Source organism: Tamandua tetradactyla, chromosome 4 (assembly GCF_023851605.1).
Source record: "Tamandua tetradactyla isolate mTamTet1 chromosome 4, mTamTet1.pri, whole genome shotgun sequence".
Classification (NCBI taxonomy): Eukaryota; Metazoa; Chordata; class Mammalia; order Pilosa; family Myrmecophagidae; genus Tamandua; species Tamandua tetradactyla.
The window spans coordinates 181,522,175-182,639,804 of record NC_135330.1 but is presented as its reverse complement, the minus strand read 5'-3'; the positions used below and the strand labels follow the sequence as shown (position 1 = coordinate 182,639,804).

At 39.1% G+C, this 1,117,630-nt stretch overlaps 2 protein-coding genes and 4 long non-coding RNA genes across 13 annotated transcripts; 1 reads left to right on the top strand and 5 right to left on the bottom strand.

Annotated features, from left to right (window-relative positions):
• Positions 1 to 85,419: 85,419 nt before the first annotated feature.
• On the bottom strand, positions 85,420 to 126,017 carry SPACA7 (sperm acrosome associated 7). 3 transcript variants are annotated; one of them, XM_077158697.1, is made up of 7 exons: positions 125,863 to 126,017; positions 121,574 to 121,633; positions 116,488 to 116,583; positions 115,443 to 115,538; positions 112,239 to 112,334; positions 90,679 to 90,759; positions 85,420 to 85,605 (listed from the first exon to the last, which is right to left on the bottom strand). In XM_077158697.1, exons 1-7 carry the CDS (start codon positions 125,954 to 125,956, stop codon positions 85,586 to 85,588), a joined length of 543 nt encoding a protein of 180 aa, XP_077014812.1. In that variant the 5' UTR covers positions 125,957 to 126,017; the 3' UTR covers positions 85,420 to 85,585. The 3 variants fall into 3 exon arrangements, with proteins under 3 accessions (XP_077014812.1, XP_077014813.1, XP_077014814.1); XM_077158698.1 differs by lacking the exon at positions 90,679 to 90,759; XM_077158699.1 differs by lacking the exon at positions 116,488 to 116,583.
• LOC143681573 (uncharacterized) lies at positions 126,006 to 196,938 on the top strand. 2 transcript variants are annotated; one of them, XR_013174736.1, is made up of 3 exons: positions 126,006 to 126,179; positions 163,040 to 163,200; positions 196,677 to 196,938. It is a non-coding gene; the product is annotated as an uncharacterized LOC143681573 (long non-coding RNA). The 2 variants fall into 2 exon arrangements; XR_013174737.1 differs by lacking the exon at positions 196,677 to 196,938 and adding an exon at positions 175,260 to 175,519.
• A 203,396-nt stretch (positions 196,939 to 400,334) lies between these two features.
• LOC143679571 (uncharacterized) lies at positions 400,335 to 683,132 on the bottom strand. The gene is made up of 3 exons (XR_013173851.1): positions 682,931 to 683,132; positions 402,286 to 402,439; positions 400,335 to 400,463 (listed from the first exon to the last, which is right to left on the bottom strand). It is a non-coding gene; the product is annotated as an uncharacterized LOC143679571 (long non-coding RNA).
• SOX1 (SRY-box transcription factor 1) lies at positions 449,519 to 450,697 on the bottom strand. Its single transcript, XM_077155862.1, has one exon. It carries the CDS (start codon positions 450,695 to 450,697, stop codon positions 449,519 to 449,521), a length of 1,179 nt encoding a protein of 392 aa, XP_077011977.1.
• A 1,916-nt stretch (positions 683,133 to 685,048) lies between the features above and the next one.
• LOC143679569 (uncharacterized) lies at positions 685,049 to 942,901 on the bottom strand. 3 transcript variants are annotated; one of them, XR_013173850.1, is made up of 3 exons: positions 942,653 to 942,901; positions 878,615 to 878,733; positions 685,049 to 685,139 (listed from the first exon to the last, which is right to left on the bottom strand). It is a non-coding gene; the product is annotated as an uncharacterized LOC143679569 (long non-coding RNA). The 3 variants fall into 3 exon arrangements; XR_013173848.1 differs by lacking the exon at positions 685,049 to 685,139 and adding an exon at positions 866,629 to 866,735; XR_013173849.1 differs by lacking the exon at positions 685,049 to 685,139 and adding an exon at positions 877,003 to 877,073.
• A 41,587-nt stretch (positions 942,902 to 984,488) lies between these two features.
• Positions 984,489 to 1,040,729, bottom strand: LOC143679568 (uncharacterized). Of its 3 annotated transcripts, XR_013173846.1 has the most exons (4): positions 1,040,666 to 1,040,724; positions 1,032,522 to 1,032,686; positions 985,944 to 986,074; positions 984,489 to 984,570 (listed from the first exon to the last, which is right to left on the bottom strand). It is a non-coding gene; the product is annotated as an uncharacterized LOC143679568 (long non-coding RNA). The 3 variants fall into 3 exon arrangements; XR_013173845.1 differs by lacking the exon at positions 1,032,522 to 1,032,686 and having other exon boundaries at positions 1,040,666 to 1,040,729; XR_013173847.1 differs by lacking the exons at positions 984,489 to 984,570; positions 985,944 to 986,074; positions 1,032,522 to 1,032,686 and adding exons at positions 1,037,645 to 1,037,723; positions 1,038,518 to 1,038,562.
• Between the last annotated feature and the right edge of the window lie 76,901 nt (positions 1,040,730 to 1,117,630).

Below are 1,117,630 nucleotides of genomic sequence, written 5' to 3'. Positions count from 1 at the left end.
GCTAGGTTGTAAGGGTGTTGAAATTTGACTTGGTAGAAAGAAGCGTTGTCGGATCAAGTCATTTCACAGAAGTCAATTCTTACAGCTTTTTTTTTTGCCATTTATCAGAACTGTCACTGCCTTGAGCTAGTAATTTATCCTAATGATCCTCAGTTTTAACAGCATAAGACTTTCTCAGGACCTTTTGAGTGGATTGAATATAAACAACGTTTTCATCTCCTACTATGGTTGTTAGACTATTTGGATTTTCTAGTTATAAGTTAATTTTTAATTTCCTAGAAGATAATACATTTTCATTGAGGTTTTAAAATTTGTTGGCATTTTAAATGTTATTGTGATTTTATAAATACTCATGTTTGAGTTATGATCCTTTTATTCCTAAGGTCATATATTTTTTTCATCTCTCTTTTTTTTTTACAGGTCATATTTACCAAAATTTGTTTATAATTTAAATATTGTCAGGAATGATCTCATCTTGGTTTTATTTATCATTCATCTATATATGGTTTTTTTAAAAAGGTCTATTTATAAACTACTATTTTTATGTTTAATATCTTCCTATTTTTGTTCATTATCTCTTGAATGCTTATAGGATTTATTTTTTCATTATTTAATAAGCATTTAAAACTATGAATTATCCTAGCATATAACTATAATTTCATCACAGTTTTTATATAGCGCGTTCTTAATGTCATTAATTTTTAACTCATATGGAATTTATTTTCTCTTGGATTTTGGATATTTCAAAGTTTTGTTTTTTTTTTTTATTAATTAAAAAAAGAATTAACAAAACAATTAGAAATCATTCCAATCTACATGTACAATCAGTAATTCTTAATAACATCACATAGTTGCATATTCATCATTTCTTAGTACATTTGCATCGATTTAGAAAAAGAAATAAAAAGACAACAGAATAAGAATTAAAACAATAATAGAAAGAAAAAAAAAACAAAAACAAAAAACCTATACCTCACATGCAGCTTCATTCAGTGTTTTAACATAATTGCATTACAATTGGGTAGTATTGTGCTGTCCATTTCTGAGTTTTTATATCCAGTCCCGTTGTACAGTCTGTATCCCTTCATCTCCAATTATCCCTTCTCTCTCTTTTTTTTTTTAATTAACGGAAAAAAAGAAATTAACCCAACATTTAGAGATCATACCATTCTACATATGCAATCATTAATTCTTAACATCATCACATAGATGCATGATCATCATTTCTTAGTACATTTGCATTGGTTTAGAAGAACTAGCAACATAACCGAAAAAGATATAGAATGTTAATATAGAGAAAAAAATAAAAGTAATAATAGTAAAATCAAAACAAAACAAAACAAAACAAAAACCTATAGCTCAGATGCAGCTTCATTCAGTGTTTTAACATGATTACTTTACAATTAGGTATTATTGTGCTGTCCATTTTTGAGTTTTTGTATCTAGTCCTGTTGCACAGTCTGTATCCCTTCAGCTTCAATTACCCATTGTCTTACCCTGTTTCTAACTCCTGCTGAACTCTGTTACCAATGACATATTTCAAGTTTATTCTCGAATGTCCGTTCACATCAGTGGGACCATACAGTATTTGTCCTTTAGTTTTTGGCTGGATTCACTCAGCATAATATTCTCTAGGTCCATCCATGTTATTACATGGTTCATAAGTTTATCTTGTCTTAAAGCTGCATAATATTCCATCGTATGTATATACCACAGTTTGTTTAGCCACTCTTCTGTTGATGGAGATTTTGGCTGTTTCCATCTCTTTGCAATTGTAAATAATGCTGCTATAAACATTGGTGTGCAAATGTCCGTTTGTGTCTTTGCCCTTAAGTCCTTTGAGTAGATACCTAGCAATGGTATTGCTGGGTCGTATGGCAATTCTATATTCAGCTTTTTGAGGAACCACCAAACTGCCTTCCACAGTGGTTGCACCATTTGACATTCCCACCAACAGTGGATAAGTGTGCCTCTTTCTCCGCATCCTCTCCAGCACTTGTCATTTTCTGTTTTGTTGATAATGGCCATTCTGGTGGGTGTGAGATGATATCTCATTGTGGTTTTGATTTGCATTTCTCTAATGGCCAGGGACATTGAGCATCTCTTCATGTGCCTCTTGGCCATCCGTATTTCCTCTTCTGAGAGGTGTCTGTTCAAGTCTTTTTCCCATTTTGTAATTGGGTTGGCTGTCTTTTTGTTGTTGAGATGAACAATCTCTTTATAAATTCTGGATACTAGACCTTTATCTGATATATCATTTCCAAATATTGTCTCCCATTGTGAAGGCTGTCTTTCTACTTTCTTGATGAAGTTCTTTGATGCACAAAAGTGTTTAATTATGAGGAGTTCCCATTTATTTATTTCCTTCTTCAGTGCTCTTGCTTTAGGTTTAAGGTCCATAAAACCGCCTCCAGTTGTAAGATCCATAAGATATCTCCCAACATTTTCCTCTAACTGTTTTATGGTCTTAGACCTAATGTTTAGATCTTTGATCCATTTTGAGTTAACTTTTGTATAGGGTGTGAGAGATGGGTCTTCTTTCATTCTTTTGCATATGGATATCCAGTTCTCTAGGCACCATTTATTGAAGAGACTGCTCTGTCCCAGGTGAGTTGGCTTGACTGCCTTATCAAAGATCAAATGTCCATAGATGAGAGGGTCTATATCTGAGCACTCTATTCGATTCCATTGGTCGATATATCTATCTTTATGCCAATACCATGCTGTTTTGACCACTGTGGCTTCATAATATGCCTTAAAGTCAGGCAGCACGAGACCTCCAGCTTCGTTTTTTTTCCTCAAGATGTTTTTAGCAATTCGGGGCACCCTGCCCTTCCAGATAAGTTTGCTTATTGGTTTTTCTATTTCTGAAAAATAAGTTGTTGGGATTTTGATTGGTATTGCATTGAATCTGTAAATCAATTTAGGTAGGATTGACATCTTAACTATATTTAGTCTTCCAATCCATGAACATGGTATGCCCTTCCATCTATTTAGGTCTTCTGTGATTTCTTTTAGCAGTTTTTTGTAGTTTTCTTTATATAGGTTTTTTGTCTCTTTAGTTAAATTTATTCCTAGGTATTTTATTCTTTTAGTTGCAATTGTAAATGGGATTCGTTTCTTGATTTCCCCCTCAGCTTGTTCATTACTAGTGTATAGAAATGCTACAGATTTTTGAATGTTGATCTTGTAACCTGCTACTTTGCTGTACTCATTTATTAGCTCTAGTAGTTTTGTTGTGGATTTTTCCGGGTTTTCGACGTATAGTATCATATCGTCTGCAAACAGTGATAGTTTTACTTCTTCCTTTCCAATTTTGATGCCTTGTATTTCTTTTTCTTGTCTAATTGCTCTGGCTAGAACCTCCAACACAATGTTGAAAAATAGTGGTGATAGTGGACATCCTTGTCTTGTTCCTGATCTTAGGGGGAAAGTTTTCCATTTTTCCCCATTGAGGATGATATTAGCTGTGGGTTTTTCATATATTCCCTCTATCATTTTAAGGAAGTTCCCTTGTATTCCTATCTTTTGAAGTGTTTTCAACAGGAAAGGATGTTGAATCTTGTCAAATGCCTTCTCTGCATCAATTGAGATGATCATGTGATTTTTCTGCTTTGATTTGTTGATATGGTGTATTACATTAATTGATTTTCTTATGTTGAACCATCCTTGCATACCTGGGATGAATCCTACTTGGTCATGATGTATAATTCTTTTAATGTGTTGTTGGATACGATTTGCTAGAATTTTATTGAGGATTTTTGCATCTGTATTCATTAGAGAGATTGGTCTGTAGTTTTCTTTTTTTGTAATATCTTTGCCTGGTTTTGGTATGAGGGTGATGTTGGCTTCATAGAATGAATTAGGTAGTTTTCCCTCCACTTCGATTTTTTTGAAGAGTTTGAAGAGAATTGGTACTAATTCTTTCTGGAACGTTTGGTAGAATTCACATGTGAAGCCATCTGGTCCTGGACTTTTCTTTTTAGGAAGCTTTTGAATGACTAATTCAATTTCTTTACTTGTGATTGGTTTGTTGAGGTCATCTATGTCTTCTTGAGTCAAAGTTGGTTGTTCATGTCTTTCCAGGAACCCGTCCATTTCCTCTAAATTGTTGTATTTATTAGCGTAAAGTTGTTCATAGTATCCTGTTATTACCTCCTTTATTTCTGTGAGGTCAGTAGTTATGTCTCCTCTTCCATTTCTGATCTTATTTATTTGCATCCTCTCTCTTCTTCTTTTTGTCAATCTTGATAGGGGCCCATCAATCTTATTGATTTTCTCATAGAACCAACTTCTGGCCTTATTGATTTTCTCTGCTGTTTTCATATTTTCAATTTCATTTATTTCTGCTCTGATCTTTGTTATTTCTTTCCTTTTGCTTGCTTTGGGATTAGTTTGCTGTTCTTTCTCCAGTTCTTCCAATTGAACAGTTAATTCCTGCATTTTTGCCTTTTCTTCTTTTCTGATATAGGCATTTAGGGCAATAAATTTCCCTCTTAGCACTGCCTTTGCTGCATCCCATAAGTTTTGATATGTTGTGTTTTCATTTTCATTTGCCTCGAGGTATTTACTAATTTCTCTTGCAATTTCTTCTTTGACCCACTCATTGTTTAAGAGTGTGTTGTTGAGCCTCCACGTATTTGTGAATTTTCTGGCATTCTGCCTATTATTGATTTCCAACTTCATTCCTTTATGATCCGAGAAAGTGTTGTGTATGATTTCAATCTTTTTAAATTTGTTAAGACTTGCTTTGTGACCCAGCATATGGTCTATCTTTGAGAATGATCCATGAGCACTTGAGAAAAAGGTGTATCCTGCTGTTGTGGGATGTAATGTCCTATAAATGTCTGTTAAGTCTAGCTCATTTATGGTAATATTCAGATTCTCTATTTCTTTATTGATCCTCTGTCTAGATGTTCTGTCCATTGATGAGAGTGGGGAATTGAAGTCTCCAACTATTATGGTATTTGTGTCTATTTCCCTTTTCAGTGTTTGCAGTGTATTCCTCACGTATTTTGGGGCATTCTGGTTCGGTGCATAAATATTTATGATTGTTATGTCTTCTTGTTTAATTGTTCCTTTTATTAGTATATAGTGTCCTTCTTTGTCTCTTTTAACTGTTTTACATTTGAAGTCTAACTTGTTGGATATTAGTATAGCCACTCCTGCTATTTTCTGGTTGTTATTTGCATGAAATATCTTTTCCCAACCTTTCACTTTCAACCTATGTTTATCTTTGGGTCTAAGATGTGTTTCCTGTAGACAGCATATAGAAGGATCCTGTTTTTTAATCCATTCTGCCAATCTATGTCTTTTGATTGGGGAATTCAGTCCATTAACATTTAGTGTTATTACTGTTTGGATAATATTTTCCTCTGCCATTTTGCCTTTTGTATTATATATATATCATATCTGACTTTCCTTCTTTCTACACTCTTCTCCATACCTCTCTCTTCTGTCTTTTTGGTTCTGACTCTAGTGCTCCCTTTAGTATTTCTTGCAGAGCTGGTCTCTTGGTCACAAATTCTCTCAGTGACTTTTTGTCTGAGAATGTTTTAATTTCTCCCTCATTTTTGAAGGACAATTTTGCTGGATATAGGAGTCTTGGTTGGCAGTTTTTCTCTTTTAGTAATTTAAATATATCATCCCACTGTCTTCTAGCCTCCATGGTTTCTGCTGAGAAATCTACACATAGTCTTATTGGGTTTCCCTTGTATGTGATGGATTGTTTTTCTCTTGCTGCTTTCAAGATCCTCTCTTTCTCTTTGACCTCTGACATTCTAACTAGTAAGTGTCTTGGAGAACGCCTATTTGGGTCTAATCTCTTTGGGGTGCGCTGCACTTCTTGGATCTGTAATTTTAGGTCTTTCATAAGAGTTGGGAAATTTTCAGTGAAAATTTCTTCCATTAGTTTTTCTCCTCCTTTTCCCTTCTCTTCTCCTTCTGGGACACCCACAACACGTATATTTGTGCGGTTCATATTGTCCTTGAGTTCCCTGATACCCTGTTCAAATTTTTCCATTCTTTTCCCGATAGTTTCTGTTTCTTTTTGGAATTCAGATGTTCCATCCTCCAAATCACTAATTCTATCTTCTGTCTCTTTGAATCTATCATTGTAGGTATCCATTGGTTTTTCTATCTTTTCTACTTTGTCCTTCACTTCCATAAGTTCTGTGATTTGCTTTTTCAGTTTTTCTATTTCTTCTTTATGTTCAGCCCATGTCTTCTTCATGTCTTCCCTCAATTTATCGATTTCGTTTTTGAAGAGGTTTTCCATTTCTGTTCGTATATTTAGCATTAGTTGTCTCAGCTCCTGTATCTCATTTGAACTATTGGTTTGTTCCTTTGATTGGGCCATATTTTCAATTATTTGAGCGTGATCCGTTATCTTCTGTTGGCGTCTGCGCATTTAGACAGATTTCCCTGGGTATTGGATCCAAAAGTTTGGAAGATTTTTCTGTGAAATCTCTGGGTTCTGTTTTTCTTATCCTGCCCAGTAGGTGGCGCTCGTGGCACACGTTTGTCTGCGGGTCCCACCAGTAAAAGGTGCTGTGGGACCTTAAACTTTGGAAAACTCTCGCCGTCCTGGGGGTTCGCTAGCCGAAGCGGCTTGAGCCGGCCCGGGGTCCGAACGCAGGGAGGGTTGCTGGTCGCCACAGCCAGGGAAAGAGCCCGTCCGAATTTCCTAGTCGGCCCTGGGCAACAAGCGTGGCGGGAGGGCGCCAGCGGCAGCGGCCTGCCCGAGAGAGTGCACGTTCCCTGGGAGTCACGGGTTTGGAAGGGGCCTCCCGCACCCGTCACCGTTCTCCGCGGCCTGGGGGTTTCCGATCCAGTTCTCTCAGTTGGTCCGGGGGCTGCGCGTGGTGTGGGCGCCAGCCGCCTTGGTTTCAGGTGACCACCTCTCCAATTCTCCCAGCCGGCCCGGGAAGGGGGAAGGGAGTAACTCCGGCCGCTTGCCACCCCGCCTGGTAAGGCCCGCGCGCCTCGGCGATCTCACCCGAGCTGCTTCTCTCAGCCAGCCAGCCATTCCAGGATGGGGTACGCTGTCTTTTTTATCTCTGTTGTGGCTTTGGGCGCTTTCTGTATCGTTTCTACTCTCCTAGTAGGTGTCCTGGAGAAGAAACTAAGATCCGCGCGTCTTACTAAGCCGCCATCTTCCAAGCCTCTAAACTATTTCAAAGTTTTGAGGGCTTTAGCTTTTTTTCTTTTGGAAAAATAATTTTAAAAAGGAAATTTGCCAGAGTATCAAAAATAAAATGCTACAGAGTATAACCCTAGTATGCCACAGGAACAGAAAGAAACATCAGTGGAATGGAATAAAGTATCAAAAAAACGCCTATAGTTGGGTGTTCAGTAAATGGTGAAAGTTCATTTCAGGTATATGTGACATGCTGATTATTCAACAAATGCTTTGGGGCAAATGACTTGTAGAAAGTTATTTGAAAAAATGTAATTAGGATCTTTCATATCACAGAAGAAAATAATTCAGTTGGGTTAAATATCTTAAATATTAAAAATAGAAACATTACAATTATAAGAAAATGATGAAGTCTTTTTTATAATAGTTCACGTTTTTCTTCACATGACTCCAAGGACAAACACTGTAAAGGAGTATAATGACAGATTGGACTATGCAAAATAGGAAACTATTGCACAGTAAAAGGCTACATTAAAATAGTTAAGACAAATGACACCGAGAAAATGTATTGCAACATTTATAACAAAGCCTATTTTCTTAATTATTGCATGCTCTTTTCATTGTTTTTAATTGTACATATAACATATATACAAAAAAGCAATTGTATGTATACATAATTGTATACAAAAAAGCAATACATTTCAAAGTACATTGTAATAAGTAGTTATAGAACAGATTTCAAATAAGTTCTATAGTTCTACAATTTTAGATTTTTCCTTCTAGCTGCTCCAAGACGCTGAAGACTAAAAGAAATATCGATATAATTATTCAGCAGTCACATTCATTTGTTCAATCTTAACTTCTCTGTTATAACGCCTCCTCTCCAAAAATAGATCCTTTTAATGTCTCTCTAGTCACTTCACAAAGACGGCACCTGACTGGTCATCCCTTTGAATTCTTAATATAAAATCTACAAAATCTACAAATAATTCCAAACATATCAATGGGCAATTTAGAGAAGAAATACAAAACATTTGAAAACATTTTAAAACGAAAAAAGATTGCCTTATTAGCAATTTTAAAAGCAGGGGTTTTTTTTTGAGGTGCAATTGATGAATTACACAGTATATATGATTAAAGTCTACAATTTTAAGTTTTGAATTGTATACACCATGAAATCAGCATCACAGTCAAAGTAATGAACATGTCCATTAACCCAAAAAGTTTCCTTTGTCTCCTTGCTCTGCCATCTTCAGGCAACAACTGATCCTCTCTGTGACATAAATTAATATCCATTTTCTAGAATATTTATATAAATAGAATTTCAGAAAATGTACTCTTGTTTTTGTTTTTTTTTTTTTGGTCTGGTCTTTCTCTACTGAACATAATTTGAGATTCATCCTTGTTGCCTATTTAGAGTTCATTCTGCTTTATGGATGGGTAGTCCCTTGGGTAAATAAGGAGAATGTTCCATGTGCACTAAAGAAGAATGTATAACCTTGTGCTTTGGAGTGCAATGACCTATATATGTCTGTTAGGTCTACTGTCCTATGTCTCTTATGATGTCTTAACATTTAAAGTCTATTTTGTCTGATATTAGTATAGGTACTCCTGCTTTCTTTTGGTTACAACTTGCGTGGAAGATCTTTTTCCATCCTTTCACTTTCAATCTATTGGTATCCTTGTGTCTAAGATGAGTCTCTTCTAAGCACTTTGTGCTCTTCTACTGTCTTCTTGATCTCCTTTATGTCATTTGCTATCCCACTTATTTTTATTAAGTAGAGTTGTATGAATGTCTTTGATTAGTTGTGCCAATGTCTGTCTCCCCAGGTGTTTTAATCTGATCATTAGGTTCTTAATCCATTCTGAAAATTTATATCTTTTAATTTGTAAGTTTAGTCCATTAACATTCAAAGTTATTAATGAAAAGGCGTTTCTTGATTCCACTATCATATCTTTTTTATTTTATTTGTCAGATCTATTTATTCTTTCCTCTCTTTCTCTTTGTGTTCTTTAAATTACCCTTAGTGATACTCTTCCATTCTGTGCCCTCCTCCAGACCTCCCTCTCCTGTCTTTTGTTTTCAGCTGGCAGAGCTCCTTTTAGTATTTCTTGTAGGTCCGATCTCTTGTTGACAAATTCTTTCAGGACTACTTTGTCTGTGAAAGCTTTAATCTCTCCCTCAATTTTAAAGGACAATTTGGCTGGGTACAGAATTATTGACTGGAAGTCTTTCACTTTCAGAAATCTTGAATATATCATACCACTGCCTTCTCGCCTCCAGGGTGTTAGTTGAGTAGTCTGAGTTCAGTCTTATTTGGTTTCCCTTGTATGTAGTAAATTGTTTTTCTCTTGCCACTTTCAGGATTTTCAGCTTCTCTTCAACATTTGACAGAATGATTAGTATGTGTCTTGGGGAAGGCCTGTTTGGATTTATTCTGTTTGGAGTTCTTTGGGTTTCTTGGCTTGTGTATTTATGTCCCTTATGAGGGTTGGGAAGTTTTCCCGATTATATCCTCAACTACTCTTCCTAGCCCTTTATTCTTCTGTTCTCCTACTGGGACACCAGTGATTCTTATATTTGTGCATTTTGTTTTGCCTATCATTTCCTTGAGTTTCCACTGAATTTTTTCCATCTTTTTTGCCATTTGCTGTTTTGAGTCTTTGAAGTTAACTATCCTGTCCTTTGTATCACTTATTCTTTCTTCCATTTCTGCAAATCTGGTGTTATGTGCCTCTAGTATGTTTTTTATTTTGTCAACTGAATCTTTGATCTCTGTGATTTCCACTATTTTTCTACTTATTCTTTCAAATTCTTCTTTGTGCTCTTCTACTGTCTTCTTGATCTCCTTTATGTCATTTGCTATCCCACTTATTTTTATTAAGTAGAGTTGTATGAATGTCTTTGATTAGTTGTGCCAATGTGTGTCTCCCCAGGTGTTTTAATTTGGTCATTAGGCAGGGCTATATCTGCACTGTGATATGCTTAGTGATCTTCTGCTGACTAGATATCTTGATTGATTTACTTTGGGAGTTGATTTCTTTCAGTAGTCTAAGGCCTTGTGTTTTCGGGATGGTTGTACAGTAGGGAGCAGAGCACAGGGTGGAGCTCACTACGGTTATTTGTTTCAGGGCAGTTATGGGCACAGGTTGGAGATGTTACACTGATGCTTGTGAACATGGACGCCCAGCAGCCAGGGTGGATGTAGCTGTGTGGGTGCACCGGTCTGGGGATGTAACCCTGGTGTGCGCTGGTCTAAGACATGGGACCTTTGTGTGCATGCATAGAACTGTGGCAGTAGGTCAGCATTACGCCTTCATGGATTGTGGGCAGATGTGACTTGGCTGTGCAGGTTGGCACTTTCTCAGCGCTGGGAAGTGAGACTGAGAGCCTTGCGCATGTGTGGTTGTAGGACTGTTGTATGTGCAGTTTCCAGAGCTGAATGACATGATTGGAGGCCCATGCACATGCACATGCACAGGCCTGGGAGTGCTGTAAACAGATGCACTGAACTCAGGGAGGGCAGGGTGAGGTTTTGCGACACTATGGGCAGGAGCAGGTGGTGGGGGTAGCCTAGAAATGGAGGTTAGTGCCTGCAATTTTTATGCACTGGCAACAGCCTGCAGGGAACGGCGGGGGGAGGTAGTGCTCGGGAGGGGTGTAGGAGAGGTGGCTACACATGGGGTGGGGGTCTGGGGCAGGTATGTGCACTGGGGGCTGGTGGAGTGGGGAGCGTGGGGAATGGGAGCAGGTGAAGAGGTTCAGGTGTGTGGGGTGTGAGGTGAGTCGCCGGTCACGGGGCTGCGCAGGTGCTGGTAGCACACCCAAGGAACGCAGCTTGGCTTACTTCCTAGTCCTGTGTATCCGTCTGTGCACTCCCGCAGGTTCCGTGGCTCCGCCCCTCCAGGCCAGGCTGTAGCTTTCTGCATCTCAACCAGGCCTGCTGCACGTGGGCAGAAGACTCTCCCAGGTCAGCCACACACCCGAATTGTTGCCTCAATCGCCCTCTTGTCCTTTCTCTAACTTTTCTATGGAGCAGGGCTAATCTCAAACTGCTTTAGTAGGCCATCTTACCAGAAGTCATGAATATTTATTTTATAATTTAGATTATATCCTAATCCTATCAATTTTTTTGCTTAAATTATTCCAGCTTTGGTTAATGGAAACTTTTTCAGTTAGTTCCTCTCCTTTTAACATGCTCCCATAATATGGGTTTTTTTGTTGTTTTATTTTTTTCCTTTTGGGCACTTTCTTACTTTCTGGCTCTACTTGTTACTTCAGGCTCATTTTGAATATACTTTCCCCAGTACTAGATTGAGCCATTTCTCCAAGTGTGCTTATGTTTTTGTGCTTTTAGTAGACGTTCTTAATGTGGAAGTTTGATTTATCAATTTATTTCTATTATGGATCATGAGTTTGATGTATCTAAGAAATCTTTGCCTAGCCCAAGATCATAAAGATTTTTAGCATACTAGAAGTTTTATACTTATTGGTTGTGCATTTGGGTCTGTGATCATTTTGAGTTAATTTTTTTTTTGAGTGCAAGTTATTAATACCTTACCCATGGCATATAGACATGCAGTTGTTCCAACACTATTTGTTGGTAAATCTATCCTTTCTCCACCAAGCTCCTTTGCATCTTGGTCGAAAATCAATTTACCATATATTTTGGACTGTATTCTGTTATATTGATTTATCTGCCAGTCTTTTTTGGTGGCATCAAGTCTTACTTGATTCTAGTAGCTTTATAATAAAAGCTACTTCAAGTAAGATAGTGTAAGTCTCCGATTATGTTCTCATTCAAATTTGTTTGGCTATTCTATGAACTTTGTATTTCTACATTAATTTTAGAATCAGTTTGAAATTTTCTTGAAAAGAATCTGTGAGATTTTGAATGATTGCATTGAATTTATAAATCAATTTGGGGCATTTTAAGTGTTGCTCTTATCCACAGATGTGGCATAATTCTCTGTTTATATACGTTTTTTAATATCTCAGAACTATTTTGCAGTTTTCACTGTACAGATCTTATATATCCTTTGATATCCCTTAGGTTTATCCCTAAGTAGTTCCTAGTTTCTTATGCTATTATAAATAGTCTTTCCTTAAATTCCAATTTCTGATTGCTCATTTTTAGTTCATAGAAATGCAGTTGATTTTGTATAGTGATCTTGTATTCTGCAACGTTGCCCATCTCAGTTATTAATTTGAGTAGCTTTTTGTAGATTCCATAGAATTTACTACATATGTAATTGCCCCTTTGAAGAAAGACAGTTTTACATCTATGCTTCTTTTCCAATCTGGATATTTGTTTCCCCCTCCTTTCCTCCTCTTTCCCCTCTCCGTGCCTTTTTTTTTCTTCTTTTACCTTTCTCCCCCCGCCTTCCCTCCCTCCCTCCTTTACTCCCTTCCTGTGGTAGCATGGCATATAGTTTTCTGTCCTGTTTATTTATATGAGCTTTATTTATTTATTTATTTTTGGAAGTTAAAGACTTTAAATAAATTATATTTGGTATGTGATGCAACTTAGTTTATCCATAGACATATATTTTGTTTTTATGCTTTATTATTTTCTTTTTATACTTTATTATAAAATCCTTTTATTAGAGAATTTGTAGGTTTAAGAAAAATCATGTAGAAAACACAGAGTTCCCATATATCCTCCCTTACACACACAGTTTTCTCTGTTATTAATACTTTGTAATAGTTGTGGTAACTGTTATAATTGATGAAAGAATATTATTATAATTGTACTGTTAACTGTATTCTGTAGCTGACATTAGGTTCACTTTGTGGTAAAGTGCTATGGTCTTTTTTTTTTTTTTAATGCATTCTGGTAACATATAGAAGTTAAAATTTCCCCTTTTAACCACATTTGTGTGTTTAAGTCAGTGGTGTTAATTACAATCACTAATAATGTACTACCATCACCACCATCTATTCCAAAATGTTTCCCTTATACCAAGCAGAAATTCGTGACTTTATATTTAAAGTGAATGTCTTGTAGACAGCATATAATTGAGTCATGTTTTTTTTTTCAGTCCAATCTAACAATCTCTGCCTTTTAGTTGGGATTTTTAAGATTATTTACATTTGGTTGGGTTTAAAACTATCATTGTTTTTTGTTTTCCCCGCTACTGAGGCATGACCCTTCTTAGTACTTAAAAGTTTTAAAATTAGAAAATTCAACAAATATTTATTAAACATCTCACTTTGAAAATTATCAGAGAGGGAAGGCTTGCACTTCTGGCCAAGATCGAATAATAGAAACCTGGTTTACCTACCTGCCTGAAATAACGAAAGAAAGAAACCAGACAAAATGCCATGATGGTTCTCAAGACAATATCCATCTGACAGTTGAGACAGTGATCCCTATGAGAGTGGAAAAAAACAAGGTGAGCTCTAGAATTGCTCTGATTTATTAATTGAAGAAAGTTTGCAGTCTGTAGTAGAGGGAGAGGGAACCCAGGCAGAGCTTGGCAATTTCTCTGAGTTGAAGAGATAGAGTATCCTAGAAAGCCAAGGTGGTTAGGGTTTGCAGGGCCAAATTGGAGAAGTTAACTAAGACATTGGATTACTGAGTCTGGATGCAGGAAAAATCAAGACTAGAGATATATATTTGGGGATCTTTGGCATATAAGGACTATTTGAAAGTATGAAATTAAATGAGATTGCCTAGAAAGAACGTTTAAACAAGCAAAGAAGGTTCAACCTTTGGAGATTGAGCAGGAAAGCTTGAGTGTCATTGTTTGGCAAGATGACTTTGAAGTGCTGGTTTATTGGTTTTAGTGTCGTTGTTTCTCTGCAAAGAACTAGTTTTTGGTTTTATGGATCTTCTTGTTATTTTCTGTCATTAATTTCTGCATGTATTTAGGACATCTGTATATAGTTAAAGAATAATCATAAAGATAGAAGCCATATTACTCCCCCTTGTTTAAAATATAGAACATTTCTAGTATCCTGAAAGACCTTCCTATAACTTTTTCTGATTTTATTTCCCACTCTCTCTGTACAGGTAAATAACTATCCTTACTTTTTGGCATTTGTTCCCTCGTGTTTCTTTACAATTTTACCGTCTTAGTATGCACTTATAACAATAATATATCCGTGTCTTATTTTGTCAGGCTTCTATGACAAATAACACACAATAGGTTGGCTTAAACAACAGTAATTTTTTGTTTCATAGCTTTCAAGGCTAGAAGGTTTCCTTCCTGCTGCGTGTTCTGGCGCTAGCTTGCTGCAGTCTTTGGGGTTCCTTTGCTTGCATCTCTGCCTCGTGACACATGGTGATGTCTTCTCTTTTCTCTTCGAGATTCCTGCTGAGTTGGTCTTTCTATATGATCTTCTCCTTATAAGGTCTCTAGTAATCCAGATTGACACCCCTCATTCAGTTGGGCCACACCTTAACTAAAAAGAAAATTTTCAAAAGATCCTATTTATAACAGGTTCACCCCACAGGAATCCAGATTAAGATTAAGAACATGTCTAAATTCTGGTACAAAATTTAATATACCACAATTAATTTTGCCTTTTTTGTTCTATATAAAGTGGAAATTTTAATTCAGTATTCTTTGTATGAGATTTATTTGTAGTGCTACCTATAACTTAAGTTCACTCATTGCTATTACTATTCCTTTTTTTTTTTAATTATACCACAATGTATTCAGCCATTCTTTTGCTAATGGATATTTGGATTATTTGAAATTTTCAGTTATCAAAAACATTATAAACATTTTTGAACATGTTTTCTTGGATACATATGCAAGAATTTTTCCAAGGTAAATATCCTGAAGTGGAATTGCTGGCTCATAGAATATCCACATCTTCATACCGCTTAATGCCAGATTATTTCACAAGGTGTGCCAAATTACATTCCTGCCACCAGTGCACGAAAGTTCAAATTGGTTAATATCCTGGAACACTTGTCATTTACAGACTGCTGTCTAATTGTTTCTCTTATGGTTTTAACTTATATTTCTTAAATACTTTTGAGGTTAGTTGCGTGTTTATATACTCACCTTACATTTGAATTTTACCATTTGAATTGCTTGTTCAACTCATTTGTACTCTCTGTAGAGTGGCCATGCTGTTCATTGTTTTATGGGCGTTCTTCCTATATACTGCATATTAATCTTTGTCAGTCTTCTCTCAGTTTATAACAGGGTTTTTGCTTTCTCTGTAGTTTCTTTTCTTGAACAGACGTTCTTTATCTAAGTATAGACCTATCTATCCATCATTATGTTTTATAAAAACATTATATGGCTAGCAAATGTTGTGTTTTGTTTAAGAAATACTTCCCAACCTTAAAATCATAGAAGATAGTCTCCTGTGTTTTATTCTAAGAAAATCACAGTTTTGTCTTTTACTTCAATAAAGTTCTGTAAATTTCTCTATGATGGTTTTGTACACTTTATTAGATTCTTAGGGGCTCGTTTTTTATAAAACACTGACCGTGTTTTATAAACTAAAAAATGGTATTTGTTCTAGTTTGCTAGCTGCTAGAATGCGATATACCAGAAAGAGAGTGACTTTTAAAAAGGGGAATTTATTAAGTTGCAAGTTTACAGTTCTAAAGCTATAAAAATGTCCAAATTAAAGCAAGGATATAGAACTGTCCAATCTAAGTCATCCAGGGAAATATACCTTGGTCCAAGAAAACCAATGACATTCAGGGGTTCTCTCTCAACTGAAAGGCACATGGCGAACAAGGCAATGTCTGCTAGCTTCCTCTGCAGGCTTCTTGTTTTATGAAGCTCCCCAAGAAGCAATTTCCTCCTTCATCTCCAAAGGTCTCTGGTTCGTGCGGACTCTCGTGGTTCTCCTGGCTCTGAAGCATTCTCCATAATATTTCCTCTTAAAGGATTCTAGTGAACTAATCAAGACCCACCTGGAATGGGTGGAATCACATCTCTCTCTAATCAAAGGTTAATACCCATAATTGGGCATGTCACATCTCTGTGGAGATAATCTGATCACATTTCCAACCTACAGTGTTGAACAGGATTTAAAAGAAATGCCTCCACAAGATGGATCAGGATTAAAACATGGCTCTTCTAGGCACATAATCCTTTCAAACTGGCACAGTATTGTTCTTTAAAATGTAATTTTCTGTTTCTTGCAATTAATTTTTGTATATTGATTTTGTATCCAGAAGATTACTAAATTATCTTATTACTCCTAATAGCTTATCTGTAGGTTCAGTCAGGTTTCTATCTACATGTATTAGTCTGAATCATCAAAGAAACAGACAGCAAGATGGAATTAGATGTGCAAGAGATTTATTGCAAGGAACATCAGAGAGGGAAAATGGGAAGGAATTCATTCAGTGCAGGCTGGGAAAGCCAGCAGACTGATTCATGTCAGATCCTTGTTAAGAAGGGAGGTGAGGAAGGAAGGTTGCGTGGAAAAGTGTTAAGACTGCAATGAAGTTCTGAGAAAGTTCGGCAAAACCAGCAGGAAGTCCTTGAGCCACAGTCACCAATGAAAGGAATCCTGCATCTCCCAAGAATAGGCCTCTCAGTCATTGCCTGGGAGCAGCCCATGAAAAGCATTCATTGTGAATGTTGTGATGTATTTCAGAGCCTTAAATCACTTACATTCATACAGTTGGAGTTCTGAGAAACCCATTTGCATGACCACACAGGTCTATTGCACTACACAAGTTTGGAGAGTAGCTCCTTTATGGTTCACATGGCCTCTCTTCCTAAGGCCTGTCTTCCTAAGGGCAATCTCAAGAAGATGGATGAACCACATACTCTGTAGTCACTGTAGTTCAAAGCTAAAATTGGTACTCATTCTCTCCTTCCTCCACTATTCATTTTGAATTCCCCTTACCCTCAGTTATCACTTTGGCAAGTGTTGGTGACTTACCTTATGGTATGACCCAAACCTTCATCCTGAGAGGGGGGATCTGAATCTTTGATAATCATACCCTTTTTAGGCCACAATTGCTGCAAGTGTGCTTCAAAATGAAAATGGGACAGGGGAGTTCTAGGAGGTTCCCAAGTGGTATCACCTGGGTTCCATATTTATAACTTCCTGTCCCCAGTGTGTGAAAGCAGCCCTAAATCTTCCTGTTGATCATTGTTTATCACATCTGCCAGTGTGGTAGTTCTTTGCCTACCAGTTCCTGAGCATCAGGAGTCTAAGTGCCCTGACAGCAGCCATAACTTGTATGTATGTGGTGGGGGGTGAGGTGGGGGATGGTGGGGGGGAGAGCATAGCACAATCTCTTATTTAATGCATGAACTGTATCCTGAAAGATCACACCCCATCCTTTCAGAGTGTTACCTCCAAGCTTCAGCTTCAGCAGCGCCTTTGGAACCCTGGTGCAGTGTTCTGGATGGTATGGTATGTGATTCAACCAATGAATCCCATGGTCATGGGCCACTTCTATACTTCCCTCACTGTGAAGTGGGTCATCTTGTTGGATACTCTATTATGTGAGATTCCATGCCTGTAAATTGGGTGTTCATTAGTTTCCATATAATGGCTATGGCCAAGGCTCTACAGACAGAAAAGATAAACCCATACATGAAATAGGCCTTTATCCCTAGTTGTTCTTATGAGGAAGAACTTCTCACCATTCCAGGATGGAAAAGTCTGATGTAGTCAACTTACTACAAGAGGCTGGTTGGTCTCCTCAAGGAACAGTGGTATATCAAGGGCTCACCATTGTTCTCTCTTGCTGTCGGGTTGGACATTCAGAAATAGTAGTAGCTAGATCTGCCTTATAAGTGGGAGTCTATGCATTTAATTGTTATTATCTCTTTAGTTTCTCTTTCTTTTCTTTTTTTAATTTTGGGAACATATTTAGAACATAAATCTTACCACCCCAACTAATCTCAAGCACTGTTCACAATTCTTCACTACCCTTCCCCCATTCATTGTTAGAACTTTCCCTTCACCCCAAACAGAAACCCTACATTCACTTTTCATCAACTCCCCACTGTCCCTGCATTTCATCCCTGGTAATCTGAACTCTACATTCTGTCTCTAGGAGTTTGCATATTCTCTGCTATTTTCTTTGTAGTTACCATGGGGCTTAAGTTTAATATCCTAAATCTATAACAATCTTGTTTGCTTTGATACCAACCTAATAACTTCAATAGTATACATAAACTATGTTCCTATACCCCTTTTCCCTCCCACCTTTATGTAGTTCTTGTCACAAATTTCATATTTATATATTATGAGTCTAAAACCATGGATTTATCATTATATTTTAGATTCTGTAAGAAGTAAAAAGTGGAGTTACCAATCAAGACTACAGTAGTACTGTGTTTTACAGTTACCCAAGTCATTATCTTTATTGGAGATCTTTATTTCTTCATGTGTCTTCAGTCAATTGTCTAGGGTCTTTTCCTTTCAACGTGCATTTTTTGTAGGGTTGATCTAGTCATGACAAGCTCCCTCAGTTTTTACCTGAGGATGTCTTAATTCCTCCTTCATTTTGGAAAGACAGTTTTGCCTGATACAGAATTTTTGATTGGCAAGGTTTTGCTTTCAGCATTTTAAATATGTATCTTATTGCCTTCTTGCCTCCATGGTTTCTTATGAGAAATTGGCACAATTTGTTGAGGCTTCCTTCTATGTAACACATTGCTTCTCTCCACAGCTTTTAGAATTCTCTCTTTATATTTGGCATTTGACATAATGTGGCACAGTGTGGAGCTATTTGGATTTATCCTGCTTGGAGTTTGTTAAACATCTTGGATGTATATGTTCCTGCCTTTCTTTAAATTTGGGAAGTTTTCAGTCATTATTTCTTTGAATATTGTCTCTTCCCCTTTCCCTCTTCTCCATCTAGGGTTCCCATAATGTGCATATTGATATGCTTCATGGTTCCTTAGGCTCTGTGCCTTTTTCTTCATTTTTTCCTCTTTTTGTTCCTCAGACTGGATAATTTCAATTGTCTTATTTTTAACTTCACTGATTCTTTCTTCTACCAGCTCCAATCTGCTATTTGAACCCCATCTAAAGTATTTTTAATTTCTGTTACTATGGTCTTCTGCTCTGTTTGTTTCCTTTTCTTAATTTCCATCTCTATTGATATTCTCTTTGCATTAATCTTTTTCCTGATTTCCTTTAGTTCTTTGTCCATTTTTTCTTTTAGTTCTTAAAGCATATTTAGGACCATTTTTAAAAGGTCTTTGTTTGGAATATCTTAGGCCTTATCCTTTTCATTGATAGTTTCTAATGCTTTAATCTTCTCCTTTGCCTGGGCCATCACTTCCTGTTTCTTTGTATGTTTTTGATATTTTGTTGAAACCTGGACATCTTCATATTTTAGTGTGCCATCACTGGAATTTAGACTCTGAGATGTCTATTCCTTAAGCTAGTTTTATGACACAGCTGTTCTTGAATGCCAGGAGCTAACAAAAAAATTTTTAAAAGGGAAGGAGGGATGAAGGAGAAAAAAAGAAAATACCTTTCCTAGTCTTTGCAGATTGACCTGTGTGAGTGCACTGCTTTAGGGCCTATCTATACAATGAGTTTGAGGAAAGCACAAGGGCAAAGTTTAGGGGTCCCTGTGATTCTTTTTGCATATGGCTCTTGTCTTGAGCATGCACATGTCCCTATGAATTCCTCCTTTTTTTATGGTTACAAGTGCTGCCATTTTTTAGGAAACAGTTTTCTCACAGTCCTGGGCACAACACTATATGTCCTATAGCCAACTTTCCCTTGATCCAGGCAACCACTTGACTGCTCTCCCACACCTTTCTGTAGGAGTGATCAGTGAGCCATCTTATACCTGCAAAGCAAGTTGTGGGACTGTGAGTCCCTCAGGCTCCCACCAGAGTCTTAGGACCTGATACATATGCTTCCAATATATGCATGAGGGCCATTCTCTCTATTCCCTCCAGAAGCAGGATCAGTGATCTAAACTGAGCAAGGCTCTGCCCCAGGCTGGTAAGGAGGTGGAGGACAGAGCAGCCAGGGTATCATGAGATCCTATGTCTTTTTTTTTTTTTAATTATTTTGTATTATCAAACCAAAACAGCATACAAACATGAACATTCTTAACATACAAGCATTGCATGTATGGTGTACAATCAATGGCTCACAATATCATCACATAGTAGTATATTCATCATCATGATCATTTTTTAGAACATCTGCATCACTCCAGAAAAAGAAATAAAAAGAAAAAATAAAAAACTCACACATACCATATCCTTACCCCTCCCTCTCATTGACCACTAGTGTTTCCATCTACTCAATAGATTTTAACCTTTGTTTCCCCTATTTTTTTCTATATCCCTTACTACTCCCTTTCATTGTTCACTAGTATTTCAATCTACTCAATTAACTTTTAACATTTGTTCCCCCTATTATTTATTTTTATCCATATTTTTTACTCATCTTTCAATATCTTAGATAAAAGGAGCATCAGACACAAGGTTTTCACAATCACATAGTCACATTGTGAAAGCTATATCATTATACATTCATCTTCGAGAAACATGGTTACTGGAGAGCAGCTCTACAGTATCAGTCACTTCCCTCTAGTTTTTCTAATACACACCTTAATCTAAAAAAAGGATATCTATAAAATGCAGAAGAATAACTTCCAGGATAACCGCTTGACTCTGTTTGATATCTCTCAGCCACTGACATTTTATTGTCTCATTTCTCTCTTCCCCCTTTCTGTCAAGAAGATTTTCTCAATCCCTTGATGCTGAGTCCCAGCTCATTCTAGGATTTCTGTCCCACATTGCCAGTGAGGTTTGCACCCCTGGGAGTCATGTCCCACATAGAGGGGGGGTGGTGGTGAGTTTGCTTGCCATGTTGACTGAGAGAGAGAGATAGGCTAAAGATGAGCAACAAAAGAGGTTCTCTGGGGGTGACACTTAGGACTAATTTTAAGTAGGCTTAGTCTAGCATTAGCGGGGATAAGTTTCATATGAACAAACACCGAGATTGAGGGCTTGGCCTATTGATTTGGTTGTCCCCACTGCTTGTTAGAATATCAGGAATACTCCAAATGGGGAAGTTGAATTTTCCCCCTTTCTCACCATTCCCCCGAGGGGACTTTGCAAATACTTTTTTATTCACTGTTAAAAATCACTCTGGGATTTATCGGGGCATCATTTTGGACAAACCTACAAAATCGCATGCCCTAGTCAGGGTTCTATGTTCCCTCTATCATTCTCACATTCAGCTTCATTCAGTGTTCTAACATTATTGGGCTACAATTAAGTAGTATTGTGCTATCCATTTCTGAATTTTTACAATCAGTCCCATTGCACAATCTGCATTCCTTCAGCTCCAGTTACCCAAAATCTACCCTATTTCTATCTCTTGATGGCCTCTGTTCTTAACTGAAATTCTCCAAGTTCATTCATTAATGTCAGTTCGTATCAGTGAGACCATACAGTAATTGTCCTTTTATTTCTGGCTAATCTCACTCAGCATAATGTCCTCAAGGTCCACCCATATTGTTATACACTTTATGACTGTATTCTGTCTTACAGCTGTGTAATATTCCATCATATGTATATACCATAACTTGTTTTGGCACTTTTCTGTTGATGGATATCTGGGCTGTTTCCATCTCTTGGCAATTGTAAATAATGCTGCTATAAACATTGGTGTGCAAATGTCCGTCTGTATCCTTGCCCTCATGTCCTCTGAATAGATACCTAGCAGTGGTGTTGCTGGATCATATGGCAATTCTATACTTAGATTCCTGAGGAACTGCCAAACTGCCTTCCACAGTGGTTGTACCATTTTACATTCCCACCAGCAGTGGATAAATGTGCCTCTTTCTCCACATCCTCTCCAGCACTTGTCATTTTCTGTTTTATTGATAATGGGCATTCTGATTGGTGTGAGATGATATTTCATTGTGGTTTTGATTTACATTTCCCTAATAGCCAGGGAGGTTGAGTATCTTTTCATGTGTCTTTTTGCCATTTGTATTTTCTCTTCTGAGAAGTGTCTGTTCATGTCTTTTGCCCATTTTGTAATTGTGCTGTTTGTTTTTTTTTTTGTTTTTGAGTTGAACAATCTCTATATATTCTGGATACTAGACCCATATCTGATATATTGTTTCCAAATATTGTCTCCCATTATATAGGCTGTCTTTTTACTTTCTTTTTTTTTATTAATTATAAAAAATTAACAACAAACAAAACATTAAGATATCATTCCATTCTACATATACAATCAGTAATTCTTAATATCATCACATAGTTGCATATTCATCATTTCTTAGAACATTTGCATCGATTTAGAAAAAGAAATAAAAAGACAACAGAAAAAGAAATAAAACAATAACAGAGAACAAAAAGATTATACATACCATACCCCTTACCCCTCGCTTTCATTTACCACTAACATTTCAAACTAAATTTATTTTAACATTTGTTTCCCCTATTATTTATTTTTATTCCATATGTTCTACTCTTCTGTTGATATAGTAGATAAAAGGAGTATCAGACACAAGATTTTCACATTCACAGAGTCTCATTGTGAAAGCTATATCATTGTTCAATCATCATCAAGAAACATGGCTACTGGAACACAGCTCTACATTTTCAGGCAGTTCCCTCCAGCCTCTCCACTACATCTTGAACAACAAGGTGATATCTACTTAATGCGTAAGAATAACCTCCAGGATAACCTCTGGACTCTGTTTGGAATCTCTCAGCCATTGACACTTAGTCTCATTTCACTCTTCCCCCTTTGGTGGAGAAGGTTCTCTCAATCCCTTGATGTTAATTCTCAGCTCATTCTAGGGTTTTTCTCAGTCCCTTGATGCTGAGTCTCAGCTCATTCCAGGATCTCTGTCCCATGTTGCCAGGAAGGTCCACATCCCTGGGAGTCATGTCCCATGCAGTGAGGGGGAGGGTGGTGAGACTGCTCATCATGTTGGCTGGAGAGAGAGGCCATATCTGAGTAACAAAAGAGTCTCTCTTGGGGGTGACTCTTAGGCCTAAATTTTAAGTAGACTTGACCTAACCTTTGTGGGGTTAAGTTTCATATGAACAAACCCCAAGACTGGGGGCTCAGCCTATAGCTTTGGTTGTCCACACTGCTTGTGAGAATATCAAGAATTCAAGTTGGGGTAGTTGAATTTCTCTCTGCTCTCACCATTCCCCGAAGGGGGTTTGCAAATACTTTTCCACTCACTGATCAAATCACTCTGGGATTCATCGGGCCATCACTCTGGACAAACCAACAAAATCTCATGTCCTACCTGAGATTCCAAGTACTTATGACATTCAATCAAACTATCTACATAAGTTATATGAGAAAATGCTCTAGTCAAAATATAAATTTTGTAACAAATAAACGTTTTTGCTTTAGTCTCACACATAAGGTGGCATTTTAAAATATTAATTACCATCTATTTTCAGCACCCTGCAATAATGACATTCCTTTGATCTTCCTCATGCAAAAACATTTTTAAAATTTGTACATTGTACATTTCACTATTATTATACATTCTAGGCATTCCTAGATTATACCATCTCGATCTTTAACATCTATCTTTCTTTCTGATTTCATTTATGTCCCAGCCCTCCTTCCTCTGTCATTTTCACATGCAGCTTCATTCAGTGTTTTAACATAATTATATTACAGTTGGGTAGTATTGTGCTGCCCATTTCTAGGTTTTTGTATCCAGTCCTGTTGCACAGTCTGTATCCCTCCAGCTCCAATTTCTTTTTACTTTCTTGACAAAGTTCTTTGATGCATAAAAGTGTTTAATTTTGAGGAGTTCCTATTTATCTATTTCTTTCCTCAATGCTTTGGGTGTAAGATCTAGGAAACCACCTCCTATTGTAAGATTTATAAGATATTTTCCTACCTTTTCTTCTACAAAGTTTTATGGTCTTATAGCTAATGTTTAGGTATTTGATCCATTTTGAGTTAATTTTTGTATCGGGTGTGATATATGGATCCACTTTCATTCTTTTGCCTGTGGATATCCAGTTCTCCAGGCACCATTTATTGAAGAGAAGTTCTGTTCCAAGTGAGTTGGCCTGACTGCCTTATCAAAGATCAATTGTCCATAGATGAGAGGGTCTATGTCTGAATACTCTATTCAATTCCATTGGTCGGTATATTTATCTTTATGCCAGAACCATGCTGTTTTGACCACTATAGTTTCATAATACACTTTAAAGTTAGGTAGTATGAGACCTCTGACTTCAATTTTCTTTCTCAGAAAAGAAAGAAGAAGCAACTTGCCCTTCCAGAAAATTTTGGTTATTGGTTTTTCTATTTCTGCAAAGTAAGTTTTTGGGATTTTAGTTGGTATTTCATTGAATCTATAAATCAATTTAGGTAGAATTGATATCTTAACTATATTTAGTCTTCCAATCCATGAACATGGTATGCCCTTCCATTTATTTAGGTCTTCTGTGATTTCTCTTAGCAATTTGTTGCAGGTTTTTTTTTGTATAGGTCTTTTGTATCCTTAGTTAAATTTATACCTAAATATTTAATTCTTTTCGTTGCAATTGTAAGTCGAATTTTTCCCTTGATTTCCCCCTCCAATTGTTCATTACTAGTGTATAGAAATACTACAGATTTTTGAGTATTGACCTTGTAACCTGCCACTTTGCTGTACTCATTTATTAGCTCTGGTAGTTTTGCTGTGGATTTTTCGGGGTTTTTAACATATGGTATCATATCATCTGCAAACAGTGAGAGTTTTACTTCTTCCTTTCTGATTTTGATGCCTTGTATTTCTTTTTCTTGTCTAATTGCTCTGGCTAGAACTTCCAAAATAATGTTGAATAATAATGATGACAGTGGACACCCTTGTCTTGTTCCTGATCTTAGGGGGAAATTTTCTGTTTTTCCCCATTGAAGATTATGTTAGCTGTGGGTTTTTCATATATGCCCTTTATCATGTTGAGGAAGTTCCCTTCTATTCCTATCCTTTGAAGTGTTTTAAACAAGAAAGGGTGTTGAATTTTGTCAAATGTCTTCTGCACAAATCGAGATGATCATGTGGCTTTTCTGCTTTGATTTGTTGATACGGTGCATTACATTGATTTTCTTATGTTGAACCATCCTTACATACCTGGGATGAATCCTACTTGGTCATGGTGTATAATTCTTTCAGTGTGCTGCTGGATTCAATTTGCAAGAATTTTGTTGAGGATTTTTAAACCTATGTTCATTAGAGAGATTGGCCTGTAATTTTCTTTTCTTTTAGTATCTTTGTCTGGCTTTGGTATGAGGGTAATGTTGGCTTCATAGAATGAATTTGGTAGGCTTCCTTCCTCTTCAATTTTTTTGAAGAATTTGAAAAGTATTGGTACTAATTCTGTCTTGAATGTTTGGTAGAATTCACATGTGAAGCCATCTGGTCCTGGGCTTTTCTTTTTTTGGGAGCTTCTTAATGACTAATTCAGTTTATTTACTGGTGAGTGGTTTGTTGAGGTCATCTATTTCTTCTCAGGTCAATGTTGGTTGTCCATGCCTTTCTAGGAAGTTGTCCATTTCATCTACATTGTCTAGTTTATTAGCATAAAGCAGGGTCAGTGGTTATATCTCCTCTCCCAGTTCTGATTTTATTTATTTGCATCCTCTCTCTTCTTCTTTTTTGTCAGCCTTGCTAAGGGTCCATCAAGCTTACTAATTATCTCATAGGTCCATCAAGCTTACTAATTATCTCATAGAACCAGCTTCTGGTTTTGTTGATTTTCTTGATTGTTTTCATCTTCTCACTTACCTTTATTTCTGCTCTAATCTTCGTTATTTCTTTCTTTTGCTTGCCTTGGGCTTAGTTTGCTGTTTTTTCTCTAGTTCTTCCCAGTTAATTCCCCAATTTTTGCTCTTTCTTCTTTTTTGACACATTTAGGGCAATAAATTCACCTCTTAGTTCTGCCTTTGCTGCATCCCATAAATTTTGATATGTTGTGTTTTCATTTTCATTTGCCTCAAGATGTTTACTGATTTCTCTTGTAATTTCTTCCTTGACCCACTGGTTGTTTAAGAGTATTTTATTGAGCCTCCATATATTTGTGAATTTTCTGGTTGTCTTCCTGTTATTGATTCCCAATTTCATTCCTTTATGATCTGAGAAAGTGTTTTGTATGATTTCAATCTTTTAAAATTTATTGGACTTGCTTAGTGACCCAGCATATCATCTATCCTTGAGAATGATCCATGAGCACTTGATAAAAAGGTGTATCCTGCTGTTGTGGGATGTAATGTTCTATAACTGTCTGTTAAGTCTAGTTCATTTATTGCATTATCCAAATTCTCTGTTTTTTTAATAGATCCTCTGTCTAGGATCTATTCATAATCTCACCAATCTCTTTATTGATGAGAGTGGGGAATTGAAGTTTCCAACTATTATGGTAGATGTGTCTATTTCTCTTTTCAGTGTTTGCCTCATATATTTTGGAGTACTCTGGCTCAGTGGATAAATATTTATGATTGTTATGTCTTCTTGTTGAATTGTTCCTTTTATTAATACATAGTGTCATTCTTTGTCTTTTTTAATTGTTTTACATTTGAAGTCTAATTTGTTGGATATTAGTATAGCTATTCCTGCTTTTCTGATTGTTGTTTGCATGAAATATCTTTTATCAACCTTTCACTTTCAACCCATGTTTATCCTTGGGTCTAAAATACATCTCCTGTAGACAGCATATAGATGCTATTTTAATCCATTCTGCCAGTCTATGTCTTTTGATTGGGGAGTTTAATCCATTAACATTTAGTGACATTATTGTAAGGATAGTACTTTCTTCTACCATTTTGTCTTTTGAATTTTATATGTCACATCTAATTTTTATTCTTTTTATCTTTACTAATAGTCTTCATTTTTACACTCTTCTCCACACCTCTTTCTGCTGTCTTTTCCTATCTGTCTGTAGTTCTCCCTTTAGTATTTCTTGCAGAGCTGGTCTCTTAGTCACAAATTCTCTCAGTGATTTTTTTTGTCTGAAAATGTTTTAATTTTCCCCTCATTTTTGAAGGGCATTTTTGCTGGATATAGAATTCTTGGTTGGCAGTTTTTCTCTTTTAGTATCTTTACTATATCATACCACTGTCTTTTTGCCTTCTGCTGAGAAATCTATGCATAGTCTTATTGGGCTTCCCTTCTATGTGATGGATTGCTTTTCTCTTACTGCTTTCAAAATTCTCTCTTTCTCTTTGACATCTGACATGATGATTAGCAAGTGTCTTGGAGTATATATATTTGGATCTATTCTGTTTGGGGTACACTGCACTTCTCAGATCTGTAATTTTACGTCTTTCATAAGAGATGGGAAATTTTCAGTGATAATTTCCTCCATTAGTTTTTCTCCTCCTTTTCCCTTCTCTTCTACTTCTGGGACACCCAGAACATGTACATTCATGTGCTTCATGTTGTCATTCAGTTCCATGAGTCTCTGCTCATATTTTTCCATTCTCTTCCCTATATTTTCTTTTGCTTGTCGGATTTCAGATGTCCCATCCTCCAGTTCACTAATCCTATCTTCTGCCTTTTGAAATCTAACATTGTAGGTTTCCATTGTTTTTTTCATCTCTTCTACTATACCTTTTATTCCCATAAAATGATTTGTTTTTTCAGACTTTTGATTTCTTCTTTTTGTTCATCCCATGCCTTCTTTACATCTTCCCTCAATTCATTGATTTGATTTTTGATTGAGATTTTCCATGTCTGTTTAAACATCCTGAATTAATTGTTTCAACTCCTGTATCCCATTTGAATTGCTGATTTGTTGGTTTGAGTGGGGTATATCTTTAATTTTTGTAGTATGATTCTTTTTTTTTTGCTGGCATCTAGACATTTAATTTCCTTAATTAGTTTATTTTGGAGATTGTTTTCATTTTTTACTTAGGATTTTCTTGCTGGATGAATTTGTCTCTCTGTTCTTTGACATTCAGTTGAGCTTATTCTAGACCTCTAGCTGAGGTTTTGTTTAACAGAACAGAATTTTTCCATTCTTGTTTTCTTGTTTCTTGCCCTCCTGTATGCTGCCTTTTTTTTCCCTTAGGAGGGTCTACTTAGGTATTATAGACCCCAGTCAGATTTTCCAAACCAGACTGGCCTCCTCTCAGGAGGAAAGTTTTCCCTGAGAATGAGACCCAGCAGGTTGAAAAACTTTCCTATGAAGTCTCTGGACTCTCTGTTTTTCCTGTTTTGCCCAGTATGTGGCGCTTTTCTGCCTGTGGGTCCCACAAGCATAAAGTCATATGGTACCTTTAACTTTAGCAGATTTTCCCTGGTGGAGGCATGATCAAGACAGAGGAGAGGTTGTAGGCAGGGTTTAATTACTTCAGTTTTCCAGACCTGGCATCTGAATTCCTTCAGGGAGGGATTCCACCTGAGCTAGGTCCCACCCCTCTCCTGGGGAAGGCACAGTCTCCAGGAAAACCCTCAGACAAGCTTAATTCTGCCCTTTTCTGAAGCAGTTGGAGCCTGAGAGGACTTGCAGTTGAATGCAGAGAGCAATCAAGTTGTAGAAACACAACCACAGAAAAGTAGAAAAAAAGTCCTTTTCATGGCAGGACCCCCATTTTCCGGGTTTGCCAATCAAGAACTTAAGTTGGCACATGGCTCTGTGTATCTTCAGGTCCTATGTACCAGGGCCTATGTACCTTCAGGGCTCACACCTTTCTGATCCAGATAAACCTCTGTGTTTTTTTTTGTTTTTTGTTTTTCTTTTTCCATTAGCCCTGCCCCCTCTGCACAGGGCCAAAAGCAGCAACCTCAGCTTTTACTCCAGATTCAACTGAACTGGGGGCCTATTTTTAGTAGTCAGAATTTGTTAATAAATTCCGCAATTGGAGCTTGGTTGTGCTCAGCCCCTGCTGCTGGTAAAGTCCCTTTCCTTTCCCCTCTGGGAAGCAGCCTGTAGGGGAGGGGCATGGCTTGGGGGACTCATGGTTCTGGGTGGGATCGCAGTCGGTCCAGCTGGTCCAGACTGGGGTTATGCTCTGTGTCCAGTCACTGATGTGGCCCCAGCCATTTTTCTGTACTGTTCCTGGCTATTTACTAGCTGCTCTGGAGGATGAACTAAATCTCACACCTCACTAAGCCACAATCTTGGCCCTGTCTTTTTTCAGAAGACTTTTTCTTGAAGATGTTTCTGCCAGTTCTTGTTGGTTGTGGGGGGATGGAGCCCTGAATTGTCTCACTTCACTATCTTGATGGGGTGGTTGGCATTTGTTTTCTATAAACCATCCTAGCAGTAAGTTTGCTCCATCCACTGAGGTCCTTGCTAAGGTGTTAAATCCCATGTCCTGAGAAAGCACCCAAATCAGTAAATTCTTACCTGTCCAGTTTTATGTTCCAGTTTCCTTTTTCATGTCCTCTCAAAATTACTGTCTTAACTCCTTCAAGTACATGCTAGCTAATTTTTATAACTTTTTGGGTATAGGGTCTCTCCTCCTCTATCAGACACACCATGACCCCAGCTGAATTATGCCAGTATTTGACCTTTGTTTTTGACCCAGCAGCCAGGGAAAGCTTCCCAGAGGCTGGCTTCAGGGACAAAGGCCTCTGAAGCATTGTCTAGCACTGCAGAAGTGCTATGTCTTACAAGGTAGCATGGGCATGGGCCACTCCTGCAAACTCAGAGACTGGAGTGGGGTGGGGGAAGGAATGTGTTGGGCAGACTGTAGAGCCAATAACATCAGAGGCATCCATGTGATATCACTAACCTAGATTTCCCTACCAGGACCCTAACCTTTATGTAACCAACCTGCCTTGGCTGAGCATTCAAACTCTGGAGTTGAGTTTTGTCTGTTCTTCCACTATAGGAGAAAATGGCCTCTCACAATTAGCCATTAACTGCCCATTAACAGTCCTCAGTCACAATATCCCTTTGCAAGTCAACAATACACCTTAGCAGTAACCAGCCAACTCCAATGTCTTTGTGGGCATTTTGCCCTCATATCTTTCTAAAACCTATATAATTGTTCTCGCTATCGTAGTGTTATCCACTGGGGATTTTCCCAGGGTAGAAATTTCCCGGTGATATCTTTAGCAATTTAGTACTCTGTGTCCCAGTAACTATCATGAACCTTTTCTCCCACTGGGTTATGAATGGCATGGTGCCACTTGCATAGTCTGAGTCCTCTGAGAAGCAGACACTGAAATGGGTTCAGTCAGGTCAGAGAGTTATGGAGGGAAAGACTTGGCAGGAAAAATGGGTAAGGAGCCAGAATAGGCTGGGAGAGCCATTAAGCCATAACTCAGGTTTGACTCTCTTGAAGGAGAAAAGGAGGGATGGAAGGAAGTTTGGGGGGGAAAGAGTCAGGCTACAGTGATGTTCTAAGAAAGTTTGTCACGGCACTTAGACCAAACTCAAACGAAAGTCACCTTGCCAGATGAGTTCTGTTAAGTCCAAGGAGCAGGCCTGGCTTCATATCCCTACTGTGCTCAGCCATTGGCTGGAAGCAGCTCATGTGAAACAAGGTCTCGGTGTGAACATGACACTGGACTTGAGAGTACAGCAGCTCTGCATGTAGGTGTGTATAAACACTCAAGTTATCTATATCTCTATCTGTGTGTCCACAGAAAATGACAAAACGAATAGGGCAAGTTGTTAAATATGGGTAAATATTATAAAGATTATACAGGAGTGCTTTTAACAACTCTTGCAACTTTTCTGTATCTTTAACATTATTTCAATATAAAAAAGAACAAATATACATGTAAAGCCAAAGATAAAGGAAAAACGAAGAAAACTGACTGTGAAATGTCCAAGGTTTGATATCACAAATATGTAAAAACAACACAATATCTCAATAAAAATAGATACATAACATCCAAAAGAAGAAATACAGATGGATAAGAAATGTATAAAAATTCCAACTTCACTCCTAATCAAATATATTTAAATTAAGGTACTACAAGTAAGATACTGTATTTTGTCTATGCAAGGACTTAAAAAATACCCATCACAGCAATTCTGTTTCTAGGGATTTTGTCTAATAAAATAATCAGACATTTGCACCAAGATTGGGTTTCTCAGATAGGCATTGCTGCATTATTTTCAGTGGACAAACTAGTAACATCCTATATCTTCAGCAATAGAAGTTTTGTTTATTAAATTATTATATGCTCATATAAAAAGAAATAAACATTAAAACCAGAGTTGTGGATGGTATTTAATGATGTGTAACATTTTTGAGACAATACTAAATGGGTAAAAAAAAACATTTCAAATCAGGAAGTATGTTATAACTGTTTTAGTAAAAAAGATCTGTGTTGTATGTGTGTGTGTGTGTGTGTGTGTGTGTGTGTGTGTGTGTGTGTGCGCGCATATGAAGACATGGCCCCCAGATAAAAGGGGTTCTGTCTGATTATACAATTTAAGAGGGCTTTTATTTTCTTCTTTGTGCTTTTTTCCCCCTTTATAAGCTTTATATTTTAATAACATGACGGCTCATTTTTCTAAATTAAATAATATAAGAAAACTAGTGTACAAGTTCAGAAAATATAAGGATGAGAAAAGTGGCAATAGGGAGGATATTAGACATCAATACTGAAGGAAGAATGTAATTGACAGAGTTCTTTGAATCACCAAGCCTTAGAATAACAATATTCTGAGATATTTATGTATTCATTCTTGTTATATACTCCTAAGCTACATTAAAGAACAAATAATAAACTCTTCACTAGTTGTCCTCCAAGTAACATAGTCAGTTTTGGGATATTTACAGACGTATTTAAATAAAATCTTGGGAAAACTGTGTCTTGAGCCTTTTATTGTAAGTCAATGAGGCATATGGCCAAGAGCTATTTAAAGAACAGACTGAAACTTGACTTAAACAAGTGTTCATAAGAAATCCTTTCTCCCCCCTTTTTCTCTGATAAGAAAAGGAATGCAAACATTGGCTTTGTGGATCTAATAATCTTTTGGATTGAATGCCTAACAACTGTTTACCCTGAGGACAGCTATAGTGTCAAATGTTAAGTTTGTTTCCTGTGGTTCATAATCTAACCTAAGATGGAGACCTTTCTGTGTGTGTGTGCGTGCGCGTGTGTGGCGGGGAGGGAGGGGCTTCCCAAAACGTAGTGGTATCACTTCCCCCTGAGATTCAATTTGTTTATAGTAGCTTCTTTGTGACAAAAGAAAATTTCAAAAATAGAGTTATTCAACACCTAAAATGTACCAGACACTTCACAACAATCCTGTAAAATATTTTAGAAATATTCATTTTTTATTTGGGGAGGCCAAGATTCAGAGAGGCGAAGCTGTGTGGCCCAAGGTCTCCCATTGACTGAGTTACAGCTGGCTGCCCAGCTCTAAAGCCCTTTCCTCCCCAATTCCCAACCAGCAAAGAGCTCAACCCATCAGGACTGTGACATATCAGGTTGGGCTGTGCATGAGAGGCTGAGATCAAGTTGGCAAGTGACAGCTGGTGTGGAGCCATGCGGCCTGGAGGACGCAGTGCACATTTTGGCTGAGGGGTTTCTGACCCCAGGAGTAAGTCTTCCTAGAGTACCAATGTCCAGAATGCAGGACTTAGTGTTGCCACTTCTATTTCTCTCCTCTTTTCCTTCTCCTCTGCTGGGAGACCTTGATCATCCTGGAATGGCACATCCCTGAGTGAAGGAGCATCCACCACAATATCCTATTCTCCTCAGCCAGCAGGCAGCCAAAGAGGAATTTCTTGAGCATGAACCACATTTCTAAAAGCTAACTTAGCAAAAATGCAATAAATGCTATGGGGGCTCCTGGAGGATAAGCGTAACAGAAGAAAATGGAGGGGGAAGTGTAAATTATACAAAGATCTCTCTGTGCTCCTAAAATATACCTCTGCTTTCTAGAAAATTGAGTAAAATCATATGGAAATTTGGCTAAGTGATTATGGATATTGTTCTGTGGACGTGTTGCCAGGTGTCTCTTAAAGAAGAGAAATAAATTTGTATTTCTCTGCCTTTATAAAGCGTTTAAAGTTTTAATAAAAATGCAGCAAGGGAATATTGCATAGCAACTTGACTGGAGCTGAGATTAATATTGCTGACAAAAGCTGTAGATTGTCTTCATCTAAAACAAGTTTGCTGGTTTCCATCACATAATGTAACTCACATCACATTCAAGACATTGGAGGAAACTCAGCTTTTGTTTGTTCCGTACCATGGAATGTAGCTGGGGACAGACATTTCTTAGCTTCCATTATCAGAATACCTATTTGATTTGTTCCTTGATAGTCTGAAGGGTTGACTTCATTGGGGAAGATTTCAGGGAGCCAAGCCAGCCTGCTCAACTTCCTACCTAGAGTCTATAATTTCAGTGGGTTTCTGGGACCCCAGCTGAGAGCTGGGGCGGCTTACAAGTAAAGTGGATTGGCTGATTCAGCTTGTAACCCCACCATTTGATGAGTCTCCCTGTCCTGCCGAGTCTAGAAAGAACAACATCATATTCCCAGTGTATCTTGCAGCTATGGTCATGGATGAGAATTAGATCCTTCTCCTTAGATGCACTTGATTTTAAAGTGAAGTAGAGGAGACAACATCTTAGCCTGCCTAGGTGTCAAGAAACTCCAAAGAATTGGACACAGGGATCTTTACAGAAGAAATTTTGAGCAACAGACTCAATGGCATAATTTCATCTAAAAATTCAGAGGTGTTTCATATGAGACCATTTTTAAGTCCTTTCATAGACAAAATAAAGTATCTTATTGGATCTTATTTATTATTTAATATATTTGATTAGCATCGAAGTTGGAATTTTTGTATATTTCTTAAGCACCTGTATTTCTTTTTTTGTATATTGCCTATCTATTTTCATTAAGATATTTGTGTTGTTTTGTGAGAGCTTTTTATATATTTGTGATGTCAAACCTTGGACATTTCACAATTAATTTTCTCTGTTTTTCCTTTATCTTTGGTTTGTATGTATATTTATTCTTTTTTAATGTGAGATAATGTTAAAGATACAGAAAAGTTGCAAGAGTTGTTCAAAGTATTCCTGTTTAATCTTTATAAGATTTACCCATTTTGAACAATTTGTCCTATTCTCTTTCTCATTTTCTCTGGACACATAGATACGGATATAGATAAACTTGTGTGTCTACACACCTACATTCAGGGCTGCTGTGCTCTCAAATCCAGCTCCACTTTCACACTGAGACCTTGTTTCACGTGGGCTCCTCCCAGCCAATGGCTGAGCACAGCATGGGTATGAAGACAGGTCTACTCCTAGGACTTACAAGATTTTTTCATTGGCAAATGCTGGAAGGATGAAATTAAGACAACTTTCTTTAGGGAAGATTCGATAAGGGCCAAGTTATGTGGTCCAGCTAGGTGATATTCTGGTGATCGAAACAACCATGGTGAAAAATCTTAGGGCATCCTAAGATGAGGACTGAATAATTAGCACGTCTTTCAGACTAGGGGTCTCCAAAGTGGGGTGAATAAATCCCAGCAGTTCTGCAAGACAGTCCATTGAGATATGGGGAAAATGTATAGAACTTGTTTTTCAACTAAAAAAACACAAAAATTGAAATTGCATTCTATTAATATTTAAAGTACAGACTGACATTGGCACTATGATACATCCGTATGCCAGGAGGATAGAAGTCATATAATTTAGAGGGTATCCTGTAGGAAAAATGGGAGTCCCACAGCCCTGAGAAGTAGCAGGAGACCTCTCACTAACTTGCTTTCTGTCCACTTTGATATATGGGAATTTATCTGTACCCGACTAAATGGATTTACCTGTGTGTATGTGTATATATCTATGCACATATATACACACAAACCCATTCATGTATAAAATACTGAATTTTAAAAAATTCAGATAAAAGAAATGCACAGATCTTAAGTATGCAATTCAGTCAGTTTTGAAAAATGCAGGCACCCATGGATCTCACACCCTATCAAGATATTGAACATTTTCCTCACCCTGAAAATTTCCTTTGAGCCTTTTCCTAGTCAATTTTTATATGCCAGTTCCCAAAAGCTGCTTCTGTGATACCTGGCATCATGAATTAGTTTTGTCTATTCTGGAACTTCATCTAAATGGAATCATAATAAATGCACTCTTGCTCAGTGTTCTAGTTTGCTAGCTGCTGGAATGCAATATACCAGAAACAGAACGACTTTTATAAGGGAGAATTCATTAAGTTGCACGGTTACTTGGAAAATATCCAAATTAAGGCACCAACAAGAGGTTACCTTCACTCAAGAAAGGCCGATAAAGTTCAGGGTTTCTCTCTCAACTGGAAAGGCACCTGGCAAACAGGGCAGCATCTGCTAGCTTTCTCTCCAGGCTTCTTGTTTCATGAAGTTCCCCGGGGGGCATTTTCCTTCATCTCCAAAAGTTACTGGCTGGTGGACTCTGTCTCATGGCCCTCTCACCATTCTTAAAAAGGGACTCTCTCCAAAATGTTTCCTCTTTTTAAGGATTCCAGTAAACTAATCAAGACCCGTGTGGAATGGGTGGAGTCACATCTCCCACTAATCCAAGGTTAATACCCACAATTGGGTGAGTCACATCTCTGTGGAGATAACCTAATCAAGCTTCCAACCTACATTATTGAATAGGGATTAAAAGGAACCTCACATGTTCTTGAGGTTCATCCATGCTGCTGCATGTCAGTAGTTCATTTTTTCAATGCTGAGTAGCTCTATTATGCCACAGCTTGCCATTTTTCTATTGAAGGACACCTGGGTTGATTCTCTTTTGAGCTTTTATTATTAACTAAAGGTACCATGAATATTTGGGTGCAAGTTTTTTGGTGGACATATATTTTAATATTTTTTCTATAAATTCTTAGGAGTAGAATTATTGGTTGTATGGTAAATGTAGGTCTAATTTAAGAAAGTACTAAATAATTTTTGATAGTGGCAGCACTACCTTACATTCATTCTCATCAGTAGTTCATAAGAATTCTGATTGCCGCATCCTTACCAGGATTTTAAAGTTGTCAGTCTTTTTCATTTTAGCCATTTTAGTAAATATAAAGTAGTATCCACTGCAGTTTTAATATACATTCTCAGATAACTAATGATTTTCAGCAGTTTTTTTGTTCCCCTTTTTGGTCATTTCTCTATCATCCCTTATAAGTGTCTATTCAAGTCTGTTGCCCATTTTTATTGAGTTGTTTTTTTCTTATTGTGTTGTAGGATATCTTTCTATATTCTCGATGCAAGATTTTTGCCAGATATGTATTGAAAAATATTTTTTACCATCTATGGCTCGCCTACTTAACTTTTTAAAAATTCCGGTCCTTGAAACAATCTCAAACTTACATAAAAGTTGCAAGCACACTAAAAATAACTTTTTTTTCTTGAGTCATTTAATAGTAAGTTGCTGACCTGTTCTCCTATTACCCCCAAATATTTTAGTTTTTATTTCCCTACCAACGAGGATATTCTCCTACATAACCACAATATAACCATCAAAATCAGGAATTTAACACTGATATGTTGCACCACCTAATCTCCAGACCTCATCTAAGTTTAATCAGTTTTCTCAATAAATTTTTTTAAAGGCAAACGATTCTCTTCAGAGTCATCATACATTATATGTAGTTGGCTCTTTGTTCTCCTTCTGTCTGGAACAGTTCAGCAATTTTTCCTCAGTTTTCATGACTTTGAAGCATTTAAAAACAGGCTAGTTATTTAGCAAATTTCCCCCTCCATTTGGGTTTGTCTGATGTTGCCTCATGATTAGATTTAGAGTATACGTCTTTGTAGGAGCATCACAGAAGCCCTTCTGTGTTCTTAGTCCATCCAAGTAAATGGTACATGATTTTAATTTGTCTCATTAATGCTATTATTTGCTTTAATTACTGAACTAAGTGGTATCTGCCACACTGAGACTTATTTTATGACTCATGATAAATCTTTTTACTTTAGTGAATGTTACATTAACAGCTAAGAAGTATGTGTATTTTGCTATCGAGTGATGTATATGTTAATGTCAATTTGGTAAAGCTTGTTGCTAGTGTTGTTCATTTATTCTATATACTCACTTTTTTTTGGTCAAGTAGTTCTATCAGTTACTGAATTATGTTAAAAAATCTCCAAATATGAGCATTGATTTCTCAGTATTTGCCGTTAGTATAGTTAATTTTTGCTTCATGTGTTTGGGAACTTCATTATTAGATGGTAACATTTAAGATTATTATGTCTTCTCGATGAATTGATCCGTTTATTGATCATTATGAAGTGGTCTTTTTCTTCGATAATGCTCTTTGACTTAAATCTGCTTTGATATTCATAAAGCTGCAATGGCTTTCTTGTATTTGCATAAAATATCTTTTACCATCATTTCACTATTATCTTGTTTGTGTTCTTATTTTTAAATTTTGCTTCCTATAAACAACATATATTATCCTTACTTATATTTTTACTTAGTTATACTATTTCTGCCATTAAATGTGAATATTTCATCCATTTACATTTAATGTAATTATTGATAAGTCTGGGTTTAATTCTACCATATTTCTATTTCTATATATGCTTTCTACACAGAAATAATTTCTTATGCTTCTTGTTTATATGTTTCTTTTCCTCTGCCCTGTTTTCTGTGACTTATATGATTTGGGATATTTCACTTTATTTCCTCTATTGATTTATTAGCTATTTTATTTTGTTTTTGTTTGTGCTTTTTTCAGTGGCTGCTCCAGAGATTAAAATACACACCATTAATATATCAGCCCCCTAACTTCCCAAAACACTACTACTTCCTTAATAGTGTAAGAACTCTTTCCATTTTATTATTCTAATCACTATCCTTTCCCCCTTCTATTTTTAAATTTTATTTTCATTGTTTTGAAGATAGTTTTACTAGATAATGAAATCTAGGTTGATTTTTTAAAAACATTTTTAATTGTGAAATATATACAAAGAAAAGAAAGAAAAAGCAATAATTTTCAAAGTACACTTTAACAAATAGTTATGGAACAGAGTTCAGAGATTGTTATGGGTTACAATTCCTCTAGTTCAGATTTTTCCTTCTAGCTTCTTCAAAACACTGGAGACTAAAAGAAATATCAATATAGTGATTCATCAGTCATACTTATTTGTTAAATCCTATTTTCTCCGTTATAACTCTTCCTTTTCCTTTTAAAAAAAAATATATATATATATATACATATATTTTTCCACATGGGCAGGCACCAGGAATCGAACCTGGGTCCTCTGGCATGGCAGGCAAGCATTCTTGCCTGCTGAGCCACCGTGGCCCGCCCAAATATATATATATATATATATATATATATTTTTTTTTTATTGAGATATCTTCACATGCATATAGACCATACATAGTATACAATCAATGGCTCACAATATCATCACGTAGTTGTGTCTTCGTCACCATAATCATTTTTAGAACATTTGTATCATTCCAGAATAAGAAAAAATGAAAAACTCATACATCCCGTATACCTTACCCTCTCTGTCATTTACCACTAACTAGTATTGCAATCTACCCTTTTTTTTTTTACCCCTTATCCCCCCACTGTTATGTATTTATTTTTGTCCTTATTTTTTGACACATCTGTCTATACCTTGGATAAAAGGAGCATCAGACACAAGGTTTTCACAATCACACAGTCACATGGTAAAAGTTATATGTTTATACAATCAAGAATCAAGGCTACTGGAACTCAGCTCAACAGTTTCAGGTACATCCCCCTAGCCACTCAACACAGCATAAACTAAAAAGGGATATCTATATACTGCGTAAGAATAACCTCCAGGATAACCTCTTGACTCTGAAATCTCTCAGCCCCTGAAACTTTATTTTGTCTCATTTCCTACCCCCCTGTGGTCGAGAAGTCTTTCTCAGTCCCATGATACCAGGCCCCAGCTTATCCTGGGAGTCCTATCCCATGTTCCCAGGGAGATTTACACCCCTGGATGTCATGTCCCACATGGGGAGGAGGGCAGTGAGTTCACCTGCCAAGTAGGCTTAGAGAGAGAGGCCATATCTGAATATAAGTTAATACTTATTCACCTTAAAGATTTTTTAAAACTCTGGCCTTCCTTATTTTAGATGAGAAGTCAGTGGTAATTTTTTATACTTGTTCCCCTGTATGCAATATGCCTTATTTTCCTCTGGCTATTTTCAAGATTTACTCTTTATCTACAATTTTTCAGTATTTCAACATGATGCACAATAAGTGATTTTCTTTGTATTTTTCCACTTTGTGTTTGCCTAACTTCTTGGATCAGTGATTTGATGTCTTCTAGTATTTTCTTTCAATATCCTTGCCTATTATTCCTTCAGATATTCTTTATGCCCTAATTTGTCCCTCTTCTCCTTCTGGAACTCTAAGAATATGCATATTAGACTGTTAATATTTACCCACAAATCTTGGTTGTTCTGTTCTCTCATTTTTCCCAGTCTTTATTTTCCCTTTCTGTTTCAGTTTGAAGGATATCAAGTTCACTGATTCTTTCCTGTGCTGTGTCCTGGCTACAGATAAGCCCATCAAAAGAATTCTTTATCTCTGATAACAAATTTTTCATTTCCATTTGATTCTGTTATGGATGTTGTCCACCTTTTTTCCAGATCTGTTAATATACCTTTCATAGTTATTTTAATGTCTGTATTTGAAATTCCAATGTTTGGGTCATTTTTAGATTTGGTTCTATAAACTCTTTCCTTTTATGATGGTAGGTCATGTTATCTTGCTTTTTGATATGTCTTGTAATTGTGTAGGACTTTGCCAGAAGCCAACTGACTGTGTATATAGCAATAATAGAAACCAGTAAATAACATTCATATCTAGACTAGGGCGTCTTCTTCTGTCATGATGCTTTGCAGTAGGCCAAGTCAATCTTTTTGGCAGTTGAAATGGGATTTGGGCTTTATGGGTGGCTCAGTTAGATTAGTTGACACAGGTTTCGAATTATTTGAAGGCCAAATCAAAACCTTCCCTTGCTTTGGATCCAAGTGTCTGTCGCAATCATACTGCTTTATCCAGATTACATCAGGCTTCTTACACTTGCACCTGGGGGATCTCTCAGTACTCCTGTTCTTCCTGCCGTGATAGATGGCCTCTACTTTGTACTCAGTGCAAGGGTTGGAGTGTCTTTGGGTTTCTTTTAGTTTTCCTCCCTGCCTTCTGACTATAGATGCCTCCCCTTCCCTCCGTCTCCACTCTCGCTCAACTCTCCTTTCCCTCTGCAGGGACTCTGCCTCAAACAAAGGCATAGAGTACCTGAAGTGTTCTCATTTCTTCTGTTCCACTGTCAAACCTCCGTGGGCCCTTTGTTCCTCTGCTCAGGAGGGAATCTTGCCCAGCTTTTCTGCTATTCACCCGCTCTTTCTCATGGCACTTGGAAAATCACTGGTGGATGGAGACCAGTTCTCCTTGTGTCTGGGGCTCACAGGCATTAACAACGCTCAGGCTACCTCATACTCAGTCTTCTCAGATTTGTTGAAAGTTTATCTACTTTATTATTTGTTTCTATGGCAGCTTCCTTCTCTCTGCACTACTCTGCCAAGGATAAAAGCAGCTGTAGGCACTGATCTTCTCTGACGGGGTTGCCATTTGTGAACTTTAGTTCATTTCTTTCCAGTCTTGACTCTGATAAACTTTAAAGAAAACTATATTTTTGTAGATTTTCTAGGTTGTTCTCATTTTTAGGGAGGAAGTAACACTTTCTTGTTAGTTTCTGCATCTTAAGTGGAAGCAGAAGTGTCAATATGTTATTTTAATTAGTAGGATTTTTATGATACTGTTTAAGGAGATGGGAAGTGATCTTGAAATTCTTTTGTAATACACAGAGGTTTGCTAGTTAACTCATGGTAAGGTACTTAAGTGAGATGCTGGGCTTTTATAAAATTATACATTTTATTTTACAAAAGAACAAACATTCCAAATTTGCCAACCTTTTCTGTTATGATAATGGCTATCAATAGTATGGTACTTGGCAAATATTTTTAAAAAATATTAAAACCCTCAATCAGTCCCTTCAAAGTTAAAAACATCACTGCTTTGACAATGAATGAGGCAGTAACTACTTTGAAACACTTCTTTGGAGGTAATAGTTTGAAAATGAATGTTCAGAAATATTGTTTCATTGTTATGTGATTTTGTTGCTAAAAATGATGTGTGCCACCTAGTTTTTGAAGAAGTTTAACCTAAACACTTAAAACACTGGGAGACATAGTTTTAAAACCTGTTTTAAAATATCCCAAGCAAAAAGTTTCAGTTGGTTGGAACCATTTTCTAAATTATTAAAATTCAACACATCTTAATTAGTCTGAGGTAGCAATTGATTGTCATCATGGAGTACAGAAAGTTATTGCCCAAATTTTAACAAAAACCTTGAATAAAAAGCAACACAATTTAGAAGTATAGCCAATGACAACTTTCTTCCATTTTTGTTCTATGTACTCTTCTGAGAAATCTTTTGCAGAAGTGATAGTTTTAAAGCAGAGCACTCAAATAACCTGAATTTAAATATCCCTTGAAATGGTTGTATCATGAGGTGCTAAGCCAAATGTTTCAGAAATAATGAAGCCTATCAAAGCGTTAAAATTATTTATACGATATTTTAGTAAAAGCAAATAACTATGACTGGTAAATTAAAAATTATTTTTAAGTATTTTTTATTTCATCCTATACTGCTGAGTTTTTATTCTGTAATGTGTGTAATATATTAATATTTTATATACAATTTATAAATAATGTTCATGCTCACTGGGATTCATCCTCCAAGTTTTAAGTCATAGTTCTTGTTTAGAAGTTCAGAGACTACTATTTAGAAGATCAGTGTTCTTAATTTCACTATCAAAAGTTCTGGTATAGCTATAATTTTGGAAGATGTTGTACATAATGTTTTAATGTTGAAGTACTAAAGATAATAAATTATTTATTTTCATAATATAAATTAAAGCAGATTCAAAGTTATCCCTCTAAGGGAATTTACTTTGCTTGTATCCTGGTAGTTGCTTGAGTAGGAGAGAAAGGAGAGAAGGAGGAAAAGCAGGAAGAAAATGGCTCCTAATACTGGGTGAGTTCAGGGAAAACAGCATATGTGATTTGTATTGCTGCTGGAAAAATATGAAAGGTTTAAGTTTCAAAGCCTAAGACCTGTTGTTTTCAAACTTGAGTGTGCCTCAGAACCGATGGGGAGACTTGTGTAAAGCAGATTGCTAGAAGAGATATTGACTTCTGGCATGACAATATGAGGAGCTTTGCTCACCTGATTCCTAATGAAACTGGTGAAAATTATTTTAAAAAGAGCAAACAACAATGTTCAAAACCTCTCTAACTGGTCCTAAAGACAAATAGCAAATTAAGAAACAAGCAAATTCATGAAAATGTTCACAACTTGGGCACTACAGGTAAGTGTCTGTGGTATTTGAACTGAAACCATTTCTTCCCTCTTCCCAAAGAGACTCCACCTTGCTCCCTCTTACCCTGACTCCCAGAGCTCCTCCTTCCTGGGAGGAGTAGGACTACAGCATTTCTCATCCTTCCCTCAGCCATCTGGGAATGTGTGGTCAGGATGCAGGGCCTCCCTTCCACATTGCTGCCACTTGTGGGACAGAGGCTCGACTTTGGCATAGTAAACTAAGACTACTGAGGACCTGATAGCCCTTGCATTGACTGAAAGCAGTGTTTCCATATTGAGAAACAAGCTGAGAGGACCTCTAGCTACTGTCCCCTCTCATTCCATCCACTGAGCACTCAGCTCTTACATGAGGGTATCACTCAGAGAGGAGTTTGCCATTTCCATCCCTAGTCCCAGAGCTCTTGCTCAGAGATTTTAGTAGGGGAGAAAAGGAGGCTGTGAAACAGATAACTTCTAATCCTTCCCTAAAGGAATTGACTTATTTTGCAACAGAGACTGGAGAAGTTTAAGCCTCAGTGCACTCATGAATAGTAAAGGTTTCATGAAGAGTTTCATGGATTGAGTGAACATATTACTAGAATATAGACTGACTAGTTTGCATGAGAGAACCAGAGAATAAGACAGCTGGAAAGAGACCTTCTGGGACAAGAATAATTATCAAACACTGTCCTCAGAAACTAATTCTTCCAAGGAACCACAATTTGATTTGATCAGTTTGTAGAGGAATGTATGCACCAAGGCATTATTGAAAATAATAGAGAAATTAGTCGAGTGTAACAGCTAGACATGACCAGGGAAAGAGTAGAAGAGAGCCCTACTAGTACCACTCTCATCCCAGGGTGACTGTGGGCATACCCAAAACTGAGTGTGCTGGTTTGAGAAGATTGTCATAGAAAAGCCTTGTATTAAGCCTGATCCATCTTGTGGGGTGTTCTAGTTTGCTAGCTGCTGGAATGCAATATACCAGAAACGGAATGGCTTTTAAAAAGGGAAATTTAATAAGCTGCTAGTTTACAGTTCGAAGGTTTAGAAAATGTCTCAGTTAAAACAAGTCTATAGAAATGTCCAATCTAAGGTATCCAGGGAAAGATACCTTGGCTCAAGAAGGCCAGTGAAGATCAGTGTTTCTCTCTCAAGTGAGAAGGCACATGGCGAACAAGGTCAGGGTTCCTCTTTCATCTGGAAAGGCATGTGGCGAACACAGCATCATATGCTAATTTTCTCTCCTGGCTTCCTGTTTCATGATGCTCCCCAGGAGACATTTTCCTTCTTCATCTTCAAAGATTGCTGGCTGGCAGACTCTCTGCTTCTCGTGCCTATGTCATTCTCTGCTGTCTCAGAATCTCCTGCTTTCTCTGAAGTGTTTCCTCTTTTATAGGATTCCAGTAAACTAATCAAGACCCATCTGAATGGGTGAAGAAATGTCTCCACCTAATCCAGTTTAACAACCACTCTTGATTGAGTCACATTTCCAGGGAGATGATCTAATTAAAGTTTCAAACATACAGTGCTGAATAGGGATTACAAGAAATGGCTGCCTTTACAAAATGGGATTAGAATTAAAACATGGCTTTTCTAGGGTATATACATCCTTTCAAACTGGCACATGGGGGGCAGCCATTTCTTTTAATCTTTATGCAGCACTGCAGGTTGGAGCTTGATTAGATTATCTCCACAGAGATGTGACTCACCCAATTGTGAGTATTTGATTAGAGGGAAATGTGACTCCACCCATTCCACTTGGGTCTTGATTAGTTTGCTGGAATCCTTAAAAAGAGGAAACATTTCGGAGAGAGCCACGAGTACCACAGAGCCCACACAGCCTGACACCTCTGGAGATGAAGAAGGAAATCCAGCCCCCCGGCTTCCCCCTACCGCCCCGGGGAGCTTCTTGAAAGGAGAAGCCTGGAGAGAAAGCAGATGCCACCATGTTTGCCATGTGCCTTACCAGTTGAGAGATAAACCCTGAAGTTTATCGGCCTTTCTTGAGGTAAGGCAACCTCTTGTTGATGCCTTAATTTGGACATTTTTATAAACTTGCTTTAATTTAGACGTTTTCATGGTTTTAACGCTGTAAACTTACAACTTAATAAATTCTCCCTTTTCTTTCTTTCTTTCTTTTTTTGGCTTGTGCAGGCTCTGGGAATCAAACCCAGGTCTCCAGCATTTCAGACAAGAATTCTACCACTGAGCTGTCCATGCACTGGCCTAAATTCCCCCTTTTAAAAGCCATTTCTCGCACATTGCATTCTGGCAGCTAGCAAACTAGAACTCTGAGCCTCCTTGAGGAGCAACATCAGAGGCTTAAAACTCTGGGGTGATAGGAGATAGGCTTCATTCAAATAATCCAGCCAACTACTCACCAAATAAAGAAGAAAATAATGATAATCCCTGTTCTAGTTTGCAAGCTGCTGGAATACAATATACCAGAAACAGAATGGCTTTTTAAAAAGAGGAATTTAATAAGTTGCAAGTTTACGGTTCTAAAACTGTGAAAATGTCCACATTAAAGCAAGGCTATAGAAATGTCCAATCTGAGGCATCCAGGGAAAGATACCTTGGTTCAAGAAGGCCTGTGAAATGCAGGATTTCTCTCTCAACCGGAAAGGTACATGGTGAACATGGCAACACCTGCTAGCTTTATCACCAGGCTTCTTATTTCGTGAAGCTCCCCCAAGGGCATTTTCTTTCTTCATCTCCAAAGGTCTCTGGCTGCATGGGCTCTCATGGCTTTCTTGTGGCTCTCTCATGGCCCTGTGGCTCTCTTCAAAATGTTTCCCTTAATGCTAATTATCCTTAATTCCAGCTATATGAAGCAACACCTATTTAAAACAGAAGCTGGGAATACCCAGCCTTATGTGAAGTGGCCCTGAGTAGCCCTAACCACCAATAATTCTTGCCCTTTGGTGACAATCTGACTTTAGATAGTTCATCTTTCTGACATAAGTGTTCAGAATGAAGATGGACTGAGCAAACTGGACATTTTCGTTATGTCTTAAGACATGCTCCACGGCTGACCTTGCTGAGTGAGGTGACTTTATTGTCTATGCCATGTCTGCCTAAAAGCAGTCAGGGAATACCCATTTCCATGAAATCTCCAATGCCCCATTTTATTAGTTCTTCTATGCATTATCTCAATGCACACTTCATTTTCCTAATGCACCTGGTACAATGGGAGGCTTGCTTTATTTTGCATTTTGTGAATTCTAGTGTGTAAGACCCATTATATTAGTGACAGGGGTTGGGATAGGGTATAGGAGGTTAGTAGCTAAGGTGTCGATTTATTTCCCACGATGAACAATAAAAGATTCTTAGATCCTCTTTAATGCCTCTATCACTTGTATAATTTTATCTCTGGAATTCAGGACCTGGCCAAGGACTATAGAACACTGAACTGCCTCAGAGTCCAGTGTGCAGTGGGCCAACGGTCTAGAGAAGAGTATTCAAGAAGTTAAAGGTGGGTAAGCCATGTAGCACAGTGAGGATGAGCAAGGACCATCCCTTCTTAGCTGGAAAAAGGCCCTGGGATTGTGTCCAGCACTACTACCCACAGAGCATGCACCAGGGAAGGGAGAGGGAAGCTGGGAAGTCCTGAAGCATCTCACCTGCTTTGATCTAGACCTCCTTTGTGTCATAGCCTCCTTCCTAGTCCAAACAGGCCAACCCAGATGGTGATTTCTTTGCTAGAGAGGAAAATCGGTAATGCTGATTTGACATTTGGGGAATACCTGTGTGTGATGTGAAAAGGGAAAGGAGGATGAGAACAAGCTTGTATGAACCAGGTACAACCAGTGGTGGAGCCAAACAACTGGGCAGCATAGGAAGTTAGAAGGTTGCAGCTGAGGAGAGCTAGGGTGTCAAAGAAGCACCTAAAGCCTTGTCTACATTGAGTACAGCCTAATTACTCATCATTAGCATAAATGTTGGTCCCGATAGCTTGGAAACATAATTGTTTCTAAATTATGGAAACTATCCCCTAGGGATAGTTAGGGGAGCATTATTTTTTGGAAGGTTTATTTTTTTTTATTGTGAAATATAAGACATATACAAAAAAGTAATAAATTTCAAAGTACATTGTAACAAGTAGTTATGGAACAGATTTTAGAGTTTGATATGGGTGACAGTTCCACAATTTTAGGTTTTTCCTTCTAGCTACTCCAAGATGGAGGGTTACTTTTTGAATAATTAAAAGATGAGGTAACAGGAAAGAGTAAATTTAGTCTCCAAATTTAAATTCCCTTTAGCTTGTCATTTAGCTTCACAATTTGGGATGGATGCTCATCCTGAGTCATCCATAATGCGGCATATTTTCTCAATGTTTTGTCTTGCACTCAGCTGCTGATGTGAATGCTCTCTTCCCATACTATTCCCCTACCCCCAGAACATCAAGTTTAGCTCCATCTTGACATGCTACATAACTGGGCTCACAAATAATTTATTTTAAATTATCATTTCAGGAACTAATATTTTTTCATAATAATCTGCATTTCTATAAAAAAAATAATTTCCTTTGAATTGCCTCACTTTCAAGAGAGAATATAGCCCCTGGCCTTCCCAACCGATGCTCTGTCAACCATTTCATTAGCTTTGCCTGTTTTATCTCCATGTTCTTGTGAAATATTCACACCACTATATGGCTTTTTTTTGCCAAGAACACTGGGGCCCCTGAAATGTCCACATTAGGGCCCCAGAAACTCGTTATTGATGTTATTACTCACCACTTCACAGATAGAGAAACTCCAAGACATACTACCTAACTGACCTGCTTATAAATCCAGCTGCTTGGCCAAGAAAAGAGGTCAGGCCTCCTAACTCTGGCTCTCATCCTTTCTTTCTTGTTGTTGCTTAGTTACATCATTTGTGGGACTCCCCATCCCCACCCCTCACTCAGTGCTGCATCACAGTGAGCTCTGAGGAGCTGAATTTACAAATTCATACAATGAATGACCAGGAAACACTGACCCACTCCCTGTAGCAATCTGTCCAGAAAGCTGGTTACTGTCCACAACAACCAGTCCAAGAAGCTAAATGACAAACTCTATAACAATCAGCCCCAAATAGTAGGGACTTGATCAATAACTGAAAGCCTCCCCAATTTTTGCCCTCATTTTCAACTTAGTATCAACCAAAGAAAGACAAATATGCTCCACTAACCAATCACATAGGATGCTCTGCCTCCAGCTTCCCCATGCCAACAGCCTCTAGTCTTCCCATTTTTTCCACTATAAATCTTTCCCGCTCTTCTGCCTGCCTTTGAGTCTCTGCCAAATGCAAGTAATGGTGACTGACTCCCTTGTACAGCAAGCTCTGAATAAACAGCCTTTACTTTTTTCTCATTTGGGTAGTCTTCATTTATTTCCACAACTCTGTGTTTTTGTATCTCTTACCACTTTTGGCCAAGAAGTCTTTCTCCATCCCACAATACCAGGGCCAGGCTCATCCCTGGGGGTCATGTCCACATTGCCGGGGAGATTTATACCCCTGGGATTCATGTCCCATGTGAGGGCAGGACAATGAGTTCACCTGTGGAGTTGGCTTAGAGAGATAGGTTCTCTAGGGTGACTCTTAGGCATAATTATAAGTAGTCTTAACTTCTCTGTTCAGGAATAAGTTTCCTAAGGGCAAGCCCCAAGATTGAAGGTGTGGCCCATCAAATTAGCAGTCCCCAATTATTGTGAGAATGTCAGGTTTTCCCCAGGGGGAATTTTAATATTTATACCTTTTTCTCTAGTCCCTCAAGGGGACTTTGCAAATGCTTTTTAATATTCTGCCCAGATTACTCTGGGATATATTAGGGCATCACACAAACCTGTCCAAACCAGTAAGATCTCACTCCTTATTCAAGATTCCATGAAGTTTTGGTATTTGAATATGGTGACTATGCAAGATAAATTAGATAGCTTGCTACCTAAAATATAAAGTTTTCATCAAATAAATATCTCTTCCTTTGATCTCATACAGAAGCTGAAGTTTTAAAATACAGTCAGTGTCATAAAATAACTGTTAGAACTCTGGAATATAATAGTTTACAATCTAGGAATCTTTACAGTAGGCCTTCACCTGATAACCTGTGTTCTAGAATTCAATATTTTGAACATTATAGTTAGCTCATGTTAATGAAGCATTATGATATTTGTGTCTTTGTTTCTGGCTTATTTCATTCAACATACTGCCCCCAAGTTTCATTCGTCTAGTTGCATGCCTCACAACTTCATTCCTTCTTACAGTCACTCAGTGGTACATCGTATGTATACACTGCAGTTCTCCCTTCCATTCCACAGTCGATGTACCCTTAGTCCACCATTGCAAAATGCAAACACTGTCACCATAAACACCAGTGTGCAATTGTCCATTCGTATGTCCCCACTTTCAGTTCCTCCAGGCATATACCTAGCAACGAGGTTGCAGAATCATAGGGCAACCCCACCCCTAGCTTTCTTTGGAGCCAACACATTGCCCTCCAGAGGGACTGCTCTACTCTACTTTCCTACTAATAATAAATAAGTGCATCTCTCTCTTGACATTTTCTCCAGCACTTGTATCTCTCTGTTGATTTTTAAACAGTTTTATTTGCACATCATATAATCCAGCCTAAATAAAAAATCAGTCGTTCCTAGTATAATCACATAGTCATACCTTAATCATCACAATTTAAATAAGGTGGGTCCACTCTTAAACCTCTTTCACCGAAGAGTGGTTTCCTTAGTCAGAGGTTGTGTTGCGTGATATTTCATGCCTTTGGGTCAAATTTTCCATAAGCCCCCAGATGTGGTGCTGGCTGTAGCTCTGTAGACAGGAAAAGCAAACTCATACCCAGAATAGATATCTATTCCTATGAGAATGACAGATCAGAAGAGACACAATGAACTCAATTTGCCACAAAGCAGTCAGTTGATTTGCCTGTTACTTGGTTCCATTCTGGGTGCCTAGCATTGATATTTATTGCTGGCAGGTTGGACATTCACAAGTGGCAGTCCCTAGATTGTCCATGTTAAGTGTAGCTTGGTACACTTGAAGGTGGATCTGAGTATGAGATCCATGCGGTGAGCCCATGCATCATCTCTTTCTCTGCCACGGTGGCCACTCCATTCATGTACAATTATTAGTGCAGTGTTTACCTAATGGTAATTTTGATTGCCCTCATTCCTTTTGCATTGATTAATTAGAATTCTTCTATTAGGAAGAGCTGTTTTTTCTCCTCCCTATATTTATTTACTCACTTATTTATGTCAGTACTGAACTGATATAAATAGGTTATAATCCAACAATATCATTATTTATTTTATTGCTCAAATTGTTTCTATTTTGACAACTGGGTAGTTCCATCAGATTAGCTTCTGTGTCCTTTATTTTATTTTTTATTGATATATATTATATATTCAAATACCATGTAATCAAAGTATACAGTGATTCACAATACCATCATATAGCTGTGCATTTATCATCATATATACAAAAAGTAATACATTTCAAAGTGTATTGCAACAATTAGTAGTAGAACAGATTTCAGAGATTATATAATTCTATAATTGGAGGTTTTTACTACTAACTACTCTAAGATACTGGAGACTAAAATAAATATCAACATAATGATTCAGCAATCATACTCATTTGTTAAATCCACCTGCTCTGTGTAACTCCACTTTATACTTTGATCTTTTTCCCAATCTTTAGGGGTATTTGGGCTATTCCCATTCTAATTTTTTTCATGTTGGAAGGGGCTGTCAATAGTGTGGAGTAAAGAGATGGAACTATCTGATGTTCTGGAGAGGCTGGGCCCTCTAGGTTTCAGAACTTATCTGGTCCAGGGACCCATTTGGAGGTTGTAGATTTCTGGAAAGTTACACTAGTGTATGGAACCTTTGTAGAATGTTATATAATGCCCTAGATGTTCTTTAGGATTGGCAGGAATGGTTTTGGTTGGGGTTTGGCAAGATATGATATGTAGCAACGTCTAACTGAAGCTTGCATAAGAGCACCTCCAGAGTAGCCTATTGACTCTATTTGAACTCCCTCTCAGCCACTGATAACTTATTTGTTACACTTCTTTACCCTCTTTTGGTCAGGATGGCATAGTTGATCCTTCAGTGTCAGGCTCATACCTGAAAGTTATGTCTCACACCACCAAGGAGACTTTCACCCCTGGATGTCATGTCCCACATTGTGGGGAGGGAAATGATTTCACTTGTAGAGTTGGGCTTAGAGAGAACAAGGCCATAGCTGAGCAACAAAAGAGGTCCTCTGGAAGTAACTCTTAAGCATACCTATAGGTAGGCTAAGCTTCTCCACTACATACATAAGCTTCACAAGAGCAAACCTCAAGACAAAGGGCTTGGCCTATTGATTTGGGTGTCCCTAATGTTTGACACAGTATCAGGGATTTCTCCTGTGGTAAAGTTTAATAGTTTCATATTTTTTCTTCCATCCTTCAAGTGACCTTGCCAATACTTTTGATTATCTTCTTAATATACTCTTGGATTTATCCAGGCATTACATTAAATTATACAGGATTAAAGGCCCTGATTCCTATTCTGGGCTCCTTGTGCTTGGATTGTTTAAATGATCTGCCCAGACAGGATGAGTTAGAAAAAATTCAGGTTTGGGACAAAATAAACCTTTCTTCCTTTGGTCTCAAAGAGTAGATAAGGATTCTAAAATACAGACAATGTCTTCCTTACCCCTATATTCTGAATTACTTTAATCCTGACCTGATCAGCTTCATTATTATCTCTAAATACCAGGTTATACACACATAAAACAGCCTCTCAAAATCCAGAAATAACAATTACTGCTCTGGAATAAATGTGACTGCTATAAGTGCTTACAATCTAGGCCCCTGCTTTCTTAAAAGTATTTTCTCAATGAGACCACACAATATTTGTTCTTTTGTTTCTGGCTTATTTTGCCTCACCAAATGTCCCACAGTTTCATTTACATTATTGCATGTATCACAACTTCATTCCTTTTTGTAGTAGCACAATATTCAATCATTTGTATACACCATCACTCGCCAATCTACTTCTCAGTCACTGTATCCTTCAGTCACCTCCATTCATTGGTTATCATATATAATATCCAAAGTCCACAGTCCATAAACACTCTCAATTTTGGATAATTTGATTGTTCCCAAGAGAAAGAGAACCAATAAACACATCCTCACCAAACAGAAAATCCAAACTTCTGCTTAACTCTTGTCCCTTCCCCCATTATCAACCCCTGGTGTTGCTGTGGTACTGTTGATGTTTTCCTGTTAAACATAACCCATAGCATGCAATAGCAGTTTTCCTCCTATACCCTGAACTTACACACTCTTTGTACAGGATTCATACTTTTGCAGTAGTTCATGTAGGAACTTATTTACATTTGTAGTGTTAATCAGTGGGACACATGGGTCTATACAACCCATTTCAGTCATGTTCACCTTCAATGTAGTAATGTTACTTATAGACCCATTAGGGAACCACCTTCACTTCTATCTATTTCCTTATGTGTTAGTCAAGGTTCTCTAGAGAAACAGAAACAACAGGAATAATCTGCAAATATGAGATTTATAAAGGTGTCTCACATAACCATTGGAATTGAAGAGTTCAAAATCTGTAGGGCAGGCTATGAGGCTGGTGGCTCCGATGAAGGGTCTGGATGAACTCCACAGGAGAGGCTTTTGGCTGAAGAATCAGTGAGAGTCTCTCTTCTTCCTTAAAAGCCTTCAGTTGATTGGAGTATCTCATCATGAGAGACAAGCCTTAGTTGATCTCAGATGTAATCAGCTACAGATACAATTAACTGATTGGTGATTTAATCAACAGCCATGAAATATCCTTGCAACTGGGCATAATCATTTGGCCCAGTTGATACCAGAGCCTAACCATCACACCTTACATTTAACTTTAACCTCATTAGCTAACCGTTCATCCATCTCTAGCTTCCATGCATCTCTAGGTTCCCTATATTGTGTATTAAGCCTCTGATTTTTATCTTTACCATGGCCACACAATATCTATCCTTTTGTGTCTAGCTTATTTCACTCAGCTTTATGTCCTCAAGGCTCATCCATCTTGCTAAGGACATTGGTGTGCAAATCTCTGTTTGTATCACTGCTTTCAGCTCTTCTGGGTATATACTGAGTAGTGGTATTGCCAGGTCATAGGGCAACTTGATATTTAATTTCCTAAGGAACTGCCAAACTGTTTCCATTGCAGAATTCCCTTTAGTATTTCTTGTAGGGCCAGGCTCTTGTTGACAAATTCAGCCTTTGTTTGTGAAAATTTTAATCCCTCCTTCGTTCTGAAGGACAATTTGGCTGGGTACAGAATTCTTGGCTGGAAGTCTTTCTCTTTAAGGATCTTAAATATATCATACCACTGTCTTCTCACCTCCATAGTGCCAGTTGAGTACTCCAAACTCAGTCCTATGTGATTTCCCTTGTATGTCGTAGATTGTTTTTCTCTTGCCACTTTCAGGATCTGTTTCCCTTCAACATTTGACAGACTGATTAGTATGTGTCTTGGGGTAGGCCTATTTGGATTTATTCTATTTGGAGTTTATTGGGCTTCTTTGATTTGCATATTTATGTCTTTTATAAGGGTCAGGAAGTTTTCCCCCATTATATCCTCAACTAATCTTCCTAGCCCTTTACTCTCTTCTCCTTTTGGGACACCAATGATTCTTGTATTTGTGCTCTTTGTTTTGTCCATCATTCTCTTGAGATCCAGTTCAAATCTTTCCATCCTTTTGACCATTTGCTCTTTTCTGTGTTTGAAATCAGTTGTCCTGTCCTATAGGTCACTTATTCTTTCTTCTATCTCTTCAAATCTGCAGTTGTTTGTCTCTAGTATTTTTAAATTTAATCTACATATTTAATCTCTGTTATATCTGCTATTTTCTATTTATTCTTTCAAATTCCTCTTTATGCTCTTCTAGTGTCTTTTTGATCTCCTTTATGTCACTAGCCATCCATTGATTTTATTTAGTAGAGTCATATGAACATCTTTGATTTATTGTTCCAAAATCCATTTCCTCTGTGTTTTAATTTGGTCATTAGGCTGGGCTGTATCTGTCTGCAATTTTATATACTTAATGATCTTATGCTGCCTTTGAGGCATGTAAGTATTTTGATGGAGTTACTTTGGAAGTTGATTTCCTTTAGTAGTCTAAAGCTTTGTATTTGGGGATGGTTCCTAGTCCTCATTTCTCTGTCTGTGCACACCTGAGGGCTCCAGGCTTCCATTTGGAAAGGGGTGTGTTAGGCTCTTTGCAATAACTGGATGGCCTCTGGTTCTCTGCATCTCAATTTTTCAGCTTTTGCTACCAGGACCTGTCTATATGGTGAAGAAGATCCTCTAAGGCCACTTATACCCAGGAATCACTGTCCCAGTTGCCTTCCCTTCACTTCTCTAGCTGTTCTTGGAGCAGAGGTGAACTCGACCTATCCTATTCCATCATCTTACCCCATATCCATTCTGTATGTTTTTGACATGACCTCTTCTTTTATTCAATGCTCCCTTATTTCCTGGCACCTCAAGATGTTAGGCTTATCTTATATTTTCCCTACCCCAGCCCTGGGATCAACCACTTTTCAATAAGCCCTGGTTTATAGCCTACAAATTAAACTTCAGATGTAAAACAATTAAAAGAGACAAAGAAGGTGACTATATATTAAAAAAAAGTTAAAATTCAATGGAAGACATAATAATCATAAATATTTACACACTGAGCCAGAGTGCTCCAAAATACATGAGACAAACATTGATAATACTGAAGGGAGAAATAGACACGGCTACCATAATAGCTGGAGACTTCAATTCCTTGCTTTCATCAATGGGTAGAACATCTAGACAGAGGATCAATAAGGAAACAGATATTTTGAATACTATGATAAATGAACTAGACTTAACAGACATTTATAGAACTTTACATCTCACAACAAAAGGATACACATTTTTCTCAAGTACTCATGTACCATTCTCAAGAACAGACCATACGCTGGGTCACAAAGCAACTCTATATATTTATAAAGATTGAAATTATACAGAACACTTTCTCTGATAATAATGGAATGAAGTTGGAAATCAATAACAGGCAGGAGGTAAGAAAATTCACAAATATGTGGAGGCTAAGCAACACACTTTTAAACAACCAGTGAGTCAAGGAAGAAGTCACAGGAAAAATCAGTAGAAATCTCGAGACACATGAAAATGAAAACACAACATATCAAAATTTACAGGATGTAGTAAAGGTGGTGCTTAGAGGGAATTTATTGCCTCAAATGCCTATAATTAAATAAGAAGAAAGACCAAAAATTGAGGAATTAATTCTTCACTTGGAAGAACTAGAGAAAAAACAGCAAACTAACCCCAAAACAGAAATAAATGAAATTGAGAATATGAAAACAATAGAGAAAACCCACAATACCAGAAGTTAGTTCTTTGAGAAAATCAATAAAATCGACGGACCTTTAGCTAGGTGGATGAAAGGGAGAGAGAGAGAGAGACACAGAGAGAGAGAAAAAGAGGGAGAGAGGGAGGGAGAGAGAGAAAGGGAGCAAATAAATAAAATTAGCGATGGAAGAGGGGACATAACCAGTGACCTTGCAGAGATAAAGGAGATAATGAGCGGATACTATGAGCAACTATGCGCTAGTAAACTAGACAATGCAGATGAGCAGCTTCCTAGAAAGGCATGAACCCCCAACATTGACTCAAGAAGAAACAGATGACCTCAACAAAGCAATTACAGAGAAAGAGTGAATCAGTCAAGAAGCTCCCCAAAAAGAAAAGTCCAGGACCAGATAGCTTCACATTGAATTCTACCAAACATTTAAGAAAGAATTAGTACCAATCCTGCTCAAATTCTTCACAAAAGTTGAAGAGGAGGGAAAGCTACCTAACCCATTCTATGAAACCAATATCACCCTAATACCAAAGCCAGACATAGATACTGCCAGAAAAGAAAATTACAGACTAATCTCTTTAATGAATATAGATGCAAAAATCCTCAACAAAATACTTGCAAATTGAATCCAGCAGTACATTAAAAGAATTATACACTATGACCAAGTGGGATTTACTCCAGGTGTGCAAGACTGGTTCAACACAAGCAAATCACTTAATGTAATACACCGTATTAATAAGTCAGAGTGGACAAACTACATGATCATCTTGATCAATGCAGAAAAGGCATTTGACAAAATTCAACATTGTTTCTGGTTGAAAATACTTCAAAGGATAGGAATAGATGGGAACTCCCTGAACATGATAAAGGGAATATATGAAAAATCCACAACTAACATCATCCTTAATAAGGAAAGACTGAAAACTTCCCCTCTAAGATCAGGAACATGACAAGGATGCTCACTGTCTCTATTGTTATAGAAATTCTATCCAGAGCAGTTACACAAGAAAAAGAAATGCAAGGCATTCATGTTGGAAAGAAAGACATAATAATCTCACTGTTTGCAGATAACATGTCAAAAAAAAAAAAAAACCCAGAAAATCTACAGCAAAGCTACTAGAACTAATAAATGAGTGCAGCAAAGTGACAGAGTCCAAGAGCAACACCCAAAAATCAGGAGTATTTCTATATGCTGGTGATGAGCAACCTAAGGAGGAAATCAGTTTTAAAAATTCCATTTACAATAGCAACCAAAAGAATAAAACATTTAGGAATAAATTTAACTAAGTATTCAAAAGAAGTATAAACAGAAAACTACAAGAAATTCCTGAAAGAAATCATGGAAGACCTAAATAAGTGGAAGGGTATACTGTGTTCATGGATTGGAAGACTAGATAAAGATGTCAATTCTACCCAAATTGATTTATAGACTCAATTGATTACCAATTAAAATCCCTATTACTTTTCAGAAATAGAAAAACCAATAACCAAATTTATTTCCAAGGGCAGTGTGCCCCAAATAGCTAAAAATGTCTTGAGAAAGAAAAATGAAGTGGGAGGTCTCACACTACCTGATTTTAAAGTCAACCCACCTGGGACAGAGCAGCCTCTTCAATAAATGGTGCTTGGAGAACTGGATATCCATATGCAAAAGAATAAAAGAGGATCCGTATCTCACATCCTATACAAAAATTAACTCAAAAATGAATCAAAGACCTAAACATTAGAATTAAGACCATAAAACTTTTAGAAGAAAATTAGGAAAATAACTTATAAATCTTGTGAGAGGGAGTGGTTTCCTAGACTTCACGCCCCAAGCATGAGCAATGAAAAAAGAAATAGATAAAATGGGGTCTCCTCAAAATTAAACATTTTTGTGCATCAATGATATTTGTCAGGAGAGTAAAAAGGTAGCCTACACAATGGGAAACAGTATTTGGAAATCACATATCAGATAAGGGTTTAGTATCCAGAACATATAAGGAAATTCTACAGTTCAAGAGCATTACATTAATTACATTAATTGATTTTCTCATGTTGAACCACCCTTGCATACCTGGGATCAATCCCACTTGATCATGTTGTATAATTCATTTAATGTGCTAGTGGATTTGGTTTCTTAATATTTTGTTGAGGACTTGGCATCTATATTCATAAAAGATATTGGCTGTCATTTTCTTTTCTTGTTATATTTGTATCTAACTTTGTTATTAGGGTGATGTTCCCTCCTCTGCATTTTTTGGGAAGATCTCAAGCAGGATTGGTGTTAATTACAGGAATGCTTGGTAAAACTTACCAGTGAAACTATCTGGTCCTGAGCTTTTTTTATTTGATGGACAGTTTTTGATTACTAATTCAATCTCTCTACTTATTATTAGTCTGTTGAGATCTTCTATTTCTTCTTGAGTTAATACAGATAGTTTGTGTGTTTCTAGGAATTTGTCCATTCATCTAGGTTATTTAATTTGTTGGCATACAGTTGATGATAGTATGCTTTTATAATCCTTTTAATTTCTGTGTTGCTGGTAGTAACATCCCTCTTTCCATTTCTGATTTTAGTTATTTGCATACACTCTCTGTTGTTCTTTGTTAGCCCAGCTAAAGGTTTGTCCATTTTATTGATCTTTTCAAAGAACCAGCTTTTGGTTTTATTGATTCTCTCTATTGTTGTTCAGTTGTTTTTAATTCTCTATTTTATTTATCTATACTCGTCTTTGTTAGTTCCTTCCTTCTGCTCACTTTGGGTTTAGTTTGCTCTCCTTTTGCTAGATTCTTCAGTTGTGAAATTAGGTCTCTGATTTGAGATCTTTCTTCTTTTTTAATGTAAGCATTTAGAGCTATAAATTTCCCTCTCAGCAGCAACTTTACTGTATCCCATAAGTTTTGGTATGTTATGTTTTTATTTCAATTAGCCTCTAGATATTTCCCAATTTCTTGTGTGATTTCTTCTTTGATCCATTTGTTGTCTGAGTTCATTGTTTAATTTCCACATATTTGTGAATTTTCCAGTTCTCTCTGTTTTTTATTTCTAGCTTTATCCCATTGTAGGTAGAGAAGATACATCGAAACATGTTTTCAATTTACTGAGACTTGTTTTCTGGCCTAACATGGTTTATCCTGCAGAATGATCCATGTGCACTTAAGAAGAATGTGTATTCTGCTGCTGTTGGGTTAAGTGTCCTTTATGCTTAGGTCTAATTAGTTTATAGCATAATTCAAGTCTTCTGTTTATTTACTGATCTTCTGGCCTAATGTTTTGTCCATTATTGAAAGTTGTGTATTTAAGTCTCCTACTATTAATGTAGAAACATTCTCCCTTCAAATCTGTCAACATTCGCTTTATGTATTTGGGGCTCTGCCACTGGGTGCATATGTATTTATAAGTGTTCTGTCTTCTTGTTGAATTGATCCTTTTATCAATATATAGTGACCAACTTTGTCCCTTGTAACAATTTTTGACTTAAAATCTATTTTATCTAATATTTGTATAGATATTCCAGCTCTTATTTGGTTACTATTTGCATGGTATCTGTATTTTTCCATCCTTTCATTCTTGACCCCTTGTGTCTTCGAATTTAAGGTGAGTCTATGGTAAACAGCATTTAGTTGTGTGATGCTTTTTTTATCCAGTTTTCCAGCTTTTGCTTTTTGTAAGGAGTGCTTAATCTATTTGTATTTAAAGTAACTGCTGATAATGCAGGACTTTCTTCTGCCTTTTGCTATTTGGTCTTTTTAAGTCCCTCAATTCTTCCATTAATGCCTACTTTCATATTTGATTTTTTTTATTGTACCATTTTAAGTTCTATCTATTTCTTTGTATTTCCTTTGTAGTTACCATAGGGCTTAAATTTAACATCCTAAATCTATAATGATCACATCTAATTTGATAACAACTTCAACAGCATATACACTTTTCATATACCCCAGTGTCTCCCTACCTTGTTGTCAATTACAAAAAAAAAGGTGGGGAGATGCAGGGGTATAGGGATACAAATGATATCTTTACCTGTATCTCTCCACTTTTTCTATTATATTTGTTACAAATTATATCTTTACCTGTGTCTCCCCATCTTTTTGTTCTATTTGTTACAAATTAAATGTTTACACATTGTATGTCCCAAACCATAGATTTATCATAACTTTTATGCATTTGCATTTTAGAACCTGTAAGAAGTAGAAAGTGAAGTTACATATAAAAAATGCAATTCAGTAGTACTGTCTGTATTTACAATTACCCATATGGCTACCTATAGCAGAAGTTTTTATTTCTTTATGCCACTTTCAATCCTCTGTTTGGTGTCTTTTCATTCTGATGAACTCCCTTAAGCATTGCTAGTAGGATAGGTCTAGTGGTTACAAACTCTCCCAGCTTTTATTTATCTGGGAATAGCTTAATTTCATTCTCATTTTTGAAAGACAGTCTTGCTGAGGCAGATATAAAGCTCTTGGCTGGCAGTAGTTTTCTTTCAGCACTTTAAATGTTTTGTTCCATTGCTTCTTGCCTCTACAGTTCCCTGTAAGAAATCAACACTTAATCTTATTGTAATTCTCTTGTATAAAACAAGTTATTTCCTTTTGCAGCTTTGAAAGCTCTCTCCTTATCCTTTACATTTGGCAGTTTGAGTGCTATGTGTCTCAGTGTGGTTCTTTTTGAGCTTACCCTTTGGTTAGGGTTTGTTGGGCTTCTAGACTGCATTAACACATTTTATCTTTCTCCATCCTTTCTGAACCTCTTAGTAACTTTAGACAAATTGATTTCTTATAGGCCTCTGTTTCAGTTTGCTAAAGCTGTTGGAAAGCAATATACCAGAAATGGGTTCGCTTTTTCAAAGGGGATTTATTAGGTCACAAATTCACAGTTCTAAGGCATAAAAATACCCAAACTACGCATCAATAAGAGGATGCCTTCACTGAAGAAAGGCTGATAGCATCTGGTGTTCCCCTGTCACATGGGAAAGCACATGGGTAGCATCTGCTAGTCCTTTGCTCCTGGGTTGCATTGCTTTCAGTTACTGGTTCCAGTGGATTTCTCTCTGAGCTGCTGTGGGTTCTTGCTTGCTCCTCCAGGGATACTTCTCTGAGCGGTCTGTGTCTGCAGGTCCACTCTTTGCATCTCGGGGCATTTCTCTCTTAGTTTCTCCCAGGACATTTTCTTTCCCCATCTCCAGATGCCTCTGGGCATTTCTTTTCTCTCTTAAACATCTCTGGCTCCCTATCATGAATGGTTCCAGGAAAGGATTAAGGCCTACTTTGAATTGGGTGGGTCAGATCTCTATGGAAACAACTCGATCAACAGGTCCACCCGAATAGGTCTGAGCCACAGGGTTGGATTGAAGAACATGGCTTTTCTGGAGTACATACCAGTTTCAAGCCAGCACAGCATCATGTAGTTTAGTTTTGCCTTTTTAGCCAATATAAGTTTCTGGAATATTTATACTATTTACTTAAAGTAATTATTGATATGGTTAAATTTAAGTCTATCATCTTGCTATTTGCTTTTTATTTGTCCCATCTAATCATCATTCCATTTTTTCCTCTTTATCTGTCTTCTTTGAGATTACATATTTTTATTATTCTATTTTATCTCTTTTCTTGACCTAGCTATAACTCTTTGGTTTGTTATTTAAGTGTTTGCTTTATGACTTATAATTTATTATAAGTTACCAGTCTATTCTGGAATATACTTTCCAGTATATGCCACCATTTCTCACATAGTATTTGAAATTTATAATGATATACTATCATTTTTCTACTCTTGTCCTTTGTGTTGTATTTATCATACATACAGATATAACATATAGTATTAGAAACCCTGCACTACCCATTATTATATTGTTGAACAGTTATCTCTTAATGCTATTTAAATAGTAAGAAAATACTCTTATATGTTTACCCACATAATTATTATTGTCAGTGCTTTTTTATTTATTCATGTAGATCCATATTTCCATCTGGTTTAATTTTGCTTCTGCCCAAAAGACTTCTTTAGTATTTCTTACAGTGCAGGTCTATTGGTCATGAATTCTTTCAGTTTTAATTTGCCTGGAAAAAAATCTTTATTTCACCTTAGTTTTAAAAGATACTCATTTTTTTTATTCTGTGTGTTTATAGTTCTCATCATATTTGGAATTTTTTCAGACATTATCTCTTAAAATATTTTACTTACTCTTCCCAGTCTCATTTCATTCAGGTACTCATATTGGTATTTCATCACTTGAAATTGTTCCATAACTGACTGATGCTTTGTTCAATGTTAAAGCCTTTTGCTCGGTGTTTACATTTGCATAATTTCTTGCGTAATGTCTTCAAGTTCATTGATTTTTTTTCTTTTTCTGCAATACCAAATCTGTCATTAATTTATCAATCCCAACCAATATATTTCTCACCATGGACATTGTAGTTTTCACCACTAAAAGTTTGATTTTTATCTTTTTCATATTTTCTGTCTTTACTTAAGAATTTCAGTCTTTTCCGTAGTTTTCGGAAAGTTTGAAATACAAGTATAATAATTGAGTTAATGCTCTTGTCTCCTAGTTCTAACATTTGTGTTCATTCTTGGTTTGTTTCAAGATGTCTCCTAGTTATGGATCATATTTTCTTACTTCTTTGCCTGCCTGGTAAATTTTTTTTGGATGATACATTGCTAATTTTGTCTTCTGGATATTCCTGAAGCATTTTTGACTTGGTTCTGGAACCAGGTTAGTTGGAAACAGTTTATGGGTCTTGAACTCATACATACCATATCCTTTAACCCTCATTGACTACTAGTATTTCAATCTCCTCAATTTATTTTAACCTTCGTTGCCCCTATTATTTATTTTTATCCATATTTTTTACTCATCTGTCCATACCCTAGACAAAAGGAGGAAAAACTGTCAGATTGAAAAGTCCTGTCCAGGTTTGTGAAGTGGGTCAGGTTTATTTTTCAGGAGCTCTTTAAAGTCTCTCTATACTTTCTGCCGCATTCAGGGTTCTCTTCTCTACAGGAAAACCTGTCCCTGACTCAGAGGATGAAGCTGGATATGAGTGGTCGTGACTGGCCTGAGTGAGTTATCAATCCCAGGGCTTTACATTGTACGGGACACAGAGAAAGTGCTTCCACCTTTTGCTGAAACTGAAATACTGCCATTTCAAAATCAGAAAATGATTGAGGACAGGCAAGGCATACGTCCCACGTCATCATACACAGCTGTCCCTTCTGTCTGTGGACAGGCTGAGCACCCAATATGGTATCGGTACCAGGTTCTGAGGGGCATGGAAAGAAATTATCTTTCACCTTGTCACCAAGAACTATGTTCTCAGGGATGAAGAGCAGAAAGAAGTGCATGGCTTCAAATTTCAATTACAGCCCCTGATTTATGTTTTGGCTCTAGTTTCTTCCCAGTAGCTTCTCAGAGCTTGTGCATCTGTGACTGGCCCTCTCATTGACCGCTGACCAATTAGAATGGTCACTGTCCATGCAGGTTGCTGGATGGCTACTGTTGTGTCAAGCACTAATCCCTCAGTTGCCTTTATGTGGCAATTTGGAGACTCCGGGGGTTGGTTTAGGGTGGCCAGTGAAACAGGACTGTGTGGGGGCCTCCAGAAAATGGCTTTTTTGAGGGGGGTGATGGTTCAGGAATTGAACCCGGCTCTCTGGCATGGAAGGTGCGCATTCTACCACTGAACCATCCATGCACCCTCAGAAAGTGGCTTTTAATCAGTAAAATGAGATGTATTTCAATATTGTAACAACCAGTGCAAACTAGTCAAATATCTGCCCTGCGCTCAGCACTCCTCCATGGTGGCATTCCTCCCACCCTTCTTAGTTGTACTTTTCCTTTCTTCTGTCTGCTACAATATTCTCGTTTTCCGGTCTTCCAGCCAGAGGACCTACCATTACTTCTTTCATGAGGCAGACTTCTCTAGATGCTCTCAATTTGGGAACAGGTCCAATCCAATCCACAGTGGCATGGCCTGAGCCAGGAATTTCCAACATGGCTCTACATTAGAGTCACCAGGGCTGAGCTTTAAAAATCCATAGCTTGCTATAGATGTACTTAAAGTAAAATGCCCTGGATGATTCTGATTCACAGCCTGCTTGGGAATCCCAGGGGTCAGGACCCCCTATCTTGGGGAAAGGATGGGGGCTTAAGCACATAGCAACCCAACTGACCAGAGAACAACATTCATTAAAACTCCCTTATCACTGTTTGTACCAATTCTCACGGACTCTGCTGATACTCTGCTGCAACTAAATATCGCGTGATTCTGCTATCTTACCCCACCGTGGCACTCTTGCTCTCTCCTGTTTGTGTGGCGTGCTGATTTTCATTTCCCAGCCAACCATCACTGAGTAAAATTTTCTTCTGTTTGTGAGTCCCTCATTAAGACTCGTGACTAATTTTCTGCCTGGCGTGTTCTTTGGTCTCGGGGTTGGTCTGGGCTCAAACATCCATATCTAAATGATGAGCCCTGTTTGGAGGCATGGGTTCAGCAGGCAGTGCTGGGGGAGTATACTTTACTCTCTCACAAGGGGCTTCAAAATAAAGCAAAGTGCTAAGAGCTGCTCTCTGCACTTGCTTCCTCATTCACAGAATGGTAAACACAATCAGCAACCAAACTATACTGATGAGAATTCTCATCGTAGAGGCGCAGGTCCTCTGGAAGACTGAGAAGGACCATGAACTTGGTGGTTTCTCTTCATCCACTTCTGAATGAGCAGAAACAGTAGCACCACACATATTCCCATGAGCCTTCAGTCCTGAAAAGTGATGCAGGGAAAACCTTTGTAATTTTTGCTTTTAGTGGAGATGGCAAACCTAGCATCTTAACAGGTGTCTCCAGATGTCCTCCTTGGGAGGGACCTGTCTTCATTTATGAAAATACATTTCCTAAGTTTTCTGGTGGGAGGGTAAATCTGAGACCTTGAGGGTATGGGTTGGCAAGCACCAAAGCAACAAAAAAGAAAACTATGTACACCATAGATTTCAGGAGGTGAGGAGAGGAATGAAAAAGTAATAAAAGGAAGAAAGACTGGGTCACAATGGAAAATGGGAAAAATCCCTACTGGTGTGAGATTGAAGGGCTTTTAAGAACAAAAAGGACAAATATTCAGTTAGAAGCTTTTTTATAAACCTCTTGTCTTGAGTATATAAGATTTTGGGAGATTTCATGCCTGGCTTGGCACCAGGCAAAATGCTTAAAGCACCAGCCAGATGGTAGGAGTGCTGAGCCAGAGATGACCACAAGACCATGTGATCTGCAGGAATTTTCAGAAATCTTAAGAATGACTTTGGGATGTTAGGATGGTGAGTTTGGTTGTTGAAGGCAATCTTATCTAAATCTCAATATGTAGCAAAACCCGGCTGAATTGTGGGTTTTTAAAAATAGCTTCTTTTTCATCACATTTATGATATAACCAAAAAAACTTCAAGCCAAAAGAAGAGAAAGTTGATCAGAGAATTAGGAAAATAGGCAAAGAGCAGGAAGACCAAAGAAATTAGAATGCTTTTGTGGGGAGAAGTGGCCAAGGGAACCTTACATCGAAGACTCGGAGTGTGAGCTAAGAAACTTCCTGAGCATTATGGGAAGAATATGTCCATCCTCTTGCATTCTCTATGGTGCATCTGGGCTCTACCGGGTATTGCATCAAGCACCTCTATTGGCTCTTGTGGAATAATTCAGCGTTGTGTGGTTGCTCTACCACTGCAACTCTTCTGAATCTTCCTACTAACAGGCCTTTGACAGCCATTGCCCACCTCCTGCCTTTCTCTAATCCCGTGATATGGAATAAAACTTTGGACAAGAAGAGTTTTCACTGAGTTGTTATGCCTCACACATGTAATTTTGGATCGCAGTATCATGACAGTTAGGCCCAGGGATGGTGTCATCCAATAGCTGCCTCTCTTCTCTTCATTTCCTCTGCCACATCCCACTCTCCAGCCTTTCCCATGACCCCACACACCCTTTGCTTTAACCCAGGGTTTAGGGGTTTTGCTGCCATTTAGAAATTATATTCTTGCTTGTTGAATTCTAAAACTGAAGCAACACAGCTGGTTAATAAATCAAATTTAGTAAGTAAATAAGCCATTCTCTTTAGGTCTTATTTCTCATGTTTCCCTTCATTAGAGGTTTTCATTGTAATCTCTCCAGCTCAGCAAAGACAACAAAATCTGCCCTGTTAATTTTGTAATTGAGGTCTAGGCAAACATATTGCCATAGCCATGGAAAAATGTTTACTCTCTTTCAGCTGAACACACACAGTACATTTTTAGTTGAATAAGATCCAACTGAAAGGCATAAATCAAGGGTTTAAAAATAGAATGAGAATTGCAATAGCAAAGTATGTCAATATACTAGTCAAGTAATAAATGACAACAAAGCAGAGATTACACTGCCTGGTATAGCTGGTAAAACTCTATTTGATCTTCTTAATATTTCACTGTATCTACAATTTATCTCTCATAAAATGCTGTGGAAAATCTGACAGGATGAGTCAGCATTTGGAGGTACAGCTCAGCAAAGGAAATAAGATTGTAAAATAGTTATCTTTCCACTTATTCAAAACTGAACTCTGCTATCATTGGTCTTTCTCTTGTCTGTTAAAGGATACAGAAATGCTTAACTATGTAGTGAGGCTGCAGGCAAAGTTCAAGGAGAAAACCGCCTGCAATACCCAAGGACTTAAAAGGGACTTCATTTTTGGAAGGATAATGCTTATTTTAATGAAAATAAAGACAACTGAGGAGAAAGAAGAAAAAGCATCCTTTCCCTAAAACATTGTGATTAGTTTAAGCTTTTTGAATCTCTCTCTATATAACTACAGACAGGGCAGACATCAAGGAAGAGCAGGATTGATCAAATGCTCAATTAAAGGCAGAGAGGAAACAATGAAAACCTTGAAAGCTCCTTTAAAAGGGATTACCTTTTCTAAAATACTAACCCAAGAACTGTATTTGAGGAAGCAAACTATCTTTAATAAACAATTCAACAAATATTTAGTTACAATTTATAAATTTTCATTTTCAAAATTTCATTTTACATATGAAAAAACCCTGACATTTATAGATATTTAATAACTTATCCAAAGGTCACACAGTTATCCAAAATTCAAATCCAGGTCTCTGTGCTGGGCTTATGGGGGTACAAGGATGAATAAGACACAGTCTCACCTATGAGGGACTTTCAAGTCTAATTGAAGAGATGGAAAGTACATGCAAATAATTGTAATAAGGAGTGTATGGTAATAGCCAAGTGACCCAAAGTGAATTAGAGGCTCAGAGAAATAGGAATAGACTAGCAGGGAAATTGAAATGGGTCCTGACAGATGGAATTTGTATGGTCAGAAATAGGGAGGAGGGTTTCTACACAGAGTTACACTGAATCAGTGACCATATAAAGGTGGGAAAGTACTGGTTGTGTGCCCAAACTGTGGAGGAGAGCCTAATAACTGGCAAAGTTGGGTTAGGGCAAATGTAGAAGGTTTTGAAATTGAAGATCAGGAGTCTAGATTTATCTGCAGTCAACATTTTTTTAATGAGTGAAGCAAAAAGCATGCGTGATATTCTAGGGGTTTGATGCTTTCTTCGTCAGTGCCTTCTAATTGTTAACAAGAAACAAAACAACACTCTGAACTATAAACTTTTGGAATATAAAAGGATCTTGGAGACTTAGAGGCCCAATTAAATCACTCCCTTTGTGGACAGTCCTAGATGCTGTTGTTTTATTTAAGAGAAACAACTTTTTCAAAGAGAGGGAAATGAATGCTCTTGGTCTTTTTCCTTCTCATCCATGACCAGTGAGTTCTCATCTGAGATGGTTTCTAAGAGAAACCCAAAAACTATGCTGAGTATGAAATGTTACCCTACTTATAAGCTAGCAAATTAACCTACCAGTTTTACGGATGCTGGGAGAAGATATAAGATTCCTGGATAAGAGAAGGACAGTTTATTACTCACAGCAATACTTGTAACCATAGTATAAGCATTTGCATCAGTTATCTGAGACTCAATTTCTACAAGGTGATATAATGAAGGCTAGAGGCATTTGTGTGCCCAAAATGTGGGTTTGCATCACAAGAAAGCAACTCCGAGATTAGAGAACATGAATCTTTGCTTCGGAGTAATACACAATATCTTCCAAGGCTATTTATTATATATATATCCTTGAAAAGGTAGTCCTGAACAAAAGGGCAATCAGCGTCTTCAAAATATGTGTAGAACATGCTAGAGATCCATGGAGAATTATCTCCCAACAGTGAATTGAATGGTAGATGACGTCAAGCTAAGGAGTGCTGTGGACAGAACCAGATGATAGAATAGCTGCCCTCAGGTCTTTTCCGTTGCCATCTATGATGTACCTGGTGCTCACATGTTATTATTACATCCTAGGTGCAGTTCTCTGCTTCTTGATTGTAACTCCAAACTATTCTCTGCAAGTTGAGAAAAGCATAGCAAGGCTATTGCAGGAATAACATTGAATCCATTCTTTTTTTTTTTTTCCAGTCTACATTCTGTGCTGGATACTGTGCATCACTAAATCTTTAGTTGATTCTCTTCTAGTTAGAGAGAATGAAGGGCCCAAAACTACATTTCCAAGATCTCCTTGCAGTGAGATTCTGGATGGAACATAGGGTCCACCAATGGGAATATACTTAGCATACAATTTAGAATTCAGACAGGAAAAGAGTTCATCTTGTCACCTTTCGGATGTCTTTGATGGAAAGTACCATCATTTAGATGGGAGTTTTTCTTCATTAGTGTTCCAGTGTCCATTCTTCAAATTCTTTATGCAGTTGTGACAGCATCTGTGGCCATATGGGATTGTTGGTTGCTGAAAATAAATTTACAGATCAAGTGGTACCCTCAGAGACAGAAGCTTCTCTTTTGGGTGAGTTCTATATGTTCTGGGAGTCATTTCTGGGAGCTCAATCTAGAACCTGCTTCTTTATGCAATGGTTTTCAGAAACACCTGCATTAAATCCTTTTCTACTTAAAACACCTAGAGTGACTTCTCATTCCTGCATCAGACTGACATATGTTCTTAAACCAGTACTTTATTGTTGGTGACAAATTACTTTCAGACTCCTGACAGCAGTATAGCAGGAAAATGGGGTTCAGAACCCTTGTTCTAGGGTGTGGCAAGTCAGGGTGCTGGGCCCCAGAGGGTGAGAGCAAGTGTCAATGCTGGGAGAAGAGGGTGATTCTACCCAGGCATAATGAAAAGCTTCAAAAACAGCATTTAAAAAATAAATCAACTAAACAAACAAACAAAACCAAAACAACAACAACAACAAAAAGGGCGGGCAACAGTGGCTCAGTGGCAGAGTTCTCATCTGCCGTGCTGGAGACCCGGGTTTGAGTCCTGGTGCCTGCCCATGCAAAAAAAAAATAATAATATATCAATGGTCTTACCTCTCAGTCCCATCATACTCACCTTTATTAGTATATCTACCTCCAACTCCACAACTCAGCACCATATCACATGGTAAAAAGCACAAACCCCCATTTCAGACCCCCATTTCAGACCCAGGGGAGCATAAAAACAAACAAACAAACAAACAAAAACAATGCCCAGGCCCTATCCAGGGTCACTCCAGACTGATTAATAAATCAACATTTTTGTAAGAGGGGTGTGGGAGTCAGTATTTTATAAAAGCTTCCAGAGTTTGGAATCACTATTTCACTTGCTGTGAACCCTTCAAAGAAACACTTGTAAATTTAGCAACCAAGAGAACATCTCCCCCACTAAATATTCCCCAGTTCAAAAAAAGAGTTTCTTGGTGGCTGATTGAATCAGAGACACCAAAGTTGATAAAATTAGTGGCTGGTTCCTTAGGTGGGGTACTCAGAGCTTTCTTAAATCAAGCTTATATTTTCCCATTTGTTTTATTAGGTGTTTAATTACTGTGTATCAAAATGTAATGGCTTAAAATGACAAACATCTATTATGTCACAATTTCTGTAGGCCAGAAATACAGGTGGAGTTTACTTGGGTAATTCTGGCTCAAGGTCTCTCATGGAGCTGCAGTCTCATCTGAAGGCTCAACTTGAGAAGGATCTACTCCCAAGCTCTCTTGTATGGATATTGGCAGGATTCAGTTGGGTTGAAGGCCTCCATTCTTCCCTGACCGTTGGCCAGAGACCTCCCTCAGTTCCTTGCCATGTGGGCCTCTCCATAGGGAAGCTCAGAGCATGGCAGCTGGCTTTCCTCAGAGCAGGCTAGGAAGGGGGACATAATGTGAGAGAGAGCACCCAAAGCAGAAGCCACAGTCTTTTTGTGACCTAGTATTGGAAGGGACGATAGAAATTGTATTTACTAGTTAGGAGTAGTAGTTGCTAGTAGTAGGCGTAGGTCCAGCCTACATTAAAGGGAGGGAAGATTACGCAGAGGCACAAATGCCGGGAGGCAGGACTCATTGGCAGCCATTTTAGAAGCTGTTGGTAAACAGGGTTTTAGGTTAATTACATGCATGGAGACTGTTCTATTGATTGTTGGAGAGGTTTGGACAGACGAAAGTAGTAGATGAAAAGAGGTCTTACTCAGTGGTCATTATTGTTGAAGAACTGATGCAAGTGAAGGAATATGTGCTGCATGTCTTCGTGGAGAGGGCAGGCACAGGACCTGAAACAAGAAGTCTGGATGCTGGTCTTTCCATTTCCCCCAGACTGCCTGTTTGGCCCCGTGCTCCACTGCCAGAAGTATCTCTTCTCCGCAGCCAGTTGTAAGAGAAGGTCAGACTAGAGTGTGCCGAAATATCTTCTCCTATCCAGTAGACATCCTTGAACTAGCAAATTGTCCGATCCCTCGTGGTAGCTAAGACACAATTTGCAAACACCTATCCCATCCCACGTTGTCTCAGTCTGAGCTAAACATCCTGAATTCCTGATTTGTTTCTCATTGAACATGACTTTGAGCCCTTTCACCATTTTGGAACAACTTTCCTTAAAGCATTCCAGTTTGTTGATATTCCTTTTAGGCTGTGACAACGGTTTCTGAGAGCAGCAGTCCAGGTGTGATCAGTGTCACAATACAGATGGCAGTCACTTCATTCATCAAAGATTTAATCACGTAAGGTTGGATTAGCTTGTTGTGGCAGCCCCACCCCATTGCTAACAACTTGAGTTCCTTGTTAACAGAATTTCTAAGCCTTCTACATCATGTTATTAAGACATGTCCACCTCAACCTGGACTTGCATTGAGCACTACTCCTTGAACCCTCAGGTAGGACTGCACACTTATTTCTGTTAAATTGTCAGACTCAGTCTATCATCCTAGGCTACTGTTTAGTTGATGTTAAAAAGTTACTTTCCTCAGAAGTAAATGTTATAGTAGCGCTTGGGCAGCTAAATGAACAAACAACAGGTAAACTCAATTTAAATCCACCCCTGGCTTTTTGATTAAATATATAAACATAGTGGTTGGGGAGCATGATATTTCAGCTGTAATTTAAAGGGAATCTGGAATCCAGAAAAGCAGGAAGGTTTTTGCCTTCATGGAATGTGTTGTCATTTAATGCCTGAAGCTGCTAACCATCATACTCACTTGCCCTGTGTTCTGGTTTGCTAGCTGCTGGAATGCAATATACCAGAAATGGAATGGCCTTTTAAGAGGGGAATTTATTAAGTTGCTAGTTTACAGTTCTAAAGCCATGAAAATGTCCCAATTAAAGCAAGTCTATTTTTAAAATGTTCAAATATAGGCGCCAACAAGAGGTTACCTTCACTCAGGAAAGACCAATGAAGTTCAAGGTTTCTCTCTCAGCTTTCCAGAAAGTTACATGGCGAACATGGCAATGTCTGCTAGCTTTCTCTCCAGGCTTCTTGTTTCATGAAGCTCCCCCGGGGACGTATTTCTTCTTCATCTCCAAAGGTCTCTGGCGGCATGGGTTCTCTGCTTGGTGGCTCTGCTTATCTCTGCTTATGGCTCTCCCTTATCTTTCTCTCATCATTCTGAAGCTTTTTCCAAAATGCTTCCTCTTTTAAAGGGTTCCAGTAAAGTAATCAGGGCCCACCTGGAATGGGTGGAGTCACATCTCCCTCTAATACAAGATTAATATCCACAATTGGGCGAGTCACATCTCCGTGGAGATAACCTAATCAAGTTTGTAACCTACATTATTGAATAGGGATTAAAAGAAATGGTTGCTCCCACAAGATTGATTAGGATTAAAACATGGCTTTTCTAGAGTACATAAATCCTTTCAAACCAGCACACTCTGTATTCTACCTGCTGCCTTTGCTGCTGTCGAGCAGATCAGCAGAGCCCAGGGGTATGTGCCTGTCTTTATTACCTATTGACCATTTCTCTCACGCGCTTACCATCTCTAATGAACAGTCTTATTAGAACGCACACCCCTTGAAGGGCAGAAATTCGGTTCAATTTAGTAAAAAAAAGTATTAAAAATTTACTGTGTCTAGGGCACTAGTGGATGTCAAAGCAAAGTAAAACAGATCAAACCTTGTTACTTTAGACAATGGCATGGATAGTAAAACCTCTGTAAAGGTCCTACGACTACCACCCTAGCACAAATATTTCATTGTGAAAAACTAAATATTGAAATATGTGATGAAAATATTCAAAATCTGAAATGGAATACAGTTTTCCCTCTGGCAGGCTGAAAGGTGTTCAGCGTTGTGAGCGCCTGAGCGGGTCCTGGCTGCCACCCATGGAAACAGCAAAGAGCTTGACTCTGCCTGCATGGGGAGCCAGGGTGATGGGGGTGTCAGTGAGGACAGGGGGAGGAGGCAATGAGCATGCACTGCGGCCCCGCTGTGTATCAGTCTCCAGTTACCCAAACTCCTCTGTGTGCTAACTAGCATGCTGAAGGAGTTACTGAGTTTCAGAGCAATCAAGTAATTTGCTCAGTATCACAGGTCAAGTAGTGAAAGCAGCCACGATGCAGACCTAGGTCTGAGTGACTCTCAAGTTGCTGCAGCTTTTTTCCCTTGAGCCAGTAGTCTTCCTGCATTTCTCCTTTGGGATGAATCAGGGAATGGGTGATAGAACCAGTGGAATGTGGACGGCAGCAAAACAAAGTCTTTAACAGTGCTGGTCTCAGAATTTCCATATTGCAGAGCAATCTGCTATAATTAGATCTATGACTGCAGAGCCCTATACATAATATTGAAAGAAAAAAAAACAGCACATACTGCCCAGATGAAAAAATAGGGCAGGGATTGATAGAAATTCAGGGGAAGGGATGAATCCTTTTCATCCTCTTACCCCCACCTCCAACTTTTAATTTTGTGCCAACATTGGTCTCTGTGATATTGAGACAAGATGGGAACTAGGGACAGGCTATCAGTACAGTAGCACTGGTCAGACATGGGCTCATCTGCAATAGCTTCAAATTGTTGCTCTGTGTCAACCTGGAGGTAAATTTGGATGGTTCTAAATTTGCGTGGTTGTTTCTTAGGCTCTTTCCTGGTCAACATCCATTTCAGTGACAAGAATGAAGATGTGGAGTGCTTTCAGATTTTTTAACACTGCCTTACAGCTATAATATCTTGACTGACAGAATCGGAACCCAAAATCATGAATGATATTATCGACAATTTGTCAACTGTTTTCTATGCTCCAATCACATGCTAAATGCTTTAAATTAATGATCTCTTTTGATTCTCTTGACAATCTTATTTGCTCATTTTGTAGGTGAGGAACCCAAGGCTAAGACAGAGTAAATAACTTGTGTAAGGTTATACATATCATAAGTATTAGAGCAATAATTTAAGCCTGGTCTATTTGACTCTAAAAGCCCAGCATCTTTATCAACACACACACGCAAATTCAAGTCTCCCAAGACTCTTTCAGGATTAGTTTTAACCATTTCCCTCTACCCCACATAGCTTCTTGTGTAGCCCAGTGCCCTTGGTAACTGGGGAATTATATTTTTCAGAGGGTGACACTTTTATTTGCCTTGCCTCCTCATTGACTCCCAGCTCCTGGGGACTAGAGGTCGTAATAGCCTGAGGGTGTCCTTGCACCTGATTTCCTGGTTGAGATGGGGAGGTGTGGGGGTGAAAGGTTTTGTGGAGGGCCTTTGGGGTGAATTCTTGACCACTCTCCAACGTGGCTAGTGATCGTTTTGCAGCCAAGTCCTTGGGCAGGAGTCAACAGTTACCTGACCTTCAACTTTCTCGACAGGGAGGTGGTTGTTATTCATGGAAGAGCCATAGAGGGGCACTGTAGGATAGTGATTAAGAGCCTGGACCCTGGAGTCACAGTGTCTGCATTCAGATCTTGGCTCCATCAATCAGAAGCTTGTGGCCTTCTGTCCCTTGAGGTTCCCCATTTGCGAGGAAAGTGGAGGTAATGATAGTACAGTAATGAGGTATGTAACTCGAAGGGCCCTTGCAAGGATGAAATGTGTTAATACACATAAAGGTCTTTAGCCCTTGATGGTGGCAGAAGATATCAGCTGTCCTTATTAATCATTGTATTTCTCATACATGGCCTAATTTAATGCTTACAAGCATTCTGTGAGCTAAGTGCCATTGCCTCCAATTTCGAGAGGAAAAACCTGAAATCAGCTTGCGGATCACAGCCTTGGCAAAGGACATATGGTTGGCCAGTGGCAGAGTTGGGATTCAATACAGTTGTTCAAATCCACAGGCCTTGCTCTCTTCTCTCTGCATGGAGGTCGCAGTAATCAACTTTCTCTGAGCCGAACACTGTCTGCTTAGTGCTCTGCCTTTACAGGGCTGTCAGAATTGCCTTTTATAAAGCTCTATTATCAGTGATTTAGAATCGAGCAGTAAAAGTGCATTCTGAGTTGAAAAACATCATGAGGGATCTTTAGCCTAGGAAAAAAACATTTTTTTACAAATATTTTTAAAGCCTATTTGGCCACTTAAAAAGTAACGTCTTTTTAAAAAAGTGTTTTCTGGGCCTGTCACTTTTAGCCTCTTAAAGCCTCAAACTAAGATTTTCTCTTTTAAATAAAACGATGCAGCTATTTTGTCTGTCAGGAGGAGCAAATCTCCTTTGGGTTTTAAAAAAACGTATTAAAGATAGAAGAAGTTACATTTGAAAATTAGCCCCTATACTCACACGGAAATGGTTCTAATGGAAATTTCGAAAGACATGCTGACCTGCTGCAAAGGGTGGCAGGCACAGAGACTCTCAGAGCCACACTTGGAGCTGTGCTGCTCAATGTGGGAGCCGTTCATGACATTGGCTATTTAATTAAATAAATTAATTATAATTAAATACAATGAAAAATTCAGTTCTTCAGCCATACTCACCACATTTCAAGTCCTCAATAGCCATGCATGGCTAGTGGTTCCCATACTGGATAATAAGATAAAGATAATTCCTTTCATCTCAGAAAGTTCTATTGGACAGTGCTGCTCTAAAATAGGCAAACTGTGGTCCATGGGCAAAACCTGGCTCCCTCCCTTCCTTTTGTTTTTTTGGTAGGAAAAGCTCACTAGAAACCACTTATATATACAAATATACAAATATATATATGTATTTTAGAGAAGTTGTAAGTCAACAGAAAAATCATACAGAAAGTACAGATTGCCATATGTACAACCCCACATGCAGTTTTCCCTAACTTTTCATTAGTGTGGTACCTTGGTTATAATTGATGAAAGAACATAATTAATTGTACTATTAGTCCATAGTTTAACTTAGGGTTCATTGTTTGTGCTGTACATCCTATTGCTTTTTTAAAAAAAATTTATTCTAGTAATATATATACAATCTAAAATTTCCCCTTTTAAAACCACATTCAAGTACATAATTCAGTGGTGTTAATTATACTCATCAAGTTGTGTTCACCATCACCACTTTCTATTACTAACACATTTCTATCACCCCAAACAAATTCTATCAGATGAAGCATTAACTCCCCGTTCCAATCCCACCCTGGCCCTGGTAACCTATATTCTAGTTTCTGACTCTTATGAATGTGCTTATTCTAATTATTTCAGGTGAGTGAGATCATACAGTACTTGTCCTTTTGTGTTTGGCTTATTTCATTCCATATGATGTCTTCAGGATTCATTCATGTTATCGGATTGATTAAGAACTTCATTCCTTTTTACAGCTGAATAGTATCCCATTGTATGCACATACCACATGTGTTTATCCATTCATTTAGCCAATGCTTAGGTTACTTCCATCTTTTGACAACTGTGAATAATGCCACTATAAACACTGCTGTACTTTCAATTCTTCGGGGTATATATACCTAGAAGTGGGATTGTCAGGTCAAGTGGTAATTCTATACTTAAATTTCTGAGGATCACCACATTTTTTTCATGGAGACTTCACCATTTTACATTCTCATTGACAATGAACAAGTGTTCTTATTTTCCACATGCTCTCTGACATTTGTAATTTTCCATTTTTTTGACAGTAGCTATTCTAGTGGGTTTTAAATGGTATCTCATTGTAGTTTTGACTTGCATTTCTGTAATAGCTAATGATGTTAAGCATCTTTCCATGAGCTTATTGGCCATTTATAAATCTTTTTTAGAGAAATGTAAAATTCAGGTCTTTTGCCCAATTTCTAATTGTGTTGTTTTTCTTTTTGTTGTTGAGTTGTAGGATCTCTTTATATATCGTGGATAGTGAACCCTTATTGGACATGTGGTTTCCAAATATTTTCTCCCATTCTCCAAGTTGTCTTTTTGCTTTCATGGTGAAGTTCCTCGGTGCAAAAAAGTTTGTAATTTTGATGGAGCCCAGTTTATCTTCTTTTTCTTTGCTGTTTGTGTATTCCTTTACTTTTAGAGATTACCCTTAAATATTTAACTTGCATCTTTCACCTAAACTGAAGTAGAACCTTCTTTTTGAGAATAAAAAGTCCTTAGAACAATTTAAATACATTCTTTCTATTGTTGTCTGCTGCTCTTGATTTAACTTGTTTTGAAATGCCATCCAAATTAATCATTAGTACTTAGTAAATGCTCACTGAGACTTTCCAATATATTTACTAGTTTCCTAGTTCACCAAATTTGTTTGATCTCATTATTTCCTTCTGGGTTTAATTTACCTCTTGCTGTTGTACACCCTTTAGAAATTCTTTCAGTGAGGCCATGAAAGAACCCTCTGGTTTTGTCTGAAAATGTGTCTATTTTGTCGCATTCTTTTTTTTTTTTACATGGGCAGGTACTGGGAATCGAACCCAGGTCCTCGGGCATGGCAGGCAAGCACTCTTACCTGCTGAGCCACCGAGGCCAGCCCTTTGTCGCATTCTTGATTGCTATTTTTCCTCCATTATTTTGAAGATGTTATATTATTGTCTTTTGACATTTCCTGTGCCTGTCTAGTCATCATTCCTCTAAGTAGCATGCCGTTTCTGGTTTATTTTTCCTTTGTAAGGATTTCTTTGTCTATGTTATTCTGCACTATCATCATGATGTGCCTAAGTATTTCAACTGCTGTCCTACTTAATACTTATTTTGACTCCTTATCCAGAAATATGACTTTCTTCAATTATGGAAAGTTCAAAGCCATTTTGTCTCCAGATAAAACCTCTCCCTTTTCTATTTTTCTCTGTTAATGACTTTCATTAGATGTGTATTGGGCCTTTTCATTTTCTTCCATGTCTCTTAATTTCTCTTATCTCTCTGTGCTGCATTCTGAGTAATACTGTCAGATATAGCTTTAAGTTCAATAATTTTCAGCTGTTCAGTGATGTTCACTGTTCTTAATGATTAAGCTCTCCATTCTTTCATTTAGATTTTTTATTTCTAGAAATTCCCTTTGTTTCTTTTTAAAATTTGCTAATCCCTTTTTTACATTACGCTTTTGTTATGGATTTTTACTTATTAGCTCTTTATTTTAAACATTTACATCATATTCTCTTTCACATTGTCATATCATATGCAGTTCTTGTGGATACAAACTTTCTTATTTCTTTACTCTGCTGACTCTTCCATGATGGCTCATTTCATTGTTGATATGTAATTTTTGTTTTGAGCTTATTTCAGTGGGGGGGAAGGTATCTTTTTCATAAAAGGGAATTTCCTGTGCCCCAGGTTGAATGTCCAATACAGTGTTGCTACTTTTAATTCTGGCCGAGTTATAGGACTTTCAATAGTATTGAACCAATTTTGCTTTGTAGGACTCTCTTTCTTTAATAAGAATTAAATTTCTTTAATAGATACAGAGCGATTCAGTCTTTCTATTTCTTCTTAACTCAATTTTGGGAAGCTGTGCTTTTCAAGGAATTTGTTTATTTCATCCAAGTTATCAAATTTGTTGGCATAGAGTTGTTCATAATATACTTCATTTTCCTTTCTAACATTGGTGATTGTGTTTTCTCTTAATCGTTATTAACGATTTATCAGTTTCTAAAATCTTCTCAAACAACTTTTGGGTTTGTTCATTTTCTTTATCATCTTCCTGTTTTCTACTTCATTGATTTCTATCCTTACCTTTTTCTTCTACTTACCTTGTATTTGGTTATCTCTTCTTTTTCAAATTTTTTAAGGTAGAAACTTAAATCACTGACTTTTTTCTCCATTGCTCTTATCTTTTTAAATACAATTTTATTATTGTAGAGATATATTCATACATCAAATAATCCACCCAAAATATACAAGCAATGGTTCACAGTATCATCATATAGTTGGGCATTCATACTATAAGCAATTTTAGAACATTTTTGTAACTCCAAGGAAAAAATAATAAAAGAACACCCAAATCATTGATTTTAAACCTTTCTTCTCTTCTAACATAGGCATTTAAAGCTATAAATGTCCCTCCAAACACTACTTCAATTGCATCCCTCAAATTTTGGCATGCTGTCATTTTCATTCAGTTCAAAACATTTTCTGATTTCCCTTAGGATTCCTTCCTTGACTAACTGGTTATTCTGAACTGTGTTATTCAATTTCCAAGTACTAGGCAACTTTCTAGACTTCTTATTACTATTGTTTTTGAATTTATGTCTCTTGTGGTTAAAGAACATACTGTACAATATTTTTTGGAATGTATTAAGACATATTATGGTCAAACAGAGTATTTGGAGAATGCCCAAGTACATGAAAAGAGTGTACTTTTTCAGCTAGGGGATATATTATTCTTTAAATATCAAGTAGATCATGCTGATTAATAGTGTTGTTCTTATCATTTTTATTCTGAATTTCTTGCCTACAGATTCTATTGATTATCAAGCTGATTATGGATTTCCAACCATGACTGTGGATCTATCTATTGATCTCTTTTTTTGTTACTTTTTGCTTCATGAAATTTAGTGCTTCTGTAATAGGTTCACACCAGCATATATATTTCTGATGAGCCTACACATGCATATGCATTCCTAATGAACTGCTCTTTTATGATTATATTAAGTCCCTCTTTATCTCTGGCAATCACTTTGTCTTGAAGTCTACTGTCTGATATTATTATAACCATGCCAACTTTTTTTTTTTTTGCTTATGTATGTCTTTTTTCTGGGACAGTTTTTAAGTTAATTTCTTAGCTTAGCATTTCTGCATCACAGAAATGTGATATAAAATTGGATAACTATATCCCACGTTCTCAGGTGAAGGCACAGTTTCCAAGTGTCATGGGTGAGCCCCCCCCCCCCAAAAAAGAACATGAAACTTGCAAGCTCCCTTATCATTTCTTTTCTAAGACTAAACAGTGTCCTAGTTCCAGCTCTTCACCTCCTGTTCCTGTGCAGAAGTTTGAACCTCAGGCTTAATTCTTAAAGATTTTATTTGGGATTAAAAAACCCCTTTGGGCTTTCTGAAGTGTCAACTCAAGTTTACCCTCCCTTACTGCCTTGATTCATCTCTTGTAGTCTCTGGATTCAGAATTTTCCCATCTTTTCTTTTTCTTTTTTTTTTTTTTTTTGTATGCTGTTTGGCGGGGGTCATATTTCATTGTTTTTCCATGTGAGTATCCCATTATTGCAACACCATTTGTTGAATTTTTGCTTGTTTGGTTTTTTGGGGCAGTGCATGGGCCGGGAATTGAATCCCAGCCTCCCTCATGGCAGATGGGAATTCTACCACTGAACTACCCTTGCACCTCCCCCTTTCTTTTCTTTTGAACTTGACAATTTTTAAGAAGTTTCATTAAATTGTAGATGGCATTTGTAGGAGACGTAAGATAGGCATCCATTTGTTATGTCTCTCTTTCTTTTTTTTCTGAAGTCTCTCTTGTACTTCTGTTCATATCCAGTAATTCCTCTTGTAGGTGTTTACCCTGGAGAAATGAAAGCATACTGGTTTAATTCATAATAAAACCTCCCAGAGGGCGCGCACCCAAGCCACCGCGGCCAGACAGCTTGACAGTCACATCCCTCTGCGAGGAAACTCATCTGCGCCTGCGCCCCTAGCTGTTTTTGGAAATGGAGTTTTATTGGAACATAGGGACACTCACTTGTTTACTGTTGCCCATGGCTGCCTTTGTACTACAATGCCAGAGTTGAGTTGTTGAAACAGAGACTGTATGAGTCACAAAATCTTAGGTATTTTCCATCTGGCCCTTTATAGAAGAAGTTTGCTGACTCCTGCTTTCAGGCAAGAATTTGAAGTCAAGTTAGGCATGTCTGTGAGGGAAACATGGTGGCCTTCACACTCTGCGCCTGTCTCATGCTGGCCTCACAGTTGGTATAACTGAGTGGCCAGGTCCAGGACACACCATAGCAGAAGACACAGAGTGGAGTTTCTGTACATGGCAATTCAAGTACTAAGTCACAGACCACACGGTAGAGAGGGCACAAGGATAGATAACTGCGCACGTGTGTGTGTGTGTGTGCATGTGTGCTCCTTATAGGGTGTACATTCAGCTAGGTTGTGAGTTATGCCTCCTTAGGCAATGGCTGGGAAAGGCATGTACCTTCTGTATGCCATTTCCTGTAGCCAAGGCAGAGGGGAAGGTAGCTCCATACCAGAGCAGAGAGTTTTCCCAAGTGAAGGCCACCAGATTCTTTTCCAGAGAGACCTTGAAAATAATTGGCCTTTTGGCTCACTGTTTCCTGGGTAAAGAGAAACTTCATCGCCAACTATACCAAGCAGACAAATTCTTCTATGCTGGGACTGTTTCTAGGAAATGCTGTTCGTTTGTGAGCAACACAAACTCCTGAAGAAAGAAAAACTTACACTTGGAATACTACTCTAGTGGTGTTCAAAGTGATGTCAGCGTACAATGCTGGTGGCAGAAGTCATCCAGAGCCAACGTCTTATATGGATGCATCCACTATGGGTATTGGGCTTGGGACCAACACGTTGCAAGGAAGGTGAGAATGCTAGGCAAGTCAGAGTTAAGGTGAGCCACTGTCTTAAAGCCTTCTTCTTTGTTGGGAAGCCGCCATGTCCTGGACACAAAGTAGTTCAAAAAATGATAGCTTGTGTAGAAACAAGATACAAGTAGCAATTTTCTGAAAAGTTGGTGGATTTATGCTTTTGTGAATATATGAAATGTGCTAAGTATTTGGTTAAAACACCACAAAAGCAAACAGAGACACTTTGTATAGTCATCCATCTTTTAAGTTTATTATTGAGATTCTATAAATGATTACCTGACCTATTTATTTTTTGAAGTTTTCCTCCTACTTATCTGGAGTTTTAAGTTTCTCCCTAATATCACTGCAGGACAGAGGGGATGCTTTGTCTCATTTATCCTCTGTAATATGATTCCCGAAAGACAAGGTTGAAATCTGTTTATCTCAGAACATGGATTGGCCTGTGATTGAGTTTGTTGATGATAGAGGTTAACTTCCTCTGGATTCAAAGTGAAGAATTAGGGAAGACTTCAGACAAAAGCTCAAATGTACTTCTGTACCTCAGGATTTTGTTTGGTTTAGGTTTTAAAAAGGTAATAGTCTGAGGCAATGGATCCCAAACTTGTGCACGCACCAGAATTCCCTGGGACTGCCATAGATTGCTGGGCCTTGCCACAGAGTTTGATTCAATAGTTCTGAATTCTATTATTATCTGAATTGATTATATGCATTTCTATCCCTAGGGATGTTGATTCTGCTCATCCAGGAATCTTATTTTAAGAACCACTGATCTGAGAGAGTTAATCAGCTACATCCTTACATCTGCAAGTATGGCAGACTTTTATCAGAAACAGGCAAAACCAGAGCTTCTGTACTTGGTGAGGGGAGAAGGAGGCATTTACATAATAGACTAGTACAACTCGAGAGGAAAATGTATTTTGCATATGGTGGAGAGTTTTGCAGGTAGCATTAGGAAGAGCAGGAGGCCACTTCAAGACATTTGTAAGCACTCCTGAGCATTTGCAGAGTTGTGCTTGAATGTCTCACTGTCTGCATTTCCAGCATTGAATGCATTTGTGTTGTACTGTGATGGCTACTTTCATGTGTCAACTTGGCTGGGTTATGATGTCCAGTTGTTTGGACAAGCCAGCACTGGTCCAATTGTTACTATGAGGGAATTTGTGGATTTAAATCATTAGTCAGTTGATTGCATCTATGGCTAATCACATCTACAATCAACAAAGGAGATTGCCTTCAGCAATGAGATGAGTCTTCATCTGGTCAGTTGGAGGCTCTAAAAGGAGAATTGAGAATTTCAGCAGTTTGAAAGAAGAAAATTTATCTGCATTTCAGTCAGCCCCCTTCTCCTGGGGAATTTATCATCACCTTCATTAGAATTCCCAACTTACGGCTTCCCCTGGGAATTCAACATTGCCATCATCAAGTTTCCAGCTTATTTACTCTCTTTCTGTCTATCTACATCTGTCTGTCTGTCTGTCTGTCTGTCTATCTATCTATCTATCTATCTATCTATCTATCTATCTATCTATCATCTGTCTAATCTTTCCACCTATTTATATTCTCCTGTTGGTTTTATTTCTCTGGAGAACCCTGATGCAAGCACCAATTAAGAGCCAAAATAACACAAAATAGTAAGAGCAGTGACCAGCCATTTCTTGAACTCTGTGTTGTTTAAGGATCGGGCATTAATTTATTGCAGACAGAGGGACTCATAGTTCTCTGAGCTTTGAACATTAGCAAGATTTTTGGTCAGTGGCTAGGGGTGCATGCACCAGGAACAGAACAAAATGACAGTGTGATGGAAGAACCAACGGAGCAGGGGGAGACCAGGGCAAAACTAATACCCCAACTGCCTTGGCAAAATGCTGTGCAAAAAGGAACTGTTGAATACCTACATGATGAATGAATGTGTACATGAAAGAATTGCTGGCTAAGAGTTATGCCAATGAGGGGGAATAAGAATTTAGCACTAGAATCATAAATAATTATACCTGTATATTATCTGGAATTTCCCTTACATGTTTATGGAGTAGATGATCTATTAATAAACTACATATAGTTCAAATTGTAGTTTAGGTTTCTCAACTAATTTTTTTGTCCTTTAAAGGGCTGATTTAAAATCCATCCCACGCTATTAAAGGGGATGCCTTAAAAAAATAATAAAATCAATTGGCTTTTCATTTTGATTGGATATACCAGAGGAACCATTTATATCTATACCAGAGCAGGAGAGAAAAACTCCTTGCCTGCTTCACCATAGAATTCACCTAAGAATTCCATAATTCTTAAGGAATATTAGTTAATGACAAATTCCTTGCATATCTAATTAATATAGATTCCTAAGGCCTTAAATTTTGTGTTCCTCTCTGGTTTTTTTCAATCTTATCCATGACTTTAGCTTGAAACAAAATAGCACAGCCAGGAGCCACCCTTTTCTCTTTTCTTAAGGATGTAGATTGAGCAGATGCTAAAACACTTTTGGCTTGGAGTCTACTGATTATACAGTTTTGAGACTCTTAAGGGTTGAAGACCAATCTAGACAGAGTTTCTTGCATAGGCTTCTCTATAGTGAATGGGGGACAATGAATGATTCAGGGGAAATATCTCCCCACTTCTGGGAAATAATTCAAAGTTTTTCCTAGTGATAGCCGCTAGCTTCATCTTCAGATTAGAAAGAAATCAAGAATGAGTATTTTATTGTGCTATTTTTCTAAATATAAAGATAGGCAAGTCTTATAAATCTTTCTCAATAATATTTTTTCTTTGTTTGTATATTCTTACTGCCCAGAGTAGATCAATGCTTCCCATAGTTCTATTTCTGGAAGTGATAGATTCCTTTTCATAATTTCCATCTCTGGATTGATATTCTCTTTGTGTTCATCTATCATTTCCCTAATTTCCTTTAGTTCTCTGTCTGAGTTTTACTTTAGCTCTTTGAGCTTAATTAGGACCATTTTTTAAAGCCTTTGTCTGATATATCCCAGGTCTGGACTCCTCATTTATGGTTTCTAATGCTTTAATGTCATCACTTCCTGTTTCTTTGTATGTTTTGTTGAAATCATTAGGTTCTTTAATGTTTTATTGCTTGAATTCAGACTGAAGTGTCTGTTCCTTAAGTTTATATCCAAAGTAGTGTTATGACTGAGCTTTCCTAGAATGCCAGGAGTTAACAAAAAGAAGGAAACAATCTCAGGCCTTCCCTGGTCTTTTGCCAATTGACCTGTGTAAGGGCTCTCCTTGAGAGTTTATCCATGCAATGAGTTTAGAGAAAAACATTAGGTCAAAGTATAGGGGCCTCTCTGATCCTTTCTGTACATATGTCTTGTCTTGGGCATGCACTTTGGGCCTAGTAAATCCCCCATTTACGTGGTTCCTAATGTTCCCTCTTCCCTAGGAAGCAGTTTTCTGGGTGCTACACTGTATGTCCTACAGCCAGCATCTCTTGCCCCAGGCTTCACAGCTTGATTGGCCTCCTGCAATGATTTGTGAGGATGCTTAGAGAGCTGTCTTCTATGTGCAGGGCAAGTTCTGGGATGGTGGGTCCTTCAGGCAACAACCAGATAGACTGGACAGGACATACATGCTCCCAGTATGTGCTCAATGGTTACTCTGCTCCCTCTGGAACTGAGACCAGGGATCTGTACTGGGAACATGGGCCAGCTCCATGCTGAGCCTGTGAGGGGCTGGAAGGGGACAGCCCATATGCCACAAGATCCTACTGCTTTTGAGTAGCCTTTTTCTTAGTTTTATGCTCACCTTGTTACTGCAATCCTTTGTTTTCTGGAGCTTTGAGAAAGATGTTTCTTCCAGTTTTTTGCTGGTTGTTCAAAGCTTCTGTGAAGGGAGTGAGCCCTGAGGCATCTCACTCCACCATCTTGACTGGGGTTTGCTTGTGATGTATGTCATGGAAATTGTAGATCTCACCTTGTCATCAATGGTATCAAATTTAGTCAGGACAATGCCATCAATGAACCTAAGTGTTTGAGCCGTAGAAGTGTCAGCCAAGGTTCTGTTGAACTTGACCAGCTGATCCATGAAGGCCAATGATTTTTATGTTTTATCTTGTCTAGGTTAGTACTGCAGTATCAGTGTACCACTGGGGATAAACCTTAAAAGGTATTTCATGTAAAACAGTGTTGATAACGACTCTTAAAACATATAGCAAGAAGATCCTGGCCTGGGACAGTTTTGGGTCCACGATGGTGCACATGACTGTGGGACAATGAATAAGTCACTAAATGTCTCTGAGCCCTAGTATCCACACATGTAAAATGGCGGAAACACCCACCTCACAGCATTGTCACAATGATTCAGAGGTATAAAGTGCATGAAAACAATTTAAAATCACAAAATACTTTTAAAATGTTTTATGAATTTCAAGAACAAAACAGAAAAATAAAAACTATGTACACCAAAAAGAAAAAGTATCATATGTACATTTATTGGTAGAAGCACTGCCGAATGGTTTGGTAGAAATAGGACAATGTAGGAAACCAGAAAGATTCTCATCATATCGCCATCGGCTCACTCTATGACTAGTGAGTCTTTTGACCTCTACCTCAGTTTTGTCATCCTGAATAGAGGGTGTCAGTTGAAAGTCCTCATAGGGTCATCCCAGCACAAACATTCTATAGTTCTAATCTTGTAGTATCTTTTATGTGTATAGATGATTTGGAGATGTCATGTATAGAGATGACAGGCATTTGTATACCTTAAGAAGAAGGTGCCACCAGCAATGATAAATTTGGTCTATTTTAATTCAATTTAGTATTTAACAATTTATATTTAATATTGTTTAATTCAATTTTAAACTGCCCTTAAAAATGGTATTTTGGAAAGAATAAAAATCCAATTGCTTAAACTATGCAAAGGGAACAGAACAGACTTTCTCTGTCTAGAGTTGCCCTAAAACATGATTCATGGACTTCACTGTACCTGGTTTTCTAGAGAAATGGGATAATACCATTTTGTCCCAAATAACTCTTCCCACCCCGGTCACCTCAATGAGTCAAGCAGTTTACAGCCTGTCCACTTTCAAAATTGGTTTGGATAAGACAACTTGAGGTAAGATGTGTTCTCTTCATTCCCCAGAAAATGCTTTTAACTCATATGCATTACTTGGAGACTGTTTACTATCCCATACCATAGAAACCCAATTTGCATTTGTCCAAGCCTGGTAAACATTATAATGCAATGAAATTAATTCTGTGTGTAGACAATTATTATGTATATGTGCATGGGCAATTTGAAGATACTGCAGGAGGGAAACATTGGAGGGGTTATGTTTCTTTAAAGCTCATCCTGTTAGATAAGAGGGATCTTTAGATCCTCTTATTTTTAAGATTGGTAATTTTTTTGTTTCTTGTTTTCTTTAAAACCAACAAAACCCATACACCCTCTAGCTTAATGTTTAAATAAAGTAACTCCATTTGGGATTACTTGAATAAAACACATTTTCTTTATTTAGAGGAGTTAACAATACATACATAAACATGTATGTTTTTTTACTGCTAAGAATGAGAGTGAGTAGATGCATTTTCAAGCAATCTTGATATCCTTGTAACTACTGGCTTCACTGAGTGAGCTCTGGGTCCTCCTCTTCTATTTACTTGACACCGTTTCTATTAGGAAAGACGAGAGTTATTAAGAAGTTCTAGGTGTTCTAGTGATCATTCCTGTTAACCTGCATTACAAACCCTCTCATGGAATTCCCATAGCTCTGAATACCAGAAAAGCCCAGAACCAGCTTACAGTGTTCTGGTCCATGGGTAGCAATCCAAAGTGTTGTGTAGACATGAAAGCTCTCCATTAGGATTGACAACTCGCTTTTGACTCTTTGAGTTGTCATTGTAAAGCACTTAGGGATTCAAAGCCAGTCAGGTGGCTGTACTGTCTGCACACTCCTCATCCTATAATTTTGCATTTAAAGATTGTTTCCCACTGGGACAATAATGGAACTTAGATTGTTCCTTTGTGACTGCTGGCCTTGGCCTCTGTACTGAAAGAAGTCCTCTATCTGGATACAAGTCATATTTTTGTGAATATTCCAGTTCATGTGGCATCCTTTTTCAGGGTGTGATGCTATATTGTGCTGGAGGAAGGGGGTAGGGTGGGGTGGTGCAGGGATGAGAAGGAAGGGAAAGTGTTTATGGAGATTTCAGCCCAGGAGCCACCCAACTGGATCACTCATAGGTCTCGACAACCCTTATAGCCAGACATTTGTCAAAAATAAGCAAATAAACAAACTCCCAAATTCCACATAGGAAAGAAGGAAAAATAAAACAAAAGCAACACACCATTCAAACTGTCCTATGGCTGACAATATTATTTTCAAGGACAGAAAGAGCCAAAAGAGGAAGTTGTAAAAAGGGAACACATGTCCACTGCTCACCATATGGTGCCAGATGTGTTTTGATTATTCAGAATTTCAGATGACCCAACTGGTCATCTCATAGATCTTGCTAACCCCTTATAACCAGACATTCTTTCAAAATAAGCAAATAGACAAAAGTAAAAATCTACATAGGAAAGGAGGAAAAAGGCACAATTCAAACAGTTATACATTATTTCCAAAGACAGATAAAACAAAAAGGGGAAGTTATTATAAAGAAAGAAGTCCATAATCCATATAGTGCCAGACGTGTTTTGATATTCAGAATTTCAGATTTTTAGGGAGACAATATATCACATATATCACCCAACACCCCTAGAAGTTCCTGGGATTCTGCCAAAAAATATATAAATATTCACTATATTGGGGTTAATATAGAAACATAGCCTCACGTGAATCGAGTCAGGTTCCTTGTTAAATGAGTCTAGCACAGGTTTTGCTGCTTAATGAGTTATGAAAAACTTATGGTTTTCAGATTCAGGATTTTAGTATAGGAGATGGTAGAGTAATATTAGCTTATTCATCTTAGCAAAAACTGTCTTGAACAATGAGGTATGCTAGATTTTGGAATGCATGTCTAGGGGGAAGCACTGGATTTTCTTTCTTTAGATGTCCATGACTCATGACAAACCTGCCTTCCTTAGGGTTGTTTCAGGGGTGGCCCTATAAAGTGGCACAGGCGTGTCGTATATATTCTGAGTGTACCTTATTTGTGCCAACCATTGTGCTAAGCACTTTGCAAACATTATCTCATTAAATCCTTACAACTTCCTTATATGACAGATTCTATGATTTTCCCCACTTTAAAGATGAAGCATCTGAGGCGTAAGACACGCAGCCACTTGATGAAGGTCGCACGACTTGTTAGGGGCAGAGTAGGGATTTGAACTCAGGTGAGACTGATTCCAAAGCCTGACTCTTAGCCACTCTACCAGCTTCCAACAGCAGTGAATGTTACCCACCAGTTCTAATATGTGTATGAGGAGCTATGATGGATTGAAGCTGTATGTACCCCAGAAAAGATCTTCTTCTTAAGGTAATCTATTTCCATGCATATGGACCTACTGTGAATAGGATCTTAGCTTGAGATGTGACCCACCCCATTCAGGGTGGGTCTTACTCCTCCTACTGGAGTCCTTTAAAAGAGGATAAAAGAGACAGAGAAGCTAAGTGAGAAAAGCCAGAGAAGCAGAGAGAGAAGGACACACAGAAAACAGAGAAGTCACAGAAATATAGAGGAAAGCACTGAAGCTAGAAGCTAGAAGCAACAAAACCTGTAAAAAAGGGAGAAACTAGCAGAGGATGCCATGTGCTTGCCCATGTGACAGAGGAGCTGAGGATTACCAGTAGCTGGTCTTAGGAGAGAATGCATCACCTGTTGACACCTTAATTTAGACATTTCCATGGCCTCAGAACTGTAAATTTGTAAGGTAATAATTCCCATTGTAAAAGACAACCCATTTCTGGTATATTGCATTTTGTGAGCTTTAGCAAACCAAAACAAGTACTGAGGAACTAGAATTTTCCTTTTAATTTCTCAAGAGAGACTTAGAACCTGATGTCTACACTGGAAGAAGAGGGCAAGAAGGTAGAAGTCTAGAAGAGGGGATATGAGTACAGTTGGGAGCATATTGAGTTTATTTATTTTGTTTTTTACATGGGCAGGCACTGGGAATCGAACCCATGTCCTCTGGCATGGCTGGCAAGCATTCTTGCCTGCTGAGCTACCGTGGCCCACCCCATATTGAGTTTAGAGTACTGTTCATATATCCTGGTAATAGTGTTCAGAGTATTTGAAAATGCAAGACAGGAACTTCAGGAAGAGGCTAGAGCTAAAGTAGGGAATTATTTGCATGGTGTGAAAAGTTGGAAAAGTGGGATTGCCAGGGAGTGAGTATAAGAAGAGAAGAAAATAGGTTGGTTCTTAGGGGACACCTGATTGTAGGGAACAGGAAGGGTAAGAGGCCATGACAGAGACACAGAAGCCAGGAGAGGTGGGAGGAGAACCAGACAAACACGGTCACAGAGAGAATGGAGGACAGATGTTTGAGGGGGAAGGGGCATCTGGCAGTGTTAGAGGCTGCAATCTTCTCTCCATAGCTATGCCATTCTGCTTAAAGTTTCGTTTTCACTGAATTCTACCTCCAAACACATTGGAGGACTTTTCTGAGCTTTGCTGAGCTGGCCTGCCCTCCTTGTCTCAGGAACAGCCAGGTGTTGAGCTCATTCTTGTGATGTTAGTATCAACGTGGTCAAGGGCTCTTGGTGCTTTGCTGTCCAGGCATTTCTAGGAGAGGCCTCAAATCCTGTAAGTCCCCAGACTAAGTTAAGGAGCTTCTATTGCCTATCTCCAAAATATGAATATCTACTGGATTAACTTCATAGAACTCATAGAAGTTTTATCAAGTGCAGAGGATGTTGTCTTTTGACATTTGAGTTACAGGAGAATTTATTGTTCTCATTTCAGAACAGCCAAGTTCCAGGAAATTAGAAATTTGACCAAGTCTCTCTTGAAATCCTTGTCTAAGGACGTATAAATTGGCCTACCTGACAGTACAATTTGTGAATTCTCAATAGGTTCAACCACAATTACTTGCCCTTTCTACCATTAACTGTTTTAGATTGGTCCCTGCTGCTAAGGAAGAGGCACAAGAGAGAGTGGCCCCTTGGGTTTCAGGAGTCCAGGAGAGGCTCAGTGTGGCCTGGCCCCAGGACTGGCTCTGGGCCTCCCAAAGTCAGAAGGTGGGAGAGGATCAATTCAGGGCAGCTCTTAAACTATGTTTGATGACAACTTGTAGCAGAGGGAGATATCTAGTGACATGTCATGGACCCTCTCCTATTTGGCATTTTTAAAAAAGGATATAGATGGTAGGCTTGCCACATTTGTGAATGATCAGGGGCTTGGAGGAACAGCTGATTGACTGGATGGAAGAGTCAAGACTCAAAAATATCTTAGGAGTGTAAAGACGGGAAAATATCTTAGGGCTGGGGTAATGAGGCACATCTAACCATCCCCTAGAATATGAGCTCCATGAGGACAGGGATCTTTTAATTAATTTATTTATTTATATTTTTTTGTATGCTGTATGGCGAGGGTCACATTTCATACTTATTCCATGTGCGTATCCCATTACGGCAGAACCATTTGTTGAATTTTTGTTGTTTTTGTTTGTTCGTCTTTGGGAAGTGCTTGGGTCGGGAATCGAACCCGGGTTTCCCACATGGCAGACAAGAAGTCTACCACCAAACTACCCTTGCAACCCCCGCTCACCTGTGGGATCTTTGTTTCTAATGGTGATATATCCCAAGAACCCATAGTAGTGCCTGATACATGGTATTCATTCAATAAATTTAGTTAAATGAAGATAACCATGTTTAAGTGTTTGGTCATATGCTTGGACCTACAAAAAATCAACTGCATATGTCTTAGCAATAGGCGTTGGTGAATGGGCTTATATGCTTTCATTAACATTAGCTCAAAATTAATGGTGATGTGGCTCCAAAACTACTGTGATTCTAAAAGTATGCAGAACACTGTAAGTATGAGGGCCCAATTCTTTGCACATTAGAACCTTCAAAGTAACTACAGACATTTAGCTTGGAGAAACTTGAGGACAGGAGAGCATCTGCCTAATGAAAGACTGACATGGAGAAGAGGCTTAGAGATGTTTTAAGAAGTTCCAAGGAAGATATGTGGTAGAAGCCACAGGAAGATATGTGTGGACTAACTTTTTGTACTCAGGAAGTAATATAGTTGTCTGAAAAGGGAAAGGGGAAGGACAGGTGGTAAGAGGTCCTCAGCCCACATCAGGGTGACACATAGGAGACTCCAGCCCCAGGTGGAGTCTCTCCTCAAAGTGAGAGAGGCAGGTCTAACAGATGGGTTGGGAACCTTCATCAGCCTAGTTTATGAAGGAGCAGGCAACCACTGCAATGTGGGTATGCAGTGGCAGCTACATGGAGTCCTCTGTATTCCTGGGAAAGAGGTGAACTGACCCTTCATTTGCTTGGCCTAGAAAGAAGAAAGAACTCCCTCCTTACATGACTCATGACTACATGAGTTTGGAAAGGCCACTCATCAAGTCAGGTGTGCACATATTAATTACCAGACAGAATACTCCTGATAAATATGGTTGATCGCTAAAGGGGTTAAATTCATCTTACTCTTTCATATTCTTGCCTGTGAGTAGACATTTTTACTTCTCTTCACACCAGGACAAAAAGCAAAGCAAAACAAAACAAAACACACTCCAAATGAGCAGCTACTTATCTATCATCAATATGGTCATAAAGTCCCATTTACTTGAAGATCTTCCAAGACTTTTAAGGATTTTGTCCAGAACAGACAAAGTGTTATATTCGTCATTTTTTGGATTCTTCTTTTCTGTGGGGGGTGGGGGTGGGTGGAAATAAGCACAATGATCAAGCTTTGATAAATAATTAAGGTTGACTTCAAACTTCTTTTCTTATCAACTTTAGAAAGCTAATAACTATGAAAAATCAGCAGCCTATTCAGAAAGCATGCAGTGATGAGCAAAGATCACCATCTTTCCATGACACAGATTCATTTTATGTTTCAAAAAAATCACATCCTGGTTTGAAAATTTTCTTAAATGAGCCCAGAATCAAGAAATTTTGGCTTTGTGCCAAAACAATGGCTGGGATCTTACTTCTTAATGATTTCCCTGTTGTTCTTGTTACACTCTTAGAATACACGAACAGAACTATTTCATCAATTAATTATATGTAGTGATAACACCTTTTGCTAGTGGTGAGGACTGTAATCCCTTCTACGGATCCAACACTCCTGATGGCTTGAACTTCGGTCCTCGGGCACACATTTCACAGGACAGTTTACTTTTCAAAAGGGTAATTCCTTTGCCTCATCCTGTCCAGCTCCTTCTACCATAAGTGTGTTGGACTGGTCTCTGCTGCTTAGGAAGAGGTGCAGACAGTGTGGCTTAGGATTTCATTGGTTTGGGAGGGATGCTACATATGGTCTGACCCCAGAACTGACTCTGGCCCCTACAAAGCCAGAAGGTAGGGGAGGCTCAGTTTGTAGTAGCTGCTAGCCTATGAGACTTCTTCTCTTTGTGGGGTATAATCTTTGCTACTTCCTGCATGGCGCTCTCATCTTTTTCCTTTCTTTACTCTCCACATTGTCATACCACAGCAAAAAGACCCACCTTACTATGATGCTAGAAAAACTTCACATGAGTACAATTTGGAACACATTAAAAAATACCCTTAATTTTAGCATATTTATATTGGTTGAACATGTGACTATTAATTATAAGAAAATAAGAACTCCTTCTTTACTTATCCAGCACTTAGCAGGTGCCCAGGAGATATTTCTTCAGTGAGTGCCCGGGTTTTTTGAAACGAATGATTATGGCATAAAATTTTGTGTGTCCCATGGACATAAACCCAAAGTCTTAACTGAAGTTGTAGTACTGGCGAGATGTCACGAGTAATACTATGGACCATCAGGACCTTTCAGACATCCCAGAAATCACAAGTCACACAGAAGGAGTTGCTTTTTTTGCAACAAGAATGGGAAGATGTTTTCAGATCCTTCAAGCTGCGGCAGACATTTAAAATATTAACCTAAATTATTTAAAGTACTGGATTACATATTAAGTCCTATAAGCTTATTGTACACTTTTCAAATTATATAAAAAAGACTTTCAGTGAAAAATAAGGCTATTCCTAATAGCTTACCCCTCATTATCAGTTTCCTCCCGGAGGCCACAGTGGTTATCTCTTGTGTGGGCTTCCAGGGATAATCTCTGCCACAGAAATTGTTGCCAATTTCATACTATCACTGAATATTTAAAGTCACATTTGTTACCTTTTAGAGGCTATTGCTTAGAAATTATTAACATATAACTCAGGTTAACCAATTTGTGGAAGCAAATATATTTCATCAATAGATACAAAAATTTACATCTTATGTTTCTTTCTTTTCAGAGTCAATATGAAGCAATGATATTCCAGATATAGGACAACAGGCAGAAAAGGAGCGTGACCCTCAGAGATGGGGGAAAAAAATGAAGTTTACTGCTGGAGAGAGCTTCCAGGCCAGTGTGGTGAGTGAGAACACAGGCAGAACCCGGTGGTGCTTAAGAGATGGAGTTAGGAGTTTAGAGAAGCCCAAGCAGCTAGAATTCATAACCCAGCATGCCAGAGGGTGAGAGAATGAGAATGAGGGAGAGAAAGATAGAGAAGAGAGCTCAAGCAATCCGTAAAGGATTGCCCTAGGTCTTTAGCTAATACTGACTGTGAACAGCAGTGAGAAAACTACCCAAGGAGGGAAAAATAACTACCCAAAAGGATAAGCAGAATAATTCCCAGTGATCGCACAGACTAGAAATATATGGTGTTCCTCCCAGCCGAAGTGGAAAACCCTCATAGTCTATAGTCTTCTAGGTAGAATACTCAGAATTAAATTATTTCAGAATTGGGGAATATCAGCCTTATAATAAATGATGCTCTGATCCCATATAACAAAGCTTAAAGGCAAACCTCAGAAGTATTAACTGTTTCTAAGAAACTCAATTGGCCCAAGAACAAAGTTAAAAGTTCAATTATATATATTTAATACAAGTATCTCCAGCACCCAACAAGATATTATTTAGAATATCTGGCATCCAAAAAAAAAAAAAAATGCTGAGGCATGGAAAAAAGCAGTAAAATATAATCCATAAAGAGGAGAAGATTAATCAACTAAAACTGATTCATAAGTGAAACAGATGGTAGAAAAAAGAAGGCAGGATTATGAAACCAGTATTATAACTATATTCTGCATGTTGAAGAAGCAGAGATTGTCAGATTGGATAAAAAAGCAACACTCAACTATATGCTGCCTATAAGAAACTGCTTTAGAGTTAAACACACAAGTGAATTAAAAGCAAAGGGATGGGAAAAGATATACCATGCTAATGCTAATCAAAAGAAAGCTAGAATGGCTATTTAAATTTCAGATAAAGTATACATTTTTAGGAGCAAAGAATATTAATTAGGATAAAGAGGGTCATTTTTAATGTTAATGAGTTTAATTCATCAAGAGGACATAATAATACTAAGTGTTTATGTACCTAATAAAAGAGCTTAAAATGCATGAAAAAATTGATAGACTAAAAGGAATAATAGACAAATGCACAGTTATAGGTAGAGGTATCAATACTACTTTCTCATTAATCAATTGAACATGGAGACAGAAATTCAGTTTGGAAATAGAAATCTTGACTATCAACCTACTTGATCTAATTGACACTTTTAGAATAGTCTACCCATCAATAATACAATACACGTTCTTTTCAAATGCACACAGAATATTTGCCAAAATAGACTATATTATGGACCAAAATATTTAAAAAATTTAAAGGGAATTTAAAAGATTCAAGCTATGTAACATAATTCTCTGGTCAAAATGGAATTAAATTATAAATCAGTAACAAAAAGGGATTTGGAAAATATGTGGAAAGTGCGTTTTAGAAAAATCTCCAAACATTTGAAAAGTGAATAGTATCCTTCTAAATAACCCATGGATGGGTTAAAGAAGAAATCAAAAAGATAATTATAAAGTATTTTGAACTGAGTAGAAATAAAAACATTGAAATTTGTGGGATGTGATCAAATTGGAGCTGAGAGGGAATTTGTGGCACAAAGCACTATATTAGAAAAGAAGAGAAGTCTAAATCCATTATCTAAGTTTTCACAGTAAGAAGCTAGATAAAAAAGAAAATAAAATTCAAGGAAGGAGAGGAAAGAAAATAAAGGAGGACAGGAGAGCTGTCTGCCTAATGAAGGAGAAGAGGCTTAGAGATAGAGATTTAAGAGCAAAAATCAATGTAATAAACAGAAAAACAATAGGAAAAAATGATATCTGGTTCTTTGAGAAGAACACTAAAATTGGTAAACTTCTAATTAGACTAATCAGGAATAAAGAAATATACAAAATACCAATATCAAGAATGAAAGTAGGAAATAAGTATAGTTCTTACAGATACTAAAATGGATATATCATAAGAAACTATTATGAATGCTTACCAATAATTAGGGAAACAAATGAAATTAACAATTTCTCTAAAAATACTTCTATCGAACATTTGAGATACACATAATAATAGTCATACCCACTTATCTAGAAAACTGAAGAACAGGGAACATTTTACAACTCATTCTACATTATTACATTGATATCAAAACTAGACAAAGGTATTATAAGAAAAAATATACATAACACCAATTTTTCTCATGAAAATTCTTAACTAAATTTTATCAAATTAAATTCAATGATATGTAAACAGGAAAGAATATCATGACCAAGTGGGTTTATCCTTGGGATGCAAGGCTGGTTCAACCTCAAAAATTAACCACATGAGGGTGGGCCACGGTGGCTCAGCAGGCAAGAATGCTTGCTTGCCATGCCAGAGGACCCGGGTTCGATTCCCAGTGCCTGCCCATGTCAAAAAAAAAACAAACAAACAAAAAAAACTTAACCACATGTAATTTACCATATCAAATGAATAATGAAGTAAACTCAATGGATCATATCAATAGATCAGGGGTTGTCAACATAGGGCTCATGAGTCAAACTTGACTCACTATTTACATTGTAAATATTATGCTTACATTGTAAATGCTGTATTGGAACACAGCCATGCCTATTCTTTTATTATTATCTATGATTGCCTTTTACTACAATGGCAGATTTGAGAGGTTATAACAGAGACCATATTGCCCTCAAAGCCTAAAATATTTAGTATCTTATTTGTTACAGAAAAATTTGCTATGCCTGCAATAGATTCAGAAAAAGCCTTTTTCAAAATCCAATATCTATTTATCATCGGAACTCTCAGCACGTTAGGAAGAGAAGCTAACTTCCTCAACCCAGTAAAAGGCATAAAAAAACCCTATAATTAACATTGTTCTTCATACTAAAGACTGATGCTTTCACTGTCAAACATGCAAAAAAAAAAGTCTATCATTACCACTTCTATTCAGCGTGGTACTAGAGGTTCTACACAGAAAGTCAGGCAAGGGAAATTTTCAAAAAGGCATAAATATTGGAAAGAAAGAAGTAAAGTTATCTCCATTGAAGATGATATAATTTTCTATGGAGAAATAGATCATATTTCTGTATGCTAGTAATGAACATTTGAAAATTGAAATATAAAAAAGTATCATTTACAATAGCATTAAAAATTGTGGAATATATATGTTTAAATTTAATTAAATATGTTCAAAGTATTTATGCTGGAAACTACACAACATTGTTAAAAGAAATAAATGGAGAGATATAAAATGTCCATAGACTAGAAGACTCAATATTATTAAGATGTCAATTCTTGCCAAATTTATAGATTTATCATCATTATGATAAAAATCCCAGCAGAAATTTTTGCAGAATAAGCTGTTTTTACAATTTAGTCAAGAAAAAATAATAGACAAAGCATTTTGAAAATCAAGAGCAGAGCTAGAAGATTCACACTACTTGATTTCAAGTCTTACCAGGACAATATGATATTGGTGAAAGAATAGACAAATATATCAGTGGAATAAAATAAAGAGTCCAGAAGCAGATCTACCAATACATGATCAGCTAATTTTTTATAAATGTGCGATAATAATTCAATAGAGAAATGAATTTTTTAAACAAATGTTTTTGGAATAATTGAATATAATATGCAAAACACCAAAACAAAATAACCCATATCTAAAAGGACTATATAGTATTTCCTTATATGAAATTCTGAAAAAGGCAAAATTATAAGGACAGAACAGATTGGTATTTTTAGGGTGGGAGGGTGGGAGAAAGAGCTGACTACAAAGGGACATAAGGGATGTTTTTGTGGTGATGGACTTCTATATCTTGATTTTGGTGATGTTTACATTACAATATGAATTTGTCAGAACTATATACCAAAAAGGGCGAATCTCACAGTATGTAAATTAAAGTCTAGTAATAGACTTTACCTGTTTATTAATTTACTTAATGCTCATGATAACCCTCTAGAATAAGGCATTATTACCACCAGTTTACATAGTGCAGAGAGTTGAAGAAATTTAACCAAGATTACACAGAGTTAAGAAGTGGAACCAGGATTTGACCAGGTTCTTAGCCTCTACATTACATGGACTCCCAGGTCCCCCTTATCCCACAATAAGCTTTTCCATACTCCATCAGCCTAGAGAACTGTCAGGAGGATTTGTTAGATTTCTCTTGGATTATGACAGATATAATTAAGAAGCCAAACTAAGATTAAGTTCAACTTGATCGTTCATCAGGGAAAGGTTATATTACACGGTCTGTCACATCATACCACTTGGTAGTAAAACAAAGCTAGGTGTAATGTCAGCCTTTTTTAAAATTCTAGCTCAGGAAATGAGAAAATTTCTGAAAAGATTCATCTGCCATGCTGGCTGAAATTTCACATTAGAGATTCATTCTTTGAGAACTATTTTAAGAGCACTTTGCCTCATGATCTCAGGGTATGGACCGTAAGGACAATGCTATGGAGTCTGTATTTTCATTACTCAGGAGATGTGAGTGTATAGAGCTCAGTTCAATGCTGAACAACAAAGTTTGAAAAACGTGGGATTGCTCTCCTGTGGAATAAGTGAATAAAAAACCCAAAAATCTGTTGTGAGCCAGCCATTGCTCTGAATGTGTCTGAATGTCCATTTAAAGAACAGAAGGAGTGAAAACCTTATGAAGGTAGTTTGGCAAAGGAAAAATTCTCCTTATGACTATGGGAACATACAGATTTATATCTGCTACCAGCATGCCTTGACTCTCTGCAAGAATCACAGATGGAGAGAAGAAAAGCAGAATTCTTTCCTGCTGAATTTATGCTCTGCAGGAAGCATAAATGGGTGAGGGGCTGGTTCTGTTAAGCAGAAACCCTGAATGGTCTCTAAGGTACTAGGTTGAACCTCATGAAACTTTGGATATTTGAACAATTTTTTGAAGAACATAACCAGTAATTTCTTATGGTCCCACCTAATGCATTGGTCCTCTAAGGGACGTGTTCTAATATATTCATTCCTTCTAATTTTGAGGCTTCCCAAGCCCCAATACATTGATGACCAAAGACAAATTTGATGAACTTTTTATAAGGTGATCGTCTGTTTATAAAGACTTTAGAATTGATGTCTAACCTAGTTTAGATTGATTATTGCAAACCTTGGGTGTCAGGTGTGATGGAGGAACAAAAGCCAGTTTTGTACTTAAATAAATGGCAGGACATTGAGTTAGTTTTCTGTAAGGGAAGAAAATATCAATAAAACTGACTACCCAAGGGCACCTTTTAGTGGTGATGATTTTCTCCTTGGCAAAACACGAAAGTTCTAGAAAAATCTACCAACATGACACTGTTGGTGCCTGCCACAAAAGGCTGAGAGTCAAAGTCACGCTTGTTCCAGGGAAGCCAAGCTCAGCGGGGCACCAGGAACTCATGAATCCCTCCAGTGTCACAACAGGGAGGCAGGAAATGCTCACTGCAAGCTTCTGTGGATGAAAATTATTTCTTACAGTGAGTACTTGAAAGGAAAAACACTACCCTCATTGTTCTCCAGTGGCAACGTTTCAAGCACATTAACAGCGCAGGTGGAATCTGCCAAGCAAAAGACAGAAAGAGTGGAGGTACAGCTTTTCACCTCTGGGATACTGGGCATCTGTCATAGTTAGAAAAATGAAGAAGTAGTCATTAGAGCTGGTAATTATTGCTCTATGTGACCTCTATGAAACTTTCTGCCTCAAAGTTCTTCAGGTGTCCTTGAAGGGACCACAAATCACATGCGCTTACCTGGTCTCTCTCACAGGCTCAAGTCCCAGTGCTGTCACCTACTAGCTGCTTGGGGGCAAATTACTTAGCTTCTCTGCACCTCAGATCCCACTTCTGTGAAATGGGTAAGAATGACACCACCTACATAGGATTGCTGTGGGACCTAAACGAGGTAATGTAGTTCAAACACTACACTGCCTGGCACATAGTCAGTGCTCAAAGGATATTAACGTCATTGTTATACTAATTATTGTTGTTGCAGAGAAACACTAATTATACATTATTGTTTCTAACTATGCATTATTTATAATTATGCATTATTCATCCATTCATGGATTTATTTAGCAAACATAATTCAGCTACTATTTTGCACTGATACTAACATCTAGACCTTCGGGGAACAAACTGCTGTGCCTTGGTACCTGCCCTGGAGGGGCTTAAAGTCTAGTGAATAGAATAAATATTTGTTATTGGTCATGTCCATTTCCACTTACGTACTAGAAGGAAGATTAAGGGAAATATTGAGGAGGAAATGGACAACCCTAAGCCCAGGGATACTTTGATTAGGAAATCTTTGCAAACAAAAATTGCTCTTGTTCCTCCAGGAGGAAAGTTAAAAGTTACATATTTGAAAGTAGTCAACTGAAGAAGGGTTTTGCAAATCAAAAGGCCATCCTAGACAGGCAGCTTTCTATACCCCAAACGCAATATAGATAGATATGCACACAGGAATGGCGAGAGACATAGATACCGACATGTAAAGGTAGATGGATTTGCCTCTGGTCATCAGTGATATTGGGAGGTGGGGAGCTGAATGGCATTACACTTAGCCAGCGAACAACTGTGCTTTGATGACATTATCCAGGGACTAAATGACATCTGGGCCACTGAAGGCACAGACCATATCAAGAGCACTCTTGGCCAGGACTGAGAGAAAGACAAGCCTTGTATCTTAAGATTGAAAGGTTATCAATCATGGCTGGTCTGTATTCCTACCCAAGACTCTCGGCTTGCTGCCCACTGTGACTTGAGGCTAAAGAAGACCCCACCCCACTATCACCATAGCCTGGTACAGGCAGGACTGAATTTGAACCCAGCCCAGGATGCCCAAGGGCTGAATGGATCCTTCTGAACCACGTCTGCTCCTTGGGGAGCTGGGACTGGCAGGTGCCCCTCCCCCATGCCTCCCTTTTCTGAGTTTGTGCAGCCCAAAACTATACCCCTGAACAGAGAGGAGGGGGGAGCACAGTACTGTAGTAGCTAGTGTCTCGACACCCTTTACTCTGGTTTCCCAGATGGGATTGTCTCCTCTCCCTCACCTTCACTCTTAGTCTCCTCTGCCCTAAGGAACTTAATGCTGCTTGTGCTTCCCTCTCCTGTAGCTCCCTTTTGTTCCACTGGTTGCTATATTTCCAAGAAACTTTCTTACAAGACTGAAAAGAAAAACAACTGTATTTTGATGTCTGTAATATGTTGGGCCCTGTAAAATAGGGACCTAGAGCAGGCCACCCCACCTCCACTCACCTGGGTCTGAGGGCAGTGCTGCTCCTGGGCTGGGCGGCAGCCTTAGTTCTGCCATCTGAATCATAGCATGGACTCAAGGGCCAGCCAGATTTGAGTTCAAGATGCCACAGAAGCAACAGTGGGGTTTGTCTCTTTCCTAAGACATTGCGAGTGGCTGGTGAATGGCAAATTATCTACAAAGTGTGGCCAGAGAAGCAAGAGAAAGCCAGCTTCTGCCCAAATTCAATACCTGCACCCACCATCTGTCAAAACAGCTAAAATTCTATCATTAGAGATTCACTCCCTTGTTAGGCTTTCCCTGCTAAAAGGTAATAATCAATGGTGGAACAGCATTTAACCTCGGCCTGCAAACAGATTAGGGGTCAGGGTGCAGCTCTCAGAGATCCAGAAAATGGGACACCAACCCCACCACTGAAAGGCACAGATCCCAAATCACTCTACGCATTCCATATTCCCTGAGATCGGGTGACTTAAAGTAATTAAACATATAAGGCTAGAAGAGGAAAAGAGGGGGATCCAAGGCAACTAAGGAGAGAACATGAAAATGAACTTTAAATCATTTGTTAAAATTATCCAAGAACAAATAGATTTCTTAGTATTATCTGCTAGTTCTTTGGAAGTATTTCCTGAGCGCCTACTGTGTGCTCCTCGCTATCCTAGGACCAGGCTTCAGCACAGCACCTTCTGCCTAAGTGCATGTCTTGGGTCCTTCTTGAGGAGATTGGCGCTTTTAGGAGTTGAATTTTTCCCGGCTTTCCTAGAAGGGGCTAAGAGATAAGGTGAGTTCGATGCAGCCAGCAGATGTTCCTGCCTTCTCTCAGAGGAGCTCCCTGTCCTCCTCTCAGTCATCATTCTTCCCGTGAACCATGCCCTGACTGCGTAATCGGTACTTTTCTAAAAAGGAGAAGCTAGCAGCAGTGTTTTTTTCTAGTGGTAAGAGTTGTGAACCCAGCTTGTATTGTATTATATAAACAGTTTCCTGTTCCATAAAAGGCGTGCAATGTGCCCACTTTTGTGAAGTTACTGGGAAGAGGAAATAGGATAATGCACAAGAACGCACTCGGTTAAGTGTCAGACGCGTTCAGGTGTAAATTATCACCATCATCACTCATATGTTTCCACACCTGTGGTGCCAGAGAGGTCCCAGGGACCGCAGACTGAAAGGCACATAGAATCATTATTATTGTTGTTCGTATTATAATTACTATTACAGGCAAGAATGTGCTCATTGAATTCCTATACATGTTTTCCTGTCCAAAACAACCAGGCTCAAGCCTCCAACTTACCTTAAGCCTATAAATAAGAAAAACCAATGTTCTTGGTGTTAACAGCACAGAAACAACCTGACAAAATTGAGCACATATCAATCTCGGCTCAGAAGTGAGGAAGAAGTTTGAATTTTCACTTCATCTACAAGACAATAGGCTCTTTAGACAACTGTTCGGATGATGGATTTGATATTCTAATGGGGCTCTGGACACTGATTACTCAAAAACAGTTTTCTGACAGGTCGGTGGGATCTTCTCTGCAGCAGTAGATGCAGCAGCAGCTGGGAGACGCCACCTTTCAATCTCCAAGGAAATGCAGGGCACCGCCCTCCTCCTGGGCCAGCCCTAGGGAGTCAGAGACCACATCCCATCATCAGAAAAATTCATACAGGAAGAGAGGACAAGGCTCTTCTCAACCTTCCTCTATTTCTCAGTTAAAATAAAATGGCAAAGTGCTTACTTTTATTTTTAAAATGCAGTCAACCTTCAGCAGGGAAAACTCTTTACTTTTATTTTTAAAATGCAGTCAACCTTCAGCAGGGAAACTCTCCCTTGTCCTGACTGAGCATCGACCTGGCATGGCTTGAAGGTTTTTGGTGGCAGCCAGGCAATAGATAAACTGGCGACCACTGTGGGTGATGGGTCTAATTATGGATCATTTAAGATAAAATGCTGAAAACAAAACAGTTCTCTTGGGAGCACTGACTGTCTCAGAGGAAAAGAGGTTTCTAAAGAAGATGTACCACTGGTAAATGGGCCAACTTTTGGGAGACAGTCTCTGGTTGGAAACTTACTGCAATAAGAGATACCCGTAAATGCATGTGAGTGGCCCTGGAGCGGTGGCTGTCCAAAGCAGCATGTAGCACACATTAGTTCTTCCTGATCTCAGAGTCTTACAAAAGAGATTGGTGAGTCACCTAAAGCAGTGGTTTTCATGTTCTTTAGCTCTCAACCCTTCGGGAATCTGTAGTATATTGCCACCCACACAGACACATACACATACGCTTGACTGAAACAAAAGTTTCATCAATGCATCCACTCTGCTTTTATTCTATGCTTTTAAAAAATGTTGGTCCCAACTCATTAAATTGATTTCATGACCCACCCATGGCTACACCTACAGTATGAAAACTGCTGGCTGACAGAGCTCTTCCTTTCTTTTGCAAAGGGCGCTAGCTAACCAGACCAGGTGGAGAAGCCATTCTAATTTGTTTAACTACCAGGCAAAAGACAGGTTTCTTTCCAGTTATGCCTATTTCACTGTAAAACTTTTTCCTAATAATCTGAGTGTTTCAGCCGAACGAAATTCTTTGTCCTTTGCTACCATGGGGAGAAGGCTCACTGTATCTTTTTCAATGTACATCCCTCTATGATTCCACACTTATTTTTCTACTGTGTTTTCCAGTCCTTTTTCCCCACAAGACTGGCTTTCACAGTCTTGGCGGAACAGGCCCTTGTTTGAACCCCAGAACTCAGCATATTTTCTGACACACAATAACTCTGTTAAATTATGTTTGAGCTGCTTGTAAAGTTATTAGATCATTACAGAATTTTGCCTTTTCTCCATATTAATGAATCTAGAGTTTTTTTCCCACATTCCCATAGAAGCTTCTTTGCCAGTCTTTTGCTCAAATGCATTCCAAGGTTTTCATGGTCCCCTTCCGTTGTGACACTTTGTTCAACAAACTCCTCTCTGCAAGGGGCTTGGATGGGCATGGAGGACACAATATTTCACTCAGAAGACCACTTTCTATTGGAAGAGTTGGCCATTCAAAGTGAGATTTAAAACCCAGTGTGGAAGGGCTGAAACAAAGCATTAACAGAATGCTTTTCCCGTAAGAGACCAACATCCCCCACCAGCTCCACTTTCCACCTTTCCTTTAATTTTTAGGAGCCAGGCTAAATTGGGAGCTGTCTTAAAACTTCCATTTAGCTTTTTCTAAAAATTAAAAGGTATGACTCAGGCTGTAGGAGGAAGTGAGAGGAAGCAAAGCAATAATTGCCAGGTATTGAGTCCCCAGAGGGAGGTACTTAATCGAGACTCGATCTTTAACCCTTTCCCATGGATAGAGGGTTGGATTTCATAATGAGTTTTTCTTTTTATTAAAGAGACTAAGCCTCTAACACAGTGCTATTGGGTATGTGACCCATTCTGTCATTCTGTTCTTATCGAACAAATAGCTTGTTCTAATAGATTATCTTGCTTCCTTTTGGCCTTGGCATTCCACCATTGTAGATGCCTGGCATAATTCAAACTAAACTGCTGAAGAGCAAAGGCAGAGATAACAATGGCTAATTAGGAAACAGAAACTATTACCTAGTGTAATGAAGAAGACTACAATATCAAAATAATGGTGGGAGGGGCATATTTTTCACCCAACTTCTCGTCGCTATAGACACACAACAAACTTGCCGATACTCCTGCCAACGTGAAGAAATGCCTATTTGAGATTAGGGGAAAAAACAGCCTCATTGTGTGTTGCATAATTATAATTAGGAGGAAATTGCTTCTTTATGATTGCTTTATTCACAGAATCCTGTTTAGATTTTCCTATATATTTATTAGTTTTGTTGTTCGTCACTACTTCTTGCTCTTATTTCTCCATTCTTCTTGAATTAAATCTTTCACAAAGTTTTTTTTAAAAAGTTCTATTAATGTTAAACTCTCAGTCTTTTTTACCAAATGTCTTTTTTTTTTCTCACTCACTTTTAACTGATACTTTAGCTGGGTACAAAATCAAAGTTGACAACTATACTTTTTGGGTTTTTTTAAAGCACTTTGAAGATACTGTTTCTTTGTCTTTTGATTTCAATTATTTTCTGTAGAGAAGTCTGCTGGAAGTCTAATTGTTCCTTGTAAGAAATCTTATTTCTCTTTGACTGCTTTTAAGATCTTCTCTTGGATTTTGGAATTCTGCTTTAAATGATGTATGTAGGTCCAATTTCATTTTTATTTTGCTTGCTCAGCACTTGTGATTCCTGAATCTGAAGAATTATTTTTCACCAATTTGGGAAATACCTCAAAAATCATCTCTTCAGATACTGCCTCTCCTCTATGTTTTGTTCTCTTCTGCTAGGATGCTGGTTCTTCTTACTCTATTCTCTATGTTTCATATTATATATCTTTGCATCTCTGTATGCTGAACTTAGGTAGTTTCCTCAAATCCATCTTCCAATTTATTTTTTCTTCGGTTCTGAAAAATCTGGTTTTATCCATCTACAGCATTTTTAGCTTTAATGACTATTTTTTCCATTTCTAGTAGTTTTATTTTGTTATTATGTTGCCTCTTTTGTGGTGTCTTGATATTTTCTGTTCTCAGTTTCTTTTTTATGTCATGAATAATTTTGAACATAGTTAATAAAAGTATTTAATGCTATAAATTTCCATCTAAGCACTGCCTCACAAATTTTGATATATTGTGTTTTCATTTTCATTCAAGTAAAAATATTTTCCAATTTTCCTTGTGACTAGTTTGCCTGTTGGGTTATTGAAAAATGTGTTTTACAACTTCAAAATATTTGGAGAATTTCTCCAGATAATTTTGTTATGATACCTAGTTTAATTTATTGTTGTCAAATAATGTATGTTAAATGATTTGAATTCTTTTAAATTTGTCAGATTTCATTTTGTGGCCAAGAATATGGGCTATCTTGGTATATGTTGCATGTGCACTTTTAAAGGCTATGCATTCTGCTGGTGGGCGGATGTGTACTATAAGCACCAGTTACATCAACTTGGTTTATATTGTTGTTTGGGGGGTTTACGTCCTTCTGTTTACACATTTAGGATTGTTAGGTCTTCTTGATGAAATGACACTTTAAAAATAATATTTTCCTCTGATGCTGTTCCTCATTCTGAAGTCTATTTTGTCAGATATCAATAGAGTCACTTTTTTTCTTTTTCTTAGTGTTTGCATGGTATATCTTTTTCCCCATCTTTTTATTTTTAACCCATTTGTGTCTTCATATTTAAAGTAAGTTTGTTGTTGTTGAGTCTGACCATCTCTGCCTTTTATTTGGAATATTTAACCCAGGGGTTGGCAAACATTTTCTGTAAAGGAACAGATATTAAATATTCTAGGCTTTGTGGGCAATGTGCAAAATCTATCGAATATTCTTTTCCCTCTTTCCCTTCCCTACTGTTCTATTTTGCTAGCTGCCAGAATGCAATATACCAGAAACAGAACGGCTTTTAAAAAGAGGAATTTAATGAGCTGCTAATTTACACTTCCAAGGTCAAGAAAATGTCCAATTAAAACAAGTATATAGAAATGTCCAATCAAAGGCATCGAGGGAAAGATACCTTGGTTCAAGAAGGCCGATGAAGTTCAGGGTTTCCCTCTCATCTGAGAAGGCACATGGTGAACATGGTTAGGGTTCCTCTCCCATTTGGAAGGGCACATGGCGAGCACGGCGTGATCTGCTAGTTTCTTCTCCTGGCTTCTTGCTTCCTGAAACCACCCAGGAGGCATGTTCCTTCTTCATCTCCAAAGGTCACTGGCTGGTGGACTCCGCTTTGTGGTGTTGCAGCATTCTCTGCTGTCTCCAAATCTCTTATTCTCCAAAATGTTTCCTCTCTTATAGGACTCCAATAAAACCAATCAAGACCCACCCAAATAAGTGGAGACATGTCATCACCTAATTCAGCTTAACAGCCACTCTTGACTAAATCACATCATCCAGGGAGATGACCTGATACAGTTTCAAACATACAGTATTGAATAGGGCTTATTCTACCTTTATGAAATGAGATTTTGATTAAAACATGGATTTTCTAGGGGACATACTTCCTTTCAAATCAGCACACCTACCAATCCTTTAAAAATGTGAAAAAATATTCTTAGTTAGTGGGACTTACAAAAATAGGCCATAGGCCAGATTTAGCCCTTGGACTATAGTTGCTAGTCCTTGATTGAGACCATTTAGATTTAATGTAATTATTGATACGTTTGGATTTTTTTTTTTTTTTATTTATTTATTTATTTTTTTTTAAAGAGGGAGGAAGGGAAGGAAAGACAGAGAAGGAAGGAAGGATGGAAGGAAGGAAGGGAGGAAGAAAGGGAAACATCTTTAAACATTTTCTTGTTTTATTATATTTTGTTTGTTTGTTTGTTTGTTACATGGGCTGGGGCCGGGAATCGAACCGGGGTCCTCCGGCATGGCAGGCAAGCACTCTTGCCCGCTGAGCCACCGCGGCCCGCCCACGTTTGGATTTTAAACTGTCAATTTGTTCTATCTCTTCTTTGCTCTTTATTCCTTATTTTTCCTGCCTTCTTTGGATTGAGTATTATTTATGATCCGATTTTATCTTCTCTATTGATTTATTATTTATACCTTATTTTGTTAGTGGTTGCCTTAGGCTTTACACGATACATAATTAACTTATTACAGTCTATCTTTAAATAACATCATACCATTTTGGATAATGTAAATTGTAAAACAATATACTTCTAAATCCCACCACCATCCTTTGTGCTATTGTTGTCATTCATTCATTTTGCTTATGTGTTTTAGTTTTTCATGGTTTCTATTTTTTCTTTAGAGAGTCAATTATCTTTTAAAGTGATTAAAAGTAAAAGGAACAAACTATCTTTCATATTTACATTTATTTTTTTACCATTTTTGGTTCTTTTTATTTCATTGTGTTCTGTCTTTAATACTTCTGGTAGCACAGATCTGCTGGCAATATATTCTCTTGGCTTTTATTTGTCCTTGTTTTGGTTTCATGTTTAAAAGACATTTTCAATGGGTATAGAATTCTGGGCTGACAGGTTTTTTTTCTTTTAGTACTTTAAAGGTACCATTTCACTGTCTTCTGAATTGTACATTTTCCAACAAGAAGATTGCTTTAATTCTCGTATTTTTTTCTTTATGTTGTGTTTCTTTTCCTATTTCCCATCTGGCTGCTTCAAGATATTGTTTCTGTTTCTAATTTAGGCAATTTGAACATGATATGCATAGAGGAATGTGTGTGTTTGTACGTATGTGACTAATTTATTCTGCTTGGTGTTCTCTGGGCTTTTTGGATCTGTGGTTTGATATCTCTCATTACATTGGGGGAAAAAATGAAGCTATAATCCTTTCACTTGTTTCTTCATCCTCATTGTCTCTCTTCTCCTTCTGGGATTACAATTACATTTATGCTGGAATCCTAATTAAGTCCCACATCCCTTTGATACTGTTTTTTTTTCCCCACCTTTTTTCCCTCTCTTTGTGTTTCAGTTTTTATTTCTATTGAATTGTCATTAAGTTACCTAATTATTTTTTCAGCTATGTCCAGTACCCTGATGAGCCCACTGAAGAAATTCTTAATATGTGACATTGTTTTTTTTCTAACATTTCCATTTGACTCTTTCTTATAGTTTCCACCTCTCTGCTAAAATTTCCCATCTTTTCATGTATTTTCCATTAGCTCCTTTAACTTATTAATCATAATTATCGTAACATTATAGTTCTAACATCTGGGACATCTCTGAGTCTTGTTCTGTTGAATTATTAATTTCTTGACAATGGGTTGTTTTCAGGCTTTTTTGTGTGTCTTGTAATTTTTTATTAAGTGCTAGACATCATATAATGAAGCACATAGAGACTGAAAAGTAAATTATATTTATACCTGGAAATGGGCACATTTCTTCTTCCCTCAGGACATTAGAATGATGTGGGGGAAGTAAATCTAGTCAGCACTAGATCTGAGTGTGGGATTTGTTGTTGCTATTGATATTTTCAGTGCACCACAAGATTCAACTCCTCCAGCAGTGGGCTACTGTTACTTTGTGCTTAGTATCGGAGTGGAGTGTTAGAGGGTTTTCCCAGTGCTCTTATTTCTCTCTTAGCTTTCAGCCTTCCCTGAACAACTGTAGCACAGAGGGGTGGGTTTCTCTCCAGACTCTTGCTCTTCCCTCAGTGACAAACTGCTTGTGCTGGTTTGAATCTGTTATGTAACTCAGAAAACCCTATGTTCTTTTAATTCATCTCTGTGGGTGCAGAACTATCGTGGGTGGGACTTTTTGCTTAGGTTGTTTCCATGGAGATGTGACCCAGCATATTCAAGGTGGGCCTTAATCCCCTTGCTGGAATCCTTTATGAGAGCATAAAAGGCAGAGACATTTAGGAAAGAAATGAAGAGAGAAAGAAATGCACATAGACAACTTGGAGACCACCATTAGCCATTGAAACCAGAAGCTGTGAGAGAAGTACCAGCAGACATTACCATGTACCTTTCTATGTTTTAGAGGAACCTCAGATGCCAGTAGCCTTTCCTCAGAAAAGGTATCTCCCTCTTGATGCCTTATTTAAGACATTTTCACGGCCTTAGAAATGTAAATTTATAAACTAACAAATCTCCTTTATAGAAGCCAATCCATTCCTGGTATATTGCATTCTGGCAGCTTTAGCAAACCAATACCCTACTTTTATTTTTAACTCCATATGAGGCTTATAGTGAACAGTCAGATTTACCTGTTGTCCTACAATATAGTCTTAGTCATAGACAGAACTGGTAAACCTGGGCCATAGGAATTTTTTTTTCAGAATTCTTACTAGTTCTCCCCTCAGCAGTCAAACTTTGTTTTTTAACATGGTTAGTCTTGGGTGGAAGCTTCTCACTCCTCTGCTGGTGGTAGTAGCCATTTGTTTAATAATAGTGAAGGATCCTGGGCCCAACATACCTTCATATCTTTCATCCAGATGCAGAAAGGTTTTGCTTCTCCAACTCCCCCTGAAGGAACGGATCTTTGCTAGTGCTTTGGAAATAACGTTTGCTGACCCTTCCCCAGAGGTTTAACAGGTTAAAGCTTCTGATATTATAAACTCTTTGTACAAGATTCATACCTTTGAAGTTTTCATGTGAGAACTTATATTTGCAATGTTAATCATTGGGATACATGGTTTTATATAACCCCGTTCAATCATGTTCACCTAAGAGAATTTTTTTTCTTTCAACTTTTTACATTCTAAGTAGAAATGGAGATCCTGAAACATACTTATTTCAAACAGTCTATCAAATGATTCAATTATTTGGAGTTCTTGAGGTCTAATAGCACTATTTACTGTATTTGCTGGTTCTTACGGTGTTTTGCTTGTTTGTCAAGGTTTACAATAATGCTTCCCATATGTTTTATATTTTTAATTGTAAGCTCATGTTTTACAAGTCTTTTGCCTATAAAATCTGGTGTAGCCTTGGTTAAGGGTTCTTCACAGCAGATTTTCATTTGCTAATACCAAGTGCCTGAGGACTCGGCTATTACTGGACAGGGCTAATGATCATATTAGTTTTACAGCTTAGCTGTTCCAGAATATGCAGAAAAGATCAATTCAAATTCCAAATCCTGTGTGGCACAGGCTTGTGGTTATAAATTCTCAATCAAGAGCTTTTACTATCTATTTCCCAGGCTGTTACAGATAAATTTCCTTGTTGTCTTGTGCTTATGAGAGATTTTCTAACTATAGTCTGTTTTTATGAGGGTATAGCCCTTTGATAATTTTAGCATTATGTAGGCATTTCATTTGGAACTCTTCTTCTCCCCAGGCCTCATCCTTTGCAAATGATCTTTAAAACCAAATTCCTATATTACAGATGGGACAATCCCAGCCTGGGATTGTTCTCAAGTTAAATCTATGACTTACTGCTCTGGATTTTGATTTTCCCTTGGTTTCTTGGCCTTACAATTTCCTTAACTATACACATTTTAAAATGCTTGTTATGTTTTATCCAGCATTTCTAAAGATTTTCAAATTATACAGTTAAAATAAGTCAATTGCATCTTCTAAATGCTTTGACTTGACTTCCAGGTAGCTAAAGACAGAGGCAGCTGCCTATATCTCTATCTCCCATTATTTCCTCCAAAAGCAAATACAGAAAATTAAGAAGGAAACATAAAACTTCACAAAATATACCTTTGGCATAACATAAAGACAAAAAGGATCAAATTTCAAAATATATATAAACAAAAATTTTTCCAAAATTAAAATCCTTTTAATTTTTGGAAAAATTAAACACAAAAACTACTAACTTACTTGATCAAGAAGAGAAGGAAAAGGCATACATTTACAAAATAAAAATGACAAGGGGGAAATAACAATTGAAACATGAAATTTTCAAGGTTGTGAGACTTTTGAGGACCTCTATACAAATACACTTGAAAATCTAGAAGAACTGTTTAATTTGCTAGGGAAATATAGATTATCAAAATGAAACCCAGTTGATTATTAAGGCTTAAATGGATCACATTCCTTAGAAGAAATAGAGGAACTTATTAAAGAATTACCCCAGAAACAAGCACCAGACTAGGATGGTTTCACAGGTATTTCTAACAAATCTTAAAAGACCAAATGGTTCCAATGCTCTATAATTTTCTCAGGGAATCAAAAAATGAAGGAAATTTTTATAATTATTTATATGAAACAAATATAATATTGATATTTCAACTTGCTTGGATTAAATGCCAAATCAATATTGGCAAACAACATCTAACACTATTTAAGAAAATAACCAACATGATCAAGCAGGATTTATTCCAGAATGTAAAGTTGGTTCAACACTGGAAATCCCATTAAAATCTTTCATCATACTAATAGATCTAAAGAAAAAAACATGATTATCTCCGAAAATGCTAGAAAGGCCTTTGATAAAACTTACAACACCCAGGAAAAAAGAATTGATAGATACCTTTCTTACATATTAAAAATGCACATATTTTTGTCCTAAAACCAGAATCTTATTACTGGGTAAACATTAGAGGCTAAATATTTCCGTTAAGATCCTGAACTACCATTAAATATTATCCTAGGCATATTAGGGAATAAAATTGGACAAGAGAAATCAATGAGATGTACAAAAATTGGTAAAGAATAAGAAAACTATTTCTATTTGTAGATGATAATATAGTATTCCTGACAAATCCTAGAAAATCAGTGATAAAACTAACTCAAGGAATAAAAGAATTCAATAAAGTAGCATGTAATTAAAAATTAATATACAGAAATCAATGACCTTTATATAGATAAATAAAAAAAGGAAACCCCATTTATAATTATAACAAAGAAGATGGAACACTTAGGAATAAACTTAACATCAATGTAAAAGACTTATACAAGGAAAACTTTATAAATTCCTAAATGATATAAAGGTAGACAAACAAATCAAAGGACGCCACCTGTTATTGGATAGAACAACTCAAAATTATAAAGATATCAGTTCTTTCTATAACTTTAATGCAATCCTAATAAAAATATCAGGGCGGGCCACGGTGGCTCAGCAGGTAAAAATGCTTGCCTGCCATGCCCGAGGACCCAGGTTCGATTCCTGGTGCCTGCCCATGCTAAAAAAAAAAAAAAAATCAATAAAATTTTCTTTAAAAATGAAGTTAGATATATTGATGCAAAAACATGCAAGAATATTTGGGAATACACTGAAAAAGAAAAACTAAGAAGGGGAACAAGCACCCCAGACATTTAAATCACTTTAAATGAAATAATGTGGTACTGGCACATTAATAAATAGATAAGCCAGTGGAATATGATTGATAGCCAAAAATAGATATTCATACACATGGAAATTCAATATATGTTAAGTGTGGCATCTCACATCAGTGGACAAAGATGGACTGTTTAATAAATGGCACTGGAGTAACTGGGTAGCAATTTGTAAAAAGATTAGATACATACCTTCCACCACACAGAAAGATAAAGTCCAAATAGATAAAGAACTTAATTTTACAGATGAGGCCAAATAAATACTTAAGGACAAGTAGCATATTCCTTTTTAACCTCAGTGTAAGGAAAGACTTTATAGACATCACTCAAAACTAAAAGCAAGTGATACAAGATTGATAATTTTGACTATACAGAATTGAAATTTTTTGCTTGAAAACACTGTAAACGTAATCAAAACACAACTAACAAACTCAAAGAAAATATTTTTAACAAATATCTCAGAAAAAGAGTTAGTATTCTTAAAATGTAAAGAACTCATTTTAAAAATGTGGACAAAGGACCAAAAACCTAATAGAAATATGGGGAAGTGACATATAGAGAAAATTCACAAAAACCACATAAAAATGGGCCTTGAACATATGAGATGTTCATATTCATTCACAATTCAAAAATTACAAATTAAAACAACACTGAAATACCACTCCTCACCCATCATATTGGTGAAAATTAAAAAGTATAACAACACATTGTTGGTGGGGAAACTGGCAGTCTCGTACTCTGATACTCCTGTTTTCTGCCCATTGAGTTATAAAATTAGGTGGGTGTAATTACTGGGTTGCATTTACCATCATGGGAATTTCTTTCCACATTGCCAGAAGGAAATTGTGATTCATGATAATTCTCAGCAGTATCAGGTTGATAATTCTCCTCAGCTTCGGGTTCTTTAACGAAGAACATGGAAAAAATGGGGGAAAGTTTTCTTGATTACATGCTTATGAATTTTTTGACCCATAATTATTTTAAAAACTTTTTGAGGTTTTATTTTAAAACAAGCTTTGGAATGCTAATAGATAAATGGAGAGGCTGGCATCATTTGACTGTTAAAACTACTTGTGCACTCATCTTTTGACCCAGCTATCCCAATTGTAAGATTTTACCTAGAGATATCTCTCCAACAATATGTAAATACATACACACCCGGCTATTTACTGCAGCATTATTTCTAACTGAAAAGTATTGGAAATAACCAAAATGCCCATACATAGGATAATGGCTGAATAAACTAAAGCGCAAATGCATTATGGAGTATTTTGCAGCTGTAAGAATTAGAAAGAGGAAGATCTCTATTAACTGATGTGGAGGGATTTACAGATTATAAAGTTAAATGAAAAAAGCAAAAGGACAGAAGTGGATTTTCAGAGTGTAGCCTTCATAAGAAAGAAAAGAATATTTTAAAAATGCGTAGATCTCTTCATTTGTGCAAAAGAACTTGCATGAAGGGTAAACCCCAATCTAGTGAGATTGATTATGGGATAGAAGAGAGGAGGGGAATGATGATTTTTAAAAATCATTCATTTTTAAAAATCATTCATTTTTCTATAATTTTGAGTTTCAAAGCCATATTAATGTTTCATATATTCAAATACAAATAACTACTTTAAATCAACCATGATGGAGGACCAAAGAGGAGTGCAAATAGTAACAAATGAGCCTAACTGTATTAAAAATGAATACCGTAAACACAATGAATGGGGGAGCAAAATAAAGAACTAAGTTAAGTAACTTTGGAAACCAATACTTTTACTAGAGACTGTGAGGCTAAAGACAAAATGAAATGTACACAAATATTTTCTTGTAAGTAAATATGTTTTTCAAAGGGGTTTGGAGTAGCAATTCTAAAACTATTTTATCTGTATATTGGGGTTAAGCAAAGGTTGATTAAATATATTGTGGATAATGGGAGCCAGGTTTCTAACTCAGAGAAAGAATTGCAAATAAGAAAAAGGGAAGGTTAGAAAGAATCCTGTGATATTGGATTGGAATTAAATGTATCAATATGAGTTCATGGTTTTATATAAGTAGAGGACAAAAGAGAGAGAGAGAAAAGAGGAAATTTGGTATATATGTGGGTGAACTTACATAGCAGCTGGTTTTTTGGCTTCTAAGTAAAATTATTCCAATAAAAGAAACAAGAGCTCCTTTGAGAAATGGCTAATTTCCAGAGTTGTGGCAGGGAACGTACTAGAGGAGTCTAGAATATCTGATGGCACCAGAAAGTAAAGAAAATACCAAAAAGGATGGGACATGTTCAAAGACAGAAAAGCCAAATGGAAGGAACTCCCAAAGGCCAAATCTGGGATAATTTGAGCAACAAAATAGATAATGTTCTTAATGTTTTGTAATCCATAGAATAAATATTGACAAGCTGTAGATATTAATAAATAATTGAATAAATAGAGAAGAAGAGGCAGCTCCTCCTTAAAGCAGAATTCCAATAAATAAACTTGGAAGGAAAAATAGAAATAGAAAATCACCACTTGGCAAACATCACAGAAACCATCAGGCTATTTGCATAAGGTCTTGTTGGGGACAAGTTCTGAAATATTAAACTACTTGGGAACTATGACCTACCTGTTCCTGCATCTAGGGAACAGCACATGTGTCTTATACATATAACCTGTGTTTTATGTACTTTCTATTCATTGCCTTCCACCCCCCCCCCTTTTTTTTGTTGTGAATCTTTCAGGTAAATAAAAGATATACTACCCTCCATGGGAGCCTCATTTCTAAACCCTTATGTTACCAAGAAGTTAGGATTTAAGGGATGGTAATGATTATTGAATCATTATATAGATATTCCTTTTTAATTTCTAGTATATTAAACAGAGGGAAGTACTAAAATCTTTGAATTATAATTCAGCTGCCTTGATCTCTGATAATGATCGTATTGCGTAGCCTTTTTCTTGTGCCCCTGTGATTATACTTGTGACTGACCTTTGCTTGTACCCATTTTACCTGGTTTTTCTTTAGAGTCTTATGATTACTAAAGAGAACCCCTAATATTTATTTTAAAAAGGGCCTTTTTTTAATAGAACTAACCCACTCCAAGTCCAAAGTTATCTTGATAATCAGAACTGGATCTAACACAATGGGTATACCTGACATGCTAGCAGTAGCTTACACTTTAACCTGTAAGTGACCTATACCTCATTATATTACCCAAAGTCACACCCATCTTCATATTAAGGCTGCCATTTTCTTACATACTTTCTGTGTCCAGTCATGTAATCCATCTGCGCATGCTCAATAATTAGATCACTTCTAATTACACCATCCAGAGCCACTGTGCTCATTATCTTAAAACCTGCCTATCTTTTGATACTATAAAACTATCAGAATTGCTGCAGTTTGGGGAGGCAGATTTTTGGGTCTGATAGGCCATCTGATCTCCTGCTTCATATCTCAATAACCTTTCTCTCTTCGAAACCCTGGTGTCTCAGGAATTGGTCATTTGAGTGCATCAGGCAGAGAACTCACTGCCTTTGTGTGGTATCATTTGAGCCTCTGTATATGCTCTTCTCTGTCCAGCAAACTCATATATTGGAGGGAACACTTTCCCCCTTCTCCTGGGGAAACTCCTTCGGGGTAATAACCTGGGCTCTTTCTGTTCCCCACTAGCCTCTCCACCCCATGAAATAAAAGTGATTTAACTGGGGAATTGAGAGAGGGAGCTGGGCATTGCAGCAGCCCTTCCTCTCCTTTTTTGGTGTGTGACTGCCGGCAGAGAACAAAATTTCTGCTGTGCTCCTTTGGGGTCTAGTTTTGCCAGAGTGAGAACCCCATGGGCCAGGGGTGAAAGGAGGCTGGGAATTCCTCAGCTCTGACAGCGACCTGGGAAATCTGCCTAATTTGGGGTGAAGCACCCCCTTTATTCAACTAAGCATTTATCCTGGAGAAAGGTGATACTGTGATCTCCATCTGTCTGACTTTTCTATCTCTCCCTCATTATATTGTGAACTTAGGTGGGGTAATTACTGGGTTGCATTTACCATTATTGGAAATTCTGTCCGCATTGCTAGGAGACGATTGTGTTTCAAGATAATTCTCAGTGCCACTGCCTTGATAGTTTTCTTCAGCACCAGTTCCTTTGAAAAACAACATGGAAAAATGGGGAAAAGTTTGCTTGGGCCAGCCCAGAATTAACCCACCCCAAGTCCAAAGTTATCTTGATAATCAAAACTTATGAACAATTTTGAAATCACACTTATGAACGTTTTTGACCCACATTTTATCTTAAATGTTAAGTTGGCATGCTAATACTGCTTTCAAATTTTATTTGAAAATGCTTTGGAAAGTTAATAAGTAAAAGAGACAGACATCATTTGACTGTCTCCTTCAAAGAAGTTTGGGCCTCAGCAGACATTGGATGAACTGGGATTCATATCTGGATTCAAAATTTCAAGAAAATGCTGAACCTCCCTACTGCTGAATGCATTTTCATGTACTGCTTGAAGATTTCTGATACCTGATTCTCTCCTTAGCACCTGTCAATCAAATATGCTGTCTTGGTTCTCAATGTGCTCTTTATTTACTTACATACATTTTTAACAATATGAAGTTGCACTTTGGAAAAATATGCTCTTTGTTTTTGTTCATTATTAGCTGTGTGGCCTTGACCCAGCCATCTTTTAACCTTAGTTTCATCACCTGTCGAATGGGGCATCAAATGAGATCATGCATGATGAACTAATAAAGTGCTGGTTAGCTGGAAGTTCTTATTTTTGGTGTGCCTTGTGTGTCTAGAGTGGCTAAACTGCATCTGCCTCCGAGTGCAAGAGCATGCTTGACAGGGCACTGCAGGGGTCATTCCAAAATAAGGGTGAATTGTCCATGTTGGCCCAGGTTTGACTTCCATTGTCTCTGGGAGACTATAAAAATGTTATTGGATGATTGTTTCTTTCGCATCTCCATTTGCTTTTACTCCAGAAGTAGGTGGTCTCAAGGAATGCTAAAATTATGTGATTGCGCATTCAATACCATGGGCCTCTAGGAAGATATGCAATTATAGGTTGAAAACTGTATACTTGCTTTTACCTGTTACTATATGTGTTGGAAAATTTGTTGGTGCTCTTTGTTTTCCATCCATTGTTGATTTATTTGGAGACAACATCTCTTGGACTAAAATTTCATCTTAGGGAAAGTACACAAAGACATGTTAAGCCAGCAATGCAGGACTGAATCACTTTTGTTCTGTAAGTACCTAAGGCAATCTCTGAATACAGGGAATGAAAAACAGGAACTCAATGGATATGGACTTGACTTTCTAAAGGACCTTGTCTGGGATGGGAGAACACTGCCTAGCTAAATAATTTTGGAAAATCTGAGATTGTCCAGATATCTTGGGCAATAAATATTGCCACTAAATATATAATGCTAGAAACGTTGCTCCAAATGTAGTCATAATTTTCCTTCTTACCTCTATTGTCATTCCATCCCATCTGTGAGATTTCCCCAATCTGTCCTCCATTTTTTTCTGGATTTTTACATAAATGTGATGTTATTTTCTTCATTTAAGTTCTTATGGCCTCTCCCAGGAAGCTTTAAACAATAAGAGTCCTGGACTTTGTCAGTCAGACATAAACCCAAAATCTGGTTCTGCTTTTATCAGAATGTGATTTTTGACAAATGCCTTCACCTCTCTGACTTTTGATTTTCTCATCTGTAAAATGGGTATTTTATATTTAATTCATAGGGCTTTCATGGGGATCAAATTAAACAATGTATGCGGAGAGCAGTTAACACAGTACCTGAATCAAGGGGGAGGCTAAATAAAGGCCGCTATAGTCATCGGCTCCTTGACAACGTAATCATCACCCACACCCCCGTCACCCATCAGCTGGTCTACAGTGCCAGTTTTCTACTGATTGGAATCCCACCTGGATGCTCAACTCGTTGCCCAGGACATTCCCAATCTTGCTCCTCAATCTGGAGCAAACTGGACAGTTGGTCACCCTAGTTCCAGCTTATGTGGGATGTATGAGGAAAAGGAAGAAAAAGACCTAAAATATCACAGGAAACTGAAAATGTCTTAAGATATGGAAGAAAAAGCTTCTGCCACAGATCTTGCTGCTTTCTTAGTCAAAGCCAGTCTCTTCTTCTTTCTTGCAGACCCAAATCTAATTTTGTTGAGGGGCAATATATCCAGCCCTAGTGAAATGTGTTCACTAACTCCTACAGTGGGGGTGATTGATAGGACACATAAAGATAGGCAGAATTCAACTGGGGGTCTGCAAAGGATTTCTCTTTTCTTGGTGAAGGAGAAATATGTGACTGGTACTGCACTCCCCAACTTCCTCTTGTTTTGAAAGTGGAGGTGATGCCTGGAGCTGTGGAAGCCATCCATCATCAAGAAGCACAAGCATGAGGGAATGGTCGTGATGATCTCAAGGAATCTGTCCTGATATATTAAACTGCTGAACCAAAGCCAGGAACCGCCTCCCTCCTGACTTCTTGTAACATCAGGAACATAAGCCCTGGTGTGTCTAAGCCTATGCTTGTCAGGTTTCTTTTCACTGCAGCCAGTCACATTCTTAACTTGTACAGCTTCTCTGGCAACACCTTACTTGTCCTCACTGAGATGATCTTGGCCACTTTCTGGGCCAGCTCCTATATAAAAGAACCAATCTTAAGTTACTAAAAAAAATAATGGTCTCTATTTACCTTTTGGGTCAGGGAGAAGAGTGGATTTGTGCAGCAAGTATTTATTGAGCACTTACTCTGTACTAGAAAATGTATAGGTGCTGGAGGGTTAGAGATGACTCTGTCTTGGTCGCTGGCCTCTGCAGGATTACACATAGACATAACCATGCACAGCACTTCAGCTGTCAAGGAGCAGCCACCAAGGTTTGGGAGGCAGAGAGAAGAGGCCCACCAATGCAGTGAGGGGCAGACAGAGGACATGAACTTGGCTGACATCAGTACAGGGAAGTGGGTCCTCCTAGGGAGCTGTCAGAAACTGCCACTGCTGAGCTCTGGCTTCAGTTACCCAAAATATTTACTGGGGTCACTCTTGTCCATGTCACCAAAAAGACCTGGTTCAAATCAATCTGTTACATACAGGAAAGCAGAGGAGTAGCCTCTGAGGGATACTAAACTCCATGAAACAGTTGGTGACAGCCCAGTCACCAGAAGACCCACCCACACTCGAATGGCAGTGATAGTTCTAGGGGCCAAAGTGAAAGCCCACAGATAGCCAACGCCCTAGAAAAATGCCTAGAAAAATGTTCCAAAGGTCAGCAAACTGAAACTAAGAGGGTAGCCCTTTGAAAGCTTCCACATTCCTCTAAAACTTTTGCATGTTTTAATCGTAGCTTGAAAACAAATTAAGTAGAAATGGAGCTTAACAGTTGTATCAGGTTAGAAAACACAGTTTTTAAACCATGTCTAATTCCTTATGATTATGTTTTCTTTTTGATAGATATGAAGCTTTCAGTTTCCACCTGGTGGAAATGAGGGGGTGTGTCCAGCCCCACTTCCATGTTTAGTTTGCTAAAGCTGCAGAAATCCCAATGACTCTTCAAGTTTCCTGAGTCCTTTTCCAAAGATTGTTGGTACTCGGGCCAGGTGATGGAAGAGGTGCTGGTTTCTGGACTGTAATTCCCCCAAAATAACAACTGTCAGATCCACCAGTAAAATTGTGTTTTCTCATCAAAGGCCCCTTCTTTGGCCCAATGTAACTTTATTCTTGTTCTGGGCTAATGATTTGACCTTCAAGTTCTTGACCATTTTACCAGACCATAGTATTTTTAGGATCATCTACCTTTTTCAACGCTTACACTTGCATGGGGCTCTACAGTTCACTAGGCCTTCAATGGAACTGAGTTCTCTTGAAACCCTGAACGAGAAACAGAACGGACATCGGCATTTCCATCTTACAGATGTCAACCTGGTTTTGGAGAGATTAAGGTGAACCTGCAAACATAAGAACTAAGTCTGTTGACTTTTATACAGAAATTGCTTAGAAAAATGGATGGTTAATGCGAATAATTTGTTCATGAAAACTACAAATCAATTAGGCCATTAAAGATAAATTTACCAGGCTTTGAAATAAGGCAAAGTGCAATTTCCCGACAAAAGGCAGCTAGCTACCGGAGAAAGGGGTCCGTTTCACTGAGCAGCATCTGCTCTGCCATCATAAAAATCTTTTATCTGAAGGCTTCTAAGCCCAGGGGATGGCATCAGCAACCACACTTCTTTGGGGCTTCCTCTCAGACTTCAAGCAATACTCCTGACCCCACTTCCCAGGCCACAGTGGGCAGAGATGTCCCCAGGATCTGGACCACTCTAGCCAGAGCCCAATGTGAACTGGGGGTGCAGAACTCTGTGCTCCATCTCAGCTCTCCACTCAAGAGGACTTCATAAGGCCTCAGTTTTCCTAAATGTAAAATGAAGGGGGTGGACTAGAAATGTGTGCACTACCTGTATGTTATCTTTGGCAGAGTGTGGCTATTGAGTCCTGGAGACATGGTCAGTCCTCTACTGGATTTTGAAGACTCATCATGACAAAAAGTTCAAAACATTTTGTATTAGTTGCATGTTGCTAGGATAATGTCTTGGATATATTTGGTTAAATAAAATACATTATCAAAATTAGTTTTCATCTGCTGCTTGGGATTTTCGTATGGCTACTAGACAATTTATAATACATGTGATTCAAGCAATGATTATTTTTAAAAATATACTTTTATTGCCAAATCTTCACATATATACATTCCCCTCATGGTGTACAATCAATGATTCATAATATCATCACACAGTTGTGTATTCATTTCCATGATCATTTTTGGAATATTTGCATCACTCCAGAAAAAGAAATAAGAAGAATAAAGACAAAACTCATACATCCCATATCCCTTACCCCTCCCTCTCATTGACCACTGGTATTTCAATCTACCCAATTTATTTTACCCTTTATCCCCCTACTATTTATTTTTATCCATATTTTTTTACTCCTCTGTCCATACCCTGGATAAAAGGAGCATCAGACACAAGGTTTTCACAATCACACAGTCACACTGTAAAAGTTAATATCTTTATACAATCATCTTCAAGAATCAAGGCTAATGGAACACAGCTCAACAGTTTCAGCCACTCCAATATACCATAAACTAGAAAGGGATATCTATATCATGAACAAGAATAACCTCCAGGATAACCTCTTGACTCTGTTTGAAATCTCTTAGCCACTGAAACTTTGTCACATTTCTCTCTTCCCCTTTTGGTCAAGAAGGCTTTCTCAATCTCATGATGTCACATCCTGACTTATCCCAGGAGTTCTGTCCCACGTTGCCAGGGAGATTTATACCCCTGGGAGTCATGTCCCACGTAGGGGGGAGGGCAGTGAGTTCACCTGCCTAGTTGGCTTAGAGAGAGAGCCCATATATGAGCAACAAAAGAAGTTCTCTGGGTGTGATTCTTAAGCCTGATTATAAGTAGTCTTAGCTTCTTCTTTGCAGGAATACATTTCATAGGGGCGAATCCCAAGTCGATCAATAATTCTTAACCCTGCCTCTATTTTAGAATTAACTGGAGAGCTTTAAAATATATATATATGTGTGGTTGTGTGTGGGTGTGTGTATCAGTATGATATAGTATATATCAGTATGTATGTATATATATACTGATGCCCTAGGCCCAGCCCCAAAGCCACAGAATCTGAATCCTTGGATATAGGGTTTTGACAATCTTCTTGAGGAATTGTCCTCTAAGTGAGGTTTGAGAACCACTGGACAAGGCAGTGGCTTAGCCTCAGGGCTTCTGAGGTGCACGTAAATCAGCTGGCATCTCCTTAAATAAAGATGTACTGCAGATCTGGGGCAGGACTTGATATTCTGTATTTTTAACAAGCTCCCAGGTGAAAGCTGATGCCTCTGGTCCGTGGGCCTCACTCTGGGAAGAAAGGTTCCAAGACTCTTTTTAGGTTCAACTGTCAAAAATTCTTTGTTTTTGTAAATTTCTTGGTCGTTTGACTCAGATGCGTGCACTAAAATTATATGCCACGAACAAGCAATTCTCATCACAAACCAAATCACTTCCCTTCATCAACCATGGTTTCTAGCTGATTATTTGGGAAATGCCCACCGATGATCACCTTACCCTTCAAGTACAGGAAACTGCTTACCAAACACTCCAGGCATATCATCCATATTTTTTGTAACTGATGTAGTTTCTGTAGGTAAACCTAGGAAAGCAATAAAAAACACTAATAGTTTCACAATTTTCATTGATTTTGCATTCGTTTCTTTTTTTAAAAATGCAATTTTATTGCAATATATTCACACAGCAAAGAAACCATATGAAGCATTTACTTTTTTAAAATACTATTTTGCATGATGTACCCTAGCCTGCTATAGGGAAAGGAGCTCTGGACTTGGAGTTCCAGTCCCCACACAGGAGAACCAGGTGATCTTGGCAGTGACATTCTCTGGGACTTGGATTTTTCATGTGGAAAATGATGAGAGAGGTGCCAATCCACAGATGGCTGTGAGAGGAAGTGACACGATTTGCAAATGTGATCTGTGGACTAAAATCTGCTCTCCTGGTGGGAACTCACCGATATGATCCATTGCGCATTTAATAAAATGTGCCAGTTCTAAGGATGATTAGGCTCATTTAACTGTTTTGAGGTGAGCAAAGGAAGAGGGATACACATTTCCTTTTTTAATAGCAACATTTTTACCTCTTAATGGAATGGTTCCAACAATGAATGCATTTTGAAAGCTTAGAAATATGCATTTGAAAAATGGAAAAAAATGTCTGAAACGTAATTGCATTTTATGGTTCTGCATTTGTGAAGTGGAAGGGAGACACAGAGAGACCGGCTACTTTTACTTCTTCTCTTTCATAAGCAAAAACAATTTCCAGTTTGGTCCCATTTACAGATGAAGAAATGGAGTCTTGTGGGTGAACTGAAGGTGTCAAGAATGTCAGTCCCCCAAAGGAGTTCATAGACTTTTGGCTTTAAGACCTCAACTGCATCCTCGACATGAACTAACTGTGCTGAACGACAGCAGCAACGTGTGGTGTTCAGAGTGATATTTTCTCCCCAGCAGCACCCAACAAATGGTTCTTCCCTTTTGACATTTGCGACTTGTGTTTATCAGAGGGTATGATGTCCCAGTGTGCTGGTATATGTCCTTGACTCAAGGTCAAGGTCAGCCTCTTCTAGCACCCAGGGAGCTGACAAATTGACCAGAGAGGAGACAACAATCCCTTAGGAAAGGCTTGGCAAGGCCACAGCACCTACCCATTCTGGGCTGCACGGAGCATTCAAGTAGTGTCTGCAAGAATCTGAAGTTCCAACACTAAACCAATGACAAAGCTGATTTTCAAATGGTTTTAATGATAGACAATCTGCATACCAATTGACTCATCTGCACACATGATGGCTTAGAACAATACAGGAAAAATATGTAAAAAGGTCTGTAATGGTGATGACAATTGCTTCCCAGTATGCTGACCTTCGGTAAATGAAACAAACAAAAAGTACAGTTCTCTTTTGATGAGACATTAATGAATCATTAAGAATGGATACAGCTGCATCGTGCAAGCACTTTGTTAAAAATATTCTTTTCATTTTGCGTCTGTCCCATAATTATAATGGAAGTATTGTGCAAGTCAGCCTGTAAGCATGTGCAGTAAAATATTTATGTTTTATAATAACCGTACGGGTTTTAAAGTGCATTGTCAAGTGCAGTTACTTTACTGTCTTTTTCCTGTTGTCACCTCTTACTGACAGTCTTACAGTTTTAAAATGGCACATGCCCCTGGGTTTTCATGATAATTGATTGTGGTTTTTGGACATTTGCATAATGTACTTAATGTCCACCATGAAAGAAACCTTTATTGTTGTGTTCTGTGATTTCGGTCTGCCTGATTTGTGGGAAATGAGTCTGTGACCTGCTCCATCACAGGGACCATGGCTACTGCTTTGGTCTCTGATGGTACACCACACCCTTATGTGGGAAGAAAGTGACAATGTGGTTAGGACAGTTCATGTGGCCAAGGCAAAAATAGCCACAAAGGCAGTAAGACCCCAGAAAGAGAGTAAGGAACCTCAATGTTCACTTTGAGAAAATGACTGGAACTGTTCTTCGTGCTTATATGTAGGTCTCTGAAGCTGAGAAAGACCTTAAGGTTCATCTAAGTTTCTAGTTTTCTAGAAAAGGAAACCCGATTTTGGGAGGGGAAGTGACTGGTTTGCAGTTGCATCACGAGGGATTCATTTAAAAATATCTATATAGAGAGGAATCAGTTTCCACATAGGAGGAACGAACACACCGGAGTGATGGGCAGCAGCTTTAGAGCCAGTCCTGTGCTGCCCTAAGACACACAGGAGCAGTTTTGAACCCTTCTGGCATCCCCAGCATCTCAAAATGCACTTTCCTTTGTAAGCGCCTCACAAAGTTTCTTTATGAAAATGTAGGTTACATTTTTCACTTCTTTTTGACATCCTTAGGCTGTAGTGATCATCTGCCTTCCCCTGCAGAGACCAAGTTCCTCCTGGACTGTCCTCCCAGTTTAAACTTGGATGCTGCCGTGGGCGGGAGGGAAGGAGGGTGTGTCCAGCTCAGTGCCAGGCCCCAGTGTGTCCTGCTCTTTGTGCAGTCTCACTGGCCAGTGGCTTTGTAACTGACAAGTTAGGATTTAAGGGATGATTATGATTACTGAATTATTATATAGATATTCCTTTTAATGTTCTAGTATATTAGAGTAGACAGAGGGAAATACTGGAAATCTTTGACTTGTAATCCAGCTGCCTTGATCTCTGAGAATGATTATATTGCCTTTATCTTGAGCCCTTAAAATTGTAAAAACCTTGAGACTAACCTTCACTTGTACCCATTTATCCAGTTTTTTTTTTTAATTTTAGAGACTTGTGATCTCTAAAGACAGCCCCTAATGTTTATTAATGAAGGATCCTGGGTCAGCCCAGAACTAACCCACCCCAAGTCCAAAGTTATCTTGATAACTGACATTAGCCCAAAATGGGTTCACCTGACAAGATAGTAGCTTTGACTTTAACTTGTAAGTTACCTATACCTCATAATACTAAAAGTCACTCCCCTCGCTATATTAATCATGCCACCATTTTCTTACATGCATTCTATGACTAAGCATGGAATCAATCTCCAAATGCTCAGTAATTAAATTGCCTCTAATTGCATTATCTGGGGCCACTGTGTTTATTACCCTAAACCTGCTCATCTTTTAATGCTATAAAACTATCAAAATTATTGCAGGTTGGGCAGACAGATTTTGGGGTCGGCAGATGATCTGATTGCTGGCTACGCACCTAGTAATAAACTTTTTCTTGCTTTGAAACCTGAATGTCTCAGGAATTAGTCATTTGAACAAATTGGGCAAAAGAATCCACAACTTTGCCCACTAACAGCTTAATGTTCAGAGACCTGCTTGCCCAACCTTGAGAGCCAAGGTTGAGGAGAAGATTCAAGTTAGGGTCACTTTTCTTGAACGTTATTCTTTGGTTGCCCTGATGATGGTTGAAGGTGGAGGGAAAGGCTCGTGGGCCTGAGCATTTAAGCTTCCTAAAAGGGTCGAGGACTGAGGACACGCTCACCTCCCACCCCCTTTGAGCAGCTGCTTCTCCCGACTCCACAGAAGGCTGTCGGGGCCCCTGGCCAAGCGGGATTGCCGCTCATGGAACTGTCCGTATCCTGGAAAGCTCATCTTCCGTGTGCCCCAGTTCCTTTCATCAAGAAATACGTGACACAGAACCAAAAGGGCTGGGGACCAAAAGCTACATGTGGGCCCTGCTGGGACCCTGATTCAAACTAACCAACCTAAAAAAAGACATTTTTGATACAATTGTTGAAAATTGAATATTGGCTGGGCATGAGAGATATAAAGGATATTTGTTAATTTTGATAGTGTGATAATGGCACTGTGAATGTGTAAAACAAGAGAATGAAAACACACACTACTGCTGTTTGGAAAAAAATTGACAATCTTACAGTTTTAAGATGGCAGTTTTTCAGTTTGACCTGAAATTAGTGCTAAAGTACACCCAATTACCACAAAACTGTATGTGTGTGTATGTGTGTGTAGGGATAGAAATATAAGACCACAAAATATGTATAATTATTGCAACTGGGTGATGAGTATGTGGGGGTTCATTATATTAATTCTCTCCTGTTGGGAATGGTTTAAAACTTCCATAATAAAAAGTTAAGATTTACACATATCCTACTCTCTCACGGAGTTCTGCGTTTTAAAAAGGGCTTCCAAGGTAGAAAAACTTGTATACTTAGCTATATTCCCCCAAGGAATAAATCCTCGATGGTAAATTTGGTGAAGCAGGGAAGTAGAGAAGAAGGCTTCACCGCCTGACTCGGCCCAGGGGGAGGCTCCCATTTCCCCACTGCCACAATAATGTACTTATGACTGTACCTGCAGTCGTGTTTATAAACTGGGGCTCAACTTCTTGCCAGCAGTATGGTAGAAGAACAAAGAGGAGGACCACTGCTCCTCTATTCGCTGCCATGCTCCTTCAGTTGAAGGAGGAGGGCCTTCTCCAGCCTTGGTCCCCGGGATACTGCGGAATGCTCAGGGGCCTGTGACATCACCACCAGGAAGTGAGCTGGGGTCTTGCCCTATAGTGGGAGCGGGGGAGTGTGCCCAGGGTCTGTGATTGGGAAGGGAGAAGGGGAAGTTGGCTGCTGGCTTCCATTGCCTATCCTCATCCTGCAGGTCCTGAGGCCTGAAAGGTAGGAAATTCATCAGGAGTGAGGCATTTCAAGGTGTGAGTGATGCAAATTCAACAAGATCTGATGATTGGAAAGAGTTATCGGAAGGAAGCTAGACAACGTATTGAGTTAAAGGAAAACTGTAGAAACCGGGCAGTTCTAGGGATTATGTGAAGAGTAGGGGCTTGATTGCCACTAGGTCCCTCTCAGTCTCTCTCCCCCAGCCTCTCTTCTTCCCTCCCCTTCCTTCTCTGTATCTGCCCTAATCTGCCCCTTGCACTTAAACTTCTATCACAAGACAGAGAAAGTGGCTGCATATCTCCCATTACCATCCTCCCAGCTCCATTCTCCTAGAGTCTTTGAAGTTTCACCACCAGTGCGAGTGAGACAAACCTAAAGGCAGAGTTCTGAGGGGCTTGCCTGGATCCTGCCCCATCACTGGACCAATGCCTATGCCAGGAGCTCAGAGTCAGGTAATGGCCCATCTGGGCCGTGTGCCACTTCCTGCAGTCAGAGGGGTGGGGCCCTGGGGGACGGGTCTTCAAACCACAGCCACGTGGTCTGAGGGGGCTGACGGGAGGTGGCATCTCCTGGCACAGATACGGACCATGAGGGTGGCCCCACTGGTTCTATTTATTTGTTTGTTTGTTTATTTATCTGTTTTTGCTGACATGGGGTCTACTACCTAGATGTGGTAAGTAATTTACTACAAGGGATCAAGGATGATATTTCAAATGTTTTCAGTGCCTGACATTTGAGGGCATCACAGTGGTTTTCAGCTCCTGGTCTGAGCTGATTAGTAGCTCTGAATGAGACACAGGCCTTTGCTCTGAACTCTGGCTACTCAAAGTGTGGCCCCGGGAGCAGCAGGGTCAGTATCAGCATCGCCTGGAAACTTGCTAGAAATGCAGAATCACAAATCCCAACTCAGATTACAGAATCAGAATCTGCATTTTCACCAGTCCCCAGGTGACAAGTGCGCACAACGAAGTGTGAGAAGCACAGAGGCCCTGTGTGGGGGGAGAGGGAGGGAAGAAACTGCTGGGTCCTGGAGGGCAGAGGCTCTACCTGGTGGAGGAAGAAGATGGTGAAATGATGGGCTCCAGGGCCAGGTATCCTTTAAACACCTCAGCTAGGTGGTGCTGAACCTCGAGATTGGAGCTGACCTGCGGAGAGAGGAGCGGACACCGTGCCTGCTGCTTCTGGGCTCCATCTCAGGCCTGGTTCCCTGAGCAGAGTCCTGTGTGCAATGGGCTGCTGGGGGTCACGGCACCACCATGGCTCTGGTGGAGCTGGGGGCAGCGCCCATCAGGGCAAGCTCTGCGGGTTCCCTGGGAGGTGGGAAGCAAAGCAGGCCAGTCACCTTTGGCAGGCGAGCCTCAAAGAAGCTCCAGAAAGGAGGCCCATTTCATCACAGCATGCCACAGGGGATGACGGGTCTCAGAAGACGGGCTTCAGGCTATAAAACTGTCCCTCTAAAAGTGGGTGAGGGGGGTGGGCTACAGTGGCTCAGCAAGCAGAGTTCTTGCCTGACATGCCGGAGACCCAGGTTGGATTCCCGGTGCCTGCCCACGTAAAAAGAAAAAAAAATGGCTGACAGTGCCAAAGTGCCATCCAGACTCACAGTCTGACATGACAATGAGGAGCCCGGGCGCTGAACTTTCCATCCCCGGGCAGCGCAGTAGTTTAACAAGTAAGGACGCTGTGATCATCCCACCACATAGACTTGTTTCCTTAGGATTAATTTAATGCATCAAGTCAGCAGGAAGCCGCTGTCATTCTCAGCTTTATCACCCACCAGAGTGATCTTGGAGCAAGTGGGTTCCTGGAAGTCTTTTTAAAACTTATTTTTATACTCGAGCACAGTTGAGAGGTGCTCTTAGAAAAACTAGGGGATAGAGACTGTTGGGGATTGAATCGTGTACTTATTGAAAGCCATGCTCAAGTTTTAATCATGTTCGTGTGAGTGTGGACCCACTTGTAAATAGGACATCTGAAGATGTGGTCAGGTAAGTTGTGCCCACCAGAATGAGAGCGCCTTACACCACTGCAGAGTACGTCCATGCACTTGGGAGCTACAAGCAGAGGACTGGGTGCGGCAGAAGTGAGAAGTCAGCGGAAACCAGAAAAGCAGACACAATGAGCGAGAAATCACCAAGTGATGGAGGCAGAGGTGGCCCAGGACCCCGAGGGTTGTGGTAAGCCAGCACCAGAGGGCTTCTGACTCCAGGAGCAAGCCCGTGGAGACCTTGATTTTGGGCTTCTAGCCTCCCAAATCATGAGACAATAAATTCCTATTGTTGAAGCCAACCAGTCCCTGCTGTTTGTCATAGCAGCCCTAACAGGCTACGGGGTTGCTTCCCCCCACTGGTGACTTCTGATTCCCTCTAGTCCCCACTTTTGCTCAGAGAAGGAAACCAGAGGAACTCAATGTTGCTTCTTTCTCAGCTGGTGGAACCATCGAATCCAACTTTCTGCACCGTTTCAGGTTTGTCTCCAGGCAGCCTTGTGGAGATGGAGTGGCATCCACCTGCTATCTCACTTGTTCATAAAACAGTTTATGCAGCACTTGCTGGGGGCCAAGCATTGTGCTAAGCATGGTATCACCTTCCAGGAGCTCCCTCCGTACTGGCCACGCACTCCCCTCACTCAGGTGTCCTTACTTGACTACCCCCTCCCCTCAGTCAGGTGTCCTCACTTGACCTCCTCCTCCCCTCACTCAGTGTCCTCACTTGACCTCGCTCGGCCCCTCACTCAGGTGTCCTCACTTGACCTCCCCCACCCAGGTGTCCTCACTTGACCCCCTCCTCTCACCCACGTGTCCTCACTTGCTGGCCTCCCTCCCCTCAGGCAGGTGCTCACCATCTGGAGCTCGGGCCTCTGCTGCCCCTCCCTCCCCACGCGCAGGGTCGGGGACACCTGTTTCCCGGGCGTCGAGGGAGGTGACGGCTCGCGCCCTGTGTGGCTTCCGTGTCCTCTGCGCCTTCTCCCTGGGGAGTCGCCGTCTCGGCCATCCCGGGACTGGAGCTCCTGACACTCGTCCTCGGAGGGGCGCTACTTCCCCGAGTGGAAACCAGCGGAGCAAGGTGAGGGTTGGGTCCCGGTGTCAGGCCAGGGCAGCGCAGGTTTGGGACTTGGGAAGGGAGAAATGGCTTGGGTTCCTCCAGCCCCCACAGGATTCTGTCTTGGGTGAAAAGAAGCTTTCTTCCAGCTGCCCATCGTATTTCAGTCGACTAGAGGCAGAGAGGGGGCAGCGCCCGGAGGCGTTCCCGCCTGCCGGGCTCCCTCCGCTGCCTCAGAAGCCCGCGCCCTGCGCTCAGCCGGGACCTAGAAACCTCCCCACAGCGTCTGTCCCGAGGCGGGGCGCCGACTACGCGCTTTCTCCTCGGGGAATTAACGCTCCGCGCGTGCTGACCCTTCCTTGCTCCGACCTGGCCTTGAACCCCGCCGTCTGGGTGAGGAGCTGACTTTTCTCACCCCCGTCTGGGTGAGAAGACGTGAGCGCGGACGCCGAGAGGAGGCCTCGGCCTGGCTCTCCCCGCCCGGGCGCGTGGCTGTCCTCGGAGCGGCCTCGGGCCGGCCCGGCCTGGCCCCGAACCCAGGGAGGGCTCCCCCGCCGTGGTCCCGCCCGGCCAGAGACACCGTGTTTCTCAGTGCCAGGGTGAGCGGGCGGGAGGCCGCAGGTGGCCGCGTCTTCCCTGGCCGAGGCCCGGCGCCTTCCCTCCGGCGTCCCCTCGGCCCCACCTGGGCGCGGCAGGCGCCGACGGGGGCTGGGCAGGAGCCCTGCGGGCGCGGCCTCTGCGGGGCCCTCGGCCTCAGTGGACCGTCCCGAGCAGTGGCCGAGCTGGAACAGGCCTCTGGGGCTGAAACGTCAGGTGTGAAGTGGAGCCGGAGGCACCTCGTCCCTACGCCCTCAGGGGCGCATCCTGCACTCGGGGTCGTCCTTCCTGCTCCCGTCCTTGGCACCGCCCGCTGGGGAACAGGCGAGTCCAAAGCTGGCTTAACACAGTCCACATTTATTATTCCTCAGTCCTGCGGACTGGCTGGGGCTGGCTCGGCTGGGGCTGGTGGTCTTGGGGGCCTCATGAGCCTGGGGCTCAGCGGAGATGACCTTTTAGGAGGGCTGCGGCCGTCCAAATGCACACACATTTTAAAAGCCTTTCTTCGCATTTGCTATGGTCCCATTGGCCCAAACAAGTGGCATGCCATGTCTAGATTCAGAGGTGGAAAAATAGACTCTGGAGCTGTAAAATATTATGGCCATAGTAGCTCAGTTCAGAAAGCTCTGCTGCCTTAGTTTACAAGTTTATTGAGCTAATTTGAAGAAAGAGACTTGGATATATGGTATCAGTTGCTTCACGAGTTTCTAATTTGCAGATGCTCTCACCAATGCGGGAATTGATAACTCAGAAAAAACCCTTTTTTGCTTCCTTTTTAGTAGATTTTGTTTATCATTCCCTTGGTGTTAGTACTTTCTTATAATATTAAAACCAGAAGGGAACTTAACAAGTTAATCTACACCAGCTTTTGATGCATGCAGACTCTAATGCATTTGAATAACTTGGCAGTTGCATGTGAACTGCAGGTTTGTTTCTTTTTTCTCTTGTACAGTTGCATATTTAGTTGGGAGGCTGTCTCTGTCATGTGCCATTAGGGATTCATTCCCTGCATCCTCTGAAACGGAGTTCTTGGAGAAGGAGGGAGGAACCCTTTATCACTCTTCATTTAATAACTAGGCCTTCTTTATTGTTTAAATTTTGGGAAATGTAAAAATTCAGAAAACTAAAAAGAGAAAGCAACCATGCATATGCCCACTATCCAAAATTAATATTAACATCTGTTCCAACTGAGCTCTTGGAGGCCTTGGGTCAGGGCAGCCAAAAGACCAAGGAAGAACACAGTAGGCTCTTAGCATGGAGTTAGACATGGGTTTTAAGTAGGAGTGGATCTTCCACGGTGGCAACCATGGGAAATGGCAGTGCTTCACAAAGGGATGGGGGGAGTACAAGGGCTTATAAGGGTTTAGGACAAGGGTGTGAGAACAGAGTTTCTGCAGGGTATCAACAGAGATCAAGCGAGGGGAACCTCAGTGCCTGGTTTATGCTGCCATTTGTACATTCTTTCCCTTGAGGATATCTGATGACCGTCAATGTCTGTCCTAGTCATGGAGGTGGCTGCGCGCAGTGACCAGCTCTCAATATGGAGGGGAATTCTAGGAGCCCCACAGCATCTTATAGTTCCCTCCACCCCCTGATATATTTTTAATTTAGAAAATCATTTTATTTTCTAGGTAATGTAATGATATATGCTCATTATAAAGAATCCAAGTAAAGCAAATGTAAAAAAGGTGAAATTTTACAAATCACTCTAGTTCCTGCAATCATCACTAACCACCGTAAATACTAGGTTTGCCTTGTTCTAGACAATTCTGCATCATGTGTATACATGTGGTGATGGGTGGCTGGATGGATAAAAAGTGTGATGAGCTCTGCATTAGTGTTATACACAGTGAGGGCTGGGGAGGGTGTATAGAAATTGTGTAATGCAAGTGGAAACACACTGTGGTCGTTCTTTTAATGAAAATAAACACATTTGAATACTCAGATTTAACAGAAGGAGAGAAAATAAAACCTAAAGCAAACTTTGAAGGACTGATGAACTTGAAGTATTTCTTCACCATAAAAGATATGGCCAAAGGTCTCTTTAAGGAGATGAAGAAAGATTATGAAAAAAAAAAATGTGTAAGTTTCAGTTTCATAGAGAGCCAATAATTTTCTGCTCTTAAAGATGGGGAAAATTTCACCTTCCTGCTTTCTTTTCATTTTTCTCCTCACTTCCTATTTTTGTTTCTTTGTTTTAGTTTGCTTCAATATTAATTAGCTGGATTTAAGTTTTTCTTGGATTATTAGAGTGGATCCAGTGGAATCACAAGGGTCCTTTTAAGTGGTAGAGGGAGACCAGAGAGAATCGGAGATAGGGTAGTCTTTGCAGATGGAGGAACAATGCTGGAAAAGGCAAGGAAGCTTTCGTATCATCCTCTGGAGCCTCCAAAAGAAATGCAGACCTGCTCACACTTGGTTTTAGACCAGTGAGACTCAATTTAGACACCTGACCTCCAGAATTGTAAGCTAACCTCCAGAACTGTAAGCTAATAAATTTACATTGTTTTAGGCCACTAAGTCTGTGGTGATTTGTTAAAGAAGAAATAGGAAACTAACACAGGCACGCACCAACATTTTACTGAAGAGTTTCTACAAATGAGCTCATGAAAAGATGTGAACGTAACTAGCCAGCAGGAAAATGCAAATTAAGACCACAATAAATTATCACTCCACATTTATCAAAAGAGCCATGGTTGTAATGGGACTGTTTCTGGCTTCTCTTTTCTATTCTTTTGACTTATGAGTCTCTGCCTCTGTCAATACCCCACTGTATTGATGACTGGTGCTACATAACTTAAATAGGAAGAACAATTTTTCCCACTTTAGTTTTCTTTTTCAAAATTGTTTAGTTTTTCTAGTCCTTTGCCTTTCCATGTAGACTTTAAAGTAATCTTGCTTATGTCTACACAAAAGTTTTGCTGATTTTTTTGATGGTTGCATTAAACATGTATCAACTTGGGAAAAATTGTCAAATGTTTTTCCTACATCATTTGATATGATCATGTGATTTTTCTTCTCTAGCCTATTGACAGGGCATGTTACTACATTGTTGTTTTTTGTATGTTGGGTGGCAGGATCACATTTCATTATTTTTCCATGTAAGTACCCCATTATTGCAGCTCCATCTGTTGATTTTTGTTTGTTTTGCTTGTTTGCTTTTGTTTTTTTGGGGGGGGGTGGAATGCATGAACAAAAACTGAACCCAGATCTTTGGCATGGCAGGCGAGAATTCTACCAGTGAACTACCCTGCACCCTCCTACACTGAGTTTTGAATATTGAACCCAGCCTACATCCCTGGAATCACCTCGGTTGGTGATGGATATAGTTCTCTTTGTATATTCGTAATCCAACCCAGCTCTTGAAGCTCAGGTCAGCATAGCCCCCAGACCAAAGAACGTTCTAGGCAGAGAGTTAGGCATGGATTTTATTGGGATTTATGAATAGGAGAAGGTCTTTCCCAGTGGCAGTTTCTAGGAAATGGAAGTCAGTGCTCTGCAAAGGGGCAGTGCGTGCCAGGGACAGCTTAAAAGGGTTTTGGACAGAGATATTCCATAGGGTGTGAGAATAGAGTTTCATCAAAGTCTTGTGATATGGGTCTGGAGGTTTGTTTTCAACAGTGATCAAGGGAGGGGAGTTTTTTTTTTTTTTTAACTTTTTTTTATCATGAAATATAACAAAGAAAAGAAAGAAAAAGTAATCATTTTCAAAGTACCCTTCAAGGAATAGTTTCTTGAAATCCTTCAAGAAAGATTTCAGAGTTTGGTATGGGTTACAATTCCACTATTTCAGTTTTTTCCTTGTAGCTGCTCCAAAACACTGGAGGCTAAAAGAAATATCAATATAGTGATTCAGCAATCATTTGTCTACGATTCCGTCAGTACATTTCCCCCTCCCCCCGAGGAGGTCTGATGACGTTTAACTTCTCTGCCCTGGTCATTGCAGGTGGCTACAGGAAGTGACTTTTCCTCAATATTGGGGGGGAGGGGGTGGGCCCAGGTCCTGGGTCTCCATAGTCCGCCCCCAGGCAGCAGCCTACACTGACCATAGGACAGACAGTGCATCCATATTCCTATAACAGAGGGAATTAAACTATTTAGACAAGGAATCTACTGATAATTGATTGATAGTATGTATGGGTTCTTGAGTGTAATTCAAAACTTGTGAAACATTGTGCAAATGATTGGGACTATATACGCAGCACTGCACATTAATTAAGGCACAGGTGCCGCCTTGTGCTGCACTGAGGATATTTAAGGACATTCTAGTTTGTACAATTGCATTTCTGAGCTGTGTGGTTCTTCATGTAGCAAGCATATAGCTATTTTGGAATCATTAAGTGCTTCAACAGTGTGATTGGCTAAAATAGCCACATGTTTTTCAGTAACTTATAGTTCCACCTGTTGTGTTGCAAGAATGACTAAAGGATAAGGGATTGCCTTTTATTCTATATCTAGCTTTAATCATTTTCCAATTACTAGGAGCATAGGGTAAAGAGTCTTTATAAGGTAGTGGGGACAGAGGGCTATCCCCATGTACAATGTAATGTCCAGTTATAGGGTAAATGGCTATTGTTTTAGAGTTTAACAGTAAAATCTCACAATTTGGGGAGTAGCCACCCCACAACATGAGTTCCATCAAGTTGTTCCATACAGCCAGGGGCATCATGGTGTACTGTTACAGCTTCTGCCATCAGCCACCCTAAACCATCATGGACCGCATACCCCATTACAGGTTGGGGCTTTGTTCACCTGTTCCTGTACAAGGGAGGAGATGTAAGCCCTGGTCTCATTATAGGATGGTAGTTGGATTTCAGTCTTAAATGAGAAGATTCTTTTCCAGATTTTCCAGTTGTGTGAATTCTGCCAGGCCGCACAGTCCAATTCACAGGGGTCACAATTCAAAGAAGGCTGGTAGTACCTGAAGATGGCAAGCCTGTGCAAACCCACATTGTGTTCAACTGTGGGCATGCGTTACCACTGAAGCCCACTGTAGGAAGGTGTTTGCTAGGGCACAATGGATAAAAAGAAAGATGTTTATGGGGAACAATAAGAGGTAGTTCCTGCTGATCTAACAATATACATGCTAGAGTTCCATAGGTTGACAGTAAGGTACCCAGGCAGAAGAACCTTATGGGGAGATTTAAATACCTTGACAATTTTGAGAGTCCTCCACTGTTAACATCAATTTTTAAATTAACCATGTTCCATCAGGCTTTCCTACTGGCCGCACGGGACTGTTGAAATACCACTATAAGTGGGTATTATTATCCCCACCCTCTCCAACTCTTTGATATGGCTGAGATTTCCTGGTGCCATCCTGGGAGCTGATGTTGGTTTATAGCCACAACCCTCTGAGGCAGGGGTATTTTTACAGGTGACCATTTTGCCTGCTCCTTTAAGATTGTTTTAATCACTCTACATGGAGGCATAATTCCCCTGTTGTGGTCTGCAATCTGGTTTTCTGTAGAAGATAATTCCTAATGTATCCAGGTATAGGAGAAATATAAACTATATATACTTGGGGGGGGGCAGTCTCCCATTTTGTAAAGTTAGACTGTGTCATTTGACCTAGATTGTTTTCCCCCATAGCCTGGCCTGTGGAATTGGGCTACAACCCCATAAATTAAGGTACATTTAGCTCCTGTATCTAGTAGTGCTAACATCTGCTGCTTGTTTGTAGGGGACCAGTAGATGGTTAATTTACATGTGGCCATCAATGCCAGAGGTCCTGGGCTATTGTTTGCATCCAGGGATCTTGACCTCCCCTCTGTGAAAAAGGGAAAGAGGCTTGCCAAGCCTCTTCTGGGGGAACAGCGGGCTCCTGGGCTTGGGATCTGAATGGCGATTTTTTTTCCTGACTTCCTTTCTTCCTCATAGGCTTGGAATCTCACTTCAGTAAATCTTTGGTCCTGTGGTAATTTGTTGCCTAGTCTTACCAGGACTGCATTAAGTTGTTTATCAATACCCTCCATTTCTGTGCCTGCAGCAACAGATTAGGGCCATCATGCTCAGAGGGAGCTTTTCCCATTGCCCTTTCCTATCCCCTTTTTCCATAGCCTCTCTGACTCTCAGAGGTTAGCTGTAGCCTGAGTGGCAAGGGAAATGGGCTGCCCTCCTCGCAGGCTTAGGGCAGACACAAGAAGCCCACAGGAATGGTTGGGAGCAGATGCAATATTGTCTTTTTCATTTCTTCAATAAAAGCTTCCGTGTCAGGACCTATGAAAACCATGACATAAATGGCGTATTTCATTCCCAGCTCTCTTATAATGTCTTATAGCATCTCCATATTTTGCCAAAGAGGATGTTGTGTGGTATATCCCCTTTATTAGGTCATGCAGCCTTACGCCTGTCAATCAGACATACCAATAAGAAAGTAGTTTTCCCTTAGTTGAGGTGGCATACAAGCATTGTCATAATGAAGGTGGGTGGTAATAGATGCCAATTTATTCAGAAAGCACTACCCTCTCTGCTCTTATGTCCCAACCTCAGAAGCTAATTGGGTAGGGACTGCCTAGCTTTTTCTCTATACTGCTGCCCTAAATCACCCAATTTGGCAGTGGTGTAATCTCTCATAGTAATGTGTAATTTCTTTTCAGGAGGTTGGAATTGCTAAACCCCAGAGCATTGGTCTTGTGATGCCTTCCATTCCTATTGTATTTGGGGTGTACTTGTTGCTCCTTCATCCTCCTCCATCTCCCATTCCTCCTCTACCTCCTCTTCTGTGAAGGAGCCTATGGGGTTCCATGCTTCGGGGTCCCATCTGGGAGTAGCTAAAATCCTCCAGACTCGAGCCTGAGGCAGCTTATAGCTCTGACTTGGTATATAGTATCTGCATGCCAGAGTCTGTAACTGACCATCTACCTGGCACAGGTGGTCAGTCAGAATCTCCATTTCTACCTGGGCAGGGTGCGTAACTCTTTCTAGTTTTAATTCCTCCCCTAGATGGCAGGCTGTTCTTTTGCCACCAGTTCTGCCTCGGTGGCTATACGCAAAGCTCCTAAAAGGGACCAGGATATGGCTGCCACTACTCGTCTTCTTTTGGTTTTTTTTTGTTTTTTGTTTTTTTTTTTTTGCTAAAATTCAGTTGGCCTACTATCTGTTGCAAAACAGTTAGCAACCCCACTGGAGTTTTCTGGTTATCCCCATACTCTAGTGGCTGTCCCCATTTGTCCAGGAGGACAGCCACCCCTCTTCACAGGGATGATATAGGCCTATCAAGGATTTCCCCTATGGATTCCCCCTTCCTGGAACTCATGTCTACTATGGCCTGTGGCTTTTTTGTCTCCTGGCTGGAAACCAAATTGTTCCAACCCATCTCTTGAAAAGCTCAGGTTGACACAGCCAAAACCAAAGAACATTGTAGGCAGAAAGTTAGGCACAGATTTTATTGGGAGAAGATCTTTCCCGGTGGTAGCCATCTGGAAAATGGAAGTCAGTGCTCCACAAAGGGGCAGGGAGTGCAAGGGACGACTTAGAGGGGCTTAGGACAAAGACATTCCATAGGGTGTAGAAACAGAGTTTGATTAAGGTCTCCTGACACAGGGGTTTAGAAGTTTGTTATTGACAATGATCAGGAGAGGGGAGTTTTGATGCTTTGTTTACAACGTCATCTGTATGTTCTCTCCCAATCCCCCTCCCCCACTGATCTTTAACTTCTGTCCTGGTCAATGTAGGTGGCTATGTGCAGTAACTTATTCTCACTATGGAGGGGGACCCAGGCCCTACGTCTCCACAATTGGTGATTTATATTTGCTTATACTTTGATGAGGACATTAGAATCTATGTTCTTGAGTGACATATAGGTTTGTAGTTTCCATTTTTGTTCCATCTTTGTCTTATTTTTGTATAAGGATTTGTGGTGTAAGGCCTAAAATTAAGGCCCAATGTTATGTACTACCTTGACATCTGGTGAAATTGGAAGGGGCTAATCTGGCCTAAAAGCAAGATCCCACACCCCCCCCCCCCCCCATTATGCTCCTGCAGGTAACATCCCCTAGCCAAACAGCCCTTCTCATCAATGGAGCAGGCACATTTCCTATTTATCCTTTAGTAGTGGGTTAGTTCCCTTCCAGCCCATGGAATTATTCAAATAAGCCAACCATCCAACCATGAGAACCAGAGGGGACGATACCCTCTTGATAACTACAAAGCTGCCTCCCACGGTTCCTGGTAGTTCAGTCAGTTCCCAAGCATAAACTCCATGTAGCCCCTACATGACATGCCATGCAGTGTCTTTGTTCCCATGGTTATGGGTCTATGTGCCTTCAACCTGCCATTAATTTCTCTGTTCAGGGTCAAGTATTGTGTGTTTGGCCATACCCTAATGTGGAAATTCCTTTCTCATCAATGGGTTCAAAGGAGGAAATTAAAACAAATTAATATTGGCTTCATAAAACATATTGGGAACTGGTCTTAAAATCTATATTCTGAAAGAATTTTCGAATTGGTGTCAATTCTACTTTAACTGGCAGAATTCTCCTTGAAACCATCTGGGCCTGGAAAATTTCTTCCTCAGGAGGTTTTAAGAATTAATTTGTTTTTACTTTTCATGAGGTTTTTTTTTTTTTTTTTTTTTTTTAATATGGGCAGTTACTGGGAATTGAACCCGGATTTCCAGCTTGGCAAGCAAGAACTTTGCCTGCTGAGCCGCAGTGGTCTGCCCTGGTTTTACTTTTCAAGGAATTTGTCTATTTCATCTATGTTCTCAAATCTCTGTATACAGTCCATAGTATTTCTTATTAGCCAATAGTCTGCAGTGTTCATAGAGATAGCCCCTGTTCCATTTCTTATATTAGTATTTTATGACTTTTGTTAATTTTATTGATTTCTTTTCAAAGAATGAGTTTTGTTTTGTTGACTTTTTTTTCCCTCTATTTTTCTGCTACAATTTCATTGCTGATCCTATATTTCTTCTCTCTTGGTGGAATCTTGGGTTATTGATATTTCCTAATATATTTAGTACTATAAATTTCATTCTATTCACTGCTTTAGCTGCATACCACAAATTTTTATATGTTGAATCTTATTTTCATTTAGCTCAATGTATTTTTTTATTAATTAAAAAAATTAACTAATGCAACATTTAGAAATCATTCCATTCTACATATGCAATCAGTAATTCTTAATATCATCACATAGATGTATGATCATCATTTCTTAGTACATTGGCATCGCTTTAGAAAAAGAAATAGCAAGACAACAGAAAAAGAAATAAAATGATAATATAGAGAAAAAAATAAAAATACAAAATACAAAAAATATATTAAAAAAACAAAACAAACAAACAGAAAAACCTATACCTCAGATGCAGCTTCATTCAGTGTTTTAACATAATTACATTACAATTAGGTAGTATTGTGCTGTCCATTTTTGAGTTTTTGTATCCAGTCCTGTTGCATAGTCTGTATACCTTCAGCTCCAATTACCCATTGTCTTACCCTATTTCTAACTCCTGATGGTCTCTGTTACCAATGACATATACCAAGTTTATTCTCTAATGTCGGTTCACATCAGTGGGAACATACAGTATTTGTCCTTGAGTTTTTGGCTAGTCTCACTCAGCATAATGTTCTGTAGGTTCATCCATGTTGTTACATGCTTCATAAGTTTATTCTGTCTTAAAGCTGCATAATATTCCATCGTATGTATATACCACAGTTTGTTAAACTACTCGTCTGTTGATGGACATTTTGGCTGTTTCCATCTCTTTGCAATTGTAAATAATGCTGCTATAAACATTGGTGTGCAAATGTCCGTTTGTGTCTTTGACCTTAAGTCCTTTGAGTAGATACCTAGCAATGGTATTGCTGGGTCGTATGGCAATTCTATATTCAGTTTTTTGAGGAACCGCCAAACTGCCTTCCACAGTGGTTGCACCATTTGACATTCCCACCAACAGTGGGTAAGTGTGCCTCTCTCTCTGCATCCTCTCCAGCAATTGTCATTTTTTGTTTTGTTGATAATGACCATTCTGGTGGGTGTGAGATGATATCTCATTGTGGTTTTGATTTGCATTTCTCTAATGGCCAGGGACATTGAGCATCTCTTCATGTGCCTTTTGGCCACTTGTATTTCTCTTCTGAGAGGTGTCTGTTCAGGTCTTTTTCCCATTTTGTAATTGGGTTGGCTGTCTTTTTGTTGTTGAGTTGAACAATCTCTTTATAAATTCTGGATACTAGACCTTTATCGGATATGTCGTTTCCAAATATTGTCTCCCATTGTGTAGGCTATCTTTCTACTTTCTTGATGAAGTTCTTTGATGCACAAAAGTGTTTAATTTTGAGGAGCTCCCATTTATTTATTTCTTTCTTCAGTGCTCTTGCTTTAGGTTTAAGGTCCATAAAACCGCCTCCAATTGTAAGTTTCATAAGATATCTCCCTACATTTTCCTCTAACTGTTTTATGGTCTTAGACCTAATGTTTAGATCTTTGATCCATTTTGAGTTAACTTTTGTATAGGGTGTGAGATACGGGTCCTCTTTCATTCTTTTGCATATGGATATCCAGTTCTCTAGGCACCATTTATTGAAGAGACTGTTCTGTCCCAGGTGAGTTGGCTTAACTGCCTTATCAAAGATCAAATGTGCATAGATGAAAGGGTCCATATCTGAGCACTCTATTTGATTCCATTGGTCGATATATCTATCTTTATGCCAGTACCATGCTGTTTTGACCACTGTGGCTTCATAATATGCCTTAAAGTCAGGCAGCGTGAGACCTCCAGCTTCGTTTTTTTTCCTCAAGATGTTTTTAGCAATTCGGGGCACCCTGTCCTTCCAGATAAATTTGCTTATTGGTTTTTCTATTTCTGAAAAATAAGTTGTTGGGATTTTGATTGGTATTGCATTGAATCTGTAAATCAATTTAGGTAGAATTGACATCTTAACTATATTTAGTCTTCCAATCCATGAACACGGTATGCCCTTTCATCTATTTAGGTCTTCTGTGATTTCTTTTAACAGTTTTTTGTAGTTTTCTTTGTATAGGTCTTTTGTCTCTTTAGTTAAATTTATTCCTAAGTATTTTATTCTTTTAGTTGCAATTGTAAATGGAATTCGTTTCTTGATTTCCCCCTCAGCTTGTTCATTGCTAGTGTATAGAAACACTACAGATTTTTGAATGTTGATCTTGTAACCTGCTACTTTGCTGTACTCATTTATTAGCTCTAGTAGTTTTGTTGTGGATTTTTCTGGGTTTTTGACGTATAGTATCATATCGTCTGCAAACAGTGATAGTTTTGCTTTTCCCTTTCCAATTTTGATGCCTTGTATTTCTTTTTCTTGTCTAATTGCTCTGGCTAGAACCTCTAACACGATGTTGAATAATAGTGGTGATAATGGACATCCTTGTCTTGTTCCTGATCTTAGGGGAAAAGTTTTCCATTTTTCCCCATTGAGGATGATATTAGCTGTGGGTTTTTCATATATTCCCTCTATCATTTTAAGGAAGTTTCCTTGTATTCCTATCCTTTGAAGTGTTTTCAACAGGAAAGGATGTTGAATCTTGTCAAATGCCTTCTCTGCATCAATTGAGATGATCATGTGATTTTTCTGCTTTGATTTGTTGATATGGTGTATTACATTAATTGATTTTCTTATGTTGAACCATCCTTGCATACCTGGGATGAATCCTACTTGGTCATGATGTATAATTCTTTTAATGTGTTGCTGGATTCGATTTGCTAGAATTTTATTGAGGATTTTTGCATCTGTATTCATTAGAGAGATTGGTCTGTAGTTTTCTTTTTTTGTAATATCTTTGCCTGGTTTTGGTATGAGGGTGATGTTGGCTTCATAGAATGTATTAGGTAGCTTTCCCTCCACTTTGATTTTTTTGAAGAGTTTGAGCAGAGTTGGTACTAATTCTTTCTGGAATGTATGGTAGAATTCACATGTGAAGCCGTCTGGTCCTGGACTTTTCTTTTTGGGAAGCTTTTGAATGACTGATTCAATTTCTTTACTTGTGATTGGTTTGTTCAGGTCGTCTATTTCTTCTTGAGTCAAAGTTGGTTGTTCATGCCTTTCTAGGAACTTGTCCATTTCATCTACATTGTTGTATTTATTAGCGTAAAGTTGTTCATAGTATCCTGTTATTACCTCCTTTATTTCTGTGAGGTCAGTGGTTATGTCTCCTCTTCCATTTCTGATCTTATTTATTTGCGTCCTCTCTCTTCTTTTTGTCAGTCTTGCTAAGGGCCCATCAATCTTGTTGATTTTCTCATAGAACCAACTTCTGGTCTTATTGATTTTCTCTATTGTTTTCATGTTCTCAATTTCATTTATTTCTGCTCTAATCTTTGTTATTTCTTTCCTTTTGCTTGCTTTGGGATTAGTTTGCTGTTCTTTCTCCAGTTCTTCCAAGTGGACAGTTAATTCCCGAATTTTTGCCTTTTCTTCTTTTCTGATATAGGCATTTAGGGCAATAAATTTCCCTCTTAGCACTGCCTTTGCTGTGTCCCATAGGTTTTGATATGTTGTGTTTTCATTTTCATTTGCCTTGAGATATTTACTAATTTCTCTTGTAATTTCTTCCTTGACCCACTCGTTGTTAAGAGTGTGTTGTTGAGCCTCCACGTATTTGTGAATTTTCTGGCACTCTCCCTATTATTGATTTCCAGCTTCATTCCTTTATGATCCGAGAAGGTGTTGTGCATGATTTCAATGTTTTTAAATTTGTTGAGACTTGCTTTGTGACCCAGCATATGGTCTATCTTTGAGAATGATCCATGAGCACTTGAGAAAAAGGTGTATCCTGCTGTTGTGGGGTGTAATGTCCTATAAATGTCTGTTAAGAGTCTAGCTCATTTATTGTAATATTCAAATTCTCTGTTTCTTTATTGATCCTCTGTCTAGATGTTCTGTCCATTGATGAGAGTGGGGAATTGAAGTCTCCAACTGTTATGGTAGATGTGTCTATTTCCCTTTTCAGTAATTGCAGTGTATTCCTCATGTATTTTGGGGCATTGTGATTCGGTGCGTAAATATTTATGATTGTTATGTCTTCTTGTTTAATTGTTCCTTTTATTAGTAGATAGTATCCTTCTTTGTCTCTTTTAACTGTTTTACATTTGAAGTCTACTTTGTTGGATATTAGTATAGCTACTCCTGCTCTTTTCTGGTTGTTATTTGCATGAAATATCTTTTCCCAACCTTTCACTTTCAACCTATGTTTATCTTTGGGTCTAAGATGTGTTTCCTGTAGACAGCATATAGAAGGATCCTGTTTTTTAATCCATTCTGCCAGTCTATGTCTTTTGATTGGGGAATTCAGTCCATTAACATTTAGTGTTATTACTGTTTGGGTAATACTTTCCTCTACCATTTTGCCTTTTGTATTATATATATCATATCTGATTTTCCTTCTTTCTACACTCTTCTCCATACCTCTCTCTTATGTCTTTTCGTATCTGACTCTAGTGCTTCCTTTAGTATTTCTTGCAGAGCTGGTCTCTTGGTCACAAATTCTCTCAGTGACTTTTTGTCTGAAAATGTTTTAATTTCTCCCTCATTTTTGAAGGACAATTTTGCTGGATATAGAAGTCTTGGTTGGCAGTTTTTCTCTTTTAGTAATTTAAATATATCATCCCACTGTCTTCTTGCTTCCATGGTTTCTGCTGAGAAATCTACACATAGTCTGATTGGGTTTCCCTTGTATGTGATGGATTGTTTTTCTCTTGCTGCTTTCAAGATCCTCTCTTTCTCTTTGACCTCTGACATTCTAACTAGTAAGTGTCTTGGAGAACGCCTATTTGGGTCTATTCTCTTTGGAGTGCGCTGTACTTCTTGGATCTGTAATTTTAGGTCTTTCATAAGAGTTGGGAAATTTTCAGTGATAATTTCTTCCATTAGTTTTTCTCCTCCTTTTCCCTTCTCTTTTCCTTCTGGGACACCCACAACATGTATATTTGTGCGCTTCATATTATCATTCAATTCCCTGAGCCCCTGCTCAAATTTTTCCATTCTTTACGCTATAGTTTCTGTTTCTTTTTGGATTTCAGGTGTTCCATCCTCCAGTTCACTAATTCTAACCTCTGTCTCTTGAAATCTACCATTGTAGATTTCCATTGTTTTTTTCATCTCTTCTACTGTATCTTTCATTCCCATAAGTTCTGTTATTTGTTTTTTCAGACTTTCCATTTCTTCTTTTTGTTCATCCCTTGCATTCTTCATGTCCTCCCTCAATTTATTGATTTGGTTTTTGAAGAGGTTTTCCATTTCTGTTCGTATATTCAGAATTAGTTGTCCCAGCTCCTGTATCTCATTTGAGCTATTGGTTTGTTCCTTTGATTGTGCCATATCTTCAGTTTTCCTGGTGTGATTTGTTATTTTTTGCTGGCGTCTGGGCATTTAATCAGATTTCCCTGAGTGTGGGACCCAGCAGTTGAAAGACTTTCCTGTGAAGTCTAGGGCTCTGTTTTTCTTATCCTGCCCAGTATGTGGTGCTTGTCTGTCTGCGGGTCCCACCAGCAAAAGATGTTGTGGCTTCTTTAACTTTGGAAGACTCTTGCTGCTGGGTGTGTGGTGGAGACAGAGAAAAGTTTGTAGGTTGGTTTTAATGGCTTCAAATTGTGAAGTCCTGGAATCTGAATTCCTTGAGAGAGGGATTCCACCTGAGTTGCGTTTCACCCCTCCCGTGGGGAAGGTTCAGGTGGTAGAGAGCCCTGAAAGCAGCCTGTTATTGCGTTCGGGGCAGTCGCAACCTGTGTCATCCCAGCGCTGAGCCCAGAGGCAACCAAGCCACCGTAGAAACAGCCGCAGAAGGCTCTGTTTTGCCCCTTTTCCTCTTTTTCAGTTAGCCCAATAGGCGACTTCTGCCTTGATCAATTTCGCCTGAGCTGGGGCCTATTTTTAGTAGTCAGAAGTTGTTCATTAATGCCACTATTGGTGTTAGGTTGGGCTCAGTCTCTACTACTGTTGGAAACTCTTTCCTTTCCCGCCGGGAAGTCGCTTGTGCAGGAGGGGCGCCGGCCGCCACAGCTTGTGAGACCGCTGATCCGAGGCTCCCAGCCGGCCCGGGAAGCTACGTGTGCAGAAGGGGCTCCGGTTGCCAACCGCTGCGACTTGGGGAACCACTGATCTGAGGCTCCCAGCCGGCCCAGGAAGCCGCGTATGTGGGAGGGGCTCTGGTCGCCGGCCGCCGCGGCTTGGGGAACCGCCGATCTGAGGCTCCCAGCTGGCCCGGGAAGCGCGTGTGTGGAAGGGGCTCTAGTCGCCATCTGCCGCGGCTTGGGGAACCACCGATCTGAGGCTCCCAGCCGGCCCGGGAAGCCGCATATGGGAGGGCTGCCGTGGCTTGGGGAACCACCGATCCGAGGCTCCCATCTGGCCTGGGAAGCCGCATATGGGAGGGCTGCTGTGGCTTGGGGAACCGCCGATCCGAGGCTCCCAGCCGGCCCAGGAAGCCGCGTGTGTGGGAGGGGCTCGGTCGCCAGCCGCCGCAGTTTGGGGAACCGCTGATCCGAGGCTCCCAGCTGGTCCGGGAAGCCGCGTGTGTGGAAGGGGCTCTAGTCGCCATCTGCCACGGCTTGGGGAACCGCCGATCCGAGGCTCCCAGCCGGCCCAGGAAGCCGCGTGTGTGGGATGGGTGCCGGTCGCCAGCTACTGCGGCTTGGGAAACCGCTGATCCGAGGCTCCCAGCCGGCCTGGGAAGCCGCGTGTGTGGGAGGGGCTCGGTCGCCGGCCGCCGTGGCTTGGGGAACCGCCGATCCGAGGCTCCCAGCTGGCCCAGGAATCCGCATGTCAATGTATTTTTTTTTAACTGAGACTTCTTTTTGGCAAAAGGTTATTTTGATGTATGTTGTTTAGTTTCCATGTATTTGATGACTTTCTGATTATCTTTCTGTTATTGATTTCTAGTTTGATTCCATTGTGGTCAGAGAACATACTCTGATTTCAATGATATTAAAATTGCTGAAGTTGATTTTATAACCCAATATATGCTCCATCTTATGTGTATGTGCTATGTGCACATGAAAAGAATATGTATTATGTTGTTAGATGGAGTTCTTTAAATGCGAATTAGAACCTGTCTGCTGGTTAATGGTATCATTGAATTCTATCCCTTGCTTGCTTTTTTTTTTTTTGGTCTGGTTGCTCTGTTGATTGAGAGGTGATGAAGTCTCCAACTGTATCTATGAGTTTGTCTCTTTAGGTTCTATCAATTTTTGCTTTCCATATTTTTCAGTTCTGTTTGGTATGGTGATACAAATTTAGCATTGCAATATCTTCTTAGTAGGTAGACATTTTAGCATTATGTAATATCTCTGATAATTTTATTTGATCTGAAGATTATCTGATATTAATATAACTGCTCTGGCTTTCTCTTGATTTAATATTTGCATGGTATATATTTTTCCATCCTTTTACTATTAACCTACATGTATCACTATACTTGAAGTGAGTTCCTTATAACAGCACATAGTTGTGGCTCTTTTTCCTCTCCCTCTCTCCCTCTCTCTGTCTCCATTCTTATCCACAGTGCCAATTTCTGTCTTTTAATTAATTATTAGAACATTTACATCTAATGTTATTATTGTGTTAAGATTTATGTCTGTCATTTAATCTTTAATTTTTTTCCTCTGTTTAGTTTTTGTTTATTTTTTCCTGCCCTTTTGTGGATTACTGGAACATTATTTAGAATTCCATTTTGATTTATCTGTAGTATTTATGAGAGCATCTTTTTGTATAGCTTGTCTAGAGTTTGCTCTAGGTATTGCATTATATATGCATGATTTATCAAAGTCTGCTGGTTGCAAGGTTTTACTAGTTCAAGTGAAATGGAACTTTACATCCTATTAAATCCTTTTACCCTCCCCTGCTTATAAAATAATTTTATTGAATATTTCCTCCACCTGCATTGACAACCACGTCATACAATGCAATAACTTTTGCTTCAATCATCTTGGAAAACCCAGAAGGAAAAAAAACTCTACTGTATTTACCCACACTTTTACTATTTGCATTTTCCTTCGTCCTGATGTTTTAAGATTCCTTTTATCATCTCCTGCCTGTTTTGAGAAATTCCTTTAGCAATCAGGTTTGATCTGACCATGATAATGTCTTAGCCTTCCTTCATTTGAGGATATCTTAATTTCCCCTTTGGTACTGAAGGGTGTTTTCACTGGATGTAGAATTCTGGTTTGACCATTTTTTTGTTTCAACACACAAAAAAAGTCTTACCACTTCCTTCTAATCTCTAGGCTTTGTGATGAGAAATTTGCTATAACCTGAATTATTTTTTCCCCTATAAGTGATGCATCATTTCTCTCTAGCTTCTTTCAAGATATTTTTCTTTATCTTTAGTTTTCAGAAGTTTAACCATAATATGTTTTGGTGTGGACTTCTGAATTTAAGCCTTGGGCTTTGTTCAGTTTCTTGAATCTGTGGGTTTGTGGGGTTTTTGGCCAAACTTGCAAAGTTTTCTGGCATTATTTCTTAGTTTTTCATCTCTGCTCTTTCTCCTCTCTTCTGAACTCCAGTGACCCAATTGTTCTACCTTTGTTATAATCCCATCAATTTTCTCCCTGTAACTTCAAACTGGATAATTTCTATCATTTACTCTTCAGATTGATTGGTTTTCTCTTCTCCATTCTGTTTTTGAGCCTATCCAGTAAGTCTGTTTTTATTTCAGCTGTGCTTTTTATTTCTAAAGTGTCCATTTTGTTCTTATTTATATCTTTGGTTTATTTGCTGAGACCTTCTATGTCTTTGCTGAAGCCTTCTGTTTTATTTCAAAAATGTTTACAAATGCTTGTTGAAGCATTTTTATGATCACTACTTTAAAGTCTTTGTCAGATAAGTCAAGCATCTGTGTTATTTGGTGTTGGCATTTTTTGACTGTCTTTTCTTGCTTCGTTTGAGATCTTCCTGGTTCTTGATGTGATGAATGAGTTTGAAGTGAAACCTGAACAATTTGGGTATTATAAGACCCTGGATCTTATTCAGATAGTGCCTTTAGCATCCCCTCTAACAACACTACAGTGGGTGAAAGGGAAGGTGCCTTGTTAGCATCATTTGGAGCTCGAAGTCCACGTTTTCCACTTGGCCTTCATTCACACCTGGGAAGAGAGGGAGGGACTCCTTGTTACTTAGGGTCAGGGTTGCGCATGTGGTGTCCCCCCAGGGCCTCCACTGATACCATTCTGGGTGAGAGGGACAGGAGTGACTTCTCCCCACATGGCCTCAAGTGACAGCAACAGGGTGGGGTGGCCTCATTACTGAGGGGCAATGAGAAAGTCCTTTTTCACTGCCTCCTCTGTTACTCTCTCGGTGGAGAGGGAAAGGGATACCTTACTACCGCAAAGTGGGGGTGGAAGTACAGCCTCCATATTTGGCCCCCTCTAACAACACCCCAAGGAGTGGGTTAAGGATTCTCATTATAATCTAGTGAGGGCAGAAGTCTAGGTCCCTTCACTCAATCTTTGCTGGGTGGGTTGGGACAGGACTGCGGTATTTTCTTTGGTGTCTGTTAGAATAGAGCAGTTATTGTCTAAAAGTTTTCTGTCTCACTAGGCTGCCCCTTAGCCCAGGGCTAAGGCATGGAGCAGAGCACCAGCCAGTATGGGAGAACCTGCTAAGTTGCAAGGCAAAGGCTCTTAAGGCACTTTCCATAGCACTGCTGCTTAACATTGATATATGATGAAATGAGGTGATGCTGATGAGGCTGATTGCATATGAGCTAACCCTCCTACCTCCAGTTTCAGCCTTTCCTAGGCCACCAGGACCAATTATGTCCTTTTGGAGAAATCTATGAATCTGAACAAACCTTTGGATAGCTCAGAACTGTTGGTCGCTAGTCCTAAACTCTACTTTCATAGCAGAACTCTTCAGAACTCTTCCATATTCCTTTGACCCGACTCCTCTATGTGCCAGCTCTAGTAAAAAGGTTACTATTGTGCGCCACAGATAAGACTCCCTGCCTTAGCTCTACCCTCCTTAACCTGCCCCACCTCACTCTGTCCATTCCAGGCCCGATGCAGCCTGGATCCCATTTCCCAAGGTTTGGTTCTGCCACCCACAGTCAGACCTCTGCCCATGCCTGCCTGTGGCAGTTCCCTAGGCTGTGTTCAACCTGTCACTGGGGCCATTCTCTGCCCTGGCCCTCCCTGCCTCTTCCTGGACTTTCCCTGTGGCCCGTCTCTAGAAGTCCTTCCATGGCTTGCTCTCATCCTAAAGGCATGGATTCTGTCTCAGAGCTCTGCTGGTGTTCTGGCTGCACCTTGGTTTCTGACATATTTAGGTTCTAGGGAAGATTCCATGCTGGCCAGATCTTGGGCTGGGTAGAATTAGCAGGGTTTGGGGACTCCAGGAAGGAATATTTGATGTACTTTCAACTCATAATGTAAGAGGCACCATTGTGAAGGGCACAGACTAAGCCTGTGGGATCACCAACATGATGTTATGGTACTGAGAGGCCAGGCAGGACTGGCAGTTGCTGGATGAAGAGTAGAGGGATCCGAGAGGGATCTGTAATGGACTCACATTTTTGGGTTTCCAAGTTCATAGATCAAAACTAAAGCCTCACTGCTCCGAGAAAACTTGAGGAAATATGGGATGTTTTGAGTTATTGAGAACCCTTGGAATAGGAGGAAGAGGTGACCATTAGATCAGACATCATTGTGTCACCAGGCACCCCAATTATAAATCATTTTCGAAGCACATTTGCAGTTGTTTTCACATATGAAAATATCCCTGTACACCCATAATTTGGCAATGTGCATATAATCAATTGTTTTAAAAACAGAAGTGATGTTGGCTATTATAATGTAAACTGTTTTCTAAATGAAAAGAATTAAAGGAATGTAATTGGAGAAGTATACAAACAGTGGTTAATATGCTGCTTCTTGCAAAGACATATTACAACTTATAATCTTCCTTTATGGGTTTATGTTGTTAGTGTTTAATCAGGCATGTGAATGTATTCAGGTGTTAAACCATTCTATTAGCTGGGAAATTGCACTATTATTTGCTGAGCTGTTTATGTTATATTGTTGTTGGCTCTCTGAGCTTCCTTTTCTCTTGCTCCTCTTTCTCTGGTCTCTGCAATCTGTATAATTGTCTTCTTCACTTTTGTCTTTATAAAGCTTTAAATAGAGTTACTGGGAACGATTAACTGTGTCAGAATCGCAAAGTTCTGGAGCTTTACAGATTAATTGTAGAGACTTGTGCTGATGCTTTAAAAGACATGCAGGGTTTAAAAGACCCATCCTGAGACAAAGTGAAAATGCTGCAGGAAGGACCTGGTTCTAGGGTAGAGACTGGCCATTGGACTCTGGCCAGTGTCCTGTCCCACCAAGGGAGGATTCTCAGGAGAGGAGCCAGCAGAGACCACTCCTGCCACTGACCAACCTACGCCTGCCACATGCGGGGTTCTGTCCTTGGGGACACCAACCTTCACCTACCTCAAAGAGCTGTAATAGCTCTTCATTCCTTCAAAATCTATACTGGAAATTCTAATAAGGATTGGTGACAAGTGAAATGCCAAGAGGGATGCCATCTCTTTGAGGAGGCAACAGTGAAATGTTTACCTAAATAAGGAAATCCCTTTAAAACATGTCTGTATTTATTTGGTCATTCATTCATTCTCTTTGTCTCCTCATAGAGTATATTTTCTGAGAAGATTGTGATTCAATGGTGCCATTACAGAAAGTCAGGCTGATTAGATTTGGAGTGCAGAAATGTATAATCTACTGGCCAAGGTAATCAGTTTAGAGGCCCAGCTTTGAAATCAGTTGCATAAAGTTGCAGAGCTCTTCAAGATGTCCAAGACTGGCCTGGAAAATCAGTACGGGTGTGGTCACTGAAACAAATTCTATTTTTTCAGGTTCTATTTTGGTGTCTTGATTTCAGATAGGGAATCCAATTGTGCTTTAAGAAGTCATTTTGGCAAAGTTGAATATAATACACAAAATGTGTGGATGGGATCACTTTACAATTAAAGAGAAAAGTTGCTTACATGGAATTAAGTATGAATAGGAAAATGAAAACAAAATTATCAGAGGTTAGATATGAAATTTTTATTACCTTGCTGGAAATGTTAATACAGATCTACTACTTGCCGTATGCATGGCTTCTGTTAGCAGAACTTAAATTTAGTTTTTGTTTTTTTTAAGAAATTAACTGAGGGGACAGATATGGAAAAGCTTTAAAGAAAAAGAAGTTTGCTAGCAATTCTCAGACTAATTCATTTGCTTAAATCTAGCTGCTATGATTACCAATTACGATTGAAAGCAGGCAGTATGGCTAAGTAACTCTGAAATTCTTTGTGGAGTAAATTTATAAATTCAGAGTGGTTGATCCTACAATTACTGGAACCAAGAGTGACTGAGAATCAAAGTTGTGAATCCTAAATGTCCGGGTTAAGTGGCCAACTTTATGATTCTGAAATCATGGCTTGAAATCCACACCCATCACTCTGACAGCTATATATGTCGAATAATATGGATAAAAAATTTGTCTCTGTGCTTGACCATTTCAATTACCCAGGTCTATTGGTTACAATGGTAAAAAAGCTTCCTCTAAAATTGTGGTCATGAAAATGAAGCTAAGAGAGAGCTGTGAATGAAGAGCAGAGCTGAATTGGGAGGAGGCTTTGGGCATCATAATACACCAGTGGTTTGCTCCATAAAACAGGGATAGTGTTGGCTCATGACAAAGAAGAGAAAATTGGTGCTACACCCCATAGTTAATGTGACAACATGCAGTTAATGAGTACTTAATGATCCTAGTCTGCTCATTTTTGTCACCCATTTGAGAATGTCACTTGTTTTATACTTAGCCCTGTGGTGTAGGATTAGCTTCATGCTGAAGTGAATTAGTCAAGGTTCTTTAAAAATCAGAACAAAAGTGCTAAAAAATGTATACAGATATGAAGAGACTGAACGTGCATGCATTTTATTCAAGTAATATATAATTAACTTACAGGAATTTGGGACTGAAACATGTGAACAGGCAGGGAATTTTATTTTGCATTTGATAAGACCTGAGCTTTAACATGGAATATTTTTTAACCTGAAATCTTTCTTGGAGGGATATCAAAAGTCATACTATTCAAAAGATCAATCACTATTCTTAGGGGAAAATACTCCTAGAATCTCTGATTCTCACATGCAGAACATAATCTTAAAAGTCTAGTAGCTCTATTTCAAAGTATGCAGATTCAATCATTTATTTAGTTGCTTAATAAAGGTATGTTTTTATTAGGCTTTTATTCTCTGTTTTTGAGTCTGCATGCCACATTTTCCCAGAAAGTCTTCATTTCTATTCTTCATATAGGAAGTGTGTCCTCTGAGGTTCCAGAAAAGAGGTAGAATTTGTCAGTTTTAAAAAACAAAAAGTACAAAGGTCTCTTTCTGTCGTTTGTATGTTCTATAGATAAAGTCAGTTTAGCAAAATGTGTTCACTCTGGCTGCTGTTAATATTCCCATGAATGAATGAAGAATATTTTTCTCATTTGCCGACTTTCGAAATATAATACCCCCGGTCTTGAAATAACTGCAGGCCTACAATTTGCTTACTTTAACACTGAAATTTCACATCCTTAGTCTCTACTCACTAAAGTTTACACTTCATTGGAAATAAGAACTCATTTCTTGTAACAATGTAAAATGAAGACTTTGGAACTAGAAAAGTGGGTGAAAGTGAGATGGTTACTGTTATTTTTAGGTTCAGAAAGGAGCATTAGTTCTGTTATCTTTTATGGGCACAAGTTGACCACTGTAAAAACGAGAGGGAAAGATAATGCAGTTCACAGAACCAGCCATAGATGTCGACACAGTACGTAGCTCCTCAAAACCTTAAGGGCAAAGATAGGTCACCTTGTTGGCTCAGGGGCCTGACTTTTTACCATTAGAGAGTTCTTCCTTTGCTTAAAATGTTGTTATTGGTGGTACCTATCGTTGGGAGGGAAAACACGTTAATAATTTCTCGGCCATTGATGCCCAGGAGTGGATTTAGAAAATTGCTTTCCAATGGGACAGAGGGCTGATAAGTGTGAAGGCATAAAGTAAGAATAGAGGAGTAAATGGGGATGATTGGCCCATACCAGCAGTACTTTGCCAGAGAAATACCAGAGCCCTTGGAGTGGTTGTGCTTGGACAGAGGAAGGACTGGCTCCCTAAAGACACCTTCCACTCGATTCTAAATGAGCCTGGAAATGTTTCTTATAGCTCCCACTGCTTAACTGGTAAAGCCATGTATTTAAAATTCACATGAAAGTGAAGTACTATGGTAATCTGAGTCTGGAAGCAATGAGAGGCAACCCAGATTGTTGCAAGTGCAGCATCATTTTCATTTTGAAATTGAACACTCACAACTCTGAACTTTCTAATTTTGTTATCTTGTGACTCTTGGAGGTGAATGGACCAAACTTATAATTTTATTTTAATAGATCTTCTCTCTAATCTCTGCCCATAAATGTTGCTTCATTACATTAATGTACCTGAAACTGGAATCCAGAGTTGTTATGGAGCTTCCAGGTGGTCCAGAGGTTAAATGCAAAGTTGTCTTGCACAAAGAGATCTGCAAAAATAATTCTGGCTTTGTAGTTTTGATTTCCTTTCTATTGATTTACACTAGGTAAATTTAATTCCAAATCCCAGAGATGGCTGAGCTAGGCATTCAATTGCGGCCTTGTAGTAAAGAAACCATTAAGAAAGTGGAAAGGGGAAAGCCATATAATTTTCTAGGATGAGGAATCAAGGGCTAATTTTATTCCACGATCAAACTTGTGCCAAAAGCTTTAGCAGGACCCAGGTCAGTGCTATCATTTAAGTAAAAGGAATTTCGTGTGTTGGGCATGCATGGAAAAAATGCACACTCATATTCTCTTCATGTAAAATATACACACCTTGGGAAATATAATTCTGGAAATAACAGGAAATAAGAGTTCAGGTGACTGTTCTGCCCAAATGGGTCCCTTATTTAATGCAAATTGAAATACAACCAGTGGTTCCATTTGGGTGTGTCCCTTCAGATTTTTATTTGAAATAACTTAATGCAATTTAAAAACTAATTTCCATCTTAAGTTATTTTCTCAGCCTAATAATCTAAGTGAACAGAAATCTGGCATTCACTTAACAAACACTCTGCCACAGCGTAGTCCTACCCCTCATATGGAAGAAGTACATTATTAGAACAGGAAACAAAACGCAAGGATGCCCCGACCATGTTTATAGGTTCATTGCAAAATAGTGAATTTTACTTCCAGTGGATGAACCTGTCCCCGATGAAAAGCTTGACCCGATAATGATGCAAATGTCTAAATTAACTTTCAAAACTAAATCATCTTGTTGTTTTTTTCTTTCCTTCAAACTACAAGCCCTTCAAATTTTATCTTGCTCTGAAACGAATAAAACCTCAAATTTTAGTTTTACGGTTTAAAATTATTCCTCTGCATTACAAGTTTTGGATGAGGACAGGATGTCAGGGCAGGAGGCTCAGTCGCGAGGGGGGCTGTGTGTGTGTGGGGGACACGAAGACAGATGCCTGTGCCCACAGGAGCACTGAGGCCCATGTGTGAATTAATAAGTACCAGCTGCAGGGTGGCAGAAATGGAACTAAGCGAGTGCCAAGTGGCCACTGGGATATAGCCCGGACTCTACTCGTTTTCTGAGCTGCTCCTCCACAGAACCTGTCTTGCTGGTTTCCTTTCCTCCTTATTCCCAAGCACACCTTTTCAGAGAGCCCGGATCGCCAGATTAAATTTGAGTAACACACCGGATTAGGGGCTTTTAAATAAAGACACCTGTGCGCTTCTGCGAGCACCTCCATATCTGACCCCAGGACAGCCCAGGCAGTTAGCAGGGTTGCCTGTACCTGGCCACCGTGCCACCTTCCTGGAGAGTTCATTAGTGGCTAACTCTTTTTCAGCCTGTGGCCACCGCATGCTCCTGATCTCTGGTATAACGGTGCTTTACCACAACTCTGCTTAGGTAAGAGCCCGCAGAGTGCCGTGTTTCGAGGAATGTGGGCTCTGGAGCCAGGTTGCCTACGTGCAAATCCTGGCCCCACCATTTCAAGTGGACTTGTCAGAACTTAAGTGAGTCACTTCAGCTGCCTGTGCCTCAGTTTCCTCATCTCTGTAATGGGGTCACTAATACCTTCACCCTAGTCTAGATATGAGGATTAACAACTGAGTTAATACAAATAAACGTTTACAACAGTGCAAGGCACCAGGCTTTGTGTTTGGTTTGGTGTTACTATTTGTACTCTGTGCATTCTGGTTTGCAAACTCCCTTTGTTTTTCACAGCTTCTCTCTGGCGCTTAGCCTCAGGTGTGACAGATAAAAACACAGAAATTAAATGTTTGCTGAAAAATGAATGCATCCTCCCCAATAGACCATTTTGATGAGCACAAGGGATGTGAAGAGACTTACCAGGGTTGTGGATTCACAGCCACCCTCAACAGGAAGCTCATCCTACTCATGCTGCCTTCTTGTGGGCATAGAAATCATCCCTTCTGGAAAGCACTGCAAACAACTTCTTGATATTTCCTAACCTCTCCATCCTTTTCAAATTCAACTAAAAACATCTTTTTTCCTCTATTCACTCTCATCATTCTTTTCTTTCCCTCTCCATTTTATTCCATCTTGATTCCCAGTGATTTGTCTTGTGAAAACATTTAACTTTTTTCTTCTGAAAATGCAACATAGAATCCACTTCATCGTACCATTAAGTTCTGCTCTCCAGGCAGGGTCCACCTCAGTTCCTTTAAAATGTATGAGAGAAAGAAGTCGACAGAAGTTTGAGTGTCGAGTGTGTTCAAGAGGTGAGGCTGATAAAAATTTCTGAAATAACTTTTGTTAGCCTTTGGCTGAAAACAATGACTGTTTGGGGGATTAAGCAACAAGACTGATGCCTTCTTTCAAGAAGCGAGTAGGCCTTATGTTGTCATTTTGAATGCCTGGCAGATGCTGCAATTCCAAGGACAAGAGTCACTGGGGTTTGCTCTATCTTGAGGTCCTTATGAGCTATTTGTTTTTAAAATGCTAAAGCTTGTTCTAAAAGCCGAAGTTCTAGCTATTTGCTGTCTTTGTGCAGTCAGATCAGAATGCTGTAACTGATGGCTTTATTAAGCTAGCAGCTTTTCAGTGCCGCAGTTAGAAAACTGGAGATGGTCTTCTTACCTTATCAAAGGGTTATTTATTTATTTGTCATAAGAGTCCTGTGTGTTTTCCATTGAGAGAATAGAGAACTGCCTCACTGAACACATAATCTATTAGCCAGTAATTTGAATGCATTACAGAGCAAGACAGTGTCCTCTGGGGCAGCAGTTTCCAGCCCCAGCAAATTTTAATGCCACCATTTTTATAACAAATATTTTATATTTGCTTACAACTTTGTTTTACCTGAAACGAAAGTCATAGCTAAGATGATTAACCTACATACCTTAAAAATAATCTTGTGCCTTTATTTTAATAAAGGAAATTCATTAAAAAAAAACTGTAATAATAGAAAGTTAATGTGTAACAAATTAGTATATATGTCAATTTCAAATACTTGAGCATAACCATGCAAGTAGACAAAATGAAGTAGACAAACACTTGAATGTCTTTTGAATTAATCAGTTTGGGTTTCGGAGAAGTCAAACCATATTCAAATGACTATTGGAAATGGTCTATATTTGATATTTTAAAATGTAGGCTAAATAAGCACATTTGCATTTATGTATGTATATACAGGGAAAGGATCCCTGTGAGTTTAGCAGCTACAAATGCAGACTGATTCACAGATATATTCTATTATCATGAATTAAATATACATTAAGGCACAGTGTATCCTAATGCCAGGTAACAAATATCTTGTCTATGGAGAAAAATCCTAGCAGGCTTTGATAGATACAAACCAGATTTTCACCTACATGACTGTCCTGAAGGAAAGTAGTGCCAACAGAGAGCCCCTTCCTTGCTGACCAGGTCATCTGTCTGTCCCATGCCTGTCCACCCAGCGCTACAGAGGTCCCGTTTGTGCTGACGGCTTTACGACCCTTTTCTTGAGCAAAACTCAGAAGCCTTATATTGTACCCAATTCAGCAAGACCTTCCAGTCACTTATTCCTTTGCGTTTCCCAAAATATTTCTCAATGTTTTGTACTAGTATTAAATGTCTTTGAAAACTAATACCCTGAGCTTTGAGAGACTCAAAATGCTTCCTGGATGTGAAGGTCCAGTGCTTTTAAGGGACATGGGTAAAGCCTGTTTTTCAAGCTCTTGGACACTCACTCCTCTCCCCATTGCTGTCTGAGAATTCAGCCGTCATTGGCTCAGACAGAAAACAAGTGTCTTCATCAGGAGGCAATTGACACAGTGATTAAAATGGTGTGCTCCACAGCCAGATTCCCTTCTTTCAAATCCCTGCTCAGCCACTCGGTGGCTGTGTAAGCCTGGACACAATCTATTAACCTCTCTGTGCCTCAGTTATCTATAAACTCATAGCAGTTGTTAGGATTAAATGAGAGAATCTGAACAAAGTGCTTAGCCTACTGCCTGGTACCTAGCAAGTACTCAATGCATGTTAGATATCATCAATATCATTTTCCTCAATTGTTGACATTTATCCAACATAGAAGTCATCTCTAGCCTTCTAGTGAAAGTCCCTATTTCATTTCAATTGAACAGGGAGTTCATGAGATTTCTGCAACCTGGTAAGATATTTATATCCTCTGAGACTGAGCTTTTATTAAGTTACATACCAAGTTACAAATAATTTCTATCTTTTGTTAAAACTGAAACTTCTGAAAATAGAGAAGAGTATAGTTAACAATCTAATGAACTTCAAACTTTCTTTTCAGACATAGTTAACATTTTAATTTTACCAGCAGACATGAACTTTGAAAAGTGCTGGGAGCATTTTCCTCCCAGCTTGCTTCTAAGATGGTTGACATTCTTTCCCCATCCCACCCCCCAACCATAAGCGCAAAGTGGAATCCATTCCTCCATCCCCTTTGAATCCGGACCAGCCTGTGACTTCTTTGACCAGTAGGATACAGCAGAAGTGATGCTACTTAACCATCCGATGCAAGGGCTTAAGAAACCTGCAGATTTCCCGTCTTTTCAGATGTTTACGCTGAGACCCTCTTGCTGTATAAAGGCCCAGGCTAGCCATGTGGTTGGGTGGAGGGTCCCAGGGAGAAAGGAAGAAGAAGCCCCCAGTTCTTTCGGCCATCACAGCTCAGGCTCAGACAGGTGAGTGAAGAAGCCCTCCGACTGTCCAGCCCTGTTCATCATCTAATTGAACCACCTGAGGGATCCAAAGTGAGAACCACCCAGCTGAGCCCATTAGACCCAGAAATGTGAGAAATAATAGCCATTTTAATACATTAAGTGTGGGGTGGTTTGTCATGCAGCACTAGATTACTGAGTATAAGGACTAGCCAGGCTCACAGTGATAATGACAGCATGGCATGAATATTATGGCTGATGTAAGAAAATGTGTTATTTGTAGAGGTTCATCTGCCTGAGGCAAGAGGAGCCCTGAAAGCTCTAACAGGCTTGTCTGCAGTAAGCTGACTCTGGGTCCAATGTGGCTAACTTGGGGCCTACAGACAGAAAGCAGAGCAAGTCACATTACAGAAAAGTTGTAGAATTCCTGAGCCTATAGGAGTGGTAATTAAGATCAAGGGCAAGCACAAAGATTTTATTTATTTAAATTCATGTAATCCTACCTCCAGCCTCTACTCACGTGAGTGAAGATGCTTGCCCTTGTGTAGACCTGAATTTAGTAATGTTTTTAAAAAGACAGAATTGGAGCATAAGTTAGATAACCCAAATCTTACTCATCTTTCAAGACCAGCTTAGGTTCCACTTCTTTTATGAAGATTTTCTAGTTCTCTGTAGCCAGAAACAGCTATTCCACTCTTTATTCATTAAAAAATACTGTATATACCCCAGCGAGGCAAATCTACAAGAGCCTCACACTGTGATCCTCCCACCTACATCAGCATTGCCAGAAGTGCTTACTTAAAATGCATATTCCTAGCCTCCCCGACACCTACTGAGTGAGACTCTCTTGGGCTGGATCCTGGGAATCTGCATCTTTAACATATGAGGTACTTGAGAACCTCGGTGGGGGGGGGGGGCAGCCTCTCTGGGCAATTTATTTGTTATTCTCTGGGGACATGTGGACATTTGCAAACACTCTCAGTAGACTCCAAAAGCTCCAAAAGTTCTTGAGGGAAAGAATGAGAACGACATCCTGTTCCTCTTGGTATGAAGCGCAGCTCCCAGCAAAACCCGTGGTGCACCGATGGTAATTATTAAATGCTTTTGAATTTGGTCGGGTGTGACCGGAGGCTCTCATTTTCAGGGGTCTCTGAAAACGAACTTATAAATGAAAGTCATATTTATAATTTGATCCTCGGGTACCGTGGCTATTGCAAAAATATATTCCAAAAATATAGATTTTGGTCTGAACTTCTATAATTTTACTCCCTAAGTGTCCTAAAATTCTAGAATAGGTGTAACTCATATTTGGTGATTTAGCCATGCATAAACTTTGTTTTTCAGTTTGTTTAAAAAATCAGGTCCAGAATTTCCTGCTTCTCAACACCAAAGGATGGTCTATCAGTGTTAATTGAGCACCTATTACTTTGAAGACCCTGAGGCATCTTTGAAGACACAATAGATCAGTGTTTCCAACTTTAATGTGCATATTAACTACTCAGGTGTGTTAAAGGTTCTGATTCTGAGTAGACCTACTCAGAGGCCTGAGACTCTGAATTTCTAACAAAGTCAGGTGCCTCTAATGCTGCTGGTCCACAGACTACACTGTTAAGAGAAAGGCAATAGAAGTGGTGGCTCCACCCTGTTGAAGGTCATTTGGGGACACAAGACTTGAACAGACACATGCATAAAGACAGTTTCCAGTATAACAAAGCCACACACGGGGCCAACGGGCGGTACCTGCATTAGGTGCTTTAGTGCAGGGGCCATAAATTAATGTCCATGGGGGTGGGAGTGGTGGTAGCTGGTAGATGGGTTAAGTGGACTGAGTAGAGGGTGGGGGTGGAGGGAGGAGGGGCTGGGCAAAGCACATGACCTGTCTAAAGAGAATCAGTGATACTCCCTTTCTTCCATAGCTTCAGCCAGTTGCCTCATGTGAGGATGCAGACTCCACATCGTCAGAGCACCTAAATTTTCAAGAAAGGAGATGAGTCTGGATTTTGGGGGGTGAAATCTTAGGATGTCTAAGGATTTGGCAGGCCAAACAAAACAAGCTGACAGGCCGTGTCAGGACTTTTAGCCACCCACGGTGGACTGAGATTTGTTAAGTTTTGAGAGTCAATGGTTATGTTTGTATCTGTTGTCAGAATAACCAGAACCTACTCAAGATCACCAGTGTGAGGTGTGAACAGGGCACTTCCGGTTGAGACTGGCAGCTGTGCAGAGGGGAGCCAAGGACAGTGAGACCAGGAGCGTTAAAGCACTGTGGGCACGGGGTCCCAGAAACAGGATCCTCTTTCCCCCCACATGTGGAAACATCCTATTTATGTTGCTTCTGTTCACAGAATAGAATTCGAAGAAAGAGCAGCTGAGTAAAGCTGAGGTTTTCCTCACATAGTACGTTGTCATTGTGCCCACGTGATTGTTTACTCTAGAAATTTGATGTAACTGTTACTGTTAGAAAGTTGAAATAATGCTTATTTCCTTAATTAAAAAATTTAGGGTCCGATTTAACAAAATAATGCATCTCACTCTACAAAAGTGATGGAAATCTGACAGCTCAGTTTATTCCATGTTTCCTACCTATATGGCACTGACAGATAAACAGATTGTTTTCCCAAATTAGATTTTTTTCAATAAATAGCTTTAATTCTTTAATGATTACAGTTCATAAGTTACTGAACAGAAAATATTCTTAGATTTTTCTTAAGTTCTTACAGATCGTGAGACTAAAGTTACTATTGGAATATGTGAAATATAGTTATAATTGTTATTCATTTTTCCCAATGTTAAGTGACTACCTTCTAGTGCTAGAGAAAATAATACTGAAGATCTGCTAATGTGAAATCCAAAGGTGGTTGAATGTATGGTCGGAATTATGTGCTGTGGATCTACACAAAAAGAGATGGCTACAAAAATGGTAGCACTACAATAAAAGAAATAAACAACATGCTTCTCTTTAACATCTATAGTAAAAGATAATTATGTTCGGTAGAGAGAAAATATACCTATATAGGGGTAATTTATTTTTAAAATTCTTAGTTTTGTAACATTCAGTACAAGCAACTGTACCTGTTATACAATAATTATACCCATTGGTACTGTTTTGCATTACTCCCATTTGAACAAGAACTAAAGAATGCTTTTTACTATGTCAACACATTTTAAATAATGACACATTACCTTTAATTTTCCCATTTGAATTTAAAGTTTTCTTTTGATCAACATTGATTTGTCAGTTATTTCTACATGCAACTTTTACTAAAATATACAGCAAATTATGAAATAGCTTTACAACCCCAGTTCAGCTGTCACTGATGTCATACCTCTGCCAGTAATGGCCGGAAAATGCATAGGGTCTCTCTTTGCACCTTATTTGTATTTATAAATTCCACTTCATTATTGCAACAAGACACCACAGGTAGTGCATTTGTATGGAATTACTGCCTTCTTTTCTGGTTAAAGTCTCTGAGCCTTTAGCCATAGAGCTCATAATACCCCCTGATGTGTTAAATAATCGTCCAGAAATGCACTCCACGCTGGGTCTTATGGCTTCCATATATTTAGTGAGAACATTTTAAGGAAAAAAAGGACCATAATGAAGACTATGTGCAAAAAAAACTCAAAAAAGAATTAGCTATTAAATAAGGTAATGGCCTTATAAGTTCATGAACTTTTGTTTTTTAATATGCAGAAAATTTTAAGAAGCTCTTTAATCTTGCTGCACATGCTCTCTTGGGATATTTTAAATACTAACTTTGAAAATAAATTTTGGTGTGTTGCATGGTAGAGACCTGTGGCTAACTTCTTAAAAAGGTTAAGCTGGTATGTTCTGCATTAAATTACCACTGTCATTCAATTCATTAGAAGAATTTATGGAGTTACAATATGTTTGTAATTTATAGCCTGCTTACTGACAAAGCTTAATGCTAACATATGCCTAATTTGCCAAGGTTATCTCAAGTTCCATTCATCTCCCCCACTAACAATATGCCTCTGATTCCATGCTTCATGGATGAGGTACATGCGGTTTCATATTTAGTGCTATCAATCACAGGTAATTGCCTCTAGCTCCCTGCCTCAATGTTCAAAGTGATTTTTCTGCAGCCTCTGATGACTGATGAGAGCGGGCGGCTTAGCCAGTGGAGGGCGTCGTCTCCCAGCCTTCCTGTAGGGGTAACAACTCCCTGTCAGTCTCCATGGCTGCCTGGGGGGAACCTGGTGGTGTTGCAGTCCTCTCTCTGTAGAGACTTCCAGACCTGATTTGGGAGGTTGTGGTGACTTCAGTGGTAATGCAATTCATGGCATAGCCTGGACTTCCTGACCCTACCAGGTCATCTCTGCCCAGTGGTGGAAAGCATTAATGAGCACCATCAAAAACTGCCCTAATGCACAGATCACCCACAACATTTCAAATGTATGGATATGAAAAGAGGGGCAGGGAGACTCTCCTGTTGCAGTAAGGTTTCTAAATTTCAATATTTTGCTATTCACTGTCCTTTCTGCTCAGTGCAAAGGGCTCTGCTGAGGATATTTTAACTAGGTCATTCCTGCACTATCAACCTAAGAATGAGGCTCTCCTAGCATTGTCTTATACTCTCTGGAAGAGTAATCTTGCCGAAATTTTCTATTCATTTGTGAATTTCTTGATGAAAAATATCAATAGTTAAACATTGGAACAACATAAAGAATGAGTTGCTTAGTTCTTGGTGTGAAGAAAGAATGTAAACGGTATATCTTCAAAGCTAATGTTCTAGAAAGAAATACATGTGGGGGTGTAAGTTCTACATATCAGGGGCTTTGACTGTCCTCTGGTACAGTAGCTGTGCTTGCTGGGAACATGCATATTTACTGTCACAACTAAAGATCTCAAGTAGGGGATGTAGGTTTGTGAACCTAAAATTATCTGAATGTTAGGTATCAAGTCCAACCTTTGCGGGATATGGGAAAAGCACAACAAATAGAAAGAAGCAAACAATTCTAGCAAGTTCCAAAATGATTGCGGAAATTGCAACTTGATGTAATGAAAACGTAGTTTTAAAAGTATTTTTATCTTTTATACAGGAGACTAATAACAGATCTCATGGAAGATGGATTTTCTGGGGAAAAAAGACTTTCAAATCAAAGGAAGAAACCCTTGCTACCAACACGGGACCCATGACTTCAGTGTCTTTGTGAGAATTTGTTACGAATTTCTCAACATAGACCCCAGGTAACCCCATAAGGTATGTGTTCCCTCCTGATGGAGAACCTTGGTTCTTTTCTCTTTGAGCCCCTAATTCTCTTTGGTCAGGATTTTCTTTCTTTATTCATTTTTTTATTAGTACCTTATGGATAACTTTAAAAGCTGAAACCTGGGTTATCAACTCACCGGATTGTGCTAGTGATGTTACTAAAATGACTGTTTCCCAAACATAGAGAGGGAATTTGTGAATCCCAGCTGAAGGATGTATAAGGAATCTCCTGGTTTGACATTAAATGGGTAGCCTATTGTGTTTACTGAACAACTAGCGTGAAATTCCCCCACAGGAAAGAAAAGCACGATTGTTGATGGCCTGATGGAAAAAAAAATCTTGGTCTGGAAAAATGGAAACTGGAAATGACTTTAGGATAAGTCTTTTTATTCAGAAGTTGGGAGGAATATTTTTAAAATATTTCTTTATAGGTGCGAAGGATAGGGAGCTAAGAGGGTGTACTGCACGTTGCTATTCACTGCCTCTGATGAGGGCATGTGGAATAGAATGGCGCTGAGCTCTGGTTTGTAGGAATAAGCCATTTCAGTTCTGGTTTATTCCATGGCTAATTAAGCAAGGTCACTGAATTCTTTTTAGGGCTTGTCAAGAGGCTCGTCATTGGTACGTTAACAAATCCGCTTATCATCTCGCGGGATCCAGTGTGTAGCGATGATCTGCCTGTAGCAGCTTGCTCTGGGTAGAGCATTCTGGAAAACTTTCTTTCATACACATCAGGCATTTGTAGAATCTGAGCGCTCTTCCAATGAGCAGTTCTTTACTAGAGAGTTAAACTAGCATGCATTTTTGTTTAGAATCCTAAGTATATGCGGGTTGTGTTACCTTTTACTTTTTCTAACATGAAACTGAGAAATGGTATTTCATTTGCATGTCTGTTTCCTTGGGAGAGCAGAGGTAAAGGCTTCTTAAGGCAGGGGAGGGCACCAATCCTTAATGAAACCTGAGTCGTCATTGGAAGCAAATAAAGAGAAGATGTATGCTGATTCTGTTCTACTTGATGCTTTGGAATTCTGAAGACCTGAAAAAATTAAAATAAGGAATGCCTGGCAGGAGGACCTCTATGGCAACAGAGATCCAATTCTTTCTGGATCCAGGAAATTCTTAGTAAAATGTGTAAAATAGAAATGCACTCAGTGAGAAGGAAAACTACTGTATGATACATAGGGGAAATGAATCCTTTAAGAAGTGTGCTTCTGTAACCCTAGGTACACATTAAGGGGTATGCTTTCAATAGCCTAGAAGATTCTCTCACTTTATTCTTTATTACTTTTGTTTACCCTCCCCCCACTCCCACTACACACACACACACACACACACACACACACACAAACAGGGTTTCATAAGCAGACCCATTAGTGCTAGGAACCATTCAGCTAGCTGGCATGCTGACATGATATTTGTAATCACCATTTATTGAACACATCTGAAGAGTCAGACACTGTATTAACTCCTTTATATTTATTATTCCCAATTTTCACGATAATCCTGCAAAAGATTTTATTAAAGAGGGTGAGAGTTAATAGCAGAGATATGAAGTAACTTGCCCAATGTTATATATTTATACAGTGCTAGAGAGAGGCACCTTCCCTCAGTCTCAAGTCTGCTGTACAGCACAACTCCAGGAGGCACTGTTCATCACAGCCCTTCTTCACCAGGAGTTCCTACATACACACAAGGAATTATTGACAATACCTGTCCATCAATTTGACTCTATCTAGATTGGATTCCCTTTTCACGTTGAAATTGATAGTGGGCAGAGAAGGGGAAGACCTTCCTTTAGGGCAAGAAGATCTGAGGTTTTGGGGCCTTTGAGCTTTCTGCATTTAGTGAATATGCATGGCTGTGGACCTGGAATTCCTGATGCCGCTGGCTTTCCTATAGAGGGATGTTCAGGGACTGGCAAATTAGATGGAAGATACAACTGATGAGTTCAAGGTCACATTGTGGAAGGTCTCTGATGCCAAGAAGGTTGAAACTTAACTTGTTGGCAGGCAGAAGTCATTGATCAGAGGAGACCCCAGGTCAGTTCTGTGTCATAGGAACATTGCTCCCAAATCTAGTTTGTTAGCATGGATGGGCAGGGAGAGAGATTAGGAGGTGGGAGATCAGTTAGGAGGAACCAACATGAGGTCAAGTTAGAGAGGAAATTATGTTTGGCTAGAGAGGAAACAGTAGTATTAAAAAGAAAATGGTTTTTAAAAATGGAAGCTATTACAGATGTTAATTCTGCAAAATTTTAGAAATTGACTGGACCAGGATACAAAAGGGATGGAATTAAATACAGTTCTAATTCTTCCAGTCTAATTAACTGGAAGGACAGTGGTACCATTAACAAAAATCAGAAGATCAGAGGGAAGTGGTGGATTTCCAGGGAAAGACGATCAGTGTGGTCTGAGACAAATTGGGTTAAGCTGTCCATTGGTTGGTAGGATCAGGGACACTATGTCTGAGGAGTTAATTTTCTATGTTTGCTCTATTATTGTTGATTGTGATGCCCATGTAGTGATCAGTGTGAGATGTCACTGGTATAAAGTTGTACTTTGATTTTTTTTGCACACTTCCCTAACAGGGATAAACTTAACTAGGTTCACACATGCCTACAGGAAGAAGCTCCTTTCCTGTGAGATACATATATGGCTAGCTTGGCTCACCTTCTCTAGAGATCCATATGCATGGACAATTAGTCTTCCCTGCCCCAACTTTATTTTCAGGCTCTCTCATGCTCTTCCCCTTGGCAAAGCCTTTGAGTCTCCACTCTGTCCCATATTAGTCCAACATATACCAGTGGCAGGAGGCAGAACATTGAATGTGAAGATGAAATTTCTGAGTTGGAACATGCAATTGCCCAACCTCTACTCCCCTCTATGCCACTCTCCTTATAACCATGTCAAGAATGAAGGACTTGATGGCATGTGCCTCATCTTTTGGATTTGAGCTTCCTGAGTCTGTTCTCCTGCCTGGGAGGCATGAACCCGGCAGAAGATGATGCCTCAGTTTGGGCTTGTGTCCTAGGCAGGAAAACTCAGCAGAAATGGTTGATAATCAAGTCACAATGCTTCTGTAAAAAAATAAAGGAGGTGGGTAGGAGTAGGTGGGGAGGGGTCTTCATTAGCATAAAATCTGAAAAAAATTATAACAAAGTATTTTTAAATTTTGCAAAAGTTAAATGACTGAAAAATGTCCTCAGCAATGTATACAAAAGAATGGTATAAAGAGACTATAGACGTCAAAGACTAAAGGCTTAAATTCCAGTCTCAGTTTGGCCATTCAATAGCTGTGATTCCAGAGTGATGGCTTCCCTGGACCAGGAGCTTCTCATTGGTGGGATTGGGTATAGGTGAAATCAGATCACCTCTAGGCTTCTTTACAACTATAAATAATTTATTATTCTTGAACCTTGGAAAATACAGTGCTGTAAAATAATAAAATGGTGCCATCACCAGCCCCAGGCCTATTTGCTCTCCCCAGTGTTGAGTCCTTGCACATATCCATCTTACGTGGGGGGTAAGTAGATGATCCAATCCCATCATCACTGTATCCGTCTCCCATGTAAGGTCTGCTATTGCTAGCAGTTGAGCTGTGAAAATGATACTGATAGGAGGGTTGCCTTTTAATTTGAACTCTCCTCTTCAGGCCTCCTAACTCATGAGAAGGGCTGGAAACATCAGCTTTCCTTGGCTATAAGAATCAAACATGTTTCCTCATTTCTTTGGTTTAAAAAAAGAGTGCTTTAATGCATTACTTATCACAGTAAAGATTCTGACCATTGTCAAAAGGCAAAACATAAAATGCCATCATTTCAAAATATTAGTTTTCTTATTTCCATTAACTGATGCTCACACACTAACTCCATCAGTGTCGTGCCTATGATTTTAAGTGATATATTCTGCCTCCATTAAAACGTTTCCCCACAATTAACTGAAATTACTTTATAATCCTTATTATAATTTCACGTGCTTGGAGTGTGCAGGGGGAGGCAGAGAGGCTTCTGTCAACACGCTTCTAACTTGACAAAGACTGTCCCTTACAATGCCAGCATAAAGTGGACAAAAGTTGACACATGTTATAATTGTTCTCTTGCTGATATAGGCTGCATTTGACTCATGGTGTGACTGTGGCTGTGGTTGAATTTGGGGCTGTGAAGGAAACGTGACCCTATGCATTCAGCATTGGTACATGAGAGAGGATCAAAGGTGGGAGACATGGTTTAAAAGTAAAGACATTTATTACAAGATCAAATTTCCCCTATTTTATCATTTCCTTCACAAATCACATTAAAACTTCCTCCCTCTGAAATGCGAACATAGCAACCACCCAATTCGTTCACTTGGGGCTAAAAGGAAAAATTGCTTGTGAGTATTTAGCTGTAGCATTTTCCCTAAATGTGCCCTTTCTGGAGAGAATCTATGATCTCGATATTAAATTGACTTATTCATAAAGTCCCACAAATTTATGCAATTTTTCTGATTCGGTAAAAACAGAAAAAACGTCTAACAGCACAAATGAGTTCAGAATTGTTTTAAATGAGAGACTATATAGGTAAATGAAGTGGTGAAGAGCCATGAGCTGCAATAACTCTTGGAAATAGTCAACTCAGATATGTAAGGTTGAAAAAGATGTAAAATTCCACCTGCCCCATATCTGCATTTGATAGCTAGAATCACGAAGAGAAGACAACATTTCTTGTCACAAAGGAGAAGTCAATTCTAACAAACAAAAAAAATCTACATCTCCCACAGAAACAAAATGACTCCAGGAGGTAGGGCAGATTGTAGAATTTAAATTTACTTAAGTCAGATCGTGTATTTTAGCAGTAAAATTAAGGTGGCTTTTTTCAAAGAGGGGGCTTAAAGGTAATGCAGTTTATCCTGGAGAGTTTTTCATCTATGAGCTGGTGAATTTAATTTAAAGATAAATTCCTTTTTTGTGTGAATAGGTTACATAACAGTTATGTAGGGAGGCATTTTTGGTGACTTAATAAGGAGGAGGGGCTACTGAGAATAAGGAATTTGTTAAGACTGTACTTGGCAAGACATGCAGAATATGTGATGGAACAAGGTACCTGTTCACCTTTCCATATTAATAAATGCCTGTGGCTAAAGAGACACCTCTACTTTAGTTTTTTGTCTTTGCAATGATTGACAGCTCTCCATGGTCATGCTTGTTTGCCCTTTTGTTCAACAAGCATTTGTCCACCCACGTATGTTCCCAATATTGGGCCAGGCTCTGGAAATAGGGAGACAGGAGACATGATGCCTACCTTTTAGGTGCTTACAGTCTCTGGGGAGGAGGCATATAGTTGCGTGAGCCCTTACAATATACCTTGGATGGACTTGAGCTCGTTTTTCTTATAACAGGAATGAGAGCACCCATCCTGCCAGGTAGGGGCAGGGTAGAGAAAGCATATCAGGAAAGGCTTTCTGGAAAGGATCTGCCAGTTAAGGAAAGATGGGGTATGTGTGGAAAGGGGGGATTCTCCCAAGTGATAGGGCTGTTTGGTTAAAGGTGTCAGGGCAAAGGGTGTCTGTGGGTTTAGGGTGGGGGTGGGGGTGAGATAGCTGGAGACAAGGCTGGGGAGGAAACGATGCTGAATCCTGTTGCCCTTATCCTGTTTCTTGCTTTGCGTATTTGTTTGCTGAAATCACCACGTGAAGGGGTGGGGCTCCATGCTTCTCTCTCCCTTTCCCGGTCCATTACTTTTTTTCTTTTTAAGAATAATTTTATATGTCTTTGACAGTCCCCTAGCATACATAAGTATCACCATATTGTTTGTTTTGTGCCTGTTTTTTGTTTGTTTGTTTGTTTTTACTTAGCATTGTAGAATGAGTGTTTTCCCCCGTGTGCCTGGCACAGTGCTTGATACATAACTAGTACCTTCTGAATCAACGTGTTGAGTAAATTATTAAATGCAATGATACATTCTCTGACCATATCATTTTAAATGACTGCATCATCTTTCATGCAGTATGTCATAAGTTGGCGTTGTTGCCGCCTCTTGTTCTCAGCACCAGGTTATGAGGCCTCTGCTGTCCATGTTCCTCCCTGCAGACTGCAAAGTCCTCCTTGGGGACCACAGTTGGGGGTCATCCAGGGGCTGATCAATTTCTAGTGTGATAGGTGGTAGCTCTCATTCCAGCCCAGCATGGGCTCTGGTCCTGATTTAACTTGGAGGAGCAGGGACAGCATTGCACAATATTGTACATTGTCAGTGTCAGTTTTGGTGAAATTATTTCATCTAAGGTCATTTTTGGGCAAAAGCAGAGCTTTGGTTTCTGTTTTTCTTTCTTTGTGATAGAAAAATATATTGCTGTCCCCTGGGTTCCCACTCAAGTACTCATTCACCTGCACTGTTCACCAGTGTGGCTGAAGAAAGACTAGAAGGAGAACCTCAGCATCTTAGAGGTCTTGGAGAGATGTGTTTCAATGAAGTACATGAATTCTTGGGAAGACAATGAGTTTCCCAAGCCAGAGAAAGAATGGCTTGCTAAGGCTGTTAGAAATGGGAAAGCACTTACTCCATATGTAGGAAATAATCAGTGGTGGCTGTAGATACCAAGATGGGGTGATCCTGTTGAAGCCAGCAAATATATGTCTGACTTTGCTTTCTCATTAAACCTTCTTCTCCTATCACAGGCTGCTTTTTTTCTGGACAAATTCCCATAACCCCCCACCTCTCAGGACACAGGCAGCACTACCAGAAATCAGAGATGGCACTGGATGGGAATCTTATTTTTCATGCCTGACCCTGATTAAGGAAGCTATGTTTAATGCTCAGATATTTGTCAGCCTTCACCTACTCTCAAAGTGCCTCATATCACATAAAGCAGGAGGCTGTGGAGGAGTTTTAAGTAATATTAAAATTTATAGCAACTATTTATTGAGGACTATTTATGTGGTGCCTTATAGACATTAACTAGTTATGTTAGTTTTCTCTGTCTGCTGTATCAAGTTACTATAAACTTTTTGCTTCAAGCAACAGAAATTTATTCTCTCATACTTCCAGGGGCCAAAAGTCTGAACTCAAGGTGTCAGCAGGTCCACCCTCCCTACAAAAGTTCTAGGGAAACATCCTTTTCATTTCTTCCAGCTTCTCATGACTCTTGGCATTCTTTGCTGTCAGTCCTGTCTCTGCCTCCATCCTCACAGGGCCTCCTTTTCTCTGTGTTTTCTCTACTTCTATCTTGTATGGTCACTTGCCATTGGATTTAGGGTCTGCCCAGGGAATCTGGGATAATCTCATCTTGAGATCTTGCACTTGATTACATCAAAAGACCTTTTATCCAAATAAGACCATATTCATAGATTTTGGGGGTTAGGACATGGACATATTTTTTTGGGCAGAATCATCATTCAACCAGCTATACTAGTTTAATCTTCACAACCTCAAAGCAAGGTCGGTATTCTCATTCTGCAAAAGATGAAAATGAGACTCAATGAAGTCAAGAAACTTGCTCAAAAGTAATAATTAGAAAGTGGCAGGACTAGGCTTTGAGCCTGGGCTTCAATGCTCATATTCTTTCCACCATATCCTATGGCTTTTTCTCTACCTTTTGTTGCTCAGAGATTTTTAAATGGTTTTTGAATTCAGAAAACTAAAGTTTTAGTATTCACTCTTGAGCAGCAGTTCTCGACTTGGTTGCACTATGGAATTAAATTTAATATTAGATTTTAAAAAGACTGATGTCTAGGATTCTGAGAATCTGATTTAATTGATCTGGGCAGCAGGGACTCTTTGATAGCTCTCCAGGTGATTCTAACGTGCAGCCAATGTTGGAAACCACTCATCTAGAAGTTACAAAATATTTAGTAACTAGTTCATTTCCCAGTCTTGGCCTGCTAATTTACTATTGTTCTTTAAAATTTTTAAAGATTTCTCAGATTACAGTTCAAGAGGAACATACACTGACCTCCGTTATTCTTACAACTGAGTAAAAGGAGAGGTGGTGTGGAAACACACTGCATTTGGAGCAGTACACCAGGTTTGGGTTTCTGAACTCCTTCTTAGTCACTTCCTGACTATGTGACTTTGAAAGTTGCTCTGTAAAATGGAGAAAGTACTTTCCTTGAAGCATTTCTGTGTTGGCTGAGATGGCATATGCAGAATGTCTGACACATATGCCACTCCAGGTAACTCATCAGTGACTGCTCTGCTCTAATTACTGCTTTCGTCTGAATTAAAAAAAATCTTTCTATAGCCATGAGTTTATTTTATTTTATATTTTGCTTTTAGTTTCAGCATTTTACAAGTTTTAGTAAAGTATAGAAAACTTACTTCCCTTTAAGTTCCTTTATGCTCTCCCTGTTTTTTAAGACCATTGTTTTGAATATTTTCTCCACACACTTCAAGAATGACAATGTTAAAATTTTTGCTTCAATCATCAAAAACAGTTGAGAAAACTTAAGAGGAGAAGAAAAGCCTATTGTATTTCCTCAGGGTTTTTGCTCATTTTTTTTGTCTTTTATGATTTGCCTGCTTGTGCTTCCTGATGTTCCAAGATTCCTTCATTTATCATTTCTTGACTATTTGAGAACTTCTTTTACTAATTATTTTAAGGTAGGGTTGATGGTGATAAATTCTTTTCATTTTCCTTCATTTAGACTATCTTGGTATCCAATTCATTACTGAGGGATATTTGGAAGTAGAATTCTTTGTTGACCATTCTTTTCTTTCAGCTCACAGCAAATATTGTGACACTTCCTTCTGCTCTTCTGAGTTTGGACAAGAAATTCACTGTAACTTGTACACACACACAACCCGATAAATGATGTATCATTTCTCTCTGGCTGCTTTCAAGATTTTTTTTTCAGAAATTTGACTATGATGTGGACATTTTTGTGTTTATTCAATTTGGATTTTGCTCAGCTTTTTGATTCTGTAGGTTTTTGGAGAGATTTTTTGGTAAAATTTGGGAAAATTTCAGTCATAGTGTCTTCAAATACCTTTCCATCCTCATCTTCTTTTCCTCTCTTTCTATGATGCTAGTAACACAAATATTAGATCATTTGTTACAGTCCCACAAATATTATGAGGCTTAATTCATTCCTTTTTTCAGTCTAATTTGTCTTATTGGGTAATTTCTATTGTTCTATCTTCAAGTCCACTAATTGTTTTCTCCATCCTCTGCTGTTGAGTGCATCCATTAAGATTTTTAGTTCAGTTGTTGTACTTTTCAGTTTTATCATTTCCAGTTGAGTTTTCCTTCTTTATATCTTCTATTTCTTTATTGATATTTTGTTTCTTTGCTGCAACTTTCTATTTTTCATTTGTTTCTGGCATGTTTATAATTTCTTTTTGAAGCAGTTTCATGATACTTGCTTTAAAATCCTTGTCGGATACTTATTGGTATCATCTCAGTGTTGGTACCTGTTGGTTGTCTTTTCTCATTTGAGTTGAGATTGTCCTGGTTCTTGGTATAATTATAATGAGTGACCTTATGTTATATCCTGAAAACTTTAGGTATTGTGTCATAAGACTGGTATTTATTTAAATCCTTTGTTTTAACAGGCCTTCTCTGACACTATGGCAGCAAGGGAGGGAAGTTTTTGCCTCGATAATGTTAATTAAGGTGGAGGTACTGGCTCCCTATTTGGTCTCCATTGACACCCTTGGGTAGGGAATTGGGTAGCTTGGAAGTGCTAGATATGGGTGGAAATTCAGGCTCTCCACTAGGCGTATGCTGACATGCAGAAGTAGAGGGCTTATTACTGCTGAGAGGTAAAGGTCCTGATTTCCCACTCAGCTTCTTCTGACACCACCCAGTGAGAAGGTAGTGGCAGTTCATTACTGTTGAGTGGAGGTGGAAGTTTAGGATGCTCATTTGGCCTTTGCTGACAGAGGTGGGAGAAGAGCCACAATTTTTTTTCTGGAGTATGTGGCTGGAGTAGGTGGTTATTATCTCAATTCTGTCTTGCTAGTTTGCTCATTTCCTGATTCTTTGGCTAAAGATAACCAGCATTTTCTTGGAACTTTTTTTTGCATGTGCTCTATGGTGTTTCTGGCTGCTAGCCTCTTCAGCACTTGGTCTGCAGTATATCCAGCAAGCAGAAAAGGCAGGGAACTCGCCACCAGGTTGTTCCTCAGATCCTAAAGACCATAGACTCTGCCTTCCGTTTAAAAATTTTCACAGCATTTTAGTGTTTGTTTGATATATAATGCACAGGGTTCTTAGCTGTAGCTAGTGAGGGGAATAAAGAGAAGTGTATCTATATTTTATCTCATGTAGAACTAGAAGTTCCTTAATGGGGTTTTATGGCTGATATGCAATAAATTATTTGCCTCCAGGATTGCATTCTGATTTCCCAGCACCACCTCTAGATCCTAATGAAGTTCTGTGTAACATAGCTTTTGAAAAGGAATTGTTACCATCATTATTCAGAGAGACAGGACAGAAGCTTGATTTTTCATTTTGGTTTTGAAGTAGGCATACAGAAAAGTCAATGATTTGACTCTTTGGTCCTTTTCAAAGCATTCTCCAGCTTCCTGTGGGAAGCAAGTTTGTAGTGTACCATAACAGAATTTCCCTGATTCCTGTCCTGTTTATGTCCTGTAGTGGTTTGGCAGCACTAATTCAGGAGGGCAGAGCAGTGATTCTCAAATGATTTAGTCTCTGAACTGCTTTACACTCTCAGCAATTATTGATGAGTCCAAAAATTTTTGTTATATCTATTTGTGCTTATGACAGATTTTAAAACTGAGAAATTTAAGATGTTTACCTATTAGTTTAATGTAGAAAACCCATTAAGTAAACTTAACATATTTTTATAGAAAATTATAGTTTTCAAACAAATCAGTGGTCTTGTTTTACATTTTGCTAATCTCTTTAATGTCTGGCTTAATAGAAGCCAGCTGGATTCTCATATCTCTTTTTGCATTATGTTGTTTTGGTTGAAGTATATGAAGAAAATTCAGCTTTACTAAGATATGTAATTGGAAAAAGGAGGAGTGTTTTAATAGCCTTTTCAGGTAATTGTGGATATTTTCTCCTGTTTCTACACCAGAATGTGGCAAGTGATAATTTCTCAAAACTAGTTACAAAGTGGAATTCCAAACCAAATCAGTAAACTTTTTGTTCTCTTACATTAAAACCTATTAGTCTATCTTGCACTTTGAGGGGATCTTTTACACATGTGCTGAATTATGTAGAGCTTACAGATGTTGATAGATTTCATTTTACAATATTAAAAAATCACATTCATTATATTACCACCAGTCTCATTAGAAAAGGCTTTAGGTATTTAGAATCTATCAAGCTCAAGGTGATAGATACAACATTTAAAATTTTCATTTGAAAACTCAGATGTTGTCAATGACAACAAATACTGTCAGCTGCTTAGCTTGAAGTGACAATCACATTGTTCTCTTTTTGAGAAACGTTCTGCCAAATAACCATATCTGAATAAGCAGTTTATCTGTTCAGTCATTCTTTCGAGAAAAAATGATGTCCATGGAAAAAGTGGCTAGTTGAGCTTGCAACTTAAACAATCGCTCATGTTCTTTTCCCTGGAACAACTACCATACAACGTTCAGAAATGCTTTATGCTTATTTCCAATTTCATTACAAAGGATATTAAAAAGACCTGTGCTCAGGACCATGTACATTATGAGTGAAGTCCAGTGTAAAATGAAAATTAGGGACCCCCTATTTAAAAAGTAAAAATTTCAAGACAGTGATAGAGCATTAAACCAAGTGTGGACATGGACCTTTCTAAGCACAGGGCTCTATTCCCATGAAGCCAGTCCTGCCTGTTCTCACGAGTTAAGCTTAGTAAACTTAGTAATTTTACTGCTTTATCAAGGACATTCCTAAGTGAAACTGGCATTTTTCATTTTTACTGGGAATGCATAGTAGTGAAGAATGCAACAAAACAACTCTTACAGTTTGGGGCCACTGTCTTAATTCAGGTACCAACAGTTTTACCCCCATTGCTTTTAAACTATAAGGGCAAATATCAACATAGTGAAAAAGGCTTGTAGCATTGTGGTATTGGTATTGTCATGAAAATAGTTTTGAGAGGGTCTTAATGATTCCTAGGAATCTGATGACCACACTTTGAAAACTGCTGGTATAGAGCCTGGCTATAGAAGGAGCAGAGCTGCTGGAAAGAAGAGTCATCGGGGAATGTACAGGTAGGAAGCCATAGGCCTAAGAAGTAGAGGGCAAGAAACTTAGGACCAGGGAATAGCCAGAGACATCAAATCCGAGGCTTGCGAAGCAAATTCAGGATCCTGCCTGTCAGAGGCGGGGAAGGAAGCTAAAGAGGTGATGAGGACCAGGAAATGTATTCCCCTCAAGGGTACACTTGACAAATATCTATTAAGTAGCTACTAGTGCCAGGCAGTGTAGACACAGCAGAAAATTGCACGAGTTTCCTGCCATGCTGAAGCTCAGAGTTTCCATTCATTCTAGGCAAACGTGTGAGGAGGATTTCCTTCCAGTTCCAGGGTAGAGTGGCATGGGCTTGCCTCCACCTGCCTGAGCAGCCCAGTTCTCTGAAATCAGGGTCTGACAGTTTCATCTCCTTGGCTCTGTGCCAACTTGATGTAGAGCCTTCCCTTGAGTGGTCGAGTCCATTCCTACTACTTAGTAGTGTCTGAACTAAGGAACGCCTGCTTTGTCATTTTCTATCTTCCCAGAGGGATCATTGGTGTGTTTACCTGATTCTCAGAAAAGCCACACGCTCCAACAATCATGGAAACTAAACCTTAGCAATTGCTCTGTGGCTTTGGCAAAATCCCGATCATGCCAGGCTATTCTTTCTCTTGTTAGAAAGAAACCCCGAATGTACTTAGGCCTCAGAGACTCCCTTGCCCACTGAGGCACCACAACTCGGGGTCTCACTCCGGATTATAGGGAAAGGGTGAAAGAATACATGACAAGAGAAGAGTGAACAGACAATTGAAACAAGTGGAGTAAATTATTTTATTTATATTTTTACATTTCTCCTAGAATGCATATTTTTTACATTTGCTTTGGGTTTTTTTTTGTAAAGGACCAAAGGGTGGTGTGGGAACTGATTATTCCCTGTGGCAGACTTTTCCCCGGCAGCCCTCAGCTGGTGCAAAATTTTCCCTGCATCTGGATCCTCCTACTTTTGTCTCCTTTCAGTCTGCCCAGTAATTGAGTCTGAAATCATATGCATCCCTATTCCAGCTACATTTAAATTTTCTTGTTTCACTGTTTTTTATATCCAAGGCAGTTGAAACCACTCAGAGGATATATTTCTAAACTTAGATTATCTCTCATCCTTAAACTGCAAGGAAGAAAGTGTGGCATAGTCTGTAAATCTGCAGAATGGGGGTGAGGGCGTTGGGCATGTTAAGGCCTAGAAGCTTCTAGGGAAGCTACCTTTTGGAAGCCAGGACGATTTCAGAGCCTTTTCCCAACAAAAAGTCAAAACCATGGTCTCTCCTGTGTGCCTGTTGCAATCCATCAATGAAAATCAAGCTTCTGTCCTCTTGGATACTTCGCCTGGGATACTTCGCCTGGCTCTCTGAATAATGATAGAAAATTGCACACTTCCCTATGAAATAAAAGGCCACACATTTAAGATTTTCTCAGTAGACTTAAAAAAAAATCTTTTATTTATGCTTGAGTAGGGAAAAAGTTCATTAAAAAGAAAGAAAAAAAAGATTAAAAAAAAATCCCACATCTAATGCTTTGACCAACCAGCCCTTCATGACAAAAGGCTGCCTCTTCTCTCCCCCCCAACCCCCCAACTTTCTGCTGAATGTTAGGACCTAATTATCGGGCTGGTGAGGCAGCCACTGCTGGGTAATGGGGTTGCCAACTTTAAAACGAGGACGGCTTGTTTAATTATTAGTAAACTTTCCCGCTCCTGGGCGCGTTCTTTGGCAACCTCACGCCCAACACCTGTGCACTCAGACCTGGGGCCCGGGACGTCCCCGCGCAGATGTCAGGGCTCTTTTGTTGATTTCCTATTAGTGGCCACTTAATAGGCAAGGGCTGAGGACAGCTTTGCCTAAGCACCCGGCAGTGGACAGCCAACATTGTTCCCTGGATGGGCAAAGGGTCAAACTGTTTCTCTTGCCTCTAAAGCTTGGCCAGATAATTGCTGGTGATTAGCAATTTTAATTACCAGGTGCGAGGGGTTGGGACCCACCCCTCCCCTTCTGTAATTGGGCAGGTTGTTAACTGTCTTGTAGATTGCAACTAGGGAATATATTTTACCAATTCGCTCTGGGTCTTTGCAAGTTAATTAAATTAAAGCAAATACAATCATCAGAGACTGCTTGGAACCTGATGAGCCTGATAGAACAAGTTTTCAGGAAACTTGTGCTACAGATGAATCTTGAATACAAGTCCGCAAAGCAGTGTTTAATCCCCTTGTAAACCCTTGTGTGTTCCATTGTCACTGGAGAGGGCCAATGTGATTTTAACGTCTTTTCCTGCTACATCAGTCGTGTTGGAACTAAGCCTGTTGGGACGTTCTAGCTCATTGGTTTTGCATGCTGACTTGTAGGGAGTTCATAGGATCGCAATGGGCAGAAAACTAATCTCTTCCTGGTTCAGCCGTGGAAGGGGTTGAGCGTAATCCCACAGCCACCCAGAGAGCTGTTTCCATGTTATTTCTCCCAAGTGTGCCTCATTACCTCTTAAATAATGCAAGCATTTATTTGAAATTGATAAGTAGCCCCCAATTCTTTTGACAGAGGACAGGAAACCTGCTTAATAAATGTTTAGTATCTCTGGAAAAGGAGAACCAGAAGAAAGCCATAGTCAAAGCATTGTCTGGGGTCCCTACAGCCCAGAAATACCCCCACCCCGAGGGGTTAATAAGAAAGTCCACATTTTTCTCTCAAAGCAACACTCTGTGGCTAAACACAGACACAGGCAGACTTAAAAAGCAGGAGAGAGGACTTCTGCACACAGTGTTATTTTCTGATGTTGAATGTGGCAACAGGTAATAGTTTAGCTAGAAAACTCAGGAGACAGAAATCAGGCAACTAAGAACACACTCTTTACTTCAGACCCAGAGGTAAAATTGAAAGGCGAGAAAACACACATTGGCTGTGAGTTGAGACTAACAAGAAGTGCAATTGTCTGATGCCTTTAATAGGGGCAGGCAGAGGGAGGCGAGAGCCAAGTCCAACTTCCTTCTCTTACTTGCAGCGCTGCAGTTCCTGGAGCTCTCACTGCCCCAGAACATACCCCAACTCAGCCCCAGAGCACACCCAACTCGGGCAGGAAATGCAGAGGGCAGTTGCGATGGGGGGGAGCATTTGGCCCCAGCCTAGTTCCAGCCTTCAGTTTGGGGGCCCTGTTCCCCAGAGCTTTAATTAAAATGATATTCCTTTCCATGCCTACATCTAGTATTGCTCTTTGGCCACAATCAAAACAAATTTCTTCTAGTGCTGACAGAAATAATTCACTGATGATAATGGAACTGGAAGTGCTGTGCTTTAAGTTCCTGCTGAGGGCTCTGTGTGTTTCCAGAGTATAAGGTGGGAGGGAACAAAGTGCCGCAGTATGGGTGGGATGGGAGGTCTTTGCAGAAAACCTTGTGGGTGAGGAGAATGACCCAAGGGAGCTTCTGCAGTTTGGGTGTGCACTCACAGAATTCAGTGTGAAGAGCGCCCCTGGGATTGTGTGTCCCCTGCGCTCTCCCTGGAGCACAGGTGTGGGTGGTAGGCTCCAAGCGGGGGTGACCTGGACAGTCACCATGCTTTGACCTGCAGCACGTTGGCTATAAATGTAGAGAGGCTGCTTTTGTCCCTTTTCTGAAGCTGCAAGCATAGCTGAAAGGTACTGTAGGTAGTTGCAAAAAACCTACAAAGGAATTCCAAAAGAAGTTTTCCAAAATGGTAGAATATTTTCGAAGTTTATATTTTGCAAATTGGCTGTCTTCTCATTCCTCAGAGTGTAGCGATGGCATGTGTAGCATCCTTTGCCTAAAATGAAATGGAGATATTTACGTCATGTATGTATATTTCTGATCAGTGAGGTGACTGCTCAGGAAAGTATAGATAGGAAACATTTACTCCTATTTATGTGTCCTTTAATTTGTGATTTTATATATAGATGAGTCTAAGTATAATGAAATCTGTGTGCCTTTTCTCCCCCCACCTGATGTATCTGCAATGGTTGTCGTTCGCACATACCACTTGCTAGAGCACGGACCCCAGCATCTTGGGGGGGGGGGCGGTGTAAACACCTGTGTCCCTCGGCCCCTGGCCCCCTTGACTGCACCCTGCAAACTGAGCACTGGACTGGGGGATCAGAGTGATGGAGCCTGACAGAAAAGCCACTATACCGCTTTCAACTCTCGGAAAGAAGCATTTTCTACTTTGTTAGTTTCAGCCTTAGAGACAGCTTTGCTGGATTCCAAAACCTTAGCACCACTTCTCAAGCTCCGAAAAGCTTGTAGTTTATCATCTTTGTTGAAATAGTTAAAATACAAGTAAGTCCACAGAAAATGTTTTTCCCTCTTCCTCTTAAAACCACAATGCAAAAAAGAAATTGAGTCCCAGGTTTGCACGTCGAGACTGCTGATTCTAGGGAGTTGGCGGGAAGAGAGCTGGGCCTGGATGAATGTGGAGTGTGGGAGGGAGATTCTAAGAAGTGGGTGGGGGGAGCAAAGCAAAACAGGTGGGAAGCATTGAAATTCTTTTGAGAAGTGGCAAGATATTAATGCAAAGAATTGTTGCCAATATTGTTTTCTAGAAAGACCTTGTTTATATGTGTGTTAAAGGGCCCATAATTTCATACGGGTGGACTTGGAGGACTCAAAGGCTGAGTTTAGGGCAGTTCGTTGATGGCCCTTAATTAACAGGCGCTAAGGAAGCGGATTAAGTCACAGCTGGAGGAGCTCAGTCAGATAATTGTGAGGTTTCCAGTGAATAGAGGCCCAGCAGAGGGGGCTGAGAAAGGAATTAGCCCATGCGTGGTGGAATTGCAGAAACTTAGGTTTCTCAACTTTGGGGTTTGATTTGGGCAATGCCCTTGGGAGAAGCAAATCCTGAGTGAAGATCACCAGAAAGACTCAATAGCCTTACTTTGTTTAACTTTTCATTTTGAAATAATTTCAGATTTACAAAATAGTTACAAAAAATAGTACAAAGCATTTCTGCATACTCAGTTTCCCCGATGTTAACATCTTATGTACAACCACAGCACAGTTTTGGTGTATCACCTTTAGCTAATCTACAGACCTTATTCAAATTTCACCCATTTCCCCACAAAATATGTAGGGAAATTTTCTGGTCTAAGATCCAGTCCAGGATCTCACATTGCATCTAGTTGTTCTCTGTCCTTAGCCTCTTCCAATCTGGGGTGGTTCCTCAGTGTATGTTTGTCTTTTATGACCTTGATATTTTTTGAGGGTACTGGCCACTTGCTTTATAGAATGTCTCTGGATTTGTTTGATGTTTCCTGATGAGTAAATTAGGATTATATACTTTTGGCAAAAATATCACAGAAGCCATCTGTGTCCTTCTCAAAGCATCATATCAGAGTGTACATGATGTTGACATGTCTTGTTACTACTAGTGGTGGCAGTTGGTTTCTGATCAGGTGGTTAGGGTGGGATCACCAGGTTTCTCTACTGTAATTCTATGAATTTTCCCTTTGTAATTTTTTTCAACATTTTTTATTGTGAAATATAACATATATACAAAAAAGTGATAAATTTCAATGTACAGTGTAACAAGTGGTTATAGAACAGATTTCAGAGTTTGGTTTGGGTTATCGTCCACAATTTCCCTTTGTAATTTATAACCATCTTGAGGAGAGATATTTGGCAACTGTGCAAATATCCTGTTTCTCACTCTATTTTTGCCTACCAATTTTAGCATCCATTGACAATTCTTGCCTTCAGCAATTAATACCATGTTGTTTGTCAAATTGATGATTATCTATTTCCATCATTCTTTCTATATTTATTAATTGGAATTCTTATATATGTCTATTATTCTATTATTTACTTATATCATTTTAAACTCATGGAATTTTTTTTTTATTCCAGGGAATATAATCTATAATCTATTTATTATTATTTACTTGACTTGTTCCGATGTGGCCATTTGGGTACTCCTTCATGTTTGAATAGGCTTAGTTTTCCACAAGTGACAGAAATTTCGCTCTTCTAATTTAGAATTTCTAGCTTCTCCAAGCAATGTGATCTTGTGATTCATCTTTCAAATGGTGAAAACTCACTCCCTGCTGATCATAATCAGAAGTGAGAGAGATATATAGTTTAATTTATCAGTTACTTTTGAATTTGATCCCTGGCTTTTCTACTGAGGACACTTCAGTAGCCAATGGAAGGCTTTAAAATATCTGACGTTGTAAAAACAGAGAAGACTATTTCTGGCAAATTAAACACCAGAGCTGGGAACCTCCTCCTCTTATATCTGTCCCCATCCCCAATTCTAACTCCACCTCTACCCGCTTTGAAGTCAATCTTAGGTCTTGTTTTGATGGTTGACATAGGCTGAGAGTGAGCTGATAATTAGTCCCTGCTAAGATGTTACTTAATGACAACCTCTGCAGCTCCTAAGGGAGTCTGCATTTTGAAGAGGAATTTTTGAAGAGGAAAACCTCTAAAAGACAGTGGATTTCATGCATGTCAGGGATGGGTTGCATAGAGGTGGAATATGCTGAAGTGAGGATAGAATGGGGGGTTTTCAGATAGGAAGTCTTTCTCCTCCCTCTGGAATCATATTATGGAACCAGAGCAACTCAGAACTTGAGTTGGTGTTTTGGGCTCTGTGATGGTTAGGTTCAGGTATCAACTTGGTGAGATGATGATGCTCAGTTGTCTGGTTAGGCAATCACAGGCCTGACTATTGCTGCAAGAACAATTTGTGGCTGGTTGGTAAACCAGAAGGCTGGTGTATTAAATCATCAGTCAGTTGATTGCATCTGTGGCTGATCATATCTAAGATCAACTAAGGCGTGTCTCCCACAAAGATATAATCCACTCAGTTGAAGGCTTTTAAAGACGAGAGACTCACTGTTTCAGTCATTGAGCCTCTCCTGTAGTGTTTGTCTGGAACTTCATCAGAGCCACCAGCTTCCCAGCCTGCCCTACGGATCTTGGACTCTTTCATTCCCACAGTTGAGTGAGACACCTTTATAAATCTCATATTTATATATCTCTCTTGTTGTTTCTTTTTCTCTAGAAAACTCTAACACACGCTCCCTTCTGCTTACACAGGGCCATTCTGGGGCCAGGTCTCCACATGGGAGGTAGGCTTCTCCCCACCCAAGGGGCCCTGATACAGACTGAAATCTACCCTTGCTCACTCAACAAGCTGTGCCCCAGGCTGGGAAACCTCTTCCCACACTACAGAAATATACACACTACAGAAATGTATTATGTTAGGGTGGGCAGGAAATAGCTAGTTTGGCTGTAGTAGCAGCTGTGTGGACACAGAAAGACGGTGAAATCAGGTTAAAAGATGAAATTATGGGCAGAGGATCTGACAGCCTGGATGCTAAGCAAGAGTTCAGATTTCATTTTGTTGGTAGCATACTCACCAGGACCTGCATGCTGGGGTGGTAACGTGAGGAGCAGGTAGATGTACAAGTAACCCTCTGAGATGCAGTCTAGGGTCTTGGCAGAGGGAATGGAGAGGAAAGTGAGGATGTGAGAGTTGTTAACAAGGAGGAATGGCTATGGCTTAGGGACCTAGTGACTAAGAAGACATAGGGAGATAAAGAGGGGGCAAGATCAGCTGTGACCAGGAGGTTTCCAGCCAGGATGAATGATCACATCCTGGGCAGAAGGCAAAGAAGCCAAGGGAGGAGCTGGTTTCAAAGGAAAGGAAAAATTAGAACGGCATCTTTTGGTAGTTTTCCGTGTGGTTACTGATAGAAGTAAGTAACATGACTCAACAATGGGAAAGTCTCATGATGCTTTTTTAATTATTATTGTATTTGCTGATGTATTTGTGGCTTTATTGCCATTTGTACAGAGCTGGATGTGCATCCGATTCTTCCATGGAAACTGTGCACCTTGCTATGATTTCTATGGGTCATTTCAAGATGGTGCTTCTTCTACTCTTTGCATTTTCCTTCCACCTTCCTTAATTCAAGGTGATTAAAAAGCCGTCATGTTCAGGGTTTCCTGGGGGACGTAAAGTTCAATTCTGAACTGCTTCATTTCTGAGCTCTGAGCCCCGGGAAGGCCTTAGGTGAAGCAGTGCTTGATGTTATCTCTGGGGAGCCAAGTAACTCTTGAGCTTGAAGCCTGGGCCCCTTGGGCTTCACAGTTCCGTTTCTGTGGCCTTAAAAAGCTGGGTGGCTCAGTATCCTCATGTGGAAGTTTCCAGATAAAATGATGGACCCTGTGAGGGGGCTTGACTCAACCAACACCTGAACAAGGCTTTTTTTTTGAGCAGGACTATTATTTCTCCCCCATAGGTGCTGTGCCCTGCCTGTCTTTCTGCTTACCCCTCATGGAATCCTCTATATACAATCTTCTGTTCTTTTTCAACACATTCATCCCACAAGCATCTGCTGCATACCACCATGTACCAAGCTGTTTCCCACACTGCCCTAGGCTAGCTGCTGCCACCATTTGCTCTTACAGAACATTCCCAGATCGAGATCCCAAACCCATCAGCAAAGAGCTGCGATCATTACTTGAGTGAATATATTAACCCTGAACTGGATTTCTGACTTCCTAAGGCAAACTTTTCTACCACTGGCAGTTGAGTGTTGAGGGAGAGTCTGAGTCTCTCAGAAGCCAGCTGGAGGCTCAGTGACAGTGGACATGGCCAGGAGCCCCTGGCGCTTCCTCCTTGGTGTAGGGGGTCAGGACAAGTTTTCCAGCCTATGTGGTAGTGCTAGTCCAGCCCTAAATTCTAGAATTTCTATAAAAGTCCAAAACTGCTTTTTCTCTTTGAAGAAAAAGGTTGGTTTTTTACCAGCCACCTGAGATGTATGTAGAGTTTGAGGGTTCAGTTGGGGATGCTGTTCCCCTTTGCATTTGATCCAGCTACATCAAAACTACTCATCAGCAACTGTCTCGGATTCCTAGGGCTCAGCCTCTACCTTCCTGGCATTAGCAAAGGCATGTGCTTTCAGAGCGAGCGTGGAGTCTGGTAGGATATATCTCCTTGGAGCTTGCCTCTGTTAATGAAAAGCAAAAACTCCCTACTTGTGGTTGATGTGGAGACAGGTTAGAGTATTAGTCAAATTCCAACTGAGTGCTGCTGGAGGGGGTTCTCTGTTCTTCTATTATCAGTTTCCATGTAGCTAGATTAAAGTGTTGTTGTTTATCCTATATCCTCTTTAAAAATAGGGAGAATCACAGTCTTTGGGGCTAGTAAACAGCCCCTCTGTTCTGCACTCACCTCGGAATGCCTTTCAGAGCACCAGCTGTTTCCAGTGGCAAAGCCATCTTGGGGTTTTTCTGGATGGTAGAAGAGGAGGTTAGTAAATGGCCACAGTGGGTGTAGGGCAAGGCTTCTGGGTATCATCACTGAACTTCCAAAGTCTGCATGGTTCTAGGTGGACAATTGATGTACCATAATAACAGCAAATGCTGACCCGTGGCTTACTTTAGGCCAGGCACCCCCTAAGTGCCTCTTGTAAACTAAATCAATTTAAGCCTCACCACAACTGTATTACCCCCATTTTACGGGTGGGAATCCGGGCACAGAGAGGTCAAGTGCTCTGCCCATAGCTTCTCCCAGCAACTGAATCATCCACTAGGTAATTTTCCATCAACACTAGGTAATTTTAAAAATGGAAATTTGATGGTTTGGTTTGGGGGTCACTTTAAAGGTCCCATCAAAACAGCCATATCAGAACATCACAAGCCTGTGGATGGTGAAGTAGTGTGTGTCCACTCTTCTCCACACGTCAACTGATTAAATAAGATGTGCAGGAAAATCAGAAAGCCTGAAAGCTGGAGAAGAGGCTCCAGAAGCTTGTTCTTTTAATCACTTCTCTTCATGCCTCTCGGTGAACTCATGTTGTTCTAGTTTGCTAGCTGCCTGAATGCAACACAGCAGAGATGGACTGGTTTTCTATAAAGGGGGATTTATTTCGTTAACATATAGTTCTTCAGAGGAAAGGCAGCTAACTTTCAACTGAGGTTCTTTCTTCCATGGGAAGGTACAGGGTGATCTCAGCTGGCCTTCTCTCCAGGTCTCCGGGTTCCAACAACTTTCCCTGGGAAAGTGCAGAAGTTGATTCCTTTCTGCATCTCCAAAGGCCTGTGCTGAGATGAGGTATGCTGAGCTGCTTGGGCTATGCTACATTGAGCTCTCTCATTTAAACACCAGCCAATTAAATCAAACATTCATTGCAGCAGACCCGCCTCCTAGCCAACTGCTAATGTTATCAGCAACAGATGAGGTTCACATGTCGTTGGCTCATGTACACAGAAATAGAACTAGACACCTTCACCTGGCCAAGTTGACACCTGAATCTAACTATCACACGTCAACTGATTAAATAAGATGTGCAGGAAAATCAGAAAGCCTGAAAGCTTGGAGAATGGACACACACTACTTCACCATCCACAGGCTTGTGATGTTCTGATATGGCTGTTTTGATGGGACCTTTAAAGTGACCCCCAAACCAAACCATCAAATTTCCATTTTTAAAATTACCTAGTGTTGATGGAAATAGATCTTCTTACCCATTCTCAACCCTCGCTCTTGAGGAAGAGGAAGAGGAAGAGTCAGAGGGTCAGGCAGGGAGTGAGGCTCAGGGGTATACGAGGATCAGAGCTCGACTCATGGGCAGAGTGAGAAATGGGAAGGAAGGAGGTTGAACAGAGGCTGGAAATAATATTGGGGTAGCTAGAAATTGCATAGGTATTGATAACAGTAGTAACTATCCTTGATTAGTCTTATAACATACCAGGGAAGGTAGGTGCCAACTGCTTGGTATGTTACTTCATTTCATCCTCACAGCTATGGGTGCCAGGGCACAAGGAGGGGTCAGGGACAAAGAGTCAGGAATGGAGCCAGCATCAAAAATGTCTGGCTCCTAATTAGAACTAAAAGTAATTTTCTATCTTGACATGGTCAGTTTGATGCTCCTACATCAGAATTTCCCTTGTGACAATCACCTTTGTCAAATAGCCCTGGCCTAATGAGACCCAGCAGCAACCAGACCATTTGGGAAATGAGCTGAATGCTCAGTTCAATTCCAGGCATGCCCTTCCTCAGATGGCATTTATCTGGTTATGTCTCTGCCCTGGGGGCAAGATGGAGGCATGAGCCCCCAGTAGGACCACTCCTCCTCAGGCACCCAACAAAGGCTGGCATAGCCCATGGCATCCAGTGCCCAGCAGCATCCCCCAGCAAAGAGGTTATGAATCTGGGTCCAGAACAAACCGAGGAATTCTATTAAACCTTCCCTCCTGAGGGGACATTTGGCAGGTCAAGAACTTGAGGCCCACTGAAAATTACTGATTTGGTACCAGGTCCGCCTATAGAATTGAGATTTTCCTTGTCTCTTAATTTAAAATCTAATATGCTGGTTGAGACAACTCTGGCTATCCCTGCCCTTAATTCGAAAGAATGCAGTCCTCCCCAGTGGTCTTGGTGGAGTTGGTGAACAGTTGTTACAACTGCACATGGAAACATTTCTCTTGTAACTGTAGCATGTGGTAATTTTGGTACCAAAAGGCTGGGATCTGCCTTGCTTACTGGACAAGGCACAGATACCCCTGTCTTGTAACTGGTGCTGGCCAGTTAATGATGAATCATGAGTAGACTTTGAACCTAAGCCTTGGCAGTGAGCTAAGGCAGAAATTGTTTTCCCCAAACCCATGCTTAGTTGCTATACTACTGTATGCATTGTGTCACATTTTATTACTGATTTTTTTTTTGGGGGGGGGGGGGGTGCATGGTCCTGGAATTGAACCCCGGTCTCCCACATGAAAGGCAAGCATTCTACCATTGAACCACCCATGCACCCTTGCTACTGATTTTTTATCAGGGTTTAGTTTAGTGACTCATCTTGAAAATAATATCATGATAACCTAAAAATATAAAATATAAATAATTCCAATCTCCTCTAATTTCACTAGTGTCAGATACATTTGGTTTATTGTCTTTTCATGAGCGATGGCAGTGCTGGGAGCTATTACTGTGGCTTCCTTGTTGAAGTTCAGCTACTTGGAAGGTCCTAATTAGTGGAGAAGAAAATGAATGCCTGCGTGTGTGTGTGTGCATGCACACACATGCACTTTTTTTTTTTTTTTTTGGTCTGTGAGTCAGACATGCCTACTTGAAGACTTACTTGGTAGGCAACCAATAATATGTCCTATATTTTGGGGTGTGCTATTGACTCATTATAGGAAACTCTCCATGTAGTTTAAATTCTAGAGATAGAGTTCTCTGAAAGCCAAAATAGACATAAAATTTACATTCAAATTATATGTATATTCAGTGCATTCAAAAGTGTGCTTAAATACTGTAAACTATTACTTTACTTGTGTATGATTGAGGCCTATTCTATTTTGTTATAAAATTGCCTCTGGAAAAGAGATCATCAAAATGCTTAAGCTGTAACTGAGAGAGCCCTGAGCAACATCAGGCACAGAGAAGGAAAAAGAAAGAGAGTGGGCTATAAAATGATGGAGAAATGAAGCCTTTTGTATAGTTTTTATAAAGCATCAAATCAATAAAAGTATGAAAACCATTATAATGCCCCTCAGTTGTTTCAACATAATTATATTTGGATTTGAGTACCTTTAATGTAATGTTTGTCTATTTTCTACCTTTTAGATAGGGGAGAGAGAGAACATGAGAGTTGAGAGTGATTGCAAGAGAGAAAGAGAGGAAGCAGGGTGTTAGTCTAAGGTATTTTAGGGATGTAAGTTTTAATGTTACCTGTCCATGCACCACATATATTATTGATCACCAATAATCAATTTGTTCCTGCCTCTGAGTGATGCATGGTTTTTCTGCAGGTGTCAGTGGGCATCAAGAGGAGATGCCCAAGACATTGGCAACAGTTGTACTTCATGTCTGCTACACTACAGTCATCTCCAAGCTGGGAGGCTAGGTTTAAGCATGGACTTTGGCCCTAACTGATTTTCATTATTTTGTAGGTTGAAGTTAGACCCCTACTCTGTTGTTTGAACACAAATCTGGGCTACTTTATTGATATTAGTTACCTGCTGTGCCTCACAGTACCTGCTGACTTCCTTGCTGTGCTCTGAAAATGCAGGTATTGTGCACCTGAATTATAATCTTGCTGTGATAATATGCCTGTATTGATTCAACAAAATGAATTGTCTATTTTGTTTTCACTACAACATCTCTTAGAAGGAAAGACTGACAATCAGGAGCATAAATATTTTGGACTTCACATCTTGTGGCATGAAGAAGCTTCTTTAAAAAAAGGGTAATAACTGCAAAATAAAATTTCACTGAGAAATGCAGTTCCATTTGAACCTGTAGGTTGAACTTCTCACAAAAGGCATGTATTCTAGAACAGTGTTAGAATGTTGTCTTTTAAGCACCTGGAAGGTAGAAAAGAGACAATATTACATTTAATGTACAGTAATCCAAATATAAATATGTAGAAATGACTGAGTAGAGTTACGGTTGTTTTTATGTTTTATAAAAAATATATACAAAAGGTTTTATTTCTACATTGCTTTATTCTAGATATTGTCTGTTGACTCAAATGGGTTTCTCCAGTTTATCTTGCACTATCATAAATAATAACACCAGAGGTATTGTGAAAGATTTTAAGCCAATATTCTTTACAGGAGCTTGATATTTCTAATGTGTTAAAGTTCATTTGAATAAGTTGGCTTATGTTAGCTTTCAGGGCTTAATTACAATTATGATATATGACTGGACATTTGATAAAGCAACCCAATTGATCAGCCTCATTTTCATTTTTTAAGTAAAACAAGTATTTTTGTAATTAAGTAGGAGGATATTTTCCTCATAAAAGAATTTGACTCAATTTTCCTAACCATTCTCACTTCTTGTCCAGTACCCACATCACTGGTTTGAAACACCTATTTTAGAGTGACATATTTCATTAATGCCAAAACTAACTGGAGTAGTTACAGCTAAGTTACTAGTGCTAATAAATGAATTCAGCAAAGTGGCAGGATACAAGATCATCACCCCCAAATCAGCAGCATTTCTATACACTTGTAATGAGTTATCCAAGGAGGAACTCAAGAAAAAGTTCCATTTACAATAGCAACTAAAAGAATCAAATATTTAGGAATAAATTTCACCAAGGGTGTAAAGGACTTGTACATGGAAAACTACGAACATTGCTAAAATAAATCAAAGAAGACCTTAATAAATGAAAGGCACTCAGTGTTCTTGGATTAGAAGACTAAATACTGTTAAAGGACAGTTCTTTGAGCAGTGAGTTTATAGAAACAAATACAAATTAGAGATAAAGTTATTTCAAATTTAAGTTATGAGGCAGGATTTTTTTTCCTATCCCATCATATAGATATTTTCTTGCTTAGAGTAAATTTATGCAATAGTCCTCCTCCTTGCATGGTTGCTCCTTGTGAAATTCACAATGTGCACTGATATATGAAATGCTCTGAGAGAGTGTCCTGAAATCCTGAAACCTTTAGATTTAGCCATTAGGTATTGGAGAAGATGAAAGTCCATCTGTGGCCAAACCAGGACACACAGTGGTGGTGTGACTACTGGATCCTAGTTACAGGTGAAAAGAAGGACAAATAGCTGAGAAGTTTACTCTTGCAGGAAAAAGGAATAGGCAATTGAGTCTCTTGCTGATTAAAACCTGAGCGGGGGACAAAAACATGTACCCTATGATGAATAACATTTGAGTTATCATATTCGAGTCAGATCCTATAAATGACAAAATATCCTAAGCACTTGTTTAACGAATGACAAAAACTTTAGGCCCCGTGAAAATCTATCATGGTTCAAAGTAAATAGTGTAGTAAAGCCTATCAAGCAAGACACAGAATAACAAAATACAAAAATGGTGAAATGGATGAATCAGCATTGAAAAGTTGCAAGAGGTGAGCAAAGAAACTCTGACACCTTTCACCCAGATCCCCCAAATCATCCAAACATTAATATGCTACTATGTTTGCTTTATCCTTTTTTTCCCCTCTCTTCATATAAATACTATGAAGTAGTATTTATAGATATCTATAGTATATAGATATCTATACCTATATTATAACTACCTATAGTATATAGATAGATAAAGGTAAATAGATGATTGAGACACGTCCATCCATCCATACTTTATTCAAGTGTAAGTGAGGCACGGTATTTTGTGAAGACTGCTATGCTGGTGGCCTGTAATCCTAGAAAGGCTGGTGACCGTCTTGCTTCCATTTGGAGCAAGCATGCCTGAGGAGGAGGCCAATGTAGATGAAAGCATTGCTGAGGGATGGCTAAAGATGTAGTCACCATTTATGAGGTTGGGTCCAACCATGCTTTTAGTTAGGTTTTTCGGTTGCATGAGCCAGTACATTCCATTTCTTTCTTAAGCCAGTTTTAGTTGGGTTACTTCCACTAACAGCCAAAGTCCTAATAACTAGGGATTTGGGACTCTGGGGTGATGTCATCAAAGGCAAAGTTAGGGGTATAATTCTAGGGATGAGGTGGAATAAATTATTAACTTCAACAGAAATACATCATATAAAATACTACTTATTATGAGTTTTTCTGGGGAAGTTATATGTTATATTCATCATATAATTCGTCGCATCTAGCACTAGCATGGAAAAGACATCCAGTAAATTATTCAGTCAATGTCCGTCTAGTGACAAGCAATTGCAACAAACCTATCCCTGTCTACATTCTAACATGGAAATATTTGCTAAGATAAATTCAAGAGTTTTTTTTCTCCACAAAGACTTTCAACCAAAATGGGTTTCATTTTCTAAAAAGATACAACTTGGTCAACCCTCAGTCCTTTTCTCTGCATCCCAGCTGGCTAACCTGATGCAAAGATAAAATCAGGAAGACTCTCCTCTCACACTGTGTTTGTTGTTACAACTCCAGGCCTCTGCGCTGCTTATCAAAACGACCAGCTTTCTCATGGTACACATAGATCCTTTAGCCAGTTTGAATCTGTTGTGTGCCCTAGACAAGCCGTGTCCTTTAACCCTCATTCAGTACTGCTGAGTAGGATCTATTTTTTTTAATTAACTTTTTTATTGTGTGGTATAACATACATACAAAGCAAAGAAATAAAACAATAATTTTCAAAGCACTCTTCGACAAGTGGTTATAGGACAGATCACAGAGTTTGTCGTGGGCTATCATACGATCCTCTCAGATTTTTCTTTCTAGCTGCTCCAGAATATAGGAGGCTAGAGGGTTTAAATACTTTTTTATCATCACAATCGACTTTTTTCCTACTTTTTTTGTGTGTGTGTGAAAAATAGCATATATACAAAACTCTAAATTTAAAGCATGGCACTACAATTAGTTGTAGAACACATTTCAGAGTTTGACATGGGACACAATTCCACAATTTTCAGTTTTTTCTTCTAGCTCCTCTAAGGCACTGGAGATATCAATTTAATGATTCAGCATTCATATTCATTTGTTAAATCCTATCATCTCTGTATAACTCCACCATCACCTTTGCTCTCTCCATCCCTCTCTTTAGGGGTGTTTCGGCTATGGCAGTTCTAAATTTTTGATATTGGAAGGGTCTGTCACTAATATGGGGTAGGGAGATGGAACTATCTGATGTTCTGGAGAGCCTGGGCTAGGTTTCAGGACTTCTCTGGGCCAGGGACCCACCTGGAGATTATAGGTTTCTGGTGCATGGAACCCATTCTAGTGCATGGAACCCTTGTGGAATCTTATATATCGCCTTAGATGTTCTTTAGGATTGGCTGGAATGGCCCTGGTTGGGGGTTGGCAGGTTATGATAGGTAGCAAGGTCTACCTGGAACTTGTGAAAGAGCAACCCCCAGAGTAGACTCTTGACTCTATTTGAGCTCTCTCTGCCACTGATACTTTAATTACACTTCTTTTCCCTGCATGGGAATTGTTGATCACATGGTGCCAGGGCCAGATTCATACCTGGGAGTCATCTCCCACATCACCAGGGAGACTGCCACCCTTGGATGTCATGTCCCATGTAGAGGGGAGGGCAGGGCAATGATTTCACTTGCACAGTTGGGCTTAGAAAGAGTGAGGCCACATCTGAGCAACAAAAGAGGTCCTCCAGAAGTAACTCTTAGGCATACCTATAGGTAGTCTAAGCTTCTCTGCTACCTATGTAAGCTTCACAAGAGTAAGCCTCAGGATTGAGGTCATGGCCTATTGATTTCGGTGCCCCTAAAGTTTGACACAGTATTGGGATTCCCTGATGGTAAGGTTTAATAGTTTCATATTGTTTCTCCCCTCTGTCAAGGGACTTTGCCAATACTTTTTGATTATCTACTTAATATACTATAGGATGTATCCACGCATTACAATAATCTATACAGGATTAAAGGATCTCTTTTTTATTCTGGGCTTCCTGTGTTTCAATTGTTCAAAGGAGTTATACAGATAAGTTGAGTTAGATTATGCACTACAGAAAAATTTCACTTCCAGACCAAATAAATCTTTCTCCCTTTGGTCTCAAAGAGTATGTATGGTTCTAAAATACAGACACTGTCTTCCTTACCCCTGTGTTCTGAATTACTTTTTTTTTTTTCATGGGCAGGCACCGGGAATCGAACCCAGGTCCTCAGGCATGGCAAGCAAGCACTCTTACCTGCTGAGCCACCGTGGCCCACCCTGAATTACTTTTAACCCCACCTGATTGGCTTTGTTCTTATCTCTAAATATCAGGTTATATATATATAAAACAGCTTCTCAAAATCCAGAAATAATAATGGGGAAGGCTTTTGAATTGAGAAGCTGGGAGAGAAAGCTCACAGACATTACCACGTGCCTTCCCAGCTGACAGAGAAACCCTGAATGTCATTGACCCTTTCTTGAGTCAAGGTATCTTTCTCTGGATGTCTTATTTTGGACATTTTTCTGGCCTTTGAGCTGTAAACTTGTAACTTAATAAATTCCCTTTATAAAAGCCAACCCATGTTTGGTAGATTGCATTCTCGCAGCATTAGCAAACCAAAATAATCCTGATGTGAGTGATTTTAACAGTGCTTTAGTGACTGTCTACTTGTAGAGGCTGGGCAATTTCCAGGAATTGGTGGTGAGGCTGTGTCATAAGTGTGTGGAGAGAGTACCAGTCTCAGTCTGAAAAGGTTAGCTAAAAGCTTCTAGACATATCCAACTTGGTTTGTATAATTTCTAAGCAATTTCCTGTTCCTAGTGGAAGGTGGCACCCCCCTGTTGTTCATCCAAAATACAGACTAGTCAAGAAGAATAGAAGGGGAAAAGAGAAAGGAAGAAAATGTCTCTTGCTCCAAAACAGAAAATACAGCTTTATTTTAATACAAATTTATCTTTTAAGGTAAGTTCAAAAATAAAGATCTGCAAACTATGTGGGCTTTTGTGTTGGTGAGTATCCTGATCTTCTAGCATGAATAGTTACATTATTCTGAACCCCACAGTTAAGAGATGGAGGATGGTACACACACATATGTATGGAGATGTTGAGAAGCCAGTGAAAATAAAAAAAGAAATGTCTGACATTATGAGAGAAAGGGGGCTTCTGTTGTCCCTGAATCCTTAGATGAGGATGGACTTAGAAGTCAACTTCGTGTTTGCTTTGCCCATATCTGTACAAGCTGCATATCAGGCAATAATCCTGCACAGAATCTTATTTGATAAACTCTTTCTTGACATTCCTCACTCTGTCCTGGGCTGACCAGTTGGTCTCTGTGGTGTACCAGCGTGGGTGATGATAGGGCAAAGCACCTGCCATGGTACATCATTTATCCTGGGTAGCAGAGTCTTTCTGCATTTACCCCTGCGGAAGGGATTCTTCCCCTTCTTCAGCTGAATAATAATGTGTGCTCAAGTGATATTTGTTCATATTCACCCACTCTTGCTTTGCTGTGATTCTCCATGCAATTTCTGCCTTTTAATTTATAATAAAACTCTACCACACAGGTAATTCTCAGGCATGCTTGATGTCTGACTCAATGTTTGCAGTGAATTAAGGTCTAAAACATAAATCAGGGGTAGGTTTTTGGGAGGAAAGTGAGGCAGGTGATTACTGGGGCCAAGGATACATTTGTGGGTCCAGTGGGTGGAGGGAAGAAGCAGTGTGAACATTTTGGTTCAAGAACCTTCTGTTTCCTTTATATGTGTGCTCATGAGTGAATATGTACGTTTGTATCCATGTGCTGCCTAAGACTGAGTAAATGAAACCAGGTGGAAAGGTGAATTAAAGACAGAGGGGTGGCAAACACGACTTCCCCTCCTCCCCAACATGACCTCAGATGTTAATTTGTACTTTGATGTACATCTGTGGAAAGAAAAAGACTATTTAAGACCTACAAAATGGAAGTAACATCAAAATATATGTGTGGGAGGTTCCTAAAGACTGGCCTGAATTTGTTAAAAGGAATAATGAAATTCCTTTAGATATTTTTTGTTTCTTGAATTTTAATGAAAAGATTGATTTCCAGTCATTATTTATCTATTGTCAAATTTTAACAAACAGCTGTAGTGATAATTGCTGAATTTCTACTCTATGTTTAGAGGAAACTGTCAATTCACAAACATGGAATTGTGCTATTATCTATGTCTAAGGCGTTTTTCTGTAAATATACAGATTTAGTGCTGGTTTTCAATAAATATACAAAGATGCTAATTATCACTAGAACTATTTGTTAAAACTCAAAAATACATAAAAAATAAAGAAAAGAAATGCCATTTTTCCATTAGAAATTCAAAAATATTTGTCTTGAGGCTGCCTCTTACACAATATTTTGGAGATTGCACTATCATTATCTTGTGTTAACTTTACCTTTTGTTTTCCAGTCCTTCTAAACTGATTTCTTCTTCCTAGTTCTTACTTGAACATCTCTTCTTACTTTTGGAGGAGTACTTTTCTCTCTGTTTGTGGGGCTTTCTTTGAGGTTGCTGAAATCTTGGTGGGTTATGGGAGAAAAATAAGTGCGATGAGAACCAGGTCATGGGAAGGACAGTCTCCAAGTGCCTCTTAGATTTAGAATTTTACAAATATCGATATCTTTGCAATTTCCCCTTCACTGAAGGAAACTCTGAATTCTGGCAACAGATATGTATGAACTGACCTTGAGAAAATCTGATTTGGGTTATGATTCCTCAATCAAGATAGAAAGCTGGTCAACATGACTGGTTTATGAGAGAGAATGTGCCTGAAGGGGACTAATTATGCGAATTTTATTTTCACTGATTTACACCTCTCTTTGGTACCATACTGCTAGAGCTAGTCAGAGTAGGATAGGTACACAACAGGTGGTTCTTTGTATATTTGGCAGTCCCATCCTGATTAAACGGTCCCCATGCTTATTTGAAGACTTCATCTAGGAACGGACAACATGATTCATTTCTCTGGAGATTTTCATTTTGAAGTCCTTTGATCTCATGACTGAAAGGTCAAAGCATTAGTTTATTTGCTGGTTCTAGGTGCTAAGGATTCAATAATGGACATATAAGACAAGGTTTCTGCCCTCTTCTTAGATTCTAGAGATATACAATAAATAAGTAAACAGATAGGAAAGATAATTTCAGGCAATGGTAAGAGCTATAAAGAAATAAAACCAGGTTAACAGGTATGAGATTGAGCTGGTTACTGCTGCTACCCAGTGAAACTGAGACACAGTTGTTCTCTGAGGAAACTTGAGAAGTGGGCTTCTGAATTGTTCCCTTTAATGATGGGAGCAGGGCCTTTGTCCACCAACTGCTGCACAGGAGGACGATAACCCCTATGCACACCAAAGCAGCAAGGCTGCTCCAGGTACAGGCTGAGTCAATTCTCTTGGCTTTGGAAAAAGTCCTGAGACAGCAAATCGGAGATTAGAAAATGGTCACTTGAGGTGAGGTCTGCCACTGAAATTAAAAATGGAATGAGGGGATGTGGCATGGGGCAGCCTTCATTTAATCCTAACTATAAGTAGGTACAGTTACTGTTCACATTTTACTCATGAAAAAATGAAGTACAGAATGGTTAAATAACTTGCCCAAGGTTGCAGAGATACCAAAGAATGGAGCCAGAATTTGGCCCCAGGCAGCCAAGGAAGGATATACAGGGAGAACTTAAAATTTTCTATTTTATCCACTTTAATCATTTAAAATTGCATTAAATCAATGTATAATACTTTAGAAACAAAACTGTGTGTGATGTATATATATTTTACATATTTTCTGTCTTTCACTCTGATTTTTAACACTATGGATTAAAATTTAAATTGATCTGTGCTATTATGTTAAGCATTGTATTGTACTGGTTTGAAACTGTTGTGGTATCCCATTAAAACTGTGTTTCTTTAATCCTGTTTCAATATTGCTGGATGGGATCTTTTTGATTAAGTTGTTTCCATGGAGATGTGACCCCCTTAATTGTCTCCACCCATTCAAGGTGAGGTTGCTTACTGGAGTCCTTTGAGAGGGAACCATTTTGGAAAAAGCTTCAGAGTTGACACAGAAAAGAGAACTTGGAGAAATGTCCCAGGAAGCCATTTGAAATGAGAAGAAAAGCTGGGAGAGAAAGCTAGCAGATCTCACCATGTGCCTTCCCAGCTGACAGAGAAACCCTGACCATCATCGACCTTTTCTTGAGTCAAGGTATCTTTCTCTGGATGCCTTGGTTTAGGTGTTTTTTTATGGCCTTAAAACTGTGAATTTGCAACTTAATAAATTCCCTTTTAAAAAACTGTTCCATTTCTGGTATATTGCATTCCTGTAGCTTTCACAAACCAATAGAAGCATTATTTATTTTTTTCCAAAAGAGAACAAAAGAGCTACAATGATATTACAGGAAGAAAAAAGGTGAACTAATTTAAGTCCTGATATCTTATGCCCATCAAGAACAAGATGTTAACCATGCACCCTTGATTATAAATAGGAGATGGTTTTTTTTTAAATCCAGATTTTGTGATGAGATCATGATATTTTTCATACCCTGAACTTTGAACATTTTATTGGTAAATTGTTTACCATTTGACTGAAATTTGTCTAGCTGAATTCTGGTCTAGTTTGTACTAGACTCACCAAAGATCAATGCCAGTAAATATGATCATGTAACTGTATATCCTTATAAGTTTCAAAATTTCTACCTTAGGAAAAATACAGACCAAAAATACTAGGTGCAGAGCCCTTGTTCTAGCCCTTGAGAACCTATACTGACAATTCTGTTTTGTTCTGAAAGTCAGAAGAACTGGTGTACTTCTCAGTTCTTCCACTTAACTGGGAATCTCTTAGAGTTTGTTTCTTTATGCAAGCAAAATTACAGAGATGCAGGATGACATCAAATACTTTACAGGAACAGACTTCTACTGAAAACCCTACAGAAATGTCATTTGCTAATATTAAGTATTATTACTAGCCCACATATATAACCATACCACAGCCTAAGGAGGGTGGGTTGTGCTTGCTTAAGATCAAGGTAGTCACAATTTCGATCACAAATGTCCTAATAGTTCACTGTGAACAGGTACAGGAGACAAGCCTATAAATGGAAAGGCTCACTCACTTTCTGAGTGGATTGATTCATCTCCCAGTTAATTTATGTGAACATCTATTGTATAAGGAGCAGCAAATTTTTGTAGATGCCATGCAGAGTTGCAAAAGAATTTGAAAAGACACACTCCCTGAATTCAAGGAGTTGGTCATTGCATGGAGAGAGAATCCAAAGAGGCCTCTGTTCTTCTGACCCCCATCAGGCGCTCTAAAGGGCCAGAGGAAGATGTACCGGCTTTGTTTCATTCTGCATGTCTGTGTAGTGTGTACGTGTTCATTATTCATTTGTTTTTCCTGGGGGTGATTTTTATCTTTGTCAATTTCTTTGCCTAAAACTTTAGAGCCTCCCTGAACTGACCCTGTCAGGATGAATTTGATGTTTTCAGCAGCTCCTCAGTCAATCTGACACCAGAACAGAAGTTGTCAGATAGCAGAAGATTTCTTTTGTTTAACAAGTAACAGTTATCGAATCACTCCTTGACCCCCTGAAATTACAAACTCGTGTTCAAAATCTGATCTAAAGTTACTGTCAAGATACAAGTGATGTCCGTGCAGTGAAGTTTTTGCAGCCATTTTGCCACCGCCTTGCCAGTTCGGTATCTGTGAGGTGGGGTGGTCTTGTGGCTGACAGTCCACATTCTTTACTGTCATTGCTTCAGGCTGTCACAGTACTGGAAAAGAGAGAACTTTTAGGTGTCCTAGCAAATTTCTGACTTCATAAAGATGGTAGGAGTATCTAACCCATATTGAGAAGGCACAGAGGAGTTGTAAGTTATTTTTAGATCTTTGATATCCAAGGGGCTTTTATGCAGGAAAAATATTTACATTTATCTTCTATTTTAACTTTAACTTTTAGACATGGAATCTGGTTGTATAAGTCAATTTTAGCTAAGCATTAGATGAAGCCACTTTTCATAATTAGATTTATCATAACAATAGTACTTTTCATATAAATTTGGTTTTTGGAACTCCGTGTGTTTCTCAGAAATGATGTACTCTTTACATTCCCAAGATTGGTGTTTCCCTCCTTATTTTCTTACAATTATGATAAGTTGATCTGGTCTATGAAATTTTAGAGTTTATATATCCCTAATCAGTCATTATAGTTAATAGGGTCAACTACAGGTTTCACCCCTCCAGGGGACTATGGACAATGGAAGATGTGTTACGTATCTCATCCAACCTCCTTTTCATGGGCCTTTTCTGAACCTTAGACACTAGAAAACTGAAATTATACTTCCAAGTTCTCTTGTAGCAAAAGATCCTGATGTGATTTAGGGGGCCCCAGTTGGGTGCCCCGTGTGAGATTTGAATTCAAAGCTGAGTTAAGTGAGGACACAGGTAAGCGGGTGGAGTGTCCATTTTGGCGGTATCGATGGCGGCAGAGGTGTAGGAAACACAGGCCTGGCGAGGGCAGTGTCGCTGCTCTCCAGGTGGCCCAGTTCTGTGGTGGGTTTTTATGATTGTTCCCAGAAGCTCCACTTTGAATCTGTTCTTCAGACCTCCCATCTTTCAGTTTAAATTAGCCAGAATGGATTCTGTTCTCTATATCTGGACCTTACCTAACACAGGTGACAAATCTATGGAACTTTATACTTTCATTTTGAATAGAAATATTTATCCAATTTCCTTAAAATGGAAGATTCTGGGAAGCTGGAAGAGATTTTAAAGATCATGTAGTCCAATTGCTTCGTTTTGTAATTGAGGAAACTGAGGCCCAGGCAGTATTAAATTATCCTAGTTTATGTATTCCCTGTCATAGAAGTAAAATTCAAATTGAAGTCTCTGAATTTCAATTCAGTGTTTTTTTGGTGTGTGTTAAAATATTTTGCTTTATTGTATTCCATATACTGAAGAACATAAAAGTGAAAGAGAAAGTATATGAAACTGTCTTTCATCTAATTTAATAGTATTACTATTATTATATATCTTTGCTATCGTCTGATAAGGAGCAGCATATATTTTTACATATATGTATATACATGCATATGTATATATATGCTGCATATGTATTGGTAGAACTAATGTGAGGCCTGGTATAATGTTATCTTTCTCTAGAGATAATTTTCTTTTGTTTCTTCCAGGACTAGCAATCCCAGGTCAAATTATTATTTTCCAAGGTCACTCCCATGCCTTAATGCCTGGCTACAGTCCCCATGGCAGCTGTTTTACTTCTGCTTCCCCTTTACTCAAGGGAAAACATATATATTCTTGAGCAAAAAATAAGATGAGAGGGCTTACTGAATAGTTGCTAAGTTTCATTCTAAAGCTATAATACTTAAGACAGTGAACTTGGCACATAAAAAAGTAAATAGATCAATGAAAGTGAACCAAACCAAAGCATTTATGAAGAAAAGGGGCTCAGGAGAGTAGTTGACAATGAATGGTATTTTCCATAACTGAGACAACTGGACATCCTTATGGGAAAAAAGAAACTTAGTCACTACATTACACCAGGCTCATTAGATAAAATGAGGATCTAAATGTGGAAGACAAGATAGTAACATCTATAGAAGCAATATAAAATAATATCCTAATTCCTTTGGGATAGTAAGCATTTTATTAACAAGATATGAAGCGTGGAATTTAGAAGGAAGCAATGATAAATTTGATCACATAAAATTATGAATGACTTCAACAAAAGATGAGAATAATAGCATGAACAGGTAAAGCACAAAAGTAGAAGAGATTAATTACAGCATAACTGACAAAAGGCTTATAGCCATTTGATATTAAAAGCTGTTAATTATTTTAGTTATTACGATACTATTGTGAATTTTTAAAATGAAACTTTACTGAGATATATTCACATACCATATAATCATCTAAAATATATAATCAGTAGTTCACAGTATCATTACATAGTTCTACATTCATCATCACATTTGATTTTTGAACACTTCCATTACACCAAAAACAATGCAAATAAGGATAAAAATAAAAGTGAAAAAGAACACCCCAAATATCGCATACCTCCTATCCCCCCTTATTATTTATTTATTTTTGGTCTTGATTTTCTTACTCATCTGTCCATACACTAGATAAAGGGAGTGTCAGTCACAAAGTTTTCACAATCACATGCTTCTCTTGTAAAAGCTGTATAGTTATGCATTCATCTTCAAGAATCAAAGCTATTGAATTACAGTTCAACAGTTTGGGCATTTCCCTCTAGCTACTCTAATTCACCAAAAACTGAAAAGGAATATCTATATGATGTGTTAAAAGAACCTCCAGAATGATCTCTCAACTCTATTTGAAATCTCTCAGCCACTGAAACTTTATTTTGTCTATTTTCTCTTCTGCTTTTGGTCAAGAAGTCTTTCTTGTACAATGTCAGAGCCAGAGTCAGGTCTCACATTGCCAGGGAGATTTACACCCCTGGGAGTCATGTCCTAAGTAGCAAGGAGGGCAGTGAGTTGACCCGCCAAATTGGCTTAGAAAGAGAGGCCACATCTGAACAAAGAAGAGGTTCTCTGGGGGTGACTTTTGACATAACTATAAGTAGTCTTAGCTTCCCCTTTGCAGGAATAAGTTTTATCAGAGCAGTCCCCAAGATTAAGGGCTTGGCCTATTAAATTGGTAGTCCCCAATATGTGTGAGAATATCAGGTCTTCCCCAGATGGGGAAGCCTAATGTTTCCATATTTTCCCCTAGTCCCTCAAGGGGATTGTACTGGTTTGAAAGGATGTATGTCCCCTAGGAAAGCCATGTTTTAATCTAAATCCCATTTCATAAAGGCAGAATAATCTCTATTCAACTGTATGTTTGAAACTGTAATCAGATCATCTCCCTGGAGATGTGATTTAATCAAGAGTGGTTGTTAAACTGGATTAGGTAATGACATGTCTCCACCCATTTGGTTCCTGTCTTGATAAGTTTCTGGAATCCTTTAAAAGAGGAAACATTTTGGAGAATGAAAGAGATTCTGAGAGAGCAGAACGTCATAGCCACAAAAAGCAGAGAGTCTACCAGCCAGCGGCCTTTGGAGATGAAGAAGGAAAATGCCTCCTGGGAAGCCTCATGAAACAGAAAACTGGGAGAGAAAGCTAGCAGGTGACACCATGCCCACCATGTGCCCTTCCAGCTGAGAGAGAAGCCCTAACTGTGTTTGCCATATGCCTTCTCACTTGAGAGAGAAACCCTGAACTTCATCGGCCTTCTTGAACCAAGGTATCTTTCCCTGGATGTCTTTGATTGAACATATCTATTGACTTGTTTTAATTGGGACATTTTCTTGGCCTTAGAACTGTAAATTAGGAACTTATTAAATTCCCCTTTTTAAAACCCATTCCGTTTCTGGTATGTTGCATTCTGGCAGCTAGCAAACTAGAATAGGGACTTTTAAAATCTTCTGCCCAGATTACTCTGAGATGTTTCAGGGCATCATACCAACCTGTACACACCAATAAGATCTCACTCCTTATTCAACATTCCATGTAATTATGGTATTTGAATAAACTGACCATACAAGTTCAATTAGAGAGTGTGCTACAGAAAATAAAAGTTTTGCACCAAATACACATCTGTTCCTGTGGTATCACTCAGAGGTTGAAGTTTTAAATGTGAAATTTTTGCCTTAATTTTTTAAGATATAGATACTACAGTGTTTACTGACAAAGTGCTATGATGTCTGGGATTTTTTCTAAATTATCCTAGTGGGGGGAAAGAAATGGATACAAAAGAAACAGGGTAGCTATGAATTGATAATTGTCAAGGCTAGAATATGAGTACATAGGGTTTTGTTACACTATTCTCTCTATAATTTGAATATTTAAAATTTTTCCATAAAAAGAACCTATTCTGAATATATGGATAAGTTCACATCAGTAAGAGAATTACAATGTAGCAGAAAATTGGGCAAAAGAGATGAACAAGCCTGTATTAGTTAGGGTTCTCTAGAGAAACAGAATCAACAGGGAACACTCCCAAATATGAAATTTATTAAAGTGTCTCACATGACCATGGGAACTCAGAGTCCAAAATCCACAGAGCAGGCTGTGAAGCCTACGATTCCGATGGAGGGTCTGAACAAACTCCACAGGAGAGGCTTGCTGGCCGAAGCAGGAAGAGAGCCTGTCTCTTCTGAATCCTCCTTAAAAGGCTTCCAGTGATTAGATTGAGCATCATTCATTGCAGAAGACACTCCCTTGGCCGATTGCAAATGGAATCAGCTGTGGATGCAGCTGACGTGATCATGATCTAATTCTATGAAATGTCCTCATTGCAACAGACAGGCCAGCACTTGCCCAAACAAGTACCACCACTTGGCCAAGTTGACACATGAAGCTGACCATGACAAAGGTCCTTTCTTCTCAAAGGAAGAAAACATAATGAAAATCACAAAAGTAGGTACCATAAAATCCAGGAGCATGGCCACTTTTGAGGAGAGAGGGTTTTGTGACTGGGAAAGGTAAGTGAAGGGCTTCTGGGATGCACGGCATGGTGTATGTCTTGAACTATAGAGTGGCTACATAGGAGGTTGCTTTAGAATAATTCAAAATTAAGCTTTACATTCTTTTTATATATATATTTTAAATTTATTAATTAAAAAAAATTACAAGAAACAAACATTCCTAACACATACACTCAGCAATTCACAATATCATCACATAGTTGCATATTCATCATCATGATCATTTCCCAGAACGTTAGCATCAATTCAGAAAAAGAAATAAAAAGACAACAGAAAAATATAACAAACAGAAAAAAAAATTTTACAGGCCATACCCCTTACTGATCCCTTTCACTGATCACTAGCATTTCAAACTAAATCTATTTTAACATTTGTTCCCCCTATTATTTATTTTTCTTCCATATGTTCCTCTCATCTGTTGACAAGGTAGATAAAAGGAGCATCAGACACAGGGTTTTCACAATTGCACCATCACATTGTGAAAGTTATATCATTATACAATCATCATCAAGAAACATGGCTACTGGGACACAGCTCTATATTTTCAGGCAGTTCCCTCCAGCCTCTCCATTACATCTTGGATAACAAGGTGATATCTACTTAATGCATAAGAATAACCTCCAGGATAACCTCTCGACTCTGTTTGGAATCTCTCAGCCATTGACATTTTGTCTCATCTCACTCTTCCCCCTTTTGGTCGAGAAGGTTTCCTCAATCCCTTGATGCTGGGTCTCAGCTCATTCTAGAGTTTTTCTCAATCCTTTGATGCTGAATCTCAGCTCATTCTGGGATTTCTGTCCCACACTGCCAGGAAGATCCACACCCCTGGTAGTCATGTCCCACAAGACGGGGGCGGGTGGTGAGTCTGCTTGCTGTGTTGGCTGGAGAGAGAGGCCACATCTGAGCAACAAAAGAGGTTCTCTTGGGGGTGACTCTTAGGCTTAATTTTAAGTAGGCTTGACCTATCCCCTGTGGGGTTAAGTTTCATAGGAACAAACCCCAAGAGTGGGGGCTCAGCCTATAGCTTTGGTTGCCCACACTGCTTGTGAGAATATCAAAAATTCAACTTGGGGAAGCTGAGTTTTCCCCCGTTCTCACCATTCCCTGAAGGGGACTTTGCAAATACTTTTCCACTCACTGATCAAATCGCTCTGGGATTCATCAGGGCATCACCTGGACAAACCAACAAAATCTCATGCCCTATACAAAGTTCCATGTACTTATGGTGTTCAATCAACTATCTACATAACTTATATTAGGAGATGCACTAGTCAAAGTGTAGATTTGTACCAAATAAACATTTTTTGCTTTAGTCTCACACATTAGTTGAAATTTTAAAATATTAAGTACCATCTATTTTCAGCACACTGCAGTAATGACATTCTTTTGTTCTTCCTCATGCAAAAGCATTTTTTAAATTTGTACATTTAGTCACTATCATTATACACTCTAGGCATTCCTAGATTACACCATCTCAATCTTTATTGTCTATCTTTCTTTGGGATTTCATTTATGCCCCAGCCCTCCTCCCTCTATCATTCTCCTATGCAGCTTCATTCAGTGTTTTAACATAATTGTATTACAGTTAGGTAATATTGTGGTGCCCATTTCTGAGTTTTTATCAGTCCTGTTGCACAATCTGTATCCCTTCAGCTCCAATTACCCAATATCTTACCCTATTTCTATCTCCTGATGGTCTCTGTTACCAAGGAAATATTCCAAGTTTATTCACTAATATCAGTTCATATCAGTGAGACCATACAGTATTTGTCCTTTTGTTTCTGGCTAATCACACTCAGCATAATGTCCTTAAGGTCCATTCATGTTGTTACATACTTCATAACTTTATTCTGTCTTACAGCTGCATAATATTCCATCTTATGTAAATGTTTGTTTACCAATGTCTGTTGATGGACATTTTGGCTGTTTCCATCTCTTGGTAATTGTTAATAATGCTGCTATAAACATTGGTGTGTAAATGTCCATTTGTGTCCTTGGCCTCGTGTCCTTTGAGTAGAGACAGCATATACATGGGTCCTGTTTTTTAATCCATTCTGTCAGACTATGTCTTTTGATTGGAGAGTTTAATCCATTAACATTCAGTGTTATTACTGCATGGGTAGTACTTTCTTCTACTATTTTGCCTTCTGGATTTTATATGTCATATCTAATTTTCCTTCTTTTTACCTTTACTCATAGTCTTCCTTTCTACACTCTTCTCCACACCTCTCTCTTCCATCTTCGTATCTGTCTCTAGTGTTCCCTTTAGTAATTCTTGCAGAGCTGGTCTCTTGGTCACAAATTCTCTCAGTGATTTTTTGTCTGAAAATGTTTTAATTTCTCCCTCATTTTTGAAGGACAATTTTGCTGGATATAGAATTCTTGGTTGGCAGTTTTTCTCTTTTAATAATTTAAATATATCATCCCACTGTCTTCTCGCCTCCATGGTTTCTGCTGAGAGATCTGTGCATAGTCTTATTGGGCTTCCCTTGTATGTGATGGATTGCTTTTCTCTTGCTGCTTTCAAGATCCTCTCTTTCTCTTTGACCTCTGACATTCTGATTATTAAATGTCTTGGAGTATGTCTATTTGGATCTATTCTCTTTGGGGTACACTGCACTTCTTGGATCTATAATTTTAAGTCTTTCATAAGAGTTGGGAAATTTTCAGTGATAATTTCCTCCATTAGTTTTTCTCCTCCTTTTCCCTTCTCTTCTCCTTCTGGGACACCCACAACACGTATATTCATGCGCTTCATATTGTCTTTCAATTCCCTGAGTCCCTGCTCATATTTTTCCATTTTTTTTCCTATAGTTTCTGTTTCTTGTTGGATTTCAGATGTTCCATGCTCCAGTTCAGAAATCCTATGTTCTGTCTCTTGAAATCTACCATTGTAGGTTTCCATTGTTTTTTTCATCTCTTCTGCTGTGTCTTTCATTCCTATAAGTTCTGTGATTTGTTTTTTCAGACTTTCAGTTTCTTCTTTTTGTTCTTTCCTTGCCTTCTTTATATCCTCCCTCAATTCATTGATTTGGTTTTGATGAGGTTTTCCATGTCTGTTCGTATATTCTGAATTAATTGTTTCAGCTCCTGTATGTCATTTGAATTGTTCGTTTGTTCCTTTGACTGGGCCATATCTTCAATTTTCCTAGTGTGAGTTGTTATTTTTTGCTGGCATCTAGGCATTTAATTACCTTTATTAGTTTATTCTGGAGATTGCTTTCACTTCTTTTATCTAGGGTTTTCTTGCTGGATGAATTTCTTGTCTATCTGTTCTTTGACAATCCGTTCAACTTTATCTGGACCTTTAACTTAAGTTTTGTTTAACAGAGGAGAATTTTTCAGTTCTTGTTTTCTTGTTTCTTGCCCTGCTTGTGTGGTGCCTTTCCCCCACACACACTTAGGAGGGTCTACTTATATATTATAGACCCCAGCCAGATTTTCCCAGACCAAACTGGCCTCTTATCAGGAGGAAAGAGTCACCTGCGTCAGTTTTCCCTGAGGGTGAGACCCAGCAGGTTGAAAGACTTTCCTGTGAAGTCTCTGGACTCTGCTTTTCTTATCCTGCCCAGTATGTGGCGCTTGTCTGACTGCAGGTCCCACCAGCATAAGATGATGCGGTACCTTTAACTTTGGCAGACTCTCTCTGCTGGGGGCGTGGTGGAGACAGAGGAGAGGTTGTAGGCTGGTTTTAATGGCTTCAAATTACCAAGCCCTGGTGTCTGAATTCCTTGATGAAGGGATTCCACCTGGGTGGGCCTTCACCCCTCCCCTGTGGAAGGCACAAACTCCAGATAAGCCCCCAAAAGAGCTCACTTCTGCATATGCCTGGGGCAGTTGCAGCCTGAAAAGTCTTGCCGCTGTATCCAGAGGCATTCAAGCCTTTGTAGAAACACAGTCACAGAAACCTGTTTCCTTCTTTTTTTTTTTTTTCCCCCTTTTTCTGTCAGTCCTGCCCCCTTGGTGAGGGGGCAAAAATGAGCAACCTCCACTTTGATCAGGTTCCCCTAAGCTGGGGGCCTATTTTCAGTAGTCAGAATTTGTTAATTAGTTCCACAATTGGCATTTGATTGTGCCCAGTCCCTGCTGCTGGTAAATTCCTTTCCTTTCCCCTCTGGGAAGTGGCCTGTGGGGGAGGGGCACTGGCCGCTGCAGCTTTGGGAACTCACAGTTCTGGGGGGTGCTTGCAGCCGGTCCAGCTGGTCCAGACTGGGGTATGGTGTGTGTCCGGTCACTATCGTGGCTCCGGGAGCTGTTCTGTACTGTTTCTGGTTATTTAGTAGTTGTTCTGGAGGATGAACTAAAATACGCACGTTGTTAAGCCGCCATCCTGACCCGGTCTTTTTATATTTTTTAATATATTAAATTTCTAAACAAAGATTATATAGTATTTTGAATATAGTTCTTACTACCATACTATTTAATACTTTCATCTTTCATTAAACCCTTATTTAATTAATCTCTCCAGTTTTGGGATTTTGCTTGACTATTTTTGTTAAAATTTGGGTGGCTAGAGAGAGAGGAAAATAGTATAACTGGCAGATTGAACTAGTAGGACTTGGATAGTCTAATCATAAAGTAACTACATTAATTTCTTCTCATTATCTATTGAAGCCCAAGTCTTTAGATGAAATCTAGGGCAAGTCCCAGGACTTTTCTGATTACTCTAATGTAATTAAAAGTCCTTTGGGTACTTCCAGATATACCAATAATCTGATTTCAGAAATTTAAATATCTAGTTAATAGTGCAAACTCTGAATTTCATTTAAAGTTAATATAGGACTTCTTCTAATAGTGACAGATTGAGACCCAACAGGACTTGACTCTGCTGCAGAAAATGACTATACAACCTAGACAGAATTCAATAAGCAGTTACCCAAAGACACTGGAGAATGACCTGAACAAGAGACTTTGGTGTGAAACGCGTGCTCAGGGGAGTGGAGTTGTGCAAAGTACGTTTCCATTTTCATAGCTTATAGCCTGGGGCCAGATGCAGTCTGCATAGGGCTTAAAGTGGCAGGAGTATTGGTAGAAAAAACCACAGTCTTTATCTCCCAGGGAACCAGAGAATTGAAGCTAACAAAACCCTAGCCACGAAAGAAAATGGGGGAAATTCTGAGCAGCAAAAAGCCAGAGCTGGATGGGATGGGAAGGAACCCCAGATTATGTCTACCCAATCTCTGACCAATGACTCAACCAACAGTCTCAACTAAAGACAAAGATAGGAACCTCAACAAGAATTGCCACCTAAGAAACAGAATTTTCAGGTCAAGTTCACTTACTAAAACAAAAGAATTAACAGTCATCAGAGAACAATAATAGAACCAAGAATCTCTATTACTTAGAATTTATAATGTCCAGAATATAATCCAAAATTGCACAATATATGGAGAACTAAGAAAAAGCAACACTTTACAAAAGTAAACCAATAGAGAATGAGTCCAAATGACCTAGATGAGGGCACTATCAAAGAATTTAAAAGTAGTTATTATAACCATTCTTAATGAAATAAAAGGAACATTTCCTGAATGAATGAAATGTCAGGGACTCTCAGAAGAGAAATAGAAATACTTAGAATCAAATGGAAATGGTGGAAATTTTTTTTAAAAATACATATTTGAACAGCTCCCAGAGCCACGACAGAGACCAGACACACAACACACCCCAGTCTGGACTGGCTGGCCCGACTGTGAAACTCCGCTGCAGTGAGATCCCCGAGCGGTGCGCGCTTCCCCAGGCCGCAGTGGCTGGCAGCTGGCGCCCCTCCCTCCCTCCTTCCCAGGCCCGCTGAGAGTCTCGGAGAGGCAAGTTCCCCAAGCCGCGGCGGACGGCACCCCTCCCTTGCGGGCAGCTTCCCGGACCGACTACGAGTCTTGGATCAGCGAGATCCCCAAGCTGCAGAGGTCGGCAACTGGCGCCCCTCCCCCCACAGGCGGCTTCCCGGTCCAGCAGTGAGTCTCAGATCAGTGATATCCCCAAGCCATGGTGGCCGGCGGCCGGTGCCCCTCCCCCACAGGCGGCTACCTGGAGGGAAAGGAAAGAGTCTCCAACATTAGCAGGGACTGAGTCCACCAAACACCAATAATGGCATTAATAAACAAATTCTGACTACTAAAAATAGGCCCCCAGCTCAGGCGAAACTGATCAAGGTGGAAGTCGCCTATTGGGCTAATTGAAAAAGAGGAAAGGGGGTGAAACAGAGCCTTCTGTGACTGTTTCTATGGAGGCTTGGTGCCTCTGGGCTCAGTGCCCAGATTACACAGGTTGCAACTGCCCCAAACGCAGAAACAGGCTGCTTTCAGGGCTCTCTACCACCTGAACCTTCCACACGGGAGGGGTGAAACGCATCTCAGGTAGAATCCCTCTCTCAAGGAATTCAGATCCCAGGACTTCACAATTTGAAGCCATTTAAACCAGCCTACAACCTTTCCTCTGTCTCCACCACACACACAGCAGGGAGAGCCTTCCAAAGTTAAAGGAGCCACAACGTCTTTTGCTGGTGGGACCCGCAGACAGACAAGCGCCACATACTGGGCAGGATAAGAAAAACAGAGCCCAGAGACTTCACAGGAAAGTCTTTCAACCTGCTGGGTCTCACACTCAGGTAAATCTGATTAAATGTCCAGACGACAGCAAAAAATAACAAATCACACCAGGAAAATTGAAGATATGGGCCAGTCAAAGGAACAAACCAATAGTTCAAATGAGATACAGGAGCTGAGACAACTAATTCTGAATATACGAACAGAAATGGAAAACCTCTTCAAAAACGAAATCAATAAATTGAGGGAGGACATGAAGAAGGCAAGGGATGAACAAAAAGAAGAAATGGAAAGTCTGAAAAAACAAATAACAGAACTTATGGGAATGAAAGATACAGTAGAAGAGATGGAAAAAAACAATGGAAACCTACAATGGTAGATTTCAAGAGACAGAGGCTAGCATTAGTGAACATGAGGATGGAACATCTGAAATCCAAAAAGAAACAGAAACTATAGGGTAAAGAATGGAAAAATTTGAGCAGGGGCTCAGGGAATTGAATGATAATATGAAGCGCACAAATATACGTGTTGTGGGTGTCCCAGAAGGAAAAGAGAAGGGAAAAGGAGGAGAAAAACTAATGGAAGAAATTATCACTGAAAATTTCCCAACTCTTATGAAAGACCTAAAATTGCAGATCCAAGAAGTACAGCGCACTCCAAAGAGAATAGACCCAAATAGGCGTTCTCCAAGACACTTACTAGTTAGAATGTCAGAGGTCAAAGAGAAAGAGAGGATCTTGAAAGCAGCAAGAGAAAAACAATCCATCATATACAAGGGAAACCCAATCAGACTATGTGTAGATTTCTCAGCAGAAACCATGGAAGCAAGAAGACAGTGGGATGATATATTTAAATTACTAAAAGAGAAAAACTGCCAACCAAGACTTCTATATCCAGCAAAAATGTCCTTCAAAAATGAGGGAGAAATTAAAACATTTTCAGACAAAAAGTCACTGAGAGAATTTGTGACCAAGAGACCAGCTCTGCAAGAAATACTAAAGGGAGCACTAGAGTCAGATACGAAAAGACAGAAGAGAGAGGTATGGAGAAGAGTGTAGAAAGAAGGAAAATCAGATATGATATATATAATACAAAAGGCAAAATGGTAGAGGAAAATATTACCCAAACAGTAATAACACTAAATGTTAATGGACTGAATTCCCCAATCAAAAGACATAGACTGGCAGAATGGATTAAAGAACAGGATCCTTCTATATGCTGTCTACAGGAAACACATCTTAGACCCAAAGATAAACATAGGTTGAAAGTGAAAGGTTGGGAAAAGATATTTCATGCAAATAACAACCAGAAAAGAGCAGGAGTAGCTATACTAATATCCAACAAATTAGACTTCAAATGTAAAACAGTTAAAAGAGACAAAGAAGGATACTATCTACTAATAAAAGGAACAATTAAACAAGAAGACATAACAATCATAAATATTTATGCACCGAATCACTATGCCCCAAAATACGTGAGGAATACACTGCAATTACTGAAAAGGGAAATAGACACATCTACCATAATAGTTGGAGACTTCAATTCCCCACTCTCATCAATGGACAGAACATCTAGACAGAGGATCAGTAAAGAAACAGAGAATTTGAATATTACAATAAATGAGCTAGACTTAACAGACATTTATAGGACATTACACCCCACAACAGCAGGATACACCTTTTTCTCAAGTGCTCATGGATCATTCTCAAAGATAGACCATATGCTGGGTCACAAAGCAAGTCTCAACAAATTTAAAAAGATTGAAATCATACCCAACACTTTCTTGGATCATAAAGGAATGAAGTTGGAAATCAATAATAGGCAGAGTGCCAGAAAATTCACAAATACGTGGAGGCTCAACAACACACTCTTAAACAATGAGTGGGTCAAGGAAGAAATTACAAGAGAAATTAGTAAATATCTCAAGGCAAATGAAAATGAAAACACAACATATCAAAACCTATGGGACGCAGCAAAGGCAGTGCTAAGAGGGAAATTTATTGCCCTAAATGCCTATATCAAAAAAGAAGAAAGGGCAAAAATTCAGGAATTAACTGTCCACTTAGAAGAACTGGAGAAAGAACAGCAAACTAACCCCAAAGCAAGCAAAAGGAAAGAAATAACAAAGATTAGAGCAGAAATAAATGAAATTGAGAACATGAAAACAATAGAGAAAATCAGTAAGACCAGAAGTTGGTTCTATGAGAAAATCAATAAGATTGATGGGCCCTTAGCAAGATTGACAAAAAGAAGAAGACAGAGGACGCAAATAAATAAGATCAGAAATGGAAGAGGAGACATAACCACTGACCTCACAGAAATAAAGGAGGTAATAACAGGATACTATGAACAACTTTATGCTAATAAATACAACAATGTAGATGAAATGGACAAGTTCCTAGAAAGGCATGATCAACCAACTTTGACTCAAGAAGAAATAGACGACCTGAACAAACCAATCACAAGTAAAGAAATTGAATCAGTCATTCAAAAGCTTCCCAAAAAGAAAAGTCCAGGACCAGACAGCCTCACATGTGAATTCTACCAAACATTCCAGAAAGAATTAGTACCAACCCTGCTCAAACTCTTCAAAAAAATTGAAGTGGAGGGAAAGCTACCTAATTCATTCTATGAAGCCAACATCACCCTCATACCAAAACCAGGCAAAGATATTACGATAAAAGAAAACTACAGACCAATCTCTCTAATGAATATAGATGCAAAAATCCTCAACAAAATTCTAGCAAATCGAATCCAGCAACACATTAAAAGAATTATACATCATGACCAAGTAGGATTCATCCCAGGTATGCAAGGATGGTTCAACATAAGAAAATCAATTAATGTAATACACCATATCAACAAATCAAAGCAGAAAAATCACATGATCATCTCAATTGATGCAGAGAAGGCGTTTGACAAGATTCAATATCCTTTCCTGTTGAAAACACTTCAAAGGATAGGAATACAAGGGAACCTCCTTAAAATGATGGAGGGAATATATGAAAAACCCACAGCTAATATCATCCTCAATGGGGAAAAATTGAAAAATTTCCCCCTAAGATCAGGAACAAGACAAGAATGTGCATAACCACCACTGTTATGCATCATCGTGTTGGAGGTTCTAGCCAGAGCAATTAGACAAGAAAAAGAAATACAACGCATCAAAATTGGAAAGGAAGAAGCAAAACTATCACTGTTTGCAGATGATATGATACTATACGTTGAAAACCCTGAAAAATCCACAACAAAACTACTAGAGCTAATAAATGAGTACAGCAAAGTAGCAGGTGACAAAATCAACATTCAAAAATCTGTAGTGTTTCTATACATTAGCAATGAACAAGCTGAGGGGGAAATCAAGAAACGAATCCCATTTACAATTGCAACTAAAAGAATAAAATACTTAGGAATACATTTAACTAAAGAGACAAAAGACCTATACAAAGAAAACTACAAAAAACTGTTAAAAGAAATCACAGAAGACCTAAATAGATGGAAGGGCATACCGTGTTCATGGATTGGAAGACTAAATATAGTTAAGATGTCAATTCTACCTAAATTGATTTACAGATTCAACGCAATACCAATCAAAATCCCAACAACTTATTTTTCAGAAATAGAAAAACCAATAAGGAAATTTATCTGGAAGGGCAGGGTGCCCCGAATTACTAAAAGTATCTTGAGGAAAAAAAACAAAGCTGGAGGTCTCATGCTGCCTGACTTTAAGGCATATTATGAAGCCACAGTGGTCAAAACAGCATGGTACTGGCATAAAGATAGATATATCGACCAATGGAATCGAATAGAGTGCTCAGATATAGACCCTCTCATCTATGGACATTTGATCTTTGATAAGGCAGTCAAGCCAACTCACCTGGGACAGAACAGTCTCTTCAATAAATGGTGCCTAGAGAACTGGATATCCATATGCAAAAGAATGAAAGAGGACCCGAATCTCACACCCTATACAAAAGTTAACTCAAAATGGATCAAAGATCTAAACATTAGGTCTAAGACCATAAAACAGTTAGAAGAAAATGTGGGGAAATATCTTATGAGTCTTACAACTGGAGGCGGTTTTATGGACCTTAAACCTAAAGCAAGAGCACTGAAGAAAGAAAGAAATAAATGGGAGCTCCTCAAATTTAAACACTTTTGTGCATCAAAGAACTTCATCAAGAAAGTAGAAAGACAGCCTACACAATGGGAGACAATATTTGGAAACGACATATCAGATAAAGGTCTAGTATCCAGAATTTATAAAGAGATTGTTCAACTCAACAACAAAAAGACAGCCAATCCAATTACAAAATGGGAAAAAGACTTGAACAGACACCTCTCAGAAGAGGAAATACAAATGGCCAATAAGCACATGAAGAGATGCTCAATGTCCCTGGCCATTAGAGAAATGCAAATCAAAACCACAATGAGATATCATCTCACACCCACCAGAATGGCCATTATCAACAAAACAGAAAATGACAAGTGCTGGAGAGGATGTGGAGAGAGAGGCACACTTATCCACTGTTGGTGGGAATGTCAAATGGTGCAACCACTGTGGAAGGCAGTTTGGTGGTTCCTCAAAAAGCTGAATGTAGAATTGCCATGCGACCCAGCAGTACCATTGCTAGGTATATACTCAGAGGACTTAAGGGCAAAGACACAAACGGACATTTACACACCAATGTTTATAGCAGCATTATTTACAATTGCAAAAAGATGGAAACAGCCAAAATGTCCATCAACAGAAGAATGGCTAAACAAACTGTGGTATATACATACGATGGAATATTATGCAGCTTTAAGACAGAATAAACTTATGAAGCATGTAATAACATGGATGGACCTAGAGAACATTATGCTGAGTGAGACTACCCAAAAACTAAAGGACAAATACTGTATGGTCCCACTGAAGTGAACCGACATTAGAGAATAAACTTGGAATATGTCATTGGTAACAGAGACCATCAGGAGATAGAAATAGGGTAAGATAATGGGTAATAGGAGCTGAAGGGATACAGACTGTGCAGCAGGACTGGATACAAAAACTCAGAAATGGACAGCACAATAATACCTAATTGTAATGTAATTATGTTAAAACACTGAATGAAGCTGTATGTGAGGTATAGTTTTTTTTTATTTTATTTTTTTTATTTATTTCTCTCTGTTATCGTTTTATTTCTTCTTCTGTTGTCTTTCTATTTCTTTTTCTGAATCGATGCAAATGTACTAAGAAATGATGTATATGCATCTATGTGATGATATTAAGAATTACTGATTGTATATGTACAATGGAATGATTTCTAAATGTTGTGTTAGTTAATTTTTTTAATTAATAAAAAATACATATTTAAATTAAATATTTATTGGATAAATTAATAGTGAGTGAAGATGACAGAGGAAGAGTAAGTGAACTTGAGATGTGTCAATAGAGAATATGTAATATGAAGAAAAGAGAGAAAATAAATTGGGAACAATGAATAGTGTCTCAGACATTTGTTAGCTAACATCTGATTGTTCTCCATATGTGTAATTGGAGTCCCAGAAAGGAGGAGAGAGAAAGAGAACACTTGATGGGTTAAAGATGCTCAATAAAAACTAGCCAATCTAGATCTAGATTTTAGAACCTAGAATTCTAAAACCAGTGACTATATCCTTTGAGAATAAGTAAGATGAACACAACTTTAGATAAAAGGAAACAGAGTATTTGTTGCCAGAAGCACACTAGAAAAAATGCTGAGATGGAAATTTGGATCCTTTGGAGAGGATCAGAAATGTAAATAACTGGATAAAGGCAGAATGCTATTTTATCTCCCAGTTTTCCTCTTACTATCTTTAAAAGACATGTAACAATTTAAAACAAAATTCTAACATTGTCATGTACATTTCAGCTTTATTATATATAATGTAAGAAAGAAGGAAATTCGTCGAGTCAGATTCTAGTAAACAGGTCATGAGGATTTGGGGGTGGGATAGGGAATGGGGAATTAGTGCTTAATTGGTACAAAATTTCTATTTGGGGTGATGGAGAAACTTTGGTAACAGATGGTGGTGATGGTAGCACAACATTATGGATATAATTGATCCCACTGAATTATGTATCTGAATGTGATTAAAATGGGAAATTTTAGGTAATATATATGTTCCCAGAATAAAAATTTTAAAAGAAACAAAGATAGGACTATACAACACAAACAGTAAACTCGAATGTAAACTTTGGATTATAGTTAATAGTACAGTTATAATAATATTGTCCTATCAGTTATACCAAAGGAACTACATTAATGTAAAATGTTAGTAATGGGACACATGTATAAGAACTCTGTATTTTCTTTATGGTTTTTATGTAAAACTACAATTTCTCTAGTAAAAGATAAATACATGTAAATCACCGTATTTATGAACTGAAAAACCATTTGTTCATCTCAGTGTAGAAAAAGCATTTGACAAATTTAATGTCCATTCATAATAAAAGTGCTCAACAATCAAGGAATAGAAAGAAGCCTTCTTATCCTAAAAAAGAGCAGCTTTAGGAAAAGTACATCTCCATATTTGATGCTAAAATGTTTATTGCTTTCTCCCTAAGATTGGGAGCAATGCAAGGGTGTCTGTTCTCACTATTCCTGATCAACATTGTACTACAAGTCTTAGCCAGTGCAATCAGGCAAGAAAAAGAAATGAAAGACATATAAATTGTAAAGAAAAAAATATTTTCATATGACTTGATTGTCTACATAGAACATCTCGAAAATTATCTACCCCAAGACTCCTTTAACCTAATGAGTTTAGCAAGATCACAGTCTGCAGGAAAAACATGCAAAATTTAATTTGAATAATAAGAATCTCAACAATACTTAAGAGCTCATACAAAAATGAACTAAAAATGGACCATAGAAGAAATTTTAAAACATGTAGAAGAAAATATAGGGGAAAATCTTTGTGAACTTGGATTAGGTAAAGTATTGTTAAATAAAATACAAAAGTACAATTCATAAAATAAATTTTTAATAAATTGAACAGCATCAAAATTAAAACTTTTCTTCAAAAGATGCTCAAGGGAATGCAAAGGTGAGCCACAAATTTGGGAGAAAATATCTTAAAAATTACATAGTTGGCAAAGACTTCTACTAATATATATAAAGTACTCTTCAAAATTCAATTAAAATAAAAATAGAAAATAGACAAAAGATTTAAATAAAAACTTCACTAAAGAAGATGATTCATGATAAATAAGTACATGAAATATGCTCCATGTCATTAGTCAATAGAGAAGTGCAAATTAAAACCACAATATGTTACACTATATATCTGTTAGAATGGGTTATAAAGTGATGCCACCAAGTACTAACAAGCTTATGAACAACTGGAACATTCATGCATTTCTAGTAGGAATACAAAATGCTCCAGCACTTTGGCTATAACAAGATAACATTACCACAATGTTTACAATTTTCATACGTATATCCAATAAAATACATTAGCAGATATACCAAGGAAGAGGACCACAACCAATGGGGAAAAAACTGTCAATAAAAAAAGACCCAGAGATGTCCCAGACTTTGGAATTATCAGCCAAGTTCAATGAAATAGTTGTGAATCATATGTTCAAGAAAATGGATGGAAAATAGAGAATTTCACTCAAAGACTGGAATATATAAAAACAAAATTAAATGGAAATTCTAAAAACAAGAATAAGTTAGAACTTATGACATGCTTTAGGCAGTCAAGAATATAGAACAGTATGAATGGTAGCTTGTAAATTCTTTGTCAAAAAACCTTAACTATGTTTTTCTTTTTTACTCCACTGTGATCCTGAGAAGTGGTTAAAATATACTTAATGTACACTTCCTTTTTCAAATGGTTGATGATATTTCCAATAAGTTACAACATTTGCTAAAATTAAGCCACCAGTAACCTCTAAAATCTCACATTTTAGGATGATACTGTGGTAACCAGCCTCCAGGTAGCCCCCAAGACTTTCCTATTATAGTTTTCATGTCCTTATGTTGTTCTTTCCCACATTGGATTGGATTGACCTATGCAACAACTGATAGTGTCTAACTTCCAATGCTAGATCATAAAAAACAGTATGGCTTCAGCCTTACTATTGTGGATCATTTGCTCATATAAGCTATCTGCCATAACATGAGAATACTTAAGAAGCCCATGGACTGTTAAGGAACTGAGATCTCCAGCCAAAAACCAGCACAAGTTGCCAGGCATGTGACTGAGGGACCTTGGAAGCATATCCCCCAATCCCATCAGATGACTACAACCATGTATGTCTTGACTACAACTTCACTGGTGATCCCAGAACTACCCACCTAAACCTCTCCTAGATTCCTCACCCACACAAACTGCATGAGATAATTTATTGCTTTAAGCCACTAAGTTTTTAGGTAATTTGTTACACAGCAATAGATAGCCAAAACAGATTTTGATGCCTGGAAGTGGGGTGCTGCCACAACAAATACTTAAAAATCTAGGAATGGCATTGGAACCATGCATTTGGAAGAAGCTGAAAAGGCTTTGAGGAGAGTTTAAAGTGCCTTAAATAGGCCATTAAGATGCTTGATGGCCTTTGTAAAGGCTACTTTAAGGGTTTCACATAAAATTAGGACAATGTTATTGTAATCCAGTGATGATTAAATAATAGCAGAATTTAGCAACACTATTACCTGTAGTAATGTGAAAATTAGAAAATGTATGTAATAAACCAGCCAATCTAGCTAAAGAGACTTCCAAGTAAAGTATTTTTCTTATTACTTATAGTAAAAGCGAGAGGGGAATGATAAGCTAAAGGGAGGACTGTTAAGCAAAAAGAAGCTAGGAATATTTGCATTTGAAAATTCTCAACCTCTCCAGATAACAAATTAAGACATGGCTTTTAGGCAAATATAAAATCCAGAGCACTCTCATGAAAGTACAATTTAAAGCTAAATTTAAGACAGTAAAATTCTTTGAGACCTCAGAGATATTATGATGATGCCTCAGATAACAGGACAGACAGTATATCTTGAAGAACCTAAAGAATATTGTCCCTCAGCAATATTAACAGAACCCAAGGTTAAAAAAAAAAGCATATTTTAAGAGATTTGTGTGTATGTCTTTTGTCTACTGCAGTGAACCCCTATAAGATTCATAGTTGATCTACAACATATTTTAAGGTATTATATTGGCAGAAACACTGCCATCTTGAACTGAAAGGGACAGAATTGTGAAAAAAAAGAAAATGCCTTTGCACTTATACAGTTCTGCAATAAGTAAGTAGGCTCATGCAAACATGGGGGACCTTTCCATGGTAAAGGAAGGATGACTCAGCAAGTCAAACCAAGAGCCCAGTAGGTGAGCTAAGAGCCACAGAGAATTATTCCCTGGCAGTAGGACTGAGTCCTACTCAAGAAGCTTTAAACATTTACCCTGCCAGTGTCTCCTATGTGCTTCCTGTTTCCTGTTTTAAACAGTATCCAGACAAGTTCTCCTCTGCTTATCCCACCATTGTGTCTTGGATGTGTGTGTGTGGAGGGTGTGGAACAGGTAACTTATCTCTTTATTTTGAGGTCTTCGGATCAAGTGGACTGTACTCAAAATGCTGTACCTAAGGAGCTACCTGCATTTAAGGAACTCATAACATCTGGACCTGATTTAGGTGATGTGACTTTCTGGAGCTTGGAATGGGTTGAGTTTATTTTGCATGTAGGAAGGATGTGAAACATCTCTGATAGCCAGCCCCCAGCCCACGACTCTTCCGACCTGCCAATCACATTTCTGTCATCCTCTCTAACATTGAATAAGGCTGACCTGCACAACCATTAGGCTGTTGTAGAAATGATGATGTGTTACTCCTCAAGCTAGGTCATAAAAGACTTCACCTTGTCAGAAGGACATTCAAGCAGCTCTTTGCGGAGGTCTGCATGGTAAGTAGCAAATGTTTCCTGTTAACAACCAGAATTAATTTGCCAGACAAGTCAGTGAGCCACCTCAGAAGCAGATCCTCCAGTTAAGCCTTTAGATGACTGCAGCCCTAGAGGACATTTTGACTGTACCTCCTTGAGACAGTGGATCAGAACCATAGCACACCCACATTGCTGATGATTTTTGTTTGCTAAAGCTGCCAAAATGCAATACACCAGAAATGGTTGGACTTTTATAAAAGGGGATTAAAAATTTACAGTTCTTTGGAGGAAAGGTAGCTAGTTTTCATCTGGGTTCCTCTGCCACATGAGAAGGACATGGCAATGTCTATTGGCCTCTCCCAGTTTCTGGTTTCAAACAGCATTACCTGGGGTGTTTCCTCTCTGCATCTCCAAACATCTGGGTCTATGTCAGCGTTTTCTCTCTCTTCTGATTTATCCTTTCAAGCCTCCAGCTGATTAAATTAAATGTTACTCATTGTGGAAGGCACTTCCCTTGGTCAACCGTAGATCAAATTAACCATAGATGAAATTCATGTGCTGCTGGTTTAAGTCCAAAGCAATAGAATAAATAGACACCATCACCTGATCAAGTTGACACCTGAACCTATAATAGACACTGACCCACAGAAACTACATAAAATACTGTTTATTATTTTTAGGCCACAGGTGAGATGATCTGTTATCTGAGCACTGGATAATAAATATAGCTACTATTTGAAAGCTCAACTACTTTCATTCAACCTTACTTTCCAGGTATCTTACTCACCTACATTATTTGGTTATTGATTCAAATAAGCAGACATTAGAGTAATATCAAAGTTTTGACCAGGAAAATATAAAAACTTACTATAGTCATAGGGTGATATCAATATATCCTACAATGAGTTCATTTTAATTTAATGGTGTAGTCATTTGCAGTCAAAATGTTCATGGCATTTTGGGTTTTCTCAGTTCATCCTTTAGCTGATTAATTGCTTCTGTAACTATGAGGGTCTGAAGATTCTGCAGGATCCTGGAGTCTCATGGAGATGAGTGGGAGTTTATGGCTCTTAGGAAGTAATGTTTTATTCAAATAGAAGTAACTCTATTTCCCCTAATTTGTATGCTCTTGGCCCATTCTTAATGTCCTGCACATGATAGTGTTGTGTAATAGATGCTTGTTAAATTAATAATCCAGAAGCCAAGGAGAGCCACACAAAGGATACACATTTCCTTTTGAGTTTTTTAGAAATCAGGTATGGGCAAAATTTAGAAAAATAAGTGATATTCTTCTACCCATATGAAATGAAACTAGAAGCTTAAAAGCTCAGTTTCTTCCCCAATTACAAGCCTATGATTGTATCAACACAGGTAAAGCACACGTTTTCCCCAGTCATGGCAGTAGTTGTGAGGAGTGGAAGGGAGAGAAGAGTAAGGACAATTTGTGCTCATGATTGTTCTTTGACTTTGGCTTTTTGGAACATTTCAACGGCAGGTGAATAAGGACTATTTTCATCTGAGCAAAGCTTACTGTGATCGCTCATGATAGGATTATTAGTTTTCTGTCTTGCCCTCAGGTATGGAGCAAGGTCTCTCGGAACCTTGGGACTTAGTTTTCTTTAGTAGTAAACATCTCAGTACCTACCTTGTCACTTGATCTAGGATGGAAGCAGCAGACTCCCTCCAAGTAACATTGAGTGAGCAGATAGCATGGTTAGCCACCCTTGACTTTCAGCATTAGAATTGTATCTGAAGCCTCTCTTTGTGTAATGAATAAGTAAGCACTGATGGCATATTTCTAACTTGCACTATAATACAGTGTGGTAGGAAGCAGGGGCGAGGGTAAAGAAGAGTTGTTTTAGAATCAGTTCCAGGTAGAAGAAAAAGAGATGAAACCATTACTTCCATTCAGTCTGTTTTCAAGCAGGGGCCCATTTAGAGCAATGTTTGTATTGCCTGGAAAAACATCCAGTCCTCTGGGGAAGAGGTGGTAAGAAAATGCCTCTAACAGACTAGAAGGCTGTGGATGTGTTATTAAGATGGATGTGGATGTGAACATGGGCTTGCTGGTATTTGAACAGGGAAGCATGATAAATCAGTGCTCATTTTAATGGGCTTAATTGATAGATAAGCAAAGGTAAATTGTGAATGTCTCCAGGCAGTGAGTGTCTCGTCTCCTATTCAGCCAGGAAAATAATACAACTACCCTAGCTTGTTGGCCTGTGGGGCTTAAATAGTGTCTGCAATCTAGGGTCATGCTGATTTGCTAATCCTTGATCTTAGCTGGACATGATCGCAGTTCCTGCCTGTGTTCATAAGGGATAGGCTTACTGCTAATTGACAGGCTTTGGCATGCTCCCAACTGGGCTGTGAGTGGCTAGATGGAAGAACTAATAAATACTGTAAGCAGAGAGCAGATCTGACATATTCATCTGGATAAACTGCTCTATAAACCTATCTGTTAGGAAAAAATCCTTCTTTTATTTCTTGCTATGTAATATGCATTAAAAATATTTATATTTTTGCTTTTAAAAAAAGTAAATGTGACAAGTCATGATTCTTCCCTTCCCTGTAATCCAGTGATTTTCAACCTTCCATCCCTTCAGTGGAAAAATTGAGGTGCCATCCAGCTCCCCCTCCAGGATGGGACATTCAGTCCCACAGGTGCAGTAGTGTTGCCTATTGAAAGCTCATAGCTGAGCCTTCCCTAGAATGTCTGGTTAAAGGGCACTGCTCACCCAAGGTTACCACCCCTTGAGGCAGCCTGCATTTAGTGACTAGTACCTGTGAAAATATACTGACCAAACCCTCTTCCCTCAATTGAGAATTTATCTTTAGGGCTGCCCTGGTTTCAGAACTCCCTATGGGATTGACTGAAGCCTCTCTTGCAATTGCATAAGAGTTGAAATTCACCCTCTTCCTAGTCATGCTTCCCTTACATCTTTACAGGTATTATTCCCAAGAGCACTCCCCATGAAACCACTTACATGCAAATCTCTGTCCAGAATCTACTTTCCAGAAACTCACTTATGACTCTACCATCATATCCCTGAGCTTTGATTGCAAGTGCAATATATGAAAGAGATAAAGTAAGAACAGCTGGGGTTGGTGCAGACCCCTACCAGCTGGAGTTCCCCGTTGCTCCTGAGAAGAGTTCAGAAGACCATATGTACCTTCAGAGTTTGTTGGAACAAAGTTTGGAGACTATGCTCTAATTCATTCAGTGTCCTTCTGAGGCATCAACTAGTTAGTATGGACAATCACATTGGTCACCTTTTCCAGCATCTCTTTTGCTGTTAGTTCAAATAAATCTTTTAAAACTTCCTTTCTTCTACTTCAGTATAACAGGGTTGTGAAATGGTTTAAAAGCCATGCCTTTGGGCTGCTGCAGGCTTAGGAGAATAGGTATATATGAGTACCATACAGGTACAGTGTGTGCAACTTTTGTTCAAGTGAACTGTGACCATGGAAATCTCTGGGAGCTGAGTTTTCTCATCTGTAAAATTAGGTCTCATCAGGTTGTGAAAATTAGAGATTATGTATACAAGGCTTTTAGCACAGTTTCCAGCACATAATGAGATTGGATAAATGCTAACTGCTTTTTTGCTTATTATTTTTACTCTGATGATGATAGTGGTGATTACATATAGACTGGTGACCAGAAAGCATAGAGGATTCAAAGAAAACGAAAGCTGTGGAGCCACACAAATTCAGTAAGAAGTATTTTCTATTTTGTGAACTTACTAGAGGAAAGCAAAACCCTTTTAGTAATTGATAGAGATGTGGTATTTAATGTGAACTTCAAGTAGTTGCAGACATAGAGGCCAAGAATTTTATGCAGATAGCAACAAGGTCTCTGACACAGGGAAGCAATATCCTAGCACAGACCAGCTTAAGACAAGATTAGTGAGGAACACAGAAGAGGATCAAGAGAATCTGCACAGGGCAAGATAAGAAATCTGGGCCAACCAGAAATGAGGCAGTTCCCTGGATAGCCTATGAAGAAGTGAGGATGAAACTGACTGTGGAAAACAGAACTTCATAGTATAGCATTTTTAGTTGTTTGTATGTTACTATACTTGAGTTTATGGTAACGAAAAATGTGCATGATTTTTTGGTCCATGGTATTTGGGCTCTTCATAGGAAATTTCATGTTAAAGTACCACTACAGATCACATTATAGAAAGGAATTTGAATCTTAGGTGATTTATTGCAAGCAAGCTTTTGGTGGTCAGACAGGGCAGACCAAGCAACTGGAATACTGCCTTCTCCAGGCTTATTTGCCTCTGCATGTGTCATGGACAGCCCCACCCCACCTTCTCTTCTGCCTTTTGTCCTCACAAAGTGGCTAATTCCATCAAATGCCATCTCTTTCTTATATGCGCCTACACATTGGCTTATTTTCTTTCCTTACCTCTCTCTCTCCTACACCCGTTTCTGATCCTCACTTTCTCTTCTTTTTTGGTCTTTCTTTATCTGTTCCATTTATGAATTTTAAAAAATGGTCATGTTATGGCTGGCAAACAACAGACGCTGGTGATATTCCTGTGGTGAGGAAAAGGAAACCACAAGTTTTTAAATGAATTTGACTTTTAAAATAGTAATAGAGTCAATAAACACTAAGATGCCTATGAAAATATAGAACTCCTTATGAAAGGTACAGGCCACCTTCACTCATGAACACAAGTGCACGAAATCCTAAGCAAAAATTAGCAAACTGAACATAGCAATATGTTAAATACATAAAACATCCCATCAGAATTGGGTTTAATTGAAGTTGGTTCAACATTAGAAAATCCTATTCATGTCATTCACTACCCCTGCAGGTTAAAGGAAACAAACCGTATGAATATCTCAAAACTTACAGAAAAAGATTTGTTAGATTCAATATGCAATATTGATAAAAACCCTTGTTAAAATGGAAAGAAAGGAAATTTCCTTAAGTTGATAAATCTCTAGCAATAATAAAAAAAAAGCATAGTAAATCTCAGTCAATATTGAAGTATTTTTCAAAATTTCCTATAACATCCAAGACAATGTCTAGAATGCAGACTATCACTATTTGTATCCAATGTTGAATTGGAAGTTCTAGTTAGCTTAATAAGACAAGAAAATATAAAATTTGTATTTGAAAGAAAAATCAAAATTGTCATTATAGATAAATAGATTATACTTATCGATCATCCCCTATGAATTCCAAAACTAAATTTTTAGAATCCATAAGATATTCATAAATGTTGAGCAATATGTATCAATGTTGAAAACATAATTGCCTTTCTGTCCACTAGAAATATTTAGAAATTTCATTTATAAAAAGATATAGTTAAATTTCATTTTTGGTCAAGGTGAAGTAACAGGGCTTGAATTTACCCTCCAGCCTGAGACAAGTAAAACATGCAAACAAAATATACCCATCAATGATTTTCAAGGCTTTGGATACAAAGCAACAAAAGGCAGTGCTCCCTCAGAGATAGGAAACAAATAAGCTGAGCTCTATAATTGCCCCAGCTAAAATATTGCCTGGAGAGAATTTCCAGGCCACAGCACAGGGAAGGTTTAGGTGAAGACTAGGGGTCTGTCTGAGTTTGAAAGAACACTGGGTGACTAAGGCGTCCAAAGCAGCTAGAGTTTAAAGGAAAGAGTGCTGGAGAGGAAACAGCTAGACAAAGAGTATCAAGAAGTCTGCAAAAAGTCCCCCACCCCCACCCCCCACCCCCGTCCCTTCTTACTGATCAACACATGAGTGAGGAAATTGCCTTCAGTCAGGGAAAGAACACTGAGGTAGAGGAATTCCTAAAATTTACACAGAGCCAGGAATAGTTGTTTCCACCAGTGAGAGTAAAATACCTTGCGATTAATGGACTATTGAGTAGAAGGATTTTGTCTCAGTAGTTGAGAGAAAGGACTCCTAGATTAACTGCTCTGGTACTCTTTCCTGAGTCTGTAGGAATTACTTTGAGAAACATAATTCTTTCGTGAACCCAGCTTGATGTCCTGTGGTAAGGTGGATGGCAGTGGGCCTGCAGACAGGCCTTCCTCCAATACCTGCCTCCAGCATCACAGGTGGCTTTGGAATTTCGTGGTGACATAGGACAGAAGTATATTTCTCACCTCCACTCCAGACCCAGTGTCTGGGTCAGTGCTTCTTTCTACACCTTTTCTTCCTGTCCTTCTGGGGAGACAATACAATGGATGGTACCTGTAGAGAACCAGTTTTGCTTTGGCTGCCACAGCAGTATTTGGGATGTGAGGATAGTTATTTATATAGGCTGTGGAAGGAAAATACTGGTATTTTTCAAGTTACCTTGCACCGTTTCTACAAGGAATATGTCAAAAAAAAATGTACTTAAATCTACATTGTACATTTGTGTAGGTAGCATGTTGGCTAAAATGCAAAGAAAATCAGCCAGGTTTACTCAGAGATTCTATAAATTAAGTTCATAACATTGAAGTTTTGAAGAACTTCTGGATCACCTGCAGTAGCTGGGGCAATTGTCCCCTAGAGCCTGTGATGGGGAACTCCATACTCTTCTGTTGATCAGCTTATGCTTCAAGGCAGGTAGTTTGGATTCCAGGAAGTTCGCTTTGTGGGTACCCTGACTCCTGAGGATGGATGCACAGTTGGAAGGGTGGGTGAATCCAGAATTTGGAAGAGGGTGGAGCTTAATACATGCATTTAAGATGTCATCTTAGTCTCATCCCTCAAAAGAAACCTTGATCCCCATGAAATTTGCAAAGTCTTAAAGATAAAATATACAGATTTAGTCGTTTGGGGAAATGTTTCTAAGCTTGCTTAAGTTAAATAGATGTACCTATATTTGAAAGTACAACAGCCAGTCATCCATCTTTAGCCCAAAGCTCCCCCAAGATATTGTAAGTTATGTATAGTTGATATGAGATATTATTTAAAATCAAACAGTTCCCCTAATGACAAAATATAAATTTTCTACACATGTGTAAGATTGCCTTGATTTTACAAATTTCCTTCAGTCACTATATCATGGGGTTCACATGAGAGTCTAATTGGAAGTATTCTAGACCCTTGTATTTTATGAAAATATATTTAAAATACAGAAATATTCCTTCAAAATTTCCATGACCTCTCATTTAACACCAACTCTTTCTATCATTTCACTAAAATTAAGGGAAATTTTGGGTTGGCTTTTTACAGAATTTATGATTTAGAAAAGTTTTTATTTCCCTTGCACAGAATATAGAAGGGAAGCTAATTCTCCACTTGACCCTTCCTATTTGTCTCTCCAGGGCAGATTAGTTCTAGACTGGTCTTGAGTGACTAGAGATGGGAAAACATGGGGTGTGGATAAACCATTTGTGATGGTTTAAGCTGCTAATTCTAGAAAACCCTGGAACTTTTGGCCATATTTTTAGACACTTGGAACTTCTAGGAATATGGCATCAATTGTGGGATAACTTCTCCAGGATTGGATGATGGGGCTCATTAGTGGTCCTAGTCTCCTTGGGCTTCCCCAAACTGATCTATGTCCCCTATCTCTTTGCAGTGGGACCCAGTGTCATTTTTCTTCATGGTCTAATACAGATGCCTTTCTGTGGCTTTCACTCACTTGGGCTGCTAACATGGGTCTATGACCCATGCTTGTGGGTCAATCCTAGAGCTAGAAAAAGAGGACACTGACTTCTATTCTGAGGTCTATGCTGTGCTAAACAAAAGTGGTACCAACTCTGAAAGGTTGCTGACAATGGGTTTGAAGTAATATTACTTACAGTTACCCAGTCATCTGCAATTGTGTCCATTTCCTGAACTCTTGAGTCATTTAATCTATCACCTACTTGTTCTCTCTACTTGATGTCTAGTAGGCATTTCACACTTAACATGTCCCAAAAAAGAACTCTTGATTCCAGCTTTCCCACTGAAAACACCTGCTATCCCCCAGAATTTTTAATCATAGTAAAGGACGCTACCATCATCCTATTTGTAGAAATGCCAAATCTAGAAGTTACCCTTTATATCTCTCTCCCTTCTCTGCCATTTTTCACCTAGCAGCAAAACCAGTCAACCCTATATCCAAACTATATCCCACTCAACAACATCCATTTGTCTTCATCTCCACTGCCACCTCCCTCAGGCCAAGTCTCTGACAACACACTCAGAGTCTAAGTAATTGGCCTACAACCAATGTAGGTGATAAGTAGTTGACCTTACCAACACATAATTTGCCACATCCAGAATGATCATTTAAATATATAGATGATCACCTGACTCCCAGGTTTAAAACCTTTCAATGATTTCCCATCCCTCTTAGACTAAAATCCAAACTTTTCACCTTGAGTTAGAGAACTGCAGCCTTCCAACCTCACCCTATACTATATACAATTTCCCCCATCGTGCTATAGCCAAAATGACCTTTTTGATTTCTTTAACATTTCAAATTCGTTGCCACCTTAAGATCTTTACCTTTAGTATTTTAAATATTGGCTGGCCCTAAAATGTTCTGCCTTATCTTTGCATGATTGGCTCCTTTGTGGCATTCAAATCTCAGCATAAATGTTGCCTTCTCAGATCACTTAATCTTAAATGGTCAAGCTAGTCACTATCATTTCACTTTCTTACAACTCTCTGCAAAAGAGAGAACATTGTCTGACTTTTTTCTTACTTATTTATATGATTCTACCCACTGGAATGCAAGGCTGAGTAGGGACATGGCTTGATCTGCTCGGAAAAGTGCATAACACTGAGTTGTGCTCACTCTTTCTTGAGTGGATGATTGGATGAGTATTCATCTTTGAGGTTAATGGGACTTAAAGGGACACTCAGAAATGCTGCAGCTTCTCCTTGTTAGCAGGACAGGAATCAAGGTTGGAAATCAAGGTTGGAAATGTGCCTCTTGGACATATATATATATATACATATATACACACACATATTTATTTAATGTATACATGCATATACATGTTCCTTTTATTTTCCTTTTTTAAAAACAAAAAGCAAATATGCAAAAATTCTGATTTAAAAAGTAACTCTCTGCCATCCTTTTTGCACTCCAACACAGGTGTAATTTGCAAGTGTGCTGAATCTGTAAATAAAGTGACCAGGCATTATGTTTGGCCAGGGTCTTAGAGAGTATCATGGAATTGAACAGAATGATCAATTGATCCAAGGTCTTGGAGGTGTCACTAGGGGCTTATGCACCTGGGCAATCCTGATGAATTCCAATAACCCAATTCTAATGTTGCCTTCTGTCATGGTCAGGTTCATGTGTCAACTTGGCCAAATGGTGGTTGGGCAAGTGCTGGCTTGTCTGTTGTGATGGGGACATTTCATAGGATTAAATCATGATCATGTCAGCTACATCCACAGCTGATTCCATTTGTAATCAGCCAAAGGGGTGTGTCTTCTGCAATGAGTGATGCTTAATCTAATCACTGAGAGCCTTAAAAGGAGGATTCAGAAGAGACAGGCTCTTCCTGCTTTGGCTCATGAGCCTCTCCTGTGGAGTTCATCCAGACCCTCCATCAGAATCATCGGCTTCACAGCCTACTCTGCGGATTTTGGACTCTGCATTCCTGCGGTCATGTGAGACACTTTAAAAATTTTATATTTGCGAGTGCTCCCTGTTGATTCTGTTTCTCTAGAGAACCCTAACTAATACACCTTCGTACATCCTTACAGGATCAGTAGTATGTGGGTTGAGTCCAGGAGATAATAGTAGTTTTGGGGCAACTACAATATGAATAAAGTGTGAGTCTTGTTAATGCTTTTTTATTTTGTCATGCATTCGGCATAGAAAACGACTGGTCAGTTGGATAAGAACTACAAGGGACCAAGTCGTTCTAAGACCCAGCATGGGCCTGTTATACATAAAAGCACCTTCTTTTCAGAGACAGGGTATTATACTTAAAGAAAGATCTTGAGACACTATTAGTCCAAAACCTGTAAGAACGGATAATTATAACTAGCCATTTTATTTAGATTGAATCTCACCAAAACCTAGCTTATTGTTGACTCTGTTGATGAACCCTCTGCCACCCAGGGTGGGTACATTTCACACATCACTAGCATTACACAGGACAGGTATAATATAGGTTATTGGGGGAAACTGACAAGCCCAGAGTAGAGCACAGTCCTTCACACTGTTATTATGCTACAGCAAAGGAAGGGGATCGGTCTATCCACTAAAGTCGAGGTTCTAGCCAAGAAGGGCCTGTCCCAGCCAGCTAGCAGGACATGCTATGGGGAACACTCCAAGGGAGAGAGCAAATCCTGCCACCTTGTGCCTTACATATTTATAGATGAATTGAAGAGAAGATGAGGGTCCCTTAGTGTCTTAGACAGCAAGAATTCTATCAAGGGACCTCCAAGCCTAGGAACATGCTGGAGAGTGTGCATATTGAGGGCAAGGTCTGCATGCAGAGGGCCCTGGGCACAGTCTTGCCGGCCAGGAATGACATCCTTTGCTGTCCCTCAAAGTACAGTTTTGGCTCTTAATTAGACACTCCATTGGAAGACGAGAATACCAAGTTTGACAGATATACTCTTTCATTCAATAACACAGCCTGCCTCCATTAGGAGCCAGCAACAGGGTGGCTTAACCACCAGCAATCCAAAAACTCAGAGGCTGATGAGTACTGATGTAGTGTTATTGACAGAAGTTCTAATTCGATGTGCTATTGGTCCCAAACAGTTATAATTCCATTGGGATCTGTTGGTGCAGCTCTGCTTTTATGGTAATGGAACTATAAATTAATTTAGAAATCATTAATTACCTGAATGCAATATTCTGCTGGGGACATATGCTGGCATTTAGCATCTTGTCTAATTTCTTTCAACTTTTTTGACTGAAGCCCACAATAAGAAAATTATTTTCTGGGGAAACCCAGTATCACATGCACACACACACACACACACACACACAAACACACACAATCCAAGCAAACCTTCCCTAAATCATTCTTTGCTACATATGAAGCACTTTGATAGTTTTAACTGTATTCTATTTCATATTAAAATGATTTTTAATATTTTTAAATATATTTTTTCCTAAATGCTGCTTGCAACGCAGCTGCTATGTGAAGTCTGAATAGCACTGATCTGTTCCCATTTCTCTCCTAAGAATTGACAGTCAGGGACAGTTTGTTACTTGGGTTAGGAGCAAAGTCAGCTTTAGAATCCTGGGCTCCTTAACCCTTAGTCTGGTTCTTTATCTGCTCTGTGTAGGTGTTCAAAATACAGGCTGTTCTTTAAAACAATGGCTTTGCTCCACTGTTTTGTTTTTCAAAAAGAAAGCCTAGAGTGACTTGGTTTCCTAAGGTTTAGTGTACTAGAGAGGAAGGAATGTGTCTATAAGAGCTTTACCACCCACATGCCATCCTGCTGCCCAGCCTAGCTGAATGCACCAAACAATGTCAAGATATTAAATTCCAAATGCCCTCTGATGTTTATCAGGCTTACAGAGCCTGATAGACTGTTTTCCTTCCTCCTCCGACATCATAGTAGCTCCTTTGGAGCAATAACAAAGAATGTCAACCTTTTCTGGAAAATTTTCACTATATACCTATTAGACATTGACACAAAACTATGCTTGCTGGGACTTTATGTGCAGAAGTATATAATTTTGGCTTATACTGTATTTTTGCAATATCTAGACATTAGCATGCAGAAACATGGCACCTGAAATCATATGTCAATGCACAGGGGGAAAAATGCTTTCGATTTTGCGTAGTAAGTACATGCCTCCATTATGGTGTGCATGCATCTAACGCTAACATTATGAAGCTGTCAGGGAAGGGATCTTTTAATGTTCAGAGGCTTAGAATGAAGTGGAAATACTAGACACCAGGAGAATACAATGGAGGATTCTGAAGCCATTCTGAAGCTAGCACCCATTGTGGTGCCTTTAATTCAAGACCAAAATGAAAAGATTATGGGAGGTCATCATCCCACATGGACAATAAACATCCACAATTTCCCAATTTGTCTCTGAGTTTAATTTTCAAACATTTAGCACTTTTTAAGAAACTGATCCCCACCCCCAGCCCCAGGCCCTGACATATTGTTACATGTTTCAAATAGGTTATAAATTCCCTCCACTGGGCCAGGGAGTTAGGGTATGTGTTAGATAAAGAGAGCTGGGAACCGGCCCCTCAGCTTGGCTGAGCGACCTGCGGTGAGTGCCAGGCTCATGCCTCTGGCTCTCTGCAGCACTGCAGGGTGGACTGGGGATGGGTGCCCAGGAGGGCAGGCCAATAGCGAGACTGCTCACCTGCCCACCAAGGTGCAGTCAGTGGGCAGTTTGTGGGGCTTTAGAGGACTAGAGGTGAGGAGTAGGAAGCAATAATAATAAAATGTTGCTCAATCTGGTGCTCACTGCATGCCAGATGCTTTGCCCAATATGCTCTGAGGCAAGCACTAGGAGTGTCTCCACTGCGCAGGTGAGGAAAGTGAGGCAAGAACTTACATAAACCTGCCCAGGGGCTGCAGGAGGTGACATGGAGTGGGGCGGATTTGAGAGCAGGCAGAGGGATTTCATGGTGTACCTGTGCCCACTGGACTGCCCCAGAGCCTTCCTAGGGACCAGGGCAGAGACCTCTGGGTCTCCTGTCAGCTAAGAGCCAAGTGCATCTGGCTGTTGTGCCTGTGTGCGTGCATGTGCGTCCACATGCATGTGTTTATGTGCTTTTGTCTAATGATTAACCAGTTCTGCTATTGTAAGGAAATCATTTGAGAATCTTGGGGCTCAGTGTTCTCAGATATGCTAAAAAGAGTTGAGCTAGATCATCTGCAAGGTAAATTTCTGGCCTGACAATCCTTTGAACTGCACGTGTCCTGGGCCCCTTTGCCCTTGACTCCATTCCACTCCCACCCCCAGTCCTCTCTGCTCTGTGGGCTGTTTGCCAGTCTCCCTTGCCTTCTGCCCACTGCAAGGAGGTGCTGAAAGGAGAGTGGGAGGTGGGAGAAGCCAGGGTATTGCTTCCCCCATCTCTGTATGCTGGGCAGCCTTTCTGGTAGAGCTGCTACCCTGCCATTTCCAGCACCTCGCACAACTCCCTCTGCTTGGTAACTAGAACCCCAGGCTCCTGTAATCCACCTTCTGCTTTTGCCCTTCAGCCTAGAAGCAGTAGAGGTGCCTGTGATTTCCCTTCTCACCAGCCCCTTTGGACTTCTGAGCTCTTCCATCACTTAAGTTAAATTCAAATTCACTCTGTTTTTGAGTATGGCCTGTTTGCCTGTTTGGACCTAACTGGTACACAGTCTTTCCTGATCGGTTTCTCTCATCACACACAAATATTATTTTAATAAATCTTCATAGACACAGATACGTATTTATAGATAAATGCATGTCACCGTATGAGTACACACTGTAGTATAACATATGCCAAGGAGATATCCAGTGCCTTGTAGCACCAGCATTTTATGCCAACTTGTGCTTGAAAACAACAGGCCCCAGGATAAAGTTGGGCTATACGTTACTAAGATAGATTTTGCTGGAATGATGTCTGTGGTAAAGAATGAGAGTGGTGGGAACAACAGCTACCATTTTATCAGGCACCTGTGGGGTTCCCAGCACCATTCTGTGCACTGTGCATACGTTATCTCAGTGAGTCTCCACAACACCTCTCTGAGATTGATTTCATTTTACCACCAGTTTGCACATGAGCAAGCGGATTTCAGAGTGGCTAAGAAACTGCAGCAAGGTCACGTAAGGTTAGACGTGGCAAAGTCAAGGTTTTGATTCAGATATGCCCGATTTCACAAAGCAAATAGTGATGTAATGGGTTGACCTCTCGATAACTGCGTGAGCTCAGGGAGCCTGGCACCTTGTCTGCCACTGCCTTTTCAGCACCCTCACCTTGGCCTTGGCAAAGTGTGCCCTTCACATATAGCAACCTGAGTTTCCATTCCCCTCCTCCTGTCACTGTTTCCCCAACATGCCCTAATCTCAAGCCACACCTAATCCCTTCTTCCGGAATGACCTTATCTCTCACAGACATCTTCAATAAGACCTTCTTAGCCTCCTTCCGTCATGGTCCCTCTGCACCACGTGTTATCTATTTGTATGATAACACGAACCTCTATATACTGTGACATCACGTGAGGCAGGTGTGTGAGGTACGGGTGCCTCCCACTCAATCCCCTGAGTTTCTCAGGATATCCAATCCAGAGCTGACCTGATACCCAGGGACTGACACAGCGTGGTCACAAAACCACCATGTTTGATAACTGTGGGTTGAAAGGATGAGTGAATAAATGAGTGCAATTCTGTATGTGTCTTCATGGTGCATGCGTTTCCAAGGGGAGTCATTATTTCTGAAGCGTGACTTGCATGGCACATGTGCAGCCATCAGCCCCATTTTGCAGATAAAGAAACCAACAGAGAAAAAGTAGGATTCACAAGTGGGCCCACAGCAAAGTCCACAGCAAGACTTAATTCGCCTGGAAGCCGCCGAGGCAGGGACCTGGCATTCAGACCGCCACTTCCACCAACACCCCTCTCAGCCAGCTGCCTCCACAGTAATCGGAGTTATTAGGCAGGAACAAAGGGCCCCATTATCCCGGATTGACATTTTGGGAACATGGACCAAAGCAACAAAAAGTAATATTTCTTAAAATGAACATTAGCTGCCCCTAACAGTCAGCCCGGTGGAACAGTCCAACAAGCTGTTAGCTGTGGCGTGCAGGGCCCCCTGGATGGAGATTACAGGGTTAGGGACGCGCAGCCAATCAAGACATCCGATTGGCTGAACACTCTTAAGTGCTTTATAATTGTGTTTTAGAGGACTGTGGTTTAATGCCAGCCAAGGTTCACTATTTTAAACTGTGTCACACAGTTTAAAAGGACTGCCCGTACGTCCTCCACTTCAACCCTCGCATTATGTAAATTGTTAAGACTGTTATCCAGGGAGTTTGCCTTAGTTGTCGGCTGTTTTAAAATTCCACTTCTCAAAAAGAAAAAAAGTGAGAAAGAAAAGAAAAATATCCCCCCTCCCCCTAAAACAAAGCTACAGCCTCCAGATTTGTGGAAAGAAATAATAACGGAGGCAGCCCAGAGCATCCTGAGAAGCACCCATTAGCCATTCCCAGCAGAGCCATGCTTCATGTGGCTCTGAGATTAGGAATGGCAAAGCAGGTCTGCTAGCTCCCACCTTGCAGCCCTGCTCTTTTCTTGCATTCACGTGGGTTCTTGAAAGATCACTATTTGTGGTTGCACTGAAGCCCTAGAACCCATTCTGGTTTTTCTCCAGAGTAGAGATTTGAAGTCACTTAATTAAGAAACTTGGAACAAGCAGTCCCCATAGAAGGCATAAGGGAATGGCTGCAATGGCCAGATCAGACCATTCATCCTCTCGGCCACTTTAGTGCAGTCATGATCATGTGACCCAACCAACACCAGCGAGGCCCTAAAGCCCAAGGCTCTTGCTGCAACCAGAGGGAAAAAGTCTGTTTCTCCTGGTGTTCCTAAGTAGGCACAATTCAAGCCTTGTGCTGCCAGGGATTGTCTTGCCATTCTAAAAGGAAGGTTTCTGGAGAATGAAGGCAGGAGACAGAAAACCAGGGCCTGAGACTAAAACAGATTCTTCACAACATTGAGTACCTGGATCCATCCATACCTGAAACCAAGACTGATGCTGACATTTGAATATGTATATCTTAAATCTTAAGCCAACCTTTGGGTTGGGTTTTTGTCACTTGCAGCTAAAAGTCTCCTAATTGATATGTGGTCCACTTTTATCCTCACTGAACAGGACCACCCCATCTAGCCCCCAGGGCCATGCCTTCCCTAAAACCCTTTGGTTCTTCTTCACATAGCTGGAATTTCAAAAAATAATTTCGTGAATTCAGAACAAAAAGTGAAAGAAATGCCAATAGTATCTGAGGAGTCGGGTGTCAGGGAAACATAGATAATTGAACTTTGCAGATGATCCCAAAGCCTCAGTCACACCAGCAATTTCCATCCGTTCCACCACCAAGACTTCTGCCAGGCTTGTTAACAAATAGTAACACAGATAGAAAGGCTGGAATTTTACCTTCTGCTGCTGTCCCTTCCACCTGCTGGTCAGGGACAAGGCTCCCAGCCTGAGTGTGAGGCACACGGCCTCAAGAGACAGAAAACAGAACTGATGTATCTTTTGAAGCTGGAGCTGGCAACAAGAAGGTTGCCACAATCTGCTACCCTGAGAATGAGAATTTTCCCTTAATTTGCCCTTTGCCTGCTCTTTTGCCTTGGGGTGCTTGGTCTTGCACAGAGCAAGCCTTCTTGAGAAGAAGCTACAGGGAAATAAGCACTAAGGAGGCCTGTGTTACCGAGTGTGGGCCAAGTCCTGTGGGAAGGATGCAAAGTAATTCTCCTGCTCAGAAGGGTATGCCCTGTGAAGGCCCTGATAGGCAGGCTGTCGGATTTTTCTAGCCTTATCTTCAGGGGAGCAGAGCTTCAATTCCTCAAATGCCTCTTGTGTCGGACCCCGATTGTATCTATACAGTCTTTTGATATTTGTGTCCCACAAACACAAGCAGCAATGAGCATTCCATCTTTTATTTGTTTTCCAGTATTCAACATGTGTTAGATTTGTCGATTGCTTATATATTTTATTCCAGCAGCTGTTCCTGGGCTCAAACTTTGTGGATCACAATGACAGCTTGGGCGGGTGTGATCACAAAGAGGCAGTAGGTTGCTGAGTCCTGTGTTAACAGCGGGGTGGGGAGAGATTTGGGGCTTTCCTGCTGTCCAGACTGACAAAAGAGCTGACGGGGAGAACCTGGCAGTTGGAGATCTGAGGTTTGGGAAGGGAGAGAGGAAGACTGTTGTCTTGAAACCCTTAGAGGAGGCCAGTAAGCAATTACTCCCTCAGGAGCAAATGTGGGGTCCTCAATGAATTACAGGGCCCAGCACCCATGGGGCAAATTATACAATGACTCCAGGTCGTGGTAGGATTCTGCTAATTCCGAGTTTAGAGAGAAGTGTCCAGCCTACAATTCCAGCACCACCCCAGCTCCTTCATTCTGGAGATTCTCTCATTTCCAATCCAATGATGCTCTGGATCCTTTAAGCCTCAGAAAGCCAGGCATAAGGCTTCAACCAGCTGCTGTCCCCATCCCTTCATTCTTTTATCCATGAGTCATAGATAATTTGCCTCCTGGACTCTTGCTTATTTAGTAACATCCACTGATTCACTTAAGAAGCACTTCCTGAATACCATGTGCCAGGCACTGTGCTTGGAGTGTAGAAACATGTAAGCAGGCATTAAACAGGTTATATTTATAGGTATGCAGCACTTAGTTAAGGAAAGTCCACTGACTTTGATCCTTTAACTTATTCTTTCCTTAACTCAGCCAGAACCTTTTTTTTTGTTTTAAAGAAAACTTGAGCATTCTTTCAGCAACGTCCATGCTCCAGTTTTTAGTGAGCCCTCTCTGAATTTTCTTCTTCTAACCTGCTGTTTTATTTAGCTGAGTGAGAGCATAAAATTTCCATGTTCTTACTTACATCTATTTCATCCTTTTCCATCTGACTCCTTGTCATTCAGTTTTCTAGGTAAACGTCACCTTGTCATGAAGGACCTCTCTGGCCGCCCTATCTAAGTGGCATGCCAGTATCGAATCATCCTGTTTTATGGTTACCATAGCACTTAGGCCTGCCTGGTTTTTTCTTTTCTATTTTTTTAAAATTATGTCTTTGGCTCTTCTGTCTTCTCTTGCACGACTGTCAGCTCCAAGACAGCAAGGGCATTGTGGGTTTCCCACTCACATGAGAGCTCTGGATGTGCTGACTGAATGGCTTCTGCATGGGGAGTGGTGCCTAGGCCTGGGTGTAAAAGCCTAAGACCAACAGACAGAAAGCAGGATTGATGGATTTGTATCCACTCTGGGTACCCCCAATGTAGGCTCTTAAGCAGGGGTGTGGGTGGGCAATTAGACCCCACCTCCAAGCCCAGCGCTGCTGGCACAGCTGTGTGCATGGATGCTGTGCCATGGGCGTACTTGTGTGTGCATGCATGCTGTGCTGTGTGTGTGCGTGGATGCTGTGCCATGGCTGTGTGTGGACTCTGTGCCGTGTGTGTGTGTGGATGCTGTGCCATGGGTATGTGTGGATGCTGTGCCATGGGTATGCATGTGTGTGCGTGGATGCTGTGCCATGGGTGTACTTGTGTGTGCATGCATGCTGTGCTGTGTGTGTGTGTGAATGCTGTGCCATGGGTATGTGTGGATGCTGTGCCATGGGTATGCATGTGTGTGCCTGGATGCTGTGCCATGGGTGTGCATGGACTCTGTGCCATGGGTGTGCATGGACACTGTGTCATGAGTGTGCATGGACACTGTGCTCAGCCGCTCATTTTTCCCATCTGTGTAATAAGCACCCTGGGAATCATCCTGGGAATTAAATGTGTGGTACAAGAGGTTATGGAGAGCTGAGAGAGAAAATGTGCAGGGTCCTAACAAAAAGAAACTAGAAATACAAATATTCTCTTCAAGAATTTGAAACATGTAGATTTAAATAAACATATGTACCAGGTGTATCTGGCCCTTGGCACTCTGCCAGCCTGATTATTGTTACATAGTTACGCTTGATAGTGTGTAATGAATAACCATTTACTGTCTACTCTGGTGATAACCAAGTCATAATCCTAGAGCCATGTATACATTCTATGGCTTTTAAATGAGCCTGTATAGTTTTAAAAATACATGTGAATTATATAATAATTATAAATAGTAATACAATTTAATTATCTGAGATTAGATTAAGCCCTAAAACACATATGAACATTGTTCATGAGGAAATATCTCCCCCCATAGCTTCACATAGTACTTTGGACACTGTTTCTCAGTTTGTTCAACTACATATCCACAGGGTATACAAGAGAAATATAAACTCTAGACCTTGTTCTACATGAACTTAAAATCAAAATTGAAAAAAAAATAACCTTTCACATGAAAGAGGCAGCAAAGAATACTTGAGATCACATCACCATGTACTGTCTGGAACTACACAAAGAGTAGTCAGGAAAGAGTGGCCCTTGAGTTGGGCCAGCCTTGGATAAGAAGGGAAGCTGGGGATTTCGAAAGTGGAGCGCAACCAGAGGCTATGTATGGAAGGCAGCATGAATACAAGGCAGAATGAAGAGACTACAGCTGAAGGTCTGGAAGATGGGCGGATGTCAAAACAGCCTAACTGAGGCCAGGAAATAGCAGGGCACAGTAACCTTGATGTGCCTGAGCTCTTTTGTCTAGGTCTGATTGGGCTTGGGTCTGGATAATCTATATTTACGTGCTTGTGTCCACGTCATCTTTCTCTGCTGGTGCAGCCAATTGGGTACCTGTGGGTATGAGGGACAAGAAAAGTGTGGATCAATGAAATCACCAAATCATTCATTTCAAGCGTTATTTCTATCTAAATTTCTTCTGGTTCTCCTATGGATCCGTACAACTCATCCTATTGAGTTGATAAGTTTTACCACCCTTCCCTTCCTTTTCCTATTGTCGTGTAGAGTTAGTGTTCAGTGAAATTAAAGAAACAAAACGTGGCAGTTGGAGAAGTCAGAAAAGTAGGAACCAAGCTTGCCTCGCTTCCAAATCATGAGCAAACTCCTCATAATCCTTATTCGATGTCTCATGTGGAGCCAACCTCATAGCCCAGTACGCAGGGCTGATCCTGATACAGAGTAATTGGCCAGAATGCATGAGGCCGAAAAGACTGAAGAAGACTGCATGAGATCAAGACTGCATGAGATCTCCCAAACTGCTCAGTGTGTGATAAAGATCTCAGCAGCCCCTTTTTGCCCATTGAACCTGGAAATCTCCCAGGAATCCTCTTCTGGGGATGTGAGGGAGCCAATGCTGGGTCCCTATGAGGTGAAGCACCTCACTTAGGACTGATGCCAAAGATTCTGAGTATGTCCCCTCCTTTCTTTGTGACTCTCTGCATAGCCCAGGAGAAAAAGCTCTCAGTAAATGTGTTTATTGTGACTGTTAATAATAATACTTATATCAATTGGACTCTGGCAGAAAACAAAATTCACCCAGATGGTTTAAAAAGATTTTAATGGTAGCCTCTTATAGGGGATGTTGGGGGAGGGCAGACTTAGGGGAAATTTCAAGGAATGTTGACTTGCCCAGAGACTGGCAACAGTCACCTACTTTACATGCCACTAAAAAAGAAAAAAAAAATACTACTGATTCAACAAGATCCTAGTGCGTCAGTATCACTTAGAATGTTTATTTTATACTTATTAAGAGAGTCCTTTTTATACCTATTTAGACATAAAAGTGAAAAAACCTGAGTGGCTGTGACCAAGCATGTCCATATCCATTTACATTATTCCTGCCACTTAGGCAGCAACGATTATTATAAGATAATAAAACATCATAGTTTGCAAAGAACATCTTACTCATTAAGGCTGGTGAGATATGGCATCTGGAATTGGATTAACTGGATACATCAGGTCTGTCTGCTTTAGCCAGCACCCTTCCCAGTAGGGGTGGGGTGGTTATGAACCCAGATGGATAGATCTGCATAAAGCTAACCTCTCTGCGGTTATGGAGATGATGCTAACACTTACCTCCTATGCTTGTTGAGAAGATTAAATATGTTATTCATGTAATTGTGGAGAACAATACCAGCCACCAAGTAAGCATTCAGGAAAAAACTATAATTATTGGGGTTTTTGTTTTTTTTTTGTTTTTTTGTTCTTTGTTTTTTGGCGGGTGCATGGTCTGGGAATCGAACCTGGGTCTCCTGCATGGAAGGCAGGCATTCTAACCACTGAACTACCCGTGCACCCTAATTATTGGTTTTTTATAAATTTCTTCCTCCCTTTTGAATTGCCACCTTACTTCCATTTGTTCTTTTCTTAAAAAATAAGAAACAAACTTCTCTTCCTAGTTTTGCTCTGGAGTGGTCTTAGGCTAATTTTCTAGGGAAGCAATTAATAGACTTTAAGCAGAATACCTGGGAATGAGCATTGGTAGCTAGGAAAGAAATATATGTTTGGTCTTATCTAACTGTGGTTCTCTATGCAAAATAAGTAAAGAAGGTAGAGGACCTCTCTTGCTGAACAAGCTTCTGCCCACATGCATTGCCCAAGTAGCAGGACACCTAACAGGCAGAGGTGGTGTGTGTACATAGCAATTATGGGCATTCACTGGGCTGGAGTTCTTATCTGACCTTAGCACTTTCCTGCTCTATGACCTTGGACATAAAGTGTCACTTCCTTGGATTTCCATGTCAACATTGCAGAACAGGAAATTGCTTTATTATTATGCTAAATTGCCACGTTGTTTCCATATGAGGAATGGTTAATGAAAATGATTGCACTGTTACATGCAGAAAACAAAGTGCTAAAAAATTGCTGTTTTAGTTAACAGCTGACATAATTTGTGCTGTTATTAGGGACAATTTGTGACTTTTTAAAAGTCTAGTGGGTCCAAATGTCAAATGAGGAAAACATTAGTTAAAACATCCAAGAGTGATAAATGGTTTGGAGAAGAAAGAAGCCCAAAGAGATTTAAACATTTCTGTTTTAATTCACTATTTTAAAATATCCATGATCTACATCCTGTATTTAGTACACATCTCCTGGTAACCTTGTCGGTGCCTCCTCTGCTCTATCTTCACAGACTTGTCTGCAGAATAAACTAGATTTCCAGGAAAAATACATTATATTATTTACTCCAGTCCCTTTACCCTGACCTCTCGTTCTTTTTACTTAAAACCAATACAGGGTTTGAAGATTTTGGCAGATGTAAAAGGTGAGAAGGTCTCCATCTGGAAGCATAAGACTAAAAATGATGGTTTGGAAACAAACATTAAGTAGAAGATGAGGGAGGGTTGTCTGAGAGGTGTTTATGATGTCTTCACGTGTTCATGATTTCAGCAAAATTTTCAACCTGTAGAATATGAGACAGTGCCAGATTAGTTCAATCTTCCGCAATTCAAAAGGTGGGGGGTCGGGGATGTAATTGATTGATAGAATTATTCATTCATTCATCCATTCTTTCATTCAACAAAAATACATCAAGCACCTAATATATGCCAAGCCCTAAGTATACAAAGATGAATAAGATATGGTCCCAATTTTCTCAGATTTCAGTGTCTCAATAACTTTTTTCACAGAACCTCAGGCAGAAAGAAATACCTAACAGTTCCATTTATTTAGTTAGGTCCAAATAATAAGCATGTATTGGAAAAAAAGACACTTTCACTACATTTTTAAATCACCACAATTGCTTACTAATGGGAGGTGTGCCACCGATTGGGCCCTGAACAACTTATGAAAACTTAGAGTCAGATTGGAGGCTGCCACCTTTCTGTCTTGTTCAACACTGATTTTTGCACGGTACTTGCTTTTTACCACAACTACTATTGAAAAAACAGCTTTGCAAAGTATGCTGCCATTGGAAAGAAGATAGCACAGTCTAATCTTGAAACCTGTGAACTAATGGTTTGTATAGTGTGCAACAGATGTTGAGTATTGCTGTGTTTCCCATGAAAATTTAAAATATCGTTGTGGAATCCTGGGCACTTTGGCACACTATTTCAGAACCAAGGCCTTAGGCAATGCTTTAAGAGTATGGTTTTCAGATGGTTTGGGTCTTCAAGTTATTTGTCAGTCCATGATGAGATAAGTACAGAGATTGAAAGAAAGCTTGGAAATGTTTTTAATGATTTGATATATATATTTTTTCTGATTGGGCATTGAAATTTTTGTTTTATGGCATTGAAATTTGTATGTCCTTTTTTTTTTTTCCTAAGTAATTTATTTTTATTGCATTTTACAGAACTAGGAACTTCAATGGATTGGAATTTAAAACAAACAAATAAAAAACCCTAGTATTTCACCACAAATAATTTGAGAACCGCTGTTTTAAAGGATTCACAGTCTAATGGGAATGTCAGACATAAAAACAGATGCTTTTCCAAGCTCTGAAAATTTAAGAATGCATAATATTATTAAATTGCCACAACTAAACCCAGCAAGTGTAAAATCTTTAAATGTCCAGTTAAAGAGAAACTCCTAATTCATCCTTAAAATATTTATTTAACTGTAATGTATTTCAGGAAAATGTGGTCAAAAGATTTTTGCACCATAAAATGATACTTTAGTTTTATTGCACAAAATAATTTTAGGTGGTACTAGTCTGTATTCTAATGCCTACTTAGAAATGTTTGGGTTCTTTTGTTCTACCTTCTCTCCTTGCCTCCCTTTCTTTTTCTTCTTTCTTCCTTGCTTCTTTTCATCCTTTCTCTCTCCCTTCCTTCTTTCTTCCCTCTCTCCCTCTCTCCCTCTCTTCCTCTGTCCTCTTTCCCCTAGCCATATAAATGTTCTAGGTAGAAATTCTATCCTTGACAGAATCAAGGCTCAGTATGTTTCTCCTTTTGAGTATTAAAGGTTTATCTTTTGGCCACTCTGTCCTTAGGTATCACTTGAGTAAGAGATCACTAAATAATTGTTTAATAAATAAACAGGGGTTTTTTCTTTGGAATATGAGGAATGGACTCTTTTGACTGAGCTTTCAGAAGTGTGAAAATGAAGAAAAAGCAAAATAAAAATATCATTCAAGGTGGTGTAGTACAATTACTTCTTACTACACTTGCTAATTGGGGCATGATAGCTGGAGAAACTGTCGTCAATTAGAAAGTCACAGAATTTAGAGCTCTCTTTTGCCAAAAGGAATTAGACAGAAAGTGTAATTAATAATTAATCCTCTGTGCTTTTTGTGACTCAATTCTACTTTTGTATTGACCGGTGATGTGCAGTAAGGCAGAGAAATGTTGAGTAAATGCTGAATGCATCACTGTTGAGTGGATATTTTAGTGTAAAATGCGTGGATTGATATAAAGCTGTTTTCTGTAGTGAAGTGTGTGTTGGGGGTGGGGTGCAGTGTTAATCCAGGAAATCTGGTTGAGCCTCTTCACCAGGAAGGGGCACCTTGGAGCCTCTGTTCTCACTCTCAGAAGGGGGTGCTATTACCTCATGACTCCTACATGGAGTCCATGAAGACTTGACATTTTAAGCAAAAAAGAAGGGGAAAAAATAGTGTATTCTTCTGTTTACCCTTTACTCTCTTAACTTCTTCATCTTTTCTGTTGTTTTATGGCTTTTAAAATTAAAAACAGAATGGATAATATTTATAATGTCTGACAGCTGCCTCTGTCTTCTCTTTAACAGACAGATGCAAGTTTTGAATTTTACAATCTTTAGGTTAGGAAAAGCTTTCCAAGATGATGGAGAGAGAAACAGAGCTGCCATTAAAAGCTTGGCTGTAGATGATGGTTTATATGTCTCAAAACATCTTCACTGCTTCTAAGCTTTTAAGTTCTGAGAAAATCACAAATAATGTCCCAAATATTTGATCCTTTTTTTAAAAAAAGAATTCAAGTGTATGTCAAATAAAATTAAAACCAGCTCTTCATAGATTTACTTCATTTAAATTCTGGTTTTATAAGTGCTACTTGATATTTAAAAAGCTTTTTATCTCTATTTTATAAACCTTTAAAAATCCTGATGTTGAATTTTGCTGTCAATAATGGGAATAAAATGTCAAAAATCAAGTTCATTTCAAAACATATTAAAATAGATTCTGTAGTTGGCACAATGATGAATTTTTTTACATACTAGCTGAAGTGAACCATTTCTTTGAGATTGTGGAGATTCTGGTTTTGTGTGTCTTTAAAATGAAAAAAAAAACATGTTTGTACTATAATAGCTTTGCTTTAGAATTTTGAAACAGAGGATTCAAATATTGCCCAAATTTCATTCCTAAAACATATTTCTTGAGGTCAATAGGTACTTAAATAAAACTAGCCTATAAAATTTTCATACATTAAATACCAGGAGATTATGAATTCTCTAGTCCAAAATTGAATTATTGTCAATAAAGGGCATGATTAGAAAAATAAATAATGAAAACAAGAAGTAATCTGACCATAAAAAAATGATAATAGTTTACTAGTAGTTTTATAAATCAGAAAAGAAAAAAGTAGAAAAAAATAGTATGTAATGATTTCTTGGCCTTCATTTTGACAAGTTTGAATATTCTATTTATTTATTCAAACATTTTTGATTGAGCACCTACTTAATTTCATTGAATGCTGATTATTGATACAGTATCTGTATCATCTATCCATCGGGTACAAAATACTTAGGAATAATAGGCTAAGTTTATTAAGGGAATTTGCATGTAGATTTTGGAATCCATTTTCAGTGGATTTTTTCAATGTTTTTTATTGTTAAATATAACATATACAAAGAAAAGAAAGAAAAAGCAGTGATTTTCAAAGTACACTTCAATAAGTAGTTACAGAACAGATTTCAGAGTTTATTATGGGTTACCACTCCATAATTTCAGATTTTTCCTTCTAGCTGCTCCAAAACACTGGTGGCTAGAAGAATTTCTTTTCTTTTTTTTTTTTTTTTGTGAAAAATAACATATATACAAAAAAGCAATAAATTTCAAAGCACATTAGTTGTAGAAGGGATTTCAGAGTTTGGCATGGGTTATAATTCCACAATTTTAGGTTTTTACTTCTAGCTGCTCTAAGATACTGGGGACTAAAAGAAATACCAATATAATGATTCAGCAATCATGCTCATTTATTAAGCCATACCTTCTCTGTATAACTCCACCATCACCTTTGGTCTTTCTCCTACTCTTTAGGGTTATTTAGACTATGCCCATTCTAAATTTTTCATGTTGGAAGGGATTGAGGATGGAACTAGTTGATGTTCTGGAGAGGCTGGCCCCTCTGCATTTCAGGATTTATCTAGTCCAGGGACCCATCTGGAGGTTTCTAGAACATTATCCTAGTGTATAGAAACTTTGTAGAATCTTATGTAATATGTAGGTGTTCTTTAGGATTGGCAGGAATGGCTTTGGTTGGGGGTTGGCAACTTATTCTCAGTAATTTTTGAGCAACTTCATGAATGGCAAGTCCTGTTGATGTTTGTCATTTATTTCCTGCCTGATAGGAGCTTAATCAGCTATGTTTTTTTCTATTTAACAATTGAGGAGTCTGGTCCAGGAAGGATTTGGGGCAGCTCTTCTGGTCATAGGAAGATCTCTGGGGATAAAGTATAATAGAATCAGACTTTTAAATCCAGGAAGTGCCTTAGTGATCGTCTGCATTCCTCTTTTTACAGATGAAGAAACAGAGGCTCAGATAGATTTAGAAGTGACTTTCCCAAACCACATGGAATGTGGATGTGTTTGATGTGTGTACTGGTTTGTTTTGTTTTTTTTTTATGTATAGCTTTTTCAACTGGCTAAAACATTTTAGCTTTGAATATATCTTATTAATCATCAGGTATGTGTGATAGAGGAGGTTTTTCTTCCCTGCTAGTCTGTTATTAAATTGGTGCTGAGAAGGCAGGGCAAGATGGTGGCTCAGTGAGATGTGGAATTTAGTTCATCCTCCAGAGCGGCTAGTAAATAGCCAGGAATGATGCAAAGCAACTGCTGGAGGAAATTAGTGACCAGACACACAGCGTGCACTACAGTCTGGACCAAGTGAAATGGCTGTGACCCCACACAGAACTCTAAGCCCTTCAAGCTGCGGGAAAAGAAGCAGACTTCATAAGCAGAAAGGGCTTAGCTCAACCAAGCTCCAATTGTGGGATTAATTAAATTCTGGCTACTGTAAATAGGCCCTCAGCATGGATAAACCTGGAATAAGCGCTAAAGGAACTAGGAGTTTTGTCTTGGCAGAGAGGGGGTGGAGCTGATGGGGAAAAAATAGAGGATTTTTTAGTTGGACAGCAAATACTAGAAAAGGGCTGCATCTCAAGAAAAGGCGGCACAGAGCCTGAAGATACATAGACCCATGTACCAACATAAGTTCTTGATTGCCAAACCTAAGGATCTGGGGCCCTCTCCGAAAAGGCTTTTTTTGGTTTGTTTTTGTTTTTGTATTTTCTACTCCTGAATAGCTCATTAAATAGAACTGGGAGCCTTCATAGGCTCCAGCACTTCCCCAGGCGAGGGCAGAAATTAAGCTTGTCACCTAACTATTCAGGTGAAAGGAGTTAATTCCCTAAAGGGTGTATCTTCCCCAAGAAGAAAGTGGGGCTCAGCTCAACTGGAATCCCTCCTTCAAGAAATTCAGGCACCAGGGACTGGAAAACTGAAGCAATTAATGCCAACCTACAAACTCATCTGTGTCTTGACCATGCCTCTGGCAGGAAGAGGCTGCTGACCTTAAAGGCACTGCATCACTTTGCACTGGTGGGAAGCCATGGGCAGACAAGCGCTGCATACTGGGCAGGATAGGAAAAGCTCAGAGTCTAGAGGTTTCATAGGAAAGTCTGACAAGGTCTCACCCTTAGGGAAATATTGATGCTGGTGACTCTTTCCTCCTGAGACATGGGCCAGTCCAGTCTGGGAAAATCTGACTGCGGTCTTTGAGACCCTCCTCAAAAAGAAAGGCTCCATGTAGGCAAAGCAAGAAACAGAAAAAAAAAAAAAAAAAAAAAAAAAAACCCCAAAAATTCTGATCACTTAAACAGAACCTATGATAGAGATCTAGAATAAGTTGAACTGAATGTCAAAGAACATATAGAGAACAAAGCTATCTAGCAAGAAAACCCTAGGTAAAATAGTGAAAACAGTCTCCAGAATAAACTAATTAAGGAAATCAAATGCCTCAATGCCAGCAAAAAGTAACAAATCAAAGATATGGCCCAGTCAAAGGAACAAATCAGCAATTCAATTGAGATACAGGAGTTGAAACAACTAATTCAGGATGTTTGAGCAGACATGGAAAATCTCATCAAAAATCAAATTGAGTTGAGAAATGATATGAAGAAGACATTGGGAAAAGAAGAAGAAGAACTCAAAAGTTTGAAAAAACAAATCACAGAAATTGTAGGAATGACAGACACAAAAGAAGAGGTAAGAAAACAATGGAAACCTACAGTAGATTTAAAAGGAGACAGAAGAAAGGATTAGTGAACTAGAGGACTGAACATCTGAAATCTTACATACAGAAGAAAATATAGGCAAAAGAATGGAAAAATATGAGCAGGGTCTCAGAGATTGAATAACAATATGAAGCACATGAATATACATGTTGTGGGTGCCCTAGAAGTAAAAGTGAAGGAAAAATGAGGAGAAAGACTAATGAAAGAAATAATCACTAAAAATTTCCCATCTCTTATGAAAGACATAAAATTACACATCTAAGGAGTACAGTATACCCCAAACAGAATAGATCCAAATAGATATACTCCAAGACATTTGATAATCAGATTGCCAGAAGTTAAAGACAGAGAGAATTTTGAAAGCACAAGAGAAAAGCAATCCCTCACATACAAGGGAAGCCCAGTAAGACTGTGCGGATCTCTCAGCAGAAACCATGGACACAAGAAGGCAGTGGTGTGATATATTTAAGATTCTAAAAGAGAAAAACTGCCAACCAAGAATTCTACATCCAGAAAAATTGACCTTCCAAAATAAGGGGGAGATTAAAATATTTTCAGACAAACAATCACAGACTAAGAGACTGGCTCTGTAAAATAAAATAAAGGGAGCATTACGAATAGATAGGAAAGGCAAAAGAGAGAGATCTGGAGAAGAGTTGTAGAAGTGAAGATTATCAGTTAAGGTAAAAAGTGAAAAGAAAATAGAAATGACATATAAGATCCAAAAGATAAAATGGTAGAAGAAAGTACTGCTTTTACAGAAATAACATTACATGTTAATTGATTAAACTCCCCAGTCAAAAGACATAGACTGGCAGAATGGGTTAAAAAACAGGACCCATCTGTATGCTGTCTACAGGAGACTTGTTTTAGACCCAAGGACAAAAACAGGTTGAAAGTAAAAGGTTGGGAAAAGATATTTCATGATTTGAAGTAGAGGATTTATATGGCAAAAACAGATTGATTTATTGACATGGAAGTGAAGTTTATTTTACATACAAAGCTAAAAGCACATTGTGGGTGGGTACATGGTTGGTTCAGTGGTAGAACGCTTGCCTGCCATGTGGGAGACTGGGGTTTGATTCTCAGTCCATGCACTTCCAAAAAAACACATAAAACAAACAAACAAAAATCCAAGAAATGGTGCTGCAGTAATGGTGGGACACTCATGCGGAAAAAATAATCAAATGTGATTATGTCGTACAGCATACTACATATAGTTGCTTTCATTTTCATTTTAATTATATTGGATAAATAAAAAACAATGAAAATATTTCTAGATCCTTGTTTCTGTTGCTTAGTTGGGTCTTTATATTTAACTGCTTCTTACTTACCATGTTGTAATAATGAGTTCTGATAGCCAACTTGACCCTGATTATTGAGGTAGGGTCCTTTATCCATTTGAGTTTGAGTTTTATCCTTGGACCCTGATTGGATGTCTCTTATACTCTTTTCTCAGAAATTCTCTTTGCTGTTATTTCTTGGCCTGCTTGACAATTTCATCACTTCTACCCCTATTCTTCAAGTTTTCTCAATCAAACCAAGAGATTTACAGGAATGGGTTGGATCTGTCTACATGTATGTGTCTTGTGGATTATAGCTTATTAGATTCTTTTTTACCCAAATATTGGGCATACTTTAATGACAACCAGAACATGTCATGATTTTGGATTAGGGGTGGGTGCCTTGCCAAAAGGATATGGTACCTGTTCTCTAGGATGGGACAGCTAAAACCTTGATACAGATTATCCTAAAGAAAAAAATCAGATGAATCAAGAATAAGAGGGAAGATTAAAGTTTGTCCTGGATCCCAGAAGTCAAACTATATTTATAAATATATAATTCAGTTAATATTTGGCTTAAATGGGCATCTTGGGCTAGTTTGGGAAATGTTATTTTTGCTATTTTCTACAAAGCAAATATTTTCCAATTTACTTATCAAACAACTCAATGGACTTTTAAAAATCACCCATTTTTGTGAGAGAGGCTATCTGTACAGCAGTTTCTCTACAGTTATACATAAAATCTTTTTACTAGAAAATTGAATTAATGTATAAAACCTGCTTTATGTCATAATAAAAATATTAATACTATATAAATTAAAATATATGTAGTTAGCAAAACATACCATTTACAAAAGAAACAAAAAATATGAACTTGTAACAGCCATTGGTGATATGCACCTAATATTTCCAATTCTTCCAAGCACTTGTAAGGACTGCACTGGTCTACGCCATTGAACTTAGGTGTGGCCATGTGAACAAAAGTGACATGTCTTGCAGTGTGTAATTCTCTACCACCTTCTGTATTGGTCAGTGATGCTTACTATAGGACCTGCTCCATTAGCAGCTTTGGAGCAGAGTCAACAACCAGCCTTCACATTTCATGTATCAAAAATGAAAAATAAACATTTATTGTTTTAGGCCATTGAAATTTGGGGGCTGTTTATTATTTCAGTGAAATCTAGTCTAGAACTTGGTACCAGAAGTCAGGTGCTATGATAACCAAAACAAAACAAAACAAAAACTATATGTGATATTGCCTTAGTGTTAGATGGTGGAAAGAGAGGAAACTGTCACATGGCACTGAAAATAAGAATGATCAATGTTATGCCGATTAAAATATTTACTAAAAGAGTAGTTATCTTTAGTAGCCTAGAAATTAGATAATGTATGGAATGAGTGTTTAACTCTAGAGGAAGAGGTTTTAGAGGAGGGGATTATAAATAGAATGTTGGTACTGTGTTTTGGTTGGTATTTTCTGAATTTGATAAAGTATTACAAGAAAGATACGGGCTCAGAAAAGAATGGACTAATTTACAAGTAGGAATGAAAGGCAATAGAGAGTATACAAATCCAGAGGGTTAGAAAGATTAGTGAAGATGGTCATTCTCTACCCCAAATAGTAAAAGATAAACTTGTAAGTGCTTTGACCACTAAGGCTGTTTTATTCTCTGCTTTTCAGCAAACATCACAGCAATGGTCATTGTATTCATTGTTAAGACCTAGTTTAGACTAAAATGTAAGGGAACTACTAAGGGTCTCTAAATTAGAAACCCCCTTAATACTGGAAAGAATAGCTCAGGGAAGAAATTAGAAGTGTGGCTCTTCAAGCAAAGCTTAATATGCCCAAGACACCACCAATTAGGAGAGAAAGACATACTGTCAAGAAAGCAAAGAAATACAGCAAATCTAAAAAATATATCTAGAAAAAAACTAATGTTGCAGTTCTTGAGACCTGTAGCTTAATGAAATCAAATAGATTAAAAGCTGACCAAGTTTTAAAAGTTTTGACCAAGTTTTAAAGTTTAGCCTGGGCTAGAACTTAAGCCTGGGATAAAAGAGGTTATGATTATTTGATTATTAAATGATCTTTGAGACCCAACCCTCTATAAACAAGAAGGGGACTGAGAAGGAGTATAAATCTCTGGTGGCCATTTCAAATATGGCCAAGGAGGATAATGAAAAAGAAAGAGCCATCCAGAAGGAGGTGCCAAGTGCCATAGAGCGCAATGAAATAGAAGTCACTGCTGGGATCAGAATCAAATCCTATTCAAGAAACATTCCTCACCCTCAGAGAAAGGGAACCTTATAACATCAGCTTAGTGAGATTTCAGAATTACAGTGGACCAGTGATTATAATGTATGTTCCATTCTTCCTTTTGTTGAATGAAATTATTTTTTATTATGTTTACCCTTTCTCTGTTCTTCCGTCATAAACTAGATGTATGAGAAGTAGATAAATTATGCTTTTTAGTATATGGGGTTCTCATGCTGAAGTATGTTCTGGGCCTGATGAAGAAACTACTAGGCATCATTCAAAGAGTCAGGATATTGAGCTGCACACAATGACAGGAATCTACCTCAGGAAATACTTCTGTTCTGCATGTATGAAGTAGAGTGGAACAAATATGTGGTGACCAAAAATGTGAATTGTGATAATGATTAGTGTTATCCACCAAAATATTTCCAATCACCATCCGTGCCTGTAGAGTTAAATGTGGTCATGTGACTGGCTTTGACCAATGAAATGTGAGTAGAAGCGACATGTGTCACTTCAAGATAGAAGTTTTAAGAGTTGATATGTGATTCATCATTCTCTTTTTCTTTCCTAACTCAATTGCAACTAGTCATGTCTGAGATGGTAGATTTTCTATTTCAGTCATCCTGGGTCTTAGGTGAGGAGCAGAGCCTGCAGCCAACCTGAAATGAATTTGTAGCAAAAGCAACAAAGTCAATTTTTATGTTTAAAATCACTGAGATCTTGGGGTTGCTTGTTACTATAGCAGGACCTAACATCTTAAATCAAACAATGTGAATCCATTTGGCAGAAAGCTACAGAACTCTACTAAAGAACATTGAGAAGACTTAAATATTCATGGATATGAAGGCTCAGTATTATAAAGATGCCAGTTATACTCAATTTGATCTATATATTTAATGCACTTCCAATCGATAGATCAACAAGGATATTTGAGGAAATTGACAAGGCTCAAGAATAATCAAACAATTCTGAATAAGCAATATAAATGGTGAAGCATTGTAGCCCTATAAGATTCAAGACATATATCAGTCATGGCTCAATCTACTATGAATATTATGAGATAAGGAATTTATGAGATAAGACCTTACACAATTGTGGGAGAAGCTGAGGAATTTGGAGTAAAAAAGGGGGAAATTGGAGATTCAGAGTAAAGTCACTAACCAGATCTCCTGAATCCCTGGAGCAAGTGGACAGTGAAGAGCTTGACTGGGAGTCTGGGAAGCCAGGTACAACCAACCGCCAGAGTGGGACTGAGATAGATAACTACTGCTTCCATCAGTCCATAGTCAAGCATCTGGTGATAGGCCTGGGCCACTCTTGTTTTCAGGATCACAGTCAGGAAGAAGAGCTGAAGGCAGAGCCAGTGCCTCTGTGTCTCTCTGCCACTCCATCTAACCATAATGTCCCACAGAGGGATGGTATTGCTTTACAAATCTTCCTCAGTTTCCTACTTTGGACAACTCTGACTTGAAACTGTGGATTCTGGAAAATGTAATTCCAGTCAAACTAAACTGATGCAGTACAACCACAGCTTATCATTAAGTTAAAATAATTAAGATAGTGTTATGCTTAGATTCAGAAAATGCGGAATAGAAAAATTTAAGAGATTAGAGAACCCTGAAACAAATCTTAATTTATTACAAAGGGAACCTTGAAGACCACTTGAGGTAAAAGTCCTATTTAATAAAAGGTACTGGGACAACTGGTTATCCATATGAAAAAAAGAAGAAATTGATTATCTGTCTATCTCACACCATAAACAAGAATCAATTACAGGTGGATTAAAGGTTTATGTGTCAAAGGTAAAACTTTTAGAGGAAAATATAAGGAGAATCTGTTTATGATCTTAGGGTAGGAAAAAATGTTTCTTAAACAAAACATAGAGAGAACTAACCATAAAATAAAAGATTAATAAAGTGAACTCCATTAAATTTAAGAACTTCTTTTTGTTGAAAGATATCAAAAGAGGGCAAAAGGACAAGTTAAAAGTTGGGAAAAGATATTTTTAACAAAAACCCAACAGAATATTAGTTATCTAAAATATTTAAATACCCCTTACAGATCAATAATATAGAGACCAGAAACAATAAAGTGAGCAAAAAATGTGTAGATGGCCATTTCACAGAGAAACAAACATGAATGGCATAAGAAAGTATGAAAAGACACTTAACCCCTTAGATATCTGAGAAAAGCAAAGTCACAATGAGAAGTCAATTTACGTGGGCAAAATTTAAGAAGTCTGACAATATCCAGTGTGGATGAGGCTCTAGAGCAATAGGCATTCTCATACCCCACTGCTGGGTGTGTAACCGCTGCTGGGGTTCAACTACTTTGGGAAATATTTCAGATTTAAATATGTGTATCCCCACAACCTAGCAATTTCTAAATATATTACCTAGTGAAATTCTTACACATATGTACCAAGAAACTCTAGCAAGAATGTTCTTAGATTGTTTTTAAGTGTGAAACACTGAAAACAACTTAAATGCCCATTGATGGTAGAATAGGAAATAGTGTGTTCACACAAGGGAATATTGTTTGGTAGTGACAGTGAATGCTTTAGAACTACATGTGATGATATGAATGAATCTTAGAAAACTTAATATTGAGTAAAATAAATCAATTTTAGGGATATACATGCTTTATGGGGATAAAATACATAAATCTAAATTGTATAAATATACATTAGGTACTTTTTAAAACCAAGGAAATGATTTTTAAAAAATTAAATGACAGGAGATGGTAAAGGGACTGGAGAGGGCGTGGGGAAGGGAACTAGCATACAGGCAGAGTAAAAAGTGTTGGCAATGTTCTCGTACTTAGATTAGGTCCTGAGTTCACCACTGCTTATTTTATTATGATGTTTATTGACTTACAATATGTCACATATACTTTTGTATATAACCTTTACTAATAAATATATCTTTAGATATATAGCTTGTTAAAGTTATCCTGAAGTAATCCATTTGATGGAAGTTTTTGATCTTCATGTTTCCTCAGATTGAGTTGAATTCTGTTCAGCCATGACTTTTACCTATTGACACTATTTCTCCCTTCAGGTCTTTGGCACTAAAGATCAAATCTAGCTCTTCTATCTTAAATCTAGATCCTCTATCTTCTTCCCTAAGAAACTTCCCAACACCTGAAGACAACTATGACATGTCCTTCTTCCATCCACCCAAAGGTTCTCTTCCCCTAGAAAAAGCTGCATATCAATTGATGGAATTTTAGTGTTTTTTCAGTGTCTTAAATGGTCTCTGAACTTTATCCATTTTGTCAACATTCCTTTCCAAGTATAACATTCACATTAACAGTGAACAGAACACAACATTATCAGTGAAACCTGACTACATTGGAGTTGAGCAGGAAGGAGTTTCATCTCCTCATAAAAATATAATATTTCTATTCACATAACCCAAGGTTATATTGTTGTATTAGTGGATAACTCATCTTATTGAATGTATTTATTATAAATTAAAACATAAAGCCTTTTTCACCAGCATTAATGCTAAGTACATATGCTGTTGGGTTTTTCATCCAAGATCTTGTAGTCATACCTGCAAAATTTTATCTTTAAAACTTTTATTCCATTCCTCCAGCCAGTGAGAACTTCAGAGATACCATTTGAATTATGGATTGAGTCTTGTCCCCCACAGAGACATGTTCAAGTTCTAATCCCTGATCCTACAGGGATAAACCCATATGTAAATCGGATTTTTGAAGATGCTATTATTTAAGGTGAAGCCAAACTCAATCAGGGTGAGCCTTAATCCAACATAACTGGCCATATAAGCAGAGGAAATTTGGACACAGGGAAGACAGATGGGGAGAGAGAGAGATGTGATAGAAATAGAAATTGAGTAATGGATTTCCAGCAAGCCACTTCTAGAATTCTACAGACTTCAGAGAAAACACATTCCTACGAATGCCTTGATTTTGGACTTTTGGCCTCCCAAACTAGGAGATGATAAGTTCCTGTTATTTAAGCCATCTAGTCTGTGGTACTTGGTACAGCAGCCCTGGTAAACTATGACATTTTGGTACTCAAAGTATTTATTATTGCCCCTGCTTTATGTCATTATCAAGTTGAACCAATGTTCTGCATATGGACATGACCTTTACATCATGCAATAATCTCCATATTACCCTTTTATCCAGTCTACACTGAATGTGGTAGAAGCAGGACTGGAAGCCAAACCTTCAGTCCCTTCTTTTCACATCCAAACAAAATCAGGATTTATGAGTGAGGATTCGTGGGCATTTAAGTAACTATTGGGTGTTCTAATCCATCTTTTGTCCTTGTGCAAATAAGATGAAAATGCTTTCTCCTGGCATCATCCAGTACAATTAAATTTTACTCTGCTCTTGAAGTAATCTAACCTGTGTACCTATACTAACATTTACAAAAGTGTATTTTGAGGAACACTAGTCCCATTAGATTTTGTAGTTAAATTATCAGGGAAGCGTCGTGCTATGTCTCCATCTTAAATATTCTATAAATTAATATGTAAGAAGTTGCTGAGAAACCCTGCAGTTAAACAAACAAACTAAATTATCCTCTTTAATATTGTGTAACCCAGCATTACCAAATTTATTTGGCTTCTCACAGAACATGGAACTAATATTTTATGCCTTTTGGGAAACGTTGGTCTGCAGATATATCTAACTTTTGCATTCTGTAATTCTACAAGGATCACTGCTTGAATAGCTTTTCCTTCTGTGGTGGTTAGTTTTATGGGTCAATTTAGCAAGGCTGTAGTGCCCAGTTATTCAATTAAACACGGATCTATTGCTGTGACGGTATTTTTGTAGATGTGGTCAACATCTATAATCAGTTGACCTTAAGTAAAGGAGATTATCCTCAATAATGTGGGTGGGCCTCATACAATTAGTTGAAAGCCTTAAGAGCAAAACAGTGTTACCCTGAGGGAGAAGAAATTCCACCTGTAGACTGAAGCTACAGTTCCATCCCAAGAGTTTCTCGCCTGCTGGTCTGCCCTACATATTTCAGACTTGCCATCTACCACAATTGCATAAGCCAATTCCTTGAAATAATCTCTTAGTATACATTAAACAACAGAATCTTCATCCTATTTTAGAAGATCCTTCCAATCTAGGATACCTTCTTTTTTTCAATATCTCACATCAATTATCTAATCCTTGCAATTACAAGGTTAAATAGGGAGGTAAATAATGTCATACATGAAAACAATTACTAATGGATTGACCACTTAGGAAACTAGTATCCACTGAAGTATCCTTCCCCACTGAGCCTAGTATATCTTTCTTACCATCATCACATCAATACATTTTTGGTCAGTCTCTTGTTGATGATCAGATACGTTGCAAATAGATGGTAAAATAGATGAGAAAAAATAGAAAACCTTATAGAAGATAGAAGATTGTTTTTTTAAATCAGTAACGTGAAGCTTGTGAAGTCATTGACCAATTATGATCTGGGCAGAGACAAACCAGTGAACCCTGAAAAGGAGAAAATTGGCATGGCATGCTTGTTGACCCAAATGGCACTTTGAGAGAGAATGGTTTGAACTTAGGAGGGAGACAGGCCTTTAGGAAAATTGTGGCAACCCTTGAATACTATTGCAAAATCAACCTTCTTTTTGATCCTGAGGCAAAAATTACATGTAAAGGATATTACATATAACTGTTACCCAATTTTTTCAGAGAAGAGTACACACATAAATACAAACATATGATGGATTTTTGGTCTACAAAGTAGCTCATAGTTGCATTTATAGCCTATATTTTATTACATGCGGTCATTTGTACTTTTTCTTACAAAAATATATTTGGTGCAATATGAATCTTTTTTCACAAAATTATTTTTCCGGTTATCAAGCTAAAATCCCAAACAAAACACTTCCACTGTTTACTATAAAGTCTTTTTTTTTTACTATAAAGTTTTGGTCCCCTTTTTTTTTTAAAGGATTTTGTGTAGGTGACTATTCCTAGTACTAATTATTCTCAGATAATGAGAGGGCTGGTCTTTAAACTCTCTATTAAGGCTTTCATTAATTGTTTTTGGACCATTTGGACCAAACTGGTTTACATTGACGGTTTCAGAACCATTATTTAGTAGAACAGATAAACTTGGCTTTGGGATGGCTGCATTCTTTGCCTCTCTCTCTCGAAGGCACCAAGGCTGCAGGGTTCCTGTTAGAGGCATTACCTCTTTGGGACCAGCCCTTTAATAAGGTCTGTGTCAATGACAGATGAGTTTTTTCATACTATTTTGTGAGGAAAAAAAACAAGAAAACACTTTTTGTTTAGAGTGAGAGCTGAAAATGGGTCCCCACTGGGCCAAACCATGGACACCATAGCACGTCCTGTGTAATGCCGTTTAAGTCCTCTCTGCAACGGGAAGATCAGGATGATCCTGATATGATATGGGTGACAAAGACACCCTGATAAGGATACAACCAACAAAGGGTACTATATAGTGTGTATAAATTAAGGCTAATTTTTGGCAGGCAGCTATAGCTGCCGTTTTAAATGCCTTTTAGGTCTATTGGCATTTTTCAGCAATTCAGGACACTAAGAAATATAAGGAAAGGACAGGGACAAGACACTGCAAATATGTCTGGACCAGAGTGGAGGAGCAGAAAGATTCTCATCTTTCTGAGAGGGAAGAGGATTGGGACAAATGCCAAAGACTGAGTTTAATGTGGAAAGTATAGTGCATTGATACAAACTCAGACGTTTCTAAAACTTCTTATTTAACTTCTTTTCCTCCTGATTTGACTCGACCTGGGCACCTTCTCAGATCCTATTTCATGTCTTTTTCCAATTCTTTATAAATTTGCTCAATAGAGGTGTCAAATTATGTCACAAAAAGGGTGTGCAGCTCTTGTGTGTATAAGGATGTCTCAGTTACGATTAGGCATGTACTGAGTTTCAGCTTATCTATGTACTTACTTATGCCTCGTAGAGGCAGATGATTGGTCACTTCAACATAGAACTTGCCAAGATGTACACTAGCCTACTGGCCTATGTTGGGGTTGACATGAGCCCTCATCAACACACCCCAGAAACCAAACCTGATCTTTTCATGTGACGTTTAGTTATTTCAGAGGGTAAGACATCTAGACAGATACATTCAGTTGTCTGACTGCCAACCTGGCAGACCAACACTGGCTAAATAATAGAGAGGGGGGCACATGTATGTAATCAGCGGAAATGTGACACATTATTGCTCTAGGCAGTGCATGTCCATGTTGACTGACTTCCTGGCTGTGATGGCGCTTAAATGGCTGTTGTTCATTCCACTGTTTTTTTATCCCCAAGATATCTTGGCACACTCACATGCCATGAATCAGAGTCTCATTTGGGTTTGGCTGCAAAACTGGACAACTCTGAGTGTGCTTTCCTGCCTAGCCAACAAAGACTGAGCAAGATGAATAGAAAAAGAGTCTTATACATTCAGCAGATGAAGTACATCTGTTTCAGGTGAATAAACATTGTGTACCAAGGATGCATTTGGCTCTCATAGTTCATGACATTTTAATTCAGGTGGTTATCTCGGGGACATAAGTTCCCTCCAAAAATGTACAAGATGGTTTTAGATCTACCATTTGAAAGTTGATCCCATTACTCCCTAAGTAAATATATTCTAGTTAAGTTCACCTGGATGCTGGATAGTCTGATAATTCACTGTAGTGCTTCTATAAAACTGAACCAAATTTGTTTCACACATCTGTAGTCTGATGTAACATCAGCACCGGGCCAGGGTCATAGTAAGCTCTCAGTGACTGTGTTGATTGTATTTGGTTTTCACAATGTGGGAGATCAACTGATGGAATGCTGGTTTGCCAAATGCTCAGGTGATTGATAACGAAAGGAATGTTAGCTAGCAGTTTTGAGCAATTACTGTATAATTGGCATTGTGCTGTACACCTCGAGGAGAATATCTTATTAAATCCTCACAACAACCCTAAGAAGAAAGCTCTATTATCCTTATTTTACAAAGGAAGAACTTGAGACCTTAAATAACATACTTTGTGTCATGCAGAATGCACATTTATTTGGGTCTAGTTTCAAAGGTCATTTTTTAAACTGAGGTAAAATGCACACAACATAAAATAAATAATTTTAAAGTGTACAATTCAGTGGCACTTAGAACAGTCTCAGTGTTGTGCAACCACCACCTCTACCTAGTTCCAAAACATTTACCTCAGCCCAGAGGGAAACCCCATAACTACTAATTAGTCATTGCCCGTTCCACCCTCCCCCAGCCCTTGGCAAACACTAACCTGTCAAAGATCATTTCTTTAATACGCTCTTCTGCCATATATTTCTGTGCTGACTTGAAACTGTTATGTACCCCAGAAAATCCATGTTCTTTAACCATGATTCAGTATTACTGAGTGGGATCTTTTGATTAAATTGTTTCCATGGAGCTGTGACCCAGAAGGGTGGGACCTTTTGATCAGGTAGTTTCTATGTCTCTACCCATTCAAAGTGGGGTCACCTACTGGAGTCCTTTAAAAGGGAACCATTTTGGAAAAGGCTTCAGAGCCCACACTGCCAGAGACCTTTGGAGATGCAGAAAGAAAACATCCCCAGGGAAGCAGTCTGAAGAAGCTAGGAGAGAAAGCTAGCAGAAGTCCATGTGCCTTCCCAGTTGACAGAGGTGTCTAGAAGCCAAAAACCCCTGCAGATGCCAGCCACATGCCTTTCCAGCTGACAGGTGTTCCAGATGGCATCACCCTTTCTTGAGTGACGGTAACCTCTTGTTGGTGCCTTAATTTGAACATTTTCACTGCCTTAGAACTGTAAACTTGCAACTGAATGAATTCCCTCCTTAAATGTCATTCCATTTCTGGTATATTGCATTCCAGTAGCTTTAACAAACTAAAACAGTATCCAAACATAAAAAGTAAAACTCAGGACCGCAAAAATTAATTACGGTAACAGAATTATAATTGCGTAGCACTCGGCATTTTACCAAATGTTTTATGCATATTCTTTCATTTATTAATAATTTAAAATTATCCTCAGGATTGGGAATACTATCACTATTTTATAAATGAAGGAACTCATTTTATAAATGAGGGAAGGGTATTACCTTCAGTCACAAATGGAGGTAACTGGAAATCTAGTCCTTGTGTGCCAAGTCTAGTACTCTTTTTAAGGCTCCCCTGCTCTCTATCAGCATTGGAAAGAACAACGAAAATAGTTAAGAGACCAAGTCACAACCAGGGCTTAGAAATAATATGCATGATGAGGACAAGGCAAACACAAATCACATACATAATCATAGACCCAGCAAAGCTCAATGCCAGTGACAAAAAATACGTACTAATTAGCAGTGACCTACCTACACTAGCTTAGTCTTTTAATTATATAGGTAAAATAATTTTTATGGGGAAAAAACAGAACTGTATAATGCACCAGTTATTTTAAAGTTCTTTACATTTGCAAAATGTGGTCATTGTTTAGAACAAGACACACAGAGATATTTATTTATCTTCAGAATAACAGCAGAAGAGTTTGTGGTACTGACCACTTGTCAAATATAGTGAAATTGTCAAATTAATGCAAATAAGAAAAAAAAAATCTCTATTTTCACCCACAGGAGTAAGAGAAAGAGTTTTAAAGTTATAATAGAAATAGTGTGCTTAGGTGTAAGACTGGTAAGCATAAGTAGATCCAGATTTGTAAAGCTAAAGTTTAGGTGATTTTAGGTTCTCCTTACAAAAAAGAATGCAAAGTTGGAAATACACTATTGGGTATAAAAGTGATTTTTTTTTAATGAGAAAAGAAATAAAAGGAAATTATATGTTCTGAAACCTCAAACATTTTTTCTGAAATCCAGAAAAAAAATTAATTAATTGTCTGACATTCCTCCATAATACCTTTTCTCTCTATTTATTTTTTTGGCTGCATATTCTTTGATCCCCTCTTTGTATAATAGCAGTTGTATAATATTTTGTACAGGGTGAGTAGAAATGTAATTCAGTCTTTACTCTTTCAGGTTGATCAAAATTTGCCTTTAATAATTGATCATTTAGAAAATTTTCATTTCAGTTTTACAACTATGTAGAAAAGAACAGACTGGACCACATTAAAATATCCTACTAATCCAGAAGATAGGTTCCCTAACTTGGCTTCACCTTGGTTGGCTTCAAAAAACTGCCAGCGGCCACCCCATCACCACCTGGTACAAGGGGGAAGTGAGATGGACGGGGAAGATGGAGTGAGAAGAGACAGAATCTTAACCAATTGTGGTGAAAATATCATACCTTTGCAAACTTTCCAAACGCATATGAAAATGTGAACACATTGCTTGAGACCCCTCCAGAGCCTTGGATTCTGATGAACTTGTGAGCCCGAGCTCCCTAAAACTTACTGCAAATTTGCTTCTGAGCTTTAGTGACACTGAGATCGCAGCTTGCATGGACACAAGCAAGTGGAGGCTGACATTCTTCAGTGCTCCCTCTTGCCTCAGACTCAATGCCTGAGCCTGATATGTTTAGTTTTCCCCACAACCCTCCTTCAATATGGAGTAACTTCTTGGATTCACACGCATATTCTTACAATACTATGAAGAATGACATATTAGTTAAAAATGGAATGTAGAAAAGGGATTATTTTCCTTTTATGAGAGCATATAAAAATAATAAAAGGAGGGCAAAGAAGAAGAAAGAGTGGGAAAACAGGTTATATAACAAAATTTAAGGTGGCCTGCTAGTATATCTCTTTTCTGAGAATTCCATTGTCCTTAAGCCATCAGCCCATTCATCTCTGCTGAGAGCACAAAAGAATGCCTTAAATTCTGTGGGCATTGACTCTAAAGGGAAGGGTTACCTGTTGCTTTTCTGTAAAATGCAAAGCATTTTTTTAAACTGCTAAGTACCGTATAGATATGAACTCATAACCCCTCACAAATTGAAATAAATCCGGAAAATAACTACTACATCAAAATAAGTAAGCAAGGCTAAAGCCTAAGAAAAGTTCACCAAAGCATGTTCTTTATTAACAGCATGCTTAATCAGTTCAGAGAGTATGTTTTACCCATTCCATGAAGATTAAGCAAGGAAATAAGACTGGTTTTGCAGGAACTGTTGAAAATCAAAAAGCAATGAAAAGAAGCACAATTCTGACCTAGATGATCTGATATGAATAAAATGTGTAAACTTAAATTTACTAAGTTTTATTTTGGTACTGATAGACTAAGACTTAGGACTTAGGACTCTTTGTCCTAAGATGTGTGAAATGGGCCTGTTGTCTTCACTCTGTGTTGAATTTCTCCAGTGATTTTTCTGTACACCTGGGGCCTTACAATGCTCGCAAACTCTCCCCAAGGCTCGGCTGAAGCTGATTTTCAAAATCTACTGGGCATTTTAGTGGAGCATAAACAGTTAGTGACAATTGGGAATTCCACACTATAGAAAACAGAAGATGGGGGCCTCATAGGCCAAGGATTTAAAATTATGGGATCATTGACCTTAAATGATTTACCAAGCCTGGGAATTCTCTAGCCAAGCAAGCTTGGACAGCCATGAAAGCAGACAAGTCGGGAGAATCAAAACCTTCTTCTGGTTTTCGTGCTGATTTTCTGGGTGGTTTCAATCACAGTACAGGTGCAACTTAGAGAACGACAGCTTATCGGCCCTGTATGCCTCTGAATACTGAGATTAGACCTTATGACAGTGGTGAATTTGATTTTGACATTATGGAATATGAAGCAACCACTGTAACAGGAATATTTTTAAAAAAAGAAAGATGCAAAATGTAGTGGTCATTTATATTAATTTCACTGCAGAAATGGAGGCTCAGGATAGAAAAATGAAATTGGAAATTATAATTCTAAACATAGAAACAATTATTAATATTGCAGCCATAGGAGAAGGGTGCATGCAAAAAAATATCATGAACATTTCAGGAAACTATTTTCCTTGCACAAAGCTTATTCTTATAATATTACTGCATTTCAAAAAATACAATTTTAGAAAAAAAAAATGAACCATAGCTCTTTGCAGTGATAGGCGACAGGTCAGAAAAGCATTTCAGAATAATTTTACACCTTTTAACCTTAAAAAATACTTTGCTGACAATTGAGAAAGGGCCTTAAAAGAAGCGCTGATAGGCATTCTCACAGCAGGGTTGCCATGTCCCATCACATAGCAGAGGGTTTCTGCATAATGTATCCTGTAATAAGAAGTGTACTGCAAATCACAAAGGTTGAGTAGCAGTTTTAAGATAGTAATCCTTGGCAAGAGCCGCTATTAGTCATGACACTGAAAGTTTGTTACATAAAACTCTTTGGAAGACATAAAGGAGGTAAACTGTTTAGGGTTTTGATTCGAACTAGGAAATAACTACTTTGTCATAGGAATTTGTCTGTATTTAAATATATATTTAGTATTCCCTGTTTTATCGTTTTTGCACATGCTTGGACAGTCTTGTTAAATGAAAACTCTTCACTGTTAGGTTAAATGAATGGCACTTTCGCTGGATTCTATTGCTGAAAATGGTAATTGTTAGAAAACTGTTGTAACAATTACTGGTGGTGATTATGAATGCTAATACACGTTTCCCAGTTGCAAATACTGTGCAAATTTAGGGGAAACTCAACAATATTTCAGTTAATAACAAAAACGAAAAACCATCCATCAAGGAAAAATACACTCTTAATTTATCTTTTACTGCCTATTACTAATAGGGTTGCATCCTGAGGCAGGTAAAGCATCTTCCTCCATCCTAGATGAAGAAAACTGAGCCTGGTGCTGGAGTGGGAAGGGAAGGGCAAGAGGGTCACAATAGAATTTCTCATGATTTTCAATGAAAATATTACTAAAGAGAAAGAAAGGGAGAAGGGGGTGGGGAGAGACATATTTCTAAGAAAGTTCTTTTCCTCTGCTGAGAGACCAAATCAATGATGTTTTCAGTTGTCGTGGGGATTGCTTTAAGCTGTTCTTTCATTAAGAATGACAATCTTCTGAAATGGGCTTCAATTCCTTTCTTATGTGAGGTCAATTTAATTAAAACGGAGCTAACCTCAGGATTTGATTTGACTAGCTGCTCAAATGTGGCGCCCTTTATTGTTTTAGAGATATTCAGAGATGAAATAAGTAATTGGCCATCACATCTAAATTCTATTTGAAACGTTCTTTAGCAGAAAGTGGAGACGAGGTTTAGTTGATAGCCTGCGCTTTCTTTTTCTCTCATTCATCCTTTATCTTCTTCTTTTTAACTTTTCAAGTTTGGATGGCAAATTTCTATTTTGTGTCATTCAGAGTACATTCCAAATTTTCTGATTCTGGCTCCGTGCAGGCTTCTGAGCAGACTGCCTTTGGGAATACTGTGTATCCTCCTGGTGCTTTCTGGAAAGGATTTTCTCCCAACCCTAGAGTATGCATGGACACAGCTAAAGAAACTTGCTCAGAAGCTGACTGACAGCATTCTATTAGACATTTTTCCAAGAATGGGTACTTTTCTTTGGCAATGATTTCAATTTAGAGGGATTTCTGTAAATTGTAGCTACAGAGGAACGAGAACTTATGGAGGTATGAAGGGATGTGTTCATAGAAAGGACAGAAGTAGCTACTTCAAAGGTTGGCCCTGGGTTGGGTTTGAGATTGTTTGTACATGTAGCTGCTTGAGGGAAAGACTTCTTATTTGGCCATGGCTTTGTTGCTAAGTGACCAAAAGAGATGGTAAGATCTGGGATTCTATAAAGTAATAGGCAATTGCTCTGTGTTACTTATATCATAATTTAATAAGTAACTTTACATGCTGTTTTAGAGATATGGGCAGTTTTTTCATGAATTCCTAAATGGCTCTATCCCACCCGCAAAATCTATGAGGCACATGATTCCATCTGGATAGTCTCTGAAACTAGAATTCTCGAAACAAATATGGAGATTTGTTTGGGACTGAGACACAGCCAACTAAGTTGCTAGTATCGCATGCTGGGAACTCAATATCACCCCGAACAGAATGAAACTCTGACCAAGATTAATAACAACAGAAAGTCATGAGAATTCAACATTCTACCATGTACAGTGGATTGGCCAGGCCTATTGCTGTGGTAATTACTGTTTTTCAGGAATAATTCATCCATTTGACTCATATTGTCAGGGAGCTCCAGGCACGTGGACACACACATGTGCACATGAGTACACGCGCATGCGCGCGCGCACACACACACACACACACACAATAAGAAACTCTTTTCTCATCTATCCCAGGTTTAAATTTTACATTTTCTTCAGGAAGCATGTCAGAGAGCAGCACTCTAAAGCTGTTTACTAGGTCTAGTGAAATGACAGCTGTACCAGTTATTTTTTCCCTAATACACTCATTTGCCAGAGAAATGAAAATGATGCTTTGCACTTGGTACCTATTCTCTGAGAATTCCCAAATGCTGGAAAATACCAATTTACTCTCATGGTATTCATGCCTTGTGAATGACGCGTAGTTAAATAGTCACCAGGTTATTAAAGAAAGAACTAAAGGAAAATGGATTATCCTTTTATAAGGCTAAGTGTTGACTACCACCTCATGACTAGAAAGCAAAGTCCTCAATTAATGAATTATTCTTCTGTTTGATTTACTTTTCCAAAATTAATTATAAAACTTACTCCCATCACTTTCCTCATATCTCCCCATTAGGTGAAAAGTAGTAGCAAATGACAGAACGGACCAGACTCATTTCTTGCTATAAAACACTAGATTTGGGATCTTCATACATTCTAGTGAATCACAGTTTCATTTGGTAACAGCATATGATTTTGACAGAATCATTCAGCTGGACGATTAACTTTAGGAAGTATTTAGGAAATACTAACAAAAGGATATTTTTCAGTGATATCCCTATCTCTACTTTCTTCCTTTCCCATTTGTCTTGCCCTTTAATGCCCGCATTTAATTGTAATAGTTTAAAAATAATGCTATCATGGGGAACTTTTTCTTTTTATACTTTTCTGTGTATTTCCAAATGTTTTAAAAGGACCCCTATTAATTTTAGCTCCAAGTATTTTTTTTAAATTTTTTATTAGAGAAGTTGTGGGTTTACAGAACAATCATGCATAAAATACAGGATTCCCATGCACCACCCACCACCAACATTTGCATTGGTGTGGAAAATTTTTACTGTTGATGATAATACTTTTTTTTTGGTAATTCTACGATTTTTTAACAGTAGCTACATTCATTGCAATTGATGAAAGATCATTAAAGTAGTACTATAAATAATGTCCATAGTTTACATAGAGGTATTTTTCCCTATATTTCCGACCTCTTTTTTTTTTTTATATGCATGTCGTTATTGCTCATCTACCCCTGACTGGCTAAAGGGAATGGCCATCGCACGGGTTTTACAATCACACAGTCACATGATAAAAGCTATATGGTTATACAATCATTATAAAAGATGAGGCTACTGAATTACAGTTCAACAATTTTAGGTATTTCCTTATGGTTATACCAAAAACACCAGAAATTTAAAAAAAAAAACTATATAATGATTCAATAGTCATAATCATTTGCTAAATCTACTTTCTCAGTTACGTCTCTTCCCTCTCATTTGATTTTTTTCTCAGTTTTCAGGGATATCTGGGCAATGACCATTTTAACTTCCTCGTGCTAGAAAGGGCTGCTGACCTTCTGGGGTAGAGAAATGAAATTGGTTGATAAACTTGAAGAGACTGATACCACTAGGTTTCAGGGCTTATCTGGCATAGGAACAATCTAGAGGCCTTAGATTTCTAAAGAAAAAAAAGCTTGCCAAGTAAAACTTTTACAGAGTATTAGATAGAGCCCAGGGTATTCTTTAGGGTTTTTAGGAATACTATTGGTTGGGGCTTGTCATACTGTGGCTATTTGCAATTTCAGGCTGAAGCCCGCATAAAAGTAACCTCCACAGTGACCTCTTGACTCTATTTGAAATCCCTCAGCCACTGAAACTTTCTTTTATTTCTTCCCTTTTGGTCAAGAAGGCGTTCTCGGTCTCACGATGCCAGGGCCAGTCTCATCCCTGGTAGTCATGTCCCACTTAGGGGAAGGGTAATGAGTTTATTTGCAGAGTTTGGCCAAGAGAAAATGGCTACTTGTAGTTCCTAGTACTTTTAATTAAAAAAAAATCATAGGATTTTTGCAAAAAAAAAAAAAAAAAAAGAATTTTCCTAGAATCATTTCTCTTTCATATCATTGTTGATTCAAAGCATTCAATAATGTTCAATGACTGCCTATTATCTAGGAAATTAAGCATACACTTCTTCACTTAGCATTTTGAATGATATGCAATCTGATTCTAGGCTGCTTTTCCAATTATACTTCTTATTACTCTCCCTAGAAACATCACCTGCTCTCAGCCATGCACTTTCACAACTCTGTTTCTTTGCTATACCATCCTTTCCACCTGGCTTTCCATCTCCCCATTCCTCTTCTCTACCTGCCTAAATCTTCTGAAACTGTGAGACCCAGTTGAAGTCCCTCCTTTGCCATAAACCATTCCTGACCCTAAACCATTGGTCTTCCCCACCCCCTCTGAATTCAATCCTGTCAGTATCTGCTCTGATATTGGGAATTTAATCTCGGTGAGTTTTGTGACAACCCCCATTTTGGTCTCACCTTATTAATTTTGAATGCCTAGGCTGCTTTCCCTCAATTAGATTTTCAGTTCCTTGAAGATAAGAAAAGAGTTTCAACTTCATATTCCCCATAGCAGCCCCTGAAAGCATACTTTTCCAACAGAGAAAGACGTTAGAAGCACTTGTTGAAAGAAGGAATTTTATCCCATTAGCTTCAACATGATGGTCCAAGAACATATAGTGAAAAGAAACTCCTGAGCAGAACTCACAGAGGGTAGTCAATGACTTACCCAAGATGTCACAGAAAACCAGAAGAGAAACTCAGCTTTCTGGACCTAATATGTGCCAACCTTTAGACTGTGGTACCTTCTTAAGGCCAATCATTCCTAGTATCAATCCAAGGTTGGAGTGGTAGGGAGACAGAAAGATATCAATGATCATTACCAATATCCCTTTAGGTGTTCACTTTTATCCTCTACAACCAACATGGAAATTGGGTGATTCCCATGTGCTTTGTCTAGATATGCACATTGAATTTAAAAAGCCCTACCTCTAACGAGTGGTACTTCTATTTGGAAAAAAAAAAAGAGTACAAAATAACTGTGTTTGAATCAAGGATTCAGAAATTAACAGAAAAAAATAATCCGGTGTGGTGGGGCAGTGGGGAATGGATGTATTAATTTATTGCACTAGGGGCTGAGATTAAAACAGCCCTTTCTTTTTTAGAACATCGCAAACTGAAAAATAACAAGTGGGAGGTTAGGCTCTCCTCATCTCTCTTCTAAAGGGTGACTAGCCCTGCATGAAATCTGCTCTCCCCCATACTTCCCGCTTTTCAGAAACATTTACAAAAACATAAGGTGTCCATAGGTAGAAGAAGTGAGCTTCTTCGTGGGACAATCAGGGGAAAGATACCTAGAAAAGTCTATTGCAGGCTGCAGAAGAGCAAAAAGTCAACTTTCCCTTAGTTCTTTGTTCTTCAGTATCTCCAACATAGCAAGTCTTGCCCTTCTGGGATTTATAGCTAACATTAGTAAGGTCAATGTCATATCTGCTGGATAAATAGATGTATTATTTCAATTATTTTTAAAACATTACCATGCAGGAAATTGAGTTAAAGGGAATTCTTTTTGAATTATATGGATAGTAGCCTCAGTTCTTTATGTTGACTTCCTGATGTAGACCAAGGAATAAAGTGACCAGATCTCAGCTCTTGTACAAATTTAATTTCATCTGTCATCTTGTGTAACTGACTCAGCAACAATACAATGTAATTAAACCCTTTAAATATTTGAATATCTCCTGTGAGTACAAGTTAAACAGAGTGGCTGCTTATTGTGAGGATTTAGGACATAGGTCTGTATTTTCTAGACCGGGGGAAGGAGCAAAGGAGCTTAGCCTCTTGAGTCAGGCAGCCTGGGTTTGAATCCCAGCTCTGTCCTGATTAGTGTGCTCATGGGCACACTCTGTGAGCCTCAGGGTCCTGTTCTGCAAAATGGGGATAATGATGCTACTTTGCTGGGCTGTTGAGAGGATGGAACGCATCCACCGGCAGATGGAGCTGAGGATCATAGGTCCATGTCTATTATTGTTTCCCCTTTCTCCCTCTTCCCCTTTTCATCAATGTGACTTTCTTCCATCTTTATCAAGAATTATAGAGGAAAACTCCAACAGGAACCATGTATAGATTTATTTTCTTGCCTTTTCATATATCCTTAGGAAGCCAAGGAAGAATGATCTGTGGCTGTCTTAATTGGGGTAATGAAATACTACAGGACAAGGACACAGATTTAAACCTAATAAAAAGAAAAGATAGACAAATAAGTAGGCTGGCCGGCAGAATCTAAGCCAACAAGAGATTAGATTTTGCCTGGAACAGAAGGTTTGCCTCACCCCTTATATGAAGCGGGTAAGAAGGAATGCAAGGGAGTGGTAGATGGGAAAGGATCTTGCAAGGAGAGCCTGGGTAGTCTCAGCCTTGCCATCTCTATAGCATATCCCCTCTAAAGCTCACATACCAGGACTCATGCTGGGAAATCGGGAGGGTGAGGAGCCTCTCTCCCTGAAGCTGGTTCTAAGATAACATATCCTCTCCAGTGATTTCAGCAGGTATGGGGGAAGGGGAGGGAGATGTGAGATGGGGAAGAAGTGCGTAGCTGTGAGAAACAGCCTTTAGAAGCCATTCCAAGCAGACATTGTGCAGGTAAAGTGCCAGCCTTGCAGGCACCCGAGCTGGATAAAGGCCATTTGGGGGTAATGGTACATACACCTGGCAGAAAGCGAGTGACTGACACGGGGCATGAGCACTTTTATGTCAAGACTTGATCATGTCATTCATTTGAAATCATATTCTAATCAATGCTATTTACACATATCACTCATCGCTATTGAGGAATGTGTCAGCACCTTTACACTGTGCTGCTTGATGACTAGAGCTAATTATTGGTAAGAAAATGTCACCCCCTTTTCAAGCAACAGAATAAAAGCATTTTCACTCCCGCCTTACCAAATCCGCAAGAGCTTTGTACTGTGAGAAAGGGGTTGATGGCTAGTATTGAAGAGCGACTTTCATGCTAGGGCAAACTCAAAACTAAGGAACATTTACACACAAAAGATCATTTACTTTAGCAGTAATTTTCAGGATAATTCTCCTCTGGCTAAAGATGCACTGCTAAATGAGACTACTCTCAGACCCAAACCTCTTGCCTTCCCACATCCCACCCTAAAAGGAAGCATGTGACTTGTGTATATGTGGAGACTATGGAGGAAGAAAAATTATGTGGCCACGGTGAAAAAGATGTTGTGATCCAATTTTCTATCCTTCAAAATTGGTTCTAGAAAGAAATCACTTCTAAGCACTGGGCGTATGTCAAACAGGACCTCATGTATGAAAATTCCTCAAGAGCTCATCGAATTCATGTTCCTCTCCCTAAGCAGTGTTGCATGCACATAGAAGGGCAAATATAAACCAATAAGCTTTGAACCATTCCCTTAGTATGTTCTCTAGACTTTTAATCAGCACAATGGAAAAAGATAAGTGATTTTCAGCAAGCTTCATATTAACTTGGGAGAGATGGAGTCATAGCCTATGGATCACCAATGGCAAGCATCTATTTGGTCTCCTGTGTCTATGAAAATGAAATTGAAGTACAGCTATCGTGCTCTTCTACAAACTCTGAGAATGAATACTACATTGGTTAGATATGTAACTAACTTAATGTGGCTGCCGATTTTTTTTTAATTACAGCAATCACTTATTCATCCAAGCTTTAATTAATTAATTCATGCATTCAAACTATCCATTTTGTACTATAAACTTCACTTTTGGTGAGGGCTCAATTCAGCTCAGATAGAATTTCTGCTAAGCATTTCAGGGATCCTATTCCACTCTTTGGAAATATTTAACGTTCACTTATTAAACATTTGTTAATACTATACTGAGACAATGTTTTTCCTCTTTCAGCTAAAAATCTAAAAACTGAACAACATAGCTCTTTTGGCAGTTTTATAAAGGAAAAAGTTGCCCTCTGCATGTCTTTAGGCAGTGCAAAATGGGGCAGGACTATGGAGGAAATTTGACATGCTCTAGGAAGTTTACCTAGCCCATGTCTAAGTATCTATTCCAAACATACTCTGGCAAAAATACAAATTGACACATGCATGTATTATCGATTGTCACGGAATTCATAATGACAACAACAAAACACCCTGAAAATGTACATCAATAAAGGACTTATTGGATAAAATTATACTTATTCACACATTAAACATAGTGAAGGGTTATGCAGTGTCAAAACATTTGAAGAATGTGTGTAATATTTTGTCATTGACATAAGAAAGGGAAGGAGGGCATCGCTATACATATCTATAAATAATAGATATATTTGTATTTGCATGTATTAAAATACAATGGAAGGACTAAAACATAAAATAAAATTTTAAAATGGTTACTTGTAGAGAGAAGAAGAAAATAGGGTAGAGGGGACAAAAATAAAGGATAAATATCTCTCAAAATACCTGGCTTTATAAACAGGGCTGGGCTAGAGAGAGGCAAGTGAGGCACCATGAGTACAAAATTTAAGGAAGCATCACTCTCGGGTCCTGCAACTGCAAACTCAGCAGTTGCATGGCTTTGCCTCCTTTAGTTTTATGCCCTGGATGCCTTGCTTGACTAACCTATCATCAGCCCTCTGTATGACTTTGACTTTGGAATTAAGTAAACATTTTATATAATTGCAAAACAAAATTAAATTTAAATTTAAAACTTCAAAGAAATCAAAAGCAAAATGAAACAAAAGAGCATAAGCGTGTATTGAACTGGCAGCATAACCATACAGAGACAATTTCTGCTGTGTGACTATAAAACTCAGTAATTTGACTGTCACATCCTTAGTGGAATATATTCTAAGGACAAAAAGAACTGTGAAAAGAATCTTAAACTGTGTTTTAAAATAATCATCCTGTTGGTGGTAGTATAATTCTGAAACTCTGTGTTGAGGCACACATGTGCACACACATGCATTGTGACCCAGAGCAAATGAATACAGTCATTCATGGAAGTGCTGGATGAGAACTGCAATTCTTGATGATGTGGAAGACACAAGGTCAGTGAGGTCAAAGAAGAATCTTGTGGTCCTGATCTTGAGTTCATAACATCTGTAGGAATTCATGATATATTTTTCATTTTACATGATGTATTTCCTAGTTCTGTCCACTGAAAAGGCCTAGGAACATGACTAACCCAATAGCATTGTGTAATATTACTACCAGAGCTCCTTGGAGAAATGGCTGAGTCTGTATGTTGATTAAGAAGTATATTAGTGAGCCTGAAATATCTTGACATAACAGACAGCAGGGAAGCTATCAAAGAATACTAGTTTTCATCAAAAGTTCTCAGAAGCCACTTTAGACAATATGACCATTGATACAGATAATAGATGCAATGGATTAAAACAACATCAGATATGTTAAAATTCAGAACTCATGATAGCTCTAAAAAGATTTGGTCACCATTTTGTATGTAAACTTCCCTTTTTGTGGGAGCTTAGTTCAGCTCAGACAAGACTGCTGCTAAATATGCCAGAGATCCTGTTCCAACTTAACCATACTTCTGATTAATAGTTGAGAAGGGAATTTTTCTCTTTACTGGAATATTCCAGATAGAATATCATCATTGCAACTGAGTTTATTAATCTTAGGCAAGATCATCAGTGATTGCTAACATCACAAATGAGACGTCAACTAGATAGGGGTGCTGTTTGATTGCAGTTCCTAACCTACCTAGGAAGCATTCTTGCCAACCCGCCAAATCAACTTGAATCTTGATAATGATTCTAGATGTAACTGTTAGTGTAGAAGAAATATAGAGGGCAGGGGGCATATTAAAAACCTCCACAGAGATGCAGCCAGCAAAGTCCAGGTATAGGAAATCCTACAAGACAAATGAACTGGTTTCTTCAAAAAATAAATTGCAAGAAAAAAAAAATGATGGATGAGGGACCAATAATTAAAAGAAATAAGAGATATCAATCAACTATAATATATGATCCTTATTTGAATTCTGAGTCACCTAAGTCATTAAAAGTAGACAAGGAGAGATTCAAATATTGACTGGATATTTGATAATACTAAGGAATTACTACTAACATTTTAGATATGATAAAGGCATTGTGTATTTGTGTTGTATGTATGTATGTGTTTAATGAATCCTTTTCAGGTATCTACTATAATATTGATGGATGAAATAATATGATATATGAGGCTTTTTCCAAAATAATCCAGAAGGATTTGGGGCAGAATTAGGTAGGAGCATAGCTGAAACAGTAGTGATCATGAGGTGATAATTAGTGAAGTTGGGTGATGAATACAAGGGAATTCTTTCTACCTTTCTCTCTACTTTTGCTGATGTCTGATTTTTTTTCATAATAAAAAATAAACACATTTGCTGAACGACTAGCCTGCCTGACTGGCACTGTATTGACAAAGATGGAAAAGACAGGGTTTTGTTTAATAATAAACATTTTCATTTCTGTACAACAAATGCTTCTCAACTGATGTCCATACCCTCTCATTCCATCCTCAGAAAATAATTTGTTAGCCTGTGTTCTTATAGCATCTTTTCACACGCTCAAAGTCAATGCTCAAGGGCAGACCTCCAAAGACCCTGCAACCCCAGCTAGCCTGCACATCAGGGCCCACCCTACTGGCTGCAGGGGGTGCCTGGGAAGCGGCTCTTTGTACTTACCACTAACCAACAGTAGAATGAACATATCAGCATCGCTATTCTTGATCCATCAAGTTATTAAGAAGACAGTGGCTGGGGATTCTGCTATGAATCTAGCACTATGTCAAGCCTAACTGATGCAAAAGAAAATCTAAGACATGCCCTCCCCCTACATGCAGGAGGTGTACCCTTGTTGGAGGACAAGATATACTTAACTTAAATCGCTAGAAAAGAGGAATATTCCTGCTTCAGAACGAACTACATACAGACAGCCACATACATTTGAATTGTATAATCTCATGTCCTCGAGGTGCTGTTTTAGACACAATGGGCTTAGCATGGCTTCCTGCCTTCCATTGACTTGCAATGGAAAGTAAATCAAGGTGAGCAAACTAAGGCAAGCGCTATGTAATGGATCACAGGTGGCAGAGATGCAAGTCTCTGCGGTCAGACGTCCACGACCTACAAACACAGCCACCGTGTGCTGCTGATCATTCACCCTGGATTTGTGGGAGGACATGACCTGAGAGATCACCATCTCCTTCTCTGAAATTCGCCAGCAATTTTATCTCAGACCAAAGTGCTGAATCTTTGCTAGGAATTCGAGTCACAGCGAGGGAGGGAAGGGAAGAACATCCAACCTGCTGCCCAGGTGTGAAAATGGCCCTTTTAAATCCTCCCCACATGCTGCTTCCCTCTCTGCCCTTCCTTGGTGATTTAGACACACTCATCGCCCTGGTTGCAAGTGAGTGCCATTATTCAGTAATCTGCTTGATTAAAACAAAAAGGGAGCGTAGACGTGGTTTGGGCTGTGCATCGCACAGAATCACCGATTCCAATTTACCAAGAGGAGAAAACCAGAAATGAGACAGGACGTGTTAGAGGAGCGCAGCGTGCGAGCGGCGGCCAGGCAGGCCACTCCTAACCACTTTGTGGACCCGAAAGCTACCCGGAGATACATGTTCATAATTTCAAAATCGAGCCTCTTTATGCCGGTGTGATATATTGGGTTAGGAGGCACTGCAGTGGACAGCTCCCACATTTTAGAAGGGAGGGAGAATAAACTAATTTTTATCATTTAAAGAAGAACTAATTTTTATCAATGGAATTATATCTTTTATGACCCTTATTACAGAAAACTTTCAAAGCGAAGGTTTAGGGGCCTTAAGCTACTGAATGCAACACAATAAACACTCAGTGTCTAATGGGAATTTGTCTCCTTGTCTTGGAGATGTTGAGGAGGTGAGGGAGGACAGGAAAAGCAGTGGTGAGGAGATGTACTTGTTGCCTTTTACACAGTGAAAACCTGTGTAAACATGGTTAGAGAAACTGGGAGGGGAATTAAGCAGTGAAGTGTAATATTGCTGTGAATTCCTGAAAAAAGGGGCTGATGAATTGCCACGCTTCTGATTTCAACTGCTTTTGTGGGGGAGGGGGGGTGGAGGTGCATCACTGGACATAGATATTCTGAATATACACATTCATAGTATGAGTTCCTCCCCAAAATTTAAACCCTTCTTCAAATGTAATCCAATAACAATTTTAAAAATAATTTAGTCACTGCTTTCCTTTGAGTATTTCAAAACATTTTTTGCCCATTTAAAAGATGACTCCAAATTGAACTCAGAGCTTACATGACTTGAAACCTAGAGCCATAGTAAGTGAAAGGAAATTGAGGCAATTGTCTAAATACTTCAGGCCCCAAGGCCCAAGTTTACCTCATGTATCCAAATATTTCAGTCAGCAGTGGGGTTTAGGCCTGAGTGATCTGATATTTCATTATTCCTTTTCTTTGCTGTGTATAAACATCCCCTTAATGGGACTTGCCTATTCTGTTATCACCCCCCGCCCCATCTCTTTTCCTTGCTGCTTTCTATGTTGCCTTAATTTATTCTTGACTACCGTTCTCAGGGATTTGGATGGGTGAGTAAAAATGAGAGGCATTTTCATCATGAAAAAAGCCCTTAGTATGAACAGTTCAGTTCATTTGAATAAAAAAAAAAATAAGATATCAGCAGCCCTTAAATTATGTTATCAACCTAAATATGATGCCTGGGAAAATCTCTGGGGATAGCCTAGAAGTCCTTAAGAGGTGGTACAGTGGACAAGTGTATCTCCATTGTATCAGTGAAAAGTTGACATAAAATTAGATTAAATAGCCTTTGAAAGTCTTACTTAATAGCCATTAGCCTATAAGCTAAGTCTTTGAAGCTTTCCGTGTTTGTAGATTTCAGCTTTCTGCTAGAAGGCAAACTCAGATCCCGCTCTATATGCAATCACACTGCATTAAATTTGGCCAGTCTAAAGTATCTCCCTTGCAACGATTTGTGTTTTTCATGAGGCAGAAAGATGTATTGCATGTGAAAAAAAAACAGCACCATCCCTGTCCTTCCAGCTCATTGTTTCCTTTGCAATGATGCTGAAAAGAGAAAAAAAATACATAATTAATAAAAGACAGATCGCGTTTCTCTAATGTTATTGCTTTCTTTTATTTCTCCATTTCCCTCCTAGGTCTGCATTTTTAAACTTATTTTCCAGTATTGAGATAAGGGTTATGAACCCTGAAATTCTAATGATTACGTTTAGAAAGATAAGCAATAAAAAATCAACAAGCTTTTGCAGCACCATTGTAAGGTAAGCTTAAGAAGGGTGTATTTTTTTGGCACCATTCAACATTTCTAGTCTTTTTAATAGTATGCCTCAGAAATTATCTCCTGCATTAGAAATAGCATTGATAAAATAATTATGTTTGCAACTTCTCCTGAGTTTGAAGAAGTATTTTAAAAAATCAACGTGGATGAATACAATTCCTGAAAATTTTTCTAACATTTTAAAAGGAAAAATGTTAATGATGATCTATTTGCAAAACCTTCCAAAAATGAGTTTTGTTAGAGAATAATATACTCTTATAATTTATATTTTAAATTTCATAAAACAATGCATACACTTTAAAAGATTATTTTAAAGGTTTTCTAGAAAATATGTAAGATAATTGTCTTTCTCCTACCTAAGACTAATCTCACCTCGTTTTTCCTTTTGTAACACATCATAAGTAATGGAATAAAACCTTAAATACTGTCAATATAGATAAAGAGTGTTTGGAAAAAAGAACACCGACTATGTTTCAAGAGAAATGTTTTTAGTTTCATAACTATTTACTCCCAGAAATTTTATTAAAACCATACTTCTTTTTCTTGTGCAAAATACAAGTGTGAAAGCGGGAATCTGTCAGACAGCTCCGGCTTCCTACAGAAGATACCTTTGGATGGAATCACGTTATGTCTTTTGTAACTCAATTTCTCTTTAAATTGCCCCTGAAAGCAGACTAGCATTATGCTGTTTATTAGCAACACAAAGAATACTCAACTGAAACAGAACTCGCCAGCAGTCGAAGTGTACAGGACTTTCTGTAAGGGGGCATTATGGATGTTTTAACCATTCCCGGCCAGGAGACGCATGTTAATCACCTACTATCATCACAGTTCCCCCCAGGCTGTGATTACACTGCTCCTGATTCTTTTCTTGTTTTAAAATTAAATGGACTTAGCGTTAAATCTTAAAAATACATTTTGTTTTAAGGAAAAAAGAGGACGCTGTGCTATCTGAACACAGCGTGGCCTTTTGTGGTCCGGAAAATCTATATTGCATCATCTGAAGCTTGTATTTATTCATTCATTTGGGGCTTTTCACTGGTATTATTCTGCTGGAGAAATTTTGTTGTAATAATATCCCAAATAAATAAGCACAAACACACAATTTATAGCTACTTGATGTTAGAATATGCCTTAAAAAAAAAAAAGTAGAAACTTCACCAAATAAATTCACACAGAGTTTGCAACTTCTCTTTTCTGCAAATCATTGTTGCCAAATATTGTTTTCCCCAGGCTATTCTTGGAAAAGCCTTTCATTATTGTAAGAAATCTGATGAGCATACACACTTTGGAGCTTCCTCTGTGACAAAGTAGCTTAAAAACACGCTGATCCTATCAGTGTTAAGTCACAATTAAGTTGAGAATCTGAAAAAGAATCGCCCTTCTCAGGAGATGCACTCTTTAACACTGGATGGATATTTTATTAATGGCCTTTAACATTTTCTTGAAAATTTTATTATAAATCAAACGAATCTGCTGAGCAAATTGAGAACCCCAGCTGGAAGGCCTTGTCCTCTATTGCCATATGACAACAGGTCCCTTCTGCACTGCTATTTGGATTTAACCTGAAATGATCTCTGTGCGCTGAGCAGACTTGCTCACAAGAAAAAAAAAATTCCCTTCCCACCAGAGTGTCAACTCTGATCTTCCAATTCTCAAACCAGGGTTCAATGCCTCAATCCTTTCTTTTTACACACACAAGAAAAATAAATGTATTTCTGTACATAGGGAGAGCGTCCTCCTTTCACTTGTGTTGACTTAATTTGGAAACAGGACCTATTGTTTTCATTTGTATAGCATAAAGGAGGTAACGAATGGAATGCTGTGAGGTGTGACCAGGATGATGTCAGAATATTTGCAGGCAGAAGAATGTCAGCTCTCCTTTGGCCAGGAGCTGGATCTGCCCCTTCTGTGCTTTTTAACTCCACCCCTACATTCTTCTTGTCCGGTTCCCACAGACGGAGAGTGGCGCGGGAGGTCAGAGTGGACAGAAACAAAAGAGCCCCCCCGCTGCCAGGGCCATCGTGCTGGGCTGTCAGCACCACTAATTCATGACTTCACCTTTAATCTCCTAGATCCATTAGAGGTTAAAAAAGAGACCCATTTTACAGCTGACAAGATTGAAGGGGAGCAGGGTTGAAGGGGGGGGAGGGACACAGAACACCCTAAAATTTATATTATTCAAACCACCTGCTAAAAATAGATCTGTGCAGGTTCTTTTTTCTTCATCGTTTTCATTTCTCCCTACATAATGGGATATGTATTTTCGGAGACAGCATAATAAATAGGCAATTCATGGGCTAGGGGATATTTTCATAGTATGTGGTTAGAGAAAGAGAGGAAGAGCTGTGTAGGAAACAAAAAGGAAAGAATGAATGTAAAACATTGCAGATACAGCTCTTCAGAAGAGAATGGCAGTGTTTTAAGCAGTACTTCTTCCAGCCTTGTAATATTTTGTGTTTCTGGGATATGTTACATTTGAGTAGATGCTAATAACTTTATGAAATTACTATTGTTGAAAAAAATATGCAATCATAATATCAGGCCACTGAGTAATGTGTGTGTATGCAATGTTGATGGAGGGAAGAATAGCATAATAAGAAAGAAAGAAGCAATATATGTCTTTTAAAGAGATTAGATTTGTTACAGGATTTTCCCCAGTGACTCTTAATTTGTCTGCTCTAAAACCAGCAAATGAATTAATTCCACATGCATTTTAACCGATGATGGACATTATGTCTCCCCAAATAATTCAATCTAATTTTCTTTTAATCAACAGGCCTTTCACCTTTGAGAAGAAGGGATTTTCTAAGTATTTTTAGGTGATGTTTTAAAGGAAGTTGGAGGAGGCAGCCTCCCAGTGAAGTGACATTTGTAAAAGAAAGGAAATCGTGGAGCATAGTGGGTTTTGTGTTGGGTATGTGTGTGTGAGTGTGTGTGTGTGTGTGTGTGTGTGTAACTAGTAGTTTCAGCCAGAACAACATGAAAATCCTCTGATTCATGAATTTGATGGATCTGGAGCAAGCATGCCATGCTGTTTGGAAACTGGAATCATAGGTGCCTTCCTGGGTAGAAGCCCTGTCCGTAGAAGCTGTACCTTTAGCAGCCCCATCAGCCTTATGCAGTGGCCTCTATGGTGTCGCCACCTTGACAGAGCATCCACCAATATTTGACACCTCTGTTTCACATGGAAGGTCTCATTGATTATTAAGTCAGAATTCAGTTTACCAGGCAGTCCCCCTTTTTCAATGAGGAGTTTTTAAAGTGCAAGTTGCAAGACCACAGCAGCTACTCTACACTTGTCCATCACAGCTCTGTATCAAATGCCTGAGGCCCTCACTTTGTACAAACCTTTATTTATTGCTCTTTAACTCTTTAAGTTGCATAGCAGTTCTAATAAAACTAGAGGTTAATGATTGTGCTTTCTATGTTCTTAGTAAAAAGGATGGGATGAAGATCAATAAGGTCAGCATTTTATTTTTTCTGCTAGGCAATCATTTGTAAGCAAATGTATGCATCCTGGCTTTTGCCCACTTTTCTTTTCCAGAGGCCTCTACTACAAATTTCTCCTGTAAGAACTGACTCTGGCTCTTTAAATTTCTTCTGGAAGGGCCCGTGGCATGGGAGGCTAACTTGATAAAGGAAAATTAGTGTGCATTCTTTGTGAGGATGTACATGTACTTTTAGGGATGTTTGATCCACATCTCTTAGTTTGGGAAAGATAAGGAAAGAGATGTTTGGGACAAAAGCCCTGGGATAAATTACTACTGTCACCACAAGGATTCTCAGGTTGCAGATGAGCCCGGCTCTAAATTGGGCAGGATCTCACTCAGTTCCTTTGTCCAGCTGCAAAACTCTCTTGCCTGAAACAGAGGGCGTGGGATGTGGTGTCTTCCCTACGCTGTACCTACTCCTTTGTAATCAGTAAAATCCTCAGTGGTTGCTTAGAGAGGCATATTTTTAGGGGTGAATGCCCAGGGCTCAGATTTGGTGAACTGTAGAATGAAGATCAAAGAAACCCCCTGCTGTTGCCACTTCCAATGTTGAATCAGCCTACCAGTGGCCAAGGAAGATTTTGAGTATAGGCCCATACCTCACAATTCCCCTAACCCTTCAAAACTCTGAGGGTCAAACTCCAGATAATCACAAGGGACCAAACCTAAAACTACTTGAGGCAATAGAGAGTTTGAGAATAATGTGCTCTAAGTAGTTGGAGGTTTCCCTGAAGCTAAGGGGAGAGAACTGCTTTCAGATTGAGATTGGATGGACAGATTGACATGGCTGGGTAAGCAGTGAATAGTAATAGAAGGACCAAACATAATTAATGACCCAGAGAAATCCCTTAACCTCTTAGTTTCAGTTTTACCATCTATAAACTGGGGCTAACTGTGAAAAAGAATCCCTTAAAATTGCAGTGTCAACTTAATGAAATAAAACCTAAAATTATTTTGTGCAAAATAATCTGTATGTTTAAGAATTGCACACCATGCTTTCCCCTTCATTTCACTCAAGTGTATAAATCATTGCTTTTTAAAGTTGACACTGGAAAAAACTACTTCTTGGTTAAACTTAAAAATATCCACATTCTGGATATGCTAGCTCACATTCCAACTAGCTAGAGATCTGAAGTTGAGCTTGTCTGCCTAGTGACTCACTGGTATTCATTATGCCTTTAAGAAAATCTTTCACCTAGCCTCTGTGCTTCACTTTGCCACCCTATCAAACTAAGAGGAAAGATAAACTGCCCTCTGACTTCTTCACCACAGTGTTATATGATATTGGATTGGCAAAATATATTCCCAGAAAACACATTTATGACCTGTCCACCAAATTCAGAGGGATTTGGGCCTCCATAGGCCCAGGAGGAAAGGGCTCAGGTGTTCAGCAGTGGGGCAATTGTGTCACTTGATCCTCTGACTGAAGTGAAGAATTTAGCAGCACTCTGCCTAGGATATGTGGGACACATGGAGATGTAAAACGTTCTCTAGGGAAGAGTACATCACCTCCCTGCTTCTCATGTCCCACCTTTGGGCCCAGAAAAAAAAAATGACAGACCCAGCATCACACTTCTCCCTCCTATGCAGGCTGGCCAGGTTGTCAATTGCACAGGGAAGGCTTGCTTCTACCCTCCCCGAATGACCTCGTAGAGGATCTCAGATGTTTGTCATAGAAGAGGAGGCCCTCCACTCCAGGGAGAGGCCATGAACCCCAGCACCTGGCAGACTGAATTCAAAGGCCCCTGATATTTCTTCTTAGCTGTCTGAACTTGGGCAAGTCATTTAAATTTTGAGTTTTCAGATTTTTCATTTGCAAAATGGGATAATATCATCCGTCTCCATATAGTGGCGGTGAGTTAAATAAGAGTGCATAGGAAAACCTGTAGCAAAGTGCTTAATACATTGTGTAGGCATTCAATAAAAGTCCATTGTTTTCCTCCTTTCACCACCCTCCCCCCCAAGGCAGTTGGTACATTAAAATCAAGTTAGCATGAGGTGAAAATGATAGCCATCAGATTGTTTTCTGAGAATATAGCTTCAGATGGAGCATGAAAAAAGATGCAGCCTGAAGGCCTTAGCATTGCAGATGGACATGGACAGAGGAAGCAAGGGGAAAAGGTTTCTGGGGGCTGGGGTGGGGGGTCGGGCATCAAAGATCCAGCATTGGCAACTAATGACTCTGCCTGGGATTGTTCTAGCAACTGTCAGACTATTTAGGACTCTAGCTACATGAATAGATATCAATAATAGTTCATATTTGTGTAGACTTTTTTACTTTTTTTCACATTTTTTAAACTCATAACAATGTTGAGATATAGGCACATAAGGTAAATATCTTTGTCCCCATTTTACAGAAGGGGAAACTGAGAACGAAAGAAATTATGGCTTAATACTAGTTAATGGCAAAATAGAACTAGAACCTAATTCTATCATTTTCTATTGCATCACCCTGTCAATTTCAATGCCAGATTCTTCTATCAACCATAAGGAAACACATGTTTCTTGGAATGAAAAGTAGAACAATAAATGTTATTGTGCTTAAGGTGAAATAAAGTTGAAATAACGTTGAAATAAAGTTGAGTGTGAATCAGTTCTTTTAATTGAAAGGCATTTTAAATACATTGGAGCTGTATAGCACTTTCAAAAACACTGTGATGAATCTTTTGTAACTTGGCAAATCTTTTTGACATGTGAATAATCAGCATTAATGTATCTATTCTATAGGTTTTTCTTTCTCAAATGTCACCTTTTCTTAAAACAGGTCATACCTTTGTGAGTGGTTAAGAAGGAAAAGGATTTGACACTGGCTATTTCATTTTTGGTCTTTCACATCAATTAAAGCTTTGGAAATAAAATAAATCTCCTTAAAAAACTAAGAAAAAAATAACCCTTGTAGCAACTTTTTTTTCCAATGTCCTTTCCTGGCATTTCAATATGTTTGTGGCTTGGCCTATATGAACAGTAAAACCAACCAAAGTCATGGTCACCACAATGCCCTCATGACATATTCTATACTAAATGGACATCCTTTTACTTTACTATTAGCATCAAATTGTTTATGTATTTAGTCTAGAGGTATACTTCACTTAAAAGCTTCTCAGGGAGCCAAGACACAAGCCCAATGTGGAATCAATTTCCTGTCCTGGTTCTTTGTACAGTGACGCCGAGGCGGTACAGAGGAGGGTTGAGGCAGGGCTGCCAAGACAGCTCGGGTAGTAAGCAGAGCTGCAAGTGCTCAGCGATGCCAGTAAAGCCTTCCATTTCACCCACGCATTGACCTTGAACGGTAGGGTCTGAAGCAAGTTATTGGCACTTGCTGAGTAATATTAAGTTAAAAGTATAGTACTTATTTCCCAGACTCCTTTTTAGAATGAGATTTGAGAAAAGCAGCAAATTCTAATGCAAGAGTGTTTTTTTCTCTTAAACCAACTTAGAAAATAATTTTATTGGTTTGATGTCATAATTGAGTTTTTTTCCAGATACCCGTGTATTACATACTGACCAATATCTTTGTGACAAACTTACTCTGCAACAAAAGGATCATTGGCAACCTAAAAGAATGGAAGAGTAGGTCATGGATAAAATTTTTTTCTTCTTCCTAAGTCAGTAAATAATGTTAGGTTCCTAATGTCCCTCTTGGGATCTTCTAATCGATTTTTGTCTCTATCGCCTTTTTTTTTTTTTTTTTTTTTTTTTTTTTTTTAGCTAATTTGACTGGTAGTTTTATTCTCATTAAGAAATTTTCTTAAAAAAAAAATTCCTTCCAAGCCTTGGTGTTGAGTCTCAGTTTTCTTTTGGAATTCCCTCTCTACTTCTCTCCTCTTTTTTTTTTTTTTAATTATTTTTATTGATGAAACATAACAACATCCAATCACGAACATTCTTAACATATAAACATTCCATTCTTCGTATATCATCAATGACTAACAATGTCATCACATAGTTGTATATTCATCACCATGATCATTTCTTAGAACATTTGCATCACTCCAGAAAAAGGAATAAAGAGAAAAAAGAAAAACTCTTATATACCATAACCTTTATCCCTCCCTCTCATTGACTGCTAGTATTTCTCCCATCTACCCAATATATTTTAACCTTTGTTCGCCCTATTTTTTTTTCTGTACCCCTTACCACTCCCTTTCATTGATCACTAGTATTTCAATCTACTCAATTTATTTTAACATTTGTTCCTCTATTATTTATTTTTAATCCATGTTTTACTCATCTGTCCATACCGTACTAATCTAGCTCTTTGCTTTTAAATAAGATCAAACCAGTATAACTTTTTTGTACCCTGATGATAATTATCACTTTAAAGTAGAAGTGAGATTAATGGATCATAGAATTTTAGAAATAGAAGGGAACTTGATTCAACCACCTCATTTCACAGGTGAAGAAACCAAGGGCTAGAGAGGTAAATGGTATTAATTTCTGAACTACTTAATAGCAGAGAAGGCTTTAAATTGGGGTGCGTAGACCTCTGATTCTGCATTATGTATGTGTCTTCTTGGAAAGTTTATCTGTCCCCATTGTAGCTAGAAGAATTCTGATGAGACTCAAGTGGTAATACCTTAAGCTGATAAACACTGAAGCCTTTAGCTAAGGTATTATGCTATTATTTACTAGTGACATTTTTCGCCATATATTTAAATATATATATTTCTCTGAGAGTAGCCAAGGGGCAGCCTAGATTTGATTCTTCCTCTTTGCTCCCTGCCAGCATGTCCAGGCCCCTGACACCCGGCAGACCCCAGGAGCCTTCCCATTGGAAGGGCAGCCCCAGCATCTGGCAGGGGGAAGGGGGGCGGGCAAGGGGCTCTGGAAGCAGCTGAAGTGGGGGGCCCCCCACTGTCTTTGTTACGCCTTTCAGAGAGAGTTGGGCTGCCTTGTCAACCTGCAGACTGCTTTCCCCAGGCTCCCCCTGGATCCTGAGAGGTAGCCCGGTTTTATGTTTTGATAAGCCTCTGCCTAAATCCCTCATGAGATCTCAGTCCAGGTCTTTATGGAGAAAGAATGAGAATTCTTTTTTCCTAATATGTCCATGTGTGCTTTTCTGCTGAAACAAGTGTGCTAGGTTTAAAGTAGACCCCTTCCTGGTGCATACTTGTATTTTTTTTTTTTTCTCAGAAAGCCCTCGAATGCTTTTTCAAAAAGCCTCTCTCTAGCTCCCTCTCTCTTTCTGTCTCTCTCTCTCTCTCCCTCTTTTCGTACATGAGTGTACAAGCCATTCTCAGTGAATAAGATCCATAATGCCTGGAGATATTTGAGATCAAGCATATGGTACATTGAATATGCATATAAACGGAAGGGTGGGGGGCTAAGTGACATTAGGAGGTAAGGGATGGGGTGGGGGTCTGGGAGACCCTCTCGAGGGCACTGCTGTGATCTCGCATCTAGACTAAATCCTGAGCAAATCAATTTCAGTCTTATTCAGGTAGAGGGTTAACCAGATGAACACGAGTTATTATTGAGAAAGTGTAATCTAGAGTTGGAAATTGAATGTAATAAAACTCCTCTCCTTGTTAGGGATTTATTTTATTTTACTTTATTGTGCTCTAAGATCTCAAGCCAGGCAGTTACACAGTAAATTGTTCGGTTTATTGACGTTTCCTTCATCACTACCCTGTCAGGAAAAAAGATGACTTGATTCACATTTGTTTTCCTTGCCAAAAAAAGAAAGACTGTGATGAATGTTTGCATTAGTACCCACCCCCTCCCCTTTATTTTAGGAGAGAGGAGCAAGGAAAAGGAAGGGAGGAGGAAGCGACAGTTACCTAAATAGTAAATGGAAGAAATACAGTGTATGAAAAATGGAGCCAACAATGATATGAACTCAGGGTTCTGAGAATGCAGGAAAGGGGAGGAAGAAAGGAAAGGTGGAAGGGTGGAAGGAAGGAAGGATGATATAATGGAAGGGAGAGTGGGAGGGAAAGAGGGAAGGAAGGAGGTAAAAGAAAGGATTTTACGTTAAATTCTGACTGTACCAGGCATTCTTCACTTAGGATAGGAAAGAGAGGTGGAAAGGGAGAGTGCAAATGTGGAAATGTAGGCGAGACCCCATGATTTCATTGCTGGGAAAGGAAGGAACAGGCTGTGGAGAAAAGACAAGATCTGAGTAAATGGGGTGGAGGTGGGACAGAGATATCAGAGAATTAGAAAGGAAGAAACTTTTCTAGAAACCCTGTTGCCACCACCTGCTCAAACTGGACTAAGGATAGTGCTGAAAGTGTAAGATTTCTATTTTCATTAACTGTTCTGTTGCTGTTACAGATTGGAAATGTCTGTCTTTTTATCTTTTAAAAGATTTATTTTTAGGAAGCAGAGATAGTTTCTTTTCAATTTTCTAGTTTCTTTGGGAACTTCTTCAGAGTTCTGGAGTCTTTCTAAACACAGAATGCCAAAGATTCTCATTCTTAGCCTATGCATGAAAATTAATGCTAGGCTCCATTATTCTTTCCTCCAAATAGAAAAGCACCACCTACAATCTTATTAGCAGGGACAGAAATGGAAGCAAAGATACAGTGCCTACCTCTTCATAGTACCTAAAAGCCCTGGAAAGGGAAATCAGATTCAGCCTATCACACATCATCACCGGATCCTGTGGTGGTGCCATTTTTTTAAGCGGTTTTTTAAAAGCCACATAGCGCACACACAATTCTATGGGAATATGTTCTGATTCCTCCCAATTCTTGTTCAAGTGAGATAATATCCACTTAGGGAAAATCTTAATGGAAAGCCAAGAACCCCCTGCTGGCTGCAAAGCCAGAATGCGGCTTCTTCAGTATGAACCCAGCCCTTCAGCCAGAATTATAGGGGGAGCCACCCATTTGTGCTCAGCCAGTACCCAGAGGGTGACAGCACAGCCACCACAATAATTCCACTGAGCAGATTTGTGTCAGGCCTGGAGGATGCTTATCTTAGTTTCTCATCTATTTGTGCTAATCATGCATATGTGAAGTATGTCTCTTAATATGTGGAAACCCATTTGACAGCCAGCCAACCAAGCCAAATATCAAGGGATGAATGAGAAAATAAATACATTGCAGGTTTCCCCCCTCTAATTATATAGCGCTTCCTTATTTCAGCTAAAACAAGCCATCATATTGTAAAATGAGATTGATTTAACTACATTGAACTGGCATGTGCCATTGGAATAGTAGTCCTTTCTCAGGGGTTCTACTGACTTCCTGATTTGGAAGCTATCCAACCATTGCATAGAGATCTAACAGTGTGACTTGAATAAATACAATATATTTCTGGATGTTTGTTTTCAGACTTCTACCAGTGGTTTATCTTCCTTTCTATTTTGATCTAGAAGACTTTTCTGTCACTTAATCTTCCCCTGAAGTTACTTACCAGACCTACTAGGAAAATTTGCATTTGTTTCTCAACCACCCTTACCACCATATGCCAAATGTGGAGTCAAAAGGAGTTATATTTACAAGATAGTTGTTTGTTCTTTCCTTGATAATATGATTAACTGTAAATACTGTCTTTTCACTTTTTACCACCAAAGTGGTAGTGATGCATCTGTATTTTTAAAATCCTGAACTGGAAATGGGCTTCCAGTTGGCAGCGTATGGTGTAAAGAATACCACGCTGAGGGTGCACAGTTCCGGCTGTAGTCTCTGTTCTGTCTTGGTGGGTTCTTGGGTGCTTGACCTTTTAATGTGTGCGGCTCAGTTGATTTACCTGCAGATTAAGGGAGGTTAGTTCAGATCATCTATTGGGAGTTATTAAAAAATGGTGTTTTTTTTCTGCTTGTGATTTAAAAGTTTAAGACTATTTTCTGGAACTTTATTTCTGGTAGTATGATGAATTAGCTTTTCAGAAGAACTATTCCTGGTATAACACATTTAAAATGCTGGCTGTATTATAAGAAAACACTCTTAATGTTTTGGTTAATCTTTTAATGAGTTGCTGTAATCTTCTGTCAGAGTCAGAAACACCAATGTGAATAGAAGCGTAGACAATCACTGAAACTGGTATTTGACCACAAGGTATCTTCATTCCCTGGTGGCCCCAGTGTGACTTTTAATGGGCATCATACTCAAGAAGACAAAGCCTGATTACCTGAGCATGGCAGCCAGGACCAACAAAGGACGAAACCCTACTAGGTCAAATAGAAAAGCTCTCTGCCCCACTAAAGGGTGATCATAAGAATACATGCTGGCCTTAAATTCAGCTCTGAAAGGAGCATAAAAAGCAGTCTTCCCCAATAATTCCTAACTATAAGCCTGTGTTCACATGGTTTGAGGACAATATTTACATTTAATGTCTGATTTAAAGAAGCCAAAATTTTGCCTAAATATCCCAGAGTAGACAGTTTCCCTGAATGCCTGGAAGAAGCAAAATAAGATCCTACCTGGAAACCTACTTTAAATCAAAGACTCAAATAATGGTAGAGATAATGCACCAATGAACATGAGTTCATGATCAAAAACCATTAAACACATGAGGAAGCAGGAAATTTGGGGAACAGACAGCAAACCCATAGTGCTGCAAAGAATGGCAGATATAGAAATTATTAGATATAGAACATAAAATAAGTTGTCTAATATGTTTAAGGAAATTAAAAAGTGTATTGAAAGTATGAAAAAAGAATAAGAGACTATCAAAATTGATCAGGAAGTCAAAGAACAGCCACTCAAAAACATCTAGATGTTTAAAACGTATATATATTTGAAATTAGAAACTCAACAGAAAGGTTAAACAGCAGATTAGATATATCTGAAGAGAGAATCAAGGACTTAGAAGAGAAAGCTTAAGAATTTACTCTGAATGCAGTACTGAGAGAAAAAAAGACAGGAAGAATAAAAAACAGATACTGAGGTGCATTAGGGATAAAATGAAATGGATCAACTTATCCCTGGCAAGAATTACAGAAAAGTAATAGAGATAATTGAACATAGGATGTGAATTTTCCAGAAGTGAAAAATTATACTCAGATTATGATGTAGAAAGCCCCCGAAATCCAAGCCAGGATAAATAAAATGAAATCCATTACACATCAGACATGACCAACGTAATTGCTAAACTGCAGAATTTCAAAGTCAAGGATAAAACTTTAAAAGCAGCCAGGAAAAAAAGACAGTATCTTCAAAGTAATTTCAAATAGATTGAATGTGATTTTTCAATAACAAATAGGAATATCAGAAGACAGTAGATAAATTCAAATTCTGAAGGAAAATAACATCAGCCTAGAATTCAATGCCCTTGAAAAAAATTCGGACATATGAAAATTAAGTAAAAGTACTACCTATAGACAGTCATTTCAGGAACATTGATAGTATTCTCTTTAGTATGAGAAAAAAAAAAACATCCCAGAAGAATGATCTAGAATATAAGAAGGAATGGTGAACAAAATAGTAAATATGCAAGTATATCTACATAGGTGTTATTTAATTTAAGCTTTAAAAGTATTCAAGAGCAAGGTGAGGCAATATGGCAGTGTAGGGAGGTGTGGAATTTAGTTAGTCCTCTAAAACAGCTAGTAAACACCCTGGAAGTGTCTGGAACAACAGTTTGGTGGACATTGCGATTGGACACACATCATACACCAGTCTGGAATGGGTGGAAGGACCAAGATCACTGCCCATAACTGTAAGTAAAGCTTCCAAACTGTGGGGGCTGGTACCCCTCCGCCACTGGCATGACAGGCTGACTTGAAGTCTGTCCCCATTGGGAAACAGAAGCCCTCTCTACTAGGGGCAAAAGAAGGCAGCTCAACCATGCTCCAATTGCAGTTTTAAGTAACAAATTTGGACTGCTAAATACAAGCTCTGAGCACAGATAAACCCAGAGAAAGCAGAAAGTAACCCTGAGTCATTCCCAGGAGAGGACAAGGCTGTTGAAAAACAAAAACAAAAAACAGGAGGCTTCTGGAGTCAGCCAAGCTCACAGAAGGGGTGCATAGAGCTGGGTACCAACTCCAACTCTTGACTGGTGAACCTTGGGGGCTGAGGAGACTGGCTCTGAAAAAGGATTTTGTTTTGTTTTCCTCTCTTTCTTTCTTTCTTTCTTTTTTCTTTTTTTTTTAAGGTGCTTATTAGAGAAAGCCTCAGGCATATTTCCAATTGTCAGTGCTGACCAGGCAAAGGTAGAGATAAGATAGGTCTGGGAGACAAAGTAACAAGTCAAGTGAAGGAGTTAGTTCCCTAAAGGGTGTATCTTCTCCAAGAAAAGGGAGGTGGAGCCCAGCTCAAATGGTGGCTCTCCTTCAGAGAATTCAGGCCCCAGGGGCTGGGAATCAGAAACAACTTAAGCTTACCTTCTACCTCAGCCTCTATCTCAACCACATCTCTGGCGAGCTGAGAATTAAAGGCTCCACACCACTTTATGCTGGTAGGGAGCTATGGGCTGACAAATGCCACATGCTGAGTAGGATAGGAAAAGCATAGAGTCTAGAGACTCCACAGGAAAGTCAAAAACATACGAGGTCTCATTCTCAAGGAGGCTTGATACTGATTACACCCTCCTTCAGAGACCTGGACCTGTCTTGTCTTCCTCAAAAAAATGTACCAAATAGGAAGGGTGAGAACAAGAAAAGTAAGAGCTGAAAATTTTCGATCAGTTAAAAAGAAGCTATGCTAAATGTCTAGAAGAAGTTGAACTGAATGCCACAGAATAGATAGAGAACGAAGCCACCCAATAAGAAAACATTAGGAAAGAGTGACAATGACCTCCAGAATAAACTAATCAAGCAAACCAGATGCCTAAACACCAGCAAAAAATTAAGAGTTATACTTCCGGAGAAGATGGCGGCTTAGTAAGATGTGCGGGTCTTAGTTCCTCCTCCAGAACAGCTACTAGAGAAGTAGAAACTATTCAGAACAGCTCCCGGAGCCACAACAGAGACCAAGAAGACAGCGTACCCCATTCTGGAATGGCTGACTGGCTGGGAGAACCCGCTCCGGTGAGATCGCCGAGGGGCGCGGGCTTCCCCGGGCCGGGGCGGCAGGTGGCCAGAGTCCCTCCCTCCCTCCTTCCCGGGCCGGCTGGGAGAATTGGACAGGCGGTCCCCTCAAGCCGCGGCGGCTGGCACCCCCCCTCCACGCGCGGCCCCTTGGACCAGCTGGGAGAATTGGATCGGAGATCCCCAAGCCACAGAGAACGGCAACTGGGGTCCCCTCCAAACACGTGGCTTCTCGGTCCGGCTGGGAACGGTGGGTAGACACTTCCCCAAGCTGCGGCGGCTGGCGCCCCCCCGCCATGCTTGGCGCCCCGGGCCGGCTGGGAAATTTGGACAGGCGTTCCCCCAAGCCGTGGAGGCCGGCGACCCTCCCCGCGCGTGGATCCCCGGGCCGACTGGGAGATTCGGATTGGCATTCCCCCAAGCCGCTTCGGCTGGCAATCCCCCCTACAGTGAGAGTTTTCCAAAGTTAAGGGGGCCACAGCATCTTTTACTGGTGGGACCCACAGACAGATGAGTGCCACGAGCGTCACCTACTGGGCAGGATAAGAAAAACAGAGCCCAGAGATTTCACAGAAAAATCTTTCAACCTGCGGGGTCTTACAGCCAGGGATTTCTGATTAAATGCCCAGACATCTGCAGAAGATAATGGAACATGCTCAAAAAATTGAAAATATGGCCCAGTCAAAGGAACGAACCAATAGTTCAAATGAGATACAGGAGCTGAAACAACTAATGCTGAATATACGAACAGAAATGGAAAACCTCTTCAAAAACCAAATTGATAAATTGAGGGAGGACATGAAGAAGACATGGGATGAACAAAAAGAAGAAATAGAAAAAATGAAAAAACAAATCACAGAACTTATGGGAGTGAAGGACAAAGTAGAAAAGCTGGAAAAAACAATGGATACATACAATGGTAGATTTAAAGAGACAGAAGCTAGAATTAATGAATTGGAGGATGGAACATCTGAATTCCAAAAAGAAACAGAAATTATAGGGAAAAGAATGGAAACATTTGAACAGGGGATCAGGAAACTGAATGACAATATGAAGTGCACAAATATACGTGTTGTGGGTGTCCCAGAAGGAGAAGAGAATGGAAAGGGAGGAGAAAAACTAATGGAAGAAATTATCACTGAAAATTTCCCAACTCTTATGAAAGACCTAAAATTACAGATCCAAGAAGTACAGCGCACTCCAAAGAGAATAGACCCAAATAGGCGTTCTCCAAGACACTTACTAGTTAGAATGTCAGAGGTCAAAGAGAAAGAGAGGATCTTGAAAGCAGCAAGAGAAAAACAATCCATCACATACAAGGGAAACCCAATAAGACTATGTGTAGATTGCTCAGCAGAAACCACGGAAGCTAGAAGACAGTGGGATGATATATTTAAATTACTAAAAGAGAAAAACTGCCAACCAAGACTCCTATATCCAGCAAAATTGTCCTTCAAAAATGAGGGAGAAATTAAAACATTCTGAGACAAAAGTCACTGAGAGAATTTACGACCAAGAGACCAGTTCTGCAAGAAATACTAAAGGGAGCACTAGAGTCAGATACGAAAAGACAGAAAAGAGAGGTATGGAGAAGAGTGTAGAAAGAAGGAAAATCAGATATGATATATATAATACAAAAGGCAAAATGTTAGAGGAAAATATTATCCAAACAGTAATAACACTAAATGTTAATGGACTGAATTCCTCAATCAAAAGACATAGACTGGCAGAATGGATTAAAAAACAGGATCCTTCTATATGCTGTCTACAGGAAACACATCTTAGACCCAAAGATAAACATAGGTTGAAAGTGAAAGGTTGGGAAAAGATATTTCATGCAAATAACAACCAGAAAAGAGCAGGAGTGGCTATACTAATATCCAACAAATTAGACTTCAAATGTAAAACAGTTAAAAGAGACAAGGACACTATCTACTAATAAAAGGAACAATTAAACAATAAGACATAAAAATCATACATATTTATGCACCGAACCAGAATGCCCCAAAATACACGAGGAATACATTGCAAACACTGAAAAGGGAAATAGACACATATACCATAATAGTTGGAGACTTCAATTCACCACTCTCATCAATGGACAGAACATCTAAACAGAGGATCAATAAAGAAATAGAGAATCTGAATATTACTATAAATGAGCTAGACTTAACAGACATTTATAGGACATTACACCCCACAACAGCAGGATACACCTTTTTCTCAAGTGCTCATGAATCATTCTCAAAGATAGACCATATGCTGGGTCACAAAGCAAGTCTTAACAAATTTAAACAGATTGAAATCATACACAACACTTTCTCGGATCATAAAGGAATGAAGCTGGAAATCAATAATAGACGGAGTGCCAGAAAATTCACAAATACGTGGAGGCTCAACAACACACTCTTAAACAACGAGTGGGTCAAAGAAGAAATTGCAAGAGAAATTAGTAAATACCTCGAGGCGAATGAAAACGAAAACACAACATATCAAAACCTATGGGACACAGCAAAGGCAGTGCTAAGAGGGAAATTTATTGCCCTAAATGCCTATATCAGAAAAGAAGAAAAGGCAAAAATTCAGGAATTAACTGTCCACTTGGAAGAACTGGAGAAAGAACAGCAAACTAACCTCAAAGTAAGCAAAAGGAAAGAAATAACAAAGATTAGAGCAGAAATAAATGAAATTGAAAACATGAAAACAATAGAGAAAATCAATAAGACCAGAAGTTGGTTCTATGAGAAAATCAATAAGACTGATGGGCCCTTACCAAGATTGACAAAAAGAAGAAGAGAGAGGATGCAAATAAATAAGATCAGAAATGGAAGAGGAGACATAACCACTGACCTCACAGAAATAAAGGAGGTAATAACAGGATACTATGAACAACTTTACGCTAATAAATACAACAATTTAGATGAAATGGACGGGTTCCTGGAAAGACATGAACAACCAACTTTGACTCAAGAAGAAATAGATGACCTCAACAAACCAATCACAAGTAAAGAAATTGAATCAGTCATTCAAAAGCTTCCTAAAAAGAAAAGTCCAGGACCAGACGGCTTCACATGTGAATTCTATCAAACATTCCAGAAAGAATTAGTACCAACTCTCCTCAAACTCTTCAAAAAAATCGAAGCGGAGGGAAAGCTACCTAATTCATTCTATGAAGCCAACATCACCCTCATACCAAAACCAGGCAAAGATATTACAAAAAAAGAAAACTACAGGCCAATCTCTCTAATGAATATAGATGCAAAAATCCTCAATAAAATTCTAGCAAATCGAATCCAGCAACACATTAAAAGAATTATACATCATGACCAAGTAGGATTCATCCCAGGTATGCAAGGATGGTTCAACATAAGAAAATCAATTAATGTAATACACCATATCAACAAATCAAAGCAGAAAAATCACATGATCATCTCAATTGATGCAGAGAAGGCATTTGACAAGATTCAACATCCTTTCCTGTTGAAAACACTTCAAAAGATAGGAATACAAGAGAACTACCTTAAAATGATAGAGGGAATATATGAAAAACCCACAGCTAATATCATCCTCAATGGGGAAAAATGGAAAACTTTCCCCCTAAGATCAGGAACAAGACAAGGATGTCCATAATCACCACTATTATTCAACATCGTGTTGGAGGTTCTAGCCAGAGCAATTAGACAAGAAAAAGAAATACAAGGCATCAAAATTGGAAAGGAAGAAGTAAAACTATCACTGTTTGCAGACGATATGATACTATACGTCGAAAACCCAGAAAAATCCACAACAAAACTACTAGAGCTAATAAATGAGTACAGCAAAGTAGCAGGTTACAAGATCAACATTCAAAAATCTGTAGCATTTCTATACACTAGTAATGAACAAGCTGAGGGGGAAATCAAGAAACGAATCCCATTTACAATTGCAACTAAAAGAATAAAATACCTAGGAATAAATTTAACTAAAGAGACAAAAAACCTATACAAAGAAAACTACAAAAAACTGTTAAATAAATCACAGAAGACCTAAATAGATGGAAGGGCATACCGTGTTCATGGATTGGAAGACTAAACATGGTTAAGATGTCAATCCTACCTAAATTGATTTACAGATCCAACGCAATACCAATCAAAATCCCAACAACTTACTTTTCAGAAATAGAAAAACCAATAAGGAAATTTATCTGGAAGGACAGGGTGCCCCGAATTACTAAAAGTATCTTGAGGAAAAAAAACGAAGCTGGAGGTCTCACGCTGCCGGACTTTAAGGCATATTATGAAGCCACAGTGGTCAAAACAGCATGGTATTGGCATAAAGATAGATATATCGACCAATGGAATCGAATAGAGTGCTCAGATATAGACGTTCTCATCTATGGACATTTGATCTTTGATAAGGCAGTCAAGCCAACTCACCTGGGATAGAACACTCTCTTCAATAAATGGTGCCTAGAGAACTGGATATCCATATGCAAAAGAATGAAAGAGGACCCATATCTCACACCCTATACAAAAGTTATCTCAAAATGGATCAAAGATCTAAACATTAGGTCTAAGACCATAAAACAGTTAGAGGAAAATGTAGGGAGATATCTTATGAAACTTACAATTGGAGGCGGTTTTATGGACCTTAAACCTAAAGCAAGAGCACTGAAGAAAGAAAGAAAGAAATGGGAGCTCCTCAAAATTAAACACTTTTGTGCATCAAAGAACTTCATCAAGAAAGTAGAAAGACAGCCTACACAATGGGAGACAATATTTGGAAATGACATATCCGATAAAGGTCTAGTATCCAGAATTTATAAAGAGATTGTTCAACTCAACAACAAAAAGACAGCCAACCCAATTACAAAATGGGAAATAGACTTGAACAGACACCTCTCAGCAGAGGAAATACAAATGGCCAAAAGGCACATGAAGAGATGCTCAATGTCCCTGGCCATTAGAGAAATGCAAATCAAAACCACAATGAGATATCATCTCACACCCATCAGAATGGCCATTATCAACAAAACAGAAAATGACAAGTGCTGGAGAGGATGCGGAGAAAGAGGCACACTTATCCACTGTTGGTGGGAATGTCAAATGGTGCAACCACTGTGGAAGGCAGTTTGGTGGTTCCTCAAAAAACTGAATATAGAATTGCCATACGACCCAGCAATACCATTGCTAGGTATCTACTCAAAGGACTTAAGGGCAAAGACACAAACGGACATTTGCACACCAATGTTTATAGCAGCGTTATTTGCAATTGCAAAGAGATGGAAACAGCCAAAATGTCCATCAACAGAAGAATGGCTAAACAAACTGTGGTATATACATACGATGGAATATTATGCAGTTTTAAGACAGAATAAACTTATGAAGCATGTAATAACATGAATGGACCTAGAGAACATTATGCTGAGTGAGACTAGCCAAAAACTAAAGGACAAATACTGTATGGTCCCACTGATGTGAACCGACATTAGAGAATAAACTTGGAATATGTCTTTGGTAACAGAGACCATCAGGAGATAGAAATAGGGTAAGATAATGGGTAATTGGAGCTGAAGGGATACAGACTGTGCAACAGGACTAGATACAAAAACTCAGAAATGGACAGCACAATAATACCTAATTGTAAAATAATCATGTTAAAACACTGAATGAATCTGCATCTGAGCTATAGGTTTTTTTTTTTGTTTGTCTGTTTGTTTATTTGTTTGTGTCTTTTTTTTTACTATTATTATTTTTATTTTTTCTCTATATTAACATTCTATATCTTTTTCTGTTGTTTTGCTAGTTCTTTTCCTAAGTCGATGCAAATGTACTAAGAAATGATGATCATGTATCTATGTGATGATGTTAAAAAATTACTGAGTGCATATGTAGAATGGAATGATTTCTAAATGTTGTGTTAATTTCTTTTTTTTTCTTTAATTAATAAAAAAATGCTTATAAAAAAATTAAGAGTTATATTAGGAAAAATGAAGATATGGCCCTAGTCAAAGGAACAAACTAACACTTTAAATGAGATACAGGATTTGAAATAAATAATTAAAGTATTCAAACAAGCATGCTAATTCAATTAAAAATCAGATCAACCAGCTGAGGGAAGATGTGACAAAAAAGATGAAGGATATAAAGAAGACATTGGGTGACCATAAAGAAGAATTCAGAATTTTAAAAAAGCAAAGGGTAGACCTTATGGGAAAGAAAGGCACAATAAAAGAAATAAAAAACACAATGGAGATTTACAACAGCTGATCTGAAGAGCCAGATAAAGGATTAGTGAAGTAGAATACAGGACATCTGAAATCCTCCACACAAAAGAAGAGATAGGGAAAAGAATGGAAAAATATGAGCAGGGTCAGGGAATTGAAAGACAAGATGAAGCACATGAAAATACATGTTATGGGTGTCATAAAGGAGAAAAGAAGGGAAAGGGGGCAGAAAGAATAATGGAGGAAATAATCACTAAAAATTTCCCATCTCTTATGAAAGATATAAAATTGCAGACCCAAGAAGTGCAGTGTACCCCAAAACAGAATAGGTCTGAATAGACCTAATGAGAAACTACTAAGATTGTCAAATTTCAAAGACAGAATTCAGAAAACAGCAAGAGAAAAGCAATCCACTGAAAACAAGGGAAGTGCAATAAGGCTATGTTCAGATATCTCAGGAGAAACCATGTGAGAAGCAGTGGTATGATATATTTAAGATACTGAAAGAGAAAAACTACCAGCGAAGATCTCTATATCCAGCAAAATTGCCATTCAAAAATGAGGCAGAAGACTGGTCCCTAGACCAGATAAGTCCTGAAATGCAGAGGGGCCAGACTCTCCAGAACATCTACTAGTTCTATCCCACTATCCCATATTGTTGACAGCCCTTCCAATATGAAAAAGTTAGAACAGGAATAGCCCAAATACCCCTAAAGAGTGGGCAAAAGATCAAAGGTGATGGTGACATTATAAAGAGAAGGTAAGATTTAACAGTTATGATTGCCGAATTATTATATTGATAGTTCTTTAGTCCCCAGTGTCTTGGAGAAGCTAGTAGTAAAAACCTGAAACTGTGGAATTGTAACCCATGCCAAACTCTGAAATGTATCTTACAACTAATTGTTGAGGGATGCTTTGAAATTTACTGCTTTATATATATATGTTATTTTTCACAAAAAAGAGTCTATTGTGATAAATACACAGCTATATGAAATTGTGTACCACTGATAGTATACTTTGAGTGATTGCATATATGTGAATACATAGATATATATCAATAAATTTTTTTTTTAAACTGAGGGAGAGTTTAAAATATTTTCAAACAGACACTGAGAGAGTTTTTGAACAAGAGACCTGCTCTACATGAAATACTAAAGGGAGCAGTACAGGCAAATAGGAAAAGATGGGAGAGAGAGGTCTGGAGAAGAGTGTAGAAATGAAGTCTATCCATAAGGGTAAAAATAAAGAAAAGAATATACAAATCAGAATAAAGTTATGACACATGCAACTAGGTAGATGAACAATTGATGACATTATGCTAAGTGAAATTAACCAGCATCTAAAGGATAAATATTGTATTGTCTCCCTAATAGGAACAAACATTAATGGGCAAACTTTTGAGAGTTAAAGTTGAGAACACAGGTTATCAGGAGTTAGAAAGAGGGTAGAGATTGGACATTTGATGTTAAAGGAGTACAGAATGTTCAACAGGATTGATTGTAAAGATCCAGAAATATATAGCACAATGCCACAATATTGCAAGTACACTAAACAACATGAGTGTGAGTATGGTTGAAAGAGGAAGGCTAGGGGCATGTATGACACCAGAAGGAAAGATAGAAGATAGAAACTAGGCCTGTATAATTTAGTGAAACCTAGAGTGGACAATGACGGTGATTAAATGTACAAATGTAAGAATGTCTCTACATGAGGAAGAACAAATGAATGTCAACAGCACAAGGTGTTGAAAATAGGATGGTATATAGAAAAATATAATCAATGCAAACTAGGGTCTATAGTTAACAGTAACATTGTAATATCTTCCTTAAGTGTAACAAAGACATATACCAACGCTGAATGTCAGTAAGAGGGGGATATTAGGAATATCCCCATAGGGATCCCTAATCCAAGTATGGGATTCTTGGTGATATTGTTATTTATCCTTTTAATTTTATTTTATTATTTAAAAATTTTTTTTCGTCTTCTTTTTTTCCTTTTTTGCTTTCTTTGTGGATGAAGTGGAAATGTTCTCATATAGATTGTGGTGTTGAATGCATAACTATGTGATTATACCATGAACCATTGATTGTTTACCTAGGATGGATTGTATGGTGTGTGAATAAAACCGTTAAAAAAATAAACAGAAAGATACAAGTGCTAGAGAAAATATGGTGAGAGAGATGTACCTATTCACTGTTGGTAAGGATGTGGAATGGTACAGCCCCTCTGGAAGGCAGTGTGGTGGTTCCACAGGAGACTAAGTATAGGGTTGCCATATGATCCTGCAACCCTGTTATTAGGTATATACTTGGAAGAACTGAAAGCAGGAACATAAGTAGACATTCACACACGCTGGTGTTTATGGTTGCAGGATTCATGATTTGCAATAGATGGATGTGGACAGAAGCGTGAACTATGGTATCTACATACAATGCAATATTGAATGACAGCAAGAAGGAATAAGTGAACCTTGAGGACAGTATGCTGAGTGAAATAAGCCAGATAAAAAAGATAGACATTATGTTGCCTCATTAATGTGGACTAATTATAATCTGTAACCTCTGAAAATTAAATTTGAGAGCTAGGTTATCAGGGGAAGCCTTATTATAAAGGTTCCTAGACTATAAGCTCTTATGCAGTCACATATATTCCTGAGTTGTAACTGTTATTTCTAAATTATGAGATGCTGGGCTCTTTGTGCCTAACCTGATTGTTTCCTGGAATTTTGAGTATCTGTGTGACACCTGAGACTCAAAGGTAGAGTTCTGCATCTCTAAAACTCAGCATTACCATATATAGCAACTGTTTAAAAAGCTGTAAACCAGATCAGACTTCAACTAGAGATATGAATGAAGCTGATCTTGTTAGGACTAAGGCAAATCAGACTAAAGGGTAAAGGATATTGACTATATTTTAAAACATCAACTTCTGTGTGAAACCAAAGAAAGAGAAGTTTATGTGGTACAAAATTTATATTTTCTGTAGTACACTATCTAATTTAACTTGTATGGCCAGTTTACTAAAAAAAAAAACATACTTATGTGAAAGCTTGAACAGGGAGTGAGGTCTTGTTGGTTTGTACAAGTTAGTGTGATGCCCCAATACATCCCAGAGTATTTTGGGCAGAGGATAAAAAAGTATTTGCAAAGTTCCATTGAGGGACTAGGGGAAAATGTGGAAATATTAAACTTCCCCAGGTGGGAAAGATCTGATAGTCTTGTAAACATTGGGGACTACCCATTTAATAGGACAAACCCTTGATCTTTGGGTTTGCCCTTATGAAACTTATTCCTATAAAGGAGAAGCTGAGACTACTTATAATATGCCCAAGTGTCACCCCCCAAGAATCTCTTTTGTTGCTCAGATGTGGCCTCTCTGTTTAAGCCAACTCCACAGGTAAACTCACTGTCCTGCCCCCAATGTGGGACATGACTCCCAGGGGTGTAAATCTCCCTGGCAGCATGTGACATGACTCCCAGGGATAAGCCTGGCTCTGCCATCGTGGGATTGAGAAAGTCTTCTTGACCAAAAGGGGGAAGAAAAATGAAATAAGGTAAAGTTTCAGCGGCTGAGAGATTACAAATAGAGTTGAAAGGTCATTCTTGAGGTTATTCTTATGTATTACATACATTATATATTCCTTTCCAGTTTTTGGTGTATTGGAGTAGCTAGAGGGAAATGCCTGAAAGTGTTGAACTATAATCCAGTAACCTTGATTCTTAAAGATGATTGTGTGTACACACACACACACACACACATATATATATATTTATATATATATTTACGTTGTGATGTGTGATTGTGAAACTCTTGTGACTGACACTCCCTTTATGTGGTGTTTGGACAAATGAGAAAGAAAATGAAGATAAAAAATAAATTAATAATAGGGGGTGATAGTGGTATGGGATGTTTTGGGTGTTCTTTTATACTTTTATTTTTATTCTTACTTTATTGTTTATGTAGTAATGTAAATTGTTCAGAAATTGATTGTGATGATGAATGCACAACTATATGATGATACTGTGAACCATTGACACTTTGGATGATTATATGGTATGTGAATATATCTCAGTAAAATTGCATTTTTATAAAAGTACTCGAGAAAACCAAAACATTGAACATAGTCTATAAATCAGAAGGATAAAATCAGAGTTACTTGCATTTTATATTCTTTGTATTATTTAGGAAGAGATTAAAGATATAGGTTAACTTCAGATTTTGTTGTTAAATATGCATATTAAAATTTCTAGGCTAAGCACTAAAAGAACAGAAATTGACTGTATAACTTCAAATTGCTAAAGGGAAAACATTAAATGGGGGGGATCTTAGTCATTCCAATGAAGGTAGACAATAATAATTATAATAAAGAAAAGAGAAAGTGACCCAAATAGTAAATACAACATAGTCTCAAATTCAAATATACAGGATTACAATTAATGAACCAAATTCTCCAATTAAAAGCAAAATTGTCAAACTGAATTTAGATAGAAAAAATCCAGCTCTTTGCTGTTTATGAAAGATGTACAATGGAATACAAGTCAGAAATAAAAAAGAAGTTATACTGTTGCATGCAACGATGTGGAGAAATGATGAATTATATTAAGTGAAAGAAGCAAGACTCAAAAGACTATATAATGTATGATTCCACTTATGTGAAATGTGGAAAGGTATGGGGACTTTTCTATGGGGACAGAAAACTGATTAGTAGTCACCAGGGGCTGTGAGTGGGGGAAGATGGTGACCACAAAAGGGCTCGGAGGAAATTTTTTAGGGTGAGTAAACGGTGTTCTATCTTCATTGTGGTGATAGCTACAGGCAAATATTATAGAACAATTTTAACTTTACAAAGATTATTTTATGAGACCCGAAAAAAGAATATTAGTGGGAAAACTGGTGAAATCTGAAAAAATCTGTAGTTTAGTTTACATTAATGTACTCATGTTAATTTCTTAGCTTTGCTAAATATATCACAGTTATTAAGATCCAAACATTAGGGGAAGCATGGGAAAGCTAGATAGGAACCTTGTACTATATTTGAAAATCTTCTGTAAATCTAAAATTATTTCAAAAGAAAAAGTGGTTTTGAAAATCAGTCATACTTCTGTATAACAATGAACGTTTGGAAACCAGAAGTGAAATAAACAATACATCAATTTATAATAGCTCTTCCTAAAATAAAATATTTAGGTATAATTCTAACAAACCAAGTATAGTGTCTATATGCTGGGAACTACAAAATGCGCTCAAAGAAATCAAAAGAAGGCCTAAATAAATGGAGAGACCTGTTCATAAATGGGAGACTCAAATAGTAAAGAGGTCAATTGACCCGAAGTCCATCTATAGGTTTAATGGAATTCCATATAAAATTTAAGTAATTTTTGTAGCAAGAGAAGCTGCTATTAAAATTTACATGGAAAGCCCAAAGAACTGGAATAGCCAAATAATTTTTGAAAAAAGAATAAAATTGTAGGGATCATGCTATTCAATTTTAAGACTTCCTAGAGAACTGAATAGTATAAACTATTGTTAAAGTCAACAATGTGGATTTATGCCAAGGAAAGCAATCTCAAAAGGTAATGTACAGAAAAATAAAACTTTAGGGACAGAAAACAGGCGAGTGATTGCCAAGAGGTAGGTATGGGGATGGGTGTTATTAAAAATGGATTGCTTGACTTTGAATCTTATATTAATGATGCCCAGTGAATGGAAGTGGCTGAAAGATGTACTGACTGAGTAGATTGGCAAATGATGGTGTATACATATGATCAAATATTGTGCTGCTACAAAAAGAAACAAAATTGTGAGAGGCATGTAACACTGAGGATGAACCTATGGGACATTTGGTGAAACAAAATAAACCAGAAACAAAAGAGCAAATATTGTATGGTTTCATTTAGAAAATACTTATAAGAAAACAGGGTCTTAGATTGTAAACTTTTATACCAGGCCCATTTAGTCTGGAGTGGCAATTGTTATTTCTGGATTTTGAGAAGCTGTATTATATATGCATAATCTGATATTTAGAGATAACAGTGAAGCTGATGAGTTTGGGATTAAGATAATTCAGAATACAAGGGTAAGGAAGTCATTGTCTGTATTTTAGACTTTTATCTACTCTTTGAGACCAAAGGAAGAAAGTTTTCTTTTGCCCAGAACCTAAATTTTTTTGTAGCACATAATCTAACTCAACCTGTCTGGATAGATTATTTAAACAATCCAAACACAGGGAGCCCAGAATAAGAATAAGGGCCTTTAATCTTATAAAACTTAATGTAATTCCTGGATACATCCCAGAGTGTATTAAGAAGGTGATCAAAAAGTATTGGCAAAGTCTCTTGAGGGATGGGAGAAAAAATATGGGACTATTTAACTTTATCACTGGGGAAGCCCCGGATACCGTGTCAAACGTAGGGATACACAAAACAATGGGCCAAGCCCTTAATTTTGAGGCTTGCTCTTGTGAAACTTATGTATGTAATGGAGAAGTTTAGCTTACCTATAGGTATGCCTAAGAGTTACTTCTGGAGGACCTCTTTTGTGGCTCAGATGTGGCCTCTCTCTCTCTAAGCCCAGCTCTGCAAGTGAAATCATTGCCCTCCCCCCTACATGGGGCATAATGTCCAGGGGTGAAAGTCTCCCTGGCAGCATGGGAGATGACTTCCAGGGATGAGCCTGGCCCTGGCACTGTGAGATCAACTATGCCATCCTGACCAAAGAGGGGCAAAGAAGTGTAACAAATAAGTTATCAGTAGCTGAGAGAGTTCAAATAGAGTTGTGAGGCTATTCTGGAGGTCACTCTTATGAAATTCAGTTAGACACAGCTTGTCACACCCCAACAAACCATTCCTACCAGTAAAAGAACACCTAGGTCATCATATGTGATTCTACAGAGTTCCATGCACTAGGGCAAATTTCTAGAAACCTACAACTTTCAGATGTGTCCCTGGACCAGATAAGTCCTAAAATGCAGAGGGCTAGCCTCTCCAGGACATCAACTAGTTCCATCCCCTTATCCCATATTATCAACAGCCCCTCCCAACATGAAAAAGTTAGAATGGGCATAGCCCAAATACTCCTAAAGAGAGGGCAAAAGGTCAAAGGTGATGGTGGAGTTATACAGAGAAGGTAGAATTTAACAAATTAGTATGATTGCTGAATCATTATATTGATATTTCTTTTAGTCTCCACTATCTTAGAGCAGCTAGAAGTAAAAATCTAAAATTGTGGAACTATAACCAATACCAAACTCTGAAATCTGTTCTATAACTAATTGTTGGGATGTGTTTTGAAATTTACTGTTTTTTTGTATATATGTTAATTTTCACAAAAAAGAAAAAAAGTCTATTGTGATGATAAATGCGCAGCTATATGATATTGTGAACCATTGATTGTACAGTTTGGATGATTGCGTGGTATGTGAATATATAATATATAGCTATTAAAAATTTAAAAATAATATATGTAACAGAAAATTCAACTAGTAGAGAGTCAGTTTTCACAATTATGCATTCACATACACATATAGGTATGTGGCAAATATGCAAACCTTCCCAAATTTATATTTATAAACCTACAGAATCTACTCTACTGTATTAATAAAGAGCCTTTAATTAAATGCAAATTTAAATAGATGTCATCTCGAGCAGTCTACATTCCCTGAATGGACATAAAGGCAGTGTAATAATAACTGCCAGTCATATCTGTTTGTACAGTGAAAACATGATTATTTTAAGACAAATCCTACATGGCTGTTATAACACAGTATTGAATGACTAATGGGAATTTTTTAAAAGTAACATTAAACTCATGACGTCAATAAAATGGATAGCATCAAGGAGTTTTTTGGGATGATGGAACTGTTTGCTATGCTGATTTTTGTGAATATATGAATCTGTACCTGTGTTGAAGTTCATTGAACAGTATATCTCCAAAATCAAGTGTACTATATGTCAATTTAAAAATATTTTAAAAGGTAATAAAAATGAAAAGGAAATCCATAAACTCAGAGAAGATATCTGCAACACAAAATATTTTTTTTCTAAAATACATAAAGAACTCCTGTGAACTGAAAGGAAACAAATGGGATGATATTTTGGAACAGGTGGAGTAGGAAGCTCCAAAAATTAGCCCCTCCATAGAAACAACTATTGAGCTGGCAAGAATCATTATATTAAACTATTTTGGAACTGTGGACTCTAATCAAACACCTCCTTCCTCCAGGGTCAAGCTGGAAGAAGAAAGAGGCTGGTAAATTTTGGTAATTGTCAGCATTTTGTATAGCAACTACCATCCCCAATCCTCTAGAATCACAGCTGACAGCCATGGGCACAGCAGCTCATGTTCCTGGTATGGCTTGCTGGTGCCAAGTTGGGCAATAAGGACCTTGTCCTCCTAGGATTAGGGTTGTGTATTTTGATCTAACTAGCTGTTCACTGAGGGACCAGAGCAGGAGCTGGCATTGTTTAGGCCCCTTGAGCTTCCCAGGTACTATCTGTCAGGGGAATTTATAGAGTCACAATATCCCTTCCCCCCTTTCTTACTGGATCCAGGTACTTTAGGGAATCTGCATTGGGCCACTGGCTGACTGTGGAAATAATGGAACATGACGAGGAATGTAGTCATTTCAAAAATATTTTTGAAAGTCACTAAACAAATGGGAAATTACACCTCTTAACAAGCAATATAAACAGTACTTGAGAAAGGGAAAAAACCTGATTTCCAGAGTCACCACAATAAAATGTCCACTTCTCAATGAAAAAAATTACAAAGCATACAAAGAAACAGGGAAGTATGGCCATTCACAGGGAAAAAACAATAAAAGAAAACATCTCTGAGGAAGCCAGGACATTGGGCATACTTGAACAAGATTTTAAATTAACAGTCTTTAATATGCTCAAAGAACTTAAGGACATCATGGACAAAGAACCAAAGGAAATTAGGAAAATGATGTATGAAGAAGTTAAAGAATATAAAAAAGAGATAGATATTATAAAGAGGAGCCAAATCAAAATTCTGAAGCTGAAAGGAACAACAGCTGAAATAAGTAGTTCCTACAGAATTTCAACAGCAAATATCATCAGGCAGAAGAAAAATTAGTGAACTTGAAAATAAGGCAATTGAAATTACCTAGTCAGAGGAGCATAAAGAAAAAAGGATAAAGAAAAATGAACAGAACCTAAGGTAACTATGGGGCACCATCAAGCATACCACCATGTGCATTATACATTCTTACAGAAGAGGAAGTAATGGAGAAAGGGAGGCAGAGAGGATGTTTGAAGAAATAATGGCTGAAATCTTCCTGTTATGGATTGAATCATGTTCAATATATAAAGATATATAAAGACATGTTCAAGTTCTAATCCCCAGTCTTGTGAATGTGAACTCATGCATAAATAAAATCTTTGAAGATGTTATTAAGATAAAGCCAAACTCCTGAAAGCAATATGAAAAATTCCTTATAAGCAGAGGAAATTTGGACATACACATAAAAGCCAGAGAAGACAGAAGGAGATAGTTGGGTATGTTTCAGAGGTAGAAGGTGAGTTATGGATTGCTGGCAAGCTACCACAAGAATGTTATAGATTTCATAGAAATCATGATTCTGTAGATACCTTGATTTGGAACTTCTAGTCTCAAACACTGGAAGACAAAAATTACTGTTGTTAAGCCCAACCAATGTGTGGTATTTTTGGCAGCAGACCTATAAACTAAGACATTTTCCAAACTTGATGAAAGGCATGAATATGTATGCATCCAAGAAATTCAGTGAACACCAAGCAGGATGAACTCAAAGAGATCCACATTAAGACAAATTATAATCAAACTCTAGAAAGTCAAAGACAAAGAGAAAATCATATAAGTAACAATTGAGAATAGAGTTGTCGCATAAAAAGGAATCCCCAATAATTGTTAAAAGAGACAAAAAAAAAGAATAGCTTATTTCTCATCAGAAACCATGGATATTGGAAGGCAGCAGGTTAAGATGTTTAAAGTACTGAAATAAAAATACCATCAACCAAAAATTCTCCATCTGGCAACATGACCCTCAAAAAATGAAGGTGAAATTAAGACATTTTCAGATAAACAAAATCTGGAGGAGTTGTTGCTAACAGATTTGCCCTACAAAAAATCCTAAAGGTGAACCCTTCAGGCTGAAACAAAAGACATTAGAGAGTAGCTAGAATCCATATAAAGAAATAAAAATATCTGGTAAAAGTAACTATGTAAGTAATTATAAAAGATAATATTGTATTTTTTTGTTTAGAACTCCTCATTTTGTTTAATATATGATTTAAAGGACTAATGCAAAAACAATGATTATGAATCCATGTTCATGGGCACACAAGTGTATAAAGAGGTAATTTGTGACAATAAAAATATTAAAAGGGGAGGCAGAGCTGGACAGGAGTAGTGTTGATGTATGCTATTGAAGCTAAGTTGGTATCAATTCCAACTATAGGTATAAATTTAGGATGATAACTGTAATCTTCATGGTAACTGCTAAGAAAATAAGTTAAAAAAAAAACTCAGAAAAAGAAATGAAGAAAGAATCAAATTCATATAAAGGAACAAAAAAAGCCAGTCCCCAAAGAAGACAGCACTGGAAGGATTGAGGAACAAAAACAATATAAAAGACATAGAAAACAAGTAGCAAAATGGCTGAAATATATCCTTCATTATCAGTAATCACTTTAAATGTAAATGGATTAAGCCCACTAATTAAAAGACAAAGATTGACAGAATGAGTTTTTTTAGTTAAAAAAAAAAACATGATCCACCTATATGCTACATAAAAGACTTGCTTTAGACTTAAAGATACAAATAGGTTGAAAGTGAAAGAATGGAAAAAGATATTTCATGCAGATAGCAACCAAAGGAGAGCTGGAGTGGCTATGTTAACATCAGGCAAAATAAATTCTTTAAGGAAAAACTGTTAAGAGAGACAAAGAAGAACATTAAATATATCAATATATATTGATAAGAGGATCAATTCACCAGGAAGATATCCACAATAATAGTTTGGAACTTCAATATCCCATTTTCAATAATGGATAGAACATCTAGATAGACAATCAATAAGATAATAGAGGAGCAATGCCATAAACCAACTAGACTTAAGAGACACATACAGAGCATTCCACTCAACAACAGCAGAACATTACATTCTTCTAATGGGACATACTCCTGGATAGATCATATACCTCTATGCTCTGTTTATAGCAGAGTCATTCATAATAGCCAAAGGTGGAGACAATACAAATGTTCATCAATCAATGAATGGATAAACTGTATATATAATATATATAATAGCTATACTATATATGTAATATATATATATAGCTATTACACACACACACACACATACACACACACACACACTGGAATATTATTCAGCCATAAAAAGGAATGAAGTATTAACACATGCTATTATTTGGATGAATCTCCAAAACTATATGCTAAATGAAAGAGTTTGGACACAAAAGGTCACATAAAATTTATTGAGGCAATAAAACAAGTCTCAATAAATTTTAAAATGTTGAAATCATACAAAGTATCTTCTCTAGCCACAATAGAATGAAGCTTGAAATCAGTAACAGAAGGAATACTGGAAAATAAAAAAAACACATGGAAATTAAAGAACACACTCTTAAACAATGAATGGATCAAAGAGGAAATTGCTAGTTAAATTAGAAAAATACTTTTCAATGAATATTTGTTTAGACAAATGTACAATATACCTAAATTATGAGATGCAGCAAACACAGTGCAATAGCCTTTTTGCAGTACTGTAAAAGATGATTCTCTCAATCATATAGAATTGCAAGGGGCCCTGAAAAGCCAAAACAATGTTGTAAATGAAAAACAAAGTTGGTGGTCTCAAACCTTCAGGTTTAAAACTTACAAAGCCACAGTAATCAAAACAGTGCAGTACTAACTTAAAGATAGACTTATGGGCCAATGGAATGGAAGGGAGAGCCCAGAAGTGAGCCCAAATATCTATTGCTAATTGATTTTTGACAAGGATGCCAAGACCATTCAATGGAGAAAGAATGGTCTCTTTAACAAAGCTTGCTGGCAGAACTGAATAAACACATGCAATACAATGAAGTTGGATCTATACCTCATGTCAATATGCAAAAATTAACTCAAAATGGATCAAAGACCTAAATATATAATCTAGTGCTATAAAACTATTAGAAGAAAACATAGGGGTAAATCTTTATGGCCTTAAACTTGGCAATGGATTCTGAGACTTTACACCAAAACTAGGAACAATAAAAGAAAAAATTTGAAATAGACTTCATCAAAATTAAAAATCTTTATGTACCACAGGACATTATTGAGAAAGTTGAAAGACAACATACAGAATGGGACAAATATTTGCAAATTATATATCTGATAAAGATTTAGTGTCCAGAATATATAAAGAACTCCTACAACTCAACAACAAAAATAGTCCAATTAAAAAATGGGCAAAGGACCTGAGTAGACATTTCTCCAAAAATATACAAATGGCCAGCAAGCATGTGAAAAGGTGCTCAATATCATTAGTCACTAGGGAAATGAAAATCAAAACCATAATAAGATATCACCTCACACACACCAGAATGGCTATTGTTTTTAAGAATGGAAAATGACAAGTGCTGGTGGTGATGTAGAGAAATAGAAATTAATACATCGTTAGTTGGAATGTAAAATGGTACAGCTGTTGTGGAAAACAGTTTGATGGTTCCTCAAAAAGTTAAACATAGAATAACTATGTGACCCAGCAATCACATTTCTAGATATACCCAAAAGAATTGAAGTCATTCATAATAGCCAAAGGTGGAGACAATATAAATGTTCATCAATCAATGAATGGATAAATTGTATATATAATATATATAATAGCTATGCTATATATGTAATATATAGCATAGCTATTATACATACACACACACACACACACTGGAATATTATTCAGCCATAAAAAGAAGTGAAGTATTAACACATCCTATTATTTGGATGAATCTCCAAAACTATATGCTAAATGAAAGAAGTAGGACACAAAAGGTCACATATTGCATGAGTCCTTTGATATGAAATATCCAAAATAGGTAAATGCATACAGACAGAAAGGATTCCTCTCCCCCATTTCCTCTCCCCAGGGAATGGGGGAGAGGAAAATCAAGAGTGATTATGAGTATGGGGTATCCTTTTGAGGTGATGAAAAAATTTTGAAACTAGAGAGAGATGATTGCACAACATTTTGAATGCACTAAATGCCTGTGAATTGTATACTTAAAATGGTTAATTGTATGGTTGTGAATTTCACCTCAACTTTTTAAAAAAATACACAACAATAAAAATGGTCAAAAGATGTGAATAAACATTTCACATGAGACATGACTAGAAACAGGAATAATGCACTGGGTTCAACTGTGTTCCCAAAAAAGGTATATTCAAGACCTAACCCTCAGTATAAGCGAATGTGACCTTATTTGGAAATGGGGTCTTTGCAGATGTGATCAAGTTAAGATGAGGTCGTACTGGATTACGGTTAGCCCTAAAGCCAAAGACTAGTCTCTTTATAAGAGAAAGGAAAGGGGGATTTGGACACAAAGACACAGGGAAGAATGCTGTGTGAAGACAACAGAGATTGGGATTACACTGCCATATAGCAAGGAATGTCAAGGATTTGGGGCTCCTACCAGAAGTTAGAAGAGGAACAGAACAATTCTTGCCCACACCTTGATTTTGGACTTCTAGTCTTCAGGACTGTGAGAGAACATATTTCTGTTGTTTTCAACCACCCAATTTGTAGTACTTTGATATGAAGCCCTGGGAAACTAATACATATAGCAACAAAAAAAAGTATGAGAATATGCTCAACCCCATTAATAGCTAGAAAAATGCAAATCAAAATTACAAGCCGATAACAATTCATATCTACCTGATTGGCAAAAATAAAGCAGGCTGGCAATATTTAGTGTGAGCATATAGAGTAACTGAAATTTTCATACATTTATGCTGCAAGAATTAGTTGATAAAACCCTTTTGAAAACCATTTTGGTATTAACTAATACTGAAGGTCTTTGCATTCTCTATGAACCAGCAGTTCTACTTCCTGATAAAGTTCTATTTTGCAAGAATTTACTTAACTTTTTTTTAACCACATCCCTCTCTAAGAATATATTTCATATTATCATTCAGTACCCAGATTTACCTGGAACAAAAGTACTTATTACTTCTTCTGGGATGCTCTTTGATATTTTCCATTTCCTTATATTTTCTCCTGCTCTATTCTATTCCGTTTTCATTAAGAAAAATGCTGGCTGGTCCCACAAAATTTATTTCCTGATCCATTAAGGGTCATAACTCACAGTTTGAAAACACAGCCCTGGACTGTCTTTTGCACATGTGTACATGGGCATGAAATAAAGTAATGTTCATAATAGCAACATTTATAATATTAAAAAATATGGGAACAATACAAATGCCCATCGATAGGAAAGGTGATACATACATTATGGCATGTTTATAAGGTGATATATGAAAACAGTACAGATGAATTAACTAGAGCTACTTGAATCAACATGAATAAATCACAAAATTATAATAGTGGGTAAAAAAAAAGTAAGTCATGCAGGGTTGAATCTAGTGGTCCTGAAACCATGGGATCAGCAATGCCATCCTGACCTAAAGGGGGAAATGAAGTGTAAGGTATCAGTGGCTGAGAGAGTTCAAATAGAGTTGAGAGGCTACTCTGGAGGTCACTCTTATGCAAGCTTCAGTTAGACATTCCTATATACCATAACTTGCCAAACCTCAATCAAAACTATTCCTGCCAATCCTAAAAACACACCTAGGTCATCATACAGGATTCTACAAAAGTTCCATGCCCTAGGGTAACATTCCAGAACCTGTAACCTCCAGATGGGTCCCTGGACCAGATAAGTCCTGAAATGCAGAGGGCCCAGCCTCTCCAGAACATCAGCCAGTTCCATACCCCATCCCATATTATCAACAGCCTCTTCCAACATGAAAAAGTTAGAATGGGCATAGTCCAAATACCCCTAAAGAGTGGGAGAAAGAGCAAAGGTGATGGTGAAGTTCTACAGAGAAGGTTGGGTTTAATAAACAAGTATGATTGCTAAATCATTACATTGATATTTCTTTTAGTCTCCAGTATCTTAGAGCAGTAGAAGTAAAAACCTAAAATTGTGGAAGTTTAACCCATACCAAACTCCGAAATCAGTCTTACGACTTATTGTTGCGGTGTGCTTTAAAATTTACTAGTTTTTTTAATATTTTTTTTTAAAAAAAAAAGAAAAAAAACATATTTCTTCTAGCCTCCAGTGTTTTGGAGCAGCTAGAAGGAAAAAAGTCTGAATAGTGGAATGGTAAACCATAACAAACTCTGAAATCTATTCTGTAACTACTTGTTGAAGTGTACTTTGAAAATTATTGCTTTTTCTTTCTTTTATTTGTATATATGCTATATTTAACAATAAAAATGTTAGAAATGAAAGTAAATCATGGAAGGAAAATGCATAATGATTCTATTTACACAAAGATCAAAAATGAAGAAGAAAATACTATTTAGTGACACATACATATATGGTGACACTATTTTTAAAAGGCAAGTGAATGATACATACAAAACTCAGAATAGAAGTTAATTTTGCATACTAGGAAAGAAAGGGGATGGAATTGAGGAGGGGCACGCAGAGTGTCTGTAATGTTCTATTTCTATTTGCCTTGATTTCAGGTCATCATAACTCAGTGGCAATCGCATTCCACCCTATTTATAGCTTGGATGGTGTTGGTTTGTATTTTCATCTTTTACTTGGTGGCAAATTGCTAGTTGCCTACCTTATATCCACCCAACCCTTTCTTTCTTCCCAATGGGCCCTGTCTTTTCTTTGGAACAGCAGTACTCCTAGTTACAACTATTTTAGCTACATAAAATAGGAGAAGTCTCATTGTACTCCCACTAGAACATTTTTACTGAAGTGAAATCCATTTACAGAAACCCTCATTCCCTCATTCATTAATTTACTCCCTCAGATATTTATTTACTCAATGAATATATAAATCATGGTATGTGGTATTATCTATGTATAATTTTAATAACTAACAAAATTTGTTTTAATTTTGTGGTTGCACTATAGGACATTATTTCTGCATTTTCTTAAAAGTTGGAAATTTGAACATATAACAAAAATCTTTCAGGGTCATAGCCTCAGGGTCTCACTTTGCTATTCTGCAATTTTTTTCTTCCCATTTGTTTGTTTCTTCTAACCACTGCATATCAATAGCAACCAATTGTTCCTTTTAAAGTTGAACCAGATTTTTCAAGCTAGAGCAGAAATTAAAGGTGATTTCCATCCTGGAATTGCTCTTCTTTTCCCACTATCCCAGCTAGGAGGATATAAACCTACATAAACTTTATACCCCCACACACTAGGTTTTTAGATTTCAGCCTGTAGTTATTCTTGGACTTCTGTAAGTATATCCTTAAATATCGGTAAGGGGACCTCATCCCAACCTCTAGTGCCTTCAGCTTTTGAAGGAGCTTCAAATCTCCTCACTCATAGATTTGGCTAGAGATCCCTTTAAAGATTGCCCATCAAATTCAAAAGAAAGCCTCACTATTGGCAAAACATAAAAAGCCTTTCAAGATCAAGACTTGATCTTTCCCCACCCCCTCTGAAACTCGACACTTCAGCCAGGCCAAAACTTCCTGCGAATCAGTAACTCTTATTCAAGGCTTTGTAGAATCTATGTTAGATGGAGGGGAGCAAGCTAATATTTATTGCAATAAATTCAATTAATTTTTATGAAACACTTACTACGGGCTAGGCACTATGCTAGACCCCGTGATGAACAGAAATACATTCAATTAATATTGGCCAAAGGAATAAAGGAGGGGACATTCAAAGCAATGGCTTGCATTCGTTGAGCATCTCAGAGTACAAAGCATTTCCATATACACTTTCTATTCTGATTCTTAAGACAATCTGGAAAAAATGAGGCAGGTATCAAATGAAGAAATTTAAATTCAGAGAAGTAAATAGATTTCCTACACAAATAATTTGAAAAGGTATGACTCAAGTACAGATATTCTGGCTCCAAGTCTCCAAAAGGCACACTTCTCTATTCTACTAATGATTCATTGATCCAATCTGTTGCACAGTCACTTAACAAATGTCCATGGAGTGTGGGTCATGGGCTGGACACAGTTTTAAGTGCCTGGGATGTAACAGAGAACAAGACAGACGTGGAGTCGTGGACATAAAAGGTACCCATGGACTCAGGGTGGATTCCCTATGATGACTGGCAATAAAGACTCTCTGAGGATCAAAGGTGATGGTGGAGTTATACAGAGAGGGTAGGGTTTAACAAATGAGTATGATTGCTGAATCGTTATTTTGATATTTCTTTTAGTTTCCTGTATCTTAGAACAGCTAGAAGTAAAAGTTAAAATTGCGGAATTGTATCCCATACCAAACTCTGAAATCTGTTCTACAACTAATTGTTGTGCTGTGCTTTGAAATTTATTGCTTTTTTTGTATATATGTTATTTTTCACAAAAATAGAAAAAAGTTGATTGTGATGATAAGTGCACAGCTATGTGAAAAAATAAATAGATAAAGGGAAAAAATTAAGGCTTAAAAAAAGGAAGAAAAAGTAAAAAGGCTCTCTGAAGGCAAGCTTATAACCTAATGTTCTCAACCTTGGCCTGAATGTCAACACCATCCAGAGAGTTTTTATTTGTATGTAGATACCCAGTTCCCACCCTCCTCCTCCATAACCCACAGATTTTGGCAGGTGATTCTGACCAGCAGCCAGAGTTGAGGTGCTGTCCTGGGGCAAGTTGGCACCTGGGTCCTGCCTGTGTGGTCCAGAGGGAATGTTGGCAGTTATTAAAGAAAACAATGTATTACATCTATAACTTAGTCTTCATCTGTCAGATCCTTGTCTCTCTTTCACAGAAAATCAGATTTACTTGGCAGCTTTTTTCTTTATGAAGTCATGCTGGCTGCTCCCTAGTATCCTGCTTTATTCAAGTTGTACGCAAATGAATTTTGTGGTGATTCTTCCCTCTCTGTTTACCAAAGATTCTCTCAGATACAGATACCATCCGTTTAAAAATCTTCATCCTTGTGAATTGTGCAGGCCACACACAGCTATGATCCTTTAGCCATAAGCCATAATTCCTACACCTAAGTAAAGACTTGATTTTACTATATAGTGTTTTCTTTGAATTGAAGCAGTACAAAATTGGTCTTTCTGTCCTTGATTACCATAAAAAGGGATGAAAACCTTCCTAATGGTATTGTTAACTATTAAGTAAAATATTTCCAGAGATATAGAAAGCCCTCAAGACACAACATTTGGTGTTTTCTCTCCATGACTCTTACCAACTACCATGATTTTGGACCCAAAGTCAACTTATTTGAGTCTCTTATTTCAAGTTGGTAAAAGTATACAAAATAAGTTGATAGAAGTATATAAAAGTACACAAAAGAAGTATACAAACATATCCAAGAGAAATAAAAATAAAGACATAAAAAATAAATTAAAAAAATACACAAAAAGGGCCCTCCTCTCCCCTCTTTTGTCCGCTGGCCCGCCACGCGGCGCCCACGCCCCGCAGCAGCGGACCCGCCCGCCCTCCTCTCCCCTCTTTTGTCCGCCGGCCCGCCGTGCGGCGCCCACGCCCCGCAGCAGCGGACCCACCCGCCCTCCTCTCCCCTCTTCCGCCTTCACCGGCTCCTCCGCCACCAGCCTCGACAGCCTTGCCACCCTCACCTTTCCTCCTCCAGAACAGCTACTGGGGGAGTGGAGATAATACAGAGCAGCTCCCGGAGCCACGAGGGAGATCAAAGGGACGGCGTACCCCATCCTGGAACGGCTGACTATCTGGGAGAACCAGCTCCGGTGAGATCACCAAGGGACACGGGCTTTCCTGGGTGGGACGGCAAGCGACCGGAGTCCCTCCCTTCCACCTTCCCAGGCCAGCTGGTAGAATTGGACAGGCGGTCCCCTTAGGCCGCGGCGGCTGGTGCCCCCACCACGCGAGGCCCCCCGGACCAACTGAGAGAGTTGGGTCAGAAATCCCCAGACTGTGGAGAACAGTGACCGGGGGATCCCTTCCAAACACGTGACACCCCGTCTAGCTGGGAACAGTGCACTCTCCCGGGCTGCGACAGCTGGTGCCCTCCCGCCACGCTTGGCGCCCCGGGCCGACTAGCTAATTCGGCCGGACGCTCTCCGTGCTGCGGCGGCCGGCGACCCTCCCCGCATTCGGAACTCCAGGCTGGCTGGCACTCTTCCAAGACGCTTCGGCTGCCGAACCTCCCCTACGGCGAGAATTTTCCAGAGTTAAAGGACCCACAGCAACTTTCACTGGTGGAACCCGTAGACAAACGTGTGCCACGAGCGCCACCTACTGGACAGGATAAGAAAAACAGAACCCAGAGATTGCACAGAAAAATCTTTCAACCTGTGGGGTCGAACACCCAGGGAAATCTGACTAAATGCCCAGACGCCAGCAGAAGATAACGGATCACGCTCAGAAAATTGAACATATGGCCCAGTCAAACGAACAAACCAATAGTTCAAATGAGATACAGGAGCTGAGACAACTAATGCTGAATATACGAACAGAAATGGAAAACCTCTTCAAAAACGAAATCGATAAATTGAGGGAGGACATGAAGAAGACATGGGCTGAACATAAAGAAGAAATAGAAAAACTGAAAAAACAAATCACAGAACTTATGGAAGTGAAAGATAAAGTAGAAAAGATGGAAAAAACAATGGATACCTACAATGACAGATTTAAAGAGACAGAAGATAGAATTAGTGATTTGGAGGATGAAACATCTGAATTCCAAAAAGAAACAGAAACTATCCGGAAAAGAATGGAAAAATTTGAACAAGGTATCAGGGAACTCAAAGACAATGTGAACCGTACAATATACGTGTAGTGGGTGTCCCAGAAGGAGAAGAGAAGGGAAAAGGAGGAGAAAAACTAATGGAAGAAATTGTCACTGAAAATTTCCCAACTCTTATGAAAGACCTAAAATTACAGATCCAAGAAGTGCAGCACACCCCAAAGAGATTAGACACAAATAGGCGTTCCCCACGACACTTACTAGTTAGAATGTCAGAGGTCAAAGAGAAAGAGAGAATCTTGAAAGCAGCGAGAGAGAAGCAATCCATCACATACAAGGGAAACCCAATAAGACTATGTGTAGATTTCTCAGCAGAAACCATGGAAGCTAGAAGACAGTGGGATGATATATTTAAGTTACTAAAAGAGAAAAACTGCCAGCCAAGACTCCTATATCCAGCAAAATTGTCCTTCAAAAATGAGGGAGAAATTAAAACATTCTCAGACAAAAAGTCACTGAGAGAATTTGTGACCAAGAAACCAGCTCTGCAAGAAATACTAAAGGAAGCACTAGAGTCAGATACAAAAAGACAGAAGAGAGAGGCATGGAGAAATGTGTAGAAAGAAGGAAAGTCAGATATGATATATATAATACAAAAAGCAAAATGGTAGAGGAAAATATTATCCAAACAGTAATAACTCTAAATGTTAATGGACTGAATTCCCCAATCAACAGACATAGACTGGCAGAATGGATTAAAAAACAGGATCCTTCTATATGCTGTCTACAGGAAACACATCTTAGACCCAAAGATAAATATAGGTTAAAAGTGAAAGGTTGGGAAAAGATATTTCATGCAAATAACAACCAGAAAAGAGCAGGAGTGGCTATACTAATATCCAACAAATTAGACTTCAAATGTAAAACAGTTAAAAGAGACAAAGAAGGACACTATATACTATTAAAAGGAACAATTAAGCAAGAAGACATAAAAATCATAAATATTTATGCACTGAACCAGAATGTCCCAAAACGTGAGGAATACACTGCAAACACTGAAAAGGGAAATAGACACATATACCATAATAGTTGGAGACTTCAATTCACCACTCTCATCAATGGACAGAACATCTAGACAGAGGATCAATAAAGAAATAGAGAATCTGAATATTACTATAAATGAGCTTGACTTAACAGACATTTATAGGACATTACATCCCACAACAGCAGGATACACCTTTTTTTCAAGTGCTCATGGATCATTCTCAAAGATAGACCATATGCTGGGTCACAAAGCAAGTCTTAACAAATTTAAAAAGATTGAAATCATACACAACACTTTCTCGGATCATAAAGGAATGAAGTTGGAAATCAATAATAGGTGGAGTGCCAGAAAATTCATAAATACATGGAGGCTCAACAACACACTCTTAAACAACGAGTGGGTCAAAGAAGAAATTGCAAGAGAAATTAGTAAGTGCCTAGAGGCAAATGAAAATGAAGACACAACATATCAAAACTTATGGGACGCAGCAAAGGCAGTGCTAAGAGGGAAATTTATTGCCCTAATGCCTTTATCAGAAAAGAAGAAAAGGCAAAAATGCAGGAATTAACTGTCCACTTGGAAGAACTGGAGAAAGAACAGCAAACTAATCCCAAAGCAAGCAAAAGGAAAGAAATAACAAAGATTAGAGCAGAAATAAATGAAATTGAAAACATGAAAACAATAGAGAAAATAAATAAGACCAGAAGTTGGTTCTATGAGAAAATCAACAAGATTGATGGGCCCTTAGCAAGATTGACAAAAAGAAGAAGAGAGAGGATGCAAATAAATAAGATTAGAAATGAAAGAGGAGACATAACTACTGACCTCACAGAAATAAAGGAGGTAATAACAGGATACTATGAACAACTTTACGCTAATAAATACAACAATTTAGATGAAATGGACAGGTTCCTGGAAAGACATGAACAACCAACTTTGACTCAAGAAGAAATAGACGACCTCAACAAACCAATCACAAGTAAAGAAATTGAATTAGTTATTCAAAAGCTCCCTAAAAAGAAAAGTCCAGGACCAGACGGCTTCACATGTGAATTCTATCAAACATTCCAGAAAGAATTAGTACCAACTCTCCTCAAACTCTTCAAAAAAATCGAAGCGGAGGGAAAGCTACCTAATTCATTCTATGAAGCCAACATCACCCTCATACCAAAACCAGGCAAAGATATTACAAAAAAAGAAAACTACAGGCCAATCTCTCTAATGAATATAGATGCAAAAATCCTCAATAAAATTCTAGCAAATCGTATCCAACAACACATTAAAAGAATTATACATCATGACCAAGTAGGATTCATCCCAGGTATGCAAGGATGGTTCAACATAAGAAAATCAATTAATGTAATACACCATATCAACAAATCAAAGCAGAAAAATCACATGATCATCTCAATTGATGCAGAGAAGGCATTTGACAAGATTCAACATCCTTTCCTGCTGAAAACACTTCAAAAGATAGGAATACAAGGGAACTTCCTTAAAATGATAGAGGGAATATATGAAAAACCCACAGCTAATATCATGCTCAATGGGGAAAAATTGAAAACTTTCCCCCTAAGATCAGGAACAAGACAAGGATGTCCATTATCACCACTATTATTCAACATTGTGTTGGAAGTTCTAGCCAATTAGGCAAGAAAAAGAAATACAAGGCATCAAAATTGGAAAGGAAGAAGTAAAACTATCACTGTTTGCAGACGATATGATACTATACGTAGAAAACCCAGAAAAATCCACAACTAAATTACTAGAGCTAATAAATGAGTACAGCAAAGTAGCAGGCTACAAGATCAACATTCAAAAATCTGTAGCTTTTCTATACACTAGTAATGAACAAGCTGAGGCGGAAATCAAGAAGCGAATCCCATTTACAATCGCAACTAAAAGAATAAAATACCTAGGAATAAATTTAACCAAAGAGACAAAAAACCTATATAAAGAAAACTACAAAAAACTGCTAAAAGAAATCACAGAAGACCTAAATAGATGGAAGGGCATACCGTGTTCATGGATTGGAAGACTAAATATAATTAAGATGTCAATCCTACCTAAACTCATCTACAGATTCAATGCAATACCAATCAAAATCCCAACAACTTATTTTTCAGAATTAGAAAAACCAATAAGCAAATTTATCTGGAAGGGCAGGTTGCCCCGAATTGCTAAAAACATCTTGAGGAAAAAAAACGAAGCTGGAGGTCTAGCGATGCCGGACTTTAAGGCATATTATGAAGCCGCAGTGGTCAAAACAGCATGGTATTGGCATAAAGATAGATATATCGACCAATGGAATCGAATAGAGTGCTCAGATATAGACCCTCTCATCTATGGACATTTGAACTTTGATAAGGCAGTCAAGCCAACTCACCTGGGACAGAACAGTGTCTTCAATAAATGGTGCCTAGAGAACTGGATATCCATATGCAAAAGAATGAAAGAAGACCCGTATCTCACACCTTATACAAAAGTTAACTCAAAATGGATCAAAGATCTAAACATTAGGTCTAAGACCATAAAACAGTTAGAGGAAAATGTAGGGAGATATCTTACGAATCTTACAACTGGAGGCGGTTTTATGGACCTTAAACCTAAAGCAAGAACACTGAAGAAAGAAAGAAATAAATGGGAGCTCCTCAAAATTAAACACTTTTGTGCATCAAAAAACTTCATCAAGAAAGTAGAAAGACAGCCTACACAATGGGAGACAATATTTGGAAACGACATATCAGATAAAGGTCTAGTATCCAGAATTTATAAAGAGATTGTTCAACTCAACAACAAAAAGACAGGCAACCCAATTACAAAATGGGAAAAAGACTTGAACAGACACCTACCAGAAGAAGAAATACGGATGGCCAAGAGGCACATGAAGAGATGCTCAATGTCCCTGGCCATTAGAGAAATGCAAATCAAAACCACAATGAGATATCATCTCACACCCACCAGAATGGCCATTATCAACAAAACAGAAAATGACAAGTGCTGGAGAAGATGCGGAGAAAGAGGCACACTTATCCACTGTTGGTGGGAATGTCAAAGGGTGCAACCACTGTGGAAGGCAGTTTGGCGGTTCCTCAAAAAGCTGAATATAGAATTGTCATACGACCCAGCAATACCATTGCTAGGTATCTACTCAAAGGACTTAAGGGCAAAGACACAAACGGACATTTGCACACCAATGTTTATAGCAGCGTTATTTACAATTGCAAAGAGATGGAAACAGCCAAAATGTCCATCAACAGAAGAATGGCTAAACAAACTGTGGTATATACATACAATGGAATATTATGCAGCTTTAAGACAGGATAAACTTATGAACTATGTAATAACATGGATGGACCTAGAGAATATTATGCTGAGTGAATCCAGCCAAAAACTAAAGGACAAATACTGTATGGTCCCACTGATGTGAACGGACATTCGAGAATAAACTTGAAATATGTCATTGGTAACAGAGTTCAGCGGGAGTTAGAAACAGGGTAAGACAATGGGTAATTGAAGCTGAAGTAATCATGTTAAAACACTGAATGAAGCTGCATCTGAGCTATAGGGTTTTTTTTGTTTTTGTTTGCTTGTTTGTTTGTTTGTTTGTTGTTTTTTTACTATTATTACTACTTTTATTTCTTTTCTTTATATTAACATTTTATATCTTTTTCTGTTGTGTTGCTAGTTCCTCTAAACCGATGCAAATGTACTAAGAAACGATGATCATGCATCTATGTGATGATGTTAAGAATTACTGAGTGCATATGTAGAACGGTATGATTTCTAAATGTTGTGTTAATTTCTTTTTTTTTTCTTTCCGTTAATAAAAAAATAAAAATAAATAAAAATTAAAAAAAATACACAAAAAGGTATACAAAAGAAGAATACAGAAAAAGAATATGGACACAATGTTAAGGTGTTACTAAAGCATTAAAATGACTGTGAATATGTTTCTATTTGGTCAGTTTGTGTGTAAATTCATCCATGCTTAACTATTAGATGTTTGTTAAACAGATCTCTGGATTTTCAATCCCTTTCTCAGACTGAGCTTCAAACCAGTCAAAACGTAGTCCAGATGGGAAAGGGGGGGGGGCAGAGATATAAAATATTTTCTCTGAATTATCTTGATAATATTCCCAAACTAGTCAGACTCATGTGAAGTGCAGCAATGGGCATGTTAAAAGGCTTTCACGCCAGGATTCCTTCAGTATATGCCTTTCCCATTCTCCCTGAAGTCTCCAGTAGATAGAGATCATTAATGAGGAAGAAATGGAGCGGTTAACGTAGTTATGGACTCATCAGATCATAGGCCATTGACTTGGGAAGGGAGCATACAAGTTAATTACCTCTCATCGAATGCTTCAATCCCCTCTGCTGTGTTCCCACTGACGGCTTGTCTTCCCTGAGCAAACATATCTCTGCGAGCCGGGACAGTCCCTTCTGCTTTATCAACTCTGATGGCAAGGAAGGCATATCCTGTTTCACACAGTAGTGCTTCCTCCCTTTGAAAACAGCTGTGGTCCTCCCTTCTGCTCTCCCTCCCCTTCCCTGCCAGGAGGCCGGTGATCTTCAGGCCTTTCCTCTGCTGCTCTCCACCTGACAGATGTCTGGTCCCTTCCTTGTTCTCAGCAAGCCTGTGAGAATCTGATTTATTTGGCATCAGAGGTCAGTATTCCCAGATTTCCTTCTTGAATGCCTAAAGTTGATTTTTTTTAATTGAATTTCCTAGTCTTAGGACTTTAAAGTCAGTAGATAAGCCTCCTACTATTTCTAGTACATTGACCTGTCAAGATTTGGGTACTCTCCGCACTGAAAGTCAATGGGACTGGAAGGGAGGATGGAGCTGGGCAATTAAAAGTCCTAAACAAAGCCAGGAACGTACAGACAGTCAGGTGCAAAAAAGGGTTAACTGTTTAGCCTGTTCCCTTGGGGGAAGGTATAAGCAGAGGTAGGAAAATGACTCAAGTACCAAGCTGTCCAACAACGAATGGATCAAGAATAATGAGAAACTATTGCCAACTCTACGTCCCCAGAGCAATTATTAAATAATTGTTTAAAGCTTATCGGATCCGAAGACAGCTGCTGGTTCTGTTCACACACACTTGCCCACCAATGGGAGTGCTTAAAATCAGATACTCTTGGCTTGAAATTGCTGTTGCTAGATAGGATTCTGAAAATCAGATCCTTGGACACGTGCAGTTGGTGCATTGAGGCTGGCAGCAAACACACTGACCTCAACTCTGTCTACAGGTGGCCATTAATTTCTCTGGTGTACAAGTGTCCTGTTCAGATAATGGGGCTTTGCCCAAGACTCCTCTTTCCAAGGGCCAAGTGCTCTAGCATTCATGGAACCCATGGAGAACCCTGCCTTTATCTGAAAAAATAATCAGAATGAAGACACAGGAGGGTCTCAAGTCAGGGCCTTGACTTGAGAAGAGGAGAAAAACTGCCCACTGATGAAGTCTCCACTCTCCTAATTGCATTTCCTTTTTTCATTCAACTCTCCAATTTAGCCTCTCCCTGTTGAACTTAGTATCACCTATAAGAGATTATGAGTGCTCTTTAAAAATACATTTTTTTCTGCCTTCACCACTACACAACAGAGGGAAAAACAAAGCAGAAATAATAATTTTTGTCCCCAGAGCATTTGCCATTTGGAAAAATAAATAATTCTTTTCTTTTGGTTGGACTAAAGGTGACAGGACACGGTTGTAGCAATGCTTCCTGGGAGATACTGAGGTGGGCCTGTTATGCCTCTCTAAGAAATCAGAAAGAGAACTTGGCTCATGTCTGCCTAAATAAATGATCTTACCCAAATTCTCCTTCATTTTTCTTTGAAACTCTAAGACATGGTATCACCCCCAGGCAATGTGGTCTAAGGCAGCTTTCCAGAATACGCAGCTAGTCCAAATACATCAATTTGGGTTGCCAGTAAATACAGCATTCTTTCAAGACTCCGGGAATAATAAGGACTCAAGGCACAGACACCCTTGATTTTTCAAGCTACCAGAGAATTTGCCAGCCTCATCTTCCTCACTTAGTCTGAACTATTAAAACAGGAACTGTGTGTGCTCTCCTTCAGCTGTCTTGTCCAAACATTTAACCAACCTTTGAATTCAACAACAACAAAAATGTTTCCCAAAATATAAACTCATTTTTAAAATATATGTACATGAAAAAACACGGCCAAATAAGAAATTGAGAATGTATTCTTTTTTTTCTTTGACACCCTAAGAACCTCAATGAAGGATAACTACAAGTTGTAAACTTGAAAGGAACAGTGGAAATAAGTATAAAATAGAAGGATGTATCATAGGGTGATAACTAGTTCAGTGGTTTTGAAATGTTTTGCATCAACATGAACTTTGAGAAATACATCCAATGGCCTACCTCAGTAGACATATATGACTCTAAGAATAAATAAGATTTGCCCTTAATATGATATTCTTTGGTTATTTTCTGTTTTATTAAAAGCAATGCTTGGTGGGCCCCAGTGGCTCAGCAGGCAGAGTTCTTGCCTGCCGTGCCAGAGACCCGGGTTCATTTCTGGTGCCTGCCCGTGCAAAAAAATAAATGAATAATACTTGTCACAATCCACAGTCCAAATCCAGACTGATCTGAAGATTTATAATGCATGGCAACCCACAGCTTATTTTTCAAACCCTGAATTTGTTGATGGAAGTTACTATGTAGTGTTTAGAACTCACATGCATGTATGTACACACACATAAACACGCCAACTTATCTACAAGTTTTCCTAGAACAGCTGCTGTTGGAAATGTGAACAAATTACATATATTTATTTTCCTTTATTATTTTTACTTTTCTCACTGTTCTACTAATTTCTTTTAAAAATATTTATTATCACCAGGTGTTAACTGACTTAAGCCAAGTGTGTTTATTTGGTAACCAAGAGCCACATATTGACCTCTTGTTTAGAGCCAGGTCATTTGGCAAGGACAAGTCCATGCACTAATTTGGATTGAGAGAAGGAATCAAGGTGAGGAACAAGAGAGGCAGAGAAGAAATAATCTACAAATTAGGAAGATATGAGTATTAACATCTTTTTTAAATATATAAATCAATAGGAAACCTATCAATTCTAGTTATTTCTTTATGGTAGCATTCCATTCTAAAGAGGCAATAAATATAAAAAGTTAAACCCAGTGACACCTGCAAAGGGAGGTAGGAGAAGCCACAGGAGAAGGGCAAGAAAAGGAGTTAGAGGCAGACTGCCGGTGGTCAGCAGTGAAAGGGCATCTGAGATGTGGTTTGATTCCCTCACTTTTCCTACTGTGATGCTGGTTGCTTTCCTCATTTGACCAAATCGATATGGCCCATATCCCCATGAAGCCATCCAAGTAATTGAGGCAATACAGTGATCCTTCCTGGGGTAACTTCACAGTCATCCATTTGGTGTTCACCAAACAAACTAGAGTTCTAAATGAAGGGCATCTAAAACTAAACTAAAATCAAATCGAAAATGCAGTATAGATATGCCATTTAGAACTATTACATTCTCTAAAAGATTTGAAACGTTTACTCTGTGGTGTTGGAATCAGAGTGGAGTGGGGGAGGGACCGAGGACTGCTGTTTTTCACCAAAAACCCTGGGGAACCATTTTACTTTTCAAAACACATTCATTTATAACTTTAATAAAAATTAAAATTAAAAAGAAACAAAGGAATGAGCCCTGGTCAACCTGTAGAAAGTCAAAGCCATTCACCCACTTCCCACGAGCATCCCTTTTGGTTGTTTTTCTCCAACAAAGGTGGTCAATTTGTGCCAAAGCATTTATTCCAAAAATAATTATTGTGCACCTGCTATATACTAGGTAATTTCAGATAGGGGTCAGGGATATGCTTATGAAGAAAAGACCACCTAAAACTTGGCCTCGTGATACTTACAGTGCAGTTATCCAGACAGAAGTCAAATAATTACATGCAAAAAATATGCAATTTTAAGCATTTAAAGATCACTAGCAAAAGGTCTCAAAATGGAGAGCTGTCCCTCTTGCTGTGAGCTGGGGGAAGGGAAGCACCGCCCCATCACCCCCTTTGTGCTCTCACCTGCCCATCTAGGGAGGAGCTGGTTGTGGTTACCTCCCCATGCTGGGGACCCAGGTATTCCTGGCTGTGTGGAGCAATGACGTCTGTCACATTGGCCTTGCAGCATACCACCAGGGGAAAGCTTTTGTCAACAGCTTTCTTTACCTACAGCCCCGCACGACGGCAGCAATGCAAACTATCATTTATCAAGCACTCATCCTGTGCATGCAGACACTCTGCTAAATCTTTGAACACATGATCTCATTAAATCCTCCCGAAACCTTCTCAGGGCAGTATTATATCACTTTAAAAAAAATACAAATGGAGAGAACCTGGAACTATTAAGTACCTGGCCATGGTCAGGGCCGATATTAGATTTGAGTTCTATGTGATTCTAAAGACCATACGCTAAAACCTGAGTCCACACCCTCTCCCCCATGGAGACCTATCAGTCTCCATCCACAACACAATGGTAAAATAGCAAACCAAGGAATAAAGTATTAATTTCTCTCCAGAGGCAATGCAATGAGTACATGCAAATGTGGGCTCCATTCCTCACTGCTGAGTGACCTTGGGCAAGTTTCTTTTTTTTTTAAATTTATTTATTTTTATTAATTTTAAAAGTTTTTAAAAAACTATAACAACAAGCAAACACAAACATTCTTATTATATGATCATTCTGTTCTACATATATAATCAGTAATCACAATATCATCACATAGTTGCATATTCATCATCATGATCATTTCTTAGAACATTTGCATCAATTCAGAAAAAGACATAAAAAGACAACAGGAAAAAATTCATACATACCATACCCCTTACCCCTCCCTTTCATTGATCACTAGCATTTCAATCTACTAAATTTATTTTAACATTTGTTCCCCCTATTATTTATTTTTATTCCGTATGTTTTACTCGTCTGTTGACAAGGTAAATAAAAGGAGAATCAGACACAAGGCCCTCACAATCACACAATCACACTTTGAAGGCTATATCATTATGCAATCATCTTCAAGAAACATGGCTACTGGAACACAGCTCTACATTTTCAGGCAGTTCCCTCCAGCCTCTCCATTACGTCTTGACTAACAAGGTGAAATCTATTTAATGTGTAAGAATAACCTCCAGCATAAACTCTCAACTCTGTTTGGAATCTCTCAGCCATTTACACTTTATTTTGTCTCATTTTTCTCTTCCCCTTTTTGGTCGAGAAGTTTTTCTCAATCCCTTGGTGCTGAGCCCCAGCTCATTCTAGGATTTCTGTCCCACGTTGCCAGGAAGGTCCATATCCCTGGGAGTCATGTCCCCTTAGACAGGGGGAGAGAGAGGCCACATCTGAGCAACAAAAGAAGTTCTCTTGGGGGTGACTCTTAGGCCTAATTTTAAGTAGGCTTGACCGATCCTTTGTGGGGTTAAGTTTCATATGAACAAACCCCAAGATTGGGGACTCAGCCTATTGCTTTGGTTGTCCCCACTGCTTGTGAGAATATCAAGAATTCTTCACTTGGGGAAGTTGAATTTTCCCCCTTTCTCACCATTCCCCCAAGGGGACTTTGCAAATACCTTTTACTCACTGTTCAAATCACTCTGGGATTTATTGGGGCATCATTCTGGACAAATCTACAAAATCTTATGCCCCACTCAAGGTTCCATGTACTTATGGTGTTCAATTAAGCTGTTCACATAAGTTATATTAAGAACTTTGGGCAAGTTTCCTAGCTTCTCTGCCTCAATTTCCTCCTTTATAAAGTGGGGATTTAGCCTATCTGATAGGATTGTTAAGAGAATGAAATGAGCTCATGTATATAAAATGCCTTGACTAGGGCTTATCAGTTTGAGATATTGTTTTTATATTTTAGAATGTCATCTTATAAATTCCATGAGGCAAGGACCCTGACCACTTGGAGCTGACACCTCTATAAGATAAAATGGCCAAATGGACAAGGTAACCCATTTGCAGTGATACTAGGGATTCTAGCAATCACATTTTAAAGGTGACCAGGTTGAGGGCTGGCCACGGTGGCTCAGCAGGCAGAGTTCTTGCCTGTCATGCCGGAGACCTGGGTTCAGTTCCCGGTGACTGCTCATTTTGAGGGAGACCAGGTTGAGAATCGTGGCCAAGCAAACCCAACAGTCATCAGTCCCAGGGGCGGCGAACACACTTCTTCCCACCAATTGCCTCTCCCCACTCTAAGTAAAGTTTGCAAATTTCCAAGCTTACAAACTTTCAAAGTTTAAAATTTTCCAAGTTCACATATAACAGGTCTAAAATGCCGCATCTCTATGTTATGGAGTAGAAACTACTAGGTCTGGGCTCACTTTGACTTTTTTACCAGTCACTTTGCCACACCCAGTATTCCACAGTCTTAATCTTAACCCCGTTTCTCAACATTTTTCCTTCTTTGTCATCCTGGTTACTTTCCTCTTTTTCTCACTCTTGGTTTCTCCAAAAACACACACACACACACAAAAATCCACCTTGTGGGGAAGGAAGAAATAGTGTAAATTGCTTGTATGTAGGGAAATAAAAGTAGGACTGTAAGAAGAGTTTTAATACTAATATGTGAGCAAAGATCTTCACTCATCCCCACTTCCTTTCCCTATTGATCATCTTCTATATTATCCTATGCCTATATTTTTAATGCTTGTGACTATATTTAAATTTACATGTAGAAATTACAGTTATCAGTTATAAGGGAGACCCACGTATTAAAGCAGAAAGTTTCAGCTAAAGCAAGTTCATCATTTGGATTGTGTGGCTTTCTCTCTTGAAACAGCCTTCCTTTGGCTGTTGGCCCAGGAAGTTATTTATAATCCAATAAAAATTAAAAGGACTGATGAGAAGGATTTACTTGCAGAGTAGATTGGCTCTGGCATTCAATTCATTGCTAATGTTAATTCTTATTCATTCTAAAAATTATGAGTATAGAACCTTTCCCTCTACAGAGAATTTAGAAACTACACAGCTAAGATGCAGAGCTTATTAAATTTTTTATTCAGCAATATATACCTAAGATAGATAGATAGATAGATAGATAGATAGATAGATAGATAGATAGATAGATAGATAGATAGATAGATAGATAGATAGATAGATAGTAGATGCCCAGTAAATATTTATAGGGTGAATTAATTATATAAAAAATTAAGAATAAAGGTAAAGAGGTATGATTGTAATGATCACAGATAAGGCATAATTATATTTCTGTATAACTCTAAAGCACTGAACTCACAGGCTTCTAACAGAAGAAAAGCTCAATAAAACATTGGAATTTCATAAGCGGTCCACTTGTCTGGGATTTTGTGAGGGCAGCCCTTATGGTCAAATATTCTACCCTTATTTTCCTCCTTAGCTAACTTTTAAAAATTAATTAATTTGTCAGGATTTTGGTGTTGTTATTCATTTGTTCATTCATCCTATCTTATATCCTGAAGGATTTGAAATACCTTACAAAAGCAAATAGAAAACAGTAAGACTTAAACATACCTCTACATAAGTAAAAGTTAGGGTGTGCTGCAAATTGAAGCTTCCAAGAAGTCAATGCAAAGGCTGTTCATAAAATAAAATCTGACTAATTGTTTCACACAGTGCTTCTCTTTTTTCCCACCATGGAACATAGGAAATGTTAATCCTTGTATGTCATGCTACAATATGCAAATGAGCCTGCCCACTGCCTTCTGAAGCCACGATCCACCAGAAGTGCCCCAGCTGTCCCTGGACCCCTGGAGCCCCAGAGCTGACAGGAGTCCACAGCCTTGAACACTGATGATCCATTCCCTGGTGGCACACAAGTTGGAAAACTCTGGCTTAAGAGAAGAGCCACTTTTTGTTGTGTCAACATCTAGCAGTCATTTATCCTGTGGGCACAGAGAGATATAGAGGGATATGTCCTCAAATCTCTATAAAAGCAACAATATTATGTTGTTTCTCATAGTATCTCTTAGCTTAGACCAATGAAAATTGTGGGGGCAAAATTGAGGAAAATAAAAACAAAAGCTCAAAATAATATAGTCCAAATGCAGAGGCTCTAATGGTGTGGCTTTACCCAGAGATAAAGTGAGAAAGCCATGTTGATCACTAGACAGAAGGTCCAGTCTTTAGACAACCCTCTGTGAACCTCATCACTCACAAATGTTTGATACAAACAGGGGTAACTGAGGAATATGAGAACATATTGCTGGGGTGTTGATATTCTCTATCAATGATTAAGAAAGGGCCAGTTGAGGGAAGGTAGGAAGAATGTCCTCTTAAGAAAATCAGTCTTGGTCAAGATTTTCTTCTGCTCTGAGTTGTTTTCAGCTCATTGACAAATAGGCAGCTGAGTCCCAAACTCCTGTGCCTTGGAGCTTGAGCACAAAAAGAAACCACAGAAATATCCCAGGAATTCCACTATTTCAGCATCAGAGCTATAGCTCCCAAAAGAGGCAACAGCAACAAAACAGCAACAAAATCCTTGGTTGGATTACTTCTCTGAAATTTGAAAATCAGTCCCTTTGTGGCTTGGTGAACCCTATTTCACTTCTTTACCTTTCATTTTCTCGACAAAAAAGTATAACTTGGATTACATGTGGCAATTGCATTGGGTCTTATATTGCATTTACTAATGTGGATGTCTTGTTTCACATATTCTCTGCTCCTTGAAGACAGTCCATTCTTAGAATCTTGGATCTTCCTCAATGACCAGTGCAGAGCCTTATACATAGAGGGCCACAAAAGAGGCTTAATTAATGCTGTTGAATGAAGATAATTGATAGTAATGTCGCAGAATGGTAGATCTGAAAATCTTGGCCTGCAGTGATCAAGAATCAGGCAGTAGGGTTAACCCAGTGTATTTAGATATCCAGATTGGAAAGATTTCCTAGAAATTCCTATCTTACTTCTTCTGCCCCAGGGATCTATTTAATATTTTTGGTCACACTTTCTACTTTTTTTCAAAACACAAATGTGTGTTGTTTTTTCATAACTGTTGGTCAAAACCATGATGTACATTCAGATCTGCATTGATTTTGCCTGAATCTTTCAGCATAGATTTTATGTCATTGTAGCCAATAACAGAGTAGTATTTGAGGATAGTAAAGAAATGCCTGCTGAACATTTCTAGAGCCTTTTCTGCCTTCTTCTTATTCTTCCCATTATTTCTTCGCCTCCACTGTTATCTTCTCCTGCCTCAGGCTTTTTTAATGTGTTTGTGCACACGTTCACCGCGTCTAGTCTGGGCTGTTCTCGAAGGTGTTCCATGCATTTGCAGAGTCTGCATTGTCAATAGTAGCCTTGCTGTTGCTTATACTCAAAGACTCATGAGTAGAGGACCCGCTTGGAAAAAAAGAAAAGAAAAGGCGAAAGGGCAGATGAAAATGGCCCACATTATGCTGCTCTTGTTTGGCACCCATGCTTGTAGGAGCACCTTTCTTCCCAATTACAGAAATCCTAGAGATCACAGTTAGTAAAAAATTGTACAATTTTGTCCTAAATCTGCAGGATAGGCTCAGTGTGTCTTATCTTCCCTAAGGAAACTTTTGACACTTCTAAAATCATGATATTAGAAGTACCTCCCCCAAAAGACTGAAATATATTTCCATTTTAAAGAAAATATATTCCTCGAAACATCCGATTGCTATGATAGAAGGGTGAAATCCAGCTGTTACCATCAATTCTAAGCCCCTCTTTTCCTCCAAGTGGTGGATGCATTTTGTGTAATTATTCTGCTTGTTTTTCTGTGTTTTAAAGATTTTCCCAGTAGCTCCTTGGATTTTGTTTTCTCAGCTAATTGCTTGCTTTGCATCTCGTTTCACCGTGATTTCAGGGGGTTGTGTGCTCCCAAAACGATTCTCTGTAACCACCCTTCACTTGAAGTCTGATCCTAATGTGGTGGCAAGACATTCCTCAAGATAGAAGAAAGAGCCTTGACCTGGGCAACCAGCTGATTGCTAGTTTTGCCTCTTTGAATTGCAGACAGTTGAGTTCTTGGCTGCTTTCCTTTCCCAGTACCCACCCCCTTCGGTCAGTCCTTGTACATCTATACAAGGACACACTGTTTGCCACCATCCTCTTAGGCTAAAATACCTCAGCCACTACCGGCCTTAAATGAACCCCATGTAGAGGCAACCAAAATAAAGCAAAGCAGGAAAACATCAGGCAGCTTTGTAAGGTCTTATGTAACCAAATCAGCTATATCTGGAGCTCTTCATTAGTCTAAATTACAGATTTGCGGGTGTACTTTTTGGGCTTGGTGCCATCTCTTGCCCCATTTTCTTTGCCCTTCAGTTGCATGGCTTGGTGAGCAGCTTCTTCTGGCAGTGTGGTGTGATCAGGTTGAACAGTCTTTCTGTGTGGTCCCTTCATTGTCCATCAGTCTGGGAAGTGATCCAACCTGGAACTTTAACCCAAGACATTCTGACAAAGTCTAGAACATTGGTTGATTCCAGCTGGCTGAGGATATAAAAGTTTCTCACATGGCCTAACAAGAGATTCAGACAAGAAAACTGCACACTTGATAACTTTCTCTGATTGATATTTGGGACAGGATTTGCAAAATATATCCACTCTCAGGTCATGATGGAAGGGGGAGCGACACACTTTGTCTTGCTCTTAAATAATTTAAGGCTTTAGCTTCTAAAAACAGTACCTGACTAAAGAAATAGAACAAAAGTGTAAATGTTTTTCTTCCACTTTGGAAAAAAAATAGAATTATTAACTCATCGCTCAGATTCAAGAATAGAGTCTTCCATTGACCCTGATTCTTTTGATGAATACTCTTACAGCAGTATTCATTATTCATGCAGTATATATTACTCAACTGGAATCTTTATGATCATCATGGATTCCTTCCTCTCATTCTATTTCTGTCTAAGCACCCACCAAGCCTATTTTATCAGTTTTATTTTGTTGGCCTCTGGTCATCTCTCAACAGATTCTTCTTAAAGTTTCCATGTGTCTTGCAACTACAGTCACTTCTTTATACCACTGTCAGAGTTACTGTCCAAAAGCCTGATCATTTTCTACCTTTCCTTGTAATCTGCTGGGTTTCTCCATTTCTCCATCTTTTCTACAGTAAAAATGTAACTCCTTAAGATACTCTAGTTTTATCATCCAGCCTATGTCCTACATGCCTTCATGTGTCAACATGGCTAGGTTATGATGTCCAGTTGTTTGGCCAAGCAATCGCTGGCCTTATTGTTACTGTGAGAGTATGTTATGGATGTAAATCATTAGCCAGTTGATTGCATCTATGATGACTGATTCCATCTACAATCAATAATGAGAGAAATCTCCTCATCCAATTAGTTGGAGACTTAAAAGGAAGAACTGAGGATTTCAGTAGCCAGAAAGAAATTCTATCTCTACTTCAGCCAGCCTGCTTCTCCTGGGGAATTTATCATCACCTTTATCAGAGTTCCCAATTTGTGGCTTCTCCTAGGGAATTCAGTGTCATCATTAAGTTCCCAACTTGCAGTCTGACTTAACAGAATTCAACTTGCCAATGCATGCAGTAGGGTGAGCCAATTCCTATGATAAATCTCTTAATATTTACATATATATATATTCTGAGTTCTGTTTTTCCGTAGAGCCCTGCTTCCCTCATCCTATCCCCCATGTACTCATTACTCCTACCAGCTTACTTTCTATCCTCTGGCCATGTCCAGGCCCGTTCAAAGGCCCTTTGTCTTTGCTCACACTGTTGCTTCCATCTGGGATAGATGTTTTTCTCTGCTTTCTCTGTCTATCAGAGTGCTAACATTCTTCAATACTCAGCTCAGATGCTACTTCTTCAGGAAAATTTATTGGATCTCTTCTGCCAAAGTCAGAATTTACTTTCTGTCTGCCAGTCTCGATTAGAATTTTCCAGAAAGAAAGTGATATGTCGGATGCATCTCTGCTCAAAAATAGAGAACAACACATTACACACCTAAGCACTGCTCTTGTTGACTGAATGATTATTTATGACGTTTGAGTACAAAGTTAACTCCAACTGCTTTTTGGTGAGCAGTTGTAAGGAGCAGGGAATTGTACTTTTGTCCTTTCCACCCTCCAGTGAAAAATCAAACTAATTCCTACACTGCCTCCTACATCTCCCACATCTCTCTTTACCTTTTCCAACCCTTCCCAAGTCCTCACTTTATTCAGCAGCCTAACACCTGCAACACTGGCATCCTCTTTCAGCGACATGTATGGCAAAATGATCCCAGAGATTCACCTACACAGAAAAGCTTGATTCCTTCTGGTTGTTGTCACTGCAGAGTAAGCCAACTTTCTCAGAATCCTCCTTCTTGTATTCTTAAAGGTCATTCAAATATGTAGGTTTATATCTGGGCCTTTTTCCTCCATTCTTAAGCATTTGCCTGCTATGGGGGAGATAAAAAGCACTGGACGAGAACTAAACACAGCTGTTGCTCTCGAGGCCTCCACCTGGAGATGGACTAGTCCTGGTTAATGCCTTGGTAAAATAATAAGAAAAACGCCAACAACAATAATAAAGCATTGGTACAAGTGTCTCGATAAATTGTAAGACATCTCTCTCATCTGTTCCCTCTGTGTGTACCCTCTTCCTGCATTCACAGGCACAAATTCACTACACAGAATGACAGAAGCGGTTCAAAAGATGGTACTATAAAAATAATACAAACAAGATAAAGAAAAAAGAAAAGCTGATTACTTCCAAAAGTTCATTAGTGGAAAATGTCAGAGACACAACATGTCTGGCTTTTATGATAGTAAGCAACAGAAATTTACCCAAGATATTTCTGGTTGTGGACTTGGGACTTGTTACAGTTAGGATCCAGGTGCCCAGGAGTCCAGGAAAAGGCCAGGAACTGAGGCTAAGGAAGGGCAGGAAAAGTGGTCAAACAAGGCAGTAGGAAGGCGTAACTTGGAATGAGGAGCAGGAGATTGTGTCTTCTGGTGGAGTTAAGCAAATGGGCTCTGGAAGCAGAGAGACCTGGGTCCATGCTCCAGCTCTCAGTAGGCCAATAGGCAAGTTGCATGACCAATACAAGCCTGTGTTTCCTCACCTGTGAACAGGGTAATCCCAGGACCTACCTCTTGAAGTGGTTACCAGGGTAAAGTGACACAATGCTTGATGCAGCACTTGTGAAGTATTTAGTATAGTATTTGGCCCAACCAAAGCAGCCCTTGAGGTATGTTGGCCACTCTCAGTATGCCCTATGCCTCTCAGGCTCTGTCCACTTCCAAAGTGCTCTTTATTTCCTTCCTCCATGTATCTTTTCTTTACTTCTTATCTTCTCCCTTCTTCAGGTCCTATTTTCTCTAACTGGCATTACCCATAACCTGCTATGGCCTCTTTTCAGCCTCACAGTCTCAGCTTTTTCTTCTACCTGTCCCCATTAGCTGGAAATTCCATAGGGGAAAATCCCAAGCAAAGGAATTTGATTGACAAGGTTTTATTTAAAGGGAGATATTTCATGGAAACTACCCAGTCAATGGATTGGCTGCTCTGAATCAGGTGCCATTAATGAAATAAGGTTATAATGCCCATGAACCTGCCCCTCCAGCATAGCAATGAGAACAAGTTCTCTCAGAAGGGGAAGTGGTGTGCTGAACTTTCTGAGCCTTGGCCTGTCTGGTACATTTTGACTTTACTAAACTGTCAGCAAGTTATGAGTAAATATCGTCCAGATTAGCATCCTTCTTTTAAATGAATACGTTGTATGTTTAGGACAACAGAAATGATGTGCTGAGAGTGAGGTCAGAATTGAAAGTAGAGAAGACAATGATGAACTTTTAACTGGGCAATTAAGCCTCATGGATAAATATATAAGCAGTAATAAACAACAAGTTAGTTAGGGACTTGGTTGCATTCACTGCCACCAGCACCTATCAAAGCCTTTAATATCTGTTAGACACTGAATAAATATCTGTTGAATTAATTCATTAATTATTAATATAATTATATATTTATATATACTAAGATATGATTATTTAATAAGGGATAGTGTAAATGAATAGATATAGCCCTGACCTTTTGCTATTTACATGATGGAGGTCAAATTCTCTCGCATATAAAAATACTGAGCCATTTTCAGATAGATTATGGTACGGCTATTTTAATATTCTTGTTTACATGGGAGAACAGAAAGAGAGTGACATATGTTAACACCAGAGAAAGTCCCAAGATTTAGAGACACTAAGTAAATGCTTTTTCAGTCAATGAATCTTCTTAGAAGACTAATTTCAAATAATTATACAAACAGTTCCCACTTCACCTGGCAACTAAAAGAGATTTTCTCTCCTCCCCAGATGAACTTTAAATGAACTTTCCATGTATTCGTTATTGAGTAAGTTGCACTTGTGTGTTTTCTAGATCCATCAGGCTCCTACAAGGACCCTCATCTTTAGGTAGATATAAAATACATTTCTTAGTCCACGTGTGTTTCTGTTTCACTAAAAAATGAATACAATTGCAAATTCCAGGTGTTTGAGGGAGAATTCTGCTGGTCTGACCCACAGAAGTCCAGGATCCAAAAGTGGCTGAAGGGAACATTAAGGTCAGAACCTCTTCTGTCAGAACCTGAGTTTTCATCTGAGAACCTCTATTTACCAACTAGATGAACTTTTTCAGGGAATTCAATGTCCCTATGCCTCCTGTGTAACTGGGATAGCAGCTGCATTCGTTCATGGGGTCGGTGGAAAGGTAGATGAGATTAGGCATAGCAAGTCCGGAAGTCAGTTCTGAAACCTAACAGGCATTTAATAAATGCTCACTACTTATATTCGTTATCCTCAAGATAGTATTCACCACTGAGGCAGATGTTTTAGAGAAAGAAAATCTATTTCCACACACAAAAAAACTGAGCTAGACCTAACAACCCAATTTTGAGAAAGGAGAGAGAAACTGGAATGGAGGTGAGAAAACAGAAATAGAGAGGACAGAGAGGGATTGGCCTCAAATGTCTCCACTTCTCAGCGATATCTGCACTTTTAACAGATTTTATAGTCTACATTCATGTCGATATTCATAATACTTGAAGACCTTTTGCAACCAAATAAACTGGTGACACATGAAATCTAACTAAAGGGCAATTTATACGTTTGCAGCCTTTCACTTTTTGTTTGAACAATGATCAGTCCACAAGCTAAATTGTTGACTGCAGTTTGCATTAAAGTTTCCCCCATTTTGGGGGTATGTGACTAATTATTGTAATCATCTTCAGTTAATATGCATGCCTGGCCTTTTGTGTCATGCAAATGTGTTACCAACCTAGCATGAAGAAGTTACAGAAAAATCACTGACAAGACAAAAGACAAGCAATTGTGAACATGTTTTATTTTGAGCATAAAAGACCCTCAACTTTTGATACCACTCAGTGCTTTCACCCTGGAATCTGCTGTGCTGGTTTTTCCCTAGGAAAGGTTTAGAAAATGGTTATACCTAAGCATGTTCTATAAATATAATGTCTTGGCTAGATGGAAAATGCCGACAATAGTGGACAGTTTTTCCTTCTTCCTCTCAAAAGCCATTTCACTCGAAAAATCTATGTTTATGTTTTCTTTTTCTCCATGGGGAGTCTTTTTCTGCTCTCAAGGAGCAATTTTAATCTAGGTTTTTTTCCTATGTGGACATTTCTCATAATAAAACTATCATTCATTATTATCCTGTGCTAAGCGCTATTCTGGCATTATTCGCTATATTCTCCATCTGGGATGAAAACACTATTATTACCCCATTTTACAGATGATAAAGCTGGATCTTAGTAAAACGTCATACAGAAAAAAAAATGAGAATTTTGGCATAGTCTGAACACATAATCATCACCATTTCTTCATTTCTTCTCCTAACTCTTCCTAAAACTCAGGAGTGAGGTGGGGGTGGGGGGAGGGCTCACAATCTTCCTGTTCATATATTCTGTAATTTGCTTAGGTTTTCATATTAGAAACTGCCACTCAGTGTTCAGCAGACTGATAAATTTCCACAGAGAACCAGAAGATGCTCTTCAAGAAACTTTCACTGTGTCAAGCAGCCCAGGACCTTAATTAGATAACTTGCTTTCTATATCCTGTGCTTCCTTCCCAGGTTTTTAAAGATGCCTTTGCTTTTGCTTAAAATTATGCCCACACCCATAGGCCCCAAAAAGCCAGTCTACAATGAATTTTGAAAAGCAAGAATTTCATAAAACAGTACTTGCTTTAAAAGATAAATACATCATCCCAAGGTGAAATTTATTCTTCCCAGTGTGTGCTCAGTTTCACAATCTTTCACAAGGGAATATAATTTTTGAAATATTTCCTTAATAAAATATTGACAACTAGTTAGAGGCAGAGGCATGGCTCAGCCCCAGTAGAGTCTGTCATCACAGACCATGCTCTTTTCACTGCAAAGGCCTGACATCTCCCTGCAGTGGCCACTGTTTGTATACACAGGGAAAGCAACAGGGACCAACTGGCCAGGGGCACTCACCTCACAACAGTTCATTAGTGGCTGAGATTTGGGCTGTAGTTCTGCCATCCCATCATTATATTGATATTTAATTTTTTAAAAACAGACAGTCTCGTGGTGGTCTGGGGTAAGGACCCCAGAAAAGCATGTTCTTAATCTTCATCCACTCCTATGGGTGTGAACGCAATGCAAACAGGACCTTTTGATGAGGTTACTTCAGTTAAGGTGTGGCCCACTGAATCAGAATGGGTCTTAACCGTATTATCAGAGGCCTTATAGTGAAGGCCACAGGGAGAGAAGCCAAGGAGGAGCATCCAAAAGCCAGAGGTCAGTGGAACCCTGAAGAAAAAGGAGATGATGCCACTATATGCACTGATAGCTTCCAAGAAAGCCAAGGGATCAAGGATCGCCTGCAGCCAGCCCCAGAAACCCCCAGTTGTCAAGGAGAAAACATCGCCTACTGACACCTCCATTTTGAATTTCTCCTAGCCTCAAAACCATGAACCAGTAAATTCCCATTGTTTAAGAAAAAGAAAGAAAAGATGGTATCTCAGGCAATGTCAATGAATTTTATTTTCAAGATAAAAATATAAGCATAAATTTAACCATCTGTCTATTCCCTACCTTCATCCCTACTCCACCAAAACAAATTATTAAATGCGATGTACATAGGTGGAAAGGGATAGAAAAAAAGATCTGAAATCAGTAAAAAAAAAAAAAAAAATAGCATCTTATGTTTCTTAAATGAGTAAAAATCACTTTTTGTCTGGTCTTAAATATCAAAATTGCAGGCTACTTCCTCATTTAATAAGCATTTTATTATACTTACATCATACTGTATAGATATAAAGGCTTTTTCCCCCTTGGAGAATTTTCTGAAGGTGTAATTACATCCACATTTTCATATACAATCCTGAGGACTCCCCCAAGAGTTCAAAAGCTAAAACTGCCTTTATTTTAACCAATGGGTTCAACTCACTGCAGTTGTGCAAAGAAATAGTCCCAAGTTATTATCCTGAATGCAAAGAGTTTACTTTGTTGTTGGGTTCTAACACATTGTACTGCCTGCATTGTGTACCTGCTCTGGTTCTGGTCCTTCTCTCCTAAATTCTTGGAGTCAGTCCCTTATCCCTGCCGTAACTTTTGGCTTCTCTTCCAGTCTGCTGTGAACAACTCATACCATTACACTGTGCCCGTGGCATGGGCAAGGCCAAACACTCTGCAGCCCAAATCCATGGAAGTAAACTTCTCATCAAGGCTAGTATCCCACAGAGTGGAGTTTGGCCATCAAGGCATCAAGGAGCTCCTTAGCCCCATGATGGAGAGCCTAGCTGGGCTAATCATCATCATTTAAGTACTTTTTCATCTTTGCATTAATGGAAGAGTCTCTGCAACTTGGAAAGTAATATGTTGCAAGTTTGTCTAAGTAGTGTTACAATCAGAAACAGTGAAAGACATATTTTCAAAAGCAGGCCCCCACATTTAGCTATGTGACCCATTCCCATTAATAACCATCCAAGTTGTGTTGTTGCAACCTGTCTTTAAAAAGCTGGGCCAGGAAGAGGTCTTGAGAACCCTTCATTATTACCTTTGCAGTGTCCCTCTACCTTGCCCTTCAGAGAGATCTTCTGTAACAGGTATTATTTTGCCAATGCACCCTTTGACGGAAAGACATATCATAAAAAGATGCTGCTAAAACAAAATGGAACTAAGCTGGTAAAGGCTCAGAAAATAGGAAAGGAAAGGAATTACTAGCCTAGTTTACCCTTAAATAAGCTGTTGTGATTTAATATGTAGCAAAATAATCAGAGTAGGAGGAAAAGAAGGAGGGAAATAAGGAAAAGGAAGACAAGCAGGAAGAAGGAGGGAAGAGGGACAGAGAAGAGGAGGAATCTCCAGCATGGGTTAATAAAAAGGACACCAGAGTACGCATTTAGTTCTACCTCTGCTACTATCTCTGTGGCTTTGAGTGAGTCACTTAACCTTTCAGAGCCTCAATTTCTTTATCTGTAAAAGAGGGAGGGGGTTGGATTAGTTGAATTTAGAAATATTTCTAGCTCTGAAAAATGATTTTAACTTCTAAAAAATACAGATGAGTTAAATGTTAGCATAATTATGAAGTGCTCCCCTTTATAATAATACAAAATATTTTTCTCATATACAATGCAAAATTTTTATAAACTCATATTGCCCCTGCTTGACTGATTTATTACTATTATTATTTTTTACTTAAATGGGTCTGAATTGACAAATGGTTTGGATGCTATAGACACAATCTGAATTTTCCAAATAAATCTTACTTAGTGATCTGCAGTATTTTAAAAACTTTATGACTTAGAGAAAGCAATCTTGTCTTAAAGCTCATGGTAGAAATCCAATTAGCAATTTATATCCACTAATTATATACTGAGCAACTGTCTGGTGGTGACAATTAGTGTCATTGCGTCCATTTTAGAGGAGAAGATACCAAAAAGGTGAAGTGATCAGCCCAAAGTAAGAAGTAAGGAGAGAGACAGAATTAAAACTCAGTTTCAAGTTTGTCCTAACTGTGTTCAGAGCATGACAATTTGCTTCTGGGAGTGGATGATCATTTTAATTAAGTCTGTTCAGGTAGTTATGGAGGGGTCTAAACATCAACTACTTCCAAACATCTTAAAAATGATAAACTATCATTTACTCCTGGAAATCTGCCAGTTTTGAAAACAAAAATTGAAATCTGCTACTCATGATCAGCAGGACAAATTAGGGAACTCAAAGAGCATAGGAATAAGCTAAGAAGCTGTTAAGTGCCCCTATAGGATTCCGGGCTGAGTTTAGAAAGCAACATAATAGTTTAACTTGGGAATCTGATGTATCCTCACCTCCCATTTCACCCATCTTTTGCTGCAAATGATATAACATCTCATTTGCACTAATTTTCTTTCTTTCTATTTTTGTATTTGACTTTTTCCCCATTCATTTCCCTTACTAATTGGAAGGTCTTTTAAAGAAAATTATCTTTGGTGGTGTTTGGTCTCTTGGTTATTTTATTTTCCCTTTTTCTTGCAAATGGAGAAATTTTGGATTCAAATGAGTTAAACTTTTCTCAAAGAAAATTAAACGTACTGATTTAAAAAACAAAACTTTTTAAAATAATATTTTTGGCATGCAAAGAATGGTTTTGTGAACAAATAACATTACTATTAGCATTAAGTGGAACCACGTTATAATCTAAAGATAAAACTTACAAATCCTTTACAGAAAAAAAAAGATTCATGAAAGTCTTGAATTAGCAAATGAAAACATAGCGGCCAGTGATATTGTTTCCAAAATATGCCTGAAATCTGTCATAATCTGTTTTCCTGGAACAATAAAGAAGTGGTTCCAAGGCCCACATCACTATCATTTTCCAGACAAAGGTTATCTGTGCATTATATTCAATATAGAATTTTCAAATTTTGAAACATTTTATTATTACAGTAATGGCTACTGCCGTTTCTAACAGAACACCCTGTCAGAAGGTTTTAAAAATGTATGCCTCAGTTCATGCGAAAAAAAAAACAAAGGTCAAAACTTTTAAAATGTCACTTCTTCTACAGTTTTGCATAGAAAATACATTGGATCAGTGGGAGGGCTCCTTGCCCATAGAAACAGGCTGTAAGGAAAGAATGTTAGCCTGCTGCTGGAGTTTCCACTTTCACTGGCAGCTGCGGGCTGAGCAGAAAGGCACTGTGGGAGCCTATTGTTACCCCAGCTGGGTAATAGTTTTCTTATTTTACAGTCAGCCACCAAGGGGGGTTGGGGTGTCTCGGTAAAGTGCCTGGAAAAAAAAAAATATATATATATATATAACTCCTGCAAATAGGTCACTTTCTCCCTCCTCAATGAGAAGCAGGAATCTATAAATCGGTACTTCGTTTGGACTTATCGGTGTAATTAAATATAACAAGTAAAAGCACCCTCCAAAAGGATGGGAGTTACAGATTCAAACATTTATTCCTAACAAACCTGGGCCTTAGAAAACACTGGGTGTTTTCAGGGTCTGCATACTTGGTACCCCAATTGTTTCTTCCATCTCCCATCAGCCAATTATTCTTTCCTTTTCCCTTTCGCCGAGAGTCACCTGCCGTATAGTTGCCGGAATAAGGCATGAAACTAAAATTTTAATTCCAAGTGTTTCCACCGAGGCAGACTTCCAGGCATCCAGGTGCTCCGGCGCTTCTGAATTCAGCTTTTGTTTACCCCGCAGATTGCTAAATTCGCATCGGTTGTGGTTAGGTTGCGGAGGAAATGTCCATGGCCAAAGTTTGAGCAGAGCCTGTACTTCAGGCTTTTTGTTTTGTTTTGTTGTTTTGAACTGTGAATTGGCCGTCGTGTTTTTGTTACCATGGAAACCCATTTTTTTAAAGGTGAAAAGTCACTGACCTCTTACCGTGTCGGCTGCAGGAATTAATATTCTGGCAGGTCGGGTGGGAGTAGACGTCAAGAACGACGGTGAGGCACTCCGCAGTGACGTCACCACACCGAGCGCAGTTCTCACCCTGGAGTCGCAAGGGGCCTGCTCTTACACATCTAATAAAAACAAATTACCTTCCAATGGGATGTTTCAAAACTAATCAGACCATTTTGTGCTGAGATGAAAGAGAAGTCCTGATGGGTAGAAATGACTTTGATTTTTCAGAGCCTCCAAAAGTGTCAGCTTTCTCATTTCTTAAGAAGTTACCGTGACTGAGTTTTGCAATGCTGTCTTTGATTACCTGAATCCTGGGAATTCAAGAAGCGAGGTTTTTTTATAGAAAAAAAAATTAATGAAAACTCTTTCTAAAGTGAGCTGCAATCAGCTTTGTCACTGTACAGAGAATTCAGAGAGCCTAGGAGAAACTTGTTTAATGGATTTTTCTTTTTAAAGTACTAAATAAATAGGACTTGGTATTTATTCTTTTTATTGATCTGAGGAAAATTTCAGTTTCCGGAACTGTCTTAGAAAGGAAGAGAAAGCCACTTGGTCAAGCCATTCAGTATATAGGCTGCTATTACCATGGCAGGTACCACAAACACAGTAAGTGTTCAATAAATATTTATCAAATAACTAGCACTTAATGGTTACTCCAGGAAGCTTCAGTAATATCCTCACTTTGGCAAGACTGACAAATCAATCAACAAGTATATTTATATCAAGATACATGTTTATTCTTAGGGGTTGTTTTTATGATCATGGAATATTATCAATCTAAGGAAAGGATTCTTAACGAGCAAACCCTTGAATATGAGGAAATGGCAGCAGCACAATTTCAGCAGCAGCAGAAAGGAAAAGATGAGAGCAAGCAAAAATTTGGTGTTTTGCTTTCTCCTTCATGTATTTGGTAAGAAAAAAAAAACCCACCAGAAGTAGCAGGGTGGGCTGACTGGTGAGCAAAGGACTAGGAGTGGGCATGTCAAGAGCTGATGGGTCCTTTTAGAAGAAGCATCTCTAGAGATGAGCAGTTTTCAGCAGTCACGAGACTTAAGGGATGCTGAGCCAGTGGGATCAGTCGCGCCGCCCTGTAATTCTCTTCACGTGCCTGAGAATGACAGTGTGGATTAAGGCTAACATAGTCTGCCTCCATTAATCTTTGACCTGAATTTGCATACCCTGTTCAAGAACCTTTTTTAAAGGTTGATATGCAAAACAAGTCTAGCTAAAGAAAATGAGGGAACCTGCTGTAATTGGGCCTATGCCTTTAGGCAGACTCGAGAGCAAGAAAAGTAGACAGAGTTCAGACTTCGGCCTGTGCAGACATTGATTTCAGGAGCGAGGGGAACTCTGCTACCCAAGAGAACTGGAGAGGAGCTGAGTCAGCCAACTGTACCTAAGAAATAGCACATTAAACATTGTTTTGTGTTTTTCCGTTTTCTTTTGTCTTCGTATCAGTTCATCCTCCATGGCAAGGGTGTACTCAGTCATCCCTGAATTCCAGCTCCTCACACAGGGTCTAACCAGAGCAAGCACATATTCAGAAATGCCTAATGAATTAATAAATCAGTGAATCAATGAATGAATGGAATCGTCGTATGTTGCTACATTCTAGGGCTATATGAAGACTGAGGGACCCCAACAGACCTCTTCACCATCCCCCCCCCCACTCTTTCCCACCTGGTCCCATTCCACCCCACTCCATCCCACCCCATCCCAGTTCACCCCATTCCATCCCACCCCATCCCACTCCACCCCATTCCATCCCACCCCGTCCCAGTTCACCCCACTCCATCCCACCCCATCCCACTCCACCCCACTCCATCCCACTCGGTCCCAGTTCACCCCATTCCATCCCACCCCATCCCACTCCACCCCACTCCATCCCACCCCATCCCACTCCACCCCACTCCATCCCACCCCATCCCACTCCACCCCACTCCATCCCACCCCATCCTACCTCACCCCACTCCATCCCACCCCATCCTACCTCACCCCACTCCATCCCACCCCATCCTACCTCACCCCACTCCATCCCACCCCATCCTACCTCACCCCACTCCATCCCACCCCATCCTACCTCACCCCACTCCATCCCACCCCATCCCACTCCACCCCACTCCATCCCACCCGATCCCATTCTACCCTACACCATCCCACCCCATCCTACCTCACCCCACTCCACCCCACTCCATCCCACCCCATCCCACTCACCCCACTCCATCCCACCCCATCCCACTCCACCCCACTCCATCCCACTCGGTCCCATTCTACCCCACTCCATCCCACCCCATCCCACTCCACCCCACTCCATCCCACTCGGTCCCATTCTACCCCACTCCATCCCACCCCATCCCACTCCACCCCACTCCATCCCACCCCATCCCACCCTACCCAGTCCTCTGATAGTTACCAGAGTGAAATGTACAAGAGCTAGTCAAATTAAATTTCAGTCCTAAAATGACGATAAAATAAAAGATAAGAGATGAAAGTAAATAAAATGATTTTGAAGAAAATTAGTGTTTTATTTTGTCTGTTTATTTTATATAAATTCCCCTAAAATCAGTTTTCTGTTCTTCATTTACACAAGTCTTCCTTTTGGGACAGTGGCTTCTTTTGACTTAAAATCCTTTTGTCCAGATGCTGATGTTTATCCTTAATCTTTTAACACTCTTAGAAACTACTTTTGACAAACTGGGAAACTCCTCTCAGGCATCTTAGAAGAGGCAAAGCAATCGAAGACTGAAGACAAATGACAGGACAGGATTGTGTTTTGATTTTCTCATCAGTAAAATGGGGATAATGGTATCTAGCATCTCTAATCCACAGAGTCTTTGTGAGGATGATAAATCAGTCATGCAGGTGAGGGTTTTGAAAAGATTCAAATGAAAAACAAAATGGATTTTCAAGACAATTTGTTCGCCAAACCAAGGGAGAGAGAAGAGAAATCCTCCCCTCCCAACTACAGAAAGGCTCGGGCATAGGAAGCTAATACGCACCTTCCATGAAAGTGGCTTACCCAGGACTATTTTGGTTTTCGCATTGTTAAGTCCCAGGGCCGGATAGCCCCCTTAGTTGGTTGGATATTTGAATATCTGGATGCTGAAATTTCCCCAGCCTGAGTGGCCACAAGGTCCCAGAAAGAAAACCTGGTTTTCCATCTACCCTCCTTACCCTAGTCATGGTGATTAAGACAGGACTGTCTTCTCAAGTGGCTTTCCCTAAAAACAGAAGAGTGAGGTCAGAAACCTCCAAAGGAAAAGTTCAACAACCTTAGGGGGACCTTACCTCCAAGGCATCTTCTCAGTGGCCAAAACCTGACATTTCAAGTCAACTCAATAAAATATGTATTTAATAACTCTTAGAATAGGCGAAATTTCTGATTTGACACTAGAGGGACAAGCTTTTACCCCTAGGAAGTCTATCATATTGGGTGGGAATAAAATAAAGGGTATTAAAGGAAGGAAAAGATGATATAGAATGTCAGAGAAAGAAAGTCAGGTGAGCTAAAGCAGGAGCAAAATGGGTTTTGAGACTTGGTGGAGTCATAGTTGTAAAAGGGTATATAATAGGAGACAGCATGCTGTGTCCTGATGTGGAAAGAGCGCTAAGGTATGTCATTAACTATAAAAAGCATGGGGCAGAGTAGAGTACAACAACTGTACAACTTCCAATATAACGAAGAAGATGAGATAATAATTTATATTATATATATATATACAGAAACTCTAGAAAGATACATAAAATGACAGCAGTTATGAGATGGGGTGAACTTGTTGGAGAGACCTATCAAATATACCATTTTATAAATTCTGGCTTTTGAAACCACATGAATGTATGACCTATCGAAAAATTATATTTTTAAAAAGGCTATTATATTGGTGTGGAGTACTGGAAAGAGGAGATTAGTGAGATGCTTGTAAACTAGCCCTGTCCTTGAAAGCTAGAATGTCCTTTCTGACCAATCGTAGACCTGAGACAGTTATGATGCTATTTGCATTTTTTCAATGAATTTATTTTGAGAACATCTTTTAGTTTTCATTTTTGAACATATGAAAAAATAAAACAAAGCATGAAGAGAAAAGGTGTTCTCAAATGGCCTGGACTTTTCTTGAAGCCAGTGGTTTTCGTCTCATCAGGGCGGGTACAATCGACTTATCCCATCTCAGGACATGTCCTTTTATGGAAACAAGACCATGTCCAAGCAGAAGTGACAAGAACTGCTATAAACACTTCCATTATGTCTGTCTGAAAACAGGAATAGAAATTTTTACACTGGTCCTTGTTCTCATGGAATTTCATTCTACTTTTGAAAGGAAAATAATCATAGAAGATCATAAAATACATGTTAAACCACAAAAAAATTGTGCCACAGACAGTTGGCACTTGCTAGGAGTTTAGTGTGCCTATAGGTGATTCTCCCCATCTTTCACAAGAATATTGAGAGTTCTGGGGGCTTAAGTTATTTACTCAAATTTCACACCAGTTTGATGCAGTGAAGACCACATTTCCCGCCCCCTGGCGAGGGTGTTTGCAGCTCCTCCTGACTGTCACCCTAAGCTTTTAGGCTTCGTATGCAACTTATTTAGAAGGATTGCATGTATGTATTCATTACATGTTTCAGTTTACCATGTTGTCACATAATAGTTAACAATGTATAAATTGTCCTATTAATTGACCTATGCTTCAGCCACGTGCAAGCTTTATCTACATACCTACCATGTAGCAGACACTATAATAGGCCCTGGGAAGCTCACAGTTCAATAATGGCACAAGAGATACAGGTGACTAGTTCTTTGCTAGTATTATGAATAAAGTATCATGAGAGAACAGAGATGAGCGAGCAGTAAAACAGGAGGTAAAAATCACCGTTAGAAAAAAGCTAACCTGAATAATCATATCTCTTGCACCTTTTGCTCTCAACACAAGTTCTCTCATCATTCTCTTTAAAGTTTTCATTAATCAGAGCTCTTTAAATAGCAAGTAAATCTAATCAAACTGACTTAAAGGGGGAATGTAGTAGTTCTTTTATTAGCTATAGGCACAAGTGGATCTAGGAGCTCAAATAATGTTTCCTAGTCCCTCCATTTTGTGGCCCTGCTCCTTCCACTCTGTTCAATGCTCAGGCAGGCCTTCTCTATGAGGTGACCCCACAAGTGCCAACCTCCATCTAACAACCGTAAAATCCATTTGAAAGAGAGATTCTCTCTTTCCAAATTTCCTTTTAAAAAGGAAGCCCCAGGATTATGTCTCATGGAACTATCTAGAGCCATGTGCCTTCCCTAAATGGATCACTGAGGTCAGCAGACACAGACCCAATTCAAAATATCATCATAGGGCGGGCCATGGTGGCTCAGCAGGCAGGAATGCTTGCCTGCAATGCCAGAGGACCCGGGTTTGGTTCCCAGTGCCTGCCCATGTAAAAAAAATAAAAAATAAAAATATGTTGTAATAAATAAATATGGCTTTTAAAAATACATATCATCATAAAGATATAGCTTCTTTCTTGAAGGGTTGCTGTTTGAAAATATGCAATATTTCCAGGGGCCAAGGGAGAAGAACTTCTCCATCACTGATCCCACCCTAGTAAATTGGTCCATGCTTCAACTTCCACGTCCTTCCTTGTTCATTAAAGGAGGTTAAATAAGGAACTTTTAGTTCTGTCAATGTGATGGACAACTCCCTTACACACACAACACACACATATACACACTCGCACTCGTGAACTACAAACATAGAAAAATGCAGAGTAAATCTATAGCAGAGTGAGCTAAAAAGACTCCAATGATCATTCACAAAAAAGTTGTTTTCACAACCATGCTGTGATTTCACTAGTTCTCCACAAGTCCATGACACACACATGTACAAATAAACACACTTAGACAAGGTGGTCCTCAAAGTAGAATCCAAGATTAAGATTATGTTTGAATACAGACCATTAAATAGCTATTAATGAAGATTATGATATTTTAATTGGTTAGCATTAACAGCGTCATTTTATGTTCTCTTTATTAATAATTGCATCTGTATCTATAATTAGGAAACAATAAAGATGGGACAAAATTGAACATCAATATTCTACCTGCTGCCAATTCCCAAAAATGGAGAATGTGATTAAGACTGGGTAGCAATGAACCTTGCAACCTTCAAAGTTAATTCTAGATAAATAATAATAGTGACTGGAAATTTGTCAGAAAAGTTTGATCATAGAGTTTTAAGAGGCAAGAGGTGCACTTCAAGGAAAACATAATAAAATTTCTCAAATCAAAATTGCTAAATTACCTCAGCAAAAACTAAGAATGACAAAGAGGGATAGAGTAGAAAATTCTAACTGTTTTATCGTATTTGCTTTGTGGAAGGGAAGGAGAAAGGGAATAGAGCACTTTGGTGTCTGGTTTTCATCTAGCAGCTGGAATTTGGGTATGGAATGTGAGAATGAGGGAGGGGAGGATAATCACTATCTGAATTGGAAAGTACAGATAGGCCAAATTAACAGAAGGAAAAATAGTAATGAATATTAATTAGATCAAACCATCAAAATGAGTAAAAAGAAAAAAAAGACAGAGAAAATTATAAAAATAGTGACCATAAAGTAAGACAGAGGAATATCAATTTTTACACTAAATGTGAATGAAATTAATTTTCCTATTAAAACCAGAGATTGCCAAACAGTGTTAAAAAACAAAGTTCAGCTATATGTTTTTTTCCCAAAATATCCTTCTAACAAAATGGTAAAGAAAAGTAAAAAATAAAGAGATGGGCAAACAGATATTAGAATTGCAAACAGAAAGGAATGACAATAATGATATCAGACAAAGAAGAATATAAAGTTAAGGCTTCTAAACTGGACAAAAAGCAGCAATATATGATAAAAAAAAGTCACTGTTTATTAGGATGAGCCATTAATGTGAATGTGCTAAACAATAGTGGCAAAATATAAACAGCAAAGCTTTCCTATGCAGTCAATGACCAATAAGTGATCAGAAAAAATAAGTAATCAGAAATTTCTTAAATGCAAATTTCAATTGCATTCCTAATTTAGATCATAAGTCACTGCAAGAACTGACCTCAAGAACAATCTCAGGCTTCTCAAATAACTCAGAAGTCTCTAATATTGAAAGTGTCCAAAATACCTAGGTAGCATATTCTATAAATGGTCAGTTATTTAGCTTACTTGCTCATTCATGGTAAAGGACTGAGTTGGTGCTATGTTGGAAAACCTCTATTACTATCTACCTAAGGGTAACAATAACCCATGAAATGATTTTGCTTGCTTAGAAGAACTGGGACAATTACTAACCATATACCAAAATAAGCACAATTTTTTCTCAATAGCCATAACCTTGCTTCATACATGACATGTTTATGAAAAGTTTTATGCAAATGAAATCCCATTTTCCAGTTGACTGACTTAACATTTCAAATTTGTTTCGTTTCTTTCTTAATTCAAAATTAACAATAGCTCTTAATATTTTAAGTTTTTCTTCCCTTAGCCTTTCTACTGAAGCATTAATGATCACTAAACAAGTGATTAATTGTATTTGAAGGCAACTGTACAGGAAACCTTTAGTGAATCCTTCTGCAAAGTATCCTTTTGTTAAGTGAAGTCTCTTCTGTAATATTAATAGCAACCCCATAATTTATCTGTTTGGAAAGTGTAGTGGATATCTCTTTTATTTTTGCAGCGTCTATAGCCCTCTGGTGGTAACTATACCTTTGACACTGAAGTCTCTGTGCAATCACCCATTCTCAGATCCTGTGGTCCAATGAGAAACCCCATTTCCAACTCCAGTGAAGGAGCATGCAACCCCAGCCAAACCAGTGAGGACGATGCATTCTCCACAGCCACAGTGATTCATTCAACGATGAACACTTTACTCAAAGCCAAAGAGATACAATGAAATTTTGACTGTGAATTCTGGAAAAGAAAGTCTTTTCTTCTCCATTGGAACTGAAACCTGAGGATTTTGATTCCATCTAGATACCCCATGAAGATTAAGATGAAATCTAATGGAGCAGGAGACAGAGCCAAAATGAACCAACGCCCAATGATGTTGATTAGTGCCAGAATTACTCAAGCCTGAAGCTAGTTCTACTATTGAAATTTTCAGCTTAGGTATGCCAATAAATTTGCTTTTCATTTAGGTTGGTTTAGCATTGGTTTTCTCTATCTTGAAACCTCATGCATCCAATTGGCAAGTCTAAATTTTCTCATAGAGAGGCATCTACTTAAATACCAAATAGTGCTGACATGCCTTTAATCAACATAGTTTTAATATATGTGCCACAGAACAGCAGTTCCTCAAAACCAAGTTTTAGAATTATATTCCCAATGTTTCCCAGAACCCAGTGATCTTCAGAGGTTATGAGTCTGTATGGATGATTTCTCTGCCAAAGGTGTTTTCTAATGGCACAGTTGAGATTGCCAAAAAGTCAACTCCAGGCACTTTCAGAAGCACTAAATCATGTATCCAGTAGATGGAAAGCATTTGAAAGAACCCACATCTGCATGAGAATTTAGAAGCCAGGAGGCTCTGTGAATGGCTGGACTCTGGAGCTCTTACTAAAGAGAATAGAGACACCTCAGTCAGCTGCTTCATTTTATTTTCCATGACAGTAGCAGCCATTGTTCTCAAACCATGATATTTGGGAACAGATTGTGGGTTTAGCCCAGAGTTGAAGAGATGGTTTGGCTCCAACTTTCAAGTATTCAAACTCTTTAGTTTCTGACTGTCAATGGACAGTGCTTTTGCATTCTGTTGGTTAAAACATTAATGAAAAAGTATAAGGTATTGAATTGCAGTCCTTATCGAGCAATTGAAAGTATATTTATCATCAGCTCCTTTTCCCCTACCCTTTTATCAATGAAAATAAAGATTTTGGTCCTACAAGTGGTCCTATATCTCTTTTATGATGGTGATTCTTGATCACGGTCTGGGCATATGTGACTTGGAAGCTTCTAGAAGGTTCCCTCATCTGCAAATATTGCCAATCTGATCAATGGGTCTCTTGGATATCATGACTCTCCTTATCACCCTGTCTTCCCTTGACTTCCTGGGCTCTTTTCCAACAGTGTTACATTTCCTTTTAGGATTTCTTTGTGGATTCTCTCCTCACACCTACTCTTAAAATGCAAGAATTTCTCCAGGTTTCTCTCAACCGTAACTTCTTCTTCACTATGGTTCCCTTTCTGGGTGATCTCACCCAGTTCCAGAGCCTGGCAACAACCCATATCTATATCTCCATCCACCTATATTTTCTGAGTCCCAAACCCTTATTTCAAGATAACATTAGAGACTCAGCTAAATTTTTTACTGTGGCAGACATTGTTCAAGGCTCAGTCACTTATGTAATAATATTTGGTTTAGGCAACAACACTATGAAGTAGGTATTATTATCCTCAGTTTGCATATCAGAAAATTAAAGCTTAGAAAGTCTTCATGACTTGTAGAGAAATGTACCATGTCTTTGTCATGGGTACTTTCCAAGGTACCAACAGCTATTTGCTGAACACCTTCTCATGAATATTCCACCAGTAATTTAAGTTCAATCAAAACAGACTTCATTATCTCTGCTTCCAAATTTACTACTTTTCCTCATTTCCCTATTATATTTGCTAGGAGTCCCATCCTTCCAGCCACCAGTGGAGACACCTCAGATATCTCTATTCCCGTTCCAACCTTGAGGTTTCCTAAATTGGATGGTTGCAGTAGCCTCCCTACCTTTGCTTACTGGCCTCTAATTCGTCCTCTGCTTATTACTTTAGTGGTTCTAGAATCTTACATAAATGTCCTTTTATATAAAGATGTAAGTTCCATACCAAGAAACTCTGCTTTAATCGGTCTATGTTGGGACCTCAGTTAGTGATATTATTTTTTAAGTGTCCCAGATGATTCTAAAGTATAGCTATGCCTGGGAATGACAGAATTTGTCATAGTTCTGTTTAAAAACACTCAATGACCCCCCTATCATTTATAGACTATAGCTCAAACCTTTGGCCTAGCAAACCCCTTGACCAAACCTCCTTGATTTGGTCCAATTTTACCTTGTCTATCATTACACTGGTTCCCAACGCACTTTTTCCTCCAGCAATGTTTTATTCATTCACTGATTCATATTTGGGCAGTGCCTCCTTGGGGAGCCTACAGCATAGCAGGGGAGACAGACATGTAAGCTAGAAATTCTGACAAGCAAAAGCACATACATGATAGAGAGAAGGCATGGAGGAGGGAGAGATTAGCTGTATCTAGTATGTGTGAAGATGGGGTGTTGAGGTCAGATTACTGAGAAGGTCAGATTGCTTGAGATCCTTTGAAAAATGGGAGAAGTTTAACAGACGAACAGAAGGATAAGGCATTCCAGGAGACAGGAATGGCATTTGACTTGAGAAACCATAGTATTTGAATAACTATGAGCAGTTCCGATGGCCTATATGGTATGAAGGTGGGAACAAAAGGAGACAAGGTGGAGAAGTAAACAGACACCAGCTCAGGAAGTCCCCTAGATGATTGCACTCTTTTCATCTTCACCTCAGTGAAGTCTAAAGTAGGTTCTATTATCCCCATTTTATCCATGAAAATACTGGCTCAGAAAAGATTACTAATTTAACTGAGGTCACCAGCTGAAAAATGGCAGAACTAAAATTTGAACCTATATTTTTATGATTCTAAAGCCCTATAGACTTGCCAAATATGATTGACATTCTTCCACCACTCTCTCCCCTCCTGCCATAGTGGACTTCTTTTGATTCTTTTTTTTTTTTTTCTCTCTCCAGGACTCTGTACTTGACAATCTTCCTATAGCTGGAACAGCTATTTCCATTTTACCCATAACACACTCATTCACCTGAGGGTGAATTCCTCTACACACATCTTTCACCTGACCAAAGCCTACTACTATTTTAGTCTTCATTTAAATGTCAGTTCCTCAGGATGGTCTTCCCTCAGGCGCTCAACCCCCCACCTTCCCCCTACGGCCAGGTGCCCACTGCCCACTCCTGAAGGTCATGTTTTGCCCCTCTGTAACAGCTTCCACAGTTATGCTCAATGTCTCTCCCCCTCGCCTGCTCCCTAAGGGTCAAGAAGGCAGGAGCTTTGCCTCACTCCATAAATCTAGCACTCAGAGTCTACACGTGTTGTCCTTAATAAAATGTTTAAATTTAACCCAGTATAGCAACCAATCCATTACCAGATGTCTATACTCATAGAAAAAGATTAGAAAGAGGAAACATAACTCTCCATCCTGGGGCAGAGAGGGTATCTAACATGGAGCAGTCTCTATATTTGGGGGGGTTCTCCTTTCCAATTGGCTTTGGGAAGGCAATTGCGCAGCCTGGAGACCGTGGGATTTCTAAAGGGCTTTGTACCAAAAAAGCCCAAATAGGGCCCAGAGAAGGGGTAGAAGTTTGCCCAGAGAGTTGACATAGGCTCAGGGGAAATGGTCAGGTGGTCTATATTTTTCCTTCATGTTTCTAACTCAGCTCACCAAAGAGACAGAATTTCAGGGTAAATGCTTAATCCAAGACTGTGCATTTGACAGGAACAGAATCAGGATTTATCTTTAAAGGACATAAACATAATGCACAGGCTATGGAAAAGTGAAGAAACTTAACATCACAACTTCATAAACTCTAACATCTTTGAATTACATTGTTCCCTCTCCCTGATTTTATCACTTAACATACAATTGTAAATGTGTTAGTATTTATCCAGAGCATTTCCCTGAACTCTTCATTATAATTGTCCCTACAAGAAGATATTAGGTGACCATCAAATTCTACTTTATATACTCATGAAATGCTTGAATATTTTTGATGGTTGTATTGCTTCCATAATTAGAAAATAATCAACTAAAAAGTCAAAAATAAAATAAAATCTGAATAATTTGGGAGGAGGTAGAGCAGGTATTAGGGAGTATATTTGATCCTATACCCCAGTATGGCTGGGTATATCAGATACTAGCTTTTCATCAATATTGGGACCTTACTTCCTTGAGAGAGTGAAGCAAAGGAGGCCTTAAATTAGGGGAATAAGATACTGTCAGATTCATCCATGTCGACTTAGACCAGCTCTGTATTTCATGGTATGCAAACCTTACTCTGAATCATTCAAAATGAAATAGCTGGCTGAGAAATTTCAGAGTTGGGACGTTATCCTGGAGGTTATTCTTATCCATTATATAGATATCCCTTTTTAGTTTATGGTGTATTGGAATGGCTGGAGAAAAGTGCCTGAAACTGTTGAACTGTGTTCCAGTAGCCTTGATTCTTGAAGAAGACTGTATAAGTATATAGCTTTTACAATGTGACTGTGTGATTGTGAAAACTTGTATGTAATGCTCCTTTTATCCAGGGTATGGACAGATGAGTAAAATGAAATCCCTTCTGTTGGTGTGCTGGCTTCTACAGGAGAGCTTCCCCCTATACGAATCTTTGGGCCCAGAGAGCAGTCTTCTGCCCTGCTCTCCTGTCACCCACATGGCCTTAAAGATCAGAGATCAGATGAAAAGGCCACTATATATTTTTTTACTTTTGTTTTTAATACCTATATAGCCTATTCAATGTAATATTTATAAACCAAGTCAATTTACAGGACAACTTTCCTTTTAATATCATGCCTCACATCCCTTTCTAAGGTACACTACTAGATATTATTCTCAACACATGTTATAACCCAAATAATTGAAGCCCTAGAAGTTCAAGATTTCATTTTTAGTAGCTTAGCTGAACTTAGCACTACAGCTTCATGATAAAATTCACTTGTATTTGTTTCAAATTTTCTTATTTTTATTGATCTTAGTGAACAAGATAATTCAGAACAGGTAATATTAGGTAAAGCTGAGATAACGTGGTTCTTGGCCTGAGCAGGTACTCCTTCCCCTACCTTCTCTAAGTTCTCAGGGAATACAGATGAGGCCATTGCCCAAAGTAGAAAACAATATTTGGAAATTGTTCCTTGAAATTTTAGAACTAGTAGCACTTACAGCAAACTGCTGGAGCTGAAGGGCTTAACTTTTTGTTCTTCAAGTGTCATTGAGCGATCTCTTAGAAGGCGGGATGGCCAAGGGAGTGCCGGCCATGAGAGCAGATGGGCACTCGAGTTCTATTTCTAGCTCCTCCATTACCTTGATGTGTGACCTTGCAAAGGTTTCCTTTTAAAAGAAAAAAAAATCTCTGTAGTTGATTTCTTCTTCGTCTCTAAAACGCAGGTGGTAGTCATGAATATTTGTTTCCTGCAGGTTTGGCTTTGTAAACCTCTTCTCGCATGAAAAGTACCATGCAGCTGCAGAGTATTGTTCTTATTAATAACTTTATTTTGGCATTAACTCACCCACTTCTCATACTTCATATTAATATGCTAGTGCAGAAAATATGCCACAATAAGAACTTGTCTACTTTCCCTTGTCTCCTCATTTGGAAACCGACCAATATACAAATAGTCACATTGTCCCAAACAGGATAAAATTTTTGTCTTTCCATATCAATGTCTAAAAAATAGCTATTTCTCCTCTACAGAAACATCCATTTAATCCCTCTCGGACTAGCTATTAGTTTCTAGTGGTTGACTACTCACTAACAGAGTTATTTTGTACCCAATCTACTCAAAATTAGGTGTAGCCCATGTTGGTGATGTTGTTTTGATGTTTGAAGCTGATCTAGAGGAATCAACATAATTGGTTCATTGTACTAATGCACCCCATCACCAGCATCACCCCCCTATCAAAGCCAATAAATAAACAAATGAAACAACCAGCCAGTCTGGAAAGCACACACACACATGGCCATGACCAGGCCTGCCCACAGGACACCCCAAAGTGGGCACACCCAGAAAACAGCTATGGCGTGTGGTGCAGGGCGAAGGGGAGAACATTTCACCCAGTGCTCACAAAGGAAATTTGAAAGCCTTAGACCACATGTAGGGCCTGGTTAGCATGACTTGCTGAGTTGCAGACGTCTGAACTTTGTGGCTTGGATGGCAAAAGGCAGATCTGTTCTCCTCCAACTGAGAAGATATCTCCCTCCACCTCAGCTGCCAAGACCTCTCTATTTGTGCAAGTCTCTGGAAGATATAAAGGAGGCAACCGAAAGCTATATATGCTCACCAGCATGCTTATTTCACCTGTATCCTTTGCACAACTTTCATACTGCTTTGGAAGTAAAGAAAGCGCAAAGCTGAATCAAACCCAAATCATATTCACACCCTTCTCGAATCTGGCCAGACTGTTCTGGGCAAGACACAGTGGCCAGACAATTGCAGTGAGCCCAAAGCACATAGACTCAGCTGCCTAAATGCACCGTGGTGGTCCTATTAGAAACTTCTTAAAGTTCTAGATGTTTCTAATAGGACCACATTCACAGTCCTAGCTTGAATGAGGCAAAAATGAAAGCCAGAGAAAACTGATGACTTTTTCAAACCACCTTTCCAATAAGTTTATAATCAGTAAGCAATACAGGGACACATACACACTGAAACCCCTCAATATACAAAGAATTTTAAAATGTAAATAGTAAACATTTGTGGGCATCAAGTTCTACAGACCTTCCTGCTTGTGTTTTGAAGGAGTCTCACCACCCTAGACTGTGTTGAAAGTTGAGGTCAGTTTCCCCAAGCCCTTGTTTCTTGCTTCTAGGAAGTCTGACAGCATTTCACTTTTTGAAAATTGGACCATTTCAGGCAAGACAGAGCTGCAAGCAAAACTGCCACAGCCAAGCATCTCGAAATCTTTTTGCGAGGATGAGTCACATTCCTAATAGATGTGTTTTTCCATAAAGTGCAGTTAATAATTCATCCACCCTTTGTCAAACTTGACTCTATTGTTGAACAGAATGTGAAATACCCACAAGGGTTTGGTGCCATTGTTTTATAGATTATGAAAGCAACCAAAACAGAAGAACTCTTCTAAGAATCCTGGCTATTAATGCCTTCCTTTGTGCTGGCTAAAAGGACACAAAACAACTCCTAAAAAGGCTGGACATTGAGGGAGAGAGCTGGGGAAGTCTTCGTCTGAGCTCTCTCTCTATCACCATGTTAACAATGACTGAGAAGTAAATTGCTTTTTAATAAGTATGGTATTCTCAGGGGGGAGGGGGCTAAAGGGTTAATTTAATGCTTGACCCATTAAAACCATTGACTGCAGTGAGAACCTTGTCGGCTGATCGGATGATTATTTCTGCAGGAGAAGTGGTTGAAAACTGAGCCCCGCTTGTCCAGGTAATCAAGGGAAACCGGCATCAAGGAGAAGATGGGAGCCGAGTAAAGCCAGAACAGCTACCTGAGATTCTATTACTTGTCGTCTTTCAAGCATAATAATGAGATTATAGTAACCCTAAACTGGCTGAAAACAGAAATCTGGCTGTCTGTCAAGTTCATTGTGTTGAGTTTTACAACAGTCCAGATCTGGTTCCTCTGAACCTACAATAATTACACTGGGAGGAGAGCCTCAAAGAAATCCTTGTCAACCTTCAGGCTTGGTCAGATTTTGGCTTCTGACCAATGTGTCATAGTTGACTGCATGAAAAACATGTTAATGTTTATTTATTTCACCACGTAATTCCAAAAAATAATAATAATACAACATCGCCACGAGCCTTTTCTTCCCTTCATCTGCCGCAGGTTTTCTGTGCGTCCCAGATGGGCACGTTTGGATCCGTGAGCCTCTGGTTCTCATCACAGCCTGCCCAGCCTGAACCCAGAGCCCCTCCCAGCACACACACTGGAATTACCACACATTCACTCTGCCTTTGCAAAGAAAACTAGCAAGGTGTAGAGCCCCTCGCAGAGACAAAAACTTCTCTCACCCTTGAAGGAAAGAAAATGTGTCTTATTGGAAAGTTACCTGGTTTCTAAGTCAGTGGAAAATTATTAGGGCTCCCTGTTTGGATGCCCATCACATGCTCTTTTGAAACTGCCATGAGCCATTTCTCTTCCATCGTCATAAATACCCAATGTTAATTGAGCACTTACTATAAGCCAGGTACTGTTCCAATCATTTTACATATATTCTTTCATCGAATCCTTAACAAAATCTTATGAGAGAGGTACCATCACTAGCCCCACTTTCTAGTGGGGGGCACAAGAGGTTGAGTAATTTGCCCAATTTTCCGTAATCAGTAAGTGAAAGTGCAGGGATTTGACTCTGGAGCCCTGGGTATTAGCTCAGAAGTTATGCTGCCTACTCAGTAGGATTTGGCCACCTAGAAGAAGACCAGAAAAGAGCTCCATGGGGAACTTCTATAAGAGCTGGCCCTAGTTCTTTATTCTCACTGGCTGTGAGAGAAGCACGAGGAGTGCCCTCTTCAGAATTTCAAGCAGCAGGACTTCATTAATTCTTTCAGCAAACATTTTTTGATAACCTGCACAGAGCTATCTATGCCTGTAGTGGAGAAAATGATGATCCCTGAACTGGAAGCATTTACAAGGAGAAACTAGATATGCCAACAATAACCTCTATAGAAAGTAGATGGGACCATGCAAAATGCATCATGAGAATTGTGAGGAGGGAGCAATCACTTCCGGATTCATGGGGAAAGCATCATTTGAGCAAAAACCCTTAATATAGGAAGGCATAGAAGTGGAACACACATTCCAGAAGGAGGTAAAATCATGATACAGCCATGGAGACAGCAGGGTTATTTGGCAGATATTAGCTTCAATTTGGCTGGAGAAGGTACAGGATTTGCAGAAAATAAGGTTAGGAAGATGGTTTGGGATTATTGCTTGAAGGGTGTTGAAGGCCAGAGTGAAGATGATAGGTGATGTTCAGCAGCAATGGGGAGCCACTGGGGGACTCTCCACGTTTGAATTTACATGGTCGGAGTGTGCTAGAAGAGGATGAAACTGGAGCTAATATATAGATGGATAAAAGACTGAAGCAGGAGGCAGGCAGACAGGATAAGAAGTATTACCACAGCAGAGCCAGACTTGCTCTTCTTGTCTTCTATCTCAGAACCACTTGGAGTAATCCACCAGTTTTGCAGTCATTTGTTCAAGAAGTAAACATGCCTAAGGTTAAGTTGACATACCTGCACATACCTGAGCAGACTCAAATGTGCAACGATAGTGAACTTTCCTTCCTCTAGAGAGTTTGGCCACCTTATTGTGCTTATTTTCATGCGAACTCTTTTCATCTTTGTGTGAAAAATCTTTGCCCCTCTCACCAAATGTTATTTGAGGTATAACAGAATCCCATGCACCTAGTACTGAAGGGGTAATGGGGTTCATGAAATTCTGTGTAATTCAACTTTTGAAAAAGGCTTCAGGAGCTCAAAAATCATTACTAAACCCTCGTACTTAGTATTTTGATTCTGACCCTATAACCATATCTTAATAATAGAAATACCTATGACACAGAAGTTAACAGTATTTTAGTCTCTCAATAGCTCAATCCAATTGATCATAGCATTTATTCCATGGACTGGAAAGAAATGAACTCTTCAGATGCTAAAATAACTTTATCACAGTCAGTTCAGTGATACTTTCTAATGAAGATATTACAGAAAATCCAAACATAGCAATGTAATTATGGTGTGTATATATATGTGTATATGTATATATAAATCTTAATGCTGAGATGAGCCTGGAACATTTTGTCATACCATATAATGAGGAAACCAACTTAAAGAGTGTTTCATTGGTCAGAGATGGGACAATTTGATCATCAAAGGATAATAACTGCAATGGATTACAAGACAACAAATATGTTTAAATCTATGAGTTTTTAATGAAACAAAAAAATTAATTCGTATCACTGGAGGATACTAATGAATAATTCATTATTTTGAAAACTGGTAAACAAAGGGAAGGTATCAAATATTTATCCTGCCTTTCCAATATAAACTACGCAATTGGGTAACCAGATATAATATAAGGAAAATTTCCTTTGCATGGAAGTATGCCAGTTAATAAATGAAGAAGAAATGATAAAATTAGAATACCACCATGTTGTAATTCTCAATGTATTAATGTATCTAGACAATGAGCAGCAACAGCTGCTTACATCACAAAAGGAGACAACCAGAAATTACATGGCTCCTGATGGAAGACACAGAACCACCTCTGAAATAGTCTTCCCCCCCCCAAATGAAACCTGAATCTGATCAAACCCCTAGATCTAATTACAAATTTATAGGAAATACAGAGGAGCATGTTAAACTAAACCACTGTAGTGCAATCAGCAAAATCCTGAACGTGGGAACCTCTCCAGAAAAATGACAAATAAATTATAAGGAAAAGAAGAACAAGTAATGGCAGTGAGACCTGTAATTGGAAAAGACTTAAGAAACATATCAACCAAGTGCAATGTGTGGGCCTTATTTTGACCCTGGCTCAAACAAATTTAAAAAAACTGAAAAAATAAATTTATTTACGATATGCAAAGCTCAGAAATATAACATTAGATGGAGTGATTAGAAATTTTAAATACTGACTAGGTATTTTGTGATATTAAGGAATAATTTTTAATTTTTTAGGTGCAGCAGTGTGTGTGGCTATGATTTTTTAAAAGAGTCCTTATTTTTTTTAAGATACATACCTAAATGTTTACACATGGAAATATACGACGTTTGCAGTTTGCTGGAGGGGAGTTGGGATGTGTAGACGGAACAAGACCCTATCAATTGCTAATTGCTGGAGTTGGGTGATGGGTAAGTGGGGGTTCATTATACTGTTCTCTCTGCATTTATATGTTTGACACAATTTTTTAAATAAAGCATGCATACATATATGTATATTCTCAGATTCTTAGAAAACAAAATTATTATTGCTTAAAAACTGCTCCTCCATGATGCATTTTTCTGTGTACCTATGTACACACACATGAACACTCATATAAATATATATCCCTGCTGATGTCCTTAAGTATATATATATTCATACATAATGATGTGTGTTTTAATTGCTTCCCTTAGTGAACAGATAATGCATTCTGGAGTCATTGATTAAGAACATGAACTGTAAAATTATGCTGCAAAGTTTAGAAAACTTTCAGAGGTTACATTTTGACATACTCAGATCTTGCCTTTAACAATGACAGAATGCTACACAAAAATACTGCATTTCATCTGGTATGGGTCTTTATCTTATCTTGACAGATTATTGCTGGTTAAATTGTAGTGCTGACTTAAAGGCAGGACTCTTCAAGGGAGTCAGAAATTAAGGCTTCACCAAATGGTAATAAAGCTATTAAAAATGCAAACAGCAAACAGCTACACTGTACAGGTTAGACAGCTAATCCAAACTAGCAGTTTAAAAAAGCAGAGCAATTACACTTTTATTTAAATGCAAGGAATATGAGCAAGAATAGAATGAGGAGCCTTGTTTAAATGCATTCTTTTGAATATTTATTAGAAATAATACATGTAGTTAAGCCACTTATCTGATTTCAGTGAATAAGTAAAATGCAAAAGATCAATTTTCATAATTATACCAAAGAAGTCTGTCTTTCATAAAAATCTCATTAATAACACCATTATTACTGAAAAAATATCTCAGTATTATTATTGTTATTCTAATTATCAGCAAAATGCTACTGATAATGTTGTCATAAAATTCCCTTTTAGTATCCTATTAAGAAAGATAGACTAAGTAGTGGTTTAAGTTAAATCTAGATCCTAAGTGGCATTATAAAAATCTTCTTTGTGTATTTGGTTAAAATACGTTATGTGGGTAATTACATAAATTACTATGAGTTTGGCAAACAGGACTTTTTGTACGGATTTATGTACGTATATGTCTGTATCTTGTAGATGTTTGCTAAGCGCACACACACACACACAAACACACACACATCTGCCATGTATGTCATCCAGATGCTTAGACTTCCGGAGGACAATGGTAGACATTCCTTGAAACCATGCCATTTATTATCTTAAAAACAAAATACTCTTATTTATATAAATACCCATATTTAGTTACTTTTAAAAAGTATTTTTATTTATTTATCATATTTGTTTTCCCTCTTTGATAGTAATTTACCTGTACTTACTGAAGATCCATCCTGAGAAAAAGCTGTTACTTTCTTCGGTCTGATCATCTTTTGCAAGTCTGCCTGTATGGAGGGGTATGTATGTCACTTCTCTGTGCCTTGGTTTCCATATCAGAAAAAACTGCGTCTGGATAAAGAGGCCCAATAAACCCTCGATCCCTGATTATTTAGCTAAAAGTGTTGTCTGAATTGTCGGCAGATATTGCCACCACAAAATTAAAAAATTCTTTTTTGAGATTTCTTTGCTCTATGAGCGCTATTAAGAAAAAAAAGGATTTGAAACCAGACTTGGCCGTGTAGTTATTATTGGGACTTTCTTCCTAGTTCCAATTTTTAAAAAATGCTTCCACAAACTCAAGTGTCTTTGTTTAAGGAGCACGTATTTCTCCTAACCCACTGAACCCAGCTCTCTAATATGCAGGCAGTAAACAGCTCTCTAAATTTACAGCACTGCCTGGGTTCTGAAAGTTAAGATTCTCTTTGATGAGATCTTCGAAGAAGGAAGCAATGACTTCTTTATTCTCTGCACTTGAAAATGATACAGATGACTAAATTTAAAAAAAAAAACACTTAATTAATATCTTTTTTTTGCGAGTTATCTAGTACTGTGATGGTCAGCCTTTTTTAGGGAATTAATACTGAAAGACCTTTTCGAATTTAAAGAAATAATTACATTTTTAACAATCTAAATGAGCAGAAGTAGTTGCAATAATGTAAAAGGCTTTTGCTGCCCCAAACTGAAAATGTAAAGAAATTTGGAATATGAAATGAGTTGATGAGTTCAGGCACCCATTACCCTTCATTTTATTGTTATTCATGAGTGGGCTCCAAGTAAAGAACCTCTGAGAGAATCACTCGTCAAGACAAAGTGTTCTCTGAGCTGAAAACTGCTGCAGTAGCTACAGAGGAAATTCGCTTCTTGGGGGGAAGAAACTTCTCTGCCAAAGAGATTCCAGTGCCATCCTCAAGGATGAGGAGCCTGAGGAGTTGGGGTAAGGAATCCCTTATTTCAATGCCACATTCAAATTTTGGGGTTGGAATTCCTGACCATCTAATCCAACCTTCCACCCAGTCAGCACCTCCCCTTCGCAACATCACCAAGAGGAGACCTCTGGCCCAGTCTGAGCACCTCCACGAATAGAAGGCTTGCTGACCACCTCATCATTGCTGGACAATTATGTTAGAAAGTTCTATCTTACGCCAAGCTGAAAGCGGCATCCTAATTTTTACTTAGTGATCTGGAGTTAGATAAATTTAGCCTTTATCCCAATGTGAGAAACTCTTAAAACCTCTGAAGACAGTTATGATGATCTAAGTTATCTTTTTTTCTATTCTAACCATTCCAGTTGTAGCTCCCATTTTTCAGAGGACATAGTCTGATGGCCTCACCACATTCATTGCCCTGTTCTGGCTAAGTGTCAACTTGTCCAAGTTCCTTTCATTTCAGCTGAGCACCTGCATCTGCTAACTGCCAGGCTCCCTGCTTGGCACTAAACTAAAAAAATCACAAAAAACCACAGTCCCTGGCAACAAAGATGGGTTCCATAGTGGGGAAAATTCTGGGTAGAGAAGGAACTCACCTGTGGGAGGGCCCAGGGCTCAAGAAAGCCAATGTTAGGAGAATTCCTTTAAACTGAGATCTGTAGAATGAGTGGCTGTTAATCAGAAGGCGGTTGGGAGAGGAATGTCTTTGTTTCCTTTAGCTGCCGAAACAAAGTACCGCGAACAATGTCTTAAAACAATTATTGTCTCACAGCTGTGGAAGCTAGAAGACTGCATCAAGGCATCTGTGCGCAGGGCCGTGCTTCTTCTGAAGTCTAAGGGGTTCTGGCAGTGGCTTGCCAGCAATCCAAGATGTTCTTTGGCTGGTGGCATAATTCGACCTCTGTGTCCCGTCTTCTCTTTCTGTCTGTCTGAATTTCTTCTCCTTATAAGGATACCAGTCATATTGGATCAGGCCCCCCGCCCCCCAATCCATTTTGGCCTCATCTTAACTAATCACATCTTCAGAGACCCTTGTTCCAAATAGGATCATATTCACAAGATTGGGGTTAAGACTTGACATACATTTTTGGAGAACACAATTCAATCCTTAAGAAAGAGTCTACGGTGTTGCATGGGTAGGAGAGAGATGTAGGAGAGAGCATGGGGAGTCCACAGTTTTGGAAAGCGCCCTCCTTATCTGGCCTGTAGAAATCACAGGAAGTTTTCAATCAGCTGGGGTCAGTTGTGCAGCCATGCTGAAGTTTGGCGAACAGAAAGCCAGTGAAGACTTGGAAGCAGGAAGAAGTGGAGACCTTTAGTCAGAAGCATTTCTGACTGTCGCAGGAAGAATCATTTGAAGTGAGCAAGTCAAGAGCCAGAGATCAGGCAGGAGGTTCAGGCATTGGGATGGGGAGAAACTGAAAGTTTAATAGGCACTTAGAATATTTTTCTTGAAAAAAAAAATAAATTTATATATATATTTTTTGCATGGGCAGGCTCCAAAAATTTTTACACTGAGCTACACTTGTATCGCCTTAAAATGTATGTTTAATAGCCACATAATGTGTTAACTGGGTTTTTTAAATACAACTTTATTGAGATATATTATGTATTCACATATCATACAGTCATCCAAACTGTTTAATCAGTGGTTCACAGTATCATCATATAGCTGTGCATTCATCATCACAATCGATTTTTGAACATTTTCACTACTCAAAAAAAAAATAAGTAAATAAAAGTATGAATAAAAGTGAAAACAAAAGTTTAAGATCCCATACCACCCCCACCCCCAACATTATATATTTTCTTTTTGTCTTTTGTTGCTGTTGTTAACTGGGTTTTGGTAGGCTGCTCTGGGAACCTAATTTTCACTTTTTTTGTGTGTGTGCTATATGGCAGGGTCACATTCCATTCTTTTTTCCATGTGCATATCCCATTATTGCAGCACCACGTGTTGATTTTTTTCTTGTTTGCTTGTTTTTGTTGGTTTCTTTGTTTGTCTGTTTGGAAAATGCATGGGCCGGAAATTGAACCCGGGTTTCTTGCATGGCAGGCAAGAATTCTACCATTGAACTACCCTCGTACCCTCTAATTTTCCCTTTTAAACACTGCTTCTATGAAGAAGGATCCTAAGATCCTAAAAACTAATATATGCTGTAATTGAATTGGGGATATAACCTATTAGTAAAGTGAATCCTGCTTATATGGTAACGTGAGGTAATGCCTGAGAGAGGAAGAACCAGTCTCTCCGCGGCCCTTAGCAGAAGGCGATGTCTCTTCAGGAGAGGAGCCTGCTCGAGGAAGGATCATTTGCTGAAATGGCAAAAGATGTCTGGAGCAGTTTCACAGGTTGGCCCATGAGAACAGAGGGTGAGAAGGCTGTACAGGGGGCACCTGTAAAAGTACCGTAGCCAGTTCTCACTGTTTTCACGGTTTTCCAAGCAAAAAGAACGGGGAAGCTAAAGCCAGGAGGTGTTTTTTTAAACATGTTTGTAAGAAATATCCCTAAATTTTGATCCCTCTATGAAGACAGGTCGTGGCTAATTATTATTGTGAAATCTTATTGAAGAACTTGTGAGCATTGTTTCTGTGACTGAGATTGCCAGCCATCTTTGGGAAAGCACCAATATATATTTTTTTAATTTTCCAATCTGTTACAGAATGATGCCTTTGTAAGATAGGATATAAGCGAGCCATTAAAATATGAAATAAAAGTAACTGACAAAATTAAAGCCTAATTTTTTAAAAATGAGATTTGATCGACATAAAATTAATTTGTCAAATTGCTGTAAAAAATTTCTTCGTTTCTGTCCTGATCTCACCACAGATTGGTAATAATCCATTCGGGAGCAGGCTCAGGCCATGGAAAATGCTGGCATTTGATGATGGAATATACTACAATCTACCAATGTAATTGCCCAAATAATTTGATGTATGCTCAATATGATACATAGCAGTAAGTATTAATTTCCTGTTTTTCTTTTTGACATGGCATTCCCAGAAATTATATGTATAATTGTTATGGTGGCCATTTTACACCCTAAAACTCAACTTTATTGTCCCTTTTGGGGGGAGGGGTTGGATATTTTTATTCCTGCAAAACACAGAAATACAGGGCCATTCGGCATAAAGAGAGAAAATGATTGCTTCTTGAAGACATGGACCTCCAGAGGTGATGATGTCAGAGAGAAATGGAATACAGAAGACAGCTCAAGTCCCACCAACATTGTCCAATGGGCATGAAACATTTATTCAACTCCCACCAGCCTTGAATCCCCCCGAGATCTAATCATATTTTATTGGTCACTGTGTATGTCATAATCGTTTCCATGCCGAAGGAGTAAACTTTGATTGTATGGGTTCAAAGATTTTGATGAAAGGAGAGAGGTGTTGGGAGGCACTTCCATTCCTTTCCCATTGAGCTTCGTTGTATTCCTTTCAAGCTCATCCACAGACATACCCCATGCCTTTCCTAACCTAAGGCAGACTCCCCTTGAGCAGGTTACTTGAGGTTATCATTAAAAAAATGACCTTTTTCTATAACCAAGAGTTAATCTGGGTTGACTTGTGTAATCCTTTTGTTGAAAGTTTGGGATAGAGTTAGTACTTGCCGGCCTGTACAAGTACACAGGGGTGCGATTAGCTTGCAGTTAGGGAAGTTTAACTGCAGCATCCTATTGATAATCAGTCAATTCCCACCCTTCTCTTTTCTGTGTGTCCCTTTTGTGAAGGTATGTACGCAATCAATGGGATTTTATTTTTAAAGAAGGCACCCACTAAGAAGAACATAAGCCTAATGAATGTCATTAAGAAGGAAGCACTACTTTCTCCCCGGCCACTGAATCAGCCTGTAATAGCCAGGAAAAGACCAGTGTTGTAAACAGGCCAGTGTGGCCATGGTAACAAGCAGGTCAACATTTAACTTTTCCATGTATAAAGGAGGTAATTACTTTCTTCTCCACGTTTGCATAGTTTATAATAGCAATACTACTGCCCCCAGCTCCCAGGGTGGACAATTCCTGGTGATTAATGACCAACTGGCCATTTTCATTTACTTTTTTTTTTTTTTCTTAAGGGTCTTTGATTTTGCTCCAGGTTTTTAAACTCCTCTGGTCGCTAGCTGACGATCAGAAAATGTCCTCCCCATTGGTCATGATTGCCCCACGCTCCTGGTTTTAAAACAAAGGCAATTCTAACAGCGGTATCTTGCTGTATGGCCCTGGGCTTGTCATTGCTGTTTTATTCTCAAAATGTGTGTGTTTCTGCAAATGTACTTTGTGCATTTGGGGAGACAGTAGGTGAGGCAGGTTTTATCCCACAGCAAGCTCTGTGTTGAGTAAGGTGTGTGCATTGTTGTGGCATATCCTGTTTAACGCTACAGCCCCAGGACATTTTAAATAAGTACAATTCTCTGTGTTTTATGAAATGATAACAGTAATACCTTCCTGAGGCTTCATCGATTCATTCACATATATATTCAGGGATTTGAGCTTTATTTATAAAAGAAAACATTTACAGAACCCCATCAGGTGTCCATGTACCTGGAAGATTATAAAGATGCATCTATTCTTTAATCAAAAACGTATTAAGCCTTTACTATGCCCAAACTTCCTTGCTAGACTTGGGCTGTGCTCATGATGTGCTAATAATCTGTTGAAAGAGGAGGTGTGAACAGTAAATTATACTACAAAGCACACTGAATAAGCATTATTAAAGAGGCAAGATAATCTTGAAATTATGGAGATGCGTTATCTTCATTGTTGTCATCTACAACAGCATTAGCAGCAAGAAGGCTGCACAATTTACCTAATATCTAGCTGCATAGGATGTGCCATTAGATGCTCTTTAAAGCAATTTAAATATGCAGGGTCCTTTGCCTGCTCACAGGACAAGCCTTAAGATGGGTTAAAATAGACAACACAGCACCAGTACTGTGGTCACATGGCAGATACACAAAATAACTGCAGCTCTGTAGTTTGTGTGTACTTAAGTGATGGAAGAGAAATTTCTAACCATGGAAATTTCTCTAACCATGAGACGAGAGACACCCTTCCTAATGCAGGTCCTGTGATCTGGGGGGATGCAAGAATGAAAATGCTTTGTCGCCTGGGTTTTGAGTGTGTTAGTGGAGCAATTGCTTAGTATTGGAGGAACTCAGATAAAATGCTCCTGTCTGCAGTTGGTGCTTAGAGTCTTAACTCACTCAACAGAATGTTTTTGGTGAGGAATAAAATTCTTGAGACTCCAATGGAATTATGTATGCCCAGAGGTGAAAGCCAAATGGTTGGTTATTTTCAGCTTCTAATTTATTCAGTATGTATCAAGTACTGTTTGTAAAAGTAATTTTTTAGGTGGCAATCTTAAAAATGATAGATATCTAAATTACAAACACCAATATGTCTGGCGAGATGTTTAGGCAGTATTTATTGATGTCATTCATTCTGGAAGGTGATGCGGTAATACAAGTCATGACATCCACGGGCACCTGTGCCCGGGCTGGACTGAGCAGCCTTCCCACACTAGGAAAGCTTGAGTTCTACTTTGTTCTGCAACTGGACTCGCTATGGGGTAAACTGATGGCTCTGTGTCTCCCCATTCCATAGATTTACCAAGTATCATAACTCCAAAAAATTTGAAAGGAAGGAAGGAAAAGGCACCCTAGTCTTCAGATTCATTCCCAAGGGTGCTTTTTAGTTTCAGATTTAATTAAAACTGAGCAGTTACGACCCAGATGCCAGCTGGTCTGTTAATCATTTTCACCTAAGTTCTTGGTATGATCTTCACAATAGTTTTGTCAGGTTTCTTGCTATTTTGGTTTCCCATTCATTTCAAATTACACACTTTGCTTGAAGTTAAATGTCAGTAATTCTTTAACACATCTCTTCTCCCCTCCCTGCTAGGGATGACCACACTTCATCTCACCATATAACAGCTCCTTGGATATCTGTCTGTCTTCCTGTCTCTCTATGCACGTGACTAACCCTCAAGTGCTGAACTACCTACATAAACACTGAAAACAGTCTAAACAAACTGTTCTAGTTTGCTAGCTGCCAGAATGCAATATACCAGAAACAGAATGGCTTTTAAAATGGGGAATTTAATAAGTTGCTAGTTTACAGTTCTAAGGCCAAGAAAATGTCCAATTAAAGCAAGTCTATAGAAGTGTCCAATCAAAGCCATCCAGGGAGAGACACCTTGGTTCAAGAAGGCCTATGAAGTTCATTTCTCTCTCAAGTTAGAAGGCACATGGCAAATATAGTCAGGGTTTCTCTCTTGGTTGGAAGGGCACGTGGCAAACACAGCATCATCTGCTAGCTTTCTCTCCTGGCTTCCTGATTCATGAAGCTCCCTGGAAGGCGTTTTGCTTCTTCGTCTCCAAAGGTCGCTGGCTGATGGACTCTCTGCGTCTCATGGCTACGTCGTTCTACTCTGCTCTCTCTGAATCTCTAGTTTTTTCTAAAATGTTTCTCCTTTTATAGGATTCCAGTAAACCAAACAAGACCCACCCAAATAAATGGAGACACGCCTCCACCTAATCCAGTTTAACAACTACTCTTGATTAAATCACATCTCCAGGGAGATGATCTGATTACAGTTTCAAACATACAGTATTGAATAGGGATTATTCTGCCTTTATGAAATGGGATTTAGATTAAAACATGGCTTTTCTAGGGTCCATACATCATTTCAACCAGCACACAAACTCTTTGTCATCTGTCATGGCCAGACAATGGGTTGCCTGCTTAATGAGGCAAATTGTTTTACTTTTTTCAATCAACAAACATTTTAGGGTACCTATGACTCGCCTTAACAGTAACTAGTGGAGGGTGGGGCCATTGACTGAGATAGTGAAGTTTGACATGGCCAAATACTAAGTTGAGAATCTAGTCACAATAAGGGTATCAGCGCTCAAAGAAACAGAGTGCAAATGTACCTGATTCAATTTTGGATTTTTAAAAAAGATTTCTCACGATTTTGCAGCATTTAAGATTCATTGTTTTGAACACCAGATATCATTTTACTACAGAAGCAGTAGCAACCACAGGCACTACTTTTACCCCTGCGCTAACTTACTGCCAATCTAGAATTGCAAGTGCACGTTTAAGAAATAATTAGATCTGAGGTCATTATAACTGAAGCAAAGCAAAACCATCTCCTTTCACTTCCCCAGCTCCTCTTCTTGACCTGCATTTGCATTGAGTATCATTTCCAACTAAAAACTCCAGCATTCACTTATTAATATTTATTTGCAATATTCAAAGATGTCCTCAAAAATTTCAAATGGCCCAAGTTCCAGAACTTTAATTAACTTAGTTCCCTCTGATGGGAGAATGAGCCAAATGAAAGGAATGACTTTTACAGGCGCTTTTATCTCAGCCTGAATTGTAGGTGAGCTTTTTAATTAGTTGAACAATTTAACTGAAAAATAATTATTTTAGTTAATACCATCCAGGAATTTTTGGCAAGTCCTTTTATTACCTATTTGTGTGTCATCAGGATCAAGCTGTTATATTTTACTTGGTTTCTAAACATTACTCACTTTATTGAATCTCTTATTTTTTTATGTTATCCACCGCAGATTCTCTACTGATACTGATGATACTCCCTCCACACCAACACTTCCCTGGATGAAATCTTCTGTTGACTAATAGCTGACATTAACATACATTACTCTCAGAAGCTCGTACCTGTAGCATGACATCCATTCCCTTTCCCTATTAGCCTTGCGAACTTCATATCTATTAAGAACATTATTTATTTAGTCTTTTTTTTTTTTTTTTTTTTTTTTTTTTAAAGGAAAGACAGAGAGAAGGAAGGAAGGATAGAAGGAAGGAAGGAAGGAAGAAAGGGAAACATTTTTTAAACATTTTCTTGTTTTATTGTATTCTGTTTCTCCGTTTTTGTTACATGGGCTGGGGCCGGGAATCGAACCGAGGTCCTCCGGCATAGCAGGCAAGCACTTTGCCCGCTGAGCCACCGCGGCCCGCCCTATTTAGTCTTTTAAAGTACATATTTTGATACTGGCCATCATATTTCTAAACAGCCCATAGGTGAAGAAATAACTTAGGAGCAAAAAAATTTAGAAAATATTTTGACCTGAATGGAAAAAAAAGGAACACAATATGTCAAGATTAAAAGAATATAGCTACAAAAAAAAGAATATAGTTACAGCAGTGCTTAGACAAAAATTATAGATTGAAATGCTTACATTAGAAAATAAGTAATGTCTCATATCAAGTCTATCCTTCCACCTTAAGAAGTTAGAATAATGAGAACAAGCTAAACAAGAGCAAACAAGGGAAAAAATAATACGGCTGATATCAATGAAATTAAAAACAGTAAGCCATGGAGAAAACTAATGAAATCAAAACCTGGTTCTTTGCAAAGATCAATAAAATTGATAAATGTCTAGTAGCCTGAACAAGAAAATAAGAGACAAGATACATATGCCAATATCAGGAATGGAAGAAAGGATATCACTGTAAGCTTAGAGACATTGAAAGGATAGTAAGGGAATACTATGAACAACTCTTTAACCATATTTGATAACTCAAATTGAATGGCCAATTTCTTGAAGGACACAAACAACTAAAATTCACTCAAAAAGAAAAAGACAACCTGCATTTCCCCATATCTATTTTAAAGTTTTAACTCCTTAAGAATGTTAAAAGAAAAAAACCTCTAGACTCAGTTTCACTTGCAAATTCCACCAAACATCCAAGTGAGATCTTACTGATATAAACAAACTCTTCCAGAAAATAGAAGAAGATGGGATAATTCCCGACTCATTTTCTAGGGTCAACATTAACCTGATACAAAAGACAGACAAAGGCATTTCAAGAAAAGAAAACTACAGAACAATGCATCCTTCATGGACATAGATACAGAAATAATCAATAAAAAATTAGCAAATAGTATCTGGCAATTTATAAAAGTATAATCATGACCAAATGAATTTATCCCAGAATTGCAAGGCAGGTTCTATATTTGAAAACCAACATATATGCCATCACATAAACAAACAAAAGAAGAAAAATCATATGATCATCTCCATAGATGAAGACAAGTATATAACAAAATGTAACATTCATTCCTGATTAAAAACTCTCAGCAAACTAGGGATAGAAGGAAATGTCCTTAAAATGATAAAGGTAATTCACAAAAAAACCTATCATTCTTAAGAGTAAAGTGGAACGTGTTCACACTAAAATAAGGAACAATCTCCCCACTTTTATTCAACATTGTCCTGGAAGTTCTTGCCAATGAACTAAGGCAAGGAAAAGAAGCAGAACATATAGTCTGTAAAGGAAGAAATAAAGCTGTCTCTATTCTCAGATGACACACTCATCTACATAGCAAATCCCATCTCTTAATTGTGGTGGCAGTTATACAACTCTACACAACTCAGTTTTTGTCAAAGGTCCTAGAATTGTGAATCAAAGCAAATGAACTTTAATGTGTGTGAGTTTAAAAATTTACTATTTTAAGTAAAAAGTGCTTTGATAAAAGTTTATTCATTCTTTCTATAAAAAATTTGAACACTTGAAATTTAAAAGAATGTCCTATGTCCTTATCCAGGGATGATCATGATTGACATTTTGGTATGTTTCTTCATATTCTTCTGTGCATACATTTTTTTCTTAGTTTGCTTTTGGATTTTTGGTATTTCTCCTTTTAGAGTCACTTTCCCCTTTAAAATAAAAAATGAGGTATTTCATGCCACCTTCCCACCTTTAAGCATCACCCCATTTTTTTCATTTCACTGTCAAGCCTCGAAGAGCTGATGCTTCTCCTGGTCACCTTTGTTTCAATTTCTTTCTGGAAAAGAATTCTTCATCTTCCATCAAGATCTTGAATTCAAATGTCAGTCTCCAGTTGAATTGCTTTGCCCACACCATGCACTGCCCTTGTTCATTCATTCTTCCCAAAATACCAGGCACACCAGTTCTGTGTATGGCAGACTCTTTGGAGTCGGTTTAGGTTACAGGCAATGTGGTTTTTGGTTTTGTTTTTTTTTTTTGGTTTATAATAATGCGTCTAAAAATATCAGTGAAGATAAATCTTGCTATATCAAAGATTCTCCCTGTAGGGTACATTCTGCACAGGACAGCTAAGAACTTAAAATTGCATATTAAATGTCATCCTTCTATATCTTCCCTAACTACTTCCCCTTCTAAGAGTTGCCCCAACCAAACCTTTAGGTGACTTGGGCCCCAGCTGATATCTTGGATGCAACCTCATGAGAGAGTCTGAAATGGAACCACCAAGCTAAGACACTCCCAAATTCCTACCCCACAGAATCTGTGAAATAATAAATGTTGGTTGCTAAGTTTTAGGGCAATTTTTTAATACCACAGTAGGTAATTAACACAGTATTTAGGTGAAAGCAGAACAGAAAAATATCTACGGATCATAGTGCACCACTGGTGTGTTATATGGAAGTGCAATACTCATGCTTTTTAATGATATTAAATAAGAAATATAAGCTTAGTCAGACGTGTCCTCCCTTTCTAAGCCAATCCCACAGGTAAACTCACTGCCCTCCCCCTACATGGACATGATTCCCAGAGGGTATAAATCTCCCTGGCAATATGGGACAGAGCTCCCGGGATGAGCCAGGACCCAGCATCATGGGATGGAGAAAGTCTTCTTGACCGGAAGGGGGAAGAGAGAAATTGCAAAATAAAGTTTCAGTGGCTAAGAGATTTCGAACAGAGTTGAAAGGTTATCCTGGAGGTTATTCTTATGAATTATATAGCTATCCCTTTTCAGTTTATGGTGTATTGGAGTGGCTGGAGGGAAATACCTGAAACGGTTGAGTTGTGTTCCAGTAGCCTTGATTATTAAAGACTATTTTATAACAATATAGCTTTTACAATGTGGCCATGTGATTGTGAAAATCTTATGCCCAATGCCCCTTTTATCCAGGGTATAAACAGATGAGTGAAAAAAATGAGGATAAAAAATAAATAACTAATAGAAGGGGTTAAGGGGTAAAAAGTTGGATAGATTGAAATATTAGTGATCAAAGAAAGGAAGGAATAAGGGGCATGGGATGTATGAGTTTTTTCTCTTTTCTTTTTATTTCTTTTTCTAGGGTGATGGAAATGTTATAAAATTCATGGTGATGAATATACAACCATGTGATGATATTGTGAGCCATTGGTTGTACATCATGTATAGACTGTGTGTATGTGAAGATTTCTCAATAAAAATATTTTTTTAAAAGGAGACGCTTGGGAAAAACCTTCCTGTTATGTTCAGCACTGAGATACACAGATAATTAAATGGATAAGGGGAAAAATAAGATAATTAAGAAAATAAATTTGACTCCTGAAAAAAAGTCAAAGAAATTAGGATCTTATTCTTAGAAATATGACAAAGGATGACTAAATTAACTAGGTAACTCACATCAATCCCATAAGAACATGCATTCGCCATTGCAGTGCCTGGTTGACTGCTAGGAAAAGAATTAAATGTTTAGTATAAAAGTCAAATGGACTTAGGCATAAAGAAAAATGTCTTTGTTCTAAGGAACTTCTAAGGATTCCATCTTTGGTATTAAAAAATATTTCATCAATATCTGTTTTAATTTATAAGATTAGTGAATACTCAGTTAAAAATTAGAAAAGGATGATTCATGAAGTCCATAACTGGATTTTTAAAATTACACTACTTTTTGCTTTATGAACTTTGATTTAAAATTCTCCATTACTGACTTTCCAGATCAAATAGAAGCACTAAATTGGCATTCTTACGTTGTATGCACAAACAACGCTATGGAGAAGGGGAAAAAAAGTGAGCTGAGACTAAGACAGCAACTTCGGAAGGAAAAAGCCTTAAACAAGTGTTAAGTTGTTCAACAGTGTTAAACAAACAAAATTCCATCTCTTTTTCCTTGGTTTAAACACAGTAGATATGGCTGAGACATCGCATTCCATTTCACTGGAGAAGGATCTTATGCATAGGAATAGGTCTTCTCTAAGTTACTTTGCCCAAGTTGGCAAAGCCCCATTCAAGTTCCCTGGATGAAAAGAATTTGAAAACCTGTTGGTTGCAGTAAGTGCCACTCATGGACCATAACGCTTAGAGCATGTTTCTTTCTCTCCCTTTCCCTCTCCCTCCATCTCTCCTGTAACACTGCCTGCTGAGAGCAGAAATTTTTTAATAGAAAAAAAAAAGAAAGAGAGCCTCCTGATTTCCCCACACATCTGCCCCATGGAACAGAGTTTGAATTTTGAAATCTGAATGAAAAGAGCAGTAATTCACTATATTAGCAATTTCTGCCTGCTAATTCCAAAAATAATTGTAAAATGAGTAATTATACTGTATTTCTATGTACCTTGATAAATTGAGCATAATCACAAAGCAGTTTTATGGCCATTTTCTTTTAAACAACTGTTTTCATGAAATCTAAAAATGACTATAATTAATCTTTGTATTTGAGAATTTCTGGAACATCCCTAAGTAATTGTCTCCAACACCACTTCTCTTAGAATAGAATGATGGCTCAGTTTCTGAGCACAAACAGATCTTGGAGGATAAAAAAAAAAAAGCTAATGCTGTTGAACTCCTCCCAAAAGCACCAAGTCCCATGAGAAGTCTCCAGGAGCACTGGCTGTAGTCACATCACCCATCTTTATCCCTGACTGCCCCATGCCACCTCCACCACACAGAGATTTTTAAAAATTAGAACTACCCATAGCTGAATCAATGCCTTTTTATCAAAAGTAAAATATCACATTTCCCTTACTCAGAAAAGCTCTGTGCACCCAAATTCAGAGGTTTGGCGCTGAAGGCTATAAATTGGGGGGGTTATAGCTCTTGGCATCAGATTCTTCAACCACAGGTCAGGTGCTGACAAGTTTATACAAATAAAAAGGCAACTATTAGCGGGCTTTGTATTAAGGTCAAAGTAAATGTCTTTATCTTTTTAAAAGCATTGACAAGTCCTAAGACAATTTGCAACTATTCCAAGTTTCGCTAAAAGTGCTTCTCGTGCTGTTGTCAGGAAGCCTGTGTTTGTCTGTATGCTAGAATAGTTACTAGGTTTAAAATATGCCCGGAAGTTTCCTGTAAGATTCAGGGCGTTCCTACATTATCAGGAGACCCACCTGAAGTTTTTGGTCCTTTCACCCTTTAAGGCAGGGACGCTGCCTCAATTTCACTTGTGTCCTTAGCACCAAGCACAGTGCTTGGCACATAGTTCACATGGTTGTTGAATGAATGAAAGAATGAATGAATAGTAAAGCAAAGAAAGAGCGGGAAAGGAGTAAAAGCCAAAACTCTACAAAATGATTGCTTTACAATCATTTTTTATTATCTCTTCCTACCCAACCAACCCTAAAAGGATGTCTCCCTCCCGCCCGAGAATAAAAATAAAAATAATAAATGAAATAAAATTTTTCCAAAGTCATGCTGGCAATCCCCAGAACAGGCTTTGAATGTTTAATAGCGGAAAACTCATCTTGGCCATGTTCAGTGCAGAAAGAGCGGTATTTGGGACAGTTATTTGGGGCGGTGTGTGGCAAACATGCTAATCATACTTAGAACGCACTTTGTCCCCTAAGTTCAATGCTTAGATGCCTCATTCTCTTACCTGCTCTGTCTCAGAAACAGTCAGTGCTCTTTTAAACATTGCAAAAGAGGGTAATCAAATCACACTATTTTGTAGAGTTTTGGCTTTTACTGCTCTCCCGCTCTTCCATGCTTTACTATTCATTTGTTTATTCATTCAACAACCATGTGAACTATGTGGCAAGCACTGTGCTCGATGCTGAAGTTACAAGTGAAATTGAGGCAGGGTCCCTGCCTTAAAGTGTGAAAGGAACAGAGTCCTAGCTGAGACAAAATCCACAAGGAGCTTTGGGGAAGCCTCTAAATGATATGGGGCTCCGGTGGGAGGAAAAGTTTTCTGCCAGAGGGAACATCAGGGAACTTAGGGTTGAAATCCGTGCTAACTCAGAGCAGCTCATGATCAGAGATGCAGGGGAGGGGGCGCGGGGAAGCAGGCCTGTTTGGCAGCCCTCTGTGCATCACAGTCTGTGCTCCCCAATGCCACTGATACCATTTGAGCTTTAATATCCAAATTGCCCGTTTTGAAATATGTCTACGCGAATCTATTTAAAGTCCTGTCTCTTGCGCAGTGGAGCATTTGATTTATGAGGAGGTTTTATTTCATTTCTCATTTATTATTCTTCATATTCAAATGCAGAATGTGTGATGGAGTTCTGAGAGTTCCGAGGAGAGAAAGGAGTAATATGGGGACAGCTAGCTCACAGAACGCGGCGAGGCATGCTTAGAAGTCTCCTTCAGACACCGTCATCTGAATTTATCCAGCCCAGCCCTAATTTCGAACCCACTTTAGGGCTGGGCAGACATCACCCAGCCACTGTTTATCACAGCCTCCCGGTCTGCATGTTAAACAATGTAGCCATAGCATGTTTAGGAAGGAAAGCCCTCTCATTTCGGCTATGAGCTCACTTTGCTCCCGCAGTTTGCAGTGAAGGTGCCTAGTTGCTGAGCTCATTAAGAACCCGGCGGACGTCCCAGCCTTCCCTGGTAATCTTGTGAAGGGGCAGCATCTGAGATAGCCCACTGATTGGGGCTTGCTCTGCTCAGCGGGGCTCCCGGAACTCAGGGGCGAGAGCACAGTGCTCAGATGAAAACATGCCTTGGGCTCTCTGCAGCCCCAGGAAGATTGTGCAGCTTAGTGAGTGGCAGGGGCTCGGGAGACCTAAGTGACGGTTGCCAGAGCTGCCTTAGTTTAGAATAATTCCAAGGTGGGCCTTCAGTTACATGAATGCAGCTTTGAATTTAATCTCCTCCTGGACTGATTGGCAATTATACTGCCATGCCTAGTTGCAATCAGATCTGAAATCATTTCAGCCCTGGCTGGTGCTGGCGCCAAGGCATCACTTCATGCACACTGATGCAAGGCCCAGGGATGTTCAAGAAGTTGGGTTATTAAAATATGTTACCCACTCAGATTTATCCTGAAAGTCCCTGGGCCAGAGCACCATCAAAAGGGGACAAAGTAGGAGGGTCAGGACCTGAAGGTTAACCGGCTGGCTCAGTAGGCAAACAAAAAAATGGTAACGAATAAGTCAACCTGAAAAATCAAATGAAACAGAAAATTGGTCACATTGAATATTTGTTTTTTTATACTCGGAGCTTAACTTGTCGTCTCTACTGTACAATATAAGGAAGAAGACGTCGCTGCGTTTGCCCAGAAGCGTGTTCTTGTGCCAGCGGGACCCGCAGATAACCAAACAACTGTAAAGAATCCCAGAGGAGCGCCATCAGCCACCCCTCCCACAAACCTACTTGTTTGACGTTCCCTTCACCTTAACAATAGATATAACATAGATCAGTTTGCGGTGTATATCAAAGAACGATAGACAATTGCTGAAGGGACTTCCGTTACCTAGGCTAAACGTGCCTTTCAACTTTTCAATCAAGGAACCTGGGAACCTGCTAGGAAGTCACGAAACGTAATCCTTGTGCCAGAGAGCTTCTGCATGTCCCTACCAGATGCACCCTCCACTTTTCTCCACCCTGCTCCTTGCCTCAGGAAGCTCATTCTGTGAGCTGCATCAGTAGGGTCCCTTGTCCTCTGGGTTTCAGTTATGTCTTTTCAAGGGGAGCCATTGTAGGATTGAACAGATGGAGGAGAGGGAAGTAATGGGTCAATGTCCCTGGCTCTGTCCCTATGCCATTGTGTCAGGCTGACTGTGTCTCAGCTGAACGTCTTCATGCTTCTCAAGGTAGCCCTCTTTGCACAACTTCCTTCTTCCAGATTTTGGTAACTGCTGCTCCCCTTCATCCTTGTGGCCCTAGGTGGTAAAAGCTCCACTGCTGTTAGTCTCAGAACACTATAAGATATCTTCTGCTTTCCCTACACACTGCCTCTACCTTTGAGAACAGTCCCTTTTTAAAGCCATCCGTCAGTTATCTTGTTTTGAATGTAGCACCTATTTCCTGCTGGGACTCTGACCGATACCACATAGCCTCCTTTAGGCAAATTCTCTTTGTTATAGGTTTTATATATGTTGAGGAATGACTGAAAGCTTGGTTGTTTTTATGTGAATAGTGTGAAGAGAATGAAAACCACATATGCCTAAGCTTTGGTTCTATCCATTTAGTCAAAGTATGGGATAGACCACATTTCCTTGTTCTGACTGATCTGGCCAGACTGCCCACCCTGACGTCTACACCTCCTGATTCTCTCCTTCTCTCTCCATTTATCAGGCCTTGATGATCCAAATACACTTTCTCATATTATTAGAGTTGAAACTCTTCAAAATTATTCTTGGAATGTTCAAGGCCCACCAACCCATGTTCTTTCATTTCCTCTCCTGTATATAAAGTTATACATATAATTTATTGTCCAAACCAGGACACTTTTAAAACTGAAAAGATAGAATGAACTATTGGCTCAAAATGGGGCAGTGAGAACTTCAGGGCTCCATCACCTCATAGGAGCTTGAACAACCACCAAGAACTGGAAGAAACAGTCTTCTCAAAGCTCCAGAAAACAGCTAAGGGATTGCAGTAACAGGGTAAGGGCAGATCCAAGAAAAAGGCAACTTGAAAGCAGTAAGTTCTTGGGCAATGCAACAGTGGCTCAGTGGAAGGATTCTCATCTGTCATGCTGGACACGAGGGTTCAATTCTAAGAGCCTGAAAAAAAAAAAAGCAGTAAGGTCTTGAAAATTATTGCATGCACATATATATGTTATATTCCACAATAAAAACACCTTTTAAAAAAGCAGTAGGCTCTCCTGGCACCTCAGCTGGCCCCTGCCCCATCATTTCACTAGCTTGACTCAGAGGCTACCCACATTCCTCATGTAAGCTCCTGGTCCTGGCTCCTGAGGAGGTAGAGTAACCCTCTTAAAGATACTGGGAGCATGTATGTCTAGTCAAATGTGTCTGGTAGCAGACTGAGGGAAAGAACCAGGATATTTATCAGAGGTACCACCCTAGAACTTGTCCTTTGGGTAGAAGCAAGCTCATAGAGGTCTCCCACAGAATGCTGTGGGACAGCAATCAAGTCATGGCTGCCTGGAGCAGGTGTTGCTGGCTATAGAACATACAGTGCAGTGCCAAGCACCATTAGGAAACATTCTCCTAGGGAAGAGGGGAGATTCATATACCTGTACATGGGGGAATTCCTAGGTCAAGACAAGACATACACATAGAAAGAATCAAGATGGCTCCTATGCTTTGGCCTCAAGCTATTCTCTAAACTCATTTGTATGAATAAGCTCTGAAGGAGAGCATTTATACGGGTTAATCTGGAAAGACTGGAAAAGCATTTTCTTTTTTTTTCCTCCTTTTTTGTTAACTCCTAGCATTCAAGAAAAGGCCTATCACAATACTAACTGGATATAAGCTTAAGGCAAAAATGTCCCAGAATTCCAATGATAACACACTAAAATAACAAAATTTCCAGGTATTCAAAGGTTACAAAACATACAGAGATATAGGAAGTAATGACCCATACAAAGGAGAAGATCAAAGCACTGGAAACCATCAGTGAGGAGGCTCAGACCTGGGACATATGAGACAAGGTTTTTAATTTAGTACTATTTTTTTAGATGGTACTAAATTATGCTCAAAGAGCTAAAGGAAAACATGGGCAAAGAACTGAAGGAAATCAGGAAAATGATAGATGAGCCTAAAAGAATATCAATAGAGACATGGAAATTATGAAAAGGAATCAAACAGAGCTGAAATTAAAAATTTCAGCAACAAAAATTAAAAATTCCTAAGAGGGGTTTAAACAGCAGATTGGAGCTGGTAGGAGAAAGAATCAGTAAATTTGAAGATAAAACAGTTGAAATCATGCAGTTTGAGAAGTAGAAAGAATAAAAAAGTGAACAAAGCCTAAGGATCCTGTGGGATTCCATCAAGTGTACGAATATGAGCAGTGTGAGAGTCCCAGGAAGAAAAGAAAGAGAGAAAGGGATAAAGAGAATATTCAGAGGTATAATGGCTGAAAACTTCCCCAATTTAATGAAAGACATGAATATACACATCTAAGAGATTCAAAGCACTCCTAACAGGTTAAGCCCAAAGAGATCCACACCTTGGCATATTATAATCAAACTGTTGGGTGCCAACAATAAAGTGAGAAATCTGAAAGCTGCAAGAGAGAACCAATATGTCATGTACAAGGGAGACTCAGTAAGATAAATGCCAATTTCTCCTCTGAAACCATGAAGGTAAGAAGGCATTGGAATGACATATTTAAAGTTCTGAAAGCCAAACTGCCAACCAAGAACTCTATATTTGGTAAAACTGATTTTCAAAAATGAGGAAGAGATTAAAGCATTCCAGATAAACAAAAGCTGAGGGAGTTCATCGCCACTAAGCTGGCCTACAAGAGATGCTAAAAAAAGTTCTGTAGGCTGAATGGAAAAGACAATAGACAATAGATTGAAGCCATATGAAGAAATAAAGATCTCTAGAAAGGGTAATGACAAGGTAAATATAAATGCCAGGACGCTGTGTTTTTGACCTGAAATTCTACCTTTTATTTACTACAGCACCTGAGGCAAGTACATGAAATGCATTGATATTCAATTCCCAGAGCCTGCCCATGCCAAAAAAAAAAAAAAATAATAATAATGATAAGTCATGGTGTCTTGGGACTTATAACATACACAGATGTAATTTGTGACAAGACCTATATAAAAGTGGAAAGATGGAGGAGTAGAGGAACATAGTTTGTACATAATATTGAAATCAAGTTGGTATCAAATCAAATGAGACTGTTATATATTTAGGACATTAAATTTAAGCTCCATGGTAACTACAAAGAAAATATTGGAGTATATGCAAACTCAAAGAGACAGAAAGTATGGTGCTGGTTTCCAAGAACCAATGGCAAGGGTTTATAATGGGTTTAGGTTTTCTGTTTAGGGAGATGTGAAAGTTTTAGCAATGGAAGGTGGTAATTGTACCACAACTTTGTGAATGTAATTAATCCCACTGAATGGTATGCTTGGAAGTGGTTGAAAAGGGAAATGTTATGTCATATGCTCCCACAATTAAAAAAAGAACAACTAAAGTGGCAATGACTATTAAATGCAATGCATGATCTTGGGTGGGATCTAATAAGGGAAGAGAAAGGCTAAAAAGAATATTGTTGGGATATATGAGCTATGAGCTTTATATCAATGTTAAATTTCTTGAACTTGATAGCTACCTTTAAAATGTTCCCATAAGTGTTTCCCTGTTCCTAGGAAATGTTCATGGCAGTATTAGGTGTCCAATGAACATGATGCTTACAATGCGCACTCAAGTGTTCAAAAAAAAAAAGAGTTGATAGTAATACAGACAGAGAAATTGATGGATAGAAAGATGTACTGATAGATGGATTGACAGGTACGGCAAAATATTAATATTGATGGTTCTGGGTGTCTGGGGGGATAGGGGTACATTGGAATTCTCTGTATGGGATTCTTATTATTCTCATAAATTTTCTGTAACTTTGAAAGTATTTCAAAATAAAAAGTTAAAAACACTTAATGAACAGGCATTATATTGAGTGAAACAGGCCAGACAGGAGAAGCAAATATTGGATGATTCCACTTATATGAACTACCTAGAGTAAGAAAATTCATATTGACAGAAAATAGATTAAAGGTTAGCATAGCTGACAGGGAGATGGAGATGGAATGGGGAACTATTGCTCAACGGGCGCAGAATTTCTTTGGGAAAGTTTTGGTAATGGATGGTGGTAATGGTGGCACAATATTGCAAATGTAATTGGTATTACTGAATTGAACAGATAAAAGTTGCTAAAATGGGGAATCTTGTGTTACGCATTACCACAATAACAATTTTAAAGTAATTGGAAGGATGAATCGTCAGTAATTAACCTGGGCCAATAGGCAAAAAACAGGATTATATACTACTTCCTACCCACTGTCAAATTTGCCTCTCTGGTTCCTTCTTCTCTCAAGGACTGCTTCTGCTTTTTATGAAGAACAATAACAATTACTATTCGTTTTGTTTTGTTTTAATTGGTAGACATGGAGACCTCACCAGCAAGTTCACATGATTTCCCTGCCAAAAAATATTAAGACCATCAATGTTCAGGTTTCTTCTCACTCAACAGCAGTGATGAAGGAGGAGCATTTCTCTTTCTACTTCATGTTTTTCATCTAAATATCTATGAAGCAGCATAGCACAGGGATTGAGTGGAATTTGGGGTCACATGGCCTGACTTCAAACTCAAATCCACCACTCCCTTAGTCCTTCATCCATACAATGGTCACTAGATTATCGACCGCATAGGGCTGTCTTAAAGATTATATCAGGTAAGCTGGTTAAAGACTTAAAACAGCCCCTGGCACATAGTAGGTGCTACTGGTGCCTTATAGATCTCTGCATCTGTAAGGTTGTGGACCTATAGGGTACAGGGTATCTACAGTATACGTGTGTGTGCTGTGGATGGGGACAGTGCCTCAGACAGCTGCAGTAGAAGAGCCATATAGCATTTCTTCATCTCTCACGTGGACATATGAACCCACATTTTGCATCTGTTCTCTCACCAATTGAACCTGTAGAGAAAGAAATGTCATTTTAAATAAATATGTGTTTTCTACTTGTACAAGTCAAGAACATAACACAATTCTCTCAAGATATATATATTCAGCTATAGCATCATGGTATTTCAAGATGGTCATTAACCAGGTTTAAAGTGGATACATTTTTCCAGACCAGAAGATGAAAAGTATTGGAGACCTCTCTGTGAAGCTCTCTAATTGTAGTGTTTTCATTTATTTCTTTGAAAATAAATAAAAAATGGCATCTATAAATATTTAAACATTAATTTTATATTTGTATTTCTATTACCAATGTTTTTTTATTATCAATGTTTTAACTAAAAGCCAAGCACAGTGGAAGAAGCATTTTATAACATCAAATTTGGTGAATCAATTTTTAGTTTTAAAAGCCTGGGAAAATATTCTTATCCAACATAACAAAACATATGTTTGGACCCTGGTTTGCCCTTTATGAAGCACTTTGGATATAATATCATGTTTGATTTGTATAACACCACTGATACTGCCATCTTTTCAGAATATCTCACCTCCTCAGGCACTTTTAGCTGTCTGTACCCAGGTCAAAAACCACCATGAAACATTGCAATCACCCCTCTGCATGCACACTTAATGTCATTGTTCCTCGGCTCTCTTGTTGCACTCACTTGACAAAACTCTAATCCTGGTTAAACCCAACTCTCTGCCTTTATCAGCCCACTGAATGGCTTGAGAAAAAAAACATACAAATTTGCTTACCTGTATACTATTGCAAATCCTTTCCTCTCTCCTTGGATGCTCAACACCTTCTCCTTATCACTGCCTTGATCATTTTACCCTCAGACATTTACTCATTCTTCATTTATTCAACAGATATTTGTTGAACATCTACCATGTACCTGGCATTGTTCTAGGGACAGAATCACTGCCTGTATGAAGCATACATATGGGGAGAGAGACAATAATCAAAATAAGTAGAGAACATATTTAGTATGTTGGTAATAAGTGCAATGGAGAAAAATAAAGGAGGAAAAGATGATGGGAGCATTCCATTTCATAAAGAGTCTAACTGCAAATATGGCATTTGAGCAAAGAGCTGATGTAAGCGAGGAAAATAGGCTAGCTGAGCAATGAGCAATCCACGCAGAGGAAATGAAAGTACTAAAGCCCTGGGGTAGGATTAGAGAAGTGGCTGAAAAGGACTGATGAAAGGGAAATAGAAATAGAAGGTGTGGCCAGAGGGGAAACAAGGGACCAGATTGTATAGAATCATAAGGGACCTGGTCCCAAGCTCTTCCAGTGAGGGGTATCTCTTCCAAGAATGCCTACCCTGATGCAATCATGGAGCCCTCTCTCAGGAAGAGTCTACTTGCTTTCATGTAGTTTTTGCGGACCAGTGCCAAGGAGCAACCAAAGCCACTTCCCACAACACTAGTAGAGATGTTCCCACTTGCTTATGAACCCCTTCTATACACTGATACACACACCAAGATAGGGTATGCCATATACCTCTCCTCTTGTTCAAAATCATCCAACAGGTTCTCCTTGCCAAAAAGAATTAGGCCTGCATTCATTAAGCTGCCATCCAAGGCCCTCCATTGCTTGATTGGAACCATTTACTCAATATTATTACCATATGTTCACATACTTAAACTCAGCAAAGGTTATCCCCGGCCCAAATACACTACAAACATCCCCACCGCCTTCTCTCCCACTGCTGAGAGATTCTATTACCTTCCACTCAGGCTGTCCAAGTGTGCCCTTTGTTTTAAGATCCTGAGCAAATTCCATCTGCCTCTTGGAAACTTTCCCCTTACTGCCCCAAACACAGAAGATTTTCTTCTTCTATAGGATTATTAAAGCCTACAATGCCTATAACTTTGCCTCTTGGCATATACCGATGTACTACCCTAAACATGCCTCACTATTTTCTGCATTCAAGCAAATTTGTAAATGCTGTTTCCTGTCTGAAATGCCCTTCCTTTCCACTTCCTTGGCAAATACATGCTCTTTCTTCAAGGCTGAGATCCTCGTGAAGCTCTCTCTGTCTCACCAGGAATGGAGGCCACGCCCTTCTTAGTGTTCCCACTGAATCATCTGCTATTGCAAGTATCCTACTAAATGGTATTCAAGTGTTTACTATTTTCCTTCCTTTCAGAGGTTGTGAATTTCTTAAGAGCATGAATCATAACCAGCCCCTTTTAAAAATTTTTGTATCCTGTACTTGCAGAACATCATCTTAAATATAATAGATATTTAACAAATATCTATTGAATTGAACTGTTACCCTGTAATCCCTCCTTTCTTATCGAGAGGAATACAAGGAACTTAAAAGTAAAGTGAGGGTTTTGATTAATTTTTTTTTTAGGGTAGAAATAAAAGACCATGCCACAAGGAGTGCAAGGGCAGTTGAGTGGTAGAATTCTCGCCTACACGCGGGAAACCCAGGTTCGATTCCTGGCCCATACACTTCCCAAAAACAAACAAACAAGCAAGCAAACAAACAAGCAAGCAAACAAACAAAAACTCAACAAATGGTGCTGCAATGACAGGGTACTCACATGGATAAAGAATGAAATGTGACCCTGCCAAACAGCATCAAAAAACAAAAGACCATGCCACAGACCTTCAGAACTTCTGGAATAGACTTTTAGAACCCTTTCCTTTTCTCTCCTCCTTTTCCTCCATAAGAGAGAAGCACATGAAATATTATTTTTTCAAAGCCATAAATATTGGATATGGCTCAGATGAAGAAGAAATAGGGTGCACTTCTACTCCTCTATCCCCTGCTGTTCTCACAAAATGCCCATTCTCTGGTGCAGTAAGAAAGAAAGAATGGACTTCTTCCAAAACAAGAATGGGCTACAATAGAAGAGCTAAAGTGCTTGGAGGAAGCCATTCTCAGGGCCTATATTACTAGCACTGGGCTCCCTCCAGCCTCCTCAGATGCAAATCCTGGCTTTGGGGCATATAATGGTCTAGTTGAAAAATGCCGAGAAAGTTTATGAAAGGCCAAACCAAAATAAAGTACAAAAGGGACAGCAAGCACTTTAACTAAAGGTGTGCCTGTGGTTTGAACAATGAACATATTTTCTGAAGGGTCTCTACAACCTTTGCTCATGAGCCAATCTGGAAAACTCTAAGGTCAAATCATTATGCAATACACGGAAAGTTCTGAGATTCGAGTTAAGTGGGGGCTGAAGGGTTAAGGGTCTCATTGTATCCTTGGTGATTTCCGTCTTCCCATAATGTAAGTGACCCTGCATGTCTGCCCGAGATGAACACAGTAGCACGAAAGCACTGGTTGCCAAACTAAACTGTTGGGTTTGCTAGAGACTGGAGATTCTAGAACACTGGGCAGGAGTCAGTCCACCCCTGACATCAATGGGATACCCATGAGCAGAGCTGGGACTGTTTTCCGTCCTCTTGACACTCTCATTTGCACGTGAAACTTAGTATTTTTAATTAAAAAAAATTCTTTATTCCAGACCTCAGCCTCCAATTTTCGTTTTTCTATTTTTGTTTTGGCAGCTGTTTCTCCAGAGTTCATATCCACCCGCAGCTGTTGCTCACTGAAATATCTGAACTACTGCAATATTCTTCTGCAAAGTGCTCACTTTCCTATTAAAATGCAATCAGGAATTTTCAGTGTCAGGCTGTGGGTTTTCTCTTTAATTTTATTTTGTTATAGTTTATGGTATGTCTGAGCCAGTACATATACATTAGCAATGCAGTTCAAACCTAAAGATAAGGCTATCAAATTTATTGCCAGCCAGAAATGTTTTAAACATAGTAATGTTTTTAAAGGGTGTGGTATCCTCTGTGGTCAGCAGGTTGCTAGACAAGTCTGTGTCTATTTTTGAAATATATTTACTAACAGCCATTCTGCTAACTATATCAAATGATCAAGCTATTAAACAACTTTTGTAATAAGAGATTATAATGTCCAGGAAGAACAATTCAGTAAACATCGACCAGTAAAAAAAATGATAATCACCATGAGCAGAGGAATGAATCATCTACTCATCTATAAAATTAGTAGCGCAGGCCATGGTGGCTCAGCAGGTAAGAGTGCTTACCTGCCATGCCTGAGGACCCGGGTTCAATTCCCGGTGCCTGCCCATGTTAAAAAAAAAATTAGTAAAATAAAGACAACAAATTGAATATGCTACTGGCTTCAGCAAATACAGTCTTTACATGTATGTGTAAGGAACCTTCTTTTCCAACTTTTGATGCTTTAGTTCTACTGTAACAAATTTCATCAGTATTAATAGCAGTCTTCAGAAAGAGAGAAACAATGCAGGAAAAGAGATATAAACAAACAGATAAGGACAAAGTAGTATGTAGTGATGTTCAGGCACCAGTTTCTTGAGCTACTTCCATTTTACCATGAATCAAACTGTCCAGGCAGTTTATCCTGAATCTTGATAGTATTTTTGTCTTTAAATGGAAACCGTCTTGAGGAAAAGAACAAAGAACCCACCAGCAATGGATGAATGTGCAGACTATAGTCACTGGCTTAGAATTATAGAGACTTTAGAAATGTCTGCTTTCCCACACAAGTTGTCTAACTTGCAAAAATATTTATAATTTGCTTACCACCATATTAAAATCTAGATAAGGTTCCTCATTTACGATAGGACTTCGTTGCTTTCTTATCTGCTTTTGAGACATCTTGTAATAAGACTTTTTTTTTGGTCTGTGGTGCTTTTTCAATCAATGTAGCTGACACCAGATAATTTCAACACAAGGGACATATCACACTAGCCTTGTATGAACATTGACCTAATTTAGTTAATCTTACACTATTTATCCAAAATATCTTGTCCATGAATATTTGAAAACGTATAACCATTGTAGTCTTTTAGGGAAAAAAGGAAGCAAACGAGAGTCTCTCTAGTTTTATAAGATGATGAAGTAAATGAGGCCAAGCAATACATATATTAAATAAATATAAGAGCAAGTTAATTGGGAACTTTGCTGCTAAGTAGAATTTTCATACTGTCAGTCTCTTCTCTATGAAGGAGTCTCTTCTCCATGTTTATCATTTTTCACGTTTTTACTCCTAGATGATTCCAAAAGAGGAGAAGAGCAATATTTGAAAGCAAGCTGCTAAATTCATTGTTTGCTTTTTTATAGTTAACTCAGTAAGTTAAGTGAGAGCAAACATGAGTCACCAAAGAAATAAACATTGTCATACTAATAAATATACCATCTTATACATCCAAGAGAGATTACTTGAGTTTTTGATGGGATGTTGATTACTTTTTAGCAAGATATGTCCTAAATTTTTGGTTGTTTGCATGGCAGTTCTAAGAAAACAGGTCGTTTTATTAAAGAATTAAAGATTTCAATTATTTTTCTATTAAATGAATAGAAACCTTGAATAAATTATGTTTTATTTTCCAAGGAGTTAATACAAAGAATAAACCATTTCAACTGGCTTGATCATTCTTGGTATTTTACAACATTTTCTTTTCCCGTTAGTTAAATTTAATCTAGTCAAAAGGAACAGTATGTAGTCATAATAATAATAAACAATGGGACAGTTCCTTTTGTGATATAAACAAATTTTTAATTTTTATTCAAAACTGTGGATGAGATTTCCAATCTGCTGATGGAATAGACTCATTTCATATTTTCACTGAATTATTTCTTAAATCTATTCAACCATCAAGGTAAATATGTAGAAAGTATAATGCATGTATATCAAACATATATATGCAGAATTTTTGTGTGGCAATTGTTCTAACTTTATTAAAATAATGTTCTCGGAGAAACGTCTTCTTGCTTGCTATCACAAAGGCAAGGTACATTTCTAATTTCTATAACTTCACTTCTGGAAATCATGTATCTAAAATTTAACATGTGTTTTTTAAAATACAGACTTCAAAATAAAAACCCGCTTGCAAATATGTTTTTGCGTGACCTCCTTGACCAAAGTATGACTTCAAAAATATTTAAATCTATGAACCAGTTATAGGAATAAAAAATATAGAAGGAATTTCATTCTTTTATAATAGAAAGCATTTTCACCAGTTGTAAATTCATGTTCAACTTCTGGTCTTGTTTATGTTTGGTTTTTGGTTGCAGTAGTGCTGGGTGGTTGTGTTAATACATTGAAGGGGAAAAATTCAAGCAGGAAGGTACCAAAATGCTGACCTGAAATTTAAGAATAACAAGAAAGGTGCTGCTTTAACACTGCACAGGCATTATACAATAACCTGTAGTAATTTACATTTCATCATTATCCAACATTTGTAGCAAGGTTCTTCAAAAGTTACTTGAGAGTTCATTTAAGATTGCTGACTGAGATCACAATACAGTAATTAGATGGAATTAAACCTAAAATGGGAAGAAAGTGAATCAAGCAATAAAGTACAATGGGTAATGCCCGCCCCCCCAACCATGCATTCTCATGAAAGAAAAGAAGCTTTGATGATATATTATGCTTAAAAAACAGCTTTAAAACAGGGTGGCTCTTCTATATCATAGGCTGAATCTTTCACCATTTTCAGTTTTCTTTTCCCATTTCCTGAAGGATCAGTGAAAGGCTAAGTCCAAAAAAAAAAAATACTATGTGAGCTACAAATATGAGCCACATATGTAATTTTAAATTTCCTAACAGCTACATTTTTAAAAAGTAAAAACAGGTGAAATTAATTTCACTAATATATTTTAACCCAATTTATCCAAAATACAGCCATTTTAACTTGTAATCAATATTAAAAAGTATTGATGAAGCATTTTGTATACTTTTTATATTAAATCTTCAAAACCCAGTGCATATTTCAAACTTACAGCACATGTCAATTGAGACTGGCCACATTTTAAGGACTCTACAACCACATCTGGCTATTGCTACCGTATTAGACAATGCTAGTCTAAACAACCCTCCAGGGCAGCCAAAGAAAATATATTGGAAGACAGCGTAAATCAGGAAGCATTAAAAATAAAGCAATAATTTAGTCCCTCCTAGCAATCTAAGGCAGTAACCTAACTTTAAAGACCCAGAAGAAAAGCAACCTTCAAAGTTCATAATTAAATATGTCCTTGTTGTTCATGGGCATCACTTTTTCGCTGTATTTGATGACTTTCTAGAAACAAATGCCCATTCATCCGTGTGTGTGTGTGTGCTCCGAGAAGGGGGTGGGGAGCAATACCGGACGGCTTCTCCTCCTTGAAGGGGTGAAGCACCCTACTATCCTACCAGTCTATCCCTGGGAGGGTCCCAGGGTGGAAATATGTTGACTGTGAGTGTGTGTGTGTATTTATGTTAAGAGTGAACGTGTGTGTGGCTCTGTAGTATGTGGGGCCTGTAAGCATGTGCAGCACGTGCAGATACTGGGTATTTGTGTGAGTGTGACTACGTGTACATGCGAGCGTATGAGTCTGTGTTAGAATGCATGTACCATGTGAGACAGCGAACGTGACTGTGGGAACGGAAAGAGAGACATGGAAAAGTCAACGACTCCCTGCTCCCAGGGCGGGCATGTGCAGGAAACCAGACCGCGCAGGACTGGGAAGTGCTTCCGTGTGCGCAGAGAATCCCTTCCGGGTCACTGGAACTCCGGCCGTCAGCCCCGCCCACGGCAAGGGCCTCCTCATTCTTTCAGCAAACGTATTTTGTACACTCCGGGTGGACCAGACCCTGTCTGCACTTTGGAGAGATGTGAACTGGCAAAATCTCTGCCCCCTCGGGACTTAAAATTATCCTCCCCGCCTCGTTTCTCCGTATCCACAGTCTCCAGGAAGCACGCCTCTGGCCTCAAGCCAGCTTCCAGCCACTGCCAGTCCCAGCCGGAGCCATCCCAGGTATGCCGACTCGGGGAAAGAAGCCTGATCTGTCACTGTCCCGAGGCTCGAGACCCGAATCATACAATTTTCTGGGAAGAAAAAAAAGAAAATCCAGTTCAGTTCTCTCAAAAGGTGTCTGTGTTTACTAAGAACCCGCTGAAACCTTTTCCCCGGGGCGCGATGGCGGCCTTCGCCCTCATCCCGGTCCCCAGCCAAACAACACACAATCTATGGGGCCTTTTCTCCATTTATTTGTCTCTTCTTGTTGGGTTTACAGAAACATTACTTGGTTGCACTCTCCTTCCAAATCCCACCCTCTCAGTTTGTCAAGAACCCGGAAGACACCCGGTGGCTTCGCGGGCTCCGGGGCCTGTGCGGGGGTCGGGTGGCGGCCGCCTGCGAGGAGGCTGCGGGGCACGCGGGGAAGAACCAGCTGCTTCCGTAGCTATTGGCCCCAGCGCCTAATTCTTCTCAGCTTCCGGCTACGAATTGGCCTGTTGGTTTTCTCCGGGGCGACTGCCTTTTCCTAGGAACACTCTTTCCAACCCACGGAAGAGCTAGGGAGAGCATAGTGGCCCCCGAATCCTGTGAAGAATCAGAAGAAGGACACTTGAACGCAGATCGAGAGGCCGAGAGGAGAAAGCAAGCCTGTTAGTGGGGAAAACTGCTCCCGCACAGAAATCTGGCAAAAGAAAGCCCTGTCCGGCTCTCTGGCTCCCACCAGACCTGACTGCGGCTCCGTGTGTCCCCGATGCTTCGGCGCCAGCAGGTGCGGGTCCAGCCAGGACCCAGAGCGCCCCCCACCCGCGCCGCGAGGTTCACATGCTCAGCAGCCACAGGCAGGGCCGCTGCCGCCAGCAGACAAGTTCATTTCCCCGGGCGACTGTGGTTCTAGAGAAACATGGGGTGGGGATGGGGAATGAGGCCATATTTAAAGAGAAGTATCCGGTAATCTCAACAATTGGGAGTGGAAGCAATTACGTAAATAATTAAGACATTTTCATTTTAGGGTTTCAAAGTTCATAAGCGGTTTTGTAATAATGCTGTAGAATAGCGTTGTCTTAACTAACTTGTCTTAGGGCGTACAATTGGTCTAATATGATATTATTCTGAGCTCAACCTAAAAAAAAAACTTCAAAAACAGTTTTTTAAAAACTGTTAATAAATGGCGCTATCATTAAAACAAAATATAGTGTTTTTGTTAATTTCCCACCCCACTTGATACCTTGATTTATTTCTATTAATTTAAACTTGGAAGCAACACTTTTGAGAAACTGCAAAGGAGTTACAAAGGAAAGCTGGAAAACATGGAAATCTCATGGTCGTCTGACTCAGACGTCCAAGCTCAAAAGCCCAAGGACACTTTTTAAAGTTTGTGACTATACCAGAAAGAGAAAGTTATGGATCAGCTGTTGTCACATGCAAAATCGTTTCCCCTTCCTCTTTCCTGACCTAGCCCGCTCCCCCGCCCACCACCACCATCTCCTTTTCCCACCCCCTATCAACAGAAGGAGATCTGGACTTTGAAACTTGTCATGAAGAAGAGAAATCTTTGCAGAGGAGACTGCTAATGAATTCAGATTGTATAGTTTTCAAAATCTGATGTTTTGCAATGATGACATTAGTGTGGCAACCGAGGGTCCGAGGCGACAAGTCTGCTGCAGCTGCTCTGCGCTTTGAAATGCCCAAGACAATGGGCGCTAGTGTTCTCGGTGCTTCGCCTCTCCATTCCATTTGCATAGTCTGTTCTGCCTGATTGACCAGCCTGGTCTGTCCGAGGGACCAGTATTGTTCACAGATCACTTCAAGATGGCAGAGATGACAAGAATCAGGTGAGAGATGAAATGGGATGATTCTCCAATGCCCCAAGAAAAAACAACCCTGGGAACCTCAGCAAGAGCTTTCGTTTGTTGACCTTCGACGTTTGATGTACTTGTTTGCTTTTAAAGACCTCATCAGTTGCATGAGGGGGAAATTCAGGACTTATGGATTTCAACAAGAATTTACAATGCCCTATTTTTGGAGTAATTTGGACTCCTTTATCTACAAATTCAGTGATTTATGGCATTTGCATACTTTCATGCTTTGAAGTTTACAAGTTTTCCTATGAAAAGAGAAATAGATAATATTTTTTTGTGACCAAAAACTGTTATGAATTGACTTTGAATTTGTTGTTTTCTAGGAAGACCATTTTGAAAAGTTGCAGTGGTGATCCCTTGGGTGGCCGATCCAAGTTTTAGGAGTAAATGGAATAAAATGGTTTACTTCTAAGTTAACAGCCAAAGGCAGTACAGTACTTAGTCTCAGAAATAAATTGTTTTCCACTTATTGCAGACAATGAAGTTACACACCCCAACAACAACCACACTACCACCACCACCACCACCAAAATGATTTTCATTTGACACTGGTGTTTTGACTTCAGCTCAAAAAGACAAAATCTTTGTAATACAAGTATCTTTTCCCTAGAGGGGTTTCCATACCATTTGCTATCATTTCTTAACACCTAACAGAAAGAGAACTGATGGGAAATGGAACATATTTCCACAACCAGTGTTTTCTCTCTGGGGTATTTCAATCACTGTTAGTGTAAATATTCCCAATAATCTGCAAGTACCGTGATCCTGCAGGAGGGGGACCATTGGGGGAGGGAACTAGGGCGAGGACAGAGTGGGTGGGGCAAGAATGAAGCTAAAGGAGCAGGGAGAGGGTGGGGAAACCTTTTTTACAGCCAAAGAAGGCGGGTCTAGGGAGTCATTATTTCTAACAGGTCAGAAGCACTGAATTCTGGTACTGACACTACAGGGCCGCGTGGAGCCGAAGGCTTCGCAGCGACGTGCCGAGGCCCTGCCCAGACCCGCCCAGACCCGGGGCTGTGAACCCCCTTCCGTAGCCCCCCGCACAACCTTCTTCTAACCCTCTCTGCCTCTTCCACGCACTCACCACCCCCAGGAGAAAATACAAATCATTTGAAAGGCAGCCCCTTGCGACCCTCCCGCCCGCGGGCACAGAACGGCGAGGGCACACCCTGGTGCGGGAAGTGGCAATTCTAATTTCCCGCGACGGGAGGGGCTGACCCCGAACCCCGTACCCTGAGCGCGGGAGGAAGGTGTTCCCATCTCCTCCGAACACCGCGTTTGCTGCGGATGGTAGCAGTGCTTATCTCCGGGAATATGACGATTAATACAGCCGCAGGTTTCCAGATAAGTGATTGTGATGGAGATTGTTGGCGAGAAAATAGACAATTATCCGCTGTTAGCTTTACATAAAGATCGCATTAACTCGAATTAGTTATCAGACAAAAGAGCGCCAGCGCGCGCGGCACCTTCCCGCCCGCCGCCGAGCCGCCCGCGCCCTGCCCGCGCCTCTACGCGCGGGCTCTCCGGGCCGGTCGCCCCGGCCGTGGCCCGCTCAGCAAAGCCCAGCACGCGGTGGGCACGGGCGGCCCCCGGCCAGGGTGCGGGCCGAGGAGGCCGGGCCCGGGGGAAACGCCTGCCTCGGCCCGCAGCAGGAACTCGGAGGGATTGAACTCGCCGGATCACCGCGCGGGTCTCCCCCCACCCCCGGGGGCGATCGGGGCGCTCAAGGTCCCTGGCGCCGCCCCGCTGCCCTCCCGCAGCCCGCACTCCCCCGCGGCCCGCCAGCCCGCCTTTCGCTCGCTCTCCGCCGCGCTGCCCTTTTCTCTCTTCGCCGCCCACATCCCCTAGCTTTCTGTCCTTGAGAGCGAGGAAGGGACATAATTAATTACTCCGGGAGGGAAGGGGCGCCCTCCTCTCCCACCGCGGAATAATACTCGGCAAAGAAGGCATCCTTTGCCACGTCCAAAGCGGCTCAAAGGAAGTCTCGGATCAGCCCCCGCCACCCGCCACTCAACTCCTAAAGCGCAACCCTCGGGGGCCCTGGGCTGCCCCGCCGCTGGGTGTCCCGCGCCCGGCTCTCGCCTGCCACTCCCCAGCCCCGCGGCATGAAGAGGGGGGCGCACCGCGTAGGGGTCGCCCTTCCTCGGTATCCCCGCTGCCCACGCGAAATGGGAAAGGCGGCCTGGAGGGCAGGACGGACCAGCCTCAGAGCTAGGTGTCGGGGGCCTGGGCGAGACAGGTGGGGACCCGCCGCGCCAGGGCGGAGACGGGGCGCTGTCGCCGGGTCCACGCGTTGGATTGCCTTCTCCCGCTTTTTCTTGCCATGTCATTACTGTTTTTGACATGGGCTCGTCTAGGCATGTATTTCATTAAGGCTTGTAGGTGGAAACATACAAATCTATCACCTCAGCGCCCCCGGCCCTGCCGCCGTACCGCGGTTGGGTCTCATCTGCTGGAAGCGCGGGCGCTGGCGGTGGCACTCCCGCTTCGGGCCGGACTCCCCAGGGCCCGAAGTGTCTCCGGGCCGTACGTGCAGCAGCCACCGCCTCGGCCACCGCCGCCGCTGCCGCTGCCCGGGCCCCTGCTGAATAGATCGGATAATGACCCCCAGTTCCCAAGACAGGCTTTCTGCTGCCTGGTGAGCCTTGGATTTGTGTGGTCCAAGCCTTTCCCAGCTTGTCCCATTCTGTCACCGGGATAAGGGGCTCCCTCGGCTCGTTTGCACCTGCGTCGCTTTTGGCTCCTTCAGGAATGCGCTGAAGCTTGTAATCAGCTTTGTGAAGCCATTGAGTGCACGGCTGAGTGAAACTTCCAAAGCTCGAGGAAAACTGGCCCGCTGAATAGGAGCCAGCATGGGGCTGCTCTCCAAGCCTCTGCGCTGCCAAATTCCAGCAGAGCCCCTCACAATCAGTCCACACAAGCTTTACTGCTTTCCCCACACTAAGAAAAGTGAGAAAAGAAAAGCTAAAATACCAGTCACCGAGGTTAGCAGTTTGTTCCCAGATTAATGGCAAAAGGCTCCCTCCCACTCTCACCACCCCCCCTTAACATAGCTCACCAATTCGGGAAATATAAAATAGGGGAGGGAAGGATGGTTATTAATGACTCTTCATGTGATATGATTTCACATTTTCTGCCTCGTCTTCTAGGGCAGAGGGTCGTCACATGAGCTGCGTATTCGTTCTTCCACCTCAAATTGCTGAGCTGGGCTTCAAACACCAATTTTGCCTTTGGGCGGCTAGCCTAGGGCTCTCTTAGCTGCAGAGCCTTGCTTGGGTGGAGGAGTTAGATGAGGCAAAGTCCAAGAATCTCCCAAAAGCTAAGAAACTCCCAAATTAGAGCTACAAAGCATAGCAAATATTTCCTCCAGAAAACAACAAACCAACCCTGTCCCCTCACGAACTTGCTGCCCTGACGTTCATTCAGCATGACTAATTCCCCTAAAAACACAGGCACATTTGGATTGCACTGGCTTTGAAAGAGAAAATGATGTGGGAAAGGTAGATTCTCTCTGACACTAAGAAGGGCGTGTGTGTTTTCCTGACCAGATGGCGTTAGGGATTGAATGCATGCAGTTCAGGAGCTGCGGTTTGCAGGGAGTGCATACTCCAAGGCTTGGGCTGTAGAAAGACAGGCCATTCTTCAGTTCTTATTTCCCAACAAGAGTCTAGACCTGTCAGGCCTTACAGTGCTTCCTTACAGGTCCTTTGGTTCTATCTTCTGCACGCTTTACACTCTCTCCCTACCAATGTAAATAGAGGGAAGAATTTCCAGGCCAAGTTTTTCTCCAAAAAAAAAAGGAAATCCTTGGCAGCCAATAGAAGACAAGCCAGTGTGCAAAAGCAAACTCATACTTAACCTCAAGACCTTAACCATCATCCTCTTAACTGTAAGCTCCTCCAGGGCAGGGATCTTTCTTTGTTTTGCTAATATCTCAAGATCCTGGAACAGTGCTTGGCACATAGTAGACAAGACACTTAATACATATTTGACGAATAAATGCCATCTGGTTTGGTCTCTGAACTCAGAGCCTGGTAAGAGATCTTCTGAATCCTTATTTTGCATAAGGCTCTCTTCACTGAGTTCTTAAAGACATGGCTTGGAAAAAAGAAAGTGAAGGCAACATTATGATCTATATGTAAAACCTCTCTTTACAATGGCTGTGAATTTCTCTAGCGAATTAATTCCTCCCACCATAAATTGGAAGTCTTTCCTTTCTCTGTAAGCACAAATATATCATTTTAAAGATTGAGCCTGGATTTCCATTCTTTCCAGTAACCATAACCTCAGTCCTGCGCTTTTTTCCTGCTGCAGTGCCTTGCTTTTGTGGGTGCACCATAATGCCTTACTGCTGCTCTGTGCTATAAATAGTCTCCTGGTAGATTGAAATACTTAATGGGCCTCTTTAAATACCTAACTTATTATAAAGCCCCGGGGAAAAGAACGATTAACTGGCAGATGAGAACAAGAAGAGAGCTCCCCTTGTGGATGCCCTACCAGAGTGTTCTAGGTTGCACTGTGAGGCAAGAAGTTTCCTATTTATGTATATTAACATGTATAGGAAACTATATATTGTTAAGTGCTGGGAAGGGCTGTGGATGCTAAACAGCCTGTTTGAGCAAGAAGGAGACTGCAGTTAAAGAGGTCAGGTGGTTTGCCCAGAATTACTTAAGGGCATCATGACTATTACCCATAATCATAATTAGTAGGAAAATAAATGAATGATTTTTTTTCCATTTTTAAACATGTCAGATAGCTCTGTCTCTGTTAAGAGGGAGGCAGTCTCCCTTGCATACAGTTCTGGATCCCAAAAGGTGGTGCAATGAGGGGATTTGGTATTCAAAAAAAAAGTCAAATATCACTCTCTGCCAAGACTTCTTGCATTCATTTGTGGGTATTAGATGCTTTCAACATCCCAAATTCCTATCTCATATTTTGGCCTTTAAAGTTTAAATTTTTATTATAAAGTTTGGTGTGTTGTTTTCAGCAGTTTCTTTTTCCAGCCATTCTCAGTGACAAGTCAGGAGGATATTCAGGAACTCAGAAATTAGTGAAATTTTATTCTTGGTGGGGGCGTTGGATTAAGAGGCTGGGAGAGTGTGAAACAAGTCAACGTGTAATTGTATGATAAGGCTCTCACGAGGAATTTATTGGCCAAGTTGCTATTTCTATTCCTTCCTAATCTCGTTTAGCACATTCATTCTCTGCAATCTGTCTCCATAATCTTCTGTGGCAGAATGGCAGCCAATAGAAGCATGCATGTTTGGAGAGAAGAGAAAATATGCAGAAGCGTGATAAACTGATGCTAATTATCCATATTTAGGACACGGAGTGCAGAAGATCAAGGTTTACAAATAACAAACCAGAGCCAATGATGATGGCTTCCTAGTGTGGAATATATTGGAGGGGACAAGATAAGGGTTTCACGGGCAGTAGAGATTTATTGGTCAAAGGGTTCACCTTCCACTTTTCCACTTTTCTACAGCTGTAAGTTATTTAGGCTAAATCCACCAGAACATTACTCTTTTATTTGGCCATGTGCCATGACTTGCTCTTTCTTTGTGTCCTTTCAATGCAAATCCTTGTAGTGTAACATCAGTTGATAAGAAACAAATAATTGAAGTAATAGGTAATTCCCTTTAAATCATGCATATAGGATGGTGAGGTAATCGTCCCAGGAAGAATGAAAAGAGGTAAAGAGCAGAAAGCTGAAAGTGAAACAATATCAATCTCAGCCATTAAATGACATCTCTGTCAGAAAAAATATGAATATAGATATTCACTATATGTATGTGTTCATACATCGTTCTGTATCCCACATGTCAGTGTCCTGCTGGTTATAAGCAGGTTTACTAGCATAGTATCAATATGACTGATTTTTCCATTCAGAAATCCTTATCATTTAAAATACAAACATATTCTCTTTTCCCTCCGCTGTCCCATAATACCTTAACACTGACTTAATATTTGAAATTGGCTCCCAATCCTCTCTAAGACTTCTGGCTCTAAGAGAGAAATTCAGGCTGAAAATATCCACGTGGCATGGTTGTGGGTCACGATTTTTCTGACTTACAATGACTGTCTTGCAAAAGTTTCCAGAGAACAATCGCAAATGTAGCACAGTGCTTTGCTGTAAGTTTGCATACTCATCTTGACATTTAAAATATTAATTCAATCCCATTCAGTGATACTAACTTTGATTTTTCTTTTTCTGACTTGCCATCGGCTTTGGTGCTAATTGGGAAACTGCTTTCTTTGCTTCGTCCTTTGAGAGTCTTCTAGAAATTTCTTTTGCAGCTTTTTTAGTTGATGATGGACAAGGTAATGGGAACCCTCTGATATAATTTGCAAAACAGCGTGAACCACCTGTTGCGGGGATAAAAAGAACCATGCTGAAGTTTGGAGATATAATTTATAACCCTAACATAAAGAAATATTAGGTAAGAGTATCTCATTCTTGACACAAATAATTTTCTTCACCTGAGACCACATGGAGAAGAAATTATCTATAGGTTACCCAGGTCTGTCCCCACTACCAACACACACATATACTCTCTCCCAACAAGTCTAAGATGCCATTTACTACAAGACACATCTTTATTTTACTTCCCATTAAGAAATAAAAAACTCTGCCAATTATAATTATAAGTCATCACTAATGGTAATGTTGCTTTCAGATTCCAGAGATCATAAAAACATTTAAAATGTGTGTCTTAGAGCAGAAAAAAAAAACAAAATGCAAGATGTATAGTTGAGTTAGTCAAATGAGTTTGTAACATTTCACTCAAAATATTTTCAAAATCACCCATTATTTTAAATAAATTAACTTTGTTTTAAATTAACAGATATATCAAGAATTGTATGTAGTCAACACATGTAACACATACTCTACAGTTGTGCATAATTTTAAAACGTAGAATTGAAAAAATTATCTATTTCATTTATTAAAAGAGAAAGAGAAAGCAAAAACAAATACTATTTATCAATAATAGCCTAGAAATTGATGCAAAACATATGGGTGTAGCATTTCTAGAAGTCACCTAGGCTAGAGTAAGAACCTCAATTCTTCATTTTATTTGATATACGCAGATGCTAAAAATCCACGTTATTTCACAAACACATACACACATCGCATATATAGACTTGGTGTCTGCCAAAGTAAAGTAAGTAATCTAGGGTTTGTTTTGCCTTAGTTTTCGATTTCATCTTCCACAGTGGTGGTGATTAATTTGGATAATTTGGTTTCAGAATGAGCTTTCATTCCTGAATTATAGGATTTTTACCAAAATGTCCTGAATAGTGCCTAAATTCTCTACCTACATAGAGAGTTATTTGATGCATATAAAAAGGATATTCATCAATTACCCCTCTTACCCACACTTAGGACCACTAATCAGTCTATGAAGACTAATCATTATTTTGAAAACAAGATTAACTTCATAGAGTTAAATGATATTTTTCCAAAGTAACTGTTAAATTCAAGGAACCAAAACAAACTTGTTAGTAGGTGGAGCTAATTTTAAAGCTGTCAGTTTCTAATTGAAATTAAATTCCATGTCTTCTTTTTAAATTAGCTTATGTTGATATACTTGGACACGAAGTCTTTTCACTTCTCTAGAAGTGAAGGAATGGCAGAATACGGAAAAACATATAGGGAGGGAAATGTTACTTAGATTGAAAGACCTAGAGATTTTAAATATGACCACTATCATACCCAGGCTTTTCTGAGGCTGGGCAACACGAGTGTGTGTGTGTGTGTGTGTGTATGCACTCATGCACACACATGATGTCTAAATTGTAGCAAGTAGCAGCAGCATAGCAGTTCTTACTCCTAGCTGAGTTAAGCACTGTTGAACCTACGTAATGTAGAAAATATAGAGGTGTAGATATATCAGGGGTATGATTAAGAGAAGAGAGATATAAATGTAACACTGAATTAGTGTCTTTCTGGGAACTAACTTTGTCTTTATAAGCCATGATGCCTAATTATGTTTGAACGTGAAATATATGGTCAATTGTCACTCTTAGAGCTTCTTCACTAAAGTGAGTGATTAGTTTGTTGTGGGCTATGTTCTTTTCTCTCATTCCTTCTCTCCAGAACATTTCCCCCCACTCTGTATCAATTAACAAGCAAATATTTATTTAGTGCATGCAAACTTCGTTAAGCATCTCTTCCATAAATACCTACTTCCCACTGAAGTTTTCAACAATGCAGAACATGACTTTTGGTGTTCATCTTCCTGTATCACACTCCTGGACTACTTTGCTGGAAGCATTTATCCTTGTGAAAAAATGTCTCTGGGCCATGATTTCTTAGCTGTAGGCAGTATACATTGAGGTATCTGAAATAAATACAGAACTCCAATTATTGTTTGTGAAATAGTAAGCAAGATGATTACAAGATATGGTAAACATACTTGGCATGTTAAAACAGACTTTCAGGTCCACTGACTTCAAATAGCTTCTAAGTAAAACAAATAAACAGAATAATGCTGGGATTTATTCGGAATTATTCATTAAGAGACTACCTAAGGCATGACATTTCTAATCACATCTTAATTCTCTTTATGGGAACAGTAAGAATTTTCATATCTTGATACATTCATCACCCTCAGCCTGAGCAGCTATCTTACTGGTTCATTCTATGGCTTCAAGAGCTGATAGAATGGGGAGAGTCTTTTGTAGATCATGCATGGTTTGCCCTGGATTCTACACATTAAAAGTGAAATAAATACCCAGCCTGACTCTCCCTAGATTATGATCTATGAGTTGATGTGCTAAATGAGCCCGTTGCTTTAAAAATTATAAATGACAAGATTTTTAGTATTACAAGTACTTTATAGCTATTTCCTGTTTGACTTGACAGAACATCTTAGAGAAGTCCAAATTTGTCTGCTTGACATACATTTATTTTAACATTTTTCCTCTTCTCCAAATTCTAGAATGGATTAACTACTGTTTTCCTAGGTGTCAATTTGTACCTGTGGGGTCTACCTCTTGAGGCTTCAGCGAAGTCCCCTGGTCTCTACTCCAGATGGCTGCCTGCATTTCAGCAGCTAATGTGGTTGATTACTGGCATATTTACTGTAATTTATAAAAATCACAGGAAATGACATTTTTATTAGTCACTAACTCTACCACCACCAACCGCAATGGATGTTATGCATACAAATCCATTTTTTAAAATTGTTCTTCTGAAATCAGAAGCTCTTTCCAGTTTCCAATACTGTGAAATGATCATATTTCACTTTAGCTTCCCATGAATGGGGTTGCAAAGGAGCTCAGATCTCAGCTTATTTGTTAGGTCCTAGAAATTTTCACGTGGGGATTGGAGCAGGGTCAGGGAAATCCTCCCAAGCACAGAGAGAAAGATTGAGAAATACCCTTGCGTTAGTCCAAGAGACAGTGTAGAGTGGGAGGTAAGAGCATGCGTTCAGAATCAGGCTGCATCACGTAGAATCACGTCTGGCCCATGGTAAGCATTATGTAAGTGTTTGCCATTATTATTACTGCTATGTGTGCCAGTATTTTTCTATCCCTTTCACACGGATAGACTCTAGATCCATGAGTCAGAGCCAGTTTCATACATAGATAAAACATGGCATTTGAGAAGTATAACAGAATGGTTCTTGCCCCAAATTACTCCCTCCACGGTCATTGTCTCCATAAGGCTTCACTTATCTGAAAAAGGAGGGAGGGAGTTGAGTTTTAAAGGTTGAGTAGGAATTTGTTAGATGGATAACAGAGAAAGCAGGAAATTTGTTACAAACATGAAACTATGATGAAGGGTGTTGGATTTGAAAGACTGCAAGTTTTTTGTTTTGTTTTGTTTTGTTTGGAGTATAATGAGGAAGTAAGGTACATATGACACAATGGTAAGAAAAAAAGACTGGAATCATGGTCAAGGATCATACTATGAGTGGCCTTGAAGGCCATGCTACAGTTTAAACTTCATCCTATAGACAACAAGAAGCCATTGAAGAATTTTAAATAGCTTTGAACAAAATGAATATAGCATGGTTAGAGTTATATAATTTGGAAGTCAAAATAGTAGTTGAAACCATGGAGTTGATGCAATTGCTAAGGGAAAGCATAAGGAGAGAAAGAGAAGAGGGCTGAAGGTGTGATCTTTGGGGTCATGCGCTCTCCTTCAAAGGAGATTGAAAGGAAACAAGGGCAGGGGTAGGAGGAGAAGCAAGAGAATCGTGCCAGGAAAGACAAGACAGAAGAGAATTCCAAGAGGGAGAGATTACCAGCTATGTAATAGGCCATAAAGAATCTAATCGTCAAAAGTTCCTCAAGTGTTCATTGTTTGGAGAATTTAGGAGGCTATTGTTAACCTTAACAAGAGAACTTGAGGTGAAATTATGCAGATCGAAGCCACATAACAGTAAGTGAACTGGTGAGGAAGCAGAGATTAAGAGTATAGACAATCCTATCAAAAAGTTAGGCTCTAAATGGAGGAGGCACACTGAGCAATAGCTGACAGGGGGTGGGGAGGAGCCTGTTGCTTTACTTATGTAAGGGAGACTTAGCACTCTACAAATTGGAAGAAGTGGAGAGGGGAGAACCAATGGAGAAAGAATGTTGAAGACACTGAACAGGAGAGTGGAAAACAGCAACCATAATAGGAAACATTCATTAAAAACCCAGTTGAGCTGTAACCAGGCTATTTTTGCTTACACTATCTCATTTAATCTTCATATAATCATGTCCCCTTTTCTTGAATGAAAATCATTGTTAGTAAGTATCAAACCTGGGATTTGAATCCAGCTTTGTGTGATTCCAAAGTCTTGCTTTCACCCACTCTGCCACACTGCATTGTTCTGGATAACTTAGCCAAAAGGAAATGGACCTGAGGACAATATGGAGAAGTAATCTTTCTCTTGGGCAGAGAAGGTGGTAGAAGGGAGGAAAGTGTAAATGTTAACACTTTTCAAATCTTTTAATAATACCCCGCACTAGACACTTTAAATATATTATTTATTCTCATAAACAATGCTGTAAAGATGTTTTTAATGCCCACATTATAAATAATGAAACTAAGGCTCAGAGGTGTTAAATAACTTGTTCCAGGGACACAGCTAATCAATAGCAAAGCCACCATTCACATGTATATCTGCATGACTTTAAAGTGCTCCTACAGTACATCATGCCACCCTCAAAGAGACCTCTTCCTCTGAGAGAGGAGAGAGATTGATAAGATATAAGGCACAGGAGACACCCCAAAAGCTATATTTGCTTTGGAAGAAGAAGGCAAGTCATCTGCTAAAAGAAAGAAAGGCTCTGGAGAATTACATTGTTTAAGGAGAACATTTGAAAGATTCAAATAGCATCTATCAGAAATGGAAGAGGAATCTGACCAAGGAGGAGCATGAAAGGAATCCTGAGAGGTTTTGATTTTTCAGATTAACCAAATGGAAAAAAGTATGAGCTTGTATGGATGGATTGAAACACAGGACAGATGCTTCTAATTGGATTAGGGGCTAGAGCAGGGTATATGGCTATTCAAGCCAAGAATGGGTAAGATGACAAGTAGGTTGGCAAGTCTAGACTGGGCAAGTCTAGTGAAAGCCCAGGAAAGATACATTGTGCTGTAGGGGGAACATGGCTTAATTTAAAGAGTATTTCAGAATTGGACAGATCTGACTTTATCAGAACTACCAAACTGTTGTGAAGTGTGCTTCCCACATTCTATGGGCAAAGGGAGAAATATCATGAATTTAGAGCCCTAAATCAGTGGTGTCTCACAATACCACTTTTTGAATTACTTTTGGTTAGTACCAAGGATCTAAATAATACACCCCCTGCCCTTTGGGAAATGAGTCAGATTTAACAAATATTTTTTCAAGCTTTCAAGAATGTTTCCCTCTTTAGTTCTCAAGTCAATATCATTTTTGCCATTTTCATGTGAAGAAACTGAGTCTCAAAGAAGTAAAAGCAATGTGCCTAAATTTACAGTTAATAAATAGCAAGGTCAATATTTGAATTAGACCTTCTGACTTCAAGTTAGTTATGTCTCTATACCACAGCTACTATTATATGATTTACATACATGTCTATATCACAGTATGTCATAAGGTAGAATTTAACCAAGCATCAAAATGCATGAGATGAACATTATGTGTGGTAGGAGATTGAGAAAATGGCAATCACTGTGGGTTCATCTCCAATCTCTGTAGATGAAGTAGATTTTAAAAGAGAGAAAGTTGCAAAGCAGTGGACTTTAGAGAAAGGTGAAATTAGAGGAAATCCAAAAATAAATTTGACTAACTTAATAGTAAGACTGGTCTCGGTTTAAAATGAGTATCATTCTCCTTATCCTAGTAAGTTCAAGAGCTCAGGTCAACTTTTGTCTCCTGCTGGGATATTCTAAAGCAAGAGTTCTTAACTGTTTTGTGCCACGGACCCTTTTGACAACATGGTAATGTCTGTGTACCTCTTTTGGGATAAGGTTTTTAATTGCATAAAGCAAAATGCATAAAGCCAACTCATTATTTTAAAAAACTAGTGAAAAAGAGAGATTCAAGTATATGTTTTCTGACTTTCTATTTTAACTCTATCGCTGGATAATCAAATAATTAATGAGGAAATTTTCTTCATCATAGAAGTTATGGTGGTTGGAGTTACATATCTCAGGAAAACATGTTTTTACTCTCATTCCATTCCTGTGAGTGTGAACTCATGGTAAATAGGATATTTTGATGAGATTTTTCAGCTAAGGTGTGACCCACTGAATCAGGCTGGATCCTAATCTTATTAGTGAAGGCCTTATAGGAAAGGCCACAGTGAGAGGAGCTGAGTCTTCAGCCAGAAGCTGGAAGTCAATGGAACCAGAAGAGAAGGGAAAAGATGCCACCATATGCACTACCATGTGACAGAGAAGCCAAGGACCAAGGGTTACTGACAGCCAGCCCCAGAATGCAATAGCCTTGATTATGGATTTATATTAGCCTCCAAACTATGAGCCAATAAATTCTTATTGTTTAAGCCAACCCACTGTATGATGTTTGTTTTAATAGCTAGAAAACTAAAACCAGAAGTTTTATAGCTAATAAATTATAAGAAATGATAGAATTAAAATAAATCATTTATAACCCTAATTGATGAATTTAAACATTGAAAATCAATGGTTGCTAATAGAAACAATGAGAAGTGGTCTTGCTGCACATCCCCTATCCCTGCATGAATCAGACTGAAGTGGTATCAGGCCTGTAGACTCAAATGCCAGCTTACCAAAAATACAGAAGAAAGAGGGGTGTGCCAGTGTGAATCTGTTGTGTACCCAAGAAAAGCCATGTCCTTTAATCCTCATTCAGTGTTGCTGGGTGGGACCTTTTTGAGTGTTTCCATGGAGATGTGATCCATTCAGTTGTGGGTGGTAACGTTTCATTAGATATAGTTTCCATGGAGATGTGTCTCCATCCATTCAAGGTAGGGTTGCTTACTGGGGCCTTTCATGAGGGAATCATTTTGGAAAAAGATATAGAGCCCACGCAAGCAGAGACCTTTGGATATTAAGAAGGAAAATGCCCCCGGGGGAGATTCATGAAACATGAAGATGGGGAAAAAGCCAGCTGACATCGCCATGTGCCCTTCCAGCTGAGAAAGAACCCCCAAACTTCATTGGCCTTTCTTGAGTGAAGGTAACCTCTTGTTGGTGCCTTAATTTGGACATTTTCATGGCCTTAAAACTGTAAACTTGCAACTTAATAAATTCCCCATTTTAAAAGCCATTCCGTTTCTGGTACATTGCAGTCAGGCAGCTTGCAAACTAGAACAAGGGAGTATGCTACCCAGCACCACAAGGATGAAATCCACACAGTTTGTGGGAAACTCTACAGGGAAATCACCCCATTTTTTTTTCAAGAGATAAATTGTAAGGAGAGGAAAGGAGAAAGAGATGAAGAAGGAATGTATAAATTAAGAGATGTAAAAGGTGTACCAACTAATTGAAAGTGTTGGCCTTATTTGGATTCTTTTTTTAAAATATAAAAAAGAAAAACTTTGGGCGGTGCAAAGGTGGCTCAGTGGCAGAATTCTTGCCTGCCATGCCAGAGACCTGGGTTCAATTCCCAGTGCCTGCCCATGCAAAAAACAAACAAATGAACACACAAAAAAATCAGGAAAACTTAAAAAAATTATAATATCTGTGGCTAGTTGGAAATTTTAACACTGACTGGATATTTTATCATATTTAAGGAATTGTTGATTTTTCAAATTGTGACAATGGTATATTATGGTTAAGTTTTAAGAGAAAGGTCTTCTTATATTTTAGAGATATATACTGAAACATTTATGGTTGAGATTATAGAATGTCTAGGATTTACTGCAAGAAGAAATAGGTGTAAAGACCCAGGGCCCAAGCCCCGCTCCCTCCTCCGTTTTGAGAGCAAGTCACACAGCAACCTACGCCACCTGCGCAGACTTTAGAAGTCAGAGATTGTAAACCGGCCACCCCCCCACCCCCCCACCCCCCACCCCTCCCCACAACCAAACCTGACAAGAGTCTGCCAAAACTCCATTCTAACCAAACCTTGTGAGACTGTTAAACTGTATAAGCTGTTCCTGGGCATGCCTCTCTCGCTCTCTTTTCCTCTCTTGGCTAGGGCAAGTGCAGACTGTCATCTCCTATCTGGCCACCATTGGGAAAATCTTCCTCCTGTCTGTAAAACCCCTAACCAAACTCATAGGTAATCTTCCATCTAGCGTGTCCTTTGGTCTCAGGGTTGTGCTGGGCTGGCATGATCGGATTGAAAGGATGCTGGGATGTAGGTGGTGATGGATTTGAGGGGCTCTATTTATTATTCAGTCTACTGTTGTATTTATTATAAGTTCTTCATGCTAAAAAGTTACAAATAATATTTATTATTACCAAGGAAACAAATTGTCTTGAAATGCAAATAGAATATATTTTAAAAATAGTATGTGATATAGTAATATATATTATTACTCAGTGATGCACTAAGTGACACGATCTAATGGCAGGTATAATAACTACTGCAATTTCGAAGAGGTTTTGAATACACACAATATTTTTTTTTTTCATATTTCAGGTGCAGCTTCATTCAGTGTTCCAACCTAGTTAAATTACACTTAGGTATTATTGTGCTGTCCATTTTTGAGTTTTTGTATCTAGTCCTGTTGCACAGTCTGTATCCCTTCAGCTCCAATTACCCATTATCTTACCCTGTTTCTAACTCCTGCTGGTCTCTGTTACCAATGATATATTCCAAGCTGATTCTCGAATGTCGGTTCACATCAGTGGGACCATACAGTATTTGTCCTTTAGTTTTGGGCTAGACTCACTCAGCATAATGTTCTCTAGGTCCATCCATGTTATTACATGCTTCATAAGTTTAGTCTGTCTTAAAGCTGCATAATATTCCATCGTAGGTATACGCCACAGTTTGTTTAGCCACTCGTCTGTTGATGGACATTTTGGCTGTTTCCATCTCTTTGCAATTGTAGATAATGCTGCTATAAACACTGGTGTGCAAATGTCCGTCTGTGTCTTTGCCCTTAAGTCCTTTGAGTAGATACCTAGCAGTGGTATTGCTGGGTCGTAATCCATTCTGCCATTCTATGTCTTTTGATTGGGAAATTCAGTCCATTAACTTTCAGTGTTATTACTGTTTGGATAATATTTTCCTCTACCATTTTGGCTTTTGTATTATATATATCATATCTGGTTTTCCTTCTTTCTACACTTTACTCCATACCTCTCTCTTCTGTCTTTTCGGTTCTGACTCTAGTGCTCCCTTTAGTATTTCTTGCAGAGCTGGTCTCTTGGTCACAAATTCTCTCAGTGACTTTTTGTCTATAAATGTTTTAATTTCTCCTTCATTTTTGAAGGACAATTTTGCTGGATATAGGAGTGTTGGTTGGCAGTTTTTCTCTTTTAGTGATTTAAATATATCATCCCACTGTCTTCTAGCTTCCATGGTTTCTGCTGAGAAATCTACACATAGTCTTATTGGGTTTCCCTTGTATGTGACAGATTGTTTTTCTCTTGCTGCTTTCAAGATCCTCTCTTTCTCTTTGACCTCTGACATTCTAACTAGTAAATGTCTTGGAGAACGCCTATTTGGGTCTACTCTCTTTGGGGTGCGCTGCACTTCTTGGATCTGTAAATTTAGGTCTTTCATAAGAGTTGGGAAATTTTCAGTGATAATTTCTTCCATTAGTTTTTCTCCTCCTTTTCCCTTCTCTTCTCCTTCTGGGACACCCACAACACGTATATTTGTGCGCTTCATATTGTCATTCAGTTCCCTGATTCCCTGCTCAAGTTTTTCCATTCTTTTCCCTATAGTTTCTGTTTCTTTTTGGAATTCAGTTGTTCCATCCTCCAGTTCACTAATTGTAGCTTCTGTCTCTTTAGATCTACCATTGTAGGTATCCATTGTTTTTTCCATTTTTTCTTCTTTGTCTTTCACTCCCACAAGTTCTGTGATTTGTTTTTTCAGATTTCCTATTTCTTCTTTTTGTTCAGCCCATGTCTTCTTCATGTCCTCCCTCAATTTATTGATTTGGTTTTTGAAGAGTTTTTCCATTTCTGTTCATATATTCAGCATTAGTTGTCTCAGCTCCTGTATCTCATTTGAACTATTGGTTTGTTCCTTTGATTGGGCCATATCTTCAATTTTCCGAGCGTCATCCATTATTTTCTGCTGGTGTCTGGGCATTTGATCAGATTTCCCTGGGTGTGGGACCCAACTGGTTGAAAGGTTTTTCTGTGGAATCTCTGGGCTCTGTTTTTCTTTTCCTGCCCAGTAGGTGGCACTCGTGGCGGTCGTTTGTCTGCGGGGCAGTCGCCCGGGAAACCGCGCGTGGAGGCCGGGGTCGCTGGCCGCGGCTTGGGGGAGTGCCGGTCCAAATTGCCCAGCTGGCCCGAGACGCCAAGCGTGACGGGAGGGCCCCGCTATCCAATGTTCCCAGTCAGACCGGGGAGCCACGTGCATGGAGGGGACCCCAGTCGCCAGCCGCCCCAGCCGGGAAAACGCGTGCCCCTCGGGTATCTCACCGCAGTGGATTCTCCCTGCCCGTTCAGCCGTTCCAGATTGGGGTACGCTGTCTTTTTGGTCTCTGTCGTGACTCCGGGAGCTGTTTCGTATTGTTTCTGTTTCTTTAGTTGCTTTTCTGGAGGAGGAACTAAGACCCGCGCGTCTTACTAAGCTGCCCTCTTCTCCGGAAGTCCCTACACACAATATTTTGAAATATTTAGAACAGCTACAACGTGATATGAATTTACCTATTATTTTTATTGGTGACGAAGTCACAGGTACTACTGATACTTGGTTTTAGTAAGTGGTTCGTTGACGCTATTTGTGACTGAAGGAAATACTAATGTTCAGCTAAAGGTTAATGAAAATAAAAATGAACTTTTACGTCCAAGTTCAATGAACATTCGAAATTCTATCTTTGGAGCTCTTCAACCCCAGGCTATCCCACTGGACCCTAGGGAAAGAATCCCTGTTCTAAGGGTATAGAAGAGTTCTGGAGTGAATACAGTATTTTATTCTGGGCTAGAGCAATCCCATGTTTGATATGGGCGTTTGAATCAATTTAAAAGTCATGGTTCTTAACTACTTGAGACATTCATGGACCTGTCTTTCGGGCTTCAGAGATACACATTGGGAGCCTAGCATTTCCTCTTTGCTCTTTCCATTGGAGAAGTAACTCAATTAATATATCACATTTTTATTATACTGCTCAGGAACTACGTGTAGTGATCTCGAACCACAGACTCCTAAAATATTAGCATAAATAGAGACCCTAAAGAAATAAAAATGGCAGCATAAGAAATCCCCGGGAATGTTTCCCCTTAGACATCACTAAATTAAAATGGAGATTCAACTTGCTTGGAATTCTGGAAGACAATAGAGATTGGAGAAGGACTCCACAAATGCTGAATTGAAGGGGAAAACCCTACTGAAAAAAAGGTAGGAGGGTAGCCCGGACCTTTCAGTCTGAACCATCCCCATGCTCAGTTCCGTATGGTTTGAGACACATAGAAAAGCACTCAGGCCTGGGTGCCTCCTTCCTTTGTTGCTGACCACAGAGCCACCCACTTACACATTAAGGTATGAGGGCCCAAGGACACATAGCCCCAAGGTAAGGCCCTAGCAGTCAACCTGTGCACACATACAAAGTGGTCCAATGGAAATTAGCATGACCCAGGGCAGAATTATTGGCATGCACACTCCCAGCCCAATACCTAATTGCTATTGTGCCTAAATGAAAAAATCAGATGTTTTTAAACAGTGACCTCATCTGCCTCTGTGTGTCAGGATCCCTTAAAGCAGAAGTTACCAGAGGCAGAAAAACCACATGAATTTCTTTAAGGTAGGGCAAACCCAGGGCTGAAAGCTAGAGTGAAAAAATGGCCCAGTGTGCAGAAGAGGAGTTGAGTGACTCATAGCTGCTGGGGAGGAAAATTTGCTGAAAGCAAAGAGAACAGCCCAGAATACCTGGAGGAGGATCAGAGGAAAGGAAATCCTGTCCTGGAGGGGCAAGAGTCACACATGATCAAGTAAACTTAAAAGTTACTGAACATGCACAGGGTAGGAGGCAGGTGCAGAAACAAATGGGAAAACCTGAACTGTTAAATACAGTGCTCTAAAAGTTCGATATAAAATGGACCAAGCATTGAAGAACAGTTTTAACGTGCATCTACACTAAAACCCTAAGCAAGAGGGAAAAACTGACTTCCAGTATTAGCACATCAAAAATCAAATGCCCAAAGACACAAACGGACATTTGCACACCAATGTTTATAGCAGCATTATTTACAATTGCAAAGAGATGGAAACAGCCAAAACGTCCATCAACAGACGGGTGGCTAAACAAACTGTGGTATATACATACGATGGAGTATTATGCAGCTCTAAGACAGAATAAACTTGTGAAGCATGTAATAACATAGATGGACCTAGAGAACATTATGCTGAGTGAGACTAGCCAAAAATTAAAGGACAAATACTGTATGGTCTCACTGATATGAACTGACATTAGTGAATAAACTTGGAATATGTCATTGGTAACAGAACCATCAGGAGACAGAAATAGGGTAAGATAATGGGTAATTGGAGCTGAAGGGATACCGACTGTGCAACAGGACTGGATACAAAAACTCAGAAATGGACAGCACAATACTACCTAATTGTAATGTAATTATGTTAAAACATTGAATGAAGCTGCATGTGAGGTATAGTTTTTTTTTCTCTCTCTATTATCGTTTTATTTCTTTTTTTGTTGTCTTTTTATTTCTTTTTCTAAATCAATGCAAATGTACTAAGAAATGATGAATATGCAACTATGTGATGATATTAAGAATTACTGATTATATATGTAGAATGGAATGATTTCTAAAAAAAAAAATCAAATGCCCAGGCATCAACAAAAGATCATAAGCCATAGAAAGAAAGAAAGAAAAGATGGCTCAGTCAGGGAACAAATCAAAACTTCAGAGGAAACAAGGACAGTGGAACAAATAATCAAAGATGATCAGTCAGGGCGGGCCGCGGTGGCTCAGCGGGCAAAGTGCTTGCCTGCTATGCCGGAGGACCTCGGTTCGATTCCCGGCCCCAGCCCATGTAACAAAAACGGAAAAACAAAATACAATAAAGCAAGAAAATGTTTGGAGATGTTTCCCTTTCTTCCTTCCTTCCTTCCTTCTATCCTTCCTTCCTTTTCTCTGTCTTTCCTTTAAAAAAAAAAAAAAAAAAAAAAAAAAAAGATGATCAGTCAAATCTCATATCAGTTCAAGGAGCAAAAGGAAAATATGGATAAAAATAAATTAAATTTGGATATAGAACTAAAGGATATAAGGAAGACAATGTGTAAACAAAATGAAGAATTATAAAGCTTGTGATGGTCTGTAGTTGCTTGTAACCCAGAAAAACATGTTGCCTTGATTGGACTTTCCCAGCCTCAAACTATGAGCCAAAAAATTACCATTGATTAACCTGATCCATTTAATAGTAATTGTTTTGAACAGCATAGAAAACTAAAACAAAGTTTAAAAAAGGAACATGACAGAACTTATGGGGATGAAAAACACAATAATAAATATTAAAAATATATTTGTGCCATTCAACAGCAGAATTTAAAAAGCAGACTAAAGAATCAGTGAACTAGTCGAAGACAGGACAATCAAAATCGTATAGCCAGAAGAGCAGATAGAGAAAAGAATAAAAAAAAAGTGAGCCGAGCCTAAGAGACCAGTGTGACAACATGAAATGTATCCAACATATGCATTAGGTGGGGTCCAAGAAGCAGAAAAGGAAAAAGGGGTAAAAAGAATATTTGAGAAAATAATGGCCAGAAATTTCCCAAATCTTACAAAAGACATACATATACATGTCCAAGAAGTGCAACAAACTCCAAACAGGGTAAATCCTAATAGACCCACTCCAAGACACATAGTAACAAAAATGTGCAATAGCAAAGATAGAGTGAGAATGCTGACAGCAACAAGAGAAAAGTGATTCATCATTTACAAGGGATCCACAATAAGACTCAGTGTCAATTTCTCATTAGAAATCATGGAGGCAAGAAGTCAGTAGTATGATGTATTTAAAAGTTTTGAAAAAGAAGAACTGCCAGCCAAAATATTCTTTATCAAGCAAAACCGTCCTCCAAAAATGAGGGAGAGTTTAAGATTGACAGATAAATGAAAACTGCATGAGTTGGTCACCAAGAGATCTACCCTGTAAGAAATACTAAAGGGAATTCTTCAAGTTGAAAGAAAAGGACAGAAGATACTCAAAGCAGTATGAAGACATGATCTTCAGTAAAAGTAATTACATGGGTAAATGCAAAACCCAGTAGTATGGCATCCTCAATATATAATTCTATTATTTATTTCCCATGAGAGTTAGCATATAATTGAATAAGAAATAACCATATTTCCATGTTATGGATACGTAAAATATAAAAAAGTGATGTGTGACAAAAAGAACATAAAGAGGGGAAATGGAGGAATATAGGAACAGAAACTGTGTATGCTACTGAAATTAATTTGGCATATTTTAGAACTAGTAGTGCATAGGCTTTGGTTGTTAAATACAAACCCCAGAGTAATCACAAAGAAAGTATTTAAAATATATTCATATATTGAAATGAGGGCTCAATCTGTTACATCACAAATGAACAACTATATTCAAAAGAGGCTGCAATAAAGGAAAAGATACAGTGTATAAGAAACTAACAAGACAATGGCTGAAGTAAGTCCTGCCTTATCAGAAATTACACTGAATGTAAATAAACTAAATTTCTAATCAAAAGGCAGAAATTGACAGAAAGGGTAAAAAAAGCATAAGCTAACTATATGCTGTTGACAAGAGACTCACTTTAGACCCAAAGACACATACATTGAAAGTGAAAAGGTGGAAAAATATATACCATGCAAATTGTAACCAAAAAATAAATCTAACCAAGTATGTAAAGGACCTGTATGCAGAGAACTACATAACATTGCTAAAAGAAATCAAAGAAGAACTAAATAAATGAAAGGACATTCTGTATCCATGGATTGGAAAATCAAATATTGTTAAGATGTCAATTCTACCCAAAGCAATTTATAGATTCAATGCAATCCCAACCAAAATTTCAACAACCTTCTTTGCAGAAGTGGAAAAACCAATCTTCAAATTTATACAGAAGGATAAGGGACCCTGAATAGCTAAAGCCATCTTGATAAAGAAAAACAAAGTTGGAGGATTCACATTTTCCAAACTTAAAATTTCTTACAAAGACACATGGTACTGGCACAAGGACAAGCATATAAACCAATGGAATCAAACTGAGAGCTCAGGAAACCCTCACATTTATGGGTAACTGATTTTTAAAAAAATATTTTTATTGTAAGCATTAACAAATGAATATACAAACATGCTTGACATACAAATATTCTATACATGGTGTACAATCAATGGCTCACAGTATCATCGTATAGTTGAATATTCGTGATCTTTTTTTTGAATATTTGCATCTCTCCAGCAAAAGAACTGAAAAAAGAAAAAAGAAAAAACTCATAAATATCTTACCCTTCCCTCTCATTGACCACTAGTATTTCAATCTACTCAATTTATTTTAACCTTTACTCCATGTTCTAGTTTACTAGCTGCCAGAATGCAAAATACCAGAATTGGAATGGCTTTTAAAAAGGGAAATTTAATAAGTTGCTAGTTTATAGTTCTAAGGCCAAAAAAGTCCCAATTACAAGTCTATAGAATTGTCCAATCAAAGGCATCCAGGGAAAGATACCTTGGTTCAACAAGGCTGATGAAGTTCAGGATTTCTCTCTCAAGTGAGGAGGTGCATGGCGAACACAGTCACAGTTTCTCTCTCATCTGAAAAGGCACATGGTGAACACAGTCAGGGTTCCTCTCTCTTCTGGAAGGGTACATGGTGGACACAGCATCATCTGCTGGCTTCTTCTCCTGGCTTCCTGTTTCATGAAGCTCCCCAGGAGACATTTTCCTTCTTCATCTCCAAAGGTCGCTGACTGATGGACTCTGCTTCTCGTGGCTATGTCCTTCTGCTCTGCATTCTCTGAATCTCCTTCATTCTCCAAAATGTTTCCTCTTTTATAGGACTCCAGAAACTTCTCAAGACCCACCCAAAAAGGTGGAGGCATGTCGTCACCTAATCCAGCTTAACAACCACTCCTGATTGGATTACATCTCCAGGGAAATGATCTAATTACAGATTCAAACATACAGTATTGAATAGGGATTATTCTGCCTTTACGAAATGGGATTTAGATTAAAACGTGGCTTTTCTAGGGGACGTACGTCCTTTCAAACCAGCACATTCCCCTATTATTAGTTTACTCTTATTCATATTTTTTACTTATCTGTCCATACCTTAGATCAAAGGAGCACCAGACACTGGGTTTTCATAATCTCACAGTCACATTGTAAAAGCTATATCATTATGCAATCATCTTCAAGAAACATGGCCACTAGAATACAGCTCTACAGTTTTAGGTACTTCCCTTTAGCCACTCTAATACATCATAAACTAAAAAGAGGTTATCTATATACTGCATAAGAATAACCTCCAGGATAACCTCTCAACTCTCTTCGAAATCTTTCAGTCACTATCATTTTTCTCTTCCCCCTTTTGGTTGAGAAGATTTTCTCAATCCCTTGATGCTGGGTTCCAGCTCATCCTGGGATTTCTTTCCCACATTGCCAGGGAGGTTTACACCCTTGGGAGTCATGTCCCACATAAAGAGGGAAGGCAGTGAATTCACTTGCTGTATTGGCTTAGAGAAAGAGGCAACATCTGAGCAACAAAAGAGGTTCTCTGGGGGTGACTCTTGGGCCTACTTTTAAGTAGGGTAAGCCTATCTTTTGCAGGAATAAGTTTCATAGGGGCAAACCCCTAGATCAAGGGCTTGGCCTATTGATTTGGTTGTCTCCACTTTGTGAGAATATCAGGAATTCTCCAAATAGAGAAGTTGCATTTTCCCCCTCTCTCCCCATTTCCCCAAGGGGACTTTGCAAATGCTTCCTTATTCACTGTTCAAATCACTCTGAGATTTATCAGGACATCATTCTAACCTGGATAAACCAACAAAATCTCATGTCCCATTCAAGGTTCCATGTACTTATGGTGTTCAATTAAAATGACCATACAATTTAAATTGGGAAATGCACTAGTCAAAACATAAATTTTGCACCAAATAAACATTTCCCCCTTTAGTCTCATAAAGAAGTTGAAGTTTTAAAATATGGATGACCATCTATTTTCAACACCCTGTAATATTAACATTCCTTTGCCCTGCCTCATGCAAAAACATTTTTTAATGTGTACATTTAATCACCATCATTGTACACTCTAGTCATTCCTAAATTATATCAGCTCAGTCTTTATCATCTGTTTCCTTCTGGTTTCAAACGTGCCCCCAACCTTTTTTCCTCTATCATTCTCATATTCAGCTTCATTCAGGGTACTTACATTATTGTGCTACAATCAAATAGTATTGTGCTATCTATTTCTGAATTTTTACAATCAATCCTGTTGCACAGTCTGTATCCCTTCAGCTCTAATTACTCAATCTCTACCCTATTTCTATCTCTTGATAACCTCTGTTCTTAACTGAAATTCTCAAAGTTCACTCATGAATTTTAGTTCATATCAGTGAGACCATACAGTATTTGTCTTTTTGTTTCTGGCTAATTTCACTCAGCATAATGTCTTCAATATTCATCTATATTGTTACGTGCTTCATGACTTCATTCTGTCTTACAGCTGCGTAATATTCCATTGCATGTATATATCACAGCATGTTAAGCCACTATCCGTTGATGGACATCTGGGCTATTCCCATGTCTTGGCAATTGTAAATAATTCTGCTATAAGCATAGGTGTGCAAATGCCCATTTGTGTCTTTGCCTTCATATCCTCTAAATAGATACCTAGCAATGGCATTGGTGGATCATATGGCAATTCTATACTTAGCTTCCCAAGGAGCCACCAAACTGCTTTCCACAGAGGTTGTACCATTTAACATTCCCACCAACAGTGGATAATTGTGGGACAACTGATTTTTGACAAGGTGGCAAAGACCACTGAATTGGGAAAGAATAGTCTCTTCAGCAAATGGTGCTGGGAAAACTGGATCTCCATTTTCAAAAAAAGAAGGAAGACCCTACCTTACTCCTTATACAAAAATCATTTCAAAATGGATCCAAGACCTAAATATATGAGCCAGGACTATTCAACTTCTAGAAGAAAATATAGGGAAGCATCTCTAGGAACTTGTGTTAGGCAATTGTTTTTAGACTTTATACCCAAAACACAATCCAAAAAATAAAAGATAGATTAATGGGACCTCATCAAAATAAAAAATTTTGCTCCTCAAAGTAAATTAAAGTAAAATGATAACCCATACAATGGGAGAAAATATTTGGAAATCATATATCCAATAAAGTTTTAATATCCAGAATATATAAAGAAATCCTTCAATTTAACAACAAAAGACAAACCGCCCAATTTAAAACTGGGCAAAACACTTGAATAGACATCTCTCCCAAGGAAAAATATAGATGGCCAGAAAGCACATGAAAATAAATTCAACATCATTAGCCATCAGGGAAATGTAAATCAAACCACAATGAAATACCATTACACACCCATTAGAATGGCTGCTATTTTTTAAAAAAGAAAACAGAAAATAAGTTTTGGAGAGGGTGTGGAGAATTATGAAAATTCATTCATTGCTGGTAAGAATGTGGAGTGGTACAGTTGCTGTGGAAGACAGTTTGGCAGTTCCTCAGAAAGCTAAGTGTGGAATTACCACAGGACCTGGCAATCCTGCTATTAGAGATTCAAAATAATTGAAAGCAGGGACTCAAACAAATATTTGCACACCGATGTTCATATTGGCATTAATTGCAATTGCTAAAAGATGGAAGCAATGCAAGTGTTCATCAGCCAATGAATGGATAGATGAATGAGGTATATACACAAAATGGAACATTATTCAGCCATAAAAAGGAATGAAGTCCTGACACATGCAGTAACATGGCTGAATCTCCAAGACATCATATTGAGTGAAATAAGCCAGACATAAAAGGACAAGTGTTGTATGATCTCACTGATTTGAAATAATTAGAATAAGCAAACTCATAGAGTCAGAATCTAGAATATAGGTTACCAGAGGGCAGGGTAGAGATAGGAATGGAAAGTTAAGCCTCGAAATGTACAGGATTCCTATTTGGAATGATGGTAATGTTTTGGTAAAGGTTATCACATCTGGTGGTGATGGTAGCACAACATTATGAATGTAAATAACAGCATTCAAATATATATCTGACTATAAAAGAAGAAATGTTAGATTGTATATATGATAATAGAATAATAATTTTAAAAATCCATGGGACTACACTACACAGTGAACCCTAAGTTAAACCATGGACTACAGTTAAAAGTACAAATGTAAAAGTGTATTATCATCAATTGTAATAATATTCTACATAAATGCAAGTTGTTAATAATAGAATAATGTACGGGAATCCTATAATGCTATACATGATTTTTCTGTAAACCATAACTTCTTTAATAAAGAGGGAAAAAAAGAAAAAAAAACTAATCAAAATAGAGCTGAGGTAGCTATACTAATATTGAACAAAATAGAATTTTAATTAAAAATTGTAACAAATACAAAGAAGAATACTATGTATTAATAAAATGGGCAGTCCACCAAGAAGAAAAAACAAGCATAACCTAACCACAGTGCCCCAAAATACATAAGGCAACACTGACAAAACTGAAGGGAGAAATACACCTCTACAATAACAGCTGGGGACTTCAATATATCATTTTCATTGATGGACAGAACATCTAGACAGAAGATCAATGAGGAAACAGAACTAGATCAAATATACATATACAGTGGACATATACATACCCGCTCATATACACTGCGTGGAGTACAAGTTCTTCTCAGGTACACGTGGATCTTTCTCCAGAGTAGACCACATGTTAGATCGCAAAACAGTCTCAAAAGTTTTTAAGGATTGAAATTATACAAATTATCTCTCTACCACAATGGAATGAAGATAGAAATCAATAGCAGAGGGGAAATAAATAACAGAGGGAGAACTGGAAACCCACAAATATATGGAAGTTAAACAAAACAATCAGTGGGTCAAAAAATCACAAGGGAAATAAGGAAATATTTTGAGGCAAATGAAAATTAAAACACAACAGTTTAAACCTATGGGACACAGTGAAGACAGTGCTCAGAGGGAAATTTTGTAGTGCTTTTTAAATTTGTTTGTCTGTTTTTTGTTTTTTTTGTATGCTGTATTGTGGGGTCACAATTCATTATTTTTCCATGTGAGTATCCTGTTATTGCAGCACCATTTGTAGAATTTTTTGTTTGCTTGTTTGTTTTGGGGGGAAATGTATGGACCAGGAATTGAACTTGGGTTTCCTGCATGGCAGGCAAAAATTCTACCACTGAACTATCCTTGCACCTACTCAGGGGGAAATTTACAACTCTATATGCTTATGTTAAAAAGAAGAAAGGATTTAAATCAGATTTAACCTCACATCTAGAGGAATTAGAAAAACTGAGCAGAAAGAAGAAGCAAAGATTAGAACAGAGATAAATGATATAGAGAATAAAAAAAAATAGAATCAAGGAAACCAAAAGTTGATTCTTTGAAAAGTTCAGTAAAATCAGCAAACCTTTAGCTAGACTGACAAAGAAGAACAGAGAGAAGATGAAAATAAATAAAATCAGAAATGAAAGGGAGGCATTACTACTAATGCCCAGAAACAAAAAGGATTATGAGAGTTCACTGTGAACAACTGTATGCCAGCAAATGATATAACCTAGATGAAATGCACAAATTCTTAGAAGCAAACTACTTACATTGATTTAAAAAGAAACAGAAGATCTCAACAGACCAGTAACATGTGAAGATATTGAACCAGTAATCAAAAACCTCCCAACAAGGAAAAGCCCAGGCAGGACCAGATGGCTTCAGGGTGAATTCTACCAAATATTAAAAAAAAATTAGCATCAATACTGCTCAAATTCTCCCAAATCATTGAAGTGGAAGGAACTTTTCCTATCTCATTCTAGGAGGCCAACATAATCAAGTGGGATTTACCCCAGGCATGCAATGGTGACTCAGCATAAGAAAATCATTTAATGTAATACACCAAAGTAACAGAATGAGAGGAAATAACACATGATCATCTCAATTGACACAGAAGAGGAATTTGACAAAATTTGCATACTTTCTTGATGAAAACACTCAGAAAACTAGGAATAGAAGGAAACATCCTCAACATAATAAAGGGCATATATATATATTTTTAAAAAGATTGCTAACATCATATTTTAAAAGACTAAAAGCTTTCCCCCTGAAATCAGGAACAAGATAAGGGTGCCCACTGTCACCACTGTTGTTCAGTATTGCACTAGACATTCTAGCTGGAGAAATTAGGTGAGGAAAAAAACGAAATGGTGTTCAGATAGGAAAGGAAGAAGTAAAACTCTGTCTATTTAACTATGGCATAATCTTATACATATGGAATCATGAAAAATCCAAAAGAAAGCTACTAGAGTGAATGAAATGAATTTAGCAAAGTGGCAGAGAACAGTATCAACACGCAAAAATCAATGTTGTTTCTATACCCGTCTGAACAATCTGAAAAGGAAATTTAAAAATTTCTTTTACAATAACAATTGAAAGAATCAAGTATGTAGGAATGAATTTAATCAAGGATATAAAGAACTCACACATGGCAAACTACAAAATATTACCAAAATAAATTAAAGAAGATCTAAATAAATGGATTATTCTGTGTTTGTTGATTGGTTGACTAAATATTGTTAAGATGTCAAGTCTACCCAAAGTGCTATAAAAATTCAGTGCAGTGCCTATCAAAATTTCAATAGATTTTTTCATGGAAATGAAAGTCTATTCATCAAATTCATATGGATGGGTAAGTGGCCCCAAATAGCCAAAAATATCTTTAAAAAAACAACAAAGCTGAAGAACTCACATTTCTAATTTCAAAACTTACTGCTTAGCTGTAGTAATCAAAACAGCATAGTACTGGCACAAGGACAAATATATAGACCAATGGAATCAAATTGAGTATGCAGAAATAAATCCTCACAACTTTGGCCAAATGATCTCTCACAAGTGTGCCAAGTCTGTACAACGGGGAAAGAATAGTCTTCTTGGAAAGTCATGCTAGGAGAACTGGCTAGCCATATGCAAAAGGATGAAGGTGGACCCCTATCTCACATCATATAAAAAGTTAAGTTGAAATGGGACATAAAGCTAAATATAAAAACTAAAACAATAAAATTCTTAGAAGAAAACAGGGAAGCATTTTCAGGACCCAGTATTAGTCAGTGGTTTCTTAGACTTTACACCAAAGGCCTGAGCAACAAAAGAAAAATAGATAAATGAAGCTTAATTAAAATTTAAACTTTCTTCACATCAAACTATTTTATTAAGAAAGTAAGAAGACAACTTACAGAATGGGAGAAAATACTTGGAAACTTTATATCTAATAAAGGTTTAATATCCAGAATAAGTGAACAACTTCTATAAATCAACAACAACAACAAAAAAAAACAATACAATTTAAAAGTGGGGAAAAGACTTAAATAGACATTTCTCCAAAGAAGGCCAAAAAGCATAAGAAAACCAATATCATCATTCATCAGAGAAATGCAAATCAAAACAAAGGATGTACATTGTAGTAGAAATGTAAAATGGTGCAGCCACTGTGGAAAACAGTTTGACAACTCCTCAAAAATTTTAATATAGAATTACCATATGACCTGGCAATCCTACTTCTCAGTTTATACCCAGAGAATTGAAAGTAGGGACTTTAATAAGTACACGCACATCGGTGTTCGTAGTGGCATTATTTACATTTGCATAAAGATGGAAGCAACCCAAGTGTTTATCAATGACGAGACAAAATGTGGTCTATACGTACAATGGAATGTTATTTGGTCATAAAAAGGAATGAAGTTGTGCTGCCTGCTACAATATGGATGAGCCTTGTATGCATCATGTTGAGTGAAATAAGCTAGGCATAAAAAAAAGGATAATTACATCATGATCTCACTTATATTAAATAAATAAAATATGCAAATTCATTAAGCAGAAACTTGAATGCAGTTTACCTGGGGCTGGGTGAGGAAGAGTAATTGGGATAAACGTTAATTGGTATGAAGTTTCTGTTTGGAGTGATGGAAAAGTTTTGGCAGTGGATGATTGTGATGGAGGCACAACGTTGTGAATTTAACCATTGAATTACATATTTGGAAAGGGATTAAAAGGTAAATTTTAGGTTATAATTAGTTACAACACAAAAACAAAACCCATAGAACTGTATAGCACCAAAAGGAATCCGAATGTAAACAGTGAACTAAAATTAATAGTATTATTATAATAATATTGTTTATTTAATTGTAACAAAAGTATCACACTAATACAAAATGTTAATAATGGAGAAAACTGTGTGTGAGAGGGACTCATATGGGAACTCTGCACTTTTTGATTTTTCTATAAACCTACAACTGTCTAATAAAAAGAGAGAGAGAAAATGACCCTAAAGATGGTTCCATCCAACCCCCACATTAGTAGATAGAAGTAGGGATACACGGAGAGATTTACTCTCTAATCCAAAAGTTCCCAAACTTTCTCAGTTCTTGGCATCTTTAGTGTCAGTAATTTTTTCATAGCGTCCAGTCCTACAGAAATACCTAATAGTTATTTTTTAAATTTTTATTAATAAAACCAATCAACATACAATATGAACATTCTTTTTTTATTCTGTTTTCTTTTTATTTCTTTTTCTGAATTGATGCAAATATTCTAAGAGATGATCATGATGATGAATATACAACTATGTGATGAAAAGAATAGTTTTGTTTTTTTTAAGGAATTAGGTTCCAACAACTTAAGTATTTATGTACTAACAACTCTGTAGCCATTGGAAAAAATAATAACACGTGAATTAGAGAGAAAGAGTGATGTTCTAATTTCATTCTTCAATAGTCACAATTTCTTCCTAATGGCATGTGTGCTTGCCATTGGAGTCAGATTGGCCACCACCACACTCATTTCCTGTTCCAGATTCACTTTTGTGTGGTACTTGTTTTCAACACAGCAACTGCCAAAAATCCATCTGCACAAATACAATCGTGCTGTTGTAGGAAATGTAGCACAATATAATGTTAAAACTGTGAATTACCTCAAGCGAGTAGGAGTTTGTACAGTGTCCGATAAATGACAAGTACTGCTGTGTTTCCTTGAAAATTGAAAATATCCTGTAATACCACTGTGGGTTTGTTGTGATGTTCCAGAATGCCTTGGTCAACAGTAGGAACCAAAGTTTTTTCCCAAGGTTATACAAGTAGTAAGTGCTTTCTAGTCAAGTGAATTTTTTTTTTAATGCAAGAACTATGACCTTCTTTGATCTCATTTTATATATCGGTGTGTGTTTAAAGCAGAACTTTATGATATTATATGACAAAGTATTGGCACATTAAATCCTAAAATCTCTCTATGTCCAAATAAATTTAAGTTATCTGGACTGTATCCTCTGGGAAAATTTCTTTGATTAGTAAAAGATCCACTATTTAAAAAATGTTTAAGTTTCCAGCAGTCATTTTATCTGTATTTGATAGTTAATTTCCATTACACTTCTCTTCTATTACAGAATAACTAGTATGACAATAGACCATCGGCTGTTTTAAAAAGTATAAAACTGGGTAACATATATGAAACAAATATTTTCATATGTTACAACATGCAGTCAGGCCTGTGAGGCCTGAAAGAACAGAAAAAAATGAGATGAGTCCTATAAACATAACAACTTTCTGTCTGGAGTTACCTTCTAAATAATGATGCAAGGTGGGGCAGCCCAAGCAGAACAAAGCAGTCTTGCTAGGTTGAGGAGACAGAAATCAGAGATCAGGAATGGCAAGGTAGCTGGAGGGCAAGGATATTAGAAGTGCATAGAGAAAGAGTTCCAGAAATCTGCATAGGGGTCCCTTGAATCTTTAAATATGTAGCTGGGCATGCCAAGGGCAAAACTCTGAAAAAGCAGACAAAGATCAACTGTCAAGGACCTAAAGGCTGAGTAGAAATCCCAGAACTTGCATAGAACTAAAAGACAATGAAGTGCCAACCAACCAGTGTAGAGAGACCTCACTGAACACACCAAGGACTCAATTGATACCCCAGAAAGACCATGCCTTAAAATAGGGTCACTCTAGCCCTAGAGTAAAGACTACCCTCAACATACCCTTAAAAAGCTAAAAACAAGCCTCAAAAATATTAAGCTCATCTACAAATAACTTAATCGCCTGCCAGAACTATGCTCGATACTAATCAAATGAAGATAACACAATTCAGATATTTAATAATGTGGCATCCACTACACGTGGCGTACAATAAAAAAATTGCTATATATGTAATAAAGGAGGAAAATTTGCATAGGAAAAATCTCAGTCCAAAGAAACAGACCAGGGCAGTGCACTGGTGCCTCAGTGGCAGAATTCTTACCTGCTATGCAGGAGACCCAGGTTTGATTCCCGGAGCCTGCCCATGCCAAAAGAAAAAAGAAAGAAACAGACCAGAAATGACAAAGGTGATTGACTGTAATATAACCATTATAAATTAGTTGAAAGATTTAAATACAAACATGAACACACTGTGGGAACAGATGAGGAATATAAAAAGAGAAATGAAAATGATTTGAAAAGAGCACATGGAATTTAAAAATATAATCTAGAATTTAAAAATACAATCTAAAGTGAAATATTTCCGTTTGTATCTGTAAACCTTTTTATCACAATGTCTGTCTTGTCTGTAAGTAAAATGCAGTATAAATATATATTACCTGCCTTAATTCCCTGGCAGCTAAAAGAAAAACAATGCAATGTATTGGTTTAAACAATGGGGATTTATTTGTTCAGTTTTGAGGCTAAGAAAAATCCAAAACTGAGGAATCAGCAAGGTGCTGCTTTCCTCTGAAGACTGTAGCATTCTGGGGCTGGCTACTGGCCATTCTATGTCCTTCACTTTTCTGTCAAACACGGTGTATATGGCCATGTCTTCTTTCTCTTACCATTGGCTGCTGGCTGCTTACAGTGTTTTTTTTTCTCTCCCTGTTTGAATTTCGTTCTACTTATAAAAGACTCTGGTAATCTGGATTAAACCCTAAACTGATTCAGTTGGCCACACCTTAACTAAAGATAACATCTTCAAAAGGTCCTATTTCCAACAGGTATACAACCACAGGAATGGATTAAAATGAAGAACACATTTTTCTGGGGTATATAATTCAATTTCCAACATAAGCTCATTCACAAGTAAAAATAAGATATGAAACAAGTGAAAATACATTTTAATCTAGAAGCTTTCCTGCAAGGAAGCCAAGTAACTTAATGAACAGATCCAGGTACTTTTTGAAACTAGGGTTGGGCGCCTGTAGGTATTGTAATGACTCTCTAAGACAGTGTGCTGTTCGATAGAACTTCCTGTGTGATGGAAATGTTCAATATCTGCACTAATATGGTAGCCACTAAAAACAGGTGGCTGTTGATCACTTGAAAAGTGACTACTGTGACTGAGGACCTGAATTTTTTATTAAATTACATTTAAATAACCACATGTGATCAGTGGTTACATATCGGACAGCAAGCTCTAAGGTCTTAAGGAGAGCGTTTATGGCACTGTAGCTAACTATGCAAAAATCTAACATTTTGTATGTTAATAGAATTAACTCAACTTCCAAAAGTGACTCAACTCTTGAAGGAGTAGTTTATGCACTTGGCAAATTCAGGAAGAAAGGATTTTCTCATTTTATTAGTCAGTAGATTGAAAAAGAAATGAAGGCCTTATCTGCACACAGTAATTGTTAAAGTTTCATAGGCAGAGCAGTTAATTGTAGAGTCTACATAAAGGTGTATCTAATCTGGATGTTTATTCGTAAGTAGGACCCAGGAATGTATATTTTAGGAAGCACCCCAGTAAATCTTGGTTCATGAATATAACTGGGCACCATCACCTGGTCAAGTTGACGCCAGAAACTAACCATCAAATATCCATCAGCTATGCTCTTAACCATCACATATCCACCAGCTATGCTCTTAACCATCACATATCCATCAGCTATGCTCTTCATAAATGTAGAAAAAAATTTTTCCCATTATTCTGTTGAAAGCAAACTACATTTTTCAGATGACTCAAAATTTTATGATTTTGTACATTAGAACCTTTCACACAGTAGATACTATTTGTTTGTTGAAAGAGTGAAACTAGGTGATTGGTGACTCACAGACATCATTTCTGAAATCACTTGCTCCACATATACTAGTAAATTAATGATGCAAGAACCGAGATACTTGATCCTAGCTGCACGCTTCACCCCTTTTATGTTGGCAGAATGCATTCCACAAGTAAAATTGTTTTTATTACAGACTTCTAGATCATTAGTCCTTTTTTCCTTGTAAATAAATGATAGTAAGAATTTTACTCACAAATTCACCAAGATAGGTGTTCTCACCTAAGAATATAGGATGAAGAAAGATTTTGTTCACCAAATTCAGTTTGCAAAAATCAGATTTGCAGGCATTCCAGAAGGAATCCAGAGAGGAGTACTTGATTTCAGAAATCTTACATGATCTATTTCCTCAGTGCTGAATCAGGAAACTAACTGAATCCTAACTGAGCTAATGCTTTTAACCTAATCAATTTTCATTGAATTTCTGTGTTTACCTCAAACTAAAAATCTATTTGTAGGATACTATTACTAAAGAACACGATTTTGGAAAGATTTTCTGATCTTATATTTAACAGAGCTTTTTGTTTGCTTCATTACATTCTTCATTTTCTTTTCAGCTCAAAACCAAATTGTTTTTGTGTTGCAGGGTTTTGTATTTTTGATGTATTAGTAGATGATACATCAGGAACCGGTATAACTGTGTTCTAAGTATGCTAGATATCATACATATGTCTCAGATTATACAGAGACTGTACAATACCAGTCACAATTCCATTTTGATTTTTTTTAATATATATAACATACCAATGAGGAGGAGGACACAATTACGTTTGTGTAGCCATGTATGTGTATTTTGAGAAGACTATGTTTTTTCCTTATTTACTCTTTATCCAAATTCTGAATCTTAAAAAATGGCCTACCATAAAATATTTTTTTGTTTGTTTAATTTGTAGGTTCTTGAATCCACTTCTTTTATATGCTTAAGGAATGTATGCAATTTTTTGGCCTCAATAGAGTTATATTAGAAGTTAGTTTTTGATCCTTTGTTCTAACTATAGCCTACTTTCTTTATGATAGAGAAGAGATTAATGGATTAATACCTTTATAAAACCTATGTGTATTTTCTATTTTTAAACATTTTTAATAGGGCCCATGAATCACTTAGTATTTTTATGAAATAGTCTTTCCATGGCAACTCCTTGGAAATCTCTAACTTTCCACTATATAAAATTCCTTATTTGTGAAATTAGTTGGATAATTATCCTAAATAGCTCCCTCATAACTTTCAGAGCATATTATTCCCTCCAGGGAATTATGTTTTTCTGGGGAGCCTGGCCTCCTTGTTTATCTTGGGCTTGTCAGAGGTGTGGTGAGGGACCTGGCTGTTGGTGATGGGCATGGTGGTTCTGGTTTTCATTTTCTAAGAACTCAAAGAAGCCCCCTTTGTAAAAATATGTCCATTTCAAAAGTATGATGTAGTTGCAATTTCCTCCTCCTCAATTTTCTTAGGTCTTTGAAGGCTCCCTTCTTTTCTGGAGGAGTTGGCCTCCCTTTTTTTTTGTAGGAATTATACTCCCTTTCCTTTCTCTAAACCAAGAAATAATGTCTTTTCAAATTGAAAAAGAGGATGATAGGGTCTCATAGATAAGTTTAAAGCATAATACTAAATTGAAAATGATCTCAACTGGCACTGAGATTTTATTTTATTTTTTTCGCATGAGCAGGCACCAGGAATTGAACTCGGGTCTCTGGCATGGCAGGCCAGAACTCTGCCAATGAGCCACCACAGCCTACCTGACATTCCATTTCTTGAAATGAGAACACCAGCAACCAGGAACTTTATAATAAATATTCCCCATTGTCTGAGACTATAAATCTAAAGGGTGAAATGAGGGAAAGCAGGTAATCAGTAGATACAAAGCACTTTTTCCATACCCAAAGGATCTCTGATGTGCATCATATTTAAGTGGCTCCTAAAAAGTTCAAGAAAAAATGGATTTCTTTTAATGTGTTTTGTCTTTGCAGAACTCTACTTTTACCTCTTCACTCTCCTTAAATGTGTCCATTTAGATGTGCTTGAAGTTCAGTGTTCTATAAAGTAGCATAACTTGATTTTAGAGAAGAAAGAGGTAGGAATTAAGACAAGCTCTGTTTTCCCATAAAAATCAAGGACATAGGAATAGGGAAAAGAGAAGGAATTTTGTGAGACAAAATGACAAATGTCCAAGATAAAAAAGAGAAAATGCTTTTATGATTCACAATGTAAAACTTTAAAATGAATATTATAAGCCAGTGATACAAAACTACCTGAGATATTCTCAAGACTTCATTTAAGTAGTACCATCATTAATTGGAAGCCATTTGGTATAATTGCAAGAACATGAGGGACTTCTAATTAAACTTGGTGGTTTGAACAAATACATTTATATTTTTCCATCTAGGAACCTCATAAATATGAGAATTAAAGAATAATTAAAAAGAAGAGAAAGCAGAATCTATAATGGTGATAAAATTTTTTAGAAGGAAAAGCAGAGGAGTGAGAAGACTTAAGAAAGTCAAAAAACAGTTTGACCCTGAGGTCCTCTCCCCTATCCAGCACAGTTGAGCAACTACCCCTCATCCAGCATCGCAGATTTACTTGCAAAAAATGAACCAAGGATGCATTAGGCTATGGGACATTAAGTGTAACAGAGAACAGGGAAGAAGACTTATACTGAAAATAGAGTGATTAAGTGAAATTTTACCTATAGAATTGTCAGTCCTTCAGCCCTTCAGTTCTGAGAATGCTTGTAGAAGATTGCAAAGTCTTCTCTAGAGAAACAAGAGTATTCCAGAAAGAAAAGAACTATATAACAGACACTGGACATGCCCCAAGGAGTCATTCAAGTTTCAGACTACAGTAGCTTTCCCAGTATCATACTGCCCACTTCCAAAGCTTCCAAACACCTTTTTGATGCCTTATTTTTAAAATATTAACAGATTTTAAAAAAGATAGTTAGACAGTTGCAGAGATTTTCCAACATGAAAGACTATCATGTAAAAGGGAACTAGAAAGAACAGGTAATCCGAGATACACAGAAAACATTTTTTTGAAAAACAACTCAGAAAGAAGATGCTAATATGTTCATGAAGCAAACAAACAAAAAAAGATGTTTTTTTAAAATATGTTTATTGATAAATCTTCACACACACATACATTCCATACATGGTGTACAATCAATGGCTCACAATATCATCAAATAGTTGTGTTTTCATCACCATAATCATTTTTTAGAACATTCGAGTTACTCCAGACAAAGAAATGAAAAGAAAAAAGAAAAACTAATACATACCATACTCCTGATCCCTCCCTCTCGTTGACCACTAGTATTCCCATCTACCCAATTTATTTTAGTGTGGTGCTTTTTTAAAAAAATCAGAAATAAAGAAAAACGCAGAGAACAAAATAGGTCTTGGAAATTAAAAGTATGGTTGCTAAAAAAAGTGAACAATAAATAAAGAGTAAATGAAAGATAAAGATGAGAACTTTTCCCACATACAGAACAAAAATAAATTAATTAAATAAATGGAAAATAAGGGAGAAAATTATGAAAATAAGAGGATGATGCAGAATATATAATCTCTAACTGATAGGAATTCCAGTAACAGTAACAGAAAAAAAAGAGAAGGGAATTGCAAATAAATAATTCAAGGAAGTTTTCCAGAATTGAAAGTTATAACTTTTAAGATTGCATGTATACATAAATTCTCAGTACAGTAAATGAAAAAAGACTCACATCTATGTACATCATAAAGAAATTTCAAAATTCAGGAACAGAGAAGGGATAAATACAAACAAAAGAAGCTCACATAAAAGAGTATAGAGCAGGTAATAAACAAGTAAATAAAAACAAAAGTAGGTCAAATATAAAGGTCAGGAACCAAAAGAGCATGGGCTGCCTATAGCTAACATCATACTTAATGGGGAAAAACTGGATGATTTCCTTCTAAGATCAAGAATAAGAGAGTACTCACCAATCTCACCATCTCTTCAACGCTGCACTGGAATTTCTAGCAGTGCAAAAGGGTAAGAAAAAGAAATAAAAGACACCCAGATTGGAAAGAAAAACAAACAAACTGTATGTATTTGCAGATAATATGATTGTCTATGTAAAAAAATCTTACAAAAACCACACACAAAAAAAGTACCAAGATTTATAAGGATACAAGGTCAAAATATAAAAAATAATTGTACTTCTGTATATTAGCAGTGAATGATCAGAAACTGAAATTTAACAAAAAAAAGCATCAGTGACAGTAGCATAAAAATATGGATACCTAGGGGTAAATTCGATAAAATATGTGTAAGATCTGTACACGGCAAACTATAAAACCTTACTAAGAGAAATTAAAGAAGACTTAAATGGAGTTATATAGCATGTTCATGGACTGGAAGACTCAAGATAGTTAAGCTACCAATTCTCCCCCAAATTCATGAATACATTCCATGAAATCCCAATTAAAATCCCCAGAGGCTTTTTGTAGAAATTGACAAGCTGATTCTAAAATGTATATGGAAATGCAAAGGACCTAAAATATCCAAAATAACTTTGAAAAAGAGGAACAAAGTTGGAGAATGTACCCTACCTGATTTCAAGACTTATTCTAAAGCTACACTAATCAATACAACATGGGATGACACGAAGATAGACCAATAGATCAATAGCACAGAAAAAAAGTGCTGACGTAGACCCACACATATATAGTCAATTGATTTCCAACAAAGATGCCAAAGCAATTCAATGGACAAAGGATAATTCTTTCAAAAATGATACTAGAAAAATTGAATAACATACAAAACAAAAAATCAATGCTTACCTCACACCACATACAAAAGTTAATTTGAAATACATGATAGACCTATATATGTAAGAGCTAAAACCATAAAATGTTACAGCATTGTGCAAAAGAAATTTCTGCAGTGATGGAAATATGCTTTGTCTGTACTGTGCAAATGGTAGCCACTAGCCATATGTGACAATTGAACACTTCAAATGTGGCTAGGGTAACTAAGGAATGACATTTTTAGTTAAGTCAAATTTAAATGGCCACAGGTCACTAGTGGCTATCATACTGGCCAGCACATTTCTCGGAGAATTTACAGAAGAAAATCTTAGTGACCTTGAGTGTGGCAAAGGTTTCTTAACTATAATATAAAAAGCATGAACTATCAAATAAAATAAAATAAATAAATCAGACTTTATCAAAATTAAAACTTCTGTTCTTCAAAGGACATTATTAAGAAAATGAAACAGCCACAGCCAATGAGAAAAACAGATATCCAACAAAAGACTTGTATCCAGAATATATTAAGACCTCTTAAAACTCAATAATAAGAAAAGAAAAATCTCAATAAGAATGGGCAAAAGATTTGAACAAACATGTCTCCAAAGAAGATATATGGATGGCTAATAAACACATGAAAAGATGGCAACATAATTAGTCATTAGACTAAAGCAAATTAAAGTACAATGAAATACTATTACATACCCATTATTATGACTAAAGTTTTAAATAGGCAAATGTTGGTGCAGCTGTGAAGTAAACTGGAATTCTCATATACTGCTGGTGCGAATGTAAAATAGCACAACCACTTTGAAAATCTTTTACAATTTCTTAAAAAGCAAAACATATACCTACCATATGGTACAAACACTCTACTCCTAGATTTTTACCCAAAAGAAATAAAAAAAACTATGTCCATACAAAGATTTTTATACCAAATTCATAACAGGCAAAACCTAGAAAAAATATCCATCAACAGATAAGTGGATAAACTAATTATAGTATATTAATACAAGGAAATACTACTCAGCAATAAAAGGAATGAACTATTGCTATGTTATAACATTAATGAATCACAAAATAACTATGCTTAGGGAAAGAAATCAGATGAAAAAGAATACATAGTATGTAATTTCATTTATATAAAATTCTAAAAAGTGTAAACCAGTACATATAGAGAAAAAAGCAGATTAGAGGTTGTCTGGGGACTGAGGAGAGAGGCAGAGAAAGGCAGTATGGAGGGTTTGGAAAGAAGATAAGGACACTTGAAGTTGACATGTTCATTATTTTGATTGTGATAATGGTTTCATGAATCTATACATTTTTCAAAATTTATTAAATTGTACACTTTAAATGTGTGCAGTTTATTGAGTATTATACTGTAACTGTAAAAAAAAAATAGAATGGACTATACAACAATAACATGGAAAGTAAGAAGACAAAAATCCCAAAGGTAAAATTAGTTTTCAGAATTCTATACCTAGCTAAACTATTATGCTAATATTGTACAACCTGTCAAAAGTTATAGCCCACCAAAACAAGAGGACAAGACACAAGAAAATGGGAGCTTTGCATGGAAGAGAGGTAAAGTGATGACAATTACGCAGCCCGACTAGAGAACAGCCAATCTATTTTGAAACAAGTGAACAGAGGACTCCTGAAGGGATGGCTCCAACAAGAAATAAAATTAATAAAATTCTTGATGTGTTAGCACTTGCAGAAAACAGTATTCAAAGGTGCTTGTAATACTGATGGAGAGTTTGGAAAGAATTTGTGATAGCACCATAGAAAACAAACCAAATGAACAACAGCAATGCTCATAAAACAATCCCATTATTAACTTCACGGAAAACAAACAGCCTATACAAGAAGGAAATACAATCCTATTTTAACCCTGGATTGAGCCATGAATAATAATTTTATCTTCATTATAAGGTAAACACTGAATATTGATTTTTAACAAAAAAATCATGATAGCCTCCTTTGGGAAGGAGGAGAGTAGGGAAGAACATTAAAAAACATGAAAGATTTATATAGTCCTAATAAGATCTGAATAGATAATGTCTAAAATTAGTGAATGAATAATAAGCAATACAAACATTTAATTCAGAAATAGTGGAGAAAAAAATAGCTGAAAGAATCATAAGAAGGTGCTGCTGAGGAACGGGTCTGAGGGGTGAGCATGAACGAGGTCAGAGAACTCATATTAACCAGCCTTATAATGCTGGTTGGCTTTGGAAAATATTCATATATGTATTATATTGATTATAGATATTAGAATTGGTCTGCTTTAGATTTTTTTTTTTTTGCTTTAGACTTTAATTCTAAATTTACTACTCATTAATGATATACCCTTCAGTAGACTGTGTAACTATCTTAGTTTCATATTATTCATCTGTAAAAAAAGGGGGAAATAATTATACTTATGTCCGCTAGGTATAATGAGGATTGAATGAGATTCTGTTTGCGAAGTGCATAGAAATTAATCTTCTCATATTTCATTTTTCCCAAAGGAATAAAAGTGGTTTACAAAAATGGATATATAACAAGTAAATTGAATTAAAAATAAATAAGAAAAATGAGACAAAGTTTGGCACTTAGTAGTTGTTTCATTTCTTTCTCCAGTGATTGAGCCACCATGTTGTTTGGGGTGAATTTCATGAGTTGGTGTGCCCACCTCGATGAGGTGATGATAACTGGTGCCTCTACTCTCCTGTGGCTTCTACTGTGCTGTCATGCAGACGATTAATTCAGGGTAGATTCAAGGTCAATTTGCTGATAACCAATTGATTATACTCACAGATCCTTTGCACAAATAGGTTTAGGGGATCATGCACACAGAATTTTGAAAACCCACCATGGACTAAACTACACAGTTTTCTAGGAGAACCAGGACCCTCAGCATATACCATATTCATTAGATAAGAAAATGTATTGATGCCATAATCAAAAGGGAAAGGGACTATTTAGTATGCTTCTGCAGATTTTAAAAGTGTCCCTTCTTAAAATAACTCTATAAAAGCGTAAGTGAGGGTGTGGTCATAATTTTGTTAGCATTTGTGGCCAATCTCTGATCCAAACTTTCCAGTCTTGAATGGTTTTGCTTTAAAATCCAGTCATTCAAATTCTGCAATAATGGATAAAATATAAAGTATTTTTTAGGTAGGCCTGGACTTGTTTCAAAAATCTTCTTCTCTTTCTAATATTTTGGCCTTTCCAGTGTTACTCATCTCTGATCCTCTCCTTTGGATTCAGTTCAAATTTCTGGGTAACCCCTTGTCTTAATCCAAAACACTTCAATTACATCTAGTTCAAATATATGATTTCAACAGTTGGTCCTGACTTCAGGAGGCAAGAGGCTACTTAAGAGATTTTTAATACTAAAAATAAAAAGCATCTCATATATTTTCCCTGCGCTGAGGTGAAACCAGCCAGGTGATGAAGACTGATGCCTTTTATTTTTTGCTCAAACTAGGCTCCAACTATGTGTAAATTGTCTTCTTGTTCTTAATCCCCTCTCCTCTCTCTTTACTGCCCTGCATTTTCCTTAGTCTTCTCCAACTCTATTCAATAAAATTTAAAAAAAAGAAATAAAATAGATTTTAAAATAATAAAAAGATTTTTTTAAGTATAATATGCATAATGTAACTCATACTGACCCCATTTTCAACCACCATCACACACTGAATTGATAGGTGGCTTTTTTCATTATCTTATATTATTACTCTCACTACTGTTATTACTATTTAAATGCTCCTTGTATACTACCCACAACACCCAGTACTATATACATTTTATCACTGGATGGTTTGCATAGAGAAAAGAAAATCTAATACTCAGAAAGGAAGAGAGAATATACCAGAACAGAATTGTTTATGTTAGAGGTAATCAAATGAAATAGAGAAGGAAAATCTAGAGTGACTCTTAAAGCTGTCTTGCTGACAGTCAAAATCAACTAAACTGAGCATCTGTTTAGAAAGTTGGTAGAAACCTGTTGTTAGAAGCACTTAAAGCTGAAATAGACAAAAAGCAAATGAACACCTTTCAGCAATTCCTTGGCATATGAGTTTCCATGTTAGAATTTTACTATTTCTAATTCTCTCTTCATTGCATAGATCGAAACTTGGTTTGTTAATCTAAGTAAAATATTAATGTAAAAACTTTCTTGCTCATTCTCTTTAAAAAACAAGTAAATCATTAATTTTAGTCTTTCAAACTAAGACTACTACAAGAAATGTATTCTCAATTTTAAAATACTGATTATGAAATTTGGATAGCAAAATATATTATTCAATTACTAAGATAAATTATGTAACATTTAAAAATAATTAAAGCAACACTTTATTGTTCCAAAATGAAGATAGTAACTAGGAAAATAACTTTATATTTAAAGTTGCAGCACAAGTTAAATTATGCAGCTATATTAAAACATAACATTCAAAATAGATCATTTTAAACAATCTTTAATTCAACATCAATTGAATATTGAACATGTATATTTGGAGCACTCTTTTGGTGTCTCATTTATTTTTTCAAAGTGCCCTAGGCCAAAAGAAACATCCAACCGTTCTGCTTGTTAAGTATTAAGTCCAAACTTAATTTATTTATGTTCTAATAAGTAGCCACTTAAGAAAAATACATAAATTGAAAGAAAAAACAATACTTCATTCCTTTTAAAAATCATGATTGCTTACTAACAGATGGGACATTGCATAAGTCTCAAACTTTGAAATCTGATCAGACACCAATACCCTCATTTCCTGTTCCATACTGATTTTTCAGTTGGAACAAATTGCTTTTGGCACAAAAACTGCTGAAAACCCAGTTTCATAAAGGTACTATGTCATCAGAAGATAATGCTGAAACCAAGAGCTACCTCAAGCTCGTGTTCATGTGGTGTATGACAATTGTCCAGCATTACTGTGTTTCCCTCATAATTTAAAATGATCTGAAAGTGTCTGAGTTCATTAGAGGGTACCTCTATCACAGTTTGGGAAATTATGGGAATAGGGTGACAAAGTTGGAAACAAGTCACACAGCACACAGCTATCACCCCATATAGGAGCTTATCTACTTTCTTTTGAACAGTACTGACATCAGTCATTCTGAGTATTGAAAATAAATAAAGTTTTATCTTCATACATTTTAAATATACAGAAACCAAGCAAAGTTACAAATTAATACAAGGGCTATCACAAAGAATAATTAATTCGGTTCTGGCTGGGACTGTCAACATATTTCCACATAGAGACCACTGTTTTAAGATTTACACCCCATATGCTCCCTCCTAAATCTCATGATTGTTCTATCGTTAAAGCTGAAAAATGCAGATTTCCTCTTTGCAGTCCATTAAAGTACAGATCTAGTTTTCAAAGAGGGCAAGCTGAGCTGCCTTTTCCCTGCCTAGCCACCTCCTTCCATCCCTTCAAACCAGATGTGGCTTCACCCTTATGGTGCAGGATAACCTTATCCTAATGTAATATGAGGCAGTACAGTAAAATACAATACACTGCAATACAGTACCAAACCCTTCATTTTGATAGGAAAACGTTCATTGCACTTAACCGTGTGCCTAACTATGTGGTAGGCATTGGGGAATTAGAGGTGAAAAAGCCAACTCCTTGGGGCAGTGCAGTGGTGGCTCAGTAGCAGAATTCTTGCTTGCCATGGAGCCTGCCCATATCAAAAAAAGAAGAAAAAAAAAAAGCCAACTCCTTGGTCTCAAATAGTTTTGTATAATACAGACTAATACAAACACGTGAGTTATTTTCTCATACAGAATCTGGTACCCAGGAGCCATTTTCCTAGTTCTCCTGGCACCTGAAGACTTAACCCCATGTCCCATCCAGCAGAGAGGCTGCTGGTCTCATTTCCTTTCTACTACCTGATTGCACAGGAATGGACTTGGCTTCCTGTAACTTCTTAACAACAACAACAGCAAAAACAAAGACAGCTGATTTTACAGTGTTTCATTAGGTGTCAGGCTCTGGGCTAAACACTTTGGGTACAATATCCCCTTTGCATAATTATGTGAAGATATCTGCACCCCGAAGTGCCAGAGGGCTTGCTGAACTCAGGTAGGCCCCCACCTCTTTGTGCTGGTCCTTTGGTTTATCAGCTTCTAGCTCAGCAGAGCTAAGGTCTACTGAGGCTGCCTTGCTGTACTGAATTCAATTCAGTAAATATTTATTGTACCTCTTCTATGTGCTGAGAACTGTACTGATATGTGGAATTAAGAGAAAGAAAAAAATCAAACCGGACACAGTTCTTATTCTCAAGGAGGCTTGATGATGTTTGCATTTTTATTTACATGTTTACATGTGGTCTCTTTCCATTCTGCTAACTCAGAATGTTCGAGCACGGGAAAAACCTTCAGTCACATAATGCTGTAAATCTTCATAGCTGCAGCGGCGACTGCCAGAGAAAACGCAAAGGGTTGACCCTTCTTTTTGGTTAAAAAACAAATATGAAGTGAAGAATTCATTTAAAAATGTTCCTGTAAATGCTCTGTTTTTCTCAAACGTAACTTGATATAGTCATAATTGTTTCAAATTCAGTAAAAACTTGTACTTATCAAATTGATACAGAACTTGTAGCTTATAGATTGAATAAAAATTTATGTTATAATTTTATACAAATGCATCATTTCATTTCAGCTGCAACTTTAAATATAGTATTAATTTTCTTCAAGTAGTTGCTGCAGGGGATATATTAATTTTAGAACAATAAACTGTTGCTTTAATTATTTTAAATGTTATCTAATTTATCCGAGTAATTGAATAATACAGTGTTCTATCCAAATTTCATAGTCAGTATTTTAAAATTGAGTATACATTTCTAGTAGTATTCTCAGTTTGAAAGATTAAAATTAATGATTTACTTATTTTTTTAAAAAGAATGAGCAAGAACGGTTTTACATTAATATTTTACTTAGATTAACAAACCAAGTTTCGATCTATGTAATGGAGGGAGAATTAAAAACGGTAAAATTCTAACATGTAAACTCACGTGCCAGGATACTGCTAAAATGTGCTAAGTAACTTTTCTTCTGTTTCAGTTTTAAATGCCCCCAGCTCCAGGATTTCTACCAACTTTCTAAAAAGATGCTTAGTCAGATCGTTTTGACCGTCAGCAAAACAGCTTTGAGTTACTCCAAATTCTACCTCTCTAATTCATTTGATTAATATAAAAAATTGTTTCTATTCACCATTTTATTTTTGAGTATCAGATTTTCTTTTCTCTACGCAAACCATCTGGGGACAAATGTCATAGTGCTGGGTGTTGTGGGAAGCACCAGGAATGCTCATATAGTAATAATAGTAGCAACAGTAATAATAATACATGGTAATGATCAGAGAGAGAAAGTTTAAGAAACTCGGCCCTATCCACTATTCATCAGGGCCTGATTACCCGGACTGGCATTTTTATTCACTGATATATGAATGAGTTAGTCCAAAAGACAAGGTCATTATACCCTCAAAATTATAAACTGCATAGGTTTTTCAGATTTGCTGAATCTAAAATTAGCTAAAAGGCATGCTGGACTTCTTATATTATTAATATAGCTTTGATTCTTTATAGAAAATATTTTCTCTTATTATATCTTATTTAAAATTTACCTTCTCACATGCTATTCAAATAATATGGAGTTATACTACAATTATCTGTATATATCCTGCATGTTGTCTTTATTATTATCAGCAGTAGTAACATTCACAATGCAGAACTGAACGCTTTGTAGATAAAATACTGATGCATAATGGTTTACATTGTTCATAATGAAATTCCCCCTCTATTTATACCTCTTCTGTGAGACGTTTAAAGTATTTAATGTATCCTGCCTTTTTTTTACAATAAAGCTGCCCCATTTTACAGATGACAATATTGAGAAATCTGATAGTTAAGTAATATATTATTATCACTGCTATCAATCAGACTAAATCAATCAACCTGTCTCATGTGCACTGTTAAATGGCACTTCTCCCACTTCTCTAGTGTCATTAAAATAACCCTCAACTAGTTGACATAAATGCTTTGGCCAACATTGGGTTTACAAGGGTGGTATGAACTACATAAATACAGATTAGTCTGGTACAATAAATAATCTTAAGACACAATACATAACTTTGCTTCATCCTTTTAATCTTTCATTATTAAAAAAAATGTGTTTGTGGTAAGTGCTCCCTATATTTTACATTGACTGTACTTCAGAAGAGTGGAAATGTATTTACAGACAGCTAAACTGTCAGCAGGAAAGTGAAAAATAAGATGAGTAAATCAGTCGGTTGTATCTATTTATAAAATTCTAATAATCCAGTTAAAAATTTTTTCTTCTCTCATTTATTTAATTTTCTCCAAATCGTCTAAATTGAACAATAAGTGAGAGCACTTTATAAATAATGAATTGCTACTCAAATTTAAATGATCTAGACACAGCCTTAGTAGCTACTTACAATAACAAAAAAAAAAAAAAAAAAAGAAGGAGAAGAAAAACCTCAGGTCCCTCTCCTGACACAGGTTTTCCAAGTGTCATCTGGGACCTGCCTCAAGAATCACTTGGTGTGTGCCTAAAAAACTGCAGATTTCTTGAACCCCACTGGAACACTATCCCACAGGCACAGCGCCTGAGAATCTCAATCTTTAACAAGCTCCCCTGCACCCCAAAGTTGAAAGACCACTGCCCTAGCAGATCTCTTAGGTCTCCATCTTTTACCACCCAAGCCAATCTGGAACTATTCAGTTTTAAAAGAAGGGACAAAGCAGTTATCATATATTATTTGCTCAGATTTATATTACAATCTTCCATATTCATAAAGATAATATAATTTGCTCATCTCACAGAAAGACTAACTATAGGGAGTGTTTAGAGGAGCAACATGAGGTCTCAGGTTTCAGTTTACATTCACTGCTTCTAAGAAGCCCTCCCTGACACCCCAGATTGAGGAAAATGCCCACAAAACATCTGGTATGTGTCTATCACACAACTGTATTACTTGGTACTGTGCCTGCCTGTGTGATCATCCCTCTAGCCCACCAGATGGTGAGCTCCCTGAGGGCAGGGACCAGATCCTACTGATTTTCACAGTCTTAGTGCCTGGTAGGATACCTTGCACACGCCGTGTGCTCAATTCCTGACACAGAATGTGTTCTTCACTGTTGAACAAATGAGTGGATGAATTTGATGATGATCAAGTAACTCTAAAGAAAAAGCATTCATATGGATTACTGGAAGTTTGGGGTTTGTATAATTTCATAGTTTCCTATCTGGCCACATTCAACACTTGATATCTCCTCTCTCCATTTGTCTCTGCCAGAATTGGCACAGGTTTATATGACAAATGACCATTGATTTGCTAGGCATTGCATATACATTATATCATTAATCCTGACTGTATCCTTATGAATTGGGTATTATTATTTTGACTTTACACATGAGGAAACAGATGCAGAAGTGAGGACATCTGCCCAAAGATACAGAGCTAAAAGGTGACTCAGCCACAATGAAATCTCAGAGGTTATCTGACTCTAAATTTTATACTCTTTTCCATATTGCTATACTGCAGTTCAACAGAGATTAGAAATACTATAAATACCATATTGACTAAGTTTTCAAAGGGAGTCTACCTTTTCTTGGAGCACAGGTATGTCATTTCTCTTTGAGGCGAAAATGTAAATGGCCAATTTTTTCAAGGATAAACGTCACTTTTCAGTCCAATTTATAATACAAAGAACAGAGCTATTGCTTTTCCATGTACATGGATATTACAGTTAAATTTACTCCTGAGAGTTAGGATTTTCCACTTACTGAAATTTCCTCCTACAGTATGAATTATTTCAATGCATGAGGTTTCTAAATCCTTTCCTAGGTTCCAACATGCTCACCTAGATTTCATCCTATACTGTTACTTAGAAATAAAAAGATAAATTGGTCTCTGCTTTGAATTTTTTTTCATGTTAATCTTGACACCACTACTGTACTGTTTGTAGGTTTTATGTACCTATGAGGTATCTTTACCCTGTAAATTTCAGTAGTCATCATGTGAAGTCCTGGGTCAGTCCTTTAGATGCCTAAGATTCTCATTTTGTATCTTACAAGTGCATAAGACTAGCATGGAGTGCTATTGCTGCCACTAGATATCATCTCTAGTTAGCATTTCCGGGGTGCTCAGAGTGAAAACAATGTCTGGGTGATGACTCTTGTCAGTTTCCCCATTGTCAAACCCAATCTTATGTTCCTCCACACTCTCACAATATTTCCCCATTGGGAACATGCCTGACATTGCAATTTCTCAAAACTGCAGCTCTGCAGTGAATGCCTAATTCCTGAAACTGCAAAATCTAACAAAAGCTGATTTTTTCCACTGATTTGACTGGCTGACTATTTCGAGGCTTTGCATGTGATGACCTGCTGTTCTTCACAAACAACATCTTTAATGTACCCACATGGTTGTTCTGATGTGGCTGAGGGCAATTAAATCCTTGGAAACTGCATGTGGGACATTTAGAATTACACATAATGTCCAGAGCTTCTGTCACAGACAGATTTCCCCCATAGGTTACACTTAGCAGTTTACCATGTAGCAATCTGTTACTTGATTTTGAACCCAGAACCCATTTACCACATAGGGCATTATATTATCCAGTGTGGAGCTGTGATACATGCCAGTTCACTTGAGTGATTTGTTTTGTCTTGTTTTAAAAACTGCTTTTCTTTTCTTTTTTGGTGTTGGTATTTTCATATATGCAGATGAAAAGCCAATTTAGAGGAAACTATGGTAATCTTGTTGTTTCTTTTTTCTTTTACTATCAAAATAAATGATCTTTTTATCTTTAGATATATCACTTGTTTGGGTTCTGTATATGAATGCCATAGTTTTTAAACTTGTCAGTTTTATTTCAGCACGAATTCTCAACGTGGCTGCTAGGAAAGACCAAGTTCCCAAGTTCTTTCCTTCTCCCTTGACCTCCTCTCATCCTTCACCCCAGACTCTAGTTTTCATTAATTTTCGGATGAGCACCGTGGCTCTCACCCAGTGAGAACAACTGCACGGTTTAGAGCTCAGATGAGGCTCTCATGTCTCCACCGTGAGGGAGGGTGGGTCTAGTGACAGGCAGCCAGAATGGCCCCCCACGTGGCTTCACACACACACACAAACAGATCAAGGTTGAAGGGCTGCAAAGACTAGAGATAAATAAGGCAAGGTAACAAATTCTGGAGGCCTAGGGAAGAAAGTGAGAGTGAGAGACACCTAGGATTTGGTCTTTTGTTTTTATTATTTCTTATGGAAATGAAATTGTGTTTTTAAGACAGATCCTGTTGAGCAGTCTATCAGCATTCTCCATAGTCTTCCTTTCAGAGGAGAGTCTGGAAGGCAGCGTAAGAAATGGGAAAAGTGGGCATTCTACTTAAGGAGATGGAAGTCTCATGGGCAGCTGATCACATCCTAGGAACCCCTAGGTGGTTAATGCCGGGTGCGTTTACGTCTCCCTCCCTGCCTGTGTCCCCTAACAACGTGTCGTTTTTTTGGCTGGGGGTTGGGGTGGGGGTTCTGCTAGTTCCTTTCCCTTTTCCCTCCACCACCTCATTCTCTCGTCCCTAGACTGAGAGGCAGGCGAGCCCTGCCATGCTCCCCCTCTCCCCCACCCCTTCTCTCTCCCACTTGTTGCGGTAGAGCCTGAGATGTGCTTGTTCCGCTGGCTGATTGTAAAAGGGTTTGACTTGCAACTGACCCGGGGTCAGGACTTTCTCTCTACTAATCCTTCTCTCTTTAAACACAAAACACTCTGCCCTCTTCCCTCACATCAGTCATCTTAATCCCCGCCGGCGGCTGACACCCCGCCCTGACCAAGGCGTGGACTGGGAGTTAGTTGGGGTCGGACTCCCCATCTACAGGCTCTCAAGACGGTGCCTCCTCGGATGAACCCCAGCGCACACCCCCGCCGCGCCCCGCAGCCCGTGGGGACTGGGCAGAGGGGGACCAGGGAGGAGAAAGGGCCAGTTCCCAAGCACCTGCCTGACCCCGACACCCAGTCTCACATGGAGCGTCCCGGGGCTGCAGCCAGGAAGAGGGGGACCGCAGGGCGGGCAACAGAAAGGGGGAAGGAAGAGAACGGGAGTGAACAGAAAGACAAAGAGCGGGGGGAGTACAAAGAAAGGAAAAGTCAATGAAAAGCAATTCAGTATTAGAGCAGAAGTGTGTGTGTTTTGGAGGGTGTGAGGCGGTAAGAGAGAGCGGAGCAAATGAAGGAGAAATGAGTGAATATGAGTGACAGGGCAAGAGCATCAGAACAGTGGAGAAAAAAAGAAATGAGTGTGGATAAGAAGGAAAACCCAGGAAATATCCAACCATTTATTACAGGGCTTAGTACATGAATAAATGAGGAGAAAAGGTGATTTGTGAAAAGTGGGGGGAAAGCAGGATAGGAGCGAGGAGAAGAGTGGGGAGCCCACACGCGGAGAGCCCCGAGCCTGGAGCGGAGCGCGGGAGAGACGAGTCGGGGCGCCCGGGCTCTGGGGGCCGGGGCCACTGGCCGCCGAGCCTCCACTCGCAATGGCCTTTGCTTTGTTTCCCGGGGGTGGGGGGGGTGGCGAGCAAGCGGCTCCGAGGCGCTCGGCACCCGCCAGGCAGAGCAGGGTCCCGGGGAGCCGAGCTGCTGTGCAGCCGGCAGCTGGAGAGGAAGGGCCGGGGGTGTCACGGAGACAAGGAGGCAGGAAGGAAGGAAGAGAAGAAAGAAAGAAAGAAGGAAAGAAGGAAAGGAGGGAGGAAAGAAAGAAGGAAGGAAGGAAGGAAGGAAGGAAGGAAGGCAGGGGCTCCGGGAGGCGGTCCAGGGGGCTGGGAGCAGATCTGGGAGCAGAGGGGGAAGGGAAGGGAAGGAGTCCTTCCCATTCGAGCCTCGGGCACAGGGCTTCCGCGCGCAGGCTGGCCCACTCGGCCGCCCTCGCTCAGCTCCGGGCGCGCCCCCCTCACCCCTGCAGGGCTAGGGGCGGCCGAGCCTGGGGAGGCGCCGCTCCTCGCCCGGGGGGACCCGCCCCGCCCCCGCCCGGCTAACCTTCTCCCCATCTGGCCCGGCTTTTCAATCCCGCCAAACAGTCACGCTGGAAAAAACCTGCAGCCAAGGCCAAGTATGCTTTTCACTTGAAGTTTCCAAGGAATCAAACCTATTATTAAATTCTGCCGCCGACGTATCTGGTGCCTCTGTCCCAGGGACAAGGCTGAGGAAGCGGAGGTTGAGGGGCGAAGGGCGGGGGCTGGCGAGAAGGGGAGCAGGGGTGCCCTGCGGGTGAGGCGGGTGGTGCTAGCGCCGTGGGTGACCTCACATCGCTCCTTCCAGGGACTAGGGTCACAGGAAGAGTTTCTCTAATTAACCGTGATTTTCCAGAGACAAAAATCTCCGTTGCCCAGTCTTTGTAGGGAAAATGAAATTCGTGAATATATGTGTTATTCTTCTCCCACATACATTATTTGAATAGACCTGTCAGTCACGCTACCCGACAAACATCTGCAGATCCTGAAGATCAGGCGCGCTGCTCCCGCAACTGTTTTTAAAAATGAATTCATTTCATGTAACTACTTGTGGGTTTCTCTTGAGGGGTGTATGGGGGGGATCAAAGTCTTAGCAACAACAGAAAAAGAGTGGAGTGAATTAAAAGACAAAACAAAACAAAACAACAGACCGGCCTGAGCGGAAACTGTCCAGTTTAGGAAGAATTCATGCAGTAGCTCCGGCATTAAGTTATTTAAACTTTGTACAAGGCCGTAAAATGGTTCTGTTTACGTTTTTCACACAGTCTTAGAGTAAAATTGGAATAAGCAATGAAAACACCACTCTATGACTTTGGAAGTGAATTAAATCATCTTATAATAATCATCATATAATAGTTCATTTTTGGAATACGATTAGTATTACCTTAGTAAGAACTGAATTTACAGTTGAGGGAAACGTCTCTAGGGGCTAGTGAAATATTTTCTCCACGAATTTAAATTGGAAAGACACTGCTGGGTTGGTGGAATCTCAATCGTGAGAAATGAATCCCAGCTAATCTCTATCCCCTCCTCTTAGTAATATTTTTGAATTAAGTCTTTAAAGAATTTATATTTGCCTTTATCCACGTCATTCTAATCAACTCAACAAAAAGGAAATTATGTGGCTTAGGCACTTGGCATTGAATATTTTAGCTGACTATGTATATATGAGGCACATGCAGTAGGATGCCAAACTATAAGTTCACCTTCCAGGAAACCAACCAACAGTTTTGTCTGCTGTTCCCAGCACACCAGCTAAACTTTTTATGTATCTGACTTTTAAAATGGGATCACCACCTCTGTTGGAGCCCACATCGCTGATATTAACATGTGTGATGAGCCAAGATTTAGATGCCGGTAGTTGCACACAGGCACAAACTTAGGTATAGAAATAGTAAGTGGGGTCACACATTTGTTTTCTACCAAAGTAAGAACAGGAAAACATTAAGATTTTGGAGTCAACGGGAGAAGAGCTTCAAAGAACCAGATATACCTGCATATTTCAGGGTAAATAAGTCCTGTTTCTTAAACTTTGGTGATGAATTAACAGAGTGTGTTAGAATTTTCCAAAGCATCTCCCAGAGGGGATTGTGTATGGCACTTATTCCCAGACCATTTCTAGAAACCACTGTTTCACAAATGATCAGACCCCTAAAAACCAAAGAATAAGGGGGGGGGTGTTATCATCTTGTTTCAAACCAGTGGATATCATTCTTGAAATTTTTGTAATTACTTTAACAAATGAGTGGCTTCAGCAAAACTATCGAGATGACTCCAAAAAATTACACATGTTAACATCAGGTTAGCACTATGCTTAAAAGTGTAATCTCTAGTGCAGGCTGAATTCGGGTCTCATTAACCAGCTAGCATATGCTCACTTGGATGGATAATCTATACTCAGTCCAGAACAAGAACAAATGTTGAGAAAATGAGGGGGAAAGGCCTAAAACTGCTGAAATCAACATATTCCTATCTAGACTTAAAAAGGTTGGGTTTTTTCCTTCAAAATGCAATTTCATTCTAACGTTGTGACTAATTTCAAAATGTATTTGCTACAGTATAACTTTCAAATGCCATATTTAATGTTGCCAGATTACTTAAAGACAAAGTTTTACAGAAAACTTTAAATTCCGCAATATGCCGATAAACGCCTAGAAAAAAAATAATTTAAAAATTTAAAGCATCAAACAACCTCAAGATCTCGTCAGAAATTAATAAACACGGTATTTTGCCTTTACATTGATCAGCAACTTGCATCCCAGCTCACCGCGAGACCGGCGGTCGAGTTTTTGCCTGGGAAAATCCTATAGAATTATTCTGCTCCTCCCCAAGGAGGAAGAGGCCCGAAGGAGGGGCTGAGGATGGATTGGAGGGGGCTCGGTTGCAGTGCATTTTGATTCCGATATTGTGTTTCCTTGAGCCAATTCGGATCAATTCCGCTAGCGATCCTGTTAACTACAGGGGAACGGGGGGCGCCAGAACCCCAGCCGCGGTCTTTGTGCCCTATCCCTGGCCTGGTCCCGCCGCTGGGGTCTTGCCCTCCTCCAGCCTCCTCCAGACCAAAACGCAGCGCAGACCCAAAACCAAGCTGAAGACGCCAACTCCACTGCAAGGAAAACTCTTAAACTCTGCCTGGGCCCACGGTTTAAAACAAGCAAACCGAGGGCCCAAACTATCAGACCGATTTTCTAATTTTTTCTCATTTCGCATTAACACGGCAAACTACAGAAAATAATCTCGCCCTAACCCTGTCTTATCGAGTTTTACTTTCTCCTCTTCCCTTTCACTTCCGTGAGAGTCCTGCCCTCGTTCCCCTGGGGTTCTGTTGTTTTTAGTTCATGCTGATAATTCTTCTTTCTCCTCCAGGTTTACTAATTGTACTCTGAGGCCATAAAACATGCAAATGAAATTAGCACGTTTCAAACTTATGGAAAAACAGGTTTTTTTTTCTTTTTTAAATTTATTGACTCAAAATTCAATGCATCTTTAGAGGGGCTCTTTTTCTCGTTTTTAGAAGAAAGGCTTTTTAGGAAACTATATACATAATCTTAATCTCCCTCCCCCATACCGCAACGCCTAAAATAAAAATCTCACACCGCATTTACAAGAGATAATACAAATAAAAAAAAAAAGGAAAATTTCAAGTACAGAAAGTTTTACAAAACCCAGAATGTAACGTCGCAGTCTGAAGGAGGAAAAATATTTGTATAAATTAACAAAACAAAAAAAAAAGGTAACAACTACAAAAAACTTTTAAGTGTTTGAATTTGTCTTACTACATTTATAACAAATGAGAATTGCTCTCCATCACTTTGTCTTAGGCGAAAAAAAAAGGCATAAAGAAAGGATGCGAGGATGAAAGTTAATGCTCCAGCGGTTATATAAAAGTTGGCATTGCCTATATCTTTTTTGTCTTTTTGTCCTCTTTAGCAAATGCTTTCCGCCTCCTCCATGAATGATAAATACTGTACAAAAAGTCTCGAGAAAACACCGAAGTTCAGTCTAAAACGCAAAACTTGTTTTAACAGCTAGTAGTCCCCAGGAGCGTCTAAAAAGGTAAGTAGAGCAACGGTTACCTTCTCTTCCTCATCAATATTTTCATTTTTACAAGAACATGAAAACATTCTGTACAAAAAGGAAGGCCGGGTTGGGGGTGGGGCGGCGGCCGCGGGTGGACTGCCGAGGTCCAAGTCAGTCGGCCGGCTGGTCGAGGGCAGTCGCGACGCCCACTTCCCGCGGCCATCCGAGTGCGGCCCGACCGCGGCTGGGCGCGGGCCGCTAGATGTGCGTCAGGGGCACGGTGCCGTTCACGCCCGAGCTGGCGCCCTGGTAGTGCTGGGGCAGCGAATGCAGCCGGCTCTGGGCCGCCGCTGCCGCCGCCGCCGCCGCGGGGTCGCCGCCCTCGCCGGCGGGTAAGTACATGCTGATCATCTCGCGCAGGTCCCCGGGGCAGGGCGCCCGCGAGTGCGACGTGACGGGCGGGCTGACGCTCGGCTCTGACTTCACCAGCGAGCCGAGCGCGCCCAGGGCGCCCGACGACGCGGCCGCCGCCGCCGCCGCCGCCGCCACGGCCGAGTTCTGGTGCGGGCCGCCCGCGGCGGCGGCGGCGGCGGCCGCGGCGCCGTAGGAAAGGCCGCCGTAGCCCGAGGGCGACGCGCTCATGTAGCCCTGCGAGTTGGAGATGGGGCTGTACTGCAGTGCGCCCATGTCGTAGCGGTGCATGGGCTGCGGGTTGTGCGGGTGCGGGTGCGGGTGGTGCGGGTGAGGGTGCGGGTGGTGCGGGTGCGCGCCGCCCGCGCCCGGGTGCTGGCTGTAGGCGAGCTGCGCCTCCTGCATCATGGCCGCGGCGGCTGCTGCCGCCGCCACCGAACCCGGGTAAGCGCCGTTGGCCCAGCCGTTCATGTGCGCGTAGCCGCCGCTCGCCGGGCCACCGGGGCTCTCGAGGCGCTGGCCCACGCCCGCGGCGCCCACGCCCACGCCCATGCCCACGCCGACGGCCGGGCCGCCGCCGCCCGCCCCCGCCGTGAGCAGGCCGCCCGCCAGCGAGTACTTGTCCTTCTTGAGCAGCGTCTTGGTCTTCCGGCGCGGCCGGTACTTGTAATCCGGGTGCTCCTTCATGTGCAGCGCCCGAAGCCGCTTGGCCTCGTCGATGAACGGCCGCTTCTCCGCCTCCGACATCACCTTCCACTCCGCGCCGAGGCGCTTGCTGATCTCCGAGTTGTGCATCTTGGGGTTCTCCTGGGCCATCTTGCGCCGCTGCCCGCGGGACCACACCATGAAGGCGTTCATGGGCCGCTTGACCCGGTCCTGGTTAGCTTTGGTGCTGCCACCCCCGCCGCCGCCGCCACCACCCCCACCGCCGCCGCCGCCGCCCGCCCCGGCCTGGCCGGTGAGGTTCGTGGGGGCCTGGGCCCCGGCGGGCGAGTGCAGGTCGGTCTCCATCATCATGCTGTACATCGGGGCGGCTCTCTGGTTCACCCGCACCAGGCAGAAAAAGCCTCAAGCATAGAGGGCCGGGAGCCGGTGGGGGGAGAGGGGTTCAAAATGGAGCGAGACGTCAAGGGGGGGATGGGGAAGAGGTCCTAGCAGAGAGAATAATGAGAGGGGGTGGGGGGAGTGGAGGCAGGAACGACAGAAAAGGAGCAAAAACACACGCACTCAACGCTGGTCAGATTCACAGGTAGAAAGTTTCTCCTCGTGCAGAAACCACTTGCCGAAGAGGGTTATTGCTGGTGCCGTCGCCTGCGCCGCCGTGGTCGCTGCCGCAGCCCGGTTGCCCTCGGCGGAGCAGTTCAAACAGGTGCAGTTGTTGCAAAGTTGTCGCTCCACTTTTCCAAGGCGGAAGGGAGTTCGCGGAGCTGCGCCCCGCTTGGCCCGAGGGGTCGCCGCCTCCTCGCAGGTCGCCGCCGCTGCCGCCGCCGCCGCGCGCGCTCTCACTCCTTTCTTTCTCCCTTGTATTCTTCACTGGCCTTCAAACTTGGTGGTCACAACTTCTAAGAGAGAGGCGAGCCGCGTGCAGTTTGCATCTGCCGGTCCCAGGTGCCCAGTGAGAGCGAGACAGAGAGGGAGGGAGAGAGAGGGAGGGGGGCTCTGGTACCCCGCCACGCCGCCGCCGCCGCCGCCTCGGGAACGGGAGGATGCAATTAAAATTGAACCGGGAAGGTGGGGAGGGAGGGGGGGCAGTGGAAGGGAGCGAGGGAGCGGGGAGAGGGAGAAGAGAACCGGAACCTCAGAGCCGTAGAGGAGAAGTGACCGGGAAATTGGCCCTCCGCGTCCCTCCTCTCGGCCGGAGCGCTTGGAGCGGAGGCGCAGGAGCGAGGCTCGCGGCGCGCCGGGGCCCCAGCAGCCATACGCCGAGCCCCGAGCTGCCATTAAATGAGTTGGCCGCGGCCAATGGGAACCGGCGGCGGGGGGATTATTTGCATGGCGCGCTGGCGAGTGACGTGGGGAGACGAGTATATAAACTCAGCGCGGGCGGCGGGAGGAGGGAGGAGAGAAAGGAAGGAGGGGAGAGGCAGGGGAAGGAAGGAGGGAGGGAAGGAGAAGGAGGGGCCCGGGAAGGGGGTCACAGCCACGCTGCTTCCTGAGCGCGCGAGGCGACAGAGAACTCCGAGCTCGTCCTCCTCTCGCTCTTCCCCGCCCTTGCGCTCGGAATGATAAACGATTGGATTTAAGCAAAGAGGAAGAAAGAGTCCTTGGGGGAGAAGGGAGGGAAATCCAGGCCCTGGGCAGGTTTAAATGCACGGAAGTGAGACCCAGCCTTCTCTGCTTCCCCGCTAGCCAACTCTGCGCCTGCAGAGAAGGGGCAAGTTCGGAACTAAGGCCGGCACTTTGCCCTTAGCTTGGCCACAAAACCCGAAAGGACGATCTGGAGAAACCGTCTGAGAGGCACAACCCGAAACGTTCCCGTACGGTTCCCCTGCTGCTCAGCCCGAACACAGTCCTGGGGCAGCTGTTAACCCTGCGAACGCACCCTTCAATGCCGCGTGCACTGAAGGTCTCGAGTACAATCTTCAGTGCCCCTTCCGCAGCGAAGGCATCCATAGCCCCAGCCCCCGTGATTCCGGCGAGCGTTTGTGTCGGGCAAGGCTCCATAGTTTACTTTAGAATTAACCCTCAGCGTTGGGGGGTGGGGGTGGGGATCTTTTAATGAGTCTAGCATTTTTGTCACATAGTCTACCCAACTTGGGTTCCTCGTGCTACAAAGGCATTTCTAGGGAGTTCAAAATCAACAAGTTCTATCTGGAGTCTAATTATTTAACAACACCTGAAAAAGTTTGTTGAGATCTCAAAAGAATGACCTACTCCACGCTCTACTGGAATGAATTTTCCACAAGCCATTTGCCTAAGAACTGCGGAAACTGCTTGAACTTCGCAAGGCCCGTTTGAAACCAAATCAGAAAGATGGGGTCTCATGAGCAAGCGACAGATTCCGTTTTCCAGTGTTATGCAAACGAAAGGCCTAGTTCTTGGGATGATTAAATATCTACCTGCGGTTTTAATTCTTAAACATCAAAGTGCCTTTCATTCGGAGACGTACAAGAGATTTCCACAGTCTCAAACACCATTGTGCTCACGTTATCTTTTCATCCGAATCACGAGAAAGTGACCCGAAGAATTCTTTTAGGAAATCCATTGAACCCAGGTATTCCTCTTAGGTCCTCACAAAGTTATAGGGAGCACTTCTGTTTCTAATGAAGATGCTTAACGAAGTGATGGCTGGTAAAGTAGAGCCAACATGACTGGCCGTTTTATACTAGATATAAACATGTAATAACCATGATGATCACAACAGTAGCAAGTAGAAGAATGTTTCAATATATTGGGTAGTGAACACGTTACATCTCTCTTTAATTTTCGACGTTGTGAATTTCCTACCTTATAGCCTGTCCAAAGTACAGGAATAATGCTTTCTTTTCTCTCAATTACTGTGATTATTACTGTAGGCTTTTTTTTTTTTTTACTTTATTTCAGGGTTGCTACAGTATGCAGTGTAACAGCAAAGCTTTCTCTCTGCAGATTAAAATGCTTTCGTTTCAGGACATTCAACATTTAATAACAAATTCATAAAATAATATATAATTATATTATAAAGAAAATGACATTTTCATATTTAGTTTTTAGTAAATATCTAGGTTATAAACTCAGTTTTAACTTCCTTCTGATTTCACCAATGGAGTTTGTTAAATCTTTTTGTTTCATGCACCATGGTACAAATATCAGTTACATTGTAAATGAACACACACACAAGTATTGTTTAAGAATGCTATAGACCTGTTTTTTCTTTGATAAGTTAGGAGGCAATGGGTGTGCAGCGAGATCCAGTGTGTTATAGGAAGCCAGCAAGACTGAAATAAAGGAAATGGTTTACAGATTATAAACTATATTATCTACTTAGCAATGGAAAGATTTCTTTCCTCTGCTTTTCAGTTTAGATTTTAAACTAAATAGTCTAAGACCCCCTGAAAATACTTTGTTTGAATCAGGCTTGGTGTGTTATTTTCCATATCAATGAAGTAATTTATTTTATAACCCCCCCTACACTCCAATGTGTATTGCAGGAATGTGTTATGCCTCTTGGAACTTGGATAGTTGACCTTGAATTGGTCTAGTTTTTTTCTACCATAGTCCTGAAAATTGTTTCCAAATATGACATTACCGTGGTTTTCTAGAGCATTTAAATAGGTGGTATATAGTTTAGCCTTGTATGAGATCATGCCAGTTACTGTTCAGAGTGCTCTCCTTAAACCCTTTTTAGAGAGATGTTCCCCAGGCCCAAGCGGGTGCACACACTCTGGGTGCCCTCATGCATAAGTATTAAAGTGGAGCTGCAGGTGTAACTTGTTGCCAACTGATAGATGACTGACAGCTACAGCCTGTGTCAATTAGGCAGTGGCAGGGCACTGAGTGCCAGACTTCTCAGTGCTTTCCATCCTGGCATGAAGATGGAGGAGCGTTATATTAACTCCTGTAGGTAATTGCTTCTGGGAGCCTCAATTTCTTATCCTTCTGATCCCTCCCCCCAGCCACTCTTTAAAAAGAGAGAAAAGAGTCCAAATCCCAGTTTCAAAAATACCTCCTTCTGTGCCCCCTTCCTATCTCTTTCTTCCTCACACCCCCACTTGCTTTAAGCCGAGAGAATTTTTCCAAAGGTAGTATCCTTGAAGATGTGAAGAATGACTATACTATTTCAAAGTAATGTCAGAGAAAGCCCAGATCCTGAGGCAAAGGATTAGTTCACTGTTGATTGACCAAATTTGCCCTCTTGGCAACTCAGAAACTTCTTTGTGCTTCTTTGTTCTAAATGCCAAAGGGAAGATCAACTTGAAATGTGGATAAATAAAGGTGCTTTGTGTTCTTTTATTTAACCTGCGGGCATAATCCTCAAAAAAAGATACAGATCCAAGCCATTGTTAGAGGAAATTATATATTACATATATATGTATGGAAGCATGTTGTATATGTATATATGTATTTATGTATATGTGTGTGTTTACACATATAATATGTGCACAGTTATCCAAGAGCCCTTAACTTTCAAATAAATTGAATCCTGGACTTAGACCATTAGCTATAACTGCTTAGATGGAATAACTACAACTTTTAGCAAGTAGCTTCTGTCCCCTTCCCCTGCCCCGTGTTTGTTTTCAGGAGAAATCCGGGAAGGAGAGAAGACCCTATGGTCAGAATCCCTTGACCATTTTGGGCATCTAGATATGGATTTTCTTTGCAAGTGTTAGTCTGAAACTCCAAGCAAGAATGAGAGTGATGGACACAAGTTAGGAAAGCTCTGAGAGTGAAAGATCACTTGTTGAGAAGTGAAGATGAGTAAAAATTCCTGAGCCCCGGTGGTCAAGACGCAGACTTTCTGTTTTGGCGACTCTGCACCCTTCCCAGGTGCTCTGTACCCAGACCAAGGCCCGCCGCTCCCGCCGCGACCAGCTAGCTGAAGGACCGGCCACCGAGGCGCCTCGAAGGACTTCCCAGTGGCAAAGGCTTCCCGACTCTGCCATCGTCCCCCAAAGAGTTGAGACCATCAAGGGAGGCAGGTAACGAGGGGACCACCAATTCCTAGACGGGACTTTTAAAAGAAAAGAGTAATCTGAAGAAGAGCGAGGAAAGAAAATACGGAAGAGAGAAAAGAAAGAAGAGGAGAAACAGTTCAAGTCAGCAAGAGGCCCTAGAGGTCATCTCGGCCAACAGGAGGCGCAGATCCAGGAACAGGTGGGAGAAGAGAACGCGTCTGGGGATGCTTCGGCAGAGGGGCGCGAGTGGCGACGGGAAAAGATGAAAACTAAGAAGGAGGATGAAGGAAATTGCAGCGGGAACGCGGACGAAGGCAGAGAAGGCCTAGTTTCCTTCTCCTGGGCGGAGAATCCAGAGGAAAGGCGGGGAGGCCAGTCCGGGATTCCCGACTCCGCTCCGGGAGGCCCCGGTGGCGGGTCTGCACTGGCCGAGCTGCGCGCGGGCCGCGATCGCCGTCTGCTGGTCGCCGGGAGAGGCCGCGGCGCTGCCAGCCCTCGAGGCCTGTCTGACACACCAGTGGCCTTAGGCACTTGCCTCGGCCGCCTCCGCCTCCCTCCCCCTTTCCCAGCTCTTCCAGCTACTGGCGCTTGTTGGAGGGTTGGGTACGCGCGTTGGGGTGTTAGCGCTCAGAGCGCTCCCGAGTTGCCCGCGGGGGCGGCATGGGTGGGGGACGTAGGGGACGCTCGTCTCTCCCTGCTTCCCAGCAACAGGATTCCAGGGCTCTCCGTCCATCCTCTGCGTCCTGGACGCAGAGCTTAAGGAGCTTAAGTAGCACAAAAGTTATTTGTTTGCTTTAAAGAAAATAAAATCGTAAAAGAAAAGGAGGAAGAGCAGGAGGGAAAGGAAAAGAGAATCGCTTGCAAGTACATTAACTTCGAGCGAAATCTGATCGGAACAGAGCAAGGGGTCTTTTTAACCGCTCCGAGCGTGCAAGTCCTTCGTCCCTTCCTTCGACTAAAAACGTCCTGATTTGGAGGGTTGCTCTAGTAGCGTCTGACGAAAAAGGGTGAAGTCCCTCCCCTCGACAGCAACCAAGACTCTCTTTCCAGAGATTAATGTGGAGATCCCTAAATTCACAATCGAAGAGCAAACACTCTGTGCGTGTGTGTGCGCGCGCGTATGTGTTAGTGTGTGTGTGTGTGTGTGTGTGTGTGTGTGTTGTGCCTCCCAGCTCTCTGGGTGAAAGCATTTGGAGAATCTCTGGAGCTTTCGAGTAGGGGCTCACCCTGTGAGCAGTACTCACACATATAATTCAAATTTCACAGCTGACCTGCTCTGAAAACCTCAATCAGCTTCTAATTGAAGGGAAAACAAAATATTGCTTCCCTACAGCAGAGCTAACGATTTAATCATTATATCAGACATTATAGCTTTTAATTAGGCTAATGCTGATACTGTATGGAAAGAGATAATTCAACACAGTTCTTGATGAATTCTGTAATTGGGTTAACGGCAGAGCAGTTGGGGGAGAGACGTCAATATTCAAGCTGCGTTTGTTGCCACCAGGTTTATGAATGAAAAAGAGAAGACAAGGAGAGGAAAAAGACTGGAACCCGAGAAACGAATTGCGACCTCGGCCCGGGCAGATCTGCAGGCGTTTTGGAGGGAGGGTGGCGGGAGCTACGAGCGAATCCCGGCTGCCCGCGGGGTGCCAGGCCCGGCCTCGCTCGGGGCTCTTCTTTACCGCTCAGCCTGCCCCAGCCCTTTTTCGCGGCACTCTTTCCGAGATGAATGTCAGCCAGGCCTACCCTGCCTCTTAAGCCCTTACGCTGTGGTCTCTGGGCACGGTACCCAACCCAAACCAACCCGTAGATCCGGATGGCCGGGCCAGGAGCAACTTCAGCGCGCATTTCGATCGGGTGGCCTTTACAAAACTGAAATCCTCCGGGTTCCCTCTCACTGCCTGCCCCAGGAACCCGCTGTCTGGGTAGTAGCGCTGCGGGCGGCCGGCGGGCTGCCCTGGTTCTCTGGTCCTAGGATGGCGCGGTCGGTGCGCAGAGTGCGAGGTGGCTGTAGGCACCACAGGCTGCTCGCACTGGTGCCCACGCCGATTATTCAGAGTCTGGCGGGAAAGAGCGACTCAAGTGTGGGGGGGGGTCCCGGCTAGTGCCCGGTCACTTGGCTCCCTTGGCCTTGGCCGGAGCCGCTGCGCGGTACTAGGGCAGTAGACGTAGGGCCTGATGGGCAGGTAAACCATGGCCCGCTTCCCTTCCTCTCCCAGTCACTAAGGCTTCTGAAAAAGAGGGGGAAGGAAAAAAACTGTTAAGACTCGCCTGGGACAGCGAATTGTACAGGGGGTCGTCTGTGACCACCCCTTCCCACCTGTCCCTGCCTTGCCAGCTATGGTCTGGGCTGGAGACTGTTTCGGAATCACCCGGGAATCTCACCCTGACCGCTCCATTTCTCAAACCTCCCGTTGCTGAGGACGCGCACCGCAAAATGCCCCGGACAGGGGGCTGCGATACAGCTGCCACCTCCCTCCTCCGTCTTCTTGATTTTTAGGGCCCACAGAGTTATGTCCAAGTCGGTGAATCGGTGGAGCTGAGACTGGGTTCTGCCAGAGGAGAGGATTTGGGAGCCTTGGATTTTGTAAAGAATATACAGGCGCTTCCAAAATTTGGTTGAGCTCCTTAGAAAAGGCACTTTAGCCGCCCCATCTGTGGTTTTAGCACAAAGGGCTTCAGGGTGTGATTTGTGTGTACCTTTTATATTTCTGCCCCCCACACACACCGTTAAAATTTCTCCTTTATCCCTTGGTTTTATAGGTCAGTGCAATATTCTCCTGCGAGATAAATGTACAGTATTGTGATTCATCCTTGTCTTATTTTGTCGGTAATTACAGCAAAATTAAATGGGTCACTACTAAAGTTTCATTTATACAAATCTCTGTAATTAGCAGTTTAAATACACCTTTTTACTTTGTACCAAAGTTGTAATTTTCTAATACGTGTAGTTTTTATTGATAAAGAATGCTTATGTTGCATGCAATAATAAGAGTACCAAGTACCTAATCTGAGCAGAAGGTATGTTTGGTTTCTGTGTAAGATATGTAAAGATTCAGCACAAGATCAGACTTTTCAGAATGTGAAGCACTTTCACATCTATTCAAGATTAAAACTTGTGGAATACAAATGTCCTAGAGTATAGGACATCTGATGAAACCACACTTCTGAAGCAAACTTCTAAAGCAAAAATCCTTGGGAGAAATAGAATTAGCTTCTCCTGTTAAATAAACAAGCACCTCAGACCCCTGTACTGTCATGTATGGTGGACAAGGTGGGATTTGAAACCCTAGGTTACAGAAACATTTATTTAAGACATCATAAACCATGTTTCAGGCCAATGCAAGGTATCCTGCTCAAGTCCAAGTAAGACAATAACTAGGCGAATTGAAGTCTGTGTGTGTGCAAGAAAAAGCTGGAGTTGTGAGTAAACATGGCTCTTTCTCACATTCTCTCATTAGCCCCACATAGAAAAGGCACCACTCACGAGAGGAAACAAGTCATAAGGAATTTCTATACGAAAAGAAAGAAAGTGAAATCAGAGATCCTTTTTCTTACAGGCTGCCCCTGTTATTGCAAATTAGATTAGCTACACAGGCTTCAATATAAACATGACACGCGGTTCACACCGAGTGAAAGGATCATCCACTCCAATCTCTCCTTTCATCGAAGCATCTCACATAAATTACATCTTGTCCTTTAATACACTTTTCAATGAGATTAAAACATCACTTTGACACAATTTCAAGCCTTTTCAGTTGCATGCATTGCTTACTTCAGAAAACAGCAAACGGGCAAAGTGGATCCATCTGAATCATCGGGCAATGAGATCAGGCTTTAAAAAGCCCACACCACTGCCCTACGCTTCAGGTTAATAGATGGCCCCTTGGCTCTATTTTAATGTCATTTATCTTTCCATATAGAGACATAAATCAGCTGTCCTACAGGAGGAAATCAGATTTCCATTAGGTTGGTGGAAGCATGGTGACTACCTTGCACGCATGAGCCTTTCTGGAGAGCCTACTTGTATTATTCATGTTTCAATGTTTTGAACCTGTAGCCTTTGGACAGGAGGAATGGGGATGTACTTGCTGGCCTACCTCCCTGCAGGTCCCCAGGGGCATGGTCCCTGGGGACACTAATCTTCTTGTGGATTGGAAGCCATGCAAATGAGAGTGGAGATTTTGACAGATCAGAGAGAAAGAGCCTTTTTTTGTTTGTTTTTTTTTCCAGCTGGTCTTTTAACCCTAAATCTTAACTTCGGGGTGATGAGAGAAAAGTGGGTGACCACTAGAAGAGTTTTCTAGAAACAAAAAACAACAACAAAAATGGCTAAAGGGAGATTGTTACCTCTACCTGCCCTGGGACCTTGGCAGCCACATCTCTGCTCATGGGCCTTTTCAGGCACTGACCTGCCCCTGGACTGGTACTCATGGCTATGGGGGGTGGTAGGGCACCCAAATGCACAAAGGTCTCCATAAGGCAGCAGGGGAAGGGCATTTAGGGTTTAAGGGTAGGATATGAATTTTCTTTTATTTCAGCCCTCTAACATTTTACTTAACTCCAAGAATACAGGCATATGCGTTTCTGGGAAGAGGCTGGTTACAACCTACCTTATCAGTGGGTTGTATCCACTGCCATCGAGGGAGCATGTAGGCCTGCAACTTGGCACCATCTCTATCAGACAGATCACGTCTGGGCAGCAGGGACCCTGACGGCATCCTCCTGCTCTTGGGGAGAGAGCCGGGTGCATCTAGTCCAGATGTCTAGGGTTCCCTTTCCTCCAGCCGCCACCTCCCACACCTGGCCCAGCGTTTTTCTCCATCCCCTCCCTGCCCAAGCAGTGGTAACTTGGATCTGAGGCTACCCAGAGGTCTTCTGTGTGTGGCATAGCACGTGTGGCGTTTGTGCGTCCGTGGCTTGGGTTGGAACTACCAGAACTTCGTCGGCCCATCTGGGAGAGACACTTCCTGGGGAGGAAATCTATTAGCGTCCAGGGAAGGGGGGAGGGGGACGAGGGCTGGGGACACGGAATTCCTTTTCTGGTTGGTTCCAGCCTGTACTGGCTCAGATCTGCAGCTCCAGTTGAGGGCGTCGGGATGACACTGGCCAGCGCAGGGCACCTTGGCTGCTCAAGGCGGCCTGCGCCCCCCTCCCCCCATCTGTCGCAGGTGCTGTCGACTCGTCCAGGGCAGAAGGAGAGAGTAGGCTCTGAGCGCTGGGAGGTGAGCTGTGGTAGCAAGTTCATAGTTTTGGGGGAAAATAGGGCAGGCACTCGAGCGGGAGATAAAAGCCCCCAAACCGTCCGTCTGGACAGCCCTGCTGCTTGTCTTTCCTGTGGCAGGGGCTTTTGGGGGGTCCTTGGCACCCGCTGGGACGCCGTCAAATCCAGGCCTCCCAACCCTCCCTAACCTTTACAAAAGACTTGCTGGAACCCTGTCCCCACCAGAGGCTCGGGGAAATCAATGCCGTAAAGCGGGCTTTTAATGGGTTAATTGACTGGTGGCTGCTATCGTGTTTAAACACCTGTTTCTTGAAAGGCGAGGCAACCAGTCCCGGTCCCTGGCCCCAATCGATAGCTGCCAGTTCTGTCCTGCGCCTGTTGATTGACTCCAACAGCAACCACAAAAAATCCGTTTCACCTTTTAAACTTTGTAACCTTTCCTATGTCTGCGGGCGGTTTAGAACCAGAGGAAAAGCGGGAGTGGAAGGGCCGAGCGGCGGCCCCTTGAACGAGTTAGTGGAGACCCGGAGCTGCGTGCGCATATTGACCGAGCTACAGGAGCCCGGCGTTTTGCATAATAAAACCTAAGGCGAATATGATTTCGCAGGAAGGAGGGAGGAAGGCGGAGAGTGAGGTTGGGAGCCCGCATGGATGCCACCCCTACCCAGGGCGCCCCTCTCGGCAGGCGGGGCTTCAGGGCGAGCGGACTCCCACTTGGGGCGCCTTCGCCAGCAAGAGAGAGGTGTCGGGCCGCGCCAGCGAGGCTCCCAGCCAGGCTCGGGTCGGGAAGGCGCTCGCTGTGTGTCCAGGGCTCGTTGCCTATTGATTTTTTTTTTTTTTTGGCAGTATTAATACAGTCAAGACCGTCGGTCAGTCAAAGTTAAATTGATTCTTTGTCCAAAACACCTTTCACTAAATGGCACCATGCTTCGACATGTTAATTTTAAAAACGTAATTGCTACCAGCTGATTTCGTTCTCGGCTTTGCCCGGCTCGGCGCGCGCAGGGCTGAGAGCCGGATTCCCGCGCGGGCAGGGGCGCGCAGCCGTCGGCCTTGGCCTTGCCCCACGCGCCGCAGCGGGGCAGAGGGAAGGGGAGGCGCGCCGAAGGGCGCGCGACCCGGGAAGAAGAGGGGAAACCGCGGCATGTGGGTTCCTAATCAACGCGAAACTCCTTCAGATCAACTGACTCGACCTCCCTCCCCACCTCAGAAACAGTCTTGGGTCCTTTGGGCGGCGGCCAATCCAAAAAGTCGAGGATGGGGGTGGGGAGGGTGAGCGTAAAGATAAGAAAATATGTGTACCACTGCACGCGAGTCCATTCGCAGTGGTCACCACACCTACCCGTTTTTTTAATGCCGAGGACCGAAACTGCGGGGAGTACCCACCCCCCCAACACTCTTTAACGCGAAGTCGCTTTGGAGACATCCGCGCCCCTCTCCCAGCGCCTTTCCCGCCCCCTTCCCCATCCCCAGCGAGCTGAAGCCCCCGCGGAAGTTCGAGACACACTTACAGTTAGTTCCTCCTCCAGCTGCAGCCTGCTCCCCAGAGCGGATCGCCCCCAAACCCTCAGCGCGCGGGCACCTTCGGAAGCCCGGCACGTTCATTACAGAATCGCGGCGGCCGGCCCGCTCTCCGCGCTCCCGAGCGCTGCCCTCGGACCCCGGCCCGGCCCGGCTCCCCGGCGGCGCTGCCACAGGAGACGCGGGCGCCCGCGCCACGCGCAAGCACACACCCGCTCGCACACACACGCACACACACGCACACACTCCGTCTCCCTTCTCGACGCTCGCACACTCCCAGACACACACACACACACACACACACACACTGCAAGCGAGAGAGACAAGAAAATGAAATTTATTATTGCTAGAAAAGACTTTAAAGACAATTTCAAGTTATTGTTTCTCTCTGGAAAAAGGGGGATCCCTCCACATAATCCCTCCACATAACGAAACGCCTTTTGTGCGGCGCCGATCAATGCCAGACAAGTATTCTAATAAACAGCCACTTTGTTGTTCCTGCTCAACACTGAATAGAATTGAGCAGTTGGTCTGAGAGCAGCTGGGACGCCGTTTTAAGCTGGGAGGTGGAGCCCAATCTCGTCTTCCTCTGGCCTCTCACTTGTCTCCTCTCCCTCTCTTCCTTCCCCCCTCTCGGTCTCCCGCTCCGCTCCTCTCCCCATTCGCTCACGTCTCCATCTTCTGCCGCCTCCCCTCCACCCCGCGGCCTCCAGTACCTTCTTCCCGGGGCGCAGAAATCTCCTCGCCCCCTCCCCTCCCGCGGCCGGGTCTGGCTTCTGAGGTTCGGGCCCAATAAAACTGCTCTGGCCTGCAGATCCCTCCTTCTCTTCACCGCCACCCCAAATGACTGGGAATTATGGTTTCCTCCTCCCCAAATAGTTTTCACTTCTGACATCGCATAGCCGGCCGCTTTCCGCCTCAACTCTGCTCTGCGGTCGGAGGACAGCCACCGCCCCTCCCGCAGTCCCGCGCCACCGCAGCCGCTTCCCAGGGCTTCGGCCCCCCCCCCCATTCCCGTTCACCCCGCCACATCCTTGTTTTAGCTTCTTTCGTCTCAAGGACCGAGCGTGGTGCTTTGTTCTTTCTCCCTGAGACGACACCTTGGCGGTGGGCGCCGCCGAGCCAAGCCGCTCCCTGGGGAGTCGTTTGGGGGGTTGGCTGGTTTGCCTGTTGGCCCCACGGCGCGCTCCAAAGTCCCCATCCCCGCCCCAAGTGCCCTCGCCACCAAGAACCGCTGCTGAACGAAAGGCAGTGGCTAAGGGTTAGTTTGAGGACACGGAGCCCTCCAGGTAAAAAGTTGCCACTACCGAGCGGCCCCGCGCTCCGGGCGCACCCGGGGGTGGGGAGCCCCGCGGGGCGGCGCTCGGGCCCGGGAGTCGCTGCGGCTTCGCGTCCGGGTCCCCCGTGGCCGCCCCGGGAGGCACCAGCCGCGCGCCTGTCCCCCGCCTCGGGACGCGGACCCTCGCGGGGCGTCGTGACTCCCTCTGCGGGCGGCGTCCCCGGGCCTCGCCTCCGGGCCACCTCGCTGCCCTCCACGCCCACACACACGCGCGCCCACCGGCAGTAAAGGCGAGAGGAAACCCCTTCTTCTGAGAAGGCGCCTGGGCTGGAGCCACAAATCAGTCTCTCTCTCTCTCTCTCTCTCTCTCTCTCTCTCTCTCTCTCTCTCTCTCTCTGTTGTGTGAAGATGTTAGCACTTTACACTTAAAACCGCCGCCCTCTCTGATACTCCTTGGAAATATCAAAAGCAAACATTAACTGCTTTTCTGAAACTGATGACCCGGTGTATTACCCAAATGACTTACGACCCCTCCCATCCGAAAGAAAGACAGTTACCAACCTTTAAAAAAAGTACAAGTACTGCATATTTGAGCATCTTAAGTACTTATCAGCCCCTTTAATATTCCAGGGTGTATGCGCGTGTTTAGTTATCTGTATATCTCTCTTGGATAAACGTATGATAATTTTTTTTTTTTTATTGCTCGCAGCTGCAGTTTTCAGGAGATCCTTGTCTGTCTGGCTCTACTCGCGGAGACAAAAACCCACATGACTTTTACTCAATGGATCTTAATCTAGAGAAGCACTATGTCATTTGCAAATTATTTCTTAATCGGACTAAGCCATTTAGAAGTGTAACGAGAGGAGTTAGTGTTTTGGAAATCGCCAAAGAGCTCAGATTTTGATTAGGAATACTCTTTTCCTAGAAGCATTTATTTCCCCAAAAGCCACGTTGGTCTGTCAGTCGCAAAATAAAGCAGGTACGTTTCTTTACTTGGGGGGTTAAATTTTTTAAAAATCTACTTTTGAAAAATTGTATTCCCTTGGAGTTTAAGGTAGTTTAGTTCAGTCTTCCGAGGTGTAGGTAAAAACAGGAAGAGAGAGTTTGGTTCTTGGGTTTTTTGTTTTTTTTTGTTTTTTAAACAATTGGGGTTTTGCGAAAGGAGAAACCCAGGAATCTCGCGGCGGGGAAACGCCGGAGAAACACGTTGGAATTGGATCGATTCCAGCAGACACACTGAAAGCTTTTTCCTTTTGTATGGAAAATGGAAACATTTTGGAATCCAGATTTAAAACTTTGACTTATATTTTACGTGTTAAATAACTGAAAGATTGAGTACAACACTGCATAAAGCTTCAAAACCTGCAAATATTTGAATGGTTTTTGTACGTGGAGCAGCTGTCAGTCAGCTGGGTTTGACAGGCTGCCACAATTTTGTCACTTAATAGTGGGTGTTAGGCTAAGTGCAAAACACTCTGGCAAACAGATGTCAAACCCTTATCTCATATAAGGGGGGTTGTAAAGTTGAGTTCTAACTCACATCTAGGTCTCACAAATTGGAGCCAGTGTGTAAACCGGGGACCCAGCTCAGAGAACCCGAGCGCTTTAAAAAGTCGTGGCTGGGCCCTCGGCTGAAATTCGGGAGGCGCTGGGGACACGACTTTCGAATTCTGTAAAACCCAGGTGGTGACTATATCCCGTCGAGGCCGAGGCGAAGCTGGACATTTAAATGAGAGGTGCAGGGTGTGGGGAAGCGGGCAGCCCAGACAGATAGAAACGCCGCCACCCGCTGCCTATCCTCCTCCACCGCCGTGCTCTTCCCTCCCGCACCCCCGCCGCATCCTGGCAGCTCTTTGCAAATCCTCGGAGGCGGTGGGGACAGATCTTCCTCCAGGCTCGCTTTGGGCGCTGGGACAAACGCCGAGACTCTATGCCCAGCGAACCCGGTCCCCCAGCCACAGCCTTTCCTGTGCCCTCAGTCGGGAAGCCGAGACGGGTGGCAAAAAACCACCCACGGATCGGAATCCGATGGATGCCATCCAGGTTGGCTCAGACGTCTGCGGTCACGGCAGACCCAGAAAAGCCCAGAGCCACAGGTAGAGCCGGACCGGCACACTGGCACGTTCTGTCCGATTGCCCTGGAGTCGGGGAGTCGGGGTCGGGTTCGGCTTTTCCTCATTGTTGGGTGAAGAGTGACAGGGCGAAGACTCGGGATCCTCGCCACTGCCAGAAAGGGAGGGCGAGTTGCAGAGGTTCTAAAGAAAATCTTCTTTGTTTAGGCGGCCCAGAGGCAGGCCCCCTGGGGTGATGCCTCCCCCCCCCCGCCCCCCCAAGCATTCTTCCCGCCCCAAAAGTCTGAACTATCCTTTTAGTCAGAAAAACCGGAGTCTAATCCGTGGCGGCGTAAAGAAATACTACCCTCTCCGTGCAGCTCGCGGGAATCCGGGGCCCTTTGTATTAATCGTCCTGGTGTACTATTAATACTTGGGCGTGGTTGTGGAGCGAGGCTTCCTATATGTTCTGGTCGCCCGGCAAATCAGTATAACAAATGGATTATTCTACATTAAGAATATTTATGTCTAATCACTCAGAGCTTTAATCATGACTGAAATGTCCTCCTAAATATTCACCTTTTGGTGATGCCTAACTTTTATACAAAATGGACATATTTACAGGATCACGTTCCATCAGCTATTTTATATAAGATAATTTATGCCTATGTCACCACAGATTATTAATTGTTGTTAGGTTTTTATAATATGGATTACATTTGACTGAGTATTGAATTCACAAGCTCTCCTTTCCTTCCTGCAACCATTCTGCCAACCTTTCATTTTTAGAACCTGAAGCCAGAAGATCAAAATAGAACATTCTGTTTATACTACAAAGTGTGATGAAAGGCTAAAGTATCATTACGAAGATTAAAAAAAAATTCCTCCTTGAGGAAAGCTACTTTATTCACTCTCTATTGCATATTTCCCTCATGATGTTTTTTTTTAAACTATGTAATCTTTAGGTAGTATCTATTTTATAGTAAATAGTGGTCAAAACACTAATTTAATTGCTTTATTATAAGATCAGCCTGAGGTCCATCTTTATTTTCCATGAATGTATTCATAGTTAAAAGGTGCTTGAAATTAGAGCTTTATTTGTTTTTCATATTCACATGTGTGCAAAATAATCAAAGCATAATTTAATGCAAAACCCCCCACAACAACCCATAAATATACAGTATGAATATTTTATTGGAATGGAGGGATGGCGCTTTTAGGAAAACCATGTCCTTTGGTTTTAATGATTATTTTATTAAAAGTCAGATATATTAACTCTTTTTTCAGATATATTAACTTTTAAAAAGTAGTTTTCACAGGTCTGTAGGATTAATTGTAAATATACAAAAGTGAAAATATATTTTCACCTTCTGACTAAACTTCTCTCTTTTCACATGTAAAAGTATTCGAACTATGTGGGGAAATATTTGTAAATTCTGACACTTTACATTGAAATTAATTGAGGAACGTTTAGAAAATCTTGATATTCAAGTCCCACCCAAGACCAACCAAACTATAAAAATGGTCCCAAGGTGATTCTGATGGGAATCCAGAGTTGAGAAATACCGGCTTAAACTAGTATTTTCAGGAAACTACTTTAAAATCCCCAAGAAACTGTACTGTCCTGCAATTATTATAATTTTTCCCAATTTTATGGAAGAATCATAACGTAAAAACATTTAATATAGCACATGTAGACATGGCTGCATAGATTCTAACATCTGGACATGGAATATGTATGCATATATGTTCCCATTTATTTATGATGTGCCATGATTGATTATCTTATAATTATTCCACAGAATAGTGATTGGTCTTCCCTTGATGTGCATATCCTTTCCAAAAATGTAGGGGTGGTGATGGAAGATTAAAACTGAACATGTGTCACCTGCAAGCAAGGATCCCTTCCTCAATGTAAGCAAGCAGTATTGTGGATAACTGACTGTGAGCTGTAAGGTAGCACTGGGCACAGAGGCAACCCCTTACTAATTAGGCTTATTAAGATATAAGGGGGCTTGCATCTTTTTGAGGGAGAGACAGGTAACACTAGTTAAATGTAAGAGATGTTCGCTAAGTACGTGGTGAAAGAACCCAGGGTCAAACTGGGTGATGCAACCTGTTCAGCAGTTCAGATTGGAGGACACTCAGTGAATATCAGAACCTCATGGGGGCTGGGGTGGCTTGAAGGAGAGAGGTGATTCAGCAAAGTGATTCAGATCAAAGGAGGTAAAAAGGAGGTTCGACACCATACCGAAGGATGCCACTATCATAGGTAGGATGCTAGAGGTGAAATAACTTCCTAAAATCATACTTAGCAAGTTTTAACATTGTTAAAATTAATTCCCTCAAAAATTCTTTACATTTAAGTTTTACCTACCTATTATTTACTAGAGATGATCATTTCACTCTCATGGTACTATTGTTCTATGTGATTTACCCAAAGTTCTCGACTGAACTAACTGGCGAACCACAAAATAATGAACTATACTGATTTGCTGAATTTCTGCATTTATGTTTAACTGGATCAAAGTTTACTTCTCATTTTCCCTTCCCTTGTTCTCTCCCAATACTTAATCCACATAGACAACCAGATACAATTAGAACTGAACCCACCTCTTGTTGAATAGGAAATACAATTGGAATGCCAACATATTCTCTGAATCAGTGTTGAAAAGGGCCACTATTTCATTTTATTCCAGTCCTTAGAACATAAAGGCACACACTGTAATTCCTGGAAGACCTCACCAAAGACTGGAAGACCTCACCAGAGAGAAGTGGTGGACAGAGTGAGGACAGGCCAATGAAACACCTTATTCTTTGGGGAAGATTCCATCAGTCAGACACTAAGCCGTATACTATAGGTATTGTATAAATTGTCTCCTATTTGTTTTCAGGAATTCAGGATTCTAGTCCACCTTGACATTTGAGTATTTTTCATCTGTGTGCTCAAAACTAAGCTGAATCTCCTGTTATGGGGAATTTTTTCAACAACTACAGTCTGTATTAATTTGGCACCTGTCCCAGGTTCTCTTGTAACCAAATTGGCTTTTTGAAACCAGTGACTGTATTTTAAAGTTCTTATTGTCTGAGCTGATAAAAGCTTATTTATTAACTTAAACTGAATTTAAATGCAACTGAAATACACAGGATGACCCCTATTTCATAAACTAACAGACTTTGGAGGTCAACCACCCCCCTTTTTTTACTGTTTGTGGGTGGGGCCTCTTTTGTCCCATTCATTTATAATGTTCATTCATTTAACATATATTTATGGATCTCCTCCTATGTGCCAGGCATTGAGCTAAGCCCTGGGACTTATAAAGGTGAACTAAAGACAGGTTGAATTTTTGCCTTCACAGAATGTGCAATACTATTGGGGAGCAAAGATTTTGTGGATGACATTTGGTGGAGATCTCTGGTTATTCTGGAATAGCTCCTCCTTGTCTTTCTCCGATGATCTTCTTTTTCATCTGGTATATGCTTTTAAAAACCTTCTTGTTTTAGTTTCTGCTGATGCATTTTTTTTTCTTCTCTCTTAGGCCTACGTGCATGTAGTAAAACTAAGATCTCCTTGAGAGAAAAAGTTGATAGGATTTTTTTTCTGCTTTAAGTCTACATGATGCCAAAGCATCTGAACAATTTAGTCTAAATTTCATTTCAGTTGTTGCCTGCTGAGCTTCTATACAAGCAAAACATCTGAATATGACCCTAGCAAGTTATTTCACCTCTCTAGGATCTCAATTTTCCAAACTCAAAAATAAGATGGCAGAGCCTAGTGGCTTCTAGATCCCCTTTCTAGATCTAATGCTTTATGATTCTAGAATTGAATAATCGATTGAATATTTTTTCATGGTTTACACCTCTGGGGCTTAATTTATTCATCTGTGAAGTGGGTACAAAATGTACTAGCCTTACAGGAACGTTAGTACTTAAAGAGGGATTTGAAAGCTTTTAAAGATGTGGAATGCTTATCATTATAGATAATTTTCATTCTTAGCACATCAGTGGGGCAATAAGGTGGGCATTTGAGAGAGGGAGCACAATGATAGCCCTCTTAAGATAAGTGCTTCCTGCTATTTGAATTTTGCAGCTCTGGAAGAGTACTGGGTATTAGGAACTCAAAGAGTGATTTCATAAAGAAAAAAAAAGTGTAGTTTATACCAAAATGGAATAAACCCCCTTTTGAGTAACAACAATCTGCATAAATGCTTTAAGAAAGCCTATAATTATGATAAAAATGTTGCTCAAAGTTAAAATTATGAAGCAATCAAGATTTATAAACAGTCTCTCATCGACTTTTAATCATTCTTTCTTTTTTATATACAAACTGTACACAATATATGGTTGCAATATATCATACTATACATTTTATTTTCAGTAATTTAGCTGAGTAAAATATATGTGAGGTGACATTGAGAAACTAGGCTATATATGCACATGATTATGGGCATGTAGCTAGCTGCCTAAAGTATGTGTGCACACACACACACACACACACACACACAGTGAGAAAGATGCATCTTTTTAAGTATTTTACACAGAAAAGATGCATGCTTTTATTGTATTATCATGTCTTTAAAATTTTAATCAACATAGCTCCTTTTGAAATAGTTTAAAAGAAGTATGACATGCATATGGATATCAATTCTCTATTGCCAAAAGAAAACATTTTAACTGCTGGATGACAGGCCAAAATGCAGCAGGTTGACCAATATTTGTTTATATTGGACAAAACTGCTGAGCATATGAAGGGCTCTCCTGAAGTGTGAGTTTATAGATACCATGTTTGAAACTTTCCCCTAAATAATTTTAAAAGGTTTAAGCTTAAATTGAAGATTAAACCTAAGGATAAACTTGATAACAATAGATATTTATCAATTGGCATCTTTATATCAGGGATCCAAAGAAAATAGTGGACATATTTCCAATAATTGTATAAGAATAGTACCTTGCAACTAGAAATATTTTTCTGTGGGGACATTCTTATCTCCTTTCACTATAGTTAACCCCTTATATCTACTTCACCTCTGTCTTGATTCTTTCCCTCTCGAGTGCCAGGCTGATCAGTTAATTCTGGTTTCTTCACTCAGTTGGTCTTAGACACACAAAACTAAACCTGGCTTGAGTGTCAAGAACTAACTCAGCAATGTTGAAAAGATCTTTTTAGGCAGGATTTCATCATCCAAAAATTTGAAAGGGAAGGATTATCTGTTGAAACTTTATCAACTCCATGATGACCTACAGTACATTGATACTTCTAAAATCAACACCCTCTACTAAGTCTTTCTGTTCTCTAAAATGTTTATTATTCTCACTCTCTTGGATGACTCAGCCATGACAGACATATTATCACTTATCTAGGACTTTTTTTTTTTAACCTATTCTTAAGTATACATTTCTGAACCTGATCAGAACATTAGAGAGGTGTCCCACTTCTCTGAAGATAAAGTCTCAATCTTTTACAAGACCTCCTACCTACCTCTCCAGCCTTATCTTGGACTGGTGGTCCCATATATCACTATCCAATCCCAAGGATTATTTTTATTGCTGTTTTAAGGAAATCCTCCTATGCTCGTTTCTTTGCTTAGTTCTCTTATACTATTTCATTTCTTATGTTTCTTCCCTCAACCTTTTATTTTGCCTACTTATCCTTCAAATAACTTTTTTAGAGAGGCTTCTTCCCCAGTCAAGATTAGGGTACTCAGTGATACTTTCTCATTGCAATTTTCTTTTTTCATTGTTCTTTTAACTCTTATACTTACTGCAATTTTAACTTCAAACTTATTTCTGTGATTATTTCATATCATGTTTTTTCTCCCCTAAACTGCAAGATTTGTGAGAGCCAAGATCATGCCATTTGTTCACACTGAATTCCTAAGGCCTAGCACAGCGTATTACATATTTTAGACAATAGATATTTGCTGAAAAAATAAATTTGAACAATAATGGGCAGGTTTCCATAGTGGAAAGGCTGATACCAGACTAGTCCTTTCTTCCATAAACAACTGCAAAATTGAACAAACTATCTGAGGCAACTGTTTTCCTGCAGTAGACAACAGGCAGCATAAGACTGTGATCTTTAAGAGAAGAAAAACTCATGAGGTCAGCCCCCTGCCCTGGCTCTATGCATGGGGAGAATTTACTGACCATGGTGCAGGGAGATGAAATTCAGGGAGGGCATGATGGTCTATCTAAGTTTATAAAGGAGAAATCAGAATTCTGCCTGCCTGACACAGCTGAAATCTGGAAGGCAGATCATTAGGCAGGAGAAAGCCACGAAGTGACTGGGCCCCAGAAGTCCTTGTGGGTTCCCCCACGAGTCTACGGTTAAAAGCCAGGATTTTGGCAAGACTAATAAGGGCTTATAAGATGGCAGCTGATAGGGGCTTGAGAATGAAACAGAAAACTAGAGGTTGAGCAGTACAGGCACTGTTGGAATTCCATTCTGGGAAGTGAAGAGATCTTAACACCTCCTTGTGGTGGTTTGAAGCTGCAAGTGCCACAGAGAAACATGTTCTTAAATCTAATCTATTACTGTGAATGTGGACTCATTGTAAGTAAGATCTTTTGATGAAGATCCTTCAGTTAAGGTGTGACCCACTTCAGTCGGGATGAGTCTCAATCCTATTACTGGAGTCCTTTATAAGAGAATGAAATTCAGACAGAGAGAGACAAAGCCAAGGAAGCAAGAGGCTGAAATCAACAAAACTTGGAGGAGAAGGGAGAGACCAGTAGACACCACCATGTTTTTTGCCATGTGACAGAGGAACCATGGATAGCTGGCAGCTGGTCTTCAGGGAAAAAGTACAGCCTTGATGATGCATTGATTTAGACATTGTGAGTGGATAAATTCCCATTGCTTAAGCAGACTCATTGATTACTAATTGCTGGAGCAGCCCAGGAAACTAAAACAGTCCCTATCATTCCTTCATCCAGATGAGACACCAGAGTGGCTGCCTTAGAAATTAGGATCAGATGCTAGTATAGGATTTACTTGAGAGTATCCCTGTTAAAACTTAAAACAAGCCCTGAAAAGATCCATGGGGGGAATAGAGGTTGAGGGTTAAGTCCAAGCAAGTTAGAGGGGCTTAATAAAAACTTTGGGTTTTTGTGCATATTCACTTAAAAAAGCACAAAACGAAGTTCATGGTGATCATCCAGTAATTGAACTACCTGCTGTCATAGGAACCAATACTTTTCCAAGGAATGAAACAGAACCCAGAGTTTCTACAGTGTGTTATCCACAATGCCCAGTATTCATTAAGAAAAAAAAAAGAGAGAGAAAGCAATCAGCAGACAGGAAATGGCAAAAGGAAGAGGAATTAGCTTAAATACATCAACAGAAATCATCCAATAAGAGGGAGAGAAAAATATTGTAGAAAAGGGAAGAGAGCCTCGGGAACCTATGGACAATATCAAATGGTCTAATGTAGATATAATTGGAGGTCCAGAAGGAGAAGCAAGTGATATTGGGGCATACAAATTTTTTGAGGAAATAATGGCTGGAAATTTGCCTAATTTGATGAAAAAACATGACTTACAGATCCAGCAAAATCAGCAAACCCTAAAGAAACCATACTAAGGCACATTATAGAGGTAAACTGCTGAAAATCAATCATAAAAGGGAAATATTGAAATTTGCCAGAGGAAAAAAGATACATCCACAGGGGTAAAAGCTGACTTCTTCTGAAAAATGGTGGTGCCCCAAAATAATGGAAGAACATTTTTAAAGTGCCAAAAGTAAAAACACAAATTGTCAATCCACAGCAATTCTATAACCATCAAAAATATCCTTCAAAAGAGGAATGAAGAGTTTCACATAAATGAAATTTGAGAGCATTCGTAGCCCAAAAGATCTGCACTACAAAAACATTAAAGGAAGTCTTTCAGGATGAAAGGAAATGTACATGGTGGAAATATGCATTTACAGGAAGATATGAAGAGCACCAGATATGGTTAATAAGACCATGTTTTCTTTCTTCCCATAATTCACTTAAAAGATAAAGTGTTTAAAAAATAAGACCTAATTTTTCTAAAAATTTTTGCTGTGAAATATAACATATATACAAAAAAACAATAGATTTCAAAGTACATTGTAACAGTTAGTTATAGAACAGAATTCAGAGTTTGGTATTGGTTACAGTTCCACAAATTTAGGTTTTCCCTTCTAGCTGCTCCAAGACACTGGAGACTAAAAGAAATATCAATATAATGATTCAGTAGTCATACTCATTTGTTAAATCCTATCTTCTCTATCGTAACTCTTCCTTCTCCTTTGATCCTTCTCCCAGTCTTTAGGGGTGTCTGGGCTATGCCCATTTTAACTTTTTCATGTTGGAAAGTGGTGTTGATAATATGGGATAGGGGGATGGAACTAGTTGATGTTCTTGGAGAGGCTGGTCCCTCTGGGTTTCAGGACTTATCTGATCTAAGTTCATGTACTAAGGAATCTTAGTACATGAAACATTTGTAGAATCTCAGATAGAGCCCTAGTGTTCTTTAGGGTTAACTGGAATGGTTTTGGTTGGTGTATGGCAAACCATGGTTATTAGCAGTATCTAGTGGAAGCTTGCCTAAGAAGTGTCTCCAGAATAGCCTCTGACTCTTTTTGAACTTCTTCGCCACTGGTACCTTATTTTGTTACATTTCTTTCCCCCCTTTTGGTCAGGAAGGTGTAGTCAATCCCAAAGTGCAAAGGCCAGGCTCATCCCTGGAAGTCATGACCCTTATTACCAGGGAGACTTTCCCTGCTTCATGTCATGTCCCATGTAGTGGGGAGGGCAATGATTTTACTTACACTGTTGGGCTTAGAGAGAAAGAAGTCACATCTGAGCAACAAAAGTGGTTTTCTGGAAGTAACTCTTAGGCATAACTATAGATAGGCTTAGCTTTTCCACTACAGAAATAAGCTTCACAGGAGCAAACCTCAAGATTAAGGACTTGGCCTATTGAGTTGGGTGTCCCTAATATTTGGGACAGTATCAGGGGTTTCCCCAGTGGTAATGTTTTATAGTTCCATATTTTTTCTCCCATCCCTCAAGAGATTTTATCAATACTTCAAAATTATCTGCCCAACATACTCTGTTGAGTATCTGGGTATTACATTAAACTATATAGAACTAAAAGCTCTCACTCCCATTCTGGGCTCCTTGCGTTTGGGTTGTTTAAATAAGCTCTCCAGACAGGTTGATTTAGGTTATGTGCTATAAAAAAATTAGCTTTTGGACAAATTAAACCTCTTTTCCTTTGGTCTCATACAGTAGATGCAGTTCCAAAATACAGGCAATATCCTCCTTACCCCTGTATTCTGACTTGCCTAAGTCCCAACCCTATTAGCTTCCTTCCTATCTGTAATTGAAGCCTGATCTCTCTTTTGGCTTCTTTAACAGTTGTTGTACACAGCAATGCTTACTTTCAGAGCTGCAGAACTCCAGCTCTGAGTCTTAGGTGTCAGACAGGTAGCCAAAGTTCCAGGGAGATACCAGGTTATACACATATAGCACAGCACCTCCGAGTCCAGAAATAACATTTACTGCTGCGGACTAAATGTGACTGCTATAAGAGCTTACAATTTAGGCCCCAATTTTCTTATAGATATTTTCTAAAAGAGATCATACAATATTTGTTCTTTTGTTTCTGGTTTATTTTGCACCACACAATGTCCCCAAGGTTCATTCACCTCATGCATGGCTCACGACTTCTTTCCTTTTTGAAATATTGTGTGGCTACAGAAATACTTCATTTTATAATTAGAGCACCAACAGATCCATATGGAGATTCAATCCATACCCTTGGCCTCACTAATTCCAAGAAATGGAGTGATTGTTTATAGATGAAGCAAAGAAGACAAAGGAAAAAAACACAACAGAATGCTGAGAATGATGTTGGATCACAAAGTGAACTGAGACATTGGAAGTTACTGAACATTCAGAATATTTTGCCAACAATGAGATATGAATCCAGTGATATAAAATTTCTTGAAGATTAAATGCCCATTACTTACTAGTAAGGAGCTGGGCGACGCTGAGAAAGTATTATAGTCCCTTAAAAAAATAAAATAAATATTCTACCTCCATTGTATCATCTATATTCCTCAGTATCCCCAAAGCACTTGTTTCATTCAAGACAAGGGACAGAAGTGAGTGAGGAATCTAGCTCCCTTTGACAAACTGAAATTTGTTTGTGACATAAATTGAGTTTTATCTTTCACACGGCTTCTCAAGGCATTTGGAATTTTTTTTTTAGGAGGTGTTCATGGGAAAGATTTTGGAACTGAATAGTTATTTGACTCTGCATCTGTATGTATAATGATAAAATAAAGATGCATTTCTTTTGAGAATAAAAAAGGGATAGGCAAACACCCACAGTAAGACTTGTTATTTAGTCTTTCCTTCCCCCCCTCCCCTCCCTTCCTCTTTTTCCTCTCTTCACTCCCTTCTGTCTCTCTTTCATTAGTTATTAACCATATATATATATATTTTTAATAATCACAATGGATGATTTATACTTTTGGTTATGAAGCCTCTTTTTTAAATGAATTACAAAAAAAGTATATGTTCCTCTAAGCATGTTATCCAAAACCACTCAAATTATTTTGGGGTCAGATAATTTTAAGTCTCAGTTAGCAAGTACTTATTTAATATCTAGTTTGCTGTTGTTGTTTTTTTCTACCTTCCATGCTGCTTTGTCCTTGTTAAAACAAACTATCTTCACTGATTTAAAAAATGTAAACTTGCTTTTAATCTCATATACTTCCTAAAATAAATGGACATTTGGTTTATAACTCCTTCATCAATTAGACACTGAGGGAGACTGAAAGAGAATTGAAATGAATATCCATGAAATTCTGCTGAGGGTTGGGAAGCAGAGAACTGGGGCTTACCACTAAAGATGAGGAGCAATCAGCTCTAAATTAATTTTACCTCGCTTCTCTCTGGATTTCTCAAACCATTATTTACAAGCTGTCAAATTTTATGGTTGAACTAATTTGTATAAGATATGCAGTAACAGCATATTATCAATTGATTTCTTGGCTATTCGTGGTTGCCACTCATTTTCTGATGAATTTTTCTGCTTACACAAAACAGAGATTAAAATATCAGTCTTCAGTCCTGTCTCTTAGACAGAGACAAAGCAAATGGGCTTTGAAGTTAGCTAGGCCTGGGTTTAAATCATGGCTCTACTTACTAATTGTGTAACCTTGGTTGAGTTATTCCACGTCTCCAAGATTCGTTTTCTTCATTTACGAAATGGAGATAATAATAGTGTATAAATATGAAATCATTTGGTAAAGGTTAAATGAGTTAATACATGTGAGGCTCTCACTACCACTTTGAGAATATTAAAAGTTTAAAAGGTTTTTCTTCTTTTGGTTAAAAATTATACATACTGTTTTAACTATACTTCAAATTCTCATATAAGGACCTTCTCTTTCCAATAATGACAGGCTAAGTAATTTATTATTAACTCTCCTACTGAGGACAACTCAAACAAGTATCAGGAAGATCCATCTGGATGAAGACCAACCTTCATAAAGATTTGCAGCCCTGTTTCGTATTAGCTAATTGGCTGAAAACTTGATTTAAAGCCTCCCAGGCTGCCAGTACCCCAGTAAGCAAGCAGAAGCAAGTAAAAATCTTACCTAAAGAGAAATAACAAAATTCTAGTCTTTAAATAATTTCAAGTACTTTTTTTTTTGCATGGGCAGACTCCAGGAATCAAACCTGGGTCTTCAGCATGGCAGGTGAGAATTCTGCCACTGAACCACCATTGCACCACCGTCAGGTACTTTTTAAAAATAGTGTGTCCAGTATACAAAGATAACTGCACACAAGGAGACAGTACACCTTATGTGAGAAAATGAGCAGAATAAGAGACACCAAAAAACAGAACTAGAGAGTTTAGAAACTAAAATTATTAGATACAGTCCCTTTATTATAATTACATTTACTATGTAATGAGATAAAACCAAGGTTTAAAAAATTGCCAGGGAATTGGAAATGGCAAAATATAAAAAATACTTAAGTAACTTAATTGAGAATGCAATGAGTAGATTTAAGACCAGATTAGACACAGCTAAAGAGATAGTTAGTGAACAGGGAGACAGTCTGGAAGCATATTCAAAAGTCAACATGGGTAGACGAAAAAAGAAAAATATGGAAGTAGAGGTAAGGCACATGGAGCACGTGGTGAGAAAGCTTAACATATGTTCAATTGGAGCCTTAAATGTAAAGGGGTGAAAGAAGAGGGAAAAATAAAAAGTTTAAAAGTTGGTGGCTGATAATTTTCCAGAACTAGTACATAATATCACACCATTGATTTAAGGAACCCAACTATATTCCAAGGAAGATAAATAAAAGGTAATTCACAGTAAGGCACATCACAGTGAAATTGCAGAAAACCAAAGAAAGAAAAATCTTAAAGCACAGAAAGACTACCTTCACAGGAGCATCATCTAGAGGAGCTGACTTTTTAATAACAATAATGGAAGCAAGAAGATAGTGGAATGGTGCTTTCAATCAGGGCTGAAATAAAAATGAGGTGAGTGAGGCATGTGCTTCTCGCACAAAATTTAAGGGGGTACTGAAAACCTCAATAAAATCAAGATAAATAATGCATCTTTGATTGGGCTGGGGTTTGGCCAGCATGGATTTGGCTTTTACCCACAAAGTCTGTGGCAGTAGGCATTTACTGGGGTATTGAGGCAATAATATGATTAATAATATGGTTAATCAAATATAAAAATTGACTTAGCCTAGTAATTTTAAAATATTTTTTATTGTGAAATATAACATATATACAAAAAAGCAATAAATTTCCAAGTACATTTTAACAAGTAGTAATAAAACAGATTTTAAAGTGGTATAGGTTATAGTTCGATGATTTTTCATTTTTTCTTTTAGCTGCTCCAAGACACTGGAGACCAACAGAAATATCAATAAAATGATTCAGCAGTCATACTCATTTGTTAAATCCTTTCTTCTCTATTATACTCCTCCTTCTCTTTAAATAACATATATACACAAAAGCAATAAATTTCAAAAGTCATCGAACAATTAGTTGTAGAACAAATTTCATAATTTGCTATGGGTTACAATTCTACAATTTTAGGTTTTCATTTCTAGCTGCTCTAAGGTACTAGAGGCTAAAAGAAATATCATCACTCATACTCATTTGTTAAACCCAACCTTCTCTGTATAACTCTACCCTCTCCTTTGATCTTTCTCCCATTCTTTAGGGGTATTTGGGCTATGCCCATTCTAACTTTTTCATATTGGAAGGGGCTATCGATAATGTGGGATGGAACTAGTTGATATTCTGGAAGGGCTGGCCCCTCTGCATTTCAGGACTTATCTGGTCCAGGGACCCATCTGAAGGTTGTTGGTTTTGGAAAGTTACCCAAGTGCATGGAACTTCTGTAGAATCTTATATAATGTCCTAGGTATTCTTTAGGATTTGCAGGAATTGTTTTGGTTGGGGGTTGGCAAGTTATGATAGGTAGTAATGTCTAACTGAAGGTTGCATAAGAGTGACCTCCAGAGTAGTCTCTCGACTCTATCTCTCAGTCACTGATACCTTATTTGTTACACTTATTTCCCCCTTTAGGTCAGGATGGCATTGTTGATCTTATGGTGCCAGGGCCAGCCTCATCCCTGGGGGTCATCTCCCATACCACCAGGAAGACTTTCGTCCCTGAATGTCATGCCCCAAGTAGGAGGGAAACAATGGTTTCACTTGCAGAGTTGGGCTTAGAGAGAGAAAGGTCCTATCTGGGCAACAAAAGAGGTCCTCTGGAGGTGACTCTTTGGCATACCTACAGGTAGGCTAAGCTTCTCCGCTACTTACATAAGCTTCACAAGAGCAAGCCTCAAGCTTAGGGCTTGGCCTATTGATTTGGGTGTCCCTAAGGTTTGACCTAATTTCAGGGGTCTCCCTGGTGGTAAAGTTTAATAGTTCTATACATTTTCTCCCATCCCTCAAGGGGCTTTGCCAATACTTTTTGATTATCTGCTTAATATGCTCTGAGATTTATCCAGGCATTGCATTAAACTATTCAGGATTAAAGGCTCTCATTTTTATTCTGGGCTCCCTGTATTTGAATTGTTCAAATAATCTATCCAGACAGTTGAGTTAGATTATGTGCTACAGAAAACTTAGGTTCTGGACATAATAAAACCTTCATCCCCTGGTCTCAAAGTGTAGGGGAAGTTCTAAAATACAGGCAACCTCTTCTTTACCCCTGTGTTCTGAATGACCTTAATCCTGACTTAATCAGCTTCATTCTTATCTCTAGATACCAGGTTACACATATATAAAACAGCCCCTCAAAATCCAGAAATAACAATGACCACTCTGGACTATAAGCTATAAGAGCTTACAATCTAGGCCCCAGTTTACTCATATAAGTATTTTCTAAATAAGATCATACAATATTTGCTCTTTTGTTTTTGGCTTATTTTACCTCACCAAATATCCCTAGCCTAGGAATTTTGTATGTTGATTAACCTTAAAAAATTTGTGGTATAGCAACATTAAATAAAATAGGGAGAGCAGAAAAAAAAAGTAACCTGCTTAATTCTGTCACTTTAAATAACAATCAATTTTATATATTCCCCTGTAATCTCTTTCATATGTATACGATTTAGACAGTTGTAATCAAAATCTGCATGTACTGTTGCATCCTTTTCTTTTCACTTATAATACGATCATTTCTGCATGGATAAAATATTGTTCAAAGACATGATTTTTAATGGCTGCATAATATTTTGCTAAAGCTTGCATATGCCATGTTTCATTTAATCATTTCCTTACTGTTCTTCATTTGAAGTGCTTTCCATTTTTTGTTATCACAGGATATTGTTGTGATGGACATAGCTGAGCTTATGACCCCCACAGTTTTGGTTAAATTTTAGGAGACATGAACATTGACACCTCCTGTAAAATTGCTTTCCAGCTTGCTTGTTCTAATTTCCAGTGACATGAACAATGTGTAAGAGTCGGTTCTGGTTTCACAGTATTCTTGACAACGTTGTGTATTTTAATGTTGTACTATTTAGCTGGGGAAAATGGCATTAAAGTGTTGTCTTAAATGGCTTTTTTCTTTGTTCATTACTAGGGAATCTGAATATTTGTTTACCTGTTTTTTTCTCTTATGAAATATGCTTTATTCATGTCCTTTGCACATTTATTTCCTGAGATATTAATACTTTTAAATAAGTAATTAATGTGTTTGAACTCCTTATATAGATTACCATAAAAATATAAAGATTATTACTCTTTCATCTGACATATTTGGTGCAAATATCTTTCCCATCCTTGTGTTTGGCTTTTTATTGTGCACTTATATTTTACATGCAGAAGCTGTACATTTACTTTTAATCAAATCACTCTACTTATTTGCATGTAATTTGAATTCTCTAGATAATTATTCAACCTTTCTATTGAAGTTGCTAATAAACTCTGGATAATATGTGCAACTTTATTTTGCCAACACAAAATAACCTCTTTGTGCAACTCCATTTTGTGCAACTCTCCTTTAGTGATGAAGTTGCTTGTATATCTGCCTTCATATGCTTTGTGCATTTAATACCCTTTGGAATTGTAATAAATTGTAATACCGACTGTGTGTATTTGCTGGCTGCCAGAATGCGATATACTAGAACTGGAACAGCTTTTAAAAAGGGGAACTTAACAAGTTACAGATTTACAGCTCTAAGCCTATGGGAATTTCCATACTAAGGCATCCAGGGAAGGATACTTAATTCAAGAAAGGCTGATGCATCTGGAACACCTCTGTCAGCTGGAAAGTCACACTGGTCTCTTGCTCCTGGGCTCTGTTTCTTTCAGCCTCTGTTCCTGTCAGAATTCCTCAGTTTGCTTCTCTGGGGTTGACTCTCATCTCTTTCCACCCTTTGGCTCTCTCCAGGTTCTGACTTGCTTAACATCTCATGGCAATGTCTGCTGGACTCCAAGCATCTCCAAACATCTGTGTCTGTTCTCCACGTGTCAGCCTCTGTGTCAGCCCTGCTGCGAAGTTTCTGTCTACTCTAAGGCTTCTGTCATTTCTCAGGTTCCTCCAAAACATTTCCTTTTTGAAAGGATTCCAGTCAACTAATCAGGACCCACCTAGAATGGGCAGAATCACATCTCCATCTAATCAACAGTTAATCCCCACAATTGTGCGCCTCACATCTCTGTGGAGATAATCTAATCAAGTTTCCAACCTACAGTGCGGAATAGGGATTAAAAGAAATGGTTGCTCCCACAAGATTGGATCAGGATTAAAACATAGTTTTTCTGGGGTATATAATACTTTCAAACCAGCACACCAACTATGTTAAAAAGTTATATAGCACCATAAAACCTATTGTGTGCACTGTGTCTCTAAAATAAAATGGTTATATTAAGCCCTGGGTGAGTTTAAAGGCTGTTTCATATATGGGAAACCATTTTGCTACAACAGACAATAAAAAAAGAAAAAAAAAAGCTTTTCTCATTAATAGGAAATTTCAAAGGTAGGGAAATAGTCTGTTCTTATTTACTTTGAATACTTCCTCTTGAAATTCCTCGTGCCTCAGGAATAAACATGCATCTTCATGGGAGCTCTCTCTGGCTATGGAACCACTGTTCTCTCTGCCACCAGTTCCTTCTTCTGCAGCTCTGCTTGACTGCCCCCACACATCTCAAACATCAACTCAAATGACACCTGTTCTAGGAAGCCCTCTCTGATTTTACTTGACAGTTTGGTGTTCTCAGTATCCCCATGACGTGTCATTAGTGCCCTTTAGTTATCTGATTTTCCGTTTATTTATACACCTATTCTCTCAGCTAGTCAGAAAGCCCTTTTGAGAAGTAGGATCATATCTTGTTTTATCTTCAAGATCTGTCAAGTCCATTAGCAAGAGTCCACTTTCAGATATAAATATTAGACCAGTTGATTTAAAATTTGAACTTGGTAGTAGAATTCAAGTGGGTAGCAGGGGCAGTAAGAAATTAAAGTAGCAGCCAGAGTCATTAATCTTTAGAGAAGCTTGAGCAGGTGAGAAAGATGCAGGCTCTTAAGGTGCAATAAATGCAGGTGGCAGGTTGGATCCCAAGATGTGGCTGTGAGAAATCATGAGTGTAAAGCTACTTTTCAAAGACTCTTACTTTTCTACTTTGTCCTTGATATTACAGTTTGTACACAATCATCTGTTAGGTGGGAACAGCTTCCTTTCCTCCCCTCTTGTCGCGATGGGGATGGGGAGAGTGGGAAGATGGAGGAAGGATGAGGAGAAAGGGGATAATGTAGGAGGTTAAACCAGAGAAGGCAGTAAGAATAGAAGCGTGAAAGTGTCAATGCTGGCATGACAGGGGTTGGGGACAGAGGTGAGCATGACTGATCCATTGACCTTCTATTGCAACCTTCCTTTATAAACTGCAAGTGTGACTATGTAGGAAGTCTTTCTCTACTCACTTTAATAAAACAGCTTGTTGAGCAGGAGATTTGTCATTGTTAAGCCAGTCTCCAGTGGATTACGTTCTCAGGAAATAAAAAAGCGTGCTTAATTTCATAACAGTCCTAAACCCATATTTTGGTTCAGTCTTGTTACTTTGCCAACAAAAAGCAATTTTTTCCTGGCATCAGCCTAAATTACTTTGAGTTGTCTTAATAGTCCTAAGAATCCAGTGGAAGTTTGGATCCTATGTAGGGGTTGTAAACGCACTCAATTGAAACACACACATCTTTTAGGGAATGCAACTGGGAAAATCAGTAGTTTTACTGGTCTTAAAAAGACAATGATTTGTTCCTTCTTAAAGGTTAAAGGTATTAACATTGCAAAAGATTAAGCCTCTTTCCAGCTAATAGTTGGGCATTTTAGTCAAAGGAATTAGACTATATGTTGCTATGCATATTCTACAGTTTGTTTGAGATTTACATTTTCTTTTGCATACAAAAGTGGGCACTTATCAATTACCCACTGAGGAGGATGCTGTGATAGAGAGGTTATTTCTAAATATTCACTTGAATAAAAGCCACTTATGCAAATTTCTGATGCATGTGTTCAAAGCAGGTAGCACACCTTGGCAAGGAGTATTGAAGGCAGCAGTTTCTCCTCTTCTCAAGCTTTTAGCCTTCTACTTAATGGGATTAGGTTTACATCATGGTAATTTCAGGTGCGTATTGAAGTCATTTAGGCACAATAAACGAAATTTCCTTCCAGGGAGCTTAATGTCTTTGGCATAAATGAGCCTAACCAATTTCCTACGAGACAAGGTAGAGATGAGAACTCCAAATCTATAAAGCGATCAGCTACAGGTTCCAGGAACAGGGTTTTCAGAATGCAAGTGTCCTGATTTCTCACTGTCCCAATGCTGTGTCCCAAAAGAGTGCATGTATGGTACACTTTTTTTCTTTAAAATGAAGTCTGAATGAAAATAATTGCAAGTTTGAACTCATTCCTGGATATAAAATGTGATGGCCACAACTTTACCACTTCAGAGTTGTAGAACCCCAATTGGATATTCTTATTACTCAGTAATCATTAACAGATATCATTAAATGCCCTCTGTTTTCTAGGTGTTGAGTAATTCATACAATGGCATAGTGTACAGCAAAAAGACTGAACAATTACAACTACACACATCAACATTGATGAGTCTCTCAAATATCATGTTGATCAAATCAAGTCAGATACAAAAGAGGACATAATCGTAGAAAGCTCAAAATTAGACGAAATTAATCTCTGGTGCAAGAAGTTAGGACGTATGGGGGTGTTAGTGACTGAGAGACTTCTGGGATGCTGGGAGGGCTCTGGTTCTTAACCTGGCTGCTGGTCCACCTTGTGACATCCATCGACCTATACCCATTACCTGGGCACTTCTATGCATGTATGTTAGCATTCAATAAAAGCTCACTACACAAACATAAAACTTTGGGGGGTGCTAAAGCAGGCAGGTGACATGATCAGGTATATATTAAAAAGGGTATTCTTGCTTCCCTATGAAAGCCAGAGTCAAGGAAGGAGAGACCAGTAAGGGGACTATTGCATTTATTCAAGTGAGAGGCAATGGTGATTTGGTCTAGGGTACTGATAGATTAAAATATAATTAGGGGGAAGAAATGGTAGGATCTTCTAATGGATTGGTAGGGAGAGAAAGAAATTGCAATCTGGTGATTAGTAGTAGGAAATTTGAAAGTGGAACAGATTTATTCTTTCACTATTATACAATTAAAGTTCCATAACATCAACAGCAAATAATATCACACTTATTTTAGAGACTGTGAGATTATGGTAATATAGGTTGAGAATTTAAAACTTTATTTGGTATTTTTTTTCCAAAATGCGTTCAAATACATATTTAGTCACATTGTTTGATTATGCGTAAAAAGTAAGGGAGGAATTGTCAGCTGCAGTTTAGAGTTGAAGAAGCAGAGAGCTGTGAAGTGAATAATACAAAGCTACATGTCTGAGTTCCCAACCAGTGATCCAGTTGCAACCATAAGAACAAGAGGTGGTTCATTGTTGACGAAAAGGGGTAGAGTGAAATAAGACAAAATAAAGTGTCAATGGCTGAGAGATTCCAAACAGAGTTGAGAGGTTATCCTGGAGGTTATTCTTATGCATTAAATAGATATCACCTTGTTAGTCAAGATGTAATGGAGAGGCTGGAGGGAACTGCCTGAAAATGTAGAGCTGTGTTACAGTAGCCATGTTCCTTGAAGATGATTGTATAATGATATAGCTTTCACAATGTGACTGTGTGATTGTGAAAACCTTGTGTCTGATGCTCCTTTTATCTACCTTGTCAACAGATGAGTAGAACATATGGAATAAAAATAAGTAATAGGGGGAACAAATGTTAAAAAAAAAAAAGAGGTAGTTCAACAACTGCCATGGTTTTCAGGTTTAAGAAATCCCTTTGATGTGAGAATCATAAGATCAGAGGTTCTCACACATATTTTAGGTAAAAAAGTATGGAAAGGAAAATAAGACAAATGCCAACAACTACATTTGGCAGTTCCATTTGGCACTACCATTTTGTTATTACGGGGGGCACTAAAACAAAACCGTGGTTTGTGGCTCAGGCGTTAACTCTTTGGCACCAGTAGGTGTGGATTGCCTCATGTTAAATGCTAATACAGTTTTGCACCATTACCCACAGTTGGAAAACAGTATCTTTTGGTACCGAGCATTAAGGGAATGATTTAATTTAAGTTCCAAATGTCGATGCATAGATCCATTTTATACATTTTTATTATTATGTTTCTTTTCCATGTACATGTTCATGTGGAATCTAGCCAGGTAGCAAGATGATTTCTTGAAATAACTTAAAAGAGGATAAATTATTTTCTTTCTGTCTGCATTAAATAGCCCTTATTTATCCCCCAATTAATGGAAGACAGAGGATAATTCTAGATAATCAAAGATTTATACCTGAGCTTCCAAAATAACTTTCTGTGATGATGGAAATGTTCTGCATCCTTGCTGTCCATATGGTGGCCACTAGCCACTTGAGCACTTGAAGTGTAGTGAATGCGACTGAGAATTGAATTTCCAATTTAATTTAATTTAAATTTAAAGGACCATGTAGAAGGCTGCTATATTGAACATCAGATGTTTAGACACAGTAACATTAGCATGATTGTTCCTCTTTAAGACAGAGCTCCTCAATGGGGAGAAGATATATTTTAGATTTCTTTCAAAGTTATGTTTGTAATACCTCTAATCATTATTTTCATGAAGGAAATGTAGGATTTGTAGTATTGGTCCTATTTTATGAAACAAGGAGGAGTTAAGAGATTGGCTTTGGATCATTCATGGTTTGTTTTCTCAGTTAATGATTATAGGAGTAAAAGTAACACATTTTTACTAATTCAGTACATGGTTTTTGAGAGCCCACTGGTTGCCAGCCAGTAATCTAGGTTCTTGAAATATAGTGGTGAACAAATTAGTCCCATACTCAAGGAGCTTGTGCTCTAGAAGGGGGAAACACACAATAAATAAAGAAGTAAATACATTACATGTCAATTTTCATTAGTGATATGTGCTTTGGAAAAAAATTAAGCAAGGTGGAGGGGAGAGGAAATATAGATTGGTCAGGGAAGGACTCAGTGATAAGATGACATTTGAACAGAGAATTGAAGGAAGGGACAGAAAGAACTAAATGAATGTCGGAGGAAGGAATTTTCTAGACAGAATGAACAGCATGAACAAAAGCCTGACTTGGGAGAGAGCTTGCTTGGAGTGTTCAAGGAATTACAAAGAGGCCAGTTTTTCTGGAGCAGAGTGAGAAAAGGGGAAAGTAGAAAGAGATAAAGTCAGTGATGAAATTTGGAAGAGGAGCTTATCCTCTTTCAAGGAGGCTACTGCAACGACTTTTACATGAATTTTGAATGAGTTGGGAGACGTTTGGAGGATTATAAGCAAAAGATTGACATGACTTTAATACATTTTAAAAGATTATGCCTGCCACTGGGTAGAGAGCCAGGGTGGAAGTGGGGATGCTAATTAGCAGACTATCTCAAATATCCAGTCAAGAGATAACTGTATATGGGCCAATGGAGATAGTATTCAGTGGATAGCAGTAGAAATGATGAAGTGCCTGCAGGTTTTGAATATATTCACTGATAGACCAGATATGAGGGATGAGTGGAAGGGAAAAGTCAATGCCTACAAGGTTTTTGGCCTGAGAAACTGGAAGAATGGAATTACCATTAACTAAGATAGGGAAGACTGAGGGTGGAAGAGTTTGGAATGTGTGGGGATACATTTTGGCTAAGTTAAGTTTGAGATGCCTTTTATACAGCCAAGCGGAGATATTAGGAGCAGCTATATATGTATGTCTAAGCAAAGAGGTCCTGATATAGGTGTGGGAATTGCCACTGTACAGGTGATTGTGATAGCCAGGAGACCGGAAAAGATCACCTGGGGAGGGAATACAGCTGGGGAAGGGCAGGTGTGCAGTAAGTCATGGGCAACTCCAGTACTTAGAAGTCGGAGAAACGAGGATGAACCAACAAAGGAGGTTGGAAAGGTAGAGAACCAAGAGAAGATGATATCTCCAAAGCCCAGGGAAGAAAGTATTGCAAGAAGAAAGGAACTGATAATTTTGTCAGTTACTCCTGGTAAGTCAAGTAAAATGATTGACTGTTGGATTTAACAATGTGTGCGCTTGACAAGTGTTCAAGTGGAGAAGTGGAGAGTGAGTATGGACAACTTTTTGGAGGTATTTTGGTCACATAGATAGGGAAACATGATATTATTTATAAAATCAGATAGCCTGAGTAGCTGATCCAATCTGTACCTGAGATATCAATGATCACCATTTGATTTACTCTGATGTGATTAGAAAGTAGTTGACTCATGTGTAGGTAAGATTCATTATAAATTTAACCATTAAATTAGGATTCCATAATTTTTCCTGCCTATTTAAAAGCACTGGTTTTAAAAACCTACTTGAACATAAGAAATAGAGAGGGAAAATATTATTACTGTTAGGCCCAAAGCTGAAAAAGATGTGTGAAAGTGCCTTGAAAGCTATTTGATCCAGAAAGAATTTTGCTTAATATTAAGCAAGAGAGGAAACCACAGAATCCTCTTCAAAATTTTTTGAAATATTTGGTTTAAATTTTCACCTTTTTAATGGATTTCAAGACATTTTAAAATGGAGATTTTATGCCAGTAGAAAAATCCCACCCATCCTTAACACTAAGGAAAAAGACCTTCTCAGTATTAAATAATGTGCCTTGGAAAATACCAGCCATGATTGCATTTCAAGAAACAAGGAGCAAATATTTTTACAGTGCTGACCATCTAAGACTGTACAGCACACATAGCAAAGCATTCTAAAAGGCAGCAACAGAGCTGAGAAATAAAGCCTTAGTATAAAACTAGAGGATACTCCCCACCTCTATCATTTTCTTTTTGGTGATGAAAACAGAAAGATCCCCTCCAAATAGCTATATCTTTTCAAGGGGCTTATCTTATAGACAAATAGCCATATAGCTAGGACCCTCTCCCATGAGAAGGTCTCCCAGGATTAGCCTCTTTGATATAGCTTGTCTTGTTAGATAAAGTCTAACAGTTGCTTGCATATATTGTTTGCTTGTTTGCTTGACCAAACCAGATAAAGTAGTATAAAAACCATTATGGAGTGCCCATAGTTAGAAACGGCACAAACCTTACCATTATGTAATACAAGCCGAGGAAATAGAAGACGGATCTTTCCCAAACTCCTGAGGAGTTTTCAATGAACGGAAGCACCAGGACATAGATATTAAATGATTATAGAGCAGAAACAAAGGTAGTTTTTTCTGATTAGATACTAACTTACATATTTTTATTTTAGGTATTATTTTCTTAGCTTTTGATTTTCAAATAGTCTTTTAGACCCCAGCATAGACAATAAATTGAGAAACATGTTTTACTGTGCCATGTTTTAAGCCTATAATTGACAGACTTAGGAAAAACACCCTGCTTTAGACATGATTTTGATTACATTGGCTAAAGAGGGAGAGGAGAGTCAGATAAATAGCAAGGGAGGTACATGTTTCTGTATCAACCAGGCAGGAAAGAGATGGCACATCAAAAAGGGTAAGTGTAAATAGACAATATTTACAAATATGTGAGCAGAATTAAGAGAAACTAAGAAGAGATGAGGAAGCATCCTAGGCTGGCAGCAGTTGGGAGCCATTACCATTCATAAACCTGAAAGGGGAAAGGAAAGGAGCCACTCCTGGTATTGAGAGAGGGCTGCATCTATAAGAAAGGACCACCAGACCTGAACTATGATCTCTGGTAGAGGATCACAGTTATTGCCCATCTGCAGCCCATCAGGAAGAAACTATGGAGAATAAATGTTCTGACTTCTCTCTTGGTCAGTGCTCCAGCTACCTTCTGGCTCTTCTCATAGGTCAAACCCAACCACAAGCCAGAGTTCAAGTGAGTCAGGCTGATGTAGTCCATAGAAATCAGCTTCATAGGGCACAGAACAGGGTGGAAAAGAGCAGAAAATCATGGGAATGGGTCAGGAGGGGCAAAAGGATAGGATCCAGTTCCATCTGAGAAGGGGTACTGAATTCTGTCTACCTTTCTCCATTGGTACTGAGTTGGGTGTGGTTAAGGAAATGAAATAAACCCTGTGAGTATGGGAATTCAAGAGCATGTGCATCTACGATATTCATTGATGCAACTCAGGGGAGGTGACAAGTCTCATAGAAGTGTTCCCCACCTTTGGAATGCCAGCACAATGTGACAATCAGAGGTGAGGTGTGTCCAGGCAGAGAGAGCTTTGCAATGGTCTTGTAAGCCTTCTCAATGTAAGAGTGGCACAGGAAAATACTCAAAGTTTATTTTTCCCTTAGAAGGGTGCCTAAGTACTGAGACCTTATAGCAGACCTGGCCTTGCCATTGGGACAAGGACGAGAAAGAGTATGTGGAAGGAAGACCTGAGAAAGGTGAGTACTTAAATGTTTTACAGTGGAAATATATGCTCATGACCAGGCCCCACCAAGTACAAGAACTCTGCAGTACATGTCGGCAGGGAAAGAGGATAAATGAGCAAGGACCAGATTTCCCCCCTTGAACGTCTTGATGCCATTTAAGTTACTCTTGATCTTAGATGCACTGCTGGGTTAAAGAGAGGAGGGGGAAACCTAAATAAACAGAAAACACCCTGAATTGGCTGAGAATACCTGGAACTGACTTGAGATTAAATTTTCAGCTATCAGGTAGACTTGGAAATTGAGATAAAATACGATTTGGTTACAGAAAAATAGAGAAATACATTTTGACATTCCCACATTTTATTACTTGCATGAGTCCTGCATCCTGTATAAATAAGAAAATATGTTTCGCCAGTAATTTCCGAGCTTATAATCAGCGAAGGAGTTAGCCAGGTTGACTGATTGGAGGCCAAGGGGGATGTCTTGGAAGGTATTATGGAATTGTATTATTTTTTTCTAAAGAAGGAGAGGTAGTGGTTTGGATAAGAAAAAAAGAGCAGAGAAAGTTTCAGGCAGTAAAAATATGTATGGAAGGCCTTTCAGGTGAGCCTCACATGAGTGGGTGACAAATAGTTTGTTTAGGCAACATGGGTGATATAAACTTCAACGTTAAACACTGTGAGAACTCTTAGAAAGGGGGTCCTGAACAGTCCTCAAAGGCTCTGCTAGGACATGAACATTTTGTGTGTTGGGGACTGAACCGTGTCTCCCACAAGAGACATGTTTAAATCTTAATCTGTCTCCCTGTGGGAATGAACCCATTTGTAAACAGGAGCTTTTCAAGATGCTATTACTAGGGAAGGTGTGGCCAAATTGAATTCAGTGTGGTATTAATCCAGGTGACTGGAGGCCCTATAAAGACAAGAACCATGGAGGCAGTCAGTGAGTCAAAGCCCAAAGTCAAAAGAAGCCAGAAGTAGAAGCTAGGGGGAAGAGTGAGGAAGGCCTGGGAAGGACTGCCATCACCAGAGTGCCATGAACACTAGAAGAAAACATGGGCTTGCTGACATCTTGATTTTGGACTTCTCACCTCCAAACTGAGTCAAGAAATGCCCATTGCTTAAGCCCATCCATTGTGTAGGATTTCTCATGGCAGCCCTGGCAAACTAAGACACTACAGAATAATAGAAGTTCATATCTCATGCTTCTCAATCATTCACCCCTCTGCCTGAATAAATTAGTAAAAAAAAACATTTACTGAAATCTGTAATGGCATAGTGGTTAGAGCCTCAGGTTGTGGTGTGGTGTGAGAGATCCTCTGTTCCCTTCCTGAGCTTCAGTTCTGATTTGCCCAAAATAAGAGAAACACTCATGTATTAGGCAGTTTGCACTGCTGCAGCTGTTTCTAAGGTGGGAGAAGCAGTGTGATCAGGACGGCAGCATCCTGGGGAATGCACATGAATATGTCCTCATCTAGCTCTCAGCAAGGACCCTCAACACATTCTCCAGACGGTTTCTGACACTTGGTAACTGTGTGACCTTGGGAAACTTGGTTCCTTAGCTTCAGGTTTCTCATCTAGAAAAATGAATCATCATGTTATTGTAAGGTTCAGTGCAGTCTGTGATACATGCTAAGTATTAATAAATAACTTCTATTTTGTTATTTTTTAAAGAGAAGTAAGTCTGTCCTCAAGTAATAAAGGGAAAGAAAGATTACAGCAATGTTTGAAGACAATGACTGTGGCATTGATTTGCCAATACCACATTTTTGACCTTGGGAAAATCACTCTCAGGTTCTCAGATTTTTCATTAGTAAAATAAGAGTTTTGGACAAGAGCTGATGAGATATAAAGTCTATTTCTAATATTCTATGCATGAGAAGGAAATAAAAAAATGAGCAAGTTAGAAATAGAATCTGTAAGAGACATTTGGACATGAAAGAGAAAAGACATGGAGGTGGAGGATGATGACTTCCAAATTTGAAACCCGGGGAACCTGAAATAAGAAGTTAAGAAATACAATTGGCATGTGTGTTAGGCTGATTAAGGACTAAGTTTCTAGTTCTTCTTGTGGTTCTAGAAGCCGATTCCACCCCATCTGCCTTTCCACAGGGACTCAGCTGCACAACATATGGCTAAAAAATAAGCATGTTTTAATGCTACTTTTGGACCTAGATGTTTCCTGCCACGCCAGGCAGAATTTTCTGACAGGTAGATGGAATATTCTGGAGAGAGAGAGAGAGAGAGACAGAGATAAAAGCCAAAGAACCCCAAGGAGTTTGGCAGGCCAGCACCTGAATGCCACAGACGTGAGTTAGAGAGCATGGTCTTGCCGACGCCTTGACTTGGGACTTCTGGCCTCTGAAACTGTGAGCCAATAAATTCCTGTTGTTGATGCCACTTCAGTGTATTATTTGTCATAGCTACTCTGACCAACTGAGACACTGAAAATCTAGGTCTCTTTCTGCAGGCAGGAAAGACCCTTCTTTTAGTGCGGAATAGTATCGCAGAGGCAGACAAGACCCAGGGGCCTGTTCTGTGGCCGTAGGCTGTCCTGGAGAGGCAGCCATGAGGCCCCCCCTTGTATGGGGACAGTTGTGTGTAGCCCTAATTTATCACAAATGCCCAGACATTCAGAAACCAGCTGCCAGGGTACAACTCTCTCACCAATTCCCCTAAATGTATACAACTAAAAGCCAGTTAATTTCAAATATGACATTACAACCTGGATTTAAAATGCTTATTAAGCTGTACTTGGTCAGATTTGTATCTAAGGCCAACAGATTTCTTTAGGTGACAAGTGATGACCAAAACAAAAAGGAAAAAAAAATATATGCTTATAGACCTGCTGGTCCCATAAAGAAATTGTTCAGGTGACTCCTTTAAGTCAATTGTCAAGAGTAAATTAATGAGTTTGGATCTGGATTATTTAGGAATAGTGAAACCCATACTGCAATGAGGGACCTGATTATGTGCCAGAAGCTGCTTCCAAGCAGATACTAAGACATGGAGCCAAGTTCTGTTTTTGGCTAAGAGTGAGGGCTTCCCATGGAATTTAGAGAAACAGCAGGCCTGGAGCAGGAGCAGAGACAAATCCTCCACACCAAATTCTTTTCCTCTGTGAAGGTAACATCGAATGTGCAAAAGTGATCTCTCTCCATTTGGAATCAGAACATCAGAAATGACTTCTGGTTTTGCTGTTTTCAGTTTATGGTTCAAGAGGAGAATTCCAGAAAAGAGAATGCAATGAGGGTATTCTGAATGAAAGGGGTGGGGGGATCGGCAGGTGGGGTGCTCCTGAAGGGGACACTAAGACATGGAGTGAGCGGGAGACCCAAAGAGTGGGTCCAGAGTTGCCTGAGGGGGCGGCACTTTTAAGTGATTGAGTAGATCTTGATATTCCTCCTCTTGTTGCTTCAACTGGAATTCGTCTGTACTGGGTTCAGAGGAATTAATACCTGGTTTGTTTGCTCAGTTCAGGGGGGCCTCACGTTTAGGTCCCAGCTTCACGAGGGCTGAGAGGCATCTGTCGTGGTGGTGGGAGCAGAAGGTAAGTCCATTCTGTAGCTTTCTAAGAGTCATTCCTGGAGGTCCAGCCTAAAGCAACTCGGACTAGCCTGCTGATGAAGACCTCCGAGCCCCTTCTGCTTAAAACACGTAGCAGCCAGCAGCACTTGGCAGCCATCAGCTTCCCAGGTATCCCTTCGGGGGGGGGGGGTTTGTGGCAGGGAGCCCCTGATGAGACACAGCTGTGAACAGCTCTCCCTGAAACCCAACAAGGAAGATTTCTACCAAGTTCTGCCAGCATAGGATCATAGCTTGGTGAGCCACAGCTCCTTCTATCTGCGATACCTGCGTTGTTTAGATGCTTTTTATATCTTACTGGCGAATCTCTTGTTACTCCAAAATCCTGTTATACTCAGTTTTTTCATATGAAACTTACCTTGTTTAAATGAAAAAAAAAAACACTCATAGTGGTCTCCGCTTCTCTTACTAAACCATCATTGATAAAATTTATTGTTCCATGGGAAGGTGTAATTGTCTTTGTTCATAAATTAATTAATTCATTTGTTCATTCATTCATTTACTCTTTCATTAAACAAACACCAACACTGAACAGCTGTTGTTTGCCAGGCACTTAAGCTCTGGGGATATAAAAATGAGTAAGACCTGAGATTTTCAGAAATGATAATGTAGCACTGGAGAGAGACAGGCAGATAGACCACTACATGAAAATATATCATGGGCAGTGACAGAGGATGGAGGCATCTAATCAGACTGGGAATTTGGGCCCAAAGTCAGGCTGCTAGGGGAAAAGTTGAAAAAACCATAGTACCTGATCTCAAGAAGCTTCCAAAATAAAAAAGAAACAAAGTAGATACCTATTACAGATATAAGAACACACACTGAAGCACAACGGTAAGTGAAAAACTATGGTAAAGGAATTTTAGGATAAGGTTAATTTCCAAATGCTTCCTGGAGATGGTACCTTTTGAGCAAAGAATTGAAGGAAAGAAGAGACGTAGCTTGGTAGAGAGGAAGCTGAGAACAGCAAAGACCACTGTTTGTTGTATTTGACGGGGCTTTTCATTCGTCCCTTACCGCAGGGTTCAAGGGTTCAAGGGTTCAAGGGTGGTGTTGTTAGAAGGGACTCTCCTGACTTACACCTGCCAAGCACCACTCCCTCTGATATGCAGGATCCTGGCATCTAATTGGGATTTGCCTTCCATGGCTTAATCTGACTCGAGTGCATCTATCTAATTCCAGATCACGACAAAGGGCTGGTAGGGCAGCCTTGAAAGCTCTTCCTAGATGTGGTATTCTGTGGTTCCATGATTGTCCTTTCTTCTCTTAGCCAAATCCAAACCATCCCTCACACTCAAAACACATCCCAAAAAGTCTCCCAGGACTACTTTGTACATGTCAGTCTCTTCTCTAAATTCGTTATAGCAACCCCAGTGCACAATACCTAACTCTTGATTAACTGCTATTTAATTCTTTTAAAAATGAATTTTATTTACAAACATTCCATAAATACCAAGTATATACGTCTCCTTTCTCCCTCCTTCCATCCCCTGGTAACCTCTAATTTATTTTCTATCTCTGTAGATGCACTATTTTTAGACATCCCTTATAAGTGCCCTCATGCAGTATTTGTCTTCTTTGTCTTGCTCATCTCACTGAACTTAACGTCAAGGTTCTTTCATGCTGCAGCATGTCTCAGAACTTCATTCTTTCTTATGGCCGAATACTGTTCCATTGCATTTATATTTGTTGATGGACACTTGGGTTGTTTCCACCTTGAATAATGCTGCTATAAACATGAGTGTAACTATGTTTTTTGGTATGCCGTGTGTCGGGGCTCACATTTTATTCTTTTTCCATATGAGTATCCCCTTATCGCAGCACCATTGGTTGAATTTTTTTGTTCGGTTGGTTTTTCGTTTGTTTGCTTGCTTGTTTGGGAAGTGCATGGGCCGGGAATCGAACTTGGGTCTCTCACACAGCAGGTGAGAATTCTACCACTGAACTACCCTTGCACCCCCATGAGTGTAACTATATTTAAAAATTATTTTATGCATCCTCACTTTGCACCGTAATTGCAAACTGCTATGGCAAGAACCATCTTTCCCATTATTTCATCAATACTCAGAATCCTGGCTGGCACATAATGCCACAATGCATGTGAGGGGCCAGGCGCATTCAGTCACTCATTCATTCTACATTTACTGAGGATCTGCTAAGGGCGAGGCAAGGATATTAAATGGAATAAGAGAAACTGCATTTCTTTCTACCTAGACTTTGTCCTCTAGTGCAGAAACAGATATTTACATAGAAAACAGAAGACCAAGAAATCTCTGTCCTCAAAAAGGTGATAGTCAGGTGTACTAAGTGGAAAGGTAAATAGATTCCAGGGGACAAGGACTCATGTAGGGGTATGTGTGAGGTGTTATAAGAAACAGACAAGGGGCATCTGACACCAAAAGCCGGGGGTAGGGTGATAGTGATAGCTAATAATTAGTAAGTACTTGCTCTGCCAGGCACTGCTCAGTGCTGTGCACACATTATCAGCTTGTACTCTCAATAACACCATCCCTAGAAAGCACTGTGCTTTACAGATGAAGAAATAGAGGTGCATGCAGGGTAGGTAACTAGCTCAAGCTTGTATAAGAACTGGGATTTGAATACAGGCAGCCTGTGTACTTTGCCAAGTTCCAAAGAAAGGAGAGGAGTTCATCAGGTGGGCATGCTAGGAAAGGCAGAGGGAACTGAGAAGGCAATGGATAGGAGGCACAAGAAATCAGTGCCAGTTTGGGGAATTCTGTATTTCCCTCGATGCCTCAGATAACACAGGACCCACAGCAGGCACTCAAGAAACAGTGATTTGATTTGACAATTGAAACTTTCCTCCGCGTGCTCTGGTGCTCGTTCTTCTGAGAGCCATTGTGGAAGGGGAGAAAGGCCTGAATTCAGAATTAGTCAGGCCCGTTCACGTGATTGCTCTGCCACTTACAACGCGGAGCTCTCAGGCACGTAATTTACCCTGGTGCTTCAGTTTCCCCGGCTATAAATTGGGAATAAAATGCATACCGTGCAGCCTTGGTTTAGTATTGGAGACAATGCATATAAAGCACCTAGCACGGGGCCTGGCACAGTAGATGTTCAAAAATTGGCACACCTAACATTCCCACGCGCACACATTGTTACCAGGTGCATCTCCGGGTGGAGGAGCCCAAGAGGCCCCTGCAAGCGCTGGCCACCACGAACTTCTCCTTCCTTTGGCCTGGAATCTCTGTGAGCACCAGCCCCACCAGGCCAGTTCTGAGATGGCACTAACGTGGGAGCCTTTGCTCTTTTGTGAGGATTCCCTCAATTTTTTTGCTGCTTGTCTTCAAGTAAATCTAGGGAGCAAAGCTACCCTAGGAGGGCTGCCCAGGAAAACCCACCAGTGGAACCCAGAGCCACCCCTGTTTGATGAGGCCACAGCAGAGCCCATTTGCCCGCACTTGGAGTCAAAGTGTCACAGAGCTGGGCCCTGTTTTTGATGAACAACTTTCATGCTATGGATTTTATTCTTTGTACCTTACTTCTTTCTCATAAGTGAAATGCTATTGGTCATAAATCATTGAATTTCAGAATTGGCAGAGATCACAAAAGGTCATTTAGGAATGCAACAAAATAGGAACAAAATTTATCAATCCGCAGTTCTCATCTTCTCCTTGGGTGGAACACTTGAGGAATTTAATGAAATTAGAGTTTTCTACTGCCCAAGGTGTATGAATTTTTAGTTAATGTGAGCACACACAAAGCTTCCTTCTTGTACCTAGGCAGGTATCTTTATCTAAAACAGAAGATAGAAAACAGTCCCCACCTCTAAGAATGCCTCAATACATCACCCAGTGATCTGTGTTTTCTTTTTGCCACCTTATAAGGGTTCTATTTCTCTTCTATTGATTTCTGGGCATTCTCCAGCCAGGCCTGCAAGCAAAGGAGGCAGCAACAACCTGGTGAGACATAAGACAACAGTCTTCTCCAAAAGCCAATAACCCAGCATGACTGTTAGGATGCCTAACACTTACCCTCCCAGGGAGCTGTAAAAACAAAAGCCTGCCCATCCATGGAGCCTACTGATTCCATCACACATGGAATTGCAATGAAGTTTTTCATTGATTTTAGCTCTTGTGGTTTGGCAACCATAGCATTTTGCTTGGACTTTGACTTCATTTGAAACTCCATGGGTGTGAAAATATGTCAGTCAGATTGTCTTCTTGAGAATGAGGCCTTTACTGACAGGCATAGAAATCTAACCTGCATGATAAAATAAAATAGTTTCCATTAGACAGGTGGGATGAAGTTCAGATCCTTTAGAAACTCTGGGGAAATGGCAACAAATTTGAACCATGAGAATTCAGCTCAGGCGGCCAAAGACAGAAATCTGTTGAAAATGCAGCTTCATCCTCTCTTTGCCAACCACTCCAATTTGGGAGGAAAAGACAATGATTCTGTGTGTGAAAGTGAAAGGATGCTCATGGAAAGCAGACATCCATCTATGCCACTCTCCTTGGCTTCTGTTACACTCACCCCAGTTGAGAGCTGGCCTTTTGTCACAGGAGCCATTCTAAAGGAGCCTGCCCCCCTCAGTATGAATCAGCAAGAGTCAGTTTCTTGAAATTCATCTGCCCTTTTAATGAATATCCAATTAGCCAAAAAAAAAAAAAAGGAGTATGGCCCCTTTTATTGTAAAGGATCCTCAGATGTCTCGGACAGGCCTTGATGGCCTGGTCTCTCTTTACTCGTACACATCAGAATGGTCATCTTTAGCTCCCTTCCCAAATGATTGTTCAGTTTTGTAGTGACGCCATGAAGTAGAGAGAGAAACTGATTCCCATTCCCGGGATGAGGAAAGAACTGTGGAACATGCAGAAATAAAGATGCTCTGGGGTTTGTTGAGAGAAAAAATATTTTAAATTTAAGAGACATTCTGTTTTTCCGTCCACTCCTTCCTCTGACCTATTCCCAAAGTTCAGTTTAGGATCAGAAGGTAACTGTATTTGCAGTTGTATATGTAACGTGGCATCTTATATTTTCCACCCACATATCTTTCTCCAAAATGGTTTTATCTCTTCAAAAAAGAAATTGAGACTCTTCTCACTTATCTGCCATAATCACATCTAAAAAGCATTGGTTTCTTCATCTGTTAATGAGGGAGTTGAAATGCAGTCCTCTAAGATGTTTCCCAAAGCCAGCATTCTGGGTTAAGGAACAGGTAAGAAGATCATGCAAATTAAGCCATATGTGGTCATTAAACATCTATTTAGGGATGATTAATTGTAGCAGCTTGAAACTTTTTAGATAAATTTTGTTTAGGATATTAGGCCAGTTCTGCTCCAATCCAGGTATGCATTTGCTGGCTCCTGCTGGTACCAGGCATACAGGCCTTTGTTTACCCTTCTAGTTTGGGTCCCTCAACTTCTGATCTTCATTTGCTTCTTAAACTCTGACCACTCTGACTCCAATGCTTTCTTTCTAAATGGCATTGGTTTCTTTGACATTGCTCAATAAACTCTGAATCTTTCTTTACTGGTTGATCTCGGCTTCCACAAAGCTGCTCCCTGACACCTGCACCAACCCCAGCTCCAGCCTTTGTCCTGCTCACTGAGGGGATTGGGAAACTCTTGCTGTGGTATCTCTGAAGAAAAGAACATTAGGCCAGTTTTCAGTACTGTAAAGCTATGTTTAGAAGAGATCCAAATAACTACCCATTAATCAGTTAGTGGAAATAATGTAGACAAAGCACTAGAGGGAGAAAAGAACCGATCCATATACAAAACTAATTAGTTTTATCATATAAGCAATGTCATGAGGTTTAGGGGATAATGAATCTTACATTCAGAATATTTTGCAAGTTCTGTGTCTTGTATCATTTTCCTCTCCTGAGATGTCCTCCTTTTCTAGAATCTATTGATCCTTCCGAGCCCTCCTCATACCCTCCCCTCCCCTATCCCTGACCAGTCAGCTTGAAACAGAGGGCAGGAACATCCCTATACACAAGCCCGAGCATGCAACAGGCACACAGGGAAAATGGTATATCTTTAATGTGGAAGGACCATTCTTAGATAAAACTCAAGTTTCTTATATGCATCTGTAAATACTTTCTGAAGTGTTTCCTAAATTGGGTTCTAATAGTAGGTTCGGTATTGCAAATGTTGTCTACCTCTTAAATGTTTCTTTAAGAGCAGCATGATCTCGAGATGCACACAAAAGTCTCCTGTCTGCCGACAGGACAATTTCAGTCTGTGTTGTTTTCTCTCGCCCTGATTTTCACACTCTCTCCATCATGGTACGGAAACCATCCTTCATGCCAACTTTGTCAAATATGACTTCTCTAGGTGCTTGCAGGATTTATTCTTTGGAGTGTCCTTGCCCAACACCAAGTCACATTAAATTCACTTTAAATTCGGATTATCCCCAGGCCTCTCTCGTGGACTTGCCACCACCCATTACCACCCATGAGAGCTCTTCAGTACCTACATCCTTTTCTACATCATCACATCCTTTTCTTCCATTCCTATTCTCAGCTCATGCTTTTGAAAACAGAACACAGAACAGAGCATACGGCATGAATTTCTTTTTCCACTCACTTTCACTAGTGTGTCCATCTGAATGGCCCTTCTCTTTCACCTCCTGTCTCTCTGAACAGCACCTCCACCCACCCAGGGGAGGACCTGAGAGTCAGCAGCCTCACCTCCACATGGTAGCTGAGACCTCCATGTCTTTGCTCCATTGCACCTTTTGACCATCCTTTCTTCCACCTGACTGCATATTTAGGACTTAATTCAAACACTGCCTCCCCCCCCCCCCAGCTAGTTTCTTTAATTTATCCATCGTTTTAAATGTTACAGATAGTACAGTCATCTAAAATACACAATTCTTGTCACCTTACCTAATACTGTCCTTATTTTTTTCATAAATTCTTCTTGGCCTGATAGCAGATTTTATTGCACATCAGAATCTTGTAAACAAAGAATCTATTGTGCCACCTATGAAATGGACCAAGATTCCGGAGAGGTCTGGGGAGGGATGGGGATGAAAAGTAAAAGTGAATCAAAGGAAAGTAAGGGAAATATAACAGAAATGCATTTGGGAACCTCCTCTGTTTAGAGCTACATTTCAAGACCTGTTTTTTTCCCCATCCCCCCAAAAGTAAGTCACCTGTCTGATTTTAAGAGCAAAATGGCAAGTTCTATTTCTTCCTAAACCCCGGAGGCCAGTAACACCACCTTTTTAATGAAACCTTCTCGGAGCCTTCTGTATAACCATGCCCTCCTTTTTCCTCTCACCAAAAACTCACACTTCTATCATACCTCCTGAAATGGGGGACTGTGATTTCTCTTTCTCTTAGACTTGAAGTTTCTTGGAAAGGGTGCCATCCTTTTTTTTTTCCTTTCAACTCCCTCATCTCAAATTCAGTCAGAGGGGCTCTAAAAGGCCACACAGAGAACTTGATATGTAAGCCTTGCAGACTGGCAGACATAGTGAACAGCTGTTTTACATACCTGAAGAATCTAAAGGACAGAGATTTTATCTGGAGCTGCCTGCTTTGATGGTGAAGCAAAGAGAAGTGGCTCCACTGGCCATGAAATGTCCTCCCTGAGTTTATTGGGGCAAAGCATACATGAATGTTTCTCCTGGACCATGCCAGAAAGAGCAGCCTGTGCAACTAGAGAGGCAAAGAGACTTCAGCAGAAAGAGCTGGAGGTTTTCTGTCATATGTCCAGGAGCAGAAGGAGAGCTTGTAAGCAACCAGCTGAGGGAGATGAGTTTCCCTATACCAGGAATGCCACAGAAGAGGTTCACCAGACTCCAAAGAGCTCACAAGTCTTCCCTTAAGAGTCAACTTGAACCATCTGCCACTGCAGGAGGAAATTATTGTCTGATTACATCTGTGCCAGTTAAGGAAGAGCAAGCCTGCCTATTCATCTCTTCCCTCCCTCTGCTTATATCCTGGAGGAGCTAGGGTGGTCTAGTGCTTGGGGAGGAGGAGGAATAGAAGGGCTGGAGATGTAAATAAAAAGAAAAGACTGCCCAGCCCTCTCTCCCACTTGCAGGCTTCCTAGCAGCAGCGGGTTCAACTGGGGGGTATTCTGGGGTGGTGGGAAGAGAGGCTTTAACTTTAAATGAATTTTGGAATGTAAGTGAATCAAAATATTTTAAGTACAGAAATGAAATGATTCTTGAGGCAGCAAGTGGCTAAAAGACTTTATATTACCTGTGAGGGCTAAGAAAAGCCATGAGGTCTGTGGATTTCATCTAGGATAGGAAGAACCTGCCCTGATTGAACAGGCTCAAAGAGTAAGTAGGCAGGGAAATGCTAAGCAGATCCTTTGTATTCTATCTGGAATTCTGGGTCCTTCCTGGGTGTGTGTGCCCCTTTGAATCTATTATGTATCCCAGAAAAGCCACGTTTTAACCCTGATGCAATCTTCTGGGAGCAGCCCTTTCTCTCAATCCTAATTAAGCACTGTAGGTCTAAACTCTTGATTAGATTCTCTCCACTGAAGATGCAAGATGTGATGCACCCAATTGTGGGTGTGACCTTTTCATTAGATGAAAATGTGACTTAACCCATTCCAGGTGGGTCTTTATTCATCTACTGGAATCCTTTAAAAGAGGAAATATTTTGGAGAGAGCCAGAGTCGATAGAGCAGAGCAGATGCAGACACTTGTAGAACATTTGTTTTCGAGCCAACACCAGACCCAGGGCCCAGCAGACGTTGCCATGTGCCCTCCCATGAGATATTAATGCCAGAAACCAGAGCTGTGTCCCAGAGGAGTTAAGTGAAGGCCCACAGATGCCTTCACAGAGGAAACAGAGGCGGAAAGCAATGGAGCCCAGAAGCAAGGAGGTAGCAGATGCCAGTCAGGTACCTTCCCAGCTGGCAAGGTGTTCCAGACAGAATCACCCTTTCTTGAATGAAGGTAACTTCTTGTTGGTGCCTTGGTTTGGACATTTTCTCGGCTTTGGAACTGTAAACTTGCAACTGAATAAATCACCTTTATAAAAGCTAACCCATTTCTGATATATTGCATTCTAGAAGCTTAACAAATGAATACAGTGTGCACACCAACAAAATAATGATTAGTTGAGGTCATATTAAAATGCCAAATGTCAAATGTAAAGTGCCAGGCATTCTACATATATTCTTTGTTTCTTTTTCCTTCACTTTTCATTCTGGAAATTTTCAAACTTAAAAAAATGCTGAAAGAATAATGCACTGAATTTTCTGTACCCACAAATTGTTAAATTTTCCGTGTTTGCATTCTCTCTCTTTCCATATGTATGTGCATATGAGTTGTTTATCTGTAGTTTGTTTTATTTTTATTTGTTCTAAACCATTTGAAAGTAAGTTGCAGAATTATGACTCTTTACCCCAACACTTCAATCTGTCTTGTCTAAGAGCAAGGACACGTTCCTACATAACCACAAGGCCATCAGCACATCTGAGCAATTTAACTTTGATTCAGTATTGACATTTAGCTATACAAATATGCAAATTTCCCCAATTATTCCCAAAATGTTTTCAGTTGTTTAAAAATACAGATCTAAACAAGAATCTCACTTTGCGTTTATTTGTCATTTTACTTCATTTTCCTCATCATCTAGAACCTAGAACATAGGAACATTCCCTTCCATTTATTTGCTTTAAAATTTTGTGGGGGGTTTCATGATATTATCATTTTTGAAGAGTTCAAGCCAGTTGTATATATAGCTTAGAATCTCTAGTTTTCATACAAACAGAAAATTAGAATATAATGTAGAAATGACCACATCTACATTACCTATTTACCATGGCAAAAAAACAACTTCAGAGACATCAATAAAACAAAAACCTAGAAATAAAATTAACAAGAAATGTGAAAAATGTAAATGGAAGTGCACAACATAAAATTTAAACAAATGGAAAGATGTACTTTTCTTGTATACTAACTCAACATCATACAGATATAAATTCTCTAATTAGCCTATAAATGTAATATGATCCCAACAAAATTACCAATAATGATTTTTTTTGAAGTAAGCTAATTTCAAAGTTCATAAGGAAAATAAGAGCTAAGAAACCACCCCCCCCAAAAAAAATTAAGGGGCTCAGCCCCAATGAGATATTAAACATAAAGACTCAGGAATTGAAATAGACTGAGGCATGAATAGTGTGAAAGGAAAATTGAACAAAAAAGTAAGCTCAGATGTAGAAACAATTTTGTAAGAATTAATATATGATAGAGGTGACATTTTAAGTCTTCAGGGAAAATAAGTGTTTTTTTTTTTTTTTGCATGGGCAGGCACTGGGAATCGAACCCGGGATCTCCGGCATGGCAGGCGGGAACTCTGCCTGCTGAGCCACTGTGGCCCACCCAAATAAGTGTTTTTTAATAAACAGGGTTGGGACAACTGGATAACCAACTGGACAAAATAAATTTGGATTCATATATCATACCAAACACTAGGATAAACTCAAACGAAGCAAAAATTGAATGTAAACAAAAGAAACCATGAAAATACTAGAGTAAAGCATGGGGAAACTAAGCCTTGTAAATTCAACTGTAGTTAGAAAAAAACAATTTATATCACACTACACTAATTTCTCTACTATGTAAAGTATCTTACAAATCAATTACACCAAGACTGGAGACCTAAAAGGAAAACGGGCAAAGGAAGTAAACAAATTGGTCCATAGAAAAGGCAATGCAGATAATCATTAAATCTGTGAGAAGATGCTCAGTCTGCTGAGATATCTGTTGTTGTTGTTGCTTTTTTTTTTTTTCACTTACAAACCTGACAAAAATTTTAAAAATGGATAATATGCTCTGTGGTCTGGGAAAACAATATGCACATTGTTGTTGGGAGTACATGGTGAAGGGAAATTTTGCAATATTTATTAAAATTGCAGGTGCAATCCACATTTGGGAGTTTATCCTGAAAATACACCTGCCCCCATGTAAAATGAAGTAGGCAAAAAGTTATTGATTGCAGCAAATAACTGGAGACAGCACAAGTATTCATCAATAAGGGACTGATTGAATATTGTCTTTTATTTCTTCAGGGTTTGTTGTAATGACGCCCCTCTCATTTCTGATTTTGTTTATTTGCATCCTCTCTCTCTCTCTCTCTTTTTTTTTTTTTTGTCAGCTTTGCTAGTGGTCCATCGAGTTTATTGATTTTCTCAAAGAATCAACTTTTGGCTTTATTGATTCTTTCTATTGTTATTTTTTTTCTTCTCATTTATTTAACTTTGATTTAATCCTTGTTACTTCTATTTGTTTTGGGGTTAGTTGGTGTTTTTTCTCTAGTTCCTCCAGGTAAGCAGTTAAGTCCCTAATTTTTGCTTTCTTTTTAATATAGGCATTTAGGGCAATAAATTTCCCTCTCAGAACAGTGTATGCCATATCCCATAAATTCTGATATGTTGTATTCTCATTTTTATTCATCTCCAGATAGCTACTGATTCCTCTAGCAATTTCTTCCTTGACCCATTCGTTGTTTAAGAATGTTATTTTATTTTTTTGAGCATTCTTTTTTTTATCACATAGTTGTATATTCATCATCATGACCACTTCTTAGAACATTTGCATCAGTTCAGAAAAAGAAATAAAAAGAAAACAGAAAAAAATTGTGTGTTATTTAATCTCCATATATTTGTGAAAGTTCTCATTCTTTGGTGGTTATTGATTTCCAGCTTCATTCCATTGTGATCAGACAAAGTGCTTTGAATAATTTCAATGTTTTTAAATTTATGAAGACCTATTTTGTGCTCCAGATTTGCTCTGTACTGTAGAATGTTCCATGAGCACTAGAGAAGGATGTATATCCTGATGTTTTGGGGTTTCACAACCTATATATGTCTGCTAGGTTTAATTCATTTATCAAATTGTCTAAGTTCTCTATTCCCTTGTTGATCCTCTGTCTGGTTATTCTATCTATACAGGAGAGTGGTGTATTGAAGGCTCCTACTATTATTGAAATGTCTATCGCTCCCTTCAGTTTTGCCAATATTTATCTCATGTACTTTGGGGCTCCTTTATTGGGAGCATAAACATTTATGATTGTTATTTCTTTTTGGTAAATTGTCCCTTTTATTAATATATAATGTCCATCTTTGTTTTTTATGATGTCTTTACATTAAATCTATTTTGTCTGCTATTAGTATAGCTACTCTGGCTTTCTTGTGGTTACAGCTTGCATGGAACATCTTTTTCCATCCTTTGACTTTCTAGCTGTTTGTATCCTTGTGTCTAAAATGAGTCTCTTATAAGCAGCATATAGCTGGATTACATTTCTTAATCCATTCTGCCAATCTATGTTTTTTAATTGGTAAGTTTAGTCCATTAACATTCAAAGTTATTATTGTGAAGGCATTTCTTGAATCAAACCATCCTATCCTTTGGGTTTTATTTGTCAGATTTATATATTCTTATCCCTCTTTCTCTTTTTATCCTTTAAATTTCCCTTACTTGGTTCTATTCAATTCTGTGCCCTCTTCCAGACCTCCCTCTCCTTTTTTTTTTTCAGCTGGCAGAACTCACTTTAGTATTTCTTGTAGGGCCAGTCTCTTGTTGACAAATTCTCTCAGCATTTGTTTGCCTGTGAAAATTTTAATCTCTTTCTCAGTTTTGAAGGACAATTTGGCTGGGTACAGAATTCTTGGCTGAAAGTCTTTCTCTTTCAGGATCTTAAATATATCATATAACTGCCATCTTGCCTCCGTCATGCCAGTTGAGTAGTCCGAACTCAGTCTTATGCGCTTTCTCTTGTATGTGGTAGATTTTCTCTTGCTGCTTTCAGGATTTTCTCCTTCTCTTCAATATTTGACAGACCGATTAATATGTGTCTTGGGTTAGGTCTATTTGGATTTATTCTATTTGGATTTCGTTGGGCTTCTTTGATTTGCATATTTATGTCTTTTATAAATGTGGGGGAGACCCATTATGCCCTTAACTAATCTTCTTAGCCCTGTATTCTTCTGTTCTCCTTTTGAGACACAGACAATTCTTACATTTGTGCACTTTGTTTTGCTCATCATTTCCCTGAGATCTAATTCAAATTTTTCCATTTTTTTTGTCATTTGCTCTTTTTTTGTGTTTGAAATTAGTTGTTCTGCCCTCTAGTTCACTTATTCTTTCTTCTGTGTCTTCAAATCTGCTGTTGCATGCTCTAGTATATTTTTATTTGTTCTAAATCATCTTTGAAGCTGTGATATCTGCTATTTTTCTATTTATTCTTTCCAATTCTTCTTTATGCTCTTCTAGTGTCTTTTTGATCTCCGTTATGTCAGTAGTATCCCATTGACTTTATTTAGTAGAGTTACAGGAAAATCTTTGACTAGTTGTTCCAAAGTCTGTGTCTTCTTTGGTTTTTTAATTTGGTCATTAGGCAGACAGCTATAGCTGTCTGCATCTTAATTTTCTTAGTGATTTTCTGTTATCTTTGAGGCATGTAAATATCTTGATAGAGTTATTTTGGATGCTGATTTCCTTCAGTAGTCTAAACCTTTATGTTTGTGGGACAGTTCCTTGTGCCCATCTCCCTGTCAGTGCACTCCTGAGGGCTCCCAGGCCTCCATTTGAAAAGGGATGCATTAGGCTGTTTGCACTAGTTGGACATTCTCTGGTTCTCTTCATCTCAATTATTCAGCTTTTGCAACCAGGGCCTCCCTATGTGGTGTGAAGGCCCTCCCAGGTCACTTACACCCTGGAATCACCATCCCAGTTGCCTTCCTGTCTCTTCTCTAGCTGTTCTTTGGAGCAGGGATGAGCTCGACGTATCTTATTCTGCCGTCTTCAGAGGGAAGAGATGAATATTGTATCTTTTATTATAAATAAAATATGGAGCTGTAAAAATGAATGAGGAAGATCTCTACTGGAAATAAGGAAAGATCTCCAAAATAGAATATTTAGTGGAAAAAATAAACTATTTAGTGGAAAACGTGCGGAAGGGTGTATACAGTATGCTGTGTTTTGCATAACGATGGGAGAAAATACGAAACATTTTATATTGTTTGTGATTACATAAAGAAACGCGGGAAGGATATGTAAGAAACTAGTGGAAGCAGTTATCGGAAGGAAGGCGGTGGGGATGGGGCAGGTTGGTGGGAGTAGGGGAATAACCCTTTTCACTTATACCTTTTTACATTGTTTTGTTAGGAAACCATGTGATATGTTACCTATTCAGAAACACACACACACACTCACAGATTCCTGGTAAACTGGGACAATCAGCTTGAAAATCCATTTAGTAGTATTTGCTAAAGTTAAAGATAAGCCTACTCTATAACCTATTTTACTCATAGAAATAACCTATTCTATTTATATTCATGTATCCAAAAGAAATGAGTGTAAGCAACTGGAAATAATCTCAAAGGTCCATTGACAGGAGAATGGCCAAATAAATCATGGTATATTTTTACACTAGACTACTACTCAGTAATAAAAAAGAATGAATGATCACTGCATTTAACTACATAGACAAATCTCAAACATGTTAAGTAAAAGAAACCAGAAATATACCAGGACATACTCCATGATTCCGCTTCCATCAAGGTCAAGATCAGGAAAAATTAATCATTAGCAACTGAAGTCAGAGTAGGTGTTACTCCTGGAAAGGGGTCAGAAGAAACCTTTTAAGGTGCTGGTGGTCACTGGATATAATTTTATATAGAAATTCAGACAGCTTTACCTATAATTAGTAGGCTTTACAGACTTAACCAGATGGATGCCTTACCTCAATAACAAGTAAAATGCAAACGTGGTTTACCTGGCCGCACCCACTTATATTTTATATCCTGGGTAGAGCTGTCTTTCCCTCCTCAGTTTTTTTTAGTGTTTTATTTGGAAATAATTATAGATTCACAGGAAGTGGCAAAGAAATAGTGCAAATTCAATACCACAAAATTGACAGTGGTAAAATCCCCAGATCTATTCAGGTTTCCTCAGTTACAGCTCCCCTCATTTGTAACTGTGTGTGTCTGTTTCTATGCAGTTTTATCAGGTTCAGCTTTGTGTAACTACCACCACAATCCAGGTACATAACTTGGTTCCCTCATGCTTCCCCTTTATCTCACACTAACCCTTCCAGCCCTAACACTTGGCAATCCTCTCATCTGTTCTCCATCTCTATAATTTTGTTATTTCAATAATGTCATATAAATAGAATCATTCTATGTATGCAACCTTTTGATATTGACTTTTTTTTCACTCAAAAGAATTCCTTTGAGATTCCTCCAAGTTGTTGCATGTTTCAATAGTTTATTCCTTTTTATTGCTGGGTAGAGTTCTACTTGGCATGGATGTCCTACAGTTTATTCAGCCATTGTAAGATATATGAGTAGCTTTCAGCTTTTAGCTGTTGCAAATAAAGTTATTATGAACATTTGTGGACATGTTTCTGGTGAGTATAAGTTCTCATTTCTCTGGGATTAATGCCCAAGAGGGTACATGCTAGGTTATATGATAAGTTAATCTTTAATTTTAAAAGCAATCAATATACTATTTTCCAGTGTAGCTGTACCATTTAAAGTTCCTATCAGCAGTGTATGAGTGATCCAGTTTCTCTACATCCTCACCAGCATTTGGTGTTGTCACTATTTTTATTTTGGCTATTCCAGCATGTGTGTCATTTACTTTTTAAAAATTACTGTGGTGGGTTTATCTCTATATATGTTGAATACAATAATGAAAGTATTATTACCCCAGTCTTTTAAGAATCTCTTCTAAAAATCATGCCTACTATTCTGAGCACCTTATTAAGAAACTGTGCCTAGTTAGAGATATATGTGTATGGATGTAGGATTGTAAAACAATGTAGATAAAGATTTATTTGAAGGTAATCAAAATGGCTGTTGTTTGACAAAGTGGCATTTTAAATCTTGCTTTTTGATCTCTGAAAACATTACTGATATTTTAATTTTAGCTTTTAAAAATTCAGAATAGTTTCCTTTAGTTTGACTTCAGTCCACACTCATAGACTCTTTGTTGCACAATTTTTGCAAGAAGCCTCTAATGAATCCTCTTTTCACCATGCTTAAGGCACAGTGATTTGTCTGAATTTTCAGGACCATGATTTGTATTTTTTAACAGATGTTGAAACACTTAAGTGGTAGAAATCAGATCACGTGGGTGAGGACTCACAGGTGCAGGTCTAAGATGGTTTTGGTCTTACTGAAACTGATCAAACTTTGGCAGAGGCCCCCGTTCTCCCTGACTGGGCGGGCCCATGCAGTACCCTGTGGTCAGAGGAGGATATGGTAGGGGGAAAGAAAGTCAGTGGGTGTGCCAGAGATGGCTAGTGGTCTCCCAGAAGTTTTGCTGCAGGGAGCATCTGCTCAGACAGGAACAGTATTTCTCAGTCTGGTTTGAATCTTGGTAAAATAGGACTAGTTCTCACCAAAGGGATGTGCAGGGAAATGGTGATTGTATGCTTTGAAGGCTTCTTAGTGAAGGCTTCTTAGCAGCAGACATGCTTTCCATGCTGTCTTTCCTCTCTCACCAAGGGAAAGCAGGAAATGAAGACTCCAAGGCTCTGGGGGAGCCACAAGGTGGAAGGATCCTGGGTTTTAGGATCCCCATGGAGAGCCGCCCACCATCCTAGAATGTTCCTCCAGGACTCATACATGAGTAAGAAATAAATGTTTTATTGTATTTGAGCCATTATGCACTTTTGGATCTATTTGGTATAAGCACTCTTAACTCTCTGTATTCTTAATTCACACAGAGGGGAAGTTCAGAGGAATTCTGGAAATTCACAGGATCTACAAAAAGGAGTATCTGTGGTGTTTTGTTCATGCTGCTGGGGTGAAGCTCCTTGTAAGTGTAGTGGTGAGCTGGGCACCTGTTTGTACCCCTACCAGGTGGGGCGCACCTAGAGAGAAGGAATACCTCAGTGTGTTAACCCAGGCCCTCCCCAGTCTCACATCATGCCTGTGGTAGACTGAATCATGCACCCCGATTTAGGCATTCTCTTCATTTTAATCCATGTGCCTGTGAGTGTGAACCCATTGTGAACAGAACCTGTTAAAAAGATGTTTTAAGTTTTGGTGTGACCCACTGAAGTAGAATGTGCCTTAACTTGGATTACTGGAGGCTTTATAAAGAGAAGAAGCCAAAAGCCAGGTTAAGAGAAGGTCACTGGGAGAAGCAAAAAGTCAGTGGAAATCTGAAAGAGAAAGGAGCAGACATCACCATGTGTTGGGATGCAAAAAGGTAAACTAAGGAACCCGAGGATTATGGCAAGTGAGCACCAGATCATTACCAACCCTGGGAGGAAGCAAGCCTGCCAGCCTCCAAAACTGGGAGACAATAGATTCCCGTGGTTGAAGCCAAAATCGTTCTGTGATAGCAACTTCGGCAAACTGAAATAGTACCTGACATTCAAGCAATGTTTTGCAATATTTATGTATTAAATAGGTGCTAAAAGAATTCCTTTTCATAGGGTAAGTAAAGAGATTTCTGATTGGAGTGCTTACATGCAAGTATTTTGCTTGCAGGTATGTCATTTCAATTAACATAATTTTTTAAAAATATATTTTTATTGATAAAATATAGAAACATTCTTAGCATGCAAACATTTCATACATGGCGTATAGCCAGTGGCTCACAATATCAGTAAATAGTTGTGTATTCATCACCATGATTATTTTTTTTAACATTTGCATCACTCCAGAAAAAGAAAGTAAAAAGAAAAAATTCATACATACCATACCCCTTACCCCTCCCTCTCATTAGCGACTAGTATTTCCATCCACCCAATTTATTTTAACCTTTGTCCCCCCTATTATTTATTTTTACCCATATTTTTTACTCATCTGTCCATACCCTAAATAAAAGGAGGATCAGACACAAGGTTTTCACAATCACACAGTCACATTGTAAAAGCTATGTAGTTATACAATCATCTTCAAGAAACAAGGCTGCTGGAACACAGTGCTACAGTTTCAGGTACTTCCCTCTAGCTACTCCAGTACATTATAAACTAAAAAGGTATATCTATATAATGCATAAAAATAACCTCCACGACAACCTCTTGACTCTGAAATCTCGCAGCCACTGAAACTTTATTTTGTCTCATTTCTGTCTTCCCACTTTTGGTCAAGAAGGTTTTCTCAATCCCTTGATGCTGGGTCCAGCTCATCCCAAGATTAGTTGACATAATTTTAAAACATCTGTCTCCCCTAAGAATCTTTGAAAAGTCTTTTCTCTTTCCTTTAAAACACAAGGGTATAAAAATACAGGTGTAGATTTGAGAGTTTTTCAGTGGGATGTGTGTTTTGGGGAATGAGATTGAAGTTCGACTGCATGTAAATGAATAAAATAAGGTGGGAGGAGAACAATCAGGTAGATGCTTTAGGAAGTAACCACAACCCTGTTGCTGGCGAAATGAACTATTTAAATAACTCAAAGAATGATTTTTCTTTCCCTTCTTCTATCTTATGTATCCCATAGTCTCTAAGGGATGTCTAGCGATCTTCGCTCACAAACCTTTTTACACTTACTCCACTAGGAGCTGAGATGTGGAATCAGATTTATTTAGCAGAAGTGCCTTTAATCTGCAAACAGAGCCTACATAAATATAAAATATTACCACCCTGTCTTTTTAAGTGTCTTTTCTAAAAATCGCCGTCTGTCTGTTATCCAAAGGAAATGCCTTGGTGTTCTCCAAGCTATCTGAGTAGCACAGTTGCTCTATCGGTCAGGTAGGACCAGCTCAAGGAAAACATCTCCATGTGCAGCAATGGTCTTCTGCGATGCCAGCTTCTCTGAATGGTAACTGTGTCCTCTTAAGTCATGGGTGTCCTGCCTGAAGTCAGTGCCAGATTCGGGGGAGGGGTAGGAGGAAGCATGGCTCAAATGAGCCACCTTGTGAGCATGAGGGACTGCCTGTCCTCACGTGGATGAGTGCGACAGCCAGGGATGCAAATAAGGGTGAGGTGTGTAAGTCCTCTCTCAGCGAGAGGAGAATATTCCCACCTGTCTGGATTCCATTCCATCAGAGCTCAACTGAGAGATCTTCTGAGTCCAAATCCAAGGAGATTAAATTTGGAAGGCACAGCATGTTAAAGAGGTTGGGTTTCTGGACTCAGTCACGCACACACACCGCTCCCTGCCCCCACAAGTGGTTACAGATGAATTTAGGTCAAAGCGCATTTGTCAGGTAGGAGAAAAATTAAAAGTACCAGAGTGATCCTTCTGTAAAAGGTCTGAGTTTCTTTTTACTTTTTACCAAATCACCATGTACCTGTCCCTGCATGTGCCAAAATCACGTATACCAAACCACCATCACTTCTTGCTTGGACAATTATAGTAGACTCCATGCTTGTCTCCCACTCTTGCCCCTATAAGATCCATTCTCCACTTGGCATCCAGAATGAGCTTGCTGAAATACGTATCTAATCCTATCACCTCTCTGCTTTAAACTTCCCAATGGGCTCTCTGTGCCCGAAGAATCAAATTTAAATGCCATGTCATAGCCGACAGTACAAGGCCTTGCTACCCCCAGCTTCCCATCTCTTCTCATCTCAGCCTACCCCAGTCTGCATTCAGTTCCCCTAAAACGCCACTCTCATCCCTTCTGTCCCCCTTGCTATTGCCAGTCCCACTCTGTCCACATCTTTGCAGGGCTGGCCCTTCCTTGTCATTCTGGCTTAGTTTAAAAGGTCTACGACACCCAGCGAGACCTTCGCTGACCACACAATCTAAAGCAGCCTCTCCCACTACCCGCCCCAGTCACTGTCCTGTCATGCTATTTAGATTCCTCATAATGCAATTTATGTGTGTATTTATATGTATATATGTTTGTTGTTTCTCTCCGTAACATATAAACTCCTTGCACACTGGGACCTCATTTGTTCTTTTCACTTTGTATCCTCAATGACAAAAGGTCTGAGTTTCAATTTGTGTTCTCTCTCCTGGTTCCTGGAGTGTTCCACCTGGGTGGTGAAGTATAAATATCTGATAGATATAAATCTTAGGGATTAAGACATAGCATTTTCCCCACTGTTTTGGTGAAAACACCCTGCCCCGCTCTCCTGTGCCCTCTAAATGTGCCTGGCAGCCAAGAATCACATGCCACAGGCTCAAGAAACAAATCTCCACACATGGGTGATGCTCACCCTTTCCAAAGAGTTGCTTGTAAATAAAAGTGTTACTTGAATCAGTATGAGCACTTCGCTCCCTCAGGCTGTGACTGGAGGGGTCTGAGTGTGAGGACAGCCTGGGCTGGTCTGTTAGTGCCTCACCAGTGAAGGGATGGAGAGTGTGGTATGTGTGTGTGTGCGTGTGTGTGTGTGTGTGCACGCGGCCGTAGATGAAGACATGTGAGCCTCCAAATGGGAGGCTGAGGCAGCAAGAGGAAGAGCAGAGAGGGGAGGGACCCGCTGCCCCCGTCACCCCACCTCCTGTTGAGTTCCCTCTCCCAGGACGGCCCATTGGGCGGCAGGGCCCTTGCAGGCAGGACAATGGACTGGGGCCAGCTGCCTCACTGAACCAAAGCCTCACTGGCTACTGGGCATGGCCAGCTCTGCCAGGGGACATCAGCAAGTGAACTTCAGTAATCTATTGAGCATGTATTTTATGGGATGCTGAAGAAAAATGAGACATGGTCTTGCAATGTAGCAACCACGATATTCTTAAAGGTGGATTGTGTTTAGAAAAGAAGAAGACAAGCAAAGAAGAAATGAAAGGGAAAAATAAGATGGAGGAGAGAGAGAAGAAAAAGTTCATAGAGTGGAAAATTGGAATAAGTGTGAAAGAGAAATAGTTTAGGGTTAGAGGAAACCAGGGCCAGGGGACTGACCCGGCTAGGCTTGTACCCCAGGTGCCAAAGACTGGACCAGGCTGTGCCAACTTCCATGGAGTTTGAAAGCTGGTACCTTCCTTGGAGGCAGACAGGTGGCAGGGCTGTTCTGAGGTGGTCTGGCCTGTTGGCTGAGGGCTTTCCTTGCAGCAGGGGGCTTGGGATGGAGTCCAGCCCCGAGTTGAGAGGCTAACCGAGGCCAGGCAGGCTTTCAGGGTTCTAGTTGATTGCACTAGACTCAAGGCAGCAGTCCAGCCCCAGCGGGGGAACTGGAGGACAAATTGGGGTCTGGGAAGACCCCAGGCCTTAGGGGCAGGCTGCAATGTGTGTGTTCCTCTGGGATACCCACCCCCCCACCCACCCTGACAACTTTAATTCTGGATCTGTTGCAAAAAGACCAATTCCAACCAGCGGGTTTGACCTGAGACCATGCTGCTAGCCTTGTGCAGGGCAGTTAGGAATTGGACAGAGCTGAGTTGGCACTTTCTGGGGCCTGATGACACTGGGTAAGCGGTGTTGGCAAGGGCTGGGCCTCACTGGCAGGCAGAGAGAGAGGACATGGGAACAGTATCGACAACTTGAATCAGACTTTATTTATCCTGCTCTGCTCTTTCAGGCTTGATTGATATTCTTAGCCAGATGGCCTCTCCATTTGGCCACTTCTGGCCTCCTCCCCCTGCCCCACGAAGGACATGTGCCGGCTGTCAGGATTGGAGCCTGATGTGCTGCCCACATGGTGCTGCTGTAAAGTGTTCATGACCCTGGGCTGGTGTCACTGCTACACTGCTGGCCCTGGGTGGGTGACACTTCCTGGGTCCAGGACTTGGTAGCTTAGTGTGACCATGCATGATTATTAACCCCTCGTGCCTCTTTTTCTCAGTCTGTAAGAGGGAGAAAATTTTGATGCATACTTTAAAGTGGGTGTTTGGGTTGAATTGTATGCCCCCAAAAGACACATTCTAGTCCCAATCCCCCGTCCCCTGAACGTGGCCTTATTTGGAAATAGGTTCTCTGAAGTTGTGCTTAAGATGTGGCCAAACTGGGTAAGGGTGGACCTAGTCCAATATGAGTGGTGTCATAGTCTTTCTTTTTTTTTTTTTTAACTTTTTAAATTGTGTAATATAACATATATACAAAGCAAAGAAAGAAAAAAGGAATAATTTTCAGAGCACTCTTCAACAAGTAGTTTACAGGACAGATTCCAGAGTTCTTCATGGGCTACCATATCATCCTCTCAGATTTTTCCTTCTAGCTGCTCCAGAACATAGGAGGCTAGAAGGAATAATTTTTTTTATCATCACAATCGGCTTTTTTTTTCTTTTTTTGTGAAAAACATAAAAAAAAGCAATAAATTTCAAAGCACAGCACAACACTAGTTGTAGAACAGATTTCTGAGTTTGGTATGGGTTACAATGCCACAATTTTTGTTTTTTTACTTCCAGCTGCTCAAAGATACTGGAGATTAAAAGAAATATCAATTTAATGATTCAGCAATCATATTGTTTGTTAAACCCTTCCTTTTCTGTATAACTCCACCATCACCTTTAATCTTTCTATCCCACTCTTTAGGGGTGTTTGGGCTATGGCCATTCTAACTTTTTCATGTAGGAAGGGTCTGTTGATAATATGGGGTAGGGAGATGGAACTAGCTGATGTTCTGGAGAAGCTGGGCCCTCTAGGTTTCAGGACTTATCTGGTCCAGGGACCCATCTACAGGTTGTAGGTTTCTGGAAAGTTATCCTAGTGCATGAACCTTTGTAGAATCTTATATGTTGCCCTAGGTGTTCTTTAGGATTGGCTGGAATGGTTTTGGTTGGAGTTTGGCAAGTGATGATAGGTAGCAATGAATAGCTGAAGCTTGCATAGTCATGTTTCTTTTAAGAAGAGGAAGTTTGGACACAGAGACAGACAAACAAACACCAGGAAGAAGGCTGAATGGAGGTGGAGGAGTTGGAGATTGGGGTGAGGCATCCACAAGACCAGGAGTGTCAAGGAAGGTTGGAAAACACCAGAAGCTAGAAGACACAAGGAGGGACCCAGCCGCTACAGGTTTTAGAATGAGCATGGTCTTGCTGACACCTTAATTTTGGACTTTGAGAACTGTAAACATTGAGAACTGTGAGACAATAAATTCCTGTTGTCTTCAACAACTTGGCTTGGGATACTTGGTTACGGCAGCCCCAGAAAATGAAGACAGAGGGTCTTAAGTGATCCACAAAAATGATTAATGACAGAGTCTCTCACATAACAGGTGCTCCCTAAACTCAACTCTTAGCACCATCACCAGCATCATCACAGGGAACTGGCGGTGTGTGTCTGTAGTAGACCTATTTTCACCTAAGGAAATATTCGACTAAAATGTTTCTTGGACAAAAATGAAAAAATTGAACCTACATCTGGTCTAGTCTCTAGAACTCTGCTGTCCTAGAACTGGATTTTCAATTTAAAAATTCAGTTTTTCAGGCAAATGAGCCCCATTTCAAGTGCCCAGTAGCCACATATAACTAGTTGCTACATATTCGTGCTGACATAGAACACATCCATCACTGCAGAAAGTTCTTCTGGACAGCATTCCTCTAGAAATAACTGCAAATTTACAAAGAATACAGGGGGCAGAGGGATATGTGAGAGAATCATATGGGGATGCAGTCAGCAAAATCCAGAATATGAGAACTTTTACAGGACAAATGTCTTAGTTTCTTCAACAGATAGGTAGCAAGAGAATAAAAGATGCAGAAAGAAGCACATCAACAGATGAAATGTGTAGCTCTTGTCTGGATCTTGACTTAAACAAACCTGTTGGGAAAAAGGCATTTGTTTGACAATTGGGAGATTCTGAACATTGATTGGCTATTTGGTATTAAGGAATTTTGTTAATTTTCAGGTGTAATGGTAATATTGATTGTATTTTCTGAAAGTCTTTAACTTTTAGAGACACATTTTGAAATATTATTACAGAGGAAGGGATACGATGTTTTGGATTTTCTTCCTAATAGCCCAATAGGGTAAAAAAAAGTGGGAGGCAGGTGGCATGGGTGGTGAAGCTTGGCCAAATGTTGATAACTGCAGTCCTGGGTGATAAGTTCTGGGGCATTCAGTATAGTAATCTCTCTACTTTTGGATATGTTTCAAATTTTCAAATGATAAAAAGTTAAAAAAAAAAATAGTTGGGAAGCATATGTTCCTGCCCATTAATGTGTGACTCCCAAAGGTGCCTGAGGTCATGAGCCAGGGCTCTCTCCAGATGATTGACAGGGGCCTTCAGAGTGATGGCAACCCTCAGAATCTGGGTAACAGAGCAAATGGACAAAATTGTACTCCTTCCCTAGCAGACTGGATTAATGGTCCTCTGAATAAACTTTCTTATATTATTAACTCTTTCAAAGCCCCAAGGGAAAGAGCAAAATATGGCAACTCTTGAGAAATTGTGGGCTAGATTGCATCTCTCTCTTCTCTTGCTTTGGCCATGTCATCATGATGAAAGATTCTGGAGCCACACTGGATGGTTTCACCATTGACATGTTTGGTGTCCTATTGGCATTTGTCTCTAGTCACAGAGTGAATGGAGCAAACAAACAAGCAAGTCAATGCAAGATGTGAACCAGTGTTCACAGGCCAGTTCCCCTCCCTGTGCCTCCCCTGGGAACCAAGATGTCAGCTCACTCCACTTGCCTTCCATAGAATTGAAAACAGGGACTTGAACATATATTTGCACATGATTGTTCACAATTGCCAAAAGATGGAAGCAACCCAGTGTTCATCAACTGCTGTCCATCAACTGATGAATGGATAACAAAATGTGTGATACATATCCAATGGAATATTCTTCAGCCATGGAAAGGAATGAACTTTTGATACATGTGACAAATGGATGAACCTGAAGAAACTGTGTGGAGTGAAATAAGCCAGAAACAAAAGGAAAAATATTGTGTGATCTCACTGATAAAAAATAATTAGAATGAACAAATTTATAGAACCAGAATCTAGAATACAGGTTACTAGGGTCTGTGTTGGGGATAGGGAATGAGGAGTTAAGGCTTAAAATGTACAGCATTTCTATTTGGGATGATGGAAAAGCTTTGGTAATGGATGGCAGTGATGGTAGCATAAACATTGTTAACGTAATTAACAGCCCTGAATTATATATTTGAATGTGATTAAAAGGAGAAATTTTAGGTTGCACATATGGTATTAAAAACAAACTTCCATGGCACCGCACACGAAGTGAGCACTAAGCTAAAGTGTGGACTCCAGTTAATAGTACAATGATAAAAATGGGCTTTCATGAATTGTGACAAATGTTCACAACAATACAAGGTGTTGATAGGGTGTTTTCTGGGGGGAATCCTTCTATTTTATGCATGAATCCATGTTTTTTCTGTAACCCACAATGTCTCTAATAAAAAAGAAGGAAAACTGGGCTGTGCACTGGTGGCTCAGTGGCAGAATTCTCACCTGCTGTGCCCGAGACCCGGGTTTGATTCCCGGAGCCTGCCCATGCGAAAAAGGGAAAACTTAAGATTCATACGTTATGCTTTCTACAAGCAGCTGCAACAATGCCCACCATTTATTGAGTGCTTACCGTTGACCAGGCCTAGTGCTGGGCTCTCTTCATGGAATGCTTCAACATATCCTCACAAGAACCCTGGCAGGCAGATGTGATCTACGTCCTCATCTCACAGAGGGGAAGACAAAAGCCCAGGGGGAGTAAGCCATTTGCCCCAGATCGTGAAACTAGTAAGTGGCAGGGCCAAGATTCAAGTCCCGGTTTCTCTGTCCTCTCCTAACTATATTGATAGAATGAATCATCATCTTGCATTTACAGGTTTTTAAGGGTGCCTTGGACCCTGAAATCTTTAAATATACTAAAAGTACCCTCTGTATAGACTTTTTGTGCTTCTCCTAGTTTTTCCTGCCTATAATTTTTTCATTTTTCCTCTATATGTCTCCTAAATAAATTTGTTTACACTACACACTTTACAAGATACACCCATAAATATTCACCTGGACCAGTCTTCCTGATGTACAACACTAGGAAAGATCCCTTCAAGAAGCCTCTCGAGAATCCTGGGACGTACAATACTTAGCACCCAGCAGACCTGTTGTTCCCCATGTGCAAAAAGCTCATGCATGTATGCACCCCAACACGATAGGGCTCCCCTGGGCTTTCAGTGCCTGTGGCAGCAGGTATGTGGATTTCTCTCAACAGCAGCTTCCCAGGATAATCAAAGGTCTTTATTATCCTGAACCTGCCACCCAATCCTGGCTCACCTGGCTCAGTTCTGCATCTATTCCTGAGCACAGGGGCTGAAATCAGGCAAGGCAACAAATGGCCAGGTTGGGGTGGGGTGGGGGTGGGCGGGGCTTTGTGTTTATTGCTGGGCTTTGTTGGCTATATATATTCTAATTAAATTTAGCACATTTATTAAATAAGCACCCTTATGGATAAAATGTGAAATCACCATACATACAATTTACCATGCATCAGTGACATAAAAAAACACATGGTAAATACATTATAATTATTGGTTAAGATAAAGCTGAGACAGTTCGCTCTTCCTAAGTGCTCATTTCACTGTAAAAGGTTTAATAAATAATTATATTGCAGTTATGTAGTTTCCTTAATGGCTTATTAAACAGTAATAAAGTGATCAACAACCAGTCCAAACAGGACTTAAACACACCTTGCAAATATTTTGTAATGTATTTTCTGTAAAAACTAGCTATGAAATAGCAATATTCTTAAAATATCAATACACATTAGCAATGCATTTTCTTTCTGTTTTTAGACCTACCCAGAATATTCTGTACCCAAAAAAAGCTTATTAGCGACACGTATAATCAGATGCACAACCTTTAAAACAAATGAGCTGAGACTCGCTGTCTTTGGCATGAATCTGAGAGTTTCATAATACTGTACATTTTCAGCCTTGTTTTGCTTTTGCCTGAATTGAAGCCAAAAAGCTTTCAAAAACCTGTGTTCACCAAAAACAGAGTAAACTGCCAAGGCACAAATTGAATTCTAAAGATTAACTGCAGCTCTAGCCATTGTTAGCTTTTATTGTCTTTGTTGGCTTTTAAAAAAAATGGATTCACAGGCTGAAATGTGGATTGCTCGCATGTAAGCATTTTATAAGTTTCATCCATTTCACAAATAATGTCATTTTTCTTACTTTATGAGCTTTTTATTAAACCATTTTGTTTTCCATAGGATGCTAGTTATATTTCTAGTGCTTTTTAAAATTGGATAATGACATTTATTAAAATCATCTATAATTCCAAAATACTGTGATTCATGTACTTTTTCCTACTCCATCCCCAGTGGGGCCAAATGCATTGAAAATAGGAGATGTGAGTTCAGCCATTTCCTGAAAAAGTAGTGCAACCATATGGCTTCATCTGAACTTGATGCACAAGTTATCAGTTTAGCCACCAAGTTCTCATTCTGTGTTTTTTTCCCTCTCATTCTGTGTTGTATTGCAATTTGGTAGAAACAGTGCCTCAAATTGCTGATGCTATTTAGCCCTCTATAAATTAATATACTAGATTTTGTAGGCAAAGATCTCAAAGTACATCATGCGTTTTAGTCATTCCAGTAGCTAAAGCTATCTACCACCATTGTTAGGGCCTGTGCTTGAGTTATTTTTACCCCTTCCTGGAGTTGTGATAGATTTTTAATAAACCAACTGTTTGTTGATTTTTTTTTTAACTGTACCCATCATTTAACTCAGTGGTTCTCAAAATGTGGTACACAGGCAACTTGCCTTTCTCCCCAAACCTTTATAAGCAGTCCTAAGATTAAAACTATTTACCTAATAATGCCAAGACATCATTTGCCCTTTTCACCATGTTCCCATTTGTACTGATGGCATAAAACAATGAAGAGTAAACTGCTGGTGCCAAATCAAAGCAAGGAAGTGTCACCAAACAACACTAGTGATCACTGTATCCACAGGATCACAGTGAAAAACAAAACAAAACATCACAATAATGCCAGCTTTACTTAAGAATAGCCTAGATGATGCAGTAAAAGGGATTCGTTTTATTAATTTTAAACTGTTGGGCAGGGTACATATCTTTTTAAAATTAAAAATATTTTTAAGTGAGAGAACAATCTGCATAAAATACAGGGGTCCCCTACACCACCCCCCACCACTGACACTTGCATTGGTATGGAAAATGTGTTAACAACTGATAACACTTTTTTTTTTGTAATTCTACTATTTCGTAACATTAGCAGCATATGTTACAATTGATGAAAGATTATTAAAGTAGTACTAAAACTACTGTCAATAGTGTATGTAGGAGTATTTTCCTCCTGAATCCCTGCCTATTATTATTAGTTTTTTCATGCATATCTTTATTTTATTACTCATCTATCCATACAAGAGAATGTTAGTTGTAAGGTTTTTACAATTGCACAGTCACATGATAAAAGCCATATAGTTATACAATCATTATCAGGGATCAAGGCTATTGAATTACAGTTCAACAACTTCAGGTATTTTCTTGTGGTTATTCTAATACCTAGAAACTAACAAGAAATGTCTATATAACAAGTCAGTAGTCAATCATTTGTTAAATCCTAATTTCTCAGTTACACACCTCCCTTTCATTTGATCACTCTCTTGAATTTCAGGGATATCAATCTGGGCAATGAGCATTTTAAACTCGTCATGCTGGAAAGGGGGTCTGACCTTATGGGGTAGAGGAATGAACTTTGCTGTTGCTTCTGGAGAGACTGTACCTCTGTGTTTCAGGGTTTATCTGACACAGGAACAAACTGGAGCCCTAAGTTTCTAAAAAAATAAAGTTACTAAGTAAAACTTTTATAGAGTCTTAGAGCCCAGGGTATTCTTTAGGGTTTTTAGGAATACTGTCGGTGGGGGCTTGGCATACTGAGGCTATTTGCAATATCCAGCTGAAGCTTGCATAAGAGTAACCTCTAGAAAGACCTCCCAACTTATTTGAAATCTCTTAGACATTGAAACTTTATTTTGTTTCATTTCTTCTCATCTTTTTGGTCAAGAAGGCACTCTAAATCCCACCACCAGGGTCAGGCTGATCCCTGGGAGTCAGGTCCCACATTTCCAGGGAGATTTACACGCCTAAACGTCAAGCCCCATGTAATGGGGAGGGTAATGGGCTCACCTGCTGAGTTGACTTCAAGAAAGAGGCCACATCTGAGCAACAAAAGAGGTTCTCTGGAGGTGACCATTAGGTATAATTATAAGTAGGCTTAGCTTTGCCATTGCAGAAATAAGTTTCATAAGGACAAGCTTCAAGGTTGAGGGCTTGGCTTATTAAACTGGGATTCCCTAATGCTTGAATGAATATCAGGAATTCTCCAGGTGGGGGAATTTAATAGCTACATATTTTTTTCTCCAGTCCCTCAAGGGACCTTTGGAAATACTTTTTTATTTTCTGCTGCCAATACTCTAGAACATATCAGAGTATTCCATTAACCTGCACAGAATAACATCTCATTCCCTACTCTAAGTTCCATGTAATTAGGTTGTTTAAATAAACTGACCAGTCAGGTTAAATTAGATAGTGTGCTACAGAAAATTTAAATTTTGGACTAAGCAAACATCTCTTCCTTTGGTCTCTCACTGAGGTTGAAGTTTTAAAATACAGACAATAACATCTTTTATCCCGTATTCTGATTTACCTTAGTTCTAAACCAGATCTGCTTCATTCATAACTTTAATTGAAGTCTGATCTCTTTTTCAGCTTCTTTAACTTTGCTGTATGAAATAATGCTGGCTTTCAGAGCTGCAGAACTTCAGCTCTGAGTCTCACATGTCACACAGATACCTAAAGTTTCAGGGAACTACCAGGTTACACACAAAGAACTCAGCATCTCAGAATTTAGAAATAACAGTTAAAACTCAGGAAAAAATCTGACTGTGCATTGTGTATAACCTGGTAGAGCTTACTATCTAGGAATCTTTACAAAAAGCCTTGTTGAACATTCTGTACTCCTTAATCATCAATTGTCCAATCCCACTTTCTATCCCCTGATAACCTATGCTCTCAAATTCAATTCTGAGAGTTTGCTCATTATATTTAGTTTATATTAGTGAGAGCATAAGCACATGCCATTTTAACACTCTGGGTGATGACTGGGAAGTACCCTCACTGAAATACGATGGTTGGTTGACTCAAGGAAAGCACTTGGGTTGGAGTTGTCACCTCAATTAGTCACTTTTTGTGTGAATGTACGTGTGAAATGCCATCTCTGTGAAAGAACACCTACAGATAAACTAAATATTGAGGCTTGGGTTTTTGGCAGAACTTTTCTTGCAAATGAAAGAAGTGGTCTGTCACTTCAAGGAAAACAAGCAGCAGTTGTCAGTGTTGTCAATGATAACATTTGATTTTTCAGTGGAAATTAGAATTCTGGAAACTTGTTTCTGCCACTGTGATTTTAATAGCTTCCCCATACTTATATGATATTTTTGGGTAATACTGTGATGATATTAATGAATGAAATTTTGGGGTATTATATAATGAATTGTGTCAGCTACGTAGGTCAGTGAACCAATTTTATCCAAATGACCACTGCATGATCTACAGAATCATAAGTGAGTAAAAGATTTACTCAAAGTGCAAATTAGACTACTGGATTAAATCTAAGAATAGCAAAATGTTCATTGTTAGTTGATAATATTTAAAGGTATTTACCTAGTCTTTAAGACACTAATACCTGCTACAATTTGTGTAGTATTAAAGAGGAATATCTACAATTATTATTCACAATATAAAAGGGATATTAAAACTCCTTTTTTCAACTACATTTCTGTATATGGCCCTATTTTCTTTATTTACTTCAAAAATAATATAGAGAAAGAATACAGCAGCAGATATGAAAATCCATTTGCCCTCTACTAAGCCAGACTTAACATAATGCTATTTTTCTCATGAAATTTCTGGAAAACGCAGTTATTCTTTAAGTAAAAAACAGGCTATCAGGCGGCGACTTGTCATTGTCATCTTTAAATGAGTTAATATTTTAAAAATGTACCAGTTTTAATTTTAATATGATAAATATTTATAGACATAACCCACAGAAACAAAAGCCCTTTGGGTCTCAATACATGTTAAGAGGGTACTGTGGCCCAGAAAACAAAACATTTAAGATCTGTGGCCCCCATGCATTAGAGGGTCCCTTGATGCTTTGCTTCGCCCTCCTGCAGCTGCTGAGTCCTGAGACCCAGGTGTGCCCGCTGCCCACCTGCTGCAGGGCCCCCCTTCCAGCCTCGGCCCCCTCAGGAAGTGCCACAGCATGTGCCATGGGCGCACACCTGCTGCCATTGGCTTCCCAGCTATATGTCGAGGATTAAAATGGGAAAAAAAATCTCAAGATGTCCACTCTTTCTGCCTTTTCTCGGGATGAGGGCTCTGAAGCTGGGGGAGTGGGGAACAAAGCAGGGGAGGGTTGACACCAGGAGAAAGGGGCACTTGGGGTCATCTGCTCCTGCATCTCGTCCACCCCCCCCACCTCCCCCCCAACCCCCCCCACACACACTTGGCTGCCTGAGCTTTGGTGCCAGGCTAACTAAACAGTGCTGTTTGGAAGGCTTCCCATGTGTGGGTTTCCAGCACGTGTCACATGGGCCACAGGCGTGCCTTGTGGGGAGCTGGTGAGTGATTTACTCCAAAGCGTGGTGACATTTTTTTTAATTCCCTTAAAATATGCTCCCCATGAATTCCCTGCGGGCAGGACAGACCCGCCCCTGCAGATGGGAGGCTGACCCCACATCTCACCCCCACCCCTGCCCAATGCTCCCCAGGACCACAGTTCACCATCATGACTGAGGCCCGCCCTGCTATGGGGTTCTCTGCCCTGCAGCCCCTGGAGCTCTCCTCCTGCAGCAAGAGGCTCCATCGTCGACTTAGCGGGATCTCTCAGGACCTAGTGTTTGAGGATTCCCCCACCCCCCGCCCAGGCCCTGGGAGCACCTAAGGCTGAGGAGGCAGGTCCAGGTGGTGGGTCCACCCCCTTGGGCTGTTAGGGGGTCTTCCTGCCTGTCTAGACCTCCGGCCCCCTGCACCCCGTGCAAATAGCGCCAGGCGGGGTGGGGGTGGAGCATTCTGAGCCGGTTGCAGGATGACAGTGATTGCCTCACCCCACGACCCAGCACGCTGGGGGGTGGGGAACTCTGGACATTGAGCCACCCATTGGTCCTAGTGAGTGGACTTGGGGGCCAGCAGGTGGCCACACAGATGTGGGTGACCAGAAGTCCACAGATGAGCCCTGTCTGGGAAGCAACTGGGGTTCCCAGAGTCCAGGTCTACAGCAGTGGCACTTGCTCCTAAGAACAACAGGCTGCCCAGCAACAGTCCCCTTTTACTTGCCATGAAACTGGAGAACGAAATCTAGTATTTACACTTAGCAAAAGATTTAAAAACTGAAAAAAAAAATTGTGCTTCATCTGGCACTTTGTGTGAAAGTAGCTAAAAATGAATGTCGTTTATTAAACATTTCTCTTTACCTTCTGGTTGCAAAACTACATAAGATAAGCTGTCCTGTTTCAATTATTGTGTGTAAAAAATATGTAACTTGGATCTTTTGTAAATAAATGTTCATGCATTGTAAAAATAATTAAATAATGCTGCCCATAAACTATTGAACTATGGCCACACAATCTTAAGATGGTTACAAGTCTATTCTACCTTTTTGATATTGAAGCTGGTGAAGAAATCAAGTAAGTTGGGAGCTTCAATCTCCCTTATTTTCTACTCAGAAAAAGAATGTTTAAACTACTCTGTATTTTGTTATGTCATAAAATAATCATCAAGATAATTTGATCTTAGATTGGTGACTTAGAATACCATCTTGAGTGTGGTCACTTCATAGGGGTGTGTGTAAAATTAAAACTAATATTAATTAATTAAAATAAATTACTAGACCGGTGACTGTTGACATTAAAAAAGGAATCAGATGCAGAAATCAATTCTTGGTGATACATGGATGTGGTACCGCTGTGAGATCCTGGGTCCCTTACTCGAGATTAAGAAATTGAAATAAGAGACTATAAGGAAAAGGGAATCTCTTTCCTACTTTCTTTGTACAGGTATTGGGTTTCTAGAGCTGATCCCTGGTCCTCAGGACAATTTTCTGAGACCAACTAAGTAGATTATTCCTGACTTCTAGCTCTTCACACCCTATATTGACTTTATTTATAGATAAAACTAAAAGTTGCCTATATGAATACTGGCTCCTTGAAACAATGAGATTCTTGGACCTCTCGAATCTTAACAAAACAAAAAACAACCTAAAGTAATTATTTGTTGGGGTTGAAGGCACAACTTCCTGAATTGAATTATGATTCTACTAAAATATATTCCATTGTTCGCAAAAGCATACCCATGTGGAGACACACCTCCTCATAAACACACACTTGGTATCACACAAATAATTTAAGATTATTACAGAAGTGTACAATTCGGCAACACTTTAGTAGCAGTCAAATCTGAACTTCGTACTTATTAGCAAGAAAAAAAAACAATAGAAAAGGTGAGAAAATCCTCTCAGGGCATAAATGCCTTCATTAAATTTGAATTCTACTCATTGTGCAGTTCTTGAGTTCTGCATATATTTTCAGAGCATATTTCTGATAGAAAAATCTTAAAAATGAAAATGTTTTAGTGTTCCCGCTGAGTTCATAATTTTCAAATGTTAATAATGTCACTAATTTTAGCTCAAAAATTCTTTACACTTCATAGAATTTCCTTTTTCACCAAGGTCTCCCCACGTATTCCAACTTAATTCTCTGATGTTTTATAGTGATGAAAAAATGACTCAATAATTTTATTCTGAGACATTTAAAGCAAACAGAGGTTAAAATCTATCAGAAAACATATTGCTAGTATACATCTAACCACTGGGGCATGTGAAATCCAGGTTTTTAGATTGACGTCACAATGCCCTTGATTAAACGAAAAACATTTAGCAAACTGTGCTGCTGTTTTTCAAACAGGCATTACCGGCCTACCTGAGACTCGAAGACTCCGAGTGTCAGGTTGGCACGTGCGATGCGCCTACACCTGTGGGAAAGGTAAGGCCAGTGTTCCTTGTACGGTCCCTCTGAATTTGTTTGCAAAGGTGTGTCCTTAAAAATAAAGAACTGCTAACTATCACAATACTTTTATATGTAAAATCATTGACACTGTAGATGAAAGGTGCAAAAATGTTCCCTCCTGCTGAAGCCAAAGAATGCAAATGTGTAGAGTTAATTTACACATTTCACTGGGTTATTTAGGGCCTGATGGGGTTGGAGCTGGGATCTTTAGCTTTTGTTCTCCAAGGCGAAGATCTATGATCTCCCACTAAATTTGTGTGTGTGTGTGCACGCACATAATTATGACCGCTTCCTCATTTAGATGAATACTACTCTTGAAATAATATCTGGGGGTGGATACCAAAACCTATATTTCATATGGGGTAGAATGGAACAAATTTTAGTTTTTGTTTATTTAGTCCTGTATATTTTGGGTGATAATTAATTTCAAAATCCAAATTAGGTGACATTCATATTTTACAAAATTTCAACCTGTGCTTTAAAGGGAAACCCAGTGAATATATTAGAGGAGAATATCTAGAAATTAGATTAATTTTTCAATCTCCTGTCATATATTTCCAAAGGCCTTGGCAAAGGCACTGGCTATAGAATCAGAAAGACATGAATTTGAAATCTGAAATTATTAGCTGTGCAATTTTGGGCCAAGTACTGAATCTTTGACTCAGTTTAGGCATATCTAAATTGGGACACAAAACCTACTTTTTAGGATTTATGTGAGGATTAAGTGAAAGAATGTAAGAAAGGGCCTAGCATAGTAAATTACAATCATTCATTTACACATTCAACGTTGAATGAGCATTTACGATGAACTGGGAGTTTTATTAGTTGCTGGGGATACACAGGTAAATAGCATAGATGGTTAATCCTTTCCATGTTAACTTCTTTCCATAATCAACCACGGTGAATGAATGATTTTCTTGATGCTGATATGTTACTGGTGGAATTTTATAAGCCTCTTTCTCTAAATGAATGTGGGAAGGAGAGAGCTGAATCATTAAACGATTTTAGCTCGAGAATTTGTGCTGGTTCTTAAATGAGGAAGATGTATAATTAAACTGCCCACGGAGAAAAGGTGGCACCTGAAAGTCAAAGGAAACCTGAGAAGTTAGGCCACCCTGTTGATGGCTGGCATATAATTATTTTAAGACAAAAGTATTCTGAGCCCAGGAAAGCTCTTCCCAGCTAGGCTATGCTGTGATAAGGGCTTCCAAATTTCTCCAGCATCTCTGAAGCATTGCTCATTCATTTATTCATTCGTTTATCATTAAGTGTCTTGCACCCTGCACTATGAGGATGGGACTTATAATAACCAAATTAGCTGTTTATTTTTTTCAGCAGAATTGGAAGCTCCATTCTACTCTGTCCTTGAATGAAAGGCCCAGTATTTCCTTCTTTGCCTTTCTTTCCAATGATGAGCATCTGTGACAAAAATAGCCAAATAATATCAGAGTGTAATGGGATGCTTTGGGTTGCAAGTAGCAGGAAGCTCCAATTTAACTGTTTAAAGAATAAGGGAAAAGTTTTGTTTTAATTTCAGTTTAAAAAAAGCCCCCCAAATTTTATTTTAGGGCTTTTAATTCAGGTTGTTTGTATCTTTCCTTTTTGTCATAGTCCAGGTGTTGACCTGTTCACAGGTTAGTTGTCCTCATGGTTGCATCCAACCAAGCATCAAACTCGGACCTGACCATGCTCATCCATGGCAATGTCCAAGGGAAAACTGTGACCAAAGGAAAGATAATCAGAAACACCAGAGCAGACTTCCCCTCAAATTTCATTGGCCAGAATTGAGTCCAATGGTTATGACTGAACCTATCTCTGAAAGGGAATGGAAACTCCACGACAACTTGGACCCCTCATTGGAGTTGGGACTGGCCATCACTGGACGCAATGATCACAGGGAAGAGGGTGGATCAGGATTTCATTACAAATTTAAAAAAAGGAAGTGTGTGAATGCTTGTAGGGTAGGCAACTAATGGTGTCTGCTACAAAGAAAGAAGATAAAATTCCCATGTTTTCAAAACTGAAAGGTAAATGAAAAGGCCATGGGAAAATTTCTCTTGCTTGGAATATTGAATACATGTATAATCCTCTCTTCTATATTATTGAACACCAGTACCTCCCAATTCCCAATTCCCTAAATCATGCCGTTATTTACTTTCTTTGCTATCCAGTTATTATTTCCAGGGGTTTCCACCGGTACCATGAATCTCAATTATTTGTCAAAGAAGTGACATTAGTAAGCAGGAATAGAGCTCCACATTTATCATTCCTTCAGTATGAATTTTAACAAGGGACCAGAGGAAGGTTCAACATTTCTTTTTTTCTTCTATCTCTCTACAGATCTTGAACACACTTAATGATTGACTTAAGGATCTGGCATCAATTCCTATGAATTATTAGAGAGGCTGTTATTGCATAAGGTAGAAGTGAAAAGCAGCAGGAGAGGCCCTGTAAGGTAGTTTGTGCATCTACAAATAAGTGGAGAAAAGAGAAGAGGGTTGCTCTCTCACTCTCACTCAGTGTTCTCTTTGCTTCTCAACACTGGATACTAGAGGAAATAAACAAAAATCCAGTGTTAGAGAGTGGAGAAGGATGAAAGGGCATTATTGATTTCAAGAAGAAATAGAAATTGCAGCATTAGCTTTAATCCACTATGAATGGCATAGGAAGATAACTAATTTTAAGTGAAGGAGATGTCATTTTAAATATTCATAATTATATGTGGTGTGGGTGCCCAGAGACCAGGCCCGCTCCTAAACAGCACATAGCAGGCCTGTTATGGCCAAAGACAAAGGCCAAGAAAGCAAACAACCTCCCCAGCAGGGGAACAATGCAACCATGGAGGTACAACGGCATTGATTGCATCTTAGTCTTAAACACTAACCTTAGCAAAACATCAGGTCTTAGGCCCCATTAATGATTATACTAGAGACCCAACGTCCTCACAGTGTATGGACATACTATGCTCTCTGTTCTAAAATCATATACATATTACCCCTGGCACTCCAACTCCTTTCAGAGTGCTATCCCTGCAGACCAGCTACCACCAGAGAAACTCTCCTGTACGTAAGTCCCCATAAATCTATGTCTACTTCTGTGCCTGGTGTGATTTTGCATCAATTTGGTCTGGGTCTGAACATGTGGTGTATGAATTTAGCAGATGATTTTCAAATGGAAGATGACCCGCAAAATAAAGAACAAAGTTCTCAATAAAGGCAACTTGTAATGTTGTCATTTCTGGAAGCGTAATTTCTAAAATCCACCTCATTTAGACATTGTGATCAAAGATGGCTTATGATAAATCAGCAAATTGCAATAAGTTTTAAATAAAAAGGAAGTTGGATATCATAAGAAATTACTCTAGAAAGCCAAATATAATGATAATATGTGCCATATAAAATTTATTACTTGGGTCACAAAAGAAAAAAATTCAATGGTATATTAATGATTTGAAGATTTTCCCTAAAACTTTATTTCACCAGAACAAATTGATCCTATAATAGATGGAGAGATTTAATGTATAAATGTCTAGATGTACCAAAAACAGAATCTATATTTTATATATAAGCTAAAGATATCATGGTCTATCTTTAACCATGTTTAGATGAATGTGCTGTAAATATAAAGAAAAAATTAATTGGGGAAAGAAAGAACCAAAATATTGGTGAACTGGAGGTATATATATATATATATATATAGGCATCAGTATTTTTTAAGCCACATACTGTATACAGTTAAGTGGGAAAAAAACTAAATGACATTACTGAAGCCAGTTCCTGTGAAAATAGTACTTACAAGTGTTACACAGTAGTCACTATACATTAATTCCCTCTCCCATCACTTAATTGCATCACCCTTTAAGATAGACGTATAATGTAATTAGAGATTTGAACAGTTCACAGCCAGATCACTTAAAGTAACATTGTTAATGGGCTCTAGAAGTTCTCCCTTTAATATTGCCAGTGTTATAACTTCTAATTACCTTAATAATTAGGGCTCTGTCACTCATGCTTGCGGTAACAGTTTCTAACACTAATGGGTAGTAGAGGTCTTGTACGAGGCATGTTTTGATGTTCTCATCTAGTTGCTTAGGGTAGGAAGGAGTGATTTGTCCTTGGAAACCTAGTGGTTGCTATTAGGTGGCCTGGACATCCTTACTAACTGCTTTAATGCTGCCTTTGCCACTGCTGTTTTCATTCAGGAAGAAACATATAAACCCTATTCACTAAAAAATACTCATGAAATGCAAATGTGGCACCTATGGATGAAATTTTCTGAATTTAAATTGCCCCTGTTGCTAGTACTACAAAATAACAGTATAAACTTGGATGTCAAATCAACTGGAATTGAAATTAAAAGGCACTGAAATTTCTTTCATGTACAGTTAGGATCGGCTGTTAATTGACAAAGGTGAGAAATTTGAAAGTAAATGAGGAAAAATAAGAAGACTCTTGCTGCTCTGTTGAGAATCATATGGGAGTATGTGGATTGGGGGGAGAGTTTCTGCTAAGTAATTTTATATAAATCTAGTGAACTTAATAAGATGGAGAAGAAAAAGGTGAAAAAGAACATTTAGGGGATAAAACTTGTATTTATAATACTGACTCTTTTTGAAGAATGGTTCTCATAATAGTCATCTGAGAGGCAATCTAAAGAATTGACTAGAATACCCATGAACTGACAGAGTTATTGCATCACTCAAGACCCATATCAAATGCCATCCTAGCAATGAAGCTTTCCCTGATTCTGCCTTGACCTTTTCACCCAAGAGTGGTTTCCCCTTCTTTGGAGCTCTGTAGCAATTTCTTTGTCTCTTATGGTACCCATAATTTGTAATTTTGTATTATTGTCATTTACAAATCTCTCTTTTCTTCTAACTCTGTTGTATGTTCCTTGAAAATAAGTTCCAAAAATTAATCATCTGTGTATCCCTAGTTTTTAGCTTGTGAGTTTCACAGAAATAGACACAAGATAAGTATATATTGAATGAATAAGTGAATGAAGTGTTGACTAAATAAACAAAAAGAAAGCTCTCTAACAAGCTTGATGAGAGTATAACACCAATTAGTGTGCTGAAGCAATAGGTTTGAAATGTATTCAATTAATTAGGAACACTTAAAACTTCAATGATACATTAAAAATACATAGGAACTTGAAAAATATTAACACAGTTTTCACAGGTTAAATGGTTAAGACATGCTCTAAGAAATATGGCACTTCACTTGACAAATCCTGACGTGCTTGTGGAAGTAGATACTGGAAGGCTTGCAGCTTTTGAGTTATTGTGAAGTGTTAGAAGGCGGGTCATGTGAAATTGGGAGGGAAGTTGTAACACCAGCTCTAGGTGATTTGGCTGATAACATGAAGTTTACTGAGTTAGCTGGTGGGTGTTTGAGGTGCATGCATGTGTGCATTTTGTATATTCCTACCTGGCCCCACTCAGCTGGGTACGGTGTTTTATGTTCAGCAAATGCTTGCATGCACTTGATATTTCTTGCAGAGGAAATAATGTATAAGCAAACACAAACTTTACTTTATGTTCAATATATCAGATGCACTGAAACATCCATGTTTTCAAAACAAGTATTACAGCAAAACTGGCTGCACATGCTCTTTCTCCTGCCTCTTATGCCTCCAGCAGTGCTTTATAGTACATGTATATATTCACACATAATATCTCATTTGAATGTCACAATAACTCTGGGAGGCAGAAAGTTTATCTCATTATAATAAAAGTAAACATTTAGGATCAGAAATATTCAGTTTTGCCTTGGGTTTCTCACTTGGTAAGTAGAAGAATCTGGACTCGAACTCATATCTTCTGGCTTCAAGTCCACCCAGTTCCTTTCTGTTACCCCATCAGTGTTTAAGAACAACTATTTTATGAGCAGAAAGTGTCATCTGATTATTTACAGTCAATGTAAAATCAAAACTTGGGGACATGGGCCCATGAAAGAAAACAAGGTGTCGCAATGAGCTTATTCAGCAATACCCTGAGCTTTCCATAGAGTATGTGTGTGTTATTTGATGAGTCACTCTATTTTCTGCTGGTGCTTAAAAACAATGCCTCCTTCTGCAAACTTGGAAAAAGCAACCATCGCCATATGTACTGGTGGAACACCTATTCCAACTGCTGGCCCTGCGTGCAGGGTTTGAGAGATCTGTGATGGGTCAGGGAAGAGCGGAAAGAAGACCTGGGCTAGCTCTCAGAGGCAAGCCCGAGATGGTGAGTTTGGTGAAGACATGTTATATTTAGGTGATTCTGAATATCAACATGGTGATAACCAGCTAATCATCAGAAATGTGGATTTTTGAGTCTGGAACAAAGATCAGAAGAAGGCTAAAGGTTGAATCTTAAGGAGACCCCACATTGGGGGTGGGGGTGGTCAAAGAGAGTTAGAAGAAGAGAGACTGGGAACACCTGTCTCTGATGGGATTCAATTCATCAAACTTATTCATTTTCCACCAATATTCTGTCTCTGCCATCATTATAACCATCACTAGTATCAGCAAATATTTCGTAGATGCATCCTAAGTACAGGTCATGGTGCTGAGATGGAGACATGCTAGACCCAATCCCCTCTCGCAAGCTTACAATACAGCTGGGAGATAAAACACATTTATAGGAAGAAGTCACTATAAATTAAAGCAATAGGATGCAAGCTAAATAAGTGATGAAGACATGTAACATAAGAGCAATTCCATGGAGAATAAGCACTTTCAGTGGGGCAGACAGACAACTTCTTGGAGGAAGGAGGACCTTAGTTACTTCTGATCTCAAAACGCCGAGACATAATTTCATTCAGGGGATGGGGATGGATGAATGCAGAAGGCAAGGGAAAGTAAAATGCATAATCAAAGGATATAAAGTAGATTAATTGATCTTTGAGCAGGGGAGAGCACAAAGGTTTGAGGTACTTGGACTGGAAAAGGGAAAGGAAAAGGGGGAGGATCTGAGACGTGAGGGCAGAAGTAGTCCTCACCTTAAAAGGTGATGAGAGAGTGTGATACCATTAACAGCAGGTAGAACATTGGATAAGCAATTGTTCATGAGGAGGCAGTGAATTTGGTGGAGACATGCTCCATTTAAGGGGATGGATGGACATGGATGTGGGAATAGCCAGCAAATCATTGTGAAGTAGTTACTAAATTTGGGATAAAGGTTGGAAGTAGGTCCAAGACCAACATTAATGAATCCCTCCTCTCCACATTTAGAGACAGATAAAAGGCATGTTAGTCGACAGAGAAAAGTCAATTAGAAGAGGAAACTTCTCTAGTGTTCACTCAAGGCATCCCAAAAGCCAATGTAAAAGAGAACTTAAAGAGGGGGAGGTAGCAGCAGCATCAATTGTCTCAGAGACGCCGAGGAGAATACTTATTGAAAAAATGGTCCAGATTGTGTTGGGCCACGAAAGAAATTTGGACTTTATTCCACAGCCAAGGCAGAGTCCCTGGAGTTCCGTGAGAAGGTGCTGACACAGTGCAGGCAATGATTTAGGAAGATTAATTTGCCAGGGGTTTGGGGATGGATCAGAAAAGATGTAGCCTGGAGGCAGACTGGAAGGTGATGAATGAGTCAGAGACACTGTAAGGTTTACAACTTGGGTGATGGGAGAACGGGGCTGCGGCAGGAGAGACTAATGATGAACCAGGCCACTTAGATAAGAATATTGTGAGGAGAGCGATGGGGTTGGTAAAGAGCCATGCCCTTATGTGGGCTACGTTTCTTACATCTGATTTAACTTGGAGCTATTTCAATGTGTAAGAGAATAATGAAATGTTTGAATGAATGGGAATATTGATTATAAGGAAAGAAAGGAGAATTCTGTAGGATGGGACACCATTTTCAAATGTTAAGTGACTTTAGGTAAAGTATCTTGTTGCCTTGTTGACTGATGGAAAATAAATGTATTTTCCATGGACAAAAAAATCCTGCTGTATCCTGAGTTCCTAATAATGAAAGATTATGAGATCAACTAAGTTCATAATAATAATATCAGTCAGAAATTGGAAAGCATTTTTACAGCACTCTCAGAAATTCATGTCAATTTCTTAACCCCAAAATCTTATTCTGACCTTGGACATCCCCAGTCTTTAGTAAATCATGAGAATTTCCCCTTTGCCTCGATACCTATCCTGATTCCACCCTCACAGGGAGGAATACTTAGATTATTTTAACATTGATCCCTCTAGTTTGGGACCACTGGATCAGTCAAAATTTTGGCTGTGGAACCAGATGAGGGGCTTCTCAGAGATTCTTTGGGGTTAGGTCTTGACAGATGGGGAGTTGACTGGACTGGACACTGAGCCTACACCTTGATTTTAAAGAGTTTTTTTCCACCCCTGTTTTGAACTTCCAAGTAATATCTTCTTTGATTGGACCACTCTGTGGCTGAAAAGACTTTGAAAGGTGCTTGGGACATGGTATGTATTTATATTATAAAAGGATTGTTTCTCTTAAAATATATTTCCACAGGATTTTAAAAAGCAATATTAGATAAAGCTCGATTGAGGTGAGCAGCAGAGATTCACTCAGGCTCTTTGAAGGAAAAGCTTGGGGTGGGTCTAGTTACTGTAAAGATGTAAGCGGGCGGGGTTGACACTAGAAGCATGCTGAGCGGGGGCAACCTGAGGAGTAGTTCCTTCCTCCCTCATCATCCCAGCTCTGTGAACTTTCTCTCTCATGGTCTCTGGGTCTTTCTCTAAACCCCAACATTCTAGTTTGCTAGCTGCCAGAATGCAACACACTAGAGATGGACTGGCTTTTAATAAAAGGGGGTTTATTTTGTTAGTTCTTCAGAGGAAAGGCAGCTAACTTTCCACTGAGGTTCTTTCTTACGTGGAAGGTACAGGATGGTCTCTGCTGGTCTTCTCTCCAGGCCCCTGGGTTCCAACAACTTTCCGCGGGGTGACTTCTTTCTACATCTCCAAAGGCCTGGGCTGAGCTGCAAATGCTGAGATGAGGAATGCTGAGCTGCTAGCAGTGCTACGTTGTGCTCTCTCATTTAAGCACCAGCCAATTAAGTCAAACGTCACTCATTGCAGCAGAAACGCCTCCTAGCTGACTGCAGATGTAATTAGCAACAGATGAAGTTCATGTGCCATTGGCTTATGTCCGCAGCAACATGACTAGGTATGCTCACCTGGCCAAGTTGACAACTGAATCTAACACACCCAACCTCCCATAAGTTTCCTAATCAAGAGAGACTAGCTGCCTCTTGTACCCCTAATCAATACCATTTTTTTTCTGCTACTTTTCTGACCTCCTGATTGGCCACTTCCTCTAGGACCCAGGACCTTCACCCAACCTTGGTTGCTGAAAGCCTCCCAATGCCAGTGCCAGACCCACATACGGGGGCTCTGGAGTTGTACATAATCCAAACTTCACATTGCTCTCATAGAAGTTTCTGTCTACTTAGTAGACCAGTCTCTGCCAAGTTGGGAAGTAATTGAATTCTCAAGTCAGAAAAATTCAAAGGAATAAAAATAAAATTATTGTAAGATTAATGAAAAGGCCTTAGCCAGCCCCACATGACAAACAAGCCAGGTGATAGCTGCCAATTCTGCTTTACATTTATATGGAGACAACTCTGGGTTCTGTGGCTGATTAGAACTTCCAGGACAGAAGCAAAAGTTTCTGGAATCTCTGTGTAAACTGGCTTCTCTTCTCTAGGTCTAACTGGGGGAGAATGATTGAATTAGATTGCTGGGAAAGAGGCAAAAAAACTACCCTCCACATCCCTGCTTCAAGAAAACAGGGCTGCCCGCCATTTTCCCACCCAGCCTTGCACCTGCTTCCACTTGCTCACGCACTACCCAGTTTGAGAATGGCAGCTGGATGTGGGGATGAGAACCAATTGCGTTTTACCCACATTCCCATTATCACAGGTTTTACTAAAGTATGAAGGACTGATACAATTAGACATCTGCATTATTAAAGTATGCTTTTTAATCAAAAGGTCCCTGAAATTAATGGGGTATTTTGCGTAGGGGTTTAAGTGTTCTTCAGCTGCTCTGGGACCATTCTACCAGGTCTAGAAGGACCAGGGAAAGTGACTCGGCACCACACATCTAAGACAGCCACACGTGGAATAAGTGAAATTTCCCCTGTATTTTCAATACCCTTCAGATTTAGGTTGAAATAGGAACTGAAACCAGCATCTCCCATATAGTATTTTTCTTTAAATATTCCCTAAATCCAAAGTTTCAGTTAGTTAAGCAAAATCACTGTTGTATTTTATTTCATAAATCTAAAATTCAGTAAAGCCGTTCGTTTCTAAAGTGGTGTCTGAAGTTATTATGGCGATGTCATATTGGTGGAAGACGTGAGATTTATTGACCATTAATCTCTTTCCATAGATTTTTTTTCATGCTCTTCTTAAAATGGTTTTGGGCATGGCTTTTAGTTAATAGGTCAAAGGCTTGAATTCAGACCACATTTGTAATGAACTAAATGGTCATTATCTGCAAATTAGAAGAATTTGAGCTACGAGTGACTTGTATACACAATACAGAAGACCTCACCTCTACACTAAGGTCTTGTGTTTAAGGGACTGTTTCTCTTCTCATACAAAAATAATTCTCATTGTAGACTTGCAGAGCCACACAGGGCCTGAATATGGAAAGGCATGACATATTGACAGCTCTTTCTTCAATCTATGGATGTTGGTTCATAGCCATTTGGTTCTTAGGGGTCTCTGCCCTATATGCTTAATTTTTTAAAAAATATATGTGTGTCCCAACTCCCCACTGTTAATTATCTGAGGAAATATTAATATTTCCCTCAGGGCAGCAACAGATTTTATGCTTTTTGTTTGTTTGTTTTCTCACATCCCCTAGCTCCTAGGTGTTCAGCAAATGTTTGCTGATGACTCATTTGTTTATACTGAAAGATAAAGCATTTCAGAAGGATAGCTATTTGACCCATAGGTAGGTAGTCTTTCCACAGTGTGCCCACACAAACCACAGACACAAAGCCTCTAAAGCAGATTTGGATAGTCTTTTAAGTGATTTTGCCACTCAGACTCACAAATGACCAAAATTTCTCCCCTAAAGAACCATATCATGCTCCTCTAAAATCATCTTATGTTTCTCAGGATTCTACAGTTTTGGCACATTAAAAAAATTGCACTGCACAATTATAATCCCATGAAAGCAGTGCACTGCCCATCACTTTCTGTGTGTGTGTTGGTTAAGGTAACTGCTACGAATACGACCTTGATGCATGCATCCCTCTCCACAATCTTTTGGGTAGTGAGTGACGTTTTTCCTTGCCATGTATTAGTGTTCAGGGTTTATATATAGGTGATGAAAGTAAAAAGTGCTTAAGGAGCCAGATATGTTGCTTGGGCACATTTCCACTTCAGGAATGACTGCTCTGTGAACACACAATTGTTTGGCAGGTGACACAGGAATGGGTTTTCCAGGTTCACATGAATACAACTAACTGTTCCATCATAGAGTTTATTAATGTGGGGGCCACCAACTTGGCTTTTGGCAGCTACCAGAACCTAGTGTCTGTGAATGATTTCCAGGGCTTTAGAAGGATCAGTGAATTCAGGGCACTGTGTAAAGATCTACATGTTGTAGTTTTCCTATGTTTTTGATATGAAGGAACGAAACTATCTGCAGTGCTGACAGTGGGGATATAAACCTGAATTATCAAACTTGCTTACCTATAAGAGAAGTTCAGGGTCATTAAGTTACAGGACCTGAACTTCCCTTTTAAATTTGAAAGAGTCATATTGAGAATACCTAGAATAAGCGTATAAACTGAACACCTTGTAAGGAGAAGAGTTGGAAAGAAGCCTAAGTCATGTTCTTTGAAACCTGCTTTTATTACGCAAGGGTTTTTCAAATCACTTTTGACAGCAAGTCTCAGTGACCATCCACATGTCAACCCCTTCTGTGACCAATGACTTTGTTCCGCCTCACCATTCTCAGCTGTTGTGGCTTCTCTACATACGAACTGTCCTATGACAACTGACAGTGTGTTTGATGTTCCCCATTGAGTATCAAACAATTATAGTGAGAACCAGCACAAGTCCTCAGGGTACATTTTGGGGAACTGCAGCTGCGGTTGGTCTGCAAAGAGCTGTTCTGGGAGAGTGGGTTAGGGTGGCTGGGAGTTTTCTAACAAGGTTATTGGTTATGAAGCTTGGGTTTAATTAGCACAGTGGGTAACAACAAAAACACAGCCATCCACAGTTGGAAAGAAATGATCAGATTTCTTTAAGACCTTTTTCTTAATTCAATCTCAGGAGGCATTCCTTCTTTTAAGCAGTAAAAGAGTGATTGTCTTCATACAATCGATATGCCTAAGCTTCATCTAGAGCAAGGACTAGTTGACCATTGATACAAGTGCTTCAGTAACAGTCATGGCTAATATTTTATTGAGAATTTACTATGTGCTAGGCCCAATGTTAAGTTTGCGACATGCGTTATCTCATTTATTCTTCACAACAACCTTGAGACAATGGTACTATTTTCACCCCCATTTTACAGATGAGAGAAAGAAGCTATAGAGAGGTTACGTAATGTGTCTAAGGGCCTAGGGCCAGTAAATAGCAGAGCTAGAATTTCTGACTTGGTGGTGGAAGACAGACAAACGTTGAAACGCTAATGTGGCACCAACTATTTTGCACTGATTAATGCGTACTTGATTTTTTCTCTTTAATTAGAATATAATCCCTATATATGTAGTGTACATATATGTTTTACAGTGATAGTTTAATTAAGGAATGACAAGGCTGAACCATCAAATTATCCAATTTGACCTGCTATTTAATCCATTTCTCTCCTATTTAAATAAAAATCAGCAGTACTTTGAGTTTAAATAGTCCCGTGAATACCCATAACTTCATGTGGCATATATTAATATATACAGACAATTGAGAACTTACTCCATCACCCTTTTCAATCCAAGATGGAGAAAACAATTGCCCTCTACACTGAAATCTGAAGGCACATATAAAATAATTAAAAATTCAACAAGCTAAGAACAAATTGATGTCAGGGGCATTAAGTGTTTTTTTTTTTTTCCCTACCTATTATTTTCAGAACAGTATCACCTACATTCTATCTCAGTGAGTCAAACTTAATCACACTATCTTGAAGGACACTTGGCTTTATCAGATCTGAAAAGATCAACATTGGAGACTGCTAGTCTCTTTCACTGAGAATGCTTTGCCTCCAGCATTCTAGCTTCAGGACATAATTCTAGAAAATACATGAGTATCATAAATGCCAAGAAAGATAATCCTAGAAGGATTAATGCTTTCTTTTTATTTTTAGTTTCCTCGGATGATAACACTAAGTAGCCTTACGGACATCACGTTAAAGACATGAATCAAAGAAGATATCATCCCCAACTGGTGCTCACCAAAGAACAGACCGGTGGAAGTTTTGTGAGGCAGTGCCTATTTTTAATAGGAAGCATATCAGGCTCAGATGAATGAACATGTAATATTCCCTGGGGCTTTTGGATTAAATGCACTTTAATAATTACTCTAATTACTTCTGTTGTGATTCTACCTTTGAATCTACATCACACAAGCATATAACAATCATTACACTTTCATTTAATCCACTAGTTCTAGGAAAACTGACTATCATTATTTCCCTCTTACATACTTTTGCCTGGAAAACAAGGCCAGAGATAAAAATTGTTTTTATTTAGTGGTAAACACGTATTTAGTGCCTAATGAGACATTTTCTTTTTACACATAATTTTAGTGCACTTGCTATTCTGAAAGCCATTGTAATGTTGTCTGCATCAGAGTTTATAATACAACCCATGGATCCTGCAGGTATTAGTAGTGGGAAATTTCCCATAATGCAGTACTCCCTTTGTCCCCACCCCACCAGGGCAGTACAGCTCATATATTCCTTATGGTCTGGAATACTTTCAGAGCTTTCTTTTAGAAAATAGCCTAATGGTTATTATCCTTCACAGGGCTAAAAAATGAGGGATATTTGTGTGTATGAGTATGAGCCAAAGGTAAGCAGAGGCTCTGACCCTCCCCTTTTGCCCCCGCCAATATCTCATCCATTCACTTGGCCACAGAGTCTAGAAGTAATACACAATGCCTAAAATGGCCTCTACAGCTTTTCAGCTGTGGGATTTTGGGCAAGTTACCCCTATACACCAAGTTTCCTTACCAGTACTAAGATCAATGAACACTTTCTTCAAAGAGCTGTGGTGGTAATTAAATGAGAGAATACAGTATTTCCCAAACTTGCTGGATTGTTATAAATCACAGAGGTGCCTTTTACAAAATACACATTTTCTAGCCCCTTCCCTAAGGATTTGAATTTAGAAGGTCTTAGATAGTGTAGGAGGGTGAGGATCTGTATGCTTAAGCACCCCAGAAAAAGTTTATGACTGAGGACATAATAAAGATATAAACATGACATAATAGAGATGTAAAGGTCTTGGCACAGGTGCCAAATAGACTGAGAGGGAAACAGGGTAAAAGGGTAAATAAAATGACCCACTAGAATTAAGCACATAGTGGGAACTAGTTATTGTAATATGACCTGGGGCTGAGTTTTGATGAAGGTGGCTGGGAAAAATTCAGACAATGGGGGGTACCAGTAAAGGAAGATAAAATAGGGGGTGTTAGAAGACACTGGAGCAATAGGTGGGGCTTGGCCTATAGCTGCCGGGAGAAGACAGCACAACCTTCAGCCAGAGGCAGGAAATGCCATGGACAGACTTTCCTTACCACTCCCTAATTCTATTACTTAGAGCCAGATGGATAGAATTGGAACACAGACATATAAAACTCACCAGTCCTTTGCCATCTAGGGAAATGGCCTCAGCCCTGGCTGCCAAGTAGTAACCCCTGAGAAGCCTTCCCTATTGGGTGCCTGAGCTCCATCACTAGGGATGACAATTTAGTGGGGCGTCTGATGTTTGTCTTGGTAATCCAAAGGGGAGCCAGTGGTGAGAACCACTGCCTTGGCGTCTACCCTAAACGGGAACGTAAAAGGTTCAGTCGCTGCCCTGGTTCTCAAGCTTGTACGGGCTTCTCTGGTTGATCCGGTTTCTATGTGACTACCGAGGCCCCGTCTTCACCTCTGTCCAAATGTTCTTTTCTACTGGGACCACCCGTAAAAATGCAGAAGGGTTTCAAAGGCATTGCGCTTTTCCAAAGTGGATATCCCTTAGGAAACAGACTGAGATTGTCAGCTTATTTCAGGTGAAGAGTAACATCAAATCACCAAACATTTTCATGACAAAATAAAAATCCTGGAACAGCAAGCAGGTCACTGTCACCAAGTCCCCATGTAGTCTCAAGGACCAGCCACTTCCTTCAAGCTCGGTGAGCTTTGGTTGGGCTGTTAAGAAGGTTCCAGAGAACTGGAATGCATGGTGATTTCTCCTTTTTAGTTTCTTTATGAAAGTAATCATTTCTAAGCAAACTATTTTCTTCTGTCACCTACTGCATATGTTTATGTATTCAAAACTCTCCTCTGTAGGTGAAGACAAAAATGTAGGAAGGCTGATGCCATAGCCACATACATGGATTGGCCTGATTGGAGTAATTTAAAGATGAATTATTTCAATGCAAAGATTTTATTTTGTATGTAGGAAGGTAAAAACAACCAGTTTGAAGAAATGTTTTTTCAGTTGGTTATTCCAAGTGAGTATAGAAATAACCAGAAAACAGCTGCAATGTTAAATGGAAAGAAACAAACTATGGGTAAGCCCTATGCTAGGATATACAGTTTTATATATATTGTGTGGATGTGTACATGCCTGTATGTCTATACACATGCAGACATGTGAATCATATAAATCACTATATATATCACTCAGCATTATTATATAAAATCTTATTTAATCCTAACACTACCCTTGTAACAAAGCTATTATTATTTCCTCATTTTACCAATAAGTAAAACACACTCAGAGAAATTAAATAACTTGACCCTGGAACCACAGGCAGAAACCCTTTAAGTAGTAGAAGAAATCAAAGTAAATAAGAGACCTGATCACTTTTTCTCTTGTCATGAGATCTGTAAGGCCACAGAACATGTGGCATTAGTGCAGGAAGGGCTATGAAGAGATAAGATTTCATCCTTTCAGTCTGGAGATAAGGAACCGAGCTCAGGGGTATTGGGACAGTCATAGACTAAGGGATAGCATTCAGGTGTTGGTTTCTCCCAATCTCTACCAATGAGTTATTGATTGTGTCCCTGCTGTTCCAGGCACTTCTGTGTACTTAGAGAGGCCTCGCTTTTGAGACTGGACTGGAAAACACAGGATGAACACGGATGCATGTAATGAGTACCTGAGAGTTTTCTAGATTAACAGCTAAGCCTTCTGTAGAAAGTGGATGAGGGTGTCGTAAATTGCCACCTATTGATAATTTTCTTCCATTCCATTCTATCCTACCCCAGCCAATTCCATTCCATCTCATTCCATCCTATCCCATCCCACTCCAGTCCCTTCTTTATCTCCATTCTCAGGATCATGGTCACAGGATCTAGCTCCCCCTCCTGCACTCAGGCTTCTGCTGGACACTTATTTATGCATACCTGCTTAATCTAGCTCAATGGCAATCTCCCATTAACCTCCACAGGACACAGGAAAATTCCCTCGAGTCAGAAGTGTCAATCAAGAGGGCACAGCACAGCTAACCTCTTCACATTTTCTCCCTGGCTCCCACTAGCACAGAAGCCCTCTAGGCTTATGGTATTGGGCTGGGAATTGGACGGTTAATCAGAAAACATGTTAGAGCAGGGAATCAAATAGATCTATCCTTTATTTTAACTAAAAATGCATAAACATATAGCAAGCCCTTTTCTTTGAATGTAGGACTCCTACTAGACTTTCACAGTCTTCCTTTTTACATAAATGACACACATCTATAATTCCTTTGCTAAGTTTCTTATAAATAAAACAATAACTTACAGCCACATGTGAAACAATGTTACATATCAGTTGTTTTTCCCATAACCCCCATAATTTACAGATATCTCACCCATATTTAATACTACATTTTAAAAACGTTTCTTATCTAGTTTTCCCAAAATACCCAATTTAATTTTCATTTAAAAAGCAATATTTTTCATTTTACACTCATATGTCAGTAGCTCACATAATATTTAAATTACAAAATTATGACAACAAGAACAGTTGTCATATAAAAAAGCACTGAAACAAAACAGAAATACACCTGAGTGGACACTTACATGGTAGGTCAGTATACTTTAGCAAAAGGGTGAAGAATCATTTTCTGCGAAGTTGGTTGAGTTTAGGTGGATTTTAAAGGGCTCAGACTGGCTGCTGATCCTCTTTTTGGCTACCACCACACTCATGTCTTTCCATTTATACACTGTACTTTTAAAATCCTGTCTGCCAGTCAAATCAACCCATGCAAAAATGGCATGGGTTGCTATCTTTTCCTTGGTGCCATTGAAAATTCATGGAAACATTTTTTATATTTCTTGGCTTTACTCGTTCCTTTATTCATTGTGAACTGGAATATTAATACTTGAACAGAGTCAGCTGATTTTAATTCCAGATGCAAATGATGCCACCAAGAATACTTGTTAATACCGTACAAGATCTTTGTCATGGGACATTCTGGGTAAAGAAACTAGAGTTTCTTATATTTGATTTGGCAGGAAATGATCAAATTGAACTTTCAGGAGTGAGTCAACAGCTCACGAAATTTCCTTTTTGGATTTCCCTTTGTACATATCCTAAAATTGACCACATATTTCACTAAGAAATAAATGCTCCTTGTTTCGTGGAAATTAGCACCAAGGTGCATTCATTGCACATGCAGTCCTGTGTTATGAAATAAGTGAATTCATGAAAATAATGTAAATTAGTTATATTTAAATCCAATAATGATACAAATCTTCTGATAAAGATGGAGTGGGGTGGGGGAGGGGAGTGATACAGGAGTAGATTTGTAGTATAAAGAAATGCATGCATTTTGTAAATTTAGATTTTATAGCTTAGGTTTTTCCAAAGCAAAATTCATATATTATTCCCAAACTCTTATATCCAGGAAACTCACCATACTCTTACTTGGGTATAAAAGTGCTGTATTTCATAACCAATAAGTGTATTTAACAACTTTCAGCTCAGTTAAATACACTGTCATCCCAAATTCTTCCTGTTTCAGTAGATTTACTCAAATCAAGCATGCCCTTCATGGTAGTTCTATCATATTTTTACAGTACTAGAAGGACCTATATAAACTGTCCAGAAATATGAGAAATCTGAGACAACCAAATAAATGCTAAGGAAGAAATAAATGTTTCTAGTATTGTGCTAGCTGCTACAATAACTGTAATGACATATGTTTCAGAGATTGAGCACTTGGGATTTTGAAGACATTTATTATATCAAGCTTGGTAAGCTATAGCTAACAAATACAAGCATGTTTAAAAGAAAATAAATATATGTAAACAATTTCTTTTAGCCTGTGCACTGATTTTTCAAACCATTTAAAAAAAATAATAAAATCCCACTTCAAGATGCATTTTTTTTGTCAGCTTTGGTTACATTCAGAAGGAAAACAAATATCCATGTTCTTTATCAAGAGGAAGATACCGAAGTGTCCATAATTTTAAAATGTATACAGGGCCACAACAGTTAAATTTCCAAGGCGCTGAGAAATGGCTTGGATGCTGTGAGCAAAAAGTATGGTTCCAGAGTATAATCCGACTGATACACTATGTTCTTTGCAAAAGGTTGTGAGGCCTTGGCCTAATAAGCATAATCTCATTACACTGCAAATAAAAGTTTCCTATTTATCTCCAGATTTCAAATGAATCTAATAAGGCTTATGATACAGTCACCCAATACCCTAATCATATTTCTGCCTATCTAAAAGCAATCAGTAATTGTGTTACAGCAGAACGTGCTGACAATACCTCTGACACAGAAAGGAGAATGAGAGCCCAGCTGTACTAATTAAATTAAATGCTAGGCTGATGGAATACATTTGCCGAAGCCGGGAGAGTATGGGTGCAGAATTAATAAGCATTACAGCTTAGAGCAGGAGATGATATCATAATGGATGCAAGGTTTTGATGTGGAGAGCCTCATTCAGATTCAATGTACCATAATGTACGGATGTGACAGCTGCTTAGAGAGGTGCAGAACCTTGAACGAAGTGCACAGGAACTTTCTCTTTTTTTATGTTACTTGCTAAGGGACAGTATATTTTGCATTACCCTTGCAGCTTAAAAACTGCCCCAGTTTCATGCTACCATCAGGCAAGCTACAGCATCTGTGATTTATTCTTTCTTACTGAGCTTTCCCCCCCTCTCTCTTTACTCCATTTTTCTGATTTCACCATTCTCTCCTCCGATTCTGAAACTTTTATGGCCAGCCTTCTGATTTCCATACACAATTTAAAATCAAAGACAATAATGATGCATCCGATACTGTATACTAAAATATTTTAGTATTGTTTGTTTTTTTTCCCCCAAAAAGGCATTTTCCCAATTCTCCTAGTAGAGACTGGGGCTTAAGAGAACACGCCAACCCTCTACACCAGTCTGTGTGGGTCACCCCCTTTGCTGCGCTCGGGCCGCTGCAGAGGTGGCAGGGCCCCAGGAGCCGAGCGCCACTCGGGGAGAAGATCCAGCGCCGCTTCCCCCAGCCCAGCGGGGACCACCCCACCGCGGAGCCAGCCCGGCCCAGCCTGCTCGTGCCAGCGCAGCACAATTCCTTGCTCATAAATTAGCTGCGCTATCTCGCCGGCTGCAGTACCGAAGATGCTGTGCCAGCCCAGCCGGCCAGGATTCATTATCATGAGAATTTTGACAGGATATTAAATTTACTAATCCTGAACTTTCCGGACTGACCCCTAACTCGGGAACAGACAATACTGATAACTGCCGGTAAAACACTTTCTCTGTTTTCTTTCTCCCTTCTTCCTTTTTACCCCCAAACCATCCCACTCTTGTCCCTACCCCCCACCCCCACCCCCCAAACACACCCACTCTTGTTCTGGCTCATACACAGCCACAGTCCTGCATCTAGGCACCAGCTGCTATATTTAGGCTTCCAGGAAGACTTCTCCCATACAGGTGATCAAAAAAAAAAAAAAACAGCACCCACGCCCACATCTCTCCATGCAGAAGTGTTGAGAAGTATCAGATTATTCACGGATTCAGATCTATGACTCATCATTCTAAACGCATTGGGTTAAACTATATGTAATTGATGGGTCTGTAGGTCAAAACCAAGAATGTTGACAATTTCATTCAGTTCACCCTTATATGACTGACACAGAGACACACAAGTATGTTTGTCACCGATTACGCTTGATATCTCTCTCTCTCTCTCTCTCTCTCACACACACACACACACACACACACACACACACACACACACGGCCTCCAGTTAGTTTGGTGCTGGGTTTCACTGTCTGTATTCGTCTGTACTTCACACCAGAGATACTCAGCTCCATGCTCTGATTCCATCTGTTAGATTTTTTTAAAAAGACCCAAACACACTTATTTTGCTTAGCGCAGTCTGCCTTTTTATGTGCACACTCTCACTGCCCCCTTAGAAATCAGACACTGTACATATGTTGTGGTAACAACTGTTACTCTTTGTTTATTCCATCTAAAAATAAACTCACAGTGCTACATCAGGCTCCATGAATATTTTTAGAAAGTTTAGTGTATTACAGCAGAATTCAGCATCTTGCCCATTCATGCGCTTTCAGTGTTTCCAGAAAAAACAATAAACGCCACAGATTTCCACTTACATTCTGCCAGTTTAATCTTTAAATAATTCAGCATTAAAATCTGGTCAACTCTCCTACCACACCGAAAAAAACTCCTGCAAACACAGTGCCAATTAAGTTGCTGAAAACAGCAGATTTCCACTGATACTATACAGATAAAGCTGACCATTAAATCGCAATTTAACATCCCCAGGCAGCAGTAGCTGCTGACAACCTCTAAAGCTTGTAATCTCATTTAACCCCCTCCTGTCATGAGCGGGCCCACCCCTTTAGCATAAGGTCTGCCAAATTAGACCTGACATGGCAACAAGAGAAATAAAAACCTCTTTAGCTTAAAAGTCAGGCCACAGTGGGCAACCCTGACCTTCAGCTTCCCCCACACAGCCCACTCCTTTCTCCAGGGACCCCAGAGACATTTACGTTTAGAGAGGAGAGAGATGGACAGAGGGGAGGTGGGGGGTGGAGGGACCTCAGTAACAGGCAGTTGGATTTCCCTTGGGGCAAATTACAGAGAATTTTCCTAGACAATGGAAGAAAATTTCACCTGGGCTTTTTCAAGTCTTTCTTTAGTAATAAAAGATGAACCCTGATGGTTCTGTTCAAACTACTTTGGCTCAATATTTTCTTTTGCCTGCAGTGCTCTCTGACTTAGAAGCCAGGGGACGTCTCTGTTGGAACACAGAGTTCCCCACTCAAGGCCTTAGACTCCTTGCATTTTAAATGAGGTCATCTTAGCTGGTGGCTGAAGTCTTCAAAGCCGGCTCCTGTAACTGGCATTTGCCTGTTTTCATAAGGCAATCGGGCTGCCTCTAAGGCCCCTCTCAGCAAACCCCCTTAGCTCGTCTTCTCCGTGCGTTCCACTCATTTTGTTGAGTGCTGTGGGAGCAAAAGGGCTAAGGAAAATGTGGAGTCCGAGGACAAATACTGGGAGTTTATTTTTTGCCACATTTACGATGATTTCTCCAAGTAAATCCAGAGCTACTTTTCAAGAAAGAGCATCCACCACCACCTTTACCTTACTAGCAATATAAACCCAGATTTTCAACCAGAATAATTCAACTGGCTACTGTATTTCAAAGTGAATTTGTGCCTGCTTTCTTTTAACAATCAGTTTATTAGTTTAAAACAACATTCCTTCTCAAAAATAATGAAAACTTTTTTTTTCCCCTGAAAAAATAAGAATGCTTTAGTCCAGAAGTTAGAGGAGCCTCATTTATACATTTGCACTCATGTTTCTAGTGCATCTTCGGACTTAAAAAAGACCCAAACAATGTCACCCTAAAAACTTCTATTCATCTCTTCTTCCTCTTCCTCCTCTATTATACCGCGCTCTCTGAATTTCAAAAATAGATTGTTACTACCCAAATCAAAAACTTTTAAAAGTCAAAGTAGAGTTTCAAAGACAGAGCGAGAAAGAAAGGGAGACTCTCTTTCCCCTACAGACACACTTTTTAGGAGGGAACTCAACAAATGATTGGATAAATTGTCCCTTTAAGAAAGTAGAGAAAAAACAAGGTGACCGAGAGGGGGGCAACTTCTGAATCCCCCAGTAAAGCCATCTGTTGAACTACATGTGGCCACCGTGCAGCCTGTCCCTGGACACCCGGGCCCTGGTGCACCAGGGCTGTCTGTCACTTACCCATTGCTGCTCCCAGAGGCCCCGCAGCAGGAAGGAACTTCCAGTGCCCAGAAGCTGCAGCCCTCAAAGCAGTGGTCCATTACCTGGGCCCTTTCATCCCGCCTCTGCTGCAGATGCCAGCTCCCCGGTGCTTCTGACCAACTCAAATTCTGAAGCCGACCTCCCCTCCCCCATTTATTTTATTTATTTATTTTGTTGGTCCTTGCCTAAAGTTAACTGGAACTGCGAGCAGAAACCGCATACATGTTTATTTCCACTTCCCAGGGCGGCAGTGAAGTCCTGCCTGCCCAAGGCTCTCTTAGCAATGGAGTGGTTTATTTAATTTGTCAGGATAATGGGAGCGGCTGAATGAGAGACAGAGAATGCAGTGTGGTATAAAAGAAACAAAGGCTAAAAGTACCACTATTTTGATTCCCTTTTTAAAATTACTTCCAAAGTGTGGTATCTATTGTGAGGAATAATGCTGAACAAAGCACAGTGTCTTGGCAATATTCACAGAGCTTATTCACACGCAGCCAGTTCTGTCTGTACATTCAGAGGTAGAATACACTTATAAATGATGTATCGGAGGGACTATAGTTCCTATTGTATTCCCAGTGTAAACAAAAAGACAGACAGAAGCTGAATGGCATATGGGCAGCGAGGCCACACTCGATTCAACCATTCCGCCAGTTCTGGGGAGGTGAACTGCAGCGCTTTGAAAATATAACTTAAATCAGCTAAAAACCCCATCCGAGTTCACTGCAGGGGGGCTCGCCCAGGGGCGGCCCGCGGTCGTCTGCCCGGACCCGCCCCTGGAGGAGCTTGTCCCGCGCCCGCGGGGGAGGCGCCGGGCGGCCCGGGGGGGGCCCACCCCGCGCTCCCGGCCCCGACCCCGGGGAGCCCCGGCCCTGCGGGTGCCAGGCGCCGCCCTCGTGGAAGAGGCGTCCTCACGGACCCCACAGCTTCCAGAATTGTCTGCCGAGAGGACACCGACCTCCCTCCCTTGGTAGTTTTCATTTCTGCCGCTGCCACCGCGCCCCCCGCCCCCGCCCCGGGCCAGCAGGGTTTAGCTGCTGAAGGCAGATAGCGGCCTCGGCACCCCCGGAAGCCGCCGTTCCCTGGCCCCGAGGCTCCTGCAGTGGACGCTTCTGCGGGTAGCCTGCCTGCCTGGTGGTGGGCACTACTTTTTTTTTTGTTTAATCTTGTATTTTTTGAACCTAAATATTTCTTTAGTAAAACGACATTTGTGGGAGAAGGGCCGTGTGGTTTGCTTGTAAACAGACTACAAACTTGCACTTTCCTTGCCAGTTGGAGGTAAAAGCGCATTTTGAATTTTGGTTTCCTTCTGGTAGAACACTTTTAGACACTTAGGCCAACAGGGAGAGAAAAGACCAAGTGATTGATTTAACTGTGGTTCTTGTTCCTTCCTAGGGACACACAGGGACCACTGTCCCTCACTAAATAATGTGTAGAGCTAGGATTCTGAAGGCTGTCCTCAAATAGTTTCCCGCCCTCTGCCTGTGTATATATGTCCTTAGCTCATAACAGACGTTCCCCCTAGGAGGAATGAGCCACACCTAAAAAAAAAACTCTTTGCCTACTTAGAATTGAAATCTATTTTAAAATATACCAAAGAAGGATTATGCTTTTTTTGGTTTTTTTTTTTTTTTCTGACATAAGTTGCTGTTTTTCTGCACTGAATGATGACAGTTTTGGTCATTGGAAACAGTACATCTCTCACGGTTTTCCCCTAGCGGATATGAACTCATGATATGAACTCAGTTAAGATTCACTGAGGGCCTCCCAGGCCATGAGACTCGCAGTCACCCTTTGCGGAAGCTGCTTTTAATTTCCACATATTACAAATTAAGAAACGAAGCCTCTGAGAGATCAAGAGACTTCCCAAGGTCACTTGACAGAGAACCTGGAGGTGCTTAAAACCACATGCCGTGGGCAATCTTAGTTTATCATATTTTCATTTTTCACCCTGAGTTAGCAAATTAACGCTTCTTACTTTTAGGTTGAAAAACCAACTCATACCTCTAGCTGTTTTTAAATGATGGCAGCCGAAGCAAGTTCAGTGTTTGAAGGGTCTGTGTACTGTCACTTCTTTGCTAGTGAGTTGGGAAGTTCTTTAGTAGTGGGGATGTGTGATGATGAGGGTTTCTCAGCCTGGGATTTCCCTCTGTGGTATCAAGAAACTCCTGTGGAATTCATAAAATTCTGACAAAGAGTCACCTTGCTGCTGTATTTTTGTGATTTAGATTTTGTAGTGGGACATTTGTAAAAACGTCTCTTAAAATAATTTAATTAGTTCCTATGATTGAAGCAGAAATAGACATTAGCACATAGATTCTAGAATCAGGATCCTTTAACTGATGTTAAAGCCAACATTCTGACAAATTCTGGCGAGGGCTACCATGTACAAAGGGTACATGACTGAGGTTTTCATGAAGCACTCTAACCTACTCAGCAAAAAATGAAAACGTCATAAAAGCTATTGATGCAGCCAAAGTACACAGTGAGTTATCTAGAATTGCTAGGAATGGTAAGTCCCGCATCCTAGTTTGGGTTGTGAAAGGAACTTGTGTTCAGCCTTTCTGAGCCTCAGTTTCTTCATCTTTAAAGATGGGACAGTGAGAGTTGCCTTTTGAAATAATACAAACAGTTGGCATAAGGGAAAAAGACAGCATTGCTGAGCTAGAGACTGGGGACTAAATTCAAACTGTGGTTCCATCATTTTTCAGCTGAGTGAGAATTTAAAATTTTATGGTTGTAAAAAAGAGAAATGAGCCTACCTCAGGGAGGCAGTTGTTCATCTCACTTTTAAGCAAACATTTCTTCCAGCCTCCCCTGCACTAGACACTTCTTCCAGGCATTGGGTTTTACAATCTCTGACATCAAGGAGGAGCTATATTCCTAGGACTTACTTTATAAAAATTCCTGCAACTATATCTATATAGTTTAAAAAAATATTCCATCAAATTCATAGTATTAGCTTTATTTGGAAGATGATTGGGCCAGAGGCCTCAGGATCATCTCATTCAACATCATCATTTATGGTGAAGGATACCGAGCCCCAGAGATCAGTCACGGACGCTCATAAAATAATAGAGTCTGGCAGAAATCTTAGAAATCAACTGGTCTAATATTACCATTTTACAGGTGTAAAAACTGAGATACAAAGAGATAAAGCAATTAGCTCAAGATTAGTTAGGAGACAAATTGGGATTAGTGCTCAGATCTCTTAAACCACCCCAGTACTTGAAAAATTTTAGACATAGTCGTCTGTGAAAAGCAGCTGTGAGAGACAATATAATTGCTTTTGGTATATAAATTCTCTAATGACTATCCATTACTTACATAGCGTTTCCATTTCGTACACAAGATTCTAAGATCTTGAATGATATGGTGTCTGTTAGGGAGTTAGCGATGATGCAAAGACTTTATAGTTTGCGGAAACTTTCATTCCCGTGATTTCCTTTCTGGTTGTTCATACAGTAATAAGTACCATTTGATAAGTGGCTTATGCTTCTGGGAACATGCTCGGGATATTTTACCCTCTTCCCACCATATCTTCACAGTTAGTTCTAGGCTAACTCATGGGCAAGAAAATAGGGTTTGACAACTGAATTATTTTCTCATCTTAAAAAGAGATTGATTTTTTTAAGCAACTAGAGGAATGACAGACTGCTACTGTCCATAATATGTAGAATTTCCTTATTTTTGATTACTTGGTAGATGAGGAGTGGGTAAAAAAAAATTCAGTAAATAGAGCATAGGCTAGAAATTAGGAAATGAGTTCCAGATTTCACTTCAGGTTTTAGAAACCTGACACAAGTTATTTTACCTCTTGGCCTCCCAATTCTCCAACTTAAAGATGGTCCTGACAAGTTATGTGCATCTACTTATATACTTTTACTTCCACATTTTTCCTAGAAATATCAAGTGGCCTCATAATGCATTTATTCATTAGAAACCATGGTGAAGAGAAATTAGACATATATAAGCCTTTTCTCAAAAAGAAAGGTGCTATAGAAATTCTAGGTAATTCTAGTCTAGAGTTGAAGGGGTAGGCACCAAAGGTTGAAAGGCTGTCATTGTGTATGGCCCTCTTCCCCATTAAATCCATATTACCTTAAATGTTTTAGTTAAATGTCTTATTCAACTACATTCTTTTATAGCCCCAACTGGGCAGAGAATGTTGGAAGGCCATCCATTTCACTCTGGGTTTTTCACATATGACATACATGAATCTGAATTTGTACAACAAAAGCACAGGAGGTAGAATTCAGTTATTTTAATTTTGATTTTGAAGAGTCCCTTCAAGAGGTTAAATAGCATGACTGCTCCATGACATATTTCTTGACTTTCATTTTCAAACAAGGATTTCTGTTTCCATAGGAAAAGTAACCCAGAGAGAAATTTGTATTATTAGCAGTATCATTGGATTAAACAGCAAACCCATTAAAAAAAAAAATCAATTCTCCAGTCTAATTTTTTCAGCTCTTCTTTCCCTCTCTCTCTCTTTTTTTTTCATATGCTTTAAAATTCTTTGCAGTCTTCTTTCGTAACTGCACAATATCAAAAGCTCTCTGTTCTAATCCTCTCCCAGGCTGCCTCAATTAATCACTTCTTTATTACAGAACTTGGCATCTTGCCCTCTCCTTCACCAACAAGCATTTCCCGTACTTTTCTTTGCTTCCATGAAGTGAGGGCTTCTTTTTCTCTTTTGCCATCCAATCCTTCTCGTTCTTAGGCTTCTACTTTCTTTCTTCATTAAAAAAAAATTCTCTGCTTCATTTTCACTTTTTTTTTCTCTCAGCCTCTTAAGAATTAACTCATTCTTTCACTTATTTAATAAATATTATTGAACGTCTGCTATGTCCTTTCCTGACAACCTGAAGGGTAAGATGTTATTAATATATAACAACAGCTATAATTGCTAGCACTTACTGAGCATATATTGTGTGCTGGTGCTGTGTCTATCTCTGTAAATATTTCTCATAGAAGCCTCCAGAACTTTCTGAAGTAAGGGCTGTTATTAGTCCCATTTTGTGTAGGAGGGAAAGTGACTTACCCAGGCTAATAACTGACTGAGCTGGGATTTGAATCCCAGGCTGTCTGACTCCCAAGCTCATTAATAATCCCTCTACTGCACCATCTACCAGTATATCATTATCTTACTGATCTAATTCTTTGAAATTTAACAGTGTGCAATTCATAACTAGTGGAAAGAACTCCACTGAGATCCTGCATCCAGCACCACCTGATTCAATGTCCTTCAGTGTCTGCTTCATCATCAGTGAAATAGGCACTTCTTCCTTATGATTTGCAATGCAGTGGAGCTCACTGAGCTGTAGGATATGGAAACGATTTAATACGGAAAGACTTCATGGACATAAGGTTTCTTATCATCATTGATTTTGCTCATATCATCCACAAAGCGATTATTTTGATACTGAATCAGATTTATTAATTAGTAACAAACTTAATTTTTAACTGAGCACTTGATAGTTAACCTACTTGCTATAAGGTTTTTAGATGTAGTCTATTCTTACATAAAATAATTGATCCTTTACAATTTGTGTTTTTTCTAAAGTTCTGTTTTAAAAATAACTTCTTACCTTACTATCTTTTTTACTTTCCATAGGAAGTAAAAGAATTTCCAATACCTGTTTATTTAATTGTCCTAAAACACAGGTCTTTTCTAAAATAATAGTTATCAAAATTTGGTGACTCAGTATCAAACAATTGCAAGGCACCACAATTGTAACGGGAAATCTATCATGCCATTAAATGGAGGGAAAAAACCTGTAAGTTTCAAACCCCCAAACCTAAATATTCAGCCCAGTGGTGTGTTTAATAAAGAAACGGCAAAATCAAGAAAATATAGATTCTTGTTTTACAAGCTTATTTATGTTTAATTGTGAGTTGCAATAATATATAGCTTATCCATCAAATGCTGTTATTTTATAGATGCTATGAAATCTGGCATAATGAAGATAAAATATCAGGATGACTGAATGATTTCCTCAGTGCTCTAATGAAGAAGGTGGTTACTCAAAAAATAGAGACATAATATTCTAAACTTTAACCTATATTGGCTCTTCCTTGTATTTCCCACCTTTCCTTTTCTCGCATTCCAGCAGGGAATCAGCCCTCTGTGCACTGTGTCCGCGCAGGGCTGTGGCAGGATGAAGAGTTGAAACAGCCTGGGGCGGATGGCTAGCCCCACCTGGGGATTGAGCACTTGAAATTGGACTAATCCAAAATGAGATATGCTGTAATCTGTATGGTGTAAGGGTCAAATACATATCAGATTTTGAAGACATAGAAATGAAATGCATTTTTCATATATTGGTTTATATAAAGTATATTATTAAAATTGATTTCACTTATTTGTTTTGATTTTTTAAATATGGCTACTGGAAAATTTAAAATTACATGTGTGCCTTATATTATATTTTTATTGCGTAGTGCTGGTCTAGACCCTCGCCAGCTTCTTAGAAACGTGACTGGGGCATGAACCCAGGAGAGAGACATAGGAGCTGAAAGGCCAGACAGACTGACAACCCCACAAACAAAAACAACAAACAAAACAGAACCTAACAGACTTATTATAAAAGATTCTAGAACTGGATACAAAATCTGAAAAATTGGGAGAGTCCTAGGAGGGTTTAGTTTCAGATTTTCGCCAGTTGGTAGGTTGGGGGCTTAAAATAAAGTTTAATTAGATAAAAGAAATGTCTCCATATTTCTTGAGTATCTGAGCTTATTGATGAAACTCGGTACCAAAATCCCAGCCAATCCTAGATAAGTTAGGATCAATTTTTTCCTTCTCTGCTTATTCTGGGCTGCTTTTCTCTGCTGCTCCTTTATGATGGCAGCACAGCTATCGCAGCACTTAACATGAACTTGTCTCCCTACTGACATATAAGTTCACCATGGACGAGAACTATGTCGTCTTTCCATCTCCAGGTGCCATGCAACAGAGCCACAGTCCATGTTTATTCAACTGAACTTTTCATTGCATCCATAGATTTGTCTGGAAGTTTCCTCCTTATAGAAAGGTAGGGCCATTTTTAACCATTTGTTGAGCTGCCCTGGAGGAGATACTGGTCCAGAAAAGAATGCAGAGGATCTACTGCAGGAGCAAACAGACCAACCAGCTGCAACTCTATAATTACAGCTGATGTAGCTGCTATACTTTAAATTCTGAACCTTGTACAATTGCAGTCATGTTTCAGTTAGTATTTTGGCTGGGCTATTTCCAATGAGCCAGGGCTGTGTGACCAAACATTTAATCAGGGTGAAAGAGCCTCAGGGGAGGTGGGATCTGCAGAAACAGACAAAGAAAGAAGATTCAGACAGGTCTTGGATGGATGGAGATACTTTATGACCTCTTAACCAAGATGGTCAGGTGTTTCCTCAGCTTCCTAACATGAGTAGTGGCGACACGAGTACATACTTCTGCTTGTTGATCCCACGTATCTGTGTGATGCAGCTGGGTGAAACCTTTAGGAAACACTATATAAGGTTGAGACATTTCCTACTGTAGTTAAGACTCCACAGACAGACACCATCGGTTCAAATCTTCACTCTGCCATTTGATAGTTGGGTGATCTTGGTCGAGTCACTGAAACTCTTTTGCCTTGTTTTCCTCTTTTATAATGGGAGTCATAATAAAGGTACCTACTGCATAGGGTTGTTGTAAGGACCAGTTGGGTCAACATATGTAAAGAATTAAGAATAGTGTCAGACACATAGTAGATGCTATGTGTTAGCTAAACTTACCATTTCCATCTTTATAATGTCTGCATGACTTGTACCCAGCAGAGAGAGAGGGCACTCTGGGTTAAGAACCCACTGTGGGCTGTCGTGGTGAGCAGTTATCTTTACAGAGCGTCACCAGACCTGGTGATATCTGCTTGGGTGTGGCCCAGCTTACAAGGGTGCAATCTTGAGAAGCATTTTTTCTCCATCATTTTCTGTGAATCGCATATTTCCAATGATTATCTAAATTCCTAATAGGGTACAAAATATAGTTCCCTTAGCTCCCTCAGAGGGCGCATTATGATGCATACAAAACAGCAATAAAACAAACCTTTTAAATTGAAAAGTGTTCTTTGCATGATGAGCCTAGAGCCTCTGAATGCTGACTGAGTTTTTCACTTTTCAGGCAGATATTTTAAGGTCACGTAGTTACCGCCAAAGTGACAAGAAGCTGAGGAACTGTAATTTGCTCGGCATAAACTGTTGATGCGGGCTGGTTATAATTGGTGGGAACTGAAATTATTTCCTTGATTTCTGAATTAGGAGCCCAAGTTTCATATATGATTCTACCCCTTGACTTCCTTCTTCCATCGCTTTGCTCTTCTGTCCACCCCCTTTTGTGACTTCGTGCTTGGGGACACATTTCAAGTGTTAAAAACGGTGTCTTTGATATAATTACCAGGAGCAGAATGTGCAATTGTGTTGCCAATAAAGAAGCTAGCATTTAGAGAGGAATATTTAGCATGTGGTGGCTAGCATTCAGGTTATCAGCTCAGCAGGCAGGCGCTCCATATTAATCCCTGTTTTTAAGGCACAGAAATACTTCCAGTGATCAACACTTATTCAGCATGAGTCTCTCCTTTTCACGAGCAATGCTGTGTTCCCCAGCTGGCCTGCTGGACACCCCCACAGGGTAACGGGGCCTGAAATACCTCACTTTGCTGTTGCCAACAACCTTATACATGTTCCCAAGCTTTTAGACAGTGAGGTTAAAAAAAAATTTTAAAGCCTAAGATGCAGAAATTATTTGAGTAACTGCTTGACCTAGAGAATTTGTATAGCCGATCTGGGGTACTCCAACTCAGTGAATATTTGACGCATTGGTAGATGAACATGTGTAATGAACAAAAAACAAAAACAAAATCAAGATGCATTCGGTCCAGAGATATTCCGCTAGAGCAAGACCAGTGCATGCAGCCATACCTGGAGCTTCATGCAAAAGTCTAGGCCTCACCCTGCAGAGGCATCGATACAGCAGTTCTGGGATGGGGCCTGGGAATCTGCAATTTTATAAGCTCCCAGGTGTTTTTGATATGGGATCACTGGATCTTGACTGAAACTCTCTTACGTCCCTTGAATCTATTTGCATATGTATAAACAGACACAAAGAAGTCAGTTACCCAAGCATATCATTGAAAACAAGAAGCTATCATTTATCAACTCTCCAACTGGGTGCTAGATATGAAATCAGATGCTTTCATCCAGTATCTCGCTGGGTTGTCATAATGACCCAAAGGGGAAGTTTCATCCCTTTTGCACAGAAACAGACACTGAGGTTAAGAAAGGTGATGTGACTTGCCCGAGGTCACACAGCTAATGTGGCAGAGTGCTGGGATTCCGGCCTGAGCTTGCATTTTGCCCTAGACTGACCTGTTCCCATTATGTTATACTGTCTCCCACAGGCTGTGAACTGTTGTTCTCAGGGCATAAAGGTCTTGATAATGTTTCTAACTCCTGGGGGTGGGGGTGGGGGGTTGCTTTCTGTAGCAAGACAATACACCGTGGATGTGGATTCCAAAAAGTCTGGCTTGGAGTGCCTGCCATGGATTCTCACCCTTGTACCTTGCTTCCTTATGTACTGACCCACCTGCAGCAAAATACTCAAGTGGCAGATTCTTAGGGTCATGCAAATGAGATGGGTGGTAGGCAATTAGTTTCATTGGATTAAAGTATTCAAAGACTGGACTTTCTGAGGAAATAAATGCGATGAGCAGAGCATGCTGAGTGAAGTCACTGTCACTGCTTGTGATTCTAAGTTGATATTATATTGTTTAATGGTGGAATCTCAGCAGCAAAGGGCTCTTTGAAGATGCAGTGGAAAAGGATTTGTTTTGAATACCTGGGTCATTATTTTTGGTAAGCAGTGTTGGGTTCATCCAAAGCCTGTGAGCTTCCTCGCTCCTTGAAAACCAAAATGCTGTATTAGGGCCATTGGGTCTATAGAGTTTACCTACAAACTGATAACCCTTATAAAGATATAATACAATATTTGGATAATCCAGTCAAAAACAATTTTAAGAGGGAAATATTGCTTTTAACTGAAATATTTTAGATTACATTATGTGGAAATCAAAGAGTAATTTGTTGGAAGCCTGTTTCCACGCCAAGAGCAAGCTTATCAGGAAAGTGGACCCTTAGCTTAAAACAGCAAACCCTTAGGCATGGAGTAGCCCCTGTAGATGAACTGGGTCCTAGACCAGCGACAGAGACCATGATTCAAGGCCTTGTGAGCTAAAGCTGCCGAAGGAGTTGGAAGATAGTAGCAGAAGAGAGAAGACTCTTCAGTCACGTGCCAGGTCCCCCCTGATTTGGGGTAGGGTGGCAATGAAGCCATGTAACATAAGGGGACTTGGTTACACATGAACTCTGGATTCATTCCTGTTTCTCCCGGTGGTGGGGTTAAAGTCCTCTTTCTAGAGAAAACCTTAGAAATAAGATCTTCTCTTTGAGTGAGAGGCCAAAACTTGGGAAGGTAGCGTAAAGCCCCATAATTTAGTAAATAAAGATCAACTTGTAATAAAGAGACAGTAAGCGTCCAGGCAAGAGAACATCCAGGCTGGGAGGTAGTGAGGCCCTTGGAGGAGCCACAGACAAATTTAATTGAAGGCAACTTGCACTTCATCGTGAGATCATCAAGGATCTCTCCAATGCTTTGAGAGTTCTTTTGCTTTATTCTACCATTTTATTTGTTTTCTCCATGCAAGAGCAGCATTTCTATGTCAACTGCTGCTTTGTTTGGGAAATGTAAAGGTTGCTTGTCCTGTGTGTGTCTCAGCTGTCTATACACACACTCGTGAGAACTACACTCAGCCATCTCATGGGAACCAACCTGAGCTGAAGGTTCAAAATCCAGAGTTGGTTATGGGAGTCGCCAGTGCGTGGGCCTCGGTGGTCAGGTAGTGGCGCCAGCAGCACCCAGGGCAGCTCAAATCCCAAAGTTGCTCATAATGACCATGGCTGGGCCTGAAGGCACTCTGGGACTGACTCTGTCTGGTGGGGGTGGGGGTGGGGCCTTCCCTGCCATCCACACTTCAAAACCTATATAAAGTGAACTATGCGAGAGGTATTGTTTTTTTGTCCAACAGAGGGAAAAAGTTTGCTCTGAGGTTGTCAGGTGAGAAATACGGAATAAAGTGAGATAAATCATATCCACCCCACTCCTCAGCCTGTGGATTATTTCAGGGGCCAGGAGACAAGAGGAGGCAGGCGGAAGCTGCTGGCACGCTGTCCAGGGCTGTCCGAGGCCCAGGCTCACGTAGGGGCTGCTGTGGGGTCAGGGGACAGCGTGCCTTGGGCTCAGTGAGGATGGACTCGACGGGCCTTTTGGTGCCAGAATGTTGTGCCGCTTTGGGGAGCTTGTGTCCCTCGGACGGCAGGCGGCAGTGGCAGAAAGTGACTCTGGTGGCTTCTCAGGCAGGGAGCAGCAACGTCGAGGCAGAGCGAAGGACTTGAGACCACATGGAGACCCCCAGAAATGACCCGGGGAGATCCGAGGAGGGTGGGAGGTCTTCCAGGGGAGGCGTGCCGAGACAGCAGCACAATCTGAATTTTGTAATGTTGACTCGCTTCTAGTCACAGTTGGCAAATCTTACAGAGACTCAGGAACAACAAGCGTTTGGTGCAAACATCATCCAGTCATGTACACATTGGCACAAAGGACATACAGTGTGGCTTTTTTTTTAAAAGAGATTCTTCAGGTTGAAAAGCTGCTCCATGCTAACGATTGGAGGTGGAAGTTAACTAAGCTATGAGAGAAATGGTTTTCTGGAAGAAAAAATGCTTTCAATTAAAAAAGAGACTATTTTTAGCTCAGGGTGCCCTAATGGTAAAGAGGAGAAACAATGCTTATTTATTGAATTAAATCATCCAGTCATTCAACAAGCATTTATGGCACCCTGACTACACCAGAGGCCCCGCCCCAGGCATTGGGTAAATTGTGGTAAAAAAAGCCAACATGGAACCTGTATCCCTGCAGAGCTGGAGACTGGCGGGGGAGGCAGGAACTGGACAAGGAAATCCCCACAGGAACACAGAATTATAGGCTGGAGAAAGGGCAGTGCAGGCTGAGCCCAGGTGAAAGAGAGAGGATGACGGGGAAGTTTCCTGCATTAGGGGCGCTTCCAGGGCCTGGGAGGCCAGGCTGAGAGCTGAAGGACGCCCAGCTGGACCGCGGGCCAAGAGTGGTGTGAGCTGTGTGATCTCCGACCCTCACGACTCCCACTTCCAGCTGAAGGTGTTCCCAGGTGCCAGGGAAATAATCACATGGATTCGCGTTCTTCTGGCGTGCGTGTGTATCTCTAAACACGTGAGAACTGATTCGGTGGTCACGGGTGCACACACAGGTGATGAGCTGCCGTTCAGCCTGGACGGTGCAATTTGGGTTTGGAGTCAGTAAATATATTTTGCGTTGTTCTGCAAGCTTGCCCTGGGTACAACAAAGTCATTTTCTATTGTACTCACTTTTTTTTATTGCCTCATTCACCAAAGGATTTGAGGCAGCTTGAAAAGTTACAAATATGATAAGATTAAAAAGTAATTGAGGGTGAAGGAAAACTTATAAAGCCAGGGTAGGATTAATGCACAGAAATGCTTACCATATGCTCTTGTAGGCAGCAGATTTGGCACTGAGTTTCTTGGGGGAGTTGGGGTTGGGGGGGAACAGGATTATTTACAAGAGGCAGTTTCCCACGATAAATGGCTGATTCAAAAGAAGTAGCTTCTCTGGCTTCCCATATGTGAGAACAATTTTGCCCATAGATCCCCGAGCAAAAGCCTCTGTGACGGAGCAGAGGAAAACAGTTCCTTCTTCAGAGTTTTGCTTATGCATAATTTATCTTTTGTTTTCGAAATATAAAAATCTAGGGTCCTTACTTGCTCAAACTAAGGGGGATAACAGTACTTAGGTCACAGGGTTATCATAAAGATGAAATAGGTGGTGTTCCTTGAAGGGTAATTAATAATCTGAATGTGAATCTAGAGTCAGGAGGATCATTTCTTAAAGTTCTATTTGTCATGATTTAACGTTGAGGGTTGGGGATTAAAAAAAAACAAAACAAAACAGTGAAGCAAACTTCAGCCTCTGCTTGACAGTGTTTTCCGGCCTGAATGAAAGGACGGGAGGTAGAGTCTGTGGCAGAGATAAAGGAGGGTGCTGTGGGGGAACGGAGAGTTCACCTGAGGTCGTGATAACATCTAGGTGAATGTAGGATGGGACGTGTGGTACAAGCTGGACAGAGGCTCCTTTTTGCACTTTTACACCTCTCACAAAACAGCCGTATGTTCCAGCGGGCAATCAGGAGGTAGATGGGGCTTGACAGGGCAGTGTGGTGGCCACTGACACATGGAAAGGCGTCAGAGCCCCGCAAGTGGAGGAGAAGAGCCAAGGAGAGTAGGTAGAGGGAGAAGGCAAGAGGAGGATGATCCTGGCACAGGATGATGAGTCAGCAAAGCACGACAAGGGGTGGCCAGAGACACAGGAGGAGAAGCAAATATCTCAGAGAAATCACGGATGAGAAGAGGTGTGAGGGAGGAAAAAGCCCTAAGAAGAGGCCTGAGATGTGTCTACTGAATTAAGCAAAAACAAGGTAAGTGATCTAAACCATTTTACATAATAGGAGGCTCCAAGAAGGGCCCACCTCTCCAAGTTTAGTCATTTAAAGCAAACTATTAAAACATATAAAGAAGAAAACAAACATGGTTGTTATCCCATCAGTCAACTAACCCCACCTATATGCAAAATAAAATAACACACACATTGCAAGGAAATGCAAACATAACAAAAGTACAGAACGAAAAGGGAAAATCCCTCACAGATTCACAAACTCCTAATTTCTCTGACAGCAGCTAACCACTGAGGACAACTTCCTGTCAGGGGAAAATAAAAGGGAAAGGACAGTATCTCTATTATTCTTTTATCTGCCCATCTGTCCCAGATTTAATCCTAATGAACCATCATGGAGTCTAAGATTTTAACAGAGGATCCATTCTCAGGCTGTTGAAATTACTTCTATATGGATCTGTCTTCTGGTTATTCCTGAACTCTGAACTCTTCACAAAGCAAAGTTTCAGTAGTATATATATTTTCTCAAGAAAATAATGTTCTCATCTCTTCTCCATGAGAAAGTTAAAAAGTTGTTGGCTGGGGCTGGGATTATTCTTCAGAGAATTTTTAATCTGAAGATAACAATGAGAATGCATACAGGAGAACTTTTCATTATCAACCTAGGTTTGCATGAGATCCGAAAGGAACTGAAAATAGAATCCTGCCCCATCCTTGCCCATGAAGGTTTTATCCCACCAAGATATTCCCTGAGTACAGGAGATAAGGTCAGGATGGGCCTTTATTTAGCTCAAAACCCACTTGGGCTGCAAGAGGGCAGGCATGTTTTGCTCAGAGTGGAGACGTACATTATCTGAATGTATAAATAGACTGATCAATATGAGGAAGAGTAGGAAGCCATTTTGAACAGATTTTAGTTCTAAAAAAGCAAATTGATTAAGATAACAGACCCGAGGTCCAAGGGCAGATCCCGATTTTATAGGGCCTGAACAGCTAGAATTTTGGGTGTCCTCTTTAAGAGAAACATGAAAAATTGTAAATATCAATTGATAAATAAAAAAAATTAGTACAGAACTTTGGAAGGGGCTGGTAGAAGTGGGGGGATGGGGGTGGTCCTTGAAATTTAAGCTGCTTTAGCTTCCTGGTGCATTCCAAGCGCAGCGTTCATATGTTCACGGATGATAGCAGTGGTTTTCAATCAGCGGCTATTTTGCCCACAGGGACATTTGGCAATGTCTCTAGACAGTTTTGATTGTTCCGACTGTGGAAGTAGGCCTGCTGCTGGCTTCTATTGGGTAGAGGCCAGTGATGCTGAAAAACATCCTATGATGCACAGGATAGTTCCCCATAGCAGAGAGTTGCCTGGCCCAAAATGTCAATTGGCCCAGAGTTAGAGCTAGACATGTGCTCTTGCAGAAATGTGAAGACCACTTATCAATCAACTCAACCTATAGGGCCCCAAATATAGTTTACGGGGTGCATCCATAAATTCACGCCCCGTCAAGTGGAACATGCAATTGCTATGTTGGCCTCTGTCACCAGCTGGTTCATAGGCCCCCCTTCCCCCACCCCCTGTCTTTTTTCTCTCTAGAGTTCTTAGAGCCGCACTCACTCAAGTAGCATAACTGGTTAAGCACATTGTTTATACTTCAATACAATTGTGCACGTCCTTTGTACTCAGCTACCAAATAACATTTAAATCTGCTGCTTCACATAATAAATTAATATATTTTAATGCTTATACCCATAAATCATTCATTTCAGAATTCTCATTGCTTATGAGTAAGTCCATCATTTTCATTCACGTTTTGTCACAAAAATTAGGACTTTAGCTTTTCAAAAATTTCATTTTCCCCTTGTCTTTTATGTGCTGCTAGATAGTAAACCAGCAGATTAGCTTTTCTTCCATCACAGCAGAGGAGGACAAGCTTGAACATAACACAATCAAAACAAATTGCCTAGGAAAATAATTCCTTTATTTAAAGGAATTACCAATAAGCAGACTGCTTTCATAAGAAACAAAAACTGTCATGGAACTAGCCAGGGTCGGCGTACGTAGAATCTGAATTATACTCTCTTTTACAGAGTTACCATTCCAAATTATAGCAATACTTACATCTTGCAAATGACTTTTTAAAAGTAGGGTAAGTTAAACACCATGTAAAAATGTTACTGATGATAACATCATTTTACGACTATGAATCCAAAAGAAAACAATCATTGCCTACTGTCTGACTGTGAGCTAACAAACCCCGACACTCAGTATTTACTTAATGTAATGCTACTTGGCCAACACCACGTCGCATGCATCCATTGAACCGCTTCTCAGGGTTTTTTTTTTTTTTCCCATGGGCAGTGTACAATTATTTTTGCATAAACTATCAGACTGGACATAGGGTTTTTAAAGTGGTAGCTTTTAACAGGGGACCATGGCCTGAAAAAATTTTCTCATCTACAACAGCAAGGGTAGTCTACTGCAAATAAAGGTTATCCAAGTGGCGCATTGGTGAATTTAGGCCATCTGAAATAAAATAAAAATGTGATGCAGATTGAGGTTTCATTTAATTTTTTAAAAAACCCATTTAAAAATAAATGAAAGCAAAAGCTTGAAACTAATTTATATGTTTGCTCTTTTCTGATCATTTTCACTGTATGAATAAAGGAAAGAAGTAAATTAAAGTTATCCTGGAATATTACTTGTAACAGGTTAAAGTACATTCTAACGGGCAGATTAATTCTGTGGGGAAATAACATTAAATCTTCCTGAAGCCTTGACATTTCTCAAAAGCATTCTTGCTGCTTCCTTGCATTGCAACAAATGTAATCATCTGGCTAGATAATCTGGCATCTTAAATAACTTTGCACTTAAGCCCTGTCAATTTGATCTTCCAAGGTTAATTGATTATTTCAACAAGCATTCTTGCCAGAAAAGATCTGAGTGCTTACATCTTTTCATTAATTCATGCTGTTTGGTGAGAAGGTGAAAAATAAGAAAGGGCTGCTTGATTTAACTCTTTCATTATCTAGTCTCCAAAGAAACATGGAGAAGCATCTGCTGCTCAGTTCTGCTCAATCAAACCACGGCTCCATTTGCAGAAACAAAACTAATTAACGCAGCATCTTCATCCGCCCAATTTCAAGCTTCTAGAAGTTGAAAGCACATGTTCATTTTGTAATAATAATTAAAAAAAACAACAACTGATGTCATTTCAACACTCTTTTCCCTAAACCTGGCATTCAGCACTTTCTGGGAGCAACCGTCCATTAACGTTGGACAAAGCCTCAGGGCTTTATAGAAGCTTTCTAGTTCTATAACCAATCGCATATTTGTCATTGGCATCATTCCGTGCAAATGCACAGTCTGTACAATGAAGGATTAACTGCCCCCCACCCCCACCACCACCCAGGTATGACAACTCATCAGTTGAGCAGCAAAATCTGGTCAAAAGTCAGGAGTATTATACATATATTTTATATATATATATATACACACACACACACACACACACACATACACACAGACATTTAAATTGTGCAAGTACTAATATGTTTCTTAAAAAGACAAACAAATAAACCCATAAACCTCCCTAGGATGACAAAACGACCTGGGTTCGTCTTATTAAACAAATACATGCTGGTAGAGTTCTGTTTCCGAAGGCAACCATTTGCAGTTCTAAATGCCTGGAAGTGATTTGAGACACAGGCTTCCTTTCCTGCCTTTCTCATTTCCCACATCACCGCCAACAAGAGTAACAAGTCACTGACTGCTCATCCACACTCCCCACTTCTTTCCCTCGCAGCTCACAGCGTGCCCGAGGGACTCCCCTTTGGTTAGCAGGTCTGGGCCCAGGGCTGTGTCAGCTGAATGCCCTCCCTTTCCTCTCCAATGGAGCTCGTTGGCATTTAGCAGTGGAAGCTTCCTTTGGGACTGGGGATTACTATTTCTCTGCACTCCTTGGTGCAGCCTGAGTACTAGAGGGAAGGAGAAGACAGTTGGAGGGGTGGGGAGTAGATTCCCATTGCCTACATGAAATGACAACTCGCGCTCTCTGGCTTCGCGAAACCGGGAGTGGGCACTGCCAACCCATGGAGAGGAAAGCACGTTTGCATTCTTGGAGTGCATACTGGAGGCTGGCAGGAGCTCTCCCTACCCTCCCTGCCTCCCGCTGCTTGCTTCCAAATGAAAGCAACTCCACCGCCCTGAAATTGGAAGGAGAAGGGCCACAGCTTTATTTACATAACACAAGAGATATAACAATAAACAAGCATTAATCATGATCATTACACCAAATCATGCAAAATAATACTGCTGACCGCTTCAGTGGCTCGTGGGTTATTTTTTGTTCCTTTTCTTTGCCTCTTGGAGAAGGGGATAACGGCAAAATCATTAGGAGCAATCCAGGGTCCCCCAAATTAAAATGTGTGTAAATTAAACACATGTGAAGTGCTCAATATGTGGCAAATTAGTACAGAAAATACGGAGAAATGTGCATCTCCAGTATTCGCCTGCACACCGGGATGTGACAGGTATTATTGCCCTTTGTACAATTATTTAAGCCCTGTAGGAATTCCCAGTGTCAGGGAATGTCAGTGTACTGTTATTAGACAAGTTTAATTAGGATCTACCCCGCTGCTCCTAACAAGTATTTAATTAACTTCTAGGCAGGGTAATTAGCTTTAGATTGTGGCTGATTTTCTTCCTCACCTTTGTTGACACTTGGCCTACACTGAGGCAGCCTGCTTTGCTGACAGTGTAATGGATATAGCATCATTGGGAAGCCTAAGATCAAGGCTTCCTAGTCTGAAAAAAAAAGAAGTCCAGCAATGAAGATGAAAGACAAAATAATGACCACTGGGTTATAGTCCAAGGGTGCCACAGAGGCCAGTGATTTGACAGACAGCCAGGGAGCCAAATAACAGGAGAGGGGGAAGGAAAATTTTGATTTTTTTTTAATGTAATTTTATTGAGATATACTCACACACCGTACAATCCATCCAAAGTATAGAATCATGAATTCACTGGATCATCACATAGTTGTGCCTTCATCCCCATGATGATTCTTAAAACATTTGTATGACTCCAGCAATCTGATCTCAAAGTGGAATAAAGAGGAGGATGCCCTATAAACAAAACCAAGTCAACTTCCTCCGTCCTTTGTCCCGCCTGGCCCATCCGTGTGGGAAAATGCGCCTCTCTTTTCTCAAACATGCTACTTCCTGCCCAGAGTTGGACATTTCTGCCTTCTGGTTCCCAAATGTATGTCTGTACCAAATTAGGGTGCCAACTTAACACCTGCTGGTTGCGGTAACAGTAATGGACTGGAGAAGATTGGCTGGGCCACGGGCCATACCAGGAAGCTCAAACCTTTTTCAGAGGGGTGTGTTTCCAAGCACATGGCTGTGGAGTCCGCAATTCTTCCAACCCTCTCGATATATTAAAAATAATGAGACTTTGTATTGTGATGCAACTATGGAAAATTGGGGGCTGGAGAGATGGCCTATGCAGGAGTTAAACATGTGTTTCCTGTAATTGTGATAAAAGGTTGAATAATTCACATTCAGCTTAGGAGGTATATGATTTTTAAAAGGGACTTTCTCCTTAATGTTTTGCGGTTTGCACCACGGGAATCTGAGGGTCAGTTTTCTCGTATTTTCCCTTAGAAAAGCCTCCAGTGCTCTACAAATGAAAGCCAAACCCTCTCATCTTAGAGCTGTAGAGATGCTTTGATTTTTAAGCCTACCTTTCGATATTTACTATTATATTGTTAGAGAGGTTACTGTATACCCTTAGAGGAGCCATTTTAGGTAGTTATGGGACGTGGAGCTTGTTTTGAAATCCTGGGAGCTGTATCTGGTCCATTGGTCCAGAATCAGCCTTGCAATAAGAAACATATCTCACTTAACCCACATCAGTGAATGTGAGACCAGCAATGAGCCTTTGCGAAGGAGTTACCACTTTCATTTCTCAAGCTTCAGCACTGAGCTTCAGCACTCACCCAGTACCGATTGGCGCCATCGGTGTCTGGGCTCTGCTCTAGGTTAGAAGGCAAACGGGCTGATACTCAGTGGTGCACATGGGCGTGGTGGCACCAGAGTTTCCCACTGCCATCTGTTCCTCATTGGTCAGTGCCCTTGCTGACCACATGTCAAAAGTCTTTAATACAACCCCTGTATGCAGGAGTGTGATGGTTAGCCTCTGGTGTCAGCTTGGCCAGGTGATGTGCCCAGTTGTCTGGTCAGGCAAGCAGTGGTCAACCATAGCTGCAAGGATATTTCATGGCTGGTTGATAAACTGAAATGCTGGTTTATTAAACCATCAGTCAATTGATTGCAGCTCTGGCTGATTACATCTATGATCAGCTAAGGTTGTGCCTCCTGCAAATGAGATAATCTGATTAGGCAAAGACTATTTAAGGTGGAAGAAAGACTGTTCATTGCTTCTTCAGCCAGTGAGTCTCTCCTGTGGAGTTTGTAGAGACCCTTCATTGGAGCTGCCAGCTTCACAGCATGTCCTGTGGATTTTGGACTCTTCCATTCCCACAGTTGCGTGAGATACCTTTATAAATCTCATGTTTACAATATCTCCCATTGGTTCTGTTTCTCTAGAGAACCTTAATACAAAGAGTGAACAAACAAAAACTCCCAGCCCCCATGGACTTTACATCTCTAATGGGGATAGAGCTGATGAACAAATAAAGGATGCAGCATGTCAGATGGTGAGGAGGGCTATGTATATAGCAGGGAACCCAAGGGATGGTTTCCAACTTAATATAGGGTCATCAAGCAAGGTCTCACTGAAAAGATGACATTTGACCCAAGGAAACCAGCCATGTGGATATCTGGAGAGAGTGTTTTAGGCAGCAGAAGCAGTAATTGCAAAGGAACTGAGGTTGAGTAACTTGTCCAAGGCTAATAAGTGATGGAATCAGAACTATAATTCAGGTTTGTCTCTGCTTATAATATTATGGTATGGGAACTCCCACCTTTCATGTTAGGAACTGGGGGCTATAATACAATTTCAGGTGTAACTAAATTTCCAGTGCCTTCCCTCAACCCCACTTCATTCGTTAGCTGCTGGGGAGTATGCTACTATTAGAGTTTTCTTCTGTAGTGTAAGATTTTGATCCTTAATTTTATGCAAAACCACCATTAATGAATATAATATATTCATTAATGACATAATAAATAATATATTAGTATAATTATAATTAATACATTATGATATATTAATTATAATATAAATATAATTCATATAACCTTAATTTATGCAAAACCATGAATTATGGTCTAATAGGTCAATTCAGTTTAGTGGGAAAAAAGAATATAACGAATCTAAGAAACTGTTCTGTAAATGTACAAAGACAAAGGCCATGGGCATATACATTGATCCTCAAGGAGAGAGGTGAAATACTTTTAAATTATCTGAATTGTAATCATTCATGTTATTCGTAAGTTATTTGTTATTTGCTACTGTAATAATTATATATATTTTTTGAAGAGACCTAGAAACAGAAGCAGTTAAATTGTTAGTGCTTTAAGGGCCTTAATATTTGAGAGTGGATGGAGAACACATGCTGTGTGAAAGGGCACTTTCAGGAGGGCCGTTTTAAGTGGAAGCTGCATTCAGCCTGGTCTGGACTGGGACGAACTTGTCTTCTCCTTCCTCTGTGGCCTTCTTCAATCCCGCAGAACTGGGGGGCCGGGTGGACTGCAGGCTCCCACTCCACAGCTGTGACATTTGCTTTCAGGTTGCTCCTGTTGCCCCCCCCTCCCCCCCACGCCACCACTTCCCAAGTTAGGAAGCCTCCATATATAATCAAACTGCTCACACTGCTGCTCAAAAACTCAACACTGCAATTAAGTGGATTATTTGTCTTTTGACTTCTGGAGAAAAAGCCAAAACATTGAAAACAAAATAGAGCATTAAAAAAATAAAGCATGCGTGGTGGCTGGCATCTTGCTCCTTCTGCTGGAAATGCTCCTGGTGTCTTCATTACTTTCAGGTCTCTACTCAAAAGGTCATCTTATTAGTAAAGCCTTCCCTGCCCTGCCTCTTACCCTGGTTTACTTTTCTTCATGTTGCTTATCACCATCTTACCTATTATGTTGCCTACCTTTCTCTAGAGCAAGGTGGAAAGTTTATCCGTTTTGTTTACTGCTCTACATCCAGCTCCCAGACACAATCTACTAGACACTAAATTATTTATCAAATTAATAAAGAATGAATAAATCCCCCAAGTGACATCAGAGCATAGAAACAAACAAACCAATATGTGGAAATTAAACAACACACTCTTAAACAAACAATGGGTCAAAGAAGAAATCACAAAGGATATCAGAACATATCTTGTGGCAAATGAAAGTAAAACCACAACATACGAAAAGTTATGGGATGCAGCAAAGGAAGTGTTGAGAGGGAAACTTATAGCTCTAATTGCTTACATTAAAAAAGAAGACATCTGAAATCAGAGACCTAACCTCACAACAGGAGGATCTAGAAAAAGAAGAGCAAACTAAACAGAAAGTGAGTAAAAGGAATGAAATAACAAAGATTGGAGTGGAGATAAATGAAATAGAGAGTAAAAAAAAGAGAGATTCAATGAAGTCAAAAGTTGGTTTTTTTGAAAGGTCAACAAAATTGATAAACCTTTAACTAGACTGATAAAGAGAAAAGGAAAGAGGACACAAATAACTAAAATAAAAAATGAAAGGAGGAACATTACTACCCACCTCACATAAAAAGGCTTTTAACAGCATACCATGAGCAACCTGACACCAACAAATTCAATAACCTATATGAAATGGAAAAATTTCTAGAAACACAAACTACCTACTACTTACTCAAGAAGAAATAGACATCCAATAGACGAATGGCAAGTACAGACATTGAGTCAGTAATCAAAAACCTACCAACAAAGAAAAGCCCAGGACAATATGGCCTCATTGATGAGTTTTACCAAGCATTCCAAGAAGGTTAATGCCAATTCTGCTTAAACTCTTTTAAAAAATTCAAGAGGAGGGAACACTGCCTAACTCATTCTATGATACCAACTTGACTTTAATACCAAAGCCAGATACTGATACCACAAGAAAACAAAACTACAGACCAATATCGCCTATGAATATAGATGCAAAAATCCACAGTACTAGTAATCTGAATCTAACAACAGATTAAAAGAATATACCATGATTAAGTAGGTTTTTTTCCCAGGTATGCAAGGGTAGTTCAAAATAAGAAAATCAGTTAAAGTACTATAACAAAATAATAGAGGGAAAAATAAAACACATGATCATCTCAATTGATGCAGAAAATGCATGTGATAAAATCCAGCATTATTCTTGATGAAAACACTTAGAACACTAGGAATAGAAGGAAACTTCTTCGACATGATAAAGGACATATATGAAAAACCCATAACTAACATCATGCTCAATGTTGAAAGGTTGGAAGCTTTTCTTCTAAAATCAGGAGCAAGACAAAGATACCCACCATCACCTCTTATTCAGCATTGTACTGGAAGTTCTAGCCAGAGAAATTAGGTAAGAAAAAAATAAAATGCATCCAGTTTGGAAAGAAAGATGTAAAACTTTCCCTATTTGCAGGTGACATGATCCAAAGTATAGAAAATCCTGAAATATCCACACAAAACTATAAGAGCTAATAAAGGAGTTTAGCAAAGTGGCAGGGTACAAGCACAACAGGCAAAAATCAATTGTGTTTCTATACACTAGTAATAACAATCTGAAGAGGAAATAAGGAAAAAATTCAATTTCCAATAACAACTAAAAGCATAAAATATCTAGGACATCTAGAAATAAGTTTAATCAAGGATGGAAAGGATTTATACACAGAAAATTACAAATCGTTGCTAAAATAATAAATAAGACTTAAATAAATGGAAGAATATTCCCATTTTCATGGATTGGAAGCCTGAATATTGTTAATATGTCAATTCTACCCAAAGCTATTTAGAGATTCAGTGCAATTCCTATCAAAATTCCAACAGCCTTCTTTTCAGAAATGGAAAAGTCAATTATCAAATTTATATGGAAGGGTAGGGGGCCCTGAGTAGCCAATACCATCTTTAAAAAGAAGAACAAGGTGGCAGAACTCAAGCCACCCCATTTAAAAACGTATTACAAAGCTAAAGTAATCAAAACAGCATGATACTGGCATAAGACTAGACATACAGACCAATGGAATCAAATTGTGATTCCAGAAATATGTTTCACATCTATGGCCAATTGATTTTTGACAAGGTACCAAGTCTACTCAATGGGGAAAGAATAGTCTCTTCAGCAAATGGTGCTGGGAAAACTGGATATTCATATGGAAAAGAATGAAGGTAGAACCCTACCTCACACCATATAAAAAGATTAAGTCAAAATGAATCAAAGACCTAAATGCAAGAACTAAAGCTATGAAACTCCTAGAGGAAAACATGGAGAAGCATTTTTTTCTTAGCCAATGGTTTCTTAGACTTCATACTAAGAGCCCAAGCAACAAAAGAAAAAAAAATAGAAAAATTTTGATAGACTTTATCAAAATTAAAAAGTTTTGTGCTTCAAATCACCTCATCATGAGAGTAAAAAGACAATTTTCAGACTGTGAAGACATATTTAGAAACCACATATCTGATAATGATTCAATATCCAGAAGTACAACTCAACCACAAAAAGGCAAACAATACAATTTAAAAATGAGCAAAACTTTGAATAGATATCTCTCCAAAGAAGACACACAAATGTCCAAAAGCACATGAAAAAATATTCAACATCATTAGCCATTAGGGAAATGCAAATCAGAACCACAATGAGATACTATTTCACACCCACTAGAATGGCTACTATTAAAAAAATGGAAAATGACAACTGTTGGGGAAGATATGCAGAAATATGAACACTTGTTCATTGTTAGTGGAAATGTAAAATGATGCAGCTGCTGTGGAGAACAGTTTGGTGGTTCCTCAGAAAGAATTGCCATGACACCCACCAATCCCACTTTTAAGTATAAACTCAAAAGAATTGAAAGCAGGGACTCAAACAGATATTTTCACAGGGATAATCATAGTGGCATTAGTGACAATTCTATAAAGGTGGAAGCAACCCAAATGTCCATCAACTGATAAATGAATAAAGAAAATGTGGTATATACATATAATGGAATATTATTCAGCTGTAAAAAGGGATGAAGTTCTGATATTTGCAACAAACTGGATGAACCTCAAAGACACTATGTTGAGTGAAATAAGCCAGACTCAAAGGGACACATATTGTCTGATCACACTCACATGAAATAATTAGAAAAAGCTAATCCATGAGTCAGAAACTAGAATACAGGTTACCAGGAGCCAGGATGTAGGTGTAGGCAGTGAAGAGTTAATGCTTAACTGGTATAGAGTTTTTGTTTGGGGTGATGAAAAAGTTTTGGTAATAGATGGTGGTGATTGTACTACAACATTACGAACGTAATTAATACCACTGAATTACATATTTGGAAGTGGTTAAAAGGGGGAAATGTTATGTTACATGTCTGTTACTAGAATAAAAAAATTTTAAAATGCATAGGACTGTACAATATAAACAGTGAACCCAACTGTAACGTATGGATTATATTTAATGATAAAAATAGAACATTGGTTCATCAATTGTAACAAAGGTATCACACTAATTCAAAATGTTAATAGGGGAAAAAGTCTGTGTGTGTGTGTGTGTAGGGTATATTGTAACTATATTTTCTGGATGATTTTTTTTCTGTAAACCTACAACTTCTCAAATTAAAAAAATGAACTTGTATAAGAGAAAAGAATTACAGTGGATTTCTAACTCTTTTTCATGATACACACTTACAAGAGAAATAGATTTGAGAGCCTATATAATTTTCAGCTTTTTAATTTAAGACTCACGTACATCCAAAAGTGAGAGAGAGCACAACAGTGTAAAATGCAGTATGTTATAATTTAACTTTTCTGTTTTTACTCTGTGACTCAAGTGGGCTTCATGCAGAGGCAAGTACCTTTTCCGCAGATGTCTCTTTTGGATGGATTCAGGAACTTTGCCCTGCAGAGTGTGAGCAGAGCTGAGAAGAGGACTTCATCCGAACCAGCACTAACACTGGGACTAGAACAACTGAAAGAGAACTTCTGAACCCCATGGATGGGGCTGGGCATTTCTGTGGCTCTAAGTTGGTATAGTTTTGGTTTAAAAAGGAAACTCTATGGCTCTAAGGCATTTACAAATAGAATCCTGCAGAAACCGGACTCAAGGAGAGCAACTGGGAACTGACATGTGAGGGACATTCACAGCCAAAGAGCAAAATGGTGGATACCCCTTTGGATCTGTCTTGGATTTTTTATTCTGTTACATGCCTAATGATTTTCTGACTATTAACTGAATGTCTTAATTCAGCACTAATGTTCATAGGCTCTAATAGAAGAGGGAGCCCTAAAGAAACGGAACAAAACCAGGAAAGATTCTGTGCCTTGGCAGTGATTTAAGTGCCTAGTTCTCCTAAGTTCTGTGGATCCATCCATGCTGATGGAATTTCTGAGCTCGCTTAATGTTCCAATTTTTTTTTCACTTGCTTTATTTTTCCCAGGAGGAGAAACACACAACTTCTCCCTCAGCCCCCTCAGCTGTAAACTTATCAGGAGCTCTAATCACATCCTTATGGGATTAAAGGGAACTGGCTGTTTCCCTGCTTGGGAACACCCCCGAGGTGTGATTATCTCACGCTTATCACACCCCTGGTGTGTTTCATTGCTTCAATGAAATAAATGAACTGCTAAATTGACAGTTATAAATGAACTTCCTGCAGGCCAGCTGCTTGCATGGAACCTTGTAAAAATGACAAGAGATACTAGGGCGCAGCCATTCTTTGCAGGCTTTTGTACTCCTTTCTACAGTTCCTTCCTCCTCAGCTGCTGCTGGGGCACTGGTGCCCTAGAGAACTGTCCTGCCTCCTTCCTGATGCAATGCTGAAAATCTAACAAGTCAGGATTGAAAGAGGAAGGCAAAGCCCAGCAGAGACCCACAGGAAAACGAAGCAGAAAAACACGACTGTTTGCTGTCAAAAAAGGCATTTCACGTTGAGTGTATGAGTAGTTAAAATGCATCAGTCACGTGGGAATGTTTGTCAAGGTACATCTCACCCCGAGCAGCGTGTTTAGCTTTTATCTTTAGACAAATGCTTTCTCAACTTTTGCTCCTCTGGCACTCAGCCAGGGCTGAGCGCTTCACCCACTCACCCTCCCGCTTTCACCGCGCAGCCAGCCTTTCCCACAGAGTGTCTCCTCCCACCATTCACTGCACATTTTTTCTCTCTTTAGCACATGCAAAAGCACGCGAACACTGCACATATGTGGGCCTCCTTTGCTACTCCGTCTTTCCTCATTTCGTTTACATCTGAATCAAAGCTGCAGGCGAAGAGGCAGATTCAAACACAATGACAACCATCTTCGAGCATCTGTCAAAAAATATGGTTGAGGGCGGTGCGATAGTGGCTCAGCAGCAGAATTCTTGCCTGCCGTGTTGGAGACCTGGGTTTGATTCCCAGAACCTGCCCATGCCAAAAAACAAAAACAAAAACAAAAAGCCATATATATATATTAATGAACAGAAAGTTTTCATGTTACAGTGCTCCGTTGAGCTAGGTTCTAGGAATCAGTCTAGAGAAAAATATCGCTATGGGCATCGTCCCGGCCCTCTCTTCTCTTTTTCATCCTCTTCATAAATTAATTCTCTTTCCAGCTTCAAATTATCTCCAGGGTTCACCTGTTATCTATCTTCCAAAACCATAGTGGTAGATATTAAGGGAGATCTCCGTATGTCTCATTGTTGTCTCAAATTAAGACAGCCCAAAATGTCACTCATCATTTCCCCTCCTCCCTTCACACAAAAAATGACCCCTTCAGACTTTCAACTTTTATTGAAGGCACCAACCAATGGGACTGACCCCAGCTCAAAAATCCTGGAGATGACATGTCTCTTCTCTTTCTTTCAAATGGGATAGAAAACCAGTTGCCATTATCTGGAAATATCTACCTTTTCCTTTTTATCCCCATTGCTGTCCCCTTGGTGACATAACCTCTACTCATAAGGCTCTGTATAATAACATACGAATTCATTTATAGCTTTTTCTGTGCTTAAGGTCATGGTTTCATCCTCTGGGATGAAGTCCCAGTTCCTTAGCAGGCTTTGAAAGTCCTTCCCCAGCTGGCCTTCACTTTGCCCACTCAAAAGTATCTGTCAACCCTGGTCAATGTGTCTATCCCTGCGCTGACACCATGCTTCACAAGTTTACAGTAATTCTTGATATCTGCTCTGACAAGTCTCCCACCTTGCTCTTCATCAAGGATATCACAACTAGTTTTGACCCTTTATTCAATTTAGAACCAGTTTGCTAAGTTTCACAGAAACAAAATGAACAAGAACAACAAAAACAAACAACAGACAAAAATTATTTGGGGGATTTGATAGGTATTTGCTGAGGTGGGACATATCTGCAATACTTCCCAATTAATGAACACAGCACGTCTCCATTTATTTAGGTTTTCTCTAATGACTTTTAGCAAAGCTTCACAATTTTTTCTACAAAAAACATACACAACCTTTGTTATATTTGTACCTAGGTACCTAGCATATTTCGCATACTGTTGTGTTATTTGCTGCTTGTGTATAAAAAAAATGGTATGCTGGTTTTTGTATCAAGCAAACTTGCTAAATTCTTTTTAATCCTAAAAATAAATGTGCAGAACTCTTTGGATTTTTTATGTAGACAACTAAATCATCTGCAAATAATGATAGCTAGTTTTCTCCATATATATCATGTTAATCTAGTACATGTAGAATAGAAGGGGTGATATACTTTCCACATTTCACTATTAGACATACTATTCACTGGATATTTTTTTGTAGACACTGTTTATTAGATGTAGGAAGGTTTCTCCTCTTAAAAATTATCTAGGAATTGTTTTTATGAATGAAATGTAATATTATTAAATGAATGCCTTGCATCTATTGAACTGATCATATAATTTTCTCTTTTAACTTGCTAATAGATACATTTTAATAATTGATTTTCTAATATTACACCACTTGCAAATTCCTTGGTAAATCCAACATGGTAATATTTTCTTTTTTACACATTTCTGGATTCAGATGGTTAATATTTTGTTTAGCATTTCTGCTTCTCTGTTCATAAGTAAGATTAACATTACGATTTCTTTTCTTGTGCTAACCTTGTCAGGTTTTGATTCAAAGTTATGTTTAGCCTTGTGATATGAGTCAGAAAGTGTTTTCTCCTTTTCTAAACTCTGGAAGAGTCTGTGTGAGAGTGGAATTACTTGTTTCTTCAATTTCAGAAAAATATGCTGGCAAAACTTTTCTGGTTTAGTGTTTTCTTTGTAGGAGTATTTTAAACAAAAGGAGTCAATTTCTTTTATGTCTATAAAACAATACCGATTTCATTTATTCCAGGGTCAATCTGGGTATTATTTTTGTTTGAGAAATATTTTTTTTATCAGAGTTTACAAAGTGTGGTAGGAGACAGACCTGACAAGAGGTCTGCTGCCTTTTCCTGGGACCCACAAATACATCCTTTGCTCAGGACCAGGTATGTCACCCTTGTGGGATGAAACACGATCTCCCAGTAGAGAAGGGGGCTGCCTACCTTCCTTCCCATTTGTCCCAACCTCTGTACATAGTCACTGTTTTATGACACCCAACTCATACCCCAGTGGTATATCTGTCCCTGGAGGAGAGGGAGTCAGGGTCCCCCACTAAGGCACAGAAACACAAGAGTAGTGCTACTCCTAGAACATCTCCCAGCCTCAGCAACAGATGGAGACCCGCTGGCCATGGGGAACTGATGTTCACCAGTGAAGTTGACCCTGATCTGTCTCTTTTTCTGGTGAGGAAACAATTGTTTCATCTAGTGCTGTATGAGCTGTGCTTCTGTTGGTGACAGACACCTGCGTTGGACTGAGTGATCTTCTTTGTCTCTCCTTCTAACCCACAATTAATGTAATATTGTTCCACATATTTCCTTATTTCCATTTTATTTCGGTAGTGTTGATAATTAACGTCTTCTTGTGCTTTACTTGTATATATGTGTTTTTCTCTTGTTTTCTCTGATCAATCTCGTCAGGTGCTTGTCAGTTTTATTTGATTTTCATGGAGTCAGTTTTGACTTTTTTAATAAATTTTTTATTGTAATAACATATATACAATTACAAATATCCCATTTTAACCACTTTCAAATGTACATTCAGTAGTGTTAATATATTGAGGATTTTGTATTACCATCATCCATACCCATTACTCCAACTTTTTAAAGCTCAAACAAACTTTATACCCATTAAGCAATAACTCGTTTTCCTAACACCATTTGTTGAAGAGATTTGAATCTTTAATTTTGTTCTCTATTTCATTATTTCCTGCTCTTAATTTTATTACTTCCTTCTTTTAATAATGTTGGGTTTACTTTAACTTCTTGAATTAGATGCTTAGCTCAGTTTTTATAATTCTTCTAATAAAGCATTTCAAGGTAAATATGTATAACCTGCATCCCAGTTTTGTTATGTAGGATTTTCAATATCACTTTGTTCTAAATATTTTCTAATTTCTATAGCAATTTATATTTTGACTCATGAGTCATTTATAAGTGATTTCTTATTTCTGAATATAGTTTTTAAAATATTAATTTCTATATTACTTTCAATATAGTCAGAGAATGTGAACTGTAGGATACAATTTTTTTCAAATTTGTTTAGACATTTTTAATGGTCTAGCATGAGGTCAGTTTTGGTTAACGTTACATTTATACTTGATGAAATATGTGCTGTCTGCAGTTTTCAGGTGAAAGTGTTCTATATATATGTCCATTAGACTCTTTAGTAATTGTATTATTCAAATCTCTATATCCTTACCAATCTTTTTTTTTTTTGTCTACTTGATCTGTAAATTCCTAAAATAGGTATCCTAAGGTCATGGAACTCTTATTGTAATGGTGGATTTTTAAATTATCTTTGTAGCTTTCAATTTTTGCTTTATGTATTTTTGGGCTATATTATCAGGGCCATTCAAATTTAGAATTGCTATATCTTTCCAGAAAATTGAAAATTTTATAAATAGTGACCCTCTTTGTTGCTAGTAATGCTTTTTGCCTTAAAATATATATTTCTAATATTAACAAAGGTATATTTGCTATTAACAAATATCTAGCTAATATTTGTTTTGTATTTATCTGTTTTAAACTTTTCATCTTTCTACTTTCTTATATTTTAGTTTTGCATTTTCTAAATAGCTTGTGGCTAGATTTTAGTTCAATCTGAATTCAATTTTTGCATTTTACCCAGAACCTTTAGTTCATTTATTATAATTACTAACATATTTACTTATCTTTGTACCATCTGCTCTGTGACTCTTTTCTCTCATGTTTTTGTCTTTTAGTATTTTGATGGAATATTTTTTTCATTCCATTTTTCTTCTGCTATTTAAGATGTTATGCAGAGCATTTCTATTCTTGTGTGCTAATCTAAAAAATATTGCATACTTGAGAAAGCCTGAGGTTGATCAATATCTGTATCCTCCTTCCAATCTATACAATTCCTTAGCTCACTTTAACCTAAACCAAGTGCTCCAGACAATTATCATAATAGTTTAATTCTATCTTGTTTCTTTAACTCTTTACTGTTGCTATTTTAATACAATGTTTAAAAACATATTTCAAACAATATATGTTTACATATAATTATGATTTCTTGACTAATAATTTTTTTGCATCTCTAATCTTCTATCTGGTATCACTTTCTTTCTTCTTGAAGTACATACACATTAGAATTTCTTTTAGTCAGGCTCTATGGGTGATGGAGTTTTTATTTTTTATTTGAAAATATCTTTATTTCAATCTTATTCTTGATAGATTTTGATTATTAGATAGTTTACAATTCTAGGTTGACAGTTATTTTTTTCTCAGTGTATTGAAGCTATCATTCCACTCTCTTCTGACTTCCACTGTTTTTGATAAGTGATGACTTGTAAGCTTAATTGTCTTTCCTTTTTTAGATGATCTATTATCTTTGGGATCTTTTCTCTTCCAATTTATTATTTAAAAATATTTCACATGTATAGAGAAGTGCAATGAATACTTTTATATCCTCCTTCCAGATCAGAAAATTAACTATTTTTTCCTCTTGCAGGAGTTAAGATCCTTATGTTTCCTTTTATTTATTCTGCTTGGGATTTCCTGGTAATCCTGAATCTATGGATTTATAATATCTTTCATCAGGTCTTGGAAGTTCTCAGCTATTATTTTTAAAATTTGCCTCAGCTTCACTGATGTTTTTTCTCTCTGGAAATCTATTTGAATGAAAATTCAACTTTCTCACTTTATTCTCCATGAATTTAATCATTCAAAATATTTTCTATATCTTTGTTGTGCTGTGTCCTATTCTGAATAATTTCCTCAAATATATCTTTCAGTTCTCCAATTCTCTCATTAGCTATGTCTAAGCTGCTATTAAGCATTTCCATCAAAAGGATTTAATTACTCATACATCTATTTGATTCCTGAAATAAATCTTCTTGCTATATGCTATAGTGTCTCATTCCCTACTCATTTTTAATTGTTATTTTATGTCTTTAAATATATTACATGTGATAATTATAACTTCTGAAAATCTGGTCTAACTTTATCAACTATTGTTTTCCTGCTACTTTTGCTCATGGCACCTTGCTTCTTGGGCACTTTGCAATTTTTTGAGCTCCTATTTCTTGACTATTATCTGTGGGGCTTCTTTGAAACCTGAGTTGAGGGAAGACTCCTCTGGAGATAAATTTGTGCTTACTTCTGACAGGTACCCGGTGATACTACCAAGAGGAAACACTTTGCTATGTATTTTTTAACACTTCATTATTTTGTGTGTTTTTAACATTTAATTTATTATATGTAGAGAGTATGTAGTATAATTTATCCCCATATATACATAACCCAGCTTCAAAATTACTCACACATGATCAATTTTGTTTGATCTATTCTCCTATCCACTCACCCTATAAAGGATTATTTTCAAGCAGACCTGCAACATCATATCATTTCATTCATAATGTAGTTCTAAGAAATAAGGACTCTTAGAGACCACTTTAAATTCTTGAAAATTTTTGTACCTCTTAGGTACTTTGAACTCAAGTATGAGTTGGGACCATTTCTGGTTCCTAATTCTCAGATTTTCTTTTTCTTTCTACTCCATGCCTATGTCCCATGAAGACAATTTTCCTTACAGTTCCTGGGGAATGGGCTTCTTTCTAAGCCACACCTGCACAAAGATGATAGTCCTCAGGAACCCCAGTGTTCTGAGAATAAGAGAACTGCTTTTAGACTCCACATCATAGGCAGGCCCTGGGATTTCTTTCCTGTGGCCTGCATCCTATGAGGGTGAACACTGAAGCTGAACTTCTGATTAGATATGGAAAGAGCCAACTCTAGTGCTTTGCTTACTTTTCTGGTTTCCTAAGAGCACTTAAATTTTGAATCCTGTGCATTTCTCACATTCTTGCAGTTCACTGATACATTTTAAAAGATTAAACATTTTTCATCCAGTATTTTTTAATGTTGCCAAAAGGATTGGTGAGGGTATCTACAGCCTTACTGTTGGAAATAGAATCCACATTGCCATTCCTAAGTTCCTCTGTTTAACCCACCTCCCTTCTCTTAGTTCCTACAATAACTTCTATATTACTTTTCTAATTTCACATTTAAACACCTCTTATCCTCAATTGGACTCCTCTGATTTTATCTATATTACTGAGCATCACAAACTATTTCAATAATAGCTACTTGTTTAGCCATATTTCTCTTCTGTGTATCCAGTAACATCTAGCAAGTACTCTATACATGGAAGGGACTCAAGAATGTTTTCTTTCCTAAAATAAATTGGATTCTCTTTCATGTCTGTGTTTCATTTGGTCAACTATATTACAACCTGTTCAAGATCAGAGACCTGGTTTTAATGTTTATTTCATAGAGACTCTTAGTGTCTGGAACAGATATTTTTCTTTTGCTTTTAACTATACCACTGCAGACTGTTTTTGTTTTATGTCAGCCAGGATTCACAAGGCAGACCCCGTACCACTCACTATAGCAAAACCTATCACACCAAGCATTTCATAATTTTTACTGTTTCTTCTGATAATTGAGTGAGCACATGAGGAGGAATCAAAGTGTACAATGTATGACATTTTACTAGAACACTCCCCCATTCCTTTTTCTGATTTCTCTTGCTTCTCCTTACCATGTTGCCAAGGGTGTGTGTGTGTGTGTGTGTTACTATTCTCTCCTACCATTACCTATAGCAATTTAACAACATAATTTAAATCTTTGTGTGTTCCTTGAATATCTCACTTTCTACCTCAAGTGATTTATCAACACCTTTCTTCCCAAGAAGAATTTTGGGAAACACAATTTTCTTTATCTTGTTTCATGTATTAAACAAATGGTCAATGAATGAACATTAAATATTTGTTAATTTTTGATAATTGCAAAGAAAAGAAATGTGATAATCTGGCCAATTTTATACTAGAAAATACTTAAGAAGTTGGCATACAGCCCTCTCTCCCCTTCCCCCCAAAAAAATGAAAAAAAAAAAACTAGGCATTTCAGTTTGTATTTTGAGAGGCATGTTGGTTTGCAGTTTTGGCTCAAGGTTGAAGACAAATAACTAGAGATAATCAACTTCAGATTAGACAGATATTTAATTAAATTTAGTATAAATTCATTACAAACATATTACATGGATGTCGGACCTACCAATCAGACTCTCCTAATTTCAGAAGATCTTTTAGGCAACTTTTAAAATTTATTCCTACTTTTTTGGGCCTTTACCAGAGAAGTTGTGGGTTTATAGAACAGTCATGCATTAAATAAAGGATTCCTATATACTACCTATTTTTAACACTTTGCATTGGTGTGGAACATTTTTTACAGTTGATGATAACACATTTTTATAATTGTATTATTAACCATAGTCCATGATTTAACTTGGGGGGGGGTCACTGTGTAGTACAGTTCCATGGATTTTTTAAATGTTTATTCTATTACAATTTATGAATGTAATTAACAGCACTGAAGAATGTATCTGAACGTGATTGAAAGAGGGCAACGTTAGGGTGTATATATGGTATAAAGCAATTTTTTAAGCTACTTGCTGTGACTATGTTTCCCCTCTACCAGCCTTTCTCTGCACAATTTACAGGAATTCCAACTCCTAAAGGGAAGTCAGGAGTTATCCTTCTCCTCCATCACCATCTCTTGTCTGATGGAAATTTACTCATCAAAATGAATTCATAGCCTTGGAGAAATGAAAAGTAGTCCCATGTTACAAAAATATTAGGACCCCTGGTATAGAAAGCGCTCACTGGTTTTTTTCTTTCTATGAGAGGCTGGCAGGAGAGCGTTCTAGTTGAATTCTCCCCCTTCTGCCTGTTCTTTCTCAGTTTCTTTCTTCCATAAACATCGGGATTCTCCAGGGTTCCATCCTTGACCTCCACTTCTTTTCTGTTCGTCCTGTGTAATCTCTCCAGGCAGCAGCTGCTTTCAGGTCTTCCTGTCTCCAGGCTCATCCTTCCTCCACATTGCTGCCAGAAAGAATGATCTTTCCCAAAACAGTGATCTTAGTCTGTCAAAGTCTACCCTTGCTTTGTAATCTGCGATGGCTTCCCCTGCCACCAAATCATGTCTAAACTGTGTAGCCGATTCAGAGACATAAGTTCGAGTGCAAGGAGTTTATTTGGGAGGCAGTACCAGGAGGCACTGGTAAGGTAGTAGGGACATAAATACAGAGAACGGAAGGAAGCCAATTCAGGGTGCCTTAATGAGCAGATTATTACTGGGCAACTGAGGCTCAATCCCACTGGGACCTCTGGAGACTGTGTAGAGCATGCCTCAGAGTCGTTCCACCCGAACAGTGGGTAGGCTGCGATGTCTAGCCACCAACTCCCACCCACCACTTGCGGAGAACAATGTGGGAGGTGTTACTCTGGTGTGCATGGTCTGCTCCATGCGGCTGGCATACTCCTGCTGCTAGAGGAGGAGCTCAGAGAGCATTTCAGGCACTCACAGAAGGAAGGTTTTGGCCTGTAAGGAAAACAATCAAGTATGGGTGGGCAACTGATGGCTACACATCTTTTTATTCATGGCATTCTACACCTTTCATAAGATGCCTTCAGCTGTCCTGCCCCATGGACAAGCCCTCATTTGGAGCCCACATGACACATTTTGAGCCCTGCCAATCTTGGCTCATGCCCCTTCCTTTTCTTGATACCTCTTCTCCACCTGGTGAGTTACTGACCTCTGCGAGGCACAGCCAGATGTTACTTTCTCTGCAAAACTTTTCATAATATCTTCAGGCTAGTTCATCACATCTTTCTTTGTGATCTCACAGCACATCTTCCAAACCATAGCCAAGACTGCACTGTTTAACTATCTCATAATATGCTTTACAGTATTTACTATGTTTACGTGTCACCAGCTCACAACAACATATTAACTACTTGAGGTTAGGAACCAGCCATTTTCATGTATGCACTCCTGGCTTGTACTGAGCAGCAAATAAATGCATGTAACAGTTATAGATAATGGTGATGGCTCTGCTTACCTTACACTGAAAAATCTACTACATGCATTTATGGGCAGATGAAAACATACATACACATTTCTATTGCATGATTATTTAATTCTACTTAAATTCACAGGGCATATGCCAATTTTTACGACAATTTATGCAACACATCTTCCTATAATATGTTTTTTCAATCTTACTTTAAATGCAAAGGGCATAGCTTATTCTTTGAGTTTAAGTAATAAGAAATATTTGTATGTTGAAAACAATTAACTACTTCTGACCCCATTTAACATTTTTGAAAATTTGGATTTCTAAACTCCAGGTTAATTTGAAGTAGAACACAGTGGTGTCCAGTGGGACAAGTGTGCACTGTTTTCCAACAAAACCTAATTATTATAACTACCACATAGCAAAAATCAGAATAAATCTGACTTGAGAGGCCAGTGTTTCTTTTGCAGTAGCAGAAAGAATCTCTAGTAAGATTCTTGATATAAATAGGAGCATGATAACCCCTTTACTCCAATCCCCTTTTTTATCAGAAACACTTGGCAGTACAGAGTTTGACAAAGAATAATTGAAAAATAATATAGTTGTTGAGAAATAATATTACAATTGCTTGTAATTGATGTAAATGTGGTGCTTAGTTATTTAAGTGTTTTAAATCATACTAATGGAGGACAAAGTTGTTTATGTATGTCAAAAGGGGGATCAACCTTTACCGAGTTAAGAAACAATGGTATCGGTGGTAGAACTTAGACAATTTTTCTGTTAACTTTCCTCTTTATATGCCTCTTTTCAACCAGAAGGCTGGGCAGTAGATTGAAGTAGAAAGAGAATGGAAACATAGAAACCAGCTAGAAGACAATTCCAAGAGAGTGTGTCTTCCATACAATTTCTTCTGGCTGAGGCTGCTGTTGTCCCACTAGCCCTGGGCCAGTCAAGGCTTCTTCCCTCCCTGAGCTGACCTCTTCTACCTTATTTGGGATTGAACATAGATGGATGGAGAAAGTAGATATAGAAATATCCAAATCTGCCAGGGTTTGGAAGATTGTTTACAAACTGGCTCAAGTAAATCCAGAAGATGCCAATATTGCGTCCCTCTTATACACACATGGACACACTCACACTCACAAAGAATACAACAGCCTTCAGTAAAGAAAAACTTTGTAAATGTTAGTCATCCCTTAAACATATAACATTCTTACAAGAATCTGTGTTGTGATAAACTTCAGAGGTGAATTCACTATTAGAGGACCTAAAGCTTCTAAGTGACCACTGAAATTAGATATTCTGGTGGTTTTCTACCTGGGGTCTCTGGGGAAGCTTCAAGGAGAAGGCAAGCTGCAGCAGGTGGATATCCATCTCCCTGCCCCCGACTTCTATTTCAGTCAGAGCGGCCTCCCTGTTAGTTGTTTTATATGTTGGGGTTCAAAGTGTGGTTTTCCTTCAAAATGCTTGATTCGTCCCACTCTTCTTACATTTACAGGCAATAAAAATGATTCCAAGGAGTGAAGCAGTTTGGTGAAGGTCGTCTATCTATCCTAGAAGGTTGCTGGCACAGGCTGGGGCACAGGTCTCCTGCCTCCCGGTCGAGTATGTTTCCATTTTCCAGAGGGTAACGGTGGAGTGCTTTCAAGCAGCTACAGTTTTTCAAATGATTGACAATAAGAATTTATAATCCTTGTGATTTCATTTTTGATATTAAACTTCTGCAGATTCCCCACTCTTAAAACGCCTAGCCACCCACACACTGCAGGTTCCTGGGGCCAATGGAGAGGTGTTAGGTGGTGGGTACCGTCAAGCCTCAAATGAGAACCCAAAATGGAGGTATCCACCTTTCCATATTTCTACCCAGAGAAGTCATCATGGAGACAGCCATGGAGGAAACTCATGAGGGAGTCAGGGTTGGGATAATGGCAGAAAATCACTCCTGAATCCAGCTGCAGCCTGGCCCTAGAACGTGTTAACTGGAGGGAAGAGGACAGTTCTTCAAGCTACCTTCCGTGGAGCAGTCGCAGGCTCCGCGTGAGTGGGAACGTCTTATGCAAATCCACACCGAAGATAATCACGTGTGGGTCATCATAATTTGCTGTAATAAGATCAATAGTGAGAAGATAATTTTCATTCTCTTCCTTCTTTCGCCCTTTCTCACAGAAAAGCTGAGAATCATGGATGGTTCTGAAAATTGCCCGGCCTTTCTAACACTTATCTAAACTGAGTAATGATAACATGGGACATTTCTGTAGGATTTCATACTTGTTGGATGTGAGCATGAATGAAATAGTCTTGTGATCTGACTCATTGATGTGATCGTCTGTCTGCTCAGCTCTTTGAAATCCCAACAATTTCATCACATTTTCTCTCACATCAGAACATTAAAAAACAAAAAGGGTAAAATCTCATCTCAAGTGTGCTGGATTAGAAATGGAACCTGCAGCCATTACTAGGCGATTTGTGGCATTAGTGAGGGAAGGATATGATGCTGTCAGAATAGGGATATTCAAAGAAAGAAAGAAGAGAATGGGGAAATATTTGTTAAAAAGATAAAAATGTTCCATTTAGGATAGGGCCTGCATTCTCCATGTCCTGGACCTATCTACACACCTCTTCAACTGAACACACTGCTTGCTTTGCGAGGAAAGAAAAGTCAGTGCAATGCTCACTGTCTCACACCAGATGTTTTCCCTGGGCTCTGGCCAGGGACTCTTCATTTCACACATCTTTCACACCTTACAGCCACGATTCTCCCAAGTAATAAATAGCCTTAATTTAAAAAAAAAAAAAAAAAAAGCAAATAAAATGACACATTATGGTGTATGCATTGTACATATGAAGTAAGGTGGGTGATATATAATTGAATGGCCCTGAAGAAAGAACCAGATGCCAGTTATAGTTTCAGGCTAGAAACCCCTGCAATTTTTATTGCACGAGAAGCAATGGTGCATTGAACACAACCAATAAAGACAAATGGAAATATGAGCAGATACCACAAATGTGCTTCTATCAGATTAGCAAACAGCCACTCACTCAGGGTTGGGTAACAGATAATCTTAGTAAGTAGTAGCAGAATAAATGGAACGAGATTCTTTATCAGACCAGGAGGTAGGAGACTGCTAGGGTAAAATCAGGCTGATCTTTTGTGAGCTGTATTTACTTGCTAGCCTGGCAGAACATGTACTGCATTTCAATAAACTCCATGCACGCTTTAGTGGCTGGTAAGGTTGGTAGGTGGATTTGTAAAAAAAAATAATAATAAAAAAGTATGATATTAGGATATTATGGCACTTATTTTACTGAAGCAGATTTCCTTCTGTGGGGTTTGAGAATGAAGTAGTACCGACTCTGGCTGCCTCCAGGGAGGGAATATTGGGTGGCTGATGGTGGGGTGGGTGGGTGGGGGAGACCTGATATTGTATCCTCTTTTGAATGCTTTGGATTTGTACTATGTGCAAATACTACCTATTTTAAAATAAATAAATTAAACAGGAGAGCCTTGGCCCATGCAGGATGAACGTGGGGCGGCGCACAGCAAGGTAACTCCACAGCACCCAAGTGATGACCAGCCGAGCAGGATGTGAGTCTACTCAGTGTCCTTGGCCTCCGCCTTCCCATCGCCTGGCTCTTTACCAGCATCATCCAGAACTTGGCAATGGATGTCTTTCTATGCAGTGAAAGGGACACCCTTTGAGACCTCTGGCCAAGGAAAAGCTCAGGGCTCCAGTTGACCTCTAGTGGTAAGTTCCTCGGCATCATCTCTCCTACTGGACTCGGTCTACGCCTTGGCCAGCTTCTATACCAAGTCAGAGGCTGATCATGTCCTCATCAACTCAGCCTCACCGCGCAGTGCACTGCTTCCCAACCTGCCCCAGTTCCATGGGGTTCGACCCTTTGGCATCAACAAGTACTGAGCGGGTGGGGCTGGGGCCAGCTCTACTGACTTAGGGAAAGCACCAGAACAAAGGGCTGTGACATCCTTCATTCTTCTTCATATTCTCAGCTATGTCCTGAAAGCTTAAGAACTATACAACCTTTCTCAAATTCCCAGAAAGAGAGGAGACTGGAACGGGGCACCCTGGGCTCAGCCCTGCTAGGAGCAGCATTCCCTGAATCATGCAAGGCAGGGAAGATAAGAGCCAAATCCCTCTTCTCCACACGCAGCATATTGGGTGATTTGAAGTTTTTAATATCTTCCCCCTCACCACCTTTTCCACTTTGCAGTGTTTTGTCCTTATATTAACGGTATTTTTTCTAAACAACTAAATAAAATAAAATAAAAATGACAGCAGAGCCTGAATCCATGTAGCTATACTGCTGATGAAGCGGTGTGTTCACTAACCATATGTATTTGTTTGTTTGTTTTTGGTGTCCCTGGGTGACCCCAAGCACTAACCATATTTTTTTTTTTTTTTAAAGGAAAGACAGAGAGAAGGAAGGAAGGATAGAAGGAAGGAAGAAAGGAAGAAAGGGAAACATTTTTAAACATTTTCTTGTTTTATTGTATTCTGTTTCTCCGTTTTTGTTACATGGGCTGGGGCCGGGAATCGAACCGAGGTCCTCCGGCATAGCAGGCAAGCACTTTGCCCGCTGAGCCACCGCGGCCCGCCCACTAACCATATTTTATAACCAATTTGTATGACCTAACTTGCCAGGCATTTGGCAGAAAAAGTCCGGGTTGACCAAGCTAGGGAGAGACTGGCATGGGAGTGGTTTTCTCCGGCACTCCTATTTGATGTGTCATTGCTAGGATAAATTTACATTGCCATTTGGCTAAGTGTCCATACTAGAGATCCAGGTAGGTGGCCTTGCCTGAGTATACATCCAGGGGACACCAGAGGAGAGATGGTGCCACCAAAGTTCAGTTGTTCTGAATATAAATAGTATCTGAACCGGGTTCTTTGTGGCGTTCCTGAGTAATTACTACATGTCAGTCACTGTCCTCAAAACTCTAGATATAATACCTCACTTAGTCCTAAAACAACACTCAGAGCTATGTATTGTCATGCCCATTTTATAGATGAACAAATTAAGGCCCAGAGAGGTTAAGTAACTTGTCAAGGACACCAAACTCAGGAGAAAGAGTAACAACACTAGCCTGCTGACAGGTTCTTTACCGCCTTAGTGACAATCACGTGAGCAGGTTGAGGCAGAGAAGAGAAACAAGGAAAATAAGGTGACAATGAGAGCGGCATCTCTCAGCAACTCTTAATTGGAGAAAGGTGACTCAGCATGGGCAGAGACAAGAACTGCAGCAGAGAATGTGTGTGCACTTGGGGAATTCGGGGGAGGCAGAGCAGAGGTGCCCCCAGAGGCTGTGCAGATCGTCAGTGTTTCTCTGAGGTCCTCAGGAGCAGATTCTAAGGACGTGGAGACAGGGACATGTGGAGAATATGCAACTTTTAAAAATATCTTCCACCATGCAGATTCTTCTTAGGCACCGAATAGCTGTTCACATTTACTATATAATTTTTAAATAGCTATATGTCCTATTGGTTCAGTTTTCTTTTCCCAAACTTATTCAAGGACTGAGTAAATGGAAGGATGAATCTTGCTACTGGTTTGGAAGATTATTAACGTGGTAAATATATCAATTTTAATCTAATCTTTAAATACAATATAGTCATAATAAATCCCACTTTTTTAGGGAACTTAACAAGTAGCTTATCTTTTCTTGAGTAATGAAGATGTTCTAAAATTAGTCATGGGTTTGTATGCACAAATATGTGATGATACAGTGAGCCAGTGATTGTGTATTTCAGATGGTTTGTACAGTATGTGAATATATCTCAATAAAACTGAATTTAAAAAATTCACTGGGAAGCATTAGGGGGTTGAAGAGCCATAAAGAATTTGAAAAAGTATTTTGCAAATACTATGTCTGCCTGCCAGATATAAAAGTAGATCATGAGGCTATAACAATGAAATCAGTTTGCTATTGGTATAGTGACAGAATGACAAAATAAGGAATAGAATGGAGAGTGTACAAACTGACCACATCCTCCAAAAACATACAGGCTTAATTATGTATTAAATATGTAATTCACACCAGTAGGGAAAGGAGGAATGGAATATTCAATAAATGGTGATAGGGCAATTGATTAATAAGGCTTAACATTCAGACAAGCAAACAAATAAACATTTAAAAGTTGGAGACAAAACTCTCATAATCAACCTCAGATGGATTAAAAAGTTGAATGTACAGATATCACCATAATAATAGTAGAAGGAGATGATATTGTAGTATTATTTTTATGGTCTTGGAATACAGAAAACTTTTTTTTTTGTTCTTAACATGCTACCCAGATTAAAAATACATATATAGGAAAAGACCAATAGATTTTGTACCTAAAAATTTAATCTTCACTGTGCAAAAAGAGTACATGAGCAAAGTTGAATCAGAAATGTCACCTGATAAATATATTTGAAAGATATAGGACAAGAGAATTCCATAATTCATTAAGAAAAATGTAAAAAACTTAACAGAAAAATGGGCAAAGTTTATACATTTCCAGAAGAAAAAAATGGCTAATAGATCATTACAATAATGATGCTTTACCCCATTAGTAATAGGAAAGAATTTAAAACACTGGGACATCGTTTTTGTCAATTAGATTAATAAAATAAAAATATATATATATTACTCCCACATTGGCAAGTAATAGATAGCTTTAATTATGGGTCAAACAGGTATTCTCTTCTACTGGTGGTGCAGGTGTGAAGTGGTACCACCATTTTGAAGGGTTATTTGGCAATATCTATCAGTAGGTGAACTGTATGTAATAGCCTTTACTCCAGCAACTGTACTTTCTGTATGAGGATGTTCTCTTCTCCTGTAATACTATCCGTAATAGTATTTTTTTTTTAAATAAATGGGACCTGCCCCAAAATGCATCAAGAAGGATTTGTTCAAGCAAATTATGGTCATCCTTTGGAATCCAGTGGGTTCTTATGCAACAATTATAAATAATGACAAGTCTATATTTGTGTTGACATAGAAGAAAGGTGAGATATATTATTAAAAACTAATTGCAAAATAATTTCATTTTTATATATAGTCATTCCTCTCTTTTCATGGTGGTGCAGGAAAATAAAAATAACCATGCAAGCTGAAATCATGCAACATGATCTTCATAATAAATGGTGGGAAAATTATTTAGTGAACTTTAACAATTTTTGTTACAGCACTAAAAACTCTTCTCTCAGTTATAAGTGTATAGGAAAACAAAAAAAATAGTAAAACTAATAATCACTTGATGCATTGTCATTTAAAATTAAAGAAACTTTGAGAATTAAATTGTATTGTTTCTTGGTACAAAACTTATCATGAGTAGTTTGAACCATACGTACCTTCATGATTTATGATACAGAGTATTTTTTTCTATGCCTCGGTAAATTTTTATATTTTTTTCTAGGTTTGGATCAGCTTCCAGCATTTTATTTTTGTACTTTCAATGCCTTGAAAATCTCCAATAAGTCTGTTAATGTGAAATTTTTGGTTGGCATTACTTCCTCTGGGACATGTTCATCCTTTTCGTCACAACCACTTCCCTCATTCATTTCTGTAAGTTTGCCTTTACAGAGTTCCCCTGGCTGCTTCTCTAGAGTCTCTTGAGTGGTTGTAGTGTCAGCATTCCCAGTAAGCTCTTTCTTCTCTACCTCCATTCAGGTTTGACTGGAATTTTACTTCCTTTGTCATCTCTTCAGATTTCCTTGCTTCGCTTCCATCTTTGTTGACCAATTTCCTCTGTTGATTATCTAATTTTGTAAAAACGTCCCATGTGTTTATTATTAGGAGACAAAGAGGAAGCACAACCACACCCTGTGCTGTCTATCATAAACTGAGTAACAGATTCTGAAAAGAAGTGGCATGACTGTTCACTGATCATGATATACATCTGCTATTTGTGGACAGAAAAGCCAGCAGTGACACTGGCATTTGACGCAAGTACTCAGAGTTAACTCAATATGGTGACTGGAATTTGAACTGTGTTTGTGGGGAATCAGTGTTCTTTAAGTAAATTGTGGTAATTGAAAATCATACATATGATGAGAACAGTGCAAAGAAGGGTTGCCTATATAGACACACAAATTATGTAACATAAGAGTGCATGTGTGTGTGTGTGTGAGGAAGGAGAGAGATAGAGGGAGGGTGAGAGAGGAGAGGAGAGGAGATTTTTATCACCTGGGCTACAATTTCTGGGAAATATCCTTTCAGTATGTACATTTCTGTATGGTTTGCATTTTTTTTCAATAAGCATGCATTAATTCTATAATCAGAAAAGCATTCCTATCAACAGACATGTCCAGATAACTTTTTTTTTGCAAAGGTTCTCATTAATTTTGAAAGAGAAAAAAGATCAGGATTAACTCCCAGTAAATCAGGAAATCTAAACAAGCAGAAAATTAAATCTGGCAGCCTGTTTTTGTGTGTGTGTGTGTGTGTGTGAATATTCCCATCTAAGTGCTCAGAAAGCTAAGTGTTGCAAATTGGAGGGGTCCTTAAATAGAAGAAAACAGAATGTTGTAGCTTCCTATGATATAGTTGATTATCACCCTCATAAATACCTCAGCCACATACCAACTAACTATACTGCTGTGAACTTAATATTTTTCTTTACATTGGGTTCAAATTGCCTCACTTTTCTGGACTTAGCTAAGCAACGATACTTTGGAAATCATGGGTTTGATCACTACTTCTAGTTGTTATTTTTTTCCTAACACAGTTCAGAATGAATAGACTTAAAAATAGGGGTATGGGTGGTGCAACAGTATGCAGTGGCAGACCTCTCGCCTGCCTTGCCGGAGACCCAGGTTCGATTCCCAGAGCCTACCCGTGGCAAAAAAAAAAAAAAAATATTGCTTAAATAGAGGGTGCAAAGGTGGTTCAGTGGTAGAATTCTCACCTGCCATGCAGGAGACCTGGGTTCAATTCCTGGTCCATGCACTTCCCCTCTCTCTTGACCTCCCCTTTCCCCAAATTCAACAAATGGTGCTGCAAGAATGAAATGTGACCCCTACCATACAGCATATGCATGCATACATACATACATACAAAAATAAGCTCCTTTGGATACCAGCTAAAAGCCTTCCCATAAGGGAAATGAATACCGATAAAGTGGAAATACATATAGAGGAAAAGGTGAGCAAGCAAAGGAGAGCTTCCCTGCCGTCAGCTGGTGCAGTCACCCTGATGGGCTGTCAGAGGAGTTCCTGGCACCAACCGCAGGGCACCCGGTGGCACTCCTGCCAGCGGACACCCGGGTTCCCAGGCTCCATCTAGGTAGAAGAGCTTAATGACTAGAAATGCTCAGAAAATAGGTATTTTGGTCCATTAGATTTTCTCCCCCTGGTTGATACAGTTAACCCAGATGTGATCTTCGGTTTTGAGAAATGCTGTTAGACATCTTTGTAAAATGTATGAGAATATTTTTCTGTCTTTGTAAATACAGAAAAGGAAATTTAATTTAGTCTTCCTTTGCTGATTCTGGATTTTGCAGCTTTCATCCTGAATGAGTCATCATGGTGAATATTAATTCTCATTATAAGTGATACAGGGTTTATGAAGAAGTAGAAGATACTGGCTTGAATTCAGTAATTTATTTCCCTGGAAACCTTAAAAAAGTCAATGGCTAGCATCTGCAATTGATATGATGGTCAGGTTTTGCTTTAAAATCTTGCTGCTCACAGCGTGGTTGGGGGCTGGGAGACTGGGCATCACTAGGGAGTCTTGTCTCTACTCCAGACCTAGTGAAGCAAAATCTGCATTTTCACGAAATCCCCAGCTGTTACATAAGCACATTAGAGGTTTGAGAAGCACTTCTTTAAAATACTCTAAAAAAAAGAAAGAAGAAGAAAATAAAGTGGGGGAGGAAGTGATGAAATGCAACAGCAAAATATTGATAATTGCAGAAGCTGGCTGAAGGATACCAAGGGATTTCTTTATACTGTTCTCTCGACTAATTGTGCAATGAATAAAGAATTACAAATAAATTCCTGATGTTACACTGTTTTGTTCTAATCGATCTATTACTGGGAAATGTCAATCCTGCTTCCCTAATAAAATTAATTCTGGTTAATTCAAATTTGTAGTGTACCTGATATACTTCTTAAATACTTCTTGAATTGGTTGGAACCCCCTCCCCCAGCCCAAAGAAAATGGCCCACTTTTAAATAAGGTCCAGTGTTTCTAAATTGCAGGAAAATAATGCAAAAGAGTTTGCTCTTATTTAATTAATTTATTTAGCAAACACATATGTAGTGCCTACTTTGCGCAAATATTTTTGAAACCATTTACAAATACTAAACTATTTAATTAATTAGATCCACATAATGACCCTGTGTGGTAGACTACCTTAAAAAATACAGAATTCCAAGGTAGCTGTACTTTCTGTGTTTTCTTTCAGCTGTGCTCAGCCTGACCATTGCACAAAAAGCCTGGGAACCTGCTGCAGTCCCAGGGGATGCTATGCATTTTGGCAAAGTGCCATTCCCCAGTCTTCACGGAGCTGTCAGGAACTAATGATGGTGATTTGCAGGCAAAATGTGCAAAGGACTGGTCACCACTGCCCTTGGAGTACCCCAGTTAAATCCTTTAAATACACAGCTTAGGAACATTTAAATTCAATTGATGGAATTAAGGAAAGCTTAGAATTAGTTATCACACGCACACCAAAAAGGAAGTGAGGATGAATTACAGAGCAAGATAAGAACTGGGAATTCAAGCTGCCTTGTAGGAATCTGTACCTAGAAATCACGAATATGAATAAGGAAAAAAATTGATTCTAGGTAAAACTTTGGAATTATGACCTGCAGTACTAGCATGATTTCTTTTTTATACTTGTGAGTTATGTTAACACCAGAGGCATTGCTTTTAGATTTGGAGAATGAAAGAAAATCTAGAGGGTGTGACAGCTTCCTGATCATGATTTCAATACTGTAGCCACGAGAAATGACTGCTTAAATGATGGGTTCCAAGATGGTGAGGGTGCAGAGATATGCTTGGGACAATTTGGCAATTGCATTAACATTTTACTAGTTCACACTCTTTCACCTTTCCACTTCTAGGACTTTATGTTGTACAAACATTCCCAAAGTGTGTAAATATCCGTGCAGGGATGCTCATTGCAATGCTGCTCGTAAAAACTGGAAATTACTCATAAAAGATTTAGAAGTAGCTCAAATGCTCCTCACTAACAGATTAGTTAAAAAATAAACTATGAAATCATTCTTACAATGAAATATGATGCATCTATTAAGAAGCAAAACAATAAGGTGGATCTCTATATACTCGTGTGGAAAGATAGCACAATATGTTAAGTAAAAAATCAGGTTGCAAAACTGTATGGAGAATGTGTTTTAATTCTTGTTTAGCAGATGATAAGATACAAAAATAAATACATAAATAGAAGAAAGCCTGAAGGACTATGCGTCATATTGCTAACAGAGATGATCCTAAGATATGAGCCAACAGGGAATATTCGCATGCAGGGGAAAAGAATGTTTCCTAAAATTTTAATTCTATGACTTATCTGAGGGATCTTATGATCCACATTTTCTCTATTCCTAAAAATATGATGGTGCATGCTTCAGGGAAAGAAATTATTGTGCACAAGAAACGTGAGCAGGAAGGGAAAAAAAATCAGGTGAAAAAAAGACGATGTTTAGAGCTATCTTAACAACTTAGATTCTAATTTATAATATAACTGACAAATAATTGTGAAACTGGAAGCATACCTGCTAAGTAGTTTAATTTGTGTACCTAGTTTATCTTTTTAATTTATTTAATGACTGGAGTAATTAATGAAGATGAGTTTTCTTTCCCTCCCTCCATCCTTCTTTTCTCTTTCTTTCCTCCCTCCCTCCTTACCTCCCCTCTCCTTATTTCTATATTCTTTTTATCTTTCTTTCCAAAATAAATCCATCTATGCATGAGCTCCCCATCAATTCAGAAATGGAAGTCAAGGAGGAAATAGAAACAAAATCTATATGAAGAGTTGGGCTTCCTGCCAACTGAGTCCGATTTCATATTTATTTCTCTGATGGCCCATGTAAGACCAGTGCATTTGAGAGTAACTAGCGTGAACTCCCAAATGCAGCTGGCATAGGCACTGCCAGCTCTGCCACCGTCCCCAGTGTAGCCTGAACGTGAACACTGAAGTCAGAGAGATGGCAAAGAGCCCTTCATGGCTTAGGCACTTACAAGTTCAGATAAGGCTTAAGGACAGAGCTGGGCCTCTGAAGCTTGGCACACTGTCCTGGAGCGAATGAAATGAGACTATGTTTCCATTTCATACCAGAGTTTAGAGATCTGTAGCATTATCTCAGAGGTTCCTTCCCTGTTCCTCAAATCAAAAGTTTCTGCTGCTATTCTAGGGAATCACTCTTCCAGATCTTTCCCTACTGAATAATCTCTTGGCTATAGCTTTTCCTTGACTGATCATTTGAGGGTTCAGTAATGAATGGAAGGTGTCCCCTTTCTTGTGAATGGACTGAGAGGTTACTTGTGGCATGTACTGTGGTAGTTCTGTGATGACAGTGACATTTCTACAGAAGGCTGTGACTGTTTTCTCCTCTAGGCTTTTGCTTTTGGGGGATAAACCATTGTCTAGAGAAACCTGGTGGCTTAAGATATTTAAAGAGATGAGAGTAGATGCTGTAATATGGAATATTGTTACTATTTTGTTTATATTGAGATTTAGCTAAGTAGAAATCAATAAGCAAGGATGTGAAAACTAATAAAAATCCATTCTGAAAAATCCTAAGTGGTATTTGACAAGTAGGGAGATGTTTCAGGCAAACAAAGATTCTCCGAGGTTTTTATTCACATACCCAAAACAGAGGAGCAGAAATAGTATTCTCTACAAAACATGTTTTTTTGGACACCAGGTGACGCTTCTAAAAGAAATAAACCTGAACACGAGCTTGTCTTCTCTAGGTCGGGATTTGGATATTTCAGCTCTTGGAAAATTATACTACAATCAAACGTATCAAATTCTATAACCAGCAATTTCAAATTGTGCATTCCAAATGGATATATTCTACACAAATAAAAGGATCTGATTTTGGGCTTTGAAATCTGTCGTTTGCCTTCTGTTTGCTGTACAATGCCATCTGACTTCCTAAAAAGCGGCTGTGCCTTTTTTTTTTTTCCCTTCTGCACCTGTTTAGCTTCAAAAATGTCAGCAGCAGCATCTCAGATGGGTTCTGTCTGACGCTGGGGCTGTGATCAACTGACAATACCAGGAAAAAGCAAGGTGAGGAAGACAGGAAGGCAGCAACACTGAAGGGCCCTGGAGCAGGAAGTGTCACGGTAACAAAATAATCATAGGGTCTCTTACATGCACTAAGGAATCGACCCTCTTTCTCCACCATTATCCTGACTCACCTGAAAGTCAAAGGGTAGAAGCATTCTTTCAGACAGGAAGCTTTGAGTTTTCAGAGATTTGGAAGTTCAGATATAGCAACTGTTCATGATTGATTAGAGGAGCTGAATCCCAAGTAGGACTCAGAATTCCTTAGAATTCCAAAGTGTTCCTTAGGACGAATTAAAATTCAAAGTTGGGATCATGGAGGGGTGAGTTTATTATCCACACATTTTGAAAAAATCACCTGGAAAGACCAATTAGTTCTTCAGTCTGTGCGGCCGTGATGGTTTGGGGGAAAGCCCTTTTATTACATGCAGCTTCTTTGTTGAGTTGTGGGTTTTGAACTTTCAGCTGGCCTTGTCACTCTTTGAGAAATCAGTTATTCCACAGAAATTTGCAACAGCCTTTATACTTAACTGATTTCAGTTTTAGCTTGCAAAACTTATCCTGGAAATAAAAGTTTCTTAAAAACTTGAAGGAATTTGCTCAATTGCTTAGTTTAGTTCTTTCTTGAGAACCTCGGAGATCTGTGCGTTTACCACTGCTCTCCCCAAGCCCGAACCCCACTTTGATTCTAAGCCTATATTAGCTGTCTACCTTGGAGACAGAGATTGGTCTCATCCTTTCCTACAAATCCTTCCCCCACTAACCACTCTCACTCTGAAGTCTTTCTCTGCATCTCACATTACACCACTTAGCATTTCTACTGCTCTTTAGACATTTCATTGTATATTGCTCCATATTATTAGTGTTTTATAGCATTTATATGTGTAATATTTCTTCTCTTAAGAGCAGAAGCCTTGTTTGATATCCTTTGTGTCCTTCCCCTTCTCCTTTTGGCTTACTGAGTCCCACATTCTTGTTGATTGATGGATTGCCACAGTTAAGTGGAAGAACTTAATTGAGATTCAAAAATGAATTTAAGCAGTTGAGCTTGAAGTGGAGAAAATACATCCCAGGCCAATTTCCTAGAAAAGAATGGAAAATGGAGCTAAAATTTAGGTAAGAAGGCATAAAGGGATTGATCAGCATAGAGGCGAGATCAGAGCTATGGCTCAAGAGAGCACAGGTTGATTTTTTTGGCAGCATATAAAACTGTAACTTGGGCAAAGCTTCCAATTGGAGCTACCCTCAAACTCTGCCCATAATTCCTTGTCAATCTTGCTATCTTCATGAAAATATATTTACTAAATATTTTAAAGAACGGTCTAGTAGATGGTAGGTGTTTAATAAATATTTGTTTAGTGAGGCATGAACAAACGTGCTTGCCTAAAAATACAACAACAAAAAAATAAAGCATGAGATATGCTCAGAACAAGTTCGTGCAATTTAGTGGTCCAGGTTGGTTTTTGCAACAGTTGTTTTGATGGAAAATGATAACTCATGGGGGTATCCCACTTTCTTTCTCTGCAGTGGAGAAAAGTCATGCTGAGCAAATTGCACTAGTAAGAGCTGTAACCACAGTGGCTAGACATATATTAGCAGACTCCATGTAGGAAGGGGAAATTCTTCTTACATTTGGAAGTAGCTTAGCACTCTTGAATGAGTAATAGGTGGAAATTTGGGGCACCAATATTTTGATGTCAGTAAACTAACAGTTATTTATGATTATACTAGTATTATCAGAAATAACTTGTTTTTGACATAATATTCTTGTGTGCTTTTTATTCTGTACCTCTCTCCAACAATGTTGAAAATACAAAATAGTACTTATGATTCCATAATAGGGGCTATTTCCTGGCCACGGGCAAGGGACCAGCTGCTACCTTTTGCTTCCAGAAATATCACTTATTTTTCATGGTTGCATCTTTTTGCTTCCAGTCAATACCTACAGAATTTATTTAGTTTCAATCACTGCCAATTTTGGAATAGGAGGTGAGGAAAGTATGAAAACTGCTCACTTTCTTATTATTCCTGTGTTAGAGATATAGGGACACAAAAAAGGTTCATATTCTAAAATAACATCCCCAGAGTATATATCTTTTCCTGGGATTGATCATGAAAATCCTTAAAGTGTGAATTCCTTGAGGACAGGATACAAAGTCTTACTTGACTCTAAAAATCTTTCCTGTGTAATAGGTCCTGAATAAATATTCATTGGGTTCAACTGAATTAAAAAACTCCTAAGTCCAATGATATCTTGACAACTGTTTTATAAATCAGTTCTGGAGGGGGAACGTAGCTCTGCAGAGATGCAGTTTTCCTTCTTTTCCCAGGTGAATGGCTAACCATGTTATTCTTTCTGTACGAAGAACTACCAATCCAGAGGGACAAAAAAATTAAGCGTACCTGCCTCTACCCCTCCCCCCACGCCCCAATCTTCCTTCTCTTTGGGACCTACATAAATGTCCAAAGTGGCAAGGTCAGACTGTATGCTTCCAAAGGTAGATGGGTGGTCCAGAGATGTACAAAGAGCCTAACGGTCCAGCAGACAATTAGAAGTTTTGCTCTAGAATGCTATTTTGCAGCCACATGGTACTCTGTACTGGGGATCCACTTAAAACATGCTAGGTAATATAATAGAGAGGTGATTTCGTACAGACCAGCGGTTCTTTAAGTGTGGTCCCTGGATCAGCAGCAACTGCTTCACCTAGGAGCTTGCTAGAAATGCAAATTTTCAAGCCCTGCCCTAGACCCTAATGAATCAGAATTTCTGGAGATGGGGCCCAGTAATGTGTATTTCAACAAGACCATTAGGTGATTCGGAGGCACGCTCCAGTTTGAATACTGCTAGTCTACATCATTCTTCTTTCATAGAGGAAGGTTTTCATTTTGTTTGTTTGGTTTAAATCATCACGCTGTTGAGAGGGAGGTTGCTTGGAACTGCAGAAGTTACTACAGACCCTTCACAACATGCAAGACATATGTAGTTTGGGTTTTTGCCTGAACTTCCTATGCTAGACATACAAGAGGATGCAAATGATATGTTTACTATTAAGATCAAGGGAAGTCAAGATCCATGAAGAAACCTTTTATACTTGGCTATAAAAATGTTATAGATGTTAAAATGTCCACAAGAAGAAGATAAAATTAGTCACTCCAGCCAAATTCAGTGCTAAAACTTCTCTTATTTGATCTAATAATGCCCCTATGCTTGTCATGAGATGTGAGTTGCTATGGTGATGGTAGGAGATTTAATTTTGGAAAAGACTATAAAATGTTGCAAATGGAGAAAGGAATTTTGTGACTTAAAAGTCCTTGGTCAACATGCAGGCAGGAGACTTCCACTTCCTACTTCCCATAACATAACTGCCACTGTAACACAGATACAGATTTCCTCATTTTTGTAACTATACCAGTATAGTGAACACATAACTATAATACCCCAGCACCCAAAAACACCAAAGCTACAGAAACAAGTATCTTTGTACCAACAACACCTCAATACAAGACAGTAGCGTTATAAATGATTTTACTGTCTACAATTGTATTTAAGAGACCGTGATTTAATTTATAGGATTTTCTAATTGCTTTCGCAGACATCTCCAGATCAAGACTGCACTTGGGTTCCACACATTGCAATGGAGAGTACTATTGCAATGCTTCGAAAAGATTTCTACTCAATAAGCATGAAATTACATTTAATTACAAATTTAATGTAAATGAATGTAATCAGGTAATTAGAATGTGCAATGACGTGATATTTACAACATGTAGCAATGCACTTATAATGTTGTATAAAATTATGTTAAAAATTCTTATTGAACTTTGTAAAAAAAAGGCACTGTTCAGCGAAAGCAGATGATTTTAAAGTTCAACATCTTGATCACTTCAACATTTCATTTATGAAATGCTGTGTTTAGCCAATACTTTTAACAATTTGCTAAATATGTTTTGTAAAAATCAAACAATTTCATAGTTAGTGGCATGCTAAAAAAGCCCTGGGATCTATTCTCTTGGCTGCATATAGCTCAAACAGCTGAAACCATTTTAAAAAGATGCTTCATTATAAATCATTGAAAATAGGAATTCAGAACAGAAATGCTGACACAATCCTTTATTCCAAATGAGGGCCTTAAACGCCACCAGATTCCTGAACGTGACCAAATGACAATATTCAACTTGTCTGCTTTGGGCAGAAGCAATTCAGACAGTTCTGTCAGCAGAGGGCCTGTCTTTGCAGTCACAATCCAGTTGCTTCCAAGTCAAGTGAGTCAACAGAAGACAAACCTGCTTCTCCAAGTGTGTCTGTATAAACTTCTCAATGTCATGTGGTAGTTTTCCAAATGGGCTCCAGGGAACTCCTGCATGTGGAGAGAGTGACTTAGGGGGGTGTCTCTGGGTAATCTGGTGGGCAGCCCGGGGAAGGAGTTGGGTTTCCCACACCCTCACTCTTCTTCAACTAGAACACTTTAGCCCTTATCTGTTTTGTGCTGAGCTTCCATGCAAGACTTCATTTGAAGAAAGAGTTTTGATGTGGAAGAAAGTTCGAGCCCCACTTGTGTATGGACAGAGTGTTATAAGGTAGCACCAGGATTGGGGCTCAGATTGGTTTGAAGAGAGCAGGAGCAAGGGTTGCCCTAGAGAGGATGGGAGCTGAGCCATATCGCAAAGGTTAGGAAGGCTGCAGATGAAGCCTAGAGAGCAAGTATCGTGGCTCTGGACTAGAGCAGTGGTCTTCAAATGGGGTGCACGCACTCATGCGCAGCTACAAAAGTTTTCACTTTTATGGAAAAAAGTTCCAAATCTTCAATTTCCCTATGTTCTCATTTCTAAAACTGTTGGACCTGGGAATGTGCTTGCTGTCTGCCATTTCTCTTATTTTCTAGCTCCTCTTTCAAATCGCCCTTCTTTCACCTTAAAAAAGAAGCATAAATCTTTAACCTGACCTAATCTCACCATGTGCATTGTCTCAATGTGTTAAAACCTCTGTAGATATCAACTGAAGGGCAATTAGAAAATGCTTTACTCCTAAAGGACAGCCCCATGAAAGCAGAACAATCTTATTGAAGGTGGCAGCATCTGGTTTTCTGTGAGCAAACTGAGGGCAAGACCATGACCCGTCTTTCTACTTGTCTATATCCCTATCCCTATCTTTGCATGTATCATCTAACTATCAATCACCGATTATCTATTGAATTTTAGAATTAGATTTCAAAATCAGGATTATGATTCAGAGAATATTGCATAGGATTCTGTAGTAATATGTGTTCATTCAAAACAAATTCAGAATTTTTCTGATAATCATTAGAGCTGTTTCCAAAGAGTATGATTCTTCTCCTCCCAAATATTTCATTGACTTTTACTTTCCTACCCCCTTGAAGTTAAAAATGATCATATGACTTGTTTAGCCATTATGCTTTGAGCATAATGAGGAGTGTGTGCTGCTTCCCAGTCAACGCATTTAGCTCCGGAGCGCGCCTCCAGCCTTCCTTTCCCTGGTAAGGGACGTGGAAGCCCACGTTGAGGAGCCCATGCTGACAAGCTCCCTGAGTGTCTACGGTGAGCAAAGTCTCCTTTGCTGATTTGCAGTGAACGTGGAATGGAGTTCCCTTGTTTAAAGCTGTTGAGATTCGGGGTTGTCTGTTATTGCAGAATAACCTAGCCTACTCTAATACAGAAGGTAAGTTTGATTGAGCTGGATTAGTTTGAAAATAAGAACTGAATTTTCTAATTAATTTATATGACAAACATTTCTCACTGAATAAGCTAAAATCTATAGCTAAAACATACAATATTGTAAAATATATTCTGTCCGATTATTTAAACTTATGCTATAAAAGTTCAGTGTCTTCTTCAAAATGTGTGAGGGGGTGCCTAATTTGTCCAAAGTGCTAGGGGCATGTAAACAAAGTCTGAAGACCCCTGGAGGCCCTTGGACTAGAGAATCGAAAATCAAGAACCCAGGCTAGAAGCCCAGGGAACAAAGACCCAGGGATCCAGCAAGAAGAGGCAAAAACCCTGAGTAACAGAGCTGTGTGTTCCAGCAAGAATGGATCTAGCTACTAAGAAAACTACCATTTGAGGCAGGCGCCTCCTTTTCAATGTCCTCTCCAGGGATGGAGCTGCTCTTAGGGGGTAAGCATGTGATGAGAACCCAACAAAAGCAGGAGCAGGAAGACTGCGGAGCCAGGGAGTGTGACTCTTCATGTGCTTGGAGAACGCCAGTTGTCTCTGGCTCTGCTTCAGCAGATTCAGTGACGCTGAGGTGTCTTTTGACTCAATGCCTGGCTCTGCCACCATTACCATTGCTACTTCAGACATGTCCTTAGATTGTTGGCCCATGCAAGACCCTGATGGCTGATGCTTTGTGATGGACATTTCTACATCTGTGTTTTGTTTCTATAAAAGTAAAAAGAAAAACATCTGACCATATTAATTAGATATTACCTCGTTCATGGAAGGAGCCATTTGCCAAGCCTATTTGTTTTATGTATGGTAAAATCCCATGCAGACCCATTTAGTATTTATAAAGCATGCACACTGGCTCCAGCCAGCCTGCTTTCTAGGAAGCCAAACCATTTTTGCATGATTGAATTTCACACTGGATTCATACCAAAACAAATACACAGGTTCAGTTTACATTATCAGGCCCTCTCTTCTTTTCCCTCCTTCTTATGTCCGAGAGTAAGCAGAATCTTTGAGATTCTGAAATACTGGTGCTCAGAAATATCGATTGCTCATACCGTACCTGGGCTTACAAAGGATCAAGGGCAGAGACATTCTGGCTGCAGAATTTATTAGTAGTAAGATTACTCTCATGCATTCAGTCCTGACGATGCTCTTTATCTTATTCAGTCCACCTAAGAGTTTCATGCCCAGGATGATGGAGCCCAGAGAAGAGAAGTATGTTCTGAACATCACATCTCAGTTGGGGTGAAAGCAGGATTGGGACTATTGAACACCACACCGTACTGTCTTCCCATGAAAGCAAGGGGAGAATATCTGTTAACAACGCGAAACCTTTTGAGGAATGGCAAAATGCAAAGGGGAATGGAACAGCCTGGCTCCGCCTGCCCAGCTAGATGAGGGCCCCAAAGCACAGAAGGCCAAAGGAGCGAGCGAGCTTCAGCGCTGTCTCCCAGGACAGAAGGGCTTCTCAGTTTCTTGGGCTTCCCAGATGCGCTTTGTGCTGACCGGGGGGCTCATCGGTCGGCCTCGGCTCACCTGAGCTCTGATAGCAGATGGCTTTGTTTCTTCTGTCTTTAGCTGAAGGGCTGTGCTCTTTGCCCAGTTCTAGTTTCAACAGGTGCCAGGAGCTTAAGTGGGTACAAACAGAATGGTACATTCATTCTTCAATTGCTCCTGTCTTCCAGCACTCTTCATCAAAGCTTTGCCATACCACTTCCTGGGTTGGTGGGTGGCAGAAGTTCTCCATCGGGCACAATGATTTATTCATTTCTCCTCAAAGGTGAGTATCATATGGGTCTCATTATACGATGGATTTCAGCTTATTTGAATGATTGCTCTGCTGATGTGGGACTTGAACAGAGGCCCAGGGCCCTGGGAACAGGACACCTAACACCGGAGATTCATGGGAACGCTGTCCTCACGGAGCCCATTGCCGCAGCAGCTGGCAGGCCCCTCAGCCAAGGCACCAGGGGCTGGCTCTGCCTTCTCGGGAGACTGGGGCAGGAACTTTAGAAGGAACAAACTGTTCCGTTTCCCATGCTGTCCAATTCTTGCTGCGAATGGAAACTGAGCTAGGAGTTGGGGAGAAGTTCAAGTTGCCAGGGCCAAGATGTTTCTGAGGTTCCTGGAAGCTGAGTGGCCACAAGTGTTTGGACTGCATCTGGGCAGAGCATGAATTTACTTGCCTCGGGTCTCAGTGTGTTGCTGAGGGAGGGGTGAAAGTGGGTGGTGAAGCAGTGCCCCAAGGCAGGTTCTCCAGAGCTGGTTAACGTCTTAAGGATGACAAGAGAAATATGCTCTGGATTGAAAAGGTAAAAAGCACTGAAGGAAAAATAAGGCCTGTATAAAAATGCTTTGAATCGTGATGATTGCGTCACTCAGAGATTGAAAAAAGGCCAGGACATTGAAAGGCCTGAGTTTTCTCAATTGCTAATGAGTAAGACTTATAAATACCTTCAAATTCAAATGCAGTTTTCTGACCTGAAGGGCAATTGGTGTGCGCAAAATGAGTAATTTAAGAAGTTGGGTGATGAGACAATACTTGACTGGGGAGCTTTGCTTTGTTAGAGACACCATATGTGAGTGCAGAAACAGATATGTTAGACAGAAGCCCACTGCTGGGTGAAAAATGTTCCTGATATTTAGGAAAGGGCATAGCCTTGCAATCAGTCAGGTTTCACTCTGTCTCCATGGCCTCAGTTGTAAAATGGGAACAGTAATCTCCACCTCACTGTGCTGTAGGGATGGGAAAGAGCCTCGTACGATACCTGGCATAAGGTAGGAGTTCCATTAGTGATGCTATTATTGTCAGCATTATTATCCTTTACCTGAGTGGGAGGTTGGTAGCTCAACAATGTTTTTTGGGGTTAGGTATTAGTTATTATTCCTTCAAGGAAAAAATCCCTCTCCGGTTCCTGAAAAAATAGTCTAAAGTTCCGTAGGTCAATAAGTAAAAATACCCAATAGTCTAGTCTGGCAATTAGTTCTTAAAAATCATTCAGCACAAAAATTCAAATTGGTCCATAAAAGGTACAGTAATCCTATTAAATATATTTGTGTATTTTTCCGTATTAATAAGCCAAGAGTTCATAAGCATCTCTCTGCAACAAATGTACCTAAAGTTGGCTCCGGGCACAGATTATCATGAACATTAAATAGGCATAAAGAGTAGAGTTAGAGTACACTGGCTTTAAATAATTGTGCAATCAGATTTCTTCTGAGCTTCAGTGTTTCTGCTGGTTGGTTATCAAGCTCCCTGTGATTGTTTTTAGGCCTACCATATGCATTTGCTTTTATTTTCAGGTTCTGATTTAGTTTCAAGGCTTAGTCTTTTATCAAACTGGACAGTTCACAATCTCTGGGCTATGCATCATCACAAATTGGTAAATGTGGTATCTGAAGATGATACTATGATTTAGGCCAAGTTCCCATCAGTGAGTCCGTGGGAAGGTGGTGGTGTCCTCAGACAGGCTGAGCTGGGCAGAAAGGAAGACTCCTTGGGTGAGCTGCCCAGTCCCCTGAGGTCAGGGGAGGAGGGTTTGATCTAGAATCACATCCACTGTCCCAGAATCAGGCTGGGTCTGGGTGGGAGAGGCAGAGTGAGCCATCCTGCAGCTCACGGATGCTGTGGGGCACGAATGTCAAGGGCACTTGGGGCTGCCAACAACTCTGCATGATGTGTGTGCAGCATCTGCTCCCACCCATTTCTCATTTCTTTAACACTCGCCTCTGGCAGTCTGGGTGGGAGCAGGCCTCTCATCTTTGTTTCCCTGCGGAGGACAATTAAGAGGCCATTCAAAGGTAACATTATTGGTGAGAGGGCTGGAACTCCTGAAAGCCTGGCTGATTTGTTTTCCTATTTAATAAGTATATATTTATATTTCTCTCTTATTCCAATGATAAGCATGTGAGATGGCGTACATAAATGCAATGAAATAAAAAGCAAGCCAAAAGGGAAATGAGAAAAAAATTAAAAACATGATAAGACCAGGACTCAAATAAATATGCAGAATCTTATGGTAAAGACCAATGTCCTTGCTAGAAATAGGCCACAAGTTTAGTTCCAAGCTTTCCAGCCACTACTGCAAAGAGGCAGGCATGACCATATACACATTGAAAGCATCATAAAGTAAAAATACACCATTTTCTAGGAGAAAGCACCATTTAAAAAAATTTATTTATGAAATGTAACCATATACAAACACAAACATTCTTACCATATGATCATTCCATTCTTTTTATATAATCAATAACTCACAATATCATCACATAGTTGTATATTCATCATTATGATCATTTCTTAGAATATTTGCATCAATTCAGAAAAAGAAATAAAAAGAAAACAAAAAATATATTTATACATACCATACCCCTTACCCTTCCCTTTCATTGATCACTAGCATTTCAATCTACTAAATTTATTTGAACATTTGTTCCCCCTATTATTTATTTATTTTTAATCCATATATTTTACTTGGTCGATAAGGTAGATAAAAGGAGCATCAGATACAAGGTTTTCACAACCACACAGTCACATCATGAAAGCTATATCATTATACAATCATCTTCCAGAAACACGGCTACTAGAGCACAGCTCTACATTTTCAGGCAGTTCTTTCCAGCCTCTCCATTACACTTTAACTAAACAGATGATATCTTTTAAATGTGTAAGCATAACCTCCAGGATAACCTCTTGACTCTGTTTGGAATCTCTCAGCCACTGACACTTTATTTTGCCTCATTTTGCTCTTCCCCCTTTTGGTTGAGAAGGTTTTCTCAATCCCTTGATGCTCAGCCCCAGCTCATTCTAGGATTTCTGTCCCACATTGCCAGGAAGGTCCACACCCCTGGGAGTCATGTCCCATGTAGAGAGGGGGAAGGCAGTGAGTTTCCTTGTCGTGTTGGCTGAGAGAGAGAGGCCACATCTGAGCAACAGAAGAGGTTCTCTTGGGGGTGACTCTTAGGCCTAATTTTAAGTAGGCTTAGACTATCCTTTGCAGGGTTACGTTTCTTACGAACAAACCGAGATTGGGGGCTCAGCCTATTGCTTTGGTTGCCCCACTACCAAATCCAGAAAAATTCCCCTAAAGATTCTTAGACTGGAGATACAATGTACACTAATAAGCAACAACTTCAACATTTTTAATGCAAATATGGGGAAAATGTGTACTGTGCTGTGTCACATGTCCTCCAGAGCAAGACAATGATAAACAACAAAGAGAAATTTAGGAAAAGCAATCCTTTGGATGAACTAAAATGACACAGTTCGGGCAAGAAGTTAATCCAAGGCCATTATGGAAGAGCTCTTCTCTCTAAATGGGACTGCTGTTAAACCTAATTCTGATGATGTTTACTCAAGAAGGTGTTTGCTGTAATTGGGGCTGAGTTGTTTCATGTGGCTGCTAAGTTAGAGCCATGAGCTGTAACTGTCAGCTAACCTTGGGACAATCCTGATCCTGGGTTGAAAGCTGAAGAGCTGATAGGAACACAAGCTTGGGTTCTATCTCCACTTGGAGGCAGCCAAGTGAGTACTTACAAGTGGGGCCAAGAGTCTTTTTAACATAGTTTAGGTTTTACTCCAGAACTCGGTGGTGGAGCCATCAAATTTCTAAAGATGAGTTTGGCTCAGAAAAATTTCAAAGCAAGTGTGAAATTGGACATTTCATACATGTGTTATGTATGAAAACACATAGTGAGGCCTGGTGAGTGAGAGTAGGATATTTATGTCCTCCAAGTCAAATGGTTTGCAAAATAGCCATCTAGGTAACTAAAGCCAATTAAATATGGGGGTGGGAGGGAAAGGGTTGTAGTAAAAGTGATACCATTGATTTTAGAGGGATTGATAGGTGGCAATTTTTGGCAGTTACATATTTACAGGGTCTGCTGATATTTAGGATGATCCCAGCTCTTGACAATGAAACAATGTCATGTGTATTTATCAGCTCAATTTCTTTTGCAAAGGGTACAAATCAAGCCTATTTAAAAATGGTACTAAATCATTTACATATAAAATACATAAGGAATTCAAAAAACTTTTCTCTTTTAAAAATTTCTACAAGGAACTGTTATTTGTTAAAAGATTGTCCTACTGGCCTTAGGTCTTAAGAGTCCCAAGAACGGGTCAGGTTTTATATGGGCATCAATAATTGATGCTGAGTTCTCTATTAAACTCATTCAGGCTAGCCTATCAGTGCTTCCTGTTGATAGAGCCCTAAATTGAGGTAAGACTGTGATGGTTAGGTTCAGGTGTCAATTTGGCCAAGTGATGATGTCCAGTTGTCTGGTCAGACAAGCACTGGCCTGATCAGTGCTGCAAGGATATTTCCTGGCTGGTTAATAAACCAGAAAGCTGGTGTATTAAATCATCAGTCCTTCATCAGAGCTGCAAGCTTTAGAGTCTGCCCTGCAGATTTTGGTATCTTCCATTCCCATGGTTACTTGAGACACCTTTATAAATCTCATATTTATGGACATCTCCTGTGGTTCTTTTTCTCTAGAGAACTATGACTAATACAGCTTGGTACTGGGAGTGGTTCTTGAGAAACAGAATCTTAAAAATGTTTTCTTACAATTGGTTTTCTACTCCAATTAGACACTGAGGCACTAATGACTCTGTTTCCAGTAATCAAGGTGGCACTCACAGTCCATGGGGTGAGCTGGCAAACTCACACAAAATATCACCATTAGATTCTGCTAATTGTATGCTTATACAAGGCAAGGCTCTGGGTGAGAGTATTGTTTGACACGTTTACAGAGTTTTGTGGAATTAAGAGGTATGGTGTTGACTAGTTCTTATTAGATACACTGGATACAGAGATGAGGGAAAGGGATGAGCTAAAAGCTTCAAATTTGCAACTTAAGAGCTACGAAAGATGTAAAAGTTTCCATGTGTGTCCTGAAAGAAAATCTTATTTCCTGTGGTTGCAGCCTTGAGATCTCTGAAAACCAGACACAGAACCTCTTTATGTGAGTAGCAGATTTACAGTGTAAACTAAAATCTTAACCTTGCAGAATGTCTGCTGTTAAAGTAAGGGCTTTGCTTGGAAAAGAATGGGATCCTGAAATGTGGGATGGTGATTTATGGCTTGATAAAGATGGTGATGGGGAGATCGGTGATGGGGATCCCTGGAATCTGCTGAGCCTTTGCTAAATAGACTTATACTGGATTGCTCTGAGGAAACAGCTTTCTGGTCTCCAGGCTCCTCAGAGACTGTGATCAACTTCCACCTAATGAGATTAACTCTTCAGTGCCTGCTAACCCTGTAACCACCTCCTCTGGGGAAACAGCCCTCACTTTACTGTCTGTAGCGACTAATCCTGTTTCATCAGATCAAACTACAACAGAATGCCCGAGGTAATTGGCTTGAAAGACACTTCCATTTCTTTTCATGGCCCACCCTCACCACCTCTCTCTTCTTCAAGATCTGTAACTAACTAAAGTCCCAACAGGCCCCGAAAGGTGAGTTATAATGTGTGACCCATGAGGAGATGTGCTATGCTCCAAAAGAACTGCGTGAGTTTTCCAATCCATATAGACAGAAATCAGGGGCATATGGGTGGGAACAGATATTAAGGGTGTGGGAGGAATATAAAGTTGGATCATGCTGAATTTATTGATATAGACCGACTAAGCAGAGATTTTGCATTCAATGTTGTAGCTAGAGGGGTTTGAAAAGACATTAACAGTTTGTTTGGATGGTAGGCTGAAACATGGGTCAAAAGGTGGCTGACATTACCTGAGGTCAAAATGCCAGAACTGCCCTGGTAGAATGTAGAGAGATTGGAATGTTAGAGTGGATTTATCATGGAAGACCTGCTCACACACCCCAGGGATGTCCAGAGGACACATCTCTTTCACCAGAATCTTGAGAAATAAATTCATGAGACAAGTTCCATCATCCCTGAAGAGCTCTGTTGTTGCCCTTCTCTATAGGTCAGGTATTACTGTGCGAACTGCTGTCACTGAGCTGGAATTCTTAAACTCAATGTTGATGATCAGATCCTGAGTTGGCAGAAGCCATGATGCAACAGTTAATCACCATAGGGAGGTGCAATGGTGGCTCAGTGGCAGAATTCTCACCTGCCATGCCAGGGACCCCGGTTCAATTCCCAGTGCCTGCCCATGCAAAAATAAAAAGAAGAAATAGATAATCACCATAGAAAAGGTGGGCATGGCCACCATAATGGACAGCAGACTCAAAGCAGCAGTCAAAATAATCTAACTCAAAGAGACTTGTGGCATTGGCTAGTAGATCATGGGAGTACCTAGAAGTAAAACACATGGGCAGTCTACTAAATTCTCATTTGAACTGCATAAGCAGAAGACTTCTAGGTCAAGTGAACAGAAATCTAACCTGAATTACAAAAACAGAGTCACAGCCCCTTAATCAATTCCCAGAGTTGAGACAGTTTACAGACCTAGAGCCCCTTGAATGAGGGGGAAGGCTGGGTACCCTTGGGGAAGGGCCCCAAATTTACATTGTTAACCTGCTTCCCAGCCTTCTCCAAGGAGACCTAGGGCCTTTTACCAGGGTGACTGTGCATTGGGGAAAAGGAAATTATCAGCTATTTTGGGGATTATTATACATTAGCTCTGAATTGACATTAATTCCAGGAACCCCAAAACATCACTCTGGTCCACCAATCAGAGTAGGGGTGTATGAAGGTCAGGTGATTGATAGAGTTTTAGTTCAGGTCTGTCTCACAGTGGGCTCAGTGGTTCCCAAGACCCAATCTGTGGTCATTTCCCCAGTTCCAGAAGTATAATTAGAATCAACATACTCAGTGGCTGGCAGAATCCCCACACTGGTTCCCTGACTCACAAAGTGAGGGCTTTAATTGTAGGAAAGGCCAAGTGGAAACCACTGAAACTGCCCCTACCTAGCAAAATAGAGAATCAGAAGCAATACCATATTCCTGGGGGGATTGCAGAGATTAGTGCCACTTTTAAGGACTTGAAGGAAGCAGGGGTGGTGTTTCCTAACACATCTCCATTCAACTCTCCTGTTTGGCCTGTGCAGAAAACAGTTGGTTCTTGGAGGATGACAGTGGATTATCATAAACTTAACCAGGTGGTGACTCCAATTGCAGCTGCTGTCCCAGAGGTGGTATCATTGCTTGAGCAAATCAACACATGGCTTGGTACCTGGTATATAGCTATGGATCTGGCAAATGCTTTTTCTCAGTAGCTGTCAGCAAGAACCACCAGAAACAGTTTGCATTCAGCTGGCAAAGCCAGGAGTATACCAAGCTTATCAACTCTCCAGTCGTGTGTTACAATCTTGTCCGCAGGGAACTTGATTGTTTTTCCCACCCACAAAAATCACACTTATCCATTATACTGATGATATCATGTTGATTGGACCTAGTGAGCAAGAACTAGCAACTACTCTAGAGTTATTTGACGGCATTTGTGTGTTAGGGGATTGGAGATAAATCTAACAAAAATACAGGGGCCTTCCATCTCAGTGAAATTTCTAGATGTCCAGTGGTGTGAGGCATGTTGAGAAATCCCTTCTAAGGTGAAGGATAAACTGTTGCATCTGGCCCCTCCTATGACCAAAAACAAGGCACAACACCTAGTTGGCCTCTTTGGATTTTGGAGACAACATATTCCTCATTTGGTTGTGCTACTCTGACCCTTTAACCGAGTGACCAGAAAAAGTGCTAGTTTTGAGTGGGGACCAGAACAAGAGGAGGCTCTGTGACATGTCCAGGCTGCTGTGCAAAGTACTCTGCCACTTGGGCCACATGATTCAGCAGATCCAGTGGTGCTGAAAGTGTCAGTTGCAAATAGGGATTCTGTCTGGAGCCTTTGGGAGGCCCTTATCAGAGAATCACAATGCAGACCCTTAGGATTTTGGAGCAAAGTCTTACCATCTGCTGCAGATAACTACTCTTCTTTTGAGAAACAGCTTTTACCCTGCTACTGGGCCTTGGTAGAGACTGAACACTTAACTATGGGTCACCAAGTTACCATGAGACCTGAGTTGCCTATCATGAGCTTGTCTGACCCACCAAGCCATAAAGTTGGGCATGTGCAGCAGCACTTTATCAAAAAATGGAAATGATATATACGAGATAGGGCCAGAGCAGGTCCTGAGGGCATATGAGGAAGTGACCCAAATGCCCATGGTCTCAACTCCTGCTACATTACCTTCTCTTTCCCAGACCAGAGCTATGGCCTCTTGGGGAGTTCCTTACAGTTAGTTGACTGAGGAAGAGAAAACCTGGGCCTGGTTTATAGATGGTTCTGCATGATATGCCGCTGTGTACAGGTACAGCACTATAACACCTTTCTGGAATGTCCTTAAAGGACAGTGGTGAGGGGAAATCCTCCCAGTGGACAGAAGTTTGAGCGGTGCATCTGGTCGTTCATTTTGCTTGGTAGGAAAACTGGCCAGAAGTGCATTAATATACTGACTCATGGGCTGTTGCTAATGGTTTGGCTGGATAGTCAGGGGCCTGGAAGGAATGTGATTGGAAAATTGGTAACAGAGATCTGGGGATGAGGTACGTGGATAGACTTTTCTGAGTGGGCAAAGAACATGAAGGCATTTGTAGCCCATGTGAATGCTCACCAGAGGGTAACTTCAACAGAGGAAGGTTTTAATAATCAAGTGGATAAGATGACCTGACCTGTGGATACAAGTCATCCTCTTTCCTCAGCTGCTCCTGCCATTGCCCAATGGGCTCATGAATAAAGTGGGCATGGCGGTAGGGATGGAGGTAATGCATGGGCCTAGCAATATGGACTTCTACTCACCAAGGCCTACTTGGCTACAGCCACTGTTGAATGCCCAATATGTCAGCAGCAGGGACCCACACTTAGTCCCCAATATGGTACCATTCTCTAAAATGATCAGCCTGCTACCTGGTAGCAGGTTGATTACATTAGACCACTTCAGTCATGGAAGGAACAGCATTTTGTTCTAACTGGATGAGACACATACCTTGGATATGGAGTTGCCTTCCCTGCATGCAAAGTTTCTGTAAAAACTACCATCTGTGGACTTACAGAATGCCTTATCCACCATCATGGTATTCCACGTAGCATTGCTTCTGATCAAAGAACCCATTTCACAGCAAATAAAGTGCAGTAATAGGCACATGCTCATGGAATTCTCTGGTCTTACCATGTTCCCCATCATCCAGAAGGAGCTAGGTTGATAGAATGGTGGAATGGCCTTCTAAAGACCCAATTATGGTGCCAACTAGGTAGCAATATCTTGTAGGGCTCTGGCAATATTCTCCAGGAGGCTGTGTATGCTCTGAATCAGCATTCACTCTATGGTGCGTTTCTTTCATAGCCAGGTTATACAGGTCCAGGAATCAAGGGGTGGAAATAGGAGTAGAACCACCCACTATCATCTCTAGTAATATACTAGGAAACTTTTTGCTTCCTGACTCTGAAACCTTAAGCTCTGCTGGTCTACAGGTCTTAACTGGAAAAGAGGGAGTGCTCCTACAAGGAAACACAACAATAACTTCATAGAACTGGCAGTTAAGACTACCACCTAGCCACTTTGGGCTTCTCATGCCACTGAATCAACAGGCATGAAAGGGATTGCTGTTCTGTCTGGGGTGATTGATCCTCACTATCAAGGGGAAATAGGACTGCAAGTACACAATGGAGGTAAAGAAGTGTTTTCCTGGAATACAAGAGATCCTGTAAGGCATCTCTTAGTATGACCGTGTCCTGTGATTAAAGTCAATGGAAAACTGCCAGAACCCAATCCAGGCAGAACTATTAATGGCCTAGAAACTTCAGGAATGAAGGTCTGGGTCACCCCAAATGGCAAAGAACCATGGCCAACTGAAGTGCTTGCTGAGGGTAAAGGGAAGTTGGGATGGGTAGTGGAGGAAGGTAGTGATAAATATGAACTATGACCATGTGATCTGTTGCAGCAGCCAGGACTATGATTGTATGAATATTTCCCCCTTGTTTTGTTATGGGTATGTTTGCATTTGTACATAAACAAATATCTTGTTTTCCTCTTATCATATGACATATGTTGCATTGTTCATGTTATAGTATTTAAGTCATAAATATGAAACTTAAGAGTGAATGTTACCTAAGGACTTGTGCCCTATTCTGGATAGATGTAATGCATTTCTGGTTGTAAACAGGACAGCAGAGTATTGTTAGGTGAAATATATGTCTGTTATTATATTCTATTTGGAAGTTATGCATGTTTCAAGTGATGTGTATAGCTGCCAAGTTGACAAGAGGTGGATTGTGATGGATAGGTTCTGGTGTCAACTTGGCCAAATGATGAGGTCCAATTGTCTGGTCAGGCAAGCACTGGCCTGTTATTGCAAGGGTATTTCCTGGCTGTTTGATAAACCAGAAGGCTGGAGTGTTAAATCATCAGTCAGTTGATTGCATCCATGGCTGATTACATCTGTGATCAACTGAAGCATTTCCCAACAATGAGATAATCCAATCAGCTAAAACTTTTAAGGGAGAAGAGAGACTTTTTCACTGCTTCTTCAGCCAGAGAGCCTCTCCTGTGGAGTTTGCCAGACCATTCATCAGAACTGCCAACTTCACAGCCTGCCCTGCAGATTTTGAACTCTTCCATTCCCTTGGTTGCATGAAACACCTTTATTAATCTTATATTTATGATGTCTTCTGTTGGTCTGTTTTTCTAGAGAACCCTGACTAATACAAAGACAAGGGAAGCCAGATAAAGTCCTACATTGTTCTTTACAATATTTCTTATTTAAAAAAATCAATTATACATTATGAGGGAACACTTCTTGTACCTATCATATGATGTTCTGGGATTGGCCAAGTCTGAAGCCACTAGGCTTGGTCGACAGAGCTGGGAAAGTACCCATGGCCCAGCTCCGAAGACAACACTCACCAAATTTGTAGCTCAGGATCTATGTCCTAGAACTGAAAGTATAACCAGCTCCACAAGCCAAGCTGAGGGGTTTCTAAATTGATTTGATCTGTACTTTTCTAAAGACAAGGAGATTAATGATTTAAATGTAATAAAGCCAAGGTGTCTTCTGATGTTCAGTTCTCAGGTTCTCATGCCAAAATGGGCAGGTGTGTTTGTTTTCTGATTATGAGACCCTTCAAACCAGGCACTTTAGAGCATTACATAGTACAACTGAAACAGGTTATAAATTTTAAGCAACTTATTAATAGTAAACAGAGGGAAAAATAACCTGTCTTTTTTTGGAGGTACGTTCAGTAAGATTAAAAAACAACCAAAAAAAAAAAAACTCAGAGAGCAAGAGGTCATCCATAGAGCTAGAAAATTCTTCCTTCCCTCACCAAATCCTCTAAACAACTACTAGAGAAGATTTCCCAATACACAGAGGGACCCTAACTTGAGGACCAACCTAAGCTTGTCATGTTTTATAACAACAATAACAATAATGGCAACTGCTTAATCATAAAACAATATATAACATTAGCTATTTATTATGTATCTGAATCTGCAGTTAGCTTTTTACAAGAATTATCTTGTAGAACTCTTAGGATACCTCAACAAGGAATAAATGCTTCTTTAAACCCAATGTAGAGATGTAATTCAGAAGGGAGAGGCTGAACAACTGTCCCAGCCAGCAAAGAAGTGTTAGCAAAATCTGTAGTGTCCCAGAGCTATCTGACTTCTGAGACAGGGTCTCTGAAGAATATTAAGAAATGGTCATTGTTCTTACAGTTTTGTTTAGAAGCCCTGAAAGTGGCCATTCTAGGCAGAGTGGCTCACTGAAAACTCTGCAAGCCAAGCTCATCTGGCCTAAGGTGGAAGATGTCAGACCAGTTCCTGCAAAGAGTGTCTTGGAGGCCTTCCTAGGCCGGTGTCTCCTGTTCTGGGGTTGGGCTTAATGGTGAGTCAGTGAAGCAGGTCGTTTGTAAGAATGACCACAAGATTATGGAATCTGGCAGATATGGGGCTAGGTGGGGTGAGGTTGAAGAGTCATCCTTTAGGAAAGGCCTTGGGGGAAAAGGGGTGAATGCCAGAGGTCCTATGAGAGGCACAGCAGTTGGATTACTCACTTGTGTTAGGGTCCCTCTGTGTATTGGGAAATTTTCTCTAGTAGTTGTTTAGAGGATTTGGTGAGGGACGGAAGAATTTTCTAGCTCTACTGATCACTTCTTGCTCTCTGATGGGACACAACAGAAGTGTGAGCATCAGACGTCTTATGTTCACCATCTAAATTTGAAGATGTATTAAAACCTCACCTTTCCAGGAGGAAATTTTGTTTTTCTGGCTAGAGAAGGTCCAATGATTGGAGAATTTATCCCCAGCTAACTCCTTGTCCATCCCAAAGGGAGGAACTTGACTTCAGTCTGGAGGTAAACTGAGCTCCCTGTTTCCTTAGTTCAATGTTCCCAAATGAGTCCTGAAGAATTAAGAAGGTTTCTAACCAGGACAAACTATTTTTATTTATTTGTCTGGGTTTTGTTTGTTTTTAAAGCCCTATTAGGGCAGACTTGACTATAGCCAAATTTTCTCCTTACTGCTTATATTAGGAAAGGGTGGTGTGTGTGTGTGTATATATATATATATATATATATACATGTGTGTGTATATATACACACACACACACACACAAATATAATGCCCTATTTGCAAGGTTTTTCCTAACCCAGTGCCTATAAGCCATGATAAACAGGCACTTTTTTATTTTTAAAGAGGCTTTGCTGTTATTGTTGAGGCAATAACCTTATAGCTGTCGTAATTCTGAGTTTCTACGAAAGGATGTATAAGAGAGAAGAAAATGCTCCAAAACCTTTCACTGAGAAATGCTGTATTTTATCCTCAAATTACTCATTGAGTGCAAGAAGGGTTAATATAAATTATAGTTCAATTTCCCAGTGAATTTCACCAAATCACTGTTGGTTTTGCTCATAATCACTGGACTGAGATAGGAACGTCAAAATTTGACTACTCATTCGTTTTCTGTTGCCTGCCTATGCAAAAAAAAAAAATCTGACTACTAGGTAGCCTCACTTTTAAAAATAAACGTGCTTGCTGCACATTGGGTCAAGTCTTGCTCTAGACACTTCACTTATGAGAAATACCAGGAGAAGAAATGGAGGAGGGTCAGATAATTGAAGAGGTGCAGAACAGGAGACAGAAAACAGAGGAAGATGTGAAAAATGACACAATCAGCTGAACTGGTTGATGCAGTTCACAACGGACTGGACTGTTTTAATGTGAGAATATTCTAGTCCCCAAGTTCCTTAAAAGTATATTTTAAAGCAATCCTAGGTGAATTTTCATGTTAATAATAGCAGTAAAATGAGTTGGGGAAGCCCTTGTTATTGTATCTGTACAGAGTTTATTCAGCTGAAGGCAGTTTTCCTCCTATTATTGTCTCTCACCCCATGATATGGATTAAATTATGTACCCCCATTTGGACATACTCCTGATCTTGGTCTTCATTCTGATGGGTGTGGGCTCACGTAAATAAGATCTCTTCCAGTGGTTACATTGGCTAAGATGTGGTCCAACTAACTCAGGATGAGCTTTAATTCACACTAGTGGAGTCTTTTATAAGCCAAGTGAAAGTCAAATGGAGAGAGAAGCCACGGGGCTCAGCCAGAAGCTGGAAGTCAATGGAATCCAGAAGAGAAAGGAGAAGATGCTGCCATATGCATTGCCATTGACAGAAAAGTCTAGGACCAAGGATTGCCAGAACGCCACAAGTCTTCTAGGAGAAAGTACCAATTTGCTGATGATTTTGCCTCAATTTTAGACTTCTCCTAGCCTCAAAACCTTGAGTCAATAAACTGCTGTTATTTTAGCCATCCTACTGTATAGTATTTAGTAGCTGGTAAACTAAAACACTCTATCTCAAAACACATACTCTAAAAAGTCTGAAATGACATGGTTGTCCTAAAATGTGACTCCTATCTTCTAATAATAACAACAAAACAAGGTTTTACGGTGACATATATTGTACAATAAAGAATTTGGCCTCAGCCCAGAGAGAGGTCCAGCCTTTATCCCTGGTTCCTTGGAGGTAACATTTGTCAGAATTACCTGAGTCATTACAGTGTTTTGCTTATTCATGGTGGGCTCCTCAGACCACACCTGGGAATTTATGTTAATGAGATGATCGAAGTTAAGATAGGGACTGGCCACTCCAGAAAAGCCAACCATGTGGTTAGAGAATTGGCCTTTGATATCAGCCCAACCTCTGGGGAATGGAGGGGGACTGCAAATTGAACTCAAGCACATGGCCAATGATTTAATCAATCATGCCTGCATAATGAAGCCTCAATAACTTTGGACACTGAAGCTCAGGTGAGTGTCCCTCTCTGGCAATACTTTTTGTGTATCGTCACACATTAGGTGCTGGGAGGACAATGTATTTTATTGCTAAAATAAAACAGTGATAATAAGAATAATACTTTTCTGAGTTCTGTGAATCATTTTAGCCAATTATCAAATTTGAGGGAATCCATGGAGTCCCCAAAATTTGTAGCCAGTTGGTGTGAGGTGAGGGTGGTCCTGGGGTTCTCTGAACTTGTGGCTGGTGTCTGACATGAGGGCAGTCTTGTGGGGACTATTCCCCCTAACTTTGTAGTTGGACCCTAACTCCTTGCATGAATTTACATGGAGTTTTCATTCCAATGATTGTACAGTGGATTCATTGTAAAAACGGCCCCAGTTCTTCACCCCTGCCTGTATTCTCCTTTCTGGAAGCTTCTCACATTAAGAGGTGGAATCCCTCTTTGTGACTTGCTTTGGTCAACAGAGTCATCAGAAGTGACACTGTACCAGTTCTGGGCCTAGGCATTAGAAGTCTCACGTGCATCCATTCTCATTCTCTTTCTCTTAGACGTCTGCCACCACCAAAATAAGCCAGCCTAATGTCCTGAATGGTGTGAAACATTGTGAGTGAGGACATTTTAAATCTGCAATTTCACTGCCAGCTGACCACAAATGCATGAGTGAGTCCAGTAAAGATCAGCAGAGCCTTGCCCAGGTCACAGAACTTCCCCACTAACTCATAGATTTGTGAATAAAAATACAACTTATGGTTCTCTACTATTGAGGTTTTCTGGGTAGTTATCTTGTAGCAGCAATCCACAACAGATAACTGACAACAGAAAACTGATCAGTGGTACAGAATAGAAAGCATGAAAATTTATTTTTTCTAGGCAAAATTCTTGGAAGCTATGATTTGATTTTATACATTTTCATTGTGGGAATCCACGGAACTGAGGCATTGGGTCATCCCTTAAGTGGCAGAGAAAGGTGAGATTAGAACTCCCAATTCCTGATTCTATATACTCTTCTTAAATCATACTTCTTCCCAGTGTATCCTCTTCCCCCTCCTGAAAAGTATCTTATTTTTCAAGTTCTGGGGTCAGCAAATGTTGTTTATGTAAATCCTGGATTTGAGGTCTTAAGTATAAAATGAATCTATAAGAATCTTCAGAATGAAACAGGATGAAAGTATTAATGAGACAAAAGAAAATGATGAGTGTCCAAAGTTAGAAATAAGGAAGTCTCCTGCCTCTAGGGATTGGCTATGGGATTCAGAACTCCTGTCATACAGAGTTTTATTTGAATTTTGGTGAAGCATCTCAATATTCATGAGATTTATCTTATCTTGTCATATTGTCAGTGTCCTCATTTTGGTCTTTTTTTCTAACTTCTTCACATACCAGATCTTTCTTTAGGGAAACTGACAATATAGACTCATTTGAAGATCATTTTATTTTATTGCCAACAGTTAACTCAACATGTAGTTATTGATGTGTACTAATTCCCAACCACTAAGCTAGAGGCTGGGCTACAGTGAGAACAGACTGTATGCCTCCCTTGCAGATGGTTTTAGTTTGTGTCCCACCAGGATGGGGCCCTGGGATAGAGACTCCAGTATAAGCAGTTTAACTGTGCAGTTATTCTAGGAAACATCAATAGCAGGGAAGGTAAGAGAGTGGGGAAGTGAGGCAAGGAAGGTTGCACAATGAAGCAAATTAAAACCATGGGCACCTGGAACTTAATTCCATTGAGGAACTCTGGGAACCAGTATAAAACAGACTTCAGAAATATCCCCTTGGAGGGGCAAGCTTGGGTATTTATCTACCAAATTCCCATCTGTCCCTGATTGAGATTGTTTCTGGGGCCACTAACTCTCAGGCATCTGCATCTTGCCCTGCATGCTGGCTAAAAGCCCTAAGGCACTCAGAGGTGTTTGCAATAATCAGCCTGTAGCTGTAGAGATGAGTGATGAGACAATATGAGGGGTGGGGTTCACAGGCAGCACCAGATGCACAGGAATTTGCTGATAAGTGAGAAGAAACAGACAATTACAATGCTCTTTGGTAAAGAGAGGTTGGGGGCTCTGACAACACAGAGTGGGCATCTCAAGTTGTGGTATGGAGGGCTTCTATAAGGAGATGGCTATCAAGTTTATTAAAGGAAAACTAGGAGTTACTTGGGTGAGAAGGTAGAACAGAGCGGGAAGGAAAATCTTTAAGGAGAACCATGTGCAGGGGCATGGAGGTATGAAAGAGTATGAAGTTCCAAATGGAATTTGAGGACAATGTGTTGGAGGAGTCTAGAGAGGTCAATAGGAGCCAGATGTTGATGGATTTTGTGGTTGTGCTAATGATTTTCTTTGCACAGCAATGGGAAGTCATTGAAGGGTTTCAAGCAGAAGACTGACCTAATCAGATTGGTCTTTAAGAAAGTTGACTCTGAATGTCAGAGCAGAACATGCATTGGAGGGTGTGGCACCATGGGCCAGGTGACCTGTTAGGAGAATACTGTGCAAAGTTCAGGAAAGACATGATGTGAAACGGACGAAAGACATTCAGTAACAGATAAGGGCAGTTTAGCATTAACATCACTGTAAAGAAATAAAGATTTAACCTTCAACTCCTCTCTCAGTGTCAAAATTAATCCAAGAAACACTCTTGGCTGAAATTGGATCTATGTGGAAGAAATGAAGAAGTACAAGTTGAGCTATCTTTCCAACAATTAGTATCAGCTATTTTAATAACCTTTCTGGTTGGGAGGGCACTTTCCTGATTATATCAAGGCTATTGATTTCAAAGTAGATGGTATTGCTGACCTCTTACTACGTTGTACTAAAGACAAATTTGAAAGTATCATAATAGCATCTCATACACATTCTAGAGAGTCATGATTAAGACAAAAAGTAAAGTGGGAATTCTGCCCATTTCTGTGCTAAAATTCTAAAAAAATCATCTATCCCTCCAAAGAAGGCAAGCAGGATTAATGGCCATGGACATTACTTGTGACTATTTCTTCCTAAGAGCTCTGATTCCAGCTTGGCAAGGCCTGCAATTAGCTGCAGGAATAGACCCATCTACTCCTTAGTTCATAACTGTTCCCACCGTGCAGGGTCTCTGGGTGGTTTCTGCAGAGTGGGAGTGAAGTCACATATCTTAGTGGTGAATTTTCTTATTCACGTTGAAATGAAGAAGTTGCTTCTAAAGTATTTCCTTTGCTTTGGCTGGATATTTCTGAATTTCAGGAGCCTGGTCTTTCAGATTAGAAATCAGCTCAGGTTCTCTAAAGGAGAAACATGAATAACATTGTGTTCTTTCTCTCCAGATACATTACACCATCAGATCTGCCTGGAGAATCCATGCATACCGTACTTGTGTCCAAGCTTTCTGGGTAAAATAAGACATTCAATGAATATTGGGGATTTTAAGGTAGAGGACAAAAGCAACACTAAATCTGAGAAATTTAAACCTGGACCATTAGGGATTCAGAGGAGAAAATATCTGAGGTTAGTGGGCTGTAGTAACAATATCAATTCAATATAGAGAATCAAACAAATGTCCTGTGGCAATTTTGTGTACGATTAGAATTGATTTACTGTGATTCTGGAATAGGATCAGCCCATAGCTGAATGGGCACAGCACAGGGAGAACAAGGGAATGACAACTGCACATGCCTTGTGGGAACCTCTGGCTTCCTCCCACCAAAATAATACATATGAAACAGGTTTGGGTTCCAGGCAGAGCACATAAAATTACAACTACTATCAGAAATGGGAAAACTGGGGGTACTCTATCCCTACCACTTGCCCTTTAACTCCCTTGTTTGGCTAAGTAAAAAAATGTAGATGGATCCTGGAGATTAACTGTGAATTACAGAAAACTAAAGAGGTTGTGCCAACTTGGCTAGAGCTGGATTGACATTGTTTCTAGGTTGGAAGCTCTTTCTAAATCAACCTTTGATTGGTGTGCAGTCATTGATCTGGTAAAAATATTCTTTTCTATCCCTGCTAATTTTGGCTACCAACAGTCATTACCTTTGCTTGGCAGCATCAGCAATTTATTTTATTGTCCTACTATAGGGATGTTTAAATTTTCCATCAGGGTGCCTCACTCTGGTGAGGTAGAATTTCTTCAGGTAGCTCAAACCTTAATTCATATTCTGAAACTTCTCATGATATGCTGGCATATTATATTACAGGTAAGGCTCTGTCTTTATTAATTCTATGTGGAAAGAGGATGGGCCAACAAAGAGAAAAACATTCAGGGAACCTCTCAGAGAATAACCCTTCTGGGAGTATACTTTTATGAGAACTAGAAATGCTCTGTCCCAATTGACATTAGCTTTGCTCCTGTAAGCCATTTGTATTTAAAAGGCATATTTGGATAAAAGAGAGAAAATACCCCTCACATTATGTTGTATCCCCTTCATTAGTTAATTAAAAAGATCTCAGAATATATATGGGTCCTTGAATAATGATGTGAGAATACTTCCTTTTCTCTTAGCCTCTTCTCCACTCCCCTCCAAGATATAATTCTAATCATTGTTACTTGTAGCAATATCAAGGTCCTGTCCAGTGCTTTACAAACTTTAAAATTTGCACAAATCACCTGGGGCTGTTTTTCAAATGCAGCTTCTGACTCATTGGGTTTTGGGTGTGCTTCTGATTCTGCATCTCTAACAAGCTCTCAAGTGGTAACAAGGGAGCCAGTCTTCCACCATACTTGACCAGCAAGACCCTAGGGCTTGTATTTGCCTGAGAAGACAGGAATCTAGGGCTTCCCTGAGGCTTCTGAATAACATTTTGCCTTTTAACTCAGGTGCTAGCTGCTCTTTGAGCCTTAAGAAGAGAAACCAAGGACTTCTGTGACCTGAAAAGTCTCTCACAGATTGATTGCGTCTTGTTCACTCCTATCATCCAAAAAATTGCATGGGAACTTAAAGTTCCACAATTATTCAGGAGGTGTTCAAGATACCCACTGATGTCCTAGAACCTCATTTCCATGAAATTCTGACCTTAGAGCTGCTGCATGGTTCACAGATGATTCTTTCCAAAGGTGAGGAATGAGTGACAGTGGCCACAAGCATTGCCTTGGGAGATACCACAAGAGAAGGCTGGAGAAGCTCAATCCCTGTTGCAGAATTGAAAGAATATTCATAGCAGCTACCCAGCCTCCAGAGTTATTTCATGGCACAATCCTTATTAATTCAGGTTCCTTCACTTTAGGTGACAGGTCCTGATGATGGAACTACTGGGTCTAGAGATATATGGAACAAGTTTCTGGGGGCATCAATTGACTGATATTTCCAGCCAATTTAAATGCTAATTTCAATGTAGATGTCCACTTTACTTACAGTGAGGAGTGATACCGGAGCAGATTAAATACCTCAGGGTAGGCAATAGGGCATGAACTGAGTGCCACTGATAAGAGACATTGCCTGAACACTACCTCCTATGGCATAAGAGACCAGGAGGATGCAACTGGCAAGAAAAATTGGAATTTATTACTTACTTAACCATTTACCAGAAAGAGCAGAGGAAGAATGAAAAGATGGAGGCAAGATATTGGCTAAATATCTAGAAGCCAAAGCACCAGGGGGAAAAGCAGTGGCTGAGGGCCTAAGAAGTTTCAACCATAAGCTTGATGGGGAGAAGGGGAGTTTTGTAGGTCATAATACTTTTTTCCTTTTCTGCATGGTCCCCCTAACTCTATTACTTCTGAAGATGGTTAGTATCACACAGTTACCTTTTACTACTATTACTCTGGTTATTTGTCATTATAGGATTTGTAACCCCTAGTTATATCAGAACCCTTGGGTGGCTTGGGACCATGAAGCTATAGACCATGGCTCCACCTTACCAGCTAAAGGCAAATGTAGATGCGGGATAAAACCATGCAGGACCCGGGGTCTTATCCTCAGATCCAATGAACTGAGCTCTATCTGGGTTTAAAGAGTAGCTTATTCTAAATCAAACTGAAATGGAATAAGGTTTGGGCACTAGATAAAAAGTCAATATGAAATGAAGCCACTGAAGAGTTGGAAATTAAATGAGCCCAATAATAAAGTAAATATAATACTTAAATTAAAGTGCATAAGCTCGACTATCTACCTGCCAGCCAGTATCACTGTGTTCAGTCCCTGTGCTGCTGAAGAGCAAGTTATACATGCAAAATCTTCTTTCTTTAGGTTTTGGGTAATGGCCAAATGCAAGGATCACTAGATTTTAATGACAGTGTCCTCATTTCCTCCAAGTAATAGGAAGAAGTAAGGAGTAGACTGTGCCAGGGGATCCATGACAATCTTACACTTTTAGGTCAAGAGATTTCTTGGTCATCTACTAGTGACTAATTTTTCCTTTATTTGGAAAAAGATGGGCTTGATGAACTGCTGCTGCTAAGGAAATGAAAGACCTGATTGTTTCATTCCCTCAAAGAGAATCTGTATAATTATACTTACATATGTATGTATACACACATACACACACACACACACACACACACACACACACACACACACACACACAGGAGATGCCTGCAATTTTTAAAAAATTTTGCTACAGTAAGGTACGAATGCTTGCTAGATACTTTGTGCAACCCCTTTCGGAGATTAAAGAAACACTTACTCTTCCTGCATGATTAAGAAAGGAAAAATTGTAACTGATGTCTTCTTTGACTATTAACTCATTTTTTTTTTTTTTTTTAAAGAGGGAGGAAGGGAAGGAAAGACAGAGAAAGAAGGAAGGATGGAAGGAAGGAAGTGAGGAAGAAAGGGAAACATTTTTAAACATTTTCTTGTTTTATTATATTTTGTTTGTTTGTTTGTTTTTTACATGGGCTGGGGCCGGGAATCGAACCGGGGTCCTCCGGCACGGCAGGCAAGCACTCTTGCCCGCTGAGCCACCGCGGCCCGCCTATTAACTCATTTTTAAAATATAATTGTCCCAGGGCATAGTGCTAGGCTGACTGTAGAGATTTGTCCTTAAGTCCTAAGACAGGATGGTAGATCACCACTCCTCAAACTCTTGAAATTAAAAGAAATCTTATAAGCAGAGGGTTGAGAAACCAGTGCAATACTTGTTTATTATTCAGTTTAATCTTGAGAAGAAAATATAAAGGACTTCATTACAGGAAAAGAGCTTCCTTTTTTAAGCTGGCATTAGACTTTTGGAGTTTGAAATCCCCTTCCACTGCCTTTTAAAAAGATCCAACCAACCAATCAATTAGGACCTGGACTAGCAAGGAGAAGATTTCTTTGGTTTCTTGGCCAATAATTTCCCTAAACCCAGTCCCTATGGGGAAGGCATGAGGTAGTAATTTCTGATGACATTATTTGTGGTTGCTTTCTCATAAAAGTTCTAGAAGTAATTAAGCCACTGATTTCAGGCTCACAGGACATGTTGTTAGGAGTACAGGTACCCTGGCCCCTCAGGACAGAAATGTCACCATGATGAAGTTGTCTTCCAGTGGGACTTAAGGATAGATCTCTGTGGGATCATCAGTGGCATCAGGAAGAGAGAGAGATAGAGGGAGCATCCCATTGGAAGTAGGAGATACCTTCCTGACAGTACTTATTCCTTTAATGAAATAGTGGTTGATTCCTCCAAGATGAGCTCCATGACAGAGTCTCCACATGGGATGTGGGGAAGGGCAGTTGGAACCTGAGGCTCAGGCTTTGGTCCCTCAGAGTTTCTCTTTCCCTTTGGAACTTCTCCTCCATTAGAGTTGTCAACATTAATATGACTTCCCTCTAGGTTCAGGGATGAGAGGAATTGCAGAAAGAGAAACAGTCAGCACGGATTCCCTAGATATGATGCATCTTCCTGGAGGCCCCTAGAGCTTGTTTCCTTTCTCACCACCAGGCTCCTCCCCTCCTGGGGCACAAGGCATCTTTCTCTGTACCACCCAGGGCCCTTGTTTCCTTAGGATTCAAGCCTAAGAGTTCAAGAATCCAGACAGAGGAGGGTGCTCCCTTTCCCTCTAGTCTGAGACCACCAACCAATCCTCACTTTCTTTCCCAGGACCCATCAATCTATTCCCCAGATGATTGATGTTAGGAATGCCTGTCTCTTCAGGGGAAAATTCTTCTCTCTAACTATAGTACCAACAGAACGAAAGACATATACAGAATATGAGGGGTTCTTTTCTTTTCAAATAACTAGTGAGAATAGGCTCAAGAACCAAGTCATTCCCTTTGTAGTGACTCCCTGCAATCAAAGCCATGAAGCAAAGATGCATTTTATACCTGTGTTCCCACTTTGATGTGGCTGTAAGTTGGATGTTTAACAAGCATTTATTGAGCACCAACTGTGTACACTGTGCTGGAACCAAGTGCTAAGATGGCTGCCTATCCTGAGGGGATTACTTGCTGGCAGGGGAAACAAATTGCAATGCCACTAATGATAGTGCCATATGACCACGGGATCCACAGGACAATAGCAAGTACTTTGAGAAACGTAAGAATAAATACACTGCTTGGCAAGGATGGGTGTAGTCATGAGAAGGTCAAGAGAAGGTTAGAGCAACTTTTCACCAATAAGGTGATATTACGGCTAACTCTTGAAAGCTGATTTTGCTGTGCGGAGTAGGAGCAGAGACTGGAAGTTCTGTCACAGATGACAGTTCTGCTTTCAGGGAATTTCTTCCATTTCAATTGGCTAAAACTGCTCACAAAGGGTTTATAAAACTGATGAGAAAAGTCAGCTTTTGGAAATGAAAAGCACTCTGCAGATACATAGCAGCTATTTGTGAACACTTATTGAGTGAAAAAGAGAGATATTTTGGAGTCTTTAAAATTTAATTCAATGCTTCCGAACATGAATTAAAATGTGAAGTGAGAAACATCGGCAAAATTTGCCTCCTCAACCCCAGGAATGGTAGAGACTGGTCTAATGCTCACCAAACCCATGCCATCATCTTCCTGGGCCCACAGATGGGCTTGGTTTCCCAAATTCCTGGCAATCAGCCTTGAGACCGAGTCCTAGCCATTGGGTCCCAGAAATACTGCATGGAGTGGAAGCCCTGCCTCTCTACCCGCTTCCCCAATACATACTGGACTGTAAAATAAGGAAGAAAAATATTTTTATTATGTTAAGTCACTGAAATACAGGGGTTATTTATATATTTATAATAATCAGGAATGAGGAAGAAGTGGAAGAAAAGAGAGGGGGGAAAGGGGAGACAATGAACATGCGATCTGAAAAATCTGGCTCTGCCTCTTTCTTGCTGGTTCACTTATTTGTGACTGGGAGACTGCAATAGACCAGAAAGTCGATGGTCGCAGACAGAGGTTTTGTTCTACCTGGATCCTTAGAAAACATACCCACTGCCTGGCCTCCTTTCTGAAAGCACACATATGGGTGCAGCAGTCTCAGCGCATTTGCGGTGCAATGATGAGCTAGCGTGGAGAGAAGCTTTAAAAGGCAGGGAGGAGGAGTCTAGGAGACCAGCAGAATCATGTTACCAGGATAGAATCAGGTATCAAATGGAACTAATGCCCACAAAAGAGTGGACACCTCTAAAATTTTAATAGCTGCTAGATGCTAACCTGTAACACATTTTGCTTCTTGTGCAGTTTCACTGTATTCAACAATACAATCCTACTACCTTGGTCTACATAAGTGCAAAGGATATTTTAACAGCAGGATATTCAAACTGCTCCCACAGGCAAACTGATGTGGCATGACTGGGAGTTCGGTTAGCTGGGGAAAAAAAGCACTAAAAATACTCACAGAAGGAGGAAGTTAACCATGGCTACAGGGTGCCTGACTGCTAGGGAGCAACAGTGGCCAATTAACCTAGGGGTAGCAACTGGAGGTGTGGCAGAGGGAAGGGGAGTCTGCAAACAAAGGCAGGGCCTGCGGAGAGATGCTGACGGGGGATGGGTTCCAGGCACTTTCAGCTGGAAAAGGACTCAGGGTCATGCCTTAGCTTCTGCAGTCACACAGACGGATACATGCTGAAAACCCCGCACTAGCTAAAATACGGTGATGATTCAACAGAAATGTTCAGCTGTAAAGTGGCTGTGATTTTATGATGCTAGGTAAAAGATTCTCAAATTTTCAAGCCAAAAGCCATTTGTAGAACATTTCTTATGACATACTATCCTCTTACTATATTTTACTATGCAGTTTGGTTTACTTGGAGCCACTGTGCTGCTTTTTATGACATTATTTCAAATTGGCCACTTTTATTTCTCAAACCTTCACCAGGAGATTATGAAAAATGATACTGAAAACAATTTGCTCCCCATTCACAGACACTGCTTTCTCATTACTTACCACAGATCACTATCTCCATTCCTGGCCTGATCAGCTTCCCTGTTTCCCAGGCTCAAGATCTGGGGTCCTTTTCAACTCTTCTCCCATCTCCCCATGTCCAACCCATTTATTCATCATCAAATTCTGCCAGTCTTTGCCCCAGTAATATCTTGAGGATTTTTGTATTCACACACTTGAATATTCTCCATCTAATTCTTTGCCTCTCCACAATCCTTGTAACCTTATTTTTATAACTCAACCATCAGGGACTTTTATTTTGCACGATTGCTATGAAGCTATTCCTGAACTTGGGAATCCAACATTTGGTCAATGACTCATATAAAGTCAAAGAGGTCGTGTTAACAAATCTGCAGAAAACTCAAAGCTAAGGGAGATCTCTAATGAGACTGGTGCCAGAACTGAGGGCTAATGATTGAAAAATACTCTAGGTATACTTATTTTCTTGTTATATAATTGACAGTAAACAAATATAATTTACATAAAAATATGGGTAGTTAGATTTAATTGAACCAAGAATTTGGCTTGATGTGTAGAGATTGACATTGATCTAGGAGAACTCTAGTAGGGAACGTCACCATTCTATCTTTAATCATCTTCTCTTCACCATTTCAACAGGATACTCTAGAAAAATCTGAAGGTAATGGAGACAGACACTAATATAATTCTGATTGTTGACAAAAGTCAAGATTCAAAAATCTTCCTGATAAGCATGAGCCCTGGACTGAAACCAGTGATGTACTGGAGCCAAATTGTATCACTTCCCCAGAGCTGATGTATACATCTCTTACCAACTCTGAATTCAATGACATTATGTCAGTGGCTTAAAACTAGCCATAGTAGATGCAGTTACACCACAGAAATTGACACACTATAAATAGGACCGTATTTTTTTTCCCTCTCAGCAGCCAGCTTTAAGACATTTATGAAGTTCACCATTGACTGAGACCTCTTATATCCTTAATGCAGTTTGAGTCATTTTACTAGCCACGTTATGAATGTGAAGTTCCTACAGGACGGCCTGTCTAACAACTTCCTTTACCTGATACATGTCTTGGTATCTCCCCTTGTCCTTGTAAGTCCTCTGGAAGAACAGAACACATCCAGCAGCTCTGGGACAATGCAATCCTTTTGGTAGATGGAAGAAACATCCTGCTTCTTCTCCCTACCCAAGAACTTCATACTTTGAACCCAACTATGTATGCGGTAGACAAGGTCTGGGCTCCCTTCCAAATGGGAATGCTACCCTGAGTGTGTAGCAAGACTGTTTTGATCACAGGTTGAGAAAGTAAATAATCTCCCCAGAGGGAGAAGAATGTAATCACAGTGTAAAATGGCACTGATGGTATCTTAGTCTTAAACATTAATCTTAGCCAAACATCAGCTCTTAAGCCCCTTTAATGATTATACTAGAGGTCTGATGTGCTCATACTATATGGAATGTCTTTGTTCTAAAATCATATACATATTGCCCCCCTGCACTCCAATCCCTCGTAGGGCACTATCCCTCCAGACTAGCGCCACCAGAGAATCTCTCTAGTTTGTAAATCCTAATAAATACTTCTGTGCCTGGTGTGCTTTTCACTCCTTACAGTAGCACCAGCCTGTACTTTGCATAAATTCAGTCTGGGCTCAAACACTGTATTTCATATTTATTCCTATCAAATGACTTTCTGTTCATTCTCTAAAACAGTCTATCCTTGCCAGCTTCATTATCTTGGGCAGTCAGATAAATTTTCAGAACCTCATAGGAATTATTACTTACAAAATGCAGCTAATTCTAATTTCAAAGTATTATTGGGAGGATAAAATTATATATGAATGTGAAAATGATTTGCATTTATCATTGCCTATGGGTTTTTTAAGCTAACTAATCAATTTCTCATAAAATACATTAGGATATCACATAAAAATCAAAGATGATAGTATAAATAAAATATTATTTTTAAATAATAAGTTCTGATAACTTTTTTTTTTTGGAAAAAATGTTAACATTTTAGATCTTGACAAAATCAGTTGGATTTAAATGTTAACATTTTAGATCTTGACAAAATCAGTTGGATTTAGAGATCATGTATCAAATGGACCCTGTTATACAAGTTTGTTAGCACCTTAACTGAAAGCATTGTGTGGTTTGGAAGGGCCTGGGTTCACGAGGACTGTTATAATGATTGCAATGAGCCTGGAGGACACCAGCTAATATTTGTTAGGTGCTGACTGCATAAACCATGGACCACAGGCCCGGTGATTCATGTTTTACGTGATTACCTCATTTAATCTTCTTACTCCTATCAGAATGTACTGTTAACACCTAGATTCTCCTGATACGAAAACAGAGACTACAGAGAGGAAATGGTGAGCCACAAGACTCCCATTTTGTTCATTACATGGCTGAGATCCAAACCCTGTCTGTTGACCCCTGAGCCCAAGATGTAGAAAAATGCATTTTCTGTGAAAATGGCACTTTCTACCACATTATCACTGTCAATTTGTACCACTAAAAAAGATGAGAAAAGGGGGCTTTTCCCAGACAGTCATATCCTTAGAGAATGGGAGGAGATACTTTCTGGATTCTCTCTTTAATTTAACGTACAAGAACACCCAGGCCAAATTAAGTGAGTTTCCCATCTTATCCCCAAATAATAAAAAAACAAGAGAATCCAGTAGACATAGGAGTGTACAAGAAAAAATATTACATGATGAGCTAAAGACAATCTCCCATTTGATGTACAAGGGAGCTTCCTTGATTTCTTTTATGGTCCCACAAGTATGTTTTCCTGCGGCTGCTAGGTAGCAGTATATGGGTTTCCTTTTGCAGGACCAATTCAAGGAATTTGTTTATTTCCATTCATTTCCCATTTTTTGTGGGCAGATGTATAAGTTGAGCTTTAACTCGAAAAAGTGCCTGAAGATGCGATTGATGTGTTTTAACCCGTGGACTGTACAGAAATATTGCTATGGCTGTATCTGCTCGATCTTGAACCATTTATTATAGCCCCAGAGAACCTGATATTAAGCTGCTCTTTGAGTCTTATCCAGGCATAATGTGCTGCTTGGCTGAAAGGTTGGCACTGGGAAGAAGATGCAGAGGGTGTAATCACAGCCATTACGGAGAGCCATCAATGCAGCCAAACCTACACTTTCCACAGTCAGCAGTAGGCAGCTCGATGAAAAGGAACTATTAGAAACCAAACCTAGCCCTGGATGTGTAATAAACGGCAGAGAGAAAACCTATTAGGGAAGTGCTTCCACAGAAAAGGGGAGACGCTGTCGTGCTCTAAAGAGAAGAGGTTCAGTGTTAGTTTAAAAAGGTCAACTTGTCAGGGTAAACTGACAACACCGGTATTGAAAAGCTGCCACCTTCTATGAAGCTTCCAGCTTCAGACACCTTATATCGTCCCTTGTTAGGCGGGTGCTGTTTGGAAGGGGACACATCCTCTCATCCATCTTGGGGCTTTTCTTCCTCACTAGACTGATCATCGAGTCCAGTTTGGGTCACTGAGGAAATGGAGTCAGGGCACCTGAGCAGAGCATTTGTGTCAACACCTGTCCTTCTTATCGAGGCGTCAGCCAAGGTATTTTTCCCTGTGTTCTCTGAACATGCTTTCCACGTAGGACTGGGAAATCACGGCGAAGTTCAAGCAGTGGCTCCCCTCGGCCCTGCACACCTTGAACCTCACTGAAAAAGCCCTGATGAGGTTTTTATGATGTGATTCCAAAATGTGAGAAGTGGGGAAAAAGGAGTTCCCATAAAGGATGGCTTCAGATAATAAACAGTGGGAGTGGCAGAAGCCAGTTTTTGCTGTTTTCTTTGTCTCAGAAATTTGGAAATTTTGTTCATGAGTCTATATGATGTGGTATACCTCAGTTAAGTACCTAGCAGTGTGGATTTTAACTGAGTCTATATTCACCCTCAAATGGAGTGGAACAAGAATGTACCAATGCCTTTTAAAGCAATGCTGCAAATTGAGATTGACTCTTGGAGATGTCGTCTCTTGTTTAAAGGAAAACATGTGTCCTCTTTTATCTGTTTGCTTTACACCATTCCACATATCACTATTCAGGGAAGCTAAATGTCTCTAAGTGCCAGGCTGATATGGAGGTCAGAAAAGGTGTGTTTTTAAATAAAGCATCAGTGAAGGGTGGAATTAAAAACCAAGCCCTAATGGCAGCTCTGGATTGAACCAATTAAGAAAGAAAACACTATAATAACGATGGCCAACCACTTGGACAGATAAATCAACATGAAAATAACAGTCCATCCCTGTAAACTCTTACAGTGATTAGCTTGGACAGAGAAGGGAGGCCATGGAAGACCTGAGTTACCAGGGTGGGATGTTCATGGATTTTATTGTATTTGTGGTATTTGTTCACCTTGCAATTGTCCTTGAACCCACAGTGAATTTCACATATGCTATTTTCTCCACTTGCCTCTTTTTTTTTCTCCTCTGTAGAATAAGACATAAACTTTTGAATGACAATGTTTGCACTCAGTCAAATGCTGGGATGGTAATCTTAATCTATCAAGTTTGTGGTGTTATTTATTGTGAAATTGCAGTGTGAAGCTGATTGGTTGAAATATGGCTCAAGCTTCGGTTCCTGGATTTACAGGGAGTTTTATTCTCAATGTACATGGGAGTCCAGAGACTTTTCAAATCATCGAATCAGGTGGAACGAGGAAGCCCCAGGCCAAGTGCCAGAAGCAATCAATCTGAAGTCCACACTAAGCCCACAGTATTGTGCTCATGTTCCCATTCAATGGGAATTCATCCAACCTGAGCACCTCAAGGAAAGCCAGTATTCTGTCAGAAATATTCCAATTTTTAGTTTTAGATCCAGCAAGCTTTCCTACAGAAAATACCTTTTCTATAGGCTCATTTGCTTTTGCAATACACCTCGGATATGATTTTTAAATTATACTTAAGAAAGACAAATCTCATTTAAGAATTTGTTTACTGATAAAACTAAAGGAATCACATCAAACCACGTAGTTTCTACCCTCAAACATCCGATATTCCCAAGATCCCTGTATCTATCTGGGTCTTTGATGTAGCTCACTGGCATCTCAAAACTCATCCAAAAACTGCTCTCTTGATCGCTCTCCTTTCCAAATCCTGGTCCTCTGCTGTCCTCCTCCCTCGCGTCCCTCCCCCAGTGGCTCAGCTGACACCTGGGACTAATTCCTGACACTGGCCCCTCCCTCATCACCACTGAACATCCAGCCCAAACCAAACCCTACAGCGAACCTCCTCTATAGAGTTCCCCCCAATCTACAACCACCACCTCGTCCGGCGTATCATCATTTCTCACTGACTGTACAAAAAATCTTCTCACTAGTTTTCCAAGATTGTCTCCCTACAGACCACCCCCCACGTCTTACCCAGAAATCATCGAAAAATGTAAGTACAGGAATGCCAATCTATTTCTTTAGAACGTTGGTGGTTGAGTCAAACCTGGGTGTAACATGGCCTGCGAGCCTTCATGTCTGGCCCTGCCCCCACTGCAGCTTCATCTCCTCCCAACCCTCCCCTCCCCACCCCCCATGACTTTGGGTCTAGCCACAGGGTCCTTTTTCCCTCTTCTCATTGTGCTAAACACCTTCTGGCAACAGGGCTTTAGGACACTGTTTCTTTTGCTGATCTCCCAATTAACCATAATCAGAGTTTGGATTTCCATCTGGTAGTAGGGAATGATCATCTCCACTCTTGACATTTCCCCCCGTGAAGAAGGCTCATTCAGTGTTACTAGGGTTTTTCTCTACTCCAAGGACTTATCTGACTTGACAAATTTAGGAAGCATAAATGGGTATAGTCACCTAGGCTCTGCTTTCTTTTCTTCTGGGAGTGAGAAGCAGGAAACATGAGTTCGTGGCTATTCGATCTCACCAGAGGGTCATCCTGCACTGGGGAAGGTGACCCAGAGCCTTACTCTGGAGTACAGTCAGCAAGCCCTGTGGCTATCACGCTCCTCCAACCTGTAAAGCTGATAGCTTGTCTCTATCTTTATCAAGGCATTCAGATGCTGGGTGGGGTTTCCTCAGAGAGCCCACAAGGGCAAAATGTCTCTTCCTCAGAGGAGGCCACTGACCTTCTGACATATACCATCCCCTCCAACCCCCGACTTTTCTTTCTCATGCATCCGTGCTGATTTGAAGCTATCACGTACCCCAGAAAAGCCATGTCCTTTAATCCTCATTCATTACTGCCAGGTGGAATCTTTTTGATTGTTTCCATGAGGATGTGTCTCTACCCATTCGAGGTGGGGTTGCTTACTGGAGCCCTTTAAGAGGGAACCATTTTGGAAAAAGCTTTAGAGCCATCAGAACCAGCAGAGCCAAAGGAATGGACAGAGCCCTGGGGAAGCTGTTGGAGAAGCCTGGAGAGAAGGCTAGCAGATGTTGTCATATGCCTTTCTAGTTGAGAAAGAAACCCCTGAACATAATTGGCCTTCTTTAACCATGGTATCTTTCCCTGAATGCCTTAATTTGGACACTCTTATAGCCTTGCTTTAATTTGGACATTTTCATGGCCTTAGATCTGTAAATTTGCAACTTATTAAATTCCCCCTTTTAAAAGCTGTTCCATTTCTGGCATACTGCATTCTGGCAGCTTGCAGACTAGAACAATAACTTTTTCTTTTCCTTCATACCACTGCCACATTTGTGATTATATGTTTGTGTTTATATTTATTTGCAGTTCGAGAATAGGGAATACAAATCTTTTGTTCAGGAACGATATACTATATATATATATAGTGCCTATTCTGGCCCAAGTTGTGGCCCCAGGGGTCTCTCAATAAATACTTGTGAATGAATAAATAAAGATTGGTCCTATTTCTATTTTAACTGTCTCTTTATGTTGTTTTAAAAGGTTAGTGTACGCATCATGAATTTCACCTTTAAGAGTTATTGCTAATTCTTTAAGATCTTTTAACTTTCAAGACAAAACTTCTTCCTCAGCTCCATCCTCTCCCTGTTCCTCAGCCAAACTTGCTCCTACCCATCTCAATTTTCCCTTCCATCCAGGTCCCTCCTGTCTGCATTTGTTCTTTCGAGCACTAGACGTTACAGCCAAAAACTGTGGTACCTTCCAACTCAGCAACTTGATTGCCCTGAACATGACGTAACAGCTGTCTACAGCCTAGGTCCGACTCAGCACCATGACTGGCTTTGCCCAGAGCACTGCAGAAGGAAAGCCCCGCCTCCTCCTGACCTGGTTTAGCACCTGTTGGCACTCTTGCAACCACCCCCTTAGCTCTTCAGTCCTCTGTTCACGCTGCTGACTCCTGAGGATACTTTCTCTTGTACTAGAATTAAAATTTTGATCTCGAGACTTTTGCCCTCTACCCTCCTCCTAAAATAACTTCTCTTCCACTTTTATAAACAAAATGAGCACATCCAACAGGAATTTCTTCACTTTAAGGTATCACTCCCTCACTACGGAGAGGACATGTATCTCCTACTTGCTAGGTTTTAAGAAAGGCTAAGAGACAAATTGATCACAGGTGAAGGAATTTATTCAGGCACCAGCATGGTAGGGTCAGACTTCAGCTTGCTGGGGAGAACAAGAGAGGGTATTTTATATCTGATGGATTGGGCAGGGAGGTAAGTGATATGAGGTTTGGTGGGTGTGGGAAGTTGGTAAGTTAGCAACTCCTCATTGGCGAGGTTTAAAAGTTAAGTGCTACTGCAGTCATGTAGGGCTGTAACTTCTGGAGGGCAGATATCATAGGAATGCAGCTGCCAGAGGGTGGGTATTGGGTCAGAGGGTTATTGCAGGAATGCAGCTGCTGGAGGGCAGGTGTAGGATCAATTATGGGACTGCTATGTGGGAATATCCTTTAAGAGCCAGTCACATCATGGGGAAAGGGGTCTTGCCTTACACCACTCCCCAAAATTCAGTCCTCTGTGTGATTGTAACCCCACATCTCCCTACCTCTAGGGGATTACTGCCATTCTGCATTTATTTTTGCCCTATTTCTTCAGCTCCATCTAATTAAAAAAGACAAACAAAAAAATCTCAATCCCCTCTGCAATATCTTCAAGCACCACAGGTCTTCAGTGGCTCACTTCTACTAGCTAAAGCCCTGTTTCTTCCATTCTCTGGCAAACTCCTTAAACATACGCCTTCTACCTGCTGGCTTCACTTCCTCCATCTCCTTTCCTCCCGTAGTCGTCTATCACAGGACAGTGCTGCATTCACACAACCTCCCAATGGCCTACCCTGTCAATCCTTATTGGCCTCTCTCTGATTGTAGATACAACCCTTGGCCTACTCCTTGGATGTGCATCTTTTGACTGCCCTGATTGTGATTCCCTTACTCTCCTCAACCTCACTGACCTCCCTTTCTCTCTCTTCCTACTGCATCCATTACCATCATTTCTCAATTGTGACAGTCCCCATCCTCCTATCTCAGCTTCTCCTCTTGTTCTACGTCAAAACTTTAACCACCTCATCTAGTTTTAGAGCCCTAGCCCTGGCCTCCACATGGATGACTCCTCAGCCTGCATCCCCACATGCAATCTCTTACTTGCACTTCACTCAGTCTTTTATTTGCCACCACCTCAAGAACTGGCAGCCTCAGCATGCTTCAAACCAAAATCTTCTTCCCATTTGACTGGTGGTTCTGTCTGGAAACACCATTATGTCCCATCAGTCACCAAGAACATTGATTCTTCTTTTGAAATATTTCTTTGGTGCAAAGCTTTTTGTCTAGCCTCCCTACTAGCACCCTGATCCAGATTCCCTTCAAGGGAATCCATACTTACTTCAAGGGAAACATCCTTCAAGGCTCCATACTTAGCATATGTTCCCTGGGTCTGGAATCCCTTACCCCCAGATGTGAGACTGGCTGATTTTCACTTGTTCTCCTCTTGCACTAGTTCCTCTAAGAGGTAACCTTTGCCACACAATGGCCTCCCTTCTGAGCCAAATTAGATAACCTTCTTCTGTCCTTCTGCAGAACCCTGTGGCCTTTCTTGGTACCCATCCTCCATCAGGGTTTCAGTGTCTCCATCTCTGGAAGCTTTAAACAATAGAGATTGTGTCTCTCTAACCTTCAATACATTAAAAAAATAGTAGATGGAAAAGTAAGTAGTTTTAAATTAATACGGAAAGCATCTTACCCACAGCAACTGCTACCTACTTTCATTGAACAGAACGTTTCATGAAGTGACTTCTCATTTATCCTAGATATTAAATCAAGACAGTATCCATCTCATAGGATGGTATTGTTGTTATTGTTAAGATAAAATTGCTGATGTATGTGACATCCAGGGGTGAAAGTCTCCCTGCTGGTATGGCCTGGGCACCATGGGATCAACAATGCCATCCTGACCAAAATGGGGAAAAGGAGTGTAACAAATAAGGTATCAGTGGCTGAGAGAGTTCAAATAGAGTTGAGAGGCTACTCTAGAGGTTGCTGTTACGCATGCTTCAATTAGACATTGTCCCCTACCAAAATTTGCCAAACCCTAACCAAAACCATTCCTGCCAATCCTAAAGAACACCTAAAATCCTAAAGAATATTTTGTAAGATTCTACAAAGGTTCCGTGTACCAGGGTAACTTTCCAGAAAACTACAACCTCTAGATGGGTCCCTGGACCAGATAAGTCCTGAAATGCAGAGGGGCCAGCCTCTCTAGAACATCAACGCGTTCCATCACCCTATCCCAAAACATCAACAGCCCCTTCCAACGTGAAAAAGTTAGATTGGACAGAACCCAAATACTCCTAAAAAGTGGGAGAAAGATCGAAGGTGACGATGGAGTTACACGGAGAAGGCAGGGTTTAACAAATGAGTATGATTGCTGAATCATTATATTGATATTTCTTTTAGTCTCCAGTATCTTAGAGTAGCTAGAAGTAAAAACCTAAAATCGTGGAATTGTAGCCCATACCGAACTCTGAAATCTGTTCTACAACTAATTGTTGCAATGTGCTTTGAAATTTATTGCTTTTTTGTATATATTTTTCACAAAAAAAAAGAAAGAAAAAAATTCTTCTAACCTCCAGTGTTTTGGAGATGCTAGAAGGAAAACCCTGACAGAGTAGAATGGTAACATAACAAACTTGAAATCTGTTCTGTCACTACTTGTTGATGTGTACTTTGAAAAGCATTGCTTTTTCTTTCTTTCCTTTGAAGATATGTTATATTTAATGATAAAAAACATTTAAAAATTGCTGATGTATGAAAATATCTTAGCCCAATAGTGCAAAAAGTATTGGTTGTTCATAAATGGTTGCAATTACTATTATTATTATTATTATTGCATTTACTGTCAACTAATATGTCTGAGCACCTTTACCCATGCATCTCTCCATCCTGCACTCAAACTTTTATTTTGGATGTACATTCTGGATTTCACATTTTTTTTTTGTTCAATTCATCCTTCAATGACAAATTTCATAAGCATACTGATTGAGCATGACACAGGACCTGACAGTGATAGGAATTAGGTCAATGATGGGGAATTAGAGGGCGGAGGAGAAACATATCCTAAGAAGCAGTTGGATTTAAACCAATATACTAAATATGGTAGGTTATCATATAACCAAACTGACAAAGCATCTCAAGCTCAGTGACCTGGTGAGAAATGGAGAGAGATGGGGGAAACGTGGAATTCTTATGATCTTAAGAATACAGGTGAAAGGGCTACAAGCCAACGGGTAGAGCAGACCCAGGAGGGCATATCTACTGTCACCAAGGTCTATTGCAGTTGGGCAGAATGATAAACTCACATGTATGGTTATCTGCCAGCACTTAGTGGGAATTATTTAGCAAAAACCTCTACATTGTGGCTAATAGGGAACTAGAAACTCAAAGTAAAAGTCTGTAGAATAAATTGGAAATCTTTGGGAGGGGACAGGAATAGGAATGAGGAGGTCACTTAGGCTACTGCAGTGATCCAGGCAAGAATAATGGTGGGGATGGGAAGAAGGGAACGGATTTGAGTGACACCAGGCAGATCTGCTGATGCCTTCCTTTGCTCGTAGCCACAGGGAAGGGGCTATGAAGTCTGTGCTTTCCATCAAAAGGTCCTGGTCATTAGAACAATTACTACAAGTGCCTTCTGAGTCTTCAGCTAAATCTCACAGAGTACAGGAACAAGACCCTGCAAACTTCATAAGATGTCAGCTTATTTCTAACTCAGTGCCTTTGTTTATGAAATTCCTCCCACTCTAATTTTATTTTTTTGTCTTTTGCACCAATGTATACTCTGTAAGTCCCTGTTGGCCCCATGTCTCCAGGAGCTTTCTCCAACCAATAGCTTATTCTATTCCCATTCCCTGAGCCAAAGACCCACTGGGTTTAAGGGCAAAGTACTTGGATTCTTGGGCCTCCTCTAAACTTGGGACATGTAACCTGCATTGTTTTAAAATTACAAATTAGCTCATTTTTGGAGGATAATTTAACAATAAGCTTCAAAAAAAGTGGAGTCATACAGTATCTATTCTTTTGTGTTTGGTTTATTGTACTCAGCATTATGGTAACTTGCATTTTTAACAGGCACCCAGGAAATTATATGACCCGGTGAGTTTGAGAAACTTTACCTTCCTCTACTTCATTCAACAAAAGAAGGATCATAGTTAAAGGAGGAATACTGGAGAAGGTAGAAGGAAGTGCTATCAAGAATACAGATACTGAAAACTGATAATAATAATGATGAGGATGATGTGATAGATGAGCCATCTTCATTGAACACATCTCTTATTTTAGCACAAAGAAAAGTGTTGTGCATACAAGTTCTCATCTGCCACCCCTACCACAACCCTACAATGAGGATACTATGCTTATCCTCATTGTTTGGGGGGAAAAATGGATGTTTGGAGAAGTTAAATGGCAACTTGTCCAAGGCCACACTGCTAGCAAGTGGGCTGGATGAAATGGGAACTTAGCTCTTTGAATCCAAACTCTAAGTTTTGAATTGAAATACAGGCTCTGTTGAGAAATATAAAGTGCATGTGTGGGATTAAAGGGCACAAAATGGGACCATTAGGTATGTGGAGGCTCTTTAATGATGGGCTGGAAAGCCACTGATATTGTTTGTTTTGCGTGGAGGCGTGAACGGGTGAAAGCTGAGCCATAAAATAGTAAGGTGGGAGTTTATAGAATGAATTGGCATCTAGAAAGTCTGGGTTAAGATGACCGATTAATAATAACATTGAACATGTTTTGAACACTTTCTATGGCAGGCACTGTTCTGGCTGCTTAAGATGTATTAACTCATTTCATTCTCATACTACCGAGGTATCAGCCATAATGCAGGTATGAATGAGGCCTCTCTGGAAGAGAGTATAGAGATAAAAGGCGAGAGGACCCAGGATGGGAACCTGGGAGATACTTACAGGTTGGAGGAGACTAGAAGCAGGCATAATATGAAGGAAGAGAAATCAATGCAGGAGGCAAAGAGTAGTCAGAGAAACAGAAGTAGTGGTAGGAAAAGAAAGAATCACCTAGGAGATGGAATAATCCAGATCGCTATAATAAGAGTGAAGAGAAATGTAAAAAATCAAATGGATCTGATGTGGCAGGCCAAGGTCACTGGCTACTTTCCAGAAAGCTGCTTTAACAGGCATTTTAGATGGGGCAAATGCTAGAATACTAGGGGTTCTATGGCAAGGAATGGGAAGAAATGGGTTGTATTAGTTTGTAAGCTGCCAGTATATGATATGCCAGAACTGGAATCGCTTTTAAAAAGGGGAATTTAGTAGGTCACCAGTTTACAGTTCTAAGCCTTTAAAAATGTCCAAACCAAGGCATCCAGGGAAAGAGACCTTACCTTGAGGAAGGTCGATGGATTAGGGACACCTCTATCAGCTGGGCAGTCATAGGGCTGCATTTGCTGATCCATTACTCCTGGGCTCTGTTGCTTTCAGCTTCTGTCCCGGTGGGGGTTCCTCACTTTGCTTCTCCGGGGCTGGCTTTCATCTCTTGGCTTCCTTGACTCTCTCCAGGTTCTGGCTTGCTTAACATCTCATGGCGATGTCTGCTGAGCTCCAAGCATCTCCAAGCATCTGTGTCTCTGTTCTCCAAGTGTTAGTATCTATGTAACCTCTGCTCTGAAGTCTCTTGGCTCTGTCATTTCTAACTCTCCACAAAATGTTTCCTCTTTTAAAGGACTCCAGTAAAGTAATCAGGACCCACCTGGAATGGGTAGAGTCACATCTCCATTTAATCAAAAGGTCACACCCACAATTGGGCACACCACATCTCTGTGGAGATAATCCAATCAAAAGCTTCTGTCCTACAATATTGATTCAGGATTAAAAGAAACAGCTGCTCCCACAAGATTGGATCAGGATTAAAACATGGCTTTTTTGTAGGTACATAATACTCTCAAACTGGTACATGGGGCCTCTGGACTATTAAGGAGGTTGTTGGTACCAGCAAGGAGTCAGAGCATAAGGCAGATGGTTCAGGAGAGTCTGAATAAGATGAGGAGAGTCCTGGTTTTTTGTATAGCTGGGGCGGAGGGAGCCCCCAGAATGGCTGCCGTGGTGAGGGAGAATGGAGCCCTCCTTGGTTAATTCCATCCCTCCCTTTCCAGTATGTATGCTTTTATGTCTGGTTTACTTAACTTAGCCTCAAGTTTCTGAACCTTAATCTCTTTTGGAGTTTCAATGATTCTCTAAAGTCAAGATGTTCCCCCCACTCTCTTTGATACTATTCTCTCTGTTTCCTCTAAATACATATTGAGAAAGTTTTCATTTCACAGGGAGAAGCAAGAAATTTCTTTTCCTTTTCTTTCCCCTCTTAATTTTAGGACCTCATTGCCAGTAGGTCATACCTTTGTTAATCCTAGAAGTTAGTTGTAAATAGGGTAGTGATCAGAATGCTGCACAAAGTCAAATCCATAACTCGTATTTACTGCTTTAAGTGCTTTGTAAATATTAGCACTTAAAATAAACTTAAGAGTTAAATACTGTTATTATCCTCATTTTACAGAAGTACCTGAAGTTCAGCAAAGTGAGGTAATTTGCCTAGAGTCACCCAGCTTCAAGTTGTAGGGTCTCAATTTGAATCTACCTAGGGAGGCTGGATCCAAGCCAGGACTCAGAATCACTGTGCGTTACTGCCCCTCAAATCAGAAACTGCTCTTCTCTCACAAAGCATGAGGGGAAAGCCATTTTAGGCTATTTTTTAATTACTCAAAATGAAATGATTTCTTCTCTAATAGAGTGTAGTGATACTTTAAGAGAAAGTGCACTCCCTTTAAAGCACCCACCAAGCACTGCATTGCCCTGTATTTTATCTTTATAGATCTCTTCCTAGGAGTGTTCTATTGTCTTTTGCAACATATAAGAACTTCATGCTTCCTCCAATTACTATCCTTCCTTTCTCCTCCCTTTGCCCATCCTTTACTCAGTCCTCAAACCCCTGAAGTCTTGTTTATACCCTCTCTGTCCTGTAAACTAGCATTTCCGAGGCAACCAATGGGGATTATTTTTAAATGGATGCTGGCTCAGCCCCTCTCTCTTTTCCTCCAGGGCTTCTGCAGACCCCCTTACCTGGTTCCTTCCTTGGTGGTTGGCACTGCTCAGCCTCGTTTGTGGTTTACTTCTACTATTTTAACTGTTCAGGCCAAGAGCTATACTTTCTTCGTCTCATTCCATGCGCCCCCCCGTAGCCTGCCCAATCCATGCTCAGGCCTTCAATACACTATCTGCATGCTGACTGCTCCCACGTCTATAACTTAGACTGGAACCTTTCCTGAGCTCCAGCCTGGTTGGCCATCCAACCGTCCTATGGAGAGTTTTACTTTGATAACACACAGTCACCTCATCTCTTCCAGTGCTCCTATCTCAATACATGTTTCTATATGGGCCAGAATCCTCGTCTTTTCCTTTCTTTCGAACCTGCTACTTCTAACCAATCATCATGTCATGTTAATTTTATCTCCCAAATTTCTCTTGAAGACATCTTCTTTGCATCTTCTCCATCACTAGAAGATAAGGGATCCCACAGCCTTCTAGCTGCCTACAGGGGTAGTGATCAATCCCTTTATTATAGACTTAATGGAAACTGTAGGAAATCAACACAGGCACCAATTGCATCTCAGGTAACAATAACAGTTACTGCATGCTTCCTATATGAAAAGTAAGGGTAAAGGCTTTACACATATTACTCCTGTGAGATGAGTATAATTCCTACTTAGATTTTCCATTTGAGAATACAGGCAGCGAGATTAAGCAGCTTGCCTCCATACCTAGTAAGTGGCATGCCTGGCCCCAGAGCCTATGCTTTTAACCACTAGGTTATGCCAGGACGTGCTGAGATGCAGAATGAGGCAGATGCTGTCGTGCACTTGCTTCAGAGTCTGCATGAGTGCTGGGTGCCGAGTTCTGACTACACACGCTTTGTAACCTTCAGCTGACTACAGCCCACGCCCACTGGCTGTTGCCTCCCGTTGTTCCCCAGCATCAGATGAGGCCTAGGAGGAAATTTGGTCTCCCGCCCATCTTGACTGTTCACTAATTATCTTATTTCTTTGCCTCCTTCACATCCAAAATGCTGCAAGAAGGAGTGGATTTCGGGAAGAAACAGAGATACAGGTAGGTTGACCTTCAGAGAGACAGGAGATGCTACACTCCACAAAGCAGACAGTTCGCCGGCTGTTCTGAGGCCATTTGGAAAACAAGTCATTTCCACAAGCAGCACAAATGCGAAGTAATCTGATCCCTTCACTGACGCATCTAAAAATAATGTGCCTCGTTAGCACATTCAAAACAGTGGCACGAAATTACATAGGACAAACTAAAGACCATGTTGGTGGCTCGGCATGGGGTCTGCTTTGCCTCCCATGCAACTCCATGGGAATTCTTAAACACGCTTTCTCCTAGAGAGCGACAGAGGAGGCGGCACTGGTCCCTCCGGAGTGAGCAACATGTTCTTCTTATTCTAATTATCCTGGTAATTAGAGCTCAGGTCTTTGAACCTCAACCAACCATGTTCCCCCTCCAGAGAGTTACATAGGATGAGAATTCGGATTGAAGGTTTACTGTTGGCTTGAGACTTTTTGTTGCTGTGAAAGGGTCTTTAAAAAAATCTATTTATTTGTTTGCTTATTTGTTCGCTCGTTTTATCCCTGCCTTGTCGTATACTACTGGTGTCCAAATCACTATTTTGTGCTCTGTATAAGTTGAAGCAAAGAGGTTTTCCCGTTTCATCCTTTCCTCTTATTGTGTGTGCGTGATTTAATAGTTTTATAGCATGCAAGAGTAGACACTTCATTATTTCTACCAATACTTGGGATCAGAGGAATGAATGATCCACATAAATCAAATACAGGGAAGACATTGTTTTTGTTTCCTTTTCCCTTCCTTCCTTCTCTCCTTTCTTTTCTCTCCCTCTCCTTCTTTCTTTCTCACTTTCTTAGAGATCTGCTTTTGTGTGCACATTTGAATAAAGATATGTCTTGGGTTGGCAAATTCCTGATGAGCCAATTAATAGGCCAGAGTGTAGAGAACTGCCTGAGAAATTGAACTCTGGACTATGCAATAAGCAAGAATGAATAGAGTAATTTTGAGGAGGTAATTAAGTGGAGCCATAACCCAACGAATCCCTATCAAAATTTTCAAAAATAGACTGAGCCAAATAATCAGGCTTATTTACAAAGCTATCTACAAAGTGAATTATAACATTAGCTAGTTTCCAAAATAAATCCTCTAACACCTTGCATATACAACCAGAATGAATTAGTCCATTTTAAGGAATAAGGTTAAATGGATATTTTAGGCTGTTAACCTAGGGAAAGGTTCAAACATGGAAATCAAATCTCTCACCATCACTGTAGAAAATGTATGGAAACATCTTATAAGCAAAGCCTTGTGGCAGATACTTTGAGCAATGAAAGGTAATACAGCTATCCACCTTCCATGGGCCCACAGTCCTGTGGAGATCTTGGTATATGGACCTGTAACTAAAATATTGAGAAGGCTGTGCCAACAACTAACCCAGGGCTCAAGGACAAAGAGAGGAAAAGGTCTTGTTCCACATTCATGATGATCTCTGATGGCTGCATGCTTGTTGCTGGCTCCAAGGGACATTCTCCTGCCTTTATTCAAGTTTCCATTAAATTGAAAATAATAATAACTCCCATATAAGATTATGACAGATCCATTTTTCATTGGATTGAACCTAAACATAAGTTCTTTGACAAAACATTCTAAGAGAAATAAAAACCTTCCAAAAGACTCTTGATTGAAAGAATGAATAATAACAAACATACAGTTGGAAGAATTAACCCCATAATCAGAAATCATTCATAACTGCCACCAATCAAATCTTGATTAATGGCTGAATCTCAGTAAGAACAGGGAGAAACCTCATCCCATCTCTAACATGCATACAGAGACCCTCAGTAAAGACCGGGAGACTTACGCTTTCCAGGCATTTAAAGAAATCTGTTTAATCATTAGCTGAGCACTAAGCAAACTGAGCAGAGATATAAAGCAATCAATAGAAATTGCCCTTGAGGGAGCCCAAACATCTAGGATCTACTAAACAAAGTCTTTATTTTTTATTTTTTTATTAATTAAAAAAAATTAACAAACTAAACATTAAGATATCATTCCATTCTACATATACAATCAGTAATTCTTAATATCATCACATAGTTGCATATTCATTATTTCTTAGAACATTTGCATCGATTTAGAAAAAGAAATAAAAAGACAACAGAAAAAGAAATAAAACGATAACAGAGAAAAAAAAAGATTATACATACCATACCCCTTACCCCTCACCTTCATTTACCACTAGCATTTCAAACTAAATTTATTTTAACATTTGTTCCCCTTATTATTTATTTATTTATTTATTTATTAAAAAAAAAGATTAGCTAACACAACATTTAGAAATCATTCTACTAAACAAAGTCTTTAAATCAGCTAGTTTAAGTTTGTTCAAAGAACTAATAGAAAGTATGAGAACGATGTCTCATCAAATAGAGAATATTAATGGTTAGATATAAATTATTAAAAGAGGACAAATAGAAATTCTAGGTTGAAAAGTATAATAACTGCAATAAAGACATTCACCAGAGGTACTCAACGGCAGACTTGAGAAGAGAGAAGAAAGCATATGAAGACAGTTCAATTGACACTATACTGTGTGAGAAACAGAAAGGAAAGACAATGAAGACAAACTGACAGAGCCTTAGAGACATAGGGAACATCATCAAGCATATCAACCTCCACTACAGGAATGCAGAATGAGAGGGGAGATGGAAAGGGGAAGAAAGAATATATGAAAAAAAATAGTAAAATACTTCCCCAATTGAATGATAAATATTAATCTACACAATTCAAATAAGATAAAATCAAGGAGAGCCATACAAAAACACATCATAATCCAATTGCTGAAAGAGAATCTTTGAAAGCAGCAAGAGAAATTGACTCATCACATATGAGGGATCCTCAATAAGATTAACACTTGATTTCTCATCAGAAACCATGAAGGCCAGAAGGCAAAGGGAGGACATATTCAAAAGGCTGAAAAAAATTCAACCAAGAATCCTGTACTCAGCAAAATTATCCTTCAAAACATCAGGAAAAATTGATAGGCAAAAACAGAGAATTATTCACTAGCAGAGTTGTCCTACAAAAAATACTAAAGGGAATATTTCATTTCATTTCAGACTAAAATGAAAGGAGATCATATATTTAACTCAAGTCCACATGAACAACTAAGAGCCCTGACAAAGGAAACCACATAGGTACATATTAAAAACACTATAGATGTACTTACAACTCTTTTTTCTGCTATCCAATTTAAAAGACAAGAGCATAAAGTGAAAATTATAAATCTGTGGTGATTGGCACACAGTGTATAAAGATGTAATTTTTATGAATATAATAATAGCATGAAGGAGGGAGAAGGGAATGCAGCTATATAGGAGCAAAATTTTGTATACAATTGAAATTAAATTGATATTAAAGTGAATTAGATTAATATAAGTTAAGATATTCATTGCAATCCTCAGGGTGACTAATAATATATAACTCAAAATACATAGTAAAAGAAACAAAAAGGGAATTAAAATTGTACACTAGAAAATATTTAACAAAAAAGAAAGCAGCAAGAGAGGAATAGAGTAACAAAAAGGGATGAATTTACAGAACACAATTAGCACCATAGCAGATATAAATCCCACCTTAGTAATTATATTAAATGTAAATGGATTAAACATTCTAATTAAAGGCAGAGATTGGCAGAATGGATTAAAAAATGATCCAACTATACACTGCCTATAAGAGTCATACGTTTAATCAAGACACAAAGTATTTGAATGGAAAAGGGTGGAAAAAAGATATGCCACACAAACAGTAACCACCTGGATTAATATCAGACAAAATAGACTTTAAGACAATGTTTTTACTTGAGGCAAAGAAGGACATTTTATAATGATACAAGGGCCAATCTATCCAGAAGATATGACAATTAAATATCTATAGATCTAAATACATAGCAAAATCAACAGAATTGAAGAGAGAAAGATCATTTAACAATAAAAATTAGAAACTTCAATATCATACTCTCAATAATGGATAGAACAACTAGGTAAATGAGTAGCAAAGAAATAGAAGACTTGGACAACACTATAAGCCAACTAGATCTAATAGACATCTATAGAACTCCCATCCACAAAAGTAGAATACATGTTCTTCTCAAGTGCACATGGACATTCTCATGCTAAACCATATATTAGGTCATAAGGCAAGTCTCAATACATTTAAAAGGATTCAAGGAATACAAAATATATTCTCCAACCACAATAGAATGAAATTAGAAATCAATGATAAAAGAAAATATGGGAAATATGTGGTAATTAAACAACACACTCCAAAATAATCAATGGGAAAATTACAAGGAAAATCAGGAGATACTTTGATATGGCTGAAAATAAAAACACAACATAGCAAAACATGAGATGAGGCTAATGTTCATAGCGGGACATAAATATGTATATTTAAAAAGAAGAGAGATCTCAGATTAGAACCTAACCTTCTATCTTAAGATCCTGGGAAAAGAAGAGAAAAGTAAGTCTAAAGCAAGAAGAACGAAAGAAATAAAGATTGGAGCAGAAGTAAGTAGAAGTGAGAATAGAAAAAGAATAAAATCAATGAAACAAAAGCTGGCTGTTTTAAAAAATCAACAAAATTGATAAACCCTATCTAGACTTCTAGGAAAAAAGAAAGAAAACTAAATTACTAAAATTTGAATGAAAGAAGGGATATTAATACCAACCTTCCAAAAATAAGAATGAATTATAAAGGAATAGCATAAACAATTTTATGTCAACAAATTAGATAATCTAGATAAAGTGGATACATTCCTAGCAAACTACCAAAACTAACCAATGAAGAAATAATCTGAATAGATCTATAATAAGTAAAGAGATTGATTTAGTAATCAAATAATTTCCCACCATGAAAAGTTCAAGAGCAAATGGCTTCACAGGTGAATTCTAGAAAAGAGGAATTAATTCCAATCCTTCACAAATTTATGCCACAAAACTGAAAAGGATAGCATCTCCCAACCCATTCTATGAGTCTAGTATTACCTTAATATGAAAACCAGACAAAGATATCAAAACAAAAGATAACTACAGACCAATATCCCTTATGAATATATATGCAAATATCCTCAAGAAAATATTAGCAAACTTTATCTAGAAACATGTAAAAATGATTATACATGATCAAGTAGGATTTATTCCAGAATGCAAGGTTATTTCAACCTATAAAAATTAGTGTAATACAACACATTAATAAAATTAAAGATTAAAATCAACACTATCATCGAGTCAAATTAGAAAAAGCACTTGACAAAATGCAACACCCTTTTGTGATAAAAGTACTCAAACTAGGAAGAGAAGGAACCTGACAAAGAGCATCTATGAAAAAAAGCAGAACTAACTTCATACTTCAACATTGCCAGAATAATTCTAAAAAAAATTCTAGCCAAAATAATTGGGCAAGAAGAGAAATAAAAGGCATCTAGATTGTAAAGATATAAGTAAAACTATTTTTATTTTCAGAATACATAATCTTGTAAAAATATTGTAAGGAATACACCAAAAAAAAACTATTAGAGCTAAAAACTGAGTTCAGCACATTACATGATACAGGATAAGCATACCAAAATCAATAGTATTTCTATACACTAGCAATGAACAAGATGAAAATAAATTTAAGTAAACAATTCCATGTACAATAGCATAAAAGAGAATAAAAATACTCAGGAATAAATTTAACAAAATAAGTGCAAGACTTGTACATTGAAAACTACAAAACATCATTGAAGAAATTAAAGAAGACCTAAATAAATGGGAAGACAACGCTTCTTCATGGATTGGAAGTCTTAATATTGTTAAGATGGCAATATTCCCAATATTCCATGTAATCCCTATCAAAATCCTAGCTGGCTTTTTTATATAGGTTGTAAAATGATCCTAAAATACATATGTAAATGCAAGGGACCCAAAATAGTCAAAACAACCTTTAAAAAGAACAAAGTTGGAGGAATCATACTGCTGGTTGTAAAATTTACTGCAAGGCTACAGTAATCTAGAAAATGTGATAGTGCCATTAGGGAAGACACTTAGATCAATGGAATAGAATTGAGAGGCCAGAAATAAACCATTATATTTATGGTCAATGACTGCCAACAAGAGTACTGAGACATTTCAAGAGGGGAAAGAGAAGGATTTTCAACAAATGGTTCTGTACAGGTGGATAGCCACACGCAAAAGAATGAGGTTGGACATAAACAAAAATTCACTCAAAATGGATCAAAGACCTATATGTAAGAGTTAGAATTATAAAACACTTACAAGAAAACAAAGGCATAAATCTTTGTGACCTTGGATCTGACATTGGTTTCATAGACATGACTGTAAAAGCACAAACAACAAAAGAGAAAAATATATAAATTGCATATCATCAAATTAAAACCTTTTGTGCATCATGAAAGTGAAGAAGCTATAGAATGGCGGGGGGGAATCTTTATAAATTATACACCTGAGAAGGGTCTAGTATCCATGCTATGTAAAATACTGTTAAAACTCACCAATAGAAAGACAGATAATCAAACTAAAAATGGGCAAAGGATTTGACTATATTTTTAGAAGAATATAAACAAATGGCCAGTAAGCACATGAAAAGATACAAATCAAATCCATAATGAGATGCCCATTCATCCCTACTAGATTGGCAATAATCACAAAGACAGAAAATAACAAGTATGGACAAGGATGTGGAGAAATTGGAATGCTCATCCATCACTTTCAGAAGGTAAAATAGTGCAGTCACTGTGGAAAACAGTTTGGCAGTTCTTCAAAAAGTTAAACAAAGAAATATCATATCACCCAGCACTCCTAGGTATATACATAAGAGAATTGGGAACGTATGTCCACGCAAAAACTTTTACACAAATGTTCATAGTAGCATTATTCTTAACATATGAAAAGTGGAAACAACCCAAATGCCCATTAATTACTGAATGGATAAACAAAAATGTGATGTATCCATGCAATGGAATATTTTTCAGTATGATACATCTACAACATGAATGAACCTTGAAAACATTATGCTAAGTGAAAGAAGTCAGATGCAAAAATGCCACATAATGTATGATTCCATTTATATGCTCAGAAAAGGCAAATCCATAGAAATAGAAAATAAATTAGTGGTTGCCAGGGGCTTGGATAAGAGAGGAGTGGGGGTGACTACTAATGGGTATGGTGTTTCTTTTGGGGGTGATGAAAATTTTCTGGAATTAGATAGTGGTGATGGTTGTTCAACTTTGTAAATACATATTAAAGTCACTGAACTGTACACTATAAAAGGGTGAATTTTATAGCATATGTTTTGGTTTTCTAAAGTTGCTGAAAGGCAATATACCAGAAATGGATTGGCTTTTACAAAGGGGGTTTGTTAAATTATATGTTTCAATGCTATGGCTGTGAAAATGTCCAAGAAAGGCACCAGCAAGGGCCACCTTCTTGGAGGAAAGGCTGCTGGCATCCAGGTTTGCACTGTCACACGGAAAAGCACATGGTGATGTTTGCTGGTTCTTTCCTGGGTTGTTTTCAAAATGGCTTCTTCAGCTCCCGAAGGTCCTTCTGGCTTCTCCTGGAGTGTTTTCTCTCTCGTTCTCTATCTCTCTGTGAGTTCTCTTACAGGATTCCAGCAAGGGGATTGAGAGCCACCCTGAACGGGTGGGGTCACCTCTCCATGGAAACAAGCTAATCAAACCATCCCACATAAGAACAGATCTGCCCCACAAGATTAGAATAAAAGAACATTGGCTTTTCTGGGGGGAATTATGTGTATTCAATAATTAATTCAATGTATATTTGTGGCTAACATACTTATATGCCTGATGCTTGTTTTAGCTTCCTATCAGCTAAACCAAATACCATACATGGGTTGACATAACAACAAGAATTTATTGGCTCATGGTTTCAGAGGCTAGAAAGCTTGCATCCTTCCAGGGTTGGAATCTTCCAGCTAGGGCAATTTTTGGGATTCCTTAGCTTTTCCATGTGCAATGCACATGGTGGTGTCTTCTCCTTTCTCTTCTGGATGGTGCCCATTGCTTCTTTTCTCTGTTTGCTTTCCTGTGCATATAGGGACTTCAGCTATATCGGTTTAACTACATTTAGTTTGGGCACAGCTTAACTAATAACATTTTCAAAGGTCCCATGTATAGATAACATTTATGCTCACAGAACTACAGGTTGGAGCCAGAACATGCCTTCTGTGAGGGACATGATTCAATCCACAACGTGTCCGAAGAAGGAAAGGTTCTGCAAACTAAGAGAACTGAGATTATGGTTTATATAGAGAATAAGAATAATTGTCATGATGAAATATTATTACATATAATATAATTTTGATTCTTCCCTCCCTAACCATTTAATATACATTGATGAATATCTCTATCTCTGTCTTTCTCAATCTCTCCATCTGTTTTATTCATGCTCTGTTTGACTGGGCTGTTAACCCATGGTACACAGGAACCAGCCCTTTTCAACAGGTGTCTTACTCTGATTATTCACATGTTGTTATGATTGGTTACCATTTTTTTTGTTATACTTATATTGAGAAGGAATATTATTTATAAATGGAAAAGGAAGCCTTGATAATATCTTTACAAAAATTGGGGATATTTCTTATTCAGTCCTTGAACTTAATTAACTTCTTGAGTAGGCTTTGAGATAAGAAGAGCCCATCACTTCTGAATTATTTATTTTTGACCTTCTCTTCTAGTATGGTACCTACCTAGAAATGATGGTACATTTCAAATTTAAGTATTTTTTTAAAAAAGCAAAATTAAACCATTATATGTAAATAAAAAAAGGATGACTAATGTTTAAAAGACTTTACAAAAGGCATTCGCAAAGCCAAGATTATTTTGGAAAAGGAGCATAAATTTGAAAGACTCATACTACCTGATTTCAACTTATTGTAAAATGACAGTAATCTGACAGTGTGTTATTGGTAAAAGGATAGACACAGAGATTAATGGAACAGAATTGACTAAAAAATAAATACACATAAATATGGCTGATTGATTTTTGCCAAAGGTGCAAATGCAATTCAATGGAGAAAGCATGGTTTTTTCCAGCAAATGGTGCTAGAACGATTGGTCTAAAAAGAGCTTAAAAACATAAAAATAATAAACCTCAAGCAGTACCTCACATGTTATACAAAGATGAACTCAAAATAGATCACAGACCTGGGTGAAAAACAACTCTATATATCAGTTAGAAGAACACATAAGAGAAAATCTTCATGACCTTTGAATAGTTAATGAGTTCTTAGAAATAACACCCCAAACAAGATTTAAAAAAAAAACAAATAAATTGAATTTTATAAAAATTAAAAGTGTTTGCTCTATGAAAGCTACTTTTTAAGAGAAACTAAGGCAAGCCATAGATTGGACAAAAATATTTGCAAAACATGTATTTGACATTGGATTTATAGTCAGAATATATGATGATTCTTAAAATTCAACCTGAAACAAATATCTCAATAGAAAATGAGTGAAAGATCTGAGCAGACATTTCACCATGGCAAATAACACATGAAAAAATGCTCAACATCAGTCATAAGGTAAATGCAAAGCAGAAGCTCAATGAGAAACCACTAACCAGCCATTAGAATGACTAAAGACAAACAAAATATGACCAACAATATCCAGTGTTTGGTGAGGATGCAGAGCAACTGGAACTCCCATACATTGCTAGTGGAAATGCAAAGCAGTTGAGCAGTCTCTAAAGTTAAATGTATATTTACCATATGACCAAGAAATCCCACTCTTGGGCATTTACCCAAGTGAAATGATGACTTATGTTCACACAAAGACCTATACACAAATATTTATAGTAGCTGTAGTCAGAATCACCAAAAATGGTAAACAACACAAATGTTCCTCATTTGGGCAATGGATAATAAATCAATGCTTTATCCATACAATGGAATATTCCATAATATTGATACATGCAACAAAATACTTAATGCTTTATGATGAGCAGAAGAAGTCAGTCTCAAAAGATTACTTATAGTATTACTCCGTTTATATGGCATTATGGAAAAAGCAAAGCAATAGGGAACGGATCGCATTTCAGTGGTTTCCCAGTGTTAAGGAGAGGAGGAGGATTCAGCTGTATAACAGAAGCCCTGGGTAGTGGAATTGTTCTGTGTCTTGATTGTGGAGATGGTTACATAACTCTATATTGATTAAATCTCACACAGCTTTAAATAAAGAAGAGAGAATTTTAATAGGTGTAAATTAAAAATAAAAAAATTTTAAATCCTAAGGGAAAATATTCAGAGATGATCACTGACATACCCATGAATTGATTGATTTAAATTTTTCCTTTTCTCATTTTTTTCCCCATTTAACTCATTAAGATGCTAACTCTTCATTTGCAGGAACTAGTTGTTATTAATTTCTATATGCCTGGTGTATTGGCTGGCCCATAGTAGGTTCTCAAGTGTACTGAATAAATCTTATCATTATTCTTTATTTTTGACCCTCATGCTTACTTGATGCCTGCAGTGATTATGTTTGATCTCATGGATGAACTTACATGTGTGAGAAAGTTTGCATGCATTTTAAGCTGAAGAAGACAGCTTTTTCCCCCATTCATTCATATTATTATTGTTGTTGTCACCATTATTATTTTATATAATATCATAAGGTTGCTCTCCAAGATGCTCTATTACCTTTATTGAATCTGTTCTGATTTGAACTGCAGCACCTCTAGTTATTGTCTGAGTTACAGGGTGTCTGTAAGCTGTTGTGTTACATTTGTTATGCTAACACTAATTAGGTACTGCATAATAATGTTTTCATATTGATGGTGCAATAAACTATCTTTCAAAAATATATGAATACATTGTTGAGCTTGGAGATTATTTTATGATGTTAACATGAACAGCAAAGCTTGGTTTATGTCTTGATTCTGTATCTTCACTGATTTGGGTGTCATTCTAATCATAACACATTTATTGTTTCTCCTTGGCAGTAGTTTTATTCCATGAACATCTCTAACTCTATAGATAAAATATACCAGGTAAAATGAAGAGCTCATTATTGAGGAGCTGCCTTTGGGTATCAGGCACAAACAGGACAGGAGTGCCATGACAGCAGGCCCGTGGGCTTGGCTTGCTAATGGTGGGAATGGGCTGTTGCTGGGGCACCTATGAGTGAATATATGCAGAGTGTTTTTGCACATGTGGGTGAGAATGAAGGTGAGAGACTGCTAAGATTACCAGAACTCGGCCTTTGGTTGGGCAAGGTAACCACGTTCTAGGAATTTCTATGGGGATAAAAATCAGTCTCAATGTAGACAGGAATCCTGGTAGCAGAGGGCAAGAACAAAGTCATGGCAGGGTGGAGACTTGTGGTGCTGTAGAATTGAGCAGCAAAGAGGACACTGGTAACTGCCTGACCTAGGAGGGTTAGCTGGTGAGCTGCACACCAAATAGCAGTGAAACCAGCTGCTCAGGTGTCTGACTACAAAGCAGTGGGCAGCCTCACAGCTGGACTTCCGCTACCCATGTCTCAGACCCATCTATATTCCTCCTTTTTTTCTGCAGAAGAGACATCACTGGGAGAAGGGAGCACAGGTCTGAACCTCAGATTTCTGCCCCTGCTCTGCAGTTGTTTCTTTCCCTTGCACATACCAATTACAGAAGGACTTGTTCCCACACCCTGTAGCCTGATGCCCTTGGCCAACTCTTGAAACTCATATGTCTTGTTTGGCTTTTGCAATGTTAAAAAAATAACTTTTCTGGGTGGTACAATGGTGGCTCAGTGGCAGAATTTTTGCCTTCCATGCCAGAGACCTGGGTTCATTTCCCGGTGCCTTCCCATGTAAAAAAAAAAAAAGAAATTCTCTCTTTGAATAGTTTGAGGAGAGGTATGTACCCTCCAGTTCATCACAGCCTGTTATTCGCTATTACCTTACGCTGGTTCTAGTTCATTAGTTTACTGTATTTCAGAGAGTTTAAGGTGCCTATGATCGTACAAGACACAATTATTTTATGGATCCCTATGAAAGAAAAAAGCTGCCAGTTATATAATGATATACCATGGGTTGTAGAGTGTATCCTGATTGCAAACATGTTCAGATGTAAAAAAAAAAAAAATCTTAAAGAGGCACAGAACGTTATTGGCAGAGTCCTTCTAATCCTTTACATTTATAATCCTCAATCTAAGTCTGCAGACGGTTGCTTTAATACTTCATGGACTAGTCCAAGTTTCTAGTCAGAGAACGAATGACAGCAATTCCCCATATTACATCACCTAGCCGAAAAGTACTATCTATATGGGTGGCGATTGCCAAGAATGAATATCTTTTAGGAATTGGAATTCATGTCTGATTTTCATGAATTTCATGGGCAGAGTGCTTCCAGGATCTGCTAGTGTCTCCAGAATTTTAAATTGTGGAAATTCCACCATCCAAAAACACCAGTGACACTCAAATGGTCAGATAAGTTTGTATGGATGCATATTCCAATAATTTAGGGGCATTTTTCCAACTCCAGGTTCTACTCTTCCCCTGGAGACTCTAGTATGCTTCATTCACTGGACTCACTGCCAGAGTAAGCCACTGTTCACAGGCATAACGTTCTCATCCAGAGACAGGTCCCCAAAATCCTTGAATTTGTTGGTTGTATAGTTGTATGCTAGGACACTGAGAGCTTTCAAAGCACGTGTTGGGTTGGTGTATGTGTTCGTGTGAGGATTTTTCTCTGGAGAGAGGCTCACGGTAGAAGAGAGAGGACATTTAGGGTAAATTTTGTCTAGATTAGTCAGATTGCCAAAAGGTTCTATGAACTTTCTTCAATCTTTGGACAGTTTATCAGTTAAATTAGGCTTGGTTACAGGGAGTAATTATTTTCTCTGATTTTGCATCTGCTTTTCCCTTCCCCTGGAATTCCTGAATTTCAGAATCCATCCTTCTCTCTTGACAAAATCAAAGTCCTTCTTCCAGGGGTCTTGTGTCTCCTCTGGGGGCTGCCCTTGTGTCCCCATGCGAACGTTACCATGGCCTTCTTATGGAATTTCTATCTCACATCGCATTGCGTTTCATCAAACTAAACTCATGAGGTCAGGGAATGTTTTTAACTCATCTTTGAACCTGTCACAATGCCCAAACATAGGTAAGTTGAAAAGAATATTGCAAAGAACTTTGCAGTGCTTAGGTTAATAAAAGCCATTGTTCAGTAATGAAGGGTTTTCAAAAAAAAAAGAAAAAAAAGCTTGCCAGTTTTCTTAGCATATTTGCACCCCAATAGCAGGAAAAGCAACATGATTGAGGGGCTTGAAGGCTTCAAGTTGTCTGTGATGACAAGCAGGGGCTCCTTTATTTTGTCAAGAAGATGTCTTCAAGAGCAAAAATTCTGGTGTGCTATCCTCTTTTTTTTTTTTTTTTCCTCTCTCCTATTAATTCTTTATCTTTTTTCTTTTACAGTTTAGTTGTCTTTGTGAAAACCCTTTGACAACTTGGTTGTTTTCTTTCCACTCTCCTCTAGTTTTTTAAGGATGAAAAACTAAATATTTACTGTTAAAGTTAAGAATTTGATTCTTCAATTCTGCATGCTGACCTTGGTATTCAACTCTGCCAGCAGCATCTGTATATTTCTGGCTTCAGTAGTTGCTTTGGGCTAAAATCCTAGGTGTCTAAGGAACAGATATTACCTAATATTTGGCTTTGTGACTTAATGGCAATTCTTCAATTTAAAAATAATGCAATAGTTCAGGATAAAAGAAATGGAGACTATAAAACTGTATTGGCAGCAGTGGAACAGTGGGAAACACAAAGATGAGATGTTTCTTTTCCAATATAGCTAAAAACTGGGAGTCTTTTTTATACCTTAGTCCGATGTAGTACCTTCTTCAGTTACTTTTCATAGTTGATTTAATTTTGTTTGTGCCTCTGATCACACCTTATGGATTTAGTTCTTGACCCTATGGGCGGCTAGATGAGCCACATTATTTTAACATTTTGCCTTGCATTGAATACACAGGGGCTTAAAATATAAGCAAATGCAAGAGAAGTTCCACTGTGTACCACTCCAGGAGCTGCAGAGCTCAGAGCTGTGCTCAGTGGTCACAGTAGACTTAAAAGAGTGTTTTCTCTTCTTTCAGTGGTGCCTTCCCCTGGCACACTCCTAGTAGATGTTAGAAAAAGCTTGTTGGCTAATTGGAAGTTATGTAATTATTATTTACTTAGTCTTTGTGGTTGAAGGAGGGAATCATTACCCATAGACTGGTTCTGTACAAAAACGGGTGGAGAGGTCCGTGCCACGGTGGCTCAGCACAGAATTCTCGCCTGCCATGTCGAGACCTGGGTTCGATTCCTGGTGCCTGCCCATACCAAAAACAAACAAACAAACAAAAAAACGGGTGGAATTCAGGAAGGAAGGGGTGTAAAAGAGAACTGTTGTTTGTTACTTTTGCACCTGGGTATAATTTAACAAGAAATTATATAAGTTATTACTGGCAGCTGGCACCACAGGTATCAGAATCTCAGTATTCAAACTGATGTAAAACCTTTTTATACTGTAGGTTTCTGTAGGGAGTGACTTTATCATGGAGGATGCATGTAACCTTATCATAGTTTTAATTAAAATTTTTATTAGAAAAGCTGTGAATTTAAAGAACAAACATGCATAAAATACAGGATTTCCATACCCCATCGCACCATCAACATCTTGCACGGATGTGGAACATTTGTTACAATTGGTGATAGCACTTTTTCATAATTATACTAATTTTTTAATAATAGTTATACAAAATATTATTAAAATAGTGTTATTAACTATCATCCAAAGTTTACATTAGGTAATTTTCCCCTATATACCTCACCATTATTAACACCTTGAATTGGTGTCATATATTTGTTATAATTCATGAAACAACATTCTTGTACTTGTATTATTAACTATAGTTCCTCACCTATAATAAGATTCACTGTCATACAGTCCTGTGTTTTATCCTTCAATTTTTATGCTAGTAACATACACAACCTAAATTTTTCCCCTTTTAACCACATTCGTCTATTCAGTTCAGGGCTGTTAATTACACTAGCAATAATATGCTCCTATCACACTATCCATTTCCAATCATTTACCATCAGCCTATGCAGAAAATCTATATAAACTAAGCATCAACTCCCCAATCCCTAACCCCAATCTACTTCCTGGACTCTATCTACACGAGAATACCAATGATAATTAGTCCATAGTAGTGAAATCATACAATGTTTGTCCTTTTGGGTCTGGCTTATTTCACTCAACATAACATCCTCATGGTTCATCCATGTTGCATGCATGCATCACAACTTCATTCCTTTCCACAGATGAATAATATCCCATTGTATGTGTATCCAACATTTTGCTTATTTATTCATTTTTTGATGGATACTTGGGTTGCTTGTATCTTTGGCCATTGTGAATAATGCTGCTATATTTCAAGCTTCTGTGTACTCAATGCAAGACAAAATGTTAAAATAATGTGGCTCATCTAGCAGCCCATAGGGTCAAGAACTAAATATGTGCAAATATCTGATTAAGTCCCTGCTTTCAGTTTTTCTGGGTACATATCTAGTAGTGGAATTGCTGGAACATTTAGTAATTCTACATTTAGCTTCTTGAGGAACTGCCAAACTGTCATCCACAGCTGCAGCATTTTACATTTCACCAGCAATGAATGAGTGTTCCTATTTTTCCACATCCTCTGCAACATGTGTAACTTTCTGTTTTCTTAATAATGTCCATTCTAGTAGGTGTGAAATTATATCTCATTGTCATTTCGATTTGAAAATCCCTAATAGCTAGTGATGTTGAGCATATTTTCAAGTGCTTTTTGGCTAGTTGTACTTTCTCTTTGGAGAAAAGTCTATTCAAGTCTTTTACTCTTTTTTAAAAAAAATGAGTTTTTTTTTTTATTGTTGAGTTGTGGGTTTCTTTATCTTCTGGATATTAAACCCTTATTGGATATGTGATTTCCAAATATTTTCTCCCATTTTAACTTTCCCAATAAAGTCCTTTGATGCACAAAAGTTTTAAATTTTGAGTAGGTCCCATTTATCTATTTTTTTCTTTTAGTGATTGTGCTTTGGGTGCAAAATCTAAGGAACCATTGCCCACCAAAAGTCCCAATTTTTTTCTGGGAGTTTCATAGTCCTGGTTCTTATATTTAGGTCTTTGATACATTTTGAATTAATTTTTGTATATGGTGTGAGATAGGGGTCCTCTTTCATCCTTTTGCATATAGATATCTAGTCTCCCAGCATCATTTGTTGAAAGGATTATTCTTTCCTAATTGAGTGGATTTGGCAGACTTGTAAAATATCAATTTGCCATAGATGAGAGGGTCTATTTTTGAGTTCTCAATTCAATTCCTTTGGTCAATATTTCTGTCCTTATGCCAGTACCATGCTGCTTTAACCACTGCAACTTTGTAATATGCTTTAAAGTCAGGAAGTGTGACTCCTCAAGATTCATTCTTCCCTTAAAGATGTTTTTGGTTATTTGGAATCCCTTACCCCTCCAAGCAAATTTGATAAATGGCTTTTCCAATTTTGCAAAGTAGGCTATTGGAATTTTTATTGGGATTGCATTGAACATGTAAATCAATTTGGGTAGAATTGACATCTTAACAACATTTAGTCTTCTTAGCCATGAACACAAAACGTCCTTTCATTTATTTGGTCTTTTTTGATGTCCTTTAGCAATGTTTGACAGTTTTCTGTGTTCAAGTCCTTTATATCTTTGGCTAAATTTACTCCTAGATATTTGATTATTTTAGTTGCTATTGAAAAATGCAATTTTTTTCTTAATTTACTCCTTAGATTGCTCATTAGTAGCATGTAGAAACCCTACTGATCTTTTATCCTTCCACTTTGCTAAACTCATTTATAAGCTCTGCTAGCTTTATTGTAGATTTTTCAGGATTTTCTCTATATAGGAACATATCTGCAAATATCGAAAGAAGTGTTTTTATCAAGAAAGGATGCTGGATTTGGTCAAATGCCTTTTCTGTGGCCATCATGATGATCATGTGGTTTTCCCCCTTCAATTTGTTAAAGTTATGTCTTACAATAATTTATTTTCTTATTTTGAACCACCCTTGCATATCTGGATATAACTCACCTGATCATGCCACATAATTCTTTCACTGTGCTGTTGGACTGATTTACAAGCATATTATTTTGGAGTTTTCTACCTATATTTGTTAGAAAATTGGTCTGTAATTTTCTTTCTGGTAGTACATTTATCTGGCTTTGGTATTAGGGTGATGTTAACCTCATAGAATAAGTTAGGCAGTGTTTTGCCTTTTTGATTTTGTGGAAGAGTGAGTAGAATTCACATTATTTCTTCTTGGAATGATTGGTAGAATTAACCTATGATGCCATCTCATCCTGGGCTTTTCTTTATTGGGAGGTGTTCGATGACTGATTCAATCTCTTTATCTGTGATTGTCTGCGGAAGTCTTCTATTTCTTTTAGAATCAGTACAGGCTTTCATGTTTTTTTAGGAATTTGCCCATTTCATATAAGCTGTCTAATTTGTTAGCACACAGTTGTTCATAATATCCTCTTAGATCAGTAGTAATACCCTCTCTCAGTTCTGATTTTATTTATTTGTATATTTTTTTGTCAGTCTAGCTAAGGGCTTGACCATTTTATTGATCTTCTCAAAGAATGAAACTTTTTATTTTTTAAATTCTCTTTTTTCTATTCTCAATTTCATTTTTTTCTGCTCTAATCTTTGTTATTTCTTTTCTCTGCTTACTTTGGGGTTAATTTTTGTTGTTCTTTTATAATTCAGACAAGTGTGCATTTAGATTTTTTATTTTTGCTCTTTCTTCTTTTATAATGTAGGTGTTTATAGCTATAAACTTTCCTCTCAGCACTGTCTTCACTGCATCCCATAAGTCTTGATAGGCTGTGTTATCATTACTGATGTCTAGGCATCTAATTATCTTGGTGAGTTTCCTCTGGAGGTCAGTTTCTCTCCCTGCCCAGGACTTTATTGTTGATTGGCATTGTGTTAAGGTTCTTCTTTGACACCTGGTTCAACTTATTCTAGACCTCTAGAATGGCCCGTGTTTAAGTGAACCTACTTTTTCAGCTCTTCTTCATCTGATTCTTGCTCTGGATATATGGTCCAATTTTTGAGATTGCACTATTTGTGCAGTTATTTCACCCCAGGAGAAAGCTTCCTTTTCTCTGTTCCTTCTCCAAGAACATTGATACGTTCTATTTGTTTTTTATTTGATTCTATAGTTTTTTGTTTTGTTTTACTCTATAGTTTTCTTTTTTTAAATACTTCTTTTGTTGTCTCTAGCTGGATTTGTATGGAGGGAATATTCTGGGGGGAGGGTCACCCTAGACAGGACGTTTGCACATCAGTACTTCCCAGTCAATATAGGGCCAGGGACCCATGAAACGAGTATAAATGAGTTCCAAAGTGCACTGAGGAGGAGACCAGGAAGGACCAAATGTCTCTTTGATGGCTCCTTGAATCTGTGCTCTCCTGGCCTATCCAGCAGATGGCCATCTTCAGCAATCTGTCCCCTGCAGTCCTAAAGAGGTGCTATGCCTTTAAGTCTCCACCAACTCTGCCTCTGTGGGGGTGGGGTTGAAATAGCAGCTGTCAGAAGCTTTTGTTTAGGGCATGTTGAAATAACAGTTGCCCTCAGAGCCAGAACACAGTTATATGAATTTGCTAATCAGATGCCTGTGATTGATGCTTTGTCATGCCCCACCCCATTCTTGGGGAATAGGACTTTTATTTCTCTTTCTGATAAAAGTAGCCAGCAGGTACTGGATCCTGAGATGTCCTGCCATGAGAGTGGGGGATGGGCACCAGCCATGGCTGGCATGGAGAGTACTACTCACAGTTCTTCACCACATTTAATTGGTCTCACATTCTGCCTTTCCCTGGATGCTTTACAGTATTCTTATGGCTCGCAGAACCCCAGAGGAGTTGTTTCAGACAATTCCTGGCTGTTTACTAGTTACCCTGGAAGACAGACTGAATCATGGAGCGTCCTACCCTGCATCTTTCTTGGGTGTTCTCAGGCCCATCTTTTAAAGCAGTGATTTTCAAGGAATAAAAAGGAAAAACATGAGTTCTTTCTTTCCAGACCTCTGGCCTAACAGGGTGCATGCAACATGAATACAGCCATGGACCCAACCTGTAGCATGGCGCCAAGCCTAGCTGGACTCAGGCTAGATCAGGCAATCTCTGCCCAGCCTGCGCATGTGTGAATAAATAGAAAAGATCATCTGTTTGTTACCCAGTATTATAGTACCAATAGCTAACTGATACAGAAGATAAAAACAAGTTTGAACTGAAGGCTATGGAATTATGTTTCATGGTTACATAATAAACTAGAGTATTGGAATATGACACCTGGTCTGTACATTTAGAGTCCTGATCTACTCTCAGCACACAAAGCCAGAGCAGTAAGTGCAGCAATATGAAGCGGAATAGATAGCATGGATCAGTCATTCACCACTGGTGATGATAAACAGCCCTTCATAACAATTATCTAGTTAAAATACCATGAACAATTAATGACATACATCACAGACCTTATTGAACCCATTAAAGACTAATTTACTGGCTATAAAAATATGGCATTAAGAATTTATGGATCATTACCTTTTATTCTAGAATGAAATATTGCTGACTGAAACTCTTAGAAGTTGTTGAAAACAATCATTCACTAAAGCCACATGAAATTAAATGATATGGCTTAACAGAAAGAAAGCAAAGATTCCAAGCAAAGTTTGATTTTTTTTTTTAGAAGAAGCACTTACTGAATGGATAAAGAGTATATTTTCAAACAAGATTAAGATCTACAATTAAAGAAGTCAAGCAAAGTAATTTTAATGTGCAATAAAATCTTCTTTTTTGGAAAAATATATTAGATCATGACTGATAAAAATTCTGATCATGATTAATCACTGCTACTTATTTTGGAGCACTATTAAGGAGAATATAACAATGTTAAAATTAATTAATTCCTATAAAGGATTTAAAAATATAATAAGATTTAATAGCTGTTGTAGCCTTAAATATGATTGTTTCTTTTCTGCCCTGCAACCAAAAATTTGTCAGTCAGAAATCAGCTTAATTTCATTGCAATTTGCAACTTACTGCTTAATAATGATGGGTCCCTTGTTTTATAAGATGTCATATGCACATCTGATAATTCTAAAATATTTGAAACATTGGATGTGCTTTCCATTTGCACAGGGAATTAGTCCTGGTTAATGTACATAGGGAACTTTTGGTGTCAAAAAGATCAGAGCAGTACAGGCACACCACATCTTACCCTTTCCAATTTTTAGATTCTGGCTCTTGAGAGTAGCTGGGCAAAATGAGAGCAAACCCTTGTCAGAAAAGTATTGAATGTAGAATAAATTTCTTATGTCAATGAAACACAATGATGCAAAGCTTAAGAGCTAGAAAAGATCAAGTCCAAACCTCTTGTTTGACAGATAAAGAACGTGAGGCTCAGAGAAGTTAAATGATTTGCCCAGAGTTACACTACCAGTCAATGGCAGAGGCTGAATTAAAAACTCACGTCTCCCAAGTCCTTGTCCAGTGTTTCTGCTGTTAGCATTGTTTCTGCGTGATGGTGTAAAGGAGCTCCCTTTGGCTATGCAGAGAAGTTTATGCGAGTATGTCCCCATGGGAGCTTCCTGCCTGTCTTCTTCATATAAGTACAAAGATCCCTTTTAGATTTTCCAAAAAGACAAAACACTGGCAACACAAAATACGAGGTTGGGTCTCCCGGGAGGATTGGTTGCTATCTACTTACCTAGATAAGGCACTTCTCATACCCCTTCTGTCTCATACTTAAAAGAAAAATCCTTTCGCTGGCAAGTGATTGAAATGGTTTCCTCCACACAGAAGTGGCAAAAAGGCTCAGGTCCCTGTATGATTGACTTCCCTGAGGCCTCTTTCAGGATGGCCACAAAAGTCTGCCACGTTACGTGCCTTTCTAAACTGAAGAAGGGATTCCAGGGTGACTTTAATCCTTTCGAAGTGGCAGGAGCCTGCCAGTGATTCAGGAGATTGCCTTCTTTGGTTTACAAGAATCCCTTCCAGACCATTTTATGATGTGTAAAATTGCCATTTTGCCTGCTCCTACCGGTACCTAAGGAAGCCTGCAACCCTGACATCAGAGGGACAGTACTGAAGAAAGTCATAAAATTACAGAAAAGTAGCGTGCCTCCTTTGGTTTCTTGCAAATTGGCTTTAAAACATCATTTCCTAATATTTTTGCATTTGATGCATTAAATAAAAACTGAACATGCAAATCACTTTATAGATTGTGCAGAAATTCCCACTCTTTATTTCTATTTTTCACTACAGAAATAGAATGAGTTGAGGTCTGTAAGCAATCCATAATTCTTAATGAAACATGCGGACTTGACAACAAAGAAGTAAAATTTTGCCTGAAAATGTAGCCATTTATTTTTACTTGACTTTAATTTTTCTCAATCTTAATTATAAATTTTAAAATATTCTTGCCTCAAAGCTTGTATTCTAATAGCTGAACTAAATAGGTGCCAAATAATAAAAACTCAGTAAATAAAAGACGGAAATATATGTAGTTGTTCTGAGCAGAATTACTGGTGCACATATATTATATATTACAATATGATTGCAAAACATTTATACCCAGAGGATTATTCACCATATTGTCTGTAAAACAGAGATCTGACTCTCTACCTAAACAATGTCATCTGGTAAACATGTGTCATATCCCTGGGGCAATTTTTAGAAAGTTTGGATTTGGGAACTGGTTGACATGATGACTTAGGTGGGTACCACTGGAAAATGTGCATCAAAAAGTATCCCCTCAGGTGGGCCACAGTGGAGCAGTGGCAGAGTTCTCGCCTGCCATGCTGGCGATCCGGGTTTGATTCCCAGTGCCTGCCCATGGGGGAAAAAAGTCCTCTCTATTTAAATGACACAGTGGATTTTAGGTCATTTGAGTACTGAAAGCAACCTTTCATCTTCAATTTGAGAAGTAGGCAACAAAATATAATCGTCTAACTATGGACAGTATTAAATCAACTTAATAGACATGTTAGAACAATTCAGTTTATGGATTTCTTTATCTATGGCTTATTATTGTTTTTTTCTCAAAGAAAAGCATGATAATAGATCTGGATATTTCTGATGGACATAGCCCAAGACTTTTCATCTCCAAATTCTCAAATAGCACTATATTCCCACATAGCCCATTCAAACTTTAAGTGGGTCTGTAAACATGAGACCAAAGTCATTTGTGAAACTATTAACTGACTAAGAAATATCACTCTTTAAGACATCGTCACATTTATCACCAATACTTAGATGATGGCTTTCTTTGTAGGATCATTTTTGTGAAGGAGCGCGGTTTTAATCATTTTAAATGGGTTAACTACATAAGTGATGATGGCGAGAAGTGAGTGCTGGACAGCCAGTTGGGGTTCATTTACTAGGGGGTCCTCACCCACTCTTGCCTTGTGGTGCTTCAGATCCAAATCCATGCCAAAATAAATGGGAAAATATGGATCTTTGGAGTCATTTTCCATTATTCAGAATCATTACACTTGTCTCCAAGATGGATATTCAAAATACAGATGAACACAAATCAAATTAATTACGTTTCTTTTTTCTCTGGAGGCCTCCTAGAATTAATTGTGAGCCCTGAAGGTTTGCAGCTTAACTACTGTGATTATTTTTCAGCCTACCTGTCGTTTTTAGATGATGTCTTTCATCCTCTCCTCATATTTTATACATCATCTAGCATGTTAGTCTTATTTAACGTCTCAGAAACAGAAACATCCTTAGGGTCCTCTTTTCCTTCACTAATTCTCTGTTCCATAATGAATTCCAAAGGACTAGAACATAAGTCTTCATAAATGAGGAAAGCATTGAGGAGTAAAATAGTGGGTGGAATCTAAAAGAGATCAATGTAACATGCAGGATGCATTATTAATGGGACTGTTGTGAGATTTTAGGGGAGAAAATGATTTAAAGCACTCTTTCTCTATTCTTAACTCTGTCCATTTGTCCCCAATTTTAGCATAGTTTAATCACCTTTGATTCTTTTGCCTAGAAAGATGTTTATGGGCATTCATCTCTGTCATTAGTCGTTGAACAATTAGGCATTGCACAATAAAGGTAAATCCTATTTAGCTCTTTAAACTTTTACTCCTAAACCATAAATCAAACAGTTCCACCAACCCCTTTAATTATTCCCTTCAATTTTCTCTACAACGTGTCCATTCTTCAGCATCTTTCTGATTCCAAGGTTCCCCTTAGGAAATTACAAAGACCTGATGCCATACCGATGCCCTGTACGTCGAGAGTACCCCCGAGAAGGAGGGTGACACTAGTCAGGAAGCTGGCCCGTGAGCTTTCAATAGCCTCAAACAGTCTTATGGGTAACATGATGGTAGCATCTGCATTTTTAAATTTCAGTCTTAACATTTGGGTCGCTAGATTTAACAAATAGAAATATAAGACCCTTATGCAACATTTGGGACACACTTATACTAAAAAAGTATTTGTTGCACATATGAAATTCAGATTTAATTGGGTGTCCTGTGTATAATCTGGCAACCTATTGACAGATACTTTGCTGATTCTTCCATGCATGTCGTAGTCTTCTCTTAAGAGGCAGCCAGAGGACCCCACTGAATGGCCTTCATCTGCTTAGTGAAACTTACTGAGAGGGGCTTTATATGATTTAAGGCAGCTTTCCCAAGAAGTCTATGTCATTTACTGACAAGTAGCCCATCATACTGGCATCTTTTTATAGTTTTCCCATTTCCAGAGATTTAAATATCATGATCACCATCAACATCATCAACTCACATGTACCCTACATCAAAGATGCCTTTGTTAATGATGTAACTATCCACATGAGAAAGCCAGATGCAAAAAGACAAGCATTCAATTCAGTTTGATGAACAGCTGCTATTTGTGAAGCACTGATGATCCAAGATGGTGAGCTGGCTCATGGACCGTACCTCCTACTAGCCATGGCCAGCACTCGTCCTCTCGTCTTGTCTGTCTCAGTGGAGAAGAGAGTCTGCAGTGTCTGAAACCCTGCTCAGCAGCTTTGTGGATTGCCTAAACTCAAACACAGGTAGGCATTCTGTTGCTGATAACAGAATGCAAGGCTGGCCTCTCTGTTTCTGTTACTTCAAAAAGCTCACTGCTACTTCACATTGCTTGATTTGTATTTCACAATGTCTTTATTGATAATGGATTTTCAACTATGTATTTTCTCTTGCATTAATAATAAGCTAGAGAAACCATCTTCGTTGTGTGTGTAAATTAGATGGGGAGGAGAATCTTGAAGGAGAAGAGCTATGAAGATCACCAACCACTGAAAACAGGATGTGGCATTCACCTTAGGCACAACATTTTTATTACTCGGTAACCAAGATAAAGAATATTTTAGCCTAGTGCTGAAAATTATCAAAGTTAATGCAACAAGATATCCACATTTTAAATAAAGGCAGGAACAGTATTACTGATTTTTCTTTTTGCTTCATGCTCCCATATGGCTCAGCACAGCACTTACTGAAAATCTCTACCCCAAAGGAGCTTATGGTACAGCTAAAGAGATACCAGGGAGAGAGAGAGGCTGGTTAGGTGGTGGCTTCACAGACGAGCTCACAGGGACTGTACTGGATGAAGTCCCCATTGATCTGACATCTGTCTGATCTTCAAATCTGTATGTCCAGAAACTTGGTTTTATGCATGTACTCTAGGGTGATCCTACTCTGAGGCACTGCCCATGCTACCCAAGCTCACTAGGAAGGAGCAGAGTGCCATTTCAGTAGTTTGCAAAAGGATGACATTCACTTTTAGTCCCTCATATGTTCCTGTCTGCTCTCTCCAGGGCACCTCCTATTCAAAATTGTTATATTTTAAAATCACATCATTAGTCAAAATGTGCTTGGAAATTATGGGATTAGTATAATGGAAGTTAAGTAATTTTGAGGGCTATCTACCCCTTCCCCCCATTTTTTTCTTTTGGCTTAGTTACCTTAATTAGTTTTCAGAACTGTAATAACACATAGTCTTTTATACTCTAGTACCTAGATTCCATACAGACTTCTGTCTTTTTCTTATGTTGGTTACAAAGCTATCAATTAAAATAAGCTTTCTTTATATTGGAATAGAATATAGTCCCACTCACCTTGATTGGACTTGAGGATTACTCTCATCCTAAGATATTTTCAGGATATTTTAATGCCTTTACTGAATTTAGAAGGCATCTTGATCACCTTAAAGCTTTGGTAAAAGTCTCAGTCTCATTACCTACATTTAAAAACCATCGAGGGTGGGCAATGGTGGCTCAGTGGCAGAGTTTTCACTTGCCATGCTGGAGACCCAGGTTCGATTCCTGGAGCCTACCCATGCCAAAAATAAATAAATAAATAAGATAAAAACCATTGACTGAAATAGTTACTTCAGCAGGTTGCTACTTGTGAGTCAGTAGAGCAGGTTGTCAGAGGTAGGCAGAGCTGGGTTCCAATAACAGGTTCTGCCTCTCACTCTGGGTAACTGGGTTCCAAAGAGCTTCCAGAATGAACTTTTATCAGCTTCATAAACGCCCCATGTCTCCATCACATTCCTGGACATAAAGTAATTTATTCACCATGCAAATTGCACAAAAGACAAGGCTACCATGGCCTAGGCTATATTCATTCCACATTTGAAATTAGCATCGTTATTTCACTATTTTCACTAAATTACAGACTTTTCTTCATCTTATTTCTCATTGATTTATTTTTTAAGAATTTGAAGGTTTGAGTGAAAAAGAAAAAAACAACAACAACAGCAAAAACTCCAACCTCATGATTTTGTCTAACATGACACTGTCCTCTGCATGGCAAGTAGCCTTCTGGACCATGACATTGCAGGCTAACAACTGGTGTGAATATAATTTTGACATTTCAGACTCCCTGGAAAAATAGCAGTTGAACATGCATATTCAAATCTGCAACATCTGGATATCTTTTATACTAGTAAAACTCTTTAAGTGTTCAGCCCTTATGTCAACTTTAATGACTGTATTACTCCATATGCATAGTAATTAAGCCCACAACTATGGAATCATTCTACTTTCAACATAAGAATCTCAATTTCTGAGTTGAAAGGAACTCTAGTGATCAACTAATTCAACATCCTCACTTTAGACAAGAAAGCTGAAATCCCAAGGAACAAAGCTAGTTGGTGGCAGACCTGTGATGAGTCCATGGCTTTATCCACACCACAAGTTCATTCAAAGGATCTATTTACCCTTTCTCATCATAACTTTTATCCCTCTAATTCTCATCACAATATTGTTGGCAACCATGAAACTTTTGTCCCTAGAAGAACTTTGCTGCTGTAGTTCTCTTGTTCTCAAACACGACATATTGGGGTTCACTCTAGTCCCTTGATATCTAAACTATGGCCCGTGAACCTACAGCATCAGCATCACCTGGGAGCTTGTTAGAAATGCAGAATTTGGGGCATAAACCCAGATCCCTTGATCCAGAATCTACATATTAAAAGATGCTCAGAAGGTTCAGGGGTGTAGTACATTTTGAGTAGTACTTACTCGGAGAGCTTTCTTTCTTCCTTCCTTTCTATTGGATTTCAGGAATCCTATCTGGCTTTCCAAACCTCTTGGCCTTCAGAAAATGAGGGCAGTCTTTGTAGCAGATAAAGATGCGACATGCATCCTACTCAGGAAACAGGACTCAGCCAAGCACAAAACACCAGGGGTAGGGGTAGGGTAGGTCTCTACCAGATACGTTTACTCAGAACACAGGCCTCTTTTGCTCTTTCTTTGCATGGATTGGATACATCATGAAGGATTTTAAAAATTCAGGAACACATGAGCAAAACTGAAAGTCACCTCCTGCTCTGTCTTATTTTCCCTCATGTCTAGAGACGTAACAACAGTTAATAATTTGGTGTTTCAGGAACAATCTTCAGACACTGATTTGACTCACCCATCTTTTGAAGAAGCATAGAGGGATTGGAACAGGGTGGATTCTGAAGGCAATTAGAAGCAGGAGTCTGTCAGAAAGGCATAAACCCCACATTTAGCATGGTGTGAGGCTGTATGAAGGATCCTATGGTTTCCTCACACCAACAAGCAAAAGGTGGAGACTTGAAAGCTGGGATAATGGTCTCTAAAGGACAGGGCTTCCAGGTCTGCTGCTCAGTGCACACATCTGGCTGTAGTAAACTGTATCATTTTCCTACATTACATGAACTCCTATTCTTTGTCAGGCTCAATTGATGTCTTCTATCACTTTTCACCCTTGTGGTAAACAGCAGTTATATAACCTTCCAGTCCTAGGCATCTCATGCATATAATATGTATATAATACTTGTGTGAGCGTGTGTAATTTACATAAGTGGTACTAAGACATGCCTACATGAGACTTTCCTTTCGAACTTAAAAATGGACCTTAGCATATGAATCGTAATGGCATTTTTCAGGTGCATTCATCCCAATAAACTAATTGCCTATAATAATACCTGAAGGAGTTCTTTTTACTCACCAATAAAATAATGAAATGAAAATGAGTGATCTCTGGGACAGTGTGATTTCCCCTGAGATTGTACATAGCAACAAACTGCTCAATCAGATGCGGAGGCAGCCTAATAGAATGGGGCATATGGCACAGTAATTGTGGCAATGGGTTTTGGCATTAGACAAAGCTGGCTTTGAGTCTTACCTTTTCTACTTATCAATCCTTTGAGTTTAGACACATTTTAACACCTCTCTTAACTTTAGTTTCCTCATCTGTAAGATAAGATAAGATTGCTACTGCAGGGTAGTGTAATTCTAGAAGCCTGGAGGAAAGTGGGAATTAAAGAGATTTACTAGCTGAAAAGGAATTTACAAGCTGAAGAGTAAATGAAAGGATTTCACAAGAATGCAGGTAAGTAGTGAAGAAATTAATTGCTTAGGGCAAATACCAGCCTGCTACAACCTTGTCTTGACTAGAGGGCAAGCATATAGAAAACAAAACAGAAAAAAATCATACGGCATTTCTGGAGAGATTCTTCTGCCCAAAATGGATAAACCTAATATTTGGGGGAGAAGAGTAATATGGAAGAATTTTGAAAAAGATTTTCTACAAGAAATGAAAGGAAATTTTATATACTCTCAATGAAATAGAAAGACAACATGAAGTCTTTGAACTTGAGATGAAAGATGAAATGGTAAGATATCCAGCTAGATTAAATAGTAGCTAAAACAGTTATAGAAAGAATGTAATAAAAGAAATAACGCCATAACAAAATTTCAAACAGTGCTGGGGTAGAAAAAGCAGAAATTGAGTTGCAGAAAATTGAATCAGTGATGTGGAGGTTGAAAGTAAAGAAGATTGATTAAGCGTTGAAAACTATTAAAAGAAAGTAATAGGTTCAAAGGACACATAACAAAGGATAATTATACAACTTGTTACTTCTGAAGAGGAGAGTAGAATAAATGAAACAGATACAAAATTCAAAGGTATAATTCAAGAAAATATTTCAGAGTTGAAGACTTGAATGTGTAGTTTGAAATTATGTGCCCTATTCCAAGCAAAATAAAAAACTAAAAAGAGGACTTACACCTAGGCATATCCTAGAAAAATAGTTTATTTCCAGGCATAAAAAGTCCGGTGTGCAACCAAGTAGATGCTTATAGAACACACAAAGGAGGAAACATCTGACTGGTTTTGATGTTTTCACCGAAATGTTAAATGTAAAAATAAAATAAAGCAAGGGTGACAGGACGCTGAGATTAAAAAGTTTGAACCAAGAATTTGTTGTCTAGCCAAGTCACTGCTCATGGGTGAAGGTAACAGAAAGATACACTTATTTAAGTAAGAATTCAAGAATATATCATTCCTGAAAAAGTAGTGAAATAAATATATCAGCTAACAAAAGAATTTAAATAATGACTCATGAATGGGATGTCATAGTATACAAGGAATGGTGGTGAATAATGAAATCATCTAGACATAGGATTAAATGTGAGCAAATTATGTTATTACAGTTCTCCTGAAACTAATTCATAAATTAAATGCAATGCTAATCTTAATTTTAACTGCATATTTTTGAGGAATCCAACAAATTCATCTTTAAATTCCTAAGATTTATATGGCAGTAAAGTACTGTAATAGGCTAAGAATTTTGAAAAATGAAGGGCAAAGAGAAAAGATGATTTATACCAGAAACTAAACTATCCTACAAAACGATGGTAATAAAAACCAGGGGTGCACAGGTGCTTCGGTGGTAGAATGCTCGCCTTCCATGTGGGAGATCTGGGTTTGATTTCAGACCATGCACCACCCCCAAAAACTCAAACCGAAAGAAAACAGTATGGGACTTGTTCAGGCTGGTATTTGTACATATATTTATTTCATTTCAATTTAAAAAATGAAATAATAAAAATATTTAAATTTTTTAAGGATAAGGAGTAAATGCCTAACTATACCTTAACAATGATAAGCTGGGTCAAGAATTTCAGATCATTCTAAGTGTAACTGAGAAGTGGGTGAAAGGAAGATGAGAAGTAAAATACATTAATTGTCTCATCTTACTGGGGTGGGAGAGGATATGTCAGAAATGCTATTTTTGTCTATTTTAAATTACAAAACTAAAACTAGACATATATTCTTAGAAAACCTAAAAATAAATGCTAGATACATTTTACAAAATAAAGATATAATTTTGAAATTACTAGAGAAAAAAACAAAGAGAAAACAATTCACATCACGAAATACAGAATATAAAAGAAGGATAAAAAATACATTTATCACTAAAAGATAAATTATGACAGAATATTCTACTTAAGACATTAGAAAGAGAATAAAAAGAGATACAAGGAAAGAAGGGAAATAAATTAATAAAGAAGGAAAGCAAAAATTTGTGAACTGACATAAGAAGAATAGAATTGTCAATAAGGTTTAGCACATTAATTTTCAAAGAAAAATAACAACTAAAAGAATAAAATGGACAAAATAAAATAGTTCAGTTAGCTTAATTAAGATGTGAGATATAGAAATACAAACCCTCAAAATGAATGAGAAAGGAAATAGCCCTAGATATTGATGAAGTTTTAATCTTTTAAAGAGAATAGCACATATAATTTTACTATCAGTTTCAAAATGGATGGTTTTCCTAGGAAAATATAAATTTGTAAAACTGAATTAAGAAGTAGTAGAAACAGGCTGATGGGATATATTTCTTAAGTTAAATCTTTTCAGAAAAGGGCATTCAACCTAAAGTGTTTTATAAATAACTTATTTCAAACTTTTAAGGAACAGGTGATTTCTAAGCCACTTAAATGATTCCAACATACTGAGAAAGTTGGGAAATTCATTATTTCATTTTATAATTCTATTTTATTCTGATATCAGAACTTGAGAAAGATAACCCAAAATGAGAAAAACATAGACAAATCCCAATGGTTATTATAGATATAAGAATCCTATTAAAATATTATAAAGTGAAATCCAGCATTATGTTATAAATAAATACATATGAATAAAATAATCAAACTTTGACTAAATTGTACTCATATTATCAATATAAGAACAGATTGATATAAACAAACTCAATATCATTAATATAATAATAGGTAAAAAGAAAAAACATTTAATTATCTACATATGTCTTTGGGGAAATATTAGATTAAATTCAAAATGATTCATGATTAAAAATTGTTTTCAGGAAACTAGGAATAGAAATATATTTCTTCTTATAAAGAATAGCATTTCAAAATGTTGAAAATAATAAAGGATTCTTAATAATAAGGAGAAGGAAAGATTAGCTACTCTTACCAATATTATTTATAGGAGAATAATATATTATCCTTATTGTAGAAAATATGATTATCTACTTAGAAAACCAGAAGAATCAACTGAAACATACTAGAATGAAGGCCAAGAAATTGATTGTAAAGTGGGTTGAAAATAGAATATTTAGTTTGAAAAAAAAGCAACTAGATCTACATATGAAAAGATGCTGTAATTCATTATAATAAGAGAAAAGCAAATTAAAACCATACAGAAACTGTTTTCACTTCTTAGACAAATATAAAAAAGTCTTGGGCAGGCCACGGTGGCTCAGCAGGCAGAGTTCTCGCCTGCCATACCAGAGACAGGGTTCGATTCTCAGTGCCTGCCCATGCAAAAAAAAAAAAAAATATATATATATATATATATGTATATATATATATGTATATATATATATATATGTATATATATATATGTATTTCACTATTATATATATATAATAGTGCATTAATAAGAGCTGGAAAATGAGACTCTCCATGCATTGCTGGTGTGAGTATAAACTGCTATATGCTTTATGGAGGGAAATATGAGAATAAATAGCAACATACAAATATATCCTTCTTTTGACATAGCAATTCCATTTCCAGGAATTTATTCAGAGAACTCATGCATGGAAACTGTTCTTTTATTTTTATTTTTTACAGAGGTGTTTGAAAAAGCAAAACACTAGGAAAAAATTAAATGTTCATCGGAGATAGTTAGCTAAATATACTATGGTAGACAACTGCAAGAATTGAACAGAAGATGTAGAAAGCTGGAAAGAGTATTGCTTTCACCCTAGCAACAAGAAAAAGCCATTATCTACAAATATAACTTTTCTTGAACCCATCAGAGAGCTGAGGCTGCAGGTCAACCAGCTGGCCTGAAATCTAAGGAAAGACATGTACCTCTAAGGAGAGATGGGTTATGAGCATCCACTCACCTGGGTCAGAGCACACACACAAGATAGTGGCCTGCTTGTGGGTCAGAGGGGTAAGAAGAATTCAGGTGAAAATCCTAACAAATTGCCTGAGGCTGAGTGTGGGTTAATCAAGAGTATAAAACATTGAGGGGTCATGGACACGTCGGGAGTTTGCACCCACTAGCAGTAGGTTCTTGTCCATTTACCTTCACTGAGTGCTCATGAGGAAGATTGAGGGCAGGGATGGATACCAAACCAAGCTTCCCTCATGGTGCAGGTTTCTCCACTACAAAACAACAGCCTTAACCCATGGTGGGAGGGCAACAAAACCTGTAACTTCCAGGGCACAGGTGAATGAAAACCTACATGGCTAGAGGAAGGAAAAAGGAAAACCCTCTAGCCCTGAGTGAGGGACAGAAAATTGTCCAGAGCCTTAACCATTAGAGATTTCTTTCTACTGAGGGAGGGGAAGAATTATTGAAAAAGACCTTCCCTCCCAAGATCCAGGGAAATAGTGCCTAAGAATGATCCTAGACCAGGACTAAAAAAAAGGCTCTTGACTCCCATCATCAGGTTCAGAAGTGCCAGTTAACAAGCATCAGCAGTCTACCACAGGCAAGGTGGGAGTGTGAAGAGAGGTCCAGTGAGAGGCACAGGTGGAAACAGAAGGCCTAAAGTCAAGAATATAGTAGACACTGAGAAAAATTCTCTGGCAAAACAGCCCCACCCTCTAGTAAAGTCAGAAGAATTTGGAGCTGGTGGAGCATTAATAGAAATCATAGCAACAGGAAATCCCAGGCTCAGGTAAACTCCTGACTAGATTGACTCAATCCTCACAGTAATGGCTTAGAGAGGAAGCGACATGACCATTTCCAGGGATAATTACCAATTCAGTCTTTATTGTCCCACATACATTGTTACATTTTCAATCAAAAAGTGTGACATAAACAAAAAAAAAAAAAGGAAAGAAAGAAAGAAACCCCTTACCATTATCAGATAAAACAATTACCAGAAGACTCAAATATGACCAAAGGTCAAAACTATTCAGAGAATTTGAATAACTATGATTAATACCCTAAAGGCTCTAGTGGAAAAGGTGAACAACATGCATGAACAGATGGGGAATTTTAGCAGAGATGAAAATTTTAAAGAGAATTAAATGGAAATATTAGCAATAAAAAATATAACAATGCTGAAGGAAATGTTGAAATCATTAGACATGGAAAATAAACATTCTGTTTAATATATTTAACAAAAGATGTAAAATTATGAGTAAAAAAGACATATTCCATGAAGATTGGAAAAAATAAAATAGAACTTTCAAAAGAAAATATAAGTAAAATTAAAACATAAATTTAGAAGTGTAGTAGACTCAGCTGAAGAAAGAATTAATGAACTAGAAGATAGATCTGAAGAAATATTCATAATGTAGTATAGAAAATACATACAAAATTCAAAGGAAAAGTTAAAGACTAGAGAGCATATTTAGTAGGACATATATATAATTCTGAGTCTCAGGAAGAAAAAAAATGAGAGTAAGACTGGGGCAGCAATAATATTTGAAGATATAATAGCTGAGATTTTCAAGAATTGATGAAAGATACTACTCTACAAAGTTGAAGCACCATGAATTACAAGCATAATAATTAAAAAGAAACCCATTCTAGTTATTTCATAACAAAAGCAGCAGGACAGTAAAAACAAGTAAATGTTTTAAAAGCACCCAGTGAGAAAGGATAAATTTCCTTCAGGGGATTGAAACTGACTCATCATTTATAATGAGCATCAATAAATAATAGAATTATATCTTCAAATTCAGAGAGAAATAACTGTTGCCCACAAATAATATATCCAGCAAAATCATCTTTCAAATGTAGAGGGGATAATAAGTATTTTCAGAAAAACACAAAGAGAAGGTGATCCCAGACGCATGGCATGAAATTGAGGATAGAATAGAGAACAATTTACCAAGATGGTAAATATGGAGGTAAATCCAAATAAACAATGACTGTATAAAATAATAAAAATAATATCTAATGAGTTCAAAAAGAAAATGATCAAGGTAGGATTCAGCAATAACAGCAACAGCATACAATTTAAGACAGTGGAAATGAAGTTAAAGTGTTCTAATTTCTAAAGATATTTATAGAGGCTAAAGTTAACTAACTTTACACTTTGATAAGTTAATAATTTTTGCTTTGGTTACAATGATAATACTAAAAGAATAGGAAAAGAACAACTACCAAATTGTAGAAGGAGAAAAATAAAATCAGAAAAAAATCCAATCAATCTAAAACAATTCAAATAAAGAGAAGGAAGCAAACATAAAACAGGAATGCATTAGTAGTCTGATATTGAGCAAGAAATTACCACAAACTTAGCAGTTTAAAAACAACCTAAATTTTTCAGTTCACAGTTTCTGTGAGTTCATTGGGTCCTCTGCTCAGGGTCTCACCAGGCTGACATCATGTAGTTGGCTAGGGTTGGCATTCTTATCTGGCACACAGGATCCTTTTTTCAAGCTCAGTAGTCATTGGGAAAATTGAGCCCCTTGACCTGCTAGGACTGCATTCCCCATTGTTTCGCTGGTTGCTGGTTGGGGATTGTTTTTAGCTCCTGAAGGAAGCCGTTCTTAGCCATGTGGTTCTCTCTCAACATGGCAGTTTTCTTTCCCAAAGCCACCTGGAGGGTCTCCCTCTGCTAAACACAATCTTTTACCATCTAATCTCATCAAGGGAGTGACTATCCCACCTTATTCACAAGTCTTGTTCACACTTAAGGAAAGGGATTATACAGGTGGTATATACCAGTAGGCAGGAATCTTAGAATTCTGCATACTGGAATAAGTAGGAAGTATAAAATAAGGGATAAATACAAATTCAAATATATAAAAGAAACTGTGACAAAATATCATTATATCTCATTATAAAATAAGAGGTTTTTTCCTTTTCAGTTATTTCTTTTACATAAATTAATTTTTCATATGTATGCAATCCAACTGTATAATACATGTACATAGCTCCCGTTCATCATTTCATATGTTCATAAGCAACTCCATACTGTTAAACAGTTTGAAAACAAATTCCCACAGATTTGTGTATCATAATTTACAAAATGATTCCTCTATTGCCTCTTCATCAATTTTTATTTACAATAAGTGGTGCTACAATATATATTTTCAGGTATATTATGCAGTTTTTTTCTATAGGAATTAGTGGGTCAAAGATTACAGTCATTTTGATGACTTAAAGTATTCTGCAAAATTCCTTCTAAAAAATTTCATGCCACCAACAATGTAGGAAAGTGCCAAATCTGTTTGCCATAGCCTCAAATACATTGGGTACTTAACACAGCTTTTACTAGCTGTATTAATTTGTCGGAAAATAATCACTTCATATTTTTAAACAATATTTCATTAAACTGAGCAAGAATTCATAGAGTTAGAAAAATAATAACCAGTTTTGATGACATGGGAGGTTTCTTTCACTTTTCATTTAGAAAGTGTGTACACTTTGCCATAGAGAGAGCTCAAATAAAAACCCACCCACTCCCCTTCAACTTCTCCTGACACTTTGACTCTGCACTGGGGACTTCTTGCCAGCTGACGTCCTGCCAGAATATTGAACAGGAGCCCACATGAAAGTGTGTCCACCATGGTCTCCTTCCTCCCTGCACAACTGGAACGACAAGCCAGCAACCACGAGGCAAATCTTGGGGAACAGCCACTTACCAGCAGCAGTCATCTTTATCCACGTAAAACCCAGCAGCTTGACCAAATCTACGATCCTTTTCTACCTTTTTCATTTTTAGAAGATCTGTTTACATATACGTCTCGGTATTGATAATGTACATGAATTTCAAACCTGAGGCATGATCTAACTTAACCCATTTCATTATTTTCCCCCAGATTAAAGAAAAAACAGATTTATTCAAGTTTTTCACTGTATATAAGAGTACTTTCTAAAATTAATTACGTGAAATATATAACTTTTTCTTTTTTTTTAACCAATTCTTTTATAACACCAATGGCTCTTTTGTTTATTTCCCAAGCCTCCCACCCCCCCCAGGCTATTTTTGAAAATCATGAAATAAAAATATGAGATGGGAATCCGCCTTTGTCAATTAGATTGTATAAACTTGAGTAAGTTAATTCTGAAGCTAGGTCTCCTCAACTGAAAAATTATGACGTATAAAGGGATTAAAAATGGCAGTAATATTCCATGAATTCCAGAGAAAAATCCACTCATTTACCATGAACATAATTGCCCTTCTGGGAATAAGTGCTGGTATGGGTTACATAACATTTACAGAACATTTCTAACATTGGAAGCATCCTGATTAAACTTTCTTTCTCAACAAGCTAATAAGCATGCATTTGTACTTACAGTAGGAAGGAGAATTTGCTAGACGGCAGGCCTTGTGGTTGCCTGTTAATCCTTAGCCACAGAGAAAACGTTCCAAATCAGATTCCACCTTTTTGTCTTTCTGGTGATTGCAATTTGTAATCCAAATCTAAATCGATCATAAATGGTATTTTGATCCTTGGTTATTTTTTTCCCAGGTTGAGTGGACCGTTAAGGGGCTGGCCCAACTCAGGTGCATGTGGGCACACACAGCAGCTTGTCTGGTTAACTTTCTCTGGTCCTCTGGTAGCAGATGTTCCTTTTCTTTTTTTTTTCTTTTTTAATTTCTTCTGGATTTTAGTAGGAGAGAGGAAAGGCATTCTCAAGGCACAAGGTGTCTAAGGACAAATAGGATCCGGGCCTCATCTTTTGGAGCATACATCAGCCTTCTGTGCACAGTGGTCCCTAATTCTCAAACCTTTTAGAAATTGACTTAGATGATGTGAGAAAAATGCTTTAAAAATATGGTAAAGAATTTTACCTAAAAAAAAAAAAAATAGAGCTACATGAAGAGTTGGAATAATTTTCTCAGCTGTAGAGAAAACTAACAGAATTGGGTGTGATGAAAAAAAAAAACAACAGCAAGTCTTGTTCACTGTGTGTCTCTTCTCTCATTCCAGAGTTGATTCTTGGTGGACAGTGTGCCCTGTATATCATAGGAGTCTTTTCCATCACACCTTTTAAGTCAGCATTATCTCCCTCATATAGTATGGACACCTTCGAAATTTCAAATTGAGTAAAAACCAACACATCTTGAAGACATGTTCCTTTGAAAAACTTGTCCATTTTGTGCAAACAGGCTCTTGACTAGTGTTTCTGATTAGTTCCAACTTAGTGTATGATTTAAATGACCTCTTGGCCACTCTGCATGGACAATCTGCATTCCAGAAATGTCGGATGTCAAAAGTAGGGTCTTGTCCTCTGAAGCTGTTGTTGATCTGTTGCTGGCAGCTGCCTCGGCTGTCAAAGGAGCTCTGACCTAAAGCTGGATGGAGTCCAGGTAAGCTCTCCCTCTCTCCTGGTTACCTCTGCTTCTGCTGTAAGGAAAGTCAAGTTCTCCGCAGTTATCTTTTCTAAGGACCTTCTCTTACAATATACAGCATTCTAGAGGAAGATTTTTTTTTTTCCCTCAGACTGTAATTCCTATGTCAGTTAGAGCTTTTTCTCTTCAGGAGATTGGAAATCACACTGCTGAGGGAACAACTTCTGTACAAAAAGTGCATCTAGTGACCTAATTATTTCTAAATAGATAATATTATTCTAAAAAAAATAGGCATTTGCATTAATGATTTTAGGTCTGGTGTTTCACCATGAAGGCGGTCAGACTTATTCCAATAAACTACACAGTCAGAAAGTGTGGGTTAATTCCTTTTTCTCCCATATACTTCCCCTCATGTAAACTATAACAACTATTCTAAATGGCCTTAGAAAAGATACTGAGTGTCTTGGGAAATTCAAATACTTTGAGATCCTTGAGGGAGAAGCTCAAGGCGAAGTCCACCCGACTAACTGCTGTTTTAGCTCAGGGGCTTATCCTCTTTGTGTATGCCACCCCAGGACCTAGCAAAAATAGTGACTGAATGAGCCCTTTGGTTTGATTTTGCTGTTTACCCTTGGAGCCAGTCTCTTGATCAGAGTTCATTATTTTTGATTCCTAAGTAAAAAGTAAAGAAGGAAAAAAAAATAGTGAAAACTAATAGGCAGAATTGTTGAACAAGCTGACTTGAGTAAGTTCTCTGCTTGGAGCCCTGTGAAATGAAAATTCTCCTTTTGGCGTTTGATTAAGTTTGGTGACCTTTGAACAGAAAATGAAAAAGGCAGGATTCTTTGGGAATGTGGAGCATACTCCGAGAGACTCAACCTCACAACATAAATGGTGAGGGAGCCCAAGTGAGCTTTCATGCCAAAATAATTATGGAGGTCATAAGGAAAGAGAGAAATGTCTCCTGTCACTGGTTCACAACACCTGAATCAGGCATGCGCTGATGAGCCCAGAAGGTAATCCAAAGGAAATACTTGTAAACTCTTGAGGAGGTAGACCAGAAGGATGACTCCTTCCCTCGTGTGTCTTGGCAATGGTGCCATATAATGGTCAAGAGCCCCTGACTGGGCTTCAGTCAACTCAGATTCATCGTGCAGGCTGAGTGCACTGCTTGCTGAGAGCAAGCAGCTCTGTAGGGGCTGATAGGACCTGCAGAGAGAAGATTAAAGATGCATGAAATGTCAGGAAATCATTTTTTTTGCATGCAAATTCATAGGTTTCTTTTTTAGAGGGGTTAAGGTAATAGTAACACTTTGTCACCTATAGAGAAGGGCCCTAAGGAGAAAGAGTAACTACCTGCAGCTCAGTAATACAGATCTCATTTAAGCTATCAGAGCAGCCACAGCTTCTAGCCAGATAAACCAGCAAGGTTAAAATATTTTGAGCAGGGTGGCAGAAATCTATTACCAGAAAGGTTAGGGTTTTGCTTAGGCAGCTGTGCAGGATGTCCCTCAAATTAGGAAGGTCCCAGCAAATGCAAGAAAATAAAAGTTAACAATTATCATTATTTTTAGGAAGATCTGGGAGGACTCTCTCTTTTTCAATTATGCCACCCCAGGCAATGTTTAAAAGCAGATCATACAATTTTCACAGGAGCTAAAGAAGAGAAGGCCCCAGTTATTCAACAACAACCAAAAACAAGCATAGAAACAATTTACAAGAAAACTTTAAGTGTTCCTAAGGGCACAAAGTAAGATTTGTAAAAATGAAATGTGAAACACATTTTTAATAGAATGATACATAACTCACAGAGATGCCAATTCTTTTCCTCTGTATGATTAATGTGGTTCTAATAAAAATACGAAAACACTTTTATTGGGGGCGGGGTGCAGAGAAAGGACTGATAAATTGATTCACATGGAAAAAATAAACACAAACACATGGAAAAATGAACACAAATACTATTAGTACTAATAGTCTATAGCTATTAGACTTTTAGAACTATTATAAAAAAGGAAAAAAGGGATCAGTCCTCATAGATAGCTGAATTTATCATAAAGCTATAATAATTTAATCTGCATTACTGATACTTAATTAGAAAGATTAGTGGGAAAGTTTTGAAAACGTAGAAATAGGCCCTACTACACATAGTATTTAGTATATAATAAAGGTGTTTTTAAAATACATAGGAGGGAAATTCAAAAAATGGTGCTGCAATAACGGATAGAAAAAGAATGCGATATGACCCCCCCCCCCCACATACAGCATACAAAAAAAAAAAGACATAGAGGGAAGATGGATTATTTAACAATGCTGAAACAACTGCATAGCCAGCTGTGCTACCTTTCACCAGGTTAAACTCTAAACCAATAAAAATTTTAGATATAATAAAATGAAACTACAAAATTTAAAAAGATAGACAAGGGGATTTTATAAAAACATAATATCAAAATAAGGAGTTTCTAACTGAAAAATAAATGTAAGAGAAAGATCAATCATTTTGACTTCACAAATACACAAATATTTAACTTTTTTGAATGAAGATCCCTGCCTGCGAACAAAATGAAAGAACTAATGATAAACTTGGAACAATATTTGTAATTTATATCATAACAAAGTTAACTTCTTTAAGATATAAAGAGTTTTTACAAATCAATAAGAAAAGTATTTCCAGTTTAATAGGAAATGTTCAGAGCCCATAAGTAGTTAAGTCACAGTAAAGGAAGTACAAATGCATCTTCAACATTTAAAAAGATGCTTAACCTCATGCAGAGAAATGCAAATTATAACTGAAATGATGTATCATTTTCAACCCTCCAATGCAAAAGATGTTGTCAAGGGTGTGAGGAAACAGGAACTCTCATCAATGCAGATTGAAATATAAACTGATACAATTTTTATAGAGAGCAATTTACAATATCTATTAAAGTTTAAGATGCTCATAACCTTCTAACAGCAATTTTACTCCTAGAAACTTGTCTGCCAGATATCCTTTTGTGACTTATTCATTGTTTGCTTTCGAAAAACATTGAAAAACTAAAAGTTGGCAGTAGAGACTATTTAACTATTATAGTTAAATAAATCTATACAGTCCATGAAAGAAAATGAAAAACCTTCTTCAGTACTGACACAGAATGCTCTCTAAGCTAGATTTTGAAGTAAAAACAAACAAACAAAAAAATATGTCATGTGGGTCATAACTTGCTATACTCTGCTGGCACTTGTGTATAAATGTGGGAAAGGAATAAAAACATATTTGCTTATATATTTTGTATATGCCTAAAATACCTCTGAAAGAATACAGAAGGAACTGGTGTAACAATGGATACATCCAGCGAGGTGACTAGGCACAGAGATGAGAGAGGGACATTTTTACCTTGTAACAATAAAACAAAAAATTAAAAGAAATAAAGGTAGTTCTTAATATAGAAGTGATTTTTACTTTGGACCTTGAACTAGTTACTTTCATAGTCAGCCCTCTCCTTTCAGGATTTCTTCCGTCTCTCTCTACTCTTCCATTTTCTTGTATTTCCTGAGTATATATTTCTTCTTCCATAAACTATACTTTTGTGAAGTGGCATTAAGTCCCTCTTTCCACAATGCCAAGCATACTGACTGGCAAACAGCTGGGGCCTGGTGAAATACTATGGAGGAGGGATTTAACTCTTCTACCATCTTGTTGTTTTAAATGGCTGATTAACTCAAATGAGCAAGTGCCTGGAGGTGATGCCTCCAATCAAAGATAGTAATTAATAATTTGCCCTGATATGATACTCAGTGAAGAACTCAGGGCATTTTGATAGATGGTCAGTGAATATTCCTTGAACCAAATGAACCTTCTACAAACTTAAGGATGACTGAGCCTGGATTGAGATGAGGAAAAAAAATGGGCAGAATTTTCTCAGCATGCCTGAGAGTCTTTGCCCAGAAGTGATCAGCTGGGAAATCCTGTTTCATATTGGCTGTCCCCTTCTAAGGATAACTTAGTCCAACCTCACCATCACCCAATAAATGGTCACTGAATGGAACCAAAATAGCCTAGGGACTGTAGTCACAGGATTTTTTGGAATCATTAATATACCTCTGTTCAGTACCTTTCATGGTGTTTGATGCAATTTCGAGATGCTTATGTATGGTTAAGGGAATAGTTGGTATATGTAGAAGGAAAATTATATCTATAAATGCCTTCTCATATATGGTTTAAAGCTTTTAATCTCTGACCTTAATTTTATTACCTAGCCAAATCAGAGACCCAGACTTAACTATTTAGTCATTAGCTTGTCTGTTATATATTCGTGTTTCTTCCTCCAGACTGTGATAAGATTACATTTCTCTGCCTTCTTGAAGTTAGGTATAGCTATGTGACTTGATTTGGTCAATCAAATGTAAATGAAAGTGCTGTGTGCTGCTTATGGCCTTTAAAAGCTTATGCATGACCCATCACCAGTGGGCCACTGTGGTCACTGGCAACATTTCAGCTAGGGAATGAAGGCTCCTTGTATGTCTGTCTCCAAGAGAAGACAATGAGGAGCAGAGTCTTCCCAACCCAAATGGACATGTAGGATGTACAAAAAGCTAGCTTTTACTTGATAGAAGCCCCTGAGGTTTAGGGATTATTTGTTACCACAGAACTACCCATTATATCCCAAGCTGATGCAGAAACGAATATCTTGAAGTGAGGAGTTGCCATTGTAGTGACCTAAAAAAAATGGCATTGCTTAATGGTCTTATAGCTGCTGGTGAAGAAACTGCTTTTGGAGGCTGGGAAGATGGTGGTCCATATAATGCATTGGCAAGATATTCATTGGTAACTTGAAAGACAGATCATGCCTTGACTCAGCTTATAGCTTTAGGGGAAAAGATAAGAAAAAATAAAGTGACTGGTGAGTTCTGTTATTGGCTGCTATTGGCATCAGGGTAGGCCTGATAAAAATCAGGGTAGGTGTGAAGGCAATTGGGGCAGAAGGAAACATCTCCACATACTGCAAGGAGCTGGAGAGCACCATCTGGGTTGTCACAAAGTCTTAAAGCCCTGACAAATGCTACAATGTACAGTTCTGCTCCAAACCATCTCCTACTCCATGCAGTTTTGGAATAATTAACTAATCTTTTGATAGGGATTAGGTGGATTAAGTATCATTTTGTAAGAGGCTCAGGAAATGGCAGGCAAGATGGTACGCAGAACGCAGGGTGCAGGATCCCTGCACTTTGTCACAAAATTGACACTGGCCTACTAGGTAGGAGACACCGCCACAGACAACCATCCCCTTGGAGCAACGGAAAAGTCAAGTCCTTGACTTCTTTTCTCTGAGTTGCTAGGCACACAGGAAGTAGAAGCAGAGAAAGGGGGTCTCTTGTGTCAGACTTTTGATGGCTCTATTGTTTCCAGATTTCTGGAGGTGATGAAGACTCAACAGCTGGTACCTATAATAGCAAGACCCTAGTCTATCTGAGTGCTGGGTCTTGTGTGATCTGGCCTCAGTATCAAGAGTCTGCCTTGGAATGGATAATATATTTGAAGAATCGTTCCAACCCAGCTCTCGAAGGGCTTGGTTTGGGGCAGCGTGAAGACCAGAGGACACGTCAGGTATGGAATTAGACATGAATTTTACTGGGACTTACAAATAGGAGAATACTTCCCAATGATGGACATTTGGAAAGTGGAAATTAATGCTCTGCAAAGGGTGGAACGAGTCAGAGGGTGGCTTACAAGGTTTCAGGACAAAGCAATTATATGGAGTGTGACCACAGAGGTTCAGCAGGGTCTCTTGACACAGGGTTTGAAGGTTTGTTACCAGCAGTGATCAGGGGAGGGGAGTCTCAATACCTTGTTTATGATACCATTTATACTTTCTCCACACCCCCACTCCCCGTGAGGAGGTCTGATGAGCTTTAATGTCTGTCCCAGACATGTAGGGAGCTACGTGCAATGACCTGCTATCAATATTGAAGGGAATTCTGGGCTCTGGATTCCCACAAGAGGCATAAAACCCAATTATTTCCTATTACTTAAATTAATCTTGACACAATGAAGAAAAGAAGAACATTTTCTAAACTACTGAAAGCCCTTGTCTTTCAGAGGTAGAACTATATGCCATCTTATTTTGTTTTTTACTTTTTTGTATTTTCCAATTTTAAAGTATATCAGTTTATAAATATTACTTAAAGTTTAAGAGAATATTTAATTTACTGACCATAAACAAAATCATACATAATTTAGGGCAAGATTTTTTTTAATTAGTTATAATAAATATAATCTGAATTTTACATGCCTTTTAAATTGATTCGCACTAAGGCAAGAAACTAAGCCCTAAGCACTAAGCAAAGAGTTAGAGAAGGTCTGGCAAAGGAAACTAGAAGAGGGAAAAACAAAGGGTGAGTCTCCTGGGTGTCCCAGAGTGTCAAGGGTCTAAACAGAGAAGCTGAATTTTATTGTCAAATGTTCATAAGAGGAGCTCAGGATTATGTGCTTTTGTAACCTACTTTTTTTAGCATAATAGTGTAATGTAAGTCTTTACCATTTCAAGAAAAACTTCTTAAATTTCATCCTTAAAGACCACGGGATTTAAAATCCTCTGGATTTACCATAATTTAGTATCAATTCCCTTGTCATTAGAGATCTATTTTTAAATCTTTTGAATAAAATCTTTTTCTATACACATTGGAAAAAAAATAAAAAAGAAAGTCTGCCTTGGCTTAGTTTTCTAGTTCTCTAAAAGTTCACAATTTTGTTAAAATAAGCAAAACGTGGTTACATAAAGAAGAAATGTGTGGACTTTCTTAATTTCTCTCTTTTCCCCTCTCTCCTTACCTGCTTCCTTTTTTACTTCCTCTCTCCCTAAGTGCATCTGCATGAAGGGGTCAAGACAAATCTAGAGATGTCATCCTACTAGTGATTCAGCAGGAGCGGCTCCTCTTGCTTAAGTCAGACAGACAAACTTATGGCTAGTCTTTTTTAGCCATTCTTCTCTGCACTTCAGGACATATTTGGCCATTTCAGACCCATATTCTGTAATCAAAGGTTGCCCGTTGTAGGATGCTTCTAAGAAATCAACAGAGTCTTTGCAATAAAGCCTGTTGGTCACCGTCCAGGGAAAACTTCTTGGCTTACCATGAGTATGAGTTGTCTGGATATCCTTAACGGGCCACCAGAGGCAAGGAGTCAGAGAGGTGTAGAGATAACCAGGAAAAGTTGACTCCTATTTCTGCTACCATTTAGTGTCCTGTTCTGAGCTGGGCTTTTCTCTCTTTAGAGAGTATCTTTCTTGGAGCTGTTGTGAACATGTCCTTAGATAGCTTGTGTAAACTGCTTAGCACGTAGAAGATGCACAGAATATGTAATCCTTGTTCTCTTTCCTTTCTAGCCAATGGCTGCCTATGAATAGGTTCATGGTGAGGCTGAGATCATAACATTCCTGTAATGTCTGCTTATCAATTCTGGAACCTTTTCAGTTACTTTCTTCATATCAATGAGATAAGTACAAAAATCAAGGGTGGGTGTTCAGAAACTTTTAAAGCAAATTGACTGAATAAGTTTTTGATTGTTAAATCTAGTAATGAAGATGGTAGGCTTCTATTTTATGTTCTTTAAATTTAATCTCATTTTTCTAGTAATTCATTTTTATTATATTGGAAAAATATATCAGTCAACAACAGACTGGAAATTTTCTAAAAAGTGGTCTTATACTCCAGAAAGTTTGGAAAGCATTGCTCTAAAACATTGGCCATTCTGGACATGATTTGATCTGCCTAACAAGGCCAAGTCAACATCAGTTTTGGGGAGTGAGGAAACAAGCTTACTAGAGCAGTGGTTCTCAAAGTATAGGCCCCAGACCAGGGTTGGCATCACCTGGGAACTTTAAAAATGCAAATTACTGGGCCCCACTCCAGATACACTGAACCAGAAAGTTTGAGGGTGGAGCTCAGTCCTTCAAGTGATTCTGATATACAGGAAAGCTTGAGGAACTTCAATGGGTGTGATAAATGATCATGAGATGACAGTAAAACTTGTTTTTTCCAAGATGTCCTGGTCAAGGTAATAGAAGTCAGATGGTAAAGTTTCATCAGGGTTAGCTAGGCCAGTATGATAAAAGGAGAGAAAGACAAGGAAATGCATGGTATTTAGAAGGAAAAGATTATAATATTGTTCAACTGGAGCCATCTTGTTCCTGCTAGAGAGTAGCGACTGTTACAGTTTCTGGAACTTTATGAGTTACTTATTAAACTGGGCTGTTAATAAAAATGAAATTATACAAATTTACAGTTAAATCAGTTATACTGAAAACAAAGGTAATACATATCCAATACTTATTATTTCCTAATTATATCAGAACATTTTACCATTATCTATGCTCTTGAAGTAATTTATGTTAGCCATATCAGCATGGTGGAAATATTGTATAATGGTGTGCTGCTGCTTAGCTCTTCCTAACATCTTGTTGCGGTCCCATTGGTAGCACTGCCCAGTAACATCTCATTGGTTACATGAAGTCAGCCATGGGGGAGTATTTACACCATGTGAGTCAGCAAATACTACACACCAGGTCTCCCCTCCCTTGAAGGTTGGTTTTTAAGTATTTATGAACAAAGCACGGATTTCAGCCCAACAGGGACGTCAGTGAGGACAGAAAGAAAGTGATATAAGGCGCAAAAAAGGAAGGGCCGTGGACTGGAGGGCTGCACATTTTCCTTTCAGCTGGCATTGCTCCCTCTTTCTCCAAATGTACTCTTCCTTCATTTTAGTGGGACATCTACCATATGTTTTTCCCTCCATTTCCATTGTGCTTCCCACTGAGGATGACATTGCACTTTCTGCCAACTTTGAAGAAATCTACTTTGATTTTGTATTTCCTGGTGATCTCCATATCTTCTCTCCGGGTTCTATGCTAATGGTGATGGAACCTCACAGTGGATTGTGCACCAATGCTGGTGCTGGGTGATCCCTTCACATTACACTCAGTATATCTCTTTGTAAAACAGGCTATACTTAAGGGCTTAGAGGACCCACATTCAGAGCATGTGAGGACGGCTTTCTCATTTGAAAATAGCCTCTCTGGGCAGCACATTAATTGCTCCTGGTAAGCAATTTTTCTGTGACCAATTTTATAACAGGTCAATCTCCTTCCTGGGCCTTCTTATTATGCTATATTATGTTAATTTAATATCTCTTTAGTATGGCCAATTACTTCACTGTTATACTATGCCAGTTTGGTCACTGATTCACCTAGATAGTATCACTGCAGAGAGTTTCTGAAAGCCACACTCCTTTCATTTCCTCCTACCATAACTCCAGCAAAGACGCACCGTCATAAGATTCTAAAGTGGTTGTTCTATTTCTCCTTGGTGGGCCATGAACTACAATAGTCACCTAGTTAGGTATTTATTCTTGGGGAGGAAACTAGGGAATGTTTCCTAGTTTCCTCTTGGGGAGGGTTTAAATGTTACCCTCCAAATATCCACTTCCCATCTTTCTAAAAGTACCATGACTTTTGGCTGGGTACCTTGTTGCAATATTTCCCAATTTCCCATGCAACTGTGTGTGGATGCATAACTAACTAGTTTTCCAATGAAATGTAAGAAGAACTTATGTTTTCCATCAGACTTCTGAGTAGTTCCCTTAAAAGAGGAGGAGTATGCCATTTTTTCTCTCCTCCACCCTGCTGCTTGGACTGTGGAATTGATGGCTGGTACAACAACAGCCATTTTAGACCAGGAGGGCAAGAGCCATACCACATGATGGTGAAGCAGAAATCTGAAAAGAGTTTGGATTCCTATAGTCCATTCCAGTTCTGGATTGCCTCGCTCTGTTTTTCTTTTCTTTCTTATTTGTATTGTGCTGTATTGTATTTTTTATTTTTGGGTATCTATTATTGGAGCTACCCCTAATCGTAACTGGTAAGTACTTTGCCTATTGAATATATTATTAGTTCTCTCCCCAAAGGCTAATAGTTTACCTCAGGCTGTTTATTAAATGAATTACAATTTGTGTCAGAATAAATAGAAGAGCTTTTCTAGCCAATACTGCCTTCTCATCAAACATACATACTTATTCTTGATTTCCTGGTTTGTAATATTTTTTTCCCATCCTGATTCACCTGTTTCCTCTCTAGGAGAAATAAAAAAGAATAAGAATACCAGGTACAAGATCCTCACCCTAACCCCTTACTGTTCTTTTCCTCTCTTCTTTACAGATAGTCTTCATGCTCTTATTTTTCCTCTCTCATTTCTAGACTTTGAGCCCTGAGAGAGGGCAGTTTATTTCAGCTCACATCAAAAGGCCTGCATCATTAAATCTCAGCAGGAAGCACTGGTTGGTGACAGTGAAAAGATTTGGAATTAAATAGACAGATCCAAACTACTAAATTTAGAGACAGGCTCGCTATATTTAGTTCCAATCTCAAAAAGGAAATTTCTCAGCCTGGAAATTTATAGATTAAATAAGAACTGGAACAGTTTGCTTTGTTCTTATATTTCCTTCAGACCTCAGAGCCATTATTTTATACACTATTTTCAGCAAATGCCTGCTAATGCATGGTAGAGTCTCAGACTGTGGTTAACATACCTTCTCCTTCAGGTGGAGTTTACCTTCTACAGTGCATGACAATAATAAAATATCGATAGCTAAAAAAGTAACTAATATTAATAAGTAAGGATGTGTCAGACAATTGATCGTGCTTTTTATGCATTTCCTTTTTCAAACCTCATTATAACACAGTGACATGGAATTATATGGTTTATTCTCATTTTACCAATGAGAAAATGAGAGCACAGAGAGATTAAGCAACTTGTACTAGGTCACAGAGTGGCAGGACCAGGATTTGAATCTGGATTGCTTGAAGTCAGAGCCTGATCTCTTAAACAGCTCTGCTCAACTGCGGATGTATACAAAGAATTCTCTTTGATCTCCTATGAATCATATACTTTGCAGAATATCTGCAGGGAAGCTGGAGCCTTATCTCTTCTACTTTCAAATTCAATTTGCTTTCTCATCTCCTCTGTCTACAGCACATAAGAGTCAACATGGGAAAAGGTCCGTTGCTCATTTTTATAGAGAAGTGGTAAAACGCCTGGAGCTCTGTCCTTGCCTTCCACCCTGGCTTGAACACCACAAATGGGTTAGTAAGCAATAAGTTGCATCCCACAATCTTTCCAGTTCACTCCCTCCGTGCCTAGGGAACATAAAGCTTCAAGCAGGAGAGCAGTGTAAAGAAACTGGTGGCCATGGTTCTCTGGGTGGCCTTGTGATTTGCCTTCAGGTTTGGGGAACTCCTATGGCATAGAAGGTAGTATTTATATTCGTATAATACCCACACATACCTATATTTCGTATGTGTGGGTATTATTCTCCCACACATACGAAATAAAGACATATAGATCACTGAATCATTACATTACACTGGGATGGTTAGTGTTGAAATGAAGATTTTTTTGAGGGAATATCTCAATCAACATTTTCATTTTTTCCCAAAGCCTGAGGGAGTTACGTGGCATCGCTCAGCATGGCAATGCATGGCAGAACTGCCTAAAAGTACCTGGCAGAATCCAAGGCCAGTGAGCCCCCTGCTTCTTCATCAAACTCTTTTATGACCCTATGACATGCTAAACTATTTGGAATTATTATGCATATTTCTTCTGAAAAGTGCCAATGTAATGAGCCCTAAAATGCATCATTCTTTTAGTAAATCTTTTCTTAAATGATTTTCAGTGGTTTTATTTTGGTCTAAAAATAAACCTACCTTGTTTTAGGTAATTTATGGTCTGACTGGTAATTGTCCATTTTCCCCTTAAAAATAAAGTTTGCTACCTCTTTTTTTTTTTTTTTTTTTTTTGGGGGGAAGAAGAGCTTCTTTTTTTTTTTTTTAATTTTTTTATTAATCAAAAAAAAGAAAAGAAATTAACACAACATTTAGAAATCATTCCATTCTACACATGCACTCAGTAATTCTTAGTATCATCACATAGATGTATGATCATCATTTCTTAGTACATTTGCATCGATTTAGGAAAAGAACTAGCAAAACAGCAGAAAAAGATATAGAATGTTAATATAGAGAAGAGAATTAAAATAATAATACTAATAATATATATATATATATAAAAAGGAAAAAGAAAAAAACAAAAACAAAAGATACAAACACACAAACAAACAAACAAAAAACCATATTTCAGGTGCAGCTTCATTCAGTGTTCCAACCTAGTTACATTACACTTAGGTATTATTGTGCTGTCCATTTTTGAGTTTTTGTATCTAGTCCTGTTGCACAGTCTGTATCCCTTCAGCTCCAATTACCCATTATCTTACCCTGTTTCTAACTCCTGCTGGTCTCTGTTACCAATGATATAGTCCAAGCTGATTCTCGAATGTCGGTTCACATCAGTGGGACCATACAGTATTTGTCCTTTAGTTTTTGGCTAGACTCACTCAGCATAATGTTCTCTAGGTCCATCTATGTTATTACATGCTTCATAAGTTTAGTCTGTCTTAAAGCTGCATAATATTCCATCATAGGTATACGCCACAGTTTGTTTAGCCACTCCTCTGTTGATGGGCATTTTGGCTGTTTCCATCTCTTTGAAGTTGTAGATAATGCTGCTATAAACACTGGTGTGCAAATGTCCGTCTGTGTCTTTGCCCTTAAGTCCTTTGAGTAGATACCTAGCAGTGGTATTGCTGGGTCGTAATCCATTCTGCCATTCTATGTCTTTTGATTGGGAAATTCAGTCCATTAACTTTTAGTGTTATTACTGTTTGGATAATATTTTCCTCTACCATTTTGGCTTTTGTATTATATATATCATATCTGATTTTCCTTCTTTCTACACTTTACTCCATACCTCTCTCTTCTGTCTTTTCGTATCTGACTCTAGTGCTCCCTTTAGTATTTCTTGCAGAGCTGGTCTCTTGGTCACAAATTCTCTCAGTGACTTTTTGTCTATAAATGTTTTAATTTCTCCTTCATTTTTGAAGGACAATTTTGCTGGATATAGGAGTCTTGGTTGGCAGTTTTTCTCTTTTAGTGATTTAAATATATCATCCCACTGTCTTCTAGCTTCCATGGTTTCTGCTGAGAAATCTACACATAGTCTTATTGGGTTTCCCTTGTATGTGACAGATTGTTTTTCTCTTGCTGCTTTCAAGATCCTCTCTTTCTCTTTGACCTCTGACATTCTAACTAGTAAATGTCTTGGAGAACGCCTATTTGGGTCTATTCTCTTTGGGGTGCGCTGCACTTCTTGGATCTGTATATTTAGGTCTTTCATAAGAGTTGGGAAATTTTCAGTGATAATTTCTTCCATTAGTTTTTCTCCTCCTTTTCCCTTCTCTTCTCCTTCTGGGACACCCACAACACGTATATTTGTGCGCTTCATATTGTCATTCAGTTCCCTGATTCCCTGCTCAAGTTTTTCCATTCTTTTCCCTATAGTTTCTGTTTCTTTTTGGAATTCAGTTGTTCCATCCTCCAGTTCACTAATTGTAGCTTCTGTCTCTTTAGATCTACCATTGTAGGTATCCATTGTTTTTTTCCATTTTTTCTTCTTTGTCCTTCACTCCCACAAGTTCTGTGATTTGTTTTTTCAGATTTTCTATTTCTTCTTTTTGTTCAGCCCATATCTTCTTCATGTCCTCCCTCAATTTATTGATTTGGTTTTTGAAGAGTTTTTCCATTTCTGTTCGTATATTCAGCATTAGTTGTCTCAGCTCCTGTATCTCATTTGAACTATTGGTTTGTTCCTTTGATTGGGCCATATCTTCAATTTTCCGAGCGTCATCCATTATTTTCTGCTGGTGTCTGGGCATTTGATCAGATTTCCCTGGGTGTGGGACCCGGCTGGTTGAAAGGTTTTTCTGTGGAATCTCTGGGCTCTGTTTTTCTTTTCCTGCCCAGTAGGTGGCGCTCGTGGCGGTCGTTTGTCTGCGGGGCAGTCGGCCCGGGAAACCGCGCGTGGAGGCGGGGGTCGCTGGCCGTGGCTTGGGGGAGTGCCGGTCCAAATTGCCCAGCTGGCCCGAGACGCCAAGCGTGACGGGAGGGCCCCGCTATCCAATGTTCCCAGTCAGACCGGGGAGCCACGTGCGTGGAGGGGACCCCAGACGCCAGCCACCCCAGCCGGGAAAACGTGCACCCCTCGGGTATCTCACAGCAGTGGATTCTCCCTACCCGTTCAGCCGTTCCAGAATGGGGTACGCTGTCTTTTTTGGTCTCTGTCGTGACTCCGGGAGCTGTTTTGTATTGTTTCTGTTTCTTTAGTTGCTTTTCTGGAGGAGGAACTAAGACCCGCGCGTCTTACTAAGCCGCCATCTTCTCTGGAAGTCCAGTTTGCTACCTCTTGAGGTCGATTTGGTTCATATCCCATTTTTATTTAAAGGTCATGACAAATTAAGACCCTATTTTAGTGCAAAGTGGTAAGTATCTTAATGGGGGTGAAGAGAAGGACTAAGGAAATGAGAAGCTGAGCAACTAAGCCCCCCTCCTTGGGGGGCTGTGGAAGAAGCTTCTTAGAGGAAGTGCTGCTCCGTATGAAACTGGAAACACATGAGGAAGCTGCTAAGGGTAGCAGCAGAGGGCAAGTCTGGGCAAAGGCATGTGCACTAGGAGTCCAGAGAATTCATTGTGGTTCTCTTGAAGTAAAAGCTTATGACATGGTTTATATGCAGATCAGATTTTTTTTTTTCATATAAATACAATAAAGGAAACCTAGAAATATAATACATACCAAAGATGGCTTAGGTGAATGGAGAAAGAGAGCTGATAAAAAACGTATGTAAGAACCACAATAGATAAGCAGAGAGATGTTTGAGAGGCCATTCCCCCAAAGGCCATGGTCCTTCCTGACTGCCATGGTCATTTAGGGAGCCTTCAAGCTTCCTGCTAGGAATGGAGTGTAGAAGGGAATGTAGTTCTTTCCCTTTGCCAGGGCTCTTCATTGAGGTTCGGTAAGTTAGTCAACTTCAAAGACCATCCCCCCTCCTTGGCTTTGCCTTTTGCTTTTTTGCAACTCACTTTTCTTTGTTCACCCCCCCCCCCCCCCCCCCCCCCAGCAATTAGCTTCAACTCCTGGAAAAATTGGAAATAAATTGCTTACCCTGAGCCTCTGGGTTTCTTGGATCATGTCAAGTCTTGGGTAAAAGGAACATGTGGTTTTTACCGGGTGACCTCTACCCGCACTGAAAATGGCTGATTTTACCCGAGGTGGACAAATGACCTAAGCTCAGCCAAATCAACTTGCTTCTGGAAATGTGGCACTGACCACTGGTATCTGCCTGGGGCTGAAGGAAATAGAGACTGGGAAGCTTGGGGGGAATTATGCCCTACCACCTAGAGGACAGAAATGAGTGAATTGCAGAGAAAAGAGAGAAAAAGAGCTCCCTGGTTCCTAATAATTTGCTGGGACCAAGTTTTTTTTCCTGACCTCAGTCTCCAGGGAAGTACAATCTTCTTTAAATAAGTCCCCTTCAGACTGTAACCAGCTGGAATTGTTCACGTTACTTGCAATTTAAGATTCTTAATCCAGTTCTATTCGTTCACAGGCATCCTCTTTGGACAAGACTCTTTAGTAGGCACCAAGGACAAACAGACGAACAGGACAAAGTAAATGCCCTCAAAGGAGGGAAAGTCTAGTGAAGCATACAGAGAACTGGCTATGATATTTCTAAATGAAATGTCTCAACCAGGAAATGTTTCTCTGGGGCCATCGAGGGGATCCCCAGCCCAGTCTTGGTTTTGAGGTTAGCGGTATTTTCTATGGTCAATCTTTTACCACTAGAGGCCCCAAGAAGCCCATTTCCCACCCTGCACATGACTGACAGCTGTGTGACCTGAGTTCCCAGAATCCCTGAGGAGGGTGTGGTGCACAAATTATTAAATTCATAATGCAAACTGATTTTGTCTGAAGGGATTCTGAGAAAAAAAAAACGAGACTGAGACAGGTTTGTGGGCTGACAGTGTGTCGGGCTCAAGCTTCCACAGAGAGAAATTTTCTTCTTATAAAGAGTTCAGTGTCAGCTGGGGTATATGGGTGGAGGGAATCAAGTGGGTCCAGTGCTGAGAGAGCTCTTGGGAGCAGGTGGCTCACATGAGAACTAAATGCGAAACTCAAAGGGGAACTATTTCCACTTGGCCTTTTGATCTTTAAGAGAAGAAACATGCTACATTCTTCTGAACGCTCAGAAAGCTCAGTTGTTCAGGGATTGTAGGATCCATTTTACAGTCATCATTTTTTCTTAGCCCAAGCAAAAGTTTCTTTTTTAGAAATTATATCTTTTCTCCCAATGATAGAGGAGAGCCCACTGGCCACTGGTTCAGGACAGCCAGCTGTGTCCTCTGTTGATGAGAGAGGCTAATACAAAGCTTTAACTCACAAACTTGAAGCTCTTCTTATGCTGGGCGTCCCATAAAGTATCAATATTTATTACTGTGCAACAAATTACCCCAAAATATAGTGGTTTAAACAACATTGATTATTTAACAACAACATTGATTATTTCCCAGTTTCTGTGGGTGAGGAATTTAGGTGCAACTTCACTGGGTCCTCTGGCCCAAGGTCTCTCCCAAAGCTTCATTCAACAAGTCTCACACCAGTCTCTCAAGACTGGACTGGGAAAGGATTCCCTTCAAGCTCACTCATGTGATCACTGATGGGATTCAGTTTTTACTAGGCTGTTGGAATGAAGGCCTCAATTCCTCTTTGGCTGTTGGCCAGAGGCTGTTTAGCTCCTTACCATGTGGGCCTCTCTTTAGGGCAATTCATCATAGTGAGTGAGCAAGAACAGCCAGAGGGTGAGAGAAAAGTGTGAGTCACAGTCTCTTGTAACCTAATCCCGAAAGTGATATCACATCATTTTTGCTGTTTAAATTTTTTGGAAGCAAGTCATGAGGTTCCAGTTCACACACAATTGGAAGGGGTTAAACAAGAAGCAGACATCGTTTGAGCTCTTCTAGAAGTTTCCTACCATAGTATTTATTCAGGCAACCAATATTTAATGAGCACTTACTACATACCAGACACCCATTATACACAGTAGCAAAACTAAATGCACAAGGTCCCTGATCTTATGGAGCTTATAACTCATTGAGGGAGATGGTCGATGGTGACTACTGTTATGAAGAAAGTAAACCAGGATAAAATGATAGAGAATGATTAGGTGGTGGTGTGGAGGGAAATGGAGGCATCAGTGGGAGCGATCAGGAAAGGCTTATCCCAGGAAATATTTGAGCTGAGATCTGAATGACGTGGAGGAGTCAGCCTTGAGAAGAAGAGAAGGAAGAGGATAGGAACAGATCAGGTAGAGTGTGAGTTCAAAGGTCCTGAGGTTGGAAGAAGCTTGGTGCACTTGAGGAGCAGTAAGGAGAGCATGGTGCCTTCTGGCTCTGCTTTGCTGACTTCTCTTGTGAAGGGGGTCAAAGACCTCCAAACTTTCCATGTCAATAGTATATCTAGGTTCTCATCTTCCCTGAACTCTCAGCAGAATTTGACACATTTGTCTCCTTCCTTCTTGAAATACTCGCTTCTTTTGGTTTTTATATGACACAGTCTCAGTCTCCACTTGTCCATCTCCTTTGTGGTATTTCTCCTTTCTTGACAATCTCTTTCTGTTGGAGTGACCGAGGGCTCAGATGAAGACCCTCTTCTTCAACCACTGTGTCTTCCTATATGGTCTCATCCAGTTTCTTGGGTTTAAATACTTTCCTTTATTTATTGAATCCCAAATTGTATCTCAAGCCATGCCTGCTGCCCCTGAACTCCAGACTTTAATTCTAACTATTTGGGGTATCTATTTGGATGACCAGTAGGCATCTTTAACACAGTCAGAGCAGAACTCCTGATTTCAAAGCAGAACTACAAGTTCCCCATGACCTGCTTTACTACTCATTATCTTTATGCTTTTCCACTCATTATCTTATGGAAGTAGAAATGTATGTACACCTATGTAACATATATGAACAGTCAATTTTTTAAAAATTATTTCCTTTTTCGGTTTCTATTCCTGCATAACAGTGGAAAATGTAACATTGCAGCATCTAGGTTCTTCACTCACCTTTAGCTTAAAATTAAATTTATTTCAGATAAACATTTCAGTCTTTGTTATCCCAGGCCTTGCTTACAACTCTTATCAGAACTTCTCATATTTCCTCTGACCTCCTCTTAGCTTGACCTCTAATTTCAGGAGCTTGCAAGGGCCTACCACCTATGCACAAGTGGGGAAGGGAAAAAGGTGGAGAAGGGAGGAAATGAGTGGCATCTGATTAGGATGAGCTTCCCACTGACCAGATTGGGAGGGCACTACTACCTTTGCCAGTCTGCCATGGTCCTGTATCTCTTCTGTCTTCAGCTCATTGTAGCTGGGCAGCACTGGCATCTACAGTGCCACTCCACTGGGGGAGGCTCCACCTGTCCTTGGCACTATGGAGCCCCAGAAGGAGTCTGACATGTTCTCTCCATCCAAACAAGCACTAATGCACTGCAGCCCATCCTAGAAATATTTAGCACCTAAGGTTAGTCCACCAGTCTTCATTTTAGGTCAACTCCACACACCCACGCAAGGAATCATGCAAACAATTTTTAGGTTCTCTATTGTCCTCCCTCAGAGTCTCAAGGGTACTGGGTGGTTAGCTGCTCCCAATCTCTTCTTCCGAGTACACCACAATGCTGAAATAGCATGGTTCTGTGTGCATAGCCTTTAGAAAACCCCAGAAAGGAAGTGGTCCCAGAACCTTATTTCCAGGCGTCCACTGGGGGACCTACTTCTGAAGCAATGTCATCCATGCTCATGCAGGGAAAGACAAAGGAATTCCTCAGGATATCACCTCATTGTGCTTACTACTAAATTTTATGTCTTTCTAACAAAAATTATACAATGTATATTATGTATTAAATGTTTTACCAATATACATGTGATATCCATTATATATAAAAGCTATAAATCCAATGTACTATACTATAAATCCATGAGAGGAGGAAGTGTTTTGATCATCACTGTGTACCCCAATACCTCAAAGTGTCCCTGATGCGGGGTGGGTACACCTGATGCTAAGTGACTGGCTCACTTAGCATTTGATTCCATGTTGCTTCACCCTTGTCTAGGAACTTCACCCTTGTCTATTAACTCTATTGGAAAGCTAAGCGACAACTCCGGCAAGTGAGATAGGAGGAGCGGGCCAGCACCCCACCGGACCTGCATACCTCTTTCCCCTTTGTCATACCTCCTCATTCCTGCTTCAAATGCAGATAATGTGGCTGTGGCTGCAGCAGCCACTGCTTGACCATGAGGGAAGGCTCCCAGGATTGCAAAGTCAGTTGTCCTGATATTGCTGAGTGCCAGACTGATGTTAGAGCTGAAAACTCGGGGCTACTTTTGATGGGAGAAAAGCAAACCCCTTCTTGAAGAAGCTTTGTGGTGGTATTTGCTGTTGTTTGGAGCTGAAAGCAACAGCAACTGGACACTCAGTTTTCTTATGGTACTTATCACTTTTAACAGGATGGGTGAAAATATTGAATTAAACAGTCTAGCATTTTTATTGATTTCTTTTGTCCATACCCAAGGAGGATACACTATGGAGGGTAAACTACACAGTGTTTCCTGAATGTATTTGACTATGTAACCCCCTCTACTCCCATCCACTCACGGCCCTTTTGGTGAAAGAATATTCCACCATGGTGGAAAACACTGACTTAATTTAAAAGCAAGGCTGGGGAAGAAAAGCAGATATCTTCATATGTATTATGGGGGCGAAGACATACTGTTTACTTAGGTTGGATTTATGATGTATGAATAAAATTCTTTAAAAATGAACAGAGAGAGGGTGGGCCATGGTGGCTCAGCAGACAGAGTTCTCACCTGCCATGCCGGAGACCTGGGTTTGATTCTCAGTGCCTGCCCATGCAAAAAATTTCAGGGTGCACGGGTGCTTCAGTGGTGGAATGCTCACCTTTCATGTGGGGACCTGGGTTTGATTACAGGACCATGCACCAAAAAAAAAAAAAAAAAAAAAGAACAGAGAGAAACAAGTGCTAGAGAAAATGTGGAGAAAGAGATGTACCTATTCACTGTTGGCAGGGAAGCTAAGAGCTACCGCCCCATGAAGGGCAGTGTGGTGGTTCCACAGGAGGCTAGGGGTGGGGTTGCCAAATGATTCTGCAACCCCAGTTGCTCAGTATATACCTGGAGGAACTAAGAGTGGAGGCACAAAGGGACAGTTGCACACTAGTGTTTATGGTGGCAGTGTTGGCAATTTGCAATGGATGGAGGTGGCCTAAGGGTACAATGACTAAGGGACAGAAGGAGAATACAATGGACTACTGAGAGGTTGCAAAAACGAATGAAATTGTGAGGCATACAACTAGGTGAATGAACATTAGGGACGGGTAGGAAACAAAAAGACTTATTATCATGCCTCACTCATATGGACTAACTGTAATATACAAATTCAGAAAATTGAATTTGGGAGTATGGGTTATCAGGTTGGGGCCTATTGCAAAGGGTCCTAGATTGCAAATTCTTACAGCAGTTACAGCTCTTGAATATATGACATTTATAACAGTGACAACTCCTGAATATACAACTCTATTACTGAGTTATTTGTGTATAACCTGGTTGTTCCCTGAAACTTTGTTTTTTTGTTTTATGTGACATCTTAGAATTAGAACACTGAAGCTATGAAAGTCAGTATTATCCCATACAGCAACTGTTTTAAAAAGTTGAAAAAATGATCAGACTTTGACTAGAGATTATGAATGAAGCTGATCTGGATAGGACTAAGGTAAATCAGAATACACGTATGATTCATATTTTAATATTTCAACTTCTGTGAGACCAAAGGAGAGATGCTTATTTGGTGCAAAATTTATACTTTGGATTGTACATTATCTAATTTAACTTGTATGGTCAGGTTATTTGAACACTCTAATTACATGGAATGTAGGGCATGAGATTTTGTTGGTTTGTATAGGTTAGTGTGATGCCCCCATATATCCCAGAGAAATTTGGGCAGAGGATAAAGAAGTATTGGTAAAGTCCCCTTGGGGAGACTGGGGAAAAAGAAGGAAATATTCACTTTCCCCATGTAGAGAATTCCTGATAATTGCACAAGCAGTGGGGACAACCAGTTCAATGATCTTGTGGTTTGTCCCTTATGAAACTTATTCCTGCAAAGGAGAAGCTCAGCCTACTTATAATTATGCCTTGAGTCACCACTAGAGAACCTCTAGGGGTTTGTTGCTCAGATGTGGCCTCTCTCTCTAAACCAACATGCCAGGTGAACATGCTGCCTCCTCCCTACATGGGACATGACTCCCAAGGATGTAAAGCTTCCTGGCCACATGCAACAGGACTCCTGGAATGAGCTGGGAGCTCACAGGATTGGGAAACTTTCTGACCAAAATGAGGAAGAGAGAAATGAAACAAAATAAAATTTCCGTGGCCAAGAGATTTCAAACAGAGTCAAGAGGCTATCCTGAAGGTTATTCTTCCGCATTGTATAGAGATCCCTTTTTAGCTTATGATGTATTGGAGTGGCTGGAAGGAAGTACCTGAAACTTGTTGAGCTGTGTTCCAGGAGCCATGTTTTGAAGATGACTGTATAATGGGATAGTTTTTACAGTTTGACCATGTGATTGTGAAAACCTTGTGTCTGATGCTCCTTTTGTCCAGGGTATGAAAATATTAAGGATGATAAATAAATAATGGGGGGGAATAAAGCATAAAAATTCGGGTAGATTGAAATACTGGTGGTCAATGAGAGGGAGGGGTGAGGGGTATGGTATGTAAGAGCTTTTCCCTTTTTCTTTTTATTTCTTTTTCTGGAGTGATGCAAATGTTTTCAAAATGATCATACTGATGAATACACAACTATGTGATGATACCGTGAGCCACTGACTGTATACTATGGATGGACTGTATGTGTGTGAAGATTTCTCATTAAAAATAATTTTAAAAAATTAAAAAAAAAGGAAGCCTGGGTCCTGAGCAAAACAGTGAGGTGGGCACAGCTTGCTTTTGGATGCTTCTCTCCCCCTTAGTGAAAGGAGTAGGGGTTTCAGAATCAGATAGAACTGGGTTCAAATATGTACCCCACCCTTCCTAGGTGTTGTGCATTGTGCAATTTGCTGACTCTTCAAGCCTCACCTCATAGGCCATGAGGAGGAAGAGAGACCAGAACGAGTTTGCAGGACTGGCCACGCTGCGCACTCAGAAAATGCTGGTTCCACTCCTCTAACACCTGGTGTTTTCCTGCCCTCCTTTCAATCTCCAAAGCTGAACAGTTTAGGAGCCTTTGCTTTGCCTCAGTGGGCCTCAGTTTCTCATATGTAAAATGCAGATGTTGGGTCCATTGTTTCTCGAATGGCATTTTGGGCAGGAAAATTCTGTATTGTACACATCCCTCTCCTGAACTGTAGACCTTAGAATCCTTAGTTCCACCCACTAGAGGCCAGGAGTGTCCCTAAACCATCCCCAACAGACCCCAAATGCCCCCTAGAGGGGCAATGACCCCTATGGTCGGGAACCTCTGGACCAAATGATCTGGGGGTTCCCCTCCACCTCTCACATTTTAACCTCAGTTTCTTTACCACTCACTTCCACACTGTGCTAGATGTCAAATGTCTACTGAGGGGGTAGGGGCTGAGGAAGGGAAATGACAGGTGCAATACAGATCTTTTTAACATGCTGTCTGAAGTTCATAGGTATATCCACAAAACCTTTGGAGTTGGTTGAAGTTGTTTACATGTTATAGATAAGGAGCCTAGAGCTTTGGGATAATTTGCCCCAGTAGGTGATGCTTTTCTTCAAAAAATATTTATATATATTTCAAGGAAATATTTTTCTATCTCAATTATCACAGCCTCACCTAAATGCAGATACACATTCTTTAAATATTCAGCCCCTTTGAGATCCATTAAGGACCTCTACAGTATGCAGATCTCACCTAAGGGGAACAGCGCATATATCATTTCAAAAAAACTCCATAATTAAAGTGTCAAAAGGTGCTTGTCATTTAATCGGGGAGGGGGAGACATGGAAGACCCTTTCCATCCTATGGGGTGTCAGGTTCTCTAGGCACTCCCTGGTGCCTATGAATTCCCAATGAAAACAGAATGTCCAGTGCATTTCTAATTTCCAGAAATTTTCCCACTCCAGCCCGCCGGGGCCAAGTTCAGCCCTCCTTGTGTCTGGGCGCCATCTGTGCTCTGCTAATGGAACCTGGAGTGCGGGAAGTGAAGATGTTTTTGAAAACACATTTTTTTTCAGGTAGGGTTGCCATTGATTAACCTCTCTTTATGTTTCAGGCTTTCTTTCCTAGACCCGAGTTGTGTGACTCATATCTGGCTGTATTAGGTGTGATTATTTGTGCAGACTGAAGTGTTGTTTGTGGGATGGGACCCCGCACCTCTGCGCGCTGTTGCGGAGAATATGGGAGACCAAGTGCTCACCAGGCTATTTATAAAGATAATTGTCGCCTGCAAGGGTTCTAGACATCCACTTGTCCACACCCCAGGGAGGAGCGGGGACTCTTTATCATGTCTGGACTTAATAAGAAAGAAAGAATACAGGCCATCTAGCTAGCAACAATGTGTCTTCTGCAGTAATCCTCTGTTTCAATTTTCTGCTTAGTATTGTGTACACAGAAAACAGCCCTAGGAGTTATCACTGCTCCAGCCTCCCCACACCTCAAGAGGATGTGAGGAAAGTTTCTCGGAAGAGAGCTTTTTAGCTTTAAGATGATGCAAAATGATGCCATGTCACAGCATCGTCACAGTTCTGGGTGCAAGGCATGTTTATGCAAACCCGTACCTTTATCACTATAGAAAACAGGCTTCAAACGGTGTTCCTTCTCGATGTTTAGATTTCAGTGTGCTACCACACACAATAGGAAACTTGCTTTAGAGGATCTCAAAGGGCTCCACAGTTCTGGGAGGTGAAGCAGAACCAGGAAACATTGTCCCTCAATATTCACAGAGGAAACTGAGGCACAGAATGGCCCTGGTGGGTGATGTCCCCAGCTCACTGAAGCGAGCCTGCTCAGAGTGAACTGCAGGATCATTCTAGACTTGCCCTCACCACCGCCACTGTCTGCTCTGCAGAGACGGCAGCATCAGATGCTCTGCCCCAGCTCACACCCACTGAGCAGCCAGTTGATTTGACTGACATTTACGTTCAAAATGATCCTGAACACTCACCACTCTGAATAAAAAGCACACTGTTAGCCCAAAATTTGTCCCCTTCCCGGGCAACTTTACATCATAAGTATCCAAAGAGTGGAGAAACTATCTGTTTTGAGCCTCCTCTTCCCCACCCCCAAAGATATATTTCTCATCGCTTCCAAATTAGCTGGATTCAGCACAGGCTTCCTATTTAGGGACATTTTCTTTTCATAGAGGAAATTTCTTTCCACATCTTCCAGTCACTCTCCCCTCTCCTGTGCTTCAGAGGAAGAGACACGCTCCTTACCCACCCCCCTCCAAGGCTAAGCCTTTTATCAGTTCACCAGATTAATTAATTATCACCCTGTACTTTGTGCTGACACCTGGAAACGGTGTAGTTTTTTTCTTCTTTAAGCACATTATGGAGCCTGCAGAGAAAAGTCCCGAGAGCTTGCACGTGGCGAAGTGATGGAAGATTCACTAACGGCAGTAGTATGTGCTCAGTCCCATGAAGGGCTTTGACAGATGCAGAAAGAGATTTTCCTTTCAGGAATGCACAATAAATTCTAGGTCCTATGAGCCATGTAGGTTATTGCATTTTAAAAGAAGCCATGAGTTCCTTTTCATGATGGACTCAGGTCAACAGAGAATAATCTGGGTCAAGTGAACACAGCGTAGTGTGCAGAGTGATTGATGAATGGGTGACTCCAGTGTGGGGGCAGAGCTCGAGGTGATCCATGTTCAACATTGTGATCTTAAACAACCGAGAGGGAAACAGGGTTACAGAGGTAGCTGGAAATGGAATTAAGGAGACCCACTATGCCAGGAGCTAAAAGAGCTCGGTCAATCTTTATTCCCAGTCTTTAAAAGCGTATAGTCGACTTCAGCCTAAAAATGTTCTCACGTATGGGGACATTTCTCCAGGAAAAAGATCTCTTTAAGTGAGTAAAGGAGAATTGGCTAAACATCAGCTTCCAGACCAAGAAAGCAGATATTTTCTTCCTTGATGATGGATATGTACCAAAAATTTAGTTTAAAATACTGAGTAATTAATTCTGTTAATATTTCAATATCTAAACCTGTTACACTTTTTCTTTTAAGTAGAGAAACACAAACCAGAATGATTAGTAGGCTTTGAGTAAATTGAGAACAGAATTGTTGCCTCAAAGTGATTTGACCCTGCAAAAGCTGTTTCCACATCTTTTAGACAGAACTATGCTTTCAATTCAGTTAGAAGTCTTTTTGCAAAAAAACATTAATGATACGGGGAGGGGGTGAGGCAGTTTCTCTTTTTTCCTCTGAGGCCTCTTGAAATTAAGGCAAGAAGAATGGAATCAAGCCATTTCCCAAAGTAACCTTGAATTGTTTCCTCTGAAGAGAGCTCTTCTTTACTGAAGCAGGACGAATGGGTGTGAATCCTGAAACTAATTTTTCAGCATTGTTAAAGAATTTTAAAAGTATCTTTAGAAAATGTTTAATTTCCTTCCAAGGGCTATTCGAATGTTTGCAAGCATCACTCAAATAGCACTTGGAAACACCCGTGGGTGTGAAAGGTACAGCATCCTTGGAACACAGCCTCTGGGGGTGCAGACACTCCTAATTATCATCTAAGGAGTTTCTAAACAAGCTCACTGACAGACTGAAGAACCAGAGTGTGGGGGTAAGTATAAATTTTTGTCTTGTTTCTAATGTCTGGTAATATGACAAAATGCAATAGTCACCCAGAAAGACTTATTGAGCATCTATTTTGTGGAGAAAAACTCTGCCAAGACTAGGTGGCAATCACACTCTATTTCCCCAGTCCCATCACCCTCTCACTCTCCTACATGACTATTTTATTCCTCTTCTCTTTTCTTAAATTTCCAATGTCTATCCCCTTCCCACTTTTTAAACCTGCATGCCATTTCACCAAGAAAATTGAAGCAATCAGAACAGAATTTCCACACCCTCCGTCACCTTATACACCAACCTACCTGTGTCTATTCTCATTGACTCTGTCCTACTCTGTTACCTTGGTCACTTTGCCACTGCTTCTCTCTAGGACAATGACTCCTGATATGCCCTAGCCCTTCCCCTTGTGGCTGCCTCAGGACAGCCCTCCAGCACTTCTCCCCATCCTGACTCAACAGAACATGCTACCATAGCTCCTATTTTTTTTAAAAAATCCTCTCTTAATTTCACATCCCCCTCCAGCTACTGTTTCTCTCCTCTTTATTATAAAACTCTTTGAAAGGCTGTCCATACTCATCCGTCCAATCCCTCTCCTCTCTTTCACCCTTGAGCCCATTCTGCACAGGCTTTCAACTCTTATCACTACACCCACACGGCTTCCAGGCCTCCCACGCAGTGCCAGCGATCAGTTATCAGTCTGCCCTGCTGTGGTGGCTTGGCCTTGCTTGTAGCCCAGAAAAACTTGTTCTTAAAGTTAGCCCATTCCTGTGAGTGTGAACCTACTGCAAAGTAAGACGTTTGGATGAGGTTACTTCAGTTATATTCAATCAGGATAGTCCTTACGATTACTGGAGACCTTTACAAGCAGAATGAAATTTAGACAGAGAGAAAGAAAGCCATAAGGGAGCAGCTAGAAGCTGAAATCAATGGAACCCAGAAAAAGAAGAGAGAGGGCAGAAGAGGCCGCCATGTGCCTTGCCAGGTAATGAGCTAAGGATCAGGGATCGCCGGCAGCCAGTCGCAGAATGCCAGTCTTCAGGGAAGAAAACATCACCTTGATGATGTCTTGATTTGAACTTTTTCCTCATCTTAAAACCATGAGCAAATAAATTCCCATTGTTTAAACTGACCCACTGCATGGCATTAGCTGGAGCAGCCAAGGAAATTAAACATCTGCCTTCACTTACTTGCCACCGTTTTCTTCTTTGCCTCCACTCTGCATTCCTCCCTGAACTGCCTGGCTGCTCCTTCTCATTCTCCTTTACTAGTTCCTACACCACATCCTCAGGGTCTCTTACACCTCCAGGTCTTCATTTTCAAATGCTGAGGTAGCCCAGGACTGAGCTATTGTACTCCTTCTCTTCTCCACCCACCATCACCCCAGGGGATCTCACATGCACCCAGCTTTAGGATCATCTCTGTGCTAACAGAATCTTGGCTCTCCAGCTCAGAGTTCTCTCTCAAATTTCACATTCAAATATACTACACTATTTGACTTGGATGACTAATAGGCACCTCAAACTTAACATATGCCAAGCCAAACTTTTCATTCTACATGACTCTCCCCTGCCTACAAAGATAAGAAAAAAAAAAGAAAAAAACTCTTCCAGTTGCTCAGGTAAAAATCCTGCAGTCCTCCTTGACTCCTCTCTTTTTCTCATCCCTTACTCCAAGCACACCCCATGGTGGACATTTAACTACACACAGAGATATAGAACTTCCCCAGCTCTGCCTATCACAAAGTCTACTAGCTGGTTTCAGCTGTCATCACCTCTCCCCTGGATTATTACAAAAGTCTCCTAACTGTTCTCCCTGCTTTCAGCATCGTCTACACAGTAGCCAGAGTGATCCTTCTAAAATATGTGAGATCATGGTGACTTTTGCTTACAATTCTCCAATGGCTTCCCATCTCACAACAAACAAAAGCCAAAGCTCTTACAAGCACTCAAAAGGCCATCCTGATGTGCTCTCCCACCCCACTTCCGCATGGACCACAGCTCCTACTCCCCTCCCTTGGTCCACTCACTTCAGTCCCAATGACCCCCTTGATCTTTCTGAAATTCACAGAGCCTCAGGACCTTTGCACTCCATCTGGTTCCTTGCTCCAGTGTGACCTCAGGAAAGAGGCCTTTCCTGACCAACTTACATAAAAGCGCAAGTTTGTATGTACACATCATGTATTTGTATTTACTCATGTATTTGTTTACTGTCTACCCTCCCCTCCCTTTTGATTCCAACAGGGCACGGTTCACTTTTGCATGTTTCTGCACCTAGTAGAGTGCCCAGCACATAGTAGAGTCTTAAACATTTCTTGAATAACAAAATACAGGTATTGCGGCGTTATGCTGACCAGATCATATATTTCAGACATTCAGTAGCATCATCAAATCTCCTTTCACTTACATTCAAATAATGAGGACTTCAATATTAATAGAGGTTAATTGAGGAAGGAGTGCTATGGAACCCACTTTCTTCCCCTATAAACAGGTAACATATTAAGAATCTACAAATAGTGGGCAGGTTTATAATTTTAAGCAGCATGTAGGTACTTTAAAATTGATATTAAATTGCAGTGAGTGCCAAAAGGGGAGAAAAATTTAAAACAGCTGAATGGTCCGAGAGTAATTTCCATTATTTTTTGGTAAAATATTTATGGGTCAGAAGTAACGTAAGAGAATATTTCAATCAGAAGTCAGATTTTAAAAGTAGAATACTACATTTTTTCCAAATGTTGGCCTCATTTTAAAACATTTAAAGTAAAGAATGAGTTGCGAACATGGGATACCTTTCCTTTTATTTAGAGCAGAGGGGTCATCACATGGAGTCCAGCTGGACATGGGGGAGGGCTCTACTGGGCAAGGTGCTTCATCTCCTAACCAGTCAAGGCAAAGGATAATGTCTACCTCACAGAGATAAGAGTAAAGTACTTCTTAAAATGCCTAGCACATAATAATAAATCTTAAATCCCTTCTCCAATAGTGCTATAATATATTGGGAGACTTACCAAGAAAACTTCATGACACCAGATCCAGGTTCTATGATTGCTGATATTATCATCATAAAATATGCATAGCATATTTAAATATGCAAGAAGACAAACTGGAGGGCTAGATTACATAAATATGTGCCCGTTAGTAACTTGGGAAAAAAAGCAAGCAATGCTGACATCGAAAATGCTCCCAGGGGAAAAAAATTAAAAATAAAAATTTGCACCAAGCTCCCCCACGATTAAATATTAGCTAGTCATTGCTGCAGGCACAGAAGCTTCCAAGTGCATGGGAAAAGAAAAGAATTCTGGGAAACCTGATAAACTTTTTCACAAAATAAATTACCAGGATGTGCTTGATACGCTTTTTCATAGGAGTCTCCAAGATATCAGGAATATAAAGATCACTATTTAAGAAGTGAGAAAAATGTTTGCCTTTTTCCCAGCTCCTCCTGTATTTAATAGATGGGCTCTCCCTTTACATTGGTGGAACTGGCCCTACATGCCTAGCCGACTTCCAGGGAAAGCAGCCCATTTCACCCCCCTATAGAATCAAGCACTTAGTATCTGATTTTCAAATTGCCCTCCCTTTTGCATTTGCATTGATGTTTTGCATTTGTTTGAGGCTTGCATCTGCTTCCAAACAATAAGCAGTAATTTTAAACCTGTTTAGCACGCATTTAACCCAGATATTTCTTTTGTGACCATTTCACTTGCATCTGGGTTTCAGTGCAAAGAGGTTGTGAGGAACAAAACAAGTGCAAAATGGTATTAACCAGCAGCTGCACGGGAGGCCGCAGCAAATCCTGAGCAGAACCAGAGCAAAGCACGAGCAAAGGGTTCAACTATGCTGTTTAAAGAGCATCCACCATGAAGAAATGTGTTCAACTATGTTCAAAATGTGTCCCACCCATTCTAGAGTGGGAAGGTTGTCTCCTATAACTGTTATTTTCATAATCCAAGGTTATGTGTCAGTCCTTGAATTCTTCCCACCTGGGGTTTGTCACCATATGATGGAAATGGCCTCAGTAAAATTCCAAGAAATCACAGGAAGTAAATAAAATGCTCTATCCCATTGATCTGAAATGGTTTGGACCCTATGATAATAGAGGGCACTGCTCACTAATGCTAATGAATAGCTCCCTCTGACAGAATACATCCCTGAGACTGCTGATGACAAGGCCTTCTGACTCTAAGGCCTGTAGGGTTAGATAAGGGGTTTCAGAGGTCCAAAGGGAATTGCCGGCTATTGGCTAAAACAATTCCTCACTTCCCATTTGTTCTAGTTTGCTAGCTGCTGGAATGCGATATACCAGAAAGGGAACGGCTTTTAAAAAAGGGAATTTATTAAGTTACAAATTTACAGTTCTAAAGCTGTGAAATTGTCCAAATTAAAGCAAGGCTATAGAAATGTCCAATCTAAGGCATCCAGGGAAAGAAACCTTGGTTCAAGAAGGCTGATGACATTCAGGGTTTCTCTCTCAACTGGAAAGGCACATGGTGAACATGGCAATGTCTGCTAGATTTCTCTCCAGGCTTCTTGTTTCATAAAGTTCCCCCAGGGGCATTTTCCCACTTCATTTCCAAAATTCTCTGGCTGGATGGGCTCTGGTGGTTCTCATGGCTCTCTCATTGTTCTCTCAGTCTCTCCAAAATGCTTCCTCTTTTAAAGGATTCCAGTAAACTCATCTAGACCCACCTGGAATGGGTAGAGTCACATCTCCCTCTAATCCACAGTAAATACCCACAACTGGGTGTGTCACATCTCCATGGAGATAGATAATCTAACCAAGTTTCCACCCAGCAATGTTGAATGAGGATTAAAGAACATGGTTCTTCTGGGGTATACCACAGATTCAAACTGGCACACCATCCAATACCCTTAAAACACACACAATTTCAGGCCAACTTGTTTGTTCTGATCTTGGTGTTTTCTGATAGAGGAAGCTGAAAGACAATTTCATAAATAAAGGAAAGGAATCTTGCTTTTGATTCTGTGTGCAATTTCAATGTGATCATGCCATACCAACTTGAAAACCTGCTGTGAGCCTTTGGATGGCCCATAAGATGTCGATTCATTTCAGTGGCCATGACTTTTGGTGTCTAGGCCAGTTATGCTAGAGTTAAGGAAGGAGGTACACTCCTCGTGGAGACCACTCTTCCCCTTAGAGGTGGGGGACCTCTCAGTGTCCTACAGACACTGTGTGGGAACTCCCTTGAATCTTAGTACGGGGCTGTGAGGTCTTGGGGACTTCTGAACAGTTCATGGGGTTTCAAAGTCATGGTACTTTTAAAGTCATATTTGAAAACTTATTAATATAAAATTTGATTCAGCTCTCTCAAAAGGCATCATCAATGACACCACTCTTAGTATCACAAAAAATGTTACATTATTTGACATAGGAATATGTTCCTTATACACAAAGGCTGATTACATGAAGAGTTAGAATCATACCAGCCCCTAATTTTGTCGCTAGGTGACAACCAGAAATGTGGCGCTGATATTTAGGGCAGTGCTGCCCAACAAAACTCTGTGTGATGATGGGCATACTGTGTACCTCTGCTGTCCACTAAAGGAGCCACAAGCCATGTGCAGCTACTGAACACTGGACTTGTGGCCAGTATGGATGAAGAACTGAGCTCTACATTTTATTTTATTTTAAGTAATTTAAATCTGAATTTAAATTTTAAAAAGTCCCACATAGCTACTGGCTACCATATTGGACAGAGCTGATTACGTTGTTTTCTGTTTGTCTTTTGCTACACACATACTGCTCTCTTCCCCTACCTCCCACCACACACATACCTTAAAACTTACATATTTTAAAAATTAATATTCAATATTAGTTAGAAATAAATTAATACTCAAACTTTGTAGCACTGGCTCTCAAGACACTAATCTATTTTTAAACTTGGAATTTTAATTCTCAGTCTGTAAGGTGTTTTTTTTTTTTTCATTGAGCAAAACAAAATCCATGACTATCAATTCACTGCTTTTGTTAATGTTCTTAGGGAGTGGTTTTTTTAATTCAGATGTTGTCATTTCTTTTAAGATGTTGTCTTGTGGAACAATTCCACATGTAGATTTTTTTTCCCCAGAAGCCACAGATCAATAGAAAGCCACCAATCAATTAGCAATATTTTATCGTTTTAAAAATGAGAGACTAACTCAGGTTTTTGAGAAAATGATTTTTTTAAAGGTGAACATTAAAAAAATTATTTTACTTGGATTTTGGCATCTAATGTTCAAACAACCAATTGCTGTAGTAAATTATATGTTTATTACAAAATCAGCATTTTTGCTCTTCACTTTATCCATACTACGTGGCATAGAAAGAGCTTGACAACTACTTGCTGTGACCATAGCATAACTTGCATGCTGATATTGGTGCTTGAGTCTGTTGCAGTTGTTTATGTGCTTACTTCTGCATGTATAAAATGAAAGTTATAGTAGTACTCTCTCATAGGGTTGTTGTAAGATTAAATAGATACAAAGCAAACGGCCATCCGGGTTGATATTACTTTCCGCTCTAGACTGTGGGCTTCTCCAGATCAGAGGCCAGGTCATATTCATTTTTGTATTCTCAGATTCAGTGAAGTACAGGCTTGAAACAGCTCATCAATAAATGTTTGTAAGTGAATAAATGAATGCAGGAATAAATGAATCGATATTAGGACAGGCGAAGAGAGAGGTGATGAATGGCACATTGCAGAGAAGGAAAGGTTGGGCGGGGGGGCCTTTGAGGGGTAAGTGGTTGGGGCAAGGCTTCTCAAACTCGATACTGCTGACATTTGGGGCAGGATGATCCTTTGCTGCATGGCGCCATCCTGTGCACTGTCCGCATGAAATGCGCTGCAGCAGCCCCAGGCCTCCCAGCCAGTGGAGTTTCCCAGTTGTGACAACCAAAACCGTCTCTAGATAGTGCCAGATGTCCCCTGCGTGGTGGTGGTAGGGGGAGGAACCACCCTCAATGCTGCATTAGGGTGAGAATATTCATTAACAAATTAAGAAAGAAGAAGGCAGAGGTTGGGAGAAGAAAAAACAAGATGGCAGGATAAGAGACAAGAACAAGGGGTTGAAGTCTAGGGGAAAGAATAGAAGCATTTCCTAGAGACGCACTCACACAAATGGGCCCAGCAAGTGGGTGTGTGGGTGTGGGGGGTATATTTTATTGGGCTTTTATACAAACACCACGTTATCAAGGATATTCTGCCTTAAGACCTCAGATAGTGGGAAAGGCACTAACCTAGGAATCGGGATCCCAGGGCAACTCTCTGACTGGATGGGAGTGAATGCATCACCTCAGCTCTCAGAATAGCTGTCTCCTCTAAGCGAGTCACTAATGACCACTGGAGTTTGTCCCAGCTCTAAGACCATATATTCATGTAGTCTCTGTGTCAAGACAAAGGAGAGACCAGCTTCAGGCTAAAACACAGAATTTTCTCCTCAGTCTACTCATTAAATTATCTCTTCCTCAGGAATCTACTCCCCTGCTTGAAAATAAACAGATTTTCGTCCATCCCTAAGGATTGGGCATGATCTCATAAAGGCGAGCAGGGATGGACTGGATAATTGTCAAGGCTTTGAACAGATTCTCAACCCCAGGAACTCCAAGATGCCAACTTCTGCTCCACCCAGGAGCCTATTTCATCCCTGCCATAGATATATTTGCTTTGCCTCTTGAAATGATTGAAACAGTCTTGCTATGAACCCTGAGGTACAAAAGCCAGGGAGATTCATTGTTTTGGTTGCAAATACAAAATCTCCAATCCATTAAAACCAATTTAGAAACTGGATTCTGAAGAAAAGGGACAAATAATGGCTCTTCCTACCTTTTATCATTCTGCAACTTTTTTTTTTTTAATGTGGCAATGGTTTCTGTCTGGATAACCCTAAAATCTCAATAAATTACTAGTTGAGTTCATTGCGCATCAATGTGATGGCTTACTGTGAAACCATTAAATATGAGGTTGTAAGAAAGCATTTGGGGCTGAAAAATGTTTTCAAGATATAAGGTGAAAAAAGAAGATTACAAAACAGAATCTGAAATATCCCAACTTAGTTGAAAATAAGTATATTTCATATAGGTATGCATGGCTCTGTTCTCCTTCTGTGACAGTTGCTTGCCCTTGAATGAAGATTAGGACCTGGACTATCAGCAAACAAGAACTGATATCAGTAAAACCCCAAGAGTCATGTTGGTTCATGCCTGGTGTTTTCTCAGGCCTTGCTATGGGTTGAATTGTGTTCAAAGACATGTTCAAGTTCTAAGCCCCGTTCTGTTTGGAAATAGGGCCTTGTTTGGAAATAGGGTCTCTGAAGACATGATTGGTTAAGTGAGGCCAAACTAGATTAGGGTGGGCCCTAATCCAATATGACTGGTGTCCTTATAAGAAGAGGGAAGTTTGGACACAGACAGAATAGGGAAGAGGGCCATGTGATAATGAAGGCAGGGATTGACATACTGCAGCTGCAAGCCCCAAAAATGCCAAGGATTGCCGGCAAACCACCAGAATCTAAGGAGAAGAGGTAAAGAAGGATTCTTGCCTAAAATTTTCAGAGGGAGACGTGGCCCTGTCAACACCTTGATTTAGGACTTTGAGCCTCCAACACTGTGAGACCATAAATTTCTGTTGTTTGAAGCCTCCTGGTTTGTGGAACTTTATTAAAGCAGCTTTAGGAAACTGATACAGCACCTTAATGGCTTGAAGCAATCCAGTGCAAGCTTTCTTGCAATTAAAGAGGAGTCTTAGCAATATGTGAAGATCTCAAGGAAAAGGCTGAACATCCTGCAGGATCCTGAATGTAAGAAGTGGTGACTCGGTGACTTCAAGTGTTGCGATGCTTTCTGCTCTGTGAAGTTCTCCAGGGAAGCTGAGAACCAAAGATGCTCCAAGGACAAACTCTCCCTGTGCTAAAATAAATAATTAATGAAAAAGGCTACCTTTAGATCATATTTTTAATTTTGATGAAATTGGCCCTTGAAGACCAGGATCTCGAAGGTGATAGAATGAGACCAGAGTTCCAGGCCACAAAAGACCATGATTCTAAGAAGAAATGCCACGGTGATTTAACTATGCTGTATCAGTTTTGTTAGGACTCTGTTAGAAAGTACTATAGATTTTGAATGGACTGCCCCAATCTTTTTTTTGCTGTAAAAAATTTTGCTGAATTAAGGATTTCCTGGACCTTTATATTATGGTAGAAATGTCTGATCTGACTGGCTACACTCATTAACAAAGATGTCTCTCTCTGGAAAAGGGATTAGGGATGATTTTATTTTCTTCTTTATGATTTTACATATATTTCAATGTTCCACACAAAAAAAGCCCATGAAGTTTTATTTTAATAACCTATAAAATGTGTAGAAGAATGTAATTAATTTATTAATCAAGTTGCCTTGAGAAATAATTCTCTTCTCCTTTCTGTCCAGATCTTTTAAATCTAATTCAATCAGACCTAGTTCTTGGGGCCCTAAGCATGTCAGCATGAAGTGATAATATATTATGATATTATAAAGAAAAATATTTAAAAACAGAATCCAAATAGCCAATCTTCCATACGTAATGACATATCATTCTCTGGACTCTCATCTCACGGGAAATGGTTCTCCTGCTAAACCCTGGCACTGCTTTGGTTGAAGTGCACTTCAGTTTGAACGCCTTGTTCTACAATCCTCAGGGTCTTTGAGCTACTGCTTTTAAATGTGGTTATTGAATTAATGAATAATTTTGCCAGGTGTTAGAGTGCAGCAGGGGGTTACCAGCTTTAGTACTGGGTTGCTCTGTGCTCATTAGAACATTCATAGATATTTATAAGTGTGAGACAAAAGCCCTGGCTTTTTCTCAAACCTTTAATCTGAAGTGAGACACAGTAAAAACTTTATGGTAATGAACAAACAAGTGGTCCATGTCATGTTTTAGTGATGCGTTGGAGAGCCAAAAGATACTCTCTGATTTTGACACTTCTTCCAAATTCTGTGCCTGGTTAATAAGGATTATTTAAAATGGTACAAGGATGAAGAACACAAACTATCAAGGACTAATAATGCTACAGAAATCCTAGGAAAGAGCTCACTTGAAAGTCAAATTGGGCAAAGCTGGAACCAGCATTTAGCAGACCATATTCAAACCCAGCGTTTTTTAAATCCAAGAGATGCTATTTTTTCCCCCATGCTCCCAGACAACAATTATTCCTTAAAACTGAAGAATAGGTTTCTTAAGAACAGCACAGGAGACAAAGAGACTCTTGTTGGAAACACTGCTCAATAATAAGATAATAAAATGTTTGAATGCTGGTGTCATCTAAGCCTGATAATAACATATCTCGTACTTCTTTTATTTTATTTTTTTATAGGCCAGATAAATTAAATTAAACTAGCTCTTTGCTCAACAGCTCAAGATAGAATGTTAATAATAGCTCCCACACCTCCTTCAATAGAAGAACTAGACTCAAGGGTTAATGGATGTGGTGTTCTCCTTTTGGAGGTTGTGCACGGCAGATAGAAAGCTAAGAGGAGGTGGAAGAAAGATAAAAGCTCTTCAAATCTGGTATACTATCAGGAATGCTGGGTATATCTACACAGCAAGCAGTGAATCATCTTGGCAGAAGGGTTCCTACGACCTACGACAGATCCCTGAGACAACTGGACTTGAATGAGGCAGCCAAGACTGTCCCAGCCCTGAGCATGCTACTGGTCCCAATTTTTACACAAGATACAGAGCACTTTAGGGGCATGCTGGCCATGACTTTGAGTTAACAAACTATGCCAAAAAAAATTTCACTTCTCATTGGTAAACACCGTGTCTACTAATATATATTGAGAAAATTAGTGTTTTCATGCAATGTTTTCTGGTACATTACCTAAACTCAATGCGCAACTCACACTTGGCGTTTCGTTGCTTGCTAGCATTGGATCACAATGTTTCACCACCAACTATGGGCGTCTTAGCAATAATTTGACAGGCGATAAAAAGAGAATAAGCTCTTTGGTGCAATTTCTATAGTCTATTCTCTGCAGTCTCAGTCATTGGAGTGGAAGAAATGAAGACATACAATTTAACCAGGATGTTTACATGCATCCCACAGATATTATTCTTTGGGGATTAATTGAATTATACCTACAAAATACTTATATTGTATATTTATCAGTCCAGAGATGGCATTAAACAATTGGGGAGGAGGTTTTCATTATTAATCAAAGATTAACCACCACAGTGGAGCAACACTGAAAATTATCCTTATGAACAGAAAACTCCAACAATTTTTACAAATGTCTTCTTTTTTGACACTTGATATAAAGCATATTCACCAAAGTACAGTAACTCTAAAATCTTGATTTCTAAATAGTAAAGCAATCTTGTTTCAAAGGTTATTTACTTTCATGGTACTACATAAACATAGTTGTATGCAAAAAAGTGAATTCGTTGGGGTGGAAAATGATTGTGTGCTTTCTCGGCTTTGCTGCTGCAAGTTGTGTTGCACTGGACAAGTCACAAGTTCTTGAAGCCTCAGATTCTTTGTTTGTACACTGGTATGTTGGGGTGGGATGGAAGAGGGACTGGAATTGGCATGGAATTCCCACAGAAACCAATATTTGGATGTGAATGTAGTTTATATGGATGCAAGCAGGGGTATGCTGGTAAATGTTTAACAAATGGCGCTCAAAAACAAGTGAAGGGCAGGCCACTGTGGCTCAGCAGGCAGAGTTCTCACCTGCCAACCAAAAAAAACAAAACCAAAAAAACCCCTGATTTGTAGTGTTTGCCCATTCCTCTAGTATAAAGTCTCCTACTATGGCCAATCTCAATCTGTCAATGTGAAATCGTGGCCCATGCTGGTGGGAAAAACACACAATTGGCTCTCCTGGGTGCCAGCTGGCCCAGTGTACCACTGAATACAGTATTGTCCAGCGAGCTCCTGCAATTACCATCAACAACATTATTGCAATTAATGAAATTGCTTTCATTTTCATGTTTCAGTCAATGCAGCAACATGAATCACACATAATATTTGGGCTTAACTTTGACGCATGTTCTATGTTTTCATAGAAATAACATTTATCCTATCTATAGCTATTAATGCAATGATCACTTTGGCATTAAATCCATAAGTATTACATTTATTCTCGGCAGCTCATCATAATTTTTTATATGTCCCCTGAAACATTTTTGGGGAAAATGGGCTTTTTGTATGTTTGTTTTAATCATGATGGGATCTATGATTGGGCTGTTATTGGGTTAACGTTTCTGAATGTTGACAATCTCTAGACCAGAGATTTCGAAAGGTCTTTCCTTGACTACTACTTACAGTTTAAAGTACATGAGTACTTTAAAGTACTAATATACAATGTCTAGGACTAGGCACATATTTTCCCAATAAATATCTAGCTTTTCCTACCCCTCAGTGACTGGGCTGGTTATTCTCAGGTAAGACAGTAATTCACAAACTGTTCATATGAAATATCCAATCCTGGGGGAATTCTGTGGAGCTGAGACATCAGAAAGCACTGATTTCTCATTTTCCTCATTCAGCCGAGTCTAGACATTAAAGTTTACTCAGTGACACAGAGGTAAGGAAAAGAGGAGTGGAAGAATGTGTGCCCTGTCTACAATTATCAAAATATCTCTCCATATTTGAAAAAAGTGGGAAAGGGATTAAAATCTCTACAATAAATAAATGAATGCATATAAAGCCTGCATTGCCAAATCTATTTCCATTGCACAGAGTGGTAAAACAAACACAGTCACCTGTCTTAAAATTTGGATATTTTGCTCATCATGGATTTTTTGCATTAAATTTGATTTTTAAAAAGATGCATTTATATTATTTGATTACTGAGGGTTTTTTTTTTCATCCTCTTAAGTTTTGTGCCCCAGATAAGTGCCTCATTCACATGACCCTGCTGCCAGCCTTGTCCTAGAGGATTCTGCCTTTCCATTCCCAGCTGGGAGCCATAGCATGGTGAAACTTCAGGGATGCAATGAGCCTTAAAGATTATCTCCTCTTCCAGATGCCTGAAATCCTGCCGCCTCTCCCCTGGCACCCAATCATCTAAAGCCTGTTAGAAATTTATACCCAGTCCCTGGAAATTTCTACAAATTTCTGACAATAATCACTGAGAGAAAGTTCTTCCTTGATCTGTATCCCCATAACATTTTTTTATACTCCCTGCTCTACCCTTTGAAGCAGTATAAAAGAAGCTCATCTCCTTTCCATAAGTCAGCCTCTACCTACATAAAGATGAGCACTATATACTTTACTGAGTAAATGTCTTCTCCAGAATAATATATACAATTCATTAAACATTTCTTTTTATAAAATGCTTCTGGATCCCTTCTCTCTTCTCTTGCTGTGCTCCACTCTGACCTGTTCCCCTTAAGGGTGGTTCCCAGAACTAACCAAACAAAAGGGTCTGATCAGAACCAGGAAGAACGGCATCTCTTCATTCTGGGTCCTATATTTCTATTAATGCCCCCTCCCAATGAGGACTGCTCTTTTACCAGCCACACGACATGGCTGAATCTACCTAAAATCCATGGACATTCTGAGGCGTAGTCACTTATTCTGCTGCTAAGACCCTGGATAGTTGCAGACTAAGACCAAGGCATCCTTCATAAAAGGACGGGAGAGAAGACTGAGTGGCTGATTACTGCTACGGCACGACTCTCCTTTTCCATGTTGTGGCTGGAAAGGCCAAGGGGACATTAGAAGGTTGTAAGGTAGAACAGGATGAATGGGGAAAAATGCTCTTGATTGTACGTAGACATTCTTTATTTCTTGCACCTGGACATAGAGGTACAATTGCTACCTGGCAAGCACCACCGGTTCACAAAACATAGTATGAAAATAAAATGCAATCTAGGAGCTTAGTCTTCTTGTCAAAGATGTGGGAGTGGTGGTGGACCTTCTGTTATGCAATGCAGAGTAAAAGGAGGATGTGGTAGTTAGAGTCAGTTGTCAACTTGGCGAGGTGAACGTGCTTAGTTCTGTTGCTGTGGACATGAGCCAATGGTACGTGAACCTCATCTGTCGCTGATTACATCTGCAGTCGGCTAGGAGGCATGCCTGCTGCAATGAATGACGTTTGAGTTAATTGGCTAGTGCTTAAATGAGAGAGCTCGAGTAGCACAGCTCAAGCTGCTCAGCCTACCTCATCTCAGCACTCACAGCTCAGCCTAGGTCTTTGGAGATGCAGAAAGAAATCACGCCAGGGAAAGTTGTTGGAACCCAGAGGCCTGGAGAGAAGGCCAGCAGAGACCATCCTGTACCTTCCCACATAAGAAAAAACCTCAGTGGAAAGTTAGCTGCCTTTCCTCTGAAGAACTAACAAAATAAGTCCCCTTTTATTAAAAGCCAATCCGTCTCTGGTGTGTTGCGTTCTGGCAGCTAGCAACCACAACAGAGGGCAAGACCTGACTAAGCCGTGGTACAAGCAGGCACAGGAGGCTCCTGTTAATGGGGCAGCATCTGCTTCTGTCTGTCCCTAAAACCTAGTATAGCTCTACACACCTCTACCAGCCACTGTCCCTGACCATAACTTGGATTTGGGGCTGGGATGTCCTGGAGAGTATTTCTGAGATAGCAGGGGTTTTCATTTGCTCCCATTGGTCCATGGAAAGGAGAAACTGAAGGATTTGTTTAATTGTTTTTCTCTTTGCCCTGCAGATGTGGACCTAGCTGTGATCAGGCAAAGCAGGTTTTGGGGAACAGCTTCCCCAAACACTGTTAGTGCTCTTCCCGAGGATTCCCTTGCCCCAGCTTGAAGCACTTTCCTGCAGGGCCTGCTCTCAGTTGCCTGTCCAGCTATCTCCCAGCTGATAACTAAGAAGGAAGTAGATAAGGTAGAAGTAGTACAACTTATAGATGTTTAGAATTTAATAGGCATCTTTGAAAACAAGCTTGCAGGATAAAAAGAATGATGCAAACATTCATTCATTCATATAACAAACATTTATTCATCCTCTAATATCCTAGGGCTATAGAATGACACAAACAAACCCCTACATCTCACGAAGCTCATATTCTAGTAGAAGATACAGGCAATAAAAAATTAAAAGTAAGTGTAAAATGAATATTAACCAATTTCAGGTAGCAAATAGTGATAGGGAGAGTTGCAAATCCAGGCCTGTGCCTGTCAGAGTACATTCCAGGTCTACCCACTAGAAATCCAGCCCTTCCAACAGCTCCAAGCAGATTGGGGCTCTTGAAAAGTCACTTCTTCTTTTGCATTAATTTATTCATTCATCTAACAAATGCTTATTAAACTCCTGCTATATGTCAGACCCTGTGCTAGACTCTGGACATAACAAGGAGCAACCGCAGGCTTATCTCCTGCCCTCCTGGAGCTCACAAATTAGTGGGCCAGAGAGTCATTTCATCCAATTATTTCATAAAACAGCTGACCCTGTGTTGGCTATAATTCAGTATACAGACCACAATGGAAGGTCAGGTTGCCATCCCTGAAGAAGGGGCATGAATTGGAATCTAAAGGATGAGGCAGCCTTTATTGGTGAATTCTGTCTGGGAGACCAGATGTCCAGAATGGGTTGATTCAAGTGGCTTGAGATCAGAATCAGTCCTGCCACCTGAAAGAACACAGGTCAAACTGCGAACCATAGAATATATTTCACCCTTGATAAGAAGCCCCACAAAAGTGGAGAATCAAGTGGTATGATGGGTTATATGCTGTCCCTATAGTCTTGGGAACCCACAGTGATCCCATACCACCAGCAGTACTCAGGGTCTCTGCATAAAGTAAAGAAAGCCAGGGAGCAGTCTGGAGCGCAGCTAACAGGCATGTCACCCTGTGATGCAACATTTGTTAATAAATATCTCAGTAGATGTCAGATTTGGTTCTAGGCTCTGGGCCTACAATAGTGAACAAAAGAGACAAAAAAACGCCAAGAAAATGACACTGACCAACAAAGCCTCTTCCAGACCTGGCAATGATCCACCACTGACACTTGTTTTGAGGAAAATCAGGGGTTGGAGGGCCCCAGCAGGCTGGAGCTCTCAAGTTAGCCCTGGACAGCATTAGAAGACTTAACTGTCTGTTGGAAGCAGATGCAAGGACAAACACCTGCTACTGCCCACTCCTGGGGAAGCTGCTGCTGCTGCTGCTTCACGGCTATTTTCAGGGGGGCTTTCGTTCTCTTTTTTCTTTTTTTTTTATTCATTCTCTTCTGATTTTAAGAAGTCCCATGACCATCACAGGATCAAACTCATCCTCACTGGGGTGCACCCAGGCCCCTGCAGAAGTTTGCTTTGGGGCTCCTGTGGATGTAGCAGCTGCAAAGGGCAACTGCCCTGTATTTTCCTGCTGCAGCTGAGATAAGTCAATGTTTCTTTCCATGCGCAGCAAGTCCAAGGAAAGGAGTTTGCCTTGAGGCAGGTTTTATCTAATAAGTGCATTATATTAGTCAACATACTTCTTCTAAATGCCTTTTGAGTATACTTTTTTCATCCCAAAGTGCCTCTTCATAAAGCACTGAAAGGGGGAGATTAGGGAAAACTTAGAAGGGAAGATGAAGTTCAGCAATTTACTTGAACTTCAGCCAAAAAACCTCTGACACTAAGATTTAAAAAATATATCAATGTTTCCTTAGTTGCCGAATCTACTCTATTTCTCATGCAGCTGAATTCGTCTCTTTGAAAGGGAGAAAAACCCATGTTTCTTAGCAAAGAAATGGAATTTTATTCATTTAGAAAATTCTCCATGATACAAAGCGATTTTTATAAATAATCTATGATTAACATGGTGTGCTGGATGAATACCCAGATACAGGTAGGCCCGACGAAAGGTTAGCAAATTAATACAAGCATCGGAAACAAGCTCTCAGATGCTGATGTGTATAGAAGGGCAGTGGAAATGACCACTTTGAAGCCTCGCTTGGATTCAGAGATGCTGATGCTTGGGAGAGGTTAGAGTATGGATTTTAAAAGGTTCTGTGGAGTGCACAGAACTGTGAGAGCACCAGCATGACATGCAAAGATGAGCTTCCTTGAAAGGGAAAGAGCTGTCTGAACCATTAAGGCTCCTGGAGAGCTTGAAAGGGACTGGTTCGGGAGGGCAGGGCTGGCCTTGGCCACTGCAGGGCTCTCCAGGATGTGTGGGTTAAGAGAAAACAGTCTGAAAATTCAGAAGCCAGATATCTATTGGGTGTGCAGTGGGGTGGGAAGGGGAGCAAGGTAGGGGGAAGTCCACTCACTTATAAGTTCAAATAGCAAGGTCCCAGGGAAATGCACAAAGAAGTACCTCCCACACTCCTGGGGCTCCCTTCCCAAAGTGGATGGATATGAGGATAATGTAGGGAGGAAAATACAACCATTTAGGAGAGCTTGCTTGAGCTGCCTCAACAATCAAGACAGCTCACATCCCAAATGAGCCTGAATATACTGGTTTAAGCAAAATAAAACTGCTTTCCCTTATGCAAATTTTCCCTCCTCTCTAAATGTATGAAAACCTTTTTTTTTTTTCCCCAATTAATTTCATGAAACAAAGATGCGCGTGTTTGTCTTTCCTTTTGTAACCTTATGCTCCCAATGGCATGTTAGGATCCCAGATAGCACTGGGAAAAGAAAGAAAATGTGCAGCACAGTGAAACTGGTCTTCCTGGGCATTCCTCTTCAGAGGCAATGTCATAACACAACCTCATATCCTTATAGGAGACTATCCCAGCCCTTACTTAATAAAACAGATTATCCAACTTTAAGAACAAATACATGATTTCTATGTGGCATAAGGCAGTTGGAACTTACAAATCTCACGCTTTCTCCAAGGCGGTCTTTAGTCTAGAGGACTTCCCATTAATTACGTCTGGCTATAATTACCTCTGTGCTGACCTTAGAAAACACTGTATCCTTTAAGTCTTGGATTCAACTGTTGGCACAGGGCCTTTCCCGATATTACCATAAAACAAGCCAGGGATGACAATGGAGAGATATATCTGGACAGGATGATGCATCCAGATGACCTGGCTTATAGGGTATTATGAACTCTTTATGATGGCCCAAGAGATGGGTGGCACCTGTTAGATCGATTACCTAGGACCCAGTGCCATTCATCCTCGCTCAAAGTCAGTAGACAGGAAAATGACTCTTCTACTTACCTCGGCCCCTAGTCCATCTAATTATGTGCCAATTGAGAAGTGAACATAGTGGCTAGTTAAGGAGCAAATATTTACTTTGTTGCTGAGAAAAAAAGCTGGATTGGAGAATGTAGCTGGCATCGGGGACCCCAATTAACCTTTCTAATAGCTGTTTAATGGGCACATTGAGTTTTGGTAGACACTTAGACAAAGAAAATGAACCTTCAGACCTGCCTCTGTGAGCCAGGTGCTCTGATTGGAATGTGTTTCCTAAATATGGGCTAGAGTTAAGTGCACATACCCACCCCATAAGCTAGCCCAATAGAGAGAAGAAAATAGGCCACCTGGAGAAGCTACTTAGAATACCTTGGCCCTGCCCATCAGAGTACTTCGGAGTACTGAATACAAGACTATGGCCATCTAATGGAGCAGATTAATCTCTACTCCTCTGATGGGGAGACATGAGCAAGGGATAGATAGAGGGTTCAACACAGCTCCTTCTAGGATAGTGAAGCAGAACTTTCCTCATGGAAACCTAAGCATGGTGGGGAGAGTTCCACTTAACATCCTTTCCCTCAGTAAAGGGTATTGTTACCCATCCACTTCCTCAGGAAGTTTGTCTCAGGTCATCCCTGATGTCTCTCTCCCTCCAACTCTTCATTCAATCACCAAATCCATCCCCAGTACTCCCACTGTGTCAAAGCACCAACACCTGTCACTTGAACAAATCAATTTGTCTCTTAACCACCTTTCTCTGATTTATTTTCATACAGCAACAGATTGATCTTTTAAAAAATGTAAATTTGACTAACTTTATTTCCTGCCATAAAAATGTTAAGATTTCACATTATCCTTTGAAGAAATCCCAATATCCTTAACATGGCCTGAAAGCTGAATGTTTTCAAATGTTCCCCTCTACACCTCTCAGGTCTCATGCATGCCTCTCTTCCCCTTGCCTCTTGGCTCAACTACATTTACTTTCTTTCAAACCCTAATAGATTGATGACTGGAACAGAAAATGTTCTTTCCCTTGAATTACCTGACCCCTAATTTTCTTTCAGTGGTAGCTAAAATGCCTTTTCCTCAGGAAAACCTTCCCTGACTCCCTAGAGAGAAAGGGAGACAGAGAATACTTAAAGAAATAATGTTGAAATTTTTCCAAATTTAACGAAAGACACGAATATACACATCCAAGATGTTAAACTCTAAACAGGATCAATTCACATAGACATACTGAGACATAATACAAACAAACTGTCAAATGACAAAGCTAAAGAGACAATTCTGAAAACTGAATGAATTTGAATCAACACACCACATTCAAAGCAGCCTTAATAAGACTAAGTTAATTTCTCATCTGTAACCATGGAGCAATGGCATAACATACTTATAGTGCTGAAACTAAAAAAAAAATTGTCAACCAAGTATTCTATATCCGGCAAAACTGTCTTTCAGAAAACGAGGGAGAGATTAAGACAGTCCAAGATAAGCAACAGTTGAAGAAGTTCATCACCACTTGATTGGCCCAACAAGAAATGCTAAAGGGAGTTCTTCAGGTTGAAAGAGGACATTAGATAATAGATCAAAGCTGCATAAAGAAATAAAGAACTCTGGTAAAGGTAATGACACGGGTAAATACAAATACCAGTAGTATTATATTTTTGGTTTGTAAGTGCATTTTTTTCTCCTACAGGATAGAAAATGCAAATTTATAAAGGTAATGATAAATTGATTGCTTTTAACTCTCATATAAATATGTAATTTGTGACGAACTATATAAAGGTGGAGAGGTTGAGGGGAATGGGAACATAGTTTACGTATGCTATTGAAATTAAGTTGGTATCAAGCCAAACAAGACTGTTAGAGATTTAGAATGTTAAATTTAAGCTCCATGGTAACCACAAAGAAAATATCAGAAAAAATATGCACATGAGAAGGGATTCTAAAGGGTTCACTAAAAAAGATAGACTAAATACAAAAATAAGCAGCCTGAAAGTCTTGAGGGATAAAAAAAGGTATATGAATTATAAAAACTAAAGAGTAAAATGGCAGAAGAAATCCTGCATTAGTAGTTATTTTAAGTGCAAATGGGTTAAATTGTATAATTAAAAGGCAGAGATTGGCACAGTGGTATAAAAGCATGATCTAACTGTATCCCGCTTATGAAATTCACCTTAAATTCAAAGACAGAAGTAGGTTGACAGTGAAAGGATGAAAAATAACATTCAGTGTAAATAGAAATCAAGAGCGTGATACTAATATCAGACAAAATGAACTTTAGGTAAAAAACTGTTAAAAGGTACGAAGAAGGACACTACATATTGACAAAATGATCAATTCATCAAGAAGACATTAGAAATATGTTTGCAACTAACACAGAGCTCCAAAGTACAGGAAATAATCATTGACAGATTTGAAGGGAGAAATAGATGGTTCTTCATTAGTAGCAGGAGACACAGATATACTATTTTTAATAATGGATAGACCATCTAGACAGAATATCAATAAATATACATAGAACACTTCATCCAACAATATCCTTCATCTCAAGGGCACATGGATCATTCTCTAGGATAGACCATATGTTAAGACACAAAACAACTCCTGATAAATTTAAAAACATTGAAATTGTACACAGTATCTTTTCTAATTGCAATGGAATGAAGCTAGAAATCAATAACAAGGGAGAACTGGAAAGCTGACAAATACATGGAAATTAAACAATATAATCTTAAACAACCAATGGGTCAAAGAAGAAATCACAAGAGAAATTAGGCAATACCTTGAGATGAAAGAAAATGAGAATACAACATCCCAAAACTTATGGGATGCAGCAAAGGCAGTACTCAGGTGGAAATTTATAGGTCTAAATGCTCACATTAAACATTTAAAAAAGATCTCAAATCAGTCACCTAACCTCACACTTGGAGGAACTAGAAAGAGAAGAGAAAATTAAAACTAAAGTGAGCAGAAGGAAGAAACAAATCAGAGCAGAAATCAATGGAATAGAGATTAGAAAAATAATAGAGAAAGACAACAAAACCAAAGTTTGGTTCTTTGTAAAGATCAATAAAATTAACAAACATTTAGCTGGACTGACAAAGAATAAAAGAGAGAGAACACAAATAATAAACATCAGAAATGAAAGGAGGAACATTACTCCCATCCTCACAGAGTAAAAAGGGAATTAGAGAGGATATTATGAACAATTATATGCCAACAAATAAAACAACCTAGATAAAATGGACAAATTCCTAGAAACAGAAAACTAACTACACTGACTCAGGAAGAAACAGAATCTCAACAGACCAATAACAAGTAAAGACATTGAGTCAATAACCAAACACTTATGAACAAAGAAAAGTCCAGGACCAGATGACTTCACTGGTGAATTTTACCAAACATTCGAAGAGGAATTAATACCAATTCTTCTCAAACTCTTCCATAAAACAGAAGAGAAAGGAAGACTACCTAATTCATTTTATAAGGCCGGCATCACCTTACTGCCAAAGCCCGACAGAGATGCCACAAGTAAAAAAAATTGCAAGCCAAATCCCTTATGAATATAGATGCAACATACTAGAAAACCAAATCCAACTGCACATCAAAAGGATTACATGTCATAATCAACTGGGATTTATCCCAGGAATGCGAGAGTGGTTCAACATAAGAAAATCAACCAATGTTACACACATTAATAGAATGAAAAAGAAAAACCACATGATCATCTCAATTAACGCAGAAAAGCTATTTGACAAAATCCTGTACCATTTTCTTGAGTAAAGCACTGAGAAAATTAGGAATAGAAGAGAATGTCCTCATCATGCGTCTTAGTTTGACAGTTGCTGTGAAACATTCCACAAACTGTCTTTGCCTTAAACAATGAGAATTTATTGATTTACAATTTCAAAGCCCGGAAGGCTTTCTTCCTCTTGGATACAGCAGCATTTTGGCTAACTGGCAATGCTTGGGTTCCTTGGCATGTCTCACATCATATGACAATGTCCTCTCCTTTCTCTTCAGTGTTCTTTTGCCTCCCCCATTGCAGCGCCTCCCTGCGGTTTTGTATTACTATATTTGAATTTCTTCTGCTTATAAAGGACTCTAGTAATCTGGATTAAGATCCAACCTCATTCAGCTGGGCCACGCCTTAACTCAAAATAGCATCTTCAAGAGACCCCACCCACAGGTATATGGACTAAGGTCAAAAACACGTCTAAATTGGGATATATAATTCAATCTACTATACATCGTTAAGGGCATATATGAAAAGCCTATACCTAACACCATACTCAAGAACAAGACAAGGATACATGCTATCACCATCGCTATCTGACATTGTACTGGAATGTTAGAGCAAGTAGGTGAGAAAAAGAAATAAAAGTCATCTATATTGGAAAGTTTGAAGCAAATCTATCCCCACATATGACATGATCCTACATGTAGAAATTCCTGAAGAATCTACAAAAAAGCTACTAGAGCTAACAAATGAATTCAGCAAAGTAGCAGGTACAAGATAAATGCACAAAAGTCAGTGGCATTTCTATATACCAGCAATGAACAATTTAAAGGGAACCAAGAAAACATTTCCATTTATAATAGCAACTAAAAGAATCAAATATATAGGAATAAATTTAACCAAGGATATAAAGAACTTGTATGCAGAAAACTACCAATTACTGAAAGAAGTTAAAGACCTAAATAAATGCAGTGATAGCCTGCTCATGAAATGGAAGAAATTTTTGAAAGATGTCAATATGACCCAAGGCAATTTATAGATTCAACACAATTCCAATAAAAATTCCTACAGAATTTTCACAGAAAAGGAAAAACCAATCCTCAAAATTATATGGAAGGGAAGGGACTCCAAATGCAAAACCATCTTGAAAAGAACAAAGTTGAAGGACTGAAACTTCCTGATTTCAAAACTTATTACAAAGTACCATTAACTACAACAGCATGGTACTACTACAAGGAAAGACATATAGACTGATGGAACAGAATTGAGAACACAGAAATAACCCCACACATTTATGGGCAATTGATTTTTGTCAAGGGAGCCAAGTCCACTCCATGGGGAAAGAACAATGTCTTCAACAAATGGGGCTAGGAAAAATGGGATATCCATATTCAAAGAATGAAAGTAGACCCCCACCTTGTACTATATACAAAAATTAACTCAAAATATATCAAAGACCTAAGTAAGAGATAATAATTCTAAAACTCTTAGAAGAAAACTTGGGAAAATTTCAAAACCCTTGTACTATACAATTCAAACCCCTTGTACTATGCAATTGATTATTAGGTTTTATATCTAAAACACCATCAATAAAAGAAAAAATTGATAAATTGAACCACAACAAAATTAAAAGCATCTGTGTATCTAAGGATATTATCAAGAAACTGAAATGACTACCAACAGAATGGGAGAAAATATTTGGAAACTATATGACTGATAAGGGTATAATATCAAGAATATTTAAAGATCCTCTACAACTCAACAACAAAAAGACAGCAAACTAATCAAAAATTGGGAAAAGGATTTTAATAGATATTTCCCCAACGAATATATACAAATGGCCAAAAGCACATGAAAATGCGCTCAACAACATTAGTCATCAGGGAAATGTGAAGCAAAACCACAAGATACTACCTCATGCCAGCAAGCTTGGTTATTATTTTAAAAATGGAAAATAAGTTCTGGCATGGATATAGAGAAATAAGAACCCTCATAATTGTTGGAAGGACTGTAAAATGGTGCAGCCACTTTGGCGAACAATTTGGTGGTTCCTCAGAAAGTTAAACATGGAACTACCATATGACACTGTGATTCCACTTCTGGGTAGGTACCCGAAAGAACTGTGAAGTTCTGACACATGCCACTACATTGATGAACCTTGAAGACAATGGTTTCATGAAATTAGCCAGACAGAAAAACAGGTATTACATGGTTTCATTCATATGAAGAAGCTAGAATACACAAACTCATAGAAATGGAAAAAAGAGTATAGGTTACCAGGGGCAGTGGGGAGAAAGAGTGGAGTGTTACTGCATATGTAGGGTTGAAGTTTGGGGTAGTGGAAATTTTTTGGTAATAAATGGTAGTGAGGGTTGCTGAATACTGTGAATATGATAAATCCCATTGAATGTTGTTGTTTAATAGTCCCTCCCATGCATCCAGTCAACAAAACTCTATCAAGTGATCCCTGTATCTCTAAAAAGATATCAAGTGGGCCAGGTATACTTCTAGGCACCAAGGTTACTGTGGTGAACGGAACTGACAAAATCCCTATTTTCTTGGAATTTTAAATCTAGTGGGGAAGGTGAGAGTAAATCAATAAACAAATTGGCAAACTATATAAAGTCAGGTAGTGGAAGACACGGGGAAGCACAGGAAGACAGAGTGAGGGATTCAGAGGAATGGGGTGAAACTTACTTATGCAGGGTGGTCAGAAAAGCCTTCTCAGAGGACATATCTAACAAGCAGTAGAAGATAGGATATTCCAACACTCGCATGTCCCAGAGTACAAATTGAGAAAGAATCTTTGTGAAATTCGCACGCTCCTAAGAATTATTAAATGACTTTTTTTTCCCTATCCTTGCTAATCAAGATAAATGACAATGTGGCTGGGACTGTTATTGGCTAACCTAAGAGCCATTTCCAGTCCCACTTACTATAGAAGTGTAAAACCAGATATTTACTCTCTCAGCTTCCCTTGAAGCTGGGGGATGGATGTGAGAAATACATTTGGCAGTGGTGAGGAGGAGTCTCCTAAAAAAAGCTTTAGCTTTCTTGATAGAAAGGACAGTCAAAGCTGGTACTATCATTTTTCTCCCCAATTCAAGCTTTGAGCATGGATATGCTGCCTGGAGCTATGACTGCTCTATTAGAACCATGAGGCGATAAACATGTGGCTACCAAGTCAATGTCTTAAGGATACGGGAATAGAAAATTGCACAAAGTTGGCTTCTTGATGACAGTACAGCAGCTAAACCAATGCCAAACTACAGACTTCTCTTCATTTGTTGAAGGTTAAGTTACCACTCGTCAGAATTTCAGCTAAGATTCTAAGTTAGATTCAGATCCAACTCTGTAAAAAATTGCACAGTCATTTACAAAGAAAATATTTAAAGTATGTGGATGAAATGTATTTGTCCCATGTAGCATCCCTTAACAGAAGTAGTCCTTGGTTTTTTAAAACATGCACTAAATCCTGTGAGAGCTGTCAAAGTATGAGGAAAAAGAAACATTTATAGCTTAGAGGTTTTGTATTCTTCCAAATCAAGGAAGGTCAAAATCTGAAATAGAATTTTTTAGATTAAACTTTTTTCTTTGAACTATAAGCGAAAAAAATTACTCTATCAATATCCCTAGAAAAAAAATCATATCACTATGTGATTATAAGATAATATATATATATTCATATTTTTTTTTTGCATGGGCAGGCACCAGGAATCAAACCCGGGTCTCCAGCATGGCAGGTGAGAACTCTGCCACTAAGCCACCGCAGCCTGCCCTAATTATAAGATAATATATTAACCAAAGAATTAGGGTTTATAATTAATTTAGCATTATAAATATAGAATGATGAGTGGGCATCTCTGGAATCGGATTTGAAAAAAAAATTCCCAAATAAGTTCAATTCTAAAGCAAATAAATATAATATCCTGAATTATACAAATCTACAAAAATGATCATTTCCTCGCACATGTGTGTGTATGACTGAATACAACCAGGAGAATCATTTGCCTTTCTGGGATGGGAATTAACAAGTTGGTTAGTGACTAATTATAATGGCTTCAATTGCTCTTTGGGGAGGTCATTGCATGGTTGATTGCTGTTTGCTTCTGATAGATCCTCTGGTTGAGGTTCTCCCATGGACTGGGGTGATGGATATCAGAATTCTAGAGGGCATTTTTTCACCATAACTCTGCCATCTATCTCCCCTTCCCTGTCCCCCTCCATATACACACAGCCTCTTCTCCTTTACCCTATGGGACAGTTCTGGAATCTCAGGGCAGGAAGAGAGGAGGCCAGTGTACAGGATGATAAAAGCTTTCCAGGTGATTTTGACAACCACTCCTGTCTTACAGGAACACTGGTTTACTGTCTCTGCTCTTACATTAGCTATTTATTAGATAACTTTCTAAAAATCTTATATTGAAAGTTTATATAGATGTGATAGACCTATATTTTACTATGTGATCTGTAATTCAAGAAACAAACTTGAGGGAAAAAAACACTGCTTTTACACACTACTCTTGCATTCATTCTTTCAGTGATCACGTATGGAACACATTCCCTGTGGTGGCACTCTGCTGGGTGCTGGGTAACCAAACTTGGAGGACAAGTGTTGCTGCTGCCAACTTGACCAGTGGAATTCGGGACTAGCAGAGGGCACAGGCATATACGCAACCTACTCCAATTCAATGAGATGAGCTTTGTAATGAAATATGTCTAGAAGAATTATTTTCTAAAATTATAATCACTTCTCCAGTCCTTTTATCAGCAGCAATTGGCTGTGGCTCCCCTTCCTTCATATGAAGCTTGTCCTCAGGATCAGGAGTAAGTGGTAAGTGCCTCATTTGAGGCATCTTACTTAGGCTTTGGCGGGTGGAGCGAGTTCAGAGTTTAGAGTTATTTTCATGGCAACACACATCGATACCTCCAGGGCACAGCTGCTGCAGAAGCACCCGGGTTGTGCTGACATCTGGACAAGGGTGTCTTAAGACCACATCTGGAGAACGGCCCTCTCGGACAGCACCCTGTGCAAATGCCTGTGTGTATGGACAGCAATATGTCTAATTGAAATCGCAATCTTTATAAAGGTCCAGATAACCCCAGACGAGATAGCATTGAGGTTGCACGTTTATAGAGAGGCTTGCAGGCATGATGGTCAAGCAGGCACAAAGTCTGACCTTTCTGAAGATCAGGCTTGGGGAGAGACAGTGGCTCAGGTCCTCTGTTTACCACAAGGGGAAAATAATCAAAGTTAAAATCTATTTCTAGATAACTGTGCTTCTCTTACTCCATCCTCTGCTTTCCCCATCCCCAAACTGGGATCCATGCAGCAGTACTCCTTCAAGTGGACTGCCCAAATCAGCAACAGCAACTTCACCTGGGAACTCAGAAAAAAAGCAAATCCTCGGATCAAAGTGGGAACGTTAGGAAATGTTGTATATATGGTGTTTTAGTTAGTAAAAGCTACCTGAAGGCAATATACCAGAAATGGAATGGTTTTTAAAAAGGGATTTATTAAATTGCAAGTTTACAGTTGTAAGGCCATGAAAATGTCCAAATTAAGGAATTGAGGGAAAGGTACCTTAACTCCAATGAAAGGGCCAATGAAGTTCAGGGTTTCTCTCTCAGTTGGGAAGGCACATGGTGACATCTGCTAGCTTTCTCTCCTCATTTCATAGGGCTTCCCTGGGGATGGTTTTCCTTCTGCTCCAAAAGCCTCTAGTTCTGTGTGCTCTGTTGGTTCTGGTGGCTCTCAAGCTTTTTCCAAAATGGTTCCCCCTAAAGGGCTCCAGTAAGCAACCCCAACATGAATGGGTGGAGACACATCTCCATGGAAACCATCTAATCAAAAGTTAACCACCCACAATTGGGTGGGTCATGGCTACATGGAAACAATAAAAAGATTCCACCCAAAAGTACTGAATGAGGATTAAAGGACATGGCTTTTCTGTGGTAAATAATAGCTACAAACTGACATATGTGGTAGCCCAATAAAAATTAAGAAAAGAATCCATGGAACTGTATTAGACAAACAGTGAAACCCAAGTTAAACATGGACTTTAATACTACAACTATAAACATGTGCCATCATCAACTGTAACAAATGTTCCACACCAATGCAAGTGTTGGTGGTGTATAGGAATCCTATATTTTATGCATGATTTTTCTGTAAACCCACAATTTTTCTAATAATAATAACAACAAAGGCAAATCCTCAGGCCCCATCACAGTTCTACCAGATGAGAAACTGGGGGTGGGGCCCAGTCTTCTGTGTCCCACTTGGTTTTTGATGTAGCCTTGAGTCAAACAACTAGGGCAAGCGGGGCGGAAAGTGACTCCATCTTAGAAGGCAGAGAAGAGGAACCACAGCCCCTGCTTTGCTGGTTTTCTGACTTGTGCCATAGTTTCCTTTTGGTGGCTGAGAGCCAAACCAGCTGTGGCATGTTCAAGGAACCAAAGATATTCACTTAAACTCTGCTGCAAACAGAAATTAGTGTCTACCACCTGAGCCCAGGCCCAAGACATGATTGAGAAACCATAAGAATGTAGGTGAAGAGGACTCTCAATGAGGTATTGGAGACACTCGGCTGTGTGACCTGGGAGAGGGATTATGCCTTTCTGAGCTAGGGTCCTCATGAATAGACTGAGGGGTGGGCTAGATTCCTGGTTTCCTAACAGTGCTCTAAGAATCCTAGGGGTTCATGCTCCAACATGGAGGAGGTGAAGCAGAGGCAAAACTCATATTTCAACCAAAGCACTTTTATCGTGTTTACATGCCAGGCTTCTACTGAGATGTGGTTTGAACAAAGATGCCCCCCCTTGAAAAGGCTGGGTAGCTTTTAACTTCCCATCGGGGTCTAACATCTACTAGGCCGTGGTGGTCCCCAGGTGTGGAACTGTCTTCCAGAAAATGTCCATTCTGTACCACCATGAAGACCCAGGAGGAGGCTGGGGGTGGGGCGCTCCTGGCTGTGTGTGAAGATGCCCTGAGACTTACTGTTTTCTCAGCACACAGTCAATCCACAGGGGATCCAAGCTTCTTGGCATGTAGGAGTTTTTTACTGTATTCCCAATGCATTTGGGCTCCAGCCATTTCACTTGATGCCTCTTTAAATTCGTTCAAGATTGAGTCAGGGTAGCCACAGCAAAAAGAGAAGGTGAGTCCTTACTTGACTAAATGAAAACAATCGGAGCCCAGTTAGGCTATATCACATGGGGCCCTAAAGCATTTTTCCTAGTAGAAGGTGCTGGGCAACTTCCTCAGGTCTCCATTTCATTTTGCCTTTGTGGACCCAGCGCTGAAGTTATTCTATATCACACAAACAATGGTGCCCTTTCATGTGTAAATTATGTAGAACAATTAAAACTCCAGCCTAAATTGCCCCCTGCTGTCCCGCCTCCACCCTCAGTCCTGTTTCTATCTTAACACTCTCTTTGAAGAACAGTTTGCAAATTGATGCAAGAGGAGTTCTAGAATAGAACAGGAGCAACTGCTCCATTCCATCATCCTGACCTTTCTTTTGTTTAAGAATTTTCTTATCAGTGGCTGACTTTGAATAGAACCCTGTCCTGCAGACTTTGCAATTTCAGCCGCGCTGAATCCAAACGTATCTCTTTATTAAAAACGAAACAAAACAAAAAACTCTAAGGAGAAGTAATGACAATAACATTAACCACAATAAAGACACAAAGAAAAATGGCATTCCTTGCTCCTTTTATCTGTCCCGCTCTTCTAAGCGCTTCACAGGTACTATTTCTTTTCAACCTCTCAGCAAACTTAGTGGAATCCCCATTGTGCCAAGGAGGGACCCGAGACCAGCTAAGTGACTTGCCAAAGGTCATGCAGCAATTGGCATGGTCAAGACTGACAAATGAGCACAGGAGTCAGAGTCATGCAGCCACGGGTTTAATCCTAATTCTCCCATTTACGGGCAAGTTGCTCAACCTCTCTGACCTTGGGTTTCTCATCTGTAAAGTGCCAACTGCAACACAGACCCCTAAGGGTTGTTGCAAGGACTTGGTGTGGACGGCTCTGGCTCCCAGTAGAGACTGATCCCGTGTTTGCCCCGTTCCCCTAATCCACACCCGCCCCCCGCACTGCCCCCACTTCCACTGCTCTTCCGGAGTTGTATGAAACTGGATGGCTACTGGGATGGGCAAAAAACTAAAAGGGCAAAGCACACAGCAGAAGTTAGAAGTTCAAATTAAGATGATTTCTAATGAGTTCTGCATTTCCTTCTATCGCACCATGGAAGCAACTCTCGATAACATACTTGTCTTTTCAGGGAAGAAGAGGTGAGGAGATGATAAAATCAACTTTCTTTATACCCAAATAGACAATCCAAATAGTCTTAAATTAAGCAGGGATGCATTAAAACTGTTCAAGAAGAATTTTTACTGAAATGTGTAGGAACAGAATATAGCTTAGAGAAACAACACGCTTGCACAGGGAAACAGTTTTCCTTGTTGCCCGAAGGAAGCCAGAAATAGCTCCACAAACTGTTACAAGTAGCTCTTGATTATTTTTTAAAATCTACCTGATCTTTTACCATTTATCACAATTATTGCAAAATCCACACAGATAATTAGAGAATAGGGAATAATTAATTAATGAGGTGAAAATCAGTTGTTGTTGTTTTTTTTTTTTTACCTATTAGTAAAAAATAACCATTTCTGGTCCTGAATTTGTTCATACTGGCCTCTGTTGGGCCTGAAACTCATGCTTACCATGTTCCCATTTACTGCTCCTCAAACTAAGTATTAGAGCTTCAGTGTCCTTCTATTCTTTATTTAAATTTAAAAAAAAATGTGTTTCTACATATATATAGGCTAAATGATTGAATAAACCTGCCAAGGCTTTATTACCAAAAAACAAAAACAAAAAACATCTGTTTCCTGCTGCCAAACTGCATCACTTATCCCCACTTAGCAGAAGAAATGAATTTAAAATCTTATAGCTGCTGCTTCTATTTATCTCCACATTCTAAATACATGCTTAGATTACTATTTCTTGAAAAATTTTTTTACTTCAGTTTTATCTATTAACTTCATATTATGGATAACGAGGATTTAGCTTTTATATACTGCCCCCCCACCTTCTGATGCAAGCTTTTCCTCTTCCATACACCAAATGATATTTATAAATTTTTAATAGGTTAATATTGCAGTAGATCAAATTGCACTTTATCACACTGATATTTACAGCGTGATAAAATGCAGTGAAATGTCTTTGTATGCTAAGCCCAGAGTGTGTCTTCTTCATCCTCCATCCTTCTGCCTAACGCAGGGTGGAGATGCTTCCCAAACTCTTCTTCTAGGAATTTTATATATCTGGCTGTTACATTTAGGTCTTTGATATGAGTTAATTTTCATATCAAGTGTGAGGTAGTGGTCTTCCTTCACTCTTTTGCAAATGGAGATACAGTTTTCCCCGCACCACTTGTGGAAGAAAGGATTCTTTCCCAATTGAGGGGTCGTTGCTCCCTTGTCAAAACCCAGTTGGCCATAAATGTAAGCGTTGATTTCGGAGCTCTCAATTTGAGTCCATTGACCTAGGTCTGTCCTTGTGTCAGTACCATGCTGTTTTGACTATTATGGCTTTGTAATAAGATTTAAGATCTGGAAGTGTGAGTCCTCCAACTTTATTCTTCTTTTTCAGGATGCCTTTGGCTATTGACAGCCATTTACATATTTTTTTTTTGATATATGAAAAAGTAATATTTTATTGGAAACGCATCTCTGTGAGAAGAAGGGGGCCTTTTTTCTTGGAACCAAAACAAATATTATTTATTAAGAATAAAAATAGTTCAATACAATTCTGTTCTTATTTATATTATCCCCTTTCTGGAGATGTAAATACCGAGAAGCTTGATCATATAAATAAGAAGATAATATTGGAACAGTTTCATCATAGCTTTTGGAATTAAAGGGCAAAAACCACATGATGTTCTCTAATATCAAAAATTATTTTTAATGACATAATAAATGACAATTTCATTGGATCCTGTTTTGCCTGTTTTTTGTTTTTTAAGCAACGCAGTCTGAACCATTTAACTTGCACTAAATTATGTTACTGAGTCATTGGTACCTTTTACGTCATCAAAATCTATACCAGTTGTCCATATGTTGGGTGTTTCAAATATTTTTTTTTAATTTTCATTGTATAATATAACACATATTCAAAGCAAAGAAAGAAAAAAGCAGCAATTTTCAAAGCACTCTTCAATAAGTAGTTACAGGACAGATCCCAGAGTTCATGGGCTACTATACCATCATCTCAGATTTTTCCCTCTCGCTGCTCCAGAACATTGGAGACTAGAAGGAATAAATATATTGTTTTATATCACAATTGACTTTTTTTTCTTTTTTGTGAAAAATAACGTATATACAGAAAAGCAATGAATTTCAAAGCATATTGCCACATTAGTTGTAGAACAAATCCCTTTACCTTTTCACATAAAATTTGAGGATTGGCTTTTCTATTTCTGCAAAGAAGGTGTTTGGAATTTTGATTGGTGTTGTATAAATCACTAGGGGTAGAATTAACATCTTAATAACATTTGGTCTTTAAATCCATGAACACAGAATGTATTAGATTCTCTTCAATTTCTTTCAGCAACATTTAGTAGGTTTCTATGTACAAGTTCCATATTCAACAAAGGCTTATTATCCAGAATATATAAAGAAGTCCTTCAACATGACAACAAAAAGTAAGTAACCCAATTAAAAAATAGGTAAAACACTTGAATAGCCATCTCTCCAAAGAAGAAATACAAATGGCCAAAAAGCACCTGAAAAGATAATCAACATCATTAGTCATCAGAGAAATGTTGATGAGATAAATGACAATGAGATACCACCTCACACCCACTAGATTGGTTGTTATGAAAAAAAAATCACAAAATTACAGTAGTGGAGAATGCAGAGAAATAGAAACATTCATTCATTGCTGGTGGCAATGTAAAATGGTACAGCCTCTGTGGAAGGCAGTTTTAATGGTTCCTCAGAAAGTTAAGTATAGAATTACCACATGACCCAGCAATCACACTTCTAGGAATATACCCCAAAGCACTGAAAGCAGGGACTTGAACAAATAATGTCCCAGTGGCATTATTTAATTTCCAAAATCTGGAAGCAGCCAAACTGTCTATCAACTGATGAATAAATTTTTAAAATGTGGCATATACACACAATGGAATACTATTCAGCCGAAAAAAAAAAAGAATGATGCTCTGGTACATGTGACAATATGGATGAAATCTTAAGACATCATGTTGAGTTAAATAAGCCAGACACAAAAGAACAAATATTGTATGATCTCACTGATAGGAAATAAATCAGCAAATTCATAGAGTCAGACTGTATTATACAGGTTACCATTACATAGATTACCAAAGGATAGAGAGAGGAAATCAAACAAGGAGATAGGGCTTAAAATATACAGAATTCCTATCTGGAATGGCAGAGATGTCTTGGTAATGGATGGTTGTGATAGTAGCATAACACTGTGAAACACTAAATCCTAAGTTAAACCATGGACAATAGCTAATATACAATGGTAAAAATGTGTTTTCATCAATTGTAACAAATGTACCATGCAAATTCAAGGTGTTAATAATAGGACAGTATATGGGAACTCTTTATTTTATTAATGATTGTCCTGTTAACCCACAACTTCTCTAATAAAAAAAAAGTGAAGAAGTATGAGCATTAGTTCTCGGCAAGGAGTTCATGACTCTGCTGGGTCATTCCAACCACCTGATGAGCTGGGAGTAAGGACACTGACTTCAAAACAAAAGAGAATTATCAGGGATCTGACAGTGCTAGGAGGAAACAGTGTGGTATCCTCCAGGTTAGACAATGGTCCTTACAGGCCAAAACCCCACAGAGCTGCAGATGGCAGATTGAGGCCAGGGTGTCACAGTCTGGGATTTGGATCCCTGGGAAGACATCCAGTGTGTTGGGACACTGCTTAACTCATGAAGAGCAGAGGTGATAAGAGCTCGGGGACCATGAGTCATTCCAAGAACTTGATTAGAAATCAAACGATAATTGCAGAAGTGATAATCAACACCAGGGGAATAGGGTCAACAAGAACTTCTCAGGAAGCTGGCCCCACCAAGGGCTTGTGTGGACTGAGGAGGCAGGGCATAATGTGGTGCCAAGGATCAAAGGAAGCTGGTAGGTATGGTATTGATTCTGCCAAGCATGCCCAGAGAGAGCCTGCACTCCCACCTGCAGGGATTAAACTGCAGAAGCCTGGTTTAATTTGAAGGGTAAGAATGCTAACATACGGAGCTGTTGGCTTTCTCACTGGTTCCACCAGAGGAAGGTGACTGCCTACCAATGGCCAGGTACTTAATAGAGGAGTATCAGGAATGGAATTTTACTGGAAAAGGGTGGGTCAGAAACTATGCGGCCATTGTATTTTCTTTTTATTCAGAAATATTAAAAATGGTTTCTTTGAACATTTTGTCTTCCTATTTCTTTGTCCTCTACATATGCAGATATTGAAGTAGAGTATGTTTTGGGACGTGCTAAGCAGGCAATGTCCACTGTGATTAGAGACAAGAAAAATAAGCAAGGACTGGAAACCGGAAAGGAATGTGAATTGACAGTTTGTCCCATAAAGCACACAACTTCGTACATTATGCAAAGATTTGACAAAGTAGAGTTATCACAGTCACTAATGTTAAGAAGGATTTTAGGATCACTCACTTGACATGTCATGAGTTTCTGAAGCTTTGCTTTAATTGAGTGAGTTTCCTTTCATTTAGAACTTCAGAGGTTTAATGACCCAAAGAATAGAAATTGATGAGGAAAGACATGCCACTCCTTATTTTAAAATATATTTGTCATCACAATCATTAAAGTTTCTAAAAATTTCTCTCTCAGGGAGAAAAAGTACAATTAAACAAATAGTGGCTCTTCATCCTTGCCTTTCAACATTCGTGCAGTTGTTCATTTATTAATTTACTTCACAAGCGATCATGGGCTAGAAATGTATGTGGGATGCAGAACTGGATAACACACTGACCATCTCTTTAAGAAATCCATGGGTCATGCCTTGGCTTGGCAAAATGTTCTCTGCGAAAGTCCAGAATGTGCCAGAGCACAGAGAGAAGGGTCCTCTCTTAAGGCTCTGTTTCTTTAAGCTTCAGTCAGTCCAACCTGATGCCTTCACAAAGGATCCACCCATGGCACCTGCCCTCTGGCACCCTCCTCAGTTCAGATGTGTTGCTCTGGTCTCACACCTCCTCACGTCCCTTGCCCAGAGGCAGGGCCTGAACTCTTGTTAGTTCCCTTTTCCAGCTTAAACCTGCCTGCTGGCTCCTTCTCTCAAACCAGCAGCCCCTATTCTGTCCAATGGGGTCCTGTGGGGTCTTCTGGGAGTCCCATGAGGTGCTCTGCACATCCAATTCCATATCCTAGGAATATGCCTGTGTCTCTGGTCAAATCTGCTCGTTGAGGACTAGACTTTGCTGTCAGCCAGATTCCCAACCCTTGACTTCTCAGGACTCAGTCCACTCCCCTATTTTGTCTGCCATGTGATACCCAATGTTCCTTCATGACTTAGGGCCCATGTTCACCCAAGTAAAACTGTGCCAATCAAGAAATATAATAGAAGAGCCTGATAATTTCTCCAATTCCCTATGCTTCCCTTCTGCTTGTCATGGGTAAAGCCAGTGAGTGACTAGATAGCAATACAGTGAAAGTCTTTTGTCAATAAATGATTGAAAAGAGGAACTTTTATTCATTTTCTCGCTCACTAAATATATCGAATGTCTACTTTACACCAGCCACTATGGTGGGTGTTAGTTACACAACAGAGAACTAAACAGATAGAGCCCTGCCCTGTGGAATGCATAATCTAGAGGAAAGACTGATATTAAACAAATAAGCATTCAGATAATTATATAACTACAAATTTCATAAGGCTTTGAAATAAAATCCTGGACTTCGGAGTCAGACAGACCTGGCTTCAAATACTAACTTTGTTAACTTACCACCTGAGTATCTTTGGGCAATTTATTTAACTTCCTGATTCATCTATTTTCTTATCTATAAAACAAAAAAAATAATACCAATCCACTGAGTATTACAGGGGGTAAATGAGAACATGTGTTTAAAACATACAGTTACTTAGCACAGAGCTCAGCACTCAAAAATGTATAACTTTTATTACTGATATTACTACTGATATTAATAATTAATATTAATTAGCTGTTATTACTAATATTAATAATCAAATATGTATCTGACCTGCTCTTGTGCATCCTAATTCAAAAGGGATTAAGAACATAAATGAAAGACTTGAGATATAACTGACTACTTCTTAATTTACTTATTAATACAAAGCACGTGAGGATAGTATCACTCAGTCTAAAACCACACAAAAGGACTCTGAGAAGATGGAGTTATGACCACCTCTTGGACTACCTCCCCTTTCAGTTGGAACCTGTGTGATTCTCCTGAGTCCAGCAGCTCCTATGAGGGCAGGAGGGTGGGAATGTGACTTTGTTAGAATCCTGGTGGAGAGAATAGATGTGGCATTTTCTTGCTTCCTCCTTTGGGCCGGACAGGGAGCTAGGGGCTGGTGTCAGAGGACTCTTGCAAGTATCAGGCCCGTATGGGTCTGGAGAGAGACCCCTGGGGGGAAAGTCTGTACAACCCAGGTGACTTGGCCCCAAGTTGCTAAGGAGAAGTTGAAAAGTAGGCGAAACCCTCTCTCTGGGACACCTGGGAGCAGACAGGGGACTGCCTACAGTGGCACCGTGGAGCACCTGGGAGCAGACAGGGGACTGCCCACAGTGGCACTGTGGCCAGAGGCTCACCCTCAGGGGCACCATGTAAAACCACAGCTTGGTTTCTGCCTCCCTGAGCAGCCAAGACAAAGAAGACTGGTGAGGGAGTCTGCCGGCAAGAGGAGAAGGTGGGGTGGAACAGCTGAAATGAGCCTCTCAGAAAACAGCTGTCAGAGGTTGTGTGCGAATGACAATTTACACAACAAAAATAACAGGAATACTCTAAGAGGTTCAAGACCAGCACAATAATAATTTTTAATAGCAAATATCTGAGTTCCTACTAAAAAGAATCATTAGATAAAGTGGAGAGAAAAGGGTCACTGTTGAGCATCAACTCTGTTCCCTGGTTGATCAAGAAGAAAAAATACTTCAAAGCATAAGGGAAGAAAATAAAGAGTACTTTTCTACCAATATTCAAGCAGATCGGATGGTAACACTGACTTTACATGAAGGAGAAAAATGAGGTTACTATTTTTTTCTTAAATCATTTAGCAATTTTCCTGAAGAATCTCTGAAATGACTTCATTTATGTTTGCTTGATGCCAAAAGAGCTTACCAAATCATTTAAGTCAATGGAAAATGTTATTTACACCAGGGATTTCTTTATGGATGTGGTATGGTTGCTTATGGTTGGTTGATACAGTTTCCATCTTTTCATCAATATTTCTGGAAGATGTGATTGTAGCTAGTAGGTCTGACTCTATGTCCCCTGCCCTGCAGCCCATTTCCCCACCCCATCTCTTGTCACTTTATCACAGTGATTGATTAAATGAGTTCTGGGCCAGGTTTCCCGGGATTGAATATTTACAAGCTGTGTGAATTTAGGCAAATTACTTTGCTAATCTGTAAAATGGGCAGAATAATAGTATCTGCCTTCTAAAATGATTGAGATGATCAATGAATTAACTGTAAAGAGCTAGAACAGTTCCTGACGTATGGCAAAGTGACAATAAATGTTAATTATGATTGACAGAACCTCAGCAGGTGAATTGTAAGGAAGATGGTTACCATGTGGGCGTGGACATGTGTGTGTCAATGTTTTTCCAGCTGTAGCTCAGCATTTAAAGATTAAGAATGGAAAAGTGAAATTATCTTGTTGACTCAAGCCCTTGGATTACAATGGCATGGATGTTTATAGAAGCATGGCCAAATCTCCACTCCAGACAGGATCCATGGTCCACAGAAAAAGAACAAAGAATTATATTTCAAAGATGAGTTTTTCTAAGAGAAATAAAAGCCTTCTAGTTCACCTGCTTTTTGAATTCAGAAGCGGCTTCATTAAACCTTACACAATAAATAAAACAAATACTATGGCTCCATATAAGATAAGATGGGGTGGGTGGAAGTGGGGTGAAAGGAGAGCGTAAGAGGTGGAAGAGATGGTGCTGGGAGGTAAAGGGAAAAACTGATCTGCTGAATGCTCAGGGCTGGCCTGCATCTTAGCTGTCCTTTTTGGGGTGATTTTACTAGTGAGCAAAGGGACAGAGCATTCAGTGACCTGCAGTAGAGGGTTTTGCAGCCGGGCTGACGAAGCTTGACATTGACTCTAGGAAGGTGAGGCCTTAAGCAAGATGCTTACGGGTTTAAGCTTCAGTTTCCTCCTGGGTAAAATTAGAATAACAATTACACTTCAAAGGTTTGGGTGAAACCAAACGTGGTAGCAGCCCCCCCCCCCCCCCCCCCCGCCACAGGATGGTCAAGGGGATGAAGAGCACAGTGTCAGCGACAAGATGATGGGCAAATCTGTTACTGATAAAGGGCAGATGGCTGGGCTCCAGCCCATGCTCTTTGCATTGGGAAAGCTCTTTTCTCCTGAGTGAGAAGGTAGAATAGATACAAGGGAGATAGGCTCTGAAAGTGAGGTGAAGCCAGAAGTTTCTTCCCCTGGGGGCTGGGGGACTCTCCATCTTGCCACGGCTCCTTGGGTGGCCGTTGGCTCCATCCTACCCTGGGCTGTGTCTTAGGTCACCTCTGCAGCCAGCAGGCTGCGGCATTGCTGGAGACGGGCCCTGCAGAGGGTTTGCATCCAGAAGACACCTGCTGCCTCCCCCTCCACCCATGAAAAAGCCACCGACTCCAGGGCTGTCCCTGGGTCAAATGGCAATTCTCCTTCCATGGAGGAGAACTCAGCCTTCTATCTAGGCAGAGAAATTCGGCTTCCGTGCAGAAAGGCCTATTTCTTTCCAAGGTAAATTATGATGGACCAAGGTTCTTTCTGTACAGCCCCAAATTCTCTTTAATGCTATATAGATTTGAAAGTGTATAAAAAGCAACTCTCTGCATAGTTCCTGAAAGCTCCCCCTTTAAAACTGACTTTCCTGAAGGTACCAAACAATCTGCCACTGCACACGAGAGAGCATATGCATGCACTTTGCACTTTAAAAGGGGCACACTTCATGGAGAAGGAGGTGCAATATTTATAAGTTCCACAGAAGTTATAAAAAGTCACACAGGTGACTTTTTTGACCTGTACTTTTTTTCCTTCTCTGTACATTCACCTTCAAAACAAATGACAAGCAAAACCCAAACCCAAAATCCAACTCCCCAAAACAAAGCAAATAAAAATAAAATTAAAGAACAAACCCCTCCTATCAGGAGAGTAATGGCCAAGATAGCAATGAGCATGCTGCCCTTTGGGGTTTGTTCAGCAATGCCATATAATGGGGGGCATCACAATGTTAATAAACCGTTTTGTGTGAAGAGCTCAGCAGTCCTAGCAATAGTTCTTGAATCATCTCCACCATGCACCAGGAGACACTCGAGTGTCAAATTGGGCTTGTGGCATTCGTGAGGGAGACTGCTAGGATAATACCTGACATGCTGGGGCTGGGCTGGAGAAAGCACAGCAGGTGTGGGAACTGAGGAGCGGAGGGAGAGGAGAGGGAGATGGGGAAACTGAATTATGGTTGTGAGCTCAAAAATGACAATTTGGCCTTAAGGTACTTTTTGCAACCTGTCTGCTATCTTTTGGACATTGCTCTGGGCCCTGAAGCCATTATAAAGGCCACTTCTATCTGTAATTCTGATTCCTCTTCTAATTGCTGAGCAAACACAGACCAGCCCCTCCTCTAATTCAGAACTCACTGCTCCATTAAAGCCTTAATGGAGCCACCGTCAGTTCAGTAGCTTCAACCCCATGGAACTCATCTATCTGTCCATCTGCAGTGCTGGAGCCTCAACATTTTCTATTTCTGCTTCTCTTTGTCTGGGATGGGAGAACCCTGAGAATAGTCTGTTGATATACAAAATTAATTTCCATACCGTGTTCTGCCTAAAACACCCTAAACATTAAAAAATCTCAATAAATGCAGTTGATACATTTTGCCTCTGTCTGAAGGACATGATTTTTATTCATGTCTGTTACCTGAGGTGTGTGACTGAATGATTTAAAGACAAGCCATCACATTTACTTTTTTCTGGCATAAGCTTTACTTTATAATGATCTTCATTAGGGAGTGCAGCAAATCTGAACAAAATAAGGCTTCCTTCCCTCTTCCTCAAGTGTCAAGGGCTACCCAAGGGAGAAGGTCAAGACAAGATGCCAAAGGCCTTTGTCCGGGGCCATTTCACTGTAGGGATGGCTGGATACTGATTAGGTGTGAAAGGTAGATTCCAACAAAATTTGAGATTGAGTTTCACTTCTGGGATTAGCTCAACTGGCTTTTTCTTGCAGTGTGTCTCCTGGCAGCAGGATGGAGTAAACTAGAATTATGTGAGACTAAACTGTTGATTAACCCTATTGATCAACAGTTGGGAAATAAAAATGTTCGTCAGCATTAGTACAAAAACCAAAAGAGATGTAGAATTTTAGGTTGGGATTTAGCTCTCATTTGCCTGTTTGCTCTCAGATTAATTCCCTGATTTCTGCTGTCCCCTCTATCTCAAGGAATGAAATTTCCCAGGTTCCCTTGTCCTCTGGCTTCTGGGTAGGTTTGGCCAATGGAAAGCACTGGTGACAGAGCAGAGAACAGAAGGAGGGGAGAAGCCAGGGTATTTCTTCTCACGTACCATCCACCTGTGCCTCCTGCCTGGTGTGGCATCTCCAGCGGTGACTGTATCCCAGAACCTGGGACTGTGCTTCTGTTGCACAGAGCAGCTTCTGGTCTCATATAATGTGTCCTCCCCCATCCCTTGTCCCTCCACCCTAGGAGAGGCAATAGTTTCTTGCAGTAGCTAATCTCTAGGTTGCTTCTCAGCTATTCCAGCATAAGTGTAACCAAGTCCTGAGATTAAATTAGCTCAGATTGAGATACCCAGACTGCTTTCTCTTCTCCTCATTGCCCCCCATCTGATACAAGTTGAGTAATTTCCCAGCGATCACACTGCAGGTAGAAGTGAAGCCAAGGCCCCGATCTGGCTCTTGGTTATCAGTCTATACTGTGGCTATGCAATTGAGCTAATTCTTAAGTAGCCAATTCACTGCTTATACTTATACCACTTAAATCACTCACCAACATGAAAATGGAGAATAGACACGATCCATATATATCGCAAAGACTTCGTTTTGGCTAGTAAAAATGTAATGGACGAGATTCTTCTCAATGAGAACATTGCTGATTTCTTTTCACCATTTTTCCTCTCCCTCCCCGATCCTCCTGTGGTTGTGTGATGGAGCCGAAAGGTGACCCAAGGAAGCTGTCAGGGACAAAAGGGGGTGAGGAACGAGGCTTTGACAATAGGGCAAATTGATGGACTCCCCCAACTGAATAATGAGTCCGTGGAATTTTTCTTTTTTTTTGACAATGGAGTCAGTAGTACTGAGAGTCACCAGGCTGCCAGGCCCCGGCAATGGAAACCCTGTGGGTGGCAGCATGTGGGGCTGGCTGTGGGACACCCCACGGCTTCCGCCCAGCAGCCCTGACCTGGTGAGACGTTCCCAAGGGCAACAGGAGAGGTCAGGCTCCAGGACTCATTTAGTCTCATCTGCTCCACTGGGCCTGAAAACCAGGGAGCTAATTAGTGCCTGCCAACCAGGGTGCTAATTAGACACAACCATGGTAGTGATTTTTGGGGGGGAGGATCCTTTTACCTGGCAAGGGCCTTTTTTTTTCTCTCTCTCTCTCTCTCTCAGAGAATTCAGCAGCATGTGAACAAGGAGCTCCAACTAAAAAGGGGGCTGGAACTATGAAGCTGACGGCAGAAAAGTGAGGAATGGATCTGCTCTTCCATTATTCACGTTTTCCAGTCAAAATGGATACAAACAGAGCCCTGAGGCACTGAGGCACGCCCCCTCCCCCTAGCAAAAAGAAGGGTTCTGTTCCGTGTGGGACTGCCAGCAGCAGGGACCCGAAGTCAGTGCAGCCAAACTTGAGTTTGTTATTCACCCAAAGATGTGCTTTCGAGCCTCTCACTGATTTTAAGGGAGGGGAAAATGCCCTATGCCCCTGAAGATCTTAAAAAAAAAATAGTTATTATACGCCATCAAGGAAATAAAAAATAAGTCCACAGTGATATACTATTAAGCAGCCTCAAGAATGTCAAAAATTAAGAAACCTGAAAACACCAAAAGTTGCAAATGATGTGAATCAATTGAAATTCTCTAGTATGAATGTAAATTGGGCAACTACTTTGAAAAAATGTTTGGGAGCTTCATATAAGGCCAAACATATGCCTGTCCATTGACCCAATATGTTTATTCTAAAGTATTCACCTAAGAAAAAGGAAAACATATGCCACAAAAAGCTTGTATGCAAATAGGCACATCAATTTTAGTAATAACAGCTAAAAATTGTAAACAACCCAAGTGTCCATTATTAGGTGAATGGATAATCAAAAAGTGGTATGTCTATACAAAATACCACTCAGCAATAAAAAGGAATATACATTACTAAATGTATGCAACGACATGACTGAATCTCAAAAAAACATGCTGAACAACAAAATTCAGACACAAATGAGTACACAGCACATGATCTCACTTACATGAAGTTGTAAAATGCACAGAACTAATCGCAGGTGAAAAGATCCGCTACACTGGTTGCTGGGGGACAAGGGGGGGGGGCGAGTGGTGAAGGTGGTGGCAGAATTGACCGGGAAGGACCTAAAGGGACTTTGTGGAGAGATGAAAATGTTCTCTGTCATGCTAGAAATGTGGGTCATGTGGGTGTATCCATTCATAAAACTTCTAAAGCTCAGATTGGTTCATTTCAGTACGTGTGATTTTACCTTCAAACAAAAAAGAAAGAAAGAAAAAGTACTGTAAAGAGGGGCTGGGCGCCTTCAAAGGAAAGCAGAAACCTCAATAAGTGGGCTTATACTCCAATCACATGTATATAGTGAGAGTATATCACATGTATATAGTGAGAGAATAAGCACAGATTTTCTGGAGGATAGCACATCAAGAACAACGAAGGGGAAAGAAGCAAGAGGGATTATGGGCACAGACCCAATGGTCAGTTATGTGCACAGAGAAGCAAAGTACTTGGGGAACGACTGGGGGGGTGGTGGAGGTAACAAAAAAAGCTCTCTGTGACACAGACAATCACAAGTAATCAAAGTGATTCCTCTATGTGGGATACATTTTCTATGCACCAAATCAAAACGAGCAGTCGAGTTGGAGAGGAGAGTTCAGCGGGGGCTGGAGCTGAGACTTAAAGCCATGCCCAGCATATAGGAGCCTACATTCTATGCACAGCCTTGGGCGTGACAGAGTGGTCTCTCCAAACCCTTGAGGTAAAGGTAACTAGCACACAGGCAAACCAGGCTCCAGTCGAGAATTTCTGAAGGAAAACAAGACTGGCGCATATCCAGCATTTTGCATGGGAGGGAATGGGTCACCTTTGACAAGTGTGCCATCGGCCCTCCCTGTCTCAGAGGCAGTTTGCAGGAGTCTGCCCTGACCAGGGTGCAGGTTTAAAGAGGGCCATCTCTGACCCCAGTCCAGAACTGTTGGTTTAAAGGGTCAGCATTGAGGTGGGGACAGCAGCGTGGCAGCAGTGACCAAACACTGTGTAAGCAGAAAAGCATAACCATGGTTAATATTTAGGGAGCCCCTCTATCAAGAAATACTCCCCCCAATCCTGAGTAATTAATATGTCCATTTTATAGATAAGGAGACTGAAGTTTAAGAAGGTAAAACAACTTGTCTATTGGTTTCCTGAAAAAAAAAAAAAAAGCAATTTGTTCCCATTGCTTACTTGACCTCACATAATCTGGTGCCAGCCTCTCTTTCCATCCTCATCCCAGGACACTCTCTCTCCCTCTTCCAATGCTGTCCAGACTCACTGGTTGTGGAAGGTAGAAAGCTAAGATAACCTCCAAGATCCCAGCCTCTCCTTAAGTGTGGGCGGGACTGTGAATGGGATGGATGCCGCTCTCACAGTTAGTTTGTCCTGCATACCACTGTCACCCCAGTACCTAGCACCTCCTCCTAAGGGGCCACATCTTGGAACTGTCCATTCACACTGACCAATAAGGGGATTGAATGGACTCTGGATCAGCAGTGAGTGTTCAAAGCTGTAGGAACAAAAAGAGAGTTACAGGAGAGAAAATTTACCTTCAAGCTAAGCTTCAAACAAGTCCCCTAACTATAATCTATTTTGAGTCGTACAAAATCTCATGAGATGGGGCAGATATTTAAATATAGGAAATCCAGGACCCAAAGAAACCAAATAATCATCCATTCAAGCCATGATTTCTTCACCCCAAATCCAGGTCTCAGAATTTCAGTTGGGGAGGTGGAAGGGTAGGTGAGGGTTGATGAGAGATGGCAGGATGGACTGGCCCAGCACGCGACTGGGCTGAAGGGCTTTGACCCTCCATCATCCTTGCTGTCTGGGCAGTGCTGGCATCGGGGGCTTGGGGACTGTGGGGGAAGGTGAGGAACGCTTAGTGAGGTGTGGGTACGGCAGTTCTCCACCAGAAGCTATTTTAATCTGCATTTATTCCTTTACCCACATTCAGGATACTGGCAAAGAATGCAATTAAATTCTTCAATTGCTTTTTGTCTTTTTCTAAATATTTATTTTTATTGCAAAAAGGGATAGCAATAATAACTTCAGCATGGCATTATATAAGGACTGAATGAGTTAGTCAAGGAAGAGTGCCTATAATAGAGGAGTGCACGGAGCAGGGGCTCCCCTAGTATGCTCCCCTGATCAGCAGTACTAGCATCCCTGAGAACTTGTTAGAGTTGGAGATCCTTGGCCCCCCGGACCTACGGAACTGGACACTCAGGGATGGACTCAGCAATCCACATTTTAACAAATCCTCTAGACAATTCCGATGCAGCTGAAGTTGGAGAAGCCCCTGGGTAGAATAAGTACTCAGGAAGTATTGGTGACTACAATTTTTACCAGTTATGGACCCATTGTTTCAAGACTCCTTAAGAAGTAAAAGATGTCAAGTCAGACCCTTATTTCCTAGGACAGAACCACCTCCACCTTGCTGGGGAGCAGGGAAGAGAGAGACCTGAACGCCGACTCCTGCTGTGCCTTCAGGGCCCCATTTTCCGAGCTGTAAGATGAGTGGACGGCATGACAGGTCCCCGAGACCCCTCCTTGGCCCAGCAGTGTGTGGCTCTGCACAGTTTTCAGAACTCAAAATTCTGACCCGCATAATTTGTGAAGGCCAAAGACAAAGGTCACTGAGCAGGGTATCCATGAAATGATCTTTACGTGGACTGTCCAGAGATGATATTTAGAAATGTTTTTCAGTCTCCCTATGCCAGCACTTCAAACACCAGAGTCAACAGTCATCTGTTGCTCTCAGACACTTCTAGGGAATATAGAAATTTGCAAATGTCACCCAACCAGAATCCAGTGCAAATCATAGTGATGTGTTGATATAGATCACTCTGTTTTAGATGAAAGTATCTGATAGACCATACGAACCGTAAGGCAATCAAAGCAGGAAGCACTCACTCTGAATTAGCCATTTTGATATATTATTCTAATAGGGTATTATTTTTAAACTACCACAATATTTTTAATTACCTTCTCAGCATGAATCATTATGTACCTTAGTGAAAAAGCACTTCTGACTATAATTGCACACTGGAGTCCCATGTTATAGTCGATGAACTTAAATCCTGAAATGGAATGACATACAGAATACTGATCAACAGCTGCACCCACCAAGAACCTCGGAGAAATGTAGCTTGTCATTTCTTGTAAGATACTTTCTGTGCCATCCTTCATTTTTTCATCATCTTTCTCTCCCTCCTTTTATCCTCCTTCCTCCTTCCTTCCTTCCTTCCTTTTAACCATCTTTATTGAGCACCCACCAAAAGCCAGTCATTCTTCTAAAATCTGGGGGCACCAATTAAACTTCTTGCCCTCACAGAGCTTGCATTCTAGCATAGGTAACACATTCTAAACAATAAATCAGTAACATACAGTTTGCCATATGGCAATGCATGCTCACATAAAAATAAACCAGAGAAGGGGAAAAGAGGTCACAGGGATAGTGCGGGGTCAGGGGAAGCATCGCAATTTTAAATGGCTGACTGGGGAGGCCTGACGGAGAAGCAACATTGGAGCAAAGACATTCAAATATCACACTGGACAAAAGCTTGCTCTTCTCTCTATATTGGATTGAGGAGCGCTACGAGGTTTGCTGCCATTTCAAAATTTCATCCAGGAAAACAACCAGGGCAATCCAGAACCGCTCCATCAAAAGGCACTTGAGTAAATTTTGAAACATATGGGGATTGGAAAAGGACACCTCTCTCCTGTATTATTACCCATTTCCCCATTCCATTTATGGGTGAATATTAAGGCACTTAAAGGCCAGAGATAATAGAGGTTACGGTGGTCTGTGTGCGAAGAAGTCAATGGCAGTTCAAACAGCCCAAGGATGTAATATTCCGGGTGCATCCTTCAGCAGTCATTCCGGCCAAATTATGTGTCATTTCCTGAAGTGCAGTTCCACCGAAACCACGAGCTGAGATTCTCTCACAGGCTTTTCACATAGCAATGTGGAGTCAATTCAAGGAGAGTTCAGAGGTTGGTGCTTTCTTGGCTGGAACATTTCTTGGTTATTGCTTCAAATGACAGCAACCAGAAATGACACTGCTGGGTTGTTGTTGTTGTTTTTTTGTTTTTTTGTTTTTGTCTTTGAGGAGAAGCAGCCCTGCAGGGGCTTACTCTGAGTCACAGAAGGGTACAGGACCCTCTATCCAGAATTCCACCTAAACTCAGCTTATCCAGACAGGGACTTAGGACCAAATTCCAGTGTATTACTCCTAAAGAGAGTCGCAAGGAAATGCTGACATAAACCGCTCTGAAGCATGTGTCATCACTTCATCAGGGCTCTAGCAGCACAGCGCCTGGACTCACAGCGGTTTAAGTATCTACCCACCCACTAGACTAGAAGTTCCTTGAGGGCAGGACCAACGTCTCTTCAATTTTTGTATGGTGTCTCATAATACTTTCTCCAGGTGTGTCCTTTGGAGATTCTGACCCAGCAGATCTCATGTGGAGCCTGGGAAATTTGATTTTAATAATGGCCTGGGTGAATATTATAAGGCAAGTTTGGAAAAGCTAATATATTGGGTAACACTTCCAAATTGTCAGGTTGGTTCAAGCCACCTGTAAACTCCAGCCTAGGGTTGGGTTATACTCAGATATCAATGAACCTTTTTTTTTTTTTTTTTTTTTTTTTTGGCATGTGTACCTTTTTTGGAGAAGGGCTGCGAGTGGACAGGTCATGTCCTGCCGTTTTGGAAACACAGTCAAATCACATGGCATGAGCTTAAGGAACCAAGGAATTTTCCTGCCTTCCTTCATGGAAACCCAACCTGGACCCCTCTAATTTGAAGCAGCAATATCAGTTTCAAAGAAGGCACAAAGAGAAATGGAGAACAGAGATCATTATTTTTGTTATTAACGAAAATACTAAGTAGCCATGTACTTGAGGTGAAAGTGTTTATAAAGCCACACAAACCCTCCACATAAAGGTTCGTTTTCTACCTTTCTTCCTTGGGGAGCCCCTGTGCAAGAAGAAAGGACCAAATAACCCGTCTGGTGAAATGCGAGGAAAGAGACTCTTCCAGCCTCAGGAAAGCCTGAGTGGCCGTCTCCTGACCAAGCCAGAGTTCAATTGATTTGGGTAGAAAGGAAGCCATCGTGACTGACAGATTTCATCACACAGTTGGTGAGACAGGTTGGCCAAAATTCAAGCAGCCCTGACTTTGGAAACAGATAAACATGGGTTTGTGTCTTGTTCTGCTGAGTGGCAAGTTGGGAAAATTATTAACTTTTCTAGCTCTCAGCCTCCTCAGCTATGAGATGGGAATAATTATACTCACTTCACACAGTGGTTGTGGGAATTAAGTGGGATAACGAGGCCAAGTGTCTAGTACAGTGACAGGCAATTGCCATGGCGATACTGTTGCTATTCCTTTCATCCATTCATTTACTAATTCATACAGGGCGGGGCAATGGTGGCTCAGTGGCAGAGTTCTCTCCTGCCAGAGACCCAGGTTCATTTCCCAGAGCCTGCCCATGCCAAAATATATATACATATATTTATTCAGTATCCTAAACCCATTGTATTTTCTTGACTCAGTCTTCACATCAACCCCGTGACGTGGTACTGTTATTATTATCCCTGTTATACCAATGAGGACACTAAGGCTTAAGGAGATTGCTCACTTCTCCCAAGTCCCCAGCCTGTAGGTGGCAGGCCGGGACGTGCTCTTGACCACTAACTCCTTTACGTGCTGAGACATGGAACTACTGTCCCATCACCCCAGGCAGACTCAGAGGGCTGCACTGCTGGAGCCTTACCCCTGCCCCCACCACATGAGTTACAAGGCCTCCAGAAGCAAGGAAAGTCATTGATTCTACGAGGCTGGGAGGAGTGTGTGTGTGCATCGGTCACCTTCTCTGAGTCCCATTTACAAAGAGCCCACAGCAGACTAAGCCTATTTACATGTTTGCCAGTTTCCAAGTCTAGAGAGATGAACAGGTTTCTTTTGATGGTCTGTGGTTTCAGCACTGGACCACTGGGGCAGGGATCTGTTTTCATAGCAGTTTGCACATGGCAACAACCTGTTTTCCTTCTGAGAAACAGATTTATTATAGACATGCATGGAGTTTCATAAACCTTTGGTTCACATAGCTGGTTAGTGATGGAAAATGGAACCCAAATCTTTGTGACTTCAGGTCTCGGCCTGATTATGTATTGAAGGGTGGAGGGTGGTGAGCCCAGCCTGCATGCCTCAGAATTCCCAATACTCCTGGGAAGGGCCTTGGACCCATGAAGCCTGCATATGTGCAGGGCTTCGGTGCAGGGGCATAGCTATGCTTATTCCATGATCACACATGGGATCCAAAACCAAGGACACAGTGATTCTAAGGCAGGCTCCCATGTACAAGCAACAACAGTCAAATAAATGTGTTCTCAAACTTAGGGGGATCCCATGTGATGTATTAAAACTCACACAATGGGGTGGGCCACGGTGGCTCAGCAGGCAAGAACGCCTGCCATGCCAGAGCACCTGGGTTCGATTCCCGCTGCCTGCCTATGTTAAAAAAAAAAAAAAAAAAAAAAAACCAACTCACACAATGCATTCATTTATAAAACTGATCAGATGTTTCTTAATGTTCTTGTTTTCTTTTCTTTCCACTCTCCCCCTTCTTCCTTAACCAGGAAACAAAGACAGTTTCTGCTTCTTAACTGCCTATCTCCCTGGTGATGGTTTTTAAAGGACTCACTGATTACTCTTTGGGATTCTCAAGTTCAGAGTTCTTTGCTTTCCCACTCAAACTGTGCCAACATTCGTAGCCTGGGCTCTTCTGCCAAACACTGCCTTTTTATTCACACTCTGGATCTCTCCCTCACCCGGCCCTGTGTATCCCACATCTACTCCCTGCTGTCATCCCTCCTTACCATGGCAGACCTGGGCTCAGCTTCTCAAGGACTATCTTCTCCCCACCTTGCCCTTGTGCTAAACTCACAAGACCAATGTCTACCTCTGCACCATTTCGCTGGTTTCTTCTCTGCTCCTCTCCTGGGGACAACAGAAAACACTAAGGGCAGACACAGAAGCTGCATTTGGCCTATGCAGCCTGCAGCTTGGCCTCTCTTTGGCACAGGCCACTGTTTGACAATCCTCCATTTGTCTCTTCCATTTGTCTCTTGGCTACTGCACATTTGCTTTCTCATCTTGGACTTTGCATACACTGCCCCACCTACCATTTTCTGAAAATTTGGAGGTTAATGAGGGTGAACACTTTTATCTCACTTTATCTCTTCTCTGCATTCCTTTGTTTCCACCTGCTTTTTCCTCTCTCGTTTTTCTATACTTTCCCTTTAGACAAGTAGTTTCACTGGGTTCCTAAAAAAATGTTTCATCCCATCTTCTGTCATACCCTTTGCTTCCTACCTCCCAAGAGACATTTACCAGAATTGATGATTGAGCAACTCATAACAAGAGACAAAGATTTCAGGTTATGGACTGAACTGCCCCCTAAAAAGACATGATTGAGTCCTACCTGGTCCCATGACTGCGACCCTGTTTGGAAACAGGATCTTTGAAGATGTTCTCAGTTAAAAGGAGGCCAAACTGGATTAGTGCAGGCCTAGTCCAACATGACTGGTGCCCTTACAAGGAGAGGGAGTCAGACACAGAGAGAGAGAGACAGCTATGCCACACAACGCCTGAGGCAGAGAACACCAGATTACCAGCAAGCCACCACCAGAACCAGGAGAGAGCAGCAGAGAGCAGACGTTCCCTACAGGGTCAGGAGGGGACCTGGCGCTGCTGATACCTTGATTTTGGACTTAAGACTTCTAGAACTGTGAGGCAGTAAATTTGTGGTTTTAAGTTATTTATCTTGTGGTACTTTGTTACCACAACTTTAGGAAACACATGACATTTCATATGCTTAATTCCCAAGTCCTTCAGTTCTCCAGAGAAGGAATAACCATGTCATGGAATATTGGGGGGGGGGGGGGTGTATGTGGAGGGAGGGAGGGAGGGAGAGAGAGCCAGCCTCATCCTCCCCCATTAGATACAAGGCCTCCAGGAGAAGGAAAGTCTGAAAAGACAGATAAGGAGAGAAAGAGGAGGAGAGTGAGGGAGGAGAGAGAGACAGAGGCAGAGAGGAGAATGATGCTTGGACCATTTACAGTCTCACTTCCCCATGCAGTCTAGAGCTTTAAAAGCAAACATGATCAAAAGTACGACAGAAATTGTGCCACAGGAATAATCAGGCTTTAAGGCCATGATGCTAAGTTTGTGCAGTCTACAAGGATAATTTGCATTCTAAGTGATTATTACCGGGATACACAGACCCTGACCTTTTTATTCTTGCCGCCTCCTCTTCCTCTATGAGAGCTTTATGTAACTAGGGTTATGATAGTGTGTGGGTGTGAGATTAGCATGGGGGCTGCTAAATAAAAACGATGTGTAATGCCTTATTAATTAGAACAGTACCATGGTATTTTCCTGATACATTTCAGTAATTCTAAGAATTAGAAATAAGTGTTTCTATCCAATCCTTTTTTATCCCTTTCTTTCTTTGTAGCTCTCCATATTCAGGAGGATAACTTGTTGGAAAAGGCAAAGTTCTGACAATGAAGTGGGAGGGTGCGTGGGTGGTCCAGTGGTAGAATGCTCACCTGCCATGCAGGAGACCCGGGTTCGATTCCCAGACCATGCAATACCCCTCCCCCCACCTCCACACACACAAAAAAACCTAAATAACTGGTACCTTTTTTTTTTTGTCTCAACTGCCTATCCCAGGGCTGGCTCCACACAGAGGGGTGTAGATAAAGCTGGTCTCCCATCTCCTCCTGTCTGGTCTCTCCACTTTCTCCCTCTACCTTCAGTCACCCAGAGGATTCATTACATTCCCTGCCTTCTACTCCTATAAATTATCATTTTGGGGAAAATAGTTTGCTCACTTCTCTGCATTAGATCACTGATTCGGCCCACTACTGCCTCTTCTAGATGCACTTAGGTTGGCCTGCAAATAGAAGAGGGATTTCGAAGCATAGAGGGTAACATGGGCCCCTAACCTCCCATTATGTTGGGGTTACTCTAATTTATAAGGGACCAGCCTGCTCCTCACAACTGCTTACCCCAGCTCCCTAGAAATCCCACCTAAGAGTGTAGGATACCCATGATTTCTTACTCCTTTACAGCCTCAGAGCCCTGCACACCTAGTTTTAAATGGCTGATAATGGATCACATGCATTTTGAAGGTGTGGACGGTGGAGCTAAAATGACGACTCAGATATGACTCAGCCACTTACTAGCTGTGTAACCCTGAAGCTACTTTTCCATGCCGCAGTCTCCTGATCTGTAAAATGGGGACAATAAAACCCACCTCACAGATATTAGATGAGCTATTGGATGATATTAGATGAGCTAATAATATCTGGCAAATGGAAAACTTTTGATAAATGTTGGCTATGTTTATTTATAAGAATGGATATCAGATGAGAGGATGGTATGGTAGCCCATGACAAACTCAGGGATCTGTCCTGTAACCACTTGTTCAAGAGTGCTTTGAAATCTATTGCTTTTTTATTTCTTTGCTTTCTACATATGTTATACTATACAATAAAAACAGTTCAAATGAATAAATGAAAAAAATAACAGGGGGTGGGGTGGGAGAAGGAGTAAAATATATTGGGTAGATTGAAATACTAGTGGTCAATGAGATGGAGGGGTAAGGAGTATGGGATGTATGAGTTTTTTCTTCCTTCTTTTTATTTATTTTTCTGGAGTGATAAATGGACATTAGAGGCACAATAGAAGACTCCAAGGTCTGTCCTTTGGGCCTGGTATGAATTTTTTCACCCCTAACATCAAACACTGGAAGTGGACAGTGGCCTAGGGAGTCAAGAACAGAAAAGCAATGCCTGTTTGGTGAAGGAGAGGAAAATAAGACCCTGATTAAGCCGGCTGGCTTTCTGGAATTCCCCAGGGTCCTGGGTGCCCAGGCATAAGAAACAATTGAGAGTTTGTTGTTCCCTGGAGACTGGCTTGGTCTGTCCACATTTAATGATCACTAGACTCCTAAATCCCACAGTTCTGTCTTGGGTCTTGTCCTGGATATACCTGTGTGAGGACAGGGATCACTTCTCCTCTTTGCACCTCCTTTTTCTTGTTTCCGGAAGAGGTATGTCTTAAGGTCTCTTCCAACTTAAACACTTCTGTGCATCCATGACCCAATCAAAGGCCATTTTTCTCCTGCTCCATGCAATTAGGACCACATATGGCCTTTAGTGAAAAGCAAAAGACATCCATAGAAAGCTCCACCCAATAAAGGGAAGAGAGGCAGAGTAAATAAATCTTCAGATGTTTTTATACTCAACTCTGGCTTTGCCAGCCTAAGAACATGATAGATGAAGAAACTTTTAAATTCTGAACACTGCAAAATTACACAGCTACAACTTCTCTACTTTGTATAGCTTATTACTAAGCACTCAAAAGGACCTTAGAATCTGCCACGCAAAAACCTTTCAAGGAAGGGTTTTGGCACCTCTGTTGAGTGTAAAGACCTCTTGTTAAAAGGTTTTACAGTTTTTACACGTTTTGAATTTTCTTGGATCCCATTAAATAGGCATGGCAAATATTTTTGCTTCCCATTTGCCAAGAGAGTAAACTAAGATTCAGAGAATAACCAGTTTACAATGGCATGGTTAGTAAATTAAATGTTTGGATATAGAAACCAAGACTGATACATGATTACTTTGTAACTTCTTCAACTGAAATATTTATGCTTAAATTTATACAAACATAACTTGTGTCTTCAAAAGATTTATTTAATTTAAAGTAAAAATGTATGAGATTTATATGAAGAAAATATACTATTGGAAGAAAAAGAAAGAAGATTTTAAAAAATGGAAAGGCATTCAAGATTCTCGGCTAAGAAGGTTCAAGATCACAAGGCTGTCAATTCTCCATAAATGAATTTATTCACTAACTGCAATATCACTTTTCAAAAAAGCACTAGTAAGATTTTCTGAACTAAATCAATTGATTCTTAATTTCATGTGGAAAAGTAAATAATCAAGAATACTCAGGAAATCTCTGAAATTTGAAGCAACAACAGAAAGATTAGATTTATCATATTTAAAAAAAGTTTAAACTACTGTAGTTGAAACAGTGTGGTATTGGCAAAAAAATAGGCCAAAATATCAGGAATTTAGCACATGATAAAGATTGCATTTCAAGTAAGTGCAGAAAACATAACATTTTTCAATGAATGATGTTGGCCCAACTGGAAAAAAAGACTTGGCTTGCTACCTCATACTGTATACCCAGACAGATTTCAAATGGATCAATTCATAAATGTGAAAAATCAAACCATAAAATTTTTTAAGAAAAAAATAGGAGAATTTGCTTTCATAATCACAGAGTGCCAAAAAAGAAAAAAAAGTCTTAAGACCTGAATCCATTAAGGAAAAGAGAGGTACGATGTAAAATGTTCTCCCCTTTTCTGAACAGCTTTATTGAAGTATATTCGACATACAGTAAACTACACATATTTAAAGTATACTATTTGATAAGTTTAACACAGGTATGTACGTGTGAAACCATTGCTGCAATTAAGATAGTGAAAATAATCTATTACTACAAAAAGTTTCCTTGTGCCCTTTTGTAATCCTTCCCTCTAGCTTCTCCCTGCTTTTTTCCCCTATTCCTTGGTGATCTGCTTTCTGTCACTAAAGTTTGGCTTACAATTTTAGAATTTTATATAAATGAGGTCATGCAGCATATACTCTACTTTGTCTGATGTCTTTCATTCAGTATAATTATTTTGAGATTTATCTATGTTGTTGCCTGTGTCAATAGTTTATTCTTCTTTAATTCTGAGTAAACTTCTATTGCATGAGCATATGATAATTTATCTAGTCACATGCTCATGGATATTTGAGTTGTTTTCAGTTTGGGGCCACGGCATATAAAGTTGCTATGAGCGCTTGCTTAATGTTATTGCATGGGCATATACTTTTATTTCTTTGAGTAAAAACCTAGGAGTAGAAGTGGCTGGATGACGTGGTTGGTTATGTTTAACTTTTTAAAGGAACTGCCAAACTGTTTTCCAAAGTGACTGTACCACCTAGCATTCCATCAGTAATGTATGCGGGTCCCAATTTCTCCACATTCTCACCAACACCTATTATCTGTCTTCTTTATTTTGGTCATCCTAGGGTCTGTGAGGTAATATCTCGTTGTAGTTTTGATTTGTATTCCTCTGATCACTAATAATATTGGCCATCTTTTCATATACTTACAGGCCATTCATATGACTTCTTTGGTTATATGTCTATGCAAATAGTTTTCCCATTTTTAATAAACCTATTTGTCTTTTTATTAGTGCTTTGTAAGAGTTTCTTATATATTCTGGACGCAAGTCCTTTCTCATATATGTGATTTCTAAATATTTTCTCCAGTCTTTAGCTTGTGATTTCATTTTAAGTGTCTTTTGAAGGGCAGAAATTCTTAGTGTTGAGATTTTCAGTTTATCTTTTTTATTCTTTTATGGTTCATACTTTTGGTGTCATATCCAAACAATCCTTGCCTAATCTTGCACATAGTATTTGAAATTCTTGAATTACACAAAGGGTTAGGAACAAAGAGAAAAGACAAACGATTAAGTGGATCAAAATATTTGAACTCATAACTACTAATTTCTCTAGTAGATAAAGATTTTCCAAAAATCAATAAGCAAAAGACCAGCAATCTAATAGAATAAATAGACAAGGTATAGGAGCAAGGAGCTCAAAGAAAAGGAAATATAAATCTCTCTTAAATATGAGCCTTCCAATCTCACTCATAAAAAGAGAAATGCAAATTAGAATGATACTGAGATACTACCGTTTGCCTAAAGGGTTGGCAAAGATCAAAAAGTTGGATGGCACATTGGGCTGGTAAGGACATAAAGGTGTAGGGAAGGTGACACTATCAAACAGTGTTTGTGGGGGAATAAATTGGTCCAGAATCTACAGAGAGCAATGCAGGAATTGTCTACCAAAAGTTCATATACCTTTTGACTTAGAAATTGTGCTTTGGGATATTTATCTTTTATATATACTGACTCAAGCAAAATATAGATGTCTATCGAAGCATTGAGTGCAATGTAAAAGACTGAAAATAATTGAACAATACAGTCAAGTAATTTGTGGCTCATTCATTATACTCAAACAGTGGAATTTTTTTTCAGGGGGTCTTGGTGATCCTCCTTCTCCCTGGGCTTGTGTTTCAATGTGGAGGGTGCTCCGTTCCCAGCTTTGTGCCCCACCCCAAAATGAAAAAGAGGAAGGGGCTAAGATTCCATAAATTGACAAACCAGATAACTTACTTTTCAGGAGGTACTCTCTTGTAACTTTTGAATATTTTGTGCATGTAGTGCCCATTTAGAACAAAACAAAAATGAAGAGAAAGAAATAAAATGGAAATCAGCATCCAGATAGACCTTGCAAACTGTGAGCTAGTGAATAAAAAAAAAAAAATAGAAATTACCATTTAATGAGTTCCTACTATATTCCAGACACTTCTTGTAATCCTAACAGCAAACCTACAATAGATATCTGTTCATTCTCACTGAGAATGAAGGATGTCTAAGGTCAGAGTGTTTTAGTTTGTTAAAGCTGCTGGAATGCAATATACCAGAAATAGAATGGCTTTTATAAAGGAAGTTTATTAAGTTGCAAGTTTATAGCTCTAACGCCGTGAAAATGTCCAAATTAAGGCACAATAAGAGGTTACCTCCAATCAAGAAAGGCTGGTGCCGTCCAGAACACCTCTGTCAGCTGGGAAGGCATGTGACTGGCATCTGTTGGGGTCTTTATCTTCTAGGAGTCTCTCTTAGCCAAAAAGGCACAGGGTGACGCCCGCTGGCTTCTTTTTGCATGAAGATTGAATCCCCCAGGAGCATTTTCCTTCTGTATCTCCAAACGTCTCTGGGTGTGTGGGCTCTAAAGATTTTTCCAAAAATAGTTCCCTCATAAAGGATTCCAGTAAGCAACCCACCTTGAATGGGTGGAGACACATCTCCACGGAAACCATCTAATCAAAAGTTACCACCCACAACTGGGTGGGTCACAACTCCTTGGAAACACTAAAAAGACCCTATCCGGCAATACTGAATGAGGATTAAAGAACATGGTTTTTTGGGGAGTACACAACAGTTTCAAAATGGCACAAAGCCGTACATCATTTGTTCAAGGTTGGAAAGTCATGAGTGGCTGACCCGGTGCTTAAGCTCCGTTCTGCCTGATTCCCACACTGACACCTTCCTAGGAAGTTTACTTCTAACTTCTTGAAGACAAAGAATGAGTTTTCCTTGTAGTTGTTTCCCTAATGCCTACCACATGCTCTGACCCCCATAATTGCTCAGTATATTCTCTTGGAATCAAACTGAAGAGAATACTGTTAGTGAGTCTGGCAACCCAAACCAAATCAGGGCTGGTCTTCCTTTTGCCCCACCCCAGTAAAAAGCACCCCACGATAGGTCCGGGTCCATTCCCGAGCCCCCTTGGTCCCTGCCTCTGCACATGCAGCCAGCACCCAGTCCTGTGTGTAGAGCCTACACAGTGTACCCTGAATCCACTCACTCATCTCCATCTCCCAGTTTCCACCTGAATCAGGAGCCGCCACCTCTTCAGTCTGGATTCCTGCTGTGGCTCAGCCATCTCCCTCCTTCCAGGCTTTACCTCCTCAACACACTCTTATGAGCAAAGGCATTCAGAGAAAATTGAATCAAGGTATCAGAATGCAAAAGGCCCGGTGCTCCTGGAGCTACCTGCCCCCACAAACCTCCCTTGGCCTTCTCTTTTCTTACTGGTCTTATATTGTTTTGTGAATCAGCCCCAGGGATCTCACTCTGCCCATAACGTTCCATTCTCCATTCCCAACTCCTCACTGGACCTTCTCATCGCTCAGGATTTAGCTTCAGTTTCCCTTTCTCCAAGAAGCCACCCCCACATGTACACAGGCGTTCGCACGCATCCATTTGTCTACCTGTTATCGTTTATTGTCTCTCTTATATATTTTGTTCATGAGGAAAAGGAGGATGTCTGTTATGCTTCCCCCTGTATACTTTATATCTAGCACAGTGTTGCCTAGATTAGAGTAAGGTAACAAAGAGGGAAGGAAAGGCAGGAAGAGGGTGAAATAAGAATAAAAGTTTTGGAGTCTTGATTAGCAAGAGGCAGTGCCATGCTTCCCTCACTGGCCAGGTTGGAAGCCTCTCCGTGGTCAGTCTTGGGTGGGTGGCTTCTCTTGGCTCTCACGTTTCAACTTCTCACCAAGAGACCATCTATGAGGGGCTGTGAGCCCAGGGGAAAGCAGTCACACTTTGTAATGCTACCCCCTGCAACAAGGTTGCTCAGAGTTCAGTGGGAATATCCCAGGCAGACTTGAAAGGGATCTGAAGTCACAGAAAGGCAGAAAGGCAGTGAGTACTTAGTAGGGGCTGGAGGAAATTGTGTATTTGAGAGGCCACTTTCCAAGATTTCTGGGAAAGACAGAGAGGAGGTACAGGCTACTGGAATATTTACGTGCTGTTGGATATTTTTTGGGCCCCTTCTGGGAGACAGAAACGACCAACAGATATAGTTTATGCTTTGAAAACCTACTTTTTTTTTTAGTTTGATGGAGTCATCTTAGCATGGAGATCGCCAACTCTGAAATAAGTACTTTCAATTATCTCTCACTATTATAAAATACATTATGAGGTTTTATGACAAGGTCCCAAACATACTCATTCCACTGGTTTAACCATAGGCTTTGCAAGAATCTGCCTAAAATTCCTACTGTAAAGAGAGAAACAGAGTTGTCATGCCACATATTTATGGTTGTAACGGGTGAGTCCACCTCCAAACCCTGAAATACTGTATACTCACCTGTGTGACACAGAAAGCTTTGGTTTCAGCATTTGATCGTTTTCATGGTATTTGTTATAAAATTTTTTTTTTATTATTATACATTGTGCCCTGGCTCCTCTGGAGATAAAGAAAAAGCTCCCTGCTGTTCATTATTTAAATTAACAGGTAGTAGAAGGCTTGAAGGCATTATTCTGCCTACAAGCAAAGGACAATACCTGAGAGAATTAACACAACAATCCACCTGTTCCCTGGACTTTCCCCAGCTAGAAGGTGGACGTGGGATCAGAGGGTGATTTTTTGGGGTCCTGTGCACTGCTGCTGAGGACATCTGTGATGCAGGAACACTCTGCTTATTACTCTGATTCTTTTCTTTCAAGCAGGAGGAATCCTAAAGAGCACATGTGTGTGAAATTCAAACTCGTTTTCCAATTCAAGGAAGACCATCTATCGATCAGAAATGTTTCTGTTTCACTCAGAAACGTCCAGCCTCATGTGGCTATCGGCTCGGCCCCTGACCTCCTGAGCAGCTATGGGCTGGTCACTGCCTTTCCATCGCAGGGCTGAAAGGTTTTCGGGGTGAAAGTCTCTCGTACTCAAATGGAATTCTAATCACCCCTGCTCCCTATGGCCCTCCAGGCCCCCCCCACCTCCATGAACACACCCACACACACCTCCCTTCCTCCTTTCTCCCTTACCGTTCCAGCCCCCCCCACCCCCGCTCCTCGCCATATCTTGAGTGCCTCATCTCAAGTAATTATGCTGCACATGAATCATTTTTTAATGTTTGGTTTAATACATACAGATTCTTTAAACAATAAAAAAAATCAGCAAACAGCATCACGATCTGGAAATCTCTTTCTTAACATAGGAAACGGTTTCTTAATGGCACAGGGGGAGCGCTCAACAGCAAGCCTGACAACATAATTAGAAGATTGTTACTGGGAAGGGAAAAGCATTCTTTATACAGCTCTTACTGCTCTCAATAAGATTATTCTCCCTGAATAGCTAATCAGCTTTTTCCAGCTTCCCAAATCCTTGTGCTTTAAGCTGCTCTCACGGTTCTTCTTAGTTACTAAATGGCAAACAGTGACACCTCAGAAAGGGAAATTTAAAGTGTTAACCAAATGTGAGCAAACAGCATGATGGAGGCTGCAGATAGAGAGATCTTTGGCAGATTAGCGGCAATTTAAGAAGATGGCACTGTTACACCTGGGTTGACAAGAGCTGACAGGGTTTGTTGATCTCTGCTCCCATCTCCAATTTGAGTGTCATGTTTCAACAGAAATGAGAGGAATACAAAAAAAAAATGCCTTTCAGGAGTTAACATTGGTTTCACAGCAAGTGTTTATGGCAACTGAAACAAAAGGCAACTGAAGGGGTGGAAGAAAGCAGGGGCCTCATCTCAGGAAGCAACCGGCCTCCCACACACCCAGACCAGTTCTCAGACCTTCTCTTCCACCCACCACCCAGGTACCCAGGCCCGCTGAGCAGAACTGTGACTGAAGGATTAGGGACAGGCAAGCATGAAACACTGTGTCAGGTTTTCACTGCTGGCCAAACAACGTCCAGGAAACGTTTACCTGGAGAATTATACACTTTCATATAGCCCTTAGGTAATCTGGGAGGAAAAGGCGTCTTTGCTGCAATTTTCCCTGCTCCAGTTATAGCATCACTATTGCCTCAGAGGGTTCCTCTAGAAGATCATCTTCAAGACCGACACTATGGCCCTCAGAGGAAGGACTGGCCAAGTGTGGTCTCCCATAAGCCATGAAGCACAAGAGAGAGATGAAAGAGGCAGCCGGGGACTTGAACAGATGATATTGTCTGAAACCCATCACCCAGCAGGTACACTTTCTGCTTTCCATCGGGCAGATGGTGGGGAAGAGGATTTGTTTGTTGAGTGACTTATCAACCAGCAAACCATGACTGACTGACCACGAGAGAGGTGCCTCTTACTACGCTAGGACATGTGGAAAGCAAAAGAAGATGGAGACAATCTCTGTTCTGAAGAAGCTTACAACCTGCTGGGAGATACATTAAAGATGTACATTTGAGGTGTTCTTTACAGCTCATTAAAGGCTAGGAAGTACATCATTTCGTGGAGACTCAGAAGTGACACAGGGAACATCATGCCCATTTCACAGCTGAGGAACCAGACCTGGTAAGGTTGATGAGTACCTGGTCCCTCAACCAGAGAAAGGAGAAATGGAACTCAGGCTTGGGTTCCTGTCTCTTGGGTCCCCAACATCACAACACCTCATACACTCAGAGAAGAGCATAATTGGAAGGCAGAGTAGGTAGATGCTAAACTGAGCTGTACTGGTTGTTAAAACTCAGAAATGTAGAAAGGACATGAAATCAAAGAGGCCAGAGCATGGGGACAAAGCCTGTCTCCCATGCTTTGAGCAATGCCCCTTTCTTTCCTTGCCACCTTCCCACTTACCTGAGCACCTCTATTAATAAAGCTATGTTTCTTTTCTTTATGAAAACAATTGGTGAGTTAGTCAATCAGCTTAGATGGAAAATTACATTATGCTCAAAATTTTGGAAGATTGATTTGGAGCTAAAACTTTCAGGTTTTATTTCTAAGATTCTGAGACCCAATTTTTTCTCCAAGTGAGAAAGCACTTTTGAGATTGCCATGCCATTTTCAAAAAGCCGGAGGTGTGTATTTAAATCCCTGCTCTCCCACAACCACTGTGTTAGGTACCCAGCTGTTGCCGGAGGCTGAGTCAATTTAGAAGTAGTAATACAAATACGTGTCAGGGCTTACACATTTAATGGCATCCAAGGTAATGCACAAGTTCATGGAGCTAAATTAATGGTCCAGCATCATTTGCCCTCGTGTCACAAAAGACATGGCATGTAATTAGTGCCACTTTATTGTGAAATGTTACTATATTCTCTCCCTGATGATGGGTCCTGGGTATAAATCTGATTCATAGTAGAAGCTAAGAGCGGTGTGTAGGTTTCTTTATTAAATGAGTTCAGGGACACATAGGATATTAAAATGCATTGCCATGGGAAGCTGTGGACCCAATCTTTGGAGATTTTTGTGAAAATGACAGGCAACTGCTTTTCTTGTAGACTTTCCAATCCAATAATTTTACTCCAATCCCAGGCCTATCACGGTGTGAGATCAGTCTTGGCCAAAGAGATAACAAAAAACACATATTTTGCTTTAGTCAGGATAGGTTTGGTGATGCTTGGGTAAGATTCCAGCACCAAAAACTTCAGTGATTTAAGACAAAAATTTATTTCTTAGCATATAAATTATCTTGTGAGTTAGGATACTCTTCAAAGCTGTCTTCCATGTGCTGGCCTGGCATTCTAGGAAACTTTGACCTTATGTCACCTCCTTACTTATATTACCAAACACGAGAAAAGAAAGCAGAGACTGCCCACCAGCTCTTAAAAGCACCCACTCAGAAGTGACTGCTCACATGTTTAGGTGAATTACACTCACCTGACCAAGCCTGACTTTGCAGAGAAATGTAAGTCTTCTGTGTGCCCAGGAGAGATAAGAAATAACTCTGGGTAGCACCAATGTGTACCCCATATTGAGATCAAGAGATATTTCCTGAGAGTTCACAGTATGGAAGACAGTTCTTCAACTACAGCACTTCCACTAGATAAGGATTTTACTAATATCCCTTTGTCTGCACATGTTACAGCCCTATATACCAGTTTTACATTTTTGCAACAATGTTTTTTCCTATAATTAATTCTCCAGTCTCCTGCTCACTGGATCCTCCTCTAATGCTAAGCCTAAGGGGACCTCTTTGCTTTTCCCTTCTCCCTTTCCTGATGATAGACCTTTGCCATATTCTGGATTTTTTTTGTGTGTGTGCTGTTTCAACAATTTGAAAAGGCTCCAATTTCACAGAGAATGGAGTCTACTTCTTGTCTAGTTCATTAGCTACCCCCAATTCCCTTAGAATAACATTCAAATTAAACATCCTCACCCATGAAATATTCATTTGGAAAGCCCAAGGAAAATTGTTCAACTTTTAAAAAATATTATCTTCCATTGTCAAATAGGTCTTTGTTGAGAGAAGATGTTCTTCATTTATTGTATCACTAGAAAGGGAAGATACTTGGGCTGAAATCTTTAATGACACTCACAGCTCAGGAAATAAAATTCAAGGCGTACCACATTGCTAATCTGAGAAGTGACACTGCCCTATCCCAGCATATCCTCTAAAAATAGCCTTGTCATTTAATTTTCTCTGATGCTAACTAAAGTCAGATTTCTCCTTTAAGGTAGAATCTATCAGATTATCTGATTATTCTTGAAAGCATATTGGCAAAGTTTAGTCTACTTTTATGTCTCTTGACAAGGTATGCCCAATATCATAGTCTGTCTCACCAGCTCTCCATAATTTGGGTCAAATGCAAGGGAATCTAAACTTTGCAACTTAACAGCAAACAAATTGAATGCAACAACGCATTGATAAAATCAACCATCAATAATGTAATAATTTTGTTAACTGACATTCATAGACTAGGAGAAAAAGGCAATCACCTACTTGGGGTGGGTAATAACCACTGAAAACAGATTTTTAACTTAGATGATGGTAGAGTTATCATTGTTCTTACATACATATTGTTAAGAAATAAAATAGTGTGGCTCCTTTTAAGGTCTCTGTTAGTTTTGAGCTCAGCAGTTTGACTACTGGTCTTAATAAGAGACATTCTAAGGGCTGAAGAGGCAGCATCCCTGCTTATTCCTACCCCTAGTGTCACTGGTTGGTTAAAAGTTGTTTAAAGGCTGTTAAAATATTTTAGCCATCAATTTGAATTAAGTCTATGAAGAAACTGCTCATTAAGAGGACCAAAAGTTTGATTAATTCCCAAGCTGCAAATTAAGTAGTCCTTCATAGATATGGTTCACCAGTTTCTTTTTTTATAACTGTCAAGTACTTCCTTTCAATCAAAGATGGAAAGCATAATAGCTAAAAGCCAATTCTAGATCACGCTCTAGCAAAACTAGAATCTCTTACCGAAATTGACACATAACCTATAAATGCAAGTTTTAATTATCAATGTGTTCCACAGCAAACTTCGTCACAAATATCCACATTGAGAAATATGAGTTTCATTTTCTTGTCTATAATGCAAAGGAAGCACACAAGAGAAAAAGCCAACATTAGCCTCAGAGGTGAGACCACTTGGCGTCAGTTCTTGGCTGGACAACCTACTGACTATGTAATCTTAGAAAATTTACCTAATTTCTCTCAGCCTTGGATATCAAAATAACCACCCTGTGAGTAGAAAGGGAAGGAATTATTAGATATAAAGTTGGATGACCCATTGTAAAGGCACTTTTCCAATACAAACATAGGGATTAGTTCTCGTTATTTAAAGTGATGCAAAGAATGAGAATGAGGAGAAATGAGGAAACTGGATAATCTACCCTCTAGATAACTGAGATTTGACTAATCTTCGGCAAGTTAATTGTTAGGTGTGGAAATATTTTGTCTACTGGGAGAGTAGCTAAGTTGCAACACAAAAGGATGACTTGATTTTCTGCACTTAACACAAATCACCGGGAAAATGCATCTCATCAACTGGCTTCTCAAATTTTAATCAATTGCTTGTTACTCCCCTCCACATCAACTTATTTCCATGATTTCCGCCATGTAAGATAATCATGAAATACCCAAATGAGTATGGCCTGAGAGGAAAAGAAACCACCATCACTGGCCCCCTGCTCCCTGCCTGGTGGACGACTCCGGAGTGTTTGTTTCCATAGAACCTCAGTCCACTCCCACCGACAGCAGAAGGTATCTGAGTGCAAACAAGGGTAGCCTCTCAACCAAGTTATATGAAATTTGTTTGCTGGGTGGAAAGAAAATTAAACTTCTGGATTCTTAATTGATTCATGTGTTTCAGAATATAAACAGAATGTTATAAACTGACATAAAAATGTTGGCATTGTCCTTAACTGGTCACTGTCCACACTTTTCTCAACCTTATAATAAATCCTTGACTTGTATCAAGGCAGGACACAGTATTACTATGGGGTCCTGCTTCCAAGGTTAAGCTTCTGTCATCTGGTGTCAAAGGGCTGAGCTTAGGGAGTTACCTATTTTAAGCTAAATTACAGAGAATAAAAGTTTAAAAGGTAGGGTTTCCTAGGCAATGAGAGGTACAACAGTGTGCTGTATTTCTTGGGAGCTTATGCCTTCTCCCCAGCCCAGATACAATGTGGGTGGACTGTGTGAGTGACTTCAGGAGCAATAGGATTTCAGGGATATAAAAAGTTACCTCTCCCACTTTCTTCCAGATGATTGAAATTCCATGGTCAGAAATCCACTGACTTGAGACTTTGACTTACATGAGATTTTTGTTCCTGTTAAAAACTCAAAACTTCTCTTCCCCTCTGGAAAATCATTAGTAGAGTAATCTGAAAGATTTTCTGAATCTTTCTTGAAGGTGGACTTTCTTAGGGGAAAAGAAAGAATGGAAACTCTAGATTCTGAAGACTGGAGTTGGGGAGAGGAGGTTATGGAAGGAAGGAACATGGTATCTCCAAGATGCCAAAGCGTACAAGAAGGGATGCCTGGGACACCTCTAGGCAAATGGAAAGAGGGGTGTGCTCGAATTTCTTGACCAGGATTGGCCCTGTTCCGCATCAAGTATCTAAGGAGAAAATTGGAAAAAAAAACTCTGAAAACTGGACTATCCTAAACAACTGGCAAAGGCCAGAGTTCCCGCTTAGTGGAACATGTATCTCCTCTGTGATCTAAAGAGGCAAACAGAGTGGTGAGAACCAGTCAACATCAGTTTTCTTGGGCATCTTGGGCAACAACTTTAAATGGTACTTTGGGGAACTACTTAAATCACCTCTTCCATTCAGTTTTGCTTGTTTTGCCCAAGCAGATCCCATAGACTCTTGCAATGCCAGGGAACCACATCTGTATTTCTCTCTTGGTATTGACCTGATACCTCTCTACGTGAGTCATTCTTGGGAGGGAATCTTCTTACTGACTTCCCTACCCCCTGTAATATCTACCACTGTGTGGTAGGGGTTCTGTAAATGCTTGTTGAATCACATCATTTTATTCATTGATAAAACAGATGGATAGTCACATTGACTTAATGATCTGCAGTCATAACAATAATTATTAATGTTTTGATTACATACTTTGCCAATATAATTAAATACCTATCTCACTAGTATGAATCCCACATTGAAAGGATAAACTTTTGTATCAGTAAACTGAGTGGTTTTAGCCAAAGTCAATTTTTGGCATATGACAACCATGAATAAATTCACTGAGACATCACAGGAACGGACCTAGATGAGATAAAACCCCCATTCTTAGGAGGCAGCTTAGGGAAATAGAAAAAGCAGGGGCTTTGAAATACTGATTCCTTTGCATCTTCAGTTTCCTAGTATGTAAAAATGGACATAATGTCACTCGCTCTCATTGTTCCTGGGAGAGTTGAATAAAATAACTCACGTAAGTGCTTAGTCAGCCCAGGGAGCACATACACAGGCTAATTTCAACACTAATGTATTCTTCTTCTCTTCTGGCTTCCCACCAACTGCATACCACAAGGTCAGGTTAGATTAGCAATCATCATACTTTTTGGTTTCAAGATGCTTTTACAGTCTTATTTAATTATTGAAAAACAAAAAGGGCATTGGTTTCTGTGAGTTATATCTATTGACATCTATCATGCTAGAAATTAAAACTGGAAACTTTTTTTATTTTTAATTCATCTAAAAAGAACTCTAATGACCCATTACAAATTACTATAAATAGCATATTTTTATGAAAATAATTATATTTTCCAAACAAAAACACAGTGAGAAATATGGCTTTATATTTTTTTACAATCTCTTTAAGATCTGGCTTAGACAAACAGTTGGATTTGCATACCTCTTCTTTATTCAATCTCTTGCAATATGTTTTAATGAAGGTAGATAAAGAAAATTGAGCCTCACATAAAAGGGTAATTGGAAATCAGAGGCGTATTTTAACAGCCTTTTTGGAGAACTGTGGATATTCTTCCTTGATATTATATGAAAACACAACAAATGATATTTTCTCAAAGGTTAGTTGTGAAATCTGAAGCCTTATCATAAGCTTTTTTAAAAAAAAAAACTCTGTTACATTAAAATCTATTAATCTGTTTTGCCTTTTGAATGCATGGTTTTGTACCTTCATGCATTCATTGTTTGGACAATATTGGTTCACTGAGTTATGCAGATCTTTCAACAAACTTCATAAAACTATCAAAAATCACATTTGTTAATATCACTCCTGAGCTCCCAAAAAGTCTTTAAGTACTGGAAACTTTCAAGTTTATAATGGAAGACAGATTTTCCAAAATTCCAATTTTCACTTAAACACTCAAATTTTATTACTGACAATAAATACTGCCAGTTATTTTATTTGAAGTAATGTTACAAGTAAATGACAACCAAATACCAGTGTATGAATAATTATTGTTCATTTATTAAAAATTCTTTGCTCTTCCTTGAAAAATGCAGTTAGGTCAGGTAACAAACTAAGGAATCTCACAAGTGCTTTTCCTTGAGCTAAACATCATACTTTCAATTGCAACAGAAGTACTTTCCATTTTGTCTACTTTGTGTCTACTTTCCATTTTGTCACATGGGCCAAAAAGTTCAAGATTTGTAAAATTAATATTTTTACTGCTTCATCAAGAACTGTCTTAAGTAAAACTGGTCTTTTTTTCCTGCACGTGCACCGTAACAAATAATATACTGACTTGCTAACACAAGTGGGAGCCACTTCCTTGAGTCATGCTAAGGCCCTAGCAGTTTTACTGACCATTACTTCTGCACCATCAGTGCAAATGTCAAAACAGTAGAGAAGGGAAATGATGATGCATTTGTTTTCTATTGATACATAGCAAATCACCACAACTCAGCAGCTTAAAACAACACATATTAATTATGTCATAGTTTCAATGGGTCAAGAGTCTGGGCACAATTTAGCTATGTCCTTTGCTCAGGTCTCACAAGGCTGCAATCAAGGTGTGGACCAAGGATGAAAATCTCACCTGGGGCTCAGGATCCTCTTCCAGGTTCATTCAGGTTGTTGGTGGAAATCACTTCCTTGCGGTTATATGCCCGAGGTTCCCCTGTCCTTGCTCGTCCACCAGCTAGAAACCACCCTCAGCTCCTAGAAGCTGACTCTGTAGACTGTTCACAGCATGGCTGTTTTCTTTCTTTCTCCAGCAGCAGCCAGAGAAGATGCTCTTCTTTTATAATCTCTCTTTTGATTATCTCAAAGTTAACTGATTTAGCACCATGGTTACATCTGCAATATCCTTTTGCTACATTATGTAACATAGTCATGGGAGTGATAGCTCATCATATTCACATATCCACCCACACTCAAAGAGAAATGACTGCACAGGGCAGGTACAGCAGGGGGTGAGGATCTTGGAGGACATCTTAGAATTCTGCCTGCCACAAATGTCTTAGTACTATTTATGAGGACCAGCTAAATAATTTGTAGAGCTCAGTGCAAAATGAAAATATGGGCCCCCTTGCTCAAAGATTATTAAGAATTTGCAGACACCAATGGCAGAGAATCGAACCAAGTTGGGGACACTGAGTTTTGACCTTGTGGGCACCTTCAAAAGGTCTTGGAGACCCCCAGGGATCTGTAGCCCATACTTTGAGAACTGCTGAGTAAAAACATTTCAATTATTGCCTATAGGGAAAATGTGTCTGACATTAGTCATGACACCAGGAAGTCTAAGAAGTTTCCCAAAGTTATGGGACATCACTGGCTTCTTCTTTTTCCAGAGTACCTTTCTTTTTTCTCCTTGCAGCTCAAGACAGCTTCCCAATCAGATCATATATGCTCTGGTGCCTCAATCACACAGATGCCCAGGTTTCATAGCTTTCACTGATAGATCCCTGAAACCCACCTCTGTCCCTGAATTGCCAGGTTCAAGACAACTTAGAAAATATTCTGGTTGTGCACTGAGACCCCCAGAGATGGGGTGGGCCAATAATTGCTGGGCTTGTGGGAATTTTAATGGAAAAACCAACCTAGGAAATCTACGTGGTTTCTAGGGAAAGATTTCATTTATAGGGGAAGAAATTATTTCTTTTTTCTGAGAAAGTCTTTAAGAACTGGGAGCTGACCCTTTGCACCAGAATTCTGAGCTGCCAAAACAAAGAGTCTCCAAGTAGCATTCTGTGCTTTCTCAGCAGCCAGAGCTGCCCTCTGCCTTTGTGTTGAATGCAAGTGGCCTCAGTTACCACCTTGTTTTCCAGTATCACTGCCCACATTTCAAATTCAACAGACTTACTTATTTTCTATAGTAAAACTTTGATCCCCTTTGCAGAATCTGATCTTCATTTAGTGCCTAATTTGGATGCATCAGAACAGACTCCATTTTCTGAATGAATTATTATCTTTGTTTTGTTCACCTAGAATGTGGCAGGCAGCACAGAGAGTGCTTGAGTGTTCTGCTTCCATCTAACTGAGCATGGTCCACGTTAGCAAAAGGAGAAGGGAATTTCCGATTGTGATTCTGGGACTTCTTCCCCAGACTGCACTGACTTTTTTAACAAGGATTATTTTAGCTTTGAAGTCTTAAAGTCATTCTATAGTCAATAATCTGACTATCCCACTTTTATCTCTGCAGCAGCCAGAAATAGGAGCTGGCAGAATTTTGATCAAATCCTACCTATTCACCCCAGAGGGGTCCTCTCCAAAAGTCACCTCATTGCAGACCATAATCCTTTCCAAAAATCCAATTTTGTCATGTCACTCTCCTGCCTAAAATCCTCCAATGTATCTCTGCTGCATTATGTCAACACATATTTACTGAGAACTACGCACTATTCTAGACTTTAGAACTACATCTGTGAAGAAAATAGGCAGGAATTCCTGCCCTTGCAGAGATTACACAAGTAAATGATACATCATGTTGGAAGATAAGTGCTGTGGGTAAAACAAACAAAACGTGGTTCTGGGCATGAGGACGCCGGAGAATAGGGGAGCCACTATATAAGTAAGGTGACTGGGGTGGGGCGGGGTTCGATGCTGACCGAGGAGATGACATGTGAACACGGATGGAAGGAGCTGAGAGGTTGAGCCCCGTGTGGCATCTGAAGGGAGAGTCCTGCAGGCACTCCTGATGGCAGGTACAGAGCTGATGGTGGGAGAAGCTTGGCATCTTTGAGGAGCACCTTAAGCAGGGGGAGAGGGGCAGTGATGACAGATGTGGTAGGATAATAAGGAAGTAACATTTAGTGCTCAGCCTTGAAACAAACTGATTGTTCCCTCAGCTTCATCGCCTACCATTTTTCTTCTCCTTCCTATGTTCTACCATCCTGGCCTTTCAATTCCTCCATAGGGAAAATCCTTCCCACAAGTTCCTTCTTCTTTTAGGAATCGTATTCCTCTCCTGGCTGGCTCACCTTTAATACCACTTCTTCAGGAGAGCCTTGCCTATACCTACTTCACTTAGGTTGGGCCCTACACGTCCACAACCTCCAATACTTCTCCTTCTCAGGTCTTCACTGACATTTATTTTTGTATAAATGTCTGTGGTAATTTGTTTAATATCTGTTATCTCTTCTAGGCTCCATGCACTATGAGGGGAGGGTCTATTCCAGTCTCCTTTGCATCTCCAGGACTTGGAGCAGTACTTGGAAATTGGGTGGTGCTAATAAGTGCTGATGAGCAACTGATTTTGACTGATGGAGAGATTCAACAAATGAAGAGCCTGAAGTACAGGACTGATCATCTAGACTGAAGAACACTGAGTAAACTGGAGTTTTTAAAATGTGCTTCCTTGTTAAGGGATGGTGGTAAGGGGCAAGTTAAAAGATAGGGTCCAGTTCCTCCACCCACTTTTCAACAAGTCAACTTTGTTTTGCATCATAAGATGTACCAACCACAATCTCCAACACAGACCCTTAGTAGCAATATGCCTTACATTTGATTGCAATTTGTAGCACTTTCACAGATGGGCCTGAAAGAAATGAGGATGGATCTTTCATAAACTAGGTTTTGTAAATTTTGGCACGTGTGCAATAATGCAGTTGTCCTAAAATCTAAATTGGGGTCCCACTTGTACCCCTTACCAGCCCAGATCATTGGACAAATATTTAATGTCTCTCATCCAACAACAGAGCATCTATGAGATGAAACTGAGGATAATTCCTATGTTATTTAATCATGGCCATTGAAGGAGGAAGCACAAAAAAATGTTATCACTTTTAAATAGCTCTGTAAACTCGAAAAAGCTGTTAATTGTCATATAAGTGGAAAATATCTATAGTACTTGTACTCTATTTCTACCCACAAATTACATGTATTTATACAATTGCTGTACCAAATAAATTATATATTGACATTGACTGTGCAACTCATATTGAATTAAAGAACTGATACAACAGCACAATGTCACCTCTTCAGAAAGACCCTGTTTTACCTCTAATCAAAATTAATACCCTCCCTACAGTAGCCATCTTATTACTCTTTCATTTACTTTATACCATTGAAAATTATTTTATTTATTTACCTATTTATTCCTGGATTGCCTGTCTTCCTGGACTATAACTTGGGCTTCCCAGGGGGACACAAGTTGTCTGTTTTGCTCATTTTTGAATTCCCAGCACTGAGAGCTCATTAAAACATATGGAATAAATGAATTGCTAAATACAATGTCAATGCTTTGTAGGTTTATCTTTTATTTACATAATTGTAAAGGCCCGATCTGAAAGACTAAATTGTATGTCAAAAAAAAAAAAGTACACATCAAACCATCCCTATGGTCAGTATAGTTTTAGTGGCTGCATGAGAGTCAATTATTGGACAGAGGAAAGTAAGATTATGGGAAGAGATAATAGTCTGAATCAAGGAATATGCCATTCCAGGAGATATTTAATATAGTCAATGCATATTTATATTTAGAAAACATGTCCTAGACTCCTGTCTTGTTTTAGTGAATGAAAGATCATTTTAGAGTGCTTGTTACTTACTTCATAACTACTATTCATGTTACTTAGTACCTGTTACTTACTTCATAAGTACTACTCTTTAAAATGTTGAAGTCAAAAGCATTTGATTCCCATACCCATACTGACATAAATAAATGACTGAATAAATCAACAAATGCAGGAGAAGAGACCAATCGCCCACTGAGAAAAACTCCACATAATTTCTGCAGATTTGTCCCTAAGGAGGAATACCACAAACCCTACCCCTGACGTGTGGGCTGTGCATAGTGACTTCCTTCCAAAGAGCTCCTACGGAAAGGCGTTCAACAGTAACTTCACTGTGGAGAAACCTGATAAACTCCTCCTCAGCCCGATCACTGAGGCTAACAGCCACAAGGATAAGCCATGGCGACAGCATGCCCCTGATGTGACGTCCTGAGAAGGAGAGCTGTGTGCAAATGGAATTTGAGTGTTCTCTTTCTTAAGGATAAAATAAAGGTGAAATTTGGGGAGAATTAGGATGGAAAACAGACCCTGAATATCTCCAGACTGTCTCCTCCATCCAATTTTGGGGCTTGGGGTCAGCCTCTGCAGCCCTCCCACTCAACAGCCTCATCCTTATGCGCCAAGCCTGACATTGTGAAGTTCCATCCTATTGATTATGATGCAGACAGCAAGGTATTCATTGAAAGGAGGAAAAAACAAACAACATGGTTTTTTGCATTCTGGATAATTTGCCTTGAAATATTTTATACACCAAGATGATATTAATAAAAAGAATTGTCTGACACCTCAGATAAAGATGTGCAAAATGATTGAGCACGTATAATTGGTTCCAAATTGTCCGTCCCATGACAAATTTTTTTTTAATTGTTTAAGGTTCAGATACAGTACAAAGAGGAAAGGCTAAACAATAATCATGTTTTATTTGACATAAGTAGTGTCTTTTCCAGCTATTTCATTCAAAAGTGGTTTACTACAAGCCAAGTAAAGAAACTATGAATGTGCACTGAAGAAATGACTAATAACGCAGCCTTCATTCTTTATGCCTCAGCTAACCTTAAATTAAGAGCTTTCTGGGAAGACTTTAAAATCGTTTTGCTATCTGCAGATTCGATGTTCAAGGGTTTAAATGCCACTATTTTTTTTCTCATGTCCTGGACCTTACATATTAATATTCAGGCCAGGAACAGTTTAAAATTGCAGAGAACAAGAACACTCGCCAATAGCTCAGTGGGAGTCTGAGTGTAAATAGCTGCCAATCACCAGAAATGGGCCATTGTGAGCCCAGACAGCCCTGACAACACCCTAATGGGGTCCAGATCACTCTCACTGCCCTGCTAGGCGTGGAGCAAATGTGGGTGGAGGGAGGGGGCAAGCTGGGACCCAAACAGAGCAAGCAAAGGTGAACCCCAGGAGCCTCCAGGCTGCAGCCAGCAGGAGGCAAAGGGCCAAGAGGCCCCTTGGAAATGACCCATGGCTTCTGATACAGGTGCTGCTTCCTGGCATCATCTGCAGAGCTGTCTACCATGGAAACTGGGCATCCTAGAACTGCACTCAGGGTGGCCCAGTGCAGGCAGGTACAGCTTGGGGAAATCAGCACATGGATAGGTCTATTCATCTGGGGGCCTCTTGTGACAAGTTAGTGTTCTTGTCAGAATGGCCAGCCTGGTTGCTCTGGCCGATGCGTTGATGTGAGGCCAGCTGTTTATATATACTGAGTCTGTTTATATGCTGGTCCATCACAGATGTTATTTGTATTTGTCACACTTCTCTGGCAATTTTCATTAAGGACTTATGGTTGCCCCAATTTTTTTAAAAGAGATTCAGGAAGAATTTTAAATCCACTAAGCATTTCATTTTTAATTTAATTTAATTCCATGAGGTTTAGTTTTAAAAATAATTTTATTGGAGGAGTCATGAGTTTACAGAACAATCGTGCATTAAATAAAGGATTCCCCACCAACACCTTGCATTGGGGTAGAACGTTTGTTATAATTGATGATAGCTCTTTTTAATCACTGTACTTTTTTAACAAAAATTACCTTTGTAATAATCAATAAAAGAGTATTAAAATAGTACTATTAGATATTGTTCATAGTTTACACTAGGTACACTTTTTTCCTAGAAACCACCCTATTATTAACACCTTGTATTAGGATTGTACGTTTGTTATAATTCATGAAAGAACATTCTTATACTTTGGTAGCATTAACTATAGTCTACCATCTATAACAGGGTTCACCGTATTATATAGTCCTATGTTTTACCCTTCAATTCTTATTTGAGTAACATATGTGACCTAACGTGTACGCTTTTAACAACATTCACCTGCATAATTCAGTGCTGTTAATCAAGCACACATCCGCCCACACTCACACTACCACCATCAGCCATTTCCAAACCTTTACAGTCAACCTAAATAGAAATCCTATACAAATTGAACATCAACTCCCCATTCTCTAATGCCAATCTGGCTCCTGGCAATCTATATTCTAGATTCTAACTCTATGAGTTTCCTTATTAAAATTATTTTGTATCGGGGATCATACAATATTTATCCTTGTGTGCCTAGCTTATTTCACTCAGCATAATGTCAAGGTTCATCCATGTTGTCGCACACATCAGGACATTATTCATTTTAATAATAAATTAATATGAATTTTAATTTAATAATAAATTAAAATGAATAACATTCCATTGTATGTATAAATCACATTTTGTTTATCCATTAATGGGCTGACAGACGGGGGTTGCTTCTATCTTTGGCAATTGTGAATAATGCTGCTATGAACATTGGTGAGCAAATATTTGTTGGGGTCTCTGCTGTCAATTCTTCTGGGTATATACCTAGTGGTATGATTGCTGGCTCATGTGGTAATTCTGTACTTAGCTTCCCAAGGAACAGTCAAACCATCTTCACAGTGGCTACACCACTTTACATTCCCTCAACTGAGAATGAGTGCTCCTGTTTCTCCACATCCTCTTCAAGACTGTTTTTTCAATTGTAGCCATTCTAGTATGTGTGAAATGATCTCATTGTGATTTTGATTTGCATTTCCCTAATAGCTAGTGATGTTGAACAACTCTTCATGTAATTTTTAGCCATTTGTATATTCTCATTGAGAAATGTCTATTCAAATCTTTTGCCCATTTTTAAATTAGGTTGTCTTTTTATTGTTGAGTTGTAGGATTTTAAAATATATTCCTGGGTATTACACTCTTATCAGATATATGGCTTCCAAATATTTTTCCCCATTGAATAGGTTGTCTTTTCACTTTTGTGACAAAGTTCCTTGAGACACAAAAGTTTTTAATTTTGGGGAGGCCCCATTTATCTATTTTTTCTTTTGCTGCTTGTGCTTTGGGTATAAAGTCCTAAGAAACTACTGCTTCTCACTAGATCTTGAAGATGCTTCCCTACATTTTCTTTCAGGAGTTGTATAGTCTTGGTTCTTATATTTAGGTCTTTGATACATTTTGAGTTAATTTTTATAGATGGCATGAGATAGGAGTCTTCTTTCATTATTTTGGATATAGATATCCAATTTTCCCAGTACCACTTGTTGAAGAGACTATTACTTTCCAATTGAATGGATTCACAGCCTTGTCAAAAATCAATTGATTGCAGATGTGAGGGTCAATTTCCGAATTCTCAATTTGATCCCAGTGGTCAGGATATCTATTCTTGTGCCAGTACCATGCTGTTTGATGACTATAGATTTACAATATGTTTTAAAGTCAGGAAGTATAAGTCCTCCAACTTTGTTCTTTTCTTTTTCCTGATGTTTTAAGCTATTCAGGGACACTTACCCTGCCAAATAAATTTGGCAAATGGCTTTTCCAATTCTGCAAAGTAGGCTGTTGGAATGTTGATTGGGATGGCATTGAATCTCTAAATCTTTTTGGGTAGAGTTGACATCTTAATGATATTTAGTCTTACACTCCATGAACATGGACTGCCCTTCCATTTATTTAGGTCTTCTTTGATTTCTTTTAGCAATGTTGTATAGTTTTCTGTGTACATGCCCTTTATATATATCTATTATTCCTAGATATTTGACTCTTTTCATTGCTATTGTAAATGGATTTTTTTCCCTTGATTTCCTCTTCTGATTGCTCATTACTACTGCATAGAAACACTACTGGTTCTTGCATGTTGATCTTGTATCCTGCCACTTTGCTGAATTCATTTATTAGCTCCAATAGGTTTGTTGTAGTTTTTTTTTGGACTTTCTTCATATAGGATCACGCCATCAGCAAATAGTGAAGGTTTTACTTCTTCTTTTCCAATCTAAAAGTGTTTTATTTATTTTTCTTGCCTAAATGCTCTGGATAGAACTTCCAGTACAATGCTGAATAACAGTGGTGACAGTGGGCACCCTTGTCTTGTTCCAGGTCTTAGAAAGAAAGCTTTCAGTCTCTCACCATTGAGAATGGTGCTAGCTGTGAGTTCTTCATATATGTTCTTTATCATGTGGGGGAAGTTTCCATCTATTCTTATTTTTCTAAGTTTTTTTCTTAATCAAGAAATGATCCTGCATTTTGTCAAATGTCTCTCCTGCACCAATGAAGATGATCCTGTATTTTTTCCTTTTGTCTTGTTAATGCAGTGTATTACAGTAATTGATCTTCTAATATTGAACCCTCCTTGCATAGCTGGGATAAAATCCACTTAATCATGGTGCATAATTCTTTTAATGTGTTGTTGGATTCAATTTGCAATTACTGTGTTGAGGATTTTTGCCTGTATATTCATCAGAGAAACTGGTGTGTAATTTTCTTTTCTTGTGGAGTTTGGGAGATCTTTTGTGTACAGTACTCCTCAGGGGTCCATGTTCCGCCTTGAGTCTCTGTGGACTTGGGTCCCTGTGACTGGATATGCATGGGTTTCTAACTCACTGCTGTAAGTGATGTTAGCGTATTCTCAGTGGGATGGAGGGAGCTGGACCGCTGCCTCTGAGCAGCTCAAGCAGTGCAGGACCAGGTGAGGGGGAGGGAATTGGATTGGTGGGTCAGGAAGGAAGTTTCCTACCTGATATTTTTCTCTTTGTCTGATACAGCATTCGTGAAGTCCTTCTCCAGGTTCTATTTACCATCCTCCAGAATTTGAAGCAAGTGGGTATTTATCCTTTTATTTGTTGAATCTCTGGGGAGGTTTTATGAGGGGATGGTTTATATCACCAAGTTCAATGACATCATCCCAACGTAAGTTCAATGACATCATCCCAACATTTCAGTTGCTGAACTTTTGCTTAAAAAAAGAACTGTACGACTGTGAAGACGTGGCTGCTCCAGCCATTTCGAATAAAGATAATCTACTGTTCCCCCTCTCTGCTTTGAACATTTAACAGATATCAGTAAAGTTCCCATCACAACCCTACGAGGCACATATTCTTGTCAACCCCATTGTAAAGGTAAGAAATGTACACTCAGATGTGCCTAAAATCTTGCATAATTCATTTGAACTACTATAGCTCCCTACCCCCACCTCCCAAAAAAAACCCAGACAAATTTGAGGCCATATTATGAAGGAAAACAAAAATTACCATTCCTACCCCCTCCCCATAAAAACAATGATAATGACAGTGGTGAATTTTCACCTGGAATGGTATGTCTCATCTTGAATTCCACATAATAAATAAATACAAAGATATCAGAAAAGACTGAGGAAAGGAACAAATTAAATGATAAGAACAAAGAACTCTGGGGAGAGTGTAAGGGGTGAGTGGTTCAGCGATCCCTGTCATTCTGCTCTGAGCTAAAAGATTAGCTCTCACCTTCTGGAGAGGTGCAAGTTGAGAAGGGACATGAATGGAGTGAGCAAGTTACAGGCAAGGATAGGGTGACCAGAGAACCCACCAGCAAATCTGAAGTGTCAGGGTGAGTGAGGCAGAGCTAGGACAAAAGACAAAATATCCTATTCTACTTTTTCTTTCAGGTAAACATTTTATGGAACTCTTTACCCCCAAGAAGCTGGGCAGATGTGGTTTTAAAGGCTTAGGAAAATTCATGAATGACAGAGCTATAACCTGTTACAAAGAAGAAGAAAAACTAAAGTGTTCCTTATCATTGAGCCAATCTCTTTTTCAACAAAGTAAATGTTCAATATTGCAAAGATTCTTCTCTCTGAGATATTTATGATTGGGTGTAGGAGGATAGACTCAATGAATTTATTCAAGTTGCCCTGGCCCTTGTCCTTTGATTGATGTATTCATTCATTTGACAAATATGCATAGAAGCCCTCCTGTGCTGGGGATACAAAGGAGAGCAAAATAAAGATCCTGTCCTCAAGGGGCTTACATTCTACAGCTGAGCTGTTCAATTTGGTAGTCACTAACCTCATATGGTTTTTAAATTTTAAATCAATTAAAATCCAGTTAGATTTATAAATCTCTATTTTTCCTAGCCACCTTTTAAGTCCCCAAAGCCACATGGAGCTAGTAAATGGCAACATATTGAACAGAGCAGATTAGAACATTTGCATAATGGCAGCAGTTCCACTGGACAGAGTTTTTTGTTTTTGTTATTAATTTTTTTTTTGCATGGGCAGGCCACCGGGAATTGAACCCAGGTTCATGGCAAGTGAGAACTCTGCCTGCTGAGCCACCGTGGCTTACCCTGACAGAGCTTTTATAAGACTGCATGCATGTTTGTGTGTGTTAGTAAGAAGGAAAAGGCAGAAAGGCAGTTAGTAAGCTAGTCTGCTATTTTTGAAGAGCAGAGAGAAGAAAGAAAAATATGCTATCTTTTCAGGATTGGAAAAGTAGAAATATAGTGAGTTAAAAATGCATTGTGCTTCCCCTCCCCATTCAACCCCCACCTCCCCCAGCCCAATAATTGCTTTCATCTGTTGAACATGAGAACTTAATTTAGGAGGAACGGCCTGGATGGTTATGTTTCCTAGACACCTACATTACGTCTGGATGACCTATAAGAGCAAATGTTATTCCAGAGGTTGGGATTCACAGAGAAAAGCTTCCTCACTGGAGCTGTCAGCTTCATACATTTTAGGTTCGCAGGCGCTTGTTTAAGGATCACTTTTTATAGAATCAAAGTCTAACACTGTTTGCCATCAACACCCCTAAAAGAAACCAACCATGACAAATAAAGGGCCTCAGAACCACGCCCTCTGGGTTTCACAGGCCACTTCCCTTCTCTTGCAGCATTAAACAATGATGTAAGTCTACATCATACTGGCTTATTCCAGGATATAAAGTAACAACTTAACATAATTGTGACACCTCAGAAACAAGAAATATGTTGCCTCTCATTTTATCAGATACTCACTAATTAACCTAGCTACAGTAGCTGCATGAGTTACTGAACCAGGAGGCTGCAACAGAGAGATGTCTATTCTATCTGCCAGCTGGCAATTTACCAACCACGGTTCAACTTTCAACAATGAGGAACACAATCAGAGGAATCTCCAAGCTCAGAAAATGTTCGTTGTCCCCAGTCCCCAGGCAAGCCATTTTCTGTGATCATTATTGTTAAGTCCCACCCAAACACACATATATATAAGCACCTATAAAAATACACACATGCATACACACAGAAACACACCTTGCTGCTGAGAAAAATACACTTTAGCTTATACAAAGTTATCTATTCATTGCTTTTATGCCTTGAATGTGGCTCAGGAAAAACTTATCTGTACTAACAGGACAGATGATTGTAAAGTAATCATCCTGGGAAAAGACGATGCACACATTCCTGAATTGTTTGGTGCACTTTTCATCTCCTTCTTCACCCACAGCATTCAACGTAAGTTCCTCTTCTTTGGCATTTAATGGCACTTGTCATTCTATGGCCATATTTAAGATATGCTTATATCTTTCTTGTGTTTTTAGAGGAATGGCATGTAATGCAGAGCGTAAATCTCTTGTTGGGGAACTGTGTTGGCTCTGGAACCAGAGAACTTTTGTTCAAACCCTAACATTATATCTCGTTAACATTATAACTGTCATATTGTTTGTCATTTACTGACCTTTGGAAACTTACTTAGCTTCTTTGATCCTTAGTTTCCCTATCTGTTGATCAGGGAAGTTGGTGATGATTTTGATGATAATGATGATAATTATGCATATTTCTTGGAATTGTGATGAGGATTAAATGAGCCAATACATGCAAAGCCATAGAAGAGTTCCTGGTGCATATTAATCACTCAATAAACATCAATTATTACTATTATTTAAGACAAGGAGTTGTTCTTAATTTTTAAAATATCCTTGATGTTATTTAGCAGTTTTGTTGCATTAATGTCAGATTACTTAACAATAAGTAATTATTGTTTAGTAATACTATTAATAATTATTATTAATAATCATTATTTAGCTTTGGATAGGTTTTACATTATTACTTGATTTTGCATGTAATATGAATATTAAACTACCTTTCTGGCTCCCATTTCCATATACAGGCCATGTTTCAAACATGCCAAACTGTAATTTAAAATATTTTCTCATGCTTTTTTCTCTTACTTGTAGAGACTTTCCAATCCCTACTAGCCTTGCTAGCACCTATAAAATCCTTAAAACCTAGTTCTAACATGTTTTTCTTGCTGAAATCATCTCTGAATTACCTGAGGCAGAAAGGATAGCTGCTTCTGGAATGTTCCATAACATTTATTCAAGCTGCTTTTATTCTACAAATTATGAAGATCATAAGTATCAATTTACATGTATTTTCTCCCCACCAAACTGAGAACAGTATATACCACATAACTGAGAACAGTGTATATCACTTAATGGCTGCTCAGGAAATATTCTCAACAATTAATATTGGCCATCTGAGTTCAGAGAAAGCACAACAGTAACAATGGATGACACTGCAAGTAACTGAGTCTAAGGAAGGCTGAAAAACATCTAGTTTCTCTTTCCCATGCCTTCCTATTCCTTCTAAAGTCTTGGATTGCCTCTTAGCTCTCCAAAGGAAAACTGGTTGTATTCTACATAAGTTTACTTCCTGATTGTTAAGTAGATTTGTAAGGAAATTCAGAGGGGTATTTCAAACCCTAAAAAAGAAACAGAACTTGGGGCCAGGTCAGAATATGCCATCTGCTGAAACTGAAGTTAATACAAATAAACATAAAATGAGTGGAATTAACCAACCGCAGACAGAACCCACCTTGAGGAAAAAGTTTACAGGGGTTGCTGCTTATTTATTTACTGGGTCTGTACTCAGACCCTTTGCTTAGCATGGAAGAGATGATGGAAAAAGAGAAAGCCTGGTTCCTGCTGTCATGGAACATACAATTTCTTTGAAAATTTTATAGCAGTCCTTAATCCCCATCCACATTTCTGAACCCCAAAACATTCTGTGAACTGAAAGTTTTGTCATGATCATTATTGTTACTGATCATTTGGTGGCAAAACTTGACAGGATGTGAACACAGCAGACAGCCAAACCTTAGCTGAACCGTGAAGTTATTTATATTCTTTACCCCATTAAGTGTGACTGTTTGATTACAAAATGCTGCCCAGACCAAATACTATAATACATACACACATATTTACAGCATGTGTATATATATATATATATATATATATATATATATATATATATATATTTTTTTTTTTTTTTTTTCTCTTTCTGAAATCTGAAAAATGCTGAACTCCTAAGCACATCTGCTCCAAGGATTTTGGTGAGAGGTTGGCAGACATTTGAGTGGTGTTTTATAAGGGACAACAAAGTGTATCCTAAATCTAGTTAAGATAAAGGAGGTGAGATATCTTTAGGAAAATTATGGCAATAGGAATAATGCAATAGTAATAAAACTGCTTAAAAGACTCTTGTCCCCTAATCAGTCGTATTCTAAGTACCTGGGAGTGATGAAAACAGGTGTGGGACAAGGAGGGCAGCTGATTGCAAAAATGGCTACAGCTATCCCACTCCCTGAATCCAAACCTCTTTGCAATGTGACTTTGCAGCCCTCCCCAGCAAGCTGGTCAGCACCCCTCGTAACTGATTTTGCTCCACCAAACATGACAGATGTGGCATTATGCCACTCCTGGGCCTCAAGAGTCCTTCTGTGCTTGTGCTTTTACTCTTAGAATGATGAGAGACCACATCAGCCAAGGCTGAGTCAACCCAGTTGTCCCAGCCAAGGTTCCAGCCACCGAGAGTGGAACTGGCTACAGCTACACAGGGGCACGAGAGAGCCTGACCAAGACCGGAGGAACTTTCCAGCCCAGCCCAGCCCAAACTGCCCAACTGCCAAATTGTGAGCTAGATAAGTTTTAGGAGGAGCTGCTAGGTTTGGGGTATGCCTTGTATCAGCTCAGGAGATCTAGAAAAAGAGCTGCCAAAGCAAGAGTCTGTCATGGTGTCTTCAGCCCAATACAAGACAAGGACTCTCTCCATTTAGGTCTAAAAGCATCTAAATTAGACTTACCAATCCAGCCCACTTCTGAATGGAGAGAGCTGTTTGCTTCTTAGAAATATATTGCTTCATCATTATCCGGTTCTGTGGTCTAAAAAACGGTAGTCCATTCACTGGACAGGGATCCTTTGAGATTTCTCTGAGACTTGAGGCAAGAGCTTTCTCTGTGTATCTGATTACTTAGTTTAATCAGGAAAGAAAAACTGAATGGTCATGAATTGTCCCACGAGAAGTTCACAGGCTATGAGACTGCCCATCCTGGGTGAAAGTGGATAGCTTCTCCTTTGGAAAGAGACAACACTGCTCTGTTTCTATCCTAATTGTTCTGCAGAGTAATATGAAATGGCTACTTCCATGAAAGGATGTTCTTCTTATCACATTACAGTCTGATGTGTTTCTGCTATACTAGAGACAAGGAAGAACAAGGCTGGGCACCTTGAAATGCTGATTCTGGATTCCTGGGCCATCTGTGCTGCTTCCACGACACAGATTCAGGACTAAGACTGGTGGCTATTTCACTTCAAGCTCCTATTTCATTGCAGGTAACTTCAATCCATGTTAGACGGAGTGAGGGCAAGAGGGTGGATGGAAGTAATGCCCTCCCTGCATCTCAGCACCACCTCCCAAACCATCCTTATGAAATTAAAGCTCAGTAGTCCTGCCATCATATGATTTGAAAGAATTCCATATTGCATCGACTTTACCATGGATTAGTTGTGTGACTTGGAGCAAGTTAGTAAACATCTCCATGTCTCAGTTTTCTCATCTGTAGAATGGGGACAATAATGACTATTTCCTAGGGTGCTGTGAAGGTTAGAGGAAATTAAGGGAGCTCTGTGAGAGCACAGACTTCGACCACTTTGTTCAGTGCTATAGTCTCAGTCCTAAAGCAGTGCCTGGCACATAGAAGGCACACAATAAATATTTGTTGAACAACAGCATATTAATATGATTAGTATACCTAAAATACATTATTGCATTCAAAGTTATTTGTTGCATAAAGCATGTGCATTGCTTGACACGAAGCTGACATTCAGGAAATGCTAACTGCCATTATTTTTACTATTGCTATTATTAGCCATTTTGCGTCACAGGGTTGCCATGAGGATGAGTAAAATATGCTCATGCTTTCAAACCATGTCAAGAAAAATTATGAGGCCAAAGGAGGGAAGTAGTCTACAAATACAAATCACAATTGTCAATCTCAATTCTAAATCTCAACATCCTATTTCACAGCACATTATTTACTCAGCAATATCAAACGCTGCTTTCCTTTTGGACAAAAGGCCGCAAATGAGTACCTGACCTGAACAAATGGACAGATTATATGCCTTGTATATAATTGTGTCAGTTACGTGATTTCACAAGAGTTGTAGAAGTATATTTAGTGGGTGTCAGACATTTCTCTGCCACGGTTCTTGTTCCAGTTGCAGGGGAAAACATTCAGTAGACTCCCCTAAGTCTGTCTTTAATCAGGTGAATATCAAGAGGCTTTGAGAAAACTGACAGGATGTTAGTGGCCTCATTTCCATTGCTTCAACATATGGGCTCCTTGCTCTCTCAGGACATTTGACTGGCTGTACCCACTGCCAGCTCGCTCCTGCCTCAGCTCATCAATGTGCTGGCTTCTTCTCATCACTCAAGTCTCAGATGAAATGAGGGTTCCTCGGGAGGCTTTCCGATTGCTCCACCTAGAGCAGCCCTCCTCCCAGCTTCCTCTCCACTACAGTATCATACTTATCAACTCCACAGCACTGCATTCCACCCTCTAATTATCTTCTTCTCTCCTCGTTTGTGTCTGCTCCCCAAACAGAATGTAAGCCCCTTGAAGGCAAGACTCCTCACTGTTCTTAGACACTTCAGTATCTTCTGTGTTGAGAATAGAACATGGCACGTAGTAAATGTGATAAGTATTTACTGAAAGGATGTGAACTGAATAGGAAGGAAATAAGATGTGTGAAGTACTTGGATCAGATCTCAAAGAGCTGAGCATGGAATTAAATTAAAACCATTTCTCTCAAAGGGGTTCTGTTAAACCTCTCTTTCAGAGCTTTTTAAACTTTCATACGCCCTAGACAGATAAAAGTGACAACGTTTGTATGGTACCTGGGGGAAACAGCTGAGGTTCCTGGCTTCAGGCCCTATCTGGTCATTCCAAGGACTGAGGTGGTGGGATGGTGGAGGGAGGGAAGTGTGGCACTATTTCAGCACACGTGTGACCCATTTGAAACCCACTGCTACCCTGGTTGGAAAACTTCTGCAATACTGTCATTTGATGAACTGTAAAACTAAGATTCAGAAAGGTGAAATCACTTCCCCAGGCAGATAATGATGACACTTGCACTAGTTGCTAGATATTTTTCTTAAAGAATGAGGCATATAATGTAGGATGGCAATAAACAGTTGAAGGCATCTAGTAAAGAAGACCTTGGGCTTGGGGTTCTAATTCTCCATATCCTGGGGCTGTAGTGACGGTGAGTTGGGCCCTATTCCTACAGCTGATGAACTTTGCTCATTTAATGATCACCATAGTTACTGGTCTTGACAGTTGAGTTAATGATGGATGCCTTAGTGAGATATTGGGATATAATGGGATAGTGTATAAGAAACATCTCCAAGTTTCATGAAAAAATAAGGAACACAGAAAGCCTACATCATGAAAATTTTTGTCTCCACCAGATCAGATGACAAATGCCATGGCATTTAATAAATTGTGGCTCAGGTACTGTTTTCAACTCATGATCAAAACCTGAGAATTTAAGCCATCTGGATCTGTTATTTCAAGTAGTATAACCAGAACTATGGTAAATTTAGAGATGGATCATTATTTAAAAAATTAAAACAACAGCAGGCCTTTTGGCTCTCATGAAGTCACAAGTAATGAACTGACTCTCTAGGAAAGGATTCTTGCATATTTGTTAGGTTGCATATGGGGGGGGGTTCTATGGTCAAAATAATTCTAATAAATCATTTCAGGGCCAGAGCAATATATCTATATTCAGATGTCAATTATCCAGGCATAATGGATCAAAGTCCCACAAGGGTTTGCCAAGAAACCTTAATTGAAAACTCTTCAAGAGTAAGGGCCATCTTCTATTTTTTTCACATTTTCTGAGTGTTTCAGCAAAGATTATTTTGTAAAATGCCATTGTCCTAAAGTCTGGAACATCAAATTCTAGCACTGGAAACCTAAACACCAGCCAAAAAAGACTCTATGGAGTTAAAACAGTGATGGGAAAATGCATGTAGTGAAACCACATATACTTCTCTTTTCTTGCATCTTTCACTGCCCTCACATTTATGGTTCTGGTAAGTTTGCTTAACTTATTTCTAAGAGCATAGCTACTTCTAGAGATCTGAAAGGGGGCCATGAAAAGGCTGCTAGTAAAATGAAAAATGCATACACAACATGAAGGAATGAAGAGGAGACCAGACTTACAGAGAAAGCAATAAGACATAACTTGCCTAGGCCATTCTGTGTAGAAGCAAAAAAGCAACCCTTAGGGATGTTTTGAGGGAATCAGCCCAGGCCTCTCCCTAGCAGTATTTATTAGTAGTATCATAACTAATTAATTAAGGTGACCCTGGGGCACGCCAAATAGGTTACATTTAACTCGACTTAAAAAGGCACTGATTTACAATATTTTCCTCACAAATTTTTAAGTAAAAGCAGTTTATTGTCTTTCAAGGATCCCCTCCAATAGCTTCTCTTCACTGAATCCAGCATGAACTTTAGCAATACAAATCTGATCCCTGCCAACCAGCACTATGCAGAACCTTCCAGCAACTTTTCATTACCGTTAGCCAAAACCCTGAACTCCAGGTCCTGCCTGCTTTGGACTCCACCCATTCTCCAGCCTCTTCTCCTTACTCTACTCCTATCCCCAACTTCTGTGTTCTGGCTACAATGACCTTCATTCAGTTCCTGGAAAAGAAATTTCTCTCTCTCACCACAGGGCCGCTTCACCTGTTCTACCTTCCATCTGACCACACCCCCATTTGCATATACACACAAACATGCACACACATACAACTACACACATTGCAAATGTTAACGCAACATGTTAAATCTGATTTACTTATCATGATCTCAGATTAAATCCAATATCATTGGGAAGCCTTCCTTGAGTCCTTAATTATTCTGATTGATAGTTTCAAAGGACTGTCTTCCTTTCAATAAAAGGATATTATATCTGTGATATGCTTCCACTGAGTGTAACAAAGGCAATATGCTAAAGTTAAATGTCAATAAGTGGGAGGTATGGGGGAGGGGTATGGAATTCTTTGCAGAGGAAAAAAAACTGTCCTCATACAGATTACAGTGGTAATCTATAGTGGCATGGCTATGTGATTATACCAGGAACCATTGACTTTTTACTTAGGTTGGATTGTATGACGTATGAATACAACTGTTTAAAAATGAACTGAGAGATACAAGTGCTGGAGAAAATGTGAAGAGAGAGAAGTTCCTAGCCACTATTAGTAGGGAAGTAGAGAGGTGCAGCCCCTCTGGAGAACAGTGTGGTGGTTCCACGGGAGGTTAGGGGTGGGGTTACTGCATGATCCTGCAATCCCACTGTTAGGTATGTATTTGGAGGAGCTGAGAGCAGGGACAGGAATGGACACTTGCATATTGGCATTCATGGTGGCAGTGTTTTAGATTTGTAATGAATGGAGGTGGCCTAAGGGCACATCAGCTGAGTAGAAGGAGGAACAGTGATAAGTACATACAACAGACTATGGAGTGGCTGCAAGAAGGAATGAAGTTGTGAGGCATGAAACTAGGTGAATGAACATTGAGGACAGTATGTTGACTGAAACATGTCAGAAGTGAAAAGACAAATATTATAATGCCTCATTAATAAGGGCTAACTATAATGTATAAACTCTAAGAATTGAATTCGAGAGCATAGGTTATCCAGGTGAATGCTTATTGTAAAGGTTCCTAGATTGTAAACTCTTAACAGCAATCAGATCTATTCTGGAGTTGTAACTGTGATTATTAGATTCTGAAATGCTGAGCTCTCGTGTATAACCTGGTCATTCCCTGGAACTCCAGGCATTTGGGTGACACTTGAGACTCAGAGCTAGAGTTCTGCTGCTATGAAAGTCAGCACTACCCCATGCAGCAACTGCTACAAACACTGAAAAAGTGATCAGACTTCAATTAGAGATATGAATGAAGCTGATCTGGTTAGAACCAAGGTACATCAGACTAAAGGGTAAAGGATGGTATTCAATGTATTTTAAAACATCTTCTATTTGAGAACAAAGGAAGAGATGTTTATTTGGTACAAAATTTAAATTTTCGGTGGCACACCATAAAACTTAACTTGTATGGTCAACTTATTTGAACAGCATCCATTTGAACATGGAGTGAGTTCTTTTTGGTTTGTACAGGATGATGTGACACCCTGATACATCCCAGTGTAATGTGGCCAGAAGATAAAAAAGTATTTACAAAGTTCCCTTGAGGGATTGGGGGAAAAGGTGGAAGTATTAAACTTCCCTACCTGGGGTAAGACCTGATATTCTCGCAAGCATTAGGAACTGCCAATTTGATGGGCCAGACCCCTGATCTTGGGGTTTGCCCTTCTGAAACATATTCCTGCAGAGGAGAAGCTAAGCCTATTTAAGATTATGGCTAAGGGGCCATGGTGGCTCAGCGGCAAGAATGCTTGCCTGCCATGCCAGAGGACCTGGGTTTGAGTCCTGGTGCCTGCCCATGTAAAAAAAAAAAAAAAAAAGATTATGGCTAAGAGTCTCCTGTGGAGAATGTCTTTTCTTGCTCTTTCTCTAAGCCCAACTCTGCAGGTGAACTTACTATCCTCCCCCCCTCCCCCACGTGGGTCATGACTCCCAGGGGTATAAGTCGCCCTGGCAACATGGGACATGATTGCTGGGGCTGAGCCTGGCCCTGGCAATGGAGTGAGAATGCCTTCTTGACCAAAGGGGCTGAGAGATTTCAAATAAAATCAAGAGGTTGTTCTGGAGGTTATTCGTATACAGTATATAGATATGCCTTTTTAATTTTTGGCGTAGTGGAGTAGCTAGAGGGAAGTACCTGAAACATTTGAACTGTAATCCAACAGCCTTGATTTGTAAAGACAACTGAAGAACTACAGAGATTTTAAGGTCTGTCCATGTGATGGTGAAAACCTTGTGACTGACACTCCCATTATCCAGTATAAGGTCAGATGAATAAGGAAAAATAAATACATAAATAAATAAACAGTAGAGGGGAAAGGGGCGAAGGGGAGACTTTTCTTTGAACAAAACAATACAGAGCTCCTATTAGGAACAATGGAAATGTTTTGGCAATGGATGGTGGTAACGGCAGCATGACATTGGGACCATAATTAACAGCACAATGTGGTTCAAAGGGGAAATGCTATATTGGATATATGGTAACAGCATAAAAAATGTTTAAAAATTCATGAAACTAAACTATACAAACAGCGAACCCTAAGTTAAACCATGAAGTAGAGTTAATTGTACAATTATAAAAATACGCTTTTACCAATTCTAACAAAGCTACCACACCAATGCAAGGTGCTAATAATAGGATATATATGGCAATCCTGCATTTTATGCAGGATTCTCTAATAAAAACTTAATAAAATTTTTTTTCTTTTTTTATTAATTAAAAAAAAATTAACTAACACAACATTTAGAAATCATTCCATTCTACATATGCAATCAGTAATTCTTAATATCATCACATAGATGTATGATCATCGTTTCTTAGTACATTTGCATTGATTTAGAAAAAGAAATAGTAAGACAACAGAAAAAGAAATAAAATGATAATATAGAGAAAAAAATAAAAATAAAAAATACAAAAAATATATATAAAAACAAACAAACAAACAAAAACTATAGCTCAGATGCAGCTTCATTCAGTGTTTTAACATAATTACATTACAATTAGGTAGTATTGTGCTGTCCATTTTTGACTTTTTGTATCTAGTCCTGTTGCACAGTCTGTATCCCTTCAGCTCCAATTACCCATTATCTTACCCTGTTTCTAACTCCTGATGGTCTCTGTTACCAATGACATATTCCAAGTTTATTCTCTAATGTGAGTTCACATCAGTGGGACCATACAGTATTAATTTATTCTATTATGCACAGTGATTTTATATCATATGCTAGGCCTACAAGAAATTCTGGTTAATAAACTCGTACGTACATTGTAACTTAATCGTTCATTTTTAAGTTGTTAGAATAAAAATATAGTTAGCAATAAAATTAGTCTAAACATAATTTAGTATTTCTAGGATGATTCAGAAAGTTCTTCAGAACTTGGCATGCCTCTGAATTATCAATATGCTCATCAATATCATTATATCCTAGGTATGAGTAAACACTCCCCAAAGCAGTTTCAGCTAATAGATTATTAAATAGACTAGTTTTTGATTTTTTTTTTTATGTGTAACAAGAGGTGTTAGTAAGAATATCCACTAGAAATGGTCTTATTAGCAGTTTGGTTATATATCTGTGTTTATTTTTCAATAGTTAAAAATGAAAGTTAGAAACAGAGATGAGGGCGAAGAATATGTGGCCTTTCAGCCAGGGTGAGATGGTCCTAGCATGGAAGATAGAAGATTCCATTAAGATAACATGATATTTATTTGAAATAAGGCTTCTTTATAGAAAGCAAAAGTTGAAGCATAAGGTGAAACAGTACAAAACAACAATTTTTCCTTAATTCTCCATTTCTATGATGCTGCCTTGCTACGTCTTATAAGAAAAGTTATTAAATGGCTCTTAGTAAGTTTTCATCTACAACAACCCTAATAAATCTCAGATTATCAAAGGTAATCCCTCCTGCTGTGCCATAAAAGCTGTTTTTATCTGAATGCTAAATTGGTCATTGTGTCCAACATTATCTTGCCCACTAGTAACTATTGCTGAGCATTACTAGGAAGCTTGTTTTTCCTACTGACCTAATTTTTCCTTACAACTAACTGGATATTTAAATGCATAACCTCTGTTTTCCATCTCCTGCTAGGTTAGATGCGCCATGTTCTTACAAATGGCCCTAAGGTGCCGGTTTTAGAAAATCGATTACAGCTCCGATGGGGTGAGACGCGTAAGTATACCGTGTGGCTTGCCTCTGCAGGGACGTGGTTGTCCGCATTCCCTCGTGGTGAAGGCCTCCTGTGTGTAGACTTGGCTGGGAGGTCAGAGAGGAGATGGTGGCACCTGAGAGAACCCACCTCAAACCTCGGAGGCAGCACTGGGGCCCATGGTGGCTGATCCAGCTGGACCCAAAAAGGCAAGACAATTAAACCTCCAGAAGTTTGTGGAGCACTTCAAAGATGAAAAGCACTATAGAACTGCTAAGTAGTATTATTATTACACAGAAGGAAGAAGGACAAAAATGATGAATGCTAAGAAAGAGATACCTATAAGATTTAACGTACCAGGAAAGAGCAGAATAAGACAATTATCACATACCAAAGTTTAAAAAGTTCTTTTAAAAAAAAAGAGGATGAGAAAAACCATGCTTGGAATTGAAAGAAAGGCACCATGAAGCATTAAGATAAATCATGCAATTTTAATGCAACTTTATAGAGACAGTGGTCACTGAAAAAGACAACGGGGATTCAGAAACATGGCAATGATAATTAATTCCTTAAAAAAATCAATTAATATTTTCTCTCATCATTCACAAAGGAGGAGGGAGCAGACGATGGTAATACACGCATTTCCCAAAGGATGAGCCAGGTGTGGGGAAGGAAATCAGAATCATGTCAACATGGGTGATCGGGAAATTACAGCATTCGACAACCAATGCTTCCATGGGGCTAAGGGAATATCCATTTTGAGATACTGCAGAAGGAGAATAAGCAAATTGAAGCATGTAGCTTTCAGAAATGATTAGCAAAGCAGTTTTATATTTAGGGCTTATAGGAGAAAAATAAGGATCATGGGTCCTTTTATTTTCACAGCCAGATAAGACCCATTTCCTAATGGATACAGTGATTTTTATTAGTCTATCACATGAAAACACTGTGCACAGAAAATACAAGCACATGCATACACACATTACACGTGCACACACCCACTCACACAGCCACTCGTGGAACCAAGCCTTTGTGGTATTTGCTCCACAAAAATCACTTGTCTATAGTTACTCATCAGTAGAGAGACAGACCTTCTTCATTGGCTCCTAAGAAACAATGGGCAATTGAGAAAAAGCTCAAAAATACTTTCTGAATGCTTCTGTACACAGAATATTGTTTCATAAATTTTCTGTTTGTTTTGAAGATACAAAAGATAGAGAAAAACAGAAGGTACTGGACTTAGGATGCACATTATATGGCATTATAAAATATTCAGTTACAAGTAGCTCAATATACAGGACAAGTGGATAATGCAGGAAAGATAGATTGTTGAACTAGAAAGAAAAACAGACTATGCGAACAAATACTAAATGTTGCTGTGGGTTGCAACAGTATAAGGTCAATGTAGGACCAGTTTAATCCTAAGAGAAAAGATGCCCAGAATGCTAATAACAGTTGTTAATGATATTCACTAGATGGGGACAGTCAACAAAGACGAAGGTGAAAAAAGTCAGCATGGCCCTGACGGAATGGGTTCCAAGTAGGATAAGTGGTGAATGCAATTAAGAAGAGAAAAATGAAAGATAATGAGATTAGGGATAAAAAATGTGAAAGGCCATGTGGCCAAAATAATCACATGGCACACAGTGGCCTTGAATAAGATTCAGAGGGGGTAGATAATGATCTAACCCTTGCATCTGAATGGTTATCTACGCTTTTAAAGAGACAAAATCCAGTTGTGTGGGGATCAGTAACCAAAAATAACACTTGAGATTATTCTAGCAATCATATAAGGATGGCGCAGTTGAGATCACATTTGAAATGGTGTGCTTAGCTCAAATCACTCTGTTATAAAAGGCATATCATAGAAACGAAGGCAGGAGAAGCAGAGGGTGTTCAGGCTGATACACCCTCACAAAGAGCTCAATTATTGCAAAAGGTCAGGGTCAGGCAGGAGAGCCTGTGTTCTTAGGGAGAGAGAAGATTAAGAGAGAACCTCATTAGGAAAGTGATGAATCTTTTATTTGTATTTAATTTGTATACAAATAGTGCCCTTTTCATGATATTGATATTTATCCAGAACAGGGTCTTGCTGATGATGTCAAAGAGATAGGGATGTTATGTTTTATCACATTTGTCTTTGGCGCTATGGCCCACGTGTGGGTGTCCTGAGCCTCTCTGTGCTGGGGTCCAGCCAGCATTCCAATGCATCTCTCTTTCTCTTTCTCTCTCTCTCTCTCTCATTTAAGAAGGGGTTTCAGGCTCTGGCAGAGGAGGCCACATAGGAGATCCTGCGGAGTGCCATATAGGCAGAATTGATGCAATGGATGCCAAAAGCATATTTGACTTGGAAAATAAGTCCCCAAAGAGTTGGCTGCAATCGGAGGGCTCAGAGAGAATGGAGGAACAGCAGAGAAGGGTCACCTGGGCATGACCTTCAAAACTTTTTTGAGGCATCAGCTGGAAGAGGCACCTCCTGTCCCTCAGCCTAGCTTCTGGATCTCAGAAGGGCTCTGGCCTGCCAGCCAGGCTTCTAGACCCTGTGATGCAGCAGAAAGTCAAAGAACACAAAAGACAAAGAAAAACAAAAAACACAGCTTTGAGCTTTTACCACTCTTGCAAAGGAAAGCATAATTCACTAATAACAAGGCCATGGAGAAAGTATTCCCTTCTCAAAGATGAGGACCTGACCATTCAATCTGGGAGGCTCATTCTTTCAGAACCACAGTTGCTAAAACACATCTAAATGACATGTCTGTCATTTTGTTTTTGTCATTTTTTGTCATTTTTTAAGCTGTCATCGGGTTTTTCTTCCTTCTCTTCTTCCAATCTACTTACCTATTTTTCCTTCATTCTTTTAAGACTTTCTATATTGGAAATGAAAACCCCCCAAAGCCCACACTAGCCAACACAGTTAATTCTGTGGCATACAGACTAACCGCTTTCTAGAAAGAAACTTCCTTGCAAATATGGGTTAAGTTAAAATCAAAATAACATCTCATTATTTTGAGAAGGGGGCAATGGTGCCCTTTGTTTTCTCCACAGTTCCTCTCAACCCTGGCGTCTGCAGTCCAGGACTTAGGGTATGGAGGGACACCACAGTAAAAAGGGAAGGAATCCCAAACAGAATAGCGTAAATCTAAGGGCTAAACTGGCAAAGGAGCTGGCAACTTCTGAATATTTTTAGACTTTCACGTTGAAGAATCCAAGGCTGTTTGGCCAACCCAAGTCAATGTAAACTGGTGTAACATCCAAGGGGTCCAGCCGATTGGTGGGAATGGGCTTGCTGGAAGGTACTCCTAGTCAGGTGGTGGCGGTGCCGCTGGTTGAAGCAAGAGTGGGGGGTGGGGAAAGGCAGGGTCAGGGAGGGGGCTGCCAGTTATCAAGTTGGTTATCAGGGCCACAATGGGGTGGGCTGGGATTTAGAACCTGCCCTTGGGCTGTAATTTCCCTTTTTGTGTGTTTAGCTCTTGTCTCGCCACAACATCGCAAGCCTCCGGGAGGCTGGACTGTTTGATCAGCTCTGCGTTCCCGGCAGCATCTCACATGTGGTAGTCACAGAGGTCTGTGGATTTGACTGTGAGCTATCTGACATCGTGATTGTGGTCCAAAACGCCCATGTTAATGCCATTGATTGCTTTCCATTCCAAGCAACAGTGAGCCACATCTTGGTCATGCCTTGTCAGATTCTATCTGGTACACAGTGTGATCCTTTCACCTGTTTTTCAAACCTGGGCTTCCTAGACTTCCCCAGCAGGCTTAGCCCCACCCATCTCCAGCAGCCAGGCTAACACAGGATCCACGGGATTTAACAACTCATGGTGAGGATCTGGGCACTCAGCACTATCAATCCCATTGCTAGTCTGGCTCTGATTTCAGTCCTATTTTGCCTTTTGTTTCTGAAGCCCTTTTGCTCCAGGACTCATAAGCCTTAGTCTGAGATCTTACCAGTCCTGTAGGAGTGTGACAAAATATCTCTCTATTTCCTCTATACAGAGTACGGCACCCAGAGTAAATCCAATGGCAGTGACCTCATTGCTTGTTATTAGATGCCTTCCACAGTCACTGTTAGAATCACCTGCTCATAGAATCTCCAGAGCTATCCTCTATTCACCTGCTGGGAAAACCTCTGCAATGTGATGTTTGACTCACTGACACCAGGATCCTGCTGGGGCCACCATCCATTATGCTTTGCCAGACACTTTAGATGTTGTGAACCACCTGCCCACTCGCGCCAAGGACCTGCAGCTGGTATCTCCCTGAGCTCCCTCCCCTATGTCCTTCCCCTCCCAAACCCGTCCTGTCCTACTACAATGGTCCCACCATGTCTCCAGTTATGAAGCCAAGCATTTGTGCTTTGTATTGTATCACCCTTATATGTAATAGGTTAAACTGACATAATCCTTGCTGATTAGAGCTGTCAAAAATTAAATGGAACCTAATCCTATGCCTACAGAATATTAAACCTAATGAAGTATACATCCTTAGGGCCCTCCCTGCCCACGTCCCTTCCTTCTTGCTTCCACACATAGAAACACCTCGATATCCTATTCCTTGGTTTCCACACACACTGAGCACAGCAACTGCAGGGATACAAGGCCAGAGAAAGTTAGTGTTCAATAGAATAGCTAACACAGACTTAAAAAATTAAAATCAAGAATTGAACTTGCTGGGCCATCAACACCTGTGGCAGGAAAAAGCTCAGGTTTTCAGCCCCCTCAAGAAAACCTGACTTTGTTTGAATATTTTCTGCAACTTTGGAGGAGATTATGCTAGAACAATGTGGTGACTTGTCTTTGCCCAATTCTGAAAATCACTATTTGTTCTGTAGTCATTCTGAAACTTGAATAGTTAAATTTTGGTGTTAAAACTGCTAGCAAATTTCAATTCTCCTGACTATCATTTTATAGCTTAAGACAAGTTGCTGATTGATATGTGGATATGGAAAAAAAACATATTTGGAGATGGAACAACTCTCACAGAATACCCATGACAGAAGAAACATTCCTCTTAATGAGACAGCACTTACAGAACAATGTCAAAGAAGAGGGAAGCAGAAAACTAAACAGTATTCTAAACCAACATCACTGTTGAAAAAGGCATCAAACTTTGCATGAACCATGAAACTTTCAGATTAAGTAGAACCTCAACGTTCAATAATATCATTTAAAAGGAGATGTGCCAAACGGTTGGGGAGAAATTCAAATATTTCCTCAAAATGGAACAAGTGCAATTGGGTTTGGAAAAGCCTGATCGTGTAGGAGTAAGCCTCGGGAGACAGCAAGTACAGCGGAAAGCAACATTTAAGTGGGATTTCAGATGCCTGCGGAAGTTGGAATACAGCATTCTCTAGGTCAGAACTCCTGTGTGGCGTGTGTGTTCCTGAGGCATCCTTGCTGAAAAACGAACGAGCTTAGAGAGGTCATCAAAGACGGTTGCACTATTTATCTTGGCTTTTATATATCATTATTCCTCTCTGATTTACTTAAATTGTTTAGTGTGATCTACGCAATTGCAAAAAAGCTGTGTGTTGGGTTTGGCTATACTCACTTGGCTGTCTTGCTACCAAATATTTGATCATTTCTATTCCAAATGAGTTGGGCAACATTAATTCCACAGATGCTATTCACAACAGATAATTAAATCTCAACAGAGAAACAGAGTTGTACAGTTATGCCGGAAAGATAAACCTTTTCAGCTTTAAATATCATAAAAAGTGATATTTTGGAATACCTATTGGTCCAAAAGATAAAAAAGAAAAGATATATAACAAACTGAAGTAAAGAACTGTGTCCTATAGATTATATAGGTACTTGTTTTAAATTCCAGAATTTTTATTTAAATTACAGGATACATTTATTTGCATACCTTTTCATTCACTCATTCACTCATCTGAATGTTCATAGAATATTAGATATCCTGAGGAATATGCAAGAGAGTATTCTTGCCCTCGGGAAACATATACTCATCCAATAATTATTGCATATCTGTTAAGTGCAAGATACGGTAGAATTTTACCACTTTCATTACAGGAATGGAGGAAAAAGAAAATTTTGTTAAGAAGAAATTAAAACACTAGCACATCAAAAATGGCATTATCCAATCTTTATTTAAAGCAAGAACGAATTACTGACATTCACTCTCTCTGTATCAGGACAAATGACTTTCTGAAGTTTTTCCTTTGAACCAATAGGGAGTCAGACAAGCTGATCTAAACACCAGCCAACAAAAGGGCTCTGAATGGGAAACCCTGGGAGGCTGAGAACTGTTGACCTAAAACACTAGTTACTGATTTAAAATGTTGATGCCCTAAATGATTCTAGTAGCCATTAATGGTTCTTACTAACTTGCTTAGCTACTTACAAATCAGAGCTATGCATTGGGAAATGTTTGCTTAGTAACAGGTACTCAAACTACCAATATTTATTCCTTTGACTTTAAAATGCAATTTGACATGAGCAGCATGTGGATTCTACTCTGTGTGAATCTACAAGTCTCCAACATCTCTCCCTTGGTGGGTAGTCCTTACCTTATAGACCCTATGCCTGCAATTGAACCTACCCTCTCTCTTCTGTCATTCATTCATTCAACCAATATTTACTTATCCTTGGTGACCTTGTATTCTATTGGGGGTAAGGACAGGGACAAACATAAGGAAAATATAATGTAATGGACAAGTATATTACATAGTATGTTACAAGTAGAGGAATTTAAGGGAGATGAGATGAAATTTTATATATGGTGGTCCAGGTAGGCCTTATTCTTTAATTAAATGCTTGCATTTCTGGCTTGGATTTCACGAATACGCTGGTTTTTAAAATATGGGTTAGACATAGATCTATTTATGATACTAACCCCATGTACTGGTTTGAAAGTACCTCCGAAAAGCCATGTTTTCCATCTTGTGGAGGCAGCTGTTTCTTTTCATCCTTATTTAATAATGCAGGTTGGAATGCTTCGATTAAATTATCTCCATGCAGATGTGCCATGCCCAATTGTGGGTATTGACTTTTGATTACATGGAGATACGACTCCACCCATCCCAGGTGGGTCTTGATTAGTTTACTGGAATCTTTTAAAAGAGAAAACATTTTGGAGAGAAGATAGAAACAACAGAAATGCCAGAAATGCCAGAGCCTAGAGAAACAACCCAAGCCTCAGAGCCGACAGAACCTTCACAGCAGAGCTGTCACAGATGCAGACACGTGGAAAACAGAGACATGGATATGTGGAGACGCTCGGAGTCCAGCAGACATCACCATGAGATGTTAAGCAAGCCAGAACCTGGAGAGGCAGATGCCAGCCACGTGACTACCCAGTTGACAAAGGTGTTCCTAACCCACGGACCTTCCTTGAATTAAGGTAACCTCTTGTTGGTGCCTTTGTGCATTTTCATTGCCTTAGAACTATAAACTTGTAACTTACTAAATTCCCCTTTTAAAAAACCGTTCTAGTTCTAGTATATTGCATCCAGCAGCTTGCAGACTAACACACCTCATGTTCATGCTTGTGAACACAATGGTCCAGAAGTATCTACTCAGTCACGGGGCCAGAAAGATAGCTTATGTTCTTTCCCCTTGTCCTTGCGTGCCACCATCTTCAGGAAGGGTGATGCCAGCGTACCTTACCTCATGAGAAAAGCTGAACTAAGGACAGAAGTTAATGCTTTCCAGCATGCTCCATGTGACCATCAGTGTATAGCCATCATGACCAGTCCACTGAAGTGAGAAGATCTTAATTCATTCAAACTCTATCACCCTCCTTGGGCCCTCTCTATATCAGCTAAGTGTTCTTGCTTTCCACTTTCATGAACTCTTTCTCATAAAATGTCAACCTTGGCTTAGGCCAGCAAATCCAAACTTCTTATTCCCATGGGTTCTAGGTCCTTCTCAGTCTTACAAATACAACAAACTGCATAGTTGGCCGGCTTTCCAGACCCTACTGTTGATCCCCTCCCTCCAGAAAATCTTTCCAGGAAACCCATCTAACTAGGTTGTCTTAGAAGTGCTGCTCTCTCCTAACCACTGTGACAACCTTATCTTTCCTTGCTCAGGGTATCTCAAGAGGATTGTAGCTGGTTGAGGCTGAGTTTAGTAATTTGGTTTCCCAGCAGGGCTGATAGTCTTCTCTCCTGTGTGCAGATGATCTGATTTGTGGTTTGTGATTCTTCGCACTCTTCCACACACCCTCACCTTGCCTTCCCTCCCTAACAATTGGGTCAGAGTGCTCAGAGATGTCCTCTTGCCTAAAGGTTGGCATGTGTATGTCTTCTGCCAGGCTCATCCCTGCAAGAGGCTCTCTGAGAGGAGAAGCCAGACCACTGACCCATGTAATGCCTCCAAGAGGTGATGCTGTGTTCTCCAGAGAGTAGTCACTGAAAGTAAGTGCGCAGTGATGAAAAATTCTGAAGAATAAAGGGGCACAGGCATACATGGAACAAATTTAGAAAGCATTTTTAGAAACTGAAAGAGAATTATTTGTTAAATATAATAGTGATCTTAGCCCTTAGATTTTTATGTACAGTCCCTGGTGAATTCTTGGGTTCCTCTTATTTAACCTCCCTGGGTCTTATAACAGCATATAACCTATTATCTACACAGCTCTTTATTGTTTCTGCCAAGGGAAGAATACATTAAGTTGCCTTTGAAATCTTTATCCTGCTACTATCTGCATGTATTAGCATATTTTATGATTTAAATCTAATTATAAGGGTTTTCCAAGCGATGTAACTGAAAGTGATCATAGCTGAGCACTTTTACACTGCCAGAATAAAAAGCAGAAAAATAGCCAAGGGTTTATGAAAAGCTATCACACATGACATATCTAAACTGATGAAAGATCAGAAATTTAAGGAAGAAATAAAAGCAACCCAGTTCTGTCACTGTTTGTAGGAAGCTTCTTGGATCTGTTTTGTGCTTTCACTGACAATGTTCTTGGGTTTCCTCAAACAATCCCACAGGCACCACTTGCCTGACTCCAATTGGATCCTTAGGGGATTGCCACTCAGTATGGACTGTTTCTCCAGGTGACCGCATCAATGCATTCTAAATACAGGGCACTTCTTTTCATAAAAGTTCTCTTAGAAGGAAATATTACTGAGAAATATTTGTGAAGGGCCTATGAAACGTTTTTCTATGCAGCCAAGCAGTCAACTGGTTTGGGCCACCAAATATAATGGTCATGTTGGCTGGACTGCTCAAGTTTCACACTAGAAGTCTGCTAAGAAAGTTGCTATAACCAGATTAAACAAAACCACCTCTTAGGAAATTTTGACCAGAAGGTATGGTCCTACATATCTTTCTAACCTGATGTGTCCTTACAGAGAAGAAGTACATTCAACTGCTATATAATAAAACTTGAGAAATAAAAAACAAGGGCCCTAATCTGACCCCTTTCCCCCCAAAAAAAATTTGGATGAAATTTAATCTCCAGTCTTTTCAGCTACTAGACCCTTCTAGAGGAATATAGAGGATTTATAGCATTAGTGAACTGGTCCATCACACATTCCTTTAAAAGGGTGTAGAGAATTTCATTAAACCACTCCCAAGAAGAAGGAGTAGAATTGAGTGGTGAGGGTGGTTATGAAATCCTTGGTGGTGATAATGTATCTCAGAGCAAAACCCTGCAGAGCAGGGGACAGAGGGAGATGGCCTGTGACCTTGGTTGCGTCTCTTAACCTTGACAAGCCTAGATCATTCTACTTTAAAATGAAGTTCCATTCTTTCGCCAGCATTTGGCGAGGCCCTAGAGATAAAATGATTACTATATCATGATCCTAACCTCAAGTGACTCACCGCTCAACAAGGAAAACATACAGATAATGATGTGGCATGTACAATCAAAGATGAGCTGAAATATACAGTCTGGTAGACTGATAGCTGTTTTTTTTTTTTCCTTTTTTCTTTTTTCATGGGCAGACACCAGAAATTGAACCCAGGTCTCCAGCATGGCAGGTGAGAATTCTGCCTGCTGAGCCACCATGGCCCACCCATAGCTTTTTGTAAAATCAACTGAAATAATGTATCTAAAAATAATTTGTAAATGATAAAGGATGATGTAAATACAGTTTTACCCAGGGATAGGACTTCTCATATGAGGGAAATGAATTATGAATTTAAATGAGTATATACAGCATTTATGTTTATAACATTATGAGTCAGGGAATAATCCTAGTGCTGAAAATAGTTTTGTATTACAGGAGAGTATCTGATAACCAAATCCCATGACATAAGACACTAAAAAAAGTTTTAAGCGATGACTTCTCAGAATAAAATCTTCCTTGGCTCCATATTGCCTACAAAATCACATCCAAACTACTTACAGGGCTGTGCCCATTTGAAAGGATTTATGTATCTTAGAATAGCCATGTTTTAATCCTAATCAGTCTTGTGAGAGCAATGGTTTCTTCTAATCCCTACTCAGTATTATAGTTTGGAAGCTTGATTAGGTTATTTCCACAGAGATGTAACTCACCCAATTGTGGGTATTAAACTCGATTAGATGGAGATATGTCTCCACTCATTCTATATGGGTACTGATCAGTTTACTGGAATCCTATAAAAGAGGAGACATTTCAGAGAGAGTTCCGTTTGAGAATGCTGCAGAACCATGAAGCAGAGAGTCTACCAGCCAGCGGCTTTTGGAGATGAAGGACGAAATGCCTCCTGGGGAACTTCATGAGGCAAGAGGCCTGAAGAGAAAGCCAATAGATGCTGCCATGTTTGATATGTGTTCTTGCAGCTGAGAGAGAAATGCTGAACGTCACCGGCCTTCTTGAATCAAGGTACCTTTTTCCTGGATGCCTTAGATTGGACATTTCTATAGACTTGTTTTAATTGCAACATTTTCTTACCCTTAGAACTGTAAACCTTGTAACTTAATAAATTCCTCCTTTTTAAAAAAGTCATTCTGTTTCTGGCGTATTGCATTCCAGCAGCTTGCAAACTAGAACAGATGCCTTCCACCATCTACCCCAAAACTCGATTTGTATCTTTACAGTCTAGTAGGTGGAGTTATTCTGGCACATGATATGAACATTTAAATATTTATAGAATGGAATAGCACTGAACAAATCATTGAAGCCATGTCAACCATGGTCTCCATTCCAAGGCAGTTAAATCTACAAACTCTTACCCTGTATCACCCTCTCTGTGCTGTACTCATGTTACTTCATCCCTCCACCCAGAACATCTTGTCCATTTTTACTTGTCAAAGCCCTTTTTCAGCCTCTAAGGCCCAGCCACCTAAAGCCACTTTCTCTATAAACCTTCTCAGATGGCTTCCAGGTGCCCCATAATATTTATGTAGTACATCTACCAATGCACATAAAACATTTTAACGTGTAATAGCAATAGTTACCCATGAGTTTATATTCAGCCTTGGGATGTTCTCCCTTAAGGACAACATCCATGCATTATCCATTTTTTTCTGTCCGATCTCTGAGCAAGTCTTCAAATATATGTGGAATGGATGAAAATCCCAGATGTCCAAGTTCTAAGCAGGCCCTACATGATACAGGGGCAGGAGTTGCAATAGCCTGGCCTTGAACTTGCATTTGAGAAAGCTAAGCCAAATAGTACACAAACCAACCCTATCCCTTAAGGTCTGAAAGCTAAGAAGAGAGCCAATTTTCTGCTCACTTTGCTCTTAGTTTGTTCCCTAAAGAACATGACTCCAGATGATCTGAAGTCAGGAAGGGCACACTCCCCCCACCCCCGGGTTCTGTTTTTAGCCTTGTGCCTGCTAGGAAACTTAGATACCATGGTGATAGGAGTCATAGAAATAGAGAGAGACAGAAGATCAATTGCCAAAAAGGCTCTGTGTTCTGTGCTCCCAGCATAATAGGAAATTTCTCATGCTGAAAGCTTGAAAGTAATTTACCAAATATTTACTATTTACTTCCTTAGGTAATTCTAAGAACAGAAAAGAAAGAGCTGTGACCATATGTATTTTAAGCCAACCCAAATTTCATATGCACTTCAGTATAGCTCTAATGCCACCTAAGTGGATAGAGTAAAGGTTCAGAATGGTAATTATTGCTGATGAATTCATTTCCTTTAACCTCCTTAAAGTCCTCATGAAACCCCAACACCTGAATCAACATCAGTGGCAGGGTGACCAGAAACCTCTGAGCAGAGTTGTTAATAGGCTCCCAGAGAGGCGGGTCTTTCATGTACAAGAAGGAATTCCTGTCCCTTCCATGTGAAGATGTTATTGGGCTAGATACATATAGCAAATTTAAATACTCTGGTGTTTTGTGACCAAGACCGTAAATAACAACCATCTAGTAGTCAGAAAGAGAACAAAATATACAACAAACTGACAAAAAACAAAATGTTTCCTATTTAGAGTTGACTTTCCCAAGTCTTACGCTTTCGTTTGTCATTCAGCACTTACATGAACAGGTGAAGGTGACACAGAGACCCCACAAGAAGTCAATGGCAAAGAATAGAACCCAGATCTTCCATATAATCCAGTTTAATTTCATGCTTATCTGTAAAATTCAGACTTCCAAAATTCAAAGTCTAAGGATGAAAAGTGCAAAAAAATATGATAAATATTAGTTATTATTGGTATTGATTTTGAGAATTGATTCCTTCTAGGAATTTTCTTGAATCTCACAATAAACCCACAAGGTAAGCAGTACTTTCTTCTTCCCAGATAAAGACATAAAGGTGAAAAACTTGCACAAGAATGAACTATTAAGAAGTGTTAGAGGACAGTACACTAGAGAGGTTATCAAGATGGCAGCAAAAGATGACCCTGGGAATATTTCCCCTTAGAGAAAGCTAAATAAAGGGACAGATTCAACTTGCTTGGTACTCTGGAGGATGATAAAGACTAGAGAAAGACTGGATAAATGCTGGATTGAAGAAAAAACCTACCCCCTAAAAAAAAGAGGTAGGAGAGTGGTATGGACTTGCCAGTTCAGACCCCTCCCCCAATACTCTGGCCTGGGCAACTCCTGCCATGTTCACTGACCAGAGAACCTATGACAGTCCCACACATATTCAAGCATGAGGACTCAATATCACATAGTCCTAAGGTGAGGCCCTAGCAGTTGTGTGCATGTATATATAAAGTGGCCCCTGTAAATCACAGAGACGCACAGATGAACTGCTGTCAAACTGCACATTCCTACCCTACTCCTTAACTGCTGGTGTACCTTAAATGGAAAAATGTGGTGTTTGTGAACAGTGACCCCATCTACCTCCACAGGTTGGGATCCCATAATGTGGACATTACCAGAGGCAGAGAAGCATATGAGAAAAGGAAAATGAACTGCTGTAAGGCCGAATGGATCTAGGGATGCAAGCTGGCAGGAAGTGGTGGCCCAGAACACAGGAGATGAGTTGAGCAAATCATAGCTTCTAGAGAGGAAAATTTGTATAAACACAAAGAGAACAGTTCAGGACCCTTGGGGAAGGAGCAGAGGAATAGAAATCCTCTCTTGGGAGGAAACAGTCACACATAATAGGGTAAGCTGCAAAGTTACTGCACATGCACAGGGCAAGAGGCAGGTACAAAGAGACCTGAGAAAATCTGAACAGTTAAACACAGTCTGCAGTAAAGGTTTAATGTAACCTCAATCAAGCGTTGAAGAAGAGCCTTAACACAAGGCAATTGGCACTAAAACTCCAGGCAAGAGGGGAAAAAATGACTATCAAAGTTAGCACATCAAAACAATCAAATGCCCAGACATCAAAAAAGACTGCAAGCCATACAAAGTAACAAGAAGAGATGGCTCAGTCAAGGGATCAAATTAAAACTTCAGAAGAAACACAGATAGTTGAATAACTAATCAGACATTCACTCAAATATCCTAAATCAATTCAAGGAGCCAAAGGAAAATACGGATAGAAAGGAACTAAATATGGATATAGAACTAAAGGATATAAAGAAGACAAAGTATAAACAAAAAGACAAACAAGAAAGTTTAAAAGTAATATAACATATGATGATGAAAACATAATAATAGAAATTAAAAATGTACTAAATGTGTTCAACAGCAGATTTAGACAGGCTGAGAGAAATATTCAGTGTACTACAACACGGGGCAATTGAAATCATACAGTTGGGAAGAGCAGAGAGAAAATAGAAAGACATAAGCAAGCAGAGCCTAAGGGACCACTGGGACTTCATGAAGTATTCCAATATACTCATTATGGGGATCCTAGAAGTAAAGAAGAACAAAAAAGGGAAGAAAAAATATTTGAGAAAATAATGACTGAAAATTTGCCCAAATCTTGCAAAAGTCATAAACATCCAAGAAGAGCAACAAACTCCAAACTGGATAAACCCTAATAGACCAACTCCAAAACACATACCAATCAAAATGTCACATGCCAAAGATAAAGAAAGACTTCTGCAAGTAGTAAGTGAAAAGTAATTTGTCACATACAAGGGCTGTTTAATAAGACCAAGTGCCTATTTCTCAACAGAAACCAAAGAGGCAGGAAGGTAGTGGTGCGGCATATTTAAGCTATTGAAAGAGAAAAACCACCAGCACAAAATCTTTTATCGTGCAAAACTGTCCTTTAAAAAGATGAAAGTTTTTGTTCATGGATAAACAAAAACTGTAAGAGTTAATCACCAAGAGACTAGCCCTATAGCCCTACATGAAATGCTAAAGGGAATTATTCAGGATGAAAAGAAAGGACAGGATACTGTGGCTTGTTTCAGTATGAAGAAGTGCAGCTCTACAGTAAAGGTAATTACACAGGTAAATGCAAAACCCAATTGTACGGTATCCTCAGTATATAACTCTACTCTAAATACTGTATAAGATTTAAAATATAATTGAATAAGAAATAATCATATTTTCATGTTATGGAATCACAAAGCATAAAGAGGTAATATGTGGTAAAAACAACACAAAAAGGGGAAATGGAAAATGGAGGGATATAGGAGAAGAGCCTATGTATGCTACTGAAGTTACATTGGTATCTTTTTGAACTAGTAGGTTATAGACTTAGTTTGTTTAATACAAACTCAAGGGTAACTACAAAGAAGGTATTTAATAGCTATACAAAAATAGAAATGAGAAAGGGATTGTGCCTGTTGAAAGGATGTATGTACCCTAGAAAAGCCATGTTTTAATCCTAATCCCATTTTGTAAAGGCAGCCATTTCTTCTAATCCCTATTCAGCACTGTATATTTGAAACTGTAATTAGATCATTTTCCTGGAGATGTGACTCAATCAAGACTGGTTGTTAAACTGGATTAGGTAGAGACATGTCTCCACCCATTCAGGTGGGTTTTGATTAGTTTACTGGAATCCTATAAAAGAGAATGACAAGACAGAAAGCCAGGAGATTCAGAGAAAACAGAGAATGCTGCAGCACCATGAAGCAGAGTCCACCAGCCAACGCATTGGAGATGAAGAACGAAAACACCTCCTGCGGAGCTTCATGAAACAGGAAGCCAGGAGAGAAAGCTAGCAGATGATGCCGTGCTCACCATATGCCCTTCCAGCTGAGAGAGAAACTGTGACTGTGTTCACCATGTGCCTTCTCACTGGAGAGAGAAACTCTGGACTTCATTGGCCTTCTTGAACCATGGTATCTTTTCCTGGATGCCTTTGATTGGACATTTCTATAGACTTGTTTTAATTGGGACATTTTCTTGGCCTTAGAACTATAAAATAACAACTTATTAAATTCCCCTTTTTAAAAGCCATTCTGTTTCTGGTATATTGCATTCTAGCTAGCAAACTAGAACAGGGATCAATCAGTTACGTCACAAAAGGTCAACTCTATACAATGAAGGCTGCAATAAAGGAAAAGACAGACAAAAAGATAAAAGATGTATAAGAAACAAAAGACAAAATGACTGACCTAAGTCCTGACTTATCAGTAATTACAATGAATTAAGCTTCCTATATTAGTCAGGATTCTCTAGAGAAACAGAACCAGCAGGAGATATCTGTAAATATTCGAGTTATTAAAGTGTCTCACACAACCATGGGGATGCAAGAGTCCAAAAAACATAGGGCAGGCTGCGAGGCTGGCAATTCAGGACAGACCATGCCTATAACTGACTGAAGTGATTTTGTACAATTTTTGATTTGGTCTTATAATTGTATTGTTACTGAAATAGTTTAAGGCTTTTGTAATATTGTGATGGAATGAATGTATTTTGTATATGGAAAGAACATGTCTTTATGGGATACAAAGAATGGGATGTGCTGGTTTGAAACTGCTGTGTACCACAGAAAAGCTATGCCGCTTAATCCTGATTCAATATTGTAGGATGGGAAACCTTTGGTTAGATTGTTTCTATGGAGACTCACTCACTCAATTGTGGGTGTAGCCTTTTGATTAGATTCCTTCCATCTAATCAAATGTGACACACCCAATGGTGGGTGTGGCTTTTTATTAGATGAAGATGTGACTTCACCCATTCAAGGTTGATCTTGCTTAGTTAATTGGAGTCCTCTAAAAGGGGAGACATTGTAGCGAAAACACAGTTACTTCAGAGCTAATGTAAATGCAGATAATTGGAGATGTTTGGATTGCCAACAGAGAGAGTAGACACCTAGACATGAACATTTGGAGATGCAGACATTGCTATGTGAAAAATGCTAAGCAAGTCAGAACCCAGACTTTTGCCCCAGACGAGCCAAGTAAAAGCCCACAGACCCTTAGAGAAGAACCCACTGGCAGCAACAGAATCGGGAACAAGGACCAGCAGATGCCAGCCATGTGCCTTCCCATGTAACAGATATTGGCCTTCCTTGAGTCAAGGTATCTTTCTCAGGATGCCTTAGTTTGGACATTTTATGGCCTTAGAACTATAAACTTGTAACTTAATAAATTCCCTTTTTAAAAGCCATTCCATTTCTGTTATACTGCATTCCAGCAGCATTTAACAAACCAAAACACTCCCCAATCAAAAGACAGAAGTGGCAGAATGGATTTAAAAAAAGCATGATCCAACTATGTGCTGTTCAAAGAGATTCACCTTAGACCCAAAGACACAAACAGGTTGAAAGTGAAAGGCAAAAGACAACTAGGATAGCAATATTAATATTGGTCAAAATAAACTTTAAGCCAAAAACTGTTATAAGAAACAATGAAGGACAGTATATATTAATACAAGGGTCAATGTGCCAAGTAGAAATAAAATAACATAATAATTTATGCACCTAACCACAATGCCCAAAATATATGAGACTTAAATTGTCAAAACTGGAAGTAGAAATAGACAGCTATATAAGTCAACATCACTTTCACCAACTTATAAAACAGATCAATATGAAAATGGAGAACCCGAAGAATACCATAAATGAACCTGACCTAACAGACAAATACAGAAAACTGTCCCCCAAAACTGCAGAGTAACCTCTTCTTTTTGAATCATTCCCCAGGACAGATTATGTACTAAGTCACCAAACAAGTCTCAGTAAATTTTAAAAGCTCAATACATCTTTTCTGATCACAATCGAATGAAGCTGGAAATCAATTACAGAGGGAGAACTAGAAAATCCACAAACACAAGAAAGTTAAACAGCATACTCTTAAACAATCAATAGGTCAAAGAAGAAATCACAATTAAAACTAGGAGATATTTTGAGATGAGTGAAAACTAAAACAACATTTGAAAACTTATGGGATATAGTGAAAGAAGTGCTGAGAGGGAAATTTATAGTTCCATATGCTTACATTAATAAAGAAGAAGGAGGTCTAATCACAGACCTAACCTTACTCCTAGAGGAACAAGAAATAGAAGAACAAACAAAACACAAAATGAGCAGAAGGAAATAACAAAGATTAGACCAGAGATAAATGAAACAGAGAATAAAAAACAATAGAGATAATCAATGAAACCAAACATTGGTTCTTTGAAAGATCAATAAAATCAACAAAACTTTAGCTAGACTGACAAGGAAAAAAGGGAAAAGATGCAAGTAATTAAAATCAGGAATTAAAAGGGTACATTACTACTGACCCCACAGGAATAAAAAACAGATTATAAGAGGATACTATGAACAATTGTAGGCCAGCATATTAGCTAAACTAGATGAAATGGACAAATTCCTAGAAGTACAAACACTACCCATGCTGACTCAAGAAGAAATAGAAGATATCAACGTATCAATAACAGGTAAAGAGATTGAATTAGTAGTCAAAAATCTCCCACAAAAGAAAAGCCCAAGAGCAGATAGCTTCATTGATAAAGTCTACCAAACATTCAAAGAAGAATTAACAACATCGTTAAACTCTTTAAAAAAAATAACTGAGGGAGGGAACAATTCCTAACTCATTCTTTGAAGCCAGGAAATCCTATACCAAAGATATCACAAAAAAATTACAGAGCAATGTCCCTTATAGTTATGGATGCAAAATCCTGAACTAGCAAATCTAGCCCAACATCACATTAAAAACATTATACAACATGGTCAAGTAGTATTTATCCAAGGAATGCAAGGGTGACGCAACATAAAAAAACAAAAGGGTAGGGTGGTGCAATGGTGGCTCAATGGCAGAATTATTGCTACTCGATTCCTGGTGCCTGCCCATGCAAAAAAACAAAACAAAACAAACAAAAACACAAGGGTAATACATCACATGGGGAAAATTATGTGATTTTATTCATTTCTGGGTCCTTACCAGACCCAAGGCAGAGCTTTACTATGGTAGGTTCCTGTAAATGCTCTTTTGAACAGAGTGACTGAAGTTAACTATGAAGAACATTCTGTTGTCAGTGAAATGCTTAAATTTGAAATGCCATATGAAGAAATCTTTTTCATAAGAAGAAGAGAGTCTCCTCTACCTGTGGTAATTTAAGTGATACGGTATCTGCAGATGACCTCCTAACGTGCTTTCTAACCCAAGATTCTATCATATTTTTATATATTTTCTATACCCAAAGCAATAATCTATGCCTGAAACAACTCTTAGGATATCATATAATAAAATCTGAGTAAAATAACCCATGAATCTTCTTTATCCTATATTTTCTCAAAAAAAAATTTTTTTTTTATAACAGATGAATTACAATGACCTAGGAGAAAGCCCTGTTTGGCGAGATATAGATAACTCATTTCCAGACAGTGCTCCCAATAACAGCACCAGCTCTCCTGATGATGATATTTTAGGAGTGGCATGGGGTTGATTCTCTCCTACAGGAGTCCACCAAATGGACCCTCAACCTATAGAATGGAGGACTTAGGAAAGGTCTCCTCCACAAGAGTGCATAGCAAGACCCACAGAGACTAATTTGTGAATGCATTAAGCGAACTAACTTGGAAGGCACCATGTTTTGGTAAGCCATGAAGTAACGCCCAGGAGGAAAAAGACCCAAGGCAGTATTTCTGGCAGGCGAACCTCAACCCAACCTTTTACTTCAAGGGATCCTGTCCTCCTCAGACCACAGCTCCCACCGTAGAGCTTTCTGAACTGATAATGGAAAAATTCTTGTGGGGTTTCAAAAAACACAGTCTGCTTATTTTGTCATTATCAGATTTTTCACAGCGCTAATGTAAAGTGATCCTGGGAAAATGCCATGTTATTTAAAATAGTGAAAATGCAGTTCTTGACCCATGTACTGTAAAAGGTAATTATAAAAATAAAACAATAATAAAAACAGCAGCAGATTTCCTTTTCATTGGGACCATTCTATCAAAGCCAAATAGTCCTACCCTACATTTGCTTGTAAGAAATAGATGGAACAAAGGTTGTACAAATACCAAGAAAGAAATAACAAATCAGCATCAGGTCACACAAAGGCATACAGGTCTATATATTTTGTGGTCATAAGAGAAAGGAGATTTCTAGATCTTGCATATTTAGATGGAAAACTACCCAATCAAGCTATTAAGCAGTAATTATCCTGGTATCAAAATCTGATGAAAATATAACAACAAAACCTTCAGTATGAACACAGACACATTAACTGTAAATAAAATAGCATTGAATTGAACAGCAACGAGGTAAAAGAATAACCTACCATGGCCAAGTTAGGCTAATCCTAGTGTAAAAATGACTCAACATAGTGATTTTTATCAATGTAACACAGCAAACAAGTAGATTAAAAGAGGAGAAGTATAATAATCTGCTTATATAATAATGAAGCTGATGTTCTTTTCCCCTCCCCAAATTATTAAAATTTAATGCCCTTTCCTAATAAAGATAGCCCTCCTCACAACAGGGATGAGATACCCCGACAGCTGTGGGCTGGTAGGAACCTTCCAAGCCTTCCCAATCTATTTGTGCTCTCCATCCTTCAACTCCATATACCACCTCATTTATACTTTTGTCACAGCTCTTTGGTCACATAGGATTAGTATTTATATATCCCATTAGATCACAAATTCTTAGGATAAGGGACCATATTGAAATCTTCTTTGAATGCCCTCCTCTTAGCATAATGCCTTACCTATTCACATTTGCTTAGTGAATACTGGTTGAATGAATAAATGAATGGTGACTGTGTATAGTGGTTTTTTTTTCCATCGTATTATATTGGAGCATCACAATATTTTCAGATGATGGCTTCCTGCCTACAGTTGTGGAATTGAGTAATTTAGAAGTTGCTTTGGAAAAAAAGAACTAAATAGTAGAGGTCAATGAATGGAAGTCAGTTTTCTCTGATATTGTTCTATGAACTAAAAGATCATAATTGCATAATCTATCTCTTCTCATTTTAGTGAATATCCAAAATATTATCATTGGAGAGTGTTCTAGTTTGCTAGCTGCCAGAATGTGATATACCAGAAACTGAATCGCTTTTTAAAAGCGAATTTAGTAAGTTGCAAGTCTATGGTTCTAAGGCTGTGAAAATGTCCAAATTAAAGCAAAATTATAGAAATGTCCAACCTAAGCCATCCAGGGAAAGACACCTTGGTTCAAAAAGGCTGAGGACATGCAGGATTTCACTCTCAACTGGGATGGCACATGGCGAACACGGCAAAGTCTGCTAGTTTTCTCTCCAGGCTTCTTGTTTCATGAAGCTCCCCCAGGGGCATTTTCCATCTTCATCTCCAAAGGTCTCTGGCTGCTGTGGGCTCTGAAGCTTTTTCCAAAATGGTTCCCTCTTAAAGGGCTCCAGTAAGCAACCCCACCTTGAATGGGTGGAGACACATCTTCATGGAAACCATGTAATCAAAGTTACCACCCGCAATTGAACGGGTCACATCTCCATGGGTGGAAAAGCTTCCACCCAGCAACACTGAATGAGGATTAAAGAACTTGGCTTTTCTGGGGTCCACAACAGATTCAAACCAGTACAGAAGGAGAAGAGAGTTAATATAAGCATACGAATATATTTTTTCAGTTGCTAAGAATCATAAAGACAGCCACATCAGAAATGGAACCTAGTGCCCTTCCACATATCACAGTTGGGGAGTGAAAGGCCATTAACCTTAGTGCAAGTTCTGGAAGGCAGTTTGAGGGGAGGGCATCTAGGTCTGTGTCAGGCCCTCCTGCAAAGATGCACCAAGACCAGTCCCCAACACTGGGTCAAGAAATCAAAGCCAAACCCCAAAACACACACAGGCAATAAGAGTCCCACCGGACAAGCTGTGGGACACTCTCTAGTGTTATTGGTTCACTATGCCAACGGTTACTCACACTTTGAGGGATCTTAAAAGCACTACGTGGCTTCTGAAAGAAAGTTCAGTTTAGCAAGGTGTTTGATGTTATTCTTGGGAAATCTGTACTTCCCAGTACAGAATGGAAGGAAGGAGAAAAGGAGAGGGGAAATGGCATCTTGTATTCCCCATCATATACTGGCCTCACCAGAAATTGCCCAGTTAGGTGTGGTGAAGAACAGCAATCCACAGTGATGGCTTCCTACCTACAAACGTATATAAGAAAGGGGGTGGGTTTTCTTACTGCTCAGGATTGAGGTCCTGTCTAACTTCACAACTCAATTCACTTTTTTAATCATCCATTCAATTGATAAATAATTGAGTGTCCAATGCAACCTTATTCTAAGTCTGGCAGACTAAGCCCCTGTTCTCATGGAACATAACAAACTTCTAGAAAAATCTGTAGGCTAAGATTAGGGGAAACTATTATATTATAATAATTTGAAACTTATTACCTGGCCTGGCATTTTATTTTGGGGGGACAGGGGAATTAAGAAAGTTCTAGAAAATGGTAAAACATGGTTTTGTACATTTTATTTAGCTCCTCTAGCACTTCATTGCTGAAAGTGTGGTCCAGGAACCAGTAACGTTGGCATCACCTGGGAACTGTAGAAAATCTAGCATCTCAGACACCATAGCAGACCTCCTGAATTTAATCCACAATTTAAAAGTTCTCTCAGTGAATCAGACACACAAAAGTTTGAGAAGCACCGTTCTAGTACATAGTAAGGTTTTCACAATTTCATGAAAGGGTACAAGACTATAAGAAGATGATCTGGAGGAAACATGAGATGGCTTTGCTCCTGGATTAGAACTGCAAAACAAGAGAAGCTTAGAACATAACTGCTAATTGGTATGTGGAGTAACCAAACACTTAAAACAGATTGTACGTTAGTTAGAAAGAGAATAAATATTCAACTGGAATTGTCTGAAACATGAAAATGTTTAATGGAATGCATTTCTTTCAGAGGCAAGAGTTAGTTGCAGTTCCAATGAATCTAGCTTTGTCTGGGGATGGTGGTGGTGGTGATAAACATTAAGTTAGTTTTTAAGAAAGGAATGAGAAGACCAAATGCCAAAACATAATGTCTTTCTGATAGTGACAGAGTGCAATGCCAACTAGTAACTGCATGGAAAGACAAAATTGTAATGGGAGACTCGGAGATTTGAAACTAGAGATAGATGATAAATAGTTACTAGATACATATATATATATAATATATATTTATCTCCATCTATATCTATTTATCTCTATATAAAAAGTCACAAAATTGGGAAGACCAAATGATATTGATTTTATTTATGTTTCCAGAAGATGCAATAATATCAGGTGCCAATTAGTTATGCTTGTCCCTTTAAAGCAAGCTTAAATATACATCTTTGAGGCATATTGTGGGGACAGGGAGCCTGTCAGTATTTCTGCTTTAATGGATGAATAAAAAATTAGCTAACATCAGCTAGGTAGAGTCTCTTTTGAAGAGAAAGGTATGTTTAAAAATATGCACACTAGTTGTCTGAATATAAGCAACAGAACTTCAAGGAATTAGACCATAGGTTTTCAACCTCAGCTAGACATTAGAATCACCTGGGGAGCTCTAAGAAATTCTGAACCCTGGCTCCCAACCCCATGAATTCTAAATTAATTGCTATGGGTGATTCTAACAGTGAGCCAAGATTGAGAATCACCAGATTAGAAATATCTCCAACTTTAGTGTTCATGAGAGCTCTTGGGGAGCTTGTTAAAATGAGAATTCTGGACACTTCCAGCTGGGATGTAGAGAGTTAGAAGGAGCATTGTTCCCATCCTAACTTCAAATTCACAATAATAATCTAATCAAAAGGTCCCATCCAAGCGATGGGCCTGCCCCCACAAGACTGGGTTAGGATTAAAGTGATATGGCTTTTCTGGGGTACATGACAGTTTCAAACCAGCACACTTTCCATATAGACTATTTACTTCATCGTTGTAAAGAGCTCATCAGCAGGGGCCCTTTCTCACTCACCTTACCATACCTAACACCTAGGTCAGCATGATGTGTGGTCATTGTTCAGAAAATGTTTGCTGAAGTATTTAAGTGTGTCTGATGATAATGCATGTCTTAGAAATAAATAGAAGCTCTCCGTAAGGGTGACCCTTCTAAGTACGAAACATAACGGGCTTTGTCTAGGGCAGTGTTACTAGTCATCTATACTATTTCACCTAAAACTTCTCTCACGCCACCGGGGATAGGTTGAATTATATACCCCGACAAAACATATTCTTAACCCGCATTCCTGTGGATGTGAACTTAGGTGCCAAAAAGAAAGTTTTAGTTAAGGCGGGTTCCAATTAAATGACGGTGGGCCTTAATGCGTATTACTCGAGTCCTGTGTAAGCAGAAGAAATCTGAATGTGGGCAGAGAAGGCCATACAGCCAGAAGCAGGTAATGAGAGAAAATTGGAAGAGAAGACGTAAGGAGTTGGAGGCGGTGCCATGAGATAGGAGGCAGAGATACAAGCCAAGGAAACCCACGGATTTCAGGGAGGCATCACCACAATGCTACCAGCTCTGGGAGAAAGCAGAGTCTTGCTGACACCTTGATTTTGAACTTCTGGCATCTGAAATACTGAGACAATAAATGCTTGTTGTTTAAGCCAATCCACTGTATGCTCTTTCCCATAGGGACTCGGAAACTAAGACACACCCCATCAAGAAAGAAAGAATTAGTTCATCTCCAGAATGTGTACTATATGCTTGTAAACATTATTTGCCATTTCAAGGCTTAAGGACTAATATATTCTCAAATTGTAGTTCCCTGATATAGATATATAATATATATTTAAATTATATATACATAATTTTATTTATAATATATAATGTATATTATAACATACTGTATAAGTATAATTATATAGTTATATTATGTAATTACATATACACAACATATAATGCATTATATATGTTCATTAAATGATATAATTACAGCTATAATAATATATCATGTATAGTTGTAATATCAAAATATAATATATAAATTTTAAATTAGTAAAAATGTCTAATAATTAATAATTCCCCCAAAATTGGTGAATTGATTTCTTTAGAGTGGTGATGAGGAACTTTTTTTTTTCATGCAGCTGTCAACATTACCTGGTTCAGTGATTTTCTCTAAGCTAATAACTTATAAGACTTTCTCTAAGCTAGAAAATGAATGTAATATTAAGAATAGGCATAATCCCTTTTTATGTCAATTCCTTAACAAAAATTTATGATGCTTCAATAACTAGATAGTTTGTGAATCAGGATTCTATTTCAAGAGAAAGATTATGACTTTTCTGATGAAAGATATGCTTATTAAAACTATTATTATTAACACTCAAATGCAGGAGACACTGCTACAATAATTTCCATGAGTTTTAATTCTGGAAGCCATATTTGCTTTCAGCAAGATTCACACTTCTGAAATGTGCTGTAGACAGCAGCTCGTCATTCCCAGGCTCACTCCTGCCCTCAGCCAGAGGCAGATGCTGGGAGCGTTTGTGCTGATCTGCATGAGGGAAATGATGACGAGAGGGGCTTCCGCTCTAGGAAAAACTGCACTCAAGGAGGGCTCTGCTAGAAGAGAGAGAGCAGCTTGCCAAAGAGTATCCACATGTTTCTTACATGCAGTTACACGTAAGAAACTGCAGCAGATAATTAGACGCAGGATTGATTTCCTTGCATACTTTTTCTCCCAGTGTGAAAGCTGGTGTTCCTAAAATAACAGCATTTAGATGTGTACAGAAATACACAACTGGAAAAGGAGAATGTGCCCCAAGAACCACTACCACCTTTCACTGTCTTGGTAACATCTGCTTTGTCTAGGTTCTTTGCCTCCCATGCATTTTTAGTGATAGCAATTCTGGCTTTCATAGATCTTGCCATTGTTATACTTTTGCTAACTATATGACATAACTTGCTGCATACCTGCAAACTACACATTCAAAATAGTAAACCAACATTTAAAGAGTATTTGAAATACAAATATGAGAATGAGCATGATGCAATCCATAATATTCGTGCTGCTGGATGGGTATGTGTAACTCAGAAAACACTACCAGATGAGCTTTGCTAAGGAAGCCATCTTTCCTATAACAACCTAGAATTTGTACAATTCATAGCATATAAATCTAATTTCTCACTTCAGTGTCTAACAACTGTCTTGTATTTAAGAGATGATTCTATTTTTCTTTCATGAATCCTGATTTCTTCTACTTTCATCAACTGCTTAGATTTCTACTCTGCTTGCTATATAAATAGCCAAGTGTGAGTCACACATGATTTTAAAGAGGGACATTTATGGAGAAAATAGCCAGGGAAGTGATCCCCATCTTAAAGTCATTCTGACTGACCTGTGCATGTTAGCAGTGGGGTCCCATTACAATTCGCAGAGAGTTAACCTGGATATCCTAATTAATCAATCAAAATATGTATATATATATCTCCCCCTCAGGTGTGACATAGGAAGACATATCTATTCTTAGGTAATCCTTATGCTGGCAAAATTATGCCCTAAGAATTTCAAGTACTTATTTTTGCCATTGCCTTTTTTTGGGGGGGTGGATGCATGGTCCGGGAATCAAACCCGGGTCTCCCACATGGAAGGCAGGCATTCTATCACTGTACCACCCGTGCACCCTACTGCCTTCTTTTTAAATTTTTTATTCATTTATTTATTTTTAAAAATATTTGTTTTGACAAATCTTCACACACATACAGTACATATATGGTATGCAATCCATGGCTCACAGTATCATCACATAGTTACATATTCATCACCATAATCATTTTTAGAACATTTGCATCACTCCAGAAAAAGAAATAAAAAGAAAAAATTCATACATCCCTTACCCCTTACCCCTCCCTTTCATTGACCACTCATCTTTCAATCTACCTAATTTATTTTACTCCTATTCCCCCCTATTCCTTATTTATTTTTATCCATATATATTTTTTACTTATCTGTCCATGCCCTGGATAAAAGGAACATCAGACACAAGGTTTTCACAACCACACAGTCACATTGTGAAAGCTATATCATTATACAATCACCTTCAAGAGTCAAGGCTACTGCAACACAGCTCAACAGTTTCAGGTACTTTCCCCTAGCCACTCCAATACCACATAAACTAAAAAAGGATATCTATATAATGCATAGGAATAACTTCCAGTATAACCTCTCAACTCTCTTTGAAATCTTCCAGCCACTGAAACTTTATTTTGTCTCATTTCTCTCTTCCCCCTTTTGGTCAAGAATGTTTTCTCAATCCCACATTGCCAGGGAGATTTCCACCACTGGTAGTCATGTCCCATGTAGGGGGGAGGGCAGTGTGTTCTCCTGCCGAGTTGGCTTAGAGAGAGAGGCCACATCTGAGCAACAAACAAGGTTCTCTGGGGTGACTCTTAGGCATAATCATAAGTAGGCTTAATCTATCCTTTGCAGGAACAAATTTCATAGGGGCCACCCTCAAGATTGAGGGCTCAGCCTATTGATTTGGTTGTCCCCACTGCTTGCGAGAATACCAGGAATTCTCCAAATGGGGAAGTTGAATATTTCCTCCTTTCTCCCCCACCCAAGGGGACTTTGCAAATACTTCTTTATTCACTGTCCAAATTACTCTGAGATATATCAGGGCATCACACTAACTTGGAAAAACCAACAAGATCTCATGCATGCCTTATTCAAAATTCCATGTAATTATGGTGTTCAATTAAACTGACCATACATGTTAAATTAGTTAATGTACTACCCAAAATATAAATTTTGCACCTAATAAACATCTCTCCCTTTGATCTCACACAGAAGTTGAAGTTTTAAAATACGGACCCTATCATCCTTTGCCCTATATTCTGATTTATTCCAGTAGTCCTATTCAGATGAGCTTCATTCATATCTCTACTCGAAGTCTGATCACTTTTTCAACAGTTCCTGTATGGGGTGGTGCTGACTTTCATAGCTTCAGAGCTCTAACTCTGAGTCTCAGATGTCACATAAATACCTAAAGTTTCTGGGAATGACCAGGTTGTATACAAACAGCTCAATATCTCAGAATTTAGAAATAACAGTTACACCTCCTGAATATATGTGACTGCTATAAGAGCTTACGATCCAGGACCCTTTACAATAGGCCCTAACCTGATAACTCATGCTCTCGACTTTAGTTCACTGCATTTGTAAATTATAGTTAATCTATATGAGTGAGGCATGATAATTTTTGTCTTTTTGTTTCTGGCCATTCCCTTTTTAAGATAAAAATTATTATTAACATCTGTATACTAAATCTTTTTATTTAGTTATTCACCAGGTTTGTTCTAATTCAATAAAATGGCATCATTTCAAGAAGAGAGTTAATACAGTAAAATTATTTATTTTTACATGTACTTATCTTTGTACTTATAAATATGATTCATTTTCTCCTAGAAATTCAATCATAATTACAAGACCTGGGTATTGCATAAGCTTATTCACTACCATAAATGCTATTCATTTGATTTATTATTTTTTAATCCAGATTCTGGAAGCTAAATTAGTGAGAAAAATAAATAGTCTGCCTTGCTAATTCCTACTTATCTCTCAGGATTCAGCTCAAATATCACATTTTCAAGTTAGAAGTTTCTAATATAATTAGCTGCAGGCATCCACAGAACCTCTCTTTTCTGCTATGCCACATTTGCCATATTTGTATTTGTCTTTACTTCTCAGATGGTAAATGTCAAAGGCACAGAGCCCACAATTTTTTTTTTACAGGTGTGTCCCACAAACTCTGCAGGGCTGTATCCTGCTTAACCAATCAGAATGGCTTAGGTCAAGAGAATCCAAAATACTCAGGATGCCATATATGACTACATGGGTCTATGAACTGTTCACTGCACAAGGTGCCATTCCACTCACAGCCCACTTTGTGCCCAAACAGAGGAAGGAGAGCTTTGTCTGATTATTACAGATGCACCTGTATAGGATAAAGTGGCCCAGCAAATCCTAACAATCATCAGTCTGATCATCTCACAACCAGTGGACATTTGAATGCCAGTAAAGGAGAAGGAAAGCGTGAGGCCAGGGCTTCTGAGGGATACCTCCATATGGTCCCTAAAATTGCCAATGAACTCTAGAGAGAGGGTCCAATGTCAGTGCTGCAGATGCACCTAATTCACCTTCTCCACCCTCTGGTCAGCCTTGTGTCAATCTGTCATTGACTTCTTAGTTAGCCACCTGCCTCTACACTATTGAGACTGCAGGAGAGGCCCTGCTTTTCAGCAGTAACAGAATGCTTACTTTTTATTAGTGAGGTTGCAGGTTCCACCACTTGAAATATTAAAACTGAAGCAAAAGAGATGCTTTCACATCATATTAAGATTCTCCAGCAGCAAACTCACTGTTGAACCAGATAATTTCTAAGGGTCCTTCCATCTACAAAAGACTAGGATAATTCTACAATTTGACAACAGAAAGGCAAACAATACAATTTAAAAAATGGACAAAAGATATGGACATATTTCTGAAGAAGAAATACAAATGGCTCAAAAACATATGAAAAGATACTCAACTTCACTGGCTACTAAGGAAATGCAAATCAAGATCACAATGTCATATCATCTCATCCTTACTAGAATGGTCATTATAAAAAACAGAAAATTACAAATGTTGAAGAGGTTGTGGAGAAAGAGGCACACTTATTCACTGATGGTGGGAATGTAGAATGGTACAACCACTCTGGAGGACAGTTTGGTGGTTCTACTCCTCAGCTTCTCACTGCTTGCTAGACGACACTGCCGCACGCAGAAAAGGGGCTCGAGCGGGGGGTCTGGGTCCAAGGGGCACGCGCAGGAGACTTCACTGCGGGTCTAAAGGACTGGAGGCCGAGTCAATTAAGGCATGAAGCGAGGTAGCTTTATTGTTGGTAGATGCTTATGCCAGGGCCGCCAGTAGCTAAAGACCACGAGGCTCGGGAGCCCTGGATTATATACAGTTTGAGGAGAGGCGGAGTTAGGGCGTGGCCTCCAGGGGAGGGTAGCCAATCACACAGGGAGGACGGATGAGTGACTGTGACCATAGAGATGCTATTCCTGAGTGTACCCGTAGCAGAGGATGTTGGGTAGGTGGAGGACTAAGGAGAAGGCCAATAGGGTTAGAGAGACAAGACTGCATCATCACTAGTCGCCGGTGAGGCCTGTAATTCAGAGGCCTAGAAGAACCGGAGGTGCCAAAATGGCGAGGGAGGGAGAGAAAGAGACTAAGCCACCAGGCCAAGAATAAAATTATGCCACACTCAGGAAGCTAAGTATAGAATTGCCATATGACCCTGCAATCCCATTACTTGGTATAAATTCAGAGAAACTGAAGGCAAGGACATGAATGGAAATTTTCACACCGATGCTTACAGTGGCATTATTCACCACTGCCAAGAAATGAAAACAGCCCAAATATCTATTAATAGACGACTGCATAAATAAACTGTGGTATACACATATTATGGAATATTACACAGCAGTAAGACAGAATAAATTAATGAAGCATGCAACACTGTGGATGAAACTTGAGGACATTATATTGATTGAGATTAACCAGAAACAAAGGACAAATACTGTATAGTCTCACTAATATGCACTAATATTAATGAGTGAAATTGAGAGTTAAAGTTGAGAACACAGGTTTTCAGGAGATAGAGAGAGGGCAAAGATTGGATATTTGATACTGAAGGAGTATAGAATGTTCAACAGGCTTGATAGTATAGATCCAGAAATGAATAGCACAGTATTATCTGACGGTAGCACGATATTGTAAGTACACTGAACAAAGATGAGTATGAGTGTGGTTGAAAGAGGAAGGCTAGGGGCATGTATGACACCAGAGGGAAAGATAAAAGATAAACACTGGGACTGTATAACTTAGCAAAACTTAGAGCAGTCAATGATGACTACATAAACAAATATAAGAATGCTTTTACATGGGGATAATAAACAACTATCACCATTGCAAGGTGCTTGAAAATGGGATGGTATATGGAAAAAACACAAGCAGTGCAAACTGGAGTCTATAGTTAACAGTAACATTGCGATATGCTTCCAGTAAATGTAACAAAGGCAAAATACCAAAGCTAAGTGTCAATAAGAGGGGGATTTAAGGGAGGGGTATTGGATTCTTGGTGATGGTGTTTCTCCTTTTTATTTTATTTTTTATTAGTATTATTTTTTTATTTTTTCTTCCTCTTTTTTTTCTTTTGCTTCCTCTTTCTTTGTGAAAGAAATGGAAATGTCCTCATATAGACTGTGGTGGTGGATACATAACTTTGTGATTATACCAGGAATCATTGATTGTTTACTTAGGATGGATAGTATATGTGTGGATAAAACTGTTTAAAAAATAAGCAGAAAGATATTAGTCCTGGAGAAAATGTGGAGAGAGGGATGCACTGTTCTCTATTCACTGTTGGTAGGGAAGTAGAATGGTGCCGCCCATCTGGAGGGCAATGTGGTTTTCCATAGGAGGCTACATATAGGATTGGTATGAGATCCTGCAACCCCATTATCACGTATATACTTGGAGAAACTGAAAGCAGGGACATGAACAGACATTTGCACACTGGTGTTTATGGTGGTAATATTCACAATTTGCAATGGATGGAGGTAGCCTAAAAGTACATCAACTGATGAGCAGAAGGGTTAACTGTGGTGTATATATAAAATGGATTACTGAGTGGCTGAAAGAAGGAATGAAGTTACAAGGCATGCAACTAAGTGAATGGACCTTGAGGACAGTATGTTGAGTGAAATAAGTCAGAAATGAAAGACAAACACTATAATACCTCACTGATATGGACTTAATACAATGTGTGAACTCTGAGAATTGAATCTGAGGGCACGGGTTATCAGGAGAAGGCTTATTGTAAAGGTTTCTAGATTGTTAAGCTTTTACTTACAGCAGGCACATCCATTTCTGAGCTGTAATGGTTATTTCTAAATTCTAAGATGCTGAGCTCTTTGTGTATAACCTGGTTGGTTCATGGAACTTTGGGAATCTGTGTGTCGACTGAAACTCAGAGCTAGTGTTCTATTGCTCTGAAAGTCAGCATTATCCCATTGAGCAACTGTTTAAAAAGCCGAAAAGGAGATCAGACTTCAATTAGAGATACGAATGAAGCAGATCTGGATAGAAACAATGTCAATCAGACAAAGGGTAAAGGATGATATTGACTGTATTTTAAAACTTCAACTTCTGTATGAGACCAAAGAGAGAGATGTTTATGTGGTGCAAAATTTATATTTTCTATGGTAGTACACTAATGTACCTTGTATGTTCAGTTTATTCGAACACCATAATTACATGGAACCTTGAATAGGGAGTGAGGTCTTGTTGGTATGTACATGTTGGTATGATGCCCTGATACATTCCAGAGTAATTCGGGCAGAGAACAAAAATTATTGGCAAATCATCCTTGAGGTATTGGATAAAAATGTAGAAATATTTAACTTCCCCACTTGGGATATTTTTGATATTCTTACAAGCATTGGGGACTACCAATTTAACAGGCTGAGCCCTCAGTCTAGGGGCTTGCACTTATGAAACTTATTCCTGCAAAGGAGAAGCTAAGCCTACTAATAATTATGCCTGAGTTACCACCAAAGAACCTCTTTAGTTGCTCAGATGGTGGCCTCTCTCTCGATGCAAACTCAGCAATTAAACTCACTACCCAACCCTCTAGGGGACATGACTCCCAGGTGTAAATCTCTTTGGCAATGTGAGACATGACTCTTGGGGATGAGTCTGGACCCAGCATTGTGGGATTGACCAAACAGGGAGAAGAATAATGAAACAGAATAAAGTTTCAGTGGCTGAGAGGTTTCAAATAGAGTCAAGATGTCATTTTGGAAGTTATTCTAATGCATTATCTCGACATCCCTTTTTAGTTTTTAATGGATTAGAATAGTTAGAAGGAAATACCTGAAACTGCTGAACTGTATTCCAATAGAGTTGATTCTTGAAGAAAACTGTATAACTATATAACTTTTACAGTGTGACCATGTGATTGTGAAAAACTTGTGGCTGACATTCCCTTTACCCAGCATATGGACAGACGAGTAAAAAAATAAGGACAAAAACCAAATAAATAATGGGGGTGGGGATAAGGAGCACCAGATGTTTTGGGTAGCATTTCTCATTTCTATTTTTATTCTTATGTGGGGTTTTTTTGGAGTAATGAAAATGTTCAAACATTGACTGTGGTGATGAATGCAAGACTATATGATGATACTGTGAGCCACTGATTGTACACTTAGGATGATTATATGGTATGTGAATATATCTCAATAAAATTGCATTAAAAAAGACTATGATCATGTTTGAGAAAACTTCCAATTACCCAGATAGAGTTATGAGGATTTTTTAGTCAAGATTTGTTCATCATCACAGCTCTAAATTTTTACCATGTGTTCTCTTTTCACATGTACCCTTTCAGTAAGAGTAATTCAAATATAATCAAACATTAATTTATCATCTTCTCTAGGATGATGCTGTTTGAGGCTGGGGAAATATAAAAATGTATAAGAAACAGGACTTTGTCCTCTAACACATTTGTAATCTATTTATGAAATGATAGAGCAATAATTACACATTGCCATTTTATGGTAGCACCCACTATGCTTTAGGCACTGTCTTTCCCCATACTTCCTTATCTCGATAAATCTTTACAATCCTACAAGGTAGATATTTAAGTTTCCACTGCACAGATGAAAAGAATAGCCTTTAAAATTGAGGCTCAAAGACCTAATTTACCCAAGGGCCACAATCAAGTTCTTTAATAAAGTGCATTGATGAAGGTAGAAGGCACATGCGTTTGGGGGTAGGAGGGGTCACTGCCAACTAATGTACCTTCCACAGTCATGACAGTTCACAAAACAAATAAACCTGAAAAAGCATCTCTTTCATTAGGCGAGTCAGAGCACATCAGAGGAACAGAGAATAACTTCAATCAAGGGCATGAGATACATATACACACATACACATATACACTGTATACTACAGCACACAGTGAGCCCTAAATTAAACCATGGACTTTCATAGCACATTTGTAAAAATCTACTGTCTTCAATTGTGACAAATGATCCACACCAATGCAGGGTGTCTGTGGTGGGGTGGGGTATGGAAACAGATTATTCTGTAAACCCACAACTTTTCTAATTAATATAAATACATACTGCTTAACATAAATTAAAAAGTAACATGAACCATGAGTCCCTGGAAGTAAATGCTAAGCCACAAGTGACAGGCTCATAGATATGTGATAAACAGGATCAAACATAGGAATGATCACTAAGAACAGATACTCAGCAAAGCCTGATGCTCATAGACAGGGAAGAACTTTTAAAGCAGGCATCAAAGATAGGTAAAATTTGGCCAAATATTTTCTATAGGCTCTAAATTCGTTCTTCCTACTCCTGTACCTAGAGACCATGCCTCCACTCTTTGATGGCTAACCACCACCTGTCCTTCCTTTAACCACCACTTGTCCTTTCTTTGTGTCTCAGTAAGACTGGGACATCATGCCCACCTCATCTAAAGTCCATTTCTCTTATTACTTTCTCATACATCCAAGTTTTTTTCTTTCACAGTCCTGACCAAAGTTGGTAGTACTCAGTTTATTTGTTTATATCCTCCATCAGACTGTATGTTTCACGAGAGAAAAACTATGATTTCTTTGTTCATCATTAAAATATGTGGACCAGAGAGGAAGCTCTTCAGATGTTTGTGGGATGAATGGTGATAGAATAATAAGGGAAGGCATTCCAGGGGATGGGAATCCTCTTGGCTAACTCACTCCTTCAAGTCTGCTCAAATGTCCTCTTCTCAAAAGGAAACCTACTTGGATTACCCAGTACAAAATTGCAAACTCCCTGGTCACCCTATCTGTACTGCGGTAATCAAGTATCCTGAACTTGGCAGCTTGAGACAACAGAAATTTATTGTCTTAGCGCTGGAGGCTATAAATCTGAAATTAAGGTGTTAGCAGGGCCCTGCTGCCTCTCAACTCTGTAGGGGGAAAACCATCTTTGCTTCTCCCTAGCTTGTGGCATTTGCCAGCAATCTTTAGTTTTCCTTGGCTTGTAACTACATTTCAATCTTACCCTCCATTGTCACATGGTGTTCTCCTCTATATATCTGATTCCAAATTTCCCTCTTCTTATATAGACACCATATTGAATCAGGGCCCATCCTAATCCAGTTTGGACTTGTCTTAACTAATCACACCTTGAAAGACTCTATTTCCAAATAAGATCATATCGACAGAAACAGGAATTAAAACTTGAACATGTTTTATGGGGGCATAAAGTTCAACCCATAACACTTACTGTGCTGTATTTTATTGTCATAGCACTTCTCACCTTCTATCATGTTATATCACTTATCTATTAGCTTATTTTTTGTCTCCCCTATGAAACTGTAAGCTCTGTTTCCTTCATGGTTAAATTCTCAGTGTCTATAACTAAGCCTGGCATATAGTAGATGCTTAGTAAATATCAGTGGAAAAGATGACGAATGGGCACCACAAGCAGTCACTACTGAATACTGCCCTGTGTTCCAGTATCATGTGTCCTGCAAAGAAGGGATGAAAAGAGTAGTGGAAATGGTGAATATTTATGTTATCAAGAGGCTCCTTAAGCACTTACTCAACAACTATGCTGAAATCAAAATTCTGTTTCTCTGAAATTTTATATTACATATCTGATAGAATTTTATGACAGCAGATGGCAGGTCTACTTTCCTCAGGCACAGAAAAACTATTTCAGGTATCATTTGGCTTCAGTTGCCACCCTTTGCTCTCCCTGTATCTTGTAATCTTATGTCCAGAAATTTGATGATCCTCCTGGGTGCTCTCTTAACTCTATTGCTATGAGACAAGCAGTACGTTCCTTTATGTCTTTGACATGGAAACCATATATTTCAAAGTTTTCAAACTTGAATTTTCCATTGAGAACAAAAAATTCCTCACAAATTAATATATATTGGACAAAAAGCTCTCAATGACAGAAAAAACAGAACCCAAAGAACTCAACCTGTCCAAAAGCACATTCTCGTTCCTTTTTCTCAAATCTTCCCACTTCTTGAACTTTCTATCCTGTTAACCACCCCTACATTCAAGAGACTGAAAAATTCCAGAATTTTTCCCTCTTACATACCACACACATTTCCCTGCCTCCAATTTGTCAATAAGTCCTAAGCAGTCAATCCTTTAACCTCCTTCCTATACTTGCCCTCCTTTTCAGTAATTCTGTCCAAACCTTGATTTAGCTTCTTATGATCTCTCATGTAGATTTTTACTCAAGTTTCCTAACTTTTCTTTATCTACTAGTTTTGCCTCCCCAAACCTCACTTCTCCTTAATCACAGTGCCACATCCTAACCAGGGAAAAATCTGTAAAACAAAAATTTCATCAATTTCTGCCCCACTCAAAACACTTTCATGACCCCTCATCACCATGAGAAAAATTCTGAAGGCTTTGGAGGTCACGTCCCCATGCCAATCTCCTGTCCAGATCTTCATCCTCAAGTCTCAAGGCCCTTCCTGAAAATCGACAACCTTTTTGGTCTCCTTGGAGTTCTCTGACAACAGAAGGTGAGTTCATTTCTGTCTTTGTGTTGTTCATTCCATTTGGAACACAGGCCCCCATCCCATTAATTTCTAAACACACAGGAAAATTTCTCTACATACTTCAAGATCCACTTGAAATTTCTTCTTTGCTGTGTAGCCCTTGCTACTCCATCCAAACGAATTCAAATAACTCTTCTTAGTAGTCATCCATTGAGCTGCTATTGTTTATTGATACATCTGTCCTCCTTTCCAGACCTCGAGCTATGGAAACCAGATTTCATGTCCCATACATTTTAATGCCCTTCTAGCTATACATAGACTCTGGTACATAATAGATTCTCAGTAAACATTTGTAAAGTGAAAAAAATATATGAGCGAATAAAATGAACAGATAAATGGGTAGATAATTTAAAAAGTAATGAATACATATAGGTACCTCTGAAAAAAAATCTACATCATGCATGTTTCATCTCTACTCCTTTCTTTTTTCTGGCCAACTCTCTGATACACCCTCACTAGAAATTGCACATGGACTTGGCCTGACTAAAGCAAAAGGATTAACAAAGTGATGGTGATATTATCAAGCAGAAATAATTTACTTTAGGCTCCAGCCCTAAAGAAAGAAGTGAGGATATAAAATAACAAATCAAATTTCATTAAACAATGAAGAATTAGTTTAGATGGTAGGAAGTCATTAAAATGAGTTTCTATCCTCCATTCTAATATAAAGGCAAGAACTCTGTATCTTTAGTTCCATCGAGACGTAACCAAAGCAAACCAGAAAATGACAGAGCTCTTCCTGCAATCTGCTTCTCAAATATTTTCATGTGGAAGGGAGAGGTAAGGGATTTTTCTATGCTCCCTTGTGTCAGCATGCATACTTGCATCCCCACCCCTCCCCCATGAACTCTTGTGCAGTAATGACACTGTCTTCATGAGAATTATAACTGTTTGGTCTTAATTACGGGAACATTCTTTCAATTCCATTCTGATTTTAAAATATGTGTTTGTTTGTGTGTGTGTGTGTGTGTATGTACTCTTATCAAGCCAACGAACAAACTAGATATTACGGTTTGGGGATTTCTTTCAATGATCCTGGTTGACAGGTCTGTTTTGTTATAAACGTACCACAACTGCGCCTGCCTAGTCCCCAAAAGCCCATTTCAATGCTCTTCATTTAACTGTAAACGTGTCAGCAGGAAACCATGACCAAAGACAACAAGCAACTGTAATAATGTGAATGAATAACAGAGACGTTGAGTTAAGAAAGATTTCCTTCAAGAAACCTTATGTTATTCCTTTCAAAAGGAAAAGAAATATGTGAAAAGTATGAAAGTGATATTAAGCAGATGTTAGACTGGAGTTGTCAATCTTGTCTAAGCAGGTGCTAATGTGTTATAATTATCCCTTCTGGCAGTTGATGTTTAGGATTTTGGTTCCCACCTAGTCAATCACAGCTGTAATTGTTAAGCTACTTACATAGCTAATATGCTGGGTAATAACCAGATAGGATTTAATATTTGAAATTTACCGTCAATTACTTTCCTTCTGACATACATCTCCCCTACACCAGGATCTGTAGATTGGGCACTCTCTTGGCTTTTGGATAAAATAAATTAAATTCCACAGCAAAAAAAAAAGCAGCAGGGGGAGGGGATAGAACAGCTCAGTGTGTCTCCATCTCTTTATTGAGCTACTCTTGGTTTCCTAACAAGGAACAAACCCTCATTTCACTACAGTTTTTATGCCATTTTGCACATGTTAGCGCAATTATTTTCACAGAATTGTGCTCTTATTTATCCTCACTGTGAGGGGAGGAACACCTTTTATTTTTCCCTCAAGGAAAGGAAGAGGCTGGGATGCAGAAGGTTTAAATGAAGTCTCCAGGGTAAGAGGGGCAGTTATACATAAATTTGTAAAGAGGACCACCAAGTTTCCTCTGAATTGACAATTAGATTCCTCCCAAGGGTCTGACTTTTCCATATCTTCTCTAATTTTCAGCTACAAGACAAAAGGGAGAAGGAAAATGCTAAATGAACATTCTCAAAGGCTGTCTCTGAACCTGGCACTTCAAGATCATGATGACAGATGATTCTGCAGAAGTCAAGCTGTCCCACAGCTGGGAGCAGCTGAAGGGCCGGGACCATCTTTCCTCATGTTTGCCTCCCCAGCACCTCCCACAGTGCCAGGCAAATTCTCCCACAGTGCCAGGCAATCCAAGCTTGATGAGCTGAGCTGACCTGAGGATGTTTGCAACACTTTAGATGGCTCTCAGATGCAGGCGGGTGTCCCCAGGGTATCGAAGCTCTGGAAAAGCCCCAGGAGACCCTGTGCTGCCCCAGGAGCTTGAGCTTGGTTCCAAATATCACCGCTCCACTTACAGTCACATTCCGCTGGCATATACCAAATACAAAGAAGAGATCTCAGTAACGAGACTTGGGAGTTCATTTCCTTGACCCCATCGAGTTTCAGATTGGGCCGCTGTATTACCCAACTCCAGGGAGCATAAGACATATAGGAGACAGAGGGAAGGGCAGTCCCAGAAAGCTCCTAGCTACCAAATATACTGAGAAAAGCATTCCTTGGAGAATGTTCTTATTAATAGTCCAGCTGACGATTACAGGGAGTTTCCTTACAAATGGTCACCCAGAGATTTCACGCAATTTTTTTTTTAATTCTAAAGCCCCACCATGACCACCACCACAAACACACACTCTTCAGCTTTCTAAAATCTAGCCAGTTAAATTTTTACACTATAAACCAATCTTAAATGGTTCCCTTTAAGATCTTCTTACCATTTCTGCTCTATAAACAAAGGAGCTTCCCACCTATAACCTCATAGGATGGTTTAGCAACTTTGGAGAAGACAGGACAGCCTAACCCTCATTCTGTGTAGCTCCGTGACACCTGATGGCTTATTGGTGTTTCGGTTAATGATGCCACCAGTAAAGTCGATATAACTTTTCCTGCTACTTTGCTAATCTCTGTGGATTTTATTCTGTCTTGAGAGTCTACACATGTTCTACATATCAAAGCTCTGAATGTCAATCTGTCAACATTTGGGAACATTTCTTTTTCTGAGAATAAATTTATTGATTACTGCAAGGATTATGCATTTTTCCAACATTTTTTGCTGTTTATGTATATGAGTCAGAGCAGGGGAGCTGGATAATGGAGCGATTTTTTTCTTTTAAACAATTTAATAGAAAATAAGCATCCATGCATATTCTGTCAGGTACACTTCCTTAATTAGAAAAATGTAATTTAACTTGTTATTCTCTTTTTTTTTTAGCCATGCTGGCAATAAACCAACTAGTAAGATGTGTTGCACCAGTGACAACCACATTACTATCTTGAAAACAATATTCTTACAAGTTATTAAATGCTCCTCATTATGTACAGAAGAAAGGGTCTTGTTTCAAGGGCCTCCTACTTAAAGTTTAAATTGGAGTAGACCTGGACCAGACAGCCAAGTAGCGTTAAGACTTCAAAGCAAAGCAAATGAAGCTGGACCTAGTCATTTACCAATAAAATGTGAAGTCATGTAATAGTGCCCTTTTAAACCACTTGGGACTTTCAAGACTTCAAATAAAGTGCTATTAACTCAGACAGATAAACAATCTAAGCCGCTATTTGCCTGGGGTGATACCCTTGTGATTTACAATGGCAAACAAAATACAGCAGCCTAGGTGCTCAGGATGAGTAGCACCATACCAGAAACCTCTCCATGACAAGGGCAGGTCTTCTGATTATCTGTTGGCTGAGCATCCTACTCAAACGCCAACAATTTACAGATGGCGGCTACTCCAAAATTAGCCCCCCCACTCTTTAATTTAGTGCCATAAACAAATTTAAGGAGAAAACATCAAATGAGAGAATTTACTAATAATTTTAATTGAGCAAGAAGAGAGTACCATTTTTGTCTCTTTGTTTGGGCTTTAATTTGCAAGGGGCAGCCAATGGCATTATTAGCTTGGGGCCATGAAAACTATGGTGTCTCTCTAACCTTTGCTTGACGTTGCCAGAAATAAACGAGGATGCCTGCTCCCAGGGAATTCCCTCTGCCTTTAGAATTTCATTGCCCAGAGGCACACTGGCAATCATGGAAGCAAAAATGTTGGAAAACTGGGGTGGGCTTTGACCTCTGTAGGTACAAACACATCGAACCCAACGGCTCCATTTCTCTTCAGGCTGAGAGCTATTCCTGGAAATTTTGGATTGTGTTGGAGGCAGGAGTTGCAATCAAGATGTCCAAAGCTCCTTCTGCCTTGGAGCACTTCTTTCCAAACATTTTCCTACCCGCCCCCCTTCCCATTGCCCCCGCCCCACCTCCACTCACTCCTTTTCCAAGGCCTGTGAAAAAAACACCGAGCCAAATTAACCTTGGTGGCCAGGAGAGGCCAGGGTGTGAGGCTAAACAAAAACCTGGATGGCAGTTTCAGTTTTAATAACAGCGGTGTATCTAGTCAGTAACTGATGCGTGTTCCATTTTTCCAGCTGGCTCAGACTCCCAGGGCACACCGGCATATTTTTCTAAGCACGCTCTTCGTCTGTCTCCTGTTTCTGCCTGAACCTCCATTGTATTTTAGGCAGCCAGAATAAAATATGCCAGATAATCCTGGCAGAGATACAGACAGTTGATGAATTTAACTTCTCCAAACATAATAAGCTGGGTTAAAGCAGTGAGGGTTATTTAGAAGATTTTGTTGTTCCATCCTGTGAATTTTTCTTTGCTTTACACTGAGACTGATAGAAGAGCATCTCTCAGCACCTGCCAAATGCCCCCCCGGCCAAGTGCAGGGGCCTTTCTCTTATTAAATCTATTTAATGCTTTCCTCCAGTCTCAGAAGTAGAATCTGGTTTTACTGTTGGCATCCAAATAATCAGTGATCAAGTAAAAATAAAATGCAATATAAACAACTATTAGGGTTAGGCCAGTATAGCTAGTGTCCCTTTAAATTGAAAGAAAAAAAAAAAGAGAAGGAAAAAATATTCTGCAAGTTCTATAAAAAAATGTCGTATTTGTGTAGACCCCAAATCCCCTCTGTTTAAAGAGGGTGATTAATATCAGCTCCTGTAGGAAATTAAATTCGGGGAAGAACAGTAATATGCAGATATGCAGATTTCTGGGCAGAATGGCCATCTCTGGGTAAGGGAACCAGCTGATTAATCTGCATCCTCAGAATACAAAATGAAACACTGGGCTCTCCTGGGCGAGCACAAGAAATGACTTTTCCCTCTTTCATAAGGGGAAAAAAAAAAAAGGGCCAAACACAAACAACAGAAGGAAGGTCTTTGTACCACGTGTGGCACGTTTATGAATGGTAAGGCTCTTATGTTTAAAATACCTTGTCAGGTTTGCAAAACATAACTGCCTCATTTTAGGCCTCTCTTAGCTTAATCTTTCCAAGTTCTTCCTCTTTCATTTCTAAAGACCTGGAAGAATTGTCAGTCACCCCTCTTCATTAATATTAACACTCATCTTTAAGTCCCCCTCAAAGGCAAATAGTAAAGGGGGCAAACAGTAAATTAGGGGACAAATAGTAAAGGGAATAGCCTCTTCCACATTGGCTTGGATATGAGCTCACAGAGAAACAAAATGTTCTATGCACCAACCCTCCCTGGAGCTTAGATGGAAGGGAATAAATCTCTGTGCATTTTTTTTTTCTTCTGAAAGACTAACTGGAGTAGACAAACATTTTTTTTTTTTTGAAGTATGATGCCAGAAAGTTAATTTGCAAATGTAAATTACTCCCATCATAATCCAACTCCCTTCATTATTTCAAAATGTTAACGGGGTCATATTATCTGGTCTAAAATAAGCATAAGATTTTTGATCATTGAAAAATGACGTTATTTATTTTTTGAAAAAAAATATTTACAGCAAGATGCAAAATGTCATTTTCAGCGGGATTTTTTTTTTTGTCCTTACTGGAAACCCAAGCCTGTTATTCAGAACCATTCAGGGTCTCTCCAATAATTGTATAGAAGTAGGCATTATGCTATATTATTAAAGCTGTAATTTCCTGCTGAATCTGTCTGGATGTTTCTTTTTATCACTTGGCAATTTCTATCTAGTTATAGCATAATTAAGTTTCCTGACCCTTGCTCACTCTCTTAACAGGACGCTTAGAAATATACTAGAATCGCAGATCTTCAGGCTGATGTCCTCTCTCCCCACACAGTAATGGAATAAAATTATTAATCCAGTAATTGTACAGAACACATTACTTTGCATTGAATGTTCCTATTTCTCATTTTCTGTTAGTGACAATCAGCCAGAGGTACAAATCATTTCTGCAGGGAGCAGGGCCCTTGAAAAAAGCCTCTCATTCACTCTCCTGGAGCTACCTGTACAACTGTGATTATTCAAAGTCTAATACAGTGCTAGGTCCAAGCGAACAAAACAAAGTTAATAAAATGGACTACGAAATAAGATATTTTCCTGCCTGCAGCTTAGGTGCCAAAATTAGAACCTACCATCAAATCATAAACTGCACATCCGAGTGGATAACCATACATGTTCGGGAGGGCATGCAGCCTCTCCAAGTTCATAGGGCACACCACATGCACCCGGAGAGTTTGAAGACACAGGAGGTCCCATTTACAAGTCTTTTCCCCAGAAACAACGGGGCTGCTTTGGTTTGCATCGTGCAAGTTTCCTATGTCTTGAGGGCCCTAGAAATCACATTCTGCCATTCACATGCAGGTCCGCAAGGCATGGCAAAAGCCGGGGTAAAGGCCAAGGGGAGGGCTCGGACCCCAGACTGAGGACCACGTTCAAACGGCCATCAAAACTGCTTCCCACAAGACCGCAGCACTCACATGCCATAGCTACTGAGCACGCCCTGTATCTTGGAAGAAAAATAACATCTAAAAATAGCTTAAATCTAGAGGATTATTGGACTGTCCTCATCAGTCTGAGTCCTCAATATGCACTTGAACTGATGGGATGAGCTCGTGGGAAGTCAGTGGAGCAAGAAGCAGGGCTGCTCTGCTTGTTTAATAAAAACCTCATGAAAGCCTGATCGTAGGAAGGATAAATGGCCAAACAAAATCACTATCTTCATAAAGACAGTAGAGATTCGATTCTGAAGCAATAACAGGTTTCCCAGCTAAACAGCAAAATGATCTTTGACCATGAGCGTTTATTTATGTGTAAAATGTGGAAGGGTAGCTTTAAATCTACAAGATGAAAATTTAATACGCTGCCATGGGAGTATGTGTGTTGTAATACTATAAGTAATGTATCTACTATAAAATGTGTTTTGTTTCAAATGCTTTAGCACTCCCTTGGTTCTTCTTTGAATCCCTAGCACTGCTTTTTTTGTCCTATCAAGGGTACATTTCAATGCCCCAGCATTTCTAGAGCATGTTCTTACCTAAATATTTCTGTAACAGACTGACAGATTAATAAACTGACCCTTGTACTTTCCTTTCACATCTATATAAAGGAATATGTACAATTTTCATTCTTCTGACAAACGGTAGCCAGTTAATAATGAAAATATCGTTTTAAAGTGCACCAGGCAAGAAGTCAATTTACAATTATATACTGAAGCAGTTGCTCCAAATTTTTTCCATGCAACAAAAATGACTAACTATATTTCCATTAAATCAGTCACTATGGGAAGGCAATCACCAAAATCATTGGGAAGATTTCACAGAGCAATAGATATTAATGCCAGTTTCGCTACATGCTAAATAGATTGGTTTAAATCATCAATTCTCAACTATGGGTCATTCTTATTCCGCTTCCCCACTGCCAGGCCTGGGGGACATTTGACGATGGCTGGAGACATTCTGGGTTATTACAGCGAGGCCGGGGAGATGGAGTGAGGCTGCTATTAACATCTGGCGGATAGAGGCCAAGGAACAGTTGAGGGAGGACAGACCTCCTTCATGCACAGGACAGCCACCCCCAAAACCCAACAAGGAATGATGAAGCCCAAAACATGAACAGTGCTGAGGTTGAGAAATCCTGGTTTAAATGGATAAAAATTAGTTACAAAGAAAAAAAAAATCTCAATTTGAGAGTCTTTTGCACCCACCAATACCAGGTAGAGCTGAAGTGTCAATTTTTTACTATCCCAGCTTCCCGGCTTCTGAAATTGAAACCCAAGAAAAGGGGAAATGGAGTATTTTAAATTATAAAACAGATTTTCTTTTATAGCTGAAAGGTAAAGTTTCAAAGAAAATGAGTAGAAATCAAGAGATTTCTTTGTCTTCCAACCTAAAGCTTGTTTTGAGAACAAATTTTACTTAGAGAGATGAAAACGAAATAAGAGGCTGTTGTCCTTTCCATGTGTATGCATGGCTATGGAATTTATAAATTATATTGTTTGTCAACCTGCCCATATGTAGAAATGTATAATGCATATGCATTTTATAAGTGATATGAAATAAAATTTGGGGTAATAGTGGCAGTTGTTCAAGTATAGGAAACTTAGGGGTTAGAAAGTACAAGAATCAACAAGTGTGTATATAGAAGGAAACAGGAAACCTACCCTTTTTTTTTTTTCATTTTTTTCCATCATGCTGTGAAATACATCTCTTTTAGGTTTCAAAGGGTATGCTCTCTGTACCCAAATAAATATATCAGTAAAAGCAATTTAATAACCGGTTCGGCTACATCAGTTACTTTAATTCTTAATTTCTCAAAGCAAAGTAAATTAATTGTGACTCACTTTTGTTTTATTGTGAGCCCAGAAAAGCACCCTATGAGAAGTCACACACAGGAACCATTTGGTTGATTTCAGCTGTCTTTATTTCAAAATTCAAGAGGGAAAGAGACATTCACAGAGCTTCCTTTTGCAGTCTCTGAATCAGCTACTAATAAACATACATTTGCGAGGAGAAGGCATGATGGGAAGAACTATCACTTAACTTCCTATTGTTTCATTGATAAAAATGATCTTGGAAGCAGAAGAATATATTAACTGTTTCCTTTGGTTTTCCATCTTGGAGGCTGAAAGACATTTCTAAAATAGATCTATTTTCTTTTCATTCTACAGAATAATGCATGAGTGATTATAACATATGTTCTATCTCCCGTTTTTTTTTTTTTTTTTCAACCAGTGGAAAAGTGCCTGACAGAGTAATCACAACTTGTTGGGTTTTCAATCTGATGCTGTCCCATTTTATCATGGTAGTTAAATGTCCATTCTTGTTCGGTGTGATAAATGTTATGGCCATTTAACAGTAAGGAAAAAAGAGAGACATGTTAAACCAAATATTGCTTCAGATTGTGTCTTTTATTCTCCTTTATCATCATATCTTAATTTATAGTATAATCATCATTATCACAACTGTCAGCCTCATTTAACCTTCCCTGATCTCCCATGATTCTTTGCTGTCAGGTCTGATTGCCTGCCTTCTGCTGACTGACTGATAATGGCTGACTGATTAGCCCTCCCCAAGAAGAAGACAATGATATATAGAACAGTGCAGCCTGCTCTATATATTAATGAGGAGCTGGCAAAGCTTTGATAAGGCTGTGGAATAATCCATCAGTGAGAGAAGGAGCTTGTAAAACTGGAGGAACAGTTCATGGGAAAAACACCTGGGAAGGATGTAATGACCCAGCCGCTAAATGCCTCTCAGCTGTCTTCCCTCTGTTGTAATTAACATCAGATAGCCGGGGGGGGGGGGGGATGGATAACCTAGGAAGTTTATCAAGCCCCAAATCCAGTTACACTCTCTCCATTTTGCACCTACGGCTCGCAGCCTTTTACAACATATTTAGCAAGCCAGCAATTAATAGCTCATTTTCTTTGGCATTAGGAACTGTTTATCTTCTAAACTAGCTCTTATCAGAGGCTGTTACCTATGAAAGGCAAGAGTCATTGGCGCTTTTTTGTGTTCTAGTTGTTACACTTACTCAGCAGAGGCCTGCTTCACCATTAGATACAAAGCTTCTGATGGCTACTTGAGTTTGAATGTACTGTTATTACAGGTATTATATGAAATTGCTTGTGTTATGTGAAGGGGATTATAGAGGTTCTGGATCAATAACTTCAGTGGATGTTGGGAGTGATTACAGTGCTCTGTCAATTTTTCCCATTTGGCTGTCAGTACTGATTTACAACACACCACCTCTTTTATTCACATCAAATCACTCATTTCATTGGTAAATTCTATATATCTCAATTTACTTTAAGTAGCTGATTTGTGTAAAATAAAATGACTTCCTCTTCTGTGTGTGCAACAGACATAATCCTATAGAGTAAGAAAAAAGTGTAAACAGGAAGGAAACTCTTTGTCCTCTTCAAAGCGTCACGTGCGGTGCTGTGGCTGCCGGCTAAATAAAATAGCTGTAATTGAAATACCTCCATTATCTAGGCTTTGTTTAAAATACCTAGCCTCTTCAGCTCCCCCCCCCCTTTTTTTTTTTAATTTTTTAATTGTGGCAAGGAACAGCAGATCTGCTCAATCTTATCAAGCGCAAATAGGCGGCCTCAGAAAGCAGGTGTGTTTTCCTGTGTCCACTTCCACCTCGGACCTCGTGTTCAGCGGTGGGCTGATGTAAACACAAGTGTAGGTGCTGCTGTGTGGATATAGTCTACGCCCCTAAAAGTTGTCACCACAGATGAAGTCTTAGAATATTCACCTTAAACTGATGGAAAGGCTCAAGCTTGGGGCTAAGAGGCCTGGGTGTTTTGCTTTTTCTTTTTCACCTTCGTTTTGTTTTCCCTTGTTCTTTTTGGTTGGTGGATGAAGTGCCCTGTCCAAACTCAGGACAGAGAAGTTCAAAATCATTTGAAGTGTAAAGTCAGAAACAAAGGTCAGGTTTGGGGACAAAAGTCTAGATTTTCTGCACCAACAGGAATTCTATAGAAATACTTAGACCAGGTAAGATATTGGACAAATTCCACTCTATCATTCCACGTATTTGTGCTTGCCTAATATGATATTTCATTTGGGAATTGACTTTTGAATCTTATCTTGACATTTCTCAGCATGTTTTCTAGTACTTCTGACCTAAAAGAGGTTCTTGGAAAACGGTGTACTTGACGACAAGTAAATAAAACTTACATAAACAAAGTATTTACAAAATCATCCAAAGCAATGCCCCACAACCCTCCCCCCTACAATTGTCTATGGCTCAAACAGATAAATGAATAAACCACTAGATTTACCAACCTATTAATGCACACACAATTTCTGGGTACCGAAGCTATTCAAATAACAGACTACAGAGGAGGGAAAAGGATGTATTTATTGTCTGTCCTGGCATAAAATGTCCTTTGCATAAAAATATACAGATTAATCCTGCACATCTGCGGCTTTCACATTTGTTCATTCGTTTCTGTTTATTTTCTGATATATTTTGCACAAATTATAAAACCAGGAGAAAATAGAGAATTCTATTAAAAATGTCATGAATTTAAAAATCTCCATAAACGGTGTCTATATTTTCTGAAAAGTCCCATTGTCCCGGAGAGCATAATATTACTTAATATTCAACTGAAACCAAAGATCTTCAAAATCTGCCATTTCTTTGCCCATTACAAACCAGTGCCTTCAACACGAGGTGCCGTTTCCAACGTTATGCAGGTGTACACAATAACGTGCCGATCACACAGATGTAGGAGAGCATTTTACTCAACGTCAGCATTAGCATATCAGGAGCGAATAAAGGGAGGTGGGGCAGGCAACAAAACCCCAAAGGAAATAGTCGTACATCCAATCAGTCCCTGCATCCAGGACACATGCTGACCTGCCTGGCCATTCCTAACTTCCCACACTGCAAGGCTTCCAGGCCACTGTGATGTTAGGTCTCCTTAAGCACATCACACTACCAAGGCTGCCTGATCACCAATCTCTTTATTAATCATCTATCACACATAGATGTAGACTAGAAGCGTCACCCCAATTTTATAGAAAATGCAATGGACATCTTTGGGATTCGCCATGACGCGACCATGGGGAAAGATTAGGCTAGGATTCCAACTCCCTGTCCTCTAATGTCATGAATAGTGTCAATTCACACATTCTTGTCAGCTAATATTGATAATTCAACTTACACCAAAGAAAACATTTTGAGGGCGGGCCGCGGTGGCTCAGCGGGCAAAGTGCTTGCCTGCTATGCCGGAGGACCTCGGTTCGATTCCCGGCCCCAGCCCATGTAACAAAAAACGGAAAAACAAAATACAATAAAACAAGAAAATGTTTAAAAATGTTTCCCTTTCTTCCTTCCTTCCTTCCTTCTATCCTTCTTTCCTTCTCTCTGTCTTTCCTTAAAAAAAAGAAAACATTTTGAGCAGAGGAGCCTACCACGTACTGGAAATGGAGGATGGGATGGAAGTGGGAAGGCAATTTAAAAAATTTTAAAACATGCCCCCTGCCCTCGAAGAGTTTGTGGTCTGATTGAGGAGACAAAACGTAAATTTATGAGAAAAGAAATCACAACAAAATGTAAATGGTATTTTAGCACCACTATAGTAAAGACACTGTAAGATGCAATAGTATTAAACAATCAAATGAGCTTTACAGGCAACAATTATTATGAGTCACGTAGAAAAGGTCACTTTTAACTGGGAAAACCAAGAAAAGAATTACAAAGTAGGTGAGATTTTATTAGAACTTAACATATAAGGATAACCATGACAGTCCTAGGTATTGCTGATCACATCCAAATCGGTATGATTATTCTTAAAGGAAAGTTGAATTTGATAGAAAATGATAGCATGAAGCCAGCATTTAGGCTGATATATGACAAACTACTCTTTGTAAGACTTTTTTTTTTTCCAAAGGAGCAATAGTTCACTTTTAAATAGCGATTTATAAAAGATGGCAGACTTTAATATTTCAACTCAGAGTTATGTCTAGCATTACAAAAAAGCATACATATTGTACAACCATTTTCAAACAATAATAAAACATTAAAATTAGGAAGCTACATGTATCTCTGAAGAAGCCACCAAATTCGCTTAGGGAAACAATGCACTTTAACAAAGTTACAGAAAATACTCATTTGCTAATATTCAACCAAAATTTAAGTTGCTGTTTAATAACAAGGCCAAAAAAAAGTGACTATCCGGAAGACTGATGGCTGGTGGAATATCATGGTGGAAATGTATAGACTAAGCCACCAGCCCCAAATCGTACTTCGCCAAATGATCTTCAATAAACACATCATGAAAAAACAGGACCTACATGAATATAACAATTTAGTGAACAACTGAAAAAGGAAGTCTTCACACAGTTTATAGGATTTTTCTGTCCTGTTTGATCAGAGAGGACTGAAAGAGAAAAGGAGTATAAAGCAAGTATGAGCTCCTTAGGCCAATCTATTTTCCACTATATCAAGGTGAGCAGGGTGTTAAGAAGGAAAACTCCCTCTCTTCTCCTTGGCTCTCCTCTCTCCTTCAAGACATATTTAGACGGCAGGGCAGGTCACCAGATGGGGGAATCTAAAAGGACCTTGTTCCTAAGTTTGCTAACGAGATGCTTCCTAGCATCTCACCAGAAATAGGACCTAGCATGTAGTAGGCATTAAATAACTGAATGAACAAATGAATGGTGTTACCCCAAAGATAAATGACAATATAAATTGATGGGGCTGGGGACAGTCAGGACTTTATTAGTCCCTTCATAGATATGCTTTTCCAAAACCAAAGGTAATTTCATGATTGTTAGTCAATTATTAATGCATAGCTTTAGGTTCTGAATTCTTTTTAAGTACGGATTTAATTTTGTTTAGTTATCTTTCCATCCATTTTTCACATATCTATTTTTTGAGAGAAAAGTCAATGTAATTTCAACTGAAAATATAACTGGATCATGAAATTATTATATTAACTCTGGAGTATTGGTGCCATTTTTTTATTGGAAACCTTAAATAATATCAGATACGAGTCTCATGGAAGACATTCATAATTTTTAGAGTTACTGAGCTGCTACTGTTACCTGCCGTGAGGATGGTCTTTGCAATTTTTAGTCATGAACTTCCTTTGTTTTATTGCTGTTGGTCGTCTGCCAGAACTTAGAGAGCAAAAAGGCTCCTAGCCCATTTAGGTGCACGCTCACTCACGCCTGCAGGTCTGCTTGTGAGCTGATCTTCATGACAGCATGTAAAACTCTTCATCAGGCTGAAGGCAAGTATGGAAAAGAGGACAGCCTGGCCTGCTTACCATGACCATACCTTCCTATTTAAAATAACTAAAACTACTGAACATCAGTCAGTGAGTAGATTTCAAAAGAAACCACTTCATTTTTCTCCTTAATGCCACTTCTTGTTAACAAATATCAATTGTTATTAATCTGGTGGATACTTTTAAACCAAGTGTGTAGTTTTAACTCTCTGCTGACAGGACAAAAACCTTAGTAATGGGCAGTATGGAGGGGAAACTAGGAACAGGGATTTTGGGGTGACACATTTAATAGTTCAAATGAAAAATAATTAAATACTTTGCCGACTGAAAGTAGTTTATCACCACGGGGCCTGCAGTGTTTAGCATTACTTTATGTGACCATGTTAAAGCCAGAATGGATTGTTTCGTTGTGAGGCATATTATTTGTGGTCTATTTAGTCTTCTGTTTCTTTCAGGGAGAATTCCTTTTCCTCGAGAGGAAAATACTTCAACCAAAAGGTGAGGTGAATGTAAATGCTCACAATAATGAATTATTTACCTATGGTTTAAAAAAAGAAGCCTTCCTATTTGGAGAAAAAAGAAAAGAAAAAGAAAAGGAAGGACGGAATCTGTCTAGCTTGCAGATAATTCATGAATCTCTTCATAGCTCCATATTCCAACTTGCTTCTTTATCTGCTCGGTAAAATATTTGACAACACGGATTCTCCATCTTTTGAAGTTATGATTTGATTTATTAGTAGGATGGAGATAATCTTGAAGTTATTAATGATTTGTGGCTCCAATTTCTCAAAACAAAACAAAAATGTACACAGTCTCTCTAAATGTGAATGAGTATTACAAAGCAATCACACTTTTTTTTTTTAGGGATCCTGAACTGTTGCATTCTCAAATCGACTAAACTCCGTGTTTACATTAAAATGTGCTGGCCTTGTATCTTTTGTGGATCCAGAAAAACTTTGGATGTTAAAAGTGATGATATCTTCTGCACCACATTAAGGTTCCATCCTGGGTGCCTCGGGAACAGCGGGGAGCACACTTGCTTTATATTTTTTGGAAGAGAGGGAGGGAGAGAGAAGCAGTTGTGCAGTAATCTGATTAAAAATTCTAACATTTAAAGGTAGCTCCCCTTAAACCAGAAATGTGGCATCCCGCCTCCTCGATAAAAATGTAAGAAGCTGAATAGACATGGCTTTTATTTCTTTCATCCTGAGTTTTGCTCCTTTTAGGCCCAGATATTTGCTTTTCGAGGAAGTGTCTGCATACCTCCTTCCTTTTGTCTCAACCAGAGGGTTTAATAGCTAAAGTAACTGAAAAGGACTAGCACCAGAAAGGCTCTGGTTTCCAGAGTAACCGTAAAAACAGACCCCAGTCTCCATGGCAAAGAGAAAAGCTATTTGCTGCAGCTTTTTCAGACCTTGAGCAGACACTGACAGTTTTCCTATAATCACCGCAGATTATTTGTAGCAACTAACTATATTATAATGTTAACTATAGGAGGCCTTTGAAAATATGCAGGGGTAACAAAAAAAAAGGAATAAAAAAATGCATTGGGTTTTCCTCTGCTTTAGCTATGAGTTAGATTATCAAATTTAAAATGTATAAAATAGTCTGGTCTAATAATTCAACCCAATGCAGGGAATGTCCATCTTACAGGTTTGTTTCTTTCATTTTCTTAGGGTATCTACATCTGTTTAGAAATCTGTGTGCAATCTAAGCATTGAGAATGCATTCATTTCTGTTGAAGAATAAAGTGACTATGGATACACAATAATTTTAGTGTATATAATTTCCTATACACTTGTTATCATCTACTATAGATCAACCATACTTTATCCAGTACTTGGAAGCTGCTGCTTTCAGTCATTTACAAGATATGCCCAATGACACTGTATATATATGCATGTGGATGTGTATCTTTAATTCATGAGGCTACAAAACCACCAATTCTATTGCCCAAATTACAGAGTCAGAGTGTCTTGTGGCTAGTCATTCAGGCCTTGGAAAATGCTTGGTTTGCCAATGGCTCATCCTCCATGGAAAGAGCAGTGGTGCAGCCTGCCTTGCAGCATGTCTTATTTTCCTTTACTGTTATTCATTTTAACATGAAATGCATTTGAACTTCAGTCTCCATCTTTCATTAAAAAAAAATAAAATATTTATAGGGCAAAGTTAATAACTAAGTCCATTTTATGGTTCACTATTCATAGTATAGTGTTTACTTAATGCCAATTTTAAGTTCATGAGCGTTAACTCCCAGATGAAAATAAAATGCACTGTTAACTGTTTTTTTCTCTCTTTCTCACAGACACACTCACACACACACAGATGCACACAAACACATACAGATAATAGTGGGATTATATATTACATAGCATATTTCAGATTTCTTATGTATGTCTAAAAAATATTATCAAAATGTCAAGTAACATTATGTTAATAGAGAACTGAAGACTATACTTTTTACATGTTCTGGAGAAATGTTAATATCTTTCTTTGGTAACTGAGAAAAAGATAAAGTCCAAATAAGAATAACCTAATTTTTATTCCATTTATAAGTGCTTCCATTGAAAGCTCTCCCCTTGCCTTTGTTGGGTAAAGTTTGGAAAATAAAATTTGGGAAATAAAAATCATGTCAATCATTTAATAATTGCCTAATTTTAAAATGACACAATTTTTTTTCAAAACACCACCTTGTCCAATAATGCAGGTGTAGTTTATATAATTATATACTAAGCAACTTCTGAGTTCTATTTTCTCAGTCAATATTTGTTAAAAACAAATGTACATATACTTGTCTCACAATTCAGGAGGCACATATGCACATCTCAATTTAGTTGCTATTTTACTTGCTAAAAAGCATCCCAAATGACTAAGGAAGAAAAGGAACTTACAAACATATCAAGTTGTAACTAGCACTTGTCTTAAGTGTCAGAGTCATAAACAGAGCCCCTCAAGACAAAAAGAAATCAGTTCTATAAGTAATAACGTCTCCAGTTTTTCTGGTTGAGTTTTTTTTTTTTTTCCCTCAAATCTATTTGAAAATAAAATTGGTGTTCTTCAAAGGGACGGACCACTAACAGCCAGCCTGCCCAGCAAAGGTCAATTGAGTATTCATATTTATGTAGGAGACCTTGTCACACCAAACCTTCCTCACAGACCAGCTCTAGGATCCTGCCTTGAACGGCTTCCCAAGATTTGGCAAATCGTGTGTTGGGGGTGGGGTAGAGGGAGAGTTGGGCTGGGGGTAAGAGTCAGGATAAATGTTCCATGTTGGAACTTGGGAGAATCAGTAAATATTCTGTGACCTCCACCAGGATCACAAGGAAGAAAACTCAAAGAAAAAGGCTATTACTTTAAATTCCAACTATATCATGTATCTCCTCTGTCCCCAACATATCTATCAGATTGGTTTACCACTGTATGTCACACTCCTATTACATGCTTAAAGATAAAAGGCTTACCCTGCAGGAAAAAGACGTAAATTATAATATTGAATTTGCACTAAAATGAAAAGTTTCCTGGTGTCCCTTATATATTTAAAATTGCTGTTTTCTTGCAATGAATATAATTCACTCTGTCTTTTCCAAAGTATAATCCCATAAGGGTTTGGCCAAACAAAAATGCTCTAATGATTGCAAATGGCTCAAATATTCTGTCCAGTGAGTTAAGTGATAAAAGTTTCTATGTTAAAAGAAATAATAAGTGGAATTTCACACATATTATAGTAATTGTGAAGCATCCAATTTACATAGAAATAATGTAAAAGAATTCTGACCATGATGGTTTAAGTGAATCATTACATGCGTTGCTGATACATTTAGAAAACTGCAGTATGCCAGGTATGTTTCTTTTAGCATAATAAGTCTTGTAATGGAGCCTTTAAAAGCTTAAAATGTATAGTTAGATTAACCTTTCTGTTTTTCATATTTTTCCCCCTTGGAAAAAAAAAAAAAAGGCCAGAAAAGAGAAATAAGAAATCATTAAAAAATCAATTAAAGCAATACCCCTTTTCTTTTACTCATCCAATGGTCTCCTTGACTCATCATTTCACTTACTACTTTAGATTTTTGGTAAAATTTATTAATTATTTCCCCTTCTTATTCCAGATCCAAGAATTTCACTTCAAATTCTTGAACAAATACAGTGATGGTTCTGAAAGGATTTTATCTCTTAGAAGTTTAAGGTCTAGCTGTCTCGAACTAGAAGGGCAGGTTTCATCAGATCGCTTCTAGACCTGAAAAATGTGTGGTGCCTGAAGGAAAACGATGTGGCTCCTCTAGTCCTCAGAAAGGATGATTAGAAATGTGGCTCTTGCCTTTTCTTTCCCCAGTTTAGCCTTTTAAGGACTTACTGCTTCATTCTAGCAAGAGGGCATTCCCGATTTGCCTTATTCTATTACAGTGATTTAATAGATAAATCAGTCCTCAGTAAAAACAGACATGTAAAACTAGCCTAGACCTTATTTCTTCATTCATGTGGGGGTTACTCACAAGGAACGGTGGGTGGATAACTCTTTGGGCATCCTTAAAATCAGATGCTGTATGTGTAAACTTCTCATCAAAATCTGCCTTTCTTTCTTATGATCTAAGAGCCTCTTAAGACATTTGTCATTTCTATTGCATCTAGACCCGAGTTTTTCAACGTTGGCAAGACTGATGTTTTGGACCATAGAATACTTTGTTGTGGGGGGTTGTCCTGTGCACTGTAAGATGTTTAGCAACATCCTGACCCTCTCTATCTATCAGATGCCTGTAATACCACCCCACGCCCACCTACTCCAAGCAGTGACAATCAAATATTTTTCCAAGCACTGCCAAATGTCCCCTGGGGGACAAGCCATCCCCTGATGGAGAACCCTGTTCTAGACATTAAGGACATGAAAATTAATAAAGCTCTTCACCCCTACCCCTCCACCAGGGGTTAAATTTGGTTAAACACGTTTATCATTTAAACACTCAAAATTGCCTAGGATTTCTTAATATTTCTTTTTGATTTTTTATACAAGATGAATTTTGGAGACAAACTAAACCAGAAATTCTGGACATACAATATTATCAAGAATAAAATGGCAAGGGTTAATAAATAAAATTATTATTTTTTTCAAGGTCTTCTCCTTCTGATTAAACTTTAGCATTTCAGGCTATAAAGAGTGTGAAATGGAGTGTTTGCCCATTTCCCCATTTCATGTTCTTGAGGTCTAGAAGAAATAGAAAAGGACAAATGGCATCTATACCTCATTTTATAAGCTTGTCTACTTTGACATACCAGATCTTATCAGGGCCTCAAAAATATTTTTAAAAAGAAGTACAGTATACAGAAAATAAATCTAATAATAATGCCTTAATTTCTGCATTTTCTTTGGCGGTTTACCAAGTGTTTTCTAGCACATGTCATTTAATACTCAAAAAGCTACCCATATTTTGAGATCTTTAGTTCTTATTTAAATCTGTCTGTTCATCCATCATCCATCCACTCATCCATTCATTTATTCAACATTTGTTAAGTCTTTATCATGTACTGAGCAGTATGAGAAAACTATTTTCCGTGGGGGAAAGGGTGAATCAGACATGATTCCTTCCTGCAGCATACAATTTTGGCAAGAAAGAAACAGCTTTGTGGGACAAATTTACCTCACCCTTTTATCTGCCTGATAAGGAGATGTGGCCTATGTGTTAATGAGTAAATATATATGTATTTCACACATATACATTTTGGGGACTCAGAAAAAAATCATTTTATATTTACTAGGATGGTAAATATTACCACAGAGAAAAATTGCACATATTAGTTCCTTATCCTTGTGGAAATGGGATCGATATTTTGAAAGAACATAATTTATTATGCAAACTTCCATATATTTTAGTATGTATATGTTTATACACACACACATAAAAGGTTATTTGAATTATATATTTCACCTCTGTCTTCACCCGTCACCATAGCATACTGAGGTAAACCTCTCAATATCATGAACCCTATTTGATTTATCTTTGCATTTTCAATATTTATAAATATAAAACATGCCATGTATAAATGTTTGAAAATTGAATGAACCAACCCTCAGTCCCTGCCTTCAATGAGTGTTTTTTCTAGTTGGTGATACAGACTAGAATATGATCAAGGTTGAGGGGTGACTCAAACACAGGAGAAAGGCATCAACTTTGCTAGGAGGCTGGAAGAGATTAGAGAAGATATCGGAGGAGAGGGGAGCTTGTGTTTTATACCTGCAACGATGGTAGACTGAATCATGCTCTGAATTTTCTAAAAATACAGTAAATGATTTATTTTAAAGGTATGAAACCAAACAGAAAAGAAAAGGAGACAGCAAGAACACAACTTAGGTAGCTGGAAGGCAGGTGGATGAGTAGGAATTCACTTAAAATACCTGAGATCGCTGAACTCTCAACCAGCAGCTGGTGGCAGGAGGTGGGAAGCTGAAGGATAATTGATATTATCTGACCAAACCTCCCCAAATCTCAGTAATTACCAGGTGCATCAGCTACCTTTGAAAAATGGATATCAAAATGGGTACAAAAACAGGCTGATTAAAAGTCTATCTTAGAAGAAATTAGACACCTAGATCCCAATTCCCAATATAAGCAAGCTAGTGCATATCCCTCCCTCATCCCAGCAGAAGGCCAATGTCTTGTCTCTAGAGTGAGTAAACCAGATGATTTCAGCAGAGGTTGTGTGTAGGGCTCCTACACTAAAGAGCAGTAAATATCCCAGAAAGTAGAGTAAAAACAGGAAGAACTAGAAAACGGAAAGGAAAGATAATAACCCTAGAGTATCGGTCCAGGACAAAAAATAAAAGTTCTAGAGACAGAACAGAGAAAACACAGCAGAGAAAATCATCAATGAAATAGTTAACGGAAATTACCAGGATATGTGTTTCCAAATTACAGAACCCCACCAAATGCCCAGAACAATGGATGAAAACAGGCTTTCATCAAAATATAGCATTATGGAGTTCCAGAACAGAAGAGAAAAGAAACTGTCATGTACGAAGGATCAACAGCAACTTGGGAAGCTAGAAAATCATAGAGTAATGCCTTCAAAATCCTCCAGTTAGTACTTCTATATCTAGTCAAAATCTCAAATAAGAAAGAGAATAGAATTAAGATTATTTTTAGACATACAAGGCCTCAAAAAATTTACCTCCAAAAATACCACTGATCAGCAAGCTTCTAAAGGAAATGCTTCAACAAAAAGAAGGCTTTTTGGTCTTCCCTCTTTTAAGAGGGAACTATTTTGGAAAAAGCTCTAGAGCCACCAGATCCTGAGGTTCTTTCTTACATAGGAAGGCACAAAGTGATCTCTGCTGGCCTTCTGTCCAGGCCTCTGGGTTCCAACATATTTCCGTGGGGTGATTTCCTGAATCAGGAAAGAGGGAGATAGAAGATCCAAGAAACAAGGTGTTTTGGATGCTATGTGAAAGTTCTTTGGGTGATGAGGTGCAAACATAAAGAGCAGCCAGCTGAGGAGACAACAATGGACAGCTTTATCAGATCAAAGAGTCTGAGGAAGAGAGTGAAGAATGAGCCCCTGTGAGGGCCCCTGTGAGAGGAGAGGAAGGACATACGTGGGTCCTGGGCTCTTGCCCTTACTGTGACTAAAAGGCAAGGGGTAGGGCTTTCCTACAGTACTGGGGATTGGTGGTTTCAAACATACTGTGCAAAAGCAGAAGTGGCAAGGACCATGTGCTGGTTTGAATCCCAGAAAAGCCAAGTTCTTTAATTCTCACTCAATATTGCTGGGTGGGATCTTTTTTATTGTTTCCATGGTGTTCTAGTCTGCTAGCTGCCAGAATGCAACACACCAGAGATGGACTGGCTTTCAATAAAAGGGGATTTATTTAGTTAACGTACAGTTCTTCAGAGAAAAGGCAGCTAACTTTCGACTGAGGTTCTTTCTTACGTGGGAAGGCACAAAGTGATCTCTGCTGGCCTTCTCTCCAGGCCTCTGGGTTCCAACATATTTCCCTGGGGTGATTCCTTTCTGCATCTCCAAAGGCCTGGACTGAGCTGCGAGTACTGAGATGAGGTATGCTGAGCTGCTTGGGCTGTGCTACGTTGTGCTCTCTCATTTAAGCACCAGCCAATTAGGTCAAATGTCATTCAATGCAGCAGGCACACCTCCTGCTGACTGCAGATGTAATCAGCAACAGATGAGGTTCACGTACCATTGGCTCATGGCCACAGCAACAGAACTAGGTGCCTTCACCTGGCCAAGTTGACAACTGAATCTAACTACCACACATGGAAGTATGACCCACCCAATTGTGGGTGGTAACTTTTGATCAGGTGGTTCCCATGGAGATGTTTCTCTACCCATTCAAGGTGAGGTTGCTTACTGGAGCCTTTTAAGAGGGAACTATTTTGGAAAAAGCTCTAGAGCCACCAGATCCATCAGTGCCAACAGAACAGACAGAGTCCCAGTGACGCCATTGAAGAAGACTGTAGAGAAAGTTAGCAGACATCGCCATGTGCCTTTCCAGCTGTGAGCGAAATCCCAAACATCATCGGCCTTCTTCAACGAAGGTTCCTTTCACTGGATGCCTTTATTTGGATATTTTTATAGCCTTGCCTTAGTTTGGATATTTTCACAGCCTTAGAACTGTAAACTTCCAACTTTATAAATTCCCCTTTTTAAAAGCCACTGAGAGAAAACAAAACAAAACAAAAACCAACACAAATAAATAAAAGCCATTCTGTTTCTGGTATATTGCATTCTGGCAGCTTGCAAACTAAAACAGACCATTTGGAAAAGGTGAGAGAAGCGTCTATCATCGTAGCCATATGAAAGTACCTGCCCAAACAATAAGCTGTGCTGTACAAAGGACGGAAATGGCAAGAGGCCATTTGGTGAAGAAGTGACCAAGGACTTTCAGAGAAGTGGCAAGCACCATTTGGAGAGACTAAGGACAACTTCTTAGTCTCCAAACCACATGTAAGTGCAGACCTTGCTAGCTGTGGTTATGCCCACAACAGAAGTTACCTGAGGTGGTCACTCAAAACGGGAGCTTATGACTAAGCCAGGCAGGATGTGGGGAACCAAATGTAATTTCCTTTATGCCATTATACAAGGGATCCAAAACAAGAGGCAGACAAAGCACATCCTGAAGATAATGGAGGGATGAGATCCCTGGAAGTCATCTGTGCCACAGGAGAAACTGTAATAAGTCTGGATTAGAAGACCTCAGAGGCTCAAGGAGAGATTTTTCAAGAAGATAAAAATGCTAAAATACCTGGTATACCTGCAAGTATTGTGAGAAATAGATAAATGAATAAGAGTTTGGGTTGTAATTAGCTATAAATCCATAGGAAACAAATGGGGGAAAAGACAATTATTAACTCCAGATAATTTGTTCAGGAAAGGAAAAGTAATCATTATTTTAATGATTATTAATAATAATTATTATTATTCCACATGTCTGATATGTGAATAATACTGAAGTAGCCATAATAATGTAAAAATATCTTTAAAACTTTGCACTCTAACACTGGGAAGATGGTAGAGTGAGTATGATGAAAGAAAGCAAATTTTGTATTTTCCATAATAGGAAGTTAATAAATAAATGCCTAAAATTAAATACTCTAGAAGTACCCATTTAAACATTTTGATTTAGAAATGTGGAGGTAAACACCAAAAGAATCAGCTAGAAGAGTTGAAAGTGGTTGTCTCTGAGGAGGGATAAATGGGGGTAAGGGAGGCTGGGGCCTGCTGTGTCTTATAGAAATATTGGGAAACCATTTAACTCTTCAGATTACATGTATGCTTCATATTTGTTAAAAAAAATTAACTTAAAAGAGTTTCATAAAAGATGGAGAAGTTCACCAAGAGGATAGGAAGGAGAGTCTGTTTTCCATTCAAGGGCACAGAGATATGGAACAATTCAGTATATTCAGGAGACTTCAGGTGGTTTGATAGGAATGGGCATTAGGAAGGGCTCCTTTTTCCCAAGAAGAATGGGGTGATGAGAGATAAAAGAAAAACACTGTATCTGAAACCATATCAGGGTGTGCTCCAGTTTATTAGGATCACTCTGGTGGTAATAAGGTACAGAGATTGATAGCAGACAAGGAAAGAGGCAAGGTCAGCTAGAAGGCTAGTGTGGTAGCTCTGGCAGCAAGTCTTAAAGAGAAGACTTAAGAGACATTTAGAGGATGAATACGATGAATTTAATGCCATCTTTTTTTTTTTTTTAGTTGTAAAACAGATTTCAGAGTTTGGTATGGGTTATAGTTCCACAATTTTAGATTTTCCCTTCTAGCTGCTCCAAGACACTGGAGACTAAAAGAAATATTAATATAATGATTCAGCAGTCATACTCATTTGTTAAATCCTACCTTCTCTGTTATAATTCCTCCTTTTCCTTTGATCTTTCCAATCTGTAGGGATATCTGGGCTATGCCCATTCTAACTTTTTCATGTTGGAAAGGGCTGTGGATAATATGGGATTGGGGTGGTGGTGGAAGAAATAGTTGATGTTCCAAAGAGGCTGGCCCCTCTGGGTTTCAGGACTTATTTGGCCTAGGAACCCATCTGGAGGTTGTAGGTTCCTGAAAAGCAATCATAATGCATGGAACTTTTGTAGAATCTCAGATTGAGTCCTAGGTGTTCTTTAGGATTGGCAGGAATGGTTTTGTTTGGGGTTTGGCAAACCATGAAAAATAGCAATACGTAGCTGAAGCTCACATAAGAGTAGCCTCCAGTGTAGCCTCTCAACTCTATTTAGACTCTCTCAGCCACTGATACCTTATTTGTTACAATTCTTTCCCCCCTTTTGGTCAGGAAAGCATTGTTGATCCCACGGTGCCAGGGCCAGGCTTATCCTTAATGTCCATCTTAATGGAGATTTTTGGCTGGGTAGAGAAATACCAGCTGGAAACTGAGGTGAGAGAAAGGGAAAAATACGTGGACCCACTGGGTTGGTGGTGACACCATTAACCCAACAAGACTATAAGCTCCTCGAGGGCAGGAGCTATATGTCCGTCTGGATCAACATCTGTATCTCCAGTGCCTGGCAGAGGACCTTGTGCATAGCAGGTACTAAGCAAATAAGTTTTAATGAATATAGTACAGATAGGCCAAGACAGTGCAGAAAGAGGAAAACAGGGGTGCGACTGCAAACTTTAAATTTAGACATGTACAGTGTGAGCAGCCAATCAGACATCCAGGTTGTCAAAATTCTCATTGAAAATATGTAGCATATTTAAGAAATTCACATATGAGGAGTAGCACAACTAGTGAGGAAATACAAACTGGATGAACTAAAAATGTATAAATGTAAGCTATATAAATTAAAGTGGGCATGCCAAAAACTTGACAAATATGAGAAGTTATGGTAGATCAAGCAATTAAAATAATGGGCATTATAACAGGAAACATAATGGGAACCTAAGCTAGAAGAAGGGAATTGTTACTACGCTTTAGTCTGACTTCAGTGTATCCAGCAAAAGGATGCACAAAGTGAAAGCAGAAATGGACCTCTAAGAGGTGCCTGGCACACTGTACCACTCTGGGTAAGTCACTTCATTACTTGGGGACGTGGTTTCCTCACTTTTATAGACTGGGTCACGTGCTGGCTACTAAATTCCGACTCTAAATTTAAGGAAAAACCAAGATCATCCAAGGACCTAAAAATAAAACCTACAATGGAAGTATTTCCTAAAAAAGAGAGAAGCCAAGGCTGAGTGCTAATTTAAAAATGATGCAATTTTCTATCACTTCAGAACAAAGTGTGCCATTCCCTTTCACTCAAGCACTAGACTTGTTGGTGCTCAACGTTTGTATGTCATGGTTTAGGAAATGTATTTAAATGGGAGTGGGGAGGCTGACAGAAATTGGCAATATTTATGCCTGTCAAGTAGAGATATTACAAAAATACTACCTGCTATAGACATCATTTCATAAGAGAGAGAGAATTTCAGTGCCAAAAGGAAAGGAAAATATAATATCAGAGAAAAGGATATTTTAAAACTTGTTTTATTATTATATGTCTCTACTTTTCTCATTTTGCCATTGGATCCTTCATGTGGGAGTCACTGTCCTCACTCCAAATTTAGTAATTTTCTTTACGTAATTCCTCAGAGAAATAATAAGAATGTGGTTGACACCTCAAATCCATAAAGAGGTCAGAAAATACAAGACAGTCACTGAGCGAATGTCCTTGGCCTTTCAGCAACTTTGGCAGGAAAAAAAGAATTAATCCATCCTGTCTTACAGGGGAGTGATTACAAGAAGTCTTGTATAATTTGCTTTGCTCACCGCTGAAACCCTAGTGCCCAACACAGTACTTTGCACATAAAAAACACTCAACAAATGCCTGAAAGAAATGAATATGTTGGTACAATTCTACTCTGATTTTCATTTAACATCAAAACATAAGAAATTTCTATGCTATTCATAGTGTGTCATAATAATTGTTTTGAATGGTTGCATAATATTCAATTAAGTGGATCTGATGGCATTTACTTTATCATTCCCTTTATATTGATTATTTATATTGTTCCCTCTTTGCAAATACAATTATCTAATGAACATTGTTGTACAAATAGTAATTTTTCTATTTAAGATGATTTCCCTAGAATGTATTCCCCAGAAAGGAATTATGGAATGAAAATATAGGGATATTTATTTCTACAGCTCTTAACACAAAATATACACACTATATCAAATATATAAAATATGTAAAAGGTATAAGATATGATCATATAGTGACAGTTTAGTATATTCATATATATATATATGACATGTTTGAGCAAGTAATGCTTTATTTTATCTCTGCCCTTTTCAGTTAATCATGCCTGGAGACTGCTACCCTAAATGGACACCTCTGCTTTGGCAGAGACTATAGCCATCACCAAATCCACTTCCTCTTCCTGAGCAGGGCTTGCCTCATTTCCCAGCTTCCCTTGCAGAGAAGTATGGCCTTGAGACTGAGTTCTGTTTAGTGGAACATGAAAGGAAATAATTTGTACCTCCTAGGTGCCAACCTCTGGGTTCTTTACCCTTCCACTTGGCTGGAATGGTGATGATACCCCATGTGAATTGGGGAACAACATTTTGGGGATGGTGAAGCCACAGAAGACAGGAGCTTGGATCCCTGGATCACCACTTGGAGAAGAACTGCCCAAACAGAAACAACTGCACTGGTTTGTTATATGAACTAGAAATACACTGTTACATCGTAAGCCACTGATATTTGGGAGTTTATCTGATTTAGCGATTAGTTGCTTTAATGACTGGTTTAGTTTCTTAGCTGCTAAAACAAACACCACACAATGGGTTGGCTTAACAACAGGAATTTATTGGCTCATGATTTCAAAGACTAGAAAGCTTGCTTCCTCCCTGAGTCAGTATCTTCTGGCTGGCAAGGAATCTTTGGGGTTTCTTAGCTTTTCTATCACATATCGATGCACACGGCTTCTGGCTGTTTTCCATAGCTTCTTTCTCTGTCTGACTTTCACTCAATTTATACAGGACTCTAGTAATTGGATTTAAGCCTGACCGAATTCATTTAAGCCACACCTTAACTGAAGTAACATCTTGAAGAGATGGGATCCCGTCCACCAGCATGCAAATTAAGAGTAAGAACATTTCCAGACTGGGGTACACAATCAATCTACCAACTTGAGAGCAGCTATCACCTATTATTGCAAATTGAGAGTAGCTCTCACCTATATAGGACATGGACTTTGAGAAACTAATTTCCCTCCAGCTAAGTACTCTAGGCCATGATTTACTGAATTACTTCATCTCAGTAGAAGTGCTTTATATCAGTTCTTTGATTTATCTAGATAATATCCAGAATGGGAATAGAAGGTCTGCCTATGGTTAACAGAAGGAGTTTCCAGATCAAGGACTCACAGTAATCCAGAAGAGAGCTGTGAAAAGGTCAGTTAAAGTAGTGATTGAGGTCCTGGAAAGCAACGGGAAGAAGTGAGAAAAGAGGTGAATATGTACTTATTCCTTCCCTCCCCCTATTCTCTGTGTCTGTTCCTACCCAGCTTAGCCTCCTTCAAATTAGTAATCAACCCACTCGTTTGGAAGAAAGTCAATATACATGGTTGGTCTCAAAGCAACAGCCCCGAAAGATAACAAGAACTACAAAGGAGCCACGCCTGATATGTTGAAGACTGGACTCGGACATGGTAGAAATCAGCTCCTCTATCCCTAAGTACTCAGAGAGAAACAAGCCAAAAGGAAGTGGAAATAATCATGCCATCAGGTCATCGCAGGCTTTTCTCCTTTTCCTTTCTGGGAGAAACAACTCTGAACAGTGGGCAGGAAGGGAGCAGGTCACCAGAACTTCTCAATCAAGTTGCCCCGGCCACCAAAGCCATTGTCGCAGCATAGCTCTAAAACAACTCTTAGCAGAAGGGAAAGCTTTCAAGTCCCCAACTCTAATGAGATTTTTCAAAGTTAAAATTTTCCAATCTGAATAATTTTGTCATAGGCCTAGATGGACAAGGCCCAAGACACTAAGTGCCCTTTCATTCTTCAGCCATGCTGTTACCGCAAACACGGAGCCATGACAGTTCCTGAACTAATTAGATCTGGAAGCATTTGCTTGTTGAGAAGGCCAAGTGCTGTGGTCTGTTCTGGGAACACTCCAAGTCTCGGTCCAGTTCCAAGCAGCCCAAGGAAATATAATACTTCCTCTTTTTTTTTTTAAGTAATAGTTCATATGTTTAGAAGATGAGTCAAATCTACATCTTTGCTTTCAAAATGTCCCCTATGCCCCACCACAGACCTGATTTGGTACATTTTTGAGGCCTGGCTTTCCCTCCCTCTTGAGTTGCAAGTCACCTTAATTTCCAGTGACTTCCAATCTTTGACTTGTTTCATTAACTCATCACACAGGACTCTCTTCAATGTTATGTTCCAGAGTTGGGTGAGGCATGTGTCAAAATTTAAAACTATTCTGGAAAAGCCCTAATAGGGCTTAAAGCCTTCAAGAGTCTCATTCATCATGTGGTCTCCAGAGCCTAATACCGATCCTGGCATGTAGTAGATGCTTAACAAATATTTGTGGAATTAAAGTGAACTGCCATTCATTTGCAGGTACTGTTAATTTAACCTGTCTGTTAACTGGCTTTAAAGGCTTAAATTTCTTCTGACAGTAAAGAACCAACTGTTTCCTGTTATACATAATAGACTAAGAGAAAAGAGCTGAAAATATCACATATCTTCTTTTGCAGCTCTACGTGGTCAGAGAAGTCTGGCTGCTCTGCTATTTATCTAGAGACTGCTGTGGCTCCCATAATTTTCATTTCTGAGAGTAAGGACAATCCAGGCTATATGTGTTTAAGAATCTGTTGGTGTTAGTCTCTATAGTATTAGAAAAGTTACAAGGAAATACCTGAAATTGTGGAACCATAACCCATACCATACTTGGAAATTTGCTCTATAGGTCCTTGCTAAACTGTACTTTGTAATTTGTCACTTTTCTGTATATATGTTATATTTCACAATAAAAAAGTCTATTGGTGGGCGCCTCCACAAACCACCTGGTAACTGGGAAGCTTTGTGTTAAAGATCCATTTAAACTGAAAAATGCTATTATAATCACAGAGTGCACAATGGGTACTCTACCAATAATCATCAGAAAACATCATCATCCTGCTTTACTTGTCTCACTTGCAGCCGTTCAGTCATCCCGAGAAACCTGTGGTTGCCAAAGCCATGTTTCAGGTTCAGCTGTGCTTCTTACAGAGCTGTGTATATCAACGTGTAGGAGAGAAACTATCAGAGACTCAGCGATGGTGTCCTGCTACCACTTCAATAATCTCAGATGATCTATTTCAGGAATTGGTCTACATCATTCTTCTCCTCAAATTCAAGGTAATTGTATCAGGTTTTTTTTTTTTTTTTTTGCTGCATAACAAACCATTCCTGAAACTTGGTGGCTAAAAGCAACAATTTATTATTTTTCAGGATGATGCAGGTTGGGTTGTTCATCTTCTGGCTGCTCAATCCTAGGGCTGCTTTCAGCTGGAGTATGGGCTGGATGAACCTTTATTCAGCTGAGAGTGCTCAGCTTGCAATTCAATGTCCAGGAAGGAATAACCACAGACATCCAATTGGCAACCAAGTCCTGTCAATTCTACCTCCAATACATTCCACAGCTTTGCTCTTACTTTATCATCTCTATTCTCATTGCATTACTTCAAGCCTTCATCTTTCATTTGTGCTTTTGCAATCATCTTCTCAGTAGTCTTCCTGTATGCAGAATCACTACCCCTCCTTCCATCTCTTGTACAGCTGCCAAATTTATCTTCTGATAGAAGAAAATCTGATCATGTAATGCCTCTGTTTTTAAATTTTAAATGGTTCCCTACTGTCGAAAGGACATATAGCGTCTATTTACCAAATGATAGTTAGATACAGTAAACAATTGTTGCATGATACATTAATAATTGTGTAAGGAAAGAAAGGTTTTTCAGCTCATGATTCTCTTAGATACTCAGCATAGAGTTGCTTTTCTACCTTCACAAGGGTCGTTTTCCTTCCTTCTTGAAACTTAAATACTTAGCATTCAGAGAAGGACATCTGAAAAAAAAAGTGCCTTTCTGCCAGAATACTTCTTAAGGAAGAGTGATGTTGTTAAATACTATCACTGGTAATACTATGTCAACTCTAGTAAGTACGGTAGCCATAAACAGGAACCTTATCTGAAAGTGAGGTCATCCTTTGTGCCAATCAAAACTCTTACCAATGGCCTGTAAAAGTATCCCTCCCACAGAACAGAAGTTAGAATAAAATGCCAAAAATACCTGGGGAGGTTTACAAGCATGTTTTGCATGTGGCCAGGGAGGAGATCCAAACACATGGAAAGTGGTTCCCAGAGGTAGAAGTGATAGGACTCCGTATCACCAGATGCTAGGAGGAGGAAATTCCAAGAGTTGTGAAGGGTACATTAATTTCAGGTACCAATCAAATAATCCCTTTGGAAATTACTTATAAGTTATATGTTATATAATATATAAGCTATACCTATATAACTTATATAGTTTATGTTTACATTTAAACTATAAGTGTTTAAGTAAGTAGTTCTTTCTGTTCTTTTTTAGTCTTAGTAGGCTCTATCTCAGTTTGTCAGAACCTGAAACCAAACCTATACGCTAAAGCTTTATTGTGAGTGCAAGGCCAGGGAAGCTAGAGTGAGGAGAAAAGGGAAGTGAGGCAGGGGAGAAGGGGAGCCAGAATCCAGTGGTATCTGGACCTTGGGGTTGCTATGTCTCTGGGCCACAGCAGGGCTCTTAACCCAAAAGAAACTGAGTCGTTAGGAGATGCCAGGACCTGAGTCCAGTGGCTGAAGCCTGTGCTTCAGGACATGGCAAAGGCCTGAACCATGGCTGGTGCTGTGCTGGTGCTGATCCAGCCAGGAAGCCACCACACACGGGGGGTGAGGGGTCAAGCAGATGTGCAATGATACATAACCTGCATCTGGTACAAGTTTCTTTTGAGAAAGACTATCTTACTCTGTTGTGGTAAGAGATCTCTGCCTGTGGTTGGGCTGTGTGGCTTATAATAGCATCAAGGGAACTCAGGTGGGAAAGAAACCCTCAGGGCAAAGCCAACTGATCAGTCACCTCTCAGCAATTAGAGATGGTGAGGACAGATGACCGTTTCTATTGTGCTGTTCTCTAATAAAGCAGAGGTGTGAATTCATATTGTGTTTTCTGGGAGTTTTTTTCTCTTACAGGAATCTAAAATCTCTGCCTTCAACACATTCAGTTAAGGAAGACAAGAGAAAAAGTGGAAGGGTAAGCACAAACTTGGAAAGGTTAATATCATAAGAAAAGACTTCCTATTCCAGGTATCAGGAGGTTATTGTGAGTATTAAGTAAGATTATGTAGAAAAGGTTTTAGAACCGTTGTCTAACATACAGTAGACAGTCAATAAATGTTAGCTACTGCAACTATTACTGGTGTTATTATTAATGATAAAAAGAAAAAGTGCTGAACAACAACAAAAAGGATGACTGACTTGAAGCGGAGTACTCAGAAGTTTAAGCTTAGATCTAAAGGATGGAAAGAAGCCAGCTATGTGAGTCATGTGAAGAAAAATGCTGGCCAGAGCTCTGGTTTGGAGTAAAGCATGTACTGAGCCCATCTCCCTTGTCTCCTGGCTCTCAGATTCCTTCACTACCTCCAGGCAATAAGCTAAGAAAAAGCCAGAGCATCAGCCACGCTTAGCTTAGACTTGTACCCAAGCAATAAGGGACTGCATCTCTTCCACATCTTCCAAATGGACTCAACTTACTTGTCCCTTATTTGAATACGGTGTGTACTTACAGAGCTATAGGTGGCTTAGTTTAAATGTAACATCCTGCTTTATCCTTCTTTGCACACCTGGGGTAGGCTCAAGGCATGGTGGAATATCAGCACCATGAACTGGAGGGACCACAGTGGGAGTTAGGACTAGTCGGGACAGAGATTTGGTGAATCCAACCTGGTTAATGAGAAGCCAGGGACTGGGGGCAGGCTGCAGGCTCCAGTCTCAGGCAGGGAGACTGAGGCTGAGAGTGCACCTGACTTATAGTTGAGTGTGCTCATTTTCTAATGATGCTATAGCAAATTACCACAAACATAGCATCTAAAAATAACACAGATTGATTATCTCAGATTTTCTGTATACCAGAAGTCCTGGTGGGATTAACTAGTTTCTCTGCTTTGGGTCTCAAAAGGCTGAAATCAAGGTGTGGCTGGCCTGGGCTCTTACCTGGAAGCTCTGGGGGAGAATCCACTTCCACGCTTAGTCAGGGTTGGCAGAACTCAGTCGGTGGTGGGTGTAGGACCACATCATTCCTGATTGCCGGTCAGGGATAGTCTTAGCTTCTAAAGGCCACTTACTTCCCTGGCTTATGACCTCCTTCATCTCCAAATGCAGTAATGGGAGCTGGAATCTTTCTTGCCTCTCAAATCTCTCTGACCTCCCATTCTGCCTCATCTCTCTAATTGCTCATGTCACTTTGGACCCACCAGGTAACCTTAATCACACCTGTGAAGTCCCTTTTGCCATGTAATGCACTATATTCACAGATTCCAATTATTAGGACCTGGACATATTTTGGAGGTCCTTCCTACCATGTTGACAATGGAGTAACTGGGAAGTCCTCCTCTAAGGAGGTGGATCAGTGCTCTCCTGTCTGGATAGCCATTGATTAGGTAAGAACATCGTATATAATAGCATATATCAGTCAGGGCAGGTTAGATTACTGCTATCATGATAAGAGATGACTCAAACCCCATGGAACAAAACAAGGAAGGTTTATTTCTTGCTTATTGACATAAGTCCCGTTTATGGGCAGGGGGCTCTGGTAAGCTCAGGTTGATGGAGCAACAGCTAAAGAGCAACATTGCTATTTTCTATGTAGAGCTAAAACAGAGCTCTGGAAGGTCTCAAGCCAACAAGTAATTCATTGACCCAGAAGCAACACACACCATAGGGTTCTCCCCCCATCCCAACTCCCTACCTAACAGTGGGCCAGACACTGCAATCCCACCATGAGCCTGGAAGGTGGTGAACAAGTAATGTTGAGCCATCTCTGTGACCACCATCCACAGCTACCAGCTACTGGGCCCTCACCATGTGCCGGGCACTGTGCAAAGAGTTTCACATGAAATTGTTAATTTAGGGAAAATAATGGACTGCAGTGGCCAAGCTCAAAGCAGTGCCCAAGCCCACCTTCCTCAAAACACTGGCGTCAAGGTAGTTAGGAGGCTTTGAATGCTGAAGGATGATTTTCAGCTCAAAACTGAAGGACAAATGTGTTCTCTTTGCCAATGAATTCATGACTTGGAGAATAAATATGACTCAACTTTTATTATGCATCTTTGCTTTAAAAAAGGATTATGCTACATATGAGATAGATATTATTTATTTCAAATAGTTCTGAATTAACAGGGAATGAAGGGCTTCCCCTTATCACTCAAAGAGCGGTAACAATTTTTAAAAATATTTATCCAGCCTCTGTTTCTCACTACTGCTTCAAGATAAGGTCACTATCCATGCAAGAATAACACATAGTGCCTATATGTTCCTGTGTTTGAGGAGCCTCCTTGTTTCTTCATCTTAATGGTGAATGTAGTAAATATGCTATACAATGGCTACATTACTGTAAACTTGTACGTAGGATGACATCCCTTGTCCTAGGTTTGCCCTTTCTTCTTCACCATTAAATTATAAATGAGACTATGGCATGTACTCTATTTGTAATGAATTTGGAATGGAAAGCCAGATTTCTATACCTTTTGACAGCTTCCCTGCAAAATAACTCAGTATCTAGTAATAAGGTTATTTGCAACTTAGCATTTTGTAAGTAACTACTTTGCAGGAAATATTTCCTTTTTTGAAACATGAATGATTATGCCTTGTTTCCCCAGTATAAATCAGGGAAACTGTTGGGAACTGTACTGTTTTCAAAATAGGCAATTGTGTAGTTCAGCATAATATATGAATTAATATCCTCCAAAATAGTGAAAATGGAGCTAGGCAGTCAAACTTAGATTAATACCATTTTATTAAAGCATATTTTATTTCACTGGGAAAAATTCAGTATCAAGAACTATTGTACTGCATTATGAGGGAAATTTTTTTTTAATTACATTTAAAACAATCACCGAATTGGGAGAATGATAAAAGATGATGGTGGGCAGGCCATGGTGGCTCAGCAGGCAGAGTTCTTGCCTGCGATGCCAGAGTCCCGGGATCGATTTCCAGTGCCTGCCCATGCAAAACAAAAAGAAGATGGTGGAGAAACACAGAGAAGGTTAGGGTTTAACAAATGAGTATGAGTGCTGAATCATTAAACTGATATTTCTTTTAGGCTCTAGTACTTGAGAGCAGCTAGAATTAAAAACCTAAAATTGTGGAATTGTAACCCATACCAAAATCTGAAATATGTTCTATTACTAATTGTTGCGATGTATTTTGAAATTTATTGCTTTTTTGTATATATGCTATTTTCACAAAAAAGAAAAAAAAAGAAGTATAACCGAGAAGAAAGGATTTCACAAATGAGAATGACTGCCGAATCATTATATTGATTTTTCTTTTGGTCTCCAGTGTCTTGGAGCAGCTAGAAAAAAAAGTAAAAAATCATGGAACTTTAACCTATACCAAACTTTAAAATCTGCTCTGTAACTACCTGTTAAAATGCACATTAAATAGATATCACCTTGGTAGTCAAAAGGTAATAGAGAGGCTGGAGGGAACTGCCTGAAAATGTAGAGCTGTGTTCCAGTAGCCATGTTTCTTGAAGATGATTGTATAATGATAGAGCTTTCACAATGTGACTGTGTGATTGTGAAAACTTTGTGTCCGATGCTCCTTTTATCTACCTTATCAACAGATGAATAGAACATATGGAATAAAAATAAATAATAGGGGGAACAAATGTTAAAATAAACTTAGATTGAAATGCTACTGATCAATGAAAGGGAGGGGTAAGGGGTATGATATTTTGAATGTTTTTTCTGTTATCTTTTTATTTATTTTTCTGATTTGATGCAAATGTTCTAAGAAATGATCATGATGATGAATATGCAACTATGTGATGATATTGTGAATTACTGTTTTATATATAGAATGGAACGATCATATGTTAAGAATGTCTGTGCTTCTTTCTTGTCATTTTTTTTAATTTCAAATTAATAAAAAAATTTACTTGGAAATTTATTGCTGTTTTGTATATATATTATATTTCACAATAAAAAAATTTTTAAAAAATCACCAAAAACTTGATCCACATCATACCCTCCTTCTTTTTCTCAGAAATTTTAGAAGCCAAAGTGTCTTAAAACTACATAGCAGCAAACATAAACCAATAAAAAATAGCAAAAAAAAAAAGATAGCATAAAAGCAAAAATTTAATTAAATTAAAAAACATGTAGCAGTGTGATCAGCATCAAATTGCCACAGAGAAGATTTTAATGGTGGCTGAAATCTGTTTGCACCTCTAAGGACCAGCTGGGCTGTTACATTTCTGGGGCTACAACGGCATTATGTTTTCACAAAGTAATGACATGTGTCACATGTTTGCATGTTTGTTTGCACATTGCATTTTTAAACAACCAGCTTACCAATTGTAGAAATGTTTTTTTCATGTAGTTTTCTATTCTTTGGCTCAAAGGTTTCTCTAAACATCTATAACCATAGCAGCATAACAATTTTCATTTTGTTTGATCGGTACAAAACTAATTCTTACATCTGCTGATAACAAAATCTGTGTCGTGGGAAAAAAAAGATCACTTCATCCCGTCTCTTAAGTATAGTTTTAAAATAATGATTATGGCTTTTGTATAACAGGGCACACTGCAGAGCAGCTCTGGAAGCAACAATTTCCCTTTAACTCTGACCGAAAGTGCTGGCCCTGTTGCTTCCTTGATGAGAGGAGGAGAAGGTGTGTGAACATGTCTAACAATCTCAAACACCCAAGTATAATAAAGCATTTAATTTATGCCTCAATATACTATTATTTAAATTTTTAGGTAATGCATTTCTGTTGGTCTATTAAGAAAAGATGCAATCAATAGAGAATTCAGCTATAGTTTTTTTAAATCCTTGCACATTGCATGCTGTTATAATTTTCTGCTATTTGAAAAGGTATTCTTCCATGAAACTTTTCTTAATCTTTCAGAATATTGGCAGATAAAAATTATGCAATGATCTGTTGAAGTGTAGACTTAATGGTTCTGCTCAGTTTGCTTCCAGTGTGGCCTCCTATAACACCAATGGAAATTCGAAGGATTTCAAAAACTTTTTATTCCTACCTTAAACTTACCAGGAAATCAGGATTGTGATAAATTTGACTCATTTTTCTTATCCATTTTCTTGCAATGTATTGTTTAAAGAATGTTGATGTAGGGTGCATGTGTAGTTCAGGGGTAGAATGCTCGCCTTCCATGTGGGAGACCCCGGTTTGATTCCCAGATTATGTACCCCCACCCCCACCCCCCAAAAAAAGTTGATGTATGAGTGTGAAGATGCTAGAGAAATTATGCTCAGATATTCATTGTAAGTGTCCCTTCATCACTTATATGTTGTAGAATTTCAGATTAGGACACTAATCATATTTCTTTAACAAGAATGTGTTAAAATTACAACGATCTTTTTAAAAGATGATGCAGCTCCGTATTTATTGTGCTGTGCCTGGTCCTCAGTGGAGCCAGTAAAACAAGTTTCATATGAATTTTTCCAGCGTTGAACCTCACACATTGTACCCTTTGGAAATTTCCTTCCATCCTGAATAATGAACGGGAGAGGTCATATATATCGTTACCTTATCCTTGAGATTCCACTATCTTTATGGTAAAAGTTGTGTATAATTATCAAAATCTATGAAAAAATAAAATAATGGATTTAATTTTTAAAAAGGAAATATACATTTCAAAAATGTATTCCAAGGACAAAGCAAAGTTTAAGGATTGACTGAGCTTGGTTGACTCAGTGAAACATCTTTGTAAAGTTTCTCTTTTTCTTTTTTTTTTTTTTTTTTTTTTTTATTTTTATTTTTTTTTTTTTTTAAGAGAGAGGGAGGAAAGGAAGGAAAGACAGAGAAGGAAGGAAGGGAGGAAGAAAGGGAAACATTTTTAAACATTTTCTTGTTTTATTATATTTTGTTTGTTTGTTTGTTTTTTACATGGGCTGGGGCCGGGAATCGAACCGGGGTCCTCCGGCACGGCAGGCAAGCACTTTGCCCGCTGAGCCACCGCGGCCCGCCCCTCTCTTTTTCTTTTTTGCATTAATTATGATTACTTGATGGTGCCATGCACTCCAAGGAGATAAACCAAGTCTAAAACTTCGTAGATATTTACAATATTGTAAAATATCAGGAAGTTATAAAAATAGCCTTCTCTTGTCAATCTGCTACATGTAGGGCATTATCCTAGAGTAGGAAAAAATCATCAATTTTTCTCCTAAATATTAGGAGACCTAGATTTTGTTTCTGTTCCAAACAAGAACTCAATGACTTTGGACAAGTCAGAACATTTTCTGGATCTCATTCTCTTCATCTGTAAAATGAGAAAAGTAAACTAGTTTATAAGGTCTCTTTCAAGGTAGCATCTCTTTCTTGGTTTTCTTATTATGTCCCACCAAAGATGGAGGAAGCAGCCCATCTAAAATAGAAAGATGCTCAGCTCTCATTTTCTGAATATAAAAAACAACTCAATGTTAAAAGTCACTGAATAGATATTCAGTTCCCTACTCATTAAAATTCTGTGGCTTCTGTTCGGATGTTTTTAAAATATGCTTCCTTGAAGTCTAAATCAACACAGAAGTAGAAAACCACATGGTAAATGCATTGCTTTAAGAGTCTTCTTTTTGCATTTTTTGATTCTTTAAAGATTAGGAAACTTCCTAGGTGATAAAGTAATTTTTATTTTATTTCTTGTGTGTACTGCTAAAGAGAAGTATCTCTATAATGTATTTGCTTCCACTAACTCGCATGGTAATTACAGTAAAGTAGTCTATGATTTTTAAAGACCTAAACATTAAGTGTTTTCAAATAAATACCACTGATGGGTATTTGATCACTTAACATTTGTTGAACATCCCCTTACTGGGCTCACTAGAAGACACAAATGTATAAGCCATTAACCTCTATTATTAAAATTCTTTCTATTTGGGGGCCTGGCTATGTAGGAGAAAGAAGAAAATCTGTTGTGCACTAGCTAAATGTATTTTGGATTAAAGTCATTACTCAGAGTATGTCCTCAATTCAGTCAAATGGTTTTAATGGCCTAATATACACCAGGTACACAGAACTCACCACTATTCATTACTGCCCTCTCTCCACCCTCCACAATTGAATTTAAGACCAAGTTTAGAAGTTCAGAATTATCCCCCTACTTTTCTGTGTCAATGTTCTAAGCAAGAATCTTGAGCTCATAAACTCTGGAGCCCAACAGTCTATTTCCTTAAGGTCATTTTGTTCCTGATTTCTTGTGCCCCAGAGTATGTGTTCTTGGCATGAGGAAATTCCTATGCAGGAAACTGTTCTGTATACATTAAACATTTCTGTTTCAAGACAAGGGTATTTTAGGGGGTGCAAGGGCAGTTCAGTGGTAGAATTCTCACCTGCCATGTAGGAACACGGGTTTGATTCCCAGTCCATGCACTCCTCCTGCCCCCCCCCCCAAAAAAAAAACCACAAAAACAACACAAGGGCATTTTATGCTACTTAAATTCATACTAGCTAGTTTTTTGGATTATAATGGTAGCTAGTTAGCAACCCCTTCCTTATCCCATGTACCAAATCTCTTCTGAAATACTCAAGCAAACACACAAAGAAATGAAATTTTTCAGTTATTATGAAAACTGTAAATGCTGGTCACCACCATCCAAATAAGCAGTAGTAGATGTGGGCCAGGAGCCAAACACAGCACCAGGCAGGAATAACTAGTCACTTACTCTGTGTGATATACACAGAGGAGACATAAGGGGACCACTACCTGGAGGTGAGCATGACAACTGCTAGGACTGTCTCACTCTTCCATCCTGCCCCATCCGAGTCACTTTCTACCTCCATTCAGGGGCTGCAGTGACTAGAACGTACTCAGCCAGGCACTAATGCTTACGTCATGCAACACGGAAATTGTAGTAGAAGGATGTGGGAAGAAGATCCATGTACCATAGGAGAATGCATTTTTCACACATAATTTTAGGAAAAGGAAGAAATCTGGATTTACTTTAAACTCATCCACACACACACTGCTCTCTGTATTTCGATAAGGAACATGTGAGCAATACTTGCTGCAATTCGACTATATCAGCTAAACGTCTGCCCACCCCTGAAAGGCACTTCAAATGACTTTCCATCTGAGGGGGAAATACCATTAGAGCTCCAAGATGGACAGAAAGGGGGCCAGGGAGAATCCCTATCTTCTAGCCACCTTTTTTGTTCAAGGATGAATAAAAATAGAATTCAACAAGGGAGTCTATCAAAGTGTACTGCAGCAGCATGAAACAAAGGGAGAAATCTTTTCAGGATATTGAGAAAGTGTATATGAATGAAAATCACCGACTGTGGAAAACCAAAGAAACTCCTAAAAGTATTTGCTTTGTGTTCTCAAAAATAAAACATTTGACATGAGAAACAGGAAAAGAAACCTGGATGATAACAAAGACTAAGATTAAGAAGGGGCCTAGGTAAGGAGGAAGGAGGAAGGAGGAATAAAAGATGAGAGAACAGGGAAGAACTGCAAGGAAACTAAGAATGAAACAGCAGAACTAAAACATTCATCAAAAACAAGAATGAGCCCAACTGATACCTTAGAAAATGCAATTCATGATTTGGAAGACAAATTTTAGACACTTTCTTCACTGCAAGTGAAAAAGCAAATAGATTTTTTTTTCAAAAACAAGAAATAAAATGAATGTACATGTTAAACAAAAACGAAGAGAACCCCTACAAGGAACTTACATCTCACAGAAAGAGAAACCTGATAAAATGGAAGAACGTAAAATCCTAAGACAAAGCAATACTCGCAGAGATGAAGGATTCGTAAAGAAGACTACCCTCGCAATCTTTCTGAACAGAGCATCCTAAGACAAACTGAACCCAGTGGGGACATGAATGCAGAACCCAATACTGGGAATTCCTGATAGAAAAAAAAAAAAAGAATTAAATCAATATAAGGGTAAATAGGATTGTTAAACCAAATATTTAAAAAATTGTAAATTATCTTCCTTATTATCTGACTTAAAAATCCCAGATTGCATTTTTAAATTGCTAGAAAATATTTTAAGGGAATAGAGGAGAGATAATTTCCTAATATTACATATTTGAGAGTTAATTTCTGATACTGAAAATAAGAGAATTAGACGTTTAACTCAGGTTTTAAAAACATTCAGTGTAGTTACAAGAAATTAAAAATTAAATTGATCTTTTTCAAATCACGTTAAGTAAAAATAAAGGTAAAAGGAAATGCCAAGGAGGGATAACAAAGAAAATGCTTGAAATACAAAAGCTCTAGTGGTCATCGAGGGGAACCAAGTCCATGTATTTTTTTAAAAAACTTGTCAGTGGCAGAATTCTCACCTGCCATGCCAGAAACCCAGGCTTGATTTCCGGTGCCTGCCCATGTCAAAAAAAAAAAAAGAAAAAACTTCACCATGGATGTGCACTCAAAATGGAAAGCCAATGATCTTTTTTATTTTAGTGTTGTTGATACTTTGCAGTAGCCAAAACAAGGATTCCTTTTTCATTCCTATTGTTCATCATTATTTGGAAAAAGAAGGTATTAGGGAGAAGAGACAAAATCATTATTATTTTCAGATAATAAGACCTTCTTTGCCACCTCTCTCTCTCAAAAAAAATTAAACTGCAAAATAATGTGACCTGTGGTGTCTAAATTGCCAGTAGCAAAATAAACATACAAAATTAATATAATTTTGGGCCGCGGTGGCTCAGCGGGCAAGAGTGCTTGCCTGCGATGCCGGAGGACCCCGGTTCGATTCCCGGCCCCAGCCCATGTAAAAAACAAACAAACAAACAAAATATAATAAAACAAGAAAATGTTTAAAGATGTTTCCCTTTCTTCCTCCCTTCCTTCCTTCCATCCTTCCTTCCTTCTCTGTCTTTCCTCCTTCCCTTCCTCCCTCTCTCTTTAAAAAAAAAAAAAAAAAAAAAAAAAAAAAAAAAAATTAATATAATTCCTACATATCAGCAATAATGAAAACCCTGTTCAGAATAACTGCTCAACATTGAAATAAACATGATGAAAAATATTTACTGAGGGAATAAGAGACATTAAAATAAGAAGCATAAAATATTCCTACTTAGGAAAGTCATTACATGTTTTGCAAAGGTATTAATTCACCTCAAATTATTTAATAACTAATGAAATTCCAATAAAGAGTCTAACAAAGTTTCTCAAACTTAACAAAATTTATTAAACTGTATATGGAAGTATAAATGGATAGGAAAATTAAAGTCATTTAAAAAGAAAAATAATGAAGGGATATCTGCTACACATTAAAATATACCATAAGGCTACAATAATTCAAACTATATAAAATGACCAAAAGACCAGAAAAAGAGTTCAATGAAACGGACAAAAACAAAACAAAATAGAAACACAACTGAACTGTATATTATCCTTTAAAGTACTCTAAGAATGTATTTTAACTCAGTGGAGGAAGACTGTATTCTTTAATAAACTCTGCTGGAATAATTGCTATAAAAATAAATAAATGAATTTTGACGTTTTTGACAATTTTACTCACAGCATGCATCTAAATAAACTCCAAATGGCCAATCCAACAACAAAGCCATAAAGAACTAAAGGAAGAAAGTTTTATTTAAATATCTGGAGTGAAGACAGATTTTGTAAGCATGGCATCAAAACAGAAACCACAAAGGGAAATATTGTTATATTTGACAACTTTAAATTTTCATACCTTTTTAATGTTAAAAAATAGACAAGGCCAAATGACAAATTGGCAGAAATATTCAGAACATGTGCAATACCCAAAAGGCTATCAAATATCTCAATATACAAAGAGCATGTGCCAATCAAAACAGCAAAAAAGTATCTCCATTTTAGAACAGTGGACACAAATCGGCAATTCTGTGAGGCAAACAAATAAATAACCAATCACCATATGAAAAATGACCAACCTTACTAGTGATCAAAGAAATACAACTTTAAGCTAGATACCATTTTTAAATGGTGAAAAAGACAAAGATTTAAAGAATAAAACTACTCAGCATTATTAAGTGTAAGAAAGAATTGAATAATTGTCATACCTGTTGGTGAGTATGTCCATTTGTGTGCAATTTCTGGATGCCAGATTTTCAATATGTTTCAGATGCCTTATAAATATTTGCCTTCTCTAAATCAGTAGCTCTAGTTCATTACTTTTTCCCTAAGAAAATAATCAGAAATATATACTTAGATTTTGACCAAAATCGTAAATCACAATTTTTTTATTATCAAATTTGGGAAAAAACAAAATGTTTATCAAGAGAAGAACAGTTTAAAAAAGTTAATCGCTGTTCATTCATGTAAGCAATTATGCATAACATTAAAAAAATTTCAGGGAAGCATTAAACAAAGTGGGAAATTTCTCATGATGTCCTGCTAAGTGAAAAGTATAAAGCACCCCATTTTATCTTTAAGAAATGCACTTTTCTATAATCAGCATGCAAGTGTTTTCCAATTAGAACAGCCATATTCAACACAATAAAAAAAGTAAAAGTTAGGGGAGTGCAATGGTGGCTCACTGGTAGAATTCTCGCTTGCCATTACAGAGACCCAGGTTCAATTCCCAGAACCTGCCCATGCCAAAAATAAATAAATAAATAAATAATAAAACTTAATAATCTACAAGAAGCTTCTCCAAATGATTCTGATTGAGCCCAGAACCAAATATGTCAATTATTTTTATTGAAGTCTGAAAAAAGAGGTTCAAATCAGAAGCCCTTTCCCAACTCATCTTAAGTTCAAGACATTGTCACGGGTACCTAAGCCCTGCTTGCCTGCCTACTGAGGTAGTGTCCAAGCTCCCCATAGTTTACTCAGTTGTTAAAAGAACAATATATGTGATACCATCTGGCAAAGTGACCCAAAGTAGGTGGTCAGTTAATGTAATGTCATGATATGATACTGTTATAGGTTGAATTATGTCCCCCACAAAGATATGTAGAGTCCTAACCTCCATCATTATTAGGAAACAGGATTTTTGAATAGGATGTTAGTTAAAATGAGGCCAAACTGGACTAGGGTTCCTAATCCATTATGACTGATGTAAGGAGAGGAAATTTGAGCACAGTCAGCAGGAGACACACAGACAAAAGAAAGCCATGGGACGGAGGCAGAGGTTGAATTATGCCACAGATTACTGACCAGCCACCACGGGAACCCTACAAACTTCAGAAGAAACATGGCCCTGCGGTCATTTGATTTCTGACTTCTAGCCTCCAAAATTGTGAAGCAGTTGATTTCTGTTGTTTTAAGCTTTCCAGCTTATGGTACTTTGTTAAGGCAGCCCCTGCAAACTATGACAGATACCTATTACAATTGAGTTATGAATAAAATACCTTGGGCACAGAGGGGGAGGCAATCTATTCTTTTTGGTCTTGCAGAGAACGCATTTAGCTGAGTCAGTTAAGGAAAATGTGGGAGGTCCACCAAAAGGAAGGACACAGTGAAGGCTGAAGAACTTCGAAGTGGGCAATGAGGTCAAGGAACAATATATGAGACCAATCAGAGCAAGTAGAAACTTTAATTTAGCTTTTATACTGTTACCATAGTTTGCTTGAAGCTTCCTCAAGCTTTCTGAACCCAAAGCACTTAAGTTTCTGTGCAAATATCTGATGCTTTGTTTTTGGGTCATTGTTGCTTTAGGTTTTCTTTTACATTATCTCCAGGTTAGGAATGCTGTTTGAAGGGTCTTTTTATGTCTCTCTTCTCAGGGAATATTGTATTTATTTAGCTCGCTACCAGCAATACTTCTAGTGTGCGTTTTAAATCTAGCCTCACATACTTGGTTTGTGGTTTATATATATTTGCTCATTTACTAATTTCAAAGTGATTCCTCTTTCATAGTTTCTAGATCATAATTAAAAATTTTCAACTTCTGCCTTCTCTTGTGTAACATTAAGTCAATTCCTTTGCCATTTCTTCCATGAAAACTAGTTAGCAACCCCTAGATTTGAATTCTTAGAGATCATATTCTTCCCACCCTGAGATATTTTTAATGTTTTGTTTTTTTGTCATTGCATAAGTTACCTTTTAAAGCTTCTGTAATTCAACATGCTTATTTTTAACAATTTTTCCTCCCATTTTAAAAAGGACACAAATTATTTTTATATTGAACTGAGCTACATTTGGAATTAAGTTTGGTGGTCATGGAGGCTATTATCCCCAATTAATTGATTTAATACTGATATTTTGTTCATATACTTGAGTTTCATGCAATTTTAGATCAGTTTCCAAATCTAAGGACACGAAAATGTCCAAATTAAGGCAAAAAAGAGGCTACCTTCACTCAAGAAAGGTTGATGCTGTTTGGAACACCTCTGTAAGCTGTGAAGGCATGTGACTGGCATCTGCTAGTCTTTGTTCCTGGTCCCATGTTTCCAGATTCTATGCTAGTGGTTTCCTCTCTAAGCATCTGTGGACCTCCACTTAGTTCCTCTGGGTCACAAGTCTGGATTCTGGCTGGTTTAGCATCTCATGGGAAGGCACACTGTGGTATCAGCTGGGCTCTGCTCATGTCTAGGCATCTGCTCTCTCTGTTGGCACTCCAAGCATTTCCAAATATCCATGTCTCTGTCAGCTCTGAAGCAACTGTTATCCAAGCATCTGCAGCTAAAGTTTTCCCTTTTAAAGAACTCTAATATATTAGTCAAGACCCACCTTGAATGGGTGAAGTCACATCTCCACTAATCAAAAGGCCACATCAACAACTGGGTGTGCCACATCTCTGTGGAAATAATCTGATAAAAAGATTCCACCCTATGGTATAGCCAAAGAAATGGCTATCCCCACAAGATTGGATCAGGATTAAAGCATGGCTTTTCTGGGATACATAATAGTTTCAAACTGGCACAGGGGGTTATGATGGTCAATTTCTGATCTACGCTTTGTAAAATATATTCTTTGATGGATTGGCTCAAAATTAAACATATTTATTAATTAACTTTGAAAGTTAAAGAATTTGACTTCTAAAAAAAGATGCAGTTTGAATAATTTTTTAAAGCTGCAATAAGTCTGCTTTTATAGGAGTCAGACCTTGCTATGGCAGATTCATCATGAAGCAACTGAAGCTTAGTCTTTGGGGCACTCATTTGCGTAGACAACGTAAAAGGACATTTGTAGAATCCTCACCATCTTCTATTACTAATTTTATTTCTTAATGGGGGCTATATTATGTAAGCTTCAGGCTTAACCAAATCTGGATCCATTCCTAGTTATGAGATTAAATGAATAAGTGGATAAACACAAATTATGATTTAGGCAAAAATTTCAGCCCTGCTGTATATAAATTTTTTAACCTAGCAGTAACTCTAATTCATATTTATGTCTTTCAAAACACTTCAATGGACCCTGGTGTAGTTCAATGCTTGGGAAAGGTTAAGCAGAAAATCACTGGCATTTATATACATTTTTAAATTTCTATTATATACACCCTGTAAATCATATGTCTTATAGGTTACAAAGCAGTAATAGAATCCTGGAACCAAATAATAATTTGATATCGTGCTTCCCTACCAGCTACTGTGCAAAAAAAAAAAAGAATAACTAGAGAGTGAATGATTGATCTACCTTTCTGGTTCCTAGATATACCTAAAAATATCCTTTATCCCTAATCCTGGTATTAAAGAAGGAAAGAAGCAAATGTTGATAGCTAGCACATAATTAGTTTCACTGCTAAGATCAAGACGCCAAAGAAAAAAACAGTCCTGAAAATGGATTAAGGCACTAACATTAAGCAATGAAACTATCATAGTTTTATAGATTTCAGTGACCTAGGTTACAAAATTGTTCTTACATTTATGTTCTCTCTCAATATCTTACATTTATGTTCTCTCTTAATTTCTTGTTATTCAGAAGAAAATAGAAAAAGGACACACGAAAGCAAACTCAATCTTGAGCTCAAGTCTTAAATTCAATTACGATTTACAGGCTAGTAGAACCCAAGGATTGCAGAGATGATTTGGGGAAATGTCGTGAGGATTACAGACATAACAGAACATTGAATTTGTGAGTACATAGAAGAGGCTATATTGGGGAATGTGAACACTCTCAACAGAATGCTTAGCTTTTAGAGATCCTCATGAAAAACCATGCCTCGAATTAAGATTTTTGTTTCTTGTAGTATTTTAAAATGATGACAGCTATGTCTACCAGAGTTATGGATTTCATTGGCTTATTTTACCCATATACCAGAGATGATAATTGTTTCATTGTTTTGTTTAGTTTTGCATACTTACTGCTATGCAAAATGCTAGGCATTTTGTTAAGCCCTTTTCATGATTTCATTTAACACTATAAACCAATAGATACATTACAATGTCTTTATTTAAAATGATGAAATTGAGGTTTAGAGAGATTAAGTAAATTGTCCAGAACTAGTAGAATCTGCATCAAGGTCTTTCAGAACCTAAAAACCTGTGACCTTAACTAAAATGCCTATCAGCTGCAGGAAAACGCCTTTCCATATCAGGAAATACTGAGAGGGTCCTGATCTAGTTGAAGGAAGCACAGGCTTTTCATTGACAAACAAATTTAAATTTTACAAGTATCCTGGCCTACAGGCAACGGTTTGTCCAAATGCAACCTGTCTTGTTGATTTGCAAAAAGGTTGAGGTACTATCCCCCATGCAAAAACAATGCAAGCCCTGCAAGGAGGAGGATGCATTTTAAATTGCTGAGCTCCCCCTGAAGCCCTTTCCTGGACTCTGAGGTGTGAGTGTTTCCTTTACATGAGTACTCCCTCAGTTTTCCAAAATGAGAGTCTCTTTGGTTGTTGCTTGTGTGGTCGGAGACCAGAACCCTGCCCTGCCCCAGAGCCTCACTGCGATGGCCAAGGCCCTTTACCTGCCATCCCGCCCTTTGCCCAGGCAGTACTGCCACCTATTTCTCACTCCAACACTTTTCACTGTGGACCTCATCTTGTCCGCATACTATTTTAATCTTATGATTAGCTTTTTATTATGAAATTAAAACATTTGTAATAGTGGAAAATACAAAAACAGAAGAAATTTTTAAATACTCATAATCCTATTAGCGTACATGCACACACACTCACACACTGAAAATAGTTTCGCTCCCTTTGTTCTGGTATTTTTCTACATATACATGTGTTTTATATAGTTGAGATAATACATTTTATAAAGTCATATTCTGCTTTTTCACCTAATATTTTATTATCAGCATTTCCAAAAAATGATCTATAAACATTATTTCTTAATTCAGCCAGATATATTATGATTTGCTTAATCATTTCTCAATTGATGGGCATTTAAAGTATATCCATTATTTCCCTATTACATATCATACTGTGATGAACATCTTCCTGCATAAAAAATGTTTTCATTTCACATGATTTCTTTGGGACTGATTTCTGGAAGTGGAAAAAGTAGAGTAAAGAGCACTGACATTTTAAAGAGAATTGGTAAATGCTGCTAAATTGCTTTAGAGTAAAAAGGAGCTATTTTCAACTCTACTAATCTGCCAGCATCTGGTATAGCCTTTAAAAATGTTTGCTAATTTGATTAAGAAAAAAAATTCTTCCCCTACCATCTCTTAGTGAGCCTCTTTGATTCTGATCACTTGCTGAAAGTTAGAAACCCATTCTCTATCCCAATAATTTTGGGATACACACAATTCTCATATTTCCTTGGTTGGATTTTTATTTCCTAAGCAGCTAGTTCCACATCCCTATTATTTTCCCTCCCTACTGAATGAATCATTTAGACTTCAGGTCTCAATCCTGCCTAACTTACATGACTGCTTAATGAGTTTCCAGAATGTTCAGACAGTTTGTACTCTAAGATATGTGAAATGTAAGATACCATATAAATATTAAATTTCCTAAGTCTCAAACAAAACCTTCTGGAGGTATTTCATAGAAATATTTACTGGGTTTTCAAATCAGGTATTTATTAACAAATACTAATCTCTTTACTTTTCATTACTGAGATAGTGTATTGCAATATTCCATTGTATTTATGGATTCAAATTTTAAAAATTCCTAACTCCACATCCTGACCCTTTGCCTACAAGAACACTGTAGGAAGTACACCAATCAGAAAAATATCTGTAATTCTTCAATGACAAAAATAGCAGCAATTGCATGCTAAGGGTTTACTATTGACCAAGCAGTATATTAAGAGCAATACATATTTTATTTAACTCTATAAAACACAATGATATAAGTAATTTAAGATCATAATATTTTATCTGACAAAACAATTCTGCAAATGTTTTGCAGAACTCACATATTTTTTCAGATTTTTGAAAGGTAATACTACCAGACACCAAATATTATGTAACATGGATAGCAGCCCACAATCAGGCATATTCATATCTTTGCAGTAAAGTGTGTGAATAATCTTACTAAGTGGGATAAAGATTATAAATAGCTCCATATCAGTTGAGGGCAGGATTTGCCACAAAATGCTACCAAATGAGAGCATGGTGGAGAATGCTTATCTTTGTATTTTCTCTGCCATAGTGGTTTGCACCTGATTTATCTAAAACTAGTATCCAATCATTAACCAACAATTTAATTGAGAATGGATCTACAACAGTTTTGTTTGTTCCAGCTGGGATTCTTACATGATATGACAAACTGCCCATAACTCAAAAATAGGATTAACGCACAGGCTTGGGTCAAAGATCGATATCTATGGATTTACATTGAGCTAGTACAACATGGACCCTAACCAATTCTGCCCCCAGAGTCAAGGGTCAAGGAAAGGTCAGTTATATGAAACAGCCATATTAGAGTCTCCCTGAAATATTTTGCACAGGGTGATAATGAGTTTAACAATGAGTGAAGTGGGCTAATACTAACTGAAATCTTCTCTGATCATATTTGGAAAAGAGGCCTGAGAATCAAATAGAACTTTTAAAAGAATGAAAACTCTATTTGTTGAAAACAGAGACTTTATTTGAAAGATCAAGCAGTATATTAAATTAAGCTAAAGAGAGAATTAAGTGACTGGAAGTTAGAACTCAATTCTTAACAACTTACCAAGAACATAAAAGGTATAGAAAAAAAAGAGAGAGAAGGAAAATATAAAATAAAGTTTTAAAGAGCCATGTAAGGTAAAAAGAACAGATCTGAGATATTTCTGATCACAATTTTAGTAGGGAAAATAGAATAGGAGAGAAACAATATTTGAAAAGATAATGGCTAAAGTTTTTCCAACAATGTTCAAGGTGTGAGTCTTCATATTTAGGAATCTCTGGAAATCCCTAGGTTGATAATATAAAATAATCTACACTTTAACACATCCTAGTGGAATTACTGAATATAAATTACAAAGGAAGACTTTAAAAAATAGCCAGCAAGTAAAAAATATATCTACAAGAACTTGAATGACATGACTTCTCAGCAGTAATAGGGTAAGCCAGAAGAAAGTAGAATAATGTCTTCAAAGGGATGAAAAATGGTTATAATTTGAAATTGAAGATTGTTTAAAAATATTTTTCAAGGATAAAGAGGACACAAAGACATTTCAAAATAAGAAAAAAGAACTAACCCTCATTAGGGGAATTTTATAGGATAAGTTATAGGAAGAGTGAAATAAACCCAGAAAAGAAAAGCCTTAGATGCAAGAAGAGATATTTATTAAAGAAAATAGTAAATATGTGGATAAGTCTAAACAAACATTTGCTGTGGAAAATAATAGCATGTAATTTGTGTGGTTAAAAATAAGACAGGACTAAGAGCCAGAACAACTACAACATACAATTGACAATTCAAGCACTCTACATTTCTTGTATTATTTGTAAAAAGGTTAAAGCTTAGCTTTAGACTTAAAGTTAAATGGCTTATTAATATTTCCATGATAATCAATAACACCATAGAAATAGAAGGCATAGCTTGTAAATAGAGTTGGAAAATAAGATGGAAGGGGAAAAAATCTCAATACAAAAGAAAGGAAGAACAGAAGGAGAAGAAAGAAACTTTGGAAAGACAGGACAAATAGAAAGCATGAAATGAAATACTAGAAAAGAATCCAAACATATCAGCAGTCACAATAAGTATAAATGAATAGAACCTCCTAATTAAAAGATTAAGATTATTAGGCAAGCTTTTTAAAGGGATGTGCCTAAAATATAAGGGCATAGGCAAGTAGAAACCAAAATGATGGAAAACTGTCTCAAATAATCAAAGCAAGTTGGTACAGATATATTAATATTGGCTGAAAACAAAAAAACGTTATGGCAAAAAATATCACTGGAAATTTAAAGAGGTTATTACATATTGATAAAAGGTTCAATTTACCTGGAAATAATTCTAAGCATTTACGTACCTAATAGCATAGTTTCAAAATATATAAAGAAAAAAAAATGACAAATCTATCACATACTGGTAGATATCTAAAAACCTCTCAGTAAGTAATTGATAGATCAAGTAGATAAAAAAAACAGTATATGGAAGATTTTAATAGCACCATTAAAAAATGTGATGTGACTGGTACACACAGAAGTATAAAAAAAGTTTTTTTAAACACACAAGAAACATTTAGAAATACTGACTGTATTTTAGAAAATAAAGCAAATTTTGATAATTTGAATAAATTAGAATAATACGAACATTCATTTTCTGACCACAAGTTTATGGATTCTGAAACATAATTTTCCTTTTCATTTTTAGTCTCTCTAAAACTAGATGTCTTACAATCAATGACTTCTTACAATTGCTGTTGCCATTTTTCCCACATTTTAGAATTCTTGAAATCAGAATAGTTATTATAAGCAATTGTATTTAAAGTCAGCAAAACATGCTTGGTTCAAAATCAATCACAAAATGATTTGAAAGCAAATCCATATATCTGCAAAGTAAGAAACATGCTTTCAAAAACCTCAAGGATCAAAATAGTAATTATAATTATAATTACAAATTATAATTATAAATATAAATTACTTAATTTATAAATTAAAAAATAATTAGGGCTGAGCAATAATAAAATTATTAGGTATCAAAAATTGTGGGAGGCAGCCAAAGTGTTACTTTGAGAGGTATATACAGTCTCAAGTTATTATATTTGAAGAGATAAAGGCTGGAAATCAGTGAACTGTAAGAATAGAAGAATAAGCCCAACAAAGTAAAAGAAAGGGGTTGATAATGAACAAAATGTAATATAGTTGAAAATAAAGCTAGAGGAGAAATGATTCGTAAAGCCAAAATTTGGTTCCTTGAAGAAATTTTTAAAATTAACAAATCTTTGGCAGGTAAAAATGATAAAAAGAGCAAAAACACAACTATGCAGAGCATAAGTGAGAAAGCAGGCAACAATAACATACAAAAGAGAAATTTCAAATATCAGAAAGTATTAGGAAATTTCAAATATCAGAAATTTAGGTCAATTTTTTAATATAAAAATTATAAATCCTTACTTAAAAAAAAAAAAAAGTTTGCCTGAACTGACTCCAAAAGAACTGAATGGTCCTATAACCATTAAATGAGTCAACACGGATAAACAAAATGTAATATATACATACAATGGACCATTATGTAGTAGTAAGAAGAAATGAGGCCCCAAAGCTTGTGACAACATGGATGAATCTTGAGTACATAACGATGAGTGAAATAAGTCAGACACAAAAGGACAGATATTATATGATTTCACTAATATGAGCTAACTAGAATATGTAAACTCAAAGTCTTCAAATATAGACAGAAGTTAGAGAACAGAGAGTCTTTAGAATGCATAACGAGGTTGAACTTAAAATGTTTGGAATAGATATGGGGTGGAAATAGTTTATTAGTAAGAATATAAGAAATAGTGCTATATTGTAGGTGATTTTGGTTGAAAGGCATTGTTTCAAGTCATGTATGGCACCAACTAACACTACTAATTTAAATAAGTGCTTGGATGAACTGGTACAAAGAGTTAATAATTGAGGGGCATGTGGGGGAAAATACCTGTTGCACACTGTGTACTATAGTTCACAGTAATACCTTAAAATTCATTCATCAACAGTAACTGGTATACCACCAACACCAGGGGTCAATAATAGGGGGAGGTAAGGGATATGGGGTGTTTTGAGTTTTCTTTTTTGTGTCTATCTGAATAATTTTCTTTTTGGAGTAATGAAAATTGTCTAAAAGTGAGTGTGACGATGATTGTATAACCAAGTGATGATACTGTGAGATATTTATCATATAATTTGGATAGAACATATGATAAATGAATATCTCAATAAACTCTGAAAAAAATCTATCTACAAAGAAAATATAAGGTTCAGATGATTTTACAGTTGCGTTCTACCAAGCATTGTGTAATTTCAACATTACACAATCTATTCCAGAGACTATGGACAAAATAAACATGTCTGCATTTCAATTTTTTTGGATTAGCTGTCAAAATCAGGGATAGTTTGAAAAAGAAAAATGACAAGCCAATATTACTCATGAGCAAAAACACTCATGAGCATAAATGCAAAAATGTGAAAGGAGTTATTAGCAAATGGAATCCATGTCCAAATGGTGTTCATTGCAGTAGTTTTAGGTTACTTTTACATTAAAACCCATATATCAATATAATCATAATATTAACTGCTTAAGAAATAGGAAAACCATCTACCAGATACAAGATTTATTGCAAATAATAGTAATAGTGGTCAAGATGGTGTGCTATTGGCACAAGGATTGATAAATAACTGGAACAGAATATAAATACTAGAAACAGATCCACACATCTATGGAAACTTGATTTCTGACATAGCTGGCTTTGCAGACAACTGAAAGAAGAATGAGCAACTGGTAATCTGCATGGGGAAGGAAAACAAAACATAAATTGATCTTCCTACCTGACACGATTATGAATTTCAAAGAGAATTTTCAACAACACAAACAGCATGAAGTATAAAGAAAAATATGTGAACATTTGACTGCACAGTGTTCAGAACTTGTTTATCAAAAGACGCCACACAGAGAATGAAAAACATGTGACAAACTGGAAGAAAAAGTGCAACACATATAATCAACAAAGAAATACTATCCATATTATATAAATAACTTCCTTGAATCAACAAGCTAAAGACCCCCAACTCCATAGAAAAATGGGTGAAAGATTAAAACAGGAATTTAGCAGAAGCATAAATGGAAGTGGCCAGTGAATACAAATGCACAGTATTTACTATAACCTGGGAAATACAAATTTAAATAATAAATTTAAATTTTCATTTCATGTTGGCTTAAAAAAAAAGTTTGACAATAATGAAGTGTTTGTGAAGAAGAGGAGCATCTGAGAACTATTTTACACTATGGGAGGGATGTTAATCTGTAAAACAATTTGTCATCGTCTACTAATGTTGAAATGCTTATACCCTACAGCCTAGCTGACAGCTACTGTTAATGTTCCCATCTTATAGATGAGAATATCAAGATTTCAAGTGGTTATACACCCAAGGTTTGTACTTTTTCCTTTAGGTATAGTTCGCATAACATAAATTTCACCATCTTCACTGCTTTAAAGTATACAATTAACTGACCTTTAGCAGAATTTTTTTTGTCTAGACAGAGCAAGAAAAATAAATAATAGGCTTCCACATTGGAAATAAAGAAATCAAACTATCTCTAACACAAGACATGATCTTATATATAGAAGACCCTAAAGAAGCCACCAAAAGAAAAATGAGAGATAATGAATGGGTTCAGCAAAGTTGCAGGATACCAGGTCAACATACAAAAATCAATTGTATGTCTATACCCTAGCAATGAAAAGTCCAAAAATGAAATTAAGAATTCAATTCCTTTTACAATAGCATCAAAGAGAAAAGTATTAATAAATTTAACTAAGGAGATACAATATGTGTACTCTGAAAACTACAATATATTGTTGAAAGAAATTAAAGAAGACTTAAATAATGGAAAGATATCGCATGTTCATGGACTGGAAGAGTTAATATTATTAAGATGGCAATGCTCCCCAAAGCAATCTACAGAGTCAATTCAATCCTTATCAAAATTACAATGGCCTTTTATGCAGAAATGGAAAAGCTGATTCTAATATTCACATAGAATTACAAGGGAATGCAAATAGCTAAAACAATCTCAATAAAGAACAAAATCGAAGGACTCACACTTCTCAGTTTCAAAACTTACTGTATAGTTACAGTAATCAGAATTGTGTGCCACCAGTATAAGGATAGAAGTTTTTATCAACAGAATTCATTTGAGTATCCAGAAATAAACCCATACATCTATGGTCAATTGATCTTTGACAATGGTGCCAAGACCATTCAATGGGAAAGAACTGGATACCCACAAACAAAGGGATAAATTGTTACCCCTAATTAACACCATATAGAAATGGATCAAAGACTTAGAGAGTTAAAACTATAAAATTCTTGAAAGGAAACATAGGTATAATTCTTTGTGACCTTGGATTAGGCAATGGTTTCTTAACTATGATACCAAAATCATAAGCAACAAAAAAAATACATATGTCAGACTTCATCAAAATTAAAAACTTTCGTACATCAAAGGACACTATGAAAAAAGTGAAAAGACAATCCACAAAACAGAAAATATTTGCGAATTACATATCTGATAAGGTTTTAGTATCCATAGTGTATAAGGAGCTGTCAGAATTCAACGACCAAAGACAAACAACCCAATTAATAAATGAACAAAGGACTAGACCAGACATCTCTCCAAAGAAAATATGCAAATGGTCAATAGGCACATGAAAAAAAGCTCAGCATCAGTAGTTATTAGAGAAATGCAAAAGAAAATCACAATGAGATACCACTCCAAACCCACCATAATGGATGAAATTTAAAAAAATAGAAAATAATAAGTGTTGATGAGAATATGGGGAAACTGGAACCTTTGTACACTGCTGGAGAAAATGTTAAATCATACAGCCACTGTTAAAACAGTTTGGCAGTCCCTGAAAAAGTTAAATATATAATCACCATATGACTCTGCAATTACATTGTTACGAGTTCCAAGAGATATGAAAACATGTGCTCAAACAAAAACTTGTATATTAAAGCTCATAGTGGCACTATTCAAAATAGCCCCAATGTGGAAACAACTCGAATTCCATCAACTGATGAATGGATAAACTAAAGGTGGTATATTCATACTTTTTAATAGTCAATAAGCACATAAAAAGGTTTGAAGTATTTATACATGCACAACATGGATAAAACTTGAAAACATCATGCCAAGTGAAAGAAGCCAGACACAAAGGCCACATATTGTTAAGAGTCCATTTATATGAAATGTCCAGAATAGCTAGTAAGCAGATTAGTGGTTGCCATGGGTTTGAGAGAGGGGGGAATCATGAGTAACTGCTTAATGGGAACAGGGTTTCCTTTTGGAGTGATGAAAATGTTCTAAAATGAGATAGTGGGTATGATTGCATAACACTGTAAATCTGCTAAAAGTCAATTCATTGTATACTTTAAAGCAGTGAAGGTGGTGAAATTTATGTTATATGAACTTTATCTCAAGAAAACAGTACAAATCGTGGGTGTATAACCACTTGAAATCTTGATATTCTCATCTATAAAATGGAAACATTAATGGTATTCTCTAGATACAAGATGGAAATCATAAGAATAGATTAGGATTAAAATTTAGGAACTGAAAATAAGAAGTTTTTAAAAACATAAATACTTTCATAATGATAAATAGGATTGAGGAAACTATTTTTTAAAAAACATAAAAGTTGAATTTGAGTGCTAAAAAAGATGAGGATAATAGCCTGTTCTTGGAAATTCCTTGGCCCCAGTGCAAAGGTCCCTGATGAGGTTTTGGCAGGTGCATTAGAGCAGAATCCAGGCGGCAAAGAACAATGATTTACCTTCCCTGGCTTGCCCTTATTTAAGCTTTATATATATATCAGTTATAAATATATAACAAATACATATTAATTTATTTATCCATTCCTTCAAAAAAGTATTTATTAAGTGACTATTGTATGCAAGGTGGGGATCCCACATTGGCAGAAGAAAGGTCAGATGTTCTCAAAGGAACTTCCAGCCAGACTGCTCAAGGGAAGAAGAGGGACAAAAGAAAGCACTTTGAATTAAAGCAATTGTGTACTACCAATATTTACTGTAATAAAATTAAGACAAAAAATACAGAGGAGAAATGTATCATCATCCCATGGCCTGTACTTGTACTCTTTTCAAGAAATCACAATTAACAGCCAACAAGTCCTATGGCACATCTCTTGCTTTTATGGAAAGAAACAAGAGGAGTAGGAAATTGTCACCCATTGTTTGTGGGTGATTGTAGGCAGTAAAAAGGAAGCAATTTGGATGAATCATAAATAGAAATAATTTTCATGTCCTCTTATCAATCATGATGGAGGTGTCTAATTGATGCATTATTATTATAGGCTCTTCCAAGTATAAAATAGCACCAGTTAATTCTGTGTTGGGTAATTTTTTTTTTGCACATTTTCCCCATGCTAACTGCTTTGTTTTCAAATAACTTTTATACTTCTCCACCCCTTATACCTAGAAATTTGTACTTCCTGAAGATAGAATATATGGAGAGATTGTTTATTTTTAAATTGAGAATGAGAGTAAAAGAAGGAAAAAGTTTCTCATATATTTCAAAAGACTTTTTTCTACTAATGGAACACATCTTTCTCCCAACTTGTCATGATTTTCGCAATTCATTTTGAACTAATACATATTTGAATGAGTTGTTATTTTTACCGCTAAAGTCCATATAGAGGAGACGTGTGAATTTGGGAGTGGAGGACTCCTTCTATTTACTAGAAAAGGTAAAAAAGTTCAATTGCTTATTTTAAATAAAATAATAGTTTAAGTGATATGATATCTTTGTTGCTTACCAAATAATGCAAAAATAACCACATAAATAAGACAAATAAAAGTATCGCACTGTTCAATTAACAACTTTGAAAATATTGATTTTGACAAGATGGTCATTATGTCATTGAAGAACCCCACTGTCAATCAGATGATCTGACCCAGTAGAAAAGAAGACTTTAGATGGCTTATGGCATTAACTTGCTGTTTCATAGAAAATGGGTGATCTAAAAAGAACTGACAGTCCTGCACGTTTTTTGTTTTTTTTCTGTTGAGAGAGCAAAATCTAAAGGGAAGTTTTTCTCCTTTGAACTTGTAGGCTGTGAATGTCAAATTAAATATTTCAGTGTAATAGTTTTCAAAAGCAAATAAGATTGTCACTTTTTAAATCAATACACCATTCAAACAAGATCTATAGAAAGTAAACATCACTAACATGATTTAAATTCAAACCACTCACAAGAACTAGCTCCAGGGGAATTCAGACTATAAGTACTTAAATCACTGTGGAATAGGAAAAGACTATCTGAAATGTCTGGCTCTTCTGCATGGAAAGGGGAGTCTGAAAAACTTGTATCTAGGAAAAAGACATACTTTTTATAGGATAGAACTGCACAAGAAGGCCTTCAGTCCCAAGGTAAAATTTGTGGTCTTCTTTTCTTCTCAATTCAAAGCATGTACATGCATGCACAGATACACATGCATACATAAGCATGCATTCACACACACACAGACATGCCACTATGACACCATACCTGTAGAGCCTCACAACTGGACTATTTTCAGACCCAGTGTAAACTACAATAGAAAAAGCCTCTTGGATGCAAATCCCCACTCTTCCACCTAATAGCTGTGATACCTTAAACAATTTAAAAGATATTTCCATGTCAAAGTTTTCTCATTTACATAACAAAGATAATTATATCTGTGACATTAACATGTTTTGAAGATTAAATAAAATGATCTAGGAGAAGAGCCCAGCTCAGTATCTGATACATAGTAAGGAATAAATTGTAGACATTCTTATTGAATTATAATTTCTAACTATTATAATAATTACTATGTGGGGTACTACTGTAAATGAAGTTTCCTGAAGAGAGGGTGAGTGGTATGACCTGAAGTTTGAAGAGATAGGTAGGGACCAAATTATACAAGCTTAATAAAACACATTACGTGTACTAGATTTTATCTAAAGGCAGTGGGAAGCCACTGGACGGTTATAAACACATGGGTGATGAGATGTGCATTTTTTAAGAGGAGATCACTCTGGCTGTGGAGAGAAGAAACCATGACATTGGGGGAATAGGGCAGAGACCAGTTAGGAAACATATAAAGTCCAGGTGAGAGGTGACAATGGCCCAGTCTGAGGTGGTCGTGTTGAAGATTCAAAGTAGAAATTAAGAGCTATTTAGGAGATAGGGCTGAGATTGATTAGAACATGTATAGTAAAAAAGACAAAACATTTTCTTATTTGGGCAACTGAGTAGCTGATGATTGTGTTTCATGGGATTCCATAGAAGGGGGACAGTCTCAAAGGGAGGGAGTATAATAAGTCTGGTTATGTACATGAGTATGAGAAGGCTGCGAGATATCCAAGTATAGACATCTAGACATATGGACCTGGAGCTCAGGAAAGAGAACTGTGCTAGCATGAAAAGAGAATGATAAGGATGACTCTCAGGTTTCTGGCTTTGCAACTGGGTGAAAGACACCTTCATGGAATTGTGGAAATGGAGCAAGTTAATGGAGGATAGGATATGTTGCAATCAAGAAACCTGTAATATATCCATTGAAAAATGTTCAACAAACACTTTGAAATGCAGGTCTGAATCTCAGGGATAGGGTTGGGGATGGAGAAACAGGTATGGGATTCACTGGTATAAAGACTGAAGAAAGTACAAAAGAAAGCATATCACAGACCCTGAGAGACTCAAATTTATGACAGAGATGGAGAAAGATTAGCTGAGCAAAGAGACTGAGGAAGCCAGAGCAGTAAGAAGAAATCTTGCAAATGCCATCAAGACCAAATAATATGAGTTTTGAGGAGGGAAAGGCAAAGCTGTCAGAAATTCAGTTATCAACTTACACAAAGACAAAAACTATATCAAGGATTAAACACCGCATGAAGGTGTTTGGAGAACATGGTTGCAAATGAACCATGGTTAAGTGAGAGGAGCAGAAATCATTTTGGAATGGGCTGGGGAAGGAATAGTAATGAAGGAACTGAAATGGTGTTTGCAGGCAAAATAGACTATAGGAGCAGCTGTGAAGGGATAATGAAGATGGTGTGGTACCTGGGGAAGTTCATGGGGCCAGAGGAGGGTGCTGTTTAAAATGGGAGACACAAATTTAGATAAATGTGGGGAGAAACCTGTAAGAAATATGGAAAATATCAGCTAGAGAGGTCTCAATCTCCTCAATCTCAAGGTTGACTTTAGAAGGAAGATACTTTATCCCAAAACAAAAAGACTAAGTATGAATGTACACAGGGGTATTAATATATTGTGAAGAATTTGAGAGATTGCCTAGCCAATGTTTTTTGTTTTCTCTGTGAAGGAGGAGGAAAGGCTGAGAAAAAAGATGGGAAATTGGTGTGTTCAGTAGGGGTATAGGGAGAGTCAGATCACTAAAGAGAACCAAGAGTGTTCTACTGTAATTTCTTCAAAGACCTATGCAATGTCCTGATAACGTGACAAATGTCACATCAAAAATATTTCAGGAGATTCTTCCTGAACCTACCCCAGACATACTGAGAATGTTTATATGTACAATGATACTCCTGAAAATCACTTAGGACATATCTGATACTGTGAAAAAGCAATTGAGTTTCTATAGTGACTGCTTTTTAGAAAAACAATAATTTCCTGCTTATGTTATAAAATAAATCAACAAGACTTATTTTAAGTTGTACCTATATGTATGGGCAAAGATGGAAAAAGAAATGGGAAAATTAAAACTGTTTGATGATGATGATAGAAGTATAGGTTTTTTCCTCTTCCTTTTTTTTTTGTTGTTGTTGTTGCATTGCCACCCCTTGGAGACGGCATGGTGCCCACACCTCCATGGAGAGAATTGATACATATTCACAACTGGGGCACCGATGGGCACTAAGAGGCCTGGTGGACTGGGAAGGCCTTGGAGAAGTGAGACCGCAGGGATGACCCAAGGTGGAGAAGGAGGCAAGCCCAGTGCAGCCCAAGCAACAGAGATGAGCACTGGGGAAGCAACGGCTCCAGCAGACACAGCATGAGACCTGCAGATGAACCCACCATGGCCAGCATCCCTTTTCCAGTTTTCCTTCCTCATTCCCACTCCTGAGATGGAAAGGAAAGCTCACTGTCCCTGATCTTTTCCATGTAGTTCATACCCAACTGCATTTCTTTTCCATTGCCTGAGTGCTTTCTCTTATCGCAGGAGCATGCTTTGCCACTTTCCATGGCAAACTGAAAGTGCCAAAAATGTTACGTCTCCTTGAAATTGGCCTTTAAACAAAGTCTGATGGAAGTAGGTATATACACATCTCAGAATCCTTGCCCTCTGGTGAGATAAATCAAACATGAATGTTCGACTTTGGTTCTCAGAGTTTTCCTCACAGGGCTAAACCCCGGTTGCCCACAGTAGTAGCTGACTTGAAAACATGCTCTTCACAGCTACCTGTTTTTCTTCCATCTTCTATCCCCAATCCCATTACCCACATTTCCTTCACCTCTCAAATAAGCTACATGAACTCAAATACTTGTTCCAGCATCTACTTCCGGGGCAACTAAATTAAGACAAGGGCTTTATAGTAAACTTAAGGCAGCTATCACTACATCCCTTAGCCTTACAGCTGTGGTATAATAGTCTAACAACACTGTGAATCAGAGGGGCACAAGTGCCACTGATGGCCAAAGGGAAAGATGGCTGTGAGTGATTATAAAAAACCAAACCCCTGGAGAGCCAGAAGTCCCAAGAGACTGTAAGTAAACTTAAGTTGCTCAGTCAGCCAAAAATCAAGATTAGGTCAGAATCAAGGAGAAGACCCAACTACAGCTGCACCAAAGTAGGCTAGCTCCAGAAACAGCCAAAGAGAGGGCAAGCCAAGCCCCAGCCCACAGCTCTATCTAGGTAACAATATTCTTTCCAACTCACCCAGGTCTCTCAATCAGTCTATCTATCTTTATTCATCTATAAACATATATACATACATATAGGTGTATGTATATATTTATATATATATGTATATGTATGTATATATGTTTGTAGATAGATAAAGCTAGATAGATAAATGTACACACACACACACAGAGGGAGAAGGCATGTCTATTCAAAGTGTTTATATTTATTTACATGTTGTATCTCCACCCTTAAACCAATGAATTACTGAAATGACTCATGGCTCTCTCCACCCCTGCCAGGTCTGCTTTGTTCCTTTTTCCTTATATAGATTTCATGTCTAATTTACTAAAGCTGGGGCTTCTGATAATTATACATACCACCTCCTACTCTCATAATCCTGTAACTCAATGTACATTAAATAATAATAAAACAGCCAAAGAAGCAACAAAGGAAACATTATTTTAAACAAGAAATGGACACACTGCCAACCCTCTTTTGTCCATATTCTGGGAAAGTCACACCAAAAAGAGAAGGCAAAGGCCAGTTTATGTTTCTCAGACACACCCCCAAGCTTTCCTATAAGCAGGCCCTTGCTTAAGCTCTGCCTCTATGCGATGTTCCACTACCTGAGATCACCCTTAATCTCACGTATCCTGCAAAAGTAAGTCTAAATCCAAAATTCTCTAAGAAACTTCCTTGTTTTGTCAGAATAAGCATATTTTGAACAAAAATTCAAGGTATGAGCTAACAAATTGAACTAGATTAACATACTTACATGTAAAGCTTCCAAATAAAAACATACCCAAGTTTAAGTTAAGATTGCCTTGTTCATAAAATTGCAAGGCCATTTAATTTTCCTGAATAATTCCAAACAGTTTAACTATATATATATATATTTTTTTTTTCTTTTTTTTTTTCCAGTGGGAACCCATATCCCCAGGTCTCTCAATTTTTTTAATGCTTTCTTTGAGCAAGTGGCTGCGATGGTCAGGCTCACATGTCAACTTGGCCAGGTGACGGTGCCAGTTGTCTGGTCAAGAAAGCACTGGCTAACTGTCACTGTGAGGACATTTTGTGGACTTCATCATCAGTAAGTTGATTGCATTTATGGCTAACTACACTTAAAAACAGCTAAGGAGAGTGACTTCAGCAATGACAAATGTTTAATTCAAGAGAAGTGAGGACTTCAGCAGCCAGAAGAGAGAATTTTCATCTCTTCTTCAGCCAGCCAGCCTCTCTGGGGAATTCATGAAAACCTTCATCAGCTTTGCCAGCTTGCAGCTTGCCCTGTGGAATTTGGACTCATGCGTCCCCACAGTTGCATGAGACTCTTTAGTAAAATTTCGTATTTACAGATCTCTGTTTCCCTAGAGAAACCTGACTAACACAGAGGCAATGGAAAATTACCAGAACGTGTTTTAAAGAAAAGAAAAAAGGCAAAAGAGGCAAGAAGCTTTTTTTAGTGTTAAGGCCTGACACTAGGTAAGGTACATCATAGTATCTGGAGGGAGGAATGTTTTATGGCAATGGGTAAGAAATGAAGTTATGAGGAATAGCAGCTAGAAAAACTGGTGGGAAAAGCCCCACAAACTCAGGTAAAAGATTAAGGAGAAAGCAACCAAATGACATTACATTATTCCACTGAGGAAAACTATGACCATATAGTTCCCATGCCCATAATTTGATTCCATCCCTCCTGCATCCTCCTCCCATCCCCTGTAAGTTTGTGAGCCACTGGAAGTAGAAGTCAGCGACAGGCTTTGATGGGGGAAGCCAATTGGACAATAGAAAGGAGAAAACGTGCTTAGTTCCTATAACCAGATTAATATTTGGCCTTTGCCATTTTAGGGCAACCTAAGTTCCCAGTGTCATTAGCATATACTGGATACATAAATTAATTAGCTTAAAAAGTTTAATTCAACATTTACTGAATCCCTCAGGGTTCCGTTATCAGGTTGTTATAAAAATCTTTAAAAACACTTCCAATGTGTTGTATTATGAAGGTAAGACTAGTTGCTGTAATAAATGCATTTTAAATCTCTGAGGTTTATACAATAGACATTTCTTTTCCTCTCTCATAAAATCCAAGGCTGCTGTTCCTAACAGGCAGGGCATCTTCACCTGCCTCCTTCCTCCTTGAGGCTCTGCACTCGTCCAAGGCCTTGGAGTCCTTTGCATTTGGCTGGAGGTTGAAGAAAGAGACCACGGAGAAAATATTTCAGCTTCTTCACCTATTAATCCTTGAAGTGACACGCATCATGTCAGCTTACATTTTCTGGTAAGAATTCACTACTTGGCCACAGGTAGATGGAAGGGAGACTGGGTAATGTAGCCCACAGTTGGGTAGCTGCTCCCCAGCAATAAGGAAGCATAACTCTCTGGAGGTCAGCTAGCTTTCTCTACTCTATCTGCCTTGTATAACAATCACAGATCCATGAACAGGAGCACAGAGAGAACGTCTTGTTGATATTTGAGGTCTTTTTTCCCTTCCCCACCAAGTTCTAAGCATACTATTTTTGGCAGAATGGCACTTAAAAATATTCACTGAACTGAACTGAGAAAGTAGTTAAAAGGCAGAGTTTAAATACAGGTATGGGGATTATGATACTATTTACATTTACATAACTTTCAAAATGTATCTCAAAGGATTTGCTTAGTAGAAAGCATAGGACAGGGAATCAGGCACACAGATTTTAGTCTCAGTTCTTTTTCCAACTAAATATATGTTTCAGTTTGGTAAAGCTGACAAAATGCAATATACCAGAAATGGACTGGCTTTTAAAAATAGGGATTTATTAGCTTACAAGTTTAGAGTTCTAAGGCCATGAAAACATTGAAATTAAGGCATTATCAGGACAATACCTTCACTGAAGGCCAGTTACTGGTGAGCTTGGGCTCTACTGTCAGATACAAAGGCACCTGGCAACTTTTGCTGGCTTTTCTTTCCCCGGTTTCACTGCTTCCAATTTCTGGCTTCAGTGTCTTCCTCTCTGAGCATGTTTCTCTCTTGTAGCTTCTGGCCCTCTTAGCTTCTGTGGGGGCTTTATTAATGCATTTTATACTCTTATAAAGAACTCCAACAAGAGGATTAAGGCCCACCTTGAACAAGGTGAGTCACTCATCTCAGTAGAAATAAAATTAAAAGGTCCCACCTACAATAGTTCTACACTCACAAGAATTGATTAAAAGAACATGATCTTTTCTGGGCTTCAAACCATCATGTGTGACTTCAACGAGTCCCCGGTCCTTTCTAAGCCTCAGTTTCCTCATCTGTAAAATGAGAAAGTTGTAACAAATAACTTCTAAGGTTTCTTCCTAATATGTTTTGGCACATTTGGAAATTTGGAACATTCCATTATTCACATTAAATAATTTAACAGAAGTCAATAAAGCATCCTTAAGTTCTTCTTGTAGAAAAAAAATGGGTGCAAGAATCATGAAAGAGCTTAGAAAGCATTTAGGAGTTTTCATTCTTTCCTAGGAACAATATATCATATTACATACATAAAATAAAATTTAGTTAGTCAATTGCCAAAATAATCAATGAATTCAAAGACAATTGTCCACTGTTTTAAATGGTTATTATTCCTGTAATACAGAGACATTCTATACGACAAGAGAAGGATATTGCCTTAAGAAAACTAGAAAATACAATTATAGTTAAACACATATTATACCTATTGTCAATTAATGATCTTAAGAGTAATACATTTCATTCCATAGCCCGTCAGTTATTCTTTATTAAATAGATCCCTATTTATTAATAGAACATTTAAAATCATTGTAATGGACCCTGTGTGTGTGGTGTCCACATGCCCCTCAGGAATGAGGCACCATTCTCCTAGCTGCTATAAATGCCACAGTTCATTCCTGCCTAAAATTGCCATCAGGCAAAGGGAGCCACTTCGACTAAGGTTATGCCTTTTCCTGGAGGCAACCTATATCTGCAACCTAGAGACTGAGCCTCTTATCTCAATTCATATCAACTGTATGGGTCACTCCACTCCAGAGCTCCCTATGATGTTATCTGAAGTCATTGTAGCAACTGCATAACAGTTCAACTTTTTCCTTTAACCAACATACTACCTTCATTCCCTTACAGGAGCTGATCCTGAGTTTACTTCCTAATAAACTTTCAGCATGCAAATCTCTCTCTCAAAATCCATTTCCTGAGGAACCTGATTAATGACAGTCTTTACCAGGAGAAATACTGGGAAGCAGACTTGAAAATGGGATTTGGGAATTAAATCACACAGCTAGGAATAAAGACTATACCACCGCAGGCAGGTAGAATATTAACAGCTCTTGGGATGAGGTACCAGGAAAACTGTTAAAACATTTACAGGTGGTGGACTGGAGTGGGATACCAGTGGAAGATAATGTACTGGCAGGTGCATTATCACAAGTTCTGGAGAGGTTTAGGGAAAGTTATAATTATAAGGACTATTGAATTAGAAGAACGATAATTATGTCTCTATAATTAAAAGGGTTATGCTTTGGAGATGGATTAGAAAAAGACAATGAAAGGCTGATGGTGATTAATCATCAATTTTAGGCTTAGAATGAAAATCAGAGGGCCTCTTTTACAACTATTAAGAGACTTTCACCTCCTACAGTATTAGAAGGCAAAAAAAAAAAACAAAAAAAAAACTGAGGATCAGCTCAGGACTTAATGAAAATGGTTAAAAAGCTCCAGAGAAGGTTGAATTCTCAATTTAGGCAAGGCTGCTCTTCCAAGGTCACAGCCCTGGTTGGGAAGGAATATCTGAGACTTGGGATAGTGATATTTGATTACATGTACTTCAAAATCTTGAAACCTCAGATGCCTGTTAATACTCTGGGTCTGCAAATACCCAGTCTTCTCTGTTCAAAGCTAGTGCTTCCTGTTTCCTCCAAAACAGAAACTTTTTCCTCTTAAGACAACACAGGCCCTCCTCAGGATGTAGTCCCAACTCCATCCTTGGCTACCAGAGTAGCAACCAACATCAAACTACAATATCATCTGGCCAGGAAAGCACTGGGCTTACTAAGAAGGAAAGGAACCGTATGCAGAAGGAGCTACAGGACCTAACAAACATATCCATGCAAGGGAAAGAGAGTGTGCAAGGGACTGGATCCTGGAAATGCTGAATCAAAGGCAGGGGAGGGGACATTACAGAATATTGGCTGAGAGCATATTGATATGGGAATACTCTCCTGTGACTTGGGTTTTAAAACTCTGGCAAGGATGTCCATTCTACTAGGATGGTTTTGAAAGCCTATTGAAAGGGATGACCACACTAAGTAAGATAGATATGGCAGAATTTCCATGGCAGATGGTGGATGAATGTTTCACAAAGCTCCAAAAAGTGAGCACACTGGAGTTAACTATGTTCCTTGGTAAGACCCAGAAGTCACTCTTTTCCAAATCCTTAAGGAATGCACTGAGTAAGAGGGACGCCAGCCTTATTCAGGAGCTCAGTGGTGGTTGTCCACTGTAGGCTGAGGGTAGGAGGTGCTGTTGTAGTAATGGGCTGTCTAATAGCAATGGGATCCCCAAATAATAGAGGCAGTCACAATGGTTAATTACCAGAAGCAAGGAGGCTGAAATTATCATAATAAGCAGAAAGGTCAGAGTGGAAGCCTAGGAGGTGGGGGCGTGGAGTGGGGGGGGGGGATGACCTGCAGAGAGCTGTGCAGATTATTAATAAAGCATGGCATACCAAGAGACATTCAATCTATGAAACTAAAAACAAAATCAGAGAGGAGGCAGAGCAAGACAGCAGCATAGTGAGGAGCAGAATTTAATTTGTTCTCTAGGGCAGCTAGTCAATAGTTAGAAACTCTATGGAACAACTGTATGAGGACTCAGTGACCTGACACACATCCTATACCAATCTGGAACAGTGGAACAACAAGATCCCACATAGAAATGTAAGTTTCCCAAGTCACAGAGGCTGGTATCCCTCCTCCACAGGCATGGCAGGCTGGTTCCCCAACGGAATAAAAGTCCCTATACTGCCCACCTGGACCAGCTGCAACACTGAGCACCACGAAGAGCCACCCCACTGGGCACAGAATAGCCACCCCACTGGGCACAGAATAGCCACCCCACCAGGCCCAGAGAACAGTAGTTCCATTGGGTGCTGAAAATAGATGCCTCACCCACTATCTCACTCAGCCAGTCACTGCAGACGAGGAGAAGGGGGTTGAGTGGAAGAGGTGGCTCAGGTGTACCATCTGCAGGTAAGCCACAAGTTGATTTGCATCCCCTCAATGAGATCTGGGCCTTAGCTTTGTGAATAATGACAAACCAAGAGCAAAGAGGGACCTTCAGGGTAAATCCAAGCAAATACAAAACCTTAGATAAGTCAAGGAAACCAGCTTGCAAAATAACCTCATCAAGATAAACAAATGCACCAAACACAACAGAAAATCACAAAACACATGAAGATCCATGCAGCTATGGCCCAGCCAAATGACCAAATTAAAATATCAGAGGGGACATGGAATTTGGAACAAACAAACAAGAATGTTCATAAAGACATAAAGGATATCAAGAAGATGCTGAAGGAGCATAAAGAATAATTTGAGGGTGGGCCACGGTGGCTCAGCAGGCAAGAATGCTTGCCTGTCATGCCAGAGGACCCGGGTTCACTTCCTGGTTCCTGCCCATGTAAAAATAATAATAATAATAATAATTTGAAAGAATAAGTAGAAAAATAGCAGATCTCAGAGATAAAAGATACTGTAGACCAAATTAAAAATATACTAGAGACACACAACAGCACATCTGCAGAGGTGGAAGAAAGAATAAGTAAGCTAGAAGACAGGATGATTGACCTTGAATGCACAAAAGAACAAATGACAAGAAAGATGGAAAAGGATTTTTAGGAAAATGATGCACAACATGAACAGCACAAATATAAGACTCATCAGTGTCCCATAAGGGGAAGACAAGATTAAAGGGTAGGAAGATTAGTTAGGAGATAATAGCAGCTTCCCAAATCTTGTAAAACACATAAATATTCAAACCAAAGAATCCAATGAAAATGGAATAAATCCAAATAGATATACTCCAAGACACATACTAGTAAGACTGCCAAATGTTGAAGAAAAGCAGAAAGTTCTGAAAGTAGCAAGAGAAAAAGAATCCACTATATACAAAGAAAACCACATAAGACTGAGTTTGGACAACTCAGCAGGCACTATGGAAGTAAGAAGGCAGTGTATTATATAGTTAAGATCCTGAATAAGACAGACTTCCAGCCAAGAATTCTTTATTCAGTCAAGTTGTCCTTTAAAATTGAGGGAAAGACTAAAATCTTCTCAGACAAAGTCTGAGAGAATTTGTCAAGGAGAGATCTGCCCTACAAGAAATTCTAAAGGGAGTTCTGCTGGTTGAAAAAGAAAAAAAAAAAAAAAAAGACATGAGAGAGAGAGGTCTGGAGAAGGGTACAGAATTGAAGAGTATCAGTAAGGGTAACTTAAAGGATAAAAAGAGAGGGAAAAGAACATATAGATCTGACAAATAAAAACTAAAAGGATAAGAAGGTAGATTCAAGAACTGCCTTTACAGTAATACCTTTGAATGTTAAAAGACTAAACTTACCAATTAAAATATACAGAATGGTAGAATGGAGTAAAAAACATGATCCATCTATACACTGCTTACAAGAGACTCATCTTAAACCCAAGTATATAAATAGACAAAGTGAAAGGATTGAAAAAGATCTTCTATGCAAGCTATAACCAAAAGAGAGGAGTTGCTATACTAATATCAGACAAAATATATTTTAAATGTAAAGATGTCATAAGAGATAAGGAAGGATATTGCATATTAATAAAAGAGATAGTTCACCAAGAAAATATAATCATAAATGTTTATGCTCCCAATCAAGGAGCTCCAAAGTACATGAAGCAAACATTAACAAAACTGAAGGGAGCAATAGATATTTCAACAATAATATTGGGAGACTTCAATACAACACAGAGGATCAATGAAGAAATAGAGAACTTAAACCATGTGATTTATGAATTGGATCTGAAAGACATGTATAAATCTCTACACCCCAAAACACAGGATATACTTTCTCTAGTGCTCATGAATGTTTTCCAGGATATATCATATGCTGGGGCACAAAACAGGCCTTTATAAATTTAAGAAGATTGAAATTAGTCAAAGCACTTTCTATGACTACAACAGAATGAAGGTGGAAATTAATAATCACCAAAGAACCAGAATTTTACAAGCACATAGAAATTAAACGATATACTTTTAAACAATCAGTGCATCAAAGAAGAAATTTCTAGAGAAATAGGTAAATATTGGGAGATGAATGAAAATGGGGATACAAAATATCAGAATTTATGGGATGTGGCAAAGGCAGTTCTGAGAGGGAAATTTATTGCCCTAAATGCCTATATTAAAGAGAAAAAAAAGAACAAAAATCAAGGACTTAACCACTCACCCAGGGGAACTAAAGAAAGAATAGCAAACTAACTCCTAAACAAATACAAAAATAGAAATAACAAAGGTTAAAGCAGATATAAAGGAACCAGAAAACAAACAAACAAAAGTAGAATAGACAAAACCAAAAGTTGGTTCTTTCAGAAAATCAATAAAATCAATGGACCCCTACCTAGGCTGACAAAGAAAAAAAAAAGAGAGGATGCAAATAAACAAAATAAGAAATGAGAGGAGTTGTTACCATGGATCCTAAAGAAATTTTAGAAATCATAAGAGGATACTATGAACAACTATATACCAATAAACTGGACAACTTAGATGAAATGGGCAAATTCCTAGAACACACAACCTACTTATACTGACTCAAGAGGAAATTGAAGCTCTCAACAAACCAAGTACAAGTAAAGTGATTCAATCAGTCATCAAAAATCTTCCTACAAAGAAAAGCCCAGGACCAGAAGGCTTCAAAGGGGAATTTTATTAATCATTCCAAAAAAACACTAATACCAATCCTGCTCAAATTCTTCCAAGAAAATTAGGAAAAAGGAGCACTACCTAACTCATTTTATAAAGCTAACATCACTAAAACCAAATCCAAATAAAGATGCTACAATAAAGGAAAACTACAAACTAATCTTTCTAATGAATGTACCTACAAAAATTTTTAACCAAATACTAGCAAATTGAATCCAATGACACTTTAAAAGAATCATACATCATGACCAAGTAGGGTTTATACCAGGATGTAAGGGTGGTACAATATAAGAAAATCAATTAATGTAATACATATTTAAAAATCAAATGGGAAAAGTCACATGATCATATTGATTGATGCCAGAAAAGCATTCGACAAAATTCAGCACCCTTTTCTGATAAAAACACTTCAAAATGTAGGATCAAAAGGTAGGAATCGAAGGAAATTTCCTCAATATCATAAAGGGCATATATGAAAAACCCACAGCCGGCATCATACTCAATGATGTGTATGAGAGATTGAAAGCATTGCCCCTAATATCAGGAATGAGGTAAGTATGCCCATTACCACCACTATTATTTAACATTGTATCAGAAGTTTTAGCTAGAGTGATCAGGCAGGAGAAGGGAGTATAAGGCATTCAAATAGAAAAGGAAGAAGTAAAACTTTCTTTATTTGCAGATGGCATGATCCTGTACTTGGAAAATCCTGAGAAATCTGACAAAGCTACTTTAGCTAATAAATTCAGCAAAGTGGTGGGATACAAGATTAATGTACAAATTCAATAGTGTTTCTAAACACGAGTTATACCCTCACTAAGGAGACAATTAAGGAAAGAATTCCATTCCAGATAACAACTAAAAGAACCAAATATCTAGGAATAAGATTAACCAGAGATGTAAGGGAACTGTACACAGAAAAACTACAAAACACTGCTAAAAGAAATCAACGAAGATATAAATAGATGGAAAGATAGTCCGTGTTCATGGATAGGAAGCTTGAATGCCATCAAGATGTCAGTTCTACCCAAAATGATCTACAGATTTAATGCAATACCAACCAAAATTCCAACAACCTACTTTGAAGACTTGGTATCAAATTCGTTTGGAAGGGAAAGAGATGTTGAATAGCTAAAGACATCCTAAAAAAGAAGAGTGAAGTGTGTGTGTGTGTGTGTGTGTGTGTGGTGGGGGGTGGGGGGTACTAACACTTCTTGACTTTAAAATGGATAATACATCCACAGTGCTCAAAATGTAGGCCTTTGGGAAATTGGATGAGATGTCTGTACTATTTCTAACTTTGTATTGTATTTGTATTGTTGCGGTTATGCTTTCTGGATACTGTGATGGAGTGAATGTATTTTGTATATGGGAAAAACATCTTTTTCAGGGTCCAGAGGGTGGAATGTGCTGGTTTGAAAGGATTATGTACCCTAGAAAAGCCATGTTTTATCCTAATCCATCTTGCAGAGGCAGCCATTTCCTTTAATCCCTATCCAGTACTGCAGTTTGGAAACTTGATTAGATTATATCCACAGAGATGTGACACACCCAATTGTGGGTATTAACCTTTGATTAAAGGGAGATGTGACTCTACCCATTCCAGGTGGGTCTTCATTAGGTTACTGGAATCCTTAAAAGAGGAAACATTTTGGGAAAAGCTTTAGAGCCAGGAGAACAACGAGAACTCGTGTAGTATTGGCACAAAGGGAGAAATACTGATCAAATAGAGAATACAGAGATAGACCACCAAATCTATGTTCAATTGATCTTCAACAAGGCCCCCAAATCCACTGAACTGGGACAGAATAGTCTTTTCAATAATTAGGCATGGGAGAGGTGGATATCAATAGGCAAAAGAATGAAAAAGTACCCCTACCTTACACCCAATACAAAAATTAATACCAAATGGATCAAAGACATAAATATAAGAGCTAGTACCATAAAACTCCTAGAAGAAAATATATGGAAACATCTTCAAAATCTAGTAATAGGAAGTAGCTTCTTAAACTTATGCAAAGCACAAGCAGTGAAAGAAAAAATAGTTAAATGAGAACTCCTCAAAATCAATAGCTTCCTGGCCTCAAAGAACTCTGTAAGAAGGTGAAGAGACAGCCAACTCAATGGGAGAAAATATTTGGAAACCACTTATCAGATAAAGGTTTGATACCCTGTGTACATAAAGAAATTATACAACTCAACAACAAAAGAACAACCTAATTATAAAATGGACAAAAGACATGAATAGACATTTCTCTGAAAAGCAAATACAAATGGCTAAAAAGCACATGAAGGGATGCTCATCTTTATTAGCTATAAAGGAAATGTAAATCAAGACAACAATGAGATATATCACCTCACACCTATAAGAATGGCGGCTATTAAACAAACAGGAAACTACAAAGGTTGGAAAGGATGTAGAGAAATGAAACATTCATTCACTGCTGGTGGGAATGTATAATGATATAACAACTCTGTGGAAGACAGTTCAGTGATTCCTCAGAAAACTAAATATCAAGTTGCACTATGACCCAGCAATTCCAATACTCAGTATATATTCAGGAGAGCAGACATTTGCACACTAATGACATGAACAGACATTTGTACACTAATGTTCATAACTGCATTATTCACAATTGCCAAAAGATGGAAACAATCCAAGTGCCCATCAACATACGAGGGGATAAACAAAATTTGGTACATAGATGCTATGGAATATTATGATCATTAAGATGATATGAAGTCCCAAAGCATGTGACAACATGGATGAAACTTGAGGATATAATACTAAGTGAAATAAGCCAGACACAGAAGGAGAGATACTGTATGATCTCATTATTATGACTCTGATAAAAGTTAACTCGGAGTCTTACAATGTGGATTATAGGAGACTTAGATATACACAGAAACTAGAGATAAGTGAATGGTCACTCTAATGAGGTTTTATTTAAATGTAAAGGAACAGATAGTAGTGACAGAAGTTCATTAGTGAAACAATAAGGAACACTGACATATTGAAGGCAACTATGATTGAAAGGGGTTTTATAGGGTCATGTATCCCATTGAATAACTCTACAATTGTAAGTTCTTGCATGAACTACTTCAAAGGTTTGATCTTGTACAAAGAGTCAATAGTAGAGGCTATTGGGGGAAAACTAATATTGTATACTATGGCCTGTAGTTAACAGGAAAACATCAATAGTACCATAGCAATATCAGGGGCTAATAAGTGGAGGGGAGGGACAAGACATAGGGAAATGTTTAGATTTGATATTGGGTGAGGCCATGTTAATCAGTTCTTTGTCTGTCTGGACCAATGAAAACTATCTAAAATTGAGAGTGCTGATGATTGTACAACTCAGTGAGGAGACTGTGAAACATGGATTGTTTATTTTGGACATTATCCACAACGCCCAATAGATAGAGGGGCCAAAGGGTGCAACAATTGAGAAGCAGAGTGGTACACTATGATGTACACACATGATGGAATAGTGTGTGACTACAAAAAAGAATGAAGTTATGAGGTATGCAATGAAGTGAATAAACCTTGGGGACATTGTGACATGCAAAAGAAGCCATAAACAAAAGAACAAATATAATGTATTCTCTTTTTGAAAATACTTACAAGAAAACTGGAGCCTACATTTTAACTTCTTATAGCAGCTTACATCAGGAGTTGTAAGTATATTTCTAGATTCTGAGATGCTGTACTACAGGTGTATAAGCTGGAATTTCACTGGAACATGGGATATCTCTGGGACACCTAATATTCACAGCTAGAATTCTACAGCTCTGAAAACCAGCATCACTACATACAGCAATTGTTCAAGTAACCAAAACAGTGATCAGGCTTCAATTAGAGATAAAAATGAGGCCAATCTGGTTGGGACTAAGGTAAATCAGGATACAGGGCAAAAGATGATAGGTTATGTATTCTAGAGCTCCACCTATTGTATGAGATCAAAAGCAGAGAGGTTTATTGTGTCTAGAACCTAATTTAATGTAACACAATCTAAATCAGCCTGCCTGGATAGCTCATTTTTACAACATGAATGCATGAAACCCAGAATGAGCACGTGGCCTTGTAATTCTGTATGGATTAATGCAATACCCAGATATACCCCAGACTGTGGTGGACTGATAATTTAAAAGTATTGGTAAAGTCCCTTCTGGAACTGGAGAAAAAATATGCAACTATTAAATTTCCCCATCTGGGTGTGGACCTTCCTGGCAACGTGGGACAGAAATCCTAGAATGAGCTGAGACTCTGCATCAAGGGAGTGAGAAAACCTTCTCGACCAAAAGGGGGAAGAGCGAAATGAGACAAAATAAAGTGTCAATGGCTGAGAGATTCCAAACAAGAGTGGAGAGTTATCCTGGAGGTTATTCTTATGCATTAAACAGACATCACTTTGTTACTCAAGATAATGGAGAGGCTGGAGGGAACTGCCTGAAAATGTAGAGCTGTGTTCCAGTAGCCATGATTCTTGAAGATGATTGTATAATGATACAGCTTTCACAATGTGACTGTGTGATTGTGAAAACCTCTTGTCTGATGCGCATTTTATCTACGTTATCAACAGCCAAGTAAAACATATGGAATAAAAATAAATAACAGGGGGAACAAACATTAAAATAAATTTAGATTGAAATGCTAGTGATCAATGAAAGGGAGGGGTAAGGGGTATGGTATGTATGATTTTTTTTCTGTGTCTTTTAATTTTTTTTTCTGATTTGATGCAAATGTTCTAAGAAATCATGATGATGATGAATATGCAACTATGTGATGATATTGTGAATTACTGATTATATATGTGGAACAGAATGATCATAAGTTAAGAACGTTTGCATTTGTTATATATTTTTTTTAATTTTTAAAATTAATAAAATAAAAAATACATCTTCCAAAAAAAAAATTTCCCCATCTGGGAAGGACCAGGTACTTTCTCAAACATCAGAGACTCCCAAGAAAATAGGCCAAGCCCTTGACTTTGAAACTTGCCTGGACAAACTCATTTCTGTAGCAGAGAAGCTAAGACTCCTTATAATTATGACTAAGAGTTGCTTCCAGGAAACCTCTTTTGGTGCTCAGATATGGCCTCTTTCAAAACCCATCTCTGCAAAGAAAGTTATTACCCTCCCCTCCACTTGGCAGGACATCCAGGCATGAAAGTCTCCCTGACAATGGGGGATATGATTCCCAGGATGAGCCTGACCCTGGCACCCTGGGATTGACAATGCCTTCCAGATGAAAAGGAGGAAACAAAATGTAACAAAATGACATATCAGTGGCTAAGAGAATTCAAATGGAGCAGAGAGGCTATTCTGGAGACTTTTCTTACACAAGCTTCAACTAGATATTGCTACCTGACATGGTTTGTCAAACCCCAACCAAAACCATTCTTGCCAACCCTAAAGAACACCTAGGGCTTTATCCGAGATCCCACAAATGTTTCATGCACTATGATTACTTTCCTAAACTTACAACCTTCAGAGAGTTCCTAGGACACTTGAATCCTGAAACCCAGAGGGGCCAGCCTCTCCAAGAATATCAACTAGTTCCATTCCCTTATTCTGTATCATCAATACTCCTTTACAACATGAAAAAGTTAGAATGGGCATACTCCAGAGACCCTTCTAGATTGGGAGTAGGGTCATAGGAAAAGGAGGTGTTGTAATAGAGAAGATAGGATTTAACAAATGAGTATAATTGCTGAAATCATTATATTAATGTTTCTTTTGGGCTTCGGTGTTTTAGAGCAGCAAGCACCTCAAGTTGTGGAATTATAAGCCATACCAAACTTTGAAATCTGTCCTGTAACTACTAGTTAAAATGTACTCTTAAAATTATTGCCCTTTTTTTAAACTATGTTTTACTTTTTGAGTATGCTGTATTTCACAATTAAAAAAACATTTAAAAAAAATCAGAGATGAATGATCAAAGGTCTGAGGTTAATTAGCACAATGAAAAGCAATGATCACTTGCCTAGTTTACAGAACTAGGCCATTTTCAATCCTAGAACCCACTGACTGAAAGAGAGTCCCAGGTCTTTCCTGTAACTCTAAGCAATACATATAATTCCCCAGGCCTTTCCAAACAGGACCTATAGCCAGCACAGAGCAAGGACAGGGAGGAAAGGGAATGTTCAGATGTTTAGAGGAATCAGGTCTCAGACAACTCTGATGCTTCAAGTCAAAATATCATCATGATCTCCTCCTTAGAATGGGGACACATGGGTGCCAGATAATAAATGCAGCTTATGTTAGGACCACTGGGTCCAAAGACCCAAATGATGATCATTTTCCCAGTTCCTAAATACATAATTATAATGGATACTATTTATATAATACAATTATAATGGATATATTTGTTAAAATTTCTCCGTTTGTCCAATTCTACATCCCTCATAGATGTTGTTTTCAAAAGTACTCCTCAGGAAGCCTCCTGCATGCAAATCTACATCTCAGAACCTGTTTTCTGGGAAACCCAACTCAAACAACCCTTTAAAATAAGGATCTCCCAATATTAGCCTCAATAGAATAAAAAGAATTCACACATTCATAATTAATCAATTTGCCCAGTACATAAAGCTGCTTTTTTTAAAAAAAATTTTTTTATTTACATGGGCAGGCACCGGGAATCAAACCCAGGTCCTCTGGCATGGCAGACAAGCATTCTTACCTGCTGAGCCACCATGGCCCATAAAGCTGCTTTTGATCTCAAAGGTTTTCTTTAGGAAATTGCCATAAGGCCACATAATTCAAGGGCTGTACAACTTGATTTATAATCAGTTCCTTAGGCAAGGTGTGAAGAAAAAAGAGAATGAACTTTGTCATCAAACGGACCTGGGTCTACATTTCAGTTCTACCGTTTATAGACTGCACAATGTTGGGACATTGACTAAAACTCTGAGTTTATTAAATTATCTGTAAAACGAGGCTGATAAAACCTGCCCAAAACGCTTGAGGTAAAGTTTCAACAAGATTACATATGAAGAATCCCAGCATATAAAGACATTCAGTACATGCTAGTCCACTCCCTTTCAAGCTATTCACATAACTTCCAGCAGGTGAAAAGGGTATGAGAAGTAAGATTCATATTTGATGTATTTCAGTTGTCGTCTAACTCTGAACACTCACTGTGAGGCATCTAAGCTAGCTTACTTTCAAGTTGTAGGTACTTAACCGCTAAAAAGGATCAATGCAAGCAAAAATTCTGTTTCTTAAATTATCTTCAAAAGGCCTAAGTTATTATGGGGAAAATTCAGAAATCCCTATTCTTAATCAAGCATAGTAGTAAAAGACATTTTCAAGAAAATGTTCTGAGAATGAGCGATAGGATGATGTGAAAACAGGAGCAATTCTTTGCATCTCTCAGGGTGATTCAACAGGTAATTACCATGATTCCCCAGACTTCCTGCGATGAGTCTCACTCTGCAGTTGAGAGCTCCTCCTGTTGTACAGGTTTTAGGAAAAATAATCCTGACCTTATTTTTCTTCCCCCACCCCAAGACATGACGACTTCAACCAGCCAACAATAGAAGCTATTTCAAGGTCCTACCAATGGCTTAGAAATCAATTATGCCATCATCTCTGATCATGCAGCAGATACAAAAGGGCAAAGGGAAGCAGAAAACAAGAGACACCATCTTACCCAAACTCAGGAAGAGTTCAATGGAATTAGATTTCAGTCAACAGCTAGATTATAGTATCACATTTCTGACAAGATTACAAAAAGCAGATCAGTCCTTTTGGGGCATTTTAATTGTGGGAAAGGTTTCTGTTCCTGAAATCCACCAAAGGTACCTGTCAAAAGAAGTCTGGTGCAGTCAGACTTCAACAGCACAGAAATGGAGACGAGACCAGACAAGGGTATGCCTGGTTTAGGGAACTGATATGCACACCCACAATAAAAATCATTCAAAGGAAAGGCATGTTCAGATTCTGAATGTCCAGAATTCCAAAATTGTCAGTAAAATTTGATTTTCCTAAATTTAAAAACATTCGCCAGCTCAGTCTGTTACTTAATTTCAAATCATGACAATTTTTTTAGAAAAATAAAAGGAAACAATAGCATGGATGCTATTTTTAAATATTTGGAAAGAGAATGATGTCTTAATCATAAGATGTGGTTGATATAGAGTGCTAAACTCATGATCATGGTTGTTCTGTGGCCTCAGTTAATGAGACTGCATAAAAAACTCACAATTGCCAGTTACACTGCCTTGGAGCTACATTGCAAAATACTCCCCAATCCACCTCTTTGGTTAGTAAAGTGTTTTGCTTCCTATGAGAATGTGAGTGGGGTGGGAACTGGGAAGGCTACAAAGAGAAAGAAAAGGAGTCCCCGTACATCCATGGCTGTGTTTCATATTTGCATGGAGATGTTTTAGAGACCTGTGAGGAAGGCTACCACCGAGGAGTTCCCTGAGAGAGAACTCAAGCTTAATAGAAAAGAGAATCAGGTGGACAGCTTTAGCCCAGCAATAAACCCATGTCCTCATGGTGACTGCCTCTCTGGAGTGGGTAACATTGTCTCCCCCAAATGCACAAGGCAAGAAGACACCAGAGTAACCCAAGGCAATAGAAGGAATTCTCCTCCCTACTTCAGCATGGAATTGAGCAGAGCTGCAGGAAATCCAGGGCTCCAGACAACACAAGGCAACTCTGCTTCCTACACCTCTGTAATAGCCGTAGAGGCAATTTGGAGCAGCAAAGGCAGGAGTTGGTCCCCAACCAGCAGATGCACAATTGTGCCCAGAAACTCTGAACGCATATGGTGGGAACTGTTCAAAAGCTGCAAGTCCTACTTATGATACATAGGAAATATGCAAAAATGCTTAGGGGAATATTTAGGAGGATTCAGATTGTAAAGCCAGTAGAGGCATGTATAGATATTTGTCGGCTGTTTGCCCAGCAATTCCTTCTTTGTGGAATCACCTCAATTGCATGTGGCTGTAAATGATTGTCAAGAACAGTCTCTTCCCCCAGGCATGGACATACCTGACACATACATGCTGGGAGCAGGAAGGTATCTCTTCCATTTGCATTATGAACTATCGATGCTTTGTCTTTGAGACAGGACCAGCTGACAAATGGAGAGTGAGGATGGCCTCTCAGAACCCAAATCCAACAGTTCCTAAAGCTTGTTCTACTCTTGACCTTCCTGAAAGCTGTGTGAACTGAATCATTTCCTTTATTGCTTAAGTTAGTTTCACTTGGGTTTCTATCACCTGGATTTGAAACATTTCTAATTCACACAGAGAGCCAAAAAAAATTGAGATTTTATTGGATTGTGACTTTATACTCAAAAACTGGTACACCCTGAGCAAAGAGTTGCTAATTGCTCTATATTCATATTTATTTAGAAAATGTACATATGACCTCAAAGTATATTTATTTTAATCCCATAATGTGACAATCTATGAAGCATATCAGACACTCTTCCTTTCTTAAATGAATTATTTCAAGGTCTTTCTCCAACCTGTGACCTTTACTACTTTTCCCTTTCTTTAATGGGAAATCCATATCTGAATTTAGATATGTGAATTTCAAAGATGCCTTTTAACATGCCTTAAAGTCTTCTCTTCTAATGTTTGAACTAGCCATACTAACACTCAAAGTAACCACACCCACTCAAACAACTGCTCTTCATAGAGCTTATCTTGGTGAAAGCCACACTGTAGTGCAGCCCCAGGCCCTTGCTCACATCTCTGCATTCCTAGAAGGAAGCAATAGCATAATTCTACAGAATGTGGACTCTGGACTCGTAGTCAGCCTTGAGATTTACCAGAGGGGTTTATCTTTGAGCCAGTCACTTGATGTCACCAAGTAAAAGGTTCTCGAGAGGATTAAAAACAAAACAAAACATAGTAAGCATTTAGGGTAGTTTCTGACCAATAGTAATTTTTCAAAAAAAGGTTAAGTTTTTGAATAAAAAAAAAAAAGTGCATGTACCCTGGAATGAAAAAAGGTCATTAGTTAAAAACATATATAAGGAAATTAGAACAAAGTATGATTTTACTTAATAATAATGCATCAGTATTGGTCCATTAATTGTATCAAATGTATCATCCTAATGTAAGATCTCCACAACATGACAAATTGTGCGTGGGTTATACTGAGATTCTCTGTAGCATCTTTGTGACATTTCTGTAAATTTAAAACTAGATTGATGTAAACTTAAAAGTTTATTTAAAAATTAATACAGCCAGCATAAATTTTATTTTTTAAACATGAAATTAGCTCCTCATTGGCCACTGAGTTCTGTGTAATTCTTCCTTCATTAGACTATATGCTCTGGAAGCTCAGTGATTTGTTCCTATTCAGCTCTGAATCAAAATCAACTAGGAGAATACAGTGCACACAATTGATTCTGTTGAGTGAATGAATTATAACTAGTTTCTTGACCAAAAAAAAAAGCCAGTCTTATGGTGTATCCAAAATCAGCATTTTGGACACAATGCAGGCTTTCCATTTCCATCTCACTTCTACTTCAAGAGGGAGACTTTCTTGCTTGGAAATCAGCCTGGCACAGGTTCTGGAAGATTGAGAAAAGAGAAATGCTGAAGCAGAAAGGCTTTGTGTCATGCACGGACGTTAACAGATTTGGCCATTAGGAGCCCAGAGCTCTAAACCAGGCCCTGCTGGTAATTACATGCTCTTGGACAAGTCATTTGATTTCTGTAGGTGTTGAGATTTCATCACTGAATTAGAATACAAACTGGAATTATCTGTAGAGTTTTTGTGGAGCTTTTAATCTAGTGGAGTTTTTCTCAAAGTGAATCTGAGATACTCGAGGTGCTTGATAAAAATGCAGATACCCAGGCACAGTGCCAGTCCTTAGGAATCTGCATCTTGAGGGAGAACCTAAGCATCACTGCTTTGAAATCATCTGATTCTGATGCAAATTTACCCAGCTGAGAAGCAGTGCCCTGGAGAGGGCTACAGTATACCCCACTGTACCTGGCTCTATAAACATCACTAGCCAGAATCAATATTCTTAGCAAATGATTCCCAAATTTAAAGTGCATCAGCATTACAGGGGAGTTTTTAAGATGCAAATTCCTTTAAAAAAATTTAAGTAGCAACCCAGAACATCTAATGTAGTCATTCTGAGGCACAAGTAAGGGATCTAGGTTTTTAAAATTTTCCCACGGGAATCTGTAGAGATCAATGGACCCCCACCCTTTGTGAGAAACTGCACTGAATGCAACTTCCTTGAAGGTAGGGATGTTCACAGTACCCAGCATATGCCTGGTGCATGGTAAGTACTCCTTAATTATTTGATGAGTGAATGATGGAAGCATGAATAAAAATGGATAGAGACCAAGAAGGAGCAAACTTTGTTCACTCTTCTGAAAGAACAAAGCCCCAGCCATTCTCTTTCCACTCTCTAAAAAAACACATTTGTGTATGGAGGTTTGCTCTTAATTATTCAATATTTATGCAGCTATAAATATTTGCATAATCCTTCACATTCCACTTGACTAATGATCTTATAATGACACTTAGCAGGACAGATTGAAAGACTGAGGCCCCTTGGGTGTGTTTAGTATTTTCTCAAGGACCACACAGTCAGCAGCAGAGAGAAAATTTAGCATCTGCAGCCCCCAAGTGCTCAGAATTCTGACTATCTCACAAAGCCATGTTGCCTCTTAAAAAACTTCATCCTTGTCCAAAATGCTGTAAACCAATTAATCCACAGACTGGAAGTAAGTCTCTGTAGACTTGTTTGCTAGGTCTTTTGGTTTTGTTTTTCAGAACAAGTTGCTAGGCAGGTGAGAGAATAGATAGGGTGAAGAGAGGGGTCCCATTTTTTTTCCAAAGAAGCAATAGCTTCTATTTCATGTGTTCTGAGCCTGCAGCCACAGTGGAAAGGGAGTTGCTGGGGCTAGATGGATGTCTCCCTGTGTTCTTTACAGGATCGAGGGCAGGTGGCACACTGGGCAAGGGCAAGTGATGAAAGGAAACCTATTTTCTTTTTCTGGAAGACCGCCATGATAAAATCTGTGGCATTCGAGACGGTGGTTTGTTGCCTAAATAACAGGACTGTTCTCTCCTCTCTTTCTCCCTTCATTATTGGAAAAGAAAAGAGAACAAACGTTGGCCTAACCTTTGTCTGGAATATTCTTTCTCTCCCCTGCTCCTGATTACTGCTTTCTCCCAGTTCTATTTTTCGCTTTTCTTTATGGCCTGAGGGATTAGCGCTGGGTGATTCAAAGCTGACAGAGAAAATGGAAGTGGCAGCAACCATTCTTATGACTGAGGGGTTCTGGGAAGACTGCCCAGCCCAAAGTATTTCCTTCATCAACTGTTGCCCTTAAAATCCTACTGTTATTTTTGTGTTATTTGAGTTCTTGAAGGCAGGTCCTATCGTGATAAAGATATCAATATAGGGGGTTTATTAGTAGTTTGGGGAAAGTGGGATTATGGCAGATGACTTAGAAAAGATGGTTTCAAAGTGAACATGGATCCTGCAAATGAAGTGGGAAGGCCACAACAGAATGGCATATCTAATTTCTCTGCTTGTTGCCACTATCTTTAAGGAACTATCCTCTTGAATAATATCCAAATATCATACTATAAGAAGAATTTCCTGAAATGGAGCAGTGGATGAGCTTCTGAGTACTGACTTTCTTCTTGAGACCCCCCACCCATACCAGCTTCCGGGGAGAGATACTATTGTTTAAAATGCTGGTCCAAACAGGGAGACAGGGTCCTTTTGTTTTATGCTCCATAGCAGAACTAGGACAAGCAGAAAAGTTCCATCTTCACTGAATGCTAAAGGATAATCTAAGAGAAAAATCACAACATTCATCATGAAGCATGTAGGAGGTGCAAATTACAATTTTCCTCTGGATCTCACAGATGCTGTCCCATATCTAAGGAACCCAGGAAAAGGGATGACACACACAGTCTTCCTCTCTGCACCTAGGACTGACTGCCAGGTTAATTCCAATCCATTCCCATCAAGGGCAGATGTTCCTGAAGTCTGGCCCAAGGAGTGAGAATACAAGAAAGAACTGAGTGCCCTTTCCTACCTGCCTTACCACACTTAACGCATTTCCCAATAAGAAGGCAGAACAAGGAGCAAATCTCAGTCTCTTCCATTCAAATAGAGTCAAGAGGCTGTTCTGGAGGCTATTCTTATGCAAGCTTCAGCTAAATATTGCTAATTAGCATGGTTTGCCAAACCCCAACTAACATCATTCCCATTAACCCAAAAGAACACCTAATGTTCTACATAAGATCCTACAAAAGTCGCATGCACTAAGTTTACTTTTCAGAAACCTAAAACCTTCAGATAAGTCCCAAACCCAGAGGTGCCAGTACCTCCAAGAACATCAACCAGTTCCACCCCACATCCCATACTGTTAACAGGAAAAAAGTTAGCATGGGCATAATCCAAATATCCCTAAAGATTGGGAGAAGGACCAAAGGAGAAGGAGGAGTTATAACAGAGAAGTTAGGATTTAACAAATGAGTATGACTACTGAATAATTGTATTGATATTTCTTTTTAGTCTCCAGTGTCTTAGAGCAGCTTGAAGGGAAAACCTGAAATTGTGTAACTGTAACTCATACCAAATTTTGAGATCGGCTCTATATCCACTGTGAGATTTATTACTTTTTTATATGTCATATTTCACAATTTAAAAAAAGGCTCAGTCTCTTCCAACACAGAATTTAGTTCTGACCAATAATGGAAAGCATAGTCAGGAAGGTAATCTGGACTGAGCAAAATTTTGTTAGTGTTCCTTAAAAAGAAACCCAGTAACCTTCTCTCAGTCATTCAAGTGGGATTAAGACACAATGAAATTGTTCAAAACATGTTGTTAGGTGTTAGCACCACCAGAAAGAGAGTTCCTGAGAGAGTGTGACAGACATTCAGGGTCTGAAAGTCAGATTTGTTGCATGGGAGATGACCGGACACCCCTGCAACTTAGTACTGTCATGTGGCCCAATTCTAGTCAATGCAAAAATAAGTAGGAAACTATTTAGATAGGATTTCTATGGAAGCTATTGTTGTCCTAAAATAAATAGATGGGGCATCAGACTCAGCTGAAGTATATATTTTTTTTCCCGCTCTCTTCCCCCTGCTGCCCATTGACGGGGCCGCCATCGTTCAGCACTGAGGGCAGTGGAGTAAGAAGTTGGAAGGAGCTTGGATGCTTGAAGATGCCTTTGACCGGCGACATTAGTCTTACACTCCTCCTTCATCCAAGCCCCTCTTTTGTCAAGCCATTGCCATGTGTTTCTATCACAGGACAGCAAATATAATCAGGAAGGTAATGAAAGAAAGACAGGTTTTCTGGGACTACTTGTATTCTGCAATGAGAGATTCAAATGTCTGTAAGGCCCAGGCAGGATATCAGACAACATGGAGCACTGGGGCCAGGGACTAAATTAGAAAAGGCACTTACTCCTTCTAATAGATTCAAATTTTATTGGCATAAATTGGTCTGGAGTTAACTACTGCCCAACAGTGTCATCTGGGGTTAGAGCAATTAATTGGCACTGCACAACTAAATGTTGGTTTTGAGCCGTGGGGGAGGATGAGCCCCGGATTATTTAGATGTGTGTTAGGATTTTATTTCCTCTTTAATGAAAAATTTGAAATTTTTACCCTGTCACAGAACAAAAGGAACTGTGACTTCTGTTTCACAATTTGCATAGCTGATTTCATGTACTTTTGACAGTTCTATCACGTTTCGACAGTTACAATTTTTCCCCCTAAGAGAAGGTGGAAGGGGGAACTTGCTCACAAACCATATCAACCCATTCCCAAATGCTACACTTTTGTAACCTAAAGAATGAGTTTAGTAAAATGTTTTGCCTTCCATTTGGAAAGTAGCCTCACAATACTGTATTAAGATTATTTCTTTAAAGGCAAAACAAAAATAGCCTGATAAATCACCTGTTTCAAAATGGAAAACATTCTGGGTTGGGCTCTGTGATGGTTTGTAGCTGTATATACTCCAGAAAAAAGCATGTTCTTAAATGTAATCCATTTCTGTGGGTGTAAACCCATTGCAAGTAGGACTTTTTAATGAAGTTACTCCAGTTAAGGTGGAGTAACCAACGCCAACCAAGACGGGTCTTAATCCTATTACTAGAGTCCTTTATAAGCAGAATGAAATTCAGGCAGAGAGAGAGAAAGCCAGAGAGTCAAGAAGCTGAAATTCAATAGAATGTGGAAGAGAATGGAGAGGCCAGGAGAGGTCACCATGGGCACTGCCATGTGACAGAGGCCCAGAACCAAGGGGCTCTGGCAGCCAGTCACAACACCAGCCCTTGGGAAGAAAGAACTACCTTGATAACACCCTGAATTGGACATTCTTTCTGGTTTTTCTTTTTTTTTTTTTTATTTAAGAAAACAAACAATACACTTAGAACCACCAACAATTAATTAGCTTAACCATGGGCATATTTAAATAAAGTATCCATATTTTCTTTTAGCCTCAGAACAGTGAGTGAATAAAATTCCCATTGTTTAACCTCCCCAATTTCATGGTATTTGCTTGAGCAACCTGGCTTAAAAAGGCTTCCTCAAGAACTTTCCAGCACTGGCCTGATGATCACTGAGAAAAGTTGCTGAGAGGCACCTTTACTCAACCATATTATAATATTCAGTCATTCATTCACTGAAGAGCGATGTACTGCACTCCTGTATATGCCAGGCATTGCACTGTCCTGAGGATTAGGATTATTTACCTAATCATGAAAATAAATTACACACTGTGATGAAGATACAGGGAGTCCTAAAGGGCTCCTTGAAAGAAATGATGTTTGAATTGACTCACAGCCCTGATTCTCCCACATACCAGGGAAGTCAATCCAGACCATTCTAGAAAGCCCAACCCTCAGTTATTCTATACTCTCTCTTCCTACAGCCTTAATATTCCTTACTAGTTAGCTCTGGGTACATCCTTAATAGAGGTGGTTAGATCAAATGGGAAGGCACAGTGTTATTTCCCCAGACAGTGCTTTCCAAACCTTTGGTTTCTGCCCCAAAAAGGTGCCACACTCTCTCTAGTTCCTAAGGATGTGTCCAGGCACAACTGAGCCAGTTATGTCTAAACCCATAAAAGGGTGAACAAAAGGGCTAAGCACAGAAGAAGAGAAAGATTTACATGTCATTTTTTCCCAATCCCATTTGAGTTTCATAAGATTTTGAAATGTGTACCAAGGTATTTATAATCAAAACCAAAGGACAAGCATTCAAGGAAGAAGAAAGAATGAAGATGTATGAAATATCTAGAAGGAGCAAATTCATAGAGACAGAAAGTAGATTAGAGGTTGCTGGAGGATGGGAGAGGGGAAACGGAAGTTGTCGCTTGGTAGGTATAAAGTGTTTGTAAATTTTGGAAATTTTTAGCAATAAAACAAACTTTCAGAAGATACAAAAGGTTATACAATGAAAGGTCTTTCACCCACCTCCGTCTCCCACCTACCCAATCCCAAATCCTTCCTTAGAGCTGCCCATGTCATCATTATCTTCCAGAGATATGTCATACAAATTTATATTTATTTCTATCCTGCTTTTTAAAATACAAATGATAGCATAGCATGCACACCTTTCATATCGTCCATTTCCCCCTTAATATATGTTAGGGGTTAACTCATATCAGGAACATTTTAAAAAATGAAGAATGCACTAAATATCGAACATTAGTTATTTCAAGTTTCACATGAACATCCTGGTAAATCAGGGAAAATCCTCTAGAAGCTAGGTTTTAAAAGTAGTCATTTTGGGTTTCATCTCATTTAAAAACAAGAAATAAAGATCTGCTGTCACTATTAAAGAGGTCTGTCCGTGAGAAACTGCAACATGTGTACAACACGTCCTTCTGGCATCTCCACGTAAACAAACCAAGCAATTTACAAATTATGATGAGATTCACACCAGTTCATAAAAATGGTCTAAAATGAACAATTCTTCCAAATCCTCTGAATAGCATTTCTTGCCATCACTTTGATGATAATCCAAAGCCAGCATTTGTTACCTTATGCTGTTTGGTAAATTTCTGCATATGGTTTCTGAACAGCAATAATCTTATGCCAAATTGTTTCGCACATAAACAGATGGCGCTCATCCTAACCTAATGCTTCTCCATTTCCCAGCGAGATACAGCAGTGGATAAACTTGCTTATTCATTGATGTTCAAGAGGGTCATGGGCCATAGGAATATGGGAAAGAATTTCATTAGTCCAGTTCATAACTTGAAGCCCAAAATTCACCAAATTCACAAGGACAGAGTCTTCTAATTAAGCGCAGATAGCCAATCTACTAAAATTATCACACCACTGAGCCGTAAAATGGGGTCCTTCGAAGCACTTTCATAGGTATTTTATTGCCTCAAGCGTAGAAATAGTAGTACTTTCTGGAGAAAAATTATAGCTGCCATTTCCAGGTTTTCTGCAGTAATTAACCCAGATGCGCTGAGGTGATGAGAGCACTCCCTAATGACTCTATCGGTTAAGAAAGGGAACATTTCCTTCTGACCTCCACCGACAGTATCATCAGGATGTTGTCAATGCAAACAATACCCTTATCTAGCTTCTTTTCAAGTCACCTGATTAACTGGAGAAAATAGAAACAGAGAGAAAAGACCATGTCCTTGCACAGAGGCAGTAAATGTCAAGCAAAGGCCAGGGGACCAGACCTGCCTTTGCTCACACCACAGGAGCACCAGTGGTCCCAGCCCAGAGGAGACTTCCCAGGAAAGAAGGGGGCTGGCCCCACAGCTTGGCCCACCCTTCCTTGCAGGGCTGAAGTCTAATTGTCCTTCACAGTCTGGCACAAAAGCCACCTCCTCTATGAAGCCCTCGCTAAGCCGCTCCAGGAGCGTTAAGAACTCCTGGGTCACAGTCGGTAGGCTGCATGGCACTGCTGGCACTTGGGCTGCATAAAAAGTTGCAGTCTTCCCCAAAGCGATTTTATCTAGCGCGTGTCAAAGGAAAATCCTAGTGTGGTGACTAAAGGAGGACGAGGCGCTCCAGCTATTGGTGTTTCTTTCTCCCCATTTCCAGGCTGAGCTGTGTGGCAGAAATGATGGGGAAGGGAGATGAGATTTCCTAAGCTAAAGAAGCCTCTTAGTCTCAAATATGCCCTTTGGAGCTAAGCAGGTATTTCTCAGAAAAGGAATCCTGGATCTCTGCTAAAATCAAAGTGCAGAGCACAATAAATACAATCATACCAGTAACAGCAATAATAGCTAACGACTCCAGGGAGTACTGCCTGCCAGGCCTGTGCTAAATGCTGCACCGTGTGATCTCTGATAATATTCAAGTTTTCAGTACTTTCTCTCAGGCCTACCTTAGAATGGAAAGGGAATAAGAAGGTCTGGGAAAATTTGGATTCTTAAATTATCCCAAGGACTTCTCATAAAATTTAAGGGAAGAGATCGTGCATGTGTGCCATCTTTGTTGTTTTCCTGGCTCACCACTGCTCAGGGGTTAGGAGGGTAGCAGTAGCCATCTGGCTTTCCCAAGAGGAAGGGGCAAGATTGCTGCCAGGTCTGCATGCCCCAGGCCAGCAGCCTAGGTGCCCGGGGAAATAGGTCCCGAGAACCTTCAGTGAGCAGTGCAGAGGTGATCAGTGCTTGAGCTATAGCTTTGGGTAGCATCCAGGTGTCTCCCCAAACCTCCAACTGGGGTATTGTCAGTCTAGCTTGCAAAAACATCCCCAATATGGCCCCTGAGAATCAATGCCATCTGGTCCCCCTTCCCCCATCCCAGTGGCAGGCCTGAGCTGGGGGTGTATAAGGTTTGAAAAGCAAACCCTTTGAGTTTTCTGAACCCTATGAGTTCATTCTTCAATAGAACAGCAGAAACATAATGCATTTTCGTTTACTTAGCCTTAAATATATGTAAATTAAAGGGTTTTCTTTTATTAAAAATAACACTGAAACTTACCACTGATGTGTTTTTGTTATTCTAAAAAAGAAACAGTACTACAGGAATGAGGCTCTAATGACATTTCACATTCAGATTTGTGTCTTGCTGGAAAAAGTGGGGTCTCTTCACCCCGGCGCTTGAACTCCCACATAAAGCCATGCCCGAGGGTGCTGCCACCGGCAACTTTCCATCCTGCACACATTCTAATTGTTTTAAGTTGTGATTGAGGGAATAGGCTCACCGTGGTTGGAAGCCTAATTGTGGTTGAGAAAGAAAAATAAATTGCTATTCTCCCCTTGGAGTAATAGAAAATGTGAAGCAGCAGTTATTCGGGGTAGGGAGGGGGAGGTGGGGGAGAGGCCCCTGAATGTCATTTACGTCTGGAGTGCAATGGCCTCGCCCGTAGTTTTGAAAGAAGGATGGAATTTGTTATGTATTACACCAACCTTAATTCCGTCACCCATCACCCCATACCTGCATAAGCACAAAAGCCCCTTAACCCACATCCCTGTTGAGTCTTTCCAAGCCATCCCACACAACTCCACGCAATCATTCTCACTGAAACTTCCCTCTGCTTAGAGCCTGGCATCCAAGCTCCCTTGCCTGGCACCCTGCAGCCAACTCCCACTTCCCCATTCACTCTAGGCACTTCAGAATTCCACTGCATCGAAAGGGCCAGGAATTGGCACAAACCACACGGGTTCAGGACAGCTTGAACTATCTGATCCCCAGGTCATTGCCCTCCCATTGCCATCGTGCTTTGAGCTTGCTCTTCTCTTCCTGAAACCCTAACTCAAGACCTAGCTCCTCTATCAAGCCTGCTGCGATGAGTTCGCTTTCTCTGAGCTCCATGTTTTCTGAATTAAACTGACTCTTGCAGCACTTACCCCCTGTAAATTTCAGACTCATTTGTCACCTAATAGTTTACAGTCTGATATTGTTAGTGAATCTCTCAGATGTGGCCCTTACATCTTCAGATAGATCATAGGGTCTTCAAAGATAAGGGCCATGTCTTATTTTCCCTTCCTTTATCCCAGCATCCAGCAAAATACCATGCACCATAAAAGCAACCAAGAAACATCTGTAGTGCAAGAGGGCCATTTTACCTTTTAGTAGGATTCCAACCAGAGATTGTAAAATAAACTCAGCTCTGGGGATGCTGGCTTTTGAGCCAAAAATAAATAAATAACCTCAGGGCATTAAAAGTTATTTGAGCCTACCTACCTCATTTTACTAGTTAATGAATTAAAATATTTAGATAATAGAACTTATCCAGAGATGGGCAGCATCCTTTGACCTACTAGCTGGCATTCCCGGCCAGGTGACCCGTACCTTTTCACTGTATTAGGAGGAGAGGTAAGTCCTTAGGTATAGGTGGGATGAGAAGCTAATGTCAGAAGAAGACAAGGACCAAGAGATGGGCATGCTTCCCTTCTGCAGTGCTTTTCCCACTAACTCCCCAGTTGCATCACCAATCTACCTCTCTGTGGTCTCAAGCTGAGAGGTAGAGGGAGACTGTCATGCTATGTCTGCCAGGCTGGGGCTAGAGCAGCTGTAGCACACAACTGGTGAGTTTCCAGTCATAAAGTCACTCAATACCTGCATCCTGGACTCTTCCACTTCCAGAAATGGCAGAGAATCTCACTCAAACTCCAAGGTACTTTGCTCTTTCTTTTAGGACAACACACTCCGGACTCGCCAATTTTGGGACAGCATTGGAGCACATCTGGGGCTGACTCCTACGTGAAGGCTACATGTCTTACCAAGACCAAACATGTCTTGAGCTCTGGGATGGTCCAACAGAGATTTAACGGTGGTTCTGTAGTGGAAAGACTCGCTTTGCTCAATTTGGCCACTGTGCATCACATTGTGCCCTCTGCGATCGCTTCCCAAACACCCATGCATGACCTATGCAAACAGAGGGCTGTACCAACAGCTATGGTGGCAGAGAAAAGAACATGCCTGATCTCAAAGGTGGGGAGACAACAATAAATGCCACATTCATTTAATTCTTTTCACTCCCTTAGACCAAAGTGCTACAAATCCAAGCAACCATGGAAAAGCCAATTCTTGTAAAATAAATGGGAAATCAAAAATTAAGGTTGGAACACACCAGGTACAGAACTAGCATGGGCCCAAACCCTGCTCTAAGAGACCAAAATTGTCATATTGAGCAGTTCTGACACTTTATCATCTCCACATGCCTGGTATACCCTAGCCCATTTTCTTCCTAATCTGTGTGAAGTACCTGTAGAAAAAAAACCCAGTGCTTAGGGTATGGCATAGGGGAGTGGGACAGTCCTGAGGTTAAAAAAAACAAAAATGAAAAAAATTCTAGGTGTGTGGCTTACTGTGAGAACATAATTTCTCTGCAATTCCCTAATGTAATTTTGAAGATAAAAGTGATTTTTAAAATGCCAGGTAAAATCTCCAGCACAGTGCTCGCCACATCATAGACAGCAAAGTGTTAGCTCAACTCTCATTTTTAATTTCTGATAAAATCTTTCAACCTAAGGAAGAAGGAGGCCAGAAATGCGAGGAAGGGCAGGTTGATTAGACTATGAATAGCTGAACAAGTGAGACAATAGACATTGGAAGAAAACTGAAGAAAGCTGTTACAAGGGTAGAATGTTTCAGAGAGCATCAGGTTAAAGTGGCGAAGAGAAAATGAATACCTGAGAAAGTGAGCAGAGGAGGTCAGTTAATAGAAAGGGTAAAAGTTAATAAAGTTAAAACCCAACTTCATCATTCCCATATGAAAGAATTTCAGGAACATCCTGCTCTTTCTAACACTGCCCCCACCAATCCCTAGTCCTACCAAGCAGCCATTAGGCTCAGGGTGATAAAAGCCTATGGACCAAGGACAAGGCAGTGGACACTGTAGAGTGGCTCTGAGCTCTCCCGTTCAGGGTGGAGGACCTCATCCCATCAGCTGCAGGGAGTGCTACTGCCAGACACCTCACAACTGAGTCCCTCCTCAAGCACTGCCTCTGTCAAAGGCAGCTGCACGTCCCAATATTGTATGCCTGGTCAGTGCAGGCATACAAAGGCCCTGGCCTTGCACTAATTTGTGTTTAATTTGAAGGGCCATCCTACCTCCAGAACTCACCATAGGCCTTTGTTACAACTGTAATTCTACATCACCCTCCACCAACTTCTGTTTTGCTCACTCCCTGATAGGTGTGTTTTTCCTCCTACATGAAAACCCTCATTTCAGAATTTACTTGCCAGGGAACCCAACCTACAGCCTAAAGCAATAGTTGGGGTGGGATTGCAGAGGAGGACCTTTTCTTCACTGAATAAGGAATTTCATCAATGTGGTTATGTTGGTGATTATAACATGACAAAAACCTTTCCATGTGGGCATAGAAAGAGCAAACGATAGATAACAGATGGATAGGTAGGTAGGTAGGTAGGTGGGTAGACAGACAGACAAACAGATAGATGATGACAGATAGATAGATAATACAGATAGATATGTACATCAACAGATAGATAGATAAATAAATAGGCTGAAAGATGATAGGAAGAAGATAGACAGATGAATAGATAATCAGAGATAGAGATAGATAATAGAGGGAGATAGAAGGCAAGCCAGGAGCTATAACTATGGTTGACACAGAAGCATTGGTCACTCAAGGGATGTAGGCATAGGCAGGTGATGGCTCTTTAAATAAAAGTCATGGTAGTACCAAAGCTTCAAACTCCTTCCCTGCTCTAACAAACTGCTAATCTGGTAGCAGAATTGGATAATTTGAGCTTCAGAGCTTTTCATTTCTCCTTTCATTTTCTAATAAAAGCATTAGAACATTGGGTGATGGAAAGAAGAAAGCAGAGTAGAGGGCTCAATCTCCCAAGTGAACATTCCTTCCATGAATAAGTGAGGGAAGGCTTCCTCCAGGCATGCTGGCCTGCGTCCTGCTAGTTACTGCTTTCATCTTGACTGGACCATTGCAATCACACAGATTACTAACTGAGCCACAACAAATAGGAAAAAATTTAATGATTTAATTGGATATACCGTTGCCTTAACATTTTTTCTCAAGCAGACCCCTGCCTCGAACTGAGCGTAAGTTTGAAATTGTCCCCAGGCAGAAGGAGTCATAATTGAACTTCAAAGTCATCAATGCATGTTTAACCACGCATGTTTAACAGATTACAATCACTGCTGCTAATACCAACCCATGGCTTTTCAGATTAATTTTCCACGTGTATTTAGCTCCAAGGGTTAAAAACCAAGGCCTTAAAAATTATTTCCAAATTTATCTTGTAATTAAATTGATTTCATGCAGCACCTCAAAGTGGCTCAATATAGACTGTCATCCATCCCACCAAGGGGAAATAAATTCACTCAACTGCCATGTGAATCCAATGCCTAACAATTGCACAAAAAGTTTTCTTGACAAAGTGTCAGAAATTTCTAGGATCAGTTAATGAATTTGCATTAGGATGATTTGCACAGATAAGGATGTGGAAAAACTATTAAGGAGGAAGTTCATTCTGAAGAGGAAAACATGCAAAGCCTGAGTAAAAGTCATTAAGCAACAGCTAAGGGGCCCTAAAGTGGAGAATGGATATTGATTTTTGTAGCTAAGCATAGCCTGGTCCTGCAAAATAAAATTGTCAAGTGTGGCCCACCTAATGGTATTTGGCCCTAAGAGAGGCAAAAAGAAGAATGATTTTGTTCTATAGATTATTTTCTATAGTTCTAGACCTCCAAGAGAAAGTAGTGACCATATAATGAAGGAATACATTAACGGTCATATTTTTATGGACACCTAAAATAACAAGTTGAACACATTTCCAGAACTGAGAAACGGGCAACACTCGTCAATTCTAACCTTTTGATAAGTCAGGGCAACTTCCCAATTCCTTCCCAATTCCTTTGTTGCCATAAGGTGGCAAACTGGCAAAAACTGATAGAATACCATAGTAAAAAACAAATATGTAATTTTTTGCAATCTTTTACAAAGACCCTATGAAATGGACCCTTTATTCCTTTTTTTAAAAATAGTATCCATTTGCATTGCATTACTTCTAATATTTCCTTTCACTGTTTTACTACAAAAGAACTTGTTATTTTTCTTTAAAAAAATTTTTTTTAATTTGAAAGTCAATCAGTTGACTCCAAGGATGGCTCCACGTGATAGGAGAATAAGTATATTAGAGTTCTCCAGAGAATTAGAGCTGACAGGAGACACAAACATAGATATATATATATGTAAATGTTATAAGATTTATTATAGGAATTGGCTCGTGCAACCGTGGGGATTGGCAAATTCAAATTCTGTAGACTAGGCCATAAATTGGAAGTTCTTTTTATTTGTGTATGCTGTCTGGCAGGGGTCATATTTCATTCTTTTTTCTATGTGAGTATCCCAGTATTGCAGCACCATTTTTTGAATTTTCGTTTGTTTGCTTTTTCTTTCTTTGTTTGCATATTTGTTTGTTTGCGAAGTACATGGGCCGGGAATCAAATCCAAGTTTCCCACATGGAAGGCGAGAATTCTACCACTGAACTAACTGCACTTGCACCCCAAATTCGGAGTTCTGAGGAAAGTTTTGATGGATTCCCCAGGAGTAATGGTTGGCCGAAGTAGACAGAAATTCTACCTTCTGACAGCTGAAATCATCAATTCTTCCTCTTTAAGCCCTCAAATGATTGGATGAGACTTCTCTGATGGCTGACGGCATTCTCCTTTGTTGACTGTAGTTGTGATCAGCCATAGAAAAAATCAACTGACTAATAATTTAAATCCATGAAATATCCTCACTGTAGCAATCAGGCCAGTGCTTCTTTGACCAAACAATTGGACACCATAACCTAGTCAAGCTGACATGTGAACTTAATCATCACAGTAGGCCACTGTGTAATTGTCTTATAATCACAAGCCCCACCACTGCTCCAAAAAACAACCCTAATTTCAGCAGCTCCTTGCTGGCTAGCAAGCAAAGTACTGAGTATCTCCTCTAAATGTGGGCTTAGAAAGAATGCAGAGAAAGGAGGAGCAAACAATTAACGCCAGCCATTAGTCACCAAAGCAAGAAAAGTTAATACAAGGCAACGAATCCTTTGTTTTTATTAGGATCTAAGAGAACCAAATGTGGCACCAACTTCCCTACACAGTATTAGTGTAGTAATTTAAGATAGTGTTAATGTGCTACCAAGCCCCATTCATTAGTGCTTTTTTTTAACAAGAGAAACACTCATAAAAGGGATACTTAAAAAACTAGTCTAAACATACCCCCAAATAATGACTGTGCAGAAGAATATTCAGATGTCTCAAATTATTCTGACCCGTGCACATTCATTTCTGATACACTGAATCCGCACAAATGTTCCTTTAAATATGGCTCATGTGGTAGAATTTTTAAAAGGGGCATCCACTGACAATATAGCCAGCCAGATCAGACAATAGTACCCAGGGGAGCAGAATGAATAAAATTAATTTAGATTTTTGTGGTTCCAGGTATTCTAAAATTATTCACTTGCCATGGATTACCCATCACTCTCTTTCAAAGACAGTAGGTAAATTATGATTACATCACGTTGCTTCAGAAGTGGCATGCTTGCTTTCAAATACTTCACCCAAACTTCAGAGGGGAACAGATGTGGTCTGCCCGCTGATATCTAAAGCAAAGCAGACACTTTCTAAGAACCCACTGCACCCCACCTCCTGCCTTTTTTTAAAAAAGTAGTTGTTTGGCTGAGGGAGAAAAAATATGAATATGAACAGCATTCTCCCTTACGGTTAGAATAGGTGGCATATCCTTGAAAGTGTTTAGAGGGGCTGTTATTTTGCCATATTTGGTTATACAGTACAGGGCACAATGCACATAGCAATGAGACAGTCTCAAAATGAAAATGCAAAGCAACACACCTACTCTTCTTACCTCTTACCACAACGAAGGAGGCTTGACAGCAGCTTTGCTCACACAAAATACAGCAAAGTAAGGCTACAACATCTCCTACCTTTTTAAGTCGACATCAGAGCAGAAATTCCTTCATGGAATTTCATCATGATTCATCTCACTCTGGACCTACTGAATTAGCAACATCTGCCAAGGCCACTGCCGGCACTGGGGCTGACAAACCGGGACCTTCTCTGCCTGCTGTGGGAAAATCTGATCTGGGCAACTTTTCTAGGAGGCATTTTGTTGCTAATGGGGCAACTGTGGGTACCGAATTATCAAGGAAGATTCTACAAATTTGAACAAAATACAAAGAACAGTTTGAGGAGCACTTCAATAGTAAGTCGGTGCCTTATTTTCAGTACCAAGATGTTTATCACAGAGTCCCTAAGGGTCCAGGCCTTGCACGAAGTGGCAAAAATTAGAGCGTAAAAACAATAATAATATCTCCATTAATTATCAGTATAACGTGAGTGCTGCAATACCCACATGAGAGTAATTATTAAGTTATCCTTCATGCAGGGACAGCCCATCACGTAGCAAATGAGGGGTAGGAGGCTGGTTTCCAGTAATCATATCCAATAACTGATTATAAATGCCTCGCCTTCTGTTTATTTGTCTGCACCTGGATATCGCTGCCTGGCAATAATTGGCCTGTGATCACTCGAGCAAGCCTTAAATTTACCAAGTGTGAGCTCAACACAACATGTCTGTTAACTCAAAAACAAAAAACAGCTCTTCTTCAGAGAAATGACTTGCTTAGACAGTCTCATGGAGAAAAAAATCTTCAAAGAGAGAAATGGCCAAACAAAAAGGTCATTTTCTGCATATCTTCGTTTCGTTTTTCTTTCCTGAACTGCCTGTGGGTTCAGCTAAGTCACGGACTGTGCAATGATATATGCTTCTGTTTATTATTACTTTTTCAAATCTGCTACTAAGTCATTCTGAGTTTTCACGCAGCTGCTAAATGTACCTAGCCCTTTGGGAGACGGTGTTTGGCTGAGGCCATCTCTTAGCAAAGGGGATGGTGTTGGTTTTGTGAATGACTCATTAGCACCTCTAGTGACTGCCAAGACCCTCTTTGGAGCAAAGGAAACTCAGTTAAGAGAGAAACAGACAAATGTCCTTTTAGGGGAAGGGAGGGAAAAAAAAGGAAAAACAATTTGTACTTTCAAGTTTCAGTTCTTTTCCACTTCTAAACATGTCTGAGATTACATGAAATTGTACACTTATATCCGTTTGTAACTGGAAAATATATTTGTCCTGTTGTTTCTGGTTTGGTTTTTTTTTTTTTTTTTTAATTGGGTGGGAATTCCACTTGATTGGAGCATATCCTATGGACTTTGCTATGGGGAACGCTGAAGAAATGCATAATTAAAAATGAAAAAAAAAGTCTTTTAAAGGCTGTTTACTTCGGTGACGACTGTGAAACAAATGTTTCTTTCTCCTTGAGGGGGCCCACCCACAGAAAGGAGCAGAACAAAGATGGCTCTGTGAGCCCTCTCCGTGCTAGACAGCGCCTTGAGAGGCCGAATGTATTAGAGCCCCGCTGAGCTCATTCAACTTCACACAACACTCACACACACCGCACCACTAATTACATGTCAGCTTAGCGATTTCATTACTACCGCCCTACCACTAATTAAAATTGCATTGATATTGCTCAAGTAGTTTATGTGTTTACATAGTTTTGCAAGTCTCTTTTAATTGTCCAAAAAAAAAAAAAATGGAAAATCACTAATATTTAAGAAAAACAGCAGGCTAATGAGGGAGAAAGGATTGACTTAGCATATGACAAATATTTAGCATAAAGTCCAAAGTTATGCTTTCCTATTCCCTTCCACCTTGGACAAACTAACTTATACCCCATAAACTTTCAGGGCATGGTCCTGGAGGCTCTTTAACCTGCAAACTCATAGATACATGTCCGTATCTTGGGGATCTGGTTACAGAGATTGAAGTTATCCTAGCAAGGAAACAACAAAAAGTTACATCGTTTTAATCGACATTCATCTTTTTAATTGCCCGAATCTCCACTAGAACAAAGTAACGCTATAGTTTTATGGTATTTGATTAATGAGGGCAGGAAAATTGAAGTTTTTGCAATAAAACTAAAAAAAAAAAAATCAACAGACTTTTATAGTTTTTTCCCTTATGATTTTAATTTAATGGCTCGTGTTTTCATTACTGCAGAGGCTGTACACTTTAGCTTGCAATTATGTCCCATCTGTGAAGCACTGTGTTATTACAGTTTATTCTAGTAGCTTTTCAATCACTTTTGAGTTGGGCTTTACAAGTATTCTTGCAGCAGGTGGGCTTCCTGGCATGGGACCAGGAACACACAAAGCGCAAAGCTGGAGTTTAATGGCAGCCATATGCATGTGGCACTGAGCGCCAGCCTTCCCCCATATGCTGCTAAGCAGCCCCTTCAGCCTGCCAGTCACTCTTCTTACTGACTACAGTCTCTAAGTAGTTTTCTGCCAGGGAAAAATATACCAAGGCAGCAAATTTCTCCAGTGCACCATCCTTATTACTGAGACAACCCTGTCATTAGCGAAAGCACAATGAACCTGATCTGGAGATGCATACCAATTAGGTTGCATGGAGCACTTTTGCTTCTTATCTCTATGGAAACTCGGCCTCCCTGGTTGCAGTGGACAATCAGTAATGTTTCCTCCACCCATATGTCACCTAGTTAACACTGTACACTTTTATGTGAACCAAAATCGGTTATAGCCCTCTCAGCAGCAGAGAGAAAGGAAAGAAAACAACGGAAGTCTCAGTACATTTGGGAGACAATTTGCCTTTAGAATTCTTGATCTTGCACAATCACAGCTCACAGTCATAAGCAGGAGCTACTGAGTTATTAGCTGTAACGATGTTTAAATCTAGACATAATTTTCTCCCATTAAATCTAGTGGGGAGAGTTAAAACCATCTAAAAGAAATTGTTTTATCCCATTTTTTTTTTAAATGGAGACCAAACATTTTTTTTGTTTCTTTTTAATTAACATGAAGAATGTTTCACTTCTAAGAGGCTAGGACAACTCCTGCAGCTACAAGCTCCATCGCCCTTCCCCCCTGAGACTTATTAACTGTACCCAAACACAAAATCAGGTCCAGAGAAACAAAGACACGAAACGTTTGTGTGTGTATAGGATTTCTCCACCTGAATGCTGTAAATGTTGCACAAGACATACAAATAAATCTTTTGTTTTCTTTGCATGTGTGCCTGTGTGTGAGAGAAAGGAAAACTTCATTTTTATTTCCGCAGCTCCCTCTGTATACAACAGAGAGATTCTGACTCTCAGTCTTCAAGTTGTGATTTAAGTTCTCATTTTCATTTACAGTATTGACTCCAGCAGACATGCTGCAGCTTTATTTTCCACTGCATTCCACCAGCAATTTTTTTAAAAAATGGAGTAGCCCTCTGATGCATTAAATTCAGAGTCACAGCCCTCTTGGGCTGGCCCCCAACCCATCTTCAACAGCCCCTACCAACAGACATATTTAATCCTTCTCTTCATGCTGAATGACACTGTCTTGTACTTTCTTTGTGTAGGAATAATTTTTTCTAACACAGGTCTCTAAACTATCACTTATCTTGTAATAGAAAGAGAATCTCTAAGTCTGGCTACAGCACAAATGAAGGGATGTCCTTGGCTGGAATCCTCCAAGCATGTGTTCATACTTCTCTCTGTATTGCAAATGTTCAGGCGACCTTTGATGAAGTAAAAAGCACTTTAAAGTGAAAACTGTACAAAAGTCCTGAACTTGCTAGGAATCTAAATGAAGTAACATTTAAGGCACAAATAAACAGTAATTAAGAAAAAAAACCATCAAATGTCAGATGGCGAAATAAAGTTATGTTATTAAGTGATAGTGACTCAGGAAGATGAAAAATAAAGAGGAGTCAAAAAACAAACAAACAAAAAAACAAAAAACTAACATCTAAGCACAAAATCTACTAGACTGATGCCAGGCCTGGTGATATTCTCCAGATACTAATTTATTTTTTTATTATAAAAGCAATTCTAGATAAATGTGAAATACACTGGAAACTAATGGAAATAATTTCCTACAGAATAATATTTCCCTAGGGGAACTGTATAATTCTTTGATTTTTGTTTTTAAGTTAAAGTCATCACAGGAAAAGAAAACTTTACAAAAGGAAAGAATAATTATCAGCCAGAGCAGCCCACCTCAGGCAAAATTGGGGAAAAAGCAAGAGGGAGGCTCAGTTGTGAAAGCTGTAATTCAGAGCTAAGGTCTATTGGCCTTTCTCACAAAACACAATAGGGTCAAAATCAAATAAGAGATGGAATTTGGAACAATTCAGTAACTTTTACATTCCAGCTATTTTGCAGATGTTCTGTGGAAGATGTGAATAAAGGACATGTATTCCTTGAGCAAAATACCACTTTTAATTTACCTATAAGAATCACAGATATGGAGAAATTAGGCAACTTGTATTTATATTTATTTACATGTCCTTTCACAAAGCAAGATATTTATGCTTAGCTTTGGAGGGAGCTAGAGAGATATGAGCTCTTCAGATTAAACATAGGCATCATCAACTACCACCGTACAAAAACCATCCTGGTCTGCCAGTCAGTTCATGAAAAATGTTGTCCAGCAATTTGTTAAGCTAAGCTGAGCTCTAGGGGAACTGCAGAGCCTCTTAAGGTACTAGGGATGATGACACAGCCACTGTTTCCATTTTTCTTATCTGACTAGGGTTGATCTTCAACCTGGCCACTGATCGAAGAGGTTGCCCAACCTGACAGAGCCTCTCTGCCTCGACTTGGCAGGTGCTGATCTCACAGGACAAGCATAGACTAGTTTTACCGAGTGTACGTTCTGATCAGTCAAGCATTCTTTCTGGGCTAATCAGTCGGAACTTGTTATGCAGGTATTAAACATTTTGAACATCACTGTGTCTGGGTATATGCTTTTTCTTCAAGGCTGCCCATTAGAAAATGACTTCAGATACAGAAAACAAGGGACTTGTAGCCAAAATGCCTGGATTCAACCTAACCTTCACAAGACAGAGGCAGTATAACCCAATTTGAGAGTACTTTGGATCTGGTCAGCCTAAGTTCAAATCACAGCTCTGCCATTTCATAGTAACTCTTCCAACTTAGAGAAGTTACCGACCCTCTCTGAACCTCAAATGGGAATAACGGTACCCAACTCATGCATTTTCTTTAAGGCTGCAATTAGTTAAACCGTGTAAAGCATAGTGCCTAGTACTCAGTGTTCAGTGAGTCTTATTTGTTGTATCTCATTACAATGAGACTTATTTTTAAAAATGCTATTTTCCCCCTGCATTTAGAAACTATGTTAAGTTTTGTGTTATCACTGCCAAGGAGTTTTTCAGTTCTCTGGCAGTCATATCAAACATGAGGCTTCTTCTCAGAGATGAAGTAAAACTGCAAACTTGCCTTAAATGAGCCAGGAAAAAGCTGTTCCATAGAATTAATGTGCAATTTTAGGCTATTCTAGCCTTAATATGTGGTACTGCTTCTGACTGTCCCAGACAGATTCTCCCACCTCTAATTCTGTTTCATCATTTATGACATTATATGATAAACTATACTGAGTCTTCCTGTCACTGAGTTTTCTCTTTATCCTTAATTTCTCTCTCCCATAACAAATAGTAGGCTCCTAGCAGAATGCGATTATATGAAATAATTCCCTAGCTCCCTATTTACATGCAAATATTATATGTGCAAAACACGTTATTTTGCAAAATACATTATTTTACACATGCAATATTTAACGAAGGAAAAACTAAATAAGATAAAAAGAAAGACAGATGAAAGTAGGATAGTTACTAAAAGATAGCAGAGCGTTTACACAGCTCTTTAAAGCCTATAAAACACTTTCAATACATCATCCAGTTTAATCCAGTCTGTGGTCTGTATTGCTATCCCTTTTTTCTTTTCTTTTTGCTAATGAGGATATAGAAGATTTAAAAAAAAAAAAAGGTAAAGTGGTTAAGTTACTTGCTCAAGATATCCTCTTCTCAGCCTATGTCCTTTTCAATTGATAAAGCTGTTCACTTGGCTTTTAAATCTTTGATGATGGTGGAGGTGGTGATGATAAGAGAGGATTCTGGAGCATTTCTATTGGTCTCTGAACAATATCATCACATCGTATCTAATACTGAGGTTAAGCCTTCCTCGTCTGGTGAATTGGAAGCCAGTAAGTCTGAAGGTAAAATAAAAACTGGAGCAGAGAACAAGGCCTGGCTTCTCAATCAACTGGTTTTCTGAAATTTGGCAAGCTATTTAATTTCTTTGAGCCTCAAATGCCTTCTATTTTAAGTGAGACCATGTCAAATGATTGATCCACTATCCAAATAGGATCGCTCTGTCTTCCCCTAGTAGCCCATCAAATATATTTATTCCTCCTTTGAACCTAATATAAATATCAAACTTAATAAATTCATGTGGAATTCTGGCCCTGCTACTTATAGGCTGTTATCCTCATAAGCTGAGCTTCAGCATTCTTATCTGAAAAATGTTAACAACAATTTACCTACCAGATATTATTTTCTTTGGCTCATACTGTTTTAAGTGCTTTATTAATTTTTACTAGTTAATAAATGACAGAGACAGGATTTGAACCAAAGCAGATAATGCTAGAATCTGGGCTATTACCTTCAATGCCATAGCACTTCTTAGCAATGCAGTGAAGATCAAACTGGGTAATGAGTGCAAGTCATTTAGTGCACAGTCCAGTTAGGACTCAGTCAATGTTAGCTACACATAGTGTGATCATATAATTTCACGCTAATTTTTGGAAGTGAAAAGGCACACTACTAATGATGTCATCAGGACAATAGGTGAAAAATAGAACTATTCTAGGCAAACACGTCATTTTAGCTATTATTATCCAAGATTTTAAGCTCCAAGAGAGAAAAACCTATGTCTTGTCAAACGGACTTTGTGTGAAGCCTCATAAATACTATGAATGATGGTATTTCTCTCTGGAAGATGAATTTGAGGCACAAACAACCAAGAGGTGAATCACTGCATCTTCTACGCAGAAGGCATTTATTCTGCACCCTGGGTTCTGAGATTGGTGCCAACCAAGGTACCTCCAAGTCAGACTCGGGAAATTCAACTCCCTGATACAAGGTAAGGTTTTTAATGCCCCCCAACAATGGGTATCTTTAATGTACTTACTTATGAGCATGCCCCCACTGTGGTGGTTTGAATTATGTACCCCGGGGAGCGATGGCTGGGAGGGTGGGGAGATGGGTACAAGTAATCTTAATTTCATTCCTGTGGGAGTAAACCCATTGCAAACAGGATCTTTTGAAGATGCTGTTTTCAGTCAAGTTGTGGCCAGCTGAACCAGGATGGGTCTTAACCCTGATATGAGAATGGTTATTAAAAAAAAAAAAGAAAGAAAGTCATGGAAGGAGCTAAAAGCTGGAACTAAATGGGACCCGGTAGAGGAAGGAGAGGACATTGCAATGTGATGGAAAAGCCAAGGAACCCAAGGATTGCTGTCCTGGCTGGCCAGAATGCTACTGACCCCAGTGGGAAGCAAGCCTTCTAGTCTCCAAACTGTGAGCCAATAAGTTCCTATTGTTAAGCCAACCCATTATGTGGTATTTGTCTTAGCAGCCTGGAAAATGAAGATACCAAGTATGGAACAAAAATAAGACTTAGCATGATTAAACCTATAATGTTATAAAATTCATATACTATTCATATAATATTTATGGTCAAATTACAATTGAGATATGGGCATAATTTTGCAAATAACATAACACGGCTTTGAATAACTATGTGAACATAATATATTATTACAAGCAGGTCTTAAAAAAAAAAAAACAGCAGTTGAGTTAGAAGCTATTGGGTAGTTGCTTCCAAGTAAGGAAGAAAAGATATTTGCCTGAGAGTCAGAAAATCTCAAATTCAAGTAAGAGCTTTACTTTACTAAGTGAGTGCCTACCCACTTGGGCAAATCACTTTACATCTTTATTATCCCAATGTGTAAAATAAGGATACTATTTGCCTAGCTCACTTTGCAAGGTGGCTGAGAGAATCAAATATAATAGTTCAAATGCATTGTTTTAATTATTCAATATTCACTGAATACCTATTTTTAAGTACTTACCTATTTTAAGCTCCAGGGCTGCAGACCAGTGAGAGAGAACGAGAATGTAAGCCAGTAATTCTAACTCAATGCATTGCAAGTAACAGAACTATACCTGGGAGGACTGGAAGATTTTAAGAAAATATGCCATGTTCTGTCCAGATCCTTGAGTTGTATCTTTAGCTGCTCCCTGATTAGCTTGTCCTTATTGAAAAATGCTGATTTATAGAATTCTGTTTCTTAGACAACAAGTCCTACTTTGCTCAGAATGAACAAATATTAATGACAAAAATGTATAGCAAGGCATCAATATAATAAGGTCAATTTTTATCATCTCTGGGGTATTAAAATATGTATTAATGAATAACTGATTTTATTTTTTGCCCCATGAGCTGAAATTTCTAACCTGGATAATATTTAAGGTCTATAGGAATAGACTTGGTCATTTTTTTTTCCAATTGGAACCCTCAATTTATTTCACTTAAGTTATCAAAGTGCAAATCACAGCTCCCAGTTACTTCCAATCTGGCTCCTTTGAAGTTGATATAGAATAGATGAAATTTCAGCTTGTGTCCCTTGTTATTATGCAAGCTGAGACTTTAAAGCTGTGAATACATAAGAATAGTTTCCTAACTTACTCTACTTAGTCCACACTTGCCTGGGGAAGTAAATAAATAACTTATATGAATGGATAGCTATGCCTTTACTCTCCAGGTCAAAATATCTCAAGAAATTTTCTTTTCATAAAAATCAATGGCTATAGACTTGTCCTTCAACTGACCTCTCCCTAGCATTTGTCCATTTCTTTCTTCTTAAAACTCTCCATTGGCTTACTTTCTGGGATCTCAGACCCTCATGATTTTCTTCCTACTTATGGCTCATCTCAGTATCCTCTGTTGTTTTCTTCCTCTCTGTTTATATGTACACATTCATGTTCCATGGAGTATGGAGTTGGGTCATGTGCACTTTTTATCCTATATAATCCCCTTAGGTGATCATAACCACTACCATGTATGGAAAAAATGGTTAGAAGCTCATTGTTATGGGTTGACTTGTGTCCTTCAAAAGATATGCTTAAGTTCTAGCCCCTAGTCCCATGATTGTGACCTTATTTGGATGTAGGGTCTTCGAAAATGTGATTAGTTAAGATGAGGCCAAGCTGTATTAGGGTGGGCCCTTAATCCAATATGGCTGATGTTCTTATAAAAGAAGGAAATCAGGACACACAGACCGACAGACACAAAAGGGAAGATGACATGTGATGATGGAGGCCAAGCATCTACAAGCTGAGGAATGTCAGGGGTTCCTGGCAACCCACCAGTAGCCAGAACAGACCAAGGATGGATTCTTCTCTGAAGGACCATGAGAGAATTAATCTCTGTTGTTTAAAGCAACCCAGGTTGTGACACTGTTACAGCAGCCCAAGAAAACTAACACATTCACCAAACCAGTTCCTCTTCTGAGACATACACATAAAACTATATTTTTTCAACCTCCCTTGCAGTCGGATTAGGACATAAGTGGATTTTGGTCCATAAAATCTCATAAGAGATTCTCCAAATCGTCATTCTCCTTCAGTGGAAGCCAGAAAAAAATGGCAGCATCACAAGATGGAAGCCTTGACAGATCCCTGGGTCTCCATTAGGAGGAAGCTGCACAGGACAGGAGAGATGCCTGTCCAAGAATGTTCCCATCAGACTTCATGTACTTGAGAAGGAAGACATTTTTACTAAGGTAAGCCACTGAAACTTGAGATTGATTTGCTCTATCAGTCATTATAAATTACCTCGACTTAACATGTCCTTAACAGGTACTATGGACACTGTCGACTCTGAGATCTGTGTTTTCAGTCCAGGCCTCTTTCCTGAGCCTCAGACCTATAACACCATCTGCTGCACATCTCCATAGGATGCGCTGCACGCATCTCAAAACAAGCTCATCTCCTCATCACTGAACCCAAATCTACCGCTCCCTCTGTCTTCACTGCTTCCATGAAGGGCATCACCATTCGCCCAACCACCTAAGCCTTATTTGATCCTTGACACCTTCCTCTCTTTGACTACTCACATAGAAGCAGTCACAAATCTATCTATTACCCTCATAAATCTCTCTCTGGTCTGGCAACCATTCTCCATTCCAATGACTAATCACTAGTCAAGACCATGTGAACCACTGGCTTGACTACTGAAAGAACCTCTTGCTCCACCTCCCAGTCCTGAGGCTTTCTCCCCCCCGACCACTTTCCCCCTTAAAGTAAAATAATACACACTTGTTATGACACTATCCTACCAAAAGCTGTCCCAAAGCAGGACTTTGTAGGATAAGGCTGCTTGATGAACTCCCCAGCCTCACCTCGTTCCTTAGCCGTACTGAACTTCCTCCACTTCCACTAGCTCCTGTCCCTGCCTGGAGTACTCCTGCTGGCACCTTCATCCTGCACCCTGCCGTCCTCTGGCCTCTGCCATGGTTCCTACCCTCCTCCTTGTTCTTTTCCTCCTTTGTGCTCCCATAACACTCTGGACTTCTGTCCTCGGGGTGCTTGCACTGTAGTCTCTTAATTTCTCTCGCTTCTGCTATCTTGTAAGCTACATGAGGACTCTATGGGCTATGCTCACTATGGCATCTGGAAGGCCTAAAATATAAGAAACGAATGAATGAGTGAAACCTTATTTCCAACCTCCTGCTATCACTCAAACCAAAATTTTGCATGCTTTTACAAAACCATATGCCTTTGATGAGGCCCATATTAGTTTGGATCCAGCTAGGATTTGAAGATCAATCCCTTGCTTCACCTAGCATGAAGTTTTTAATAAAGTACAAAGATCGAGGGAGAAAAGAGGTCATTTTGCCTCAGTAACTACAGGACAGTGTTCTCTTTCCTCACTAACAAAAGAGGGACAGACATATCTGCCATTGCAAGTCTAATACCAGGTACTGGTATTAGAGCCCTTTAAATGTGGGAGCCCTTTAAAAGTTTTCTACTGATGTTTGCAGGGACCATCATTATTGTCTTTACCATTAAGGAAATTATATGAGGTAAAACCTGATTAATATCCAGATCCATTTGATAATGATAAATGTATTTTTTTTAAAGCTGTAATCCTTCTCTTACCTCAGATACAGTCTTTCCAAACAGGCCTGACTGGTAATGAGAAAAGAGAAGGAGAAAAAAAAAAATCACTGGATGTGTCTATAATGTTAAAAAATCTTTGTCTTCATCAAGCATTCTTTCTTTTTTACCATGCCTTAAACTGTTAGTGAAGCAAAGAAAGATGCAAATCATGTCTTATTTCCACCCTCATCTTTGTAGGGATTGGCATAGGTTAAGATGTTGGGTTTACCAGTAAGGGTCACAAACTGCTCCTCAAACTGGAGTGCTTGGCTAGTCTCTAATGAGTATTCCAATTATCTCATTACTTATGGTTAAATGGCAAGTAAAAAAAAAAAATAGGCAAGCAAGACTGGCCACTCATCAAACGGCAGGGTTTAAAGCTGGTAATTTCACATCATTTGGGACTATGGTCACCAAGAGTTGAGTTACCATGCTACCTCAGAGCACCAGGCTACTTCCGAGCCGCCACGCTATCTCAGAGCCACCATGTCGTCTGCTCAAGACCCTCATTCCCCCTGCATTCTGTGAGAGGCTTGTGTTTGGTAACAGAGTGGCCCTGCCAGGGATATACCTGGTGCCACAGAACAGAAAGCTTTCAAACAAAAGCCTACTGCTCCAAGAAAACTTTGGGCTTTCACGCATACCACAAAATATTTTCCCCCTCTTATGCAATAAAATATTAACGTCTACAACTCCCCAAGTTTACCCCAAAGTACTAGCTCACAACTGTTGCATAATAATGATGTGAGGATTGCTATGCCTCAAGCTCATTTTGTTATACATACTATTCTGAGACTTCTCTACCAAAAGTTCAGGATGCCATTGGATCTATTTTTCAAAACTAAACTTGGCATTGTTTTCTTAGTAGGATTTTTAAATGTGAGAAAAAAAAGTATTTCTTTCCTCCTTTGAAAGAAGTTTCATATTCTTGAAACTTAAATTATCAATAAAAATCTTAAAACTTGAACCAGTGCTCTTTAAGCATAAATTATGTCTGGAATGGCAGTAGTGGACAAGAGGATGGGAAAAAATGAACACTTGTGATTAGCGAAGAAACAGAATCTAACACCAAAATCTAATTTCAAACCACTTTGTAATGGTCCAGAGCTGTATTGCAGAGGCATTAATTTCTCAAAGTAGTTAAGATATACTTTTGAAATGGGAACTATTTTCTTCTGAGGACATCAACTGTTATTACTACAATACTACTTATCATCTGTTCCATCTTTTACATATTACTGGCCCTAGAATGCTTGAGAGCTCAATTTCCCACTCCATCCCATACTCCTCATATCCTCCATTCAATTTCTATTCTGTGTAGAAGTTAAAATTAAGAAAGATGCTATTGGGCTTAGAAAAATAGATGTAATTTTCTATAATTCAGTTTTCTGTAATCAAAAGTACACATTTTCCTTATACTCACATTAATATCCACAGATGGAAATAAACAAATCATATTCTTTAGTTATTCACAGGGCCTTAGAATCTTAGCACCAAAATGGCTATTTGGGACCCTGTCCCCCAATCTCAGGGCCGGACTACACAAGTCCTTTCCAGATGGAAGAGGCTGCTTCCTACTCAGAGGAGAAATTCCACAATCCAGTTTTCAGAGAGCTACCCCAGTGATCGACAGATCCCCCTCACTATGGGGAAATTCTGTTGTCGGCGTGAAATGCTTCCCTCTCCTCACTTTTCTCTCCAGTTGATGGCAGTTCCCTTTGTTTACATCCCTCTCTGGACAGACTGGCATTTTGTATGGAAGAATTTATCTTATCTCCTCAAATATGTCCAAATAATCACAAAGTGACAACCTACAGTTTTGGAGTCCAGCAGACCTGGGTTTGAATCCTGACTCTGCCACATATTAGCTATAATATTGAGAGACTTAATCTCCATCTACAAAGTGGGGGCTCACAGAGTAACTTCAGAGGGTGATTGTAAATATTAAGTGTGATAATACAAATATCATGCTTAATCCAGTCCCTGGTACACGAGCAGATGTTCAAGAAAGGTTCTAGGCAAATCTCTTTAAAGAACACACAGCTCTGAGAGAAACATCACTTAAGCCAGGCTGGGGCTGCTCTTGCTTCCTCAGCCTCTGTTTTAGTAACTGTTAACCTTTTCCATTAGCAGATGTGACATTTGTATCAGAACACCCAGGTTTGTTTTTTTGCTCCATGCTAACAACAGCTTTTTCTACTTCCTTTTTGTACTCATACATCTCTTTCCTAAAGCAAGTAGAAGGAGGAAATGTAAGGCTGGAAGGCATGTTAATGGTTCATTATGATTCAGAATTTTAAGACACAAAGGGGACTTCAGATCTGCTGCTCTCTCAACCACTGCACCTTGGTCTCTAGAGACAGGCATTAGGGTCAAGATTATGCACCGTCACCCGGGTTAGTACATACAGGTTGCACCGGAGAGATGAAGTACAGCCAATGGGAAACCCACAACTGGGAATCTCCTCTCTTCAGTGTGTTTCAAGTGGGCTCGGTCGTGACATTCAATTACCTGCATGTTTTTGCAATAAGAAATGCACAGTACGTGATATGACGTGTATTAGCCAAATACTAGAAAAGGAAAAGGTGATACCTGTCATACATGGAATTAGAAAAACTTATGGTGCTCACTGTTAAAAGGGAAGCATTCAGTTAACAACAAACAGTATCAAAATGTCATTAGATGGAAAAACAACCCTCCCATAAACACACACAGCATCAAATATCAGCACATACACTGGCAGCTAACTAATATTTGGGCCAATTTGTACTATTTTTTTTTTCATGGAAGTTAATCAAAATGCAGAAATGGAAGCAAAATCATACCAAAAAAATATAAACAAAGAAGCGGAAAACATAAAACAAATAATTTTAGTTTAAGGGGGAAATAAAACCCTAAGTTCAAGCAAGGCTCACAGCAGTAGCAGTTGGCAATTACAGCAGAGTATTTGAGATTATAGCATTACTATGCATTCCTAAGTTTCTATTTTTCTCAAGGGGGCAAATCTTAGCAGATTTTAAATGTTTTTTTTAATATGTATTCTTTTCTTTTAAAAATAAGGTGAAGGTTTATTTTAAATATATACCTTTTCAAAATTTGCTGGTAAAATGCTAAGAGATTTTCCCTTTAGGGAAAATAATGGCTTTTCAATCACTAATATGCTAATACCCAGAAATCCAGAGGAAATCCACCCCAACTAGCTTAGTTGCACGTACAGCTGGTATATATTTTTAATGAGACTTCATAAGACTATTTATTGTTGTAAGAGTGTTTTTTATGTTTTCCATAAAATGAAACAGGCAAAAATTTAAAAGACAATATATTTTACAAATAGTAAAATTCTATTTTATTAAATAGCTATGATATTGTACTTACCAATATTCTTTATGTAATTGTATTACAAGGTGAAAAGATAGGAAATTTCTCTTCTCTCCGGTAATACAGATAAGTTTCTTGTTTGCCATCGAGCAGTTTTCAATATAGCAAGCTATATTTCTCTTCAAGTCTAATGAAAAATTATGCTGATATATATATATGCTAATTTTCTTTGTTGCCCTAAGATTTGGCAGTTGCCAAAACCGCCACTTTATAACTCTTCCAAAATTCTAAACGTAGGAGACAGTGAAATGCTAAATTATGTAAATGGAGATTGAGGATCAAGATACATATTATACAATTCCAAATTTCAGAATTTCAATAGGCTTGAGCATTTTATCAAGCACAATACTGCATTGGGATATCCATGCTTTTTAAGAATCTCCAAGAGAGATTCAAAAGTAAGGATACTATTCATTCCACAACTTATTTTTTTTCTCTCCCGTGTCAGTCTTATCCCCCTCTTAATTAGTTACACCACCACACACCACACCACACACACACACATACACACACACACATCATTTCCTGTTGAGTCAGAGCACCCATACACAATATACCATCACATTTAATAGGAGTGGGGTGCTTTCATGCAGGCCGGCAGCTCAGCTCTCTTTGGAGATGCTACCCAAGGACACCATCTACGTCAGAGCACATTATTAGATGGTGATGCTAAATGGCCTCCCTGAGCCCCACTGTTCGTTACTGCCATGTAATTATTTCTTTGAAGTGCATAAAATGCATAGATACACACTGGCACCCTCTTAGAACAAATCGTATATATCAAAATAGGTATAATACTTTAAAATAATGTTCTCTTTTAGTGGTTTTGATTGGACACACAACATGATGGTTAGGGCGACAAGAGCAGCTAGCTACCTTTTGTTTTATCTTAATTGCCTTAACCCCCAAGTTCAAGGTGCTGCCTGTAGCTCTAAGCCCAGAACTTGGTGGGGGGCGGGGACCTCCCTCCACGGGCAAGATCAAGGTGATGCCAACCACATGCACCCCAAAGGGCCCTCTGTACTCCTACAGGTGCACACCTCCCCTTGGCCCCAACCAGAGCTGAAACTCTTGGATAAAGATTGTCCATGTTTTCAGATATGCAGGTGGAGAAGACCAAGAGGACATCTAACTTTGGCAGCATTTTTGTTGTTGGAACCACCTGGAACACGGTGGCCCCTGCACACCTGTCAGTTTACCCTTCAGCCAGTTTATCAGTCACAGAAACGGATCATTCACATGTAAAATCAAGATTCAAGAATTTGTCCCATTTCCATCTCTCTGATACCCTTTAGAATGACACCTTTGAGATTAGTGTTTGCAAAGAACAAAATGACAACGGAGGGATGGCCCCAAACAGAGGAACCAACGATCTACAAAACGGGTCCCCATCCCCTCCCCCCGCCCTCCCGGACCCTCCTCCCACACCCAGTGGCGAGACCAGGAGCCCCTCCGAATTCAGAGTGGTTGGCATTATGCAGAATGGAAGCATTTCCACTGCTGCAACGCGAGCAGCTTGTGTCAGAAGGAAGCGCAGCGGATTAATCAACTTGATATTACCCATACTGATTAAACAATGAGGCATCCTGGGGCTCTGCTGTCTGTCCCGATGAGTACTCATCATAACGAATGATGCAAACCCCACACAGCTCCCTTGGGAGTAAACTACCTTTTAATTTTGTCCTCTAAAGATTAATTCCATTGTTACGGAACCTGTATTATAAGCACCGTAAACTAATCATTAGTCATTTTCAAACAATTTGACCTTTCCTGCCATGAATCACGGGGTGTTTTCGCAAGAGGTCCTTTTTGGGTTCTGGAGATTTGCATCATGCAATTTCAGAAAGGAACAGCGAAAACAAAATACCATGTTTGCTGTGCAACTTAATAGAGAGGGAAAACATGAAATGGTTTCTTTTTATTTTGTGACCTTTCATATTTTAACAGCTGAGGAAGCAAAACTTGGGACAATACTTTGTTCTCATCCCTCTCTCCCAGGGGATGCAATCCTTCCCAGGAAAAAATGTTCTCCAGGTATTGGGCTTCCACTATGCCAGGCCTGGTATAAACAGGTATGGTCTTATTCAGTTCTTGCAAAAATCTTCTCAGGAAGGTTTTACCGTGATTATTTGGCAAATGAGGTGATTTAAGTTTAGGAAGGCTAAGGAACATGTACAAGGTCATTTAGCCCATCCATATTGGTGTTGACACCTGAAACAGGACAGGTTTACCTGAAAGCTTAGGCTCTTTCCAAAACCTTCTACTCTTTCCGAAACTCTGAACTCTCCCTCATAAAGACATGCTCCAGGAGAAAATAAATGGCTACAGCCTCAGGTTACTATCTGCTGTAGGCTCTGTCATTGGGTTGGGTGTAGGATTTGAGCTGACATCCAATGCAAAAGGAAAGTCAAGCCCCAGCATCAATTCATCTAGACCTGGAGCAATTCCAGGAGAAGGTCTGACAGTGGAGGCTAAGTCCATGCAATATCGCTCTCACTGTCAGTTAACCAACCAAAGCCCTTTCCAAGTTTTTTGTTTTTTTCACATGGGCAGGCACTGGGAATTAAACCTGGGTCTCCGGCATGGCAGTGAGAACTCTGCCACTGAGACACCATCGCACTGCCCCTTTTCCAAGTCTTTTGCTCTCCAACCAAATGTGACTCTTCCTTTTCTGAACAAGTATACCTTTTGAACTATTCATAGACTGGAGGTTTTGAAATAGTTTGTATATGTTTACGTGTGTGTATGTGTGTGTGCGTGCGTGTACTTTATGTCTCCCCAATTTCCCTCCCAAGATGATTGTAAATGTCTCCAGAGCTCAGGGTTCTCTTGCAGTACCAAACACAACTGAATATAGAAAAGTATTGCTAAACAAACGATCCCTTACACAACTGAAAATTATTAGTAGTTAGGGTTAAGTCTGTAATAATTCATGTTCCCACTCCTGAGAGAAGAAAAGCAAGAATAGTCTTCAAGCTCACTGGCATTTCTGAAAACTCCTTCCACTCCCACAGGTGAAAGAAATACAAATGATATTAAGAATAATAACTTATTGGCCACCAGCCATTTATTACACACACACCTTTTGACTTTTGCTCACAATTTCGGAACTTTTCTTTCAAGTCCTGAACCTAGCATTCGAAGATCCTTTGTGCTCTGGCCTCAGTTTATGGCTCCACCTCTGCTTATTTGGAGCCTTTCATATGCATTTTTATGTGCTGTCTTCCAGCTCACCACAATATTCATTCAGTTTCTCAAATAAGCCTCATCATTTCCCCCTTCCATGTTGCTGCTTCTTCCATTCCTTTTGCTTAGATTATTCTCCCACTTTCTTTTCACCAGTCCTAATGACACCCATCTGCAAATGCTTTCAGGATTTACCAGAGAGGCTTATGTTCTTAATAAATAAAGAGCTTTTATAAATCAATTAAAAAAAAAGTCCCTAGGAGAAATGGGCCAAAAGTATGAAAAGGCAATCTGAAGGAGAAGAGGAGGAGGAAGAGGAATAAGAGCAGCAAAATAATTAGTTAGCACATGATAAAACCAAAAATATTATACTCAGTAGCAATCCAAACAATACATAGAGGTGGTAAAATTTTCACCTATTTAGTTGGTAAAACCTTAGTAGCACACAGGGAAATAAACACAATGAGATTCTACTGGTGAGAGCATCAACTAGTACATTTGGGGAGGGCAATTTACTTCATATGCTGCAAAAACCTTAGAAGTGTGCATGCCTGCCCATTTCTGAGAATTTACCCAAAGGAAATAACTAAGACTGCGAAAACTGGTTAGTGCCAGGGTGTTCATTTCGTCTGCTTACATTAACAAAAACTGTAAACCCTAAATGCCCAGCACAAGAAAATGTGTAATTGCTCTATAGCTCCACGATAGAAAAGTTTGTAGTCATTTAAAATAATGCTGCATAAATGCATTTATTTCGATGGGGGAAAAAATCAATATACTATAAAATCAATATAAACATAATAGATATATTATGCATATATATGTGTGTGCATATATATATGTGTGTGTGTGTGTGTGTGTGTGTTTACTTACCCTTGAAACCAGCATGTGACACATGCTAAGTCCCTCCTAAATAGACACTGACTAAAGTCAGGAAGGCTGGAAGGAAGTTGGGAAGGAAGAAAGAAAGGTCCTTTCTTGAAAACTTTTTCCACGTCTCCCAATGCGATTTGTATTCTCTTTAAATCAAAACAGATTTTACTTTCCCCTATGGAATGAGTTTTATTGTGCTGTGCCTTCAGGACATCTATGTAAATGATCCCTTGTTTCTAAATTCCAGACCAGAGCTTCTTAAGCGTGAGGACCATGGTTTTTTTCCTCAGGGCTCACCCCGAGAAGGTATTCAGCAAGTACTCTTGAATAAGTAATTAATTCTCACCTAGGTTTACTAGGGGGTTAGAGAAGAATCATTAACTATTAGGATATGCCGCATATTAAGAGATGTACAAGGCTCACTTTGGGTACATTAAGAGAGAACAACTGTTTGAGAAATAAAGAGCATTTCCATGAAGGAGGAAGCAGCGAGGAATCCATTAAAAGGACCTGTGATGCTCTCTTTGGCGTGGTGACTCAGTGGGCATGGGCCTCAATGCAACACAAAGTTTTCCTTCATATTGGAAGAGTTTGCAGTAGACAAAATTAGCTTTGGACAGGCTCATGCCTGGACTTCAGACTTCAGAGCACTATGAAAATATAATGACTAGCTTCTTCCTAGAATTTATTTTAAGCCTGTAGGAAACTAAATAGAGTTTTTGTTTCCCTGATAAAATAAGCTATTAATTCATAAGTACAACTGCTAAATCCTTCCTAAAGAATAAATACTGCCTCTTGCTAATTGTAGCCACGTATCCATGACATAACACCTGATCCAAATCTTGGTAAGAAGAAAACCTACATGGACCCACAACAAAGCACCCTAATATCAAGGTCAAAGCATCCTCGGAAGACTAAACAGCCACCCATCCCCAAAGAATGGAAGGTCAGTCAGAGCAGCAAAAAGACATAATTTGCATGTCTTTATTTACTTATGAAACAGAAGATTGAAATACCAGCTATCTTTCCTCGTACTTTGCCTTTTAAGCATAATTTCGCGTAAGTCTGAGAAACAATATAAGTGCATACCAAAGATAACTATCAAATATAACTATTGGCCCATAAAATAAAACACGCATTTTGTTTGTTATGACTGTTCCTCTCATTTTCAGACTTTGCTGAATTAAAGGCAGATTCATTGTCCTTTTCTTTGCTTTCTATGAAGGTTTGGATAAAAATGGCAATGCCCAATTGCTATTTCTCTTTATTAATATCTCTGACCCTGAAGCTAATTCATAACAGAAATGGAAAAGGTACTAAGGGGGAAGGTGTGTGGTGCATAAAAGCATACCAGGCTTCTTTCATCTCCCAGTGGAACCTCCTAAATCCCACCACAGGTGGATTTTCTTCCTGTGGCATGAGCTTATTTTTAAATATGTTTCTATGAAATTCAATAGCAGATTGGAGTCAGCAGAAGAATCACTTAACATGCAGCTAAGACAACTGAAATAATCTAGCCTAACGATCAGAAGGAAGAAAGAATGAAGAAAAGTGAACAGAGCCCAAGGAACTGATAGGACACCATCGAGAATACCAAAATATGCACCGTGGGAATCCCAGAGAGAGAAGAAAGAGAAGGAGGCAGAGAGAACAATCACAGAAAAAATGACTAAAAACTTCCTAAATTTAACATAAGACACGACTATAGACATTCAAGACGTCAACAAACTCCAAAGAGGATAAACCCAAATCAACTCACATCACAACTTATAATCAAACTGTCAAATGCCAAAGAGAAAGAGAGAATTCTGAAAGCTGTAAGAGAGTCATGGAGGCGAGAAGGCAGCAGACAACATAGTCAAAGTGCCCAAAAAAGCAGCTGCCAACCAAGAATTCCACATCCGGCAGCACTTTCAAAAATTAGGGAAAAATGAAGACATTCCCAGAGAAACAGAAGTCACCACTTTCCGGCCCCACAAGAGATGCTACAGAGTTCCACAGGTTGAAAGGAAAGGATATCAGACAACAGACTGAAGCTGCATGAAGATATAAAGATCTCTGGCAAGGATAATAACATGAGTAAATATAAATGCTAGTATTTTTGTATTTTTAAATTGTAACTCCACTTTTTTACTTCCTACAGAATCTAAAAGACGACTGCATAAAATGTAAAGATAAATCAGTGGTACGGGGCTCAAAATGTATAAACATGTAATTTGTGACAACAAATACGTAAAGAAAGAGGGATGGAGGGCTACAGGCTCACAGTGTGTGTATACTATAGAAGCTCAGCTCCTATCAAAGCAAACAACATTGTTACAAGTTTAGGATGTTCAATTTAAGCCTCATGTAGCTACAGAGAAAATACAGGAGAACATGCAAGCCCACTCGAGGCAGAAATTAAGAGTACAAGTTGCCAGGGGTGGGAGGCAAGGGGGGTTAGGGACTTAATACATAACAGGTGTAGGGGAAGATGGGAAAGTTTATTAATGGAAGATGATGAGGATACCACAACATTTGTGAATACCCCCTAAATGGTATGTTTGGGTGTGGCACCCAACACCCAAAGAGATGGGAGATGGGTACATGTACGTTGTATGTGTGTTTCCAGAAATAAAAAAAGAAGAAAAGGCTCAGAAGGACATTATTAAGACATATGTAAAAACTTGGAATATAGGCTGTAAGCTTTAAGTTAAAATTCTTGAACTTGATGACTGCACTTAAAGTGGTCACACAGGGAGTATCCTTGAAATGTTCATGGCAGTATTAAGTTCAGGGAGCATGATGGATGCAACCTACACTCAAGGGTTCAGAAAATGGATTGATAAATAGGCAGACAGACAGACATACAGACAGGTAAATAGATAGAATCATGTAAATGTTGCAAAATGTTAAAATTGGGGGATCTGGGCATCTGCGGGGACAGAGGTATGTTGGAGTTCTAAGTGGGGTTGTTTCACTTTTGTAACTGTCCTATGTGTTTGAAACTGTTATGAAATAAAAAGGCTTTTAAAAAACAATGTGTGATACAATAATTATTTTTAAATGAGTCCAGTATAAGGGAGTCTGCCCGTCCCCAGAAATGGCCACAAAAGGGTGACTCTGGGAGAACCTGGGGGTGATGTGGGCCTCAGGCATCATTTTGTACTGGCTCCCCTACCAGGAGCTCCGTCTCTTACTGGCCGGAGTGGACACAAGAAGGGAACCAGGCTACAGCAGTATAGGGTGTGGCCGGGAGGTGCCAAGCCAGCCCTCCAGCGACGCGACGCCCACCCAAAGCTCCCAGGCCAGGCAGCCAGGGCAGAGGGGACGGGCTCACTGAGGGGACTTGAGACAGTAGTTTCTTAAGATTTGTAGAAAAACATTGGAAAACGTTAAAGCAGGTGTGGTTGCGCTGGGGCACACCTGATAAGCCTTAGCTCTGGGTGGTTCAGTATGTGCTCATAAGAAATTATCCCTGAGACAGGTTATTAGATAAGGTGCACAGCACTATTATGTTTTATCCTGAAAATATATACATATGCGTACACAACTGAATATATAAACTATAAGTGTATAAAAATGTATACGTATGCTATACACAATTATAGATTGACAATGATATGTACAATATATGTGCTTATAAGATTCTCTCAAGAGATTTGTGAGAGAATGGTAATACTGATTGTCTTTAGTGAGGAGACCTACTTTTCACGGTATGTTTTTTTATACTGGTTTATTTTCTCTTTTTAACCACAAGCATGTACTCCTTTTTTTCCCCCCCAACTTTCTTATAATTACCAAAAACAAATGAAACACAATGCATGTTTACCATAAGGAAGATTAGACATATTACTTGTTCTTTCTACCAAATGCCATATTGACTGATGTGACATTTCTAAGCCTGCCTGTCACCTTCAAAGGCTTCTCAGGGCTAAAATCAAATGCATCAACAAGTAGTTATCTCTTAGTAGAGTTTTTCACAAGGCACGTGATTCCTTGCTATTTTGCAGCCAAAGCAGGTTAGTGCTGAGGCTTGGCCGAAGAATGACAGGAAGTGTTCACGCACTCATGGACAGACACCAGGGTAAACTGCCTCTGGTTATAATGCAAGCAGGCATAGCTAATCAAGGTCATTAAGCATATAAATCTCTGCCCCTTTGGGGGAAAAAAAACTCCACATCGCTGGCTCCCTGGCTTATTTTCCCACAAATCACTCCATAAATTTTCCTAAATTTTTTCTAGGGCAAAATGTTGCCCTTAATTATATGAATCATCTCATCAGGGCCAGCTACTTGTATAGGCAGGAAAAAATCAGACTAAACCTTATTAAGAGCACTTTCAAGTTTCTTTTAGAAATTAAGTGTAGTTTTCTGCACCATTAAAAATACAAATTTTCCTGAGTGGATCTCCTCTTCAATCTGCTGTGTTCCCTTCCTCTGTTATGGCTTTGTCTAGAAATTTTTCAACAGTTCAGTGATCAAATCATCAAAAGAGGGAATTAAAAAAAAAGGACAATATGTGTTTGACAGGAAACCAGTTGGACTTTAGAAGAGCTCGACTCCAGCTTTAGTGCTAACACAAGTGACCTCTGGGAGCAAGTTCCTCTCCCTACATATGAGAAGATAAGAGATAGCCTTCTGGGGAAAAGGAAAACTAGGCTGTCCTCTGTTCCTTGCCACTGTCTCTGACAGTTGATGGAGCTGCCCTTTTATCTTGAAATAAACAAAACTATCTTGAAGGTCAACTGTTGGACACTTGAGTTTTCCTGCATTGAATCTAGATTGCCTGCTGAACCTAGCTAGGGATGTTTTGATTTATTTTCAACCCATTCTTTCATTAGTTGCCTGCCATTACTAGAATTATAAACCCAAATAATTGCAATGGTGACATTTTCCTGCTGTCATTTAACCTAAAGGATAAGAGCCCAGGCAATGTAGTCAGACAGACCTGAACTCCAACTGGGGTCCAACCTTGTGATGTTCTGCAGGTGAGTTCCAACCCGTGTGATACTTAGCAAAGTAGTAACTCTCTCTGAGTCTTCTTCATTGGGACAAAAGGTATAATTAAAAAGCTTTCTTCAAAGAATTGTTAGGGAATAAACAAAGTGAGGGCGGCCACTGCTTAGCACAGTATCTAGCACTCAGCAAATGCTTAGTAAACAATAGCTACATTAATAATAATTATTATTAGGAGGTAAGAAATCATCTAAAACCTGGCCTCTATAGACTTTAACTTTATGAGCATATTTCTACTGATCAGTTATAGTGTTGTCAATAAACACCTGTTTATGAATGGCTGTTGCACTATAAGAAACTAAGCCTCTTTTCTCCAAATTAATTCACATTAGTTAAAAGTAAATGAGGGTGGGCCATGGTGGCTAAGCAGGCTGAGTTCTCACCTGCCATGCCGGGGACCCGGGTTCGATTCCTGGTGCCTGCCCATGCCAAAAATAAATAAATAAATAAAATAAAAAATAAAAAATAAAAAGGAAATGGAGGACAGCAGGCCCAGTCAGCCACTGATCTGTCTCATTTCAACAGTGTTTGGATGGAAGTCTGTTCCCATCCCTCACCCCCACTTCAGCCTCAGACTGACCTCCAACTTCCCCTGCAGTCACAGCCTCTGGGACCACCTTGTCGGACATCCCCTGCTAGGGGTCCAGCTAACACCGTTTTTCGTGGTTAACTCCTCATTGTCCACCCACCAAGAGCTCCCAAATCTTTCAGAATTGTTCTGCTGAAGTGGAAGTCCCCATCAACCAATCTGCGGCCCCCTACACCTACCTCTCTCTGGGTTTCTCTTTCAACAGGGATGATGTAGCCTTCTGACGTGGCCTGGAAGAGCGTGGACCACTTTTTCCAAGGGTTGGCGAAGGAGAAGTGAGGGGGGCACACAGCATCTCCAGAAGACGCAAAACCAGCACTGCCACCACGCCCTCTTCCAGGACTTGCAGAAGCTGTGTCCCAAAATGAGTACCCTGGACTCCAGAGAAGCCACCGTGGCCCCGGAGAAGAGCCTGAGGCAGGTCCTTTTAGGTCTGCAAGCCCTGGGTTCTGCCCACACAGACTCGCATCTCTGTGACTTCATGGAGAGCCATTTTCTAGAGGAGGAGGTGAAGCTCAGCAAGAAAATGAGCCCCCACCTGACTGTGCAGGTGCACAGTTAGCCGGCCTGCAGGTGGGGCTGGGTGAGTGTCTCTTCCAGAGGCTCACCTCAAGCTTGGCAAGGAGCAACTGGAGCCCAGAGGCCTTTGGAGCAGAAGGGAAGGGTCTGCATTCCCTGGCATCCGGGCTTCTGCCAGAGCTCCTCTCCCCAGCCGGAGGCGTCTTTTTAACCAACCACCTGGCAGCCCTCTAACACGCCATGAACCAAGTGTAAACAATAAAGCAGCTTTTTGCCCCATGCATCCACAAAAAGTAAAAGGGAAGAAAAGTTTCGACTCATGACCAACGAGAGTTGTCACTGGTGTTAATTCTAGCCCTTCTGCTTAACTCGTTGCTTCCTGAGAGTGACAAAAGGAGAAGGGAGAAATGAAGAGGAGGAGGAAATTTGCATGTCCCTGTTTTATTTACTTTGCTGGCACGCACTGGTGGCCTTTGATGGCAAAGGTAATAGAATAGTCAAAATGTCAATAAGAAAGCCTTGAGAGGCCAGATTTCTACCACTGTCACAGCTCCCCCAATTGTTTGGGATCAGGCATTAAAAAAGGCGATACAGTCCTCAACTGGAGTGTTGACAAAGCCAGTTGGCATCCCAGTGGAGATTAGGTTGCTGATCTTGTAAGGATCAGTTACTTACTCAGTGATGTTTACACTGACATTGATGTAGTGACATACTGATCTAATTACATGTCAATAAACCAAAGTCCTCATTCACTGAGGAGATCAGAAGAGGATTACAGGACTTCATTGGCAATTCTTAAAGAACAAGGAATCAACCTTCAGATTCAATTACTGGAAAGTTAGCCAACTGTAAAACCATGACTCTGAGGGAGAAAGAGAAAGGAAGGTCAATCTCAGCTCTATAACCAAACTTGGACTTGCCCTTCTTTTTTGTAATTAAAGTTTCTGCTTTTCTGAAGCTTGTTCTCATTGAGCTGTTTGGCTCTTAATACATAACTGATGGATTCCAAAAACTTTATATAGAAAAACAAAAATGTTCATGCCATTGCAAATTAGCCCAGCCCTGCCTACACTTCCTCTGCTAACCTCTCGTACCACTAACTGGAAGCGCGCAGCTGCCTGCACAAAGGAAGGCGTTCGTCTGAAAGCTCAGATTCCCATGAGACCTTAACAAAGAGGAATTAGAATAGAGAGGCGGGACGCATTCAGTTCTGCTGCGGCTTGCTGCCTGGGCCTGGTGGCCACAGCGTGCCTGACACAAACGTGGCTCCTAAATCTTTGATAATATGCATTATATTGGAGGAGAATGATGTGAAATTGGGACAGGTTTCATTTGCCTGCTGTGCCTGGTTCTTTAATGTCAGGCAGCCATTGTGTACTTTTATTTATTCATCAGTGTTTATGTCTTTGTTGAACTTTGAAGCCACCCCACTGTAGGTGGAGCACAGATTGGAAATATTTTGGAACCACAGTGCCATGGACCTAAGCAGGACTTAGTGGATAAGTGTTCATAGTCGATAATGTGGGAGAAAGCATGCAATGAGTCAGGCCTACCCTTTAGCACAGGGGCCAGCAAACATCTTCCATGAAGGGCCAGATAGTAATATTTTAGCTTGTGGGCCAGACGTCTCTGTCACAACTACTCAATTCTGCCACTGTAGATCAAAAACAGTCGCAGCTAATATGCAAATGACTGAGCGCAGCTGTTTTACAATAAAACTTTACCTAGGGAACTTGGAGTTTGAATGTCATAGAATCTTCAGTGCCATGAAATATTGTTCTTGCTATAATTATTTTTCAACCACTAACAGTGTAAAAACTATCTGAGTTCACCAGTCACACGAAAACAGGCAACAGGCCTGACTTGGCCTATGGACCACAGTTGCCATCTTCTGCTCTAGCATTTATTAGACACTTAAATTGTGGCTTCTTTATTAAAACATAAAGAGCCAAGGTCTTAGGACCTCCAAGAAAACAAAATAAAAAAACCTGATGTGGAATTTTTACTCCAAAAGCAATATGTCTCCATGTACGATGAAAATTTGACCACACATCTTTCAGGGTGTCTGGCTTTCTGACTGGGTTTCAAAAAAACATTTCCTGATATTCAAAGAGACTATCACAAATTCCATGCAGCTCAGGCAAATAATAAAAGCAAAAATGTGAATAAACAGATGGTCATTCTTTTTCAACAATCTTATTTCTGAGATAAACACCCAGATTTCTGGTAATTACAGCGTTCTGCTTTTATATTTGCTTTAAAAGAGCCATGAAGATTTCCAGGTATTTTGGATCCAGGCAAACTCCCTCTCTGAGGGTGCCCCCAGACTTCACTAAAGCTCTATGATGCACGTAATATGGCTTAGAAATGAGTCAGATGGCCTCAAAGGTCTTTTATGAGTATAATATTCTATGATTCAAATGAAACATATTAATGGTGAACAAAAAGAATTCGTCTTGGTGTTACTGATGGGCAAGGGTGAAATAATTAGGAGGGAGGAGATTCAAAGAAGCACTTTAATTAAGGACAGGAAGAAATTTTTCTTGGTACTGCTGATGGATAGAGGTGAAAAAAGCCATTGATGCGAAAGAAGAAAAGACAAAGCAAATGAAGATAATGTTTTTGGAGTACTCTTAGTTAGGGACAAAATAAGGCAAACAAGTTTCACTCTCAGGCAGCATCAATAGCTGTGTCCCTGAATTGTTTTCTTGTTGGACAAGGGGCATCGTTTGTCTTATTTTTCTCTGAACTGTTGATGCAGATCAATGCTTTGCAGCTGAAAGTTCAAGTTTGTTCTAATATGCTACCTCCATGTTTCATTTTCAAGGTATTTTACAGTCAACAAAAATAGATGATAATACAATGGTCTGCTAGTAACAGAGAGTTTCAGGCAGAGAATACACATACATGTGATTAAATCAATTTCCATAAGTTGACTTCCACTGGTTGAAAAATCATCAATGTGTGCATTTGATATTTTTGTAGGAAAGATGAAAAGACATTGTACAATGTACTCCTGATTCCCCTCAAAATGTGATAAGTGCTAATGAAAGGATTGAGACAGAAAGTAAAGTGCTTTATAAAGTTGGCTACTCATATTGCCTCTCCAACACTGTTGAACTCCCTCTTGGAGGCAACCTCGACATATTTTCAGAAAGGTAGATCAACTGATTAGAGGTTCTGAAAAAGAAAACTGGGAAAAAAAGAAAAAAGAAGAAGAAAAAGGATACTGGGGACCAGTACGTACAAAAGAAAATATTCAACCTGAGGATATTGTGTTACTTAATTTATATTTTAAAGTATTTAATGAAAATTTTTTCAAAGTACAAATGATTAACAAAAAAACTGTTGCAAACCCCCCCAACACTATAATGGTCTGGTTGCCAGCAGAGTTACTTTCTTTGGGCCATATTAAATCTGCTTTCTACTATCCCTACACGCTCCTCCATCAACTTCTAGGGGCACACTGGACTTTTTTTCTGTCCCAGTGATGAGAGTCATTTTTCATGTAAGCCAGGTGCCAGCAAACGAGGGTCCACATACAATCTGGCCTGCATAAATTTTTACTGGGACACAGCCATGCCCATCCATTTATATATTGTGTCTGGCAGCTTGTAAGGAGGGTATGGCTACAGGGGTCGAGTTGAGTAAGTGTGAGAGAGAGGGCCTAGCAGTCAGAAAACTTAAAATATTTACTATCTGGCTCATTACAGAAAAAGTTTTCCCAACTGATGTAGATAAAACCAAAACAGTGTAGATGCAAACACAGCAGAATCTGGTTTTGAATCCTGCCTCTTTCACTTAGCAACAGTATAATCCTGGGAATTTTATTGTCTCAGACACAGTTTCTTCAACTGTATGGTAGTTGAATCATAAATAGTATGATATCCACCTAATAGCTTGTTGTAAAGGTCATGAGACTAGGTATGTAAATATCGCAGTGTAATACTTCACATATAATATATTCTCAATAAAAACAACTATGAGGGCGGGCCGCGGTGGCTCAGCGGGCAAAAGTGCTTGCCTGCTATGCCGGAGGACCTCGGTTCGATTCCCGGCCCCAGCCCATGTAACAAACAAACAAAATACAATAAAACAAGAAAATGTTTAAAGATGTTTCCCTTTCTTCCTCCCTTCCTTCCTTCTATCCTTCCTTCCTTCTCTCTGTCTTTCCTTTAAAAAAAAAAAAAAAAAAAAACAACTATGACAAACCATCCAAAATTTTGTAGTTTCATTACATATTTTTCTGATTCTAACATTCTTTTTCTCACTATATCCATATCCCTCTTTCTTCCTACCCTGGTCTCCTGGATTTTCTATTCTCCCTTGTTTTTCCTTCTCTTCACCATTACGTCCTCTCTCCCTTCCCCTTTTTCCTTAATTGTTTGGTTCTTTCATTTAATGAAGGATCCAAAATGAGCCTGGCAAGTTCTAAATGCTGGGGATCCAGTATCTTCTTTTTCTGAAGGACTATCCCTCCTTTTTTTTTTCATCCTTCCCTTTAAAAGCTACCACCAAATAAACAAATAATAGGGAGAACAAAAGTTTAAGTAAATTGGGTAGATGGAAATACTAGTGGCCAATGAGAGGGAGAGGCAAGGGGTATGGTATGTATGAGTTTTTTCTTTTTCCTTTTTTTCTGGAGTGATGCAAATGTCCAAAAAAATGATCACGATAATGAATATACAACTATGTGATGACATTGTGAGCCATTGATTGTATACTATGTACAGAATGTTTGTATGTTAAGAATGTTTGTACGTTTGTATGTTGTTTTATCAACAAAGATATTTTAAAAATAATAATTAGCGGGGAATATGGGGGAGGAGTGTGGGATTCTTTGCAGAAAAAAAAGGAAATGTCTTCATGGAAGTTGTCATGGTAAAGACATGGCTGTAGGATTATACCAGGAACCATTGATTTTTTTTACTTAGGTTGGATTATATGATGTGTGAATAAAAATGGGTTTTTTTTTGTTTTTTTTGTTTTTTAAATAAAAGCTACCATCATTGGAATCTGATGAATCCAGAAGAACTCAAGCCTCAAGCCCTGCCTGGTCCCTCCATAGGGCTCTACTAGGCCCCTCCAAGTCACCATGTAGTCATCCCCCCTAAGAAGCCAGGTTCCTTTGCAATGCAATAGCCCAGGCTCTTGGCTGCTATGTGAAGGTGGGCCTGCCACTGTCACACTTGAACTAGGCAGAAAGAGAATCAGTTATCAATCCTAGTTTAGATATTGAGAAATCAAGGCACTCCAAAATGAAGCAATGCAATGAAGATAAAATAATGGCTCAGTTGTAAAAGTCCTGTAGAGTGGATTTGTGGGTGCCCTGTTTTTTCTAGAAGCTCTGAAAACCTAAGAACAGGACTTTGCTTCATGGAATGCAGATCCCTCAAAGTTAAGCATGATTCATCAGCTCAGGCAATATATAATAGTGTATTAGTGGAGAGACAGAAGGAAGGCATTGACTGAATGCTTTGAATGTCTGTGCTATTTACTGCATGTTCACATAAGAATTTTAATGCAATTTACCTAAGTGCAAGGATGGTGCTGATAAGCAGCACCAATCTTTTGATTAACACCCAGGTTTACTTGAGAACATGCATAACTTATTGCGAAAAATACACAAACAAATAGAAGGCAGAGATTCCCAGCTTGTGCTTTTGCAGTCCAGAAGGGAGTGTAACTCCCTTTTGGGGCAAGATTATTGTTTCTGATTTAAATCCATCACCCGACTAGGGATAAAGGGACTGAATTCATCATCTAGTCTCTGAAGTCTTATAATTGCCTAATATTTGACTCCCTGATTACAGTATTTATCTTTTAAAGACCTGGATAAACATACACAGGTGTAATAGTTTTGCATTGCATGGCTTTCTTATCTCTGTCCTTTAGGAAATAATATAAAAGAGCTTCATTGAATTTAATCGAGGTGTTATGTAGCTGATAAATATTTGTTGATCTTTTTACCCAGAGGTGGTCCTGCTCTAGGAGTGGATTAGTGGCCCCTGTGAATCAGTGGTGGGTTATCTTCATTTACTAGGTGGGTAAATGCTTGGGCTTTCTAGAAGATAAAAGGTACTGTGGAGGGTATGTGCACAGGATTACAAAAACCCAGTCAGAAATATGTTAATGGACTGGATAGTTAATAAATTACGAAATTTAAAAATTTTTCCCCATAATCTTAGGAAAAGAGAATGCAATAGTTATTAGACACTCATGCTGTGCCAGGCTTCAAACCATATGCTTTATGTATATTGATATTCATTATTTCATTTAATCTTAAAATCCTATCATGTAAATGGCATTATCCCATTTCACAGACATGGAGCCTTAAGATTGAAAAAATTAAATCACAGGCTAAACTTGCCCCAGGTTACACAGCCAGGAAATGGTAAAGTCAGGGCTATCTCCTATGTGACTTCTTTTATACTGTGTCTCCCTACTAAATATGTGGGCTTTTGAAGATAGCAACATCTTTGGAAAGAACTGTAAGTCATTTCTGTAAATTCTATTCACAGCCTGTCATGTATTGAATGATGCTTCCTAAAACCTAAACTATCTCATCAGATTTTCAAACTGAGAGATATGTATATTTAAAATGATGACTTTCTTGAAGATATTGATTTTTCTTATTTTTTTTTCTTTTTGGCTTAGTTTGCAAGAGGCCTTTATGCCTGCAGTTATTTATGAAATTCATTGTTAATATATTTATTAATATAAATAAATAATTAGAGGATAATCATTCCCTCCATTATAGCTGATCACCTGTAATCAGGAGTAATAAAGGAGTAATAGCTAATTAAGAAGGGTTTGGGTTAATTTTGATATCTGGAGCATATATACAGGGTCCTAATTGAATACCATCACCATCAGGTATGGAGATTTCGAGAGACAAATCCAGGTACTGCCTATATTGCTATCACCTTAAAGGCTTGGTTTTAAAGGACATTCATGAGACAAACCCTGGCAGGAGCTAGGAGAACCACAAACTCAACAAGAGCCATTTGCATGGACAGAGAGTTGGGTTCTATCTTCCAAGATAAAATATATTCACTGAATTCTTTTATATCTAGGGAACAATCAAAATAATGGAGCATTTTTAGAATCCTTACCCAGATAGACACAGTTGAATTCCTGGCCATCTCCACCTTTGTACCTCAATGTCCTCACCTGTAAAATGGAGACGATAATAATCTTCCCAGGGTTACTGTGATGATTACATTTGACAATAAAGTGCTTAATATACCTGGCAGGTAGCTAGAGCTCAATAACTGTTGATGAGCTCATGAGAGCAAATACTTATAATTTTTAGGACAACTCTCAAGGTAGGTATCTTTATCTATTTTGCAAATAAAGAAATGAGGTACAAAAAGGTTGAGGAACTGGTCCAAGGCCACAAAGCTGAGAATTAGCTTCAGAATTCCAACCACCTCACTTTCCTGTACTTTTAAATAGTAATAGTGACAGCTATGTTCAGAGAAGGAGAAATGATTACCGGGGATCAGGATGGGTTATCCTGCAAACAAGAAGCCTCAAAAGAAGCATGACCTTAGGTGGCTGTCATGTGAAAGAGGGATTAAATCCATGCTTTGTAGCTCTGTGGGTAGCAGTTATGATGAGGCACAGTGTAGTTTAATATAAAGGAAAATGTTCAAAAGATTATGACAATGATTAGTGGCCTGGCCCTCCCTGCTATAATAAACTGCCCACCCCTGCTAGCAGCAGGATATAGTGACTGGAAGCCCATTTTTAGTGCCAAACAAGGAAGCAGCATAGATGGAAGGAATTGCTAGATGAGCTCAAGCCTCCTCAGAGTTCTAAATTTCCAAGATTCTGGAACGAATGTCTATTGCAATGGGAGATTTATGAATTGTTTAAGAACTGGCATTCTTATGTATCCTGCATCACCTACAAATAGTCTTTAAAAAATTAGTTCTGAGACTGATCTGAGCTTTTTCCTCCATTCTCCTTGCTAGTCTTGCAATAAACTTTCTCTTCTTGAAATCCTGGTGTCATGGCACTGACTTCTGTGTGTATCAGGCAGACACGCCTGCTTTGGGCAGTAACAATTTGATGAACATAAAGGGACAGTCATGAAGACCCCTGCCCGAAGCTCCATGGCCCCTGTGGAATGGATTTTTCCAGTCATCGACCCTAAGCAGCCACCCAGACCAGCTAATGTAAAGGCTCCACAACGAGGACCGTCTCCTGTTCCTACAGGGGTTGCCGGCCCTTAGGCACACTTTAATTTCCAGAAAAGAAACAGTTCCAGGTAAAGACATCTTCTGGGTCTTTAACAACCAAGACCAGTCTCAGGACAAGCTGATGAGATGCAAAGTCACCTCCCGGGAAGCAGCCATTGGTGAATGTTTAACCAGATCCAGATGCATTGGACAAGCCAAAGAACAGCAAAGGAAACCCTGGACATTGAAGTTCCTCCGGACCAGGCTTGCACCCTTCTGTCTGCTCTCCTACATTTAGGAGGAGTCCAGTCTAAGGTTCCTAAAGGCAGCCTCTCAGAGTTGCAGAGAATCCAGTCATGGATTCATCACCCAAGAAAGTTTTCCCCACCTAGGAAGGTGACTCTGCAAAAGACTAAAGCCTGGGTGGAGCCAACAACACTAAAGTAAGACCATTATTTTGGCTGAAACTGCTCGTCACCTCCAGGTTAAACCTGTGAACTACACTGTGGTAGTTAGATTCAGTTGTCAACTTGGCCAGGTGAAGGCACCTAGTCCTGTGGCTGTGAACATGAGCCAATGGTATGTGAACCTCATCTGTTGCTAATTACATCTACAGTCGGCTAGGAGGCATGCCTGCTGCAATGAATGATGTTTGACTTAATTGGCGGTGCTTAAATGAGAGAGCACAATGTAGCACAGCCCAAGTAGCTCAGCATACCTCATCTCAGCACTCACAGCCCAGGCCTTTGGAGATGCAGAAAGAAATCACTCCGGGGAAAGTTGCTGGAACCCAGAGGCCTGGAGAAAAGGCCAGCAGAGATCACCTTGTGCTTTCCCATGTAAGAAAAAACCTCAAATGAAAGTTAGCTGCCTTTCCTCTGAAGAACTAATGAAATAAATCCCCTTTTATTAAAAACCAATCCGTCTCTGGTGTGTTGCATTCCAGCAGCTAGCAAACCAGAACATACACCCTCTAGCTGCCCCTCATCCCTCCAGACTGAAGAATCTAACAACAAAAGTTAGGGACTGAACCCTCCACTTACCAATCCCTTTTTTCTACTAAAGAAACCCCTCCCCTACCAGTTTAAAAAAGTTTCTATTTCCTTTGTTTGAGCACCTGCCTCCTCATATTTATTTAGAAGAAGCTTGCTTCACTGCAAGAAAAGTTACTGTTTCCTTTCCAGTACCTGCTGGAAAGTTCTAGCCACTGAGCATGCTGAGCCTCCATTTTAAGATCAAGCATGGTTTGAACGGAGCATGTTCATCTCACCCCATTCTTATCCACTCCCTTTGGCCACCTTCCCCGGACTGTATAAACCCCAGGCTCCATTTTGTTTGGGGAAACTGATGTGAGGTGTTTCCTCTGGCCTCCTTGCTAGTTGAGTATGCAGTAAACATTTTCTCTTCTCAAAAAATAAAGAAAAAAAACTTTGTTCTATGACAGATCTAGTCCAAATATCAGAAATAACTAGCAATTTTAAAATAGTGAAAATGTCATTTGGGCGATTTCAAAAACAAAATTATTTTAATAAATGACTGGAATTTTTCCAGGTAAGAACTGTACAAAAGATTAGCCCTCTCCTGTCATTAACTATCAAGATTTGCTTAACAAAAGGGCTATCCCAGCATAATTTTCTGGATTCTTAGTCTCCTACATCTCAAATTTGTCAAGAGTTATGGGAATTTGCAAAATAAAGATGCACTGTTTTTCTCGAATATTCTCTAGGAAGCTCAAAATGATCCCGAGCGCAATTATTTTTTTGAACCAGCAAAGTTTCACTCATGTCAATAACTGGGAACTTTGTCTTTTCATCACACTGTGTAAGAGTTCCAAGTGTAGAAGACCTTACTGTTTCATGTCTTCCCAGCATATTGTAACATCCCCCTTCTATTGTAAGAATTCCCCCTTTCCTTTGAGAAACTCCTCCTGAGCTAAGTGGCCTGGTGGGGCTGCCCTTGGAGCACAGTGATTTTGACCCTAACTACACCAATCATGATCTTTTCCAGAATATTTCAAGTGGAGGCTAAACAGGTTATGCTTGCTTCTTTCTAGATCACAAGTTGTAAGAATATATGCCAGAAGCTAACTGCAGGCATTTCCCCTCTAAATGGACAAAGTTTGTCCCAAACTGTAGTGAGTGAGAATAGCACTCAGAAAGAAGCAGAGATGAGCAGATGGAGAAATGAGTTAGAGAAAGAGGGGGAGAATAGAGACAGGAACAGAAGGAGAGAAGGAAGGGCAAGGAGAGAGAAAGAGGTTGAAAATGACAGCGTTTAAGCTCTAGGATCTAGCTTTACCTGAGACCTAGCTCCACTGGTAGAATTCCCAATTATGTGAGACAATAAGGTCCTTTCCTTCCTTAGGCTTCTTTGAGTTGGGTGAGAAGGATTGTTGATTAATATAGTAAGCCCATTTTCTCTCTGAATGAAACATTCTCATCTTCTTACCATTAAAATCCAGAAAAGTGAGGGAATTTCTTTATGCTAATGTAGAGAAAAAAAACAATAGATGATCTAAAAAAAATTGAAATTGGGGCAGTCACGTGATTTGGAAAATCAAGTTGTTTTATCTTGGGAAGATAATTTTGATTTGGTTCATTTTTATGTGTGAGATCCCTGATTATAAAATTGACCCAATAGCAGAGCACACCTCCAGAATGGTAAGATACAAAGGTGTTACTAGGAGGACAAGATGGCTCTAAGTATTTCCTCTGATGTGGCTAACATTGCCTCTGAAATTCCTTTAGTGCTAAGGCATTGCATGTCAGAAAGGCTGCTGTTAATACTCAAATCATGCTACCTGGAAGTGAAATCAATTAGTTATTAGCACTCACTAATATATTAGCAAACAAATGTGAAACTGCTACTAATGAGTACTTACTATATGCCAGATGTTTACATTCATTCTCACTAATCCATATGAGATTGACAGGTTTCATTGCCCACATTTTGAAACTGAGGTGATAGACTCAAGAAGTTCAACTGTCCAGAGTAAAACGTTAGTAAGAGAAACAGGTCTGAAATCCATGTATGTGTGTCTGCAAAATCAATCATCTCAAACTGTTGAATTATGGTGCCAAATCGAGTACCCTGAAGGAATTAGAGAACTTTAGGGTGAAGACTGAAAGAGGAAGTGGGAGAAGGTCAGAAATAGGAAGCCACTTGGGGAAGTTGATCTATCTTATGGCTGTGGAGAAACCTCAGGTGACAAGGTCATCTGGGGAAAATAAGTCATTTCCAAAAGGGCAGTGAATGCAGCTGGAAGAGGTGATGTGGTCTGGAGTGCTCAAAAGACCATAGACCAACGTTGTCTAAACATTCTGGCTAATTTCAGGATCAGGTGCAATAACAAAAGCAATTCCAATCCAAAAATGCTGTTTATCAAATCATTTAATTTTAAGTTTGCTCTTTTTCCTATGCCTGCATATAAATATGATTCAGAATATCTATGTGTTAGTATTTTCAAAAGAGAGACAGTTTGGCTGAGAGGTTTTCAATACTGCCATTTTGTGAGATGTGTAATGAATCAAAGTCTGATTCGAATTTGTCATTCCAGTTCAGAAATGCATTTACTCATGCTTTAGCTAAAATCTTTGCCTAATTTTCCTCTTTCTTAAGGGGTCAAGAGCAGAATGCTTACAGATAGAGTGCTTTGCTTTTGAAAAAAAAAAGTGACTTTTACTTATTTCAAAAAAATAATATATCCTCCTTTATTCATAAAATATAAAATAAATAGATATAATTTGCCTTCTCTGGAACGCCAATATAGTTTGCTTCTATTTGCAAATGTGCCACCCGTTCTGTCACTTTGATGGCCTCCTGTACAGTCAGGCTCAACCCCTTCCCTGAAGGCCCATCCTTCCTTATCGCATACTCCTCATACAGAAAGAGCTTAACATCTAGGCAGTGGGGGCAGATGAATAGAAAATGAATTCGAGAGAGAAGAAAAGACCTTAGAGTTCATTTGCATCAAACCTCGTTAGTTTTATTCAATACACAGATATTTAATAAAAAAGTTGTCATGGGTATGTGCTGGTTTAAAAGGATGTATGCCCCCTAGAAAAGCCACGTTTTAATCAAAATCCCATTTCATAAGGTAGACTAATTCCTATTCAACACTATGTTTGAAACTGTAATCAGATCATCTCCCTGGATGATGTGATTTAGTCAAGAGTGGTTGTTAAACTGGATTAGGTGATGATATGTCTCCACCCATTTGGGTGGGTCTTGATTGATTTATTGGAATCCTATAAAGAGGAAACGTTTTGGAGAATGGGAGCTTTAGAAAGAGCAGCACCAAAAAAGTAGAGTCCACGAGCCAGAGACCTTTGGAGATGAAGAAGGAAAACGCCTCCCAGGGAGTTTCATGAAACCAGAAGCCAGGAGAGAAAGCTACCAGATGATGTCGTGCTCACCATGTGCCCTTCCAGCTGAGAGAGAAACTGACTGTGTTCACCATGTGCCCTTCCACTGAGAGAGAAACCCTGAACTACATCGGCCTTCTTGAACCAAGGTATCTTTCCCTGGATGCCTTAGATTGGACATTTCTATAGACTTGTTTTAACTGGGACATTTTCCTGGCCGTAGAACTGTAAACTAGCAACTTATTAAATTCCCCTTTTTAAAAGCCATTCTGTTTCTCAGATACTGCATTCAGGCAGCTAGCAAACTAGAACAGGGTACAATCATGGACAAATTAGATATGGTTTCAGAATTTGGGGAGCGCTCAATCTAGACAAGGGCATGAAGAACAGAGACATGAAGTGGTGGCCTGCAGGGTTTAGAGGAGCAGTTTGGTGGGTTGGTGTTATTATTTTGCATTCCATCAGAACTGTCAGCAATCTTTGTAGCATGCCAGCATATGGCAGGCAAGTTATACAGCTAGGAAATCGTGCTCCCGGCCGTGGCCTTTGGCCCAGCAGGTATCCAGTAGAACTCTCCCCGGGCCCTAAAAGTGAAGTACGCAGCTTCCAATCCCCTCCTTGCTCGCTCCCACTCTCAAAGCAATGCCCACGCGGCTTAGAAGTGTTTGTTTTAATCCTTGATGCTCCATCTGCTGCAAAGGCTTTATTCCCATGAAAAGGTAGGTTAGGATCAGGCAGCAGGTAGAAAAGGTGTGACACCCCCAAAGGAGGTGGCCTCCTTTTACCCTAATCTTCAGGATTGACTCTGCATTTTAGCCCAGTGTCCAATTTGCACCTGGGCTTTTCTGAGCATCACCACACGCTACAGATTCTTCCCAGGTGAATTGCCACAGGGACAGCCTCACTGCGATGTGCCTTGGAACAGGCTATTCACAAATTCCTCTTTTTTGCCTTAAAGCTCAGGAGGTCAACTTCTTCCAGCTAACCTAAGAAATTCTTGAGCCTTAAAAATTATATAGAAATGATCATCATTAATCGTCCTAATGACTACTGCTGTGTTTAATGATTTTTGCTGCTTGTGGTAAATCACAGGTTGTGTTTCCACTGAATGGAAGGGTCATCTGTTTTCCTCATCTCCAGAAAAATCACTGAAGAAAATAATTCATTCTGATAAGCAAATTTAAACAGAAAATGGCCTTACATGTATTATATCATGAATAATTTTTGAATAGACCTTTAAATTGAAACTAAAAGTACAAAGCCATAAATCTAATTATTTTCCCCCTTCAGCCCCCATAGTTTAACATAAGATGTGCTAACGTGCAAACAATACAAAACATCAATGGAAATGACGTCTAATGGGGATAGAGAATATATCAAATAAAGGAATGCCATTTAATAGGCTAATATCACACATTAAGCTTTAAAAAACAGAAACCTGATCTGAATTCCTGGCTGAACACATCCATTTGTCTAATTCTCTTCCTTTAAAAATTAAGCATTATTTAAATGTCTCTTAATGCTGCAATTGTTCATCCCCTAAGAAATAAAAAGATCAGAAGCATTTCACACATTTTAAGGTAAAATAAATAGAAGTCCTAAGATATAGCATGGATAGAATTTGAATGTGTTATTTATACAGAGCCTGCTTTCAGGGAAATATGATCTGCATTGGGAATCGAGCAACAAATGCACTACCCTTTTCCCTTAACATTATAAACACCAAAATGAGAGCGTTTTATTTACTGACAAAAATGCACTTCTAAATGATTGGAGAGTTTCTTGTAGGATCAATCCAGATGGTGAGACCAGCAGTGCTGGCTTTTATTCTGCTCGGTCAGTGAGATTATAGTAGGCCAGTCTCTTCCTCATGCCAGGTACCAGGTAGGAATTGGGGTTACTTTCTTATTACTACAGACAACAAAACAAGTACAATAATGGGCCCTCACTCTAAAATCTTCTGTGTGTGCACCACACACTTCCAATATTAATCACTTTCCTATTTTACCGATCATGGGCAATCAAACAAATGTTCTTTAGGGCAGCTGCTTTTCATTAAAAAAAAGTAGAATACATTTGGATCCTGTGCAAGATATATTTCACAAAGACAATTATTGTTTCAAGAGCCTTGATGACATAATTTACATCTCCTTTCCAGCTTAATGAAAAATGCATTTTTGAAATAATGCATTTGAAAATGCTTTTACAAACATTACCTGGTAGCATGTATTCTTCCAAGACCAAGAAGGAAATTGACTTGCCAAAGGCCAGTAGTGTAGCCAGCAATTCAGAAACAGACAGCTAGGTTCTTATATTTTCCATATATATGTTTTAAACAGCGATATAAAAGAGAGATTGCACACAAGGAGCATTGATACTTTTTCTAAATAGCATTATTTTGACTGATGTTGATAGAGTTCACAGAGGGAGCCCATGATTTACTTACCAACAGAAATTGGAATGTTTTAAACTTTTACATAATTAGGGACCATTCTGGGTATCAATTTTTAGCTTCCATCAGTTATAGGGGCAGATGCTAGCTTCCCTTCTAATTAACTCAAGAAAAAGAATCAACTTTGAAAATATATTTCTAAATACAGGAATAGGAAATATTAAAGTTTATCAAAATAATTCCAAAAAATGCCTTGGGAATATAATGCATGAAAATAAAGATGAACTTGCTCATCACATGCAATATCCAAGCAGTAGACCAATTTCTGAGTGAGAAATTACAGGACCATGATAACGCTGACCCAGATTATCTCCATTTCTTATTCCTTTATCCTGCTCAAGCTCTGTGCTTCTTGCCCAAGAAATTCTTATTCTTTCTGCCTCTTGCTTTCCAAAAGTGGAAGGTTTGTAGTCTTACAACCACTTAAGAAATTGAATTTGCAATTTAAAAAACTCCAAAAATGAAACTTTTATGCACAGATGGTTTCATGGGAGAATTTTGCAAACATTTAAAGAAAAAGTAACACCATTTTTGCAGTCTCTTGTGCAGAAATAGAAGAGAAGGGAACATTTCTCAACTCACTTTATGAGGATATATTACACTGACACCAAGACCAAACAAAGGGAAAAGTAAATTACAGACCCATTTCTCTCATCAACCTAGATGCAAAAATCCTCAAAAAAATATATTAGCAAGTCAAATCTAGCAGTACATAAAAACAATAATATAGTATGACAAAGTAGGATTTATTCTAGGTATGCAAAGCTGACTCTATATTAAAAAATCAATCAGTGTAATTCATCCTATCAACAGACTAAAGAAGGATAATCAAATGATCACAACAATTGATGCCAAAAAAGTGCTTGACAAAATGCAATACCATTTTATGATTTAAAAAACTCAGTAAACGAATAAAGGTGAGCTATATAGACATAATAAAGAGCAGCTACAAAAATCTACAGCTAACCTAATGCTTACTTAATTTTGAAAGACTGAATACTTTCCCTCTAAATTTGGGTAAAAGGCAAGGATGTCTTCTCTCACCATTCTTATTCAGTCTAGTACTGGAAGTTCTAGCCAGTGTAGCAAGACAAGAAAAGGAAATAAAAGGCATACAGATTAGAAAGGAAGAAATAAAACTATCTCAATTTGCAGATAACGTGATTATCTATGTAGAAAATCCCAAAGAATCTGCAAAACACTCCTAGACTAATAAGTGAGTTCAGCAGGGTCACAGGATAGAAGATAAACGTACAAAAATCAATTATATTTCTATATACTAACTATAAACAAGGAAAAACTAGAGTGAAAAAACTCAATACCATTTACAATCGCTTCAAAGATGATTACACCCAACAATTGTTATAAATCTAACAAAACATTTACAGGATCTCTATGCTAAAAATCACAAAATGTCGATGATATAACTAAAAGAAGACCTAAAGAACTAGAGAGACTTACGATGTTCATGGACTTAAAAACTCAACACAGGAAAGATGTCAATTTTCCTCAAAATGATCTACAGGGTTACACAATTTCTACAAAATCTCAGCAAAGTTGCAAACTTAGACAAACTTATTCTGAAATTTATTTGGAAAGAGAAATGCCTAAAACCAATTTTGACATGCCAAAACAATTCTGAACTAGAAGTTTGATAACCATTCACACTTTGAAGGTTGTTTGAGTAGTTTCCAGTTTTGGGATATTAAGAATAAGGTAGAAGTGATTGGTCTACCCAATTTCATGCCTTATTTTTATAGCTACAGTAACCAAAACTGAACGAAAATCAAAGATGAAAGTATTTGCAAATCACATGTTCAACAAAGGATTGTATCTAAAATATATCAAGAACGGTAAAAAAATAAACAATCAAATTAGAATATGAACAAAAGACACGAACAGATATTTCACCAAAGAGGACATACAGATGGCAAATAGGCACATGAAAAGATGTTCAATATCAATAGTCTTTAGATATCATTAAACGTTTATTAGAATGGCTAAAATAAAAACTCATAACATCAAATGCTGGTCAGGAAAAGGAGAAAATGGATTACTCATACATTGCTGATAAGAATGTAAATTGGTACAACTTCTCTGGAACACAGTTTGGCAGTTTCTTTTACAAATAGAAATGAACTTACTATAATTCCCAGAGATTTCACTCCTGGTCATTTATTCTATGTTCACATAAAAACCCCTACAGAAATATACCTAGTGGTTTATTCTTAATAGCCCAAAACTGGAAACTACTCAAACAACCTTCAAAGTGTGAATGGTTATCAAACTCAGGTCCATCCATACAGTGGAATATGACTAAATACTAAAAAGGAACTAGAAATACATGCAATGAAACTCAAGAGAATCATGCTGAGTGACAAAGTCCTATCTCAAAGGATAAATACTATGACAAAGGGATCCCTATGATGATGGCACAGTTATGTATCTTGATTGTGGTGGTAATTAATGAAGCAATGCATTTGATAAAATTGCATAGACCTATACATACACCCGCAAACAAGTGTGTCTCTAATTGGCAGTATTTGAACAGGCTCTGTGGATTGTACTGATGTCATTCTCCTGGTTTTTATATCGCCCTATATTTATTAAGATGCTAATATCGGGGTAGGCTGAGTTAAGGTGTTCCCAACTTCCCCATACATTTCTTTGCAGCTTCCTGTGAATCTATAATTATTTCAAAATAAAAAACAAACTTTTTAAAAAGAAGCTTAACCGTAGTTAAAAAAAAAAAAAAAAGGCTAAATAAAAGGTATGTTTGGGCATATCACACACTACAGAAGTGGAAAGCTGAGAAAGAATCAAAGAACAAGATCAAATAAGAAACTTTTCTGAGGTCATACTGACAGTTTGCCAAGGTGATTAATTCTGAGTTAGTTTTTCACATGTAATTTATAGGAGATTTCACTTGACTTTCCTACTCCTGAAAGGCTGCTATCTTGAGGACAGGATGTGATGTTAGAGAACTACACAAAGGAAAAGGACTAGAAAGTCACTGTACTCAGCAACTTCTTAGAACACTAATGAAGCTGCTAAAATTTAAATTTGTCCTGAGTCTTGTTTAGTAATGACATGTAATTGAAAACTTCACCCTTCCCAGCTCTTTACTTGTCTTGCCTCAGTTTCCCGTCTGGGAGATGGGGACTAGTAAAGCTTTAATATATTAATCTATTTTACCTGCATAGAATGCATAGGCAATACATAGGCCACATTATAATCAGAGAATCAAGAAGCGGTAGTATGCTGTGGTTGAAAGAGCAAAAGATTAGAAACTAGACAGCCATGAGTTCAAATCCCATGTGACTTATCAGTCACATGGCCTATGGCAAGCTGGGAAATCTAGCATAGTAAAAACAATCGAGGCTGAGTAGGCAATAGACAGAAATAAAAAGGGTACTGATCGAAGATATTTATTGTTTACCTATCACATACACTGAAAGAACTCAATTAAGTACTCTATATGAATTATCTCCTTGAAGTCTCATAATCATTCTATGAGATTTTATTATTATGCTCACTTGGCAGAAGCCAAATCCTAGAGGGATTAAATAACTGGCCCCAGGTAACACAGAACAGAGGGCCAAGCATTCGAGCACAGGAAATTTGAACCCAGAGTCAGTAAAATCCCAAAAGCCATACAAAGCCTGGCTGTTATCTCATCCACAGACCTTTTGCCTTCTGGGCTCTTTTTCACTGTAGCCACCTGGCCCATGCTGCCACCTCTAGTTCTAATGGGATAGACCCCAGAACCTCTGAAGCACTGATGTTGATGCTCACTTAAGGTGCCAAGGCCTGGGCAACGCTGCTGAGGCTGCTCAAAGTTGTTACGAGGGTTGATGCTGGCAGTCACAGCCTTTTCTGCTGCCTCTCCATCCCGATGTTCACAGACCCAGCCCACCGCTCAGCCCACAGGGGCAAAATATGTTCTGAGGGCAACCTCCAATGGGGAAGGTGCCCTCCAATCTGCTATAACTACACTCTTTTCTAGAGTACAATAGATGCCTCCTGTGCTCCCAGATTTTAGCAAACCAGCTCATTCATATTTACTTGCTATGCTCTTTATTGATGGGCCAGTTTCAAGTTTGCACTAGGGGCAGAGTTGAAGGCCAACTGAGTGGGTCACCATCTCTATGCAGAAGCTGCCCCTGCCACTATTCCTGGATTTGTCTATGAACCTCTGAAGCTCCTGATTTACACCTCCCTTAGAGTGAGCTCTGGGTCAGGATTGTAATGAGTTCTTGATGCCAACAGACTCTTGACTGACTGACCACCCATCTCCCATCCATGCCTGGATGGGCCTAACACCAAGACATAATACAGATTAGCTCACATACATAACCAGAAACCACATCAAAACTATTCACAAGACTTAAGTTAAATACATCTGTGGCAGAAAAGTAACTTCAGTAAAGTCAAAAAAGAAGGAGTATTTTTTTCATCTGCCATAGAAATTTCCTCATTTTCACATTGCACACTATTTGGAATTCAACATGGATTTTGACCCATGGGTTCCCTGCCTGCCATATTGTTGAGCTCATAAACTTTTCTCCAAAGACCTGTTTGGGGGACATGTTTGTGTGGGGAGTGAGAGCTATGATTATCTTTGGGTATGAGGGAGCTAAACGAAAAGGGCAAGAAAGGGAGGAAATAAAAGAGCAAGACAGAGATGACCAAACTGGCAAATGAAGGACTCCACTGGCCTCCCAGTCCTGACCTCCTGCCAGGCACCTCCATGGGTAGAGCCCCCATTAGCTTCAAAGAGAGCTGTGTGCTGGCCCCAGCTCTGTGGGGCATGGATGGAGATAAGAAACAGACCCAAAGAGGGGACCGCGACACATCAATGGCTGCGGAGCTGACCTGTGACCACCCCACCTGGTGCACACTCAGGGGCTAAGAGGCTCTTTATCACGTGGCGCTGCCCCATGCCGGAGAGCTGAGGCATTTGCACCAGAGGGTCATGCACATGGCACTTTGATGGCCGTGCCCATGGGGCAGCCAGGAGCTTATACACAAAATGATAAGAAAAACAAATTCATCAGGTCAGGGGAGAGAAACACAAATAGGTAAGTACCCAACTAACCTTTGAGCTTTCCCTCCCTAAAGACCCCTCAGGCTGAATATGATTTTAATACTAAAAAAGAGAGAGGAGGGTCGAAAGTCCTATCAGAGAAATAGATTACAAAGTGAGGATCAAAAAATATGGTGACCTGGTTTATTTTCTTGCCTAATTAAGCCCTTCTTCCAAGCAATTACTTTTCTGGGGTAGAGGAAAGAAAATGCATCTTTATGCAAATGTGGAGGATCCCTGTTTACATCATTGTTTTTTATCCTCAGCTGTCTTTGCTTGCAGTTGTATACCTTTCTTATGGTTCAATATTTACCAAAGAACTGCAAAATTAAAAGAGATCCCATGGATACAGAAGACAACATAATTATAAGGGTCAACTTGATAAGACATATAATCTTCAGAAACCTGCAGGTTTACCTAATAAAATATTTATATCAGTCACTGTTGGACACCCAGAGAGAGTAATGTAAATGATTCCTCAACCTCAACTTTCCAGTGTGTGCAAAAATGTCACATGCATGCCATATGCATGGGGGAAATGCCTATTTAACCTATAAATACCCCTTTTCTTACACTTAAATCTAAATTTAGAAATAATAACTTTGATATGAGGCTTCAATTCAATTTCTTTTATGAATTTGAGAGAAGTAGGGTTATCTTATTTATTTTTTCCATTATGTTTCATAGGAAGGAAGCATACTAAGAAAACTTGATTTCTATCTTTTTAATTATTCCTTGGCCCCAAGTTCCAATCCAGAGGATTCAAGAAAATGTCACACCACAGGTTTTATTCTTAACTTACATTTTATTTTTTTTAACACAGCATTAGCATTTCATTTTGAATTCAGCTATAATCAACCATTTTAAAATAATAAAACAATACAACAAATACAAAGTGATAGTTGTATTATTTCACTAAACCAACTTTAAAATGGAGTTCCCCCCCCCCCCCCCCCCAGTTATTTATTGAACACTTCCTTTTGGCTCTAGGGATATTACTATGCAAATTGTTTCTGCCTACATAGAATCAAGGCACTTAGAGCTAGTGGGCTCCTTAGAAATTAACTAATGCACACTTCATATTCTATGATGGAGAAAATTAAGGCCTTTGGAAGTTAAGGGATGGTTCCCCAAGTGATGGAAGTGTGGCCTGGAGGAAACTCGGTGGACTTGGGGGGTCTAAGGGGTTCCTCGAGTCCCAGCTCTTGCCCTTACTACTTGTGGACTCTGGCATAGTTTATGACTTAAACTCACAGCATTTCACTTCCTTCATCTATCAAGTGGGGTTAATAATGTTTGTCTGTAAAATTATTGTAATTATTAGAAGTCCTAATAATTATGTTGCTAGCATGTTTCCTAATCTAAAGTAGGCACTCAAAAATGAAAGCTATTATTAGTATAACTAATACTACTACTAGTACTATGTCTATAACACTGATATCAGCAAGGAATAAAATGTGGGCATCATATAAAACTAAAAATAAAATTGCAACAAAGCAAAACAACTCTCTATCCCATCTAAAAATAAAATGGAGTCAATGAGAAAAATTTTTTTCTGAACTGAAAATTCTGCAATTTTTCTTCAGCAGGTTTATTTATTTGATTTGATTTATGTTATCTGTCATCTTATAGAAACCACTGTGAAATTTGGAGAGCTGTTCAGAAAAGTATCATTGAATGTCACTTAGGAAAATATGGAAGCATTGGCCCTATGTTTAAGCCACAAGAAGCTCATGAAAAATACAACCTCAAGTCAGTATCAGCAATAATTTTTTCCTCTAAAAATTAGTTGGAAAAAGGATATAAATGTGATTTGCCAATTATTGGACATGATATAGCATGTTTGTCATCTGCTGCTCTTTTAGCTCATTGGCCAGCCCTTGTAAGCAGCACAGCAGCTGATGTGAGTGCTTTCTATTTCCCAGGGAGCTTCTCTATCTCTTTAGCCAAGTTTCCTTATCATCATATTATACCATCACTTTAAAAATTAAGAAAAAAAAAAAAAAGAGGAGAAGGGATAAACACTTTAGCAAATAGCCTAAAACAGAGGTGTATCTGTATTAGATTGAAGCAATACTTGATATGGTTAGACATTTTAGTTTTAGTTAAAAAGAAACAATTGATTTGAATGGCCATGCATCTGGGTGCTCTATCGTGGGTATTTGGTAAGTTATTGCTTATAAAATTACCATAATAAAAATTAATAGACATTGTTTGGAGGAGGCTGAGAGATAATTTTCTATGTGAATGTACCTTCTAAACTGTGTGATTGGTTATACCAAAAAATCTACAGGGGTTAGGTAATGGGGTGACATCTTTCCAAGTCCCAGACTTAGTTCTTCTCCTCTTATCTCTCAGTTCTAGTTAGGCAAAGGTTGGTCTGCAGGAATCAAGTGAATTCTAACTGAGGAAATATAGGCTTGTCTAATAACAGAATTTTGTAGAGCAAAACCCAAAACAAAGCATCCCCTTCTTTCCTTGGGCTAGTGACAGAGTCAGGAAGAATGGGCTGTTTCTCACCAGACTATAAACTAATCCCTTCAGCAGGGAAGCAAAGACATGGGATATTGAAAAAGCAGTAGGATTAACCACAGTGCCAATCTCACTGTTGTTTTTTAAAATAGTTTTGAAGCCCCAGAATTTTGCTACATAGTCTCAAGGACCTCCTCTGGAAGTGAGGAGCCAGCCCTGCTCACCAACAGCTTTATCACATTGTTTGCAACTTCAGATAACAGGGGAAAAAATAAGGGTCCCAAATCTTTCCCAAAGTTGATGTCCCTTCTCAGTTTAAGAAACTGTCATGATAGAGAAAGGTGTTTTGGATCTTGTTTTTAAGTAGTGTTATTAATATAGAGTTTAGCCACTCACACACTAGGAGCTGAGAGTTTTGGTGCAAGGCTCATCTGAAAACAGGTGTTCAGCATTACCAACAGCTAGACCTGGGCTTAGGAACCAGCATGAGACTCATCGGGATGTACCATCATGCAGCACACGGCTTCCCCCGCTCACCCCTCCCCAGACTGACACGGCTCACTCAAAAGGGGAAACGCCACGGGCACCTTTCGCCTGTCCTCTCCAAATTCTAGTGGAAATGTCAAAAGGCAGAAAGAGAGTGAGACATCAGAGGAGATCCTTACTGACAACGAAAGATCCCACGATGCTCAAAACAGGAAAGAAAAATCAAATATTGGCAAACACTTTTAATAGGAAAAAGCAAACCATGACAAATTCATGTTCTCCAAGCATGAAACAGAAGAGGAGTTTAATTCTATTTCTCTCTACGTGCATAGGAAATTCCAGTTTGGGTCACATCATTTTAGTTAAATACATGATAGAATAAAGTACTTTTTAAGCTTAAAATTTGGTAATATGGTATCTAAAAACATTCTGAGTCTTCCTATAGAAAATGAATTTACAATTATTAAAATTACTTTTGTAAGTTTGGCTGCACTTGGAGGTACTATCAGATGATCATATCGCTAAAATAAAATGTGTTAAATTTAACATTATAGCAATTCTGCCATTACATTCAAGCCATCATAAATTGCCATAGCAGTCTGGGTAAAGCCATTAACTTACTCCTTTTACTTATGTTCATTCTTTCTTCCCTTTCTAATCCCAAAGAAATGACTTTAATGAGTTGCTAATAGAATGAGGAGCAGGAACAATCCCGATTCACTGCAAGATTGTATGTTGCAGAAAGGACCCAATTCAAACTCCATGAAGGATTAAAGAAGGCTGCATTGACCACGGTGACCAGGACATTCTGGGATATAGCTGATGCTAATGGTGGGGTTATTCTGGTTTGGAATAGTCGGGGCAATAAGAAGCTATAATTGCTAATAAACACACGGTTACCCAAAGTCACTGGGAGAATGTGGCTCATCATTTCCCCATCAGGGCTGCTTCAATGTTGCAAAATTGATCAACCAATGCAGCTTCCCTACCTGACCAGTGCCAAAGTCACTGGAAAGTATTTGCAGGTTTCAAGCAGTCTTACTTTTAAGCTCCCCCCTATATCATTCCAAACACATTCACAACACTGCAAATTGCACATTAAACTTTAAATTTTTGAAGGATTTTATAATTGTTCATTTGATAGATAGCATGAAATGGTGAATTCGTAGCTGCTATCTATGCCTTATTTTAAAAAACCCAGCTCTGCCTTTTACAAACTGTGTGACCTGGAACAAGTTAGTTAACAACTCTCTGCCTCATTCATAAATAGGAAATAATAGTACTTATATCATGGGTTATTGTGTATAAGTGAATTAATATACATAAGGATTTATAAGAATGCCTAGCACGCGATAAGCACTACGGAAGAGTTCTTTTGTGTTGTTGTTGTGATTTGGCAACAAATAATTCATTAAATTTACAATTGGTCATGCCATCTTTATAGTTATTGTGCATACTCAGGGATTCTTGGGATAAATAAGAAAATCTAAAAAATTATTTCCAAACAGAATGCAATTTTGATGACACCTAAATTAACCATTAATAAGCTTGACACAATTTTTTGAAGCATTTAATTAAAAATTAAAATGTCCAATTTTGTAGTTTTCTTATCCTATTTTGGAGTTGTTCAGAATTTTTTTTTCAGATCTCAAACATTTTTGAAGGCCTATGAAGAGCTAATAAGCCTGGGCACTGTGCCTGGAGAACCTACTGGATAAAGCAACCCCAAATACAAAGAACACAAGTGGGAGAGAGGCAGATTGGTAGCAGCTTAGAAGTTCTCAAGCTCTGAGTTGGGTATAATTTCCTTTTATTTATAACCCAAGGTTTCCCCTTTGGCTACCACATACATTTTACACAATCTCCTTCTTAAATCCTCCCACAGGGGCAAGTAGCTAGGACAGTTGTCACTCCCCAAATTACCACTTACTGGTGGTGTTTCTCATTATAATATCATTAGCATGAAGAGGGGACTCCATAACTCATGCAATGCCTATCTAGTGCAGTCTAGTCCTTGTGGGACTGTCTAACCCATGTGAATTCAATTGCTTTGGGCTCAAGTCACTCTTGTATGGCCCACAGCCTCTTTATCTTGTACGTTCTCTCTGTCTTATTGACTAACACGTTCTCCTAATTGCAATCAGTTAATGTGTATCACTTTTTTAATGAGATATGAAACTTAGCAAAGAACCAAAAACCTACTACATAAGTTTTCTTTAATCTTATGAAATCTTTTACCAAATATATTCTACATCTAAGACTTAATATGTAATCTTAAAATACAATCCCTGACATAGTAATACTTAATATATAATACGTACTGTAAATTCGCACATGAAAATGAAATCCATTTCTTTTCTTACTGATATTGCCTATCTGTTTATGGCTATGAGACACTAAATGTCACTTTCCCTCAAGCCCTCCTGTAAATGCTGCTTGCAGTGGTCAAAAGGGTACTTAATATCATGTGGCATTGGATGGTCCAGTGATTAGTGATTACTCAGAAAAAGGAATGAGCTGAATTAATTTGTTGCTGACATATTGACACTGACAGACACCCATTACCTTATAATGGACGCTAATGTACAAAAAAGCACCAAAGCAAATTGGCCCATCCACTCTACTAGTAGCAGAGTATATGAAGTGCACATCAATGGGAGATGCTGGAAATCTAACAGAAACACCAATGGCTTTGATATTAGCTCTTCAAATAAATGGCCATCCAACAGGTATCCAAAATTCCCTATTGATAGTAGCACACCTTTGGCTTTTTCCTTCTGCTGCAGTTAATCAATATGTGGCTGACCTATCTAATGCCTTGTGACTTTCTGAGAAGTTGCATATCTAGGACTATGATTTTCAAACTCTTAACAATCCACACCCATGTAGGTAAAGATCTCAAGTACCCTGGAACTATGAAACATTTGCATTCAGAAGAGCAATTTCTCATGACTTCTTCGATGAATGTAACTTTCATGCTTTAGCCTCCTCGCCCTGCAATATCTGAACCCTAAAATACAACAGCATTCATTATTCCATCACTGCTTTCAAAGATTTTTATCTCCATTCTCACTCTTTATGGTTCCTGGGAGACTCCGGTGGCCTCCTGCTATTTTTAGGCTTAGGTATGTTGATGCAGCAGTTAGTCAAAAGACTTTCCCTCCAAAAACGTACATTCTGAAATTAAAATATACAACAGAACGATAGGGAAATTGGCAACAAGACCACACAGTGTTTTTATCAGATGGTTACAGAAAGAAATGAGGTGGTGTGTGTATACCCCTCTGTGTTTGTATGTTTGTAACAACAATTACAACATTTTAAGAAATTTTCCATATTTTGATCTTTCATAGGAGCTCTCTCCCATTTATAGTGTCTTTATGGTCACTATGGGACAACATCACTATAGGAATTAATGAGATCTCAAAGGAGAGGGTCATAGATTTGGGTTACAGGAAAAACAGGTGGCTCTTGCTGGGGAATGTCATGGTTCCCAAGCATCTCAGATGATAAAACAAGGAAATATATGTTTGTACATTAACCTACACACACACACACACACACACACACACACACACATACACATCTCTAAATATATCTGCATGTAAACATCCATACCTAAATTGAACTAAACTTGAATTTATATATTGACATCTCCAGTTGTAATGCATCACCACATGGAATAGTCTAGACTTTTTCCCTTGCTATAAACTCCCATTCCAATAGTGAGAAACCCAAAGGCAGGATTTTAATCCAGATATTTCTGACTCTAGCATCCACACTAAAACCATTACACTATACTGTCTCCCAGTTACAATGATTAAATGGATACAATTAATGTATATAAAATACACCTCCTAGAGCACAGTAGGTACTCAGAGCAGAAGCTCATCCCCAAACTAAGCCCACATTTCCTTACTTTGAAATGGCCATGAACAGCCTTTAAGGGACACCCTGCCTGGAGCAGGTTTCCTATAATAGCTCTGCCTATTTCCAATCACCAACTTCCAGGACTCACTGTCTTCTTGGCTTCTAGAATCAAGTCTTCCCAGCCATCTTTCTCCCTATTAGGTCAACTTCTGAATGTGGAAGTTCACCTGAGGAATATATAATCACTCCTTCCTTATTAACAAAACTGATTTTAGTTGGGAACTCATTTTAGTTGGAAAAATGAGCCCACATACAAAGATTCACCTTTTATTCTCCCCTGATGCTAAGGGAGGTCATATACTATAGTTCTAGACAGAAGAAAAAAAGAAGGGAAGGGCACCCCAACAGAGAGGGTTAAATTGTAGAAAACTTACGGAAAATTGTCAACACTGGTGCTGTTTGTAGATGTCAAAAACAACAAAGAAAGGGAAAATGGGGAGGGGAAAAACTTGGTTTGGCTTTGTATTAGAATACTCATTGCCATATTTTATGAGAACTGATTACCACTTATAGATAATTAACATATGCAAATGACTAATGTGCACATCATTAACATGTATTGGATTATACTTTATTTGATTACAGCACAAAACTCTGATCCTCTATGCTTGGCCATCAGTTCATCATGTAGCATTGTCATCTGTTCAAGTTTAAAAACATTAAATATAATCATTATATGGAATCAGGGCTGGGAGTTGAGTATGAATCAATAAAATGGGTTCCTGTAGCAAGAGTTAAAAGAAAAACATTGTGCAAAACTTGGGAAGAACTATTCTACTGTGACCTCTTCCCTTAGATCTTTATTATAGTTTCTAAGTTTCAATCCACATGAAGATAAGAAGGGGTCTGGGGAAGGTGAACTTGTTACCACATACTGCAACCTGGATTTAGAAATTGACAGCACAGACTATGGGTACCACCTCTACTGCTACTTAACATCTCTGCAAGGGTAGAAATAGTCAACCTTTACGAGACTCACTTTCCTTCTCTCTCTCTCTTTTTTTTTTTTTTTTTTTTTGTATGCTGTATGGTGGGGGTTAAGTGTCATTCTTTTTTCCATGTGAATATCCTGTTGTTGCAGCACTATTTGTTGAATTTTTTGTTTGTTTTTCTTTTTTTTGGGGGGGGAAGTGCATGGGCTAGGACTCACACCTGGGTTTCCCACATGGCAGGTGAGAATTTAACCACTGAACTATCCTTGCACCCCCTTCCTTTTCTTTCAAAATGAGATTAATAATATTTATCTGGCAGGACATAGCTGAGTATCATATAAGAAATTGTTTTAAGAATCTTGCACTGTTTCTGGAGCCTAACATGTGCTTATTAAAGAAATTTATTATGCTTTTATATACCATATATATTATGGCACATTATCCTGTGCTATGTTATACATGATATCTTTATATATCATGCATATTATATTCAAAATTGGTATGAACTTTTAAAATTAGAGAGGTGAAAAATATACTTTGTAATTTTAAAAGAATTAGTATTGCTAATCAGGCTAGAGAGTGGCTTACTTATGTGAGTGCCTTCCATGAGAAGGGTTTGTCTGTCTACACAAACAACCAAAGGAAGAGGAATCATGTTATGCCATAAACCCTCATGTAATTCCTAATTAAGGCATGCCATCTCTCTAGGACTCTACTTACTCAATGATGACATGAAAGTATCGTAACATTGATAGTTTCTAAAGTTTGGGCCAGCCCTACAATTTAAAAATGGTTTAAATTGGATTTGATTAGACAGAAGGAACAGTATCTTGACTGTGAGGATGATAAAAGACATGAATGAACCATTATGGCTGTTTATGGGGTCTCTGTCCTTAAAGATATTCAAGGAACGAATAAAACCTCTCTCTTCTGGATTCAGCAGCCCTCATTTAGTTATTTTCCTAAATGTGGGTAACCTTAGGTGGCCCCTGCTACCTGGTCTTGTTACTTATCTGCTGGTCCATTTGCTCCTTGGTTATTTTTCTTTACAGGGAAAAGGAAAAAGAGAAGGACATTTTACCTTCTTCAAATAGCTGAAAGGCATCACTTTGAATGTGGCCTTGCTGGCAGTTGTCATAGCAGGGTACCCTTTCCAAGGTTCCTTGGAACTCACAGGATTTGAGGGGTGGATTTGACCTTGGAGTTGTTCACCTTTAATTTACCAAGTGATAGACAGCAAATTGTGCTGGATTAGACAGAGGTTAGAAACCCAAATCAAAAGAGTAGAAGCAGTTGTAAAAGCTGGAACTTTGTTCTGACGAGGCCATCCATCTGAAGACAGCTCTAGTACCTTTCAAATCACCAAGATAATGACATTTCCTTCCTGCCCTTTACTAACTCCACCTTGTCTAAACTTTTCATTCCCTTCACTTGCATAAAATAATGCGCATGTTTTATGTATGTTTGATAATTATCCAGTTAACCTTAGTCTGTCTATCCTATCTCCATCGTCTTGATTTCTAAGCTCATAAAGATCACAAATTGTTTTGTTTCAAGTATTTTATATGGTGCCCACAGAGGAACCACAGGAAATAAAAGCTTTTAATAATAATGGAATTATCTTTAGTGCTCAAGATATTACCTTCAATTACTTAGGCTCATGTGCCCACATGACTTCTCACTTGCCTCCTGCAGTCAAATCCATTTATGATATCTTCTTACCCCCAGCATGGCCGAAAGTCATCTCTCTTTGTTATGCATATTGTGGATTCTCAAAATTATACAGAGGGTTTAAATATTAATTTGCCTTCTCTATATTCTAATTCCAGAACACCAAGGAAAAACTTGGTGATTGGTGATTGCTATCATATTATTTAAATAAAGCATGTATTTACTTGATAATACACAGTCATTTTTCTCAGTTGTATATGTAATAAACACACTTCCAATCCATAATTCTCTATGATATTTATCTGACTGATATAAGCATTCCTTTGAATAATAATGCCTTGTGTAACCTCCCATGACAGTTTGTCTATTAAAAAGGAAATTAAATATACAAAGGTATGGGAAAATCACTGTAAGGCAATAATGAACTTAGTAAATTCAAGAAGTAAAATTAAATAAGCTTATTTGAAGCCTAAGCTTCCCTTTCTATTTCTTATGATTCATCACTTATCACCAGAAATATGGCCAGAGGGTCCATCCTTGTATCCACATATCCAAGATCCTTTCTGATTATAAACTGGAGACAGAAGAAGCCTACAGTGAATGTTTCTACTCACAGATCAGTGAGGAGCTGAGTTTCTGGAGAAGGAATTTTGCACTTTTGTGAACTGCATCTGCTCTGATTTCTCTAAGTTCCCTATTATTTAAGTAGAAACGCTACAAAAAAAAATAAATTGCCAATTGAAAATCCAATTTCTGATTTTGCAACAGCCAGCCTTTGAGTCCGATGATGCTATTCACTTACACAGTGAGAATCCTCCCAAATTCTACAGTCCCACCCAATTTCCATCAGTCTTTTTCTTCTTTAAAAAAAATGCATGAATAAAGGAGAAACAATTGAATTCAAATAAGGAATTATCCAGTATGGACATTCAAATGTATGCTTGGTAGTAGGCTCTTGCTTTAAAACTAGCCAAGTGTTTACATTCAAATTCTTTGATTTTTTTTTTTTTTTTTTTGAGAAGAATTGGGGAGTGTTGTCCTTAAGTGGCAATCATAACTTCGTATCACAGGTCTGAGTAATTTGCTGATAGATGTTATCCATGATATGAAGTGGTTTTTTTTCCTTTGTTAATTAATTCTGGCAGTGAATTTGTCTAAAACTGCAGTTTAATTGAAGTCAGACATTTAAGGCCACGGTGACATTAATTCTTTAGAAAAGGAGGAAGAAAAGTTTTAAGCTAGAGAAAAAAAACAAAAACTTATCTCCTCCATGAAAGAAACATTTTGCCATCTTTCTATCAGGAATGAAGAAAAGCTGAACCCAACAGTCAAACTCATACCCCCGATAAAAGTAAAATTGCCCCCCGCAAAGCTATATTCATGACTTTTCACTGGTGAGATTTTGCTTGAATCATACATAGCTTAGTCGTCTGTTTAGTTTAAAGCATGAAAAGACAGTACATATTGCAGCTATAGAGTAAAAGTCATCATTTTAAAAGCCCTCCTGGTAATGCCTTTAAAATCAGCAGTCAGAAAACCATTAGAGTAATTACCAATCCCCAAGAAAGCTTATGGTTAATCATGTCTGCAATCACTCTGCAAACACCTCCAGGCGCGTCCTCTCCCGGCTGCCCTCTCCACCATGTCTGCCATCACACTGCAGGGCAAGAGCTGCACTGTAACGCTGAGGGGGAAAATAAGCACAAAGCTAGGAGCGGTGGGTTTTGCTTAACTTTGATTCAATGAGAGGCTTTATCATAAATGGGGAGGATGGAAGTTTCCTTTCTCAGTAGTGGAATGAGGTAAAATTTCTCTGACAAGTTACCCTTTAGATCAAGGATCCATGCAGCAGCCTGAGAAGGAAGTTGCCTTCTCACTGATTTAGAGTTGGGGAAGCTCAGACGAATAAGGAAATGCAGGAAGGCCCTGAGGTTGGCCATTTTAAAGCTAGGATTTAAGCCTAAATGTTTTCTCTTCCCCCTGCTGCCTCTTATTTTGCTATGGATACACTGGCTCAGGATATCACTCTCTCTAAATAAAATATCACAGAAATAGTATTATTGATACACCCAGGCAATTAAGAATTTAATTCCAAATACAATAGAGAGATCTGCCTTTTTGCCTGTTGGGATTTGATTTTTTGTTTATTATTATCATTTCATCCAGTATCTATGGAAGGGAGGTAATTGGAATTAAATTTTCAATTCTTGATCTTACTATATACAATGCACCAAAGAAAAGGACAAATTACACTTACATATATGCAAGTTGATCTCATAAAAGATAGGAAGTTGAAAGGTTGGAAAGCCACCTTTTGGTAATTCCTCCTCCTTTTCTCCTTCCTTTCCTTTGACCCTTCTCGATCTTTCTCAAAGAGCCTGAGACTTCCGGTGACTGCCGGGTGCCTGAGTGCTCACACAGGCCATCACCAAGCCAGCCCAATCCCCAGACGTCCCCTGAGCCTTTTCTCCCCCAGGCGTGTGCCTTGGAGCTTATCTAATTACCTCATAGCCTCTGTAAGTGACTGACTCCTATTCTGGCAAACAAATTCACAGTAGGACATTAATAGGCAATGTTGGCATAATGTATTTACCTCAGTCCCTAATGTTTAGAATTAAATAATAAGGGAATTTCATGAAAGGTGATAGAACCAGAGCTTTCTTTTGTTTGGGACTTTCAGTGTCTGTCAAGTCACTTCAAGTTGGCACCTGCCGATTAAACATACATCCAGAGTTGATGATGATTTTCAAACTTGTTTCACTTAAATGCATGCTCGTATTCCTCCCTCTTATCTCCCAAATTAATATATTCATCTTTTAAATCTAATCTGTAGTCCCAAATAGAATATTCTTTGGAGGCAAAATGCCACAAACAACCCTGGGCCTGTTTTCTCATTTACATGGATGAGAAAGCTCTTCCTTCTCCAAGTTTCTGTATGTATTCCCATGACTCTCATTTTGGAGACAAAGTTATTTAGGATCCCAAATAATTTATGACTTGCTCTTTTATTAGTCCAAAGATGCACACAAGTTCACAAGACAGGAGTGTTCCTAGAGTTTGTCATTAAGAGTTGGGCTGATGGAATGCTTTCTTGATTGAGATGCTTACGAGAGAAAGAAGGACAAAAGCAGTTCATTAGAGAAGGCTAACTCAGCATCACGTTAGTGAACTCTTGTTTGCTTCAATACCTAGCAGGACAGTAGTCACTGCCCTCCTTAACCCAATACCAGTATTTGACAGAAGTGCTGAGAGTTTTTCACATGTACAGCCTGGAGTGAAGAGAGCAGAAATAAATGAAGTTTTAAAATAAACATTTTTATCCCAAGTATTTCAGGCCTGACATAAGAAAAAGTGCTTCCCTATTACGACAAGTGAATACATAACAGTACAATGTAAGTGTCTTCCATTTTCCCCTATTTCACGCTAGATTTGCCTGATAGATGAGTGTACTTAAGTAAATAGCACAGACGATTTTAATAGGACAGGTACTTTGAATGTACATAGAAGGTCATTCCTATTATTTCAATTAACAACATAAGCTACAAAAACACGCGAGGGTGAATTAATTTAAGGCTTCCATTTAATACTACTGGTGAGGACATCTTTAGACCTCTTGGTTGTCTTGACAACTCCAACCTCCACAGCCAGCCGAAGCCAATCTCATCGGCTCCCCTTCTCAGCATACAAACAGTTCAGATAGTACATTAGCAAAGAATATGATGTCCATGTAAATGTTGAAATATTTTCGTTGCCATAGAGATAAGAAGAATGGCAAAAATACAGGAGTACTTGACATACTCCAGGCAGACTTTTAATTAAAAAAATCTCAAATGACAATGCCAAGATGGCTGAACGCACCACAGGCTTTTATGCTCGCTCATCATGTGAGAAGACCAGCGTCCAAATGATGTAGAGAGAATCAAAGAATTCGACCTGAATAGCCAATGAGGAGCACAGAGCCACTGAGAGATGATGCAGTGGCCGTGATCATTATGTTTATATTGCGCACAGTAAAAGAAAAGGGTAAAAGATAGCGGAGAAGGTTTACCACGGTAGTTACTTAGGTCTTCAGAAATGGGAAGTCAGATCAGTGGCAATTTTTTTTTTTTATACTTTCACAGCTGCAGAACCTGGAGTGTTGGCAAGAGCAACCTTGAATATGTCATGATCTGTTTCCTTGTCAGCCTTTCCCCCTCTCTGGAAACAGACTGTACAGTTTTTTAAAGCAGAGGTGGCTTATTAAACAATGTGATGTATGTGCTCTGTCAAAGCAAAAGGTGGTGATGGTGAGGAGGGGGGAATTTGCACACCACGTTCTAAATAGTTCCTAAATGAGTCTTCTAAAAACCTGTCATTCTCAAGCATTATTGGGGTTGGGGGTGGGTTGCTTTTCTCCAAAGTTAATGTTTAATTTTTACAAAAACTTCAGAAATTTCCATAAACTTATACCAACGGAATCCACTACTAAATACTTCCTAAGGGCCCAATAAGGGCCTGTCACCACTTTTACTATGGCACCATTGCTGGACTACTGTGTGAGAGGATAGGAAGTAGTGATAGAGGGCAAATGGAAGATGGAATACTTGACTTCCCTGTAGCATTTGTCAGTACTAAACACTCATTCCTCCTGGGAATTCTCTCCAACCTTGCCTTGCTATAATTATTTCTTCCCTGTCCATGGTAATTAGTCAATGTCAGAGCTCTCCTTGAGTTCTGTTCTCAGCCCTTTTTTCTTCATTCTATTTTCTTTCCCTATATAATATTGTCCATTTTGTCATTAACAGCTACTTCCTAGCTTGATGCCCGATTGTCTTCACTAGCTCAGAACTCTCTCTTGATCTCTAGGCTAACTGCTAACTGTTTTTCTCCATCTGGAGAAACTTAAACACTATCTTCTCTTCACCTCCACTAAATTTGCTCTTCTCCCTCCGTTCCCCATCTCCATACACATAAACCTAAGACCGAAACCTTAGATTATTTCCAGCCCCTCCTCCACCCCATGAATCATGGTATGACACAGGCAATCAAGATAGGACACTCAAGGTGTTGACTCCCCTCTGGCTACAGCATGGACACTTATTCAAACTTCGACCAATGAAGTCTCTTTATCATAACATTGACCTTTGTGCAGAAGGGGGCAAGATGGAAACGAACAACAATAAAAAAAGGGGGGGGGGGAGCTCCTTTACTCTTTCAGCAGCATTCTGGCAAAAGTGTTCATTATTTATTTTTACCCCATCTCCCCAGAGTTGTTCTAGCCTCTGTCTTTTTCAGACAAATCTGCCTTTGATTCAGTCAAAAAGAAGCTTGTTCAGCTTAAATAGTTAGATTCGGTTTGTTACTTGTTGATATAAGAACGTTATTAAGACACATATTGACGGAGGAGAAATCTTGTGGGACAGGAAAAAGCATGGGACAGAGGCTTCATAAACTAACATCATGAAGTCATTCTAAACTGGGACTTGTCAGTATCCTTTGATATTGAGTTTGCTTAGACAAGCCATTTGTGTTTAACTCTCCCTCTAGACTTGAGGGTAGTAACTGAGGTATAATCATCTTGGTATCTCTACCATCAACTGAGTAAAGGGCTAAAACATGATTTTTGACTGGCCACAGGCCCACAGTGCTACTGATGAATGACCACTTTTTTCTGTTTCAAATCTTATTCTAAGTGACTTTAAATGACAATGACAGTTTAACTTCTAGAGCAAGAATTTATATGCAGTAAGTGCCTAGTTAGAGTTTTTGATCAGCTCTTTTTTGAAAAAAAAAAAATATATATATATATCATGGAATACGCAGCCACTTTTCCAAAGTGTCCAACTGCATGGAAGGGGAGCCACAACTAAAGTATGACAAGTCTGCTGCTGACTACAGGAAGAGAGGGTCAGGGGTCCAATGGTCTCCATGCAATCACTATGGCTGATTATGCTGCTGTGACACTGCCCTCCCATTCCGTCATCTATTGAGTTGGCTGCTCCTGTCTACATACCTTATAAGTGTCACACTACTGCTTGTCTCAATCAGTATTCCCGCATGCAAAAAAACATAAACTGTGACCATGAACTACCAAGAGGCTGTAGATAAGGAGGCAATCTAACAAAGACTATTAGTCATCTAGGGAACTGTGGCACAATGAGATGCTACTATAGAAAAAATTACAAGTATTATATGGCTGTGGCTAAAGTGGCAGTAGAAGACTTGAAGGAGGTTGCAAGACATGAACTGCATCTTGAACTATAGGTTTCAGAAAATGAAGGTAACAGGAGATAGGGCTAAAAAAGAGTAAAAGATAGGAGGCAGAGACGGTGTGAACAAACCCCACTTGGTGGATGTCTAGAGTAAAAGATTTCTCTGGGAAGTCAAAGACAGAGTTGCTGTGATAGGCTGCAGGCATATTGCAAAGGACAAAAGTTAGATGACCATTAGCACATCTCAGTTTCTCATATCATGTTTTCTTTGGTGGCCAAATAGAGGTAATTACAGTATAACCTGTGTCAGAGGTGGTTGTTGAGGTTAAGGAAGATGGCATAGTAAAAGACCTGATCACTGAGCCCAGCACATAGGAAGCCCTCAACAGCTCCTGACAACTGCTAGTTCCTTGATATCACCCCACCAACTCCATGTGTCTCCTCTTTCCTTCTTCTGGCCCCTTTCCTGATGACCTGGACATTTAGTAACTATTGCAAAATGACCTTCTCATTCTTGAAATTTCAACCCCTCTGGTGTTAATGAGAAGACTGAATGTCTAGTCATCCAGCTCCACCCCAGGAATGCCAGCTCCATGGTTCAGAACAATCCTGGGGTCCAACAACAGCTGCCAAAACCACCCACGCCATCCTAGTTATTCTGAACAACGATGACCCAAAAATAAATGAGAAGAGATGCTTGCTTTGAGTGGTGTTTGGAAAGTGCTGGCAGTTTACCAGAAAGCATCAGTGGGGAGGGAGGGCCTAGGAGGTGAGAGACACTGCTGCTCCCTTCCTGTCTTTACAGTGGCTCCATCCTTTCCCTTGTTGTTCTGGGCATAATTGGATGATGATGGGAGTGTCATGCTGAAGTGTATGGTCAATGTGGATGAGTAGTTTTGGAGATGCCTGCTTGACAGAAGTGGTGAGTGAGGTACCCTCACCTCCCCATGGGGTTTAGGCTCTGCCAAGTCCTTTGGCCAGGAAAGAGAACTCCACATCCCGGTGGGAATAATTGCACAGCTGAATTTATGCCAAGTCAAATCTGTGCCTTTAGTGAGACTGAGTTTAACCATGAACCATGTCCAGCAAAGCTTGATTGGAATCACGACACTCTCCTGGGAAGCTCTTCATCCTGTGAGGACGGAAAGGGGGAGAGAAACTGGGCAGCTTAGTGGAAGTGGAACAGATGCCAAGTTGCAAAGGAGATGGAGACTCCAAAGTGCTCTCAACCAATCTAATCAAGCACACTCTTTTTCACTTTTGGAAATGGTAATGGAGAAAGAAGGCTTGAAATGGAGGTAGGGAGAGGCTTAAAGAAGTTTGTACTGATACAAAGTATGTCACTGAGTGTATTTTGATACTTTGGAAGCTTCAGATGAAACCAATTCTACCCTAATGAAGTAACTATCCCTACACAGAAAGAAAAGTATGTAATAGACTTTCTCATTCCACACCAGGAATTATAAGTGATGAAGGCAGAGGTTCAAACCAATGCTCTGCTTTGTCCCAGAATTTCCCAAAGGCTCTGGGCATATGCAACACTTCAGCTTTCTTCCCCATTACTTCCAGCCAATGACTGCTTTGGATCATAACCTACCTTATAAGGTTATTTTGAGAATTAAAATAAATCACATATGTAAAATACTTAGTGATTAGTAATTACTAAAATATTAATATGAAAAACAAGATCACATTTAAAATCTCTTCCCAATCATTCTTTCCTTCAGCCTGAAAACTCTGACCCCAAAACCCAATATCCCAGGTTTGGAGCCACTTGGGTGTACCTACTTCACACTTGTGCCAGAAAGAAGCTGTACTATTAAAGACTATTCTGAAAATGTTGGAGGTTCAGGAGCTCCTTTGAGAATCCGATGGTAGCTTTTAGATTTCCTTCGCAGAAAATATACATGCACACCAAAAACACAGCATGTACGTTTAGGATTTTCACAGCCTTCTCTAAAACATCAACTTCCTAAGGGGCTCTGGGGGTTAAATTTAAGAACTTTGACAACTTAATGTATTGGAGCTATCTCAGGTTCCATGAAAATTGTTAAGGAGGGAATGGAATTCATACTATTTTGAGACCTTTCCACTACTGGAAGTGGCAAAGGAAAGAACCAATGAATGCTTTTGAGAGAAGTTGTGGACAAAAATGAGACACTAGGCAAGATACCTTACATATGCTATCTCAGTTAATCTCATGCTAGGTATGTAAATGAGGTAATGAGAAATTAGGTAACTGGTCCAGGGTTATAACCATTAAATGCCACAACTGCAATTCAAACCTGGATCTGTAGACTTCAAAGCCCATGTTCAATCCAGCCCTGCTTCTGCTTCTTGCACCAGGAAGAAGGTTAGAGGACATGGCCCTGATTCTCTACAATATGCTTGGGTCCCACACTTTGCAAATGCCAAGTGGTATGCACTCCCATCGATGGGTGTGGCAGTCTGTTGTTTGTTTGTGCACTGGCAGTACACACTGTTGTGAAAATGAATTAGAATTTGAAATGAAAAACATTTCTATATAGCACTAGAAACAATGTTTGAATACTGAATTCCTTTTTGAAGGATATCATATTACCTCCTTGATGATTCATTTCATCCCATGTTTGCTGAATCTCTGTGATGCAAGTATCAATAGCTATTGGTTTTGCCAAACATTTTTACTCCTAAAACCGGACTTCTGCAAAGTTTCTCTTATATCTTTGGGGTCAAGTTTTACAACTACTAGAGGGAACTTTGGGGTTAACAGCCTTTCTTTTAGTCTGCGTGTATGCTGTGAGCCTGACAGGACCAGGGCAATGATGCACAAAGGAAGCTACAGATCAAGGCCATTTGAAAGATTTCAAAGCAATAAATGGAAGGCCAGGCAGTGGAGAGCAAGGAAATGAAGAGCAAATAAGAGGTTATCTTAGAGGCACACCACAAGAGAAAAAGGAATGGGTTGAAAAGAGGAGACTAACATTCAGATAATGCTCCCAAGGAGGTCAAGATTTACTGACATTTTTTTTTAAGCAGAGCAAAGACAGGACCTTCTCGGTAAATGAACGTTTTGCCAGACTTTTCAACCACAACAGGAATTTCAGTGCTACTTGGGGGTGACAACTTGTGTGGGTCTGTACTGAAGGAAACTGGCAGTTCTGGGGAGCTTTTCTTAAATTCCATAGCAGGGATGGGAAAATGTGACCAGTACTGTGGACTTCTCCTCGTGCTGCTATGAGAGGAAATCAGATTGGACAGAAATAATTTCATGGAGAAGCAGGAAAGAAGGACATGTATTGAATCGATATATAACTAATGAACATCTACTAGGGGTAAAATCCAAGGACAGACCCACAAAACCCAGAGGTGATGCATAATAATGATACCATTTGATTAAACAATTCATAGCTGCCTAACTCTTTTTCTATAACTTTTTCCATAAATCCTTCTTCACTTCCTTAAAACAACCCTGTGAAGGAGGTGGGATATGCCATTATGTCTATACTGAAAACAAGGCAACTGGAAATCAAGGAGACAGTCCTGGATCACATGCTATAAAATCTCAGACCCTGAATGGATCCTAGAATTCTGATCATAGGCACACGGCACTTTCTTCTACTGATTAGAGGTAAGCACTTTGGAGATCCTGAAATAAAATTATTTCCTGGCTTTCTTCAAAGTTGGTCACTGGGCAGTGCCAGGAAAGATGGGTACTTGTCAAGATAAATGTCATGTCCCATAGGGGATGGTGACTCATATTTGACCAGTACATACAAATTAAGAGTAGGGGAGCTCACTACAATGGTGCCTTCTCTCTGCTTGCTCAACAATCAAAGCTGATCAGAGATTAATGTTCTCTGGTGAAGAGCAACAAGGATCCAACAGGTTTCTACATTTATTTAGAGCTGTTCAAGTGACGGGGGAGGAAGGAAAATGCATTGTAGGTATGATCTTATTTCTGAGGACAGAAAAATTCATCATAACTTAGGGAACAAACTTTGTAACTATTTTCTGAGCATTGTTTTAAATCAGTGGCTTAATTAGACACAATGACAGTTTCATGTACACGAAGTAAGACATCCTTGGAGTCAAGGCACACCAAGTATAAGGACCCAGGCCCCAGGCCCTGACCCCTCCTCTGTTTTGAGAGCAAGTCACATAGCCACCGACATGATCTTTAAAGGTCAAAGAATATAAAACTCGCCTTTCCTAATCAAGGTCTGTGGGACTCTGAGTCTTATAAGCCTCACACACCCCCAGGACTCTGCATTCTTTCTCTTGGGTTCTAGACAGAGTACAAAGTTCCATTTTCCCAACCAGATGCCATTGGGAAGAATTATTCTCCAGTGTGTAAGTCCCTAATTAAAACTCAGGGCTTATCTTCTGTCTGGTGTGTTCTTTGGTCTTAGAGTTGTACAGGCGGGGAACATTTGGTGAGCCAGCCAGGAGACCAAAAGAGTCACTGGCCATAGACAGCATGAGTCTAGGGAAAGGGGACTTTGGATGGGGGTGATCCCAGGATGGCATGCTTCCTTAGTCTTGGAAGGGGTCACTCACTTGCTTGACTGCATTGAAGATGGTGGCCATTGTGTGCCATGTGGCCAGCTATGGCAGGCTGTCTCAAGGAAGACAGAGAAATCCACTAAGTCCGCAGGGACCACTGCTTCACAAAGATAGAGAAATTAGCAGATTCGGTGGATGCATTGAATGAGTGACTATGCCTTGTATATAAGAGTTTAGAAATATTAGCATGCTGGTATGCTAAAGTAAGAGGACATGGACTGGGTAAGCATATCATATGAAGCATATCCTGATTTCTCCTGACTGGGATCCAAAGGTTTGGGATCCCATAGATTTTTTTTTTTTTTTTTTTTTTTTTTGGAGAGGGAGGAAGGGAAGGAAAGACAGAGAGAAGGAAGGAAGGAAGGGAGGAAGAAAGGGAAACATCTTTTAAACATTTTCTTGTTTTATTGTATTTTGTTTGTTTGTCTGGTTTTTACATGGGCTGGGGCCGGGAATCGAACCGAGGTCCTCCGGCATGGCAGGCAAGCACTTTGCCCGCTGAGCCACCGCGGCCCGCCCCAGATTTTTTATTTGATGATTGTCATGGTCAGGTTCATGTGTCAACTTGGCGAGGTGGTGGTGCCCATTTGTCTGATTGGGCAAGTGCTGGCCAATCTGCTGCTATGAGGACATTTCATGGATTTAAATCATGGTTACATCAGCTGCACCCACAGCTGATTGCATTTGTGATCAGTTAAGGGGAGTGTCTTCTGCAATCAGTGATGCTTAATCTAATCATTGGACGGCTTTTAAGGAGGATTCAGAAGAGACAGTCTCTTCTTCCTGCTTCAGTTGGAGAGCCTCTCCTGTGGAGCTCATTGCAGATCTTCATTAGAGTTACCAGCTTGTGGCCTGCCTACAGACCGTGGACTCTACGTTCCCATGGTTACATGAAACACTTTTATAAATTTTATATCTACAGATATTTCCTGAGGATTCTGTTTCTCTAGAGAACCCGAGCTAATACAATGATGAAAAGAAGAAAGAAAAAGAAGTTTTGGGGGCAAAGGGTGGGAATGATGGCACCTTTGTATGCCATATTTCCAAAGGCTGCCTCTTTACTACAAGGAATTAACATCCAATTCTTTAGTATTTCATTAATAGGACTAGTCAACCCATTTTCACTTTCACCTGGCAAGAAGAACAAAATATTTTCATTGTGCTCCCACAAAGCTATTTACATAGCTTGACTATGTGCCATGGGCTCATAGCAAAGGATTTGGCTAAGTAGAAAAATATAACTCTGTTTCATTACACGGATGATGTCATGTTAACCAGTAACTCTTTTCCAGAACTAAAAGAAGCCTCAGGCTCATTGCTATTTCATTTTAACAGCTGGAAATGGACAAATTGATCGTGGTGGACAGCAATGGCCTTGTCTGCCCTATAATTCTTGGGTGTTGTGTGGACGAGAAAGGCAAAATTTATTCCTTTTGTAGTATAAGGGCAATGTTTTCCTATGCTGCATATGCCAAAACAACTAATGGCTTTCTTGGGATTGCTGGGGTCCTAGAAATCTTTCATTTCTCACTCAGCCCAAATGATAAAACTTGTGTATGTTTTTATTAGGAAAAGCTATCCCTGGGAATAGGATCTTCCCAACGGGCTGCTTTTGAAAAAGCCAGGTGGGCCATCACACTGGCTCAGACTTCATGGAGGATGGACATAGATATGCCTTATGAATGAGATATGGCCAGTACCAATATCTTTGGGTGGGGCATGTAGCAAAGCCAACAGGCAAAGCGAGTTAAAAGAGCCACACTGTGGTACAGTCCCTTAAGAAAATAACTGTGTGCTACCTATAATGCCTTACTGCAAGTTGAAGGATTAACTCAGAAATGTCCTATGAAAATAAGAACAACCATCCCCATATAGGGGTGGATTTGGGACACTGCCACTAAGGCTGACTCTGGCAGTGCTCAGTTGAGCACGTTAATGAAATGGAAAGCACGTTTGCTACAGTGCGCATTTTCAACAACAGCCCCTTAAGTGCAGAAATGCATGATAGCCTGAGACCAGTTTTCTATATGGAAGAACAATGCTTTTCTCTCCCTGCTGATCCTCCAGAGGTGGCTGTCTCTGTGCTCATCATTGAAGGATGTGGCAGTATACCTAAGTCTGATGGATCAGCACACAGGGAGCCTGCCACCTGGATGGCAGTACCTGTGCAACCCAGTATGGACACTATTTGGTGGGAAACTAGGACTATGTAAAGCAGCCAAGGGGCTGAATTAAGGGCTATAAGGATGGTCATTGTTCACAAATCAGGAGAAGCAGTAACTATTTGTGCTGACAATTGGGCAGTGTACCAGGGCCTGGCAGTGTGGGTGGCCACATGGAAACAACAGCAGACTACTGTCTGCCATTCCTTATGGGGAAAAGAAATGTGTGAAGATATCTGGATTGTCACAAGCGAAAGATAACTGTGTTTTATGTCTCTGTGCATAACACTGATTCTCTACCTGGCAATACTGAAGCAGATTTTTTAGCCAAAGTTCATAGTCTAAAGCCAGCATCATACGAGGCTGCTGAACTTTTGTATAGAAAGAGTGGACACCTACAGTACCAGACTCTGTGGAGACTGGCACAGTAATTACAGCTGCCCAATACCAGACAAAAACAACTGAAAGAAGACATGGACATCTGCCCTCCTATTTCCTGTGATGCCCAAAGATGCTTCCTCATCAACTCAGTCACACTGGCCATGAGCAAGTTCTGGTCACCAAGTTAAAGGTAAATTATATTGAGCCCTTTCTCTTATCTGAAGGTGCAAAGTATTCCTTCACAGCTTTAGATATGGCTATTGGACTGTTGCTGGCCTTCCCAGTAGGGAAAGCCAACCAAAGAGTTATAATTAGTTAAAAAAAAAAAAAAAAGCTAAGTGCATTTTTCAGGGTCCCCACGCAGGTGGACAGTGATGGGGGACCCCCTTTATTGGATGACTAACCCAAGCCTGGACTACTGAGCATGACATCTTATAGACATTACATTGGCCTTATAACCCCACAGCAGTGGGGTTAATTGAAAGAATGAATGGGCTTTTAAAACATGATAGGCAATCTCTGCAGCAGTGGAAATGGTTCCGAGGATCTGCTCCCACCCCTGCCGAACTGGTAAAATGACCAGCAATGCGATAGCCATAACAAGGTAATGAAATAACTTGATCTTGCCTATGCCACAAGCATTAGAAATTGGGAAAAATAAAGTTGAATGGCTGTGGTCCTGGCAAGGCAGTCATGCTGGTTAGGAATCCTGTGCCCCTGGGGTGTTGGGGTTGGTCCAGATTTAAATATTTGGCCACAGTTTATACACAAGATGCCAAAAGTTGTGTATGTGACCAACCCAGGACACCCCATATCCTAAGGTACAGTATGTTGACTCTGCAGATACTTATCATACCCAGGCCAACTGTGGATTTGAATACTGAAAGCTCCCTGCAATTGCAGGGGAAAAAGTGCAGTCTCTCTCTACTAGTGGAAATTTAGCTTGTATTCTTTTTGCCCTTAGCATCATAGCAAATATTTTCCTGCATTAGGTTTCTGCAGTAATCTATGTGCACCACAGATCTCAATGCTAAGTGTGCACTGAACTGCCACTGACAGGTGCCACCGGCTTGCCATGGACTATGACCCCTGTGAACTGGACAGCACAGAATACCCTGCTGGCCTGGCAGAATTCAGCACATTGGAAAAATGCAGAAAAAAACCTCATTTAAAACTGAAATCACAGCTTTTATCAATTACTCATAACCGCATCACTTTGTGGAGTTATCTCTGTGTGGAAAACTCCTAATGTTCTGTTGTCTCTTACACTGTTAATGAAGGCAATGTCTGTCCTAAGGTCAGCGTAGTCAGCTTTGTGGGGGGTGGATTGTAAGGACCCAGCGCCGAGGCCCCGCCCCCTCCTCCACTTTGACAGCAAGTCGCACAGCCGCCTCCACGACTGTGGACAGACGTTCAAGGTCAAAGAATGTAAAATTCCCTTTCCCTAATCAAGTCTTGCAGGACTCTGTACCTTATAAGCTGCACCCCATCGCCTGACTCCATCCTCCCTATCTTGGTTCGGGTGGAGTGTAGAGTTCCATTTTCCAAACTGGCCTCCCCTGGGAAGAATTATTGTCCCATCCATAAGTCCTTAATTAAAACTCATTGCTGATCTTCTGTCTGGCGCGTTCTTTGGTCTCGGGGTTGTGCTGGGCTGGAACATCAAGATGTTGGCTCAATGATGCCAAAAGTCAAAATAGCATCAAATGTTTCCCACAAAAAAAAAAGATACTTGTACAACACCTGAAAGTATCTATGAGCTTGTTGCTATAGCAAAGGTCTGAATCCGTGATTCTTGTCAGTAAGTTGTATCTATTTCTTGTGAAGTCACATTGCATAATGAATACATTTAAGGGGGTTGAAAATCAAGTGTAAATTTCAAACTCAAAGTGGAAGAAGGAAGGCTAAAGATGCTGGAAAATCGGTGATTAGACTGTGATATGAGTGTGGGGGAAGGATATTTGGATATATGGCCAATCATAAGAACTTGGGGAACACTGTAGACAATATTCAGTGAACTTCAGTGAGATACAGACCTGCATTTACTGTGCTGTAGCAATGGAATCAATGTCAACATAAAGTTCTGAATTGCTCAGGAAAAAGGAGGCAGATCGGTGGCCTGGTGTTTATAGTTGGAAAGTTAGTTGAATCTTGATTTGACCATTTTTTTTATCTGTTTGACTTTGGCCAATTTAATTAGCCTTTTGATTGGCATAATAAGATAATTAATTCCTGAGCTATCATAAGTAAGTCAATGTGGTCAATACAGGGCCTGGGATGCAGTAGGCGTCCCATAAACATTGGCTTCTTCCTTTTCCTTCCATCACAATGTTAATCTTAATGGCAAATACAAAGCTCCAGGAAATCATGGCTATCTTGCAGTAGCCGAATAGGAGAAATTTTACAAGCACATCCACCTTGAACACATGGCTGGCACCATTATTTTGTAGCTCTGATATGCCAAATGTAGGAAGCTATATGGTTGCAAATTAGGAAAGAAATAAAAGACCAGACAAAGACTGGCAAGAGAGAATATTCCAACCTGTGAATACTCGACAGTGGTTCAGAAGTCCTGGGTGGTCAGTGTTTTCCAGCAAGGAAATCTGGATGTTTGGGGGCTCTGAATGAATGTCTTTTAGGTGTGTAACATTTGCTAGCTTTCTGATATACAAAACATTGAGTCATCTCAGGGAGAAAAGGGGGAGACAACTGGTGTGGAGTTTTAAGGAGGATTTAGACAAACAGATGACTTGACAGATTTAAGATGGACAGATGGGTATAAGAGAGGGTACAACTAGAGTTGCAGTATGTCAGACACATAAATAAACCCCCATACATACACACACACACACACACACACACACACCGCTTAAATACATGTGGTGTGTCCCGGAAGGTTCTGAGTAATTATCAGAATTTCTCAATGGGTCCAAACCTCAGCCTTTGCATTACCACACAGCAAAACAGAGTAAGCTGCCTGAACAGTTCCTATTTCAACTATCACAAGTGGATCCAGAAACAGAAACATTTGAGGGAAAAAACAAAGCAGAGAAGTGAGCAGAGCTCTCACCACCTCTTGCTGACTTCTTAGACTTTAATCAGGGAATGACACACGCTTTTTCTGCTTCAACCAACTCCTCTGAAATCTGACCTCCTGCCTGACTGAGATATTTGTTTCCTCTTTTGTACATTTCCAAAAAGAACTGAAGCTAAGTCAATTTTATATCATTAGATTACATGTCAGATACTTGCCACTCATTTGAGTCTCACTCCCAATAGAAAGCCACCATTTATCCATTGAGTTTGGGGCTAATATTTCCTTTTCCCTAGTTGGAGTATATTGCCTGAGTGCGGACTCTCACAATTTCTATAGTGTTTACTTTCTGCTTTTAAAAGAAAAATAATTCCTGAAAAAATTATGAGGATGGTTCAAATCCCAAATCAAATAACCCTCTTACAGAAACACTTCCATGATTCATTCCTTTTTAAAAAAACTTTTTATTCTGAAATACTTTCAAATTTACAGGATAGTTCCAAAAGTAATACAAACCCCTTATAGAGAACTCCAACATCTCTGTACCACCTCCGCCCCAGATACCCAGCTATCACTTAACAATGTTAGTCTTAATGGCAAATACGAACATTTTATCGCATTTGACATTTCTTTCTTTCTTTCTATCCTCTCTGTGTGCCTCTCTGTTCCTTCCTCCCTCCATCCCTCCTTTTCTCCTTCCTTCCTTTCTTCCTTTCTATCTACCTGTCCATCTATTCATCCATCCATTCATCCATCCATCTATCAGTCCATTTTCTGAACACAAGTATAGGTTGTATACATGCTCCTTGATCACTTAATACTGCCATGTACATTTCCTAAGGACCAGGATATTCACTTATGAGAACACCTTAAGTGCACTTATTAAGTTCAAGAAACTTAACATTGATATAAAGCTTACAGTCTATATTCTAATTCTTTCAAATGTCCCAATAATGGCCCTTTGAGCTTTTTCTCCTCCATTCTTAGATTCCATCCAGTATCCTGTATTGTATTTCATTATCATTATCTTTTTTCTTTATTTTTAAATTTTATATAACTATGGGAACATATGTACAACAGAAGTTATTCCATCTCAATCTCTCCCAGGCATACCATTCAGCTGAATTAATCACATTCACAATATTGTGGCACCTTTATCACCTTCCATTACTAAAACTTGCCTATTTTTGCAAAAAGAAATCCTATACCCATTATGCATTAACTTTCCATTCCTAATAACCTGTACTCTAATTTCTGTCTCTATTAATTTGAATATTTTCCAATTTCTTTGTAGTTTCCATGAGGCTTAAATTTAACATCTTAAATGTATAACAGTGTCATTTGCTTTGATACCAGCTTAACTTCAATGATATACCCCTCTGTCCCCCTATCTTTATTTAGCTCTTGTCATAAATTACATGTTTATACACTGTAAGACCCAAAACACCATTATACATTTGCCTTTCAGATCCTGTAGGAAGTAAAAAGTGGAGTTACAAACCAAAAATACAATACTGGCATTTATATATCCTATGTCATTACCCTACTGGAGATTTTTATTTTTTCATGTTGCTTCAATCTATTGTCTATTGTGTTTTCATTTCAGCTGCAGAACATGTCTTACAGGGTAGGTCTCGTGGCACTGAACTCTCTCAGCTTTTGTTTACCTGGGAATACTGTAATCTCTCCCTCAATTTTGAAAAGCAGGTTTGCCAGATATAGAATTCTTGGTTGGCTACATTTTGTTTTCAGAACTTTAAATATGCCTTCCCAATGCCTTCTTGCCTCCATAGTTTCCAACATGAAACCGGCATTTAATCTTATTGAGGCTCCCTTATAGGTGACATGTTGCTTTTCTCTTGCATCTTTCAGAATTCTCTCCACATCGTTAGCATTCAACAGTTGGATTATAACATAGCATGTTGTGGATCTGTTTGGGCTTACCTGTTTGGAGTTCGGTGAGTATCCTGGATATGCCTAGTCATGTCTTTTGTTAAATTTGGGAAGTTTCAGCCATTATTTTTTCTCTCTTTCTTCCCCTTCTAGGACTCCCACAATGCATATATTGGTACATTTAATGGTGTCCCACAAATTCCTTAAGTTCTGTTCACTTTTCTTTACCACTCTTCTTTCTGCTTCTCAGACTGAATGGTTTTAGCCATCTTATCTTCAAGTTCTCTGATGCTTTCTTCTGCCAGCTACAATTTCCTATTGAATCCCTTTAGGGAATTTTTAATTTCTGCTCTGTTTGATTCCTTTCCATCTCTTTATTGATAATCTCTTTGTGTTCATCTATCATTTTCCTGATTTTCTTCAGTGTTTTGTCCATATTTTCCTTCAGCTCTTTGAGCATATTTAGGATCATGTTTTTAAGTCTATGTCTGGAATGTCCCAGGTGTGTGTGACCCTCCTCTAGATGGTTTCTGATGCTTTAATCTTCTCCTTTGCCTCAGCCATTGCTTCCTGTTTTTTTTTTAATATGTTTTGTATTTTTTATTGCAATCTGGAAACTTTTGATATTTTACTGTGTTATCACTGAAATTTAGACTCTGATGTGTCTCTTCCTCTAGGTTGTATCCAGTTAGTGTATTGACAGAGCTTTCCTTGAAGGCCATGAGCTAACAAAAAAGAAAGAAGGAAAGAATACACTTTCCCAAGTCATTCTAAATTGACAAGTGCTCTCCTTTCAGACTGATCCATACAATGAATTTAGAGAATAGCTCCAGGCCAAAGCGTAGGGGCCTCCCTGATCCTTTATGCACTTGCACCTTTCCTTGGTCATGTGCACTCATGGCCCTAGCAATTCCCCTGTTTCCATGGATAGGATGGGCCTAGCAATTCCCCCAATGTCCCCTCTTCCCTAAGAACAGTTTCCTCATGGTTCTGGGAACTGTATATCTTACAGCCAGCAATCCCTTACCCCAGGCTAAACAACCTGGCTGCTCTCTCATGGTGCTCCGTAGGTGAGATCAGTGAACTGCCATCTACACACAGGTCAAGTTCTTGGATGGTGAGTCCTTCAGGTCACCACCAGACATACTGGGCTGGACATACATGCTCCTAATACACATACAAGGGTTACTCTGTTCCCTCCAGAAGCAGGTCCAGGGAGTCACAGTAGGAACATGGGCTGACTCTGCCAAGCTTATGGGATGGGGAGAGGCACCAGAGTACTATGAGATCCTATCACGATTTTTTTGTTCCTTTTTCTTAAATTAGAGAAACTGCAGTTTTACATAAAAATCATGTATTTAATGCAGAGTTTCCATATATCCCCCCACCCACATAGTCTTCCCTATTTTTAGCACTTTGCATTAGTGTGATATCTTTGATGAAACGATATTATTAACCCATAGTTTACATTAGGGGTCACAGTTTGTGTTGAACACTTCTTTGTCATTGTTTTTTAATTTTTATTCTGGTATCATATGTACACCCTAAAATTTCCTCATTTAACCACATTCAAACATATGATTCAATAGTGGTATGTTACAATCACCACCATCCATTACCAAAACTTTTCTATCGCCTGAAAAGGTCTATGCTCATTAAGCATAAACTTCCATTTCCCACCCCACCCACCCATCTATCCATTTGCAGTGCTGTGGTATCCCTACCACCATCCATTACTAGATTCTCTCAGTGAGTGGTGGCGAAGGGGCCAGCAAGGGTCCAGTAGATCCTACACTTTTTAAGTAGTCTTCATTTTGATTCAGCACTCACTCTGTTACTGATATCCTTTTACAGTTTTCTGGAGCTGTGAGAAAGATGATTCGGCTGTTCTTACTGGTTGTTCAAAGCTTCTGTTGGAGAACAGAACTGTCCACCACCTTGATTGGGTAGGGCTGATCTATTCCTTTCAACTTTTTGTCATTCTTTTCCCACACACTACCTCAGTTAGGGCCTCTTAATTTCTATTGCATGAAATTATACTTAGCTATATTGTGATCTATATAAGAAATTTTCAGTCCCTTGACACTTGTTTGAAATAGCTAGCTTCTAGATTCTCTGAAGACAGGACCAGTGTCTTTGGCCCTAACCACACCCACATTTTACATGTGCCCCTTACAGGTAAACCATAAATGAGAGACCTACAGATATCTTAGGGTTTATCAGCTCTGAGATGAACATATTAAGTCATTTACTTTCCTCTTCGATTAGATTGAAGCCATCATTGCAATGAATAAACGCTGGCATATGTAATGGAAGAACCCTGTTTTACTAGAAAGAAGATTGTACTTTCAAGTCATAAAAACCAGACTGTTCCACCTACCAAGTGTGTGCCCTTAGACAAATTACTTTTCCTCTGAGCCTCAGTTTTCTTATTCATAAGATGGATATTGTAACCTTTCTCTTAGAGCTAGATAGGAATAAAATACATACTCTGCCTAACAAAGTATTTAGCACATAGTTGGTAACTCAGTATTAATTCCTTCAGCTCCCTTCCAGTCCCTGGACAATGCCAATCTTTATTCAAAATCTTTCCAAAGCTTATGAATCAATAAGAAGGAAAAAAGCAGTAAAGGCTAAACTCCCAACCTCTAAGGAATTTACAAATTAGAGACAGTTTATACATAGATGAAACAGGTAAATACAGTTTTAAAAAATGATTTATGAGCAAGTTTTCATGATGCTGAGAAAATTGTCAATGTGAGAGGAAAAGAGAAGTGAATGAAAATGTGGAGGGTTAAGAAGCTTCTCAGAGTAAGAAATGGGTTCTTGAAGAGGGATGCCATCATCTCCACCTCCGCCCTCCTCCTGCCTGGTGGCTCTCTTCACATTGACCAGTGGACCGGCTCACTGCCTAGCTTACTTTCCCTGTGTTCCAAATTCCTGCACACATTTCCTCTTTAATTCTCATAAAAATCCTATTAACATTTTAATAAACCTCTTTTTCTCTTCCACAAAGAGTATCCCCTAGTGTCTCCAGAAGCTCAAGTAGCATCATAATCATTTACTAATCTTTCCAAAAATACTTTCCACAAAATGTGTACTAATGCTGCACCAATTCAAAGAGCCAAAGGCCAAAGGCCAAAGGCCAAATGAAACCTGTCAAGTGAGTCAGGAGGTTTCAGGACTCGTCCTTCTAAGAGATTGTCTGTGATATCAAACAGCAGTCAAAAATGAAAAAATCCTAGACTATGTTACTGTGTGACACCACTAAACCACATTCATCTTTTGGTATTCTTTGCTTTGCAACCGGATAAACCTTTTCCCATTATTAAAAAGCTTAGCATGACATTTTCAGACTAAATATTATTATGTTTCAAAGTTTTTGGAATACATGCAGCTTTCAAAGCAACCAGTTTGGAATCCAGCGATCTCACTTCTATGCAGGGGGCATGAAAAAAAAAGAATACAGGCCCTCCTAGAAGTCCTTTGCATTTGATCTGCCTGTCTTCACTTCTGAACTAATACAGAGACACAACTGTACAGAAACAGAAACTGGAAAGCGGCAATGATGATAATCATAATGATGACCATAAACAGCCTGAAAGCTTAAAAGAATAAATATCCTGGAGTCACCCATCTCAGGAACCATGGGCAGATTTATTCTCTCCAGGGCAAGATTCAACAGCTTGAAAAAGTTTACATTTTTTTTTAACACAAATTCAGAGAGAATAATCATAAGCAGGAAGCAAAAATGATATTTAAAAAAAAAATGAGGACAACTGGTGAATACAGTAAGCACCAATAAGCACAGTCACTTAAGAAAAGATTGTGCTGAAAGAAGTAAAAATGTAGAAGCAAAAACACTTGGACATTTATTGACCGTATTTGGAAGAATGACAAACATACATTACCATATGTATAAATAAATTGTGTGTTCTAGAATATTTCTGTACAAATAAATTGCATGTTCTAGAATATTTCTGTAAAAACTCATCAGTGGTTTAGGAGATGGAGTATCTCTCCATGTGAGGCAGGCAAAACCATTGATACCTTAGCTTGAATCCAGGCAATGGCACGATGCCGTACTACTTGACGCTGAATTCTGAAGCACTGTGCACGTGATGTAAAAAGAAAGAAAAGAAAAGAAAAGAAAAGAAAAGAAAGAAAGAAAGAAAGAAAGAAAGAAAGAAAGAAAGAAAGAAAGAAAGAAAGAAAGAAAGAAAGAAAGAAAGAAAGAAAGAAAGAAAGAAAGAAAGAAAGAAAGAAAGAAAGAAAGAAAGAAAGAAAGAAAGAAAGAAAGAAAGAAAGAAAGAAAGAAAGCTGGTTTCACTTCAGAATCTCCTTGATAAAATCAGTAAAAATGATTAATTTTTACTAAATCTCAACCCCGGAGCACATGTCTTTTAAATATCTGTGTGACAAGATCACATAAAGCACTTTTGCTACTTACTGAAATATATAATGGAAGGATTGGGAAAATGTGCATGTCGTTCTTTGAGTTGTGAACTGAATTAGCCACTTTTTCCCCATGGAACACCATTTTTACTTGAATGAATGAATGTCAGAAAAGCTACAATTACTCAGACGTGGGTATTGGGCAGACATTCTTTTGAGAATGAACAAAGTGACACTGGAACTTCAAGGAAAACAACTGAGCATATTTGTTCACAAAGATCAACTTTAAGTCTTCAAGGGAAACTTAAAATTTCGTAAAATTGATTCTGTCTCAAGTAGTTTGGCAGCTTCCCAGTATTTAAAAACTTTGATGATAAAGTTGGCAGTGGTACAACTTAGGTGACTTTTCAGTATTGTATAATGAAATGTGTCAACATATGGAAGATCTGTATAACACAGTAGACCATTATTTTGCAATTGACCAATGTCTGATATTACAAAATCATGCTTGCATAAAAGATTGATTCTAAGTGTGCTGGATTTTCAGACTTCTGGAGATTATGGCAGAATAGGGAGCTCCAGGACCCAGTTTTCCCACCAAAACTACTATTAAACAGGAAGCAACCACCTGAAACAACTATTTTGCATCTCCAGCATCCAGAAGAACACTGTACAGTATCCAGGGAACAGCGGGAGGAAGAGGCAGATAAATTAAGGAAAGAACTGTAAGTTGTTCTCTTTGTGCAGTGGCTTCCAGTGTCCTTTCTCGTGGCAGCCTGCTGCAGGCCCAGTGCCTGGTTAGCTACTTGTGCCAGAAAGGGATGTAAAAAATCCTCTTTCCCAAGAATAGGGGTGGGCACAGTCCATCGCTGATCAAGGCTTTTGATTAACAAATTCAATTGCTGGGTCCCAGCTCTGAGGGCAGCTATTGTTTCAACCTGCCCCCACAAATGTGGCAGCATCCCTTGTTTCAACCCTGTCCTGACAAAGGCAGTGGCAGTCATTCTTTCAATCCTCTCTAGAAAAGGACAGATGCAATGGAAATTTAATGATGCATCCCCTCCTCAGAGCTGCAGGGGATGGCTGGTGAAAGGCTATTTTTACTGGGCAAGTCAGGAGAGCCCACCTTTAAGGAGCCACTGGTGAAGCTTTTGGAGCGCTTCTTGATCCCCCTTCTCAGGGTACTTTGAAGCCATTCTGCACCCCTTTCATGGGTTGCTGGCCCTGTTGTGGCAGGGAAAGACGCCTTGGGAAAGTCCTGTCTTTCCCTCATTTGCCTTCCAGTAAAAAGCACTGTATGACAATGAACAGAGTGCAAAAAAAAGCAAAGGTCTGCCAGCATCATTACCCAGAAGAAGGTCTGTCTCCTGGGAAATAGAGGGACAACTGAACTCCCGTAAACTCCAAAACAACTAACAAGCAAAATCCCAAGGGGAACTCCAAAACAACTAACAAGCAAAATCCCAGGAGAAGACAGAGGTCTAGAAAGAAAGTAAAAACCCTGCACACTAAATTCACCTTGGGCAAATCTTCCTGATAGGAGGAAAGCTCAAGAAAATTTCTATCTTATCACCAGCTGGTTAAAAACCAAGAAACAGATATCCCAGGAAGTAAATTCCAGAGTTAACATTTTAAAATATTAAAACATACAGTGTGCAAATAAGAGTACAAGATGAACACAGAAATAGGAAATGATGGCCTGTCCAAAGGAAGAGAAAAACACAGAAAACACCAGTGAAGAAGATAAGATTTTGGACATACCAAATAAAATCTTTAAAAAAAAAAGATCTTAAAAATGCTCAAGGAGATGAAGGAAATACAGAAAAAGAACTAAAGGATATCAAGAAAACAATGAATGAACACGGGAGTCTAAGTAAAGAAATGGAAATTGTAAAAGGAACCAAACCGAACTACTAGAGTTAAAGATAATGACTGAAATGAAAAAATGCTCAGGAAGGCTTCGAGGGCAGATTAGAAATACTTAACTTGAAGACAAGACATTTGAAATGAGTCAGACTAAGAAGCATAAAGAATAACAAAATATTAAAACTGAAAACAGCCTAAGGCAGCTATGGGACACCATCAAGCCCACAAAAATATACACCATGGGAGTCTCAGATGGAGAAGAAAGAAAGGGCCAAAGAAATAGCCAAAGAAATAATGATAGAGAACTTCCCAAACTTAGCAAAAGACATGAATGTGCACACCCAAGAAGCTCAAAGAATATCAAACAGGATAAACAAAAAGAAAAATATACCCCAGCATATACAGATTACACGAACAAATGCAAAGAACAAGGAGAGAATCCTGAAAACTGCAAAAGGAATGGAAAGTGTTAAGCACAAGAGACTCCCAGTTAGACTGAGTGCATGTTTTTTCAAAGGAAACCCTGGAGGCAAGAAGGCAGAGGGCTGACATACTTAAAGTGCTGAAAGATAACAGCCAGCTATGAAGTTTATAAATGTGAGATGGACTTTTAAAAATGAGAGAGAGATTAAGACATTCTTATAAACAAAAGCTGAGGGAATTCATCACCATTAGACTGGCCCTACAAGCAATGCTAAAGGGGTCCTTTAGACTTAAAGGAAAGGATACTATACAGTGGTTGAAAGCAGCATAAAGAAATAAAGACTTGCAATAAAGGTAATCATATGGGTATTACAAATTTCAGTATTATTGTAGTGCATTTTTTGGTAATTCCACTTCTTTCTTCCAGGTGCTAAAATGCAAATGCATAAAAAGTAATGATAAATTTAGGTTTTTGGACATATAATTTACTAAAGATATAAGTGGTAACAAGCACAAAAAATGGTGGGAGGACAGAGGGCTATATGAAAAGTATATGTGAATGCTATAGAAATCAAACCAAGTATGATTGTCACGTATATTTGGGGTCTTAAATTTTAACTCCATTGTTACAACAAGGAAAATAGATGAAAACTATATCCAGATAGAAGTGAGAAGACACTTGATATGGTAAAACAAAAAAAAAGGCAAATAAATATAAAAAATAGGCTTTAATAGAAGCAAGAGACAATAAAGGATTAAGACTTATAAAGGCAAAACAGTAAAACCTCAGAAGAATGTCCTTGTATTAGCAATAGTGACTTTACATGTAAATGGATTAAAAGTTCCAGTCAAAAGGCAGTGGAAAAATGGTTAGAAAAGTATGACCTAACTATATGCTGTCTGTAGGAGACTCATCTAGAAGTCAAAGATACAAGTAGAATAAAGGTGAAAAGTTGAGAAAAAAATACACTGTGCAAATTGTAACCAAAAGAGAGCTGGGGTGGCTCTACTAATATTAGATAAAATAGACAGTCAGGAGAGACAAAGATGGTCATTACATACTGATAAAGGGAACAAATCAACAGGTAGATGAGACAATTATAAATATATATGCCCCTAACAGCAGAGCCCAGAAATGCCTGAAGCAAATACTGACAGATTTGAAGGGAAAAACTGATGGTTCTACACTAATTGTAGGAGAGTTTAAGATGCCATTCTCACTAATGGATAGTACATTCAGTCAGAAGATCACTAAGGGAACGTAGATTCACTAAACCAACCAGACCTAATAAACATATATAGAACCCTGTACCAAATTAAAACAAAGAACACATTCTTCTCAAATGCACATGGATCGCTCTCCAGAATAGACCATCTATTGGGTCATGTGCTGATTTGAAGCTGTTATATACCCCAGAAATGGCATGTGCTTTTAATCCATTCTTATGCCTGCAGACTGGTTGTGGATGTGACCTCTCAGTTAGGTTTTTTTCCAAAGAGACGTGACCCACCTCATTCAAAGTAGACTTAATCCTTTGCTGGAGTCCTTTATAAGAGGATAAAGGACAGAAAAAAGCCAAGAGTGTTTAAAGAGAAAAGCTCTGGAGATGCTAAGAGAGGACCTATAGAAGCTCAGAGAGGAGACCACTGGAACCAGGAGCTGAAAGCAATGAAACCCACAAGTCAAGGACCAACAGATACTGGCCATGTGCCTTGCTAGCTGACAGAGGAACCCCAGATGCCAGCAACCTGTCTTTGGAGAAGGTATTGTCCTGTTGATGCCTTAATTGGCATATTTTCACGACCTTAGAACTGTAAATTTGCAAGCTGGTTGTAAAACCAACCCATTTCTGGTATATTGCATTCCTGCAGCTTTAGCAAACCAAAACAGGTCATAAAAAAGTTTCAATAAATTAAAAAATATTTAAATGATACAAGGTATCATCTCTAACCACTACAGAATGACTTAGAAGTCAATAACCGAAAGAAAAGGAAAATTCACAAATGTGTGGAAATTAAACAACATACTCTTAAACAAGCAATGGGTTAAAGAAGAAATCAGAAGTGAAATTAGAATGAAAATGAATTATAACATACCAAAACTTACCGCATGCAGTAAAGGAAATGATGAGAGGGAAATTCCCAGCTCTAAATGCTTATAGTAAAAAAGAAGAAAGACCTCAAATCAAAGACCTAACCTCAAAACTGGAAAAACTAGAAAAAGAAGAGCAAGCTAAGTGCACAATGAGCAGAAGCAAGGAAATAATAGACTAAAGTGGAGATAAATGAAATAGAATCAACAAATTCAGAAGTCTGTTCTTTGAAAAGATCAATAATATTAACAAACCTTTAGCTAGACTGACAAAGAAAAAAGAGTATACTCATAATAAAAATCAGAAATGAAAGGGGCAGGGCATTAATATGGACCCTACTGGAATAAAAAGGACTATAAGAAGACAGCATGAACAAATGTATGCCAATAAATTAGGTAACCTAGATGAAATGGATAAGTTCTTAAAAATGCACAGACTACCTACACTGACCCAAGAAGAAATAAAAGATTTCAATTACCAAACACTAATAAAGAGATTGAAACAGTAATAAGAAAACTCTCAACAAAGAAAAACCCAGGGCAAGACGATGTCACAGGGGAATTCTACCAAACATTCCAGGAAGACTTAACTTCACTTCTGATCAAGCTCTTCAAAAAAATTGAAGAGGAGGAAACACTCCCTAACTGATTCTACAAGGCAATATCAACCTCATACCAAAGCCAGACAAAGATAACACAAGAAGTAAAACTATCACTGTTTGCAGAAGATATGATACTATACGTCGAAAACCCAGAAAAATCCACAACAAAACTACTAGAGCTCATAAATGTGTACAGCAAAGTAGCAGGTTACAAGATCAACATTCAAAAATCCATAGTGTTTCTATACACTAGCAATGAACAAGCTGAGGGGGAAATCAAGAAACGAATTCCATTTACAATTGCAACAAAAGAATAAAATACTTAGGAATAAATTTAACTAAAGAGACAAAAGACCTAAAAAAGAAAACTACAAAAAACTGTTAAAAGAAATCACAGAAGACCTAAATAGATGGAAGGGCATACCATGTTCATGGATTAGAAGACTAAATATAGTTAAGATGTCAATTCTACCTAAATTGATTTACAGATTCAATGCAATACCAATCAAAATCCCAACAACTTATTTTTCAGAAATAGAAAAACCAATAAGCAAATTTATCTGGAAGGGCAGGGTGCCCCGAATTGCTAAAAACATCTTGAGGGAAAAAAACGAAGCTGGAGGTCTCGCGCTGCCTGACTTTAAGGCATATTACGAAGCCACAGTGGTCAAAACAGCATGGTATTGGCATAAAGATAGATATATTGACCAATGGAATCGAATAGACCCTCTCATCTATGGACATTTGATCTTTGATAAGGCAGTCAAGCCAACTCACCTGGGATAGAACAGTCTCTTCAATAAATGGTGCCTAGAGAACTGGATATCCATATGCAAAAGAATGAAAGAGGACCCGTATCTCACACCCTATACAAAAATAAACTCAAAATGGATCAAAGATCTAAACATTAGGTCTAAGACCATAAAACAGTTAGAGGGAAATGTAGGGAGATATCTTATGAAACTTACAATTAGAGGCGGTTTTATGGACCTTAAACCTAAAGCAAGAGCACTGAAGAAAGAAAGAAATGAGAGCTCCTCAAAATTAAACACTTTTGTGCATCAAAGAACTTCATCAAGAAAGTAGAAAGACAGCCTAAACAATGGGAGACAATATTTGCAAATGACATATCAGATAAAGGTCTAGTATCCAGAATTTATAAAGAGATTGTTCAACTCAACAACAAAAAGACAGCCAGCTCAATTACAAAATGGGAAAAAGACTTGAACAGACACCTCTCAGAAGAGGAAATACAAATGGCCAAAAGGCACATGGAGAGATGCTCAATGTCCCTGGCCATTAGAGAAATGCAAATCAAAACCACAATGAGATATCATCTCACACCCACCAGAATGGCCATTATCAACAAAACAAAAAATGACAAGTGCTGGAGAGGATGCGGAGAAAGAGGCACACTTATCCACTGTTGGTGGGAATGTCAAATGGTGCAACCACTGTGGAAGGCAGTTTGGCGGTTCCTCAAAAAACTGAATATAGAATTGCCATACAACCCAGCAATACCATTGCTAGGTATCTACTCAGAGGACTTAAGGGCAAACACAGAAATGGACATTTGCACACCAATGTTTATAGCAGCATTATTTACGATTGCAAAGAGATGGAAACAGCCAAAATGTCCATCAATAGACGAGTGGCTAAACAAACTGTGGTATATACATACGATGGAATATTATGCAGCTTTAAGACAGAATAAACTTATGAAGCATGTAATAACATGGATGGACCTAGAGAACATTATGCTGAGTGAGACTAGCCAAAAACTAAAGGACAAATACTGTATGGTCCCACTGATGTGAACCGACATTAGAGAATAAACTTGGAATATGTCATTGGTAACAGAGACCATCAGGAGATAGAAACAGGGTAAGATAATGGGTAATTGGAGCTGAAGGGATACAGACTGTGCAACAGGACTAGATACAAAAACTCAAAAATGGACAGCACAATACTACCTAATTGTAATGTAATTATGTTAAAACAATGAATGAAGCTGCATCTGAGCTATAGTATTTTTTGTTTGTTTGTGTGTTTTTTATATATATTTTTTGTATTTTTTATTTTTATTTTTTTCTCTACATTATCATTTTATTTCTTTTTCTGTTGTCTTGCTATTTCTTTTTCTAAATCGATGCAAATGTACTAAGAAATGATGATCATACATCGATGTGATGATATTAAGAATTACTGATTGCATATGTAGAATGAAATGATTTCTAAATGTTGTTAGTTAATCTTTTTTTTTAATTAATAAAAAAAAATACCACAAGAAAAGAAAATTACAGATCATTGTAATGGATATAGATTTAAAAACCCTCAGCAAAATATTAGCAAACCAAATCTAACAGCATAGTAAAAGAATTAAATGTCCTGATCAAGTGGGATTTATCCCTGGTACGTAAGCTTGGTTCAACACAAGAAAATAAATTAATGTACTATACCATACGCCAGTTTGAATCTGTTACATACCCCAGAAAAGCCATGTCCTTTAATCCTCATTCAATATTGCTGGGTAGGATCTTTTTATTGTTGCCATGGAGATATGACCCACCCAACTGACCTTGGTAACTTTTGACTAGATGGTTTTCATGGAGATGTGCCTCCATCCATTTAAGGTGGGGTTGCTTACTGAAGTCATTTAAGAGGGAACCATTTTGGAAAAAGCTTCAAAGTCACCAGAATCAACAGAGCCCATATAGTCAGAGGCTTTTGGAGATGCCAAAGGAAAACGCCCCCAGTGGAATTTCATAAAACAAGAAGCCAGGAGGGAAAGCTAGCAAACATTGCCATGGGCCCTCAGAGCTAAGGTAGAACTCCGAACCTCACCACCCTTTCTTTTTTTTTTTTATTAATTAAAAAAATTAACTAACACAACATTTAGAAATCATTCCATTCTACATATACAATCAGTAACTCTTAATATCATCACATAGATGCATATTCATCATTTCTTAGTACATTTGCATCGATTTAGAAAAAGAAATAGAAAGACAACAGAAAAAGAAATAAAACAATAATAGAGAGAAAAAAATTTTTAAAAATTAAAATTAAAATTAAAAAACTATACTTCAGATGCAGCTTCATTTGGTGTTTTAACATAATTACATTACAATTACGTAGTATTGTGTTCTCCATTTCTGAGTTTTTGTATCCAATCTTGTTGCACAGTCTATATCCCTTCAGCTCCAATTACCCATTATCTTACCCTGTTTCTATCTCCTGATGGTCTCTGTTACCAATGACATATTCCAAGTTTATTCTCTAATGTCGGTTCACATCAGTGGGACCATACAGTATTTGTCCTTTAGTTTATGGCTAGTCTCACTCAGCATAATGTTCTCTAGGTCCATCCATGTTATTACATGCTTCATAAGTTTATTCTGCCTTAAAGCTACATAATATTCCATCGTATGTATATACCACAGTTTGTTTAGCCACTCGTCTGTTGATGGACATTTTGGCTGTTTCCATCTCTTTGCAATTGTAAATAATGCTGCTATAAACATTGGTGTGCAAATGTCTGTTTGTGTCTTTGCCCTTAAGTCCTCTGAGTAGATACCTAGCAATGGTATTGCTGGGTTGTATGGCAATTCTATATTCAGCTTTTTGAGGAACCGCCAAACTGCCTTCCACAGTGGTTGCACCATTTGACATTCCCACCAACAGTGGATAAGTGTGCCTCTTTCTCCGCATCCTCCCCAGCACTTGTCATTTTCTCCTTTGTTGATAATAGCAAACAAAACAGATGGGTGTGAGATGGTGGGTGTGAGATGATATCTCATTGTGGTTTTGATTTGCATTTCTCTAATGACCAGGTACATTGAACATCTCTTCATGTGCTTTTTGGCCATTTGTATTTCCTCTTCTGAGAGGTGTCTGTTCAAGTCTTTTTTCCATTTTGTAATTGGATTGGCTGTCTTTTTGTTGTTGAGTTGAACAATCTCTTTATAAATTCTGGATACTAGACCTTTATCTGATATGTCGTTTCCAAATATTGTCTCCCATTCTGTAGGCTGTCTTTCTGCTTTCTTGATGAAGTTCTTTGATGCACAAAAGTGTTTAATTTTGAGGCGCTCCTATTTCTTTCTTTCTTTCTTCAGTGCTCTTGCTTTAGGTTTAAGGTCCATAAAACCACTTCCAATTGTAAGATTCATAAGATATCTCCCTACATTTTCCTCTAACTGTTTCATGGTCTTAGACCTAATGTTTAGATCTTTGATCCATTTTGAGTTAACTTTTGTATAGGGTGTGAGATACGGGTCCTCTTTCATTCTTTTGCATATGGATATCCAGTTCTCTAGGCACCATTTATTGAAGAGACTGTTCTGTCCCAGGTGAGTTGGCTTGACTGCCTTATCAAAGATCAAATGTCCATAGATGAGAGGGTCTATATCTGAGCACTCTATTCGATTCCATTGGTCGATATATCTATCTTTATGCCAGTACCATGCTGTTTTGACCACTGTGGCTTCATAATATGCCTTAAAGTCAGGCAGCGTGAGACCTCCAGCTTTGTTTTTTTTCCTCAAGAAACTTTTAGGAATTTGGGGCACCCTGCCCTTCCCAATAAATTTGCTTATTGGTTTTTCTATTTCTGAAAAATAAGTTGTTGGGATTTTGATTGGTATTGCATTGAATCTGTAAATCAATTTAGGTAGAATTGACATCTTAACTATATTTAGTCTTCCAATCCATGAACACGGTATGCCCTTCCATCTATTTAGGTCTTCTGTGATTTCTTTTAACAGTTTTTTTGTAGTTTTCTTTGTATAAGTCTTTTGTCTCTTTAGTTAAAGTTATTCCTAAGTATTTTATTCTTTTGTTGCAATTGTAAATGGAATTCATTTCTTGATTTCCACCTCAGCTTGTTCATTGCTAGTGTATAGAAACACTACAGATTTTTGAATGTTGATCTTGTAACCTGCTATTTTGCTATACTCATTTATTAGCTCTAGTAGATTTGCTGTGGATTTTTCAGGGTTTTCGACATATAGTATCATATCATCTGCAAGCAGTGATAGTTTTACTTCTTCCTTTCCATTTTTGATGCCTTGTATTTCGTTTTCTTGTCTAATTGCTCTGGTTAGAACCTCCAACACGATGTTGAATAACAGTGGTGATAATGGACATCCTTGTCTTCTTCCTGATCTTAGGGGGAAAGTTTTCAATTTTTTCCCATTGAGGATGATATTAGCTGTGGGTTTTTCATATATTCCCTCTATCATTTTAAGGAGTTTCCCTTGTATTCCTATCCTTTGAAGTGTTTTCAACAGGAAAGGATGTTGAATCTTGTCAAATGCCTTCTCTGCATCAATTGAGATGATCATGTGATTTTTCTGCTTTGATTTGTTGATATGGTGTATTACATTAATTGATTTTCTTATGTTGAACCATCCTTGCATACTGGGGATGAATCCTACTTGGTCATGATGTATAATTCTTTTAATGTGTTGCTGGATTCGATTTGCTAGAATTTTGTTGGGGATTTTTGCATCTATATTCATTAGAGAGATTGGTCTGTAGTTTTCTTTTTTTGTAATATCTTTGCCTGGTTTTGGTATGAGGGTGATGTTGGCTTCATAGAATGAATTAGGTAGCTTTCCCTCCACTTAAATTTTTTTTGAAGAGTTTGAGCAGGGTTGGTACTTATTCTTTCTGGAATGTTTGGTAGAATTCACATGTGAAGCCGTCTGGTCCTGGACTTTTCTTTTTGGGAAGCTTTTGAATGACTGATTCAATTTCTTTACTTGTGATTGGTTTGTTGAGGTCGTCTATTTCTTCTTGAGTCAAAGTTGGTTGTTCATGCCTTTCTAGGAACTTGTCCATTTCATCTACATTGTTGTATTTATTAGCATAAAGTTGTTCATAGTATCCTGTTATTACCTCCTTTATTCCTGTGAGGTCAGTGGTTATGTCTCCTCTTCCATTTCTGGTCCTATTTATTTGCATCCTCTCTCTTCTTCTTTTTGTCACTCTTGCTAAGGACCCATCAATCTTGTTGATTTTCTCATAGAACCAACTTCTGGTCTTATTGATTTTCTCTATTGTTTTCATGTTCTCAATGTCATTTATTTCTGCTCTAATCTTTGTTATTTCTTTCCTTTTGCTTGCTTTGGGGTTAGTTTGCTGTTCTTTCTCCAGTTCTTCCAAGTGGACAGTTAATTCCCGAATTTTTGCCCTTTATTCTGTTTTAATATAGGCATTTAGGGCAATAAATTTCCCTCTTAGCACTGCCTTTGCTGCGTCCCATAGGTTTTGATATGTTGTGTTTTCATTTTCATTTGCCTTGAGATATTTACTAATTTCTCTTGTAATTTCTTCCTTGACCCACTGGTTGTTTGATAGTGTGTTGTTGAGCCTCCACGTATTTGTGAATTTTCTGGCACTCTGCCTATTATTGATTTCCAACTTCATTCCTTCATGATCTGAGAAAGTGTTTTGTATGATTTCAATCTTTTTAAATTTGTTAAGACTTGCTTTGTGACCCAGCATATGGTCTATCTTTGAGAATGATCCATGAGCACTTGAGAAAAAGGTGTATCCTGCTGTTGTGGGGTGTAATGTCCTATAAATGTCTGTTAAGTCTAGCTCATTTATTGTAATATTCAAATTCTCTGTTTCTTTATTGATCCTCTGTCTAGATGTTCTGTCCATTGATGAGAGTGGGGAATTGAAGTCTCCAACTATTATGGTAGCTGTGTCTATTTCCCTTTCCAGTATTTGTAGTGTATTCCTCACGTATTTTGGGGCATTCTGGTTCAGTGCGTAAATATTTATGATTGTTATGTCTTTTTGTTTAATTGTTCCTTTTATTAGTAGATAGTATCCTTCTTTGTCTCTTTTAACTGTTTTACATGTGAAGTCTAATTTGTTGGATATTAGTATAGCTACTACTGCTCCATTCTGGTTGTTATTTGCATGAAATATCTTTTCCCAACCTTTCACTTTCAACCTATGTTTATCTTTGGGTCTAAGATGTGTTTCCTGTAGACAGCATATAGAAGGATCCTGTTTTTTAATCCATTCTGCTAGTCTATGTCTTTTGATTGGGGAATTCAGTCCATTAACATTTAGTGTTATTACTGTTTGGGTAATACTTTCCTCTACCATTTTGCCTTTTGTATTATATATATCATATCTGATTGTCCTTCTTTCTACACTCTTCTCCATACCTCTCTCTTCTGTCTTTTCATATCTGACTCTAGTGCTCCCTTTAGTATTTCTTGCAGAGCTGGTCTCTTGGTCACAAATTCTTGCAGTGACTTTTTGTCTGAAAATGTTTTAATTTCTCCCTCATTTTTGAAGGACAATTTTGCTGGATATAGGAGTCTTGGTTGGCAGTTTTTCTCTTTTAGTAATTTAAATATATCATCTCACTGTCTTCTTGCCTCCATGGTTTCTGCTGGGAAATCTACATATAGTCTTATTGGGTTTCCCTTGTATGTGATGGATTGTTTTTCTCTTGCTGCTTTCAAGATCCTCTCTTTCTCTTTGACCTCTGACATTCTAACTAGTAAGTGTCTTGGAGAACGCCTATTTGGATCTATTTTCTTTGGGGTGCGCTGTACTTCTTGGATCTGTAATTTTAGGTCTTTCATAAGAGTTGGGAAATTTTCAGTGATAATTTCTTCCATTAGTTTTTCTCCTCCTTTTCCCTTCTCTTCTCCTTCTGGGACACCCACAACACGTATATTTGTGCGCTTCATGTTATCATTCAATTCCCTGAGCCCCGGCTCAACTTTGTTCATTCTTTTCCCTATAGTTTCTGTTTCTTTTTGGATTTCAGATGTTCCATCCTCCAGTTCACTAATTCTAACCTCTGTCTCTTGAAATCTACCATTGTAGGTTTCCATTGTTTTTTTCATCTCTTCTACTGTATCTTTCATTCCCATAATTTCTGTGATTTGTTTTTTCAAACTTTCCATTTCTTCTTTTTGTTCATCCCTTGCCTTCTTCATGTCTTCCCTCAATTTATTGATTTGGTTTTTGAAGAGGTTTTCCATTTCTGTTCGTATATTCAGAATTAGTTGTCTCAGCTCCTATATCTCATTTGAACTATTGGTTTGTTCCTTTGACTGGGCCATATCTTCAATTTTCCTGGTTTGATTTATTATTTTTTGCTGGCGTCTGGACATTTAATCAGATTTCCCTGAGTGTGAGACCCAGCAGGTTGAAAGACTTTCCTGTGAAGTCTCTGGGCTCTGTTTTTCTTATCCTGCCCAGTATGTGGCGCTTGTCTGTCTGTGGGTTCCACCAGCAAAATATGTTGTGGCTCCTTTAACTTTGGAAGGCTCTCCCTGCTGTGTGTGTGGTGGAGACAGAGGAAAGGTTGTAGGCTGTTTTTAATGGCTTCAAATTGCGAAGTCCTGGGTTCTGAATTCCCTGAGAGAGGGACTCCACCTGATTTGTGTTTCACCCCTCCCGTGGGGAAGGTTCAGGTGGTAGAGAGCCCTGAAAGCAGCCTGTTTCTGTGTTTGGGACAGTTGCACCTTGTGTAATCCCGGCGCTGAGCCCAGAGGCCACCGAGCCTCTGTAGAAAAGCAGCAGAAGGCTCCGTTTCGCCCCCTTGATCAGTTTCGCCTGAGCTGGGGGCCTACTTCTAGTAGTCAGAATTTGTCCTTTAATGCCACTATTGGTGTTTGGTTGGGCTCAGTCCCTGCTACTGTTTGGAAACTCTTTCCTTTCCCTCCGGGTAGCTGCCTATGGGGGAGGGGCGCTGGTCGCTGGCGCTGCTTGGGAAACTCGCGATCTGAGACCTGCTGCCGGACCGGGAAGCCACTTGTGGGGAAGGGGTGCCAGTCTCCAGCCGCCGCGGCCTGGGAAACTCTCTGATCTGAGACTCGTAGCCAGTCCGGGAAGCCGTCCGCGAGGGAGCGGTGTTGGCCGCCGGCCCCCACGGCTTGGGAAACTCGCCTCTCTGAGACTCCCAGCCCATCCGGGAAGGAGGGAGGGAGGGGCGCTGGCTGCCAGTCGCCGTGGCCCGGGGAAGCGCGCGCCACTCAGGGAGCTCACCGCAGCGGATTCACGCAGCCGGACCAGCCAATCCAGACTGGGGTACACTGTGTGTCCGGTCCCTGCTGTGGCCCCGGTAGCTGTTCTGCACTGTTTCTGGTTATTTAGTAGTTGTTCTGGAGGAGGAACTAATACGCACGCACCTTACTAAGCCGCCATCTTGGCCCCCGTCCTCACCACCCTTTCTTGAGTGAAGGTAATCTCTTATCGGTGCCTTAATTTGGACATTTTCACAACCTTAGAACTCTAAACTTGCAATTTAATAAATTTTCTTTTTTAAAAGCTGTTCTGTTTCTGGTATATCACATCCCAGTAGCTTACTAACTAAAACATATCACATTAACACAATGAAGAGAAAAAACATATTATCATTTCAACTGATACAGAAAAGGCATTTGACAAAGCACCTTTCTCAATAAAAACACTAGGAATAGAAGGAAACTTCCTCAACATGATCAAGGCCATATATGAAAAGCCCATAGATAATGTCTTACTTAATGGTGAAAGACTGAGAACTTTCCCTATGAGATCAGGAACAAGATACAGACACCCACTGTCATGACTGTTATTCAACATTGTACTGAAAGTTTTTTCTAGAGCAATTAGGTGAGAGAAAAAGAAAGTCATTCAACTTGGAAAGGAAGAAGTAAAAATTTCCCTATTTGCAGATAATTTGATACTATACTCTGAAAACTCCACAATAAAGTTCCTAGAGTTAATAAATGAATTCAGCCAGTATAAGATCAACACCCAAAAGGCAGTTGTATTGCTGTATACAAACAATGAACAATCAGAAGAAGAAATCAATAAAAAATTCCATTCACAATAGCAACTGTGCCAGTTTAAAACTATTATATACCCCAGAAAAACCATATTTTAATCCTGATTCAATTTTGTGGGGACAGACCTATTCTTCAGGGTGGGAAACTTGGATTGAACTGTCTCCATAGGGGTGTGACACACCCAGTTGTGGGTGTGATCTTTTGTTTAGGTTTCTTCCATGATGATGTGACACACTCAGTTGTGGGAGTTACCTTTTGATTAGATAGAGATATGACTCCATCCATTCAAGGTGGGTCTTGATTAGTTTACTAGAGTCCTTTAAAAGGGGAAACATTTTGGAGAAACGTCAGACAGATGTCTGGAGAATAGCTGCTTCAGAGCTTGACAGAGACACGGATCTTCAGAGATGCTTGAGTGCTGACTGAGAGAACAGATGCTTAGACATGGGCAGAATCCAGCAGACATCGCCATGTGCCTTCCCATGAGATGCTAAACAAACCAGATCCTGAAGAAAGTCAAGGGAAACCAAGAGATGAAACCTAGCCCTAGAGAAGCCAAGTGAAGAACCCTCATAGGAAACAGAGGCTGAAAGCATTGGCGCCCAGGAGCAAAGGACCAGCAGAAGTCAGTCGCATGCTGTCCTGCTGACAGAGGTGTTCCAGATGGCATCAGCCTTTCTTGAGTAAAGGTTACCTCTTGTTAGTACCTTAATTTAGACATTTTCATGGCCTTGGAACTGTAAACTTGTAATATAATAAATTCTCTTTTTAAAAACATTTCCATTTCTGGTATATTACATTCCAGCAGCATTAGCAAACAAAAACAACGATTAAAAGAATAAAATATTTTGGAATAAATATATCCAAGGATATAAAGGACTTATACACAGAAACTACAAAATACTGCTAAAAAAAATTAAAGAAGACCTAAACAAATGGAAGGATATTTCATGTTCATGGGTGGTGTGCTGTATGAAACTGTTATGTACCCCAGAAAAGTCATGCTCTTCTAATCCAGTTTGGATTACTGAATTTCTTTAAGAAAGCTCACTTGTGGCTGACAGGACCCAGACAGAAATACCCTGGGTGTTAAACAAGAACACACAGAAATAACCAGAACCTGGAAAGAGCCAAGGGAAGCTGAGAGATAAAATCCAGCATTTGCCCTGGAGAAGCTAAGTGAGAGCTCACAAATGCTTGGAGAGAAAGGCCACTGGAATCAGAAGCTGGAAGCAACAAAATAAAATTAAGAACCTCATATGCCAGCTATTTGCCTTCCCAGATAACAGAGGTGTCCTGGATGCTGGCCAGGTGCCTTTCCTCTGAGAAGGTGTCCTCTTGTTGGTGCCTTAATTTGGAAGTTTTTCACATCCTTAGAATTGTAACCTGTAATTTAAGAAATCCTCTTTATAAAAGCCAATTCATTTCTGGTATATTGCATTCCAGCAGCTTTAGCAAACCAAAACAGATTGAACATTAAATATTGTTAGGATGTCAATACTACCCAAAGCAACTTAGAGATTCAATGTAATCCCAGTGGCAGTTCCAATGACTTCTTTGCAGAAATAGAAAAGCTAATAATCTAATTTATATGGAAGGTTAAGGGGCCCCAAATAGCTAGAGCCATCTCGATGAAGATGAAGTTGTAGGACTCACATTTCCCAATCAAAACAGGATGTTACTGGCTCAACGACAGACATACAAACCAATGGAATCAAATTGAGAGCTCAGAAATCAAACCTCACATTTATGGCCACTGATTTTTGACAAGGTGACAAAGACCACTCCATAGGGAAAAAATAATCTCTTCATCAAATGTTGCTGGGAAAACTGGGCCTCTACTTGAAAAAAAGAAGAGGAAGAAGAAGAAAATGGGGGATACCTACTTCATACCATACCATATACAAAAATCAACTCAAAATGGATCAAAGGCTTTAATAGAAGAGCTAGAACTTTCAAAGTTCTAAAAGGAAACATAGGGAAGCATCTTCAGGACCTTGCATTAGGCAATGGTTTCTTAGATTTTATACCCAAAGCACAAGCAATAAAAGGAAAAAAATGGATAAATAGAATCTCATCAAAATTAAAAACTTTTGTTCCTCAAAGGGCTTTATCAGGAAAGTAAAATGACAACCTACATGATATGAGAAAATATTTGGAAAAGGGTGACTATCAAAATATACAAAGAAATCCAACTTAAAAATAAAAAGACAAACAACCCAATTAAAATGTTGGCAAAAGACTTGAACAGCCATCTCTCCAAATATGATATACAAATGGCCAAAAAGCACGTGAAAAGACATTCAACATCATTAGCCATCAGGGAAATGCAAATCAAAACCACACTGAGAACCATTTCACACCCATCAGAATGGTTGTTATTAAAAAAAAAAAAAAAGGAAAATAAGAAGTGCTGGAGAGAATATGGAGAAACAAGAACACTCATTCATTGCTGGTGACAATGTAAAATGGTGCAGCCACTGAGGAAGACAGTTTGGTGTTTCCTCAGAAAGCTAAATATAGAACTACCTTATGACCCAGAAAACCCACTACCTAGTAGGATTTCAATTTTCAATACCAAGAAAATTGAAAGCAAGAGCTCAGACAAATATTTGCACAATGATGTTCATAGTGGAATTATTCACAATTACCAAAATACGGAAGCAACCCAACTGAACATCAACTGATGAATGGATAAACAAAATGTGGTATATACATAAAATGGGATATTATTCAACTGTGGAAAAGGAATGACATTCTGATACATGCAACAACATGGATGAACCCTGACAGCATCTTGTTACATGAAATACGCCAGACACAAACTGTCAAATATTGTTGATCTCACTGTTTTGAAATGATTAGAATAAGAAAACTTACAAAGTCAGAAACTAGAAAATAAGTTACCAGAGGGTGTGGTAGGGATGAGGAGCAGAAAGCTGAGGCTTGAAATATACCGAGTTCCTGTTTGGAGTGATGGAAATATTTTAGTAATGGATGGTGGTGATGGTAGCATAACATTTGAATGCAACTAATAGCACTGAAATATATATTTGAATATAATTAAAAGGGGAAATGTTAGATTTTATATATGCTAACAGAATAAAAATTATAAAGAAAATCCATGGAACTACACCACACAGTTAACCCTAAGTTAAACCATGAACTTTAGTTGATAATACAATTATAAAAATGCGCTATCATAAATTCCAACAAATGTCCCACGCCATTGCAATGTGTTAATGGTGGGGTGGTATATAGAAACCTGTATTTTATTCATGAATATTCTAAAACCCACAAGTTCTCTAATAAAAAAGAGAGGAGGGAGGGAGGGAGGGAGGGAGGGAGAGAGCGAGGGAGGGAGGGAGGGAGAGAGAGAGAGAAAGGTAATAGATTTTAGTATAACAGAGCAAAAGTTCACTGATATGGTTTTATATTTCACAATGCAACTGACCAAGACAATATCACTTGTTTAATTTGGGTACAGTATCAAAGAAGAATATCCAAAACTATTTGAAAAGGCTAATAAAATACTCCCTCCTAGCATCACATCCACGTGAGCCTGGATGGATTTCCTTCATATTCTTTTAACAAAACAATATATTGCAATAGATTTAAGGCAGAAGCAGGTGTGAGAATCCAGCTGTCTTCATTAAACAAGACTTAAAGACATTTGCAAAATTATAAAGCAATGCCACTCTTTTCATTAATGTTTTTTGTTTTGGAAAATGTAGTTATTTTCCAGAAAAACAATCTCAATTATGTTACCATAAAATGAGTTTATAATCATTACAAATGAATAAATAATAAATATTTTTAAAAGTTCTATTTTAATTTCTAATATAGTGGATATCAATGGATATAACCCACAAAAATAAAAGTTCTTTGAGAGTATAAGGGAATCCTTAGACCAAAATGCTTGTGAACTACTTATATACATTATTTCATTCTTTGAACTGGACTCATTATGAAAATGAACTTCATTATGATCCACAAAATCTTTCAGAACAACTAAACTTGTTTGACATATCTCTAATAAAAGTACTTATCCCTACATTTCTAAACAAATCTTACATCTCTAGCACTACTATTATGTGTACAACATAGAATACCTTTCGTATGATGGGTGCTTAGTAAACAATTTATGTTTTTCCTTTCCATCCCCCTGCATTCTGAGTTGAGGCCACTCCTTCTACACAAGAAGACGGAGTGTGCCTTAGAGCCTGAAAGACACCACTAATTCTGAGGCCTGGGTAGTCAAGAAGATGAAAGATGGATCCATGTTGAATCTAACATCTACCACACACTAGCTGTGTGACCTCTGGCAAGTTACTAAATCTCTATGGCCTCAGCGTGCTCATCTGTAATATAAGAGATCCTCCCTCATTGGGCTTTCATGAGCATTAAATGAACTTGGGCCACTACCTGGCACATAATACACACTAGGAAAGTGTTAGCTAATGTTATTATTACATAAAGGAGTTTATGACTGTTTGTTGCATCATCTGTAATAATATTAGGTCTACTTCTAGCAACATTAAATGGTTATTTAATAGTTATTTAATACTTAGCATGTTAAGGCACTCATTTAATTCTTATAATAGTAAACAAGAGCTGGTACTTGAGCTCAGCCTACATCATTGCTCTGTGGCCACCAGAGTTCAGAAAGGGTCCACATCTTGAATTTAGTGAAGGACACAGAGAAGATTTGGAAAATATGTATGGCAAATTCCCAATTATTGTCTTTAAGTTTCCTAGTTTACCGACATTAGTAAACCTAACTTAATTAACTCATTCATTCATTGAATGAGTATTTAAAGAGCATTCGTTGTAAAAGATGAATGTGGCCGAGTTCCTGCCTTCAAGCTGTTTACCATATAGGCAGCATGTAATGAATGAATTCTGAGTTTAAACACTGTAACAGAACTATATACATAGTACTCTAGAAGCATGGAGGGGAGAACAATTCACTCATCCTCATGATATCCAGGAAGCCTTCATCAAAGAAGTGATATGTGAACAGGTCTTAAGGGATGAGTGGGAGTTCAGCAGTTTAAGAAATGAATTGTCATGCTCAAGATGAGTTCCCTGCTGGTTGCCAGGGAACCTATAACTGTGTCCTTCACCCCAAGGAAGGCTGGAAAGAAGTAGGAGGTAGGCTGCAGGATGGATAGAGCTGAGTCATTTAATTCCTACATTTTTACTAACCTCCCTAGTGTCAAAGCATTGAACATGTCTCACCTGATAGAGGAGTACCTTATGCTATCAGTACTGGGCAAGAAATTTAATTTAAATCAAATCCTCTTTGAGAGGATACTGGCAATTTGTAGGTTTACAATTGCAAAGTTGGTTTAATCCTTGTTCGTGATTATTTCTTTTCTTAGCTTTCACCCAACAACAAACAAAATTTGAGAGTTTTAGTGAGCTTCCCTTAGGTCTAGACACCAAAATGTTTTCAAGAACTTTCTCTCATTCTGCCCATGTCCAAACCAAACACACCTAGAAGAGATTTGTAACTGCAGGAGTAGTCCTTCCTCACAGTGAAGTTGTTTTTGTGTCCCAGAAGGCTAGTGGTGTTCTACATTTACCAACTAAAGTCAGAAAGAAAAGGACCTCACCATCTTTCCAGACCCTTGGCAATCCTGTTTCAAGATAAATTTGTATACATGCTAAAGAGAGGCAGGGGCAAGGGACAGAAATACAATATCAATGAAAGCTTTTCAAAATGCTTTGATTCTTATTTTTATATATATATTTTTTGCTCTGACAAGGTATCCCTATACAAAGATATGGAATAAGTTATGGAACAAGATGTAAAACATAAGGATATGGATCAAGTATTACTACATAAAGATATGGAAGAAGTTATGTCATGAAACAAAAGAATTTTTAAAAACCATATAACCTGGAAGTGTAAACAACTTTCATATATTTGGAAACTAAAAGTATAAACTCTCACTTCTGGTGAAAAGAAATGTATAAATAAAAACACAATTCCTGAATAAATTGGCATTCAGTTTTGTCTTTAACAATTTGCTATACAATGTGTAATCCACTACCCAATTTGATGGCTTTTTTTAAACATATCAAAACATGTAGCATTCTAAAGTTAACTATATTTATATCCTTTGATCAAGCCAAGAAACAATGGTTTCAAATTAATCATCACAATTGGAAAGCGATTAGTTCAAGAGAGATTTGTCAGTATTTGCATTATATATATTAAGTTATATATGTTGAGTTGATAAATGGTTCTTCTGCTGTTGTTTCAATACCTTCCTTTGATAAACCTGGTTTGATTGGCATGAACAGTATTGGGTAAAACAGACTCAAGCTGCAATGCCAATATTTTTGTGACTATTTTGCAATCAGTGTTAATCAATGAAATGGGACTATAATTGCAGCAATTTCCCATATCTCTTTCTGGCTCCAGAATAACAGATATAATAGCACTCCTAAGAGTTCCTGACAATTTGCCATTCACAATGCCGTATTAAACATACCATGTAAAATTGCATCCTGACACAATTTTTTTCCAACTCCTCTTGGCACTCCATGAAGTCCAAGGATTTTAGTACCATGTAAAGAATTAATCCATCCAAATTCTTGTGCTAAGCTACCTGGCTGAATCACTTCTTGACAATCATTTTGGAATTTTGGTCACAGCCTCATAACATTTCATGAATTCAACTTCATTTTGGAAATTTTTCAATCACTTCGGTGACATTGACAATTTTCCATTTCATTATAATGCTACAAAATTCAAGCACCTGCTTTGCTTTTCAAAACGTAAATCTACTGAAAAATCAGAGAAAAAGCAGGTGTTCTACCTTAATTGACAGAATTGAATCTCCTACCAGAAAACAAGCATCCAAATCAAAACAGACTCCAAGGTATCAGCCAAAGTTGGTGGAAACGGAGACTCAAACCCCACCACTAAACCTGACTGGGCGGTGATCATGCAAATGCATTTCTACTAAATTGTTTTTAAACCTAACAAACAGATCAGGAATGAAACTTGAATAACTCTTCCACACCTAAAAAGAAGAACTCAGTTTAAAAAGATGTCAAAAGATTTCCAAACCATCCTTTTCAGTTCTTTGACTTCTGAGATGTTTAGTTACTTATAATTTCTAATATATTAATTTGGAATCAGATGCAAAAATTATATTCCATGGAGGAAAATACTCCCAGGAAAACTTAATTGAGCTTTTAAGTTTTTGTTTTTTTAATCTCCCCTTAAATTCATAGAAAAATCTATACAACTTTAAGAACATCTTCTCTATCTGAATTCACTGGCAATCTCCTTTTGCAAATGTCAGCCTTATTCAGTTTGCTTAACTCTAGCACTTTCATTTCTCAGTGATGTTCTACTCTCCACATGACAAACAAGGATTCATCTATTTCATTATTAAAAGTATTAAGTGAAGTTCAAAAACTACAATGATAGACTTTGGGGTAAAGAAATATTGCTCTGCCTGTCAAAAAAAAAAAAAAAAAAAACACCACAAGTTATTTCATTACATACAATAGTATTTAGGGCAACTAAACCATCAATTCTCTAAGAATAGAAAGAGCATGGCTAAATCAAGTCCCCTAAATCCTCCCAAGTCCATTTTATCAAAAACAGCCTCCTCACCTATCAACCATTTTGCCAGAACCGGAAAACATAATGTAATTAACTACTCTCATTTTATATCTCTGGCTACTATTCCTACTTGGGTAAAGGAACAAATGAACTTGGTCAACACACTGACAAATCAGAGAGGAATGGAAATCTATGTGTAATTCACAAACTGCATAACTTAAAAGTAACCTACACATCACTTACTATGACAGAGATACTATTATCATCCCATTTTACAGATATGAAAAATTAAGCACAATGAGGTTAGTTTCCAATGTACCCTTCGTCTGGGGGTGGTGAAAATTAAATTTTAAGTATTCAGGAGCAGTAGTGATTAGCAGACTGTGTTCGGTGCTTTGGTGATGTTTTATTGGGCAGCTGAGATTGACTAGCTATGTGTCCAACAGTAAGTCATTTGACTGCTCTTTAGCTTATTCATTTTATCTAAAAAGTAGGGATAGTGAGAGTCAACAGAGCTGTCATCTACTGAACTACGAGTAGCATGCACAGGCACTGTTCCAAAGGCTTTTCTAAATCAACTCATTTAAGCCTCACAACAACCCCATAAGCTGGGCACTATTATGTTTCCAATTACACAAATGTGGAGACTGAGGCAGAAACACAATAAATAAGGTCTACTTCCTGAAGTAGCTGTGAAGATTAAATCATGACAATGCTTGTAAAAGGTACGAACAATGCATGTAAATTAGCACAGTGGGTGGCTCATAAATTCTAGGAAATGTTATTATGTTCTTGGTTCCTGACAGTCCACTTTTCTGCTGATGAGAGGATTGCTGCCCTCTGACCCTGAGTCCTTTCTTAGCCTGGCCCACACAAGCAGCGCTATCCTGGATCAGTTAATGTTTTATTCGAGAATTCTCGTATGGGGGATTAGAATAAATCACTTGTCTCCGAGGGTAGTTATGTATACACACATTGTCAAGTACACAGGGCTTGGCCCATACCAGAAGTCACTAAGTTAGAGTTACGGCAGTCGCTGCAGTTGCTGTCATAGTTGTGGGCATGCTGCCTTGGTGGCCTGCTCATCTTCGGGGCAGGCGTCAACCCCCAGTCATGACCAAACAGAAATATACAAATCCTGGGGCTTGCTTTCCAATCTTTAGGACAGCCTGGAGAAAGGAGAAGTTAGGGATCTGGATTCTTACAGTGGTCAAAACAAGTCTATATTTTCAACAAGACACCTTGCTTACAAAGTACCTCCTCTGTCCCAGGGTCGTGACCACTTGGAAAACAAGCAACATGATACACCTTTATTTTTATTAAAAAAAAAAAAAATCACCTTTGAAAAAACTTAGCAGCACAGGTTGAACATGTTTTGATTTGATAATAGAAAGGCCTGTTGTTGAATATATCAGATTTCTTTTCTTACAATTTTAATCTGAGTCCTAATTTATGTTTGGAAGTCGTCATTTTGAGAGAATCCCTATCATAGACAATCAAAAGAGCACGGCTGCCCACTAAAAGCCCAAACATCTAGACACACTCAGACAAAGATGAGCAAGTTGCTCCTTAACTCAGCCTTGGAAGGAGCCTGGCTGTGTTCTGTAAGCACAAACAAAAGAGTGATGATGTCCTATGAATTCCATCAAGAAGTCCCCCCATTATATCAAGTGATGTGACAATTCAATCCATGGATTAAAGGCTGCTAGGCTGCTTGCAAGAATCATTTTTAGCTCATTCTGTATATCATTGAATTTCCCAATCTGGCACGGTGAACCATAAATAATCCTATCATTTATTAATTACATTTCCTAACCTAGTCAAGAAGAATCCTGCCGTGTGGAGCAGCAGATCATGAATAAATGGTTCATTGAGAAGCAACTCTTATTGCCAAGTAGTTGTAAATTAGGGTTGTGATAATTACCCACTTTACCCTTTTTAAACAGGTTCCTCTAAAAAGCTCCAAGACGGATGTTTTACTATAACAACTTTGACCTCCAACACACAACAACACAATTAGTTTTGTACTGTGACAAAGGGATGCTTTGATTAAAAATCTGGTATACCACCTCATTATAAAGTGCTATCTGCATAGGTACGGAATGTGGGTGGATACGCACGTGTGCATTATACATACACAGTACTCACATATTATGTCCTACGTCTATTTGAAGCATAGATCTAGCTAAGTAGAAAATAATGAATAAGTATGGACTGTAATTACATAAAAAGTGCCAGCACTGTCATCATAAACCATTATGAGTGAAGCTCCTGTGGTGCGTGCTGTCCCCAGCATCCTAACCCTATTGAGCATCCTAACTAATGTCATTGAAACTGCAGAAATGCCATAGACAATGGAATCCACATGGCTCAAAATTCAGCAACCAGAATCTGACAGTCTTTCAGTGGTGCTCAAATTCAAGAAGTCATCTGCATCACCTGGAGTGATAGTAAAATACAGATTGCTGGGCCCTACGCCCAGGAATTTCTGATTCATCCTGTCAGAGCTGGGGCCTGAGAATTTGCATTTCTAACAATTTCCCTGTGATGCTGATGTTGCTGGTCCGGGGACTCAGTTGGAGAAACTCTCGGCCTACAGGAGTTAAAGAAACTCCTAAAGAGAACCAATTCATTCATAGCTTACTGAGGATGAGGTCTCTTCAATACTACTATTTCATGTACCATAGTTGGTTTTTTTTCAGCATCTCCCCCTTACCCCTTATTCTTTTCTGAGTCTATTCGCCTTTAAGGGTATGCCATCCTCACTTTCAAACCATAGGGAAAGAAGCTGGTGAATATATTCCTTTCACCAACATCAGTCTTCCACACACACTCCCACACTTAAATCCTCTGAAAATATTTATTTCTATTTTCTTTTAAAAACCTCTACCAAGGTCCAATATTTCATTTTATTATGAGCCAATGCTGCCAAAAGCAGAAGATTGTTTCACCCTATGAAATGAAAGTGTACTTGAAAGGGGATTTAAATTCTATAAGGATGGGATACAGGGAGGGAAATGAAGAGAGAAAAACATTTAGAGATTACTATTGCCAAACACTGCATTCTATTTATAACTACAGGTAAATCCTTAATCCTAGAGTGGGCACTGTCTTGTCCATCATCTTATTATTGCTATTAACATCTCAACTCCCTTCCAAAGAAAGCAGAGCTGTTTCATGGGAAGGGCCTTTAGTTCTACAGAGTACCTTGACCCACTTGTAAACTAGGACTGACCTTGACAGTACTTGGAAGAGGGTGCATGAGAGTGAGAGGAACTTGGAGTTTAAGGAAGGCTAACCAGGAGGACAGGCTGGGGAGGGGGATTTCAAAAGGGAAGAGGACCGGGAAGCCTGCAAGACCACAAGAAAAAGCTCTGACTGTACGGTACTCAAGGTCTTCCTAAGAGCAGAATGTCTGATGTTCAAGGGGAAATTCATCTTGCTTCACTCTAGGTCTCTCCTCTACCCCCTCCCCACCATGCACCCCCCCCCCCAAACCCTCACTCTAGTCTACTCTTCCTAAGAAGGGCTTGTTTTTTGTGTGTCTGAGTTTATTTATAGAAAGTCAAAGGTGTGAGTTTCACACTGGGATCAATATGAAATGGAACACAAAGGCTGAATGACAAGAAAAATCCCCAAACAGAATATATTTAGCAGAAACATGGGTTATGACCCCGTGAGGAATAAGAGAAGTAAGCACACTTGGCCTTCAACTAGGTCCAGAAAGCAGGTGGGAGCAGGGAGGCTGCCTTCAGAGGAGAGGCCAGAGCAGTCCCACCCCATACCCTGCCCCCAGAGGAGGTAGTTTTGAGGGAAACAAAGTCTGTTCTCTGAAGATCAGCATTGGACTTGAGGTCATTGGGAATACAAGCAAGTCCGGAAAGGTACAAGTAAGATGTGTGCTCACACATTGCCAGTGGAGGTTTTCATTCACACAGAGTTTTTCAAAAGCAATTTACCAATGTATCAGGAGCCTTAAATGTGCTCACCTCTCTTGCCACAGTAACTTCTTTTTGAAGAATAAATAAAAATACGAGATAATCCTTAATTCAAAGATGTTAACTGTAAGATAATTATAATACCACAAAACATGGAAACAACTCGATGTCCAATAACAGAACCAAAGATAAGTGAATTTAAGTGCAGCTATATGCAAGAATGTTTTCCAAGTCTCAAGACACTGCTTACAAATAATGTTAATGACATGGGAAAATGTGTACGCTATAATGCTACAAGTCAAAAAGAAACAGGATACAAAATTTTATTACATTAGGATTTCAACACCATAAAATAATAGCCCCCGAAAGAGGAATATATCATCATTAGGGTTGAATGCTACAGCTGTTTTTAACCACCATTGTAGCTGAATAGCTTTTGCCAATCCATACATTCCCAGATTTTCCAAGTTTTGTATAACCATAAATTACACTTAATGTGAGAAAATACATTTTATTTTTTAAAAGGACCATGTAAATTTACAAATAAAAGAGCCATAACAGCCATCATATACATTTCTTACCCTTAATCTTTTGAAAACAATGTAGAAGAGAACACTGTCAGATAAATTAACTAGCAGGGCCATTGTCAAGATTTTAGCTGCAACAAATCAAATTGGTTACAGGTGCCAGAATGTGCCAACAATCCATGACTATAATCTAACACTAATTTTTAAAAAAGTAAATAAAACACAGTCTGAATAGCTGCTTCACTGGCATTTGATTTTTCCAAAAACACCATAACCTGAGTCTCATGGCACAAGTCATAACTATAACATGCCAAGTTGTTTGTCCAACTATGTCTACATATGTATGTGTACATATATGCTTATGTTTATGCTTCTATATGGAGGGGCCAAATTCTTTCCTCAACTTATAGTTACATAATTCCAGAGCCGAAACACTCCCTTTAAATTTGTGATTTTTGATCATCTGTACTGTGAAGTTCACTGTTAAATGAATATATATAAGAAGATAAAAAAATGAAAACCTTAAGACCAGAATAATTGTGTTCTGTATACAATTATGCTATTCAGGTTTATATAACCTATTCAAATGTTTTCAATACGAAACAATCTTTATACCAAACTGCTTGGAAAATAAATTCCTGAGGATTTTTAAATTTGTGCCTTTGATATTTTGAAATGGTGATAAATTAACTACTAAGGAGGAAGGACATGGTCTCGTGTATACGGGAGTGGGACAGATAAGGAGAATGGCGTTTCAGTGAAAAAACTGCACTGGGACTTTGATTAAACTTTTTTTAAAATTATTACTTTTTTCATGTAATTAAAACACAGAAATCCTCAATCTAAGGGAACATTTTGAGAAAGTTTAAAAATAACAAAAGAGAAGAATTTACAATGGGAACATCTCATCTTTTTAGCCTAAACAGCAGTAGACATTACAGAAAACACTATTATATCATCAGTAGCTTTCTTCTTTACCCATCAGGGGTCTGCAATTATGTCATAATTCATATTTAATTGTTTCATCTGAAGACTATTATCTCATTTCTTCATGATTGTCTTATTCTTGCTGTTTATATTTTTTCCTACTTACAATGTCATAATTTTTAGACTAAAATATTGAACTTAAAAAATATTAGTTTTGTTAAAATGATGTATGTATATGATTTAATTTTTAACTTTTTAAGAAAATCAAAAGGTAATTGAAAGATATTTTGTGTCTTAACCGTAAGACTCTCCATTTTGAATGCTTTAAAATATCATACTGCAATGGGCATTCATAGCTATAGTCCCCTTTATAGCAAATATTAGACACATTTATGCAGGGTATGTGTTAATTATTATTATAAATATTTTCAAATGAAAGGATAGAAAAAAATCAATGCATAGCCCACAAAAACTACAGTTTCTTAAACATACAAAAGAACTAAAGACCAACTTTCCTACTGAGAAGCAAAAGCTAAATCGGAATGGACTTGTTCTTTGGAAAGTAGTCATTTCAAAATTGTAAGGTGAACATTTTTATAAAATGGTTTTATGAAATTCAGAAATATTATTAGCCCAAAGTTTCCACCTTTGTTTAGCCCTAATATTGAAGAAAATTGAGCTTTGACTGAGGAAAGAAAGAATTTCTGTCAGCTGGGGAGGGAAATTTGCTCACAAGGGGTATTTCTTCATGGATCCTGGAGCTCTGGACCGACAGTGAAGTCATAAGATTGATCAGTGCAAATGCATCCTCACACTTGGAAAACAACCAAAAAATGTATATTTTATTGATAGGCAATCACCAGTTCTAAAAAAACAAATAAGGTTTACTGCAATAGTGTGCTGGTAAATATTTAACAATAGGCTCTGTGATGGGGGTGAGAGGGGAGGGGGTACCTGTAAGGAGAGCCCTGCCAGGTACGTTTGCCAACTTCCTTGGTGTAAGAACTCCCACCCACGGATGATTTCAAGCTACCACTGTGACGGCACTGAATGTGGAGGTCAGAAGATATGTGCTGTGGCATGCCATTATATAGTGTATTCACCACAGAATGCTCATAAATAACCTCAAGAGCATAAATGACAGTAAAAAATATTATGTATGGAGTTCTGAATTTTGAGTATTTATTACCTTTGTATTAAATATGGAGGCATGAAGTTTGAGTATATATATTACCGTCGTTTTTCATATAATTTAAAGGAGTTTATACAATTTAATTGTTAATAATGGCTGGGGATAACAAAAGTGCTCACAGAATTCCTGAAAATTTAGCCTTTGGTTCTCACAAGCCCTTGAAGCTGACTCCAGCAGTGTTGAGTGACTCATCCTTAAACAATGACCGGCAACCAATGGACCCCAGACATTAGGGGAAAAAAAGTTGCTAACAAGAAAAACAGAGGCTTAAACAAACAAAACAAAAAGGAATTCTCAGATATCATAAGAAAATTAAACAAGCAAAATTGATCTACTAATGTCATAGAGCTAAGACAGATATTGCATCCAGTAACAAGAATATTTAAAAGTAACATTCGGTGCAGTAGGACTCTCACCTGCCATGCCGGAGACCTGGGTTTGATTCCTGGTGCCTGCTCATGCTAAAAAGAATAACAGTAATAACATTCAAAGAAAGAATAAGCGTTTTTAGAAATTCAAAATATGATGACTGAAATTAAAATCTAACAGAAGAAAAAATCACGAAATTAGAACAAACCCAACAAGATGGAAAACAGAAAATAAGGAAAATTAATGAATCCATACAGGAGACAGACTATTTGATTAGTGCAAGTTCCAGAGAGAGCGACTAAGCTAGAATAGAGGAGGAAATTATAACAGAATGAAAATGTCCCAGACTGAAGAATACCAGTACCCAGGTTGAGATGGTAGAGCAACACAATGGATGAATAAGCTCCCACAAATACATGACACAAATAAAAAGGAGCATAATCTTGAAAACTCAATACCCTAAAATCAAGTGGAGATCCTTGTCAGAAGCTTCCCGAGATGGAACCCTCCACCCCACCACTGCAAAAAAAGGGGCAGGGGAGGAGACAATTACAAAGAATATGAATGACATCTGGGCTCCCAACACTTGAGCTAGAAGACAACAGGGCAATACTTTTAAAACTGGAGGAAAAATAGTATCCAGTGTTCATAACCAGACTGAGACAAGCCAGCAATTAAGTATGAGAGTACAAAATAAGATAATGCTTTTGAAATTTTATCTTCCATGCACACTTCCTCCAGAAAGTGAGTGGGAAATTGTGGTCTGCCAAAATGAAGCTAAAGCCATGAAGGAAGGAGAGAATCAAAAATCAGAAGCTCCAACCCAGTGGAATGGTTGAAACATCCTCAAGGTGTGCATGGAAGGAAAGTGCAGAATAACGGCTCTGCTGAGCCCTACTGCAGAGTGCAGACAAGGCAGTCAGTACAGACCAGAGCTAGGCTGGGGTAGGAAGCCCAAGGTTCCGGGAGGGGCGTCACCAAGAAAAGGATGCGAGTTATAGCTCACCTAGTGATTGCGTATTTAAAGTTCAATCATTTAGGGATGGTTTCATGAGAAGTATGTAGAAAATTAAGCAATTGGAACAACAAAAATTACTGGCTCCAGGAGAAAAAAAAATGTTGTATAAGGAAAAAGAAATCACTGCGTGCTGTACAACTCAGACATGAAACTCAGACAAGTTAATATAAATAAGGGACATCAACAAAAGCAAACATTAAAATAGTACTATATGGAGATGATGCAGTGAGAAGGAGTATGTGTTTGGGAAGGGGAAAGAAAAATCTTCCTGAAAGGTAAAATATCTATAATTGAAAAATCAAGAAACAGTGATGTTATTTAGAAATCTGAAGATAATACCAGAAGAATTGAAAGTGGCTCTCTCTAGGTTGTGAGAATTGGAGGTGAGGAGGGATCAGTGACGCAAGTGACATCTTCACCACCTCTGATTTCTAAAAGCCGAGACACAGGAGCACACAAACTGAGGTTAGCAAACCACTTGTTGGCCTTGCAGGAGCCGAGGCTCTGAGGCCAAGGGACAGAAATCATCATGCCCACCAAATCAACAAATCACTAACAATCCACATTGTGCAGTCCAAGGGCCATGGATTTATCTTCAAATGACAGATAGAGCCTCGATCCTTGGGGCCCCAACAAAGGTCTTGAATGTTAAGTAGCATTAGGCTTCCTAAAGACACATTAGCCTTTTGAACCTAAATCACATTGAATTAAAGAACCTTAATCCCAAGGGAAGGCAGGTACTGTGATAGCTCTTTGGAGGTATTTTTGAGGAGTACTGTGTATTTTCAAGCTCTTCAAATTCTACAAAGTGGGTCTCTCCTCTTTGTGAGGTCTGTGTTACCCACATTCAAAGTTACCACCCTTCTTGGATACTGCATCTGCATCTACTTTGTAAGGGATAATGAAATCTATAGTCAAAAACAAAAAGACCATTTTTGCTTTTACTCATTTTGAAAAAAAAAATGAAAGCAACCAACTGACTTCCAAACAAGACCCAAGTATTAGGAGCTAATAGGTGATATGTCAACAGCTTCAGAAGAAGGTAAAACAATCATCAATTCCACAAACTAAACGTTTATTCCAGTGAAGCTTATGTCTTAGTTGGGAAAAGAAATCCCAATGAAGCTGCCTCTCCAAAACAAAATTTTAAGAAGTCCATGAGATAAAAACAGCCTACCTCAGAATAGATTCCCAGGGAGCAGCAGCCTCTATGGCAATCTCCCCCTCCATTGTGACATTTCCATTGTGGAATTGTGTCACTGCAGTGTGTCATCACATATTAATGCAGACATCACAATGAATTATCAGAGCATTGTGTCCAATGCTTTTTGCCTCTCTGCACATCTCCGCTGCCTCTCCTGCTGGCTCACCGGGAGGATTGTGGGGCCAGCCCAGCATTCTGCACAGAGTCAGGATATTCAGAGATCTCATGCTGACTCGGCTGGATGACCTTAGCAAGGCCATTTAGCCCCCTGCTTCAGTTTTCATCTGTAGCAGTGAAGTGGTAGCAATATTTTGGGAGAAGTAATAAAAAGCAATTATTGTGCTCAAGTCTGCCATGACAAGACTTTTTGGCTTCAATTTCTCAGCTGTAGACATACCTCATGAATAAAACCCCCTTTTAAGGGCAATGCTGAAGGGGTCTGCATGTTGAAACCTTCTTTCTTAGATAGCAACAGTGCTAGTGAGGAGAGGGTTCTGGATGAGGGTGGGGAAAGGAATCTTCAGAGGGCAGTCACAAACGCACACATCTTCTCTCTGAATCTCCACATTCCTCTCTGAGTCTTAGATATGAAAAAGAACCATCTTCCTGAGAAAAATTAATGTGGCTGACCACAACCCTGGCAGAGCTAATGGCATATTCATAGGCCACCAGAGTCCCCATTCCACCATTGTCATGTTTGGTGAGGGTCATTAAAGAACAAGTCTGAATATCCTAAGTACTACAGTTAATGACTGAAACTTCCTAACTTTGAAATAACATTTCAACTTCATCTTAATTGTATCTGACCCTAATACAATGTGATTTTGCTCTAGAGATGGCCCCCAAATTAATTCTACTTAGCAAACTGCCAAAATGAGCATACAGAAGTTAACCCAACAGTGAACTTAAGTTTACCCCACATTTAGCATTATCTTTCATTACCATACTATTTGATCTCCCCAAGTCCCAAAATAGAGTTAACTTTGAAAAAAATGCTCAAAATAATAGAATAATCATTGTTTTCAACATTATACCAATTGTAGTTTACTGAAATGATCAACAGCTTTATCACATTCAAATTAAAGGAGACTTTGCAATCAACCATGTGCCTGTCTACAATAAAAGGAAAGCAGGAGTTTTCCCAGAGAGAAAGTTGAAACATTGAACCAATAAGTAATCTGTGCTTTCTTTTCCCACGACTAGTTACATTTTTATAGTGACAAATGAGAAAGCCCATTTTCAATACAAGAAGTATGTAAATTAAGATGCTTGGTTTGTGTTCATGGTTTCCAGATTTCTTTCCCAAAAGGTGTGTGGCTGAGATGCTGTGACTTGATGCTATTTACAATTTGAGGGCAAAAAGAAAGGTTTGCAGATACAAAACAGGTGTTGTAGCATGGCCCACTGGGCAGAATAAGGAACATCTCTTCCCACAATGTCCTGGTACATGCTGTATTCAATAATTATGACTTTCTGATGGGAAAAGCACTCTCTTGTGCAATCAGTAGAATTCCATCTGGCTTGTTCATCTAGACTGATTGTACAGAAGGGTTTAGGGATTCCTGTAAACCACCATCAAGGAGTTAAAAATGGGAATCCAGGAGGGCACTTAACAGAAAGACATCAAAAAACATGCAATGATCTGAACATTTTTAAATAAGAGGAATCATTGAATTAATATAAAAAGCACATTTAAACAATCAAAATTGAATGACTGAATTTTCACTGGCCACGACTGCTTTTATAGTTATCCCCAAACACATTAAAGATACCACCACAAATGAAGAATGTCTGTAGGCTTAGATTCTACCTAGTGACTCTCCTCTTTTTGCATTTGTTTTTACCAATGCTTCAGGTCACTGCTAATTTAAGAGACCAAATTTTCTCATTAGCTGAATGCAATTAATGGGGCCATGCCAGTCCAAGGTATCTCATATCAGATATTCCAGTCCAATTTTAGCCTTTCAAAGATATGCTCAGCACAGGTAATGGTCCTCTCCTGGTTTACCTGGTTTGCTGTCTGTTCCCACTACAGGAAAATCAACAGCAACTGTCTTCCCATCTAAAGCCAATGAAGCACAAAATGCAGGAAAAATGATGGGATGTTAAGACTTTTAGTTGTTCTAATATTTTATTATCATTACCTCCTGCATCCCAACTTGTTATAGTTTGCTAGCTACCAGAATGCAATATACCAGAAACAGATGGCTTTTTTTTAGAAAGGGGAATCTATTAAGTTGCTAGTTTACAGTTCTAAGGCCATGAAAATGTCCCAATTAAAGCAAGTCTATATAAGTGTCCAAATTAAGGCACCAATAAGAGGTTACCTTCACTCAAGAAGGGCCAGTGTGGTTTGGGGTTTATCTCTCAACTGGAAAGGCACATGGCGAACATGGCGACGTCGGCTAGCTTTTTCTCTAGGCTTCTTGTTTTAAGAAGCTCACCCAGGGGCATTCTCCTTCTTCATCTCCAAAGGTCTCTGGCTGCATGAGCACTCTCGTTTCTCATGGCTCTTTTCTCTGGTGGTTCTGTTGCTCTTTCAAAAGTGCTTCCTCTTTTAAAGGTTTCTGGTAACTAATCAAGACCAACCTGGAATGGGTGGAGTCACATCTCCATCTAATCAAAAAGTTAATACCCACAATTGGATGTGTCACATCTCCATGGAGATAATCTAATAAAAATATTCCAATTTACCTTATGGGGATTAACAGAAATGGTTGTCCTCACAAAATTGGATTAGGATTAAGCCGTGACTTTTCTAGGGTACATAATCCTTTTAAACCAGCACAGTCCTGTTTTTACTTCAAAATATTTCTCATTCTCAGCCTTTCTCTTCAGACCTATGGTCATAAGGTGATGATTCAATCACTGCAATTTCTTCCAGGATGTCTATCACCTTAACTAATCTCTGCCCAGCCTTCTACTGTCTGGTTCCACCTTCACTACAATTTTATCTTCCACCATTCACCTACCCATCATTCTCTCTACTCTCTGTCTCTTCACTGTCTCAGAACTTCATCGTGTTCTGAATGCAACACATTCATACCCAACACTCTTGGAGTTCTCCTCCCTACCTGGGAAATCCATTCATGCATCAGTTATGCTACAAGTCCTCCATGAATGCTCTCCTTCATGTCTCATCTTCTACTGCACTCATACTCAAATATCCCCATTTCGAGGCATTTCAAGGCATACTCATGTTCTTTCTGGCATTTATAACAAACTGTATTGTGTCCCCATGACTGGTCTTCCTAATAGTCCCAATGAGGAAAGTATCTTGTAATTCTTTTACCTCCCTTTAGGTGCCTGACTCAGAAGAGGCTCTAATAATATGTGTGAATAAGAAGGGACTTAGAGAAGGTGGAAAACCACATTTGTGTCTGTTCTGGAGGTTGCAACTAAGGAAATATTCATGTAGGATATGGATGGCAATAAATATCTTTTTTACCTTTCCAGTTCAGTTAACGTTTTGAAAGGTGTTTATAGATCAAAACCTGCTGATTGGCAATAAACCAAATTATTGATCAGGGAGTAGACAGACAATTTAAAAGTAGTTGCCATAGCATGGCATCCCTCCCCCTCTAAAACAAAGACTTAAAAAGAACCCACACTCCTGCTACCTTCTATTAGGCAGACTTGGATGGCTATAAAATTCACTCTAAATGTTTGGCCATCCTCTTGCTTGGATGGTAGCCTCACAACTATAATTTTGACCAAACCACAGGGTACATTTTACGAAAAAATAAGTAATATTGAGGTTCAACTAACATGCTATACACTTAATATGCAGTGATGAAGTTACTAGGGTACTTTCTTTTCTAAATATTGTAATATATGATATTTGATTGTTCTAAAAAGCAATTTATAAGCTCTTTTTCACTTATTTCATTTTATATCATATCTATTTTTCCAAATTAAACAAATGAAGGCCCAGAGAAGTTGAATAACTTCTTAGGGGTCACACAACTTTTGGGCAGTAAAGCTGGTGCTCAAAGTCAGGTCTCTTGATTGCCAGTTGAATGCACTTTCCACTATTCCACAGCTGTCTCCAAAATATTAAGTATCTCTACATTAATTCTGTGATATTTGTTCTACTGCTGACCAATTGTTTTCTAGCCTTTTATTGCTTTCCCAAGACCTTTTGCTGACACTGTTATCTGCAAAACTTTCCCATGCATTTTCCATATATTAAAAAGCCAGACCAAATGTTTTAGCATTAGAGCTCAAGGTTCAGGGGAGAAAAGCATGGCCACTGGCAGCAAATGAGTATGTGGATAGCACAGTCACCAATACCCTCAGGTAGGGGGGCTGTCTGCCAATAGAACAGGCAGGGTTAGCATTTAAAAAGCAAGCCCCCACCCAAAGATACACAGGTGCATTTATTAATATCTCTCCTCAAGCAGAGCAAAAACAGATCAAATCTAAACTAATACCAACCTATCTAGCTTATATGTTCTTTGCCAAAGAAACAAGTAATGAAACACAAGGCCAGAGGCTTCATCATTCTCCCAAAAGTCCGAGGTGGGGAGAGAAACAAATCAGAGAGAATCATTTTGACAAAGTGAGTGTCCCAGTCCAACTGCCAAGGGAAGAGCGAGTGATTATAACAGGCGAGAGCCCAGGTTTCCTCTGCGGCTCAACCGCCCTAGGCTCACTGGTGTGTCCCCTGACAAGGGGTGCACGTTCCTTTGTGCCTGTAACATTAAATATTGATCTCATCCTGCTTTCAAGCATCTGGCAGTAGTAAATGAGTAAATTCATGATCTATTATTTGACTTCCAGAAGAATTTAACAGGATTACCTTCAGGAGAAAATCAGAAATGTTTGAAGATGACAGGTTTTACCACGCATGATGTGACTGTATTTTTAGGATATCTGAAGTTTAGAGATTTTGCTTTCAAGTATATAAAGTGCCCCCCAGCTGCCCTCCCCACCCTCCCAGTATTAAATAGTTAAGTGGACTGTGTTTTTGTCAACAATAACACTAGGAGGAAGTGGAGATCAGAAGTGAAAGGGAAAGGAAAGAGAAATAGCAAAGAAACATGAAAAGTAAGAAAGAAGAAGAGGGCAAGTGTAAAAGTGAAAGGAAGACCTAGGGAGACTATCGAGGGCAGGGAAAGAAAACGCCACATGGTCCCATTAAAGGAAGCAAACCCCTGGTGGCTGGAAAAATCAAGAAAAATAACCCACAATGACCTTCTGTTGATGGGCCTCAAGGGGATGTAGGCACATTTGCAGCCTCCAGAACCATCTAATATTTCACTCCAGAAAACTGAGTTCAATAAGTATCTCAACATTCATGAGCATTTACTGAGGGTGAGGAACTGTCCTTGGTAAATATCTCTCATTTAATTCTCCCAAGATTGTGGACTGAATAGCTGTGTTCACATGGTACATCCTAGGAGGGAGGAAGTATTATTGCCATCTTCCAGATGAGGAAACCAAGGCCCAATCTGGTAATCTGAAGTGATCTCCCAACATTAGAATTGGCTTAATTTGCCACAAGCTGTCCAGGAAGGAGGAGCATGGAAAGCAAGAAACATAATCCAAGGGCAGAGACTGCAGGTTAAGGTAGTACCCTAGAGATTTGCAGATCATGTGTAGTGACTCTACAAATACAAATAGGAAAAAACTATTCCAGTGCAAAGCTCTCTCATTTTCTCACTGGCTGTATATATGTGTGTACGCATATGTATGTATCTCCTGTTGTGCTGGTTTGAATCTGTGGTAGACCCCAGAAAAGCCATGTCCTTAATCCCCATTCAATATTGCTGGGGGAGGGGGGTTTATTATCCATGGAGATGTGTCTCCACTTATTCAATGTGAGGTTGTTTACTGGAGCCCTTTAAGAAGGAACCGTTTTGGGAAAAACTCAGAACCAGCAGAGCCCATGTAGCCTGAGGCCTTTGGAGATGAAGAAGGAAAACACCCCTAGGGGAGCTTCCCCAAACAAGAAGCTGAGAGAGAAAGCTAGCAGACGTTGCCATGTGCCCTTCCAGCTCAGGGAGAAGCCCTGAACTTCACTGGCCTTTCTTGAGTGAAGGTTACCTCTTATTGGTGCCTTAATCTGGACATTTCATAGCCTTAGAACTGTAAGCATACAACTTAATAAATTCCCTTTTTAAAAGCTGTTCTGTTTCTGGTATATCATATTCTGGCAGCTTTCAAACTAGAATACCTGTTTTAAGCTTTCACGTAATATAGACAGAGAAAGAGCTAATTTTCACTTTTCTTATAGTAGATCATGACTAATCATCCTTAATTATGAATCAAAATGACCCCCTAGCAACTGATCCAAAGATTCTATTTTTACTCTCAAAGAGGAAAGGAACCTTGAAGGACACCCAGTTGCTCTGGCTGGTTTTTCCTCTGGCTACTTGACTGCATGCATATGGCAGCTCAACAGTTAAACTGGTTCCACCTTCCTCCAAGTGAGTTGTTTTTTATCTCCTCTACTCCCACCAAGCAACCACCCAAAGGCAAAACTGTCCAGCGGTCCCTCAAGATGGAGGAACTTGCTGATAGGACTTTGGGTAAGAAAGTGGCTCTGTCAAGACTTCTGTGACAGATGGTAATTGTGATAAAAAATAAGAAGAAGAAACTTTTGATGGTTGATGCTCTTGGGTAAAGTTAAAAGTCGTAGGGTTTACAATCTCATTTCTTCTGAGATGGGTCAGAGCTGAGGCAGGTCCCGCAGCCAGGTGGGCTTGGGCACGTTCCCCTCACTGAAACTGTTCATTAATTTCAGCACAGCCAAGCCTCCTGACAGTTCTGTATTAAGCAAAAGTTCTATTTCCATATTCAGTGAGAACCATAGCTGAACACTGGAAGGTCTGGAGACATCCTGATGGAGCCGCCCCAGGATGATTTACTCGTGGAAGGTTCTGGGCCCAGGGGCAGAGCCATCTCGGCTTTGGCTCCGGAGTTGGTGGGAGACCCTACTCTTTCGGGTCAAGGAAGATGGACATGATTAAATATCTGTAATATCACCGTAAATGGAATGGGCAGAGGAGATTGACGGCAGCTCCAACTAAATTACAGTTTAAAAGACAAGGAAGGTCCCAAGAGACAACAAACAAAAGGAAACTCAGGCTGACCAGGTTCAGGTAAAATTGAATTGGAAATGTTCCCTGTCTGATTAACATAACAAAAGTTCCAGTGTTTAAAGAAAAAAAAAGTCATTTTCTTTAAATGAAAGAGGGGGTGAAAGAAAAGAAAACCCATCTTCCTACAAACACAGTTATCTTTTAAAATGTCCATTCTAGGTAGATCTGAACTGGTACTGTAAACAACACCTTGTAGAAAATGAGCTCTTAAATAATCCCCTCTCAATCCATATTTATTTCCCTTTTATCTGGACAGGACTGACCAGCTATTTAAAACTCCATAATGCCATTTTTTTTTTCTCATTTTAGAAGACTACAGCCAAGCTTAGTATAATTTATTAACTACCATTCTAAAGTACAATAATCCAGATAAAGATGTATTGGACATATTTGTAGGTTTACTTTATACCACGGATTTAGAGATTAGCTCCATTTATTAAAAAAATGTGGTTATTATTTTTATGATTGTTTAAATTTATCGTAAATTACTAGAATGATCAGCAACACAAAAAGAAAGGAAAATAGGAATTGTCTGGGATTAGAAGATTTTTGCAACCACTTGAAAGTAAAATAGTTAAATATTCTTCCTTTTATTCAATTTAATTCCAAAATATACTTGAATACCTAGTATACTGACAGCAATAACTATAACTGTTATTGAATATATTCTATGTGCCAGGCACACTGCTGGATGATTCTCAACCAACTTTCAAAGTAATATTATTATACCCACTCTGCAGATAAGAAAACTGAGATTCACAAAAGTTAACTAATTTTTTTAACAGAGCAAATGAACTAGACTCTTGCCAAAAAAAGTGTTTAGCCCAAAGAGAAATACTTTGATACTTTACAGAGAAATAAATTCAATTAGAATCTTATATGCAAACTAATTTTGGGCTTTTTCTAGAAGCAGAGATGAGGCGATATTTTCTGTTTCCAAACTGAATTCAATGAAAGCCTCAGGCTTTCTTTCTGTCAATACGGGTTATCCTTTCCTTTCCCAGGTGCATTTCTTCTGATTTGTTGGGGCAGGAGACACTCCAACTGAAGTATTACTTAGGATTAGATGTAGCTGGGAATAACGAAAACCACAAAATCCTGAAAAAAGAATGGCTTAAACACAACAAGGATTTATTTCTTCCTCACATAATGGACACCAGAATAAGAGGTCCAAGGAGTTCTTAAGCATCTGAGGCATAGTCTCCTTCCTTGGTGGGAATGCCTCAAGATCAGTCTTGGTTTGAAACTATATGTACCCCAGAAAAACATGCTCTTAAATTTAATCCATTCCTGTGGGTGTGAACCCATCATAAGTAGAACCTCTTTTTTTTTTTTTTTTTTACATGGGAAGGCACCAGGAATTGAACCTGGGTCCTCTGGCATGGCAGGCAAGCATTCCTGCTTGCTGAGCCACTGTGACCCACCCTAAGTAGAACCTTTTGGTGAGGTTGCTTTACTTAAGGTATAGCCCACTTCAGTCAGGATGGGTCTTAATCCTATAATTGGAATCCTTTACAAGAGAATGAAATCCAGATAGAGAGAAAGCCACAGGAAACAAGTGGCTGGATGCTGACAGAACCCCGGGAGAAAAGGGAGAGACCAGGAGACATTGCCACATGCCTTGCCATGTGACAGAGAAGCCAAAGATTGCCAGCAGCCAGCCCCAGAATGCTGGTCTTTGGAGAGAAAGCATTACTCTGATAATACCTTAATTTAGACTTTCTTTTAGCTTCAAAACTGTAAGGAAAAGAATTCTCACTGTTCAAGCTGAACCATTTCATGGTATTTGCTTGAGCAGCCTAGGAAACTAAAACATGGTCCATGACGGTTGCTCTCACTCCAGCCATCACATCTTTCCAGCTAGCAGGCAGGAAGGAGGGATAGAGAAGAGTGCCTTTCTTACCTTTAAAGAGCTGCTCAAGAAGTCAAACATAATATTCTTGTTTATATCCAGTTTAGCCCAAACTTAGGGATGTGGTCAAAGTTGCTGCAAGAAATGCTGGGAAATGTAGTTTTTATTTTGGACAGCCTGAGCTCAGCTAGTATTCAGGGATTCTATCAGCAAGGAAGACAGGGAGAAGGAATATTGGTAGTTTCTCCTAGCAATATCTCCTATAATGTAAGAGCTAAAGAGCATGGGTTCGAAATCACTGGATGACATTTAGAAGGTTATTTAAACTCTATCTTAGCTTCTTCACATGAAAAATTAGGGAAACTGCATTGCTTTAAAGGACTTTTCCAGAACCTTTTTCTTGAGGTTATTATTGACCCAATGACAACCACATCCATCTAATACTTCATCCTACCAATTTTTTTTTTCAAAATGACTCTTAAAACTCTCTCCCAGAAGGGGCCAAGATGGCGGCTTAGTAAGGTATGCGCGTCTTAGTTCCTCCCCCAGAGCAACTACTAGGTGACCACAAACACTGCAGAACAGCTCCCAGGGCCACGGCAGGGACCGACACACAGCATACCCCAGTCTGTACTAGACCGTCTGCGAGACTCCGCTGTGGTGAGCTCCCTGAGCAGCGCGTGCTTCCCCGGGCCATGGCGGCTGTCGGCCGGCGCCCCTCCCTCCCTCCTTCCCAGACAGGCTGAGAGTCTCGGAGAGGCAAGTTTCCCAAGCCGTGGTGGCCGGCGCTCCTCTTTCCTGGGCGGCTTCCTGGACCAGCTACGAGTCTCGGATCAGCGGGCTCCCCAAGCCACAGTGGACGGCGACTGGCGCCCCTCCCCCACGGGCGGCTTCCCGGTCGGGCGGCGGGTCTCGGATTGGCGAGTTCCCTGGGCTGCGGCGTCTAGCGACCGGTGCCCCTCCCCCACAGGTGGCTTCCCAGTCCGGCGGTGAGTCTCAGATCGGCAAGTTCTCCAGGCCGCGGCGGCCAGCGACCGGCACCCCTCCCCCACAGGCAGATGCCAGGAGGGAGAGGAGGGAGTTTCCAACAGTGGCAGGGACTGGGTCCAACCAAACACCAATAGTGGCATTAATAAAGGAGCCACAACATCTTTTGCTGGTGGGACCCGCAGACAGACAAGTGCCATCTACTGGGCAGGATAAAATAAACAGAGCCCAGAGACTTCACAGGAAAATCTTTCAACCTGCTGTGTCTCACACTCAGGGAAATCTGATTAAATTTCCAGACGCCAGCAAAAAATAACAAATCACACCAGGAAAAGTGAAGATATGGCCCAGTCAAAGGAACAAACCAATAGTTCAAATGAGATACAGGAGCTGAGACAACTAATTCTGAATATACAAACAGAAATGGAAAACCTCTTCAAAAAACAAACCAATAAATTGAGGGAGGACATGAAGAAGGCAAGGGATGAACAAAAAGAAGAAATGGAAAGTCTGAAAAAACAAATCACAGAAATTATGGGAATGAAAGATACAGTAGAAGAGATGAAAAAAACAATGGAAACCTACAATGATAGATTTAAAGAGACAGAGGCTAGAATTAGTGAACTGGAGGATGGAACATCTGAAATCCAAAAAGAAACAGAAACTATAGGGTAAAGAATGGAAAAATTTGAGCAGGGGCTCAGGGAATTGAATGATAACATGAAGCGCACAAATATACGTGTTGTGGGTGTCCCAGAAGGAGAAGAGAAGGGAAAAGGAGGAGAAAAACTAATGGAAGAAATTATCACTGAAAATTTCCCAACTCTTATGAAAGACCTAAAATTACAGATCCAAGAAGTACAGCACACCCCAAAGAGAATAGATCCAAATAGGCGTTCTCCAAGACACTTACTAGTTAGAATGTCAGAGGTCAAAGAGAAAGAGAGGATCTTGAAAGCAGCAAGAGAAAAACAATCCATCACATACAAGGGAAACCCAATAAGACTATGTGTAGATTTCTCAGCAGAAACCATGGAGGCAAGAAGACAGTGGGATGATATATTTAAATTACTAAAAGAGAAAAACTGCCAACCAAGACTCCTATATCCAGCAAAATTGTCCTTCAAAAATGAGGGAGAAATTAAAACATTTTCAGACAAAAAGTCACTGAGAGAATTTGTGACCAAGAGACCAGCTCTGCAAGAAATACTAAAGGGAGCACTAGAGTCAGATATGAAAAGACAGAAGAGAGAGGTGTGGAGAAGAGTGTAGAAAGAAGAAAAATCAGATATGATATATATAATACAAAAGGCAAAATGGTAGAGGAAAGTATTACCCAAACAGTAATAACACTAAATGTTAATGGACTGAATTCCCCAATCAAAAGACATAGACTGGCAGAACGGATTAAAAACAGGATCCTTCTATATGCTGTCTACAGGAAACACATCTTAGACCCAAAGATAAACATAGGTTGAAAGTGAAAGGTTGGGAACAGATATTTCATGCAAATAACAATCAGAAAAGAGCAGCAGTAGCTATACTAATATCCAACAAATTAGACTTCAAATGTAAAACAATTAAAAGAGACAAAGAAGGATACCATCTACTAATAAAAGGAACAATTAAACAAAAAGACATAACAATCATAAATATTTATGCACTGAACCAGAATGCCCGAAAATACGTGAGGAATACACTGCAAATACTCAAAAGGGAAATAGACACATCTACCATAATAGTTGGAGACTTCAATTCCCCACTTTCGTCAATGGACAGAACATCTAGACAGAGGATCAATAAAGAAACAGAGAATTTGAATATTACAATAAATGAGCTAGACTTAACAGACATTTATAGGACATTACACCCCACAACAGCAGGATACACCTTTTTCTCCAGTGCTCATGGATCATTCTCAAAGATAGACCATATGCTGGGTCACAAAGCAAGTCTTAACAAATTTAAAAAGATTGAAATCATACAAAACACTTTCTCAGATCATGAAGGAATGAAGTTGGAAATCAATAATAGGCAGAGTGCCAGAAAATTCACAAATACGTGGAGGCTCAACAACACACTCTTAAATAACCAGTGGGTCAAGGAAGAAATTACAAGAGAAATTAGTAAATATCTCAAGGCGAATGAAAATGAAAACACAACATATCAAAACCTATGGGACGCAGCAAAGGCAGTGCTAAGAGGGAAATTTATTGCCCTAAATGCCTATATTAAAACAGAAGAAATGGCAAAAATTCGGGAATTAACTGTCCACTTGGAAGAACTGGAGAAAGAACAACAAACTAACCCCAAAGCAAGCAAAAGGAAAGAAATAACAAAGATTAGAGCAGAAATAAATGAAATTGAGAACATGAAAACAATAGAGAAAATCAATAAGACCAGAAGTTGGTTCTATGAGAAAATCAACAAGATTGATGGGTCCTTAGCAAGAGTGACAAAAAGAAGAAGAGAGAGGATGCAAATAAATAGGACCAGAAATGGAAGAGGGGATATAACCACTGACCTCACAGAAATAAAGGAGGTAATAACAGGGTACTAAGAACAACTTTATGCTAATAAATACAACAATGTAGATGAAATGGACAAGTTCCTAGAAAGGCATGAACAACCAACTTTGACCCAAGAAGAAATAGATGACCTCAACAAACCAATCACAAGTAAAGAAATTGAATCAGTCATTGAAAAGCTTCCCAAAAAGAAAAGTCCAGGACCAGACGGCTTCACATGTGAATTCTACCAAACATTTCAGAAAGAATTAGTACCAACCCTGTTCAAACTCTTCAAAAAAAATTGAAGTGGAGGGAAAGCTACCTAATTCATTCTATGAAGCCAACATCACCCTCATACCAAAACCAGGCAAAGATATTACAAAAAAAGAAAACTACAGGCCAATCTCTCTAATGAATATAGATGCAAAAATCCTCAACAAAATTCTAGTAAATCGAATCCAGCAACACATTAAAAGAATTAGACATCATGACCAAGTAGGATTCATCCCAGGTATGCAAGGATGGTTCAACATAAGAAAATCAATTAATGTTATACACCATATCAACAAATCAAAGCAGAAAAATCACATGATCATCTCAATTGATGCAGAGAAGGCATTTGACAAGATTCAACATCCTTTCCTGTTGAAAACACTTCAAAGGATAGGAATACAAGGGAAACTCCTTAAAATGATAGAGGGAATATATGAAAAACCCACAGCTAATATCATCCTCAATGGGGAAAAATTGAAAACTTTCCCCCTAAGATCAGGAACAAGACAAGGATGTCCATTATCACCACTGTTATTCAACATTGTGTTGGAGGTTCTAGCCAGAGCAATTAGACAAGAAAAAGAAATACAAGGCATCAAAATTGGAAAGGAAGAAGTAAAACTATCACTGTTCGCAGATGATATGATACTATACGTCGAAAACCCTGAAATATCCACAGCAAAACTACTAGAGCTAATAAATGAGTATAGCGAAGTAGCAGGTTACAAGATCAACATTCAAAAATCTGTAGTGTTTCTATACACTAGTAATGAACAAGCTGAGGGGGAAATCAAGAAACGAATTCCATTTACAATTGCAACTAAAAGAATAAAATACTTAGGAATAAATTTAACTAAAGAGACAAAAGACCTATACAAAAAAAACTACAAAAAACTGTTAAAAGAAATCACAGAAGACCTAAATAGATGGAAGGGCATGCAGTGTTCATGGATTGGAAGACTAAATATAGTTAAGATGTCAATCCTACCTAAATTGATTTACAGATTCAATGCAATACCAATCAAAATCCCAACAACTTATTTTTCAGAAATAGAAAAACCAATAAGCAAATTTATCTGGAAGGGCAGGGTACCCCGAATTGCTAAAAGTTTCTTGAGGAAAAAAAATGAAGCTGGAGGTCTCATGCTGCCTGACTTTAAGGCATATTATGAAGCCACAGTGGTCAAAACAGCATGGTATTGGCATAAAGATAGATATATCGACCAATGGAATCGAATAGAGTGCTCAGGTATAGACCCTCTCATCTATGGACATTTGATCTTTGATAAGGCAGTCAAGCCAACTCACCTGGGACAGAACAGTCTCTTCAATAAATGGTGCCTAGAGAACTGGATATCCATATGCAAAAGAACGAAAGAGGACCCGTATCTCACACCCTATACAAAAGTTAACTCAGAATGGATCAAAGATCTAAACATTAGGTCTAAGACCATAAAACAGTTAGAGGGAAATGTAGGGAGATATCTTATGAAACTTACAATTGGAGGCGGTTTTATGGACCTTAAACCTAAAGCAAGAGCACTGAAGAAAGAAAGAAAGAAATGGGAGCTCCTCAAAATTAAACACTTTTGTGCATCAAAGAACTTCATCAAGAAAGTAGAAAGACAGCCTACACAATGGGAGAAAATATTTGGAAACGACATATCAGATAAAGGTCTAGTATCCAGAATTTATAAAGAGATTGTTCAACTCAACAACAAAAACACAGCCAGCCCAATTACAAAATGGGAAAAAGAACAAACACCTCTCAGAAGAGGAAATACAAATGGCCAAAAGGCACATGAAGAGATGCTCAATGTCCCTGGCCATTACAGAAATGCAAATCAAAACCACAATGAGATATCATCTCACACCCACCAGAATGGCCATTATCAACAAAACAGAAAATGACATATGCTGGAGAGGATGCGGAGAAAGAGGCACACTTATCCACTCTGGGTGGGAATGTCAAATGGTGCAACCGCTGTGGAAGGCAGTTTGGCGGTTCCTCAAAAACTGAATATAGAATTGCCATACGACCCAGCAATACCATTGCTAGGTATCTACTCAGAGGACTTAAGGGCAAAGACACAAACGGACATTTGCACGCCAATGTTTATAGCAGCATTATTTATAATTGCAAAGAGATGGAAACAGCCAAAATGTCCATCAACAGACGAGTGGCTAAACAAACTGTGGTATATACATACGATGGAATATTATGCAGCTTTAAGACAGAATAAACTTATGAAGCATGTAATAACATGGATGGACCTAGAGAACATTATGCTGAGTGAGACTAGCCAAAAACTAAAGGACAAATACTGTATGGTCCCACTGATGTGAACCGACATTAGAGAATAAACTTGGAATATGTCATTGGTAACAGAGACCATCAGTAGATAGAAATAGGGCAAGATATGGGTAATTGGAGCTGAAGGGATACAGACTGTGCAACAAGACTGGATACAAAAACTCAAAAATGGACAGCACAATACTACCTAATTGTAATGTACTTATGTTAAAACACTGAATGAAGCTGCATCTGAGGTATAGTTTTTTATTTTTATTTTTTTATTTTTTTATTATTTTTTTCTATTTTCGTTTTATTTCCTTTTCTGTTGTCTTTCTATTTCTTTTTCTAAATCGATGCGAATGTACTAAGGAACGATGAATATGCATCTGTGTGATGATATTAAGCATTACTGATTGTATATGTAGAATGGAATGATTTCTAAATGTTGTGTTAGTTAATTTTTTTAATTAATAAAAAAAAACTCTCTCCCAGCTCTTCATTCCTACTATTGTTTTCCTACTTGAGCCCTCATTGTCATTCATTGCAAGGATGAAAGTACTTCTTTTGCTTATATCCTGGTCTCCAAATGCTCCCCTCCACACATTGCTGCCTCAGTGATTTTCCTGCAGCTAGGTTCTCATTTTCTACAAAACAGAGTTCAAACACCTACTTTCTCCATAACTAGCCGTGACACATAGATCTGGCCTCAGTTTTATTACACTTCCTTTTTCCTTCATTTAACAAATATTATTTGGCCTTTGATATTTACTAAGCTAAACTCCAGTGCTATAAAAATGAATAATGAATGGTCCCTGTTCTTAAAGAGTGCTTGGGAGAAAGTGAGGCTGACAGAAACTATATCACAGTGTTACAAGTGCAAATAGAAGTGAATACAGTATGTTACTGAAATGAAAAAATGGAGCCATTCTCTCGGAGGTAGGGAGTTTGCAGGTTGAGTGGGATTTTGCATTGGGAGTTGGTAGATGGGATGGGATGGGAGTATGCAAGTCAGAGGAAAAAGGTGTGCAACTGTACACAATGCAAACATCAGATGTGTGGTACCCAAGCATGGTTAGCAAGCTGCAAACATTTAAGATATCCAGAAGACAGGATACATGAGGGGGAATGGTAGCAAATGAAGTTACCCAGAAAATGGGGGAACCCAATGATGAAGTTCTTCACCTGCTGTGTTAAGGAATTTATTTCATCTTTTAAGGAAAAGGGGTCTAAGTGAAGAATTTCAGTGAGAAGGACCATCATCAGTTCACTTACCATATTCCCAGATACTCCCTGCCTGTCCTCAGTTCCTTCCCCACCTATATTAATTCCTCTACTTAGGAAAAGGATTAGGATGCATGTTGGCACAACTCACCAGAGTTATGTATGGTTGTCACCTTTCTTCACTGAATATAAAATTAAGAAAGAGAATTTCTCCCCTCTGGTGCTTGTCATCAAAAACGAATAGGGGTTCTGTCATGCTGGAGACCTGGGTTTGATTTCTGGTGCCTGCCCATGCAAAAAAAAAAAAAAAAAAAAAAGAGATGAACAGGAATCAAACCTGAATCAGATTCAGGAAGTACCTCTCATCATACTGAACTGTTGGCACAGCTCATAAATTAGGAATCAAATAAAACTATTCTTATCAGAAACCTCAAAAATTTCCTTTTCTCTAATGGTCTGTTTCAAGGGCTAGTGATTTTTTCCTTATCATTAAATGCTAAATAAATATTTTTTAAAAATTGTTTTGAGGGACACCAAATTCTTAGCCTGTCCAGGGTGATCTAACCTTGAAGACAGATTTTTTTTTTTAATGTATCCTTTTGGCTGCTACTATGCTTATCCCAGTTCCCAGCACACGGTAACTAACAACAGCCATAGCTGATCTCTGTGTGGTCCTGCACTACACAATCCAATCCTCATAAGAGTCCTAAGAGCTAAATGCTATCATACCTCTCTTTATTGAGAAAATTGAGGCTCAGAGAAGTTAAGTCATTTTCCCAAGGTCATCCAGCTTGTAAGGTGCAGAGCTGAAATATGATACAAAGAATTTGATCTCCAGCACCTGAGACTATAATCACCATATCGCTATAAGTATTTAACATGTATTTTGTGGCTGAAAGAATGAATGAGCACTCAAATATATTTAAAAGTATATTTTATTCTAAATGTAATTAAGATTATTTTGGTTTGCGTTTTATTTCACTTAGTTTCAATTAAAATACATAATGCGTTACAATAGGGTGGAAAAGATGAACCAACAAATGGACAGTGTCAATACTGCTATATTTGTATTTTGCAATTTGCCAGTGAAATTTTATCCCTGTTTAGTTTATTAAGTGTTCTTTACCACTGCAATTCCGAAGTTCCACTTTGACCTTTCCTACCTAAGAGGCAAAATGGAGAAATAAGAAGGAAACTATAGTTAATATGCAGTTAATTTTACTCCCTGACATAATCAATTAGATAACATTATGATTAATTTAGATAAAATGTTAACTAAAATGGTATGGAAATTTAGACAGCTGCATCCAATAGAAATTTCTGTGATGATGAAAATGTGCCTGTCCGAGATGAAATCTGCTCTGTCCACTATGGTGGCCATTAGCCATGTGTGGCTTTGGGGCACTTGAAATGTGGCTAGTGTGACTGAGGCCCTAAATTTTTTATTTATTTAATTTTTAATTAATTTAATAGATATATGTAGGTAGGAGCTACCATATTAGACAGCACAGCTCTAGGAGAATGGAAAATAATCTGGATCAGAGGATTTTCATAGGAGTAAATATTGATTTGCAATAGCATTTTTACCCAACAACATGAATGCAATTGTCATTGCCCTTTAAAGTTAATTTAAAGGATAAATATAAAAACAGACACTTGTGAACACTCATTTATCCTTTTCCTTCAAAGTGGATGTTTATTTCCATCATAGTGAGATTCCCTTCCATTGAGAAACTGTTGAGATGGAGACTACTAAACGCTGAGAATTGTGGGTCTAGAAAAGAAACCAGCAATTGCACCTATGGGTCTATAAAAATGCAATTTAAAGCCATAGGCAGTGCAGTGCAGGATGAATAAAATGATAAAAAAATATATTTCAAATGAGGAAATAGTAGAACAAAAAAGAGAAAGAAAAGGGGGAGAAAAGAAAGGGTTGCAGTATAACCAACACCTGCCCCAGAGGTTTCCAAGCTAATTGCTCCAATTTGCTTAGCCCTGACCACAGGGACTGCCATTTTCATAGACTCTCAAGAGACCAAGAGAATAAAAGGAGGTCCTTGTCTTAAGAGATTCCCAGTCTGGTGAGAATAACAGATTGGAAACTGCTAGCAAATAATGCAGTGACCACTGGCTGAAGTCAGCACCAGAGTATCCAGGGCTGTTCACATTCGGCCTAATAAAACAAGGTAAAACAACTTCTGACCATGGCTGCCTGCTCCCTTGCTAATGCCCTGACCTCTCCAGATTAGCTCCTGGCTTTTCTACACTTAACTGTGCTTGGGTGGGTTGTGCTCTTAGAGTTGGTCTGGCCTTCCCTTGTCACCCCTGTCATGTGGTCACCCATCCTGGGGCATGACGCTATGATGACAATTCTTTGAGGCTCAAATTTTTTTCCCTGTCCATCATCTCTAGTACTTATTTTTTCCAAACTACAAAGTGAAATATGGAGGAGGACACATGATCTGACAACTTTTAGCAGATTTGTGAATTTATTCACATGCAAAGTTACACAGTGTCTTTTTTTTTTGCATGGGCAGGCACTGGGAATCGAACCCAGATCTCAAGGCATGGCAGGCAAGAATTCTGCTGCTCCATGTCACAAATTTATCACCCAAAAGACTTGTTCTCTTGGAGATCTCAGGAGGTTCTGGTCTATCTCACATAGCCGTTTCTCATTCCAGCCATTTGGTACAGCATATTCCACACAGTGACCATGGGACCAATACATATTTCTCCTCTTGGCATATACTCACAATGTCTGGGAACATTAAACCAACCAGCTCATTGCAGAGCATAGCCTGGCTCTGCACCTGCATTCCCTGAGCCACTTCCCCAGGTGTGATCATGTCTGCCCATTGGCTGAATGCTGGTACCTGCCAGTTCTGAAGTCAGAAATGTAACAGCTAACTGCAAGATCTTTAAGATACATTAATAATCTGCCATCTTCATGGAGAAAAAAAATTAAGCATGCAGCTGAGTACCTCTAATTGTTTCACTCATATTTAGTTCATCTCTGAAGCTAGGTAAAAGCACAGATGGAGTCTTTTCTTTGTATCTTCCAGAGTAATTAGCCCTGTGATGAGCAGTAAGATTTCCTGCATAAATATTTGGTAATTTTCCATCAGGACCCAGATAAAATGTCCTGCTCGAATCAAATAATGCCTTCCTCTTGCTCGGGCTCCTCTCCACTTTGAACACTTGGTCTAGTTCACACCCCATGATTTGCCTGTCCTTCCCAGGCAGGTGTGTCAGACCCTGGGTGAGGTCCAGTGCTGCCTCACGGTCTTATTGGGTGGGAATCATGCATCCGTTGCTGTTCCTGCAGCCAAGTCCTACTGAGGTCTGGACTCCTCATCACCTGATTCCATCTTGAGTCTACATTTCTGGCCATTGCCTGCCCTTGACAGAACATTGGCCAGATCTGTCAAGACCTCATTTTAAAACATTTTCTATTCTTGCTTCATGAATACAGAGGTAATAATATGAAAGTTCCTCCTGTTTCCATCCACATAACAGATATTGAGGACATACATGTACTAGAAATGTTAGTAGTCACCATAGTATAACAAAGAGCTTAGCTGGACTTTGTCCCCAGTTCCTGGGAGGTAATTTGTACAACCTTGGAGTCTTCCATAATAGAAGTATATTATGTTATTTTTGGTGGGCCAGGGGCCATATCTGAATAGTAAATGCTCACAGGATGACTTGGTGAGAACTATGAGCCAGGTCATATCAACCCAACCTCCCCTGCCTACAGAGAGGGGAAGAGCTGAAGATTGAGTTCAACCCTATGGGCACTGATTCCATCAGTTATGCCTATATAATGAAGCCCCAATAAAAACTCCTGGTCTAAATTTGTGTCCTACTAGTGGTAGGCAAGTGTTTGGAGCTGAACCTTTGGTCCATTCAAGAGAACCATGGTCAGGCAGAGGGCTCCCAGCTTAAAGCAACGTAATGATGACATTTAAAAAACTGAACCTAAGAATTTCCCCATTTATTGTGCCAAAATAAAATTTAAAAAACAGAGACATGGGATAGTAGAACCTAAAAAATGAGCTCTAGTGTAAACCAGGGACTAAAGTTTATAATACAGTTACAACAGTATTCTTTCATCAGTTGTAACAAAAGAATCACACTAACGCAAGATGTTCATAATGGAGGGCAATATGGGAAATCTGTATTTTCTGCATGATTTTTCTAGAAATGTACACGTTCTCTAATAAAATAATAAAATAAAAAAAAAAAACTCCTGGTCACTGAGGTTCCAGTGGTCTTCCCTGATTGATAATATATCTCCAAGTACTAGGAGGGTGCATTTGAGACCTTCTCAGACCTTGCCTTATGTGTCTCTTCTTATTTGTATCCTTTTCACCATAATAAACTTATAGTATAAATATAGTATTTCCTGAGTTTTGTGAGTTATTATAGCAAAAGATAAAATCTGAAGGGGTGGTGATAATCCTTGAATTTGTAGTCAGTTGGCCAGAAGTGTGGCCTGAAACCCCTGAACTCACAGCTGGTGTCTGAAATACAGTCTTGCAGAGAGAGGATTGCCCTTCACCTGTGGGGTCAGAGTTGTATTATAGGGGCTGTGGGAAGTTACTGAAGTCATTTTCAGGCATGAAGAATGCAGGTGTGACTAACACACAGGGTCTCCTCTCATAGGACTTATGATCCCATGAAAAGACAGATATGTAAATGAGCAATCAAACTCTAGCTTGTTGGCTGTCCAGTTACACATGGCCAAGTCAAGGGTGAGGCAGGAAAGACTCCTAGTGCGCAAAATGTAAGGAGGCTTCACCGTCAGGGTCCTGCAAGTGCCAGGTCCTCTATGGTCTGACCCTCCTCCCCACGCCGAAGTTACAGATAAACATGGGTTCTTTGGGAATGATTTTAAGATGGAAAGGCTGACCATATTTGCATGCTGATGGGAAAGAGCAAACAAAGAGGAAGTAGTTTCAAATCAGGACAGAGAAGAGATTAATAATAAAACGAGAACGCTAAGAATAAGTGGGAGACAAGGCAAAGAGCACGTGCAGATGGAGCATTAGCCTTCAGTGGGCAAGCAGTGGTGATTGTGTATTTGTTGGGCCCAGGCTGGTGGTGTCCCTAACCTATGGCTTCTATTTTCAGAGGGGAAGATGAAACCTTTTCTTGAAGGGGAGAGAGAAGGTAATGAATGAATGCTCAATTCATTGAGCATTGAATACTTGCTCAATGATATCTTATTTTCCTAGCCAAAGCTGTCCCTAGATTCCATCTCGAAACCAGTTAAGTAAATTAAGAAAATATCAGAGCTCAGAGACATCTGAGGGATTTGTTTCTAGTCATCAGTAAAATGTTCACCATCTCTAGTTCCCATTGGCACATGCATTAATGCCTTTCATAAAAAGAGAAGCCAACTGATTTGGTGACGACCCATTCCCAAGGCAATACCAAAAGAAACAGGAAAATTTTCAATCTAAGAATCTCTAGAATACAGCATAAAATCTAGAAGAGAATATTAGTGCTATATTTTGTTTGATGTATACCATATATTATATATGAAAAGCTTGATTTAAACACACAGACACAGAAATGAATTACTTTATACCTTGGAAAACGCTTTACATTTCACCCAGCTAATTCATCTTAACTCTTTCTAAAGTAGTAAACTCTCCTGCTATATTTAATATTTTTAAATATGATTAGATTCACAAACATCTGTGTAGAGCAACTTTTTGCAACGCTAAGTTCACCTGTATCCCACTTCACTGGAGGAAGAAACATCTCCGTGTAGTGTGCTTCCCGCAGCCTTGCAGTAGTAAAACCTGAAAACATTGTTGGCTATTCTGATGTTTAGTCATCTGTTATTACAGTGGGCAAATCATGGCATATCATTGCTGTAATTAATCCCATATTTTTTGAAGCCGAAGTCACAATATTCATTTCAGGATAGAGTTAGAGTAAGGCAAGCCTATCTCTATCTGTAAATGAATGATATCATTATTTTGGGAAATGAAAGTTTAAGCTCTGCAAAACATACAATCCCATGGAGATCTCAGCAGAGGAACTTGTACGTGCAGGTGTTCACTGTGATAAGGTACGTTACCATTTATCTGTGTACTTGCAGACAAATATTAACATAGTCATGAATTAAGCTTTTAATCCCTTTTATAATAAATTGAATATCTTTATTTTAACAAACATCAACAATGCCCATTATTGTGCTCCAAACTATTCATTACTATTCCCCGCAGTGTACCATTACATGATACGCCATAATACACGTGTTAATATAATAGCAAGCATCTGCCTGAGTATTCCATGGTATATTTCATTCTTTTTTCCACCTTCTAAACAAAGACACCTTCTCACAAAGATAATTTTTACATAGGGAAAGAAGACCATGGCTCCATTTTGTGTCCAGGAAGTCTAGAAACATGTTCATGTTAGAAATATTTATTAGAAACAAAGTTTTTATTTCTTTGAAACCTTGAATAAAATTCAATTTATGTGCTGAGATCAGAACAGCCAACCTAAGAAGCTTAGTATAGGTAGAGAGTGGGGTACTGAACAAGGTCATTGGTTTAGGAGCAATAATACTTGCTCCTAAATACATACAATAATAAATAATACAATAATACCTTTCTGTACTACATACTAAAATTATGTTTAGTATGTAGCTTATGTTGTCTAATTTTAGGCTTCAAAGAGACAGAGAAGGGATAGACAGGTGTGATGGTTAAGTTCAGGTGTCAAATTGGCTAGGTTATGGTACCCAGTTGTTTGGTCAAACAAGCACTCAGCCTGACTGTTACTGTGGGGATATTCCACAGATTTAAATCATCAGAAAGTTGGTTGCATCTACGGTTGATTCTGTCTATAGTAAACAAAGGGGATTGTCTTCAGCAATGAGAGAGGTTTTATCCAATCAGTAGATGACCATAAAGAGAAACTGCTGCTTTCCACACTCAGGAACAGGAATTTCCATCTCTACTTCAGCCAGCCAGCTTCTCCTGGGAAATTCATTGAAAACCCTTCATTGCAGTTTCTAGTTTGGGGCCTGCCCTACAGAATTCAGACTTGCTCATCCCCATAATCACATATGCCAATTCTATAATAAATCTCACAATATTTACATTTCCTTCAGAATCCTTACTACTACAACAGGTTACATATCTCAAACAGTTACCATATGATTTTACTTATCAAGTCAAAATAACAAATACTTCTAGAACATTCATTGTGTCAGAGGGACTAGGCCAAGAAGTGCAATATTCAAGTATGAATAAGCTAAAGCCTCTAACTTCAAAGGATTAACTATATAGTGGCGGGTACAAATATGGACAACATAATTAAAACATAAGGCAGAACATGATTAGGCATTTAATTGAGGTATGATTGAACTGCTGTGAGAGTTCAAGAAGGAAGTAATTAATTTTCACTTCAGGAATTGAGGCAGGTTATGGAAGCATAGGAAAAATGTCATGAATCAAGTCAACGCAATAGCAGACACAGAAGAAGCTATGTTGAAACAAAGAAACTGTCAAAACATATTTGTCCTAGAAGCAACTTTGTTGGTCACAATTCTAGACTAACCCCATCTTAGATAAGTGAAAACCCTATGAACTATTATAATTGAGTAACTCTCTAAAGGGCACAGTCATGGTTTGTGATGAGTTCAGAACTTAAATTCAGCCCCCTGATTCTTCACACGGTACTTTTCCCAGTAAACCATACTGATTCTCCTCTACCTGAATTTTAAATTTGATTTTTTAACCTTATGTTTCAGAGACTATAGTCATACACACACACAGAGAGACACGCATTCCCTGAAATTAACAGAAAATTAAGCAGTCAGGAGTAGTATATTATTTCGTCTCATAGTATAATATAGCCGCCAGTCATTCTTCACCACAGCTGACAACAATAATGATGGCATAAGGCAAAGAAGTGACCTAATAAATGGAACAGATGGTTCAGAGAAACAGCACAGCATTCAGAATCGAAAACATTGACTGCTTAAAAAGGTATTTACCACCAAACCCTACAGTTCTTTCAAATTATGCTGAGTTTGAAAGGTGAAGAAGATAATCACTAAAGAGAAACTCTGATTGTTTAAGTTGTACTATTACTTGTGACTTAGATGTGGTTTGACTTTACAAAAATGTATTGTGCCTTGAAACTTGAAAGAGTTTTCAAAAAAGGAGAAAACATCTACATGCTATACATGGTGGAAGACGGAGTTAAGAACAGCCAGATTTCCTATCCTTATTCCAGCTATTGGCTATTGACCTGATACATAAGATTTGAAATCATGCTAAAAAGCTTGAAAGGAGAAAGAAAGTAAAAAAAAAAAAGGAAGTCAGCATTAACACTGAAGTTATCTCACAACAATCTCCCCCATCTGGGCTCTGACTTCTATTATAATATTTTTATTCTCTGCATTAAATAGAATATTAGCATGTCAACAACATGGTGTCATAAGACATCCCCTGGAAAAATCACCCCTCAGAATCAGCTAAAAAAAGGGACAAGTCACACATCCTGAGAACTCTGTAGGATGGTAAACACTGGAGAAGGACCCTACAAATGCTGAATTGAAAATAAAGAAGAATAATATACATGATCAGGTAGAAAATTTCTGTCCCATATCAGCCAGATCATGCCCCTCCACCTCACTCCTGCACAGCTTGGCAGTAGTACAGAGGCAGCATGGCCCAGGTCCCTCTAGCTGCAAATGCAGATTATAGAGTCACTCAGAACAGTGGATAAGAACCCTTCACATATCCAGACACAGGGTCCCAAGTCCCCAAAGACCCTGGGCAGAATACAAGTGATTGAGTTATGTCATATGCTGCATATAAAAAGACCCTGCAGGGGGAGAAATAAGAGCTAGGGACCTAGGCAGACTGTTAGTAACAGGGTCATGTACTCAATCCAGTTGGCTGGACTACCTAAAGAAAAGTGGAACCTTTCTGGATTGACCCCATCTAGCTTCCCAGGGTGGGATACATTAATAGGGAAGAAACCAGAGGCTACAAAGCCTCACAGAGAAACAAAAGGTCAGGGGTGGGGGACTGAACTTCTGTAAGGCAGGACAGTCCCAGAAATGAAAAGTATAAGAAAAAGAGGGCACTGAATGCAGGAAAGAACTGAAACAAATCATGGGAATGGGAGCTGGGGGGAAAAATCTGCACAAAAACAAACAGAGCAGATCAATATCCCTAGAGAAGGAACAAAGGAAAGAAAGTTTTCTACTGAAGGTGAAACAATTGCTCAAAAAGTGCAACCTTAAAAAAGTACCACATATCAAGGTAAAGAAGACCTGAGAAAATCTTAACAAGAAAACATGAGCTACTTTAAAGATCCAGAATAAGTTAGACCAAGTGTCAAAAGAAAAGCCCTAACACAAACCCAGTCAACAATAAAACCCTACAAAGGAGAGGAAACTGACCTTGAGTTTTAAGTCATATAATTTGGTTTGCTAAATGCTATCGATATGCCTTATACCAGAAATGGAATGACTTTTACAAAGGGAATTTATTAAGTTACAAGTTTATAGTTCTAAGGTCATAAAAAAGTCCAAACTAAGGTATCCAGGGAAAGATACCTTGACTCCAGGAAGCCCAATTCTGTCAAATGGGAAGGCACTTGGCTGGTATCTGCTGGTTCTTATTCTCGGTTCTGTTGCTTTCAGCTTCTGATGCCAGTGATTTCCTCTCTAAGTGTTTATGGGCCTTCACTTAGTTCCTCTGTGACACAACTCGGGGTTCTGGCTTGCTTATCATCTCATGGGAAGGTACATAGCAATATATGCTAGGCTCTGCATCTCTAAACATCCCAATCTAGATAACTGCTCTCTGTCAGCAGTCCAAGCATCTCCAAATATCAGCATCTCTATTGACTCTGAAGAAACTCCTGGGGTGTCTGCATTTCCAAATATCTGTGTCTGTGTCTGCATCTGTGGTTTCTCCCAAATGTTTCTCCTTTTAAAGGACTCCAGTAAATTAATCAAGACTCACCTTGAATGGATGGAGTCAAATCTCCATCTAATCAAAAGGTCACACCCACAACTGGAAACAATCTAATCAAAGATTCCACCCCACAATATTGAATCAGGATTAAAAGATGCATGGCTGTACCCAAAAGATTGGATCAGGAAAAAGGACGTGGCTTTTCTGGAGTACATAATAGCTTCAAACTGGCACATCATTAAGATAATCAAATGCCCAGATATCAGCAAAAAATTACATGCCAAATAAAGAAACAAGAAGAGGAAGATGGCGGCTTAGTAAGACGCGCGGATCTTAGTTTCTTCTCCAGGACAGCTACTAGGGGAGTAGAAACGATACAGAAAGCGCCCAAAGCCACAACAGAGATAAAAAAGACAGCGTACCCCATCCTGGAACGGCTGGCTGGCTGAGAGAAGCAGCTCGGGTGAGATCGCCGAGGCGCATGGGCCTCACCGGGTGGGGCGGCAAGCGGCCGGAGTTACTCCCTTCCCCCTTCCTGGGCCGGCTGGGAGAATTGGAGAGGCTGTCCCCTGAAACCAAGGCGGCTGCCGCCCACACCACGCGCAGCCCCCCGGACCAACTGAGAGAATTGGATCGGAAATCCGCAGGCCACGGAGAACGGTGACGGGTGGGGGAGGCCCCTTCCAAACCCGTGACTCCCGGGGAACGTACACTCTCCCGGGTGGGCCGCTGCCGCTGGCGCCCTCCCGCCACGCTTGTCGCCCAGGGCCCACTAGGAAATTCGGACGGGCTCTTTCCCAGGCTGCGGCGACCAGCAACCCTCCCTGCGTTCGGAACCCGGGCCGGCTCAAGCCGCTTCGGCTAGCGAACCCCCCGGACGGCGAGAGTTTCCCAAAGTTTAAGGTCCCACAGCACCTTTTACTGGTGGGACCCGCAGACAAATGTGTGCCACGAGCGCCACCTACTGGGCAGGATAAGAAAAACAGAACCCAGAGATTTCACAGAAAAATCTTCCAAACTTTTGGATCCAATACCCAGGGAAATCTGTCTAAATGCACAGACGCCAACAGAAGATAACGGATCATGCTCAAATAACTGAAAATATGGCCCAGTCAAAGGAACAAACCAATAGTTCAAATGAGATACAGGAGCTGAGACAACTAATGCTAAATATACGAACAGAAATGGAAAACCTCTTCAAAAACGAAATCGATAAATTGAGGGAGGACATGAAGAAGACATGGGCTGAACATAAAGAAGAAATAGAAAAACTGAAAAAACAAATCACAGAATTTATGGAAGTGAAGGGCAAAGTAGAAAAGATAGAAAAAACAATGGATACCTACAATGATAGATTCAAAGAGACAGAAGATAGAATTAGTGATTTGGAGGATGGAACATCTGAATTCCAAAAACAAACAGAAACTATCGGGAAAAGAATGGAAAAATTTGAACAGGGTATCAGGGAACTCAAGGACAATATGAACCGCACAAATATACGTGTTGTGGGTGTCCCAGAAGGAGAAGAGAAGGGAAAAGGAGGAGAAAAACTAATGGAAGAAATTTTCACTGAAAATTTCCCAACACTTATGAAAGACCTAAAATTACAGATCCAAGAAGTGCAGCGCACCCCAAAGAGATTAGACCCAAATAGGCGTTCTCCAAGACACTTACTAGTTAGAATGTCAGAGGTCAAAGAGAAAGAGAGGATCTTGAAAGCAGAAAGAGAAAAACAATCCATCACATACAAGGGAAACCCAATAAGACTATGTGTAGATTTCTCAGCAGAAACCATGGAGGCTAGAAGACAGTGGGATGATATATTTAAAATACTAAAAGAGAAAAACTGCCAACCACGACTACTATATCCAGCAAAATTGTCCTTCAAAAATGAGGGAGAAATTAAAACATTCTCAGACAAAAAGTCACTGAGAGAATTTGTGACCAAGAGACCAGCTCTGCAAGAAATACTAAAGGGAGCACTAGAGTCAGAACCGAAAAGACAGAAGAGAGAGGTATGGAGAAGAGTGTAGAAAGAAGGAATGTCAGATATGATATATATAATACAAAAGGCAAAATGGCAGAGGAAAATATTATCCAAACAGTAATAACACTAAATGTTAATGGACTGAATTCCCCAATCAAAAGACATAGATTGGCAGAATGGATTGAAAAACAGGATCCTTCTATATGCTGTCTACAGGAAACACATCTTAGACCCAAAGATAAACATAGGTTGAAAGTGAAAGGTTGGGAAAAGATATTTCATGCAAATAACAACCAGAAAAGAGCAGGAGTAGCTATACTAATATCCAACAAGTTAGACTTCAAATGTAAAACAGTTAAAAGAGACAAAGAAGGACACTATATACTAATAAAAGGAACAATTAAACAAGAAGACATAACAATCATAAATATTTACGCACCGAACGAGAATGCCCCAAAATACGTGAGGAATACACTGCAAACACTGAAAAGGGAAATAGACACAAATACCATAATAGTTGGAGACTTCAATTCCCCACTCTCATCAATGGACAGAACATCTAGACAGAGGATCAATAAAGAAATAGAGAATCTGAATATTACTATAAAGGAGCTAGACTTAACAGACATTTATAGGACATTACATCCGACAACAGCAGGATACACCTTTTTCTCAAGTGCTCATGGATCATTCTCAAAGATAGACCATATTCTGGGTCACAAAGCAAGTCTTAACAAATTTAAAAAGATTGAAATCATACACAACACTTTCTTGGATCATAAAGGAATGAAGTTGGAAATCAATAATAGGCGGAATGCCAGAAAATTCACAAATACCTGGAGGCTCAACAACACACTCTTAAACAACGAGTGGGTCAAAGAAGAAATTGCAAGAGAAATTAGTAAATACCTCGAGGCAAATGAAAATGAAAACACAACATATCAAAACTTATGGGATGCAGCAAAGGCAGTGCTAAGAGGGAAATTTATTGCCCTAAATGCCTATATCAGAAAAGAAGAAAAGGCAAAAGTGCAGGAATTAACTGTTCAATTGGAAGAACTGGAGAAAGAACAGCAAACTAATCCCAAAGCAAGCAAAAGGAAAGAAATAACAAAGATCAGAGCAGAAATAAATGAAATTGAAAATACGAAAACAGTAGAGAAAATCAATAAGACCAGAAGTTGGTTCTATGAGAAAATCAATAAGATTGATGGGCCCCTATCAAGATTGACAAAAAGAAGAAGAGAGAGGATGCAAATAAATAAGATCAGAAATGGAAGAGGAGACATAACCACTGACCTCACAGAAATAAAGGAGGTAATAACAGGATACTATGAACAACTTTACACTAATAAATACAACAATTTAGATGAAATGGATGGGTTCCTGGAAAGACATAAACAACCAACTTTGACTCAAGAAGACATAGATGACCTCAACAAACCAATCACAAGTAAAGAAATTGAATTAGTCATTCAAAAGCTTCCTAAAAAGAGGGCGGGCCGCGGTGGCTCAGCGGGCAAAGTGCTTGCCTGCTATGCCGGAGGACCTCGGTTCGATTCCCGGCCCCAGCCCATGTAACAAAAACAGAGAAACAGAATACAATAAAACAAGAAAATGTTTAAAAATGTTTCCCTTTCTTCCTTCCTTCCTTCCTTCTATCCTTCCTTCCTTCTCTCTGTCTTTCCTTTAAAAAAAAAAAAAAGCTTCCTAAAAAGAAAAGTCCAGGACCAGATGGCTTCACATGTGAATTCTACCAAACGTTCCAGAAAGAATTAGTACCAATTCTCCTCAAACTCTTCAAAAAAATTGAAGTGGAGGGAAAACTGCCTAATTCATTCTATGAAGCCAACATCACCCTCATACCAAAACCAGGCAAAGATATTACAAAAAAAGAAAACTAAAGACCAATCTCTCTAATGAATACAGATGCAAAAATCCTCAACAAAATTCTAGCAAATCGAATCCAACAACACATTAAAAGAATTATACATCATGACCAAGTAGGATTCATCCCAGGTATGCAAGGATGGTTCAACATAAGAAAATCAATTAATGTAATACACCATATCAACAAATCAAAGCAGAAAAATCACATGATCATCTCAATTGATGCAGAGAAGGCATTCGACAAGATTCAACATCCTTTCCTGTTGAAAACACTTCAAAAGATAGGAATACAAGGGAACTTCCTTAAAATGATAGAGGGAATATATGAAAAACCCACAGCTAATATCATCCTCAATGGAGAAAAATTCAAAACTTTCCCCCTAAGATCAGGAACAAGACAAGGATGTCCACTATCACCACTATTATTCAACATTGTGTTGGAGGTTCTAGCCAGAGGAATTAGACAAGAAAAAGAAATACAAGGCATCAAAATTGGAAAGGAAGAAGTAAAACTATCACTGTTTGCAGACGATATGATACTATACATCGAAAATCCGGAAAAATCCACAACAAAACTACTAGAGCTAATAAATGAGTACAACAAAGTAGCAGGTTACAAGATCAACATTCAAAAATCTGTAGCATTTCTATACACTAGTAATGAACAAGCTGAGGGGGAAATCAAGAAACGAATCCCATTTACAATTGCAACTAAAAGAATAAAATACCTAGGAATAAATTTAACTAAAGAGACAAAAAACCTATATAAAGAAAACTACAAAAAACTGCTAAAAGAAATCACAGAAGACCTAAATAGATGGAAGGGCATGCCGTGTTCATGGATTGGAAGACTAAATATAGTTAAGATGTCAATCCTACCTAAATTGATTTACAGATTCAATGCAATACCAATCAAAATCCCAACAACTTATTTTTCAGAAATAGAAAAACCAATAAGCAAATTTATCTGGAAGGGCAGGGCGCCCCGAATTGCTAAAAACATCTTGAGGAAAAAAAACGAAGCTGGAGGTCTCGCGCTGCCTGACTTTAAGGCATATTATGAAGCCACAGTGGTCAAAACAGCATGGTATTGGCATAAAGAGAGATATATCAACCAATGGAATCGAATAGAGTGCTCAGATATAGACCCTCTCATCTATGGACATTTGATCTTTGATAAGGCAGTCAAGCCAACTCACCTGGGACAGAGCAGTCTCTTCAATAAATGGTGCCTAGAGAACTGGATATCCATATGCAAAAGAATGAAATAGGACCCGTATCTCACACCCTATACAAAAGTTAACTCAGAATGGATCAAAGATCTAAACATTAGGTCTAAGACCATAAAACAGTTAGAGGGAAATGTAGGGAGATATCTTATGAAACTTACAATTGGAGGCGGTTTTATGGACCTTAAACCTAAAGCAAGAGCACTGAAGAAGGAAATAAATAAATGGGAACTCCTCAAAATTAAACACTTTTGTGCATCAAAGAACTTCATCAAGAAAGTAGAAAGACAGCCTTCACAATGGGAGACAATATTTGGAAATGATATATCAGATAAAGGTCTAGTATCCAGAATTTATAAAGAGATTGTTCATCTCAACAACAAAAAGACAGCCAACCCAATTACAAAATGGGAAAAAGACTTGAACAGACACCTATCAGAAGAGGAAATACAAATGGCCAAAAGGCACATGAAGAGATGCTCAATGTCCCTGGCCATTAGAGAAATGCAAATCAAAACCACAATGAGATATCATCTCACACCCACCAGAATGGCCATTATCAACAAAACAGAAAATGACAAGTGCTGGAGAGGATGCGGAGAAAGAGGCACACTTATCCACTGTTGGTGGGAATGTCAAATGGTGCAACCACTGTGGAAGGCAGTTTGGCGGTTCCTCAAAAAGCTGAATATAGAATTGCCATACGACCCAGCAATACCATTGCTGGGAATATACTCAAAGGACTTAAGGGCAAAGACACAAACGGACATTTGCACACCAATGTTTATAGCAGCGTTATTTACAATTGCAAAGAGATGGAAACAGCCGAAATCTCCATCAACAGAAGAGTGGCTAAACAAACTGTGGTATATACATACGATGGAATACTATGCAGCTTTAAGACAGGATAAACTTATGAAGCATGTAATAACATGGATGGACCTAGAGAACATTATGCTGAGTGAGTCTAGCCAAAAACTAAAGGACAAATACTGTGTGGTCCCACTGATGTGAACAGACATTCGAGAATAAATTTGGAATATGTCCTTGATAACAGAGTCCAGCAGGAGGTAGAAACAGGGTAAGATAATGGCCAATTGGAGTTGAAGGGATACAGACGGTGTAACAGGACTAGATACAAAAACTCAAAAATGGACAGCACAATAACACCTAATTGTAAAGTAATCATGTTAAAACACTGAATGAAGCTGCATCTGAGCTATAGGTTTTTGTTTTTTTTTGTTTTGATTTTACTATTATTACTTTTATTTTTTTCTCTATATTAACATTCTATATCTTTTTCGGTTATGTTGCTAGTTCTTCTAAACCAATGCATATGTACTAAGAAATGATGATCATGCATCTATGTGATGATGTTAAGAATTAATGATTGCATATGTAGAATGGTATGATCTCTAAATGTTGGGTTAATTTCTTTTTTTCCGTTAATTAAAAAAAAAAAAAAAGAGAAGGGATAATTGGAGCTGAAGGGATACAGACTGTACAACGGGACTGGATATAAAAACTCAGAAATGGACAGCACAATACTACCCAATTGTAATGCAATTATGTTAAAACACTGAATGAAGCTGCATGTGAGGTATAGGTTTTTTTTTTTTTTCTTTTTCTTTCTATTATTGTTTTAATTCTTATTCTGTTGTCTTTTTATTTCTTTTTCTAAATCGATGCAAATGTACTAAGAAATGATGAATATGCAACTATGTGATGTTATTAAGAATTACTGATTGTACATGTAAAAAAAGAAACAAGAAGATAGATCTCAGTCAAGGGAACAAATCAAATTCTTTATCCAGCAAAACTGCCTTTCAAAAACGAGGGAGAGTTTAAAACATTCACACATAAACAGAAACTGAGAGAGTTCATCAACCTGCCCTACAAGAATTGCTAAAGGGAGTTCTTTGAGTTGAAAGGAAAAGTCAGGAGAGAGTAGGTTGGAGTAGTAGGAATAAAATGAAAATCTTCAGTAAAGCTAACTAAAAGGGTAAATACAAAAGTCAATATTATGGTATCCTCAATACATAATTCTATTCTTCAATTACTATAATAGTCAGAATAAACTGAATAAGAAAAAGAAAATTTTTCTGATAATAAGCATGAAATATAAAGAGGCAAAGCAAGACAGAAAAACAACATAAAGATTTGAGAAGAAATAAATGAAATTGAAAATTAAAAACTAGAGAGAGAATCAACAAAACCAAAACCTGGCTCTTTGAGACGATTAACAAAATTGACAGACTTTTAGCTAGAGTAACAGAGAAAAAGAGCCAGAAGTTGGAAATTAATAAAATCAGAAATAAGAGCGGAAACATTACTACTGATCTCACAGAAATAAAAAGGACCATAAGGAAACTAGGAACTACTTTATGCCAAGAAATTAGACAACATAGATGAAATGGACAAATTTCTAGAAACACATGAACAATGTACATTCACTCGAGAATAGAAGATCTCAAAAAAACAAATGCAAGTAAAGAGATTGAATCAATTATTTGAAATCTCTCAACAGAGGCCCAAGATCATATGGCTTCATAGGGAAATTCTACCAATTATTCCAAGAAGAATGAATGCCGATCCTGCTCAAACTCTTCTAAAAATTGAAAAGAAGAGAATACCATCTAATTCATTATATGAGGCAAACATACCTTAATACCAAAGCCAGATAAAGATACTACAAGAAAAGAAAATTACAGAGTAATGTCTCCAATGAATATAGATGAAAAAATCCTCAACAAAAATATTGTAAATTGAATCCAAAAAGCACACTAAAAGCATGATATGCTATTATCAAGTGGGTTTTACCTCAGTATGCAAGGGTGGAAAATCAAATAATGTAATGCTCCACATTAATAAATCAAAGGAAAAGAACTCCATGATCATCTCAATTGATGCAGAAAAGACATTTAACAAACTCCAACATCCTTTCTTGATAAAACACTTAGAAAAATATGATAAAGGGCATATATGAAACATCCACAGATAGCATTGTACTCAATGGTGAAAAACTAAAACTCTTCCTCTAAGATGTGGAACAAGACAAGGATGCCCACTTATTCACATTGTACTAGAAGGTCTAGTGAGTGCAGTTTGGCAAGAAAAGGGGAAAAAGCCATCCAACTGGAAAAGAAGAAGTAAAACTTCCACTATTTGCAGATAACATGATCCTATATATAGAAAGGGCTGAAAAATCATTAACAAAGCTATTAGAGCTAATAAGCAAATTCAGCAAAATGGCAGGAAAGAAGACCAACATGTAAAAATAAATAGTGTCTGTCTATACTAGTAAGGAGCAATTTGAGAAAGAAATCAAGAAAAAAATCCATTTATCATAGCAACCAAACAATCAATTATCTAGGAATAAATCTAGCCAAAGATTTACAGAGCCTGTACAAAGTGAACCACAAAACATTGCTAATGAAATCAAGGAAGACCTAAGTAAATGGAAGGATATTCCATGTTCATGGATTGGACAGCTAAATATGTTAAGATATCAATTCCACCCAAATTGATTAACAGATTCAACAAATTATCAAAATTATTTCAAAGGGTAAGAGGTCCCAAATAGCAAAAAACACCTTTAAAAAGAAGAAAGAAGTTGGAGGACTCACACATCCTGACTTTAAAGTATATTACAAAGCCACAGTGGTCAGAACAGCACAGTACTGACATAAAGATAGATATATTGACCAATAGACCTGAATTGAGAGTTCAAAAATAGACCCTCATATCTATGATCAATTACTTTTTGACAGAGTCACTTAAAAATATGTTGACTCAATTGGAACAGAACAATTTCTTCAACAAATGGTGCTGGGAGAACTGCATATCAATATCCAAAAGAATGAAATAGGACCCCTATCTCATACAGTATACAAAAGTTAACTAAAAATGGATCAAAGACCTAACTATAAGAACCGTGACCATAAAACTCCTAGAAGAAAATTTAGGAAAGCATGTTCAAAATTTTGTGGTAGGAGATGGTTTCTTAGACTTTATACCCAATCAACAAAAGAAAAAAAAACAGATAAATGGGACCTGCTCAAAATTAAAAACTTTTTTTGCGTCAAAGGACTTTGTCAAGAAAGTGAAAAGGCAGCATGCTCAATAGGAGAAAATATTTGGAATCCACAAATCTGATAAAGAATATATAAGGAAATCCTACAAGTCAAGAATAAAAAGACAATCCAATTTAAAAATGAGGAAAAGACTTGAATAGACGTTTCTCCATAGAGGATATACAAGTGGCTAAAAAGCACATGAAAAGATGATTAACATCATTAGCTATTAGGAAAATGCAAATCAAAACTACATGAGAATCCAATTCACCCCACTAGTATGGCTATTATTTAAAAAAAAAAAAAAAACCAGAAAATTACAAGGTTTGGAGAGGATGTGGAGAAACAGCAAAACTCATTCATTGTTGGTGGGAATGTAAAATGGTGTAGCCTTTATGGAAGACATTTCCACACTTCCTCAGGAAGCTAAGTATCAAATTACCATATGATCTGGCAATCCCGCTACTAAATATATACTGAGAAGAAGAGAAAGCAGGGATGTGAACAGACATTTGCACACTGATGTGTATAGTGGCATTATTCACAAGTGCCAAAAGATGGAAACAACCCAAGTGCCCATCAACAGATAAACTGATAAAAAAAATGTGACGTATACATATGATGGACTATTATTCAGCTGTACAAAGGAACGAAGTCCTGACACATGTGACAGCATGAGTGAACCTAGGGGATAGGTTGTGTGAAATAGGCCAGATAGAACAGAACAAATACTGTATGATCTCACTAAAACTAACTAATTATAATTAGCAAACTCATAGGTTACCAGGAGCTGGTACTGGAGTCAGAGAACGGGAATTAATGCTTAATATGTATAGAATTTCTTTTCAGGTCAATTGTAAAGCTGTGGAAATGGATGGTGGTAAAGGGAGCACAATATTATCAGCATAATTAACAACACTGAATTATATATGTTAATGTGGTTAAAGGGGGAAAACCACATGCTACTAGAATAAAAATCAAAAGATAAAACATAGGAGTGTATAACAAAGTGAACCCTGATGTAAACTATGGACTATAATTAATAGTACGATTTTAATATTCTTTCATCAGTTGTAATAAAGGTACCACACTAATGCAAAGTGTCAACAATGGGGGGATATGGGAATGCTGTACTTTTTACGAGATTTTTCTGCAAACTTACAACTTCTCTAATTAAAAAAAAGAGTGTTATTTCTCCTGTTAATATTACTAATCAAAAGCCTTCATGATTGCTATGAGAAACTGAAATGATGTCTCAAAAATATTATCTAGCGGTCTAGTTTAATCCATAAAAAGACAAACGCTGAAAATACATTAATAAAGAACTTGCAGCCGAAGAAGATTGCCTGAAGCATATGATTTGTTTTAAAAGCTGTATATCTAGTTTAAACAATTCTAAGTAATCTTTATTATCCCCCAAAAGCCTCCTGATTGTTTTATTCCTTCAAATGCCACCTATTTATATAATTTTTCTAGCTTTACATATGGCACTATATTATTAGCTCCAAAAAGTGTTTGTATGATGTCTTGAATGCAATCCTCAAGACACTGCAATTCACTGGCAGGCTAACATTGTCATAACAACCTCTTTCTCCCACAACACATCAGAGCTCCAGCCCTATTGCTTGGAAAAACAAATCTCAAGAAAGCAAACACAACTACAGGCACTATGAAAGGAAAACACACCCCACCTTTTTCAAACTGCAAGTGTAAGAGGCAGTCTTTCTGCCTTGTATGGTTTGGGGATGGTGGCCGGGAAGTAGAGTACCAACTGACACCAGAGGTTGATTTCATTGGTAAAGGTCTCACCTACCAGCCACTGATAACTACAAATGGCCCTTAGAGGCAGAATGACTAAGGAAGCATGTGGGGTCTGGTCAATCAGTTAACGTTATTCATTGCAGAGAATGATTACAAATTCTAAAGAGGACTACCTGTTTAGGAATAAAAGAATGGTCTCTTTTTGCCCCAAAGAGAACATTTCATCTTGCTAAGGCTTGTGATTTTATTGTCACTTCATAAGCTTAAGTTTGCAAAGCTCGGCACTCAAAAGGCTTTTATTTTGAGTAATTTGTCCAAATTGGGGAATGCAGTGAACAGTGATATCTTGATAATTACCAGTTACCTGAGCCATGGGGCTGTCAAACTTCTCTATGCATTTGTCCCCTACTCCTTATTTTATTTTTACGAAAACAGTATTCTATAGTAAATGTCTGACTTGCTAATAATTCTATTTTAAAATTAACACATACACAAACCAAGTTTCAAAATTATATTCATGGGTTACAACTTGGTAACTTTCATTAATTAATTAGATATTAAGAAGCAAACATTTGATCTAGTTGTTCCTTGGATTCACAACAACAAAATTACGATGGGTTCTTCAATTGGAATCAGGCTAGGATTAGTCCAAAAACTTTGGGCATCAAGACTCTTTCTTGCATTTTTACCTTAGCTTTCTAACCATGTGGACTCAAAATGCTATTTTACTTTTTTATGTAAAAAGTATATTGGCTGTGATATTTCATGTCAGAGTGCTTTTTTTTTCTATTTTCTCTCATTCCCCACTACCAAAGTAACTTCTCAAAAAATGCCAGCCACTTTTTCTTTGAAGATCCTGCTTTTCTCCACTGACGCAGAAAGTAGAAATGTTCTTTAGCACTTTGATGCCACTGGTAAATCCTTAATATTTCCATGATTTCAAGCTTCCCTTCCTTTAGTGATAAAAATGCCCTATCTGAATATATTACTAAGAATTCATCAAAATTGGTCTTTTTTTATTTAATAACCTGTCACTTAAATCTTCTAGCCAGAAAAATCTCAACTTGCACTCTAAACTATTCATACTGTATATATGTGTCTCTTTCATAATAAATTATTCTCTAATGTCTGGAAAATCTTCAGGAAGGATGGTGGCATGTGTATAGAGAAGAACCTCTTGTCTCTCTTCATAGAATTGATTAAAACATTTTAAAAGAAGCAAAAAAAAATAGGATTACTACAATTGACTTGGTTGCTAGAAGATGATGTGGCAATGCCCTTAAAATTATGAGAGAAAATCATTTCCATTTTAAATTGTAAGCTATTAATCAGGTGTGAAAACAGAAATAAAGATATCTAAGATTCTTAAGTATTAAGAAAATTTATGTCTCATGTCTCATACCCTCTCTTTTAGAAAGCCATTGGAGGATGAGCTGTAAAACTAGAAAGTAATCCTTCAAAGGCAATGACATGGTTAGTTTGCTAGCATCTGGAATGCAATATATGAGAAATGGAATGGCCTTTAAAAAGAGGAATTTTAAAAGTTGCTAGTTTACAGTTCTAAGGCCATGAAAATGTCCCAATTAAAGCAAGCCTATAAAAATATCCAGTTAAGGCACCAACAAGAGGCTACCTTCACTCAAGAAAGGCCGATGACGTTCAGGGTTTCTCTCTCAGTTGGAAAGGCACATGGTCAACAAGGCAGTGTCTACTAGCTTCCTCTCCAGGCCTCCTGCTTCATGAAGCTCCTCCAGGCATTCACCTTCTTCATCTCCAAAGAACGTTGGCTGGTGGACTCTGCCTTGTGGCTCCCTCGTCGTTCTAAAAAGGATTCTCTTCTCTTTTAAAGGATTCCAGTAAATTCATCAAGACCTACATGGAATGGGTGGAGTCACAACTCCATGGAAGCCATCTAATCAACAGTTACCACCCACAATTGGGTGGGTCACATCTCTGTGGAGATAACCTAACCAAGTTTCCAACCTATAGTACTGAATAGGGATTAAAAGAAATGGTTGCTCCCACAATAATGGATCAGGATTAAAACATGGCTTTTTAGGGTACATAAATCCTTTCAAATCAGCACACATGGGATCACAGATGCTTTATTATCTGAAGTCAAAATAGAAGATTCAAAAATAGCTTATTAATCAAATTCCTAGTGCTTGATCAAAATTTTAAATCTTTTCAATTAAGGATTCTAATATAGGATCCCTTAAGAACTCAGTATCAAAAGTTAGAAAGTTGTCTATGTTTACTTCCCCATTTAGCATTTCCATCACTACTGAATACCGTAGGTCCTTTTTAGCAGCTACACCTTCTCTAGGACTTCTCAGTCAGTTCCAGTACAACATCAATTTGTTTTTATTCATAAGGGTTAACAAGTATTTTTCACAAGTACTTAACTTTTTTTTATTGAAGTAACATGAGTAGGTATTTCTTTTCTGGGGGAAAAATAAATCTTAAAATGTAAAACAATAAACTCTCTACTCTGACAGTCAGTAGCTTAAAATGTAGCCTTAATAAGGCACATAACTTTCCTGGGATTCAGTTTGCTCACATGCAAAAGGAGAGTTTGGGACAAGTAGTTATATGTATATTTAGAGCAACAGAACCTATTTTCATGTGAAATCTGATATACAACCCTTCAGATTGATGATATCTTTGTTCTATGCCAGGAATAGTTGACTATGGCAGTTTCATACAAACCAGCATAATCAAAATGAGTCAAGTCAGAGCATCTCTGGCCAAAGCTAGCACCTTTACACAACCCAGGAGACCTGATGAATATAGTTTAAAAACACCAAAATTGATTTGCAGTCAAGTATCATCAACTTCTAAATATTTATAATCCTATGATTTATTTCAAGAATTAAAAATCTAATAAAAAACAAATAAAAATAAATCATACCTACGAACAGATAATGCCTAAGGGCAACAAATTAGCACCTCCTACTATCCCATAGCATTTATTAGAATTATAATAATATAATTCTGTAATCATCTGTTTAATGTTAGACTGTCCAACTAAATTTATGCACCAGAGGGCTTAGATAACGTATGTGTCTTTTTTTCCAACCCTTGTCTACTCATAAGTGTTGTTCACCAGCTATTCCTTGCTCTCTGCTTCCTGGGTGCTTCCTGATTCCTTTGTGGAAGGTGGATATATCCGAGTTTATGAATTGTGAGTAGAAATAATGCATGTCAATTCTGGCCCAAAGCATTTAAGTACTAGAGTAAGACTTTCCAGAGCTTCCATCCTTTCTTCTACCACACCTGGCAATGCTCCAGATTATAGGTCCTGCAGTGGAGATGACATATAGCAGGGACCCAGCTGAACCTGGAGGGGCAGGTAGAGTGAAGGAGACATAAGTTTTTGTGGTTTCAAGTTACTGAGACCCGGGGCTATTTGATTCCTCAATACAACTTAGCCAATCCTGACTAGTAAACCACTCTATCTCCTGTGCCTGGGACATAGCAGTCAATCTAATATTTGCCAAATGAATATGAACGAATTATATATATACACGTTTTAATAAAGTCTATAATGAGGTTATACAAACATACATGATGAGCGTAACTATTCTGTGCTGGATAGAATTTGACATTCATTAACATTTTTATAAAGGTTTTGTTCTCCTGAGATTACAGCAATTCTAATCTTACCCTCCACTGAGGTCCCCCTGGTAGCCTCACCTTGGTCAAAACAAAGGGCACTCAGGTGAATCAGCCTAGCCTATAGGTGAAGATGACAGGCCTGGCTGATTCTGAGAAAGGAAAGAATAACTATACGAAGTGAATTTAGGATAGCATTTAGAGGGATCAAAAGGTCAGGAGGAGAACAGGTAGATCTTAACTATATTCTTATTAAATAAAGTCTTCCTGGAAGTCAGACCTAGGATTTAGTTCTAGCATCCAGGCTGTCGAAGGAAGAAGGGAGGACAACTGCACTGAGCAAGTTCCACGGGGTTAAGGCACAGCCCAACAGTTTCTAGAAATTAATGCCTGCTCTAAATAAAACAGTTTTATGCTCACAGTAACTACTGAATCAATGTTGATTCAGGCTAGATGAGGCAGAGGTTGGGGGAAGGTATTTTCCACCGTGCGTGTGCCTGGGCACAGCTTACTAAAATTAAGATCAGCAGCCCTGAGACTGTGAGCCCAGGCTGCTTTCTGCAGCATTCCCTTACGAAGCAGAATTAATTAAGAATCACTGCTAAATAAACCACCCAGGGAAGATTATCTCCCTCCATAATTGAATTGTGAACTCTGATGCTTGCTAGTTCGACTGTCTTAAATTAATGAGCCCTGTCTTGAGGGATCTAAAACCGAACTTTTCTTAAAATGGAAATCATAAGTCTCCTTCTCAACTATGGGCATTTATGCTACTAAACATACTATTTGCCATATTTGCTCACTTCCTTTTTAAAGTATTTTCAAGAAAAATCTGTACTTCTCAGGACAATATTCTGCATAAAGAACACATAGAATCTAGGATTAGCTATAGATGACTATCATATTCTTGCTCATTCTGTAGAGCTCTGATTGGAAAAAAACAAAAATACTTAAAGTTTTTATTGATTTATCCTCAACTTTTGCATATATGATGGTGACGGTAATCCAATCTGGGCAGAATTATGTCATCGACTTCGAAAACCTAGTCATTAATACTTAAAATCTGCGCCTTAACACTACCTCAGGTGTCAACCTGGGTAGTAATATTCTTTTGATGAATCACGTAATTTTTACTGGTGTAAATTCAGGAGTGGAAACAGTGCTTATATGTATTGGATGATGTGCATAAAAACCACTAAGTTACTCTAAGGGAGAGTTAGTTAGGGAGAGCTCTTGGCATCAACAGCTGAGGAAGGGAAGGAAAGGAACTGGGACTGGGCTTTGATAAAGTCTCAACAAAGGACCTAGGTGACCCTACAGGGCACTCTGGAGATGGAACAGAAGGACGTGCTGTGGGCAGCCACTGAATGCAGACTACACCGGGAGGGGATGGGACCTTGGGTGAGGCAACTCTTCTTGCCAATGCACTTCCCAAAAAAGACTGTCAGCTGAGGGCACTTCCAGGAGCTGGAAGGACAGGACCTTCATTTGTGATGTAAGATCCGGTGGCGCATCACAGCATCCACTACAGGGATTAAGAAACAGGGATGTTTGGTAACTAATATTTATTTACCACTTCGAATATGCTGTAAGCCCTCTAAACATATTGTCATCATGAATCCTCACAAAAACACTTATGAGGAAGGCAGTATCATTACCCTTTTTTGGTATATAATAGAACTTTCATCAGGAGATCGTAAATGACTTCACTAAAGATATACATATCCCTTAGGTGCATGAGCCAAGATTTAAACCCAGGTAGCCTGGCTCCAAAGCCTATTACACTAGATTGAATTAACTTATATGTGAATAATGTGGGCATATATGTGTGGATATATATGTCAATAGATATACAAACTGACCTTGTATACCAAAGATGATAGGAGAGATGGTATTAACTAAAACCATGCATAAGGGGTAGAGGAGAGAGTAGTGACAGAAAAATTACTTTCTATCATGAGTTTAAGAATGGTCTGTCAAGGCAAAGGGCCTGGAATATAGAGAATGTGGGTGAGTCAGGCTGTGAAGATGAGAGGGATGGGACCCTCACCATGGGCAGCTTAATGCCTTAAGTATGGAGTCCATCTCATCCCCCATCACAACCATAGCAGTGCAAGTGAAGGAGCACCTTTAACAAGCCCTCCCAAGAGCGGGGCTTTCACAGGACAGTTTCCACCTCAAGCTCATTGAAGAGCGTCTTATAGCCCACTTGATGAAAGAACCAAGAACTGCCAGATGTTCTGTCAACTGTGTGGTTCCTTTCCTCCCCAAACACTGTGCAATTAGCACCCAGTGATTGCTCATACACCCCCTTTTCTCCTCTTCCCATTCCCTTGTGGTTTTCTAAGTCAAAAGAGTAGATCTGGAAAGGTAGAGCACCAAAAGCTGCATATGGGGGCTTGTCTCTATATGCATCGGGTTCTGTTGCTCACTAGCCATTGATTAGGGCTTTGAAATTCAAATGCAGTTCAGCATGGCTGCAATTACTTTTGTCTGGAAAAAAAAAACTTAAAAAAAATAGAAATAGGTATCCATTTCAGCCATTAAGAAGGAAAAAAGACCTGTGAATCACCTGTATAGCAACTTCAAATAATATAACCTTGTGAGCTTTCCAAGATAAACTTTTTGCAAAATGCACTCAATAACACAATGTGCTGACTTGCTGCATAGAATCATTTGAACATTGGTGATTGGCTACCAATAATGTTGAACTTAATTTTGTAACACACCAAGTCCTTGTTAGTGACTGTATCATCTGCAATGGGAAATATTTGCATTTCAGTTCTCTATGAGATAGGATAAGGAGAAAACATACTGGGAAACTCATCTGAAGATACAAAAGGGTCACCTAGGTCCTTTGCTGAGACTTTATCAAAGCCCAGTCCCAGTTCCTTTCCTTCCCTTCCTCAGCTGTTGATGCCAAGAGCTCTCCCTAACTAACTCTCCTGTTCTAGTTTACTAGCTACCAGAATGCAACACACCAGAGACGGATTGGCTTTTAATAAAAGGGGATTTATTTTGTAGGTTCTTCAGAGGAAAGGCAGCTAACTTTCCACTGAGGTTCTTTCTTATGTGGAAGGCACAGGATGGTCTCTGCTGGTCTTCTCTCCAGGCCCCTGGGTTCCAACAACATTCCCCGGGGTGACTTCTTTCTGCATCTCCAAAGGCCTGGGCTGAGCTGCTAGTGCTGAGATGAGGAATGCTGAGCTGTTTAGCAGTGCTACGTTGCAATCTCCCATTTAAGCACCAGCCAATTAAGTCAAACATCACTCATTGCAGCAGACACGCCTCCTAGCTGACTGCGGATGTAACTGGCAACAGATGAGGTTCGCACACCATTGGCTTATGTCCACAGCAACAAGACTAGGTATGCTCACCTGGCCAAGTTGACACCTGAATCTAACTAACACACTCTCCCTTAGAGTAACTTAATGGTTTTTATGCACATCACCCAATAATATAAGCACTGTTTCCATGGCACTTCCAAAATGAGGGCAAATTCATTCCAAATGCTGTGGGGAGCCAAGGAAACCCTCCAATGAAGATTTTCCCTAAATCCATCTCTACCCTCTATGTCCAGAGCTTTGAGACTTTTTATCATGTATTTATCTGCATGGCAGAACCTACCCTGAATTGCTCAGGTATTCCCTTTAACCATCTCTGCAGATGTGATGTAGCCTTCCCTTTAGGCCTCGCCCTTGCCAGGCCCCTCATTTTCTTTTAAGGACTTCCATACCCTTCTAGTCTGACAACTATGCAGTATTTAGTACACATACCAGGGGTGGAGCATCAGGTGAACTGGTGCATGGATGAGCAAGTAACAGGAAAAAGAAAAGTGAATAGGCACATCAGAGCCAGAACTTAAAGGGCATGATGGCTTAGTTAGAAGTTAAATGGTTATTTAGGTTTTTCAAAGGAAACTAAGTCAAAGAAAAATACAAATTATATATTAGTATAGATGACACTTGGATATGGAAAAAAGACAGGAAGGTGATAGAGGCATGAAGTCATTTGGGAAAAGCCTTTAGACTGATTCTGGCTCTCCATTTGATAATAGCTGCCTTATGGCAGGCTCTGTTCAGGTAAAGAAAACTCACTGAACCCATTGCCTGAAAATCAGCACTTCTCAACATTTGTCGACACGCCATTGAGAGAAATGAAGATTAGGAAGGCTTGTCCAAAGGATATTGCAATCATCCAGTCCTCTAATCTTTAGGCCGGACAGAAGTTTATCTTAGAATTATTTTGGGACCTTCTTTGTATAAATTTTTATTATAATGGATTTAGATTTTCCAGTGGCCTATATTAAAGGGCATCATAAGAAACAGCTCTTGAAAGATGCTCTTGTAGCTACTATTAGGTGATTATTCACTACTCTAGGCAGTCATCCCTTTGTATGGACCCATAGGAGAATTTTCTCTTAAGTCTCCTTTTGGTAGTTATATATTTTTTTAACAATTTTTATTGTGAAATACAACATATATGCAGAAAAGTGATAAATTTCAAAGCACAGCTAAACAAGTACTTACAGAGCAAATTTCAAAGTATAGTATAGGTTACAGCCCCACAATTTCAAGTGTTTCCTTCTAGCTGTTCTCACATACTAGAGGCTGACAAGAAATATCAATATAGTGATTCAGTAGTCAGAATCATTTATTAAATCCTGCCTTGTGCATTACAACTCCTCTCTCTCATTTGATTCTTCTCCCAATCTTCAGAGATATTTGGGCAATGACCATGTTAACTTATTCATGTTGAAAAGGAGTGTCGACATTATGGGATAGGGGGATGAAACTAGTTGATGCTCTTGAAGAGACTGGTACCTTTGGGTTTCAGGGCGTAGGAACAATCTGGAGGCTTTAAGTTTCTGAAAAACTTAAGGAGTGAAACTTATAAAGCCTCAGATAGAACCTGGGTATCCTTTAAGGATTTCAGGAATACTGTTGGTTGGGGCTTGACATACCGTGGCAATTAACTATATCTAGCTGAAGCTTGCTTAAGAGTAACCTCCAGAATAGCCTCTCAACTCCATTTGAAATCTCTTAGCCATTGATACCTTATTTTGCTACATTTTTCCCTCTTTTGGGCAGGAATCTCTTGAGTCTTCATACTAAGAATAAATTGAACTTTCCTAAGCAATTTGTCCACTTTTACTATGTGAATGATGAAATTCTACTGAACATTACAGTTATATGCGCATTTGTCATCTACTTGTAGATGGTATGTGCCTAGACTCTGTATCTGGTTCTCCTTGGAATCCATTCCCCCATCCCCATACCCAGAGTTTGGCACAAAGCATTTAGTAAAAGTAGGTGCTAAATAAAAATTTCTTGAACAGTAAAAACATATTTTACAAAAGAGAGGATTCAATTAATTAACTGTATATTTAATTGATATTAGCAGGGTAACAAAAACGTAGAAAAAAAACAATTAGGACACTGTTAATAATCATCCTTGGAGGATGGAATGAAGACCTGGAATAGGGTAAAATCCAGCAGGATCAATAATGTTTGGTTACTGTCTTCATGAGGGAGGAGGCAGTGCAGTAGATGCTAACCGGGAAGATGAAATGGTGAACTGAGTTTTTGCACAAAGGAGTTCAGTTCTGGACTTGGTAATTGCATGTACAGAAGCACTGTCCAGAATTCATTATCATTGTTTGTTACCAAAAGATAACCCCAATCAAAGTCCTTCTCCTAATTAGTTGTGTGACATTGCACAAATCATATAATCTGTCAGAGTCGAGTCTGCCATTCACCATATGGGAATGTCTCACCTGGCCACCCACTCCAGAAAGTGCTTCCACAAGAGTTGAGGTACATGGAAAGGCTGGCATGAAATGTCTTAAATTTATTAAGGGTTACCCAGATATAACTAATGCATTTGTTGTCTTAATTTCCAAAGTGCATGACCCATCATCCAGTTCACCCAAACCACTGAATTCCCCAGTTCCAAGATGGTAGATGCAAGGAAAATGGCTCAAGGATGTGTAGACACACTGGAGCAGTAGCGTGAAACTCAGCAACACGGTTTGATTGAAAACTACCTGGGCACAATGCCTCCTGCTCCCCCAGTGATACCTGAGCCTGTGCTCTGCCTCCTCTTGACTTCCACTCACTTGGCCTCCTTCACAGCATTCCACACTCAAGTACACCCATAACTGTAAACATCAAATACCATGAGTTCCTGAATCTGGAATTGAACCAAGTGTTTAAATATTTATTAAATAACGTAATGATGAGTTGGAGAAGAGAACCAATATTATTTCCAAATAGGATATCAGTAAAAAAATTTAACAATTGACTACTTAGGCTCCGGCAAGTTTCAGAAACTTGGAAATAGTTACACTGAAAAAGTTTCCTCTCTTTCCAACAGCACATACTAAATGTAATTTTACTAATTCTAAAAGCACAGTGAGAGAAGTAGACTATCTGACCCAACCTTTGACTTAAATATCAAATTTCCATGACAAGAAATTCTGCCCAGCATGCAGAGTGAGAGTCTATGGGAAGTGAGGCCACCCAGCAAGCGCAACTCTTGCTCCTTTACAACTCAGTGGCACTTAAGGAGGGTTGCCAGATTTATCAGATAAAATCCAGGACACTCAGTTAAAACTGAATTTCAGATCAACAATCCCCTATGGAGACATACATATTTTTAAAAATTATTTGTTGTTTATCTGAAATTCAAATTTAAACAGGTAGCCTGTATTTTATCTAACAACCTGATATCCAACATATGACCATAAATAGTCAATATCAGTTGCGAGAGCTCAGATGCCGTATGTGTTTGTCATCCAAAGCTACTGCTGAGGCTACTTTTCCCAGCAATGCCAGTGCCAAGAAATAAGTCATCTTGAAGCCTTACTGAAAAAAAAAAAAAAGAAGCAGGGGCGGGGGTGGGGGCTTCAGGCTATGCTCACATTAAAACTACAACTGTGCCATCAGCAAATTAAAATCAATTGAAATCAATTTAGCCGGGATAAAAAGTCTCCCTCCCCGGCTGCAGCTCATCTGGTGTGCTAACAGCTCCCAGCGATGAAACAGGTGCTTGTAAATTAATTAGCCTACTGAAACACACCTTAAAATGAATTTCCCAGAACTCCCTGGCAGGGAGCCATCCTGGTCCCAGGAGCTGATCAGCGTTCTGTAAATATTGAGATTTGATAAAGTAAATGTTCCTCTGGCAGCAGATGGCTTGGAATGCTCTGTTGACACTGCCTGCGATTACTTGCCTATGAAGACTTTACCCGGCGCAGACCTCCTCTGGGAGCCACTGGAGGACTTGATCCCCTCTGCAGCTATTTGCCTTCTAATTGAAAATCCTTATTCCCAGATGGAGCCGAGAGCGCTGCTTCAGGCATGCCGCTTGACTGTTGATACATGGGTAATTGCTTTCAGTAATGCAGGTTAAATGTGACATTTAGTGCTTAATAAAAATTATCAAGGCCAAAGCCGTTTATCATTCTTACACTTTGGGCTGTCAGTTCTAAGGGGATTCTCAATTCATTTGAATCCTTGAGAAGGAGACAGGCAACTCCGTTGCAGACACACAGACAAGTGGAATTGTTGGGGTTGGGTTTTTTTTTTTTGTTACTTTTAAAAGATTTGTTTGTTAACAAAAACATTCCAAATTAACCTATCGAGTGCTGCAACTCTCCTCCTTTGTATTTAATGTGTTGGTGGATAATATATAATCAGCTGCTGTTGTGTACACAAAGCATCTAAAGCAGATGCACAGCGCTGCACCTCCTGCGTGGGGCTTGGAGTTGAAAGTCATTCCCTTAAAACAGCATAAAGAAGTAAACCTGAAGGGAAAAAGACTGTGCATTGGTATCATTTGATATCAACCACAAAGTCTTTTAAAGACAGAGAAAGCTATTTAGATCAAGAGCCTGGGGTTCCACACCATAATTATTTTCTACCAACAATGGAAGCAATGTGAGAACTGGCCTTTGGAAGAAGCCACTCTAGAAATAAGGGCCCCCCCGAAAAGAGCTCCTGTGAGCTTACATGGGCTTTCCCAGGGGAGCTGCTTCTAGAACATGCCACAGCTGCTATGGGTCTCAAAAATCAGGTAGGTTTGTGTTGGTTTCTTCTCAGTGGTAGAAATCCTGGAAGAAAAGCTCTGCTGCGATTCCCATCTATCTGATCATTCTGAGTGCTGAATCCCTCTTCAACTCCTTTCCCCAAAGGCTCCTTAATGTTTAAGTAAAGTACCATTAATGTTGCTCTAAAACTTATGTGATATGCCCTTGAGACCTCTAGAAACAACGTGGCAGCAGCAAAGGGTGGACTCTCTAAACTAGATTTCAAAATCAGGTCTAAGGAATACAGGGAGTTCAGCTATGCATAATAACTAAGGAGAAAGAAAACTAACATGTTTGCTTCATTCCGCATGTAATATTTTTCTTAGATCAAAAAATAATTAGGGGAGTGCAAGGGTAGTTCAGTGGTAGAATTCTCACCTGCCACGTGGGAGAACTGGGTTCGATTCCCAGCCCATATACTTCCCCAAAAACAAGCAAGCAAAACAAACAAACAAAAACAAAAATTCAACAAATGGTGCTGCAATAACGGGATACACACATGGAAAAATAATAAAATGTGACCCCACCATACAGCACACACACAAAAATAATAATTAGAATTTCAACATAGAAATCCTGGGAAGTTCCAAAAAGAATAAAGAGAAAAATAAAATTACTCTATAATTCCATCATTTGTTAGATAGATGGGAAGGCAGACAGATGGAATAATGATAGATAGATTGGATGGATAGATAGACAGACAGACAGACAGACAGACAGACAGACAGACAGACAGACAGATAGATAGATAGATAGATAGATAGATAGATAGATAGATAGATAGAAAGGATGGTTATTTGGAATATAACATTAATTAATCAAAGCCCAGTTTTCACTGTTATCTATTGTTTTTTGTTTTTGTTTTGCTTTCTGTTTTTATATAACAATCATTATACATATTTTTTCATGCCATTTTTATCCTAGAAAATATCTTCTAATAGTAGAACAGTAGGCATTTTATGGACATGCCACAATTTACACGTTTTAAAGAGAACATTTAAGATGTTTTTAATTTATAATATTTATAAATATTACTATGAATATGTTAATACAAATCTTGTGCATATTCTTGGCTCTTCTTACAACAAACTCCAACAGAAATTGCTAATCCAAAGGTAGCACATGTTTATGCTTTATAACCATTCATAAGGTCAAATTACATTCCAGAATACGTGATGCAGACTTTACACCTACCAATTCTGTAGGACTGTGCTCATTTCCTCTACCTTCTCAGTACTGGGCATGGCCATATCATTTCCTTTACCAATTTAATAGTGAGAAATTACATCTCATAGGCCAGATAAGTCTAAAAACCCAGAGGGGCCAGCCTCTCCAGAATATCATCTAATTCCATCCTCCTGTCCCATATTATCGACAGCCCTTTCCAACATGAAAAATTTAGAATGGGCATAACCCAAATATCCCTAAAGACTGGGATAAAGAACAAAGAGAAGGTAGAGTTATAATAGAGAAGATAGGATTTGACAAATGAGTATGATTGCTAAATCACTGTATTGATATTTCTTTTAGTCTCCAATGTCTTGGAGTAGCTAGAAGTAAAAACCTAAAATTATAGAACTGTAACCCATACCAAACTCTGAAATCTGTTCTACAACTAATTGTTGTGATGTACCCTTTGAAATTTATTGCATTTTTGTACTTATGTTATTCTTCACAATAAAAAACAAAGCTCATAGGATAATGTGGCTTTGTGCTGTGGAGTGAGGCCAGGGCTCTGGTGGATTTGAAAAGATCCATATGTTATTCTACTATGTACCCAGAAATTAGAAGCTTTGGGGGGAAAGTTCAGTTATGTAGACTGTGGTCAGATATTAAAGGGCTGTGTATGCCAACCTGTGGGTGGCGCTTTTAATGTTGGTCTTAGGAAGTCATGGCAGAGTTTTAAGTAAGTTAGAATGTGGTCAGATTTATGTTTACAGATTACTCAGAGCAGTGTGCAGCCTAAGTGGAGAGAACTTACAGTGGAGGCATTGAAGCCAGTTAGGAGGTTGTGCTAAAGATTTAAGCAAGAGTCACTGAAATCCTAAACTGGAGCAGCTGTGGTTGAGATGGAGGGAAGGAAATGAATCCAATTAATATTTTCAAAAGAAATGCTACAGAACTTGATGACTCATTGAGTGTGGCAAGGCAGAGAGAAGACAAGAATGTAATTCCTTTTCCTGCTCTTCTCTGCTCCTCTCTTCTCCCTCTTTCTCCTTTTTATTCTGGATCTTTCCTCGTCCTTTGCCATTTTCGTACCTCTTTCCCCTAACAAGACTGAGGGCATGTGCCTAGAAAAGTAGAACACTCATATGACCAGCCCCAAATTAAATAAAAGTGGAAGTGATGGCTCCATGGCATGATCTGGGAACACCAGGGCTTCTTGGGGAGAGGCATAGAAACAAACCGACTCAGTAATTGCTTTGGGTTGTGGAGGACACATCTGTACTTGATGAAGTCAGACTGCAAAATGAGTGCTCAGGAATATGGCTGAGCCTGTCAGAGCCTTTATGGACACCACAGAGACAATATAAAGCTATCTGCATGATTCCCCTGACCCAAACACAACACCCAACCATGAATCTAATGTGATTTTTTTTCTAAGTCTTTGGAAATTATTTAGAAACACAAAGTCTGAAATGCATCCTTGATCCAAAGGTGTACAGGATTAGAGCAAATACAGAGTTAAACTTAATCAATCAAGAGTTATTGATTTAGGAAAAATGATAAAATATGAGTTCATTTCACAATTTGTCAAATTAAATCCAGGATTAGAGTTGACATAAATCTTCAGATTTATCAGAGGTCCATTAAGCCATTGGTAACGACTGCCTCCATTTAATTCTGCAACGTATCCCTACAATCTGCTTAGATTATAAAATGTATCCATTATGTAAACTCCATAATCAACTGCCTTACTTGATTTACAGAATTATCATAAGAATCAAATGACTCCTGAATGCAAAATGCTTAGTAAATCTTCGATCACCTACAAATGCCAGGAATTATTATTAGCTTGTCCTTCCCTACTTCAAACATCCCAATTAAGGTTTAAAACTATATGGAACATCTTTACATTTCCAGAGGCACTCAGAAAATATTAAGACCTATGCAATTATCTCAGGCTATATTGATAGTATAGTCAAGAAGATAGAATTTGCAGAGAAATAACTATAATTCAAGGCAGGAAATATGGTCCATGAGAGACGCTGATGGAGCATTTAAAAGGGAATGAGGTAGAGGGGACATAGGGGAGAAAGGAAGAAGTATTGAAACATAGCCTTAAAGTATAAGTATATTTGGACATTTGGAGGTGGACAGAGAGGCATTCCATATGGAAGAAGTGGCCTGGGTAGAAATATAAATGGGGCATGTAGCACATAGATAGGTGACTACAACTCCTGGGTGATCACTCCAACCCCTTGGAAGTTGTCTCTTCCTCCTGATAAAATAAACAGCTATTCTGGACTCCTCTGTGGAACCCCCATACCTTACAATCAAAGTATGTTATGATTTTCCAGGCTCTCATATCTGGTTGCTTGTCTGGTGATTCAATGCCTTTAGATATTAGGTATCATTTTCAGGCACTATCTTTCTGTAACCAGGAAGGAGGAGGATCCTAGGCACATATCTGCTCTCAAGTCCTGGACTCAAAGAAGGGATTATCCAGAACTTTAGAGCTGGAGAGGAAAACTCAAAGGAAACTAATGAACTATAAGCTAATCAAGCCAATAGTCACTAGGAACTGGATACAGCTGTGCCAATTGTCAACCTGTTGAAATACTGCTATACCATTTGGTAAACAGCTACCACCTTAACTCACTGAGTGCTGCCCACTGCCTGAAAACCCCGAAACCTTCACAAAAAGTTAATTATTGGATGGCAGGGGCTTCCTAGATGTGCTCCGAGGAGTATTATGGCCAACATTTATTCTGCATGGTCAGTGTCCGTGATACACTAGCTCTTAAGTATTTTGGATTTTTACCCCTGGAAACAATCGCATGTTTGAATGGTCCAAGAAGCTGCCTCTACAAAACAACTTCAACATTTAGTGAGTCACAGCAGGATCTCCAGTGATCCAGCATCCTGTGACTTGGCCCAGCCTGGCCTGGAGAAGGTACCAGGACACTGGTGGCAACTGGGTTAGCAGACACTCAGGTAGGGGAAGAAATAAGGAAAAGCATGTCCAAAACCAGTTTTAAGATGTTCAAGTTCAGTTAGTTTCTGACATTAAAGGTAAGAAGGCATTGTCCACAGAAAGGAAAGGCTTATGCTTTGGGCCATTAGGCCCACATCAGGTGGGAAGGGACATTTTCCACATGCTTTGCACAGCTCTCTGGACTTTTTCCTGATCGACTCCAAGGACTCGTTTTTGGCATCTGATCCCGGTAGAAAGGAATTCAAAGCACTGCATCCCCCAGTGATCGGCTCCCCAGAAGAGCAGTGGGATGCACGCGGCCCACACGCAGACGGAGGAAGCCTTCTCTGAATACCGCCCTTTCAATCCTGAATATTCCTCCATTCAGCAACAATCTAGACCACTCACACATTCCTCTTCTCTTCTACCATCAGGAAATCTGGGGTTTCGGGGTATACTATCCCCAAGACAGGCCAATGTTCTGTGACATACGCACATTACAAATCTTGCTGAAGCACCCTTTAAATTTTGGGCTGGGAGGCAGGTTTGCTGGAGGGAGTTACTAACTGGGGTTGAGACAAACTCTGCCCAGCAACCTCTTATCACAACAGGCTATTTGTTTTCTCCCAGTCTCATATGGACAGTAACTCTATTAAGGGTCTATCCGGATTACCTATATTTAGTCATTTAAATTTTACTGTATCTTATTGGGGATGGGGTGTTTAATGCTGTAGGGTCATGTGCTTCAAGTTTCTGGTCATAAACCCTTCTGAGAATTTGATAAACACTGTGGAGCTTTCCTCCAGAAAATAAAGCCTATGAGGATTACAGTCAATATTTTGTATACAGTTTTTAGGGTGCTTAAGAGCTGCTGAAAATTATGCTGTTTACAGGCCCCTGCTATAGTAGCATTTTCAAATTAGAAACAGGTCTCCAGACTTGAGTAATATGCATTTTACTCTACATGTCTCCTACATGCTATTTTCTTTTTCCTTTCCTACAGACCATATTTCACTATTCAATGCAATAAAACTGAAAGTAAATAATTTAGAAGAAAAAAAGAAAATATAGCTTGAAAGTTTAAATATACACTTCAAAATCAAAGACATCATAATGAAAAATTGAAAACACTAAAACCTAAGTGACAATGAAACATTAACTATCAAAACTTCTTGGATGCAGGTAAGATGTTCAGAGGGAAATTTACTGCTTTAAATGCATATCATAGAAATGAAGAAATTAAAGTTAATTTTTCTTAATTTTAATGAATTTAATTAAATTAATGAGCATTAAATTAATGAGCTTTAGATTAATGAGCCTTAAAATTAATGAGCCAAGAATCCACATCAAGAAGATAAAACAGAAGAACAGACTGCACCAAACAAAGTAGAAGAAAGAAAGTAAAAATAAGAGCAAAAAGTAATAGAAAGGAGAATAAAGAAAACAGAAATTCAGTGTCGCTTGATGTAAAGTCCTGTGGTAATGGGTGGTGGTGACAGTAGCACAACATGGTGAATGCAATCGACACCACTGAAGTGTGCACTTGAAAGTGACCAAAATGGGAAATGCCATTTTCCCATTTTGCTGCATACACGTTGCCCCGATAAATCCTATATGCTTTTTTGACAGCTTCGGAGTTACTTTAAATGTGCACCTTCAAATCTCACCAACCAGACAGGGGATTTAAACAGGTTTGAGATCACACCTTCTTTCTGGCCCACATTTGTGCCTAATGCACTGTCCTATTCAGAATGAGAATGCCACAATGGATTTCTGATAGGAGTTGCCATAGATTAAAACACAAGTATGGTAGCAGAGTGAAAAATTCTCACTGAACTGCACCAAACATAGCCCTGAGTTTACAACAGATTTTCCTCTTGACTTCTTGCCTTAAATTTGATATCTGCATTTTCCCTAAATTATAAAGCAAATGCAATAAGAGACTGCTCACAGGATACTCTTTTTTCAACAGTTTCTCTCTCCCTCCTCTTACCACCTTTTTTGTGAGAATACTGTATATCAGCAACCCCTCTGGGGAAAGTAACTTTGAAAATTGTATAGTGGATGCTAAATGACTTAATGGATAATAAAATGGCTTATGCTTCTGAGACTGCTATTTAAAGACCAACTTGACATTTTATGTAAAATGAACACTAGTTTTTATATAATCATGGGACCTTACCCAGCTTTTCAGCCAAATTTTCTATTTATGGAGGGTGCACTTCTTCAAAGCAAGCTAGACACCTCTTCAGAGACCCATTAAAAAAAAACCTTGGAAGGTAGTTGATCCCTCTAACCACACCAAATTCTGTGTAAGAAAAAAGAGGCAGTTTCTTCAAATGCCAAAAAGTAAAAAAAGGTAACCAAAAATTTAAGATGAAATTATAAAAGGTAATCCATGTGTGTCTGTGTGGGCTGCAAACTGAACACAGATTTGTTGGGGTGAGGATGGGGTGGGGTGGGCACCAGGGAGTTCATTTGCACCCTCAGGCAAATCCTGGGTGCTAACCTGAAGAGGATCCAGGAGACTCCCTCCTTAAATACAATTACTCATCAAGTCCTAACCGTCCCACTTCCTAGGCATCTCACATATATGTCCTTCTCATTCTATTTATGCTGCTAATCCTCTCCAACTATAGTGGTTCCCTGTCTGCCTGTTGCTGCTACATCACCTTTCTAAAATATGAATTGAATCATTTCTCCCCAGATTAAAATCTTTCAATGGGTTCCCAGTTGCCTTCTACCCAAATTATTTAGTATCACACATTAGGTTCTTCATGATGTGGTAGACACTATGCGCCTCTTCTTTATTAGCAAAACTCTAATGTTACTTGAGTGCTTTCCCCACCTATCACTTTCTGGGCAGCCTAGGGTAGTCACTTCTAGCCAGTGAAATAAAAGCAAAAGACTGCAGAAGTTTTCTGAAAGAGCGCTTGTTCTTTTTTAAGAAGAGGACAGACATGGCTGTTCCTCTCCCTTCTCTCCTTTTTCTGGATTGACAATGAATATGAAGTCTGATGGCAGGGCATTTTCTTGCATCCATGCAGTACCAAGCATGAGGATGAAGGTTAATGGGCTAACAATGCCAGAGAAAGTTAGAAAAAAAGAATACAGCTTCTTTGGTAACTTAAAATGACTAAACCAATGCCAATAGCTATTTACTTCCAGACTTATTTTGTTACTAAATTAAAACCTATTCATACTTTTGGCTGATGGCAGACTAAGAAATGTAGCATAGTGTTGCCCCCCACAGAATCGTTGAACAACCAGCAAAACCTGGTAGAGCCATCGTTCTTAAAAGTCTAGAAAACAGTTAAAGGACTGCAAGAGCCAAATCAAGAACATGGGGCTTTAAAAGTGGAAAGGGAAGCTTGTGACACACTTGCTGGCCTCTCCACCACCCCTCCCAGGCTTAGTGTGGGGCCAACCTGTAATCCCTTTATGAGACCCTGGCCCTGCTCCAGAGGGACCAGAGTAATCCTTATGCCCACACTGGGGTGGATGTATATCAGTGCCAATCTACCGGGCTATAGACTGAAAGCCTGAACCAGGAAACTCATCCCTGGCTCACCCTCCCAGAATTTCCTGCAGGCAGAAGCAGCTTGTGGACAGCTAAAGCAGTGTAAGAAACAATCAAGTCAAAGCATCCTGTAGCAAAAGATTACCAGCTTTAAAGCAGCCAGTAGAGTACTCGGGAAGGTGATAGGTTTATTTCATTGGAAGTAAAGAAGACATTTGGGTTCCTGTAAATAAAAGAATCCCTAGGGCCACAAGTAAGCATAAGCCCAGGACAAGATGCAGGAGCAGAAAAGACAGAGGGGACACTGTACTTCAATTTCACCTGGGTTGACCTTCTTCATAGGAGGGCTAAACTCTGAAGAAAGGAATCAGCCAACACAGAGCAATTAGGAAAGACTGTGGAATGTGTTTTTTTGCTTTGGTTTGTTTTTGTTCACTCCTAGCACTCAAAGAAATCTCTTTCATAACACTAGATGAACACAAACTTAATGAACAGATAGCCAGGGACTAGTCTCAGATTCAACACATTAAAATATTAAAATATACAGGAGAGTGCAAAGGTAGTTCAGTGGTAGAATTCTTGCCTGCCATGCAGGAGACCTGGGTTCGATTCCTGATCCATGCACTTCCCAAAATACAAACAAACAAATAAACAAAAATTCAACAAATGGTGCTGCAGTAACAGGGTACTCACATGAAAAAAACAATGAAATGTGACCCCACCATATAGCATACAAAGATTACAAGACAAACAAAGAAATAGGAAATGATGTTCCATCCAAAGGAACAAGATAAATATATACAAAACATCTATGAAGAAAATAAGATGTTGGATATACTGGCAAAGCCTTTCCAAAAAATGGGGTGAGCCACAGTGGCTCACCAGGCAGAGTTCTTGCCTGTCATGCTGGAGACCAGGGTTCAATTCCTGGTGCCTGCCCATGTGAAAAAAAAAAAAAAAGACTTTCCAAAAAATGATGTTTGATATGCTCAAGAAGATAAGGGAAAACATGGAGAAAGAACTAAAAGATATAAGGAAAATGATAACTGAACATTAAGAGAATCTCAATAAAGAGATAGAAATTTTAAAAAGGAAGCAAACAGAAATATTGGATTTGAAGACCACAATATCTGAAATGAAAAATTCCCTAAAGGGATTCAACAGGAGATTGGAGTTGGCAGAAGAAAGAATCAGTGAACTCAAAGACAAGACAATTGAAATGATTGAGGCTGAGGAGCAGAAAGAAAAAAGAATGAAGAAAAGTGAAGAGTGTCTGAGACTCATGGGATATTATCAAATATACCAACAGAGGCATTATGGCAGTCCCAGAAGGAGAAGAAAGAGAGAAGAGGGTAAAAGGAATAGTCAAAGAAATAATAGCAGAAAATTTCCCAAATTTAATGAAAGACATGAATATACATACTCAAGAAGCCCAACAAATGTCAAACAGGTTAAACTTGACAAGAATCATATCCAGGCACATAGTAGTCAAATTGTTGAGTGCCAAGGACAAGGAGAATTCTGAAAAGCAGAGTTTTTTTGGCATATGAGGGAGCCCTAATAAGGTTAAGTACCAATTTCTTATCAGAAGCCATGAGCCCAGAGGACAGTGGGATAAAATATTAAGTGCTGAAAGAAAAATCTTGTCAACCAAGATTTTATATCTGGCAAGACTGTCTTACAAAAATGAGGGAGATGTTAAGACATCCCCAGATAAACAAAAGCTGAGGGAGTTCATCACCAATTAGATCTGTCCTACAAGCAATGCTAAAAGGAGTTCATCAGACTGAAAGGAAAGGACACTAGACAGTGGATCAAAATGGCACAAAGAACTAAAGAATTCCACTCAGGGAAACTATATGGCTAATTATAAATACAAGTACTATTGTATTGTATTTTTTGGAATGTAATTCCACATTTTACTTCTTAGTTTCTAAAATGCAAATGCATAAAAAATAATGATAAATACATGTATAATGATATAATTTGTTACAAGTATAACAGAAAAGTAGGGGGATATAGGGCTATAGGAACAATATTCATGGATGCTATTGAAGTTACTTTAGTTATGGATTTAGGATGTGGCACCCACTAAGAAAATATCTGAAAATATATACAGAAGGAAATAAGAAGGGACAAAAATGTTACGTTAAAAAAAAACAGAAAAATATGAAAGGAGGTATTAATGAAAGAATTGAGGAAGAGAAAAATGTATAAAGCTTACAAAAACAAGATAAAATGGCAGAAGAAAGTTCTGCATTATCGGTAGTTCCTTTAAATGTAGATGGATTATACTCTCCACTCAAAAGGCAGAAATTCACTGAAAGGATAAGAAGCATGATCCAATTTATGCTGCTTACAAGAGACTAACCTTATATTCAAAGATACAAGTAGGTTGAAAGTGAAAGGATGAAAAAATACATACCATGCAAATAGTAACAAAAGAGGGTAGCTTTTATGCATCCCAAAAGAGGGTAGCTATTCTAATATCAGATAAAAGGGAATTTAATTGACAAAGATAGTCACTAAGCACCAATAAAGGGTGACATGAATAGAAAGCCATAACAATTATAAATATATATGCATATAATAGCAAAGCCCCATAATATATGAAACAAATATTGACAGATCTGAAGAGGGAATAGACAATTCTACATGAATAGTAGGAGACTTCAATATATCACCTTCAATATGATTAAAACATTTAGACAAAAGTACAATGAGGAAAAAGAAGATTTGAATGATATTATAAACCAACTAAGAGATATATATAGAACACTTCACACAACAGCATCAGAAATGCATTTTTCTCCAGTGTACATAGATCATTCTCCAGATAGACCAAATGTTTAGCTGGTCATGAAAAAAAAAAAACTCAATAAATTTTAAAAGATTAAAATTCTACAATGTATTTTCTCCAATAACAATGGAATGAAGCTAGAAATCAATTACAGAGAGAGAAATTGAAAATTCACAAATATGTGTAAATTAAATCACACACTCTTAAACAACCAGTGGATCAGGAAAGAAATCAAAGGGAAATTAAGACATTTCTTGAGATGAATGAAAATGAAAACACAACATACCAAACCTTACGGGATGCAGCTAAGGCAGAGCTGTGAGGGAAATTTATAGTTCTAAATGTTTACATTAAAAAATGAGAAAGGGGGCAGAACACAGTGGTTCAGCAGGCAGAGTTTTCGCCTGCTATGCCAGAGACCCAGGTTCGATTCCCGGTGTCTGTCCATGTAAAAACAAACAAACAAAATAAATAAGAATGGAACCTCCAGAGGGGCCCTGGACTAGATAAGTCCTGAAATGCAGAGGGACTAGCCCTTCCAGAACATTCCTTAGTTCTATTCCCCATCCTATAATATCAATAGCCCCTTCCAACATGGAAAAGTTACAATGGACATAGCCCAAATATCTCTAAAGAGTGGGAGAAAGATCAAAGGTGATAGTGGAGTTATATAGAGAAGGTAGGGTTTAACAAATGAGTATGAGTGTTGAATCATTATGCTGATTGTTTTTTAGCCTCCAGTACCTTAAAGCAGCTAGAAATAAAAACCTAAAATTGTGGAATTGTAACCCATTGCAAACTCTGGAATCGGTTCTACAATTAATTGTAGTGATGTACTTTGAAATTTATTGTTTTTATGTATTTATATTATTTAAAGAGAAGGGGGAGTATAACAGAGAAAATAGGATTTTACAAAGGAGTGTTACTGCTGAATCATTATATTGATATTTCTGTTGGTCTCCAGTGTCTTGCAGCGGATTTTTCCATGAAAAATCATGGAACTGTAACCCATACCAAACTTTAAAATCTGTTCTACAACTACTTGTTAAAATGTACTTAGAAATTTATTGCTTTTTTGTATATATGTTATATTACACAATAAATAAAAACATTTAAAAAATAAAGGTCTCCAATCCGTGGCCTAATATCACAACTAGATCTAGGAAAAGAAGAGCAACTAAATCCAAAACAAGAAGAAGGAAGAAAATAACAAAAATTAGAGTGGAGATAAATTATATATACAGAAAAAGAACAATCAATGAAACAAGAATTTGGTTCTTTGAAAAGAGATATAATTCCATTCAGATAACTAGAAGGATTTGAGCGTGGCCAGTTGATGGGAGGTGGAGAAGAGAGGAGAAGTGATAAGATATGAACAGCACTGTGCCTGGCACACTAAACATGACAGATAACTTCAAATAAAGCTTATCATAATGTAAAGTCACTATTCCAAGCCCTTTACCTTGTATTGAGTCCCTTCATCCTTACAATGACCTCTGAGATAGATACTATTATTATACTCTTTTACAGATGAGAAAACTAAGGCTCAGAGAGATTAAATAAATCATCCCTGATCACAGACAAATTCAGCACTACTGATATTTTTGGCCAAATAATTCTTTGTGGTATACGGATGTCCTGTCACTGTAGGACGTTTAGCAGCATCCTAGCCTCTGCCCACCAGATGCCTGTACCATGCTCCAGTGTCAACAACAAAAAAATGTCTCCAGACATTGCTAACTGTGCCCTGGAGGGCAAAATTGTCCCTTGTTTAGAAACATTAGTATGAGTTATTAGTAGAGGCAACATTGAAACACAGGTAATCTGTCTCAGGGCCCATTCTTTTAACCCCACACATTAAATTCTCAAAAACACTGTTTGAGTGAGGCAAGGAGGGAGGGAGAAGGTATGAGGTTAGAAAAGAAGAAAGAGAGACAGTGAGAGAAAAGAAAACCAAGAATAGAACAGATGACAAAGAGATCTGCAAACCATGGCAAGCAGTTTCTATTTGTTCCTGGGGAAAGCCATTGGAAAGGTTTTAGAAATGAGAAAGATGTGATGAGGTTCTTGGTTTGAAAGCTGATCTGCCACAAAGTGGAGCTTGGATTGGAGGAAGACAAACAGGGTATGGGAGAAGAACAAGATCAGGATCCACACTTGCGTTTCTGACGTTCACTGGGACGGTTCAATACTTCCCTGCATCTACTCTTGTCCCCTGTCTTCCATTTTCCACAGCAACTGGGTGGTCTTTTCGAAAAGCAAATGGGATAACATTGATTCTCTGTGCAAAACTGTACAATGGCTTCCTATTTCCCTTGGAAAATCCTTAACAGAAGCTATAAGAACCTCGGGTGGTTCAAAGAAATCAAGACATGTCATAATAGACTGGATTATTGTTCCCAGTTGTCTGCTCCCACTCATTTTCAGGTGACTTGCAGTATCTGCCTGAGGGGCGGGGGGCTGCTTCCTTGCCCCATTAATGCCATCCTAGGCAAATGGCTCGCTTTGGCCAATGGAACATGAGTGGACACACCTTAGAGAATCAGCAAAGAAGCTTTCTTTCTGCCTTGAGACTCTGACAAAGGCTAATTACTTTAGCCTGGGACCCAGAATAAGCACCATGTGGAGAAGAGCCTTCACTAAACCTCAGCTGACCTAAAGGTAACATGTAATATAACAAAAAGTAAGCCTCTGTTGTTGTAAGACCCTGCAACTTAGAGGCTGCTTTTTACTGCAGTATAGCCTAGCAAAAACTGATATTACATATGCAAAACACTTTAAATAGTGCCTAACTCAGAGTAAGCACAAAAATAAACATTGATTATTAATATAAGTATCATCACTGTCATTATTATTATTGTGATTTGATGGCTGTCAAGAGTTTACCTACCCTCAAAGAATTTTCTCCATCTACCTGCCATTTTTCACTTTGATATTATTTAAAAATATGCTTGAAGGCATTCCAAGACCACAGTTCAAATACTAATATTATCAGGGAAGGATAACCATTAAGATATTAACACTCTGTATGAATTATAAGATAGTCTACCTATCACCTTGTCCTAAGGGATTGACAGAGGTAGACAGTGAAAGGGAAAGCACTTTATAAATTACATAGTAGTATTCGGCTGTGACATGCAACGTGATTACAATGGCTATTGTTATGAGAAGGGGCACAATAAAACAGGAAGTGTTCATGGTATGGGGCGCTCGCTGAGTAGAGGCAGCCCAGAGCAGACACCACGTCTGTCCGACAAAGAGAGAGGGACGTGGTGAGGGAAAAAGGAAGGGTGTAGGGCCTAGGGGCGGATGAACACTGAAGAGGATCAAAGGGCTTGCCAATGGCTAGGGTTGTCCTTTTAGGTTAGTTTCACATCATTTACTATTACTGAATACTTATCTTGTGTCCAACACTGATATTAACATGTGTGCAATGTAAATTGACTCTCACAACTATCCTGAGAAGAAGATATTATCATCCCCATTTGGCAGATGAGAAAAATCAAGGCTTAGGGAGCATGGTTCCCAAACCGGTCCTTTAAGTCAATATACTACACTGCTTTAGAGCTTCACAAACTAGTAATTGCAGTCCAACAGCAAGTTATGAAATCCATTTAGTAAATTAGTGTAATGTGGAACATAGAATGATATGGAGTGGAGTAGATTAGAGCAGAGTGGAGTGGAGTGGGATGGGATGGGATGGATGGGATGGGATAAGATAGATAAAATTAGTTAAGGTAGGATAGGATAGAACAGAATAGAAAATATCAAAGTACATTGTAAGTGCAAACAGTAATATTGCTTTATGAAACTTTTATTTTATATGTATATGCAGTCGTATGCATGTATGTACTGAGTCCCAATTTAAAATTCATTTCTTATAGTAGTTATGATCTCAGTGTATAAAACCACTGTGTTAGTGGGATGGGAATTATGGTATTATCAGCCCAAGACAAAGATATTATCAGCCTTACTTATCACATCACAAAAAATCTGAGGCAGGATTCAAGTCTCAGTCATTCTTGTACCCCAGTAGTTAGTCCTGGACTCTCATGCAATGCTTGTTAAACTAATGAGTTAGAGAGGGTGGGAAGCTATACTATCTATTATATACATGCCTAGCACTATGGGAGATATTATCTCAGTTCTCAGGCCTACCATCTGGTTAGGAAAATTAAATCAATTCCATTAAAGCAATAAAAGGACAAATAAGAAATGGACTATTTTGACGTAAATACTTCCAACAACAGGGAGATCAATGGTGGTCTAAATCGTCAAGGGAATTTTCATTCATGGAGAAGACTGGATTAGAGCAGGCCTTGGAAGATGAGTCAGATTTGGGTAAGTCATTCCATGGAAGTCTGTTCCTTGACTAGACTAAGAGCTCCTTGATTGCAAGGCTATTGGCCTATTTTTGTGTCTTCTCTTCTTAGCTGTGTTCCACATGGTGGGTAATCAAAAAAAGTTTACTGAATGGATATGTAAACAAAGAAACATAAAACTCAGAGGGAGAATCTAGGGCTGAAGAAGCAAGGGGCAACGGAGAGAAACAACCCAGGTTACAAACTGTGCACGTAGTAGCATGAGTGAAGGTCAGTAAAAATATAGATAAATTGGCAAGTAAGAAAACAGAGGAAGCCAAACCGGCCTCTCATGTCCAGCTGACAGCCTCCAAATGCAAGCCTAAACAAAATACAGAATACAGCAAATTCAATGCGTCCCACCACCTCATTTAGACTTTTATTATTGTTTTTTTTTAATACTAACACTTTAAAGGTATTTTTTGCATTTCTTAATATGTACGTCTACAAACTATATATATGGTCTATGAGTCTTACAGTAGAGATAAGTTGAGAAAGAATATTCCCAAGGCCACCACAGGCATCGTTGCAAATATTTTTCTAAAAATATATGAGTACATGCTAATAACTCTTACATGAAAAAAACAGATCAAATGATTCATAAATTTGGAAACAGCAGACTCAACAAAGGGAATCAGATAGATATTTACTACTAGACTTGTTAGAATCTCTAATCAGCTAAAGATCATGTGACTCACTGAAAGGAAAGAAGACAATGCACCTTTTAATGAATTTATTTGCCCATTTTTATATAACATTAATTGTAGAAGAATGATTCTCAGAACATAGTTTCAAAAATGCTTGTATCAAGTAAGTGCTGGTTTGAATCTGTCATGTACCCCAGAAAAACTCTTTTAATCCACCCGTATGGGTGCAGACCTCTTGTGGGCGGACATTTTGCTTAGGTTGTTTCCATGGATCAGTGACCCAGTCCATTCAAGGTGGGTCTTATTCCCTTTGCTGGAGTCCTTTATGGGAGGATAAAAGGCAGAGACATTTTGGAGTGAGCTCAGAGAAGCTAAGAGAGGAAAAAGCCCATAGAAGCTCAGATATTTTAGAGAGAAGGGCCAGCAGATGTACCATGTGACCTCCCATGTGTCAGAGGAACCCCAGATGCCAGCAGCCGTTTCTCTGAGAAGGTATCTTGATGCCTTAATGTGGACATTTTTCAGGGCCTTAGAACTGTTCATTTGTAACATAAAATTTTCCATTGAAAAAGCCCACCCATTTCTGGTATCTTGCATTCTGGCAGCTTTAGCAAACCGAAACAAATCCACAGGAAAGGGCAGGCCATGGGGGCACAGCAGGCAGAGTTCTCGCCTGCCATGCCAGAGACCCAGGTTTGATTTCCAGTGCCTGCCCGTATGAAAGAAAAACATAGGAAAAAGCTTTGAAATCGTATTAGACCATCAGGAACAGGAATGGCCAGGCACATATACTTCTTGTACTTTTCAAGTTTTTCTCAAAGTAAGATTAAATCTATAAACTATTTTACTGGCCAAAGTACAAAAATAAACAAAGACACCAACAAAATGCAACCAGTAAAACACCCCTTCAAATCCCTTTCCTCTGGATTTTCTAATGCTTTTGAACAAATAATTATTGAATTTCAGACAGGGCAGGCATCTTCCTTCTGGTCACAGAACCATGACAAAGTCAGTAATAGTGTCCATGACTCTTCTCTTTTCAGGGCAAGAAGCAAAAAGGAAGATTGGCTTCAAGCCCTTTGACAATACAGACCCCATAATAAACTACCGAGAGGAGCTGAATACAAAATAAATGGTGGCTATTTGGCCAGTCTAGGTAATGAAGATGCATGACTGTGTCCTTGAAAGGGTGGCATTTTTTCCTTCCTGACATAACACTCCCCTATGGCTAAAACTGTTCCCTGCGGCAATGCTGTTGAGATTCCCATTAGAGAACACTTTCAAACAGGGATGACCAAATAGGTCCCACTACAGACTCCCTCTGAAAGAATATATGACAAGAATCCTTTAGGGTAGTGTAGAAAACATTGGACTAAAAGTCAGAAGACATTCTTTTAAGACCAGACTATGCCTCAAATTTGTTGTGTATTTCTTAGGAAAGTGATTTAATCAGCTCCTCAAATTTCCTCATAGAAGAAATAGAGATAATAAGCCTGTTCTATCTACCTGCCAGAGTTCTTTTTAGAAGAATAGATGAGATCACACATATAATGACATCCTGAAAAGCCCTAAGCACTGTGGGAAGGTAAGTCAGTCATACACTGAGTCTTGATAATCACCCTGATGACTTCTAAAAATGAACTGCCTCTAGATTACAAATTGTAAGATATGCCCACATTAAAGGAACACTAAAATATGGTAGTTAAGAATGCAGGCTCTGGAACCAGACTACCTGGTTCAAATTCTGATTTCTCCATACTTAGTCACCGTGTCTCTGCTTTACCATCTGTAAAATGTTGTTGTTATGATGATTTGATAGATACAAAAAAGCATTTAGGAAAGTCTCTGGTGCATAATAAACAGACAAGAAATAGTAATATATATGTTATGTTACTATATATCCCATATGCATTTAATTTTTTGTTTTTTTCGATTAAATTGCTTTAACTCTTCATTTTGAAGTAACTCCTAACATACAGAACATTTTCAAGGATAGTACAAAAACCTCCCATATACCCTTAGATCCAAGTTCACAAAATGTTAACATCATGCCACATTTGCACATTCTCTATTTATATACATTTTTTTGTTAACAATTGTGCATAGGTTGTATACATCATTCCCTTTTACCTTGTAATACTTGGATGTGTATTTCCTAAGAACAAGGATATTCTCTTACATATCCACTGCATCCACAGTACTGTTTCAAATTGAAGAAATCTATACGTACTTTAAAATAGCCTGGAATCAAGTATGTGAACTGTGGAAAGAAACAGCATAGCATAATGAAAACAATTAAAAACCTACGTTAAGACAACATGCAATCCAATCTTGCTTCAGATACTTAACTAGCTATGTAATATTCACTTTACCTCTTTGGACCTCCATATTCTCATCTACAAAAAAACCAAATTAGACTAAATATTTCAAAGATTCTGTGCTGATCTGAAAGGATTATGTAGCCTAGAAAAGCCATGTTTTAATCCTGATCCAATCTTCTGGGAGCAACCGTTTCTTTTAAACTCTGTTCAGTACTATATGTTGGAAATTTGATTAGGTTATCTCCACGGAAATGTGACCCACCCAATTGTGGGTATTAACTTTTCATTAGAGGGAGATGTGACTCCACCCATTCCAGGTGGGTCTTGATTAGTTTACTAGGATCCTTTAAAAAGGCAAACATTTTGGAGAGAGTCCCATTTTTAGAGAACAACAAAAGAGCCATGAAGCAGACAGCCCATGCAGCCAGAGACTTTAGAGAGGAAGAAGACAAATGCCCCTGGGAGAGCTTCAGGAAAAAAGATTCCTGGAGAGGAAGCTAGCAGACATCGACATATTTGCCACATACTTTTCCAGTTGAGAGAGAAACCCTGAACTTCATCATCCTTTCTTGAGTGAAGGTAACCTCTTGATGGTGCCTTAATTTGGATATTTTAATAGATTTGCTTTAATTTGGAGATTTTCACAGCCTTAGAACTGTAAACTTGTAACTTATTAAATTCCCCTTTTTAAAAGCCATTCTGGGTGCACGGGTGGTCCAGTGGTAGAATGATCGCCTTCCACGCGGGAGACCGGGTTTGATTTTCAGACCATGCACCACCCCCCCTCCAAAAAAAAATCCACTTTCTTTCTGGTATATTGCATTCTGGCACCTAGCACACTAGAACAGATGCCTACCATCTCTAAGAACATCTACAGTTCTCTACAGCAATGCTTTAGAAGTCAACATTACCAGACGCTGCACAGAAAGCCTGTTCCTCCTGTGGTCTTACCAATGGATACAATCCTTCATCAATATTCCCTTTGCTACTGAGCCACGCAGATGAGTCTTTAGAAACCACAGAATCAACCAAAACCTCTTAACTGCTGTCCCTATCACAGAGCAGCAGCTATCTTCTTTGAAGAATATGCACTGATCTTAGTATGATCTCTAGTTCTCCGTGGGCTGTGGCCTACAAGAGAATGTCTAAACTCCTCATTCTAACACAGCAGAAACTTTCCAAGGGAGTCTCAATGCATCTATCCAAATTCATCTCCCACTGTTCAGCACTACAACCTTTTCACTATTCGCCCATGTCCCATTCAGAACTCTAAGCCTTTGGTCCTGCTATTCCCTCTGCCTGCTATATGATGTCCCTGCTCCCTCTTCGCTGCCTGATAAAGTCTTGCTTATCTTTAAAAATTCAGTTCAGAGTTCAGAAGCCAGCTGACCATGTGTATTTCATGACTTCCCTAAGTTACTGGTCATCTTTCCCAGGTTCCTAAACTACCTTACTTATGCCTCTTCTATACCTTTCATTGCATTTCCCACACTATGAGACCTCTGCCAAAACTTGTGGGAGAGAATTGCTTGACCTTACACTGTATTTTGAGTGCTTCACACAGAATCAGGGACAGAGTAGGCCCTCGATTATTATTTGTTGTAGCTAAAGAGGAAGCCATGTCAGAGTTAAACCACCCAGGGCTTTGGAAGTCAAAGATTGTGATCTCTATACCAATGTGTATGTCTTTAGTCTTTAATTATTTTAAATTCTTAGCTAAAATTATTTCCTTCCCAGGAAAAGTGAAGGGAATGAGACTGAGGATTTTTTTTCTTTCTTTTGATGATAAAGAAAATAAGTGGTAGGAATTGAATTATCAAACCAAGCAAAGAAGTATTTCAACAATTCTCTTCTGGCACTTAGCATCCAAACCTCCCCGGTACTATTCTCTATTCCATTTTTTTCTTTTATTTACAATACCGTTCGTTTTCTCTCTAACAAAACACAACTCCAACACAAAAATAAATATGCAGACTTTTGAGGTTGGAGAGAGCACTATTTACTGACAACTGGAATTCACAAACCCAAAACAGTCTACTGTCTTGATAATTATGGAAAATAAATTATGAAGACCTTATATGCCTTGAAAGAAAAATGAATCAAAGTAAGCATTTTTAAGTTAAAAATATCCACTGTCAAATATAAATTCAAAGCAATTCTATAAAGAATCAGCTAGGTTACATTTTTGTCACTTTATTATGAAGTGGCACATTTAAAATTCCGATTTAGGTCATAAATTAAATACTTAGTTAAAGGTTTCTTAGAATGGATGTAAATTGAGTGATAAGATCAATGAAAAATAAAGAACAAATACTTAAAACCATAAATAAAACCCAGAGGAAAACCATATATACGCATTATATAATAATATTTATGATTATGCACAGACATAAAAAGAGGGTAGCATAATTGTTATATGTATATGATGCTTAACATAATATTAAATATAGTTTCATAAATATATTTGAATGAGAGCATGAAGGTAAGAATTTGAAAAAGAGAAAAAGTAAAGGGACCTAGGAATAAACTGAGCAGAGTTACGACCAAAACCTAAAAACAGACCAAATTTGAGAAGGCAGTGTGTCCCGTCCCTGATTCACGCCCATCAGTTTCTAAGTTGAAAGAAGTGGGCAAATGGCGCTGTCTGATACACATTATAGGGCACTCAGTGGACCTGAGCCCTGTCAGATCCAATGCCCCTTTTTATAAAAGTTTTTTAGAAATATCTTCTGCACGATCTCGAAAAGAAATAATAAATAATCAAACCTACCAACTTAGTTTCCAAAAATCAATATAATGCCGTATCAGAATGAAAAGGATGAGAATCATCATAAAAATAAAATGGATTTCAGTATGTAAGTTCCTGGACAGATACACGAAGACATTAATGAAACCATGGGATGTTCGCACTGATATTTTGAATCCCTGTGAATGGACAGTCACAGGCCTCCATGGATACAGAAGTGCCGTGATGGTCCTTGCTGCCAATGAGTTGATTTTCTGAAATGGTGACTGATTCTTGGTCATGCTCGAAATGACATAAAGAATAAGTTTCCCTCATTTTAAACCTAGGTCTATTTCTAGAAAATTTAGTATATATTAAAAATACGCAAAAATGACTTGCGTTTAGATGGGAAAAGGAGTTGGTCCTAGGCTCAGATAATTACAGACAAGGTTTTCACCTCCATGAAGGGCTGTGAAGTTGTGGCCAGAGCCGTTGATTATCATGTGGTACTTAGCTTTCCCGTGCAGTGCTGAATGTCTAGCACCTCTACCACCTGTGACCTCCCCATCAGTGGGGTAACTAGAAAAGCCCCGCAAACATCTACCACGCCCCCTAGAGGTAAAAACCTGCCCCTGAAAACACAGCTTTGATTACTCATCACTGGTGAGAAAGTGGGAGTTGTAAAAGGCAAAATAGAGGAATGAATTTGGAATACAAGGCAACAATAAATGGGAAGAGTCAGAAAAGGAATAGCTGAGAGCAGCACCTCTAAAGCGGTGAGCAGCAGCATCCGTCCTTCCCGTTGTTTACGGTGCTGTAATCACTGTGCCTGCTTGAAAAAACCCGCATGGCCAGCTCTACTCCTCTGACAGCTAAGTCACAGAATTTCAGCTGAGATTGCTGTGACAGGCAGCTGAAAAACCACCTCAGGTACAATACGGGCATCTGGGAAAAACTCCACCAAGCTTATCATCCCCATGTCTTAGAGGTAAAGTAAATCTTCCCAGGATGTTTAACTTGATTTCTCCCGGCTCCAAATACGCCTCGGCCGGAGAAGGCAGTATTTACATTTTGCCAAATCTTCAACTGAATGATATTTAAATGGAAAGACTGTGAATGTCTGGTCAATTTGAATTGAAATGACCATCTTGAATATTCACCCTAGAGGGCCTGTATGAAATCCCTTTCCATTCCCTTAGAATAAAAAGCCCCAAGTTTTTCCCTGTGGTGGTTAGCATAGCAGAGGCTTACAGTCTATACACCCAGCCCCTGGCAAGCAGTTCTGTCATCACAGAGGTTAGAAAAGGATGAGCAAGAAGAGTCTGCTTCCATTTGTGGGAGTTTTTAAACACGAAAGTGAAAGCCCTGCCCAGTTCTGGGTTTCTAAGCACCACAAGCCATTGCCCAGGGATTGCTAATGAAGACATTCAAAACGTACAGAAGAATACATATTTCTGAGAACCATCAAAATGTATTGTCCGTCAAGGTAAAATATTGACCATAGCTTTACCTTGACCAACACTTAGTTCTCAGATCGATACGTGTGACGGGTGTTCTCAACAAAAGTCAATATTGCCTTTTTATTCCAGGCCTCATTTCGTTCCCTGTGAGAGGTTTGCAACTGCAATTTACTACCAGGCTCCTTAGCTGACATACAGAACAACACTGCATTGGCAGTGTGTAGGATTATCAAGGAATTTGTTTCTATGGAATGTTAGAATTTTGGCCAGTTTGCTTAACTCATGAAGATACAGCTTACAACTCAGTAGTATTGCTCTGGAAAAGAATATGGAGAACGGAGAGAGATGAGCCAGGGCGAGAAGAAAGCAAGGTTTGATAACTGGTGGTGAAAAGGCTTATTGTCACAAAGCCTCAGAATCCATCCATTAATTCATTTTATAGTCATTTATTGAGGTCCCGTCTCGTGAAGGCATAAAGCCGTATGCTGGGGAAATAAAGAGAAGCATGTTAGTTGGAAAGGTTGTCTGGTAAACAGATGATTGCTGGGTATGATATGAGGAAGGGGACTTTCATGGGACCAGGGTAAGGGCTGAAAACGTTTTCACAATAAAGGTGAGCCCTGAAAGATCAGCAAGCATTCTCCTTGGCAGACAGGTGCAAAGAGGGTACAGGGATGGATTTCAGGGCACAGCAAGATGACATTCCAGACAGAAGAAATGCAATATCTTGGCAATATTGCAAAGCACTGATATGTCTAGGGAACTCCAAAGAAGTTGGGCCACCTGGAGCACAGGTGACATGTTGCAAAGTATTAAGAAGAGAAAAAATGAGCTCAAAAATATCTTCATTGCATAATAAGTATGAACATTGTTCTATGGAAGATAGGAGATATGATTTTTTGAGGGATGATTTGATTGTAAGCACATATTGACTGGATAAGAATTGTTTTCGACAACATACCCTGACAGTAACATAGAGGTTGGACTAAAAGCAGGAATAAAGGCAGGAAGGCCCGGGGGTTGCTACTGCAGTAACCCAGTTGAGAAGTAAACAGAGACTTAAGAAGACAATGGCAGCATCCATGCAAAAAAATTAGTGAGTGCCTACTGTGTCACTGTGGGCAAAAGTGAATGAGCCATAACCCCTTCACTCAAGGCATTCATAGCCTACTGGGAGGCAGTGTGTATATGTGTGTTTAGAGTACAATGTAAATAGTTCTCTAGTAGAGATAGGTTCATATTTCTGCGGGGTCATAGAGGCCTTACAAATTGACCCTGTGGGGGATGGGGTTTTATATTCTTTTAAAACAAAAATGGACAATGTTACAAGAGTAAGAGATTCTTACCTGTAAATAGACTTACCTGCTGAAAACAGGTCCCTGCTGTACACTTTGGGTGGACAGTTTAGCTCTTCTAGACCATCCAAAGATTTAAATTTTTTTTTAATGCCATGTAAAGACTTTTAGTTAAAACCTCACTTTTTAAAAAATTGACTTAATTATAAATAATAATCTTGGAATGTCTTTACTTCATCATTTGAGCTGCCCATTCTTCATAGAGGAAAAAAAATCAGATTGGTTTCCTCAGTCTCCCTTTACCCTATAATATTTTCAGCTCACTACTTGCCTTGTTTAAGTAAATGGTTTCTCATGTCAAATAGGAAAAAAGAAGAAGAAGAAGACAATGGCACTGGGGATGGAAGAAGAAATATTCAAATGATATTTCTCACATATACAATGAAAACTAAAAGGAAGCACATCAAAACAAACACAAAACAGTGGTTATGGGTGATTTCAGCTACTTCTTTATAAAGTTTATATTTTATATGGGTTCTTCAATGAACAAATATTACATTTATAGTGGGAGAAAATCATGCAAATTAAAATAATTTTGTGGGATCAAAATATGTGACCCCACAAAATATGTAGGTAGTGTAGGTGACTACTCTATCATTGCCAAGACAAGACTTAGCAATGAATATCTTAGTGGTTTTATAAAAAAAAAAAAAAAAAAAAAAAAACTGTTTCAGATGTTTTCTAGCATCTGACCATCCAGTGAAATTGGAAATAGAATGAATCAAAATTTTACATGTACTTTGGACTGATTTTGGGTGACAGGAAATCCCCTACTCAAAATGCCCAACAGAAGGTAAGAAAAATGTGATTCTGGAATTCAAGAATAAGGTCTGGACTGAAGATTCAATTAAAATATACCCAATGAAAGGAGAAACTGAATTTAGCATTTTGGGTTTTACTTTTGTTTTTGCTTAAATTATTTGTTTGGTAAAAATAAGGTGTCACTATGTTCAAATCTTCATAAATTGCAACTTGCCTCTTCCACCTCTCTCTACTTCCGGTGTCTCTTTTCTCTCTATTGAAAACAATGGTATGTGAGAGCTTTACAGAACACTAGGTGAGGATCAAGAGAGCAGAGGAAGAAAGAAGCAATCCCGTTCTCATGGCAATGCAAAGATACATTCTGGTTTGGGGCAGAAGGTCTTGTGGGCCAGCCCATACATTGGTGTATGTCCTTGTCACCACTGCCAAATGAGTCAGAGGAGATAGGATCATGCAGTATAAGTGGTTCAATGTCATGCTGCAAAAATGATGCCAACAAACTTGCACCGTCATACACCACCACTGAGCAAAGCCTTCGGTGCCTTCTAATTAAACTGGCTGCCTGCATGAAACCTTGAGGAGGCCTGAGCACTTCAGCCTAACAAAGGCCCAGTTTGCAAGGAATGCTGGTCCTAGCTCGAGCAGCCCAGCTTGGTAAGCGTCCAGCAAGGGGGTTCTTAGAACAATGAATAATACAACCTGAAGGCAAAGCAGCTGCTGAAAAGACTTCACCCTGTGAGAACACATAAGGCATGTGATTGCCAAAGAATAACGTATTTCTTTCCTTAAGGATATTTTTTTGCATTACGATTAAGGAAGTGAATATCATTTAGTTTATATATTATTCATACCATTTTTCATCAAAATAAGCTCTTAAAATGCTGCTGCTTTTTTAAAATATATAAGTCCAGAAATCTAAATGAAATAGGTTAAGAAGAAACTTTTTCTGCCCTTGTGTTATACAATGCTTTGAGCAAGGCATTAGAGAAGTATTAAGAATGTTCATGTACCCTTAATAACCATGGAGACAAAACACAGTTCTTGGTATCAGAATTCTGCAAAGCCTTCATATTTAAGAGGTACAGCTACGAGTGAGAGGGAGCAGACCTCACGGAGTATAAAGCAGAAATTCTTAAATTTGAATGTGCAAATGAAGTACTTATGGAATTATTAAAATGCAGATTCTGATGCAGGAGGACTGGGGTGGAGCCTGAGATTCTGAATTTCTGCCAACTTTCCAGGGATGCTGATGCTGCTAGACAGAGGACCATACTTTGCAAGGCTCTAAATAACACTCTCTCCTTGCCCAAGTTAATCCCCATTCATCTTCCAAAAGCCAGGACATCTTCCCTGACCTACCCATCACCCAACACAGGCTGAAGAAGCGACCCTCCTCTTTCCTTAGAGGCTGTGTGTGCTTCTATCACTGTAATTCCCACTTGGCTTTACATTTACCAATGTATATGCTCCTCACCTGCTAAACTAAGAGAATTTTGGACACAGGAAGGATGAGTTTTTCATCCAGGAATCACCAGTGATGGGTAGAATGCCGGCACCTAGTAGATGTTCAATAAATGTTGGATGGATGGATGGATGGATGGATGGATGGATGGATGGATGGATGGAGTAAGTTAACAGGCCAGTCCTAGCTCTGCCACTAATTACCTATATTATCATGGCCTTGTCCCTTCATCTCCTATTTTCCTTCCTCTATAAAATGAAGGGACATGATAGTTTCTAAAGGTTTTTTCAAATGGAAACTTACAGTAATAACAGCTAAAGTCTATTGAGGGCTTAGATGGTGGCATTGCATTTAGTACTTAGGCAGATATTAATTAATCTTTATAAAAATGTATTTAAAAGGTGCTACTAATGGCCTCATTTTATAAATGAAGAAATTGAGGGCAAGAAAGATTAAATGACTTGCTCATGTTCACACAGTGAATGGCCAAGCCAGGATCTGACTCAGATTCAAGGTAGTCTGGACTTGATCTTCATAATCAGAAGAGTACATAATAAGTTAAAAACAGACAAAATTGTAACAAATAAGATATCAATGGCTGAGAGAGTTCAAATAGAATCAAGAGGCTACTCTGGAGGCTACTCTTATGCACGCTCAGCTAGATATTGCTATTTATCATGGTTTGCCAAATCCCAACCAAAACCATTCTTGCCAAACCTAAAGAATACCTAGGGCTTTATCTGAGATTCTCCAAAGGTTCCATACACTAGGATTACTTTCTAGAAACCTACAACCTCCAGATGGTTCCTAGGCCAGATAAGTCCTGAAACCCAGAGGGGCCAGCCTCACCAGAACATCAACTAGTTCCATCCCCCATCCAGTATTCTCAACAGCCCTTTCCAACATGAGAAAGTTAAAATGGGCATAGCCCAAATACCACTAAAGACTAGGAGAAAGACCAAAGGAAAAGGTAGAGTTATAATAGAGAAGATAGGATTTAACAAATGAGTATGAAAATTGAATTGTCAATATATTATACAGGTATTTCTTTTAGTCTTCAATGTCTTGGATCTGCTATATGTAAAAATCTAAAATTGTGGAACTGTAAACCATACCAAACTATGAAATCTGTTCTGTAACTAATCGTTGCAGGGTGTTCTGAAATTTACTGCTTTTTTGTATATATGTTATTTTTCACCAAAAAAAGCAAAAAATAAAACCAAAACAGGCAGACAAAAACAGCAAGAAAAAATCTCATCTATATCAATAAAACCTTCATTTTTTGGCATTATTAACAATTTTCAAAAAATGGAAGCAACCCAAGTGGCCATCAACCTATGAATGAATAAACAAAATATGGTATATACATACAATGGACTATTATTCAGCCATAAAGAAAAATTAAGTTCTGATACTTGTGACAACTTAGATGAACCTTGAAGACATTATGCTGAGTGAAATAAGTAAGACACAAAAGGGCAAATACTGTACGATCTCATTGATATGAAACAATTAGAATAAGCAAACTTATACAGTTAAAATATAGAATACAGGTTACCAGGATCTGGGTTTGGGGTAGAGAATGGGGAGTTAACACTCAATTTGTACAGAATTTCCATTTAGATTGACTGAAAAGTTTTAGAAATAGATGGTAGCACATTATTGTTAATGTAATTAACAGCACTGAATTATTAATGTGAATGTGGTTAAAAGAGGAAATTTTAGCTCTTATAGCTAAATATAGTAACTTATGTATATGTTACTAGAACAAAAATTAAAAGATAAATAAAAATCATAAAACAGACAAACAAAAAGAAAAAAAAGCCCGTCCATATTCATAGAGTCTGAAGTTTTGCAGGATAAAGTCTATCAAAATTACAAGGGTAGCTAATGTGAACGATTTCCCTACTGAAACAGTGAACAAACCCTTAGAAATACTGAATGCTCTCCAGTGTTGTGTGTGTGTAATTAGGGGTATAATTCTCAGTGAATTTCTCTTCTTGGTAATTTGGGTTTTGCCCATTCTAGTCTCTATGCCACACTAAGACTTGGCAATGAAATTGAAGTAGGGAAAGTGGAGAAATAAGATAAGGGAATTCCTGCAATGTAGGAAGGGGAAATAGAAAGCCATCCTGGTATTGGGCAAAGAGAAGGTGAGAGTTTAAAAGTGCAACAAGCAGTGGTAGAAACACATCGCTATTTAGGGCATAGCTTAATAAAGTGCTAGCTTCTTAGAGAAACCCCCCTCATCTCCCAACTTGTGCAGCCCAGCCCAACAGTCATTGGAAATGGCTGAGCCAAGTGTCTAGGCATATGGATCTGAGGAAACCTTCAACAGCCTTCTGTCCTCCAGTGGATCCCTCCAAAAGAGCTGAAAAGAGTTCCTCAATCTCTATTCTAGTTTGTGGGTGCCAGAATATCATATACCAGAAATAGAATAGCTTTTCAAAAGGGAAATTTATTAAGTTGCAAGTTTACATGTGAAAATGTCTAAATTAAAGCAAAGCTATAGAAGTGTCCAATCTAAGGCATTCAGGGA

What these genes read in the sequence shown, in the direction of transcription:
- SOX1 (XM_077155862.1), bottom strand. Translation starts at nt 450,697, where the DNA reads ATGTACAGCATGATGATGGAGACCGACCTGCACTCGCCCGCCGGGGCC.
- SPACA7 (XM_077158697.1), bottom strand. Translation starts at nt 125,956, where the DNA reads ATGGCAGCGAATAGAGGAGCAGTGGTCCTCCTCTTTGTTCTTCTACCA. An exon ending in GTTTATAAACACGACTGCAG is followed by an intron (nt 121,634 to 125,862) that starts GTACAGTCATAA and finishes TTGCTTTCCTAG; the next exon opens with GTTTACCTACAGAAACTACA. An exon ending in GGACAGAATTTCCAATAATG is followed by an intron (nt 112,335 to 115,442) that starts GTAAATGCAACC and finishes TCTTCGTTAAAG; the next exon opens with AACCCGAAGCTGAGGAGAAT.